The sequence below is a fragment of the Stegodyphus dumicola genome, chromosome 1, assembly GCF_044657685.1.
Source record: "Stegodyphus dumicola isolate Sdum_Otavi_A_Nest chromosome 1, ASM4465768v1".
Taxonomy (NCBI): Eukaryota; Metazoa; Arthropoda; class Arachnida; order Araneae; family Eresidae; genus Stegodyphus; species Stegodyphus dumicola.
In genome coordinates, this window is record NC_140768.1 from 247,321,037 (window position 1) to 248,474,469 (window position 1,153,433).

The 1,153,433-nt window shown below is 32.4% G+C and overlaps 1 protein-coding gene across 5 annotated transcripts; it reads right to left on the reverse strand.

Annotated features, from left to right (window-relative positions):
- Window positions 1–25,532: 25,532 nt before the first annotated feature.
- On the reverse strand, window positions 25,533–952,774 carry LOC118187586 (CUGBP Elav-like family member 4). 5 transcript variants are annotated; one of them, XM_085827220.1, is made up of 12 exons: window positions 951,208–952,774; window positions 693,591–693,639; window positions 394,479–394,607; window positions 355,753–355,832; window positions 276,391–276,546; window positions 248,349–248,493; window positions 216,148–216,276; window positions 183,113–183,184; window positions 169,583–169,678; window positions 164,807–164,950; window positions 146,931–147,097; window positions 25,533–39,177 (listed from the first exon to the last, which is right to left on the reverse strand). In XM_085827220.1, exons 2-11 carry the CDS (start codon window positions 693,637–693,639, stop codon window positions 146,970–146,972), a joined length of 1,128 nt encoding a protein of 375 aa, XP_085683346.1. In that variant the 5' UTR covers window positions 951,208–952,774; the 3' UTR covers window positions 25,533–39,177; window positions 146,931–146,969. The 5 variants fall into 5 exon arrangements, with proteins under 5 accessions (XP_085683346.1, XP_085683342.1, XP_085683354.1 ...); XM_085827216.1 differs by having other exon boundaries at window positions 169,583–169,696; XM_085827228.1 differs by lacking the exon at window positions 394,479–394,607 and having other exon boundaries at window positions 169,583–169,696.
- Window positions 952,775–1,153,433: the final 200,659 nt, after the last annotated feature.

The following is a 1,153,433-nucleotide window of genomic DNA, read 5'->3' on the forward strand; positions in this document are numbered from 1 at the left end:
AACAATCATTAAGGAAACTAATCAGATTGCTAAATTTTTGAAAGGAAGTTGGTTAATTACTGGCGATTACGAGAACGATATTCATTACAGAATGTGGAAAATACCATGCGTACATTACTTGCTTCAAGAAATCACCACTAATATCTCACCTATCGCAAAATGGTAATCGCCATTCGCTAACAGGAGATTTATTTAGATAAACTTTGAGGAATGAACAAACGAAGAATTAGGATTGGAACTCGGGAAAATAAATAACGTTTGCGGCAATACTAATTAAGAACGGCTTATATTCCTGTCCGCGTTTGACGACTGGGAATAAACACTCATTATTAATATCCTGAATAGATCGATTAGAAATCGCAATTTGTGTATTCTAGCATCACCTATGTTTGATGGATGCTGTTGATAACAAATACGCATCACTGTTTCTCGTGTATTTTAATACACGTTAGTGATTGTAAATGCGTTATTTTGTGATTTTGCGTTACATGCATTAAAAATGATGAATGACTCTTGCATCGCATAAGATTTATTAGCACTTAAATTTTTAAATGGCTTACATTGGTATTACATATATACGAACTAAGAATGATTTACATCATATTCTGATGCTAATAATGGTCTCTGGATAATTTCTTAGCAGAATGCAATGTTTTGCTCACTCACTAATTTCAGATATGCTGGCGTTAAGTCTTGAATCAGGACGAGTTGCCAGATTAACCAGCGTACACTCTAAAAGACGGAGAAATCACTATTGTACTGCAAATTGCAGTAGGTCAAGGAGAATAGTAGAAGTAAGGGATTGAATTTTATTGATTTTTTTATTACGTTATAACTCACTATGGATATCTGCCTGAATGTAGAAATCCCTTGTTGGAGGTCTTTCAAACGGGAATTCGCTCGTATGCATGTCATGAAATATGTTATATGGACACTATATGACTTCCTTGTATGGTCTATTAAATTACATATATTTTTTTGCTGCATTTTAAACTTGTTTCCTCGAATTTAATTAGAGATATATTTCTCATTCAATCAATTTAATTCTCACTTCGCGGCACGGTAAAATACATAAAAATCAAAGCATCTTCATTAAAAATTGTAATAAAATACAGAAAAGCATAAAACACCAAATATAATTATAAAAGTTAAAAAATAGTTTTTATAATTAAAATTAGAGTTTCTACTCAAAAACAAATAACGGCCAGGGGGCAATAAGACAGATTTTTTGGTGCTCAAATTTGAAAGTCTGCTTTTGGTCCCACTTTGGAAAAAGACACTGAGGTTGGTGCACAAAATAACTTAATTCCCTGTTCTAATAAGAGTTTCAAATGTAAAAAAATTATGGTCTTGATAGTCTTAGCCCTACTTAAACATTGAAATTGTTGAAATTCTACAACTATTGCATGCAGATTAACAAAAGACATAAAAACCTTAATATGAATATAAGAATAGCATAACTCAATCACTTTTAAAGCAAAAAATGCATAATCTACCAACTTATAAAAAGGAAAAAAGCTTAGCTCATTGAGCCGGTTAGAGGGGATATATATATATATATATATATAGCTGTGTCAGCTGTGAATTTGTAAGTTTATTATATTTTGTGCTGTTGTATTTTTTTTACTTACCTCTGTAAGTCTTGTGTAATACTACGTGGTGCACAAGGAATTTAAATAGTAAATTAAAAAAAAGTGACAAAAATGCTTTACAGTGGCATGCGATTCTTTGGGTTTTATTGATCATTTCTGTCTAATAGCTAGAATAACCTGCAGATTATACTATAAACTGTAGCATAAAGGTTACAATATCTTTATTCGTGTACATTTGGAAGTTTAGTATCTGTGCACACATGAACTATTGTAAAGCGAATTGTATGACATCCTACATTATTAAACATCTAGCATAGCTAAGGAATTCTACAGTGGTTTAAAATATCTGCGTATATCTAAAGAATTACGCCTGAAATAATTTATTTGTTTATGCGTGTTTATTAGTGTTAACGTACGAGTACTTTATACTAAAAGTATATTTAGTTGAATTTTGCGGGTAATTTTAAAATGAGCATATCTTTAGAATTCCCGATATACAGTCTCGCGCCTGGAGATAAAATTTTTTTTTTTCTTACAGTGTTGCCATTGCTCGCTTTGAAAGCGTTTTGGGTTTGCTAATCCAAAATTCTTTGAAAGTTTACAAAATATGAAATAGATAATAAAACAAATTCCAAATTTGGGCTTCCAGATGCAAGTATTCGGGTGGAAACGTACGTTATTCAAAATTTGATGGCACAAGGTACCGTTGTTTTATCACAATGCGAGAAACATATATACATTTATGTAGATTCTTCATTATTTAATTTCTTTAAATATAATACAGGGCTGTAATATTTGCTGGCAATAGTTTGAAAAGTGAACCGACATTTAAAGTTTTCAACGCAAAATGTCAAAACGAAATTAATATCCCTTCTGAGCTAAAGCCCTTTGGGCTAAAAAGAAATGCTAATGATTCTAGAATGTTAACAAAAGGAGTAGCAGAAAGAACGTTTACCTTTAGCAGTGGATTTAGGAAAATTTTTGTTGCAGATGATAATATGTGAGATAACAGAATAAAATTTGTGGAAATTTGAGGAATAACGTAGTATTTTTTTAAGTAAGCCTACAAGTAATAGTTTGCACCTGAAACGGTTTCTTCTATTATTACAAATGGGAAGAATTTCAACGCAGTATAGGATGAAATTTATTATCGTTAGTCTTAATATTTCAAAAATTTGAAACTCGGACTTTTTGGGAGGGGAAAAAAAAAAAAAAAAAAAAAAAAAAAACTTTAAAAATTCAGAAAAGGATTTTAGCTGATGCCTTTTCAAGGTCTGTGAGAATAATATGATCTTTAAGCTTTTTAACTTATTTGATACTAAACTTTTTTATACCCATTCAGAAAAAATACATATACACATACATATGCAGAAAAAAAAGGGGTGAAACTCGTTTAATTTCATAGGTATCATTATTATAGTAAAAATTTCTTTTGCAGTAAAATCTGAATGAAGAAGTTGCTATTCAATGGTGAATTCAGGATAACATTTGAAATTTCTTTTGTTTTTACTTAATTTATGTGATAAAAAGCATATAGTACATGAAAATATCTCAGTTGCTCAACCATTTTGTAAATATTAAAAATGTTTTCTAATTTCATATTAATCTAATTTCTAATTTCATTTAATATGAATTAGTGAGCAAAGGAAAATCGTCTTGAAGACTTTTGTTTAACTATGACGAGTAAGCTGTGAATTTTACAGAGAGAAAAAGTTGCATAAATTGTCTCTTGCTTACGTTCATTATTCCTTTTTATTTTATGAAATAAATATTTCATGAGAAAATAACTGATTTTAGAATAAAAATTATTTCACATATGAATAATTAAAATTAAATAGTGATAGTAGTTTAATGAATTAAAGAATTCGTATGCAACATACCTAAAGAGTTTTTATTTTTCACTTATAATTAAATGTTACCCCTGTAAGATATTGTAATCACTACAATTATATTACAATGGAAAAAGAGCCGATATTAGAGACTGGGTCATTAAGCATACAATTCTAACGTCGGGAAAAATTACGTTGTTACTAAAAGTCTCAATTTTATTGCGCACTATATTCATATGTAAATTATATACCGAAAGCTTAATACATTAAGATGAATTTATTTCTAATCAGACATTGTTCATTATTGTGTAATGATGTCTGGAGTACATAATAACGTACCAACTGCTAAAAAATTGCACCGTTTGGGTATATGAAGCGAAGGAAATCATGGAATTTCGCCAAGTGGAAATCATGAAATTACACTCGTAAATCTTTCGGAGTTTAATGATGTAACATTAAGACAGGACAATTTTGGTGACTATGAAAATGATAAAAGAAAAATCGAGTTTAAGATTTCTCTGCAAGATTTAATATTCGTTGAACTTGTTAGAGTATTAACACCTGTTCAAATATCAATGCATATATAAAAAACAGGCTTTCCTTTATATTTTAATTCGTTTCTTATAAAACCAACATCTTTGTTTCGAAGCATTTTAAATAAGTAAAACTCCTTCCATCTCAAAGCCGTACATGATTTATGCTATCTTCGATACTTTGTGGGTATTCTGGCTTTCAGCATGAAGAACTTTCCCTGATTTTATCAGAACTCCAGTGAGTTGTAGGACCTGACACATGCAGAATCTGCGCGTAGGAATACTTCATATGAGAAGGAAATACAATTATATATATATATATATATTTGGGACTATGGAATGAGTTTGGTTACACAAAAGTCCAGTTTATTTTTACTGAATTACTAATCGGATTTGATCTACAACAGGTGCCGCTTTATGTGGTCATGGTTCATGTTATTATTCGGATCTCCTTATCGAACTGCCGAAGTTCCGCACTTTTGTATATGAAAACAGGGAAAATACATTGCTCATTGCGATTAACAGTTCGGTTAATATTATCAAAATATAGAATTTTTATTAAAAACTGAAGTAAAGTCGCTAGATAAAAGATAAAGTTTCCAAATAAGTTTAAATAGCAGGTACTTATGTACACTGGTGTGCAAAACTTAAACAACAGGTGTTCGTTTTGGCATAACTCCATGAGAAATCATCTGAGAGGCATGAAATTCAGAATTAAGAGACAGCATTTTGTATTTAAACGATGACGAAAGCATAATTGCTCTAAAAGTGAATACAATGCATACAGTATGGAATCAAACAAAAAGAGGCTTTATTGAACTCATAGTATCGTTACACATGATTGTCTGTACAAGAGGAAGAACAATAAGCAGGTGTTCCTTAGTATGAGATATGCCCTCCCCTTACTGCAATGGTTGCTTCGAACGGTCTCTCCATACTCAGCACCAGATTTTCCAACAGATCTGAGGTAAGAGTGCCCATTCCTCAATCAGCATCCGTTTCAGGAGGATGTAATCGTGTCACAAGCGTTTCTCCAAAGCGTCCCACACATGTTCTATGGGGTTTAAATCACGATGGATTGTTAATTCACGCTCGAATGGATTGGAGCACGCTGACCAATCCATTCGAGTGATATCTGCACTTTTCAGTAGCTTCTGAACAGCAATAGTCTGGTGTGGCCGTGCATTGTCATCCATAAAAACGAAGTCTGCTCCAATGGCACCTCGGAATAGACGCACATGGGGAAGGATCACCTCCTGAGGATAGCGATCTCAGGTTACAGATTTTCTGTCGAAAACCTGGAGCTCCGTCCGCCCGTTCAGCATAATGCCTCTCCAGACGAGATCTTCAGGACACCGTAACGGTCTCTATCCGCAATGTTACTGAGATTAAACCGTGTCCCGACTATCTCCAAATCAATTTGTTTTGAGAATCGCTTGTGACACTAAAACGATTCTCATGCGTAAGGACGATACGACTCCATTGATGAGATGTCCAGTTTTTGCGCTCCTTGCACCACTGTAAACGGTGATGCCGATGGCCAACTTTCAAAGGGATGCAGCGTTCAGAACGGCAGGTGCATAGGCCACCTTTTTGAAGGTGTTTGGACACAGTAAACCACGACAATTGTCGCCCGTTGCTGTTCACAGTTGTTGAGATGTGGCGCTTGCTGACTGGTTTCGGACTCTTTTCGTCCGCAGGACTATATATCGGTTATTTGCTGCAGTTGTTTTCCTGGGACGGCCACCACCAACCTTTTTTAACAGCTGTACTTATGGTATGGAAGGCTTTCTAAACGCGCGAAACGCCACTTTGTTGATTCCGAACTCTTCAGCTATACTGGTCACACTTCGAACCTACTATAGATTTTCGATTATTCTTCCACGTGTGAAGTCATCCAGATCATTTCTTCTAGCCAATGTTTTACAAAAGAACTCCTTGTACTTGCAGCGAATGTCTTTAATTGCATCTCCATCCTTCCTTTTATGGTAATCTCGAGTTGAACGCGCCGACCGTATGCGTTTTGCGTGCTCACGTAGCCTGTGACCTTTTTTCCTTGACATTTGCATACGCATGACCTTTCTACTGAATTGTGCGTTCATTGTACTGAACGCAAGAACCCCTTTTCTACAATTTCACGGCTATCTAATTAAAATTTACATTGTTGCTTAAGTTTTGCACACCAGTGTATTAACGCAACCACCTTAGTAGAAGTCGTCACATTTTCGAAATGTGTCAAACTCTGGCAAACATGAGTATAACCATTCTTCCGACAATCATGCTTATAACAATCCTCCAGTCAAGCAATGCCACCATTTTCTTACGCTTCCTTTTTGTTATAATACAAGTTCCAACAGTTTTAAAAATAAATCTTGATATTTTATGCCTAAATTTAGTCTTAAAATATGAGCTGAGGGAATTTGACAGTAATGGAAGAAATGACGGTAATATTTCTGCAGGAATACAGAAATTTGCTGAAAATTTTCTAAAGGGAACAATGAAGAAATCCGTTTCCTAGATAACCGTCGTTGCCGAGGATTGCATGAAGTCAAGTCTCCGCGATTCTCTGATGTGTTTTTAAACGAAAACAAATCGCTTTAAACTTCGGGAGAAGAACAGCGAAAAAAAATATAGAAAGATTTGAAGAAGAATGTAAGTGTTTTAGTTTTTAATGTATCATGTAATCCTTGTTTAATAATTCGAATTTGTATTTTAACTTGCTAAAATGTGTTTTTTTCCCCTTTGTTGATAATGTTTACCAATTTACGATAAATATCGACAGTCTGAGAATCTTTGTAAAGAAAAAGCGGGAAAACCACCAGCTTGCACCCAATAAGCGACTTTTACCTTTTCATCTGAAAAAATCGCCAGATTGTGCCAAGATGGTTGTGTTAACACGTAAGTACCAAAATGCAACATAAAAATTGCTATGTTACAGCGAAATATCTTAGTTTCGAGTTTAGCCAATTATTTCAAATTAAGAAAAAAAAAAAAAAGGCCTCGATTTGACGTAGATTGTCAAGAGCTCTATCGATTTGAAAAGGAAAAGACACAGGTTTATCTTCTTTAGCAGAAGAAAAGTTTCTGAAAACATCTACGCCAAAATAAGTTTTTTTTTGGGGGGGGGGTAATTTAAAACTTTACGTTGGCAAGGTTTCTTCCAATTTGAGACGTTCTCTGAGTATTTTAAAGTTAGAAGTGCGGCATCGGTCAAATATTTTCCAGAAACGTTATGAACTGTTCATACATCAACTTTTGCATGAAAGATATTATGAACAGTTCGTAAAAATTTTTTTGCAGTTTCCTGGTTATAAAGCTGTGCCTATTTATATTAAAAGTTAAATTTCACTGCTGTTTTGAAGGATTTTTTTCTCATTGTCTGATGTTATCATTTGGTTAATGTTATCAAAATAAGTGTGGACAAACGCGATCACATTAAGAGGCTCTTACAGTAACTGAATTCATCCAATTGAAATTTTATTAATCTACTATGTACTGTTGCAATTTTCTTATTATTTGCTTTAGAATATGAGTAACGTTCAGTTATGCCTTTCAAATAAGATCTGTTTTAGATAAATAATTTTAATCCTAAAAACACGCTATCAACATGAACCAAATTTGTTTCAGTCATATGAAAATTGCTCAAGCTTCTTTAAGTTTTTGTTACTATCAATAGATGGCAGTACCATCTTTTTAATGATTACGTTGTCGAACGCAGATTTTGGTTCTCGAATTTCCTTCGCTTTTCTTGGGTTACCATTTAAAATCACACGTTGCTTCGTATTGTATTCCGCACCTGAATATTGCTACTGTAATTACTTTTATCTAAATGTGGGTTATACAAGGGGTGATCAAATGAAAAGGTACGAAACGACGTAAAAACGTAAAAGTTGAATATTTGCATATTCCGCCATGGGAGAACGTAGCGAGACATCTTGGGATGCGATTGGAGTCTCTGACTGGGATCGGAGCATGCGCGGGCGCCCGCATACGCAGGAGAGAGCAGAGGCTCTTATCAAAAGCGGCGTCCAAATGATGCGGCAGTGCGTATGAGGACAGGATGAAGTTCGCAAAATTCGACGACTGTAAGCTATGGAACCGTGTGGGCAATTGTTCACGACAGGTTGCGATATCGGAAGATGTGTGCCGCTTGGGTTCCGAAGGACCTCACCGACCAGCAAAAGGAACTGCGTATGGCGCTAGCACTGCAACATCTGTTTCGGTATCAGGAAGACCACGCTTTCATAGAGCGGATCGTCACAGGTGATGAGACCTGGTGCCATCACGAGCCAGAGACAAAGCGGGACAGCATGCAGTGGAAGCATACGTCGTCACCTCCCCCTAAAAAGTTCAAAGTCGTGCCGTCAGCAAGCAATGTGTTGCTCACCGTCTTTTTCGACGTTCAAGGTCCGCTACTTGTGCAATTCCTCGAGCACAGAAAAACCATTAACTCCGATGTGTACTGTGAGACACTCCGACGCCTACGCAAGTCCATCAAGAACAAAAGACCGGGGCTGCTCACGGAGGGTGTGGTTCTGCTTCATGATAACGCGCTTCCACACGTCTCCAGAGTCAGTCACACACATGGAACTGGCCAAGTTCAAGTGGGAGACGTTGGACCATCCGCTCTACAGTCCGGACATGTCGCCTTTCGATTTCCATGTGTTTGTTCCACTGAAGAAACACCTGAAAGGGAAGCACTTCAACTCGGACGACGTACTCAAGGACGCTGTGAAGGACTGGGTCTCGTCACGGCCACAGGAAATCTGGGAACAAGAAATCATGCGGCTTGTTCATTAGTGGAATCATTGTGCTCAGGCCTATGGTATTTTGAATAAAGTCTACATTTGGACCCACCGTGTCGTTTCGTATCTTTTCATTTGATCACCCCTTGTATGTAGGAAAGCAACATTATTAACCTTTTTCTTTTCTGATCGTGTACAAGTTAGTCAAGTTGACAGCAAAGCCTAAATTGAATGAAGAGCGAATGTCAAGAATGTAGGGTTTGTGGAATAACTTCCGTAAAACTTGAAATTTATTTTTCTCGGCAGGACTGTAGTAAAACTTAACAAAGAGAACTATATTGAATATTTCCCCTTCAGACAATCTGTGAAACCCTTTGCTTGTAACTGGTTGAGATGAAAGATTTCTAAATATTTATCTGTGATACAAACTAACGTTCCTGCGCGTTTTATTATTGCACGATAGTGGCTATTTACACTAATACAAGTTACTAATGCAGAATTTGTAGCGCAAACGCTGTAGCATAACGGTGATTTGCTATTTGGCAATTTTCGGTGTTTTCTGGATTTCTTGGATTTTAAATGGGAATAAATTAAATTTTTGGTGGTAATTCTTTGTTATAGCGGCCCTCAACCATATTTGATGAGTTTAGATTTGCACTAAGATCTCAGCTATAATCTCGTCAAGCTCGTGAAGCAAGAATGTAAAAATAAACAGAAATTCTTAGGAAACGATTTCCGGGTATTACTATATAGTAATACCCGGAAATCGTTTCCTAAGAATATTTTTAAGAATGCTTATCCTTATTATTGCCATGTTATCGCATGTAATTGTTCCAGTCAACTGTAGCACTTTCACTCATATTAAGCTGTTTGTTACTCCATTTCATGGACGTCAACTCTTCTGCCCAAGAGTACATAAATCTAACAGTAGTGATGAACACGTTCTGGAACCTCTGAACCCATTTCCAACACGGAGGCCCATCTTCTTTTTGAAATTTTTAGCATTGCGCCTCCTAATGGTTTCGTCGTTAACATAATGTTTCATGTTTTCGCATACTCGTTTGTAAAGTAGAAAAAAAAAAAAAAAAAAAAAAAAAAAAAAAAAAAAACTATTTCTTGAAAAAAATTATATGGCATCCACCTCATTACTTGGGAAATTAAAGATTGTTAAAGTCATATTAATACCCAGAAAAAAAGCAATGAATATACTAAATAAACAATGTGAATTTGAAAACCTCGTTAAAAATGAGTAATATAAGATCACTCGGGGAGAGCAAAAATGCAATGGGGTGCTAACATACGTTTAAGGGATGAGGTATAAGAACAAGCAGTCGATTCTAATATACGATCACGTAGGTGAGGTATAGTAACACGCAGCCAGATTTTGGCGAGATTAACGATTCAATCTCGAGGGCCGTTACAACAAAGAAATATCTTTATAGTATAGATTTAATATTACATTTCTGCATAGGAAGATTCCCTATTGAGTAATATTTTATTGTTGGTGCTTTTTATGTTTCTGATTAGTGTCGAATGTGACTTTGCAATCAGAGTTATGTTCATGAACTCGGTGTTACTAGGTGTGTTTAGTAAACTAATTATTTGTATTTAGTTGTGTGTTTAATTTTAGTCTGTTTAATTCTACATGGCTTAGTAAAACTTACTGAGTTGGTTTTAGGACTTATTCTATGGGCATGGCATAAATTACATGCAAAATTGCATTAAAATATTTCTGTTTCATTTTTAAAGCAAGATAAGACATTTATGAATTCAAAAAATTAATTTATAAAGTTATGTGTCATTTTTTTACCTAAATGTTTGTAATGTTGTGCGCTTCCAACCTGCACGCAACAATAGTGGTAACTGCTATGAACTGGAAAGTATACAAAGTCTTGAGAAGGGTTTAAATCCCTTTTTATTCAACTTTAGAATTTACAGATGCGTGCTCTTGACGCTCACAAACTACGCCGACCCGGCGGTAAAATAAAAATAAAAACTAAAAAAAGAATAACAAGTGACTAACTACGAGGCTCTCTAAACGTAACTAACCTAACCGCGTTCTAAGATACCGCTGACAATTCAGCAAACTTCTAAATATTACGTTGAAAGATTTAACAATCTCCCGAGGCAAGCACACAGGCCGAAACGCGTGGTTCTTCAATTTCTAACTAGCCACCTCCACGCTCGTGAAGCAAGAAAGCACAACTTTCGAACTCGTTTCCCTTCTATTTAACTCAGAATACATCCGCTGACAATTTTGGATGCTTTGCGCGTTATACTAAAATCTACATACTCTGGCATTGGCAATTCCAGGGGAAAATAAGGCTTGACAGGAAAGATAGTTTAAACTTAAAATAAATGTTAGTTAAAATAAATTTAAACCCTACATTTGCCGCTGCCAGAATTTGGTAAACTTGGAAGCAGGTCCTAGAAACGACCTGTTGAAAAGTTTCCACAATTCTGAACTAAATTTTAAGAGCTCGTTTACATAAAAAAACTGTTTTTTTTCACAAAAGGCAGAATAAATTTCTGTAGATACTTATTTAACTCTCTCTTCTTACAGCAACCTTTCCTGGACTTCAGCAATCAATTTGTTCTCTTCCTTCCAGCATCTGGAAGGAATAAGTATCAGTATCTTTCTAAATACATTATAATTTACACTTTTTTGACACTGAATAAGTTTTTGTTTTTGAACGATTTCTTTTCCTTAGTTACTGCTTAATTCACATTCATTCAAGTATTCAAACATGAATTTAACTTTACCCTGGCTCTCCACCATGTGTGGTGTCAAACGGGAATGTTCGTGTTTTACTATTGCAACACTTCCCCTAACCACAATGATTTGTTAGAATTCAACGACCAAATAGACACACCTTACTCGACATTCTACAATTCGATGGGCTATTTTAACATTCTTAAAATTCAAGTGTAGGTGGAGAACCCTACAAAACACATTCATTCTAACTTTCCCCTCATTCATCTTTAGACATGCAGGCTTTCGCTCTAAAGCATGATTTTATCTACAGTTTAATACTTAAATTTGAATTCATTTCTTTTGAGCATTTACTTTTAGCATCTAAAATTTTATGCTTCTAGACTAAATTCTACTTTTACATAACTTTCAAGTATTTACGTATATTTACAAAATTCTAATACATATGATTTTTACAATTTACCATAAAATGAATAAGAGAAAAATAAATTTTTACTTTACGCATTCTTCGCCAAGCTGGCGGCGCTGAAACTAAAGTTCTCGTTAATACAAGAATACGAAGTTATTTTTATCTTCGGCCAAATTTTGGCTTTAACATAACAGAATTAGTCTTTCGACCAACAGAAACTGCTTGTTCTTAGATTTTATACTTAAAGAAAATAATACTTTTGCCTTAGCTAAATAAAGTAAAACAAAACTAAGTCTCAACCGAGACACATTGAATTCCGTCAAAACATAGAACTTCGTATTTACGCATAACATTTCGGAACAAAAGAAAAAAAATATAGAAGATTTTAACTTATCTTTGAGTTTTCGATGATTGGAACTCCGACATCCTCTTCTGGCAGAACTGCTCCCACGTTATAGATTTCATCGAAGTCAATCGTCTCCTTAGTGTCCTTCGAGTGTCGTCCACGTTGCTTTTTCTTTTTCGCCCTCTGCATGCTGGCCTCTTGGAGTGGTAGTCGTCGGGTTGCTGTCTTTTCGGCAACCCGACGTCCTGGACGGCTGGTCTTGGCGTCCTCCGGTCTGGAATCATGCTTGAATTTCTTCTGTTGGTGGTGGTATTTTCGTTCCTCCTGCTGGTCTCCTCATGTGACAGAGATTACAGGGATATAAATTTCAAATTTTTTGGACGACTACAACCCGAGTTTTCATTTTTTGTGACTATTTTAGACAGGATTTTCACCTTCGCGCGACTGTGTTTACGTACAGTGTTTACCTGATTTATGTCCATCTCTTGGATTACACAGTGACAATATTTGAACGATTTCTGCAGAAACTCATTATACAGAAGAAGAGCAGAGAAAATAGCGGCCAAGTGTCAATTCGCTTACCGCCGCTGCTTATAGATAGTACAGAGAAGGTTAGCAACCAAGGTAGGATTGCCTGTTTCTAATTAAATCAATTAGTTTAATTAAGAATCGCATTACTTACTGGTTAGACTCGGCTAATTTTAGTCATTAACTTCATATTATAAAATAGGCTTCAGGTATAACACCGGATACTGTATAATTATCAAACTATGTCAATTTGTGTCATTTTGTGCTATCTAATAATATTTATTACTGCTATGCTAATTTAATTACTATTTCTAACTCTACAATTTTGCTGTGATCGTGTGCATTTAATTTGTACTCTGCACAGAAGGCTCTAGCTCCCATTACAAACTGTTTTATTTACCGCAGTTCAAACTGGCTCATTAATTATATTAATTGCCAGTATAATTCTCTTGTATCAGTATTTGACAATATGTTTTTACGGAATGCATAAACAGTAGCAGCATTTCTTATCAGAGCATTATGATTAAGTTTCCCTGTACTTTATTCTAAATTTTTATGTGTGGTAATTGGCTTACCAACGTGTTTTAATTAGGCAGTAATTAAACATAAATAGTAATACTATATTATTTGTGTGTATCCCTGTGCATATTATTTATTCCGTAAATGTATAATAGTACTATTACAGCATTCTGGTCACCTTTCGATTATTCTATTTTATTAATTAGCATTAATTAATTTGTTGATCATTACATATTTCTTCGAATAAGAGCATTAGCGTTACTTAAAGTGCAAGTGTGTGTGAATTACGAGCAGAATTAGTGTCACAGTGAAATTTTACTGCAGTGAAAGTGAATAAGTGATTATTAAGTGCTTACAGTGATACGTGTGCAAGCAATTAGTGCACAAAAAGTGCATTAGTGATTAGTGCTGATTAGAGTTAGCGTCACAATGAAATTTTACTACAGTGAAAGTGAATAAGTGATTATTAAGTGCTTACAGTGATAAGTGTGCAAGTAATTAGTGCACAAAAAGTGCATTAGTGTTTAGTGCTGATTAGAGTTAGTGTCACAGTGAAATTTTACTACAGTGAAAGTGAATAAGTGATATTAAATGCTTAAAGTGATACGTGTGCAAGTAATTAGTGCACAAAAAGTGCATTAGTGATTAGTGCTGATTAGAGTTAGTGTCACAGTGAAATTTTATTACAGTGAAAGTGAATAAGTGATTATTAAGTGCTTACAGTGATACGTGTGCAAGTAATTAGTGCACAAAAAGTGCATTAGTGATTAGTGCTGATTAGCACAAGTGCATTTACGTTCAGTGAGTGAATTTACGAGCAGAGTAAGGGTCACAGTGAAATTTTTACTACAGTGAAGTGTATAAGTGATCTTTAAGTGTAACAGTGATACCTGTGAAGCGACTTCTGTGTGTCTATGTGATTTTACTCTTTGCATCAACTTCAGTGCACCATTTCAAGTCCACAATTGTTTCTCGCATTGTATAGTGCAAGTGATTGCTACTATGACACGGCCATCAACCTCAGTGGCTGAGTACGACAATTCTAACTGCGACTCTGATCCGGCAACTCTTGCTGGCTCAGAATTAGACTATCACACACAAAAAAAGCAGAAAAACAGCCTCCATACAAAGACGAGGCAGATATCTTCTTCCTTCAGACGTAAAGGTATCTCTCCTGGATTTGATAGACGCAGTGCACACTTTGGCACTCGAAGGTCCAAATTACATACCGAAACCAAAAACAGAAGACGCCTGTACCAACACTCCCTCCATAGTCTGTTGTGGTTCATTGCACGGCACAGCTCCCAACGATTCATCAGCGCTTAGCGATACCGTCGTCAGAGTCAAAACATACGCGCAAGCAACCAGACCGAAGCCAAAACATACGGTTTTAATTTATCCCTCTGAGGGTACTGCACAGGGTAATAAGGACCTAAAAGCTGTCCTTAACGAAAATTTCCCTATTCAGAAGCTTGGAGTTAAAATTTCCTCCATTAGAAATCTACAGAAAGGAGGACTAGCTGTAGACTGTGTTTCCAAAGAGGACGTGACCAAGCTCACTACTGCTTTACAAAGCACGCAGGGACAAGTAATAGTCAAGATCAAGCAACCACTGACTAGACTACCACGAGTGGCTATCCACAACGTATCTCCTGACGTCCAGCCAGAAGAGATAGAAAATGCACTCGCCTCAGAACTCCACCTCACCAAAACAACAGCCAAAGTCATGTACCGACTCAAAGACAGAGGAAACACCGTTAAATGGATACTTGAATGTCAACCAGCGGCATTTAGAAGCCTCCTCCAGTCATCCAAGCTCTTCATTGGGTGGAGAGGACATAGGATTGCTGAGCACTTCGACACAAAAAGATGTTTCCGATGCCAGGAGTTTGGCCATCTGCAGCAAACATGCACCAATAGAATCTACTGTGCCTTCTGCTCTGGAAATCACAGTGTTAAGGACTGTCACGCCAGCAGGCCAACATGCATCAACTGTTCAGACACCAACTATAAAACGCGCAGCACAATGCCATGCAACCATCCGACCTATGATACCAACTGCCCAACATATGGACGATACATCGAACGCGTCAGAAGGAGCACTCTCTATGAATAATGAACAAGAGCCGAACAGCACGACAACAGAACAAGCGATACGCGGGCCAACCCAAGAAACTTCAAATGCGGAAGCTAATTCTAATCAAGCACAGATAAAGTGCACACAAATTAACTTACAACGGGCGGTAGCCGCGACCACGCAGGTAGTCCAGCATGCTATTCAATATAACTTAGATTTCTTGGTAATTCAAGAACCTTATTGTCGCGAGGGCCAAGTGGCAAGCCTACCACTGGCATGGAAAATTTTTCAGAAGAAAGCCAATGCAGAACAAGCACCACGGGCAGCCATTGTCTGCTGCAACCCCTCCTGGTCTCCATACGTAGTAACCACAGAAAGAGACTTCGTTACTATTCTAGTCATCTTTGAAGAGCAGCAATTCCTCCTAACCTCCGTCTACTCCCCGCCCACGGAAGGTCTTACGGATGTGACTTGCAACTTCATACGAGTGAAACAGAAATGCCCAACAGTACCTCATGTCGTTGGAGGAGATTTCAATGCACATAATATTATATGGGGCTACCAAGACACAACGCCTAAAGGGCGAGACATGGAAGACTTTATGGCCTGTCACGATCTACATTTACATAATAGTCAAGGGGCACAACCAACCTATGACAATACCTATCATAAAGGATAGCCTGATCTTACACTCTCAACTACTAATTTTGCCAACAACTTTAGCTCATGGGATGTTCTAGGTGATGAGAGTAACTCAGATCATCGATACATCCACTTCACACTAACACTTGAAGCCAGCATTAATATCCTCCAGAGATTCAAACTACCGGGCGGAAAGATACGACGACTGAAGAATGCCTTTCAGGAGCTGCTCATCAGAGAAGAAGACATACTAGAAGAGCTTACCAACCCCCAAGAACTGAATGATTACACAGACCACATTCTGTCATTACTCAGACAAATATGTCCGCAGATCCTCCCTACAAGGACCGCCAAAAAATCCAAGGCATATCCTGGTGGACGGAAAGACTGAGAGAGATAAAGCAGAGGTGCAGAGCTCTGCGCCGCCGCCTCAGATCTGCTACCAACGAATTTGTAGCTTCCAACATCCTTACGGCCTTTCGGCAAGAAAGGGCCGCCTACAAGAAAGCAATTCTTGAAGCTAAAATTAACAGCTGGAGATCTTTCTGCACCAGTAACAGTAATCCATATGGAATTTTACACAAACTGGCAACGCAGAAGATCTTCCAACCAGCGCAAGTACCAGTTCAACCAACTGCACCACATACTATGGACGTAGCGGCCTCCACCGCCAAGGAACTTTTAAATGCTATCTTTCCTACAGATGATACACAAGCAGATACTTCAGAACAGAGGTAAATTAGAGAAGATACAAGCTCGCCATGCACACCGAACGATATACAGTTTTCTGCACAGGAGATACGTAATATCTTCCGGTATCTGCCACTAAAAAAGGCCCCGGGTCCATACGGACTCGATTACGCAATTATCAAAGTTGCATATCAGGCACGACCATCCTACTTCCATAAATACTACAACCAGCTTTTGCATTATAAAATATTCCTCACAGCTTTCAAAAAAGGCAATGTGGTATTATTTTTAAAAAAGGATAAAGACCCCATAGTATCGAGTTCCTTTAGGCCAATTTGCCTTCTGTCGGCGATGGGAAAGATTTACGAGAAGCTCATCGTCAACAGGCTAAAATTTCATCTACATCAATACCAAAGCATTAGCCCAAGACAATTTGGCTTCAAACAAGGCAGTTCTACCACTCATGCCCTGCAGCGAATCCATGAAGTCATAATTCAGAACAAATCGCAGGGCTACCAGACGGCTTTTATATCGATAGATTTGCAAAGTGCGTTCGATACCCTCTGGTGGCCTGCCACCAGGCAGGCCCTCAGAGAGGCAAGATGCCCAAGAAATATCTATCAAGTTCTGGACAACTATCTGGCAGACCGGCAACTGATGATCTCTAACAACAGTAGTACTGTCTCAATAACACAAGTGAGAGGATGTCCACAGGGGTCCTGTGCAGAGCCTCTGCTATGGAACCTCACCTTCAATAAAGTCTTAGAGGCAAGGTGGCCACAACATATTGTGTTAGTTGCATACGCGGATGACGCGGCATTACTGGTCAGAGGCCGCACACGCGCTGAGCTTGAAGCCCATGGCAGTGAGTCATGCACTATCTTTGCCAACCTCTGCGAAGAGCTAAAACTCCAAATATCCGCCACAAAGTCCACTGCTATCATCTTTCCAAGAAAGGGTACAAATCCAACACGTAGCCCATGTATCAAACTACAAGGCCGGAATATTAAGGTCGTAAAAACTTTAAGATACCTTGGGGGTAATATGAGACCCAGGTCTGACTTGGCTTCCGCATATCCAGGCACAAAAGATTAAAACATCTGCAATTGCCAGGAGATCACGACAATTCCAAGCCCGGAACTGGGGACGGAATATCCACATTCAAAAGGTACTTTATAAAACTGTAGCTGAGAAGATGGCACTCTATTCGGCAGCTATATGGGCACAACCCATGACCGCACGCAAGGTTAAGCAACTCCTATCACTACAGCGCCCATTCGCCATAGGCTTATGCAGAGCCTACCGCACCACTGCAACTTATGCAGCACTCACCTTGGCAGGCATCATACCACTTCATATCCAAGCGGAGCTAGAGGCCACATACAATAAAATAATACATCTACAGAAAGACGCAACCTTTGCAGGCACCTTACATAGCCCTGCAAATTACGAACATCCATGTAATCCTCTCCACACGCACCCAGCACACAAGGGACTTGGCATTCACACTATTCTCAAACCGTCACGAAGTCAACCAGGAGGAAACTCTAATATGCACGCGTTCTAAACAGATGGCTCGAAAACTGCTGAGGGTGTAGGTAGTGCCTTTATATACTACAGGCAAGGCCATGCTGCACACCATTGGAAAGGGTACTTCAATCCAAATAATAGCATTTTTCAAGCAGAAGTAGTTGCCATAACAGCTGCCATTGAATACGTGGCGCTCAACAACATCACACATGTGCAACTTTATACAGACAGTATGTAGACACTGCTTGCTCTTGACAAACATAGTCACGCCTCCCCGCTGATCATACGACTGCAGCATATCCTAAAAGATAATCGGCACGCACATGTTGACCTAGTATGGATTAAAGCCCATGCAGGTAACATGGGTAATGAGACAGCGGATGAACTCGCCAAAGAGGCTGCTTCGAACCAAAATGCCAGACCGATATCAGTATCAGCACCCCCATCTTTCCTCAAAAGTCAACTGCGAAATGCCGCTATCCAGTGGTGGCAAAGAGAATGGGATCAGGGCGACACGGGAAGGAGAGCGCATAGCTTCTTGCCAAAAGTAACCACGGAGCGCCTTATGGCAATTGCTCCCCTTACCAACTTCATTACTGGTCATGGTCCCTTCCCGGATTACTTCTACCGCCGCACCATCTCACCCACGGATCGCTGTGTTTGAGGGGGTGAGGGTTCACCGGAGCATTATATCTTTCAGTGCCCACTCACGGAACAGTTCCACTTCCCGATACCAGCCAATATCTCAGCATTTCACAAGTTCCTAGCCAAAAACAGAGCGGCCATAAATAAAATCTGCAAAATAATAACCACCATTGCAGCATATGGCCAGGACCTCTGTCAACCAGAGTAATAGGGCTTACATGCATTACTTGCACTGACATATGCACTCTAATGCTCTACCATCTAATCTCTGACTGCATAGGGAGCAGAAGAAAATTGAACACTATTGTTATAACCTATTAAATGTTTTTTTTTAACCGTGCCTGTAAGTTAATTCAAATGTACTTCAAATGCCAGATGTTAAACAGTTGCCCCTGTATGGCCATGTATCCACACTTATAACTATTAAATAAAGTCCAGGGGAGGACGCGGGACATATGCCTGTTAACCTCTGTTAAGCTTCAGGCGTCCCCGTCCTCACCTGTTACCCTGTTACCTGTCTTTTCGTTCTCGGGAACGGCGGCCTTGTTTGCACCTGACACTCTGGCCCTGGAAGCGTTCTCCTCGATGCAGAATTTCTACTGCGATACGTTGTAGGTGGTCTTTTCCTCTTTACCAAAGCTTCTTTACGCGGCGGCGTTGCTTTTTTGTATCTCTTAAAGGCTGGAGTCTGAACGTTTTCATTTCTTCTTTTCGGTACCGTCGCATGACTTGTAGCAGGGCTAGGTTTCTCTTCAGTTCTCTGCTTCTTGGGTGGTGGAGCGGGTGACGTTATTTCTTGACCTTCCACTTCTTTTACGCTTGAGTCCTGCAAGAAACTTTTAAGGATTTCAAAATCATTTTGATTATAATATTTTTTCACCTGGTCGGGACTTTCTTTGCAGATTTCCCGTCTCTCGTTTTTAAGGTACAATACGACTCCCTTGATTTCCTGAATTACATAGGGGCCTTCAAATTTTGGAGCTAACTTTGCAGTAAAATTGTCTGGGGCACTTGATAAAGAAAATTTCCGCTTCAACACTTTATCTCCAATATTAAAATCTGCTTCACGGCGTTTTCTATCATAGTATAATTTTTGTCTATTTCTTGCCGTATCAGAGCTTTTAACCGCCTGGTCAATAAGTTTTTGCACATCTTTTTGTTTAAATTCTTGCTCTCTTTGTTGCACAAAGAATAGTTTATCTAAAGGCTTTATTAACTTTCGGCCTAAAAATAATTCTGCTGGAGTTTTTCCCGTAGTATCGTGATTTGCCGTTCTTAAAGCAAACTCATTTATGTAGCCATCCTAGCGCTTGTGATGTGTGCTAACATAACTTCAAATTATTTTTACAATATTTTTATTAACTCTTTCTGCTATGTTTACCTGTGGTCTATACGGAACCATTTTGATATGGCGTATGCCAAGTCCAGTGCAAATATTTTCAAATATTTGGCTAACGAATTGTTTACCGTTAACGCTAATGACTTTTATCGGTGCACCGTATTTTAAAATGTATCTGTGTACGAATGCATCTGCGACTCTTTTGGCTGACGCGCGTTTAAGTGGAACAATTTCTGTCCATTTTGAAAAATGATGTACAATTACTAAAAGAAAACGATTTTTATTTAACTCACTCTGGGGGAAAGGACCAAGAAGATCTATGCCTAAAATTTCATTCGGAAATGTAGCGCGAATGCGATTTAAGTACCCGGCCGGGCTGTAATTAATATCATTTATTAACTGACATTGATTGCAGGACCTAACATACGCAGTTACTATTTGTATAATTGCGGGAAATATACCGCCTCGCGTACCCTTTTTAAAGTCTTTCTGACCCCTAAATGACCCGCTGTTTTCGCGTCGCGTAATTTCTTCAAAATGCTTAATCGAAGCGAGGCTGGGATGACTGGTTTGTACTCGAGATTTTCGTTTGTTGTTTTCATATAAAATAATAAATTATCTATTATTTTATAGTTTTCTGCTCTATTTCTTATCGCATCGATATCTGTGTGCTCAAAGTTTCGGGGTCTTTCAAATATGCATAGATACTTCCAAATTCTGGATCAGCTTTCAATTCAGCAATAATTGTTTCTCTAGAATCTAAAATTTTTGAAGTCAACACAGCGCATTTGAGTTCATTTCCTTCATCGTCCAGTTTTATACGAGAAAGTGCGCTAGCTACATTGTTTTCCTTACCCGGTTTATATTTAATTATGAGATTATACTCTTGAAGTTTTAAAGCCCATCTTATTAACCTGGGCGTTAGGTTTTACCCCGAGTAAAGTCTACCAACAGCCGCATGATCCGAAAAGACTGTTACTGGCGCTTTGCCGAAATAAACTCGAAATTTGTGTACAGCCATTAATACGGCTAATTTTTCTCTCTCTGTAGCTGTATAATTCCTTTGCGTAGAATTTAAAGTTTTACTAAAAAATGCCAAAGGATGGCCATTTTGCATGAGAACCGCACCCACAGCATAGTCCGACGCATCTGCTGCAATTTCCAGGTTTTCGTCCCCCTCCGGGAATTTCAAAACAGGGGCATTGATGAGCGCTTCTTTTAACCTTTCAAATGCGGTATTTGCTTCTGCTGTCCACGTGAATTTACTTTTCTTTCTTTTAATTACTAACAAGGGTTCAACAATATTAGCAAAATCTTTTATGAATGACCGATAATAAGAACATAGTCCAAGGAAAGAAGAAAGTTTCTTGGCGGCGTTGGGAGGTGGGAAATTCTTGATGGCTTTTATTTTTGAATCTTGAGTTTCTATACCCTTTTGCGAAATTTTATAACCCAGATATTTAAGTTCTTTAGTTGCGAACTTGCATTTTGAGGCGTTAATTTTAAGACCGACCTCTTTTAATAATTTAAAAACTTCTAGGTCTTTAATATGTTGTTCCAACGTACTACTCGTTATAATTATATCATCTAGATAGATTAAAGTCGATTTTCCTAGGACAGGCTTTAGAACAATGTCCATAGCTCTCTGGAATGTTGACGGGGCCCCACACAACCCAAAGGGCATGCGTAAAAATGCATAAGTACCCGATTTTGTTATAAATGCGGTTTTATGTATGTTTTCGAGTCTCATAGCTCTTTGATAGTAGCCAGACGTTAAGTCCAACGTAGTCATGTATCTTGTAGATTTAATCTTTCTAATAATTTCCTCTATAACCGGCAAAGGGGAAACTGGGGATTTAGTAACACTATTATTTTTTCTGTAATCGATAGAAAACCTCCAAGCCCTTTTATCCGAAGGAGGAAACTCGTTCTTTTTCCTACATAGTACGACTGGACTCGCGTACTCACTTTTATGGGCGTTATTATTTGGTTCTTTAACATTTCCTGAATATGTTCTTCTATGATTTGCTCTTTCTGTTTACCATAGCGGTAAGGTTTAGTCCTACAGAGTTTGTCGGCGGTTAACTCTATCTCATGCGTAACTATTTGACAACTACCAGGCCGTTCTGAAAACAAGTTTGAAAAAGTACTCACCACTTGCTGGATGGCTTAGCTTTCATGTTCATTCAAATGGCTAAGGTCGACTTGCTCTTGTTCCACTGGTTCCACCACCCTCCGATCCATCTCCAGCACGATAGAACTTTCCTGAAAATTCAGTTTGGCCTTCGCGGCTTTTAAAAACTCCATACCTAAAATAAGTGGACTTTGCGAATTTTTTACTACAAAAATTAATACTTTAAGGCTTTCGTTTTGAACCTGTATCTTTAAAGATAGTTTTCCGATACACTGACAAGTTTGTCCTTGCGCTGCTATGATTTCTGTGTTTTTATTTTTAAATAATCGTAGCCTATTAAAGTTCTTCTTAAAAAAAATATCACTCATAAAATTACCTTCTGCCCCTGTATCGATGAGGGCTTCTACTGGTACATCGCCAACCAGGACTTGTATAATTGGTAAATGTGAGTTTTTTACGATGACCTTATTTAAGTATCTTTTTGAGGGTTTTTTCAAAACTTCCGGGGTCTGGACCCTCGCTTTCACAGGCCCCTCTACTCGTTTAAAGCTTTCCTTTCAACTTCTGCCTTCTGGGTACGCGGACGGTTGTTTTCAAATTTCCTTTTTGGGCCTTGACCTTCGAGCTTCGATGAGTTAGCTTGATAGCTCTTTCCCCCATAAGAGCGGTTTGCATTTCTGGTCTGCTCATTTGAAGACTGCCTTCGGATACTTTGAGAATACGATGCCCCTCTAGCTTTTTTCGCTATTCTGCGATTTTGGAACTTGACCGCCAATTCGAAGAGCTCCTGCAATGTGCTTGGGTTTCTAATTTCGAAGTAATCTTGAGCAGCAGGTAGCAATCTTGGTAAGATTATTTCACTAATCTCCGCGTCGGGTTTCTTCCCATACAGCATATCCGTCAGCTTAATTTTTCGCAGAATAAAGTCCGTCAACTCTTCTATATCCCGTTGATAAAAACTATATAGTTCGGCTTCTAGCCTTGCTCTTTCTTTCACTATGGGGAAGGCCTTTAATAACGATTTTTTGAAATTTTCAAATGTATATGTCTGGCCTCCGAATTCCCCTAATAAAAATTTATCTTCCACCATAGCTTCCTATATTCTTCCACCATAGCGAGGCCTGTCCTCTTAGTGCAGATGTGGCGATGGCAACTTTTTGTCTTTCAGGCACAGGGTAGAGCTGGAAGTGATTTTCAAGGCCTTCTAGAAATATCGCCACCGAATTTTTTCCGTCGAAATTGACGTTTGGCTTGATTGACGCTCTCATCGTCTGGACCAGGTATCCAAATCCTTCCAATTGGCTTGCCATTTCTTGTTGTTGTCCAGCAGCTTCCATCCAATTTTCGGCCATTTCAGTTCGATAAGTGTTGGGGCGCCAATATAATGTTGCGCGCTTCCAACCTGCACGCAACAATAGTGGTGACTGCTATGAACTGTAAAGTATACAAAGTCTTGAGAAGGGTTTAAATCCCTTTTTATTCAACTTTAGAATTTACAGATGCGTGCTCTTGACGCTCACAAACTACGCCGACCCGGCGGTAAAATAAAAATAAGAAACTAAAAAAAGAATAACAACAAATGACTAACTACGAGGCTCTCTAAACATAACTAACCTAACCGCGTTCTAAGATACCGCTGACAATTCAGCAAACTTCTGAATATTACGTTGAAAGATTTAACAATCTCCCGAGGCAAGCACACCGGCCGAAACGCGTGGTTCTTCAATTTCTAACTAGCCACCTCCACGCTCGTGAAGCAAGAAAGCACAACTTTCGAACTCGTTTCCCTTCTATTTAACTCAGAATACTTCCGCTGACAATTTTGAATGCTTTGCGCGTTCTACTAAAATTTACATACTCTGGCATTGGCAATTCCAGGGGAAAATAAGGCTTGACAGGAAAGATAGTTTAAACTTAAAATAAATGTTAATTAAAATAAATTTAAACCCTACATGTTTACTATTTAATTTCTGTAAATTTTTACGGATTGGAAATTGACAGAACTGTATTCTGCAAAATTTCCCGTCTAATAGAAGTTTTGCTTTCCTCTAAAATATTTTAAAACATTTACTTTATAACAGATCTAGATGTTAAACTTTGTAAATAAAGTTTAGTCCGTCTAATACCATACAAATCATAACGTAGTCATGATTATCTCTGAAGTTTCAGAACATGTATAAGCAGCAGTTCCGTTTTAAAGCTTGTGCCCGCTGGGTACTTGTACAGATATGTTTAATTTTATCGACTATTTACTTTTCATTTCTGCGAGTGTTACTGTAGTTATTTAAATCAGAGGTTTACTTGGAACATGCACATAATGTATGCTGCTGGTAAAACTAGTACTATTCCCTGTCAACTGCAAGTGCTACCCGAAGAGCAATTTGGTCTTTATAGGAAACGCCAAATTTATATCGCCATTACTAGTCCTGTTATGGGCTATGCGTCTCTAGTCTGGGTTGCCGCAAAAGTGATTTTAAAAGGCTCCAGATTGTGCGAAACAAGATCCTTAGAATAATTACTGAGGCGCATTATTATACTAGAAATAAACATTTGCACAATGATTTTAAAATTGATTATGTAGGTGACTACCTGCCAGAAATGCAATGAGAAACTATTAACTAAAAACATGCACTGACTCAAGAGCCATTGTTTGCCCTTTTAAACTTTGAGATCCTCACGGAGGATTTTAACATCAGGCCATTTGTAGCGGATTGTCTTAGAAATAACAATTTCACAACTTAGTCTGAGTTAATCTTTGGTTTTCTCGGAAAGCGTGCTCTCTGATTTCTTTACTACTCTGAGAGTTGCCTGGTTCATGAGACAACGGCTCCTTCCTTCTTATTTACGTCCTTCCCCCCTTCGGGGGACTTCAACTGATTGTTATTCACGAGATGTGCCTATGAGGTTTCAACTGAATTAGTTTGTTAAGGCCAATATTTCTTGGCCGCATAAGCATAATCATTCGACCACTGTATTCGATTGTTGTGGGGACCCCAGAACAATGGTTTGTCTATGGATCCATAATGCTGTTAAGACAGTACTGATAAGCAGTTAAAAAGTTTTTTTATTAATTAGCTCGAAGGTTTTGCTCTAAGAAAAAAATATAATTTTCAATAGTGTCAGATATTTGTTCATCTCATTTTTATTTTAACTGGATTGTGATGTATTAAATACAGAAATAGTGAGAGCAATGTGTTGCATATTTCATTAAGCATTAAAATTCGAATAAATAAGACACAAATAAAGCACACAACACTATAATTTTTTTCAAAGGTTGGCTTTTATTCTCAGAAGATAAGCATTAGGGTACAAGTATAATGGTATATGAGAATTTAAGCTAGTCCACTGCGTCTTAACCATTATCAAATCTGCTTCTACTAGGATGGAAAATGCCACCAAAAAAGATTAAGCTCGTACTAAATCACATGGCACCCCACAGAGCAACAAGTCCTCAGCCACCACCGCTATTTTTATATATATTTATTTTTATCCACTCTCTCGGGTATCTAGATAACACGTCCGCGCAGCGTTGCGCAATAAAACAGTTCCATTGAAGGAAAAAATATTTAGCATAAAAACAACCAGAAAAAGGCCACGTAACTCACTGCTGCTGTGAAAAGCTGAACTATGATATTTCCAAAAAGAATAGTGAACGAAATAAAAGAAGATAAAACGAAACAGAAGCATCCAACTCAAGTAACTTGTAACGCGGACGCCATTTTGATGACCCCATTCCTTACGTTCGGTGGTGACGTAATGTTCTTAACCGTTAAGCATTCGAACGAACTGTTTTTTTAAAATTCTTAATGATTTACATTTTAAATATTCTTTTAAAATCAAACAAACATTCAACTAGATAGTTTGATTGTTCTTGTTAGCTTCTGTCGCTATTTCTCAAAAACAATATTTATATACCTTCTATTTTTTATTCTTAAAACAGTCGAAAGATATTTTGCTTATTCAATACAATAAGCGGATTTAATGCATACTTTCGATTTTAACGTTGCTAACAAGATTTGGGTGGAATAAATTAATAAATGGCGTTTGGGACACTGGCAGGTCCCATTTATTAACTGATAGTTTTTCTTTATTTTTAAACCCTTACGGGTCATTAGTGATATGGAACTACTGCTGAGCGAATGTTTTTCTTATTTCTACTGCAGCCGTGTCTTAAACGTCATCAAAATAATGGCGCGAAATAATGAATGCTATGAATCTTTGTTGCATAAAAGAGAAAATATGTTTTATTTTAGAATTCAGAGCGAGGATTGATGTGTTTTCTGCGAAATATGATCATTATTTTGCAACTAGTATGGAACGCCTCGCCTAATTACTAAAAGTAAAGCTGATGGTCTTTGAAGATAAGTCTTGTAATATGTTTCGAAAAGCTCTTGTAGTGAACGGCCAATTTTACCAGTTAATGTTTTTAGAGAAAAAGTCAGGCGGAGTTAAGATTATCATATTTAAAGCAAAGACTTAAGTATATAGTCGTAAAATTAAAATAGGGTGACCAAAAGAATAATAAAAGAAATCTATATATGGTATAAAATGAAAGATCTAAATAATTCTTTTAATGTAAAGTACGCTTTATTTTATGTGTAGATATACAGGGTGTTTATAAAGTCCCGGACCCATTTTGATGTTTAATAACTCATAAAATAATGAAGATATGAACAAACTTATGGCATTTTTATTGATGGAATAACTTATTTATTTTATTTTTCAGGTTTGAATATCTTTATTTTTGTAAATATCGTCTGCGCATGTGGTTATTTTCAGGTAATTTCATTTTACAGTCTAAATATCTGTACTTTTCTAAATATCGTCTGCTTATTAATTGCATTTTTCTCTCTTTTGTTTTTGGCAACTATTGCAATGTTATGGACGTTTTCCTTTGGAGATTTGTAAAGGGCATAGTTTACAGGAGGAGAGTGTCGAATATTGATGACCTAAAAGCCAGAATTAAACCGCAATAACCTCTGTGGATACCGACATGCTTGCCGGTACCTGCCGTGAAATTGAATACCGACTTGATATTCTCCGTGCGACGAAGGGGGAACATGTGAAAGTTCATTGACAAGGGTCATGAAACTTTTTGAGTCTATCTAACCATTTATGTGATTAATTTTAATCTATCTTTATTATTTTATGAGTTATTAAACATCAAAATGGGTCCGGGACTTTATAAACACCCTGTATATTTGTAAGTGTTGTGTTTTGTAAACATTTCAATTGCAAATTTACTGTTGGTGTGATAGTAAATTCTATCTTGCTGTGTTCAAAACCCCCATATAAATTCTATCAAATAGCAAAACACAAGGGCAAAACTGTGCGGTCTTTTTGTTATGCGACGTTTTATACATATCGTGAATTGCATTGCTTGCTCCGTTAAATTAACGTGAAAGGTCGTAAGATTTAAGATACTTTGTGTGATTGCTGTGCCTTCTGGGTAATAGCTATTCTGCCATAGTTTTTCTATAAAAATTTAATAACAATTACAAATCACAACTTTAATTCAGTCTATGCTATTTCAATAGCTTCGAAATTTTAAATTCACGCTGTTGTTATTCCAATTGTCCTTGTATGTATAATGCAAAGTGCATGCCTAGAAGAGTTTTTAGCAGTTAATATGTTATTCGATACGAATTTTCTTGATAAATTTTGAAAAATTAGTTAATGTTTTACAACTGATAAATTTTCTTTCATTACTTATCCTGACCTAAAAGTCGTGCCCTAGAACAAAATTCATGGGTCAAATTTTTTTCAGTGTTATTATAGTAAAACATATTTTTTATTTATTAATAATAAAAATTTTAATTTTACGTCTAAACTCGGAAGGATGTAACACAATATTTCTAGAGATTCTTCGAGTGCTTTTTAAATTACTCGCTTACATTTTAAACGGTTTGTTGATAGCTACATTTTTGACTGTTATGTGTACATAATAGATAGCAGATACTTTTAACAGTATTTCTGTTCTGAATGTAAAAGAACGTTTTAAATATTTATAATAAGCGCTGAAGTGTTTTCTTCAATTTCTAGTTCTTATACAATCTGCCAGAAATTAACTGCAATTAGAATTCTATTAATTTTCATTAGCATGATTTACTTTAACAATTAAATTTTAATTCGTCATTATTCTTTTACGTGTGGTTTGAGATTTGAATTAATAGATTATGCTAAATCATACGTATTAGGTGTCAGCTTTGTACCCACAGTTTAAGACGACATGTTATTGTATTGTTATTTTGCTAGGTTATTGTACCTCATTAAATCGTCTGCGATACTTCCGCAAATGTAAATTTTTCTTATTAGTTTTTTCCTTAATAAAGCCATTTTAAAATGTATTTGTCAATGTAACCATGCCAGTGTCAGAAACGTCCTCAACGGCGTAATGCTTCGCAGCATGAACACAACGATTCCTTTATTTTTCCCAACGTCTCAGTACTGAGGCTTCCCTTAAGAACACTCGCTCGAATTTTCACTACAGGTTACAAGCCATTATGCTGCCATGTGAAGCAGAGAATGCAAATATATCATTTCTATAGATTATATATATTTATTATATATAGTAGAAATTAAGGCGAAAGCTGTGCTTGAAATAAGGTTATGCCGCCGTCGCGCCATCTGGTGACGAGAATAATAAAATCTTCAAGCAGGAATGACTTCTGTTTGAGTTGATATGCTATGTACATTGTACAGATCTTCAAATGTGTGGATTCGTCATCAGCCTCAGGTACTCGCTCCACATTCTTAGGCAATACCTCGCACGAATTAAATCTATCTGCGCTACCATTTATTTATTTTTTTTTTGAACTCTCTCTGATGACAGCAACATTTTACAAGTTCTTCAGTAAAAAGTGTATCTACTATCAAATATAGAATAATGAAAAATATCGGATATTTTTCTTCTTATTATCATAATATGTTTAACAACCAATTCAAAATAATTCAACATCACACATAGATAGCAACTCGATATAAAATAAATAGTTTTCTTTTACACTTTTACGTCAAGGGCTACGAATCGATCGTATGTCGCTCACTAGAAAATTTATTCTGTCTGGCTACAGATTACTTGAATTTGACAGTTACAAACAATAAATTGTGCGCCTTTCTAACTTCTCGCAAATTTCATCCATTCCTACGTAGATTAAATTAATACAACTACTAAATCGACATTTATTTAATGTATTTTAAATAAAGTGAATGAACTTTGGTCGAAAAAATTGACTAAAAATGTGATCTGAAATACTCTATAATCGTAATCTAAAATTCTTTACATAAATTAAATAAAATATTAGTAGAATGATGAAAATTTAAGAGGTTATACGTGACTGAATAACAAAAAAGAAATATTTTTGAAAACCTAATGAAATGTTGAACTCAGATTGAATATTAAGAGCGTTTTAGAAAATGATATGAAGATGCAATAATTATTTGAGAAACTACATCCTAAAAATTATCTGGTGAAACATGGAAGATACATTCCTTAGTAAATGCAGTATTTTATTTAAATATTTTTATACTTTTATACATTTTTTTAAAAGGAATTGTGGTAACATAATGCATTCTTGAAATGTAGCTGGTTACTTATTAGATATAGTAGGTAATATTTTATGTATTCTTAAATTCAAGAAATTCATAGTAGTTTGGGCTACCACTGGCTACTACCACTAGTTGATAGAATAAAAAGAAAGGTGAAAGAAAAAGAATTGTTTTACTCAAGAAGATATTAAATGAGTAATTACATGAAAATAAATTAGAGTAGTATTGTTTTTAGGCCATTTATTAACAATACAAAATAATATGCGTTTCTAAAATTTTTTGTTAGTATAGAGAGCATAACATGAAAAGTCCTTACTGGAAGAATCATATTTATAAACTTTCATAAAAAAAAGAGTGAGAGAGTTGAGGAATGTGGTTCTGAATCATCAAAAACTTCATTATAAATCTTTTCAAAGCACCAACTAACTTTCAATTTAAATACTTTTGCTGCCATAAGTTTTGCCTCTTTACAAGAGCGGAATGAAAGACAGCATTATTAGTGCATTAAACAGTTGAAGAATGTTGTGTAAAATTTCGTTTATTAAAAAAAAAAAAAAAAGATTTTCTAAGACTGAAACTTACACCCAAAGTGACTCGTACCACCGCATGTTTTCTCAAATATAGTTTAGCTCTGTTTGTAAATATTCTAATTTCATTTTCTGAAAACCGAAAAAATTTTTTATTAATATAATTAGGTTGTTATATTTTTTGTAAACAATTTGTTCTTACTCGCCAGTGTCATACTTTCATTTATGATCTTATACTGAAACATCAGATTTCTCTGTCTAGTTATTAAAAACTGGTTAGGTTTATTTGCATTTACTTTCTTTTATGTATATTAGTTGCTGCAAACAACTTCATAATGGATAAAAGAATTAGAATTATTCTTGTAAAGCGGACATTTTCTGTATAATAAATACAGTTTTAATGCTAAGTAGGTACAAGGTTTTATAATAAGTAAATGTAATTTTAATAACAGTCAACGTTATATACTCAAGCAATTATGGACATTTTCTGTATAATAGAGTGTTTTAAAATGTTAATAGTTTTGGCACATTGATAAATGGCATTGTTTTGAAATATTAATTAACTTAATGTGGAAATCCTTATTTAGCCATGCCTGTCTAGAAGTTATCAAGATAGATGATTCGTAGCCCTTTCTATATGACTGTAAAACATTTATAACAAATACAAATACAGAATTTTTAACAAAATCCAATATATAATAAAATAAAAATAGTAACAGAAATAACGACAATATACATTTATGCAAATAGGTATATACAGTTCTCATCAGGATTTTTTCCTTCTTCATATTCTAACAACAACAAATACCATAATTAGTAATAAAAATAAATTAAAGAAATATAAATCTGTAAAATTGTTGGTAATTTTTTCTTTATTCTTTTTTTTAGTTATTTTTTTGCACTAGACACACAAATAACTATGGCACCAGATCCTAGAGCAGTGTGTGTAAAATTCTATGTGCTCTCAACAGCACTGGTGGACTATATATATATATATAAAGAGGCAAAGGATGGCAACTAATATACGAATTGTTTATGAATCGAGAGCAGAAGCAAAGGTATAATTTCGAGATATAAAAGAATTGCTTTAAAGAAATGTGAAAAATAGAACTATTTGGACAAATGTTTCAAATAAATTTGTTATTTGAAAATAATTGCGAGAAGTATAATTTAATTTCGAATGATCTTTTTTATTTGAATAGCAAATATCTCTCTGTATTCCAAAATTAATTATAATTATTATAACATTATAATAGTTAATTATTAAAATAACTTCGCAATAAATTAAATGTTTGTATACTTGTAGTAAAGACTCTCGCATCCAATGAGAATTAAATGATAAATGATAGGCAACAAATTCTAATTTAAATGCTTAAATGTCACTGGTGAAGTTTCTTAAAAATATATCGAGACATATCATTAGTAGATATGCTTATATATAACGATAATAATAAAAATTCACTTGAAATTTATTAAATTTTTTATACTACTTGTTTCTGTTTTATAGCAATTTTTATATTATTAATTTCAGAAAGCTAATATTATTTTTAGAACATATTTTATTAGGTATGTTAAATAAGCCAGCTGGAAGGTCATTTTCGTTTTTGCGAACTTTGCTGATAACCTTGTTTGTCAAAGAATGTTTTGAGTGATAGTTTGTAGCTTTTTATATTGCTGAAAGTAATACCTGAGTAGAATAAGATGAAAACTGGAAGTTAAGGTAATAAAAAAATATGCTGTTTGTTCGCTAAAACAAATTAAAAGAATTAAAAAATTTATAATCATAGATTGTCTGATCATAAATAAAGCAAATATTCAATGTATTTTTTTAACTTTCCGTTTGATTAACTGAAAATACCATTACTAAAAAGGCATAAGGCATTCTGAATAAATTAAATTTGAAGGGCAAAACGCTTCATAATTCTTTAATTAATGCAACTGGAAAAAATTCTTTGGATTCAAGACAGTGAATAATAGTTTAGCTAATGAGTAAGAAACAAAAGTTCCTTTTGGCGTAATAATTTATTGAATGAAAAAGCTTTAAATTAATGACGAATAAAAACATCTGAATGTGTTAACTAAAGTCATTAGCATTTAAGATGGATTATAATTTCTTTTTTAATAATTTATTGAGTTATCCAAACCATAATTTTCGATATAAAGGATAATGTAGACTATCATAGATTTTCTGCGAAATCATGGAATTTTGGGTAATAAGCTTTAAAGTTTTCGAGTCGAAAGATGCACTTTCGGATTTACTAATTATTAATAAATTTAATTATTAAAAAATTCAATGAATAAATAAGAATAATAAGTAACACATTTATTTCTCTTATTTTTCAAACTTTTAAATGTCAAATAATTACTTATTTTGCTATGAGAATTTTTTTTATTGTTAGAGAAAAGCAATTTTTATAATTGCATTTTTTACTTATTTGTTTTCTAAATCAATACTACTTTTCCCCCTCAAATAAGAATTATTCCCATTAAATAAAAGAAATGTTGTTTGACGTTAAAAGTAATAATTATTTTTCTCGTTTTAAAAACCGTCATAAGCATTAAAATTTTCGTTGAAAGACATTTTCTTAATATTTATACCAGTGATTTGTTAAACCATGAGATACCTCATAAATCTTTCCCATTTATTATCCCTTGAGGATTTTTAGATAACATTTTTAACTCACTGGAAAACGCATGCTAATTTAGATCACAAATTTTAAATGCAGAGAAAAACATAGTCGGCATTCATCTTAATCAAAATTCCGTTTGTCAAATGTTGTAGTAACAATTTTTATCTTTCATATACATACCTTTTCACGAATATAACCTACGATTTTTTTTTGTTTCTAGTATTCTCAGCACTTTGAAGATTCGTAGAAAAGTGTTATTTATTCTCATTCCAATTTCTCTCTTCAGAACTTTTTTGACCCTCCCCACCATTTTCTTTTTATGAGTTCAGTTCCTGGTAATTAAGCTGTACCTTTTATGAAGTGCATCATTAACGAAACGATAATAACCTTCTTCTCGTAATTACTCTTTACAGCTGAAAACCCGACAAAAGTATTTTTTTTTTGTATTAAGTCTTTTTATGTCTCTCACACCAAGAGAAAGACACTTAAGCACGTCGAGAAAGAAGAACTGCTCTTCTTAAACTGATCTTAATTTAGACGAATTGTTTCAGGTGCTGAAACTCCGCACTCTTCGGAGGAAATTTTTGGGAAATTATACTTTGCTTGGTGGTGAGTTTTCTAGATGGGTTGATGTCAGTTATTATTCTGGTTGCTTTTTATAAAAATATGCGGGGATATATTACTTGACTTTTTTTCATTTTTCTTTGCGTATTTAACCATAATGACAGTTCTTTTATACAAGATCATAGATTTACTTTAAAATATCTTTCAGCAAAAATACTGTCGAACATTTATCAAGAATTCGGTCTTTATCTTTTTAAAGATTTTCTTAATTATGCTATGCATAAATAAATATTTAGAGCATTTGGATGTTCTCCTGATTTGCTTAATAAAATTATAGCTTTAAATAATAAATAATCAGTCTTCAGTTTGTTGCAAACTTATGAAGCGAATTAATGCATTATTAAAGAGCGTCTTCTTGCCCTTTTTTAAGGAACAATTCACAATTGTTTTCGTAAAGGTGCTTGGTTAAGACACAATTCTTTAACAGCTACTAAAATATTTATATGCTATGTGATCATTGCCAATTTAAATATTTAATTTATTCATCGAAACATTATTTAACAAGTATTAAATAAATAAAGATTGCTTTGGCTAAAAATTAGTATTTTATGTTTATTACTTAATGTTAAATGCTCATCAACAATAATAAATATTCCTTCTGAAGCAAATTATAGATCATACGATGCAAATTTCTGTGAATTAAATTATGTGTAACATTTTTATAATTAGAATAAATTATCATGTTATAGAATTATAAATTACAAAAAATTACTGCGAGTAAAATTAAATATTTATTTTTATTCCCTTTTATATTTATTTTTTTTTCACCTTTTCTGATTACTCGTACTCTATGTAATGCTGGGCACAATAATAAAAATTCTTTTTGAAGCAAATTGTATATGAAAAGCCGTTTATTTCAAGTTCTTCTGAATTAAGTTATATGTCATAATATAATATCGTCAAACAAGAAAAATATTTGTATAAAGGTTTTGCAGAATCAAATTAAAAATATACATTATTGTAAAATGCAATTAAAGTAGGAAAATTAATTAAAATTATATATTATAAATTATGGAAAAGTTTTTTTTACTAAAACTTATATGGTGGCAACCACAAATGAGATGCATGGCAATACTGGTAGAAATTCTTTCCGAAGTACGTTATCAGTATTTTGATGTGAAATCTTCTGAGTAGAATTGTTACCTAACTTTTTTAATTAAATGATATTAACTCTTGCGGTACTTACGTTGCAGGCTAAAACGTTGATGTCAGCCTTGAAGGCATTTTCAGAAAAATAATTTCGTAAAATTACACAATGGAAAATTGCGAATTTTAATTCCGAAAATTATGCAAAGGTAAAGATGAAAATTGTCATTTAATTTCATTAAAAATGGGATTATTTTGTTGCTCGAAATATATGTGTCGTTGCTTCTGCTCTCAATAACCTTCCAGTTCTTTATGCGAAAACATATTTTGTCTTTATATTTTATAGTGAAACATTTTTTTTCTTCTACTCTACTTTCTTTACCTGGCCAACGGCGTTCAAAAAATCTACATTATGTATATATCTTATCTATACTATGAGTTATAAATACACGTACATGATCGTAACTAGTTTTCCTGCCAAAGGGGGAAGTTCAAAATCTTTAGGAATTCTCAATCAGAATCCTAAACTGTCTGTTCATGTTTGGGTGTCATTTATATATCAGTAAATATACTGGTTGTGCTAAAGGATGTAGTACAATGTACAAGGATATATGTTAAGTTACAGAAAGCAGTTGAGTCCTTCATGGCCTTGTAATCAGTTGTGTCCATCTGATAAAACGATTGGTAAGTAAGTTTCTTGTAAAACTTGCTTTCTTTTCGCAAATACTTTCTCAAGATGATTTGAAGCACATTATTATCATGAGTAATACTTTCCAAAGATTTTGTCACAGAATTTCGATAATGTACTGGATTGTACTATCTCGCAGCAGGAGGATTTTTTTTTTTTTTTGCTTCGTGAATCAATTGGACACAACTGCTTGCGAAGCTTTGAGAATAAGATTATAATGATTCAGCTATAGTTTTCTTTTGATTGTTCCCCACTTGAAGCGATTTTTTTGTATTTTCAATACATTAAAATCAAGTACAAAAGTACTAAAAATGTAATAAGTATCACGATTAAACTGAATCCAGTTCTGAAAAATTGAAGCCAATTATCATTGGTATGAAAATGATTTACTCCTTATAAAGAATGAATTTATATAACAAGAATTCTTTTTACTGAAATTACCTGCTAATTAAAAATTAATATATTTTCCTATAGTTATTCTGCTCGTTTTAGCAAAAACTTTCACAGGATTCAATTGAATCTTGATATCACAGATAAAAACTAATAAATTATAACTCACAACACAATGCTGAAAAATATACCCGTATAAATAAAATGAATCTAAAAAATATATAAGAATATATAAATAAGACAGCAAAAATAATAGTTTAAAATTGATGTTTTGGCACTATGTACCGAACATGCTCTGATGTTACCAGCAATCATGTCTGATATACATTTTTTAGAACACGCAGAATGCCATTTTTTTACATTTAAGAGTCATTCTTTATCCATTTTCAAAAATCACCTGAACATAGTCAAACGAATTCAAAACTCATTCATAGCACAACAAACAAAGAGGAATTAAAAATTATAGAAACAAAAAGACTTCAAAAAATTGTGCTAAGCTGTATATAACACACTCTGGGAAATTCGCTGATTCGACCCTAATTCAAAAATCCCTCAGTATTTGATTTGATTTTTAGAAAGTAAATAAAATGAAGTATTTCAAAAGTCAGCTATCCGCGATTGCTATTTTAAATTTTTTCTATTCGCTTTTTTAAGAATTTGAGATTTATATCTGAAATTTTCAAACAATTGTTAGAAATAAAATTATTTCGATTCAGTGGACTCGATTTTATTAGACCCATTTTGATATTGCGATAAACTCATTAGGGAAATCAAATTAAAATTTTGATTTCCGCAAATTTTTTGTTTTAATATTTAAGGTCTGTTGATGCATTTAGTATTTGAATAACCAACAGTTTTAGAAAATAGAAAGTAATTTATATTAGTATTGTAAAGGCCAATTTTAGTTTAATATACTTTGCTTTAATAGGCTAGCTTTTGGTAATATTTGAATATGCACTGTAACTGAGTTTATACTTTATGTAAAAGTTATACTATTGTTGTAATCAAATTAAGCGATAAATATTTTCAATACAAATGCAGTGGATATTTTGTGACTTATTGGGCACGAGTCTTAATCAGTATTAGATAAAAAATGACTTTAAAAGTGTTATTTAATAAAAAACAAATGAAGTTTTTAAAATTATGAATGATATGGATTACTTTAAGTGCAGTCGAGGAGAGACAGCGTTCATAGCTTAAGAAATTTAAGTATCATTTAACAAAATGACAGAGAATGACATTTGAAATAAATTTACTCGCTCATGACCTATGTCTTATTGTAGAGCGCTTTTCAGGTTCATAAATTACGTATAATCCCAGACATAAACAATAGGCAACTCCTTTATTTCACAAAAGAAGTGAAAATATTGCAAATAATTGATAATTTAAAACAAGCACAAAATTAGAAAAATCAATTCACAAAAGAAAACATAAAACATAACAAATCATGAAACCTTGAATGCTCCATTTCAAACATAACAATACAGAAGATCAATATATATATATATATATATATATATTTATATATAACAATGTTGTTACTCTAGCATTTAGAAAGATGCAGGAAGTATATCTAAAGATTCTTTCATGAAACTTATTGGAAAATACGTTCTTACAGGTGTCACAACCTGTTTAAAGAGAGCACCGGACAAAACGTTACCGGTACTTGGCTTCTTCGCGCACGGCGTGTACCACATCTGGTACATTAGCTCAGCAGCTCCTGGTATGAACCACAGATGCCGACATTTTGTTTATCACTTAAAATATAATACTTGTTTACTTTACTGTAAAGATTACGAATTAAAGTTTTTAATTTTCTGCACATATACTTATTTACTGGTATATGTAAGCCGAAAATTAAATACAGTTAATTTTAAGTTAGTTTGGAATTTGGTCACAAAACATTGTAAATGAATTGTATTAAATAAATGGGGTTAGACTAAGATCATTTATACGTATATAATATTTAAGCGTTTTCAAATACTTTGAAAAGAAATAGTTTTATGTAATTTTTAAGAAGCTTCGTTAGTTTTGGCACTGTGTTGTACAATCAGGGGCCGCTGCGCTACTCGCAAAATGAAACAAAAACATTTCAAATGTTAAGCAAATGGTAAAAACCAAAATAAAAAGGGTAAAGTGCAGTGGGGGTAAAATACGTTTCAAAGGTGGATGATAGAAGTGTTTTGAAACAGTGGGTTGACTCTGCATTCTATACATTTGAATGAAAACCAATAATTCTAGTTTAGTTCCTGGTAAAGGTCTTTGGTTGTTGCGAAACATATATGTATATATGTGTGATTACATGGACAAAGTCTTGAACCATTTTCAGTTTTTTTTTTTTTAAACTCACAACAGTTTTGTTTTCATTGTGGGTCAGATTGAATCGTTACGTTCGCACACATATAAATATATTTTCATCCAGTGTTTATTTTTAAATCTTGGATAGGTTCTTTGGCTTATGACGTCATCAGAATTTGGCGTGACGTCATCAAAAAGTAACATTCGAGCTACTTAAGTCCTCTCTTTGGCTAGGAAAGTTGGAAGAACACAACAGTGCAGATGTTAGTATAGTTTCTTGTGCTGATATGACGGTTGTAAGACTTTTAACATTATGCATCATCATCATTATCTTTCCAGTATTTTCTACCATCTTCTGCTGTGATAAAGGAAAAAAAGTAGTAATATTAAAAAAACTTAGCCACTGTCTCTTGGAGTTCCGATGTGGCCAATCATAAGAGTTTATATCATCGTTATCATTAAGATTATATCAGATATTCTCTAAATCTACGTTCTCTTTAAATTTGTTTTCAACTGGGAAGTTCTTTAGTCTATTTTAAATTTCCTTTCATCTGAAACAAAACTTGAGTTTATCTACGTTACTTATATATACCACAAAGAACGTCAAGTAGTTCCTTTGTTTTGTTCTTTACATTTTCTGATTATTCATATTTTTTTCCACTAAATCTACAGTGCTGTGTATATCTACTAGTGTGGTCTCACTATGGCATGGAAACAAAGGTAATTTTTTCTGTTTTTTTTCTTCTGTAAATATATTCCATTCGTAAAAGCAGCAAATGTTCTTTAAGGATATATCTACGAATGGCTACTACATTGTGTGGATATCAAGCAAAACCTAACGTAATATCTACGAATCATAAAATCCGATGGATTTTATTCACAGTTTCACGTTTTTATTCCCTTCAGAAAACTGGAGAGAAAAACAGTTCAGTGCCAAATAAAAAATAGATGAAAGGGAAAAAAAATCTCGAATCTTCTAGTTTTCTAATATTTCTTTAAAACTTGGATCTCGCTCTAATAGCTGGCATTCAATTCAATTAAACATCCTTCACACTGGGCATTTTCTTTCCAAATTGAGTGAACTGACGGCTTTTTGTAAAAATACCCAGTATTACCTGAAAAGAAAAGAAGAAATTAATACATATTCAAATTTTCACATGCCTATGTAACTTTAATAGGATGCTTTCTGTTGCCCATTACTGTTTAGCTGAATTCAAAAGTGAAGACGAATTTCTAATTTAATATCATGTAATCGAGTAGAAATATGTGTAAAAATAGAGTTAAAATTAGCAAATATACAAATTCCACATTTGGTAGTAGAAGGTAACAATGTGATCAGAATAACTTCAAAGAAAAAGTTTTCATTCTCAAATAAATACATACTTTTATAAGATACTCTCAGATATAAAACTACCCCAATATTCTGAAGGCGATTTACGAAGAGAAAGAGTTAAGGAAACCTTTTTTCTTAGAATAAACGTGACACATTAAAGATATTACACAAGTAAGGAAATCAAGGGGTTTATATAATCATACATTGCGGTAAAAGGTTTTCTTTTAATTTAAAATTTGAGAAATAAATTGTGATAAATTACCTGAATATAATTTTTTAATACGAGGCTGCGTATTTAACACAGGGTTTAGAGAGGAGTAGTTTAAGGGAAGAAAAAGAAAACGTTGTCTTTTATTCAGATCGATCTGGTATACTATTGTTATTAGTAGACCGTTAGGAACAATTTTCTAATTATGACCAGCAAACGAAATAAATATAGATTACTCACGAAGACCAGCAGGCATGTTAACCGGGTTGCAGGTTAACCGAATTGTAAATTAACCGGTCTTTGTCAAAAGCGTTTACGTTTATTTATTCTGGAATGATGGAAAAATTAATATCACAAAAACAGAAAAAATAAAGCAATGTTTGACTGAAAAAATGCAAAAAAGAGTAGAAAATGCTTGCGATAACAGCAGTGATAGCAAATTATATGACAGTATTTATCAATTGTTTTTGCCCACAAACTATACGTAATTTAATTGTACAAAATCCGTAATATATAAATATTGGTAAATCATCCATTAAAATAAATACTAAATTGAAAGAGTAAATTAAATACGCAGCTATTAATCCTCAGTTTTCCTTCGACACCAGTTGATATGCAAGAGTAATAAAAACAAAAATATTGCTTTTTTTTCCTTTCTATTTCCAAGTGCATTCTTATTGTTTTGAATTGCGATTCAATTTACATAACCACAGAAACTAATTTTCCAAATTTAACTGCTTAAAAATGTAGATGAAATGTTAATGGTAGTTTTCAACTTGTTGAAATATAGGTTATTCTTTTTTCCTGTATTTTTTAACCACGATTTTAAGTTAACCACGAACGTCATCCCTAACATTACCCCGATTAATGAAGAATCTACTATAATTACTGTATAAATAAAATTACTGTAATTTCACTCTAAATGTTAGAATGTTCCACTCTTATCTCTCTAAAACGAAAACCCATAATTGTAGATGATATCAGTCACCCCTGGAGGCAGAATTCTTAGAGAAAATTTATAACAGTTATTCAAGAGGATAAAATTATTTAACGCTTAAAACGAACTAAGATTTTTATATTTTATTTAACTTTAAATAAAATCTCTAAAATTTATGCAATTTTAATTGGTGAGTGGTGACATTTATAAATACAACATTTTAATATTTTTAACGAATGCTACATAAGTAAATATATATATATTTAAAAAGTCTATATTCATAATTTTTTCATTTTATAAGTATTTATAATTTAAAAATTCCTTATAAATTGATGCTTAATACCTGTGCTTAACAAATGTTTGATATTTCCAAAAGCTGATTTCAGGCTTGTATTTTTTTGAAGATGATCTGAACAGTAAACGTGGAATATATTATTAATATCTGTACTAGGCCACCCAATCGGGAAAGCAGTTAGTGAATCTGACTGCCGTATCGAAGAGCCTGGGTTCAAATCCCGGAGAAGGCATGGGTGTAAATTGTCTGTCCCTTCATAGGAGGTAACGATGGCCGCCTATTAGGTGCCTTCATAATAAAATGACCACCGCTTCTGGTTTTAGTAGTGGCCACAGCCTAAAATGGCTTGTGCACCTCCATAAAAGAAAATATCTGTACATGAAGTGCAAGAAATTTGAAAAAGAAAATCTAATAGGAAAATGCTGATGAAGTTGGTATATAAAGGTGTACCTGCTTTTGATATCTACTTTTATGTAATTAATGCATTAAAAAGCAATGACAACCAGAAAATAGGTCAGCTGATATACTATACAAGTAAGAAAACCTGCACTGGTTTGATTTTGAATAATTAGAAATTACACCTGCACGAAATATCAAGATCGAAAATACTCATTATTCCAATAAAATCAAATCCATTTCAGCTTCAAATACTATATACAATTACTATCAGTTCTTAATTACGATGACTTTATTTAAAAATATTCACATTCTATATGCTACAATCTTCATGTCTGAATACTGTTTCTGGTGATCGAGTACTGATCGGTAGTGCTCGTATATTTCCCATACGGTTAGATACTGTATACATTTACTATACTTTTACTTCCACTCAGAGTATACGAACTTTAATCATTTTGTTTACATTTAGGGTGGAGGGAGGGGTTCTAATTGAAACAGGAATTGAATTTCTTACGAAAATCGGTATAACTATGACATAATATTTTTCAATTAAAAATATATTCAGATTTAGCGCATTGGTTTACCAAAAAGAGTATAAAGTACAAGCTGAAAAAATAAATTTTCGAGTTTTCCATTCCAATTCATAGAAATCACATATTATGATACAGCATGGAGACAAAGAAAAGGAAATGATAATATTTTGAATGAAATTAAAATGAGAAATGGAATTTCTATTTTATTCAAAGAAATATCTCTTTATTCCCAGTTATGTACGATAAATAGGTAATATCATAAATCTAAAAGCTGGTTCACATAGAAGGCAATAAAAATAAGTTTAAAAGGGATATATTTGAAATTGCTATTATTCTCATATCAGCATACCTGTGGTAACTGAGGTTACAGTGAAGAAAGTTAAGATTAGAAACAGAAAATATCGACGAATTAGCTGAATAATTTCCATTTGTGGAAAGCGATATCTGTTAAGATTGTCTGTATCTATGTCTGAAATATTGATTAAAAGTTCTCATTCTCCATAAGTCCTCTATATTTGGCAACAGGGAATTCCAAAAGAAGGTTTACAGATTTGGCTACTAGCTAGAGGCACTGGCGAATATTAGAAAAAAATTAAAAATGTCTGTTATACAAAAGTAGTAACACAAAAGCCTTGAATTGTGTAGATTTAAGTCAATATCTCAATAAAGTTGTCTGGTTGTGTTTTAGTGTTTTATTCAAGTTCTTTTGTCAAACTATCTGTCTTCATGTGGATTTCCCGTTTATATTTATATGCATTTTAATTTCTCTTAGGATGACAACTCAGCAATAGAAAATGATTTGCATGAAGCTATATTAAATGTTTGAGTCAAAAGAGAATCAGATGACATTATCTAAATTTGTAACCGCTGTGTGGCTAAGAAATACAGGAGGAAATTTAAATATGCAAGTAAACTAATAACTAAAATAAGTGATTATAGAAAGAATAAAAAAGTTATTTGTTTTTCTTAAAGCATATTTATATTTTTAAAATGATGTATTTTTACATAAATCTATGTCGTATATGGTTTTAGTAATCCTACATCTCTGTTGCTTGCGTATATTTCATAAGATATTGATATTATTACTAATATTAAGACGTTGGAAGTGAACACTAAGCTTCTGAGGTTTCTAAAGAAAAACATATTTTGATTTTTACATGAAATCAATTTGTAAGAAAGAAGTTATTTAAATTGCGTACTTACAACAGCAACCAAAGAAGTTATTTATCTGGCGGACAGGTGTGGTTGATTTAAATTTGGAAAACCAGTACGAGTGAAGAAAAGTGCAACATGTAGTTTAGACATAAAACGCAAAACTAAGTGAAGAAAATGGAAACTAAGTCCCTCGAAGGATTACTTTTTCGACCGCCTGGCTCTTTCGCAAAGCAATCACAAAGGTGAAAATATGAGAAAGCTTTAAAATGGTGAAAATAACCTATTTTTGCTTTCGAATGATGTTTTCATTTTTGTCTGTTTTAGACTTCCTAATTTCAATAATAAGTTTTTAAGTTTAAGGTGATAAAAATTTTCGATATATAAAGGCGAAATAATTGATAATTCGAAAATATTGATAATTGTTAAATTAATTTCATAAATTTTAAGTTACTGTCTGGAGAATAATTATTATTTGCTTTCAAGAAAAAGTGTTTTTTTGTGCTTATTCAAAAATTTTGTGCTAATTCAAAATATTATTTTGTGTTTATTCGAAAAAGTTTCTTTTTGTGCTTATTCATTTTTATTGAGTCATTTCCATATTACAGTATTTTGCACGAATAGAAGTAAAGTACAAAGGAGGAAAAAATTATTCATCAGAAAATTTTGGAAGAAACAATATGAAGGACTGAAGATGGATGTAAGGTATATTTTATTAATAAGCAATTCTTTGTATTGCTTTATAACTGCTAAGTAATGTTCGATATTGTTTTTATATATTATATGTTTAAAATTCACACTTAGAAGATAGTGAGAAAATTATTTACTTTTCAACATTAAGGAAATCAGTTAGAATTTAAAATAACATTAAGTGTAAAATCATGTTTAATGTTTAAATCTGCGCAGAAGGCAAATTAGTTCTCTCAAAGTTGTATTCGAATAATAATTGTTTGTACAAATCATCCAAAACTAAAAACATTTTGGTGGAAAAGGCGATGTTTGGAAAATGTCTGCAAAGATGATAATTTTAAGAGATACTTATGGTTAATAAAATTCCCTGAAAAGCAAAATTTAGGCATACGCTCGGTTAAAATTTCTTAGAAGTATATTGAATTAGATTGGAAACAAAAATGCTTCCGGAAGTTCTTTTACGATGTATGTCAGTTATGGCATTATTTTCCTGGAAGAGTTGTTCAAGCACTGTGCAGAAACTTCAGAATTAATCACCAAACTTGAAATCTAAGCTTATGGGAAACCTTCCGTCACCAACCATACTTCTTCAGGTAATGCGTTTACTCACAAAGACCCACAAATGAATAGAAATCAAAGAAAAGAACATGGGAAGGTGGATGGAAAAGACTTTCCACTTTAATTACGCATGAGATCGCAGCGAGCATTATTAAGACCCGAAAAATGGAAGACAACCGGAGAAAAATTTATATCTACATAATAAATCATTCCAACGCTTTGGAGAGGAAAGCGGGAGGTAAAAAGAAAAGGAAAAAATTGGCGCAAGCAAGTCATTACCCGGGCATGTTTATCTCAACGGAATAAATGCAATCCAGCATACTTAATTCAAAGGTAAGAAAAACAAGATGGGACGTAGAACGCTTGGGAAGGGGAACGGAGGTGAACGAATGGCGGGAAAAGTAAAGGGAGGAGGCAGAAAGCGGCGGGTGGAAAAATTTCAGTTCACATAACAAATTGAGTTTCGCGTGGTCTGAAAGCCTACTAGAAACGTGCCCTATAAATTACATTTTATTGCGACGGGAAAGACATTAATTTGGAGACAAAAGGCTGCAAGATGTTGTGTGCTAGGATCCAAAGAAGGACTCGTTTTAAAAGAAGCATTGGCCAGCGAGCTTTTCGTGGTATTAAAGGGAAGGAAATTGAGCTGAACGAGCTGTGGTGTGACTATGGCCGATAACATTAAGCTTTCCGGCAGTTTCACATTTCTTTAGAAATTAATACATATGACTGTTCCATGGAGTAAAACACAAAAGATTTAAAGATATTGACTGTATAGATAATATTATGGTTTCGAGAAAACTGTTATAGTATTTTATGCAAAATTTAAACATTTGAGTAACTACGTTTTTATAGCAATTAGAATAAGATAATTGACTTATTACAGGAACAGGAAAAATAATATATAGGACAAATATTATAACTACCTATTAGAGGAATCTTTAAACTAATATTACACATTTAGATTATAAATTGGTATATGTAAATGAAATTGAGAAATAGTGCAAAATAAAATTAAGTAACAAATTAAAAAAATAAAGATTTCGCTTACATTTATTCAACTTTTCATAATTTAATTATGCATAAAGATCTTTGGTTCATAGATATAAAATCTAGGGAAATACTTGTTCCCCTTATAAAATATTAAAAAAGAACTGTCTAGTACCTCCTGTAGAATAGTAATATTTCTAAATTTCTAATTCCGTTTTGTTGAAATTAAATTTTGCAGGAAAATAAAGCAATAACAAAGTAGTTTATAATTCAAAATAAAAGAAAGTATGCATACAATTCAAATTATTAAGTGTAATATTCCAGTAACTTCATTACTTTAATTTAACGTAATTAGAACTTGAATAACGTTTTTAAAAGAAAACTTAAAGCAACGGAAATTGATAGCAATGGAAAAAATTATTTTTTAATGAATTAATTTTCATTTGGAATTCGAGATTTGCTGTTGCAGGTTTTACCTTTAAATCAGGATTAAGAAAATTAAGTAAGGATTCTGCGAATGTTTTAAAAATATAATTAGATATGAAAGTGATGTCATCATTTTGTTTAATTCACGGATCTTAATTAACTCAATTAATTAATTATTATCTGAATTCAATTTATTAAAATAAAAATGAATTTAAATAAATTGTGCTCTAAAGAAATTTGATGATCTCAGGGAAAATCTTGAAAACAATCCAACAAGTTTATTAAATTGTAAGTTTAAAAATTGGAATCGCACTGCATATATATATTACATATATGTACGCTATCACATAAAAGGATCTACTAATACAATTTTATCTTAGTAGATCGACTATCGAAGTTGACTCGAATATATCTACAAACCGTCTTTATTACCAACACAGAAAAATTTGGTGCTTTTCTGTTATTGGGACCGTATTCAGAGATGTATGTATGTATGGAAGTGTTCATTTATGCATGTACATATGTATGTATGTATGTATGTATGGAAGTGCTCATGTAGGCATAAGAGTATGTATGTGTAAGTACATACAGCAGCAGATAAAAATGTATACACACACATATGTGCACAAACATACATATATACGTGCATATATGCATGCATTTCCGAACCCAGTCCCGATAACAGAAGAGTATCAATAATTGTGTATTAAACTGAAGTTTCTGTCTTGATATGGGCTTAGATTTATGTATTCTGAAATTTAATGTTTTAAATAAGAGCATTAGTTTAGTATTGTGAGAAATGTTTGGAAAACGTCTACTCTGATTACTATTAAAAAATCAACATTTACACCATTTTCGATTAATTAAGTCCATTACCACTATCTTTACTAACGTTTAAATACCATTAAAATATAATGAAAAGAGAATTAAAATAACAAAGTAAAATAGCTAATATGTCATTTATTAATCTTGAAATTTAAGTAAATACTATTATTTTGCAGTCAAATTACCAATAAAAAGTTTGTATTCAGGCAGGAGTTAGATAAAAGAATAAATAAACAAATAAATAAAAAATATATGTGCCAAAACTTAACACTGCATCGGGAAATTCTAAACATATGCTGCTTTTAAAATCTTTGCGATTTTGCTGTTGAATTTTACATGACGTAAGTGCAAAGAAAATGATGCTCAATAAAAATGCTAAAAGGCAGTAATAATAATAATAATAAACTGGAAAAAGCCAGTCCTGCAACTTCAAGCCTAAAAAATTTCAAAATTTGGCGTTTTTTTTTTCATTTACACACACGTACACGTTTAGAGGGCATTTGGACTAAAAATATTTAAAAATAGCATATCTTTAGAATTTCTGATAGACAGCCTCGTGCGCAGCAGATAAAAATGTTTTATTCCATACGGTGTTTCCGCTACTCTATTTGAAACTGTACAGTTTCAAACTGTTCAGTTGAAACTGTTCAGTTTCTAATCAGAAATTCCTTAAAGTTTTATAAAATGTGAAATAAATAATAAAACAAATTCGAAACTCAAAATTCGGACTTCTAGGTGCCCATATTCGTGCGGAGGAATACGTTATTCGAAATTTGATGGCTCTAGGTACCTTTGTTTTTCACAATGTGCGAAACTTACATACATCCATGTAGATTCTTCATTATTTAATTTCTTTATGTGTAATACAGGACGATAATGTTTCGTGGCAGCAATTTGAAAAGTAATTCGACGCTTTTGGTGATTTGTCGCGCATTGTCGTTTCGAGACTAATAAAACTTCTGGACTAACGCCCCTATGGGTTAAGAAATGCTGAACTTGAAAGATACACTAATAATTAAAATCTTGAAAGGATTCAGATTTTAACGGTCATCCAAAAGGGTTCTGTTAAATTTTAATATTAATTTACAGTACAGATCAGTAGGTACATATGTTACGCAAAAATATATCGTTCAAATGGAATCGAGAGCGCTAAAAATGGATATTTTCGTTGAAATATGATATCCGAAATTTTTCGGGATTACAATACCTCCTTTACTTCGTACAAGGAAGCAAAAAGACAGGCAACGATTAGTAAGTTAGATGTCTTATACTCAATAAAACTAACTAATCAGCTAACGAGAAATATGAGTATAATCCAAATGAAAGAGATTAGCATTTTAATAATTTTTATAGGGCAAATGATATCAACACTTAAAAAATAAAGCTTTTAACATAAACAAAATATGAAACAAATTTTAATTATAGCTCTTATTTGCTCTTGAAAAAGAAAAAAATATTCTGCATTAACCAGTTTCTTAAACAAAAGCTCTCTACATTAATGTATCGCAAAACAGTTAATAAGGGAACTTTACGAAAGATTCTTGTGCTTATATATACTGTAATAAGATTCAATAAGCTATTGTTACAAATAGGAATAAAGCTTATTTATTGAAAATAGCAGGTTTAAGTTTATTTATAAACATTAGAAAACGATCAAAATAATCGTTTACTTTTCAAGGTTTACTAAGTTTATAAATGAAGATATGTTTGAAGAGGATTAAAAACAGGTGAACATTTTCAGCAATAAATAAGCTACAAAGGATCAATTGTATCTCAATCTCCTCTTCCTCGAAGTTAAGTATATTTATTCGAATTCTATAGTCAAGATTTACTTCTTTTTTTTAAACTGATAAGACTGATTTACCCATTCACAGACCACGCTCCCTTTGACGGTAACAATTTAAAACACGGCAATAGGGATTCAGCAATAGAAAAGCCTTAGCACAAAGCCTTTTGTGCCAAAGCGGAAGCAGGAACGGGAGAACTGCTCTGTTTGTTCACCAAGTCAGTTAACGACGATAGAAAATTTTGTGAATAAACCTTGAATAGGTACGAATGAAGCGATTTCCTTTAACACAAAGCCCAGCTTTCATTTCAAAAGCAAAAGTTTGAAAGTTTCTACTAAAAGGTTGCGAAGTAAATGGGACGGCTGAAAAATTTCTATCTTAAGCTATGCCGATACGTATAGAAAAGCATTATAGCTCCTATTAAACTTCCTGTAAAGCGGAAGAAAATTAGGAATAGTGAAGAATTCCAAATACGAAGTTTATCAGGTCGAAAATATATATATTTTGAAATTTCTTGAATTTCATTCGAAATGAAGCTTTTTGAGTAACTTATCTTTCGCATTGAAAATAATGGCTTCACAAGCGCTTGAATTCTTTTTCACCATTATCTTGATGGCACTTGCCACAACAAGCTTAAGAGAAGTGTCTCCGAAAGAAGTCGCCAAATATTGGCAATGTATTCTGTAACCGAAAATCATCCAAAAATGGGTTTTGAATATACAGCGGGAATCATACGGCGGAAAATATTGAACAGCATGGACAACCGGATTCAAAGGCTACTTTAATAAGTTAAATGTTACGAAATAAAGTCGCCGAAAGTTAGCAGCACATTCTACGGCTGATCATAACCAGAATGTGTTTTATGAACTTATACCGGAAAATAGATAGTGTGCGAGTTATGAGACCTTGGATATCAAGGACAAGTGGACATGATGGCTAGGTGCCAGTGCTGTGCGGAGTATTGGAGATGCATTCGGAAATTTTCTTTAATATGCCATTGGAATTTATGCAGAAAAGATCTGGATGTTTAAGAGTTCTTCACTAATTATGCAGTGAGAATAAGATCTTGAAGAAGTAATCTTTTCTATCCTTTTGCAACTGATCTTTAGTGTCCCGAACTTTTGAATTACCTATTTCTTATTATACATTTACAAGATATTTTTGCTTGGTCTCTCTTGTTCAATGCATTCCTGGTGTTTGGCGACTGTATTCTGAAGTATTCTGGATAAAAAATGATAATTTCTAGTTATTAGCATTTATTTAGGCCGATGCTTAAAATAGAGGATTTCAGTTTACAAGTGTTATCTATCTTTGTAATTTGCTTTGAATTTTTGGCCATATGTTTGAACACAGAAGTGCTTTGAAAATAATATATGGAGTCATCAAAGCGTGTTTCGAAAGTCAATCGAAAGTCACAAAGTTACATTTTAACGTTAAATTTATCTCTGAAAAAGCGCAGTTGTTATTTGTCGTTAGTTACATTTATGTAGTACACGCTTTTAGTTTCATTAACTTTCATTGCTTTCTTCATCTTGTCATCTGTTTATATTAGAAATTGTTATTAATTTATTATAAACGGTACTAATCTAAATGTAACATATTATTCGTTTCCTTAAAATGCCTTTCTGAAGACTGAATCTATCTTATGTATCATAGCGCTTAAATGGGCCCACCAGCGGCCGAGCGATAAAGTCGCTGAACACTGGTAGTTCGATCTCAGGTTTGAATCACGCGAACTTGCTGGCTGCATGGGCGTTTTCGTGGTTTTCCCCATGTGTAACGTGTATGCGAGTCAGTTTCCCTTAGAAAGTCCTCCACGAAGGCATCCCTCCCCTTAGGCAGATAGCCTTCGAGGCTTTGCTGTAATTAAATAACCTAACCTAACATAGTGTTTAAAATTTAAAAACTATGTTAAAGTTTAAGAAAGCTAAAAGCGAAGGTATATACTTTTATTTATTTAAAGCGTAACATTTTTATCATTACAAAGGCATATATTGTTATTTCCCAAAAAAGTTATTTAGGACACAATAACACGCCGAATAAATACTAATTCAGAAGTCAAACAACAAAAATTACATTTACAAAATTTTGTAAATATAACGCTGATTTTTGTTGTTTGACTTCTGAAAAGGTATTTAGGGTTAGAATATTTCCTTTAAGAGTGATTTTTCATATTCATTTATTTTTACAATGTATGAGTGAAAGTTTGAAAGAATACTTTTTGTGCGCATTTCCTTCTGACATTTAAATTTTCAAATTATTGTTACGAATTTGTTATTTAAAAAGCTAATGTTATTCAGTTATAAATTAAATGGTTTTATTTCTCGCGCAGTGCAGCGCGTGACGAGTATTAAAAGAAAGCTAAGCCGGAAAATTGAAAATACAAGAGCGCGTGCATTAAATAAATAAATATCTCTTTAGTGTTACGAATTTGTTATTTAAAAAGCTAATGTTAGTTCAATTATAAATTAAATGGTTTTATTTCTCGCGCAGTGCAGCGCGTGACGAATATTAAAACCATTTAATTTATAATTGAGCTAACATTAGCTTTTTAAATAACAAATTCGTAACATTATTAATTCTAAACTTATACGACAAAATGAGTTTCATTTTTGAATTCTAAAAAATTTAATATTTTAAAATGAACTGTTTCAATTTTAATTCTACTTAAATTTTGTTGTATAAACAAAAATACATTTCATCAATGGTGTTTGAATATTCATTATATATTTACAAGTCTAAAGCGTGAAAATGGAAATTCCTCTTTAATTAAGTTATGAATGAAACAGTTGCAAGAAAAGAAATTTAATGAGAATACCCAGGAAAACGGAACGTACCTTTCAATAAAATATGATGTAGCAACAAAGTTAATGTATAATTTGCATTAATAGGAAATATATAAGCAACAGTAATAGTGGAAGAGCAGAAGTATATCGTTTCCAAAATGATAAGGAAACGGGATTGGAAAAGCAGATTTCGTACGATGCGAATGTACTCTCATAATGTTTTTAACAAGTATTTAATAGGTAATAAATTAAAAAATTTAAATTACATAAATATTTCACTTTAGAGATATATTTTAGAATTCGTAAATCATTTACGTTAATGGAAAAAATAAACAAATTAAAGGTGACATTTACATTTTAAGAATAATGATTTAATAAGACATTAAATTATAAGAAAAAAGCTTTTTTAAATTTTAAATTGTCCCATCTAAGCATTTATCATGTGAAGAGATAAATTTAAGTAATAATATAAGGCATAATGTTTTTACCTGCAAATTTTTGCAATGCATGTAAAACAGACACTAAAATATTTTAGAGTTGAAAAAATACAATCTTGCTCTGATGCCATTGTTAACGACTCGATCAATAAAGAAACAATATCTTTTGGGTAATTAGACGTATAACAAAATTTTACAAAGCAAGCATTTTTTTCTGAGTCATTTTTTGAATCAAGTATTATAACTTTCTGTCATTCGAAGATATATACAATTAGAATATAAAGAAATATTATCTTTTCTGGCTTTAAGTTTTGAACATTTTCCGCTTAATATTTTTTATCCACAACAGTGTAAAATGTGACAATTTTTTTTAAGATTTTTCTCATACTGAAAAAAAATAATAAGCATAATGGTTTAGGAAAAAAAAACTTTATAAAGGGAAAAAATTGCTTTATAAAGTACACAAAAATGCGCAATTAAAAAAATACCTCACCTTGAAACTTACGCAGCATTTAATCTTAAAAATAAAAGGTGACTGAAATAAAGGATGAGACTATCAAGAAGAAAAAAAATGAAACTGGGAATTGAATAGAAAAATGGTTGAACGATTTACAGAGAAGGAGCCTGTACAAAAGCAACAGAATAGAGGAAAAAGAGGAGAAAATAACATGAAAAGAAGGAGAAAAAATAAAGAATGTGAAAAAAGATGAGACCGTGAAGGAATGAAATAGACCCTTATGACGTCATAAACGAGTGGAAGAAAAGAGGAGGAGTTACACCAGGTGAAAGTTGTAAAGGAAGAAGAGTATCTTTTAAAGATAAGTGGTATAACTCTTGAAGATGCTTATCACTCCTGCTTTTGGAAAGATTTCTGTATTTGGAGAGAAGAAATTTGAAAATGACGGTATTTAGAAATTTAATTATAGCCATGCCCTATATCCCATTATTTAGTGAGATGGCTAGGGTTGTTTTCGTAAAAATGGGTGATGGCACATTTTTACATGCATTAATGTTATTTTTGCATGCATTTAAAATTAAAAAAATTTAAAAAATATCTTTTTATATTTATTTAAATCTCATTTAAACTTACTTTAGTTAACTGAGTCAAAAAGGATCTCTCCTAAAGTTGAGTTTCATTAAATGCATTTCGGTGTTTCATAATTGCAATTAGTTTAAGGCTTAATGCATACGATTCTTTCATTAAATATAAATTTCGGCAAAACATTATACCTCTTAAGAGTCTACGGTGAAATTCCAGTTTCCTGTTTTACCTCATAAGGTATTATCTCCTTTCTTCCAACATGCTTCATGGTGTAACGGTAGCCCACTTGGCGCGTATTCGAGAGATGCAGATTCGAGTCCCGGCGAGAGCATTGCTAATTTTTCTACTACTCCAGCATAAAAAAAACCTAATGGCTCTACTGTAGCGCTCGAACTAAAAGGTGATGGATGATAATTCGTCACCACTACGATTTGGCGATTAGGTTCTTTTATATTCAATCGCCTTTTAAAAGAGGCAGGATATAAGGTAGCAAGCATCCTTCCAGCATGCCTCCGTGGTGTAATGGTAGCAAACTCGGCACATACTCGAGAGATCCAGGTTCGAGTCTCGGCGAGGGCATTGCTCACTTTTCACATCCCTAGTGTTAAAAAACGTAATGTATCTACAACCTTCATAAAGACTTAGTTATTATCTTTCACATGTCTCTTCCTGTTTGAGATAGAATGAATATAGACCATTTTTTAGATCGCCAAAATCCGCTCTTTTTCTGTGAACCATCAAGTCAACAACATTTAGAGTTCCATCCTCATATAATTTTCTAAGTGTAATTTCTATTTAATATTCGAGTGAATATGCCCTGAAATCTTTTTAAGACGAAACTACACGAGTGAAGGTAATTTTAGTTTCCTTTGGAGAAGAATTAATAATTAATAAATTAAAAAAATTAAATTACATAAATATTTCACTTTAGAGATATATTTTAGAATTCGTAAATCATTTACGTTAATGGAAAAAAAATAAACAAATTAAAGGTGACATTTACATTTTAAGAATAATGATTTAATAAGACATTAAATTATAAGAAAAAAGCTTTTTTAAATTTTAAATTGTCCCATCTAAGCATTTATCATGTGAAGAGATAAATTTAAGTAATAATATAAGGCATAATGTTTTTACCTGCAAATTTTTGCAATGCATGTAAAACAGACACTAAAATATTTTAGAGTTGAAAAAATACAATCTTGCTCTGATGCCATTGTTAACGACTCGATCAATAAAGAAACAATATCTTTTGGGTAATTAGACGTATAACAAAATTTTACAAAGCAAGCATTTTTTTCTGAGTCATTTTTTGAATCAAGTATTATACTTTTCTGTCATTCGAAGATATATACATGGAAAACATGACTATGATATTTAATATCGGTGAATAAAGAATGGTTACATTTCATTGTATTTAATCCCACAGGTTAGTTTCAAGGAGAATAAAATAATTGAATACTGATTTAATCTCATGTAGTGTAGCAAGCTGAAATAAGCAGGCAGGAGTATCTTTCATTGTTTTCGTTATGTGCAATGTGAGGAAAATAATGAAATGCCAATCAGATTCGTTTGGATAAACCTTTGCGAATGGTAATCCCTTGAAATGCGTACACTCTCCTATTGACGATCATTGTTCTACTATTGCTAATTAATTCCAGTTCAACTCAGATGCTTCTTTGCCATTCAAGAAATACCTACACTTTATACATAAAATATTCAACTAAAATTTTTCAGTTTCTTGTTAATCAACATGCAGCATATTTAATATATTTCTCAAATTGTAGCAGCTTATTGTTTATAACCATAAATACAGTTAACACGAGTGTGCTTCTTTATATCATTTTGGCATTTCTTAAAGGTACCTGGATGATTAATAAGTATCTGCCATTTGGACATTGGTTTACATGACACTATACGATGTTAATTACATGCAGTCGTTTATAGTTGTTGTTACTATTCTCACTTCTCTGATGTAATCAGAACAAGCCCACAAATTATTATCTTGGCAGGGATTACAAAATTGCATCGGTTGTTGGCCAGAGCCTTGAGCACGATTCAGGTGACAGTTCGACTTTATGCTGATTTCCGCCCCAATTTTGAAGAAGAGTACCACGGAGGGTGAATCCGAAAGTCTCCCACCTCCCTTCCCTCCACCATCCTCTCCAGAGGACTTCCGGTTCGCCGTATAATTTGAGTGTCCTCATGTCACCCAGAAACTATACGTTTACAAGCATCCATGCCTTCTCCGGGATTTAAACCCGGGCCTTTGGTACTGAAGTCAGTGTCGATAATCACGTTGCAGTTTGGGCAGCCGGTTTAGTGTTAATTTGATCAGCACTGAAATCCGGAAATCCGCTGAGATGGTTTTCGACCCAGAGTATTAGAGTATAGAACTGGTTACCAATCCAGCAAGTTAAGGCCCTTGAAGGTATTAATAACACTGTGTTTCTTAGGAAGCCGAAGCTCCTACCCAGCATGCATAATACATGCATACTTACTAATACATAATACAAATATAAAGTACAAATATGTGTATGTGTGTGATACAATTACATAATACAAATGCCATTACATAATACTAGTACATTCTTGAATAAATTCTAATACATTCTTGAATAAGTGCTAACTTTTATATTCTTCAGATGCTTTTATCCACAAACAAAAGAAAAACTTTCGAAAATTTAGTTTAAATAATAACAAAGTCTGGCTAAACAGTCAGATGCCTTTCCATACCCCTGTAGTAATCCTTGGTCCTGAAGTCTCCTTGGTACGATATGAAAACGACATTAAAAATGGTAAGAAGATTTAAAGTAAGAACTGGTTGTAAAATATCTAATAAATCGTAACTCAGTTACGGAAACGAATTTTATTGAGACTTATTTATCTACATCTTTAGCTGAATAAATCAATTCAAAACATTAAATTTGTTTACACTGGTTAAGTAAAAAAATAACTCTAATAAACATTTCATTAAAAATCACAATGCACTGCAACCTGCCATAGTTATTATTAAGTGTATTTTCAAGAACATAAATATCGGGTTGGAGGGAAAGTTCTGTCGTATTTTAAATAGGCAGGTGATTTTTCTTGTAAATAAAAAAAAAACATCTGGCTAGTGAGTCAATCGGATTTTTTTTTGTTTTTTTAGCTGCTGTATAATATAAAAGGTGCCCTTTTTTACCGTTCATCATTTACTTGTAATATTTAAAGGGAAAAACATGTCGGTAGATAAAGTGCATTTACGACACTGCATTTTATATGAATTCCAAAAAGGAAGCAACGCATCTGTTGCATGTAAAAATTTATGTGCGGTATTTGGAAAAGATATTGTAAATGTTCGTACTTGTCAAAGATGGTTTAGCAAATTTCGTTCCGGGGACCTGAGCCTCAAAGAAAGTGTTCGATCTGGACGACCATCCAAGATCGATAATGATGTTTTGCGATCCATGTTGGAAAATAATCCACATTTAACAAGTCGAGAAATTGCAGAAGAGTTTGGCATTCATCATACAACTGTTGGAGATCACATTAAATCTCTTGGGTTTGTGTTAAAGCAAAGTGTTTGGGTTCCACATGAATTAACGGAAAAGGATTTGTCTGATCGTGTAAGAATATGTTCATCACATCTGATTAGACACAATGTGGAGCCGTTTTTGGACAGGCTGGTTACTGGAGATGAAAAGTGGATTCTTTACGAGAATATTAAAAGAAAAAAATCTTACTGCAAACCAGGAACATCATCAGCAACAATTCCAAAACCAAGTATCCATCAACGAAAAGTACTGCTTTGTTTGTGGTGGGACAGGAAAGGTCCAGTGTATTACGAGTTGCTGAAACAGGGAAAAAACATCAACGCGGATCTGTACTGCAATCAGCTGGATAAATTGAATGCAGCTAACAAAGAAAAAAGGCCAGCATTAGCGTCCAGAAAAGGAATAGTGTTCCATCACGATAATGCTCGCCCGCATACTGCAGTGGTGACACTACAAAAACTGAATGCGTTAGGATGGGAAATCCTTAGTCACCCCCCCCCCCCGTATTCACCTGACATTGCACCCTCTGATTATTACCTGTTCAGATCTCTGCAAAATTATCTAACGGGAAAAAAATTCAAGTCTTTTTGAAAGTGTTTCTAAGGCAGTTGCTGACTATTTTAACTCCATGGATGAGAACTTCTACAAAACAGGAATTTACAGGTTACCTGGAAGATGGCAACAGGTTGTAACAAATAACGGAGCATATATAATTGATAAATATTAAACACATATTTTTATAAATGAATTCAAATATTTTCTTTAAAATACGACAGAACTTTCCCTCCAACCCAATAGATACTGGTAACTGTTTCTTTATAGCGTCCAATTTACAGAATACTAGAACCGTGGATGGTAATTTTAGCTAAATTTATTATCTGATTGTAATATTCATCATTTTATCAACGAAAATATTTATACAATATTGAATGCTACATAATAATCTTTCATTGCATATCTATCTGTGTCTCGCTCTTTACATATATATATATTCAAAGACTTGTGCGACCTCATTAAGGTATTTATTATTATTGCAGAGATATGTATAGTAATTTAATATAATTTAATTAGCGAATGAACATAAACTTTAAAACTAAAATTAATTTATAATTAGCAAAGCAATTTATGTTTTTGTGAAATGACGTTAATTATTCTTCATTCCAAACGAATTTGGTCCATTAGTGGTTGAATGAAGACGGCCACTAAACACTGCTACTTCGACAGAGACTCAAATCTAGGAGAATGATTTGGGGTGCAGAGGAGTTTTCGCGGTTTTCTCCGATTATGTATGTGTAACATGAATATGAGCCAATTTCCTTTAGAAGGACCTCTACATAGGATCATTCATCTTATGTAGATAGTCCTAGTATGCTTCCCCACACTTAAATGAATGCAAACTCTAAGGAATTCAGACATATTTAGCTGACACATTGAATGATTTTCTTTGTACTTATAGGAGTTAATTTCTAAATTATTTTCTTGATAAATTCTGAAAATGTTCCAGAATAAGATGCATATGGAAGTATATCTGCTAATGCCTAATATAAATTAGGCTAAAATCAGCAACCTCAGATTGACATAGATTTTATATAAAACTCAAATATGGTTTGATAGGAACAATGACATGAATGCTTGGAATTTACGAAAAATATACTATTTAAAAACGTTCTTCTATATTATATTTATCATTTGTGGGATCAATATTAACTATTAGAGGATTATTCGATTGACATACTAAATCTATGCCAATCTTAGGTTATGAAATGCGTAACTGCTCTTAAAATATTGCAGTGAGAGGTGAATTTTAAAGAGATTTAATAAAGTGTTTGTGTCCAGGAGAAAATTTAGATGTTATTGTCAGCTTTATTTTGCTGAATTTTAATTAGCGTTGAATTTTAACATACGTCCTACAGTGCGTAAAGTTTTTTTTCCAAAACAGATGTACATATAATATAATATTTCAGTTAATATGGTAAAGTTAACATTTAGGTAGACATAATTTTTAATAAAATGCATTAAAACTGTTGCCGTGCAGAAAAAAGGGATGCTAAAAACATCAATTCTCCAAAATAAATTGGTAAAAGAAAAAAATAAAATGATATTTTCCACTACGATACCTAATTATGTCTGCCGGGTATTTCATTTTCATCCTCAACAGCATCAAAGCTTGGCGTTAAGACTACTCCCATTTCAAACGAATTTCTCTCCACCGTTTTTGGATTTGCGTGTTCATTTGTTTAATCGAATACTACAAAGCAAACGGCAGCTATTTTCTTAATAGCTGGAAGGCCTTAATAAGGAAAGGAAGACTTAAGGAAAACTGACTTGCATTCACGTTATATATGGGTGAAATCATGTCAAGATCCATCGTATGTTTGATATTTACAACTGATAATGTGGGTTCAAACCAGGAAGAATTTTGACTCATACCACTGCTATTCTGACCGATATAGGATCGAAGGAGAAGCAACTCTAAAAATGTTCTCAATTATACCTGAGACCAATTACTGTGGTCATTAAAGACCACGGGAAGCTTTTCCGCCAATAATATCTTCACTTCCTTTTCGTACTTTCTTACGAGTGAATTTTTGTTCTCGCAAGTGAAGCCTTGCTTTTGTTGAAGGAACGGTGTACCTTAAAGAAATAAGTACTCCAATATTAGTTGATAGGAAGCCTTCTTTCAAAGAGATTTCTTGCTTTGAAAGAACTGTTAGGGATTTTTTCCTCTTTTCCATAGGTTTTTGCTGTTTTGTTTGCCAGCTTCTATTTCAGTTTTATCCTCGGGAAGTTTTGTGAAGGAAATGTTTTTTATTTTTTCCGCATTGCAGGATATTTTTCCTCGAATCGCCAACTGGAGATCAAAGAACTCGAAATTTTTGCTTTGTATCAAAGTTTGGGTTGGTGAGCATTATTTCAATGTACCGTACTCATGTGTCCAATTAACCCAATGGAACCGGTTCCTCCCCATTAATTTTTAGGGGTGAAAAGAAGTATTTTTATTTCTTTCTAAGAATTTCTTCTTCTCATCCAGAGAAATTTTACCTTTACGAGTAAACCTATAATAAAATACTTAAATTTTGAGAAACATTAATAACGCAAGTAAAAGAAACAATATTTATTCGGTACCTCTCATAACGAAGTTCCAGTATATGATTATGTGAAATTCTTGATTGTTTTTAAATCGTAATATTTTTAAGATTAACTAATGATGGCTTCAAATAATAAACTATAATTTTTTATATGTATTTTAACCTTGTTATTAACTCTTTCATGTCCTGGTGTAAAAGATATTTCTCTGTAAAGGAAATGAAAATGCTAATATTCTTAATATTATTTCAGAAATTCCAATAAAGATGTACTTCGCACAGACAGCATATTAATATTTATTCAAAATTAATAATTTTGCATTAAATTAAAGTCACATGCATAAGATTTTACTTTACCACTCAAAACATAATTCAAAGAAGAAAACACCTTATTAAAAAGCAAAGTCCATAAAAATTACATTATGGCACTTAATGAAAAGCATAATTTGCAATGCCTGTTTTAGTTAAAAAGAATTAAGTTGAAAATCATTTCATGCCAAGTATAAGGATGTCAAATGTCAAAAGTTATTTAAAAGTTCCTCGTATAAAATTCTTATATAAAACTTTCCTATATTCGTATCATTCACCCACCAATAATTAATGTTTTATCTATTTAAAAATTCATTTCGGGATGAAAAACGAAACATATTTCTTTAAATATTAAAAAAAAAAGCTTAAAAGTTTTCGTTTCTTAAGTACAAATTCGAGCAGCATTATAACTTTTTAATTCGGACTGTGGCATAATACGAGTTTGCTTGCAGTATATGGTGAAGTTGTATTGCAAACTAAGAAAACAGATTTTTTGTTTCCAGAGCGTTGTGATGAAAATAAAGCACTTGATGATTAACCAAGGATTGGAATGATGATGACATTTTTCTAAGGTTAAAAGGCCGAAGTCGTCTAAGAAATGAAAACAATAGCTATTTAATTCAGTAATGGAAAGAATACATGTAGCATGTTTCTTTTGTTAGATAAGTCAGAAAAGTGAGTAATGAATGGACTGCTTACAAATATTGGAAGCAAGCAAACAGCAAAACCTAGCCATCCTTTTTTCGCTGATGCAGTGGCATGAAAGGAGAGTCATTGCTTGATGGAATTTCACCCGAGGTGAGAAATAATCTCATGGTAATAACACTTGCTGTTTTTGTTTCCATTAATAATTATCACCATGAAAACTTACCAGAAAACGCCATTTCAAGAAACAAAATCTTCATCTCAAGAAGAGTCTTAGGTTAAAATACATTTTTCGTATAGCAGCTGGTCACTCAGTATAGAACATTATGAGCTCTTAGATCTCTGACAAAATATGACTGAGTGTTATACTGCAGTCTCTCAAAGAGAATGCTTATCAAATTATTCTAATAATAATTGGCAATAAATCTTTGCCAGGGACCAGTTTTGTTCCAAGATAATATAGAATATAACCTTCTTTGGATGCATAAACTAATATCAAACTCCCAACTGACATCGAGAGAATTATCTCTGTGCCTTAAGTAACAATAGAGTCTTGAACAGATTTAAAACGACCTTTTTCTTTTTCCTCGACTCAAATACTCTTTAATGCACTCACATTTCTGATGGAAAAAAGGAAAAGATAAAATATACTAAAAGACTAAGTCATGATAACTGGTTAATTAAAATAATAGTAACCTACAATTGTATATGACATAAAATGTTACAGACTCACATAAAGATAACGAAGCTTGGTTAGAAAAATTTGCCTTAACTGTCTTGCTCCTAAGATAATTGCGGATATCAGTGCATTATCAAGTTATATATTCATTTGATCATAAATGGTCAACCGAAAATTCATTACTCGCGAGGCCTTGCGAAGAAAGTTTCAAAACCGTTTTCGTGTTAAACGTTTCTAACAACTAGAAAGTTCTGTCATCGTACTATTTTTGTATCTCAAAACATCGGTAAGATACCGTGGACAGTAAGGAGTACATTTATAGAAAGAGTACATTTAAAGATGTGGTAGCTGTTAATGTTACCTACGTCATAATTATTGAAAAATGTTCAATATTTGTGTAGCTATAATGTTGTGTGTAAGTATAATGTGTTCTGTATCCGTGTAAGTATAGTATGCAACATTTTGTGTATATATAATTATACAGATAAGAGCAAAACATATAAACTAATTAAGTACATTTTTTTATGAAAAAGGTGTATAAAAGAGGCATTCATTTTTACCTTATTGTTTTGAAAAATTGTTAATGATACAAAAGTGAATTTTTTCTGCAAAATATTTTCAGGCCATTAAAAGATTTCTAATAGAATTCCACCAAGGTTAGATAATCATAAACATTTTATTGTTACAGAAAAAGTACATTTACAGATGTGGTTGCTGTTATTATAAAAATATAAAATAGGCAGAATGGCAAGGACCCTGAAAACTTGACTAAGAAAAGTGAACTTCAGGAAAATTATAAAAAGAAAGAGATTAAACTTTGTATATGAAGGGCTTTCAAGACATTCTAAGAAAGTTTAAGTAGTGGAAACTTTTTAATTGAAACATAGCTATCATATAAAGAACTAATCTCTTTTTTTAAGGTAAAAGAACTACATCTTTTACTTAAATGACTTAATCTTCAAACAGATCCAGTGGGGATGTTTCAAAGCGGTTTCTCTACGTTCATTTCTATCACAGAGACACAGAGAGTGTACGTTTAGAGCAACATCTTAAAACATCTTCTTTGTTACAAGTTTAAGGGCAACAGCTGATACTTACACTCCTCCTAATCTTCTTCACAAAATCCTTTTTTTAACCCACTCATTTTGGGGCACGATGGTTAAATTACGACGCCCTTTATAAACCCGAACAAGTTAAGCACATAAATAAAAAGCAGGAAGAAAAATCTTTCTTTCATTAAGAATGAAAAGAAAGTTTTCTTAAGTTTTTTTTTGCTTCTCCATCCCTATTTAGAGAGTCATTACTTATGTATGGGATTTAACGCACCGAAACAATGTTTTTCATCGGAATTTATTTTTTACTTTTACGAAGAGGACATTTAATGCCTTCTAGGTTTAGTAAAGGTTCTTCTAAAACATGTGACGGGGCTCAACAAGAGCTCGAAACCTAATAAGAATGAAAGAGAGAAGCAAATAATTGATGCGGGTCGTACAGGAACGCAGTCGACTTAGAATTATAAATTACTCTCTTTACAATTATTCAGATAAAAGCTAGCCCCGAGTTTGTAATTAATTATTTTTTGGTAAATAAATTTTAATGGCGTGCTTATCAGGACTGCGATTCAGTAATATTAATGAGTTTTCACGTATAAGGTGGATGCTGAATGAAAACTGTGGGTTTAGAGGTCTTCTAAGCAGTAGCAGCACTCTGAGTTTCTTGAATTAAAGTTCATAAGCAAAATTAGTAAATATGCAATTTTTATTAAAAAAGCCAATCAGTTATTAATTAATAAAATATAATTTTTAAATTATGAAAAGTACAGAATTGTTTGAGATGGAAATAAGAATGAAGCGCATAACTGATGGGCGAGAATGATGCCTGCTTATAACTATTAATTAATCTCTTTACAATTAGCAAAGAGATTACATAATATATTCCAATATTTGGTTTTAGTTCCGCTTCCCGCTCCTCTTTCTCATACTTGCTCAATAGATATCGCTAGATGTTATTCGTGGTTAAAAGACGACTGTAATAGGGCTTATGTGCAGATTAATTTGCTTTTAATTATTATTATTTACAATTTATCTCTCAAAGATAAGTCACTAACCACTTTCCCAGAGTGACAGTGGTTAGCGGGCGAAACGAAGAGCCCGGGTTCGAATCCCAGAGAAGGCATGGATATAAAACTATCTATACCTTAATAGGAGGTAATGTAAACACCTGGTACGTGTCTCCATAGTAAAATGATCACCGCTTCTGGCCTTAGTTGTGGATAAAGCCTAAAATGGCTAGTTCCCGGCATAAAAAGAAGTGTTAAATTAACAGGCAGCTTTTGTGTCTCTGCTAAGTAAATAAGAAATTGAAGTTACTCCTTAAATTGATAAAAATGCAAAATTGCAAGAGTAGATTGTACATAATTATGTTTTATGACCATAGGAAAATCATATTCAGGTTATCGGTTAATGCGTTTTCAACGTTTTTGATGACGTAATCAATTTTACCTCTTATGTTTCCTATGGATGTAAAGTGCAGGAGTATAACTGAGTATTGCATGTTATATATTTATTGATATGTTTGAATTATTATGAATATTTTATATATAGATGGCACGCCATTGACTATGTACACAGGAAGTAACAACATCTCTGCAATTTCACAAAATTAGAACCCCCATGCAGGCAGGTTAAATGAAACATTGGACTTGATTTGGTGAAAACATAAATATTTAGAACACAAGTAGCAGTACTTTTAATCCCATTTAAAACTCAAAAATGTGTAAGACTGTACAGTACAAAGCAATTTAAGTTGCTCATAACTAAGCAAACTGATATGCAAAACCAATTACTAATTTTAATATAGAGAGATTTCGTTAGATAGCCTTTATTAGTCTTTTTATTTATAAGTATGTTTTTGAGACTCAGTTCATGTTAATGTCCCAAGTAACCAGACAATTGGAATACTGTATTTAAATGATAATTTTGAAAAGCGTAATATTTTCAATTTTCTACAATAAAAACGATCCTGAAATATTTTTAAAATTTAACCTTCATTTTACAGTTAGCAGTTCTAATACTATAGTATATACTCACTAGAAACCAAAATTACTTGTAAACTGAATATTATATAATCTTCATTTGCTGGACTGAAAGTGCACTGGAAACAAAAAATAATATAGTGTTCATTTTAAAGAATTGCATTGAGCCTCGATGTTAAAAGTTTCTGAATTCGTTACTTGTTTATTTGAAGATGCGAAAATTATATATATAGTCCAATATCATAAAAGAGTAGTTCTCTAAAAATTTATATTTACATATATTATTGCATTGTTTTGACAGCACTCGAATTAATTTTACCATAAGGAGAGAAAATATAGGTATTAAGGCAGATTTCTCCAGTTTCCCACAGAACCCTGAATCCATAATCTTCGGTTTGGTTCTATTTGACATATCCTCATCGAAGGCAATTAAATCCCTAACTTTACTCTCTAATACGCTCTTTAATTTAATGTGCACTTTATAAGACCTAATAAAAGCGCATCCTTAACGTCTTTCTCTGAATTATTCAGGAGCAGGATGAGAAAATGACGAACTAATGTTCCGTAGCCATTAGCGTAAAGTCTGCTTGCCTTCTCCGCAAATGTTGTGATGATCTGTAATTAATATATATTTATGCGGTAGTGTGAAAGTCGCGTTAAAGGAGTCTCTTTCTGCGCCTACACAACACGGAAGTACGTTGACGACATGTACCGACACATGTCCTCTACGATTCGACTGGATGACGAAATGAATATATTTATTGAGCACGATATTTTGAGCCATCAGCGTCGGGAAAGTGTGATTTTAGATTCACACGTCTCTCGCTTGTTACAAGGCCATTGAAGGTTTTAGGGTATGTATATGGAGATAAGTTAAACATTATCAAACTGTGATTACAAGACGCAGACACCCAGGCTTGAATATTAGCTGCAGGGAATCTCATGTATCGCGTTTTAGACACCTTAGAGAGGCAGACTGCAGAGGAGTAAGACAGGTTAGGAACTAAGCGAGGATGAATATTTATTTATTCAAGAATATATTTTTTATGAAATTTAGAGGTACTATTTATTACGAAGTTATAATGCCATTATTGTCCATGATTGCCTACTTTCAAGTTGTCCAACAAAATTTCAATCGTAAATTTTGTAATATTAATTTCTAGAAATACCTCTAGCATTCTAAGGAAGTCAATATGATTGTGCATTAAAATTTTAATAATTGAAATATTTAAAATTAATAAACAAAATTTAATTATTTAATGTAATTTAGAGCAAAACAAAAAGAACTAATTTATTCAATTTTATTTATTTAAACGTACGATATTATGTTAATATTAACCACTTGGAAACAGAAAATAACTAAAAGTTAATTTTAGTTGCCTGGAGATAATATTTTCTTTTTATAATTTGTATCCCTTTTAAAGACTTGCTTATGAAATTCTTAAAATTTGCTGTGAAGAAATTCCAGAGATGGTAGACTTTCTACTTCCTGCCACGAAACATATAATTACTTGAAAATGAAGCTAATATATTTCTCTATCGATTAGCTTCACTTCAAAGATAGAAAATGTTTGCTAATAGATTTAAAAGTACCCATACACAATATAACTAAACAGGATCAAAATAAAAAAAATTCTTAAAAATAAAATTTTTGAAAGAAATTACTACTCGTTCGGCATTTTCGAATAGAGAAATTAATGTTGCTTATAGTAGATGAGATAAATTACTGCATTGGCAAGCATATACCGAAATTTTAGCTTGCAAAAGTTTACTTTTCTCTTGAAGGACTTTTACGTAAACAAAAATTTTCGGGTTGCAAATAATGTAATGAGCTAGAGGAAGTCTTAATTCTATTAAAGAATCGAAGCCATATACTAAGTACATTAGTGTGACAACTTTCACTTGTTTGTTCTTAAGCGGACTATTTTAATTGAAATCTTTCTAGAATAACAGGAATGAGACCAGAATCTTTTGCATTCGAGTTTAAAAACGTACATATTTTATTACTATACTGTTCTGTTAGCTTGCTATTCCTGGAGCAGCAATTTTTGGAAGATAGAAACACAAAAATTAGAGCGAAAGTAAAAGAAAGCGCAACGTAAGCTAATAATTCATTTCGTATCTTAAATCCAGCATCTGAAGTTGTATTAAATAAGTAAACCTTTGCCTTATTATTTCTTATGACGATTAGCTTTTGCAGGTCCTTATATCATTTCAAGGCTCTTTGACTGAAAAGAATTAGCTTCATTCCTTAAGTGCTAGAAAACTCTTTACCGAATATCCAAAATCGAAAAGAAATTCCCCACTTCTAAATAAAACACACACACACACACACACACACACACACAAAAAAAAAAAAAAAAAAAAAAAAAAAAAAAAAAAAAAAAAAAAATCTGAGCAGAAACAACAACAATACCAAACACAAATCAGATTTAATCGATTCCCAGTATGATTGGTCCTTCCATCTTTCTTCCTCGCCAATCAAATCAAAAGCAGGCATCCGTGAACCAATCATCCTCTGGTTCAACGAGAACATAAAGTAAATTGAATTGTTCCTGAATCTGGCACCTAATCAGGAGGTTCTTAGGAATGGATTATATCGGATTCTAGAACGCTCCTTAAACGAAATCTGCAGAAAGAAAAGCTAATCCTACCATTCGTTGTGTAGAGCATGTTTTCGACCTCTTCCTACCCCTCATTGCCCGCCCCTATTTTCTTCTTCCAGACTCTACTTCAAGAACAATGAGGTTTCCATTTAATGATCTGGTTCGTAACAAGTAGCTTAACTGTTGTTTCGTTATTGTTTGCTGCTTAGGCTTGATAAGTTTGATAAAAGTAAGCCATACCTTTATTCTAAGTTGCAGTCAGGGATCAGCAGAGTGAAACATCGTAGCTTTTGCTGGAATAGAAGGAAGCTTGATGCGTTAAGTATCTTGGAAAGAACTCAACGCATCTTACCTGCTAATGCTCCGTTTTTATTTATGTTATTCAGTACTGTAAGCTAAGAGTGCATTATTTAAGAGTTTCACTTTTAAAATTTTAGTAAAATGCTCAAAGGGTTCCTAGGCAGTACGAAAATTAGAAAATAATTTCACGTTAATTTCAGATTTGGTGCATATCAAAGTAGTGGCTGAATGTTCGAGATGTAATCAGGACTAATATTTATATTGCTCAAATTAATCATGATTTACGTTACAAAATGTCTCACATTATTGATATAATTGCAGTTTTTAACAATTATTGATGCAGTTCAAATAGGGATTTTCATGTGAGTTTTACAGCTTTCGTAAATCCCAAAGCATATTTCTTATAAACTTGCTAAGAAGTTTAGTATTATAATGTTTTCTCAAGTAACCTACTACTATTGTAGAGTCATTAGGTTATTTTGAAGTAGGAGACGGGAAAAATGAGCAAAGCCCTCACCGGGACTCCAACCTAAACCTCTCGAATACGCTCCGACTGTGCTACCGTTACACCACGAAGGCATGCTGAAAGGATGGAGAAAATACTTTATATACTCTCCGCTTTAAAGGGGCGACTGACGATTAGGGGACCCAATTGCCAAATCCTGGTGGTGAAGAATCATCATCTACCATCTTTTAGTTCGGGCGCCACTGTTGAGTCACTAGGTTATTTTTAAAACCAGGAAGCTGAAATTGTGCAATGCCCTCTTTGGGACTTAAATCTGGACCTCTCGAATAAACACCGAGTGTGCTACCGTTACACCACGAAGGCATGCAAAAATATTAAAGCAAAACTAGGCGGGAGAAAATACCTTATATTGTAACTTTATAGGAAATTGTAGCACCTTAAGGTATCTCAATAATATTCTGAATCGATACAGCGTCTCACAGAGTTATCTTGAAGCTTCTTGATGTATTTCTCAATTTCATCAGTTCTTGATAGAACTTAACACTACCCACATTTGTACTTTTATCAATAAACAAGGAAATTTAAATTGTGTGTAACACTGCTTTAGGAGAAGATACTTTACGGGCAATTTAGTAAAGCCTTTCTAATTTAACAAGAACAAATTTGCCTTTTAGTCACTGTTACCTTATTAATAAATATATTGACTAAACTTTTTAGCAGTATAATAATTTTTCTATTCTAATAATACTGTAATTTCACGAAGTGTAAACGGATTACTATTTCTTACTCTGAAATTAATATCAAAACTCCTGTAGAGAAAACGTAAAGAAATATATGCTGCTTGGTTTTACTTTAATATTTTTCACTTGGCTACAAAGGGCATTTAACTAAAAGTAATTTACTCAAGATACTTGAATCCGTGATAGATACTGACAAAATTTGAAAGATTCTAACAAATTTAAAACTGGCTATTATTGTTCTAAAGAAGAACTGAAGTTATTTATAATGTTGTTCATAGAAAAACTACTGGTAAATATTTTCTATTGGACTGATATATAAGGAAACGGAATATTTCTTAATTTTGCAAATATTAAAATTACTAAAGATTCATACTGCTTTAGAAAGCAATAGAATTGCTGAAACTGAAATTTGTTACGAATCATTTAAATGTAAAACAAATCAAGTATTACGTTTAAAATAGGATATGCAAAACTGAACGAGTTCAAAAGCAACATTTATTGATTTTAGAGCTTAATCAGAAATCCCAAGTCTATTATCTTATGTCCATCCCCATGTGTAACATGTATACGAGCATGTTTCCCTTTGAAAGTCCTCCATGAAGGCATCCCTTCCCTTAGGCAGATAGCCCTCGATGCTTTGCCATAATTAAATAAACCAAACCATTTTTATGCCCATCACCAGGACTGGTTTGTATTACTACTGACAGAGTGTGTTTATAGTTCTACCTTTCTTTATAAAAAAACATTTTCTAAATGTGTAAATCTACAAAGATCTAGATTTAATTGAGATTCAAAATCTGCACCAAGAGAATGAAAAACTAAAGTGATATGTTTTATCCGTTACCTTGTGGAATCCATATACAATACATTAATCAAAAATAAAATAAAGAAAATACCTGTTGTTCAAGAATAAACCTTTAAATAATATTATTATAACGTACTTTCCCATTTTCCATTTATCTGATCAATCTGACGATACCATAAAAAATTTTTGGATGCCGAAAAATACAGTAAATAAAGATGTCAGTTCCCTTTCAAGAGATTTTCGACATTTTTGTCTTCCTTTGGAAGTAATTTGCTGATTTTGTTTGTTGTCAAATTTCCAAAGTCTTAATCATCCCCGTCAAGCAACAGCATTAAAGAACAGCTCGGCAGTGTTATTGGTCTTTACCTCAAAATGACTACCAGCGCGACCGCGTGAGCTTTTCCTTTAGTGGTATGCAGGAATACTGTCATAAAGATTCAACAAAATTAAAAAAGAAGAGTCAGGCAGAGCCATCTCGCTTTCGATCCGAAAAGTTCTCCTGTTATTAATGAGCTTTTAACGAGCTCGAACATTAACAAGCTTTTCCACCAACTCCAGTCTCTTTCCTTATTAAAGCTCTCGAACGAGATTTTTCATATTTACCGTCGTTTTTCCCCCCGACAGCGATAGTAATGCCCATTAGTAACCACCGAACGCCACCGCTAACCAGTGTTTCTACTGTATTAGTTTATTAATGCTCAAGGATGGTGTAGTAGCATCATAAAGGGATTGTTTATCAAGTCGTTCCTGGAATGGAAAGTGCAAAATCCTTTTTTTTTTTTTTTATTCATTCAGCTTTCATTACAGGACGTGCCTGCAGTAATGAGTTCTTTCAGTCGCCTTATATCTGTCAAAGACTCGAGTGTCCCATGATTTATTGTTAACAGGTTGAAACTTACATTTATTGATGCAAGTTTCAACCTGAGGATGGACACTGGAAGACATCTAAGTTTATTCTTGTAACAAAACAATGTTATTCGTAAAAGCATAGGATAATATATATATATATATATATATATGAATGCGAATTTAGAACAGGCTGTAGTAGTAATTCTATCCTTCGTACTCGCTGGAGTCTAATGAGGACACGAGTTATCCAACATAAAAATCTGTAAGAGTATGAAAATTTGTACAGTCTTATGTGTAAAAGATAATTAAAGTTAAAAAAAAGCACATATTCAGAACTATTAGGATCTCAGCCTGAAGAAGTAATTTTCCACATTGTAATTATGTAGTACGCTTGCAGTCCACATGTGTGTAAATGCATTAATTAAATGTTTGAATATCAAATAAGTGGTAACTGAGAAATGGTGTCAAAAATGCAAGAGAGAAATTATAACGGTGATTTTTAAAGATGTGGTTAGATGATTATTTGCAAATACTAATTGCCGTTCAGAAGTAAATTCATAAATTAAAAAAATTAATTTTTACACTAATCCAGTTTAGAAGTACCATCAGAGTTAACTTACTCATGCTTTATGATTATCAAGTTTGCACTGAATAACATTACCATCAGGAATGATAGTTAAATTTAAATAAGGGTATAAATAAAGAATAAGAAGGAAGGAAAGTTTTGCTATAAACCTAAATTAAATTTGATAAAACCACATTTAGAATCTTATAAATTATGCATTTTAAACGGAAATTATAACATGACTTCTCCTAGGATCCAATCAATTTCATAATCTAATTAATGTTCAAACATTCAATGAACAAACATGCGGGAGAGTGCAGTGAACTCCCCACTCTTCGATAAATTTTGAAATACGGTTTCTGAAGTTTATTATCTAAACAACCTACAAAAAGGCTAAGAAACATATATGCAGGTTTCTAGAAATTCAAAGTTTTCAAAATTTTCCCCCTGCCAAATATAACTTAAAAAGTTCTGTGGAACAAAAATCAAAACACGAGAAGCAGAGTCTTCTGATTTTCTGAAAGCTAAACGTTAAAAGTAGAAATGTTTAAATAAATTTTAAAACAAGCTTAATCATAAGTTTTATAGATTAATTCGATAGATTTTTAAAAGATCTGTATAAATATGTAACATTTGAGGATGTTGACGCCAGAGGCGCCATCTGTGAAAAATATATTTGTGTTCTAAAACATTGACGCTGATGTTTGTTAAAAGCGCCACCTTGCGGCCACTTGTATTGAGCTTTGAGTGTGTTCTGAGACGCCGCTGAGAGTCGTGAACTAACTATGCGGCTTTTTGAGTAATTAATAAATTTGAGTATACAGTTCATTTTTGAGTTTTTGTGTAAAGTGATTTATTTAATTATGAGTTTTACTGAGCTATTGACGGCCATTGTTGGTCCTTACCCATCCGGAGTTCGAATTGTGTGTCAAAATCGGAAGAGAAGTGTCGTGGAAGGAAAAATTTGGATTACTCTTAAATAGAAGGTACGTGGCCTTAACTGTAATAACTATGTAATTGAAAAAGTAGATTCAAAATGTTTAAAAGTGCAAAAAAAGAAGATTATCAGCGTATTGCTGTAGAGCTGAATTTAGACATTTCAGAAGCGAAAACTATATCAGATTTAACTGATATAATTAAAAACAGTGAAAGCTATAAGAAGGATCCTGTATTAGTTGAAGGTATAACTAATAATATTATCGAGGAAAGGAAAAGTGACGACAGCCGATTGCTCGAACTTGAGAAATTGAAAACGGAACGAGCGAAATCGGAACTAGAACTCGCGAAGTTGCGAGCAGAATCAAAGAGTGAAAACCTCACAGAATATGAGAAAAGAGAAAATGTAGAATCTCTTGACCCTCTTATTAAAAGTATACGCACATTAACAACTAAAATTCCGATTAGATCGGAAGGTTGGGGTTATTTCTTTTCATCATTAGAAAGAGCGTTCATTTCAAAAAGTGTTCCAGAGAAATTTAAATCGGAAATGCTTCTAAATTTGTTGGGAGATAAAGCCACAAATGTTAATACATACATGAAAGACGACGAATTAGGAGATTATTCGAAGGTTAAAGAAATAGTGCTAAGAGAATTCGAACCATCCCCTCAAATTTGTTTAGAACATTTTAGGAAGACACAACGAATGACGAATGAAACTTATGTGCAGTTTGCATCTAGATTAACTACGAGTTGGGATTATTATTTAAAAGTGAGAAAGGTAAATGACTTTGAAACATTAAAACAATTAATGTTTTCTGATAAAATATGTCAAACACTTGATAAAGAGGTTATGTGTTTTATAAATGTAAGGAAAGGAAATTCTTGGTTTAAACCTGTAGAATTGGCGAAGGAGATAGATTCTGTTTCAGGAATAAATAATTTGTCTTTGAATATAAAATCTAGAGTTAGTGCAACTATTTTAAATAGAGACAAGAGTTTCGATTTAAGTTTAAATTTTTTGGTGGTTCCTAAAATAACAGAATATACGCCCTCTAGGCTTCTTGAAATTAATGTTTCATCTTTAGATAATATCAATTTAGCAGATGACAAATTTTTTTAGCCAGGCCCAATTGAATTTCTGATAGGTGCAGAACATTTCTATGAGCTTTTAAAACCAGGTCAAATTTCCCTTCAGGATTCAAATTTAAGATTAAAAAATAGTGTTTTCGGTTATGTTGTAAGTGGGACTCTTCCTGCTAAAGGGGAAAGTAAATTACATTGTGGGCTTATTACAGATAATTTGGATTAGAAAGAGCAGTAAGAGAGTTTTAGGAAATCGAAAACGTAGAAAGAGAGTCTGAGATTTCTAAGAGTAAAGAAGCAGAAATTTGTGAACAGCATTTTCTCAAAAACTATTACAGGACTGAAACCGGAAAATATGTAGTCAAAATACCGTTTAAGGAAGATCCAATGTGTTTAGGGAATTCGAAACAAATTGCGCTTAAGAGGCTGAACTCGTTGTGGACTCGTTTAAGTAAGGATGAAAATTACTTATTATCGTACTCTGATTTTCTACATGAATATAGTGAACTAGGTCACATGACTGAAGTGAAAGATGAAGATGAGCAAAGGGGGAAATATTATAGTCCACACCTTGGTATTTATCGCCCTGAGAAAAGTTCGACACCTTTGAGAGTAGTGTTCAATGCTTCAACTGCAACGTCAAAAGGTAATTCGCTGAATTCAATTCAGTATAATGGTGGTGTAACTCAAGAGGACTTGTTTTCAATTATGGTACGTTTCCGAAAACATATTTATGCTTTTACAGCGGATATCAAAAAGATGTACTGAATGATATCGATTCATCCTACTCAACGGCAGCTACAGAGAATTTTGTGGAAAGAGTCAATTAATGGTCCAGTTAAAACTTTTGAGTTGAACACGGTCACCTATGGCACAGTAAGTGCACCCTTTTTAGCTATGAGAACATTAAGTCAGCATGCTATAGGTGAGTTCATAAATTTTCCATTAGCAGCTGAAGTTCTACAGATTGATTTTTACATGGATGATGTTTTAACAGGGTCCAGTTCATTGAGTTCCGCAAAAGAGCTACAGCGTGAAATAATTGATATTTTAAAAAGTGCAACTATGACTCTGAACAAATGGTGTAGCAACAATTCGGAGCTTGCAGTTAACGTTGATGATGAATACACATTTCAGTGCGCGAATGAAGTGTCAGCCCTTGGAAAGCAGATAAAGATTGTTTTAATTTTAAAGTGAAACTAGAAAATGAGTCTAAAATTACTAAAAGGCAAGTTTTGTCAACAATAGCGAGAATTTTTGACCCACTTGGTTTATTGGATCCCGTGATAGCTAAAGCTAAAATATTTCTTCAGAGACTATGGGTTTTGAGGCTAAATTGGGACGATCTTCTACCTGATAAAGAAGCCAAACAATGGCAACAGGTTTTCTCTGAACTACCACATATATGGAAATTAGAAATTAACAGATGCATTCTTGTCACAGAAGCAATTGTTATTGAGTTACACGGATTTTGTGATGCCTCTGAGTTAGCTTATGGAGCTGTAGTTTATTGTAAATCCGTCTCCCAGTATGGTGAAGTGGTGATAAAGCTAGTAACAAGTAAATCAAAAGTTTCTCCTATAAAGCAAGTTACCATACCAAGATTAGAGGCAGCTGTATTGCTTGCGAAGTTAATGACTCGAGTAATATCTGCTCTGAAACTTAATGTGAATAATGTATTTTTCTGGAGTGACTCTTCGATAGTCTTGGCTTGGTTGAAAAAGGAGCCCTGTTCTATGAAAACGTTTGTTGCTAATCGAGTTGCGGTGGTCAAGAAATGACGGAGGTGCGACAGTGGCATATTAACACTTATGAGCCATTAGATGTCATCAATAATTGTTCATCTTACAACAAATTGCTAAGAGTAGTGGCTTGGTGCAAGAGATTCTTGCATAACACCAGGCATCCATTGCATGCTACACGCGGAACGTTGACAACCAGTGAACTTTCTAATGCGTTATTGTGTATTGTGAAAAACGTTCAAAGGACTTCATTTACGACAGAAATCCAGTACTTAGAAAAGGGTGCTCCTATTCCTAATAGTAGTAAACTATTGAATTTGTGTCCATTTTTAGATTATGATGGAAGACTCAGAGTGGGTGGCAGACTGAAAAACAGTGACTTAAGTGAAATGATAAAACATCCTATGATTCTGCCAACTAAACATAATTTTACTGTAATTGTGATTAATCATTTGCATGTTCTTTATTTTCATGCAGGTGCTGAAACAACTCTATCACTTATAAGGAGTAAATTTTGGATTGTTTCTGCAAGAAATGTAATTAGAAAAATTATATTTAATTGTATGATTTGTAAAAAAGTAAATTCTAGGTCTGTGCAGCAGCAGATGGCTGATTTACCAGCTCCGAGAGTGACCATATCAAGAGTTTTTGCTAAAACAGGACTTGATTTCTGTGAACCATTTGTGGTAAAAAATTTTTTAGGTAGAAGTAAACAGGTAAGAAAAGTATTTGTATGCATTTTTGTATGTTCCACTACGAAGGCCTTGCACTTCGAAAGTGTAAATGATTTAACAAGTGCAGCATTTATAGCAGCACTTAAACGCTTTATTGCCAGGCGAGCTAAAACCTCAGATATTTTCAGTGATAATGGCAGAAATTTAGTGGGTGCTCATAGAGAATTAAGAGAGATTTTAAAATCTTTATTTAAGGATAAAACTGAGGAAGAAATCAAAGGTTATTTCGCTACTGAAGGTATAAATTGGCATTTTAATCCTCCCTCTACTTCTCACTTTGGTAGTTTATGGGAAACTAGTGTCAAATCCCTTAAATATCACTTGAAACGTGTGGTGGGAAAAACAATTCTAACTTATGAAGAATTTTTTACTCTAATTGTTCAAATTGAATCTGTACTTAATTCTAGCCCTCTTTGTCTCATATCAAATGATCCAAATGATGTAATGACACCTCACTTTCTTATTGGTTCATCTTTAATTGCATTGCCTGAACCTAATTTTACAGAGATTCCTATAAATCGGATAACTAGATGGCAAATGGTTCAGAAATTAAATCAAATTTTTTGGAAAAAATGGTCGTCTGAATATTTAAACAAACTTTTAAATAGACCTAAATGGTATAAAGGAAAAGTAGAAATGAAGGAAGGAGATTTAATTTTAGTAAAAGAAATAATTACTCTCCTTTACTTAAGTGGCATTTAGCACGAATTATTAAAACCCATCCAGGTCAAGATAATATTATACGAGTTGTGACACTTAAAGATAAAAATGGAACCTATAAAAGGCCAATGACAAAAATTGTACCTTTGCCTTTTGTTTAATGAAGAAGTTTCAGTTACTTAAAGTTTATTTGTAGTTAATTATCAAGTTTGAGTTTGTATAACTGTTATAACCGTCATTATTATTATCTTGCAGTGTTGTGTTTGTATTTTATAACTTGTGTTCTAAATTTATTGTTGAATGTAACATTCAAGGCCGGGCTGGATGTTGACGCCAGAGGCGCCATCTGTGAAAAATATATTTATGTTCTAAAACGATGACGCTTATGTTTGTTAAAAGCGCCACCTTGCGGCCACTTGTATTGAGCTTTGAGTGTGTTCTGAGACGCTGCCGAGAGCTGTGAACTAACTATGCGGCTTTTTGAGTAATTAATAAATTTGAGTATACAGTCCATTTTGAGTTTTTGTGTAAAGTGATTTATTTAATTATGAGTTTTACTGAGCTATTGACGGGCCTAGAGGAGATTATTGTTTTATAATAAATAGAGAGTTTTGTGTTTTGTTCTCCTTCCTTCCAGCCTGCCTTCATGGTGTAACGTGAGCATACTCAGCGCGTATTTGAGAGGTCCAGATTCAAATCCCGACGAGAGCATTGCACATTTTTTACATCTCCTGCTTTAAAATAACCTAATGACTACAACCTTACTAGTGCATATTTAATGCTTAATGACCTTGTGTTTTGTGATTCATTTAACGAAATGCAATGCATTTTTTTACGTAAGTATGAAAGTTACTTTTATAAATTTGTGACATTAATTGATTCACTGAGTAAACTTTATTTGTAAGACATTTTATTTAAGTTTAATTAGCAGTTACAATTTATAGTTTCAGTTTTACTTTATGCCTTGTATCGTCACTTATGTTTTCAGTACAGAGGTTTCCTGTAGATTTTATGGCAAACCGAATAGTTTAATGCGAGAAGAAGACTTGTAACCGGTATGACTTTTACACAGACTTCACGCTCTTGCGACTATCTTGACACAGGTATAACTATTAGATTAAAAGTGATAGATGGACGTTAGGCATGGTTTTGCAATTGTGAAATTCAGTAATGCAGTTTGTTAGATCCAGATGATATATGTAGCTTCGACTAGGAATTCTGGTATTATAGTTAAGTTGTTATTAGTTATTCTTTCTCGTTCTGTAGCTGTCAATCAAGAAGACTTAAATTTTGTTAATAAATTAAGTTAACTTTGTCAAATTACTGTTTTATATTTTTGTGTGTCAGTTGTTTTCACAGTCAGTGTAAACTAAGGTGATAATTCTTCGTAATAGTAAAGATAACCTGTGAGGGTGAGTGGATGGTCGAGGCACTTAATTAGCTAGAGAGACACCTGAAAGCGCGATAACCTCATCGATTTAATTTCAAATACATTTGAATGCAATGATTAGCTCCCAAATTTGATTAAAATTTGAGTGGGTGCTTTTTTGTCAAAACACTTACGCAAATTATCTGTCAAAATTAAAAGTTAAAATTACTTTAGTTACGAGTTATTTTTGACATCTTATGTCGATAAAGTAGCTTTGTGGAAGACAATTATTATAGTTTCGGCTCAAGTGAATGTTTCCGAAAACAACATATTCTTTTGTACTCCAGTCTGCCTTCTCATCAAACATTTTGAATCAGATTCCATTCGCGTGGTACAACACCCTTTTTACCCTCTAGCAAATAAGATCTCTTTTGAAGCCCATAGAAGCTTCGGATAAAGGTCTAGCCCGAAATCAGAGTCTTTGGCTGAGCCAAAGGCCTCTCTCTCCCTCTCTTTATTTCTGTGTCAACGAAATCTCGAACAAAGGACGAGATCTCAAACAGCTTTTGGGATCGCACAGCGAAATTTCGCTGTCTGCCCGGGCATGACGGCATCTCATAAACGCTCATCAAACAATATCTGATGAAGGTTATGGAATATTAACGACAGCGAGGACAAAGAGAGTAAGATTAGGAGCAAAAATCTTACTTGAAAATTGCTGTACGGCTCTTTAATCAGTCGAACATTATATTTCGACATGCGATGGAAAGTTTGTAGGGGACGTTTGCAAATTAATGAACTTGCGGAGAGATTCTCATAAGGATATTATAAGAGCTTTCGGACGAAGGAATTGTTATTTAGCTTTTAATCAGTACTGTTAAGAATTCGAGCATAAATGTTATGGTTAGTTCCGTAAAAGTTACGGGAAAACTTTCCACGACACTGGTGAAAGCTAAATACACCGTAACATATGTTACAGACAGTTATCACAATAAATCATACTATAGAGATCACTTTTAAAATATACAAACAGCTAATTCAGAAGTCAAACAACAAAAATCAGCGTTACATTTTCAAATTTTCACAGAAATATTTGAAAATATAACGCTGATTTTTGTTGTTTGACTTCTGAATTAGTATTTGTTCCGCGTGTTAATGTGTCTTAATTATACAAACAACTGTTAGTAGAAAAGATTTATAACTCTATTATAAGACAGAATATGCTAAATATTTCTTTTGAAAGCGATAGATCTACGTATTCTGCAGTTAAATAACATAAAACACGTAATGGGGTGAAACATAAAGCTTAGATCTGTGTCATTCTTGCCATACAATAGTAAAAGTAAGAACAAAAATTGTTTGAAAAGTTTGACTAAATAGTTCTCGATATAAATTTAATGCATGTATTAAAAATTCTACATATTGCTAAGAAACAGGAATCTAATACTTCAGTCCTATATTTACGCGGGATATGTTTGCTTCAAATCGCAGAAACTGGACTTCAAAATACCTAGCCCTTTTCCAAATATGTTTATAAATAAACTGACTAACATAAAACTGTGAAATAAAAATATATTGCAGTGTGTGTGTAGTATTTTTGCCAGTCAGTATTGTATTAATGATAAAGCTAGAAAAGACCCATGTAAAAGGCAAACTGAATGTAAATTATCAACAAATACAGATGTAATTATGAAATTATGAATTGGACTTGTTTCATGAATGTTTTATAATTCAAAAACAAGTCCAGCCTGTTATTCCATTTTTATAAGAATAACTTCTGTTAAAATGATCTTCTCTTCATTAAAAAATATTCTAGAAAACTTAACAAAGATTAATTATATGGCAAGATAATTAAGTCTGAAAACACACAAAATGAAGTTGTAAAGACACTGGGTCTTTTTTGCGAATTAGAATCGGAATCATCTATGCTTTCCTCACGACTCGAGCCACGGAGTTTCAGGTTCTGGCTGAAAGTATTACTAGTTACACCATGCGAATACGCACAGAGGAATGCAATAATTTCTTTAAATTTCTTATCACTTTTACATGCATACAATGTAAAAGTAAAATAAATTACTCAGAGAGGTAAAATATTCTAGTGCCTACTTATGGATGCTCTTTGACTGCTTGCTCATCTACTGATATAGAAACATGGCTTAAAGTAGAATCAATAGGGATTGTTCCCCAAACGTATTCTTTTCGCATCAGTATTAACTGGTAAGTGTTACAAAATTTTATGTTACCTATTTATTTAAATTCTGCGAATGCAGTTCACTATATACTTGTTTGAATGAAGATTTAGGATAAGAAGATTTTCACTGATTAAGTATGGATGAAAAGGCGATGAAAACTATATTATAGCAACATTTTAAAGAAACAAATACAAAAAAATTAACAATTTATTAATTAGTGTGCGTTTGTAATAATTTGCATAATAAATGATTTATAAATTCCCAAGAAATAACGTAATTTGGAGTGTCGAATCAATTTTCCTTTCAATCTCTATTCTGTTAATTTTCTGAAATGTAAAACAATTTTTTTTTCTTTTTGAAGCATTTTCTGTCATAAACTGAAGTAAAGGCCATTTAAATTTTATAATTTTGAAACTAACAACATTAGGCGCTTTCATTTAGAACTGGCTGACTAGTGCCGAGCGGTGGAGTCGTTCAACACTGGTAGCTAGGTCCGAGGTTCGAGTCCCTGTTAATGGGACAGCTGCATGGGCGTTTTCGTGGTTTTCGTCATGTGTAACATGAATACCAACAAGTTTCCCATAGAAAGTCTTCCATGAAAGCAACTCTTAGGCAGATAGCCTCGAGTGCTTTCAAATCAAACTAATCATTCAGAGCTACAAATTTTTTATACCGAAAGTGTGATATAAAATATTGAGCGAAACTTGAAAATTAACGCAACAAAAACTAGAAATGTACTGGGTTAATTTTCTCGATAAATGGGGTTAGCATAATTTCTAAAGGGGGGCGGTAACTCAAACTTTACACGAAATAACTGCGGAGGATAGAATGTGAAATTTTTATCGTTACGCAGCCTTATTGTCATAACGTTTTCAGCATGCCGTAGATGACGTTGCAGAGCTATTAGGTTATTTCGAAGCAAGAGAGATGAAAAATAAGCAACGCTTTCGCCGGGAATCGCACCATGGTCCTCTGGACCACGCGCCAAGAGTGTAGACCACCACACCAAGAAGAAATGCTAAGAAGGCGGGAGAAATACCTTATATATTCCCTCTTTTAAAGGGCGACTGGGGTTTTTAGGGGAAACAACTGCCAAATCCTGAGTGTGGAGAATCATCATCCACCACCCTTTTAGTTCGGGGGCCACTATAGAGACATTAGGTATTCTGGAAGCAGGAAAGATGAAAAATGAGCAACACCTTCGCCGTGAATCGAACCGCGGACCTCTGGAATACGCGTCCAGCGTGCAGACCACCACGCCACGAAAGCACGCTAAGAAGGCGGGAGAAATACCTTATGTACTCCCCCTTTTAAAGAGCGACTGAGTTTTTAGGGGACCCAATCGCCAAATCCTGGATGTGGAGAATCATCACCCAACATCCTTCTAGTTCGGGAGCCACTGTAGAGATATTAGGTTATTTTTGAAACAGGAAGTAGTGAAATGAGCAACGCCTTCGTCGGGAATCGAACCACGGACCTCTGGAATACGTGTCTAGAGTGCAAACCACTACATTACGAAGACATGCTAAGAAAGAGGGAGAAATACACCTTAAAACGTCACGATAGTACGTAGGTAAGTTGAAAAATAAGTTTTCCCTGTCGACTGTGGTCAGAGTTGTGTATGAAAGTCAAAAAATAGAATGAGACATTAAAGATATGACATACCTTTATTTTATTATTCTCCTACGAGTACGTTGAGACATTTGTCATATCGCTTGATAAGCTTCAAAAAGTCCTCCAAGAAAAATTCACGCTTTGCATATGGAAGAAGCGTTGAACGGCTATGGGCGAAAGGCGACACAGCAGGAAAACGCGCAAGTCACCGATACACCATTGGGTAGAGGTCGCTGCAAATCAAGCAGATGGCGCTGTTGCAGTGCCTGCGCAAAGCGGAGACCAGCCTCTCATTCGAGCCCCGGTAGGTATGGAGAGAAGGTGCGTTTTGAATTCGTGGTCAAAGGAGGAAGTGAGAGCGGTTATCCGCTATGAATGGGCACGTGGAATATCAGGAACAGAAATTCATAACCCCCTCGTGGAAGTCCATGGGCCAGGTGTGATGTCGAAGCAAATGGTGCGGAGATGGTGTCGCACATTCAGTGATGGACGTCAGCAAGTGGAGGACATACCGAGAGCTGGACGGACGCGCACGGCCACTACAGATTCAAATGTCAGGAAGGTGGATGACATGATTAGAGCGAACCGGCGTATCACCATCGATGAAGTAGCGGAAGAACTTGGAATATCACATGAGCGAGCTCAAAACATCATCCAAGACATTCTTCGATACAGAAAAGTGTCAGCACGATGGGTGCCCCGACAATTGACCTCGACACACAAGGAACAACGCATGGGGGTCAGCCTGGAACATCTCGTGCGTTACCATGAAGATGGCAATGACTTTCTGTTTCGGATTGTGACGGGGGATGAAACGTGGGTCCACCATTTCACGCCAGAATCGAAGGCCGCATCTATGGAGTGGAAACATCCGTCATCACCTGTCCGAAAGAAGTTCAAGACAACTCCCTCTGCAGGTAAAGTGCTCCTCACAGTTTTCTGGGACGCCCAAGGAGTTTTATTGCTGGACTTTTGAGGTTGGAACCATCAATGCTACGCGCTACTGTGACACCCTGTCGAAATTGAAAGAGGAGATTCGGAAAAAGCGGCCTGGCTTTCTCACATCTGGCGTTCTGCTGTTGGATGACAATGCCAAACCACATTCGGCGACGGCAACGCAAAACCATATTGCAACTCTTGGTTGGGAGCGCCTACACTATCCGCCATACAGTCTTGATCTCGCACCAAGCGACTTCCATCTGTTTCCGGCTTTGAAGAAAAATCTCGGGGAAGGCGCTTTGGAAGCAATACTGAAGTGAAACAAGCCGTTCAACGCTTCTTCCCTGAAGCCCTGATTTTCTCCCGGAGGGCTTTTTGAAGCTTATCAAGCGATATGACAAATGTCTCAATGTACTTGGTACCTATGTGGAAAAATAAAGGTATGTCATATCTTTAATGTCCCATTCTATTTTTTGACTTTCATACACAACTCTGACCACAGTCGGCAGGGGAAACTTATTTTTCAACTTACCCTCGTAGTAAGAAAGGAATACTTAGTAACGAAATGGCGTCGATGAAAGTCAGACCTAGGTGTGTTTTGTGCTATTAAAAACTATATCTTGAAAGTTGCAGTTTAGCTGGCATAGACGCAATCCTCTAGATATTAAGTACCTCAGAATTGATAGGAAAAGTTTTAAAGAAACTGATAACACTGGTAACCTTCCAAGAAGTACAGGCATATTGTGAGTGATGAGACTGTTAATAATGTTTCTAACTGGACAAAGTGACAGAGGAACCTGATCTTTGCCGCATATATCCGCGGTATTGATACTCTGAAGTCTGGAATAACAGATGCAACATTGAAGAACAAGTGGCGAGAACTAGAATATGGATTTAATATTCTCAAAGCTTTTTAAAGGGTCGCACATTTACATTTATTAACAGGGGGATGGTAACTAAATTACTGCAGATAGCAATTCCAAAAACCGTACATGTCTAATTACAACAGTTTTATCTCCAGGAATTTTTCTAATCGTCTTAAGACTTAATGCTATCCGTATGTATTTAAATAACACAAAATGCCTAAAACATTTCCCATTACAGTTACCTCAAGTTTAGTATCCAAAGTAATTATTCTTCATTCGCATACGGTTAAATGCCTTATTTTCTTTTTATGACGTATCTTAAAGCCTTAATTTTTCTTCCTTTGTTTTCGAAAAGTTTTTATATTTAAGTGCAACTCTTGAAAACTAGTAAAAAAATAAAGGACAGTTTTTTTTGTATAAATAATTGTAATACTGTTGAAATCTGTGCGGTATGTTTCAGGATATTGATCAAGTAATGCTGATACGAATTATGATACCTTTTTGGAAGCATATATGAACTTCAGAACTATATAAAAATTAAGACGTTTTCTCATACTTCTTTAGATTTGTTAAATAGTGCTTAGTTGAAAGAATTTGAAAATACTGCATTGTTGTCTTGATTGTTGTCAGCTATATATATGTCTGTATGTGTTTTGAGAGAAGGAAAACATTCTTTTAAAGCAATAAAGTTCACGTGACTACAACCATTTGGGCTTTTTAATTGCGCAATTATCTACGTCGCGAAATAAGTCGACTCGCTTGTTATAATAATATACTTCATAACATTTTAAACTACTAGCGTATTATCTGGATTCTCTTTCAACACACTTCTAGCATTTATTAAAAAGAATAAAGTTAAATCCTTCTGAATATGACTTAATAGCCAATGGATATGCGTGTTATGAATAAATTAGTTGAGAATTTATGTTTGTATATGTTTTCGACTATCATTTGCAGTTTCCCATGACTATTAGACATAAGTTTAAAAACATGCTGTATATGGATAACTTTAAAAATTTCTTCTCAAGAGACGCTTTTAAATATTGAGAATAGAGCCAATTTCAAACAAATTGCTTGAGTAAAAGCCGTTACCTCGGAACATTAGTTAATAAGATGCTAAGGAGAATTAGTTAAAGAACATTAGTTAAGAAACCGCTCGTTTGCAAATCAGCACCTTCAGCGAAAGCCGTTATTCTGGGAACTGGTAGCATAAAACACATCATTGAAGTTTAGCGGCGTGGAGCTAATTTAAACTAATGGTTGCAGTCTAAGATGTCTAAGATGAGACTGCAGTGATGACGTCATTTAGTCTATGGTTAAGTCATGTGTAAAGCATCTTGCGCATGCCCAGCAAAGATAAGATGACTAACTGCTTAACAAACTGCAGGGTAATCTTAAATTTGGCACTTAATCTGACTTCTCTTGGGATCCAAAATGCATTAAAATGCATTAAATTATTACATTTAGGTAACATACGTCTCTAACACCAGTAATCAGAGTGTAAGGTAATTGTTATTAAGTGCACTTCCAGTATATTATTATGAAAACATACTGTTATTTTAGTATCAATTATATATTGCTCAGAACTTGCTAAGCCTTACTGTAAAGTTTCTGTAATAATTTCAGAATATTCAATGTAAGAATTATAGTTACAGTTTTAAAATTATGCAGAGTTTAAGTATACAGAAAAAAGTATTACTCGAAAATTTTCAAAAAATATTTATTATATAGTATAAAAATGAAAAAAATGTAACTGAGCGATTAATAGGAAATCATTTTAATATGGATTGTAGGGAACCAAAGCTTTTTCGAGTTACAATATACTATAATACACTTTTCTTTTCATGAGAATATGATTAGAAATTATTAAAAAATTGCAAAAGAAGCTTCATTGATTCATTCATACATTCACTTTCTTTGAAAAAGGCAATTCAGTCTGAAATGGGCGAAGTTATTTCGACTTTTGTTATTATTATTATTATTATTATTGTAAATTTCGTAAAATGTTTTGAAATCATAATTTGATTTAATTTTTTTTAGAACAGTAGCTTGAAAATCAAGAATCCAAAACCTATGAGAATTTTTTTTTCACTTCAGCATTTTTCATAATTTTATTTGTTTTAAATTAATTTAAATTAGTTTAATTTAAAGCTCCATTTTTAATTGCAAGTGTAACCAAGGAAGTGCCTTTTTGGTACTCGTAATTCGATTTACTAATAATGGAAGCAAACTAAGCAGCATATTGCATGTGATAGGTTAAAATATTGCATTTTTATTAGTGAGTCTCTTTATGGCTTGCAAAAGCAAGCAAAGGTAACTATTTCTTCTTACTGAATAAAAGTTTTCTGTTATTTAGATGCATGAATCATTTTAAAAGATGGAGTATAATTTAATTTCTCGAAGTTATTGTAGCCCAAACGAGGTATTGTGGAAAGGAATGATTGGAGTATAACCCTATTAAAATTCTATTCATTTGTTTTAATTTAAATACATAGATCTGAAAAGAAAAATCATTATTAAAAATTTTTTTAGCTCATAAATTTAAAGAGACATCACAGACAATTTGTAATTGACCAAATAATTGATAGGCTTTTTTAAAGCTATGATTTTAAATGAGTATCAGAATAATCTTTAGCATGAATAGTTTCTTAATATTACGCTTCATATTTACTGATGAGAAACGTTTTGTTTGTTGTCGAGTCTATATTTTATGGATAGACGGTTGCCAGAGATTCAAGGAGGCTGGACTTCCAGTTCCACCCCAGTTTTGAGGAAGAACATCCCGGGGGGGGGGTCCAAGGATCTCTACTACCACTAGACCACACGAGAGGACTTTTGGCTCGCCATATTATTAGAGGGCTTCCGTGCTGCAAAGAAACTATACATTTACAACCAACCATGCCTTCTCCGGGATTCGAACCCAGGCCCTTCGGTGCTGCAGTCAAGGTAACTAACTACTATCCTGTAAGGGAGGCACAGAAGCATTTTACTAAGATGATAAGTGAGGGTAAAAACTATTCTGAGCTACGTAAAAAGGTAATGATTTAGTTAAACAAACATCCTTACTAGATTCTAATTCCTAACATTGAACAAATCTTAATAGTTATGTATGATTATTAACTGTTTTCATTTTTTGTCTAAGTATCATTTCTAACTGTTAGTTTTATAGAACCAATGACAGATCTGACGATTGTAACAGTACTTAATTATGCATCGTCTCAATTAACTAAATATTTCCGCAGGTGAGAGAGGAAGCACGGATTCAGGGGGAAATTTCAAGTTTCAACTATTATAAAAACGGTGAATTAAAAGCCTAACTATCCACAAAATCATTACCTAATTTGTTTGTTGTCGAGTTTATATTTTATGGATAAACGGTTGCTCGAGATTCAAGGAGGATGGACTTCTACTTCCACCCCAATTTTGAGGAAGAACATCCTGGAGAGGGGGTCCAATTATCTCCTCTCTTTTACTTAGACAGAAATGATAACAGTTAATAACACCGTTAATAATAGTTAATGACATTCCCTTTGCTAATGCCTAATTGTTTGATATCATACCAGAGGAATAGTAATTGATGAAATGCTGACTTAGCAATTTGAAGGAATTTCTTCTGGGCAATAGTTTTCTTGTACACTTTATCAATGTTATGAACATACTGCTAGTAGGTTTAAATATGTTCTAGAATAAGCTTAGTATCGGGATAATTTCTGCAGATAAAACACACTCTTGGGCTAAATTAATTGAATTCTTTATTCCTTATGATTTGAAATTTTAACCTTTAATAGCATGGATGCTGCATTTACTGGCATTAGTTTTACGAACTTATATTGATCTCCAAATTCATTTATAACAATTTCAGAATTTTCGAGAATGAAAAGTACGTTTCTTTGAATAAATACCTTTTTTCTAATAAAGTGGCGGAAGCTCAATTATTTCCTAGCAATAACCCCACTAGAAAAGTGCTTAATATTGTCTAGCGAGACAATGCAACACGACATCCATGAAAAATACGCTGCTGTTCGTTTTATTTGGCAAGCGAAATTTTCCCTTAAGAAAATGATATCTCATTCCAAAGAAATAAAAGCGTTATTGATATTATTTTGAAAACTCATCACTTTAACAACCAGAAAGGATTCAGTACTAACCTCACTTATTAGAAAAGAGGAAGAGGGGAAGGAAAGGATTGTGTGGTTAGAAAGATCTCACTTTCAGTTGAGCCCTTCTGTCTCCGGAACTGTCAGCTGCACCCGAATAGGCAATACTGATTAGTTTCGGAATAGCGTTTTGTTTCCGAGTATGCGACGCTTCTCTTTCTATCATTAATATTTTGGCATCTTTAATCTCCATCACAATAACTTTTATCGCCATCATAACAGCTTGCACTGCGCTAATGAGTGAAAGGATGCATTCAGAGTTTTCCCTTTAATCGCTAAACTCGTGAGGCTGTTATTGTTCTCGAGCTTATTCATGTTCATGCAGCCCCTGAACTGAGATATCTTTGCTTGCTTGCCTCAGATCTTGTAGCGCCAAGCTTGGCGATAAAACGCTTGTGAATGACATCAGGATGGTCACCTTGGAAGGCTTTATCGCTTTTGGTGCTTCAAATCGCAATATGCAAGTAATTTATGAAATCAGTTCCATGCTTTTGAACAGTTTTCACAATATGCGCATTACAATAGGATCATGTAGTTTTATTAGTCTTTATAATTATACTCGTAGTTCAGAATAAGGATAAGAATGTTACGCATGCAGTCCATTGATAAATGCGACACAACTGTGGGTAATCTTACGAAGTAGTATCCTACGAAGTAAAATTTATGATTGCGTAAATACCATATTATTACCAATATAAATTTTGTGTTTAAGTAGCACAAAAGATAAATTTTATATTAATACAAATAATTATACACCCATTTTGATTGCTATATAAACAAAATACAAATAGTATTTACCATACGAATAAGCGAAAATTATTAGCAATAAAAATAAAACAAAAGTGAAAAATCATGAAAAACCTGAGACAGGACTTTCCGGTAAACCAAAGTGCATATTTTATTTTAGTGCGGGAAAGCACTCAAGGGTACCTGCTTTAGAAAAGATGGCTTCCTGGACGAATGTAAGAAAAATAGATTCTATTATGATTTACTTCATTTGTCTGACAGTAGCATCAGACTATATCCATGAATGTTATTATGGTCAAGAGGCAATTAAAGAGTATTGTGTGTTGTTATTTATGCTCACTTATCTGACCATAACATAAGCCCAAGCCCACGAACCATGACCCCTCGTGTCAAGGAGCGCTAGTTTACACCTCAATGCGATTTTGCTCAGTTTCGTCTCCAATTTTGATGGAGAGCACTCCGGGAGGGGGCATGTTCCGTAGGACTCCCTCCCTCTTCCCTTCCACCAAACCACACGCGAGGACTTTCGGCTCGCCGTCTATTTAGAGTGCCGCCATGCCGCAGCAACACCATAATTTTTCAAACATTCATGCCTTCTCCGAGATTCGATTCCGGGCTTTCGGCTCGGCAGTCAGCAATGCTAACCACTATATCGGTTCGGCGGCTAAACTGGTATTAATTGCTCTACTGTAAAATCTGTTGAAATTAGTTATGACAGTCTATATTTTCTTATGAATGTAAAAAGAATAAAGAAATAAAGTTTGTAACCTGAAAGCTGTTAGTAAGTATTGTAGAGACATTAGGATATTTCGAAGCAGGAGAGATGAAAAATGAGCAACGCCTTCGCCGGGAATCGAACCACAGACCTCTGGAATACGCGTCCTGCGTGCTGACCACTACACTACGAAGGCATGCTAAGAAGGCGGGAGAAATAAATTATATACTCTCCCCTTTTAAAGGGCGACTGGGGTTTAGGGGATCCAGTCGCCAAATCCTGAGTGTGGAGAATCATAATTCACAACCCTTTTTAGTTCAGGCGTCAGTGTAAAGTCATTAGGTTATTTAGAAGCAGGAGAGATGAAAAAGGAGCAACGCCTTCGCTGGTTAAAGTAGAGTAGAACCAAGTTCTTTAACAGAGCGACTGTATACAGCTTCTTGTCTAAATTACATATATATATAAGCAAAAGCCTATTATTTTACTGAGAAGTTTCAGTCATTTTATCTCTTCTCAGTTATATTCGTAAATTGAAAAAATAGTGGATTTGAAATTTTAAGAACCAATTAATCAGAGTTACAACATAACTTTCTTAATAGTAAAAATTTACAATGTTTTGCTCAATAACTGCAAAATACCCGTCAGTTTCAAAAATGCTTACAACATGCTAAATTGTAAACTACAGGAATGTTAAATAGCAATTTTCCTTTTAAGTTATTTTAAATAAGAAGGAAAAAAAGGGAGAGAGAGAGAGAGCGACAGTTGTTTCCGCTTCTCTTTTAATTTCGGTTTAGAAGAATGTTTTCTTCTAGATTTAATTAATTAATTAAAACTTAAAAGATTTTGGCTTTTGTTTCAGCTGAGTTGCAAGAAAGAAACTTAAAGATAAAATGTTTAAAAATGTATCCCAAATTAACGTTTTTTCGTTAATAGTGAAAGACGTTTCCTAGTTACCTATTATCTCTGAATTTGACACTTAAATGCTTTCAATATGTTTTCTTTAATTAACGCTTAATATTTTTAAACCAATCTTATAAGATAAGTTAATACTTTTGACGTGAACTGCAAATTTAGTATTACAGGTGTTTTGCATTCAGTACATCAAAAGAAACGAAAGATTTAGAAAAATAGAATTTAACAGCAGTAAGCTTTGTACGACATTTTGAATCTTAATCAGTTACCAGTTTGACAGATCTCAAGCATTGATTTTAAATGAAAAGATTCACTCTGCGCTGTTTTCTCAGGAACAAATTTTCTCGTATAGGGGAAAAATTGCTTGATAAAGAGAAATTATTAAACTATAACAAAAATAACAAAACGAAGAACAAATGCTTAGGATTCTATAGCAACAAAAACTCAGCATTAAGTTGCTTAAATTTGCAGGACTATAGATTCGAAGGTTAAATAGAATTTTCTTCAGCTGCAGGACTGAAAATGATGAGGAAGCATGTGCTTACTCGAGAACTATAGGCAAAACATTTGAGAAGGGTGAAATCAATAAAGAGGAAACGGAGGCATTGACTGTATCTACTTATAATAAATGAAAGTAACGAAAGATTAAAAAATTAAGCTTTTAAAGAAATTTTTTCATAGTTAGTTTCATTTTTTCTCGAAAGATGGCGCCAGTGGCTTCGTTTCCTTTTCCTCTGTCCAGAACGTTTACTATTTATTTTTTCCGTGTTCTTATCGCCCAATCGCTTTCTCTTTCGTCGTGTTAACTCCTGCAGCTGCAGAAGGAGGTTCTATATAACCTTCGAAATTATAGTCCTGCAAATTTAAGCAGCTTACTCTGATTCTTTTCGCTATAGCATCTTAAAAAAATAATAAATGTTACCTCATTAATCGCTGTCGATTTACTATCTGTAGATCGATGAATTGTATTTCTTTGAAAGTTTTCAGGTTCGACAAAACTTATCATTTTTGTTAGGCATATTTATTCTAGTTCTCGATATTACATACCTTAATCATAATTTGTTTCTTTTCTTACTAATGATATCACCAAATGTCCTCTGAACTTAATTGAATCAATGCTTATAATGAAATAATCTAAAGCAGCGATTCCCAATCTCTGCCTTCTCAAAGGCTCCTAGACCACTCCAGGAAAATAAAATAAATAAAATTAAAAAAAAAAAAAAAAAAAAATCTGAAAGGTTTCAGATTTTAAATTAAGTCCAAAGGGGCGTCTTTTTAACGTTTTGTCTGTTACCTTTATTTATTTACTATCACGTTCTTATTTATTCGCACTTAAATCATAAAATTCAGTTCAAGAGCAATATCGCAAAATAGTTTTAAATTGACCGTATCTTTGGAATTTTCGACACGCAGTCTCACGCACTGGAGATAAACATATTTTTCTGTACAACAATGCCATTGTTCGATTTGAAATCCTTCAGTTTTTTAATCAAAAATTCGTTAAAGATTTACAAAATATGAAATCGACAATAAAAACAAATTCCAAATTTCAAATTTGAGCTTCCACATGTTCATATTCGCAGTAGGATTACGTCATTCAAAATTCTACGGCTCCATGTACCATTGTTTTATCACAATGCGAGAAATATACATACATTTATGCAGATTTTTTATTATTTAATTTATTCAAATAACTCTAACATTTGGTGGCAACAGTCTGAAAAGTGAAACGAACATTTATAGTGATTCAACGCAAAACGAAAACAATAATGTTTGAGGGACAAAGCCCCTTTGGGCAACCGAATGAAAGTAAAAACTAATAAATAAAATGTAGAATCAGAAACAGAAATTTATGAATTATATTTTGAAGGCGAAAATTCACAAAGTTGAAATTTCGTACCTCTTCTACCAGTCAGTGATTGACCAATTTTTGGAATTGCATGTTCGAGAATTCTTGCAATCCGCTCAATGTTTATGAAAACTTAATATGTAAATATAGCAGGTGACTGGTCGCTTTGGTGTCGATTCACATTGAAAGTTCACAGCAATAATGTCATCATGATTTATTAACGATTCTTCTACGAGTTCTCCGTACTTTGATTTCCTAATGAGTTTAGTGGTGTAAGCAGTAAGCGTTCATTAATAAAGCAGACTAAAAGTAATAAACTGTACAAATTACGAATTCTTAAAAGTGGATTCTGTGTACTAATGTGTGAAGAATATGAAAAGCAACCACGAGTCTCCCCTATTGCACAACTGAATTAAATGTTTATCTCGAGGCGCTGACATATACACAAAACTGCAGCGACTGGTCTCATTAAAGGTTTTTATGTTTTTTAATGTTATCTCTTACTCTAGGCCTTGAGAGCACTATAATCGCATAATAATAAAATTAAAGCTATAATTATCTTCTATAAAGAGTTTATTATAATGACTTCAATGATGCTCTCAGAAAAAAAAATTAAAATATCTGTTGCAACAAGGCTAGTATTCTTTATTAATTTTTGAATCCTGGTATGCTTTAATAAATTAATAAATGTTAAACCAAATTAATAAATCTTTGAGTTTTATTAATTTGGTTAATTAAGACAATTTATGTACGGCTAACTTTTGACAACATCACGTTGAGAATAAACTGAGATATAGTGAAATGAAATATTTTAAAATATAATTTCATTTCATGGATATTGCATAACTCTCTCCTTACTTTACATTCTCTTATCATGTACACTTTTTTAATATTCCTGTAATACGAGCAACCGCCCTATGCTTTGCAATATACATATAATCTAATCAGTTTGTAGGCCATAGTATGGCTTATGGAGTTACGCTAGAGGAGTATATATATATATATATAGATAGATATAGATAAAGGTAAGAGGAACGTATATTGAGATAAATTTGTAAATAACTCGAATAACATATTTTACATTTTGTACTTTTCTATATTAACTTCCAACTGTTAATTAGAAGTACAGAACCCACAAAGATGCGCAAGGAGATTTAGTTGAGAAAGAGGAGTCGAAACAAAATCTGCAAATATCTTTTAAATCTTAAATACTTGATTTGAGTTTGTTAAAATGTTTTCTTCCTTATTTAAGAATAGAGAGGGAAAGACATAAATAACTTCAAGAATAACAAATATATTACTTTTATAAATAGTGTCAAAATGTTGGTAACTGCTTATTTATATTAATGCTTTATTGTATCACTATATATAATGTATATATTATATAGAGATATATAATATAAGCAATAATACAAACAAACATATATTTATATTATACTTATATTATTATATACAATGAGTTTAATTAAGCAGCAAAGCCACACTGATCGTGTATGACGATCTCTCTTCCATTAAATTCCTTACTGACAGAAAATTCTTATCATTCGAAAAAATAATGCCATTAAAACTAACTAAAATCAATAGAAAAAAAGTCTCAAATTTGGTGATACCATACACGAGCTTTTGTTATAGCATTTATTGACAATTTCAATCACGGGGACTATGATGTGTCAGATTTATTTGATTTTATCAAGAAGGCGACGAATAAATTGACATACCACTAAAGCACTTTTGTTTATGTGCATATTTTTTTACCCTCACAACCGTTTCCAAATTTAATGAATTCTATAATAATTTCATATATGTGTTTGCAATTATAAATTTTGAGAACTACTTGGTGTAAGCCTTTTAACTTAGCCTTTCAAATTTTCAACTTATTTACGAAAAGATGAATGCTTGCTTGCTGATACTATGAACCCTTTCTAAGATAATCCCCCCGATTCCTGACAATTTTGGTCTTTAGAAGAAATGGCCTTCTTAGAGAGGAGATAGTGTATGTCAATATTTATTCACGTTCTCGAAATTATTACTAGTTTTAGAGGTGATCGATCACCTTAGGGAAGTGGTTACCTCGGGAAGTTTCTTTACATTTGGAATTTATATGTAAACATTTTTTAAACATACTTAGGCCAGTGTATTTCCCTTACAATAAAGGATCATAATAAATCTGAAAAGAAAAGGAAACTGTCTTATATTACACAGTAATAAGGCATCAATGGTTGAATGAATAAAATGACTGAGCACTAGAAATTTGTCAGGAGTCTGGTTTCTGAAGAAAGGTTGGCTCCATGTGATACGCCGGCAGCAATTTTAAGTGTTGTTCTTCGTATGTAACGTGAATATGAGACAGCATTTAAAAAAAAAGTCTTCCACGAAGATATCCTTCATGCAGCACTAACCATCGAGTGTTTTGTAAAACTCAGGTAACAAACTAACCAATCGCAGCGATAATTTTACCTCATTATGATTACTAAATTTACGTTTCGAATGCTTAATTAGATAACGGATCTGCAGTACGTCATACTACTTTCCAACAGGAATGTTGGAAATGGATAGCTTGTATTGGATGACCTATTTTGCTTCGAATGAAAATTGGCTGCATCTATCGTACGATCTATTAGCCTATTAGCCTGAAATAGGCTACATACACTGAATAATATACGATAAAACTGCTCTAAGACGATCACTTACCTTTACAGATGATTTCGGTCTTCACTGGAAGCCGTCTTATTAGACAGATGATATTCAATATCAGTGTCTATTTATAGCCATAGAAACACTGGCCATTTTCAGAGATGGCCATCTTAGAGAGATGGTCACAACGAGAAAGTTCACTGTATTTGGATTGAAATTAACTGAAGTTCATGCTGCCAAATCATAATAATAGAGATAAATCTGTTTCTAAAACACGTTAAAACACGTAAAATTTTATGTTAGAGGGGTTTTCTCACTTGCATGATCTGCAGCAGTCACGAAATAACCAGGAAAACGTAAAACTGAGAATGCTATTGATCATCAAAATCAAAATACAGTAACTGCTGGTTGCTTCTTCAGATTGCAGCTTAGTAATGGACAGATATCTTATTTCTGTATTATTTCAGAACAATATGATCTGAAATTTCACCAAGAAGCCCAGTAAGTATGTTTCACAATGTGCAAAACAGCGTTCTAAATGCACAAGTCTTTCACGTATACATTTTGTAGCATGCATTTCTTATTTTTACTTCCTTGTAGGAAGTAAAGGAAGCATCATAATCGCCAAAAATCTCGGGTTTTATTTCAACGAAAATATCCATTTTGACCCCTCTCAAATCCCTTTGAATAATTGTTTTGCGTAACATTAGTACGTGTAGGACTCTTTTTTTCCAAAACGGATTTAAAATAGATTCAGAAGGGATTTTATTTCTTGACAACTGTACGTACGTACGTATTTACGAATATATGTACATCGCATAACTCAAAAATGATTAGCCGTAGAACGCTGAAATGTTGTATATGGAAGTGCTATAACATCTAGTTGTGTACCTTCTCTTACCTTTTTATTGCAATTGGCCGCTCCAAACATATATGTGTATATATATTTCATAATTACAAAATTTTTTTTAAACAAAATTATAATCATGTCTGTTTTTTATTCTTATATGTTCGTAAATTGTGCATTTTTTGCTTTAAAGTGATTGAATTATGTTGGTTTTGGTTAAGGTTCTTATGCTTCTGGTTAACCTGAATGTTATAGTTGTAGAATTATCAACAATTTAAAAGTCTAAGTCTCGCTAGGCCTATTTGTTTGGCGGCATATGGTTTTTGGCGGCTTACATTTGAAACTCTTAGTAATATAGTGAATCAAGTCACTTGATGTATCAACTTTAGTGTCTTTTTGGCTAAGAGGGACCAAAGCTAACTGCATATTTCGGTGCACCTGAAACTGTGTCTTTCTGCCAGTTGATCGAATTGCTTGTTTTCCGGCAGAAACTCTAATTTTAATTGCAAAACGTTTTTTAAAATGTCTTTTTCTTTTTTGCAGCAGACAGTTTACAACGTATCATAGTTATACAAAAAATGTAATCGCAGAAATTGTGACCTGCACTCTGGACCTCGTTTTATACGTAAATACATTTTATATTAAAGTTCTCCAAACCAGTAAATTTTATTTCTTAATTACTTTACGAAAAAATTATGTTACTTTATTTTTCATATAAATGCCATTTCAGTGCGTAAAAATTTCATAATCTTTATATTAAGTTCACAGTTTGTGCTCCAAAGTTAAAAGAACTGGGAATGAATTTTATTTGAAAATTACTAGCACATTATCTTATTTATGACATGGAAACAAAACGCTTTCTTGTATTAAAGAGTTTTAAATGTTACGTGCAAAATAATTTAACAATTGTGATAGAATGCAAAATAATTATATTATTTCAGCTTTTAAAGTAAGAACTTTGTGTAATTTTTATTTAAACCTGTAGCTCTAATTGTATCATTTAGTGTCACAAAATGTGGCGTTAGATGGTTTTCTCCGTAAAATTAGCGATTATGCGTTTCTAGTCTTCCAGACACATTATCATCGTTTCTTATTTACTGTTTGTGTTTCTTGTCTGAACTGTCAAAAGGCAAATTTTGGTAAACAACATAACTGGAACTGGTTTATCTTGAACCGTTAATCCGATGTCTTCCAATTAATGTTATTATGATCGTAGCGTTTAGCAAAGTGTTTTCCACTTACTTTTTGATTACGCTGTCTTTAATTATGCAAGAGCTTCATTAAAATCTATATTGAAATTAACTGGAATTAATGGGCGGCCAAAAAGTTAGGAATTTGTTTCCCTGTCTTCAGCCTACATTGACTTTAATGATTTTGTTGTCGCTTATTTTAAATACTGTAAATGATTTTCTTTATTTATTAGTCCAAAGGGATTTGAATCCCGAAGGACTATTAGTTTCGTTTTGGCATTTTGCGTCGGACGGATAAATGTCGGTTCACTTTTCAAACTGTTGCCATAAAATGTTAGAGTCCTGCATTATATTTGAAGAAATTAAATAATGAAAATCTGCGTAAATGTATGTATATATTTCTCACATTGTCATAAAATAACGGTACATAGAGTCATCGAATTTTGAATAACGTAATCCTCCAACGAATATGAGCATGTGGAAGACCAAATTTGAAATTTGAAATTTGTTTTATGATCGATTTCCTATTTTTTAAAACTTTGACGAATTTTTGATTAACAAACTCAAGGATTTCAAAGCGAGCAATGGCAACGTTGTGCAGAAAAAACATTTTTATCTCCAGCGCGTGAGTCTCTGTATCGGAAATTCTAAAGATATGCTCGTTTTAAAACTATTTTGCGATATTGCTGTTGCACTGGATCTTATGGTTTAAGTGCGAGGAACATGATATTTAATAAAGAAAGGTAACACACAAAATGTTAAAAAACGTCCCTTTGGACGTAATTTAAAATCTGAAACATTTCAGATTTTTATATATATATATATATATATTTATCTTATTTTTTAATCGTAAATTATCAAATCAAACATCAAATAAATGTTTGATATATTTGTATTATTTTAAAGTTGATGTGATTTCTTTTACTTACATTTTGTAAACCTCGCGCGGTACTTCGTGGTGTACGAGGTGCAACATTTTTCTTTTAATATTAAAATAAATAAATATAAAAAAAGGTTAACTGGAAGCCTTTCCTTTTGTTAATCCTCATGCCCGCAGAATTAATTTCTTCCTTATCAAATTATCAAAATTGCCTTATCAAAATTCCCTCCCATTTTCACAAACCTTACCGCATTCTGATTTAGCTCCATATGCCGATTTGAGCCTCTTAATCTCTAAAATCTCTCCTCTCTGCTTTTTTGCTTTTGTATTTTATATATGTCATAAAAATATAAAATACCAAAACAAGTTACAAAATTAAAAATTACAAAAAACTTATAAACCCCCCCCCCAAAAAAAAAAAAAATTACGAAAAATTAAAACATTTGACTTGATGATTTTTTACTGTACCTAAACTGTCTCGAGCTAATGTGGTCCTTCCAGCTTGCATCAAATTAACTGCTTATGCAATTTTCCTCTTTGTGCTCACTATTTAGATATTTTTATGATGTGGTGGTACATGGTTTAGAAGCATAGGCACTCCGAAATACTTAATCAATGGTATTGGTTTGTTAATCGGAGAAAGAGAATGTATTTCTGCCGGATATTTTGCAATAGAATGAAAATCTAAAAGGCAATAAATTGTCTCATAATTCCAACAGATTAAACGGGAAAAGAAAATTAAAATAAAAAAAAATGAAAGCTTTCAGATTTTATCTTACGTCTAAAGGAGCGTTTATTTAACTTTTCAATTCAACAGCAATATTACAAAGTATTTAAAAACAGCCTATCTTTAGAATTTTGGATAGACAGTCTCGCGGCGATAAAAATGCTTTTTTCCGCACTGTGTTGCTATTGCTCGCTTTGAAATATTGTGTTCGTAATAAAAAATTTGTTAAAGTTTTACAAAATATGAAATAGGTAATAAAGCGAATTTGTCACTAATCGTTTGCTGCGGTCCCTTAATATTTTTCTTTAATTTTGTGAAGAAAATCACAAAATGTGAAGAAAATCACAAAATTAAAGTAAAAAAATAAAAGATCGTGTTTTAAATTATTTAATTTGTTTACTGATTAAGAAATGCAGCTGCGAAGCATAAAAGATGAACAAAAGTTCTTAGGTGTTTTTGATGATGACGTAGAATGATTTGTACTTTGCTACGGAACCAATTTTTACTATTCAAGTTGTGAAAAAAAAAACATTGGTTTTTTTTTATTAAAAAGCCAGATTTTCGAACATAATGTTTAAAAGAATGTTCAAAGGAAAAAAAATTATAAGCTTTGAAAAGAATATTAAAATCTCGCCTTTTTTGACGTAAGACAATAATTGTAAGATATAATAATTATGATGTTAGAAAATTCGAACCTCTTTAAACAGAATTTAAATGCTGTCCTAATAGGCTGATGTACGCTTAATTATAGTGAAGAAGAATACTATAATTTGTCGAAGAATTAACAAAGAGTTTTTAGGGTTTTTTAACTATATATTTTATCAATAAGATAACTATCATGAAGGTAGCATGAAAACTTTTGAATTATCTTAGAAAATAAGAATCAGTTTGTAAAAATTAGGATATTAATGCTACTATTTAGCATTTGTTTTTCTGATGATTCCAAATTATTTCATTGGTCTATCAAAAGCTGATTTCACGAGTAGAAAATATCATTGAGATAATTTTACTGCAGTCTATGCGAATATAAATTATATTTAAAACAATTTCCAAATCTTATAAGCCCCCAGTCAAAAGTACAGAAAATCATCTTTCCATTTCTGTCCCTGCTGATGAAACAAAGAGTCGAATAAAAATAATCGAAGTCTCCTTGAAAAACACCTGAAAAGCATAGCAACACTTTCCAGAAATAATCGAATTAAAGACGCCAAGAAAGCGCGCCTTAATGATCTTACGACGAAAAATATTTTTATTTAATAAAACCAGATTATAGCGAAGGCCATCTAAGTAGATAAAAGTATCTGGGCGTCAGAAAATGCTTCTCTGCCATCATTATATTTCATTTCTGCTAAAAACTCTTCCGAGTCCCTCTATTTTTATCATTATCAAGATTTCTCCTTAGACGCAAACCGAGCGCTTTTCAAGCTTCGGAGCTCCCAGAAGTTAAGTGTATTTCCCAGGCACAGTCGAAACATTTTACCGTTACGAAAAATGGATTACCGACTCTATAAAAATTTGCCTTTCGGTTTAAAAGGATATTTTTAATGCTGTTTACTGAAATATTCTTTTTTTGTTTTGTTAGATCCCTACGTATTATTTTCTTTTTCCTCTTTTTTTATCATTTTTGAGATAAGAGTTCGCTTCGTTTCCTAGTCGGGAAATTTTATTATTATTCGCAGTAAAATATTCCACGCTGCCGTCACATCCATTAGGAAGCTTTGATGCAGACCAGTGAATATGCCTATACCTTGTTATGGGTTGAGAGACGTTCTGCTATTGGTTCGAAGCAAATAATGACGTTGAGGCTTATCGGCCAATCAGAGATGAGAGTGTTCGATATCCACAATTCGATTGGGAAAATACAATAGTTTTCTTTGTTTTGTATTTTTAATCTATGCGATTACGGGATCGAATAAAATTAAGCACTTAATCATTGAAAGATAATAAAAACAGTCTCTGTGGGAAAGACAAAACAATAACTGAAGGCTTTTTGAGTTTTTTAAAGGAATTATTTAATTTCGATAATTTTAAATGACTTTGTGAGTGGCATGATTGATTTTTTTTTTGTTTTTTTGTGGCTCAAAATGTTTTTAATTTATAAATTATGGTATGTTTTACTGTTTTTCATTCAGAGATGCATTTGCAGTTATGACATAAGCTTAATTGAAGTACCATGTTTACTATATTACGGATTTTAGGGGCTTTGGATCTGTTTTCATAGACTAAAAAAACGATAAAATAAACTAAAATTGGCATTAGACGGAGAGGATGAGGCGTCTGAGGAGGAAATGTACCTCAATTTTTATTTCAATGTGTTTTGTTTAATATGAAAGACTATAAGCCACAATTAAGATCAAAACGAAAGGAGACAAATCACAAACAATACAAAAATAATATCTTATGACAATGCAGATTTTGCAAGTCTGTGACTTATATTTTGTAACATTAAATTAAAAGAAATTCATGTGTAAGACTCACGTTAATGAACCTTAGAGAAACAAATTACCTCAGTTTTAGTGAAGTTTACTATGATGACATCTAGCTTATTAATGTTAGATTTCTGTGCTAATAAGTAAATTGTTCAATGACTAGAGTATTTGCCTAGTGTTTTATGACGTTCCAGATTTTAACGATTAATTATAAAACAAAACACTGCAGAAATAAGCAAAAATAAACGTCATTATGTTTAAAACTATCGCTTGCAAATGACAAATAATTTAAATAGAAGTTCAGTAACAGAATACAAGAAACACTGGGTAGCTTCCTTGAAATATACATTAGGCTTCAGACAAAAAATTGTGCTGTGAAAATTATCGAATCTGGATGTGCTGAATATAAACAATGTTTAGGAATAACACTATCTAAATCTTCTCTCAGTGCTTGCTATAAAGGGTAAGCAACTACTTACTACTGAACTAACCTGTTTTCACACTTTCTTCACGAACTAACCCTTCTTTTCTGGGCCGGTATAAGTATTTTAGAGACTCTAAGCGCTTAAAAGATTTTGGTGCTCCGACATACATATTGTTGCGTTTCTACGAGTTCATGGATTTGGAGTGATTAACACACTTGATGAAGAATGAAAACACAATTTATTATCCGGTATTACTCAGGACAGTCGCCGAAAAACTACGACAAACACGCTGAAACAATCAGCAACACAGCCTTCAGGCTATAACTGTGAAGACAGTTTGATGGCAAATCACTAGAGTAGAGCTCCCGACTCGGCTCGGTCGTTCTCGGAACTCAACGTACTCTCGAGACTCTCCACGCTGCAACTCACGATGCACTGGATAGCCTCAACGGTGCACTGACGAGACACTCTCGCAATGCACTAACTCATGGTACACTCGAAGACCAACTCGACACTACACTGCTATTCCGCGTACAGGCAGGGTTTATATAGCTTTTAGCCTTCCTTGAACATTCTGAGCCAAACCGGTAAGAATTCGTTCTAGAAAGTTCTCCATCCGTCCATGGCATATTGCCAATTTTGTCCACAAGTGTCGCCAAACCGGCGATTTTCCGCCAAATAGGCAACCCTGCCCTCCCTTGCCATTTTCTAGCTATCCTAAATCTGCCTTGCTGGGAAGCTATCTTACCGTGGCTAGGCATTTCTTAACAATATTTAGGCCTGTTTTTTCCTCATTCCTTCTATCTCGGTCTTTGTTTACCTGCACCATACATTACATTGTAAAATTGGCAAAGGGAAAGTTTTGTGGTGTCCCCTTTTCTTCAGTCCCTGAGCACATTTTCTGTGGTAACCCTTTCTCCTTATTACCCTAAGCCCGTGCTTATCTTGCTTAATGGCAACCTAGCTCTGCTTTCTACTCTAAACTTTCGGCAGAGTATTTTAGATCACCCCTATCTTGTTGTCAATACAGATTGCTACTCTGATCGCTGCAGAGTTTAGTGACGCTGACTGCCGTACCAATGAGCCTGAGTTCGAATCATGCAGAAGGCATGACCGTCTTTCGAGTTGTTTAGTGTTAGAAGAAGAGAGTAGGGAGATCCTTATATGAAGCGCTGTTCATCGAAACTGGGCGAAGTATTACAGTTAGTGCAGTGGGATTACCACTTGTACAACGAATGGTGAAGTTCTAATTTCCCGCTCACTTGTACATGTCAATATTGATTTAAACTCAGTTAATTTGAGTAGTTCTATACAATCTGGTGCGGTAGAGTCTAGTCCGATATAATACCTGCAGACATCTGTTTCACAATACAGCTAATTGCATAACCTTCCGTAATAAGTGTTTTTAAACTCAGTAACCAGAAAAAGGGACAGGATAATGTCGAACTTAAGGAAAAAGATTGTTAGTAACCGAAAACGGATATTAAATTACAAGCTTCGTCTAATCATTTGCTGTTGACTTATGCATTTTTTTTACTTCCTATAGTAAAGAAAGAACAGTGAAAACAATCTGTTTTGTCTTTACACTTAATACTTCATTAGAAACAAGAGGCAGCGTAAAGTGCATTTATACAATAATCATGATGAATGTTTATGCAAATTTGACTGCACAGTGCGTACTTAATCAAAGAACACCAATCAAAGGTCAAGGCTGAAAATTGAATTCTGAAAAACCATGAAACTGTACAGGTTCGAATACTACTCAGATTTGGCCCTTGAAAATAACCTCGCTAATCTCTGAAGGATCACTTAGTTAAGGCATATTTTAATTTTATAACAGTTATTTTAATTTTAAAGTCATTTTCCATCAATTCTTGTTTTCACTTAACAACTCCCTACCAGAAAGAGTTTTTAGAATCGCGTTGAATGCAAATGAGAGAGAAGTAGTATTTAAGGAAGGTTCAACTTACTTCGTGAGAGAGAGAGAGAGCTAGAAATCCTGAGTAGCGCGTGTTTACCTTCGGTTTAAATCTCTCTTGAAGTTGTTACGCTCTGCCCTTTATTACGTGCCTTTTGATATTCGCCGTCTAGTTTAAATTAAGGGACAGCTACGTTAGACATTTGTGTTAGCTTCGGCTAAATCTCTTAGTTAGTTCTAGTTAAGTTCTTATTTCTTATTCTGCGTTTAAACCCAAGTGGAGGCTTTGTTGTAAGCTCGAGAAAGGGAGCCAACTATTCATCTTATTTTGACTAAAATAAAGGGTAGTTAACCCTTCTTGAGTTTATGTCTTTAGTTATCTGAACTCAGAGATAAGTCTCTTAACAGTTCACTGGGTTCCTCGACGTTTACTTTAGCCAAAAAGGTTGAGGAACTCTACAAGTTTTCTAAAAAAAGTCATAAAAGTTCTCATTTTAATTCAAAGATTGTAACACATGTTATTATAATCGTTATATCATCTTAGATATTATTACAATTATTATAACAGGTATTAAGATTCTGTTTGTATAGGATTGAAATCACATACTGTTATTCGCGTATTCAGTTATTGTCAGTATTTGTATGTGACTTTAATCACCTAAAAATTAATACTGTTTTTTTAATACTTAAACATTACAATCAATACTGTACCAATACAGTACAGTAATAAAAATTACAAACAGTAATAAAAATTAATACGCTAAAAGTATCAGGTATTTTTACTAGGCATGATTTAGTAACTGAGTTTTGCATTATATGCCTGTTACGTTTTAATTTTTCAACCTGGCAATACCACAAGCGTGAAAAATAGAAAATAATACCTCATTCTATCTCACTGAAAAAAGTAAATAGTAAGACATATGAGGAATTTCTCCCGTCTGGTTATGAAAGTACCTCAGATTTCCTACTAAAAGTGCTGAAATGCTGCCTTAAAATAGCTGTTTTCCTTATCTGAAATAATTTATCCTATTATCAAAACGTTTTTGATTTTAAAAGAAGAATTCAGGTGTAAGCTTGCGAATAGCTAATTATAATAATTGGCAAAAATCTAAATTTGTGTGGTTTTGATGCCAATTAAAAAGGATCAATGGATTTCGAGCAACGGAATAGCGTCTCCTCATTTTCAGATGCAGCTAATTACTTGGTACCGAGAATAATAGCAAGTTTTCTAAGAAAGAATTTTGCTAATTATTAATATTCACATCAACAAGTTGTACTTTCATTGACTAATTATAAATTTTAGGAAGGAAAACATCATACTAAAGAAATTTTCGAGCTTCAGAAATGCTTCTAATTATTTCAAAGAGTTTTGAATTTGGCACTAAGAACTGAAAGATAAGAGGTATGTTAAATACATAAAAATGTTGATGATTCGCTTTTGATAATAATGCTGGAATCTGTTTTTCTATATCTCAGTGAATGCTGTTATTGTGAAATTTCATGCCTAAATAACACTGATGTATTTATTTGAGAACTATCCTCGTTCTAGAGATCAGTGAATTCTCAGTGCTAAAAGCATTTTTCCTGCTCGAATGGCAAAAAGCCGCTAGTAAATTCGCAAATATTCCATCCCTTTAAAAGGAAATAAGCGATCCAGTTTATAATGTTGTTAAATAAAATTAATTGCATAGAACTTGAGTCTACTTATTTAGTATGCGCGATTTATCATAGGCTAGCCTTTTTTTAAATAAAAGAAATAACGATTTCTAGCTCTAAAATTCAATCCTCGCAAACTCGAACCGAAACAGGATGGAATACAGCGGCACAAATGCTCCCCGCATTTACTTTCTATTACTTGCATTATGCAAGTAATAGAAATTATGCATATGGCAGTAATATAATTATGCATAATTATGCATATTGCGATTATGATCGATGAAATTGTACATGATACTATTGTACTTATACAGTCCTTTTTCTCTTTTGCATCATCGAACAAGTACGTTAAGGAACGTGAATACGTTAAGGTATCATAATAACGTGATTTCCTACGTCCCAATAAGAGAAAGCGGAAAGTACATTGCAAATGCTATTGCAACTTATGGTACACTTCATTTAATGTTGGCAATGTCTGACTGTGGATAATTCTTCAACTAAATTTGCGTATTAATGTATGTTACATGATTATGTGTTATAAATTATGATATATACAGGCTCGGCATTATGAGCTGTTTCATATATTAAATGTGGGAAATGGCACATATTACCAGTTGGTGAAGTCACGATATTCTTTTTATATTCATATGTATCTTAACTGATTGATAAGAACTGGAAAGAATACAGTGACCAGTTACGCAATAAAATTTACTGAATTTAAATTGCACATATATAATCTTATGCATTTTACAGTACTAATAATAATACTTTTATTATTGATCAGTTACTGAATCTCTCAGTGTTAAGTGACCTTTAGAAAGTTTCTATTCTCACCTGTATCATGGACAATACGTGCGCTGATGGACGTCCAAAATCAGCAGCGTAATAAAGCGAAAGAGCATTGCCATAAAAACTACTTTTTATGAGTGCAAAGCTCGTTAATCCTCGACATACTTCTCCATGTAATCATTGCACATAGCCTAGTAAGGGCTGGCAAAGCTGCCTGAGGCCATTCGTTTTAATGCGCCGTTAATTAAATAGACGTTTACTGTAGCCCTGAATTACGACGGTCTTATTTTATAAGCAGTCGATTATTTTATAAGCCAGCCGTGGCAACGTCGCAAACTTCGATTCTTCATTTGGCTTACGTCGTTCCGCATTTATGGTCCCTTTGCTAGAACAGAAGCGGATGAAATTTATGCAGTGTTTAAAAATACATTCTTGAGCATTGCGGAATAATGAAACGATTAGCAATGTTAAAGTTGGAAGCGAAGTTAACCTGCATTTCATAGGGCGTTAACTTGAAAGACTCACAGATTGATAAGAATAAAAAGCGCATTTTTTACTTTTATTATTCGCTGTTGTATTACTTGCTTCGAAGTATTTTTTCTGTCGTTATATGTAAGTGTATTCATTTTCTAATGAAAAAACCTTTAACTTTTTACAACTATAATCAGCGAAACAGAATCTAAGAAACAGCAAAAGGTTTTGCGTTTATGGGAATCCGATGATTTTATTTCTAGTAATTTTATGATATTGCCTTTGAATATATACATCTCTTTAATGACACGGTTTAAGCTAGTTCAGTTTACGTCTGTTTCACAGTTCGCTTCTTAGTTCACTGTTGGATGAGACTGTAAGCCAAAACTCGCTGGTTTCGTAGTCATGGATTATCTGATATTATTAGAAAACTCATCTATTCAGCATAAGTTCGGTTTAGAGTGTTTTGTTATAGTTTGGCAACATTTCATTGGCAAGAGTTCGTTGTCTGTTATTCCATTATTATTGCTTAATTTAGAGTTTTGTGCTGGTGAAGTCACAGTGTGTTCTAATTCTGAGCCCAGGATGTTTTTGTGTATTTTGCAGATGAAACAAGATGCAGTATCATGCAGACAAAGTTTAACATTTCCAGCAAAGTCTGTTCTTTGAGTTGAACCAAACACAGGATTGGCAAAAAAACAATTTGTGTTTGAGACTAGAGCCACCGCTGAAAATATTAGAGAGAAATGAATTTTATGGTTTCAGAGAAAACGATTTCTTTTATTTGATGATCCACGTTCAGCAGGACCGCAAGAATTTAGCAAAGATAATCTAAATCATAAGTTTTATGAGAATCTTCGCAAAACAATGAGCTATTTGCATTCGACGAGTAAGATATAATCTGTAACAAAATGTGGTGAACTTACGCTCTAGCTCAATAGCGCTAAATGATTTATTAGTGGAAGAACGTCGGATATAACTTCGGATTTCTATTTGCTCCCTTACAGTTTCTCTGCGGAAATAATTCAAACTAAATGATGATTGCGAGTTCTGACTGTTACACTTGAAGGTATATCGACGTGGGATGAGTGCATGATTTTTCATCAAGGCAAAGTTTAATTCACTGATCGTGTTAATATCAAAAGGTATAAAAATAATTAGAATTGTCCTTATATAGCTCAGTCTACTAAGGATACAAACGCGTACTGTCATAATTTGGAAGAAGATAAATAAAAAACATAAACAGGAAATAACTCTTTATTTTGTCACAACACTCTTTTCTTTGCAAAATGAAAACAATAATGTCTTAACGCCCTTTTGCAACAATAACGCTGAATATTTTCCATTAATTCGGAATACAGTTAATTCTCTTAAAGCGACCACTCTCTAATATGACCATTTCTAAAAGTTAACAGTATTTATGAGAACAGTATTTGTATCGATTCTGAAGGTAGAGACTATTAGAATGTTTTTAGCAGGAAGCGTGAAAATCAATGATTCCTTCGCCAGGAATTGAACCACAGATCTCGCATTTGTGGCCTGGAAGTGGTAACTTATTACATCACTGTAGTAAACACGGAGAGATTGCAATCATTCCTTACAAAGCCAACACTTTAAAACGACCACTTTCGCAGAAGATCCCAATCACAAATCACTGTAGGTGGTCCGATGTATAACAATCCTCCCTAAAGAGTTTTTCTAGTTTGGACCTTTCTGATACAATCACATCGAGATGTGATTTCAATCTCATGTCTTTCAATACTTTGCCTAATGAGTGTTTTATAATTGAAAACATACAACACAAAGTTGCGTAGATAGAATTAAACTACATAAACGCTTTTGAAACCAGTCCGTTAGCCGGGATTTGAACCCGGGGAGAAATATCAATGTTCAGACCGGGCTACGGCAATTCACATTTCCTAAGTCTTCTGCATACTAAAATTTATAAATTACTCAGTACGTTTATAGAAAAAAGACTTTAATTTGTCATATATGTGACGATATAAATATCTGGTTTTAACGGAATTTTTCCGCCACCGCAAATATCGTCTGCGCAAACAGTTCGCTTTGGCGTGTTTATTCATATTTTGTCAATCGATTTTTTGCATTTGAAAGAAAGAGACTTGCTTTACAACACCATGTTTTGAAATGTGTAAAACAATATCGTTATCTAATTCAGAAGACAAACAACAAAAATCAGCGTTATATTTACAAAATTTCCACAGGACTGGTTTCGATGGTTTTACCGAGCCACCATCCTCAGCTGCAAAACCGCAAATGAACAAGATCTTGCAGCTGAGGATGATGGTTCGGTAAAATCCATCGAAACTAGTCCTGTGGAAATTTTGTAAATATAACGCTGATTTTTGTTGTTTGTCTTCTGAATTAGTATTTATTCGGCGTGTTATTGTGTCTTAATTAATATCGTTATCATCAAGTGCAAGGTGTCTGAAATGGAACTATCACGTTACCAGATTAGAACCATCAGGCAGTTCAAGTTCTATTGAAAAACGTCAGCTACAGAATGTCACCAAGTCATGTGTACAGCTTTAGGTACTAATGTATCATATGACACTGTCAAGGTTTGATATCGAAAGTTTAAAAACAAGGACTATGGCATTCAAGAAGCAGAGCTCTCTGGCTGGTTTACTACTGTTGATGAGGCCCGCCTGCGAGACCTTGTGGGAGAAGATCAGTATGCTGCCAATTGAGAGCTTGTAAGGAATTATACGTTAGTACCATATCCATTAGTCACACTAGCATCGCATAAACTTGAGGTACAGGTTCAATCGCCGGGTGCCACCTGAGTTGACTCAAGCAGATAAGGAAAGATGTGTTCGAGTCTGCACTAATCTGCTCACATATCAAGGCAAGGACATCATTCTGGACCGGATCATCCCTTGTGATGAAAAGTGGATTTATTTCAACAACACAGGCCAAAAAGGGGGCTGGTCTGCGCCCGGTGAGCCCATCAGCAGCGTTGCAAAGCGCAATTTGATTAACAAAAAGATAATGCTTTGTATCTGGTGGGATTGTCGTGGTATTATCAACAAAGAGTATCAAAAAAAAAGTTAAAACCCTCGGCAGTAAGATGTATGTGTTGAAGTGTTCGCGTTGACGCTGCTGTCGAGAAAAGACATCGAACTAAATTCCGGCGCAAAAAGTGTAAGGATCTTAAGTTTTACTAACGTTTATTTTATTTTAAATCTTTACTATCACTTCTTATTTTCTACTTCCGGCCAGAATTATAAGCGTGAAGGAGTTTATGCAAAGTTGTCTGGCGAACGCCAAGTATTTAAGTGTGGCCTTTTTGCCAAGCAGAAGAGAGGAAGCCGTGAGTTCGAAGCAGGCCGCTTACCTTAGAAGTTACGCAGTTGCTACTTTGCCTTCCAGGCCAGAGGTTTTAATCCTCTTGATAAATTAAACGTATTGTAGTGTTCACAGTCTCTGTGCTACATACGCTTTCTGTTATTATAAGGCCAATCTTATTCTAAAGTTAAATTAGAGTTTAGTTTTATTTTGATATCTTTTAAGTTAGACCCCGAGTGGAGGGTCATTGTATTCCGAAGTACGGAAGTCATTGTATATAAAGAAAAAAATAAAGGGTTTTGTATACCCTTCGTCTGTATCCTGTCTACTTACTACAATTAGTGAACATAGCTTTAGTAAGCTCTCTGTTCTAGTCAGGTCATTGTATGTTTCCGAAGAAGGTTAGAAGAAACATTGAACCTGATAGTGGCGCCCGACGAAGAATAACCATGGCCGAGTTTCAAGAAGAACCTATGCTGCCTGCAGAAACAGCTCAGAATCCAGAAATGCCAGCTGCCGCCCTGGAAGGATTTGGGTATATTGTCCAGACCATGCGCGCTTCGATGAAACCAGAAGCTACGTTTAATGGAAACTCACAGGTAACCAGTTTTTTGGAAAAATTGGATGACCACTTCATGCTCTACCCCGTGCACGAGTTTCAAAAAGTTACCTTAGCTACCAGCGCTTTGAGGGGCCAAGCGCTTAACTGGTTCAAATGTATCGGCAGAAGTCTGTTGGGTCAAGCACGAAGTCCCACCTATACCTACGAAAATTTCAAGACTGCCCTACTAAAAGCCTTCCCTGTTGTAAGGGATCGTGCGAAATTAGAAACAGAACTTTTCAGTATATATCAACAAAGAATGGAAAACATCTCCAGGTTTATTTTAAGAAAAATTCACGTTTTCAAGCTCTTGTATGGAAACGTCCGGATCCTGAAATAATTCAAGTGATTTTGCCGAGGTTACTACCCCAAGTGCAAGACTTTATTGAATTGAGAAATCCGACTACACTGGAAAAATTATTTGAGCTAGCAATCCAGTTTGAAAGTAGAAGAACGGCGGACGTCGAAAGAAGACGCCAATATCAACAGCGAAACCAATTTGGTACGCCAAGACTACAGCAAACTCAAGCACATGGCTACGGAGAAAAAGCGAATCAGTGGGCAAGGAAACCCGAGCATTCAAAAACAGCCGGCGAACGTCGACAGTTCAATAGCAACCCAGGAAAAAAGTCTCAAGGCCAGTGGAGAAAGAAGGAAAGCACCGAAAGAAAAAATAATTTAAACTAAAACGGATTTCTGCTGACGAGAGGGTGCGGAAATCCGAAGGCCACGAAAACCCCTCTTCCTACAAGTTAAATACAGTAATGGTGAAAAATTTAACTCTTCCGAAGATTGAAGTCTTGGTAAATAATATCCCGGCCACCGCACTCCTGGATACCGGCGCGCAGTGTTCCTGTGTGGCAGAAGTCTTTTTTAGAAAGTATTTTCGCAAATACCGCATATATAATGCGGATAATACAACAGTATTAGCGGCGCAAGGAGAACAATGTAAGTGCGTAGGTAAAGTACCTTTGTACATCCGTATCAAGGACGAACAAGTAAAGGTGATGTTTTTTATAGTAAAGAATTTGCAAGCACACTTAATACTAGGAATAGACTTTCTTTCAGACGCACAAGCTACACTGGATTTTAATAAAGCGTCTCTTAAGCTGACGATGAAACCAGTGCGTGTAGAAAAGGTTGAACCGCCAAGGTTAAATCTCGACCACCTGCCTAATGACGAGCAAGATAGAATCCGACAAGTGGTAAGTGAATTTGCTTCCTTATTTAGTGATATTCCAGGATTTACCCAGGTTACTAACCATAGTATTGACACCGGAGATGCATTGCCGGTTCGTCAAAAACCATACCGGTATGATAAGAATAAGGAAAAAATTATAGAATGGCATATTACCGATATGCTACGTAAAAAGATCGTAACGCCTATCTCAAGTAGTTATGCTAGTCCGGTGGTTTTATGTAAGAAAAATAATGATTATCCTTTGGAGCATCCAAAAAGGTGGAGATTCGCTATTGATTACCGTAAATTAAATTCCATAACGAAATCTCCGGTATATCCGTTACCGATTATAGAAGAAATTTTAAGGAACATAAAATCAACCAAATTTATGACAACTTAACGAATGGTTATTTTCAAATAGGGATCAGGCCTGAGGACGTGCCTAAGACTGCTTTTATAACCAAGTCTGGCACTTATGCATTTTTGCGAATGCCGTTTGGCCTTTCAGGCGCCCCAGCAACATTTCAGCGATGCATGGACATTGTGTTAAGACCTGTTCTCGGAAAGTCCACATTTATCTATTTAGACGATATCAGTATTACTAGTGATAATCTAGACCAACATGTACAGGATTTAAGACAGGTGTTTTCTTTATTAAATGAGGCCGGTCTAAAAGTTAATGTCGAAAAATGCAAATTTGCAGCCCCTGAATTAAAATATTTAGGTTACAAAATATCGCAAAAAGGGATCGAGACAGATGAATCAAAAATAATCGCTGTACAAAAGTATCCGACTCCAAACACGGCAAAGAAGCTCTCTTCTTTTCTAGGACTTTGTTCATATTATAGCTCCTTTATAAAAGATTTTGCGGCTATCGCTGAACCATTGTTAAAATTAAAAAGGAAAAAGGCAAGATTCTCGTGGACGGCCGAAGCCAATAGTGCTTTCGAAAAATTAAAACAAGCATTAACGCAAGCCCCTGTGTTGAAATTTCCTGAAAAGGATGAAAATTTAGAAATTTCAGCGGATGCTTCGGATTATGCGGTAGGAGCGGTACTTTCGCAAAATCAGCAGCCAGTAGCATTTTTTAGCCGAACTTTAAATCAAACACAAAGAAACTATTCCGCGACCGAGAGAGAGGCACTTGCAGTTCTGTTAGCAGTGCAAAAGTTCCGAGTCGATTTTAAAAACGCGCCGATAACAGTATACTCTGATCATGCGGCGGTAACTAGATTGTACTCAGGGAAAAATTTATCCCCAAGGTTAATAAGATGGGCACTCAAGCTGCAAGAATATAATCTGGTAATCAAGCATACCCCTGGAAAGGAAAATATCGTAGCAGATGCCCTATCAAGGATTAAAATAGACGAACAAGGCAATACCGTAAAGATGGCAATGCTGACAGCATGTACAATAAATTCCCGAGAAACTGTAATAACCGAACTGGGTAAGGATCCTGAGTTTGGAAGTATTTATGAGTATTTGAAGGATCCTGAAAATTTTAGCCACCAAGATATTGTGGCGATAAGAAATAGGGCGGCCCATTACGAACTAATAGATGGTCTATTATTTTATACAAAAACTGCGAATTCCAACAACGAATTTCGACCTGTTATCCCAGCTAGTCTTAGATTACATATCCTGCAAGAGCTCCATGACAGCCCTTTAGCTTCTCATGCTGGTATTCGAAAAACTACTCAACGCGTACGCGAGGCAGTCTACTTTCCTGAACTGCAAAAGTTAACAAGGGCGTATGTCCAGTCCTGCCCAACATGTCAAGCCGTTAATTATATTAATTTCCGCCCGGCCGGGTTTCTAAATAGTATTAAATCCGAATTTCAAATGAAATAATCGGCATCGATTTATTGGGCCCTTTCCCAAAAAGTCAGTTAAACAAAAGTCGCTATCTCCTTGTTATAGTTGATCATTTTAGTAAATGGACCGAAATTGTTCCCTTAAAACGAGCCTCCGCGAAATTAGTTACCGATTCTATTTTAAATAAATATATTTTAAAATACGGGGCGCCCCTAAAAGTTATATCGGATAATGGTCCTCAATTTGTAAGTAATATATTTGAAGACATGTGCCAAAAACTGGGCATACGTCATTTAAAAATGGTCCCGTATCGGCCGCAATCAAATATAGCGGAACGGGTCAACAGAAATATAGTGAAAATTATCCGTAGTTATGTTAAAAATTTTCATAAAAGCTGGGATAACTATGTCAATGAATTTGCTTTCGCCCTTAGGACCGCAAAACATGATACAACGGGCAAAACTCCTGCTGAGTTATTTCTAGGCAGAAAGGTTATAACACCGTTAGATAAACTATTTTATGTGCAACAAAGAGCCCCAGAATTTAAAATGGGTGATATAGAAAAACTAATAAAAGAAGCAAAAAAGAATACGGAAGTAGCACAAAGAAAACAAAAATTGTATTATGACTTGAAACGACGGGGAGTAACTTATAAAGTAGGGGATGAAGTACTAAAAATTAAGCATTCACTTTCTTCAGCACCAGAAGATAAAACTGCCAAATTTTTTCCACGCTTTGAAGGACCATATGTTATAGAAAAAATAACTCACGCTGTTGTAGTGTTAAAGGCAAGAAATGGTGAAACCTGTTCCGCAAACATTGACCAGATAAAACCATTCTATGACCGTAATAAAATGCAAATCTTTTCAGATCTTTTGCAGGATCCGGTACGGCAGACACCGCAGGTACAAGTTCCAGAGGTGGGAAAACGACAAGTACAAGGGCAAGCCAATGAGAGACAGAAGCAAGTGAAAAGAAAATTGCCCCGCGGAAAAATTGAAGGTACAAAGAAAAAGAAGCCGTTCCACCGTCCAAAAAACAGAGTTCACGAACACCCCCAGAATGAAGAAGGGAGAAGGACGACGTATGTGGAAAAGACCGGGAGAAAGGACGGCAACTATAACCCGGCTGTGAAACGGAAGATTGACTCATCCGACAGAACTCTCCGCAGCAAAAGTCGCCGAACTGCGGAAGGGCCATCAGCGGCGGAGGAAAAAGTACAAGAAAAATTTGAACGGCCAACAACGAGGTCCAAGCAGGATCACGACAGAAGTTTCCCGGTTCCACCAAGACCAGCTGCCTTCAAACGGCCAAGACCACAAGCAGAGGACAGAAGGAAGATGTTCAAGGGTGGCCGTAGTGGTGAAAAACGGAAGCTTCCAGAGGAAAGCACTGAAGGGCGAGCCCGTACAAGAAGGAGGATCAACCAAGCTACGGTCTGCAGCACCTTTAAAGACTGGGCCCAGAAAAGGATGTCTGAATATTACAAAGATAAGTAAAATTTTATGTTACTTTACAAACTTAAGTTAATCTTTCATTCTTACTGCAAGTGGCAGATTTCAAGAAGTTTTACCTCATGCGAGGTCTACCTTTATCGCCAAAAGGGCGAGAAATGAGTTGTGACCGATTTTCTTATTATGTTTTTCAATTACTCGCGCGTAAAACTAAAGTTGATGTATAATAGCGTTGTATAAAGACTTAAATATTGTAAAAAGTTATTGTATAAATTTTATTTAAAACATTCTAACAAGAAAGACGTTTTAGTCTGAAAGACTTTTTGAAATGTAGTATTATTTCAATGTAGAAAGAATTGGCACTTGCTTTGAAAAGAATAGAAGTTAACAATGTACTACTAATGTATGTTTTCAAATGTGTAAAATTAACGGCCTCTTGATATGTTCTTGTATACATGTGAACTGTTATTTTGAATGTTTAGAAATACCGTGATATGGTAAAAGTGAAAGTAATGTTAAAAATTTGTTATTCGTGTGACTGTAAAGATTAAATCATGGTGAATATGTGTTAAAGGTTGAATGATGTAGTTAGGCTCTCTGACGCTACACTTTAGAGTTAGCCACTTTCAGAATAGTACCTTAGGGTCTAGAGTTGAAATTAGGGTGTGTTAAGAGGTCTCGTATGTTGAATTTTAACACGTTAGTGTTTTGATTGTAGGAGGAAGTGTTGAACACATAGACAGAAACACATTCGTGTTTGGTGTTTTTACAACACATGTCAGAGAGCACGGGGAGAGATAATTAAAATAGTCATGAATGAAATAAGAATGTTAAGAAAAGTATATTCTATATGTTATTTACAATGTCATTCTGTAACATTTCATTAAACTAGTTTTCCTTCCAGATCTCTGGAAGGAACCAGAATTGAATAAAGCTCCTGTTTTGATGCAGTACAGATGAAAAAGAAAAAAGATTGTTGTATATTCCGGGAGCTGCTATTGTAACAAATTTCTTTCTTTTAAAATTTTCTAGTTTCTAGCTAAGTTATGATTGTAAAAGTTTGGCCTCGCGTTAGTTTCTAGAGCTAAAAGTTTTCAACAAGGTCGTTTTAAACCTCAGTTTCAAACTAATTAACTCTGGCGGGAAGTATGTAAGGATCTTAAGTTTTACTAACGTTTATTTTATTTTAAATCTTTACTATCACTTCTTATTTTCTACTTCCGGCCAGAATTATAAGCGTTAAGGTTTTTATGCAAAGTTTGTCTGGCGAACGCCAAGTATTTAAGTGTGGCCTTTTGCCAAGCGAGAGAGAGGAAGCAGTTGAGTCAAAGCAGGCCGCTTACCTTAGAAGTTACGCAGTTGCTGTTTGCCTTCCAGGCCAGAGGTTTTAATCCTCTTGATAAATTAAACGTATTGTAGTGTTCACAGTCTCTGTGCTACATACGCTTTCTGTTATTATAAGGCCAATCTTATTCTAAAGTTAAATTAGAGTTTAGTTTTATTTTGATATCTTTTAAGTTAGACCCCGAGTGGAGGGTCATTGTATTCCGAAGGACGGAAGTCATTGTATATAAAGAAAAAAATAAAGGGTTTTGTATACCCTTCGTCTGTATCCTGTCTACTTACTACAATTAGTGAACATAGCTTTAGTAAGCTCTCTGTTCTAGTCAGGTCATTGTATGTTTCCGAAGAAGGTTAGAAGAAACATTGAACCTGATAAAAGGTCCATCAAGATAATGCGAGACCACATGTTTTTTCATTTACGGGCTGGACTGTAATGAAAGGGGATCTTTTGCATACCTACCATATAGCTCCGGCATCGTTCCTTATTTCTACCTTTTCTAAACCTGCAGTTACATCTTGCTTGTGCTATCTTCCATTCCTGCACAAGACGTCCGAAATGAGGTTGATCTGTTTTCGGAGTCGCGGTCACCAAGTTTCTGTGCCGAAGACGGTTTGCCAACGGTTTGAAAAACTACCAAACCGTTGCCAGAAAATCATAGATTTGGTTGGTGATTACTACCTGTACTAAATGTACTGCTTTTATGTTTTTTTCTAGCTTTATTAAGAATGCTTTTTGGCAGAAAACTTTCTTTACAACCAGCTCTATACTTGCAAGCATAATAAGAGAAACAATCAAGTTTTTTTAAGTAATATCCGAAGTTCGAACCAATTTCATTTTCCATCATCAGACATCTCGAAGGATTGTTTAATGTTTAATGCACATGCGGGCATTAAATCTAAGAGAATTAAAGAGTATGCAAAATTCTCCATAGTTATCAAACCTCTCTGGTTTATTGCAGTTCACCTGCTGATTCCTCCTGCTGATTGAAAACATTTTCTTAATGCTTCTTAAAATTGCTTAATGCGCAGTTGGAGACAGAAAATGGGCAATCATAGGGTGACTACAACTGCATCGCGTTTAAAACAAAAGCAGGAAAATATAAAGTGGAAATCCATTATAAGGTTGCAAAAGACCTTAAGGAGATGGAAGTTTTGCAAACTCATTGCAAATGTCGAAATCAGTTTGCGATTTCGAAGTTGCTTCCAGAAAATTATAATTGGGAATGGCGATTATTTTAGAAAGAAACAGCAAAAAAGAAAAAATATTTAAAGCGCAAATGATATTTTTCTAACTCATTCGACGTAAAACTCTTTGTGGAAAAAAATGTGAGGTTTTCCCGACCTTGCATTTTAATCTTCGTTCATTTTCAAGATCGCATCTGTTGAATTGTGCTGTCATTTTTATTTTTAGTGAATAAGAAATTAGAAATAAATTCTTGGGTTTGTTGCAAATTACTAGATATTTCTCTTTTAATTGCTTGGAGTGTTTGGAAATAATATTAGTGCTAAAATCTTAGATTCCTGTTTACCATAACAAAAGAATGGATTTTACTATTTCGTTATTTTAACTGTTTGAAAGTTAAGTATTTTTCTAAACAACTCTACATAATTGATGCATTTTCAGTGTTAAAAACTTAAGGACAATTCTCTCGAAAAGAAATTTACATCAGTTTATAAAAGAAAAAATAAAATCCGAAAGCTTTCAGATTTTATATTACGCTCAAAGGTAAATTTTTTAACGTTTTGTTTGCTACCTTTATTTATTAAATATTATGTTCTTCGCACTTAAACTACATAAAATTAAGTTCAACAGCAATGTCACAAAATATTTAAAAACAGCATATCTTTAGAATTTCCGACAGACAGTCTCGCGCTGGAAATAAAAATGTTTTGTTAAATTGTTTGTTAAAAATAAAAATGTATTTTTCCGTACAGTGCTGCGTTTGCTCGATTTGAAATCTAAATATAATAATTTATAAAACTCTAATATTTAATATAATAATTTTCATATTTAATATTCAATATTTTGGCTTTTCATATTAAATAGTTTTACAAAATATGAATTAGATAATAAAACAAATTCGAAATTAAAATATAAATTTCTAAATTCCAAATTCGGGCTTCCAAGTGCCCATGCTCGGGTGGAGGATTACGTTATTCAAAATTTGATGGCTCTAGATACCGTGGTTTTTTTCACTGTGGAAGAAACATACATACATTCATGCAGATGCTTCATTATTTAATTTCTTTAAATATAATACATGACGATATTATTTGGTGGCAACAATTTAAAAAGCGATTGGCCATTTAGAGTGAAACGCCACAAAATGCCGTTTTGAGATTAATAGCCCTTCTAAGCTGCCGCCTGTTTGGGCTAAAAATTCTAAAATAGAGTCCGGAGAATCGTGCTGGCGTATGTGAAATGATGCACAATACAAAAAGATCGTACATACTTTTTTCTCAGATAGAACGGAAACATAACCTTGTTATTGGTCACACATGTCGTATGGGGAAGAAAAGAAAATTATTATGTAAGAGATTTAAAGCCTTAAATTTATTAAATTCAAGTTAAATCAAAACCGCATTATAAGTTTACTAATTGCTTAGGCTTCTAATCAGCCTACTATAAGCAAGAACTTTTGTACATTGTTAACAAATAATTTTTCATTGGTTAATTCAGCATTTTGATAATGGTTAACTTAATATTAGTGGTTATTACGATATTTTAATATAAAAATCAAACAAAATGCCTAATTGTTTTTCTTCCTAACAATTTGCATTTAGGTAACATTATTAAGAAATCTTAATATTTGAGATATTAAAAACAGGTTTGAAATGTAAATGTTATAATAAAAGCTTTAAAGTGATTTAATTTAATAAATGACCTAATTTAGTTATCCCTCACAAATCTTTCGCAATAAGATATTTATGTAAGGAATGGCTAGTTTGTTATTAATTAGAGCCCAAAATTTCAGGGCTGCTCGTTTAAAATTAATTTTTAAACACAAAATCTAACTTTTTACATGGTTTTAGCCCAATTAGTAAAATATTCATAATACTTTCGTAAGTTTATAAGGAACTCGAAGCTTTTATAAGAAAAAAAAGGCTCTTATGTATTTTATGTTGCAAGTAAACATATCCAGCGAACTAACAGGAAAGTCTTGAGTTCGATTACTGGTGATGATTCAAGACTTAAATTCATAAAAGGCTTTAGAATTTAAATACAACATTTCCATACGTTTAAGGGAAAAATTCTCAGAGATATGAAGAAAAGAATGTACTGACTTCAAACACTTTTCTACATATTTTACTTAGCAAATATGGATATTCTTTGCTCAGATTTAAAGAGAAACTACAGAACAAAAGTTGTTTGGTTTGGCAATCATTGGAGTATTGCGATAAGCGAGGTATGGGATTAATAAGTTTTTTTTGTTAAATTTGTAGTTGGTGGGCTGAGAATATTAATTACAAATATGTCTGAGAATTTTACGCGTAAGTGAATGAACCACTTTGCTTTTAACTTAAATTGATACAGTGAACACTTTTCTAAGCGGAAATTATACTCTGTGAGATCCTATAAAAAGTTTTAATTTTCATTTAAGGAAAACTATCCATGCCTCACAGCTAAAACTATTTTGAGGGAAAAAAGGAAAACCTGAAAGCTTTCAGATTTTATTTTACGTACAAAGGGACATACTTTTCATTTACACGCACATACGCGTTTCGAAAGAGCATATAAACTAACAGCTCTTTGGGCTAAAAATGTTTAAAAACAGCATATCCTTAGAAATTCCGGTAGACAGTCTTGCGCGCTAGAGATAAAAATGCTTTTTTTCCATACAGCATTGCCACTGCTCGCAATCGTTGAGTTTGTTAATCAAACATTCGTTTCACAAAAGTTTCACAAAATGTGAAATAGATAATGAAACAAATTCGTATTCCAGGTGCCCATAATCGGGTGGAGGACTACGTTATTCCCAATTTCATGGCTCAAGGTCCGGATGTGCTTTTACAGTGCGCGAAACATACGTACATTCATGCAGATTCTTCATTATTTAGTTCCTTTAAATAACTCAGGACGATAAAATTTGGTGGCAACAAACTGAAAAGTGATTCAACGCTTTTAGTGATTTGACACAAAATGCTGTTTCGAGAATTATAGCCCTTCTGGGCTAACGCCTCTTTCGGCTAAAAACACTTTTTGGTTGTTAAGAACTCGAGGACTAAATATCTTACAAGGAAGAACTAATTACCGAAATTTCCTAGTTTTCTCATCATGCAATCGGTGAAAGCATAAACTGTGGCTATTCTTTTTATTCGCTTAAAATTAAACCTGGGAGTAAATGTGAAAGTTCAGTAGCTTATCCATGGGCCACTGAGAGAGGAAAATGAAATAAGTTAAGAACTTCAGCTCTAAAATTCAGCAAAAAACAAAATTCTGTGCAGTTGCCAATAAGAATGGAGTATTGCAAATATTTACCACTTTACATAAAATTACAGAAACTGTTAAATGCAGCTGTAATAAACAAAATTTTGAATTTGATTTGCAAACATAGCATAATCTTTATGTTAAATTAAATCTTTTATGGTTACACATGATTAAGATTTTCCAAAGAAATAAATATTTCTAAAAAATGATGCTTTCATCACTAAAAATATTTTATTTAAGAGAATGTTACCTATTCCTTAAATCAATTTTGACGTTGAATTTTTATTAAGAAATTTTAATTCCATTATGGAATAAAATTTATTTCTTTATAAGATAATTTTTCGTTGCTTCGTATTGAAAGGCTTACTTCCCTTTCATTCAGTTGCTTTACTAAATGCTTGATTTATCTGAGGATAAATTTCTCTTTCGCTTAATCAAGAGCTTTATTTCTAGGCATCAGAATTATTTTTTACAACTAAACTCTAACTCCTGTTGTCAGTAACTGCGAATGCCCAAAGTAATTTCAGGTTCTTTCTTAACTATGTTTAACTGTATATACCAAATATAGCACGAAACTTTCATGTTTATATTATTCAAGAAAAACCTTTTACTTCCTAGTAAAGGAAGTACTGTAATCGCGAAATAGTTTGGGTATCATATTTCAACGAAAATATCCATTTTGACACTTCTCGAATCCATTTGAGCGATGTTTTTGCGAAACATCTGTAGGTACGAACATAATAAAGGACTCTTTTTCCCCAAATGGATTGTAAAATGCATTTGAAATGGATTCAGAAGAGATATCTTCGTGACGTCTGTACGTACCTATGTCCGTATCTCGCATTTCTCAAAAATGAGTAGCTTCAGAACATTGAAATTTTGTACATGGGACTGCTATAACATTCAATTGTGCCCCTCCCCTTTTGGTTTCAGTTTTGTTCTTGTATAGTGATAGAATTATGCTGCTCCGGGTAAGGTTTTTATGCCTTTAGTTAATCTGCATGCAATAGTTGTAGAATTATCAACAATTTAAAAGTTATTTAAGTGCTACTAAGCCGAACGTGGCCGTAAAATTCCTTAGTATAACAGTGAATTAAGTCAGTTTTTGTTTAAACTTCATTATCTGTTTGTTGAGTAGGATCAAAAGTAAAGCTTCAGTTTTGTAGACCGAAAAATCTGCTTTCTTGCCCACTGGTCGAATTACTCGTTTTTGCGTAGAAACTCTAATTAAAATTTTTAATGTAGATGTTTTGAGGTTTTATGTATTTTTGCCCTACCACGAAGTGAGAACTGAATTAGTTGAATGAGAAATATCTCTTTAATAAAAATTCGAGGAAGTAGGTTTAAATAAAATGCAGCAAAAAATGTGTATAATTTAATAGACCGTATAAGAAAGTCATGTTGTGTTCACAGCAGATTAAAAAAAAATAAGATTATTGTTTATTTTTTAAAAATAAGATTATTTTTAGTCTCGTTTGGCAAAAGTGTCGTTTAATTGTAGTATACTATTATTCAGTTTACGAGCGAGACGGTTTTTGCACGAGATGTTATTTCCGTAGAAGATTATGCTTTAATTTACAAAAAAAAGTTTTAAATTTAAGGGTTAAAATATTTAATAAAAAGCTTATTTGATTACGTACTTATTTCTTCTATGACATTTTCTTACCTGGCAGATTTTCATTTCTAGAAATGCTAACGTAAGATTTTAGATAACAAAACCTTTACGGAATTGTTTGTATGAATCCTAATTCTACAAATTGTCATGACTTATTACGACGTCTTCCCGAATTTTGACTTTCTCCCTACAATAAAATTACTGCTACAGATTAGTGTACAATAAATTACTTTTTTTCCTTTTTAATTTAAAATTCTCTTTCAGCTTTCAAACTTGAATCCAAATCCAAAACAGAGATTACAATAAATAATCTTTATTTTATAAGTCAAACAATTTATCCTTATCATTAGTATTTGCTTAGATGTACTGAAAATAGGTAATTGTAAAAGATTTCTATAGCTGCTTTTAAAACATGAATTTTTACTACACTAAAGAAAATATCGTATTATTTATTAATTACAACGTAGCAAAATATTTCGTCTAATGAACTGATAGAGAGAATTAGAAATGTTTTTCTTTTCTTGAACAAAGCATCGCTTTGAGAATAAACAAGTATATCCATTGCTTTAACGAATACAGAGAAAAAGATGAATATATTTTTGATAAGAAATTTATGAAGATGAAAGCACTAAAAATATCATAATTTAAAGATAAGTATACTTTTCGTAAATATTACTTATTTTAAGCATGAATTTCTCTTAGCATTTATGAAAAGTAATTGATTGCGAAATGAAAGTATAGCGTACTTAGTGCTGAGATATTCTCATACTCATTTGAAGATAAGCTATTCAAATATCATCCGAATATCAAACTACCGCTATTAAATATATTCACAACATAGCACAACACTTCATAAATTTATATTCTCGGCAATACAAATTATTGGATAAATACATTCGAGCTATCAGTAGCTTTGAAGCAGCCGTTTAGCTACCAATTTCAGTCGTGGATAAATTCTGTTTCATTAATTCAAATCCATACATATTTTAAAGCTATGGATTCGGTTTACGCGTTATGATAATTGATACCTATCAGGCTCTTCTAGAATAGCTTGCATTAGGTTTCTGTTTGGATCTCAGTTAGCTAAGTAGATTATAACTTCATATTTGTACAGAACACGTTATTATCGAATTTAAAGTCATGTGAACTGGAGGGTAGAAATTTTATAGTTTAATAGTGGTAGTAATAATAGTAAGTTAGTGGAGTTGCACAAGGTATTCGAAAAAGGTGGTTACATGTATTTTCTTTTTAAAATATCGAGTCTAGATCTGTGCATCGAGTTATAAAGGTTTCCGAAATAAAGTAGAGAATTTTGCCAAGGCTATTTTAGCAATGACGGTAAAATGATACTGGGAATACAAAATTTAATTTTTCACACATGGTTCGAGGTTACGTCAGATGGCGGATATGGCATTACTTTCAGTGCAATTGTTCAATAATTGTCGCAGTTCTTCGGCCTAAGGGGATCTCCCATTATGATGTTGCAGAATGACTAGTCTCCCAGTCTTGTATCTGTTTTATGAATTGCTATCAAACTTTATGAGAAAAGATGAGAATTTTGTTATTATTTGGATTAGTTCCCAGAAAGCTCAAAAACATTTGCTCAACCCTATGCACGAATATATTCGTAATCACACTTTGGGCCCACCATTTCGTGCCTCACCTTCGATGGAACATAAATTCATAAACAATTTCCAGCACATGTGTTACGGCCTTTTCTCCAAACACACATACTAGTCGATTTAAATTTAGGTAGATTTTGAACTTACACTAACACTTTCAGGACCATACGTTGTTCCTGCATTGGAACAAACATGTCTAACAGGGCCTTCATTAATACACACACACAGAGAGAGAGAGAGAGAAAACCACTGATATTAGCAACTTCTATCAGTATACGTTAAATACTTATAATGTAGCACAAATAGTTAACTTCGGAATAGTTAGTTAATAAATTTTACTTTCGGGCTACGAGGATAAAATAAAATCTAAATATTTTTTGCGAGTTTCTCGTAGTTGCAAAACAGATTTTATAAAAATAAAATCCTATTCAAAATTTTCAAGTCGAAATCTACTAACAAAGAATCAGTGTGTTTTGTTTCTTGAAAGGTTAGGGAACTGCTCATAACCAAGTAAGGAAACATGTAGAGTCATTAAGTTATTTTGAAGCAGGAGATATGTAAAACGTGCACTACTCTAGCAGGGACTCGAACCCTTGACCTCTTGATTACGCATCGAGTATGCCTCCAATTACACCAAGAAGGCATGCGAAAATGACGAAGACAACACCTTATATACCGCCTTTTATAGGGCGACTGAGGATTGGAACACCACTTTGCCAAATCCTGGTATTGACAAATTATCGTCCACTACCTTTTAGTTCGGGCGCCAATGTAGTGTCATTAGGTTTTTTTTTTTTTTTTTTTTTTTTTTTTTTTTTTTTTTTTTGATGCAGGAGACGTGAAAAATGTGCAGTGCTCTCTTCGGGAATCGAACCTTGGACCTCTCGAATACGCGTCGAGTATGCTTCCAGTTACATCACGAGGCATGCTGAAAGGAGGAAGAAAACACGTTCGAAACTAACAGTCCTTCCTTTCATCTAAATCCGAAATAATCAACCTAAACCCTTCAGCGCACTGGTGAGCGATTTGAGTTTTTAAGCTTTAATGCTGGCCGGTAAAGGCTTTTGCACATCCGATAATGAAAGTCCATTCTTTCGCGTGCAATCTCCTCCTGTTTTCGTATATTTATAAAACTTGGCCATTTCTCTTAAGTGTTGTTCTGTGACTATAGCGGGCATAATGGGATTATCGCATCTTAACAAAGCGTGCAACTAGAAACAAATTTCTCTTTTTACCACCATTGAAGGGTTACTAATAGATAGAACAGTTTCGTTGTAACCGATGTCCCAGCTAGCTACGCGAGACATAAATTTTCTGTCTGTTATAAATATAAGCAAAATATCAATAAATGGGTAAATATAACTACATATATTTTTACTTTACCATACGATTTTAACAGTTGTATAAAGATCGGAGTTGGTCAGGTAAACCTTTCTGAAATTTAATGTTTTTACAAATACGAATTTGTAATTTATACTTCTATGCGTTCATATCTGTCCGATAAGAAGTTTTCTGATGGAAATCAGTGCAGGATACTTGCATTCTTGGTTATCTTAACCGGTATGTGTGTACGGTCCCCCAAAGTTTTCAATTAATGAAATCTCGGATAATTTTGATTGTGTGAGAAAAGAACTTTACTAATCAGGTCAATAGCATTTTCTTTGCTATTTGTAGCACATTGGATGCCATATAAAATCTAAAATTTTGCATAATTTTGTCTCATTGTAATTATCTGAAAGACTATCTTATCTGATTCATTTTTTAAATTTAAGCCATTCTACTATGAGAAGAAGTTGGGGATATATAGCATTGCCTTCTATATAAAACATTGCGCTCATAGTATTTCTGGAGCGCTAAAATTACTGCATAACGATATATCGATGTTAAATACAGTACACATGAATATTTCGCCACAGTTGATATACTATGGGAAGAAAAATCAAAAACATAATAATCATTTTGAATTTTAAAATACTTTACTGGAGCGTTAACTTGATATCTCAAAAATTATATTCTATTTACTCTTCAAAATGTCATACTTTATTTTAATTATATAAAAGCTAGTAGCAATAATTTTAATTTAAGTAAATATTAAAATTTATACCAGAGTAAAATTTTATATACAGTTATGCTTTTTTATTTGCTGTTCAAATTCTCGATTTTCAAATATTATCGGCTTTTTCTATTCAAATTTAAATGAAGAGAAACTTCCATGAGCTAGAGCGAACTACTTATTTTATGAATTTCGTACAGCACAAACCCTTTATCTAATGATTTCTTCTTATATCCAGCATTTTTAATCTGCCCATGCTAAGTACAATAGCTCTCCACGGGCCGATGTCTTTTCCAACCTTCACAGTTGGCCTTCCGCATGAAAATCACAATAGCCATCATTATTATAACTGTATGTCATTCTTTTTTCGACGTCAGCAACTTTTTTTGCTGAATCACTCACAATTTTCCTCGCTGATCTTTTGTATTCTAGAAATATATTTTTTTATTAGGGAGGTGTCATTTAGATCTGCCCACTTTTTTTCCTGTTGTTTGAGTGTATATCCTTCCTAAGATATGGTTGGAGCGTGAGGTCGCCTTAGAATTTATTTATTTTCTTCGAAAGAACTTTTCGAGTTTGCCTTTTTTATGTATTGGGACAACACGTTTAGTTGTGAAGTAATTTTTTATGCATTAGCCTAAAGAATTCCGATACTGTTGTGATGTGTATAAGTTTTTTTTATACTACGAGCAGCATACTCATCGAAGCTTGTTTTTTTTGGAGCAATATAAACTGATAAAAAATTTTAAGGTTTATGAAAACGTTTTTATTTAAACTTTCCAGCCATAGTTTCACATATATGCAGTTTCGGGGGAATTTATTATTTGTTTGTTTTCTACTATGTAATATTGAATAAATAAGGATAGTACATGTTTCGAAAATCGTAGGCTGATAGTATATATATTCGTATAAACGATGGGAAATTATACATAATTCTACATAATTAAATTAACTATTTTATATTATTCTTGGGGAATAAAATAAAACTTGAATTCAAGCACAACGGATGTAACATTCGATAAATGTTGCATGCTAAATATACAAAATAATTTGAAATACAAAATAGATTAATTATGTTTTTAGCTCGGCAATTTGGATTAAAGCAGTTGCTTATCCAAAAAAAAATTTTTTCTAAGCAGCTTTTAATGCTTGTTACGCTATTAGAGTGATTTGTTTTTTAAATACTATCCTTCAGTAGACAGAGAGGATTTTCTTCTTGTGAGTGTAGTCCTTTTCTTCGACATTCTTAATTTCTTCTCATTTAGTTTATTTTCGTGTATGAAATATAATATATTTTTGAAAATATATATTATGCACAAAAATATTTGTATTACAAATATTTCATACAACTGCAAATCTAATGCAAGGCTTACTTTTAACTACAAACACTCTGAAATCTCAACAAAGTTATCTGTCTGGAATTTTATGTGCATATTTAGCGTTACAGAAGTATGCTACCATTTGGAATATTTGAACTCTTGACGAAACATCATTTCATATTTGCCCTTTTCTCTCTGTCAGAAACTGTTGAAAATTAATTGCTCTAATATTAAAGTATAAATTAATCATGTAAAGACATGCACCGTGTCGCATAAATAGTACATAGCCGTGCTTTGCAAAAAGAAAATTTTGTGTCTTGCCTTCATTATGTGCGTTTCATTCTGTAGCACTAGGCTCACTGAAATCTAAAATCCCATTTTTAAGCTTTACTTGAGTCAGATTTTTTAACTTTTCTTTTTAGTTCTCTCATATATACACATGCCGCTCAGACGGTATAGTGGTTATGGGAGTCTACTGCGGTACCAATGGGACAGGGTTTGAATCCCGAAAAAGGAATGGATGTTTGTAGATGTATAGTGTCTTTGTGTCGCGGGGGCACTCTAAATATATGGTGAGCTGAAAGTTTTCTCGTATGGTTTGGTGGTAGGGGAAACGGGTGTGAGACCCTCGGACACCCAAGTGCTGTTTTTCGAAACTGGGGTGAAAAGTAGAAGCCCAACCTCCTTGAGACTCTGACAACCATTCTTCCATGAAATATATTGGACAAGACAACAACAACATATATATATATCAATGGTTTGAGATTTCTAAAGCGTATTCATTTGGTTGAGAAAATAACTTAATTTTAGTTCTCGAAATCGCAAATTTTATGCTATAGACGCAGGCATGTATTTTATGTGTTAATAACTCCGAATTTTCAATAAGTCAAACTGAATGTCTTCTACAATCAAAATCTATTAAAAATTAATGTAAAAATTGAGCGTCGAATTTCTTTAACTCAAGAATTTCAATCAGTCGAATTTTCTTTATCAGTGACATTTAAATTATTTGCCATACTTTTCTTTTCCATACTTTAAACAGCAGAAGTCTACGGAGATAATGTGGACGTTATAAAGAACGTTGTCATTTAGAGAACTTTTATAAAAAAAATTTAATGCAGTCTATCTGCGCTTCCACAGACTTCGGAGTTGTTTAATTATCCCCATAAACAGAAACTCTCTTATATAAATAAGAGAGTTTCTGTTAATAGGGATAATAAGTACTTCAGAGGAAATGTATTTAAAAAATTATGTAATCTATAGTATGTTTAAAAATATAATCTACAGTATATATCTCTAGTATTCAAAATTACGGGAAATTGAGTTGTTTGATATTTTACATGTTTATTCCTTATGTAATATTTCTGCTGTTGAAAGAAAAAGAGAAATTATTTTCAAATTTAAAGCACTTCCACTGCTACTCTTAGTCGAACTTATGTTATCTAATTCTATCCCACAGTCAAATATGCTATAATCGTTTTCTTTAGAATTGCTTTTGTCTGTTTCATTCCCTATAACATCGTTGCCGAATTTATAATTATAATATAATTATATATTATAATTTAGTTATATTTGAATTTGTAATTCATATGTAATGAAAATCACTTTTTTTTATTAAGGAAGGCAATCATTTTCAGTCTGGATTTGTTAATTGTTTGTATATGTACATAGAATAGTAGCCATTTTTAGGACGTAGAATTTGGCGGAAATCCTGCTAACACAAAACATAAATTTTTCAAATTATTTCCTCTCCCTTTCTTTTCTTCAGACTCGGCTCATCGGAGGTCAGATCATGAGGTCAGAGCAGCATCGTTGCTCTGACCTCATGAAAAGTTTATGTAATCAGGTCTTTATCAAAATGGAGTTAAATAAGTGAATTAATTATATATTTAAAATATACTAAGGCTTTCTATTTGTAAAAGTATGCGATCTTTGAGTTTTTATTTTACGTAATCATATTTAACAAATTTGCGCTATTATAATGTGTCGTAGTTGCTCACAGACACATAAATGTTGTTACATTTTTATTGTTTCTAAAAGAGGATTTTTCATTCTCTTGAATAATCCTTCAGATTTAATTTCATTTACTATTAAATGAATTTAAGTTAAGAATTTACGTCAAATTGCTAGAATTTATGTCAAGGATTCAAAGGAATAAGAATATGAGCTTTGCACTGAAACAGTAAAATAAGCATTTCTTACAGAACAAACGCAGAAAGGAATTTTCAATTTGTTTTTGAAAAAAAAAAATATAAAAGTATTCCATTTTTTGGGAAGTGTTAGATTTCTACGCAATAACATTTGCAATAAAACGTAATCCTTTTAAGAAAATGTAAAATTATAAACAAGATTGAAATGAACTCCATCCGCTGTCTGTACACTTATAATTACTTAAACTGTTAAAATGCAAATGTAATTCAGAATCACATCTTTGCGGGTATAGAACTAACTAAGTTAATCAATCATGTATAACTATGTCAAACGAACTGATAGAAAGCGTCTTTAATTCACATTTAAATATTCTACAATAAAAAATAAAAAATAGAGAATTTTGATGGAGAAATAATTCATTACTTCATTACATGGATTCATTACTTCATCATTTATTTCTTCCTTCTTGCCTAGGTTTAGACATTGATTGTTATATCAGATCTTAAAATTTATCACTTTGATGCATTTTCTTCCTAAGCTTTCTATTATTTTTTTTCCTAAAATATTGATTGTTTAATTGTTAAATTTTGATTCATTACTTACTCACTTTCATGTTAGGTTTTTTCTGTATGTTTATTTTTTATTTATAATCATCGATATAATTTTGGCTACTGAAATGTGATATCAGTAAGTTAAGTCAGATTTTCAGAATAAGTTTAAGCCAAGTATTACATATGTATAGATTGTGATATAATGCAAAACTTCCCGTTTAAAGAAATAATAGTTTTTGTTTTACAAGAAAAATGAAAACCACTATGTTTATGAAGTTTATATTTATATGTGTGGGACTGGCGCATGATCATCACTCAAATTTCAAAATTTGCAATCAGATGGGAAAATTTTTCATGAAACTAAATGCAATTGTTTTCTAGCGAATGCCCCACTGAAATAAAAGTGGACAATTTGACATGCGAGGTATTGCAGCAACAGTGAAAATGATTAAATTTTCACGTTAACCGAAAATATTATCATTTTGTAGAGCTATTAGGTATATAACGAACGGTCCAAATCAATATTTATTTGATATTTAACTTAAATCGAAATGTTTTCCAAGAATGTGTACCTGCATTTTCTTTCCTTTCAGAGTGCACATTATATTGATACTAATAGACTAATCATCAGAAAAAACATTATGAACTTTAGCAGTATTAAGGTTGAAATATTCCAGATTTTGCCCATATACAAAAGCGGAAGTTTACGAATAGTTAGGAATGTGTTCATAGTTTTATTGTGGGTTATTAAATATAGGCTTCCATATTTCCATTATCTGTGTAATTTTAATGATTGACAGCGATGAGTAGTGCTAACATCTGCAATAAAAATTTTAGAAGATTTCGGTGCTGTACAATATATCACAAACAAACTTAGGATATGTTGAGCTCCATTACTTATCAGCTATTTATAGTTGAAGAAGAGTGACATCATTCACGTTTTCAACTCATTCCACTATATGCAAAATGTTCAGTGGTATCGATAGAAGAGTGTTTACTGTCGTACAGGAAATGAATCATATTCACTACAGTTCACTAGACAACAAATATGCTCTTTATTGTAAATCTCTATTTAAGTACTAAATGTGAATCTGCTGACGCTATTAAGCTTCATGAGGAGTAGCTGTGAGCATTAAACACTGATGTTCTTTAGTTTATTTTCTGAAAAAACCTCAACGTTTTAGCCTGAATTATTCTGTAAAAATGTTTATGTTTTTAACATACTGATGATAAAAAATATATACATCTATTTTAATGAAACCTTATGATCACAGCCAAAGAAACAACAAAAGAAGCTCTCGTCCAAGGAGATTCATCAAGTCTTCTACCATACTTTCTTCTTAATTGAAATACCCTACTGCAGACATACAGCAACGAGGTAACAATGAGATAGACATAATGGCTGTGTTTATACGTACGCGAATGCGAACGAGCCGTTCAGGTGTATTAGAAAACATTAAGTGAGGAAGAATCACCATATTTCTTGGATCGTACAAAAGAGCGCTGTAACCTTTAATGGTGAACATACATTTCCATTACCGCATCGGCTTTCATTGACAGACCAATGGGAGCTGACAAATTGGCACAAAATGGGCGATGCATTGTTATCAACATTCTTGCTTGGCTTTCCCAAGCCTCGTCATTTAGATCTTCTATTGGGATTCACATTTAGATGCAGTAACGAGAAAATAAGCCGTTCTCTTAAGCAATAACGGAAGGTTTGTTTTTACGCTGTGGGAATATTAGGCTCCATTCTTGTGTTTTAAAGAGGTTATTAACACTCTTTTCGGTCTCAGAAAATCATTACGACTTTTCTTGAGTCACTAGGTCACAAATTGTTAGATTACTTTTACATTTAGGCAGCGTTTCTAACAATTTTTATTTTTATATTTCGTAATGAACTCCATGTACTAGCTTGTAAATGTTTGAATATTAGGTTCCCTAGACGATGTGAAAGCATAAGTTAGAATTTACTTGAATATTTTAGTTCTGCTTTGAATATTATTGGGTTTTTGTGTCTATATCCTAGTAAGATCGCATATTTTCTTGACATATTTGTAGATGTAAATATACTTATTTATTGAGTATTCAGAAATGTATGAGCTATTAATATTTATATATTTCATAATGCGCATTTTATGCTGTTTTTATTAACCATTCTGCTCATGTTATGAGTGCTATTAAAATTGGTATCTTACTTCAAATTTTAACTCTTTCAGAGTTCATTTATCCCAGAATTTAAAACTATTATTATCATGTATTAATGCCAATAACTGTTTTAAAAATTTTACGTTTATGAAAAATATTTCAGTCATGAAAAAATGGGTTTGTCGTTTCGAATATTTATATGGTTTACTGTAATAAATAATGAATCATACATTGAAAATTTAAATTTCATTGCCCTTCGATTCCCTTAAAATTTCTAGATAATGTTTCTCTTGTGTTATCACGTTTCTTCCACTAAAGTCTTTAAACTACGCTTTTTTTTAAATGTTCGGGATACTTTTATAAATTTAATTGGAAATTTCTATTGATTTCCAAGATACAGGAAATGACTGTATGAGTACAAAACCCTCAACACTGGATAGTTTTATATTTAAAAAATTTGCAGTGGGAAAAATTGGCTAAAATGTTATTGACACATTTCTTCTTTGCAATTAAATAAATTTATGAAAAAAGTTGCATAATAAATGTTTTCTTTCTTTTTCAATATTTCTTAAGGATTCAGAATTAGACATACGCGTTAAATTTTCAGTAGATTATTACAAAAAATGTCACAAAAAATTGTAAAGAAAAGGTGATACAAAGAGACTAAAAAGGTAAGACATAATAAGAACTGACAGTAAATTTACACAAAATCGATATAAAAAACTATACTAAATTCACGTTAACCAGGAAACGAGCCGAGATGATGGGATCCCTAGAATTTTTGTTTTAAAGTTTGAAAGTATACGAGGTCCATGTGTTTAAGGTGTAAGATGCCCTCATGAAGGACTTTCTGAATGAAAGGTAGAATCTATTCGCCACAGACATAAGGAAAACTGTAAACACTCTCATTTCCCAGGATTCAACTAAGTTAAAATTCTAAAGGTTAAATGGTTTTAACTTACCAATGTTCAGCAGCAATTAATGTTCTTTCCCCAGAAAAACCCGGAATTGAAATGCTTACAAAGGAATTTTTGTTTTTAATAATGCGTGCTTTCATGGCATAAATGATGTCACTTCCGGCTAGCATCGGAACACCAAAGCTTAAATCCACCGAAGGAGTTGCTGATTTTTTTAATCCCATCTACTCCAAAAAAATCTATCAGACTTTACAATTTGGATTTTAGACATTTGTTTTACTTCTGTATCTATCATTGAATAAAAGAGAATAGAGCTTAAGTTGATTTTAAGACAACTTTATTCATCAGTTATCATTCAGATCTTGCAAAAGATACTTTTAATGATGCTTTCTCGTGTTCTCTACAAATATTACTTTGCAGAGATTTATGAAGAAATTTAATTCTGAAAGCATTTCATTCTAATATGAGACATTTTATGTTGTAAGGAGTTAAGACACTTCTCCATTTCGCTTTTATTTTGTAATGGTCAGGGAATCGACCCGATTTCAAAAGAGCTGCGTTCAATTTTGAGTAAAGCTTTCTATTCATAAATATTTTTCACTCATAAATTCCTCTCTTACATTCATGTATATTCAGGTATAATCCAACATACATTCAGGAAGCTATGAATACTGAAAATGGGATTTTCCTTTCTTAACTAAAATGCAAAGATAGTTTTTATAAAAGAAATCTGGTTCCATTTGATTTTAAAATATTGATTTTGAACAATTAAATTGTTTTAAATTTATAAGTATTAAGGACTAATACTGGAAGTGATCTGAACACGAAACTCACAATTATAATGTAATGCCACTTCAGGTTCTAAAAAAGGAATGAACTATTTTCTTACCATCATGTACATTATTGTTATTTTAATAAAAATATGCTTATTTTAACTAACACTGTCTGCTTTTCCAGCGCAGCTTTCTGTTCTAGGAAAATGACTGACAAAACTTGCAAAAAGAATTTTGAAATTAGCTAGAATACTAGAGATATTGAAAAGTATATTTCGTAATTTTTAACAATATCAAAATGGACTTCTGATGTCAACATAATGTAAAGTGCATAAACATAATGTAAAGTGCAACCGAGGAAAGGAAATGAAATAATATTGTTTATTTAATCTAAATAACAGTATTATCTCATTTTGAGGTACGTCAAGTATCTCTGAATTTCTTTCCATTAGTATGCAACAACATGTTTTAAGAGATTATTATTTGAATTGAATGTACTACGTTACTGAATGGTAACCTAGCTTTTGTCTTCTCTCAGTCTTAGCCAAGTCAAGCTATCTATTCATCCCAGCTAAAAGAAGAGAAAGTATCCTGTTCCCAATCCCCATCAAGGAAAAGACATAGAAAAGAAATAAAAGTACCAATTTGAGAGAAAGGTCTTTGTGAAAGTAAGAGGAAAAAATATGAAATCTCTTCTCTGATCTCCAATGTTGATAGTCAAAAAGCTAAATGAGAAGGGGGAGAAAAAAATTCTCAGAAAGTTTTAGTGCGGAAAATGATCTACGCGATCTTCTTTCCCTCCCCATTCGATTTTTTTCAGTTATGGTTTCACCTTTTCTTTAAAACTTCCAAGTCCCTTAATCGGAACAGGTATAAAACATCCACAAAAAATTTCGAGAAGTTAAAAAAAATGGTGAAAACTTTTGACGAGCGGGGACAGTTTAAAAAAGGCTTTGAGTTTCTTCACGGGCTGGTGAAGTCCCCTATGGCGTTAGTGGGGGAACGAAGGAAGAACAAAATGAAGTGTCGGAATTCTATGGAGTTTTTCCTCCAAGAATTTTTGAAGAGTCATCAGTCTGAAGCTCTCATGACGTATGTACTAGAATACCTGTCGCTTTAACCATAACCATAATCAATGTAGCATGAGAGGTATGAAATATTTGATTTATTTTTTTCATTTTACCTTACATTATTCTTTCGTCCTTTTCTCCTCTACTAAAATGAAGAAATTCAGTTTTATGATATACAAAATTGATCGAACTAGACGAAGCTTTGTCGAGAAAGGTTAATATAATTTCAAGACTTTGACATATGGTATTCGTAAAAAAGCTCTCAAGGAAAGACTTAATTCAAGGAAAAGGAAAGGAAATAATAAATCCAATTCCCTTTCCTTTGTCTCATTTCCAGTTCACGATTACAAAATCGTGCACTATATTTTTGCCTTTCGATAAAGCTAAAAAGTTTCTTTTTTGTCTAAATGGATTCCATTTTCAAGGGCAGCATTGTGAATACAGTGAGCACAGTGACTATGCTTTTGTTGCAAAAAAGAAAAAAAAGGCTTCAGATACTGAGAATTATTTCCTGTAGCTTGTTAAAAGTGAGAATGCTTACCTAAGCCAGATTTTTTAAATACAGGCAGTAAAAGTGAAATGTAAATCTAATCTATTTTCTTAACTTTTCTATGACGCAGAAAAGAACTGAAAGAACGGCGAAAGAAAATCTCATTGCAGTTTTGAAAGCAAAGAAAATAAAATATTAATTTACACAAAGATTTATAAACGATTTTTATCACAGTTTTGGATTTTTATAGTTTTATATATAATTTTTAATAAATCCCATCATTCTAATTTATTTATTCATATAATTTTGTAAGAATATTTTAAATATACTTCTTAGATTCTGTAATAAATATTTGATATCCATTAAAATATGTTCCTTTTTTGGCAACATAACAGAAATCATTTCAAACAATTGTTTTTCTGGTATCTTAACTATTCAATTTCCTCAAGCTCGGACTTATTTTATCTAATTTGTAACAAATGTAAGAATCAGGATTAGTGTATTGTACGAGTGCTTGATGTCATGAAAGAAAATTTGCTTTATTTAATGAACTGAAGATTTGGTTAACGTAGAAATAAATTAAATAATATCTATCAAAATGAAGAAATCAAAAATCAAAGTTGAGGCTAGAAAAGAATCTTGTTAAAATATAAATTTTTAAATTATTTAGTGGGGTTTTGTTAAAAAAAAAGAATCTATAGAGTTGAACGTTGGATGACAAAAATCATTGAGAAAAACTGTCGAAATTGTTCGTATTGGAATCTCTGAGGCCAAAGTAATTTTTTTTTTTTAAGATGGGCTAATACTATTTATATAACTAAATTGAGAAAAAAGAAATTATATGAGATATTACGTAATGACATTTATTAATTTGGTTATAGAATCATTAAGCAATAAAGCTTATTATCACATTCTTGAGGAAGGTTTCATTCAAGCAAGATTGCTTAATAAAGTCTTCACCCCAAATGAAAAGTGGCAGGCTCAAATTATCTGTAAGTAACTTTGGGATGCGAGATATACTTCAGCATGGACATATACTGTAAATTAAGTAACATATTTTTCAATACACTCGATTGAAATTGAAAATGCAACACCAAGAAGGAGTGGTCAGAAAGCGATGAAATTTGGAAAAAAGACAGAGACAGCAAGCAGCAATAAGTGATCTTCGTTTTAAAATGATAGAATACAGAGCGAGAACGGCGTCGGCTCAGTAGGATATAGGACCACCGCGGACAGCGATGCACGAAGAAACACGTCTAAGCATATGATCAATAAGAGTGCGGATAATGTCCTGAGAGATGGCTCTCCATTCCCTTTCAACCATTTGCCACAGTTCGTCTTCTAAACGAGGCAGGGGCAGAGTCTGCAAACGGCGTCCAATCACATCCCACACATGTTCGATTGGTGACAGGTCAGGAGATTGCGGCGGCCAGGGAAGCATCTGTATACTTGCAGAGCATGTTGGCAGATGTGAGCACTGTGTGGTCGGGCGTTATTCTGCTGAAAAATTGCAATTGGCAGTCCCGAAGGTAGGGGATTGCCACCGGCCGCAGTACATTATCCAAGTATCGTTGGGACGTCATAGTGCACTGAATACAAACTAGAGGTGACCTGGAATAGTAGGCAATAGCGCCCCAAACCATTATGCCACGTTGTCGCGCGGTGGGGAGTTCCACAGTTACTACCGGATTAGATCTGTCTCCACGTCGATGCCACACAGGTATGCGGCGACTGTCACTAGATAAACAGAAGCGTGACTCATCTGAGAACACGACGTTTCGCCATTCTGTCATCCACATCGCACAGGCCGGCACCACGTTGGCGTCTATGCTGTGGGGTTAACGGCAGTCTTCTTAACGGACGCCGTGAGTGCAGGCCACGTTCAACAATTGACGGGAAATGGTTCTGGTCGACACGGGAACATCCAGGGTATCTTGCACATGCTGCAGAATTGCGGTACAAGTGGCTTGCGGGACCTCCACAGCTTGTCGGCGGATGCGTCGATCCACGCTTGCTGACGTCACTCTGGCTGCACCTGCACCTCTCCTTCTTACCACATTTCCTTGTTCCACCCATGTTCGCCATAGCTGATGCACCGTGCTCGCATCCATGTGGGTATCAGCTGCGATTTGACGTAAGAACCAACTCGTCCTTCTCAGTCCGATCACCATACCCCTCGTAAAATCGTCTATCTGCTGGAAATTCCTTCGTTGACGGCCGCCTGGCATTCTCTCCTATCCTCCGGGACAAAAACCAACTTTCTTCGATAATTCATATGGCAGAAATAACGACACGAATGTTGCCCATTCTGTACTTCCTTCCCTTATATCTTATTTCACGTGCATCGGAGAGCTGCGCATTTCACATCATTTGCATAAATCAGTGACGTGCGTCTACTCTAAAATTTGCATAAATTTCTGACCACTTCTTCTTGGTGTTGCATTTTCAATGTCGAGCAGTGTATATAGTGAAAATATTACAATATGGTAAAATCCATTTGAAGCGACAGTGATTACAGCGCTAGTGCTAACCTCATTCAGAGTGTTAATTGATGCAACCAGGACAAAAACCATTTTGCAGACAAGTGAAAGTTAAATATTTCCTTTTGTAAATATTCTTAACTTTAAGTTTCTTATGAAAATCCTGTAGTTATTATTTTGATGATAAAGATGAATAAGTAGTTCAAACGTAATGCAATATACGTTTATAAAATTATCGCAAAATAACAAGGTGAGAAGGACCAACAAGCAACAATAAAAGAAATCAGACTTACCCGATGGATAGTGTTCATACTGCTGTGCAGAAAGTGCTTAAGGATAAGTAGACAAATATTTTATTTAAGTATTTGTGTTACTAAGATTAAGTAAGAGCGGATAACTTTAGTTATAAATATATGATACAGCTTCTAATAGTTTTACACATTTCTCTTTTTATGGCTTAACATCTGCAGCGCCATCTGTTCTTGAAAATCGGTATGCTAATGTAGTACTAATCTCTCTTAATAGTCTATGTGGTGGACCCTTTGTCTATGTGATGGAATTTTAGACTTTCTAGTCGAGTGTGTAGAGCGGTAACAAGAACTTTTAAGAAATATAGGAAGGTTAACAGAAGTAGTTTAATAGTTAATTAGGTTTAACCATACAGATCCTTTTCTTGGGGGAGAGGGGCTCTTGAATTATTACGAATATTTTAGAAAGAGAGAGTAAATTTTTTTTCTTTTTCTGTTTTATGGGTGATATTCTAAAGATAACTTCAATTAAAACTATAGCTGCTGAATTCTACTATTATATAGGAACTGTGTAATGCACATCATTCTAAAATTTCTTTGAAGTTAATATTTCGGTTACAGCAATAATTCTAAATATACAATGGTATCAAGTATCATCCATACATTACATGTGAAATATGTCTTTCACATTAAAATACATACCTGCAATTAAAAATTAGGCCAAAAAACACCTTATATTTGCTTGGATTTTAAATCAAACTACAAAAATTTCGAGGGCGGTCAAATATATGTTTTTTCTTTTCAGAAGTAAAGAATGGTTTCCATCCGACACCCATAGTTTTAGATAAATTAAGTCATATGAATATTAATTTTGAAGTCAAACAACAAAAATCAGCGTTATGTTTGAAAATTTTCACAGGACTCATCTTCAGCGGCCATTTTCACTTTGGCAGCTAATAATGATGGTTCGGTAAAAGCATCGAAAGTAGTCTTGTGAAAATTTGCAAATATAACACTGGTTTTCGTTGTTTGACTTCTAAATTACTATTTGTTCGGCGTGTTATTTTAACCTAAGTCATATCAAACCAGAACTTCGAAATATTATCTACTAGTAGTACAAGAAGTTTAACCTAAGTTCCATTAAAATAACTATTGTTGACATAAAAGAATATTCGGTTTCCACTTTTAATTAAAAATTTATGTTTATTTTAACATCAAATAAAATAGCGTAATTCTGAACAAAGACTAGTAGTCAAATAGATTGCGCAACATCGTTATAAATTTTAATCAGTTCTTCCCGAAGAAGAAAATTGTATTAAATTTTTAATTAATGAAAATGTGTAACTCCTCAGCAGTTCTTCAATGCTTCTTTTGTTTATTAGGTATATTTTTCAGGAGATGAAATTTATTTCTCTAAGACTTTTATTAAAACTGTATAATAGATGTTATCGTTGAAGTTTTTACTTCATACGAAACTATAAAGAAAGCTTATTTATAAATTTTATGCCCAGCCATAAACGAAGCTATTTAAAAACTTTCTTTTACTTACAAAATAAATGAGACTATGGAACTTTAATTAAAAAAAATAATAACTGTTGAATAGCGATTTTATGAAGCATATATATATATATATATATTTTGCATTTTGGTGATTTTTACTCAAATTTCATCGCATTTTATCCAGCCTTTGACCTTTAATAAACCATTATTTCTTATCAGTTATTTATTTTGCATTCTACTTACGTTTGCTTCGGAGAGACAAAAGCATAAGCAGTTTTTTATTGCTATAGATATATGTCCTATTTTAGTATATATTTAGTATAGCTTAGAAATTTTATTTATTATTATTTTTCTCCTCGTTAATGATGGTAAAGTGATGTGTTAGTTTTTTTAGTTTTCATTTAAAAGATAACAGGTAAAATCCAAAATATTTTGTCCAAAATTTATTAATTAAATTTCTGTCTGCAAACAATTAAACTTTTATTTAGAGAAATAATTTTTTTCCACGTTACTGTTACTAAACACCCTTGTTAAATTAAAGTTTGAAACAAAGAAACGAATTTAAAACGAAAACGAAACACACTTGGGGGTTTCAAAATATGTATTTTATACCAAATTAAACAGAAAAAAAAGATCTTTCGTTGATTCAAATGCGCTTGAACTACATTATTATCTCGTGTGTAATTTTTTCCTTGCATCTGGTATATTAATTGAAAGCTTAGTGGATTATTGGGAATTAGAAGGAGAAGAAGTGTTTAAATAGACACATTTAGCTCAAATAATATGATTGGAGAGGCAAAGACAAAAAGGATGAGCCATGTAGAAGACTCAATACAGCCCCTACTATTCTAGAACTTCATTTACTCACGTATGCAATTATTCTTTCACTCGCAGCACCCAGAGGACATCCAACACCGTATATATGTCACCGATTTTTGCGAGAAAGTTTGTCTTGCTTAACTGAGTCGACATCCCAGCAGAGAGCCGTAGCACTCGCTTACCGTCTGCGACAGAGTTGAATTTATGGTATGCCCTGCGGAAGAATATAATCCATGGAATGAGTTCCAAGCATTCTTTTCAGCAAGCGGTTCTTCTTATAACAGCGCGCGAAAATATCTTATTACCCAAGGGGGATTTTGAGAAAGGCGTTGTTTTCAGCTCTGCTTCTTTTTTTCTTGTTCATTTCAGAATGCCTTTCGTTACTAGATATTGCAGCGAAATGAGTAATTTCTGTCATTTAGAATTTTATCCCTGCGGAAACATCCATCGAAATATCGCGTTAGTGATTCCGTAACTTGAGATAGGCAATTAAAATGAAAAAAATTCCCTGTAATCTGCTGGGAAAAATATTTCTAGATCACGTAACTCTCAACTTTTGTAGTTTGGATAATTTTGAAAGAAGATCTGGAACAGAACAAACATAGCTTCTCTCGTAATTAGAGGGAAAAGTCTTGAGAGGATTATAAAATTGTATTTAAACAAATGACGTTTACTACACTGTATTAATAGCCTTAAAGTACTGTTTAATTGTTCTCCGGTAGTTATTTACTTTGCGCAATCTCTGTAAAATTATGCAGAAGTAAAGAGTTACATAAGGTAAAATTTCTGAATAAAACAAACGAAAACATGCTGTTTCCTTAATTAAATTCTTAATTTATAATACAAATCCACTTACAAATAATGAATATAAAAATAAATGTATTTATAAACATCAGATAAGGATTATATTAATTCATAAAACTGACATTTATTATGTAACAAGAACTGAGCAAAAATATAATGGTTATTTATGAAATAAGGATACTTCTTTCCAGTTTTTTGTTCATGCTTATAGCTTAAACAAGAGGTCATAAAATACTAGATAAAATTAGTTACTATACAAGAAAAACTGAAATATAAGGTTATTCAACTGTCACTTTCATCAGTAGTATACACTGATGACCCGTAACGTTTCCATGAAAACATATGCTTCTTAATTAAAGAAGTTTTCACATGTGTGTCATTTTTATTCCCAATCCAGTAATTTCTAATGGAAATAAGGAAGAAATTTAGTCATCTGAAATTTAGAAATGAAATATTAATCAACAATATGTACAAATATAGTTATCGATCCACTAATTGACAAGGGAGCTTAGCAGCGCTGTCGATAGAATCTAGTTAGAAGTAAGAACACACGCAATGACTGATTGAAAGACTGCCTCCCTTTCCCGATATTAGGCATAGCAACCTTGTAGTTTGATATTCTGATAATTATTCTATGTCATTTTTATAAATAATTTGATATACCTTTTACTACCACCTCAAATAACCCCGACTAGCGGATATGAAACACATATTACCTCGCGGAAGATACTAATTTTGGTGAATTCAGGAATTGAAAGAAGAAAATGAGGTTCTAGTTTGTGGACGTAACAGGTGCAGTATGATTGAACATGATAGGAAAATGCTGAATTTCATATTAAATAGATGGGAAATGCACGAGGTTACGTAGCAACTGAAGCATTGTAAGTGGGAATAAAATAATTTTGAAATAGGAATTGGAAGTGGAAAAAAATAACATTATGCTATGCTAATGTAGCTGTGCTGTTCAATTTTGGTCGAGCTGCGTTGATTACGAGTTCAGAGCGAAAGCCACGTGGGTGGTAACTTTCGCAAGCACTAACTCCGCAGAATGCTGCTTAATTTTCTTAAGTTTCCTGTTCTTTAACTTTTCTGTTCAGCCATGCTATCCTTAAGAGCGAGAATAGAGTAGTAGTTTAAGTTCAGAGGGATAAACTATTTAGAACTAATGAGGTTAATTATTTTATGCAAGATTTTTACGTTGATGCCGGGTATATGGTTTAAGGTTAATACCCATCTCAATGAGTTTATATTTGAAGTTGTAGGCATAATAATTCAATACTGTATATTCAATAATGTTCAGTACTGTTGTAGGCATAATAATGCATTTATTTGCTATTTATGGCTTTAGAGTAGAAATTTTTATTGAGCTTGTGGATAAATGATTGTATGCTATCAAGTTTAAGATTACCGTGTAATTGTTTATCGCGAACTAACCAGGAGGCTGCGGTATGTGCATTCCATGTTAAGATGGTGCTAAAACAAACCCCTAAGTTATGTTGCTTTGTTAAGGGCCCCTGTAGTGGGTTTTGTTATAATTTATACATCATATAGCTAAACCTGGATATAGCTAAACCTGGAAGTAGAGAGCAAGCTAAACCTGGATTCGTCCGAAAACATCACACAAGCCCACTGTTGCGGTGTCCACAATGCATGCTCCCTACTCCAGGTTAACCGCAGGCGACAGTGAGTTGCAGTAAGTGGAACGCATCTGACAGGTCTACGAGCATATAGACCAATCTGCCCTAAGCGTCTGTACACGGTCTGCCTTGAAATTGCCGTACCACTGGCTGAAGAGAGCTGACGAGACAGGTCTGAGGCTGTGATCATTTGCATGGAGTCATAATGAAGGGAAGACAAGATTAGCTTAAAACGCAGTGGTTTTACTCCAGAATAGTGCCCGATTACATTTTACTACTAGAACATTGGTAGCACAAAATGAAATCCAGCTATCAGTTCTAGGTACCTTGCGTGTAGCCTACACATAATAAAATTTCTAGGTGATATCAAAGTTAAAAGAAAATTAAACGAGAGTAAATTTTTTAGTTGAGAAAGTCGAAAGCTTCACGCTTGAAGCATTACAAAAAGTATCACAAACATCCATATTTTTGAATCAGCTATCAGTTTCTGTTTACTCTTATGTATTAGTGTAATTCTGCATGGATTCAAATAAAAAAAAAGTGCAAGGCTTGCACAATCATCTGAATCTAATAAGAGTATCATCTGAAATAGTTTCAATTAGCATACGTAAAGATGATTTAAAAGACTGAAGTATAACTCAATGCAGGTGTGAATTACATTTGTACTGAAAATGGTATGGCACGAAATACACTCATGTCCATAATGAAGAGCTAAATCTTCAATACTTGGTCACAGTGCCTCATGGCACACTCATATCTTAGATCTCAAACGTTGACAGTGAAGGATATTTGTAGATGTTTACCGCAGCGAGCGACATAACATTTATAGGTTGCATATTGAATGCATTATATGAAGATTAATTGTTTATCATGTACATGCTATGTTAATAATGATATATTGCCTAATTAATAGTGCACTGTTTTGTATAGTTAAAATATTATTTAATAATATAATTAAAATATTATTTAATAATATTTTAACATAACTATTGCATGTGCCTGTTAATTTTGGTATTGTAATGCATAATTAGTGTTTTATTGTTTTGTAAAATTAAAGTATTTTAATGAATGCAAGACATTGTACATGTACATTAAAAATGTTCTGAAAATCACCTAAAATGCATAACATATGTATATTGTTTTGAAACTCCTATATATTGCAAAGCATTGTTAATGTAATTGCTAATTATTAATTGTAATTTAATTTGACTACACAACAGTATTGTATTTTAAGATTATTGTACTGCGTTGTGTTGTAGTGTATTATATGATTAATGAAACGTACTGTATGAGCAATTTATCGCACTGGAAGTTTAAAACTTCATATCTCGTCGACTGGATCATTTAGGCTGATATGCACTACATATGCAGTGTATCAGATATTCATTCAATGCTTAAAGTTCTTGATCACACCAAATGGAAGCACAGCCATAGCATGTTTTGTAGTGTCAGATGAGGAAGGTGTTTTTACGACTATATGGCAGAAATGCCACTGAATGTTACGTTAAATTGGGAAACAGACGTGAAAAAACACTTAAAATATTTTAGGTGATGAGACATTTAGCAGTGTTTCAGTATTTCAATGATGGAGGCACTACAAGATAGTTAGTTACATTTGTGACTGACCGATAAAATATGCTCCGGTATGTTATCTATTACAATTATATATACCAGCACTGCATAGCAGTGGGCAGACAATGAGAAGTGACAATCGTATAAACGACTTGGAAATCATTTGCATGGAGTCATAATGAAGGGAAGACAAGATTAGCTTAAAATGCAGTGGTTTTACTCCAGAATAGTGCCCGATTACATTTTACTACTAGAACATTGGTAGCACAAAATGAAATCCAGCTATCAGTTCTAGGTACCTTGCGTGTAGCCTACACTTAATAAAATTTCTAGGTGCTATCAAAGTTAAAAGAAAATTAAACGAGAGTAAATTTTTTAGTTGAGAAAGTCGAAAGCTTCACGCTTGAAGCATTACAAAAAGTGTCACAAACATCCATATTTTTGAATCAGCTATCAGTTTCTGTTTACTCTTATGTATTAGTGTAATTCTGCATGGATTCAAATAAAAAAAAAGTGCAAGGCTTGCACAATCATCTGAATCTAATAAGAGTATCATCTGAAATAGTTTCAATTAGCATACGTAAAGATGATTTAAAAGACTGAAGTATAACTCAATGCAGGTGTGAATTACATTTGTACTGAAAATGGTATGGCACGAAATACACTCATGTCCATAAATTAAGGATAATGGAAAATCAGTCAAAGGAAGAGTTAGAAGCAAAACAAATTTGACCTATTTGTAAAGCTTATTTATTAAACAAAGAGTAAAGAGGAAAAAAAAAAAAAAAAAAAGATGCTATATGTTTGATATTATTAAAAAAATTAGCGATTTTTTCTCCCTGGAGCAAATTACAAAAACCAATATTACATGGTTGGTATGATTGTTAATACATTGTATGTCTCCCAGACGATGCAATACAGTCAGTACAACGCCTAGGCTTGCTGAGTATCAAATTATCGATCTGATCTTGGGGGCTATTACACCACTCAAAAAGCAATGCTCTCCGAAGTTCCGGTAGACATGTAGGAGGAGGTTGACGGGCTGCAACTCGCCGGCCAAGCATGTCCCACACGTGCTCTACTGGATTCAAGTCCGGTGAGAATGCTGGCCAGTCCATACGGATGATATCCTCCGATTGAAGGCATTAGCTTACGATGTTTGCACGGTGAGGACGGGCGTTGTCATCCATAAACAGAAATTGTGCGCCCATGGCGCCCCGAAACAAACGTACATGTTGTTCCAGAATGACGTCCCGATAGATTTGGATTGTCATGGTTCCAATTTGAATATGCAGGTCAGTTCTGGAACTCAGAATAATTCCACCCAAACGAGCACTCCTACACCACCGTAACGGTGTCGTTCAATGATGTTTTCTTGGTGGTAACGGGTAGCTGGAGCTCTCCCCATATGAAAGTCCGGCGAGAATCAGACTGCAAGCTAAACCTGGATTCGTCCGAAAACATCACACAAGCCCACTGTTGCGGTGTCCACAATGCATGCTCCCTACTCCAGGCTAACCGCAGGCGACAGTGATTTGCAGTAAGTGGAACGCATCTGACAGGTCTACGAGCATATAGACCAATCTGCCCTAAGCGTCTGTACACGGTCTGCCTTGAAAACCACTGGCTGAAGAGAGCTGACGAGACAGGTCTGATACTGTGCTCCGCCTGTTTCTTTTGGCGCCTGTTTCTAACGTCCAAATACCGGTTCTCATTCGGCGTTGTAACTCTGGGGCGATCTGTTCTGTAACGTCTACTCACATTACCATCATCTTGGAATCGTTGCCAAAGCCTGGAGATGACACTCTGGGCAATTCCAAGTTCGTCTGATACTTCCAGTTGGGTACGCCCACATTCCAGATGGCCGATAATTCTTTACACAAGCCCACTGTTCCGGTGTCCACAATGCATGCTCCCTACTCCAGGCTAACCGCAGGCGACAGTGAGTTGCAGTAAGTGGAACGCATCTGACAGGTCTACGAGCATATAGATCAATCTGCCCTAAGCGTCTGTACACGGTCTGCCTTGAAAACCACTGGCTGAAGCTCTGCCTGTTTCTTTTGGTGCCTGTTTCTAACTTCCAAATACCGGTTCTCATTCGGCGTTGTAACTCTGGGGCGATCTGTGCTGTAACGTCTACTCACATTACCATCATCTTGGAATCGTTGCCAAAGCCTGGAGATGACACTTTGGGCAATTCCAAGTTCGTCTGATACTTCCAGTTGGGTACGCCCACATTCCAGATGGCCGATAATTCTACTACGTAAAAAATCATCCAAATGCGTCCTTTGCGTCATAACTATTCGGTTATTGCACTGAAATGCTTATAAAGCGCCTGCGAACAATTTTACTTCCTTCCCTGTATTCCTTATATATCACTCTCTTACACTCTCGTCATTGTGATGTACCATCGGTGTAATCTGGTTACTTCCTGAAATTTGCATAAGATTCTTGAAGATGTGTGTAGTGATTTTACAGGTGATACATTTATTTTAGAGTTCTATTTCAGAGTGACTCCGAATTATCCTTAATTTATGGACATGAGTGTATATAAATGAAAGGAGTTTTATATGGAAAAAAAAAGTGAGTTTGACGTTTGAGATTTGCGTGACTCTTTATCAAATGATTTATTAGAAAAAAGAACAGATTTTAATTTTATAAAAAGCAAAATATTTATAATGTTATTTTGTATTATTATTATATTTCTAATCTTGACTGCCTTATATTAAGTCGAAACAAAAGAAAAGTTGTGGAAATGAACTTCGTATTTTTATTCCATACTTTTAAAAAGATAAATCATTCCAATAAATTTTTATAAATTTTCATTTTATATCTTTTGCTAAATTTCTGATATTTGTAATTTCTGTCATCGAGCAATCATTTTTAACAATAAAATAAAACAATTCGATTCATTTTTAAGTCTAGGTTCTATTAAGATATGAGGTAAAACACTGTTGTCTTTTATAATAAAAGACACATGTATTACTTATATAGCTTCATCCTTTCAAAAATAACGCTGTTTATTTGAGGTTTACACATACTATATGCATGTAAACATAATGGGTATATTCAAGCATGATAAACAGAACTGCAAAGCTGAAATTGAATAATTTTTTCTTGCTCAACAAATTGTATATTTTTATTAAAATCCAAAATTTCTTGTTTTCCATCCCTACTTTGTATCCTTGTTATAAAGAATCGCAAAAGAAAGATGAGAAGTTTTAACATAACTCTCAGTTATGAATGCCTCTTACATTTCTGGAAGAAATGCATCTCAAAGGAAACACAAACTAATGTATTTTCTTATCCATTTGTATATAGTATGTTTTTACAGGAATGTAACTCTAATAATACAATATTATACCAAATAAAATTTGAAATAGTTTTTAGAAACGGTAGCGAAGGACTTCAAAATAATCTTTTCATGTCATTAGACTATTCGAAGAAACTTTTTATATTTTAAAATTTTCTTTTCGAATTAAAAAAATTACTTTTTAGAATATGTTTACAAACATTTGATACTTACGTGTGCAAAGCTTTTACAGTGGAATATTTATTCAAATTCAAAAGTCTTCATAGAATTAATATATGAGATATAAAAATATACTGATTTTCGTTTTCGCTGAGGAAATTGTTATTGTACCTGAGAAATTTTTCAACATTAGTTGGAAATTTGAATTATTCAGAATTATATATTATGTGTTTGCCTCTTCATGCTAAATAAGAAATAGTTTCTGTTTACTCTTATGTATATCGCGCTCTTCTTATAGTTTATTCTTTAGAATCTTTGCTATCTCACGAACTCAGTTTTTGAAATTAGCTATCGCCTTGCAATCAGAGAAGATTTTTATTTGCTAAAAAATAATGTTAATAAATCTTGTCATTATTCTTTTTCATTCTTCCATCAGTTACAAAATTGCTCGGAATCTCCAGAATTTCAACTTTCAGGTTATTTCTCTCCTATTAGCAAAATTCAATATTCATTTCTTGAAAATTTCACTCTAATTTTAATTCAAAAAGGAGTTTATAAATATTTTTTTAGTATGATTTAAGATACACTGGTTAAACTAAAGGAATTTTCAAATTTTGTGTCAAGGAATTCGAATGCTATTTTCAAATACAAGGAATAAGCAAAACATATATTGCTAATCTAATCTAGACTTTCAGTCACAAATTTGGCTTTAATTGTCTGAAAAGTATCGAGAAAGGTTCTTCAGTTAGTAAAATGTATTCCCTTGAAGCTTTTGATTGTCATAAAAGTTTATCAAAGTCTAAAAAGTCCTTTTTCATTACAAGTAGTACTTAATTAATAACAGGATAAGCTACGTATTATAAATGGGTGATTCCTAAAAAAATTTTGTTTTTAAACATTACAGCGAATAATTATGGCATTAATGCTTGAGACTAACAACACTGGCCGTGAAAATCTCTGGCATTTGACTTTAATGGCCATGCAAAAACTTACCTTTATTAGGTAAGGATCGGTAGAGGTGGGCAATCGACGCTAATACGGCCTGTTGGCGTCCTTGGGGCGCTTCAGTTGAACCTTGAGACGCTTCATTCCTATCTGGAAGCCATTCATAGCCTGGATGGCAGCCTGGGCACTAGCGGGGTTGTCGAAGCTCACGAAACCTTTCGGATACAAAAAGAAAATTAAAGATAATTCACAAAACTTTAATCTTTGAGAAAAAAAAACAGCATGATAACATTTCATACATTCAGTCGCAATGGCTTAAAATACAGCTACACCAGCATATTACTACAGCGATCGTTACATTCTGAAGATTTCAGAGCTTTAGCTGGCAAATAAAAAAAAACACGTACGCTTCGAACAGGTGCGCAGAAGCGAAAAGAATATTAATATTTGCATCTCAGGAAATGAGAGCTTAAAATGTAAGAATGACAGTAATATGAATACTCATTGATCTATAAATATGGTGTTTTACAGACAGAGTTGTTAATGTGAATGAATTTTAAAAGTAAGCATCTTCAAAGTATGGAGTGTGGTTGCTCCAGTCATACTGAGCGCCGCCTGAGATAACCATTGACCTGACTGGCAAAAGAGAATATTTCTTCCGTATAAAAATATAAATCTGAATTCATATTTACAATACTTTTACTGAGATAATCAAAGTAAACTTGTAATTCATTTACACATTGACTTTTCAATGTCAATTTAAACTGCTTTGAAATATTATTTTTAACAAGTACATACAAACTGCATAGTAATATGCTTACATTACAATAGTTTTGCTCTTATAGTCCTGTTACTATTCTACGCAGTAAGCTATTTTCTAGTGTTGATTTTCAGTTGTTGTAGTATTTTGATTTGCTATTAAAAGCTTCATTCATACTGTTGTAACGTTTTGAATAAACGTTTGAAGCATTTCTGAAACCGCTTTTTTTAGCAGCTCATTCTCTTATGTTAAGGGAATTTCTATCTAGAAAGTAAATATTAAAGAATTGAAAACGCTCTGTTTCTTCTGTCGTGAGAATTTGACACAAAAAAATGACTGTCCATTAAGATTTGTGTCAACAAGTATAACTAAAATACTCATAGATCCCTTATAATTATTTCATGAATATACTGTCAGAGTGATTGCTTTCAGAGAGGTAGCAACGAACACCACTAAAAAACATTACTCCAGTATTCCCTTCTGAAGTCCGCCGCTATATCAGAAATATTAGCAGTAGAAAGAGACCTGGACTGGATCACTAAATGACCAAGAAGTTGCCGCTAAAGGTGGTTTTCTAGCTTAAGATTATTAATAATTACTCTGAAACATGAGTATTACCTAACATTGTAGAAGGCAGTGGATCTTCTGTTCAAAAGCTTAATAAGCTTTCAACATCATCAAGCGGTCTATCAGCCTGTTATCATCCATAAGCAAGATTGACGAGGCTGCAATATTGACAAGACTGAACACATTCATTGAAGTTAGAAATGTTATTTCCCCACAGTACTTTGGATTCGGAAGGAATTTATCCACAGCGCACCAGCTCTACAGAAAAATTATCTAATCTCCGATGGATTGCAGCATAAGAAGGCTACTGTTGAATTATTCCTTGACATAACCAAAGTTTATAATAGAGTCTCGTTGGACAGGCACATTCATAAATTACTCACCTTAAGGATCCCAGGCGGCATCACAAGCATCATTAAATCTTATCTAACGAGTAGAAACGTTTCGTTCCATCTCTAACACAGAATCCTCCCCTTTATTGGCTAACGTTTCAAAGGATTCAGTACTTGGGCCTAGGCGTTTTATTTTGCATGTGAATGACATCTTACAAACACCCAACAATACACTATCATTTTATGTAGATCCTGTCACAAAACGCGTTTCTTCGTCTAGCAATACAAACATAACAAAACTACATTCACTCATTTGAAACCTGGCTTACAAGATGGAAAAATGAGATAAACATCGACTAGCCTACTACAATACTGTTTACAAGAAAAAATAAAATTACTGCAATCTTCGTTTCCACGGAACCACGTTACTCTGGACTAGGTGAGTCAATTATCTCGGAGTGATTCCTCACTAATATCTTTCATGGCCCTCACACATACATTCTATTGCATAATAACAAAAATAATGGAAAAAATGGGAATTCCTCAGTTACAGTCTACCTATCACAAACTAAAGCACAACTTGAATAAAATTCGTACAGAAAATAGCGTTCCATTATCCAATTTTATAATTATTTAATTACCGCTCTCAGATAATGCTAAATGACCAACGGTCATATTAAATAATAATATGTGAATCACTCGTAATTGATAGTATGTTTGTGTATTTTATTCTTATCATTTCGTATTCTGAATATCACTGTATACTAGATATCTTTCTGTATCAACATTACCTATAGTTATCTCAGTTTCTCTATGTGCTTGTGTATCACATAGTAAGACCATTTTGATTTTGTGAATGCCTCATGTAAACTGTGCTAAAGATTTGTGATATCTCATCGTGTCTGAACTCCTACCTACACCATTCGACAGCTTTCTTTCCGCTCTTTTTGTGCACCTAAGATTGCGTTTATATCCTTAATTTCTTTGCTTATTGAAAAGTCTTCTTTTTATTATAAAGTTATTTCGGACTCTTTTACAATCCGAAATTCAAATTAGTGGAGATTTGACAAATCAGTTGAACCCAGCGTCGAATACTACAGTATTTATATCCTTCTTCCTGAAATATTAGTGCAATGAAAACGACTTCGATGGTATTGTCGAACAAATCTCCAATAAAGGGTATAATAATGTTTCAAAAGCTGGAAGAGCGTTGATGAAGTGTGAGGCAACTCAAGAGTAGTATTTTAAAGCCAGCTGGTGCTTAGATTGTTATTATACTATTAAATCTAGAAATACATCACCAGTGTCACAACACTTGGAAGCTACCTCATTTATGCTGAAAATTTAATCTACTTCTTTAAATATTGCTCTTAAGATCTTGTTGGTTGAGCAAAAATTCTCTATAAATTCCAGACACTTTTATAAATTACTTATTAACAAAGCTCCAAAATAGATACTGCATGCTACTTTAAATGAATCTGAAATATGTATTTATTTACGACAAACACTAAAACTACATAAATGCACGTATAAGCAAATAAATAATTAATTATTATTTTGAAAATAAATTCGTCATGAATTTAAAAGTAATTACACGCTACAGAAACATATCGTAAGCATCTTAACATTTATAGTAGCTATACTGGTATCCTTAGAAGCAACGTCTTTAAATACGCACGCAGTGGCAAATTCATGGTAGGCATCAACTGTGAACACTTCCTATACCATTTCTTAAATATCAGTGTCGTCGAGTTATTTTGAATAAAATGACTTTCTCTGCAGCAAGATATATCAAATAAATCTAGGTATAATTGCATGTTTATTCCAACATAAAGCTAATAAATGTGGCTTTTAACAAGATCAAAGCAGTTTAGTCCTTAGCATCCAAACATGGTGTGCGTATATTTAAATTATTCTTGGAAATGGAAATTATTGAACAGGAATAATCTGAGTTTTGAAATATTTGTTTTTTCAGCAGTGGTGTTTGCAACTGACATTTGCAAAATGCTGCTGTGATTCTTGGACGAACAGTAAACCCCTTAGTTCAGTGGTAAAAAGATTTACATTTGGTTTGCCTTATTTTATATATTGGTAAGGGACGCTGCTTATTTTGTTCCTTCTGCAAACATGCAGTTAAATAAATTTTAAACTATACACATTTTACAGCATATATATAATTTTAGTTTTTAGAAAAAACTGCCGAGTGAAAAAAGTAAATTAACGCCTTCGTCAAAAAATATTGTGGTCTTACTCGAAAGGAATCTAATAATATAAATCTCAGGCAATACATTCCATTCTCCTCAATTAGGATGTTCGTAATCATACTGAGTATGGTGCGGAGAGTAAAAGTCCTAATTTAAATAAAGTTCAACCTCGAAGTTGGAAAGTCTTTCCGCAACCATTTAGCTGAAGGATACATGTTCACTAAAGTCGAATAAAAAGAGGTCTTTCACTTCTTCAGAAGTGCTCGCAGCGAAGATACATAGGAGTACCTAGACGCTGAGGATCTGACGTTTTTCAGTTTCTGTCGTTTATTACGCTGGGGAGTCGTAAGTCAGTTATAAAGTCTGCTTCCGATATTGTCGAAATGTTTGTCTACTTGTTATTTGTACCTTGGATTTGGTTGCAAGTAGACTCAACAGGTGAACTTTAACACATAATATGTCTTTACATTTATGAACAGATTTATTATTTTTGCGGCAGTCATTTTGGCGAGCACCACGAAAACGGTATTAAAAAGCATATTATGTTTAAATAAAATTAATGAAAGAAATATATAGACGATTATAAGCTATATAATACTAAAGAATTTTATAATTACCGTTAGTCAGATTTTATTTTTGATGCAGAAGATAATCAGTGTAAAAATAGAATTAGGAATGTTGTAATCATGGTAATTATTATCTTATTTACTCTAACAATCGGCGGTCCACCAGCGCCCGAGCGGTAAAGTCGCTCAACACTGGTAGTTCGATCCGAGGTTCGAATCCCGCGAAAGGGCTGGCTGCATGGGTGTTTTCGTGGTTTTCCCCATGTGCAACATGTATACAAGACAGTTTTCCTTAGAAATTTCTCCACGAAGGCATCCCTCCCCTTAGGCAGATAGCCCTCGAGGCTTTGCCGTAATCAAATAACCTAACCTCATAATCGGCTCCTAGGGATTCAGTGTATGATTTAGAAACATCTGATTTATGGTATTAATATAAAATGTACCCACAAACAGGAAAGTATTTTATGCAAATAAAAAGAATATTATTGAAAGTGATAAGTCCTTTGAAGCAATATTATGATATTAGTGTTTTTATGTGTGCTTTTTAATGTGCTAGGTTTATCATTTACGCAGTCTTTTCAAAATTAGCATGTCCTGGGTATTTTTCTCCTCTCGATTTTCAAACGTAAATTTAATAGGAAAATAGGAGGAAGGAATACGCTAGTAAACACGATATGTGCCATTAGAAATATATTTTATTAAATTTTGACGATTGTTTAAAATATCAGCAACTGGATACTTCCTAGTTAAGAATCGAAGACAGGCGCCAAACCCTCCAGTTGCTTACCCTTCCTACCATAGAAAATCATATCTATAAATGCATCACAGGGAGTAACTGATATTACACCTGCAAGGAGGGAGATAGACAACTATGAACATAATTTTATCCTCTTGGATTCAAGTTGGTATCAACGACATGTCAGCTAGCTACAATAACTACACTACTAACAACGATGACACTTTGGTAATTATATAAACATTTATAAAAACATTTGTAAATTGTTATTAGAAAGTTGAATTGTTTTCAAAATGTTCTGCTATGCTGAGAAGTAAATAAGAGATAAATGAAGGATTTTACGCCTTGTCTTAGATTAGGTAGCAGTTTCTTTTCAGACGGAAAGTGTTATCTTTCATAAAATTGTGAAAATAATGACATGTTGTGAAAACAATGACATCTAATTTCAGGTTTAATACGCTCGTGAAATTAAATTGAAAATTATTGTAAATAAGGATGGCCAAATCGAATCTCACGAATCTTGAGCAAGATTTGAGATTCGTAAACTCGAATTTTCATGCCTTTTTGTGACTTAAATCTTTCAAATATCTTACTTTAAACTAGAGTTAAATGTTTGAACCTAAAAGTTTGAAAATATTAATTTTGATGTTTAATAAAAGGGCTCATAAAAAGAATGCTGTTATTAATTTCAGTGTGAAAAAAAATCTGAGTTATTATTCAAAATTTTTGGTCAAATTATCTTGCAAAAATAGACCTCATGATTCAACAATTTTAATTACATATTTCATTAACAATATTTCATTTATTTTATCGAATAAATTGTAGGTGTAATTTTAAATAGAAACTGTATCCTTAATCTTATTATTCATAAAGCACGGTTTTTAAATTTTACTTTAATAAATTTTACGATTAAGTATTAGTTGTTTTCTTTCTTATTTTTGACAAATTCGGGAACATTTTGAAGATTTGAATGCGGATTCCAAAAATATTTAAACTTTACCACTTTTCAAAAACTGAAAATTATAATCTTATATACTGTCTCAGTATGGGTCAATTATTTACTAATTTCACCAGCAAATAATTATCAAAAATTTGCCAGTTATTTGCTGTTTTAATATTTAATAATAATAAAACATTTCATTAAAAGAAAATTTCACAAATAAAGAAAAGTTATTAATTTTAGACGAATTTGCTTTACAAAAAGCGGATCAAGCTAGGCAAGCTTAACATAGTTTCAGTTATGAGAAATATTTTTCAGTCTGACAAAGTCTGATTAGGCAGAGTCACTAAAATATTTATCCATAGGCTCATAGGGAATATTTTTTCTAGAAATACGCATTTCAGTTGATTTATGGTTCCTAAGTTACGACTTCTACTTCGTATCCCAGACTATAAGAGTAGACACAAAAAACAATAAAATAAGCAATAAGAAGGTGCAGTTAAAACTCCCCAAACGGGGATTTTTCCGTCATTGTTTATGTCTGCATTTTATGACAGGGGAAAACTCTTCTCGGAAATCCTGATTAAAAATAACAGATACTAACATAAAATAACGTCAGTTCTAATACTCCCATTCTTTTGTGTTGGTGTAGGTAAGAGATATGGGAAAAATAAATTCTTAGAGCAGTGGTTCAACGGAAAAAGTTTTTCGCCTCTAAAGCAATTCAGCTGCTAAAATGAGGGACATTATGCGTCTATTCGTAAATTATGGAAACGTCCCCTCTTAGCAATTGAGATCCATTCTATCGGGGAGATAACGTATAAGAATGAATATTCAGAATTTCCCTAAATGAAGGAAATACAGGGGTGTGAATCAATATCATGGAAAACTTGACTGTAATGTGTATGAAGTTTTCATGGAAATTCGAATATATTCAAACTTAAGGTGTTATTGTTTCGATTTTATATTAGTTAGTCCCATTTTACAGATATCTTTCAATCTTGCGCAACAAGATGCATATTTATTTTCAATTTCGAGACTCGAATTCTTTGATCATTTATGAAGACTTTATAATTTCAGTCCATATATATGTGATGACCCATATAATCAGTCCATATAATGTTGATGGCACAGAACGTAGATCCATTTTGAAGAGGAAATTTGGCAGGCGAGTAAGATTAAATATTCAACTTTATTTCAATTGACATTTGCAGCCACAATTTACTTGGCCCTGTAATCGTGCCTATTAAAAAATATTTAAATTCTGAAAATGTTGCGACAGGAAGAAAGCAGCACTGTAGCTTCTAGCGCAACAAAGGTAGAAGCAAAAGTGCGCTATTAATCCCATATGTAGGCTCACCAAGGTTTTGCTTTAGGTTGCTTATTAAAAGAAAGGTTTTTTACAGTTTTCGAAATTTTGATTTCAGGTTCCGAATTAACTACGTCACCAGCGTTACACAAACTACGTGACATATACTGATCTAGAAACAACGCAGTCCAGAAAAGTCATTACTGTCTTTAGAATACAGAAAGGAAATATCTAAATTAAAAAGAGGAATGAAGGGGCTATTGCTAAATTAAATTATAAAGATGTATATATATCTTTTATCTTACTCACACACATGCATATATATATATATATGCTACCAAAGCTAGTTATAGCATGTTATTAATTGAACAATTAAATATATAATGCTCGAGTTATTATTTATTATATTATGCTGAAGCCAAATTTCAACTTTAAAGATACGACCAAGGCATTGTATATAAAATAATCTTTAAGAAGACATTATGGTTAACAAATAATTATTTCTTTTGCTTAGGAGTATTAGTGTGTGGCTTTGTGTATGCATCCTGTCATCTTAGAAACGTAATGATACAGTATCTAGGGCACTGCAGTGCCAAATGGGTTATGAAATAAAAGTAACACTATGACATTTGAGAATTATATTCTAATATTACATTAATATGACAAATGAAAACACGTCAGTCTTTAGAATTAGATAGCATTCGTTCTTAGTTTGTTATTAACCTCCTTCCCCAAGGAAAAAATTATAAGCATCTCGAAAGGATCAATCGCCTTCCTCTTCTTCACGGAGGAAATATAGTTTTAGTCACTATGTCAGAAAAACATTTTTTAAACGAACGAAATAAAAACAAGTAAATAAAAGTTTGCAGCAACAATAATGCCATTTATTGAAGAAAATGAGAAAGAACATTGAAGCAAATTAGGAGATAAGAGTTTAAAATTTTCGGCAGAAACGCCTAGATTGAAAAGTTAAATAAGACTGATAAACAGTGATGAAAATGGAAGATTTGAGGAAAATATTTTAAACAGAATTTAACCGAAATTTAAACAGTCAGTCAGCTCATCTAAAATAAAAATTAACAAACTGCAAATTTCAGTCCTGAATAGAAAGAAAACTACTTCAGACTTTCCAGTAAGAAATTTCTCAACTTCCAAAGTCACTATCAGATGTTATAATGAAAATCATGATCCCGAAGGTGTTCATTTTAAAGTCATTAATTCGGAGTAATATGCCAAACAAAATACTTTAACACCTCAGAGAGGTATTATTGTTTTCAATTATCACTTTTATCCAATAATAATTAGTTTTAATTTTATTGATTTAAATTAAAAATTTTAATTTTATTAAAATTAACTTTTTTATTCTAAAAGATCATGTAGCCAATAGATGAGGGTTAAGATTTTTCGTTTATCTCCATAGTACAAAAATGCGTTGTTCTTTAGTGCAGTAATTTTACCCGTGCCTCTTCATAATACTAATTATATATTTTATAATAGGTGTTATTTTAGAATATTAGTCAAAATCTAAATCATATAACATAGCGATTTCAAAATCTCAAATTCCTGCATATAATATTGTCTGCATAAGATCATCAGTGGCAAAGCGGAAAGACTGCTAAACACTGATAATTAAATCTAGCTTTTTGGATAGATTTCTGGCAAATGGATTTACTGCCTAAGTAATGTTCGTGGTAAACCTCATGGGCAACATGATTATGAGGTAATTTTTGTTAAAAATCCTACTATGAAAGCACCACTTCTTTAAGCAGACAGCCGTTATTTGATTCATCATAATGGACTGGATAGTAATAGTTATCTAATAATATTTTGGTATTTTCGTATTTATATCATTTTATATTAAAATGAATGCAGAAACAAATATGAATGCAGAAAAAAAAAACAGATCTTTGAAAATTGAAATTCTCTTTCTGAACAAAGTTTTAATTAAACTTAATAATAAAGAATATTACGGTTTTATCAGTTGCGCAGTTGGCTGATTAGGCATTATCTGTGATCCCAGTAATGTGTGTTATCTCATTGTGTTATCAGTAATTTACTCGTCATGCAGAAAGAGCGGTGCCCATACGTCCATCACGCAGAGCATTGCGTAATTCACAAAAAGGAAAGACCAGTATTAAAACAAAATCACAAGTAACCAAGTCTTGTATTAAGGGTGAATTTGCATTTTTAGTTTTAGACTGGCAATCAGCCTTTGCTAACCGTCATAGAGAACATGAAGCATTCGGCTGTTTAATACAAGAATGAGAGGACGATAAAATGCTGCCTTGCAGGTATCGGATATAAGTTTACTCGTTCTCTTCACAATACATAAAGTGTGTTACAATGTGCATTGTATAAATTCGACAACAAGGCCACATTGGGAACTAATAAAAATACATATATTTTTGAAGCATTAACGAACTTTTAAAATTAAGCAAACAGTTAGGCTTAGTTTGATACAGGTTTTGGAAAGAAATATGTAGATTTCCAGAAATATCAGACATACGTCGTTCTTCTTCAGAAACGAAAACACTTCCAAAACTTTCGAAAATTTTATTTGGTCCTCAAGAAAAATATAGTCTGATTACTTTTGAAATTATTCAAAATCTACACCAGTCCAGCTGCCTGATACCTGATTTTAAATTTGATATTTGCATATTTGTTTTTCATCTTGACTGAATGCACTTTTAAATGAAAAACTTTATTTTTAATTCGATCTGCGATTTGTTATAATAGTTTTGGATGGCATAAATTATAAGAAAATTGTACTATATGGAACGAGGTATAAATAAAAGCCATTGTGGCAGTGAAAGAAGATGGCAGTGGTTGAAAATGGATACATTATTCTTTTTGATCGTTTTAGATATAAATGGGACAGCTTAGAAAAATGATTCTGATAATTGTTGATTTTAAGATAATTTGACTCACCTACATATGTATGTGTAATTTACATGGATATCTATAGTACTTACTGGAGTTAAATCTATAATGTGCTATATTGTATATGTAAGATGATTTAGGTTCAAATTTCGCAAATGAGCTGGCTGCATGCATGCTATTGGGAGTTTTCTCTATGTGTAATGTGAACGCATTCTAATTTTTCTTAGAAATATACCCTTTTTTGTGCTTTGCCGTCTTCATGTAAACAAAGAAACTGTATGTGTGTGCATGCACGTATTTTTTATTTTATCAAATAAAAATATTAAAATTGGGGAACGAGAAATAAACAATCTTTGCTTAAAACGTTTTTCAGAGATAAATCAACGAATGATGGTATTGAGTTACTGCTTAAAATTCAAGGTCGAAGTAACTGTAATTTTATAGAAATTACAGCTTCGTAATTTTAGATCTCAAACAATGTTTTCGAAACTTATACACAGCCCCTTGGAAATGAGCTGGTCTTTGGAGAAACCAAGAATTGATGTTATTGGAAGTGGCGAACTGTTTGTGCGATAACATTATATCTACTCTCCCGTATGATAAAGCGTATCTCTCCACTTCGTATATTTATATATCCAAACCCCATTTCACCCAAGGAAAGGCTTATAAGCGAGATATCTTGAGTCAGCCAATCATTAACCGGGAAAAGAGTCACACAACAGATTGGATAAGGGATGCCGGAGAAGAGAAAGGAGGTGGGAAGACGGTTCCATTTCCCCCTTTTATACCACAGTCTAAAATTTTCGGAGACAGGATAAATATGTTCATTTTGCAGAACCGAAGACTAAATTACACGGGGTAAGTCATGCAGACGAGTGTGTATTAAATGGCGTCTCGAATCATGGTTAAGTCATTGAGGAAGCTCGTTTATTCCGTAGGTTTGGTCATTTCATTTGCATAAGCGGTGGCGATATTTATTGATATACTTTATTTTTAAAGCGAGTGGCGATGGCCATATTTAGATCGGAGCCCAAGGCTTGCGCAGTTGTTTTGGTAATATATGCCTTCCATTATGGAAAGCTGTTCTTGATGCTAAAGGCTAAAATTAAAGGATAAGTCATTTCGGAGGGACTCCCGACGCCATAAAGCGACCGAGATACATTCCATCAAGGTCTGGGTGAGATCGAACCTCGTCGTTGAAAGCACTAACATTCACTTCCACCCCAGATGTCACCGAGGGGGCATTGATGCTGTTGTGAAATAACTCAAGTGGACAGTCCATTTTTCTTTTCGAGTGGGTACCTGGCAAGATCAAGAGGAGGTGTTATTAAATTCAGCAGCATCGGCGAACGCTCTCACGCACCTCACCGAAGTTATTGCCACTTAATATTCTGTGCAGGCACAAACTTTTCCAAGTTGCAAAATGGCGGGAGTGGGACACTACAGGAATTAATGAAAGGAGATTCTTTTAATATTAATGCCTCGAGACTATGGAAAGCAGTGAAGAACCTAAGCTCTATAAAATGTGCTCGTTTGTCCTGTAGTAGGCTAATTTGCTCAAGTTATTTCATAGTAACGAGGGTATTATAAAATATTGAGAACTGCAGTGTCGTAAAAATGTATAAATACATGTTATTAATGACCATTTTTCTGTATGAGCGTGTTGTCATGAAGCATAACACGAACGACTTTATTAAGTTCTCTAGTTAAATATGAGCATACTTGTAATTAATAGCGGATGTCATATTAGAAAATATCTTTCTTTACGTCATTGTGTTCCGTCTTTTAACATTTTTGTTTATTTTACCTATTTTCAAGTAGATATTTATGCTAGATCTAGTTATAAAACGAGTTATATTTTAAACATTACAGTTTTTCTTCTAATTAATACAAATTTTTACAAATTGATTAATTTTTAAGAACACACTTATACATAAATCTAGGATAGACAAAGATCTGTTACGTCTAAAGCTATCAAAGAACATATTTATTATGCTGACAGACCGTTTTATTGGATACTTGTAGCAAATGGGTTTTATAAATGATGACAAGTTTTTTACACTGTGCACCAGTTGCTAAAGTGCGTACATTCCTCCAAATTACATGATACAGGGCACTGGTATCAATATTTAGTATACTTATCTTTACCATCCAAAATAAAGTTTGTCAACAGAGTTGCCAGATTTGGCACGAAATCATCCTTTTGGCTATAAAATTGGCGATATGCTATAGACGGAGCGAAGAACATTCTAGAATGAATTCTAACCGGTTTCCCAAGAATGTTCTCTAAAGTATGTCAAAAGCTATATATAAACTGCCTATACGCGGAGTAGGAGGGTATCTTGATTTCATTGTTAGTGTCTTGAGCACAGAAATCAATTTTTGAGAGCGACCCAGCCGAGTCGGGAGCTTCACTTTAGTACTTTAGCGTGAAGTTGTCTTCACCGTTGTAACGTGAAGGCTGAATTGCTGATTGGTTCAGAGTGTTTATCGTAGTTTTTCGGCGACTGTAAACGTGTCTTCGGAACTCTCCTATGTAATACTGGTGAATAAATCATGTTTTGATTTTTCATCAAGTGTTATTGTCAATTGCTCCAAATCCACGAACTCGTAGAACTCAACAATACGTTTTCTTTCTAACGTCGTTTGAGAACACAACTATTAAACAAACTTAATTTAAACTATGATATGCAATACATATCAGAAAGAAGGTCAAACAAAATCAAGTGTATCCAAAACTTGTTTCTGTACGAAAAAGAGATGAAAATATTAAAGTTCAGCATATAATTCTAAAAAGGTCCAGAAATGCGCAAAGACAGCAAATATTTGGAATTCTTTCCTACCACTGAAGAGAAGAATTCTTTTCTTACCATTGAAAAGCATGCATCTTTCAAAATACGGATCTTTCTACTAGAAGAAGTTCACAATTTAAGACAGAACTTCACAAATACTTAGCTACATACTACAAAACTTATAAAGATCCACAAAGAAAACGAAAACATACAAAAATGAGGATTTATTTTCTGAAAAAAAGGGTATAGCATAAACTTCAAAATGACGGAGAAAAATGTTGGAGATATAAGAATAACTTACTTGAAAGAAATCGTTCTCTTTTAGCTGTATTCAGCAGCGATAAAGAAAATTATTAGTGTGAACTACTTGACACTAATGTATGACACCTTATTCATTCAATAAGGCATTATTTTAATAAACATATATTTATGTAGTACAAAAGGAAAACAAATTGATGTGGATACCACATGACTTCCTTGTATGGCCTATTAAATTATGCACATTTTTTGCTGCATTTCGTCTAAACGTATTTCCCAGAATTTCATTAGAAATATATTTCTCATTCGATCAATTCAGTTCTCACTTCATGGCAAGGAAAAAATACATAAAAACTCAACACATCTTCATTAAAAATTGTAAAATACAGAAAAACCTAAAACACCAAACAGAGTTAAAAGCGGTTAAAATTTTTTTTAAAATGCAATTAAAATTTAAATCATTAAAATCAGGTGGAAAGACAGATTTTTCGGTGCACAAAACCTTTGGCTCCATTCGGCAAAAAGACACTGAAGTTGGAGCAGTAACTGAATTCACTACGCTACTAAGTTTCAAATGTAAACAATTGGCGGTGTAATTAGGCTTAATGTAACTTAAACAACTTTTAAATTGTTGACTATTCTACAGCTGTTGTAAGCAGATTAACTAAACGCATAAAAAACTCAACCGGAACATAAAAACAATATAATTCATTCACGTTTAAAAAAATGCACAATTTACCAACAGATATGAGTAAAAAAACTTAGCTCACCGAACCGGGTAACAGAGTGGGTATATACTCTTTTGATGCGGCCGATTGGAACTAAAAAGGAAAATGCTCATCTACATGTTATAACAGTCCTATATTCAAAATTTCAATGTTCTGAGGCAACTCATTTTTGAGGTTTATAAGATACATACAAACGTACGTGCAGACGTCACGAAGATATGTCTTCAGAATCCATTTTAAATCCATTTCACAAACCGTTTTGGGAAAAAGAGTCCTTTATTCTGTCCGTATGCACAGATGTAACGCAAAGCATCATTTAAATGAAACGAATTCTACATTTTTAATAACATGGATATGCATATGTCGAATAAAGGTTTTTAGAAAGCTAGTTAAATGGATGTAGAGAATATTTGGATTTAACTATTTTTGTATTCTGTTTAATTTAAATACTGACATTAAAATTAAGCAACTAATGCCAGTTCTTAATTTGCGATAATAGGTGACTCAACGTCATCTCGCAATTAAAACCAAATTAAAACGACAAGAGATGCAAGTAACTCTGAAACATATTATACTCAGAATGTTCAAAAACGAAACGAAAGTAGGGAGTTATTTCGCTACAAGATACACCACAAGCTTTAAGTATAATGATTATCTTTTGCAACAATTGCTTTTCTGAGTTAGGTGTTAGCAGATCTAACATTGTACTTCGGAATTATTCTGCGAATGGCACAGTGGAGCGTAGTAAACAGATTACAGATTAAATTGCTAAGATGCCTTCTGCTAAGGACGTAGACGTACATTCGTAGATCCGGAAACGAACTTTTAAGGCTGTCGAAACAAAATTACTGGGGCAGGAGAGTATTGCTTTAAATGTCGTGTTAATTCTCCGACTAATTCAAGATGTTTCGAGCGAAGCAGGATTTTAATGAAATGCTGATTTTGTTAAAGAGAGAAGAAATCCTCTTAAGTTAGAGCTTTCGGATTTAATCTTTTCGAGTGAAAGCAGACCCCCTTTTAAAAGGAAGGCAGATTTTAAAGACTTAGTTTTTCAAGCTCATATTTGCATGCACGTGATATGAAATACCAACTTCAAGGAACGTGATTCCTTCTCTTATTCAAGGATTGAAATTTCGTTAAGCAGAGTTGAATTTAATGTTTGTATATTAAACTTTTATTGTGTTTTTTATGTAACGTAAAAACGTATGATTTCAATCAGTACCGATGTCTATTTATGATCTCAGAAATACTAGTCACATTTACATCTAGTAGCCTTAGGGAGGTGGTTGTCACGGGAGGTTTCACTGTGTTCTAAAATGCCTATCTCGTTTTTGTCATAATACATTCAGTTTTAGGATAGTAGGATTTCATTTACTGAAGATAATTTTTTGGTGGACAAATGGCATCATTGGAATAACTAGACTGAATATCTCAGGTGAATAATTAATGTTGATATTATTAGTATAAATTAGTAACACTTATACGTAATGAAACTCGGCAAAAAACTCATTCATTACGTTTGTCAAAAAACAAACGAGAGCTAAACGATATATTGGAGAAGGAAGGTTCTATGTTTTGATGCAGAAGTCTTAAAACGACTTTGTACTTGCATTGTTGAGTCTACAATTTTCTTTTTCAACCATGTTATCTTCTTTTTTTGGAATACACTCCTGATATTATTGCCTAATAAGTAAGCTTGGAGGTATTTCAAACTTATAAATGAGTCTCATGTAAGTTCGTTTTTCAGTACGTCAATTTAAATGTTTGTGAAGACTGTTAATTTTGATCTGTGTTCTACTTGAATTAAGTATACTCTCTAAATTGTTTAATAAAGATTTCATAGCTATTCTTACTTATGATTCTTTAATAAAACCGTGCTAAATAGAGTAATGTGTACTTAAGCACCTTAGCTGGGTTAAATGCACGACATATTAGAATATATATGATACGGGATATAAAAGTCTATAATATATAAACTGAAGTAAGAAATGCAAAACGTTATGAATTCGATTTTTAGTTACTCTTAACCTTACAGAATTCAAATAGAACTCATATCTGCATCAAGGCTAATTAAAAGAACCACTTGTAGTATCGAATATTAAAAGGATTAAAAGAAATAAGATTAGAGAAGGAAATCAGCTCACAAATTAAATTAGATTAAGATTTCGAATAATTGATGCAATTAAATCAAAAATAAAAGATGAAATTAATCACATAATCCTCATGTCCGGAATACAGAAATTAAAAAACTTCAAATTGTCAGTGATATTTGGTCTTTTTGTTATTATTTAAGTTCTTTTTCTAAAATTCTCATAAAACTGGAAGTGGAACTGTTTGTTGGAAGCATTTCATATTTGTAAAAATTCTGCCAATTGTAATCGATACTTCTAATTATATCTTATCGTTTTCTAAATATCTATTGCATAATTTTTATGAATTTATCTTTTATTCTCTATTTCGTTTGCCTTCAGTGGGTTACACCATGATATGAGTGACATTATATTGGAAATCAAATAAGCCGATGAGCCTATGAGCATAGAATTTATGTTGTTGAGGAAAATGACCAATCCTTCCAATTGCATCAAATTTTCTAATGAAATTACAGCCAAATTTAGTTTCGCAAATTCTTACGTTTTGAAAATGAAAAGCGCAAGAAGTTGCTCCATGTGAAACTTTTAAAAATGAGATCATTATGGTATTTATTTAAATAGGAAGTTTCATCATTTTTTGGTTGAAAGTTTTATTATTTATTTACCACTATCATACCTTTACTTTATTGATACGTATTTTTTTACTTGTGTATATAGATGAAATAGGGCGATTAACAGTTCTGAAACCGTCACTTATACGACAACTTAAATTACAAATAAATGGACTAATGGAATTTAATGCATAGGACAGGGCAAGGATAAGCCATATGAAGTATCAGTATTTTACCATACCATAATACAGTTACTGTCTCGTGATCCTATTGATAGAGTGAGGTATCTTAGAGAGGTTCTTTGTTAATCTTTCAAAAAATGTTCATGCAGTTATTATTTAAAAAGATATGAGCACTAAAATAAGAATGTTTCGTAACGATTATTGCTCAGAAATATCTTAGTCTCATTCCGAAATCAATTCACAAACGAACAAACTCTCACGAACGACCTCATACTCTCTATATTGAAGAAATCAGAAAATAATGCCCTGGAAATGGTTTAATGATATTATTTTGTACTGCCATTCTGGGTATAGTTGTTAGCGCTGCTGGATGCTGTATCGTTGAACCTGGATTCAAATCCTGGAGAAGGCTTGATTGTTTGTAAGAGATTGTGTGGCACGGGACACTTAAAATATTGGTGAGCCGAAAGTCCTCTCGAGAGGATTTTGGTATGGAAAGCAGGGTAGGAGACCCTGGGGTTCCCGTCCCCAGTTTGTTCTCCATCAAAATTGGGACGGAACCTCCTGCCCTCGCACAACATTATCGGTTGCCCCCTGTGATGCAACTTGGGCAGTCTCGGTTATGAGACGGCTAAGTGACTGTTGGATATTGGCCACACGATTAATACATTAAGTTGTAACTGTCCGAAATAACAACATGCTAGTTTTATTAACAAAATTATGCAAGAATTTTAATCACTGTCATCAATCATATTTAATCAAACCTATTCTAACAAATACATATTTATTTCTTATACTACTACTAATAATTAAGCACATTATCAAAAATGTGTAAGGACCATAGAAATAATTTATGGAATATGTGTTGCTTCGTGTTAAATAAAGAAAACATTGAATCTTAGAAGTATGTAAGCCTTAATGAAGGATATCTAAAGCATGGGCGATAGTTCAGAATGGAGTTTCTCTTACCGAAGCACTTGCTCTGATTGGTAGCTCTGTCGATGAACACCTTGGCGCTGATGACGTTGCCGAAGGGCATGAACATCTGCATGAGCTCGGCGTCACCAAACTCTTGGGGGAGGTGATAAATGAAGAGGTTGCATCCCTCCGGACCTATGAAGCAAATAAAAGAAATACACGAAAGAAGCATCTCGGTTCTTTTTGTGACCATGCAAAATTTAGCTTCAAAAGAAATATAACGAATTTTCTCGAGAAAGTCTTATACAGCATTTCAATAACGATTATTTAATTTTTCATTGTGATTTATTATTAACTATAATGCGCTCAGTATACTGGATCCATTAGTAAAAAAGTATTTATCTTTCGTGTGAAGAATAAATAGTTGTAAAAATAAGATGCATATGCAGATTTTTAAGATGCTTCAAGCAGACTCATTTTCAAAACTATTTATTTTTATCTGGAAGGTAACCTCTTCCTAAATGCTTTCTAGAAAGCTGCATTGTGATTAAAGCTTATCCATATGCAATTTTAGTCATGTCTGTCACACTGAAAGTAGTCGGACTGTATGCAAATAGTGTATCAGGCCAACATGATAATCGCTTTTTAAACCAATGTGATAGTCTTGAATTTTTCAATTGAAGATTATTCAACAGTATCTAAAACTACATACCGTTATTAGGACACAATAATAACATTAGAAAATAAATAGGTTATTGGAAGTCAATAATACTAAACAACGTAAGTTAACAAATAACTACATTTTTTGATAACCATAGTTGCATTTTTCGATATATATTTCTAATGTTATTGATCGCTAAGAAGATATATACAAACAACAGTACTAGAAAACAGAATTAAATGTTAATTTCATGAGAAAATTTATTAACTGGAATTTTACTCGTGAAATTGTTAATTATTATTAAGTGATACAACCCCCTCTTATGTACCTTGTAAAATGTAACACAATTATGTAAATGAATATACCTCTTTTGCGCAAATGAGAATATAAAATTACCTTTATAGCATTCGCGAAAAGAAATAGTTTTAACTCATCCCATTTGAAATTTGGGTATTTTCATGATTTCTCCCTGTGTAACGCAGATACGAGTCAGTTTTCTTATAAAATCCTCCACAAATATTATATCCCTCCCCATAGGTAGATAGCTTTCGAGTTGCTTTGCCTTAATCGATTAACCTAATCTCACCGTTATTAAGAATGCATTTTAATGAAACAAATTAATACATAATGGCCTTGATGAAATTTTCAACTTCTTATATGATTTTTGTTTTAAAATTTTCATAAATAACCTTTTTAGCTCAAAAAGGCAGTTTTTCCAGAAGGACTATTAATTTCGTATCGGCATTTTGCGTCGTCCACTATAAAACGGAGTTTCACTTTTTAAATTGTTGCCACCAAATATTAGAGACTTGTGTTATATTTAAAGAAATTAAATAATGAAGAATCTGCATGAATGTATGTATGTTATGTTTCTCGCACTGTGAAAAAACAACGGTACCTAGAGACATCAAATTTTGAATAACGTAGTCCTCCACTGGGATATGGACATCTGGAAGCCCAAATATGGAATTTTAAATTTGCTTTATTAGCTATTTCACATTTTGTAAAACTTTAACGAATTTTTGGTTAACAAACTCAACGATATCAAAGTGAGGCATGGCAACATTATGGAAAAATTATTTTTATCGCGATAAAAGATAGCGAGACAAAGAATGTTACCCGCCCGCGAGATAAAGAATGTTCCCTTAACGTCTTTAGCTTTAATATTAACGATGTCACTTCAGCATCGAAAATTCTAAAGATATACTCTTTTTAAATATTGAATTGAATTTTATGGTTTAAGTGCGAACATGCTGTTTAATAAATAAAGGAAACACACTAAACGTTAAAAAAATGCTCCTTTGGGTGTAATATAACATCTTTCGAAAAGTTTGTATATATTATTATTGCTTTTTAAAATCTGAATTAAAATAATATGTAATCATTATTTTCAGTAACTACAGAAGAGTATTGAAAGCAATACTTTCCATCGCCCTTTGGAAAATAGAATTGTTGCTTGAAACAAAATTGTCTGTCACTGAAGTATTCCACACTAATTACTGAAAAATAACGACGAGAATTCATCTTCAATACCCCGCTGATATAAAAAAAGACTCGATTTGTTTAAAAGTTCATAATGGTTAAAGAACAAACATATTAGAATACATATCAAATATACTAACTGAATAATTTAAATTATATAATTTTCTCCGAAATTCAGTGCGATTATTGCTAACTATGAATTTCAAAATTACAAAAGATTATGAACTATTTTTGAAGCTGTATAATAATTAGACAGAATTGAGTTATGCTTGTTTATTAAAATTAGTTTAGTGATATGAATTCTGAAGAAGCTAAAAAGTTCTCTGAAATATTTCAGATGCAAGGAAACACAAAAAGAAATTAAGAATTCTTTAAAAGAATGTTACCTTAACGTCTTTAGCTTTAAATTAACGATGTCACTTGTTAAATTACATGTAATTAATTTAGTAGTTTGTGTAATTTTCAAACACAAAAAATTAATGCAATATGTCTCTATCTATTTGTGAATATGAAAACAATTTAATATAAGCATTAACCGTTTTAGTACAAAAAATACAACTTTTAAATTTTTCAGAAATTTTCTCATTAAATTAAAATGTAATTTGCTTAATTTTACTGCACTTATACAGTTTGGGTTAAAAATTCAGATAGAAATTACTTTTGCTTGCTAACAGCAGGATGAATCTTAATTAGAGCACAAAAATTTTAGTCTTTTCGCTTAAGTGGGGGAGGGGGGAGGGTATTACATGAATTACTTTTTAATTATTCCGAGAACTCAAGCTTACTTCCTTTCGACTAGAGAATTCACACTGAACGTTACTTAACACGATGCTTCTAAATTAAAATTTTTTAGAAAATGTTCCATAGTAAAGAATTGCAAATTAAAATACTTTATTTGACATGAGGAAATTTTGTAATTGATATTTAATTCCTTTCTTCAAAATTTTTTATTTAATTAGAACAATTTGCGTGATGTAAATAAGTAAAATATATTTTCTTCCATTTTATGAGATTTCCCTTTTAGGAATGATATAAATTTGTTGTCCCCTAACGAAAGAAGTACGCTTTCACGAAGAAGGCTTAAGAACGAAGAAGGCTTTCACGTTTTAGCAAAAAAGGTGAAAAGCAAAACTAGGTTTCAGCATTTCTTAAGCGCTGGTTGCAAAACCTATAATTACCAGATAAAGGCAGTTTCTTCAAGAGGGCTTGGCTTAGCTGATTATGGCAAAGCACACTAGGGCTATCTGCATAAGAGGAGAAATGCCTTTGTGGAGGACTTTCAAAGGCAAAATGGTTCGTATATATGTTACACATGTTCTGGAAAATATTTCAATTACCTGTGATAGCTATACAGGAGAAAAAAAATGTTCATATTTGCAGACAAAGGCCTTTCGCGGTGAGGGGCGCACGACAGAATTCCACTTTCGTTATCTACTCAGGCAGATATCAAAATTGTGAATGCAGTGAATCTTACGAGTACAAGTAGCGATACATCTGATCCTTATCCTCTTTTTTTACATCTCAGGCCTATTATCTTTCATTAACGGATTTCGAAGACTGGATAACCCATCGCCATCGCCAAATTTAGACTTGATAAGGCCCTAAGCTATTTGAGATATGGAGACCTTTATAATTCTGCTATAAGATATTTTCATACTATTTGTACTATATTTTAATTTTTTATGGGCCCTGCAAAATGTGGGGGCTCTAAGCTATAGCATGTGTAGCTTATGCGTAAATCCGGCCCTGGTCATCGCCATTAACTTTTGTCTTTATCAGTTTCCGTGGTTGAAACTGCAGCATATATATGTTATTTTTATTCATATGTACTGTATATTTCAAACACGATTATTTGTTTTAGACCTAGTTTAGATTTAAAATGCAATTTAATATGACGGGATAGATTTTATTTGAAGGGCAGGAAACGCTCAACGCTCTTTATTTCTTATAAATTAATGGTAATAACTTCTCCGTTTTTCGCCAATTCGGCTTACTAAATGTTTCACAGGAGCTCTGCGTTTCCTTAAAACGAAGGAAATCTGTATAAAATGATCTTGTACGAGCATAAACGGCATGAACATTGCAGCAGTATCATATCATATCCGGCACACTATCTAACAAGTTCAAGGTCAGCCAAATACCCTATTATTACCATACAAATTTCCTTCGCAAACAGAAGCAATTTCTGGTACTGAAGTCGCTGTTACTCTCAGTCATGAAGATAATCATCATGACAGCTTATCTATTACTTTATTTCATGTTGATTGCATACAGTTATGATTAAATTTCTGAGAATCGTTTTTTATTTGATTAAAATCCCTAAGAAATATTTTATTTAGTCGCATTAAAATTCTGTAGAATTATTTTAGTTTGTTGAGTTAAAATTCTGTAAAACTGCTTTATTTAGTTGGTGACCATTAATATTTCATTAGCATTTATTTTCTTTCTTTAAAAGAATATATACTACACAGGTAGTTATTTTTTGTTAAATATATGCAGTAATGTATAACAAGAAGAAATCCGTCATTCTAAATTTATGGCACTCCTCAGGTCCAGAGATTGCCAGATTTTTAAATGTCACCTTGTATTGTAACTCATGACAGATAAAAAAGTATATGTATTGAAATTTCATAAAACGTAATTTTTGATTGAATGATGGAAGAATAAATGAATTTGATGCTTACCAGGAATGTACGTACCTTCTCTCTGAGTCTGGGTGACTACGGCAGGCTGAGGAGTTAGGGCTTGGCCGAATTGGCCAAAAGGAGTCGGATACGCAGCTAGGGAATTGAAAAGACCTGAATAAATACCAATATTTAATTCATTATTACAATACAAATAATTTATGGAGCCTTCCAATAGATTCTAAGTAACAGTAATATAATAATATGAAACTGATTCTCTATTACCAACATTTCATAAATATATTTAACTGATAACCATTTACACTTTAGTAGGGGAGCTTCGGGCTAGTTGTAACAATTTTTGAGAAAATGTTTATATATTTTGAAATACATTTAAGATTACTTGATTATAACTGCTGTTTTTATAGCATAATTGTCCGTTCATTATATTGACAAAATAAACATTTAGCAGTTTTGTTGATTTTAGTACAAAAAAATATTTTACCCAAACTATTCTTCTGTTACACTAGAAATGACAGTATTTGAAAAATATTTGGTGGTAATTATTACTTCATATAGTGATACTGAATGATATCAAGTGGTTTATATTAAAACAAAGATAAAATTATTTAATCAGTCAACTTTATAGTCAGCCTTCATCAGAGTTTAAGTTAACACAAACAAATGATAGATTCTACCCGCTCACACATTTAAACGTTTGGCCGCGTTTTTGAAATTAAGTGCTGCGCTCATTTTTTTTTTTTTCATTAGAGTTGTAAGCATTTTTGCAAGTTATTCAGACCCACTTTTCTGTTTCAGAATCTGTATCAAAGTTCAAATTCCTCTTCTTCAAAAATTTTATCTCTTTATTTTCGTTTTGGATATTATTCCTTAACATTTCCTTTTCCCGTACCTTTGTTTCTTATTAAGTAGCTCTTCATATTTTTTTTTCAGTGCTTCTTTTTTTAAGTATGTCACTTTGGATGGAAGATTTCCTTTTGCTTCAGACTATGTTAGACTGCTTCCGAGGTGAAGCCTGAGGAAGAGGTCTAATCTTTGAGGGTTAAAATGGGTTTTTATAGTTTGAGAAAGAAAACATAATAGAATAAACAATTTCTATGTTAACATTTAAAGAAGAAAGTCTAACTACATGAATCAAAATCTGGAGACAAGTTGTAGTACGTCACAACTAGTCACGAGATTTTATTACAGGTTACCCCATCATATGGTTTCGGACATCTTTGTTGATTTACAAAAATTATTGATATTAGTAAACAAAATTAGAGCAGCATTTTAAAACTTAATGAATAGGCAAAGTAGATAGGAAAAACCATTTTAAAAACATAAATGATGAATTTAAATCAAAATTTAAGAAATATTTTTTAACCATTAACTAGTTCAAACGGGCTACGTGAATGCAACCTTTCACTGTTCATTTTGGCGGGGTATTGACTGTGCTTTCGTAATAGGGTCCATCGTAAAAATCCTTTTTAATAAAAATTCTGAAAAAAAATTTAAATTGCTGCGTAACGTGAGTGTTATTATTTATTCCTGCTACAAATCGCTCCTAGCTCCCCTATATATTCATTATTACGCTCTTGAGGATGTAAAATAACTGTATAATGTACACTGAAGTGACAAAAGTCATGGGATACCTCCTAATATTTTGTCGGTCCTCCTTTCGCCCGGCGAAGTGCAGCAACTCGACGTGGCATGGACTCAACAAGTCGTTGGAAGTCCCCTGCAGGAATATTGAGCCATGCTGCCTCTATAGACGTCCATAATTGTGAAAGTGTTGACGGTGCAGAGTTTTGGGCCCGAACTGACCTCTTGATGATGTCCCATAAATGTTCGATGGGATTCATGTCGGGCGATCTAGGTGGCCAGATCATTCGCTGGAATTGTCCAGAATGTTCTTCTAACCAATCGCGAACAATTGTGGCCCAGTGACATGGCGCATTGTCATCCATAAAATCGTTGTTTCCATCGTTGTTTGAGTACGTGAAGTCCATGAATGGCTGCAAGTGATCTCCAAGTAGCTGAAGGTATCCATTTCCAGTCAATGATCGGTTCAGTTGCACCAGAGGACCAAGTCCATGTCATGTAAAAACAGCCCAGACCATTATGGAACCACCACCAGTTTGAACAGTGCCTTGTTGACAACTTGGGTCCATGGCTTCGTGGGGCTGCGCCACACTCGAACCCTACCATCAGCTCTTACCAACTGAAATCGTGACTCATCTGACCAAGCCACGGTTTTCCATTCGTTTAGGGACCAACCGATATGTTCACGAGCCCACGAGAGTCGCTGCAGGCGATGTCGTGCTGTCAGTAAAGGCACTCGAGTCGGTCTTCTGCTGGCATAGCCCAAGGAAGACAAATTTCGCCGCACTGTCCTATTGGACACGTCCCTCGTACGTCCCACATTGATTTCTGCGGTTATTTGACGCAGTGCTATGCTTGTCTGTGAACATTGACAACTCTACGCAGACGTCGCTGGTCTCGGTCGTTAAGTGCAGGTGGTCGGCCACTGCGCTGTCCATGGTGGGATGTTATGCCTGAAATTAGATACTCTCGGCACACTCTTGACACTGTGGATCTCGGAATGTTGAATTCCCTAACGATATCCGAAATAGAATGACCCATGCGTCTAGCTCCAATTACCATTCCGCGTTCAAAGTCTGTTAATTCTCGTCTTACGGTCATAATCACGTCAAAGCCTCTTCACATGAATAACTTGAACACAAATGAAAGCCCTGCCAAAGCACTTCGCATTTATACATTTTCTACGCGATACTACTGCCATTTGTATATTTGCATATTGCTATCCCATGACTTTTGTCACTTCAGTGTATAAACGCAAGTGCTATTAGAAATTTTTACAATCTTTAAAAATATGCTATATGTTTTCTATATTTATAACTTAGTAATAAATGTGAAAAACACATTAAAACATTTAGAATGAATATGAAAAACGTCTCAATCATGCTAACAACAACTCATGCATTGATTTACATACGTAGGCAAAGTATTAATTTAGTCAATAGAACTGCAATCATTTTACCGAGAAATGTAAAACTTTGCACAAGATGTACAAACTAATACTGTTAGAAACTTCTTTGAGCTTTAAATAACGTCACGCGTGTATGGAAAAATAAGTGTGAAAACATATAACTTTGAAACGTGTGGAATAGGTGAGACCCCCCCCGAAAAAAATGTCTTAATTACAAAGTCTAGTTGATGGATCAGTTTAGATTTTACAAACGAGGCAACGTGTTTATGAAGTACAAAGGCTATCAAGCTCTTACAATTTTAATTATTTTTTCGAGGAAATGTTGAAAAGCTGTACGGATATTTTAACTGCAAAAAATGTTTTAAGAAAGTTGAATGAGTTTTATTCTTCCAATTTACTGCTAAAAATGTCAGACGTTTTTCATATTTATTATTTAATAAAGCTAATATGCAAGTAAGGACTACAGACATAATTAAATAATAGCATCATTTAAGAAAAGAAACACGAAATTGGAATTTAAAAAAAATCTGACTTAATCACTAAAGGGCGTTGTAAAGAACCAGCCAATAATTAGATGCCAGAAATAATACATCCAGATTTTAAGATTTTAATGGTTCATAAATGGAAATCGCAACATTACAAAGAATTATTTATAAATATATTTTTTATTTAATTTCTAAAACTATGTATTAGCTTCATTGATGCTAGCATAATTCCCCAGGCACCAGTGGTTAAAATAGGTAACTGCTAATACAACCGTATAAACAAAAGTCCTTAACCACACCCTCTCATCCCACTTATCCCACATCACCACATCCACCACATTGCATTGATATTTTATTTTCTCAGCCGTTTTTCTTAGATATATGCTTCCAAACACAAAACTGTTTTAATTGACGCCAAAATTATTTTTTGGCATTTTTCAATTTAAAGAAATCAGTTTTGTAAAATTTACAAAATCTAAATTTTCATACGTTCCTCCAGTTCTTATATTTAAATTTAAGAAAACTTTGTTCTCATTATAAAAAGTAAAGCACAAAACATGTGTGACTCCCGTATATGACAAAAATTGGCACATCTACCTGATATTAAAGTCAGACATCATGTTCAGGGGCCGTACACAAATGTAAGAGCAAAATGTTTGCATATGTTCGTAACTAAAATAAAATATCAGTTTAAAAATATGTTTCTGATACTAAGAGATTAAGTAACAGGTATTTCTATGCAGACCTTGATGAAAAATATTGATCAATGTAAGTTTTTTTGAAATGAGATCTTATCCACAGGATCTTATAACATTCACTTCCTCAAAATACCGGCAGATACTAATATTGCCCGTACTTAACTTATTTTATTATTTGCCTTAACTAAAAATTAATAATAATTTCTAGTTTAATGAATTTTTTGTATGATAACTATATTATAATTCTAAATTAATAAAACTTCATCGATAATACCAATAACGTATTTTTTTACTTTGAAAAGTTATAAATTACTTGTATGAAAATTCCTTTGGCGTACCAAATGTAACAAAATTAAAAATTAAAGACACTAGCGAATCATAAATGAATATCATTGGAAGGTATTTAAGAGGAAAACATAAACCTCAAATTATTCTAATTTATCTAGTAATCAACCCCTCTATGCAAACTGAAAATGACATTAAAATTGCAAGTTGTAAAATTAAATATTTCGATCAGTTTTTTATTGTACGTTAGTCAAATGTTTGGCTTATTAATTTCTATAACGAATACAAAATTTTCTAAATATAAGGACTAGAGAACGTATAAATTTTAGATTTTGTATTTTATTAAAATCGATTTTTTTAATTTAAAAATTCTAGAATATAAATAAATGTTTGTGTTATTTAAAACATTTTTGCAGTTGGAAGGATACATGTATGAGCAACGCTTGACAAAATGAAAGCCTGGTAACGACTTTTGTGCGTACAGTGTAAATAATGATATTCGCTTTGCACATTTAAGCTGTGATGTATTAAGATTTTGTTACATACATAGAAGGAATTTTGTTGTACAACTAAAATAAGGCAATTCAATGTATGTTTCTTTCTTTTCTGTTTTTTAGGGTAAACAATCTCTACATCGACAACATTCTGAATAGAAGTTTAAAAGAAAGGTCACTTCATCCATCCTAAGTTTGCGAGTCAAGCGGGGAGGGGTGGGTTAAGTTTAAGGCGCATCTAAAAATATATTTAAATGAATTTATTAATTCAAAATTCCACTAAAATATGGAATAGTTCGATTTAGGGGAAGATAAGAAAAATTTTAAAGCTAGGTAGGAGATAAAAATAATGTGTAAAGATTGTTAATTTGATACTTTGTTCTGTATACCTACTACATATACTATACTACTAGATATGGTGTCTAGCTTCTAAATAAGAATATAAAAGAAATTCTGTAAACAGTGCTTGGTTCCATGGACCTAATTAACGAGATTTCTCAAAACGTGTCAATTTGTATCTAATTGTATATTTTAAACAAAAATATCTATTTACCAGAATGTTTCAATACTCTGATGTTGTTTAAAAATTACTTACATTTTTACATTCATAATTTTTAAAGTCTTTGCTTTATTTATTAGAAAATTAGTTGAAAATTTTACATATAAAGATTGTATCGTAATCAGCTTTACAACGTGGGATAATGGGTGACGTCTTTGATGCGAAGTGCCTTAAGAGGTTATCGAAATACGAAGATATTAAAACCGAAAATTCTTATACGTTTAATTAGAATGTCCCAAGCCGTACAGACATTGTATATTTACAAAAATCCCTTCTTTCTCCAGGACTCGAACCTGAAACCTTCAGTACGGTAGTCAGAGGCACTAACCACTATTCTGGCTGGGCAGCGAGTAAAGTATAAAATATTTATTATGAGGAAATGACTTCAAAAAACATTTTGACTTTAGCATTTGCGTGAGATGTATGTCGAAAATCTGAACAGTTTTTGTAACAGACTAATATAACCCATCGACGTTATAGCACTAACCACTGAAGATCCTGTCTATATTCTTGATTGCAGAACTACACTGTTAATGAGAAATGTTGCAAATGCATCCTGTTTAGAAAATTACTGAAATCAAGTCTCATAGAAAAATTTCTAAGTATTTCATATGAAGAAGAAAGAAGTGTTAATATCTGTAAATATCAGTAAAAGTTTAAATATTGTGTTTCAGATTTGGGAAAAATTGTAATGTCCTTTAAAAAATGCAACTTAAACAGTTTAGCCTTAACTTTAATGGAATTTCATACCTTTATATTAGGAAAACATTTTTATGATTTATGTTCATTAAATCTTGCTATAAAATCAATAAAAAAGCTAAAATCGAGTAATTACGTTTTGTCTTATAATTCCAGATTACGATTCATTCCTGCACATTTTAGAAAATTTTCCATGTGAATTGAAATTCACTATAGTACTAACATTTTACTGAATTCCATTGTATTTTCGTGCAAGAAAAACCGCTTCGTGCAAGAAAATAATCACTCTCAATCTCATTCTTGCAAAAGAAATTCAAGTAATTGGTATCGCATTGCTGTAACTCTTAGAGAGTTTGCAATATTTGTTTCTTATTGCATGCAAGTTGAAAATATATATATTTTTTGCATATTATGTTTTAGTGGATCATTACAACAAAAGGCTTGTGATAAGAGTGGTTTTGTTTACAAAGCTCAATAAATCTATTCTTTCTTTCTTTGCTAGCATGCTGTCTGGGGTAATTGCAGCCAATTTTTCGAAGGGAAAATTATTTTTGTCCTTAAACTGTTTTTAAGATAAAATAAATATTTGCCTCCGATTTATTCTTTTGAAGACAAAATTTGTTCTTCCTTTGAATAGAAACTGCCAAGACCATCTGTAATAATAATAGTTAATTGGGAAGTGTCTTATTTTCGGATTAAACTAATGGCCAAAAAATAATAAAGACGCGCATTCTGTATATTCTATTTCAAATGTTAGGCAAAACCAATAATTATAATTTTTATTCTTATTAATATTCTTTCTGGTATTTGTTGATATTGCTAGTTTTGTCGCGTTTTTATAGTCATTAAAAGCTACTCAAAAACTAGCGATATCATTTCATTCGTTAACCCTTTCCGGCACGCTACCTTTTAAAGTCCGGAGTTTTGATAAAAAAAAAAAAAGGTAGGCAGTCTAATTAGGCCTAGGGCAGTACACAAGTAAAATTATGTGAAGATAGCACTTATCGTTTTAATTCTGTGGGTGTGCCAAAGTGACACGCTGATTGAATAGAGCTTCGAAAAGAGTGCTGAAACGAGCATTGTTGTCAATGAACTGACCGATGAGATGCGAAGAAACAAAGAATACAGACTCTCAGTTGTCCTAGATTATCGGTGAGCCCGGTCTGGGCACACCTAGGGTTCGACGTTTGATTTTAGGCAAGATTTCAAGGTAAAAATTTAAAACTAATTTAGATAAAGGAGATTAGCATACAGCCAAAAAATAACAATGAAATTTCTTTTCAAACAATTTCTTTTATACCTTAAAAAAATCTGGAGGATTTCTTTGAAAAATGAGGATCTTAAAAAACTAAACATGGCTAAAATATATGGACTGGTTTGTATTGAGCTGCCATCTACTATAAATAAAGAAGGTTCAGAGTAACCTATAGTAACCTATAAACTCTTTTTCATTCAATTTTTCTGTGCGTACAGAAGAAAATTTTTAGGTGTGTCCAGATCGGACACACTGTGCCGCAAAGAGGTAACACACCGTTTGTAAATACTAGTTTCTGTTTTTTCCTAAAAAAAAAATAAAAAAAAAAAAAAAAAATTAACAGCTTACTGTTGATTTTCTCATTGTGAAATAATTCTGATAAACGGTTCTACTGTATAGTTTCTTCGAATTTCCGATGGTGTTAGTTTGAAAGTATTTTGGAAAGTTAATTAAATCTATTACGAGTAATGCTGAAATGTGTCTTTATATTATACTTTAACCAATGAATAAGCATTTATCTTTAAAATGAATAAAAAAAGCTGTTTTCCAGTACGCTTATTGCTTTTAGTTTTTGTTACCCATCATGAATTGCAATAGTTTTTTTATTTTTTTTACCCCAATGGCGGGCTTTCAGCTGACTTCGGCTTGAGCACAACTAAGGCCAGATGTGATGGTCACTTTGGAGGCACCTAATTAGGTGGGCCACCATTGCGTCCTATGAAGGGACGGACAGTTACAACCATGCCTTCTCCGAAATTCCAACCCAGGCCCTTTGGTATCGCAGTCGGCTCCCGTAACCACTATACCGTCTTTGCGGCATGAGTTGCAATAGTAAGACCAATTAAAATTACTATTGAAAATGAATTCATTAAATATTATTTCATGGATTAGAATCACTTTTATGCAATCGAAATATAATTGTTATTTTTGTTACGTACAACAAGACCCTCACTGGTAGTTTGCCAAATTGCACAGATGTGTAGCGATATCGAGCTGTGACATTTCATGCAATAGAGTCGTATATCGAAGCATATTTGTTTCTTTTATTAAACTGTAATAAATTAAAGAGAGAAATAAAATAACAAAAAATGCTACTTTTGGTGTACACTTATCTACTCAGTTCTTTAATATGTGGTTTATATTTCATATGCTCTCATAATTGCAACTGCTGTGGTAAGAGAATAAAGCCGCAGAAAGAAAAGCAATTTATTGATTGCAAGAATGTAATAAGCAATCTAAGTAGAAAAGGCAATTAGAGTAAAAAGCAACTTCATTTAATATTTAAGAAAGAAAGAGCAGGAATTAAGAGCAACTGAGTGCGTTAAGCTACTTGAGTTAATACTTGCAGTTGCCAGTGACGTCAACAGTATGTCTTTCAAATATACGCTGAGCCAACGATATACACTTGAGCACACATTGCTAACTCCTATTTTAAAAATTCACTTTATTTTTAATTATTTGAAATTTCTTCTTGATATTATTTTAAAACTCACTGAACTTGCTTGCACTAAACACGAATTGGAACTAAGCATTGTTAGTAGATGCATAAATTCTGAATGAACATCCCGCATAAATTATTTCTCTAAGGATATATTCTTATGTATCACGCAACGTCTTCTTACTCTCCACTCCAAACTATCTCTATTATATTATCTCGCATTATTATATTAATGTAAACTTCGCCTCTCTATTTATAGTCTTGGAGCTAAGTTTCCCAAGCGCATCAATAACTTGTCTATGGAGGGGCCTTTTGCAAGCAGTATGTCACATCGGTCCAGCAAGTGATGTCAACTAATCGAAATGAGATTGGATGAACATATCTCAAGCGGATAATCAGTTCATATGTATACGGAGACCATAAAATCCTGAAAGGATCGAGAAGGAATCAGAAGGAACAGCTGGTGGGAAATAAAATGTAAGTGGATATCAGAATTCAGAACGGATCTGTGTGAGATGACAATGATTTCAGCTAGATACGTCTTAAACTTATAATAATTCAGTCTCTAATGCGTTAATTTATAGCTCGATTAAGTGTACCGTATCGTATAAAACAGTCAAAGTTTTTTATTTTCTTGAAATATGCCTGAATCAACTAGATATATGCGAAGAAGGATGACCTATTAAAACTAAGCAAGTTTTTGCTCAACTATAATTTTAAAACCATATTTTCAACATATTTTAGTACAGCCATTTTAATATATATTACATTATATTACATTGTTATTTAAATTGTAAGTAAATTATGTGGAGATTCATTTGCAACAATTATCATCTAAATAGGAAACTACTAAATGATTGTCGGCAATTTTTAAGCATATTTTATCCTCCAGTTAGGCTAATTCACAGTATGTCTTAAACAAGCAATATTTCTCCTGAATAATGCGATTATCATTGTAATCCTTTTGTTAATTAAATTTTAATGAGATCAAAGAATGATATTTATAAATAGAATAAATGATATATGTATACGAAATTATGTAGATAAGCTTTAGAGAAATATTTTCGGAACATTTTTGTAATGTCCTTTTGAAGAAAATTCTTTTTAAAATGACATTATTGGTCTAATGAATTTTAAAATTAAAGGTCCTTTTGATCTTAAGTATCTTGTACTATAGAAAATATAGACAATTTAAAACTCAAGAGATCATTTAAAATACAATTTTTAAATGATGTGAAATGTAATTTTATTATTAGAAACATGTGCGTGAAATGTCCATTTTAGTATTCCACTAGAAACTATTGTTTAGCAATGGAGACGACAAAAAGTGTTATTTACAGGTCTTTTTTGCTCTTGATGAAATAGTTCAAATATCTTTCATTTCGAATAATAAAATAAAATAAATTTAATCCCATTTGCGAGTGATTTGGAAGTATGAGTTATACAGAAGATATTTAGTCATTTTAGAACAATTTCGGGGCCGTTTCATTAATGTTTAAAATGTATTTAAACAGTAATTTTTTTTAATGTGCGATCTGACAGCTCATTTTTTCTGAACTATAAGTCTGCACTGTTATTTTCATGACAGATCGTAAAATGCTTTTTGTAAAATTTCCAGGGGTATGGATTTCCTTTCCTCTTCCACAACTTTTCAGAGTTCATAAATCGTGGTGGGCTTGCATTTAGAAAGAGTCATTTTCAAGTTACCAGAGGCACAACAATTCATAGACGAAACATCATAGACATGGCAGGAATAGATTGAAAATGCATGTATGCAATATCGGAATAGATCTTCATTTTTTCAAAGAATGCAGTGGTATTTTTATGAAGTATGGCTTGTTCCTTTGTTCTGATGAAATTTCATTCTTTGAAAGATTAAAGAAATAGAATTTCTTATGTAAACATCAGACGTTAAATTTTCTTTTAATAGTGCGTTGAGCTGATTTTGGCATTTTTTCCAACCATTTTTAGTTTCCGACTGTAAGATAATCCTGAGACAATCATAATCCCTTTATTAAAACTCTCTTTGCATTGAAGGAACCAGATTTACATATTATTTTTCTTGTCTTTTTCCATAATATAGATATTTTGTGGTAATAATTTAGATAAATCCAAGTTTCATCAAGGATCACAACGTATTTCTATTTATCAACTGCTAAATGGTTATCGTACAGGGTTCTACAAATTGTTCTGCGGGGAGCCACCTGCGTTAGCAAAAGCCGATGAACATGTTTTTCAGCTTTTTAAATTTGTAAACCTTGTATAAATTTAGAAGTCAAACAACAAAAGTCAGCGTTATATTTGCAAATTTTCACAGAACTAGTTTCGATGGCTTTACCGAACCATCATCCTCATATTGCATATAGAAATTTTAATACCAAACATTTCACAAAGTTTTTGAATTATGGAATATTTTCCTTCGGAAAGCTCGTAAACATATCCTTCAATCCACAGATTGTTTACATGTAATAGTTTGAAAGACGAATAAATTTGAAAGTAACACACGATATTTCTGATTTCAAATAATAAGTTGTTGCCGATTTATTTCAAAATGTTTGCTTTTTTAAAAGTCTTTATCGAACACGTAAACACCTTCTATATGTTTATTAATTTAAAGATACTCTAACTCTTCATTTAAATCTAGAAATAAAATTAGGAAGCAACGTATTTGCGTAAATGGTGTAATGTTCGCTGCCACTTAGGGCTAATTGCAACGCAATTATTACAATAGATATTTTTTAATGAAGAAAATAGCATAAGGTAAGACTACTAATTAAGCAGCGTATTTATTTGGAAATATCTTAACCACACATGGGAATTTATGAACATGCTGTTAATAATGCGTTGATAGTAAATTTGAGGAACATCGATTTGTTAATTGAGAAGCGCTAAAAAGTTCTCCCACGAGACTATCATTCATTCATTTTCAAATATAGTCCAGGCATATACATTCATTCTCAAATATAGCCTAGATCTCACAGAAGTCATGCGAAAGAAACAGATTTGTGGTTTCAAGTAGAAAGAAATACTCAAATGTGTGCACTAGTACGATGAATAACAGTGATTCGCCTTAAGTTGAATGACTGGTGTATTAGATGAATGTGCTGCTTGAAAATGATTTTTCGGCTCCAAAATTCCCTCTGTGATCTACCTTTACTCATTCATCCATTTGTTACACTAGTTTAACGACAACTCTTGATTGGACATCCAACTATCCAATATGCTTTGGCAGCTTTAAATGAAGTATGTTTTCAGCTTATGAACAGTTTTTAGTGAGATGCCATTTTTTTTCATACATGACGAGCATTATTCCATGAATTCCGAAAGTGTTGTTGTCGTTGACCGCAAAAAAGCGTATGATCCCAAGTTTTCACACGCTGAAGAATTTTGGAGTCGAAACGGTTTTCTCATACAGTATTTTACCAAATACTTGTGTCATACGACTAGAGAGGAACCAGTGCCTATTCACCGAATTATTGCACATGATTGTTTCTCGCTGTGCTATTTGGTGAGCTTCTTTGTCTATCGTAACATCCAGTATGGTGAAAAGTTCATCTGAAAATGGATGTATGTTATATACCTTCGTGAGGGAAATTTTCAGCGTAATCTTGACTTTTTCTTTTGACCAAAAATGTAATTGGATTTATTTATAGAAAGTTATAGGTTCTTCGCTAGTTACATGGTTATTAACTGGAAAGAGCACAAACTAAAAGATATAAATCAAGGACTAAGATCAACTCACAAAGAATAAGGTTTTAAACTAGTAAATGAGACTTTAAAATGAGAAAAAAGGTTAACCTTAATTTGCCCCCGATATTGAATGAAATGGCTCGATGTATCGCGAGGAACAATCCGTGATTATGTCCTTATATTGGAAGAAAATTATTTTATTATTGCTCAAGTTATTCCTGGAACACAGCACAACGAGGAACTATTATAACGGATAAAATGAATTTATTAATTGTATTAATACAGAATGCTGTTATGCTGATGTACTAGTTCAGGAAACTATGCTACAATTATTCAAATTATTCTATTAAGCTGGTACACTGTGCTCTTAGAATCTTTTTGAAGAAGTGAGTTTCCTTTTAAATATACGATGGGTATTTTCATTTCAGCAATTAGCTAACACCACATTACATTGAATCATCTTATTTTTAAAGTTGGTATATGCATTTTGTGCACCTAGAAATGTAACTAGATAGTATTCTACATTGTGACAAAATTACAACGATTTTAGTTATTGAATCACTTTTTAAAAGCCTTTCAGGATGAAATCAAATACAAACATGTGATGATTCAACACATTATGTTTCCGTCAATTGAATTTTTCCTTTCTCTAAATGTTCTTTAATGTCCAACTTAAATTTAGAGTTTGTACTTTTCTACTTTTATGTATGTAAGTTTAATCTTCATGACAACTATATCAAATATCACTAACTCATCTGTGTTTTTTACGAATGCTTTTAGATAAATACTGTCATTAATATTTTGATATGAACTGATAAAATATTTAACAAATTAACTTGGTATATGTGTAACGTATGCAAATTAAATGATAAATTTAAGAAACTTTAAGTGCTGATTAAACAATTAAAAAATTACATATCTTCTCTATATAATTATGAATAAAAAGGAAGTAGTAAAAGCAAAATATATCTTACGTATTCCCGGATAAGGTTGCAGGCTTGGATAGGCTGTGGGCTGCAAAGCATCCCCATTGGGGATAGCTTGAGCTACAAAAGAGAAAATTATATCACAAATAATTCAATATAAAGCAAGCTTATAAAAGTCTGTTATAAAATTAAAATGATATAAGAATAGTTTTGAAGGTAAGTTTTGTACAATATATTGATGCACAGTGGCGTAGCGAGAGGGGGGCATGGGGGTGCATGATGCCCCGGGCGCCGCTCGTAGAGGGGCGCCAAATGGTCTCCAAACAAGATTTTCCGGAAAATTTCAGTTATTATTTTGATCGATTTCTGGAAAATATATTTAAACTTAATAACTATTGTAATTATTTATATATAATTAATTATTTATTTTCTTGATTTGTTTGATAAAATGTGTAACAAAATGTTTGTAGTACATCAACCAAAACGTTCTTCCTGACCACTTTATTTCTCCAAAGTAGAGATATATTTATATTTTTTTTAAACGAAATGCACGTATATGTTCTGCTTTTATTTTAAAACGATTTCTCAAACATATCCAGTTTCTAAAACCCGATTCCATAATCTGGAAATGACATTTTGGGACAATCCTAACGCTTCCGCTACAATGGATTGCGTTTGACTCTCCTGTAAACGACTGATGTCCTTCCTGGCTACCGATTCAACTATGTCATCTTGCTGAGACATCGTATATTCACTGCTACGAAGCATTCAACGCATGTGAATTGTTTTTAATCTCCTATTACAAAAGGAATACTGCAGGTCGCTCCTCACTCCTTATCTAAAACGCATAGTTTTTGACGTCACAGACTAAATTTGCATATTCCCAACTTTGTAAACGTTACAATTTTTCTTTATAATCTCTTCTATTTCCTTTTGTTCAAAAAGGTTGTTGATTATATGGTTATTTCATACCGAACCCACAATATCCCCTAATTGTTTTGAGCAGTGAATGTGACTGTATGACGTTACTCCGCAGTAGAAAAGAAACGGAACCTAAAACTCCATTACAGATCTATAGATAAAATGTTTTTCCAAACCTAAGTGTCGCACTTCAAATACTACTTACTATTTCATTATCAAATGCTAATTATGAACGTTCGTTCAGCATATTAAATAAATTTTCACATATTTACGATCAACGATGTGACAAGATCCCTTAAGTCATCTAGCATTTTTAAGTGTGGAAAGAGAAAAATTTGAAAGGGTCGACTTTGGTGAAGTAAATAATAAATTTGCTTCATAAAAGGTAAGAAAAATGTATACATAGTAGTTAATTGTATTCATGTATTATATTATTATTAATAAATATAAGTGCTCGACCAAGTCGAGGTGCACGTGATTGAAGGGAGATGAGGGCAAATTAAAATTTTAAAGTTGTCTGGTTGTGTGTCTAACAATTTTAGATCTTTGGCACTCCAAGCACGAACGTGTCTAGTTGGCTATGTCCTTTTGCATGCTAGGCCATACGAAACGTTGGTGTATCATTTTTTTTGAAGCCTTGATGCCAGGATGTGACAGACGATGTAACTGACTAAAAATGGCATGGTGAAATCCGGAGGGAACAAAGGTCGAAATCTTGAATCCTGAACATCACAATTAAGTGATTTTCCAGGTGACACTTGCATCGGCTGCAAGTTGAGATTGGTGGAAGATTTGCTTTTCAAGAGGTTTTGTAGTTCTGAATCCTGGTGTTATTCATCGGCAAGGGCAGCAAACTTTATTGGCGAAGGAACGGCTAGTTCTTCAATACGAGACAAGGTGTCTGCAACAATATTCTGCGAACCCTCAATATAACGGATAGCTGTTGAAAACTGCCCTATGAAGTCTAGGTGTCTCATTTGACGAGGAGAAGTTTTATCCTGTTGAAAAGCATAAAGCATAAGCCTTTTTAAAGGGCGACTGATGTTTTCAGGGAACCCCATCGCCAAATCCTGGGTGTGGAGAATCCTCATCCTTTTAGTTCGAGCGCCATTGTAGAGTTGAAAAATTAGCAACCGCCTTCGCCGGAAATCGAACCGCGGACCTCTGGAGTACCGGCCCAGCGTGCAGAATCACCAGACCACACCACACCACGAAGGCACACTAGGAAAGCGGGAGAAATACCTTATAAACGTAGAGTGATAATGGTTTAGATGCGGAAGGATACTGCAAATTTGTTGACGAAATTAAATCATTTTTGCATTTTTGGAACGCTTCGCAAGATTCTGTGGTCCAGGTTATAACGCGTTTATCGTTTTTCTTGCTTCCAACCAAAAAAGAATTTAGAGGTGCTTGTATGGTTACTGCATGAGGTAAGAAACGTCGATAAAAATTGAGCATAGCAAGAAATCTTAAGTTCGTCACTGTAGATGGTTCGGGCATATCGCGGATAGCGGTGACTCTGGAAGGGGTTGAACGCCATCAGCGGAAATTTCATGACCAAGAAAGAATACTCTTGGTTGACCAAAAACGCATTTGGAAGGATTAAGACTTAACACCGTACCTTTGAAAATGTTCAAAAACTGTTCTCAAATGTGATAGGTGTTCTTGCTCTGTAGAGGAGGCGATTAAGACGTCATCAAAATAAAGTACACGAAAGTCGAGGCCGATTAACACCTGATTCATGAAGAGTTGGCACATTTGAGCAGCACTGCATAAGTCGAAAATCATGACCGGAAACTCAAATAGTCCAAAAGGCGTAATAACCGCAATTTCAGCTGGGTTAACAGCTGGGACTATCAGCTGGGTTAACGGGCATTTGGTGATACGCCCGCTCAAGATCAAGGGTTTTGAAAATAGCTTTTCCCTCTAAAACTTGCATACAGTCTTGAATGCGCGGGATTGGGTAACGATGAGAAATTGTAGCTGCATTTAACCGGCGATAATCACCACTTACCATTTTGTTTCCGAACTAGATGGAGCGGACTGGCCCATGAACTTTTTGAAAGACGGCAAATTCCCTTTTCCATCATGTATTAAAATTCCTCTTTGGCGGCTTTAAGCTTGTCCGGAGGTAAGCGTCTAGGTTTAGCGGCAATTGGAGGTCCGTTAGTTTCAATATAATATAGTACATCGTTCTTGGGTTCGGAAATACCCATAACTGTGCGCGTGATTGTAGGGAATTCTCTGAGAAGTTGATGTCATGGGGAGTTACCCGAAATCAGTTTAATGCTCAAATCTTCACTATTGCAAATTACTCCATGATAAGTTAAGTTGGTTATGGAATCTATCAAAAGGCGATTTTTAATATCGATAAGCAAAGAAAATTTATGTAAAAAGTCAGCGTCAATAATAGGGCAGTAGCAATAATAAATTGTCATTGGAAATTGCGGCGCAATCTTAAATCAACATATATCAGGCGTTCACTAGAAGTTTGAATAGGAGTTCCATTTGCTATATAAAGTTGTAACTTAATAAAGCGCTTTTGTTCGTGAAAATGTGGTGGAACTACAGAAACATCAGCCCGGTGTCTACAAGAAACCTTAAGCCCGAATTCTTTTCGATGACGAAAAGGCGTGTAAAATTCCGGCCTCTGTCATTCATGACTTCGACCAACGGCCCTTCTCGTTTCCCTGGTCACGGTGGGTGGCATTTGTTGGCACGGTGGGTCCCACGGAGGGTGGCATTTGTTTGCCTTGTTTCCAAATTTGTGGTGGTACAAAACAAATACCCGGAGGAGGGCTTTCATAACGTTTCCTCAGTGGGTTAGGACGTGTATTTCGACTACGTGATGTGGAGAGGTTGCGGTGAAAAGGTTCAGCTTGGATGGCTACTAACTGAGCAACCTGTTTGGACAAATCATCAATTTGAGCCTGTAACGCCACAATACCTGGACCAGGAGCCTGCACTGCGTGTATTTGCGCAGGAATGGCCAGTTCGTGAACTTTATTAGCGATTTCGGGAAGATTGTTAAGTGGCTCGCTACTGGCCGCTAAAATGGTTTGCATGTTAGATGGGAGTCTATTCGTCCATAATGTTTTAAGAATGTTATCCGTTAGGTTACCGGCGGCTAAGTCTGACATTTTAGATAGCAACTAAGAAGGCCTTATATCACTCAACTGTAAATCGTGCAACAGCTGCTTGATTTTAACTATCAAAAATACAATACAATCAAAATCAAAAGAGAGGAATGAATTTTGAAAGAACGCGTCTTTGAAAGATTCTTATAAGCGTAGTTCTATTTTTAGGCTCGTATGAGGAAAATTATATACTTAAAAAGGAAATTTCAGGCCTATTACAAATAAAAATTGGAATTTTATCTTATCTATTCTTATATATATATATATATATATATATATAAAGGAAAAGAAAGGCGTGTTATATATATATATATATACATACAGGAGAGGCAAAAAATAGCTAAAGCTGTAAAGAACATTTGAATTATCTAATTCCAGATATTGCATGTTAGATCTCCCTTTTTCATGATTTACTACTTACTAATTATACATACATACATACATACACACACACACCATAATATATATATATATATATATATTTAAAGGAAGAGCATGTTTCTTAAAAAAGTCCAGCTATATATGATAAAAGCTTCACTCATGTGAAAAATAAAAAGTTCTTCTTTTAATCTTGTTAAACTAACAGCGAATGTTCTGCCTACTTTTACATCATTTACGAACTGCATTTTTTAACTCTAAGGAAAGGGGAGCAGAATACAAAACAATGAAAGAATTGCTTTGCAGAATATGAAATTGTCTATTCTCGGAAACAAAAAGATCCACTACTTTGAGAATTCTAAATGCTATTGACGAACAGAAGTAGCAAAAGTCTTAAAAGTATTCCTCAAGAAGCGAAAAAAGTAACTATCATTTGAACATTTGTAATTACACGCCAATCAGAAATGCATAAAAATATTAAAGTCTTGGTTAGTCTTCAGCTAGGAGTTTAGGTTTGCAAATCAAAATCAACGTTCCCCCTATTACATACTTGTGTTCGCATTATATTGTACTATTGGACTTGTATTGTATTATACAGTCTATTTATATTTACAATCTCATTATGTACCAATTGATCATTGTATTATAATTGTCAGAGAATTTCAGTATTGTTATCATATGTACTAATATTTGAAGCAGTAGTCCTTTAACTTACTATTATTTTGCACTTATGGTTCACGAAATATTTGCATTTGTAATTATATCTTACTTTTTACATTGATATTGTACTATTGGACTTGTATTATGCAGTATATTTATAATTGAAATTTCATTATGTACCAATTGCACATTGTATTATAATCGTCAGAGAATCTCAGTATTTGCTATCATATGCACTAATGCCTGGACGGTTGGGTGAGCGTTGTGTGGAGGGCGCTTTTGGTCCGTTTGACTGCCCTCTGGATGGTCCGAGCGTTGGGCCTCGGCTTTTGGTGCTGGGCGCAAATGTGGCTCCTACACATTGGCTCTAGACAGTAGTGGGCACGGTGCAATACCGATTAACCATTATGGTAAAGGGACAGTGTCCGTGCTCCCCGTTACCTATACCTATACCTATTATACTGAAGAAGTAAATGACAATTTCTTCTTAATTTATACATATGTTAAAATGCTGAATAAACTTCAATATACTATGTAGGGTAGAATTTCATGAGGAAGAACAATTGTCCTACCTTGGTGTGAATGGTAAACATTTCGCTGGGATAAGCGATGAACCTACCCTTTTTCGGCGGCTGTTTCCGGAGATACTGATATAGACCACCAAGGTCAGAGCGAACGGCCTCCGGCTCTGCGCGAACAGTAACAATGAATACACGTTTTTGTTTTATTCTTCTTATGCAGCAACACAGTGGATAAAGTTTCGTACATATTTAGCCTCACATTTTAGAACTTTCGTTAATCTTGTGTTAAGGTTTGAAGTTTTAGGTATTTTTATCCAATATTTCAATACTTATTAGCCGAAATGAAGCAAAATGAATGGTACAAATGTACGTTAATTAAGCTGTTAAGTTATCTAAGTTGAGAATAAAAATGAAAGAATTTACAGCTGAACGTAAATAAATTACTTATTAAAACCAGCTTCCTAATTCATGCCGAACTAAATTATTATCATCTGTATAGCAGGTAGTTTACGTTTTAAATTATAAAGATATTCAGGTGAGCCTTTATAAGGAAATTAACTAAATTGTCTGAGATTTTGGATTCTTAACTTTAATATTCATAAACGATTAATTATTCCTTAATCACTGAATTTTGTAAAAACACTATACACGGTATTTGGAGAAAATAGCTACATGCCTTATTTCCTTAATTAATGGCTCTACACATGAAGTATATCCAATTATAAAGTTACTTATAAACAATGTAGAGAGCTTTTTTTAGAGGTTTCAACGATGCGAGTGGAACAACTCTGAAAAATGAAATTTACCTTTTTATATGGTCTCCATACACCAAAATCAAAAGTTAACAGAATATTCATTATGTATTAAATACTAAAAACAAAAATATTGGTATATTTGCGTGCAAAATTCGCAGAGAGATTTTTAAAGAATATTTTCAGGAGACTAGCTACAGGGCGAAATCTGCTTTGTTGGAGCAGAGGATTAATTACGAAAGTGTTTTCACGTGTTTTTCAGATGCTGCTTAAAGCAATTCTCAACATCTATAAGCATGAAAAAACAGAACGAGTTCGTAATTTTTTTTTGACATTTCCTCGTAATTTGTGATAAAAATATTAAAGTTTTTAACTAATTAATGGACAATAAATCTTTATTATCTGGAATTTTTACTTAATGATTTATATAAAAGTTTGAAACTTATTTTTCTGAATTCTGTCAGTCATATCAAAACGGAACACAATGGTTGGTTAAAACTGCATAGAAAGTAAATGAAATTTCTAGATTTGCGCAGGTTTTACTTTTATAAGTTCTCCGTCCTCAACTAAAAGGTAAAGAAAAAGATTCGAATTATACTGAATACGAAATGCATTTATACAAATGCTTCTACATATGTTTGTTCTTCTCTTCTCAAAGACACGCTAATTGTCTGTAGTGCATTTAAGCATATTAAAAAAGAATATAGAATTGATATGTATAATAGTTGTAAATTCAACGATAAAACAATTGTTAAAACCGAGGAATATTTCCTCAAGAAAGGAGGAAACGTATATAATTGATAAAGCATTGTAGAAAACACTATCTTAACAATGTGCATGAGATGTTTTGTATTAAGTCTAGATATTCCTTTTGTGAATAAATATAGTAGGAAAATTAAATAAGCGTACCAACAATTCGCAGGGGAACTAGTGAATACAGTTATTAATTATTGAATTCTTAAAGAAGACCCCACCAGGCATAGTTACCATTAATATATTTTAGAGAAATGCATTTTAATGATCAATAACTACCAGTTTTAATTACAAATTTAATATAATTTGCTAGTATTAAAACAGTTATGGAAATAATGCAGATATATCCAGAACATATTCCGTAACACGTATATATCATGCCTTATAATTATCGAATTCACTCGTTAATTACCGAGAGGTAGAGAAATAACGTTATTTCTGATTGTCTTGGCCGTTAAAGAATATTCTGCACATAGAATTTATTGTCAGTAAGCATTTTAAAACTAAATTAAGAATTGTTAAATAAAGGAATAGTATAATTAAGGTTATGCGAATTTCAATTATATAAAATAAGCGTTACAAGAAAGTCTTGCTTAAAGCGACGAATTATTCCATCATAAAGCACATTTATTAAAATCACATCAAGCAAATGCAACAATTATTAGAAAATTTTAAAATACGTTCATCAGTTAGCGTAAGCTATAAACAGTAAGCTGTATCACACGAAAGCATCATTAAGTTTAATAGTACGAGATTTTTTAAATTTTTATTTAAAATATAACTGTTCAAAGAAGACAATGACATTTCTTCAAATAAATAAATTAACTAAATGATTCAAATTTTAAAGTCGCACCTGAGGTTTTCCAAACGCATCTATGCATTACTTGAAAACTGATACACTGAAACTGATTACCTGAAAACCGATTACTTGAAAAGTGTTTCTCCACAAAATAAAGGATAGGTTATAAGGGTATTATAAGCGTTATTTAAGTGATAAAACGCAAAAGGTATTTGATAAAAAAAGTGAGATTAAGTACAATATACTAAGCAAAAATTCGACAATGTAATATTTCTGAACGTTATAAGCATCCGCGAGTTAAAACGAATATAAAAATAAGTTATACACCACAAAATTGAAGGCAAGTTATAAGCATTATTGTGGAATTGTTGAAGCAATATACGTAATCGTATATTATCATATATGTGTAAGCAAATATTCGACAGCATGATATTTCTTAGCGTTTTAAGTGTCCATGCATTTTACGAGTTCTAAAAATAGTTATACTCTTTATAAGCGTCAGTGATAAAATTTAAATATTTACAGAAATTTACAACAATACCGATTCCGTGGCACAGCCGTGGTCAACTATTTTATACCACTGATGAAAATTAAATCCCAGTACCAAGAACGAGTAGTGATAGAAAAAAGGAATTTGGGAGGCGTATTTGCACATTTATATTGCGTTAGAAGAATAAGTGTAACGCTAGTAGCACCGCAATGAACAAGCAAATAAAGTTTGGTTTAAATACGCAATGGATTTTCTTTTCGCGATGTTGCAAAAAGATTTGGCAAGAATGTATACACTGTGTATGCATGTTGATAATAGTAGTAAAGAATGCATTAGTCTGGCCTCACACATGCTACTATTTAAAGGGAAGGCAGTTGTATTCCCTATATCAGTGGCGTATCACATTGTATCTGCAGCAGACATATAAGTTTTTGTTGGTACCAGAGTGATATAGCAAACTCCAACAAATCGATTACTTGAGGGACAGCACCGAGACAGACGCCCTGTAGCAACCATACAACTAACTCGAATTCACCACCATCTTCGACTTCGGTTATGTCAAACTAGAGCTCACTCGAGATCTGTTGTGTTCTCAGGTGAGAGGAGTTTGTGCAGTGTTGGCCGTATGTTGGCTAGAAGGCTGTCAAGTAAGTGCTTGGAACCAAGAACTATAGAGGCATTGAATGGTGCGGAGAGATATTTTCTATGACAGCAGAAGCACTTTTATCGTAAACCCAAACACCTTGACATCAAATTTACGTGTCAGACTGATGATTACACCAGCTGTGCCGCCTTTATTCAGCAATAATTCAGGACGGCATTTTCCAACAGGATAACGCTGCTATCACCCAATGTGCTGTACAGTGTGCCGACATGTAACCTTCGCCTGAAAGATCACTCGATTTTTCTCCAATCTAATTTAATAATACGTAACTGAGAAAAAATTCAGTGTCATCCACAACCAGCATGGACGGTTGCTGATTTGAGTGACAAAGTGCATCAGGCATGGAACATCTTCTCATAAAATGACATATGATACTTATACGATGCAATGCACCCGCATTTGCATGCCTGCATGAAACATCCTGGCGATGCGATTATTAATGTACACCACCCATTTCACACTTGAATGGGATATTCCCATTCATATTTTAACTTGAAACCTTGTTTAAGACAAATGCTTGCTTACATTTGAATCCTCTGATTTTTTTCTTGGTGTTGGAATTTCGTTTTCAATCAATGTTTATATGTATATATATATATATATATATATGATTGGCTTTTGATTTCAAAACTGATACATACCTCAAGAGTGATTCAGTGAAAAAGTGAAGATAGACAGTGATTGCCCCTTTGGTGCTAAGACACACACACTCGCTAATTTTGAAATCGTTGAGTTTCTTAGTCAAAATTCATTAAAGTTAAAAAAATATGAAATAGATAATAAAACAAATTCGAAATTCAAGATTCTGGCTTCCAGGTTTCCATATTCGGATAAAGGATGATATTATTCAAAATTTGATGGTTCTAGGTATGGTTTTGTTTTCACAAGTCGAAAAACATACATATATTCATGCAGATTCTTTATTATTTAATTTATTTAAATATAATACAGGACGATAATATTTGGTGGCAACAATTTGAAAAATGATACAGACGTTTATAGTAATTCCACGCAAAATGATTTTAACACCCTTTTGGGCTGATAACACTTCTCAAATTAAAATAACTCTTGTGTTAGCTGCTTTGGTTTTATACGGGAGAGACGGCCCTGGTGGTGGATGTTTGTGAAGAAAAATACTCTTCTCTGGAACTTCTGTTCTTCTGAATGCAGTCTGGTTGTTTTAGTTGTCACCATGTGGTCGGTGTACACGGTATTGAGTATACTGTTTGGTTGCACTTTTTATCACTGTAATTGGACTGATACGGATGCTAACAGTCTGGAATCAATCGGCGTTCGAATGACGGATTTCGCTTATAAATCTGTATGAAAAGACATAGTTTTCTCCTGGATAAACAGAAAACTCAGTGGTATCGGCGTCTTTATTCTCACCCTTGATCCCATGAGACGACAATTTCTCCACTTCTGCCAACCGGACATAGACCTTTTTTGGTAATGATTATGCTTTTCAACGTCGGCGCACGTTTTACGCTTTCAATAATGCGAAACTTTTCCTTCACTTTCGTTATCAGCCGTCCAGACGGGACTGGTTAGTGACTCTAAATGATGTACCGAAGGGCCCGGGTTCGAGTCCCGAAGAAGGCATGGAGGTATTTGTCCGTCCCTTTACATGAGGCAGCGGTGGTCGTCCTTTTATAGAGACAACCTATTAGGTGCCTTCACCATAAAGTGACCACCGCTTTCGGCCTTAGTAGCTAACGTCCGTAAACGGCTTGGGCCTACCAGTTAAAAAAATCTATCGTATTTATTGTCAAAATAGGTCAGTTTATATCTCAAGCTGTCGCTGAAATAATTTTCCCGTTTTCATATATATGAATTATTACCAACTTTACTTCTAAATTGATTCTAGTCTCTTAGATTTATAACCGGCTCATTCGAGTTTGCGTTTCTGATCAGTTTCAAATGTAAATAAACAACGAACCCTAATGGTTGTAAACAAGTGCCAAAATTAATCGCATGAATATTGTTTGCATACAAAGAACTTATGGTTTGAGGAGAGAAAGAGTTTCTTGAGAAGTCCGTTTTCTTATCGGTAGGTTTCGGTTTGTATGTTACGGCTTTTGACCTTCATATAGTTGTAATATAGTTACTAGATTATTTTTTAAATACGTTACAAGCTTGTTAACACACTGTTGTATTTCCTGAAAGCTTTCTGTTCAGGTTTTCAAAACCAAAATTACATTTTGTTAAATTTGAAATTTTCCTTTATTCAGAAACTGGATGAAAATTTTAAACCTAATACTTAGAAAGTTTGAAAAAAAAATTGCATATTTAATATGTCCTTTACTTTCCAATTACAACGCGACTAATTTCTAAATTACAAATTAGTGAACGTTCCTTTCCGTTTCCCGTACATCTGATTTGAAAACGATCTAACTAATTTCATTCACGCTGGGTTTGAAGCCGGAATTTATTCAGAATTTTATAATGTAACTTAAATTCATTCAGAATTATTTTTTTTCTGTCTCCGATCGCTTTCATTTAATCCTTTAAGAATTTCTTCATCAGCATGTAAAGAATAATGTACTAAATTACAAGGCTTAGTTACAAGGAAAAAATCATAAAATTAATAAGTCAAGAATAAATTTAAAAAAATCTCTTTCCACTAGGGATAGGAAAATTCTCTTAAGAACGGAGATTAATATTAGTTTCAAAGAATCTCATTTCGTTCATGCGAACCATTTCTAATTTAAAACAAATTTATTTTTTTATCATTAATTCTTCATCTTCTCGAAATTCAGAATCCCCCGATGTCATTAAAAGAGTAATAATAATTTTCCAGTTTCCGAGCTGGAAAGCGACTCACGATGATCAACGTAACTTTTTATTAATTATGGGTATATTACATTTCCTACTAGGAAACTTTCTTGAGAACTCCAATGCATTTTTTCCTTCTTCTTCTTCTCTTCCCCATTCCCCTCTGACATTAATTTTGCAAATTTCGGTTTAGCGTAATTGGCCAAATGAATATGACTTACATGCGTTTTGATTTCATTAAAGAATGAAAAAAAATTAGGGAAAGGGAGGGAGTTCCATTTTATTTAAAATATGGAGTCAGATGGGTGAAAAATTACTACAGAACAGAATTTAGTTCGACGAAATTTTCGAATTTAATAATACGTCTTTCTGTTGCGACTAAAATTACGAAATTCTTTGATATTTTTTTGTTGTTAATTCTGAATCTGAGAAAATGTTATTGAATATTCTTGATGATGTATAAAGTCATATCACTAGAATGAGTATAAATACTTAATGGATGTCTGATCCCTTCAAAAGAAAGATACAAAGTTCTGAAGGTGATGCTTTTTTTTATTATTCGTAAAGTCTTTTCAGAATATTAAATTACAATAGGAAAACGTATTGCTATTTCACAATTTCAGATCTTCTTAGCAAGAAAATGATAGAGTTAGATGATATAGAAGTTAAAAAAAGTAAATACGTCTTTCTGGTTTATATTTTACACGCTGTACTCCAAATGTCAAATTTTTATCATTATATATTAATTATATATTAATTAATTAAGATCCACTAATTATATATATTAATTAGTGGATTTTCATATCGAAAATAATTAAAAGTTATATTCAAAGGCCCCTTGTTTAAGATTATGATTGTGCCCTAATACAACATGCGAAAGCTGAAGAGAGTCGTAAAAGGTTTAGAATTTTCTAACCAGTGAGTTATGCATCTGCCTGGAGATACTTGCATAGTGTAAAATAAAAGTAAAGATGCTTGAAAAATATTTTTACACTGTATGACAGAAAAATGATAAAGCGTGATAAGACGCTAAACATAAAAAATTGACTCGCTTAATTACACATATAAAGGTATATATGGAAAAATTATTGCTTTATAATAAAGAAAAAAGAAATGATTCTGCACAGATTACATAAAGGGTGGTGTTTAGAAATATTTTTTAAATTTTAATTGCCGTAAGGTTGCAATTAATGAAAATTATAAGCTGTATATTTTACAGCTTAACTTATTTTGATCCATACCAAACAGATATTTTATTACAAAAATAAAGAAAAGGTTAAATTAATTAAGAATTGTATCTATTACTTTTAGATAGTTAATTTTGTTAAGGAATGAGAGGTTAATTAAATTTGAAAGATAAATTACATGTATGTGATATTTTACTGAATGGTAACACTCTGAGACCAGGTTAATGGAAGAAAAATTACAGACTTTGAGTTTCACACAGTGGCAATAATAACCAAGGCAACCAGATGACGTATATTTGATAGCATAATGCAATGGAATGTAAGATGGCTAGAAATTCTGAAGAATACTAAAGGTCGCCAGATTGTAAGCTGGTATTTTGAAAGTATAAAAGTCTTTGATATCTGATGATTACTTAAACTGACAGTCTAGATTTGAATATTTTGTATTTTTTCTCACACTTTATTACACTTAACCCACAACATATAGCCGTATATGGGGCTATTAAACCCCGATCTTTATTTAGTTCTCTGGAATTCCTCAGGAGTTTAAAAAGTTTCTCGGAATTAATAAATGTCAAATAATTCAAATACAGGGTGCACTAGAAAAATGAATACGTACTTTAACAGATAATGTCTGTGTAGTGGTTTCTTGAAGATAAATTGAATTATCGTTACAATGTATAATGTGGTGTTTAATCAACACATGCCAGTTCCTCCATAACCGTAATATGTGACATAAAACATATATGATAGTGAATCAGAAACCTTGAAGGATGTCGTGTAGCCCAGTAAATCGGTTATGCTGGAGGTTTCTCGTGACGAAAATTATAGAGGCAAAAGCAACATTTCCCGCGGCCAATGTCGTTCAAGTAACCGCTCGCCGTTGCGCAATATGTATGGTCGCTACTGACCACCACTCTAAGCAACTTCACAGGTACATGTGCAGGAAGACTGTACTAAACCGAACCTGACCTATACGTATGATAATATTAATTTGTAAAAATGATTTGCAATAATGTAGAACAAAGAATTTTCTTTCATTAAAGTAAAAACATATTTTTCTAAAAGACCTTATGTTAATTACAACTAAGTAGTTCATTCGTAAACAACTTTTGAAAAATCAAAATGCAACAACCTAAACAGCTGAAATGTTACATGTAACCAAAGTTACCAAATGAAGTGCTATTCTGAAAAAAGGGGGAGAAAATTGATATAATATTCATATAATGAAGACAGAAAATTAGTTTCTTTACATTGCCTGCATATTAGAGAGAGAAGACTTCTCCTGTTCTTTACTTTTGAATGTACTGGAAACACATATTTTAAATTGAAGCAAATTCGTATAACATAGGATGTAGTTTCAAACTTAAAAATTATTATAAATGAGATTTTATTAGCAATAAATGTCCGGGTTACATTAAGAGAACTTATCAATGTGTATCTTCGTATCTGATTTAACGCAGAAGTTATCATTTTCTCCTAATTTGAAAAGTAATGAAGGCATTATAGACAGCACTGGCAATTTGCAAATTTTTCTTGACAAAAAAATATAGCCAGTTTCCCTTAGAAAGTCCTGCACGAAGACCTCCCTCCCTTTAGGCAGACAGCCCTAGTGTGCTTTGCCATAATTAAAAAAAATTAAATACACATGCTTGACAAAATACACCCTGTTAAAATAATAAAACTGATACTTATATAAAAAGCTGAACATAAAATATTTTTTATATAGTGGGTTAATTCTCTTTAAGAAAAGCGCTTATATGTTTTTTTTTTTTTTTTTTTTTTTTTTTTAACATACTGGAGACATCAACGAAGCTTTAAAATATTTTCTCTTGGATATAAGAAGAGTGGAATTATGAATTACTTTATAGTAAAAAGAAAACATTTTCTTTAAACGTTTAATAACTCATAATGTCAGTTAATGAATTGCGATGCTACTCTTCTTGAGAAGATGTTCACAATCAGAACTTTTTCTTGATTACTTTATTATGGCTATTTCTTATCTCGAACTTATATGTAAATTTAGCACAAAGCTCTGACCACTCACGCATGTCATTGGGACCACCACAAATTTACAAGTCTGTATTCTTTAATGTTTTTTAGTCCATTTCTTTTATGTCTTTCACTATTTTATGCCAAAAGACAATTGTATAAAATTTCTGACATGAATATATTAGATTATTATTCAAAAATCTTCATAAGAATTTTTAGGTGTTTAAGAAGTTTTCCACCTTTGAACGCAAGTTTTCTCGAAACATAAAACAATTTTGAAAATGTGGAGTTTGGAGACGGGGTCAACATTGCCTATAATTCGATCTGAATTTGCATTGCTAATAAATACTCGTATATATGGTTGTATACGTTGCACTGGAAGTGCACAATATATAAAATTAAAAATTCACATATTAATTACAAAATGGTCTAAATGCTTGTAGAGTTATTAGGAATTTTTGATGCAAGAGACGATAAAAATGTGCGGTGACCTTGCCGAGACTCGAATCACGGACCTCTCGAATACGCGCCAAGTGTACTGACCTCTACACCACGAAGGCATGCTAAGAAGGCGGAATAAATACCTTATATACTACCCCTTTTAAAGGGTGACAGGAGATTAGGGGACCTATTCGCCAAATCCTGATGGTGAGGAATTATTGTTCACCACCTTTTAGTCCGGGCGCCACTTCTAAAGTCATTAGGTTAGTTTGAAGAAGAGACATGAAAAATGAGCAATGCTCTTGCCGAGACTCAAACCTGAACCTCTCGAATGCGCGTCGAGTGCGCTACCGTTGCACCACTAAGGCATGCTGGAAGGAGAGGCAAAATAATTATATGCATACCGAATAGCTAATACACACAAAAGTGGTTTTATTATGCAAACTAAATTTAATACACACGGAAATTGTTTTCTTAGTATTATAGTTTATATGTAAGAGTGTAAGAATAAATAATTTCCGTAAAAACATTTTATTTGCAAGTTATACAAACTTAATAATTTATTCAAATTCCTTCAGTTATTGCAATCTTTTTTATTATTATCTTATTACATGTTAATTAATTCAAGTGCGGTGAGGTAGAACTTCCAGGAAATTTTATAGCTAGTCTTTTAATCGTAATCTATTCAATAAAATTCTTTTCCGGTTTCGGTAACATATTTAACGGAAAACGATCCCTATATTTTACTTCTAATGCAATTTATAAAATTTCGTTAAAAACTTAGAAAATGATTTTGAATTTATCTACTTTTCAAGTGCTGAATATTATAGGTATATTTAGCAAACTCCTTAGTTGTGTACTTTGGTAATTTTCTATTCATTCGTAAAGATATAAATATGATTTTCAGTTCATTCACCTTTTCCCTGCTGACCACTCGCTGAAAATCTAGATTTCTTATAACGTAAATGGTACTACGCAGCATTCTTTACGTTAACAAGTAAAATTATCTAAATTTTTGTAAGACTATTCAGAAACGTGTTTTGTATTAACTGCATAACATAACACTACCGATAATGTATAAATAAAGGTGTTATCTTAGATTTTGGAATTATATTCAGTCCTATTTAATAGTACCAAATCGTTATAGAAAACTTTATTTAAAATCCGAGAAATGAAGAAAATTCTATCGCTTTGTTGCATTATAGTTCACTGTCTGATGCAGAACTGAAAATTTCAGAAACAAATTAAATAAAAGACAAAGGAGAAATTCCCAATTTCTTCATCCGATTCGGTCTGCATAATAAAACACCTCAGAATGGAAAGCAATTAAAAAAATGTAAAGAACAAAAAGCTTAGCGTATCCTATCTTCCTATTTTTGTGTCTTTTGTTCAAAAAATTCTTGCCTTATATGAGAAGATTTTCTATATTAATCACAAGAAAACAATCTTCTTTCAACTCATTATCTTTAGGCTGGAGCTATTTCATCGTATCAATGCGTTCAAGCTCGGAGTTTTTTTAATACTAATTTATTTTTATCATCATTTCATTTCGCAATTTTCTTTTCTTTTCTGTTCGTTTCCCTTCACAATTGCCTTTATCATTACAATTGCTGCGAGAGGGACAGAAATAAAGAAAAACCATTCGATATCGGTTTGAAAGAAGAAAAAAGGAGGGAAAATACATCAGTATAAAAAGAAGGAAATTAAAGGTCAATTATTCTCTAGATTGAAGACAAGAACATAATTAAACTTCTATTCCGCTTTTTTAATTATGTTTTTTCCCTACAGTTCAAAGCGACAGAAGAAGAGGAAAATAATTTTTTATGAAACCGGCTGTTAAAAAACTGCACGAAATAAGCAATTACGGATATTAATGAAACATATAAGTAATAATATTGGGAAAATTTTAAATTTTGTTCTGAAACATTTTTTTACTGAAATTTTCCTTTCTTCGCGCGTTACACTAAAACCTAAAACTCAAATAGGTAAACCTTAGTGTAGTATATTTATTTTAGAAAATTTACGGGACTTGAATATGTTCCCATCGACGGTAAAAGTTGGCGAAAATCTCTCAATACTTATGCCACCTGTTCTGACATAAATACGAAGGCAATTTTCTTGAAGATAGCTTTTTACTTCTTTTTACGAAGTAAAGGAAGTATTGTAATCGCGAAAAATTTCGGGTATAATATTTCAACAAAAATATACATTCAGCAGCTCTCGAAACCGTATAAAAGATGTTTTTCCGTATAAAAGACGCTCTAAATACGGACAAAATAAAGGACTGCTTTTTCCAAAAAGGATTGTAAATTGGATTTAAAATGGATTCTAAAGAAATATTTTCTTGACGTTTGTACGTACATATGTATGTATGTATGTATATCGCATAACTCAAAAATGAATAGTCGTAGAAGTTTGAAATTTAGGTAATCTGCATGCAACAGTGGTAGAATTATCAACAATTTTTAAGTAGCGAATTAAGCCTGAAAAACCGCCATTTGTTTGCTGTTCGTTTAGAAATTCAGGAGAACTGTGAATTATGTCAGTTTCTGCGCGTTCAATATCTTTTTGCCGAGTGGGACCAAAAGTAAACTCCCAGTTTTTGGCAGCGAAAAATGCCCGCCGGCCTAATTGCGTGTTCTTGGGTAGAAACTATAATTTTAATTGTAAAATTATATTTTTTAACTGTTCTAAGTGTATTTGGTTTTTACGTTTCTCTGCATTTTACAATTTTTAATGAAGATGATTTGAGTTTTTATGTATTTTTGCTTTGCCACGAACTGAGAACTGAATTAACTGAATGAGTAATGTATCTGTAATGAAATTCGAGGGAATAAGTTTAAATGAAATGCAGGATAAAATGCGTGAAATTTAATAGTCCGCACAAGGAAGTCATGTGGTGTCCACATCAGACTTTTTTTAGAATCACAGATTTCAACCTTTGTTTATTCAGACAGTCACTGATCGCTTTTTATTTAATTGGACAATCAATAGCTTTGAAAATGCTCGACTGCTTACAGTTTTGTAGAATGTAGATACCAAATTGTAATAATTTTTTTCAAAATGCTAGCGAAAAACAGAGAAGTAGCAGTTAACTTGCATTATTCTTTACAAAAAACTAACTTGGCTGATTGAGGATCAAGGTTAAATAAAACCGATGCGAAGATACTACGAGTATCTGCGATGTCATGCTTATCCATTACTGAAACTAAATTGCCCTGTTTAATTTTAATTGTCAACGGCAAAATAAGTAATCTAAAATACAATATTCTGTTATACATATTATAGGTATATTTAACGAAAGAAACTCTGTTCCTTAATAAGACGTTTTTCCCGTATAATTTTATTATTTTAATGTGTACGTTAAAATGGCTTAAATTTATTTAACAAATCTTAAAAAACTTTGCTTTTTAATTTATATATTTCATAAGAAGCACTACAAAATTGCACAATCATAATATATATATAAATGAATGTTAATTTACTTTGTTTAAAAATTCCGAATAAAATGTATTAAACTGATATCCGTACTTATATTCCAAAGAAGCCAACAATGTTCCCTTGATATGTGCATTCTAATAATAAAAGACTGTTTTGATAATAATGAAGTAACGTTGACTGTAGCGCCAAACTGAGCTTATATCAGATACTATACCCGACATTGAAAATGCGACACCAAGAAAGGGTCGCCAGAAAGTGACGAAACTTGGCAAACAGAGCGAGACAGCAACGAACAATAAGCGATCTTTATTTCGAAATGATATTCATAATACACAGTGAGAACAGCGTCTGCTTATTAGGCTGTAGAACCCTCTTGGACGGCGATACACGAAGCAACTCGTCTAGGTACAAAGCTAATGAGACTACGGATAGTGTCCTGAGGAATGGTTCTCGATTCCATGCCAACCAATTGCCACAGTTCGTTTTCTAAACGCGACAATGTCTGAGCTGCAAACGGAGTCCAATCACACCCCAAATGTGTTCGATTTGTGAGAGATCAGGAGAGAACAGTGGCTAGAGAAGCATCAGTGTACTTGCAAAGCACGTTGGCTGATGCCAACAGTGTATGTTCGGGTGTTGTCCTGCTGATAAAGAGCATTGGGCACTCCTTGAAGGTAGGGGAGTGTCAAGTGTCAATGGCCGACGCACATCATCCACGTACCATACTGCCCTGAATACGAACTAGAGGTGACCTGGAATCCTACGCAGTTGCGCCCCAAACCATGATGCCGCGTTGTCGCGTGGTGGGGCGTTCCACAGTTGCTGCTGGATTGGACCTATCTCTACATCGACGCTACACTCGTACTCTATCATTGGAGAAACATAAGCGTGACTTATTTGAGAACACGACCCTGTGCCATTCCGTCGTTCACATCGCTCGAGCCTGATACAGTTGCAGCCTCTAGTCTTCGTAATGGACGCCACGATTTGCAGGACACTAGTCACCAATCGACGGCAAATGGTTCTGGTCGATATGGGAAAATCGAGGGTGTTTTAAATATGTTACAGGATGGAGGTAGAAATGGCTTGCGGGTACGCCACCACTTGTCGGTGGATGCGTCGATCCACGCGTGCAGACATCACTCTGGTTGCACCGGCACGCCTCAAACTCGTCACATTTCCGTATTACAACCATTGTCGTCAGAACCTGTGCACTGCAGACGCGTCCAGGTGTGTGTCAGGTAAGATTTGCCGTATGGAGCAACTTACCCTTCTCAGTCCGATCACCCTGCTCCTCATAAAATCATCTGTCTGGCTGGAACTACTTCCGTTAACGACGGCTTGGCATTCTCTGCTATTACACGCGTCCTCTGAGACAAGAATACATTTTCTATGATGATTTCCCCAGCAGAAATAACAGCACGAAAACTGAACATTCTGCGAGTTCCTTCCCATATATCTTCTTCAACGTGCGCTGGAGAGCTGCACATTTCACATCATACGCATAACTCGGTGACGTAGTTCTATCCTGAAATTTGCATAATTTTCGAGGCCACTCCTTCTTGGTGTTCCATTTTGAATGTTGGGTAGTTTAAACATAGACAAGAGCAACGTTGTTCGAGGACTTAAGAGTTTAAACTTCAGACTTAATTACTCTTAGACTTTAAGTATTTAAAGTGCAGTGCTACTCTGAGATTTTTAAAGAAATTCTTTACGGGCTTGAAGTTGAAAATATTATTTGTAGGAAAATATTAAAATTAAAGAAATGATTTTTCACATATTCAGTTTTTAGCCTAGTATTAAATAATGCAGAATAAGACAGTAACATACTCATAAAAGTAATAATATATGAAAAATGAAAAGTGTGAAAATTAAGCAATTTCTTTTAAAGGACCGTGTCGGAATTCGAAAAGTGATTTCTAAAAAGCAGTTTTCTTCGTATAAGTTCTTGTAATTTGGCTTATTTTAAAAAAGAGTTCCTAATACTTAGTTATCTTTTTAAAAAAACGTCTTGTGTTAAGAGAAAGCCTTCTTCCATCATCTGTGTTTGAGAGAAACATGTTATCGAAGTTTTCATTGATATCAATGTCACAACCTTTAACATTTGAAAATATTACTGACCATGCAATAGAATGAAAAAGTGAGAAAAAAATGTGAAAAAGAATTTAAAGGAGAGAAATGTTTATGAAATACATTACTTCATTTTTATCGTTGGAAAATGTATATTTTGTGAAGATATAATTTTAATAATATTTTATGTTTTCGCGATAAGAATCAAGTCATTTAAACAAATATAATTGTGGCTTACGTGTCACTCTTTTTATTTGCATAGTTAAACTGCCAGCTTATCTTGATGTGATACTACACGCTATTCTCAATACTTTGATATGCAAAATCCTAATGAAGACCGGGTAAACCAACAAAAATTTGGAAGAAGTTATTTTTATATGAATTCAATGTTCTTTCTAACGTAGAAGACCACATTGCATAATGTAGCCTAAAAGTTTATATGAAAGATCATCTTCATTATCTCGTTATTGAATGTTAACCATTGAAATAAAAATGTAAACTACTAGTTTAATGTGTAGACTATTATATATTAATTAACCAATTATTATGATTTAACCCTCTAGTAAAATTTCAGTATAGTCCTCACCAAGATGCAAATTAATTGCTTGAGCATTTAAGTCGAGGTTTTTGAATATTTTAGTAATAAAGCATGTGGCAGCGTCGCTTGTAGTTTATGTTTTATGGCCCTTTATTCTTTACTGAGGATTATTTCGGCTTTAGCCATTTTGTTAATCAACGTTCAAACGTCGCCATTGAAAGTATTAAACAACTTAAGTAGACCCTTTTGTGCAGTCCTCCACTATGTTACCTTGAATTGAAATTTCTAATTATGTTACTTTACTATCAAGAAGAAGCGGGATTTAGTTTGTAAACAATACCTTCTGCTTAATTTAAAATTTAATTATGTTAATAAAAAATTAATTCCCTACGAATTTTAATCTCCGTAATTATCCTCCGTCTTAATATTTACAAATGAAACTAAAAGTCGTTTTTCAGTTTAGTAGAGTCTGAAGGACTCTGTTTATGTATTTAAAAAATTAGGACTCTGCAAGTATTACTTAATTAGTGTTGCTTATTATGTTTAAAACTCCAATTAATTATTTATGATATGTAACTGAAAGAACATAGGAAAAAGCGACATGTGTATAAAGCATTTTACCTGGAACCTTGCATTCGTGAATTGTTATTTACACTTTAACTACACGTACGAAAGGAAGGCTTCATTTTAGAAACTCAGTGCGAAGACATCAATCACTATTACATTAAAATATAAAATAATAAAAGCTACTAGTTTTAAGAATATAATAAAAGTTAAGTTACCAACTTAGGAATACCTTAAGCTGAATTCCAGACATTTTAATACCACCGAATAGAACATCTACGCCCCACATCTCGCTTTTTTGATAGTCTGTACCGCTGGAATGCTGCAACAAACAAGCAAGTCACGGAACGCGTATATAAAACTTGCACAGGGGAAAGAATAACATCGAGGGACATTTTGCGAAGCGAAAGTAATAGTGGATCCTCAACAACTTGTGGCGTTTATAGCACCGAAACAGAGCTCTTCTCTTATATAACGTGGAGATGTAATCTTTAGTAGTAACAGAGCGACTCTCAAGGGCCTCGTAGCCCAAAAAAGAGTTGCATTTTAAGAGAAAGAGACTTCTTCGCTATTTGGAGGGTCAACTTTCACGGATATCAAAAGGCTTGGAATCACCACTACCAACTGTGTCATAGCGGAGGAGAGAGAGTGTAAGTTGAGAAGGGAATGTCGAAATGTAAGGAGGAAATGAAGGAGAATTCGAAGAATGTTTTATCGAGACAATTTGAAGTGGAATGTGTATGACGCTAAGGTATAATAAGACCTCGGAAGTGAGGATTATCAAGATGATAGTCGAAGAGGGCAGTATCAAGTGACAAAGCATAATGGCGACTGCTTTTTCTTTGGTTTAATCCAACTACTTTCTTATTTCCTTCTTTTGATCCCGACAATAACTATTTATACAATAACTATTGACAGTAACTTTTGATGCCGACAATAACGTAAAAAATATAGCGAAAACTTCGCTACAATCCCAAACAAAATATTATTCTGTTAATGAGTGTATAATGCGTGGTGTTAAAAAATTCTTTTATTAGTTGAATGCAACTCTCAGAACTGGTAGTTTGCCAGTGATGTTATCAGGACTTTTATTTATTCTAATTGCTTTTGCAAACGTAACGTACTGGAATCCTGAGTAAGAACAGGGAATTTATTTTAAACTATGTCCTTTGAAATTGTAGAAGATACGACACAAATGGAAAGGGTTTAATTACCCTTTATTCTTCACAGTTTACAGCTGTTCCCGCACTTCGGGATACAAAGACCAGTACTTATGGTCTGAAACGTAAATATAAGAACTACAAACTAACTAAATTAAATAAGAACTAAATTCAGATATTTTACAGAGACATGAAGATTGGCCTTTTAAACTTCACGCAGGTAGTGAGCAGAATGCGGGAACTAAAATGCGTCTTCAAGTATCAGAGAGAACTAAGTTCTGGACTCAAAGACAGACAAGAACTGACTGAAAAACACGCGCGAGGTAAGGTAGCGAGAAGTCTCTTTCTTGACTAAAAGCCACAACTTAAATACTTAACAGATTCCAAGCTCAGTTTGCATAACTAAGTCTTTTCGCGTTTATTCTGGCCGGAAATGGAAAATAAGAAAGGATAGTTAAGTTTAAAAAATAAATTTTTAAATAAGTTTTAAAATTAAAATAAACGTTAGTAAAGTTTAATTAAGCTATAAGCCCTTATAGTGTAACTGAAGACTTCTATAAGACCTTTTATTTTTCCAGTCTACGTGTCTGGTAATTGGCAGTGTAATATAAGATAACATAAGAAGATAAAAAAAAAGTAGACTACAGATACGGTTACATAGTTTTAGATCGATTTCGGGGCAATTTAATTAACGTTCAAAATGTTAAGGATATTTTTTTAATGTTCAATTTGATAGCAACTGTTCTGAATATAAGATTTCATTGCGAACTTCATAATAGAGGGGCTTTTCATAAAAATTCCAGGGGTACTGATTTCCTTGCCTCTTCCCTTCCTTTACAGAGTTCACGCATTGTGATGTGTTTGCGCATAAATAAAACTCTTTTCAAGAGACCAAAGGTAAAAAAAATATCTATCAGTTAGATATGCAGGTACAGGTTAAAGTAAGGTCAGCAACTGTGCATCCATGTAGGATATTAGATACCGCCGGATATTGCTAATTACTAAGCTTCCGCACCGGGTGGAATCCCGAGACAGAAGACCTCGGCAGGTGGTCAAAGTAAAATTTAATGCCCCCCTTCTTCTACTAAGGGGATTTTGATTCGCCGTGTATTTTGAATGCCCTCTTACCAAACACACACTATACCAGGCGTCCAAATCAACTAAACGAGTCAAAATCAACTAAAATGTATGCATTAAGACGTTTCGTGTCAGTTGCATTTTCATTTTAAACAGTCTTTTTTTGGTAAATAATAAGACAAATTTTATTCAGATAATACTTATATTACGCTTTAAACTTTAATCATTAAAATTATAATTATAATTATTATAAAAACACACATAACTGAACGAACTTTATTTTTCTCTTTGAAATAAATGAATTCCCTGATTCATTTATGATGTGGTAACGAGAAAGTACTCAAGCCAGTCACGCTGAGTGGGGCTTTCAGAGGATGATTACTAAGCTCGATGATTATCTCATTCTACAACAAGTCTTTAGTTACTTTTACAACCACTGTTGAACGAGCAAATATTATCTGGCATTACTCAAAGTATCACCAATGATTTTGCATTTGCTTTGTGGAAATAAAGGTGCACGCGGGTAGTTCACTTTGTGGTTTTCCATTGATAGTAATTTTTAATATTATTTATTTTTTTATCTATTCTAAGTTCTCTTTTCTCATATCCTGTATTTTATTTCAGATGAATGAGAGAATTCGTAGATAAGGTAATACTTATTATTGTTTCGAAAGAAAAGTATCAACTGGAGCAGAATGCTTCGGAAAATAACAGTCTTTTCATGTTGTCTGTAACATGGAACGTTTGCTATAATAGATGTCAGAAGTAAAGTTTTTGTAGGTGAGTGATTCTATACCGAAGGTTTATTTATTGAGAGTAGTAATTAAATAACAGCAAAAAGCTTTTGTCACTTAGTGTTGAGTACTGATCTGTCCTTATTCGCATAATTGATAAACGCTTAAATGCAGAGATCTAACGTTTAAATTGACGGCCTGCTTGTAAGTTCTGGTTGTTCTATTTAGTTTGTGATCTATGGTTGATTAATGAAAAATGGTTTGACACTTTATAATACATTTTCTTCTTCCTTTCTGCATGCCTTCGTGATGTAACGGTAGCACATTTGGCGCATATTCGAGTGGTTCAGGCTAGAGTCCCGGCAAGGACACTGCATATTTTTCACCTTTCCTGCTTTAAAATAAGCTAATAATTCTACAGTGGCGCCCGAACTAAAAGGTGGTGGGTAATAATTCTTCACCACCAGGATTTGGCGGCTTGGCCCCCTAATCTCCTGTCTCCTTTTAAAAGGAGGAGTATATAATGTCTCTCCTTTCTGCCTGCTTTCTGGGTGTAACGGTAGCACACTCGGCGCATATTCGAGAGGCCCAGGTTTGAATCCCAGCGAAAGCATTGCACATTTTCACCTTCCTTACTTTAAAATAACCTGATGAGTCTGAAACCTTTCCACTATAATTTAGCCATTCTAATTCGATAATTAATGAAGAGTTTGAGGAGCAAGTCAGGGGTCTTTGATGCTATAAAAATTAAACTGAGCATAGCATAAATTAATGCTTTTTGTTGTTTAAATTACATGAACTTTATGACATAACTATATTGAAAATTTGCTCGATTAATTTACTTCAAGTCAATTATATTAATGCTAGTTCATAGTTTTGTGACAGCACTTAATAAGAGATCCGTAGTTCATATTTTGTACCTGAAAACGTTTTGCTTTAATGATAATGTATTTTGCTTAAAATCATATGTTTGCTGTTATACATAAAACAATTTAACAAAATAGAAAAATTTCAAATATTGCAGGAAAGCTTCAAATCAATTTGTTTGCGAAATATGTTTTTCATAATCTTTTAAATAAATTTTGACAGAAGAAAATTTAAGAAGTAATTCATTTTGCGTAAAGTGTTGTTTCTGAAAAAGTTAGATTATACAAAGAAATCGCTCCGCGAAGAAAGGTCTTTAACATTACATTTTCTAAAATGTATATTGAAGCAAACGAAATGTAAAGATACAATCTTTTAATACTTTCTACATAAAACTTAAGCTACATTACTTTAAACGTTTAGTATTACTCGGCATGGTTGTACGGCATGGTTTAGGTAAAAGCTTAGTGTTAATCATAAAACAAATTCACAGTTTTATACAGAGAGGTAAAATACTAGTAATCTTTCCTTTCGTTTTCTAAGCGCTGGAGATTATGGGTAATATGAAGTTGAATTCACTGCTTATTTAATAAATGTGTAAGACTTATTTTTTCCTAGTTGAGACATCTTAAGTAGATCACTGTGATACTTTAGGAAAGTTTACAATGAGTTTAAACGCTTCCAAGAGCTTTACAACGTGTCTCAAGTGATTAAAAGCAGAGATACGTGAAAACCTTAATCCCATGTGGTCTAAGTTTCTCATAGGATGAAAATTCAGGTACGCCATTCTATAAGCACTTAGTGAAAAATGAAATTTACCTAATGGCGTGTCAATGTTCGAAACTCGCTGAATATCGCGAGATTTAACGAGACTAGGAAGCAAGTAGAGTTGAAGTGTCATTATAGAAGGATAACGATGTCATTTGGAGACAGGAATGCATCTTGCTGAGGCCCAAGTTTACACTCGAAACACGGCTGAGGAAATTATTTTGAAAGCAAGATGAAATCTTTAAGTAATTTTGCAAAGTTAATTTTTTCCCTATGTAAACGAACTATGTGCTTATCATTTAAATTTTATATGTAAGAAACATTTACTGATGAAGAAACCAATTAGGAATATCATTAAAGACACACGAAGAGAAACTAGTAAAACTTAACCGACATTTGAACCAGTAATATATCACGCAAAATTCAGTTGGGCAAAATGCTGAACAGTAAAGTTTGTATTCGGATGCAATTTAAAAGACAGGAATTTCCTTTGGTAGTGTAAGTGTATGAACATTACTAGCTAAATTTATATTCAAAGTTTTTCAAAGGGGATTTGATGTTAAAATATAATGACACTCACATGCTACTAACGATTTCTATGTACTAACTGTCGATTAAAGTCAGAATGTACAAGGGAAAATACAACTAGATTTAGTACTCAGAACTAAACTTCTTTTTGCAGTTAGAAAATCACTGAAAACAAATTATATTAATAAAATAATAAAAATTTTCCAATTTTAACAAATGAAATTTTACAATTTTAACAAAGCAGTTGTGACAAGTAAACGATTGTGACAGTTAGCGAAACGATTATGTCAGTTACAGTGATTGTGACAAATATAGATTCCTGTTTTGAACTGTACATTTCGTGTGCTTAATCAAATTGGATGTTGTGGCCAGGGATTGGATTAAGGTAAAGCTTACCGAGGCTATTTGCGTAAGGTAAGAGATGTCCTTGAGAAGGACTTTCTAAGCAATATTATGTCATATTTAAATTAGAAGTGAAAAAACATCACAAAATATTAATATAGCCAATTGTTTTCCCGATTTGAAGGGAGTCATACCAAGGTTAGTAGAAAAACTAGATTAGGCTCTTTCTAAAGCTGACGTCACTTACTTCCAGAAGTGAGAGAAACAGAGAGAAAGTAGGAAAGAAGTTGTTTTTGAGCATAATAGAATTAAATGACGTCATGCAGTAGCAAATCAACGTAGTATAATAACTTTGGATTGGACTACCAGTGTTCATTTGCGCTCGGTTGTTGGGAAACGAAAATGCAAGTTTGTCTCTATTATAAATTTCAGTTTAATAGTAATTTGTCATGAGACCAATGTAATTATGGATTATATTTTTATTCCCATTTACCGCAAGTTCCTAACAAATAACTATTCGTAACATAACAATACGTCAAACAGAAGCAGAGATGCTCTCTGAAATATAGAAACAAAATATACAGCCGAAATCAAATCTTCAGAATTAAATTATTCGGGATTTAATTTAATTTCATGGAACTGCTCCTCTTAATTTTTAATTAATCTGAAAATTCTAATTAAGTCTTCCAATTTTATAACCACTTTCGTCTTAACCATCACCAAGAAATTCCACGAAGAAATGTACTTGGTATCAAGCATACAGAAAATTTGACATAAAGTGCTACTTTCAGTACCTAATAAATGAAATATCTTCTTTATTGACCATTTATTTTTATGAATAAGTACGAAGTTTCGCTTAAAACCCCTCAAAAGGTATTTCTCTTTTAAATCAGATAGCACTTGGGTCTTTGACTCTTTGAGTTAAACAACCAAATGAATTTCCTTTCAGGTAATACGTTTCGTGGGCAATTAACTAATATATGTATACCATATAGTATATTAAAATGACTTACATACTATTCTCAGAAGTTTATTGAAAAGTATCTTATTTGCTTATTTATTTAATTTTATTGAAGAACTTAATGCATATAAATATTGATATAGGTTATTCAAAAGGTGTGAGTAACATATTCCATTAAAGCTTGTCTTCATAAAATTTACTTATGTTTAAAATATTATCATCTGTCAGAAAGCTTTAAAACACTTAGGGAATCGCTGCAGAGCAAACAAGTTAAGAATATTAACATAATAATGAGATAAAGAATTGGAATTTGGATGTACTTCATAAAGTAGATAAACTGCTTTCGTTTATTTGACTGTTGATTAATGAATGACCAATATTATAATTAATATAATGAATATAATTTTTCTCATATTTTTAATTGATCAAACTTTGCCCCCTTTTTGTGTACGAGGCAATCTTTAAGTAATAATTTAAGTAACAGAAAATTCTGTATTTGATATATCAAAAATATAACGAACATTTCTACGACTGGAATTTTCTCTGTGAGTAACACATAAAGATTTTACTTTTTCTATTTTCAACACATTTCTATTAATAGAGCTGAAACTGATTTTGTAAAGCTCGCCACCTAACGCTGGAAAATGCTGAAATTGGAAGTACATGTCTAAGATCAATATTTAAGAAAATACAGCAGAGAGCTATATTTTTTTAACGCTCTGCATACATGTCTATCAAGACCGTTAAGCCACTTCACCACTAGTTTATAATCGGGCATCGCGGTTACCATTGCAGCTGCGAAGAACATTGCGAACGTTCAAAGACATATGCCGTAGAGCTCCTGTTATCCGAATGCAGACATTAAATATTCCTTAAATTATCAGGAAATTTTTCCTAGGCCAAGTAGGATTCCGTTTATTGTTAATGTAAAATTAACGCGTTTTAAAATTTTTTCATTACGTTAATTATTATAAAAAGATAAAACATACGTTGCATAAAGTGTTTAGACAAATTACAATTGAATTATCGAGAATTTTAGACTACCCAAATATTCACTGCCATCCCATTTAGATTGTATAGTTAATATTTTAAGCTAATTCGCTTTGAAATCAAAAGGGGATAAGAAGTCTAATATAAAATTTCTTCGTTCATTATTACGTCTTTCAAAATCGCTTGTAGTATTTTATTAAAGAATTTATTTGTCTTTCTGTGCGTTTCAGGACTTAAATAGGCTCTTGATAAGCATATAATTAATTGAGTGATAGCTTTTAAAAAATCATAGTAAAAATTAGTTTTGTAATGGACAAGGGAGTACATTTAAATTGCGATTTTATTAAAAGAATGCAATGCAACATAAATTCAAATAATTCAAGAGGTTTAAAAATTTAAAATTGTTTCCAGAATTCTATGAATTCTTCTGTATTCTATTAAAATTTAAAGTACATGTTACAGAATCATTAATTTCAAATCATACTGCAAAGTGTTCAGTTAAAATATTATTAATATATCTTATTCTCAATTGGTAAGTCCATGCTTTATTGGTTGGACTTGTAGTGTTAGCTTGAGAACATATAAAGTATTTTTTTTAAAAACGTATTCTATGTCATACGACTGGTAAGCCAATCTTGCTGAAGCGATACTATTTAATGTAATGTTACAAGTAATAGTCTCTCATATTTAAGTAAGAATGAAGATTTTTATCATAAAAATTCTTTTTTCTTCATAATATTAATCGAAGTGTACGTATGAAATCGTTATCCTTCTTACTTTATAGTATATGTTTTTATTTAATTCCTCGCAAAGCATTTGAGGTACTACATACATAATATACTTAGAATAGGATAGCAAAGGAGTAATATGTTTTAATGAGTTGATAAAAGCAATCCGTTGTGAATTCAGGGTTAACCGTACGACCTGTAATTCTTTGGGACTCAAGAATGATGATATTATACTGATCGAGGGTGGATATTCCCTCATTAATCTTTAAAAATTTCAAGAACTTGATATTTTAAATTACACCATTAAGGATAGCTGCTACGATGGTGAGAGTGTTTACATTATAAGACATAGCAATCATTCAGTTAGAACATTCTTTTCTCATCACATCAGAATACCCCTCCTTGTAAATGCTATGCAAACTGGTGAAATGATTTCAGCTACAGGTACAGTAGATAAGTGCCTACAGCTATATTTAGGTATCATCTGGGTATTATAAAGCATAAACAGTAAAAAGCATAAAAATTTCTATTTATAATACACGTCTTCAGTTCTTGCGAATATGAAGCGGACAAGATCAATAGTATGCTCTTCCGTGAGATAGAGCAGGGGGGGGGGTGTACCAACTCGTTTGCTGCTATTTATTACCCGATCTTGTTTATCACATTCGCATCATTTTATATTTTCATGTTCCACAGACTAATTGATTAAAGGGGGAAAAAGGTGAGTCACGAAATGATAATAAATACTATTAATAATAAATATGTCTTTCTTATTTTATGTGATTTGATGTTATCTATCAATAAAACATATTACCTTACATTAGTGATCAAGCTTTCAGAAGGCCCACCAGCGGCCGAGCGGTAAAGTCGCTGAACACTGGTAGTTCGGTCCGAGGTTCGAATCCCGCGAACGGGCTGGCTGCATGGGCGTTTTCGTGGTTTTCCCCATGTGTAACGTGTATACGAGCCAGTTTCCCTTAGAAAGTCCTCCACGAAGGCATTCCCCCCTTTAGGCAGATAGCCCTCGTGTGCTTTGCCATAATTGAATAATCCAATCCAATCCAAGCTTTCAGAAAGCTTCATTGTTGCCCATATCTGTTACAGAGGATCAAAGAATTACTTAGATGCAATATGAACTTACAACTAATTCGTACCAGAATCAGACAGACAGCATAATTTACCAAGGTGGTGTGGTGTTGGTGTATTTAATTATGGCAAAGCACACTAGGGCTATCTGCCTAAGAGGAGGGATGCCTTTCGTGGAGGACTTTCTAAGGGAAACTGGCTCGTATACACGTTACACATGGGGAAAACCACGAAAACACCCATGCAGCCAGCCCGTTCGCGGGATTCGAACCTCGGACCGAACTACCAGTGTTCAGCGACTTTACCGCTCGGCCGCTGGTGGGCCCATAATTTACCAAGGAAATTTGATTTCGGTTTTTATCAATGCAACACAAGGTTCAAATTACTACAAAAGAGCCTTTAATACGTTATATATTAAAGATTAAATCAAAAAGCACTTACAGTTTTGAATATATTAACATAGATTTACGTAGGTAATGCTAGTGCTGCTGTAATTTGATATTATTTATTGATCAATGGTTTTAAACTTAAAATTGCATGCATTTTGTATTTAAATCTTTCACTGATTATTCAATGCGATATAATTAACTATTATATGAAGATTAAGTTGCATTAAAAGACTCGATGAAAATTTCTTTGATGCAATATTGTGTTGCAATTTGGTGTTTTAATGCAATTTGGTGTTTGGTGGTTCCGTTCGCAGATTTTATGTCCCAGAAAAAAAAAAAAAAAATTGCTTTCAGACTTGCACTCAAGCGATTTTGTAAAACAAATATATAATATATACGCTTTTAACTATTAAGTTGTTATTGTTGTTGTCTTGTCCATGAAAAAGGTGCTAAATGGAGCCGAAAGTCTGCATGATAAGCCTTGCCAGGTCTGAAGCCAATTATTAAGTCTTTTCTTAATAATACGAATATGCACGTGACGTTAATTTATAACGAAATAATATCAAACCATTTGTTTCGTGTTATTCATCTTAGTCATTTTGAAAACACATTTTAAATATATTTTCTTTGGTAAGATTTTTAATTAGTATACCTATGTTAATTGCTTATCTTAAAATTGTTTCAGGTGTTAAAATAAAATTTGCATAGTCAGATTTGTTCGTAATATCTTTTTAACCTTTGTTCGTAATATCTTTTTTATGATTATTATGTATTTAAATCTTTTAAATAACTTTCTAAAAACTATTGAACATTAATGGAACACTCTTTCGAGATATAGTCCGTAATCTGAAGCTTCCTGTTTGCAGTTTTATTTTTTATCTGCTTTGAATTAGAATAATTTCATAACATCTCTTTTCCAGTATGTTTTAATTATGTCTACGTCTTTCTTTTCGATCCAAAATGTGCGTTCTTGCTGTATTTAGAAGATAAAATGTTTAATTTAAATTTAATTAAGGTATTTTACTTTTGTGTTGTGTCAGAGTGAGCTATATTGAAAGGATTTAAGTGGTTTAATCTAAACATCATCATATTTGGGAGCACCGCTTATTTTGCAAGGCATTGTAAATAATGTCATTGTTGAAACTGGACTATGCAGATAGTCTAAGTGATGAGAAAAAATTAAATTTAGAATTGTTATGGCAGTGTGTAATCCTGTTCATGAGAAAGGAACGTAAAAGAGATATAAATAAATACACATAAAGAAGCATATTTAAACAAACAGCCATGACAACATCGATAATGAGTCATAACCATCTTGCAAACATGTCAAACATCGAAAGCAGTAGCAGAGGTAGGTTTGGTGAAATACTTACTTGGGTAATGCGGCATACCATTGGTGTAAACTTCTCCGCTTTGACCGTTTGCTTGAGGCACGCTAAAGGCGGGCATGGTAGGGGAAGGCAAGTTAGGGATACCTCCATTCACACTCTGAGTCCCCGAACCTACAACAGAAAGCCTAGGTCAATTTTGATGTCTTTGGTTCTTAACCCCTTAAGATTCAGACTTTTAATAGAACTGAAGAGAGAAATTACATATTTGTTTGTGAACTAGGAAATAATGAATAACTGATTCTTATCTTTTGATTGAAGCACTTATGATGTAGCATTTGTTTGTTTAAGCAATAACAGAATTTGTTTACTGTTTTGTTCTATCTGATTAAGCACAAAATGTGTGTAAATGATCGGAAACGTATACTTTAGTTTGTTGTTTTTTGAAAAAATATGGTTTCGTTCTGTTACGAGATAGTGGTTTTTGTAATTTATATTCATAATAAAAGACAGAACAAAAAAGTTATTCTAGTTACATTTAACGGAACATCCTAAATTCTTTAAAAATTATTCGTATTACGTTTGAACAAATGTACTGAATGGTACAAAAACTAGCTGTTTTGCATGTAAGTGGATAAAGTAATACATTAAATTGGTCGTGCAATGTTTAAATGAATATATGATTACTTAAAATTCAATCGAGTTACGCTTGATCTTAATACACTGAATGCAAGAATTTGTAATTACATTGGATTTATACAGTGAATGCATTTTTGTTAGTTTCAGTTACTATTAATAGATAAAAACCGATTAATACATGGTCGAGTTGCATTTAAGTACATACCTTGAATGTTTTAAAAAATGTTTTCGGTTGAGTAGTTTTTTAGTAAATACTTTAAACGCTTTAAACACTGATCCAATTATTTTTAAATTAAAAATTGAAAATTACTGAAAAATAGGTTGATCACCTTAAAACTGGTTATTTTCAAATAATCCTTATATGATCATCTCTTATGATGAAAGAAGGTTTCATTCAATTAATGGAGGATCGCTGCATATAATCTCAATTACTAATTAATAAGCATTATGAAAAGTTACAAAGGCAAATGTGCCTAAACGAAGACATGTCTTTTAGGAGAATATTGTTGCATCTTCAATAGCCGTCCATATAGTTCCAGAAACATAATCAAAAAGCTCAATTTTTAAGCGAATAATCTGTTACTAGAATTTTAATCTTTTTGAAATCAGAAAATGTTATAAGAAATGAGAAAAAATAACCTTTTTAAAGTCGAAAGCTGTCGCAAAACGTATTAAGTTTCATCTTATATAAGACTTTTTTAGTTTTTATTTTTATTATTATTATTGATTGGACTTTAAAAGCAGTTTATTGGAATAAGATTTTTTGATTGAAAAATAATTCTTGATAAAACAATGCATTGAAATCGCAGCCTGAATAAGAAGCATTTTAGATTTTATTTTATATTATATTAATCAACTACCATTTTTGTTAATTTTAAATTTGTTGAAATGAAATATTTCATCTCTTAAATAAATGCATGAGTAGTATGGAAATGCTTTCGTGAGTTTTTCCATAAGCAATTATCTACCTATAAGGTGGTAAACTTCTCAGGCAGTTTAATATATAAGCGGAAGAAGAAACTCCAAAATAGAAATTGAATTCATGCATTTATTGCGAAGAAATGGATTTCGAGGATTCAAAATAACAATGATTTCAATTTTCTAGTCATATGAAATACATTTAGCAATCTCATATTTCACGATGCAATAAAAAAAGGCACCAAATATATCGCCAAATATATTAGAGTTACATAATTTTACCTCCTTTTTAGGTTTGAATAAGTTTAATGAATAGAAGTTGTATTTAACTTGTTATTAGAGTAAAGCACAATTAAGTCTTCTGATATAACACTTAATGATATAACAGTTTTTTTATTAATTTATATGTTTTTTAACACATTTTTGTTGTTATTAAATGTTTTTGTGCAAATAAAAACGGAAGATTATTCAGAAATGCATGTCTAACTAGGATCTTCAAAATATTGTTATTAATATTATATGATGCAGTGTATAGTATTATTATTTAAAAAAATTAATGCTCCTAAGTATATTTAATGACTGCCAATTAATTATTTGTGTGTGTTTAAATAATGAACCAAAACTATTCAAAAGCATTTCGCAACAAACTTCAGTATAACCTACAGCGTATCTCTAATTATTTCCTCCAAAGAATTCATTTGGATTTGTATAATTTTTATGTATCTGAAGCATGTATATATCTTCCTAAAACGTGATGAGTGATTATTCAGTATACTTAAGGGGTTAAACCAGATTCTGCATGATTCAGTACCGCATTTGCTTGTAAAATACACATATATATAAGCATAATAAAGTAGAACAAAAATGTAACACCAGTTTAATATAAAAAGTATGTTATTTTTTAAAATAGTTTACAACTACATCTACATTGAGATAGGAAAAATGTGTTAGATAAAGAGATTAGAAAGATTTATTTTTCCATAATTTGGAATGATTTGTGGATACCTTTTATTAAAAATACAGAAAGTAATTCTATATTACATAATATTGCAAATTATAATGTAACAAAACTTAATTTAAATGCTTATTTGTAAGCGCTAGAATTCTAATTTTTAAAATGAAAAAAAAAAAAAAAATGCAGATGTAACGGCTTAATAATACTCTGAGTTACAGAATTATATTAATAAAATAAAAAAAAAATGAGTTAATTTGGACAAGAGAAGAAATTTTTTGAATTCTGTCTAATTAAAAACAAAGTTTTATTGAACATACAAGAAAAAGAAAACTACTTTGTTTTTTACGGAAGGTTAATTATAATAATTGCAGAACTACTATTAAATTCCTTCTGTACAGGTATATATTTATATTTTTTTCAGCTACCAGTGTGAAAATTGCTAGAAGGCATGCAGTGTGCTACAAGCATAAGTAATAAATATTTTCTATATTTTAAGAAGTTTTTCTAATATTTTAAGAATACTAAAGAGCAAGCAAATGCGGTAAGTAGATAAAGAGAAGCTGTATCATCTCTACATATTTTCAAAATGCTATCACAGATATCGATACTGCTTTATTACAGATATCGATATAATTTTTCATAGGCTTCTCTGCTTGAGGACTCTAGCTAACTAGGGTTAAAAATATCGAATAACAAAAGCCACAACATCAGTGCAACATCAAAAGACGACATCTAGAATATAATCAAAAAAATGTTACATATAATGCAAAAAAACACATAAGCAGCATGCAATTATTGCATAACTCACCCAAATATAGCCACTAAAACTGCCAAAAACATAATATGTTATCTAAAATAAGAACTTGGCACTATAAGAAAAGAATGATTATTAACATAAATATTATCGAACGTAAATAGCAGACAAGCTGTCTAGACGTAAAAGAGAAGAAATTTGTCTCAAGAAATAGAAGAGAAGCTTTTGATTTTATATTTTGAATGTACCCATAGATCTATCCATAGAGGGGTCGCCTTTCAAGTTTACCAGTCCAGAACATTTGAACGAATGGTGCTTTAGAATGATTTATGTAAGATGAACTCTTAAGAAAATATTGTCTCGTAATATTCTTAGGACTTTATCCTTGTGTTCAACAATTCTTTACACATAAGCAGGCATTGCTACACAAATCGAGCCGACTATTTTAAAAAACATTCTGTCGAGCAAATCTGCAGTTTAACGCTTTAATATAGTCCATATATGAAGAAGTTATGTTAAACGCATGATCCAGTAACCACAATAGATTGAATATTATTAAAACACAGGCAATTGTTTTTAAACACTTTAATTTTTAAGGCGTATGATTAACTGCTGACGAAAATTAGCTGATGGATTATACTGAGGGAAATTAGCATGAGATAACTTTTTAACAGTAATTAGTGAATCATAAACGTACAAATGTTGCCTATTATCTGTTACTTTAAAATAGGCTCTTCGAGGTCATGCAGATGTTACGGCTTAATAATATTTTGAAATTACTTACGATCATAAAGTAAATAATTTACGATCATAACGTATCTTGTCGTTATCATCTGGAGAAATTAGAAGATTTTAGCAAACTAGAAGACTCGACCTTCCTTTCGCAGCAGTCATTGTAATGGTTATGTATCAAAGTTTGAGGCAGAAAATGCCCTTGAAGTGGCTATTATAATGTAACATTGTTAATGACATAGAAAAAATAATTCAAATAATTTCTAAATAAGTTAATTTTTAGAAATTATTTTAATAATAAAGTTAATTTTTTTCAATTAATTAAAGGCATATACTATGACATATACTTCGCTGTGTATTAAAACTTGATTAGGCATATTTTGAAGGAGATTTTAAATGCTCATTTTCTTTATCGCCTATGGAACATTAAGAAGCTGTAATTGGTCTTTACTTTTTAACGCATAAAAGAATTGAACATTTTGAGCTTTAACTTCTGATAAATCCTTCACAAGATGGTATTATAACGTCATTGTCTAAGGTAAAAATGGTACAGGATAGTGATCTATTGTTCAAGTCACATTCCCTGGAGTATCAGTTTCCTTGTGTCCATTTTCATTATAAACATATTATTGTTTAGTTTACTATACCAATATAAAGTTTCAGTTCACTCAAATATAAACTGAGCTAAGCTCAGTGAAACTAATAAGTAAATTTAACTGATATTATCTGCGATTATCTATGTTCACACGTACCTTATGCATGTAAGACTAATCATCTGCGAATATCATTTTGTTGATAACTTATAAAATAGTCTTATCAACAGATAATGTACTTGCAGAATAGAAAAATACTTTTTCCTAGGCCACACTGTAATCTTATATCGCCTAAGTAAGTCACGTAATAAGTCCATCCCAACACGTAAATGTATTAAAATAACACTTAAATATTATACATATATATATGTTCACCCACATAAAAATCCATCTCCACATGTAAATGAATGTTACTTTGTTTCATGTAACAGTCTTGGTTTAAGACTTTTAAGTCATACAATACAATTTCTTTCACAGGATTTCTACTTAAATATGTTGATAACTTCAGGAGAGTACAAATTACAGTAAACACCTTTAATCGAAAAGGTGTGTGTGTGTAAATTTTCGTCGGACTCATAATGTTGTGAAGTGGAAGAGAATGTTTTAAATTCTATCTAAATTTTGAGGAAGCGAACAACATGCTACTAGCTAACTGAAAACAGCTCTATTTTTAACTAGTTATCTATATTAAATTTCCAAGTCTTATTATAGTACTATAACGAATGCTTGTATCACAATCATAGTGTTTTACGAATTTAAGAATTGAAGACAAACGCGAGATTTTTGTTGACAATTATTGACTATTTATAAAGTCTTTCATTGAAGGTGAACACAATTGTTCATAGTGTTCACCTTTCAGTATCAACTTAATGTAGCCAATAACAAAGAATGAAAAGGTATTGCTTATTATCGACAGTATTTATTAGAATTATGATTTCAGCTCATTCATATGTAGGGTCAGTTCATAAGTTCGTGCGCATTAAGAGTATGCGTGGAATTCACTATGACGCATTTACTAAAACAATACAATTTTGAACCTGCCGAAACTTGTCACCGTTTAACTAATATATTCAGTTCATAACCAACTTTCGTAAATATCGAACGCATTTTAGTACCCATAGAAGATGAATATAGATAATCAGTACAAATGTGCTGTGCTACATTTTTTATTTTCGTGTGGTGAATCTGCCATGTGTACAGCGATAAAAATTAATAGTGTACATGATGAACACACTATTAGTGTAAGGACTGCCCAGAAATGGTTTAAAAAATTTAAAGATGGAAAAAGCAGCATTGATGATAAACCCCGTTCAGGACGTTTTGAACTGTTAGAACCAAATCAAACGATTCATTCAGAAGTTTATAGTGAACAACGTTGACGTCTAAACTCAGAATTGATCAAAAAACGCCCATGATTGGTGAATATCAAGAAAGTGTTGTTTCATCATGATAACACTAGACCGCATACAGCTCGAACAACGACAGTTTGCAATATATGGATTCTGTTTACGTCTTCTTAACGACCAAGATCTGAGGTAACCAGCAGAGAAGTTAACGCAGTTTATAATTGACTGTTGACTATCTGATGTATATCTATTTTTAGATTGCTCCTACTTATTTAGAGTTAAATATTTTCAGTTTCATGTTATTAGAAATTTATATATTGACATATAGCGCCTATGCATCTGTATATATGCACATATGCGATACGTATCATACAACTGAAAGTGTTTTAATGATATACATACTAAAAACTAACTCTCAGTCTATAGAGTCTCGCATTCTATTTATAATAAAGGAATTGTCTCCAGGTCTTTAAGTACAACAGAAAAGTCAGAAGAAGAATGTAAAGAACTCTTTATTCACTCACTGTAATTTCACAGATGATCCCACTTGGGCTAACCCAAAGCCAGCACTTCTGGCGTAACTCAAAACAGGCAACGATGAACTTAAAATAAAATCTATTAAATTTAACCTAACGGCTCACAGGATAATTTAATGCCCAAGAAGCCTCGTAGAAGTCGGTGGAAAACAAGCCTAATGGCTAGAAGCACTCAACGCCATAGCAATCTAATCGCTAGTAATTCAAAATAGCAACGCGGCATTCAAGCAGGCATAACACGCTCTCTCTAATTAAAATCACCTTCCAAAATCTTCCTTTAAATAACACTTCTTTCTACCTCATTTGAATAAACGCGCGCTAGCGTATTAACATTCTGGCAAGAAAGCGTGGGCGCAAACAAGACTGAAAGGAAAGTTGCTTTAACTAAAAATTAACTGTTAGTGAAATTAAATAAATCTCCACAAGTAAACTTATTGTTTTACTTGAGTGATTTTAGTGGTTGTACTAGCCTCAAAATTTAAGGGCATATTTGAAAAACAGAAACGAAAGTTTTTTTAAAACTTATCTTAGATCTGGTTTCAGTGTTTTCTATCTACAAAGTGATTTACAAAGACAGTTTTAAATATAAAAAAGAGATATGATATTTTATAGCCCACTACACCAACACGTAAGAGAATGGACCATTGTATGTGCACACAAGGTCGTCATCGCTGATAAAGAAGACAGACTAACAGTACCAATGGGCTATTATGCTCTTGCAGAAATCAAGCAACTCGTCAGACATTTAGGAACACAAAGGAGGGGACATATAAGCGGGGATTTACTTAGGCAGAATAGATTAGTCCATGGACAAACAGAGCACATACTTATGTATTTATCGAAGATCCTCGCTTCAGATGATCTAGACGAGACACGCATTTTCCCAGCAACCGAATTCAAAACTCGAATATAAACAACAAACATTTCGCTGCCCTCGACTGATTGACCGGCCCATTAACGGGAAGCTTTATTAATTACATTAATACCGCGTTGAGCCCCGCAGTGACACATAAGCGGGGCTGTCACTTCTGTTAAGTCTAATGAATAATCAGTTTACGTGGGCAGCGTGTCGAGCAAATTGATGTCCATCACGTGGCGGACAGGAGTTATTGAATTCGATTCGAGACGGACATGCGCCTTACTTCTGAATTTCTCTCCATTTAGCGCGGTGCGGCATAAATGATTTATGTCGCTGTTGGGGAAGAGGTAGAGGGGGGGACGGGCAACTCGTCCGTCGAATGGACAGCTTCGATTTTAGAACGGGTATCTTCTTCGGCTGATAATGCTACGTCACAGAAAATGAGTTTTGAAACTTTCGTTCACTTTGAAGGCTGTATGCTATGCCAGACAACGTTACGTAAGATAGAGGTTTAATTATACAATAGCGCAATAATTACCATTCCATTTCATGCAGATTTCGAGCTTTTCTTAAATACTAAAACATTTATATTAAGTTAGGTATTCGTTAAATTAAAGGATTCGATGACTTTTTACTTTCAGAGGGATGTCTTTATGAAGAGGGCTAACTTTTTTTGAACTTCTTCATGTTCACGTTACAAATAGGAAAATAATCGAAATCCTTCACAGTGAGCCCCAGGGGGTTATTGTATACTCGACATCCTTGGAAGTTTTAATTCTGAAATTTTTCCGATTCCTCATAATCAACAGACTGATACAAACTATGCTTAAAAATCAAGAAAAGCTCTTAATTCACCAATAAAAGTTTATTTTTCACCAAAAACTCTAAAAAATGACTGTTTGCCTTCGCTTTATTTCATTCCACTCTGATGAACCTAGTAGTCAAAGAGGTTGTAGGGTTCTCTTTTTTTCACTAACCAGTTATTTTAATTTTGGTATTTTTTCAATATTCTCTATTTCCTCTCATATTTCCTTTGTCAGGCTGAAACGTTTGTTATTTTGTCCTCCAGCTGTTAATCCTAGTAGCGGCTACGCATTTTAGTGGTTTATTTAATGTCATTGGTGTAGGTTGTTGAATCATCCTGTTAGATTAAATTAAATTGTATAGTCTAGAGCTACTTTTTTTGAATTTATTGTTATATTATCTTTAACATCTTACCGCAAGTAGTCTGTGCTTTTGTAAGCATGAAGTCCGTGTCTTTCTGTTACAGAGTTGTGATAAATAAAAAGGGATTTTTACTCTATTTTACTGATGTACTTATCTTCACGCCTGTGCGAGAATTTGCAAAGTTAAACTTTGAGATCTAGACACATGCATGATAGCTAAAATGACTAGATCTTACACGACAACTTGTACATGTTTTGTCATATTTAGCTAAATTGACATCCAAGAGTTGGAGAAAGAATTGCCATTGGAGAAAGAATCCGATTAAAAAAATCAATAATTAAAATCAATATTAAACAATCATCAAGCTAGAAAAATAAAAATCGCTTTGAATTTATATCTTAATTATTAATACATTTAAAATAAATTAAATTTCGTTAGTTTATTGCATTTATTTCATAAATGGCGAACCCCGAGAAAATACATATGGAACAGCTTCTCCGTCATCAGGAATCAATCATGGTAAAATGTGATTAAGAAAACAGAAGCTAAATGTGCTTTCTGCTATGTCCTGGCTAAATTCAAAACCTTTTAATTAAACCCAACAAACTACTAGATAGAAACAGGATTACCGCATACAAATTCCTTACTTGTTTCTTATCTTTTACAGTTTTGCTAGGTGGCGTTACCATGGCTCATTATACGCATATATGCTACATTCGACTCATCTTTATATCCTACCATGCTAGAACTGTTACTCAAATTTCACGTCGATCAGCTGTTTTTTTCCACAGTGTTGCAATTTTAATGGCATGCAGGCCATTAAATTTATTTAATTAAATTAAAATTAAATTTGAATATTGCATGCCATAAAATATTTCTGCTATGTTATACATTATTAATTATCTGTGATAATACAAAATAGGAGAATAAAGTTCTATAAATATTTCTATAAATAAAAGATTTTTACCTGAATAAGGAAAAATATTTTTAATTTCTACTAAATATTGCCGGTCATTTACGATGAATACTTTTGACAATAACTATACAGTTTTGAAAACTGCGGACAAAGTCTTCTTCCGATATCGTATAAAGAACTTTCATCACATAGCTTTAAATATCTATAATATCCCACAGTTTTTTTCTATTAGAGTTTTTAGCTGCGGGTACAGAAAGAAATTTGCTGGAGTAAGATTAAGTGAGTATAATGATGGTCAAAGTTACAGTTCCTCTACCGGAAATAAACTATTTCACGATGAAGGCCGAATGCGTCTGGGCATAATCAGGAAGAAAGAACCAAAAGCCCGTCTCTGAGTATTCTGGGTGTACATGTTGGATTTGCTGCAATAAAGTTTTGTCACAATATCCTTGTACACGTTAGTATACATTGCTGTTCTTTCGGGATAACATCCGTTTCATATCTTCAATGCTTCCGTCACCACGAGAAGTTTAGGCCTACCACTTCGAGCAGTGTCTTTGACGGAATATCGTCGGTCCTGAAAAGATTGAAAATATCCATAAATGCCTTTTAAAGATACTGTTTAATCTCTGCTAATTTCTTTCAGCATGTCAGGACTTTTTTCGCAGATTTCCCAAGCAATGGAATTTTAATTCTGGTCCTTGCTCCATTTTACAGCAGCTCTACAACTTTCATATTAGAAAGTTACTAAAACCAATACATAATGATACTTACAGTGCTACGCTCAGAAAAATTCATATTGCACAGTATCTTTTCCGAACTCCGATGTTCGCCCATGACTACGCGTAGGAAGCCATTTTCACATACTTGATATTTAATGAGGTTTAGCTGTAATTTGTCAACCAATTAAATATTTTATTGACACCTGACTTTTTTCTGCTGTCTGAAGATATAATATCTGCTGTCTGAAGATTTTTTCTGCTGTCTGAAGATATATATATATATAGTTTTTCTAATATCTTATCGTAAGCAGAAAAACAATAAGGAAACTCAAGACATTGTTAGCGAATAAGAACTATAATTTGCAATTATTTCTGCTCGAAAAGAAAGAAAACAGAAGGCGCATTTTTTTCTTGTTGTTTTTAAAATAATTAATTTTTTATGAATTAGAAAATTGAAAGATTTTTCTACATTAAAGTATTTTATTTCAGCTTTAGCAAAAACCCTCTTCATGTTTGTAGAAAACAAAGTGCATTAGATGTAAACTAAAAATCCTTCAAGAATTTATACTTTCCTGTAATGAATAAAAGCAATAGTTAATGAGACATATCTATACAGTTCCGGAATGATTATTCGTGACTGAAAAAATAATAAGTAACTGGAAGACGAAATAAAAGAATTTTTTAAATAGGCTAAAATATATAATCATACCGGTTCTTGTTTTTCAGAATGAATGAAAAGAAAATGTTGACTTTGGGGTTATGCAGGAACTATTTTTCCTCACTGATAATAGAACCCAAGCTGCTACTTTCATTCAGAATGAACACAAAACAAAGGTTTAAAATGTTGCGGCTAAAAATAGAATGTAGAAACTTTAAAAGCCTTTGCTTAAGTGAGATTAACTAATAAGATAAGAAGCGATATATAAGACTGTCTTCCTGAGTTGTTATGTAGCTCTTGCCACTCAACGAAGTGTGTTATCTAGTTAAGTCTATAATGAGTAATAAAAATAATTAGTCCAAAGGGATTCAGTCCCGAAGGACTATTACTTTCGTTTCGGCATTTTGCGTCCGATTTCTATAAATCTCGGTTCACTTTTCAAACTGTTGCCACAAATGTTAGAGTCCTGCATATGTGAAGAAATTAAATAATGGCAAATTTGAATTAAATGTATGTATATTTCTCGCATTGTGATAAAACAATGGTATCTAGAGCCATATAAGTTTGAATGACATAATTCTACTGCGAATATGGGCATCTGAAATCCCAAATTTCAAATGTGGAATTTGTTTTATGATCGATTTCATATTTTGTAAAACTTTAACGAATTTTTGAGCAACAAACTCAACGATTTAAAAGCGAGCAATGGCAACACTCTAAGGGGGCGAAAAAACTTTTTATCTCTAGCACGTCGAACTGTGTATCGGAAATTCTAAAGATATGATCATTTTAAAATTATTTTGCGACATTGCTATTGAACTAGATTTTATGGTTTAAGTGCAAAGAATATTTAATAAATAAAGGTAACACACAAAACATTAAAAAAAAAAACGCCCCTTTGGACGTAATTTAAAATCTGAAACATTTCAGATTTTTTTAAATTTTATATTTGTTTGAAATAATTATTTTACAGTAGAGAGTAGAGGATGGAAAACTCAGATTAGCTAACAAATGTATTTAAGAAGTATGTTTCATTATTCCGTTATATACCAGCTTATAACGCTATAAAAGAATCTCGCTTATAATGAATTCAATTTGCTCGATAATCAGTTAATAAGACCTATAATTTCAAATTACCAGCGGCTAAGTGGACAAGACTGCTGAACACAAGCAGCGAACGAACTGACGTGTTTTCATGAGTTATGTATGTTATGTGCAAGAAAAATACGCTTCATTTCCTTTAGAAAGCCTTCTAAGTAAGCTCCTTCCTTAGATAAGTGTCCTTAATCCCTTAAGAAATCAACCAATTAGTTAACGAAACGAACGTTTATGATAAATGCGAATGATTGATTAGTTAATGCTATTTGTTTTATATAAAACAAAATTTTATTGGAAATGTTCATCGATGAATTTGTTTTAAATTAAGCTATAACATTTGTAAGGATTATGTTCATTTTATTAACAGTTAAATTTTGAGTTAAACTTGCTTTTCTATCAATTCTTAACTTCAACTAGCCACTTCCGGCCAGAACGTAGTTTTAGAATCACGCCTGACTGCTAATGAGGAAGAGTAGTATATAACCGCGAAGTTCTGCGCTCTTAGTGAGAGAGATACTAGATATTCTGGCTGCACTTGTCCGCCTTTTTAGGCTACTCTTTCGTAAGCTATTATTACGCTCGACCGTACTTTAGGTCCTGGATAGCTTCGCAGTCAGTTTCTTCGCAATCAATTCAATAGGTCAACTCTGTTAGAATTTTGACAGCTTCGGCTATATCTCTTTAGCTTAGTTTAGTTTAGTTCTTAGTCTTTTACGTTCAAGCCCAAGTGTCGGCTTTATTGTACAACTCCAAGACGGAGTTCTGTTACACTTTATTGGAATAATAAAGGGTTATTTCACTCTTCTATCTTCTTGTTTCCTGTCACACGAACTCAAGCGATTATTCGCTTATCAGTTCTTAATATTCTTCACTTCCAACTGTAACTTAGAAATTACAAAGTGAGGAACTCTACAATTCTACTAAGAAATTAGATGATGTTCTCTCGCATCCCCGCGTATCTAGAATTAGGAGATATATTGATTAACATTGTAACATTGTGCTGCCGTTGTGGCTCAGAACATAATGATACAATATACATAATTATTACATTATTTCAGGCACATAAATTACTTATAATACAATATAAATTTCGAATAGAGCATATTACAAATACACTTTACAAAGACAACAATTTACAAGTTTTACAGAATATTACAAACGTATATTGTGGGGTATCCCAATACTGTAGTAATACAGAGCGTTAAGCTTCTACAGACAAACTGATAGCGACTTGAGCAATCTTACCCTAAAGCGGTAACAGTGGTGAAATGGAAAAAATGAAAATAATGCCAACAAATTATCCTTAATTTTTATAAAATAGAATAAACAAATATTCAAGTTCTAAGCATTTTACCTCGCATTTCTCATGCAGATGTTTCTTTAATCTTAGTCAGAAGTTATGAAGTCTTCTTTGCTAAAAAGTACTTCATTATGTGATAGATTTTCATTTTTAGTATCTTTTTTAGCTCGAAATACTAGTTTTATTAACTAGAAAAAGCTTATAAAAGTAGTATTTCAAGTTTTTAGTTTTCAAATTGCATTTTAAATGAAATTCAAGAAATCCACCCACTTTACAAAACATGGTAAAGCACGAGATATTTGTTATTTTTATTTTATCCAAGCAATTTTTTTGGCATATATATTTTGGCATGAAATATAATTCAATATTTATTTTGCAAATTTTAGCGGCTTTTTATACTTACTTAATTTAGCTGTTTCAGAAACTATACTTGCTTTACAAAAAAGATAAATATTTTCGTGAATAACATTTAAATTTTTCAGGAAGGAAATAATGTTTATGCATGAAAACTTTTACAGTAATAAAAAGTTATTTTATTATACATAAATTGCTTTGTGATGAAAACCACTGAATGGAAGCTTTTTATGAAATATTTTACATTTTTATAAGAAAAGGTAAAAAATGTTTCACATATTCAATGAATACGACTTTTTTATGACAAGAGCGATATTCGCGATATTATAATTTAAAATTCAAGAAGCGATTACTGTTATTTATTTAAATTTTATAACTTAATCAAACAACGAAGTACTTTATGTGCTACGCATTTCTCTTTTGCTTTGAGCTTTTAAATGACAATCTTCAAAAGCATCATATAAACATATCATTTCGTAAAAATAATTATATTTCGCAAAAGAATTATAGATATAAATTTCTTTCTTATGTTCAAAATTCTCGTAACATTTAATTTTATTCCTCCTTCTTTATTTCCTAAAAGTAATTTATGAATCAAGTCGCTGAAACAGTTTATATATGAGATTTTAGAAAAAAAATAAAGAAACATTTAAATTCAAATAGAATTCATTTGCAAAATAACAAGAAAATTAATGTATATATTATACTCTAAGGTATAAATTATGTTCTTATATAATTGTAATTCTTAAATAAAATAGCATATACTATTACAGGATTTACAAGTTGTATTTACTGTTACATGATTTACACGTTTTTACTTATTTAAAGATAAATCACTTAAATTTGGTAATACAAAATTCTTTGAATGTAAGGTAATCATAACAATTTCGAGTCATGATAGAAAAATATATTTTATTCCCAATAGTATACAAGAAGTACTTCCCAGAGCTGTCAAATGTAAATATTACAGTTAACATTCGTAATGTGAATCGAAAACGTTAATTAAGATCACTAAGATTAATTAAGAGCAAACGATAATTAAGACCCATAATATGCTTACTAGAAAACAATATTATAAATTTCTATAAACATTTAAACTCATTTCATTTCATTGTTTTATTTTCTTATTTTTTTGCTTTTAGGATAATATTTTCAAGGTTTATTTCGCTTGTAATGAACATGAGGTCACGTGTTTTAAATACGTGTTTATTTCTTAAATAGAATTGTAAATCTATACATTCTGAGTCGAACAACGTTTAAATTTCGAACATAACTCAAGTAAAACATTAGATATCAACAAATGTGCTCCTGATGGGCGTTTGCGACAATTTGTGTTGCCAAGTTACTCACATATGGCAATTTCTCGCCTATTTAACGAATTTTCAGCGACTTTCCGTACGATCTGAGAAAACGTTTTTTCGAAGCCTTGCGAACAATTTTTCTGGAAGCTTCCAGAAACATGTTCGACACTATGCGAATATGGCTTGGTGATGAGTTATTTGTTAATCAAAGAGCTAAGATAAGTTACTTGTTCATCAGCTGTGAAGCTGCGATTCGAAGAGAACTGAATTGCGGTTTAGAGTTTACGCTGTGCGCAATTTGGGAATTTACAATGTACCCTGCGTATAAAGGAAGAATGGCATAACATCCGTGTTCTCCTTGAGCTAGTTACAGCTGTTTATTGTAAACTCTGTATCATTAACTTTTATAATATATTGCGTATTTCTTCCTTTATTTCTTATGATTATTTAAAAAGATATAACTCGTAGCTAGCAACAATATCAACAAGCAGAAATAACAAACTAAAGCAATACAGATAAAAAAAGTGGATTGAAATAAGAATGTAACTATATCATCTGCCTTACTTGTTAAAAGATATTAAACACATTTTGATATTTAGTCGATGTAACAGACCTATTTAAGTGTAATTGAACTATTTTATTCACGCCATGAACCGAACTATTTTATTTAAACGCCATCTCGTGGCGATATGAAGAAACGTCAGTCGACCTCCAGCCGCCATGATGATAGCTTACTATGTTATGTTATTCTCAATGTTTGATGTTCCATTTCGTTTATGTTTCATTTTTATATATATTTCTTTTGTTTGTAACCGTTCCTGTGTGATCTGTTAATAAATCCTTTTAAAGCTAGCCGGCATTTGTGTCTATTGAGGAACGGCTACATCACATTGGCGCCCAACTAAATTTGAATCCAAAATGGCGCAACAAAATGTTTAGAATTTCTGTTTGGCTTTAACAAGCTCTTACTCCCGAATTTAACTTTTAGTTGCTGGAGATCGGCTCAGTTTCTTTTCAGGTGTGGACTACTGGTCAAATATTCTGGAAACCAATTCTGGAATTAAAATTGTCATACCGTGCTGCTAGCACATCGAATCATCAACTGGACAATTTCAACGGAAAAGATAAGTTCCGTTTACATTATCGTTTAATCTGAGTTTAAAGTTCTTTTAAACTGATTATTTATTATAAGCTGCTTCTTAAAGCAAATTTAAATTCTTTACTGAAATCTCATTTATTGATACTACATAAGAATATTAAACGAAAGCAAACGGCTTTCTGTTAACCAAACGTTATTTCTTGAATTGTAATTTGTTATTTTAAAATGTTAATGCGCATAGTAATTTAATTTGTGAATAATATTGTTTCACTGAATACATGTTTTGATGTTAAAGTTTGAATATATTCATGGACGTTGTTCATTAGAATTTATTAGTTTCGATTCTGACATACAGCAGCAGATGTTTTCCCCCCGCGGAAATGTTTAGACTAGCGATGATTTATGATGTGTTTAAGTCAAATCTTTTATTATCTTTATTTCCTTTGAGTGCTGTTGTTCCTTATTAAATGTCTTATTCTACATAAAATAAAATATTGTACTTGTTGATTTATCTTTCGACGAACATTTTGAGAAAATGATTATAATATACTACTTCAGGTAAATATAATTGTTTTCAATTTAATCAATGCATGTCTTAAAAATATTTCTTGAAGCTAAAGAAAATAATTATGAATAAAATCGAATGACTATTTAAATGAAGTAAAAGAGTTACTAAGTGTGTATTGCTTAATCAGCTTAATATTTTGTTAAGATTAAGATTTCGAAGAATTCAGCTTAAATATAAAAGCTTATGGTAAGACATTTATGTATGTTTTGTATGTTTTGCTAAGTAGTAAACAATTTTTGAGCAATTTATTATATGTTATTTTCTTGATACAAGTTGAATTTATGAGGGCATTTTATGATATTTTTACGACTTCGAAATAATACACTTTGTGAGTATTATTGTTTACATTTATAAATACTGTTTAATAGTGGTATATAAATGTACGAGTAACATTGTTTACATTCATACATGCTGTTTAATAGGGGTATATACATTTTACTTAAAGGTATAATTATTAATTCTAAAATAATGTATTGTGAATAAAATCGAAATAACAACAAATTAAACTTCATCTTTTCCCTCCCCCCTGACCTCTCATATAATTATGGCTTACCTTGCCAAAGCACGAAAAGAGGATTTAAAAACTCTCGCTGCAGAACTGGGTTTCACTGTAAACGACACTATGCGAGTAATAGATCTTAAAGATCTTATTGTCAATTCTGACGCTTATGATGAGGCTTTTACCAGGAATCTTCTGGAAACTTTAATCGAAACTAGACAACAAAAACAACGTGAAAGCAACGATCTGGAGACACGTCAAAGAAAAGAACAAGAACTTTTATTAGAATTGGAGCGCTTAAAATTAAACCTGGCAGCTGCTAGCTCAAATCCTAACTATGCCGCCTTTGCTTCAAATGCAGCTATTGAAACAAATATTCAACACCTAATCCCTAAATTTACAGGAACTTCTGACATTGCAACCTACCTGCAAATTTTTGAAAGACAATGTGAGAAAGTTAATATAAAACAAATAGATTACATCACTCATCTCTTACCTCTTCTGCCTATAGACATTTCGCAAATTATTTTAAGAGAACCAAAAGACAAATTAGAAGATTATTCTTACATCAAGAAGATTCTGCTACAAAGATTAAAATTAAATGCTGAATCATTTCGAATTAAACTTACTACACACCAAAAACACCCTGGGTCTTTATGGAAAGATTTTACTTACGAATTAAACAATTATCTCGAAGAGTGGCTCCATAGTCTCGATGTTACAGACTTTGAATCACTCAAAGACTTGGTCCTGACGGATCAGCTTAAAAGAAGAGTCAGTAGCGACGTTAAGGAGCATTTTATTGATACTTGGGGAAAAATAAAGAGTTCATCTGAATTAGTACAGAAATTGGATGATTATGAAGCTGTACGTGTTAAAAATACGAACTATAAAACTGAACTTCCTGGCAGGCGGAACTATTCTTACAAATCGACTAATCCATCCAAACACAAAGTGGAAAATCGAACAAGTGACATACAGGGAACTCATAAAACGTTTTCAAATCGTGTTCAGCAACAAACAGGAAAAGCGACCTCCTTTAACATGCTATGGGTGTGGAAAAACTGGTTTTATCAAGTCTAAATGTCCAGACTGTAACCCCCCAAAGACTTCAAATTCATCATATTTTGGCACTATCCAAATCCGATCCTGTTTATCTTCCACTCGGACTGCTGTATTTCCAATTAGTATTGGTGGTGTTTCCGGTACAGCTTTCGCCGACACTGGTGCTAGTCACTCAATTGCAAGTGAATCCCTCTATCATATTCTGCAAAAACAAGATGCAATATTTGAAAAGACAACACTACAGGTGTCTTTCGCTGATTGTTTGGTATCTGAAAAAGAGGTACTTCGCACCGAACAAATTATTCTTCTCGAAGGCAGAGAGTTCAAAACTCCGCTCCTTGTGTTGCCTAATGCCAAAAATAACTCGACTCTGTTAGGAACTGACTTTCTTCAAAAAGCTAAAATTGTTTTAAATCTTGCTGAAAATAAGTGGTACTTTTCTGATGAACCTCGAAGAAAATATAGCTTCGTGAAACCTCATCAATCCCAAGTACTGGAAGAAACCCCAGTTGTTGTAAACAACTGCCGACTACGAGAAAATGAAGGACAGCAATTAACTACAGCCCAACGGCTTGCAACTGATGCATTGCTTAACAAATATCACACTGTCTTCAAAGTAGGGGGAGAAACCACTAATCAAAAGCCATCTGGCTTACTTCAAATTCCAGTCTGTGCTCAACGTTTTGAAACCTTGTCAATTGATCTTTTCGGTCCCCTTCCTGAAACATCGTCTGGTGAAAAATGGATTTTTATTGTGCAGGATTGTGCTACGAAGTGGACAGAACTATTTGCTTTAAAGGAAGCCACGGCCAGAGAATGTGCCACTATTCTTTTGGAGGAAGTTGCCCTTCGATTTGGGTTACCCAGGAAAACAATAAGTGATAATGGTACCCAGTTTACTAGTGCTGTTATGCAACAACTATGCTATATCTTGAACATTGATCAAAGTCTTACTCCTGTCTATCACCCACAATCTAACCCAGTTGAAAGGAAGAATAGAGATCTGAAACCACGTTTAGCAATACTTGTTGGTAACGACCATCAGTCATGGAAGGATAAACTGCCATTAATAAGGTTTGCTTTGAATACAGCCAAATGTGATTCAACTGGGCATTCTGCTTCTTTTCTTCAATTTGCACGAGAGTTACGAACCTTAGATGATGTAAAGCATGATAGAAAAGCCGTAATTGAGAACGATAATTTTGTTCCCGAAATTACTCCATATTTGAAACGTTTTGCAAGAAATGTACAACAGGTACGAGAAAGAGTCGAAATGCATCAAGATAAGCAGAAACGATATGCTGACAAAAAACGAAGAGAAACACCGAAATTCGTTCCTGGAGATAAAGTTTGGGTCACCGTCCACCCAATCAGCAAAGGTCTACTGAAGAAAACTGCTAAATTCATGCCCAAGAGAGATGGTCCTTATGTGATAGTGACTACAAGATCTCCAACCACTTATGATATTGCCGATCCTCATGAACCAGAAAAAATTCTCGGCAAGTATCATGTTTCAGCCTTGAAACCATATCAAGATCGAAATAAGCAAAACTCAGCTCGTGTAATTCCAGTGGTTCCCTTAAAGAAAAGAAGACGTCCGAAACGTGTAATACCATCCGAATCTGCACCTGTTGCACAAGGTGCTGGTGACGTAAAATCTACTCCTCGTCAAACTGGAGCCCGTCCATCTGATTCTCCGCCCGCTGCACAAAGTAGACAAATGTCAGTTCCTGACTTCTTGCCGAGACGTCTACGAAGTCAGAGGGGGAGGATGTAACAGACCTATTTAAGTGTAATTGAACTATTTTATTCACGCCATGAACTCATGAACTGTAACCGAACTATTTTATTTAAACGCCATCTCGTGGCGATATGAAAAAACGTCAGTCGACCTCCAGCCGCCATGATGATAGCTTACTATGTTATGTTATTCTCAATGTTTGATGTTCCATTTCGTTTATGTTTCATTTTTATATATATTTCTTTTGTTTGTAACCGTTCCTGTGTGCTCTGTTAATAAATCCTTTTAAAGCTAGCCGGCATTTGTGTCTATTGAGGAACGGCTACATCTATGTTTTATTTGATGTTTAGTATAACCTTGCATATTTAATAACACGGTGAGATATAATCAGGTAAAAGGAATATAATTAGCATGATAAAAAACGAGAACAATGACAGAGAAATTCTTTTTTAATCTTCAAATTCATGTACAAAGTAGATTAATAGCTTTTAAAATTAATTACGTAAAATTAATTATTTTTTCCCCTGATTGTTACAGAGATATAATATGTGAAGCGAAGATTGTTTTATCTGTACTTAAGTTACTAAGGTTTTCTTTTGTGAGGGCTTCAGCATAATATTATTCATAATTTTTTTAATTCTTGTGCCAAAAGTTTAAAGTTTGGCTAGCATCACAAAGTCACCCTATAACCACGATAGAATCGTCTATAGCAGACTTTTTAAAAATTTTATCTATTATAATAATTCCTCTTATCTGATTTATGTATGTTAATGCAAATGTTATCACACTTGCCAAACGTACATCTTCTACAGTTATTGCAAAGAAGAATTAGGTTACATTCAAAATTATTACAGTTTATATAGTTTCATAAAATTGAATTCCAAAGATTTGGTAATAAAACGAATGTATTGTTACGATATTTGAACATAAATAGATAATTTTAGTGCAATTATACATGAAATTGCTTTATTATTCTGTGTAATGTAACACAAGAAAATTCTAAAAGACATGAGCTATGACGGAAAAGTAAAATTACAGGGGCAAGTGCATAAAGTAAAAGGGTATCTCGGTAATTTGGCTAGATATCGTTAAGCTGACAAGGGTTTTGGCGATTTATTTTCTCTCGCAACATTTGGCAAGAAACCGCCAAACATCGCCAGACTTGGCAACCGTTTGGCGACATTTGGGCCTGGTCCCTGTATCACCGTAATAGATATTGTAATTGAATAAATGTAATTGATCACTATATTGGTTGCAAACGTAATTCGGCTCTCATATATTTTCATTTCAGTAATTTCCAGAAGCAGAAAGTACTAGAAATACCTCGGTTCTGGTAGAAAATTCAATTGCTAATTCAATAGGTCAATTGCTAATTCTTCGCAGTCTCTCAGTTAGTTAACTGTTATTGTTGTTGCGAGTTGTAAAATTAGCGTGAACTGAAATACCTCCGTTAACGTTCCCTTTAGGTTCGCTTTGCATTTCTTTGTGTTTAACGTTCTTAGTACTTTGAAGTGTACTGATTGTACTTTGAAGTGTACTGAAACATTCGTGCTGAGTACAATCAGTACGAGTGTTTCTGCGGAAAAAGTAACCGGTACGTACACGTACGCATATGCAATATTTCACTAATTTTTTTTTAACCTCAGAAAAAAATCTAATGTGTTCAATATATTGATCACTGAATATAATGATTAATTTCAATATTCTATTAAAATTAAATCTCAAGCCGCGTATCATAAATAAAATATGTTAATAATTTCTTTTAATAACAAAAATGTTTCGATTCTTACTATTGGCAAAAGCTGTAAGTTAATTGTTTTAAGGCGTTTTTGTTAGATTTTGCTTCATCTAATGAAAATAAGCAGCAATCATGCATTCTCAAAGGAAGTTTTAAAATTAAATAAAATATTAAGTTTTAGTTGTTGATTGAAATGAAAACGAAGGTCATGCTGGAGTTCAAAGACATAACATAAAAGCTATCATTTCAATAATGCACAAGTATTTTGGCCGCAGAATATATTCATGTAAAAGTATATTCACTAGGAAACCCTCTAGGACACTTATTAGTGCTGAGCATGCAGTGAATAATGAATATACTCATATATAAAAATGTTAGCGTGTAATAAATAATCCATAAATACCCTTGAAAAGGGTCAAAATGAATAGTTAAAAAAAAAAAAAAAAAAAAAAAAAAAAAAAAAAAAAAAAAAAAAACAGCCGAAAGTCTCAATACCGATAGTATAATCCACATAGAACATTTTTTTTATTAAAGTTCCGTTTTCTAGGGCATAAAATTATTCATTATTTCTAACAATACTTGTCATGAAGCAATGTGTGCTTAATATCCATTTCGAAATTTCCACATTTTTGAAAGTTTGATGTGCACAATTTTGGACCTTTATATTTCAATGATTTTATGCTTTAATATAGTATAACAGATGAATTATAGTAATTCTGATGAGAAATGTAGATTATTCGGCGATTCTAAGCATTTTTAAACGAGTAATTAAATTTACAGGCTCATCTACTAACTTGTTCTTGAACTTAAGGCTGAATTCTTATTTAAACAATATTTTCTTTAAATAAGAATTCAGCCCACCAGCGGTTGAGCGGTAAAGTCGCTGAACACTGGGAGTTCGGTCCGAGGTTCGAATCCCACGAACGGGCTGGCTGCATGGGCGTTTTCGTGGTTTTCCCCATGTGTAACGTGTATACGAGCCAGTTTCCCTTAGAAAGTCCTCCACGAAGGCATCCCTCCTCTTAGGCAAATAGCCCTCGAGGCTTTGCCATAATCACACACACACACATTAAATAAGAATTCGAATAATGAACTTTTGCATTAGTAAATGTCTTCATAAAACTGTGTACAGTATACTAGGTTTTGTTAACTAAACGTATTTCGAAGTATAAGTATACATTTTATCATTAAAAAGTTACCTTTTACCAAAATAAATAACACAGCTGTTTTTCTTCCAATAATATTTTGCTAATAACCTTTTCTAAGTTCAGATTTCCTTCTTTCGGAGATGGTATTGTAGAAAAATACTCCGAGTCCTATAAAGTAGGATTCAGTAGTTTTAAGGCCGACCGACTTACTAAATAATATATGGCTCATATTTCTTCGCGTTTTCCCACTAAAAATCTTTTTATAAATCTTTGATGGAAAAAGATACCCGTCATTTCGGTGTTTATCCTTATATATATTTCTTGCTGCCTAAAACGTTGGAACATCAGTCTTCAGCGGCTTCTTCCCGTTTCCGCTAACGTCTGTGTCTTTTGCTCTAATAAAGACACTAAAGCCCATAAATTCTTGAACGATACAGAGTTTCGAAACATCCTAATAGACGTCGGCGGGATTTTATTTTTACTCACTTTGTTTTCTACGGCCTAAAAGCTAGCGTTTATCACAATAAGCTTGAAAACAAGAAAGTAAGTAATAAAAGTTTCAGGGATATTTTTTACTATGTAATGCAATGTTTGGAATTTTTTGAATGTATTCTGTAATTATTATAAACTATATTATTATTTTGAAAAGATCATCATATCGTATAGCGTGATAGGAAAAATAAACGAGGAGTAAAGATACGATTTAATGGTTTTATTTTATTATGTGGTGAGAATCGCAATGCAAGTTTCCTTGTAATTAAATAGAGCAATTTTCATATAGGCGTTGTCGAGATATTTTACTAATTAGAGATCATTGCAATGTAACCGAAAGGCAAATGACTTCTTCGTTTAATTGCTGAAAATCGTAAATAATTTATTATGAAATATTTCCAGATGCATGCAAAAACAAAACAAATGAAGCGAAGTTAAGTCTATTTTTAATATGTACCATTTGGACAGTTCTGAGGATGTTAACGATAAATACAAACGAAGCATTAAAAAAATTCATTGAATCTCACAATTTCTTTTTAATGCTAAAAGTTTTTGTCATCTCTCTCGCTGCTAGAAAATTCCTTTTTTAAAAAACATCATTAGGTTTATTTGTGAAGAAGATATCGAGTTGCTGTTTGACAATTACCAGAAAAAATAACTACAGGCCATTCAAATAATTTTGAAATGACTGACGAGATGAAAATATAAAGGGAGCAAGGTCTGGTGAATATGAGAAGGTGATCTCTCAGCCACACTCAAATAAGTTTTTGTCTGGCATTCATCAAAACGTGGCACTGAGCATTGCCATGATGGAAGGCAACATTTGGACGATTGGCCAGTTCTGAGCGCTTCGCTTCGATTTCTGCTTTTAAATTTGCCATTTGAGAACAATGTTTACTGAATGTATTGTCTGATTTGGTGGGAAAAGTTCATAGCTTAAATCACGATGTTTCCTTATAAGATTATTGTATAATAACCACTTCTCATCTCAAGAAATACTCCATTTCAAAGAAATAGCTTCGTTATTCCTTTTCAGCAGAAAATCATATGCCAAGACTCGCGTAAACACATTCTGTTCTGTTAAAATATGCGGTACTTCTTCGTAGTAGCAGCTTACATACCCAGTATTCTCTAAGTGAGCATGCACTGTAACTTAAAAATATTTGGTCTGTCTGACAGTTCGTGAATAGCTGAATTCCTGCTGAGCGACACTCCCTTTAAGGTTCTTGATTGCAAAGAATGGCTGGCTAGAACAGGCATTATCTTCCAGGATTAGGAAGGAAATCTGATTATAATTTTTTTTTTAAATAAAAGAGCATAATATGGCATAAATGAATTTTTGGGTTCTCCATTTTTAACAAAACATAGAATAAACATATGTTAGAATTACTCATCATGAGCAAAGACTGTGTATAAACATCCGATTCGATCTTGGTCACCCTGTATCAGCACTAATAAATTATTTAAAAGAAACACGCTTCGCTTTAAGAGCAAAATTTCTCGGATAATCCAAACCAAATATACCGAAATATAAATTACGTTTATAATATACGTATTTTCTTTATACATAAAAAATTCTTTTAATGAAATAAAAGAGACTAGAAAATAAATATTAAATTGCCAAAAGGCTGAATAAATCGTATAGCCAACATTTTTAGATAACTTGGTTTATGTATGTACACTTTTGAAGCTTAAGTTTTTAATATCTTACCCCCCTTTCAGTCAGATAAGTATCATATATAAAAGTATTATTAGATACAGAGAAAGGCTGTACATATGGTTACATATACACATTATATATTACACATTATATACTATATTTATATATATATATAAAATATAGTATATATAGTATATATACTATATATATATATATATAATATAGTATGTATGATTTTAAATTCACTTCGTATGAAATCGAGTTATTCTACTACTTGCGCAATTGCTGCAAAGTAAGTTAATAATAATTTATTTACTAAAGAAATATTGACTATATTATCTCCTAAGATTAATTTTAGTAGAATTATCTTAAAAGAGTATTTCCCTTGAAAAGTCAACTAATTTCCGATCAATGGCAATGATTACTTGCATTTAATTTAATTACTTGCTTTTAATTTATTTCTTTTTACAATTGAAATTTTGTTATTCATGATTTAATTCAAGTCCCCGTTAAACATTTTTAACAATTTACATTCAAGTTGCTTTAAAACATATTTCGAAATTGAACTTACTAAGTATGGATTCATTCTTTTAAGATAATTCTCCTAAAATTAATCTTAGGAGATACTATAATCAATATTCTTTAGTAAATATATATATATATATATATATATATATATGATGTACCAGCTTTTGTCCGGCATAAATAGAATGGTGAAGAATCATAAATGTAGTCGTAGCTTAAATTATCAGACGATAAGTTTACAAAACAGGATCCATTTTTTATTATTCAGGAGAAAATAGCAGTTACAAAATCAGATATCCGGAGTAAATAAAAATAATTATTAATAACTTTTTGTATGAAGTTTACTGCATCGTTGCATTAAAGGAAAAGCCCCCGATATTCTTTTGCGAGTCCTTTTATAGTCTCTGGAAAGGCGGAGCTTCCAAGAAATGGCGTCAGCCAATCCAGTCCGCTTTAAAATTTTCCAGAACATTCTATAACTGTACGTGTAGAAAAGGCGGGAAAAACAACTTGACTACGGGGCTGTGAATTTAATTCCACGTACTTTCAAATAAGAGACCGTCGCCATTAAAAATGAAAAGAATGTACAGTTAGAAATTTAAGTGTAATCTTGACTATGGAATTTTATTATCACACACACACACACACACACACACACACACATATATATATATATATATGTATTCAAAGCATTCAGTTTTCTTTTATGGTCATGTAAATTATTTATCTGAAATTTTCATCGATCAAAACTCTTGTTTACTTAAACTAATAGCTTCACTAAAAACGAATTATTACCGGTACCTAAGCCCATCCTTGTGGTACATATAAAGTAATTCAAGTAATTTTTGCACTTGAATTTTAAAATAAATTCCCATTACAAATCGAGACTGCATTACAATCTATTACTGGTAACAGGCTGAGTGATACTGAATTAAAAGAGACTAGAAAATAAATAACTGAGACTGTTATTTTATACATTATCTAACATATAAGCATTTCATAAGGATAAGGAGTCATAACTCCAAAGTCATTCGTTTCCTGCATTTTGTTTGGAAATGAAATTCATTTAAAAGAGAAGTTGAAAGAAATGAATAACTACTTTATTAATGCTACAAATACTTTTAAGTCTTTTAACGTTTCAGTTATTGCATGAACTTTACATTACTTCATAGATAAGTATGCGGCACGGAAAACGTTTGACTTAAGTATTGCTACTTCGTCATTCATGTCATCATTTCATTTTAATTCCGTTTACATCTCTTTATCTATGCTACCGGTAGACTCTAGAAGACATAATAAACCTGCGTTTGTTCAGGCTAGCTATTATGAAATTTAATTTAAAATTAATTTAAGCAAGTTTATAACTCTAAATATAATTTAAAATTAAAGCGAATATTCTTGATGTTATATTGTTTTGTTCAATTTCAGCACTTTTATGACCGCTATGAAAATACCGAAATGTTTTTCAGTGTATGAAGTTACTTCTTAAATTTAATAACTAAGTAGTTAAGATTTTTCCAATAAAACGGGTAATTTGGTTTATAAGGATTAAAAATATAGCTATGTCTCTATTCAAATATGAGTTAAATTATATGTTAATTGCTTTTACGAGACAGTACAACACAATTACAATTATCGTTACAGTGACAAACATTTGCATATAATTAGAGTAATTAATATTTTAAGCAAGAAACCAGACTAAAAAATGCTCATTAAGCATGAGAAATAAAATACTCACTGACGAATAAAGCGCATATAAATAAATTTTCTGAAAATTATCGAAAATGTTTTATACATTTCAGAAGGATTAAAAGGTAGTAATTCTCAAAAGATATGGTTCAAAAATGCTTATTATGGGGCAAAACATTTCTTTTCAGCCTATGCTAAATGTGATATAACACCTCATTTTGCAATTTACGTCAGAAAACTGTCAACTACAAATTGCTTCCACTATCCATTGCGCACATGCATATCGATGAAATATAAGACACTTATTCCGGATGATTCTCAGCGCATGACAGATTTCCATTACCGTAATACAGCGCACCTATCTGGAAATAAGTCGTCGTTACGCTTGAAAAGAACAAAGCACAATAACAATTACAGTCCTTCTTCCGCAACAGCAAGACACCTGACCTCCATCTCGAAATGGCATTATGTACACCTGTACTCCTTATTCGAGCAACCAGCGTACCATAACGAAACAAACACGCATTCATTCCGAGGCAAATGGATACAAAAGACGGTCTCAATCACCATATGTTTGCCTTAATGTCCTTCCAACAGCGCAAGCCAGGAGATGGGTAGTGGGAAAAGAAAAACCTTTCCCCAGCCGACAGTCGTTATTCTCAGCAAGCATACAGATCACCTACATCATTAGTCGGGAAGTAAAGGAATATCTTTTGGCTAAATGTGGCTTCCTGGCAGTGACACTTCACCGCCCGCATTGCAGTGAAGTCAGCGCACACACGTACCTAGCAATTTGATGCGAAGTCTTGATGGATGTGTCGATTTGCCCGTTCGATAGGTCTATATATCTTGTAGGACGGTAGAAACCCCGATTGGCATGCTTAAGATCGGCAAAGCGATTTTCGGTGTTAAGTGTACGCAGTTTCTGCTTACCACCGAGCTTTATACGAAGCAGAATTTTCCCTTTGCTTTGAAACAATGCATAAGAAAGCGAAAATATTGTGCATTGATAAAACAGGATTTTTTATGAGCTATACCTAATTATTAATGGGAGGAAAAATCACAGCAATAGTCAACTTGCATTAATTATTTACCCTTCGAATTAAATTACAGTTAGAATTTTTTTTTTAAACCGCTCGAAGGAAGCATCGTCGAATAGTTAATTGTTTTCAATTCGTGGATTTCGTAGCCTGCCAAAATAAGAAATATTGCTATTTTAAGGGAAAACATTTTGCATGCCTCGTTCGTAAGTGCTCCAATAAAATAAACGCACAGCTACGACACGTATAATTGTATCTTCATTAAATAAAATCACAGGTTTAAGGAATTATCACAGTTTCGTGCATACTTCATTATCACAGTTCCGAGCATAAATGCTTATCATGTCCAATTAGCAACTGGAAAATCCATATTTCGATATATTCTCGGTGAAATTGCAAGCGAGTTTTCGTGGCTCTTGACTCCTTATAATAATCTCCATAGTGGCATTTAAAATAAGCTTGGATTGAAACGTAGTGCATCTGGATTTTGCGCCTCTCACCAGCCGCCTTTTTAGTGGGAAAGACAACAAGGATTTATTTCCTTCCCTTGTGCATATCCTAGTGGAGGTAGTGGAAATGGGTAGCATGTGCAACTAGCAGATGGATGATCCATCGCTCGAATACCAAAAGGCCAGGAATGACTTTTCATTTCTTCTGGTCATGAAAATTCGAACAGTCTTTACGTGGGTTAAATTTATAATGAAATAATATAAATCAAGTTCTCCTTCCTAGCACTGAAACGGCCCACCAGCGGCTGAGCGGTAAAGTCGATGAACACTGGTAGTTCGGTCTGAGGTTCGAATCCCGCAAACGGGCTGGCTGCATGGGTGTTTTCGCGGTTTTCCACATGTGTAACGTGTATACGAGCCAGTTACTCTTAGATATTCCTCCGCGAAGGCATCCCTCCCCTTAGGCAGATAGCCCTAGTGTGCTTTGCCATAATTAAATACACCACCACCACACCACACCTAGCACTGAAACTGTTACTCTTAATAGCTAGTTTGAATGTCCCACAATTCTTTATATATTTTGAATTTGCGAAGTCTTAATTCTTAAACTAGAAGGCTAAATGCAATTTCTCAGATTAAAGTTATTAATGCATTTAACTGGAATCTTCATATGAAATTTGAAACTTTACTAGTAAACTCTTCTAAATAATATACTATAATTTGTAATTCTCAGACTGGAATTTAATTTCTATTTTATTCCCTTACCACATTACAATCTATTAAAGAACTAAAACAATTATTATAAAAAAATTCCTGTTTTTTTATATACGTCTTTTTGAAAACACTGATATCTAAATTACATACACTTTGTCACGAATGAATTAATTTGTGCTTCGAGTTCACAAATCTAAACTCTACAATTTAATTAAATAATTAAATACCCGCAATTATTAATTTTGAATAATATCCGCAATTATTTTAATTTTGAATTCAATTATTTTAATTTATATGATCTTTAAATAAATATACTAAAAGGAACAGAAAAAAGCATGTATATTTACATCATATATTGAACAATAATGTATGATTTTATATTAAATAATGTGTTTTAAAAATAAATTAAAGATTAATTAATTAATAATTGAGTCATTTAACAAAACGATTGTATAAATAGATGCTCTTAAACATTTCAGAAAATATTAATTAAATGATTTTGATAAGTGCTCCTAATTAGAACATCGGCAGACAAATGGCTAATTAATTCAGCGAATTAGCATATTTTCTTGCGAAATAAGTTTAAATAATTAGTTAAAGCAATTTATAATAAAGGAGATAAGAATATATGCAAGCATTCAACATATCTAACAATTCTAATTAACAAACATACTGAGCTACAGTGGTGACCGCCTTTAAAACGATTATTTCTGAAAGTGATGAATATTCTTAAACATAATTTTAACTTCGAATCTCAACTACTGTAAAGCAGTTACGTCTACAGAAGGCCAAATTGTCTGGAACTGTCGGTGGTCGTTTTAGAGGGATTCACTGCTTATAACACCAGAAATTATAGTATACTACTAGATTAAAGAAAAGACCTTAAAGATCACCTTGTTGATTACTTAAAGTAACTTTATTTTGCTATAATAAAAGGCAAGGAAAAATCAATGTTATTAATATTTCATAGCCAAATTATATGATTTGGGTATAGTTCATTAAAATTGCTGATATAAAAGGTCAAGTACTGAAGTCTTTTCAAATGGTCTTTTACTAGCACTTTTTTGTACGTTTTAATATTCGTGAACAGCAAGATTACATTTCTTACATCTATCTTAAAGTTTTAAGTGAGACCATCGACATGAAGCGATGATTGTGCCTTTTAATTGGAATATTTAATTTATAGAATATTTAATGAGAGATATTTCAAGTGAAAAATTAATAGTTAATACCTAATAACGGAACGGTTTCATTAATTCATTTCATACCTTTCATATAAGAATATATTTCTGCTTAAAAACGCTGACTTCTTATATGAAGAGTACATAAGTTGTATCATTGCAAGCATCATAAATAGCGCAAATAATTTTTAAACGCGTGCAATGAGATCTTTGCGTTTTTAGGGATGAAATAGAGAACTCAGCATCAAATTGGAAACATTTTAACACTTTTAAAATTTGTCCCTTTGTTTTTTAAAACGATTTTCTGAAAGAATGAATGAAACGAAACTTTCGTTGAGATCTAGCATCACTTTTTTTCCTGTATCAGTTTGATTTTGGAGTTAAGCTCATACTAAAACATAATAAATTTTAAATATTTTATTTTGGATAAAAGTTAGCATTATTTGCAGTATAAAGTAATATACCTTTTCCTTCTTTAAATAAGTGCATTTATTTTATTTTTGCGAATTCGTAAACCTAATGCTAATTCAGACTTTGGTCATATTACTTGAAAAAAAAATTGGATAACAGGAATGTTTATCTTAATTCATCCCGCAGTGAAAATAGCAATGTTTCAAGTCTTAATGACCTTTCAAAAAAAGGTTAAAATGTATAATGTGCATTAAGAATGTGAAAAATAGTAATTGTTCAATAATAACAAATTCTGGATTATTAATTAATTAAATGCATACAAGCATATTGTCGTTGAGACCATAGTTTAAATTTATGCCTGTAAAACACATAACATGTTTTGAACCATTTTTATAAACATTTTAAAATTTAATAATTTTACGACAATTTTTCAAAAAATTCGAAATGTTGAAGAAATATCAGTGTATACTTATGCAATCATATTCCATTAAAATTAAAATTAAATATTTACAGTTGGTTGAATTAGATAAAGTGTTCGATAATTATATTAGGTATATTAATTAATTTTGAGACTATTGAACATAATTTCCTAATAAATGTTGTAATGTTTTAGATAGTATACTGAGTGGTTTTATCTGCCAGTGATAATAATGTTAGAATAAAGAGAAGTTCTAGCTGTATGGAGAAAAGAACACTTTTAGACTTATGACTGAATATTTTAGTTTTATCTGACAAATATATAGGCAAAAACTATATATATATACGAGGAAGTACGAGAGGAAAAAAAATATGGGCAAACTTTTCAAACAACTGGGGCATGTCTAACACGAATTCATGCCTCAAGTACTTTAAATTTAGGGATAAACTTCCAACATACGTTGTAAAAAAGTAGCATATAAAAACGCGCTTTTATTTATCGAACAAAACTGTTTTAATATACAAAAAGAAAAATGCGATTGAAAGTTTTTAATAGCTTGAATTTCTTAAAAATTATCAAGTGTACATTTTGTGGCCTCCAGCAAAAAGACGTTTACTTTTATAGCACTTCTAGGTTAGCTTGGAATTTAAATCAGAATGCCAAACGCTTTTAATAAGGATTTCAGTTGAAGCCGCCAAAATATCGAATTTTATACAAAGAAAATCTATGCTTTCAATTTGTACTCAGAAAAGGACTGCAGGGTTTACTCAGAGGTTGAACCGTTAACCTTCAGATCAATTCTAACTATCGTTTTGCAAAGGTTTGCAAAATGCATGTACATTTGATATCTGTATAAGTTTTGCTTCTATTCCAAAGGGATATAGAGTTTTAATTTTGTAAAAAAGACTTTACAGCCTGTCGAAAACAAGCACTTCAACTTTCAGCGAACTTAATTTCTTACCTGAGGTCGGGGTTATGGCAGGGTTGGCGAGTCCGTTGGGAACTGTTGTCATCTGAGGCAACTGCGCAATGGCAAGTGCAGCCATCGGATTCATGTAGCCTCCTTGTGCTGCAGCGGCCATGATCGCTGCTTGTTGCTGCATGAACTGGAAAAGAATATCTAGCATTAATGCTATTATATTACGTTGACCCATTTAAAAATGACAAGAATAGATATCAGTAATAAATATTATAACGTTCTATAATAAATCTGAATTCTCAAACATATGATATATGTTTGGGTATATTCGTATACATGAATGTATGAGCTATGTAAAATATATATTAAAATAAAAATATATGAAATACGTAAATGTACATAATCAAATATGAAGTAAACTAAGCGTAAAATATATATGCATTTATTTAATCATGATGTGATATTTATTTTCTTTCTATTTGGCATTGATGATTTCCTGAATATACACTGCTCAAAAAAAAAAAAAAAAAAAAAAAAGGGACAGTGCTTTATATCTCCCGTTCTACTGGGACGATTGACAAAATTCAAACTGCGTTTTCCATGTCTCGAAAGCGCGACTTAGGATATATATTAGATTTATATATAGCACTATTCTAACATAGGTATTTTGACACAAAATCGGACTTTTCTGAAAAACATATAAATTTTTTTCCATATTTCGATTCTACGACTCAAATTATGCCAGAATACCAAGTTTTGTAAAAATCGTACGAATAGTTTTTAAAATATTAGCTCTCAAAATTTTAGCTCCTCAATGTTAACTGAATTTGGTAAATATTTATTAATATATATTTTTTATTAAACTTTTATTATTTTTCCTTTCACATTTCGAAATTTAGGTTCATTCCAAATAAAATTTACCCATTTTTTGTGTTTTATTTTTTAAATTTTTATTTTTAAATAATTTTTATAAATTTTTCGAAAAAAATTTTGAATTATAACCTATAAAAGTTTTACCATCAGCTTAAAGCAGGTGTATTTTTAAGCATATCTGCAAAAAATTAGACTTTTTTATTCAAAATTTTCTAAGATATACACGAATTTACATATTTTCGCGTTTTCAAATTTGGCAGCTTTTTTGGGCGTTAATAACGCCAAATGTGGTTTATGGATATTTGTTACAGTGAATTGCCACAGCTTTTTTTAATGTTAAATTTTAAGTAAAATTTTATGGAGAATTAATTATATGAAATATTTTTCCTCAATGCGTAATAAATACTATATGAAAGCTATTTTTTTTTAAATTATAGATGATATTATTCAAATCTTTAACTATTTTTTTTAATTTCTCTGTTTCTTCCTTTTTTTAAAAAAATAAGAGTAAATTTTTGTAAGAGTAAAATTTTACCTTTGTCTAAAACTGAGAATTTTCGTTTGATGTTTATTTGAATTTTATGAAAATATTTTATGACATTAACTGCATAATTTATATCTAAACAAACTGTTGCTTCTGAAGTGGCTGAAAGAGCGGCTGATACTATCATCCATATTTTTAAAGCTCAGTATATTTTTATAGAAACGTAAGATTTAGAATAATAATTTTTATAAAAGTCAAATTATGATATAAACATACAACCCTCTAGAGACTGAATTAATGGAAGTTATGGTTATGTAGAAATGATCTGATCTGCAGCTACGTACTGGCTGGATAAGTCAGCAGGTTCTATGGACAAGTAAGAATAATTATATAAACGACACTCAACATTCTGGATTCAATTAACAACGAGGATACGATGTTTATTAAATGAATTTAAGAAGTTTTAAGACATAAAAAATCAACTCATTTTTTATCCTAAAATGTATTTTTGTGCGTAGGGTATTTTCATTATATCCTTAAAATTATAATTTAGAATGTAATTGTCAAGAACTGAATCCTAATCATCAGTAATATAATAAGTAATTATTATGGATATTAATAAATCCTTCTTATAAAGTAATTGCAAATATTTCAAAAAACTTTCTGCCTGAATGCAAATATTTTTCTATGCAAATATTTTTAATTTTATATTAATCAAGATTGCACACGATATTATTTATTTACACTTCAATTCTTACCGTCAGCTGTAGTAGAAGTTACAAATCAATTATATTTAATTAAGGAAAGACCATCTAAGTTTAGAAACAGCGTACCGTAACAGCAATGCAATTATTGGCGACGTATCTTTCATGTACTCCCGATTGGCAAGCTACATGATTTTTAATGAGTATTCGGGGTTTGCTAGTAACTTCACTTGGAAATCGCGCTTAAACTAGGTCAGTTGGTTATTTGAATATAGAAAGAACATGGGAGCTATTTGATTAAGATGCTTTCATAGAGAACCTTTGTAAAGAGAACCTAGAAAACTACAAAAACCAACCATGCAAGCCTGGGTTAAACTTCGCAACAAACAATTAGTATTTAACAATCTTCAAATGCTAGGCAAATGGTGAGGCTCCAGTTAAATCTCCAATTTAATATTTTATTTGTAAATATTCAAAATATTATTGTATTCTTAGACACAAAAAGCAGAATTTAAGTTTTGTTAACTCGTTAGTAAACTACCAAACCATAGTGCAAATGAATATTCAATTTCTTTTGCAATAATTGTATTCACTTAATATTCTTGGAATATGAGCTAAAGAAGGAAAGTTCTCGGAAGATTAAAGAAGTGTTTAAATCCAGTGATATTAGATTTGTCTTACAAGCTCAGGATCAAAACGATTCTGCAATTGCCAGAGTAGTTGACTTGTGAATGGCTGTGAATTAAGCAGATGACTTTTAATTTTACGTTTTTAATAAAACGTATTCCAAATGTTTTGTATTGCATGACAATGTATCTTTTCATTATTCAATAACCAGTCGGAGAACCGCCTGTGTTCCGAAAATAAGTATGTGTACTCAATCGTCCTGCATGTTCTTCAAATTTGTCTTCTTGTGAATTTTTTTCTTTCCCCAAAACTAAAGTTGCCTCTCAAAGGAAAGTTTTTTTGACATTGAAGAGACAAAAGGAGTATGACATCTACTTTTAGAGGCATGTCAAAAACAGATCTTTACAAGCCTTCTCTTCTATTACATGTTGTGCAGTCAGACAAAAAGTTGCATCAGCGTAAATTCGATAATCTACGAGTATTTTTATTACACTCTGATTACTTTATTAACATACAGTGACTATATACTAAATCTTTTACTTCAGCTTAAGTAATTCGGAATTTTTGACGGAACTAGGACTTAGTTTTGTTTGACAGTTTGGTTCAAGTCTCAGCTTTAAAAAATATATATATATAAATATAATCTTTTATATTAATCCTCTTAGAAAGAATGTTTTAAGAAGCTAATTTTTCTCTCGCGTTATAGATTGTATAAAAGAACATGTTCTTTAATATTATTTAGATTGTTTCAGCCGATATAAGAATCGGGTTACTCGGTGGCACAGAATAAATCCTGCTGGACTGTTTTATTTCTTTTTCATTTAGCAAAAATCTTTTAATTAAAATATTTATCCTTTGGACTTCGCTTTAAACTTTATTTATAGTTAAAATGACTAGAAAATGAAAAGCTGTCTTCAGATGAAACGCAATTTATGTAATTGATATTTTAAAAAATTGACAAGAATGCAAAATTTATGGAAGTCTAGCAATCGAAAAATCTTAATTTTCGTGTGTGAGCACTGAAAATAACTGTAGAAGGAAAGAAGAAAATTAGGGAGAAAAGTAAGCAAAAATTTACGTTGAAATTTGGCTGTCAGACATACCAAGATGTTTCAAAAAGTTGGAGGCATTTGAATATACTTTCAGGATACTTCAAAGAATTTAGGTGTTCAAAGAGAAAACACTTGAACTTGTACACCAGCAAATACCATCAATTGAGCTTGTGTTAACAGAATTCGCGTGCAGAACCTAAGGTTCAGTTCTATTTAATGTAAAACATTTATGCCTAATAAATGTACTCCCATCAGCAGCCCGAGCGGTAAGATCATTGAACACTGATACTTCAGCACTAGTTCGAATCCCGAAGAATGGATTTGGTGCATGAGCGCTTCCTTGATTTTTCTGATGTGCAATACAAATGTGAGACAGTTTAAAAAGGTCTCCAAGAAGGAATCTACCCCCTTATATAGACAGGCTTTGTGTGTTTTACCATAATACTTAAGCTGGTTAGGGTAGAATGTTTGAGGTTTAGGAGCCTCTTCGTTAAATTTATACACGATCTGGATCACATTCATTTTAGAATTGAAGTGGAAGAATAAGTAAAAATGTATTATGTGATGGGACTAAGTATTCTTAATCTCCTAACCTAAACGATTTACAATGACATTTCAATGGTAATTAAAGTTTAACATATTTGAGGTGACTATTTTTTTGCTTCTTATTGGAGATCAAGTGGAATTATACCCCCATTAAAAGGGATATAATTGTACAAGAAGTTACACAGGATTTGAACATTGTTAAAATTAATCATATTTTCATTTCTAGCAGTTGCAAGCAATGGATTGCAGAACACATTATGAAAGTTGGGTTTTGAAATTATCTTCTTCATATCCATTATATGACCTGTGGTTGACCTAAGGAAGTGCAGAGGGCACGGAAATACGCTTAATGTCCAGAAGAAGGAGTTTAATCGCATGCTTTCAAGATGAAAAATGTAATAGCAACTAGCGAAAAATTATTATATGTACTAAAATTTGGTTTCATTGCGGTGTTTTAAGACATACAATTTTTAAGAAAATAAAGAAATATGAGTCATACGCACGTACGGTACACAGCTACAGATTGTTTAAAAGCAAAATATGTTTAAAAACATATAATAATAATAATTAAAAAAAAACACCACTCTTAGATGCAGAAAATTTCCTACAGTATTATATATAAATATGGTACGTCATTAAAACCAATAATTAATTTCGTGATGTTAGCAGATTTGCACAATAACTATATGATTGTTAAACTACACTGCTGGACATTAAAATGCCTATAACAGAAAAAAAAAAGAAGCAGAATGTTATTTTTGTATGCATAAAATATAACGAAAGAAGACTCGATTAAATTTGCTGATAGTTTTGGGTATAAACCATGCACTATTTCGCTACTAGCATCCACCTCTGGTAGCGAAAATGGCTATAATCTGGTTGGGTTTCGAGTCGAACTGAGCTTCGATAACAATTATGGTACTTCATTCCACGCGGCGTCAGTTCATGTCAGAGTTTATCAATCATAGTAGCTGGTGAGTGGCGATGTGCCAGTCTGTCGGCAACCTATGATGGTTAAGTGTTCTCAGTATGTAAGAGAGATATGGAGAACGTGGTGGCCAGGGCAACAGTCGAACATCGTTTGTATCGAGGAAGGTCAAGCACGGGAAACATATCGTCGTACATTATCTTACTGAAATACAGTGTTACGCAGGCCTCGAAGATAGAGCACAGTCACGGAGCTTAACTTATTAGAAATGTAAAGGTGACTGTTCACGTTACCAGGTATGCAAAAAAGAGGTAACCGGATTATGCACCCAATGACACCCAATGCCAACCCGCCAGGCACTGGCCCGTATCATAATGATGAATGTAAGCTAGCAACACTCGTTCTACTTGATGCCTCTATACACGTATACGTCCGTTATGATGCTGTACTCAAAACCGAGATTCGTCTAAAAAGACGACGTGGTGTCACTCCTGTGGTCAAATCGCCATTCGGCGTGCCACTGTAGGCCCAACTGTCTCTGCTGCAGTTTCAAGAAAGGCTGCGCTTACGGTGGCACTGTTCGTCACATCGTGGCACTTTTCAAATGGACATTGTTGTTCTGCACACGAGACAAGCTCCTGACTGGGAGTATGGGACATAGCTGTACAGTGTCGTAAGAAAGAGAGGACCAAAAGTTGAAATCTCGTACGTTAATGGCTCGGGCCCGCTGAGATCATGTTTAGCGTTTAGTATGGCTCTCCTGGATCCATCGATTTCATATTCACCTGATAATCATGGGATTCTGACCAACAGGAGCAATAATGCCGCAGAACGATGAATCGGAGTCCCGAAAGGCCATGATTCTATCACTGTTGAACTCCCACACGTGCTAGGTAGGAACGTCTCTTACCAGCATAATTACCAGCTCCTTATACGCAGCATAACAGGACCTTTACACAAATCATCAACGTTCAAAAGCAATTATTAAATTAAAAACACGCTTTGCAGTTTTCCCATTTATACACTGTGCAAGCAGCATAACTTATACCTACTCTGAGCGCACGCACTAAAATGCTAATCATTTGTCATGTTACATCTTTCATCGAAATTTGACTTTTCTGCATGTCGCCTTCAGGGTGTAGCAATTATAATGGCATGAGTAGTATAGCATGTCTTCGTTTGCTTTGTTGTATTATTCCTGATACTGTGCAGTTTCTAACAGCATTCAATGGTTTCACCAAAAGTGCTTACGACTAGCTATAACTAATGTTTAATATCTTTTCTTTTTGGGGGAGGGGGGAGAAAACTACCAAAGAAAAATAAAAAAGAATAACCCTATTAATTATGCTTCTAGGTTTATTCTCGACAGCTGTCGGTGACAGGATTCTAAATTCAATTTTATTTGTCAGCAATAAATAGAAATATTTTTCTTTTCAGCTTACGAACAATTTTAACGTATAAGCAACATACTTGTGTTTACGAACACAGGGCAACAACGAGTCTATGTTCGTAAACACAATACTTTTGGGGATTGCTTACTATCAACTAAGAGCTCAGCAGATGAGATCGCTGAATAGTAGAAAGTTCTTTTTCTTTGGGTTCTGGTTGAATGGGATGGCTACTTAGGTTTACGTAGCTTTTCCCATGTCTAATATGAGCATAACTCAGATCTTCTTGGTCTGTTTCCCACGAAAACATCCTTAAAACAGATTACTCAAATATTTTAGGTTACTAAATAACGTTATCTCCTGCATTTTTAACTATTAAATTGTAATTTTTGAGATGGCATTGAAAATTTATGCTTCTGAATTACATAAGCAGAAAGCAATAAGTTAAAAACAATTATTTTTATTATACTGATTTTCTATAACAGTAATTACTTCATTAAAACGCAGAAAGTATTCAAAACTTCTATTATTTTCAAGAAATTAAATTAGTCTTTGTAATTAATATTTGTATCAAAATTGTAATATTATTTTTGTTTATAATTACGTAACTGAATACTTTCAGATTTTGATATATTTTTAAAAACGTTTTCTTTCAAGTCATAAAAATAAATCACAGAAAGAGGTAATTTCTGCCAAATATACTTTACAGATTTCTCAAGATTAACCCTGAAAATCAGACTTCAAATTTTATGCTGGTAGCGAAATACAACCTGGTAAATCTCCATCTTCTACATACCGAAAACAGAAGAATCAAATCAAAGCTTCAAATACAAAATTTAACTTGAGTGAATTTATTTTATCATAGTATAAAATAATAAATGTTCTCTAACTAAAATATAAAAATATGAGCCAGACAAAATCATTAAATTTGCCAGAAATTCAGAACTTCGAGTTCAATTTCAGTTTTATTATTTTTTACTGAATAAAAATATCGAAGGTTTCTGAAGAAATGTTTGAAAACCAAATATTTTATTGGAACCAATCCAAAATATCACAACCATGAGTTTAAATTATGAAAGTAATAAAACACATATACAGTGAGAAATATCAGTAGTTTTTGAAAATGAGTTTGCAATATTGAAAAATAGCAATTTGAGAGCGGCAGTAATATTACTTCCAAATCTTTTCTTTCACATTCTCATATCTTCAATTTAAATCATTCATTTTACTTTTTTACTATAGAGCAGAGCCTTTGCACCAAAATAAAATTCAGAATTTCAGTTCTAAAGAAGTAGCTGATATTTATTTGATTTATAACGCAGTTTGTAGTTGAAAACTTTATCCAATAAATTTTAATTTTGTACTGAAGATTTTAGTTGAAATTTCGAGAACAATTATTAAAATACATTATACTTGTTTGACAAAAAATAAAGAAAACACACAAAGATTATACCTTTGTTTTTTTAGTTAAACAGGTCAGGGGTTGCTTTAACAGAAATCGTGCAAACTATGCAACTTCTTTCGCATGCTAGTAGGTTAAATATTTCATGTTTTACAATATTTATCTTTTCATTATAAAGTTGAAATTAGTATCTTCGAAAATTAATGAATTTCAGAAAATGTATGCGTTTATTTTATTCACAAATAGATGAAAATTAAAAATAGATCTAAATATTTTTAATTAATAACATTTACAATGTACATAATCGTGTAATAACCTCACTTTGTTTCCTGAGAAGGACTTTAAAAAACAAAACAGCTCCATGTGATCTCAGCGCAGACATTTCCGTGATAAGCTGCATGAAAGGTGCATATCGGGTTTGTGTCGTGCAAAGAGTAAAACATGTTTTTAGACAATATATTACAGTTATAAAAATAATTGCTAAAAATTAAAAAAGAAAATCTGAAATGTTTCAGATTTTAAATTACGTCCAAAGGGAAGTTCTTTTTTAACATTTTGTGTGTTATATTTATTTATTAAATATCACGTTCTTTGCACTTAAACCATAAAATTAAGTTCAACAGCAATATCACAAAATAGTTTTAAAATGAGCATATCCTTTAGAATTTCCGATACAGAGACTCACGCGCTGGAGATAAAAAGGCTTTTTTCTGTACAACGTTGCTCGATTTGAAATCCTTGAGTTTGTTAATCAAAAATTCCTTAACGTTTTACAAAATAGGAAATCAATAATAAAACAAATTCGAAATTTCAAAATTGGTCTTCCACATGCCTATGTTCGTAGAAGAATTACATCATTCAAAATTCGATGGCTCTATGTACCGTTGTTTTATTACAATGCGAGAAATACATACATTTATGCAGATGTTTCATTATTTAATTTCTTTAAATATAACACAAGGCGATAATACTTTGTGGCAACAGTTTGAAAAGTGATTCGCCGTTTGTAGTGAATCAACGCAAAATCGCAAAGCGAAAACAAGTCCTTTAGGCTCAAAGCCTATTTGGACTAAAAATTTTTAATGAAATTATGAGTTCTTCCCTATTTTGAGGGTGGGGAAATGGCCTGCTTTGTTACAGAATTGTTTCAAATGTCAAAAGTATTCAGATTTTATCAATGTCAAATTAAAAAAAAATCCTTTTCAATAAATAATGAAATCTAATGCGGTTTCCTGGTTTCTATGCTTAAATTTGGGAAAGTTTTATACTCGTTATGAAAAAATAAAATTGGAAGAAATTTGATTCCTTTTATGGAAAAAATTGACAGAGATATTTAATTTCAGAATTTGAAATTTTTTATGTGATTTCTAACTAATTTTCTAACTTCCGAGATTGGTAAATTAAGTTAGAATAATTCGAGAATTTAGTTTAAATGGAGTGCAGAAAAATGTGTCTAATTTTAATACACCGCACAAAGAAGTCATGCAGTGTTCATATCATATTTTTTAAAACAAGAATAAGGAAATCTTTTACGTTCATCATAATCTGCTTCTGTTGCAATCATACCAATGTTTGTTACTCTTAATTACATTAACTGCTAATGACTAAGCTTAATAGTGATGATTAGTTCTGGGATTTGTTTCTTGAGAACGGAGCGGCTTTTACTGTTTTAACTTCTTGTAGCATTATTGCGAACCAGTTTCTTTTCAGAAGTCCTCCATCAAGTTTTTTGCTTTAATGTAATATATCACAAATATATTCATTTCGATTGCTTAGTCATTTCAGATATTCTGCGCCATTTTAGTAATTTCTGTGCCATTCTTTTGTACGCTTTACGAAAGTGACTTCATTAAAAATACAAGACGATTTGAAATATAGAAGAGAATTAGAGCAAACTTTAAAAGCAATTCTTTTGTATTTTTTGAGAAAAACACTATGCAGTTTCTAAAAAAATACAAGAGAATTGCTTTAAAGTTTGATTTAATTGGCTTTTAAGGGATAGCTATTTAACCTAGGCCAACCTCATTTGCATAGAATTTTCCATAATACATTGCTTAAATCTAAACTATTTTTACTTAATAGTGCTCTTAAAATATGAAAGTATCAATAAATTTTGAAGGAAAACATAGAAACTTAAACGTAAATAATAAATAAATCGGGTTTAGAACGATTTAATTCAGAATTTATTAGTTACTTGATTATAAAAAACGTGTGTGGGGGGGGGGAGGAGCACATGAGCCTAGGACGTTAGGTTTATCCATTTCGTCACTAGTAGACAAGATCAGAATTTTATGTCTTCCAGCTATCTCAAGAGCTGAAAGCTAGGCTAGATTTGGTAATTTACTACATTGTAACATTTGCAAAGGTTACAATGTAGTAAATTAACATTACTACGTTGTAATAGTAAATTAATATTTTATTACATTGTAATACGTGCAAAAGGTACACTATATAAAAGTACACTTTTTTATAAAGGTACATTTTGTAAGATTTTAGTCAACAGTTTCAGACAAGATTGGCTTTCTGTAGAAATGGTGGTCTTAGACGGATAACATTCAAAACCGATGTTTGTTTATGTTCTAAAAATTATGGTCACTTTCAGAAATGTTCTCCACATATGGGTTCTCTGTATTTGCAGTTACACACACTGAAATTCATAGCGTATTGTACCTCTAAAATAATTTTCAGACATGAAGTATGAATAGAGATTTAATTTAAAAGACAATGTTATCTTAAACGTAAGCTTATAAAGTGCCTAGAAGATTACGTATTGCAGTACTAAGTTTTTTATTTTTATTGCCTCGAGTTTCTTTTCCAGGAGTCATAATTTTTCATTGCCAGGCATGTGCATGAAATTAAGTACTATACATGCAATTTATTTTTCTACGACAATTTTATTTTATATATCTCGAATTTTCAAAAGCACATTTATGAAATCGACAACTGAATAAAGCCGTAACAAAGAGAATCAATGGACAACAGAGTCAAAAATTGCAATTATGAAGCAGATAGTTATCAGGATAAGTAACAGCAGTAAGAATGCACTTGTATTGAAATTCAAAACTATGGTTAATTTTGCTTTGTTCTTTGTACATTAGTTGGAAAAAGCGTTACATCACCGTTCATAAGCAACATGATTAATTATTCGCCGCTATATGGGGAAATGTTACAAAGTAAGGTTAACTTAGGTTATTCGAATATGGCAAAGGACACGAGGGCTATCTGCATAAGGGAAGTAATGCCTTCCTAGTGGATTTTCTAAGGAAACGTAGCACGCATTCACATGACATAGATGTTAAAGTACGAGAAATAACAATGTATGCAATCCGTTCACCTTAATCGAATTACTAAGATTCAGCGGTTTTTAAGTATTATCACACTGCAAGGTCGCCAATGGAGGAGAAAACCTTCATAGAGGATTTGAATAAAGCAAATGCTTTGTTAATTTGACCACTATAGTAAGGGTTTGAAAACTGAATGCAAATAAATTTAGATAGAAGATTTAGAAATCAGTGAATTAAGAAATGCACCCTTAATAGTTCCTTGAATCTTTTTCTGTTTTCATTTGTGTGAGTAGAACTGTTTTCAACATAAATTTTATCTATATGATAATTCCAAACATATTTTAGCATTTAGTGTAACTTTTTTTATTGATGCTTTCTGCCAGTAAACATTCTTTCTAGTTCAGATAAGTAATTTTTAAGTAAACTATGTTATACCATGATAAACAACGATACGTAGAACCATCAAATTTTGAATAACGTAATCATCTACCCGAACATGGGCATCTGGAAGCCCGCATTTTGAAATTCGAATTTGTTTTATTGTCTATTTCGTAAAACTTAAAAGAATTTTTGATTAACTAACGCAACGATTTCAAAGCAAGCACTGGCAACACTGTACCGAAAAAAAATTATCACTGGCGCGTGAGACTGTCTATAAGAAATTCTATAGATAATGCTGTTTGTAAATATTTTTGGCCTAAAGGGACACTAGCCCAAATGCTCTCGAAACGTGTATGTGTGTAAATGAAAACAACGCCCCTTTGGGCGTAATATAAAATCTGAAATCTTTCAGATTTTTATTTACTTATTTAAAGTTGAGCAAACTGCATTGTCTGGGATGTTACAATTATTTTGTTTCATTATTGTGCAGTGACTGAAATTTACTTTATGTACTATGAAGGATTTATCACTCAAAAGATGCATTAACTTAAGAAAGATACTAAGGGCTCTAAAATCTTTCCATTAAAACTTCAATGTGCATAAACGATGCGCTCCTTAGGTAGGTAAGTTTATCATTGAAATTTCTCATTATAAACTAAGTAACTGAGTAATGGTGAAACATATAGTAAACAGGAAAGAAAATTTTATTTGTTCAGAAGAATGGCGTGATTTATACGTAACTTAAATTATCTGGAAGACCACAAAGACGAGAAGAAAACGAATTCGGAAGAGGAATTTTTCTGTTAAAAATCTTACATCAAATTCCAAAGAACTCCGAATTTTCTGAGACATAACAAAAGCTTCATTTCCAGTTCTTTGTGCTCATCGTTTAATCTGCACTTTTAACACTATCAATGAAATATAAGTGCTCGTTTTTCACGTACAGAAGAACAATGTGTGGCTTTTAAAGGGTACCTCCTAGCACCGTTTATCACAAAGAATAGTTATTTTTACAAAAGCCATTGAAGTTCATGCTACGGCCGTTATTAATCAAAAAGGAAGATGTTTTAGTTTTCGTATTATACACACGTAAAGAGAGAAAGAATTAAAAAAAGGGACTACTTCTCTGGCGGCATTGATAATTTATGTTGTTTCTGACACTCCGCTATAGAGCAGGAATAAAAGTCTCTTCTGTTTATGAAATTGATGTTTAAAAAAAAGCGGATATAACCTTACGTTGCTCGCTCTTTTTTACGCTTTTGATCTTTTGTTTAATAAATAACGTCGGAGGCAATGAAAAATACACTCATTTTCGGGGGTTGCCCCTTTATTATGGAACAGCTTTTGATAAGTAACAGCTGCAAAACTCGTAGAAGATTAAAAGATTTTGAATTGGTATTTGTAATAAAGCACTTTAAAGATAGTAAACGCACTTTTAGCGTCTTTAAAATGCGGTTGAACAGAATGTATTGTTGATTGAGGAGCACCACATGGTTTAAGTAGCGGTTGTTTAGTATTGGGAAATTTGCATATAAATTATTTTTGCAATCAAAATATTGGAACGTTTAAGAGTTTCACTTCGTTTTAAATAATGAAGCTTTGCACTAACATTTTACAAACCTCTGCATGTTTTTAAATAAAAATTTTAATTTTCTTTGATTTCGATTTACTTTATTGAAATTTTGCGCTTTTAAATTACTAAATGCAAATAGAACTTTAAATGTTTATAATTTTCTTTTTATTTATCTCACAAATGTGTTAGTGCATATTAATTTGTTTGAAAGACTAAAATTTTTACCGATTTCATTTCAAATTGCCTATACATGTTTATTTACTTTATTATTCTTTCCAATTAAGCATATGTTTTGAAAATGAGTTCAGAATCTCTAATAAATAAAAATTACAATTGCAGAAATTTAGATGGAATTTTAAAAGGGATTTTAAAATGAATGCATACACAGAGTATTAATTGTTAATATAAAATTAATAAAAATTGTTTCCACCTGTTACTGTTATTGAATATTTAATTATATTAAATATTCAATATTATTGAAGTCAGAATGAGAAAAATGGGATTTAAGAAAGAATATAATGATACTCCATAATGTATGAATACAAAATTCAATTGCAGACGCCTCCAAATTAGGAAAATAGAATTTTCTAATAGGCTCGGTTAATTCTTGGATGCTGGCAATACTAGTTCAATACTGTAGTTTCGATTATGTGAACAGGGTAGCCGCATGTTTCGGTTTCGCGAATTCCTCATACGTAACGTGAATTTCGCGAATTCCTCATACGTAACTTCTAAAGTCAATTTCCTTTAGAAGATCCTTCGCGACGTCATTCCTCCTCTCAGATAGATACCTGTCGTGTACTTTTTCAAATTAACTTAAGTAGCGTAGCACAAAAGCGATTTAAATGTGGTTTAATAATTATAATAGAAATAAAAATTATTCGAGAGAAATCTTTCGATTAATTGGATATTCGAGGAAAAATCAACTAGTGTATTCGAAATCTCAGGAAAATCACCTAACATTCGCGCTTCTAAAAAGTTAGTACTTTAGTTATCATCAATACAATAAAGGCGCTAGTTTTCATAAACAGCCAAATAAGACTGATTATAAGTTTAATCGAATTAGCATAACTTACAAAAAATATAAGAAAGGGAGCTTAAAATTATACAAAGTGAAGATTCTTTAGTTTCTGAGCAAGTAAATCGATCAAATTAACACTGCATATGGGTCTCTTCCAAATACGTCTAATTTCAAATTTCACTTCTCCATCAAACATTTTCATTTCATGTTCAGGGAGCAGCGCAGGAGCAATTTCCAAAACGGTCGAGCATTTCATGATTCACGAACGAATGTAAATATGCATAAACGTAAGTTGCAATTAAAAAATCTACTCTATTTAAATTTTATGTCAGGTAACTGAGATTTTTCATTAAATGTTTTAAATGGAGGATTGATATAATGGACGCCGAGAAGAATAAGACAATTTTAAAACTTAAATTTCAGTTACTAGAAGCGTAACGTAATTGGGGCAAAGTAACTCTTTGATACCTGCTTGTGCCAATGCTGAAAATGCTGTGTAATTTGTTAGATAATTTAACTTGGCATTTAATTTTTGTAAATGATTAGCTTTTAATTTTATGTGTTTTAATTTAATTTCGTATGAATTTTATAACTTTGAATTTATTAATTGTTTTCAAGATTTTAAAAGCTAAGGATTTTACCACTAGAGTCACAGTGCAAATGCCCTAACTGTTCCTCTTAATCATTACTTCCTATTTCGAAAACCAATAAAGTAGAAACAAGGTCCTATTCCATTATTTCATGCACCATTATTCAGGCATCACGGCTGCATCACAGAGAGTAATCACTGGTAGGAGGACCACCCATCTGGAACTGAGATCCAACTACGAACTTCTTAACCGTAATAATTTTAATATACGTTATTGGACCTAGAATTACCGCTGCTTCTGTCATCAGACTTGCCCTCCAATTGATTCACATACCAGTTACGGAGTATTAAAAGAGTCCTGTATTGTTATTTTTTGTCACTACCTTCCCGTTCCGGGAGTGGATAATTTGCCAGCAAACTGCCATCCTTGGATGTGGTAACTATTTCTCAGGCTCCCTCTCCGGAGTCGAACCCTGAGTCCCCGTCACCCATTACGATCGTGGTAGGCCACAGCCAGCTGGAGATAAATTCCGGAAGGTACGGATAGGCGCGTAACCTACTATCGATAACTAATAAGGCAGACACTTGGAAGATACGACGCCGAAACGAGCCCGTGCGATCAATCCGGCTTATAGTTATAGAGTCACCACACATTACGGACACGAGGTAACATTTGTTTCGAATCACAGAAGAAACCAATATTTAATTATGGCTTCAACCGTTCGTATAACTACTTAAATCTAACTCATATTATCATCTTGTGAAATTCGATTTTCCAAAGCTGAAGTTGTGAAAAAATATTTTTAGTCAGTTACTGCAAAATTTAAAAGAGTATAGAACTCCTATTACGGTAAAAACATTATTTCTCTAAAGAACAGGTTTTTGATATTAGTTGTAAATGTTCTACTTAAATTTGTAATTGGTAATGGTTAATCTTTTATTAACTCTCAAGGAGAAAAGCTTATTATATTTAATTTCCTTCTTGAAAATGTAATTCTTAATTTAAGCTTGGTTTGGTAAAAGGAGATATTTCCCTTATTGTTTACTAATTTTAAATTTTGATTTTTATGTTACACATAATGGAGTTTAAACTTAATTGTCTTGCTACTTTTAATTTGCTTTAATATTTTCCTCTTTTTCCTGTAAAATTAACGAATCTAATTTCTGCCTCAGATGGTATTTCCGACAAATTGGTAAAAATTCTATAATTGTAATGCATTTCGTAGCTACAAAAATAGTATGTTACTAAGTGGCCCTCTCCAATCATTGTGTCTACATACCTCTTTTCATGTATGTTATTTGTGAAGTAGTTCTAAAATTGAAGAATGTTGTAATCATTAATCTAAAATTCAGTGATAGCCGATTTAATAAGAAAAATGTTTAATTAGAATATTAGAAAAATGAAAAACTTATATTTTTATATAGTGAAATATTTGATCTGTAATTGGAAACCTTAATTATCACCCGGTGTCAACTAGTCATTTGATTTCATGTTGGAAGTCCAGTAATGGGTGACCCCTAATTCATAAAAGTAATATGCTTCAATAATTTGAAATCGAAAAATGTTATTCACTAATCAGCTTTAACGAGCTGTTAAAAAAATGAACACATCTCCGTTGATACGTCAACCTGTGAAATATGTTATATTGTAAAAGTTAAATGAAGAAATTTTTGGAAACAAAGTTTTATTTAAAATTTTGAAATACGGTTGATTTCTTTGAAATACAGATGATTAACGGAATTTTTTATTTTTCAGACGAAATGAATATTTTAAGCTGCGCATGTCCTTTCCCCTGCATAATTATACTTCTTAATTGGCTTTCTCTCAGTTGTAATGCCAAGTATATCAATCTTGTCTTCCTTTTCAAAACTGTAAACCAGCTGCCACCTTTGTGCCTTCTGCAGTTCCTGTTTAAGTAAAATTTGTAAACCAAGGCCCTCAAAAGTACGAAATAAATAATGGTCTATATTTAGACAAAATTCTTCATTTAGTTATTTAGTTTTACACCAGTCATTGATTTACATTGAACCATTTATTGGACCATTTTTATTACATTGGACCATTTTTATTTCAGTCATTGATTTACATTGGTGATTATTTCTTGCTTGTTTACATGTGTTTGAAATTTATGGCATTTTATGTATGCTGTGCACAATATTCAGAATATATATAAAAAAGTTGAGATTTGCCATTTGCTCTGGTTTATTAACAGGCAACAAATACAGCAGCGCGCTTGATTAGGTTTTCGGCTGCATTCAGAACGTCTTGTATCCTGAACTTGAAAAAGTTGTTCTCATAGTATGAGTTCTTTCTTTTATTAAATATTTGCTTTAAAGCATACCCAGAAAAATATTATCGGTGTATTTTTCTTTGTAAAAGTAAATACCCTTTTTACCTTTTTTTTAAATTAATCTTAATGTATAGTCCTATAAGTTTTTCTTGCAGTGAGCTTCCGTAAAGCGGGGCATATAGCAATGTTTTTAGATATAATATTTTTGAAAGAAAGAGAAGAAAAGTCTAATGACAGTGTATTAAGGAAATTATTTTTTTCTGAATGTAAAGAAAAAAATACATATAGCTAATATTTCTTGAGCAATTTAATAAAATTATACTTATTGAATTGTGTAGGATATCAAAAAAAAAAAAAAAAAAAAAAAAAAAAACTACTTAAAATGGAGAATACTATGCCCTAAAGCAGACCTCTTTAGTGTAAATAATCTTCGAAAGAGAAAAAAATGAAAAAAGTACTGTATATATATTATAGAAGAGTGAATTTCATTTTCTAACTTAGAAAAAATAAAGTAACTTATACTGCAGAAAAAAGCAACCTATCACTTCAACAAGGCATACTGCCTAAAGTAAAGATGGCAAATAAATAAAATCGGAAGCAAAAAAGTGTAAATAAAAAAAAAGAATATTTTTTTAAGGTAAGGAAGAAACAATTCGAACGAAGAAAGCACAGCTTTCAAAAAAAGAAATAATTCCTTTAACAATGTTTTATAACTTTCATACGCCTCCAGGTAAATTTTTAATGGGATGTTTTTAATTCTAGCTTTTAATGACTGAATGCAACTGACACGGATAGTTATATTTTTTACGTGCAATAATAATTTAATTATAAATACAAAATCAAAAGGCAGAACTGATATTAAAGATATATTTACAAACTAAGAACAATGGTATTGCTCGATTATTTATAAATAATACTAGTCTACTTGAACTTTAAAATGAGTTGGGTTTGTACAAAAGTGTTGTAGCTGATGATTGGGATCTTTTCCATTAACTTTAGTGAAATGACCAGCATTCTTCATCGTGCGAATGCTCCTAAAAACAAATCTGCATTGCATTTACACTTTCATATAAACGGTCGCGATTATGTACTTACTTGTTTTCTTGATTGAATTTTGTGAAGTTAACCAGCTGTTAGCAATTACTTCACACAATACCTGTTAATTCTAAAATTGATAAGAAAATTCTATGAAATTTGGCTTCTCATGCAGATTATTTTCTTAGTTATCAGACTGTGAAAATTATGTTAAAGGAGATGCAGAGAAATTTAGGTCTAATATTCAGTATGCGTTGAACCAAAAATCCCTAGTAATTTGGACTTCAAATACTCGAAACTCCAGTTATCCAGATATTGCTTTTTGTTCTTTTGAGGTAATAAAATTAAGCTTGTATTGTCCACGTAATTCATGGAGGAATGTTTGCCAGAGCCTGAAGGAGGTTGAACTTCTACTTCCACCCAAATTCTGAGGGAGAGCACCGTGAGGTGAGGGGTCAGAGGGTCTCCCACCCCTCTCTCGTACCACTAAACCACAAGAGGACTTTCGCCTTGCCATACATTTGGAGCGTCCCATGCCGCAAAGACACTACACATTTACAAACATTCATGCCTTCTCTGGATTTCGAACCTGGACCCTTCGGGACCGCAGTAGGTTCTCCTAAACACTGTACTGTCTGGGCAGCTTTAATTACATGTTTTAACTATTTCATTGATTTAAATGCATAAAAACCTCTTATGGCGTCACTTTCTTAGACAATCACCCCCGAAAGCTATCGGTATTTCTTGAAATGTAAATAAATACTGGTGTTAAACATTATCCTCTTTTATGACAATCTACACAAAGTCTAATACTCATTCATAAGATCGTGTTGACGATACGTCTGTTTTTCCTTTACGCAAGGAATTTTTGTATTATCCCATGCAGGGTAACTGCAGCATTATATTAGCAACCGTTTCAGAGTACCTCCGACTCTGTGTGAGATTTCTTATTTTTGAATCCATATAGTAATCAGTATTTTTTTTTTACTGTATAACTGCGTTTAAAAGAGCAAGATAAATGAAAAAGAATACTTTACATACATTATACTAAATACATTTTAGTCACCAAGAAAACACAATTATCCGAATTTTCTGATTATCCGGAAAGGCTGTGATCCCAGTTATTTCACATAATTAGAGTTCTGTGATATTTAAAAATTTATAGGTAAAAAAAGTTTATACTTAAAAGTGTTAAGGAAGTTATATAAAGAAAAATGCCAACTTCAATTTTTTTTAAAACTTTTGATGTTTTTGTATTAAACAATTAGTTCATGTTTTTAGCTTTCTGCTTTTAAATTTTTTTTCCAATGATTGCATCAATGCTTCCTTTTTTTAAAGTTTGCTAATTTTATTTTTTTTTTGTTTTCTTCATTATGACACGTTGCTGAATGATTTTAATTACCTTGATGATGAAAATCAGTAACAGAACTAAAATTAATTAATCTAACTGAGAAGATTAATTATCTCGTAAAAAACTGCTTAGATAAAACTGAAAGAAGCGAAATGTTTTGAGAACTGAAGTTTGAAGTAATGAATTACCGTATTATATGATACAAATCTTAGAATTAGTTTAAATAAAGAGCGAATGTAAAAAGGGATCTAGTTTTGTAACCCTCTTTAATGCTCTCTTCTGTGAATATAAATTAAATGTGGAAGTGAGATATTGAATTTTTCTGCCAGTTTTTTTTTTAAATTCAGGTTTTGGAGCTGAGATTTATTACGACATGAGATGTTTTAAAATTTATGCCTTTCTAAAATTAATTAAGAAAATGATTAGTTAAATGCCAGAGTTAGTTAAAGAACAACATGATGATTTTCCATTCTGTTAACTTTAAAATTTTTTTGTTTCGTAGTAGATAAAACATACTTCCAATCAATTTGCCCTTTCTTCCAATTAATTAACAATTATTATTTTTGGTCTGCATTGGTGATTTATACTCCCATAATAAAAATCATAAAATAGGCAATTATTAATCGGATCAAAAACTGTATGTCAGTTATGAACTAGAATGAATACATAAAAAGTTTAACATATACAGACGACCCGCGCTTTTACGAAACGTCCGTTCATGAAAAATAGGTTCTTACGAACAATCGCTTGGGTCCTGAAACGTTTGAAATATTTTTAATGCTATTTCTATTCATGAAATTTATACTTTACGAATATTTCTGTAACAATTCGGCAAATCGAGACTCTACTGTAGCTAAGCAGCTTACTTAATTATAGAAAGCAGTGCAAAATATATTTAAGGAGGCATGAGTTTGTTGAGGCTTTTCTACGGAAACTGACCCTTATTAGTTGAGAAAGAACTTTAGACAAACTACAGGTGCTCAGTTTCCATATTCCACTTTCGGACAATTTAGTGAAGTAGAAAACGTGTCGTGTTGCTGTGCTAGCAGATGATTACAAATTACACAACGTATTTAGGCTATAAATCTAAGGAAAGATATGCCTTTGTGAAAAGCTTTCTAAAGAAAAAAACACGAGATAGAGTACGTGCAACTAAACCATTCATCGAAATTTGAATTGACATCAAAGAAATTATATTCAGTGGATGTATCCACGCTGCCACTGGTGAATCTATATGTTATTACTGAATTTTTACAAAGCCATCAGAAATATAGCTATGTTATTTTGTTGTTATTTTAAATCGTTAGACACTTGCAACTTAATTTATTTGGCTGGAATGGCTAGTATATATTGTCATTTAGGTCTCTCATCATTGATAAAGTTTCCCAAGGCAAACAAAAGAAAGCGACCGATTTTACACCCTCAAGAACGGGCAAAGTTCCATTCCGGCTTTGAAGGAAAACACCCCAGAGAGAAGGCACCTGATCCCTCTTTCTCCATCACTAGACCTCTCGTCAGGGCTTTAGTCTAACTAGCATTTTAAATTCCCTATTCCGTATAAGCACTATACACTTACTAACACCCAGGCTTCCCTCGGGACTCAAACCTAGGCTTAAAACTACTGCAAGCAGCAATCTACAGATCAGGGTGGCTAGTTATGTTAGACCGTTTCATATTATAATACCGTCAAACATAACTTCTTTTCAAATATTAGAGAAGATGTTGTAGAGACATTAGGATTTTTTTGGTAGCAGAAGATGTGAAAAATAAGAACGCCTTCACCGGGACTCGAACAACGGACTTCTCGAATACGCGTCAGGCGTGCTGACCACTACACCACGAAGGCATGCTAAGAAGGCGGGAGAAATACCTTATATATTCCCCTTTTAAAGGGCGACTGTGGACTGTGGTGAAGAATCACCATTCACCACCTTTTTAGTTAGGGCGCCACTATAGAGACATTAGGTATTTTTTGAAAGCAGAAGAGATGAAAAAATGAGCAGTGCCCTTGTCGGGACTCGAACCACGGACCTCTCGAATTCGCGTCAAGCGTCCTGACCATTACACTACGAAGGCATGCTAAGAAGGCGGAAGCAATACCTTATACTGTAACTTCATACTTGTCATCCAAATGGCCTTTTGTACACCTTAACTTATTATTTACTACAATTAAAAGACATATATAAATTATAGCTCTCTCTTAAGTCTCACTAGGACTCGGAATTTATAATATCATACTTAAAGCTGATTAAAATCATTAAAAAGTTGAAGGAAGTTTAAGGAGAGCAGCGGAAAAAGGGATGTTATATCCACTGAAATCTCCCCTAGTGAAATTAATTCATTTCCACTAACGCAAATAAAGTTTTAGAAGTTTGAAATTTTGCCGAATGAATAATGTGTTTCTGCCGAGAGTTACTGCGAATGATGAATATTTGCTAAAGCAATCTACACGATATCTTTGGCGACGGATATTGTTAAACTTCGAAGTTTTTGAACCGCTTTATTTCGACGAAGATGCTTTGTAACCCGATGTTTTAGGTCTGCAGTATGTCCTCCTTGGTTTCTTTTCACCTGCGATGATTTTTACGCGGATGCTTTCGCCTTTCTTTATTTTCTCCGGGACAATTTCTTCCGCGATGTGTTTGTCTCGATGCTTTCCGCGGACACCTTCTCTGTGAGAAACGCAATTCGCAAAAATCTTTTTCTATTTGGTTTTTAATTACTTTCACAAAAATTATCATGTTCTTTTTAACAGAGTTATATGTATTACATCATCTGAATCAAACACATTATTTTTGAAAATTTTCATTAAATTTCCAGGTATTGTTAAATTGATATTTTCTGATTAATTAGCTATCCATATCGATAACTCTGCATTCGAAAGAACATTTATTTTCTTTGAATCCAGCAGCGATGGATTAGGCTAAAGGTCTTAGATACTGTTAGTGAAATTATCACACAAAATTTAAATAGTAAAACTAGAGGGTCACTGTTGCAAGAAAAAGGGAATTGCAGATTTCGAATAGGAAACTGAGACTATGTAGCAAAATAAACTTTACACCACAAATAAAGATCTCTATAAAGTTTCTGCCACCTTATCCTGGAGCCCTAAATCACATGCTCTGATTTTACAGCAAAATAATTAAAAACGGTCTCAAAGAATAGACAATCATCCTTGCACAAATGAGTTTAGAGCATCGGAATGAAGAAATGAGTAACTTCAAAGACATTTTTCATGTATATCAGCAATAAATATTCCGTCGGAGAGCCACATTTACCCTAGGCGAAGCTCAAATTAGATAGTTTACTCCAACAGCGAGGAAAAAGTAAACAATAATTTAGAAGACGCGTTCTCATCACAGTTCCTGCACTTTCATGTTGATTCTAACAGTGGATAAGGAAAAGAGGTATCACAATATGGAACGTTATAAGACAAGAGAACTTGTAAATCCTGAACAATATTTGTAGTTTCTGAACAGACTCTTTGGCGAGGAAGACAAAAATGACAACTGGTTGCTTGACAGTCAGTATCGCGATGCAGGTGTATAAACCGGGATTAAAAACACCATCGAGGGTTGGATGTAAAAACTCTGTTCTTCAGAATTTTATATTCTGGTGGCTAGTTTTGCTGTTATCAAATAAGTTTGGCAATGTATGAAGAGTTACATAGTTGATAACATATCTTAATGCTAATTCTTTGTACACAGCCTTAGAAGAGAATTTCAAGATGAGAGCCGACGCTTACAAGAATGTTGCCAGAAAATGTTGCATTGTACAGAAGAGACTATGTCGAACTATATATTTAAGTAACTTAAAATCAATTAAATAGTTGATCGTACATAAAAACATACAAATTGCTTTGATTTGGAAAATGTAAAGGAAGATAAATCTACATGGATCATCTTGTCTAATGTAAGTACACTACCTTATTTTTAAAATTAGATTTGGAAACTTTAATATTATGTTATAAAATTCTTCTTTAAAAACTCGCAAATAATAATCTTGCTCATTTAGGAACATATATTTAAGAATATAATTTACAAATAATACGATTTAGCAATTCTTTTATAAAGCTGAAACTTGGGTCTTAAGTGTTAATGCTAAGGTATACTTAAATATAATTGAGCTTTTAACTAACTGAAACCGTGTCTTAAAGAACTTTTTTTTTTTTTTGAAGCCTTCTGTGACAGTTACTTTAAATTAGACATATATGTCCGGGTAATTTACTTTTCCTGAATGGTTCTAGTTATTATAGTGCACGTAAAATTCGAATCGATTTAATTTCGCCATTTGCCTGTTGCCAGTTTTCCCAAGACAGCTGCAAAAGGAAGCGGTATTTAATTAAAATCCCATCTTTTAAACTACGGTGCAAGACGAAGTTTTAAAAATATATACGCATAATTTTTCCGTTTCCACTTACCTGTTTAATTTTGCAATCTTCTCGTGAAATTAGTTTTGGTCTCCTTGTTTATTTTTATTTCTTAAATCCCTCTTATTTCCTTTCAGGTAATGGCAGCAAATTTTAGGTAACAAATTCGGTTTAGAGATCACTTGCTAGCATTACTTAGTCGCACATTTTTCGTTTTTTTTAAATGCAACATAGCTTACAATAATTCATTTCATTTCATTTTTATTTTTTTTGAATAGCGAGAAAAAGAATATTTAAGTGAAATATGCTTCCAAGTTTCTTCAGAAATCAAGCAAATAAACGCGTGCTTAAAGTTTGACACACTTACTCTTTTATTATATTTTTGATTACAGTATGTTAATTGCATTTATAAATATCCCAATTCATCGTCTACTTTTCTGTTTGAAAACATGATGGTTCTACCTAGGGATTGCAAAATTATTCATATTCAAATGATTTGCGTTATTTAATCCTAAGTTTACAAGTCTCTGTTAAAGATTTATAAAATTATAGATGGTTTTAGTATATTATAGCTTATAATTAATGTAAAAACATACTAATATATATAACAAGAGTAAAAATTTTGCATTTGTGGGAAAGGTGGTAAAAGTGTGCGTGATCAAAATGTTACAGATTCAATCTTTGCTCTGTGTTTGGGGATGGGTTTACTTTAATGTACCTAAATATGTAATAGGGGAATCATATCCTTTACTCCTTGGTCACTACGCCATGGTAAATGAAGAAGACATCTCTGTGAAAGTACTGCTGAATTGCATTTCAACGTTGGGAAGAACGATCATGGAACACAAGAAACACTATCGTATGCATAGGTATTGAAACATATAGCCTTCAGTGCTCCATTGGTGGAGGCATTAGAAAAATAATAAAACACAAGGAATCGATGAAACACATTTTGGTAGGCCATCCACTACGATTATAACATCCACTGTGAATGATAACTTATTTGTAGATACTGAATAATGATTATTAAGCAAACGTAGTTAGTTCCCTGAGCATAAATTGGATCTATTTTCGCCTAAACGAGGTTCAAAAGTTACAAAAGGTCTATATTTTTTAATGGTTGCCAGTGCATATCAACATCACAGGTAACGAGAACGCGGGTAAAGTGGCAGAAGAGTCTTGAAATCTCAGTTATAAAAACATGAAAATATCACCCTCTAGGAAACAAATGCCGTGGCCAAGTACAAATTAAAGGAATATTTAATTCCAATAAAGAACCAGCTCCAGAACCTGAATGGGGATCGACGTATACCTAAATCCATAGTCAGGCTTAGAAATGGCCATTACAGAGAAGTGGAAATCGACATAGAGAGTAGGAAAACCTATAGAAAATGCGATAGCTGCCCGGATACAGAATAGACAACTGCGCACATTTTTGATTGTCTAGGCATCTTTGCTGAACTGTTAAAAGCTGGGATTTTGTTAGCGAGACCGAACCTCTACGATGGTAACATTTTGCAGATTGTTAGGGCTACCATTTCCGTCCATGGCACTATTTGAGTAGGCTTTCTCATAGACACTACAACAACAACTTAAAAAACTAAGAAAATACTACACAGAATATTTACATTTTGTGATATCAACAAGAAGATAAAATCTTCTAAACTTGGACATAGAAGGTAAATATAAATATTTTTACGATAATGAGTATAAACAATCAGCAAAACAGGATTAATAGCTATCTCTTATGCTGTTTTTGATGTTAATGAGCTGCATGGGTACTAATTGATCACGTATAGAAGTTCTTGCCCACTTAGGTTTTGGCGAGGAAGATGGAAGCTAGCAACACGTCTACCGAGATGTTCCTATGTATTTTTAAAGAGATTAAGATCGTGTTAATAATTTAATTTGGACTACAGTTTATTTTTCAAAAATTGTTGTATGCGTCGCGCAGTGTACGTGAGCGTATTATCCTCTTGCAAAATTGAAGTATCGCCAATTGCGGCAGTATACGAACAAGCAGTAGGATCCAGTATATCGTCTCTGTATCTCTGAGCATTGAAAGATCCATGGGGTAGCACATAGAGGTCTGTACGCCCACCTACAGATACTCCACGCCATACAAGAATACTACCTCTTACAGAGGTATCCTTTTCCCGTATGTTAGACAGATGATATGGACTATTTGCTTCTCGTCACAAGCAAACACGTCGGGAATCACCCTGTAAAGTAAAGTAGTACTTATCAGTGAATATAACACATCTTCACTGATTTTTCAGTACAGTGTGCATGACTATGCAACAGTTCAAAGGCTTTCTTCAGTGGTGGAAGGTTGTCCGCTAGGTGATTGTTCCTTAGGACGTAAGTCAACCCGCTGGTGAGTAGTGGAAGATAAGCGGGGCGCACAATGCCGCTCATATAGCATACAGACCTCTTTCATAAAGTCCTAAATTTACTGTTGCGTCTGATGCTGTCTTTCCTGTAGCATAAATAAGCGTAGATATAAGCTTAGATGGAGTTGCACTCCTGCTTGGACGTAGTCGCAAGTACCAGGCATCTGTAGAAGTGGCAATTGTTGGCCTACATTCTGTAGGTCTTCGAGAAGCTGAACCAGTTGTTAGAAATTAGTTCTACATCCGGCGTACCACTGAATGGTCGATATTTAGTCATCTTGCAACGCCAGACTGTCACGGACCTGCTTCTAATCGGCATACGTCTCTGTAAAGCAATTCTGATGGCTGATGTCCCCCCCCGAACTCATGTTTACTCTCTGGATATCTCGAAATCTCGAAACTCTTTAATATACCATCGTTCATTGAACGGCGATTCTTTTCTGAATAAATAATTGTCTAAAATGTATCTTTTTTGGCGTAAAACGATGACAATGTCACTCTTTTGCGTAATTCTACTCACTGCAACTTGATTTTATTTGCAACATATCCAGTTTCAAGAATTTCGTATTTATTTTAGTAAGTTTATCGCAGTTTTTCATTCCATTGCTTAATTTTTGGAAACGAGAGTAGTTCATGTTTTTGAATCGTCCATAAGATGTTGTAAAACTAGATTCTAATCTAGAAAGAGAGAAACAAGAAACGAAACAAAACACAGTATTTGTAGAGTATTTGATTTGAATAAAAGCATTTTGAATTATTTTTCAAGTTCAAACTAACCTAGGATAACTAATCCCACTAACACTGATCTATTCTTCACCCTTGTTAGCAATGCATGTGGAGCACCGATAACCAACAAGAATAGAAAATTCGAAATGGCTTTGCAAAATTGTAGTTCTTACACCAGTATTAAAAACAAAAAAATAAATACAAACAATGAAGTTTAAAACCTATGAAGACATCATTAAATAAAAATGTGTTCATAGGTTTTAAATGAGCGACATCCAATATATTTTTAAAAATTTAATTGACAAGATTTAATTAAACTAATAATAAATTTACTTTGAGTTTTCTTAGAAACCTATTATAGAATTTTTTCTAGATTTTTTATTCATTTTATTAGAGCGTATATATTTAAAATGCGCAAAACTATATTATTAAATTTGAAATGATTTACAATAAAAAATTTTCATGAAGAAATTGCTAATGAACTTAACTTAAAGGGAACATAATAATAACAACACTTTAGTTTTCTCCCTTTTGCTACAAGTAAAAGCAAAGGTAATTATTATAAAGACAGCAGGAATCGTCATGTTTGCTAATTCTGAGAATATACTTTTTTATTTAAAGATGAGTGCTTTTGTGCCATTGTGAGATTTCTACTAAACAGACTATTTTAAATAACTAGCACAAGTCTATTAAACATATCCTAACATTATCAAACAACTGTTATCTAACTGATAACATAACAACGTTTTAAAAGTTTCATCCATGACCATCATTAAATAAAATCGAAATATTCAGTCTTACAATCTTATGCATCTGGTGATTAAAACTGGGTGACATAAATCTTAAGAATCAGGCGAAAATGAAGAAAACATCAAATTGAATATCAACTTGAGTTTATGTAGACAATGGCATTTCGAATTCATACGAAACGAACGATGTTAGAAGAAGAGGAAGTATATATGCGTGCGTTCATGCAACATGATCATGACAGTGACATACAGAGACAGTGAAGAAGAGAAAAAGAAAAAAAAGAAGAGGAAGAAAGAAAGACACGTCGTGTGACATACATTGAGATCTACCTGTGCATATGCACCATAAGCACCGAACTGGTTGAACATGAAAGGGTTGAGAAGTCCCATGTTACCAGCCATTTGCTGCATCCGCCTCAGCTGCCTTTCTTTTTCTGTGTCGGCGAACTTCACGACTAGGCTAGACGATGCCCCCTGAAACAAAAAACAATGAAAAACAAAATTAATGTTAACAAACAGATTGTACATTCATAATTACTTCAATATGCACGCCGAAGCGAAGTTATACAGTTAGAAATCTCATTGAATTGTACACAGTGTATACAAAAACTTTTGTCTGCCCTTTAGTTTTGCAATTGTTGGTCAAAGACATATATTTCCAATCTCAAAAATGTTTTAAATGACACAAATGTTCATGTTTCGACATTTTTAAATTTAAAAAAATGAGTATTTTGAAATTTGAAAAACCTAACACTCCTGTGCTTATATTCAGGAACATTTTCTACTAGTTATAAAAAATAAGACAAAAATGTATGACTCCCATACAACAAAAAATGACTGAGATAATAGTATTAAAATCGAACATCATCCTTAGGAGCCGTACACATATTGAAGAGCGAATTGTTTGCATTTGTACGCAACTAAAAATAAACAATTAGTTAGGAAAAAATATTTGAAGTGAAGAGATTAAGTAACAAAACAATTAGTTCGGAAGTGAAGAGATTAAGTAACAAAACAATTAGTTCGGAAGTGAAGAGTAACAAAACAATTAGTTAGGAAAAGGTTCTGAAGAGAAGAGATTAAGTAACAAGCACGAATGTGTAGATTAGTGTGAAAAGTATTAGTCAATATAATTTTTTTTAAATGGTAATTTTATTCACAGAATTTTACAGAATGTGTGTTTTCGAAAAAACTGGCAGGCTTCAGGACTGACACACAGATAGCTCACAATATTATTTGTGTCAATTAAAAATTAAAAATATTTGAAATTTATTGATTTTTTTGTACGATTACCAAATTATTATTTTAAAGTAAAACTTCACGGCAGTGGCAAAAGCGTATTTTTAGAATGTGAAAGCTTATAAATTACTTGTGTGAAAATTCTTTCGACATAGAAACTGTAACAAAATTATAAATTAAATACACTAATAAATAAAAAAAATCTTTGAATGATATTTAAGAGGACGACCAACCTCAAATTATTCTAGTTTGTTTATTATCTGACCTTTAATTGCAAATTGTAGGTGACCTCAGACCTCGACAGTCTGAGGTCACCTACAATTTTGTTGTACGGGAGTCGAACCTTTTATGCTTCATATTTTATAATGAGTACAAAAGGTTATATAGGGACTGGAAGAAGGTATAAAATGTACGATTTCTTAATTTTTACAAAAATTATTTCTTTAAATTAAAAAATTTTGAAGCATGAATAATTGCATCATTTTAAATATTTTTATGACTAGAAGTATATGTCTATGACCAATAGTTGCAAATACATAAAGGGGGGGGTAAAGACTTGTGGAAACACTGTGTAACAAATTAAATTTTAATAATCAGTAAAATCTGACATAGGTATCAATTTCAAAAGAAAAACTCAGTGCATAATTAATGTATAATTAATTATCAGTGCATGCAGTATTTGGTTTGTGATTAAACGGAGAGAAAAATTCGAAATACAGCGTAATATCGGCGAGGTTTTTTAAAACTGGACATAATTTATTAAATGAGCAAAAATTGTGATTCCGAACATCTCTTTTAAAGCTTTCATGAATATTTATATTATGTAACTTTCATAAGTATTTACATTTTGTAACTTTCATGAGTATTTATAAGTATACCAAAACCCTTTGGATGGTTTTTTAGGTTAAAGCAGTGTGTTAAAGCAGTTGTGTGTGGTTAAAGCAGTGTATTTTAGCATCCATATCACAAGCGTTTCTTTTCGTACCTTGAGCAGAAGCCCTATTTATCCCTATGTGTGCGTCACGAGGCTCATCCAATCAGCGATATTAATTGAAATCACGAGGTGACGCTATCTTCTCATCAGGAGTGTTCTTAAGGACTTTATGTAATATGACAGATTTATGAGTTTGGCGATTTGGCGGGCGCCAACAGGTTAATATATTTTATACTAAAGAAAGGATTTCTCCAAAATTTAGGAACAGGGATGCGATTTAGGTAGAGATTCGCCAATACATTATTAAGCAATATTAATAGAATTTAATTTAATCAATTGATTTAAAAATATCATTACATATATATATGCTAAACTATTAATAACACAAGTAACATGTTATCATTTCGAAAGATATTCAACAAGTAGAAGTGAAGAATGTGGACTGACATATGAAATTCATCTATCTGCAAACCATGATCAAAGACCACACTTCTCTAACAAGTACATTTTCGTGCTGAAAAATGAAGATCCTTATTGCAGTTACAGTCACGATATGCAGAACTTTATTATTAATTAAAAAGTAAAGGAAATAGGTTAAAGGTTTAGAAATTAAATGAGCTCATAGTACATCTTTAATGATAAAACCGGTAAAAATTAGACTAGAAGAGAAACACGCTAATGTCACAATCAAAATCGTAAAAACAATCTTGTATTTAGCGTAAGTATAATGAAACACTCAATCGATTTCGAGGGCAGCTAAAGGTCCCTCCTCATCAGGAGAAAGAAATACCTAGAAAGAAGAAAATAAAGGAGAAGGAGTCTCAGAAATACGTGGTCCTTATCAGCACTGCACGTGGTATAACTGGATTTTTAATCAGAGTTGCACTGGCCGCCTTCTCATCAAGCATAAAGGACAAGAAAAATTAGCGAATTTAAAATAGGGAGCGAGGGGCAAATGCACCTTCACGCTCAAAATCTAAACTTCAAATAATGAAAAGCAACCACTGAACGGATTTTTATACCCTCTGGTAGTACCAAACGCGAGGAGGTAACACCATCTATTGGCAAAAATAACTGAATTAAGATAGTAGAATTTTAAAGGCATTAGGAAGGACTGGATTGGACTCAAATCATTAACTAAACTTGCTAAATCTTTGTGAATGTGAAAAGCCTCAAGAAAATCCAATTCACCTATGAAAGAAGCCTTTTGGATAATTTTTGCAGACCCAAAGTCAAAATTATGGTTAAATGTCCAACTATGATACGCTAGACTTGTTAATTTCACCTTTTCTGACATAAGATTCATCTTCCTTGTTACGAAACTTCAACGCTCTTTTTGTTTGGCCAATATATCTTAAACCACATTGACACGATACACTATAAATTCCCCAAGAATTTAAGACAGAAACGCAATCTTTTAGAATCGAATGGTGAATTTTATTAATAGGGGAGAAACCGACTTGAAAATTGAATTTCTGGAGAATCCCTGCAATTTTATAGCTAACAGAAGGATAAAATGGAAGCACGACAAGGTCATTAATATTATTTCTAACAGTGGAACGTCTTCTTTGATGGGAATCTGAAAATTTTTTAACGGCCTCTATTCATAATCCTCTATTATAATCCTCTATTCATAATCCTCTGTTATGAATTCAATTGATCCAGCCATCCAATTCACTCTTGAAATTGAATCCAACAATTCCCTCCCCTTCGTTGATATTCTTATAATCCGCAATGAAACTGATTTTAGCACTGCTGTGTACCGTAAACTCTTTGCAGTTTGTTTACCACCCCATGCCTAGTCATGCCACCCTGTTAAGCAAAAAATGGCTTCTTTTTACTATTATGTATTCCGCGCGCTTAAAGTTTGTTCCTCTGAATCTTTGCTTACCAATGAACTTAATTATTTGAGAGCAGTTGCGATTGACCGTGGATTTTCTCCCGTGGTTATTGATAAAGTCGTTAAAAAATTTTCAGATTCCCATTAAAGAAGACATTCCACTGTTAGAAATAATATTAATGACCTTGTCGTGCTTCCATTTTATCTTTCTGTTAGCTATAAAATTGCACGGATTCTCCAGAAATTCAATTTTAAAGTCGGTTTCTCCCCTATTAATAAAATTCACCCTTCGATTCTAAAAGATTGCGTTTCTGTCTTGAATTCTTGGGGAATTTATAGTATATCGTGTCAGTGTGGTTTAAGATATATTGGCCAAACAAAAAGAGCGTTGAAGTTTCGTATCAAGGAACATGAATCTTATGGGCTGCTTCCATAGGTGAATTGGATTTTCTTGAGGCTTTTCACATTCACAAAGATTTAGCAGGTTTAGTTAATGATTTGAAGTCCAATCCAGTCCTTCCTAATGCCTTTAAAATTCTACTATCTTAATTCAGTTATTTTTGCCAATAGATGGTGTTACCTCCTCGCGTTTGGTACTACCAGAGGGTATAAAAATCCGTTCAGTGGTTGCTTTTCATTATTTGAAGTTTAGATTTTGAGCGTGAAGGTGCATTTGCCCCTCGCTCCCTATTTTAAATTCGCTAATTTTTCTTGTCCTTTATGCTTGATGAGAAGGCGGCCAGTGCAACTCTGATTAAAAATCCAGTTATACCACGTGCAGTGCTGATAAGGACCACGTATTTCTGAGACTCCTTCTCCTTTATTTTCTTTTTTCTAGGTATTTCTTTCTCCTGATGAGGAGGGACCTTTAGCTGCCTTCGAAATCGATTGAGTGTTTCATTATACTTACGCTAAATACAAGGTTGGTTTACGATTTTGACCGGTAAAAATTGTTTGAAAAAGGTGCTCATTTGAAAGAGACGGATCATAACTCTATAAAGTGTATGCTTTTCCCTCTCTTCTTAACGCTGTTTATTGTTATTGAAATTTATAACATTTTCACCCTAAAATGCGCAAGGGGCTATATAAGAATATGACTCGTAGTTATAGAATAATAAAGAAGGAATTTGATCATGCTGGATTAAGAAAATTGAACTATAGCTTATGTTATTATAGCTCTTTGATCTCTGTCTTTCGGTTTGTCAATTAACAGTACCATTAATTTTAATTTGACAAAGCTTACCACCTTGAATATAAACTATATACCACCTTCCGATAAAGATTTATTGAATAATGCTATATAGGCATTCATCCGAAATCCGATAAATACTTTGTAAATGGATTTAAATATAAACTATATTCTAGTTTCCGATAAACATTCATCGAATTTTATTATACAGGTGTTCATCTGAAGTGCGATAAATAGTTTATGGTTGGTCGTTTATGAAGATAACTTTACCTGACATAGTTTTATAGATTTAACAGTTTTACTTACCTATCAATAATAAACATGCGTATCACTTTTATGGATGGTAAGAAAGAGTTTTTGTAAATGCATAATTGGTAGTATAGAATAAAGAAAAACGTCATAAAATGTTTATACACCTAGTTTCAAAATAAAATTTCAAATTAAGTACCATCATTTAATTATTGTAATGTTTTTTTGTAAATATAATACTTATTGCTATCTAGAAAGAAAAATGTAGTGCTGACTGCTAAGTATAGAAGCCTTTAAATAGTCCACTAATTTCGTTTTGAAAATTTGTAATTTACAGCTCTTGTTTTAATAGAGCATAAGGTATTTTTCATGAAATTAAATTGATTTTCAAACTTCGCACATAATGGAAATGCATGTAATCATAAAATGTACACATTTTTAGAACGATTTCTATTAACAATTAAGAAGAAGCAGATATCTCTACATATTGTTGCGTGCGTACGGGTTCGTTATGAAATGAATGCACAAGTCCGATGAAAAATGAACAAAAATTTATTATTATCACAACAAAAATGCTTAAATTTTCTCAAATTATCATGCAGTATTACAATATCTCACAGTAGTTATCTTTTAACTACTCAAATGTCCAATAGAACGTAATTCAAAACAGCTAAAGAAAGCTAATCCGAAATTCGCTACAATCAACAAGAGCAGTTTTCTAAACAACAACAAACTAAGCAACTACCACGAACTGAGATGTTTTCCTCTTTTTATAAGCTTTTAAAATCACGCGCTAGAATTTTCCAGTACTTTCTCGAAATCAAAAAGAGATATTTATTTATTTATTTAATGCACGCGCTCTTGTATTTTTAATTTTCCGGCTTAGCTTTCTTCTTTTAATATTCGTCACGCGCTGCACTGCGCGGGAAATAAAACCAATAAATTTATAATTGAACTAACATTAGCTTTTTAAGTACCGAATTCGTAACACTGCCCCCTTCCCAAGGACTGCACGTCCCGGGCAGTACAATCCCTGGACTGGAAGCCAAACTTACAACTAAAGCATGAATGCAATAATAAGCATTACATTACAATAATAAACAACATGAACAATAAATGCAATAAATAAAACAAATCAAATACAAAATACAAATCAATTACTAAATACACATTTAGAAGCAAAAAGGACCATGGTCGTACACTATTTACATTACGTACTATGGCCATAGTAATGTGCTAACCTGTCGTAATGAACGACTTTAGGTTTAGAGTTCGAAGACTTACGAATCCGAACCACGACGTCATTCAGCCTGTTTAGGACTGTGTACGGGTCATCCCAAGATGACTGTAATTTCGGACAGAGTCCTTTCCGTCGAGTTGGATTCCACAACCACACCTTGTCTCCTTCGTGGAATTGATGTTCAGTAGCTCTTGTGTCGTACCGGGTCTTCATCTTCTCCGTCGCCAAGTTGACTCGCTCTCGTGCAAAGTTGTGCATCACTTCAAACCGGGCCTGGAGATCTTGAATATATTCCTCAGACGATGAAGGAGCATCCGGAGGGCGGCTAAACAATAGATCACAAGGCAGACGAAGATCACGACCGAAGAGCATTTGTGATGGAGAATAGCCGGTAGTCTCGTGGACAGCACTGCGGTAAGCCAGTAAAAAGAGTGGTAATTTCTTGTCCCAGTCCTGTTGGTTTCTGGAAACCACTAATGAGAGGTTATTAAGGATGGTTCGATTGAACCTCTCTACCATGCCGTCCGACTGGGGATGCAATGGCGTCGTTTGAGTTTTGTCAATGCCGAGTAGTTTGCATAGTTCTTTGATTACTGCCGAGGCAAAATTCCTTCCCTGATCGGAATGTAACTGAAGAGGCACTCCGAACCTGGAAATCCAGTGCTGTATCATTACCTCAGCTACTGTGACAGCCTCTTGATCAGGAACAGGGTACGCTTCAGGCCACTTGGTGAAGTAATCAATGACAACGAGTATGTATTTGTTGCCATCAGCAGTTCGTGGCAGAGGTCCTAAGATGTGAAAGGCGATACGTTCAAAAGGGGCCCCTACGTTGTAACGTTGCAGCTTGCCTCGGTTGCGTCTCTTCGGTCCTTTCCGACCTGCACAGGCATCGCAGGATCGGCACCACTTTTGCACGTCATCCTTTGCATTATTCCAGTAAAAGCGTTCACGAACTCTCTGTAAGGTCTTCATTATTCCAAAGTGACCTCCCGTAGGGCTGTTATGTAGTTCTTTAAGGACATCAGGAATGCGGGATCTTGGAAGTATCAGCTGCCATCGGAACGTCTTCCCATCATCCGATTCAAATTTCCGGTATAAGACGTCGTTTCGAATGTGAAGTGAATCCCAGAGTGCCCAATACTGTTTGGTTGTAGGACTACAGATAGAAATGTCCTGCCAGGTAGGTTTTCTGATTGATGACTCCATTAAATCAATTATGGGTTTAATGTCGCGGTCTTCCAGCTGGTCTTTCCTGACATCATCATCACTCCACGGTTCTCGATCAGCCGATGTTGATGTTGTAATTTGTCTTGCGACCGGAGTCAGCAGCTCGTATTTCGCTTCCACCCTGGAACAATATCGACAGCTTTCTTGGCAAGGTCTTCTAGACAGGGCGTCGGCGTTTCCGTGTGATGATCCCTTACGATGACGGATAGTGATGTCATATTCTTGGAGTCTCTGTATCCACCTGGCTATTTGACCCTCAGAATTCTTGAAATTTAAAAGCCAGGTCAATGATGCATGATCAGTGCGGAGCAGGAGTTTTCTGCCGTATAGATAGTGATGGAACTGTTCTACAGCTTTGACTATGGCGAGCAACTCTTTCCTGGTGACACAATAATTCCTCTCCGGTTTAGACAGGCACTTGCTCCAGTACGCCACTACACGTTCTTGGCCGTCTATTTCTTGGGACAAAACAGCACCGACACTTTCATTGCTCGCGTCGGTGTCAAGAATAAATGGTCGGTCGAGCTGAGGATACGTCAGGATTGGAGCAGATGTTTAAGTTTCCTTTAAGTTGCTCTCTGTCAGCTTGTGAAGGGGTCTTGCGATGGAAGAAAAGTCCTTCACGAATCTCCTATAGTAGGTGCAAAGCCCTAGGAAGCTTCTCAGCTGATGGACATTTTCGGGACGTTTCCAGGATTTAACCGCTGATACCTTTTCAGGATCTGTGCGCACACCTTCCGCAGAGATGACATGTCCCAGGTAAGTCACTTCCTTTCGGAACAATTTGAATTTAGCGGGACTCAGCTTCAGATTGGCTTCTTTCAGTTTCTGAAGCACCTTCCTAAGATTTTCTAAATGTTCTTCAAAACTCTTTCCGACGATGATGATGTCGTCCAGGTATATCAGGCAGGCTTCGTAGGAAAGACCTTTCAAAACAGTCTCCATAAGACGTTCGAATGTTGCCAGCGCATTACACAGTCCAAACGGCATCACCTTGAATTGCCAAAGCCCTTGTCCCGTAGTAAATGCCGTCTTTTCTCGGTCTTCAGGCTGTATTTCTACCTGCCAATACCCACTCTTTAAATCAAGTGTTGAGAACCACTTGCTGCCAGAAAGAGTGTCTAGAATGTCGTCAATTTTAGGAAGAGGGTAACTGTCTTTCTTCGTAACCTCATTCAACCGGCGATAGTCAACGCAAAATCTTGTTGAGCCGTCTTTCTTTCTGACGAGAACGATGGGAAATGCCCATGGACTCGCTGAAGGCTCGATGACATCGCCTTCTTCCATATCTTTTAACAGTGTTCGCACCTCTTCCTGTTTAGCAAACGGTAGACGTCTTGGATGTTGCTTGATCGGGGGATGATCGCCGGTATCTATTCTATGTTGTGTCAAACTAGTTCGACCCACGTCAGAAGACGAGCGGGAGAAAACAACTTGAAGATCTTTAATGACGCGATCGGCAGCATTCTTCTCTTCATCGTTCAATTGCGCATTCTGCAATAACTCCGATGTAATGCTCTCTGATGAGGACACGGATTCTTGGATATTGCTCTTTCTTTCAACGCTGGTTACTGGAGTACATGCTGCAACCACGTCGCCTTTCTTAATAACTCTCGCCTTCTCAGTTACATTGGCAACTCTCACCGGGATAACCATTCTCGATAGGTCGACAAGTGTTGAGGCTACTAGTACTCCTTTCGAGCTATTACAGTTATTGGGATATTCTATGATGCCGTAGCGGAAATCTCTGTTTTCGGCTATAGATCCAGGGAGTAACGTTTCTGTTCTTGCCGGTATTGTGATATTGTCTTGTGCTATGATTCTGTGGACAGATTTAACTTCTTCATTATTAATTCCAAATAACGTTATGTCCTCAGACGCAGAATGCAATTCGTTAGTTTTAAAGTCCAAGGAAAAATTGTATTTCCTTAGAAAGTCCAATCCGAGTATGCAAGAATCAGTGATCTCTGCTACATATGCCGTGTGATGGTAAGCAGCACTTCCAAACGTGATGTTAACATTTACTTTCCCATTGATGTCGATCTTCTCACCGGACACAGTCTGTAGGGTAACGCAGGGCCGCGTCCAGATAAGTTTGCTTTCCAGTTGTTGAGCCAAATCTTTTCGGATGATGGTAACGTTGGCTCCTGTGTCTATCGTCATATTGCAGGGAACTCCAAACCTGTTTGAGTTAAGCCTGAAGTGTTAGAATTATGAAAACGCAAATGGGGCTATCTGTGCAATTGGTTGGTTGCTTACTAGACCCAGCTAGCGAGTGTTAGAGCTTTTTGAGCTCCGCGTTTTCCGCCTTTAGATCTGGTAATATTCATCGGAGAAGTATAAAAGTAGTTGTTCCGTGTAGCCTAGAGCGTAAGCAGTACGCGGATACCGTTTACATGGATATGACCAGTGGTTTGTGAATTATGAATTTTCAAAGAATATAGAAAATCACTACATTGTTCTGTGCCATTTTCTGTGCTACCGCTAGCTTTATCACCCAGTCGAGACGCCGTTGTCCATCGCAGAGGATAATTTCTTTCACCATCAGAAAGAGCAACTTCCCAGCATTACCAAAAAAGTTGTTTCATTGGAATTGGATAAGTGGATGATTTTTTATCAATTTTTAAAAATTTTTTTGAAACTCTAAGTTAGCATATTTTGCACGTCAAGAAAACCAGTTCAAAGCAGCGACCCTTGGGTGCAATCGTCCCCCCACGGGCAGGAGAACCAGTTCAAAGGAGCGTACGTTGGAAGCAATCGTCCCTACCACCACGGGCAGGAGAAAATAGTCAAGGACGTTCAAGTGTAAGCGGGCATTCTTTAACAAGCCGTTAATTAATAACCAATCAGTTCCCTTGACTCGGGACCTCCTAACATCCGCTCGCGGATACAGGATTCTAAATTTGGAGACAATCGACCCTTTAGTTCCGGAGTTAGTATTTTTTGAGTTAATTATTTGGACTTAGATTTTCGTCATCTGTGTGCGAAAAGTGCTGTGTCAACAGTGAGTACCGTGTGTGTTAATAATGCCACTCCCTTTCACCTAACAAAAACGGGAAGAAGGACTGAGGATTATTAGCACAATTTGCTAATCAAGCGACTAATTGGAGTAGCTCGTCGGGACCCTTGGATTTTGAATCCTCACGCGATAAGGATCACGGATAATTTAAAAATCGAAATTTTTGAACGAATACAACTAGAGATATTAACTTTGTGTTATTCCGGACTAGAATTTACATCTCCCAGTGATTGTGCCAGTGATTTGCATAATTAAGTGTTGTGTGACTATAATCCGGATTACGCAGTTCCGCAGCAGCATCCCGTACAGAAAGCACAGATAAGATAATAACGGCCAAGGTAGGCTTTCTCTACAACAATTAAGTATCTAATTATTTTCCGAGTTTAGCTATATAATTGATTTAATTTTTCGCCGGATATAATCAATTACATAATAGGACAAGTACTCTTTTTGTTAGCTACTTCAAAGACTAAGCTACAGGTTTCTATTTAATTAATGTAATTAATTTTCCTAATTTTAAAATTTAAATTGTGTGTTGCTCTGCTTCGATGGTGCAGTAGCACTGAGTAAGAAGCATATGCTAAGCTAATTGACAGATTTTTGCTAAGTAGCGCAGATAAGTTTTTAATTGTGTATTTAATTACCTGCTATTAGCAACTTTATTTTGATATTTCACAACATTGTGGTATTTATTTTGTGTGCAGTCCGCATATCGTGACATCTAAGCAAACTGTAGTCTGATAGGTGCCATAGATTAATTAATGTATGTGAAGTTAATTACCTGTAATTAACAAATCTTCACGTTACCTGTTTCAGTGGTCTTAATTTTGAGTGTATTTATTGACATAGTTGTTTCACTGTTGAACAACTGTGTATTAATATTGAATAACGAATTTAATTGACATACAGTCAGTTCCCGTTAATTTGTGCACAGAGTGATATATGCGATTGTTTAACAAGTGCTTAGTGAATTTAATTAGCATCTATAGTTAGTATTTGATAATTGTGTGCAAGTGATATATGTGACATCATTAACAAGTGCTAAGGAAGTTTTAATTGATATATGCAATTAACTATTTATGACTTGTGCACAGTGTGACACATGTTATTTATGTAATTTTTTTAATGAGTGTTCTTATTTTGACATAGGCAGTTAGTGTTGATTTATCGTGCACAAAGTGATTTTCATGATTTATTAAACAAGTGTCAAGTTATCTTAATGGTGTATACAGATAGTTCTTGATTAATTGTGCACAGAGTGACATATGTTATCTATTTGACCAATAATAAGTGCATTGCGATTCTTCGCATTAAAGTGCCTTAGTGAAAGTGAAAACAATGTTTAGGGCATCGCGTTTAGCTGTTAAAAGTGCCTTAGTGAAAGTGTCATCAGTAATTAGTGCATAGTGTCTACTCACATAAGAGTGCTCTAGTGAAAGTGTCATCGCATCGTGTTTATTCGCAAAAGTGCATTAAGCTACACCAAGTGTTTTTTAGTGAATTTTTCTCAGCGTAAAGCGGATCGTGCGCTACTAAAGTGACATGACACACCCCTCAGTGTTGCCAGAGAACACGGACACCCAAAATCTACAAGAGCCACTGGATACAAATGCGCTGACAACCTCGGAATTGACCCACGAGGACCGAGTTAAAGCCCTTGTCAAAGACATCTGGCAGATCACTGCCACTTACAGAAGGGGAAGGCATCTTCTTCCGCAGGATCTCCGAGATCGGGTCCAGCAATCTCTAAGTATCCTACAGGGCTTAGCAATTGAGGGTGAAGACTTTAAGCCCAAGCCAGTTACTGCAGAGATAGGTGTGAATACGTCCACTTTTGTTTGCTGCAGCCAGCTGCACACGCCGCCCACGGCAGCACAAAGTGAACCTCAGCAAAGAGCCACTCCTCCAGTTCCAGAGGCATTTGCTGGTGCACAGGACACAACGCCAAGGTCGTTTGCAGAGGTCGTCAAGCTAACGCAGAAACCCAGCCTAATCCTAAAACCTTCTGCGCAAAAGAACAAAACACAACTGAGAAAAGAGCTACAAGAGAAGGCGCCTCTCAGCAAGTTGCAAGTAGCAGTGGAAAGAATTTCCACCACAGCAAAAGGAGAGATAGAGGTCTATTGCAAGACAGCGAAGGACGTCGACAACTTAGAAGAGGCATTGCAGAAAGCCAACATCGATGCCAGCCTACGCAGACGACAACGAAGGAAACCGCGTTGCACAATTCACAACGTCTCAGACTCCGTTAAACCGGAGGATCTCATCGACGAATTGGCAACGACAACAAGAATTTCAACCAAAAATGTCAAGGCCCTTTTCAAGCTCAGAGAGAGAAATCCAATGCGTGTTAAATGGGTCCTGGAATGCGACCCCTCCTGTATCCAGGCAGTCCTTCGAGCTAGAAGAATCTACATCGGATGGCACGCACATAAAATTACAGAGTACTTGGGAATACGCCGATGCTACAAGTGCCAACAGCTCGGCCACACACAAGACCAATGTACCTGCAAAAAGGAATTCTGTGCTTACTGCGCCGGACCTCATCACACCAGCAAATGTAAAGCCGAACTTCCAGAATGCATTAACTGTCGGGATGCAAATGAGAGACACGGAGCTAGGTATGACTGCAGGCACCCGGCATACGCAGCGGAGTGTCCAGAGTACCAACGTGCAGCGGCCTATATCAGAAGTATTACCCAGTACTGATAATAGCATCATATCACAAAACAGCGGAAGCCAGTCAAAAACTGATGTACTTGTCAACCGAGAGACTATAGCAGAAGAAACACCGGTGAAAATACTACAAATCAATATGCAGCACGCCAGAGCGGCAGTCGCTCAAACAATACAATATGCAATCGAAAAGAACATAGATATAATCCTTGGTCAAGAGCCTTATGTCAGAGAGGGGATGGCAGTAGGTTTCCCGGTAAAATGGACGGTATTTCAGAAAATAGATAAAGATAATGGACCAAAAGCAATTTTAGTATGTTGCAGGCCGGACTGGTCGCCGGTTATCATTACAGCGGAACAAGACAACATTGCAGTACTCCTGGAAGTTCATTCACTTACTTTGGCCATCGCTTCGAGCTACTCGCCACCGACAATGGAAATTGGGCTCACTGCAAGGTTCATGGAGCAAGTTTTACACAAGATAAAGATTCCATACGTACTTTTCGGGGGAGATTATAACGCCCATAATACTACCTGGGGCTATCGTGCCACGGACACAAAGGGCAGAGAACTGGAGGACTTCCTTAGCTCGAAAAATCTTGTTATCCACAATACCGCAGAAGCGCCACCCTCCTTCGACAGAATCTTCGCTCGGGGCTGGCCCGATCTCACTATTACGTCTTTGCAAGCAGCGTTCTTACTGACAGATTGGAAAGTAGATGATCAAGAAAGTCTAAGTGATCACAAATTTATAACTTACTCTCTGCGGCAGTCGATATCTATCACCAAAATTAAAAGGTACAATCTCCCAGGTAGAAAGCTCCTTACCTTCACTAGAAAGGTTAAAAGGCACCTGGAAACTCTTGAACCGGCGCTACAGCATGCAGACACAATGGCAGACTTGGAGAATTTCTCCATCAGGCTACAGAACACCCTACAATTAGTTTGTGACCAAAATCTCCCCAAGAAAAAACCTCAGAAGATAAAGGAAATGCACTGGTGGACGGGCGCATTACAGAAGCAACAGCGTAAATGCAGGGCTTTGCGAAGGAGATTGAAGTACGAGAGGCGGCTAGAGATCACCTCGGACACACTCACCATTTTTCAAAGAGAGCGAGCAAAATACAAAAGGATGATCATCCAGGCCAAAGTAACATCTTGGAGAGAGTTCTGTTCCAATACAAAAGAAGTATACGGGCTGCATCACAAGATAGCAACGGGAAAGGTGTTCAAGCCTTCGCAGCTTCAAATCCCGTCATCACTGGATAGCAGCCAAAGCTACACGACTGACACTTTGAATGTAGTTTTAAATACTGTGTTCAGTCAGGACGATGCAGAGCAAGACACCGCCGAACAAGCTGCCCTTCGAGCAGATACAAATAGTGTAGACACAGAAGCAGATCCGGAATTCACGCTTCAAGAACTGCAGAGAGTGCTGGCAAGTCTGCCGCGAAAGAAAGCCCCCGGGACTGACGGCATGGACTACACAATCGTAAAAGCTACCATAAAGGCATACCCTACATTCTTCGTAAGCTATTTCAATAAGCTTCTGTCAGTAGGACTTTTTCCAACACCATATAAAATAGGGCAAGTGGTATTATTCCTCAAGAAAAACAGAGATCCTTCAGAAGCCTCATCATTCAGACCCATCTGCCTTTTGTCGGCGATGGGGAAGGTGTTGGAGAAGCTAATCATCAACAGACTGCGCCACCACTTGCATCTCAACGGTTATCTCAGCAGCAGCCAATATGGCTTCAGGACTGGTTCATCGACGGTGCATGCCCTCCATAATATAAAGGAGGCAATTCTGGAAAATAGACACAGCGGCCACCACACGGCTATGGTCAGCATAGACCTAAAGAATGCTTTCGATACGCTGTGGTGGCCGGCTATCAAGCAGGCATTACGAAGAGCCAATTGCCCAAGTAACATATATAGTATAATAAGCAACTACCTGCAGGATCGGAAGCTATTAGCGGTGCATAATGCAGGCATTATCGAAAAGGTGCAAACTAGAGGATGTCCGCAAGGATCGTGCGCCGGGCCGCATTTATGGAACTTAACGTTCAATGAAGTACTGACAGCGACGTGGCCGGCGCACACTAAAATCATTGCATACGCGGATGACGCGGCGCTTATCGTAAAGGGTACCACGCGAGAAAAATTACAGAAAAATTGCAATGAAGTTTGCGCGATCTTTCATGACCAGTGTACCAAACTTAAGCTTACAATTGCAGAACATAAGTCCTTTTAATTCCGAAAAAAGGAGGATCCTTAGTAAGACGACCCACCATAAAATTAACAACCAACGCCTGCAGATAGTGGACCAGCTAAGATATTTAGGGGTCACTTTTGATCATAAGATGACCTGGATCCCTCACGTGCAGGATCTCAAACTCCGGACGGCAGCCATAGCCAAACAAATGAAACTCTTTTATGGTCACAAATGGGGGCTTAACCCCCATATTCAAAAGGTATTGTACACGACAGTCATCGAGAAGATAGTGACGTATGCTGCCGCAGTATGGACCTACCCAATGCAAGGAAGGAAGGTCAGATATCTTAACAGCATACAACGACCATTCGCATTGGGAATCACACGGGCCTACCGCACCACCTCCACCGATGCCATTAACGTACTTGCTGGTCTCCTTCCCCTGCACATCCGGGTTGAGGAGGAGGCAGCACGCCAACACATTTTGCAACTTAAGAAGGCAGTTACTTTTGACGATGAAACATACTACCCGGATGAGTACGAAACAAACTTCTGCCCTCTTGACGTCCACCCGGCAGAGAAAGGCAAAGGGATACTTATCTCAATTAATCCCACTGCAACTCATCACTCAAGGGAAATGACCATCTATACAGACGGGTCTAGATTGGACGAAAGAGTGGGATGCGCCTATGTCGCCACGAAACAAGACAACGCAATCGAGAAATGGAAGTGACAGTTAAGACAACATAACAGTGTCTTTCAAAGCGAAGCAGTGGCAATTGCACAAGCAATTCGCTACCTGCACTCGCACCAGCATAGCCATGTCACCATTAAAACGGACACCTTATCATCGTTATATGCCATTTGGAATGCTGATCATCCCTCGGAGATTATACAGGGAATCCAGAGAGATCTTAGAAGTAACCCCCAGTACCGCACAAAATTAGAGTGGATAAAGGCTCATGTTGGCCACTATGGCAATGAACTTGCCGATCAACTCGCCAAAGAGGCAACAACTGACCCACCTGATGCACCAATTATCATCCCATGGCCGCATTCGTATTTAAAGAAGACACTACGCCTAAGGGCTACTGGCATGTGGCAGAACGAATGGGACCAAAGCACCACAGGGAGAAGGACCCACTACTTCATCGGCTATGTGGACACTAGCCGAAATGTAGCGAACGCACAGTTGGTAAGGTTCATTTCCGGGCATGGGCCCTACCCGGAATATTTCTTCAAGCGTGGCATAAGTCACACAAGTCAATGTGCATGCGGCGACTCAGGCTCACCAGAGCACTATATAACGTCATGCCCATTAACAGAAGGACTGCATATCAATCTCCCTGAAACAAATCGCCAGCCGTTCTGTAAATATATGATAAAACAGCGGCACTTTATTAAAAAGCTGGTACAGTTGATGGACAGACTGTCCAACTTAGATACAGACTTGTGTCAGCCATAGAACAACCGAGCATGTAAAAACAACTTAAGCATTTTAAAAAGGACATGTATTGCAATGTAGGAAAACTGTCATTCAAGTGAATTGTAAGAAACTATAATGTAGACTAGAAACTCACAGTATAAAGACTGCCTGTATTCATACCTGGAAAGTCAGTTGCATTTAACAATGTGCATGTACTGTGTAAATAAATTTCGGCAAATTATACCGTAAGACCATATATAATGAACCGATATATAATGTAGGCATAACGAATGTATGAAAGTGCATATATCTGTAAGCAAAGTAATGTAAGGGAGTGAAATATATGTAAATATTTTTGTGTATCAGTAAGCTATGTATAAGTAAGTTATGCAATTTAAAGTAATGCAATATAAATGCAGAAATGTCTAATAAAAACGCATGGGTAACATATATGTTTTGTATTATGAATAAGGGATATAGGATGTCTAACGCAAAGCAATGTATGTATTGGAATGTCTATTTCATGTACTGGAAAATTATGCAATAAGTACCCAAATAACATGTAATGTAAGTAACCTGTAAGACTATTATGTTTGTAAATATTTGTATCTAAAAAATTAATCAGAATGTATCTGCATGTATCTATATGCAACTGCAAGTATATGTAACCTAAGGTTAAGCAGTGTAGGTAAAATTAAGTAATATGTGAAGCAGGCGTGCCAGACTATGTATGTACATAAAAATAATGTAACGCAAGGCACATGTAATATTGGCATATGTAACTGTACATGCAAACTGTATTTATATGCAATCTACAAGTAATGTAGGTATATTTATTGAAATGTACAGCTAAAAACTGTAACTGTACACAAAAGTAATCCAACACAATGTAAGATTAATGTAATTCAGGTAATGCATATGCATTGTATGCCGGAAATGAGAGACAAAGTCAGTATGTAACTCTGTAAATCACGTTATCCATAGAATATGTTAACCAGCAAACAAGAATGTAATACTAAATATTAACAGCCCTTGTATGGCCATGTAATTGCTCTTTTGAAAGACTCAAGGTTCAACTCTACATATTGGTGGACGTGGCGCTACACCAATTAACCGACGGTAAAGAGGTGGTGCCCACGTCCCCCGTCGCATGTCGCATGCAGGGAACTCCATTAATATGTCCTATTATGAAAAGTCCATTACTGCCGCCTCTCACTGCAGAAATCTGAAGCGCTTTAAATTGGGGCTTTTCATTATCTGGCAACCTCCGCCCCGCGAGATGGCCACTAATTAGTTTCCCTGCTGCTTGTTAGAAGCGGTCTTAAAATCCGTACCCTGGGGTATTCTGCAGTTTCGTCATATGTGTCCTTCAGCACCGCAGTTCCAGCACTTAACGGTCGGTTTCTTCTCACCAATATTCCGTCTCAAGGCGTTCAGTTGTCTAGTTAAATCGTCTAGACGAGCGGTGACTTGATCCCCTGGCTCCTGGACTTGAGCAGCTCTGACTGGGTGGCGGTCTCGACGAGTGGCTTGCTGGGCTGCCTCGAATTTCATGGCGTACACTAGAGCGCTTTTTAAATCTTTTACATCCGCCATTCGTAGAGTTTTTTGTATTTCAGTATCCCGGATGCCGTCGATAAAGTATTGCAAGGACAGGATTTGCCTTGTTTCTGTCGGGCATTCCGAAAAGGCGAGATGGGACAGCCTTTCAACATTCGTGGCGAGCTCCTGAAGTGTTTCGGTAGGCTTCTGTTGACGAGATTTTAATTGGAGCCTGCTGTAGTCTTTTAAACACTTCTCTCCAAAGCGCAGCTCCAAGGCGCCGGACAGAGCTTCGAAATCTAACCTTTTGTTTTCGGGAAGAGTCTGAAGGATATCCGCTGTGTCGGCTCTTAAAGAAGCGGCGAGATGACAGGCCTTATTTTGGGAATCCCATCCATTCGCATCCGCAACGATAGAAAACTGGGTCTTGTACACTTGCCAGGATGTCTTCCCATCATATGTGGATAGCTTCAGAAATGAACCAGCAGGCATCGGTAAGAATTCAAAATCATCACTCTTGCTCCCTGCCGTCGCTACGAATTTCTTTAAAGTTTCCATTCCTTTGGCAACTGCAGAAACTCTCTCATCAATTTGTTGTTCGATTTGGTGTTGGAAGGACAAACTCTTCCTTCAATTCGTTCCTCCACAGCCGAAACTCTCCCTTCTATATGTTCTTTTACAGAAGAAACTTTTTTTTCTATTTCTTCTTTCACCGAAGAAACTCTTTCTTCAATTTGATCTTTTACGAAAGAAACTTTTTCTTCAATTTGTCCAACTTTATTTTCAACTGTGTCAATTCTGCCTTCCATAGCTTCAAATTTATTTTCTATTATGCAGGTAATTTCTCTTTTCATTTCTTCTTGACATGCTTCAATCTTTTCTTGACCAGCTTGAACGGCTTTCATTTCGTCCTTAACGGATTCCTGGCCCAATTTCACATCTTCTTTAAATGAGGCAAAGGCTGATATTAACTGCCTTAATTGCTCTTCCATCGCTCTTGTTATTGGCATTCAAATCCCACTTCTGACACCAAAAATTGTTGCGTGCGTACGGGTTCGTTATGAAATGAATGCACAAGTCCGATGAAAAATGAACAAAAATTTATTATTATCACAACAAAAATGCTTAAATTTTCTCAAATTATCATGCAGTATTACAATATCTCACAGTAGTTATCTTTTAACTACTCAAATGTCCAATAGAACGTAATTCAAAACAGCTAAAGAAAGCTAATCCGCGAATTCGCTACAATCAACAAGAGCAGTTTTCTAAACAACAACAAACTAAGCAACTACCACGAACTGAGATGTTTTCCTCCTTTTATAAGCTTTTAAAATCACGCGCTAGAATTTTCCAGTACTTTCTCGAAATCAAAAAGAGATATTTATTTATTTAATGCACGCGCTCTTGTATTTTTAATTTTCCGGCTTAGCTTTCTTCTTTTAATATTCGTCACGCGCTGCACTGCGCGGGAAATAAAACCAATTAATTTATAATTGAACTAACATTAACTTTTTAAGTACCGAATCCGTAACAATATAATAAAACAAAGAGTCTGTCTGTGTGTTTGTGTGTGTGTGTCTCTTTCGTTTGCGTTGCGTGTAAGCTAATAGACCCACGGCTACGAAATTTGGTACATAGGTGCATCTAGACAAGAGCCAGTTCACCTCGAAGCGATTTTTTCGAAATTCGAATTAGAAATTTTTTTATTTTATGTTTTGTGACGAAATCGCGTCATTTTGAGACATAATGGGCTACAGGAAAGCGAGATTTTACTCTACGCACTCCATTCTCACACCGTCATGAAACGAAGGCACTTAGCTATTTTACGAACTTAAAATAAATTTCGTGTTTCAATAAATCTATTAAACACGAATTTATTTAACAAAGTGAGCTTAACACCTTTTCAACGGGGTTTTTTCTAAAAAAGTTTATGTTTAAAAATGTACAGTTTATTATTTTTCTTTGATTTTTGGACACGTTAAACTTTCATCCTTGCGACTGACTTTACAAAAGGAATTTTGGAAAAATGATAATATTTTGTATTTTTAAGAAATGTTTTAAATGAAGCTTCCGAGTACACTTTCTCACATCTCACATCTTTAAAAATGTGATTTTGGCAACAATTTTTCTTTCTTATTGTTGTTGATAGATTTTTGATGAAATCGCATCATTTTGAATAGTTTCATTCTTTTAGAAATATGGTTTTGGCAACTATTCATCATTTTCATCGTATTTCTTATGTCACTGTTTTTAAGAGATTGGCATATTTCATTGTCATTTTTTTATATATATAATACATTTTTATTGATTTTTTTGATAAAGTTGTTCTGCAGAGTAAAATTCTGCGCGAAATGTTTTGTTTTTTGAGGTTCTTTCATGTTATTTTTTGCTTATTTCACTATTTGTAAGATATTGAAAAGTTTTGCATGATTTTTTTTCTTCAACGGAAAGTTAGTTAATTTTTTATTAGGATAATTAATATTTGCATTAAGGGATATAGCTTATTTCATTGTAATTTTTTTCTCTTGAAAATATAAGATAAAATGTCATTAATTATACTTTGATTTTCAGAATTTTTTTGTTTTTTGTATTCTTTTATGTTATTTACTGCTCATTTCACTGTCTTTAAGATATTGAAAAGTTTTGAGTGAGTTTTTTAGGAAACAAAGTTCTTAACCTCCTTTATACCATTTGAGTTCTTAAGATTTTGCAGAGGGAATTTGGTTAATTTATTTATTAGGATAATTAATATTTTTATTAAGGGATATTGCTTATTTCATTGTAATTTTGTTATACGTAATAATTTTTTTATGAAGTTGTTCTGCAGAGTAAAATTCTAAGCAATTTTTAAATTTAACGTTTGGTGTTCCCTTCAACCATTTTTACGTTACGGCTGGCAACGAAGCTGCTAGTTTGGAATACAAATTTCTAGCAACGGCTTATTATTTGAAATGAGAAATATCGTCTGCTATTTTTAAACTTATTCTTCTTTCAAAATGTCGCATGTAAACAAGCTGTGGATTGAAAGATATGTTTTAACGTTTTCAAAAGAAAAATGTTTCTGTTCCATAATTCAAAACTTTGTGAAATGCATGCTATTAAAATTTCGAAGTGCAAAATAAGCAAAATTATTAATCAGAAAGGAAACAACCGTTAGTCATTATTTCTGCATGGGAAGAAGACTCCAAAAGAATACCTGAAAAAGGTATGCAATGTATTTAAAGTTAACACCTTTATTAAGAAAAGAAAATGTGCCGAAACAGAAATCGATTACAAAGTCTTTGAATATATTTGTAGAAAAAAATAAAATAATAAACGACATTAAAACTTAAAAAGCTAAAAATTAAAACGTTTACCAAGTTTTTCAGAGGAATGCGGCTCAAAGCAGAACAATTTGTAAAACCCTCTACGAAAACTATTTAGTAGGACATAAATAAAAATACAGATTACAACAAGAAAAGTTTTATTTATTTTCGAAAAGAAGAGAAGAAATTATTCGAACATGTTTCTGTCAATGCAAAGAAAGTTTAAGTAAAGGGTTTATGATTGTAGCAGGGATGTCTTTCAATGGTAAATTAAAAATAAGAAGAACGGTACAAATATTAAAATCAATTCAACGTAATATCAGGAGAAAGTTTTACGTCCTACATTTACAGAAGAAATTCCACTTTACTATCGCAATGACTTATAAAGTGTGAAACTTCACGAAGACAAACAAACGTCATACTTTGAAAAGTAGCTTTCCTTTCCTTAAAAAACTGAAGACTGATATAAGTATTAAATATATATCTTTCCAACGTATCCCTACGAATAGTTATTTCACCAATAGGGTTGAAGGACTCTGGAAAGTAGTGGAAGAAGAATGGTAGTCAACACCAATTGTAATTTCACGAAAAGCTTTCTATACTTGAAATGGCGAAGCAGGCTTTAGGTCAGAAGATGACTGTTAGTTGAATATTAAAAAAATATATTTTATATTCTAAACACTAATTAAATGGTCCCGGAATCATTCTAAAAGCGTGTAAACATCCTCTGCATATCCATTTACATAAAAAAGAAATTTAAAAAAAAAAAAAAAAAAAAAAAAAAAAAAACCATTAAGGAAGAGTTTATTTCGAATCCTAAAAAGTCTGCCGGATCGTTAAATGAAGTTTTGTATATCATGATTAATATTTAAAATTTCACACTTCTTAATAAATTTGGAAGTCGAGAGAAAACCTAGAGCGTGATGCATGCTAAATCGTGTAAGGCATTTAGGATATAAAAAAAGCAACTTCATGGTTGCTACCCCGAAACGTATGTTTCGGACAATGAAACGTGCATGTTTCATCTGGACATTATAGGAGTTACGGAGTCGGGAATATGAAGCATATGAAGCTCTCTGCATATGAAGCATAAATACGAACTTCGAAAAATAAAAATATTAATTTCATTGTATTCAGAGATTATCAAGTATAGAAGAAAGATAACAAAGCTGCTAAACAATTAATTGTTTACGTGAGATTAGTAGAAGTGTAATTGCTTATAGACACTAATAAATAGACAATAGTTATTTTCAGGTTGTTTAGGCAAATATTCCTTTTGAATTGTAGTTTTATTTAAGCAGATGTATTTCTTTTTTGGGGCAATATTATTTCTGAAACTTTATTGTTCTGTTATTAAAAACTCTATTATTATTTGTATTATACTGAACTTGATAAAGAACAATGGTAACTAATGTAATTGTGTTAATATTTTTGAATAAGTCTGTTTTACTCTTTTACTATCTTAGAAAAACGGAAAAGTAATCCAGTAAATTTCTTTTGTTGAATGTCTACACTTTCAATTTAGATTAGAGTCTCACTCTAAATAGTTAAAGAAATTCTTTCTCTATACGCATGCACATTCAGAGGAAGGAAATGGGCTCTTAACACATTCTAAATGAGAACGAAATTACTTAAAATGAATACTGCAGTCACGCTCCTTTCAGCTTTTAGAATACCTCGGGGGAAGTAGACCAGCAAAATAATTACGAACTTTATTACGTCTTTTCGATGCACTTAACACTTAAACAAAACTAATTATAAACCAGCTCTCTTAATTTAGGTCCTAAATAAGTCCTTTTACATTAAAAAGAAAAATGAAAGCAGCACGAAAAAGCTTTTTTTTTTTCTGGCAGCTAGCACATTTCCTCTCGAAACTTAACTCAGCTTGATGGCATCAAAAGAAACTTCGCAGATTAGATTAAACGAGTACAAAGTAAGGCAAGATGGCGGATCTTCCACTTCTATCGGAAATCTTATTTTGTAAAAACAAGCTTTTCCGGAAAAGGCAGTGGAACGTAACAGATGTGACAGCTTCTTAGTACCAGTGGCAATTTCGTTAAATTATTCTCAGAACTGAACAGCGATAAAATCCGTTATTTATCGCCATCCATATTGCAGGTTTAGAAGCCTCTCTGCATATGAAGCATAAATACGAATTAAGAGAGTTATTCTGCGTATATATTCTATTCATTTTCATTCTTTGAAATTTTATGAAAGGATTTAGCAATTTACGCTTTATTTATGGAAAATGTAAATTCAGTTTTAGAAAACTATACAAAATTTGAGCATCTGAAAAATGTTGTAAAATTTATTGGAATTTGTAATTTTAAAAAGGAACACGTTGAAAAGGTAGGCAGAAAACACAATTTATTCTATTCATATAGCCAGCGAATATGTATTGAGTGCTTTATGTAATTTACTAGATTTTTAATGGCGAAAATGGGTTTGCACTTTAAAACTTTCTAGCGCAATCCTTGATTAATGTTTTGCAACATATATATAGACTATATTTAGGGTTGCGTTTTATGTAACCTTATGTATACTTCATTAACTAATATTAAGTCTGAATATTTAATTTATAAGGTATTTTATCCCTCCTTTCAACATGCCTTTGTGGCGTAACGGTTACGACACTCGCTTTAGATTCGAGAGATTCAGGTTTGAGACCCGAGGAGATTCTTATTTTTCACGTCTCCAGCATCAAACTAACCTAATGATTCTACAGATTCTAGTTACAAAATATCTCAAAAATAAGGTCAAATAAATGCAAAGAAAAAACAGTTTCAGATTGGACTTTAGGAGAATCCTATAAATATGAAATTAATTTTTCATGTTATCTTTATAAAGAAAACAGTACACAGTAAGTTGTTGATTAGTTGAAACTGTTTTTTTACTTAAAACAAGCAATGCTTGGTTGGCATTCAAAAAACATTGTCAAAGACTTTCTTGGAAATACGCGAATACAAATTTACAGCGCTGCAGTCTGAGAACCAAATTGAACGTTTTACATAGCAATCTTCATAACTTCCCAGAAAATCTTAGTACAGTCAATGATGATCAGGGTGAGCGATTTCACCAAGATTCGAAGTTCATAGAGGCACGATACCAAGGTAAATGGAATGTAAACATGAGAGTTGACTATTGTTGGAGCATTAAGCCAGAATGCCCATAGATTATGCGCACCAGAAAAAGACATAGACGAAAGTTTTTATGTATATTTAGAGTTTGGATTTTTAATTTGCAGTAACTATATACAGCCTTTGTTTGAATACAAATATTCTTTATGAACAGTATATATTGTAACATTTTCCTTTATTTTCCCTTATATGCGTATTTTTATGACATTTGAGACAAAGATGGGGTTTCCTTTTGCTTAAAAGGTTGACGTGATAGACAAAAAACTAAACTTAGTTTTGGATTCAGAGGCGAAAAGTTAGTAAACAACAAGTGACAGATCTAAGATAACAAAATCGTTATTCTCCAGTGTAATTTAATAATAATAATTATTTGAATAATAAGTTATCATTGGGAATGACTGGAAACTGTTTCTTTAAACTAACGATAAAATACACAGCTTGAAAATTGGGTAAAACTGTATCTAAGCATTTATTTTACATTGGTTGTAAAGAAAGGATTTGCAATGAGAAATTTCTGTTTCAAAATGACAGTTACTACCAAAGCCCTAAAACTGCAAAATAAAAGTTAAGAGAAAATAATATGGATGCTATGGAATGCCAAACAGTACGTTTGAAGAAACACTTTGCTCATTTGTTGTACAGTAAATTCCTGAATTCTCTAGCGTATTCTGCTCGTGATCCTATACTATCCATAGGCACATAATATTTAAAAATGTGTTTGGTCTATGGTTTTAATTCCGTAACTTAGAAGTATTGGAACATAAGACGGTTAACGATTTAAGATATCTCAGTTGCATGCATTAACTGGCCTGTAATTAAGGAGGACGGACTAACAAGAAATTTCGACCAAAGAATAATTAAAATTTCAGATTAAACATACAAAAAATGAATTATTCTACTTCCGAAGTAAATTCCTAAGTTCTATTATGTTAAAAAATAAAATACGTCCAACTAAATATTAATTCTATTGTTCTAATGTTTTTTGTCTTGAAAAGTTAACAATGTAGCATTTTTGTCATAGCGCTAATTTCACAAATGTGTTTTATGTAAAAAATATTTTCATACTATTTTCAAACTGATTCCAAATTGCCACATACCTTATTATCTGTCAAAGTTTTTAAAAATAAATGAATAGGTTTGATAATAAGTAACTCGATTTAAAAATTGATATTCATCTAATTAGAAAGGCAGGCTGTTATTCGAGTCAAAATAGCATCCCAAATAACGATTATTAGAGTAGTTAAAGCAAGAAGAATCAGTTTAATACTCATAAATTTGCAGGTCTATTTTTGAAGGTTTAAATATAAAACAAACTTCTTCAGCTGCAGAAGTGCAAATGAAGAAAGAAAAACCAGTGATAAAATAAAATAACATATGATAAGGCGATAAGAATGAGAGAAAGGAAGTCAAGCTGCTGGCGCTCACTATTGATGAAAAATGAAAACTATGAAAAAATCTGAAAGAATTCTGATTTTAATGCCCAAAAGGATTTGCTAAGGTTTTACTCTCTCACTATGCTCGTAGTCTACCATCCTGCTGTTGCACTCACTCTTGCTAGCATTTTTCTTGAGCACCATTTTCTTCGAACTTACGAATACATTACACATATACAATTCAACAACAAAATTTAAAAAATTTTAAAAGCAGCATAGTAGCATAGGTTAGAATACCGGATGCAGTATTATGTTTTGCCATAGGTTTTTCTATTTTTTTTTTTCAGTTTTTTCTCAGTTCACCATATCAATGTTTAGTTTTCGTCGTAAGAAGGCTTGCAAAACTTTTTTTCATTATTAACGTTTTGTCTGTTAATTTTATTTATTAAATAACACGTTCACCGCATAACCACATCTAGGGGAAATACTTATTACTTTTTATATAAACTCTAAAGAATTTTTTGCGGTGTAGCTATTAACTAACATAATCAACAATTTAGGAACTAAATATTTAGCTAACGGATACGAGACAGTGTCTAAATATGATACTATAAGGAGGAAAGCTGTAAAATTGATTAGGTATAAAGATCGATTAGGTATAAAATAGCACGTATTCTGCAGAAATGTAACTTTCGGGTCGCTTTTTTTCTTCTGTCAATAAAATTACCCCTTAAATACTTAAGGAATACATTCCGTATAAGAAATCCTTGGGTACACACAAGATTCCTTGCGAATGTGGTTTAATTTACATTGGCCAAATTGAGAGAGCTTTAAAATTTCGCGCTAAGGAGCATGAGGCATATGCTAGGAAAAACGAAACATATAAATCCTCTGTTACTCAAATATGTTGGTCAGCAAATCACAATTGCCATTTTCCTGCAGCCAAAATTATTCAAAAAACTCTTCCGTTTCTTGAACTAGATGTTTTAGAGGAGTTTCACATTCATAAAACTCTTACAGTTCTAGTTAACGATCCTAATTCCAATCTGCATTTTAAGTTCAACTTTTAATTAGATTATTTCATAGTTGTTTTCATTTTTTTTTCAATATAGGGCTTTAGAAAATTGATTTTTCCTTTCATTATCATTGCCTTATCTTATACTATCTTATATTATCACTAACTTCTCTTTCATCATTTCCATTTCAGCAGCTGGAAAAGAGGGTTCTGTGTTTGTGCCTTCGAAACTAGTCCTGCAGATTTATGAACATTACGCCATTTTATTTTGCTTTATGTACTTCAATGAACATGGAGTTATATTTAACTTAATTAATTATATAATTAATTAAGTAACTATTAATACGTATGGATATATAATACGTATTAATACGTAACTATTAATACGTATATATCCAGGGTAGGAGCACTAAAACGACTACCGACGTCTCCATTTGGTTTCGATTTTGGTCAATATTTTCGGATAACGCTAAATTTCAACTGGAGGATTAATGTTACTGGAGCAATATCATTAAACCTTTTGTAGAAGTGATAAATGATATAACATTACTTAAGGAAGCATTATTTAAGTAAACGATATTTTGCCTTCTGAGAATCTTTTAATAAGATTCTTTAGTAAAATTATCAAATGAATACTAACTGTGTTTCACGGATTGTCCCGAAAATGATATAAAACGGGTAAAATAAAATTTTAATGAGAAAAAATAACATTCGAAAGCTTCTGTGAGAAATATTCTTTAAATACAGGAAGGTTACATTGTGCTTTAACTTGAGTTTTAAATTATTTGTCGGAGTTTGAAACAATTCATTTTTACAGCCGCATAAAATTTCTTTGAAAATTTGTAAAGAAATTTTTAATTTTTATATCCATTATTTTATTTTTTATATTTAACGCCTACAGGATTAAAATAATAAAGGATTGCAAATCATGCAACGTAGAATTAAAAATGATAAATGATTCTTTTATATTTACCTTTTCCTTTTTAGGAATTTTAGATTTGCTGAAAAAATGTCTGGAGAAGTTACATTCTGCATAACGATTTTGGAAGAAGTTATTTAACTATTAAAATGAAACCTTGGACAAAAGAAAAAAAAAACAATTTATTTGAAGACATTTTTTAAAACGCTATTCTAAGGAAATATAATAAATCAGATGGTTATAATAATGTAATAATTTGTAACAATGATCTAAATGTATATAAATTATTTTTTCTAGATTTCCTTTTGTAACAAGCTGTTCCATATAAACCGTGAATTTTGAAAAGAAGGGCATATGGTGTATATATGAGGTAATGGATATTTGAATTGTAGCTTTTGCGGGAGCACAGAAGATTAAAAGTTTTATTTTTGATACCTGAAACACTAAGCAGAAACCATATGATGGATTAAATTTTGAATTTATTGGAGCAATTTATTTTTGACACTTTGGGGAGATTTTTAAAAATTATTTTATGAGAACTGATGTTTAAAAAAATTTAATATAATTACACGAAATAACTCTTTTAAAAATCCTTCAGCTGTAAATGAAGTGTTTTGATTGTAACTGCTTTTATTTCAAAAATATTAAATTTACTTTCATTCGAATTGTAAAACATCCTTTGTTTCTACCAATATAAATTATTAAACTAAAAGGATACAAATATGAAGTGACTGTTTAATCACTTTGATTGAATTACTTTTGCATATAGTGCCAAATGAAATGCAGATATTCATATACATCAAAGTGATTGCATAGTATTGTAATAATAAGTAAAAACTATAAAATTGAATTTAAAGTTTTTTTCCTAGAATACCTTTTATTGTAGCGTGCTTCATATAAGCTTGATACTTTGAGGAAGAGCATTTGGTATCTATAAGGCTCAGTTTTTGTAAAACTAAGTGATACGTTGGTTTCTGCTTGTATTTGGAAAAGGTACAGTTCAACAATTTTCAAAACATATTTGAAACTATTTTAATAAATTTATACTTATAAATGTAAGTTATATTTAACTACTCTAATAAGTTTCCTTATAAATTGTTAGAAATGAAGAACTAAGTAAACTATTAATAAAACGATTCAAAATTTCCTATAAACTGCCACATATATTAATATATTCATATAACATTTTTACTGATATATAAGAAGTCTTTTTAAGTACTTAATAGGACAGCCACTTTTGTGTAATTTATTAAATGTATTGTGAATTTACATAATGGCAGTGGACATACATAATTTATGATTCAAAAAGCTACCTTTTTATGTAAGCTAAAGACTTATTTCATAGATGTTTTCAAGCAATAGTCTTTAGCGAAACTCAGCCTTTTTTAATGGAACTTTCACAAATAAGTCCAATTGAATACTATATATTTTTTGTTTCAATTTTAAATGCTCTTTTTATAACGACTAAATAGGCTTTTTTTAAACCTTCCCTCTTTGAAAAAAAAAGGACCAAAGAGCAAGAACTATTTTTCTTTCTTAGAAATAAGTTTTCATAACTTCTTCCGTCTTTGATGATAATCGCGCGCATGTTTTCTTCAATACCCTCTTCAAACTTTTGATTTCATTTCGGACTGATTTTTTTCCACCCTCTCCTTCTTCTGAGTGTTATAGCACATAGAGAAAAGTAGGGAAAAAGATGACAGGAAATTGGGTTCGAGATCTCTTTCCGGAAAAGAACAGCGAAAAGAAGAATTTTTTTTCTCCTCCACAAGTCCCTTTCATTTCGGAAGGTTGAAAACATTGTTCTCGCTTGAGTGAATCACACCTTTGAAAAATGAATTTAATCTCATACCTATTTCTTTTTCTTGAAGTCATCCTGTTCCTAAACGGACACCCTATTTTTCTTTCGACTGCTTTTATTTGGTTTGTTAGACGAAGGCCACTTATCAAAATAGCGTCTGTTCCGTTATAAGTAAAAGAGAACTAACTTTCTTTTTCGAGAAATATCTGTTGACTTTGCTGCAAAAAATTAGGATTAGTTTCCGAAGTTTGAAAGCTTCTAGTCTCTAGAGTAGTTCAGGATGTCAAGAACTCAAATTTATGAGCGAAATTGAGCTTGTAAAAATGATTATTGTCATGCTTGTCACGAGACGATTGATTATATTGACTAGACACTAGACATGAATAATGTTGATAATTTTGACAAAATAACCACTTCAAAAAAATGTACAGTTTAAAAATAAAAAAAGAGATAGATAGTATTTAAAACAATGTTTTGCAATTTATAATGCTAGCTTTATGTTCTAAATTGTCTGATGCTATTCGGTGTTACATGCCAAGTTTAATATAATAAACATATTTTATAGAACATTTAAGTAACAAAAATAGATGAGTCTGCCATTTTTTCTGTAGATTAGAGGAGAGAACAATTCCATAAGCTGAATTCATCGAAATTTGAACCTGTTCTTTTCTGACTTTGCAGACATTTTTTTTTTTTTTTTTTTGCGACAAAAAATTTAACTACACTTTCTACGTCACTTGGGAATGCACGCGAGAGGTAAAAAGACCATGTTTATGTAAACAAATCAAAGTTTGAGAAAAAAAACATATTTATCAAACACGTAGAAACAAGTCGAAAGGAAGGTTTATTTGTGGAACAAATAAATTGAGGTAATTAATCAAAAAGACCAGTAATCGATAAATGAACGAAGCATATATTGAAAAGTTCCGTTTCGGTTTAAAAGTGGAAGAAACCAGTTCTATTGGGAGAAACCAGTTCTATTCTAACCAGTTCTATTCTATTGGGGGAAATCTGAGATTTCAACAGATTCTTTAACTGTCTATTTTCACGATGACCACTTGGTTTAAGAGAATTTGACTCATAACTCAAAAGCGTGTACATAAAAACTAGAATGCTTTAATTTTGAATTAATACTTAATTTAATTCATATATATACAAATATCAGACTTTTATTAAAAGTGGCTTTGCTTTTGCAGCTTAATTAGTAATCAGCTATATATGGTGGAAATAAATATAGTATTAATTGCAAATCTCATTGTAATTAAATTCCCACAGATGTTTATACTCATAAATCACTAATGTAATAAAATTTATGAAACAGCATTTCTATGTTATATTATTCTACCTAAGTAGTTTATTTTGTCACCCTCTAATGTATTGAAAAACTCAAGTACCCATTCTACACCTGGGTAGCGAGCATTTTTTTAAGGCTTATGGCACAACCAAAGCACAGAAAGTAATGGGACGTACCGGCGTTTCTGGTTGCCCCCTTCAAGTATGCCCTACCACATTTTTATTCCGGGTAGCGAGCATTTATCGGATTCTCTTTGAGTGCGTCCCACTATCACCTATGCTTTATCAATCACTGCTGACTTCCATCATTGCAATGCCGTATACCGATGACACACTGTACCTACGGCGTTATGCTATAGTACACCAGCCTGCGTAAATTTGAAAGAAATATTAAATATCACACGTTTTGGTGAACGACAAATCCCTGCCGCGTAGAAAATAAAGTATTTTAATTCGGACAGCTGCAACACGAGTGCAACACACTTTTTCATACTGCCGAGGTTTCTGATTAAATTTGAAACATAAAAATCTCACTCTTTGCAAGTGCACAAAGCTTTACTGATGATCGATGGCATATATCATTACTGCATTATATTATAGATTTTAAATCATTTTTTTAAAAAACTTTACACCATAGTAAAGAGTAGCTAAAATCATACTACGCTTATTAATTCATTAATTAATAGTAGCAAGGTTACTTTCTACTTTTATATTGGGATAAAAAATTATTACTAATTCAACAGTTGAAAACATTTGCCTAATAATTTAGTACCTAGATTAATTTTATAGCTTTCATTGGGAATAATATTAATTAATATCCTGCAATTCATAAGTGATTCATATTTATAAATAATTCAAGCAAATGGAACTGAAGTATGTGTTTATAATACTTTAACTATGAAGATTTAATTCGTTTTCAGATATAAAGTACATAGAAATACCATTTCGGAAAAGCATTATTTCATATTTCCTGCAGAACAATAGAGATGGAAAGCTGACCGTTTTGCTGATCATGGCTCTGTAATGCTTGCAATGTTATTCGGTGCTCTGATATTTCATTTCAAAGCTGCCAAAATTATTATTAGTTGAATTATCTGTGAGCAACACGAAAAGCGTAACGTACAGTGAATTTTTAAAATTATATGCAAATCTAGTAATACTATTTAAAAACTGAAAATCATGAAAAAATTCTAAATATCTATTTTAGGGAAGATTGCTATTATTTTTTTATTTATTTTAAGCTGCATAAGAGTTATGATATATTCAGTATTTCGATGAAGTAGCACGAAAATTATACAGATGTAAAGTGACAAAAAATCAAAGACAGAAACTGTGCTTCAATTGTTTTAGGATATTAAAAATTTATGCGAAAGCAGTACGAGATGAAGCAAAAGTTTACATAACTGCATATATAGATAACTCAGTATTGTAACATTGTCGCATATTATATTTAAATAAGCGAAGAAACCTAGATAATAAGATAGCATTAACAAACAAAAAAAATATGAACATTTACCAGAATAATGTACTAACAGGAAACTATCACATGTAAAAAAATAGATTTTTGAAAAATATTTCATATCGCAAATATTTCTGAGGTTTTATTCCAAACATTCATAAACGATTATATCAAAGAAAATGCGTGTATTTTATTTATATAGGAAATATTTACACTATGTATGTGTCGGCGACAACTGAACGGAATCTGACGCGCATTTTGCATGTTAGTTAGTCTAAGAGAATAGAACCTGCAATATCTAATACTGCAAGTTACTTTTAAAGTCAAAGACGTTATTAATAAAGACTATTACAAATATGCATATTTTTATCGGTATTATTTTATAATCATTTTTACTAATTCAGCGTTTTTAATGCCCAATAAAAATAAATGCTTCCAGTTGATAAGAAAAATCTGTTTTGTTTATATTATATGCATCAGCATTTAATTGGAGATAGGATGATTCAGAAACCCCAAAATGGCCAAAATCAATTGAAATAATTGTTTTGCAAAGAACAGCATATTTTATGCTTGAACTGCAAGATAGTTTTTAAAATGATTGATTTGATGTTCTGTTATTTCTAAGTTATAGACCCAACATGACCTCATAACCGCATGTGACGTAAAAATATTATAATATTTTACATTCGCTCTTACAATCTCATTTATTACACATATTGCAGGTTCTATTTTTCAAAATAACAAGTTTACAGAAGAAAGTGCCATGTTTTTTGAAAAAAAATGTTTATTAATTATTGTTAAAAAGTTTATTTTTTCCTGTGCAATATGCGTTTAAAGCAGTGTGATTCAAACACTTCAAACCATCTTAGGATTTCAGATATAAAGGCAAGAATATCGAAATGCCCAGCGTTTCTAACGGTAGGAAAGGTTAGACTTTCTCACTTAGCGCCCACAATAAATCAACAAATGGAGCACTCTGTGGACTTAGCATGTCGTAATCTATCTATTGGAAGATTTTTGCCACTGCAACTGCCAATGAAACCATACCATTTGCAGATGCTGCAATGTGTAGAGCAAGATGATCACATCAAGCAAGCATGAATCATCAATGAATACGAATCACTTCATTTAAGCATATTCATATTAATGATCAAAATGCATATGCTAATGATGAACAAAAGCGGCATTCACTGAAACAAAATGTCCACTCTGCCAGTTTACAAACAAAGATTTATTGGCTGTTTTCCTTCTCATCATGACAGCATGATAGGTATGTTGTGTCATCGCAGTTGTTATTTCTTCAAATAAAACATGATTCGGAAAATTTCATGCTTCGGCAAGACAAAGCTTCTTATTTGCATAGTGATATATGTCGCTGCCTGATCCTAGATATCTATATGAAAGTATTTCGCTGCCCAGTACAGGGAAATTCTTCTCTACTTTGACCGATTTATCGACGAGGGACGAATTTCCCTGATAGTCCGGTCAACGTGAGGAAGATAAGTGAACATTGTCCAGATGGCCTTCTTTGAGGGTCATTGAGGGCCTTTTTTGCGGGTCCGATGGATTTTTTGATGGTATATAAACGCTGTGTTTGATATGAAAGTCATCTGGTGATACAAACAATCATTCTGTTATTTATGATTTATATGATGGGAAATTTGAATAACGGCTCTATGCATATGATATAACAAGAGAAGCATGTCAAATAGATATTATGCTATGACTAAAAGTTTCCTAATATTTGCATTTTCGCATAATTTACGAAATACAACGTTTTAAAACTCGATTAATCATTTGTAAAACCTTGTACTTTTCCTTTTCCTTATTAGGTATGCGTCATGAATTAGTGTGAAAAATCCATTAACTTTTTCGTTCACCATGAGATTTTTAATAATTTTGTAAATTTAAGACATACAGGACATGAAAAAAGAGTAAATTTGAGTAGGCTATCTACCAATAATGTATAAATTTAAATAAAATTTTAACAAAAAAACATTTTGAAAGCTTTCAAATTTTACATTACGCTTAAAGAGGCGTTTTTTAACGTGTTGTATGCTACCTTTATTTATTAGTCCAAAGAGATTTGAATCCCGAAGGACTATTAGTTTCGTTTTGGCATTTTGCGTCGGACGGATAAATATCGGTTCACTTTTCAAACTGTTGCCATAAAATGTTAGAGTCCTGCATTATATTTGAAGAAATTAAATAATGAAAATCTGCGTAAATGTATGTATATTATATATGAAAATCTGCGTAAATGTATGTATATTATATATGAAAATCTGCGTAAATGTATGTATATTTCTCACATTGTCATAAAATAACGGTACATAGAGTCATCGAATTTTGAATAACGTAATCCTCCAACGAATATGAGCATGCGGAAGACCAAATTTGAAATTTGAATTTTGTTTTATGATCGATTTCCTATTTTTTAAAACTTTGACGAATTTTTGATTAACAAACTCAAGGATTTAAAAGCGAGCAATGGCAACGTTGTGCAGAAAAAACATTTTTATCTCCAGCGCGTGAGTCTCTGTATCGGAAATTCTAAAGATATGCTCGTTTTAAAACTATTTTGCGATATTGCTGTTGCACTGGATCTTATGGTTTAAGTGCGAGGAACATGATATTTAATAAAGAAAGGTAACACACAAAATGTTAAAAAACGCCCCTTTGGACGTAATTTAAAATCTGAAACATTTCAGATTTTTTTTAAAATTTTTATTTGATTTATATTATTTATTTTCATGATATTTACCTTTAAATATCACGTTCTTCGCACTTAAACCATAAAATTCAATTCAACAGCAATATGGCAAAATAATTTTAAAATGAGCTTATCTTTAGAATTTCCGACACAGAGTCTCGCGAGCTGGAGATAAAAATGTTTATTTTTTCCGTACAGTGTTTCGAGTGCTTGTTTTGAAATCGTTGAGTTTGTAAATCAAAAATTCGTTAAAGTGTTACAAAATACGAAATCGATAATAAAACAAATTCAAAATTCAAAATTAGGGCTTCCAGATGCCCATATACGGTGGAGGATTACGTTCTTTGAAATTTGATGGCTCCAAATACCGTTGTTTTATTACATTGCGAGAAATAATACATACATTTATTCAAATTCTTCACTATTTAATTTCTTTAAATATAGCACAGGACGATAATATTTGGTCGCAACAATCTGAAAATTGAAATGAACATTTAAAGTTTTGGACGCAAAATGCCGAAACGAAATTATAGTCCTTCTCGGCTAATGCTCTTTGGGTAATAAATTAATTTTGTGTTAGTTAAACTATTCGTTTAATCGTTAATTTTAATTCGTTAATTTTAATCAGGGAATGTTAATTTGCAATAATTTTTAAAAAGAGGCAAAATCTCTTTTTAAGTGATTTTTAAATTAACTAAAAGTACTTTTAAATCTTTACATTTCAATTTCTAGCGTTAATTCAATTAGAATTAACGCTAGAAATTTACAAAACTTTCATTTTCAAAGAATAATTCTGAACACGTTAATTTTGTAAATTGATTTAACATAGAAATGAAATCATTAACTTCAAATTCAATGAAATATCAATTGTTTTTTAAAAAATTAAAAGAGCAGTTTCCAAGATAAATAATACAGAAACATACTGCGAAATTGAAAACAAATAAACAATATGATAAACACTTCTGTTTCAGAATGCTTTTGGGAAAATAAAATACTGTAGTTTTATGGCAGTCTTTGTTGCTCTCAGGAGCGAGGCGAAAAATAATAACTGAACTACAATTTGTTACGAAAGAACTTTTATTGTTAAGAGTCAGTTACTATTAGTTCAATTTGTGTTGCATTCTCAAATTAAAGAATCGTTAAACGTAAAACATCGTTTGCAATGTCTTCTAAGACATTTGACATAAAGTTTTGTTAACAATAGTTGCGTTCAAAGCACACAATTAAACTTTACAATAAGTTTACCAATGATTATTATTAAAAAATTATAATACTGAAGCGTAATTAGAAATTCGTCGAAGGTTATTTTTTCAAATAACTGGATATTTGCTTCTCAAGCATATAATGGATCCACATGGTATTATCTGGTCAGAAGTATTCCCATTTTAATTACATCAATCCTTATGATATAAAATTTAATCTACAAAACATAAAAAATGTATTAACAATTAGTTTTAATACTCAAATTTATAATATGCGGCTCCTTTTTTATTTTACCAGATTTGAATCTGGAACGCTTTCATTTGAACAAACAAAACGAAAAAAAATATTGAAATATTTCGTTGCCTTGAATTAAAATTTAAAAGTTAGAAATTTCAAACTCATTATTTCAATATTTAAGCACACAATTGTTAAACATTTAACTCCGTTTCCAAATTAAATGGAATAACATTAAATCCAGTTAGAAAACCGCAAAAAGTTTAGCTGAAGTTGATAATCATTTTATCTTTTCAAAACGACGTAAATAGTTTTGAGAACTCCTTACATTTCAAGCACTAATGAAAATGAGCAACAGAAAAGAATGAAATTGCTAACAAACCATATTTTTTTATGCAGTTTGCATCAATGTTCCAAAACCATGGCATTATAATAGTATAATACCTATAATGACATAGTGTATAACTATGGTATTATAATAGTTAATATGATGTGATTATGATATTGTGTAAATAAAGTTTTGTAATGTTTCGTTTATAAAACGTTTGTTATGTCGTGCGTGTTTACAGAATTATTAACTAATTACCCACTATGATAACGTTTCTGTTGCAAATAGTGCTGCAGATATTCATTCTCTGCATGGGATATTGCCAGTTTTAGATTGTTGTCAATCTTGAAGCAGCAGATTTTTAATTTACTTTTCAAATTATAAAAGGAAATTGCATACACAGGAGAAAATTTTAATTTTCAGTTCCTATTCTATTTATTTTAAATAGAAAACTGTAAATGTTTCTATCATATTTACAGAAAGGCACTTGAATGATTACAATGATTAATGTCATAACTAAGTTTATTTAGTTTGATTTTCAAATATGCAAGATATGCAGCCATCACAAATTATTATATTTTCGCAATTTTTAACTTTCTAGGTGCTGCTTAACTTATTGGTTGTATAATTTTTAAAGTATCAAACGGCCAAGTAGGCGTTTAAGAATTCCAATGAATTACACGTACATTTTCATCTATGTTCCAGCACATAGAAAATAATATTATTTAAGAAATAGTTTTAGAGTAATTTAGACTGAAAATTAATTAAATATTTGCGAAACTATTGGTTTTAAAGTTTTTATTACTTACTTGTCTATTGCCACTTTTTCAAAGTGAAGTTAACACCAGTTTGTGTTCAAACGTGAAGACGTTATTTTTAAGCCTAAAATTGTAGAACTATTTCTGTTTTTCAAGTAAGGATATGGTTAACATTACAGAATTTTATATTTAACTGAATAATTATAATATCCTTACGCCATTGGGATTATGCACTAATATTTGATAAAGCATGCAACTTCATCCATCGTATCAAAGGTAATATTTAACTAGTGTTTACTATTAGTAACTGTAGTCAATCAGAAATTTTTTTTGATGCAGCGATACATTTTTTGAGCTTCATCATCCCAATTTTTATTAAGAGGTTCTCGAAAAGCAATCCAAAACCCAGCACATTACGCAAAAGAAGGGATTTACCTAATATGACTTTTTTGTGCTATATTAAGATGAAGACATGCTAATTATCAAGCACTAGAGAATAAAGTTCTAAATTGGAAACGTTGGTGAGATAGCTGTTGCTATTAATCATCACAAGACTGGTAAATAAGCTATGGCTTTACTTCTTTAGTGCCTCCAGTGTCAACATCTACGGCTTTAAAGTGAAAATTGGACCTTTTAAAAGGTTCCCTCGACATCTCAATATATAGAAAAGGGTGGAAGACTGCAGGATTCCATTTTTTAGGGTGAAAGCTGACTGGGATTTTTTTTGTCATCAATTATCCGAAGTTTTTTATCTGGGACAGATTTATTCCTGGAGTTAAGACGAAGTTCATTCGTATATTGCTAATGTCAAAATGAGATTAACAACAAAACTAACATAAACATACTGTAACAAATATACGTATAATCACCGTACCAATAGATTTTAATATTTTTAAAGCATCTGAAAACTCACAGAAATATTTAATTTGGAGTTCAAGTTGTTTTCGAAATTTATAAGTTTGTAAATAGGAACGAAAATTTAGAAAAGTATTATTCTAATTACGCATCGCTCACATAATGTATCATTTATTTGTTATATGTTATTACACTCCATTTTCATACATCTGCACTATATGCTTTTTATAATGTATGTAGTGCAAAAGTTTAACTTAGCTTTCAGCCCTTTTTAGGAAATGAATCATTTGGTTGAATCTGCTAGAAACTGGTTTAAACCAGTTTAGCTCTACAAGTTACAGAAGCCTAACAACGTGAACAATCACATAATATGATGGATGGGCACCGAAAATATAATTTGAATTCTTGGTGTCTACATTTGCATGAGCTTTACAGAAAGCCTTCTTGGCTGATACGAATGTCCTCTTAAAGTTGTCTGTTTTTAAAGGGAAGGGGAAATCATGTGATTTTGAGCACGAGAAAAGAGGTAAACAACGTAGAACTTTCCTTTTACTCCAAGGCATAAATCACGTAGCTTAATTTATTCTGCTTTGTTTTTGCGTTTTATATTTTTGGTGGAAAACTTTACATATATCCAAAATCCTTCAAATCAGCCTCGGGTGTCTCACAGATAAATTTGATCTGGAAGAAGGTAAATAATGATTTGAATAGTTTGAACACTTTTTGCGTTTCCGTATTACTTAATTTGAACTGAGACATTTTGAGGGAAGTTTACTGTTCGTTTCAATTACTTGCAAATAAAACTAAAAGAATATATAATTTAGAGATATAAGAGCGATAGAATAAAAAACTTGAGTTTGATGGCTTTCTTCTACAAACGAACAAAATTTCAAGCAATAATCATAAACATTTACCAGAGAATACATGAAAACCACAAAGATATTAAATTATAGTGTTTAGGGACTGAAGTATATGTCACAACTGAGGAAGAAAGGATGATTTACGAATAGAGCTTCAGTATTTAAAGAACTGGAATGCGAAAATTACGAGGTAAAATAGGACAGGTTTGTTAACCACAGCGACAAATCATCCTTCGGGAAACGACGATTCTGTTTTAATGGGAGGTAAAATTAAATGAGATATTGTCCTAAGCCAGCATGATGAGTTGTGCAAAAGTCTTCAGGACAAATTATTATTACTTCTATTTACTAGAAACAAACCTTTGGATCAAATCAAGATTCAGACCTGCCAATACGTTAAAAGAAATTTTGAAAGAGACGGACAAAACACAACTGCCAGTCTGACGAAACGTCAGCGTGAAGTTTTGACATACGGTGCGGGTTTCGACTGGCAATAGGAAAAGCCTCGTGTAACAAAGGATTTTAACAATATCGTGAATGGTGGACGCAACAGTATATAGAATGTTGGGCATATCTAAATAAAGAAAACAATTGCTTTCAAAAGAAGTTACTTTTCGCACTGAAATACACTGACCACCAATAAGTATTTGGACACCTGTGATAGAAAAGAAAAACTAACTTTATTCAAAATCAATAGTTGGTAGAGCCTCCACGAGAGGTAATTACAGCGTGGACCCTCCGGGGCATACTTTCCACAAGTCTTTGTATGACAGCTAGTGGTATTTTCTTCCTCTCGGCTTGGAGAAGACATAGAAGTTCCTTCACCAATTTTGCACGGGTAGTGCACCCCTGCATTCGGCGATGCAACTCATCCCAGAGGTTCTTGATGGGTCTGGGTCATAATCCCGACAGCCGAAATCTCGACAGTCGGAATCCCGACTGTCCAAAACCCCGACAGGGCCGAAATCCCGACAACCCAAAGTCCCGACACGGTCGAAATCCCGACAGGGCCAAAATCCCGACAAGCCAGAATCCCGACAGGGTCGAAATCCCGACTGTCCAAAATCCCGACAAGTTAATATCTAAATACAAACACTCAATTTAGCTTAATAAAATACAATTTTTAACTAACTATTACATATTACTGATTAAAAGTTTAAATCAAAAAATCATAAAAATTATGCCATTACTTAAAATAATTTTTAACAAATTGAAATGACCGTTAAAATTTGAAATGAAGATTTATAAAATTCTTTTTATTAAGAAAAAGAAAACATCACTTACACATGCAAATGACATATTTACCGTGACACATTGCGAGCGATAGCACGAAGATATTCCATCACAGGTCGATTATCACGATCGTCCACAACAGTCATAATTCTCCTTTCTCTGTCATCATCTACCTTCCTACGTTTTGGTTGTTGTTCTTCGCGAAGAATGCATTCAACTTGGTATTTCACATGCTCCTGTTCTTTTTGAAATCCTTCTATGATGTTATAAACGCCAACATGGCCCGTCCAATTAAGGTCTCCCATCTTCTGTGCCAATCCTCGACATTTATAGCTGCCTTTTCTAGATCACTAATGATTCTAGATGGCCTCAGTTCAATATTATTTTCTTCAGCGAAATGAATTAAATCTTGGAATAATCTTTTGTAATTTTCCTCAGATTTGCTAGTCATCAAAGCATATACTAGTTGCAGCTGTGTAAGTATGTTAAGGGGTCATTAGGCCTTATTGAGATTTCGCCCGTGTCGGTATTTTGACCCTGTCGGGATTTTGGCTTGTCGGGATTTCGACCCTGTCGGGATTTTGGCTTGTCGGGATTTTGGCTTGTCGAGATTCCGTCTGTCGGGATTCTGGCTTGTCGGGATTATGTCCGGATACCGTTCTCGATAGGGTTCAGGTCTGGACTCTGGGCAGGCCAGTCCATTCGATGAACTCCATTGGCACCATACCAAGCCTTGGTTAACGTCGAAACATAACAACTGGCATTGTCGTCTTGAAAATAACAGGGGTCCAACCCGTAAAACTGCCACGACGTAGGAAGCACATTGTCATCCAAAATAGTGCAGTAGGCATCGGAGTTGAGTTTACAATGAATGGGGACCAAGGGTCCCAGCCCATACCAGGAGAAACACCCCAAAACCATAATTCCATCTCCGCCGAACTTGACTGTTAGCACATTGCATTCCTGGCAATAGACGTTCTCCAGGTAGATGCCAGATCCAGACCCTGCCATCTGAACGGTAAAGGATGAACCTTGATTCGTCACTCCAAAGAACCCGTTTCCACTGATCTACGGTCCAATTTCGATGTGCTTTGCACCACATTAACCGAGAAGCGCGGTTGGACTTTGTGATCAAAGGCTTATGGACAGCAACACGACCATGAAAACCAAGCAGATGTGCTTCCTTACGGATGGTATTCATTGAAACAATACTCCCGGATGCCTGTTGAAACTCCTCGCGGATGAAGGCCATCGATTGGGTGCGGTTCTTCCGAATTTCTGTGGACAGCACTCGTCGGTCTCTATCTCCCAGTTTCGTTGGTCTGCCGACTCGGGTCACATTCCGACAATCACCGCTCACCTTCCACTTCTTAATCACATAGGCCACTGTCGATTTTGGGTACTTCAGATCGCTAGATATGTCCCTTAAGGATCGGCCACATTTGTGATACACGATAATTATACCTTTCTCGAAATCAGAGAGCTCCGAACTGCGAGGCATCTTGAATGCGACTAAAGCCGATGCCGTTTCCTACACGATATATACCGGCGGTGTCCGTGACGTACCTTAGGACCGCAGATATCGTCATTTGCATAGGTGTCCAAATAGTTATTGGTAGTCAGTGTAAAAGCAAATGCACTTTTGTTAAAAATTTGTGACCTATACGTACATTTCAATGCTGCAATACACTACTGCTGCAAATGTCTTTTTGTGTCTCTATTACATTGTTAAATGAGAACAGATTATCAGGAGCGCTTCTTCCTTTGTTATTTTACAGTTTTAACACTTACGTACGCATATACACTCGTAATTTATCTCACAGAAAAACTCTTAAATGTTTATTATGTTGGGTAATAATCGCAATGAATTGATTTCATTTGGATATTTTTTGCATCTTTTGACATCATCATGTTACCGTAATTAATCAGGAAGTAAAAGTGTTTGAAGAATATGGTAAAAATATGAAAGTATTTCTAAAATGAAAAGAGTACACACACACACACACACACACACACACATATATATATATATATATATATATATGTGTGTGTGTGTGTGTGTACTCTTTATATATATATATAATACGTAAATCTTTATTAAAATTATTAAGGTACGCATAATGTATATAGCGGCAAAATAAATTAGAGCTATTTATCTGTCTTTATAAAATGACGGTCAGAAGTCTATGCAGAGTTCAAAGAGATTAATTTTTTTCCGGACCAGACTTTCAGCATCTGAACGTAATTTCGAAGCTGCATTGCTAATACGATTTCGAAGTCGGCAATATTACTAATTACTCTACTACTTAATTAAATACCAGGGAAAAAATTAATTCTAATGGTGCTAAATCGGGGAAATGTATTGCTCATGATCCTATTCCTTCAAGATCAATCAAGCTACCGGATAAGTGTTATCTAGATAATCACTTACGATCAGTGCACAATTACATGTTGATCAGCATAAATTAGAAAAAAATTTAGAAATAAATCAGTTAATGATTTTGTAAATGCATACATTTTGAACGTAAGTTACCAATTTTACACCAGTAGAACCTTTTTCAAAATTACATCATCTATCATAATCATAAAATTAGATACCTCTTTGTAGCATAGATAATAGTAGAAAATATTCAAAATATTTGCCAAAAATGCTTATAGGGCAGTTATGTTTGAAACGTAAAATATTATATAGTTTCAAAGTAACATCAATCGGAATACGCCAATGTTTTAACGTTCTCAGAAACAGCCATCTTGATCTGTTAGAGATATGCTGGCTGAAATGCCATTGGATCCGACTTCGATTCCCAGAGGATGCGTAGATGTTTGTAGTATAATGTCTGTGCTACATGATGACGTTTAAATTTTGTCAAGAAGAAAGCCTTTTTGAATAGATGGAAGTTTGGTAGGAAAAGAGGGGTGGAAGACCCTCGGATCTGTTCCTTGGCGTGCTCTCCGTCAAAATTAGGGAGGAGTTGCACACTTAGTGCAGAATTATACCTGTACGATCAATTTTACTCAATTTCTTTGATCGATTTCTGCTCAAAATGCGACACCACACTGAATGATCGAATAGAGGACTTTCGGCTCGCCGTATTTCTGCATTTAGGAGTGCCCCCTCCATGCCACACGGACACTATGCATTTACAAACACCTGTGTCTTCTTCGGGATTCGAACCCGGGGCCTTCGCTACGTAGCAGGCTTTCTATCCACTATACCGTCTGTGCGACCACTAACTTTTCTAACTGTCAAATTTAATTAATGCAAGTTTCGCGCATCTGACATTTGAACTTTTGAATAGAGGTTTGATATATATATATATATGAACAACATTTAAACTTTATTAGATATGTATAAACGTAATTTTCTTCATTTATTCTTATCTCTCCTAAATGAGATGCGTTTTGAATATTTTACTTTGACATCATCTACTTTAATAAACTCCAAAATCTACAGATTTATACCTCCACGATCATGAATTCAATTTTAAGTTTCTCCCCTTAGGAACTAACAAAGGAAGTAAAGGATATCTCTTCTATCCATCATCTTCCGAAATATTATCTTTCTCAAAATTTCCTCCTACAGGCTAGGGAGAAGATAGGCGTGTATTTCCTTTTCCTTTCCCGAAACAGTTACAGTTTTTTTCCCGTTCTTTCCCTTATATTTTATCTATATCGCGTAATACACGTGATTTTTATCGCCCCAAAGTATTCTACTTCCTGCTTCAAAGTATCGTATTAATTCACTCAAGTTTTTCGGAGTTTTGGAAAGTTTAGCGCGCGGGAAATGATGAGGACTGTTTTTTTGTATATTATCTCCTCCCGATTGGGTTTTAATAGACAGACAACTGTCGGATATTTTGAGAAGGTTTATCGCAAAAGAGTGAAGCTGATATTATGTAAATGTAGCGGGCAGAAAGTGTTGCATATTAATGCATTCCTACGTTTCTAGTTTATAATCGTAGCAGGAAACTTAAAATTGTAAAATATGACGTTTGGAGATTAAGGTTTTCCGCACTTGAAGTTTGGCAGGATATGTTTGCTTTTTTTCAGAACTATTAAATATTGAATTTTTCTTTCGTGCGAAATTCTGATGTCGGTGTTTTGGTGACATACGTCATGCTACATCAATTCTTCTAATATATTTCATCAAGACTGCAATGAAAAAAAAATTAAAGTAATTATAACATAATCGAGAAACATGGCTATAGATTTACTCTCATATATTGATTGCTGGTGCTTTCGTGATGTATGCCAAAATGTTAATTTCGAAAAGGTTTAAAAATGTTTTAAGGTAATCACTACATTTATTTTTCAAATGTGTTTGACCAAGACTGGAATAAAGCAATGAAATTAATTATAATATAATTTAGAAGAATTGTGATAAATTCATTATTTTCTGGTTTGGGCCTCGTTTTCGTCTTTTGTTTTCAAGAAAAAGATTTGGATCTTATCTCAGAAGTAGTGGAGGTATTAAAATAACAAAACATTGACATTCGTAGGTTGCAGTTGAGCAAATATTCAGTTAGCAGGTGGAAGTTTTCGAGTTTCATTTCTGAAAAATCCGCAGTTAGTATTTAAAGTTTTGTGCTCACTAAAATGTTTTGACTGTATGATAGAATTTTGAGTACTCGTCAAAATGGTATCAAGACCAAATAAAGCAGAAATAACTGAATTTGAGTTTTCACAAAATAATCTCTTGCTCAGAGAACCCAAAGATGTCCTACATAATAACGACTTTAAATTAATGAAAGTATATCACGCTCTTTTGTTTTATATATAACTTTAACTAAACCATATTTTTCGTTTTTAATATTTCAACTATACATTACTAAGACTGAAATAAATTGTTTAATTAATATTTAAACAATTGCATTCAATACATATTTTTTAAAGTGAATGCTTCTTTCGTTTTACTCTTTAACTATGGTTTTTTTATGCTTCTTTCGTTAACTCGGCATTTTTGAAATGATCTACAAAAGTTAATTTCGAGTCTTTTAAATAAATACCCTTCAGATCGCTAAAAATAAAGTGATCAATGAAACCATTTCGAATCAGTGAAACCTTTTCCACTAAGAATCACTGTTGACTCATATGCCGCCAACATTATTCTAACCCTGCCTGGATGACTACTCTTCATTTTATATGGAATTGAAGCATTCGTTCTCCATGTGTTTAAGGTGAAGTTGATCAAATATTCAGTTAGCAACTCGAAGATCTCGTGTTTCATTCCTGACAAATGAACAGTTGAAATTTAAAATTGTTTTCTCGAAAAAATCATGTTGATTCTGTAATAGTGTTTTAAAGATTCGGCAAAATGAGTTCTTGGGACAATAGGTATTTTTTAAAAGCAGGAGAGATGAAAAATGAGCAATGCCCTCTCCGACACTCGAACCCCTCGAATACGCGTAGAGCGTGCTGACCATTACACCATGAAGGCATGCTAAGAAAGAGGGAGAAATACCTTATAGATTTATTCTAAAGATTTGAATTGTATTTCGTATTTTAATACTCAGTGGTTGTTTTTATTCATATATTTCTTGCTATAGAATTCTTTCCTTTTCGGTTCATGATATAAAATTTATATTTATTGATTTAATCATGAGAATGTTATTGCATGTATAAGAATAATATTACTCTAAATGCTATATATAACTATTTGTAATTTTAATAAATTAGATATAATACTGTAAATAGCATAAGAAGTGTATTATAAGCAATGTTGCTGTGACTCTATAGGTGATACAAATACGAAATTATTCTTTAATGTTTTAGTTATCAAAGGAGATTAAACACACTAAATGTTTCTTGTAGCTTAACCATACTAAACGTTAGTAAAATATTATAGGCATTAATTAGAAGAAAGTTATTACACACAAAACATATTTAAAATTTCTATTTAGTATTAGTATTTCATTTTTTCATTATTATCTGAATATAAAAATATCAGAGAGGTTTTGTTACCGAAAACCTACGAGACAATTTACTGTAATCTTTAATTCATATTTGAAAGTTTTCTTACATTATAATATATATTATTTTAACACTGGACGTGAATCTTCGTTATAAGAAAAGAATAAAACAAAACAAGAAAAAAAATCTGAAAGGTTTCAGATTTTAAATTACGTCCAAAGAGGCATTTTTTTAACGTTTTGTATGTTACCTTTATTTATTTATTATCATGCTCTTTGCACTTAAACCATAAAACTCAGTTCAATAGCAATGTCGCAAAATAATTTTAAAATGAGCATATCTTTAGAATTTCCCATACACAGTTCCGCGCACTGGAGATAAAAAGGTTTTTTCCTTACCGTAGAGTGTTGCGATTGCTCGCTTTTAAATAATTGAGTTTGTTAATCAAAAAATCGTTAAAGTTTTACAAAATATGAAATCGGTAATAAAACAAATTCCAAATTTCAAATTTGGTCTTCCAGATGCCCATATTCTCAGTAGGATTACGTCATTCAAAATTGGATGGCTCTATTTACCGTTGTTTTATCACAATGCGAGAAACATACATACATTTATGCAGATTCGTCATTATTTAATTTCTTCAAATATAATACAGGGCAATAGTATTTGGTGGAAACAGTTTGAAAAGTCAAACGGACATTCAGAGCGATTCAACGCAAAATCGCAAAGCGAAAACAACAGTTCTTCAGGGTCAAAGCCCCTTGGGACTAAAAATATTAATTAGTTAAAGAACATTTTAAGAATTTTATTGCTTAATTTGCTTGAAAAAGTGTTTTACGAACTAATTTTCGTATAAAAAGACTACTATGGACTATAGAAATGAAAAACAGAAATGTATGAACTCGCCAGTTATTTCGCGTTCAATGTTTTCATCCTCATAGTTTTTTCGGAAAATTGGTAAATGTCTAATTTTTTTTATAAATTTAGGTTTTAAAAAATTGCCGAATTCATATCTGAATTAAGAAATTTATTCATTAAAAACAAAAATAGAATTATTTATTCTCAAATGCAGAGGTAAAGATATTCAAGTTTCTTATTCCGTGTTAGTGTAAAAAGAAGAGAACCGAGAAGCAAAAATAATCTTTCATCATAAAATACATTTATATATTAAGTTCTCTTATATACTGTTAGATCTACTTCTTTGAAACTTTTTTGTATAAATATTTTAATTAGCCAGTTTATTCTTCTATGTTTTGGCTTCATGCAGCAATAGTCAATTCCATATTAGCGTAAATCTGATAGCATCAATATATTTCGATGTGTAACTTCATCTATTTAGCAATTTTAGCATAGTAAACATTTATGTATTTATTACTCATTTTATTATTCATAAAATTTATCATGTTATCAGATACTGGGTTTTCACATTTAATCATTGAGATTTGAGAAGCAATGGTCAGTTAAATGTTATCCTAATTTTATTGAAAGAAAATTGAATCGGATCAGCACAGGGTTTTCAAAGTCTATAAACTATACAATATAATCTATAAAGTAAAATTCATAATTGCTATTCTGCTGAAGAATATGTATATTGAGAAATTTAACTAATTCAAGGGCCATCAAAATGATTATTTTACGCAAAACTGGTACCTGATATATAACACTAAGTCTTTGTAATAATCGATTGATTAGACTACTCGGGCATCTGGCTTTAGATTAACCACTTTAATGATAAAATTACGAATTAAATGTATTTTTTAAACAGGGAAAACTAAGAGTGCATGAAAGACAGAACTATAGTACCTCAATGCATTATGGATACTTATATTCTCTTATCTTAGGCAACAAATGTGTGCCGTAAATATAATGAATAGTATAATAAGTATAATAGGTATAGCAATAGTACAACAAGTATAAGAACAGTACAATAGGTACATAATAGTATAATAGGTATAATAATAGTATAATAAGTATAAAAATAGTCACTTATTAGTATAAATGTAAGAACAGTATAATTAGTATAACTAGCAATTGAAGAAAAACAGGAGAAACCATGTCATTGATACCTATGGCGGTAAGTACCTCGCATACGGCATATAACTCTGAAATTATGAGTTTCAAAGCGTATATTATTGTTTTGTAGAGTCACCAGGTTATTTCGAAGAGGAATACAATGTGCAGTACCTACACCAGGACTCGAATTTGGACCTCTCGAATACGCGCCGAGTGTGGCACCGTTAAACCTCGAAAGAACGCTGGAAGGAAGGAGAAAATACCTTATATATACTTCCCCTTTTAAAGGGCAACTGGGGATTAGGAGATTCAGTCGTCAAATCCTGGTGATGACGAATTATCGTCCACCACCTTTTAATTCGGGTGCCAGTGTAGAGTCATTAAGTTATTTTGAAGCGGGAGACATGAAAAATGTGCAGTGTCCCGGCCGGGACTCGAACCTGGACCTCTTGAATACGTGCCGAGTGTGCTACTGTTACACTACGAAGGCATGCTGGAAGAAGGGAGAAAATACCTTATAGTTTTATGGTCTCATATAATCACCGCTCTGTAGTGTGGTTGTAATTATAGTGTACACTTGATAACTATCTCTCTAAGTTGAAACCTATGAAAATGACTAATTTCGAAACAAACAAACATCAGATGTAGAGTCACCTCTCTGAGACTACTTCCATTGATGATCAAAATAGTCAGGTACAGTGGGTGGTTGTCACAGAGACGGCTATTTGAATTGAAAAGTAATAATAAACATTCATTAATTTCTGAATGAAATAAATGCTTAGTAAATTACTCAAAATTTTCTCCAAAACAAAAAATATCATGCTTTTCATTTGCTAAAACGACATGCCTTCCAGTTTCTTATGAGATTACACTTCTTCCTCTTGCAATGTCTTTATGAAAAGAGAAGCAATAAACAATGAACTTTGTTGTCACAACTACCTCCCAAACTCTGAAAGGGACCTGTATTTCTGAGGAGCATAAATAAGCCTAGATGTTGAATATTACCTCTGAAAGGTGACCAACATCACAGAAGATTGAAATTATCTGGAATAATGGGAGGGTTGCCCGGAATATTGTTGTTGTCTTAGGGAAGATTCACTGTATTAATTGCGTTCAGTCGTAAATCGCTTTGATTTTATTGAAAATATATTATATATCACATCATAAGAATTTAATTAGTTAATGCTTTTTGTTTAACATTAATAATTAGGCATGCAAGAACCATTGTAATTATACCAAGCGATAGAAACACAAGCAATTACATTTTCATAGAAAAGGGGCAATACTTTTCTAGTTAAAAATTTAATCAAAATATGATGTGCTAATAATAAGAGCATGCTTAATGTTTCCCTTTTAAATTAATGTTGAGCCATACTATAAAATAACTTTACATACCATAAATTGGATTTCCTCAAGGAAAATGTGTTATATTTGTCTTCTCTGCATTAAATAAAACATGCAATTAATTTTAGTGATGTTCACAAGTAATTTCATGTGTGCTTGTTATTCATTATGCAAAAAATGCCCATATTTACCTAAAGTGCGTAAAGGAATGAATGAGATGAAAGCCTAAGTGGAAAAAAATGTACTTTTTTCGCCGTTACCAAATCCGATTTTTTCAGTAGCTTATACTGTAAAATAAAAGTTTTTTACCTCGTTTTTTGAGATGCATTTCAGTATGAATCTTACACTAACGTATAAAATATCTTAATTATAGTTATAAAATTATAATTAAGGACACTTTAATTAAAGATAAAATTATGCAATAACGTATCAAAAATTCGCAATCAGCTTAACTGCGCTTGGCTACTCAAGCTACTAACATCCCTCTCATGCAAGATTTAAGATATTGGGTAAGCAGCGATTCCATTAACACGACGCAGTCGTGACCGCACTGCTGCGTTTCCAGATCCTCAGGCCCTTCCCTCTCTCATAGGTATTATAGTAATCTAGAATATCAACAGTTAATTTCATGGCTGGAGTAACGAGGATCCCAACAAATATTACTTCGTGTTAAGCGACTGTAAACGCGGAATCCTTGGCCACTGTGTACAATCGCTTCGGGCAGCGTCTAATCTGTGCAATTAACGTTGGATGCCAGTAGAAAATAACACCGCTGATTTAGATTTCCTAACATATATCGATCAGTTCCTTTTAAGAGACTATAAAGCATGAATTCTGTAGTTGGATGAGGATTTATCATGAAGAAGTCATTATAGAAATAAAATCTGTAAAATGTTTTGTAAAAGTCATTTACTGTACTAAGAGAAATCGACGAACCCACATTGCTGTTGCTTTCATTTACATAGCTGTTAGGATGTTTCCGAAGTTTTGCTTGATGCTGAAAGAGAGAAAGATCTGCTCTTTAAGATTTATTTCGAAATTTTATTCAGAAGACATGAGTAAATATTTGTCAAAACCAAACATCAGTGGACATTCAAACCAGATTCCTCGAATCAATGAATTTGAATTTTCTGGATTTGGATTTAGAGCCAACGATACGTCTGCCGTAATTTGATAAAGAAATGCATTAAATCAGGAGCTATTTATTTGAAAGTAGTTCTAAAATATAATGAAAGATTTAGAAAGAGTTAATTCACATATCATAAGATTTGCTACCATTTACAAAGTTACATAAAATATAAATTTCAGTTACCCAAGCAATATGTGCCTTGTTCGAAACAAAACTTTGATTTCGCAATATATAATGCATATATTTTGAAAGACAATCTTCAAACAAAACATTACTCCGGTTTAATATCGAAATCAGGGCCTTTTTTGTTCATGGATTGGTACACTTACTGGTTAAGTTACTTGGAAATTATTAACAGTTATTGACGTTACACTGAGACTCAAGTAGTTTGATCTTTGTAAATATTCTGATCATAAAGCTTGACCGTTTGACCCTTTGACGAGAGCGATATTTTTTTAATAATTTTTTTTAACTAAAAACTGTAGAAATTAAATATTATGATCTTAGAGGCAAAGAATATATGAATTACAAAAAATCCACTCTTGCCCATTATTCTGTGTGTGGTGGTCGCAATGTGAAACCACTGCGCGTCTAGGACTTTGAAACTTAGGTAAGTAGGGGGGAGAAAACTTACTTTTCTCCGTGCGCGTTTCCAATAAATGACGAAATTTAAGAATTAAAAAAAATGTATGTAAGAATTGTATTAGTATATATATAATTTTTCTACATTATTTATAAAAGTAAATCGTAGGAAAAAATTAAAAAATAAACATTTATGTCATTTTTCTGTAGCAGTGAAAATATAAGTACCTACATAATAAGGACGTTTGTTTAAATGAATAAAAATACTCAGTAAAATAAGGATAAAAAAGTATCAGTGTTTTTTTTTTTTAATTTCAAAGAACAATTTTTTTTTCGACACTGTTCAAAGCATGTTTTGTCTTTTTGGCACATGCATTAGACCCGCATTGCACGTTTCGCATATGTATCTTCTATGAGGTTTCTTCCTTGTGCTACAAAATGTACACTGCCTGGATCTAAATTCCAGCGTTATTTAGTTTCTTTTCATCTGTCACATGAAATTTGTGGATTTTTATGCTAGTGGGGGGGGGCTTGGTTTTTTTGGCTTTGGTACGGGTCATTCGTTTCCCATTCATACTTATTTTATTCGTATTTCGTCCCAAAATATTCAGAAAATATTTTTAATTTAAATAAAACTTTAAGCGATTTCTATTTTTAATTATAGCAAAGTATATTTACATTAAATTTGAACCACTGGAAATAATTTATAAAATCGCAATACTAGCTTGGGGAGCAAGTGTGTTGAGAGAAAAGTCTCTGGAAGAGAAAGACCTTTTTACTGGGCAGGTGTATGTATTGTTTAGTAATAAAATAACTCTGTGGTTTCAAAATCCCTTATTTATGTCCGGGTAAAAATAGACATTCCTATTTGAGAAGCAAGCAAACGCCATTGTGAAGAGCAGTAGTTTCAAGGCGCGAATACCGAGCCTCTAGAGCATTGTGAGCATTGTGACACAATGCTCTAGTAAGGCACTGGTCGCGCCCTGAAACCACAAAGCAAATGCCACACATATAGAGGTTTTTTTATATATGCAGCTTCATTATTGCTATTTTTATTGTTTATGATAGAAATAATGATGTGCGATGATTAACTTTTGAAATTTAAAGTTTTCATGTTAATAAAAGGAAGTTATTTTGTCTCAATGAAAACGAACTTTATAAGGCATCCGATTTGAAGTACTAATACCTAAAACATGTATGATTCTGAAGTCGTTTTGTGTTATTTAGAGGTAAAAGATCAGTAATCAATCGAATTTCACTCAAAAAGTTCGGAAAGAAGAGGAAAAAAAATCGAAAATAGGTGGTTTCAGGGCGCGCCCAAGCGCGTCAAAGGGTTAAAGTATTTGTCACACTTTCCTTTTTATTTTGTATGGAATGTGTCTTGCATAAATGAAAATAACGCAAGGCGTTTTATATCCTCAGGGTTTTACATTAGACAAAAGGTACTGCAATAGCATGAGCTTTGGACGGTGATCTAACTCAGAATATTTTTGTCGGCGGATTGGTACTCTTACCAACTGAGCTATACCGAGTTACTCACTGATGAATTGGTGCATTTACTGGTTAGGTTACTCGGAAAGTATTAACAGTTATTGACGTTATACGTTACACTGAGACTTAAGTAGTTTGACCTTTGCAAATATTCTGAACATAAATCTGCTTAGAGTATTTGTCACACATTCCCTTCTATTTGGTATTGAATGTGTCTTGTATAAATGAAAATAATACAAGGCGATTTATAGCCTCAAGCTTCTTAATTAGTCGAAAGCTATTGCAAAAACATGAGCTTTCCTTGGACGATCATCTAACTCAGAACCTCTTTTGTCGGCGGATTGGTACTCTAACCGCCTCAGCTATACCAAGCTATACTACCCTGTTGACCTTATTTGACTTTGATTTATTAATCCAGCTGTAAAATGTTGTATACTCTCACATCCTCAGTACCTAATTTATTAAGGTATCAACTTAAGCAGAAAAGATTTTTTTTAAATGTTTAAGTTTGCTATATTTCGCTTTTTTTCCAACTCAAGCCTGCTACAATAGTATGTAAAATTAAATAAGTACACAAGAATCTATATTGGGCTCCAATACATTGCCTTATGCTAGTTAATAAAGAATTTGGCCAATAATTGTAAGTTCATACGATCTTTTCGGTGCCTATTCTTGTCTTGTTAATGGACTGAATAAATTTCTAAGATCAGAGATGACATTGCCCTTGCAGCTGTAAATTACTTTAATTTTCTAGTTACAAAACTTAGTTTAATTAGCTAATTCACTAAGCTGTATACGAGCTGAGATAGATTATGAGATTATAGGATTTACAAGTCGCAATGCTGTTTTATTCTAATTCAGTTCTGTGTTTGTAGGCGAAACATATATCTGAATAAATATTTTAGTTTGGTATTATTTTCTTTTGTGATACTTCTGTGGATTAATTTATGACGACAACAGATTTCCAAGATGAGCTTGCTACTTAGTAAGCAAATAAAAAAAAGCCAAGCGTTTACATGGAAATAAAGTAAAATGGAAATTTTTTTCTCTGTGAAAATCAACTCTATTTAATGCTTCTATAGAGAGAATTTAGAACTTGTATTTACTAAATAATGGTAAATAAAAAAGGGCAAAATTAAAACTCTTTTACGAGAAACAATGACTAAATTAAGTCATTATTCATCATCGAAGCAAAGTTTATTCTTATTAAATGAAAAGCCTTATTCCGAAAACGCTTTTCTAAAATGAAGGAAAAGGCTATGGCACCCATAACTAAGGACATTAGATGAGTATTTACAGTTTTCGGAAATTACCTATCCTTGCAGAATAATGTGACGTATCCCTCAGCTATTGTTAACGGAATAAGCGATGCCTGGCTCTTGCTTTTGTTACATTGACCGTAACAATGAGCCTACAGCCTCTATTTAACCATGTCGAGTTGTAAGAATGAATAACAAAGACCTTTTATTTCATACTCATCTATTACTTATAGTTCTCAAACGGTTGGCTCTCTAACAGTTTGTGTTGAGATTTGATGCTGTAGAACCAAATAATAAGATAACCTCGACTCGGCTTCTTACATTTCTATCATAAAGAAAATTATAAGGATATGTTTTGCTGAATGATGCTGAAAAGAGCATTTGTTAATGGATTATTTTGTGCATGTAAGCTTTCGAATGATTATTAATATGCTGTCTGTTATAGTCATTTTTCTTGGTCACCAAATAATTGTGACTAAATGGAAATTACAGATTTGAGGAAAAGATCTGAGGAAATTACAGATTTGAGGATAAGGAAATTTTGGTACTTGCAGTAAAAATTATGTTGTCTTCTATTTTCTTGCTCATTTATGGCCAGTAGTGACAATAAAAAGATAACTAAAATTAAATAAACCCACAATCACTGAAGCGGAGGTTTAGGGTATAGAAAATTATAGGTATATTTCATTTTTATTATTATTTTACATGTTTCGGTCTTAGATACTATAGACAAGTAAAGGAGGGATACTTTCATGGGGGAATTTCTTAGGGGAACTGGCTCGTATTTAATCTTATACATGGGGAAAACCACGAAAACGCCCATACAATCAGCTCGTTCACGGGATTCGAACAGAGCGAACTACCAACGCTCAGGGACTTTACCGCTCGGCAGCTTCAGGGTTAATAGTGGTTTTACAGAGTAAATATCTAAAAAACGATTTTCTTCCTATCCTCTTGGAAGTATAACTATTAGTAAATGAGTGATAACGTTACTGAACATTAACAGCTGGATATTGGTTGAAATATGAATGAAAAGCAAGTTGCATAATAGTTTCGGCTTCTTCCTGTATGTATAACTTCAATATTTAGTTTGGTTTATGCCAAGGATGGACACTACGGCCCGCCGGAAGGTTCTATCTGGCCCGCGGATAGAATTTTAATTTGCCGGTCCGAGGCAAATTAAAAGAAATATATATTTATATATTATATATCCGTTTCCTTTTATACTTTGTTTAAATATCATTTTTTCTTCCTTTTTTCCAAAGAACTGATGATCTTTGTACTTTCTCTAATTTTTTCTGCACAACATAATTTTGTTCTACACAACATAAATTGACAGAAATAGCAAGCACAAACAGCTTTCAATCGGTAAAGTGTTCATTTTGAGTTCGAATGAAGATTTTAAGATCTCAGTGCCATTCAAACAGAACTGGATATTTTTACCATGCCTTTCAATGTAAATTGTGAAGCAGTGAGGTCAGAATTTTAGCTTGTAGTAACTGAATTGCAATTTAACAATCATCTCAAGCAGTTGCTGCTAAATATGCCAAAGTTAGAGTTTTACAAATCATTACCGAAATTAAGTTTCCCAAATTTAATATATCACGCTCAGAAAAGCAGTGCTATGGTTACTTATATATGTGAAAAAGTGTTTTCAATTTGAATACGTGTTCAGAAAGAATTATTTCATAAGTAGACTGACAGATGAGCATTTAGCCTCGTTCCTTAGAATCAGTACATCTCACTTCAAATCTCAATATAAGGAACTTATAAAAATGAAACTGCAATTTCATTGATCTCATTAACATATTTAAATTGTAATACATGTATATTGTTTTTAAAATTTACCTTGACCCGCCAAACTTATTTCTTTCGATTTTTGGCCCGCGACCGTAAACATTTGCCTATCCCTGGTTTATGTGATTACTGCAAAGCTTCGAGGGATATCTGCCTAAAAGGAGGGTGCCTCCGTGGAGAACGTTTTAAGGGAAACTTCGCGAGATTCGAACCTCGGAACGAACTACCAGTGTTCAGCGACTTTACCGTTCGGCCGCTGGTGGGCCCTGTATGATATGAATAAGAACCCTGTTCCTTTAAAAAGGTCCCCTACGAAGACTCCCTCTTCTCGAGCAGAATCGCCCTCATCAGTGGCTGAGTGGTTAAAACCCCTTAACGTTCGATCTTAGGTGAACGGGCTCGTCGGGTTTCCTGGTTTACCCCAAGCGTAGCATGAATACTTCCACTTTCCCGAGAAAGTCTTCGAAGGCATCTCTCGCCTTAGACAGTTAACTCTTACTTGCTTTGCCGCCTTCAAAAATCTATAACCATCTTGGACAGGTAACCCTGTTGACCTTTATGTAATCTAAAAAATCCAGTATAATCCCTTTTGAGAGTTTATATGAATGTAAGTAAAATTTCTTCCTTTAATAGGAGACTGACAAAGCTGCTGTATAATAATCATAATAATTCTGATTAATATTAAATTAGTCCGAATAAATGAGGACTTAAATTATTAAAATTTGAATAGTCTACAAATTTGCCTATTATAACTAGGATGTTAATATTTTTAAGGATGAAACCTTTTTCTGTCAAATGACAAACTATAAAATAGTTGTCTTACTTTTTTATTTATTTTTACAAATGAAACATTCGAACGCAGCTATGAACATAACTGGATAAGTGCATTATCATACCGTGCTTCAGAAATGTAATAAAATGCCCACATTTCTGAACTCCTTTTTAAAATTCTCATGTTGATCTAGTGATAACGAGTTGAATTAAATCAAGTCATTTTCTTTTTGTAAGCATACTTATTAAATAATGCAGTGTGACAAAACACCTGGAGGAATCTAACAGTAATTTATTTAAAAACATTTTCTCTTAAACAAGCGCTTTCCAGAACCTGGTTTTAAAATTTGAAAGAATCAGCATTTATTCTAGAATTCGCAAATTACGGTTTCCCGCTTCATTTCAATAGTTTTCATCTAAAGCACTAGGGAAAAACGTTCATCGGGAATGACGAAAATTATTGCTGTGGTAAAATCAAAAAAGACCTGAATGTCCATTCGTTGGCGATAACCAACCTGTAAAGACTTCCTAATTATCCGAATAGGGGGCGCGCGGAACGATTACGTTGCCTTAAGCATCATCACATGAAAGAAGTAACATTTACTTTCCTATTTTTTTCTTCCTTTTGTGCTTTTCATTATAGCTTTTTTTTATTTTTATTAAAAAATTCTAATTGAACAGAGGCATTTAGAAGGGATCAAAAACATGGTCTCCATTGGATCTAAAGCAAAATAAGAGAGAAAAAAATGAAATAAAAAAGTCACCAAATTATCCCCAGCTTTCTGCTTTCAATTAAAGTCCTTGAGTTGGTCACGTGTTCTATAATTGAAATGCCTAAAAGTTTCCGACCTCTTTGACTTCCCTTCCCCCCCTATTACACAATCGCGTGGGATTTGAAGCTTAAAAGAGCGATAACAGAGCCGAAATCATTAACATATTGATTCGGGATACTTTGCGAAAAAATACATTTTAATTGACTTAAAGACAGGAATTCTAATTTCCTGGGTTTTTTATTTGGTTATTTAAACACGGGGAATCTGAAAATGAGAAAAATTTGATAAACTAAGAGAAAGGTATTTTTTATAGCAAAAATATATCCGGTAAAATGCCAATAAAATGCAAATATCCAAGAAAAACTTGCTGAAAGTATTCTATGTAAGCTCAATTAGAAACATCTACAGGATGCAGGAGAAAAACAATAAAACTCTTTCTCAATTAATTTCTTTTGTGTCTGGCTTAGGGGCCAACATGATGCTCCAGGTAATCTCTGTTATTTCTTATATTTTTTGTTATCTCAGTCTGACTTTATTTACAATAGTCTCTTGAGAAATCTAAATGAGAAGAAGAACGATATTAATGCTGCCTAATTTAATAAGAAGGTGTTTTAAGAAAGATAAGTTAGCATCATCAATGACAAAGGCATTTTTTTTCTGTTTTAATCTGGTCTTTGTATTCTGAGCCATATTTTTTAATTGAAGTGCCGCTAACTGCTTTTTAGCAACGGTGATACGTCGTCAAAGGTACTTGTGTTTTATTCAAGGTTCATGGATTTGTGTTTAATATTACAAGTTTGTAACCCCAGTTAATTTTGTTTCATAGTAATTGTTTCAATTTAGAAGCTGTGGAAATAATTTTAGAAAATAATATATATACGCTGCTTTTGTTTTAAATGCAAAGGAACTCAGATATTGAAGAAACAATTTGCACTGTATTTTTTATCCGATATTATAAATGAAATAAAACCATGTAGTTATTTATTCATAATCGTTTCTTTTTCTGAAAATATTATAAGATATTTCTCCTGCCGTCTTGGCGTCCTTTCGTGGTGTAGTGGTCTGCACGCTCAGCGCGTAATTGAGAGGTCCACGTTTCGATTCCCGGCGAAGGCGTTGCCAATTTTTCATTACTTCTTAACTCCTTAATCCCAAAAAATCCTAATGTCTCTACAATGGAGCCCAAACTAAAAGGGTGTTGGATGATAATTCTCTATACCCGGGATTTGGCGATTGGGTCCCCTAAAAACCCCAGTCGCCCTTTAAAAGGAGAGTATATAAGGTATTTCTCCCGCCGTTTTGGCATGCCTACGTGGTGTAGTGGTCTGCACACTCAGCGCGTAATTGAGAGGTCCACGGTTCGATTCTCAGCGAAGGCTTTGCTAATTTTTCACGAATCCTGCTTGAAAAAAGCCCTAATGTCTCTACAGTATAATTACACGCTATATCCACTGATTTAGTATCCGAAGCTCTGAGTAGAAAAACAAATCATAAGTGATTACAATCAGCAAATACCAAAGTACAGCATCTCAAACATACGCTACACCAATGTTTGCCGCTTGTCACTGGTTTCTTTAGCAATTATTCTTTAGATAATTTGTTTAAATGCCGATTAATATCTACTCACAGACTTACAATCTCGTTTTTGGCTGCGGTAACTAAATAACAGAAATGGTCAAGCTGTTATGCATTTGCTCTTTAACACTTTTCAGCAGTGTCATTATAATTCTAATGCTCATATATCTTAACATATATTAAAAAATTATGCTGACGTACTTAAAACACTGTAGAGTCATTAGGAGGTTTGAAGCAATAGACAGGCCCACCAGCGGCCGAACGGTAAAGTCGCTGAACACTGGTAGTTCGGTCCGAGGTTAGAATACCGCGAACGGGGTAGCTGCATGGGCTTTTTCATGGTTTTGCCCATGTGTAACGTGTATACGAGACAGTTTTCCTTAGAGAGTCCTCCACGAAGGCATTCCTTCCCTTAGGTAGATAGCCCTCGAGGCTTTGCCATAATCACACACACACACACACACATAGTTGAAGCAGTAGACGTGAAAAATGTTCAATGCCATCGCCAGAACTCGAACTTGGATCTCTCTAAGACGTGCCGAATGTGCTACCGTTACAATACGAAAGCATGTAGAAAGGAGGTAGAAAATACCTTATATAATTCATTGTGCGCGGCTTATTACGACCAACGTGTTTGCTTAGGTGGGTCGGGCCGGACTCACATCTGATATAATTTTATATTTCCCCTTTTAGACTGGGAAGAACGAATGGGGATTAGGGGACCCCCGGTAGTGAAGAATCATCTTTCATCACCCTTTTAGTTCGGGCGCTACTGTAGAATCATTAACATATTTTGAAGCAAGAGACATGAAAAGTTACAATGCCCTCGCCGAGACTCGAAACTGAACCTCTCGAATATGTACCGAGTGTGATACCGTTATACCACGAAGGCATGCAGAAAGGGGGAAGAAAATGCAAAGAGAAGAACTAGGTGAGTTTAAACGAAAGAAATGAGCATATGGATAATTAAGAGTTGTTAAAAATAAAATTAAGTTACTATTACAGTATGAGGATCGCCCAGATGAATATTTTTCTTTGTAAGAAGTAAACGCTATATCTCTCCTCAGCATACAGAAGCACAGAGATCTTCCTAACTATATTATAACGCTTTCTATGCGTAATAAACCTGTCAGAATTGAGAAATAGAGAAAATTGGTGTTTAAAAAACAGTGATAATCCTTTTTCCAGGAAATCAGTCATTTCTTTATTGTCAATGCCACAGTGAGTAGAGACCCACTGTAATACCACTTTATCATTTAACTGCTGTCCTGTAGGGGAAAATGCGGCGGTGAAATTAATTTTGTAATCAGAAATGCCTTGGAAAGCGATATTTAACGGGAAAGGATCGTGATTCATTACAGAATAGTGTGTATATTTTAGATTGTCGAAAATTTCTGAAATGTTGAGCTAACATATCAACTTGATGGTTATAAATATGCAGATAGAGGATCTCGGTGCTTATTGGTCTAGTTGAGTTTTATTTTTCAAATTGTTTCATTCAAATATTTTTTTTCATTCTTGCTTTAAGCATTTAAACGTATTATTATTAATAAAGAGTTAAAGTTGTTCTCCTAATAAGTTCTAAGATACCACAATAAGAACCTCAAAACGTCCTTTGAAGCAATATGTTTGGCTTTAAGGTTCAAGAAATGCATTCATCCATATTCACCTGTCTTTTGAAGCTTAAGTTAAAATGTTAGAATCCCTTATTTTTATAGGTACAAGAAAGCCTACTTTATAATATAAATAATTTTATAGAGTTTTATTTAATTTTTCAGTATAATACGTAATATAGTATACGAATATTTTATATTCTGTTTATTACTTTATTATTCAGTTGTTAATTTATAGTTAAATTTTAATTGAAACCTAAACACAATCATCCATATCACTTCAATATCCTGTTTCGTACCGGCGCTTGTCATCATTTACGGAGTGTCTTTGAATATATTACCCGTGAGTACAGATACATTACTGTATTATATATCCTTTAAGATACTAAATATTTTAAACTTATAATACCTCGCACAATCGTATTAGATTAATGCTACTTGATCTCGAATTACTTTGAATAAGATGAACTACTTTTGAAAGAATACATACAATACATTTCAGCTGAAACGAAACATTTTACCACATTTTGTTCTCGAAATTTCGAAATTCAAATTTTTTAATATCAAAATGTAAAACAGTGTAAGTAGTAACTAGTTCACAATGTAAGTAATAAGCAATAAACAGTGTAAGTAACAAGAAGTAAACAGTGTAAGTAATATGTAATAAAATAAATTACATCATTGCAAAATTTTGACATTTCTTTAAGTGTCTCTTCGTTTCTACTCTATAATTCATAAGGTGTTTTATATTAATTAAGCAATTATTATGGATTAAAAATTTTATATAACTTCCCTTTTCCACAGACCTCATCAAAATGAAGATTATGTGTTTCAGTATTTAAGTCGAGGGCTTTGAAAGCTTTAGTGTCAGAGATTTGACAGCATCTCCTGCAGTTTACATTCTATTCCCAGCTCTGTGAGAGATTATCCCGGATTTAGCCCTTTTATTAGCCGACGTTAAAAATACTGAGCCAGCTTAAATAGGTCGATTTGGTAGTTCTTTGATTAATTTCTTGAATTTGAATTTCAACTTACGTCATTTTACAGACCCACAAGTGACGAAGGTTATTTTTACCACAAGTGGTGTTTTCTGTTTGATTTAAAGATTAGTTAAAAAAGGTTATTTTCCGGATTTATTAAGATTTTGTTGTACTAATTAAGACAGAGGGATAATTCGCTTGCCAGTCTAAAAAATCTATAAGGACATCATTTTAAACTTTGCAACTAAGATCTTACATTTGGTGCCCTACTCTCTCAAGAACCATGCCTGGGACAGACGCAGTTGTTAAATCTGGTCTTCCCTCTAAACTTCAAGTTCTACAACATAAGCAAAATTCAGAGGAAGGATTTGGATATATTTTAGATATCATGTATGCATCTATGAAACCATCCTGAATTTTGCCGCGAACTTAGAAACCCCCTTTTTGTTTTTTTATTATAATAAAAAAATATTGCAAAAGTTTCAAAATGTTACTCTAGCAGCCATCGCATTGCGAGATCAAGAAAATGCGGGTAAATAAAAAGAAAAAAATAGCCGAAGCTCTTCAAGAAATCACCACCAACGCTGGAACAGATGTGTTAAAAAATTGCCTATGCACTACGATAAGATACCCATAATAATATCCGGCGAAAACATCGCAGACGAAATCGTTGCTTAGAAAACAACGTAAGGCGAGAACGTCGTTGTACAAAACATCAATAGAGAAAAGAAGACGAAGAGGAAACATCGCTGTTTCATCAAACATAACAATCATGGTGCAAAAACGCGTCATCGAAAATAAAGCGGTTCCAAAATTTCGTAGTTCAAAATCATCGTTATAGAAAATATCATGGCAAATAGTAAAGTACCTACAAATCTTCGCATGACTGTAACATCACAGACATGTAATTTCCGGGTTTAAAAACTGTAAATTTATATTCGCACAATGATCAGCACAAAAATTAATGTAGAATATTTTTTTAAATGCCGTATTTTTTAATTAACTAATAACTTTTTGCTAATAGAAGGTAAGAAAGAGTCTCTTAAGGATCTAAAAACTGAAAATGAGTATAAAATTAATACTACTTGTTCGAGTTAACAGAGTTTTAAACTTATATAGTTAACTAATAAATTTAATTAATTAAATCTCTTTTATAAAGTTTTATTAGTAAACTTTCCACTAAACATTTTAATAAAAATTAAAAACTCTTAAAATCTGGGAATAAAATTTTAAGGTTTTCATTAATTTTCTACTGCGTTCAATATCAAATGAGATAGTAATATTTTGACGATAATGTTTTAAGAATTAGGGCTCATTAAATAGTTGAGAAAGACTTTTAAGAGCTTATCTGTACAGAGAAAAGCGGTCCTTTCTCTGGGAGTTCTTTGGAATTCTTTCTCTGGGTTTTATCATATGACGTTTAGAATGCAGTAATACAGCATTGCACGGTGATTACTGATGTTCAAGGCCTATTGGCCAAGCCGAGCTGTATCCCATAATATACGCATCATGTTTCGTAAGGACATCGTTTATTTTCATAAAGTTATCATCATTTTTCGTAAAGTTATCCATTCATGTTAAAGTTTCATAAAGTTATCTATTAGACATGAAAACAGAAACTAAAGCAGGTCAAATTAATGAACACGAATAAATCATTTACAGAGAAGAACATAACTTGTCTTTGTTTCTAATTATTAATTTTAATTTTCTGCCTTAAATATGCAGCCTATGGTGAAGAACATTATACGGCAAAAACTCTAGAAGTTTGTCTCCATTCGGAGAATTTCTAATACTTAAACTCTGATGACATCTACACACTGTTATTTCTATAATTTTTGTGCATTTGACTTAAATAACTAGCTCATAAGCATATTTGGCTACTGTCAAACTATTCTTATGTTTACTATACCAAGATGAGGGAATGTCACGTACAGGTGACAGGTGACGGAGGACGGGGACGCCTGGCGTATAACATAGGTAAACAGGCATATGTCCCACGTCCTCAACAATCTCGAAGAAGCAACTCGCTGGAGCCCCGTAAGGCTGCACCGGGAGTTTACATGGCCCTACAGGGGCTAGATGTCAAGTAGATTTTACATAGGACGTTGTTAATAACACAAAGTAACTTAAAAAGAATATAAAGGATAGCATTAAAGCACTAAAACACACATATAAGCTGAAACACATAGATATACAAAATTAAACGTAAAAGCATAAAAAAATGCTCGTAATTACGTAACATGAAGACATAAAACACACACGAGAATACATATCATGACACATAGAATACATATGGAAACACGTAGAGCACATAAATGCAAATATTGCACACAGAAGAAACATATGAGACATAGTAAGGTGTGCGTAAAGCAGAAGCGCTGTGCAGAAATATGCTCAGTACCCATAATACATAATGTACATACTTTCTTTAGGGGCTTCTGTTGCATGATTTACATATTTCGTTGCATACACTACATTTGTGTATTGTACGGATATTATATATTTCGATTTACAAAAACACATCATTCTATTGGGTGCCCAGTGCTTTACACAGTTAAACGTGTCAGTAACATTATTTATGCACGTTGCTGGCTATTGAAAGCAGATGATTACATGAGGCGAATGTCACGTACAGTAGGAAAAGAAAGATTTGCTTAAAACTTTCAAATGTTAACAAAAGAAACAAAGCCTTGAACTGTTATTCCTTGAACTTCCCTCGCCTTGAATTTTAATATACGTGAAATTAATTGAAACACTTTACAAATTACAATTTGTAAAGTATTTCAATGTTTTTCAAGTGTTTCAAGAGTTTGACAATTCAAAATTTATTAGATAATTTATGTATTTTTTAATCTCCGCTTTTACCCTATAAACATATTAAATTAAAGAATCGAACTTCAATTTTTGATTAAATTAAAACTGACTAAATAATCTGAAGAAATTTTGTCGGGTGCATTTTTTATTTGGATTCATTACTTAATTTAGGGCAAGCGAGCTATCGTAACATTAAAAAAATTCAACTGTAAATATCGTTTCAAAAATGTTTCTTATTTGTCTTTAAAAAGGGAAGAAAATTAACTACATGTAGTTGCATTTGTAGCAAAACAAGCAACGAAAGAAACAAACCATTTATACCATACATACCAATTTCCATTTCTAACTTGAAATATGTTCAAAGTGATAGGTTTCATGGTGCAAACGGAAGGGGAAAAATGGTAATTATAAATCTTTGACTTCTAAAGAAGCAACTAAGAAGAAAATTATTTGTTTTCCAAAAAAGTATATATTTTTGGATTAAACGCTATTTCAGACCCAATAGTAAGATCTAGCAAATACTTCAGAAGATCATACTTCACATTTGCACATTTTTGATCGAGATCTATTGAACAAATAACCAAGTTTCAATTTCTCTTATAACCCATCCTTTTATTTTCAATCAAAAATTATGAAAGATATAATTAACTTTGGTTTCGTTGCGTGTTTGTTGAAGGCAAAGTTTGAAACCTCCACAAGCGTACTTTAAAAGCAAAGGGTTATGAAATACGAATAATTATAAAAACAATTTAGGGGGCTGGTAAATTTTTCGCTTTAGTAGAAAAGTTCATTTAAGTGTTAAGGTCTGCAGATCAAGACTACTTGAAAACATTTAATAATTTTTCGAGATGCTGATGCAAGTTAAAAATTCAAAGAACTTGAGAATTTCAGGAGTTTGTTTAAGAATGTTTTCAAATGCGCGATCCTAGATTACTTCAAGCTTGTGAACGTCAAACTCTCAAACATTCGATACCGATGCTTGTATAAACCTCAAATTACGTTGCATTCCTTCAGATATTAAAGCGAGCGTTTCAAATGCCGGAATTTAATCCCCGACCAATTTAAACGCGAAATACCAGCTGTGGCCCGAGCAAAACTTTAAATGCTGGAAGTTAACAGCAACGAAGCGTGACGGATGTAACGTGTAATTTGCTGGCACGCACCGATTTCACGTACCTATAATTACATTTTCTGCTGCGGCGAGGTGTGTATTGATTATATTTGCTATTTTTTGTTTTAATTTGTTTAGATTATGGGGCAGAGAGGATGCAGGTAAAAGTAATTTAACATTTGTTAATTTCTTTTTTTTTTTTTTTTTTTTTTTTCAGGCTCGAGATTTTATCTGCAGTTGGGTCTCTAACTTCATTTCGCTGAAATTTGAAAGCCACTACTAGGGGGACTTTTAAGTAATAGAAATGTTCTATTTTAACTATTTTTGCTCTTTGAATACTTGACATTTGTATCTGTAAAATCAGTTATTTTGTTTTTTTAAAACGAATCTCATAGTTCTCGTGTTATTGGTACATTTACAGACGGATATCATACATGTTAGCTTTAGATTATAATTATTACTTGGGTGTTTTTTTTCTATTTGATGTTGAAATGACATTAAAACTTGTATTTTAATTGAAATGAGTCGCTAAATCGAACTTTAAATTTTAACAAATGTAATCAGTTACATTGTTTAATGCAAAAAAGCTTGATTAATCAGTTTAAATTCCTTATTATAAAGCTCGCGAAATTAGTTATAAAATAATAAGATTTAAATTTTCACATAACTAATTACTTCTGAATTTCTAGTTACTCACTAATAGAAAATTTCCATATCCTACGTCATCCGTGTTCATAATGTTCTTTAGAAGCATACAAATATTAATATCTAAAATGCTGTTGAATACATTTATTTAAGATGAAAGTGTATTGAAACCAAATAAGAATACGTATGCCGCCAAACTAGTATATAATGAGATAAATAAAATTGAAATAATAAAAGACAATGCAATTACTAAAAAAATACCATGATAATAAAAATCCAGATTTTCGATAATAATCAATGATGCGATCACCTTTAACTTTTACACACATACCGCAGCAAGATGTTATGTAATAAGTTGGTCAATTGACATTTAGAAGAATAAACTCCAGTTTACCACAAATATGGTCTTCAAGGGCATACGGTTTTTTAGAACAGAATTTCGCTCTTTAATAGTGTTTTATTATTATTTATTCCATAAATTTTGAATGAGATTCAGGTCAGAAGTGACTTCTCAGCTTATTTGCTCAAAGCCTTGGATTTAAGAATACCTATGAATCATGTGCGCTGTCATTCATAAACCGGAAGTCATGTCTCCATTCATCTCTCAAGCGTCTTACATAAAGTTGCTATATGATTTTATTCCGATGTCTCTGCGCAGAGATAGATCTTTTATCTGCACTTTGGAGGAGTAGCCCAGTGAACATTCTCTTCTAAAGGGTAAGCCTCTTTCTCCTCCGTATCGTCCCATCTAAACGGCCATAACGATCATATTCCCTAATTTTTGGGGACATATTCCTTCTACCTGTCTCTAACCAGTTGTAAACATGTATAGTATCAAATGTTAGAGCGACCCTAGGCTCATTGTTTAAGTCTTTGTAAGCCTATTTATGTAAACGAAATTCTGTACACAAGAATAAAAAAACACACAGCTGACTTTTCATTGCTATATTTTACATGTGAAATATCTTTCTTTTCTTTAATTTAATGAGGACGTAATATTGATATGAATCATAACTGTTGTGTTGTATTTCACTTTAATATGTTTTTCATTTCTTCCATATTTAATAAATTTTATTACTGACCTTGGATCATTCGTTAAATCTGCAGTTAACAGAAATTATTTTCGCGTGACAAGTAAAATGCAGGAAATTCGTTACTTAATATCTGACGATTTTTTTAACATTGTATCCAGTGGAGTGTTATCGTACTGGTTACATGTTTTACACATACGTTTAATCTTTGAAAGACAGTGCAAAAAGCATTGAGCGAATACTTTCTTCTCCGTCCGCATGTTGCCAGTTTCCTATTAACGAATAAGCCTGTAAAACGTGTTTCTCAGCATAGATGTTTATTGTACAGTGAAGACCGCATCTCGCAGTAGTATTTTATTATTCGTAAAAAGCAATATTATAAGGAATTATTGCATTGCCCCAAAAGAAAATATCCTTTTGTGAAGAATTATTATGTTGTAAGGAATTATCGTGCTGTAAATAATTATCAGTCCAGGCAGAAACTGAATGATATGATATGTAATTCCATTCGCAACTAGAGCATAATTGATTTTTCATGGTTTCTACTGTAAAAGCCTAATAAATTCTACAATGGCGCTTGAAGTAAAATATGGGGAAGGATAACAAATGACTACCTGGATTGGGTACACTTGCTCTTTACGTGGGGGAGAAGGTGCCTCCGAGGTCTCATGAAGTAAATGAAATTTAGCAGTTCCATGGTTCGCATTCTAGTGAGCATGCAAATTGAATCTTCCATGTTTCTTGCTCCGAAAAGCTTATCTTAATCTCTACAACTGATTCGTTTTTACACTGATAATGGGACCTTGATAAACCTATCAGCTACCTATCTGCCTTAATGACTCGATCAGTAGTAGATCTGCATCAAGAATTGAGTAATAAAATTTTAGATCCATGCAATGTTGAAGCAGCATTGTTAAGTATTTTAGACTTACAACAGATATACACAAAGAAGTTTGCAATAGAAAAACAATTTCAGAGCATTATTTATTTAGATCGCAGCAACCGATTTAGTAGTTAATGCGATAGAAGTTACGGAAAATTTTAGCTTTCGTTTAAATTCGATTTAGAAAATATTGTAATTATAGTTATCATTATAAATTATTAGAAAACGCAACTATATAGTTACCATTACATTTATGATAACATATAATTATAAAAGCATTTTGTCTTTGTTTTAAAACTACTCAGGTTTCTCATAGCATAAACTATATGTTACAGAAGCAAGCGTTTCGTACAGTTCCTGAAAGAAGCATTTTGTATTATATTTTCAGATTTCATTTCCTAGATTGCTATACATTACAGATGAATTTGTGTGCAATGAAACGAAACAAGAGAGTATAAGTAATGGCAAAGAAAATAGAAAACATAAAATTAAAATGCAAATACACAGAAAATGTCATTCTTTATTAAAAACATCAATATCGCTTAACTCAAAATCTCAATTTCAATATCATTTGTGACAGCGTAATCTAACATTCCCGGAAAGAAAATTTTTAGCAGAAATGACAGAGAAATATCCTTACAGATTTAGTTACACCCTTAACAAATTATGTCAGGCATTTTAATGATATACAAAATTATCTACTTTTATTTGACTTGAGATGCGTCTTCTATTAAAATATTTCAGTTACAGGTTTCATGGTTTAATATTCAGCCAGATATAAATGAATATTCACAATACACTTTTTTATTTCTTCCTTCTTTCTGCATGCCTTCGTGGTGTAACGGTAACACACTCGGCGCATTTTCTAGAGGTCCAGGTTTGAGTCTCGGGAAGGGCATTTCTCGTACTTTCGCTCCTTGTTCCGGTCCTTCTAATATTACTCTTTTTACATAGATAAGTGCCGAAAGACATCGCATTAAACTCTAGTTCCCACCCCTTCCAAGTCCCATCAATGGATCCAACAGACTGATTAGCACCTAGCCAAGTAGACCAGCTGTTCTGTCGATGGCGGAAAGAAAAAAGAATCGCTTGTAAACACTCAAATGCAAACATCTCATGCTAAGATTGTTCAGGAAGCTTCAAGGAAAACAATTTTCCTCAGTATAAAAGTCCATAAATGGCAAAACATGTGTAGGAAGACTGCATGCAAGTTGTCGTCAAACTAAGGGCAAAACTTCACAAGTTTAAATATGAATATGATATATGCAAGAATCATTCAAATTTATGCTTGCGAAAAATGTTTTAAAATTTAGGTAAAGTGTCTGAGATTAATTAAGTATTATCTGATGACAACTATTCTTAATTTAAATATTAGTATTTAGAATAATGTATGTGCATATGCTTTAGATATATGTAAACCACATTTTATATATTTTTATATGATTGTATATGTTGTCTAGTATATAGAATGCGATTAAATGTGAATAAAATGATAGGCTATACAGGCAAGACTCACGACATTACTCATAGAGCGCGTTCCAAAGCTTCAAAATTCATGTGTAAACTTTGTTCTTTAGGATGAAATGTTAACAGAATACAGAAATCTATTTTATTATTTAAAATGTTAAATAGCACAGAATTTATCATGCATTTCTCAGAGATCCAAGAGATGCATGGAAAATTACATTATTCGGCTGATATTAATAAGCAGTTTAAATTTCTGCTTGTTATGGCATAATTTTAGTAAAACAAACTGAATAATAAATAGCTGTCTAGGGTACAATTATTCAGGGTATAAATGTAGAAAATATAATTCTGATCCTTTGAGTTTAAAATAGGCATTTTAATTTAAAATTAAGAAATCTGATGCGGACACCACATAACTTCCTCGTACGGCCTATTAATATGCGTTTTTTACTGCATGTCATTTAAACTTATTTCCTCGAATTTCATTAGAGATATAATTCTTATTTAATTAGTTCAGTTCTCCCTTTGCGGCAAGTCAAAAATACATAAAATCTCAAAATACTTCATTAAAAATTGAAAAATATAGAAAAACATAAAACAACTATAAAAAACATTCTTACGATTAGAATTAGAGTTTTTAAGCAAAAACAAGCAATTCGGCCAGCGGGCATGAAGACAGACTTTTCAGTGCACTAAACTGAAAGTTTACTTTTGGTCCCACTTTCAAAAAGACACTGAAGAAGCAGAAACTGACGTTTACCAAAGCGTTTTAAATGTAAACAAATAGCGACTTCTTTAGGCTTAGCAGCATTCAAGCAACTTTTAAATTGCTTTTTTACCTTTTTTAGATATCTAGACTTTTACTTTTTTGCTTGATTAAATTAAAATTTAATTCATTTTATTTTGACGCAAAATTACTCATGTATTACAATTCCTCAAGATCATAAATTATAAAATAACTTAGATAGATCATTACAAAAATTGATACCATATTTTTCGAATTTTGTATATATGTAAATAATTGTAATGAAATTATACGTGAAATTGTAATATTTTTTGTATAATACAACATGAAATGCTTGAAAGAGACGACGAAAAGTAAGATTACAGCGACAAGTCAATTTAACATTGAGGTCTCGCTAAGTTGGTGAGAGAACGCTAAGCTGGTGAGATAACGCCAAGCTGGTTTTCGCGATTACCTTTTGTCGCCCATTTTAGAGAGAAATAACCAAAAGTCGCTAAATTTCACGACCATACTATATGGCGATATTTTGGTCTATTTCCTGCGTAACTGTAATTGCCACTGTAACTGAATAACTGTAACTGATCCCTATAACTGTGTAACCGTATCTCGCCCTAAAATTAAACTTTAACCGTATACGTCTTCCAGTAATTTCCAGAAGTGGAGGGTACTAGAGATTTCTCGGCAGAACTAGACGTTTTTACTCGGACACCGTAAAACCTAAGACCGGAGAGAGAATCTATTGAATTTCTCAGTTCAGAGTCGACTATAGAAGTATCGGGATATCTCCGTGTGGAATTCGCTGTTAGATGCGCCTTGCACTGCTTTGTGTTTAACGATCTTAGTAGTTTTAAGTGACACTACATTGTACTTTGATACTGAGAAGAGCCGTACGAGTATTTTTGTGAAAAGTTCCAGAGGTGTAAATTTTCCTATTGATAAAATAAATTTTATCAAGCTATCATTGGTTCTGAGTGCATTCAATTTATTACAAACCTTTACGCATGCAACAATATATGTGTGTATATAGATGTGTAAAAGGCATAAGTCTATAATATATGTATAAAATAGATAGTATAATAGATATGTATATATAATAGATAAATGGTGTAATAGATATGTATATATAATAAATATATAGCATAAATGATAAATAACATAATAGATATATATAAATAATATAACGGATACCATAAGGAATATAAATAAATTAGCTTTGTTTCAGAAAGTTATGCAGAGATGAAATAATCCCTGTTCCTTCCTTTATTTGAATTATTTCGCCATGAAAGCACGAAATTCAACAGCAGCAGTAACTTTTTTTAACATTTTAAGCTTAAGCATGAGTCAGCATGAAGGTGCTTTTCCCTTCCACTGTAAAACTTTTAACTGAATGGAGGGGAGAGGAATGCAAGATCGTAGCCGAAGCCCCGAAACCTATATAAGAACGATTGCGTCACATTTTTACAAAAACGTTCGTTCGCGTAAACGCGCTTTTTTGTTCCGAAATTTCCCCTCTCTTCTTCTCTCCTGTTTCAAAGTTTTTTTTTAATTCCACCGTTCCCACAGCCCTTTTTTTATCGATATATATATATTTATATAAACTAAACGTCAGCGAAAAATAAGACTTTGATCTCATTGCTTACAAAAGTTCCGGTATTAAATTTCCGCCTTTCGTACTTTTTCTTCGCTGCTGCGTTGGAGAAATTTTTTTTAAAGATTTTTGTTATTTTAACTCGCTGGGGAAGGGAGAAATTTTCCTTTTTTTTCTCTGTATGTCTTTTATTACTTTTTAAAATCGGATTTATTCTAGATTATTTTTTTGTGTTCCTAATTAAACAAAGACTATACTTTTGGTATCTGAAATTGTTTAAATTTGCTATGCTAATTTTTAAGAAAATCAGCAAGAAAAGGAAATGAAAGAATGGATGGAATAAACAAGAACATCAGCAACAAAAACTCGATCAGATGAGTACCATCAAGCGGAAAAAATAATAACCACATTTAGAATGCTTTTTATTTACATTAATTTCTTTCCTTAGTTATCGGAATTTTGTTTGAACATTTTAAAGAAGGATGGGTTTGAAATATTTATCTCCAGTGATTCTTGTAGCATTAGATAAATACTCTCACAGGGTTCATTAACCATTTAATTGAAGAATAGACAAAAATATTCTATTATAATCATACGCTTTTGTTTAGAGCCGTGTTTCCCAACGCGTTTCCAACGTTTCCCACGCCCCACAAGGGGGCAATGTGACTGTTAAGGGGGGCAATTCGAAAATGGTCTCGTCCAGAGTTTAAGGGGACAAAGGACGTTCTAAATATGTTTCATAAAGTCAAAATTGTTCGAAATTAAATTTTTTATTTCCCAAAATAAAGAAAAATGTAAGTGATGTATATGTAAAAACGTTTTTAAATTACGTTTCATTTTAAATATTTTATAAAGAATTCTCGCTGTAGACATGGACATTTAAATGATTTTAATGGCATTTAAATAACTGACACATTATGCTTTCCAGACGTTTCTCGCACATTTCAGCCAACGAATTTATTTTATTTTTTACTGTAGGAATGGCAACCGGTATATTAGTCTTTCCTTAAATGGAAGCTTTGTTTATATTAATCTTATATTTATTTCTTTCAGCCCTTAGTGAAATGAGGGGTGCAAGCAAGAAAAAAACGTTCGTCGGTATTCGGAGGCATATTTAAAATTTGGTTTCATACCCGGTCCATAAACGATCAACTTTTGTCTTTTATGCCAATAATGCCTGACCAACGAATCAATGAAACTAGATCATCTTGAGGCACATTTGAAGGCGAAACATAATGCTGATATTAATTCAGATTTGAATTATTTTTACACTTTAAGGAACATTTTTGAAAAAAAGAGTAATATTAAAGTCTCTATTTACTGCTCATAATGCAACTGTTAATCGTGCTCTTGAGACTATCAAATTTCATTACTCATCACTTAATCTGGGAAAAGCTGTACTATAGGGGAGAATTGAATCAAACCATCAATATCAGCATTTAAAACTGTTCTAGAAAAATATGACAAAGACGTTAAAGCTATGCCACTAAATAGCAATATTGTTTGCAGAAGAAAGATTAAATGAGGACATTGAAATACAACTTGTTGAAAAGCTGAAAAAAAGAACATTTTCGGTGCGAATGGATGAACTAACTTTGAGAGACAGTGAAGCCGTACTTGTAACTTATGTAAGATATATTCATAAAGGGGATTTTGCCGAAGAAATGTTCTTCTGTAAATCATTAGAAAGCACCACTACCTCCACAAATATTTATAGTAAGCTAAAAACTTACTTAGATATAAAAATATAATACATCTTGTACTGCAGATGGTGCTCCTAATATGATGGTTGAAAAATAAAATAAAGCACGGAATAAGAAAAAGGTTTGCTTAAAATTGATAAAAGATGAGAATCCAGAAATGCTTCTTGTGCATTGTGTTATTCATAGAGAAAACCTGCTAGCTAAAAACAATTCGCCTGTTCTAAATGAAGTACTAAAGCTAGGGCCAAACGTGAACGTCTTTTCAAGTTATTTTATGAAGAGCAAAATGAAGACTATATGAGACTTGTACTTCACACTGAAGTAAGAAGTCTGTTGAAAGGGAACAGCTTGGAAAGATTTATAGAACTATTAGATACTCTTAGTTATTTTATAAGCGACAAACCTGAAATGAAAAATCCGTTAACGGATGATAACAAGGCAATTGTGGATTATTTAGCCGATATCTTTGAAAAATTAAATATATTAAATAAACAACTTCAAGGAGCAAATAAAACTTATGCCGATGCAAAAGGAAGATATTTGGTTTCATTATCTTTGTTGAATTATGTCGCGCATATACTATTTACAACAAAAATTTTGAAAAGTCTCATTGGCTCCAAAAATGTGACGTGACTACCGCTATACTTGTTATTGTCGATCATCTGAAAATTTTTTCGGCTGATTTAAAAGATTTTGTAACTTAAAACAAATTGATTTCCCAACTTGGATGATGCAGCCAGTGCTAGTGGATTTGGCTGATATTTCAAATATGCAGTAAAAAGAACTAGCAGAAATGCAAAATGATGAGTCAATTAAAACTTTATTTAATATAAAAGGAGCGATGACATAGCTTTGTGAGGAAACCAGAATCAGATATCCAAATGCAACAAAATTTGTAAGAGAACTATTGTTACCGTTTCCATCTTCATATTTTGCCGAATGCGGATTTAGTGCCATAAATAATTTGTTGCTTAAAAAAAAAAGGAAAGAAAAGAAATCGGTTTGATATAATGAAACCGGGAAACCTGAGAATCAAGTTATCTAAATTGGAACCTGACATAAAATTTCTTTTCAGCAAGTATCAAGCGAAAGGAACTCGCTAAATTTAAATAATAAAAATTACTAATACTTAAAATGAAAAACTTTCACTAAAATGAGTTTTTTTTTGAATTTCAGTTCTCCATGTTTTTAAAGTTCACTTACTGTGTTTGCTCACAAAATTTCGTAGTCATTTCTTCCTAAAAGCTATCATTCAAGTTTCTTTCGTGAACATTTAAATTTTTAAATATTAAAAATTATGTATATGCTAGGGAGAGCTTAAAAATTTTGGAGAGGATTAGGTGGGGCATAGCACAAAAAAGGTTGGGAAACACTGGTTTAGAGTATTTATAGGAATGCACAATTACAAATCTAACGTTTACGCTGCATTAAGTTATATTCCATACACACATTATCTTACCCAAACTTTAGATAAAAAAGTATTTTTTTTACTTTAGGGCACTTGTAGGCAAATTTTCAATAATACGCTTTTGATAAATAATTCTATACTTAAAGGCTGATTTATCCAGCATCCCACTGTAGAATTTGAGCGATATTATTGACAGTAAAGCTTAGATTGCAAGACGATGTTAGTGCCCCTTATTGTTTTTATTCACTTAAGTATTGTTACATTGTATTGAGAAGCAAACTAGGTACCTACGAAAGGAAATGAATATCTTAGTGGAAAAAATTCCAACGGAAACAAACTGGCTCGTATCAACGTTACACAGAGAGAAACCACGGAAAAAAAACAAGAAGTTAGCACATTTGCAGATATTTAAGCCCAGGTCAAATTGCCAGTGTTCAATGGTCTTATTCACTCCGCCACTATTGGGTTTCTCTGCCTAATATTTCGAATTTCCACATAAGAATGAAAGTTGTTATTTTACAGATAGTTGTTGAACACTATCTGTATCGTCAAAGACCCGTGTCCGTCCCACAAATCACCAACTTTGTTACTGCCCACAGACCGTTTTCTGTTTATTTCTTTGGCATTTCGGAAATCGTAACATGCGTCTGCGGATCCGAAAGACTCCACATACTACTATATATGCCAATGCTCACTCATCAGTACCACTTCGCTTCAAGATGGCGACATCGCGAAGTTTTTAAAAACTACTATCTCCATTATCGAAAAGATACAAGCAGCAAAAACCCCAGCTGACAAGTTAAAACTTGGATTTCAGGCAGCCATGATGATAATAAGCTTTACAGAAGCAAAATAATTCATTTCCAGGAACCCGCACCAGATGGCGACAGGCTAAACCCACAATTAACCCTAAATCTCAATTTCAAGATCAGTTCCAGAAACCAGCAGCAGATGACACCACTTTCAACCCCCAACTTTGGGCTCACTTTCCTCGGCTGACAAGAGATGGCGCCAAACAAACTGCTACAGTTTCTACATGCACTTTCAAGAAGCTTTTCTTCACTTCCACCTCCATCAGAGGGCGACCAGTTCAGCATTTTTCTCTTTTCTCATCTAGCTTCCTCCTGACGACCTCCTGCCACAGGATCCACCTGAGTTCTCCACAAAGCCAGGTCCTTCGGGAAGTCTCTCCTGTTACTGGGATGCACTGCCCCGATGCAGTAGAAAACCCAGTATATTTCAACTTAGTATCTCAGTATCTTAATATCAGTGCCACTCATTTACGTCAGTGCTTCAGTAATGTGGACATTAACAGACGCTTTATTATGCAAAATCTTGTGACTGTGGGTACGATCTGTCAGACTATTATCACGGTTGCAGCCCTGGGACAGGACATCTGCCAGGTCATACAAGATTGTCTCATACTGAGTTACTCCTACTTTAGTCAACAAAATAGTGTATACTCTGCAGTGCAAAGCTTCAGCGCATTCCGTGCGCAATCTGGAAGCCTAGCTGAATATAGTGTGCTCATGCGAATTACAATGAATAGCGAACTTCAGCAAACTCATTGCATTTGTATTCGCCTTAACTCCCGGAGGGTACTCCTATGGAGCTCCAGGGAGTTGTTGCTTCTGATCAAAGCAGGACGTGGGATGTGTACCTGCTTACCTCGCTTAGAAGTCCCTGCCCTTCGTCATCTGTCACCTGTCTACTAAATGTGCTTTTTATATTTACTACTTATTTATTTTACCACATAGTTTTCTTACGTACTTTATATTGTACTACTTATTTATTATGCTACATATTTACTACTTATGTAATTTTATACTAATTTATTTATTGTACTGCTTTTATAATTCATGCTCTATTCTTATATTCTGGAATTGCAATATGTTTCTTGTATTTTTCTGTCTCAAACATGCAGCCATTATAGAGCCATCCAGTCCTTGTATAACCTTGCATCTTAACTAAATTCTTTAATAAACGCTGGATAGTGGAGGACAAGTGGCGTACACCTGCTTATCTCTGGTTATCTTATCTCTGGTAGGTGCGTACACCTGCTTATCTCTGATTATCTTATCTCTGGTAGGTGGCTTACACCTGCTTATCTCTGGTAAGTGCATCTGCTTACCTGCCCTTGTCCTATGTCACCTGTCTGCATCAATCACTGGAGCGAAAAGCAACTTACGCCAGATGTTCTTCCATCACTTTGAATATAAGCAGAGTATAACCAGTTTGAGGTGCCATCAGGCTGCAGAAAGTGAGCAATGTGCAACATTTCCGAAAATTCCCCTTTCTCAAAACCAGTTTAATTTACACAGTTTTAGTCCAAGACAGAACAAAATGTTTGTTGCTGGTGACGTAGTAAATCATAAGCAATGTAGACAATGACATAGAATCGTCTTCTGTCAATGCGACCGATAATGGATTTCATCGAGATACTTATTAACGTAACAAAAGTGCGTCAGAAAAATTTCTGTAAATCTTTATATTCACGAAGCATTGATAGAATTTGTCGTACAGTCTGACAGCAATTTAAAAGACTAATCAGAAGTGGAAGCAAAATACACTTTGTATTCTACATGCAGTCACAATCATATGACAATTGCGGTAAAACGATAAACAAAAATCAATGCGATGTGTTTCTAAAAATATGATACGTGACACATGATACGAATTTTGCCCTTAGTACGAAAGCTGATCCCATTTGATTTTGATTTCAGGAGGGAAGTCTGAAGAATTTTAGTGAAAGGCGATGTTGAGTATAGCACAGTTTGAATTTTAGAATTTGTTCTTATAAAAATTTGAATATTCTATTAGAAATAAAATTTTAAATATGTGTGAGTTCTCATTAAACGAAAACCTTTCTAACCTTTTCCCATTTACGAATATAACACACGTCGTCATTACCGCCCAGCACTTATTTTTTTCCACCTGACATGAGACTCCAGTTCAAGTCAGCATTCATTCTTGCGCGTTTCACGAAGCGAAAGGAAATGAAGTGAAATAAACGATTAGAGGATTGAACTATCTGCTGTAGCCCTCATTACCATGGTTACGAAGCAAGCCAAGCGAAAAAATATCCCTGAAATTACTATTCTAAATTATGAGTTTCTAATATTAAATATTAAATAAATTGTCAGGGTTGATTCCTGATGACTGTTGACCCAGAAGTGCTCTTGACTGACGATAGGGAAACAGGAATACAGCACCCTTACTCTATTTTCCCTGAGGTCTTTCAGTAAAAATAGGCTATAATTTAGCCAGACATCTTTCATTTCTTTTGCTTAAATAAAAAAAAAATTCAGTCCTTGCACATTCACTGTCTAATAAGTGATTAAATTTAGCATCGAGTTCTATACCGGTAAACATTTAATAATATATCATTTCGAAAAATATTTAAATAACCTAAAAATGTAGAGAAGAATTAAAAAATTAAGGAAATGAAACATTATATGTATATTCTAATTTAAACAAGACATCACAAGAGCTATTTTCGTTTATTAACTTCTCTAGCAAAATGGTACAATAAAGCGTTTTACGAATGATGCAGAAGCAAAGAACAAAAATGCCAGTTTTAATATACGTCCTCAATCTTTTACAGCTATTCCCTTCCTGAAACTGAATTATCCATCCAAAGTAATGTTCTTTGCAAATAAAAGCAACAACAAAGTAAAACCGAATAAAATATTTCGTTACAAGTATTCATTTGCGTGTGTCGGTAGTGAGTGTAAACATCAAAGGGATTTATTTTACTTACGGGCATTGTTTGGCTTCCGTGTAATGCTCCGATTGCAGCTTGTGCCTCTGAGTGAGTTCCGAATTTTACGAACGCACAACCTGTGGAAGACAAAAAGGAATTCCATTAGGAATCATGAAATGACAACCTTATTATTTCAAGCATGCATTTCGTAACAGAAAAATTTCATGTTTACATAGTTATTAAAGATTGGAAAAGTACTCGCATTTTTTCAAAAGAAACTTACGCACTAAATAAACAATATTATACAAACTATTTGCTGAAAGAATGCTTAAAATATGCTTTTTGAGCAAGAAATTACGTTAAAAATAATACAAATATTCACATGAAAATAGGAAAGTCATAAGTGAACTGAGGTGTATTCCAGCAATTTGTTTAGCACGCAAAGACTGATAAGTCTGGATTTATTGTTAAGCATACATACATGAGTTTCATTAACATTTATCATTCATATCATGAATGATAAATGTTAATATGATAAATATATGTATGATAAAAATAAGTATAATTTAATGTTCTGTGCAAGGAAATCATGTGGTGCACACATCAGATTTTTTAACATGTGATAAAGCGTAAAATTTGCTCAAAAGAGTTGTTCTTTATAAATATTTTCACGTCTGATACCAACTTTACTGTTAGATTGCTTATTGGTAAAAGTTGTGGCGCCATCTGTCGAATGTTAGCAGATGTAATTTACATAAAGACGAAGGCCCAATTGGAATTTAATAATGTAATGCGGGAAAGCGTCCTACAGATAAATTTAATAACGTATGCTGTGGTAATCACCGCAACAGAATTTTCCATATGTAAAGTGAAATTACTTTAAAATGTTAATGAAATGCAATAAAAAAAAAAAAAAAAAACACGAAAGCTTTCAGATTTTATATTACGCCCAAAGGGGCGGTTTTTTTTTTTTTTTTTTTTTTTTTTTCCCATTTACACAAACATACAGGTTTCGAGAGCATTTGGTCAAAAACTATTTAAAAACAGTATGCTTTCAGAATTTCAGATAGACTCGCGCGATGCAGATAAAAATGGTTTATTCCTTACACTGTTGCCACTGCTTGCTTTGAAATCGTTGAGTTTGTTAATCAAAAATTCCTTAAAGTTTTACAAAATATGAAATACATACTAAAAATTCAAAATTCGTGCTTCGAGGTGCCCATGCTCGGGTGGAGGACTACGTTGTTCAAAATTTGTTGGATCTTCTAGGTACCGTTGTTTTTTCATAATGAGAGAAACATACATACATTCATGCAAATTCTTCATTATTTAATTTCTTTATAACACATGGGAATAATATTTGGTGGCAACAATTTGAAAAGTGATTCAACGCTTTTAGTCATTAACCAAAATGCCATTTAGAGACCAATAGCCCTTCTGAGCTGACGCCGCTTTGGACCAAAACATTTAAACTAAAAGTAGTTAAAGAAATTTTCAAGAATTTATATTTCAAAATTTCCGTCTTAGTTTACAGACTTCTAAATATTGATTCCTTGTGATACCGAGTTCTCTACAGGCAGCTGAGATTCTTATATTTCAAAGGGAAAAATTATTACCTGAGCCAAATTCGTAGTTTGTGTGGAATTGCGGTTTATCATATTAAATCGTGGTGAAACTACAAATTTCGAAATAATTCTTTCCCGATAAAATCGTTATAGATGAGAAAAGTCCGGTAATTTTGCAAGTTTTTGGAAAATAGAAGTATGAAACAATTGTTTAATACTAAAAATGAACATTTTCGAGAGCTTCCATTACTACAAAAATGGGCCACTGCAATACAATAATGCCATATTTATAATTTATACTGTATGCGGCAAAATATTTTTAACATTCTTTTACTTTTACACATGAAGGTTTTCATTTGAGAATATTACTATGTAATAGTTAGCTGAAATTTTGGAAAATGGTATGATATATTGCATGAAGTACTAAATTTGTGATAAATTTTAGCTCCTCAAAAATTATTTTGATATAAAATGAAATTTATTATTTATTATATCGTAAATTAAGTGTTACTTTTCTGTCATTTGTAAAGTTTTAATAAGTGTTTAATAGTCACTAAAATGATGACGTTTTAAGATTAAATATCTGTAGAAATAAACTTCAAGAGCTCAATATATCAGAACTAATATCTGGCTTATGTTTTGTTGGATGTTTCTGTATTAAAATTAAGGTTTCTTATTTTCGGCAGGAAATACTATTCTAACCCATTATAGTAATGCAATTAGATCTGCCTTAAATTCTTAACTTAATTTATACACAAAAAAACATGTTCCCGAAATATTATCCAGATACATAGTTTTATTGAACTGATGAAATGTCAAAATTAGCAACAATAACTATTTACCAATTTAATGGTTTCATAAGAACAATTCCACTGTTCTTCACATTTTGAATATTCTTATAAACATTCAAAATATAAGGAACAGTAAAATTTTTAGTTTTAAATAGAACTTCAGTTATACAGGCGTTCTATGTATACATGTGAGATAAAAAATATATATTTGAAATTAACTTTAATTTGCAATAATACCTTAATTCTTTTTTTTAATTTGATTATTTATCTTTTCTGTCCTAAAAGTAAACCCCTCTTTTCAGTCGTTTCAAAATTAAACGCTAGCATATGATTCTTAATGCTGATGACAAGGAATCATAAATAAAGCTTCAGCCAATAATAATTTTAAAAGTTAAAATACTAGCCAATCAAAATAAAAGCTTAACTACTAGCCAAGATTTCATCCTGAACATGCCATATTCTCTTGTTATTTAGATTGATGCCACTGTCTGCTTTTTTTTTTTTTTTTTTTTTTTGCTTCAAAAATGTAAAATTTTCTTCAAGAATATGCGCTCTTTCTGCGGTTATGTGCGGCTGGATATATCAAGAATAAAAAAAAAATTAACCGGCTTTGATGACTGATCTATCTTTATCAAGCTTTATGTAAAGAGCACTTAAATCATTTCATCAAATCTTGTCTATTCTTAATAAATGTAAAATTTATTTTTTGAAAACTTGTATTTTTCCGTTAGCAAATTATTTAGCACTGACAATGAGGTATATAAAAAATATAGATATTTACGCATTAGCGCAAACACACCTGTAAAAGTCGCTAGATTTTGAGAATGCGCCAAAAATCTGGCAAGCACAAATGTTAATACTTGAGTTTTAATATGCGACGTCACCACTTCTCGTGTGCAAAAATTTTTGCTGCGTTCGATGTTCCGCGGTTTTTATACACAAATAATGATATTTTTGGGTTTAATGTTAATTTAAAAATATTCATTTTGAGACTTATTCCAAAAGAAGAAATGGCAATAAATTTTCTGAAATAATACAGTATTTTCTTACAAATTAATAAAAGGAATAACTGCTTTCACGAAATTTCTTCCAGAGCAGAAAAAACAAAAACGTTTTTATTGATTTTTCGGTGTAAATACACAACTAAAACGTAAAACATATACGCATGTAAAAAATAATATTTTGCGCATATTAAGTCATAATCCTTTTCATCTGCAAAAAATGAGCTTGCGCTGAGGTGATAATCCAAACTTAATTCTGGAAGTGAAAAATCAAATGCAAGTGTCTGTTAATGGCAGCGTAACTCTTTTCGAATTAAGATGATTGAAAACGATTACATATAACGATTAAAATTGAAAACGCTAAATATTTAACACATTTCGAACGAAAATGAAGACTTTTGTAAAACTTTAGGATCTTAAATTTGCTTTTCCCTAGCCCTAAAGCATACGTCCATAATTCAATACTTATTAGTACTCGTATTTTGGATTGCTCTTTAAAATGAATATAGTTTGGTATCAAGTATTCTTAAATAGGGATTATCAAATTATGGTAATGATGCATTTTATTTTCAGCCAGATTATCATGATCTGTAGATGACATTTCTGTCTCTGCATAACAGTTTTGTGATACTTATTTAATTTCCTTTCTTTCCCATAATCTATATCTTGAAATTAGATGAATGCAAGAAAGGGACGAAAGATCAGCGCCTAAAGGAACTGAGCTATTATTTTAATCCCTTTTGAGAAGTGAAATATTACTCTACAGCTCAGTTTCTTCAGCTCTAAAGATTTCATGTACGTTTTTGACTTTTCAGCCGCCGTCAAATAACAGGGATTATATATCAAGAGCTAATTCTATTAACCTATTTTAGAAAAATGATAATTTCATTCAGATTTTTAACTAATTAACCAAAACTTACTATATATCCCTTTTGAGATTTTAAAGCTTACGAAAAATAACAAAAGAGATAGATTTCAACACGGCCAGTTGAGAAACAAGATTATTTTTTTTCGAACACGTTCAGTGACGTTACTAACATAAATGGAAGAAACTAACACCTAAACTGGGTAGGGAATAATTGTTTTTTGAGCTAACAATAAGTCAATGACGTCACAAAAGAAGAAATCTTGCAGCATAATAAATTTAGACATCAGAAACAGTAAATTATGTCCAACTACCCTTTTTTTGTAAACTAAGGTTTATTTGAAGAGTATTTTTGGCTACAAAAGAATAAGGATAGCATAAAATAGCATTAATCTATCTTTCTTCGTAACACATTTCATTAAGACTGAGAATAGCAGGTACTGAATGCTAAGACTTTTAGGTCTGTATATATAAAATAAAATTTTTTTTATCAGTTTAATATTTATTAGTTAACGTTTTCCTATACCCATACCACTCACTGTACACCTTGCACAAAAAGAAAAAATTCAATTCAACAGCAATATTACAAAATATTTAAAAAGAGCATATCTTTAGAATTTCTTATACACATTCTCGCGCGTAGGAGATGTATTTCTTTTCCTGTACAGAGTTGCTATTGCTCGCTTTAAAATCGTTGAGTCTGTTAACAAAAAATATGTTAAAGTTTTACAAAATACGAAGTAGATAATGAAATAAATTCCAAATTCCCCATTTGGGCTTCTAGATGTCCATATTCTAGTGGAGGGCTATGTTATTCAAAATTTGATGTCTCTAGGTACCGTTATTTTTGCACAATGCGAGAAAAAATATACATGCATTCATGCAAATTCTGCATTATTTAATTCCTTTAAACATAATGCATGACTATAATATTTGTTGCGAACAATTCGAAAAGCAAAACGCCGCTTTATGGTGAACGTGCAAATTGCTAAAACAATAGCCCTTCTGGTCAATTTGGCCCTTTGGGCTAAAAATGGGACATTTCTATATTTCCTGCTCTGCTGAGCCGATTAACGAAAGTTAAAATTTTTTTCATGGCTTAAAAGCGTGACTATAAATTTATATACAGCATTTTTCTAACATACATATATTTACACAAAATCGAGCTTTGTCTGAAACGATATATCTATACTTTTCCATATTTTGATTCTAAGACTCAAATTACGGCAAAGCGCAATGTTTTGTAAAAATCGCATGAGCTGTTTTAAAAAATTAGCTCTCAAAATTTCAGCACCTCAGCATTAATTGAATTTTGAATATTTATGATAAATCCAACAAAATTAGCGGATATTTTCTGATTAATTTCTAAAACTTGTATTTTTAGTATTTTTATATTTTTTTGAAAAACATTTCAATTGTAACCTATAATATTTTTATCATCGCCTTCAAGCAGATGCATTTCTAGGCATACATGCAAAAAGGTTAGAGTTTTTTATTCAAAATTATCAAAGATATACGCGAGTTTATATATTGGTGCTGTTTTAGATTTGGAATATTTATTGTAAAGAATAATAATGCTGAATATGGTATACGCACTTTGTTAAAATTGTTTGAAAGAATGAACGGTGCACCTTTTATTCCACTCGTGCACAGGGAAACGGAAAGGAAAATTGGTTACCATAAATTAACAATTTCGCCAAGTGACGCAAACTTTAAAATAAATAAATAAATAAATAAATAAATAAACCGGAAAGAAACATTTTAAAAAATTTTCGTTAAGTTTATCATCAAACATTACGAAATTTAATATTTAGGCGTAATTTTAGTCGTAGAATCGAAATAAGGAAAAAAAAATCATTATATCATTTCAGGAAAAGTCCGATTTTTGTGAATTATTGAATTATTATTTTGAATTATTAAGAAGCGTATTTATAAAATCGTTACACAGAAGTTCCGTACAAGCTGAAAATTATTTCATGGATTTCCCTTTCATTAGATTATTAGTAAAAAAAGTCTAGGATTAAGCGATATCAGCAAGATCCATATAAGATTTAAGTGCCTTTATTTATAATTACTTTTACTCTGAGAATGGAAACCATAATAGCGTTTATTTTTCTTTATCTCTCTTTACATATGATATCCTTTTAACAAGTATGTACAGAATATTGTATAAATGGTTATTTATATATGGTTATATGAGTTAGCAAATTATTAAACATTGTTAGTACATTTTACACATGCCAAAAATAAGAATGCACATTGTATACATACACATTTTTATTTTGTATGTATTAATAAGTGATAACTTTAATGCAATTTACGTTCATACCTTTTTTAAATTTCACATATTTCATCTTATGATAGGCACCTTGGATTATTTTTATGGCTCAATTAAAAGCAATTACTACATTGTTGAAACTCATTGAAGGTGTTCCCACTTTCAGAATCAGCACTAAAATCCTTTTCATTTCATAAAAAGTTGTTCTGACTCCATACAAACATTTATCGAAATTTTTGCTGGGAATTTAAAGAAGTAAAATCTTATGACTAACGAGAAGCAGAAGAAAACAAACAAACATGAAGGACTAAAAAATAGAAACACAAAGGAATATAACAAGAACTTCCTTTTGCAAAACTATTCACCGAAGAAAGCGAAGAAACAGAAACAAAGAGAAAAAAAAAAGTTGCTTAAATTTCAACCGTTCGGTATCGAGACGACATCTCAACTTCTTTTCTTTCTTTCCTCACACAAACACAAACTTTTATTACGGCAGTGAAAATGAGAGAAACCGTTGCCTTGCGGATGGCTTTGAGAAAAATAAACGAAACAGGAAAAGAAAAAGCATAAAGACCTCGGAAAAGTTCTCCCTCATTTCAAACTTGACATGTCAGTCCCTACACCATTGAAGAATCCCAGGGGTAAACCTTCCAGCACATGCAACAACCTTCCTTCAACTGTAGAAAAGCGTGACAGACCTCCCACAACTCCAACGCTTTGAGGTGTTCTTTACGCGGATCGCAATGAAAAAAAATACGTAAAAAAACGTTTCAAACTCTCTCTTTCGTAGAAGAAAGTAAACAACTTTGGTAACAAACACGCTTCTAGTGGAAATGAGGAATATATATATATATATATAAAGACAGGAATATATACGATGTTGAATAAGCAGAAAAGATCCAAGTTGAGCATGGAGTGGGAGTTGTATTTGAACGGATTCAAATGCATTCTCTTTTTCATTTGAGGAACGAATTTTTTATTCCGAAAAGAATAGTTTCGTAGTCTAATTCCAAACAGCACAATTATTCAAAAAGTTGTGCTTTGTTGTATTTTAAGGTTAATCCTAAAAAAAAAAAAAAAAAAAAAAAAAAATACTCAAACTTTTCGAATACTCAAAATCCAGTCATAGTGGATATTCTGAAATTACATATAAACTTAACGAGTCGTGGATATGATATCCTGTACTGCTGGGTTCCCGGCCATGTGGGAATAAAAGGGAATGAGCTGGCAGATATCACAGCGAAATGTGCTGTTGATCTGTCCAGTCGCCTCATCCCTTTTGGAGACATCTGTTGTGTAGTCAAAGAGAAGATCCGAAAAAAATGGCAGCAACTTTGGGATGTTCAGCTTCAAAACAAGTTAAGACATGTAAAGCCTAGAATTGAGAATTGGGAATTAACTAGAAATCGTAAGGAGGAAGTCCTTTTGACTCGCCTCAGAATTGGTCACACTAGAGTGACACATAACTACCTTTTAAAAGCTGAGAAGGAACCTGTTTGTTCATATTGTAATGTTTGTCTATCTGTTCGTCATATTTTAATTGAGTGTCCCTGTTTTAACAGTCTTCGTCAGAAATATTTTAATAGCTGTGACTTACCTCTCGACCGTTTAATCGGAAGAGAGGTCAATTGTAATTTATTTTATTATTTAAAAGAGACTGGCTTTTATTACCAAATGTAATTTGTTTTGAAAACTGTGTCTTGAATTTTAATGTGTGCTTTTAACTTTTGTTTATATGACTTCATCCTCTGGATCTGGTACATTTGTCTACTTGTTTTTATTTATTGAATTTTAATGTCATCAATTGTAATCATCCCATCTTGTGTTTGGCGCGTTATAATCATCTTTGGTTTTGCGCCATAATCACTCACTCACTCACTCACTCACCCCCCCCAAAAAAAATCAATAATAATACTAGTAAAGATCATAAGACCTTGTGAATAATTAATAGGAAGTATTTTTCAATTTTCTAGGCTATGCATATTTATTCTTAAAATAGTTAGAACTGTGCAGAAAATTATAACCACAGAAGCTTTCAATAAAATATCCAATATAATGTTCTTTTGAAAACCAACTTCGACATATGCATCTTATAGTATTTATCATAATATTAAGTTAAAATGTTGAAACAGAAAGTAATACTTACATTTTAAATTTTAAAATCTTTTTCATTTTTAAATATTCATGATTTAGTTTCGAATGGAAAATACTTCTTTTCATACCCGAGTAGCTAGTAATCTCATATATTTTAATATTTTATAAAAATGTTGTTTTTTAAACTCAAATCTCTGAATGAAACATATTTATAGAGAGAGACTTTAAAAACTAGAAGAATTCATATGGCTACAGTTAAGTTAACAGCAAAGTAATCTATAAGAACTTTGCATTCTCACCTTATGAATATCTTAGGTTCCCACATAAACACTGCTAATTCCGACTTCGATCCCACTCGTGCTGGAGGAAAAATAGGCATATGTATGGGCCATATACATGTTGTTTTGTATGCGTAAACCAAGTGTTGTCACTGATTGGTTTACTACGCATGCAAATATTGTCCCTCAAGATTGACACTCCTTGCTTCATTACAACAAAGATAGAAAAAAAACTGGAATAGTTATTAAAATGTTTTACAGCAGCATTTTCATTTGATGTAAAACTTACCATGCATTTTACATTTCATATAAAGCACAATTTTCATTCTTTTTAAATCTGCTGCAGAAGTACTGTAGAGACATTAGGATTTTTGGAAGCAAAAGAGATGAAAAATTAGCAACCGCCTTCGCCGGTAATCGAACCACGGACCCCTGAAATACCGGCTCAGTGCGCTGACCACTACACCACGAAGGTACGCTAGGAGGGAGAAATACTTTATAGTATTTTAAGAGCAGCACAGGAGAGATATTTCTTATTGATTGATATGTTTGTATTTAACTAATGCTGCATAAATAGGCCTATTTGATTACATAGTCCTATATTAACGTCCAGTGCTAAATAATTAATTTTATGATTAGTAATTAATTAGTAAGAGTACGCTATACTCTTAGCTTGCAGTATCAAAATATAACCATTTTATAAATATGTCATCTTTCGTTTCCAAATCTCTCCCAGAGTATGGCTTGTCAAGAATTCAGGCCCAAATCCATGCTATTGAGGGGTGGTGCAGTCGCTAGAAAACGTCCATTCAGCCAGAGAAGTCCAAGATTCTACTCTCTCGAAATCGCAGACAGAGGAAACGGGCTAGAACTGAGGTTAAATTTTTTGGCAAAATCATCCCTACAGTTGATAAAGCTAATTACCTGGGAGTTACCCTTAACAAGAACTACAATTGGAAGGATCATATGCTTAGAGTAAGCGGAAAAGCACACGGGATCTTTTTCAGGCTTTTTCCTCTCCTAAAGAATGAAAACCTCCCCCTCAGACTGAAAAAGGATTTATGAAACTGTAATCTGACCCATTTTCACGTATGCTTCCCCAGCCTGGGCAAACTACAAAGCAAACAAAATTAGCAAACTCCAAGTGCTTCAAAATAAGGTGCTAAGAATCATCACAAAAGCTCCTTACTATGTTCGGAATAAGACCCTCCACTCCGACTTGAAAATAGATACTATTCAGGACTACCTCAGCAGAATAAACAACAACTTTTTTAATAATATTATCAATGTGAATCCCGCAAATTTCATGGACATTCTTATCTACGAAATCCTGGCTGAAGACAAAAACCTCCGCCCATTCGCCGCCCATCTCTTGAGTTCAGAATTCTAAGTTCCAGTTTTCTGGTTTTCAAGCAGCATCAGTCGGGGTCAGTTTCTGGGAGGGTGACCTCCCACGTGACTGGCTCCGACGAATGAACAGTTAGTATTTGGGCTATCCTACACAGGTCATCCGAAGTTTCTATCTCCGGCCCCTGCTTGGCGGATTCCATCCAAGATGTAGTAGTACAGGAGCAAAGTGCTTCTTTTTCTCTTTCTCTCTCTCCAGCACACTTCTACTACCACGAGAGAAAACTTCTTTCAGGTCTCTACTTTGTCAGGCCCCACATGGGATCACATCAGGAACTGACAAGAGCAGGATTTTAATTTTCTGCTGAAAGCCAGTATAACCGCAAAGTTCCAAATTTGTTCTGTTCTTCAACATGAACAATAAAAGAATCAACTAAATCTCAATCTTCTTTGCCCTACCAAAAATTGTACAGTCAAATTGTTGCCTTGGTTGTTATAGTGGTTAGAACTGCAGGCTGCCATATCGCTGCGCTCGATTCAGAGTAGGCTTGGTTGTTTGTAAGTGCACAGTGTCTGTGCTGCATGAAGCACTTAAATTCTGGGATTCGAAAGTTCTTCCGAGAACTTGGTAACAGGGGATGAGGTGTAACAGACCTTCGAATCCGTCAACCAGGGTGTTTTCCAAGAAAACTACGACGGGGTTTCCCCGCTTTCGCGAGTGTCACGATCACGCTCTGTAGTGCACATTAGGCAACTTTCTTAGTGATGAGATGGCTAAATGATCGATAGGTTAAGCCTTTCTCGACGAGTGCATAGCTAATAGCAGAATCTCCGTCCGTGGAAAAGAAATAACAGTTAAATCAAAAGCGCTTTTTCAATGACTATATAAACTCATTAATTTGCGTAATTAGAAACTGAATGCAACATATATTGCTTTAAAAATTATGTTTAAATTATGGGCAAATATAAAATACTTTTAAAATGCGATTTCAAATTTCGCATTATTAAATTTAATTAAAAAATAAACTTCTCTTTCGGTATGCGTGTTTACTGCTCTAAAACTATTTATTTGGAAAGCAGTTTCTAAAACATTTGTTACGATATGCGCTTCTAAATGATGTACTTGAAACAAATGCCAAAAAAGTAAGCTATGGAAGCGAATTCTAAAATACAGAAATGAACTAAACATCAGTATTCTTATCTTCTTGGAAAAGAAATGTCGAAAAGGGATTTGGTAGGTTATACATCTATCACATAAAAATAGGAAAATAAAAAGATTTGCTGGTCTAAGATACAAGAAGCAGAATAAGAAATTATACTGAGGTATGCTAAATAAAAGCTTCCAGAGAATTTTATTACTTATAGTTTACAATTCAAGATTCATGGAAGTATTGATATCTGTGTTGAATAGTTTTCGCATTAATTTTGAAAAATTCTGCATTCGTTAGACCCCAAAACGAATAAACATATTTAAAATACAATATGAGTAGTTTCCAAAGTTCATGCAAGCATGTCTTAAGAAAATATAATACTTAAATATTAACGAATATATAATATATTATAACGAACTATATTTCAGATAGAAATAACTTATTTGAATCCAAACAAAAAAAAAAAAAAAAAAAAAAAAAAAAACGAATAAACGGGAAGAATATTTGCATGAAGCAAACATGATTCGGTAGAAATGGAAAATGTAAGGATCTGAATGATTAAAGTAACTAAGCATTCATAGCATTTGCTTGGTTTTTTTAATGTTTAATGCAAATACAAAAAGTTTCTTTGTAAAGTTATTCCTTAAAGTAAGCTGCTTCTGAGAGCTTTGCTACGGTAAATAACCTAATCTGATGCATTAGTATCATAACTGATAAAGAGAGCTGTTATTTAAATTTAGTTTTAGTTAGTGTTGGTTAGTAAAGTTAGTTAATATTGGTTAGTAAAGTTAAAGTTTTTAAAAAGTGGATTGCAAAAAATTGCAGTTTACAAACTACACGTTTTTATGCGCGTAATGATTACAGATAGTTATAGTGTATTAAATTATGACATTTACAACACTTTAAAATTATTTTTCACACCTTTATTGTTTAAACTGTGTTTTCTGTTGTCTTCTCCCATATGCGATTTAAAATGTTAATTTTCCTATATACTCAACAACTACACTCATGTCCAAAATTATGTTTACATGCATAAATTCACGGATTTCTCAGAGACTAATAATTTAATGAATTTTCGTGGAATCATACATAACATGATGACACATAAATGCAAAAGAAACAATTGAAGATCACCTCATATGATATAAAATTGTAGCATGAAACAATAAAAATGGTAATAAAGTGTGACAAAGAGAGTTAAGAAAAAAAAAAAAAAAGGAATGATTCAGAAAAAGAATTAAGTCTTACGAATTTAATATAGAATATGATCTTCCCTGACTTGTACACACATATCACAACGTGTTTTAAGGCTGGAAATAACGTTGTTAACCACAGTTTGGGGAATTAATCTTCACTCTTCCAGCAATGCCGTCTTCAGAGCATTTACATCTCTAGGAGGAGGATGTATACGTGCAACTGCTCTTCCAAGGTAGTCCCATAAGTTCTCTATCGGGTTAAAGTCAGGAGAGTTTGGTGGCCAAGGTATTCGCTTAATGTCTTCACTTTCAAGGAATTCATCAACGAGGTTTGCTCGATGTGGACGGGCATTATCATCCATAAATAAAAAGTCAGGTCCATATGCACCCCTGAAAAGTCTTACATAAGGATCTAAGACCTCATTCCGATATATCTGGCCTGTCACAGATCCGCTGCTGAACAGGTGTAGGGGCGTACGTCCATCGATCATTATTCCACCCCATAACATCACACCTCCACTACCGAAACGGTCACGTTCCACAATGTTCGAGGGATCATTTCGTGTTCCTGACTCCCTCCAGATGTAAACACGTTTAGAATCACCATTTAAACTAAATCGCGACTCATCAGTAAAGAGAACATGGGACCATTGATATTCAGTCCAGTTTTGATGTTCTTTACACCAATTAAAGCGATCCCTCTTTTTCTGTGAAGACAGTAAAACACATACCCTTGGCTTTCTGGCATAAAAGCCTTAATGAAACATTAAGCCTTCTGTATATTGTTTGCCGTGATGCAACAGTTCCAGTGGCGGCTGCAAGCTCTGAACTTAACTGGCGAACAGTAGCCTTTCTGTTACGACGGGCAGTTAATGCCAGATACCGATCTTCAGAAGCAGTTGTCATTCGTTTCCGACCTTGTCCAGGCCTCCTTACAACACTTCCATCATTTTGAAACTGTTTCCATAGCTTAGAGACTGTCTGTCTTGAAATATTCAGACATGTGTTTCCATGATTGACTGCCCTGCTTCTAAACGGCCGATAATTCGCCACTTTACAGATTCTTCCAAATGATACTTCGAAGCCATAACAAACCGCTTTGAGTCCCTACACACTGAAATCAAACGCTATGTTGCAGAAATTCACTCAAATATTCAGTTTGCGCAAAGCGCTTGATTCACCCTTGGATGACGTAACGCCTAGATTTGCATATCACAAACCGTTTGATTACTTTTGATTGGATAATGCTAATTAGGCTTGGTTTTCACACATTCCCTGCAAATACGGATCACATTGATTCGATATTTCATTGAATATCGTCATTTTTGGGTATGTAAAGATAATTTTGGACATGAGTGTACTAATTTTTAATGCTCAACAACATATTAATACTCAACTACATTTAAATAATTTTACTAAATATTAACTACGTGAAAAATTTCATTTGAGAGATAAATGTTGCTTAAATTAATAACAAAAATACTGACTACAGTTTTATTACCTTTACAATTAAAATCAATACTTGTATTTATAAATATTGTTCTTACATGCATATCTAAATAAAAAATATTAAAATAATCAAACTTGTCACATAATATTTCTGGAAGAAAATTAGGTAAATAGTATAATATTTACAACTGACTAGGATATTTTATAAAAATTCTAAGCATTTGAATAACTGAAGAAAAATATTAATAAATTTTCGAATGTCAAATTTTAATGCATTGGAGCTTTCACTTAAAAGAAAAATGTCAAACTCGAGAACTTCAGTTAAATTCAAACAAACTAAACTAGTTGGATAATTTTAAGGCATTATTAACGTTTCCTTCTAATTTTTCTTTTATGTTTGCAAACGACTTGTAAGTACCTTTTATCAGTGCATTTTTGGAGAATATGCTAAATAGAAACAACTATCTAGATTAGAGCTTACTACTCAGAATGATAGGAATAAATGAATAATTTATGAACTTGTTTCTGCTAAATGTGATTCCAAGATTTACATTAAATGACAATTATTTTTATTTCACTACTTCTTAGGTTGCTTATGTTACTAATTTTGCTTAATTACATATTGATTTTTATTCTCAAGTGAATAGCAAATGTAAAATTTTTCAATGTATTTGGGTCGTTTACTTAATTCGCTTATAAAATGCTTTTAGAATTTTATTTAAAAAAATGTATGGATTTTAAGATAAGAATTAATGCTGCATTGATTTCTACGACTTTGCAGTATGATGATAATAAACTACATTTTTTATTTGAAACGTGAATATAAGCTGAGAGTTTTGGGTTAATTTTAAAAATCGGCAAAAGATCGTGATGCCATTTTTTCATGAGAACGTTGTGATATACAGATGCACAAACTCATCATTTAAGCATTTTACGTATACTCATCATTTACGTAAATGTTAAGTAAGTTCGTTTTAATCTGACTGCCTCACCTTTTATGTGGTTTGTGTCATTCTGGACAAGTCATGGACGCTGCTCATCTGGACGTGTGCTCTGCACTTAAAAGTTTGGACTGTATTGTAAAGAAGTATTGGAGAGCTCGTTGCCTGATGATCTGATGGTCAGTGGCCAGGCATTTGATAAATAAAATAAAATCATTTATGTAAATGTTCTAAGAACTACTTAAAAATCGCACAAAAGAAACAAGAAAAACTTCTTTAGATAAACTAGATAAAGATTCAGGAGTGGCGTTATTTATATATGACAAAGAACACGAGGGCTATCTTCTTAAGGGAGGAATGCTTTCGTGGAAGACTTTCTAATGGAAACTGGTTCATATTTACATTACACATGGGGAAAATCACAAAAATCATTCACGCAGCTGACCCATTCACATGGTTTTGAACTGGACTAATTGCCAATAATAAAGGGTCTTAACCACTCTCTTGGTACAGCGACGCAGCAAGAAAACTAATTCGAAAGTACCTGCAAAACGAAATCTAAGCAGATAAATTACTAAACATGTTTTCATCGTCAGAAATACATGAATGATTTATTTTCATCAAAAGTATGTAGAGTTTGGTGCTCTTTGGTAACATAATCGAAGTTTAAACTCCGTGGAAACACAGAGCGAATCAGCGCGATGTTCAGGAAGAACTGTAGAGTCTTAAGAAGATTTAACAAAACTTTTTATTAAATCAGAACCTTGAGAATAAAATTCACATCTCGTGCTAAGTAAAGACAGGCAACCATTTGTGACGAGAGAACGTAAAAAAAATCAAAATGAAATTAAAATTAAATGCAGTAACCAAAAGCTGCACAATTGATTTAAGGCAAAGTTGGCTCAAACTTCTCATTGGAGTAACAGTTTAAATGTCTGAAATTACTAGGAAAGCCGAAGACTGCAATCTTGTCTGAGTTAGCGAAACCTAGTAACGTGGCCTTGAGAGGCGGAAGCACTTTCTCTCTTACAATCCTAAGACCTCACCTTAAATATTCTCAAACCTGATTTGCATTCTGGAACGAAACGGAAGGGGAAAGTGACAGTTATGATCTAAATCAAAATAAATGGTTAGATTAACATAACAGAAGGTTGCAATTCCTTAAAACTAATTCACATAATGAAACGTTATAATTAATAGAAACTAATTAACATAATGGCATGTTGCAATTCATTAAAACTATTCTAAGTATCTTCCCATAGTTTTACATAGCAGAAGTTTCTCACAAGAAAGTTATTATAAAGACTTAATGATTTTATGAAGTTAAATAGAAGTAAATAAGATATCGAATTATATATAGTTTGAATGAAGTTATATAAGATATTAAGATATTTTCATACTCAGTAATAAGTTTTTTTCGCTTCGTTTTTCGAAATGCTCATCTATCTATACTTAAGCTGTTAATATTCAACTTATTATTCTTATATTGAATGATACATTTGAATCATGACTAATGGACACTAATTAATCTAAAAAAAACATGTTAACTTTAACAGCACTCCATAGTCGAGGTCCACCATGTAACCAGGGCACAACATGTTGTTAAAGTACTTACTCTGCATTTTTCGGGAGCTATTCCCAAAAGTTGAAATCTGCGTTTGCTTGCTCATAATCATCGTAAATAACTACACAATTGTACACTAGTTGAAGAGCGAGTACACCGATTTTTTTCCGATTGTCCTTTAATTTTGATGATCAGTATATGAAATCTAACGTTAATCTGAATAATATATTTATCACACATACTACTAATACGAAACAATCAAAAAGAAAATAATCCCTTCGTTATGCCCATTACTAATAGTGAAAAGCAAAGTTGTAAAGCTATCCCAGTAGACTTAAAAGTGAATAACTTTAATCAGTATTAAATTAGATTAGTTATATACGTATACGCATTTATAATTTTTCGGACGTCTGAATATGTGATTCGCTACGAATTTCTGAAATGATCATGGAATCCCTAAGTATTTTCTGACATATTTGTTGAAAATGATTTGCGTAAAGTCGCAGAGTAGTTCAAAACTGTTTTGTTGAACATCAAAGATACAATGATGCTATAAATACGGGATTTAATTTATTTCCTATGTGAAGTAGATTTGTTGCACGAAAGTAGTGAGATCTGTAGTACTCTAATAAAATAAAAAATTACATTTGTTGCATTTAATTAAACTGATTTAAAATACATTTCTTCTTAGTTTTCGATACAATTTATAGAAGAGAAAGTGTATGATTCCAGAGAAATAAGCACTTCTTAAATACCAAATTTCCTCAGATTGTTGGAAAATTCTTAACCTCTAATCCCAGTTAACAGAGCGTAAATTACTGGCAGATATATCACTAGAAATTGGAAGTACTTAAGCTAGAGTTATATCACGTTTAGATCATTCCAACTAAATTTTTGAAATGGAGATCGATGCCAGATTCTATTCTCTCCAATTTTATGGCATCACACTTCCCATGTGGGCCTCGAGTGCAAAGAACGAGCGCAGACAATCCATTTCAATAAATAGAAAAGATAACGAGATTAGTTTTCAAGACTCCCAAGTTGCCTCCATTAATGGTCACCGGGAACACTGTCCGAGAACTTTATATTAAGTGTAATTGGTATAAAGTGCTCTTCTCAAAAGAAAGAATGGCGAAAGAATTTTGAAATATATATCTTGCAGTCAATAGGCTTTTCGAGGGGAAGGCAAAGAAGACCTAGTCTCAGTTGGAATTTAATTTCGATAAAAACACGCCACTGGAAAACGACACGGACGATTTGTGAAAATCCCAAGATACATTTCAAGCCCAGAAAAATCTTTTCAACGTTTTGTAAGCATCGTTTCATCTTTTGAGCGAAAAAATAAAGAACAAAAATAAAGGAAACGAAACTGGGAAGATTAGGCCTTACAATGACCAGATATTTTCCAGACGTGTTCAGCGATTCAACAATACGTCAAGTGGAGAGCATTTGCATTGAAAAAAGATCAGCACAAATGGACGGCGTTGTGCGTTTTATCTTTATTTTTTTTAAGAAACAGAAATCCGATGTAGTTTTTCCTTGGATGCTGCTGAAAAGAAGACACGGGTGGCCTTTTTTCTTTCCGTTTTGTTTTTTGCCTTCTTTTCTTTTGCTTTTGTTTTTTACCTTTCCGTTAGAGATACGTACAACTAGCTGAACGATTTTAAGTTAACGGGCTTACCTAAATAGATTTTGCGCGAGTTTTATTGCATCTCGGAGCAGTTTTATTTGACAATGTGCATTGATGTTTTGTGTCGACAAAACTGCAGACACAAAATCTTTTGTACCACAAAGCGCATAACTTATTTCTGAAGAATAACTTAGTACAAAAATCTATTTGAAGCCTTGTGTTTAAAATCTAAAGAAAATAACATTATTTTAATGCATGAATTTAGACTTTCATAAACAACTCCAAAATATAATAAATGGGCAGAACACGAGAATTTGAAGTATTTTTCGTAAACAATGTTTTAATTTTATCTGAAACATTTAAGATAACTGGCGGTATAAGACATTTCTTAAAACACTAGAGCATATTTTAATTTTAGGGGACGAGAAGTGTAATGATTGAGAATTGAAATAAATTTTGTGAGCGTTTTGAAAGTAACATAGGAAGACATTAATTAATATTGTTTTTCTAAAACATTTAAATTAAAACTTTTCTTGAAAATTTAGGATTTTTTTTTTTTTTTTTTGCAGAATTATTCTCCCACTTTTTTTTAATAGCAGAATAACTTTTCTTTTTTTTAAATGCAATGTAACCTATGCTAATAATGAATAATTTTACTATCTTTCGAAAACCATCAGTTTTAACCAGATGCTTCTTTCTTCCCATATGGAAAGAACAGTAAAAAACAATATTTGGATAAATTACTTATCTTCCTACACTCATTAGGAGCATTAATAAAGAAAGCAATACGTCTCTAGAAATGACATATTAATAAAATCACAAGAAATATGATGCAGATATGAATAAAAATTGATATAGGATTAAAATAGAAATGATAAAAGTAATAATATGAACTATTATAGCATTGCTGAAAATATACTTGAGTGTTTCGACAGAAAATCTGCTCTGCTTTTCCTCGAAGTAAACAAATCATTATTTGCATATCGATTTCTCTATCGAAAACACCTTTCAGATTTTCCATCAATTAAATACCTGTTTTTAATCTTATTTTAATGTAATAAATGTATTATAATGAAATAAAATTATTTTAAATATTAGGTTTTCCGATTAATTGTGAAAACCTGACGTAAATCGTAGTCCATTGATAAATTTAATTAAAGCCCATATCGGAATACATTCTAAATTACATTTTAGGTTTTAAATTAACGCTTTCATTGTATACACGTATTATAATCTGATTGCATTACACATATTTTCTTCGGGCAATTTTGAATCTGTGATGATAATGATTGACGAAGAATAATTTCTGCTTATCAATGGCGCTTATCAAATCAGTTGTGATATTCTAATTGCTAAGTCGAAATAATCTGCAAAAAATAACTAATAACATATAAATCTGTGTCGACATGAATTAAATATTTTCCATTTCTCTTTATTGATTTAATGAAGACTCATTAAATTGTAGAGTCATTAGGGTTTCCTTTTTTATGAAGATAAGACGTGAAAAATGAGCAATGCCCTAGCCGGGACTCGAACCTGGACCTCTCGAATACTCGCCGAGTGTGCTACCGTTACACCACGAAGATATGCTGGAAAGAGGAAGCTTACATACTTATCTTACAGACTGCATGTCTTGCTTACATGCACTTTACAAAAAATAATAATGGTCTGACTATCCATATTAAAAATCTTTACAAAAATTTATCCTTATCCTTTAAGTTTAAATTTGGCTGGGTTAAAGCCCACATCGGAGTACTCGGTACTGAGAGAGCGGATGTGCTCGCGAAAGTGGCTGTCTTGGGGAGTGTTTCGAGGACGCCCTATGTTCAAGGCTAAAAAAAATAGCAACCAGAGTTATTTATTCTAATTATTTTAAGCAATGGCAGTTACAGTGGAATACTTCTGAAAGAAGAAGTGGTTATTTGAAATACTTAAAATTGACTAAGAAAAAGAATATTATCTAAAATGATTTTGACGTTAACCAGTTTCTGACCGAACATGAGCGTTTCCCGGGATACTTCGCTAGGTGTAAGATACAGAATGACGATAAATGTTAACTATGTGGTTTGTTTGGTGATACTGGGCACTTCCTCGAGGTCACTTCTTTAACAGCTTAAAAACAAAACAAAACAAAACAAAAAAAAAAAAAATTGACTTTGAAAATCCCCTTTTTATACTATAAAAATTTCGCACAATTATGTAAAATCTGTCATGAAAATCATTAACGGTGAGCCTTGAGCAAAGGGAAACAGTGGATGATATTTGCTTCCTACTGCCTTAAGGGACCCAGTTTCCAAAACCTAGTGATTACGAATTATCGTCCGCCACCTTTTCGTGTAGTTCGGGCGCCATTGTAGAGACGCTATTCTTGAAGAAGAAGAAGCTAAAAAGGTGCAGTGCTCTCGCCGAGACTCAAACCCTGAACGTCTCAAATACACGCCAAGTGTGCTACCGTTACACCACGAAGGCATGCTGGAAGGAGGAAGAAAATACCTTATGAAATTATTTTATTTCATTATTAATGAATATTTATTAAATCAATAAAAATTTATCTGAGTTTTCGTAGAATAATTAATTAGAGATAGTTATGCGTATTCACTTAAAGAACACCTCATTAAATAAATCATTTATAAAAGTGAGTAAATTTCCTTAAAACGTAAATTGCCATCCTTATTGAACTTTACCTCTCTAAGACAACCACCCTCAAAGAGGACCAGAATCATCTACAACGTGAATATCTGTCTAATAGAAGTTTAAATTATGCATAGCATTTTTTACGTATGTTCTTCAACCCCAAAAAGGTAAAGACTCGATGATTAGAGCAAAAATTCATATAATTGAAATAATTGGTAATCTATTAAATTTCTTACACATACTTTGAGAAGCGCCCAAGAAACGAAAGTGAGAAGAGAAGGAGAACTATCTAATTAAAATCAATTTCTTCTTAATCACAAAGCCTTTAACGGTTATTCTGGTTAACAGGAACCATAAGTAAACAATAAACATAGAAATAAGAAACAGCAAAACTTAAGAATCATTAAAACAGCAGCCGTGTGAATTTAAGAAGAATAATGTGCAAAAAACTGCAAAATAATTTATAAAGATGAAACCTGAAATGCCTATAAATACTGCCCCATTATTATTTTATTTTACCAAATAAATGTAACATAATTAAACAAAGAATAAATAGTATTTAAAAACTTAAATTTACATTCAAAAATTTACAGTGATTTCTAATTATAGAATATGACAAAACCGATGTAAAAGAGTAATCTTCAAGAGCTTGTTTAATTTGTCATGTGTGAGATGTAAATGATGTTCACTATCTAAGAAACTAAAATTTCATCCATAAGCCATTTTTTACAAAGATATATATTTTTTGGAAGTCAAATTATGTTTACATTAGTTAAAATGCCGTAGAAAATAATAAGTACATTTTGTGTAGTAATTTAAATAAGTCGTGACTTTATGACTTAGAAACATCAGTATTCCAAGGAAGTGATTGGTTTGATCTACTGGTGTGATCGGTTTGATCTACCGGTGTGATCGGTACTTCTTTAAACACCAGAAACTGATATCTACGTCTATTCTCAATTGCTGAAAAGCCTTATTTTTGTCGAGGGAATGTTTTCCCTTATTTTAATATCATGAAAAAAGTCCTTCTGATAGCTTTGAACATCGATTTAGAAATGGTTCAAATTTTAGAGTAGTTTTCGAATTTAGGAAAAAGAAAGAGATTTGTGTTCTTTGATATTTTTATTCTCGTTAACTAGATTTTTATTACTAGACCAAATCATTAAACGAATTTTTCTTGGAGCAACATAACTCAGGCTCAGAACATTGAATAATCTTGGAATAGTGTATAAAACGTAACTGTTGAAGCAATGTAATTTTGCACATTCATGAATTTGGGGTATTGCTGACTAAATGTACTATATATATGAAGCATTTATATATAATTGAAACTAATATATACTTACAGAAGAAAACGCGTATGAATGTAACAACACGGGATTGAGGAAAATAAATTTTCAGGAAAATTTCAAACTAGAAGTATATTTATTTTCTTTTATAGTTAGAATAGAATTCTAAAGTAAATTAATAATCATTAACTGAAAATTCATTTATGAACCTTTTTATTTTGTTGCGTACGATGGCAAAACATAAAAAGTGTTTAATTGATTAAATTTAAGAATTCGGTGCAGATGTGTCCTTCGAAACGTGTGAGCTATTTCATGGTACATACATTTCGATCTGGAATTACATTCCTTAACTCTTTAACAATCCTGTTAGTCGAGAATCATACAAGGATATAACGCTTGAGTAAAGATGAGTATTTTCTAACATCCAATAGGCAGTTAGGGGATACATATGGAAAGCAAGTCTTATTTGATAAACGTCAGCAGCCATTATTGCCCACCTTATCAAGTTTCCGCAGCTGCTATTGTGCGCAACTTGAAAGGACCGAAAAAGCTTCATGTATCATTCTAGAATGTCGTTAGTTTCAAAGTCACACACTAATAGTAATTACTCATCCTGGATCCTTTCATGTATGCGTGGGTGGTTCCACATCACGGTCCAGATCCCGGACCACATCTCCTGGGGGTCGGAATTTTCCGGAGAGCGTTCCGAAATCCGTGGCACTAATACGCATTACGGATTGCGCAGCCAGAACTCCGAGAAAGCGAGGTGCTAATTTAATCTCGTCGCGTTTGTTGACACACGTCGGATAACTTCCAGGAAGCTATTTAATAATATGCAAAAGAGGAAGGCTTTAAACTGGTTTCCTCATGCTAATCCAAAGCGCGATGATGGCGATCCAACACGCGAGGTACATAAGGATAGACACGACTTTCAACACGGTTCCTCGCTGTCTTTTGATGTCGAGTTAACCGCGGGTGGTTACCGAGAACTTAGATTGCGTGCGATTTTCGATGCTCCAATCGAGTACAAGGCGCCATTGCGTGAAATTTCTCACACGATACTTCGCCTTAGCGATATTTAACGTTCCCAGTTGAGCCTGGATATTTTACCAAAGCCTTATTCCTTAAGCAAGCACGTAAATGCAATTTTCGTGCGATTTATTTTGTACATGCTACTTGCACAAAAGTACGTGTAAACAACGGATTTTCTCTTAACTCTTGAGAATATTTAAACTAAGAATTTAAGCATACGTCCCATAAAGTATGTTTACTACATATTTGGTATTTCGAAGGCCTTGCATATTAAACAGTGAACACGCTAGTCTTAAACTCTTTATAATTGGAGTCTGAAATTCATATAAACCAGAAACCTGCAGGAAGTTCAGAAGCAAAGTGAACAAGGTTAAAACTTATTTAAGAGAAGACTAACTTATTCATTTATTGCAATTAATTAAAAATTCAAGTTGAAAAGAAATGTGTATCTAAAACAGCTGCTTTCTCAATAAATACCGTATTATTATTTTATGAAAACCTGATTTACTTGTAAAAACTGTATGATATGGAAGAAATAATATTTTGAAGTTTGGAAATTTAAATATTTAGTTAGAATTTCATCTGCATATATTAGGAGTGTTCAGATATATTCCTCGGTCTCTCCCTACATATATGTATACAATTTATCAAAAGTAACTGATATCAACAAAGACTGCGAGTTCCGAACAGATTATTCAATTAAATGGAATTGTTGTATCCAATTTATTAAATTAAGCTTTCTTTTTGTGGTATCCAATGTGTTCGTTTTAGTTTTGTATCACTAAAATCTTTCGGACAAAGAATAATCACAAACATGCTAAAATATTAACGTATAGGCAGCTAATATCTGAAAGAATTAGGACAACTGATCTTTAAACATTTGTTCAGTGTGCATTCTATAAAAAATATTAGTATTCATGTTTTAATCGAAAGACGAAATTAGTATAAAAGTTAACGTTCAAAAATGAGAATAATATTTTAAGAAGAATATATTGCGCGCGTTTATGTATGCAAAATTGAGTTCTTTAAAAATATACATTGAAAGTAATGTACATTCTGCAATAATGCTTCATCTAAATACTTGTATATATACGCATGTATAATGTAGATAAGTTGGCAGCGTAGTAAATTTGTAAAGAAGTAGTTGACGACATTGAAGAATTTAATCGTTCCTTTTCATTCTAGATGACAAAAATTTAAATTAACCTACACAATATAAATTAATGCGATAAGCATATCTGTTCTAACTTTTAAAATTGCATCATCACCATGTTAAGTAAAGAATAAACGGAGAAAATGGCCAAATTCAAACAGATCATGCACTATTTCAGATTACAGTTATTATTATTTACATAAATTTTAATCTTATATATATATTTTAATCTCTACATTTATATTTGCTCAAAATAGCATTGGTAATTACAAGTGGATATTCAAGGAATTCACCTCGTACTTATTTCAGAACAACTAGTACGCTCTAAGAGCAAGGGATCTTGATTAAGTCAGCTATGATGAAACTTCCAGCCCCGCGGACAGCTTAGGACGGCGATTCTTTTATACTTTGCTGCTTTATCAAAAGTATTAAAATCGGACTTTTTGTACATAATGTCTCTTCCTGTTCAGCTTATGTGCCATATATCCTCACGTTGTCGTATCATATATTTGTACTCTTTTATTTTATTTATTACTATTATACATCATTGATAATCATTGTCACTGCATCATTGCGGCAGTTTGCGAGCAAAAGTCTTCTTTCTCTAATTCGTTGTCACAAAACACATAGGTGCAACCGACTTAGCTCCAAACACATCTTCTTGCCATGACACCTGTTTATCTCACCATGGTTTGTTGGGACAGCAGTATCCCTTTTCATTAGTTTACCAAGCTATCATTGTTTTTTAATTAAAGGGACTTACCTGTAGTACGGCTGTGTTTTGGCCTCCTCGGTGATTGCGGTGATTTGTGCCCAGAGGGCGCACCGCACAAAGAGTTAGTTGCGTTACAGAACGTAAGGGAAGCGGACACGCCAAAATGTCAGGCGTATTACCGCTAATTGAGGTAATTGCATCGTATCTGTCAGGTGGCAGAAAACTAGTATGATGTATCAATTCACATGCCAGGAGGCATAACGCTTGTAAACATGCCAGGTGGCTTACGACTTGTAAATAAATTGTAAATAAATGTACAGTAAAATATCTTGGTGCAATAGATCAAGGAACACGCATCAACAACCTTCTGATCATTTGGATACGTACAGGCTGTATAGAGATTTATAACGACCTTCTGTTTAGAGATCTGAAGTACAGCTACACAGAGGTTTAAAATCCTATATAAAGGCTACCCGAGGTTGCTGGAAATCTCATCGAAAGCCACAGAATATTAGCATCAAATGGCAACATTAAAGTTAAAACTAAGTTCAGCAGTTTTAAGCAACTTTAATTTTATTTGTTCCTTTTTACACACAAAAATACATAAAAATGCACCTGTACAATAATTAGATGTTCTTACTTGCAAGCGAAATATTTTTCTGAACATTTATAATTCTTTTCAAATTATTTCTGCTTTGCATTTTTTTCTATACTAGTATTTTTATATTATAAATACTTAGTGATGGAAGATTAAAAATAAATTAAAATTGTTAATTATTAGCAATATTATTTTAATTTAGTTTTAAATAACACGTCGAATAACGATTATTGGATAAATTAAACAATAAGAAACAGCGTAAGGCACCCTCTCGTTTTAGAAGATTATAAGGATTCTCTTGTCGTTCCTTCCATTCCATCGATAAAATTGCACTTATTTTACAGAATTTAACTTTCGGTTCGTTTTTTCTTCTATCAATAAAATTCCCAGTTCCATACTTAAGGACCCTATTCCGGATAGGAATTCCTGGGCAGTAACAGGATTCCTTATCAATGTGGTTTAATTTAAATTCGTCAAACTAACACAGCCTTAGAAGTTCGCATTAAAGAATATGAAGCAAATGTTGCCCAACACAGTTGGTCTCTCTGTTGCCCAACACAGTTGGTCAGAAAATCACACTACCCATTTTGCTGCACCCAAAATTATTCAAAAAACATCTTCCATTGGTGAACTAGATTTTCCAAATGCATTTAATATTTAAAAAATCATTCAGTTCTAGTTAACGACCTTAATTACAATCCATATTTATCCTCAGCCTTTAAGGAAATTATGTTTTAGTTTTCTTGCTTCATCAATAGAAGACGCCAGTAGATTCGCTTCGTTTCAATCATTCTCACCTTATGACCATATGCTATTCATTTGCACTTACGCAGCTGAAGAAAATGCTTCTGTATTTAAACCTGTATTTAAATTAAACAAGAATCAGCATAATGTTTGTAAATTTTGCGGTACTAGTTTCAGTGGTATAAATACAGAAGCATTTTCTTCAGCTTTCATAAATTCGTTATGAAGATTTACTTTTTGCTTTTAAAATATGTGTTTTTATATAAAATGTTGACTTAATTAGTTTGCATTTTCTGCGATAACTTCCTAGGAACAGTAAACGTTTCTTAATAAATGAATAAAATATTTACAAGTGCAGTAGCTGAGACTATACTTTACTTGCATAAAATTGAGAGCAAACAAGTACACTAAAATGATTTCAATGAATAATCAAATAGTCATTCACATATTCAATAGAACTGTTCCAAGCATTAAAGTTTTGATTTAATTTCTATCAAACTAAACATGTTTATTCTTGGATGTACCACCATTCTTAGAATTTCATTTGGTATTTATGAAAATTTCATCCATTGATCTTAGTTTGCTTTAAATTACAAAAATCTTTCAGATATAATTTTAACTATAGAAGCCTAGAATGCATTGCAAATTTAAAGAATAAAAAGCTTCTTTACTGCCGCAGATGAAAGCCGATCGCAAGAAATTATGATCCGTCTAAACACGTTAAGCTTAGCAAATAAAGACCGTATTAACATTCATTAAGCAAATACTGTAAGATGAATTAATTTAACTTACTGGATCATTTGAATAAAAGAATTGTTGGAGATAGGAAAGCTTAGCCGATTGCAGTATTGATCCATCATTCCAATACTTTAAAATAGAAATTAATTCTTTTAGCCTTTCAGATGAAGATTTCAAAGCTAGGATTATATCATCATCAGTCGCACTGAGAATTATTCGAATAATAACCGATTACCCAGATGTTAGAATGATTAAAATTTGTCTAGAGATTGCCGATTATTAAGGGAAAAGTCTTAGAGCAAAGCTTTGCTGACTTTTAAGCGTTTATTCAGCGAATTCGGTTACAGCTAGAATTCGGTTACAGCTTTTAAGCGTTTATTCAGCGAATTCGGTTACAGCTAGAATTTTATATTTCATATTTTACTAAGGAAAAGTATAATTATTATAAAGGGAGACATTTATGCAGTTTTTATATCATATTCCTAATTAGAAAATTCGTATTCCGATTTGGATTACAGGTACAAATCTTTTGCTGATGAGTCATTCGTATTTTGAGTATATAGTCATGAGTCTTAACATTAGAATGTCATTAACTAATTACCAACTCGACCAAAATTACATTTAAATGTTTGGAGCTTCAGCATCAAATTGAAAGAATCGAAAATACTCCAAACTATTTATTTAAAATAAATAATAAACTGTGATTTTTTAAATAAATTACTTTAAAAAGAAACTTAAGGCATATTAAATTAAATATGAAAAATAATTAGCTTAAATATTTTTTCATAAATAAAACAAAAATATCCCAAATGGGAAATATTTGACAAGTAAACGATTATTGCTGGCTGTGATATTATACCTCATTTAAACCAAACGTTAAATACTAGATATTTTAATGCTAAAAAAATACTATTCAGAGGAATGCATACATGTGCGGTTTTTTGCTCATGCATAGATAATCCTTAGAATACATAAGCTAATTATGTATAGGCCATAATTACTGTTTAGAAACATCTGATTTGGTTAGACATTTTACTTTAATTTGGAGATAATTTTTTTTCGAACTGCTGATATCCCATACTGTTTGCTGATAAAGTATTTTAATAAAATACTAGCAGATTTTTTTTAAATCAAATTGCTTTCAGTTTTTGAAGAAGGTTATATTCGAGACTTTAGAGTGAAGTATTTAAATGCAGTGACACTCACAAATTTAGACATTCATGAAGCCTACATAATGGATAAGAGGTACGTTTGTCTCAGAATATTTATTTGGAAAATAAGAATAAGTGCGGTTTACTACATATGCAAAAAATCGGATATGTACACCACATGACTTTCTTGTACGGAATATTAAATTTTACGCTTTTTTTGCTGTATTTAATTTAAACTTATTTCCTCGAATTTCATTAGAGATATATCTCTGATTCAATTAATTCAGTTCCAACTTCACGGCAAGGCAAAAATACATAAAATCTCAAAATATCTTTATTAAAAATTGAAAAATATAGAAAAATATAAAACTCCAAATACAATTTAAACAATTAAAAAATAATTTTTGAAAACAATTTTTACAATTTAAATTAGATTTTGTACGTAAAAACAGGCAATTCGGCTAACAGGCAAAAAGGCAAATTTTTCAGTGCACAAAACTGAAAGTTTACTTTTGGCTCCCTTTGGTAAAACAGGGCACTGAAGGTGCAGAATCTGACTTAATTCACTATTCTGCTAAGTTTTAACGGCAAACAAATATGGCTGCTATGGTAAAAAAATAGGCCTAGCCGCACTTAAACAACATTTAAATTATTGATAATTCTACAACTATTGCATGCAGATTAACTAAAGACATAAAAACTTAATCTGAAGATAAGAACAACATAATTCAATAATTTTTAAAGCAAAAAATTCACATTTTACCAACATATAAGAATAAAAACAAATTGAGCTCACCGGGCCGAATAGCAGAGTGGGTATAGATATATAATTATATGTGGTGCGGCCGACTGCAAGCAAAAAGACAGGTGCGCAACTACATGTTATAGCAGTCCTGTATATAGAAAATTTCAACGTTCTGAGGCTACTCATTTTTGAGTTATGCAAGATACACACACATACCTACGTACAGACGTCACGAAAAAAGTCTCTTTTGAATACATTTTATATTAATTTTGCAATCCGTTTCGAGAGAAAGAGTCCTTTTCTCTGCCCTTACTTACAGATCGCGCAAAAAACATCGTTAAATTGCATTCGATAGCGGTCGAAATGGATATTTTCGTTGAAATATGATACCCGAAAATATTCGCGATTACAACATTTCCTTTATTTCGTACAATGAAATAAAAAGAAATCCTTTTTGGAGTCGAACTTCGGTAATTTCTTTAATTCATTATTTACTACTTCATTACCTTCTTTCTCGGAATTTGTTTCTTTAATCTAAAACTGAAATTATTTATTTTCTCTTGCCATTTATAAAATTTTAAACACGAATTTCGTATTCTTTGTAGTGAATAGCAGAAAACAAAGAAATCACAGAACTTGGGTGAACTATAAAGCATGTTGTTGTTGTGACTTATCTCACTTGTCTGAGACAACAAGCCCACGAAATGCAATGTAGCAAAGCGTACAAGATTGCGCCTGTCATTAGCAAGAGCCTTGAGCAATATACAAATGACAGTACGAGTTCAATTCCGGCCCCCTCCCAATTTGAATGGACAGCATCTCGCAGGAGACGAGTCCGAGGATTTCCCACCCCGTCTGCCTCCACCATCAGCCTCTCGAGAGGATGTTCGGCTCGCCGCATATTTAGTGTGCCTCGTGCCGCACAGACACTATACATTTACTACATTTACAAACATCCATGCCTTCTCCGGGACTCGAACCCGAGGCCTTCTGTACGGCAGAAGTAATTGTTACACAATTACACATGTAATTTCTTAAGCAGAACGATTAATAATGCTATAATTTAATGCAAAGTAACTTAGTTCTAAAAATACTTAATTTCAGACAGACAGTTTTACTTTACAACAATGAATGTCACATTTCCCCCAAAAGTGATAAATACGCAATTTATTTATCAAATATATGCATATAAAAAACAAATTATTAAATTAATAAGCCTGAAGCTATAAATGTGGGAGTTTAATTCAATACATTAAATTATATTACATACTTGCAAATTAATTCCATATTTAAAATTCATATTGAGTACGAAGCAGTAAAGGAAATTTCTGAATGAAAATATGATTAATTTAATTAATTTACGGTTGTCAATGTTTTACATACTTACAGGGAAAACTTATATTTATCGACTGCATGATGTTCAAAATAAATTAAAGCAAACCTCCGATTTAAAATGCTTGTCAGCTTATAACAGATTTTTTCCTATAAAAATTAACTAATTTTAATGCAATCAATCGATTTTTAAATTAATTTTGACCTAGTAAAATGCCATTGTTTCATATATTTTAAAATTAAAAAAAAATCCTGAAGGAAAAAAGTTCATTATTATGAAAACAGTTCATCATATTTTTTCCGAGAACTCCGTGTTTCGTTCATCTGTTGTTAAGTAGTTGTGATATTTCTCTCAGCTCTATATTGCTACAGCCTCACTAGCGGCGGAGTGCTTGGAGGGCTAAATGCTAAGAATTCGACCTCGGCCTCGATCCCAGGCGAACGGATTCGCCTGGAATCGTATTGCATGGTTGCATTTCGTGTTTTTCCCATGTGTCATGTGAATACGAGCAAACTGTTGATGGAAAGCCCTTCACGAACGCATTCCTTCCATTAGGCAGGTAGCACTCGAGTACTTTGCTGCATTTAAATAGCTTAATTTAACATAATTTTAGCATAAAAGTGCGTTAACCTGAACGGGCTATTAACCTCGAAACGGGATTTTGCGTCTTCCACTATAAACGGCTGTATTAGTTTTCAAACTGTTGCTTCCAAATATTATCGCACTGTATTATTTTTAAAGAAATTAAATGATTAAGAATCTGCATGTATGTATGTATGTTCCTCGCACTGTGAAAAAAAAAAAAAAAAACATCGTATCTAGATTCCTCAAATTTTGAATAATATAGTCCTCCACTCGAATGTAGGCACCTGGATGCCCGAATTTGGAATTTGGAAATTTAGATTTCCTATTCTGTAAAACTTTAATGAATTTTTGATTAACAAATTCAACAATTTGAAAGCGAGCAGAGGCAATAGTGTGTATAATAAAAAATTTTTTATCTCCGTGTTAGACTGATTCTACATTGGAAATTCAAGCTGTTTTTAAATATGTTACGATTTTGCTGTTGAACGGAATTTCATGTAGTGTAAATGCGAAGAACATGATATTTAATAAATAAATTTAACAAACAAAACGATAATAATAATAAAAAATTGCAAGCTATCTGACTAAGAAAACTGAACACTGATATGATGAATTGAGAAAAGACTGAAAAGGTATGGAAATGTATGGGAGCACTTAATACTGCATCAGTAATTCTAAACATATACTGTTGAGTTGCTTTTAAAATTTTTGTGAATTTGCTGTTGAATTGTGTGTGGCGTATGGATGAAGGAAGGAAATGATAATAAAGCTAAAAAGCCGAAAGAAATAGGTTAGTACGAGTAGAAAGTGAGTGCCACAGCAGACTGGTATACTGCGAACTTCGTGAGAGCGTAAAAAAGCCTTAAGAAATCTTTTGAGATGACTGTTTAAATTATTAACCCTTCCAGAATTTTTTATGTCTTTTACTATCTTTTATTTAATTTAATTAAAAAAACATACAATTAATCGAGACAATTTGTTCTTTGATTTTTATGACGTAGAAATCATGAGCCTTCGAGGTTATTAAAATAAATTTTAAAAAAGACTTTACCAAATGCTGTATAAGATCAACATTCATAGTCATAAATATACGGTCTTTGAAGGAAGCAAACCCTTGGGGTTAACAAAGAATACCGCTGTACTCATTAATGTGGCCTACTATATCTTGGCAGATATTCTTCAATGCAGCCCTCTGTTTTGTTTCAGAAAGGAAAATCCTTCTTGTCAAAGCTCAAGGGAGAAAAGACAACTAACTCTTTTGTCATTCTAGTAATTTCGTGTCCATGTCAAGAAAATATTAATTCATAAATTCTTGTCCTTTTAGCATAACACACAAGTTTCATAAGAAAATTCTTCCGCTACGACCATCACTCAAGTTACAAATAAGAAACAGAAAAAAGTCGCTCGAGAACATTCACTTAGCTCAAATTACGTTAGGTTAGTGTGGACATCTAAAATTACGTTATGTTGCTGTGGACATAAACAAAACATGGCGCATAGCTGCATTTTAAAAATCAAAAGAGCACTGCTCTTTTTGAATAAAGAAGGCATCTGCTTAAATATGAAAACAGAGAGTTATGGGGGGACGCAAAAGTTTGAACGTAATTTTAAGGTCGATAAATTCCCCACTGAGAATTTTCTCGTAAACATTTACCACCTGAAAACAACGTTTATTCTTAGGGCTTTAGTTTTATGAGACCTCTTTACGAGCTACAGGTTTGAGAGGCATACATATTAAGAAAAAGATTTCATTTTTACAGAGTTTAAGGGTAAAAAGTTAAAAACGCTTTGTTCAGGAAGGTTGAGACTTACTATTGAGGAGTTTGTGACGTAAGCAGAAGTGCAAGAGGAAGTTTTGTGTTAATTAAAAGCATTTTTCAGTTTCATAGAGCCGAGTGTATTAAAAATGCTATGATTGCTCCCTCGGTGCAGGAACTGTTTGTTGGTCATAAATTTTCGGCATGCCTGTTTCATATTTCTTAGAAAAATATTCAGGGATCCTTTTTTTTTTTTTTTTTGGTTTTCATTCAGCTAAAGCAATTTCCGTGAAAGAGTAATGCGCAAATTTTAACAATAATTCTTCAACGGAGGTCAAAGGAAATTTTAATTAAGAAACTTATGATCTTTAACATAAATTTATGACTGCATTCTTTATTAATAAATATTTTTGTCTTTTGTTATTTTGGGGATCTTCAAAACAAAACTCACCGATTTAATCATAGAAAACGTTGATCAATTTTACGTGAAAGAAAATAAAATAAATTATTCAAACCGAAAACCTGTTCACTAATCATTTCTCTCGTTTTGTTATTAGCTATTTGGAATATGATATAATATTAAGCTAAACTGTGAGAATAATATTTTTATATAATTATTGGAACAATTCTATCAGTTTCATGCAAACTTCATGTTAACGTGAGCATAAAAACATTGATTTTTATTTTGCTGGTATGTGAAGAAATAATTATTTTAATTAATCAAAACTGCATTATAACTACATTAAAAAGTAAATTTTTCGTAACATAGAGATAATTAATTTATGAAGTGTTTTTAAACTTAGGAGTCAAAAGAGCATACAAACTCTGCCTCGCACTGTATTTGGACCTGGTCTCAGACGGCGCCAAGAGGTGGAAGGGAACGGAGTGGCCGAGTATTCCTGCGGTAAGGTATGTATGCTGCAGGGTGGCGTGGCAAATGCGGTCAAGAGCAGGAGACTGACGTTAATTACGGAAGGGGAAAGTAAACGGCTGTGTCAGGGATCATGTCAGGGAGATATATTTTTTTTTTAAAAAGTGTTTTTTGGCTAGTTTATACATTCAAAGGAAAATACAAGTTACTCACTGAACTTCGCACATTAGTCTGAATAACCTTTAAACCCGATGAACAGTACATTTGTGTGACAAGGCGAGCTTTCTGACTGTACAATCTGTTTTACATTTAGCGAGCTTGTGCCGAATAAGTTTATTCACTATTTTATGTAATTTCTGCAATATTTTGTAATTCTTTTATTTTTTTCATTTAAATTTTATTTTTTTTTTAAGATAATTTCTTTTTATTCACAAATATTTATATTTTCTATTTTTCTAATAAGTGAAACATTTAATTAAATTCTGATATTTTATTTTTATAAGATAAAGTACGAAACCTTTGTTAAAATTTTCATAGCTCACTGTAGTTCAGTGACCGTATTTTAATGTGCCATTTTATTCGCGAGTCCATTCATCCGATTTGAAACTTGGGAATGAATTAACAAATCGATCTTTCCATTCAATTGGTCCTATCGACTTGAATACAGTGAGCCTGAGTAAACGGGAAGTATCTTTCGTAAATATAAAAACCATTATAAGCGCATTTCTAAATAATAATTTTAAAATATAATTTTCACAGCTGTTTGACGCTGCTTTCATTTCTTAATTATAAATATATGTACTGAAAATTACGAAGAGAATAACACATACGTATCTGTTATTACGAGAATAAGTATTGCTAATGTATGCGATAGGGCTTGAAAACTAATTTTGATTCACCTTTCTTTTCTTTATGAATGACGAATATCTGTTTGCCATACACGTGATCAAATAGGGAATAAATGTTTAATCCGTAAGATTATAAGTATTGATTAACATTTCATATAACTACTTTTAATTGAGGCTTTCTAAGAGCAATCCCCTTAATTTTGACTCGCAGCTTTTAATTTTAGACTAGGATATGAGCATAGAATCTACCTTTAAACAATGGGATTTTTTTTTTTAAACACTGTGGCATGACAGTGCCTAGTAATAATAGTTTTAGCGTCACTAAGAATCATTTTCTGGATTCTCATATTGATTTTTTTCCAAAAGATATTAAAAGCTGCGATTGACGAGTATGAGCAATGCATAATACATACATATATAACGTAAGCATACCATAAAGAAAAATGAACCCCAACAAAAGCTGATCGACTGCTATTAAACTCTAAAGAGGGGTTTATCAGAGGGAAAATGCCAATTAAAATCAATTAAATTCCATTTAATTGATTTTAATTATTTATTTACTGTATCGATTTATTATTAATTCTAATGGATTGGAATATTTGAATATGAATTAGCTGAATATTTAAGAAAAATATTATGACTGCGAGAATAGGAAAAAAAAACATTTTTTGAATATTTACTTTCTTATAGAATGCAGATAAATTCATTTTTACTCAATGAAAATCAAAATTTAGTAGCTAATTAATCTGTCCTGTATCGAGCACTTTAGTTCAGTGATCCGTATTAATGTGCGCTTTTTTTTAAAAAAATTTAAATGTTTCAAGAATAATTAGAAAAGGGCATAACTCTCTTCTTACTCTTAAATTCTTCAATAAAAAAACTGCATTTTCAGCTATAACCAAGTGAAATAATTTTCTAAATATAATTCAAAGCATGAAAAATAAGGTACATAAACAGCTTGGAAATGGAACTAGCATTGAGATTCTCTTTAAGAAATATGGTGAAGCTTAGCAGAAAGTCTACGAAATGAAGTAATTTCGTAGAATATTTTCTCTTTATGATTAAATTGCACTCAATTATACTTTATAAACGACATGTAAATACTATTTAATGTATATGTGTGGATGTGTGTGTGTGTAGCTCACTAGCGGCTGAGCTGTAAAACCTGGCAGGTCGATCCGGGGTTCGAATCCGGATCGACGGGGATGGCTGTATTGGCGTTTTCGAGGTTTTCCCCGCGTGTAACGTGCATAAGAGTCAGTTTTGCTTAGAAAGTTCTCCACGAGGCACCCTTACCCTTAGGCAAATAACAGTCGAATGCTTTGCTATAATCAAAGAAACCAGACCAAACAATAGATATAAGTAGCTTAAAAACTGCTATATTTTACGTATACTTATCAAGTAATATTTCAATATATATAATGATTAAAAGAAAGGAAAAGTAGGATCCTAACTGATTGTATATAATGTAATCCCTATGAAGGCCCTAACAATTCTTTCTCACTTAAAGTCGTAACCCAAAAAGAGAACAAATTAAACTTCAGATACGTATACAATACTGAATCTAATACAAAAAATGCAAAATATAAAAATAAATTATATATGTACGAAACCTAACTAACCATTTATATTGATATTATGTAAATATACGTATGGTAATGAACATTGTATAATAAAGATATTTTATACCTTGTTCTATATTTGATTCCATTTATATATACCTATACATAAATATATATAATTTAAGGATTCCATTTAAGGATTATAGTAGTAGTTAATACTACTACATATAAAACACAAAAGTGCATCAATAATGTATCTTTCAGTATTATTTAACTTCCTTCTTAAGAATTTTCTGCATTATAGTTTGCGTTATTTTATTCTAAGTCTCAAATAAAAACAATTATTGGTTATATGTCATTAGAAAATTAACCAAAAAGCAGCGACCACAATGTAATTGAGAAACAGTCCTTAGCCGTAAAAAGGTTGAAAGCCATTCGGTTATGACTATTATCTCACATACTCAGCTACTTCGCATACATGGAACATAGCATTCGAAATGAAAAACTCAATATTTACTACAAATTCATTCGTGTAACAAATATCTGTCTTTCTACACCTATGGCTTTAAAAAAAGATATTATTTATCTTACAGTTTATCATTAAGTAATACATTTTCATTGTACAAAATTGCATTCATTCGAAGAATTCAATTTGTATTTTCCTCTGTATAAAACTGAATGTAGAGAAGTTAGATGTTTAAACGACCCCCAAGACCCCGAGCAAGATTACTCCCTACTTTTCAGCCCCCCTGTGAAAAAAGGGGTTCTAAATTTACGACCTGACCGCATATAAGGGTATTTCGTATGCAGAGGTGGAGGGGCAGCGGAGGGCCATGGTGGGCTTTTGTATTTGCCGTATAAGACGCAGGCACTTTTTCCCCCCTGATTTTGGGGAGAAAAAGTGCGTCTTATACGGCGAAAAATACGGTAATTCGTTTTACGAAAATTACTCGAATTAACGTATAAAGTTATAAAACAAAATTCAATTTTATATACAAGGAACTCTCGATAATGTACATGGTGACCACCTCTCGTAGACGATCGCTTTTATAAATAACCAGTATAAAGGATCTTTCTAAGGAGATCACAACCAGCTTCAGGCGATTCCATTTTTATGTGGAGATAATCGCAATAGAGAGGTACATTTGTTTACTTGTGCGCTAAAATGTATTGATCTCTTTTTAAAATGTTCATTCTACTGAAAGTTATAGCCATGAAAGGAAACATAAAGCCATGACAGTATTTTTAAAACATAAATAAACATCAGTATTGAATATTGTCTCTCTAATGGGACCACCATTACGGAAAAAAAAATTGTCAGAAACCACGAGTCGTTGTAATTAACATATTTTTTCATTTTTTTAAAAATTGTCGCTTGTCAGGCAAAGTATTTATTACTGTATATTAGAGATATACGAGTGAAAGTATATTATTTTACTTTTTCATATTTCTCTTTAAAACTATCCAGACCATAAAGAATGAAAATAAATTTTTAAAAAATAGTGCGAAATTTTCCCATTTTCTAGTTAAAGCAATCTTTTAATTTAAGAAATCTAAGGAACATGAATCACATTACTATTACACTACCAATTCTTTAATGCATACCCCGAAATGTAATAAATATTTTGAAAATAGCGAACGGAATTCCGATTATTGGTAAATAACTTCTTGAAAAGAGATTATTGAAGCATTCTATTATTGATTCGTGATTGAGTAAATGTTTCCTCGACATGAAATTAATTTAAAGTAAAATCTGAAAATTTGAACATCAGCTTATTAGAAGTTTTATGTAAATGCAAAGGAGGGTGAAACATAATGAACTTCTTGGATTTATTGCTTCCTTTTTAGCTAATTGCTATTCTTTTAATTTAATCCATTGCTTTAGATTTTCGAGTAACAATTTTTCAGAGCAGTCGTAACTGTTGTTATAAAATCTATATTTATCTCTTCTTTTCACATATAGCAGCATACAACGTGATAATATTTTTCATTTGCAAAGTCAACTATGTTTAAAAGTTTAAAAAAAAAGTTAATTTATGTTAAACTTTTAGGTTTTAAACATAGCTAAATTAACCCATTCTCATAAGAGAGGAACGAAAAAGTTTTGTCTGCCCTTCAAATCTCACACTTCTATAAAATTCATGAAACTGATCTCAATCCTTAAATGCAGGACGTATTTTAAAAGCAGCTTTAGTAATTCTGCAATCGTATTTTTACATGTATTTAGTTTTCTACCTTTAGTATTTTAATACTGTAGCCTTAATAATTTCTTTCGTATCTTGAAGTACTTAATGTTTCATCGAAATGAAACTAATTTTACTCTCATTTTTAACTTCGGTAAAATGAACATTGAATTATTTCCATAATGTAATTCAGTCATTTGATATTCAGTATTCATATGTTTTAAACAGTCAATTTCAATAACTTATTAAAATTTTATTTTACGTACATAACATATTCAAGCAAAGACTTTAAAACAAGAATTAATTTTGCCCATAGTAATATTCAGAAAACATTCTGGTAAACTTCTATAAATTGAATACTGATATTTATGAGCAAGAATAGCATGAATTATCCTAAGCAGAGACCCGATGTTTCTGGATTTCAGGCAAGATTCCTCTCATTGCTGCCAACCCCCTTAAAAAATGCAGAACTAAACAGAAAGTCAACAAAAACAAATGAAGCAAAAGAAAGATTGCAAAAAACCAATTTTCAAAAAACAGAGCAATGATCAAGTAGAAGAGAGTTTACGTAAAAAAAGAAGATGGGAGGCAAAGAATAACGAAGGTTGGAGGACAGAAGTATAGGAAAGGCAAGGATCAGGTATAGAAGGGTGTTTTGGAGAGGAGAGCCAAGTCTTGCTTTTTTTTCACCTTACCTTTACTTTGTCCGTCTGGCCCCCTCAGTATGGTGCACTCCTCAATCGTCCCATAAGGCTGGAATAGTTGTCGAACATCTTCTTCACTCTGTTGCTTACTGAGCATGCCCACAAACAACTTCCGGTCTTCTGGAACGAGAGGGGGCGAGTGTTCAAAGACTTGTTTGTTTGTTTATACTGGAATGGGGTAGAGGGGAAAAGGAAGAGGGGGAAGAAGAGGATCAAGAGCTTTGAGAAAAGAGGGTTTTCAAAGGAGGATTAGAAGTAGTCATATAAAAAAAAAGATAAAGTAAAAAGAAGAAAAGAAAATAAATTAAAGAAAAATTAACTTAAAAAAACCTTACCCTCAGAAAGAGATCGTTGCCCTGTTTTTCACCCAGTGCTATCCAATACTGTCTAAAAACAATGCCTACAATGTACAATCGTTTATTATCGCTTAAAATGCGCCTAATCTTTATATAATGATTCTGATACAACACGAAAAACAAACGTCTCGCTAAGACCTATCTAAGCTACTATTATAAAAGCAGTAGACTTACTTTTAGTTAAATCCCGATGACTAGCTTCTTCCAATCCGATCTCAGTTTTCAGGCATCTGCAATGACTGGAAGACCAATTATTAGGTTTTGTTTATCTCGATCAAAACATTTACTGTAGCTCAATTCGCCCACGTGACTTGTCGTCCTCTCCAGGTTTCCAGTCCTTTTGCGAAATGCCTGAAAAGCTGAGCCGGTATTCGTATGATAAAAAAGAATAAACAGAAAAAAGAGAAAGGATAGAAAGGAATAAAGGTAGGGGAAGAGGTTCAGTACAGTATTTTTACAATAATAAACAACAAAATATAAACTATTTTAACACTGAAAGCAACGTGAATCTAATTGAGAAGCTAATTCAAATAATGTTGTGCTTAATTTCAAACACTGAATACAAGAGCTTCAGAGACTGAATAACGTAACGTAGTTTCGAATACGACGAGCATGTTGCTTAAAACCATGTTAAAATAACTTCTTAGTATCACAACAATGATTTATTAAATATCTTACATATTTTGTACGCATAGTTAAGTAGATAAATATATGTATTTGTTTGTTTATACATATGTACAAGCAGTTGTGCATTTCCAGAGTATTTGGAACTATTTTACTTTTAAGTAACTTGTTAAGAAATGATTATGCGTAGATAATTTTTAAACACATATGAATACATAATGTTAACTTTTAATACTGTTAATATAATAATTACTTTATTAGTAAATTGTTAATTCTCAATACAGTATTAGTTGTTCCATTATAATATAACGAAGTTTTAATTCTGACCTCACTCCTCGCTTTATAACGAAGAAGCACTGTAATACGTTATCAAATAAAAAGCTTCTCAATTAGATAATTAAGAAAATATACTAGACATTCAGTTTAAAATTGGTATAATCAGGTAATATATATAATCATAAAGATATTAAATATAAATTGGATAAGTGAAATCTTTTCGGTATTATTAATTGTTTTAATGTTAATTCAGAAAATTATTTATAAAGCTCTTTTACATTAGAAGGAGTATGAATTTAGTATTCTATATGGGAGAAATAATAAAGAATATTCAGAGCACACAAAATACAAAAGTGCACAATGCTACAAAGTATAAAATTGTATTATTATATATTTGTTACACCATTAAAGTTTCCTCAATACAGAATAAACTTATGAACAATAAATAATCTCAGAATAAAAATAGCCAAAAATTATTCTACTACTAAGAACTTTAAGTGGCAGACACATACGTGACTAGCAAATAATAAAAAAAAGTATTGATTGAGAACATAAGTAAAATGATAAGAAGTAAAGCTGGTTTAGACAAACTAGATTCATCTAATCTTTTATATCAATTCAATAAATTTGTATTTTGATTCAATAGCTTTGTGTTCAATCACGTCGTGTGACTAAGCATAAAAAAGAATCAAATTTGTATATATTTTTTTCTTAAAAATATAGGAAACATAAAAGTTAGCATGAAATGCAAACAGTCGATTGGCGAAAGAATATTGTGCCTAAAATTAGCACTTTATCTCCCCATATCTGTAAAAACTGGTCACTAATAGTGTAAAAATAAATAATGAATAATATAAAATTAGAGAGGCAAATAATAATATGAAATTAAAGTTCTTTAGTTCAAGAAGTAAATATTTTCAAGCAAAATTTCGTTTGACGTTAATATAAATGAATCAATTTAAACGTTTGTTATAAGTGTTGAAGGATTTTTTTTCACCAGCAATAAAAACAAAACGCTTCATATTATAAGGTATTTCTCCACCTTCTTAACATGACTTCGCAGTTTAGTGAGCAGCACGCTCGGCACGTGTTCCAGAGGTCCGTGGTTCGAGTCCCGGCGAGGGCATTCCTCATTTTTCATCTCTCCTGCTTCGAAAAAACCTAATGTTTTTACAGTGGCGCCCGAACTAAAAAACTTTGTGGATGATGATTCTCCACCACCAGGATTTGGTGATTGGGTGTCCTAATCCCCAGTCACCCTTTAAAAGGGGGAGTATATAACGTATTTCTCTCTCCTTCTTAGCATGTCTTCGTGGTGTACTGGTCAGCACGCTCGGCGCGTATTCGAGAGGTCCGTGCTTCGAGTCCCGGCCAGGCATTGCTCATTTTTCATCTCTTCTACTTCGAAAAAAAAAAAACCTAATGTCTGTACAATATATGTATTTAAAACTATATATTGAGAAAAGGAATATGTATTCAGTTGAATGCAAGAGATTTAATTCGGTTTTATGTAGCTAGGATTGAAGTTTAGAAAACATTTTTATCATCTGAGCAACTGATAACTTTATTAAACTTGTAGCGCACATTTAGCCATTGAAGTTGTACAGATTAGTAGGTTTTTCGAAAACGGAAATATGAAAAATTAAGTGTTCTTGCCGAACGAATGATCTTTCGGTGCTAGCTGGATATGTCACTTACACCACAAGACGCCCCCCCAGGGGAAATACTATAATTTTTTGCAAAGTCTTCTTTAAATTATTTAAAAAGTAAAAAGTATGATAAAATTTATATTAATTATGGATAATCAGTTAGGATTGAGGGGGATTTCACAGCTACGGTTACGATTAATAGTTAGGATCAGGATACGTATTACAACCATTCTGAATGTGGTAAATTATTGTGATTACTACAATTACTACAATTCTGAATTAGACTTTCACCCCAGGAGGCTACATTGCAAATGGATTTTTGAATCTTGCAATATTTTTGATTTATTTTTATCAGAAAATATCTGCTTGGTCACATCAACATTACAAAGCTACATTGGTGAGTATGCCGATTACCAGGAAATAATCGAGTGCAAAGAAAGTATAACCGGTCAGTCGATTTGAAGAATAAATGTAAGGCAAATACTTGCCTTCCCGTAGTAAGTAACGTAGTCCCGTACTTAAGTAAAGATAAGAACTAGAAACCTTTCGGAAGAAAAAATTAAATGAAACAATCTATGTTGGTAAATAAACTATGTTGTACAAAGCGATTATTTACTACGTAAAGGCAAGTATTTGCCTGTTTGTTTTAACATTTATTTATTTTAATGTTAAATGATTTCAGGTCTAATTCTAACGTTTAATAATGTTAAGTAGTGCCTAAAATGGTTTTAGCATTATTAAACATTTTTCTTTCTAGCATCAAATTTGGAAAAAGTTTCTTCGGATGATTCTGGTCACTTCCTTAAAGTTATTCAAGAAAGACTTAGATGTGATTTATTTGATGGCAATCACTAGAAAAACAGTGTCTAATTTCCGATAATGTCGAATAAAGCTGCCTTATTCTCAGATAGATTGATTAGCATCGGTAGAAGTTACTTTTACCCGGCACAGTAGTAGCATCTGCTGATGTTATTGCCTCTTGTGTGAAGTTTTTGGTGCAGGATCGGTTACGCTTTACATGTTTAAAATCTTTCAATGATCTGCCTATGAAGGAGTAGAAAATGTAATCATTTTTTACTTCTTTGAATTGATTAATTCATGAACTTAAAAAAATCTGACGTGGACACTACATGACCTTCCTTGCACAGTCTATTAAATTATGCGCAATTTTTGTTGCGTTTCATTTAAATTTAGTTCCCGGGATTTCATTAGAGACATATTTCTCAAAACCCCAAATAGAGTTAAAAACCGTTAAAAATGTTTATAATTAAAATTAGAGTTTAAATTAATTAAAATTATGCAGAAAGACAGTTTTTCGGTGCACAAATCTTTTGGCCCCACTCGGCAGAAAGATACTGCAGTTGCTGCAGAAACTGAGTTAATTCTCTATATTACCAAGTTTCAAATGTAAGACGGCGTCGTTAGGCTTAGTGAAACTTAAACAACGTTTAAATTGTTGATTCTTATTACAACTATTATATGCAGATTGAAAAAAAAAGCCTTAACCGGAACATAAGAACAATAGAAGTCGATCAATTTTAAAGAAAAAATGCGCTATATATAAGAATGAAAAAAACTGAGCTAACCGAGCCCTGTAACAGAGTGGTTACATATATATACATATATTTATATACTTTTGGTGAGGCCGATTGCATCGAAAAAGGGAGGTGCGCATCTACATTCTATAGCAGTCCCATATACATAATATAAAGATTCTGAAGCAACTCGTTTTTGAGTTACGCGAGATACACACATACTTACGTACGTACGGATGGGCCGCTCACGAAAAATTCTCTTCTGAATCCATTTTAAATTCATTTAACAATCCGTTTTGGAGAAAAGAGTCCTTTATACTATCCGTACGTACAAGATGTCACTCAAAAACATCGTTTAAATGGAATCGAGAGAGGCCAAAATGGATATTTTCGTTAAAATACGATAACCGACATTTTTTTTCCGATTATACAGAGGCTGTTCGCACATTTTTAGACGATTTTGGTAACGAGTAATAAAACATCGTTTGCTGCAAAAGAAGTAATTGCAATTGTAGTATGTTTTTAAAGTCAAAATTATCGTCTGTGGCTTGAAAGTTTTGTTTTACTTCAAAATGGCGAATTTAACAAAACAGTGGTTCGAAGGCTACATTTACGCTCTTTCCGAAGAGAAATATGCATACTCCGTTATCCAAAAACGATGGGAGAGTCATGGTTTTGTGATATCTAAAGCGTCGATAGGTAATATCATCAACAAGAAAGGAAAAAAAAACGTCAAGTTGGAGCCTCAAGTGAGACAAAAATTCCAAACAAGTATCCAAGGAAAAAACGGACATCTTCGACTATTGCAAAGGTACGTTGTTTAATGTTAAAAGAAAATCTCCCTAGTCAAAGGACAGTTGCAAAATCATTAACATGCTCGGTGTCCACAGTAAACAAAATGATAAACTTTGATTTAAATCTTAAGAAAGCGAAAAAACGCAATGTGCATCGTCTTCTTCCAAAGCATATCGCTCAATGCAGAACACGCTGCAGAATTCTACATGAGATAAAATGAAAAACAATTGTCACAATAGATGGAGCAGGGGTGTATTTAAATGATTATAACAAAAAAGAGCCATTTATTATCATAAAAAGGGAGAAAAAATTTAAGTACATAGTTCAAAGAATCGAAAGAAAGTTTTTCTAAGGGATTCATGATTGTTGCTGGTTTTTCTTATAATGGCAAGTTAAAGAGAGTGCAAAAAATGTCAAGATTAACTCCAAATACTATCAGGAACATATTTTATCGCCAATGTTTCTGAATGAAATACCATCGCTTTACCCACAGTGCCATCAATCTGTGAGACTCCATCAGGACAAAGCTAGCAGTCACACATCAAGATCCACTGTAAATTTCCTAAACGAAATGGAACAAAAAAATGGTATCAAGGCCATACCCTTCACTGATATCCCTACTAAATCTCCCGATGTGTTACCTATGTAGTTTTGTGCTTTCGGACTTTTAAAACTGTATTATCCAAACGTTGTCCCAAAACCCTAACAGGACTCTGGAAAGCTGTTCGGGAGGAATGTGATAGAATACCTCTTCTGCCACTTCAAGAGGCCTTATTATCCTGGAAATTGCGGTGTCGAAAGATAGTTCAGAATAAGGGATGTCAAATAGAACATTTAAAACACAATAATTTTATGTAATTTAGTTTTGTGAATACAATATACATCGTCTAAAAATGTGTGAACAGCCTCTGTAATACTTCATTTACTGCGGACAAAGAAGTAAAAACAGGTATAACCAAGTGAAAGCTGTTATGATGATAATGGTAGTAACAGCACTAATAATATTTCAGTATTCTCAAATAGGAGAAGGCTCGTTCGTATGGTAATGAAAAAATTATTGATGCTGTATGTTAGCAAATCAGGTTTGTTGTAATAATTTCACAAAACAGTGACACAAGAAAAATTAAGAATGATATTAGTACAGATAACAGTTATAAGGTATTTCTCCCGCCTTCCTAGCATGCCTTCGTGGTGTGGTCGTTTGCACGCTGGGCGCGTATACGGAGGTCCGTGGTTCGATTCTCGGCAAGGGCGTTGCTCATTTCTCATGCTTCCAAAAATTCCTAATGTCTCTAAAAAGTGTCTCAGCAAGGAACGCATTTCTGTCAACTTAAGAATTAGTCACAGTCTATTTGAACAAAATCTGAAAGCATTTTCAAAAACTTTCATTTCAAGCACAAATAGAAAGGGAAGATCGAAAAAATATATCACTAGAAACATATAAGGGAAGTTGCTTTGAAGACATTAAGAATTGATAAGACTCCTGTTGTGTTTTTACTTTCGAAATGAGATGCAAAAACTGCAAAACGACACATACGAAACTGTCGCGGTCTTTAATGAATTTCAATGTTAAGAAAATAAGCATTCGTAATGAAATGCATTTATTAAGATGACAAGAAAAAAGTCTGAAAGGAGGAAATACTGCGACATGGAAATTCGCTAAGAAAAATTTAGTCTGTGATTCCGAATTAATCTTGTAGAAAAAGCTCTTAAGAAAAATCCTCGGAATTAAAAGTGGAGGGAAAAAATATGAAGGATTTTGATTGAATTAGCAGCCAAATAAAAATTTTCGATTCAGATTCGCGTGTTTTAAAAAATAGCTTAAGCTAAAAAAATGCATAAAAAACCTCAGAGCAATATGAATGCACAAAGTTAGAAATAATTTAAAAAAAAACACATCTTTTTCGCCACTTATTTTTTATAACTACATGTTTTAAAAAATAAAAAACGTTTTCAGCGTTTTAAGTAATGAAAAACGCTTAATTTGCATTGTGTTTGCGACGTCTAGTTAAAATAGTTTTTAATAATAAGACAGACAACGTTAGAGAAATATTTTTTGTAGAGGAACATTTAAAGTAGTACAGTAAAATAAGTATATTTGAAATTAAGTCATTTAAAACGCAGCTTATTAAGAAATAAGAACTTTACACATTCCGTTTTCACAAATGAAAGGTGATTAATTCTAGTTTTACTTTAGAAGATAAATTTGATAATGCTGTGAAAATATAAACAAATTAGAGACGCCATTTGTTTCAAGTAATTTATAGAGAGAGCTGCGTCTAAAAGCTTTACTTTTGAAATCTTAATAGTTTGGGAAGCCTGTAAAGACTATACAAGTAAATAAGAGGTTAGATAACAGATTTGGTTTCAGTTTTATATCTTTAGAACAGATTTATTTCTTTTAATATGAGGTAAACTGATTAATAGGTTTGAAACTTTTAAGTAAACCGAAGCAAAATAAAATGAACAATATGAAGATTATTTTCTGCATTTACCTTAAATGCCGAATAAAGCAGACTATTGACAAATGAGAAAGCTGAAGTCTAGACAGAAATGTTTCAGGCGAAGGATGAATCTCCCCAAATTAAAATAAATTGCCGGAAGGAAACTTAACTTAAGAGCAAACCTGCACTATTTTAGCCTATTTAATATAAACTGGCTAGATTCCCATGCCTTATTGATGTAAATCGACATTCTTATTTTTTGTGATTTGTTTTCCTATCTCCATATGGTTCGTCTATATGGTAAGCAAAGAAATTGAAAACTCATGACTCGACTGCAAACGTTTTTACCATTGCCTACGCAACCTTTCAGTTGAATAGCAAGTTCAGAAATATTAACAGTATAAACTATTATGAGTATAAACAAGCGTAGTATAATGACGAAGAAATGGATCCTCATTACCGTTGAAGCTTTAGGTTTATCACACTGATCTCCTTCTGGTATGGCTTTTAACCTTAATTCTTCTTCTTAAGGTAAAACGTGGAAAAACAAAAACATTCAATGTATCTAAATCTCTACGAAAAATCTGCAAACTTTTCTCACTTTACGAGCAACGGAATCATAGATTCGAAGGCAATAGAACTTTCTCAACACGGTCTACTAGTTAGCGGAATCTCCCTTCTTCCTTCTTTTCAATACTCTGCGTTTTCTCTAAATGGATTTTTTTTCTTTTTTGTTCCTCGGATTTTCTTTGTTTCTTCTGTACAGACTAGGGAGTCGTAAAGTTCGAAAAGAAAGTAAAGCTAAAGTCCCCGTTACCTTTTAGAACCGGAGTACTCTACGCTTCAGCGACTTTTGTCCCAATTTATCACCAAAGAGTGGGATTTTTTTTTTCCCCTAGAAAAGAAAGAAGTGAAGAAAGGTAACTTTTCACTTTTTTTAAGTCTTATAGAAATAAGAGAATACCCATCTGTTAGCGGTGAACCAACAGCACTTTTCATCTATTCGCGAAAGTCGTTTTACTAGCAAAAATGATGCGAATAAGTTATTTTCAGGCATTTCTTTGCAACTCGATTTCAAACAACGTGGCTGCCTTTAAATTTCATTCCTTATAATTAATATGAAAATGCGCCATATTTTCAGCATTTTTATTAGTCAAAAATTCTCTGGCATTTTTGTTCTGATCAGTTTTAATACTTTTACATAAAATAATAAAAAGGATGCTCACTAGGAAAACATTTGGCATACATGCTTCGTTCGTTTTTTTTTGGAAGGGGGATTCTGGAAAACAGAAACCTGGTTGTGTGTTTGAGAAAACAGAAGACAGCTTTAAACATACGGCGTTTTAAAAGCATTTAAGAAATCAACATCTCTTAGGCAGTTCATGTTAAAAGCATAGGTGAAATTTTAAAAAATGAATTGAAATAATATAATTAAAGAAAACAGATTAGACTTTTTTGAATTAGGGAATACGATAAATCACCAGTGCACTAGCTGATATTCAAATCCCCAATCTTACAGTTACTAGTTGGACCTGCTGACCAGTTACACCACGACAGCAAGCAAATGGGAATGCGATAATTCCTTAGATTGTCCTTCACTTAAAGGACAATTGTGGTGAAATAGAGAACTTGTTAAAAGGAATCCAGTTAGAATATTTTTATAATATATCTATCCTAACTTACTTAAAACTGCACCAGAGGTCTACAATTAGTTGTTAAAGACATACTGTCGAGCAGAAACACTCTTTACAAGACAATTCAGGGTATGAGTTGCGTGGAAGAAAAACAAATATAAGACCATAAATTTGATATTTTTATGTAATAACTGACACGCGTGATAATTAACGCGATCTAAATAAGATATTTGTGGCGATAAACTAGCTATATGTGGTTACGTTTAACGTAATTAAATAAGTTTAGTAAGTTTTTGAAATGTGACGCTGAACTTTAATACTAATTTTATGGTTTCCAAATAGTGTTCTTTACTGAGGCGAATATAGTATGCTTGCGTATGATGATAATAACAATAATTTAATGCTGATATGCATCACTTTTTATTTAAATCGTGTAATCTGATCATATATATTATTATTATTATCCTTTGGATGGCTTTGGATCTTGTCCAAAATAAACAATTAATTGCGAGCTACTCGTGGGGATATGTACTCAGTATATTACTTATTGGATTAAATAAATGTTGAATAAACTATGTCAAAAACAAACAATTACGCACTTGTACATAGATTTGCTTCTGAATAAAGATTCATAGTTTTTTTTAGGTTTCTCAATAGCGTATTCATAGAAGATGGTTTCAAGACTGCATGATTTTAGGCAATTTTTCTACACTTAAATATATAATAAAATGGAATCTTAAGTTTTAAAACTTTTATTTTAAAAAACGGTAAGATTTTACTTATATATATATTTAAAATTGTGAATTTTAAGATTCCAATAAAACAAGGCATACGATGTTATAAGCCTTATTATGTTAACCTAATTTTATGATCTGCATTTTGTGAACTACTTTGATGTTAGTTTTAAGATACTGAGAATGAGGAGAATGAGCTTTAAGGTAGGAGTTACCTACTTCAGCATTACTAACTTTTATTGTATTTTGCTACTTTAGTTATTTTAATTACAATAGTTTAGTTGTTTATTACTTCAATTCCTATTCCTAACTCTAGAACTGATATCTGTATCTTGGTAAATATTATTCAAAAAGGCGAAGAGAAAAACAAATGGCGAAGAAAAAAGAAAGTCGAAGAGAAAACAATGTATGTGACGTGGACGTGCAGCTGCAGCTGGCGGTATTTCAAAAATAATAATTACGTACTTTATTATTTAGTAGAACGAAACACTCGAAAGAAGAACTTCAATAGTTTTGTACTTTTACAACAGTTGAGATTGTAAAAAAGGTTACAGATATAAGGAAAACATTATGTTTAAACATATACATATGTACGTAGGACAATGAAAATAAACTGATGTTTCAATTTTAAACCACTAAAGACACTCTCAGCTGATCAGTGTTTATGTTTAAGTTTACGAGTAATGTTTCCGAAAATGAAGATAATAAAAAAAAAAAAAAAAAAAAAAAAATGCGAGACATATCATTTATCAGTTCAAAAATTTTAGTTGTCTCCGTGCGTTGGACAAATTAATATCAACATATCAAAAAAATATTCGAAACAGATTATTGGAGACTGAAAATAAGAGTTGAAGACCGGAAAGAAGACAGTACATGGGTTAGTCATTTCAATTTAAAGCATTATTCAATCCGTTAGATAACTGTGGGCTTTCTTGTATTATATAATTAATTTTTCTATGAAATTTTGCGTGCTTAAGGGAAAAATTTTAAAAGGAATTCCTTATTTTATTGTATAGCTCCATATTATTAGTTTATCGTGAAATAAATTTCCCTCTCTCCGCACCACAATAGCCAACAGTTTACAGAGGTAAGAAATGTTTAATTATTCTGAATTATTATACTATATTTAGCAGCTTTGGTACCTTTATGTTCTCTGAAGTAAACCCATGATAAAAAGGTACAATATAAGAAAAATTCGGAAGAGTTAGTAAGAATAGTTCTAAATAATTATTCCAAAAATTTATTTCTATGAAGATTTCTAGAAGCGCTGTGAACTTGTTAACCTTTTAAATCACGTGAAATATGTAAAAATCTTACCTCTTTATCTACTATTTCAGTACCGACGGTCTTAATTAAACTTTGACTACCACGGACATTAAAAATTGAAAATAAAAAAATAAACATTTTCATAAATTACAAAACAAACTCCAGCGAAAATAGTTCGTAACATAATAAAATACAGCATTTAAAATGTGATTCAGAGGATGTTTGATTGCTTTTAAGACTCAGATGGGAAAATACAGTTTTAAACCTTTCGCATTCCTTGAAATTGTACTATATAGTTATAGGTATAGTTAAAATAAAATAGTTACAAGTTTTTAAACATTTTCAACTCTTTAGTTAAAACGACAGAGTTTTTACATTCACGTGTAAGAAAGAAGAAGGAAAAGTACCCTGAAAAATGCAGCATATAGTGTCCTTTATTTAATGCTGATAATGTCTTTCTATATGCAAACTATCAATGACATTTTGATTCAGTAATCCGAAGTTTTACGGAACAGTGATGTGAACGTATAACTACAAAATCAGAGGCGTTGCTGTATTTCAGAAAACAGGAAACTACATTGAGAAAATTGAAAACGTATGCAACAGTTGATGCCTACATGAGCATTCAAACACCTTATAAACTTCCCAAGGAAGGTAAGTAGGAACACTAGCCGGAATGAATGTAAAAGAAGATTAAGCAGTGATTAAATTATTTTCGTGAAGCTTACATTTTTTATGAGTTCTGTAATAAAATTTCCAATACGACACCACGTATTTCATTGTTATAAAACTCTACATAAAATTTACATTACAGGTATAAAACTTGTAATAAGAAAACTAAAGGGAAACAATTTCATTAAATTAATAATATAAACGCGTCGTGTTTGCCTGTAATTCGAGCATGCATTGTTATTTTTATTCCTTTGACGACAGTAAAATACATTCCTATCCCCAAAACCAAGAAAAATGTTTCCATTAAACTCCCTACATCTAGTTCTTATTTCTTCTCTCCTTTTCAGTCTTCAGCCCTAAAAGTCGTAAACTGTAGCAAAGATTCTCGAATCTTTTTAGAACCCCGCTTCTACTCCATGCCTCAGCAAGTTTGCCAACACTCCCCTTCACACCACGCCCCGAATAGCAATTTATCACCTAACACCAACCCCGTCCCCCCAAGACATTTTATTACCCACCTTCTATAAGATCGTACTGTCAGTCTCTAGTACTTTCAAGGTGAATGCAGCTTTAGAAACTGTGAAGAAAAGAGAACGAATTCTCCACTGCTGTAACGGACTTAAAATTCAACAGCTGGCTTTGAGTTCAACCAATATCGGTTTAGAGAATAACTCTTTGGTGCGAAAAAAGAAAGAAAAATATTGAAAAACCAGTGTGGGTCTACATAACCAAGCCAAACCCTTTTTACTGTTCTTTTTTTCAATTTAAGGCTAGTGTGTGTTGTATAAAATAGTGTTTGATGGGTACTTTTATTGGGAACAGAAACTGCGGTTATTTTAAATTTTTTGTTCGGATTCATTACGCATTAAAAGTCCTTTTCAGGGTTCCAAAGGTATCAAATAAAAAAATACAGATTGTGAAATTAATTCCTCTAGTTTAAAATAGGAAAGCCTAAGTTATGTTGAATTATTTGAAATTATACTATTTCACAAATACCTGAACTAGCTATCTACAAACATTTTGCAGGTCAGAAATCTTTTATTTGATCTCTTCTAACCAGATAGATAAGCAAAAAACTTCTAGTCGCTTCACTGCTTTATTGCAACGGCAATAAAGTTTAATTACCCCAAAAATACAAGCAGAAAACTCACTCCTTTCTAAGTTTTAATTTCAAAACAAAACAAAAGGCTATATACAAGATGTTCATAATTTATTTGCCGGATAACAAAATTAAATGAAACGTAATTTTACGAAGTATCCGAAAATAATTCATATCGATATAATCTTTAATTTAAAATATTTTTTAAAAAATTGTTCTAATTTTTGTGAATGGCTACAGGGAACTTGTTTGTTTACAGATAGAATGGCATCAAGCAGGGAAAAAACAATGTGCGTTCTTTCGTTATGGGAAACGAATTTTCGAAAACTGTTCAGAGGTAATTTGGAAATTAAAGATAATAAGATAATAATTAAAGATAATAATTTGAAAAATAAAGTCAATAAAATGTTACCAACTAAATCAATTAAAAGATGGTTAAAATAATTTCGAGAGACCGGACATATTTGGCATAAAATAGGTGCAGGCAGGCCAAGCGTCAGTGATGAAAATGTTTCCGCCATTCAAGATACGGTGTCCCAGTAAATCCATTCACTGTGCTAGCGTTGCAAACAGGAATTCCCAAGCTGACTGATTATAAATTTGTTCACGAGCGGAAGAAGCTGACTACGTATAAATTCAGATTTGTCAACAAATCAAACCTAATGACCGAGTCGCTCGTAAGGAATTTTCTGTAGACATTCTTGACTGTATCTGTGACGATAATAAATTTCTTCAGAGAATTGAACCCCTGTCTTTAGGATACACATGTGTTTGATTTTCTTGTTGAAACATTCCGAAATCGTTGGACTGGTAGAGGCGGATAAATTTCATGGCCACCACGCTTTCCGGAAGCTACACCACTCGAATTTTTGTTATGGAGATATTTGAAGAACCAAGTTTATGCTGCACAGATTGGCAGCATCGAGGAATTAAAATAGCAAATCACCACAAAAACAGCTAATGTGACTCCAAAAATCCTTAATAACATCTGCAGGGAAATCGAGAACAGAGTTGATATTTTCCGAGAAACTAATGGTGCTCATGTTAAAGTGTGTTAATATATAATTCTTTGAAGTGCTAAATAAAATTCATTCAGTTTTTCTCTATCTCTTATTCTTTATTTTTTTAAACGTGTCTTTATACGGTGAATAACTAACTGGCACCCTGTTTATAAAAACAGTTCATTTCAAATAATAACTTTAAGGATGCTTTACCTATAAAAAATAAGCGGCGAAATGCTCAAATAATGTCTCCTTTTTGCATAAGTGTTCTTAAAGCATTATGCTTCTTTAACTATCATAAGTAATAAATACCATACTCCTCAAAATTAAAAGACAGTAAGGGTAAAAGTATGCTCACTGATTCAAGTTTACAACCATTGTCCAAAGGGATAATTATTTAGGTTAATTATCTGTGACTGAACATAAAATTGGACTTCTGCTACGGATTAACGCATGATATATGAAAATTAGGCAACTAACAAAGTGTTGAGCAGTAGACGCATGTCTATATTAGGGTATGTTATGTTTTTTAAAATTAACCTCAATTTCTGAGAGTGATCAGCACTCACAAATTGGACAGAAAGGCATAATTTGAGTGCAGTACAAAATTGGGGTTAACTGGCAACTTAAATCGTGGATACAAACTCAGAATATATCTCAAACTATCATATAAACGATTTGGATCCGCTTTTTAAACAGTGAATCAGTGGCAGTGGTCCATGCTATGCAGTCAAATTAATTTAATTCAATAAAATCTTATATTCAGCTACACACTTTAATTTACTAAATAACCATTTAATTAGGGGTGTTAATAATCAATTTGTTTGAGTTAGTTTTTATTTTGAGAAGTCAGTTATTTGGCTATAAATTTCTAGTTAATTTACGTGTCCTTGATAATTAGAACCTTGGGAAAGAGTCTAGGGACTGTTCGCTGGTCTTTTTACAACTATAAAGGAAGGGTAAGATACCCTTTTATTCACTCAAAGAAATATTTGACAGATCGCCTCTCTCGGGCTTACAAGAAAGCCTGCACTTGGGCTCTAATGGTAGGTGTTTGTAGGTGGGCAACATGAATTTAAAGGAAAGGGTTTCAAAATTAAAAAAATAACTATTAGAAAATTTAAATAATACCTGCACGGCTCTTAGTTTAGTTTAACTCGGTTAAGATATATGCTTATTAAGTAATTTTTGAATGTGTTGCATCTATTTGAAATTTATATAGAATATATAGTAAAAAAACATCTTTCTGGTGAACCTATGTTTATTAACACAAGTTAATTAGTTGAGAAGCTATTAGCAAATAAGTATATGGTTCATTAAAAATGACGAAGATATTTCTGGCTGTGAAAAACTACTTTTTCACTCTCTTTTGAAGTCTGGTAACCCACTTAAACCACGACAAATTTGTGAGGGTCTCGAAAGCACACGAAAAGGGTTACTGTTTTTCTTTTCTTTTCCTTTTTAGCCCAAAGGGGCAATTTGCTACGAGCTATTAATTTCGTTTTGGCATTTTGCGTTGAAAACTTTAAAAGGCTGCATCACTTTTCAGATCGTTGCCACCATATATTATCGCCCTGTCTTATATTTAAAGAAATTAAATACTGAAGAAACTGCATAAACGTGTGTATTTTTCTCGCATTATGATAAAACAACGATACCTAGTGCTATCAAAATGTAAATAACGTAATCTTCCATAGACTAAAGGCATGTGGAATCCCTAATTTGAATTTGAAATTTGTTTTATTATCGACTTCATATTTTGTAACACTTCAACGAATTTTTGATTAAAAAAAAAAAAAAAAAAAAAAAAAAAAAAAAACGATTTCAAAGCGAGCAATGGTGGAAAAAAACATTTATGAAAAAATAAAAAACTTTATGAACATTACGTACTGTGAAAAAAAATTAATGCACGAAAGAAAACATTTTTATCTCCAGCGCGCGAGACTCTGTACCGGAAATTCGAAAGATACATTCACTTTAAAATTAATTTGCGATATTGCTGTTTAACTGAATTTTATGCTTTTAGTGCGAAGAACATGATATTTAGAAACAAAGATAACAAACAAAACGTTTAAAAAAAAAAAAAAAAAAAAAAAAAAAAAAAAAAAAAAAAAAAAAAAAAAAACGCCCCTTTGGACGTAATTTAAAATCTGAAACCTTACCTTTCAGATTTTTTTTTGGGGGGGGGGACGGCTTAACGGAACATCTTTTCCCATGGCAGATCCCATAGCATTCTCATGGCAGATCCGCAGTCTTCTTCTACCGTAACAGATGTACAGAATCATCCTTCCCTAGCCTCAATGTATCTTCTAGTTATTTACTTTAGCAGTTGATCATTTCACCAACTCCTATGCCAGTATCACGATGCCTCTCACTTTTCGGCGAATTTCCCTCGTCATTTATATTATCTAATGAGATGAACGTTTGTGGAGAGAATTTTTTATTGCTTTTAAGCAACTACTGCCTCTGGTTATTTGAACTTCTTTTGACCATATTATAATATAAAATTATTTAAGAAATGTTAAATGTTAATAACCATAGCTACTTACTACTTTATTTCCCGGTAATAAGTGTGTTTGAGATGTTTTAATTTTAATTGAAAACCAAAAAACAGATATTTATTAATCAAATATCATCAAAGATATTTATTTTTCGTATCAAAGATATTTATTTTCGTTAAAAAAATAAATATCTTTGATGTAAATTAGTTGATATTATTTGTCTCCGTGCCACCGACATTCTTGCTAACCAGGGTTGTTACCCTCATATATAAATGAATTTTCTAAAACACAATGGAATGGTTTAATTGGTACATTTTAGTTTAATAACGTGTTTTGAAGAGTTCAAGAAACACTACAAAACAACTGGCGCCCTGACTACAAAACAACCGCCTGGACAAGTGTTACGAAGAGCAACAATTGTAAATAAAGATCTTTTCTGTTATTGTCGGTTTCAAGAAACCTTGAAGCAATAGCAAAGCAATAGATATTAAACCTTGAGGCTGGAACTCCTTCTGCACGAAAGCTTCACGAGGATCTTTTCTTATGCAAGAAAACCAATGTTTGGCTTTCACTTATTTCAGTTTCCTAAGTTGGAGTCATTACCATTAAAGTTTATGTTAAGAGGGGTTATGTTTATGTTTATTCAAGAGTACAGACAGGAACAGAACACTGTGGTGTTTACTGAAGACGTCCAAAATGCAGCCTGAATTGTTATTCTAGACATGCTTTGATACAGGAGAAGTGAGGAACATGCAACTTGCATTCTTTTGTTCATGAGAGATACCTTTCTGCGGAAATGATTTCAGCGTTTGAGTGGAATTATTATAAATGGCCACTACGAGCTCCATATCCTTGACAAATATGTGGACAACCGATAACAAATATGTGGATGAGGTCTTTAGGCCCTATATAATAATATTTAAGCCGATTATTGAGTCAAAGACTTTGCTATTGGATGGTAGTGCTCGACTGTATCGAGCAACTCTGGTGTCAAAATTTTTGGAAGTGGAAGATAATATTCGAATGTCCAACTTTCTCATTAGATTTTTAAAAGCTCATAAATCTGAATTTAAATTCAGCAGTTTGAGACTAAATCAATTCGCAAACATAATAGTTTATGTCAAATAACGTTTTTATACAAATTCTTTTTAATAATTTTTTAATAAATAATACTTAAATTTTATTTCGGTCAATGTCCTTGTCATGCACATACTCTATGCTACCGACCAAACCTGCCGGAAGAACAGACTTATAGCTGAAAGCCAACGACTTATAGCTGAAAGGAGAGAGAAGAAAATCTGGGAACAAAAGAAGAAGCGTGCTTGATGCGAGAAGGACGGTATGCTCGTGTGAAAAAATAGTTTATCTGAAAGGAGAGGAGAAAATCTGGCAACGAGAAGAAGAAACGTGCTTGATGCGAGAAGAACTGCATGCTCGTGAAAAAATTTTTGAAATTAGTTTGACTGTATTCCGAGAGTAAAGTTAGCTTCTTTTTTTGTTAAGAGCTGAGAGATGCAATATATTACTTGTGCGTTTGATGTAAATGTGAATAAAAGCAATACTTTGTGAAAAGTTAAACTGTATTTACAAAATTAAAATATAGCTCATGTTATTGTTAAACCTGCATAAGTGTCCCAATTTATTTCCTGCAAATAGAGTTGACTAATAACATTCATAAGTGGATAGAAACGAACCGACAAAGATGCATTGATCAGAAGGATTCGATTATATGACAGTCCTTTAATTTCTTAATTAGTGTACATTTAGCGGTAAAATTACTCTGATTTAATGAAAAGGTATTTGACATATATCGTCAATTAATTTAGAATTTTGGAATCTCAGCCATATTTTTGCAAAATGAGGTAATAATAAATTAATTCCATTACTTGTAACATATAAACAAGCCTCTATGGGATCGACTTGTTGAAGTTTGATTTTTTTTAATAATAGTTATTGAGTTTTATTTTAATCAATACGTTGTTTTTTAGAAAGTATTCAGTAAAATTAAGCTAATTCCTCTTACGTTTACAGTACTAAAACTGAAAGTTAGAATCTGAATAAGATATATATTTCTAATTTAAAAATGGATTTTAATATTTGATTCACTAACAATTTTTATATTATGCCTTTATATATGTGAATTAACAATTCTAGTCAAAAATTAAATCAGTGGAGCCAAGAATTAAATCTAGTTTAGGAAGATTTATTTAACTCTCTAACATGTTTTAGTAAGATTATTTTCGTTATATATTTTCTCAAGTCACTTCTGGAATAACTCTCGAATATGCAAGTAGATGTAAACAAAAACAGGCATAAAAAGAAAGGGAACTCTGATTTGCATCCAAATACAAATGGTTAGCGTGTGTATGAACAAATTTCTCCATGTTTGATCGATACGTTATATGCTTTGCGGCACTTACAAAAGACAGACATGCTGCTATAAATCCTAAAAGCCATAAATCAAGCTAACTCGTCCGTGGTAAGTTCTATTTCATAGAAATTTATTATGATAAACTTTATTCAGAATGAGAGATGTTAGTTTTATATTCTTCTAAATTTCTGACATTTGTTTTTTAGCATTATTTTTAATTTTCTAATATGGAAAGCGGGAGAGATATTCCTTACTAGAATCCTATAAATATAATAATTTTATAGGTTAATTATATATTGATTTCGTTTGCAAAATATTTTGTTTTCATTGCGTTTTTGAATGAAGCAGTATTATGCTGCGTAACATAAATAAAGCCTAAGTTAAAGACTTGAACAAAGATAATTGTAGCATCCGTTTAAAATAAAAACTAACAAATACAGCAATTGTACCCCGCTAGTTATTAAAATTGCTACACCGTGGAAAAAAGCAAATAGCGGAATCTGATTTATTTTACATATACACAATTACAGGTAGACACGATCAAATTTGCCCTTGGTTTGGGGGAGACAGCATGCGTACCTTCAGTACACAAAGCTGCCACCTTTGACAGCAACAAATGCTATAATTCAGCTGGGTATTGAGTGTAGCCGAGCCTGTTGTGTGAGCCTTATCTCACTTGTCTAACAGTAACATCAAAACAAGCTCAAATACTCATCGTAACAAGAAGTACAAGATTGCGCTGAACGCTCCTGCAAAGTTCTTCCTCCGATAACGGCTAGGGCAGAGGCGACAAACGATGACCAATCACGTCCCAGATATAATCGATCGGCGAAAGGTCAAGGAACATCGCTGAAGCAATGGGACATATTGCAAGGCTTGTTGGCTAATGAATGTCGTGTACAATGCTGCGTTGTCCTGCTCAAAAATGGTATTTTTATGGTATATTTAATGGTAATGGTACATTACCTGGAAAATGTATTTTCCAACAAAACCTCTGAAGGTTTGGTAGCACAATCGTCTGCAGAACATCATTAACGTATTGTCATACTTTCAGCGTGCCTCTGATGCGTAACAGCGAGGACCTGCTTTTACGACTTACAGCCCCCTAAACATTATCCCACGCTGACGAACGGTGGTTACAATAATAAGTTGGATTGGATCTATCTACCCTACGCCTGCACATTCTTAACCGGTTATTATCATCAGACTAACAAAACCGAGACGTGCAGCTAAATACCATATTGTGGCATTCATGTGTCCAAGTGGGTCATTGACGACACCATCGCAGTCTTTCACGTCGATGGTTTGGTGTTAATGACAGTCTTCCCAAGGGGCGGTTTGTGACCAAGCCGTTTTCATCCAAATGTGGCAAAACCTTTCCCCCAGATAATGGAGCATCTAAAGCTCCCTGCAGATTCCCCAAAATATCCATAGTAGTCCGCTGTGGGATTGCCGCTGTTTCCCTTCGTATGCGTCGATCTATGCGTTTAGATAGACCTGGTCTTTCGCGACTATTTACATTTCCTTCATCAATCCATCTAGATCAAATTATACGCACAGCGGATACATCAACGTGCGCTTCAGTAGTGATACAACGGGGTAAGACCAAACAGCTGTAGGTGGGGAAGAATGCCAATTTGTGTTCGTAAGGTTGTTAGCTGGAGTTCATAAGGATGAGAGATGCAATTCGAAAGTAAGCAAGGGCTATGGTTGTAAATTCCTCATAACAAAACAATAGCAATTGTTGTAATTAAATGGCGTTGGTATTGAAGAGTGACGAGATGCCGTAGCTCGCTTGATATCGGTAGTTCAAAAGGACGAGTTGTAGGGAAAAGTTGTTGAATTTTCCTCTGAAGGTGTGGCTAAGGGTCAGGAGCGTGAGGAGTGGCTGTGGAGGAAGGTGTGTATGACATAGCAATTCAAGCAATAGGCTGGGGATGGGGTAGACTCTTTTCAGAAAACCATACTTTTAGAAGGGCTAGGTGAATGATAATGAGAATAGGGATAAGCAGGATAATAATTAAGTAAGCTAGGCTAAGTTAAATTAAATGAAAATGCTAAGTAAAATAATGGAGAAGTATATTAATTGCACTAATAATATATGAAATAATAATATATGAAATAATAATATATGAAATGCATTGCAATAAATACTTGTAGCTTAGTGTTTGATTAATCAGTTATTTAGACACTTCATCAGAAGCCTCAGATAGTATTAGGAAGAAGATATACATTTTGGCAGTTGCATTTCCTGCAGCTTCAAGTTGCTGCTTGTACCTTTTGAAAATATTTAGGATGTTGATTATGGTATTTTTTCCAAATAAATTGTCCAGGCACACATGTTTTTGCCCAGGCACACGTGTTTTCTGTAACTTTGAACTTGCCGAAATTCTGAATTCCCTAAGCAGTACAGTGTTCGCCAAGTTCCAGTCTAAGCCGAGAATGTCACACAAGTGATGCAATTTGTTTCTGCTCAGACGAGATGGTGCTGCATGGAATCATGACGGTATCACTTCCCGATTGTAATTCTCCAAAGAGAAAGGCTCTGAAGGTGCAGAATAGAATCACAAGTCTCGCCGTTTCTTCCCCTTTTATCCCGAGCTATAATGCCCCTTGCCCTATAATCACGTGACCAACTTGCTTTACATTATCTGCATGACTTGTTCTGTTACGTATTTCTCGAAATTTACATATTTACTGCTGAATCGTCATGGTGTTGCATTTTGTATGTCGTTAGTGTAATTCCGTGCACTGTCATTCATTATGCAATATTTTTTAATGGAATGAAGAAAAAAACTGAAGCAATGATGGAAGAACATGAAATGCGCTTTGAATAAAAGAAAACACAATTCATCCAAGGTCATCGACTATGATCTTTTCACTGAGCTACGAAAGCGAAATTCATTGCCCATAACTAATATAACAAAGGCAGACATGGAAACAATCAGGTGTTTTGTATAACATATGTACTACTGAAAGCTGCAATTTAAAACCGAAAATTAGTACTGAAGTAATTTTAAGCATTTATATCATAAATATATATAGCAGTCACTAATTAAAAATAACTTACAAACTAAAATTAGAAGATTTATGGTACACTTAACGAGGTAATTTTTATGTCTTTAAAATAACAGTCTGGTAATATTCTCAGGAGTAAAATAAGCAGTTAGAAGTGCGTGTTAGAAGATTCAGAAAGGGAAACAAATTAGACGAATATGTTCTTTTATGGTAAAGGCAGACCGGCCGAAGAAATGTTTAAAAAAATAACAGTAAAAATAGTAGTGGTATTTATTACCTCACTTGGCCTAAAGCACCGTAAGTTTCCGTTCACTTTTTCAAGAAAATCATATAAAGGTAATCGTACGTTTAGATACATTTTACGAATAACTCTTGAAAGTAACAGCATGTAAATTTAGAACTTAAAAATAAATTTTGTATACATTACTTGGTAGGGTTTATACGCAGCTTTGTGCGTTGTTCAGGTTAAATACTTCATTTGACGAACATTAGGTTTTTTAGGAGCAGAAAACACGAACGTCATTTATGTCTTCTTCAGGATTAATACCAAAACAGAAAGCAAGGATGAATGCGTTAATTATTTATATTCTCCGCCTCTTAAAGGATAACTGAGAAGCGATACCTGATCTATTTGACCAAATTCACTTGATCACGAATTATTAACCATCATATGTTTTTAGTTCGGATACTGCTGTAAAGATATTAGGGTTTGTTTTTGAAGCAGAAAACACGACAAGTCATGCCTTTGCAGAAATCGAACTACAAATAGTCCAGTTGCTAGCTGGACGTGCTGCCACTTACACTATCAGAACACGCATCGAAGAATGCAATAACTACTGATAAACGTACTATTAGACAATCCTGCAAATAGGTTTAAAGTTTTTCGAAACGAGATGAATGGAACCTTCAAATGATGAGGTGTTGGGCACCTTACGAAATTAATTTTAAGCTCTGTTATCATTCAGAGTCTGTTAGAAGAAAGGGTAAATTTACAGATATACTGAAATCATTTCCAAATGCTAAAGGAAAATGCACAAGGGTAAATTTAATGGATATTATGTCAAAGATTTTCGAATACGAAAATTTTCTTTATTACTACATTACCCTCTCTTATTTTCAGAGACATAAGTTCCTGTGAAGCCATTGTTCTAGAAAGAGTATATGTACGGGAATTATCGATTTCACTCGTCATGTTTCTTCATTTTTTCTCTTTGTTCAAATCTAACTTTTTGAGATCAATCCTCATTAAGTAAACGCTAAAGTCACGATTAAATAGTTAAAGTAATCACTCAAGAGATTTGTGTTTGCATACTTAATGGAAGATCGTGTTAATTAATCAAGAAAGAAGAAATATCTTTGGTTTTGAGTTTTTTGTGGGATCAGCGTTTGCATTTGCATCTAGCAAATAAAGGAAAAAAAACTGCGATTCAGTAAACAAAGGAATTACTTCAGAACAATTTCCTGCAGTTCAGAAATAAAAGAAAAGGATTAAAGAAAATGTTTAAAAGAATATTGCCATTGAAAAATTTTAATTGACGAACTTTATTGCATAGTTCTTATGAAGATAAAGAAAATCTTATGAATTTTCTGTGAATGATAACATATCTATGTGTATGCAGAGGAGATGGTTATAGGCATTTTGCTCTTAGATATTGATCCTAGACACAGATTCTAATTAGAAAATTTCTTGGAATAAAATGGAGTACTTTATGGAAAGAGTTTGAATACTTGTGTCTAAAAGATTCGTTAAAATTAATTCTAAAATTTTTTTTTTAATTCTGTTGAGTTCAGTTTACATTTAGTAAAATATTCTTTATATTTTAATTTATTTAACACAGTAGGATATTGATAAAATAAAAACGTAAAATAATGAATATGTTCAATGTAAAAGACAAATCGAGTGCAAAAATTAGGTTGACGTAAGTTTTGTTAAGCACGGAGAAATAACTGATAGGGATCTCTCTTCTTCAGTGATAAAAGATATTCTACCCCATTTGTCGCGAATATAGCTCTTATAAATATTATAATAAAAAAGGAGTAGAAAAAATAATTTAAAATTATCAGTGTTATTTGTGAAAAAAATAAAAAGAGAAATAACATAGTGTTATGGAATGCTGCTTTTAAACACGTTGAAATGAACAGGATTGAAATTAAAGTCATTGACTAAAGCTATATTTTCAGGAGAACTGCATGTTCCAAGATCTAATCAACAAACGTTTAGACGTCATTAACACAATTTCAGATAACGAAATACACTCATGTCCATAAATTAAGGATAATGCAAAATCAGTCAAAGGAAGAGTTAGAAGCAAAAAAAAATTTGACCTATTTGTAAAGCTTATTTATTAAACAAAAAGTAAAGAGCAAAAAAAAAAAAAAAAAAAAAAAAAAGATGCTATATGTTTGATATTATTAAAAAAATTAGCGATTTTTTCTCCCTGGAGCAAATTACAAAAACCCCCTATTTACAAAAAACCAATATTACATGGTTGGTATGATTGTTAATACATTGTATGTCCCCCAGACGATGCAATACAGTCCGTACAACGCCTAGGCTTGCTGAGTATCAAATTATCGATTTGATCTTGGGGGATATTACACTACTCAAAAAGCAATGTTCGCCGAAGTTCCGGTAGACATATAGGAGGAGGTTGATGGGCTGCAACTCGTCGGCCAAGCATATCCCACATGTGCTCTACTGGATTCAAGTCCAGTGAGAATGCTGGCCAGTCCATACGGATGATATCCTCCGATTGAAGGCATTCGCTTACGATGTTTGCACGGTGAGGACGAGCGTTGTCATCCATAAACACAAATTGTGCGCCCATGGCGCCCCGAAACAAACGTACATGTTGTTCCAGAATGACGTCCCGATAGATTTGGCTTGTCGTGGTTCCACTTTGAACATGCAGGTCAGTTCTGGAACCCAGAATAATTCCACCCCAAACGAGCACTCCTGCACCACCGTAACGGTGTCGTTCAACAATGTTTTCTTGGTAGTAACGGGTACCTGGAGCTCTACATATGAAAGTCCGGCGAGAATCAGACGGCAAGCTAAACCTAGACTCGTCGGAAAACATCACACAAGCTCACTGTTGCGGTGTCCACAATGCTAACCGCAGGCGACAGTGAGTTGCAGTAAGTGGAACGCACCTGACACGTCTACGAGCATATAGACCAATTTGCCCTAAGCGTCTGTACACGGTATGCCTTGAAATTATCGTACCAGTGGCTGAAGAGAGCTGACGAGACAGGTCTGAGGCTGTGCTCGGCCTGTTTCTTTTGGCAGTAACTGCCAAATACCGGTCTTCATTCGGCGTTGTAACTCTGGGGCGACCTGTGCTATAACGTCTACTCACATTACCATCATCTTGGAATCGTTGCCAAAGCCTGGAGATGACACTCTGGGCAGTTCCAAGTTCGTCTGATACTTCCAGTTGGGTACGCCCACATTCCAGACAGCCGATAATTCTACCACGTAAAAAATCATTCAAATGCGTCCTTTGAGTCATGACTATTCAGTTATTGCACTGAAATTCTTATAAAGCGCCTGCGAACAATTTTACTTCTTTGCCTGTATTCCTTATATATCACTCTCGTACACTCTCGTCATTGTGACGTACCATCGGTGTCATCTGGTTACTTCCTGAAATTTGCATATGATTCTTGAAGATGTGTGTAGTGATTTTACAGGTGATATATTTATTTTAGAGTTCGATTTCCGCGTGACTCCGAATTATCCTTAATTTATGGACATGAGTGTTATAAGGCGATTAGCAATGAACAGGAAGTATGAAGGAAGTGTATTTTTTTTCATTTCGATAAGATTCACGATCTTAATGAGAACATTTTAAGGATCTTTAGGTTGATAAATGCATATTTAAGCACAATAATAAACAGTATTATAATACATCAAAAATTAAAATATGATACATTGTCTTCGAGGATAAATAGTACTTTGTTTAAGCATATTAGTGTAAAATACTTTACTTATTCTGTTAAGTAATGTATTAATATACTGCAGCAGTTAAAAGAAAGATAATGTTATTTGAATGGTGAAAGTAGGAGGGACACTAGGACTTCACTACTGATCATGCAGGTATAGTCACTTCGCACTAATGGTATAACTCCGCCCCTATCCCAGTAAACGGATCCAAGAGTCTCCTACTCATTTTTCTCTATCATCAGAACCTCACAAACCCAATAATATCATCTTGCAGTGTATTTTAAGTGCCCACATGCAGCACAGTAGCACTATATACTTATAAACAGCTATGCCTTTTCCAGGATTCGGATCCGAGTGTAACTATTCGGAAGTCAACGGCATAAACCACTGAGGTGTACCCTCTTCACTACTTAGCAAGGTGTACCACAGTTCTGATGGAAATCACGCCGGAGGTCGGTACAAGTGTCTTCCATCTTGCTTTCTGTACCATCAACCATTCAAGAAGGCTTTCGGCTGGCTGTGCGTTTTGAATGACAACATGCGGTACAGACATCTATGCACTTACAAACATCCATGGAACTCCGGCATTCGAAACCGAGCATCTAAGATCACTAAGCACTGTAGAGGTGAGGGCGGACGGTAGGATTGATAATAGATTTAATTTTCTTCCTTCAAGAGTTTTAGCAAAATTGATTTAAGGTATTATGGTTGAACTGTAATTTAATTGCTAAGACTTGTCACAAGTAAACCTGAGCTCAAAAAGGAGACTCATAATTAGGCTTAGTAAAAAATCTAAGCAAATTCGCGGTATTTGACCAAAATCAAACAAATGTTCTTCGATGGGATAAAGCATTGTGTTAAGCATTGCAAGGGAAAGAATGCATTTCATTCTATGCAACAGAATAAACATTATTACTTTTGCAATAACACTCATAAATTAATCTTTGCTATAATTTAATAATAAGAATTATTTAAGGAATTTCGAGCTTTTCCCCTCATATATAACACATTGTGGTTTAAAAAATGAATATATTTTTTAAATTCAATTAAAAATAAATATTTTAATGAATGATAGCCACATAAGTAGTAATTATACATTTTAGCGCCTTTATGCGTAATAAAAGTTAGAGGCAGGTATATTTAAATTATAGTTAATTCAAGTACTAATTTAATGTGACCAAACATTACTTGTTGTGCAATTAAACTAGCACAACAAGTAATAGTTTACTAACGAATAATTAAACCAGACAATTTCGAGGCAATTGGTCTACCAGAAAAGAGGACTAAGAAGCTCTAACATATTTCTGCCTGACCAGACAGCAGGGCGTGGAAAAAAGGCAGCACGCTTCATATAATTTTCCGGTTGTGAATTCGCACCCGCACAATCTATCGATTTTTTTTTATTCACATCCCACGCAGGATTCCAACTAATAAAGTTTAATTGGAAGACCGGACCATTTCACAGAGGAACGAACCCGTTTAATTTCCTAAGCTCTTTTTTATTTTAGTCCTTTTTTTTTAATCTTCCATCATTCATTCAGCCCAAGAGCCAATTCAAAATCCTACCTCGCCTGTGGAATTAAACTTTTTCCTCTCATATTGAGCCTCACAGTTTAAAACCTGGACTTTATAGACCGTAGGAGGAAGAAAAGTGAAAAAAAAAAGCCCAGAATTTCCTATCTAGAGATAAAACAAACTTATAAAAAAGTACTCGAAAGAAAGGTAAGGAAAAAAAAAGGGGGGAGTAAAGGAGTAAAAAAAAGTAGCAGTAATGTGATTTATTGAGAATCTAATACTTTTTATAGCTTTCTACCCAGCAGCTTATGTAAACACTGTCAAAAAGAATGCAAAGACAAGCTAAGAATTATACGTATTTTTTCTCCTATCCTTCTCTCTCTCGCGCCGGAAATAGTATTATCAGAATATTTATCGGGAAATAAAACGTTAAAAAATGTAAAAAAAAAAAAAAGTACTGACATTGAAGAATTTAGAAACAGCCCAAGATGGAATACGTTTACTCCTCAGTGCCGCACGATAAGCTCATTTCGGATTTTGAACTCTTTAGAAGAAAGATATTTTTGAGCTGATGGAAAATGAACAAAGGAAAATAATAAAAATGGAAAGTTTTGCTGTATTTCCTCTTTAGTTTCTCCAGTATCTAGACTCTAGAATTTTTAACTTACTCAGAAAGTTTTATAAAATATATATATATATATATATATTATATAGAAGCGCTGCGTAAAAGACGAAGAGAAAAATGGTGGAAAAAAGAGAAGGAAAATACATCTAAACCCTGGAATTCAAACTCAGCAAAGAATACAAATGTAGATAGTTATGAGGAGCGATAATTCGGTTTACTTAAGAGCGGAGGGAGTAGAGAATGATAAAAGAATTTTATGGCTTTTCGAGATTTAATGTAAAATACCTTTAAGAGAAGCCAGCAGGAATTGCGAACACTAACAAGATTGGAGTTTATCCCTGGCTCTGAGTCATTACTGTTTGGAAACTTTCATCCTATTTCGTTGCGGTAATAATAATAGAAACCCTATCGTGAATATCAGGTTGAAAACGACGGCCCTGGATTCTATTATACTTAATCCCCCGATTTTAAACAAATAATGATTATGCAGAAAAGAGGAAATCCATTAAAAATGTGCCATATCAGCGAAATCGAGTCTTAATCAAGAGATATAATCCTGAAGTTATGTGACGAAAGTTAAAGGTATTAAATGCGCATCAAAGTTATGGACAGGAATGTAAGAAGATAAAGGTATTAACAGAGGACATCAAAGTCCTGACAAAAATCTTAGGAAGCTGAAGGTATTAACTGCGCATCAAAGGCAAGGATATTTTAAGAAGCTGATGGATGGAATGAAACCTATGTGAACTCCGATTTAACATTATTGAGCATTTAAATAAATTCGCTTTGTTAACATAAGAAATTTATGATTATGAACAGTTGAATGATGTCTTTATAAAATCTCATTGTTTATTTATATCCATAATACTTTTTAAAACGCATAGGCATGAAGTGAGCATAATACAGACAGTTATCTGAATCTATTGCCTAACGAATGGACAAAGTATGTTTGAAGTTTTATCGCGTAGAGAGGACAAAAGAACTAGAATACAGACCTTTCGAATACAAATTGTAGTTTTCAAATAATTTTGAGCCAGTGGATTTATTTAAACGTAAGTACTGCCAGTTTACTGAAGACCTGCGCACACGAACTGAGAGTACACATGAAAATGACCTCAAGGAAGGTCAAAACAAAAAAGTGAAAATCGGAGTTTACAAACTCCGATTATATATTTGATTTCATTCCATCTGTCAGCTTCTTAAAATGTCACTGCCTTTGATGTCGAGTGAATACTTTCAGCTTCTTAAGGTTTTTGTCAAAGCTTTTATGTCCTCTGTAATATCTAAAGGACACTAGCTTACATTAACGTCACACATAAGTAAAACCACGAAATCTAACCTCGCAGCCACACCATTCGCTTTTGTTCCAGCTGGGTGTAAGCTATCAGTATTCGACGGTCTTAACACTTGGCCACTGTTAGAGTGGCGTAGACAAGAGTAATAGGGCACCTGTGGTTGGAAGATGTCTTCTCGATTGACAGTATAACTCTACTCATCTCCATCCAGATTTGATCGAAAGCATCCTGAAATAAATCCAAGAGATTTGTATTCCTCCTTCCGTATCACCAACCTCTCTAGGGAATTTTCGGTTAGACGGATTTTTAATTGCTTTATGTAGCAAAGACACTGTATACTTTTATAAGCATTTATGCTTTCTTTGGGAGTTAAATTCGGGCTCAGTTCGCTTCGCTATCTGCCATATCGAAGAGGGCGGCCACTATAGTCATATGCATTGATATTCACGGTTACTTTGAAGACGATAGGAACCTATACGCTCTTTACATTTTTCAATACATTTCCTTACGTTTGCCAATGATCTTTAGATTCATCTATAATTAAAACACATAGAAACAAGTTATCTGAATTTACATTTAGTTGCATTCCATTCCAATAAGAGTTAATATTTAAAATCTGCTATAGGTCACACAGCTAAACAGTAAAATAAGTTTGTATGTACCTCTTTAAGTTATACGGACATGTAGACGGACAATGAAATTTAAAACATACTTCTTAAAAGCGAGTTTGAATGTCTTTCATGAGTACTGATATAGCTATATTATGAATAAAAAATTTCAAGATATGGTGATAGAGAAATTTAAAAGGAATCTTATTGTTACGAATTTGGTATTTAAAAAGCTAATGTTAGTTCAATTATAAATTAAATGGTTTTATTTCTCGCGCAGTGCAGCGCGTGACGAATATTAAAAGAAAGCTAAGCCGGAAAATTGAAAATACAAGAGCGCGTGCATTAAATAAATAAATATCTCTTTTTGATTTCGAGAAAGTACTGGAAAATTCTAGCGCGTGATTTTAAAAGCTTATAAAAGGAGGAAAACATCTCAGTTCGTAGTAGTTGCTTAGTTTGTTGTTGTTTAGAAAACTGCTCTTGTTGATTGTAGCGAATTCGCGGATTAGCGTTCTTTAGCTGTTTTGAATTACGTTCTATTGGACATTTGAGTAGTTAAAAGATAACTACTGTGAGATATTGTAATACTGCATGATAATTTGAGAAAATTTAAGCATTTTTGTTGTGATAATAATAAATTTTTGTTCATTTTTCATCGGACTTGTGCATTCATTTCATAACGAACCCGTACGCACGCAACAATTTTTGGTGTCAGGAGTGGGGTTTGAATGCCAATAACAAGAGCGATGGAAGAACAATTCAGGCAAATGATGACTACATTTGCTGCTTTCCAAGAAAAGATGGAAGGAGCCGTCAACTCCGTTAAGGAAGATATAAAATCTGTACAAGAAAAGATGGAAGCTGGCCAAACATCTTTTAAAGAAGAAATTAAAGAAAAAATGGATGCTGGTCAAATATCCGTTAAGGAAGAAATGAAATTGGGCTAGGAATCCGTTAAGGACGAAATGAAAGCCGTTCAAGCTGGTCAAGAAGAAATGAAAAGAGAAATTACTTGCATAATAGAAAATAAATTTGAAGCTATGGAAGGCAGAATTGACGCAGTTGAAAATAAAGTTGGACATATTGAAGAAAAAGTTTCTTCCGTAAAAGATCATATTGAAGAAAGAGTTTCTTCGGTGAAAGAAGAAATAGAAGAAAGAGTTTCTTCTGTAAAAGAACATATAGAAGGGAGAGTTTCGGCTGTGGAGGAACGAATTGAAGGAAGAGTTTGTGCCGTCCAACACCAAATCGAACAACAAATTGATGAGAGAGTTTCTGCAGTTGCCAAAGAAATGGATACTTTAAAGAAATTCGTAGCGTCGGCAGGGAGCAGGAGTGATGATTTTAAATTCTTACCAATGCCTGCTCGTCCACCTCTGAAGCTATCCACATATGATGGGAAGACCTCCTGGCAAGTGTATAAAACACAATTTTCTATCGTTTCGGATGCGAATGGATGGGATTCCCAAACTAAGGCCTGTCATCTCGCCGCTTCTCTGAGAGCCGACGCAGCGGATATCCTTCAGACTCTTCCCGAAAACAAAAGGTTAGATTTCGAAGCTCTGTCCGGCACCTTGGAGTTGCGCTTTGGGGAGAAGTGTTTAAAAGACTACAGCAGGCTCCAATTAAAATCTCGTCAACAGAAGCCTACCGAAACACTTCAGGAGCTCGCCGCGGATGTTGAAAGGCTGTCCCATCTCGCCTTTTCGGAATGCCCGACAGAAACAAGGGAAATCCTGTCCTTGCAATACTTTATCGACGGCATCCGAGATACTGAAATACAGAAAGCTCTACGAATGGCGGATGTAAAAGATTTAAAAAGTGCTCTGTTGTACGCCGTGAAATTGGAGGCAGCCCAGCAAGCAACTCTTAGGGATCGCTACCCAGTCAGAGCTGTGCGAGTCCACGACCCAGGGGACCAATTGATGGCTCGTTTAGATGATTTATCCAGACAAGTTGATGCTTTGATACGGAGTAGCAGTGAGAACAAAGTGGCTGTAAGATGTTGGAGATGTGGTTCTGAAGGTCATCTACGACGGCATTGCAGAACACCCCAGGGCACGGATAATAAAACGGATGAGTTGACAAGACCAGTGAATGCTTTAAGACGGAATAGTGGTGAAACAAAACCGACCCTAAAGTGCTGGAATTGCGGTGTTAAAGGCCACCTACGAAGGAACTGCAGAACTCCCCAGAGCACGGAAAATAAGGCATACGATTTAAACAGACAATTAAATGCCACGGGAAGGAAAAGGACTGACAAGAAACCAAAGTGCTGGAACTGTGGAGCTGAACGCCACGTACGAAAGAATTGCAGAACACCCCAGGGTACGAAAATTGAGACAATTTCTGAGCAACGACGCAGGAAACAAATTAATGACCATATCAAGGAACGGAGGTTGCCAGATAATGAAAAACCCTGTTTTAAAGCGCTTAAAATTTATACAGTGAGTGGAAACAGTAACGGAATGTCCATTAATGGGAATATCGATGGAGTTCCTTGCAATATGATCATTGACACAGGAGCTAATGTTACCATCATTAGGAAAGATTTAGCTGAACAGTTTAAAGATAAACTTATTTGGACGCCATCCTGTGTTACCCTTCAGACTGCGTCTGGTGATAAAATCGACATAACTGGGAAGTTAAACGTAAGCATCACGTTTGGAAATGCCGCCTACCATCACACGGCTTATGTAGCGGATATCACAGATCCATGCATACTAGGATTGGACTTTTTAAGGAAATACAGTTTTTCCTTAGACTTGAAAAACAACAAACTGCTTTCAGCATCTGATGGCATGACTATCCATCCTCAAAAGGGATCCTCACTTGGAAATGCCAACGCCTTGTCCAAAAGACCCAGCTCAGGAAGCTGCCGAAATCGTGCTAGGGCCAAAAAGAAACGCAAGACTACCAGCTATTCTCCATCACAGATGCTCTTCGGTCGAGACCTTCGTCTCCCTTGTGACCGCCTGTTTGATCGCCGTACGGATGCTCCTTCATCGCCTGAGGAACACATCCAAGATGTCCAGGCCCGTTTTGAAGTGATGCACCGTTCCGCACGAAAGCGAGTGAACTTGGCGACGGAGAAGGTGAAGACCACATACTACACGAGAGCTACTGGACATAAATTCAAACAAGGAGACAAGGTGAGGTTGTGGAACCCGATTCAACGAAAAGGACTGAGTCCTAAATTACAGTCACCTTCGGATGGTCCATATACAGTACTGAACACAAATGACGTCGTGGTTTGGATCCGTGAGTCTTCGAACTCTTACGACAGGTTAGCTTATTACTATGGCCATAGTACGTAATGTAAATAATTGTAAATAGTATAAGACCATGGTCCATTTTGTTTTTAAATGTGTATTTTATTTGTATTTGATAGCATTTGATTTGTTTTATGTATTGCATTTATTGTTCATGTTGTTTATTATTGTAATGTAATGCTTATTAATGCATTTATGCCACAGTTGTAAGTTTAGCTTCCTGTCCAGGGACTGTACTGCCCGGGACGTGCAGTCCTTGGGAAGGGGGCAGTGTTACGAATTTGGTATTTAAAAAGCTAATGTTAGTTCAATTATAAATTAAATGGTTTTATTTCTCGCGCAGTGCAGCGCGTGACGAATATTAAAAGAAAGCTAAGCCGGAAAATTGAAAATACAAGAGCGCGTGCATTAAATAAATAAATATCTCTTTTTGATTTCGAGAAAGTACTGGAAAATTCTAGCGCGTGATTTTAAAAGCTTATAAAAGGAGGAAAACATCTCAGTTCGTAGTAGTTGCTTAGTTTGTTGTTGTTTAGAAAACTGCTCTTGTTGATTGTAGCGAATTCGCGGATTAGCGTTCTTTAGCTGTTTTGAATTACGTTCTATTGGACATTTGAGTAGTTAAAAGATAACTACTGTGAGATATTGTAATACTGCATGATAATTTGAGAAAATTTAAGCATTTTTGTTGTGATAATAATAAATTTTTGTTCATTTTTCATCGGACTTGTGCATTCATTTCATAACGAACCCGTACGCACGCAACATTATTATATGAAGGAAATTTTATTTACATGAGTGTCCAATTATTCGCAGTATATTAAAGTGGTAGTTACTAAAACAGTACTGAGAACTGCTATTTTAACTATTTATTATTCAGAGCATTTAATTACAACAGCATTTTCATACATACACACACAAAAAAAAGAAAAAGAACTTTAAATAAATTAGACTCGTAATTTTAAATAGTTCTAATTTAACGTAATATTCTAATTAACGTAAATATTCACATTAGAATTCTGGGAATTGATGAATGAATGTACAAGAGATGTACGTGAACAATAAGAATTCAAATACTTAGGATTATCACTACAAATAATACTCTGTATTTATATACATTTCAAAGTATATAAATAATAAGAATGATATTATTCAATATTAAGAGTTAAGCATCGACACCAATAGAACATTGTAAATAAATAACTGCACCATTAATTACTTTATTTAGGTTAGTTGATAAGTAGATTCAAGAATGAAATATTACATCGTACAAGAACATATATAGTATGTATGCATCAATAGAAAGACAATTTTCTTCCTTAATTGTAAGAAGGGCAAGTGTCCCAATTATATCTACTACTTCCGAACGACCAAGTTGTTAAGGTAGTAACAATATTAAAACAGAGTGAGTTTATAAGGTATTTCTCCCGCCTTCTTAGCATGGCTTCGTGGTGTAGGGTCAGTACACTCGACGCGTATTCGAGAGATCTGTGGTTCGAGTCTCGGCGAGGGCATTGCTCATTTTTCATCTCTCCTCTTTTCAAAAAATACCTAATGTCTCTACGTGGCGCCCGAACTAAAAGGTGGTGAATGATAACTCTTCATCCCCAGGATTTGGCGATTGGGTCCTCTAAAACCCCAGTCGCCCTTTAAAAGGGGGAGTATAGAAGGTATTTCTCTCGAATCCCGGCGAGGGCATTCCTCATTTTTCACATCTTCTGCTTCGAAATAGGAGCAGGAAATGCAAAAAATCAACAGTGTTCTCCTTGGGATTCGGACTCCGGATTTCCGGACTCCAAGACGGACGTTCTCCCAGTTACACCTCGAAGGCATGTGGTAAAGATGGAAAAACCTTTATAATCTCCCCCTCTTAAAGAATGATTGGGGAGCCACAGACCCAGACGCTAAATCCTAGGGGGTGACGATTTATCGTCCGCCAAAGTTTAGGTCACCACTATGCAGTGTGATTTAAAGTTCGTTTGAAGGCAGGAAACAGAAGAAATTCGTAATACTCTTGACGGAATTTGAAGTCGGAACCTTCTGACTGCGTGCCACTGGGCACGAAGGTACCTAGAAAGGACAGAGAAAGTACCTAACAAGCTTTGGACATGTAGCATTAAATTTGCTTTGCGACATCGAGAAATCCGGAATTCAGTCAAAATTTGGCAACCAAAATTATCAATTTCATATTCAAAAGGATAAAATTATGCATTTATTCATGCAATCGTGCAAGTAAAATTATGTTCGGGGGTACTGAAACGTGTCCATCCACCAAAAGGGCAAATTCCAGAATTGCAGTAAACACCACCCCTGTTTCGTTATTGAAACCAAAACATTCATCTGGACGTTTATATATAACATAATTCTATTACTACGTCTATGTTTGTTACATTGAACATGTAATCTCAGAATAAATGAATCAAAAAGTTACTTAATGTCGCTCACGAGCTTTCGATTTTTTCCTCTATCCATCCGCTTATCTACTGAACGATTCCGACGTCATGATCGACGAGCTTTATCCAGTAGGGGAGAAGGTAAAGGAATCTCTGAAGAAATGGACTTCATGTTTCATTCATAAGAAACGCTCTTCCATAAAACTGCATCTGACGGCATAGGCAAAGCATGCTACTTTTTTAAGAGCTTCAAAACCTGCATAGAGACCCATTTCTAGGTCGGAGTTTTATTAATCTTCTAAATGTCGTTTTCTCTAACCGTATATCGGTATTTAAAGATGTACATCAGATTATAAGTTATATTTTGATATATGATGTATCAGTATTAGTTACATTTTGATGCAAACTAAAAAATATCAGATTTTCCAGTGTTACCAGAAGACGTGATTTTCAGAGTTACTAAAATAACTAACTACTTATTAAGTAGAATAAATATAGTTAAAATTGTTAACCAGCCATATTCAAAACATTCAAACGCTCATTGTTTAATTCTATTTTTATTTATTTGCTTTGCCCAAAGTATAAATTTTGCCCTTTATGTTTAAAATAAGATAATCTTAGTAAATATTGTGTATATTAAATATTATTAATAAACTAAAAACTTATTTATGTAAAATCCATTAATTTTTTTATCCTAGTTTATGTGCGTTAGTGCATATGCTATGTTAATTTTCAAATATCAAAGTTGTTTGAATTAAGTTGTATGCAGGAGACTTGAAAAAGCGCAGTGCCTTGCCGGGATTCGAACACCGGGACTCTCAGTTGCTAGACCCTGAACGCGTTATCCAGTTACTCGAAGAAAGCACGGAAAGGTGGAAGAAAATACTATATAAAGCAAAAATAAATAAATAAATAAATACAATGTAAATATATTGCTTTAAAAAATATGAAATGTAGGAGACTTAAAGAACCGAAGGTCAGCTTATTTAAGAAGGTGAATAAGTTCGTGGAGGATCTGAAAATGATAAATATGTGAAATTTTAGTTTAATTCGTTAAATGTTGTTTAATAACAGACAGAAATATAAAAAAATGCTTTATATAAAAAAGATTAATACTAAAATTGCACAAAACTGTTATGACCAGAGGAACTAAAATTTGAATTATATTCATATTTAAATGAAATTATTAAACATTTTTAGGCTGACGAATTTACTCAAATGCAAGTTGAAACTCATATGGTCATAAATATATGTATGTATTTATGTGTGTATTAATTGGACTTACGCAATAAAAGCTACAGTCAATAAGAATAACTTCAAGATCAGGAAAAAATCTTGTTTTTTCCCCTTGAATCCATTTGATTATTTTATTTTTTTATACTTTGGGGCAAGTCTTACATCATACACACATATATATATATATGCATGTGTAAAATATAAAAAATGTGAAAAAATATTAACAAATTTCTAACTTAATTGGAACAAATTACTCACTTAACTGGCAACAGACCTTTAAATTCCCAACTTCAATTAAAATAAAACACCTCTAAGGCATCTTTCCCTGCAGTAAGTGCAATGCGAAACCTCTTGCCCAATCGTTGTGCAGGATTTAAAGAAAGAATTTCATAATAATACTTTAGCTGCGTAATATTCTTCGATACGTAACTGCTTCAATTGTCATTTATTGTTATAAAAAGTAACTGCGTATAGAAAATTGTGGGGTGCGTTTAGCACCCCTAGGGTTGTACCAATCAAGAAAAAAATCGGTTTTTAAAGAATTGCTCCTGTTCAGAAATTGAAATAAATATTTAATCTTCATGATGACTACAATCAACTTCGTCGTTATACATTGTAATGCCTTCCACTCCAGGACTGCTATATTAACTAAGGTCTTCTCTCATTGCAACATCCGAAAATATTACAAGTTAGTGAAATGTTCTGCAATGTAGATGCATAAAGAAGAAAGTTTCAGACGAGATGATCGGATTAAAATTCTCGTTTTATTTCTAATCAACAAATTTTTTTTATCTAAGGCAGTATAATTTTTACATATAATTTTGAAGACAGGTGAAGCAGCAGGTTAGCAAGTAAAAGAAGGAGAAAGAGAAACTGCAACGCATTCCAAGACGGAAGCCTAGTTTAAAAGCAGTTTTCACACTGGCTATTAAAATTTTAGGTATTTGCTGTCTGAGTTTCAGTTCGCAAATTCTCTGCGTAACCATCGTTATGTAAAGGACGGAACGGGAAACTATCTAAACTAGATAATTAAGTTACTATATCAAATTAGAGTTAGAATTTTGATTTACATGACTTTTTATCTCACCTGTGTGTGTTTAATATAAAAATTTGTAAAGTAAAATGCATCTTTACTTTTTCTATAGCACTTAAATTCTCTAATTTAATTTGGATATTATTTCCTCTCTTTCATCCTTTTCATAAGTATGATGAAATTTCGAACTTAAGTTCAAAATTTACAAACCAAAATCTTTTTCTCCCGCTTTTGAAACCTCCATCTTGGATTATTACGCACTTCGTTTCTGATTCTTGAGCTATCTAGAGTGTTCCTGCTCTGCCCTCTTCTTAATACAAAGATATCAAAAATCTAAATTTTCTGGAACATGCACGATTAGTGCACCAAGTTACTGGTATTTGTAATGTTAAAATAAAATGAATATTAAGATCGGCCTCAGCTCCCAAATTTGTCCTTCATTATGAATTTTCTTTGTATGCTTCAACATCTATTTAAGTCATTTTTGACATTATTAAATCTAGAGTTAGAATTTCTATTTGCATGATTTTTATCTTATTATATTTTTATCTTTCTATCTTATATACAATTATCTATAAGTTTTATCTTACCTATTTCTCTCTCTATATATATAGTACTTATATATTATATATTTCATCTTACTTACATATATTGGTAAGACCAAAAATATATAAATCAAAATTCGAACTTAAATTTGTAGTATCCGCTTTATTTTAATTTGGTATTTCCCCTTCCTGTTATAAAAATAGTAATTGCTTATAATAAACTTTAGAACTCATTCATTTCCAGGTTAATACATATTAAATCAGTACTTTTTACTTTTGCTGATGTATGGTTTTGCGATTTGGAACTCAAATAGGAATAATAATTTTGCAGCTTTATTAATTAGCCAGTCATGCAATATATCTATATATTAGTTTCTTTGCAACTATAAATATTATACAAGCTTAAATTTAAATTAAAATTTAATACAAGCTTAAATTTAAATTACAAGCTTAAAAATACAAGCTTAAAGCTTGTATTGTTAATATCAGCCGACGTGTTATTAATATCAGCTTATAAACCAAAACGATTAACAAATATATTAACAAAAATTAAGACACATTTTTAGAGAAGTTATTCCAAATATGTGCTTTTATATTAATAATTACAGGAAATTCAAAATAAATACACAGCCTGTTTATAAAATAATAATGTATTTTTAAGTCATAATATTTGTCTATCAACTTAATAATATACTCAAATGTACCATTCTACGTTTGGAACTCAAATAAGAATAATTAGCAGAAGAAGTAGAAGCAGAAGTTAAGTGTATGAAATAATGTTACCAAGAAGTACCAAGAAGAAGTACCAAGTACTTGGTGCCAGTACGAAGAAGCAGAAGTTAAGCGTATAGAATAATGTTAGGAGAAAGAATTCTTAAGATGAAGAAGAATTGAATTTGCCTTTAAATGGTGTTGCAATAATTTGATTGTAAAATTCTTGAAAAGCCCGAAATACTTGAGACGGCTAAACATAGAAGGAAAAGAGTTTTGTATAGAATAAATTTACCCTATTTTTCATTCTTTAGTTAGTATGTCTAAAGCTATTTGCTATTCTACCTGCGAAAATAACTACTTTACTATTCTCCAAGTCAAGGAAAACACTATTAAGAAGTGAATTCGAATAATAGTTCATTCGGACTAAAAGTACTGTTTGCGATTCAGATTTATCTAAGCGAAGATGCTACGCAAGATTTTTTAAGCAATTGTTTAAATTTAAATGGAATTTAAGCTTGTCTTCGAGAGAGATAGAATAAATATCTTAAAAAGTAAGTTTCCCGAATGATCTCTTATATTTTAGCGTCTATTTCAGAGGCAGGAATACTTAATACATACCATGCAATTTAAGAATTTTTGGAAGCAGTTTCAACCTCGAAGTCTAAAGAGTACTGTAAGAATAAAATCGTATTTATATCCATAGTTTACGTGAAAAAAAATTCCATTTCTAGGCATTAATCTTTACTTTAATATGTAAATTGCAATGACATACAATTTATGAAACATTTTACCAAGAATTATCGGACCAACTGTAAACAGATGCTCTTCTAAATAAGATGTCTGCAGGCCAATAACGCATGTTATTTTAAGCCTGACGGAACCATCGAGATATATACTGTTATATGAAGTCGTTGGACGGAACCCCTTATCGCCAAAGTAAGCAGTTGAAGCTTTGTAGCCGACCGAAATCTACTTTAAGAATTCTTGAATTCTTAATTTAAGTAGTCAGTGACTATATTGTGGAATATTTACTCGAATTTTGTATCAAAACGTGTGAAAGCTTCTGTTTTTTTGACTCATTAAAACGTATTGAATATATATGCTGGCTGAATGTTTACCTTCTGTTGTAATATAAGCAATTATCTTTTTCTCTTTGTATAACTTTCTGTGTCAATAATCACAATGTAAGATTATTTTCATAAAATTCTGCATCTTAATTAAGAGAGAATGTATCTGGAATCAATATTTTAAAAACTCAGTCTTGCAAAAACATCTTCAAAAATTTTATATAAACCTTTATGTATAAATATGTTTATGTAAAAGTCTAAAGTAACATCCTTTATAGTTTAAATATTAAGATTAAAGTTGTCAGCTACATTTCGAATATAAAGTATCTCTTCTTGTCGTCTAAAACAAACTAGAATATTTAAATTCTTCCCTGGCATAAAAATGTTCATACACTTCCCATAAAATTAAAACAGTTTTTGACGAAATAAAATAAGTTAAAAAATCAAAATATTTACTCATAAATTACGGTACAATATTAAAATTTTCATTATTTCATGAAGTTTTGATCTCTGGAACTTCAATAAAATACTTTTAGTAATACTACTATTACTGCCTATATTAATTTTTAATACTGGTTGTATATTTTCCATGTAAATCCTGTAATATGATATCCTGTAAAATACATTCTTTTTCCATATTTGTTGCTGGAGGGAAATGGGAACATTTAGAGGTAATATCTGGTCCTAAAATTTCTTTTAGTAGCTTTGAACACGATTCATGTATTTTGACATTCATAGTTGTGAGCAAACTGGAAACTCAGAGACGACAAAAGAGAGCGACAAAGAGAAGCGACGAAAGGTCTTTTTGTTCTTGGAGAGTTTCCGAATTTCCTTGATTACAAAGAAGACGTTCCTTATTCTACTTGTTGAAATCCTCCAATGTATCCGGCTTTCGTAATTAAACCTTGATTTATTGTGCAATAAGGGAAAAGGAGATAATGCTTCCTTTTTTTCAACACATGGAAGATTCAGATTGTAAGAAATGAAGATTAATTCTAAATGATGTACGAAAATAAAAAAATGTAGAAAAGCTTTTGAAACATCAGATGCTAAAACATGAAGTCTAATTTTAATAATAAAAATTAAAAACTATTTTTTATTATCGTTGTTGTTTTTGACTAATGCTCACTTGTCTGACCTATAGTCAGCTGAAGCCCATGAAAAATCCTCGTGCCAAGAAGCGCAAGATAAGCCTGTCGTTGGCAACTCTTTCTCCACCAACACCCTCTCGAGAGGACTTCGGCTCGCCGAATATTTACAGTGACCCATGAAGCACAGACACTATACATTTATAAACACCAATGCCTTCTTAGGGATTCGAACTCGGGCCCTTCGGCACGGTAGTCAGCAGCGCTAACCACTGTTTCGGTTGGGCGGTACTATATTTTATAATTTCAGCCCGTTTATTTGAAAAAAAAATCTAATATGGACACTATATCACTTCCTTGTGTAGCCTATTAAATTATATGCATTGTTGCTGCATTTCAATTGAAATTATTTCCTCTAATTTCATTAGAGATATATCCCTCATTCAATTAATTCAGTTCTCACTTCTCGGCAAAGCAAAAATACACAAAACTCAAAACGTCTTCATTAAAAATTGTAAAATATAGAAAAATAAAAACAAAATCATACATTTTAAATAGTAAAAAAAAAATACAATTAAAATTAGAGTTTCTACGCAAGAACAAGCAATACGGTCAGAGGACAAGAACGTAGTTCTTTTGGTGAACAGAACTGAAAGAACTTTTAATCTCGCTCGGCAAAAAGACACTGAAGGTGCAGAAATTGGCTTAATTCGCTATCATACTAAGACTTTCAAATGTAAACAAATTTCTACTCCATTAGGCTTAGTCGCACTTAAACAATTTGTAAATTGTTGATAATTCTACAGCTATTGCATATAGATTAACTAAAGGCATAAAAACCTTAACCGGAATATAAAAACAACATAATTCAGTCACTTTTAAAGTAAAAATGCACAATTTACCAACATCTAAGAATCGGAAGCCGAGTTCATCAAGTAACTCGGTAAAGTTTGAGTAACAAACTCGGTAAAGTTTGTAACTCTATGGGTAAATATATATTTGGTGGGGGCCTATTGCAACAAAAAAGGAGGTACACAACTACATGTTATAGCAGTCCCATATACAAAATTTCAACGTTCTACGGCTACTCATTCTCAAGTCATGTGAAACGTGCAGACGTCAAGAAAAAATCTCTTCTGAATCCATTTTAAATCCAGTTTACAATCCTTTCTGTGAAAAACAGTCCTTTATTCTGTCCGTACGTCCAGATGTTATGCAAAAACATCCTTCAGATGGTTTTCGAGAGTGGGTGAAATGGATATTTTCGTAGACTTATGATACTCGAAAGTTTTCGAGATACTTCCTTCACTTCGCAGAAGGAAGTAAAAACCATGAAATACCAGCAATCATGTGTAAAAATTATTTCTTTCCTCTTGTTAAATTTAAGTTTGCTCACTACGCCGAATTCTATCTAATTATTATTTTAATTGCACATGAGAATACTCCCATTAAAAGACCTCTGCTAATGGAAAAAGTTAATGAAGAGTTTCATAAATTGATCTTCATGATTTTTGCTGTGATCTCTGTTGTGAAGAAACGAAAGAAACTGTAAGAAGAATAAATCAATAAGAAATAATAATTTTAGAACACATTGAAGGAGCTGTACTTATAACAACAAATTGGAAGACTACTTTAGTCTTGAGAGAATACGGCGGCAATTTCGTATTCCATAAAGTCTAATGACAAGATAAATGAAATTAATTCTTCCTTTTGATATATGCTTCATTTCATTGATATTCTTATAAATGCGCATACAAGATAACTAATTCGTGATATATGAGTATTTCTAACAACGAACTTCCGCAAACACCTATTGTTGACTTTGAATAATTTTAACCACTCTTTGCATATAACACGAAAGAAATATACATTTGGGGAACGTTCTCAAGTACAGAATCGGTTGCATAACATCAAAAATTTAGCTTGATCATGAATACGCAAATACAGATTTATGCTTGCTATTAAGTAACTAATGATTATGAGTCTAAGCGTTTCTTATTTTGATATGGTAATATTATTTTGCTGTGGTACACATGAGTGATGAAATCGGTCCTAATTCGATTAATCGATAAAGACCACTTGTATTAACTTTTAATTAAAATAAATCGCATTTAGCGTAGCAGTTATTATGAAGATATACTTTCACGGCATTTATAATCACATATTAAATATACCTTCTCAGAAATATTTAAAAAGATAGCAAAATTAGTCATTAAGGTACGCTAAGTTATTAAATTATGTACTACATTTCATATGACATATACAGGGTAACTTTCGGATGATTTTCAGTTGCCTTTATATACATTTTCTTCACTGAAGGATTGACTCTGATCATTTGTAGATTTATAGCTGAGTCTGGAAGTTTAAACTCTGAGTTGTCAAAGATACTTAATAACAATTGTTTACTTCCATGCCTATCGAATTAATTTCCACTGTTCGTTGCCCTGCGTTGGCAACACGCTTTTGAGATTTGTCGTTCATAGAATTCGGTCGATAAAAACGTAGCTGACCTATAACTTTTGTAATTCTTATTTTAAAGCTTATCTGTATCGCTGAATTATTACTAGATGTTTACGTGTGAATATTTTATTATTAAATGTATGCAGTTTGGTTTAAACAGACCGAGAGTGGTTGAATTTATTAAGGATATTTAAAATCGAAACTACTTAATCCATTTCGGCGTCATTCTAATAAGAGGAAAGTAAACAACAATACTGTGTTAACAAAGGCTATCCCTTGTTACAGACTTTTTTGTGAAAAGAGATGCTCATACATAATAATGAATAACAATCGACTTCTACAAGTCCTGAAAAACACACATATTAGCAGGTCCAAGATCGAAGAAGCTTTATACATCAGACTCTTTATAGATTAACTGGGTTATGACATTCATTACACAATGATGAAATCAGGTAATCAGGTAATACATGACTAAGGAATTCCCCTGTGCTTTTAAATTACATAGCAGTCAGTAGGAATATGCATTTAGCGTAAAGCATAAAAGGCTATCACTGCTGGGAAAATTATTTTTAATTTGCTGACATACTCTGTCGGATTCAATATAATATCCTTCCTTTTTATATGTGAGAAACCTGCATTGTAACTTAATACATAGTTTGTGTTACTATGGTTTCACTTATATGAACTCCATATATTAAAGATTTTCTGTAAGAAAAGGTAATTAAATAGTCTAATTTCATAGTTTTGCGTAAAACTAAGCAATCCATTTTACTTTAAAGAAGCAGTAATCTACCTGTATATATAAAAAGAAGAGTCGCTCTGTCTGTGTGTGTGTGTGTGCGTCTTTCGTTTGTGCTGCGCGTAAGCTAATAAATCCAGAGCCAAGAACCGTATAGTGATTTTAATAACTTTGACCTAGGGCTACGAAATTTGGTACATAGATGCATACAGACAAGATCCAGTGCACCTCGAAGCGATGTTTTCAGAATTCGAAAGAGTTTTTTTATTTTATGTTTTTTGTTGAAGTAGAATCAAATCGATAATTCTCTCTCATTATACATCAGCAACAATTGCACGCAGCCATTGTTGCTGATATCAGCACTCTTGCCCTTCGTAAAATGAGGGCGATAATTCTGTGCAGTTTTTAAATTTAATGTTTCTCTTGGATACCAGACGTTTGTCGAGAGAAGGCAGCGGAAAGTTGGTTAATTTATTTATTAGGATAATTAATATTTGTATTAAGGGATGTTGCTTATTTCATTGTAATTTTTTTATATGTAATACCATTTTTAAAAATTTTTTTTATAAAGTTGTTCAACACGGGAAAAATCTGTGGAGTTTTTAAATTTAATGTTTGGTGTTTTCTTCAGGCATGTTTATCGTACATTTAAAAGCCAGACGAAGGCTGGCCACGTAGCGACTAGTAAATTATAATGTTAGACAGCGAAAATAAGAAGATTATGACCCTTAAAATGGCATTTTAGGAAAGAAAATATGTATGTTTGAAACAATGTAGTAAAATATCATTTTTTTTTTAATATTTCAATTAGCTTCTCTAGAGACTTGAAATGCCGCTATGGATCGGAGAACATATTATGCTCTAAGAAAGAAATCTTCTAAAGAAATTCACCAAAGATGATGGACAACATTTTAACCATTATTATTGTATATTTTGTCCTCCAATTTTGATTTGTTTCATTAGTTATATGTTGAGTTTTAGAAACGAAGAAAAATTTCGTTGCAGAAGATCATAAGTCTGATTAATCAATTCTATTAAGAAATCAGATAATTAATTTTACAAGTTTTTTTTACAAATATACAACTTAATGTATGGCAAACTACTGCAGTCTTTGTTTAAGTAAAATTCTCTTAATTAAATTCTACATATACGTGCTGTAAGTAGGGATTAAAGTGCTACTAATGTAATAATAGTAAAACTCTTAAAACAATTAAATAGTCAATAATTAAAATAATTTCACGTTAGGGGCGTGAAAGAACGCAAAAATAATTACTTTAAGCTTTCCCTTTCATTCTTAACTGAAATTATTAATTAAAAAAAGAGACGAGAATAAAAAATGAAATTCCTTTCACCAAATTTATTAATTGTAGCAAGAAATAAAATAATGTAAAATAACTTGAATTATTCCTTGGACCAATGAATTAACAACATATGTTAAATTATATTAGCATTTTTACAAATCATTTACAAGAAGAGTTTTCATTGTCGTGATTTTTTTGCCATGTTACGTAATTCAATATTCTCTGCACGCAGTAAAATCTGGATAGATAATTGCACTTGTAAGATGAGTTACGTGTTATTTTGTATAGCCAAAGGACTACATACTGAGAATAGCGTTTGATACACAAATAAAAACTTCACATCAGTAGGTGAATACTATGTACAGTCTTAAGACTTTCTCCAATAAGATGACAACCTCCGAGAATGATCAATATTTCTAAAAGCATAAATATTGGTACTGAAAGTCACCTCTTTAAGGCGTCTTGACAAAGGTTCATAATGTTAACAATAATACACAATAATAATAATTCAAAATCCTTGGCTTTCGCATTCACAGATTTTCAGTTATGTATTATCAGTCAGAAAAGGTAAGAACTACTGCCATACCTAAATATTTCAAGCTCTCACTCTTACAAAATGATTCACTTCAGTAGAATTCTGATATAAATGGAAAGGACGTCGGTCGCTTTCAGCCATTAAACTTCTAAAATAAAGCAAATATTAGAAGTTACGAAATTCTTACATTTAAGGTACCCGAATACGTTCGAAGCCCAAATTTTGAAAAATAGTACAAATAAATCTATTATTGATGTTATGTAGCAGAATGCTACTTAAAATAATAGTAACAGGGAATAAACATAATATCAAAGTAAAAGTTTTGATTTTTTATTACGTTTTGGCTTAAAAATGTATTAAATTTCAGGATTACTAGAAATGTTCCAACAAAGATACTTATCATTATTCTACTTTTATATTTGTTACTTACGTCTATTAAGGTATAAAGAATTAAATGGACTAAGATCTAAGAGTTGAAGAAAAATGAGTGTTAAATATACTTATTTGAGTACATGCGCTAGCTATTTTTTGAGACATTTCTCTCTTTTCATTCACAAAATCGTCTAAAACATTTTATATAAGTATAGAAACTTCTAGTACATTTAATTACCAATATTTTATAGAAAATTTGTGAGAAGTTTCATAAAATTACTGTAGTAATATTTTAAACTATAGTTTTTTCCTTAATAGAAAAGTTGAAAACAAATCAAGTTTTTCGAAATTAGGTATAATGTAATTCTAATGCAAGTAGAAAAGAAAATGTTTGTTGCCAAGTGTGAGAATCTAATTGAAAAAATAATCTTGTACCCGAACACGTAATAACAAAAAGGTTAAAAATCATCTTTCAGACATCACCAAAAGTAGTTAAATGAAACATTTTCATTTTAAAGTTATTTAAGGTAGTCCGTGTACGTTTAGACATCAGCTTTCGGCTGCTTGAACAGAAATATTTCGTTTGCGGCATAGAGGAAGAACATCAACAAGGATTTCAATTTTTTAAACATATTTATAAATCTCATCTGAAATGAAGATCAATAAAATTTAATAAACTGTGATTTAACTTATTTTGCTCGCTCACTACCTAAACACACGCATTCAACCGCCTGCATATAGATATGTTTTTTATTATGTGGTGAAATATAATATTTCACATTAATGCTTTTTTACTTTTCGAACATTTTCCTACATTTCTAATCAACCTGTAATCGAAAATTCTTTACAAATTTATTAATAAAAGAAAATACACGTTTAAATTCATGCACGACAATTTGTGGAATACTGAATGCATTTATACTGCGGTTTTTTTTTTTTTTTTTTTTTTTTTTTTTTTTTTTTTTTCATTCGTGACCGTTTAACTCAGCATTCTTAACAGATTTAAGGACAGATGAAAATAAATTTATGCACATATGCTTATTGCTACATCTATAACTTTCTAATGGCTAGATACATCAGGATTCATCAAAACTGAATTTCATTTCTTTATAGTTTGCACTGCTATCATGTACAGCTGTATTGTCGATTTCTTCCTACTAGTTACTCAGAGGGTAATTAAAATATCGTATTATAAGTTATGCACTTGTTGATTATTTTCACATTTTTTATTCTTTATCTTAAATTAAAGGTCCTTTTTAGATTTATGAATGCTGAGTAGTACATAACTGTTTGTTATTAAATATTTAACTGTTTGATAATTGAATTTCTGCAAATAATATCTAAATAAAACTTCACATGTTGTCTTTTTGTTCATCTTGCTCCTTTATTTTTCAGAGTTATTTTGTGTTCTTGTTTTTTCCGTACGAGTAGGCGGAAGGCTTTTACACTTTTATGGATACAGAAAACTAAAGAAAGAAGTAAAATATGTGTATATATTTATGGAAGTACAATGCAATCTCTGCAGGGGAACAACAATACAGAGATCAACAATGCATTGAATAGACATGTGTTGCTCAGTGAACAACAGGAGAAAAAAAAAGTTCTGGCATAAAAGCAAAATCTGAATTGAAGGGACATCTCAGTCCCTTGCGGTCTAAAAGAAACGACACGGTCCATTAAAAACCACTCAGCTTGCTGGATCATGGCCATACATACGTATGCACACTCCCCTCCATAGGGGTCGCTAGCTGTCTACTAAAATGCATTTGTTTCAAAGCTTCCGAAGTCCAGTTTCTTTGACGTCATAAGAGGTTTGTTCACTTTTTTATACTGTTTTTGTAGTTCCTCTCCCTGCATTTTATTCCTGGACTTAACCACATCGGAGGTAGAAGATACAGAAGAGAACAGAAAGAGAAAGGGGGTAAAAAGGGGGGATGAAGGCGTCTTTGTAGTTGTTATGCCTTATGGGATTACCGACATGTTTTCCGGGAGTCGGAGCACTCTACAGGGAAAATTGATGGATCAGGAAAAGAAAAAAAAATCCTGGAAAAATGGGAACAAAAGAGGATAGGAAAAAAAAAAACAGTTGCAAATGCAAACATGCAAAGGCAGATAGAACGAATAGATAAATAAGCAGAGGAAAAATGAGAGCCTAGTAGCCTCTTTTCTTTTTCTTCTATCTTTTTTTAGTTACGTATCTTTTCCGTTTTGCCTCGGAAAAATCAGGAAAAAAGAATCAAACAAACAAAAAAAAAAAAAAAAAGTGAAGGTTCATGTGCATTGAGAGAATCCCTTTGATTTCGGTTGTCATATTTGGGGCCTTGACTGTTTTTCTGACTGTAAATGTTTTCGACAGATCAAAGACATGCAAATATTTTTCGGGACTATTTCCTATTACAGCTCAGATTTTTCAGTTTTAAAAATTGTCATTTTATCCGCTTTTGGAAAGAGCACTTCGGGTTTTCAAAACTGAACTGGAACGGTTTGGAGGATAGCGAAAGATAAAATCCATAAAAGATTTACCTTTTGGTTTCTTCATCAAATAGAAAAATACGTGCATTCGGCATAAGACTGCTTTTATCTCTACCTTAAAAAAAGAACAAATAATAATCGAATGTTTTATATTCGACTCTCTTAAATAGAAGAAAGATAGTACGTCGCTCTCTTGCTCCTTTATGGGGAAAAGCATGCATAATTTTTTTCACCTCAAATGAAAATTGTAACTAAACAACTCAGATTTTAGTTTTCAGTTAGATGATTCCCATTTGTCAAAGTTTATGGAAGGATTGATAAACAAAATTTAAAATATGATAAAAAATGTTAAGTTAAACATAATCACAAACGTCTATTTCATCTTCTAGTCCCTATCAGTTTCAATAAAGTATTAAAATTTAGACTAGAAGAGAAACACGCTAATGTGACAATCAAAATCGTAAAAACAACCTTGTTTTCTTCTTTCTAGGTATTTCTTTCTCCTGATGAGGAGGGACCTTTAGCTGCCCTCGAAATCGATTGAGTGTTTCAATATACTTACGCTAAATACAAGGTTGTTTTTACGATTTTGATTATTAAAATTTAACTTGCATTTTTAAATATCACATTTTTATTTTGTATTGTTTTTAACGTTTTGAAGAAGAATTTTTGAAAGCATTTATTGCTTATCATTTTCCGATTTTGCGACATAGAAGAACAGAAAATATAGTTACATGAGGGAAATATTTGTTATAAGCCGTATGCGCAAGAGATCCAATGAAGTAAATCCACGTCTACATCTTAAATAAATAAGTACACACGTTTTTACATAGCCTTAATTTACGATAAAATAATAGCATATAAATTTATTCATTACATCAAAATAATTTACGTTGAAATACTATCGTAGCAATACCATTTATTTTTGCCATTTTAACTAGCTCATTTTATACTTAAGATTTTACGTTTCATATCATACATTTACGAGGGATTAATTTATAAACCAGCAGTCCTATTGGAACTGCTTGATTTAAAATTATTTAGGCGTTAACTGAAATACGCATATCAAAATCAGAAACCACATTCTTTATATTCGCATCAATTTTACAGTTTTCAATTTTTAAACTTTTCAAAACTTTGAAGATAAACTCCCCCAGGAAATAGATTCTAATATGCAGTTTTCATACTGCCTTTGATTTTGTATTTACGCGTAGATGTGTGTGTAGATTCTCTTGGTTATTTCAAATAGTGAGGGACGATATGTAGCTACACATCTACATTACATATTAAATTATTTGAGATACAAAATATATAATGGCATATATGCAAGTCACATTAAAGGACATTTGTTTATATATTAAAAAGAAATATACTGCAAAACAAAAACACGAATACGCAAAAGTATTGTTTCGAGAGAAGCAATAATTTTACATATTAAACAACCGTAATAGATTAAACGGGAAAAGAGGAAGAGGGAATTAAAATTTGATTATGTTTGCTTTCCAAAAAAAAAAAATCGATAAAAACACCTTAATAATAACTCTTTCGTCTGAAGTTCAATAAAAATACATCTTCCTCATATCAGGGTATAAATTCACGGAAACTATATGTAAAATGCATATAAGTTAAAAAATAAACTCATGTAAATAAACACGAAAAAAAAAACACTTGAGTGTAAACTCGCGGTTTAATAAATTCGCGTTTATATTGGCAATTTTAATCAATAAACAACTCATATTCCAGATATACAGTCAATTTTAAATACATCTCTTTTCTTTTAGTAAAATAAGTCTTAGTTTAAAAGTGTCAAGAGCGAATTTTGGTATTTCTTAGATTATATATACGAATGTTAAAGAAATATCAGATATTGGCACTTGGCGTTTACTTAGTAACTTCATTGTTATTAAAATTAAATAATTATTATATGTTTTATTTATATTATTACAATTACTATGCTTACAGCTACTTTGTGATCAGTGTGTTTATATTTAATTTCAGACTTGTTTTTACTTTTATACTAAGGAATTTATATTCTTTAAACGTTTTCGATAGAGATAAAGGAAAGAAGAAAAATTATATTATGTTAATAATGTAAATATTAACTTATAATAACAAAGAAACGGATAATGATTAAGCTCGTTAGTAGAACTCAAAGAGGACTTTTCTATAATTATGAAAGGAGCAAACTTTAACAACAAAAGTGGATAACTATTCAACAATCATGCGGTATTTTTAATGTTTTTACTAAATGTCTAAAAGAGGTATTTATTACTTCTACTCACCAGCTTTCATAACTTCCTATCCAGACAAAATAAGAATTATTACCCATTGAAAAAAAGATTTCTCGCAAGTTTCGTGCGCAACTAATCCAATGAAGATAATGCACAATTTAATATTGTATAATTAATTCTTTTCTTTGTTAGATAACTATATATGTCTCCATGAAGCGTTAATTTATCATGAAATAATAATACACAAATTTTTCTTCTAATTTTGGTTTTGCCATTTTGAACAGCTTAACTTAAATGTAATATTTTCTGTTCTATGTCTTTAATATCTTCTTCTAATTCTTAAACTGAGATTGTTAAAATACATGAGTTTAAACCAATTTAGGCGCTGAATCTATATATGAAAATCAGACTGTAATTTAAAACATTGTTTTTGAAAAACTTTAAGTCTTTTTTAGTCTTTTCGTTTTTAGTCTTTGAGGTACTGTAACTTAAAGTGTTTAGATCGCAAATTTTAATAATGGTTTCTTTGTTACTTGTAGCTACCAGTATCTTATTTACTTATACTCCTTGCATGTCTACGCATAAAGAGTGAATATTTTCGATATTGAAGATGTGTTAGTAATAAAGCCGCCAAGTATAATTATAATAAAAAAATTATATATTCACTTTCTATTAGGAACTCAGTGCATGAGAAACTATAACAATTCTTCCATTGCAAGAATTCTATTGCACTGGAATACTTCTCTTCGATATGAATTGTAAATGAGATCTAAAATTCTACTCAAATTTATTCAAACTTGTGCATATATTCAAGGATTTTCTTTGTTTGCTTTTTCTCAAATAACGTTTTATGAAGAATTGTACAACATAGAACAAAAGCTCGGAAAATATTCAAAACTGATGCATTATCTTATCGTCATGGAGCAAGAATATCGATATTCTAACTTACCTATTCCTCATATATTTATCGAATTCCATTAGCTAAATATTCGCTTATATTTACTTCTATATCAGTAATGATTAATGAGTATTGAAATAAATAAATACAATGAACATTTATTTCAAATGCAGTCAAATTTGTATATCATGAAAAAATGCGCAATTGTGTAGAATAAGTTTCGAACCTTTATTTGCATTGAGGAAAAGAAATGGCTGTACCCTTTGCACTTAAAATACAAATGGGAAAGCTCTTTTTCGAGATTTGGCATCGATTCATTCCCGTTCTTTTCCATACAAGACCCATCGGTCCTTTTATGCGTTTATTCATCCGTCTTCTTTATCCATACATTGGGCCATTTTAGTTTCGATGCCGTTTTCAGAGATATTATTTCTTAACGCTTCACTAACGGTCTATTCATCAATTGGACCAGAAAAAGAGGAAAAAAAAAAAAAAAACCTACATTTTATGGTTCCTTTGAGCATACTTGGCGAAATCTGAAACACTGGTTGGACTTGTTTGTAAGGGATAAGATGAACAACTTCGTATGAATGCCAAACCTCAAAATGTTATAACACGGCTTGTAGCTCTTCTTGCTTTCATATTCAGCAGTGCATGCCTTTCATATAAGAAAAAGGATTGTTTTAGTAAGAAAGGATTTTTGAACTACTAATGGTATTCTTGATTTCAGAGTAAGCACGAAATTCATCTACAGAATATTCGTGTTGTGAACAGAATTAAACAATATTGCTGTGTTATTAAAATAAATCTGTGATCTTAATTTTAAATCTAGTGAGTTTGTAATAGAAGGAACAAAAAGATGAAATCATTTCATTTCCATTGCGTTATCTAAGTTATATTTTTATATTGCTTATGCCTAAATATTAATAGCGAACAACCTTGAGTAATCAAAATATCTATATGGCAAATTGACTCAATGTAGGAATGCTATAGGAAAAGGAATTATTTGACGTTCCTTAACACCAACCAAACATTTAATTTGATACAAATAAATAAAGCGTGAATTTAACTTTCGTAACATAAATTATTATCCATTTTGATTTAAAAGTAAAGAACATTTTTAATATATTGATTATTGTCTTAAGAAGAGACTACTTACATTTATTAAAAACGGCTACTTACAAATTATTAATTTAAAACATATTTTCATAATTTTCAAAATGAATAATTTGTAAGGATTATGTTAATTTTATTAACAGTTAAAATTTAAGTTCCTTTCCTGTCAAATTCTTAATTTCAACTTACTACTTCCGGCCAGAACGAAGTTTTGAAATCTTGCTGAATATCTAATGAGGAGGAGCGGTATTTAAACCACGAAGTTACTTACTGAGTCAGAGAGAATCAGAGTTTCTGATTTACGCGCGTCTGCCTTTTTGGCCACTCTCTCTCTCAAAGCTGTTATTACGCTCGGCCGTACTCAGGCCCTTGATAAGCTTCGTAGTCAAATCAGTTAGGGGCCAACTCGATTCGAATATTGATAGCTTCGGCTATATTTCTTTAGTTAATATTAGTTTTAGTTTAATTCTTAGTCTCTTAAGTTCGAGTCCCAAGTGAGGGCTTTGTTTGTACACTCCCAGGCGGAATTTTGTTAAATCTTATTGGAATAATAAAGGGTTAGTTACCCTTCTATCTTGTTGTTTCTTGTCGCCCGAACTTAAGCGATTATTCGCTTATGAGTTCTTAAGATTCTTAACTTCCAACATTAACTTAGAATTACAAAGTGAGGAACTCTACAAATTAATCATTATAAATGACCTAAATTATATCTTGAAACATTCAGATATTAAGAAAAGAGAGTAAAGGATTATATATTACTATAAATATCTGTGTCTAGTGTACGAATTATTCAATATTGTTCGAATGTTAATTTTGAAATAATATAACACGAAGAGTGAAATTATTAAAGCCAAATAATACTGTGACATGAAGTATAATTAAGATTACAAATACAATTTTAAATCAAGTCTGCATGATCGCTATTCGCTTCCGGTTGTAAGTATCCTAAGTTTTACTAACGTTTATTTTATTTTAAAACTGTACTATCACTTCTTATTTTCTACTTCCGGCCAGAATTAACTGTTTTAAATTGTTTATGCAAATTGTCTTGCTAACTCCAAGTACTTAAGTTGTGGCTTTTTGCCAAGAGAGAGAGAGAAGGAGTTTTAGGAAGCAAGCCGCTTGCCACTGTAGTTTTACGAGTTTTCACTCTGTTGCTGGTTGCCTTTAAGGCCAGAGGTTTAGCCCTCTTGATAATTGCAGACGTATCGTAGTTTTAGCAGCTCGGCGTACTACATACGTACCCTTTTTTTAAAATAAAGGCCAGTCTTAGTGCTAGGCATTTGTATACTAATTCAAAGTTAGCTTTTAGTTAGAGTTTTAGTTAGTAGTTTTTATATTTTTACCTTCAGACCACAAGTGGTCGGTGTCTGTATTCCGAAGTTCGGAAATACCTGTACAGTATTGAAAATAAAGGGTTTCGTATACCCTTCCTGCTTGTGTTGTCTACTTCACACCTTCCTGAACATAGCCTGAGTAAGCTCCCTGTTCCTATTCAGGACCATTCATGTTTCCAAAGCAAATCAAGAGGAACACAAGTCCTGACACGGTTAAGTAAAGAATCAACGGAAAGGAGTCTTTAATTATTAATAGTTAAATTTTAGTTGAATTTATTGTAGAATTCGAAAGATTAAAAGAAAGAGTTGCACTGCAAAAAGTTTTTTATTATTATTCAAGAAAATATTTTATTATTGTTTAAGAAAATATAGTTCGCGCTCACTTTAAAATCCCTGAGCACATGTGACCAGATACTTGCTTGATAAGCATCATCGGGATAATTGAAACTATCAGTCATTTAACCGCAGGAAATTTTGTCCAAGGTGTACCACCAGGAAGGAAAAATATTGCGTATACGAAGGGGAAAAAGGAGGACTATACAACAGTCAAGTTTTAAACCGGTATCATTTTTAGTATCTACCTTCAACAGATCATCGGAACAAACATTTCTCAGAAATTTTTTCTTTTAGGATATCTGATTGGTTAACGTCCGCGAAAACCAGCTCTTTGGGGAAAACCTTACGAGAGACAAAGCTTCTAGCGAAAACACTTTCATTACAAGGTGCGAAATGTCCTGCGTAGGTAGCCGGGACATCGGTTCCAGCGAAACTTTCCCAGCCGGGTAGGAAAAGAAGTTCGTTTCTCTGGAAAGATTCACCTAGCGTCACGCATTGTTAGGTGGGATAACCCCATTACGAGTAAGTCAAAACCATACCCATGGGTCAAGACTTTAAGAATGGGAAGTCGAAACCATATCCAGGGGGATTTATAATTAGACTATCCCTTCCCAATTATTCCCAGCGCTTTATTTTAGTAATATAAAACATAAAAGAAATAATCTTCATAGTTGATTGGATAAAAGCTCAAAACATGTACGCTTAATTATGGCACTGTGCATTTTTAATGGGTGTTAAGCAGAAACATATATTTTATTACTATGGGAATACGAATAAGAGAGAATTGGTATGACTAATTTAAACGACGTATCGTAAAAGAAAGAAGAAACGTAGGCTTTCGGAATATATGAATATGAAGAATCAAATGAATGTACATCTTAAAATTTAGCTTTTTATAGTTCACATATGCATATTTACAGTAGTATTAGTGCATCAGATGTTCTTCAGGTTCTATGTATTTAATCTTTTATTATTTTACTTTCTTATTTGCATACCATCTGTATAGATTATTTGCATTAAAATGCCTTGTATTCAGCATCTCAATATGATTAAAAAATTTTATAGCTAGGTGGATTAAGCGTGCCAGCTTATTCTTTAAGTATTCAAACTCGCATTTCCATTTCTGGATGCATTCATTACGAATAATGCTATCAACTTAAATTTTACTTAGTCATCTTTTCAAGCTCTTTATACTCTAGTTTCAGAAACTCGCAAATTAGATTTAGGCTTCTTTCCCTTCAATCTTTTTGATGGCGATAGAAAAGCTAGCCATTGAGTTCGAATAAATCCCCTGATAAAGAGACTTTACTGAATTCGGAAAAAATTCGACGTCGAAGAAGATATCCAGAGTTTTAACACTGAAACGCTGGATAACGCAGCTGGACATGCTGCTAGGTTGACGGAAAGAGATTGCTTGGTTCTCAACAAAGAATATTGATTGGGTGTGATTGATTGCGTTTGTGCAGTGGTTGCTATGTTTCCCGTAGTTGATTTATGGCCTTTTTTCAAGAATTTTTTTTTCGGTCATTGGAAGCTTTAATGGCCAAGTTTCGAGTTTAGTTGTTAGCTTGAGTGACAATTTTAAGATTCGTTGAGATTTTACGGCGAGGAATAAACTTGGGAAGGAATCTAAACACTTAAAGTGCAGGAAGTAATGTAAAGATCCAGAGATATATATTTACATATATACGCTATCAAGAAGCCCGTGGAATAAATTTGCAACCTAAAATACCATTTTATGTGAATAAACATTATGCATCGCATCAAGTAACGTTTCTCCAGCATAAAATTTTGAAGTTTCTTCTAAAACTTTTTATCTAAGATAATAAATTTCCATGAAAAACGAAAAGATAATTAACCTGATTCAAAGAAATATATAAAAAGCAATATATAATATATATATATATGGAAATTTATAGAACTGAAATTCAGAAAAATAACTTTGAGAAATATTAAACGTAAAAAAAAGGAAGTTAAACTGAAATTTAAAAACTAAGCAAAATTCAACTTTACATTAACGTTTATTTTATTACAAAAGTAAGCTCAGTTTGAAGATGGGAGACAGTTGTCTAGTCAATACTTCCCTTTCTGCAATTAGTTATCTGTTTTTAATTCGTTTATTTAAGTGACTCAGTTCTGTAAAAATGCTTCTGAATGTACATACACCTAGAAAGATACATTCAGATACTCTTAAAATGCATAGGAATTACGTAAAACTACCATCAGTCTAAGCTTGAATTTTATTAGCCCAAAGTGGCGGTAGCTCATAAAACAGCATTTTCTGCCGTTTCATTATAAACTGCAAATCACTATTTAAATTGTTGCCAACGAATATTATCACTCTGTAATATATTTGAAGAAATAAAATAAAGAAGAATCTATGTGAATGTATGAATGTTTCTCGCATTATGAAAAAAAAAAAAAAAAGACGGTACCTAGAGCCATCTAAATTTGAATAACGTAATCCTCCACCCGTACATGGGCACCTGGACGCCCGAATTTTAAATTTCGAAATTATTTTATTATGTATTCATATTTTGTAAACCTTCAACAAATTTTTGATTAGCTAATTCAGCGATTTCAAAGCGAGCAATGGCAACACTTTACGAAAAAAAAAAACTTTTATCTCCAGCGCATGAGATTGTCTATCCGAAATTCTAAAGATATGCTGTTTTTAAATATTTTGTGATATTGCTGTTGGATTGAGTTTTATGTGCTTTAAGTGCGAAGAACATGGTACTTGATAAATACAGGTAACACATAAAACGTTAAAAAGAGTCCCTTTGGTTGTAATTTAAAATCTGAAAGCTTTCGGATTTTTATTTTTTTTTATTTTATGGCTTTTAAATACTCATCCGAAAATTCCGGGTTAATTGTGAAGTATAGAGTCTTTTGTAACTATACACAAAATATTAGATATTAACTTTACCTAAAATATGATGGCATCAATGAAAATCCATCAAACAATGTTGAACAATAATTTGTATACATTGATACGAAATTTGTACATATGTAAATAATTTTAGTGAAGTTATACATGAAACTGTACTTTTTGTTTTGCATAATGTAACATGAAATCTAAAGAAGCGTAGCTTTGCCGAAAGAATAAGAATGCAGGGCAAGTTTATTTAAGATTGAATAAATAGCTATCCCGCTAAACTAGAGAGATTTCGCCAAGTTGGCAATGGTTTTGGCGACTAATTTTTGTCCTTAAAATTTTGCGAGAAATTGCCAAAAGTCGCCACACTTGGCAACATTTTAGTCTGGTCCTGCATAAGTGTAATGAGTATTATAATTGAGCAAATGTAATTGAGCAGTACATGCAATTGTAACCATATCTGACCCTTAACTTTAACCGTATATGTCTTCCAATAATTTAGAGAAATGGGATTTACTAGAGATCTCTCGGGGGGGGGGAACTATGTAAGACCAGTCAGAGCGGAATTCAGAGCATTGAGATATTGTCTTATCTTCGCTCTTAGGCGCACTTTGCGATGCATAGTGGTTAGTAGTTTTAGGTGTAAGTTCTGACTATACTCTGTTACACTGCGAAGAGCTCTGCAAGTATTTTTGGGAAAATTTCCAGAGCTGTGAAGTGTTTCTTTTGGTAAAATAAATTTTATTAAGCTACAATCGGTTCTGTGTGCATTCAATCTATTATGAAACCGTATGCATGCAGCAGTATTAAGTATTTGATCTCAAGCACTAGCAGCTTTTAATAAAATGAAACTTTTTCCAACTATGAGAGAATTCAATAAAAATACGACTTTAGTACTAGAATTATTCTGCTGAAAGTAAAATAATATTACCCCAATGGTTTAGACAATATTTGGTAATCCAAGACGGCGTATTTCCTAATTTCTAGTAGAATTTAATTAAATATTTGCAGTACTTCTTAATTCAGGAACTGTTACAATAACTATCCTTTGGACTCAGTGTAATAGTTGGTGGTAAAATCACCAACTATTATATCGAGTACAATTATTATACATATTATTCTTAACTTGATAATTGTTTTTTTTAATTTCAGAACAGAAGCATATTTTATTTTCTGATAATCTGGCACAAATAATAATTTTAAATATTGGAAAATATTCTGACAGACGTAAATACTTTCCATAATTTTTATAAATATTATTCGAAGATAAATTTTTAGTATAGAGATGACTGATTATTGCGTTCTATAAGCTAATTACAGAATTTTAGAGTAATAAATAATACTCTCTTCTGCTGTTTATTTGATTGTCAGTTATTATAATCAATTATTTTATATCATAGATTAATTTTACAGTGTAACGAGGTTACATTAATTATCTCTGGGCCATCAGGTAACAATCATACTAATGTTCGTTAAATCTTGATCTACTATCGCATAAAACACATTAATCAAAATGCATTTATTGCTCTTACAAGAAAAATATATCTATGCTTAATAGATAGAAATAGAAATAGAAAGTAGAAAATTATATGGACAGTGCAGGAATTTTACGGATAACCTTTTATACTCTAGTTTAGCTATTGATTTCTTATTGAATTGGCAGTGAGGCTAACAAGTTCACATTGTTACGTCTCCTGTGGCCTATTGTTTAAAGCACTTGTCAAAACAATTCGATGCTATTTTATCCAAGTTTTGATGAAAAGGATTCCGAAAAGAACTTTCTGTCAAAAAAAAGTTTCTGACGAAGCACCTGTCTGTATTTCAGCTAAGTGCAGGTAAGCTGGTCCCCAAATCTTCCCCGGGGAGTTGAAAAGAGGATTAGTTCTCTGGTGGGGAGAAGGTGGAAAAGGGACTCAAAGTGACCGTAACAAATTCCCTGAAGGGGCGGAAGTGCGTCAATGTCGAAAGGTACTGAATCCTAGTTGTGAGAGAAGCAGGGAGGAGATGGGCGTTGATACATCAGAGAGATTACCGGAACTTGATTCTGTGGCTGTTTAGGATGTCATCGAGGATTCTCTTAAAATCTTGCGTTGTTTTTGCTTAGTGTCATCAACTTTCTTCTTGTTGTTGGATAAGACATCTTCGAGTTTTCTCTTAAAATGCGGCATCTTGTTTTCAGATGTCGAAATTCTTAAAGAAAAGTTAATCTACTTTTCATGGACGCGAAAGTACAGTTCGATATGACATAAACTTCATAATATAGTATAGTATATACAGTTTATAGATATAATAGTATATAATATTAAAAATAGTGTTCAGATTTCAACAAAGAAAATATCCAAATCTACGTTTTATAAAGTCGGCGTTCAGTGAAAAATGATGAAATATAAATAAATAAATAAAATAAAATAAATTTAATTAGTAGCTGTGGAACAACAAAGTCAAGTAATTAGGCTTTAAATTTAATTTTGTCTTGCAAATGCTTTGAATTATTTTCATTCATGAATCCTGCAAGAAATGCAAATTTTATCAACAAAAACAGTAACGGCCTTCAGCTGTCTTGAAGTATAAGTTTATTTTGTTAATTGCCTCTGTTTTATATTCCAACAAGAATTTTAAAGAAGTTCTTGAATTGTTTTACATTGTAATACATTTGTTGATTTCTAAATGTTCTACTTATGTTTTAATTCTTTTGCATTGTAGTATTACTTATATTGTTCTACATTGTTGTTACACTAGTGCTGAAAGCTAAAAGTCAGGACGAAAGTTCATTCAGCAGTCTAGAAAGTTATACTAGTGTTTAGATTAGGCATCAAACTAGGCTTTTATATCAGTTAATATTTTCAATATTATCCTTATATATGAGTTCACATTTTTAATATTATCATTTAAAATTTAGTATAAAATTATTTTTATACTAAATTTACATTTAAATTTTTAATATTATCATTTATAATTTAATATTATCATTATCATTATAGAATAAAATTATATTAAATTATTTAAAAGAAAATTTCAATCATCAAATCAATCGATTTTCAATAATTTCCCCTTCATTCTTGGGCTTTTGTTAATAAGCATATTGAAAACGGATGACATGTGCTTCCAAATTTTTTACGAGTACATTACAGGAATTTCGCTATCAGTTATGGAGATATAAAATCAAAGTAGTTCACAGAATGAGGGAAAGATTAGCAAAGACGACGAAGCAAATTTTTTAAAGTTATCAAGGATATGGAATTCGGTTGGGATTTGAACTAACATCCTCTTGGTCCCGCGGGGTGACTGATCTTACTCGTTATGATTCATTGCTGAAGTCTTTAGAATTTTCTTCGCGAACTTCCACACTGATAATATAACTTGCCGAATTAAGTTTTTGAGACACCGTAATCTGAATATGCATGATTTTCGGAAGTTCGAGAATCTGATATTATGTTAACATCAAAACAAATCTAATTAAAAGTTTCTTCATAACCGAAGAAATTTGCTACAGAGCACTTGCTAAAATCCATCAATCGTTACACGTTCATCTGCTGCTGAACATTGAATTGCAAAATGCTTTTCTAGAATACTGTTGCCTTTCGTACAACTATATTATTAGAAAACGTTAAGAATACGTTACAGAACTCAATATTATATCACTGACTTTAAAGAAGTGCTTTATTACACAAAATACGTTTCCTTATACAAGGCATTTCCCAAATGTTATGTGAAAATTTTTACAGCACCTACAATTTATCCTGGTCACGGCATCATTGTTAAATAGAAAAAATTTTGTTTTTATAACTTTAAACTTTAATTCATGGTGCCGGACAAAATTAACAACAACAACAAAAAAAATATATATATATATATCAAATATCAAATAATTCACATTCAAAATCTAATTCATAATATTCATATATCATTTCGACATTCTTATAAATATTCTTATAGTAAATCTATCAATCAATCGTATATCATATCTATCAATCAATCGTATAATCGTATAGTGGTAGTAAAATCTAACTTTTAGGTTTGCGTTGTGAGTAACCTATGCAAAAGGAAATATCAATAACCCCAAATTCAATTAAACTCCATGTTTCTTAAAAGCCTTCCGGCTCAAACAAATGGAGGGACAATGGCAGAACACAGTAAATTATACGCTATATAAATACACAAATGCAATTAAATTTTAAACACACATTTATTAAATTCTTGAATATATTATATAATTAAATAATGGATAACTGATCAGTAATACATATTTTTCTAAGCAAGATAACACATAATACTACACCAAATTACAGCTTACATTAATTAAGATTAACATTATCATATTCTACTGTATCATAAGTGTAACACTAGTATTTTCTCCCATTTCATCTTATAACTTTAAGTATTTATCATGGTAATTCACTTTAAGAACATTGATAATTTCCACATCGATTAATTAATTTAAGTAATTGCTCAAATTTCAACAAACATTAACATGACGACTCTTGTTTGAGTATTAAGATAATTATTAAAGTAAAACAAATAAAAAAAAAAATCACTCACGGGGTGAAGTCCAAACCGCAACACTCACTTTACTCGAGAATACCTTCGTATACTGATTTAACGGTGATTTGACAGCTCCACAGATCGTCCAGCGTCCAAAGTTTACTCGAGCACCACATTATTCCTGCTGTCCTTTATTCACAAAATCATCGTTAATGGAGGCAGACAGTTCTTGCGAATTTTAAAGATGACTTGGTTGCAACACCACTGAAGCTGTCCTTACAAGAATTAAATTTCAGAGCATGGAATGATGAAAAAAATCGACGCAGCTGACACAGGCAGAATAAACAGCAACGCACACCTTACACGGGTCCTACACGAGTCTCTTTCATTCTGGAAGCCCCGAAACTCACCATAAGCGTAGAGCACCTTTGCAACAGAATCTAATTAGGAAGTCAAAGTCAGTAAAAAACAGGAATACCGCATCAGGATGTCAGGATCACCAAGAGAATCTGCCGTACAATTCTTGGAATAAGAGAATCGAAATTCTTCTGCTGAGCTCTATTGCCTTATGCCAACGCAAATTCTCGCCATCTAAACCCGAGAGAAAATCATACCCGCTGCTGGCTGTTCACGCGGCTCGCGAGAAGCAAGACCCGAAGGGTCAAGCCACCACTTTTTCTCCTCTTACTCTTCTTGAAAATCAGAATCAGAATGATCTCTAGCCTGGAGCAAGCACCCAGGAAATCTCGGTTTCTCCGTCTCTGTGAGTTCATAGGCTTTCAAAAAAATCATAAAATTAAATCTTACCAATCCCGGAATTTTATGTTATCTAAATTGAGAAAATGACACACCCATGACGAATCAAACACCAGAAAATCTGACAATGAAATCCGAAAAACATCTGTACACATAACGTGAGAAAAAAAAATAGACCCCCCAACTAACAAGCGAAAGTTAGTTTACGAGCGTCCAATTATCTAACTTAGTACAACTCCCATGTCTTGAAGTAAGAAAACTGCAAACTTTACAAAGCGACAGGAAGACAATTTCCGTTTCACACGCATTAGCTAAAAAAGGGCGACCCCACTGCCTCCATTGTTAAAAGGCCATAACTAATAAACCAGATGTGTGTCCTCGCAACCGTCTCTCGCCTTTGTTACAATTCCTACTCAAGAATAACAAGTTAAATAAAACCTTAAGAGCTTAAGAATACTTTTTTCTAGATTAAAATGCACATGAGTACAAATAAAAATATTAGAATAATAATGACTTGAAACACATATTAATAATTGAAATTCGCGACATAACACAAATTTCTGTTTGCAAATATAGTTCTATTAAAACAATGTTACCTTTTGTGTAATCACATCGCTTTTTCTTAAATAGCAAACTTAAAATCGTGTTTAAGAGTCTAAACATTCTACTACTGACCCTATAGGAAATATTTTGTTCTGCAGAACATTCATTTATGTGCAAAACAGTTATATGTTTTGTCAGAATAATTATATCTTTTGCGAATTTTTAAAGCCTTTTTTTTCGTAAACATGTAAATACAGAACGAAGTTTTGGAATTTAACATTCTACGATTGATTCTAGAGGAAATATTTTGATCCGCAAAACATTATTTCTCAGGCAAGGCAAAAATTTCTGTTTAAATTTTATCATAAGTTTAAGCGACACAAATATCAGTTATAAGTATATCTTACTTTTATGTGTAACATGCATATGCCTTTTAAAGCAGAAAACTCTTTTTTGCTTATTTCCTCAGAAAAAAAAACCTCTTTGGCATTCGAACGTGCTCCACTAAGCCTAGAGACATTTAGTGAACTTAATACGTCATTTTTCCGCAAAATAAGCATCTTAAATTCTTACAGAAGATGGGGAGGAGAGGGAAGCATTTTTTACCACCTCTTTCTCTCGCTTTCAACCTTTTTATTTCCTTTTGCATTTTCCTAAGGTCTCTTCTGTAGGTAGGAAAAATCTTCGGAGCCCAAAGGGGATTTTGGCGTAATCTCCCTCCCTCCCACACTCTAGAAAATGTTCGTATTGTATGGCCCTTAGGTGAAACATCCTTCAATTCCCTGTAAATTACATTAACAGAGAAAAATAAACCTTTTGTGTTGCTTAAAAACTATTGCTGACAGCAGAACAGGTAAATCTACAATACAAGCATTTTGCTGAATATTCTTCTGCCTTTTTTTTTTTTTTTTTTTTTTTTTTTTTGCCTTATTTTTCTTTCCAACCTTGTGAAAACCTTTTGAAAAGAGATTTCCTCCTTGAAATTTTAATGGACTTACGGTTAGAGTTTTTATATTAGGACAGTGGAATGCAATTATGAACAAAATTATCTTCTCTCGAGGAAATGATGGTATTCCCTTACATTAAAATCATTCCAAAGAGAGAATTAATTTGATAAAGATTGCACTTAATTCAAAGTCTGTTTTCCTCGCTCACTCTAACACAGAGAAAATGGCTTATTAAATATTCTGTGAAAAGGAATGGCGCTTCTTGCAATTTCTTCTTTGCTTCACTTACAATAGAAATAAATTTTGCAAAAAATACAGAACTTTTAAATAGCAAATCTATTATTTGTAGTCGTAAGGAAAGCTGTCTGCCATGAAAAAATACTGGCATGTTTTAAGTTAAATGTCATTTTAGGGAATGTTAGGAAGATTTATTAATTGTAAATTTGAAGTTAAGATGAGGGGTTAGTTGTTCAAAACTTCATCTAAACGTCCGATTTAAGATTTGTGTAAAATAATATTTGTGTATAATAAATTTGGAAATGATAGCAAAACTTCATATCTAAGTATTCAAATATCTCTTTACACTAAAAAGAAAAAAAAAGTATATCCAAATAAAAATTATCTTTTACAATATTGGTAATTTTTATGATTTAAGCTTTTTGTGCTGTTCAGAGAATTTACATTATTGATAAACTATATAACTGCTTGTGAGAGTCAAAAATCATAAATTATTTTTAAAAAAATGAAGAAAAGTTTAAAGGGAACTTTCCATAGGAAAGTAGTACAGCTTTGAATATGTTGAAACTATTGAACAAGAAAAATACTGTTCATAAAAATTTTAAAGTTAGACAAGTAAAATTAATTTTAATATAATATTGAAAACTAATTTTTTATATAATTATAATTTTTTTCTTCCGATAAAAATTAATTCAGAAATTGTATTTTATAACATTTTATTAATACTTTGTTTAAATTTCAGAATCAAGATATTCAAAAATCGCCAAAAGGAAAGGTAAAGATATTTTAAAACACGATGCAGGGAAACAAAAATGCTGTGTCTTGATAATAGTTTTCTCCAAAACGTCATTTTAATATGCTATCGTTATTTTAATAATACCGTAATAATATTATTTTAATTGTTAAAAAGATCCGCAACATCAAATAAAAAAATTCTTTTTAGACTGTTTGATATTAAAATCGCCAAAATGGTGATAAGACGCCAAATCTGACAATAGACAACTAAAAATTCATATTTCGTAAAAGGCAGAATTTGTTTTTGATAGAATGAAAAGGAAGAAAGTAGTCAAACGGTAACCTCCATTTCCATGTATTCCATTTCCGATTTGGCGAGATAACGCCAAATTGGCAAAATGTTTTGCGCAGCCCCAAAAGTTTCTGAATACGAAAAAAATCGTAAAAGTTTGTAGTTATATAACAGGATGTGTATAAGTGGGAAAGAATGTAACGAATTTTCTCTTTTTTTTTCACTGCGGGCTTTCGTTGTGCAATTAGAAGTACGTTCTCTTAGCAATCGGATGATCCGGAGTTCGGATATCGGCGTGGGATTCGTTGAATTTTCAAGTATCTTGCTCCAATGAATGCGTACCCGCTTTATGAAGTTATTTGTGATTTACAAATGGTAGTAAAAATCACCTTTTAAGATTCAGTGCTAAATAAGATGGATGGTAATTTAAGGAAGTACAACAACTAAAACCCGCCAATTATTGTTTTCTCACACCAATCGTAAACATGCTCACCTGTCTCCGCATTTTTTATCCTATATGACTAAGCGAGTTGAAAACAGTCTGCGCCCAAACGTTTCGTGTTCTGAAGTTTTACATCCTCCTTCAAATATGAACTTATTTTAATTCACATCTTGCTGCACGGGTATGAATATGATGGCAGCGTCCGGTCATCCACAATAAGATACTATTTGCTCTTTCCGTAACCACATGCACTGGCAAAAGAACGGTTTTTATTTCTACTATCAATTTAAATATTATTTTGAATAAATTTGTAAAATTAATTTAAATATTGCTTTATATCACTCTATGTATATAAAATTATTTTAATTTTTTAAAATAAAATGGCACTTAACGTCATTTTTTAAAATTTAGTATTCTAGCGTTGAACCAAGTTAATATTAAAACATGTCATTAAAAATAAAATAAACAAATAAATAACAAGAAGATAAAGCAATAAGTAAATAAAGGAAATTAAGTAATAAATAATAAGATAAATAAAAAATATAAAACAAGAAAAATAAATTAAAATAGTGAAAAAAACGAAACAATAGAAAGGAAAAAAATTTCAACAAATTCTAAGCAAAATTTTGCTTTTCATATAACAACAATTTCTTCTAAGAATATCGTTATTTTGATATTATTAAGTTGAATTACATTTCACCACCTTTTTTACCTTCCTACTCCAGTAATATATATTCTTCTCACATTACCCTCAATTAAAACCACCTTTTAGCATTTTCCACGCGATGGAAAAGTTATTCAATCAATAATTCTTTGTAAGGATCTTACGTAACTAAATTTTGTATAACGTTTCTCTTCAAAGATGGTGGCATCTTCTTTAGCAATTGCATCAGGAGCTGAACGCCATTTCGTTTTCTAACTCTAATATGCCGAGGCAGCTTATAATAGCCAGCATTAAGTTACAAAAAAACAAGTATAGCTGTGGGCAAGGAAGATATAATAAAAATGAAAGTTCTTTCAAACATTTGCTGCAGGATTCTACTTTCGCTTAAGCTGTCATATCCCATGTTGCCTTGCAATTTATTTTTAAACGACACTAGAAGGTTTTCGTAATGTCGGAAGCGTAAAAGAAAATGTCCTCTACTGTCGTTCAAGCAACTTCCCGTAAAATCTTCATCAAGGTACAAGAAGGAAAAGAAACTAACTGTCATAATCCTCCTCCATTAGGCTTCCCCTCCGAAGAAAATGTCAAAACTCCCTCTACCCTTCTACAAATCTATTCCGTCTATTCGATCAGCTTCAACTCAGATAAGAAGTTTTAACGCGGTATATCCTTAATACGAAAAAGATGTACCGTCCACTTACGTATATGTTTCTTTGATTACATTTTTTTTTTGTTTAAATAAAAAATAAAAATATCTTTATTCGAGGCATTTTTTATATCATTTCCCCTTTCAGTTTGTTCTAAAAGTAGTAGCAAGAAAAACGGTGCTTTAAGGTTTTCCTCCCCTTCTCTCATTCAGTACAACTATAACTAAGTTAAAAAAGCGCAGGTGGAACAACCACGCTTTCTGTACCGTAATGAAAAAGATTCTAAACACCATTTGAAAGATCACACTCTTTTCATCTCACCAACAAATGAGAAAAATCAATTGAAAATGATTTAGCAAGACCTTTGTCATTTTAGATTTTTTTATAAATATACTGCAGTGTTTCGGAAAATTATAGATCATTCGGTATTTCTTATAGATGATTCTCAGTTCTACGTAGAGCCGAGTACAAAGAGTTTCAAAATATTAAAAGAGATCTTACTTTAGAACTAAATTAATGGCATATGTTTTAATATTTTATCAAAATGAATAAGTATGGAAATATTATTATTCATACTAACTACATATATTTGGGCATTATATATTATTCATTAATGCAAAACCCTTTTCTGCATAGCTTTGAAGTGAATTTTAACAGTTGCAGAAATATTTGCTAAAATTATTTTAACTCCCGGATTTTTACATGTTAATTTTATACAGAGAGATACTTCAGATTTCATATTTCCTTTTTTTTTCAAAGTGTCATCTTTGAAGTACAAAATAAATACGAGTTGTTTTACAGCAGTAATGCGTTTTGAACACTCAGAAAAACATGTCCTATAGGACACGACATTCTTACAAAATGGTTTTGATCTATCACAGTAAAACCAGGAAAAGTCAGAACGCCGCCATAGAATATGGTATTCTCATAAAATAGTTCTAATGTAGTGTAGTTTTTGAAAACAGATATTACATTAGAATTGAAATTTAAAGGTAGTCTGTACGAGCATATAAAGCTAGATTTAGTTTGCTTTATTTAATTATGGCAAAGCACTCGAGGGCTAAGGAAAGGGATACTTTTGTGGAGAAGGTTTTGAGGGTAACTGGTTCGTAAAACCACGAAACGACTTGTGCCCTCGCCCATTGGTGGCTTTTAGTTAAAATTTCATTTTAACTAAAATTTAGGAAATGCCTTTAGTTAAAATTTCATTTTAACTAAAGGCATTTCCTAAATTTTAGGAAAAGAGAGGCATTTTTCATAGAATCATTCGTACAACATGGCTTCACTTAAATGTGACTGGAGAATGAGATTATGAAACTGGAAAATTAATTTGAAGGCAAATTAGTATAATTTCTGGGAAAGTCAGACAATATAAATATATTTTGAAATATTATGTAAAGAAATTAAATGTTTTGAAATAAACAGGCAGTACACTGTTTCTACAAGTGACTATCAAATGAATTAACAGAAATGCAATCTGAGTCAGATCAAATTAATTTAAGTTTGATTTGGTTTCTTTACTTGGAGTACTTTCTAAGAAAATATGGCTCGTATACACGTTACACATGGAGAAAAAGCACGAAAACGCTCATACAGCTAGCCCGTTCGCCGGGATTTTAACCCAAATCTGAACTACCAGTATTCAGCTACTTTACCGCTCGGCCGATGATGAGCCCGGAATTAATTTAGAGCACAATAGAATTCTAAAGCATAATCTGTTCCTATATTATTTGTTTCGTAAGGTAGGAATTCCTGTTGCATTACATTTTACGAAGAGATAATTACTGAATCTAATATTCAGGAATTGCTCGTATTTTCTTTAAAGAAGACATCTGCTAGAAGTTTTCCATTAAAATCTTCATTATTAATTAAAATGAAACTCATTAGAACATACTTAAAATTTGCATGTCGAATATTTTAGAAATAAATTACTACAAAATTAATCTTATCATTGTTGAATTCTGTAGTATTCTTTTGCTATCTAGAAAGGAAAATGCTAATTTTTCTACGCTAGTATTTACTATTTGGAAATAATTTCGGAATAAAATGTCTGACAAGAGAAAACACCAAATTCATTCAATATAATCTTCTATTGATTAGATATTATGATCCAAGAGCTCTGTTTATTCGTTGCTTAGAACTTGCCGAGCAGTAATTTACAATCCTTTATTCTAACTTCCCTTATTTATGGTATCATGAGAAGCATCCATCCTGCTTCCTGGAAATAACACAATATTGTCGTTATGCTAATGATATCCATTCTTTAAATTCGATCCCAAAGTTTGAATTATATTGTGGGGTACTAGGCCTGATGTTTTGTAAGCTCGCATTTAATCTAAGCAAATATTTTCATTCATTATTTAAACTAACTTGGGTCATTATTAGCTATCGATAACAAAGCTGCCAAGTAAATAATAGCGCGTTAATATCAAATAAGTGAAAAGACGTAATACACATTTTCAGACATAACCCAAATGTGGAACAACACGAAGTTCGGAAGATTCAAAAGAATCTGTAATTAATGAACTAGTTTCCGGCAATTATCGAACGCGGGATATTCTTCAATTCTTTGTGTAAGAATCTTCCTGGTCTCATGTTCTCAACCCTTTAAATGAGAACAAAGAGACCACGGCCCTGAAATAACAGGGGGAACCTATCCAAACATCAACGATATTCTGGGAACATCTGTCCTAACAATCTAAATTTGGAAAATGCGTGTACAGAAACCACTCTGTGTTGTGTCTTCTACTCTTGTACCTATGTTACTTATATCTGCATTAGTCAAATCGAAATCATTCCGAATATGGCCTAGAGCTGCAATTCACTTAGCCTCGTTTAAGTAAACATTAATTAGCAAAGATCGCAGCTTAGTGTATAGTCACGAAAGAGGGAGAGCAAAGGGAGGGTACTTAAGGGGATCTTTGTACCCCCTCGAGGCGCCGGAGTACCCTTTGAGTGTTTACACTGCACAGCTCAAAATGGATTGAATGTATACTTGAGGTGATTCTCCGCCAAATTTATGCTCGGTTAGATTGGAGACAGTCACGAATTACTCTAGCGTAGAGCCTCGAGGACCATATGGTCTAATGTATGAGAAGAACTTTGAAGCACCTTGGAGGACCAGGCTTATATTAGTCTAGTTATTGTGAAATCCCAATTTGGGCAGTTTCTGGTGACTGGAAGTATACTTTAAGAGAAATGGAAGTCCACTAACTGTATACTGGGACTACGAAGTACCATTGCATACGAGGATATTTGTATCAAAGACTTTTATAGGGATAGCTAACTTTGTTACGATTTAATTAATACCACGTGAATGCAACAGTGTAGCAAATTATATATCTCAGAATAGAGACATTGTAAGTAAGTCTTCTCGCATACTGCCCCTAATTCTCTAATGAAATAAATAAATAGTATTGATATAATTCAAATTATTTTCATACCGAGGCATTGAAGGAGAACCTAATGGTTCATTAATGTTTTTTTTAGCTAAGTTTTAAGGTATTTTAAGAGCTTTTTGACATTAATAAATTATAATATAGCATTAGAGATTTAACTTATGCTTAGAAAATGAGCATTTGTATTATAAAAATCAGTGCTCCCGAGAAAATGAAAACTGTTTAGAAAGGAAACTAATATAAGTTTAACCAAAATAGTTACATCATTACCAACTGTGTAGAATCCTCGTTTCAATTTACGAGTTTTGGTTTAAATTTCCCAGTTCCTTTCAAAAGAATGTATCACGTATGATACGGATTTCAAATATAAGAAAAAAATTATTCATTAGGATATGAAACAGGCTTTATAGATATTGTTACGTTTTTCTTTCTTCTGACACCAGTTGTTACGTTATTTTCTTTTTCACGTTCGTTCGGGTTCGTAGATTTGGAGTGAATAACGACGACACTTCATGAAGTATCGAAACACACTTTATTGGCCGGTATTAATCAGGACAGCTTTAATAACACTTTTTACAGTCATCGAAGATCTACTATAAACACGCTGGAACAATCAGCGACACAGCCTTCACATTGTCAGGCAATAACGGTGGAGACAGCTTCCTGCAAAGCACCAGAGTACAGCTCCCGACTCTGCTTGGTTGTTCTCGGAACTCCACGTACTCTCGAGACTCTCCACGCTACAACTCGTGATGTACTCGACGACACACGAGCACAGCTCCCGACTCTTTGGTTCAGTCGTTCCCGGAGCTCAACACGCTCTCTCGACGATGCACTAACCGCGATACATTAACAGACTCCTTCGGTGCACTCGGCGACCCACTCGACACTCGCTGCCCGGCTGTGAACTGGATCGACTCCGCAGGGATTGACTCGCTAGACGAGACACCAACTCGATACTAACTAATTCTTCGTCTGCCAGCAGGGTTTATACTCGTATAACTTTTGACTGGTATTCGAGAACATTCTGGGTTAAACCGGTAAGAATTCGTTCCAGAAGGTTCTCCATCCATCCATAGCATATCGCCAATTTTGTCGTCAAATGTCGCCAAATGGGCGATTTCTCGCCAAATGTGGCAACCCTAAGCTTGCTTTGCGGGGAAGCTACCTTACCGGACCTTAACATTTCGTAACAATATGATATAAATAGTGGTCACCAGAGGCCCTGTAGTTAAAGCACGAACTACAGTAGTACCGCCAAAGTCTATTTGAGATGATTGAACGAATTGGTTATATGAATTATTAGGAGATTTTTCTAACGTGTAACGTGAAAACGCGCATTTTCCTTAGGAAATTCTCCGCTAAAGCTTCCCTCATATCAATAAGACAGCTTTTATATGCCTTACAACAATAAATAAATTCACATTGAATCATACGCGAAAGATCCAATTCAGTAAGAGATATAAGTACGAGAGTATAATACTGATAACTATTATAACTAACCAGTATCTTTAGTATAATACTAACAATACTGATTTATCATGCTTCTTCCGTTAGTGCTATGCATATAACATTCTGCATTTTTTGAATGCTAACAATGATCTAAAAACATATTAATTACATTAAATAAATTTACGATGATTGTTCTTAAGATATATTGTGCAAAACTTTAGATGCCGTAAATAGAATTGTAGCTGAATGGTACATTAGAATGCAATTGTAGCTGTTGACGTGAATGGAATCGTAGCTGGATGGTACATACATTATGCACAGTGCTATATTTGGATCTAATAAATTGCTATCTAAATAATTTGCATGTTTATGTTCAGTATTTGCTATGTGCAAGGATAATAAAACCTTTTGTACAACTTCGCAACATTTTAATGAATACTGGAATGCGGGGTGTACGGTGGGATTGCATAATGTACCATAATACGTAAACTCTAGATCCTTTGGAAAGCTTCATTTGTTCTTTCCTCAACCTTCCTTTGTAAATTCTTATAAAATTTAAAAAAAAATTTAATACTTAGTTAGCAAGGGAAGACATTACCTGTTGACGCATGGTACATCACTGGTGTTCTTCATAATTTTACCTGTACAAGTTCACAGAAATCAGTACGTCACCGAATAGGTGAAGAACAGGCAGAACGTAAAGGGTAGCATTGTCTACATGACTGTTAATTCCAAATGATTTATTTTTCTTTTAATAATTATAATAAGAACTAAGAATAAAGAGTTTAATTTTAGTAAATATTAGGGAAAATTAAATGTGACGACTTAGCAAGTTGTTTTTCAAATGTGAATTTTCGTTTTGGAATAGCATCCTTTATTAATTATTTTTTTTCATACTTATCAGAAACATTTAACTGTATGACACAACCAACACTTTTTGTTTAGGAGAAAAATTGTAATAAACAAAAATGTTTATAATTTTTCATTTTCAAAAAGGAAAGGTTTCCAAATGAATCTTACACATGATGCGTACTCTCAGTTACTAGTTAATACATTGCCTCATTTTTATACATCTTGAAAATTTACTAACGCTATAGCATTTGTTCTTTTTCCTATAGATTGTTGTTGTTGATGTGACCTATCTCACTTGTCTGACAGTAATATCAGCACAAGCCTACGGAATTCATTGTGGCAATGAGCGCAAGATTGCGCCTGTGATTGGCAAGAGCCTTAAGTACCATACAAGTTTTGCTCAGTTTCGCCACCAAATTTTGAGAGAGAGTACCCCGGGGGGGGGACGGGTCCGAAGGTGACCCTCCACTCTTACCCTACCACCAACTTCTCGAAAGGACTTTCGGTTCGACTCATATTTAGAATGCTCTCATGCCACACAGAGACTACACATTTACAAACATCCGTGCCTTCTCCGGAATTCAAAACCTGATCCTTCCGTACGGCAGTCAGCGTCGCTAACCACTATGTCGGTTGGACGGAATTCAACATGCCTGCTGCACCTTCTCCTCTTTCACCAAAGGTTTTTATCTTCATTATAAATTTCAAGTGCATTAAGTTTAGGATTTGAAAGCTCACACTTTTATATTGGAGTGGTCATCTTTTCTGAATGTGCGCCTTTGCACAGCCTGTTAATCCCTCCCCTTGTTATTCTTGTATATATATAAATATGCATGTACGAATGTCGTATTTATTTTGGGAGCAGATTGGTTCCTAATACAAGTTTAATTTGATACAGGTACAAGAAACCTTTATTTTACAAATTTCAGAAGGGAAATTTAAATTTTATGTTCTCACAAAATTTGAGAACTATATCTTCCCTTCCAAAACCGAAAAATATATTTTTTATTTCCTATGTTTTGTTTGCAAATGCACTTCATGGATATATTATTGAATATTTGACTTACGAACATGGTAAAATTCAAAAGTTTTTGTTCATTTCCCATCTTCTCAAAATTTCAGAAAGACCCTTTCAATTCTTTCATTCAGGTGGTGGTAAGTTTTCCACGTTTATAATCACTTTGATCACAGAAATTGCAGTACCTGTTAATTGAAAAAATATTGTGAGGAACTATCGGGGCGTTAGTGGTTATCATGTCCAGCTGGCGTGGAAAGATTCGGTTTCAAATTTCGGTGAGTTGATTTTTCGTGTCACTCAGTCCAAAATATCTTATAAAGTAGAACTGAATAAAACTCTATAATTTGTCATCACCGGGATTTGGTAGACTAGATTTCGTGTCTCTTCTCCATCGTCTTTTAAATACAGAAGAGTATAACTAACAATCGCATTTCTCCATATATACTCCTATCACCATTTAAAAAAAAAATCACTTATTTGAAGATGTTCAAGAATACGCGTCAAGGTACCAAGTTTTAAAGCTTGCATGTTTTAATAGATTCTCTCGAAACTAATTAAACACATCAAGTTAGAATGCCAAAAACGGAGTGTATTTCAAATGGTAGAGCTAATTTAATATGATCAAAGCTTTTGATTTCAAACGAATACAATTTTTCTCGTTTTCAAACTTCGAAAAACACTTAGATTTTGTGTAAGTTACTATGAAGAACAGTTACAAGACAGTTACTGTGAATAACAAGTCATAGAATGTTCTCCTAAGATCCGAAACTAAGAAATACTTTGTATATTCACCAGTTCGGGAAGAAAGTTGAAGCAAGTGTCCTTAAACGTATCTAAGATATTTATTAAACACAAGTCTTATGTAATTATTCAAGTTACATACATTGCAAACGTAAAGAAAAGATAAGTAGATTTACTTCATAAAGTTAATACGAATATTTTAGAAATAAGATAGTTGAAATCTGAACTTGTCTGCCGTTTAGAGGTAATTTTAGTTATAACTTCTACTTTAAAGCTTAAAATACGTATATTATTAGTATAAGTGAACGAAACGATAATGGCTTGAATTAATAACAGCCATGTCGTACCATTCACATTAAAATTTCTGTGATGCTTTAAATTTGGAGTACTAATTTATTGGAGACATACTATAACCAAAACCCAGCTCAGAATTATCTATAATTTCTACATTTATCTCTGTATTGTAGCTGGAAAAGTGGAGATATGAAAATAAAAGTGATAAAATATATGCCATAAAAATGCATTAATCGAAGTAATGGCGCGGACAGAATTCGATGACATGTCGAATCTCGCACTCTTTTTCTTTCATTAAAATGAACATCACAAAAAAAAAAAAAAAAAAAAAAAAAAAAAAAAAAAAAAAAAAAAATCAGTAGACTCGCAGTAGCAAATAGATCGTTTCCATTCGGATTGATGAATTGGCGCGTTGCTTTGGCGACAGATAGAAGCAGCGCTGATCACATAATCGATCCTGTAATAGATTATTTTCATTACTGTAAAAGAACGCCAGGGAATCCAGTGATGAATGCGGCGACAGATCGACGTGAAAAGGAGCGATCGGCCGAAAAGATTATGCCTCAGATAAAGCTCGGAAATCGTTGTTCGTTGCCCGACAGAGTGGGCGAACCTGTTGACTGCTGTCGCCCGAAAACGAATGACTCGAAAAGAAAGGTTACGCTCAAGGTTGTTGAAACGCAACTTATTCCCCAGATGCACTGGACATAACTATGAAAGATTAAGCTTGTCATAAAATACAAAAATTTCTTTTGTAAAGGGCATTTACCATAATAGATTCGGGGAGTGTTGAAAAATTATTTGGGATTCGAAGCGTAACGCATTAGGTTTACATGATTTGAATTGGCAAAACAAGTTCTTTTGTGATAATCGAAGTTAAGTTATTAGCAGTTAACAATAGGAGCTCTTGCAAATTATACTTTTCATTTATTCTAGCGCATTTAATTTTTCTTCCCGACGTGAAGTTCCAAACACATTAAAAACGTTTTCTAGCCAATGCCTCGGAATGAGTGTGCTGTCTTTGCCTTTGATCAGGATCACATACCAGAGCTAATATTAAATAAATGTACACAGGTAACGGCAAATTCCTTTTAGGGTATGAATACATATTCGTTAAGGTCGATTGTAAAGAGGACTGAGTGTACAAATTAAAATAAGCTACGTTGAAACTGATGAAAATCTGAACAAAATTTTTTAAATAAGAAACTCCTTATTAAACATTAAATTCGTAATATTTAGAAAAGGTAAGTGTATTAGTGTAATTATAAATAATATGTATAAATAATTAAAAGTTTTTAAAAATTGGTTCATGTGTTTAAAATTTTCAATCTGAAAATTTCAGATTACAACCTAATAATTCAAAGAAGTTCCTAGAAAAAGTTCAGACGATAAAAAATATAAAATAATAAAAATGAAAATGCAGTTTGATATTCGTATTTAGATTCCAGATTTAACAACTGATGACATAGTTTTTAGTTAAATAATTACTGGTTTAACTTTATGAAACTACATCATATTGAACTTTCATATATTTATACAGGCCTGACATTATTTTCAGAAATTTAAGATAAAAAATAATTCCTACAAAGCCAAGATATAAAGCATAACACCATATATATATATTTACTATGAAGTAGTTAAACTACAGCATGACACACAGTACAGAGAAAGGGAGGAAAAAAAACTGCTTCCATCATAAATTGATAACATGTAGAGAATTTTGTGCTTTTTTAAAAGAAAGAAATAATTATTCAATTGGCACCCGCGGTTTTTTACTAAACTGTTTGCACACGATATTTGCAGCAAATACTTCCTGCAAGTGAAGTAGCAACAATCTGTATTTTATCAAAATGGGAAATTTGCGTTTTGAAAGCAGCATCTTTTAGGTATTATAGAAACATCACCGTAACAGTACTTAAAAACTGCTGACTGAACTGATGCCAACGATATTCCTTTTTCCATTCATCTATATTACAATCCAATGAGGAAGCAACTTAGAATGAAAACGTTTAATTTATATTAATTAAAAGTATTTTATCTTTCAGTTAAAATGGTTATAGTATTTAATTGATACAAAAAACAAGCAATATAAGATTTAAAGTTAGGCAAAAAGCAACCTTGAATTAGCCTTAATTTTGAATAAGACTAGTGATTTCAAGAGATATCGGGTATAAATCCCTCTCCTTCAGAAGCAAAACGTTTTTGATTTTTTTCATAGTTCTACCAATTAGACACTAACTATTAAGCTGCATACAAAGTCGCCTGAAATAAGATGTCAGCAGCACTCTTTAGTGTGTATTCATGGAGTTAAAACAATTATATTTATTACAACTCAACTTCAATAATGTTTTGTAGTCGGAGGGCATATTTTAAATTCAAATCATGCCCTTTTTCGCATTAGAAATTCAAAGAATCCAATGAAACGTTCCATTTTCAATATTGTCTACAATGAACCTGAATAAGCATGCCTATAAGAATAAACTTTAAATAAAAAATAATAAATTTTCATACATTATATGTAAACTTTAAAAGTTGCCTCTCTTGAAAACATCACATATTTTGCGAAACTTATTTTATAACAGATATACACCGAGTAGTAAAACATAAGGATGAAATTTTTCGAAGAAACAAGTTTGCAAAAGATTGTACAAGTTTCCTGATATTAAATTGTCGTATTCCACAATTCAAAAGTTTAAGCATCGGGATCTTGCGCTTTTCAAAAATGCTACAAAATCCTGAAGTTTCTCCATTATTTATCGATTTCCTTCGCATTCGGTATTGGAAACATCAACAAAAATCACATTATTCTCAGGTAAACTGGAACATAGAATTTCCGCAGAGAATTCGAAATTGATTCAAATGCATCTGTGATAGCTGACGTAAACAATAGGGAGGAGGTACATTTGGAAGGATTACAAAATTGGAGGGAGGGAAGAAGAACGTGTTTTGAGAAAGCCAGAGAGAAACAAGTAAGAGGGCTTGAATTTTGTAATAAACTTATATTAGTAGGTCATTAAATTTGAATGTAATGCATTATACCATTTCTGTAAGAAGCGGAATAAAATACTGTCTGTGCCCTGAATTTGTAAACAAGCAAAAGATTCAAATGCAATAAACTATTTAATAATTCTAACCAGCATTTCTAATCAACATTGCGAGGATTATAGGAAAACAAGTTAGTAACTACATAGTATTCATCGACTATCATGTATAACAAAACAGAAATTTGAAATACATATACTACTGTTTGTGGCGATAGTTTGAAATTTTACTGGCAGTTAAACTTAATTTAAAGTCTATCCTCACTTCCTTTTGATTCCAAGCCATCTTCCATCTTCACAAATCAGAAATTTATGCAAATTAAAATACACACAAGAGAGTTTATAACTTAGCGAAGGCTAACTGCAACTAACGCTTTGTGGAATATAGAGCTATCTTTCTGTTCATATACAGGGAGTATCAGTACATAGAGTTTGGAACGAGCTTAGGCTCCAACTTGATACTCGAAAATTTTTGGTCATTTTCGAGTACTCGATACTCGAATCAAAGCCCGACGGGCTTTCGAACTCTGTACATACAAAATGTTTTTCGTTCTGCATTTTATTTTTAATTTATTTGTCAACATATTTCTTAAGAATTCTAGAAGACATTTTATTGGTGTCATAAAACTGCTCCTTTTTAAGTACATAGAAACTAAAACTTTTGTAATTGTATTACGGATAAGTAAAGTTAAATTATAAAAGGATTATAAATATATACAGTAAAATAATGCTTTTACTTTTACCAGTACTTTTACCTGAACATTGTTGAAACTTGTTTTGGTAAAGAGATGGATTTGTTGCCGCCTACAGTATATAGGATTTTGAATCTTTACCGATTGAAACAATATACTTTTAAATAATAATTTTTTAAATAGTAACGTGTATGTAATACTAAATAATGATTTTCTTAGTATCAGTAAAAATACAAAATTACAAATTGTTGAACATTGAAAAAGCCGTGTTTCGCAAAACAAACATTTATTACAGAGTAATATGCAGAGAAATACACACAAAGACAAAAGCAGCAATGTAAACAGAGATACAGGCAGATAATTTTTTAACAAATCATAAACAAATAGAATGGGATTAAGTTTCGGAATACTTTGGACCTGAGAGAAAGCTAATGCATCGGACGTGACAGAAAACTATACTTCCTTTTAACCAATAAGAATGCGATTACTAATATCTAAAACACAAATTTAGTCGAAATTTTAGCAATATTTTAGTAAAAATGGTTAATATTATTGGAGTTACAGCCGTGAATACACGCATATTCTAGAATAGTATTTTCTATTTTTTCTAGAATAGTAATCATGCCGAAAAACAAAAGATCAACCGTTTGGAGTCATTTCGCCAAGGCAAACCAAAATTATGCATGCTGCAATGGATGAAAAAAAAAAAAAAAAAAAAAATTCCATTTTAAATGAAAATATGTCAAAAATGCGTCGTCATGTAAGCAGCGTTCATAAAATTGACGTTGACAAAGCAGAGGCAGAAACGACAGCTAAAAAAAACAAAAACCTTTGGATAATTTCGTAATCAAAACATCAATTGAAGAGATTGTTGCAAAAATGGCTGCAGTAGATTGTTTATCAATTCGTCAAATTCCTCAGTCAGAGTTTATTCGACAATCATTAGCCTTAAGAGGTATGAAGCTTCCAGCCAACGAAAAATCTGCAATGGCTCTTGTCCATAACCATATAGAAACTGTAAAACAAAAATTCAAAAAGGATATTAAAAAAGATATTGCTGAATCAAAGAAATTCTCCATTACCATGGATGAATGGACGAGCATCGGTAACCAGAGATTCCTGAATATAAATCTGCATACTGCCTGCCAACAAAGCATTAATCTTGGATCTTGTACTGATAAGGAAAAAAAAAAGCAAGAACTCGTAGAAGAGCACCTCGAATATTTTGGTCTATCATTTAAGCACGATATTGTATCCACTACTGGGGATGGAGCAAGTGTTTTGATTAAGTTCGGAAAAGAATCACCTTCTTTTTATCAAACATGTCTTGCGCAGGCCTTGCATTTGGCTGTTACAAAAACGTTTTATAAAGAAACATCAGGGACAGAAGAAAGTATAGACTAATTCAGGAGAGACTGATTGATCTTAATGATGTTGATAAGTGTTTGAGCATTAATGAAAATGAATTGTTCAAGGAAAACATAAATATTGTGAGACAAGTTGTAATTTTTTTTTTTTCAAAAATTCTGTTGTGCGTTCAGATTTGTTTAAGTCTAAATGTAGAGAAAATTACAGATAGAGCAACAACTCTTCCTGGATTGTAAAACCAGATGAAATTCAATGTTGAAAGTGCTTGAAACATTTGTAAAATTGTATGACGTAACAAAGGATGTACTCATTGAACTTGGATCTGAACGTCTTTTAACAAATGTAAACCTGGAATTAATAAAATCGATAGTCTTGGCGTTAAAACCAGTTGAGGTGGCACTTAACGCTATGGGTGAAAAACAAGCCACTTTACGAACAGCATTACATTTCTATCAACTTTATGCGAGAGAAGTTAACTGAACAAGAATCTGAAATAAGTAGTTCTCTTTCTGAAAATATCGATTTTTTACCTTAATAGCAGCATCAACAAAAATATCATAGATTTGATGAATTCAATATACAACTTAAATAAAACGCTATCAAAAGCTTCTATAGAACTAGCAGCTACTTTGATGAAGCGTTTATTTCTGTCACCAGATTCATCACCAAATTCATCAAATGAAAAATCAAGCAGTGAAGCAGAAAGAACTACCAAAGTTGGTGCTTCTCTTGAAGAACAACTTAGAGTACTACTAGAAGCTCCAACCAGAAAACTACCGGAAGATAACCGCTTTAAAAATTTACTTTACTTTGTCAAGAATTTAATTTGTCAAAAAGTAATGGTAAATTGACTGTAAATTTAAAGCGGTTACTTGAAGCTATTTACAGTATAAAACCAACGTCGACTGATTCTGAGAGAGCATTTTCCGTGGCCAACATTTTTTGCACCAAAATTAGGTCGAAGCTATCAGATAAATCACTACATGCACTGGTGTTTTTAAAATATTTTTTCATTAATGTAAATGCATAAATAAATGTATAAGTAAAGAAAAAGATTCTTTTAAATTTCTAAAAAATATTATTTTAATTATAAGTTCATTATAAGTCTTTTGATAAATCAAGTATGTCAACGTCAAATGCTCGAAAGCCCGAAAAAACAATCAAGCTCGAGCTCGAGCTTAACCGAGCTTCAAATCCTCGAGCTTTACCAAACTCTATCAGTACAGCAGTGGCAAACGTTCAGGGAAGATAAGAGTACACCTAGACGATGGAAAATCACATAGCAATGCATTGTCGAAAACGCTTTCCTGTCGCGGTAGTGATGGCGCACAAATCACAAAAAAAGACACGAACAAGATGAGGAAACATGATTATTATGCTTAGTACAGCAAAAACCAAGAAATAACAAAAACAGAGAACTATTGTCATCAAAGAAGGTGTTCGAAATTACAACTCCGGACTGTCATACAGGCGTCACATCTCCAGTGCACGGAAGATGCATGACATACGGTTCCTGCATCATGTGATTTGTGTTCCTTTCTTGTGATTTGCGTCTCTTGTCGCGGTAATCTTTACTACCGCGACAAGAAAGCGTTTTTGACCATGCATTGCTATGTGATTTCGCATCGTCTAGGTGTACCCTGAAAGTTTGTCACGGCTGTACTGATACACCCTGTATAAGTTAGCGCGAATCTGTTTGGAAGGAATATGCACTGGCCGCATTGACTATCCTTATCGCTCGAGACTGGTAAGCATGCACTTTATATTCGCCTCAAACAGTGATTAACTAAAGGTGAAGTAAGAAGTCTTGTTTAGAGTATTTGATTTTGATAACTGCAAATTTCAAAGCAAATCGCTTAAGTAATCATTCTTTTAGTTTCGAAATGCTGACTCCCCAGTAGCAGACAAAGAAAGTTTACTGAACTTTAAATCTGTGTTTAAACTGTCTATATTTAGAGCTGATAAATCGCCGGCATCTTAAGGAGAAATATTTTAGTAGTTCAGGTTAGGTTAGGATATTTGATAATGGTAAAGCACACGAAGGCTGCCTGCCTAAAGCCAAAATGCTTACGTGGAGGACTTTTTAAAGGAAACTACAATTATTCATGTTACACATGGTTTAAACAGCGAAAATTATCCTTGAAGCCAGCCCGTTCATCTGGACTTGTACCCGAAAGAAACCACAAGTATGCAGCAATCTTAACCACTCGGTTACAGGTGGGGGCCTTAATTGTTAGTGAAGTATCATTTAATTGTACTTTTAAGAATAACTGAAGTAGTAGTGTGTAAAGTTATTATTTACAACTAACAGTTATTTATAATGCCACCCTTTGCTATAACTTCCCCTTTCCGTTTCTTTACCAGAATGCAAAACAGTTCGATAGTATTTAAGCCGTAGATTTTAGAATGTAAGGTAGAGCGTGTTTCTGCCTTCCTCTGCACTTTAAGTTAGTTCCTGCCAGTTCTGATAAAGTTTGTTATTATTCGGGTTTGCATTATTGCTGTCAAAACTTTAATTTGATGCCCCAATAACAGTTTTTGAGCCAGTTTATAATTATATTTAATTGTGAAGTCTGACTACTTGTCTGATTTATTTTAAACCTTTCCAGATTTCTGTAGTTATTTTCAGACATAGCAATAATTCGCTTTTACGTCTGTTAGAGTTTTAGAGTATTTAATTTTTACCAGACTAATTAAAGCCTCATAAATGTTCTACATTTAATTCAAAAATTAGATTTTGAAATATTTTGTTGTCTAAGTATTCAGTTTTGAAGGACTGAGAATTAAAAAAAAAAACGTTTTTTGCTCTGATTTACTGCCTTCTTTTACGTTAGCCAGAAACTCTGTTTTTATCCTTTTACATTTTAAAGCAACAAGACTTAAAACTGATCTCTTTCAAAATGTTTTTGCTCGGAAAATTAAAAAGTTTAGCATCTTAGATAGATTAAAAAAAGTTAAAAACTTCATTAGTCACATTGTGTTAAATACATTAACTAATTAATTTTAGATCTTTCATTATTGACTTAATTAAGTTCCACTTGCGTGATTTGAATTATTTGTATTTAAAATCTTTAAAAAACTTGTTTTGAAGGCTACATATTTTTTTTAAATTCTTATTCATTTTATTTATCTTCGCCGCTGTTCTACAGTAGGGCATATTAGAATTATGTAGGCTACGAAGCGAATATTAATGTATTACTTCTTCATTAGGAATTTAACTGAATTAAATCCTACTTAATGTTGTTTAAAGTAGCAAAGTTCATTCTTTGGATGAAATTTAATTATTATTTTTGTACCGTATTTGTAAAAAATAAGTAAATAAATAAAAAATAAATGTCTACTAAGAATTAATTAAATAATTTTCTTCTTACGTTTCTCCTCCAATAATTTGCCATTTGATTTCGGAAGACATGCTTGGTTGAATGCGAACAACACGATTTCAAAAGGCAAAATTAACAATTGAAACGAGACTCAAGCATATTTGTTTTTTAAACTGCGGGTCGCGGGACATGCAGCAAGGGGTCACCAAAAATTTTAGCAGTTTTGATATTTCTTTAACTTATTATAATAATTTTACAGTTACCAAATATTTTTACAGAATGTATCTGAAAATAGATAAAGACAATACAGACAAAGAAAAAAAGTTTCGACGCATTCTGTTTATAATATAAACGTTAATTTTACTTGCTTTGCACGTGACACTGTCATTTCGTCTGTCGCTTATTTAAAATTTTCACATTGTTTTTTGTCTTAAAATGAGAAATGAAAGTTAATGACCTAAAACTGCAATAGTATATTACAGTACAAGTGAAAATTTGACAGTTTCACTCACGCGTGTGTCGGATTTGCACAATGCTTATAAGGTCCCACAAACATTGCGTAAATATTATGGGGGTCGCGACTGAAAAAAGTTTAAGAAGCCCTGGCTCTAGACAAACGGCATACTAACTTTCAAACTTTGAAAAGTAGTATTTATGAAGAGGCATCCACAAAGATGCATTTTACGTATGTGTATATATGCTTCTGATGCAAACAGATATTTTTTTGAAATAATGTGTTTAAAAATAATTATTCAAAGGACTGCTACTGTTGCATTAGTATGTGATTTCTATTTTTAAACTAAGATTATAAGGCTATTTTTAAACAACTAAGGCTATTTTTAAACAAAGAATTCAATGTATAAATAAGCATGAAGGTGGGGTTTTTAAATTTATTGTATGACGAATTTAAATACCAGTACTTTCATTCGTTTTTTAATTTGCACGTCTTTAATGTTTCGAAAGTTATGATGAATTTTTTTTATGGGAGAATATGCGCAAGTTTCAGGATTTATACGAGAGGAATAATACGTATAATGACCAAATACGGAAACTTATGTTGAAACTTTTGGATAAAATTTGCGTACACTGTACGGGCATTTATTACAGTTTTGAGTGTTAAACTCTCTATTACATACTTTTCTTCTTTCTATACGAGAGGGTTTTTAGCCATTGTTTGTACATAACTAAAATTCATATGCGATGCGCGTTTCGTCTCAGCACTTATCGCTTAACTCGGACTATCAGTGTAAACACCTTTTAAAATTGTCTGACACTGAGATAAATGTATTTTCTAGGTCGAATTGCAATAAAAATGTTTTTACTGCTCTCAGTGTGTATTTAAGCTTTGAACTATTGCATTTAAATATGAGAGATTAAATATACATTTAGGAAAGGACAATTGTAGACAATAGGGTATCAGAAGAAATTTATAAATGACTTGCATTTTGAATCTTATTTGTACTGACTGTTTTCCAATGAGTTTAATTCAGAGCTTAAAACTGTTTTGGCTAAGAAACAAGACGAAGTTAACGGGAATTACCACATATGAGCAGTCACGATTAACAGACATCAGAAGCGTTATCTATTTTCAATCACCACTTTACTAAAATTTTAATATTTTTAAGTCTCTCTAGAGAAATCGGTAAATCACATTCTTCTCCAAAATTTACCTAAAGGCGAACGTTATTTTTATCTTTTCTATAGTTGTCAACATATTTCTTATAAAGTTTGCTCAATCAAAATTAAAAACAGCATTTATTTTACAGTGTGCATTATTCATCTTTTAGAAGACGCAAGTCGATGATATTCTTCTGTGTCCGTGCTGGATAAAGCATGCTAATATCAAAACTTAAAAAGAACAACAGGGAAAGGTTGGCAGATATAACTGATACGGAGTATTACAAGTTATGTAAGTATTTCTATATACTTAGCTTAAACATCAAAAGTTTGCGTTTAATTACTACTTTGTACTATAGTATAATAAAATTTCCATCCAAATTTCATTTTATAACCGCAGATTAGTTAGCTAGATAGAAAAGGCATGCATTTAGGTGCTTCGCGACATTATCAAGAATAAATAATTTTATTTTTTCAAGGTTATGCAATTGACGCTTAACGCAGCCTAAGATAACTGCGTTAAGCTTATCAAGTAAAGTCTTCTGAGATTTTAAGAGCAGGAACCTTGAAATTCTGATGCGTCTTGACTTTGAATTCTCTAAAATGGTATTACATTTCAAGCATTCACTAACTACTCATGTTTTGTTTATGGACAGATTACTGTTAACTCATTTCTGTAAATTATCTACATTATATTTAAAAACAAAGTTGTGAAGAATTAAGGCCGTTTTCTCACATGTTTTATTGATCTAATGGTTGGCACATCAGCCCAGCAATGCGATGACCAATGACTCTGAGTTCGCTTTCGATTGGAAATAGTGTTCTCATTGTGAATCTTTTGGTCAAAAACTAGTTTTGCATACGATGATTTATGAGTCATTTGATAATTTGAATGAAACCACATTATTTGTAGATATATTTTAATATAAATGTAATACGATCGAAACCAATCATATCCTAAATGATTACAATAATATTCGTTTCTTTGTTAAATGTGTTCTGTCTTCATAAACTGAAGCTTAATTACAATTTAACGAAAATTCCTCTACCTCAGTAAGCACATTCAGACGCTCATGAACACTATTTGAAGATTTTGCTGCCCGAAGAAAATCATTTACGCCTGGGAGAGAAAGAGACACAAAACTGCCAGCATTACCTTACTTCTATCCACATAATCGATGCTTTAGCAGATTATTTTCATTACGACTGCTATAAAAATCTCCAGGGGAAGACACGATGATAGATGCAGCGACGGTTCCGAATGAAAGGATGCAATCGCGCGTGAAGATGATATCTCGGATCCAAGTCTGGAAGCATCATCTATCATGGAAATGGACGGACCTGTTGATTGCTTTCACAGAGTGATGGAGCCTGAATTCTTACTCGCGATATATCAACGAGTCCTGCAAACCCTTGGAGAGACAAACTATGCTCTATACAGAGCATTTAGATTTATTGGTAGATGAGAATTGGGTCTTGCAGTCTCAAAGATGTTTTTCTTCCTACGTCTCACCGTTTCTTCACTATTCATTTGAGTATAGAGAACCATTTTTATCATATTTTTTTGTTGCCAGTGTATGTTTGTGGTTTATTTGTTTATTTATACACGCAGGTTTATTCCAGTTGAAGTGATTTATGTGCGATCGATTTGAATTTATGCGCCATAGTTGTATTTCAGGAACACAGTTTTTTTTCCCTTCGATTCACTCCGCTCGTTCTTCCATTTCTCATCGAAAAAGAATGGATTTTGAAAACGTTCTCGTGTCTATTGCGGGAATTCTTTCATATTAAAGAACCGAAATATTTTTTGTTTTTCTTTTTCTTTTTTACAGTCGAGGGGGATTTCTGGTCCATTTGTGTTTATATCAAATTATGATATCGGAAATGCATCACCGTCTTGAAAATGGTTTAATAAAATGTATGTAAACGTAAAATAGTCCTCGATATACTCATATACAGTATGTTTTATTTTTGATTTTAAATAAAATGGAGAGGCAGATGTATTACAAAAACCGTTTTGTGCTCTGAAAATGTTTTGATAGCTAAGCTGGAATAAATTCTATGTAAATTCGCCCATAAATTAACATGCTGAAATACAGAATTCAAAAATATCAAAACTTTAAAGATATTTATCATCATGTGGATTTTAACATTGAAGATTTTTCTTCTTATACGTTTATATTCTAAAATATCAATAATGCATTCCCATAAACTATATTAATAATAAAAATGAAAGCCGTAACAGGTAGAATAATGTAGCTGATGATTAAAGATGAAAATATCAGACGCTTAAAGAAGAAAACTCATGAAGGTAGATAAAGATAAATAAAAATGAAAGCAATGAAAAGAGTTAACATCGTAAGCTTTATCATAATTTTTTCATTGTGACTGAATGGAGAAAAGAAGATATAGGAACATTTCATACTAAGATAGCATTTTGTGTTGAATAAAACACTACAAATTGGTAGTTCTAAAATATTTTACAATGAAGGTGGAGTTATATACTTGAAGAATAATAAAATATTTGTTAGTAGTACAGAACAAACAGCACATTTTTAACTGAAAGAAGATCATAATAAGGTTACATAAGCTTCTTCGGTATAAAATTTCAACATTGAAAGGGATAAAAATATACATATTATCTAATGACACAGCACTGAATTCAAATGATAAATTTCATACTGTTTCTCACTTAAGAATGTTGTTGCTTACTGAAGTCTATTTACACTGTTCACATGAATGTTAAGAACTGTCCTGAAAATTAAATTCAAGAAAAATTAGATACGTGTTTTGTCTAATGACACGAGGCTTAATTTGCTTGACAATTTCCCAGTTTTTACTTAAGAACACTGTTGTGAAATTAAAATTATTTTTCCGTTTTGACATTTACATATGTTAACTGTAACAGAAAGAATAAATTATTGATTTTTTAGTTTTTGTTTTAGACTGAAATCCTTCAGATACAAAAAAAAAAAAAAAAAAAAAAAAAAAAAAAAATTTCCTATTAGCTTTTGCAACAATGCAATAACGGTTTTGCTCATTCCTTGCTTGACCTTCGGTTAAAAGTTATATTAGCGGTTAAAAACATTAGATTTGGAATGCTAATACTTAAATAGTACAAAATTATTATTATTAATTAAAATAAATACATCTTTGTACTTTTTTATTACTTGATTATTTTTTTAGCTCGAAAGAAATTAAGATATTACACTTTTCTTTTAGATTATTGATTATTTAATGTATTTTTGTTTTTAGATAATGAAGGAGGAAAAATTGCCTAAAGTTACACAAAAAGAATTTTTTTAATAAACTATAGTAATAATTCGAAAAGCCTCTAATCTTAGGAAAATATTGGAATGTTCATTCAATATTTGTCTGTGTGGTAAGGAGAGAAAGTGAAAGGAAGAGAATACACAAATGATTAATTATCTCGTAGGAAATGTGAAGAAAAATTTAGATGGTAAATATGTATTATTATGGAAATTAAAAATTGGAATTTGTGATTAATTAAATTAGTATCTTATAAATGCTAAATTAATAAAAAGTAAATTTAATTAGCAAAACATTATACCTTAATAAAAATTTTATTTAATTTAGCTTTTTAAAATTTAAAATTAAATGCTAAATTAATAAAATATAACTTTAATTAATAAAAGTAATGAACTGATAAAAAGTAAAATTACCAATTCCAATTTAATTAATTACAAATTCCAATTCTTGCTTTCCACAATATTACACATCTGCTATCTAAATTTTTCTTCACATTTCCTAGGAGATAATTTAATCCTTTAGATATTCTGTATTAAATAACATTTTTAATCTTAGGAACGACAGCGCAAGATTTTACTTTTTAAGTCCTTTTAAAATAAATTTTGAAATTCTTTAACTTTTAAGTTTTTCTCATTTCATTTCTTTACAAATTATATATATATAATTTATTTCCTAAACAATACTGGTTAATTTTGAAGAGCATGGTCGGCGTCAAAGCATGTCCAACCAGTGAGGCCTCACCGTGCGGCAGGCAGAATTTAAAGGCGGCAAAATTTGTAGAATTTAGGAAGGATTCGGCAGAATTTTGGAATCATGACGTTTGCACCACGCGGCAAAATATCTAGTGCAAGTCTGGTATATTATGTATTGTATATTTGATATATGTTTTTTAATCTAATGGTTTAGCTACAGTTTTCTCAGCCACTGCACGTAAGATAAGTGCTCTTAAAGCTAATGTTGTTCAGTTCATAAATGTGTGGCTTTAAGCATGTATAAAGAATTTAGCAGAATACTCTTACTTCTTGAAGAAGAACGTCCGAAATTACATCTTCCAAAATGTATAGAATTTTTATTTAAAATTACTTCAGTCCAAAGTTAAATTTTGTCATAAGTTAAAATTTCACTTTGGTATGATCTATTTTTATACCTGTTTTAATTGCAATAGTGAGTACTGAAGTACTGAAATACACGACGCTTAAAAATATTTTAAACGTAGGATTATAAATAAATACTAGCTATCTTTTCTTATTTTTCTTTTTTTAAGGGAATCTATATTGTTTCGAAAATAAATAATGCGGTGTATAATGTAGTGATAGTCTTCGAAAGATATCTTTGTTGTTAAAAAGATTCTGCAAGGAAGCAGTCCAAAAAATGAATAATGTTGCGTATATCTTACTACATAACTTGTGCACTTTCCTGATAAGTAGGCGAAAAAAGTACATTAGCGGTGTGGGGATAGAGATTATCTAACCACCATAAAAGAAACTTAGCTCAAGAAATATTCTCCGTAGCACCGTTACTGTCGTTAATCGCGCTGACGACGGAGGAGTTTAGGTTCCCATGGCAACCAGGGACGCTGATGGTGACGAACGACCCTCGGGACGTGCCACTGGACACTGGAAAACCTGACACTCCCTGGGGGGCTAATCCCCCTTGCTGACCCTGCTTATCCTTCTTCCCCTCCTCTCTTTCCCCAACGAAGTTGGTCGACGATATCGGATTCTGTTTAGTTGGTTGGTGGAGAGGACCAGATTAAGTTCCGAGAACCGTGACCGGGATCCTCATTTTGGTGTGAAATTAGTTTGATTGGGGTTTTGAAGACATATAGCGTATCTCCCCCCTTCTTGGATTTCCATCAGAGAAATTTGCATTCTAGAGACTTAAATAAATCTAGAAAGTGAAAAAAATGTAGATTTATGCGTTTGAGAAATATGCGTGAAAGAATATACTTGCTGTTTAACTTTCTAACAAGATCTAAAAAATCATTCCTCTTTATAAATATATGCATATCCGAGAATCTGCCGAAAGAAATAATGGAACTGTAGTAGGTCAATATATTTCTGATACTTTTGCCTTCAGTGCAACTTTAAACAGGTAACAAAATTTCTAAAATTTAAGTCATTTTCTGATATTTCATACGTGTCCTAATGATGTACTGGTCAACACACCTAGCTAACAATTGTAAGATTTCAGGTTCGATTGTCTATGATTACTTTTTTAAATTACTGCCTACCAAGTACAATTTTACATATAAAACTCTAAATTGTTGCACACTTAAGCTGATTTAAATTTCTTGCTGCATACAAATTTGCTTTTTAAAAAACATTCTGCGCATTTGAAATAAGGCCATTCTAATAATATATTGCTCGTTAATTCCTTAACAGTTATTGTTCCATATTTATATATATGGAGAGTTAAACAAACAAGATTGCCAAGTAGCTTTTTCATCAGAAAATTAGCTTACGATGTGGCTTTTGAGCGTTTAATGTGTAATATTTACGGATTTTAATTTCTGAATGTGAGAGAAGATTGCTGTTTGTTTCCATGTCCATAATAAAAATTCAAATTTCAGTTAACGCTGGGTAAATGAAAACTTCCGAAACTATGCTTAAAATAAAATATCATGCATATTGAAATACACTTCTTAATTTCTTTCCCCTTCTTAAAAGTTAATTTAAAAGTAAACTGTCGAAATGCTTTATTCAAATGTGAAGTGTAATTGAAAAAATAAAATAAACAAAAATAAAGGGATCTAGAGTCTTGAAAACGTTTGTATATAACCATTTTAAACAAGTTTATAATTCTATTAATACCATATTTTAGTTTTATAACAATTTAAAAATTACTTTGTTAATTCGTGTTTTATTATATCATTTATTTTGAAAATGTAGGGTTAAAATTTTTTCTCTCGCTCTTTTAAAGTGAAGCGAATTATTCGAAGTTATGATTCAATATTCAGTAATAATTTTATTTATACTTACGAAAGGCATTTTTTCGTTTTTATTGCATGTTCCTTTTCTTGGGCATAGGTAAAAACATACCTTTCTGTATGTACACAAAAAAATGAGTTCGAAACGTAAACTGGATTAAGAACACAAAAATTTAATTATCTTCTAAATATTGCATTTAACAATGTAATATTAATTAATTTAAAATCAACAGTTAATTCAAGTAACGCCTTTAACTTAAAATTAAAGAAAGCAAAATGGAACTTCTTTAGAGACAGTTGAGAGGAAAAATTAATACTTAAAACTACAATTACTATTCCCGTGAAATAAGAAACTTTTATCTTATTTATCTAAATCAAAGGCGCTAAGTAATTGTTTCACTAAAGATATAACCGCATGTTATGTCATATGCGTAGCTACCAAATGTTTTCCGTACCATACATAGCCTTGGAAAAATATAACGTCAGAATATTTGTCCGAGTGAAATATAAATTAGACGTGCTTATCTAAATAAGGAAGTCAAGAATGTTTTCCGAGAAGTAAAAATAGATATGACTGTAATTCTTGGAAGCTTAACTTCAGTCTTAAACCATCTGATGTCTTAGCTAAGGAAGCTTAAACAGTTGAAAGTGTTAAGTAATGATGCAAAATGAGTAAATACAATTAACTAAGTTTGATGTTCAAAATAAAGGTCAGCTTCTCAAAAGAAAATGACTAATAGATAGATAAGGGAGATATGGCAATTAATTTAACTGGTAAGTAATCAAGTAAAGTTTTAAGAAAATCTGGATTTCCAACGCTGGGGACATTTCGATTCTGATTTAATCTAGCAGGATGTTTAGAGTAATGTCTAATCTAAGAAGTCTGCCGAGTCTGGTAGGGAAAGCATTAGGTCATTAGAAATGCATCGCTATTTTGATTTAATATTGCGAATAGCTTAATTAACTAGCATATTTCTAATAGCTTCTATTCAATTATTTTAAATACAAGTAATCAACCATTAATTCGATTTTATTTTTATAGTACTCACGCAGTCAAAATGTTGCAAAGCAAAATTTGTGAAAAATTCAGGAGGGAATATAATAAAACAGATCTGTTCAGATAGGTATTTATCTAGTCAGGTATCTTCTCTAGATAATGAGCTTTTCTTTCTTTTACATACAGAAATAAATAAATATTTCAGAGCTGAGAGAGAGATGAAAACTGAATTATCAATTTATAAATGAAAAAAAGAATTTAATAGCTTTCGTGAAAAAGTGATTAAATAGTAATTAAAAGTTTTGTTCATTACAAACGAAACTGTGAATGCACTAGAAAAAGATAATAATAATAACAAGAGCAATAAGAATAATAAAAATAAAAAGGTGGCTCAGTATTAATGAAATCACTGGTAGTTATCTCATTTTGGGTTTGTATCATAGCGAATGGAATCGTCATGTTGCATTTTTAGATTTTTGATAATTTGCTCCATGTAAGAACACTAGTAATACTCTTCGCAATCCCGTCCACAAAGCTGTTACTTGCCTTAAATAGATAATATATTTTTCGCAGTTTCTAAATGCAGTCCCAAAGATCCCAGTTATATGCATAAATATCACATAGAAAGAACATATAAATCACGAATGTCTTCAGCGCAATAAATCATAAAGAACGTCAGGTGCCTATTTAGGTGCCTAACATTCAGAAAAAAAAATGAATGCCAATGAAATCGAATGCCTACATGATCTTCTTTTATTATAAAATGAAACATACACACAGACATACACATGAAACAATTTTTGCAATGTGTGATGCAATCGATGCATTTGAATGAGGTATGTGTACAATTAACACAGAGTGACAATTCCTTCTAAAGAATGTCTTATTATTGTTCTCTTGGATCACTTTTAACATATTAATTAACGATGTTCTGAAACGTTTTAAAGTTAATATGAAAAAAAGCTATCCTAAATCGCAGTGGCTTATTGGCTTATGTAAAAAATATTAGTTATAATGTTTATTTTTCGTTCTTTTCATAATGGCTGAAAGTCCTAATCTTCAATGACAATTTTGGTATATCTAATAGCATGCATCTCTGAAGACATACGATCTAATCATTTTAGCTCTGAAGTAAAGCAATAATACAAAAAAAGTATGGAAATAAAAATTCTTTTGAACTATGGCCAACTTCCCATCATTCACAGGTACTTTTTCAATAACATCACCTACTTCGTTTTCATGGCAAAAACTGCAGCTGCGTAGACGGATCAGGAGGCAGAAATAAGTTTTCCCGGACCAAAGAAATATAAAAGTAAATCTGGATAACAGCATTTCCCCCTTTAATGCTTTCTCCTGCTGAGTCAAGCAAAGGGCCAACTTAGGGATTAACCCGTGACATAAAGCAGGAAGAAAGCCATTCCCCAAATGGCTGCCCGGATCAACAGTTAGGGATCGTAAAAAATAACGAAGACTTGTTTACCTTTTTCGCAGTTTTTTGTTCTTTGCTGAGAACCGAATACCAAGCAGCTTTTCCGAGGACTTTCTTCTTTATGGCACAAGGGACCTTGAGGTATTTGCTGGTTGTTAGGAAACCTAACGCGTTTAACTTTACCTGCAAGCAGATAATTTCGGCGTATTATTGGCTTCATTTAAGCTGATACATTTGTGAAAAGTTAACATTATTGGTTTCATTTATGCAGGTAATATAATGATAGATGTTCATATGAAAGTCAACATAATAAATTAATATGTGCCTCTTCTGTTTTTAAAATATTTTTATTATGTACCTTTTGCAAAAACATTTTTTATAAACAGCAGATTAATGTGAACAAAACAATAGCCTGTGTTCTGAAATAAATCTAAAACGAGAAAAAAAAAGCCTTTATCACTTGTAGCGTCATTAGGATTTTTGATACTGAACACGTAAAAAATTCGTAACGTCTTCGACAACTAGGCCTCTAATACGTGTCAAGTATGCTTCCGATTACACCACAAAAGCATGCGGAAAGGAAGGAGAAAATATCTCATAAACCACTCTCATTCACCCAAAAATTCATTCAAAATTCAAATCGTCTTATGATTATGAGTTCATGTGCAACATACAAAGTCTTCAATAAAGAACAGAGTACAATGAAAAAGAAGATACGCAGTCACAAAGAGTTTTCATTTTACAACATTACAAAACGTTTTCAAAATGCGACCCACTGGTAGTGTTCTACAGACTAATAGACGCGTTCGAAAAATGCATGGATGTTACCAGCGTTCACTAAGACATATTAATTTATTATATTAAAATCCACTGCTGGATTTCATCTGCTGAGCAGCGGAATAGATATCAATATCGGCTTTAAGATATTCTCATAAAATTCAGCAAGTTAATTTCTGGGATAGATGGGATATGTGATGGGGGCCACATATTCTATCAAAATGCAGTTTAGATGCGATGGAATATTTCATAAAAATTTGAGGACCCTTTGATCAGCAATATATGTTCTGAAAATTAACGACATCCTTTTTCTGTAAATGCGCTTCATGTATAAGCATTTCAGAAACGAGTAATATGGTACTGCTTTTCATTTCTCACAGAAACCAAAGCGTGAACGTTTTTTTGCCCTGTGTGCCATTAACGAATGTTATACGCATTGCAAGTAGTAAGAACACAATAACAGTTTTCAGTAATTGTGTCCCATTGAAGTTCTTGTGTCATGGTATGCAAGCATTCATTCGTTTTAGAAATGTTGATGGATTTCTGATATTTCATTGATAATCATTCTTATAACAACGGGATTTACACATCAGTCTGGTACCGATGTTCTGTTTCCGCGATCGCGAAGGTGTCCAATGACTAATAGTACAACGCTTGAATTGTGCTATTACTGGAACATCTTTGGTTCGACATAGCCTTCAAGGAAGATACTGAACATTCCTCGAATTATTTTTCATCTGTTCGAAAATGAAATGTTTGCATATTTCATGTTTGAATCATTAGGAAATAAATCTGCAACTACCGATTGGCGTCATCGCCAATCCTAATAATACTAATCCTAATATCTTCAGTTTTCAAGAGTTACAGCAGACAACATGCTTTTAATGCCATTAGTAACATTTCTGTTACTTCAGGCATTTGCACATCGGATGTTTTTTTGACATGTTAGAATCCAAAATGCTACATATATTTTTCAGCTATCTGTCATTTTCTTGTCCTCGAGTTCCCATATTATAGTGTAACTGAATATCGATAGGGCTTGTACGTAGTAAAAGCAGCGTTTCCCGCTATGCATTAAACACAGTTTTCGTTATAATACTTTTCGCACTTAAATGATAAAATCACCTATTTTCGGTTTCGCCATTTTAATGACTAAATAAATAAAGCTACTGAAAAGTGGAATCTTCTTTGACTTGAGTTCCTGCCAAAGATGTTCTGTTTATTCCAAGGAATTAAACAAGAATTATTCTTCATGAAGACTTGCTTTCATGAAGATTAAGATCCTTCATTTATAATAATTTATGGATTTACTAACTTGTTATTAAGATAGGTGAGAAGCAGAGTGAATTTTATTAGCTAGTATTTATAATAGTCTAACAGTATGTAGTGATTACATTGTTATAGATCAAAATACCTATTCTTTCATTTATTAGAGACATTTATTTACAATTGGTAAATTTACGTAACTAGAGCTCTAAAATCACTCAAAATTAATTATCAGAACGAAAACGATGTTAAATGATCCTTAACTACAAGTTAACTGAAACCATTTAAAACAGAAGAACCTAATTACATAGAGGTACTGTGTTCAAAATCAAACTCTCTCATAACATTATTGGACAGCAAACATAACTTTCAGTACTGTTATCTTCCCTAAGACAAATTCGAGTCGTATAGTATGAAAGTATCCGACTATTTTTCTTTTAGTTTGAAATTATCCGTAATTAGTTACCAGTTTCGAAGTTATTACCAACTGCAAATACTTCGTTTATACGAAGTCAGGACGAGACCCGGAGCTCGGATGAGAGGGATCTGTGAGGTGTAGAGGATACTGGGTCTGATCATATTTGGAGATCACATATTTACAGTATAAATTTACTTGTGTTTCATATATCTTAGAATTAATTCAAATAATATACTAAATATTTCATTAGATTTAAATGCACAGAATACTAAAAGTGTTTTTAAACACACAGTGGAACTATAATCTTGCAAATATAATTAATCTTTAATACACAAGCATACTGTCTTAAAACGTTTTTGCAAAAGATACGAATTAGATTCTAAAAAGTACTGCCTTTTACATAGAAAAGTGAAGAACTGTTGCTTTTTAATGAAAACATTTCCAAAAACTGATTTTTTTCCTTTTTTCTTCCTTCCTTTCTTTTTTCTTTTTTTTCAAACATTACTTTTGAAGCAAAAAACATTAAATTTTAATAGATAAACAGATGCGTCTAAACACATACATGCTTAGTATTTAACTAATGCAATTATGGAGCATGTCAATAATTTTCATCTAAAGAGGATGTGCTGCAGTTTAAACGTACGTAAATACGCAGAGAAATGTCTGCATTTTAATGTGAAATGTCATATTATGTGGAAAAATGTAACACACGTAAGTAAAGTTTACTGAATTTTCTTCAACACATATTTAACGATTACCTTTTATGTTGTTAGCATCTTAAAAATATTAAATTATAATTCAATATCGTAAATTTATAGCACATTAATTATTTTGTTTAATTTATGTGAGGATCTTATTTTCGAGGAATGTTTATACCGTTACCCTAATTCAGAAACAATACAGAATGATCATTACAAGAAACACGAAGGTTTACGCTGACGGAAAAATACTAAAGAAAGAGGAAAATGGATTATAATGATTATACTTATGCAGCAGGAACTTCACTTCCAGTCCAATTCGTGTGTTTCCCTTCACACCGAAATTTCTTTCCCCTCCCAACCTCCCGTTTTAAAATAACAACGGTCTGCAGCAGAAAATGTTCATGGATTAAATTACAAAAATTCTTGAATCAAATTACATTGGACGGCGCGACGTTCGTTTCAAAGGAAAACGTCGAAATAAAAAAAAAAAAAATCATCTTTAAATTTCAGCAAAACTGAACTCTAAGCTTATTCCTTGCCTAAAAAAAAATATAACTAAATTGGGGCATGAAACGCTTTTGCTGCACTGAAGGAAAAATGAGAACTCGTAAGGAAAAATAGCAAGAAAGGAATATAAGAAAATCCGTTTTTTACGGTTTCAAAGATCAGTGAGTTTTCGCTGAAGGGGCAGTAACATTAAATTAAACTTCTATCCTTCTGGTTATCAAAAGAAAGTTCCAGTATTTTTTCCATAGTACTAGAATCCAAGGTATAAATTGTAGATAGCCGTAAAAGAAGGATTCCCCCCCCCTCCGTTTCTGATTTTTACCGTTTAGAATTTCAGCAAACCTGAACGCTATGCTTTGTATTTTTTCAGTGGAAGGAAATGGAGAAGTGCATTGTATTCCTTGAAAATTTTCAATGTAAATTTAATAGCTGGAATTTATTTCATATCAGGGTGAAAATCTGCAGACCGTTCTCCTGCTCGCATAGAGTTATTCCAGATTGAATGCTGCCTGGAATTACCCTGAATAGAATTCTAGAAATTGTAGCTTCCTTCGAGGAATTGCAAACGTAAAAAGAAAACAGTTCGGGAAAGTTGAAAGGCTATTGATTGAAGCTTAAATCAAACTGTTAAATTTTATAACAGTTCAAAATGCTGTTAAACTTTAGAAAATAATTTATTCTTTCTTTTACATCGGGCTTGAACTCTTTTATGCTTCATAATAGGTTTATGTTTTAGCTAAAATAGTCAATCGGTAATAAAAAGCTCATAAGATGAAGCAAATGTTTAATAAATAAGAAACTGCAATAAAAAGAAATCAAATGATTAGAAATATCTGCATTTTTAAAAGACTGAGAAAATTGATAAGAAATAAACAAGATGCTTTTTTAAACTTGTAATATTGGGAAATTATTTGAATTTAGCAAAGCGCACGAGGGCTATCTGCTTATAAAGGCAGGGGTGTCTGCGTGAAAATGCTTCTCACAACAGCCAGCATGTTCGCCTGAGTTTGAAATCCGTGACGAACTACCAGCATGCAGCTGTCTTTAACAGCTCGGCCACAGGTGGGGCCTTAAAGAAATTATACTCCTCTGCATTCTCTTAGGCAGTATTTGATTAAACAAAGCCTTGAGTCGAGGCATGTGGTTGAAATCTCGACACCTGTAAAGTTGCTTTCATGTTTTCTCATTCTTAAAGATCTAAAGGCTTTTAACACGTTGAGCGCGGCGCCGGTCCCTGGGGACCGACAGTGAACTTTCCGTGTGGCCGGCTTCGGTCCCTGGGGACCGGCACTGGAATTTTCGTTTGGCTGGCGTCGGTCCGCGGGGCCGACAGTATTAAAGTTAAAAAATAAATATAGTCTCAATAAAATGTGATCATATTTAGTTTTAATGAAATGTATTGAAACATTCTAAACAAAAATATGGCTTAGCTTTACGGCTTAGCTCGCTGCCGGCTGAATGGACAGCAAATTCGGCGCCGCGCTCAACGTTTTAAAGTTTAACTTTTTGTCTTATATTACTGAATTTAAAAAAAATTCATTAAAAACTTCAAAACAAAAACATTGAACATGTCACATCATGGCTCACTGATGCAGTCACATACTGAGGATATAATAAAAATAAAAAAATAAAAAACAAATAAAATCCGAAAGATTTCAGATTTTACATTATTCCAAAGGGGTTTTTATTATTTATTTACACACATACACGTTTCCAGAGTATTTTGGTTAACATCCCTTTGGGCTGAAAAATTTAGAAGCAAAATATTTTTAGAAGTTTCAGTAGACAGTCTCGCGCGCTAAATATAAAAATGACGCCATTGCTCCTTTTAAAATCGTTGAGATTTTTGATGAAATATTTTTTAAAGTTTTACAAAATATGAAATATAGAATTCTAAGTTCGGGCTTCCAGGTGCTCTTATTTGACTGGAGGAATACGCTAATTAAATTTGATGGCTCTAGGTACCATTGTTTTTCCTCAATGCGACAAAGATACATATATTTATGCAGATTTTTCATTGTTTAGTTTCTTTAAATATAATACAAGGCGATAATATTTGGTGGCAACAATCTGAAAAGTGAAACGGTCATTTATTGTGAGCAGACTCAAAATGCCATTTCGAGAATAATAGCCTTTCTGGGTCTAAAAAAATATATGTGGCCATTAAAAATTAAGCTTTGAATTTTAATATTTGAAATTTCAATAACTGGGTTATCTTTTTAAAAACTTTTTAAAGCGGGAATTTTAAATTATACATTTTAAAAAATATATCATTCTAAGCTCGAATTTTGAATTTCGAATATGTTTTATTATCTATGTGGTATTTTGTAAAACTTCAACTAATTTTCGATTAACAAACTCAACGATCTCAAAGCGAGCAGTGGTTCGGGAAAAATGTATCTCCAGCGAGAGAGACTGTCGGAAATTCTAAAGATGTGCTGTTTTTAAACATTTCGATGTAACTGAGCATATTTCAATATCTTTCTCCATCCGCAATTCGCATGTAGTTATAAATTCGAAAAGTCACTCGATCGCTCTAAACTCCACACACTAAGTTAAGCAATAAACAGGTATTTAAGCAATAGTCTGAAGATAGGGCATGAAATTCCCCAGTGGTAGCAAACACATATAGATCTCAAACACTGTATAAGAAGTTTGTTATCATAAGCATTACTCGTTATGTTACTACTGTTGTGTTTACAATCTGTAAATCTTAACAAATTAGAATATTTTGAATAGGTAGCTCTCATCATAATTTATAACAAAATTTTAATATTTGCAAAAGCTTGATTAGTTGAATGAAGATACTGCGTAAAGCTGATGTGATTAAGAAAAAAAAAAGACTCATTTATATAAATATATGCAAACTCGGTAACTGGATATATAAATATATGCAAACATATATAAATATATGCAAACTCGGTAACTGGATTTATAATGACGTGAAATATTTCGTTAAGAATATCGTGAACGTTTTTTGAACGAAGTCGTAAATTTTAGTATGCAGAAAGGCATTTTATCATCCATTAGCATTGCGGCAAGGTAGAAATTTATGTTTTCATAAATTTATTTTTTATCAACTGAATCGAAAAATGAGTACAATTTTTGGAGGAATGGATCCTTTTTTTTTTTTTCTTTTTGTGTGTGTGTGTGTAGGAAAAATAAAACTCTTCGCGATGAAAATTAATATTTCGCTTCCTATTAATAAAAATTATTATTTCTGTTTACCTTCTGACCAGTATAATGACTAAGAAAGCAGGTGAAATTGACAAGAAAAAGTTAATGTGGTGCACGAATGAGTAAATTAAATTAAATTTTAATAGATCAGGAAAGACTGAATATGATTTGTAAATTATTCTTGCTAATTGGAATTACTTTATGCAATTTAATATCTTAAGCGAAATTTATTTATTAAGAGTCAACACAAAATGCAATGAATCGAAAGAAACTTACGGAAGTAAATGGCATAAAATTATATAAATAAAAACACTGTCTTATAATTTTAGCTTTATTTTTAGAACTTAATTGTGTCATTTGCATCATGGCTTTCGGAAGAAAAGAATGCAGGTCATACAATTATTTATTAGGTGTATTAGCGTCTGTGCGGTAAAACCATTGAACACTGGCAGTTTGATCCGTATTTAACCCTTGCTGCTTAGATGGGAAATTTTGGGATTTCTTTATGTGTTATGTGGATGCGATCCAGTTCCCCTTAGAAGTATTCTCAAAGTGTCCTTACCCCTAAGCAAAGAGACACATCCTGTGCTTTTAAATTATTCAAATAACTCGGTCTGGATTTATTATTACACTATATTGAAGCTTGGATTCATTATTATGTTTGATTTGAAGCTTTGTTTCACTATTACTCTATATTGAAGCTTTGATCTTTATCTAGATTCATTGTTACACTATATTGGTATATGCCATGTGATCAAATGTTAAGTTTTAACCAATGATGTTTTATTAGAAATTAGAAAAATCTCTGTAGCTTTGTCTTTTAATTTTTTTGGTTAACCCATTGTATCAGGTTACAATGGAAAGATTCTATGATGTGACTGGCAAATTGCTATTTCTCAGCGGTGTTGCCATTTGCAATGAGGGAATTCTCTAGTTTTTTAATAATATCTCTAAGCACTATAATTCATAATATGTCTAATTCATATGATTTATATTTTTCTGACTTTTAATAATCATTTGAATCTTCACTGTAAAAAGATATTTCTAACACCATATTATACTTAAGGTATATCAGATTGCATTCACGATGAACTTAATATTAATATTTTTCTGTTTCTTTTTTTTACATTTATTTGTATGAATTTAATATCATGTTTTTCAGATGGCAGCCGCAGTAAATTTCAACCTAAATGATTGCATTGGCGTAAGACATGCATAATGCTTGAAAATTAATTCTGTATTTACAAAGTATTGCATAAAAGCTAATATTTATAGCATATTATTGTATTTAATTCCTACAGTAGAGGAGCTATGGATAGCTAAAAGTTACGTGCTCTTCGCTGGTTAACATGAATTTTTGTTTTAAATTTTGATTTACGGTAAATAATTGATCTTTTTTAAAATGAATTTACCTATTTATATTGTCTATCTACAATATTTTAAAATGTTGTTTTAATTGTTTTCAAATCAAAAATTTTTTTTATAAATCAACAAAAATGTCCGAAACTATACGACGGGGCAAGTTGTAACATGTTACATTTTACCCGATATCTTCATTCATGTACTTACACTTTCTTCTTTAAAGGCTAACATGCAAATTAGTTTATTCTATTTAGTTTTCTTTTTCAAAATACTCAGATACAGATTTTGAAACAGAAAATTGGCTGTGCGTAGCTTACGGAGATGCCTACACCGATTTACATGAAGAATAATGGGTGCAATGTTTAATTTGGAAAGTTTGGCGCTTAAATGTGTGAGAGGAAACGATCTGTCATTTCTCCGTTTTAATAACATTGCGCAGTTTTAATGAAGACTAAATTTGATGTTGATTGGTTAAATAGTTTTATCTTTGTTTATACTCTAAACCAACTGAAATCATCCTTGTTTGTCTCTGTGCCAAAGAGAAATGATTTTGAAATATTGTCGTTTTTATTCTATTTTCACTAGTTCTGCTACGATTTACTCCAAATCTGGAGTAAATTGTAACAAATGAATAGTTTTCATAAAATATTTCTGGTGCTAAAATCAGCTAAAACGTTTCGTTTTGTGCACTTAATGAATGAAATATCAAGTTATAAAAATAACAGCTATAATTAAGGAATCGTAACTGCATTTAAATATGTAAACATTTTCCCTAAATCTGTTATAAATATCCCCTAACTAGCCTATAATATAATTACAGTAAAAAACATTACTATCATAATCCGAATAACATACTAGAATTTAAGTTATGAAGATAAAACAAGTAAGTAATATTGTAATATTTCGTGATTATGGAATAATATGTCCATTGTTTTTGCTTTATCTTGGAAATATCATATGCATCATGATATCATGAAAGTTTTCAATAAAGCTATGAAACGCATTTTATCTTAGAATTACTGTTAATAATTTGTATGAATCATTTATCACATAGCGCTCACTATACATGCAATTCTATTTACAGGCTCTTAAGCACCGCGATAGTCTTAATGCCACACAGAATTTTCTCTGGACTAATTGGGCTATCTTGTTAAAATCTAAATGCTATATTAGTGCATTTAAGTAAATATTCATATCATTATCCTGCTTAAATATCGGTCTTATTAATTAGCGTAGTCACTACTTCACATTAGTCTTTTATACTGCTTCACTAGTTCGATACAGCATGATGATAAAATAATTGAGCCAAACTTCTAATGCCATATATTTCTAACTGCCGTAGAAAGATAAAATACTATTTAATTTATTTAAACATTAGATTGACCATGTACAATTTCTCTGTGTAATTTATCATAAAGTGATATAGTTAGAAATATCGAAAAATGAGCTCAGATTAATATTTAAATAGTTATAACAGCATAAAACACAATGAAAATAAAGCTCATGCGAACTTTATTAATGCTTGTCAAAAAGAAGTATAACTTTTGGATAACATCCAGACTACGATGTCAAAATCCAAGACATGAGAGAATCAGCGGCGCATAAATCTATCAACTTTCGCATCTTTCATATCTTTTATTTTCAAAAACAGACATCAATATGCATTATAACTGCGGCGACATTGCTGACAAAACTCCAATAAGAACACCCCCCAACCTGAAATTCATTTTCACCTCAACACACGAATAATAAGACCTCATCCGAGCGAAAGAAGGCTTGGATATCCAGCCCATAAAACGACAGTACCATAGCGTCAAATACCCAATATACGACAGAGCTAGTGAAGTATAATTAATGCCTAGAGCCATTTTACTGATGACAGAGAAAACATGGCTGTTCATTTTGAGATATGAAAGTCTCTGGCGTTGGTAATGGCGAAGTGGAGGCTTTGTATTTAGCAGCATGTAAAGAGAAAGTGGTGTGAGTGCCGGGATATTACAACTGTTTTATGTTTTCCGTTTCTATTTGTGCATTTCTTGTGTTTGAAAATAGATGGAGATGGAAAAAAAAAAAAAAAAAAAAAAAAAAAAACCCTCAGTTTTTAATTAATATTCATTACTAAAATATGTAAACATTATTGTACACATTTTAAAATAATTAATATTAACAAAGTCTTTTAAGCATATTTTAGTTTATATAGAGGTTTTTATTATTTAGTTTATTTATATTTTCGTTTAATTAAAATAGCTCATTTTACTAAAGTTTATTAATGAATTAATATGCCATGTTACAACAATCAGTAAGACGGAAACGTATTTAGCATATAACGTAAAGTTGCTTGACGTAGAGGAGTTAGATCAGGTTATAAGGTATTTCTCCCGCTTTCCTAGCCTGCCTTCGTGGTGTAGTGGTTCTGCACGCTGGGCCGGTATTCCAGAGGTCCGTGGTTCGATTTCCGGCGAAGGCAGTTGCTATTTTTTTCATTTCTCCGGCTTCCAAAAAAATCCTAATGTCTCTACAGTGGCGCCCGAACCAAAAGGGTGTTGTATGAATTTTCTCCACACCCAGGATTTGGCGATTGGTTCCCCTGAAAACTCCAGTCGTCCTTTACAAAGGGGAGTATATAAAGTATTTTTCCCACTTTCCTAGTGTGCCTTCGTAGTGGTTCTGCACGCTGGGCCGGTATTCCAGAGGTTCGTGGTTCGATTCCCGGGGAAGGCGGTTGTTAATTTTTCATCTCGTCTACTTCCAAAAATACCTAATGTCTCTACAAGGTTATAAAGTAAATATAGTACATACAATAAATAGTATCTCATACGGGTAATATACATCCGAGATCTAGCGCAGTTACGCGAAACCCCGTATGATGCTGAATACTTTGCATTACATAAATAATACATCCAAATTTAATTGCTAAATTACGCACAGTAAGGTATTGCTAACATTAAAAACATTAAAGGAAATGTGTAAAATGTATAGGGCAGTTATTCACTTCTCTCTGTCTCCCGGTGTGACACACGGCGTTTTCTCACGGTGTAAATTCACGTCGCGAGCCGTGAAATTACTAAATCCTGGTAGTTCAGCCTGGGTTCAAATCCACGTAAACGGGTTGTATGCATGGGACGTTTCTTGGTTTGCTCATGTGTGACCTCGATAAAAGCCAGTTTTAATTAAAATTTTCGCCACGAAGACGTCCCTCCTTTTAGACAAATAGCCATAGTGTGAACTGCAGTAATCCAAATAAAGCAAATCAATTCATGGTGTGAATATTAAATATTTCGATTTTTACCTTATCCTCAATGGAAAAGTAAATAATATACCTATAAATGCGTAGTAGCATTTACAATCAGTTTCAAGAGGTAATGGAATAATAAAAATTATGTTTTCTTTTAAAGTAAGAAAAAAAAAAAACCCGTGTAAACTATATAAAATTGACGGATTACGCACAGATTACTGTGTGAAGACAGCCCTTGGCGCGTTTACTTCTAAATTATTTAAATCATGGATTTTTAACTCAGGGATTTTTCATGGATTTTTAACTCGTTTTCTGCAGTATTATAATTACAGATTATTTAACTCAGAATTTTATACCTCATAGATAATTTAGAATCTCAGTGGTGCAAAACAGATATCTAAAACTCATATATCAAATTAACAAATACAGGACCTTGTATGTAAACTAGAGAATATGACTTTTTTAATAAAACAGGAAGAATTACCTTGGTAAAAAACTTTATAAAAGAGTTTTTTGTCTTAATTTATCTCTGTTATATCAGTTATAAAAATTATGATAGAGATTATACAAGTAAATAACAAATGTAATTATAAGTGATGTGAATATAACTATAATTGAGCTATATCTGCTGAAATTATGCCATCAAAACTAACCACGATGTCGATACAAAATTCAGATGAAACGGCCAGGAGAAGAATAGATTTTGGGTCATCTTCTTCTTCCTGTAGCATATTTATTAAGTGTTCATACATTTTTCCGCATTTTCAAACTAATTTAATTTAGTGTCTTGAATAAATAATAAGACTTAACTGAAGGAATATGATATCTTTGTTTCTCAAGCCATTGTATTTTTGTATTTCTTTTTTGCACTTTTTTTTAATAAATGACAAAAAACTGCACAAGCACTACATTTTAATAAAGGATAGTCTTTAATGCACCCGATAATCATTCTTTGCCCTTAATAACTCCCACTTTGTCATTTATTCACGTTTAATGCATATGCGAATCAACGATCTGTTCCCTGCATCTTGGCTATTTGTTTTTCTGTAGATGTACTGCTATGTTTTTCTTTGGGTAATGACACTGCATATTACAAGTAACGCCATCTATTGATGATGAAAAGAAATTTACAGCCCACTTTTGATTATTTACGAAAATATCTGACAAATCAATCTGACAAAGAAATAACTTCCTACTCAAGATGGGACATATCTGTCAAGTCCGCAATTCAAACTTTTATACAGTACAGAGAGCTTGAATTAATTCAAAAGAAATTTTGTTTTATTCTTCACTTCAACATGAGAAAATTGCAGAATTTTTATTTGCATTGCTTATACTGATATTTTTATACATGCATTCAAAATTGTTTTTATATCTGTAGCTATAAATATGGGTAATCCAATATTACTGTAGAGGGAATACATTGGACATCTTTTAGAAATAAGAAATGTAATCAGTCCTTTACAATTTCTATCATTAAAGATGATTTTTGACTTATTTTATTTTTTCTAAACGGAAGAAGATTTCCTACTTTTCTTGATCTATTGTTTTACCGTCTTCACTGCGTTCATACTCAACTGTATTTTCAGTTTTGCAGGAATACATATTTCAATTTCAGAATATTAATACAAGTGTTGTGTAATTCTGATGTTTTACTTTTTAATGACAAAATAGTGGCAATATAGTGACATGTATTTTGCCAGAAAATTTGCATTTCAAACGTAAAAGGAATAAAAATTATTGGACTATTTCAAGAAAAGGAAAAGATGATACTGACATGCGCAGTGTTTATCTTTGCTTAACTAAGCTTTCGCCAGGGCCGGCGCCAGAGCATAGACAGCCGATTCGACTGCACCAGGCGGGAGAATTTTTAGAAATAGGAAAGGCAACTGGCGGCTGAATTTTGCAATTGCGGAGTTTGTACCAGGCGGTAAAAGTCTAACGCCGAACCTGACTTTTGCCTGACACTTACTGTACTACTTGGATATAAAGCAGGAATATAAAAGGAATCACGACTACTATTAGAGGGTATCAAGAATTAATAGAGCCTAAGTATTCTTACTTACACTGTTTGCCATTACTTATCTAAAAATAGTAAGATTCGCTCAAATTATTAAAAAAAGAGCTGTTTTATAATTGGAATTTAGATAAGTCTGGGTCAACCCATAAATAATGCGGTTGTTACAGTTGCATGAACTACATGTCGATAAACTACTTGCATCAACTTATAAATATAAAGGCACAGAGTAATTTTAGCTAGTTCTTAGTGAAAATTCTGAAGAGTTCACTTCTGAAGAGTTAACAGTCATTTTTTAAAACTGTAATGACAGTGACAAACGAGCATATTCGATGCATTTTGCTTTATGAGTTCAATTAGATAATTATTAATAGAAATGTTAAGACACTGTGTGAGAAAGGGGCAATAAGTGTAAACCACTGTCAACGATAGTTCCAGAAATTCCGAACCTGAAACTGCAACCTAGAAGAGAAGCCTCATGCTGCAGATCTCAACAGCTTGTTTTGCAAGCTCTGATGAAAAACGATTCCATGGTACATGATGAGGAACTAGCAGAAGATTAAGGAGAATATATTACGATTATAAAAGAACTTTGTTTATTGCAATTTTTCAAAATTGAGGGTGTGTAAAAAAACAGCATTGTTTAATTCACCGTCTTGGTATTTTATCAAAATTCTGCTTTGAGAAACCAATTAATTCAATAAAAATATAAAATCGGACAAAAATCAGTTTTGTAAAAATCTTATTAAAACTTTAAAAATAAATTTCAACAACTTTTTAAAGGTTAAGTCTCTCTAAGCTAGGAAACAATAAGCAGCGCTTTATTGATAAACGAAAGCGAAAATAATAAAATTATTCTTTTCGAAAATTTAATTGGAAGAATTGGCGATTAGAGAAGGGATAAGTACCCTAGACTAGACAAAGAGGTAAAATTTCTCTCGGGAATAATTTGTTCAGTTTCAATGCTTTAAATTGTTCAAGACTGAAAAAAAGAGATACATATCTTTCTGGAGACTAATGTCTGCTTATATTTTAGGATGATATCTTATTATTTTTCTCCTCTATGTGTGTTGTCTTTAAAGGAAAAGTAAAAAGTCGAAAATGGAATGGTATCTTATCAAAATGCATTATGCAAAACCGGGGAATACCGCAAAACCAGAATTACAATACCGCGAGGAAAACCAAAAGACAAAAATAGACATCTATGTCATCGATGAAAATTCCATTTTCGGCATCATTCCACCCTGGCCTGGATATCAGGCTGACAACACAACGCATTCCTCACTTGAGAAATCTGTTTAATAGGACAGCAGCAGCATTTATTCACAAAGCGAGGCTCCGTTTCTGCATCCATAGAACGATCTGTGCTTCTAGGAGACAAAAATATGGCGAAGATATCAGATTTCGATTTGTTCCGCGAGGCTCTCATTAGCATAATTACGAAGATTTCGCAACAGAAATCGCATTCTGATGTCACTCTTTTCTGATGCCTTGTTAGGAAAGGCTTCCTGCATCCGCAAGAAGGGGGCGGGTGGACTATCCCCCTCTCTCTGACTTTCCCTTTTGAGTTGTATTGCTGTGGAGTAGTTACGATGCGCTTCCTATTTTTCATAAAGAGAGCTTTTAATCAAAGCCTTTGGGATGCTTGCATTCAAACGACGAGTTGTTCGACTTCGTATCAAAGGACAGGACGGGGTCGATTTCTTACCGAGATAGGGATGCTTGTTGACGGTGCTATCGATCGGGAATGGGAGGTCATATTTTGAGAGCCATATTTCATGGAATCGAATTGAGTTTGAAAGGCGCAAAATGGTGTACATTTTTAAGTTGAATTCCGTTCTGGATTCTGGGGTTTCCTATCTCAGAAACGGTATTGATGCTCTTCAAGGTGGCCATTGGAGGATAAGGAGGAAGGTCCAGGATATTATTTGCTGGGAATATGGTGATACATCAAATCCTTTAAACTCTTTTATCATTTACGAAGGTAATAGAAAGAGAGTACTATATCAGGTATTTAAAATATTATATTATATGATATTGTTGTATTGTATGACACGTGCATCTTAAAACAGTTGACCTATCTAGTCGCCTGATAACAAATTTATAGTACAGGCGTAAAATTCATGAAGTGTTGATTTCCATATTCGGAGTTTTGATGTGACTAGAAATTTTGAATAGTGTAATATGTGTAATATCAAATATTTTATAGTGTAATGAAAGTCTTGTATTAAATTGAAAATTTTTAGTAATGTGTTATAAGGTATTTCTCCCGCCTTCTTAGCATGCCTTTGTGGTGTAATAATCAGCACACACGGCGCGTATTCGAGAGGTCCAAGATTCGAGTCCCGGCGAGGGCATTGCTCATTTTTCATGTCTTCTGCGTTCAAAAAATATCTAATGTCACTACAGTGATGCCCGAACTAAAAGGTTGGTGGATGGTGATTCTCCACCACCAGGATTTGGCGAAAAGGTCCCATAATCCCCAGTCGCCCTTTAAAAGGAGGAGTATATAAGTTATTTCTTCCGCCTTCTTAGCATGCCTTCGTGGTGTAGTGGTCAGCACACTCGGTGTGTATTCGAGAGGTCCGTGGTTCGAGTCCAGGCGAGGGTATGGCACATTTTCCAAGTTTCCTGCTTCAAAAATACCTGATGTCTCTGCAGTGTAAATTTTTAAAACTGAATTGCTTTTAAAACCTGTCGTAATATGAGAAAAACTTTCGAAAAAAACGAGTAAGTGTTCGAAGATTTTAATTTGTAAAGACACTGTTTCCGTCTTAAAATAAAACTAATTAAAATAGTTTTCTAAAAACCGTATAAAAAATTATTTCCTAAAAGTGAAACCTTTTTTTTTTGTCAATTATGAAAGACATTTTTACCTTTAACGAGAGTTAATTTAAATTCGCACAAAATGTACGGCGAAAGAAAATATTTCAAAATTTTTCTTACCTATAGGAATTATTTAATCTATTATACCTATTACGGAAGAAGAAGATTAAATTAATAAAAACCTTATAAATTTTTGGTAGCAATCGAATTTATTTTTATTGTATTTTTGAGAATCATATTATAGAAGAAACAATTCATACATTTTCTTAAAATATGCAAAAGTTAAGGAAAACTTTTAATTCATCCTGGAATCGTAGTTTTTTTTTTTTTTTTTTAAATCTACATCCGTTACTTAATTTTACTGCACGAAAAGATGTTTTGTGATTTTTGTCTATGTACCTTAACTTCTTAATTTCTTTCTCTCTCTCTATATATATGTACATATACACACACACATACATGCATGTATATAAATAGGTATGGACATTTCAGTTTACCTACATAAGCATAAAAAAATGAATTGAAAATATGAATTTTTCTCAACCCTAAAGGAAAATACATAACGACGCAAGAATATAAGAAAAACAATATAAGTAATATGTAAACATGCGAATAAAAATTAAGCTACCATTTTTATTCTTTTTTCCCCTTCACGTAATTGTATGTAAAAAAAATTAGGGTTAACAAAAATCAATGTTTTTTTATTATTGCATACTTTATGAATTATTTTTGAAATTTTTAATCCATTTACTCTGGAGTTGCATAGGGGTAGGCTTATCAATTCTATGTGAATTGTGGCCTTTAATTAATCACTATGAATTAATTAATGATTAATTTAATAATTAAATTAATGATTAATTCTGCCATTTTAAGGCTTTAATTTTTTTTCTGAAATTTAATTTAGTGACTGGGCTTGTAACCTCAGTTTCCTTGAAATTTATTTCTCTGTATCATACACTGTTCTTAAGCCTCCGTACTTACACATTATTATCACTATTATTCATGTCTGCACATTTTAATGAATTGTAAGCTATTGAAGAAAATTGCAACATTGAATACTTGCCATGCACTCACATGAACAAAACTCTTATATGCATTGGTTACTTTTTGTTAGACTTATGTGTAATAAAGTCAGCTATGTCTTATAATGAAACCCATCGCTTAGACAACCAACCTGAGTGAGAGGAAAAGAGAGTGTTGAGACTCTGTCATCATAAACTACATACAAAGTACGTTCGTTCCCTCGTATTTTCATAGCCTTTCTATTCAAATATGATATTATAGTGCATTTCGATTGCGTAAATATTTCAGATAAGTTTTCTTCTTGCAAGAATGTTATCATTCTTAGAATTAAATTCAAATATTTGCGAACATGAAAAGCGATATATAATATTTATGAAACACCCATAAAGAAATCCAGCACTTAGAAAATCAGTCTAAGTAAGAAAAAACAAAAAACGTACAAGTTGCTTTGTCACTTAGTTATTATAAACTACACACTAAAATACTTTTCCTTCCGAGTGTATTTTCATAGATATTGTACTCAAAAATGATCTTGAGTGGCATTTCTATTGTGTAAATGTTTCAGATAAGCATTCTTCCTACAAGAAGTCCGACATTCCTACAAAAATAAATCCAAACATTTACGAACATGTGAAAAGCAAGATATCTCTACCGAAGAAGATTTTTAATGTTTTCGTTTACAGATAGTCGAAATAAATTCACGAAACATTTATTATGAAACTATGCATAAGATGTTCTATTCTGAATGACTTAACTCTATTCAAAACGGAAATATATTTCATCTAAATTTTTCCAGTTTCTTTAATTAAAACGTTTCATAAATTTCAGCTGTAGCTGTTATGTTATGGTGTAGATAGAGATTGATGGAAAGTTTTTAACGCTTTTAATAAAAATAATTGTGAAAATTTCTATCCGTTTTAATATTTTAGAAATTGCAATAATTATATTCATTAGAGGTAAAACTATTTAAAAAGTGATATTTTAAGAATTCAACTACCCAGATAAAACTTAATTTTAATTAACTAAAAGAACTTAATTTTTATATAGACATAATCAAAAAGTAATTCTTTGAAAAAAAAAACTATGTTAAATTATCAAAATTTTAAACAGCAATATTTGATACCCTAATGCCTTCAAAGGATATTTGTTGATTTTTATAAGGTAAATTTTTCTTTGATTTTATAATGTCTTTTTTTTATTTTAATCAAGTCCAAATCCTCTAGGATCTACGAATTTCAAATTGTTGATATTACTCGGATCTTTTCGTAATTTGTATCAGCTCTAAGAATAATTCCAACTAAATAAATTGTTATCTCTCTCTTACAGCATTTCCAAATCTTCTTAGCGATCACTATTTCAATCATCCCTGGAGTGATACTGACAGTGATATATTAGGATTGGTGTGGTTTAAATGAATTGCAAGAGAATGAATTCGCATTCGATTGCTTCTTGAGATACTGAATTTAGAAATCCATGGAAATATTTATCATCAAAAGATGAATTTTCTGGGAAGATACAGTGGCAGCAATCATTGATTTCTGATAATGCCTCGGCAACTGTTCTCCATTTTAAAACATATTTCCCCTAATAATTTAAGCTTATCGGTTTCCAAAATATTTTTGAATCTTCAATTTTAATGGTAAAATATATGATTTCTGTTCACGATACTTCAAACTGGGAATTTTAATGTCTAATTTAGATATTTATGTCTCCCTTTTGTATTAAATAAGGCAGACTATTGTACTTCGCTATGCTATTGTTGGTGTTTATGATATATTTCCAGTTGGGTATTTCAGTGCCTTGCCTGGATATTGAAATCTGTCCTTTGCCTTATTAAAGTTTCCACGCTCTATTTAATTGTATTAAAAAACGGTCTCGATGTCACATAATTGTTGGTGTTTTCAGTTTAAAATTTGATGCATTTATTTGGTTTTATATGAAATTATTTTAAGTAAGTTGTAGTCATTTGAAATGGCTGACTACTTGAAATTTAATGAATTCGTTGGCAATAACGAATACCATTGGTTATTTAGGCATCTTAACATCAAGAACGTTGCCTAGAGTGCACCATAGAAGGGCGACTTACTTTATATTCTCGAGAACGGGGAGAACTTGGACTCCTTTTCGCCTATCGCAAACCTGTCGAGAGGACGTTCGTATAGCCAGTAGTTAAAATGCCTCCGTGCCGCACAGATACAGCACTCTAAAAATATGCCAGATTTCTCTGTGATTTGAACTCAGGCCCAATGATATGACAGCCAGCGGCACTAACTGCCATACTGCTAAAGTTTTGAAATGACATATGTTTGTTTTGAAATATATTCCGTATAAAAGTTTAATTACCTATTTCCAAAGCAAATTTAATTCTTACATTTGAGATTGAAATCTTCTGGATCATATATTCTGCACAAAAAAAAAAAAAAAAAAAAAAAAAAAAACTGTATGAGGAAATGCATTCAGGAAAAAAGGCTAGTTAGATTCCAGTTCTCCATAGCAAAGCTCTCAGTCTAAAGACAAAGCAAATGTATCGCAACGCTGAGTATTTAACGGGATGCTTTTTGCGTACATTTGCATCGTTGCATATATTTGCGTATATTCATTTTCATGAATGGCAATTCTCTAAATATTATGAGTGTTATGTCACAGACATTCAAAAAGATTTTAACGTGTTTTTTGCTTTAAGTCATTCCCACTGTAAGTTGAGGTTATTATGCTACTATATTATTGCGTATAAGCAAATCTATGCTGCTTGCGTACAAAATTGTTCCACTAGAAATACATAGTATTGTAACGTACTTCTTGAACTTGCAGCATATTATGTACAATGGAATTACAAAAATAAAATACATACTTATCAAGCGTAAACAAAGCATGTTCTTTGACGACATTTGTAATAATAGTAATAGTAATAAAACATTACCTAGTTAAGTATAAAGAGATTAGGTTATTTTAAAGCAGGAATACATGAAAAATGAGCAATGCCCTCTTCGAGACTCGAACCTGGATCTCTCGAATACGTGTCGAGTGTGCTAACCATTACACCACGGAGCCATGCTGAAAGAAGGGAGAAAATATCTTATACTAGTATATGTCTAATTAAAACTTTGTACTTACCAATTTAAACCGCTTTTCAAATATGTGTTTATTCTTTAGGTGCTATTCATATATCATTTTTAGTCGCAACGCAAGCGTATCTTTAATGCACTCACGCGAAATATGCATTGATACTTGGGGATAAACAACAGCCCATCATCCTAGTAATCCACCCGTTCGAAGCCTTCGAAATGCATATCGACTACCTTTTTATGTACCTCACCAATAATTTTCACGCCCTTCACTTTTTGGTAAAAGCTTCGTAGAAAAAAGAAAAACACAAACAAACAATAGAAACAGTTATTTCTTTCCTTGGCATTTCGCACGAATAAAACTTATTTCGGTAACGACAGCAAACCCTGAAAAGCGTGCTTGCCCAGGGGGCGGTTGTCATGGCTGTCATATTTTACGTCCTTAATTTCTTCACTTCATATCCCCGAGAATAAAAAAGAGGTCGTTACGCCATTATTATCATTGTTTTTTGCTGCATGCTCAGTGAGTTTTGGGAGGCTTTCTTCACCGTTTTTATGCCCCCTATTCAGTCTCGCGAGAAGTACTTTCAATCGCTTAAAGCTGCGAATTGGGAATAACATTTATTAGGCCGTCGACGCCTTTTTATGACGTGGGGTATGAATTTTATTTATTTTTACACTCTTTTTGACTTTTTCTTTCTGCTTCATTTCTTGCACGTATTCTTATGTTTAGAAAACGTAAGTCGTTGGGGGAAAATTAAAATGGTACACTCGAGTGTAGAAATTCTGAAAGAAATGGCTGAAAAATAGAACCAAGTTCTTATAAATACTGCAATAACAATAATAATTTATGGACTTCTCCAAAAAATATCAAATTTACTACTTAGTAACAATAGTCATTTAGTTTGTTTATATAAACTGCACCTAAAGAAAATAGAGCATCCTTTGTTTAGCAACCTTAACAGCTATTGCAAAATAACAGCTTCTATATAGTTTGAAATCATAGAAAAATTGAGCGATTTTAAGATATTCGTTCATGCTTTTCTATAATACAGATATATTGGGATTTGTCTCTTAAATTAAGTCAAAGAGATTTAAGAGCTGTGAAATATTACTGTCTGTTACTTTAAAATAGCAGTTAAAAATCATTATCACCCCCCCTCTTCTATTCGTCGTCGTAACTCATGTTGTCATCACCGCATAGAATGTATTTCTTTAAGTCGTTCGACACTGTAGTTGAAGTCAGCCTTCATTCGCGTGCTTTTCATCAAGCGGGACACGTTAAACTAAAGTGAAGTAGGCAAAAGGTTAAGAGAGTAGACCTTTTCTCCATAGCTTACTGTTCATATGGGTACAACTTATATAGAACAACTGAAAATAACCTTAAATTTCCTATTTTAAAATACCAATCTATAGTAAGATAGTATGTACTTCAATTTAAAGATTTAGTGGGCTTGCTACATGCGGCTTTCATAGTTTACTCCGTGTATAATGCAAATACACGCCAATTTCTCCTACGGTAACCACAACAAAATTATCTCTATCTTTATGCAAATAACCTTTCAATATTTAATTGTAATTAATTAACTTCTGCTTCATGACATTTATTTATTCTTCCGGAGTATACGAGTTTTATAAAGCTGCTACTAATCTCTCTTGAATGTAAACACAATCACAAAGATACATTTATATACGCAAGTTTTTGCACAATGGTAGGTTTTATAATAATTATACAGAAAGAAATGACTTTTGTTTTTTAGATACACTAATTATGATTGTCGGATAATATTAGATATTTTTAAAATTTCTTTTCCTTGATTGGTGCATTTAAGACGGCTTTTTTATAACAAGCAAATTTTTCAACTATAACAATGCATTTAAAAAGTAAAGAATTTTCATTTAGGTTAGATAATACGTTATTTCGTATGTTAATTATTTACTGTAATATCTTCCGTCAACCATTACCAGAATGCAAAAGTTAGTCAAATTTAAATAGTGAGCGAATTTGTAATTATAGGGCACAACTGTGACAACATGCCAGAGAGCATTGAAACATTATCATCTGTCAGTTAAACTTTTAGTTAAATGTTATCCTTATTATATTCATTTAAGTAGTTGAATTTCGGAGATCCCGGAGCTAGTGATGTCCCGTTTTGTTAAAGTTTAGTTGTATTCCAAGACATAAGTTTTAATTAAAATTTTAATACATCTTGTTCATGTTCTTAGAGTTTAGACTTTTAGTAAATGAAAAGAGAAGAATTTATACAAGGGAAGGTGAAATTGATGTATTTAGGTAATTAATTATGTTTTATCTTACATGTAAAAATAATATTCCATGAAAGTGTTCAAAATTTTCTTTTAAACTATTTTAAGAATAAAAAACGTTAATAAAGAATTTATTTCGAGAATTTCTAGTTCAAAGAAATATATTAGTTACATAAATAAAAATTAAAATATTACTTGAATGAAATCAAGCAGTACAAATCTTTGATAATCAGTTAAAGTTAAGCTTTTATTTAGCTTCAAACAGGGAGAAAGGACAAATTCTTGCTTCTAAAGAAATGCATTTTACTCGTAATGTACAGAGTAAAACATTTAAATAGCCTTAAATCTGTAATTTGAACTAAATTAAGCCTTATCGCTTTAAAATACGAGAAATGTATTATAATTTTTGTAAACACTTTAGGATAAAATGTTTATTATATTACAAATGTTAATTCCCTCCTTTCTGCATGCCTTCGTGGTGTAACGGTAGCATACTCGGCGCGCATTCGAGAGGTCCAGGTTCGAGTCCCGGCGAGGGCATTGCTCATTTTCATGTCTCCTGCTTCAAAAAAAAAAAAAAAAAAAAAAAAAAAAGACTCTACAATGTCATCCAAAGGTGGTTGGACGATGGTTCTTCACCACCTAAATTTGGCGACTGGGTCGCCTAATCTCCAGTTGCTCTTTAAAACGAGGAATATATTAGGTATTTTCTCCCTCTTTTCTGCATGCCTTCGTCGTGTAAAAGTAGCTCACTCGGCGCGTATTCGAGAAGTCCAGGTTCGAGTCTCGATGAGGGCACTGCACATTCTTCAGTTTCATGAGATCGAAAAAATATCCTAATGATTACACAATATAGCATTTATCATTGCACGCTTAACATTCCATCTACTAAACGGACTGATTCTGATGATTATTTAAATAAAGAAAGATTTAGTTAAGAACTTAACTTTCAAATTTGAAATTAAAGTTGCAAGTGCTTGTACATTTACCAATTTTTATAGTTTTAATTAGCTTACGTATTTTGTAGATACCGTTCTGTATGTAAAGCGGGCAACTTTGAAGTTTTCACAGTAATTAAATTTATAAACATTTATCGGGATTATGTTTATTGTTTAATCCATCAGATGTTTTATGTATTTGAAGTTCATTCTTTTAAGCTTGTGCAATATAGCCTATGTTTTTCTACTCTAATTATTCCTATAGAATTTCTAGGATAAAAGAAGATTTAAGCTGGTTCTATTACGTAATTTTTTTTGTCTCTCAGGTGCACATTATACGAAGAACAGGAAAAATTAGCTTTTGACTGCTATTAAGGTAGTGAAAAAAATCTAACAGTTTTATTGTACATGAAAGTTTATTAGCATCATAAATGCGCCGTTCATCAAAAGAAGAAAATTAGAACGATAAAAAAACATGATGCTTTCCTGACTTGACTCTTCTTCAAAAAAGTCATCAAACTTCACAACAAAAAATAAGCAAGAAAAATCCATTTTGCTGTTGGTGCCTTATCACGACCGCATTCAATTTCCATCGCCAGATTTCGAAGAAACCCATGAATATTTAATTATTCTATGCAAATACCATCCGATATCTGGAAGCACCTAGGGAGCCGCAGACGAAGAATATAGAATATTATGCAAAATAAGACGTTCCATTGCTGTGTGATGTCATCAAGTGAGTGACGTCACAAGGTTTTGCTTTCCAAAAAAAGTTCATTCCCTGAGGTATTGTCTTTTATGCAGGCAGTTCGCGAATTGAGAAATTTGCATTAGGTTTTAAATTTAGAATAAAAGAAATAAATTTGTTATTTATTTTGTTTTAACGTTATTAATAGTTATGCCTCATTATATACTGACCATTGTTAGAAACTGAAATTTGATTTGTGTATGTATATTATACGCAACACATTTTAGCATAATGACTACCAGGATACTGTGCATTTTGATGCTCGATAAGCGGAAAATATCAGTAGTGTTGATTCGAAATGCACCTTGGGGATGAATTAGCAATCAGTATATGAATATGTGATTTTGAAACTTAGTTATACTTAGTTTCCTAAGTATTCCAACAATGCATTTATGAAGTCGATTTAGAAGTTGATCACCAAATTTAATGTATTTTAATTAAAATTATGCCAGTTATAAATCACTGATCATTTTAAACGATTTCGGAATTTTTTCCTCATTAATATTAATGCAAGTCCCTTATAATATAAAATGATATATCGTAGCGGAAAAATATCAAGAAACTGTATACCTTTAAGAAATTACTTAATTTTTCAATTCGATAAGATTAATATCGTTTATACATTAGGTACCTCTTAAAGTAATTACTTTTGCCCACAACAATTTAGGTGATATAAGCGATGATAAAAATATCATTCAATGAAATTTAACTTAAACATAACATATAAACAGGTACTTTCACGGCTGTTTAAACAGGAAAGCTCAAAAAAATTTTTTTACGAACTGTATAAGGTATTTCTCCAACCTTCCTCGCGTGCCTTCGTGGTATAGTGGTTCTGCACGCTGGGCCGGTATTCCAGAGGTCCGTTGTTCAATTCCCGGCGAAGGCGGTTGATAATTTTTCATCTCCCCGGCCTCCAACAAAATCCTAATGTCTCTACAACTGTTCAGAATTTTTTATATCAAACGTTCATTTATGAACTGTTCATGACGTTTTTAGAAATTATTTGACCGATGCTGCATCGCTAATCTTAATACTTAGATGGGATGTATTACATAGGCAGCTAAGTATTTACTGAGAATTCGCTGATTTCGTTTTTACGTTCTTCACTAAGTTAATTTCAGGACGTGTTTTATTTCAGAAAGCTTCAAGCAGATATATTCTAACGTCTTCTTCTGTTTGAAGACGAGAGACCCATGTCTGGTCGTTTTCGAAATCAAAAAGTTATTAAAAATCTTTGCCAAACTAAACAAAAAATTGCATATTTGCTTAATTTTAAATGGTTCTCTGTTTAAAAAATTCCTTATTCTGCTTCTGATTATATTAACCGAGTCGGTGATCACAATAAGCAATGTACTTTCCATGTTTTCGTAAACAACCGACGTCGACTTCGCAATTTGATAACAGCATCCTAAAGATAACATTTACCATCATCACATTAAGCATCGTCTACTATAAATCTAAGACTTTAAGGTTTTAAAATTCGCTTATTTGCAAAAGTTGATTATGCCCATTATATTACTTTAACTTATTCAATTACTTACCTATATAATTAAAAACACACATAAAAAGTCTTAAGCAGTTCCACAGGCTTAAAATTTAAAAGATTTCAAAACGATTCAAAGGCTATATGTAATTCCAGCAGATTTGTAACTGATTGGATATCTTAAAATATCATATCAGAATAGTTTGGTTTTTATTAATAACAGAAAAAAAAAAAGCTGAAAAACATATAAATGGTAGATAAAAGCAATTTTTCTTTTCGTTTTTACTTTTCATTGATTATTTAGTATGAGAAACTATTCAATATTTCAGATAATGAATGATGCATTTTTACGAAACAAAATCCAATATTTACATACACGATATATGAAAAAATTAACTTCTGTTATTGTAAATTTGGTGAAAACATTTAAGCTATACATTTCTAGGTGATATTTATTAGTAATAGGGAATGAAACGGATGTAATACCGAAAGAAAATACAATTATTCGTAGCTAATTTTCTTTATATTTCTTGAATGTTTATATAGATTTTAAATTATCACTTGCCACCCAGACGACATTGTGGTTAGGGGCGTCTACTGCGGTACCGGAGAGCCCGAGCTCGAATCGCGCAGAAAGCATGGATGTGTGTAAATGTATAGTGTATTTGCGGCTTGGGAGCATTCTAAATGTATAGCAAGCCGAAAGTCCTCTGGTGTGACTGATCGTAGAGAGACGGATGGGAGACCCTCGGAACCCCCCTCGGGTGCTCTCCCTCAACAATGGGGTGGAAATAGAAGTCCAACCTTCTTGAGGCACTGGCAACCATTCTTCCATGAAATTCATGGACAAAACAATGACAACGCTCAAATTTGGCGCTCAAATTACGTCATGTAATAATTACAGAGAAAGAGATATATGGAACCTACTGATACTCATCCTTTTTTGTGCTACTCAAAACAAAATTCAGTATAATCTGTTGACTATTACTAAAGAGACTAAAAGCTTAGAAATGAGGACATATGAACTCGCTTTACTTTACATATTATTGATAGAAGATCTAAACTTATAACCTATTTCTTTGTTTCACGCAATACGTAACAGAATTGTAAAGCAGTTCCTTAATACTAGAAAACAGAATGCTTTCTTTACGAATATGAATCATTTTCACAATAAAGTGTTAAATGGATCCCAAACATTAAATTAGGCAATGCTTCTAAATATTTTATCCAAGTATTGAAATCAGTTTTATTAGGTTCTATTATGATAATAGTAAATCGTTTCGTAGGAAAATTTTCGAGATCACCGGTGAACAAATCAGACGAACAAAATCTTAACCGTGGGCAATCGTCTCAGATAGTGTTCATTAAATTTATATTTAAAAAATTTCAAATATGATTAAAATGAATATTTCCTTTTTTTATGTGAATGATTTAACTCTTAGTAATGATAAATCTAGCTTTCTCTAACGACAACTTTCATTTTGATATAAATAGGCGGAATGTTCCTAAAGGCGATCATCGGCAGTTCCAGATGATTGGACTTTATATTGTGGGCAAAATTCATGCGACTAAATATTGAAGTTGCCAATTGGAATATTCTGTATAAACTCATTTGCTTTCCACTTAAAGGCACTGCTTTTCTTAAATCATAGTTATAAACAAGCTGCAGATTTATTGCTATTTTTATTATTTTTTAAATATATTTATGTTTTGGTACAGGCATATTTGCAATTGCTATTGCAAATATAATCATGAAACTTCACGTAGATTTCACAGCCTTCCCTTTTTTTTGTGGAATTGGTATATTATCGACACAAATGATAAAAAGATGATAAGTATAATTTTGAGAGATAACAAATTTCTGATCAATTTGAAAATAGATATCAAATTTGACAAGCAGCAAAGTAAATATTAATACGAGCCAAAAGCTGAGTTTGAGAGCACAAGGATCTGACTAAAACGAGAACTTGAACTTCTTTTACTATGAATTCGAAACACATATATTCTTTCCTGAATGGCAAAACAAAAGTGATTTTAGTTTGAAAGAAAGGGTAGTAGAATAAGATAAAATGTGAAACTCAGCTTCTGAAACGCAAAAGTTTTGAAATGAAACAATTCCTCAGTATTTCACTTTCTACTTTACGGGATTAGCTACAAACTGCACTCGCTTTCAGGCTTGTTTAACTATTGAAAATATTTAATTAATAAAACTTTAAGTAATAAAAATATTTGTTTCGCTTAGCTAAAGCTCGATATCTCTCCTGTTACACAATCTTTACTACCTACACATAATCATTTATTATAGGTTTTCACCTTCATAATCCTATATAATTTTAGTGGCAATTCATTATTCTAATAATGGTCATTACTTGAATGTACTGTAGATAAGAAGCTGACAAAGGTATTGCATTTGTTTAATGCTTCTCTTTCCCAAAAAAGTTTTCAAAACCAAACTATCCAGAATTGCATCCTTTACTGCTAATGAAACCATTCAGAAAGTTTATCGATTAGGTTATTAATTTGCCCCTTTCCCAAAGATAATAACTTCTAATTTATACTTTCGCACGAATTTTTCACATAAATCCTGAAAAGCCCAGCGCAGGTTTGTATTTCAGGATATACTTACAAGCGTGTTTACTGTATCCTACCCTCCATACATCAGCGTCAAAACGCTGTAACATAGTAGAAGAATATGACAACCTATCTTTTAAAGTTTTGGCGACACAAACCGAGCAAAACGATATTGGCCCATAACCGAAATATAGCGAAAGTAACAAAAAGAAAGTAACTGCTTTCAAAAATCTCGCTACAAATCATTGATTTATTTTTTCCCTTTATACTCTGACGCTTATGTTGCACAGGACACTAAAGAGATCTATGGCTTCGTATCCTCTTACTCTGATACTACTTTGTACAGGTAGCGCGGAAGGATACACAACACCTCCTTTGTTGAAGCTTGGTTCCGGACCGATTCACTGACAATGGCGATTGCCTGCCCGCAAAATATGGTTAATAAACTGTTATTTATACGCCCCTTAATGTTTTAGATTGGATACGTAACTCACAGCCGAGACAATGGCAGGCTATTACGGCGGAAGAATGGCCTTGGGGGGAAAAAGCCTTAGAGGTGAGTAGATACAGCAGCCCCCTTTGACGCACGTTGGTGGACGAGATGGAAAATGCCTTTATCTGAGTTATTGGCTTCCAACATGAGATGGTTATGTTGGGATCAAAGAGGCCAGATGTTCGAGATACGATGGCACTATTTTCTTACGCCGGATCGCATGTTTTATGCTTAACGTTTGAACGTACGAGGTGGCATTAGCGTAAAATAATAGCAGGTGCTACACCGAGATAGAGTGATAGCCTGGGAAGAAAGAAAAGGTTGCGTGTTATCAATAAGAGGTGTTGCGGCATAAGTAGAGACTCCTGTAAGTTGTATTAAATGTAGCATTTCTATAACTGATATTTCGAATACATTGTTCATTCATTTTGCTGCACATGGATGAAATTGCGTAATTTGTACTACAAATGATTATAATATTTATATATATTTCTTAGCGTATATTAATAAGACTTACACACCATTCCTAAATGATTTGTCTTAACGCCGAATTGATATATAAATGCTGATAGGTAGTTTTTGCAGAACACGGTAACTTAGATAATAGAATCTTTTATTTCAACATAAATATTTCGCGTATTATTAAATCTCAAATTAAAGCTCAAATTTCCTTAAAGTTAAAACATGTATTTTAATACTGCAGATCAAGAGAGATGAACTTTAATGCCATTCTTTAAAGTCTTTAAAGAAAAGTCGATGAGCATTCAAAGAAAGTTTTCGTAGATTCAGCATTCTTTCAGTCAGATTTTTAATAATTCATATTTACGTTTGAGAAATTCAGTAAATTTAAGAGTAATAAAACTGGTGAGTTACGCTGCTACTTTTCTGTTTTCTTTGAATAAAAAACATATAAAAGTAGTTACGAAGTTTGTATAATTATAATAATGTAATAAATAGGTTCAGCAAATGATATAAATTCTTATTGTGGTAATTTAGCATTTCAAACAATTAATGTAATTTAGCTAAATTGTCTTAGCGTGAAAACTATAGAATTTGAAAATGCAAGTAAATAACACTTTAGATCTCAAATTCGTTTCTTTTAATTGTGATATTTATAAACACAAAAAATAGGCATCTTCGATCTACAGCAATAGCAAGCAATTATTATTCTTAATATATCAGAGGACTCATAAATATCTGTGGTGATGTATGGCTTTCATTTGCAGATAGAAATTTCATTAACATTAAGTTAAAATGGCGAAAATTTGCTGTTGTTTAATACACAGTTATGTACAATCAAAACTGCCTAGTTTTTTAATATACTATATATAAAGAAATATAAAAATAGGCTGGAGAACGAAACATATTTTCGAAACATATTAATCGACTTTTATGAAGCTTTAATTCATTTTTCCCTGACGAGTTCTGAACTGTAGTTTCAGTGAAAGGAGAATAATTTTTTATTTGTATAATTTTGCATATTTTCCCTTTAGCATATTTATTTTTACAGTTTGTCCTACAACGAATTTTTCTTTAATTGGATTTGTTTTGATATTGTGTTAAACCTCTTATACACGGTTGCAATTATTATATTATACATTTTATTCCAATTTTAAAATAAATTTAAATGCTCTAAGTTTTTCTGTGTATATTAAACTTTTATGTCTAAAGCAAAAATTTTAAACAAAAACGTATACTGCAAACAACAAGAAAATCTACTGTGCTATCCTCTCAAAATAACCTTTCAGAGTCTGACATAGATTAATCTAGTTCGTTTGTTGCACTTACATTCAAATTTCAAGTTAGAATTTTAATATATTTTTTAATATATTTCATTTCATTTTCATTTCATATATTCATTCAAACAAAGCAATAATATCGATCATTTCGTATCCACAAATTTAAAACGAAGAATTTTTTTCTGAATTTTAGTATTCAGTAAGATTAGGAAACTTCAGTAAAATTGAAAGATAACGAATTTGTCTGTATATTTTAGCCTCATTTATAAAAAGGGTTTATTGCTTATAAGTAGGTTTATCGGAAACCCTTGCTACAAATATTATGGATCAAATTTCATTCTGGACGAATGCTATACAGCAAAGTTATAATGATATATTCTCTCTTGACTTGCGTTTCTAATATAGCAATAATCAATATGCAGAATCTTTAATTTTTTATAATTCTTAAATTTAATTTATGTTTTTAAATTTTGTACTACCTTTTATGATCATGTTGCTGTCGGGATTTGAAAAGTGTGTGCCTTTACAGAAATTAAAATTTTTGAGTTAACGTAAAAATTACGCTTCGAAAAACAAGCTGAGATAGGCCAAAAGATTTTTAAATGCTTATACAAAATACATTTCCTACTCCTATATTATATATTTGTCATATTAGAACCTTTCTTAGATAAAAATTTTCTCCACGTTAAGAATAAAAATTTTCAAGAATAATGAAACTAAAAATAAACATGTTGCTGTCGGGATTTGAAATATGTTTTACGGATGTAAATACATTTAAAGACTTCTGTTATTTCACTCTTCATTGATTTTTTAACTTTGCGTTACTTTTCCCGTTTCCTCATAACTATAGACTAACTGTCTAATTTATATGTAAAATATTAGTTTGCAAATTGTGGCGCAACCACTACAGAGTCATAAAAAGTGCTGAAAATAACTTAAAATAGCCAGAGTTGCCGAATTCGAGAAGTTTAAGTAAAATATTTTAGAGCTGTGGAAACCTAATATGAGAACTGCGTAATATTAATGTTTTGTTAAACTTTTAATATTCGTGTATGAATACAGACTGTTACATTTTTCAGTCGACAAGGGAATGGCAAATAAAGTGATGAAAACTCTGAGAGGTCTGATTAAGTTTGCATATGGCAGTTTATTAAAATGCACTGTCATTATTAGCTGTAATGTAAAAATATTACATTCTCAGGGAATTTCCAGCTCCAACTAGGAAAGAATGAAATGGGAAAATTTATTCAAGTTCTATTAGTTTCTTGTCTTTCTGAATATTAACTTTATCATATATAAATAAAAAGTTTCCACCGTACAATAAAATGCAATTAAGACATATATAGCTTGTCTGATAGTAGTCTTTAAGTATGCTATTTTAAGAGGCATAGCACATTTCGTTTTACACAGAGAAAAACCATAAAACAATTTTACAGCGAAAACATTTCACTGAATGAAATCAAAACCCAAATCCAATTATTTGAGTTCAATAGTTTTGCACAATCAATATTTTTTGGAAATACTGATATAAAATAATATTGATTTGAAGATAAATTGAATGCGACTGTAGCATATTAGTACGAATTCTTCGGCATCAAGATCCAAGAAATACAGATACGAAATGAACCTATTCTATTTTCCTGTTGATTTTGGTGATAAAGCATTATGCGTGATTATACATGTTTTGAATAAATAAATTTATACGCTTTCCAATATTTTAGCGAATTATGTAATGTTACTTTTTGAACATTAAACAAAATAAATAACTGTATAAGCAATTTTAATCGGCCGGCAGCAGAACAGACGAAATATCCGAACAGTTGCAGCACTACCGGGTTTAGATCTTGGCAAACGGCTAACTGCCTGAATGCGTTCATAGTTTATAATATGCGCAATATAAAAATGATAATTAGAAAGGCTTCCGCGGAGGCACCTTCTCCTTTAAGAAGACGGCCCTCATTCATTTTTCTGTATCCAATTAACAAGGAAACAAGTGCTATTTTGAACAAGCACGTATAGTTATAATGAAATGAAAAACGTTAAATCTATAATAAAAATATCTGCTTAGTTTTGAATATTACGGGAGGTTCATCTGCCTAAGAGAAGAGATGCCTCCGTGGATGACTTTCTAAAGAAAAATAGCTTGTATTCCTGTTACACCAGAGGAAAAGTACAAAACGTTTATAAGGTCTGCACTTTCGACAGACTTGAATCCGGAGCAAATTATCTTTGTTCAGTAATTTTCCTGGTGAGCCTTAAAATACCTGTTCGGGACAAAAATAAATGACGATTTGTCGAAAACAAATTTTCAAAATATCAAATTGCAAAAATCTCAGAAGAAAGAAAGATACGAGAAACGTCCATTTCAGTCAAGTTTAACACTTTTTTCTTTTATCTTTATTTTGCTTAAGAGATAAAAATGTTTTGAGGCATGCATATTTTCCATAAGTAATTTCTTAATGCATTTAAACGCTATAGTGAAAATATATTTTAAGTGCAGCGGACTAGAGAAATATACTCGCTTTCAGGAATATAACTGCTAATGTAATCAGAAATTTTCTTTCCGCGGGAATTAATCAAAAGCAATGAAGGGCAGAAGAATAAAATAAGTCATTTTACTTAAGACTGAACATTAAAGCCATCTCGAGGGAAGACGACATGTAGGTCAAAAATAATGAGCATGTTCACTACAACATTAAACCTACAGTTTTTAAGATAGTTTAATTTCAAGAAGAATATTTGCTGAAAAATATTGAAAAGAAAAAAGAGCAATCTCATATTACATCTAACCACCAAAAAAGCAAAAATCGGACACTAATGATGAGATTACGAAAGGAAATTTCGCTGATAAAAAGAAGCCAACAAAAGTGGCTGCTATTTTTTATGTAAAAAACGCAGCTCTCGAATTTTTCTGTATGAGTAAAATTAATTTGCCTTAAAATATGGCTTTAAAAGTGGAAAGACACGAAGCAGAAAAATACAAAAAGCTTTATTAATTTTCCAGTATTTTTTTTTTGGCCCATGAAGATAAAGTTTGAAAAAAGTTATTATTTTAAAAACATATTTTACTAATTTTTTTAACAATTACCCTTAAGTATTTCCGTGATATTCTTTCAATAAGTTTAACAAAGCACTTGATATATTGTTTAAAAAATCAATATTTTTTATCCGTTACATTATTAATATTTCGTAGGTGTACAGTTACAGAGTTGATAGAATTTTAATAAGTCTCGAAAACAAATTTGCTTCCATCACCTAAATTGTTATTAATGTTCTTACTTTATCGAAGAGCATTTGAGAGTAGTTTCTGTGGAGAGAAAATCATTAATTACATTTTATTCAAATGCTCTATTAGGTAGTTTTTGAGTGTAAGAAAACTTTTGCCATTCTCGTCAGATGCAAACTGTAATAAGTAAGTTTATCACACTAACTACACGCAGTAATCAAAAACGATTCGAGAGGGCTGCAAATTCCAGACTCATTTTACCAGAGAAACTGCGACCAGAATCGTAGCAGTTAGTTGCTGAATTGATGAGTATTGTCAAACAGTTGCTTGCTTTTTTACATAGGTGGTAACATAAAATTGCTGAAGACAATCTTTTGAAGTCGAAAATTAACATTTTTATGTTGCCTGCTGCATAACACTTTTACGCTCGCTGAGGTGGTTAAAGAGAGACTTTTTAAAGTTATTTTCGATTGAAATTTGTATATTTTCAAAGATTTTCTAACAGACTAAAGATGAAAAATCTGGATTTAAGCTTAATACTTTTCCTTTAAAGGGCATCTGATTTTTGCTTCACATCCAATAACAATATAAAAAAAAGTCACTGTCACACAGTAAAATACTTTTACATAGGTTACCAATAAGGTCAGTAGAAAAAAAGGTTATGCTCTTTCCAAGAATCGAGTTCAATGACCTTGAATTACAGAAGTGGGAGAGAAGCTATTTAGTTCTCCAAGGAAGTAGTTGCTTTGTAAGAGATTATGAGCAAGTGACATGACACGTTTCAGATTTCTGGACAGGAAGAGAAACACCTGTAGCACAGAAATTTTGGTTATCAGGAAGTTTCATTTTACCGCTCACTAGCATCACCTCACAATGAATTAACATGCTACAAGGAGAGTTTTGCATCCTAGGAACCAAGAAAAAGATGCGTTGCTGCTCTAGTTTGCTTTGGAAACTTTCGAAAGCAGTGGCGTTATCGGTATGTATACTGTACTTTTCCTCATAGAACTACGAGTGGAGTGATTATCTTATTAAATTTATGGCTTTTACTTGGCCATGGCCTTTATATAATTCTCTTAACAGCGGCATCTCAATAGCAATGTTATCGAACGAAGGCGATTGGTCGCTTTCTGTGTATATTAGGCATATTAAAAATGAATGAAGCCCATATAAGAGTGAAAACTATAAAAAATGGCGAAATTTTGCATAAATTCTCTGCGAGATCATTCCATTGCTTATTGGAATTTCGAGCAAAACTGGAAAATTGCACTGGATGGATTTCATTGTTAAATACTTTAACTGACCATATTTCCAAATAAAAATACATATATTAAAATTAATTTTATTTAACAGAAAATAAAATGCATCCACATAATGTGTTTTCTTAACCTAGCTGGAATTATTTTAATTGAATTATTATGTGAACGCTAAGCAATGATACTTAGTTTCACTAGATCAGTACTTACGAATTAAATAAAAAAAATCAGATTTCGTTCAGAGTTAATTTAAAATTTAAAATTAGGTAAGGAATTTAACATTCGTTGGTAATAATTTACTTTAAACAATCTAACTGAAATCCTGATCTTAATAGCGACAATGTTTTCCATTTTAATTCCTTATTCTGATATTGAATCGCCAAAAGTTTGTTTTTAAACATCACATTAGAATTATTCACAGGTAAGCACATTTCATCGATCTCAAAATGCTCATTGAGGGCATTTGCACCAAAATAGGAATATTTAATATAGGCCACCAGTTGTCATAATGTGCCTAATGGTATGTTCGTCCATCCACCTCCATATCCATGCCTATTTATTGAAATCATATCAGATTTCCCATTTATGAAAGCTGAAATTCTGCTTCTTATTCTTAAGCCTTTCAAGAATAAGGAAAAATCTCTTGATAATTGAAAAAGACAGGCAAAAGCAGAAGGAACGTGAGCATGAATGATGGCGGACAATTCATAAATTTAAAAACGCGTCATTAGCCTGTAAATCGGATAGCACCCTCGACAGCAACAAACGGAAGATTTATCAGTGGCAATTAATTGAATCGAGAAGTAAGGAGGCTCCATTGAGTTGAAAAGTCTGCACCGACAGGCTCTGCTTCTAAATCGCATTCGTTTTCCGTAAAGGAAGATAGTTCCATATCCATTCGGAATTTAAGGCGAATCACGTACGAGCAATGACGCTGAAGGGACCTGTTGCGATTAGATACTTGACGCTTTCTCATTTCTTAATGCATAGCGCTCTTTGAAGTTTTCGTTTTTATTAGGTTTTAGAATGGGTCTTGGAAAAGCTGGCTTTTTTCTTAAGAAGAAAGTCACTTTATCAAAGGGAATGAACGTTGGGATACGACAATATTCTTTTCCGGTAACAAAAGCATACGTAGACCTTTCTGAAATTAATATGGCATTGAACCGATTATATAAAATGAAACCGAATGTGTTTCCACCTTTTAATAATGAGTTGGAAGGCGATATATAGTATATAACAACAACTCATTTCTTTGAATATAAGTCATTATTTAATGTAATTAAGTGTCATTTGCTTCGTAAATGTCATGCGTAAATAAACTCTGAATAGAGGCTTATGCCTTATTTTCTTCCTAAAGAGAAGTATTATTATGTAATTTCTTTTTAAGATATGTTAAATATCTAGGTAACAGATATTAAAGGTGTCAGATATCTAAATGTTAAAGTTTTCAGATACCTAAGTATGAAAGGTGTCAGATACGTAGATTAAATTTTGTCAGATAGTTCGAAGTTAAATATCTATGTGTCGGAAGAAAAGAAAAAAAAAACTAAGGCTCGAAAAGATAAAATGATAATGTTCTAAAAGATAAAAGTGTAATATTTTAGTAATATACATTTTCTATAAGATGTTATCTATTATAACGCTTAACGCAGACCATGCTCAGAATCTTTTATTAGAATCCTTTAAGAAGAAGTAAATGTCATGACTTTTGATGAGCCATAGAACTTATCCAAATGACTGCAAAAAGGAAGTTAGCTTTACATCGCACAATCAATATTTATTTTGGCAAGAAAAAATAAAAAACTTGATTTTTAGTATTTAAAGAAAGTTATGTAAATGATTTATGATTACAAATTCGATCTGAATTCGTTCTCATTCATTACTTACGAATTAATGCTTCGACAAAAAGGTGATCGACACCAAGGCCGCAAAAGGAATCAGCTGCATCATAACGTTCGTGGCCTTTTTCATTACCAGACTAGATGGTTCCGATTAACTTAACTTTAATGTATTATAGAAGAGATTTGAATGAAGCAGTAAGAATGATAGTCAGTGTTTTTTTTTTTTTTTTTGCTCTAAAATTGAGGTTTAACTGAAAGCCTGCGACTGATGCAGGTTTCACTACAGCGCTTATTACAGAAAGGTTAAGCACATTTAGAAGTATATTGTTGTTGACGTTTGAGTTGAGAACAAAACACACCACTGTTCGATGCTTATGAAAGACTGAGCTGAAACTTCTTATGAGTGGAGAAATCCAAATTTTCGGTGAGAGATTGTTAAGCAAGAATTTATAATCACCAGGATTTGAAAATCACCAGTTATCTATTCAAAGACAAATTGTCATCAGGTTGTCTGTAATTTCCAGCTATCACAGAGCAATTCTGGTTGTCATTATTGTCCAAAAATATGCTAACAGTTAGTGCTAATTAATAATAAGTATTTTATTCTATTATTATGTCTGTGGTTAGTTATTCAGCTTCATGTTTTGATTTTAAATACAAATCTAATGCAGTAAGTGGTAGCAACACTTTTAAAGAGTTCGAATTAAGGTTTAATTCTTTAATTATATCGGAGTTGAAGACGCTAATTCCTAACTTCCAAGAATTGTTTTGGCTACTTAAGCACTGAAAAAAATGTACTGAGCTTATAGGTTTGCAGAAAGGGGAAGCCTAACCGTGGAAAATAAATAATAAAATATACGTATAATTAGGAAACATTTTCCCAAAATAGTCTCTCAAACAAATAGCATAAAATTTAGTTGTCACTTAAACAATGTTTAAAATGTAAATGTGAATGAAATAATTTTTTTCATATATTTTTTTGAAAACCTATTTCACCTAGACATTTCCATATTAAGGGTGTAGGATTTGTTGTTATTGAAAACTAAATTTTCAACTTTAATGACTAGAAATAATAAATACTTCAGTGCTATATATGCATATCAGCATTTTATATTTGCTGCATAACAGCAATACGAATATCTACTATTTTTCCTAACCATGCTCTAGCTGTTAAGTCTTTGAAGTCACAAGTAAATAACAAAATAAAAACGGTTCCGTTATCTGAATTACAAGTAAAGGTATAATAACTTTAAGACCTGAATCACAAGTAATTTATAATCACCCGGGTTTGGAATCGCCAGTTATTTATTCAGAGACAAATTATTATCAAAAGAATAAAAACAGTTCCGATACCTGAATCACAAGTAAGACTGTAATACCTGAATCAAAAGTAAAGTTATAATCACTGTAATACCTGAATCACAAGTAAAGTTATAATCACTGTAATACCTGAATCACAAGTAATTTATAATCACTAGGGTTTGGAATCACCAGTTACTTATTCAGAGAAAAATAACTTCTGTAATTCTTCTTTTTCAGCTATCATGAGCAATTCTGGTTGTCATTATTGTCTAAAAATATGTTAACAGTTAGTGCTGAATAATAATAAGTACACTGGTTATCATAAATTAAGGAAAAATCACGAAAATCACGATTACTGAAAAAGTTACATTTAGAATTTTATAAAACTTACCCACAATACACAACACATAGTAAGGTATCAAATAACACAAAAATAAATTACCAGACAATTATGGTAGCATAGAAATTAGCACATGTATAAAATGAACAAATTGACGTTGTCAGTTTGCTATAGGAAAAGTACCTTCAATAGGCAATATGGTCGTCTCTAGAAGCAATACAGCGCATACAGGGATGCGTGATACTTTCAATTATGCTGTCTATCAGTTCCATAGGAAGCGAGAGCCATTGCTCTTGCAAATCTGTTGCAAGCGCGGCAAGGGTCTGAGGGGGCAGACTGAGAGCAGCTAGACGTCTCTCTAAATCATCCCAAATGTGCTCGATAGGATTCAAGTCCGGGGATCGAGCTGGCCACTCCATGCGCATAATTGTTTCCTGTCGAAGATAATCATCTACGATGAGAGCCCTGTGTGGTCTTGAGTTATCGTCCTGTAACAGGAAAGCATCACCTATTGCCCTGGCACATGGACACACATAAGCATCAAGGATGTCATCTCTATAAACCGGAGCATTCACGGTTTCCGTTGGAAAGACATGGAGGTCTGTGTGTCCACCCAAAGAGATGCCACCCGAAACATAGACACTGCCTCTTCCGTATGCATCTCTTTAACGGATGTTTGACGAACGATAACGGGTTCCAGGTTCTCTCCATATCAAATAACGTCTACTATCGCTTTCTAGACTAAACCTGGACTCATCCGTAAAGAGAACAGCCCTCCACTGATCAAGCGTCCAGTAAACATGTTGTCGTGCCTACTGCAAACGGTCCCTCCTATGGCGTGGCGTGAGCTGCACGCAAATGGCTGGTCGTCTCGCATACGGACCTTCTACGCACAGTTGACGTTGACACCAACCCTATGGTGACTGCTGGAAGGGAGGATTTAAGAAGAGTCGGAGTAGCGGTTCTATTCCTAAGTGCACATAATGTCAAATATCGGTCATCAGCGCTCGTCGTAGCATTTGGCAGTCCTTGGCTGAACCTCCTAGAGGCCGAATCTGTGGTTTGAAATCGCCTCTAAAGTCTATGAACCACAGAAGGACTCACATTTAGCCATCTGGTCACTTCTGTTTATCCTGCCTCTAGTCTCCCAATGGCTCTCCATCGTAGTTCTACAGGCAAATGATTCCTGCAAGTCTTTGTTACGAATTGGCTATCTCAGATTTCTGATGTCATTATCAGATTGAAATATGTGGGCTTGCTCTGAAACATGGACTTTTATTCTCCTCGCAGATGACGTATTCCGAGTGCAGCGCCACTAATTTGCATATTGCAGTTTTACTCAGCTGCTCTTATTTGGCAACATATTTAAATTTTACACGGTTTGGCTTATTTTTGAGGGAGTTATCGCTATTTTTGTGATTTTTCCTTAATTTATGATAACCAGTGTATTTTATTCTGTTATTATGTCTGTGATTAGTTATTCAGGCAAAGAATCAAATAAAAGAATAAAAACAAAGAGAAATAAAAAATAAAATATATATATAGAGAGAAATAAAAGAATAAAAGTAGTTCCGATACCTAAATCACAAGTAAAGTGGGTATATTCTTAAACTTTTAAAACTATGACAGCTCCTCATTTTCTTTATACAAATAACCCTAACATCAACTGTCAAGTTAAATAATTTATTGTTATGTTGACAATTTACAGCTATCTTTCTAGCTTTTTAATTTATTTTAATAGCATTAATAATTTTAATTTAATTATAAGAGTATAAAAATGGTGTAATTTACTCCTCATTACCTTCCATTTTTAAATCACCTGAGCTTTCTACCTTTTAATGGGCCACTTTGCAGATACATTAATGAAAATTAACACTCGCGTGAATGGCATATTAACGAAGACGTACTACACTAAAAATTATATTATACAGTTTCAAGATGATGAGATAGTTTTATTGCAAGATTATTAAACCGTTTTATGATCATTAATCATGAAAACTTTTTTATTTCTGACAAAATAAAGTCCAATTTCTACATATAAGATAAGAAAAGTGACAAAACATGAAACGTAAGTCGTAAATCTCGCCGAAATTACTTCCACGTCTATATCCTTCCTATCTAAATTTTATTTTCGTGACGACAAAATCATGCTGATAAATTGAACCCACAGTTTTCAGACTATTGACTGATTTACGTTGCAAGATAGCTTGTATATTTTCAGATGTTAAGATAATAGGCAAATGTTGTAATTTTGAGTTTTGGGTAAAAGGATAATAAACAGCGTTTAACCAAGCTTCATTTAACTTTAAATGCATATTAATTTATATAGGAGAATTGTGGTTTTTATATATTACATGTAAGAGGATTCCTTATTCAAGGTAAATGATAGGACACTTTTAAAATATCTATGTTCATTCGTGGATTATTTCAACTAAAATATTGAAGTAAAACAGTAATCAGTAAGTTCCTAAAAGTTAGTTAAGGGAAACGTATTAATGATTATACCAAATTATAAAAACATTTTCAGCAGTATTCCTAGAGAATTTTCATTATTCTTTGAGGTCATATTTTCAGTACACAGAGTTAGCCAGTTGATGACGTTGGCAATATTCTATTAAAAGTTATTTCTGAAATTCAAAGCTTAATTGTTGTTGTTGTATCTCATTTGTCGGACATACTCAGAACAAACTCACGAATATTGTCGTGACAATAAGTGCGGTTTTTGCGCCTGTCGTTTGGCGTAAGCCTTGAGCACCACACAGGTGAGATCACGTCTTCTGCTCAGTTCCACCCCAACTCCGAAAGCACCGCGGGTGGTGAATCCGATAACTCCTCTCTTGCTACCATCAGACTACAAAAGAGGACTTTTCTGTATATTTTGAGCGCCCCCATGTTGCAAAGCCACTATACATTTACAACACCGTCGGTACGGTAGTCAAAGTCACTAATCACTATCCTGTTGGGCGGTCGTTACAAAAGATCAGTATAAGTATAAAGGCGCCTTATTGCCGAGTAAAAATCGAACAAGGAAAGTTTGAATGAAGAGGCTTCTTTTGCAACGCTTTAACTAAAGATTAATTTATGCGAAATTATACATATTTCCGAAGAATATTAATATTCTCGTAATGTTATTGAGCTGGATTATTAATTCTTATAAAGTTAGAGAACTGCTATCTATTGTAATCAGGTATAGAACTGTGTTTTAATGGAGACGTATAAAATAGAATGTAATATATTCTTTACTTTAACAATACGATAAGCATTTATTTCTGCTTTGAACTGCCGAAAATAGTTACTACGTATTATCCACAATGCATCCAACTGATCTGGTTCTGGTAAACAAACTTTTATTTGTAACACTTGTAAGGTATTTTCTCCTTCCTCTCCGCATATGCCTTCGTGGTATAAATGGAAGTACGCTCGACGCGTATTTCGGCGAGATCAAAGCAAATTTCTTCAGTTTCCAGCATGGATCTAAAAAAGACTCTAGAACCTTTAACTAAAGTTTAATTAATTTTTTGGATTTAATTAATATTAGTGTATTAAGTTACGATAAGATTTATTATAGATTAATTAATAGTATTACTTAATGTTATACTAGATTAATAAATGTTGTACAATTTCAAAAAAGTGCTTATCAATGTGTATGCATTACAGAGGGAATGCTTGAAAACGTTTTATAACTGGAGTGAAAATTTTAGCACAATAACTATTAAATTAAAAACGTTATCAGTACATTTTTATTTAGTTTGGAATATTTCAGTATTATCTGAATTGATTATTTAGACAACATAAATTATTATTGTAAAATATAATTTTGCCGCATGCCCATGAGTGACCAAATGGGTATTGGACACTTGTAGTCCAATCCTGGTTCACATCTTGGCTCATATCTTGAGTGCATGGGTTTTCTCGGTTCATTTGTATACTAAAGTTTCATTTCGTATGTTCTCCATGAAACCATTATCTACCTTAAGCAGATCGTTCTCTTGAGGTTTACTTTAATCAGTCAGCTAGCTAAGATGCAGTGGTTTATTTCAGCTCATCAACTGCTTAAACTTTTACTTTGCTTTGTCTGTCATTTCTCCTTTTTCTTGCTGGCATAAACAAATTATTCGAATATTTAAGAAAATTTATCGAGTGTTGAATTAGAATTGAAATCAAGGCTTGTTAGAACAAGACTAATTCTGTTGCACTCTCTTGTCGATACGTTTAACACTTAAGTCTTTCCATTATTAAAGGATTTTTCTTCAGAGGGATAGAAAGAGTTTAGTGCCTGCCATTTGGAAAAATAATTTAAATGAATACATGTAAAAAAATTTGAACTGGTAAGAGACACAGATACGCATTGATATTAGATTATATGAAAATACTAGTTCTGCGTTTAAGTAAGACTTAAATGTACAATAAATTTAAGTTAGCTTTAAAGCTTCCCTTAGATTCATAATTGCACGAATGGCACTCCCCCAAAAAACTTTAATTTTTAACTCTTATTTAGTACTTTTCGGTTATTATGTATTATCTCGTCGACTTCAAAACTTTAGCCAAGCACGGCTATTTAGCGCCATTTATCGAAACTCGTGACGTAACAGCACACTTGTAACATCTGCTTTTTTCTTTGATGCAACCCCGATTGATTCTCGAATGGCCACATTTACTTTTATGAACAATAATATAAATTAATTTATTGCTTTCTTTCTTGCATTTTTAAACAAAATTACAATATGGCACTGGATTTTTACAGAAGAGCCAGCAAAGAATTAGTTTCAAAGTTCTGGCAGCCTATCGTCAAAACAAATACATCAATGAACATGATATAGTGAGCTTAATATGACCGGCAAAACAGTAATAGTTGGAAGAGGGAAACTGCATTCACAGCGCTCTAAACAGAGCTTTTGGTAAAAATCACAGCACTTAACAAACAGTAGAAATCGACAAAAGCCTTTTCACGTTGCGTAAAAACGAAGCGACTCGGCAACTGATTGTTTACTAAATAAAGCGGCATCAGAATCCCTCCCCGGGCGTTCCTTCAGAATTTTGCAGGCACGATTGGCACAAATTTTGGCAAAGTTGCTGTCCAACTATCTTGCCACTTTCATAGTTTGACGGCAGCCATCTTTCACAATCGGCGGGATGACAGTAGGTAACTTTGTATATTGTTTGATTACAACTAAATACTCGAGGGTTACGTGTTTAAGTGAAGTTATGTCTCTCTGAAGATTTTTCTAAAAGCAACTGGTTCATATTCAAGTTGCAAAGTACAAGTTCGAAAGCTCCCATGTATTCATTCTTCGGAATTTGAATACCTATCAAATTACCGGTATTTGCCAATCTTATACACTCGGCGATTGGTGGGCAATTTATTATTATTTACTTCCAGCAGGAGAAACTAAGTTCTGATAATTAATTCGCCAACAAATGCAACAGCCCAGGCAGCACATAACCAAAACCTAACTAAAATTAGGATTTAAATAAGTAAGGAATCTATAGCACTATAATAAGATCATTATGAATTCTGTTTTCTTGTTTCTGCCCCTGTGATAGGTTTAACATATTTTAATCTACCTAATATATTAGACAAGTTCTGGGATAAATAAACTTGATTTAATTTTAATGGGAAAATTAAAGAGAAATCGAATCTTATACATAGTTACCGTCTTCCAACTAAAGACTTAACACACGACTGATTTACTTCTAAACTAGTTAATCGGCATTTTGTAAGATTAATTCTATTCTTATACTTTCAGCTATAATTCTGTTAGGATTAAAATTTGGTAATGGCAGAATTTTAAAAGAAAAGGATTAAGACCTTAAAAATTACGGAGGTTGTGAGGTTTAATTCAAAAGTGTAGTTTGGGATTATCCTGTTTATTACATTAATTATGCAAATTAAGAACAAGTTGATAGCTTTCTAATTACATTTATCAGTCCCCGTCTAATTAGTCTCATTACCAATACGTTACCTTTCTACCATTTATGCTTACAAGGAACGTTTAGATTACTGATGATTACATTAATTCCTAGTTCTCAAAGTTATTTAGGTTGGAAAGCTTGCGAATTAAGCTTTTCACTTTAGCCATTGTAATGAGTCTCATTTAGAGAATTTTATGGCTTGGACATTATTTAATTTATAAAAAGAGGTTAAATTGGTAAAATTCTAGTTATCTGGAACGTTAAGTTTTCAGATTTTGGCTATTATTTGTAATTTACCACAATCAACTCATGTTATCATTTCAGACACTAAATATATTACTTTCTCATATGTTTGTCGTAATAGAATATTTAACTAATACTTAAGAAAACAAACTATATTTTTGCGAAACTAATTTTATTTCATAATTTTTAAGAATATTATTTTGACAAAAATTATTTACAAGTATTTCACTACTCAATCATTTCTTTTGCTTTTCTTATAGAAATTATGGAACTAATACAGCTATGGCAACACTAGTTTAGTTACAGCAACTAGAAAACGTAAAAAAAGAATTCACTAATTTGTAACCAAATAAGCTCATAGCTTTAGACCAAATGTGATTAATTTTTGACCAAATGATGTTTAAATATTATAAAAGGCTGTTTGAACAAAAGCTAATGGACAGCAATGTGCTTAGTATAACTTGAGTTTAGATCATGTTATATTTTTTTAACTTTCATAACTGTGTATGCCATTTAAATTGTGTAGTAAATATCTGGTAAAAAAGGCGCGGCGTAATATCTTTGAATTCTGGAACAAATATAAATCTAATGAAACTGAACTAGTTTAATTCTGTACTGAAAGCATCTAATTCTATATCAAATAGTTCACTGCAAATTTGTTTCGATATATACACAATCTAGTTTTAAAAGGAATTTTCTAGAAATATCGCAAATACATTATGGAATCTAATATCAAATAAATTTAAAATCTAAAACCGAACATTCAAGCTATATCTAAACATACTGAACCATAAGTTAAATGGAATAATGTGGGGTGATAAACTCTCTTTGCTAAGTTTATTATATGGATAATCGAAAATGCACACCTGCTACTAAATTCTTGTTGCTGAGGTGGTGCTACAAGTCTTAAGGTGAAATTCCTTTTGAAGAATCTGCCAATCTAATAAAGGCAATGTCAAAAGATAAAATTAAGGTGAAAAGTTTGCAAGTTTAAATAATTTTAAGTATTGATTGAATAAACATATTTAAAAAAAAGAACTGTGTTTTAAAAACACGAATAAAAAATGTTCTTTTCTAACTATTGCCATTTATCATTTATATAAATCGGATGCAATTTTAATATTTGTTATGTTGCTATTCAGTGATGATGGAAAATAAGTATTCACACCAGAACTTTATCACTTATATAACTTCAATATTCCTTTAAGTAAAACAAACTTAAATATTTATTAAAAAATGCAATGAATCATAATACGATAACCATGCACCTCTCTAGCGATTAATAATCCTGAGAACATTAATAAACATCTGTTCTCAGCATCATCTCTCTAAAGCGATCTAAATCAATACCTTAGCTAAATGATTACTATTATAGCTTAAATACATGATATGTAAACGAAAGTGTTATCTTTTAAGTTTAAAGTTTGACTTTATATCACAAGAAAAGTTTGTCACTACATGAATTTTAATCTCTGTTTGAATTATTTTCATCTTGAGTATAAAAATGTTTAATGAGCAAAAATCTTAGAACACAGGCTTTAGGAGTGATGGATATATTAGACTTTAATAACCCAAGATTTTAATAACTTTCAAATGCTCGACTGTCTGAAGCCAACAAGCATATAACGTTATTGCAATTTTAGGATGTGGGAGGAACTTTTATGATGACCCTGTTTATACAAGATTTTAAAGTTGAGACTGAGTACGAGATACAGAGAATCTTCGAGAATGAATAAGTGGATGAACGAGCGTGGAGATGGGAAACTTGTTGCTATGGTTACACTTCGCTTTTCCCCATTTCCTAATGGATAGGAGGAGAAAAGTAGATGACCCTTCTTCAAAAGACGACCTGGTCTCCGAAGTGTATGCACGTAAGCTTTTTCATTATTTATGAACTATTCCTAGATGATCCCTTTTTATTTCGACCAATCACTTAGCAGGTTTTTTCCATATCTTTTTTTTATTATTTAGAAACTGTTTATTTTTATGTTATTGACGTGTTTTTCGGCATCATTGCACTTCCAGAAAGAGAGATTTGTTTTGTTTACTTTTAGTTATCTTAGATTTTCTCTTCGTGTGTATATATATATATATATATATATATATATATATATATATATATATTGTTGTATTCGGGTTATGGTGCGTGCAATTCAGTAGAATGGTTTATGTTACAAGATCATTTTGAAATGGCTTTCGTATTTACTTTTCTTTCTCTGTAAGAAGAGTGAGAAATATAAGATGACTAAGACTTATAAAGATTGTTTCAGGGATTCTAAGTTATTAAATATTCTTGCGTCTTACCATTTCTTTAATCTGTGGCACAAAAAATTGCCTCATGTACTTGGTATATTTTTTCGATGCTGCACATGTGATTGCTTTCTGTTTACTGAAAAGGTTTTTTAAATATATGTCGTTACATGGCTGAGTTACTTACAGACTTGTAAAATATGTTCAACATTAAATCATATTTTCAGTGAAAAGAAAGTCTCTGCAAAGTCGAAGATTCTTCCACAAGGAAAATGGTAAGAAACCACGAGTTAAGTCACGTGAAAGGCACGTGTTAAGATTTTCATCCACTAATTAAAATACTATAATACATTAATTAAAACTACTTCATCAAAACGCAATATGAAATTGAATTTACTGATCTTTTATACCCTGGTATTTTTATACTCCTGAAAATTTTATACCCCGGTAAAAATCATAATGTTCTGCAATTACATTTATAACTGTATAAAGTATTTCTACCGCCTTCTCAGGATGCCTTCGTGGCCTAGTAGTCAGCACGCTCGACGCGTATTCGAGACGTCCGTGGTTCGGGTCCCGGCGAGTGCATTGCTCATTTTTCATGTCTCCTATTTCAAAATAACCTAAGGTCTCTACAACTGTAATCATTGGGAATAAGCAATATTTTTTATTTTATTTGTTTTATTTGTGATGCATTATTTATGATGCAATTTTGTTGAACAACATATATATACATTTTTCTCACAAATCATTACACGGCTTTTATCCTCATAACCTTTAATAATAGATATGTATATACTTTTTCAATCACAGAAACTTTTCAAATGAAACCAATATTCATGTTTTCGCAGTCTAAATTAAAAAAAAAAAAAAAAAAAACTCAATTTTGCAAAACTGTCCTTAGGAACACTTATTTCTTAAGTCAAAAATATTTACACACATTATAAAAATTGAAGTACAGAATGTTACATTATCGCAAAAGTTGACCGCAATATGCAATTGTAAGGCTTGAGATCATCTTCAAGAAGCATACACAAATTCAAGAGTGAATTTTTGTTCGAGTTACGTACGTTTTTCGTAAGTATAGAGACATTAGGTATTTTTGGAAGCAGGCAAAAGATATTGAAAAATTAGCAACGCCTTCGCCGTGAATCGAAACGCGGACATTTGGAATACGCGCCCAGCGTGCAGACCATCACACAACGAACGCATGCCAAGAAGGTGAGAGAAATACCTTATATACTCCCCTTTTAAAGGGCGACTGGGGTTTTAGGAGACCCAATCGCCAAATCCTGGGTGTGGAGAATCATCATCCAACAAACTTTTTAGTTCGGGCGCCACTATAGAGACATTAGGTATTTTCGGAAGCAGGCAAGAGAGATTGAAAAATTAGCAATGCCTTCGCCGGGATCCAACCGCGGAACTCTGGAATACGCGCCTAGCGTGCAGACCACCATACCACGAAGGCATGCCAAGAAGGCAGGAGAAATACCTTATAAATTTTCTAGTTACGTACGAAGGCATACGTAACTAGAAACAGATTATCAATTAAAAAAAATTCTGATGTTAACAGATTAAGTGAAGACGTCTTTCTGCAGGTTGTTGCGAAAATTATTGTTTAATACAATATTTTCAAAAAAGTAAGTCTTATTCATAGAGTTTTCAGAATTCTTGCTCTAGAAATAAACCGCAGGCATCAGTATAGGCACATGTCAACTCGTGTGATTATTTGCATAAATTAAAAAAAAAAAAAACTTTCTAGTTTAATGAATTTTTGTAAGAATATTAGATTATGTTTCTAAAGTAATTGAACTTCACGAGAATATATATAACGTATTTGCAGCGTTTGGACACTTATAAACTACTTGAGTGAATATTTTTTCGGCATTCGAGTTGCAACAAAATTATAAGCTAAAGAATATTTACCACTCATAACTCACAAAAGAATATCATTGAATGCTATATAAGGAGAAACTCAGCCTCTAATTTACTTATTAATCGACTCTCAAATTAAGTCGGAAATAACACCAAATATCCCAAATTTTGAAATTTATTTTGATCATATTGCCGAGAAGTACTAAATATAGTTTTCAAAAAATAAAATTGATATGACTACTGGAAATAAATATTTGAAAATAATCAAGTTTATAAGTTAAAATGAGACTGAATAAAAATACATATATGAGACAATGAAATACATTACCCACCTGTGCCGGTTTTGATTTCTAACATGAATAATATTACAAATTAAAATATTATCATGCATCCAGCACAAAGCGATAAAATTTTGAAAGGAAACTTATCTTAGAACAATTTTTAAAAAAATTAAAAAGCTAAAAAATCTGAAAGCTTTCAGATTTTACATTACGCTTAAAGGGGCGTTTTTTTAACTTTTTGTATGTTACCTTTATTTATTAAATAGCATGTTCTTCGCACTTTAAACCATAAATTTTAGTTCAACAGAAATATCGCAAAAGAGTTTTAAAATGAGCATATCTTTAGAATTTCCTATACAGAGACTCACGCGCTGGAGATAAAAAAATTTTCTGTACAACGTTGCCATCGCTCGCTTTGAAATCCATGAGATTGCTAATCAAAAATTTGTTAAAGTTTTACAAAGTAGGAAATCGATAATAACACAAATTCCAAGTTTCAAATTTGGTCTTTCACATTCTCCCCTGTCTAAACGACGACTAGAAAGAGGCACAAGATTCAGTCGGCCAATCCAGGTGCTGATGAATTATCGTATCATTTGAATTCATCGACTCTGTACAGAATTCTTATGCTTTCCGAAGCCGAAAGTGGAAGACATTAATTATATCCTAGTCTGGGTTCGAACCACAGAAGTTCCAGTTTGCTAGTAGGACATGCTAGCCACTTATGTCAAGATAACATGCACGGGAAAATACAATAATTCCGCTCACAGAACTGTATAAGTAATTACATTGGACAGCTACGCATAACTATTTTGAAAAATACTTTCAATTAGAAGAAAGCGCGGAATTCGGGCCATTCGTAGTTATTAATAAAATACGTAGAGATAAATTAATAAAAATGATAATGATTTTTGAATATATGAAAAGACATTTTTATACAGGAAACTAAACTGTATAGTTTGATGCATACATTTAAAATGTGATATATATATATTTAAGGTGTAGTTTTGTCTACTGTAATTGTGTAAATCCCTGCATTCCCAACAGCGAATTTTAAGAAATACTACTACATCAAATTAAATTTTTTTCGGCAATTCAGGACTCTAAATAAGATGCAAAAGTTTCACAGTTATACTTTATAATGTTTATTATCCGTTAATTATTACGTAATCCTTTACTGGTCTTGTGATCATAATCACGAAAACGTAATGCGCGTAAAATCTTAGATTTTGTTTCTGCATTTGAAAAGCTGCATTTTCAAAGCAATTGCATTTGTAAAAGAAATCTTTTAAGCTTAATAGAATTTATACTGAGATGGTATGCTTAATAACAAACGCAAGCAATGAGCAAAAAATAAGCGAACAGCACAACGTCGAAAGCAAGGAAGAATTATTTTGCCATTATATTTACTGAGCGTAACGTAAAGATAAGTCTATGCATTAAGATCACACCAAAACGCAAAATAACGTTTTATTAAAATGTATTCGTTTGCGAGATGTAATTATGTCTTTATTAAACAATGCTGTTATTTCACCTGTAATGAACTTTGAAAAAAAATGCGTTTATTAAATATAACTGAGATGTATTTCATTTCAAAAAAGTCTGTAATAATAGATAACATTTGCTGCTAACCATTAAAATGTATGAATATCATGCTGAGCTTTGATATAATAATTTATGAATAAAGAATCTAAAATAAAGATGGTAAAAATAATTAATTAGAAGGTAAATGATTTGTTAAATAAAAGTAAAATCTTCACCAAATGTTATTACTTGCTACAAATTCCCGAAAATCTCCTTAAAACTAATTATAACTGAATCAGATGACTTGAAACTTTATTGAGACATCTCTTAAAGCAAGGTAAACTATTAAAAATAGTTTAAGGTTAGAAAACAGGAAAACAAAGAAATTCTTTTAATATTCGAGGAATAGCACAGGGTTGCCCGCAGAGCGAACTGAAAAAAATAATTGCTGAAGGAGATGTCCTCTAGTAAAAAGTTCAACAAAACAACAACAACAAAAAAAAAAAAAAAAAAAAAAAGATCTGAAGTGAAAAAAACGATCGCTTGTTTCCAGTTTCTAATGCATCATTCTATTGATAGCTTTTCTTAAGAAAGAAAGGTAAGCACATAGAGAAAATTCCAGAAAAATCCCTTTTAGAACTGCCGAAAAAGCATTTACTAAGAATATTCCAAATTGTCGCCAATTTGGTGACAAAGATTTTCACCAGAGTTCAGTAGGAGGTGTTCTGGCTAAATATATGGCCGACTTAAAAGCATTACAAATTAATGCATGAAATAAACACTTTCAAGCATAAGTGCATTAAATTCAAACTTGGATAAAGTACACAATAAGCAAACATAAATCTATCACATAAAATATATAAACAAGTACACGAAAAAAATACACAATCCTACAAAAAGTATTTTAAAACCAAATTTTAAACAAAGGAACACCATAAATTTACAGCATGTTGCTAGATGTAATTAAATTAAGAAACTAAAAATACAAATTTATATTAAATAAAAATATATAAAATAAAAAATGTTAAAATGTCAAGATAGGATATTACCTGTTTTCCAGAGAATTTGGTAAATGTTTAAAATAATGAAGCAGATAACCTAAACTATAGTAATGATTGAATTTAAATTCTGCAAAACAGGCTAATTAGGATAATGAAACATCTTTTATTAATCATGCTAATGGTGTATAAAAATACTTTAATTTTTTGTAAATTATTCAGCTCGATAAAAGCAGTACACGGTTCAAATCGTAAAGAAAAACACATTCTGGAGCGTGGAATATTATCACATTTTAGAATAGCAGTTCCCAAAATGATGAACAATTCTAGTGGACTGCAATTTGGAAGCGAAATGCAGTATAACAGATTATAACGTTACATAGCGTGACGCAGAATAGAGAGTGCTATATTATAAAAATTAATAAAAAATATGTTTGTGTCTGTAATCCTTGAAATGATTTCGAAGTCTTCGCAGTATTTAGTGTAAACTTCATCATATAACTAGATATAAGCATATATATATAAAATTTCCTTCAACAATATTTAAGTAATTCTTTTAAACAAAAATAAGAATATTCGATTTCACAAATTTTGAATTTACTTATATTTTAAAGTATTTAAAATATTTTATATTTTATTGGTTTTTGCAGTTAATCTGAAAGAATCGCTTTCTTTTTATTATTTTTTTAAAATGATAATTTTTGTTTGCATTATCGCAGAAAAGAAGGATTTGTAACCATTACTTGAATTGTAAAGCATACATGAGAAAGAACTCAATAATTAAACTGGAAAACAAAATTTATTATAGTTAGATCTAGAAATCTTTTATACATATTTTTTGTGAATCAAAAATACTCTTTTCATGCAAATTAAGAGACAAGGTAACATCCATGCAATTAAAATAGGAAATTTTAAAACTAATCAGTTCTGCCAAATGTGCCAAGATTAATTAGGAACGCGTTTCAAAGCATGATTAAACTATAACATTTTACAATACTGCTGAGGGAAAAAAATTAACTCACATATGTTTAAACGAATGTTGAAAATGCAAGATAAAAAGTAAAAAAGAAATTCTTCAGACACATGGGAATTTCTAATCATTCAAAAGAAACAAATTTCAAAATACTCTAATTAAGCTTAAAAAATATAAAAGTAAAAATAAAATATTTGATTATTCATTCTCCTAATTTTTGAATCCTTTTCGGCTGCGGCGAGGATAAAATCTTGCATTTTTGAGCGCTTCAGTTTACTTATTTTTTCTTTTTTTTAACAATTCGCCTTCTTCTTAAAAGAAATTTTTTAATTTCTTTAATTTGATTTTGAATCGTTCCCAGTTTTGGAGTAATGAATGTATTTTTGAAGCATAGAAGCTGCCACGAAAACGGAGATTTTTGTAAAATGACAATTAGCTTCTTGCTTTTGAACAAGTTAGCAGTGGAAAAGAAGTAAGATAAAAATTATCATTCCCAACTTCCTAGAAAAGTTAGCGTGAAGATTCCCAAACCGATAAGTTATATTCTTTGATTCGTTATCTCCGGACAAAAGATTTTTCTGGTCTGTGTTTCACACGTGGGTGTTCGTTTGGAGATGTAATTAAAATGGATAAAAGTTGCAGTAATTCACTAATGAAAAAAACACCACAGATTTTGAAAGCATAATTTGTTGTTTGAAACTGAGAAAATTAGGAAAAGTTGATATACTCTTCATTTTGCTTTATCTGATTTAGTGTATATTTTAACCGTTAACAGAGAGAGATTATCTCTAAGTATTTTTAATGTCTCTCTCGAATCTTCTCGTTAATGGGCAAATGTCCTTTGATTTTATACTTTGCAAGATTCATTACTTATTTTTGTTTTGACTTCTAGACTTTCATTAGCGAGTATAAGTGCCCATTAATTTAATTTAGTTTTTAAAAGTAAATAGCATGTTTCATTTATATAAATTTAGTTCTGTCGACATACTATTTTTATTATTGTAAAAAATGCAAAATAACGTTTAGAAGGAAATAGAGATTGGGGAAATAGGAAAGATAACCATTAGAAAAGGACAAATATCATCTTTTCTCGTTTGGATTCGTTCTAAATTGAAATATACCGAAAAATAAATTTAAAAAGTATTGTAAATACTACTTTAAATATGTGTATGTGTGTAATACTGTGTATATAAATGGGTATGCTACTGTGAATATTTTATGTGCCTTTTAAAACAGAACAGTAAAATATGTTACATTATTGCAAAATGAGGGAAATATTAAACATTTCGCAATATTTCACTTGATTTCCTATGCTAACAAAATAATGCACTGTTGACGATTTTAGAATAATAGGCTTAGTTCAATAAAATTTTATTGATGCAGACTTTGGACTTCAAATTACAAAAATATTTTCTGCATTGTTTTCATAGGAAAGTAGACACTCAACAATTTCATATGGGCAGCCCAAATACAAAAAAATAACGTTTTGTACGATTCTCACAAAACTGATTACTTAATTCATTATTATTCATAATACTTATAAAATCATTAGGCTATTTTGAAGCAGAAAACGTGAAAAATGCGCAATGCACTCGCCGAGACTCGAATCTGGATCTGTCGAAATGCGCGCAGAGTGTGCTACCGTTACACCATTAAGGCATATCGGAAGCATGATTTGTGATTAGCAGTACATGCTTAGTACCAATATTTAAGGAAATGAAGTGTGTAGCCAGTTATTATGAAACTCCATATATTTCAGTTCAACCACAGTCTTTGTGAGGTTTTATAAATTCGGCTTCTGCTATAACTTTTTTCCGTTTCTTCAGTATAATATAAATGAGTTAGCTAAAATTTAAACTGAGGTTTTCGTAGTTTAAGAGTGTGTTTCTAGCCTGTGGATGCATACTACGTTTAGTTCCTGCCAGCTATGATAATTGTTGAGTTTCAGCTTTGCGTTATCCGCTGATGACAAATTGATTTTGACGATCCGTTTAGTTATACCGATTGCGATTAGTGTAAAATTCAATTGCGTAGTCCGTGATTATTATACTAACTTTAATTTGAATTTGATTGTTCCTTTTATTTCGCTAACACGAATTGCGGCTGATATTGTAAGCACAAGAAAGTGGATTTATGTTCTGAATTCTGGTTAACTGTTGTTATTCCAGACATAGTGATGGTTTGTTTTACGGTTGTGGTTATTGCATTCATTAAATTTACCAGGTAAAGAAAAACATTATAACTTTTAGTGTCAAACATTTTGTTTATTTTTTTTGAATAACACTGTTCGAATGATTTCCTTTTTGGACAATTTCGAACTCGGTTTCAACACAAAAATTAAGTGTTTATTTTACCAAAAAAATGGTGATCATCTTCGTCGTCATCGAAAAGGAATTATTTTTTTTATCTAAATAACTTCCGAGACTTTCTTTTTGACCATAAAATGTTAAGAAAAGTCTAAGACCAAAGCTTTCGTTTTGCGTTTTTGTATCAACTAACAGAAAAACAAGAGATAATCGTATGGATATCAGAAAGTATTCTCGGCCTAAAACTCGCCACTGGTCAAGCGAAAATAAAACTGAATGCTAACAATTTATTCCGGAACTGGCAAAAGAAATTTAATAGACATCCTTTATGGTATTTCCAAGTTCCTTTCCCCAAATTTGTATCTTTAATCAAAGTCAGTTTCTCTAAAAAATTCTGGCCGAATTCCTTTATTACAATTTAGAGCTTATACGAATAACTTGATCTCTCAATAGTACTTTGGATATGCTGATCATTTATTTCTAAAAAACTCTCGAATTATTTAACAGTCGTAAAACATTAAGGTGATTTTTAGATGTTATTCATAAATGGAGCAGGGATAATATTACTTTAGATCATCACGGTTTCAAATTGTATTCAGTTACACTGAAAGAAATATTGTAATTATTATTCGAAAATTGTGCAGGAATTAAAAGCAGGAGTTTAGTATTAAAGAAAAATTAATGATAATGAGTATTGTGGTAGCCAAAAGATGCTATTAGGTGCTGTATGAAGTATAAAGGGGTATTTGATCTATTAAACATGATTTTTAATCGGAGGTAGAGATACAAACATTTAAGTACGGAACTGCTACTATGTTAGTGATACAACTTAAAAATGATAAAAATTTAACTTTGTTTATTTTAAATTTATTATTGCAGTTTATTTAAAAATAAGTCCGCGGTTCATATATATGCAATAGGAAAAATACATGGATTTTAATCTGCTATGGCACAGGTTTTCTGTCATCAGGCCAGTAATGCATATACGCTTTATAAAAATGCTTTACTCAGTGATTTTATTTGCGGCTTGTAAACAATATATTTTCTGGCGTTACAAACGCGCAGCTCGACTTGGGTTAAATCTCAGCGAATGAGTTGGCTGCAAGAGAGTTATCGTGGTTCTCTCCGCGTGTAAACAGAAGAGACAGGATCCCTTAAAAATTCCTCCAAAGAAGGTATCTCTCCCCTTAAGTAGGTAGCTCTCGAGTGTTTTGTCATATTCCAAATAACTTCACAGTACTGTTGCTACAAAAATGAAAATGAAAGTTTGATACTTATGTATCATCCCTTCGGTGGAAATATTGGAGCGTCGACAGGCTATTTTGATCCAATCATTGCGAATTGAAATTTTATAGTAGAAATGGTTTCCAGAAAATCTTCACGCTTAAGCGTTTCACTATCAATGATTCATCATATTCATGTCCCGTTAGGATGTATATAACCCATTGGAATAGTTTCGTCTAACTACCTGAGAAGTCCCATTTGTGAAGGCAAGCCTTTGAACTATCATTTGAAATTCCATTTCGACCGTGACAACAGACATCGGCTAAAAAGACTGTAAATAAGCCGGTTTTGAAGTTCTTTCGCTCTTTTCCTTCTTTAGTGTTACACTCGCACGCGTGAATGAGGGCTGGAAGACACATCTAGTAATTTTTTGTATCATGCCTATTCGGCGACACTATTTTCTTCAACCAGTAACCGTGCTTCTTATATTTTCATACTTATGAACCAGATCGACCAAGCAGCGCATTTTGTTAAAACATAGCTGAACACTTTTCATTAAGTATTATAGCATCATGCAAGCATGACGTCGAAATTTAATTAGTGACTTTTGCGATGTTTTAAGATTTCACTTCTTCCGATGGTGCAGTTCCTCTACGACGAACTCGGGAATGTCATTATATGACTGGTGTTATCTAGGTTTCTTGTGACCAGGTGTATATATTAAAATTAAAACAATAACATCAGAATAATGCGTGTTTTCCGGATAAGATATTATGCGTTCATTTTTGGTAAAATACATGGGTAAGTCAATATCTATATTTCATTCAATTTTAGGTTATTAAAGGGACACCAGAATAAAATCTTAATATTCTCTTATTATGGGTTATTGCGACAGCAATGCAGAAAAATTAGTGAAATATCTATCTCTAAGTAATTCACGAACATTTTGATACCCTGACTCATTTTACAACATTTGGTGCAGTGATCAGGAAACGAACCTGGATTATTGTGGCAAAAATGCAGAAACATAATTACAATATCTATTTCTAAATCACTACCATTTTGCTACCATGACTCTCTCATTTTACAACACCGAAACTAAAGTGACTAATGTGTTCTTAAGTAAAAGACCACATTTAATTTAATCTGTTCTATATAACACTGCAGCACGTTAACAAAACAAGACTGAAAATTTCTGATGCAATATGTTTTAAAGTGCCTTGGTATTAGTAAACTTAGAATTTAATTAGTCTGCTTAGAAGGGATTGTTACTTTTACTGTGTGTGAAAAACCGTAAACTGCATATAGTAATAATAACTTGTTTAATTTTTTCAGACTTGATTTAAGGCTAATGACTGTTAAAATAACAAAAATAAAATCTAATAAAAACATAAGAAATGTGAAAGAATTCTCTCCAGATGTTCACCTTTTTAGGATGCCCCCCCCACTAAAAATGATCAGTATTTCTGATAACATGTAGAGTCGTTAGGTTTATCAACGCACGATAAAAAGAGCAGTGCCCTCAACGAGAGTCGAACACTAGACCTTCCGATGTTAGTAAACGTACATCTAAGTAGAAGGCACATAGAAAAGAAGGAGAAAATAAGCTTACAAACACAACTAAATACTGATATTGAACATTAATATTTTATACCGACCGCTTTTGCATAAAGTCAACATTTTAAAGCATCACGGGTTTTCATTTTAGAAAGGTTTCATTATATTTCGAAATGATATTGTGAAGAATTGCTCAGATGATTTCTTTTTGTAAAGAAGTTTCAAAATTGGTTTCTATGTATAAAGCATTTTTTTCTGTTGATGATTCTCCCTGCTGTGTCATTTTGAGAACAATACCATCTTATGCTCGTGCTCATTATCCTGATTATGATTTATATATATATATATATATGCGTAATATCATTAAGAAGCATGAAGCGAATGAGGCAATTAATATCAATCTAAAATATATTTAATCCAAATGTCTGAGAAGAATTTTTATATTTAAATCCTGAATGACTTTTTTGATTGAAATCCATCCATCTAATGCATTAGTGATATCAGAAAACACGATTTGCAACATCACCACCTCCATCACTACAAAAGCATCGTCATTCCTTAAAAAAGGGCCAAGATACTTTTCCGAAATTAATAGCACCATGGAGACAAATTAAAAGAAAGCAATCAGAGGTAAAAGAGAAGTGCATCGCAAACGATGCTATCTCTCGGGCAGCGGATAAGGAGAGACGATATTCATAGAATTGAACTTCTTTTGAGAATAATTCACCTAATGAAACTGATACACTCGATGCAAAGTCAGTTGAGGGATCTAAAAAACGGCCTTAATGGTTTCACACCTAACGCAGAGAAAAGGAAGCTGCAACCTTTAAAAAGATTTCATTTTAATCCAACTTAATGATTCTGTTCTTCTCCCAATGGGCAGTCACAAATGGGTTTTTGTGCTCAGTTTTGGGTGTAATGTTGTGATTTGATTGCAAGAGGTGCAAAGAGTGATAAGATGGCGCTTAAATTGTGTTACAAAAATTTAAAAAAGTTATTTCCAATCTCTTTTGAAAACTAATAATGCATTTAATGGTATTCGCAACATAAAATCAACAATTTTAAGAATTTTCTGACTTTGAACTATAAAACAAATTACTCATGCACTTTTACTCTCGTAATTTATATTACTGTAGCGTATATGTTTATACATTTCTGATATAGCTGCATGGTATGCTCTTTCTTTCTAAAAAGAGAATTTCTAAGATCTTTTCTCTTACTTTCCGCTATTTATTTAGTGAATCTCTCTGAAACTACGGTTTTAGATGATTTTAGTGCTCTGTGGAAGTGATCATTTTACAGAGATGACATTAATGATGATATTTATTTATACTTTCAGAAACACTTGTCATTATTATGAGTATTTTTAGGAAGGTCATTTCCACGAAAGGATTCACTGTAATTAATTTTCCCAATACATTTCAATGCAGCGATATGTCTGCTCACATTTGAGCTTGCACACTTACTTGTTGCTGGCAACCGAATTAATGAGCTCATAATTATATACATGTAATGAATGAAATCTAAACTTTATAATTATTTTGCAATTCCATTCACACAGCCGGCAAAGCATTAGAAATTAGCTAAGCAAATACATAAATAAATAAACATTTAAATTATATATTCTGTGGAAGCGTAAATATAAAACTAGTCAGCTTATAAACTGAAGTCAGATTGACATAAAACTAGTTTATAATAGATTGTAAGTTTTAATGATTTACAAATAATTCATTCAAAGCAATATGTGTTCACTAAAACTGCTCCGAAACCGAAGAGTCATAAATGCTTTAAAAAAGGCACGATTCAACCTTAGCTCGTTGTTATTTTTGAATAAAAAACTGAATATATTTCGAGGCAGTAGTTATATCTCTATCACTATAAAATTTTTATACTTCCGATGAGTAAAAACTGAGCCAGAATGTCTTTTGAAATTCACTGATGCGTTACTTAACTCACGTCAAACGAGAGTAAATCGCGCATGTTTCCGAAATTTTATTTAGCCACTTGCGAGGCCAGCATTAAGTCTGTAAAAAATTTTAAAAAAGCTAGTAAATATGCGTATTTATAAACATAATCAAAATTGTAATACAGTAAAACGTTAAGCGCACAAATTCTGTGGTAAACTGAGCAAATACTCACCAGTGGCTGAGGTGGTTATGACCGCTGCGTACTAGTATTTCGACCTGGCTTGGTTTCCAATCCAGGCGAACGGGATGTCTGCATGGTTTGTTTTCATGTTTTACCCTAAGTTTAAAGTGAGTACGGGCCTTTTTTCCTCAGAATGTCTTCCACGAAGGCAATGCTCCTCTTAGGCAGACAGCCTTCGTGGGCTTGCTATATCTATATAACCTAACTTAATCTAGCCAGTAAACGGAGCATAGTATTGGGAAATTCTGAAGGATAAAACTTCTTACCCGCTAAGAATATTTCGAATATTTTAATGTTTCATTTAGAATAGTGTTACATGCAGCTGCTGCTACCAAAGCGAAACAAGCAAGTTTATCATTCTGCCAAAGCGAGTATTTTATCAATAATGATCTCATGTAACTGTAAAAGAAATTTTTAAATAACGGATAGAGAAACTAAGTATATTAAAATTTAAACACTTCAGGTTTAAAAATATATATATATATATATATTATTTTCTATAATAATTATCTGTTTTCTTTAATCGGCAGTTTTTAAATTACAGAGGTGAAACTATGCGTATGAAAGTAAATTAAAAATCTTAGTTCTAAGATGGTATATGTATCCACATACATTTCTGCTAATCTACAGTTTTAAAATAAGTTCCGAAGACTTTTATTTTTTTTATTTTTTCACCAAAATTCATAAAAATTCGAAATTTTAAAATACAGACATGAATACATTTCATTGAAAGAGAAGTACCAATAATTAATGACAATATAAAACTTGAAATTTTACAGTGACAAAAGTTTATGGGAATGTAAAAATGCCATAAAGTTATTACATTCGGGTGGAACAGAACTATAAAATTAAAAAGCATAAATTCTAAATTCGGGCTGCAATGTGCCCATGTTTAGGTGCAAGAATACATATGCTTCAAATATGGTGATTTAAGGTTCTAAAGAAAGTACTCAGAGTGCGACGAATTCGTATACACTCTCACAGCTTTTATAATTTGTATCTTTTGATATATTGATTTGATATAATCATATACATATTCTGCGGGTACTAACGAATTCGTATAAACGTACGTTTAACCAGCAGGTATAAAAATACCATAATTACTTAATTTATTCTAGATTCTTGAGCATCTGAGAAAGTTAATTTGTTGAATTCCGTACGAAAAATGAAAACGAGTAATTTCGGAACAATTGAAGTTGATATAAAAAGCAGAAAGCTTCAGAGTAAATAAAAACAAAACATTGTAAGCTCTCTTTTAAATAAAACAGAAATATTTAAAAAAATTTTCAACGACTATTCATTCAATCATAATTTAAAAAAAAAAAAAAAAAAAAAAAAAAAAAAAAAAAAAAAAAAAAAAGATGTTTATAAGAAATTGTTCTTCAAATTTAATAATAACAACCACACGATTACAGTTTAATGAAAACTCCACCGCGCATTTTTAATAATTTTACCGTACTGCATTTTAGGAAGAATCTGGGTTTGTCAATAAAAATTTGTTTGTATTTTTACGCAGCTGTTATGAGAAACCACCATATGCTGAAGGAACAAAAATCCCAAGTATTATGGAGGTGAACAATGGCTTTTACTTTTTTTAACTTCCAGGCTAAAATTTTAAGAAAAATATTTTCTTTCTTCGTTAAGAACAATATCGGGACATTTTTAAGTATTTTCTCAATTATTCAGTCTCCAAAAAATAGTTCTTTCAAATTAAGCCTTATTATTCGCAATAAAAAACTATTCTGAACTATAAATTGAGACTTTTTTAGGTTTGAGCCATTAAGTTAAGGTAGTTTTACACCTTTTTTTAATCTGCATTGCACAGCATGTATAGTAACCATATTTAAATTTCAGGACACTATTTTTCACACAGCTTAACTCTAACTAAGGTTCCCTTTTAAGACATTTTTTACGAGGCTCACTCTGTTAATGAGCCATTAAATTTTTCCTTGCTTTCCCTGCGACCTTAACGATGCATGGAAGTTTTTTTTTAATTTTAAATATGTTATGGAATACTGAAGCAACTGAATCCCTTTTTTTTTCGTTACAATTCACCTTATCATAGCCACAATCTTAATGACAACCTTGGGTTTCATTTGTTGCAGGTTTCAGATTTTTAATCGTAACTGGGTACGAATTGTTAAGTTTGAGTTAAAAAGAGATTTGCAGCTCTGACCAATTCATGTGGAGCTTTCTTTGTTTTACGATGAGTAATAAATAAAGTTGTTTCGGGAAGTTCAGTAACAAATATATTACAAGCCGTTTTTAACTGTTTCCTGAATGTGGCATGTAATAACTTTGCTTATGGTGAAACTATTTCTTTTAAGATTTTGATGGCAAAATAATCTCACACATTGTCAAAAAAATGAATAATCCAGTTTTATATACTGCAAACTTAGTAAATCGTATTGAATCAGTCATAAAAATGGGTAAAAATATATTCGAAACTAAAGGCAGTAAATATTAACTCAAACAGATAACCGCATTTATTTTTTTCAGGTTTAATCAAGTAAAACGACGAATTTATTGCACATCAATTAATTTTAATTTTTATAAAAATGCATTAATGGTAGCTAGTTTCTGTTGAGACATAAAAAGAGTGCTTTTAATTATTACAGTAAATTAACATTTACCATAGTAGTTAACGGAATTAATTGGCTTGCTTCAGTAAGTTTGTTAAGTCTTTAAATATTGTTGGACATGTTGTTGAGCGGATTTCTTTGTTCGCTAGATATGGCAAACCATCCTAGGGCTACCGGCTATGCAAAATATTTGGGGGAGGTATTTTGAAGACAAAGTGGTTCATATTCATGTTACAGATGAGAAAAGTCCAGAAGTATATAGCTGCAGCCTTTATCCTTGCAAGGACTGGATCTCAGTTTTAACCACCGGTAGCTAGCGATCTTATTGAATCGGTCACATTGCTGGGTAGATGGCAGAAATTTAGGGCTCACTTCAAATTTTGGACTCAAGAAACTAAGTATTTTGAAATTACAATTAATTTACCAATATTTCATTTCGTGAATTCTTTGAATTGTTTTTCATTTTGCTACATCTTACCTTGGAATTTAAGATTTTGCTCCATATAAGTAAATGTAGTAAATTCTTTTATTGTTCGTATATAGACAATAATGGTGTAAAGAGAAATTATTTCAACTTATATATATTATGACATATTCTAAACAAAGGATTATAACTATAAATCGACAGCAATAAAAAATAAAGAAAATATTTAAGTATATATATATTCATATGAACAAAACAGTAAAAATGTGAAAATTAAGATTATAACGTATTAAAGTCGTGCAGTAAGCTGCTGAAATCAGTTAAATAATCAAGATAAAATATTATTTGAAAATATAATGGCCTCACACTATTTTAATAAATTTAATATATTTGGTATTTGCTTTATAATCATCCAGATATAAATCATAAACGTGTTTCTTTTTAAAAGCTTTTCGCTTACTCCTTGAAAAAAACCAGCCCACCATCGGCCGAGCGGTAAAGTCGTTGAACACTGGTAGTTCGGTCCGAGGTTTGAATCCCGCGAACGGGCTGGCTGCATGGGTGTTTTCGTGGTTTTCCGCATGTGTAACGTGTATACGAGCCAGTTTCCCTTAGAAAATCCTCCACGAAGGCATTCCTTTCCTTAGGCAGATAGCCCTCGACGCTTTGCCGTAATTAAATAACTTAATCTAACCTAACCTTGAAAAAGACCAAAGAATTCTGAATTATTTATTTTATTGTATTAATTTTTATTACATTGTTTTACTGAATAGCATTGTTTTTTTTCAGTCTTTTGCATTTTCTTCCTCTTAACTGTTAATCACTTAAATTTTGCTTATATATATATAAGCAAAATTTGGTGATTAACACCCACACTGCGCTCCAAAGGTTATGGTACAGCATGTGTCTCAAAGCTCACCATTACAAAAATGTCAGTAACGTTTAAATTCACAGCTCATATGCATGACAGTAACGAAGAAAATATATGCAAAAACTTATAAATACCACTTTTATTTTATACGTAGAAATGAATACTTATAAAGGATATGGAGGAAAATGGGAAAATTGTAATTTTTGTTCTCGAGTGCTGATCTTCAGTTATTATTATTGTTTCGTCGACAATATCCAGTAGAGTCTATCAATGTCCAGGAGAAGTCGTTTGCCCGATTCGTTGAGGTGAAGGGCGATCAGTTGGATGGAAAAAGAGATATCATAAGCTGATGCTGTTAGACGTCTCAATGTCTCCCGTAGTGTGGTTCACCAACTATGGAATCAGTTTAAATCCGAGGATTCTATGTCTAGAAGACATGTTCTAGGCAAACCTAGAGTTACAACACCTGCGGGAGACCGTTATTTAGCTCTTTAGACCCGAGGGAGATGTAATATTATTGTGCCTTAACTCATGGCAGATCATTTAGTGGCAACAGGAACAAGAATAATAGATACTACAGTACGCAGAAACTTTCACAATACAGATCTGTATCCAAGACGACTAGTTTTTTGTGTTTGCTTGACCCAAGGACACAGAAGGATCCGTTTATGTTGAGCAACAGAATACGTTTCCTAGACCAGTCACCAATGGATGTCTTTTCTCTTCACAGACGAGTCCAGGTTCACACTGGAGAGTGATTTAAGTCGTCAGCTGATCTAGAGGCAACAACCAACTAGATACAACCAACCATATACAACCAATCCCACTTTTTAGAAAGACACAGTTACGGAGATGCTGGAATAATGGTTTGGGCTAGGATTTTTTGATCACACTGACTTGCATGTGTTCCATGGAGGAACTTTGACCGGTGTGAGATATCGAGACAAGATCCTTGATCAATATGGTCGCCCACATGCCGCTGCTATTGGTCTTAGATTTCTTTTGACGGATGATAATGCGCAACAGAACCGAGCTCGGGTTGCTGAAGAATATCTTGAGGGTCACGATATGGAGTGGATGAAATGGACAGCTCAATCCCCAGACCTAAATCCGCTAGATCATCTTTGGGATTACCTTGGGAGACAAGTTGCTGCTTTAAGTCCTCCTCCAAGGTCGTTAGATGAGCTTGAACAAGAATTACTCTGTGTCTGGTCGTTGCTTCCCATTTCCCTGACCGACAACTTATTGACAGCATGACGTCACTACCGCCATTGTATTGCAGCTAGGGGTGGACACATTTCTGATTAGAATCTATTTTTATAATGTTACTACTCCATTTTTCTCCAAAAGACTGTGATATACTGTTTCTTCAAGACTGGATATCTCTGTCAAGAGTGCAATAAATTTTTGTTGTAATTCATGTTTGTTTTAAACTTTAGAAACATTCTATGTCGCATTCATTAAAGAACTGTTTAGTCAACATTTCGCATAAATTTCTTGTTTCTATGTTGCTTCGTTCTCAAATTAGACACAAAAAACATGCTGTTCCTTTACTTTTGGAGAACAGTGTATATGTATATATATAATAAAATTGAAAGGAAACTTCGGGACTATATGACAGATTATTATTTCTTACCTATTATATATTTACATATTAGACATATCCCTGGATATATATATACATATATTAGTGCGTGAGTGCTTATTTAGTTATGAGAAGTTATATTGCAGTAACAAATATAATGAACCTTCTCAAAGACGACTATGAACGGATTTGGATGATTTTGGATTGCTGTCGAGGTGGTCGCGTTAAAAACGTGATGTTTGGTATCTTTAGTTAATTATATCCAGGAAATCACACTCAGAAAAAGATGCATTAAAGGGTTGGTTACCCTGAAAGAATTGTATATGTATAACATTAAAAACTTCAAAAATATTAAACACTTATTACTATACAGCTTAAATTTATATGCACTTTTAGAATAGCTAAAAGAAAACATTTTGTATTTAACATTTGATGTATAAATTGGAATGCAGTTCTTCAATAAAAAAAATTTAGTTTTGAATGACATTGTGATAAATGAAGAAAACAGGTGAATGAAGGAAAACAATTTTGAGGACGATCGCTCTAGTCTTTTCTCAATAAGTTATTCAGACAACATGCTGAGATGCTTATTGAGAATTTAAATCATGAAATTACAGAAGGTTTATTTTTGAAAATAAATTTCATTATACTTTTATATTTCTGTCAGATATAGTAAATATTAATGCGTACTTTACATTTTTAGTTTAAAATAAATTCCTGCTTACCTTTGCCGGGGAGCTGGGCATATATATTTGCCGGGGGGCTGGGTATGTATCACACGTTTACTAATTTAAATGTGTCTCAAGAAATACCAGTAAATTACAAAGATTTAAAATTACATTTTTAATATAGAGTAGGGAGTGTTTGTGAGTGTTCCCTGTGCATTTGTTTTTCTGCTCCTTCCTGTTAAAGTAGCTGATTAAATAGTCATAACACATACATACAAAATTGGTCCCTATAACTGGTGGGAAAATGTTAAGCCTAGTTTTTAATTCTGTCAGTTATTTAATAGAATTAACCTGCTTATTTAAAGCTATAATTCGTGGAGGAAAATAAGAAAGAATTATGAATTGTAGACTAAGAATATCCAGAAATCAAATAGCATATGAAATCATTTAATCAACAAATATAACAATATAGCAAGTAATCTAATCATTTTCAAAATTACACGTAAAATAATCATTACAGAAATAATTACATTTTAACTGCAGCGAGGATTTTAACTCTAATTTTCTATTTAAAGAGATAAATTAATTACCTTTGATTACTTAATTTTGAATTTTAGAGTTTTAGTGATTTCTTCGTGTTTTTTTAAAGTTAAGAAAGCATAAATAATACTGTGTAAGCATTGTGATACTAATTAAAGAGTCTTAACTGATTTGTTTACAATAGGGTACAATGATTCTTTAATGTATTTTAATGACATTTTCTTACCCTGTCTAGACGAGAATTATCATAATTTGAAAAGATTAAAATACAAAACACTAGCGGAAAACAGAATAAAAGATAATCTGTAATAAACATTTGCTACAGTCTACCTAACTATAGCAGTTTATAAAAGTATGAAATCGCTGAGGCAGATGTGTAAAATCTTTTATTCGGATAATAGTTTGTTTACGAAGCTTCTCACCTTCCATGCAAATGTAAAGGAGATGTAAAAAAGATAATCTCAAATAGCTTTGCTTTATTTTTAAGCTACTAGTTATTTCTAAGCATATTAATGTTACTAAATTAAAATTTTATTTATATATGAGTTAATTATAAAAGTAGATATTTTTCTTTAAAAAGTGCCAAAAAGGCTGTGCATCTTAGCTAGAAATTGAATAAAAAAAATACAAATTCATTAAAAGTTTCTCGAGCTTGGATTTCAACTAATTAATGTTGAACAAGGTATTTTTTAAAAGGTGACGCTAGTAGCCGGAATTAAATTGCATTTATATTCGGATTTCATATATTTACTGTCTTCTATATCAGCTACTTTTCCCCTCAACCGGAAAAATTTGAATCCGTCCTCATTAGAATATTATCAGTTTTGAAAAATAGCATTTGTAATGAGCTCAAATTAAAACTGAACTATCATATTCGAAAAAAAGATATAATATTATTTTAATCATGAATTCATGAATTAGCAGTTTATGGAGTTTTGAGTTTATGGAATGTATAATTAACAAAAACAATAATTATTGAAACATTCGGATATACCACAATCAAACTCATGGATGCGAATATACGATAGTACCAATTAGAGTAATTTTTGAGCATTGGAATTGTGAAACTATCGTTTATTCTCATTTAAAAACTTTATTCTTATTTAAATGCTTTATAAAGTACACTAGTACTTTAATTTAATATAAATATTTATATTAAATTACATCACCCAATGTGCTACTAGAGCTTAGAATGGTACGACCTCTTTCAGAGAAGCTGGTGATAGCGAAAGAGTTGTATTAGACCCTCGGATTCTCACGCACAAATGTTCTTTGTCGAAACAGCGATGGAGTTGTGCAAAATCATTCTGTCATTTCACATGCACAAGATGTTTAATCAACAGTCTTAGTAGGTATTAATGAGATTGTTGTGGCTATGTACCAGACTTTGTGAATAAACTACAAAACTTCAAACATATCAATGTAGTTACTTATATAAGTACTAAAAGCGGTGATACAAAGTTAAACAGGATAAAGACGGAAATAAAGAACAGTTGTTCCGAATGTAATTAAAAGCAGAACATTTCAAAAATCGCACGATCTACTGTCTCAGATTCTATTTGATAAGCGTAAGTATGATATCTGTAGAAATAGTATGTTGCATTCAACTTCGGTTTCAAAAATGGTATTGAAACGGCACGGAGAGTATTAGTAAAACGATGCTACCTGCCATGTGTGCAGATGACCATTAATAGAATTCTTTTGTACACATTATTTATCAATTAAGAAACACTCATTAAAAATTTAATAACATGACAATTATAATTTCTCAATATACATTCTGTTTTTAGTAATATTTGCATTTTATCCTAAACTCTGTGTCTTAGTTTAATGCATTGAGCAAGACGTAAAACATTCCACGAATTAATGTAGATTTAGTTATAGAATTAGGTTCCATGCATTTACGTAAAACTAGGTATAAAATTAATAACAGATGCTGTTTTATCCTCTACGGAATTATAAAGTTTCTCCCCATGTACCTTCATAGCAGTAACAATTTTAGTTAAATTACTTATTAAAGCACATTGAAAATTAGTCTAAGTCAAAAACTTTATTCTCAAAAACCTCTCAGATTTTGTACCCAAAGTTGGTAAGTTATTAATTTATTGTATTCAACTTTCTAAATTATAATTTTATTAATAGATCTTTATGAACTATGGCGACCACATAAAAATAGATTTTACTTTACAGAAAAGTTTTACCAGAATTTTTTCGCAAAACTCTTAACTCTATTTCGAAAAACTTGAAATGAAAAACTTGAGAATGGTGGATTTTGATATAGGTATCTAACAGAGTTGCTATAGAATTTATAGTAGCATTGATTCTAGGAGTCGTAACATATCTATCTGCAGTATTTAAATAAAAATATTTTTAGAACACTGTATTAATCTGTAGATTTTGTATGTTTATATATATATATCTATACCAATATATATATATATATATATATATATATACAAAAGTGCGCGTTTGCTGGCATTTGAATTAAAAAATAGGAAAATTATGACTTTTTTTCAGTTATATAGAATAATTCGCCTAAGTTTCATAACAAAAAGTTTTAAAAAAATTAAGAATTTTTTTTCCCAAAGCATTCCTCTTAGAAGTAAAATATATTTCTCATTTATTTACACAAATGCCTAATATTAAAAATTTGCACAGCACAATATTTATTTTAAACGAGAAAGTACTTAGTTACAGCTGAAGATTATGTAGATATTAAGGTTTATTAAGAAAATAATAAACTGAGCACCTACTTGGAACCACCTTTCGACAGTATATATACATTTATTTGCAAAATAATGAGAGATGTTTTTATTTTATCTCAGGTTTCTGCATGTAAAACGCTCTCTTTCCAAATTTCAAACGTTTCAAAGAAAAAAATACGTGTATAATAACAGAGTCACATACAACTACTTTCATCCATTATTAAAGAAAAAATCGGAAGCTAATCTTTCGAAAGTATAACCAGAGCACATCGAAAATTAGCTCTTAAAAACTTCTACTTCGAAACTCAAATTAGCTAAAATCAACATCATTAAAATCGTCTTTAGAAACTTAACGATTCGTGGATTCCCTGGGTTTTAATGCAAATGGAAAATAGCTTAAGGCGCTTTTCCGACGGTTGGCACATAAAAATTCTTCTAAGGATTGCTATGTGTGTGCCCTCATCGATCGGAACTTAGAAGGCCGGGTAATGTCGTTACAAATACTCCGCCCGCTTAACTTTTAAAACAAAACGATTCGGTTGGTCATAAAACTACGTTTACCTGCGAAACTCGGTTTAAGTGTCGAAGCGAGTTTTAATTGGACTTTCGACTGGGGAGTTAGCTGGAACATGGTTATAACAGGGAAAAGGCGACGGCCGGTTGAGTATTAAGTGCGGTGAAAAGGGCTTTGGTGGTGCTGGCGAAGATGAAATGATTCGCTTCCCCTTTGCTGGTGGCTTAATTTATGATTTTCGTCACATAAAAGCATCGTTGTTTGCCACTTTCTTGTTGTAAACTCAAAGGGAGAATGGTGGATTTTGATATAGGTATCTAACAGAGTTGCTATAGAATTTATAGTAGCATTGATTCTAGGAGTCGTAACACATGAGAGCTAAGAGCTCTTTTGTAGCTTTTTCCGATACACATATCTCAAAAACTCAGCATTGAATTACTTAGATTTTTATGAAAGTTTACAAATTTGTTTTTTATTTACAAAAGCTTATGCAATACATAATTCAGAGGAACATGTAAAAACTACAGCGTTTGATGACTGAAACACTGGGGATGACGAAATTACTTTTGTTTTCATGTAAGGCTGAAAGACATGCATGAGACAGATAATTTAAAATGTTAAATTTACGACTCCTAAACATACACATAAAGCCTTCTGTTGTGGTAGAGTGTAATAAAATACACGCAAAAAGCATTGGATTAGTAGCAGATTTTCAACAGTGATCATGCAATTTTTCAAATTGTTACTTTCATATAAAATAATAATATATGTACTATTATAAAAGTCTAACACAGAAAAGCGCCTTGAGTACAGTTTGGCGTTAATATTTCAAAACACGAAGACACGTCTATTGTCGAGTGAAGATACTGAGGCTTTAGCACCATTTAAGCGATTCTGACCGAACACTTAAAATTACTAATAACAATGGCATAATTAAAAGAATAAATAATATAGAATGTTCAGTGTTCCTCTGTAAGTGTAAATGTAAAGACGCTTATCAAAACTTGAACGTCTTTATCTTTCAAATGTAAATTCCAACGAAGTAGCGATCTCCATTCCTTAGAACCACATCGTGTTGTGTGCCCACCTTACTTCAATTGCTCTAAATAGAAGCGATAGTTACCGTCATCTGTTGAGCAAATTTCAAAACTTCCGCCTTTAAAATCTTTATGATAAATAGCTCTGAATGAGATAAAACACTTAAGCATTTTTTCGAAGGTAACTAAAATTATTGCCTATAAAAATATCTGAAAGCTTTCAGATGTTACATTATGCCAAAAAGGCGTTTTTTAAACGTTTTGTGTGCTACCTTTATTTATTAAATATGTTTTTCGCACTTAAACCATAAAATTCAATTCAATAGCAATATCGCAAAATAATTTTTAAATCAGCATATCTTTAGAATTTCCGATACATAGTCTCGCGCGCTGGAGATAGAAATGTTTTTTTCCGTACAGTGTTCTTAGTGCTCGCTTTGAAATTGTTGAGTTTGTTAATCAAAAATTCGTTAAAGTGTTACAAAATATGAAATCGATAATAAAACAAATTTCAAATTCCAAATTTGAAGTTCTAGATGCCCATTTTAGGTGGAAGATTGCGTTATTCAAAATTTGATGGCTCTAAATACCGTTGTTTTATCACAATACGAGAAATATACATGTATTTATGCAGATTCTTCATTATTTAATTTCTTTAAATATAACACAAGGCTCTAATATTTGGTGGCAACAATTTGAAAAGTGAGCCGACATTTATATTGAATCAACGAAAATTGTCCAAACTATATTAATAGCCTTTTGGACTAAAAAGAGGTTAGGTGAACTTATTTGACTACGGCAAAGCACGCGAGAGCTTCCTGCGTAGAGAAAAGATGTCTTTGTGACAAGTGCCGTATTATTTACTCGCGTATGTTTCCCTTCAGCGTTTTGCACAAGTTTCAGAAAATGTTTTAAGTATTCATATCATCCTTGTTAAAGGCGATCAGATTAAGCGAGCTTCCATTAAATTTTAAAATGGGTTCATCCACGGAGCTCTAACTCATAAAACAGAAATAGTGAAGATCCCCAAGAAAACGACGACATCTAATGCTCAGATTGGTTTTTGAAAATCTTTGTCCCTGGCATGATAGACTAAATGAATCTGAAGACAGTGAAAGAAGTGGTGATGCTGATTGATTTGCAATCTTTAAAACACTATACACAGAGCAGTTCCAGCAGCATTAAATGATTTGAGACTTAGGGAGTAGAAGATACATTCTTATTGGAATATGGGATCCGTTTTAGTAAGTAATATTGAACTATTTCATTTATGAATACTTTTAATTTCTTATATTATTTCTGTAACTGAGTCTTTCGAAATTAATTTATTTCAGCAATTATTATTCCTGCATAAATGTTCCCTCTCGACTTTGGTACGATAAAATTCGTAAAAAAAAATGTGAAATATCGAGTTAATGGGATGTTCTCGTTAAACATGGAGTAATATAATGTAATATACAAGTCAGCTGCAACCCACCTGGCCAATAATAATTGAACATGGAGCATACCACGAAAACCAAGTTCACCGGCGGCCGAGCGGTAAAATCGCGGAACACTAGTATTTCCAACCTGGATTCGATTCCAGGTGAACGGGCTGGCTGCATGGGCGTTTTCGTTGTTTACCCCATGTGTTACGTGTATAAGAGCCATTTTTCCTTAGAAAATCCTCCACGATGGGAATCTTCATATTAGGCAGATAGCTCTAATATGAATTGCCATAATCAGCTAAACAAAACTATGAAAAGAAGCGTGCTGGGAGCCTGTTTGCCTGAAATTTAACCAAAGACAACTCCCAACATTCAGCGCTCTTTAACCACTCAACCATTGAAGCGAATGCATGAATAAAATCCGAACAGTAAACGTAACGAAATGAAGTACGTTTTGCTCTTATATTGATACCATAGATGAAGATAACAATACGGTTTTATCTTCAAGAACAAATTATTGTGATATTATCTATGAAACAAGTATTAATGTATTGCTAGTGTAAATAACTATATTTAAAGAAGAGTTAAATATCTAACAGAAAATATATGAGTTCGGAAAAATTATTCTTATATTTATAAAGTTTTAACATGACATTTTAAGCTAATAAATACTTTGAATGATGTCCTTAATAATGTCCACATCAACAGCCTCTTAAGGTGGTGTGGTGTGGTGTGGTGTATTTAATTATGACAAAGCACACTAGGGCTATCTGCCTAAGAGGAGGGATGCCTTTCGTGGAGGACTTTCTAAGGGAAACTGGCTTGTATACATGTTACACATGGGGAAAACCACGAAAACACCCATGCAGCCAGCCCGTTCGCGGGATTCGAACCTCGGACCGAACTACCAGTGTTCAGCGACTTTACCGCTCGGCCGCTGGTGGGCCCAGCCTCTTGAGGAAAACTGCTTATTGAATAACTTGCCTTAAATGTTTCTAAGGCCTCGAGTTCTTAGCTAGAATCATGATTAAAACCGCGAGTTTTCACCCAGGAATTAAATATTTACAAATTGCGTAAACGAAACTAAAATTTATTTACTACGACTTTGTGGGCTAGCAATTAAACAGAAATTATAATAATTTATCCGAAACGCAACAACTACGCCTTTCGATTAGCAATTAAATAAACAAAAAATTTTTAGCAATAAATCAACTTATAATAATATGTAAGACCTATAGAACTCGATTCTATCTGTCTCTCAATAATCAGTAGAAATTCATAAATTGTTATTTACTATTTTTATATTTTAACTCAGAGATTACATCATTTCTCTCAGTAAAAATAGTACAGGCTTTCCTCTTCAGGCTAAAAGATTAGAGCTTAAACTAAGGACGAAGCAACTAGGTTCAGTTTTAGTGTAACTGAAGTACTCAGTCAGTCAATCTCTAGGTCATTAGAAGCGGGAAACCGGAATATTATGCATTTCTCTCGTCAGGATTCGAACTCCGGACGTTTCTATTGCTAGTTAGACGTGCTTACAACAAGAGAAAGGGGAAAAGAGAGAGAAAATATTTTATAGATCAAATGAACTTTATTAGTTTCAACTTTTTCGTGCCATCTAATTGATATTATATATATATATATATATATAATCGAAATAGAGAACAGGTAGAAATTTCAGAATAAATGGTAGAAAACTGCAGTAAACACTACAAATTTAATTTAAGAAATAACATATCTCTAAAATGCTACTTTATAAAACTATCCATTAAAGTATCCCTTTTTTCTATTAAAATTCTTCGTAAATAATTAAATTGTAATCACAAGTGATAATAAACTTCATATTCCAGCTTACGGTCAATCGTTTTTAAAACATTCGAGAAAAAGGGCGCGATCTTGAAGGAAATTAAGTTCTTTTTCCTCATCTATGATCTAAATTGTTACTAGTTAACAGAAAACAAAGGAAAATTCCGGATTTATTCTATGAGTGTTCTTTGGTTTCCAATTACTAAACGAAGTAGGAAACCTGCACGTATGTGGGATAATACCAATAGACAACAGCAGGGAAAACAATTTCAGGGTAAGCGCAACTTCACCGGAAAGGTATTTTCGTCAATGGAAGCTATACTAAGCAGATAAGAAAACAATACCGATGGGACCTTTTCTTCAAAATGTAGCTCACCCCTTGTGGACTGGAAACTACAACCTTTCCACTGGTGAACTACTCTATGCCTCTCAGTAATTGCTTTTTGTATTGAAAACGAGGTCAGCGCAGTTATTCCGCCTCTGGAGACAACGTACATTTCCCGTATAAATTGGCAAAGATAGTATATAGACGAGGATTCCAGAGAAAGAGAAACTTGGAGCCACCTTGAACGGCGAAGGGTATGTGCTTTAATGTGGCGTCCCTGGTATATTACACTGTCCATCAAGTGGTTCGAAAGGGTTCATGAAGTTTACGAGTCTTGGTCCAGACATTTCGCCGACGCGTTTTCTAGATTTTCTAAGACGCTCTGTTTTTTATCGATGGATCGTTTGGATTCGAGTTTCGTGGAAAAACGTTCCAAAGAGCCTCCTGTTGCTAAAAACCAGGTAATCATTTTTAGAAGAAAAAAGGCTTATGTCTCATTTCGAACTTGGATGCAGGAAATAGCTGAGCATTCTCACTCACTTTGGTAGTTCTGTATAAGAACTGTTTTTGTGATATGCTTTATTTTGTGGAACTAGTACAAGTTTATGGTGCTTGTAGAAGAATTATGTATTTTCCTCTGACAGGAAAAGCTGATCTGGCGCCTTCAAAGATATTTATGTTTCTCTTTTTATCGATTAATTTTAACGTTTGCTGATATTATTAGCTTCCTGATAATATGATAATGATTAATATTGTTATATGAACTATGCAATCCAGTTACTAGTAGTTTATAACATAATTAAAAAGCATTGTTCGTTTTTATTTCTGTTGATAGAGTTTATTTTTATGATTTAAACTGTGAAAAATGATAGTACAAACTTAGAAACAAAATTATATCTGTCTATCTAATCTACATATATATATGTATGTGTATGCATACATATATATTGTACTCATTTGCATTTATAGTGTATACAGTATATATATATATATATATATATTATCAACTGCAGCATCTTACTTCACGCGAAAATAATTTTTTATATTTTTTAAATTCCTATTGCTTCATGAATTGCTTTCATGTGTAAAACAGGTAAATAGGCAAATATTTATTGTCTGTACATTCAGTTTAAAAAGCTGTTCTTTATTTTAATTGTATAAATGAAATTTACAGTAAGGCTCATAAGATACGGTGTTATTAAGTCCATTTTGCGTTCTTCGTAAAAATAGCTGAATATTCAGTGTATCAGTTTAAAGCAAAAACTTGGCTCTGAATTTAGAAATCACACTAGGCAAATATATTGCCTGGAATACACAAAAATATTTTTATCATAAAATGCCCATCGGAAGATCTGTGGGCATTCTATGATATAGGGAATAGAGCAGTTTTGAATTTTTATAACATGAGCGCAATAAGACAAGGACAAAGAGCGTTGTTCTGCTGGAAGAATCCATTCGCGGTGGTAAAGGCAGAAACCACGAAAACAGGTAACTATTCTATAATAATACTGACATAATTCGCAGCTGTTATACTATGTTTTAGAACAACGTTGGTCCAAAAAAATTCCCAAGACAGCGTCCTCGAAAACATAACAACACCATGACTGGTTTGTTTATATCTTGTAATAGGGGACCGGAAAGTAATGTCGTTTTTGCGCATGTTGACAACAACATAGTAAGGGCAGAAGTGTAAGCAAATCCATGTCAAACGCTCTTAACCAACCTTGGTCGACCGTCCAAGAACATTTAAAGCAGAATGGAAAAATAAGCAAAGCAGGTGTTTGAGTCCCCCATAATCTGTCCGAAAAGAACAAAGCCAACCTATCAATCACATGCAACGTATTGCGTCAACGGCACCCTACAGAATCGTTTTTTGAGTGTTTGATTAGTAAAGACAAAAATATTGACATAAGTCCTATATGATAATCCAAAACTCAATAGGCAGTTTTAATAGGGGTTACAAAGGGTTTACATCTCGAAAAGGCGCTTCTGGGTGTTTGATGGAGTATTCGCGGAATTGTTCATTTTGAATTGCTGAAACCTGGAAAAACTGTTAATGTAGATCTTTATTGTGAACAATTGGATCCAGTGAACCAATCTTTAATTAAAAAATATCTGGCGATTGTCAACAAAAAGGCGTCATTCTGCAACACGAGAATGCGAGACCGCACTGCGCAAGAAAAATGCTAGAAAAAATTAATGGATTGCGATGGGAGGTATTGCCTCACCCACCATACTCGCCTGACATTGCGCCAACGGATTTCTATTTATTTCTTTCAATGCAACACTTCTTAACAAACAAAAAATTTCAAAATTTGGATGATATGAAATATGCCATCTTCAGATATTTTACTGAAAAGCCAATTGATTTTTATCGATCCGACATTAAAAATTTGCACACTAGATGGCAATAGGTTGTTGCCAACGAGAGTAATTACATCATTGACTAAAAAGAAAAACTTGTAAGAAATGTATTTATTCGAATTTACCGTAAAAAAACAACATAATTTTAAGGTCCCCCTAATAGTACTTATATCGAAGAATATTTTGTATGAAAGGCTGCGTACCTTGATAAGGTCGTTGGTATGATATAAAAGACATCAGGATTCATGCGACAATGTAAAGTCTTCCTATTGTTACACGATCCAGCCTCTATGTTCACAGGAGCACTATTGTGTCGATGATGCTGGGTTAACAGAAGTATGCGAGAAGAACGTCCGTTGCGACGTTCCATATTCAACGTTTCGATGAAATATGTTCTAAAAAATACTTGCACTTAGAACTGCACTGCATTCAGGTCTTAGTTGTCGAACCTGCAACTATTTCATTGACTTCACGAACAGTTCAATCTTAAATTCATTCTTTGATCAGACCTAGATATCCAGAGCTTCGGTGCCTAGTTCTGAGTTCATTATTCTTCTTTAGGTTTTCATTGATGGTAACAACAATAGCTGGTGAAGAATCGACGAAGAGGACAGTTTTGAAGAATCATACGTTCCTAACTTACTGGACACCAAAGTATACTCTTCTTTTAATTAACAGATACTTGTTCAATTATACATATTTTTGAGACAACTATGGGACACTGGCTTGTTAAGCATTCGCCACAAATGACCAAACATATCAGTCACTTAGCTCTCTCATGACTGAGAACGTTGTCCAGGATGCACCGTAGTGCGTGTAGACACATTTCATAAGAAGAGGGGCAGCCAATTATAAATTGCAAGCCTTCTTTGTGATTCGAAACCGAAGAAGCTATCCGAAGAATTCTGCTAGCCACTATATCTAACAGGGAGATACACACATGTAGCTGACAAAATGATGCCTCTTTAGCCGTGAAATAACATTCTCAGCTTTTCTTGTGTAATTACACCATTCCAAAGAGTATATTATCACATTACAAGGATGGTCTTAACGTTTCTCCTGATAAATGTATATAAAAGCCTTTTATTTTTTGTAAAACACTCTAAACTCGTAATATGTAACAGACTTAAAGAAAATTAAGTCTGTTACATATGACGCTCTATTATAAAAATATATAGAGGATTCAGTTTATTTTATTTCGTTTTTCTTGATCAAACAGTCCAAAAGTAATCAAAAAGTGTAACTCTGGATTTCCGAACTTTTCGGCAAAACGTTGATTGATTAGATAACATTCGATGTGGGTATTACTAAGATTATATCATATTACTAATTAGTTTTCTGTACATACAAGAAACAAATTACATCCACATTTAAATAAAAATATTAGAAAATAACTCATAGAGGTGTTTTTGTTTTGTTTCTGTTTTATAAGAAGAAAAATAGCGCATTTATCTTGATTTAAAAACTGAAAAACATCCTTCCATTCGCACTGAATCATGATCATTCTCCTTTCCCCTTCAAATAGTTATGAAAAAATATTTGCAGTGCTGGTTTCTTAAAATGTCATTTGTTTCACCTAATAAAACCTAATAAATTAATTTGTTCATTGAAAGGATACTCATGAAACAGAAAAGGCGTATTTATGATAAAAGAGAAAGAAGAAACATAAACGACTGCTTAAGAAAATTTGTGTTTCTGTACAAATTTGGTTCACTGTGCCAACTTTTGTTCTTCGAAGAATTCATTAGGTTTTGCATTAGAATCTTTACAATAAGGAAATCTTATCAGCTGTTGCGTTCTGCCAAAGAAAACACACTGGCGTATTGATAAATACTTGAAGGTTTAAGAAACGTAATTAGTTCTTATGCTAATATGAAACTATTCATAAACTCTTAGATGATTTATTGAGATTGACTTAATAAAAAAATTTAGTATATTTTCTGCTTCTCTTTAGTAACTGCAGCGTTTTATTTTCTACTATTAATTAAATAATCATTTCGTTCTAAATTACCCGGAGAAAACTGTTATGTAACTTGCCATCTCTTCTTACAAAGTTTCGTTTCTTCCCACTTGGTTATGCATTATAATTAACACATTACTTATTCTGGTTAACGCATAAGTTCTGGTAAAACGTTAGTATGGTTAATTCCTTATTATTTGAGTAGCAAAGAGAAATTAAAGGAAATTTCATTTGCTTACACAGAAAAGAAAAAAAAGCAATATAATTTATATATTGCATTTTTTCAAAAGAGGAAGGAAAATAAAAATAAAATACAAATATTAAAATTTGAGAATCAAAACATGATGCTGTTTTATAAGATTAGGAATTTTCTAATTCAGTTATCTCAGAAAAATTTAATTCGAATTCCTTACATTTAAGGTATCCCTTAGTAACTACTCATATGTGATTTGAAGGGTTTGCAGTTTTAATGTCGACAGCCATATTATAATGATGATAGAATATCCATAGATGAATATCCATTGATGAATACACAATGGATAGATGCATAACCGTTGATGAATATCTATAGTATGCAACTCATGCACTTATTTTATATGTTTTTCAGACTGTGTTACCTGCTGATATGTAAGAAATTTAAAAAGAATTAGGTTTTTTCAACACGTTCGTATTTTTGTTACAGATCCTGGGAAATGTTAAATTGTTTAACTTAAATTTGAAGCGTAACTGTACAGTATTCTAGCTTCTTTAATTTAGAAAATAAGCTTTCACAAATTATTTGTGTTTTGCAAGGACAATAAGAAAAAATGCATTGAATCAGAAATTACAGTACTTATTATTCAAACAAAATCAGTGTTTCCTCAATTTTAAGATTTGAAATTAGAATTCATATGATATATATATTAAGAGTAAATCACAAACCACTTCTCATTGTGCTTATGAACAGAGTACAAATACGGAAGCTTAACCTCGTCATTTTTTTTCTTTTCTATCCGTTTTCAAAGACGACTGTATCACAAATTTCATCACTACATTTAAGTATACCAGTTAGGAAAATTTTAATTATCAATATCTTTTTAGTACATAAAGGAATTCATTATTTTTTTATTAGACTAGATATCACAGCATTTTTCATAACCACTGATATTTGCAAAGATAACATCAAACGAAAAGATCGGCCTGTATCCGCAAAGCATTTCGATGTGGCTTAGAATTAATTAGAAACAATATGCAAAATGTAAGAAATATCTTGTTCTAATAAATTAATTTCTTTTCTCTGAAGTCTACATTGAAATCTAAGCTGAAATAATGTATAAGAAAAAATAAATTAAATTCAGTTACTTTAAGAACTTAAAATTTAAACATCAATTATTTAATAAAAAATTAATTCTCTGTTTAACAGGAGATGTTTAGACACTTTTATCGTTATAATTAAATAACTGAAGTCTGCTAAATCTTATGATAATACAAAATAAATACGGACATTTGAAAATATTTCGTTTCCGAATTAAAAATCTAGAAGAAAAATAAATATATACTTCATAAAAGTTTATATTAATTCTGAAGAATTAAATACTGATGGTAAATGTTAGCAAAAATAATTTTGTGCTTTCCTTTTGTTTAATTTACAGAATTAAAGTAATAGCAAAGCTGGTTGGTTGATTTTTGGAAAGAAAGAACATTCGAGCTGAAGCTGCCAAGGTAGGGATACCATGGAACATTCTAAGCTCACCTTATTTTCCTTGCACAGTTGGAAAATTATAAAGCCGTCCATTCAACCAACCTGTTCGCTGGAATTTTAACCAGGGTCAAACAACCAGTGTTCAACTGCATTTGCCACTCGGAACGTGATTGAATAATAACAGCAAAGAATAAAATAATAAAGCGTTTTTCAAAGATGACGTAATTTAATTCTTAATTAGCAGTTTTAAACTATTCGATTAAAATCTCTTTGGAATTATAAACGCAAAATAATATTAAAGGAATATTTAGGAAAAAAATAATTTTCTTAGCATTAAAGTTTATTATATTTATGATAAAAAGCATAGATAAGCATAGTATATATTTTAATCCATGTCTTCATCAAAATGCACAAATATCTATCAGCAGTATAGCGGGAAAATGGTTGAAACCATTGAATATTAATTGTTGAAGTTTCAACGAAGAGTATGCCTAGAGAATTTGAGTAATATTTCCATATGTATTGTGACTAAGAACAAATTTTCTTTAGAAATTCTGCACAAAAGTATCGCTTCTTTTAGCCAGTTGCCTCTTATAGTCTTTGTAATATTAAAAAAAAAAAAAAACATAAATGTCTTTGCAAAAGGCAAAAGTGTATCAATAGTTTTTTTCTTCTAGTTCAAGTTCGGACAAATAATATAAATGTACAACTACTGTATAGTACATGACATCATATTAAGCAAAACGTTTTGCTCATTCATGCAGATCCTTTTAAATTATACGAATCCCTACACCTTTTCAAGTTTTCTAGCATAATTGTGCTTAAAAGATTAAACTTCCCATCAGCAAAAGAAAAACTTAAGGTGATAAGATCAATTTAAGCTTTCCAAAGCCAATTTTCTAATTTTGATTGTAAAAAGTAAAGTGTACATTTCTGATTTAAAAAATATGTAACATGTTTAGGTTTCAAATGCCAAATGTTAGTAAATTAAGAAAAGCACACTGCTTTTTTTTAAGATACAATTTTTAAGACGTTTCTTTGAAATAGCTCTCAGTCAAGATGCTAGAGCCTCGAAGAGATTAAACTTCTTCTTCCACCGCAATTTTGTCTCTCATTCCTCTCTCCTACCCCTAAACCACACGAGAAGACTTTCGGCTCGCCATAAACTCAGAGTGCCTTCATGCCGCAAAGGCAGTATACATTTACAAACATCTATGCATTCTCCGGATTTTCGAACCCTGGCCCTTCGGTACCACAGTAGGCTCCCCTAATCACCGTACCGTCTGGGCAGGTATAATATTCTTACGTAGAATGTATTAAAGGAAGGTCAAATTAAGTATTGCAGCACTGATTTTGTTTATGCTGCCTTTTTCACTTTTAAAAATTTCTTGGATTTACATAGTTTTCATTACCTTATATAACACATGTTCGAATAAAATTAGATCCGATTAAATTTTTTAATGTATATGTAATTATCAAAAGGAATTTAAATCATTTCTTGAAAAAGAAAAAAAAAAGTAGTATTTTTGTATATCTATCTATGTATGTATCTGTGTCTGAAATCTAGTATTTTGAGGACTGTTTAAAATAAGCTCCCAAAAATATATTATTTAGGATAAAAATACAGTTTTTACTTTAATAATTATAAGAATTTTCTCCTTTTTATCGCGTGCCATTATGGTGTAATTTGGAAGAGCATCAGTTACCAATCGGTAGGTCGGGAATTCGAATCTCAGCAAAGCTGAAATTTCCTGTTTTCTACTACGACAGTAGCCAAATGATTCTATGTAATAAGTTGTATTTTCTGTAAATAAAATGTTTAACTATGCAATGATATTTACTAGGAAAATAGTTACGTTATTTAATATGAGAATTTTCATTTTTTTCTTCTTTCGGAATCGTCTTATTTCCCTTCAAGCTAAGTTCTCATTACAGATTACTCCAGAGATCAACAACTTCCATTCAAGCCGTTGTATTTTTCTTTCATCTAATGGCGGGGACTTGCTTATTTTTCATTGGTTACTCCTAAGGCCAGAGGTGAAGACCATTTCATTGGGGAGGAACGTAATAGGCGGCCCCCTCGCCTCTTGTGAAGGGACGGACAGTTACAGCCATTACGGAGATTCGAAACCAAGACGTTTGGTACAGCAGTAGACTCTCTAACCACTATACCGTCTGAGCAGCCCATTGTAAATGTATGCAGAAATAAGTATGGGCATTATCATAATAGCAATGATAGCAATATATACAATAATTACTAAGAAATGGAATTGCTCAGAATCTGTAACTTCTCGTACGTCTCGAGTAGCTTGACGTTACCCGCAAAGGAAATAAAATCCATAAATCCAATAAACGGCCCAAACTTATACCATTTCACCTTCTATCTCCAATGCTTCGCGCCAGTCTTCCGAAAAGTCGGATAAAAGTTATATGTAGGAAGATATAATAGTTTCTATTGTCTACTGGCTATTCTTGACCTCTTTCTCTGCTTTTTTCTTTGCTCTTTCCACTGCGCCTTAAAAGAAATTGAAAAGGCTATTTCCAAGAAAAGGACATAAGTTCACGTTTGTCGCGCAATCGCTCTCTTTGCGTCACGCAGCAGGAACGAATTCCGGAAACCCGAAAGAAAGACATTGGCATGTTTTTGGACATTCGAAATTGAGAGAGTTAAACGTAGGATGAACTCAACATTTATAAGGACATATTTCACTGCTTGAGTTGGAGAGTTTTGAAGTTTATTTTGCTAAAGTAATTGAGTTCTTTATATTTAATATGAATAAGAGTCAATGATAGCTTACTTAAAAAATTTGATTCAAAATTTTATAACTAATTTTTATTATGAGTTTCTATTTGATGTAACGTTCTCTTCGATAATTTCCCGTTTATTTCAATAAATTGAGACTATGCGCATAACAGTGAAGTCCTGTGAATTAAAAAAAATTATCTTAATGTTCTTTCCTGCATTAGCTACTAGTTCTGATTTTTCTATTGGTTCTAAACTGGTTAATATTTTTTATATAAACTGACTATTTCTTTTGTTGAATGTACATAAATGATGTTCAATAATTTTGAATTCTTAAAAACAGACTTTCCAGCCATGAATCGAGATAAAAATGTGTGTGGGATGCAAACATAATAAATCAGGATGAAGTAATACAAACAATAATATAATAATTATATTAATTTTAAGGGGTATCAGAAACCCCTATACCGACAATGTTAAATTGGCCATTTTCGATGTACCTTTTCTCAAAATCTGCTGTAGATACAAGCTTGAAATTTTTCCTGTAATTAAAGTATACCTATCTGATTATACTGACATAAGCGTTTGAAGCATTTTGAATTTTAGAGTAAATTACAGAATATTTTGTTAGGCATAGTAAAATTTAGCACTTTTCTCACACACAAAAAAATTTTTTTTTCTAAGTTTATTACAAAAAGCTCATTTCAGTAAATATTAGGGAACCTAATAAATAAGCCATAAAAAGTTTAGATACCTGTGAGCAGTAGTTCCCGAGAAAAGGTACATCGAGTATAAAAAAATCATGTTTGGAGAAAAACGCGTTTTTATGTAAAAATCCTCATTGAACAAAGCAGTAGATGACAAATTAAAACTAGATATTTTTACAGTTATAATTTTCATAGAGATTAAAGAATGGTATTTTTAGAAAGATAAAAGTGTAGAAAATTTGAAAATGCTAAAATCCAAAATCACAATTTTTTGAAGATTTTGGGGTTCCAACACCCCTTAAATTTTTCCTGTAAGAATTTTAAATTTTAGTTAACGTTTAAGATCAAAATTGCAACTTATAGCTTATTCGATATGATTAAAATCTTGCGTTTATCTTCAAGATTTAGCTTTTCTCAAGGGCCTGTTTATCGGGCTTAGAAAAGCGACTCACGACTAGCGCCAGTATAATATGACAATTTCTACTACGCTAGATTACCATCTCGTTAAAGTACTGTAACTATGTAACAATTGTATCTAGTAAAATATAAAAATATTTAGTTATATTTAGATTTATTCTTGTTTGAAAACACTCTAGAGGGTAGTTTAAATTTACATAGAAAAATGATATTACTTTGGTAATAATGCTTAGTTTGTAATTTTAATGAAATGCGACATGGTATGTACTAGTTCTTTATGATATAAGGAAAATCTCTGATAAATGGGAGAGTGTGACCTTAAATAATTGTGTTTTTTATGTACTTTGACGTAAAGTAGGTTAAGAAATGAATTATGACCATAAAAATTCCTTGAATTCATAATTACATTTTTTGGTAGATTCCGTTTTAAAAAGCTACCATTTTTATACTGCAATACCACAGACATTGACTGCGAAACAAACTTAAAATTTTATGTTTCTTCGGACAACTGTAGCATACGCCATGAAGCTTATAATCGGCATGACATAATATTTTTATTTAATTATGAGATTCGCGTAATTTAATTAATTGATCTCCTCATTATGAGTCGCAGTTTATCACAGAGATTCACTGCGTCTTAAAAGACACAGAACACAGAATTTATATACGAAATATTAATTCTATGTTGCGCAAAAATGCTTCGTTTTGTTTTTTTTTTTTTGTAACAAGCTGTTATTTAAAAAAAGTCTTAAAAAATTCTGAAATGCAGCAAGAGAGAGGAATATGCACATTTAAACTTTGATTATAAAATTAATTTCAAAAACCTATTTAATTATTTAGAGAATGCTGAAGTCTTTTAATTGGTGATAAAAGAGAGAAAATGATATTTAAAGACTAAAAAGTCTGACGTGGACAGCATATAAACTACCATCAGTTTCATACCTTGACATGGAATTGGCGAAATAGCAAAGAGCTTTAAGTAAACGGTCAACTTCCGCTTGATCGTTTGTAAATAAAATCTTATTTATTTGTAAAGTATCTCAATGTTTTCTATTCTGCTTAACAATAGTCAATGATAACATACGTGCTCATGCCCATACCCATTCTCATGCTTTGATTTGATAATATTGCCAGCAGTCATAGTGTATCATCTGGAGATAGAGTGTTTCGGATTCACTAATCAATGACTTAATCAATCATGAAATTTCTAAAAGCAGTTTTCAAAGCAAATTCACGATTGAATGTTACGTGTTGCTATACATTTCTTTTTATATTCCTTATGTTATTGATATTATTTATATTTGATATATTATTTATTTAAATATAAGGAATAGCAATGAAATTCGCTGACAGCAACCTTGTTTGATAAGTGATTCGACACAAAAGTGAAACGAACACAAAATTGAGGTTTGAGGCTATTACATTGCTTCAAAATAATTACTTGATAAAGAGAGCCCATCTTAGTATTGAACTTACTCTTGTTGCATTCAAGAGACTTACAAATTAGAAGAATAGATTTAATGCATATAAATGCAATATATTGTTATCAGTTGTTTACCTGCTTTAAATATTAAACTTGAGAAGTTTGGGATTATCTCAATATATGTTTTTACGAAAGTCTGTTCAGAGTTTCAAGAAATAGTATCATTTAAGGTTTATCAGTTTTAGATAAAATCTAATATATTATTTCCATTGACATAAAAGTCGTAAGTACTAAAATTAAAAATGTTTGAATTATATTTCAATACACCTTTTCGTTAAAACGTGTTATAGGCTTCAAGTAAAGAATTATTTCCGGTTATCCGTTAAAAACTGTTATGTCCTTCCTGTAAAATACCCCTCCTCGTTGTCCAATTTTACCCAAAATATAATCAAAGTTTCGTATGAATGTAGAAAACCTAAATAAGGGAAACAAACCTTTTTAGAAAGTTCATATAAGAATTATCGTGGGTGAAAAATTCTCACACTTATATAGACAAAGAGACAGAAAGACATAACTATAAAAATAATAAAGATGTGTTGTGGAGACTCTAATTCATGCTTTTTAATTATATATAAAACTCACACTACTGAACGTTTTGGCTGAAAACGTTACCTTTTTTACCCATGTAGATAGGTTAATGGAAGGTAAAAGTACTAAATGGCCTTGTGTCCTCAAGTTCATTGCGCGTTTCTTCGACTCGAAGTCCCTGTATTGTAAACAGGCCTTTATGGGTTCAGGTAAAGTAAAACTTCCAGCTGTCTATCCAGTTTTACCCAAAATCTAATCAACTTTTCATATAAATGTAGAAAGCTTAAAGATGGGAAATAAGAATTTTTGAAAATTTTATATATGGGTTAGCGTGGACGAATAAATTGTCATATACATGCATTTAGACACATAGACAGATATCATTCTAAAAATAGTAAAAATGTGCTTTGGAGACTCTAATACGGACTTATTCATTGAAAATTCACTGTATAATTTTTGAACAGGAAACATTACCTCCTTTACCAAAGCAGGCAAATACATATAATAAAATTTTCTTCAAGCAAAAGTATTTCTTTCATTTGTCGTTTATAGATGCTTCAGATTGTGAAGCTATCTAAAACGAATGTGAGTCAGTATCTCATCCGAATTACATATTTTAACTGTGCTTAAATTCAAACTGAAGAAATGCATTTATCACTTATATACGTCGATTAAAATTTTAGTGCAATGTTGCTATGTTTATGAAATATATTTGTTTCAGTGCTTCATAATTACTCCTTTTTGTTCACTGTAGAAAGGATAGAATGACAGAACCAAACTGCGAAGCTCATTCTGGACCAAAACCGGAAAGAAGCCGAAAGCCAACATCCTTATCCAAATTTAATTAATTCAGTTCGATACGTAACCATTTTCTGCGAACGGATCCGTAAATCAAAGCCCAGGAACCCAACATCCAATCACTGGTCATAAAAGAAACTCTCTCATCTGTTAGGGAAGGTTAAGAGAGTGACCTCTGATAAGGGATGGAGCATCTCTATCATGGCCCAGTGATTGAATTGTGCGCAATGTCATTCTGACGAAACGTAGATAAGGTTTCCCGAAGAAATATCCTTCAGATAGAGCGGAAAGGGGAAAAAGACAGATAGACCTCTTATGCCTAGAGACAAACTGTGGCTTACGAATTTTTCAGATAAGTACTGAGGACAGGACATCAGTCAAGAAAGGACACGGATATCTCACAGCGAGTTGTAATCTGCTGTTGCTTCTATTTCCTCTGTGGATGATAAGGATTTTCGATTAGGCATTCCTTTTAAAACTATGTTTCAACAAAGCAGTTATGAGTACTGTGGAAACAAATATAATTTATCGGCCTGATATTATAGAATGTCATTCCTAGCAGAAGGCTTATGTGAAAATATAACTTGAATAAAATCATTGTATTGAAGAATAAGTTATAAATCAAAGGAGCACGAAATGGCGAGCAATTTCATTTGTCCCTTCCTAAATGAGAAAAGAATATAGCAGTGTCCCGAATATGAAATGGTTTCATGTGTAAGATAAATCTGCATTTTTGAAGATGTTTAACAAATTAAGGGAGCAGCTTATGTTGAAACCATAAAATGTACCATATGTGGAGAGAATTCTTAAGGAAAGATGATTAAATGATTTATATACTATTCTTTGAAGTAAATGCGTTTTTTAATACACAATTTAAGACTTGTATGATTTTCAGAAGACTATTTTAAAAGCAGAATCACTCACGCATATGCAGGAAATATATTAATTTGAATATAATTTTTCATGCTATATATGTTCTATTAATATGTATAAAAATAATGAAAAATTAACATATAGCACTTCTAAAGTACGTAAAGAGTTGAAGGAAAACAAAAGCGCAGTTTCATCATGTGTTGTTGTTCATTAACTGATATATATTTAAGCAATGAAATTAATATAAAACTTATTAAATTTAATTTCCTTGGAAAAAAGCAATTATAAAATATTTATACAAAAAGAAGTTGATTTCATGTTTCATGTTTCATATTTTTATATAGAGGTTTCGAGTTATCTTGATTGAAATAAGCGACATATATATTTAGCTTTTAGAGTCATATACTTTCGCAAATCTTTATTAACTAGCTTTCTGCGAAGAGTTTTTAATTGTTCAATAAATTTTTGAGAACATAAAATGAGAAGAGCAACATACTTTTCTTAGCATAATAAAATAAATTTGGTACTTTACATGTTTAAAAAGTGGATTTAACAAATTATCAAAAAGGAAACGGTATTCACGAAATCAGCATCGGCATACAGTACCACATTACAGATGATACATGTTCCATTAATATGTAAAAAATGTAAATTAATCTTGAATATTAATTGCATTTATGTTTAGTGCTACATAAAATATAGATATTCGTTTGTACTTAGAGATAAATTGTCTCACAGTCAGTTGTTAACGCAGTCAGTTGTTAAGCATAACATACATACTTACATTATTCTTCATCCTGCGGTCATATTTATACGAATATTTGACATATTTACGGAAAGACGGTATTAAAAGAAAAAAAAAACAGTAACAGAGTATTTGGCAAAGATTATTAGACTTATATATTAAGTAGATAAATTGCAATAATATGTGTTCTCATGCCTTTACTAGTGAAAGTAAAATGCCAATCAACAATTCAAATTTGTTGATCTTTTTCTTTCCTCTTTAGTCATTTTTTATTTCTAGCTTGAATATGAATTGCTTATTTCTTGCTTGCTTTTTATTTCTTGTTCTTGCTTAGCAAAGCAAAAATTCAAAAAGAAAAAATGATTCAAAATAATTCTTAATTTCATTACATAATTTAACATTATTGTTAGAGAGTTTAGTGAGTATCACGTGGAAGAAAAGGTCCATTACGTGACTACTATTTTATTACATTTTCTTCCAAGAGATGGCGCTGACTGCATCAAACCGATTTTCAATTCTAATGACGGAAGTAAAATTCACTTTTGTCACACTATAAAAAACGTACATACACTGAATACGAATACCGTTTTAGGTTTTCCAGAGAATTTTTAAAATTCCATCCTTTATTTCAGCGTTTCTCTACAGTAATTTTTCACTGCATATTTTTTTGAGGATGCTTTTTCCTCTTGAACACACGACTTTCTCTTTTCATTCAGTCTATTTTAACTTTTTATCTGTTTCAGCGCTTTTATGCAGCTTGAAAAATACGTTGTGACCCAAAATGTCAGATGGATATTTATTATAACAGGCCATTTTCATTGGATGGAGGAAAAAAAAAACTGGAAAAAATGAGCGGGAACTTTTACCACAAAAGTGTCTCTATTTATATAGATGTCACAATGTGTGAAACACAACGCTGATTTTTCTTTCCCTAGGCAATGTTACAACTTTATTTTCTTTTTCATTTTTTCAACTTGCGTTGCGCACAAACCTCTGAAGGAAATAAGGAAACTTGAAAAATGATTTTCAGTGTGAATGTTTCCTTTCTATTTTTTTTATAAAAAAACTTCATTTTACTTGTGGAGTGTTGTATGGTTGAGCTACGATTTACATAAAAGCTTCTTGAAAGATTTATCATTGACTACACGCAGAAGCTTGTTATGAATATGCTTCATGCAAGCGAAGTTTTAAGAATATTGTTTTACTGGTCTTTTAAGTGGATTAATGCTGTTGGAAAGTAATTTGTGCTGAGTTTAAATAAGATGTGCGAATCTGTGTAACATGGTTGTTTAATCCGAAGAAAAACTTTTTATTATTTCAAATACAAATTTTGTTATTACGATCATACATTTTACAATATATATATCCGTTACAATTATTTTACCTAAAATATTTATAAAATTTTTAATGAAAAATATAGCCCGTTATAAGCACATAAAGGGAAATCTTAAAATAATATTAAAGTTTTAGAATTATTTTAGAAATTTGTAGAAATCTAGAGAAATTTTAATTAATTTTATTGCTGAAGTATTTATCTTTATCACGTAACTAAAAGTTCTATAATGCTATCAATGAGCAAATAACGGGCAGAAATCTAATAAACTAATACGACCTTCAGCGTCTATTGATGATAGGATTTTCGTCGTTATTTTATAGTTATATATAACAGAGAATTAACTAAATATTATGTCGTAGCAGCTTTTAAATTTTATGAGTTATATTACCTTTTTCATATGCTTTCTATTTTAACGGGAGTCTCCAACTATTACGGGTTTCTTAGTCCAAAGTAAAAGAGTATTTTCTGCGTGTAATAGATTTATATTCATTATAGGGAAAATAAGAGTTGAGTTTCGAATTTCGTTCAGAAGCATTGTGGAAAATAGTTTTGCCTAGGAATAAAATGTTGTAATTACAGCAATTTCTTAAACAAATTAGAAAATTTGATGTTGACAATACATGACATTTCTTGTGCCTATCAAATCATACACATTTTTTCTGCACTTCATTTAAATTTATATCCTTGAATTATTCAGAATTCGAATTTCCCAAACTGATATCGCAAGGCAAATTAAAAATAATATAAAAAAATTGCAAAATTTTAAAATTAATTAGCAAATTAACGCAAAATGGGGATTAACTTTTCGTACGGGACAGTAATCCCTTCGTAAACGTTTTCATTAGAAATAAATAGAAAACTACGCTTTCTGCATCAATTTTCCACTTTTAAAGTAGCCCTACCAGTAGTCAAGCGAGCTGAACATTGAGAGTTTGATCCCAGGCGAAAGGGAGCCCACCAGCAGCCGAGCGGTATGCTCGCTGAACACTGGTAGTTTGGTTCGAGGTTTGAATCCCTCGAACAGGCTGGTGAATGGGCGTTTTCGTTGTTTTTTTCATTTGTAACGTGTAGAGAAGCCAATTTCCCTTAGAAGGTCCTTCACGAAGGCATTCCTTCCTTTAGGCAGATAGCCCTCGAGACTTTGCCGTAATCAACTAAACCAAACCCGGGCGAAAGGGTTAATTATCGTGGTTTTCCCCATGTGTAACATAAATACTTGCTGATTTCCTCAAAAGGCCGCTATGAAAGCAACCTTTCCTTATGCAGATAGCCTTCATATGCTTTGCTTTATTCTAGTAACTATCCAACCAAACTGCCATTTCCATGAAAATAGTGTACAAAAAATAATGGATTAAAGAGAAAATGTAAAGCAATCTTGTAAACAACAAACATTCCTTAGCTATAATTCTTCCTTTTATCAAACTGCGTTGTCAACAGTTTTCTAGAAATTTTACAAGTGGAGGGTAATTAGATGAAGATGAGTTTTTGAAACTTGAATGTGTAAATGTGTATACATAAATAAATGTATCAACATCCCTGTAAAAAATTACATAGTTGCTTAATAATCTTGCTGCAAACTCTGAAATACAGATTCAAAAATATTATTAACAATAAACTTTTTATTTCAATATCCAGTTTAGAAATTGCATTAATTGTATGAAATCTGGCTATGTCATCTGTGCTGGTGCTCAAAAATTGCAAATTGTATTATAACGTACGTTTATTGCTCGGAGAAATGTATTTAGAGGTTCTTTTAAAAGTTTTAGAGGTCTTTCAACAGTTTAGAATGGAAAATCATTAGATAATATTTTCGGTCTTTCCACTAAACTAAAACCAGAATTATGTAAGTGCAAAATTGAAATGGTTAAAAAATTTGACACTCTGAGGTCAAAAAAATACTTGAACTATACAGCATACTTATCTTTATGCCCCCCATAATTTAAAAATCCAAATTTATCAAACTTATCATTTTAATAAATTTTTATTGTAATTTATCATATCACTAAAGTCTTTTCTTATAGTTATATAAAAGATACAAATATATCAGTTATAATTCTAAGAAATATTAAAGAATAATTATTTCAACTTGCTTTTGTTAATGCTAGTAACTAATACATTTTAAGCAATTCCACACTCTAATTACAACTGCTTTCCTTAATACCATAAAAATTTACAAACTCGTAGTACTTAAGCTATTTTAAAAACAAAATTTCTTTATTTTATTTTTAAAGTTCTTTAAAAAATGACTCATGCATCCTTGCAGCTGAAATGGCAAAATCGTTTACGTTTCCTTTTAAATGCTGTGGATCATTATAGTTAAATGCTTTTATGTTTACCACTTCTAATATTTATATATGGTGCATACTATTTTTACATATTCGAAATTTTTCAATGCTTTTCCCCTCCCCGTATTATACTTCGCTAGGAATATAGATATCTAAATAATTAGAGAATGTTCCACAGAAAAATACTGTATATGCTAATTTTTCTCATAAGCAAGCAGAATCATTGAATGAAACATAATGTTTCTTCAGACAAATGGGTTTTATACGAGAATCTTACTGAAAAACAAAATTTAACTAAGCTCTTATTATTCTATTTTCTGAGGCACTTCACTGACATATGAACATATAAGTCAAATCTGAGTTCCACAATAAAGCATTTATGAAGATCAGAAACCATGTACAACATGTAATGTAAAGAAACACATGAAATACAAAGAAAAATATATAAATTAAAATTAACATTTTAAAAGGAAATAGGTTATTCAAATATAAGTATTTCAGTAGAAATTCGAGAAAACACACATATTTTTCACAAAGAAAAAAACAACTGTCATTAAATTGTGTTTATCAACAATATAGCAGATGCGCGTTATTTCAAAATATCGAAAGATGCGTTTTATCACATGTTAAGAGCATGTATATTTTGTTAATAGTTTTCTCATTCTAATACTTTTTTTGTACTTTTTCGTACCTATCGTACTTTTTCCTATCAAAACTAAAAGTAACGAAATTTTATAAGAATTTAGTTAATATTGTTACGGAGACTTATATTGCAGAGATCAGCAGATGTTTCGGAACCGGGAACGTGGAAACAAATAGTACTGTCGTTTTGGTATTCAAATTATAGATTATCTATTTGCTAGCTGGACGTGGTAATCATAGGCACACAGGACCACGCACATGGAAACGCGATACTTCTTTACATTTTCTCCAACTTAAAGGTGAACTACGGCGAGGCACGAGACTCCAATTGGCCAGATTTAAGTGATGGCGAATTCAACAACATGTTCTATTTGAAGTGTTGTTGTCGAGATAATTTGGCTTTTATGGAACCGCGAAACATAATAAATCAGCAGCCACTTTGCCGGAATTCGAACCATGAAGCTTTCATTAGTCAGCTGAATGTGCTAACCACAGACGCCAAAGAAAATTCTTTTCCAGGCAAAATAATTCCATCTGTGCAAATAGGATCACATAAAACTCTTTTGCGATGCTGGTGAAAAGCATTCTATAAATGGTTCACGAAAATGCAGCCCGGCTTCAATATCGTCATCACACCAGTTTGGAGAAAAGCGAAACACCTTGTTTCCTGTCTGTTGACTTGGTGTCACCATATAAAGCAATTTTTCACAGGTTATTTTGCTTTTAAGTCTAGCTTTTCTTTGCACATCGCTTCAGAAAGATGGTGCTCATCTTATTATATAATCTCCAAATGCAAATCACATTTTTACTGGCCACACTGTAGCTGCAAGCTAGCAGTTTCACTGCCAATCCATATTTAAGGATTACTTTTATGTTATAATAAAGCTAAGGGAAACAAAATACTTAAAATACTCATTGAAGTACATGTGACTTAACATTTTCGATTTCAAGGAAGCATTAAACTCTCCTTAGGCAAACTTCAAATTAATAAATATACAATTAAACTCCTCTAATACCACGAACAGAAGACATCATATCAGTATAAACTTACCTATTCGAATGCTTCCCACTCTCAGCTATTCAAATTAACTCAGGCTCTCCCAAAGCATACCAAATATATTTGTGTTTTTTTATTTAAAAAATTACCTCATTGTTCTCCTCTGAACTCTATCTCGTACCTCCTTCTGGATCTAATCAAGGCGCTGTTGAGGAGCTACAAACAAAGCCTCTGCTCATGAATATTCAAATGGAAGGACGACTCGGTGGAAAAACCTATTCGAATTAGTTAGAATTTGAGAATGTGGGCGGGAGGCGGCGTGGGTTTTATTTTTGGCGCACGTTCACTATGATTACCTATCATTACGATTCTGGAACACTTTTCTAAGGGAAAAACGAAAACAAACGATACGGGAGATCTTTTCACACGAAGACTCAATTTTCAGCACCTTTTATTAGAAGCTTGGAATTTTCTTTTTATTTATGTATCTCTATTCTTTTAGTTTTCTCTAAAACGTTCTCGAACCATATGGCGATGGATTGCTACCGGAAATTCGTAAAATGAAAGAATTTTAAGCATTAAACGAGAGAGTGAGGGAATTCGTTATTTAGAAAAGAATAATTTTACTAATACTGTTTAGAAAGGAGAGAAATTTAAACCTTATTTTAAAAGAAATGCAGTTTTGTCAAAAGTTATCTTAATAAGCAAACTATTGAAAAGGAAGTTTCTTTTAATAAATCTTAATATTAGATGTCTATTCTTCAAGGATTTATTAAAATGTTTGTTTTAATTGTAGGTTGAAATAAGAATGCCTTTTAAACAGGAACAGTCAAAGAGATAAGAGGCCTAATATAAAAAAATTCTGTGTTTTGTATTTACTGTAATTTGTTCTCTAGATATTTCACTGACCAATTGATTAACCCTTTCTTATAATATGATAATAGATATATGTCTCTTCAACTTACTTATTTTGTGTATTTGTATTAATTTGATTGCTAATTAACAGAACCAGTATATGTAACTTGTAGATTTTGTATATTAGGTAACTGTTGAATGATCATAAATATAACTATCTGTAATGTAATTTCAGGATATTTTTAATTGCACAGTTTACTTAGAACACTGAATTACTTGAAATTTGGCCTGATGTTTTTATCTTATTTTGGTTATTATACCTATTGCTCAATCTCGCTTATTGCGATCCTATTGGCCTTATGCCGAAATATTTAAATCCATCTATCGTTCAAGAACGGTGTCATGAAGAAAAGCAAATGTCTACAGCAGGTTGAGAAATTACATTCATTTATTGTTTTAGTAGGTTTTTCTTGTTTAAATGTTAAATGTTTTAGCTTATTTCTTCTTTGCTCTATGACGTGACTGAAAACTGTGAAAGTAAAAGATAGCTCAAGGCATAACTTCGCTATAAATTTGTTTATAGCATTTAAACTTTTTCTCTCTGCCTAACTTAAGATATTTTATATCTTTATTTATATAACCTAGATTTTATATATATTTAGAATTTTTTATTTTTTATTTCTTTTGGCAGATTACAAACAAAATTGTAGACAGAATAATGGAAGACGAGAGAGAACAAGAAAACTAAAAAAGCGTCCATATTTATAATCTATAAATCTATTTTGCATACCGCATCCCAATATCTCTCCCACAACGATCTAGCATTAAGTGCAGGATAAAGACTCAGATGTGAGGCATCCATTAGTATATTTTTAAAAATAAATAATAATAAAATGGATAATATAAATCAATAAATTAATCTTCAATATATATATATATATGTGTGTTTATAACTCTGGACCTTTATAACAGATTATCTATAGATTTTTATTTGCTTCAATATTGCTTTAAACTTCCCGATTAACAGTAATCCTGTAGTACAGGCTCTCTGATGCAAACCCTTCTCCACTGCATTAAACGATCATCTCTCTATAGATTTCTGCAAAAATTTCAATACATTTAATTACATTTTTCTTTCTGTGTAATGTAGTTATATTATATGTAATTATTATTTTTGTTATATTATATGTATTCTTACGTTTTAGAGTTTAACTCTGTGAAAGATATCGTCAATTTGCAATATTTATCCTATATTAAAGAATATTTGCTTTGTCTAATATTCACGATCTTCTTGAGTTACTTACAGCTGTTTATTTGCCTATGTGATATTATTAATTACAATAAACTGTCGGTTTCTTCGTCTGAGCTGCAGTGATTATTTAAAGATACATTGGTTTATATAGTGATGTAACTATGGATGATTTTACTTAAGTATTTTAATTTGGGTTCGATAGTTGATAAAAATCTTTGAATAAGAGGGGAGTTCTTAAAAGTTTTATATATGTAACATAAATATGTCGTAGTTCTTTTTTTAAAAGTCTTCTCAGAGGTTTCCTTAAGAAAGTTCTTCTTCACCTTTTCTAAGAAAAGTAACATTATGATACTTTGCTATAATTACACGCCTAAGTTAACCAAATCTCATTTACTAACATAAATTATTTTTATAAAAGATAGGAAATGATCGAAATGAATTTTGTTACTTTACGTGTATACAGAAGCTGAAAAATGAAATTTAATTTCAAGTTCAATATTCAATACTTTACTACCTTAATGTATTTTGAAGTGCACTGCTACTTTTTCTAGGGAAAAGCAACAATAATTCTTTCATAAACTTTAATCGTATAAAGTTTTATTTTTAACTTGAAAATTCTGACCTTTTAAAACCTTTTTCTCTAAAAATTTGAAAATAAATCACTTTCTTCTTCCGACTTCTCCGTATAATGAAGCAGTGATTTATTCCATCTGAGCAATCGATACACTGCTGCACTTGATTTATGCGACAAAGTGAAAATACCTAAATATTTCTCGTTTTTTACCCACTCCTTTCTGGCAACAGGGCAATCCCCTCACGATTCGCAGTAATGGCCGCACTTTCTTATCAAACGAAGAGTTTCTAAGATGAGGAGTCGTTCAGGGGATACAATATACAGTAAATTCTCACTCCATTCATCAGGTAGTTAGATGGGAGCGACAAAAGAGTTGCCCTCAAGGGGGTACCCAACAAAACAGAATTGCATTAAAAGGGCATTAGGCCAGGAAAGTTTAAAACTTCGTTAAGTACAAAACGTTGATTTCAATTCAATAGCAGAAAAGTGTTATTAAAGATATACTCTGCTGCAATTTCTTGTATCTCTTAAATAATATATGGATATACCTGATTGTAAATAATACTAAATAGTTGCATACAAAGGACATTTAAAAGTAAACATGATATAATAATAAAAATAAAAAGCATGCAAAAATTATTATGCTCTCTATATATGATATGACTCACATGCGAGGATCAGCAAACACAGAATGGATAAAATCGCTGAACACCGGTAGTTGAAACAGTATTTAAATCCCGAACAACAAGTTTGATCTAAGGATGCTTTGTGGTGCTTAAGAAAGTTCAGGAAGTCTTCCAAGAAAGTGTCTCTTCCATTATAAGGTATTTCTTCCGCTTTATTAGCGAGCCTTCGTAGTGTAGTGGTCTGCACGCTCAGCGTGTATTGAAAGGTCCGCGGTTCGATTATTTTTAAAGGCGTAGCATATTTTTCATCTTCTCTGCTTCAAAAATACATAATGTCACCACAGTGCACGAACTAAAAGGGTATTGGATGATGATTCTCCTCACCCAGGATTTGGCGATTGGGTCTTATAAAAAGAACTCCCCAGTCGCCCTTTAAAAGGGGGTAGTATATAAGGTATTTTCTCTCGCCTTCTTAGCGAGGCTTCATCGTATAGTAGTCTGCACGCTGAGCACGTGATGACAGGATCACAGTTCGATTCCCGGAGAAGGCGTTGCATATTTTTCATCTTTTCTGCTTCCAAAATGCCTAATGTCTCTACAATGCAAGTAGCCATTAGGCTTATACTTAACCAACCAACTTAAATATCAGATGCTTGTAGACCGTAGTTATTCTAGTGGGAAATACAAAGTCAGTAAAGCAGTTCAAAAACGTTAACGATGAGGAAGAGATTACAGTTACTAGATTCTGAAAAATAGCAAGTGAGAAACTAGAAAAATCGAAAGGATGAGTAAGCAGAAAAAAAGAAGATTGCGAATTGCTTCAATATGCTTTAGAATGGACATCTCAAAGATGAAAATCGGTCTGAAAAAAGTCAGGACAAACATGCAATAAATAAAACATTACACAAACATGGCTATATTGATATTCATAGAAAAACATTTATTGCCCGATCCATGTACTATTGATTCGCTAACACATCTGCATTGAATGGCGAAGATTTTCGTTTACAGTTATGAAGCGTTTTCGCTGTAAATTTTCTGTTGCTAAAGGTATATTAAAATTGGTTAAAATTTTAGGCAATTTAACAATGACTAGAAAGCCTACTTCTTTATAAACCGTCAGTCCAATAAGATTTCAGTTAAACAAACTGTGACCTTATAAACAGCCTATTTTTGAAAGACATAGAATAATGGTATTTGTTTTGAGGGTACAAAATCTGTTAGTTGATCTGGTTACTAGTTGAAAGTTTCATGGTTTTCCCTTTGGGAAAATTACAGTTTCAGTTAGGAAAATTCTCCGTAAAATTATTCTTGGTAAGACACTTTTCGAATTCTTTAGCATAATCAACAAACGAAAGAAATTGGTTTGGGAAATGACATAAGTATCAAAATTATGAATTTTTAAAAATGCATAAGTGAGTCGAATGTTTAATGAAATTAAAGCAACTAAATGAAATTTTGTATAACTTTATAATTAATAAAACTGAATTTTATTTGACGCCTTTCTTTAGTAGAGGGTAAGTGACTAAGTAAATGGTTCATATGGTACGAAATTATTGCATCTTTCGTTTTGTGCTATCAGTGTATAAATTTGTACGTTGAGAATCGAAACATCCTTTATTCCAATGCTGATATATGTAAAACAACACACATTTGGCCTTTGGATTATCTAAATTATCCTTCTAATCACACTCAAGCTTACATATGGCGGATGACAACTCGTCACAATTTAAAATTGGCCGTTGCCATTCATACATCTGTTCAGTCTCTTTTTAAGTGAGGGAGAATGTAAGGAATTACCTTTTCTCTATTTACGCGCTCTTATGGCGCTTCCAGTTAACAAAGAAAAGATATGTGGTTCGAATCTCGCTGAAGGTACAGTTGAATTTTCATGTTTCGTACTTCTAAAATACCCTAGTAGACTCTTATCTTACTTTTTAAAATAACATAAAAACTATAAATATTTTTATGGCTACTTTTGTGCTACTCCTCTTACAATTATTTTAAGCTAAAATATTCAAAAAGGAAAAGTATTTTCATTCGTTTCAGTATTATTTCTTTATTGCAACCGCATCCATTTTCTAGTATTAAATTTTTGTTTACGGTCTTAGAAGTGCATTTGCTTACAATTCAGCTGAACAAAAAATAACATTCAAATCAAATAAAGAATTCAGCCATTTAAACATACTAGTTTAATAGTTATTTCTGTAATTCATTGTATCCTTACACTGCACGTGTCTTAACAAAATAAATGTCCTTCTTATGTATTTCCGCTTTGATATTTTTGTTACTTTAAAACAAAACAGAAATCTTTAAAAATGATGTATAATGTATCCATGCCATACATTATCTCTAAATATATTTAAAAAAATTCTAGACACTAACTAGACACTTGATATTTTTTCGAATGCTCAAGCCCTCATATTCTTACGTTCTTTAGACGCAGAAACGCTGCATTGAAACTTCAACCCCTAAATATTTGACATTCAAATGACGCGTATATATGGGTAATGTAATTTGGAAGGATCGTAGTTGCTAATGCCATCCGCTAAAGCAGAAAGAATGAATTTTCGATTTGGCAGGCCTTTGGTTCTTTGCCAGTAAAGAGGGAGGAAATGCCAGTTGCAAATGCTTTAAAAGTATTAGGTGACATTTTATTCTAAGACCGCCTTCTTTTCCTCTGACATGCAGAGACTTGGATAGCTTGCAATTCTAAAGATTACAATCTGTGAATCTAAGCAATTATAGAGGTCACGAAATTGCTGTAATTAGATGTGACAGCTCGAAAACAAACGCGGAAAACTTTGATTGGTTCTGAAAGAAGTTTGGATTCTGCAGCATGAAATGTTCATCCATTTGAAATCGCTCAAATTCGTTTTGGATAAGCATAGTTGCTGAACATACATTTAGGGATGAAAAAAGTACTGAAGAATTTGGCAACATATTTTTGTATCTTCCAATTCTGGCGAAAATAAATGCACTAATATAACAGATATTAAAGCTAGAGATGTGGAAAAAGAGTGTTTTGACAAATTACTTATAAGATTTAATTTTTGTAGCAGTAAGTTTCTATTTACACGCTCATGCATGTATTTATCTGCGTACAAGAGTACTGACTTTCCTCTATACATATGCATAAATTTACAATTGGGTAAATACTTATTATGAGACATAGAAGGAAATTACATTTACAGATTTGTCCCCTTTATTATGTGCAAAAATGAAAAAGAATTTCCAAATGTTACCCATATTGTACTGATAAAAAACATTAGTTTTTTCTATACCTTACATGTTTACATATATCTCATGCCTGTATATTGTATTTATAATTTAAGAAGTATTATTTCATTTCGCTTTTAGCATTGTAACAAGCAATAAATAATTTTAAATCCCACAACTTACAATAAATAGTTGATTACATAATTTACTAAAAAGAACTTGCAATCTGGATGGTTCAGATTAAGAATGGTATATCAAAAATGGATTCCTTTTGTAATTTTATAACCGTTATTTTTAATTTTGAAACTCTTTCCTTTCAATACTTGTTTCTCACTTACAATTCCCTAAGCTATTACGTTCGGCCGTATTGTACGTGTCTGTCGATAATCGCCGGCTAGTTAAATTAAGGGCCAATACGTTAGATATGTGTGTCTAGCTTCGACAAAGTGTATTTTAGTTAGTACTAGATTGGTTTCTTATTTTCTTATTCTGACTTAAAAGCCTGAGTGGAGGCTTTCCTGTAAGCCCTAAAAGGGACTAACTATTATTATTTTGAGTGAATAAAAAGGGTAGTTTAACCCTTCTCGAGTTTACACTGTCTACTTGAACTCAGCGATAAGTCGCTACTTAGTTCACTAGGTTCCTCGCCATTTTATTATAGACGAAGTAGTGTGAAGTAGTGAGAAAAGTGAGGAGTGTGAAGTAATGAGTTTAAAAAATAAAAAATAAATAAAATACAAAACAGCTTTTAAAAGATAATACCAAATTTATACTTCTCTTCTTTAGTGGAAATGATATCTGTTACCAAAGCATAAAACTAAAGTTTCATTATTGAATTAGAAACTAAACTCAGACGGCTTTTCCGTTTTAGAAACTCCAGTTAAACTCATAAAAACTAGATGAAGATTTCCGAGACATTTCAACAAAATGAGATAAAAGAAACATGTAGTGAGAATAGCAACAATTCATTAGCAATAAAGTTCTTCCTTATTTCTGATTATAGTTTTATTCGTAACAAATGGTATTTTATCCCTAACAGAAAATAATAACAGTTTTTGAGGTATTAATAAAATAAAATTGACAAATTAAGTATTTTGATAAAATTATTTTCATTAGCCCAAAAGACGTTAGCCCAGGAGGGCCATTTATTTCGTTTTGGAATTTTGTGGCGTTTCACTTTTCAAATTGTTGCCACCAAATACTATCGCCATGTATTATATTTAAGGAAATTAAATAATGAAGAATCTACATAAACGTATGTATGTTTCTCGCATTGTGATAAAACAACGGTAGCTAGAGCCATCCAATTGCGAATAACTCCACCCTAATATGGGCGTTTGGAAGCCCAAATTTGGAATTTGTTTTGTCACTTATTTCATATTTTGTAAAACATTTATGAGTTTTTGATTAAGAAACTCAACGTTTCAAAGTGAGAAATAGCAACACTGTACGGAAAAAAAAATTATCTCCAGCTCGCGAGACTGTGTATCGGAAATTCTAAAGATATGCTCTTTTCAAATTATTTTGTGATATTACTGTTGAATTGAATTTTATGGTTTAAGGGCGAAAACCAATATATTTTACAAATAAACGAAACACTCAAAACGTTAAAAAAAGCCTCTTTGGGCCTATCATAAAATCTGAAAACTTTCATACTGTTTTAATTCTGCTTTTAGATTTTATTGTTTATTTTAATTGAAAAATTTTAAGCATTTCCCAAGACAGATACGCGGTATTTAGTCTTCATCGGAAAACTGGATACAATGTGTAAAAAATAGTACTGGATAACGGTAAGATAATTCTTATATTAGAAAAACAGCGAAACGAAAGAGAATTCCATGCAAAGTACAACGTATATCACATTTTTTAGAAGTATTACAAGTAAATAAAGAGAAATTGCGGAACTTTAAATGAATCATAGTATAATATATAAATGAATATTGAACATTTAATACGGTAATATAAAAATGTATTCAAATTTCAAATGAATATACACTCTATAAAAATAATATAAAGGAAAAAATGAAGGAATGTAAATTATTTAAATGGATTTTGTCTATTTAATAATATTTTACGTTTTAAAATCCTATCAAAGTTAATTAAATATATTCGCACATTTTAAATAAATTATACTGTATCAGTAATATAGTAAGTCGCGAATCCAAGGAAACAGAGATGGAAACATGATCTCTAGAGACTTACAAACTATTTACCTAATTATCTAAATCATAAATAAATAACAATGTTACAATATTTTAATATTAATTTATCATTTATTATTTGTGCCATGTTTAAATTAATATAAATATAGCATTTACGAAATTGCACAACATAATGGTTTTATTAAAATAAAACAGAACGGTCTTATTAAAATAGCAGTATAATCAAAATTGCTGTAGTTTTGAAATCCTTTTAATAAAGTAATCCTTTGATTTTCAGTTTATTAAAATGAATATAATCTTTTAATACGATGTAAATTTATTTCTTTGCCATAAATTGTTTTGTTGATTAAAATTAGCTCTGAAATGTATACATATATTCAAAATGTATTTTCTTTTGCATTGCAGTACTTAATTTCAGAGAAAAGAGATACAAAATTGAATCAAAATCTTAATGGAATTAAAATTATTTAGGAAAGGATAATAAACATTTTCCCCCTCTTTCCAACCACACTATTCAGTTTCTTTCCGTCTTTCATGAAAACCCTTTTCACAAAGACACCAGGAAAAGCCGCTGAAGCGTCGGAAAATATTCAAATGAACCGCGTAATGTCAAAAGCCAAGCTTTAACTATTTAAATGAGGACGATATGTAAGTAAATCCTTTATCCGGTTCTACTTTTCGGTCGGTTCTCATTATATTTCGTCTCTTCTGCCGTTCTGGGATTTCGGGTAAAATTCTTCTTTTCGCCTTCTGGTATTTTGCTGGATTTTACCCTAATCTTTTCTTTGCCGAGGATTCTAATGCAAAGCAGCCTTCCTTGCCAAAATTTAATGTAATAATTCAGTGGAAGAAACTTGTATAAGTTTGGTATTAAAAAGAGGAAGAAAAAGCACACATACAAAGCAATGGAATTTATTCTTTTCTTCCGTTTTCTTTTCCCTAGGAGAAGCTACATAAAGAGCCGGCTGCAGAATCTGCTGAAATCAAAAGATAATGACACAGAAAAGATAAACGACTCGCAAAACGCGATGCGTTTTTTCGTTTCCCTCTATTTTTTTCGTTCCAGATGGGGGGGGGTGGAGAAGGAAGTAGGAGGGAAAGAACTTTTGAATGGGAAACCTGTTAGCCGTATCGTTAAATTCGAGAGCAACAATCTGCCTCGTTCCATCCTTTTCGGCTGGCGTTTTACTTATTTGTTCCAGTCGCTCGAAAGCCACACTACATTAAACACATTTTATACCATTAATTTTTAGCAACAAGATTGAATGGAATTTTGGAATTATGGTTTTGTTTGTTTCGTCCTCTTCTAGCGAATCATCACGATTCGAACATCGTTTGAATTATTATAGCTTTCGAAATTGAGTACATGTTTATGGTTTGTTCGAAACATAGCCCTATCTCTCTTCACCCGGAAAAGAAACAGTATCAATTATTGGTGTTCTTTTTTTTTGCAGGGGTCCATTCAGAGTTTTCAAATTTGCTCTCTCTCTCTCACAGACACACTTTCTCATCACGTTTCAAATGCATTTAAAATACTTTTAACGTTAAAAGGAAATGACCATCATTTAGCCAAGAGACGTGACAGTTTGTATGATATTTGAATTATTGTGTCTTTTTTCATCAGAGTGCTGTTGAAAGTCGTTATAGTTCGGATGCCTCGCATGATAACAACATGTACTTAAATTTAAAATAAATGTTCTAGTCACTATTTTTTCTGAAAGGGAATTGGAAATTGCTGGTTGGGAGTACCTTTAAAAAAGTGGGAAAAATTATGACGCTTATTTAAATGCGTCACTGTAGCGTTTTTCACTGCACTGTAGCTTAATGATTTCTGATTCGAAACCTTTGTTTCCATTTAGTTTGATTATGATCAAAACGTATTTTACGTTTCATGTATTTATTGAAAAAAAAAAAAAAAAAAAACTAAGCAAATAATTCTATAATTTTCGAAATAAAAAAAACACTATGACTTTTAGATTAAATCTGATTCTTAATTGTAGTCTATAGCTTTAAAAACAAATGAAAATATGACGTGATTATTATCAAAGGGAAATAATAATAATAGTTATTATGAGAGTGTCGTCTCAGCTACAATCAATTCAGAGAGTAGCTATTTATTACATATATCAATTGTGTGCCTTTTAAATGTTGAAAAACTTTTCAGACTTATAAAAAAGGGCTAATTTTGTATCATTCGATTTTAAACCTATATTACTTAAGAAATGATATATCCAAAACAAATCACTAGGTTTCGATTATTAATAATAATAATTCATTAATTGTAATGATTATATATTATTGATCTATCTTATTTAAAATAATTGTTCAATATTATGTTCAATGTTATCAATCAGTTAACTAAATTCAAGCAATAAATCATTTTCAGTCATCTGTTGTTGCACTAAAAATAATCATTCATATGGTTTTTTAATTTAAATTAGGATTATTACTAATGAAGCGAAACGATGTATCGTCTACGAAATAGGTTCTTTTCTTCATACAGAAATTATATTTAAATTACGTAGAATAATATTTACTAAAAGACGTTTTGCCACCAAAGTAAAACTACGCCATTGCTACTACCTACGAAATACGTTTTTATTAGAAAAATAATTTTCAGTTTTATTTTACTAGAAAATTAACACTAGCATACGTTTTCTTCATTCATTAAAGACTGATATATTTAAGATAAATTTTATCTCAAGTCAGTTATACGTTTTAATGATAATTTCAAATATTTTCCTTATATTATAAGCATTCTTTATAAAAAGAACATCGCTTCATGAATTTGGAAGGCAGAATATTAATTCAGGCTTGAGTAACATAATAATGCAATTTTTAATAAAATTACCTCATTTATAATTTTGTATACAATGCAGTGAAGACGGAATACGAAATACAATGCAAATTATAAACAAGCATACTCAAAATAACTCCCAGTTTATGAACACAAAACTTATAAATATAAAGTGTACAGATTAAAAAAAAATGTGAATTATGTTCAACACTTTATTATATTATAAAATGAAGTTTCACATAGATAATACAATTTATTTCAAGTTTAAATTTTCAGATGTACAAGACAAGAAATGTAAAGTTTACGAAATAAAAGTGGAATTTTGCGTAACTCACAGCATCCGTTTAGAGAACCCTTAAATTCATTCCATAGAATCAAGAAAATTACTCAGTTTGAATAATTTACTTCATGCTGTCAAGTAGTCGTGTTAGGAAAACAGCGTGAAAATAATAATAATAGTTATTAGTTATTATTATTATATTAATTAAGCTGTAGAAGCTGTTATAGTTTTTTTGGTGGGGGGGGGGTTAAGGCAATGGAAAAATCACTTGTGTCTTCGCTGAGGTTTGACCAACAAATCTTTAACTTACTGGTAAGATCTGATAGCTACTAAAATACGGAAGTAAGCAGTATGGTATAAAATAATTCTTTAAAATATCTGGTTATAAATTAGAATATTTTAATGCCAATGGATACAATTTTGTTTCCTCTAAAATTTAGTGCTGTCAATTATATTTTAATTCTGCAATTATTAAATAGTAAAGAATATTTTTGCTAGATGACATATCTTGGTAAATAGAGATACATAGTGTATCAAAAGAAAATCAAATGAATCATAAAGAAATTACATTTTTACTACCTGATAACATATCAGACTTGGGTTATGTTAAAATGTTCATAAAGTGGTAGATGAATGACAGCATCAGTCCACTGGTCATACGAAAAGTTGATGGATGGATATAACACATTACCTGCAAAAATGAATGGATATAACACATTACCTGCAAATGTCTGAACTTTATGGAGTGTTGCAGGGAATTTTCACTTCAATTTTAAAGATTTTGCAGTCGTGAATTATGACAAAAGAAAAAAAATTGAACAAAACAATTGGATAAGGGGATAGAGTAAAAAGGACTATCGTTATAAAGATGTTTAACATTTTTTCAACTTTTGAATAAAAAGGAACTTCTCAGTATTGTAGGAGGTGGTACAGTGATTGTGCTTAATTGTTTTAAAGTAGATCCACTTCAAATAGCTACAACAGGTTTGCATTAGAAAATAATAATACGATTAAATATGTCTAACATATTCTGAAAACACGGGATGCATTAGATATGATTAACTATAATAATTCAATGCCAAAACACAATTTCTGAGTTCAGTTATTTTGGAGCTGATCTGACAGAAGCGACTGCCTGAGTCCAGATTCCTTAGCCTTAGATCTTCAGCTAGTACTTTTTTATCAGAATCGACGAAGTCATGAAACTCGATTTTATTTACTCGGGAATGAAATTCCCTCTACGCCTGAAAAATAAGAAAGAAAAAGAAATCAAAGTGCCTCAGAAAAAGAAAAGTTAAGATGGGGGATGTCTGATTTCTTGGGCCGTGGTATTGGTGCTGGAGAGTGGCAATGTATGCGTATGTGCGAACGAAGAACCTGTATTGGAATCTATACCAAGAAGAAATTTCTTCTAGCAGCCTTGGGTGCAAACGTTCGCCTGATGGAAATGTAAAAACCCTTCGACTTACGTATGTATTGGCAAAGATTTCAAGCAGAGAAGACCGAAAGGAGTTTTTGAAGAATGTGTGTGTACTGAGGCCTAAACTGCGATATTATTATGGATTTCCTTCTTTCAGATGCTTTCTTACATCTCTTCCTAAAAACTTTCTCCCATGATATTCCTTCTGCCAAGGTACATTTCAGGATGTGTGTTGTATCGGAAATAGGAAGACATATGTAACATTTTTTGCCTTCCGTTTTATTTTTTGCACATGCATTTTTTTTTCATCTTCTTGCGATCCAGAACAAGCATGGGGAAAAATCGCACCTATCGGTTTCATATATGAGCTGCAGAAAAAGAAGGAAAAAAAAAAATTGCATTTATCTTTTTTTTTTCTTTATTGGAGCATTGGAAATCTTATTGATCGTAGACTTAGAGCTGAAAATATGAAGAAATAAAAAATGGGATCTATTCGAAGTACGATCTCAACTTACATGAATGACTTTTTAAATTGAAATAGTTGATTCCATTTCAAAGGAAATCTCTGGGCATATTCCTCTCATTTCTTTAGAAACCCCATCTTCAGCGAAGAGTAGAGGATTCTACATATCTATTAAAATGTCTAAAGGAAAAATGTGTCTGATAAGTATCTTTACATGTGACTATAGATGCCTTTTTAATGCAAAGATCGTTGAACATTAAAATAGCAGGAAAAGAACAGCATAGTTTATTTCACTGTACATTCACATAGTAATTTTCTACTTATTTATGAGGCAGAAGTTATGATAATTGCACTACAACAGATGGTTTTTACAATAATATTCAAAAAATTAAAAGTTTGATGCTGGATTAAATACAAATATTTGAAAAGGAAATACCAAATTAATTTTCGGACACATCTCTAAGTTAATAGTTCGCTTATACAAAGAAAATTACCATTTCTTTTTCAGATACTTCAATAATTAAAAAACGCAAATAACAGAAATGAAGAAATTAAATTGGAAAGAAATATACATTTATTACTGCCGATCATATGAGGATGCATTTGTAAAGGATGCATTTACAAATGATAGCTTCTAATGTGACATCTTTTCTGACAGGATTGAATTTGCTTTTCTTGCTCTGTTACGTAACAGATTAAACCAAGTGTAAAGGAAATTTAAATTGACTCATACTATAAGATATTTCTCCAGCATTCTTAGCATGCCTTCGTGGTGTAGTGGTCAGCACACTCGACGCGTATTCGAGAGGTACGTGGTTCGATTCCCGGGGAGCACTGCTCATTTTTCATCTCTCGTACTTTCAAAAAATATACATATGCTACTTGCAACTTATTATTGTAGTCAAAAGATTATTTGCATAAGTATAAAAAATTATTTGTAAATAAAATAACAATTTTAATAATTTAATGAAATTGTAGTCACTCATTGTATTACTCATCTTACAATATTGTTGCTGTAATCTCTGTGGAGGAATCCAACGATTATTTGAAAATAACGGGCAAAGACAAATAAAATATTATATGTACTTATAATCAATAATAATTATAATTTACATAATAATAATAATAAACATATTATAATTTAATTTATTTGTATATACAAAAATGCAAAAACATATTATTCTGCTCATAAATTTAGTTATTTTATATGCACTTATTGATACACAAAAGCGATTTCGAAACTTCCATACTACAGTGTACTCAAATTCCTTAAACAAATTAAATTGTTATTTAAAGTATCTCCTAAGAATTTCCTACTGTGATAACATATTGAACAATGTCATTTAAGTAAATAAAATATAAATGGAAATCTGAAGAAAATTTGTTCTATTATTAAATTTTGGAACTGAAAATTTCAACCAAAAATGTCCCTGCTGCGAAAACCTAATTACTCCTTAATAACGTAAGAAAATATTAAGGGGTCAAATCAAAAAACAATTTACAAACTGTAATTCAAAAATTGTGAAAGGAACTATTTCACATGAACCATTTTATGGACGCAATTTATTGCTACTTCCAGCCACTTTCGGAATTATATATATTCCAATCTTTTCTGTCTCAAGGTTAGAAAAGAAACATGGTTATACCCTCTTCATTTATCCGGAATATTGTGAAAAAACAAACTTTTCTCAAAATGATAATCATGAAATAAAAACTTAATATTCATTTTCATAAATAAGACATTTAAAGATGATCATGCATTTCATGTAATAGATGATAATGTCATGCCTAATCTAGAATGACCTATGGACCTTCGACGAGTAGTTCATGCGAGATACAAAGTTAATTAATTTTCTGTAGCAAATGGCCGGGTAATATTTTATTGCTGCTTCGTTCAGAATTTCATTAAAGTGCTCCTGTGGGTGCTCGTATTTTTCACAAAGTTCTTGGAGCGTTGAGTACTAAAATCTTCCCGCCCCCTTGCTGCCTGTCCTACAGAGACAACCTTAATCTTAACTTTTGAGCAAACGTTTCTCAAACTCCGAGATAAAATGGTTAAAAGCATGAGAGAGCTTGTCCATAAATCCCCAACATTTTATAGCTAGTTTTAATATATAACTTACATAGCAAAATAATAGTAACTTTTAAACTGTTAGGCTATTAGGGAAGAAGGACAACTCATCGCATGCTTGGTTGCATAAAGTCATTTCTGAAGGACAAAACACAATTACTTATATATCTTTTCCTAGAAGCCCGACGTAGTTTAATCTTGTATGCAACCTTATTAAATTAAAATTCTAGAATTTTCTATTAAATGCTTGGAGTCTCAAGTACCCTTGCTAGCACATGAACATAAATTTCATTAAACGAGATATCACTTTAATATAGGGTAACAAGAACAATTTATCACGAATGTGTCGAGCAATACTTAAGTTTAGCAATAGATTCATAAGAGATTTATAATTGCCTTATGTGCTTCAGGAAAGAAACAGCATGCATTATTTTAGATGAGTGGAATTTTTGAAAGAAACTATTCGACACAATTATCATTATATAATTAATAGATTTTCATCAACAACTGAAGAAAAATTTTCTTTCTAAGAGATTTCTTAATTTAATAGATAAGCGTCTATAATCAATAAATACAAATATTGATAAGCATATTTGAGTAGCAAAACTAAAAAGCACAAAATATTAAATTTTTGTTATTAGTATTAATTTATTATCTACCTATTACCCAAACGATTACGAAGTACTTCCCATTGTCTATGAAGTATTCGGGCTAACCAGCTGCCGAGAGGTAAAATCGCTTAATACTGCTACTTCCTAGTTGGGTTCGATTCCAGGGGAATGAGCTGACTGCATGAGCATTTTCTTGGTTTTCCCCATATGTAATATATATGCGACTCAGTTTGCTTTAGAAAGTCCTCCACGAAGGCATGCCTAGATCCCTAGTCAGATAGTCTAGTGCGCTTTCCCGTAATGTTCGATTATCAGCAGTGTGATCAGAAAACTGCTTGGGCTGTTTTCGTTTAGCTTCTTTACTTGGCATGGATTATGATATCTCTTTTATTTTTGCAATGAAACTTTCAGTGAAGATATTTTTCATATGCTTTGACATAATCAAATAGCCATCAATTTATGAATTTTTATTTTTTCCAAAATGCACAGATGTTGTATTTTACATATATTTCTGCAGATTGTATTTTTTATTTAAAATAGCGTCATATGAAAAACAAGATGGTGAACAAATATTTACAACTATAGAAAGGTTTTCTTAGCTCCAATCATGCGTTTGGACACATGTTGTTTTCCTAAATTATGAAATATGAATTTTCCATCTTTTCGTTTTGTAGTTTATTGATGTTTTTAAAAGTTTATAAGTTTTTAAAGTATTACTAAATGTATTTTGTATTCTTCTGAGTATTTCAATATGAATCCTTTAACAAATACGTTTTTGAATTTATCCGTAGATGTAAAGACAGATATTAATCACGTTGATGTTTTTGAAGCGAATTATGTTATAAGGTATTTCTCCCGCTTTCCTAGCGTGCCTTCGTGGTGTGGTTCTGCAAGCTGAGATGGTATTCCAGAGATCCGTGGTTCGATTCCCGGCGAAGGAGTTGCTAATTTTTCAATCTCTCTTGTTCCAAAAATCCTAATGTCTCTACAGTGGCCCCGAACTAAAATAGTGTTGAATGAGGATTCTCCACCACCATTATTTGGCGATTGCGGCCCCTAAAAACCCCAGTCGACCTTTAAAAAGGCGACTGGTAAACTTTAAAAAGGCGAGTATATAAGTTATATCTCCCGCTTTCCTAGCGTGCCTTCATGGTGTAGTGGCCAGCACACATAGCCGGTATTTCAGAGGTACGTGGTTCGATTCCCGGCGAAGGTGTTGCTAATTTTTCGTCTCTCCGGCCTCAAAATAACTTAATGTCTCTACTATGTAATTAATTTAAAATATCAAGCAATTCTTTATGTAGTAACTAGATCTGAAATTATGTATGCCTTAGATTGCATCGACAGACTGTAAATATGAGACTCGGCGAATATTTCTATGAGGCAAATTATTTTCATTAAAGCTGTCAAAATAAAACATTACATTTTGTTCATCGACTATAGTACTGCCAAGTTAATAATATGAACTTTCGATAAGAACTATAATTTGAAAATGTTTTCCATATTATTAATATAAGACACTGAAAACAGTTTGATAGCTATAAAGTAGAAATTCCCATTAACATATATTAATTAATGAAATAAAAAAATTGCGATATTATTTGACTGAATGTATAGTTAATTAAGTTTGGCAGAGATCTCAAGAACTGTTCGAGTAAAAAAAGGCAGATAGAAGGTGACGGAGATAAAAGGCTTTAGTAAATATAGTTAAGGTCTCTGTTCATTAATGTAATTACTGTCAAGAATTCAGACTCAGGGAAATATATGTCATATTTATATTTATTATAGGTAAACTTCAAAAGCCCCGAACAGCTAAACTATTCAACCATTAGGAACCGAGCTTTAAGAAGAAATGCTCCAAGTGCACTGATTTCTTCAATAATTTATCTGGAAATAATATCTATCTGCGATTACTCATGTTTACAAGAAATTTGCAATTTTTAAACTCAAGGAGCCAAGTTTTAGAAGATTTAAAAGTAAAAGAGTTTACAAGAAATTTTCTCTTTGCTCACTGTGTACCTTCATGGAGTAATGGGTAGCAGGTTCGACTAGTAAACGAAAGGTCCGAAGTTTGAATCCTAATGAGGTCATCATCGATTTCTCACATCTCTCAATTCTCTAGAAAAATTCGAAAAGCTCTAAATTGACACTCGATTTAAAACAAAATGTGATAAACGATAACTTGTTATCATCTGAATTTAACGAATGGGTCTCCTACCTTAGCCGCACTTTAGGTGAGAGAAAAATATAAGAATATCTTCCCTTTCTCTTCTTCCCGTTTTCGTGGCCGCTAGCAATAGAAACATTCGAAGTTAGAATCTCGGGCACGGTATAGGCGACTTCCTTGTGTTTTCTTTTTTGAAAAGACTAATAAACTGTATAAATTCAATAAAATATTTTGTTCAGGATTTTGACAAAGGATTATACGAAGTTTACACAGTCTAGAATAATATTCAAACTACTTAAAAATCTAGTCATAGGTATGTGGTGCAGCATTTATGCAGTTGTCTGGAAACAAGTAAATCTTACTTTCCAGTTGAAGTAACAGGTTCTCAATTACAGAGACTGTATTTTGGTGCTCATCGAAAAAGACATATAGAGGGAGAAAATGCAGTTTTAAATTGTGATAATTATCTGAAATTCATTCGATAAATTGTGATAATTATCTGAAATTGTGATAATTATCTGAAATTCGTTCGATGAATTCTGATAATTATCTGAAATTCATTCGATAAATTGTGATAATTATTTGAAATTCATTCGAAACATTTGAAACACTATAATTCTAGAACCTGACTACGCGCAAATGAAGCCTACCATGAAAGATGGGGATCATCTCTTTTACTATGATATTTGTTTCGTCATTTATGCAAAACTGAAGAAGAAATTATTCTGCGAACTGCACTAAAAACAAATCACTTTAGGAGTTTGTTTTGTTCCCATGCAAGGACACTGTTTGCTTCTGTGAAGATAGGTAGGGTCTTTAAGAGGATGTCTTCGTGGAGGACCATCTTAGGAGAACGGCCCATCTAAGAAGAAAACCAACCATACAGAGAGCCCGTCTGCCTACGATTGGACTCTGGTCTAATTCCTACCATTCATCGGTCTTTATCACTAGACAACTGGTGGTAAATTTATGTGATGATAATCAGAAAATGAAGTAGTTTCGAACACTGAAATTTATTAATAAAGGCAGTTCAAGTGAAATAATAGAATTAGTGAAATAATAGCAAGAAATTGCCATATAATTAAAATTTTAAAACTCGTAATTAAGTTTCTTGCAAATATATATTGCTTCTAAATATTAATTAATAACAGTTTTTAATCAAAATTACTGTTTTATTCCAGTGTTACATGAATATACTTTTACGATTAAGATGGTGAAACAGTAATAAACAAGAACTTAAAATCAGTGTGAACCTTTAAAGTCATTCTGTTACAAAACAGAGTTTTGGCTTGAGAGGGCAGAGTGTTTATGTCTTAGATAAAAATGCACTCTAGTACAATATTATACCATTATTTTGAGTTAAGTGAAAATTATCAAAGTGATAAGAAAGAAGACTTGAAATGCGGCATCATCTTACACACTGCACTTGAACCTGAAGATACACATTAAAAACAACTACTTTTCAGGTATGGTGAGGGCCCAATTTGCAACTGAAAATACGTCTCTAGAGCTCCGAAGTTCTTGAGCAATAGATATGAGAAATATTTAATTTCCGATTTTTTTAGAATCTATACATATATATCCTGTAACAATAATAATAATTCAATTTAGCACACAATGCATACAGTAAAAGTATCATGTTGTCAGTGTTAATTGGAACTCATTATAAAGTAATTAATTGGATAAAAAGATTAAACTCAGGAAAGTTCTGTGGTAAAGAACACTGTGGTGTGGTAACAAAAACATTGTCTTAAAACCAATTCATTTAAGTTAAAAATGTAGTCAGTTTTTTGACTTAAGCAAGGATTTTGAACAAGAACAGATGTTATAAAGTGGAAACAAAAGCATTTTTAATGTAAGAAAGACAAAAAAGTCCCTAAAATATTTATTGCATATAATTCTTGACACAACAAAACGTAAAAATAAATTTTTAGAAATGAAGCTAAACGTTATGTAGTCTTTCGGTTATGAACTAAATTATGATAAGTAACAAAACAAAAATTACTGACATTTTACAATGCAATATGTTAAAATCTTCCAAACGTCGCAAATAGATGCAAACACATGAGTCAAATTTACTATATTGTTTCACACAATTTCATTCTGCACATTTCTGTAACTATAAAAATGATGCCTTCTAGTTGTTTTGAGAATTTGAGAAAGTTTGGATAACAAAACTACAAAAACAGTGACAAAATTTGACATATAAATGAATAAAAAGCAAAGCTGTTTAGATTTGAAAATTTTTAGTAAAACGTTGGCAAGAAACCATACCAACTCCAATACATTCTCAAGAAATCCTTATACCTCCCGTCTCCAACTAACATTTTAAAATAAAAGGAGAACCTCCAGTTCCGGTTGGTAAATGCTTTTCGAACATTTAGATAAGAAAGAGAGAGAAAGAGAGAAAGCAAAATACTCACTGTATTATTCTAACGGAAGATGGACAGACGTGGCGAGAATGGGTGAAAAAAAGTAAAAGATTCCCAGCGTTACTTAAGATGTTTCGAGTGTCAGAAGCTGTTAAAGCTAGGGGAAGGGTTGCGTAGAGATTTAGGCAAAGTACTTTCTTGACACATCCAAGAAACAAGGAGGTATTTCGGTCACGTCCAAGAGAAATGTCGCGTAGAAAAGTCGCGAACCGCATCTTTTGTCTTCCGTCGAAGTCAAAATGGAATATTAACTCCGACTAGAAATTCACTTTTATTTTGGTAGACGCTTTCCTTAAAATCCTCCATGTAGAATTTCATCCATTAAGCAACATATTTTTAAAGGAAACGAAATGGGATGGATTTTTTGTTGTTGAATTTTCTTGATGCTTTGCTTTTTTGGAGAGAGGAGAAATTCAAGTTATTCAATGGCTCTCGCAAGAAAAAGTATTGAAAAATAAATTACGGCATAGAATAGAAGTCAAGTTTTGTTCCCTTTTCGAAGATAAGTCAAATTCTATTTTATGCAGAAAATATTGATGTGATACTAATTTGATTTTATCTCTGATTCAACATGAAAACCAGAGATGCGTATACAAAGATAAAGTTCTACTGTAAAAGGAATTGAAAAAGAACACACGATTTTCAGAGTTTTTAATGCGTTTATAAAAAAAACTAACAAATATCAGTAGTTATTATTTAGGGGTTTCTAACTTATGTTGCTTTCGCTAATAAAACGCAGTATGTTTTGAAAATCATATAAACAACATGAGTGAAGGACATACGATGGTCTAACCATGATGACTAACTCTTTAAACACTAATATTGCTTCAAAGTTTTATTTGAATTAAGGATTGAACTGAAGTTCTTGAATTAAAACTGATATTTAATTTATGAATTAGCTATCAAAATCTTTGCTTCCCTCTCCTTAATTTTCTTCTCCTGAGTCATGTTGGATGTCTTTTACCTGGTTTTACACTGTAACCCACACTGGCTAAGATAACTGAAGAGAAGGGCCAGTCAGTCTCGTACCGACCAGATTAGAAATCGTACACTATTGGAAACTTTCCGGAATAAACTTGTAGAATCATTAATTTTTTAAAGCAGGAGACGGGGAAAATGTGCAATGTTCCTCGATGGGACTTGAACCCTGGACCTCTCGAATACGCGTCGTCTACGTTTCCAATTACACCACGAAGGAAAGAAGGGAGACATGCTTCCCCTTTTAAAGGGCGACAGGGAACCCAGTCACCAAATCTTGGGCGTAACGAATTATTTTCCACCACCTTTTTAATTCGGCACCACTGCAGAGTCGTTGGGTTTTTTTAAGTGAAGAATGCTCAATGCCCTCGCCGGGAATCGAACCTGGAATTTTCGAATAGGCGCTGAGTGTACTACGGTTACACCACGAAGGCATGAAGAAAGGAGGGAAAAATACCTTATAAGCTAGATAAAGTGATAAGTAGCTGCTTTAGTATCGTATGGTTTATAAACTTGAGATAGGTAGGTTGTTGGCTTGAGATAGGTAGACGTGCGAAAGGTAGGTTGTTAGAATGTGGCAAAGCCCACGAGGACTATCTGACTAAGTAAGAGAAATGCCTTCTAGAAGGATTTTCTGAGGTAAAATGGCTCGTACTCTCGTTACATATGGGAAAAAACATAAAAAATAAACATGTAACCAAACAATTCGTCTATTACCTAACTCGGGTCGAACTGCTAGTGTCCAGCTGTCTTAACCACTCGGCCACTGGTGGGGCATCACGCGATGAATACTGATTTCAAATTTGCATTGTAAATTTTTTTTTTCTATTAAGAATTGAAATTCGAAGACAGTTGTTGCTCCGACTGATAAATTATTTAAAGACCATTCTTATTTCGTTTTTTAATTGCTTGCTTAAAAAATCTGGTGCAATTAGCAATTCTTGTATTTAAAATTTTTATTATATATATATAATTATTATGTATATGTCTTTAAATTGTATGTAATGATATAGAAGAAAAATTTTATATATTTTTGTCTTAATATTGTACGTTGAGAGAAAGGGTCGTATTTTAAATTATCATACAAAAACATTTCTCATTACTTGCTTATTTGTATAATTTTCTATATTATTAATGAATTTCGAAAAAACTAATCATAAATTAAGGAAATATTTGAAACGTTTTATAATTCTTAAAATAAAATTTTTAAAACTTCTACACATAAATTAAATTTTTTTTATTTTTAAGTTAATTTTTTTAATTTTAAATTTTTTTCTTTCAAATTTTTATTTTATTAAGTGCTCTGGATCCCAAAAGGTTCAAGTTGAATTCTCGCAAAAGACACTTCAATAACATACTTTAGAAGATCCTTTTTTTTTTTAATTACTGAATCTGAAATGAACCCAGTATATTAAAACTGAAGTAGAGTAAACAGTACTTAATACTCTATATATCAAATGAAATTACTGAGGAAGGAAGATACATTTCAGCAATTCAGTTCGTATTCAGACTTATTTATCGCACTCTTTGGTTTTGGTTCACTTCAAAATTCGAGATTAACTAAATGACTTATTTTTTGGAGCGTCTTGTGTTAAAAGGAAGTTAGACGCAAATATGCTCGTCTCAAATCTGTGTTACAATTAAATGAAATTAAATTTGAGTTGCAATAATAAAGAAAAGTAGTAATAATATTAAACGTTTATTACATAAAATAGAAAAATCTGAGATATTAGTTTTAAGTTTTCTTTATCCTTGCTGTGCTTGAAACCAAGAAGTGGTAAAATCTATGCGAACTCAAACAGAACTATTTTACATATCTTGAAAGCATAAGTAAAGTGTTTTTGTTGTTTAAATGAATATAGGACATACTATAATGTGCTTCGTAGAACCTTGAAAACTCATGTAAACTACTAGTTTAAAGTAAATAATGCGCAAAATGACTATTATTTATGCTTTCTAAGAACGTATTTAAGAGTTGTAATGTATGTTATAGTCATTTATATGCACATATAATAACTTATACGTTTGAAATGTATACACTAGTCATTATATACGTTTATAATAGAATATAACAGACTTTTAATAATTAGTTTCTTTTAATAATTTAATATTAAAAATATAAAATAATATAATTTATAATTTTTTCTTGTGTTGAATTCTATCTATTCATTACTTTCCTTAAAACAAATTGAATTTTATAAATATGAACCAAATATGTTTTTAATAAACACAGATTTTTTATTGAAATATATACCATGTCCTAAATATTCTACAAACGTATTTCATTACAAATTTAATCACTGGTTTAATTTTAATATTTTTAGAAAAAACTATTTGTTTTATGTTATGAAATATTTCGTCAAAAATTAAAATCTATTTCGAAAGATGAAGAAACTTAATTAAACGTGGTGTTCATTTAATAAAAAAATGCCGTTCGGAAATTCAATTTAGGTTTTTTAGACATACCTTTTAAAGGGATACCTTGCAAGTAACTGTTTTTAGAAATAAGTAATAAAATTATGGAAATGATTGTTATTAAAACAATTATGTTTTCACGCATTCGAAATACCACAAATGATATTAAAAAAATAACTTCATCGTATGGCTTTCTATCGTAATGAAAAACGTTCTCTTTCGTGATTCATTTAATAAAAGTGGAGTTAGAAATGAAGATAATACTTATGTACTAAATTCTATTTATTCATTACTTTAAAATGCCTCCTACGTTTTTTACATAATTTTTGTTATTAATGACAGTAGAGTCTTCGAAAAGGTAAGAAATTAGCACTACTTGCTAATGAAACATGAACCATTTGCAAATTTAATATAAAAACTTATGCTGTATCAATAGTGGTCGTCGTGACGTTTTTACAACTAAATTATTGAAAATTAATTGAAAAGCAGGAAAATATATCTGCGAAAAGACACGGATACTAACTTTACGTGGGACCTTTTGGATTTCTTAAGATTATGATAATGTAATGTACCTTTAATATATTTGAATTCTGCATCATCACTTGTATATCTAAGTTTGAACTCATACGCTTGTTATGTAAATACCCTTAAAGAGAAAAGAATTCCAGAATTCTGAAGCGAGATATCCTTTATACTTTCAGCTTAGATTTCCTAACAAAATTCCGTTGTGACATGAATCACTGTAACAATTAAAAATGTTGAATTTGCAAAATACGTATTTATAATGTATTCATATTTAGAAAAGAGTTTACCAAGTTCAAACTTCCCTGTAATGATAAATTATGAAACATATTTCTGGTATATTTTTCTTCATGTTATGTTTATCAAGTATCAAAATATCACATTACAAATTATAAAATAAATCAAAATGATATCTCAAAACAATAATTATCTTTTAATATGAACTACAGTGTCTCTTATAAAGTCAATGCCTTTTTAAATAATAAAAGCAAAGGTATCAGTCTCGTAACGTGATATAAAACGAAGCAAGTTTAATGTATTTACTAAAGGAAAACGCATTGCTGTTTTAAGTACTTCTTCACTACATTTATAGGCGAGACCTTCTGATTATTAGGCGGAGATGCTTTCAGTCAAAATATAAAAGCACGCGTTAAGGAAAGAGAAAATATATCTCACACACACTGCCACTTAAAGGGCGATTGCGAAGGAGAAGCCAATTCGGCAAATCCCGGTATTAATGAATTATCATCTACTATGGTTTAGTAATATTTTGACTGCACAATACTTCATAAAAATATATGGAAGGCTAAATATGTAAAAAAAACCTGACAAAAAGCGCAAACAACTTAACAAAATTTTAATCAGTAATCATAATTTTTCCCTCCACCAAAACTTTAACGTTTGAGATTTAAAAACTACTAATAAAAACAAAAGCATTAATATGTAATGAATGATGAATTTAGTAACTTGTTTTGTCAAAATTTAAAGACGTCTGAAATTTAAAAGAACAAATTTTGTCTTAACGAAAGATCTCTTGAAATTGATTGTAATAAATGTTATTTTCATAACGAATGTTGCAAACCTTAAGAAAGCAAATACGATTCTACATAAAATACAACATAGAAATATGATAAACCTAAAAATAGCCTGACTAAAAATTATAAATATAATTAGAAATAAAATGCTGATAATGGTAAAATAATTATAATTAAACTCATAGAATTTTATATTTCGAAATAACTAGTTTAAGTAAGTTACGGAAATGATGCTGGAAATATATGTTCCTTTCTAAATTAGTCATGAAAGGACAAAGAGTTATAACAAAGTTGTCAAGAGAAAAAATTATAAATATATTTCTCAAAAAAGCAAATAATTTTAAAACAATTTTCATCATATTTAGAAAATAAATACTCTGATAATAAAATTTTGAGTAGGATAATTTACGTGAAGATGCATTTTAATACATAAGGTTGTAAGATTCATAAAGCAAAATGAATAAAGGAACAACGTTGTAGAGTCATTAGGATTTTTTTGCAGGCAGAAAAGATGAAAAATAGCAAACGTCTTCGCCGGGAATAGAACCACGGACCTCTGGAATACCGGCCCTGCGTGCAGAACCACTACACCACGAAGGACGCTAGGGAAGTGGGAGAAATACCTTATAACGTGAAGTAATATAAATTATTAGCGCAACTATTAAATTTAATACGAGAAGTTAAACTTAATAAACAATATTTTTATTCCGAAGTAAAAAATCTGTGTTTTAAGATGAAGGTATAGGCTGGCTGAAATATTTCGCTTTGTAAAAGTAAAAACACTTTTAAATTTCAATACAAAATTTAATTGGAAATAAAAATTTGCTCAACCTAACAATCTAACTTCATGCGTTTTTATATTTATAAGAAATGTCAAAACAAATAAAATAATCTGATTAACATATAAGCAGCAGTAAATGAAAATAATATTTTATTTGTTTATAATCTTATGTAAAACATTTAACTACTGTCTATTTTATTAAAACGTTACGTTTTTACTGAATAAACTACACTAAATTATTGTTTTGGTTTGTATGTTAGGAATGGAAGTAACTTTTTTGTCGTGTTGATCGAAACTGTGAATTAATTATACAAGTTTATTTTTTAACCTATTTACGTACAATAAACATTTGACAACTGCTCCAAATATCCACATTTATAGATTTAATTCTATTTTTTTAAAGCTTTCAATATATGCTGTTAAATCAAGTCGTAATATAAGAGCTCTAACGTTCGGAAAAGACGTTAAGAATAAATGCTTTCAAAAATATTCAAATAAGAAATATCATAAGGCTGCTGCCAAGTCATATATCATCTAGCTACTTTTAAAATCCCAAATCTGCGTGCAAAGAAATACTTTTTCGTGACGTCACCAGGGAATCGTGCAAGGAGGATGTTTAGACATCCTCAGCCAAAAGCCAAACTCATTTCTAGCCTTCGTTCTGACCGCTCGCAAAACACTTCTCACGCATCACTGAAGCGATATGTGTTGCTTAGCACACGCTATGCTTTCGTTTACCACGTCTTTGGGGGAATACTGGAGCACTGTTTTCTATCTTTCACGCTCCAAACCAGAAGAGTCTCAGAGAAAGTTCAGTAGCGTCTCATATTTAAGCAAAATATTGGCCATTACAAGCGTGCACCTGGTTAGTAACAGTTTGTAAAAGCACGAAATAGCAATAAACCTGGCATTGAAGATGTTTTCCTTTGGAATGTCTCTCTCAGTTCTTTTTACAGTATTTAAGGGGTCTCAAACATTGAAAGAGGTTTCGTGAAATCTGAGATCTTTATGCGGAGAATAAAATTTGGCATAGAGCTGAAAATGTTTTCAGTGAAGAACAAAAATTTGTTTTTATTTTTTAATATATAAAATAGTTAGTTGCTGAAATTCTAAGTTTATGTAAATGTCTTTTAAAGCTTGGGCATTAACGTCTTAAACATATATTGGCTTCTAATTAACTGCGAGCATTAACTGCAAACATAATTCTTCCTCAAATACAAATGACATCTTTTTCACATTTCACACATGAATAACTTACTTGTGAATTGTTTAACTTGTGAATTACATGAATAATTTGTTGCATTTCATTTATAAAAAAATGAAAAGAAATAGTAGTTAGTCCATTTGAATAAAATTTTATTTGTTATTAGATATGTTAAAATATAATTATGCTGTAAAGAAAAAGTGTTTGTAAAAATGAATGTTTCATACCTCAGTAAACATTTAGAAAATTATTCACATAATGGGTCATATTTTAATATCGTGCATTGTCTCTAACAAATTTATTTAATATAACGAATTGTACAGCATGTAACTAGTCGTGCTTATAATTATCGCAAAAAAGGAAGATTTTATTGAAATAAAAACACTACACGAATCTTCGATATTGGAATAGTTTTCGGTAAATTTTCTGATTTTACAAAAAAATTACCACATTGGTTTTGGAGTTAAAACTTTTTGAAAAGGTGGGAACTGAAAGATGTGCAAGGTCAATACGAACAGGATATAAAAGGTGTTTGTCAATATAACTATTAATTTTTTTAATATCATTTTCTACCAGTTAGAATCAGTTAGGATGGCAGTTTGTTATATAATTTCTAAAGGTACAAGTTTGCATCAAATCTGCTATTTGTTTTTGAAACGTGAATGATCACAAATAAACGTAATTATTATATCTATATAACCATTAATATTTTCTTTAAAAGATTAACAATAATCTTCCCTTTTATTATTGGAAAATCTGTGATGGTGTCCATGTAAATCCATGGGGATGTTGTATTAATAACAAAAGTACTGGATTGGGGATAATCATACCATTAGTGATTATTTTGCTCAAGACAAACGTACGGCCATTGCAAAATGATAGCACTGTCTGCAAAGTTGATAGGCTATTAGCATTCGGGTGACTTCGAATCTAAGCTGACCAAGGGTCATTCCCCAGGAATATGTGTTAAGGGACTTAGCTATGGGTCAGAGTAGCATCGTCCTCCGGAGTTCTACAATCCTCCATGGATTCTGCACATCTCCTACCTAATCCCTGCCGTCTCCTGCCTAAGCCAAAAGCGTTGAAGGGGCAAGAAACAATATTGTATTGTTATTATTATTATCAGTTTTAGCTGGCAAAACGTAAACTATTGCTGCTATTCATTCACATCAGTTTCATTGACGCAGGTCTGATCTCAAACCTGGAACTAACTGAAAGGTAAATGTTACAGGTAATAATCTTAATAAACATATTATTTAGCCAAACGGATACGGCGAGCTTTCTAGTCCTATTCTAAGTACAGCTGAGATGTTTTTCCAACCACATACAGGTTTGGCGATGCAAAAACCGAATAGCCTGATTTCTGTTATATAAACTCTTCGGAAATAACGTTTACTTCGGAAATAAATTTTATTTAACACATATTTATCCTTTCATCGTCTCAAGCCAAGGTTTTTCGTTCTTCCTTATCTTTATAAGGTATTTTCTTCCTCTTATCACGTGATTTGTGGTGTAATTGGAAAGCAAATTCTGCTGGCACTAGAAAGATCTGAAGTTCCAATGACGAAGAGGGAACTGTGCATTGTGTTTTTACGTTTCCTGCTTCGAAAACCCTATTTACTCCATAACTAGGTCAGGACTAAAACAAAACGTTAGAGGGCGATAATTCGTCACTAGCAAGATTTTTCTATTGGGTCCTTTTCTCCTCAGTCGCTTTTTAAGTGGGAAAGAGTATAAGATATTACACATTTCTTACACTTCCTGCTTCTAAAAAGTGAATGACTCTACATCTTAACATGAAACAATAAACAGATTATTGCGTTTAATCAGACATATCAAGCCTCATGCTTAAAGAATGCATTTAACTTGAACATATTCCTGAGTTTACTCATGGCGTCCTTTTATTCATATCTATACTTGAAATTTTTATAACGTTCTAGAATAAAAGTATTTCGTGAAGGTCTGAAATGTCAGGACTTAATAGCGTTCTTATTAGCTAAGACAACAGAAATACATCCTATGCATAGTAATCAATATACAATATTTTCTACAAACTAAAGCAAACTGGGGGAAAAATAAAACAATACAGTCGGAATAAACTGCACCTTAAAAATGACAGCTTTTTGTGGAGAAATTTCGCTTTATTCTATATTATATTTGAAATATATAAAGATATCTACGTTTCAGTTATCTCATTTGCAATAAAGCTATCCCTTTGACATACGTATATCTCTACGTGTTACACGAAAAAAGAAGGAAGGTAGCAAGAAAAGGGCTCTCACGAAACAATCGTAAAAAAAGCAAGGCACATAAAAATATCGAAAAAAGGAAATAAGAAACTTTCTGAGGTCCCCAAAAGTTGTTTCTTTCTATCGGGTGTCATATTCGGGAGATTACTCGGTTGTCCCCAGGCGTCCGATAAACACTATTCTCGGCCAAAAACTCGAATCGCTCGCCATCCCAATTGCAGAGGGACGCGCCAAACAGCTGCAGGGGGTGCGCCACAAATTCCTGCATTAGGATACCACATAATTTCTCAGTATGACGTTAGTGGCGTGAAGGAGGTATAAGCAGGTAAACAGTATAGAAAACTATCGATAATCCAGTAGATTTATTCCTAACAACTGTATTGGATGTTACCAATGTGAAAACTAGACAGTTGTAAAGAGAATTCTTTGTTCTGAATTGTCGAGTGTGCGATAATTAATTAATGTATAAGAAAGAAAGAAATACGGACGTCAATGGCGCTGCACTAATTTTCTAAATAGTAGTTGGCTTCGTTGATTTCTGCAGTCAAATCTATTGTATGCCCACGCAGTTCAATGCAAACGCATTTTCTTTTTCTAGTGCAGAGGTTGTAGAGACATTAGACATTTTTTCGAAAGCAGGAGAGATGAAAAATCAGGAATGCACTCGCCGGGACTCAAACCACGGACCTCTCGAATAAGCGCTGATCGTGCTGACCATTACACCACGAAGGCATGATAGGAAGGCGGGAGAAATACCTTATAAGGTCATCAAAGTTTGTAGACCCACGGAACTCATGGAACTGTAAAGGTTATGTATGTTATTTAAGGTTTTTCTTCGCGTAACCCCACTCCACTTTTATAAAATACTATATCTTAAAATATTTAATGTAAATCTGAATACTTTAAATAAAAACAATTAAAGAAAATTATTGTATTTGTTTTTAAATTTTAAGTTAAAATTAATGTAATTCACTAATTAAAAGCGTTAACTCATGCTACAGGTGTCTCCTTTCCTAACATTATATTTATGGGTGGGGTGAGATGCATCTTTTTGAAGAAACTGTCGAAGTCAAGCTCTGTTGATGTTATCTGCAGCTAAATTTCTTATTAAGCGTTTAATTTGTTTCTATATTTTGTTTGTTGTCATATGCATTGGGAAGGAATTTTCACTTAATTACGTTGTTCCGAATCGTAATAAAAGGTTTATAGTTGTGTACGAAACTCTGAGTATTCCATTCTGCATGATTCTGCAACCAAAAAAAAATTAGAAGCCGTTGTTGGTTCAATTTTGATTTTAACGTCGAATTTGTTGATATATCGTTACGTTGTTTCCTATTCTTTAGTAGCAAGCCTTCTGATTTACCGTAGCATTCGGATATACATTGCCCCCAGTCATACTTGATTTTCTCTTCTGGGAATGGGAGCACTCTAAGCATGCGGCGAGACGAATGTCCTGTCGAAAGGTTGGTAGTAGAGAAAGACCCGCCCCCCCCCGAGTGCTTTCTATCAAAATTGGGTGCGGAACTGAGTTAAGTCGCACTGTCACCTGTAACGTGCTCAAGACTGTTGCCAATGTAAAGCGTAATCGTGGGCTCCTTGCCACGATCGTGGGAAATTTCGTAGGCTTGGGCTGACTATAGATCAGAAAAGTGAGCATAGTGAACAACAAGAACAAGCAATGAAAATAATTGCTTTTTTCCTTCTTTCTTACATATTGAGAATATTTTCAAAAATTAGTAATTAAATAAGGCGCAGTGGGAATTATTTCCACACAGCCATCGCGTATAAACGATTTATTACGAAGATTAATATACTATATTGATTTTTAAATACTTAAAAGATCAAAATATTGCTTACTGCAGTAATAAGGTAATTACGTTTATAAATTTAATGAAACGGCGAGTACAGTGAAGTATTAAGTGCAACTCTTTTACTGATGCGGGTAAATAGGAATAAAATGAAGTTGAATCTTATGTGCATGTTGTGAAATTTCTTTAAAATGTGAAATTTCTTTTTTCAATAACAATAAAAACAAATAACTAAGCTTTTGTTCTACTCGTACTTTCTCTTTAAATGCAATGCCTACTTAAAAAAATGTACTTCGAGGTAACATACCTCAGTAGAATAAGCATTTAATCAAGTAATACTAAAAATAATAAATAAAAAATAAATTATATAAATTTACTAAGGCACTATTTTGCGTGTTATATGGCAAAGAAAATAAAGTACACTAGGATAATAATAATTAAAATTCATGAAAAATTATTTTGGATATTTCAGAAAGCTTATTTTAGGTAGACACTCATACGTATTGTGAACTTTTGAGACACTCTAGGCCATAGTTAGTAGAATTCAATAAAATAAATCGTTTAAATTAAATGAAATATAAAAACACTTACAGTGAAATCGAATTACATTTTAAGCCGTGAACCTGTTTTGCTTAGACGAAATTAAACTTCTTGAACAAAAGATGAATAGCGGCATTTAAACTTTTCTTGTGAATACAAAAGGAAAATCGGTTAGAGATCTTTCGCTCCTCAAGCAGATACCATTAAGAATGATAAATTTCGACACATCTGAAATTGTTGTTGGAAGTTAATATCAACCTATTTTCCAGGTAGATGGACTAACCAGTAATGTCATACACGAAACCGGAGAATGTATACTCATAAGGTGTCCTGTTGTAAGAAATGGAATGATCTACTGCATGCGCTTTGAGCAGCCAACTCATGTGACAAATATGGTCCATTTGTACTTTTTCTGTGCTAGAGAAGAGAACACTCTAGAACAATGACCACTAAAAATGCCACAAAAAATAAGGGATCAAGAAACTTCTCGTTTCTGACGACTTCAAGAAACAGGCACACCGTGCAATTTGCAGCACCATAAATCCACGGAAATACACGCTGCACTTTATGGCAAGAAATGCTCGTCCGACGATGCCGAAGGCTAGTATTCAAAGAAAGTTGATAGCCTGAAATTTCCGCGAAAGCAAAGAAGGAAATTCTGATTTCTTGGCGTGACAAATAACTCGCTACTACGCTTGGAGTATATGATGTGACTGCCACTTAAAGTCCAAATGATCAACTGCGGTGTCAGAAAATAGGGTAATGTATTTTTTTATTTTGCTGTTTCTTTGAGTGGGAGGTCATTTAGTCTGTAAGGCGACCGCTCTATGAGGAATATCAAAATTTAATGGCGTGCCTCTACGAATAGATAGTCCGGGTTTCAAATAGTTATGGTACCGATTTTATGCTATGCGGACAAGTCTTAAAAAATATATCAAACTGCCCCACAAATGTGGTATCATGTCGGTTTACAGTTTTATATTACTAACGCATGTTTCGGATGATTAAGAAGGTACTAATATTTAGTCTTAGCTCGAATCATAATTACCGAAATCCAATTTTTCTTTTCAACTATCTTTATCGTTTCGAGACCCCAAATATTTCCACAGTATATGAAAATGAAATCAAAATAAATTTCGCACTAGACGTTAGGAATTTAGAGGCACAAAGAGCTAACACACGACAAGTTAGTTGAGCAATTGTAAATGAAAAATGCTTTAGTTTCTTTTTTAACATTTATTTATAGCACATATTTTTATGAATTTTCATTCTGAATGAAAATAGATTAATTTCACATGCTTTATTATTTTACACAAAATTTTACTTAAAAAAATGCATCTTAAGAAACTATAGCATCTCCCTTAGCATATCTTGGATTAAACGTTTAGATCATCCAGTAACAGGCCTAGCAGTTGAAATATCGGTCGTTATAGTATAAGGTATTTCTTCCATCTTCTTAGCATACCTACGTGGTGCGGTGGTCTGCACGCTGGGCGCTTATTCCAGTTGCGAGGTTCGATTTCCGGCAAAGGCGTTGCTAATTTTTCATCTTTCCTGCTTCCAAAATACTTAATTTCTCTACATTGTCGCCCGAACTAAAAGGGTGGTGATGATGATTCTTCACACCCAGGATTTGGTGATTGGGTTCCCTAAAAACGCCAGTCGCCTTTTAAAAGGGGGAGTATATAAGGTATTTCTCTCGCCTTCTTGGCATGCCTTCGTGGTGTGGTAGTCTCCACGCTGGGCGCGTATTCTAGAGGTCCGCGGTTCGATTCCCAGCGAAGGAGTTGCTAAGTTTTCATCTTTCCTGCTTCCAAAATGCCTAATGTCTCTAGAAGAGTTCGATCGGAGACACAACGAATTTTTCTTATGCATTGCACCGAAAAGCGTAATAATAGCTACAGCGCCACTCGAATTAAAAATGTCACGAAAGATTAATCGTCATATCCTCAGTTTGGCTCCCCAGTCACCCTATAAGTGAGGAGAGAATATAAGGAGTTATCGCATTTACCCAATGTGCTCCATGGGTAACATTTAGAGCTACTAATTTGGTTATAGTTGATTCTTTATGTTTCTTGGTTCAAAAACCTATTGAATTGGCATTTTCTGTTTTTAATTTTATACGCAAGACACCTCCAGTTTCATTATGCAGGCTGAAAGTTAATGATATTTCAAGTTGATATTACTCAGGCCGTATCATCAAGATCGAATCATGCGAATTTCATATTTCAGTAAGAGTTGACTGAAACTTCCCCAGCTCAGCTGGAAGGAAGTTCCTGTCACGGAAAGAAAATCATATTAACAGAGAGATCCAGATTTTTGCATCTAATTAATTAAATTATTAATCAAATGATATTAATACAATTAATTAATTAATTAATTAACTCATTCAGATATGAGAAATATATACCTAATTATATATGAAGATTTTTTCCTCCCAATGTGAACTGTGTTATGTGTAATTAAAATCATCATAATATTACCACATCTTAGTGTCTTAGGCTTTATAACTAATAAACAAAAGACAATGTTTACATCTGTATTTAAAAAAACTACAGGTAAAAATTTACCTATTACTTTAATTATTTAATTATACATCTCCAATATAATCTGATTTCATATTGAAGGAACACAAATAACTAATGATTGATATTTTACTTTTTTCACTTAATAACAACTTTTTTAATGATTTGCAAAATATATAAATAAATTATATAAAAAAATAAGTAAATATAAAATTATTTATTCTCTAGAAAATAATTTTCAGTTTCGAATTACTTTTTCTTTAAAAGGTAAATACTTAAATTTATAACACGTTTACACAAAATAAAAGAAGCTTAACTAGCAAAGAAAAATAATTTTTTAGCACAAAAAGTAGTTTTAGTCTTTCTAACTTTAATTAATGTAATGCAGATCGTAATCCCCACTACCATTATTTTAACATAATTTTTGCACTAAATGTTTTGAAGTCATAGAAAAATAAAACAAAAGCTTAAGTAAACAGTTTTATGTGCATTTTTTATGTATGTAAGGCAGCTTATAGAAAAAAGCTTTAGGAAACATTCCTCAGCAAACCAAATACATGGATGTTAGGAAAAAAAAACTCTTTAATTTTGTCAGATTAAATCGCAATTAATGAAAGTAAAATATTCAGCAGCTTCAGACTGTCAGCGAAGTCCGCAATAAATTATTGTGATTCTCAAAGTGGTACTTAAAACACGGTAGATATGAAATAATTATTTTCGACAAGATACATTAAAAGGAAGGGATTTCTTTTGATGGTCGGAATACGACAGAGAAGATAAAAAATACATTTAGCAAGGGACAAGACTGGAAATTTAATTTTGGCTCTTATTAAAAATTATTTAATTTTGGAGATAGGAAAAAAATTCAAGCACGGCGAATGCATCGTCATTAAGTGTGCTAAAGATATAAATCTTGAACCTTTGTTTTTCTTTCATATACGAGGCGAGAAAAGAAAAAAATAAGTGAAAAAAATTGTGCTCTTTTAAGCGCTGTTTGGATATGTATAAAAAATGATATTCCGCTTTTGGAGTATGGTTTTGCAACGCAGCAGCATTTGGAAATAATTTAATTAGTTGGAAAAGGAAAAAGAAAATTATCCCCACTGTAGTAAGTTTAGAAATTTCAGAATAAAATAAGTACTTAGCACAGGATATTAAAAAAATGACAAAATTTTAGGACTACAATACCTTTTCTGATTAAAACTCATGATTAACTCTTTGGCCTAACTTTTGCTTTCTAATCTCTTTCTTTCGAGCCAAAAATTTGAATTTTAGATAGTATAAGCTTAAAATAATTTAAAAGTATTCTGATAAAAACGTTCACAAGTATTTTAATTCGATTAAATTATGACGAATAAAATCTGACAAATATTATTAAATATCTTATGAACTTGAGGAAATGTAATCTCTGCAAGATAAATGCAGTTTTTCACTAAAATATATTAGTGCAGTATTATTTAATGTACATATTAATTAAAAATTTGGAAGTTTCTTTTAAATATTAATCAGCAAATTTCGTATGTCGCCAAAAATAAATTAAGGAATTAATATATCTTTTAATTCTTGATGCACTAAATTTTATAAAATTACTGTTTATAATATACAATTATACTAATAAAACAATACTGATAAAAATTATTTAATTATTTATGTCCCCTCCCCCCCAAAAAAAGTATTTTTGCATAAAAGAGTGCACTAAAACGCCTCCTTTAGCTCTCGTCAGGTAACTTCTCTGCAATATTAATGCTGTTGCAATGAAACATACTTTACAGACATGTCTAAACTAACAAGTGCACAGCATGAATCTGATATTTAATTAGAAATCTAGGCTAAAAAATACATGACTTTGAGCTTTCTTATAAGACACTAGAAAGCCCAGCGGTAAATTGTACTTAAAATGATTTGTGCAAAGGTTTCTGCTAATTTAAACTGAATTAGCCAGGGCAGGCGGCGAGGGCGCCCCTTTGCTTACTGCCCCACGGGTTTCCCCTTCTACTTGCTTAACTGTTTAAAGTAGAGTCCAATGAAGGAAACCACTGGCGGTACATTTCTTAAGAGCCCACCCCTAGCTCACCAAATAAAGGTGATTTATGAAATGTTAATGAAATGTTAATTCACATGTCAAAGATCTTTTGCACACAATATTTCTTGTGCAGATCTTTCCATCATTTTTAAGCTCGCTTTGCAGAGGAATACCAATATTTTTAATTTTACGCCCGTTCTTTCACGAACTCTTGAACAGACAACATAAAGTTGACCGTGTCCAAATGCAGGCTGAAGTAAAAAAAATGCCAACACGCTTAAAAGCGTTTGCCCTGAGACTTATTGATGGTCATAGCAAAGGCAAGTTTTACAGGAAATTGTCTACGTCTCGATTGAAACGGCAACCCTGTGACGTGGCAACGTCACCCCATTGGCTAGTACAGTTACGCAAGCAACCAATAAACTATCGGCGACAGACACGTAAACCGCATATATATATATAGGGTGAGGTAACATCATCTCCTCCAAAACGGCTGGCTCCCGGGCTTAGTGAAAGACACCGTTGGATTCCGCAGGTCCGTGACACGCCATTTTGACCATTCGCGTCTTCTTGGGACTTTAATTAGCTGAGAAATTAATTAAAAACTAATTTTCCCTTACGTTTTCCCTACATTTTAAACTTTCTTTCTTGGGTTTTCCCTATTAGACGGATTTGGCTACGCCAAATTATTAAATTACACAGTCGAATATCTGGGGAACGGCGCCGAGTTGAAACTCGAGACATGTATCCTCGGATTCCAAAAAATTATCCGAATACATCGATACCATTCTCATCTTCGTACGACTTTAATCGAGTGAGATATTAATGAAAACTGCGGAAACGTGAATTTCTGCGCTAATTTTTCCGAGTGGCAACAATAAACTATCGGCGACACACACTTCAGCCGCTTATATATATAAAGATGTGATCATATCAGTGAGTGAAGACATATTAGAAAATGAGATCATAATTAGTTTAGTGTTACTCATAAAGAAATATTGTGATTGGCAACGTGGGTTCGTTTCCATGTAAACTGTATGTAACCATGTGTAAACTTTTCAGGCATATGTATCCACGATAGTAATACAATAAATAAATAAATTATGCAACAGAAAAAAAAAAATAAATAATTATGTAATGAAAAAATAAAAAAAAAATATACCTTCATCAATAAATAATTAATTAATTCTCGGAATTTTTAAATTATAAAAAAAGCAAACCTGCAAAAAGCAGGTTTTACAGCCATTTTTTATAATAGAAGGAATTTTTTGGAATACCATTGATTCCAAAAGTGATTTTCTTACACATGTGACGTATAAGAAGATAATAAATCAAATAAAGATTTAAGAAACTACAATTCTGCAATTCGAAGTTTAAGACTGTAATTTAATATTTCAAAATGTTTACGATATTATTCATTAAGTTCACTACATTACAAAACATAGAAAATTAAAAAAATATATAATTAAAAAAATCTGAAAGCTCTCAGATTTTATATTAGGGGCGTTTTTTTAACGTTTTCTGTGATACCTTTATTTATTAAATATCATGTTCTTCGCTCTTAACTCACAAATTTAATTCAACAGAAATATCGCAAAATAATTTTAAAATGAGCATATCTTTAGAATTTCTGATACACAGTCTCGGGCGCTGGAGATAAAAATGTTTTTCCCCGTACAGTGTTGCCAGCGCTCGCTTTGAAATCGGTAAGTTTCTTAATCAAAAACTCATAAATGCTTTAGAAAATATGAAATCTCTATATATCATAAAAGAAAGAGTCTGTGTGACCTTCGTTCATGCTGCACGTAAGCTAATACACCCAGAGCCACGAAATTTGGTATATAGGTGCATCTAGATAAGAGCCAGTGCACCTCCAAGCGATTTTTTCAAAATTCGAATCAGATTTTTTGTTTTGTTTTGTCTTTTCGATTTTATCACCTCATTTTGAATAGTTTAATTCTTTTAGAAATGTGGTTTTGGGAACAGTTTTTCATTCAATTGTGTACTGGACTGCTGACTGCTGAAAATCAGCAGTATTGCCACTTGCAAAAATGAAGGCGATAATTCTGTGCAGTTTTTAAATTTAATGTATATCTTGGATACTAGACGTTTTTTGAGAGAAGGCAACGGGAAGTTGGTTAATTTATTTATTAGGAAAATTAATATTTGTATTAAAGGATATTGCTTATTTCATTGTAATTTTGTTATATGTAATACAATTTTTTTCTTTACAATTTTTTTTTTTTTTTGATGAAGCTTTTCTGCAGAGTAAAATTCTGCGCAGTTTTTTAATTTAACGTTTGGTTATTCCCTTCAGGCTTTTTTCCGGTATATTTAATAGCCAGACGAAGGCTGTCCGTATAGCTGCTAGTAGATAATAAAACAAATTCCAAATTTGTTTATTATCTACTAGCAAATTTTAAATTAGCATACGAAGTTAAATTTTCAAATTTTCAAACGTTTGTGATTTTTATCCTAAAAGAGCATTAGCTCAGAAGGGCTGTTAATTTCGTTTTCGCATTTTATGTCGATTCACTTCCTGTGTTGATTCACTTTTCAAACTGTTGCCACCAAATATTATCGCCCTGTGTTATATTTAAAGAAATTAAATAGTGAAGAATCTGAATAAATATATATATTTTTCTCGCATTGTGATAAAAGAACGGTAACAAGAGCCATCAAATTTTGTATAATATAATCCTCCTGCGAATATGGGCACCTGGAAAAACAAATTCCAAATTTGTTTTTGGAACAAATCCTTATAAAACAATAAACACATGAAAAGAGATTTTCTTCGATGCGTTTAAAAAAAGTGTCAATTGAAGATATTTAATGGATTGCATTTAAAAATATGAGCTTTCTAAGAAATTAAAACGGTAGATATAAAAAAACAATAAAATAAAACGCTACTGCTAATTTTTTATTATATAATTTAGTAAAAAATTATAATTGAAGATATCCAGAGCTCGTCTAGTGCATACTTATCTTACAATTTTATTTTTGTTTTTAAGCACTTTTAAATTAGAAAGCCAATCAAGGAAAGGGAAAAGATATAGCAATTAAAAATAATTAAATTATGGTTCATTGAATATTAGTTGTTTTGATGATATGTGTATGTCGTTTTATAATACATCAAGGTTTTAGATGGGAGGAATTAGAATGAAACTGAAAAATATGATTTTACAAATTTTAAAGAAGATCATTTTGCAATATTGCCGTAGTTGAATGTGAAACTTAAATACTTTTTAGTTTTCTCCCCGTATAACTGCAATATGAACTAGTTTCCATTAGAATATCCTCCCCGAAGGTATATCTTTCTTTTAAACAAGAAGTCCTCCCTGAAGTTTCCAGAATAATGCTGACTCTAATATATTTTTCAACGAAAACTGAAATGGAGAATTTTATTTAGCTAGAAATGAAAAAATACGAGAAAAGGATTATTAATTTAATTCCCCAAAATATTGTCATGCATCAAAATAATAGAATACCGTTTCAATTTTCTTCTCTTGGGGATAGTAACAAAACTACCGAATTGTTTATGTTATACAGAAAATAGCGTTTAAAGCACATAATAATTCCAGGATTGTCATGATCTTAGACTGCGATTATAATCTTACTCCTTTTGTGAGAATAACGGAAAAACATGATACCTATTTTTAAATGCTAGTTTATACTTTTCTAAATGTTACTTTTTCTGGAGGTTTTTGAAATTTTATTACTATATTATATTGCTATGACTATTTTATATTATATTGCTATACTACATTATATTGCTATGACAATTGTCAATTATCCGACATGGTAAGCGTTACCGTTATAATGTATTGTTCTACAGTTGAAATATAGACAGTTTTCACAGTCTTGCCAATCACCGCGCTTTACAAACTCACAGTCTGAAAATCAATAATCGCCATTATTATTCCCCTTAATCAAAATATACATTTAGGTTTTAATAACAGGTGTAACTGATAAAATTCAAATGCATTTAATTTATGATATATTGAATTAATGTTATTTTAGGAAAACTTTTGATATTTTTGTAAATAATATAAGGCTTTTCGAACGTCATAACAATTAGGTATTCAAATAGTATATGTACCTAAAAACATTATAGCATATCGTTAATATTTTTCAGCACTCTAACTTAACGAATAAATAAAAAGTTCTCTTTATGATGCATTTTTCAGTCTTTATTTCACAACTGTGTATTAGTCCATATTTTTATAAATAGTATAAAACATCTCTAACGCCGTATAATACGCATTTCAGTGTGGTATCCTTTTAAAACTTTTATACGCGGTTCTTCTCCTTTAGCTATTATGATTTCATACGTCACGCATCTTTATAACTACATCCTGTAAAGCGTCTGTACAATAGTAATTTTATGAAATACAAAGGGAAAATAAGTAAAACAAATTAAATGTTGTTATTATATAACACTACAGGTTAAATTCCAGTAATTAAACTGAAAAATGACATTTATATGATACATTCTGATATTAAGAAATAAAAATCGCGTGTACATTTGTACTGAATATCTACACAAAAAGATAACTTAACTTTCTAGTGTTTTCGTAATTTCTTTAATGAATGATTCTTAATTTTATTTCTCTTTCAATAATTATTAGAATTTTAACAAGAACATGGTTTAGAATTATGTTTTATACACAGAAGTTTACTGACGTATTGAATTATTTTATTTTATTTAAATTTAGCTTATATAAGGTTTCATTTTAATTTTCTGAGCAGTTTTTTATGTTAATGACACTATAAAGTCATTATTTATTATTTGAAAGCAGGAGAGATTAAAAAATGAGTAATGCCCTCACCTTGAAGGGATGCTAAGAAGGCGAGAGAAATACTTTATAACCTTTTGTATCAATCCTCGTTTTATTTTCCTCCAGAATATAAACTTTCATCGCGTGCTATACTGAAATCAAGTAGAAAGAAGGAAATGCTTTGGACGGTAAAATCAGAGCGTGTTCCGCCTGTTTAAAGGCCACGTTGCTATCTATGATTCTATCAATTAGAATTTTGCAGCGTTAAGTTATCCTTGCCATTAAACTTGTTTATGTCGACTTCAACCAGAGCCATCTTGCGAGCTAGTTGTTTTAATTAAGCCGTTAGGTTATACTTAAATTCAATGAATTTTAGTTAATTCGTTACCTTTAATTTTAAGCCCAAATTGTTAACTTCTGTAAGTACGAGTTGGTTGCTGTTTGTTAAACTTTATTTAGATTAATAAATGTATTAACGTAACAAGCGTAACACACATAAAAATGAAAAACATTTTTCTTTCAGAATATAAAAATCGAATTAGTGATGCTCTTAAAAGCATTTATTTAAATGCATAAAATTTTGGAAAACGTATTTACCTCTGTTTATAAGAAAACGTGATTTTTCGAACAAAAAAATACAGAAGAAAGTATTTCAGTGATGATGACGAATATAAAATGAATAAAAATAGAAAGAATAGTTTTACGAGCATTTTATTAAGGAAAAAATACTTTAAAAGAAAGTCTGTAAAAGGCATTAGGTGTATTTTCTGTACATAAATGTGAGTTTTCAACATAAAGCATATCTGAAATCCTTTAAAGACCACCATATTTACTACCAGTCATTTTACTACGTATGTAAATGTAAATTTGAATCTATAGTTGATTACGTGACAATATTTCAGCCTCGTTGCATTATAAGAAACTTGTATTCAAAGAATTAACTAAAACTTTATGATTCGAAAAGCATATATCGTTCAGAAATACCCTAAAGTAAATTCTGATTATCATTCAAGTAGAGAGGATGTAATTCCAGGTATTACGAATATTGCTATATTAATGTAGCGATAACAGAATAACGACCTTCCGTATTCCAAATCTCAAAATCTTAGAAATGTTCTTCAGGCACTGGAGAGCTATTGTTTAATGAAAGAGATTGAATAAATCGCGAAAACACATCGCTATAAACTTAGAGAACGTTTGGCAACTGATGCAACAATGCAAGTGGTCATTAATCTGAATCAACGCACGCGAGGAAATAATTTTCATTTCGAGTGCAGCTTCAAAACTTGTTGGGGCTATGCTTTCCCTCATGAACAATTTACGCAGCTATGCTCCTTCTCAACAAGTTCTAGCGATTCCAGGATTTCACTACAGCTCGATGACGATAATAATAATTATTATTGAAACGTGCTTCGAGCTAAATTATCCGCACTTGATTTAGGATTCTGCGCGTGTCTCTAGGTTCTTTAAAAGGTGGTATATGTTTTTTAAATATGTAAGTTATTATCGATATTTACAGCTGTTGTATAATGCTTGAGCTCCCGTTTTTGAAAGCATTTGTTTTTGCAACCATTTTGCAGGTAATTTAGAGCAGCGTGAGGGGATTTCTAACAGGTGCGTTATGCAGTAAGAAATATTTTTGAATGCATGACAAGTTAAACGAACAAAGGGGTCGTAAAAGGAGAAAGTAAATGGGGTGCTCAGCAAAAGTTTCATAAAGTGTACTAAAGAGAAACGAATTCAAAAAGTGGCATTTACTAAAGTTTTTCTTAAAATTAATATTTCATTTCATAAAATATTTTTAACGTAGTATAGTAACATATAAAAAATTTCATAAGTTACCAACAAAAATAAAGAAATAAGTGAGGCAAAATGTGAAGGAAAATTTTAAGTAGAGTATTTGGTGGCATTCGTATAATGAAAATGCCACTGTATTCAAAACGTACGCAAACATGTCATCATATGTACGTAAAATCTGTAATAATTCAATCTAGTTAATGTACAGTCTGCAGAAGAAATGCATGGAGTGGCAATATTTGATCACTAAGATTCGTACTGTAGAGCAAAGGGAATTAAAGCATTATTAAAAAACTCGGTAAAATAGATCAGTTTTAACAAACAGCGTTTAAGCAATGCAAATGTAGTCATTAGGGTTTTTGTAAGTAGGAGATGTGAAAAATGTGTAACGCCTGGCCGGGACTCAAACCTGGACCTCTCGACTACGTGCGGAGGGGACTACCGTTACACAGCGAAGGTATGGTGGAAAGGAGGGAGAAAATACCTTATATACTCCTTCTTTTAAAGGACGACTGAGGATTAGGGATCCCACTCGCCGAATCCCGGTGGTGACGAATTATTTTGCACCACCTTTTAGTTTGAGCTCCAAAACAGCTCTGAAGTTCTTCTGAAGCAGGATGCATAGAAAATGGGCAATGCCTTCGCTAGGACTCGAACCTGAACCTCTTGAATGAGCGTCGAGTCTGTTACCTTATACCACGAAGGCATGTTAGATGAAGGAAGAAAATACCTTATAAGCATTTGAGTTCCTCCTGTAATTGGAGATTGTGTCAGCGATGATCAAATAAAATAATTTCTTATTTTATTTGATCATCGCTGACACAATCGCTGACATCGCTGACACTTTAAAATAATTAAAAGTCAAAATAGCCGAAGTATTTAAGGATCTGGAGTTTTCGGATTCCATTCGCACATTTAGAAAAACTTAGAATATTTGGTTACCTTTTACATACTGGCCAAATGCATACGTATCTGAAATGATGTAAAGGAATGATATTTTCTTGTTTATTGTATTTTATTTAATTAAAGCTTATGTAGTTAAAAATTTGTATTATAAATGAATTACAAACCATTCATTTTAGACAGAGCTTTAGTAATTTAATTATTTTTATTTATTTTAAACGTACACCAATTTTATTTCAAATAAACAAAAAATTAAACTTTATATTTACCTAGATCATATAACTATGCACATAAGCCTGTTTCTTATTTATTTAAAAAAAGCAAAATTAAAATAAAAATTAATTTTATTTAAAGATAATTTCTATTAGCTGGCTGTAAATTACCATAACTGCTGTTTCATTTGTTAATTTTACTTAATTGCTTCATTTTAAAATAATTCTTTTCAGTATACAAGAAATTAACAACTTACTGTTGCCAATGAAATTTGGATCATTGCATTAAAAACAAGTTATTTGCTTTCGGATTTATAAAAGCAGAAACTAATACTGAAATATAACTGTTCAGTACTCTTCTAACAAGATGGTCTATAAAGCATATATTCAGCGCAAACTACAAATTATTCAAACAGTTTGCTGGCTTAAATATGTATACAATAATTTCTAGAAATTACCACAATATTCTACTAATCAATTTTGCACAACTTCCCTCAACTTTGGAAGAACGCCCCTCAACAATGTTCCGCGAACGCGGCTTTGTCTGTAGTTTAAACTAAAACGAGTTTATAAACCACACCCATTCTCAAGAGGTAAACTATACAAGCTAGAGATTTTAATAGGCAATACATAGTTAAGCAAATTTCTGGAAGGTGAGAGATTTTCTCAATATGTGTTCTATTGAAATTAAAGAAATTCAGTATGATACTAAGGGCAAAATTTTATTAAAAATAAATTAATTTGAAACAGGGTATCTATAGAAATACAATAAGTGCATCGCTAGATCTATCTAATGTGCATTAATTAAAATTAGTTAAACTATAAAATGATAGAATGATCTGTACAAAAAAGGCGAAAAGTCTCTATCAAATTCCTTTGCATGAAATAACTGCTAAGCATATAAAATACAGTTTAAGAAACCATTAATCTATTATGGTTAATTACTATTGCTACAGGGCAACAGTTTGTCTTCAGTTAATATCATATGCAGAACATCAATATAAACATATGTTTCATGTAAGCATATATATATGCACAAACGTAAATACTTTAAATAATTCTATAAAGCTTCATATTTCTGATACAGCGAATTCCTTTCTATAAAGATTTTTCTTCAAGTTTTCAAAAATATATGTTTATAAATTTAAAACTTTCAATTAAATAAATTAAAAAAATATAACAATTTTTATTTTTTTATTTTTGTTTTATTTTTTATTTCATGTCTAATATGATTAAAATGATCTTCAGAGAAATATGTTTTGAATTGTTAATCTTCATTTCTAAATTGAAGTTTTAAATAACAAGAAAACAATATTTGTCAGTCTAGAACTCTGGTGACCCTTGCAATGAGCATGCTGAAGGTCTTACATCTGTTAGCTATTAAGCTGTTTTGGTTCATTTGATTATGCAAACCCTCAAGGGCTATTTGTATAAGAGACGCCTTCGTGGAGAATTCCTTAAGGGAATGTTGTTCGTATACAAATTTCACATGGGGAAAACTGCGAAAACACCAGTGCAGCCAACCCGTCGCGATATTCGAAACTTGAACCTAACTACCAGGGTTCAGCGACTTTATCGCTCAACCCCTAACGAGCAGCTATTAAAGGGAAATCGTAATCTTTACATGTGTCACTTCGGCAGATATCTGATGACATTTTATGTACAGTTATTTTCAATTACCTTTCTACATCCTTTTAAACATATACGGCACCTGCCTACTATTTTTATATTACTTTATAATCTATCGAGAAAAAACACAAATAGTTTTACTACCCATTTTAGAACTGCAAGAGGACACTTCCAAGCATTATTTTAACGTATCGAGTAATAAATATTTATAAAAATCAGATAGCTAGCAAAAAAATGCGAAATTCTACCTTCATTAAAACCACGGAGAAATGCATACGTTTTTTTCGGGGGGGGGGAGATGGAGGTAGTATTTTTACTGGGCGATCAGGAAAAAAAAAAGAAAATGCATAAACAAAGAAATGGGAGATTTAAAATAAAGGAAAATAACAATAAACCAGTATATATTTTCCTGTTAATTTTTTTGCTGCTAAGACAGCATCGAATAATAGTTGCCCAGTCTTTTAACACGATATTCTGCAGCTGTAATTAAACTTCGAGGAAGTGATAAAAGCAGTCCCTAGACAATATATATTGTTTTATCCTCTGGTCGATACTTATATTGGGTATTTTTATCTTTACAGCAACAAAGAGCAATCAATAAGATATTACTAAAAGTTCCTAGGGGAAATTTGGCGCAAAGCACAATAAAACGCCAGAAAAAATGGCCGACAAATGAAAAGGACCGGGTAGAAGCTAGAATGCAACAAAATAAAATAATAATAATAATAATAAAGAAAAATAAATAATAAAAAACCTTACAATCACCTTCGCTGAGATTGCGGCAGCGGCCGCTTGGGGTAGGAGGAAAAAAATTCAGAAATAAGTTTCTTCTCTTAAAAAAAAAGTAAAAAAAGAAAATTGTCGAAGAAGGTTTTTTGGGCTATCTTTTCAACAGTGCACTTTCCACTGATCACATTTGAATTGCTAATCTTGCTTTTAATTCCGATTTTCCAGGGAAGAGATGGATGAGGTCTTATTAATGGCATGCTCTTTTTCTTATACCTCTTCTGATGCTCCTTTTCGGTGAGTTTGTTTGTTAGTTTTGTCAAAAAGAAGGGGAAGGGAGTTAGCGAACACGCATCGGTTAAACCAGAGGACTCTATATATGTGCATTTATATTGGCGATCGTCCAATTCGCAAGTTTCTTTTAGGACCGGCTTCTTTCACGCCTGAACAGCTGTCTGATTAAATCAACTCGAACAACGTTCTTTTCGAAGGTTGGAATTTGTTATTTGGCTATCACCCAGACGAGTGACTCTCTTCTTCAGTTTGCCCTCCTACTCCCCAGTAAGCCTACAAAGTGATGTATCTTATGCTTGGAAATGAAAGGACAAGGTAGCTAGGATTACTTTACAAAGTTATTTGATAGTAAGAAGTTGGAAAAAGTATGTTAGTTTGGTTTAAAAACTTCTGCGTATTTTTTTCAGGATTTTGGAATATTTAGAAGGACATATATAGCAGAAAGAACTTTGTATAACAATTCAGTGAATCCCTCTTAAGGAAGCATTCAGTCCGTTTGAAATGGAAACACTGAGTCGATACCGCTAGTGTACAAACAAGTCGGGGAATGTTTGGGGAATTTTCTTTACTAGAATAGGTAACGTCTTGATTCTAACCGACATAAATTAAAATTCTACTAGAATTTCATATTATGAACATGTCTTATAATTATCTTCATTAGACATTTCCTCACAGATCAGAAAATGCTTAGTACACAATGTAATCAATGCTCATTTTGCAACCACCCTTTTGCACCAATTGGTACAAAAGACCTCTTCGCTGCAAAAGCAACTATCTATGACACCTTACCTATGCAGAATGTAATTGTTCCTTATAACGACCAGAAACTCTGATATTAATGAAAATAACACTAATTATGATCCAGAAATACTTGGATGGAAATGCACGTTTTCAAAAAACAAATGTTATTAATGTATTTATTGCGGAGAAGAAAAGAAACTGAAAGTTAAAAATAGTTGAAAAATATACAGTCTTTTCAGCAGAACATGTGGCTTTGAAATTATCAACATGAGATGCTTTCATTTTGCAATTCAAGAAGAGTTGTAGGCTATCTAAATTCCGCTTATTGCCCTCTTCCAAAGCCCGAGCCTAAAGGAACGATATGTTCTTTGGCAACCAGTGCACGTCTAACGATGGAATATTGTTTGCTATTTTTTGTTTAAATTTCATGTATGTAAAAAGGAAAAGTTTGGGCTAATGAATAGTTGAAACTAAGTAGTGGCCTTGCCTGAATTCGGATATTGAACTTTCCAATAATTCACTCGAAATTCTGACTTTTGCTTCACAGATTCCACAAGAGCTCACTGGAGGAATAGCTAACTTCCCTGCAGGGAATTAAGATATTCCTGTCAAAATTCGATGTAGGGAATTTAGATATCCATTCATACTGTAGTATTAAATTGTATGAGAAAAATATATATCTTTTTCGTACATGATATCATATTTCGTTAAGAATATAATGGGTAAGTCAGTTAATAAAAGTTTAGTAACTAAAATTAAAAGGCTTACTATACTTGGCAGATTTACGCGAGATACATTCTATAATATAAACTATTTTTTGCATTTCTAATAATAAAACTAAGTGAATATCTGTAATAAAGATTAAAATTTTTTTCAAACAAATTTTGAACTAGTTAAGCTTATTCTGGTTTTTGTAAACTACATATCATTTTTTACTCTATTCATGAATCTGAATTACGTTTTGAATAATCAGTAAAAAAAAACTTTTCTAATAATCAGTTATGAACTATACATTTATGAAAATTCATGCGAGGTCAAAAATGATTAATATTGCATTTTAATGTTTTGTAATTTAGCGTATTTCCCTTTAATTTTACATACATTTGTTACGTATATATATATATATATATACATATATATATATATATATATTATCCATCTTTTATCTCTCTCCATTATATAAATATCCGTTTTTCATTTGCTCCTTATACATTTTAAAAGCAGATCCATAACATGCATAGGTACGTCAGGCAATTATTTATTTAGGTATTTTCTGATATTTGTTTTATTCAAGTTTTCTTCAAATTAGACGCATGATAATTTTCCACTTAACATTAAAGACAAAATAAAATTTTGTGCTACATAATTCTGCAAAAACATTACTACAACAAAACTATAAGAATAACTGTCAATGTAAAAGACTTTGTTCCACCCTCCCCCCCAAAAAAAAACATTAGTCTCTTCGCAAAATTTTATTTTGTAAATTTTTACAGCATCTTTGAATCGGTATCATTACTTTACAATAAGGCATTTTCGTACTTCATTAAAACTTAAACATTCATAGAAAACAATTATATACTAAAGTTGTACTTTTATCTTATGAAAACCAGATCAAGGTTGGGAAATATGGGTAATATAAATTTTCTGACTGATTCTGACTTAAGCAGCTTTATTTATATTTTTATTTAAGAAACAGCATACAGAGTCGTTAGATTCTATCGATGCTGGCACGTGAAAAATTTGCAATGCTCTCACCGGGATTCGTATTTAGGATCTCCCGAATACGCGTCTAGTGTGCTTTCAGTTACACCACGAAGGCATATGGAAAGGAGGGAGAAAATACCATATAAATGATTCAGGTGCAGAATTATTAGATTCGTTGATGCTCGAGACGTGAAAAATGTGCAATGCCCTCGCCCAGGACTCGAACCCTAGACCTCTCGAATGCACGTCGAGTGTGCGTCCAGTTATACCACGAAGGCATGCGGAAAGGTGGGAGAAAACACCTTATATACTCCCCTTTTAAAGGATGACTGGAGATTAGGGGATCTAGTCGGCATTTCTAGTGATGATAAATTATTTTCCGTCATCTTTTAGTTAGGGCGCCAGTTGTAGTTAGGTTTTCTTTTAATGCTGAAGACGTGAAAAATTTTCCCCTCGCCGGGACTCAAATCCTGGGTCTTTCGAATGCGTATCAAGTATTTTCCATTTACATCACGACGGCATGCCGTAAAGAAGGAGACAATGCCGAAACGAAATCGTATGTGTTTCGCTAAAGATCGCCAGATATTAATATGCCCCTCAAAATGTGTTTTATTTAAATAAATTTTAAAACAATATAATAACGTTGCGAGATATTTTGCGTTCAAAATATTCAACCATATTCAGCAATATATAATTCTGGTTTACAGTAAAGTTGAAAAGAAATTGATAAGAATTATATAATATTATTTAACATTTATGCGTAAATTAATAGCGAAACAAAAGGGAAATGAGAAAATTTTAAAAGAAGCAAAAATGGAGACTACATTGAGAAAAATTAAAAAAGAAAAAAAACGTATATAGAGTTTTAAAAATATTCTTTCTCATTTAAAACCAGAAGGAAATTCTATAGAAATTATTCCACTGATTCAATCATGAACAGAACATTTTTATTAACTATAACTTCTCCCTGTTTGAATAATTGCAACAAGAATATAATTTTATTATTATTATTCTGGATTTGGGGAAATAATAAAGTTTTCATAGGTTAAGTTTTTGAAGGCATGCTTAAAGAGAACATACATTAAATTTTATGTCTAAATCATGTATATGTATATTTTTAGCGCAGTTCAACTTTGCATTTTGTATAGGTCTAATATGCAATTGTTGCAGTTAAATTAATATTAATTAATGCAAGTCACTTGATTCGTTTTTTCAAGCATAAACTTTCTTAAAATGGCAGCAGAGTTTAGATTGCTCAGTTGCTAAAAACTTACGAGAGGACGAAGATTGAATGAAGAGGATTGAATCCAATTCACAATAGCAGCAACGTTTTTTATAACCTCAATATTCTCAAAGTGTTTGAAATTTTACAAATGCAATATTTAAAATTCTGATAGGGTGACAGTATATACCATGAAGATCGATTGATACTTTAGAAACCTGAACTCAAAATAATTCATAACTTTTACTATTTCTTATGATCTCAGACATATCTGAGTAAATCGTATACCACAGTTTCATTGGATTTTGCTATTTTATGGATTATGATATACTTTGTGCATATAACAAATTATATGCTTTTGATTTTCCTGCTCATGTTTAAAAGCATTTGTAGAACGAGAAAGTAAAAGAAAAGAACGAAAGTTTTACAAAGCACTCAGACGCTTCACTACTGATCAATGCATTCTTTGCTTCTAATTCTAACGCTCTATGTTATATGGGAGGGATTTTAAAGATATCCCTTAATCTGACAAACCCGTCGAAGATTCTTTCGGGAAGTGAAAGTATGTCAAGCACACCGAAAGAATAATTACATTTTTTCATTGAAGAAAGCAACTCTTTGTTTGAAATCCATTCTTTTTTCCCAGAGAAAAGCTGGTTATCAAGAAAATATATAAAAAATTCCATATCTGTCTCCTTCTGTGTATATGCCCGAATTCGCCTTCTTTTGCCTTACAAATTCTTCATCCAATCTATCTGTTCGAAAAAGATTTGAAAGATATAACCCCATAAAATGAATCTGTCGAAGAATGATCGCACAGCCGTCATATATTCTCAAACAGAGCTCTGAGAGAAAGACAAATATAAAAATTTCGCTTCAAATAAAATGAAGGAAACTTAATACTCTAGCAAGAATTTTTTCGTTTCTCCATCCTGTTCACTTCGAATCCCATAGGACGCAGTGGTAAGTTCCAAAGGAAGCACGTACTAGTATTTGTTTATGTATTGATTCTGTCCTCTTTGTCTGTTTCGTTCGATGGGGTTTCGTTTTCTTATTTTCGTGCTAGACAAAAATACTGCAATATTGGTAGGTACCGCTTGACGAATCGCTGATTTTATGCATTTGATTTACATAACATAGAAGAAGATTCATAAAAATAACGTATCAAAGTGTACTTTTATACAAATAATAAGACACTATGAGATTTCGCTTTTCATTGGGTACCGATTACTTTTCGTATCTCTACATTTAATTTATACGTATCATACGTATCATTTGATTTTTCAAAACTCAGGACTGTAAGTAGTCTACTGACTATGCAATGATATTCATTAAGACAATAATTCTGTTAACATGTATTTAGACTAGCATAAAGAGACAACAAAATTTGTTTTCCGACGTGATCTTATTTTTTTAAGAATTTCGAAACAGAAATTTCAGTTCTCTTGCATTTTGCGCTTATTATTCGTAACAAAGTTCGAAAGCCTTCTCTAAAGCGCTGACAAATAGTCACTGCTGATATGGAAAATGAAAGAGTCATTCCTTTTCAAGATTACTTTCTTTCAAACTGAATGGCAACCTCTGTCTATTTGAATGGTTGGGTAAATTTAAAATGTTATTATCAAACTCGAGTTTGCTTTCTTATTACGAATAAAGAAAAAAGTTATTTTACATACAACGTTAAATTTGTACCAATAGGTAATAAATGACATCACATTCAAATCAGCAATCAAATTACATTTACGGATACCGTTCTGTGGCAAGAAAGGTGAGAAAATAATATTATGCTGCTAAATATCGTTCAATAAAGTTTTAAAGATTATGCTAGACTTGAATAAAATGAAATTCTTTTGTACAAGCTCTAACCAATAGAAATCAAATTCCAAAAGAAATTACTATTTTTTAATGCCTTTTTAATGCACAAAATCAAGATAATGACATTTTTTCTAGGGTAGAGACTGGCGTATTCATTTTCCCTTAATTTTCAACATATAATTTAACAATGATGAAATGTGTGTTTTTAAGAAGGATCTTAAATATTCAGAGGATATTACAGAATATTTAAGGAAACTTCAATATAATTTGGATTTTATTTCACTTTGTACTTTTTAGACAGGTGTGATTTGGTTTATGTAATTATGGCAAAGCAGACTAGGGCTATCTGCCTAAAGGGAGGGATACCTTCGTGGAGGACTTTCTAAGGGAAACTGGCCCGTATACACGTTACACATGGGGAAAAATGCGGAAAAGCCCACGCAGCCAGCCCGTTCGCGGGATTCGAATCTCGGACCGAACTACCAGTGTTTAGCGTACTACCAGTGTACTTTACCGCTAGGCCGCTGGTGGGCTACTTTTTAGACAGATAAATACTTTAATGCTCACAAATTCTGAAACAAAATGTATATAATTGGGTTTTGTTTCCATACATTTCACTCATGCATCCCGTTCGAAATAATAACTTCTAATTAAAGCCATGTATATGAAGCCTAGAATATTTTTGATGTCAGCAAAAACGTATGTAACAGTAGCACACTCCGCGTATTCGGGATGTCCAGGTTAGAGTGCCGGCTACGGCACTGCACACTTTTCACATGTCCTGCTTTAAAAAAAATCCCAGTGACTCTGCAAAGCATTTATTTTCATGATTTTAATGTCAAAATGCCACTGGTACAAGGTACCAATACTTTTTTACTCTGGTACAAAATACCAATGACCTTGGTACTGACATTAAAATCATAAAATTAATTGCTTTGTAGAGTCATTAGGTTTCTTTGAAGCAGGGTATGTGAAAAATGTGCAATGCCGTCGCCAAGGCTCCAACCTGGACATCTCGAATACGCTCCGAGTATTCTACTGTTACACCACGAAGGCATGGAGGAAGGAGGGAGAATATACCTTATATACTCCCCCTTTTAAAGGACGACTGGGAATTAGGGGACGCAATCGCCAAATCCTGGTGGTGACGAATTGTTGTCCCCCATCTTTTAGTTCGTGTGCCGCTGTGTAATAATTAGGTTTCTTTTTTGAAGCGGGAGACATTAAAAATGGGCAATGCCCTCCGCGAGACTCGAACCTGAAAGTCTCCAATACGCGCGGGGTACTCTGCTGTTACACACAAAAGCATGCTGGAAGGAGGGAGTAAATACCTTATAGTTTCTTATGTTAGTTTTGGCAAATTTATGCTTTCTTAACGAAAATCCGGGGCGATGAGAGGGTTCATTCACACTAAGATATCCTAACTCAAAAATATAAGGCTTGGAAAATAAATTATGACAGAGAAAAATCAGCCAATAAAACTCGTTAGCGTTAGCGTCTATTTTGTTTCATTCACAAGCCTTACCATTCCATTCGATTCTAAATATCCCAGAACATATATTTCAACAAATCAGAATCGTCCGGAATGAAGGACCTGATAGAAGGAATCTAAAAGGAAGGATTATTTATGTGCACACATTTTGTTTCGTGATTTTACAGTGGACTACAAAGAACGATTATTATGTGCACACATTTTGTTCCCCCTTATTATAATGGCTACGTAATTTATATTTGACGCTGCCTAAGACGCAACCGAACTTCCGATAGAACAATAAAAGAGACTTGCGATTAAATAATCGTATTAATCACTATTTCTTAATTCGCATTTGAAAGACTGAAGAATAGCTCAGTCATTTAACTACGTAAGAATGTGTATATCTTTTCCATTGACATAATCAATTATTTTCAAAAACATATTAAAAGAATTACGAAATTAGAATTTCATAAATTAAAAGAGCAACGTTTTCTAAAGATGTTAAATTATTTTAAATTAAAGCATAAAACTCTAAACTAATATTAAATTTACATAATTTGGGATATATATTATTAATTTATGAATTCTGTTATCTAATATCCGAAAAAATACATTGCAGCCTCTAACTAAAAAAGTGTAAAGAAATGAAAAGTATATTTGATTATTATAGGTGGTACGTTTTCAGTGTGATATTCATAAATTTCCTGCGTTTTGATTCTTACATATAAAGCCATTCCTATAAAAATGGTCACACTGATTCAAAGGATATCGAAACACGTATTTCTATTGAAGCTGGGAAGCAAAATTTTCCCTCTTCCCTGCAGTTCCATCTGCGGTAAAGACAGGAACTAAAAATCAATTCAGAGCAATTCCAAGATTTTCATGAGTTTTAAGTTTCCTCTCTTCTTTTTCTTCTTTCACCGAATCTGTAATATCTAATTTGAGAAAAAAGCGTCTGTAGAAAGCCGACTTTGTGAAAGACGTTCATTCGGAAGCAAACATCGAGCACTCAAAGAAAATGGCGACATGACAGCTCCCATCCTCCTTCTATTCGTGCTCTTTAAATTTTCCCTCCCCTTCTCCTCACCCACCCGCTTTTAGTCTCATTGATGAACTAGCATAGAAAGCTTTCGAGGGATCAAATGGTAGGTATTGAAGTGTCTTCTGCTTTTGGCACTTTCCGTATTGCACTCAAGTATTAAGAAGAAAAATGGTATAGGGTGTGGTCGCTCTAGTAAATATATGATACAAGGATAGCCATATTTACTAATACATAGTGTGAAATTTTGTGATATTGGCATTTACACTTTAAATTACGTTTCTTTGCATTATTTAGTATTTATATGCTTCATAGATGTTTCACATGATTGTTATGAGTAATTCGAAATGAAAGGAATTATGCAGTTACTGCTTATTCTGGATCCCGGTATGCAGAACGCTGAGAAGACCAGTGATCAAAACGGTCAACGCCTTTTCTGATCATCGGCGCTTGTATTAAGAATACGACTGTACCCAAATAAATCCCAAGATTGATAAAAATAAATCTCCAGGAAAGGTTTCGGAGGCTTTAGCAGTTTTCTTCTGTTAATCGTCTTCCGAAACGACTCTTACAGAAGGATTTAAAGGATCCACTCCGCAAAGATGCTGTAGTGCACAGTCACAGTTTCATTTCTTATTTGAGATTAGACCCATATCTCATGCTGTGACCAGCCTTAGTTAATCGCCCTCCAAAAAAATATGAGCATAATTTTATTTACCTTAATTTGGTATCAGTTAAAACATCCAAGAAAAATTTGCGTTTAGAAAGACTAGTTGGTAATTTATAATGTATTGGATGTTTGAGCTTGAGAAAACAATTATTTTTTTCTTACTTAGAATAGTGGATTTTTTCCTGTTATGTTCTTTTCCTTGACTGGCGATAAAAGCAAAAATTATCCCAAAACTGTGTTTAATAAATAATGATTATATTTTGGGCTATCCTTGTTAATATAATAAATAAAACAAAGAAGACGATACATTAGTTCATTTTTGTTCATGTAAGTGGCATGTGGTATTATTATTATTCAAATCTTCATAAAAGATCCGCAAACCGGAGATCAGGGTATGTGAAAATACGTTTTAACATGCTTTAAAAAATTATCAAACATTGTTCATGCAAATACAAAAGAAATTTAACTACAGTTCAAAATATTTTATGAAATATTAAAATAAAACTTTGATTTCAAATTGCACAGGGTGAGACCAGGAAAATCTTTGAACTTGAATCAAGTTAATTCTAACTTGCATAAAGTGCCAGGTTTTATGTTAACAAAATTTTGCTTTGCTTAAGAAAATCCAGTTATTTGACTTTCATATTTATTTATATACTTCATATTTATTTATATAATTCATATTTATTTATATACTTTATATTTATTTATATACTTCATATTTATTTATATAATTCATATTTATTTATATGCTTCATATTTATTTATATAATTCATATTTATTTATATACTTTATATTTATTTATACATTTCATATTTATTTGCATACTTTATATTTATTTATATATTTCATACTTATTTGTATACTTAATATTTATATGTAACTCATAGTTATTTATACTAAATACATATTTATTTAAACTATAATAAGTACTTTAGTGTGAGAGCTCTACCTGTTGAATGCCAATTTCTGCCATGAAAATAACATTGGAACTAGCTTCAGATTTAAATCTAGAGAGAAACTCTCAAGAGAAACATAAAAAAAGCAGCAGGTAAGCCGTTTGAATTTAAATTTATGTTCTGAGACACTAAATGGCAAAGGGAATAATATGAATAATCAGTTAACATAAATCGAAAAATAACGCTAATTGTTTCAGCATTTTCTCAAAAATTACAGTAATTTTATTCTTGATTTAAATTTGGAATCTGATGTGAACCTGTGTAAGTCGACTATTTAAAACTGCTATTCCTTCGCAAAGTGCTGTACTTTGAGCATAAATACGCTCATTATTAAAAAAAATAATGCAAAATATTCTTCAACACACCATTTAAGGACAATGTAATCATTTCACACAGCCAATTAAAGGAATTAAAAGAAGAATTACAACGGCACACCCAGTCCACGAACATTCAAGTCAGAACGAAAATTAACAAGGAACACAATAAAAAAAGGAATTATTTAAATCGATTAAAGGAACATAATCAAAAAGGAGAAATATGAGTTTTGGATAGTTCTCAAGATATGTTTTCGTTATTAATATAAAAATAGGATTCTTCGGTTATGGATATATAAATGTGTTTTGATCTTTTTTGTTACTAACATGAAAATGCGATGTAGATTTATATACCAAGATACAAACAAAGTAACAAAAGTAGAACTTTCGAAATAGTTCTACAAAATGAGAGGAAATCAAACACCTAGCGCCATTTGGTAGAAAAGCGAGTGAGAAATAAATGAAAGAACCAACATTGCTAACCTTCTGGCATCTTATAAATTATCTTTGTGGATTAGGTTTTCGCATTCAAGTGAATGTTAAAAAGACTAATCACTGACATTTGGTTTCGTAGCAGTGTTATTATCTTCAATAGGTCATGAAACCTCGCATATGAGTCTTAGTTGAATAATTATGCAAACTATTCATTTCTCACTGTCCTAGCACGTGTCTGTCAAAAGGATTATAAGGGTACTTCCGAACGAGAAGCAGTGAAGTAAAACTAGTTTAGCGTTTTTGCTAGCACGCATATTCACAATCAATGAAATGCTGATTTTGGAACTCAAAGTCTAGATCATTGGAATGATATTATTTTATTTATATTTCGAAAACTTGTGTCATGAAATATTTAAGTAACTATCTAAGTCATGAAATTACAATTGTAATAAATGAATTCCCATTTCTTTTTATTTCTTAGTATGAATTTTATCCTCTTCAGTGCATAATAAATCTCTTAAATCCTATCTTCCGTCTTTCATAAACTAATGATTTAATAATTTCGCAACTGACTTCATAGTGAATAAATAGTTGTGAATAAAATAAAGCTGTGATAATGTTTCTGAAATATAAGCCTGGTAAAGCAGTATGCATGTTCATTTGAGATAACAGAAATTAAAAAATATTCGCCGTTCTAAAACTATAAAATAGTTACTGTACTATGTTGTAATGATCTAAATTTTTTCATACAAAAGGCAGACATGCTAATACTAATAAGTTGAGTTCTTTCTTCATTGTGTGGCATATTTTTATCTGAGAACATTTTTAGTTTCCATCATGCAGAATCCTTGCTTGAAATAATTTAACTATCGAAACCTTCTTAAATGGCAAGTTAATTACTAAGAACCTGAAAAATTCACGAATTTCAGAAGCTGAAAGCGAAAATTCGAAATTTGGTAGCACACAGAAACATTTAATAACTTTTAATTTTTATTATTATTAATTAATTAAATTTTTATTTAATTAATATTTTTTATTATTAATTATCAGTGAGAACTGTATAGCTTGCAATAAAATCAATATGTATATTTTACAGATGTGTTTCATTACGTGGCCCCTCAACTGTTACATTGTTAGCAGTAACAATTTCTAAGAAAAAGTCATTCTAGATAAAAATATAATGTTTTGTTTTCATGTGAACTTGTGCTTTATAAAATTCGTGTTTGTGATAATTATGCTTAATTGTACAGTCGTTAGAAGATAATCATTCTTGATAAAGACAAAGTGTTTTGTTTCCGCTTACCTGATTGTTTCACTATTCATTATTTCCCGATTTTCGTTATTTGTAAAATTTCAGACCTCTCGTTTGAGTACAGACAAAATAGTTTCAGTGGCAAAGTGAACACTGTTTCCCTCTTACGATTTTTCTTATCAACATATTTAAAATGATGAGTTTACAAATTTATTGAGCTGATTAGAATATTTAGAAAGCAATGTTAGTGAAGCAATCCAGACTACTATTGAGAAAATACTGTGTTGAACTTCGAAAATAGGAAGAATGGTGTTCGAATGCTTTCAGTTTGAGGAGTGATGGATTATAAGAATATAGGCGACATTTACACGTTTCAGGAAGAAGGCTTCTGTAAATAACATTCTATTGCAAACAATAACAAACTAATTCGTAGTCTACGTAATAGTCATGAATGCACAGGAAAAACATGAAGCCCTGTGTTTTCAGTTTTGTTCATTGGCACCAAATTGGTTCATTGTCTTATTTTTCTTTTATTTATAATTTGATAACATATGGATGTCTATGATGCAATTAGGGAAAGATTCCTTTGAAAAATTACCAAGTATAACACTTTATATAATTCAGCCTGGAAGTTAAAATGAAAACTATTTTATATATATCTTAGCATCCCATGAAATATAATAACAGAAGACATTTCACTATTACACTACAGCAGACTTCGTTAATGAAGCAAAGTTCCAGAAGCTTTCTCTAGCTTACCTATATACTGAACTGAGAATGGAACTTCTAGGGCATTTTCTTAGCTTACTAAATTGAGTGATTTCGTAATTTAGTTCTTTTTGTCGTAAATGAGGAATGAGACACTGAAAAACACTGCAACCTAAAATTTAGACTACACGTGTAAGTAAAATAATTTCCGTTGCAACAGAGACGGCAGACACAAGTGTAAATCTATAGGAATAGAATTAATCAAAACAGAAAAGATATATCCCTCTTCAGGTGTTTACAAATGTACACGTGTTTCTCTAAGAGAAAACAGTTATCGGTAGCATGCAAATGGCAGGCAACAGATGTACTACAACAGTTAAGTTTTGAAACGTTACTAGAATCAATAATACTGCAATCAATATGAAATAATTAGGTTAATATATTGCCACAAATGAGTCTTTTTGTTTTGTCTAATTAAGAACTGTGATTTTGAAATTCTGTAAAAAAGTTTACAAAACTGCACTCGATTGAACAGAAACAACGTAAAAATATATCGTGTTGTGTACTAATTCTGAGAGCAAATCGTAAAAACTTGATTAAATTACAAAACAAAGACAACGAACTGCGACATTACTAAAGTAACCCAGAAATTCTTAGTACAATTAGAACCATTACTAAATATTTATGATAAATTTTTCATAACAAAAAAGACCTTATCTTATATAATGTATTTATTTAATCTGTTGAACTTAATCTCATCACTCTATTAAACATAAATCCCATAAACTGTAAAAATAAGTATCGTTTTAGAGAAGATTATTTCTAGGTCAATCATTTGCTTTGCCATAAAATTCTGGTCTTGTTGTGGAGATTGACGTTTTAAAAAGGTGATATTCAGTAACTGGTGGTTTGGTTTGATATTCAGTAACTGGTCAGCAACACTGATGATGTTCAGAAATGGTAGTCAAATACGTAATATTTGCATGGCAAATGTGACATACATATAACATACAAAATACTCACAGGAGTCCTGCGTTCTTATAAGTTTAAAGTCTTAATGCATCTAAAACCGTAAAAATAATGTTTTGGCATTTTTTTTAAATCAAGTAAAAATTCAGTCACCCCTTTCGACAAGATCTGCTCTGAAAATGATGAGCATGTACGAGAACACAAATAAATATAGGTTCTGGATGTCACCTCGTTTAGACGAGCAACTCCGCAGAAGACCAAAACCATCCGCAAACTTGAATAGTCATCTAAGAGAAAATTTACTATATTTAGATTAACCAATAACACTGCTGCGAAAATTTAACCTTATATAAGTTACTAAAGGAAATCTTCAATACTTCATTATTGCTGCAACAGGTTAATATACCATTCATTAACTTTAAACCACTTTTCCTCGGTTTAGCTATCTTCAAAGGTAAAAGTAATCGGAAGATGTAAAGAGTTGATTTGAAATTGGATGTTTTTCATTCAAAATCTCGGAGTTTATCACGTAAAGTGGTTAGATGAGAAATTATTTTGAAGCGCATATTGACGCATTGAACAAATTTCTTAAAAATCTTCAAAAATGGCAGAAACTATATTTATTTAACTCCGTTTTCCTAGGTCTGGAGCGAGAAGGTCTTAAAACAGACAGCGATCGAAAAACTCGAATTGATGGAAACATAATCCTATTATTCCACTCTTAGTGAAATAAATTTATGAGTTGTGAGGATTATATGCATTAACTTAAAGCTTGTTTACGTTTTAAGTAATTTTAAAGAAGAAAAATATGTAGGTTATTGAATGCAAACTAGACGTGGATTTTTCGTAAAGCAAGACAAAGCTTCTCTAATTAAAAGATTAAGTACTAGGGAATATATGTAGATTAACAATTTAATCAATTTTTAATGTTCTATGTAAGGAATTATTTGTGTATTTAATGCCTTAAACTGAAATATTTTGTATGCCACCTCAGTTGCATAAATAGAATAAGTATTCAGTTTTTATCTATACGTACCGTAATTAAAAGTTCAATGTATAGTTTAGTCCGTTTTTACCAGAATATTATACATTGCAAATTACGTTTGTTGTACGTTTTATATATATTTTAAGTTCCTTCAAAGGAAAATACAGTAAGCAATTTCATGTATATTTATTCACAGTATATACATGTTTTATTCATAAGCGTGCATACAGAGGAAAGCGGCGGTGAATACGGAGGAAATTAAATTACTTTTAGCATCGTTACTCTGCATATATTCTAATCTTCGCTCGAAAATTACTTTAATTGTTCATAAAAAACAAAAATTAATTAATTTGAAAAATTAAAAAAATCAAAACACAGAACTAGAGTCGTTTAGAATAAAGCCAATGAAAATATGCAGATACTACATTGATTTATACTTTAGATGCTGCATTCTGCTCAAGAGTTATGATCATTCTTGAAAAATCTGAAGCGCATTCGGCATTACTCTGTGTGTATCATTGGGCATTCTGCAGCCTAGTGATAAAGGTTTTCTTTTTTAGTACTATGTACTTAAATACAACAGTAATATGTACTTAAATTTAAATCTTAGACTGATTAAAAGCAGTGGGTAACATAGTGTTATTTTAAGTAGATGTTAATTATCAAATGCTTAAAGCATTAATTAGTGTAATAGAACGTACACTGCTGGCCATTAAAATTGCAACACCAAGAAGGAATCTGACGAACAACAAAAATCACATAAGAGGAAATAGGCATGTTTGCAGCATGCCCAGTATCCGCTTGTACAGAGTGTCGACTTTTGCAGAAGGTTGTGCTATCAGCACGGCAACCATCACTTCCTTCGACTTACCTTGACGATGCAGCATAGAGAGAAAAGGCGATTCTGCCGTGCCAAACGTTAAAACTGGATACAGGAGTGGCGCAATGTCGCCTTCTCAAATGAGTCCCGGTTCTACGTGCAGTATTCTGATGACCGAGTGGTGGAGTGTCCGAGGAGACCGCACGTCACCTGCTTGCATTCGATGTCGGCATAGGGGCCATTCACTTGGTATGATGGTTTTCGCAGCCATTGGGTACACGACACGCACATCTCTAGTTCGAATTGGCGGTAATTTGAACGCAGAGCAGTACATTTCTGACACCTTACGTTCAGTGGTTGTGCCCTGCCTTCAAGGCTTTCCGAATGTCATCTTCCAAAAAGATAATGCAAGACCACATGTTACACGTCTTGTTCTGACCTTCCTGGATACACAGAATATTCGATTGTTGCCCTGGCCTGCACGGTATTCAGATCTGTCTCCCATTGGAAACATCTGATCATGGGTTGCTGAGAGACTGGCTCGCCACCCCTTTCCAGCTAATACGGTTGATGAAGTGTGGCATAGACTTGAAGCAGCATGGAATGAGTGGCCCATTTCTTCATTCAAACCCAGTTCGACTCCATGCTTAACCAGGTAAGAGCCGTTTTAGCTGCCTGGGATGGCAGCTGTTTCTACTTATTTTGCACCCCTGTAAACCCTCAAAATGCTTACAAATTAATCATTTTGTCTTCATTCCATACTGTTTACGTATAATAAATATCACTTTTGTATGTGCTTTCTTTCACGGTGTTGCAATTTTAATGTCCAGCAATGTATTTACTACCTTAGAATAAAAGTGACTGTGAATGCTATGTTAACTATACTAATTTAACTAACTGCGTAACGAAACGTGTGGTGCTTAACGTTTCATTCGGCATTTGTAATAAATGAAAAAACTAATATTTATTATTTAACTTTCACGTAAAATATCTAAGTAAACATAGAATATGGATATGTTTGTTCTATCTATTTTGGTACCGTATTAACAATTTGTTTTGAGTAATTCAATTCTGAATGTTAATCAGCTCGAATTCATTATTTGCCCCTTTTAGTCTTCAATAATTTATCTAACATAATAAACAGTAAAATGCCATTTAATAAGGTTTTAAAGATTATCGTTCAAGCTTGGCAACTATTTTTTGAAATTTTAAAATATGACATTCATACATTATTAAGTTCAGTTGTGAAAATCAGTTACATAACGCAACTGAAACTTCAAATAACGCAGTTTGAACTTATTATTCTAGAATTAAAAATAAACATGGTGAATGAGATAAAGTAATGACGTTGACCAGTTTTTGACATTAGCCAAAGCCAATTATCCTACAAATAAATCAAGTATACGAAATTTTTCCCTGAGGAAATTAACTAACAGTTAATGTTTTGAACTAAACACTATTCCATTCTTTCTGGCTCATGCCACAATATTTATTCAGACGAGAAATTTTCCGTAGATTTTATGAAAGGCTGCATATGTTAAATGTTTTTATTTGGGGCGGTTAGTTTTAATGGTAAGAGTATTGAAGCTTTAGCTACATCGGCGTGACTTTTGAGCATTACATCCAACTGCGTTTATATATTACAAAAATTAGTTAATCGCTATACAGTGGTAAGTGTTTTACAAAACTGAAGATAGTGTAGATGATAAGAAGTTTAAGTATGTTGTTGTAAATACTTTGATTCTAGATGACCAGAACAAATAGCCTTAACTTATCGCGATAAATTATCCTTATAGTCTGAGTTTTCATTTCAGTGGTATCACACCAGGAGGAGATGAAATAAAACTTTATTTTATTTTAATTTGGCTTGCGTTTCGTATTGCTAGTTAAATAATTGTTAAGGACGATAACCCACCAACAAGTTAAAAAAACTCTGTGGCTTGTCCCTAACTTGGATACTCAGTTTAATTTGTAACAATAGAAATTTTACGGCGATTGACAAATTGGAAACTTATTTCTGTTCTTTCTTATGCTGATTAACAGAATGATAGGAGTGAAACGCAAATATGCTAATAAATTAGGAAAATGAAAGAAAATAGATTAAATAAAAAGAGACAGAAAACTTTAAGAATTATACACTTAGTCATTAAATGAACATACAAACAAACATACTTTTTTATCATACAAAGCAACAAAGCGTTTTTAACAACAAACATACTTTTTTTATCAACATGAGCTAGTCATCTGAAGATGATGTTCAAAAAATCAATTTTCTTAAATAACATACATTAGGAACTAACAAAATGAAATATCAGCACAGAAAAAAATAATTTAGAGTTCTTATTATATACAGACGATCACTTTTCAATTTTAGAACAAGTTTAAAGAAGAAATATATTCAGAGCGGGGGATGGCATTTTTATCAACAGAGAAGATTCTAAGAATAAATAAAGTGAAGATGTTCAGGAAGGAAAATGCAACAAACGACAAAATCCAGTGACATTAGCAGGCTTAATGACCGGTTGGTGAAGCATTATGCTAAGTACTTCAACCACAGCCTCGACAACAGGTGGATATTGACAGACTGATTCAGCAGTAGAAGCATCCTTAAAGATTTCAATGCTAACATACACATAGTATTTTATACATACTACTATGTGCATGTACTCTTTTATACATTTTTAAAACATAGTATTTTATACATACCACTATGTGTTATTTAAGCATAAATGCTTCAATATATTCAAGTAGTGTAATTGATAATTACAGATGTTAAAACAAAGAAAAGAGGTTTGACCCTTCTTTCCCAATTTTTTAATTTACATGAATTTTAATTTCACTCTAAATCTTCAGAATCAGAAAGGTTTGACTAAGTACCTTTAACACGTTTCACAGAGTGCATAACTTTTGAAATATTAAAAAAACTAATGAACACTTCAAAAATTATTCCTTTGCGATATTCATATAATTCGAAAACGTGCTAAAACTTAAGCAACTTTTCCCTTCCAAAATTGTAAATTTGATACTAAATTTTATCTTTTATCATCTTATTTGAAATATTTCTTTAACGTAACTAAATATTTTTATATTTATTTCAATTTAATTTTTATTTACTAGATCATATTATTTGATAAAAAATTATGTTGAACAGAAAAGGCATTATAATTTTTCTGATTTTCATGAAAATAAGAATGACGCACATGAGATAAACAAGTAAACTGAAAAGCTGCTGAACACTACCGTAACAAAGGCTACTGGCGATAAATATTCAAAGAATGAAAACGCTTCTATTAAAATAAAATCTACTATCATTAAAATCGTTTCTCTTTCACTGAGTTTTACATGCGTCGTTCGTATTAAGAAAGAATTAGAATGATAAATTTTAAACATAAAAACTTACAAAAGACAGCAATATCAGAAGCAAGGACAGTATTCAGCATGTCCTTTTGGCAATTTAAGTTAATTTTCAACATAAAAAAATACTTTGCATTTTATAAAGAAATAAAAGCTAAAACATAACTTCAGGCATTTTTTTTTCTAAATATGTCTAATTTCATGAAAGGTATTCTTTTCTTATCTGTAGAATGGTTGAAAATTACATTTTCAAATGACTATTTTCTTGGTTTGATTTACAACGTGATATTTCTTTTCAAATAAAAATTGACTCTTTCAATCGGTACAAATATTTAAAATTAGGTTCATATCAAGTTTATACTATTGTATTAATTTAAAAGAAATGTTCTGTGTATTTCCCGAGTTCTGGAATAAATCTTTCATTTATCCATAACAAGAAGCATTTTCCTACGTGTTTTCCTTGGATTATGCTGCAAGGATTAAGCAAGTATGCTTCATCTATATTTATCATTACACATATAGTCTTTTTCATTTCTAAGAGTTAAAAATATAAAAATTATAACTGAATAATTGAGAACTTCTTTAAAATATAATAAAATGAAATATTTATCAACGACAAGAAAACATGAAACTATTACACGATTTAAAGAAGTTTTGTGTTTAGGTACAGAATTTTAAAATATTCAGCTGTAAAAAAATGATAATTAAAACTTTGTTGCTGTAAGTAGGACAAGTGTCCTATTACTGTATTATTTTTATGAAATAAAAAAGAATATATTTTTAGTTATTAAACAATAAATATCAATAGTTCGCGGAATAAAATCTAAAAAATATATATATATATAATTCATTATTATTCTAAATAAATAATTATTATTTCAATAAAATAATTGCTTCTAAAATAATAACACATAATTACTATAGTTTCAATTAAAATAATTATTAGTCTATCTTAAAATGAATACTTTAATAGCGTCAGCGTCACTAGAGGAGGAGATCGTTATGCTAGAATTTTCATTTTGATATCATTTCGGCATAAATTCTACTAAATAATGTAAAAGTCTATTTTTTATCGATGTTGTAGGTATCCTGCATTTTCTTCTACGAAAATGTATGTAATTTCGACCATTTTTTGTTTCTTCTTATAGTTTGGTACTATAGTAGTACCTCCTGTAAGGGCCACATCTGAACACGGGACAACTCTACATAAGGGATACTGTTGGCCCCAATCATTTTGAATTAGACATGTACTAGCAGCTTCGCTGCCAGCCTTCGTCTGGCTTTTAAATGTACCGGGAAAATGGCTGAAGGGAACACCAAGCGTTAAATTTAAAAACTGCGTAGAATTTTACTCTGCTGAACAACTTCATAAAAAAAAGTTATTACATATAACAAAATTACTATATCCCTTAATAATTAATTATTCTAATAATTAATTATCCTAATAAATAAATTAACCAACTTCCCTTTTCAAAATCTTAAGAACTCAAATGGTATCAAGGAGGTTAAGAACTTTGTTTCCTAAAAAAATTACTCAAAACTTTTCAATATCTTGAATATAGTGAAATGAGCAATAAATGACATACAAGAATACAAAAAACAAAAAATTCTGAGAAGCAAAGTATAATTAATGATATTTTCTCTTATATTTTCAAGAGAAAAAATACAATGAAATAAGCTATATACTTTAATACAAATATTAATTATCCTAATAAAAAATTAACCAACTTTCCGTTGAAGAAAAAAATCATGCAAAACTTTTCAATAACTTACATATAGTGAAATAAGAAAAAAATAACATGGAAGAAACTCAAAAAAAAAAACAAAAAAATTCCGCGCAGAATTTTACTCTGCAGAACAACTTTGTCAAAAAAAATCAATAAAAATGTATTATATATATAAAAAATGACAATGAAAATGCCAATCTCTTAAAACAGTGACATAAGAAATACGATGAAAAATTGTTGCCAAACCCATATTTCTAAAAGAATGAAACTATTCAAAATGATGCGATTTCATCAAAAATCTATCAACAACAATAAGAAAGGAAAATTGTTGCCAAAATCACATTTTTAAAGATGTGAGAAGTGTACTCGGAAGCTTCATTTACAATTTTTTTTAAATACAAAATATTATCATTTTTCCAAAATTCTTTCTGCAAAAGCAGTCGCAAGGATGAAAGTTTAACGTGTCTAAAGATCAAAGAAAAATAAACTGTACATCTTTAAAAATAAACCTTTTTAGAAAAAATCCCATTGAAAAGGTGTTAAGCTCACTTTGTTAAATATATTCGTATTTAATCGATTTATTGAAACACGGAATTTATTTTAAGTTCGTAAAATAGCTAAGTGCCTACGTTTCATGACGATGTGAAAATGGAGTGTGTAGAGTAAAATCTCGATTTTCTATAGTCCATTATGTCTCAAAATGACGCGATTTCGTAACAAAACATAAAATAAAAAAAAATTCGAATTCGAATTTCGAAAAAATCGTTTCGAGGTGCACTGGCTCTTGTCTAGATGCACCTATGTACCACATTTCGTAGCTGTGGGTCTGTTAGCTTACGCGCAGCGCAAACAAAAGATACACTGACACCACACACACAGACAGACTCTTTCTTTTATTATATGTAGAGATATACCTCTTAATAAGGGACCTCTATTTAAGGGACAAAATGTCTTGGTAGGGTGAGCATCCCTTATTGGGAGATACTACTGTTTTACCATATCTTCTACGTTTGAATTGACAATGAATACAGCTTTCATGCACAAGTTTATCGTAACTTAGAAAATTCTATTAGACATTTGGGGTGCTGGAAAAGTGAAAATTCAATTGTATCTTCAGTGAGATTGGAGCCAAGGATTTTTCAAAAGCTTGCTTAATGTACTAACCACTTACATCATGAAAGAAAGCACTGGGTAATGCGTATTCCTTGTATTCTTCCCCACTTAAGGAAATGAAGAAAGCACGTAAGCGGAAGATCAAAGTCTCCAGCAAAGGTTTAACTTAAAGTATTTTTAAAAAAGTAAATTATGAAATCCCAAATAAACAATAAAATTTGAAAAATCAATTACTTAAAAACTGCACTATGATAAACCATTGCATAATCATAAGAAAATTCCGAAATTAAGTTTAAATAAATTAAGTAAACTAACTACCGGTTTCGTTTAAAAAAAAAACGCCGACGCGCCACAAAAAAGCGAAAAATGAAAAGAAATACCTTAATACCATTTAATCACATGAATTGATAATTCTGATAAAGCTTCGGAAGCAGATACTAGGATACACATGTTAATCCTTTAAAATACTTGCAAAAATATCAAATACATTTCCAGTTTATTTAAAAAAAAATGGTCTAATCGATTTTTATTAAAATAATCGGTTGCCCCGCTGAGTTTTAAAGTTAGATTAGGTCAGATTATTGCATTTGAATAAAACACTTGAAACACGTTTGCTTAAGAAGAGATGAATTCAAGGAGGGAATTTTATGGGAAACTGACACGAGTTCACATTTCTTGATGAGGGAAAACAAATTCCATGCAGCTAGCTCGCAAGTAAATTTTCGGAGAATGATTACAGCACATTTAAGCATTTGTAATGAAATTTCTATCGTGGCGTAGTTTTAATGACGATATGATGGTTTAATAATTAATGAAATATTAATAATAGACGAATATGATTTTAATAAAAAAATGACAGGTTTAAACATTACGTATCGGACATTAAAGAGAGCGAGAGAAAAGAATGGAGAACTCTATAGAGAAAACACTCGAAACTAAATAAAGCTAATAACTTATTATACCTTTATTTTAGTTTTTATACATGCATTATAATTAAACAGGAATTGCATTTCTGATATGTTCCCACTGTACACAAATTAAGTTTACAAAAATTATTTTAATAATTTGGTATCATTGTGATATGCTTGTACGGGTTCGACATGGAAATAGTGCACACAGAAACGATCATAGCTTGATTAAATTAAATGATTCTGGAACTTCGAAAGTACTCTTATAACTCGTCTTAGTGTGACGGAACATAATTAGTAGTTACCACTTAAATTACTAAGAATGTTGAATACAAGACAGTGTAAAAGCCTAAAATGAGTGAGCTCGCAGAGTGATCTCTTAATACTCTGAGCTAAACTCTGAAAAAAACCTAAACTAATTTTCTGTCTTTTTATATAGTTTTCTAACCCAATTTTAGTTAAATAGAGCCAGGTGCAGTTAGTTGTACTTAGTTGTATAGGGATCAGACCAAAATAGCACCAAACATGCGCCACGTTTGGCGACTTTTGGAGATTACTCACCAAATTTGGCTGTGAAATTTAGTCGCCAAAATCATCGCCAGCTCGACGTTAGCCATTTGCCTTAAAGTTAAATGAACGTAATCACTGTAATCCTGTTTTTCGGGCAATCTGAGGTCTTTCATGTTACATATGCAAGAGATACTAAAATTTACATACAATGTCAGTAAAATTTGCTACATATATATACAAAGTTTGTAACAATATATTTTAAGCATATAAATTGAAGATTTTTAACTTATCATTTGAACTGACCGTAATTCTTTATGAACTTGTACATTTTAAAAATCAATAACTGAATTTCATAATAATTTCTAATTTTATTTTGTTTAATGATATGTGTAACTGATATAACTTATAAGATACCCAACTAAAAATTTATACAAATATTTCCTACGTTTTTTAATTAATAAAATAGTCAATCTTAAAATCAATGTATTTAACATTTTCCCAACTTGTAAATGAGCAACATACTTCATTACGTAAAATTAATTTTTATGTAGATTTACTAATGAAAACATGCATTGTTTATGCATGCGATAATAATTCTTGTACGCATGCATGATCACGTCCTATTGCTTAGTTGCATCTATCTGTTATCTGAACTCCTCTTGTAATGAGGCACAAAAGTACATTAATAACTCACCTCCAAGAAAGCGAGGAGGCAAGGAAATAACAGGTGATGAGCGGGAAGAAGAATGAAGAATGGGTATGGAAACAAAGCCGAACACATGTGGTTGCAAAAAATAACCAAACATTAAGACCCTAATATGGCTGGCATATTTGTCTTATCTGTCTTTTCTTATACATGGGGCCATGTTTTGTGGCATAAAGGGAAGCACCGCGGCCCTGGGTACTCGAAAAGGTGCCGATAATATTGTACGGATGAAAGACTCTCGACTGACACGTCTGACATGGGAGAAAGAGAGAAGAATGATGAGATACAGGAAGCACTGGAAGCTAAATCAAGAGGAAAAACTAGTAAGGGGACTGATAGTTATTTCAGAATGCATCCCAGAGAATTGGGTTAAGCAGTATGGGAAGATTCCGCCGTGTATTTGAAAGCAATAGTTTGAAACAAAAGTAAATAAATAAAAGAATTGTTTTGAACGCATGACTGATCACATTTGTTTTCGGAATTTCTCAGTGTTTATTTGTTGAGTTTGAGACATTGTGATATGCGAAAAAAATGAAGCAGCAGAAGAAAGGGAAGGTGGAGGAAAACTATTCAGGATGAATTCTTTTGTTTTACTTTGAATTGAAGTATGGTAGGAAATGAGACACATTTTTTTTCTTGACAACTCGAAGTGGAGTACGTCATTTGCTTTTATAAAATCAAAGTTATACAATGTTTGGTAAACAGGAAAAAAATTAAGTATAACATTTAAAATATTTTATTTAAAACTTATTTTACCACACAGCTAGAGTCAAATATTAAATTAAGTGTCAGTTATGTTTGCATTTTGAGATAGATATTTGTTTAAAGGAAAATTCAAGATTTAAATTTATAAAGGTTAGATGAAACGAAGTCTAAGTAAAAGCAAGTATATCATATCCAATATACGACAGGCTAAATTAATTATTAAAAGATTAAAAAATTAATTATTAAAAGCTTAATTTAGATTAATAAAAAGATTAATCTCTTGAAACAATATTTTCAATAAAGCTTTGAAAGAGTAAAATAATCAATATAAAACTCATGTTAGAGGAGAAAAACTTCCAATAGTTTTCAGCTGTCATTATTATTTAACAATTATCAAGGTAATAATTAATTAGAATTATGACCATGCCTCTTGAAAGTAATTATATTTATTTTTAGCCCAAAGGTCTGTTAATTTTGTTTTAGCATTTTGCGTCAGTTCATTTTTGAAATTGTTGCCAGCAAATAATAGAACCCTGTGTTATATTTAAAGAAATTACGTAATGAAGAATATACATAAATGTATGCATATTTCTCGCATTGTAGTAAAACAAAGGTACCTAGAGCCATCAAATTTTGAATAACGTAATCTTCTACTGAATATGGACATCTGGAAGCCCTAATTTGGAATTTAAAATGTGTTTATTATCTATTTCATAGTTTGTCACAGTTTAACGAATTTTTGATTAACAAACTTAACGATTTCAAAGCGAGCAATGGCAATACGGAAAAAAAAAAAAAAAAAAAAAAAAAAAAAAAAAAAAAAAAAAAAAAACATTTTTTATCTCCTGGCGCGTGAGATTGTGTATCGGAAATTCTAAAGATATGCTTATTTTAAAATTATTTTGCGATATTGCTGTTGAATTGAATTATATGGGTTAAATGCAAAGAACATGATATTTAATAAATAAAGACGGCAGACAAAACATTAAAAAACGCCCCTTTGGGTGTAATATCTGATAATGTAATATCTGAAATCTTTCAGATTTTCCTTTTGTTTTATATATATATTTTTTCATGCATAATTTTAAATAGGTAAAAAACATAAAATAGATAGAATATAATTTCCAGTCTGTTTAAAGTTTGTTAATTTATATATATTCCGTTATTAATGAACATGAAAGTGAATTTAAATAAGAATCCGATGTAATTATTTAAAGAGGTGTGGCACACAAGCTATAGGCGAAAGCATCGTGGCCAAAAACGTCTCTGAGAAAACAACACAAGGTGAAAACGTCATCGTACAAACTTCGTGGGAGAAACGAAAGTATAGAGAAAATATCGCAGCTCTAAAATGTCGTGATAGGAAACATCGTCGTCTAAAATCAAGCAGCCAAAAGTTTCGTAGTTTAAAATCATTGCCGTCGAAAATATCACGATAAAAAATAAAGACTTGCTAATCATGGCATCACGATAACATCGCAGACATAAGTTTTTCAGTCTTTAATTTTAGTAAGTAAATGTAAAATTTGAAGTCAAACAACAAAAATCAGCGTTATATTCGCAAATTTTCACAGAACTAATTATAATGCTTTTATCTAACCATCATCCTCAGCTGCCAAAGTGCAAATGAACGAGATAAGATATAGTGATAAGATAAGACAAGATAAGAATGGCTGGACAGGAGTTAAGCTACTGTCGCCATCTATTGATGAAATAGGAAAAATGAAACATAATTTCTCGGAATGGAACTCGGAATTTTAAGGATAAAAGAATAAACGACCCGAAAGTATAAATTTCTTTAAAATACATGCAATTTTATAGCTAAATGAAGGAAAGAAAGGAATGGCAAGAGAATTCCTATAATCTCCTAAAATTGTTGTTTGAACTTCAAAATTAATATTTGTTCGACAGGTTATTTTCCCTTAATCATTAGTAAGTAAATGCTTAGCATTCGTTTAACGATTTGTGAGGTCAAGAAGGAATATTTTACTTTTGGATTTTTCTACTAACAGGCTTTTGCTGAAGAAGTAAGAAGGAAACTTAACCATTCGGAAACTCAAAATGGGTTAGAAAATTAACGTCACTTATAGGAGTTAATAGAATTTTATTACTTGATAATTAATTAAACACTTGTAATTTAGGTAGCTTCATGCAGTTATTCATCTTCCTTTTTCTAATTTTTTACACTAAGTTTTTCATGGAAAATTAATGGTAAAACTTAATGAAAGAGGTTGATTAAAATGATCTTTAAGTCTAATAATTGTTATACCTGGCATTATTTTTCGAATCATCTTCAGGTTTTCAGTTTTAAGTTTCGTTCTTATTTTTTCTCCCAAATTTATTAGGTAATTCAAAAGTATGAAATATAAAAGTAAAAATACTCATCATCCTTACTCACGCTCATAAATCACGAATATGCATTTACTAAAAGCCTGAAAAACGCATATCTGCGATGTTTTCGTTATGCAATGATTTGTAGGTGTTTTATTTTTTACCACGTTGTTTTCGACCGCTATGTATTGCAGAACGATGTTTTAGAACTGCGATGATTTTCCTTGCTTTCTTTTCTAAAATAATGTTTTGTAGAACAACGTTTTCACCCTGCGTTGTTTTTCTCGAGACTCTTTTTGGCGATGTTTAGAGCGGGCACCGAGACATACTTTATATTGCATTTAAAAAGAAGTTTACACAAATGCTAAAAATTATAGCTTTATATAAAAACTTACCACTTGACTCACATAATATGCTCAACAGGCTTGTCGAAACTCTTTCATCCTTCTACATTACTTTTGAAGAAACCAGTAGAACTAAGGAAATATATTTCAATAACTTTAACAACTCTGATAATCTTTTGGGGAGCTCTGCAAGATCTAGCAATATATATTGTAAGGATTATGTTAATTTTATTAAGAGTTAAATTTTAAGTTAAAGTTCCTTTCCTGTCAAATTCTTAACTTCAACTTACTACTTCCGGCCAGAACGTAGTTTTGGAATCTTGCTGAATATTTAATGAGGAGGAGCGGTATTTAAACCACGAAGTTACTTACTGAGTGAAGAGAGAATCAGAGTTTCTGCCTTTTTGGCCACAATCTCTTTCTCAAAGCTGTTATTACGCTCGGCCGTACTCAGGCCCTTGCTAAGTTTCGTAGTCAAATAAGTTAAGGGGCCAACTCGATTTGAACCTTGATAGCTTCGGCTATACTTCTTTAGTTAATCTTAGTTTTAGTTTAATTCTTAGTCTTTTAAGTTCAAGTCCAAGTGCGGGCTTTGCTTGTACACTCCCAGACGGAGTTTTATTAAATCTTATTGGAATAATAAAGGATTAGTTACCCTTCTATCTTGTTGTTTCTTGTCACCGAACTCAAGCGATTATTCGCTTATCAGTTCTTAGATTCTTTCCATTAACTTAGAATGCCAAAGTGAGGAACTCTACAACATGACTCAGTTTCCCTTAGAAAGTCCTCCACGAAGGCATCCCTTCTCTTAGGCAGATAGCCCTAGTGTACTTTTCCATAATTAAATAAACCAAACCAAACCATATATGACTAAAATATTTTGCTGAATAATTAAAATTAAAGATAAAGAATGTAAAATTAGATGGAAAAGCAAACTTACATTAGCATATATTTTCACGTTAGAGAGAATAAAAATTGAAAAAAAAATCATATAAGCTCTGATTCTAAAGAGACATTTATTTATGCATTTAAATAATTCTATTCGATAAAGTTACCAAATTAATAAATATTTCATCTTGCGAGTGATCGATTTATTGCAAATTTTACATATTATTATGTTGTATCTTAAAATTTACTATATTTTATCATAAAATGAATGAATAACTATATTTTGTCATAAAATATATTCATTCCATTTATTTAAAATATTTCGTGTTAGTTTTAATTTATTTAACCACCATTTACAGAGTGTTATAGAGTATTTATTTAATTAAAATTTACTTTTTCTTTTTTGGAAATGCAATTTCGCAATTCCCAATTACTTATATGTTTCTCCTCTCGCATTCTGCGTGACACATGCATACTTTTTTTTTCAAGCGGTAGCTCTTTGTAAAGCCTTTCTTAAAGAGCATGATTTGCGAACTAAATTAGTTTCCTTTTATTTCTTTAACCAATGTATGATGAGAATGCTTTCTATACCATTTAAGAAAACAATACAATAAGATGAAATATTTAAAATGAATAAAGCGAATTTTACGAGAAGAGGAAAATGAATTTATTTCGCCGACTGTTATATTTCAGTACAGGCAAACTAGTATCTTTTGTGAATTTTAAATTAATAATAATATGAATATAAATTTTGTTTTCAAAAAGCCTAAGTTTTTAATTGGCTTGATTATTTTACATTTAAAGTGTTTAAAAAGAAAACACATTTATTTAATTAAAAATTTAAACAATTGGTATTTTTATTTTTAAATGAATAATAATAATACTTTAACAAATTACTTTGATTACGTTATACACATTTTAATGCTCTTGGTCATTTAATGGCCATTTTTGCACATAATTTCAAATTTATTGAATATCAAATAAGATTTTATTCGAAAATCAACTAATATTTAATTTCACAGCTTTTAATGAATTATTTGAAAGTTAAATGGATTTGAGATAAATTTCAAATTCTAGGCTGTTATAAAATATTATGTTTTGTAATTTATTTTTATAAAGGTATAATTTAATATTAATGGACGTTAATACTATAGCTACAGCGAATAAAATCTGTCATTTATGATATTTTATTAGTCAAGGTCGAAGAATTTAGATCTACGTCTACATATACGAGTTAAATTGTGTAAAGAAATTTAACAGAGGACTTGATAAAAAGTATCATAAAAAATCATATAATGTTCGTATACTTAATAATATTATCAATGAAGTACTAAAATCGTAATTTAAATCGATAAATACATAATTTAAAGGTAATTTTTCCACATCCTCATTCATAATTCTTCTAAACAGCTATTTTATTTCATTTTAAGTGACAGATTTATTCTCGATGTATGGAATACATTAGAAAGAATCTCCAAAATAATGTTTCAGGAAATTAATTCATATATTTATTGCTTTTTTACTACTTTACGTGTATTGTATTAGCTACAATATAAATCAATCGTAGCAATAACTTTAAAAACTAATGTTTAACTTAATCTTCCTAGCCATTTCTGCCAGAATAAACAGCAACAAGCAATCACGATTCATGCAGAATTCATTTTTATTGCAATACCATACACATGATAATACCCGCACGTACCATTCTGGTGCTAAGTTTCATAATTTATATTCAACCCCTGGATACGTGGGCTAAGTTATTGGCGCATTGAACGGCCTGTCAGCGAACAGACATATAACGACCACGTATCTGTCTCTCACCGCATACATAGAGCCACATTAAGAGATAGAGCCACTTCTTGCTTAAATTCGAGCCTTGAAATGTAACGCTATAATAGAGAAAGAATATAAAGTAGTGACCGCCTGCTTGCAACAATCTTTATCTAGTTTTCCTTCACTGATATACATTTTATTATGCACGGAAGAAAACTACGGCACTTTAGCTCCCGTAACTTGACAGAAAACGTTTGTTCCTTAGTTTTTTTTTTTTTTAATTTGTTATTTGTTGTTATTCCAGTAGTATACTATTAATGTATTAAATAACGAACATTCTTATAGATTTTATAGCGCATATAAAAATAGATTATTTGTGGAAGGAAATATTGCGTACGTAATCCTATCGGAAATCCTTGCAAACTCGTAAACTTAATTAAAAAATTTTTATTAGTCCAAAGGGGCTTTGTCCCTGAAGGACCATTGTTTTCATTTTGCGATTTTGCGTGAAATCACTCTCAATGTTCGTTTAACTTTTCAAACTGTTGCCACCAAATACTATCGCCCTGTCTTATATTTGAAGAAATTAAATAATGAAGAATCTGCATAAATGTATGCATGTTTCTTGCATTTTGATAAAACAACGGTACCTAGAGCCATCCAATTTTGAATAATGTAATCCTACTGCGAATATGGGCATTTGGAAGACCAAATTTGAAATTTTGAATTTGTTTTATCATCGATTTCATATTTTATAAAACTTTAACGAATTGTTGATTAACAAATTCAACGATTTAAAAGCGAGTAATGGCGGCAGGGGAAAACTCTACGGGAGAGAAAGAACCTTTTTATCTCCAGCGTGCTGAACTGTGTATGGGAAATTCTAAAGGTACGCTCATTTTAAAATTATTCTGCGTCATTTCTGTTGAACTAAATTTTATGGTTTAAGTTCAAAGAGCATGATAATATCAATAAATAAAGATAACACACAAAACATTAAAAAAAGCCTCTTTGGACGTAATTTAAAATCTGAAATCTGAATCTGAATCTGAATCTGACAGGTGGGTTGTTCAGCGAAAACATCTGGAGTCCGAAAGTTTTGTTTACGATATCAGGAAACAAATTTCAATAAAAAACAAAGAAGGAAAAGGTCGAAAAATGTGCATGACATCTATTGATGACAGAAGAATAAAAAGACTATGTTTCTAAGATAGAAAAATGTCATCAGCGGCCATCAGAAGTGATCTGAATGATGCTGGTGTTTCTCTCAGTTCAAGAACAATCAGAAGAATATTAACAGATGTTGGACTGAGAGGTAGAATTCCACGAAAGAAGCCTTATCTTAATTTTCAGCAACGAAAAAAAAGACTACAGTGGGCAAAGGAACACATTAATTGGACAGATGATTAGTGGTCACAAGTTATATGGAGTTATGAAACAAAGATATCGTTATTCGGTAGTGATGGGCGAAAATATGTAAGACGTAGAATAGGAGAAGAGCTACATCCTGACTGCAAGCAACTGTGAAGAATCCAGTTAGTGTTATGATTTGGTCATGTATGTTAGCAGATGGTATTGGTCGCCTTCATGTCATCGATGGGACACTGAATGCCATAAAATACATTGACACTATTCTAGAACCAAAACTTCTACCTTCCATCAGAGATCTCTTTCGCAACAATGCTTCGTTTATTTTTCAACAGGATTCTGCTCCTTGCCACACGGCCAACATATCGAAAGAGTGGTTTCGTACAAAGAGCATTAAATTGTTGTCATGGCCAAGAAACAGTCTTGACCTCAATCCTGTCGAAAATTTGTGGCACCGTTTGAAAACTATTGTCCGAATGAGGCACCCATCAAATAAAAGGGAACTAATTGAGGCTATAATGGTTTCCTGGCATCATGTAATAACGAAAGAAGAGCTTAAAACTCTTGTCAGCTCAATGAAACGTCGATGTGATGCTGTAATAAAAAATAAAGGGTACCCTACTAAGTACTGATAACTCACTGCAATCATCACTATCTAATGTATATCGATAACTATTATCGTTTAGCTTTTTTTATATTGCAAATAATTAAATTTTGTATTGAATTCAGTAATAAATTCTTTTTAATATGATATATACAAGTTTGCATTTTATGAAACGTAACGTTTTCTATAAGCATGCAAAGTTTAAAAACATAAAAATTTCCAAAAGTGTCCACAATTTTGGCCACCACTGTATATATATATATATATACTTTTCTGCATCATGATGTTTCCAAACACTCGCAAAAAGAATTTAAAAAAATGCTCAAACCTATTTAAAAAAAAAAAAAAAAAAAAGTATATTTTTTTTATTCTTTATAATCTATAACTTGATGTTCTGTTTTTATAAATAAAAAAATTGACTGTTTTATGGAGCTTCTCACGAATAGTAGGGATCCTTTGATTAGGTTTAATGGTCTCAGACGGAGAAAATGGAGACAGTATAAGACATGAGACGAGAGATGAAATAATAAAAGCAATGATAATAGCAACAATAATGAATGGAAAGCTTAAGACGTTTTTATCGTTTTTCTATTAAAAAAGGGAAATAAATAAAAGCAAGTTTCATTTATTTTGAAATCGTTTCCATATAAACCAGCATCTTTAAATCTTGGGAAGATATAACGGTTTATTCCGTAATAAATAACAAATTAAATTGTACATACTTATTTTTATTTCCTGCAGTACAAAATTCTATCACTAATAACACCTGCAGATATCCATTATTTGCTTGCGTCTTTTATAATACAGAGAAGTTATTAATGAAGAGTTTAGAATTCAGGAATTCGGAAGTATAAAATTTAGTACCACTAAAAGCTGTAGAATATTTCTCAGTCGCTTTTGGCTTCGCTCAATAATATCTTAGATATGTGACTTAGGAAAGTATTTCATTAACAGTTTCACTATCGTATGAATAACGTTCCAAGGTCCTACATATAAAGAAGAACGTTTGTGTGTTTGTCCTCAGTCACTGCTATAGCTATCGTCGCCGAACTTTCTACTGTTCTTTTCTGCGTCCTGAGAGAGGTCGACGTCCACGTTTTTTCAATTAAAAGTAGCTAAAATCAGAGATATTAATTAAAACCTCGAAAAAACGATAATTTTCGCCTTCAATTTTCCCAGTGGCAACAGTCTCGTAGAGTAGGAATGAAAATCTGCTTTATTTCGGCACAAGTTGTTGCCACTGCTCGGTTTCAAATCGTAGAGTTTGTTAAATAAAGAATTTCTAATTTTCTTCGTCTAAGTTTTACAATGAAATAAAAATAGCATTGCCAAACATTAAATACATTATTTTCGATTCCAAAAATTCGTGGGAAGCCATTTCAACTGCGTATTAATCAGCCGATATATTAACTAACAAATCTTAGACACTAATTTCATTATATCATCAAAGACTAAGTGAAATCCATGAACAGTTGTCTGATTCCTCACAGCATTCTTTTCAGCACACAGCCTGTTGCAATATACTTGAATTTAATCTTCTTTGATATAATTATAATCTAACTGACGTCAAGGGGGCTCCCCAGAGTTTAATATTATCAGAACACTAATGTCATAATTGCACATTACTATTCATATGATTATGAGATACAGACTATGACTCATTATCCCGCTAATATATTGGAGAAAAACTGACATGTAGGAATCTGCGAATTTGAAAATGAATATTAATCGCAATAATATAAAACATAAATCTTAAAACTTAATTATATAAAATGTATAGTTACTAAACTAGGATAAGTTTGTTACCTCATCATTGGGGACAAAATTAGGTTCGCAAACTAGACCTTGAAACACGCACAAAATGTTTACAAAGAATTTCAGCCTAATAGTTGAATTTTTTACACTTTGTATTTTTCTATGCTGAAAGTATGTTTGGAAGTATGAGGGAAATAGTGTTTATGATTTCTTTATATATCAATTAATAAGATCATTCTTGTCTATATTTGAAATGGTTATTGATTGATCTTAGATCTTCCTTTAAAGGAAGCTCCGCACTTCAGAATTAAAGAGAAATTAATCCTGCTTGTGCAAAAATAAAAATTATCTGTCTTACAGAACACACATTCCTGCATTTATATTAAAATAAACGTTCAGGGCTTTGTTAAAATAAACACTAATGAAACAACACGTATGAGAAAGGCCTCTGTAATAAGCGTTCAAAGAGCAAATTATCTCTATCTAGTTATTGTTCTATAGCAGATGTGTTTCGGATTAAAATTTATTTTTGAAGCGCTGTATTCGAATACAACTAAAATTAAAAAAAAACTATTATTCATGTTATTTAGATCAGAGGTTCTCAACCTTTTGACTAACGCGTACCACCTAAACAAAATTGAAAACCTTTAGTACCAACATTACAAAGTACTACTACCACCACCACTCTTGAACAAAGCTCAGATCGCATAAATTTCAAGTGTTAGAGAAAAGAACTCAATCAGGATGTTGGGATTTTAATTCTGGAATTTAATAGTTAAAAACTTTGCTACTTTTGCGTACCACCTATTTCTTTCCTGCGTATCACCGGTTGAGAATTCCTGATTTAGATTGTTTAAAAATTCTTTATTATAATGAAACATCATTTTCAAAAAAGTAAAAATTCCATTTCGTGATTATTAAAGAAAAAAATAATAAAAAAATTAAAGGTTTCAGATTTTAAATTACTTCCAAAGGGTCGTTTTTTAAACATTTTGTGTGTTATCTTTATTTATTAAATATCATGTTCTTCGCACTTAAACCATAAAATTCAGTTCAAAAGTTATATCGCAAAATAATTTTAAAATGAGCATATCTTTGGAATTTCCGATACACAGTCTCGAGCGCTGGCGATAAAAATGTTTTTTTCTGTACAACGTTGCCATTGCTTGCTTTGAAATTCTTGAGTTTGTTAATCAAAAATTCGTTAAAATTTTACAAATTATGAAATCGATACTAAAAAAAATTCCAAATTTCCAATTTATGCTTCCAGATACCCATATTCGTAGGAGGATTGCGTTATTAAAATTTTGATGGCTCTAGGTAGCGTTGTTTTTCACAATGCGAAAAACATACATACATTTATGCAGATTCTTTATTATTTTATTTCTTCAAATATAATATATCGGGATAATATTAGGTGGCTACAATTTGAAAAGCGAATCAACGCAAAATGCCAAAACGAAATTAATAGTCCTCCTGGGCAAATTGTCACTTTGAAGTGATAACGGAAAAAGGAATATAGGTTACAAATTACAATAAAATCAAATTGCAATATGAAATTTTAGTGCGAAAACGTATATAATAATTCACCATGTTTTATGACCGTATTTGGAAGTTTGATGTCTGTTCTAAGCATTGATAAATGAATCAAATATTGAGAGAAGCGATGCCTCCATGAAGAAAATCCCTATAGACTATAATTGAAATCCCTATAGACTATAATTTAATTATCAGATCTAAAAGAAATAAGTAACACCATGAGTTCGCTGCATTATTATTATTATGACTAACAGTGTTGCCTGATATATATGTTATAAATACCTATGCATTATAAATGCAAAATGGTTTACAGCATTATTAATGCAAATGGTTACCTATGCAAAATGGTTTACAGCATCATCGTTATTTCAATTACAGGCACATTTTAAAAATTTCTTTCCATCTAGCAACAACTGAGCTACGGTATTATTGCGGATTTCGAATCTCGACGAAATGGAGGGCTGCGTGGACGTTTCGTTGTTTTCCGCATATGTAATGAATATAATAGGAATTTTCCCTTAGAAATTTCTTCATGGAGGCATCGCTTCTCTTAAATAGATAATTCTGAAGTGCTTTGCCATAACAAAATCAAACCAAACCAAACAATATTATTGCATACCTGTTTAGGATAATCTTTTGCACCAAATCGCAATGTTGAGCATTTCTACAAAGATCAGTGACTTTTAATTACTTTGCTATGTTACTCGTAAATACAATATGAAGAGCAAATTTTATAGCGTAATAATACATGAAATATTTTCTTCTAAAATACAAGGGAAATTACCATTTTCAGAGAATGCTGTTCAAGAATATTCATATTCTGCAGAAAAAATCCGAGAGGATATATATCTTAACTTAAATATATAAGGCTACGATTGCGAATGAGACATACTATTCTGGTATTCATGGATATCTCGAATCTAGATGAAGCCGCTGATTTTCCAGGCACAGGATGCGGTTTCCATCGATAAAGGAACACAATAAAAGGAATAAAAGAAGAGATAAGGCTCCTCCAAGAATCCATACCCTGCTCTGATCAATAAGGGACTACCCTGAAGCATGGCCCAAGGTTCTCAGCCTAACAGTAGGGGTTGCGCTTGCCCATTAACCATGGGATTCTCCCGATCCAATAAAACTAATTTAGCGCTGATGCGTGCGTCTTATACCCAATGAAATACGGTCTCTGGCAGATTACTACTAAAACCCCTTTCAGACGAAACTTTTTCCGCCCAAGAAATAAAACGGGGCTTGTACGGTGGTTGAGATTTATGCGTTTAATTTTTGCAGATATGATAGTTTTATGACTGAGATCGGTTTTCCGTCCTTGTTCTGGAGTAGTTAGAGTTATGGCTATACGAAAGGCTCTAAAACGTGATATAACAGACCAAAAACTCGGCTCTCGATAGCATTTAGATAGAAGAACACATCCAGAAAGCTTCTGAATGAAATTCTTTCATGCAATAGATTGAGCAACGATTTACCAATAATTCTGAGGATAGAAATATGCATGTGAAATAACAGATTTATTAGTTAGACAGTATTCGCAAGGGTAGAGAAGTATTTGCACAATAAATTTCCGAAAGTGTAAAGTGTAAGATTATTAATACTGACGATGGACACACACACACTCAGAAAAAAAGGAAAACTATCCATAAGGCAAATTCTCACAAGGTCGTCTAGATTCAAAATGTTTCTTAATAATAATGACTAAAGAGTATAGATAATTAGTATTATATTAATCATTGGTTACCGCTGAATGTAGTTACAATTAGAATTTTACTAACTTGTTATATAGGTTCCATTTCATTGCAAAGGGAAAAAAATGTAGTTAAAGGAAAAAAATATTACTAATATTAAGAGGCATACATACGTGCATGCATATATATATATATAGTTTTTTTAAAAGTCCCTATATAAGAACGTTCCTCTTCATTCGCATCTTTCTCTTATTCATTTCTTATCCATTTATCACTGCAATAATACGCTTGTGTTATAAGGTATTTCTTTCGCCTTCTTAGCATGCCTTTGTGGTGTAGGGGTCAGCAGACTCGACGCGAATTTGAGAGGTCAGTGGATCGAGTCCCGGGGAGGGTATTGCTCATCTTTCACATCTCCTGCTTCGAAATAACCTAATGTCTCTACACTATGCAAAATTTAGAAAATTTGCACATCATGCCTGTTTTCACCAAAAGTATTGAACTAATGAATGGTGCTAATTAATTATGAAGTACGCAATTAAGAATTATGCAAGTGCTTGTCTGTTGAACTGAGATTATGGAAAGGATATAAGCGCATGAGAAGTTTTGGGCGATTTATATGCTCATACTCCTTCACGACATTAGCCGTGTTTATCGCAAGAGTGGTGTGCATTTCATAGGGCATCAGGTAAAATGAGTAGTCCTGAACGTATGGATGACAAAATGAGGTGCAGAATCGTCGGTCGATTGGAGGCACAATTGGCTGACAATAACAAGCTCAGTTGGCTGCAGAGGTCAATGGAGCACCCAGCGTCGTCTGCAACTTGAAGAACCAGTTTTAGGACACTGGATCCATGTCTAGAATACCTGGGCAAGGTCGACAAAGATCCGTAACCACGAATGATGTTTTTATTTAGAACTTTCACCGCACCGCTGCGACATAAACTGCTGCAGCTTCACAGTTCTCAGGTGAGCTGTATGCAGCCACTGGAATGAGAGTGTCATTTGCCCGACGGCTTCAGAGGATAAGGTTCTCTGGCAGAAGATCCGCTATTTGCGTCACGCTCACAAGCATAGCAGAGAGCGCCTTTAGCATGGTTCAGACAGCAAGCGTTTTGGGCCAGACTTCAGTGCAGCACCGTGCTTTTTACAGGTCAGCCAAGATTCAATCTGAGCACTAATTTTCAGCTAACCTGAATTTAAATATTCCTAAATAATTACCAAATGAATTTTCTGTTTATTTGCTTATATGTTTCATGTATTTATTTTCAAAGTGTGTGAAAAATTCGCAATTGTTCTAAATCATCTGTTTTCGATAAATGGTAAATACTGATTTATTATATTTCAATGCAGCAGATTAGTTTAAAAATCCAATTCACAAAAAGTGATTGAAATAAATTATATAAATTTCCATAAGAAGTTTAAATATTTTCTGATTTCCCTGATTTGGAAGAATTTGGAAGTAAACTCTTAAAAGCGCCAACGTCTTACAGAGGATTTCAGAAAATTTTTTCATTCTCTATTTTCGGAAAAGCCTTCAAAATAATTCAGTTTATATATTAATTGTTTAAAGATTTAGCTAATGAATAAAACGGTTAGGAAACTGCATATATCTAAACTTACAAGTAGAAAAATTTGCATATAGTAACTAAACGTTTCAGTTATGTAACATATTTTCAATTAAATTACTCATTTTATAGAGATCAAATTTACTTGTACTTTTTTATTCAAATGTTTTTTAGCTTCGAAACTTAAAATACTTGTATGGTCAAAATTGATACAGTAGAAAAATTAGTAAGCTGTTTATAATATTTTAACAGGAATACATTTGATAAATAACGCAGTTCCTACTAGAGGTAATGCATCTTTTTCCATTTTCCATTCTAGTATTTTAATATTCTTACAAAAATATACTCTATTCACAATGATGGTAAGAAATAAAATGAGAAAGAATAAAAAGTATCATATCGAAGTCAAGAAAATAAGTTTAGTTAAATTTTAAAAAAGAATAATTTTTAATTAAAATGTATTCGATTTTAAATTACAGACAATGATTTATAAAATATTAGCCAAAGAAAATGCTTTCCTTTTAAATAGAAAGTATTTTACAGAAAAATTGTTTCCAAGAACAAATCCCTAATTTAATCATCCACATAAAACATAGGAAATATTTTAACTTTGCAGCTTCTTTCGCCTCAAAGAGCTTACATTGTGCTATATCTTAAATGTAGAACAAGAGAATATCTCAATCTAACTACATACATTTCTACTTACGGTGAGTAAATTACTGAATATTAGCAGTCAAATTCATGTTATATTATTTTCAGAATGTCTTCACAATAAGGATTTAATATTAATTCTCATATATCATGCTTCAAATGCTTGCAATATTTAAAAATACTCCTCAAGGGCCATAAAGCATATCTGATTCTAGGATATTTTCTTACCAGCATTAAAATAATTCACACATTCCTGCTCAATCACAATGCAATCTTGATCGCCATGCAAGGTAAAGAAAGTTAACTACGCGATAATGAGCTTGGGTTCGTATCCTGGAGAATACCAGGCTGTTTGCGATGTGTTTGAGGAACAGGGTTGCTGAGATCCGTAGCTATGAATATTAGCTTTATGCCAAAGCAGTAGAAGAATCTATATGGCCTTTGTCTATTATTGTTGAGTCTGCTGTCAGTTAAAGTAAAATAGAGTTAGGCAGATAATCCTCACGGGCAATAATTAAATAATCCAATTCAGTCTCTCCATAATCATCACATTTCCGATAATCCGATAAAATAACATTTCCCAAATGGTGTTCTGCGGAGTTATAACATTTCGGTAGGTAAAAAAAAGGTTCTTTAAAAAGACATTGAACAAATTTTAATCACCGAAATTTACAATATTGTAGATACATACAGGATGGAACAGTATTTAGTTCTGGTACCTTTAATGGCATAGTTTAAACCATAAACAACTTCTTCAATTTGTAGATTCATTAGGTTATTTTGAAGAAGGAGACATGAAAAATGTGTAGTGCTCTCGACGGGACTCGAACCCTGTATCTCTCGAATATGCGTTGAGTATGCTTCCATCATATCATGAATGCTTGCAGAAAGGAGGGAGAAAATTCATTATGTAATCCACTTTTTAAAGGGCGACTGGAGATTAGAGGACCCAATTGCCAAATCTCGGTGGTGACGAATTATTGTCCAAGATCTTTTAATTCGGACGTTATTTGTATAATCATCAGATTATTTGGAAGCAGGAGATGTGAAAAATGCACAATGCCTTCGCCAGTATCAGAACCTGGACCTCTCGAATACTCGCTCGAGAGTGTTACCGCTACACCGCGAAGGCATGCTGGAGGGAGGGAGGGAGAAAATATTTTTAAATTGTAAACCGGAACATCTTCCGTCATATAGCTTATATTAATTGCATATTACGATTTCGGTCTTCTTACTTGAATATTATGAAATGAAATACCTAAATACTGGAAAAATCGAGATTTATGAATGTTTTTATAAAAAAACCGCTTATTGTGAGTCTAGTTCAAAGAAGTAATTTCTGAAAGCAGCCTCTTATTCGAAGACTTAAAACACCGTTAACGATGCCAAATTACTCGTAACTCAAAGATGATCAAGGGAAATACTTATTAACTTTTATGAATATCTTTTCGGCATCCTAAAAAACCTTCTTTGGAAATTTCTTTAAATATATTTCATATTCGTTCAATTCACTTTTGACTTCGCGGCAAGGCAAAAATACATAAAACTCAAAACGTCTTCATTTAAAAGCTGTGAGATACAGAAAAACCTAAAACATCAACTGCAGTTAAAAACAGTTTTAAAAAAAAAAACAATTTTTACAATTAAAATTAGAGTTTCTGCAGACAATTTCGGCCAAAGAAATCCTTTGTTCTGTCTTCTGTCCGATGTCACGCAAAACTATCACCTAAGTAGATTCGAGAGCGGTCAAAATGAATACTTTCTTTGAAATCTGTGTGGTACACGAAATATTTCGCGGTTATAATTCTTCCTTTACTTCGTACAAGGGAATAAATACAGTTTTCATGACATTTGTAATTGAAAAATAATAAAATGATCAATCACAGAAAGTTAACACTTTCAAAAATCAATTTGAGATTTTTCATTCCTTTATTTCAAATTAATTTAGCAATTATACAGCTAACTTCTTACACTTATTAATCAAAAAGACACTACAAAAGCCAGATTGAATGTGAAAGAAATACGTCATTCTTAACAACTAATATTACACTTGATGTCCACCCACTCAAAGTCTAAAGGGAAGTAAAATGTGTGAGAAAACGTGACTTGTTTCATCATTGAAAGAAGGAACTCTGTTCTGCGTTTATAACGCCCCAGCGTTTCTGCCTTTTAAATCGTGGTTTCACTAAAGCAATTCACTCTGAAGCAAAATAAATAAAGATACGAGAGGTAGTACAATAACTCTAAGTCTTACCGCGCACAGAGCGTAATATGCAATTACTGCTTCGAATAGCGCATTCATTGGTGCCGTTAGGGATTCGTCTGTCGTCTACCATTACCTTACCTGACTATTTATTACTAAAAAGAAAATGGCAACGTCCCACTCGAGAATGCCGGAAATCGTTGCCATCGACTCACGCCCATTTGGTCCATGTTCTCTAACGGACGTCACTGGAATAATATAGTTCCATTTCGCCGTGTGTATGGCCTTTATAACATCAGAATTTCGGCCATTCGGCACTGGCGCACGTCATTTTAAATTACGCGTCCAAGGTGACCGACTCGCTTCAAACTGCTGGAGTTGGAAGTTTCCAAATGAGGCCGTAGACGCAATTAGACAGCGGAGATAAGCAAATTGAAACTACAATTGGAGGCGGCGCCGCGACCACGGAACTTTCCTGTCAGAGTTCGTTCAGGGACTAGCAATAATCTGCTTATTTTCCAAAGAGGAACCCGATCTACAAATATGGTGTTCTACAAAGAACAACTATAGCTCCTATATTGTTAAATATAGCAAAATGCAACTAATGCTTTAATTTGAGCCAATACTGATTAAAATACTTTCGTATTAAAAAATTCGGATACTTTAACTAGTTGTAAATTATATTTCTGAAGCCAACTGCAGAGCTATCACTGTGCCTTGAACAGTGTTTTTATATATACAGAATAAAAAGATAAAGTAGGCGAATTGAAAAATTTTTGATATGGAACGTCTGTGCGGAAACGACGTGTTTAGCTGATGAGCAACAGGCAAAAGTAGACTCCTGGCGTAAACGTATATTCTCCGTACAGATTTCATGCAGTATGCATTTTTACAGAAAAGCGGAGATCATGACCTGACAAGGATGCTCTCGGGAATTATTCGCCGCATCTCCTTTATATAAATGCCCCCCGTTTTAGCTATAGTTCCATTCATAAAATACATATCTGCGAATTTCGAGTTCACGTAGCATACCGCTCGAATTTCGCATGGCAAATGAACACATTTCAGCGCCGTGCAAAACCGCAATGCACCATTTGCAGAACAAACCAATGCAATATCAGTTTATTTCGGTTTATTTCGGTACCTACTGCTTTTATATTTTTGGATCTGAGTTATCTTATGCAAGATATTTCATGCGGTATGCCTTTTTACAGAAAAGCTCCTAAATTAAATTAATTTTACAACTCCTAAATTAAATTTCAGACCTCGAGAACGATTACTTGCTTTCTGTACTTCTTGAAATCTGCCGTTTCAAAGGGATATTAATGTAGAATTTGCGTCTGAAAAGACGAAAACTAAATATTTATTTATAGTTATTATTATTATTATTACAAAAGTAGGAAATGTTATCTAATATACAGGGATTAAATGTTTATTATGAAATCGAATACTAGGTCTCACAGAAAGGGAAGGCAGGAAATACATAAAACATGAATAGAAAGTAGCAAGAAACTTTACCTTCAACAACTAGCATGGAATACGTGAATCTCTTGATTTCTGTATACCTTTTTGATTATTAACTTACAAGGCCTACCAGCGGCCGAGCCAAGTCGCTGAACACTGCTAGTTTAGTCCGAGGTTTGAATACCGCGAATAGGCTGGCTGCATGGGCGTTTTTGTGGTTTTCCCCATGTGTAACGTATATAGGAGCCAGTTTACTTTAGAAAGTCCTCCCCGAAGGCATACGCCCCCTTCAGCATACAGCCCTGTAGACTTTACCGTAATGAAATAAACCAAACCGAAAATGCTTACAAAATATGAGAAATATTTTCATAAAAACTTTCATTTTTTCTTAAGGTATGCAAGAATTTTATTCTATATCATTGCACTGGGGAAAAACTAGTTTATCTTAACCAAATATTTTCTATAATTTATCTGTTTATTTTGCATAAAATATGCAAAAGGTTTAGGATGTTACTTCTCACGCTAAGTAATTCTTTTTTTTCTTTGTTTGTATTTCTAGATGCTTTTATAACTTTCCTAATGATAATGAAACGAAACAAAATCAGCTATAAAATTATAATGCAATGAACAAAACCGACGGTTAATAATAATTAAAGGAGAATTTAATTAATATTTTTACATTACTTTATTGATGATGCATTAAAAGTGATGAAAAGTTCATCTGCGTAAAACAAAAGATGTTTTTGCAGAAGAATTTTCAGATATACTGGCTTATAGTATTTGCGCTACACATGGAAGAAACCCAAAACCCACACATAACGCCTTTACAGTGCAGAATTGAAAACTACATAATAATTATGTTTCTACAACAACATGGCTTGTTTTAGCTATGTTGATAATTATAATGCATGTATCAAATGTAGAAACAAAAGAGTCAAATAAGAAATATTACAGTTTATCAAATTTTAAACAATAAGCAGCAGGTTCGTTAGTTGGTTTGGTTTGGTTTCTGTAATTACGGCAAAGTCTGGAGGGCTATCTCCCAAAGGGAAGGGATGCCTTCGTGGAGGACTTTCTAAGGGAAACTGGCTCGTATATACTTTACACATGGGGAAAACCACGAGCAGGTTCGTTAGCTTAACTCATAATACACTAGTGTAACCAATACAAATACTCATTTTTTAATTATCCAATAACATTGCAATGCTGCTTTGTGAATGCATATGTTTCTATTGACACCTTTGCGTTGTCTCATTTATTAGACTAACATTTTTAAAATGGTGCTTGCTTTCCACTGAAAACGCATTGAAATTGCGAATTAATAATTTCTTCAGTTTTGTCTCCTTATTCACTCATATAATCTTGTAATGATACGATTAAACATTATATTACAAAAAATAAAATTAAGTCATAATCCACAAAGATGCGTCTTACATACGTTACATTTAGGTTCATTAAATAAGCTGCAACGTATCAGTAAGCGTTTTTAAATCATTAATTTGCCTTTATATAGAGTAATTTTTTAAAAGACATAATTTAGGAGAATGAAATAAATTCAGCTTTGTAACTAACAGCAAATGTTTACTTCATTATAATGAATATATGAAAAGCAACATTATTACGTTAGAATATATAATATGCACACACACACTCACATTCAACTCTTTCATTTAATGTGTAGATATAAAGGTGTCGAATATGCTTTAAAATAAAAAAAAAAAAAAATAATTGAATATGAAATAATGTTAGATTTCACCTAAATAGTTTTGATTTCCCATTTGTTACCATGTCTCAAGTTACCATGTATTTAACTTCTTGTTTTCATATGTTACGAAGTAATACTAAATGCGCATATTTATTAAATTTACTCAATCTTTCTTAGAAACAAAAAACTGGCCTATGAACCTAGATGAAGTGAACCTTCTCGAAGCGACTATCTCTTCAAGATGACCACCTTATCCTTGTTCTATCGATTGACCTTCTTCTATCAATTAGAATATAAATAAATACGGTAAATGCATATCGCATTTCTAAGCTAAACATCTACTTCTACAGAAGACCAGATTTCTCTGCAGCTGTAGTTACTCATCTTAGGATAGTAATTAGCGCACATTAAAACATTTTGACAAAATCATGCATAAAAGTTTCACATAATTGTCACAGAATATTTTTGGAAGTACGCTCTTTGAAGAAATAACCCAAATGCAATGTCATATATGAAACATTTTGTACTACAAACTGCTCCCCTTAACATTTAATTTTACTTCACGTTTCTCAACTGGATATTATGTACTTTATGGAGAGTGAAGAAAATCTCTACTGCCTGTCGATTAGATAAATACTATTCACAAAAATGAATTACCAGTGTAAGAATATCCTGCGGTGTAAGATACGAGGATCCCTTTTCTCGACAGAGTGTTAATTGAAAAGACCTGTTCCAAAGATTTCGCCCCGAGTGGGGCTTCATTATGTGGCTGTTCCCCGCGGACGCAGCCCCTGATAACATCGGCCACTAACGCCCCTGTTAGGGACGTTAGCGGCGCACCAGCCGGGGCGAGATGTAACAGCCTCCGGGATACGTAAACTGGAGAGATAACACTAATAAAGTCGTTTAGCACTCATGGGGATCAGGAGGAAACAACAAGAGTTTTAGCCATTGCTTGAGCTTCGGGGAGCACCCTTCCAGAGTTATCAGAAGAATACTGGTACAATTTTTGTTTCTGTTTCTTCTTATTCGGATTTCAGTTGCAAATGTAATTAACTTTGTACTATTTCATAGTATGATCTCAATTATGTATTTTCTACTCAGTATTCTTATACTAAGATGTATTCTTATATTGAAAATGCCATCAAAAGACATTCTGTAGCAAATTCTGTCAAATGTTTGTTATTTAATTAATAATTTTTTTGATAAAAAATGCCGTTTCTCTAGAATCACCAGAATGACTGTAAAGTTTTATATTTATTGAAGGATATGCAAGGCTATTTAGGAGTATATATATTTTACTCAATGTCAATGAAGTTCCTTCCGTCAGTATACCATGACTATGAATGATGGAAGTTTTGATATTTTTCATTCAGGTAGCTTAACATTAAGAACAGCATATTATTAATATTCCATTAAATTATGCAGTTGAACAGGTCCCTGTTAAGTGGTTTTTATATATTTATATTACCTAAGCCCACCAGCGGCCAAGCGGTAAATTCGCTAAAAGCTAGTAGTTCGATCGAAGGTTCGAATCCCGCGAATGGGCTGGCTGCATGGACCTTTACGTGTTTCTCTCCGTCTGTAATCTCAACACGAGTCAGTTTTCCTTAGAAAGCCCTCCACGAAGGTACCACTCCTCTTTGGCAGATTCCTCCAGGGTTTGCCGTAATCACATATAACAAACCAAACCTTATATCATCTAATATAAGATTTTATTTATTGCAAATCAGAAATTCAAAGCCTTTAATAGCAAGTAATAATAACAATTCACCGTATATCTGTATAGCAGCTAGAATGCTTAAATGAAGAGATGCAATATGGAGCAAAAATTAATTCATATTAAAATGTATAAAATGCAAATTTTTTGAAGCAAATGTTTCCGTTTTTTGCACGGTATGAGTAATATACCATTTTAACAGGCATTGATATTTAATAACAAAGTTTATTTTATTTCCAACAGCTAATAAAACAGACTATCTTTACAAATTACTTTTATAAATCTTTACAAATCTTTCCAAAATCTTAAAATCTTTACAAATCTTTTAACAATATTACTACAGTAATGCGAAACAACTCTATCACGAAGTAGGATCTTAATACCATTTTCTTTAGTTTACTAAGATAGCTTAGTAAACGTAGATTTAAGATTCAAAACTTATCAGTAAACATGATTTTAAATATGTTAATTTATAAAAGTTATTAGTAAGTGTGCATTTAAATGACAAGCCTCTAAACCACTAATCACCAAATGGGAACAAACATTCTTTAGACAGCTTCTAAGTACGTTACCCGACTTAAAAGTATATAAGTGCGACAGATTCATAAAAATTTACAATTAACTTTTAAATTTGTGAATAAAAGCACTTACTGACATTTATATTAAAAAATTGCAGAAACAAATTTTAGAAACTATTTAAAAGCTTCAAATTTTATTTAAAATGCAGTATTTTGATAAATATGTATGCAAGATTCATGACAAGAGTAATTTTTCCCCTCTTACAATTTTTATTTCTTCTGTGATGAAAACTTATAATCATGTCACTGTTTCACAATCCGAGTTTCAAAGTTATTGCGTAGAATTCGAGTTATTTTATGTATTTTATTACTACATTGTATTCAAACTAATGACCAAGGTTTAACATTGGTGAAATTAATTTTCTTTGGTACTACTAGATGACGTGTACTATTGGCAGTAACAGTTTTAAATATGAATTATTTTAACGAAAAATGAGACGCAAAGCTGACGTAGCGTTCTTTCAATAAAAATTTCTTAACATGTGGTTAGTAGTAAACTAAACATTTTACGTGCATTAATTTAAAGCGGGAGGATATTAGAAAAATTTATTCAAATTCCCCGTAGAGTTTGGGATAATTAAATGATACAGAATTCAGCATTGTCGATTCGTTTTGTCTGTATTAAAATTTAGAAAATGGAAACAAACTAAATCAGATATTCCAAGCCCTTTGTGAACAAAAATTGTGTAACAAATTTTAATTTTCTTATTACTCTTGGAATAAACTGGAAGGTAGCATAAAGAATGGAACATTGCTTGTCATTTGAGTAATTTATTTATTCTGGCAAACGTAGAAGAAAGATGGTAAGGGTGTTAGTCACTAAATCTTGTAATGCCTTCATGTAACATGCTCAGCAAGGTCACAAGTTTGTACTCGGAAAATCGAGCATATGGACTTTGTGATGAAAACTTTTAAGTAACTCATAGAAAATCTGCACTAAATGGGACTTTAGTGTCACTGTATCTGCTCTAGATGGCGGTAAGCGAGTCTATTTCCATTCTTGTGCGTGTAATATTGCTTATTCTCTGTGATGCACCATGGGAAATGTTCTTAGTGAGACATGCCTAAATGAATAATGGGCTCTGGACATTCTAGAAGAATGCCGAATACCATTAGAATAAAAGAATATCCGGTTAGAAAGTTCTCCAGCCAGAAAAAAATGATGGACTGCAAGAAGTGAAATAAATGGTTGATAAAATGCTGCCAGAAATGAAATGTCTTGTTATATTTTGATCCTTCAGGGCGGTTTAAAAACATCCAGCGTTACATAAAGACAAAATATGATTTCAGAAAATTTAAACCAAGATAACCACTCAGATGGATCTGGACTGGTAAACTGATGTTATATTTAGGGAATGATACCATTTTACTCCATTTATTTATAATGGTGCGACAAATGTTCTTCCACTTAGTACGTAATTTCTATGAAACTGCTTGCTACTTTCATAAATCTTACTTCTTCGATGTTTAATCCTAACAATAAGAAGCAGTGTGGATATTAAAAAGTAAACATTGATTTATATAAATAATTTTAAATATAAATGAGAACCACACATGGATATTTTAAAATGCAGTTAAATAATTTTGATCGCTTTGTTCGAATAAAAGTGCTAGCATGAACATAATGTTTTCAGAAACAAAGCAAAACAGCAATGATTGATTTGTTTTCTCCGAAAGAAATTAAACCTGGACATACACTACATTAAATTTATCAAAACTTTTAACTCAGACTCAGGAACCGAACTTAGACCACCTTTCTTTGCTACTCTGCTCGTAATTAACTTAACTTTCCTTTCCTTTTCCTCCCTCCAAAAAGCAAAGTCAAATCTGATAGAGCCCAGGTTCTGGAAGAACAACAGTTCAGTGGTTCATCCTGCTTTAAAAGATAATCTGCGGTCGGTTGCTATAAATGCTTTTATAGGTGCAATCCTGAGAGTCTTCGAGAAAATATAATGTTTTGAGGCGGAGTGAGAGGTTATAAAGCAAGTTGATGCTAACGGTTATTGGTTTTTTGTCTCCCGAATACTAAGTGCTGTTTTAAGAAGTGTCGAGATAAAAAAACTCATAAATAAAGTGGGACTCGAGGTGATAGAACTAAGGGAAGTTATCGGGTGTTAGAATTGATTTCTTGTGAAAAAAATCATTAAACTTCTAGAGTTAGAAGTAGAGTAATATGATGGCAAACGCAAGACTTATTTAAGAGAAAAAGGAATTATAAAATCTGGGGGATGGGAATAACTAATGGACTTTGAAGGGGGAGTATACACTTTATTCGAGAACCCTCTTAGGGTTTATCACTTAATTAAATTGCGTAATCTCTTTTGAAAGAAAAAAAAAAGTATTCTTGGTTAGATGTTCGATGTAGGGGTGTGATCTGATATGGGATACAAGTATTGTTAGTTCACCTTCTGTGTTCTTTACTTTAATAAAAGATATAAATTTATCAAAATTTCATTTTTATTATAAAATAAAATCGTATTCAGTCGATTAAGTATGTAATTAAAAATTTTATATATTGCTAGACCTTTCAAATATTCTCTCTTCTAAAGCTGGATTGGATAGCCTGTTATGATAACCCCCCTGGGCTGTGCGAGACGGAATTTCTTGAGGTACAAAGTACATAAGCAAAATGAATTTCAGTGACGAGTCACAAATGATATGTTTCATTTTGTGCATGTTAATAATTTTGCAGTGGTGAATATCCTTTTCGTAGAGAAATCAAAAATTAATTAACAATTTCTTTTTTCTATGTGGCATAGAAATGGATAAAAATAAGTGACATAGGAAATGAAATTTATGGTTAAAAAAAACGTTTGCACCAGCATTTGCACCGAAAACATTACGTATCTCAGTCTGATAGCCTGAAATTGACAGAAGCGTTGTTTGAATGTTTTATTTCATGAAGTGATTCAAAATTAAAAGACACTATTTAAAATATGTATTGTTTATTTATAGAAAGGAGACGTCAAAGGTAAATATAATATATAAGTATATTACATTATAATATACTTATGTGCATTTATTCTTTCACAATAAAATAGCAAAGTTAAATTAAATTTAAATAATTCTCTTGTGCCATTGGTGCAAGAAATGATATTTGAATTTAACAAATATTCTCTATTCGTATAAAGAAAATATAAAATTTAAATTTAAAATTTAATTAAGAAATTTTAATTGAAAAAAAATAAAAATAATTGTTATTGCTTCGAACTAATTTTTAATATCATTTAAATTCTAAGAGCACATGTAAATTAATTGCACTTATCTAAAACTATGAAAAAATATATTATTCCAAAAAAATTAAATTTATTATTCCTAAAAATTGCATAAGAGAATAATTGTTGAGCAGGCAGGAGACAGACTTATCAAGTGGAAGTTGCCCCCAAATCTAACTCTTCAATTATTCAGTTCGTGGTTTTCCCCATGTGTAACGTGTATACGAGCCAGTTTCCCTCAGAAAGTCCTCCACGAAGGCATCCCTCCTCTTAGGCAGATAGCCTTCGAGGCTTTGCCATAATCACACACACACACACACACAATTATTCAGTTCGTGTTTCGTCATCCATTTAGGCAAGGGTAAAAGTAAAATTCAAAACCAAAAGTAAAATCAAATGTTGTGAATTACAAAAAAAAGAATTTAAACAGTGACATTTTGAGAAAATAACAAGTAAATGACTAGACTTAAAATTAATTAAATTAATTAAAAGTCAATTAAGAGCAGAAAACCAAATTTTTTAGAAAATCAAAGTAATTTAGAAACTCTTGCCTACAAGAAGCATTTATATAGCACTTATATGTATATAAATGCAAGTGCACTTATATAGTATATATTTATATCCTATATAAGTATATATTTATATACTCATTTCCAATTCCTTAAAAAAATCAGATTTTTAAATAATATATGATCTGGAGTTAAATGTTGTTCCAGGAAAACTGTACGATAAGATGAAAGGTGAATGCTCTTACTTATTTCAATTTGTTTTAGAAGTACTTCTGGTTTTTAATTTAAGCTATTCATTCACATCTGCTATTCGCTTTTAGGATTTTGCATAAGTTTAACTGAAGTTATTTGCATAAGTTTAACTGAAGTTATTTGCATAAGTTTAACTAACTTTCCGAAAATGCAAGTGGAAATTATAAACATTATTCTATATAAAAATCTGAACTGAACTATTGTCGTATGTTTTTATTTCAATAAGGGTTTAACTTTTAACTGAATTATTCTTAAGGAATTTTTACTAATGTTTTCAACTGAACGGCTAACCGGCTAGAATTCCTTTAACTTAATGTGGTTCTTCTTTGCAATCTGTTAGGATATTTATTTATAAAAAATAGAGTAATTTTTCATGCACTTATATTGACATAAAAGAGATGCATGATAATATATAATAATCGTCCTTGGAACCTGATGTAAACCGAAAGATTTAAATAATTGTCCCCTCCCTATTTGCTAAAATTCAAGAGTTAAGATAAATAATTAATAATAATAAATTAATTCCAATTAATTAATAACTGAATAAATAAATAAATAATTCAAGATGAATAATTAAGAAGATGTAGGGAATTTCCCGAATAGAAGTGTTAATTTAAGAAAACTGATACTGTACAATACATTCAAGAATCATACTCGAACTTGAAAATGGGTACCTTTCTCTCTGAATGTGAGCTAGATTCAGATATAAAAGCACGTATCAAATTCTAAGCACAAGAAAAAAAAACTATACATTAAGATGAAAATGTTACGCTTGAATAGATTTTCTCGGTATAAAGAAATTGTTTCTGTGCGATGGATTAGTTATATTTTGACATTAGATGTTATGCACACACTGCCACATAAGTTATTTTCGTGCTTTTATTATAAGCCTCTGGTCAGGAAATACATTTGAAAAAGATAGAGTTTGGCGAGAAAGAAATACTGAATGCGAGGAAAACAAAACATGAGATTATTCAAACATTAATCATTTTTGACAGGTTTTGGTATCTAAAATACTGCAGAGTATCGAAATTAGAAATATTTCTAAATAGCAATGGCGTATGTAATTTTGAATAAGAAATTTACTGACATGGAGAATTTATATATTTCAATTAAATAAGGAATTTCAGCGGAGAATATTCTTTCGAAGCATACAAATTAAAAACGATCATTTTAAATCATTCTTTTCATTTTTCATTCGCCGCAGAAAATTTGGAAAGGTGTATAGACACAAATTTACTTTAAAATAAACTAAGATTTTATGTTTTACTTCAAGTTTTACTCTCTTGCAACGTTTACGGATAACGTAATTTCAGGAAAAGTCCTATTTCTGAAATTCAGACGCAAGTTTAAAAATATATTTGTTTTAAAGAGAAAATATTTTAGGCGAAAAAGCACACATGGATTTTTTCTTCTTTTCATGCAGGAAAGAAACTTTCTGCATTATGTGAGCAAGCCACATTTGCACATTATTATTATTTTATAATGCTGCGCTGGAAGTTTCTCCTTTACTTCCCGAGGGATATAATTTTTTCTTTAAAATACTGTAATTTAAAACTTTCTGTTCGGTAAAATATAAAATGTTATTTTTAAAGGAAAACTGAACTCATTTAGTTTTAAATATACAAGAAAGGTTTTTAAATTGTCAAAGTAAAATAATTTCGTACATTTATTGAATATTTATTCTTCTGTAGATGTACATTGCAGTTTTAAATTTAACTCCATATTCTATAGATATGCAATGCGTTGTTTGCTGTTTAGATTTCACACGATACCCATATTCTAACTCTCATTCAAAAAAGTGAAGACTGTATAGTAAATTTATGATTTTGTATGATTAAGATCCAGAAACATTTACAACAACATCTAAAAACCCATATCATACGTACGAGTATTGTGTGAAGGTTTTCAAGGGATAAAATTCAGAAATGCATACATCTTACGATAAAAAAAATATATGTGTTTGATTACAATATTACTGAAAGCCGAAATAATTCCACCAAAAGCACAAAGCACATGCTTATGATATACTGAATATCTTAGAATGGCATTATACATTTGACGTTCTAACCATATGGGAGTTAGGAAGACCAAATTCCTTAGAAACTGCGTATTCGTGAATAATTCTTGAGTCTTCTAAGGAATAACTATTAATGAAAAATATTTTAATCTGAAGTTATTGCATATTAAAAATTTACCACAGAATTCTAAAATTTTTAAATATTTAAAAATTAAGAAATAAATATTTTAAAATTTAAAAAAATCGATGTGGTCTTGTTTTGTAGATTTTGATTTTAGTAGGCTAATCTGATATTGGTGTGCAATTTTATATGCATCTGAAACAAATTTAGGTTAAACAGCTGACTAGTTAAAAAATTAATCCTTCAGAAACTGAAGACAATGAACATAAAATTCTTAACTTTATATTAACTACGCAAAAGAGCAAAGCCAAACTCTATAAAAATTTGCATTTATCATCGTAAATGAATGCAGAGACTTGTGCATTTATTTAATAAAAAAGAATGCTCATTAATTACCATAAAGCTGCGCAAGTATTTCAAGGGATTACTTACATCCCAATCTTGTAATAAATATTTCTCTTGTAATATGAATCAATTTACTAAGACACAATTTCTGCTTACTAAAAACGATAAACACCTCTTCAAAGTATTTAGTAACCTGCTACGACCAGCTTTATAGGTCATATAGCTAATTTTTTTAATTTGTCCAGTGGCGGGCACTTGCCTATTCAGTACTGACTACTCCTAAGGCCAGAAGTGTTTGCCATTTTTATTGTGGAGACACTTATTAGGCCACCACCTTTGCCTCCTATGAAGGGAAGGACATTTACAACCATTCCTTCTCCGGGATTCGAATTGCGGTAGGTTTCCTAACCACTATACCGTCTGGGCGTCATAAAGCTAAACTTTAACGCACGTTTTGGGAACTATATGTGCTGTATATGCTTAATTTTATAATTATTAAATCTCCCATTAAAGGAGAAAAAATCACAATTAAAGGAAAATAGGTCTGTGATTATCTCTGTAATTATTTAATACTGCACTGTTTTCATTAATGTCGTAAATTTAAGTTCTATGTATAAAGAATAATTTTTATTTATTAATAATTCAGTACTGTGCTATTACTGTGTAAAGCATTTTACACATTAGTAATATTTATTGGAAGCCACAGAAGCACTGATAATAAGACAACTGAACTGAATGACTGTTAACAGCAAGAAAATATAATCGATGTAATTGCATTATGGTAGCTAAACATGTGAAATAATAAATCACTAAGGTCATCCTAAAGTTTAGTTATACAATCATACATACATATTTATAACTCAATACAGGAAAAGTATTAGATCAAAAATAATTTAATTCACGTATTTGTTGAGTGATTTTTTTAAATGGCCTATATTTTTCTGTGTATCAGCGATTCTATATTTCCGAAACTGCATTTTGTGGGTTCTGTTGTTTTTTTATAAGATCTGAGTTATATTTCTACGCCTTCCGAAAAGCAACAAAGAACAGCGGGAGATTGTTTCACTGTAATGCTCAGTATACTCGACAGACGAACTGCTTAAATAGGCATTCGCAAAATTTTAACTGACTACAGTACTGATAATTGAATCGGGCTAATTTATTATATTAGCAAAATTTATGTTAGAGGCAATTTTAATCAGATAATATTTAATATTCCACTTTTCCTTTCTTTATGTTTCTTTCCCTACGTATTTTATCATGACCATCTGCAAAGAACTCGACTGATAAAACCTTGGCGAAGTTTTTATTTTTGATAATATAATTATCTTTAGTATGGTAATAAATTATAAGCTAGAGTGCATATGTTATACATACTCACCGTATACTTAACGTTTAAAAGAGTTTTCTATATTTGCAGGAGCCAGTTTCCCTTAGAAAGTCCTCCACGAAAGGCATCCCTTCCCTTAGGCAGATAGCCCTAGTGTGCTTTGCCATAATTAAATACACACACACACACTATATTTGCAGGTTAGCGATTTTGATTGTTAGTTTCTTCAAATTACTGTAAATATACAAATATTATCCATAATAATTATTTTTAAATCTTTGCACATAAGTAGACTTAAGCATTTCAAACTCACATTATTCAAGAATTAAATGCGCTTATCATAATTTTCTTTTCAAAGCGATGATTTGAATACGGTACTTTGCTGTGTTTGTAACTTCCATGAGTACAAGTTCATGAATAATTGTGACTGAGAAGCAGTATGAAAAGTTTAAGCATTAGCACTCACCGTATGTGCTTACAAGAACTTCCTGGGAGACGAAGCGCTACTAACCGTCTGTCTATCTTACAATCTTACAACCGTCTATACATTATCTAGAATTTCAGCTTTAGACCATCATCGTCAGATAAATCTCCGTAGGATCAATTTTAGCAACTGAGCAACTTCGAATGTAGTATTAAATTATTAAAATTCGAATTCATTTTGGGAGATAAAAGATAGCTGAATAAAACTTTCAGCTATTTTTGTTTTTAAATGTACATGTAGTTTAATCAAATTAATATTAAGGTTTGTGTAACCAGTTATAACAGAACCATCTTAAAAGTTTAACAAATACCAATTTTCTTTATTTATTTTAAATGGCACTTACGCATTCATTAAAATAAATTCTACTTATTAGTTGTATACTCAGTAATTAATCAAATACGATTCGTGAAACATACTAATGAAGAAGTTCAACATTAGCAATCCCTTGAGCGTCAGTTGAAATTAAAATAACATTACTTCCATTGAGTATTAAGAATGACAAACGGTGTTTCTGTCAGATATGTATGCAGACACATAGCATTTCACACTAATACCATTGTCTTTCGAAATCAAGACAAGGAAAATAATGTTATCTGACATTCCTCTGGGACACTTCGGAGTGTGCATAAGAATTAAAGGTGCACACAGGAAAAAAAAAATTCTCGAAAAAAATAAGCAGCGTTGCTTTAAAATGACGAAAAAATAGCATTTTTCAGGAGTGCAGTTTGCTGAACAATTCCAAGAATGCAAAGCGAGCAGCAACAGCAAGATTCGAAAAGCCTGGAAAAAATGGAGGTAAGTGACAAATTAAAATTTTATTTGTAGGATGGCATTTTAATTTGGAGAGCTGCTCGCATTAAAACGTCCCCGTTTCTGTATAACGAATAAAATGCGCTAAATTAAAATGTTACGAAAATGTTTCTCGAAGGGTTTGAAAAGAAGAAACTTCATCGTAGATGAGAACTATAAAGAGAAATTCTAGAAAGAATTTTTGAGGAATTTAGAAGCGTTTTTATATTTTTTTTCGACGTCTAAAGAGGGCGATTTGAGCCGCATTATGCGAAACGAAAGTATAATTTTAACCCCTTAAGAATTTGCTGAAAAACATCTGCAGTCTTTTATTTTTTATTTAGTTTTTAAAAACTGCATTACCTTTTTTTCTTTTATGATTCACAACGTGCATAGATGGGTCTAAAGAATTAAAAATATATTACTAGAATAATTTGCAAATTTATCTTAGCATAGTAACATATTTATTATTCGTAATTGTAAGGGATTATGCGGCAGTGCAAAAAATATTTAATTCCGAAGAGGTTGAAAGTCTCCATGAAAAATAAAAGAAAAAGAATTCGAAAATCTTCTTTATTACTAAGTTATACATTTATAAATCTTCAATCAGAGTTATACTTCTTTTCTAACTTAAGTCTTCTGATAAATATTGTTCCAATAATTGTTAGCTTAGCTAACAAGAAAAAATACATACTTATCCTATTACATATTTCGAAGGTATTTTACTAGTAGAAATTGCAAAATAAGGCCTTTTTAGTGTTATTATATTTTGTTAGGGTTGAGTGTTTTAAAGATTTCACTTTACTTCTGCTATGCTAAACAATAATAAGAGTTACGATTTAAGCTGTAAAGTCTACAAACGGTTTAAAAATATGCTTCTATATTAGTTAGTTTAAAATTAAATGAATAACAATTATTTATTTATAAAAACTGTCTGAATATCTACTATAATGTTTTTCATTTTAGAAAGTTCTAATTACTGTTTATCATAAAAATATTTTTTTTATTTTTAATAATATTAATCTGTGCGTTAAAATATATTCTTTTATCGAACGAAATTAAACACCCTTGTTATAACTACCTGAAATTTCAATATTAAAAGATCCTTCATTTATTGTCCGAAATTAAATATTTTACTACATTTCTCGAAAACTTCTGTACTAAAATAATCTACATTTTTTGAAAAAAACTGAATATACTTATTCTTATCACCTAAAACTTCATGCATGTAACATTTAGAACCTGTATCCTACCTTCAACCAAAATAATATAATTAACATTTGCAATTTTATTGGTCACAAAAAAACTGCTCCGATATATGAACCCCTAGCGGCCTGTCCGATCAACCAATTGAAATGAAATTTCAGATATTGTTATTTGAAGGTTTGACTCGCGATAGTAAGGATTTAAAACAACAGAGCTATCTAACGGTTACTGTGAAAACATTTCGAAACTTTTGAATGACAACATCCATTTTTTCTCTGCTCACACTGAACAGCGCATAGGAAAATCGTAAATGACGCTTAAACGATACACGTATAAGGAAAATTGTCGACGTGAAACAATTGAAAAGAAGAGCATTGTAAAGAATAATAACACAAGAAACACACAGTGACAATACAAGAGAGAGGGAAAAACTTTTATTGGAATTTCAAGTTTTCAAGTTGCCGACCTTCGCAGGCGAAAATGCACTGCATGCAGGTCGCTATTGATGTCAATGACGAAAATAAAATGAATCGCAGAATGTGTTTTCGAAGTCTTATGACACCTTTCAATTTTGCCAAATCTCGTGTGATGCATGTGAGGCATTCAGCTTATTATACAGACCATGAAATTTCATGGTCATTTATTAATTATAATAGTTTTTAAAACTGAGATATTTTGAACATATATATATTTCACGTCCTGCTGAAGTACAGAGACATTTATCAGCTAATTTTCGAAATTAATAAGTTTTGTTTAAAATTTATAATAACTTAAGTTTTATTTTTTAAATTTTACAATACTTCCTATGCCTTTTATATTTGTAATAGAAAAATTAATTTAAGTGGGAAACAGCAATTAATGAACAGTCATATTAATGTTATATTAAAGGAATTTTAATGCTAGTTATATGTTCTCAGCGACTCCTATTGAAAGACTTGACATCGTACAATCTATTACCTGATTTCAATTCATATTATCAAATAATATTATATTTTATTTGGAAAAGAAATAACGCAATGTAAAATTAGAAAAAAACGTATTATTAAAGAACTGATTGACATAAATTTAAAACAAGATGCTATTAATTTCGAAGGCAATTAAATAAAAGTCCTTCTTCTCTATAAGTAAAAATGTTTTTACAAAATTTAGCAAAATTACTTTGCTTCATAAGAAGATACACCCTATGGGAATCCTCAATCAAAATTGTTGGAGTTTTATTTCAAATTTGCAGCAGCCTAATTTATTTCTCGCCTAATTTTATAACAACTTATTTGCCTTTTACATTCGTAAGAGAAGTTATACCATATTACTATATTATTATGGATAAGCTGTGTTTTCATTTAATAACAAGCTTGAAATTAGGCAAAAGATTTTAAATTAAATTCTGTTTATTTTGAGGGCGATTCGACACAGACTTCTCTTCTTCAGGGCAAAACAAACTTGTTTTGGCTGATTTTAAGCTTTACATTAGAATATATCTCTTCATATTCAATATAAGGTTACGGTAACGGAAGGGTTTTAGCTTAGATTTTTAACTTTTGTCTAGATTAGGTAATCCATAATACATAATAAAACATTTTTTTACTTGTATAAAATATATAAATTTACATAACAAATCATAAAACGTAGGTTTTTAAAGTTGAAAATGTAATATTTTTACTATTTTAAATTTTAAATTTATTGCTTTTATGAACTCATGTTTCTATTACTTTTGCATTACAAATTTAAAAAAAATAACATGCTAACGTTTCCAGAATTTTGAAAATGAACTTTTATGCAGATGCGAATTAAAAAGACGGCGATTTACAAATCAAGTCATCCTGAAAAATTTGAGAGTGAAGCAGTTGTAAAATTCTGCAATCAATAACCGTCTGCATTAACTGTAACGTTAAATGAAAACACCGTAAAATTATAATAAACTGTTATGCAAATCTGCAATTTTATCTTAACTTCTGTAATCTCGAAGCCGTAAAATCTACTGTAGATTAAATTTATAAAAGTAAACAATTTATTAGAAATACTATACATAGTAATGTGGAAAGTAGAAACTTCTGTTTAGAAGATGCATATTTATACTAAACATCGCATTTCCTTTTGTACTTGCTGAAAGGAGAAAAAATGAAAACAGCAATAATCTGACAAGATTGTTTCGAAGAATAGAAAATATGCTAGAAGAGATATTTGAAATAATAAAGACGTGTCTATTATGCGTTGTCAATAATGATATTGTGTTATATTCTTATCCATAATAATATAGTAATACAATATAAGATAGTATACACAACGCGAGTAGTTTGATTCTTTGTGGAGGATATATAACAGAAAATATAGCTCGACGATATTCTATTTATTATATTATATATATGTTACTGTGAAAGACCGAAATTGGAGAATGTCGACTTTCACCGGAGAATGTCAACATTCACCAAATACGTCGGTGAAAGATCGAATATTTCATTACATTCTTGTGCATTCGCACCCTCACCGGTGTATGTCGACAATCACAGATATGCTCTGGTGTAGGTCAGAAAGAGAGGAGTATATGTACACGCTGTTATTGCAAAAGAAAATGTTCCACAAATAAATGCAGTTGTAAAAGCAAGGGCCTCTTGTGCAATTCAAAGTGTCATAATAATTTAAGTTATTGCAATAAATAAGATTTGAATCACATAATTTAATAAGTTTTTAATTTCTATTATTTTCCTTTTTCGTTTTGAATGTACTGTGTATTTTAAGTTTCTATGTTCTTAAGTTTTTATTTTAAGTCTCGAGTGCGTTTTTGCGCGACTGAATGACGGAGAAGAAACTATAATATTCTTATATGTTCAACATTCACCATTAGTACATGGTGAATGTCGACATTTACCGGTGTAAGTTAGAAATAAGAGTATTTGGAAAATATTTCGGACATACACCAAGCGACTACGTGAATGTTGACATTCACCGGTGAAAGCCGACATTCTCCAGATTTCGGTGTTTCACCGTAACATATACACTACGTTTACGAAAATCTATATGAGTCATTGTAAGCAAACTTATAATGTTAATTATAGTTAGCATTTATTATGCGGCCTTTATATTCAGAACCATTGGTTGAAAACCTATATATTTCCAATTACTGAAAAATTTTAAGTGACAGAATTATTCTTCTTTTAAAATTTCTAAATAAGAAACCATCAAGAAATAAATAGCTAACCAAATTTGTAAAAATAACGAAATAGAACATCTTATATGGCCTCAGTTTAGCTATATTTATATTAAGTAAAACATACTATATTGTAAAGAAATTATAACTTTAGTAATTTAAACTTGCTGTGAAAAATAAAACACAAGAGGTTTTAATCGCCTTAGATAAAAATTGACCGAGATGTTTGATTTTAAGATTAGGTATTTTTGCCACCTGTCTCGGTTTTCTTTGAGAGATTGGTTAAATAACAAACTACAATAATTTAAAGTTGATGTTTTTCTTCTTAAAGTCATTCACTGATATATTCTACGATGATATTTACCTCAATACAATAATCATGCAAAAATTTATGGAACTAATATATATATATATATATATATATATATATTTTAATATTCTGTAGGATTTTTAGCATAAGAATCGAAATCTAAGATTAAGAATCATTTTTGAATATATATATATATAAATATATGTTTTGGAATATATATATATATATGTTGTATGAACTTAAATCCATTTAAAACGATTAGATAAGAATGTAATTCTTAGAATAAGAATCGTTTTTAAATATGTATAAAGAGAGATCGATATATTTGGAATATATATATATTCCAAAAACGAATCTTATTCTTAGAATCTTACAGAATTCGCAAAATATGTGTATATATAAACTAAATTTGTAACTACCCCTGAACCTTATATACTTTAAATATCTCAAATTTTAAATATCTTGACGAATTTTTATTGCACAGTATTCGAACTTTTCTCTTTTCATTTTACAGAGTAAGTATAGGGCTATGTAAAAAGTTAGATTTTGTTATTTTTTCAAAATTGATTTCTTTTTTTATTTTAATTTAAATGTTCTGTAACATAAACGTTTGTCTTATCTAAAGCACTTTTGTAACCGGATGCGTATGTCTATGAAGATGGTATGAAAACGAAAGGCAGCATGAAAACTTCTATTTACGGTTAGTGTCAATAAGTTCCTCACATGTTAAGTGTCCTAATAAAGCATTATTCTAGTGCGCATTTCTCGTCCAAATGACGCACTAACTCCATTTTATATGAATATAACAGGCATAAGAAATGTAAATTTGTGGTAAGTCAAAATAAGCTGTGATTAGACATAAACTTATTGGGTTAAACTAAGTTACACAATCTTAACAGAAAAATTCTTTAAATATTATAGGTGGAAAAATATTACATATTTTGTGAATGATAAATGTTTTTCTCGAAACTATAGAAAGAATTTCATTTACCTTTCTTCTTTCCGGCTCTAGACTAGTAACTGACAGCTTAATAACCGCCAGTTATAAATTCTGCTTTGTTGTTACATATATGTAATAACAGTATTTATAACATAGTGTATTATAATATACTGAAGGTGCTTTTGTTTTTATTGTACAGTACCTGAACAGTAATTAAACTAAGCTCAATTATTTTAAATAAAATAAATTTACTAATAAAGATCTGCCATATTGCTAATTATAAATTTTTGGAAAAAAAGGGGTAAATCTAACTGCGTATTATACAAGTGAATTTCTGCAACTGACTTTCTGAAATCAGCTTATACATTTAGAATGAATTTAAATTTTCGGATGCATATTTTCTTTTATCGATTTTTTGGCATGCCAATATGAATAGGAGCCAAAAGTATGCTATCGGAAACTTACTTATAAGCATGTGCAAGTCTTTCCTTGCTGTCCCCAAAGGATCAAAGCAAAAGCGGAAAAGTAGAAAATTCTTGTTCATACCATTATGTCCTTACGAAATTATCTAAATTCGTGAGGCTTTTAGTAAGCCACAAAAAGGCATGCGAAAATTTTCTTTACTATCCAACAATAAGAAAATAAGACTATCTACCAGATAGTTATAAGTTTAGCAAAGAACTTTTTATTTCCTTGTACTTAAATATTTTTATATTATGAAAAATATAATATGAACAAGAAACGTTGCGTTTAATTTTTAAAATCCTAGCATTTGTATTGTATTCATATGAGCATATTATCCTTGTATTACATACAAATGAGAACATATTGCAGCTTTTCAGGCGCTTTCCTAACAAGACTGTATGAAAGCTATATCTTTCGGTTTTCGGTATCTTTTGATTTTATTTTTTCGGTATATAATTTTTGTTTTCGGTTTAGAAATCAATCAGACCATGTAGACTTTCGGGCCATGATAATAACGGGAACTTAATACGTTTAATAAAAACTGTACAAAACTGATATATTCCTTAAGAGACCTTCACGAAAAAAATTCCAGCTACTAAGGTTTTCCTTAGTTTTGCCCTATACAGTTAGTTCTTTGTAGCGTAAAATGCGTTTTAGAAATTTTTATTCGAGAATTTATCAACAGTGGCTAACTACAACAATGTTTGTATATATGTCAACCTTAACGTTTAAATTAATGATTCCTTGCGCAGTTTGTGCTCTATTAGAAAAGAAATATTTACTATGTAGCTAATTCGCTAGAGGAAAATATTATTTTTTGTAATTTTATTTTATGAGTATAAAATATTTAACTTCAAATATATTTACTAATGCATTTTGAATGAACAGACATTTCGCATTCGAACATTTCTTTCTTGTACATTTCACTCCTGTTATATTTGATCATTTCTAAATCTGGATGTATAGGCTTGTGACCAGTCACTGTAAAGATAGTTAATAGTCTAATCCCTTTTGTAATATCAGGAATTTAAATGCAACTTACCTGTAAATTGCGATGATATTACTGTGTAGATAGGTAGATATTGCTTTAAAGTTTTCAAACTTGAGATACACAGAATCAGAAACAGATGTTTTGAAGTTTTGTGATATTATAATATCTATTTCTGAACCTCATTCATGACATTCTTAACTATTAAAAGATATTTGCAAATGAAGCAGAAATATCAAGAAATAAGAAATCAGAGAGAAAGTAGCATAACTTTCTTTCTAATTTCTTATTTCTTGATATAACTAATTTCTTGATATAACTAAGTAAAATAAAAAGAAAATTCTGAATTTCAATACATGTGATGTAATGTATATATTCAGAAGAGCTATAGATATCATTTAGTAATATGTCAACATAAGCGAATTTTAAAGATGAGTTTAATGCAAAACTTTCAGGTGGAAAATAATTTCCTATGAGAAGACTGACCTACTAGCAAGATTAATTAAATTTTGAGCTGAATATAAAACACAGAATTGTTCGATTGACGTATACCATAATTTTGAGAAAAGTATCTTAAAATTATTGTATAGTACAATAAGAGTTTGTTCATTTAATATATATTTCAAGGCAGGAAATATCATAACTACATCATTTTATCACGTTATTAATTAGAATATTTATGTGTTGTGTTAATCTCTAGTATTAAAATACTCATAATAAATAAAGTACATTGATATGTCTCTTCGCAATAGATCACGCAAAGATAATTATTGCATAATGAACAGTAAATAAAACACAATAGTAAATAAAAGTATAATGCTTAGTCAAAAAATTAAATTTTGTAATAATGAAGTTTTTCTTAAATTCAGTTTGATACAGTATCTCAATTATATATATAGATATATACATATCTATATATATATATCTTTATTTCTTTTTTATGTGAAAGGAAATTTCCAATTAATTTTTTAATTAATTCGCTCATACGTGGATTTAAATTTTTCTAGAGCAACACTTTACGTCTATACTTCTATTTCTAGAATAAGAAGAAAATAATAATTTAAATGAATTAGAATACTTCGTGAATTATTACAACTAAATTCCAGCTAATTTGTAATATATATATATAAGCTTCAGTAACAGATCATATTATGATAAAAACGCATTTCTCTGGACATTGTAAAATTTAAGTAGTTCATTTACAATAAAATTGGAATTCTATAGAATTTAAGAAATAGAAAAACTTCCTACCTCCTCTGTTCTCGCTATCGGCAGGTTTCACTTGGATTGGACGGTTCATCTGAAATAGACAAAATATAATATTAAAAACATGAATATATATTTCAGTAAATAACATATTGTAGGAAAATATTACAAGTAAAACATTTTAGCTTTGTTATATGCTAATTAAAAAAATTGAGCTTTATTTGTAATTTGAAACGTTTGCAATCTTCTATTAGTTTCCTTTCTTTAAATGTTCGGTATAAAACGAATATATTGATCATATCAATCTGGACAGTTATTAGGTACTTATCGGAACAAGAAACACAAAAATTGAATAATGCCATCCCCGATTCAAATTCCGGACTTTCTCATTGCTAGCCAGATGTGGCATTCAACTACACTACAAAAAGTAGGCAATAAAGAGGGAGAAAACGCATTGCATTCTCTACCTCTTAAAGGCGACTGAGAAGCAAGGGACCAATTCCGAAACTCTAATGTTGGCGAATTATTGCCTACCTTCTTTTAGTTCGACCGTCATTGTAGAATATTTTATTTGTTTTCCAAAATCAGGAAACATAAAAGATCAGCTATGCCCTCGCCGCCAAACCTTACGATAGCTAGTCGGAAGTGCTTTCCAATTACAAGATGAAGAAACTCAATAAAGAAGGAGAAAATACCTTACAAATCTTAATTATAATATGTGCCAGTTTACAAGGTGGAGATAAAAACAAGAAGCGTATTCTTGCTAGCATGCGATTATATTTCTGCTTAATAATTACAAAATAAATTTCCAAAAGACGATAATGTGAAAAACTCACACTCAAGATACAATTAAATAATTTAATTCATTTAGATATGTGCATTCAGAAAATGTATTTTTATCAAAGTTTACAACAAATTTTATACAATTCTAAAAGTTAATAAATTAATCTGTTTTGATACATTGATCAGCATTGTTTAGCTATTAAGAAGATAAAAAACTACATTTTAACGAATGAATATGCATACATCATTATTTGTAACATATCTTTAAATGACATTATAAATGTCTCAAAATGGAAATGAAAGATTGAAAAGATTAATGAAAGTTATTAAATGTTGAAACTTGGTAGTTAAAATTTGAATGAAAATGAAGACTTGGTACTTAAAATTTGAAAAGTAAATTCGATTATTATTTTGTTTCCACATTTAGATCAATTACGTATATTTCGAATATATTGCTTATATGTGTAAATAATTACAATATTCCTAAAATCCGTTTTTGAAGGACTTTGAAGCACTAACACGCATATAATGCAGCCTTAATATCCTATATATAACAAACATGAAGTATATAAAATTGCGTATTATATATTTTATTCTAGGATTCAGCTTATGCTTTTTGACTCTAAATGCAGGAAAGAATTTTGATTGTACACTTGATGACTCATTTGGTAGTAAAGCATAAAAATACAAAACAAGTTTCTGTTTTAAGCACCTCTAAGCTGTAAAGTCACTTCCAAAATATTAAAAAAAATCTTACAAAAATTTAAATATTAATTTCTTTTTATGAATGAAAATCTTTTGCTGAAATTTCTTTTTTAAATATTAATAGAAATGTTTTCAAATATTAATTTTTAATAGTGATGGTAATGAGAAAAAACACTCTTAGAGCATAATTTTTCCCGAATAGTTCCCCTTTTATAATTAAAACAAAATCTGAAAGGTTTCAGATTTTAAATTACGTCCAAAGAGGCGTTTTTTAACGTTTTGTGTGGTACCTTTATTTATTAAATATCATGTTCTTTGCAGTTAAACCATAAAATTCAGTTCAATAGCAATGTCGCAAAATAATTTTAAAATGAGCGTATCTTTAGAATTTCCTATACACAGTTCTGCGCGCAGGAGATAAAACGGTTTTTTTTCCCATACAGTGTTGCTATTGTTCGCTTTGAAATATTTGAGTTTGTTAATCAAAAATTCGTTAAAGTTTTACAAATATGAAATCGATAATAAAACTTCCAAATTTCAAATTTGGTCTTCCACATGCCCATATTGGCAGTAGGATTACGTCATTCGAAATTCGATGGATCTATGTACCCTTGTTTTATCACAATGCGAGAAATATACATACATACATTTATGCAGATTCTTCGTTATTTAATTTATTTAAATATAATGCAGGGCTCTAAGATTTGGCAGCAGCAGTTTGAAAAGTGAAACGAACATTTATAGTGATTCAACGTAAAATCGCAAAACAAAAACAATAGTCCTTCAGGGACAAACCGCCTTTGGACTAATAATTAAGATATCTTATTACTTAAAGCATACTATATGCATTGTTTAGTGAATTTTGATTAATCAACTGTTAAATTAAATAAAGCATACGAGATAGAGTATACATGAACTTGAGAATAATGTAAAGTACTATATCACGAATAATCACAAGTAAAAAATGATCACAAGTAAAAATAGATAAAAGTATATCGTTATTCTGCAAATATGTTTTTGTAACTTTTGATAAAAAATAGGATATTTTAAAAGGATTGATTATTTTTTGGGGGGAGGGGCTCCAAATACTGACTCTAGGTGTTTATGGTCATTGGCCACTACTACGGCCCGAAGCGATGGCCTCCTTATTATAAAGGCACCTAACAGGTGGGCAATCGTTGCCCCTTATGAAGGGACTGACAAATTACATCCATTGCCTTCTCCGGGATTTGAAGTTACTAATTACTTCTCCGTCTGGTCGTCAAGGATTTATTATAATTCAGAGACAAATGAAAAATCTACTTTATTTTGAAAAAAATTAATTTACAAGATTCAAACAAGTCGATACGTTGACATGAATATTGTAATTAAGCGTGTACAATGTTCATGCTAACAGAACAACTTCAATTATTGCATCAATTTATTTATTACTCCTTACAAATTTGCAAAGAAAATATTGTTCTAATAACTAACAAAATAATAAGTAGTAAAGGTACTGATTTAGATTCTAACTAGAATTCAATGCACTCCCTTATTAATGGAAATTCGCGTTAGCTTTTACTGATTATGTATGGGATACCTCATTATAACGCCAATGAATTTGTGTAAAATAAAATATATGGCTATCTCTGTACTAGGTTTTGAAATGTAACCGGGGAAGAAGTGTTTTACAAATTCACTATAAAATTTACTTGCCGCGATAAAATATGTTCAAAATTATTAATTTCGCATAGCTCATGTAAAGTTTATTATCAAAGGACGAAACATATGCATATGAAAAATGATGAGCTGTTAATTTAATATTTATGTAATATTGATGAAGATTTTTAATCTTTTTGAACTGTATTGTTAATTTGGGAATCACTTTTCAATTTTATAATTTTTTACAATTTAAAGAAAATACAAGTCCTCTTGCAATTTTTGTTAGCAATATTATGCACATAATGTTTCGTAAAAACGGATCTGTAATAATATTAAAGTGAAGAAATAGATAATTTTAGAACATTTTATATATATGTATTAATATATCCATAGAAATACATATATATTTAAGATTTGATTAAAAAGGAATGTTTGAAAGTCTTTGCCTCTTCCTTTCATACATGCATATGCTATTTCTGCGTAATTAGTATATGCGTTTAAAATCATAGAATAATATTAAATATAAGTTATGGGTAAATTATGTGCTGGTGTAAAGACATAAAATTGGTTTTAAAAAATTCTCTGCTTAGTAGGATCTAAGAATGAACCATTGCTATGTTTTCATTTAAATAAAAACAGCTTTTTATTAAAATAAATAATAAAATTATATGTATTGCTTTCAAATTAGAACTTACTCATCGTCACTCTCGTGCAAATTACAGAAAAAGTGTCTGCTACTTGCTAAACCACGAGGTTTACCACAAAGCACAACTTGCAGCCCAAAAGACGGGATATCCCATTGTTGGTAAAATGTGAGTCCGAATTCTTCTGAGCATAAAAGGCGGCATTCCCCCAGCATTTAATTCATGACTAGTCATATACATAGTTATGTAATGACTCTCATGAATCCCTGAAGGACATTAGGAAAGTTTAAATGAACCCCGAGACAAAGAACTCCTGGTAGCGTAGGCCAATTAAGGGAGACTTAAATGTACATAAGGCTTTTAAGGTGCATTCAAACCCCCAATTGTATTCTAACAAACGTCCTCTCCACAAGGCATACTTGGTAATCGCATTTCAACTGCAGAAGGAAGCATCCTCCGTTCCCAGCGGTTCCCGTAGATAAGTTCCAGAAGCACATTTAGTGTTCTATTATTAAAACAATTCCAAAGGGAAAAGAGTTTTCTACGGGTGGAAAAGAATACGAATGCATAAATGCGAATCCACACACTGCAGGGGGACAACGAATACATTATACATGGCGTATGAATGTATAAGAACAGATAAAAGAGTAACTCTAAAGCAGAGGGAAATTCGAAAGACAGAAGGTTATAAATATTTATTAAATTTAGAAATGGCAGCGGAGGTCGAACTGGAACTGGGGTGGGTGGGCAGGAGGAGTTTTAAGTCAGATGCGTGTCTCTGTGTGACGACATAAAATGGGAAGATTCCTTCTGTTCGAAATGCCAGCGTTGCAATATGCAAATGAGGAGACGAGATAGGTGTGTAGATGTATGTGAAAATGTCGGGATGAATATGACAGTTTACTTCATGTTCCGTCATATCAGGTATTCTGCGCATGCCAATGAATGCATTAAGTGAGGTGAGACATTTGGCAGCACCAGGGAGTGGGGAACGGGTGATGCCAAGCCCGTTTTTATGCGACATCATAAAAGAATTCAAATATTTGTCATCTTCTCGCTTGTTTTATCGGAGAATACAGAGAAAATATAATCGATATTTGGAGCGTGAATAGTTGACGAGGTTATATTATTATTATGGAGAAATATTTATAGTGGAGAAAGTGACAAAGTGCTGATGATGATGTTCGTGAAATTAAAAAGAGGGACATAAGACATTATTCAGCATTTTCCAGTCTCTTTAGGGATAGTGATCCATAGCACTCTTTCGAACCTGAATTCAGCAGCTCATCTATAATTCTCTTATTTAACTTAATGCCTTAAAATTATATGACTCAATGTCCCTCATTAAGTTTTTATATCTAACTAATATTTAAAAAACTGTTAGTCAAAAACTGACTTTAAGAAGTTATAAATTATATGCAAAATTGCAAGAAGTTATAAGTTATATGCAAAGTTTCTTTGGCTTTTTAAAGACTAATGTTTTTTATTAACGTGATTCACTGCACAATAATAAATACCTTCACACATCCGCTTAATCTTCATATACCAGAAACGGTTCGGATAAAAAACATTAATTCAAAGAGATTTTAAATATTCAGAATCTCATAATTTTATCTAAATACGAAAATTAAATAAAATTATTAAAAACTAAAAACCGCAATTTATAGAAATTGGAGATATTTTTTGAAACTCCAATTTGTGGAACAATTATTAATACGGATTTTGATATTTTACTTATAATTGAGCTTAAAGAAGAAAACGCAAAATTTATCGACAACAGAAGTATGTAAAACATACTACCATACTATCAAACGTAATTAGTACATGTAATATATAAAATTATTAGTGTGTTTGAGTAAGTCTTAATATTTTGGGAAACGTATTTTTACATATTCTTTTTCCAAAACATTTGATTTTAAGGCACGAAATAGAATTACTTTTACATTGATCATCGTTCTAACAAAGTGAAAAACATAAGTAAATATTTTATTCTTTTGTTTTTCTCTTTAAGGTATGAATATAGTCTTATATAAGCTGAAGCTGAGTGAGTATCATTAAGGAAAAAAAACATATTTTCGAAGTTCCATTAATTGCACTATACTATCCATCTACTCAACAGAGTGCTTCAAAAGGCTCTTTGATTTCAAGAACATGCATTTTTAATAGTTTAAAATCATATTGCGTCTTTTTATGCATTTTTCATAGATAGCTCAGTAAGAAATGAAAACGCGGAAAGGTAAGTATTAGTTATTGCAGTTGCATATTCTATGAGGAAAAAGAGCTAAGAGTGAAATGGAGAGAATAGAAATGTTGCATTTCATCTTTAAATATTTGCTTTCAATGTAAGGAAGTTCAATTTAAAATCTGTGCAGTAGTTATTGCATACGCATTCAGTGTATAAGTATCCTTTATGAATAGCTTATCTTGCGAACATATTAGGAAATGATAGAACATTATTCGAACCAGCAGTTTTTACTTAGCTGTCAAATATTATATAGCTGTGTTTACTTAGTACTTACATATTAAAGATGTTTCTGTTCCCTTGCGACTTAATAATATGTTTTGTCACCATCTGATGTACGAGCTAATTCTAATGTCATTGCATACCAATTTCATTCAGAAAGTCCTACAAAACTGGCATCTCTTCTTTCAGGAAACATCTGTACTGTGCTTTACCGTAACCAAATAAATTCATAATTAAGACACAATAACACGCCGAATAAATATTAATTCAAAAGTCAAACAACAAAAATCAGCGTTATATTTACAAAATTTTCACAGGACTAGTTTCGATGGTTTTACCGAACCACCATCTTCAGCTGCAAAACCGCAAATGAACAAGATAGGAAATAATGATTAGATAAGATAAGAAAGCCTGGACAAGAATAAGCAAGTGGCGCCATCTGTTGGTGAAACCAGAACTAAAACATAATTTCTTTAAAGGCCGAAGGTAAATTTAGATTGGAATTAGGATCGTTAACTAGAACAGAAAGATTTTTATGAATGTGAAATGCCTCTAGAAAATCCAGTTCTCCAATGGAAGATGTTTTTTGAATAATTTTGGCAGCAGAAAAACTGAAAGTGTGATTTTCGGACCAACAATGTTGAGCAACAGAAGACTTCTGTGTTTCCTTTTTTCTAACATATGCCTCATGTTCCTTGCGCGAAATTTTAAGGCTCTCTTAGTTTGGCCAATGTAAATTAAACCACACTGGCAAGGAATCCTATAAATACCCCAGGAATTCATATTCGGAATGGGGTCCTTGAGTATGGAACTCGGAATTTTATTGATGGGAAAATAACCAACCCGAAAGTTAAATTTCTGCAAAATATGTGCAACTTTATAGCTAATTGATGGAAAGAAGGGAATGACAACAGAATTTTTACAATCTCCTAAAACAAGAGTGTGTCTTTTAGTGTGTTGAGATGAGAATTTTTTAACTGCTTGATTAATAATGTTGGGTGGAAAGCCCCTGTCAATAGCTATTGCTTTTAAATAATTTAGTTCTTCATCAAGGGCTAGTTTGGAGGAGCAAAGTTGAAGAGCACGGAAAACATAGGAATAAAATGAAGCTAACTTTTGTTTAGTCGGATGACATGATTTAAAGTGTGGTGGAAGGCAAACCGATGAAGGTTTACGGTAAACCGTAGTATTGAATTTGGATGTGTTACGTGTGACCAGAACGTCGAGAAACGGAAGAGAATTGCAAGTCTCAAGTTCAAAAGTGAACTGAATAGCAGGATCAATAGAATTCATTGTTGAAACAACTTTATTTAAATCATCTTTATTGCCTTCAAACAGAGTAAAAGTATCATTTACGTAGCGAAACCATGCCGGGAAGTTTAAAGTTTCAAACAATTTTGATTCATAATAATGCATGTAGATATCAGCCAGGATGGGACTGAGGGGGCTTCCCATGGCTAATCCCTCAGTTTGCTTGTAATATTTATTTTGGAAAACAAAATGTGTTTGTTTCAAACAGAGTTGAGTGAGAGAAATTAGCTCATCAATTTCGATGCAAGAGAAATGAAATTCGCGAAGTCTGGTTTCTAGACATCTTAATGCACCCTCCACTGGGACATTGGTGAATAATGATTTTACATTAAAAGAAACCATGAATAAATTACTAGGAGAAATGTTTTTAACCTTTTTTACAAACTCTATTGAAATTTTTATGGTGTAAATGTTATTGTCTAATAGAGTTGAAAATCTAGAAACTAAATATTTAGCTAATGGATACGAGGCAGTACCTAAATTTGATACAATAGGGCGGAAAGGAATACACTTTTATGAATTTTGAGAAGAGCATATAATCTGGCACAATTCGCAACAGATGGGATAAGATTGATTTAAATAAAGTTCTTTCAACAACGAATTCTATTGATCCTACTATTCAGTTCACTTTTGAACTTGAGACTTGCAATTCTCTTCCGTTTCTCGACATTTTGGTCACACGTAACACATCCAACTTCAGTACTACGGTTTACCGTAAACCTTCATCGGTTTGCCTTCCACCACACTTTAAATCATGTCATCCGACTAAACAAAAGTTAGCTTCATTTTATTCCTATGTTTTCCGTGCTCTTCAAGTTTGCTCCTCCAAACTAGCCCTTGATGAAGAACTAAATTATTTAAAAGCAATAGCTATTGACAGAGGCTTTCCACCCAACATTATTAATCAAGCAGTTAAAAAATTCTCATCTCAACACACTAAAAGGCACACTCTTGTTTTAGGAGATTATAAAAATTCTGTTGTCATTCCCTTCTTTCCATCAATTAGCTATAAAGTTGCACATATTTTGCAGAAATTTAACTTTCGGGTTGGTTATTCTCCCATCAATAAAATTCCGAGTTCCATACTCAAGGACCCCATTCCGGATATGAATTCCTGGGGTATTTATAGGATTCCTTGCCAGTGTGGTTTAATTTACATTGGCCAAACTAAGAGAGCCTTAAAATTTCGCGTCAAGGAACATGAGGCATATGTTAGAAAAAAGGAAACACAGAAGTCTTCTGTAGCTCAACATTGTTGGTCCGAAAACACACTTTCAGTTTTTCTGCTGCCAAAATTATTCAAAAAACATCTTCCATTGGAGAACTGGATTTTCTAGAGGCATTTCACATTCATAAAAATCTTTCTGTTCTAGTTAACGATCCTAATTCCAATCCAAATTTGCCTTCGGCCTTTAAAGAAATTATGTTTTAGTTCTGGTTTCACCAACAGATGGCGCCACTTGCTTATTCTTGTCCAGGCTTTCTTATCTTATCTAATCATTATTATCTTGTTCATTTGCGGTTTTGCAGCTGAAGATGGTGGTTCGGTAAAACAATCGAAACTAGTCCTGTGAAAATTTTGTAAATATAACGCTAATTTTTGTTGTTTGACTTCTGAATTAGTCAAATAAATTCAGTCTAATCCAGGTATGATTCATTTTTTTATTTTATTAAAATTAACAAATTAATCAGATTTTTATTAAAATGTGTATTATAATTATTAAAATAATTATTAAATATTAATTATTAAAATAATTCTAATTCAATTATATTTAATAATTATATACATCAGTGTATATACTTATTAAATATTAATTATTAAAATAATTATAATTCAATATTGAAAATCGTTGCATGGTTCTACTATTGCATAACTACAATATTATATTTAAAACCATTGCATGTTTCTACTCTTGCATATTTGCAATACTATATCTGAAACCATTACATGGAACAGAACAGGCATTGCATGTGCGATTCAGAATGGTAAGTACGAATTCAATATAGCAGTTTCCATTTAATAATCCGTGTATCAATAGACAGTATAACAGATCTGCAATGCTAACTGTAATATTAGCTCTGTAACATTAACAATGTAATTCTTTTACTCTTTAAAAGGAATGCTGAAGATATCTTGTGATTCGTAATGATTTTAAATTTCCGATGCTACAGAATTATTTGTTCACTATTTCCCGAAGTTCAAAAATTTGCCCTGATAGTCTTAAGTATAATTTTTTTATTTAGAAAGAGATGAGTAAACAAAGTTTGCGGAATTTGGAAGATGAAAATTAAAATTACAAGAAACGTCATAATTATGTTTAGTTATATTCCTTGGAAAATCATGTTATTTTATAACGTACTAACGGAAGTGTTGTAGGAAAAAATGTCACCCGGAAAAAAGGGAAACGGAAAGAATATCCCCGGAAAATAAGGAACGGAAAAAATGTCACCCTTCGTTTGCAATGGGAAATATAAGGCATGTTTAGAAAGATCGCCAAGCTGGGTGATAAAAGTTTTATCTCAACAACCGTAACTTCGGATGACCGGAAACATGTGCGAGTAGAAGCAAGAAGATGTGTTGGCTGCTTGTTTCTTAAATGGAGCCTACCTCCATAGTTTCTACTCTAAGGTTAAAAATAGAGGGTTGTTTAGAGAGGGAAGCTTTCGCGATGGACGCCAGGGGGGAAAGGGTACAACTCCTTTCCCCCCTGGCACTATAGGTCTTTAGTAATTACTCTCCTCGCACTGCATGTAGTTATTGCCTTAAGCTGCGGTTTAGTGAAACATTTATTGACACACAACAGAAAACTAATTCATCCTGAGCTTTGGTATAAGAAACAGTTGTAGATGCAATTTCAAGTTACGGTTTGCGATAAGAATAGGACTAAATTTTTTACCTAATTAATTTTCGCATAATTTTTTTTTCTCATTTGATTTTAATTAAAAGTAACGCATCTGCACAGGAAACATTTGTTTAAGTTTGCACTTAAGTTTGAAAACAAGAATACCACAGTTATTAAAATTAAGAGGTTTATTTCAAAATTATTAGTCCAAAATTATTAGTCTCTGAGGGACTAATGTTTTCATTTTGCGTCGAATCACTCTGAATGTCCGTTTCACTTTTCAAACTGTTGCCACCAAATATTGTGATAAAACAACGGTACCTACAGCCATCGAGTTTCGAATGACGTAATCCTACTGCGAATATGGGCAACTGGAAGCCCAAATTTGAAATTTGGAATTCGTTTTATTATCGATTTTATATTTTGTAACGAATTTTTGATTAACAAACTCAAGAATTTCAAAGCGAGCCATGGCAATGTTGTACAGAAAAAACATTTTTATCTCCAGTGCGTGAGACTGTGAATCGGAAATTCTAAAAATGTGCTCAATTTAAAATTATTTTGCGATACTGCTCTTGAACTGAATTTTATGGTTTAAGTGCGAAGAATATGATATGTAATAAATAAAGGTAACACACAAAATGTTAAAAAAAGGCCCCTTTGGACGTAATTTAAAATCTGAAACCTTTCAGATTTTTTATTTTACTAAAATTTTAAAATCTAATTAAAATGGATCCCATAACCACGCGATCTGGATTTAAACATTCAATATGCAATGAACCCTCTTATGGCGACCTCTTCCAAAATAATTTCTCAGAGTAGAAATTAACACTTGTACCGAGCATTATCTCTTTAAGATGACCACTTCCACCAAAGACCAAAATAATTTGAAACGTAGATGATCGTATTAGAGAGGATTTAATGCATTTTACAATGCACCAATGCGTAACCTACTCAGAGCCGGACCATCTAGTAGCCCATAAACGATTGGCGACCATCTCCTTAAGACGATCACTTCCAAAAGTGACCGGCATTTCTATGGGTATAAACAAACACTTGCACTGAATATCATCTTTCTAGGGTGGTGATCTTCACAGATATCAAAAATCAACTAGAAACATGGATGGATTAGGATTATTCAATTATGGCAAAGCGCACGAGGGCTATCTACCTAAAGGGAAGGATGCCTTCGTGGAGAACTTTCTAAGGGAAACTGGCTCGTATACATATTACACATGGGGAAAACCACGAAAGTGCCCATGCAGCCAGCCCGTTCGCGGGATTGGAATCTCGGACCGAACTACCAGTGTTCAGCGTCTTTACCGCTCGGCCGCTGATAGGCTGAAATCTGATGGATGGCTGATGGATATCCTCGAAAGGATTTTTACTTATAGTAGTTATATTAATTACAATTACGTGTAGAGCTTATGGAAACTTAAAAGCGGCCGAGCGGTTAAGTTGCTGAATACCCTGGTTGTTATATCTGGGTTCGATTCCTAGCAAAGCAGCTTTTCGTGGTTTTTCCCCTATATAACGTGGTTACGAGCTAGTTTTCCTTAGGAAGCCCTCCACGAAGGCAACCATTCTCTTAGGCAGATACCTTTCGTGCGCTTTGTTATAGTCAAGTAAACCAAACCAAATTAAAGAAGCTTATTTATTCTACTCTCCAAATTGAGATCCAAATAAGTCATACGTGGGAGCTTTTCGTATTCATAACGTAAAACGTATCAAAATGGGGAAATTAAATAAATTTAATTATTTAACTTGGTTATCTAGAATTCCAGTTTTCAATTTATCTCTTGTTTCCAAAAATCTGAGCATGAATAAATGAGTAATAAAGCATAGACAGATAACTTTGAAATTCAGAGAATAACTTAAATGACCTTTGACCACTAGCAGCCGAGAGGTAAAAATAGTTGAATATTGGTAGTTCGACTGGCACGCCACGATAATTTCCTGGTAAGCAGCACATCCGCCATGGCGTTCAAACCATGGCGGATGTGCTGCTTACGAGGAAATTTTCGTGTTTTCTCCATGTGTAACATAAATACGAGGCAGTTTCTATCAGACGTATGAAATAATATTTGTCAACTACTCGCTATAAACAGTCCTCCATGAAGGCATCCATATTCACTTCGGCAGATAATCTTATGGTACTTTGCCATAACCTAAATAATCTGATTTGATGATTATGCTAATTTTTTCTCATACTGAATCCTGTGATGCTTTAATTAATGTTTTATTTATCATAAACTGTGTTAACTGCTTTAAATTAACCAAATCAGGATTTTTTTCTGTTAGATTTCCTTTTTGAAATTTTTCACATCATTTTAGAAGCCTAAATATGTCAGATCGTTTTAGTAAGACGTATTATTTGTAACTGTTTTACATATAAGTACAGAGAATCTCATGACGGCGAAATCTAAAAGTGTTTCCTACAACATAAATAAACAGGCTTTTATACATTTGCCTCTCTAATGCAACCATCTACTATATAAGTGGCCTAAAAATCGCTTGAAGCCGCCGTTAGTGGTCGCATTAGAAAAGTCTCATTATATTTGCATTTTTGTGGCATTTAATAATTTCAGTTACATGTCTGCCTTATAAACTATAATATTGATTTTTCAAGGTCGTGTAACAACTTTCAATATAAATTAGAATAGTAATAATCTTTTACATTCCATTCGGATTATTGTATTCGTATGAAAGCCTTGAATCAATTGTTGATAATTATTTTGTACGTATGCTATTTCAAAAATTTAAAAATTCTTAATTATGATATTTTCCAATATTCGGGCTTTAAATGCCCAAGTTATTTAATTTTATGCCAAGATTTAAACTTTGTGCATTTACAATAAGAAGGTCTTAATTCTGGAACTTTTTAACATTTGAAGCTGGTTAAAACTGGTTGAAATGTGTTGCAGTCGCAGTTCGTATGCAAAACCCTTCTCGCACTGATTTGTTTTATGCTTAATTTATAGCAATTTCCCTAAGTAACCAAATTTTAGATTTATATAATTTTTTTTTAAATTGTGAAAATAAACAAAAAGAAAGGAGAAAATTTTTCTTTCTTACATTATAATTATTTTCAGTTCATCTTTTATGATAATTAGTGTATTTTCAATTTTCCTCAACTGTCAAATCTTGTTGTATTTCTAAATATCTTTAGATTATTTACAGTCCCTGCAATTTTAGAGGTTTTATGTTAAACTCTAAAATAGTTATTAGAAGAATTATTAGAAGCATTTGATGTAATTAATGACGTACGTCGCCCACAGATTCGCAAATTTTGAATTTTCAATATTGTTGCAAGCACTTGAGCAGAAAATTCGTCTTTTCTAGCAAATTGCAAATTTTAAAATTCAAAAAATTCAACTCCATCAATCCAATTTTCAGACTCAATTAAAGGCACTGAAGTTATTTAACATTTAAGAACTCTCGGTGATTTTAAGACTCCCCGGAATTGGTACTCAAGAAATGATTTCAAAAATGCTCTTCTACATCTATTAATAATTGTTCTATCCCTTGAATAGCTAGTATCTACTGCATTTTCTCCTCATTTCTTTTTTGGTGGTTATTTGAATCATGGCAAAGCACGGGAACTGTCTGTCTAAGAGAAGGGATGCCTTCGTGGAGGACTTAACGAAGTATGAGAATGGGAAACTTGATTGTATTTACCTTACACAAGAAGAAATAACTAAATTATCTTGCAACCAGCTTGTTTGCTGGGATTTGAGCCCCTGTCGAACTATCAGTGTTAAGCGACCGCCAGAGTCGTAGCTAGGGTTTTCAGCGCCCAAAGCACAACTGAAGATTAATTCTACAATGTCGTAATATCAGTTTGGCGCCCCTTGGATTCTGCGCCCGGTGACAGATGCCCCCTTTGCCCCCTTCTAGCTATGGCCCTGGCGACCGCTGGAGCGCTGATGAGCTGCATTATGTATTCTGCTTAAGAATATAGAACACAAATGACTGTCAATTTTATTATATCATCAGTGTTTGGTAACTTTCCCTATGAAAATAAAATTGTTAGAAAAATGAGTGAAAAGACATGTAAATATTTTGAATTTGGATTCAATTTAATCCCCTTCATGTAACATATAATGCTGTAATTTACGTAACAGCATTTAAAATTTTTGAATATATTAACACAAAAAGATACGGCAATGCTGTTACGGCATTCGACAAAATATGTCTCGTTTACGTATATATATATATATATATATACGTATATATTCTTTGCAGAAGGAAGAAAATTATATACAATGCAGAAAATTTCTAAATTCAATTTCGCCAGATAAATTTTACATAAAATGAAAAAACAATTTTCAGTACATATAAATAATTAATTGAATGAATGTAAATTTTTACTGCAGAATACATAAACTTATTTTCAGCTCAATGTAAAACTGTTCCCACGCAAAATTTATATTATAAGAAAAAGTTAAATGTCTGTTATGTCGAATATTTCTTTACTTAGATTGAAGAGACATTCGATATTTTATGGAAGCAGGAGACTTGAAAAATGAGCAACCCCCTCTCCGGGAATCGAACTGCGGATCTCTGGAATACGCCCCCAGCGTGCAGACCACTACACCACGAAAGCACGTCAAGAAGGCTCAAGTCTAAAATTTATGCATATTTAGTATTAATTCTATATTTTGCATATTAACATTTTAAAAATACCTGACTAAATTACTCCTGGATGGTTGTGTATAAACCTATGGTTTGTTTGATCAAGTGCGACTCATTTGTAAAGTATTGAATGGTGTACTCGCTTGCAAGACCTTGTGAATTTTGTTTTTCTTGAAAAATCGGCAATACTAAGTATGATTGCTAAATATTACATTCTTTTTAAGGGAACATTATAGTATAATAATAAGAATATTTTCTCCTGGGATATACTTTTATCAATGATATGTTACTGTAGCGCAGTTTTGCTAAATTCCTATAAATCAGTTCTAATTATTCTAAGCTGATTTACTAAGACTTGGAATGATGCTCAAGGCCGGCGCTAGACGTTTTTCCGCACGGTGCCTGCTTTACAACTTCAAAATTCTGCCACCCAGCTCTTTCCAAAGTTCTAAACATTTTGCGTTCTCTCAATTCTGCCGGCCGGTGCGGCCGCACCGATTGCATATGCTCTGGCACCGGCCCTGATGACACTAGGAATGATAATTCAGATAATACTTATTATCTGCATTGTCATTTCCTCATAAACATGATGCTTATTAAAAATTACAGATGTTTTAATTAATAACAACCTTAAAATCTGGTTGTTAGTAGCTTTAATTTTGACTCCATACACTTTGTAAGGATCTTAAGTTTTACTAACGTTTATTTCATTTTAAATCTTTACTATCACTTCTTATTTTCTACTTCCGGCCAGAATTAAAAGCGTTAACTTATTTATGCAAAATTTGTCTGGCGAACGCCAAGTACTTAAGTTGTGACTTTTTGCCAAGCGAGAGAGAGGAAGGAGTTAGTCGAAGCAGGCCACTTGTCTTAGAAGTTTTACTCGGTTGCTGGTTGCCTTCCAGGCCAGAGGTTTAATCCTCGTGATAATTTTTAAACGTATTGTAGTGTTAACAGTTCTCTGTACTACATACGGCTTCCTGTTAATATACGGCCAATCTTCCTTGTTTATTATTCCAAAGTTAAGTTAAAGTTTAGTTAAATATTTTTATATTCTTACGTTCAGACCACAAGTAGTTGGTATCTGTATTCCGAAGTACGGAAATTATTGTAAAGAGTGAAAAATAAGGGGTTTTGTATACCCTTCTTGTGTATCTTGTCTACTTCCCACAGTTATTGAACATACCTTTAGTAAGCTCCCTGTTCCGAGTCAGGTCCTTGCATGTTCCCAAAGAAAGTAAGGCGGAACATTGAACCTGATAACTTCAACAATTAAAAAAGCCAAAAGATAGGAAGTTTCTTTGTCAGCTCTTTTTGAGGCCTTTTCTAATACTGCTAAAATTCTGCATGATATTTGTTTTAGAACTGCTAACAAACTGCTAACAAAATTTTAAATACAAAAGTTATACTGCAATTTTAAGTCTGAAAAGTAATTAATTCAGACTTATTAAGCTCTTGAAACATAGAACTTGAGCTCAAAACAATAAGAATAGAATTTTGCATTCATTTTTTTAATTATACGATTGTTGCTTCATTGATAACAATGTTATAAATAGTTCATTTAGAATTACACTACAATTGCTGCATTAGAATCCATATTTCTTACTAATTATTTAAACATGAAAAATGAGAACTATAATATTTATATGTACTTTTTAATCTCCAAAGTCATAATAAAATTTTCTCATAAATAGGAAATTGACTGTTTTCAACAGTTTTCACCTCTTCGTCAAGATGCATTTCTTTTACGGTCCTAATTAAAAATTACAGAACAGCAGAACATAATCTTCTATCTCACGAAATTTGCTAAAACAAATTCTTTCGCATTAATTTTGAATTTTATTTAACTCTAATTTATTCAATATTTCGAGCTCTGGATAATCAAATTAGCGGTATCATTCTAAAGCTGCAAAATGTAATTAAGAAGCTCAGCTTTTTTTAATGATTCATTTTACCACGCCACTGGGGGAAAAAAAAAATATCTGAGTTTTCAGATTTTCAATTACGTCCAAAGGGCGTTTTTTTTTAACGTTTTCTGTGTTACCTTTATTTATTAAATATCATGTTCTTTGCACTTAAACCATAAAATTCAATTCAATAGCAATGCCGCAGCATATCTTTAGAATTTCCCATACACACTTCCGCGCGCTGGAGACAAAAAGGTTTTTCCCAGCCGTAGAGTGTTGCCATTGCTCCCTTTTAAATCGCTGAGTTTGTTACTCAAAAATTCGTTAAAGTTTTGCAAAATATAAAATCGATAATAAATCAAATTCCAAATTTCAAATTTGGTCTTCCACATGCCCATATTCGTAGGAGGATTACGTCATTCAAAATTCGATGGCTCTATGTACCGTTGTTTTATCACAATGCGAGAAATATACATACATTTATGCAGATTTTTCATTATTTAAAGGAAAATCTGAAAGCTTTCATATTTCATATTGCGCCCAAAAGGATTTTTTTAACGTTTTGAGTGGTACCTTTATTTATTAAATATAATGTTTTTCGCACTTTACCATAAACTTCAATTCCACAGCAATATCACAAAATATTTAAAAAGCGCAAAATTTAAGAATTTCCAATACACAGTTTCGGGCGCTGGAGATACATTTCTTTTTTCTTACAGTGTTCCCGTTGCACGCTTTTAAATTGATGAGCTTGTTAATTAAAAAAATTCGTTAATGTGTTGCAAAATTGGGAATAGCTAATAAAACAAATTCCAAATTCGGAATTTCAAGTGCTCATGTTTGTTTGGAGTACTGCGTTATTCAAAATTGGATAGCTCTAGGTACTGTTGTTTTTTGAAAATGCGGAAACATTCATGCATTCATGCAGAATCTTCATTATTTAGTTTCTTTAAATATAATGCATGGCAATAATATTTTGTAGCAGCAGTTTGAAAAGTGAATCAACGCAGAAAGTGAAACCACGCAAAATGTCGTTTTGAGACTAATAGCCCTTTGGGTCTAACGCCCCTTTGGGCTTTAAAAAAAATAAATAAATGCTAGATTAGCAAGTTAAAAGTCAGAAATAGCAACATTTAACCGATAAGAAAGTCAGAACTCTTTACTACCTCGCTCGAAAAATGCAATTTTGAATAAAATGATAATTTTGCTTCTTTATTAAATTATTCTTATAACAGGGCTTGCATGAATAGATTATATTCTACTATAAGAAATTTTTTCATACCAATAAATTGCCACAGTTAGAGACAGAAAGTACAGTAAACCGTTTCTAAGATGACCACAGGTTCATAAGATTTTGGGCTTTTGCGAATTAGAGAAATAGCTCTCAGCACCGATGTCCAAGTTCTCAGAAATACTGATCATCATAGGAAGATAATCACCAGAAGAAAGTTCACTGTTCACATTCGGAAGTGCATTATTCTATAAATGAAAGTACATTAAGCCGATTCGATTGCGTGTATGGCCGTATCTATTTATATATAGGAAAAATTTTAATATAAAATAAATATAGTGTAAAATATATGTTACCGTTAAAGCGTATAATTAAGTTATTTCCTCGAATAAATAAGTATTTGGCGGGGGTGGGGGAACTAGCCAAGCCGGTTTAGCTAATTATTTTAAAATAACTATATTAATTAGTATAGAATATAATATTCTATAAACTAACCAATGATAAATGCATTTCAGACGGTGTAGTGGTTAGGGGAGCCAACTTCGATACCCTAACGGCTTGGGTTCGAATCCAGGGGAATGCATAGTTCTAATGGTCCGTCCCTTCATAGGAGGCAAAGGTGGCCCACCTATTAGGTGACTGCATAATAAAGTGACAACTGCTTCTTGTCAAGTCGAAGTCGGCTGAGGGACCATCATTCATATTTAAAAAAAAAAAAAAAAAAAAAAAAAAACTAATAATAAACCAAAAAAAAAAAAAAAAAAAAAATCTCAAAAGTTTCAGGTTTTAAACTACGTCCAAAGAGGGCGTTTTTTTTAACGTTTTGTGTGCTACCTTTATTTATTAAATATCATATTCTTTGCACTTAAACCATAAAATTCATTTAAATAGCAATGTCGCAAAAGAATTTTAAAAAAGCAAGAAGAATTTTCGATACACAGTTCCGCGCGCTGGAGATAATTTTTTTTTCGTATAGTGTTGCCATTCCTCGCTTTTAAATCGTTGAGTTTGTTAATCAAAAATTCGTTAAAGTTTTACAAAATATGAAATAGATAATAAAACAAATTTCAAATTTGGGCTTCCAGATGCCCATATTCGCAGGAGGATTACGTCATTCAAAATTCGATGGCTCTATGTACCGTTGTTTTATCACAATGCGAGAAATATGCATATATTTATGCACATTTTTCATTATTTAATTTCTTCGAATATAATGCAGGACTCTAACATTTGGTGGCAACAGTTTGAAAAGTGATTCGCCGTTTATAGTGATTCAACGCAAAATCGCAAAACGAAAAGAATGGTCCTCCAGGATCAAAGTCTCTTACACCTAATGATAAACCGTTAAAGTGGGGGAAAAAAATGACACTATAAAATATCTGTCGTTTTATAAATTAACTGATGATAAACTGTTAGTGTTTAGAAAATTATATTTCATATTACGGATAGATTAAATAATAACGGAATGCATAATATAATATTATTGCTAGATTCGTTAAACCGTAATAAAAAATAACAAACTATACTACGCCAATAGTTCTGTTTAGCAGCTTTCGTGTGCCGTCTTTACTGACAATTCGTCATTTATCAACAGTTTAATGTGAACAAGCTGTTAGCTTCCAGTTAGGGATGGATGAAATTTAGTTTAAAGACCGGCAATCATTATTTAACAGAGGAGAAACATTTGCTCCCCGTGGATTCTTTCCTTCCGGGTGAGGTGGGTCGGTTTTTTTAAGGAAACGGGTGAAGCAAACCACGGGGGAGAACATACGATTTTCCCGCAGGCAAGTTGGAAAAACCTGCTATCGAAATGACCTTGCTCAGTTGCAGCCAGCTCAACGTCTTACTCTTAAAACCTCCCTCAAGAGAGCCCGCTATAACCCTGCCCGTTTGGCAGGTTTCCCCATCTCCAATCGGCGACATTATTTGGCGAGATTTCAGAGTTCCTTTTTTTCCGTTCCTTATTTTCCGAGTGACATTTTTTCCGTTCCTTATTTTCCAGGGACATTCTTTCCGTTTCCCTTTTTTCCGGGTGACATTTTTTCCGCACACCAACGGAAGTACCCAATACCAGTTAACCTCTCGAAGCCGGCTGGTACAGCAGTTGTACCAAGAGAATGACTTTCTCAGACGCCGGCATTGGTACAACTGTCGTACCATCCATGCCCTCCCCATTTTAGAGAATCGCCTATCTGTAGACCTTTGGGTGGTCCATTGTCGCTGCTCAGAGTAGCCGCTGGCTACGCATTATTTTCCTCTTCTTATCAGTTTGGCTACATTTTGGCAAAAACCGCAGGTTTCGTCTCGCGCCAATATACTTGAAAATTAAATAGAGGCCATCTCTTTCTCAATCTGTCTCATAATTTTAATGCTAATTTTTTTAGTACTGACTTTTTGCTATGATTGAAACGTCAGCGATTTTGCACGCTCTTTAAGCTTACCATATTTAATGTTTTTTAATCATAACAAATAAGAATAGATTAATATTTTAGATTTAATGCTCTTCTAGAAAATAGGTAAAACCGCTTTTATCGTTTACTTCCTTTTCATACTTATGAATAATAAGATTTTATTTTGACATGTTTTTGTGGAGTGCATAAAACCCTTAAAAACTGTTAACTCTTTCAAAGTGCTTCTATTATGCAGGCAATTTTTTCTGATTTATCAGGAGATAAATAAGAGACAATTGTGTGCATAATAGTTTTTGTGATTTTCATTCATTCAGTGATTGCTTTCAATGATTTTCATTGATTGTAAATTAAATAAAATCAATTTATCTTTAGACCGTCTTTTAGGATGAGATCTGCCAAAAAGTATTTAAATATCAGTAAAGCTCACGTTACTTCTAAATTGAATCAAAACATCAGTTACATTTTACAAAATTTCGGCCAGTTTTATTTGCTGAAATTCTTATACTCCTCAAGAGATAAAGGGAATTCAGACAAGTTGATAAAAAAATATCTTTAAAAAAGGTTGTTATTTTGTCTGTAATAAGGTGTATGTCAATTTACTATTAAATGTATGAAAATTGGGATTGGATTACGGAAAAGCACGCGAACGCTATCTGCTTAAGGGGATGGATGCTTTCGTGTAAACCTTTTTAAGAGAAAATTGCTCGCATTTACGTTCCTGGTGGAAAACTCCACATGTAATCAACCCGTTCTTCAGTATTGATTGGATTAATTTTGTTCGCTTACTGAATTACATCAAAGCACACAACAATTACCTGTATAAGGGGAGTTATGCCTTCGCGGAGGACTTTCTAAGAGAAGCTGGCTTGCATTTACGTTACACAAAAACCGTGAATCCAACTATTTATCCGGGATTCAAACCCAAGCGAGCTACAAGTGTTCAGCCACTTTTACCGCTCTACTGAAATGCCCGTAAAAATATTCATAAAGGAAAAGTATTGAAATAACCGGTTTAATTTACTAACCTATATTTCTCAATCGACAGTACATAAATTACGCATATGAGGGGGATTATTTTGTGAATAAATAAACTGTATTGCACTTTTCTCCACTATCTCATATTACGATGGAATTATTGCATTTCAAAGTTATTTTTCATGAATTAATTTTGCTCTTCATGATTTTTGATATTTTCAAAGAGAAAATTCCACACTTTAAATAAAAAAATACACGAGAAGATACTTTATGCAAAATTTGGCGTAAACGGTTTTCTCAATTTTGCTTTGAAAATATTCCAGGGTAATCGTTTTCACTACCGGAAAAAATATGAAAAACAGATTTACTACATTGTGTCAACACCCAATATTTCCTTATTCTTTTGAAAACGTGAAAGATTACTCTTTCTAAAATAAATTAGAAAATATATTATGTGCAAATAGAATATTCGTTTAAAATGAAATAGACTTCAACTTTTGGATATAACGATGGTTTTAGACGAAATTTCGACCTATGAAAAGAAATTGACGTATAATTAATTCTTCGTGAACATTCAAAACTGTTCTCAAAATTCTTTTGATGATTGCATGTATAAGTCACGGATTTTTTTCTCTGCTAATATAAACAAAAGCCACTTTTACAAAGAAAAATTCTCGTTAAAGATATACCTTCTTTGCCTGATAATCCAATGTAATATTTGTTAAAGTTAAATGATTAAACGCAACCAATGTATCTCGGATGTTGATTTTTATATTATAATAACAAAATTATCGAAAAAAGCAGATTAAAATCTCTGTTATTGTTATGTAAAGCTTTATTATTGCTGTAAGTTCATCTCAAAATCTAATTGTATTGAATCTCATTCTAATCGTCTAATGGTAATAAATATTATTATTATTATTTCATTAAATTAGTCATTACCATTATTTTATTAATGAAAATATGTTATTAAAAATCGCATTCCAGCCTGCAGACTTACAAATCTAGTTCGTATTTACTATATTTTGTTAAATTTTGTTCTCGCTTTCTAATTTCTAATACGAAAATACGCGAATTTAAATGAAGAGTGAAAACAAAATTAAAAAATTCACAAACTATTTACGAGATTGATTAGAAATAGTGAGTGAAATATAAACATCACATACATTTTGTTCTAAATAAAGTGTGCACTGGATATCCATCCAGTACTGCATATTTATTTATGCACTATTTATTTAGAACTTCATTTAAATGAAAACAAAATAATCATCGAAAAAATTGCAAATCTAGCAACCCCTCTACTATGGGACGTAAGCGTCCGACAAACATGTAAATTTTACTTCATCCATGGAGGGGAACTAACGACTTTTCTCATTAGGAAAATATCGAGGAAAAGAGGGGGGAAAACTGTTTCGGATCGCGCCGGTCTGAAGGCTATATTATGAGAATTTCGGCCCGGTTTTAGAAGGTTAAGTTAGGTTGAGAGTCAGGGATAAATAGAAGGGCTAGGTCATTTCTTTGTTCGACTCCTCGCCGACGCGAGCCTCATGGAGGGGATGAATTGGAAGTAATCTGACGTGTCTGTGTTGCACCTGCTCTGATTTCGCGCGTTTAAAACTGTACTTTCATTCACTTGCTAAACTATTTTCTGGAGGTCGCATATCCCAAATTAATTTTAATCATACATATTTGTTTTCTAATAATGCAAATATTTAATAATTTGTATATATATAGATATAGTTTTAGTCAGCTTTCCTTTTAAATTCTATATTTAAAGTATCCTTTATGTAATATGGCTTCTTGTGCTGTAGCAACGTGCCGTAACGCTTATAGAAATACGAAAGGAAGAGATATTGTATTTCATGCTTTCCCAAAGGACAATTTGCTTTTGACGAAAGAATGGATACATGAATGTCGAAGACAGGATTCTATTAATGTGAAAAATGCAAGAATTTATGGCGAACATTTTCTGTGCAGTGATTATGAAGATGACATAAGAAATCGCTTGCTTGGATTGCCGCAAAAGAAACTGTTGAAATGCAATACTGTGCCGAAAGTAAATTTATCGTATGCAATAAACGAAACAACACCAAGAAATCGGAGACATTTGAAAAGAAAAGTAATGCAGAGTGGTTTTGAAAAACTACATGAATTAATACCAAAGAAAATTTATTTTGAAGCTGAGAACGAAATTGAAGCTGACAATAATAAATCAAATGTCAATGATTTTGAAATAAAATTCACAAGTGACAATGTCCTAAGTGACAATATCCCTGAATACTCTAAGTGTAAAGATAAACAAGAATGTATTGATAATTTGAAGAACAAAATAATATCCTTAGAAAATTGTAATAAAATATTGAAAAATAGAGAAAAGAAAAATTTTAGAATGTTTGCTCAGCGACAAAGAAGGTGGACGACATCTATAAAGAAATTTGTATCGGAAATTTAGAAATTAAAATCCCAAATAGCGAAATTTAGGAAACAATAACACGGATCGGAGAATTAGGAAAAACGGTCTAAAGCATATTTTTACAAAGACGCAGATTAACGCATTGCTAGAAAAGAAGGAAAAAATCAGGTGGACTAGTGAAGATATTTCACGTTGTCATAAGAGCTCTGTCATCTATAAGTAACGTTTTTGGTAAGAAAAAATAGGAATTCCTTACCTAGCACTAACATATTAAGGAGATGGTGCGCTAAATTTTCATGTAGTTCAAGAATTCAGAGTGATGTTCTTCCTGTAATGAAGGAATGATGCGAATATTTAAACTCTGTAGAAAAAATATGCGTTCTCGGTTTCGACGAAATGCATATAGATTCTAAACTTAACTATGACTCTAAACTGGACCAAATTCTCGGTCCTTTTTCAAAAAGTGCAGTTTGGTTTAATCAGAGGTCTCATTTCGCAGTGGAAACAACCAATATTTTTTGATTTTAACACTCGAATGAAAAAGACATATTCAATCATCTGGGCCCACCAGCGGCCGGGCGGAAAAATCGCTGAACACTGGTAGTTCGGTCCGAGGTTCAAATCCCGCGAACGAGCTGCTGCATGGGCGTTTTCGTGGTTTTCCCCATGTGTAACGTGTATACGAGCCAGTTTACCTTAGAAAGTCCTCCACGAGGGAATCCCTTTCCTTAGGCAGATAGCCCTCGAGGCTTTGCCATAATCACACACGCAAACACAATCATCTGGAGTAGAAGGGAAAGCAATAGTGTCTGATTTAGGATGATCTAGTACTTTGTGGAAAGAGTTACAGATTTCGATTAATAGTTCTCAGTTTCCAAATACAGTATTGCAAACGAAAAAAAATATGGATTTTTGCAGATTTAGCGCACTGCTTCAAATTACTGAAAAACCGCTTTTTCTTATGGCTTCCACTTTTTCCTATGGAACCTTCTCCTATATCTTGGGAATTAGAATTGAATTCCGCCAGACAATTTTCGACCGCCGAAAAAGAAGCATTAACATATGTTGCAGGTTATATTGCCTACCGTGTGCGAAACAAAGACCCATCATTGGGAACAATATCTAAAAATAGTGCTGATGAACCAATATTTTAATTCAGAATGGATTAAATTATTCATTCTTAATTAAAATATTGGACTTATTAATAGATTGGAGGTTTGACTATACCTTCCCATTCATAGATGAATACAGTTTACGAGTTCGAAAATATATTTTGTGCAGTTCATGGTACAGGTTACTATAAAGGGAAGCATGTAATTGGCTCTTTAATTAATAAACTGGAGAAACATTATCCTGAAGTTAACAGAGAAGCAATTCGTTTATTTTGCAGAGGTAGTTGCATTGTGACTGTACAAGAAAGCATATATAATATGTTTTGCTTTGAAGTATTTATAGATGACATTTTAGAAGTTAATAGCGTAAAGCATATTTCAAATGAGAACTAATTTTGTTAAGTTATTGTTAAAGTTATTTTTATTGTATCCTGTGTTATTATTGATTCGATGTTGTGCTAGCTTAGCATTCTAGATAAAATATAATAATATAAAATTAAAGTAATTGACATAAGAAGACTTGCCTCCTTAACCCCCACTTTTGAAAAATTAAATAATTTTTTTTAGGTACTGTGAGTAAAGTTGTTTTGTCTAAATTAAAATAACAATCTTACATGCATTTATTTAAATGTAATATTGATGTAAGCCTAAGCTACAAAATTATTAAAAAATATATATGTTATTATATTGAATCGGGAAATATACCAATGTAAAATTTACAATTAGGCTGAAACTCAGATTAGCAGAAATTTTGAAAACTAAGCCAATTTAAGGTTGCTTTTTGATTAGTTTTAAAAAGCTGTTATTATAGTTATCTTAGAAGCAGTAGTAGAGTTCTTTTAATTAAATCTCAGACAAAGAAATGATTAGAAATAAACAGGCATTTAAAAACAATCCCTGCAAATTAAAAAAATGGAACTTTATGTTAAGAGTAGCGTATTTTATTTGTTATTTTAAAATTTGTTAAATTAAATTTTTTAATGTTCAGTGTAAAACACATACTACAGTAAGATTGTCTCTTCTAAATGATAACTGTCTTTCACACACAGCTCATTTTAAACGCTGATTCTTCAAATTTAAAACACTAATTTCTATGTTGTCAATTGCATCTCCGCGTTCAGTGTCATTATGGCTACGTCATCACTCCCCGCTGCCTGTTTCAGGGGAAAAAGCTCTATGAGCTAGCCCTTCTCTTTTAAGTCCTGGTTGAGAGTAATGTTTTCTAACAACAGAGAGAACGACACCGCTGTATTACTTCTCTAATAATGATGCATAAAATGCGATTCATATTCATACATTTTTCAGTCTGATGCTATATGGAACGCACATAAAAAAATTTCGATAGAAAAATAAACTAATACTCTGTCCTTACATCAGCTGCAATAGCATGCAGATTTTAATGATTTCGTCTTTTTGATCAAACGGTCGTAAAAGCTCAAGTTCCATCAAATATTTCACCTATATTCAATTTTAGTCGATTAAATGTGGCAAAAAAGTGATCGTAGTTGATCGTAAATCAATAACGCGAACAAACACACAAACAGACATTCTTCTTCATATATTTGGAAAACTTATAAATGTTTTATTAACAAAATCTTGTTTGAAAGCGAGCAGTAGCAACACTTTGAAATAAATTATTTTTATCTCCAACGCACGAAACTGTTGCCACTCAGAAAAATGAGTGAGAAAATTAGTGTTTTCAAAGTTTTTAACTAATATCTTGGCTGATTAAAGTTGTACGAAGATGGGAACAATCGAAATGACTTCCCATGCATTTTTGAAATCGGAAATAATGTATTTAATGTTTGGCAATGATATTTTTATTTCATCGTGAAACTTAAAACTTTTTTATTAACAAACTCTATGATTTGAAAGCAATCAGCGGCAAAACGTTTCCAAATAAATCAGATTTTTATCTCCAGCTTGTAAGACTGTTTCACCTCTGAAAAATGAGGGCGAAAGTTATCGTTTTTCCAAGTTTTAATTAATATATCTGATTTTACTATTTTTTTAAATGGACGCCAACCTTTTCCAGAACCCAGAAAAGAATTGTAGAAAATTTGGTAACGATAGCTATAGTAGTGACTGATTATTAGCGAACAAACACACACACAGACTTTCTTCTTTATATCCATAGATTAATAAAAGAAACAAAAGTAATTTTCCAGGCTAACATATTCAGATGCTTTTCACAAAATGAACATTTTTATCTTGTTCCCTAGAAGAACAATGTCTGTTCAAGAAAATTTTTTAAAAATAAGAATTCTGATTTAATATAAACATGTTTACTTCAGCAGCAAGAGCCACCGAAGTTTTAATATTTTAATGACCTCTTTTTTTATTCTGCATCTTTTTCAGCACCACAGTTATGTGCCACAGTTTTGTGCTTACCACAGTTAAATATTTTATTTTTCTTTAATATTTAGCGAATAAATTTCTTTATATGTTCGTACACTATGAATTTAAATTTCTGACGGAAAAGAAAAAAAAAAAAAAAAAAAAAAAAAGAAAAAGAAAGAAAGAAAATCAAAGAGTGAGCAAAAATTGATTTGAAGAGATTTTTATGTCTGTTATGCTGAGTTTAACTTTTTAACAGTTTGTAAACTATATGTGAAATTTCGATGCAAATAATGAAATATATTTTAAAATTCATCACAAATAATTTTTGTAATTCGATTTTTATTGATAGCATATAGAAAGCGTTTACTAATAATTAATTGCTGGATGAATAACAAATACATCTTTGTACGGCTAATTCCATAATTAAAAGAAATCAGCGCATTTGATATTAGGTGAAAATATGAGCTAGCATTACAACTCTAAACTTTCTGCAGCTACGTATAACTTTAAACAATATGCAAATGAAATATCAATCCTGAACATTTGATTTTAGGATTGATGTCTTCTATTCATGTTTTAAATATTCAGAAACAGCACAAATCCTTCCACAGAACTTAACCGGTTTGATGCGCATTATAGAGAACGACTTCAGCATAAGACGCTAGTAACCAAAATTATTTTATGCACATCTACGTTCCCTATGCTTATCTTTTTAACGGCTAATAACGTCTAGACGAGAGAAATGGTGATGGATTTATCCATCATTTGTTAATGATTCCTCGTTAAACTCTGAATTAGTTATTTGAGGCTGTGTAACTAGCTTTCTGAGATCACAGTAAGCTCGCTAATGAAGTTGTAACGTTATGGGTTGGCCTGATAATGATGACTAAAATCGTTCCAAGTAAGCCAATTTAGATAAACTTCCTCATTGGTCCGAAAATTCATATTACTTAAGGGTTATAAGTACCTAATGCTGTGGAAAGGGAAATTATTGAGCAGCATTGAATTCGTAAATGTTCAGAAACGGGAAATCTTTCCTTCATTTTACATGCAGTTTGCTTTATTAGCGCATTCAGTGCCATTCATAGGCTATAAGTTTAAATATGTAGCTTGCAGAATAGTTAAATTGTCTTGATACGTAGGAATCCTAAATTCATATAATAGTGGAAACCTGAAATATGCATCTTAAATCCAAAACATAACGTGAATGTCATTTATGTTCCCCGGAGCATTAAAACAAGATAATGAACAGATAATAAAAATGAAAAAATGAGTTATTAAGCAGCATCATTTTTGCTGTTGTTGCTGTTGGTTGTCTTGTCCATATTACTCTGAATATTAGTTGCCAGAGCCTACTCCAAACAGAGGTTGGACTTCTACTTTCTACCCTAATTTCGCAACATTGTCATTATTGTGTAATATCGTCTTATTTCTTGTTATTAGCATTTAAGTGACTAGTTATATGGAACTTTTATTCTCTAGGTTTAGAAATAGTTGTTAGTATGTACACAACTAAACACAAGACTTAAAATGATGTCAAATAATTTCGTCATAATGAAGTCAAATAAGCGATGCTAACTGATATCCTATTTAACTTATTTGACAAATAAATGATGTCAAATAAGTTAAATAGGACGATTAAGAAAAACCTGCTATAGACTATAAGTCTTTTAACAGTGGTATTAGATATATAATTTTACACGTGCAAAGTTTCTGAAACTAAATAAACAATTCTACCAAACAATTTGAGGTTTCACGGTGAAAAATTATGTAAATACTAATTTTAAACTTTTCAACTTTTCATGTAGTCACCAGAGATCAAACAGTCGAATTTATAAAATACGATTTTACATGATTCCATTATTTATATATAAAATATTTAATATCATTATATATGACATTCACGTGTATCTACGGAATCGGTCTTATTTAAATTACATTTAAATGCCTATTATTGAGCAAAGTCGCTTAAAATTTTACTAGATTAGGAAGAAATTAAAAAATAAATTGATCATTTTAGTGATTCATGGTTCTATACTGAATAAAACATAAACAATAATTACTAACATTGTTATGCCCTAATAAAGCTATTAATTGTTAACATCTTAAAGAAATTTACTCGTGAACGAATTTTGTTATTTAATTAAATAAAATGTATAACATTATGTATTTAAATTATTACAACACCGTGAATAGTGCGTTAAATTGATTATTTGCTTTATGATGATCAAATAAAAGATTAAATGCTCTATTCACATATTCTTTCGGATCTGAACGTCTTACTGTTTTCATAAACTCCTTCTCTACTTTTTTTTTTAAAAAGTTGTAATTGAAAGTACACGTTTTTTGAACGTACTATAAACTTATAGCTAATTCCTTTTAGTGCCATCTGCATTTGCGATGTATTCTTACTACAAGTAATTACATAGTTCTTCTCTAAGCATTAGATTTCTTGCTCTAGGCATTAAAATTCTCCTTTAAATTTTATTGCTGAAATTAAAATTTCAGAAAGTTATTGCAATAAATACTGTTTGTCACAGAATGTCTTATGTTTTACTTGCTAAATAGATTTCAAGGTAGTGTCAATTAAATTATCTTTAGTCTACGAAATGTTGTAAAAAACATCAGATCATTATACCATAAAAAATGAAATAAAGAGTTATTTTTAAGTTCATACCGATTTATTTTGTTATTTATAGTTTGGTATTTTTTACTTTATTTATTTACTTTTTTCGTACGTGAAGAAAAATTATTGCTGTCTAATCTCTTTCATTAATTATAATTTTTATTCCTGATCTTATGTAATGCATTCTCATAGCACTGCCTAAGAAACAGAACTCTTAAAGTATTCCACTCACTATTATTTTTTAGATTTTTTTCTCCTTCGTATGATGAAAAATGAATTCATTTCCCTTTTTCCTATTCTTCTCTAATTAATTCTGGACTTCTCGTCCCACGGGAATTTCCTAGCGATAGTAATTGCAATTATAGTTTTCATCGCTTTAATTTTATTTCCGAGTTCAACGACACCATTTCGTTCTTCTATGAAGAAAACGTATTAAATATAATTAATTCTAGAAGACGTAAGGAGATAGCTTTAGTAATCTAGATAGGGCGACGAAATTTGTTAGGAAGCTGGAATAAAATTAATTTCATGTGTTATAACTCCTGTATTCCAAATAACTATATTAAATTTAATGTAAAAACTTTACCTCTTCAACATTTATCTTCTGCTGCTGTTTTGTAGACATTATCAAGTAAATAAAATTAGACTAAATGTTGCCTTTCCTTTCAAATTTAGGAATATAGGAGCCAAATATGTCAGCAAATATCAACATTATGTTATTTGCTCCAAATAAAGATTATGTTCTATAATTTAATTAAGATACGACAATGTACTACCTGCCTAACTTCATTTCATATTTTAATGACAGCACTCAGGGACCTGAATCTGTGAATTTTAACGTTCTTGTTGGATAATGAAAAGAACTCACAGGCTCATCTTGAATCAGACGATCTGATTCGATAATAAACATATTCCATGTCTCATCCTAATTTGATATCTGACACATTTCTGTAGCCAGGTTTTTCTATCCATGTTATCTGAAAAGAGGGCTTTAGCAAGTCCAATTAAGATGCAATACCGTACAAACATTTATCATTAAGAGCTATATGAATTACAAAGAACGTAGAACGAGAGATATATGAAATACAATGAACGATATTTCCAGATTTAATCTCCTAAATTTACAAATATTAATTAATTGTTCTCATTTTCTAATTAACTTTCATTTCATATTTTAAAAAACTACCGTTACGTCTTTATCATTTAATCTACATGCATGAGTCACCCAGATGGTATTGTTGTTAGGGTAGCCGACTGCGATATCAAAAGGCCCGGGTTCGAACTCCGGAGAAGGCACGGATTTAAAGGAGGTAACGGTAGCCGCCTATTAGGTGCCTCCATAACAAAATGACCACCCCTACTTGCCTTAGTTGTGGCGAAAGCCTAAAAAGGGCTAATACCGGCCATAAAAAATATACATGCATCAAAAAGGAACTACTCAGTCTTTATATTACATAATACACGTATAGTGATAGTGAGGAATACGTGTAAAGAATTCTTAAAAATTATAAAATAAATTTTAAAGGATGATAAAAATATATCATTTCATAACTTCGTTTCAATATACCAAGGGAAAAATCATTCTATCTTTATATACATTGCCCGCCGTTATAAGTCAAAAGCATAAAATTATTATCTGCAGTTGGAATTTCATATTATATATAGTTACGAAATAAATTAAAAAAATAATAAACTAATTAATATTATTTCATTATAACACATTCTGATTCTATTAAACCAGACTTCTAAGGAAAATAATTATGTATCATTTCAGGTAGTATTTGTATAAAATATACATGATTATTCCGAGTCTAATTACTTTGATACTACCACACACAAGAGGTAGCCCAATTTTCTTTTGAAAATTACTTCATGTTTCTATTTACTTATTACAAGTTTCCATTAAACTTTCGCAACAACTCATCATTTTTTTGTAGTCGCAGACGATCAATTTCATTTCTCTTCTTTCCCTGAAACCAGTTTCTACTCGAAAGAATAATAAATTGCGAGAAAAATTGGAAGAAAAATTCTTCCAACCCAATTAATCAACATTTCTACTTAACACCTGGCCACGGAAGATATCACTCGGAACATCGGTGCATCCATTAAACAAAAACCACTCAACCCAACTCGACCGACCGCGCGTTGTTTTGTTGCCACCAGATGTTTCACAATAACCACAGCACCAACAAAATGCAAGAAGGCCGACGGGCTGGGAACTAGTAATAAATGTTTGCTTTTCAGTGTTTCCACCATCGACCTGCCTGCGAAAAATTCTGCCCTGTTGCACTTTCCGGAAAACCACGCCGTTTAAGGGAAAAACATCGAAAAAATGTCATGGGTGAATTATGAGCGCAATTTACGTTTCTCTCCTTTACGGAAGGGGAATTTTTACGGACTCTGGACAGGGATAAGTAATCGCAGCGTCGAATTTAATAGCATTCAAATGCAAAGGCTGAAGTAAACTTCTGGAGGTTCCTGTTTCTTAGTTCATTAGGCTTAGCGTGGTAACGATCGTAATTTGTTTCTGATTCGTCATGAAAGATGGCTTTGTTTCAGGGTAAGGTGCTGCTTCTTGGGGGAACAGTAAATACACGAGGAAAACAAAATAATTTGAAAAATCAATACTAATCAATGATTTTAAAAGATTTTTCAAGAATGTTATTAACGCAAATTTCGACTATCACCCATTGATAACCGAAGATCAATTTCACAAGAGAAGAATGTTTCTTAAATGAATAATTACAGATTTTGTACTCGCAGTCAGATTTTGAATTACTTTCATCATTGGTAGAAATAAAATCTGTAGTTTGTTTAGCAGAATGTTATGTGAAGTTTACTCAAATAAGAAGTACTATTACAGATTTTTATCTATAATCAAAGGATAAAATGATTTTACTGATAACTGTAACTGTACGAACTAGGACTTATTCGCACTTCTATCGGACTCAAATTTTGTCTGACGCAATGGTCAAATTTATATGGTACTTAAATGCAGTACTATATAAAGCCAAACGTAGCATTTTATTTTGTCCATCCCAGTTAGAGACGCGCTTAAAGTTTGCCTTCGAACTTTGGCGACCGGGAATGCCCATTAGTATGGAGCCACCGAAAGATGACTCTTAAAATAAAACTGTTACATAAAACTTCATTTTCATAGTAATATCAGGCAGTGCGTAACAAAATCTAATTAATGTACATTGAAATAAAAATGTAATTTGTATAATTTTATGCCTATAATCCTAAAATTATTTCATTGGGAAATAAAGATAGGCCTACTTCTTAAAAATCCCTGAAGCAATGGACTGTATGCAAAATGCACAACCTATTGCAATAAATATTAAATGACATAATAATTTCTATCTAAATAATTTCAATAAAAATTTAGTTATTTAGATAGAAATTAGATGAACGATAAATGCTAAAGAATATATTTAACATGCTGTATTTTTTAAATTATTCGACAAAAATAATATTAATTTCCAGTAAAGGATTTCTTCGGAGTTTATTGGTTAAAATAGAATGTCGGTTCCTCCCTGCTAGTAGCGTGATAATGGAGTCGGCTTCCATAGCCGAAGTTGGAGTCCCGGGGAAGATATGAATGCTTATAAACGTTCATGTCCCAAATGTTTTGGCGTTATACGGAAACTTAAAATATTGTCTAGCACAAAATCCTCTTGGGACTTTACTAGTAGTTTGGGAAGAGGGACATGAGATTCTTAGAACTGTCATCCTGGGGAGTCGCCTTTGAAATGGAGAAGGGGTTGGGTTAAAGTCGAAATGTTACATGCAAGCTGCCCAAGGCCTTAGAGGCCTTAGCTGACGACAAGCACTTACAACTTCTTGGGCATAATGAATTCATGGATGTAATGAAATTCTCTCTCTCCAGGGAGATAAAAGCAAATATAATATAAATTTAATATTATTCAAAATCAGATACGTAGCAATTTTACAGCATTTTGGTGATGACTGCTTGAATTAGTAAGTTACTCTAGTAAATTAACAGCTTGAAAATAATATCTTTAATCATTTACAAAACTTCTCTGATTTACATCAATTTCTAAATTAATCAATTGTAGATCACTAGTTTTTAAATTAAAGATAAATTATAAAAACACAGATATTAATTTTTCGGGGCGGATTAGGAAATGTTAATATATCATTTTCTAGTATGCAGAGCACCAGTGTATATAACATTCCTTGTTGAAAGGCTCAAAATAAGAGTAATTCTGTAGTTCCCATATCATAATTCCTAACACCACAGATATAAATGTTCCATATTTCTATGTTCTTCTTTCCTTGGGAAAAGTTTTACAACTACGATATTCTTATTTTTGATGTCGTCGGTAATTATACTAGAAATTTCAGGACACATTAACACTTCAAACGGCAAAATGTACTAATACGAGTATCATATCCTTCTATCCCATATCTAGTCATCTTGTATTATTCTTAATCATTTAACGTTCTGAGAAAGAAATAATTAGAACTGACAGACAAAGGAAGTAATGGAAAAGTATCTCAAATGAAATATTGAATTTAACATTAGCTGCAATTCTGTTAGTCCACATTTATCAATGATAGAGCTATTGTGATTGTTAATATTTGTATCGAAAGTTTGCGTTAAGAGTAAAGGGCAGTTTGAAGAAGACATGTTTATCAGTGATAGTGCTATAATATAATCATATTTATTAATGATAGCGCTATTGTTTTTAATTATATTTGTAGTGAACATTAGCACTAAGACTAAAGGTTAGTTTGAAGAAAACATGCAGGAATCCCAACTAGCATTTTAGCAAACTTTCAACAGTAAAGCGTCAGAGGTTGTGACAGTCTCAAGGCAATTGTGACGAAATTTGGAAAACTTCTATAATGTGCATAACCAAGGGTGAATTAGTAAAAGTTAGAATTTTAACCTTTGCATATCAAAAGTTAAACTTTTAAACTCAAAACCTCTGTGATGCGTTTATTCACATTTTCCATGCAAAACAGAAATAAATTAGGCTACCAAAGCAAACTTCCTTTCTTCAATGCATATGCCGTACCATAAACCTCGTTCATAGAAAAATGTTAGTTATATTACTTTTATGGAATTGGATTGGTAGTATGATGTAAATATTCTGAAGGCAACAGAGAAATTATTCTCATCTTCATAGAACATAAACGTTTCAATCTGAACAACACTAAAACGTTTTTCTTGCACAAATAACTTAGAGTTCTCTCACATCAGATTTCCTACATTCTTCTCAAAAGTCCAAACTCGTGTCAGAAATCATACTGTCTTAATTCGTGGATTTCCCCTGTCTGATATATGCAAATTTCCATTGGTTGACCTAAATTAACTAACGACAAACGTCATCATTGACAAATGTGAGCCACATATAGCCAAGTCCGATCATAGCCATCTGCCTAATTGCTCTAATCTGAGTTAATTTTGTAACGTCAGGAACATAAATGGTGAGGTATTTGAAATCCTATCGATATGCGATGTAGATACTATTCTTAACACCGTATTGATGTAAATCGATCATCTTACTGAAACCTAAAATGAATGAAGGGTACTCATATTGTCTGAAGAGCTAGACTCTACATTAACTCGAAAAAGCGGAGACGAATTTCGAAATAAGCTCATAAATGTTTGATCATAAAAACGTATATTCGTTTTTGTCAGTTAGACAATGCTTAGCCTCAGTATTTCGAAACCTTGGTTAAATAATCCTTTACAAATGATACATTTTCCATTGACTTCCTAAGAATTTAACAGGCTCACATTATCATGCTGAAAGTATTTTTGGTAACATAGTGTCAGCCAGCTGATTAAATAACATATAGATAAACTATCAGCATACGTTCTCATTCACAGTTTTTGACATACAAATGTACGATGTGATACTTCTAAAAACTGTATGACAGCTGTACTATTATTATTCAATTTGAGAACTACTACATTAGCCATATTTTACCCAGTGAGATTTCTCATAAATCAAACATTCAATTCCCAGATTCTTTATACAAATGGTCTTTGTTTATGAATAATCCTCCAAAATACGGGTTTAATGGATTTTGTAAATACGTATGTATTTTTTACAATATGAAGTTTAGAGAAGACAGTGTTTGATTTGAAAAATAAAATCGATTACTGGAGTAATTTATTTTTGATGCAACATTTGAAGCTTCCAGCATATGCGCCAAAATATAACTTTCGATGTGGAAAGAAATATTTTCGTGAATCTCTTGAGCACTTTTTATCGACTCCAAACTCCATTGCTTTGATAAATGTCATATGGGTTCAAAAGGCAAAACTATATTGACTTTGCGGTTTTGTTGAAATCCCCCCATTTCGAATACAATTCAGTTTTTCCTTTTGTGTGGAGAAATTTCGAAAAGGGGATGGTGAGCTCATTCTCCCCTTTTCGAATAATTTCCTCGTGATTCATAGTTCAGAGCTACAACTTCCTCGCTGGAAGCACCCGATGTCAGTTCTGAATGTGACACTTTGATATATCTTTTAACAAGCTTAAAATCTACCAGCAATGGGTGCTTGCTTGCTCCGAAATCGAATGTTTATACTGATGGAACTTTTTGAAATAGTCACTTTTTTATAGAAGCGCAAATTTTTTACATTATTCCATCAGTGTCCTTTGTTATTTGGTGTTCGTGAGTTAATGATATCAGATTTCACGTAATGATGCATAGTTAGTTCTGAAAAGAAGTTTTATTTATTTTCTACAGATGCTTCTGGAGAGTAATACGTAAAGTATTCTGTAACTAATTACAACACCAAATGGCTTTATAATTTAAAGGCACAATCCGCAGTCTAGCTATTGAAAATATGGAGTGAATTTTGGAATATTAGTTTAGTCGTTTATTTGATATATGACACCCTTGCTCACAACTTGCATGTGTGAAGTAATGCTAATCACTGTTACTCTAATAGAAAATGTTTAGATAGGTGGCTTCAGTTTTAGAAGATTTTAAGATTTTTTTTTGGTTCTAGTCATGTACAAAAAGCATAAAAAATAATGATGATCTCTGATACTCTAATGATACACTTTCAGGTAGGTAGTTTTTGACTTAAAAGATATGATTTAAATGGGTTTTTTTTTTTTTTTTTTTTTTTTTTTTTTTTTTTTTTTTTTTTTTTTTTTTGGTGGTGGTGGGGGTTAAATGTTGTGCAAAAGCATAAGAAGTTTCGTTCTTAATTTTATAACTTAATTCCGAATTAGATGCTGAGATAGGTGCTGCTTACTGTAAAGAAATACATAGTGAAGAGGAAAAAAAAATATACTTTATCGAAGACTCTATACCTGGTTAGCCTTTAACAGGTTATTATGTTTCCTTCTACTATTTGTATCTTGTAATCCAAACCCTCAGAGAGAAAAGTTATTTTATCATCTGTTTACTCTGGGAAATAATTTAAATTAAATACATCAAATATTCTATATGTCTCAAATTCATTCATCTCTATACTTTAATGTTAGATATCCTTAAATCATTTTTCACTATCCTAACAGTCTTCAACAAGTTGTATGAGGAATTGACGTTTTGACGTTTCATTACCATTAAGGTTACATTTTTCCAGCTGTAGAGCAGTATAATAACTTCTGTATATGTTTATGCTTGATTAAGCTATGATGCGAATTAAATGTATTTTCAAATTTATGACATATTCAATTTAGAATTGAGTTATTAGGACATAATCCATTCCTAAATCCAGATACATTTCTTGCTATAAACCCTTTCTGACCTGTTTAATCTTATAATAGAAATTTTTAATGAGATTCCATCCACTTTGAATGTTATTAATATTTACAATATGATATTTCTTTTGCTTTTAGCTTGATGTTACATTGTCCTACCATCGCATTAAGATAATTAATAATACCAGCGGCATTTCAGGTAGCCAATTAAAAGTGTTATTTTTTATGCGAAATATCTTTATTTTAAATTTAGATTTACGGCAGTACATTTCGTTCTAAACTAAAAAATCAAAATCTATGTGTTACATGCCTCGAACGAAATTTTTTTCACTTTGAATGATATCACTATGTAATATATTTTATAATGCAAATAATTTATAATTTTATATGCATTTACATTGCTAATGTGATTAATAAGGATATTTATTTTTATATTACGTGTCAGGCTTGACAATTTTTAAAAATTTCTAAACTTTTGATCATGTATTCTCGGAGGGTGTGTTGTGTGCAATTATAAGATTACATATTAAGATTACATTATCAGGTTCAATGTTCCGTCTTACTTTCTTCGGGAAAATGCAAGGACCTGACTCGGAACAGAGAGCTTACTAAAGCTATGTTCAATAACTGTGGGAAGTAGACAGGATACACAAGAAGGGTATACAAAACCCTTTATTTTTCTCTATTTACAATAACTTCCGTACTTCGGAATACAAAGACCCACTACTTGTGGTCTAAACGTAAAAATATAAAAATAAAACTAAACTCTTAACTTTGAAGTAATAAACGTGGAAGATTGGCCTTATATTAACAGGAAGCCGTATGTAGTACAGAGAACTGTTAACACTACAATACGTTTAAAATTATCAAGAGGATTAAACCTCTGGCCTGGAAGGCAACCAGCAGCTGAGTAAAACTTCTAAGGTAAGCGGCCTGCTTCGATTAACTCCTTCCTCTCTCTCGCTTGGCAAAAAGCCACAACTTAAATACTTGGCGCTCGCCAGACAAACTTTGCATAAATACGTTAACGCTTATAATTCTGGCCGGAAGTAGAAAATAAGAAGTGATAGTAAAGATTTAAAATAAAATAAACGTTAGTAAAACTTAAGATCCTTACAACATATTAAGATTATATATAAGATTATATGTAAGATTATATATTATAAGATTATATATATTATTAGTCAAAAGGGGCTTTGTCCCTAAAGGACAATTGTTTTCGCTTTGCGATTTTGCGTTGAATCACTATAAATGTCCATTTCACTTTTTAAACTGTTGCCACCAAATGTTAGAGTCTTGCATTATATTTTGAAAAATTAAATAATGAAAAATTTGTAATTTGTTTTATTATCGATATTTATTTTGTAAAACTTTTAACGAAATTTTGTGTAACAAACTAAACGATTTAAAAGCGAGCAATGGCAACTCTCTACGGCGGGGAAAAGAAACCTTTTTATCTCCAGCGGGCGCGGAACTGTGTATTGGAAATTCTGAAGATATGCTCATTTTAAAACTATTTTGCGACATTGCTACTGATTTGAATTTTATGGTTTAAGAGCGAAGAATATGATATTTAATAAATAAAGGTAACACACAAAACGTTAAAAAACGCCCTGTTGGACGTAATTTATAAACCTTTCAGATTTTTTTGAGGCTTGTTATTATAAGATTAATTTACGATATAACCTACTATAAAATAGATTTTATATCTGAACATGAGTGAAGTTAAGTTGCATGCCGAAGCTAGCTAAGAAAAAATTGCTCAAAATATTTTGTTCTTCGGCTATAGAATAGCCATCGCTCAATATATAAGGTTGTTTTAACTAAAGTGTGGAAAGAAAGGCTTAAAAATGAGCTGTGCATTACAAATTTTTGTAAAATTACTTTTTCATTGCATCTTCGTTTAATGAAAAATAAGCGTTAATGCAAAAATGTCGCGATGAAAGAAAATTTACGAAAACCCTCTAGTTTTTTTTTTCTAACACTTTGGAATTAATTATAAAATAAAAAAATTAGGCAAGTTATTTAATTTGAAATACAATTAAATTACTTCACTGAGCTAAAATAATAGTGTTCTTGGTGAATCCCTTCTACACATTTTATATATATCTTACCTTTCTGTTGACAGAAAAATTACATTGCTTAGCTAAAAGATACATGTTTTCTTACTAAAATTCATTGCTGCATATTTATTGCTGATAAAAGAATAATAAATGAATATTTTAACAACTGGTGTACCCTAAGGAGGTAATGATTAATTCATGAGGCATAATCACAAGTTTGAAGAACCTACTCTCTAGTCAGGGAACGTTTGGTTTCTTTTATAGATAGAAATTTAAGTGATTCATTCTGTCTTCTCCCATTTTACAGTGCACCTTCACTGCAGTAGATAGGAAATTCCCATGTAAATGGTATAACTTGTGACTGAAATGATAATTCAGCGTAAAATCAGCTGGTGAGATTTTATAGTTAACAATAATAGTAAAAATTGTAACTTAGCCAGTTTCAAATTTTCAGTCTTACAACTAAACTAATTGAATCAAATTATTTATAATGACCAAGTAATGCATTAAACGGAAAAAAAGTCTTTTAAACATTGTCATTACTATTCCATTATTAAATACAGTCTACAATAAATTGATAATTAGCTCATATTTATAACGAATAAAGACGCATAGTAAGACATATTATAAGGTATTTTCTCTCTCCTTCCAGTATGTCTTCGTGGTGTAATGGTAGTACACTCCAGGTCTAGACTCGAGTCCCGGCGAGAGCACTGCACATTTTTCATGTCTCCTGCTTAAAAAAAAAAAAAAAAAAAAAAAAAAAAAAAAACTAATGACTCTACAAATGCAGCCGGAACTAAAAGGTGATGGATTATATTTCGTCACCAGCACGATTTGGCGATTGGGTCTCCTAATTCCCATTCGCCCTTTGCAAGTTTATAAAGAGATTAGTTACACATCTTACTAAACTTTCAAGTATTTGGAAAGTTCCGATCATTCTTTAAATGAATGTATATATTTTAAATAAGCATAAAAGATTTCATCTAAAATTTTGAAAATTCCAGTCAGCATTAAACAGAATGTTTTTCAAATGGTTTAGCGATGAAAATGTTTTGAAATCTCATATTTCTATATAAGATGATTTTTGATATTTAATGAAGGCATTAAAATCACAGTGACATTAAATTTAAATGCAGATTTAATACAAGCAAATATCCGAACGGGTGCATCATAATTAATTAATCTGGGTGATGGACATTAGAACATTTTCATATTAATCTCTTGAAAAAATTACTTTGGGCCTGGTGATACGTTACCTTAATCAATATTAAAAAGAAAAGAAAGAGCAATTTGTTTCACATACGTTCACAAATATTTCTCCAGGCTTTTGACAGTTTTTTGTTCAGTTTCTCTACCACCTGTAGCGAGGAAGCTAATGCCTGGTTTCATGTAGCGAAAGTAATCTTTTCTGTGCGTGATACTGGGCACAATTCGCTCCAAGCATAACCTCTGAATAATAAACACGTTGTTCAGCACCAGGAAACCCCGCCATGATAGAGCGATGATTGATTCATAAGCTGTTCCCAATAAGTTCAAGAAAAGCTGCCAGAGTATGATTAAGAAACATATATTGATACATCCATAGTCGTGTTACTTACGAAACCATTAATACGGGCTGTCCTGTTCGGAGAACTCTACCATAAAATGGGGACGTGTGTGTGAGGCTTTAATAGGAAAACAATAATTCAAAAGCTCTTAGAGCTACACTGTATCGGTTTTTGTCACGCATTGCAGTTCATCAATGTGAAAGCGGAATAAAAACAAATTGGGATTATTTTCGAATAAAAGTGGTAGAAGTTTCGTATTGAAGAAAATAGTTCGTATTTATTCATTATGTTTCAAATGAAAGATATTTTCCATAAAATAGGAATACATTCATTATTTAAAATTGAAGATCATTCTATATTACCAGATTTCGAATTAATAAGTTTTCGAAATGTTACTTATGTTTAAGGTCATCGTTCTTTAAGGCTTGATTGCATGCAGCAAGTGAAAACCATTATTAATCTATTTTCTTTTGCTTTTAATTAGTAACCTAATCTAACGAAAATCCTGCTAATTGAAAACAAAATTTAATATCTAGAACAAAGCAAACAATTTAAATCAAATCGTTTCTTATATCTAACTATGTTTTTTGAGATTTTGAAAGATTTTTAATATTACAGTATTAAATGTAAATGATTCTTTCTGATTACAGCTAAACAATTTGAATTTTTAACTGTATTTTTCTATTCCAACCGTTTTAATACTCCCCAAAAAACTTCACGCATTAAACAACAGATGATTCCATACATAAATTCTGAATATTATGTTTTGGATACTTAGCATTTGGCAATACAACAGCTGTAGAAAAGAGATATTGAGACTTGAAACGTTGCTATTCATGTATTGTAACTGTACTGTCTTCTCACAGTAAAGACGATTTGGGTAAATTACGTTTTAATTGCTTGTTTTGCTTCGGAAGAGCTTTTGTGCTCTGAGATTTATCTTGTGAATTGTACTAGTATGTATAGTGAATTGAGGTGATTTTTGCTTCATTATCTTTTGCCTTCTGTATTTCTTGCAGATTTTTCTGAACTTGAATTCACTTACATATTTAATGCTGTGAATATTTTTTGTAGATTATTGTTAGCTTTTAAATTTAAAGATTTGCTATTATTTTTAATATTATAGTACCATACTATATATATTCATATATGAACGATATATCTTGTGACTGAAATAATAATGCAGCGTAAAATGAGCAGGTGAGTTCTTATAATAAAGAATAATAGTAAAAATTAGTAGCCGGCTTCAAATTTTAAGTCTTGCAACTAAACGAATTGAATCAAATTATTTATAACAACAAAATAATGCATTTAACCGAAATAATTCTTTTAGACATTGTCATTACTATTCTATTATTAAATATAGTCTAAAATAAATTGATAATTAGCTCGTATTTATTACGAGTAAAGGAGGCATAATAAGACATATTATAAGATATTTTCTCTCTCCTTTAGTCTGTATGTTAGTAGGGCCAGAATTAGGTCATGGAAAATTTGTCGCGAATACGACTACTGGTTACTATAGTGTTCTGGAAAAACACTTTAAAGTAATGTAAATAAGTTATGAAAGAGAAAAAAAAATATTACCACATATTTCAATAATTAATTAATTGCCAAAAATTGGCAAATTGCTCTACCTTAAAATTACGGCATACTGATTGGTTGATGGGTATTTTAATTGTTTTCCTTAGGTGAGTAAACACGAACCAATTTTTTGGAAAGACATTTCTCTCATGAGGCAGATGGTTAAAGTATGCTTTCAGATAATTAATCCTTATCATCTAATTTTTAACGAATCATTAATTTTCTATTTTTTATTTTAAATAATAAGGTACTTGAAGTGCTGAAAAATAAAATAATTTATCAAAAATAATGCAAATAAGTTATCGAAGGAAGAAAGCAAAAGTATTTCCAGAGATTCCATAAGAGGTCCAGAGATTAATCCCAAATAATGGTACTGTGTTTCTTTGCTCTTTATTCTCAGGCTACATATAGTCCTGCCATTCGGTTAATGCATAGACCATTGTACGTAAACTGAATTATTAAAAAAAAACAAGCATTTGAACTTTATAATAATGACTTATTTTTCTTAATACACTCAAAACACCAGAAGCTCGAAACATTGAAAACCGAGTGTTTTTCTACCTCTGAAATAATAAAGTTAAGAAATTATTTCATTATTTATACTTATTCAACTTGCGCTTTTCATGCCTCGAAAGCGCGACTTGGGATATGCATTAGATTTATAGACAGCACTGTTCTAATATGGGTATTTTGGCACAAAATCGGACTTTTTTTGAAATGACATGCCATTTTTTTTCCATATTTCGATTCTACGACTCAAATTATGCCAAACTGTCAAGTTGTGTAAAACTATCGCGAGTAGTTTTTTAAAAAATTAGTTTTTAAAATTTTAGCTTCTCGATGTTAATTTAATTTGATAATTTATTAATATATCTTTTCTTATTAAATTTACTTGATTTTTCTTCCTGAATTCGAAATTTAGTTTTAATACAAATATAATTCGCACATTTTTTATGATTTGTTTTTAAAATTTGTATTTTAAAGTTTTTTTAATATTTTTTTTAAAACATTTTGTTTTATAACCCATAAAATGTTTAATTTCTTCTTAAAGTATTTTTATAATTTTTTCGAAAACACTTTTGTACTATAACCTATAAAATGTTTAACTTCGTCTTAAAGTAGATGCATTTCTAGGCACGCCTGCAAAAAGTTAGAAATTTTTATTCAAAATTTCCTAAGAATACGTAAATTTACATTTTGGCGAGTTTTGAAATTTGGCATATTTATTATAAGCGATAATAATGAAAATTTGGTTTACGCACTTCGTTAAAATTATTTGAAAGAATGAATGATGGAACTTTTTTTTCCACTCGTGCATCAATAGAAATAAAAGGAAAGTACGTAACCTAGTAGTCTAGGAGTACACAATTTAATTTAATTCTAAGTTGGGCCAAAACTTTTCACGGCTTAGCAATTAAATATAGTTAGCAGTAACGCTAAGTGGGAGCATGCCAATCTTATCAGTGCTGGCGAAACCTAGTAACGTGGCCTCGAAAGGCAGAAACACGTTGTGAATTACAATCTAAAACGCTTAAGTACTCTCTGAAGGATTTGCATTCTGGTAATGAAACGCAAAAGGGAAGTTATAGTAAAGGTTAAAAAATTATAAATAACTGTAAATTATAAATGCAAAATAATAACCATATAAACTCGATACAAAAAGGCGACAAGTTATATGTGAAAGCATCAAACTAGACTATACTCAGCTTAAATCTGATTTGGCATCTAAACTAAAGGTGTTATGAAAGCGGAAATCAGTAATATTTCAAATAGGAGTTGTTGTTTCCAGTTTCGAAACCTTCGCATCCCTCAAAAATATGCATTATTTTCAGTCGACTTATCTTAGTGTAACTTCAGTTTTATGAAAAACTATACCTGAATAAAGCGCAAAGTTAATTATTAAAAAAATATCTGTATATTTTACAACAACAGTTATTTGAAATTACGAATATTACAAATAGAAAAAGGCTTTAATACTCTGTTGATAGGTGACTCTTTCCACACGTTACGCTAATGTTTGTATTAACTATAATATCTAGTGTTTTTGATAATAATTTCTAAAAATGTATATATTGCGTGTTTCTTTATATAATTTTTTTTCTAAATTCTATCTATGCTGTAATATACTTTTTAATACTCTTACAGTTATATATTGATATAATTTTGTATTTATAAAAAGGAATTCAGTGTGGAAAAATACTTCCGCAGATTTTACACCTGAAATTCTTTTCTGAGTTGGGTTTTAGTGTTATTCAAAAGTAAAAATCAATTTTATGAGTCAGTGATATTAGTTATTACTTTTACTTAAGAAGGGAAGAAAAATATCCGATATAAATCAGATATTACATAAATATCTGAATGCTTTAATAGGCAGAATTTTGTAGATAATTCAACAAATTTCTGCGTAAAGTTATTAGGTTATTTTGGAGCAGGAGATGTGAAAAATGAACAATGCCCTCACCAGGACTCGAACCTAGACCTCTCAAATCCGCACCGAGTGTGCTACCATTACACCACGGAGGCATGCTGAAGGAAGGAGAAAATACCTTATATAATCCCGCTTTTATTAGGCGCTGAGGTTTAGGTGACTCAGTCACCGAATGCTGGTAGTGACGAATTATTGCCCACAGCCTTTTAGCTTCGAGGCCACTGTAGAGATATTAGAATTTGTAATTTTTTGAAGCAGGAGACATGAAAAATGAGCAATGCCCTCGCTGGGACTCGAATCTGGAACTCTCGAATACGCGCCGAGTGTGCTACCGTAAGACCACGAAGGCATCCTGGAAGGCGGGAGAAAATATGTACGTTTTTGATAGAAAAAAAAAAAAAAAAAAAGGTTGTCACTGCAGTTTCTCACAAATTCTGATTCATTTATGCCAGAAAATATAAAAGAGAAATTTTCTTCAAGCATTATTAGCACGAGTACGAGGAGTAATAAACCATTTAAAATAAAATTAATTTATCGATATAATTATCTTATCAGTAAAAACTTGTTTCATATTAAAAATTATAAGTTTAAAAAAATACTAAGTATGTAAACAATTTCGTGAAAAGGAAACGTTTCTACTGAAATACCGTAAAGTATTACATCTCTTTCCGAATATACAGCGCTTTTGCCTTTCGCTATTTTTTTCTAATAAATGTTGATTTGAGTGTCTTTCTTTTCAGGATAACTTTCTATTATACGCCGCTTTCAAATTATGCCAGAAAAATGTATCGAAATATTTTTAAAACTTCTAGTGAGTAAAGCATTTTTAGGTATTAGTTTCAGTACAGTTGATCTTAAAATTTAGCTTGAAAAATAATGAGGGGGGAAACCAATTTCATGCTTCAGACCATCTGTTTAATTAAAAAGCTCCTTTTCTAATGCTAATTTTTGTAATGAAAGTCGAATTCTACACTCCCGTTTTTTAATATCGAGCATTTCTGAGAAGACTCGTTGCCTTAGAAAAAACAAAATCATACTACTTTTGTAAAAGAGTAAGAAATATAGTTGATATACGAGAAACATGAAATTTGAAGCCAACCGAATCCTTCCAAATTAAATGAAATTTTAAACTACTCGTACCTTTAAAATAATTTCTCGTTGCATGTACTTTAATTGCTGCTAATTTACTTTCCGAAAAGTTTTGATTAATTTATTTAAAGTGACCCAAAACACGTTGGAAGGAAAAATTACTGTAAAGATTTAACTGTATTCAGTAAATTATACTTCTTAAAATCATATATAAAAAACAAAAGGCATTAATACTGTTAATAAAATAAATTATTAATAAAAGTTGTTAAAAATTTGGTCATTAAAGCTTAATGAATTTGTTACCATATATTTATTTCATAAAACTAGAATATAAAGCTAATTTTATGTGGCATTCTATAGTGCTAGTATTTTAGGTTCTGAAGACAGCAAATTTAATGAAAATACATTAATTGTGTGTTACGTCAAATTTAAAATCCGTGTATTTAATGAAATGGCATATTAAAAAAAATATTTACTAAATTTTTCTATAAAAATATCGTTAAATTATGTACGGTAATCATAATTTTATGAGTAATGATTTGCGGGAGATATGTTTATGATAATAACATATTACTTAATTAGTGGTGTTTGCTTTAATATCATTTAGAAATACTGTTGAATTCGAGAAACATTACATTTATTAACATTATTCAAGTTTGCCACTGGAAAGAAGTTTTGAGTTTGAAAAATTTCCTTCGCTTTCTTATTGTAAATAAAATGACTAAGGTAATCTGATAATCTATATAACAATTTTATCTATCATGTAATTGCGATTATATATAGAGCAAATTAGTTCAATAAAAAGAATGAAGTATTTCATTGTCAAAAACAGAGAAAAAGTTTTTATAAAGCTCTTCGGCTGCGCAAGGAAACTATCAATAGGAAATAGATTTCTTGCAATTGTTACTTAACCACCTTTTGCAACTTAAGGAATGAACTGTCACAATAGTTATGCTGTAGTTCCGACTTTTCTAATTTAAAAGAGCGAGCATGAAGTTAAGAAACAATTCCCAGGCGTCAAAGTCTCCGATTCCATAAAAAAGCGGCAAAAAAAAAAAAAAAAAAATTTGCAGAACAGGGTTTTGTGGCTCAGAAAAGAAATCAGACGTACGGTTTTAGGGTTTTTCTGGGGAATAAAGCAATCAAGCAACTCCCGGCGGTAAGCTTAGGTTGTCACGAACTAGATTGAGATTACGACACGACGTTCGACTTCTCGATTTTTGCGATGATGGACGAAATGCCGATGTTTTGCGACAAGCAAAATCGAATTCACGCTATTTCATGTTATTTGTAGCTGTTGAAAAAATATTTCCTTGGATTTTTGCATGTGAAAATTTGATACATGGATTTAGGGCATGGGGCTTTCAAATTGTTTTCATCTTGTGTATGTAAATCAATTTAGAATCTTTGCAGTAATCGATAGCCCTATTTTTTATTGCTTCAGTATTCTTTATTTCAATATCTCCAAACATACAACAGGCAATAGAAACGCAATACGACATACTAAAATAGAATAAACACCAGGGTGTATTCCGTAATATTCGTTTTAGCAGAAATTGTGTCCAGAAGTTTTGATCCGCTATTAAATTTTTATGTTATGGTGGCATTTTTTTTAGGGGGGGGGAAAGCTTGAGTCCAAAATTTAAAAGACACAAAGAACAGATCCCGAACATAGACTATTCGAAAGGGCAAAAGGGTTTTTTGTAGTGAAAAACATTGTCCTATCAACGAAAGACATTTTCATAAAAATAGTTATTCATAAGAATAGAAAATTTATTCCTAAAGATTGTTTTATTTAGTCATTATATGAAAGCGTTTTAGTACTAAGGGAAGGAATGTCTTCTTGGAAGACTTAACAGAGGAATATGATTCGTATCCATGTTATATTTTTCCTGATGGAAGAGGTTTATAATGTTTGAAGAAATCTAAGTATATATAGATATATATATCATATGATATATGTGTCGAATAATTAGTTAAACTGTATGAACAATAAGATACAAAATTCATACTATACCTATTCTTTAAACCTTGAAACAAAAGCTGTTTAAAAATATAAGAATGTTACTAAGTACTAGTTGATCGAGGAAACATGGATATTTGTATGGCATAGTATCTGTGTAGCACAGGGACTCTAAACACGAGGAGAGCTGAAAGTCCTCTAGAGGGATGTGATGGTAAGGAAAGAAGGTTGAAAGAACCTCGGACTCTGTCCCGGGATTTTCTTCATCAAAATTGGGAAGGAGATGGATAAGGACATAGTGTCATCTATATATTACTCACAGCCCGTTCCAACGACAAATGCAATATCATGCACCTTGCCGTAATAAAATTCATGGACTTGTTTTGATTAGGTAACACGATTGTGATAAGCCACAGTAACTAGTTCATTCTTCACTCTCTCCCTTGTGTAAGACAAGCATTTTGAAAAATAATAGAAAATAGAAACAACGAGAGATATAAATAAAGATAGCCAAATTGCGATATTTATAATGCTTTAACCTGCAAGAAAATCTAAATTCACTAAATAAGAGTAAATTAAGATAACTTAAGTAAGAATTTACGTTTGTTTCTCTTCTTTTGAACTTCACTAATATTATTATAAACCGCTAAATGATTTTGCCTTCATATCATAATTTTTAATAGAACGATGTATTTTCCTAGAACTTTATCTTATCCAAGTCGGAGTTATAATAGGACTTACAACATAAGCACTACTAGCGGTAGTGCAAAGCTGTAGAATCTGTTTAATATAAATAATGTTAATATTTTCATATCGAACTTGTCTTCAGATAAAAATCTATTGCCAGTATATTTAGCAGAATTTAGAAATATACACCTATACAGGAATATAATTTTTAAATCCCTCATTCAGCAAAGAGAAACGTTTGAAATAAAAGACACCCCAACTAAACCTTACAGCAGTCAGAGTCGGACCTTCCTCCTAAAAACCTCCAATTAATAACATTGATGCCATAACTCATAGCCAATTTTCCAAGTATGCGATTACAAATTAACATCCTAACTCACCAGTAATAACACAGATTCAAAATACCATAATGAATAGCAGCAAAATCTTTATAATAACATGGACTAAAGGACATAACTGTGAAAACTGTGAAAGAGCAGATATTCTCGCAAAACAAACTGCACTTTAATAGCTAGGAGATAAAATCGAAATTCATACTCAAGATCCGTACTAAGACAGGAATTGAAAATATAATCACATAAAAAAACGGCAAAACTAATTGCATCAAGAAACACAAGGAAACAGAACATTTCAGTTTTTGCCAAAGATCAGTGACAACATCATCATATCAAAGTATTTTATTTCACAGTATATATCCGGTCATGGCCCTTTCCCCGTATATTTCAATGATAGAAAATTATCAACCACTGAACTGTGTACATGTGCGGAAAGGGGAACAGACTTAAATCCATCATCGATTATCTACATCAACAAGGCCTCAACCCTGTGTCACCCATAAACTCTACTCTCATAAAGCGCAAACAGTGCCTCCATGACAAACCTTTTTTAATTTCTCATAACTTTCGCATTTAAAATTATAAATAAATTGCTAGTTTAGAGGCCGTAAAGGCGCCAAATGGTTTAGCGTGGTGGAGCTTTATCAACTTTGGCGCTGTTTTGGTGCTCCACACACTTATACCAGAAATGATCTGAAGGAAAGGACAACAGTAAATAAAAAATCCTATTTAGTTTAATTTAAATCTTTATATTTCAATAAATGCACTTTAATATTCATTTGCCTGAATTTCCTCATAAATCTTTGATGCAGAATTGCATAATATGTAAAGATGTTTCAAATCGAGTAGCTGTAATAGTATTTCCTTATTTTTCTTGCTATTAGACACTAAAATGGCGTTAAATCTTCACCGACAGTTATTAGTTGACGTCAATTATCCTATGACACATTAGTTCTTTGCTGGCTTTGGATAATCGAACTAGATGTAGCTGATTCAGTTTGTGGACCTTTCAATAAGGGGCGCATTATGTAAATTAACTTTCGTTTTTAAATCATAAAAAATTCGATTCAGAAACAAATAAAAATTCCTATGTCGTTGCAAATACTTTTCGATATAATAAAATATTTTTTTTGTATTAGACATACATTTTTATGCATCGCATAGATGTACGAGAATCAATCGAAATTCGATAATAGATGCCATGGAGGGTGTTTTCGTTACAGAAAGAGGGTGATTAAATTTAAGACAAGAAAATAAAAATGAATGAAAAGAAAAATAACGGAACACGCGGCAGAATGTGAAGCAAGCTCGCAAAACACAGAACCACAAACTGTTAAGCCTAATTTGCTGAATTCGTTGAATACTAATGATTCTAAGTTCTGTTTTTGCATCTACTTTGCAAATAGTTTTATTTCTTATCTGATACGAGGACAATTTGCCGAAGGAAAATTTCTTTGGAACCGAACATTAAAAGCAAATGCAAAGCAGCAAACAGAAGATATAAGTGTTCCTCCCACCTAAATGACTCGAATCAAAACCAGCAGTAAGTATCTTGTTGTCCGTTTTGCTTAAACACCCGGTGTTTAAATAAACCATTTACGCAGAAATTTAGAAGTATTTTGATTATATATTATTTCTTCGCCCCATTTCATGCTCTTGAGTCAGTTTTTATTATCTTTTCCTACAAAAAATCTTCATAAGCACAAAACAGATTTATTAGAAATAATTATCTGAGTCTTAAAAGAAGTGATAAAAAGAAATTTCCGACCACGAAAAGAACATAAACGCGTTTTACTACTCCGAACGATTACGCATTTCCATGGGAGTAATTAGTAACAAATTATGTTTTATTATCAGTCCAGAATTAAGACGTGACTTATACTCTAGAGTACTATCCAAACACTTTCAACAAATAAATGCTTAAATAAATTACGTATCTGAAGAATTAAATTGTTTTTAAGTAAATTTAGAGAGTCGTTTGATGATTTAATATAATTAAGAATTTCTAGCAGTAAGATTGAGAAATATAATACATATATCACATAATGTAGAGCTAATGAGATAATGCATGCACATATATGTAATGTTTACCTTACCTTCTATTTACAGAAAATACAAAAGTACGTATCTAGTTAAATCCTAGTTTCGGTTTGCACAAAAAATACAGGGTCTGTAGGCACACTTTAACAGATGGTATTTGGGTATTGGTTTCGGAGTTTAATTGAATTGTCCTAGAATATACAGTATGGTTTTTTCTCAACATATGTTGATGCTCTCGTGACTGTAATATCTGAGGTCGACGTATTAAGACGGCCCTGAGGAATTTGAACAATATCGTCTAGCGCAGAAAACTGGTAATACTGGACGTCCTTCATTTAGAAAATTTCAGCGGCATGTGTCAACATTCCTTAAGGAAAGATTAGGAGGTCTTTTATTAGTAAGTGCTGCATATGCAACAACTTCTGCGAACACACTGATAAACGTTGTCCAAACAACCGCTCGCCGTTGTGCTATGTGTTTGGCCGCTAAAGACCACTCAGCTGACAGCTGTGCAGTACAGGTGTATTAAGCTTTATGTAAACTATGCTATGCATGATAACATAATTTCAGTTTAGTACTAATAAATAATAAAGAATTTTCTTTCTTTAAGTGTATACACATTCTTTTGACGGACCTTGCATAGTTTCTTTATGTAAATCTTTACTTCTAGCGGGAAGCTTATAAACTTTCCTGGCAATGGACTATGATAACAACAGGTAAGCGACGGGTTTAATTTTCGAATAGGTTTTAGTAAGTACTAGTCTATAGTCTAGGTTATAGATTTTAGGAGGTTCTAAAAAACACATTGCTGATCTCATTACCTTTTCTTCAATAACTTAAAACAAGCAAAGTGGGATATTAAAGCTCGTGGAAGAAAGCTGTGCTTAGTGCTCTGAAATGGCTTATTTGTGTCCTGAAGCATACAAGTGGTTCTAGATTTTTTATGACTGAACTACGGTTTTTCAAATTTACATTGTCGCGAAGAGGAAATGGTAGTAATATAGCGACTGTATTTCGAAATTAAAAAATTTCGAGTCTTACTATTTGCGACAATTTGCCTATGGTATGATACTGTTAGTTAATATGCATTAAAATGTACAAATACGGCCTTTTGCAGAGAAACATACAGCCCTTTGTCAGATTGCTAGATCTATACTAGAAAATCTATGATCAGTTAGTTTAAAAAAATTCGAAGAACATACACTTATTCCAGTAAAAATGACAGATATGACATCGGTTCATTTTATGAAATGAAAAATAATTGTTCTGGATGTATTATCTACAATATAAAAACAAATCTGATTGTAAATTCAGGTTTTACAGTTCTCAATAAAGTTAGGAAATAAATCATGAAAGCAGTACCTTTGATGCGGGCAGTAATCGCCATCTAAATCTTTGATTTTCTACCAACGTTTCGGTAGTTTTTCAAAGCCTTCGTTCCAGAAACTTGGTGTCTGCAAGTCCAAAAACAGATTAACATCATTTCGGATGTCCTCTGTAGAATTGAAGATAGTCCCATAAAGATATAGTTGTAGGTATGAAAAAGGTATAAGTCCGAAGGTGTGATACCGGGTTTATATGGTGGGCGTGGCAAAAGATCCCATTCCGAGACCGTACCGAGTCCCGTCGGTGAATGCAGACACATGTGGTCTTGCATTATCTTGATGAAACATTACCTTTTTTTGTACCGGAACTCAGTTCGATCTTTTTCTTTGAGAGGCGCGTCGACATGGAGTAACATCCTGCTGTACACCTTACTGATGAGGATTTGAACCTTTTTTGGCTATTCTTTGTGGATTGTTCTAGTACAATCCCACCAGGTACAAATCATTATCTTTTTTCTAGCGAAATTGCGGTTTGCCACGCTATCGACGTGCTCACCGGGCGCAGACCGACCTCCTTTTCAGCCTTACTTTATGTTTGAAGTAAGTCCACTTTTCATCTTATGTGATCATCCGGTCCAGAATTTTGTCCTTGCATTGACATTCTAGTAGATTGCCCGAATACGTGCGTCCTTATCTACTTGAGTCAACTCTTGCGGCACCTAGCGATTAAACTTCTGCTTCGAATGAGATGCACAGGGCGAGTAACGGACATGACACTCACGTCTAACTCCTTAGAAAGCTCTCCGGTGGTTGCATACTGATCTTCTTCCACAAGTTCTCATATGCGGGCCTCATCAACATCAGAAAGCTTCTATAGTTCATGTTTTTGAACTTTTGGTACTAATGATAATAACACTTTTTTTACAAGTTTCACGTCACGCTGTTCTAAATCAAGTCTATTTCTTTCAAATGCCAAAAATCGTTTGACAAACATGATTAAACAGGTCAACGCGAACTGTTTGGTGGCGGGAAACTTTCGTTAAATCTCGATATTTTCATAAAGCTTTTTGTAAGAACACTAACTCGTATTTGCATTAGGAAATCATCGAATATGAATTTTTGCGTAATGGATTCTTTTAAGCAGTTTTAAACCATAATCTTCTTTACTTCATTTAATTTATCAATATCATTTTACTTACAACTTCACGTAATTTCTGTTTATAATAAAAAAAATATCTATAAATACCTAAGAATATGCCATTTTTGAATACATAATGCTTTATATATAATGCTAAGAATATGCTACTTTCGACTGATATAAAAGAGAAAAATATTATTTGAATTGGAAATTCATGTGCAGTAAAATAAACGTGATTTACATGTTAAACAAATCTCAATAAATTATTAAGAATGATAGAAAGCGTTTCAGACACAAATTCTGGAAACAAAAATAGAGATAAATAAGCATCGCAGAAGGTTTTCAAAATGCTCAGATTTTGCATAGTCTAAGTATTTACAGACATAATAAATATAAACTATTATATAATAAATTTTCCTTGGGCAAATTTATTTCTCTAACCCCTCTTCGATAGAACATCTTATAATAAAATAATATTGTAATCAGTATGGGCTAAACTATAATTTAAATCCATTAATCATTTACAGTGTTGAATTTTTTTTTAAATTTTAAAATCGGTTAAACTCTGATCATCAACAACAAAAACTATTTCAGTTCGAGAAAAAATTCTATATTCATTAATTTATTTCCTTAAATTATTACTGATATTAAATATTCTATGGTGTATATTTAATATGTAGTAAGACAGAAGTTTGGTGTATATTCGATACCTAATTGTAAGACAAATGTTTTCATTATTTACTACTGATTAGTTAGTTTAATGAAATAATTATGACGTTACTAATGTATGGAGATACAGCGTGTTTGCATCACATTCATCGAAGAACTTAACGGATGAATTTTAAGACAGTTCTGGAAAATTAACACTAGGTTTAGGGTCATTTTGTTGTACCTACAATTAAGGACACCTATCTTTCTTAAAAAAGGAATCATAATTTAATTCAAAAACATTTATAATATTAACACTAGCATTGCCAATAAATGTCAATTTGACTAATTTGTAATTGTTTTTTCAGTGTAAAAAATGGTACTGTAGTTGTAGTGTTAATAGAGTTACCAGACCTTGTACCACAGCAATCATCGCTAATACTAACTAGTCTCTCCGTTGGTTTGGTTTGGTTTATGTGATTATGGCAAAGCCTGTACGGCTATCTGCCTAAGAATAGGGATGCCTTCGTAGAGGACTTCCTAAGGCGAATTGGCTCGTATATACGTTACGCATTGGGAAAACCACGAAAAAGCCCATGCAGGCAGCCCTCTAAAGAAGGGTATTGCTTTAGAATAAAGTAAAACTAGTACTTTTCTCTAATTCTAAAATGATATTGTTAACACTCATAATAGTCTAATACTTTCTTCTCGATCGTTTCAACTTGTACTAACTGAAACGTTTTCTAACACGTCTTGACACATTGGCTGAAACTCAAGGACAGCAAATCGTTTAGTCTTAGTTCCTGGAACCTAACGCTTTATGTTTACGCTTTATGTGTGTACGATTGGTTGCAAATCACACGTGACATATCCCTTGTTATGAGTTTTATTCAGTATCTACGTTCCAACTTCTTTTACATTTGCTACCAAGAAAATAATTTCATATAAAAATTGGTTTATTACAATTAATTATGAAACTAGTTTACCCGTCATTTTGACAGGTATCTATAGAGATCGGTGTGAATCATACAGAATACCCTTTAATTACAAAGGGCTGAAGGAGAAATAAGTTTGAAGTTTGGATATACACTCATCTCATTACATTGATAATTGTCAGCATAAGTTACCAAAAAAAAAGGGGGAGACAGAGAGTTTCCCACGATGGAGATAAAAATGTTTTTCCGTACAGTGTTGCCATTGTTCGATTTGAAATTGTTCAATTTGTTAATAAAAAAGTCGTTAAAGTTTTAAAAAATATGAAATAGGTGATTAAACTAATTCAAAATTCGGGCATCCAGGTGCCCATGTTCGGGTGAGGATTACGTTTTTCAAAGTTTGATGGCTCTAAATACCGCCTTTTTATTTACAGTGCGATAAACATACGTACATTCATTCAGATTTTTCATTATTTAATATCTTTAAATATAATAAAGGGCGATAACATTTGGTGACAAAATTTTAAAAAGGTGATTCACGTTTATAGTGAAATGCCACAAAATGCCTTTTGAGACTAATAGCTCTTCTGAGCTACCGCCTCTTTGGGTTAAAAACTTTAAAAATAATGGTTTTTGTAATTTTGCTCATAAAATTGCAAATCCGTCAAAATGACGTGTCCCGTAAATCTAAAATTGAAGAACTTTACTAGAATGATTTTTTACGGATATTCCCCAATATGTGAAAAATTTAGCAATACTTCTGAGTTTGTGTTCACTGTTAATGTTTTGAGGGTTTGAGTGATAACTTTTTTGGCATTCATTTACCATGTCTGCAATTTCTTTCAATTTTCATAGCTAAGTTCTACATTTACTATGATTGGGATCTTTAAATGTATTTTTGTTTATTACGATCCAAATTCTCAAACGTTATATCACTTACGATAACTGAAATGTTTACATGCATCACCGTTTACAGGAATGATGCCACTTGTTGCAATAACTTGTGGCACTTTATGTTACAGACTTATGATAATAAGAAAGCTTTTAGTTCGTTTTTCCTTACTAAGTAAATACATAACTTATAGCTAAAATATTTTACTTATTTTAGATCCATCCGCATTTATATTTACTTTAGCAAATACTACGTTTTACATAATTTTAACTTTTGGATTTAAATTTGCATATTTTATGTAATTACACAAGCTTTAATGAATTTTATCATAAATTAAAAATGTTTATATGTAAACATATACCCACCCCTTCTTTAGATCAGTACACATATTAATACTGAAGTGATAAGAGGCTTTAGCACCTGCAGCATACCAATTGTATAACATGGAGAATATTCACTGCACTGGAAAGGTTCGGCGAAACACATTCAGATTGATCAGCTGTCATCCAAGAGTTAATGCTCTAACTATTATACAGTAGACACCAATTAATGTCCCTCCATATAATCAGATCCAATTCTGATTCTGATAGATAGGGTTACCTCTGTAGTAGATGTTTACTGTATAGATCTAAACATTCGCTCTTAAACAGCAGAAATATCAATTCATTTCAAAATTTGTGGTTTTACGTATCACAGAATTAAGTTTAAAGCGCATTGAGCTTTCGCTTATCAATAGTGTAATTTAAAGCATATGAGATAAGCTGCTTGTGAAGTCATTTCACGTTTCGTAACTTTATAATTAAGTATGTTTAGTACTTTTCATTTTAACATTTTCCTTTCTCTAATATTTTCCTTTATTTAAAATGTTTTAAAATGTTCTTTCTATATAAAGAAAATTAGCAAGCTACTCCAGCTGAGGATGTTAGCAGAAGTCGTTTAATAAGCATTGGAAAAATAATGATACTGAAATCTGCTAAATGATTTATATCCAAGTTTTTTCGTAACATTTTAATGTATGCTTATCTTGTAATTTTAGTCTGGTGAATTATACCAGAATATTTGTGTTCAGCCGCCTAATAGAAGAAATACCTTCATGAAGGACACTGTAAGGAAAGCTAATAAGTATTTGCATTATATATGGGGAAATTATGAAATATACATTCATCCAAACATTTTCAGTGTCTGTGAACCAAGCCGGGAAGAAATGCCATTGTTCGATTTGAAATACTAACGCTAACTAATCTCGCAGTTTTAGCCAATCAGCTAACGGTGACCATCGACTTTGCTTTCTTTTACGATGTTATATGTATTTTCATCTTAATAGACGGGAAAAACAGTGAAATTCAATGGGAGGATTTATGTTAATATGGAAAAGAAACTCATCTGTGTAAACGTTGATTGTTCTAAGATAAGGAAATTTCTATCATCATTTAAGCCTAATTCTGTGTTGACCTCTCTGATTTTGTAGAAAACGAATACTTCTAATTTAAATATTGATAACCATTTTAATGAATTTATATACAATAATAAACAAGTCAAATTTGCGGATATTTCCCAATTTTTTTAAAGATGGAATTTTTAAATTTAAAATTATGTAATAATTAGAGATAAATATCACAATTATTTTTTATTTTACTTTATATGAATGACTCATTGGTAATTGAGAAAAAGATCACAATTCAGTAAAAATTACAAATGTGTATTATACAAGGTGAATCTGAACAAGTGGGAAAGTCTTTAGGAGGTCATAGAAATCAGCTTTATGAGCAATATTCGTCATAGAATGTATGGTCGGAACGCAACCGACGAGCCGCTAGGTGGCGTAAATGGTATAAAAAGAGTCTATCCTCGCACACAACGACATTTTCTACCGTGGATTGTCCAGATGATGGGCGGTTATACGAACCACGAAATATCCAGTGCGATAAATTGGTCGATGTGGTACCATAGATTGGCCACCATGATCACCAGATCTCTCGAGTTTGTTTGGACGTTTTCTATATGTAAAGCCTAATTTACGAATGACCCATTGAAACTAATATGAATCTAGTGGCCAGGACCACCTTTCGGAAAATGCCTGTTGTTTTCGCCAGTTGTTCGTCAATCTCTATCCCACAGATGTAATGCCTACATTACAGCTGGCGGAAGATCTTTTGAATTTCTTTGAGAATATATATCAATTATATTTAAAAAATGTTTTCTGACTTATCTCATCTCATTTCTTGTGTTAGTTATTTAAATGTGGCAGGGAAAAACTACCCTTTAACTTATCACCGCTTGCGTTCCGACCATACATTCTATGAAGAATATTGCTCGTATAGCTGCTTTCTGTCATCCCCTAAAGTTCTGCCCACTTGTTCAGATTCACCCTGTATAAATTACGTTTTCTCTGAATCCAATTTAAAAAACTTGAGTTGTTGTAATAATTAAAGAAATTTATTTAATATTTTTACCTTGCAGTAGTTTATATTTATCATTTCAATGAACTTGACATTTAGATGGGGGGTTGATACGGGAAAAAAGCGTAATCTCTGAGATTCTCAGTATTCATTTTTATTACAAGTTTTTAAATTGTTATTCAAACGACCAGACATTTGCAACAGAATAGCCAAATTGTTCTCTCATTTCCCCATCTCACCATCTAGAACATTACGCAGTGAATGCTATAATGGGCACCAAATTACACCTGTCAGATAAGTGGAAGTTTCTTCTGAGTTTTGAAAGACAGAAAGGGTTTTCCTCTCCTTTTTCTACATCATTACAGAGGATTTTCGCTATACCTTATTTGAAGTGCAGGCATGTTGCAAAGATACCATATACATACAAGCATTCATGCCTTTTCCTGGATCCGAACCCGGTCCAGAGGCTATAATAGCAAGCTTCTGTACCAATATATCAACAGAGCATCGATTTGAAAAGTATTTTAACACATAACTAATTACAAATTTTTTAGCATCATAGCAGCATTATAAGCTTAACCGCAGATTTGAAAGTTCTTTTTGTTTCAAGATATAAAATTAAAAACGATAAAAAGTTACACAACCTTTACCACTGAATTAAAAAAAATATTTAAATTTTCGTAATGAATATTTATTACATATTTTACTCGTTAGTTGAAAAACATTGAGCCGCAGTTATTGATGCATTTTTATAAAACAAAATAAATGTAATTATCCTAAGTAAGCAGAAAGTTCTGTATTTAAAAATATACATATATTAATAATACAGTAAGAAATATCGTAATATCAAACATAAACATCTAATCTCCATGTTTAAGTTTTTTAAAGGAATTTTAATTTATAATTTACGATGTAGTAATAACGAAGCATGAAAAAATTTATAGGATAAGTAACATTTATAGACATATCTAATAAAAAACCTTAAAAGAGAATGATTATGAATTTATGTTTATGCTTCATGAAAGAAGATATAGAATCGCGTTTCTTGTCAGAGATTATGAGGTGTCGCTTTTAAAGATCCTAACACGCTTTTTAAGATGCGACTAAGATAATTAATCGATTTAATGTAAAGCAATTTATTTTCTTTCTTTCTCTGCATTTTAATATGTCTGGGAAACGTGCCAAGAAAGACTTACAGCAGTTCATAAAAACTATCCATAATTTTATTTTTGAGACAGCGGTTCGAAGTATGTTGGACTCTGATTCAATTGAAATTCCCAGAAAAATCAAAACTTCGTTATATTCCGGCATATAAAATTTCCTTCGCCATGAGAAACATTTCTCACGTACTACATAAGATGCGCCACCTAGAAACAACGCAGGCTGTTACAAACGCCTTCATTCTTCTTATTCGTTTTGGCCTGGTATGCGTAATTCGTACGTAAGCGGAAAGAAAAAATAAATGACGCAATTGCGTTCGTAAATTGTAGAGGTCTGATACTTCATGGTCGGAATATGAAATTTCCAAGGCGCTTCGCTGTAAACTTCTGCCAATTTTTGATGGCTCCAAAACATTGGGTACATAGAATAATAATAACGTGATGCAACACAGCAAGTTTATACAGGAATTCAGATGGAAAGTTAGATCCGGATTTCTGCTAGCGATTTCCGAATACAAAATGGTACATTCAAAAACGTCATAAAAAAGACGGATATATACTTGGTTGGAAAACCTGTGTTTCTTTAAAGTTTGCATACTGCATAAAAACTTCGCTTTTCCTGCATAAAAATTGCTTTCCAGTCCCTGCACAAACAATGAAAGCATCTACAATTGTAATATTGACGTCATAAGGCCTAGAATTCGCTCAAAATGTAGGAGGGTTTAGGTTTATGGTAGAATCTTTATCAAATGCAAAGTGAACGGTCACGCCATTATGGGTCCAGTAAATCGTGCCTTAAAATAATAAACCTAAATTATTTTCTCTTTAAAATAATAGTTATGTTCCTAGACACTATAACTAATTTATTCCTTGATTCCTGATGGAAATACTTTGTTCGTGGTAGCAGTAATAGTTTTGTAGGCAGATGTAGCATTTATTTGTCTGCTACATGCTGTGGATTACCGGCTTTGGGAAGTCGGAGTTTGAGTAAATCTTCAAGTAAGACGTTTTATTAAATAGCTTAGTGAATTGATAAAATCTGTACAGAATTAAACCTTAGATTTTCACCCGAGATGGAATCCGTAGTCCTGTGGTATCTTTGAATTTGACTACTACATAAGTAAAATGATTTACGTCTTAAAAATTTGATCATTACAGAAATTAAAATCCGCGGTAAAAAAATGCAAATATATTTGTAAAGTGACTGATACATTCTAGTCAGAAAATATTACCTCATGAAAAAAATTGCTATTCTTGAAAATTAAAGTAATGGAAGTTCTGATATTTTGGTTTTCAAAACATGATGTAAAACTTAATATCAGTTGCGTGGAAAAATAATATTACTTGTTTTTGTTACAGTAGTATTAATAAACGATTTCTGGACGTCAAGTGGTAAGCCATCTGAACAGTAATGATACAGTCAGTAACAATAACAGCACAGTAATAGTTCGACATTTTGACTACATAAGAGTTTATATGGTTTTTAACACGTGTAACATGAATACCATTCTCATAAAATATTCTTCTATGGAAACATCCTTTCCATTAGACAGAACACTCCACTATACTTTGGCATAATTCAAGCAATCCTACCATGGAGTTTTTCTATGCTCTATGTTTTCTGGGTATTTTTCTATGTTCCTTGTATTTTGAGTTTAACATTAAGATAACAAATGTTAGATGGAAGAAAAATTAGCAAGATATGCCGCACGTAAATAGTATTAGGAAAAGAAAAACCTTTTTCCACAATAATTTTAAACTCATCATATAAGGCACCATACGTATATTAATTCAATTAAATAGATTAAAATTCTTACGTAGTTGCAACGCTTTTTTATTTGGCAATTACTGAAAGACTAAGAACACATAAAAAGGATTTTTGAAGTTTACTTTTTATAAACAAACAAACCGATATTAACAGAATTAAAAACAATTCGATATCTTCACCAATTTCCTCGTATACTGGCTAATATGCTACTTTTAGACAACTGCCGTTGAGAATCAACTTCTAAAATCTAGTTAATTAAATGTTTATAGGATTTACCCTCACTGACTGATATATTTCTTAATTTACATAAATTATTATTTCTTTGGTTTACGAATTCCTAAATAAACATAAAAGAAAAACTTTTGAAGTAAAAGTTATGACTTTCAGTTTCTTAAATAATTTGGGACTTCGATATACTTAAAAATTTGGAAGCAAAGATTAATTCGCTGTTCTTAAGTTAAGTGGAAAGCGATTTTTCTACGATGAAATTTCAAACAGAATTTTTAATTTTTGTTGGTGGCAATACGTTACAGCAAATGTTCAGAGAAAACTGCTTATTTTTAGAAAAGGTGATATATTAGTTGAAACAGGAGTTATGTCAGTTAAGGCAGATGTCGTAAATTTTTAGGAAAGAGTTACTAATATAATATTTAATCAATCTCTCACATTACATTTAAGAAACTATGCTAATTAGCAAACTAATAAGTTAGCGATAAGCTAAGTTAATTTACAAAATTCAATTTTTTTTTCAAAAAAATTTTTTTTAAAGTACTAAACGTGCCGATAGCTTAGTCATATTGAATACATATTGTGGAATTTAATTTACTGCATTTTAAACTTATTTTCAGTAATGATGCGTTTTAAAAATCTGAAACATAATGAACAAATAAGATAAGTTATCAAGGAATAACTCTTAATATTGAGAAAAATTTAGAGAAATTTTACTCATTAAAAAGGATATATTTTTAAGATGTTAAAATAGTTCCTTCGCACTTGTAAATTGCTGATTTTAATAATAAAGTTTCACAAAATTTTAGAATAAATAATTAAATAAAATATGCCGTAGGACAGCTGAATATATTTTGATTTTTAAAGAAATATTTAATTTCAGTTAATGTTTAATATTTTCAAAGAAATATTTGTTCTTCGTTTTAATGAATTTGCTTTTATGTCTCCAAGATACTAGAAGAAAACCTTAAACTTAATGCACAAAATAATATAAATTTAAGCGAAATTAGGCTCGATAAATAGAATCATATTTTTCATGTAATGGCGAATTTGAGAGCTTGAATAAATTATGTTGATATTAAGATATTGCTTTTACGAATACATTCAATATTTCTTGTTTATTAAATCTGAATAAATCAAAGATTAAATAAACAAATCTGCATACTTAAGAAAAGATGCGGTAATCAAATACCATAAATATCTTAATTATGTTTAAACAACACACATACTTTCATTATCAATACAAACCATCCAACAATATTTTGAAAATTTAGCAGCTTACATGAAAAATTTCGTATTGATGACAATTTTACAATTTGAGCCTTACAGGTATAGATTCAAGTTCGCAAAACTACTTTTCAAAGAATTATATAATAAAAACTAAGAACATGTAACAATTTAGAATGCGATTTGTTTTAGCCCAAAATGGCTGTTTGTCTTCAAGCACAGTTTTAGTTATTTTACTTTTCATTCGAGACTATTGCCACTAAGAAAAATGTAAAATATTTAACTTTCAAATTTAATCTCTCTGTGATTAATTAACAAACTAAGGTATTTAAAAGAAATAGGTACAGTTTTTAAGGATATTATTAATTTTTTTTTGCTTTTAAATCAGATTTATTGAAATGAAATGAATTTATTTTACGATGTATCTAATAAAAAACCGTTGAATACTTTTAGAGAATAGCGTTATATATTCTTTGTTTCCAAATATATTGAAGATATATAACATTCTCATGTAAGTCTAAATGCATATTCATCCAGTATCTCATAAAATATTTTCTCTTCAACCTGGACCATCTTTATTGATAATCTCTATTGATAAACCATATTAAACTTTAATACAGGCGTTTTAGGCAACAGTTAAAATCTGAACAATTTCAGATTTTTTTAAGGCGGGTTGACAGCCTAGTAAAATACAAAAATATTCTGAATGTAGTCTGAACTCACAAATAAAACTATTTCTGCTTACTGTTACTTTATATAAAATAGTGGTAGTTCTGTGCACAAAGAACAAAATATTGTTTTTGTACATACCGATAATATACTTTTAGTAAATATGTTTTTCGAAACTACTGATATTTCTAAATAATATAAGCAATAAGAATTTTTCTTTATTAGCACTTTACCGTATTTGTTTTTTTCCATTTTTTTTCATTTAAAATAAACGATAGTTTGAGCAACTTTTGATGTTCTTATTTTTTGAATAACAGCAATGCTATCAGAAATGATATCACACGCTCAGAATTGTATAAAAATGCTGCCAAAGTGTCGCGTCGTAGAAAGATGTGAAATTAAACAACTAGATTCAAATATGAAGCTGGAAATACGTATAATATATTTTACAGATTATAAGGTGTCACGGATTCTAAAGTACTTCCTTTCATTTCAATCAAAAAAAAAAAAAAGGGGGGGGGGAACTGATTCTATACAAATTAAATAAATCAACCAGAGCTTTAAAATACATCAACAAATATTTTTAGCAAGAAACCTCCGTTTATTAACAATAATAGTGTACAAGTTGCATGTAGCGATTTAAATTATTAACTCAAAAATATTAATTACTTCGGAAATAATAAGTTACTTCACAACTGATAGTAGTAATTTGAAATTATCTACATCAGGGGTTCTAAACCGGTGGCATGCAAAGAAGCTAAGGAGGAATACGATAAGAAAAGTATTTTTAACTATTAAATTAAAAAAATAAAACCGCAACATCCTGATTGAATTCTTTTCTCTAACACTCGTAAATTTATGCGATCTGAGCTTTGTTCAAGAGTGATGGCGGTAGTAGTACTTTGTATTGGTGGTACTAAAGGTTTTCAGTTTTGTTTAGATGGTACGCGTTAGTGAAAAGGTTGAGAACCGCTGATCTACATCTCGTTTTACTGATAACATATGAGAAAAATGGTATTTTTAAAATCTAACAAACACAGTATCACACTCAACTTGGAACACAAACATAAAACTGAGTGATATGTTACATTAAGTTATTGTCTAAATTAAAGAAACAGCGTGAATATTAATTAACCTATTATAATACTCTTAATTTAAAAAAGGTTTGATAATTTTTTCGAATTAACAGATAATTACTTTATGTTTTCCATGTTATATAACTACACGAACGCAAAAGAAAAACATTTTGAATTAAAAAGAAGGGCTAAAAATGGCGCCTAGTGCCAGTTTAGGAAAACAAGTTCTGTTTAAGTCTCTAGTCATAGAAAAAAGATAAAGCAGGAATACGATAAAACACGCGTACTGCTAGGATATTTGAATTTCTCTTTTATTTTTATCTTCCCCAAAACACTCGTTGCTATTCACAGAATGAAAACTTTTCATTGTCTACATAAAATTGCGGCATGGGTTTATATCTGAATGTTTTTGGAGAGTTTTGGAGACCAAGCAACGTTCCGCATGTTTGGTTTCTATTCCACGTTTTCCTTTTCCCCTTCTCCTATATCCTTATCCTTCAGTTTCTGGAATATTTCTCTTCAAATGGAAAACGAAATACGCAAGCGTCCGTTATTAATCCACATCTGGAGCCCTTTGGGTTCTTGCTCGTATTTCTGCTTCACATGCTCTTGCTCTTTGTCTCTACCTTCTACCACTAAAATATGATATGTCTCGAACTGTCATATGGTCTTTTAAGAAAACTCTGGTGATATGGTGCCGAAACATTTTCAAAGAAATAAAAAAATAATACGTTAAAGATATTTGTAGCTCGTGTGGTTTACATGTATGTAATACATTATATTTAATTATTCCTAATTAAAGAGAACATATGTTTCTACACATTTTAAAGGATATTTTATGAAGAAAACTAAAGGAAACTTTGCTTATTTGGTAAATCGGTAATGCCTCAGTACAGAGAAGTGGAGATCATTCACCTAAGACAACCATCTCTGAAAGTAGACTAGTATTTTTGACAGCATAAATGTACATCGATACTGAAAGCCAGCTCTTTTTGAAGATTATCTCTGCACAAGAATAAAATCATGGGCGATCGTCTTAAAAATATTAAATGGATGGAGTGTAGGCAGATCATTCACGAAATTTAGAGACATTGAAATAGAATTAACTCGTTGTCTAAGAGGAATTGGACTTCTTCTCCAAAGTTCCGTAAAAGCAATGAATTGTTTTAAGAACGGTTCTGAAAAATGAACATTTGGTGTAAGATATTTGCTATCTGTAAGTTTTTAATTTTATCAAATCGGGCAAATTATTGTCTTCTATACTTGCTATCTATGCTATTTTCAGTAACGAATTAAGCCAAAATTATCACTGTTCATGAATAATTAACCCAAACACATTTAAAACTTAAATTAACACTAAAATGGAATCTAAGCTATTCTCGTCTCCAAAAACGTATACCAGATTATATTATCACTAAAAATATGTAACCAGGAAAAGAGAAAACTCAACTGTTCCTTAGCTGGTATTTGAACCGATAATCTTTCAATTGCTAACTACCTGCATCATAAAAGCAAGCATGGGAAAATGCGATAATTCTTTGTAAATGTTAGCAGCGAACATTCGCCAACCTTTCTTGCACTCTAGGTCAATAGCTGACCTTCTACAGGCTTCCGCAAGTGTTGGCCCCTAGTAAATTTCAGTCTAAATTGCCAGCGGAAGATAACTAAATAGTTCATACTTATGATTTTGTGACTTAATTCGTATTCTGGTGAAAACTAAAGAAATAACGTAAAAAGCTACAATAAAATTATTTATAAAAATAGCTGGTTAATTAAGTAAGGCCGCACAACACTCGTTGAAGGTTTTCAAAAATTAAAAAGTACAATTATGTTAATATATATAATGTGAAACATAATTTTTACATACAAAGCAATTTCCTATCAATGAGTATAAGGAAATTCGTCTTATCGCTGAGAAAAAGCTTTGTTAAATGCGAAAGCTAAACTTCTGTTCCAAAATATGTAGAATATGCCATTATAAACACATTTTTGTAATATCAGGAATGGCTGAAGCTTTTGTAAAAGTTATCAAGAAAATTATTAGAAATTACATGAAACAGATTTATTATAAACAACATCAATTAGATAATCTATTAAAGATATGGATTATTAAAAGTTATGGAACTTTTCTTCAAATGGTTCAGTTAGTTAAGCCATGTGGTTTTTTAATTTCGATTATGAATTTAAATTCCTATGCTATGGTAATAACCTGGAATTGGTTGCTGAGCTGTTTAATGGCCTTGCAGAGGAATGCGACGAGCGCGAAATATGCAGAGGCTAAGCTAGAATAACGTTTGACGCAAGATTGTTTAAGAGAAATATTTCGTGTCTTCTATAGCCATTTCTTCCATTGTTTTATTGTTTTTATTTTCAGTGATTTATATTTGTGTTTCTACTCCACTTATTTATATAAACGTTACAGGCAAATGTGGTGCAAATTTTTTCTCAGTTTTTATATCACATTAATTCAAGATTCATTATATAGAGTCTCACTTGAAATGTTTAACAAAGTCCTGAACCTTGCATGCCGTGAGAGAAAAAAGTCCTTTGCCAGACATAATAAACATTACCAGTCTCTTACTGCATTCGTATGACTAAGGCTGAATTTAAGAAATATATATTGTTTTAGTTTGTAACATATCACAACACTAAGATCTACAGGAAGTTTGAGAAAAAGTTAATGGATTCATAAAAATTTTATCTATTCAATAAACACAAGTTTTGAGTGTCATCCTGTCTTTATGGAAGAGATGCTAAAGAAAATTTAAAATGTTATTAGAACAACATATGTTACCATTATCAGACAAATACTTTTATTCATTCCGAATTCCGAAAAAAGATACTGATGGAAATTTCGTTTATCTAAAAAACATCTTATCTTCTCTTATTAGCTAAATGTAACGTTTATATGTTTATGATTTTATTTTAGGTTTTTAAACTTTTTATCTACTTATGGAAGAATTTTAATAATACGTTAGAGCGAAAGAAATCAATAAATTGAGTTCTTTTTAAGTCGCTTATAAATTGCTTATATTATTGGAGAAGTTAATAAATAAGTAAATACTAATCTAAATTAATCTAAACCCCTTAAAATTACATTATGGCATAGCATACAGCATTAAGAGCATGTTTTATTAATTACACTTACACTACGAATGTTCCAAAATATATTGTTTATTAAAAAATGGATTTATTAATCTAAGTTATCAACTGGATTGTAAAAAAATAATTTTCAGTATGGAAAATATATCAATTATATTACAAAATTACTTTTTTGTTTAATATAAATTTTATTCAAATGACTGCTAAATATATATGCTTGCTGTAAGTTATGTCTGTTAACTATTAAACAAAATAAAAAATAAACACAAAGTTTATTGAAAACAAAGTAAAAGTCTAAATTATTAAGAAATATATATATGTAAGACATAAGAAAATACGATAGCTGCTTTAAAAATAATTCGCGACCTCAAAGTTAACGATTCTAGATTTGGCGCTCTTCCCCTAAATTCATCTGTTCTCTCAAATTCGAGATCCTACTATGTTATGGGATAATCTAAGATTAACCAATCATAGCTTGTCTCTACAGTTACATCAGATTTAGTGTAAATACTCTTGACACAATAAACTACGTCATTTTTCCATTCCTTTCCTCAGCTTCCGCCCACGCCAACATCCACGCTGCTTTTGCTTCCCCGTCTAAAATGCCTACGTCTTATTTTTAAAATCGGTGTACATAGGATTTAATGTAATTCATTATGATTGGATAAATATCTACTAAGATAATTTTATATGCGTGAAAATAAAGATTGGGACTTCAAAATTCATTTTTGTGTCGGCGTCATCTTCCTGTCCTGCCACTCTGCCATCACGACTACGCATCAAAATTATTACCTATATATATATATATATATATATATATATAGATAGAGATATATATGTAATAAATTCAGGACCAGGAACAAGAGTTTTGATGCGTAAAAGATCCACAATGATGATCTACAAGGAATAGGAAATTGGAAGAGAATGCAGATTAAAAAAATAGTTTTATTTTTAGCAACAATTTTTAGCAACAATTAGTTGGGGTTACACACAAGTCGGCCTGTTCCAAAAGGCTTACATTTTCGATAACTTTGTAGCATAAAAGAAGAAGGAAACAGACAGCAGTATAACTAGGCCAAAGCGTGGAAAGAAAGTGCGTAATGTTCAAGATGAAATCCTAAGTCAGACTGCGTTAGTTTTGGTTCTCAAAGCATTCTGATTGGTTGGTTAATATTGCTGTAAAATTATTATTGGCTGTTAAGAGTTTTAGGTCCGCTTACATCATCATACTTACGTAAGAGTCATATGATATAGATTTTTCTCGAAACGACGTAGTGCGAATATACGTTGCTATTTTTAGAATAGAGAAGAGAAATTAATTTACGCTGCTAATTTAATTTTTTACATATTTTTTTCTTACATATATATATATAATCTTACTGTTTTAAGAAACGTGTTGCTTTAGTCAGAGAGGTAAGTTAAAAGATCTTATTTCCTGTGGTAATCGAATACCTTTGTAAAACATCAATTTGCAAAGCTGCATAGATGATAAATTAAAGATTGTATGCCACACGGAATAACAGAATATTATAAAATTTGTCAATGTGGAATGTTAACAATAAGGCAACGTATTGCAAAAAATGGAAAGCTTAAACTATAAAAGGTTCAAATGTCGAAATGAATTAATCAGGCATAATAAATTTCCAATAAAAATGCAGGTGCTTTTCATACCGTTAATTAGAACATGCTGGCAAACTTTTCCATCAAGCTCAAGAGTAAAAATACTTCTTCCATTTCTTATTTGCTGCAAAAAAAGGCTACACCCAGGCGGAAAAATGTCTCTTGCTTTGTTTCAGTGAGTGTAAGTCCCACTAAAAGCAATGAAACGAAATTTTAGACAAAATGCAGCGCAGCTGTACAACAAAAGAATGAAAAAAGAAAGATCTATTCTGACTGCATTATTTCCAGCTTTTCGTTCGACTCTTGCAGATTACCATTGCAAACAAGATAGCTGGAGGCGAGATTTCTACTACGAAAGAACTGCTAGAGTTGATGAATATTAATCAATTGTTAACTTCTTGGAATAGAATAGTGGAAATACCCGCACCTGCTTATCACACATTCTTCAGCCTGGATTTCAGAACTTTAGTCTTTCAGTAAGAAACGGAGAACGGTTTTTTAAAGAATTGCAAAAGACTTCTTCAAAGCTTTTGTAGCAAAATGATCGATTAAGTTAATATAATATATATATTTTTATCAAGTAAATAGAATATGGAAGACGAATTCATTTCAACATTTCTCTTTTCAAAAGAAACTAGCACACCTTTACAAATCTAGTGATTAAAAGTGGTAAGTGATTAAAAGTCATAAATATTTTTACAAATGTATAGTCTAGTAGGGAGCTCTTCTAAAAAAGCGCCTGTGTTCTTGCTGAAACTAAAATTTACCACTGTGGCATTGTCAGAGTGGTAAGATTTACCATTCGATTTAGCATTTACCGATTTACCATTCGTAAATCTGCCAAAGTACAAGGGAAAAGCGCTTAATATCTTATACCTCACTCCATTAAAAACAAGACCCCTACTTTTTGTATATTTTTGTTCTAAAATTTGACAGAATCTCATAATCGGGTCTTTTAACAAATGAAATTTCACAAAAAGGGTAAGGAGTTTAATTATGCTTGTACATAGTATAATTATACTTTTTATATACTAAACAAATTACACATATAATTAAAGTATGTATAAATTGCATAACTACCAATAATTATGGCCACTGGTATGCCTGGAAATAAATATGTAATGATGCATCATTAATTTTTCTGCTTCCTACGGATAATGGCCTTTCTTTCAAAATATACCTTGTTCTCAAAATTTGTAAAATTATGAAAGTTAATTTCTGCATTGAGTAAAGAAATTTCAAACTAACAACTAAAAGGTATGGATGTAATAGTAGCATACTTACTTTCAAAAATTCATTTGTTTTATTTATGAGCCCAAACATACTACATTTCTTTTATAGTAAGCATTAGATGCAAAATACTTAATACTAAGATATTTCGATTTTTTAACAGAAAGTTTGATTTTATGAAGGTTTAATCAATTTTTATGGACTCCATAAATTGTAGACTTTATGGAATTTATTTTATATGGAATTGCATTTTGTTTTAATTCGAGTTCATTTATCTTCCATATATATTCTTTAATTTTAGTTATTTATTCGTTCATCATTTACATACTTTTCAAATATTATAAATTTAAATTATGAATTGAAGTATGAAAAAAGTAAAATGTTAGTACTACAATTTAAAAAAATATATTGTTAAAAAATTGTTATATATATATATATATATATATATATATATATATATATATATATATATATATATATATATATATATATATATATATTGTTTTAAAAATTGTTAGTGATTGATGTGGGGCAATACCTGTTAACCATTCATAAAAGCCAGGTGTTCCCATTCATCAACTGAATGAGTTAATTTTTCTTTCTACTTCATAGCAAAATATCGTATTTATTTAAGTAGCTAAGGAGAAACACATGCATGGTAATTGTATAAGACAATATTTAATTCAAACTCTGTGAAATTAATCTGAAGCTATAGATGATACAGAATACATACAAGATACAGAATGTATAAAATTAGGCAAATGAATAACCTTATGTTTCACTTAAATTTTAATCAAGACTCTGTCGATTTCGAGGGCAAACAGTGGAACTCTTCATTAAAAGCAAAGATATCTGCAACGAAAGGAAACTCCAATCTAGCTTCCAATGCGAAGAATAGTCAAAATTCCTATTCTTCCCATTATTGGGTTATTTCCACTTATAATATGTAATTTAAGTATCTGCAGTTATATCAATTGTAAGGTCTTTGTTAATGTGAACAATATAGTCTGAGAGGAAACGTGCTGCCAGCCAAGAGGGCATGTAAGCGACAGAACTTTCTGCCAAAGGAGTACATACATGGATATTATTTGGAACTTTTATTCCTGAGAATTCGAGCAAATCGTAAAAGCATTAGAGCAACTCATGCCGTAATACGTAAACTACTTTAGCATATAATGCATCATAAAGCAATCAGCATTTAATATAAGTGGAGGATGTTACAAATTACTGAAGTCAAACAATTAAATAGGAATGGGTTATAATAATTAACACCAGATGCTTAATATTCACTAGATGCTTAATTTTAAAGAATATATTGAGGATTAAACACAACTTTACAACAATTGCTAGAGGTGCGATGAATCTGTTCGAATTCCAATCCGAATGCAGAAAAGGATACTGTATCTTCCGAATCTTTTAAATATCAAATATTTCAAACCTTTAAAATAAAAATAATAAGCAGCCAATTAGAGATATACTTTATTTAATATAAAAAATAATTAAAGTAAGATTTGGGATTTGCATGGAATAAAGAACATAAGTTTCTAAATATATCTATATTCAATAAGATACAAATATAACTTAGTATACGAAATGCTTTATTTAATATAAAATATTAATTTAAGTAAGTGATAAGATATGGATTTAATTAAAATAAATATAATAATAAATACTTTTAAAAGCACATCTAATATTTACTAAGATACGAATGCAATTCAGTAAATTTGGAGCATAATTAAAAATCTTGAACTTTGGGCTTCATTTTATTCCGTATTATTGGTAAAAAAAATCCGATGTGGACATCGCATGACTTCCTTGTATGGCTTATTAAATTATCCGCATTTTGTCACTGCATATCATTTAAACTTGTATCCCTGAATTTCATTAGAGTTATATTTCGCATTCAATCAGTTCTGTTCTCACTTAGCGGCAAGGAAGAAATACATAAAAATTCAAAACATCTTCATTAAAAAGTGTAAAATACAGAAAACCCTAAAACAACAAATAGATTTAAGAACCACTAAAAAATTTTTATAGTTAGAATTAGAGTTTAAATTAATTAAAATGATTATATATATATATATATATATATATATATATATATATATATATATATATTTACTAAGATATATAATAATTTATTTCCTAAACAATATTGATTAATTGATTATATTATCTCCTAAGTTTAATTAAAGTAGAATTATTTTAAAAGAGTGAATCCATACTGGTAAGTTATATTTTGAAAGATGTTTTGGATGTTTTGAAGTAATTTGAAAGCAAAATGTTAATAATGCTTTAACGGGGACTGGAGTTAAATCATCATGAAGAATAAAATTTCAATTGTAAAAGGGAAAATTAAAAACATGTAATCATTGTCATTGATCGGAAATTAGTTGACTTTTCAAGGGGAACAAACCAACTCCCGTTCAATGAACAATAATTCATAAAAATACGTAAATACGAAGGTGTTTCGTCTTTACTCGAGTCATAAGTTAAAGCTAAACCGGCAATTTCAGTCAGGTCAAATATTTCCGCGAATAGAAGGGATTATGAACCAATGCTGATACTCGAAGAAGTTATTCTTATGAAGCATTTTAGTCAATTCACTTTGGAGTAAAAAGCAATTTCTGTAGAGAAATCCGAAATAACCCGAGTAACCGTCCCCGACACCTTCATGTTTATGCATTTGAGTTCTATATTATTTGTAAAAATTAAACATTGGAAATTGTCATTATGAAATCGAATTCAAAGTAAAGTTGAAATAAACATAGAAGATTATAAAATAAGATGAATAATGTAAACTTTGTAAAAACAAATCAAAGACAATATAAAAACAATGTAAAAAATAATATAAAAAATAATATATAATAAGAACAGTGAATGTACATGAAGATATAAAGGCCAGAAAAGGTATTAAGTAACTTACATTCTTTCTAGTGGGGGAGTTGGCAAAGTGTTCTCTTCGTGTCTGACTCATAAGTGTAGGGTGTCCGAAAATTCTTAGCGCCAGTGGGGGCTTTGAATAATATCAGTCGGTAAGACTTGGGTGAATTTATGGTAGTGGGTGGGACTCGGAATTCTTGAGGGATGTATTATGTGGCGTTCTTATTTGAGTGAGACTGTCTGTTAAGATTTGTTTGAAAATACTAGTGAATGGAAATTAATTAATTTAATTGTCGTGTCGCAATGATTAAGAATTTAAGAAAGGAAAAAAGGAATTTTACTGTCCAAGAGCTATTAGACAGACTAAGGTCCTGAAATAGGCCCATTTTTTTTAGTAACAGCATAAGTCTGAAGACAATTAGCTTTTTACAATATATACAATTGAGTAATTACACTAAATACAAATCCTTCAACTGATAGTCATCCAACTTATACCGCCTTCTCAGGTTTAGGAACAAATTATCATATCCCTATCAGTTAAATGATTTAGAGTGAGTATTTAACGCCTGCTATTTCAAGGCAATGGTTGATAAATTGAATGGGTATTATGTATATATATATATATATATATATATATATATATATATATACATATACCTACTCTGTTATATATATGTATTTATACATTTATATATTTTTGGTGCGGCCAATTGCAACCAAAAAATGGTGCACATCTACATGCTATAGAAGTCCCATATACAAATTTTCAACGTTCTGAGTCTACTCGTTCCTCAGTTATGCAAGATACATGCATACGTATTTACGTACGAAAGTACGTAAATACGTATGCATGTATCTTCGTGATTACGTGTGTACGTACGAAAGTACGTACACACATCACGAAAAAGTCTCTTCTGAATCCATTTTAAATCCGCTTCACAATCAGTTTTGGGGAAAAGAATCCTTTATTCTGTCCGTACGTAGAGATGTAACACAAAAGCATCTTCGAGAGCGGTAAAAATGGATATTTTCGTTAAAATACGTTACCTGATTTGCTTTTGCAATTGCAATAATTTTAATTAAAATTGAATGTCAATTGAAATTTTTATAATATCCTAGACTGTTTTACACATCTAAAAAATGTAAAAGGGAAAAGGTCATTTCTAGAGTGAACATAGGTAAATGATAAACACGAAACGATTAATTTATCTCAGAAAATTAAGAAAATATGAAATTTGTTAACCTTAAAAATTTATAGAATGTATTTTCAGTCTTGCAGAGAAGTATGCTTTAAGGTTTTATTGATGATCGGAGCGCAACTGAAAGTGCAACATTCGTGACCTCTTTTAATTAACGCGTCTGTTGAATTTCAATAAAAAATATATTTCCAGTGTTTTGAATTAGAACGTACAATTTAGCTTGGTTTGAATCTTTCATGACCGTTTGCCTCAGCTTCAAAATTGGAAAACAATTAAAACTGAAAATAAATTAATTGAAATTAAAATAACAATTCTGCATATTAAAATTATTTGAATAATAAAGTGGATGAAAATTTTAGTTTAGCTTATGCGAAAGCAGAAACGCTTAAAATTTACTTAATCTCATAAAATGCATTGTACTTTTTAAGAAATTTTTATAGTAATATTTTATGTAATTCTTTCATAGGAACAATTTAAACAAAAATAATCAGATTATATTTCGAAATATGTTTCGGAATGATATTGAGCTACATAATTCTCCCAAAATCAAGAAACACTTAAACATTCTACGTTTCCGAACATTTTTGTTAGATTTCTAAACTAATTTTATAAATTTTTAAAGCAAGACCCCCCCCATATATATATATATATAAAGAGAGAGAGAGAGACAGGTATAGATATATACATGTAGCTAAGGTGTCCACATAGTTAGGCAAGCTATGTATTATTTAAAATCCCATGAAACCATCTCTTTCCAAAACTGCGCAAATTTCACTACAAACTGGGTGCTTACACCCTTATTATTATCATCGCAATTATTTCTAACAATTAATATCTGTGTGTAGCCATTGATCACAGAACTGTGCTTTCGCTTACCCCTTAATTCTTCTCAGCACCCTTCATTATAAGCAAAGGTCGTGATTTGCTTTCATACCTGCCCCTTACAACTAATGACCCCATCGGTCTACATAAAGTTTGCAGTAATAACGCCAATTCGTGCTCAACTAGATGTTGTTAAGAATCTGAAGGCGGATTCTCGTCTACTTCCAGCAGAAGGGCTGGACGAGAATAATACAGAGTTGCGGATTTCAGTTATTTTGCTAATGTTCAAAGGCCTTTCAAATGACTATGATCAATATGATATAGCTGATAAAGATTGCAATATTCTCTACACATGATATAATTAATTCTTTCTGATATAATGAATGCCTTTTAAGCATTAAATATACTGTCTTTTATTCGAAAGCATGCGTAAGCTCCTGGTTTAGGGATGGTATAACTAAGTGATTAAATAACATTCGTTAGCTAGAAAAATAGCTACATAATATTTGCTTTCACAAAACGCAGACACAGTAATGATGACACAGGATTTATGTTGAAGAGATCTACATATTAGTATATTAATTTGATAGGCACTAAAATCCTTGCAAACATGGGGGTTTTGAAAAAATGATATGAAACCATTTAAGATGAATTTTCTTCTTGAAAGATGAATAAAATAAATCCCTGCATTGTACTTAATCTCGAATGATGAATATGCTCGTTACACAGTTTTTACCAGCTGAATACATGGCAAAAATAATTTAACGTCTCAACGTCAATAAATGTAGTTAATACAGCTTACAAAGGAAATCATCGAATTCCGATTAAATAAAATCAGTTTTCGGAAATATTAAGTTATTCATAAAATGCAATGCACATAGATATTATCTTTCTAAGGAAAGAGATGTCTTCATGGAGGATTTTCTAAGGGCAATTGGCTCTTATTCACTTTACACATTGAAGAAAACATGAAAACCAACCATGTAGGCAGCTCGCCTGAAATCGATTCTAAGTCAGATTCCCAGTATTCACCGGTCTTAATCTCTCAGCTATTGGAGGAATGAATCCTTGTAAAGTAGCCACATTTTTGGAATTATGTGTCACATGCATCTAGTCATTATGTTTTTGAAAAATGAAGTGTCTATCAGCCTAACTTAAAAATATTTTCTTTGAGCTTCATCTATTAGTTGTCTTAAAAATTGTATGCATTATGATATCATTAATAATGAGTTTCCCTGTGTTCCTTGTGACCATTTAGACTCCAAACCTTCTGAAATGATATTAGCATTTAACTGATGATCCATTGACTTAGATTCATTAAGTTTTCCATGAAAACAATGTGGCAAAATTCGTTATTAAAGATACTAAATTTTATCTCATAACTGAAATCGAAAAACATTGGGTCTTCAATAACTTCTCTTACAAACTCTCAATTCTTGAATTTGTTATGTCTTATGAACCATTTCTGCTAAGCTACTCTATTATTGTACCTTGCAATCGTAATTTCTTTCCGCCCTGTTTGACTTTCAATATTAATTATTCTATTTCTTCAGTAGTTATTGTCATGACGTGATGACCACGCATGCGCAGTTCAGCCGAACGGCCTGCAACGCCTCTCTCTCATGAGACTTACTAGAGAAGAGTAGTTAGTAGGTAGTAGCGAAGTAACGAAGGAAACGTGTTGTATGTCAGTACGAAGTTATACTCGTGTGTTACTCGTTTGTACTTATTATTTTTTTTGTGTGTGTTAATAAAGTTTTGTGCCGTTAAAATGGCTGTTTTATGCAACGCACACAATACGATACGTCTACGGTAGGAAGTATATACATATCCAGAAGCTACACGCCCAAGAAAAAGAAGGATATGACAGTGGTGTCAAAACAGGAGGATATGTCATTCTGCAAAGTTCACGGATAAATGCGTAAGTGAGTCTTCAGAAAGGTAAGAAATTTGTTCAATTTATTTTGTGGTAAAGTGGAATTCAAGGTTACAAAAATGGCTGAAGAGCTAACGAAATCTAAGAAAGAACGGAAAGTTATGCGTTCGGCCATTACTAAAGTAACAAATGCTATTGAATCATTAATTGCAGCCGGTAACCTTGAAGACCTTGAAGAATCACTGGAAAGTTTAAAAGTAAAAGCTATTTCTTTGAGAGCGTTAGACGAAAAAATTAAAACTTTGACTGATGTTAATGACATTGAAACCGAAATCGAAAGTGCCTTGGAATACGAAGAAAAAATTTCGAAATGGAGCTTTAGAGGCACAAAATTATTGAAAGAAAAAAGAAATAGCAATAATTCGCTAGTTTCTAATGGTTCTTCTAATGATAGTAACAATTTATCTATTTCTGGTGTCGATAAAAGTTCTGATTATAATGTTAAATTGCCGAAGATTATGATTGATAAATTTTATGGAAATGCTGAAATGTGGCAGACATTTTACAATTCTTTTGATACGGCAATAAATCAAAACGTAAAACTATCTAAAGTAGATAAGTTTAATTACTTGCTTAGCCTGTTAGGCGGTGCAGCTTTAAAAACAATAGAAGGCTTTTCTTTATCTCCAGAAAACTACGACGAAGCTTTTAAGATTCTCAAAGAGAGGTATGGTCGAAAAGATTTCCTTATTAATTCTTACATGCATAAACTTTTAAATTTACGGCCTGTCCGAAGTTCTAATGACATTAATTCTTTGAGGGAATTATATGATACCTGCAACGTACAAGTAAGGTCACTAAATTCGATAGGGGTCAAGACCGAATCGTATGGAAAGTTACTATACCCTTTGTTAATGAAATGCATACCTCAGGATATAACGCTTGATTTTGCTCGTCAAAACGCAGATGAGGAAACTTTTAATGTCGACAACCTCATGAAATTTCTAAAACGGGAAATTGAAAGTCGCGAACGAACTTCATTAAATCTATTTTATTCTAAGAGTCACGCTAATTCTCTTGGAAGGCATTCACAACCAAATGAAAAGCGAAACAACTTCCACACTCGGAATTCATTCAACGCCAACAAATTTGGCGCCAGCTATTCCCCTAATGTAAGCAAAATTGCAGTTGTTCGAACTTTCCCTTGCTTATTTTGCAAAAGCGAAAATCATGCTTCGGAAAAATGCGTTATGTCTCCGGAAGAAAGGAAAAAGAGTTTAAGGGCTTCTAATCGATGCTTTCTTTGTTTCGAAAGGAACTGTAGAATAAAAAATTGCCCTTCTCAATTAAAATGTTCAAAATGTAATTCTAAGTATCATAATATATTGTTGCATGAAGATAAGGAAAGGGTTGCTAAAGAAGAAATTAAGAATAATTCTAACGCCGTAACTGCAAAGATGTCTTCTAAATATTTTACTGCGAATCAAGAGGTTAAAGAATTAATAGATGACTTGCCAACCGTTAAACTTATATGTGATGGTAAATTAATTAATGCAATAGCAGATACAGGCACGCAAGTGACCGTTGTCAAGACCGACATTGTACCAGAAAAATACCGTACGCCACATGGAAGTGTTATCCTCACGTCAGCTTTCGGGCAAGCTTTAAAAGCTCCTCTCATTAACCTACCTTTAGTAATATATTCTGAAAATGATGAATTTATGTCACCTATTTTTATAACATGTGCAATGGTGGATAAGTTATGTAATGATTTACTCTTGTCGTTAAGTGCTTTTAATGAGTTAAGGGGAGATTATAAAAGAAAGTTTAATTTTGAATGTAAAAATGTAAACATTGCAACTGATAGTTTCGGTGAAATGCCTTTTCATGAAACTGAAAATTTTGACGAAATACTTAACCATGATAGGGAAAACCTAATTAATGAAAAATGTAATGAAACTGTTAAGAAGATAATAGAATGTTGTGCGCTTGTATATGAAGATACAGATAAGGATGATTCCAAAGGTAGCACGGGACACGATCAATGTGTTTCGGATTCAGAACTGTTTCGAGTGCAACAAATGAATGACCCATCTTTAAAAACATGCTGGCAAAATGTTAAGAACGGAAGTAATAACTTTATTGTTATTGACAACTTTTTGTATCATAAAGATAAAGTTCTAGGAGAAAGAGTTTACCAGTTAGTCGTACCCAAAGAAAGAAAACAGATTTTGGACTTAGCTCATTCTAGCTTATGGGGAAGCCACCTGCGAACCAAGAAGACAGCCGAACGTTTGAGATATTCGTTCTATTGGCCGGAAATCAAGAAAGATGTAAATGAATACTGCAGTGCTTGTACTTCTTGTCAACTTCAAGCGAAAAAGCGTCCCTTTGATGAAGTTCCAATTACGCCAGTAACACGTCCTAAAGAACCATTCCAGGTAATTAATGTGGATATCCTAGGACCTGTAGAGCCAAGCTGTAGAGGTTACAAATATGTTCTGTGTGCTGTTGATCAATGTACAAGGTGGCCCGAAGCGGTGCCATTGAAGAATTTGAATGGCAAAGCAACATGCTATGCATTGTTGCAAATCTTTTCACGCACAGGAATTCCTCAAATTGTTGCTTCAGATCAAGGAACTAATTTTACTGCTTCGTTGACCCAAGAGTTTTTGAAAAGGATCGGATCGTCCCCAAGGTTCTCGACTCCTTATCATCCAAGTTCAAATGGCCTGGTAGAAAGATTTAATGCTGTTTTAAAGGGAATGATACATCATACCGTTAGACAACATTCGAAAGATTGGGAGAAACATCTACCGTATTTACTTTGGGCCTACGTTCCTAATGCTACGACTGGTGTTAGTCCGTTCCAGATGCTTTATGGAAGACGTCCTAATGGCCCGTTGTCTATTTTGAAAACGTCATGGACTAATGAAACTCCTGTTCCTCATGGACAGTTAAGTTCAGTTACCGATTATCTGAATGATTTGAAGACGAAATTAGAAAAAGCTGCTGAATACGCAGGACTTACAGATGTTGGAAAGCAACAAGCTTATGCATTCTACCGTAACCGAAAGACTCGTCATAAAGAATTCAAGGAAGGTGACAGGGTTATAGTTTTAATCCCTGATAGCCAAAACAAAGTTTATGCCAGATGGACGGGACCTGCTACGATCATCAAAAAGCATACTGATTATAGTTACATAGTACAAATGCCTGACAATTCATCGAAGCACGTTCACGCAAACAAGATACGAGAGTTCAATACCGCTGTGAATAATGTCGGTGTGATATATGATACAGATATTGATTTCGGCGAAGTTGAAAACGTTCCAAGAATTGTTCCACGGAAAGCAAAAGAACACTATTCTAATGAGGAATGTGATTTTACACACCTTGAACCGCATAAGAAGAAAGAACTTAAGGAAATTTTAAGAAGGCATAAGAACCTGAGAACTGGTATTCCGAAAATCGCCAATGTGGGAGAACACGGCATCAAACTGAAACCTGGAAGTATGCCAAGAAAGCAGAAACCGTATCGAATACCTGAAGTTCTAAGAAATGAAGTTGATCGTCAAATAGATAAGCTTTTACAGCTAAAGCTAATCGTTGAATCAGAAAGTGAATATGTGCATCCAGTAGTTTATGTGTCAACAAAATATAACGGTAACATGTGTAGACTAAAAGACCATGCTGAGTTTATTGATGACGTGACTTAAAATGACATGATAATATTCCCCAGTGAGTGGAGCATGACTAACGTTAGAACTATGAACTATAAGACATTTTGACTGTTTAGTTTGATTTTTTTTTAGCTAAAATGCTAATTTTTTTTTCTAACGTTAGGTAATGTGTTTAAAGATTTAGCTAGGGTTTGCTAAAGTATTATGTTTAATGTTAATGATTGATTTGTATTGTCTCGTTTATATGATAACTGCTTATATGATTATGATTATGTGAAGGATTTAAGTTTGAAATGTTAACTGAATGTTACATCCTTTTAAATGAATAGGATTACTGAATTTATGTTGAAGTAATTTTAATTTAAAATGGTAAGAATTGGTTAATTAAGTTCGAAAATTTCATGGATGTTATTTTGTTTTGTTTCAAGAAATGTTTATATATGTAGATTTGACAGGTCATTGAAAGACGCAATCAAATCTTTTCGAGGGGAGGTGTCATGACGTGATGACCACGCATGCGCAGTTCAGCCGAACGGCCTGCAACGCCTCTCTCTCATGAGACTTACTAGAGAAGAGTAGTTAGTAGGTAGTAGCGAAGTAACGAAGGAAACGTGTTGTATGTCAGTACGAAGTTATACTTGTGTGTTACTCGTTTGTACTTATTATTTTTTTTTTGTGTGTGTGTTAATAAAGTTTTGTGCCGTTAAAATGGCTGTTTTATGCAACGCACACAATACGATACGTCTACGGTAGGAAGTATATACATATCCAGAAGCTACACGCCCAAGAAAAAGAAGGATATGACACTTATCATGTATTTTCTTGGACATGAGAATATCTTCGTGTTACAATGTTAGCAACGCGGAAAAAAGATTTGCCTTTCTTTGATAACCTTGTACGAATCATTTTATGCAATACTGGTCAGTTCCTGATACCTTGTATTAAGTAATTTAATTACCTTTCTACTACATGAAGTGCAATATTTTTCCAAGTAAAGTAATTTCTACGTGACCTGGATAAGAATTCTACTGATATGAGTTTCAAACATTAACCTTACATAACGGTTTTATTTTTCCTTATGTTTATTCTGAAGTTGTTTAACAAGAAAATTTGTATAAATTTCTTTAAAAGGCATCAGAATGAGAACATATAAAATATTACTTTTATTTATTTATCAATATTGATATAAATGCTTCTGTACATTTATACATAATAATTACATTTTTAAATTCATATATATTCTTTCCTGTTTACTATATTTTCAAATATAATTTGTATAGGAAAAAATGCGTCGTCAATTTGGTTTTGGGGGCATTGTATTTACTGTATTTATTTAAGAGAAGCGAAGTAATAATGGAAACATTTACAACACGAGTATATAAGTTTTCGACTAGAGCATTACAAACCTCTTATATATTTGTATCACATGTTTCTTTTTCCTTAATAATGAAGGTCAATAAAGTATTTTATTACGTCCAGTTTTATGCAAAATGCACATCTACATTAAAAGTCGATCTTTTTTAAAACTGCGTGCATAGTTGCAGAGCTCAATAAATGTTCACTGTTCAAAATATCTGAAATGCTCAATAAACTCTAGAGTTACATAATTTATTTCAAGATATATTTTGGCATATGAAGATATATAAAGATTTATACGTTTCTGTGCAAATATCACAAATATATGAAAAAAATGTTTTAAACCTTTCCATTATATTATGATCCAACAAAATAACAAACGTGCGTGAACTGTATAATTTTATTGTTAAAATTAATACTTTGTTTTATCTTAATTTTTTTTCTTTAAAAAATACTTAACACTTTAAAAATATGCAGAATGATAGGACAGACAGAATTCCAGGCTATTATATATCAAGTGATTATATTTTTTAATGATATTTTATGCTTACGGTAAAATTTGATGGAAGCTAATAAATGTGAAAAAGTTAGAATCCGAATTCCTGAAATGATCCTGAAAAATGTTTTTTGTTAACAATATACATAGTTAAAACTAGATCATTAGATATTTTAGCTCGTATTACCAAACTATATAATTCACATTTCATATCTATTTACTTGGTCAATAAAAAGTTTCAATTTTTTTGGAAACTTAAAGTGTCTATGTTTAAACATTAATCCTTACTACATAAGCGTCGCTTTACATTTAATAGCAATAAAAATAGTAAACACATAGGCTAAACCTACGGTTTCAAAATTCTTTAATTACGTCAATAAATCTCAGAACAGCAAGATCAAAATTTCGATATAAATCTAATGTTTTTCTACAAGGTACTGATTCATTAAAAATGATTAATTGAAGAAGACTCACTTTAAAGCAAAATAATCCCTCCTTTTCAGATAAATTTGGGATTTTAAAGATTTATAATAATTATTTATAAGAACCGAACACTCTACATTCGTTGGTTACAATAGATATTAGTTTGAAGAGCAAGCATTTTGAATAAATTCGGTAGAACCGAAACTCGGTAGAACTCTTACATTTGTTATTAAGACCAGTACAACGATGCATCAAAACGATATAACCTATAATGAATTAGTTTATCTTTTTGTTTTTCGTAAATAATGTGTTAAATTTTCTAATGCGTTTTACATAGTGTTATGTTATTTACAGAAAAAAGTCTTACTTAAGCTTACTTGGCGAATTAACTGCGCTATAGTAACGCGTTCTTTCTCGAACTTCTACTTGAAATTGGGGGTGAGAAAACATTTTCCAAAAATATCTGTCTACAGCATGAGTGCTATTCTAAGTCCGCGTACCGAAACGAACACTTGAACACCTAAGTTTCCCCCTTTCGATGTAACACTTGTAACCGAACTTCAAAATGCAAACATTCATTTCTTTCGTACCCTACTACCTTCCAAAAGGCACTTGTGATTGGAAGACCTTTTCCCAATTAGCGAGAGAATTTCAAGTTTATTCATTATTTTAACACGCCAGTACTGGCGAACAGAGTTAATTACTTAATGACTCGATCTTAGCCTTTATAATGCCGGCGATCTTTCCACTAGAAGGTCGAATCCGTTGGGAAAATGGCAGATTTGCAGTAAGGTGAAGTCTGCCAGGCGCCTGCCGGACTGTTGGAGAGGATATTTTTTGTTGCTAGTGCTGTTGTTGTTGCAAACTGCTTGCTGCATGTTCAGCAAGACTCGTTACTGCCACAGAGAGGGAACTCGCTCGCTAATTAAGATAAATGACGCTCTTCGCGCGTGCTGCTAGAGGTGCCGCGACACAGGGCTGTCACGTTTGGGTGCCAGAGAAGAGTGGAATTTCAAGAGAAGCTCGCATTCCAAACGGTCCTAATAAGATTCAGTGATTAATTACGCTGCCAATTTCGTTACCCTTCTATAGTTTTTGGTAATCTTCGAGAATCTTCGCAACTACTCCTATCCACTCTTACGATACGAACTTTCAGAGAAGCGTTATGACTACTAAGAGACTCAATATTCATTTATCTTTGTGCAAGTAGGGATAAGATACGATTTTGATCAATAATCTCTAAATGAATGAGAAGGAAGCTACTCAGAGTAATTGTGTAATCTCCCCATAACATATGAGAACTTATTCTGTCTGGTCTCGGTGAATTTATAAGATCAACCAACAGTATGAATAAAAGATGGTAACATGGTACTTTATTACATAATTTAGTGATCATTCCATGAAAGAGCCATATGCTATTCTTTTACATCTGCTTATTTTAGCTCTCTTTGTAACTTTCTTCTTATCTCTTATGAAGAAATTACACGCTTTTCTTATTACTCAAATATATTTTTCAGAGCGTTTCGTTCTTTTTTCCTTCATATTGCCGCTGTAATGTCATTTTCTACTCACTCGTTCGTACTCGTTCATAAACTATTATGAATTATTTTATCATACTATTTTAATACATTTTTGTACATTTCTTTGTGTCTTCATTTAAGAAAGCTGTGGAAGTATGATAATAGCTAACAGCATTTTTATAAGGATAATATTTTTAATACGTTCATTCGCGTTTTTCTTTGGCAAGAATTATTTTAGTTTTATGCATACGATCTTAAATGATGTATAATCATTATCTTATTTTTCGATATAAATTCATTTTAATAGTATCTCTCTTAACATTACTTGCTTTATTTGTTTTACACTCGCTTTATGATATTTTCCTTTTTTCACCTTCCTTTCACACTTTTATACTTCAATTTATTTAATATCTGGTTTAATGATGTTTACATTTAATATTATTAAAACGGTATATATCTCTAAAATATTAAATTTTTCATTAGTGACAGGAATTCATTTACATCATTATTATTTTACACACTTATATTATTGCACAATGAAATATAGCTCTTTTTTACTTTCGAATATATCGTTTTATACAAAATTAATAAGTGTACATTAACTAACAACTTTCGTTATGGAACTGTCGCACTTCCATTGTGTTGAAAACATATTTCCTTTTTAACAAGAATAATATTATTTATTCATGCTTCATTTCCTTGCTGCTGAGAATCTTTTTTTTTCCTCTTGTTTGCTCATACTCTTTTTAATGCACCATAATGTTTCTCCTCCATATTTCCTGTATTTTTCTTGCTTCTTTATTTTTATATTTTTACAAAATTTTATATTCATTCATCTTGTCTTGATACCTTCGCGAAGTTAATTTGGAAACATTCAAGTCCTGATAGGAGCTCAACATATTAATGGTTAAATAACGTTGAGAACATATAAAGAGTTTAATTTACTTTGATATCTCTACCACATTTAAGATGTCTAAAGTATAATGAAATTAAATAAGGAATGATTACAACATTCTAAATTTAAAAATAAAAAGAATAACATTTTCCATACTTTATAAAAGCAAATATAACAATTAATGATGCGCATAAAATTTCAAAACTTTTCTTTAGTTATATACTAAATTACTATCCCCTTTTATTTACTTTATAAACTAAAAGGGGATAGTAACAAATAGCATTACAGCAATATTATTAATGTCTTTCTTGTCTTTACCCAAAAAATTTAAATTTTTTATGATTAAATGGTGTATTGACAAAATATCGAATTATTTAATTATGGCATAATATTTGATGGTTCTAACTACCTAGGGGAAAACACTAGTGTGGAAAAATTTAGCTGTAAATTCATTTTTCAATAATACAACATGAAATTGTTGAAAAGGTTTTTTGAGATCAACTGAAAGGTGACGTATATGGAAATATCAGCACTATGAAGTTACGATAGTGGATCTCTTCGTATTGGATACGTCATATTTACCAATTGTCCCAGTTTACTACTGCCAGACAACGTCTGCCATTCTGAAAGCTGCATATCGTGTGCAGTACTGAAAGCTGCATACAGTCCATCAGCGGCACCATTTACAGCACTGTAGAAAACACAAAAACTTAACATCTCAAATCAATGGAGTCATGTTCTTTTTACCGATGAGAGTCGCTTCAGTCTTACAAACGATTCTCGGTGCCAGGTGTTATGCAGAGATATAGACTCACGCTTTCAGACCACTAACATCAGGGAAAGAGACTGCTGGGTTGGTGCTAGCGTGCTTGTATGGAGAAGCATTATGATGAATGGACGGACGAAGTTCTTTGTTTTCGGCAGAGGTGCACTTACCGGAGATCGTCAATGTGGTGAAGTTATCCTCCCCCCCCTAGATAAAGTTATCCTCGTCTTTTTCGGGATGTCATTGGTCTCTTTGTTTTTATGGATGACAATGCATGACAAAACAGGACTCATGCTGTTGAGGAGCTCCTGGAAAGTGAAGATATCCACAGAAGAGATTAGCCAGCATGAACCCCTGATTTAAATCACACTGAACATGTATGGGATACTATAGGGAAACTCCTGGGGGCACGATACTACCTTCAGGAAAACACTAGATACCTGGAACAAATGCTTCTTGATGAATGGTAACTCTTACCTCAAGAACGTTTAGATGATCTGCTGCTGAGTATCGCCAGACGGTGCAACGCAATCATTGCAATTAGGGGAGGTTATATCCCCTTACTAAAGTTTTTTGGTTTGTTACTGTCCCCCTTGCACAGAAAGTTTTCTGTACAAACGATATTTTGCCAATTAAAGTCATTTTCTATTCATTCCGTACTGTGCGTGTCTTGTTCATGTTTTGCTACTATACTTTGATCATGCTTAAATCAATATATTGTGCCTCTACAGTATTAATGATTCCCAGTACATATTTGTTTGAAATTACAGCCAAAATCAAAGAAATTACTTAAGTTTGTACACCAGTGTGTATGATTCTGTAGAGAATTTTCTAGTGAAAACTTGCATATTTTTACATTACACCTGATGATATCTTACACCTTATACAAAAAGCTCTTTCAACTGTCAAAAACAGAACCAATAATGAATTGCCAAAGTTTTAAACAGTTTGTCTTTGGTGCGATTGAGGAGGAAACTCAGTATCGTAGTAGAGTATTGGTATTAATCTAAATTTTTTTCAAACCCAACATGCATTTTTCTATTTCAAATATTATTAACAGAAATCGTTTTAAAAATAATGAAAAGAGCCTTAAAATATATTTTGAGCTAATGCAAAATTTTAAGATAGTTATTTCCTTTGCATGAGTTTATACTAATGTTCCACATTCCGTTTATTTGAAGTTTGGCACAATTAATGTTTTTATCCATTTATGCATTTTTAAGCATGTGATATTAATGTTTCAACTAACATTTAGAATTAGCTGCATTATCTTAAAAATATACATTTAGAAATTAGATATAAAATTTTATGTAACATAATAAGTAGAGAGCAGAAGTACTAATGGAAAGTCGGAAAAATATAGTTAAATATATTATCAAATGCATTCGCTGGAAAGTAGTTCTACATATATAAAATAGCCTCAACAAATACCTTACAACGAATGCAATGCTAGTACATATCATGAGAGATAAAAATGAGATGAGGCTACCGTGTACTCTTGTCAAATTCCCTAATAAGTAAGCTAAAAACAACTTCTAAGTTAGTTAAATGAAATTGTTTCAAGAAGATAACTTCGAAGTTAAAAAAAACCTGTTGCTTTAATACGGTAATTTAAGGCATGCTTTAACAAAGTAATTTTTAAATTACTTAAAAGCAGCGTCTTTAATAAGTTATTGAGAATCATTAACTAAATTTTAAGAGAGTTATTTCTTAACAGAACAGCAAAATTATGGAACAAACTTTTAAAAATTTTATTTTGATCCCAACGGAGAAAGTAAATAAAAAATTATTACTAAAAATTTAAGGCAACAAATTGCAGAAAATAAGAATTCTTTAGAAAATTATTTCTTCTAAATTTAAGTTTGTTTTTGTTCATGCAGAATTTATTCTGTATGAACATTTTATTAGAAACTAAATTGATGCAATCTATAATTCTTTAATTTTAGAAACTGATACGACATTTTTTATCACATAGCATTCAATAAAGAAAAACCTCACCGATTTGTTTTATGTTCACTAACTAAATATGACCTGTTTTTAGAAAATAGAGAGAGATCAGAGAATACTGGGCTTTTGCTACTTACGAAAGTGAAAGTAGATTTCCAGTTGACTAGTTATGATAAAATATTTAAATTTAATACAATTATTGTTATAATGTTTAACATCTTAATAACCTGAAAGTATCTCGTATTTTTTCTTTTAGTCTGCTTTATTATCTCCTATGCATTTAGTTTGCAGTATTTATTTTATGACAATTTATTATTAATATTATCTACAAACTAATATATCTTGCGCAGTAATTAAAAAGAGGGTATTCAAATAGATAGAAACAACAAATTTTCCTTCATAACCATAGAATACATGTACCGATTAAGTTTCCATTGCTGAAGAACAAAGATCCAGCAATTAATGGTGAAACTGCTTTAATAAGAAAACTAACGTTAAAAAGTTCGGTAAATGCAAAACTGAAATTTGAATCTGAAAAGCTAACACTGCAGACATTTCTATCAAGAAGCTTGTAGCTTGTCCCAGTATCGATACAAAGAACAAATATTTAAAAAAAAGTCACGACAGAACATCAACTTAAGTGAAAGGTTTTTCTTTTTCTTGAGGTAAGTTAATTCACTGCTTGTTTAGCAGGAGTTTCATTTGCGTAAACTAAAACCAATTAAGTAAGAATAATGAGATCCATGTAACTTGAAAGGCAACAAAGTGTTGTACTTGTTGATACGAGTTCTTCAATTAAATTTCTAACAGTGGAAAGTGATTTAAATTTACCAAGAAATTCTGGTCAAAAATCTTTTAGAAGTTTCTTACAATATATAAAGTACACATTTGTGAAAATAACTTTTTATTGCCTTGAAAGTACCTTTATATCTTATTCTTTCTTTTAAACAAAATTTTGCTTATCAGCTATATGAGAAACATTAATTTACTATTAATACCATATACTACTTGTCATCTTTACAGGCATTTTAATGATATAAATAATATTCAGCGCCCTCGCCGTCTGGTACGTACACACTGCATGTATTATACCACGTCTCATATATCGGATACATTATATACAAACTCCAGACATTATAATAACTTTGCAATAAACTAATCTATTATATGCCCATACAAGCTTTATGGATATAACTAAGCTCAAAAGTCATCAAGGATCAATAAACGATGATTTCGACCACGAATACAGAATCTAACTACTTTACTAACCTCAGTAAAGCATAATATTAACTTTAATCTCATATAGTAAGGTTCCTTAATATTCAATAATTGCAGGAAAAACATATTATAGAAGCAAGTATGTTGAAATGCGTTTCTACTTAAAGCTACGCGGCAGTTACATATGCATAATTCTGTAATTCTTGTTAGGGAGAATGGTTACAAGTTTCAACAGATGTAAGCTCTTCAAAGTTCCTAGCATATTGAATTGGCGTACGGGAAGCAGAAAATACTTCACATGGCAGTGTAAAGCTGTAACCATCACTATATCTGTTTATTTATAATTCCATTGATAATTTTATCTGTTGATAAAATAAATCTGGTTATTGGAGTGGGATGAACTGGACTATGGAAACGCAGGTGAGGGTATCTGTTTGAGAAAAGGGATGGGCTCGTAGAGGACGTTTTAGATGAACTTGCCTGTATCGCGTTACACAGAATGAGAAATCCGAGAAAACACTAAATCATGTAGCCAGCATATTAGTCGGGGACAATTTACTGATGTCCAGACTTCTTACCGCTCTGTCGTGGAGGGCTATTTTAATTGAAGAAAAGCCTAAATGTGAAAAATATAAACATGGAGGCAGAAATAATTTAATTTATATTACGTTTTTCAGTATAAAAACTAAAATCAAGGATTTGTAAGACAATTCAATTAATTTTAACTGCCTCTAAATTAATGCCGATTTCAATAAAACAAAATTCTAACATGGACGAAACTGCGTTATTTCAGTTCATCCATTGTTGAAAACTTAAATGTTTCTTAGCAATGGACTTCTATATATTATTTTACATGCAAAAAACCTATTTTAATGTGAACATGTTTTCTAGAAGTGAATTTCTGTACATTAACTTTACTACAGGAAATCCATCATAATCCGAATTAATTAGACTAAATAAGAAGTTGATATGATCATTCATAATGTTGGGTTCTTAATAATAGCTCCTAAAAGTAACTAATGTCGTTAGCTAAATTCAAAATATTTATAAAAATTTTAGTCAGAAAGCTTTGAGACACAGACACTATTTTGGCGACACAGACAACAAACAATCACAAGGCAAATGCTGTACACTAAAGGGCGAGAGACTGGTAGTTTTTCCTGAACCATCCTATATAATGTCTTTTAACAGCAACTCGGAAGACTCCTCATATGATCCTATCTTACACCGATGAGCATATACTGCAATGAAAAGAAATCAAGAATACTGTGTATGATGAAAAGATATTCGTGATCTCTGATACCTGCTGTAAAGGACTATTACAAATATGGCAACAGCAACTCCAGAATTCAGACGATAATATCGGATATAGTTTCAAAGTGTACCGTGTGATATACAGAGGAGAAATCAAGGTATACTGATATTAGATAAAACTCTTACAATTTTAACAAACGCTGATTTAAATATAATTATTCTGATTATACTTTAAAAACGTATTTGTTTTACTATCTGGATATTGTTTTCCAGGAACCTGCAACCGTTAGCTCCCCTGAGTAAACGTGAAAATTTTAGTAATTTTTTTCCTTAATTACTTCGTGCCTTCATGATGTACTTGGATATTTGTCTAGTTGGCAATTGGTAGTCCGGTGTTCGAGTTTCGGCAAAAGACGTGAAAAATATACAGCAGTGTATCTGTATTCAAAATAGATTCTTGTCATTTCGCATTTAATTTGAAATGATTCATTTATTGATCACTGTTTCTAAGAAAATCTTAAGCAAATTCCTTTGAAAATGAATGTAACGTTGAAATAATATTTCTAACATGTCGTTTAAAAATATATATATCATGGAGTGTTTTATTATATTTAGAAATATATATTTATTCGAATTATAGTTACAATGGGTAAATTTTGTGGTATCAAATTCAAGATAATTTTTCAAACGGAAAGGATGTTCAATTGCTTTTGATTAATATTTGTGCCGTTAACTTTTCATCAAGAAAAATGAAAGATATAATGACTATATCATCGTCGCTAAAAATAAATTATGACCAAAAATATACCGTTCAATTTCAAGCCTCCCGAGTTCTCGTTACTTGACTTTTGATGTACGACCAATCAGAATCAAGAACGAGGGAATTTCTCCCTGGAGCATCGTCCTCACATCCTCCCTAGGTGGTTTTAGGGGAAATGGAACTCATAACTAGATCACGTGATATCAGTGAACGAGAGAAGTGAACAATGAAATGGTTTGTCTTTTTCATATTGATGTCTTTAAGACTACTCCTAAAGATAAGTCAGGAATAAGAATTATGATGTCGACATCATAGTAGAAACATTTCTGTACACTTTGCCAGCAGAATTTATTATGAATTAGGAGGAGTATTTTTTTTTACTAATATTAAACAAAACCCAATGCAGGATACCATTTTATTGTACATAATTTGCATAAATTATTCCTGTATATGAAATTTATTTAAGACAAAAGTAATAAAGGTCTGAAAAAAATTAGCTTGGGTTTGAAACTAACGATTGTGATGATTCAGCTGAATTACTGAAACCAGAGATTTAATATATTGAGAAATTACTTCCAAACTGATAATACTTAAAACATCTTGCATGTAAATTTAATTCATTTAGTCAACAATTAATGAATCTAAGATCTTGGTATTTAAAATTTTAATGGTACGTACTTTAATTTAAGAAAAAAATACGATGAAACATTTAATCTTATTTTTTAAGTTTAAATTATTTTTTAGTAAAAAATAATTAAAACAATATTGTTTGTTAAAAGTTGACGTAAAACATGCAATTTTAAAATTCACATTCCTCAACTGCTGTTGTCGCAGAATCTAATTTTAAAGTTGATTAATATCATTTAAAACGGTATTTAGAAATTAATTCTAAATCAAGTACATTTTTGCTTAGGTTATTTTGGTTTAACTATTAACGTTTCTTTTAAATATTTTGTAACATTCGGAACTTTTGTAATAAAAAGCAGGGTTATAGTGATTAGGGGAGACAGCTGCGATACCAAAGGGCCAGGGTTCGAATCCCGGAGCAGGTGTGGATGCAAACTGATGTCACCGTTAAGTTTCTATTAGCAGTAACGGTGGCTGCATTTTAGATGCCTCCATAATAAAATGATCACTGGTTCTGGCCTTAGTAATGACGAAAGTCTAAAAATAGCTAGTGCCTGCCATTTTGAAAAATGAACAAAGCAAAGGCAACCCTCTTCTTAGATAGCCCTTGCATGCTTTACACATTATCTATTACACATTACACATTATATTACACATTATATTTTTTTAAAAATATTATTACGGTAATCTAAGATCTGGCGTAAGGTATGTTGATTCTGCTTTGTCTCGGTGTTCTATCCATATTGTTAAATAAAACCTTTTACGTATCTTTCGCAGAGCCACTTTGATTGTCACTTTTAAATGCTATCAGAAGACTAAACTGTAGAAAGAGCATGTACATAATTAGATAAAGGCGATTTACATGTCTTAAATGATAATACTGTTGGTGGTATTGCAACAAAATATAGAATGATAAACCTCATACTGAGATGTTAAAGATTTCAAACTGCACATGCAATCAAATTTCAGCAACTGAGTACAGCACATAAAACAAAGATAGAAGCAGTAACTAATGGGCATGCATCGGACAAATACAAACATTTATATAATAGTATCAGCTTCTGCTTTTATAATCACATAGTATTTCAATTCGTCAGGGAAAACCCGGTCGTGAGACGAACTTTATCGAGTCGTCCAGGATCCATAGGTTCGGCTCGTTGATCAAAGTGCATAATATACTACCGCCCTGTATTGATCTCGTGGAGCTTTAATCAACCCCGTGCAGCGTCCTCAGGCCCTACCTTTGTCGTCTGGCCTCTCATTACAGAGATTTAGGAAAACGTCGAAATAGCCTCTCTCGCTACAAATCGAGATATAATGACGGCTGGATTCAGAATCGCGTTTAATTCCGGATTTCCCTAGTTATTAGCGCGCCATCTGCCATGCCTATGAAACAGATCGAGTTTCGGGGGCTTCATCCTACGTTCTTCTTCCTCTTGTCTTCCCACCCTCTCACGATATGTCGAAGGTGCACCACACCAAAGCTCGTTTTAACGAGGTGGACTGACGTGAGACGATTGTTAACATACTGGACATCGTAAGACTGACAAAATGAAGAATCTTTAGCCAGAAATATCTTGGTATCCGAACACTGAAAAATGGATAGTAAGAATTCGAGTAGAATGGTATTTTTACAGGAAAGAGTATAATCCTTATATGTTAGATCATCATTCTTTGTTCATTATTATTGATAATTCTGTCCAATTATTTTATAAAATGTTAAAAACGGTTCAAAGCAAACGTCTCCAGCAGGAATCTTTCAGTGATAAACTCATATCTAATGAACACAAAATTTATTGGGCAAACGCATGTGTTACAACAAGGGTGCTGTGGAGAAAAATTGTATGAACTTATAGCATAACAGATTAGGTTTAAAAATGAGGTTATTTTTCACAAATATAATAAGCGTAATTGATGCTATTATGAAAGGAGTAGTTAATTAGTATGATATAATTTCTAATTCTCTCATCTACTTTGAATACCTTTGTTAAAACCATTCGTATTTCTTTAACACACCATCTGCACTGCATGACTGATAAAATGCTTGTTAAAAGAAGTCATCACGTAATTATTTGAGATATTATAGGGTAAATATTATTATGATTAGCTACCAGGTTACATTTATGATTAATAATATAAGTAAGAATTATGCATAAAATGTGTAATTTAATATACCTGCACTGTTACAACTGTAATGGTATATTTAGTGAATGGAAAAACTATCTATGGAATGGAAAAACTATGATATGCTTTTGAGCAACCCATGCTTAAATTCATGGATGAATTCATACATAAATGAAATAGTAATATTAAAATACTTAATTTCAGTTAAGAATATGATTAAATAAGATACAAAAAGTAATCAACAAAAAATAAGTAATTAAATATCAATTAAAAGGAAAAGAAAATGACTAAAATATCAGATGTATCACTAAAATATCAGAAAAAGCATTAAATTACAAGACATTTTTTTTTCAAAAACGAAAAGTGAGGATAAAGAAGATTAAAGTACTTAAAACGCTTCAGTTTCCAGAAACTAATTGTAAGCCATTTATTGTACGATGCATTAATACTGGATGAAAACAAAATAATATATTTTCGCTGAAAATAAATGAAAGGAAATGCATAATTTTTTTGTGTGTTTTCTTTCTACTACTACTCGCAAAAATTGCCATTTTATCCTGCATAAGATTAGGATGAAGGTTTTTACCAGTAATATGGGGTAATATAAAAAGTAGTTAATGTCCAGAGCAGTAAGCCTAAACACCTTTGCATGAAATTCGCAATTTTTTAATAATAGGGTTTTTGTTATTATTAATAATTATATATTACATTATATATATATAATTATGTAATCATATCTTAAAATAAAATTTAAGTATTTATATGATTATTTAATTGATATATCAAAGAAAGAAAATCACTAGCCTAAGGAAAGAAATCAGAATTTCTAACGGACAGATTTCGAACTAAAATCGAACTCTCAGTGTTGAGCGATTTCATAAACTCAGCTGATGTTCATCGTACACACACACAGAGCAATGCATTTAACGTATAGTACAGTGGTTCTCATCCTATTTTGCCTTATGCAACTCTTTTATATCATTCTTTTTTGAAGCTTCTTTCTTTAAAAAGATCGAAAAATAAAGATACATTTATTTAAATTTAGGTTATTTTTATTGTATTTCATAAATAAAACAAAAAATACAGAATTAATTTAAAATAAATTTTGATAAATACCAGAATTTGCATAAAAGCAATTTTTCATATTCATAAACTAAAACTAGATACCTAACAGGTAAATATAGTAAAAGGTTGACCACAATCCTTCCCCTGAAACTGTGAAATTCCCCCCCCGGTTGAGAAACCCTGGTATAGTAGGACTGCTAGCATAAATGTGCGTAAACATCCCGATTTTACATAGAATTTTATTAAATACATTTTTTTTGTTCCAACCTTCCACAAGACTGTAATGTATTTTAACTCCTAAATCCAAAGCTCCGCTTTCTAACTGCCGCACATCAGTGGCCAAGTGGACAAGATCTTCGAATACCTGTAGCACGACCCAAGTTCGAATCCCAACGAAACATCTTGTGCGTAGGTATTTTTGTATTTTTTTCCATTTATAACATGAACGCGATCAGTTTTCTTCGGAACATTTCCATGAAGGCGACCATCTCCTTTGGCAGAAAGGCCTCAAATTCTTTGGTATAACAAAATAGCCTGATATAACTTAATTACCGCTCTCGCAGATCACAGTGATACTCAGCTCATTTATGTGTTTTGTGTTGTGACTTGTTTTAGTTGCTGACTGTAATGTCTTAGCAAGCCTACGAAATTCATCACGGCAAGGAGTGCAAGGCTGCGCCTGTCGTTGGCAGCAGCCTTGAGCACCATACAGATGGCAGTACGACTTCTCTGAGTTCCCTCCCCAAATTTGAGGAACAGCACCTGGGGAGGATGGTTCTGAGAGTCTCCCACCTCTCTTCCCCTACCACTAACATTTCAAGAGGACTTTTGTCTCGCCGCATATTTTAGAGTACCCCCATGCAGCACAGACACTATGTATTTACAAACATCCATGCCTTTTCCCGGATTCGAACCCTGGCCCTTCGGTAAGGCAGTCAGCGTCGCTAACCACTATCTCGGTTGGGCGGCTGAGTATCATTCTTAGTTGAAAGAAAAAGGGAAGTATCTATCTTATGATATTTAGGAGATGCACCAACATTTATCATAGATTGTTTCTCCAGAATTCTCAGTCTTTGAAAAATTCGAAAGATGTGTGACTGCGCTTAGTATAAGGCAACGTATGGATCTACATTTTTTTTTTTTTTTTTTGCTTGGGATGTTTGTAGCTACGGGTATAAAGAGCTTAGAAAACGTTGTACAGTATTAAAAGACACTTTTGTAAGGTATATTTAAATATCTCAACGGTACTTAGAGAAATTTTACATTTGACCAAACAGACATAAAGGCACAAAAAAGAATAAATAAAAAAAGTAATTGAGACTTATTTCAAATGAAGAACAGTTTGTTGAAAATAATTGCCTAATAAAATTACCTAAAAACCTGTTACAGTTTATGCAATTTGCACTAATTGCTTAATAATCACTGGAAGATAATTTTTGTTTTAAATGTTTGCCAACTTTTCGACTAATCTGTATTTTATTAACCATTGCAAAAGCAATTTTCAATATTCAGTATATTTTGATCTCCTCTTCATGTCCTGTTGTGCGTCAGAATGTTATTCCGTTCTAAATATTTGTGATTCAAATTTGTGATTCGATGACTGAATTTAAATAAAATATTTTATTTTAGCAAATTATAAAAGTACATGTATAAATTTAAAATATATTGTTACGTATTTATCTTTACGTACAGTGGATTTGGAGTGAATAACGACGAGACTTGAGGAAGTATCAAAACGCACTTTATTGGCCAGTATTTTTCAAAATAGCCCCAAAATGACGTTTTACAGTCGTCGAAGAGCTACTTTAAACTGAACTACTGAAACAATCAGCGTTACAGCCTCCAGGATATCAGGTTATAACGACGAAGACAGCTTCACGGCAAAGCACCAGAGTACAGCTCGCGACTCTGCTGGGTCGTTTTAGGAACTCTACGTACTCTCGAGTTTCTCCACGCTACAACTCGCGATGCACTCAAGGATACACTAGAATACAACTCCCGAATCGGTTCAGTCGCTCCCGGAGCTCAACACTCTTTAAGATAAAACTTGACAATGCACTAACTCGCGATACACTAAGAAACTCCCTGGATACACTCGACTACGAACTCAGGACTAGATTTCGAAACACTCTCTCACTGACTGACTATCAACTCGATGGACTCCACACTGGCTGACTCTCCACGTGCCAGCAGGGTTAATATAGCTTTTTGCTTCTGTTCGAGAACATTCTGGACTAAACCAGTAATAATCCGTTTCAGAAGGTACTCTATTCGTCTATGGCATATCGCCAATTTTATCGCCGAAAGAGCGATTTTTCGCCAATTGTGGCAACCCTGTCTTCCACGCCATTTTCTGGTAACCCTAAACCTGCTTTGCGGGGAAGCTGTCTTACCGCGCCTTGACATTTCGCAACAATATTTTATTTAATAAATATAAATAACGAAATGTTTTAACTGATTTTGTTGAAACATTAATGTTAAATGTTTGAAAATGCATGTTTAATTTTTAATACATCTTTTTTAATCTTTTTGAGACACATGAATACACCCGTACTATAACTAGAACCTTCCCGGAACCTCTTCCAAGGTTGTCGTATATATCCGCTACTGAAACCTTAAAATTCTTCATCCCACGGGGCTAATTCCCACCGGATTGAATATTCTATATTACAAGAAGTGTAAGAAAATCCGCTTGAGATATATTCTAAGAAATATATCTGGAAAGAACCGGTGTTGGAGATGTGAAGTTAGTATTTGTGACTCTCTAAAGTGGCTTTTCCCTACGAGACAAAAAAATAGTTTTAGTCCTTATCATGGAAATTTCATTTCTTTTGAGTCAGATTTCCTGCGGAATGGGTTGGATGTAATGAATGTAAGAAATATACAAGAAGTACTCCTCTATGAAGATTTTTCACCCCTCCCGCAACAAGACAACAATATTTTGAAACAAACTACGGTTGGCTCAGTTAACTGATGATTGCTGCCCAACTGGGATAGTGGTTAGCGACGCTGACTGCCGTACTGAAGGATCAAGGTTCGAATTCCGGAGAAACATTAATGTTTGTAAACGTATATTATCTGTGCTTCATGGTGGCACGCTAAATATGCGGCGAGCCGAAAGTCCTCTCGAGCGATTTTGATAGGGAAAGAGGGATGGGGGAACCTGGGACCCGTCCCGACCCCGAAATGGTCTCCATCAAAATTGGGGGCGGAACTGGGCAAAATCGTACTGTTACCCGTTTGGTCTCTAAAGGCTTTGCCAATAACTACTCTAATTTTGATCCCTTGTGACGGTGAATTTCGTGCGCTCGCCATGATATCAGAGACATTACTTACTGTCAATCGGGTGAGATAAGTCACAACAACTGAAGAATAAGAATACTCACTGCCAGAAAATTTTCTTATTAGTGTAAGTTTGACTTTTATTAAAATTTTTTCTAACTAGTAACTTAGTGGACAAGCATATGGAATACTGGTAATTCGGCTCCATTCCTTGTAGATGCTTGATGTTTAGAGCTGTCTGCATGGATTATGCAAATTAGCAGATATGGAACATAAATGATAAAAACGGTGTTTAAGAAGAGTAGATTAGGCTGAACGTAGATTTGTTATGGCTTGCTGTAAATGAATTCAGCTATGTGTTTCATAAAAACATTTCCCACTCTTTATAGCTAGTTTATTTTAAAATTCCATAACGTGCAATATCCTTCTAGCCGGAATATATGATTTCAACTTCTCAATACTTTTCTGCAAACCCTATTCTTCTTTCAAACACAAACTGCTATTTCTTTTATTCTTGTTAATTGATTTAAAAAAATGATCGGTTTTTAAGCATTCTCCCTTAATATGAGTTGAAAGGTTACAGAAAATAGAACATAATAAGAGCAAGAAGATAGAATATTTCTAGAGAAAAAATAAAGACATATAAATTACATTGGAACGCTGTTTAATTAATAATTAAAAACTACCTGGAAATTTTAATTCTTTTCTATGTAACCTAAATTAATTATTTCTGTGAGTTTTTTCCTTTTCAGAGACTGTCTTAAAATGCAGATTTCGCGTGATATTGAGTTTGGCAGCAGTTAATACCATTACAACTACGTAACAAATTACATAAAATATGAAAATGTTTCTTCTTTTGTTGAATGAAAAGTATGACAAATGATCTTAAAAGTATGAATTTTTTATTTAACCACAAACACACTTTGCGGTACATATGTCGGATTAGAGAAAAAAAGGAATTTTAGCAAATAAATTTCATTTGAAATTTTCTGGAAATAATATTGAACATTTTATGCAAAAAATATTAACATTGTGTTTACAAACTCATTTAATTTTTCAACATATATTTATACCCTTTCATAGTTTTGCCTAGCTTATTTGATTAAACCAAATCACAGGAAGGATGTCTTGGTGGAAAACCCTTCTAAGGAACTTTGGCTCGTATTCACCTTATATATGGGAGATGATTATGAAGCCAGCGCCGCTTTTACCAAGATTTGAATTCCTATCAAGCTATCAATAAGCAATGACTTTACTACTTGGTCATTTGTGAGGACACTATTATACACAAACACCGCATTGGCAGTTCGGATAAAAATCACTGTGCGCTGGTACTTTACAAAAACTTCGGTTCCTAACAAATGGATTGGCTGCCCACAGGGAGGTTTCATTGCTTTTTCAATGAGCAATGCAAATATGAAATAATTTTTCTTTGCCATTCTTTCACGAATGCATTTTCCTTAAGTTAAACTTCAGTTATTGTAACATAGTAGACGATTTCTCAACCAACATGTAATATATTAAACTACTAGTTACTGTTTTTCTTATCTCACTATTTGTAAAATGACAGCTTAATCCAAAGTTAGTTGATTAGTTGAACTCGGATAAAATTGGTAATAAAATAAAAATGGGTTAAATGTTGTCATATGATAAATGAGGAATGAAATGAAAGGAGAAGTACGTTGTGTATTCATGAGTGCATTAATATTAAAAGGCACTCCTGGCCACTCCTGTCCTTATCTTATCATGCTTTGGTTTCCTAAAGAGCCAGCTGTACTCCAGTCCGGATGCGTTCTTCATTGTTTGTAAATCTACGGGTTCATGGATTTGTTGTTGCTATCTAGATATTGCTATCGATCAAGTGGGGTAAGAAACAACAACATATTAAAACATCGAGATGTCATTAGAAAAGGAAAAACCGATTTTAGAATATTTATCCAAGTTTAACTGGACAAATATAAAAATATAATATATAAAAACTGAATGGTAATTATCAACGTAGATATGTAAATTAACGAAATTTATCTTAGAGGGCAAATTCACGGAATTTTCTTTAGTATATCCGCGTACTCTCAATTACTTTTAATTCTATTTAGGTTAACTATTCTTTCATTATTAACAGTTCAGCTTAACTATGTCCAAATTCCTCTGAGTTAAGTTAGATTTAATATGAGGTCATTAACAGTTTACGTATAATGTTTTCCAATGGACGCAATGTAGGGACTTGTTAGCTTGAGGGCTGAAACTATCAGACAATTCTATTACCTAAATACTTTATCAATGAGGGAAAATTATTTATTGAGCTAGAAAACATTTAAAATTAATAAAACTTGTTAACGTGACACTACTGTTAGTTCAATTAATTTTCTGCAAAGCATGATTTGGGTTATTTTCAGAAAATCGTTTGCAAATATTTGTAAATTTGTAAGGCAATGAAAGGTCTGCTGTGATGTCTAACCCTTCAGTAATAATGCAAAACTCTACGAATTTGTTAATTATTTAGTCTTATAGAGCTCAAAATTTACTATTAGGTAATGCAGTAAAATTTTCGATCATCGTCCAATAATTAACACAAGCATAGAAATAGATTATAAATCGAGGCTAAACAGGGAAAAGCAATTTCCTCTTTTAAGGAATAGAAATTTTAGTTTATTGAACAGCGGTATTCATAATTTTAGCATCTTAATAAGAAAACTACCTTCTTATGTTTTATCACATATGAAAATTTCGTTGGATATTATTATGAGATTTACCCAAAATAATTTAAATCGTATTCATTAAATACTAGCATTAGGTTTATTTTCCAGATTAAATCGTATCCGTCAGAGCCATTATGAGGTTTATTTTGAAACAGCATGAAATATTAACAATGGCCTCCCTAGGATTCTAATTTCGAATTTCCCTTCCCAATTGCTACCCTAACTTATTTGCAATTACACTACGAAGGGACGTGGAAAAGGAAGGGGAAAGTTCCTTAAAGGCTATTTGTCCCGTTGTTATTGTCAGAATAATAGAAATAATTAAAATTCAAACTCTCTCAGGAAGAAGCCTCGACAAACTCTCTATGATTTCGAGATAATAGTATAAGGTATTTCTCCCACTTCCCTAGCGTGCTTTCGTCGTGTAACGGTAGCACGCTGGGCCGGTATTCCAAAGGTCCGTGGTTCGATTCCCGGCGAAGGCGGTTGCATATTTTTCATCTTTTCTGCTTCCAATTAACCTAATGACTGTACAAGTGGCGCCCGAACGAAAAGGGTCGTGGATGATGATTCTTCGCACCCAGGATTTGGCGACTAGGTCCCCTAAAACCCTAGTCGTCCTTTAAAAAGGGGAGTACATAAGGTATTTCTCCCGCTTCCCTAGCGTGCCTTCGTGGTGTAACGGTAGCATGCTGGGCTGGTATTCCAGAAGTCCCTGGTTCGATTCCCGGCGAAGGCGGTTGCATATTTTTCATCTTTTCTGCTTCCAATTAACCTAATGACTCTACAATAGGACACAGGAACCTATTCTTCAGGAACAAAATATCTTTAATTAAAAAAATGTTTTAATAAAAGTACTTTTTTTCTGAAAAAAGTTCTCAAAATCGTTAAACAGTTTATTTTCAAAATCTATCCCAAACTAGGCTTGTTTCTCTTCCAGTTTGATAATTATTATAACTCATTGACTACGTTGTGAAGCCAAGCATATCACAATGGGCTATATAAATAATTAAATTATGAAGTTGCTTTTTAAGTAAAGAGGTGCACATGTTGTGTTTTAGTTTGGATATTTGATGCATACATCCGCTACAGCCGCGTATTTTATAATATGACAAAGAAATACATCTTTTAAAGGTATAATTCTATCGAAAGCCTAGCTGCCTGATTACAATTATGATTTTTGAATCTTATTACTAATAAAATAATATGGTTTCGTATCTAAAATATGGTATGGAGTATTATAGTATAGTTGAGGAATGATGTTACCCGAAACCAGTCGATCCATAAGTCCTCTCAAGAGGCTGATGGTTTCATAAGAGGAGTGAGAATTTTGCTAATCAAAATATTGATATTTAGAATTTTGTTAATATAATCAGGATATTGTTAATCAAAATACTTATAGCGTTAAACATACGGACATTTGTGTATTACCATTCAATCCAACATACTGCAATGCTTTTGAGATTCAGAATATTTTTAAGATAAAGCAGTGAATATTATGAGATCAATATGAGTTGTAAATTTTTAAATTAAGATAACTTTAAGCTGAAATATATAAATAACAGGAATTATTTTCCTTTCTTTCAGAAATATAGTGTGATTAGTTATCGCAATTCCTTTAGTTGCATTCCTTATTTCGCTTTTTGATGCCTGCCCTCAGAAATCCCTTTATCTAGAATTTATACGAGCTTTCTATCCTTAGCACCCCGCAAAATATCCTTGATCCAGTGTCGATTCATAAAACATTGCTATGTGTCTCTTCAGCTAGGCTATAGTTAACTGCAATTTCGGATTACATCCTCTGTGAGAACTTTACTTTTGACATGGAAGAGCTAAACGGGAAATAAACAACCTGAGCCGGGTTGTAAAGACGGCGCTTTACGGCTCTAATCTTTCCAGACCCGTTTCTGAAACAGCCTGACTTCCATACCTGCGTATGATATATATTTCTCTGCATCTGAAAGTAATCTCGCGGCTCCAGAAAACTTCCTCCTCTTCCTTCGTTTTTCCCAAGAGAAAGAGTCGCTATTAGGAAGATCTGGATCTGGAAGACATGTCAGATTAAAAGATACACTATGGCACTAGGTGGATGGGGTCAGGTGTAGACCTACTATGTCTTGATTTGGTGGCTGACGTTCTCTGGCGAACACACAACTCAGAATTATGTCCCGTCGAAGGGGTTGGAGCTGGGAGGGTCTTAAAAGGATGTATTTCCTCCTACGGAAGGGGATTACGAAGCGTAAAGCTGAACGTATCACTCGATAGACCCTTGGGGATTTGTTTCCCAAACTGGCGTTATTTTTCTTTAAAGAAGTGGCTATCTTCCCAGCAAGGAGTCTTCGCAACATTTAAGTTAGTAACCTATCCCAGTAGGGACTCTGATCCTGATATAATTCTCTATTTCCACTGGGTGGTTTCTGTTGGGAATTAAACAATACAAACTTGATGGAGGTTTGAAATCCCATCACCGCCAGAGACCAATCAGATATCTCTTAAACTGGAACTCAAACAAACGGACTACTGAATCCTCGTTACAAGCTAGGAGAAAGATTTGAAGAAGAAAGCTATCGAAACTTAGATGACTTTCATGAAAATCACTTTCTTTTCTCCATAAAAAGAGTAATAGTGCTCTATATTTGGGATACCCGAAGCGGAAAGAATGAATTTGGGAGTTTTTATGGAGACACTGAATTTTCGGAGTAACTGAAAGTAAAAAAAAATAAACATTTTTTTTTTGTTTCTTTGTTATATAAAAATATGCTTTTGCCAACGAAATGTAAAGTAAATACTAGTATAAATGCTGAACGCAGAAGATCTAAGAAGTTCACTAAACTTTTAAAAAATCGCTTTTATTCGAGAACTACTTTTTAATTCTTTCGTAAAATTATCTGTCGTATGATACAATTTTGAACAGCAAATTTACAATTAATCTATTCTGCTCAAAACTACATCTAAATTTAAATTCTAAATCTATTGGAATTACTTTTATATTACTGAGAATAAAGGCAGAGAAGGATAATTGATTGTAGAAAGAGTAATTATGAAATTGATTATGACAACAAAACAAACTGTGTCTGACTGTTGGCTTGACAATTATAACGCAAGAATGAAAGAGATTTAATTTCTTTTAACGTTAAAAAATATGATTTATAATTTTGCCTAGGTCTGCGAGCTTAATGTAAATTAAAGAAGCAATGACAATTCGGATTCATTTTTATACCTTAAACATGGGTTCACACATTTATTACTTTATTGTTACTATTATCATTCATTTAGTAAATCGGAATACTTTAGATTGAATTTTCTACAAATTTTGTTATTAAAAGCGTATTGTTTAGTCAAAACTAACTGTAGTGGGCAATTTGTAAAGATTCTCTAGACTTTATATAACACTGACACCTCAATAAATTTTATTAGACTTTATCGCCGTAAAAAGAAAGATTTTCTCCCAAAAAGGAAAGAAAGGTCAGATATTTACGAATTTAAAAGGTAATTTTAAATTCAAAATTGTTGTGTATTTGTTATAAAATCTTCAATCTTCAATGACGTATATTTAAGAAATCATAGGCCATATGATCTAGCATCAATCAGTTAATTAACATAAGCGTTATATATATATATATATATATATATATATAAATGTGCTGTGTGATCTGGCTAAAAGAACATAATTTATTTATTTTAAATAAATTATGTTCTTTTAGCCAAATAATATATTAAAAATTTAATTTATTTTAAAATTAAAATAAATTAAATTTTTTAATATATTATTAACTTAATTTTTATACTGAACTTTTGCCAGCCTTAAGAACCAAAATGATAAACGAGGAAGATTAAACTATTATGCGCCGAAATACACAATATATATATATATATATATATATACATAAGAAATTATATATATATATATATATATATATACATAAGAAATTATATATATATATATATATATATATATATTAGAAACATTTTTATCTGTCACAATATTATAAAAAACAATCCTAATTATCATATATTTAAGATCATAACATTTATATCACTTAAAATATATTTTAAATTACGTAGTCAGATGCACTATTAAAAGTTAAAAAATATTATTTGCTTTTAAATTGATTTTTTCAAGCAAGGATTATAAATTTAAAGCTAAATTAAAGATTTTATTTTACATCTAAAATGCAATACTTTAGGATCTCAGTATTTGAAAGATCAACGTGGAAGATAAACATCGTACGTTTCAAATTGTAAACCCTTATCAGGCCACTTAGATGATGAATAAGATAAACCCTAGAAGGCTTTCACTTCGTATTGGCCTCCAAAATTTAGAGAGATACAGGTAAAGTATTTCTTATATTAAATCTGAAGCTAGGGATGTTTTGATCTTTAATACTCTTCTCCGTTAAAATTTTATTGATGAAAGATATTAATAGGTATTTCTTTTTAATCGCTAGGCGCTTTACTTAATAGCCACTAGCCTTGCACCACTAAAAGGGACGGAAGTGGCGACCAATTTCATTATGGAAGGTTATATTAATTATATTAATTTATATTGTTAATAGGTAGCCACCTTTGCTTCCTATGAAGGGCACGGACAGATACAACCATGCCTTCTCCGGAATTCGAACACGCGTCCATCGATAAGGCAGTCAAGGTCACAATACAGTCTGGGCAGCGAACAGATAATTGTAATCTGCAGACAACTGCTAAGTGTTCTTTCTATTATAACATTTAGCCTGAAACTAGTTATAGTCGTTTCCAAGACACTGATATTCTCTCTGGACTTTTCCTTATCCATGCTTATTTTAAGGTTGAATGACACATCCATTGCCAAAATTGCATAAAAGTGCTTAAATAGTTTTGCAATCGCATTCGTATGAAATACGAGGGCCATCCAGGAAGTAGATTACGTTTCCGTCTGTGTCCGCTAGGGGCGGGGCTAGCGCGGCCATCTTGGGGTCAGAGCGTTGCGCAGCTCAGTCTGCATCTAGCCGTGCTAGTGAGAGGTTCGTGCTGTGCTCCGTTCAGATACTGTGACGGTTTGAAATGTCTGCGTTAATTGAAAATCCCGCGAGCTGCGAGGTGCGCTCAGTAATAAGGTTTCTGACTGCAAAAAACTGTAAACCGATAGAAATCTATCGGCAGCTTCGTGAAGTGTATGGGGACAACATTATCACTGAAGGTGGAGTGCGTCAGTGGGTCATAAGATTTCAAAATGGCCGAACCAATGTTCACGACGAAGATCGAAGTGGGAGACCCAGCATAGTGACCGCCGAACTTCTCGAAAAAGTCGATGCTAAAGTCCGTGAAAATCGAAATTTCACAATAACGGAACTTTCTTTGAGTTTTCCACAAATTTCGCGAAGTTTGTTGCACGAAATCATCAGCGAAAAGCAGCAGCGTTTTGATGGCTATGCAGCGTTTTGATGACGACGCACAGCTGCAAGAAGAGGTAACGAAGTGGTTGAAGGCGCAGGCGGCCGAATTTTTCGACGAAGGAATTTCCAAGCTCGTACATCGCTACGATAAATGCCTTAATTTGTATGGTGACTATGTAGAAAAGTAGTATTTGAGTGTGGCTTTCATCTGTATATAATAAAATTTGTTTCCTATACTTTGTTTATTTTTTTATTCCAAAACGTAATCTACTTTCTGGATAGCCCTCGTATCTAAAACAAAATTAAATAATTAGATATGTAAAAGCATAATTTTAGGAAAAATACTATTTTTAAGGAATTGGAATTCAACTTTAAGTGATATTGAGTTCATTTAAAATATTCAGATAAGTAAATTTTGCAATATTCTTAAATGCAACTAATATATTTAGCATTTTTCACAGAAATAAAAAATAATGTATCAGAGCTCACCGCGTAATTAACATTCTGTCATTTTTTTACGTACAGCTCATATTTTTATCAAATTAACTACAATTAAAAGAAATATAATTTTGACGTTTTCTTATAAAGATTTCCTCAATTAAAGAATAATATCGAATAATTACACGAAAATAAAAATGACACAACTGTTAAATGGAGAAAACATAGATTATCTGTAATCTTTCATTTCCATATTTTCGTTTTTCAATCATCCTTTGTTTCTTGGAAGAAAAACAAAAAAATGAAAGATTTGTAAAGAGCTTTTTAAAATGCATTCATACATTCAATACACATACGGATATTTTAATTTCTTAGCTTTTATAACATATTTTTAAACTAAGTACCTGAAGATTTAAGTTCGCGTTCCTATAAATTTAGTTCGGTACTAACTAAAAATATTTCAGATGTACTATATATCTAAACCTGGAAATGCAGTCTTTATTCACAAGTCGCGCAGTGACGTCAGAGCAGCTTACGCTGTTTAAGGAATTCCAAGTATTTTAACATTCTTAAATTCTACTCCTCGGAGACGACAATTGAGATTAAGTTCCACGGATCCAATTTCCTTCTTTTTACCATCCACTTCTTCCTCGGATTTTGTCCGTGCGCTTTGGAATTCCAAGGAAGGACTCATTGTGAGACAGCAACACTAGTTCAGCGAGTCTCTCAGGGATGTGTCAGCTGGCAAGGCTTGCGTATTTTCCTCCTGCCAATATGGAGATTTTTTGTGAACGAAGAATTCCTCCACATTTTTTCCGGGAAAAAGAGGATTGAAGAAAACATCAAAAATAAGGTGCAGGAGACGCCAAGAAATTGATTTTAGTTATTTATTTTTTTCTTACTTGCTTCTTCAGGAAAAGGTGACGAAATTGACCAAATGGGGAACACTGGCGTGTCGTCTTTTCTCTTATTTATTTATTTGCTTATCCATTCCCGCGACTTACGGTTGGGGATGTTGTATTGCAAAACAGTCCGTGAACTGCTGCCTCCCCTTTACCATCTTCCCGCCCCTTGATTCGCTGCGCGATCCCATTCCTCAGAGACTCGACAGTGCCACCAATTTCCGGCACAATGCGACAATTACCAAGAAGACACGACCTCAACAAATGTGTAGCGCTGCCTCCATTCCCTTTTTTTTTTTTTTTTTTTGTCCAGGTCTTTTCATTATTATTAGTATTTCTGCTGTTCTTCCTACTTTTTTCTTTTCCTTTTTGGTTTTATGTTCTTCTTCTATCTATCCCCGCCGCTCTTTTGGCTCCATCATTTCCTTTAACGGAAATAAATTGTCGCTCAGTTCGATTCTTTATTAGCGCAGAGAGGAAGTGTGGCCTTGTGTGCCTCATGGGACAAGAATACTTACCATTTGTAATGCAAAGGCTGTGTGAACACTGAAGCTCGGTAGCGTATGCCTAGGACACAAAAAGCAAAGCTCACGTCTGGCGCTTACAAATGCAACTTTTGTCACATAAACTTGCTGTTGATAAAATGACTTTACCGCATGTGAAAACAGTAACCTCAGCAGTATCTTTTTTATATTTTAACTAGTAATACATAAAATATATGCTTATACAACACACATTTCTTTGTTATTCTTGTTTATTTCTGGTTCTCCGCTTTTCCTTTATTTGAGTTCTGTCGAGCTTTTCTATTATGGGTTTCCAACAGTGCAGTGCTCCTTTGATTACCTTCTTTCCTTAATCTGGATATCTGTCTTTTCCTTTCCTCTCACTAGAGTGCGTATTATTTTATTTCGTTACAGCTGATTTATTCAACCCAGTAAATTTAATGTTTTCTTCAATTTTTATAAGTTATTGTTTAAGACCATTTTAGATTCCATTAGCTAGACTCAGGCTGTGAAGATCACGTATACTGCTATATAAGTGTCAAGAGCGCAAAAAAATTTCATAGGTGTTGCGACCACTTAGGATTAAAAAACATCAATTGTCGTTACAGATTCTAAAAGTATACATAAGTATATATACATAGATATTTATTTATAGGCGTCTGAAAAAATGAAACATTGGTTAATTTGATCAATTAAATAAATTATAAGGCAGATGAAAAGAACACTTTGGTGGGCAAGAGAAAAAGAAAGTCACTAGTTAAAATTATTGAAACGTCTTATAAACATAAAATAAAGAATACTGCTTATCAAGGTAAAGCTGCTTATTCTTATGAATTTTGTACATTAAATTTTTCAAAAGAATAGGTTGAAGAAAGGAGAGACGTGCTGCAGTTAAATGTACCAAGCTCTGACTTCAAAATGTAATAAACAAAAGTTTAAGTGAAAAAGAGAAGCCCACAAAATTCATCACGACAAGGAGAGCAAGATCGTGCCTCTCATTGGCAAAAGCCTAGAGCATCATACAGGTGACAGTACGACTTCGCTCAGTTCCGCCCCTACTTTCCTTTCGACTAGCCGCATATTTAGAGTGCTCCTGTGCCGCACAGACACTATAATTTGAAAATATCCATGCCTTCTCGAGGCTTCGAACCCAGGACCTTCGGTATGGTAGTAAACTCCCCTAACCGCTATACCGTCTGGGGCTTTCAGAATTATTGTAAAGTTGAATGGCTCTTTAATATGGAGTCAGTTTGGTAGACTCAAATTTCAGTTTTATAAATGAATCAAATTAAGTTGGCTTATTCCAACCAATTTTGTTTAAGTAAGACGTTTGACTAAAATATGTGAAACTTAAATTTCAACGTGACTCCGCAGAAAAAAAGACTGAATGAGAAAAATGTTTTCAACAACCGAATAAGGCAATCAAATAAGTAAATAAATATCCTGCTTGTGATAAAATTTACCAAATAAATCATTAATCAACATTTTAAGGGATCATTAGAAATGCCGACAAGTGAACATACATAAGATTTTGAACGCAAATTCCGAAGAGATACAGGGGTTGGACAAAAATATAGAAACACCTTTAAAAAAACACGTTTCTTTGCTTAATATGGTGTAGGAAACCCGTTGGCATCCAAAACAGCTTGCAGTCTTCTCGGAATGAATAAATACAGTTCCTGTATGTTTGCCAAGGGAATATTATACCATTCTTCCTGCAAAACGGTGGCAAGTTCAGATAACGATGTTGGCGGTGGATAACGAGATCGCACTTTCCGTTCCAATGTAGACCTCAAAGGTTCGATAATATTCAGGTCTGGTGACTGTGGTGGCAGGGGAGATGGGACAACTCATCCTCGTGCTCAGAAAACCAGTCCTGGACAATGTGAGCTGTGTGAACAGGGGCTTTGTCGTCTTGGAAGACACCATCACCACCGGGGAACAAAGTTTGTACCATGGGATGAACTTGATCGGCCAAAATGTTCACATAAGTCTTGGTAGTCATGTGCCCTGACACAGTTATCATGGGGCTAGCAGATATCCACGATTTTGGCGGTGGATAACGAGATCGCACTTTCCGTTCCAATGTAGACCTCAAAGGTTCGATAATATTCAGGTCTGGTGACTGTGGTGGCAGGGGAGATGGGACAACTCATCCTCGTGACCAGTCCTGGACAATGTGAGCTGTGTGAACAGGGGCTTTGTCGTCTTGGAAGACACCATCACCATCGGGGAACAAAGTTTGTACCATGGGATGAACTTGATCGGCCAAAATGTTCACATAAGTCTTGGTAGTCATGTGCCCTGACACAGTTATCATGGGGCTAGCAGATATCCACGATATGGCTGCCCAAACCATAACAGAACCCCCGCCATGTTTCACTCTTGGCAACAAGCAGTCTGTATTATAGGCTTGAGATGGCGTTCTTCAAACGTAAACTCGGCCAGAAGTGGGAAACAATGTGAAAGAAGACTCGTCAGACCATATTACTCGCTTCCACTGCTCTATAGTCCAGGCTTTATGACTTAAACACCACCTTTTCCTGTTACGGGCATTAGCATCACTGATGAGTGGCTTCTCAATTGCAGCACGGCCAGCAATTCCCTGTGTATGAAGCTCCCTTCTAATTGTTTTGGTACTCACAGAATTCGGTAACACAACATTCATTTCAGCAGTAACTTTTGCAGCTGTGGTCTTCTTATTTTTCGTCACAATTGCCCTTAATGATGCCCTGTCACGATCACTCAGGACACACTTTCGTCAGCGCTGTGATTTAGCAGATGTTGTTTTTCCGCTTTTCAAATATGCGGAATAAATCTTCGATACAGTACCTCTTGAAACACTAAATACCTCGGCTACCTTGCTTACGGAAGCACCTACCATACGTGCTCCAACAATTTGCCCACGTTTGAAGTCTGTTAACTCTGACATAATGCAATGACAACCTCACATAACAGTACTCCGACAACAACTGAACTGTTTAGCACATTTACGAAGTTGTATAGGTGGCGTCAGTAGTCAAAAACGCCAGCGCCACCTACATATTTCATTAAAATCAATCTTTCTTTTCAAACATGCATTTCACAAGGTGTTTCCATATTTTTGTCCATCCACTGTATCTCTTATGCCTAAATATCAAAAAATCCTAAAATCCTATTAGTAGAGAATTCAGAATCTTATTTTTTTAAAAATTAAAATTTGAAAATATTTTGCTTAATTTAATTAAGTTTTTAAATTTCTTAAATTTCTTTTCGACACTTTACTCTGTGCAGTGTAGCTTAAATCATAAAATGTTGACAGATTTTATGGTGAATTTTTCTGATGTAAATTAAATTTTTCATACAGACGAATTTTGTAATAGCCCAAAATCTATCTAAGTTGATTCACATCTGAAACAATTATGAATTTAAAATAAATATTTAGCCATGCGTCCATTTTGTATAATGGATGATTCGAAAAACGTTTTAAGTAATGGTAAAGATTATACCACAAAATATTGAATAATAAATAACAGAGGTGTTTAGTGTTGCTACTCAGTCTGACATAACGGTTTTAGTTTATTTCAAGAGCTATAATTGTTTACAAAAGTAATACTTGTTAAAATAAAAGTAGCAAACTGCGAATTAAAAGTAATAAAAAGGCTTTCTTAATAACTCAAATAATTATATATTTTTAACAATATATTAACATACTTTTTAACAAATCAAATTTCCTTTATATCTAATTGAGCCGCCCAGATGGTATAGTGTTTAGGGGAGACTGGCAGTGATACCGAAGGGACAGGGCTTGAATCCCGAAGAAGGCATGGGTTAAGAACTGTCTTCCCTATATAGGAGGAAATGGTAGCCTACGCATTAGTAAAGAGTAAAGAGACCACCGATCTGACCTTAGGAGTGGCCGATTTCGGCATAGGCAAGCGCCCGCCCATAGAAAAAAAATAATTCCTATATATCTAATTGAAGTTAGTGAATTTTTGTAGCCTCACAGTTAATCAAATACGTTTAAGTCTACTTCTTATGTTGCGCAGTAAAAACTACGTTATCTAACATTTTTCATTTTTTTCTTAAATTTTTTGTTTTCATTACGAACATTTTAGGCAAATTTAGATGCTTAAAAGAAGGGTGACCGTTGTTTGGAACAAGAAAAATGTATAATCATAAAAAGGTCAACATTTTAAGTTTTTTACGCACTTCAGGATGCACTTACTCATATAATTGTAGTTCATCTATGCAAGCACCCATCTTACTTTGCATTTAATCGAGGTGATATTTGCAGACTAAAGAATGTCAATTTAAAATATAAATGTCCATTATTTTACATTTTATATAGCATTCTCTATTTATTCACATGTTTATTGCATATAGTAAATAATTAATAATCCTTTTTATCTTTAACTGAAGAGCAATATTTCATAGCTTCAAAATGTTTATGGAATCATCGTCTTCCATATGAAATACTAATAAGAACTGCACTCTCAAAATATGTAAGTTTCTGTGATGCGGCTAGGACTAGAATGATTTACCATTGCCTTTCCAACAGTAGAATGAACTGTTTCTTTTTAGATGTATAAAGCTATCTGCATGTTATAGAATTATTCTAATTCCATAAGATAAGCAGTACTATGTTTACAAAAATAAATAAATTAAAAAAAAAAAAAAAAACTAAAATTCCGAAAGGTTTCAGATTTTATATTACGCCCAAAGAGGCGCTTTCTTTGACGTTTTGTGTGTTACCTTTATTTGTTAAATATATTGTTTTTCGCACTTAAAATTCAGTTTGACAGCAATGTAAAAAATAATTAAAAATAGCATACCTTTAGAATTTCCGATACACAGTCTCGCGCGCTGGAGATAAAAATGTTTCTTTTTCCGTACGGTGTTGCCATTGCTCGCTTTGAAATCGTTGAGTTTGTTAATCAAAACTTCGTTAAAATTTTACAAAATATGAAACAGATAAAAAAAAACAAATTCCAGATTCCAAACTTGAGTTTCAGATGCCCCTATTCGAGTGGAGGACTACTTTATTCAAAATTTGATGTCTTTAGGTACCGTCGTTTTTTACAATGCGAGAAACATACATACGTTCATTCAGATTTTTATTTATTTAATTTCTTTAAATATAATGCAAGGCGATAATATTTGGTGGCAACAATTTGAATGTGAAAAAGTGAAACGCCGTTTTATAGTGAACGACGCAAAATGCCAAAAAGAAATTAATAGCCCTTCTAGGAGATTGCCCTTAGGGCTAATAATAAAACAATACTGAGATGTTTTTGATACAGCAACTTATAGCAACTTTTCTTACTCTATAGCAACTTCTCTCCACATAATGCTTAACACGCTTCCTTGCTTTAAAAGTTGAATGCACAGGGGCTCAAGTACATTATCACATATACAACGGAAAATGGCCATAAAGGCTTTCCATCAATGTTAGTTATAGCCTTTTGATCACAGCGGAGCTTTGCATGATTATTTGAAAGAAATTTTACTGAAGTATTTCTAACCAGAACTACTTGCAACACATAACTGAAATTTGAGAAAATCTCAAATCCAGAACTGTTACCCACAGTGAAATGTTGTATTGATAACTGGGTGAATAATTTAACAAATTTCTCTTATCTAGGAAATAGTAGTTATTTCTCTGATCTTCAAGATATTGTCCTCTCATGCTTTTGATTAATTAATAAATCCAAAATCTGTTTCATAAAAAGCTAAAAGAAATATCAATACTGTGAACTTTTGCATTTGATTCAAAGAACAATGGAATAGAATGCGAGATTAGAAACATACATAGGTTGTTAAATTTTGACATTTAAGGTCCACCACATAAAACGTTTTAGGTACTCATTTTAACTCAGCGATCCAATTCTACTTAAGAGTACGGTGTTTTTACTGCTTGTTACATACTTCGAAGCTAAAACTCATTCGATAACTTTTTTTCTCTTATTTCCAAAGAGAACGAGAGAGAAATTCGGAAGCAAAAAAAGAAAGAATTCTCAAGCTAAGCGTGAAAACGAACTGTCTGTCCGGGGGGCCGTTTGACGTACGACCAAACCGACTTCCACCAGTGGTTTGTCATGAGAAGAACATGTCACGCCGCTATAACTTGACGACGACGTCCTTTTTATAGTTTATTTTATGACACGCGGTCCATACACGGCCATTATTATTTTTTTTTCTCTATAAGATTTTATTATTTTCAAGGATAAAAGGTCCTAGTTTGTACGTGAGTCAAATTGTTCCGGCCAAGAACTAGAGTGAAAAGGGGAAGAGGGAAGAAAATATTTTTTAAGGTATTTCTTTTTCCATCGACGGTTTTTTTTCAGAGAAGAGTTGCGGGGAAAACGGGCAAACGTGACGAGATTTCCTGAAAATTATTTCTTATTTTATATTTCTACTATATTTCTTTTCGTTTAGGTCTGAGTGAAAAATCTGTGCTTTGAATATACTTCCAGGAAATATCAGAAAACTGGTCAGATAGTTGGTGCGAAACCAGCACAGTTAACGGCTATATCTTTATATCTATATTTACTTGCTTTCTGCTTTATAAGAAAACGTATAAAAGGAAATGTTAACGCTGCAGGGAATTGAAAACGATGCGAACGAAAATATGAAAAAGAAGAGATTTGGAGTATAGCATATTAATATAAAGATATATTTGGTAGTATATGTATGTGGGAGAAAACGTTACTAGTTTAAAGCACCAAGAATAGCTTACATAAAAGTATGTATATTTGTTTCCAATTTAATATTTGTAGTTTAATTTATAAGACTTACTCCATTCTTTGGTAAAATTTATTCCAAAACATGAACTTTTGTGTCATAATAGAAAATTTAAAATAGTGATCATAAATTTGATTTTCATTTATGAGAATATCGTAGGAGATGAGGAAATGTAATTTTTAAGAGTAGGTAGCTCTAATGAAAATGGAGAATCAATTTATATTTCTTGTTTTTAATTTATTCCAACGGACTCTTTTATTGATCCAAAATTTTCTGGAAGCAATAACTTGAATGTAATTGATTTTCGTCCATTTTTCATTGGCTTCATATTTATTTCATTGAGAAAAAAATTACAAATTATCTCTCGTCTTCTATACTTTGAAAGTAATAAAATAATTTTAAATTGAAACTTCAATTGTGAGTTTCGACATTTCAATAAGCATTGTTTATCTGTAATAGCTAGATGAATGTATAAAAGTATTACGTAAAAGCTGGATCTGAAATCATTACTAGACTGACATATTAAATATCCAGTTAAATTTTTGTAAGCAAATGTTATAAAATATTTCTCCCACCTTCTTACCATGTTTTCGTAGTGTAGTGGTCAGAACGTTCGACGCATATTCGAGAGGTCCGTGGTTCAATTCCCGGCTAGGGCATTGCTCAGTTTTCACCTCTCCTGCTCCGAAATAACCTAATGTCTCTACAATGCATGTGCATTTTTCTAAAATATCCAAATTACAAAAATATATTTTTCAGTACGAAATTATCAAATTAAAAGGAAGTAGGAACTAAAAAAAATTTTATACTTTCTTTTTAATGATTTCCCTATAAATATTGTACTAAACTTCCGAGAATAAACAGATGCCGAGCAGTTAAAATGTTACATACTAACACCGCCGTAACTGGCCTTAACCAATGGTGCGGACAGTATGCGCTAAGCAGACAATTGCATTTATGATTTTAATCCTTCGATTCATAAAGATTCTGCTTATAAAATTAAATGTCTTTTCTAACAAAAATATGAACTGGATCTCTAAACTCCTTCTGCATGGAAAGTTATGCAGAATCTGGATATGGGATTTTCCCGCTTTTCTAAAGCCTCCAGTATTGAATACAGTGTGTTCAGTAACAGTTTATAATTTCCGCATCATTCGCTTGATGCTGCTGGAAGGATTCTTTCTCTCGTCATGGGAAACAAAAGCTGAACCATTATTTAATTCTTATCTAAAACGTCGAAAAGCAGGACATATGATAGATGACGTTAATAATTCATAGATCACTCACAATCATTTTTCTTAAAACGTTTCTAACCTGAACATCCAAGTGTCTCTGGAAAGACCGGATAATTTATTAATACAGAATGTTCATCATGCTATCAAATATCTCAAGCTATTTTACAGCAGTGTTTTTCTTGATCAGATGAAATAACAGTTTTAAATTCTTCTAGTTATTGTATAAAGATAGAATAAAAAAATTACAGTTTGCCATTAAAACAATGTGGAATGTTAAGCTGTTTTCTAAATTATTTAGTTTTAAAGAACTTTGACTTTACGGCTGACTCGCAGAATACTTGAGTTTTTAACATTCTAGAATTTAGACAGGTTTTTGCTTCAGATATAAGTGGATACTATTATTTAAATACTTGAGAGAAATTTTCTACTATCGCTCCTAAGCGCCATTGCTCAAACACATTGTTCCAGTAATAGCACTAGGGAATAATCATCATCATTGCCTTTATCTAAAATTAGCAAAGGCCACAGCGTGGTATTCTCGGCTAGGTTCTGAAAGGCATCCACCCTCGTCTTCAGCCTCGAGTGGAGACCACCTGCGTCCTTTCTTTTGATTGATAACGTAAATTTATGCGGATTCCTCTTTAAAGATGCAGAAGGCGCAGCAACAGCTTTCCTCTTTTGTTAAAGGCCCAAAAGATTTCGGAGTCGGCCCAAAACTTTGATTTATGCAGCTTTCGATTTGCCGTTTCTGGAATGATGCTGGGTCTCTTTAAATGAAAACTGTTATGCTCCGGAATTTCCAGTTGTTTTGACTAGAAAGGAAGTGAATATTCGGCATTTACAAGAAGCTTATTTACAAGCATCTAGTTTATAAGAAAGCGTTGCAATAATGTCTGCTGTTACAAAATTTATGAGGCAATTACAATGGGAAGCATCGCCTTATTTGTACTCTTCCTTCAAATATATTTCGCAAATAATATCTGACATATGCCAGCTTGGTATAACTTTCAGTAATTATGGAAACGACATGTAAGAATTTGCATCGAAACCTTAATTGCTCATAGTAGTCAAGCAGTAACTATGCATTGCTTATAATATGGACAGCTTTTTATCTCACTTTTGGTCTTCAATGTATGTTCATGAATACTCACATTTTGAAATGTAAATTGTTATAAGCGGACTTTTAAGAACGCGTAATATGACAGAGTGAGTTTTTTTTATTTTTCAAATTACTGTATTTGCATATTTTTAGTTTACAGTTTTTTGATGTATATCAGTACTCAAAAGTAAATTAGACTTTTGCAAAGACTCTGAATAATCTATTCTAACTTTGTGACATTTACTAGCGGTGATCTTCTGTTCATATTTGTACTTTGTTTCGCCTCATACTTGCTCAGTCTAGACATTTACGTAAATTTTACAGCAAACGAATAAGGGTGAAGATTGAAAGAAATCGTAGCGGTATTCAGAGTAGAATTCTGACCTCCGGTGCTGCTGCTTACCTCAAGAGGCCACTCATTAGAATAAGATGTGACACATCATTTGAACCCCTGACGTAGTGTTTTTAGTAAGTATTGGAAGTTAGTTCTGTTTTTCTTCTGATGCAGGTAATGTTTTAGATTCGCGCAAAGTGATAAAATTACACATAACTAGACGTCAGAATTATCAAAACGAATTAAGACGAAATCAAACAAATTATTAATACGTCGTAGTTCCGGTAACATGAACAAAACTTCTCCAGTAATATTTTTTATAAAAATTCTTAAGAAAGATGACCACACCTTTAATTTACCTTTATTTGTAAGTCTTTGGTATGCCAACTGATATTACCAAGACATTTTAAGCCCTGATCACATGATTATAAAATCCTGTGAAATCAAATATGAGTTTGAATACTTAAGGGATAATTTCCCAAATATATTGTAGAGTCATTAGGATTTTTTTTTTGGAAGCCAGAGAGATGAAAAATTAGCAACCGCCTTCGCCGGGAAACGAACCACGGACCTCTGGAATACCGGCCCAGCGTGCAGAACCACTACACCACGAAGGACGCTAGGAAAGTGGGAGAAATACCTTATGATATAAACTGCATTATCATTTCCAAGTCGTGAAGAAGTTCAGAATACCTTTTAATTAAATATCGTGTTACATGAAATTAGTGAGACTGCATTTAGTCAAAAGAGTTCAGTCTTTCGTTTTACGGTAAGATTAAAGATTTATATCCTTATTTAAATTAAAATTACATTAAATTTACTCAGATTAATGTACTGAATTAAGGAAATTTACTCTAAATAACACGTATAGAAATAACACACGTTCATTCATTTCTTAGTTTACATAATACCTTAAATAACTCAGGGTTCAAACATATTAGATGAAAAAAAAAAAGATTGAATATCATGCCAACGAAGCATTCCGTGGAATCTTGCATACATCGACGTTGCATTTATAACTAAAATTAGTTAAGTTAGGATAATGTTAAAAGGGCACAGGCTATAATTCAATCATTTAATCAATTTTAGATCAAATCTTTGATTTGAGTAATCGAAAAATAATACACCCATACGTGTAACCAATTTGTAAATTTCAATTATTAAATTCTAATTAAATTTCAATTATTAGCTCTAGGAGTAAAAATTTTCATTTAAAGTAAAATCGTGTGTGTTACAAAGTATTATATAATAGATGAAGTTTACAACGAATATGAACCGAAATGAGTAAATATACATTAAAATTGTAAATACTTGATTAAAATTGAAATGTAGGTATTTTTAAATTTTAAACATTTGTTCTTACGGCTTTTAAATTTTAATTATTTTGCAGGTGGCATTAAAAAGTGATTTAATGTTCATATGCAGATGATCCATGTTTTCTATATTTGATTAAAAATAATTCTTATAGAATGCATAATAATATAATATAATTTAGCAAGAAAAGTATGTATTTATTTCATCTTAAATAAAAATTTCCAACTATTTTAATGAAATTTTACTCTTGTAATAAAGTATGTATTTATTACAAGAGTAAAATTTCATTAAAATAGTTGGAAATTTTTATTAAAGAAGAAATAAATACATACTTTTCTTGCTAAATTATATTATATTATTATGTATTCTATAAGAATTATTTTAAATCAAATATAGAAAACATGGATCATCTGCATATGAACATTAAATCACTTTTTAATGCCACCTGCAAAATAATTAATGCTGCAAGCTATCAGTTTTTGTTAAATTATGCACAATTTCTAAAATACGTCTTGAAAGCTTGTTATTTTAGATTAATCAAATTTTACTCTCAGATCTGGCAACAACGTTTCTAGCAATGATATTTCTACCGCAATCGTAAGTTAGAAAATTTTTTTTCTTTAAAACACATTTGATAATTCTACTGTTTCTTGCATAAAAGACAACTTATGTCATAAGACAATTTTTAAGGAAATAGAAGTTATTGCAGAATGGATAAGAAATAAATTAATATACCGGCAAAATGAAATTCTAATTTCGTTGATTACCGAACTGGCCACAGCTTTCTAATTATCAAAATCTATATTAATGATATATATATATTATAACCATTTCTAAATTTACATACTCTAAATTTACATATAAAAACTTCCAAATTTACATATTCTGGAGTGTCTAACAATCTATTTTCCTGCCACGAAAACTACTAGTTTTCTCATTTAGTTGATGGAGTTCGTTGAACACCTAGAAATCGTATAAAAAATAGCTCATTCTTAGTAACCAATGCATATCTACTCTTTCGAGTCATTTTCACCGGATCTAGAGTTAAATAGTCGCCAAGTGAGCCATCAAAGGCCCATTGCTTGGCGATATAATCTCAATTTGCCTGCATATGTTTTCGTAAATTGCTTTCCTTTAAGATCTTCCCGAGAGAGTTTCTAAGAAGGTCCCTAAGTGCTCAACCGATTACCATTCTACAGCAACGATGGCCCAGTTCATTAAGAGAACCTATTAAGGGGCTCGTGTGGGATGAATATGGAAGTCTTAAATTCGGAACTTTCTGAAGCAAATCACACTGAACATTTTGCATCGAGATAAAATTCGATTGGGAGAATGAACTAGGGGTACTTAAGTTTGAATTATTAAGACCTCAAAATGATAAAGAATATTCTTCAAAATAATTTTAGCCTTAATTTTTTAATAAATGTATTATTGCTGTCTTTTACTTTTTGCTTAAATTTTTTTAAACAGATACTTGAACTTATGTTTAAAAAATATTTCAGGATAAGTATATTAGTTCAAATTTAAATACAGACTGCATATGTTTTCGTAACCAAAGCGCAATAGTTATAGAAATGAATATTTTAGCTAACATAAAATCAGTACCGAAATAATTCAAATTCTGAAAATCGGTTCATATTTGTGAACAATGTTCTTAACTCATGATTCTTTGTAGCTCCTATGATAATGGTTACATGATAATACAATAGATATTTCGTTTCTGTAATAGTATATTATTGTAGCATGTGATAAAGCATTATGTATCATATTCTACATCTTGTTTTGAAACAAAACATACATTACGGTTTCTAAAGCTGCAAATCCTATAGCAAACTTCTCTCGACTAAGAATAAGACTTTCAAATTGTATTATAGTACTTAAATTAAAACAGACATTTCGAAATATTTTATTAAGCATTTCCTCCCAATGATTCTGAAATATAACATGAAACGTGCAATGAAAGTATCAGTAATTTGGTTTGTTACTTTTTTTTAATTACCTGATTTCCAAATAAATCATATTTCACATGAAGCTAAGTGTGTAATTTAAGTTAAATACAGTGTCACGTTTTGACACTAGAAAGACCTGTATTCACACAGTTTCTTTTTGGCAACTACGGCAATGACCTAGTGCGCAGATATAACTCATTATGTTGATAACTGCGTCAGAGAAAAATTTTAATACATCCTTGCAATCAGTGCATCAATATTCTGCATATCAACTGCAAGCTAACTTCAAAATTTGTGAACAATCTCAATGATTTCAACTTTATTCCTTCATAAGACACTTTTTAGCATTATTTATGATAGATGCAATTCATGTATTTTATCAGTTTAGTTAATCAAACAACTTTCTAACATCGTGCTTGTACATCATTACAGAATATTTTTCACGCCGCTGTTTAGCAGATAATTTCTATATTTGCTTAAGTAATATTTGCCAAATGCGATTATTTTTTACTTTAATTTTACAATACCTCACCTATATTCTATTATTTACTGAATTTATGAATTTTAAATAAACAATCCGGAAAACGAAATTTCACTATGTATTTTTGTGCTGTTAAATTTCGATACTGAATTATATAGCTATTCTTAGTAATCGAACGATACTCACTCTTATAGAGCATACTGAAAAGAGAAAAACAAAAATCTTAATTATTAAGTTTATTGTATTATTACTAACTTAACAATTAATTAAGTTTTAAAGTAGTTATACAGAGTTATCATTAATTTCCTACTGTATATTTAGAAATGCATGAAGCTTCTGAAACACAAAATGTTGTTTTAGATATAGAAACCTGATGCATTCATCCATGAATGATTGTTAAGATACATGAGACATTAGATATTTTTTGAAATTATGCAATGCCTTCGCCAGGAATCGAACAACGGACCTCTCAGTTACGCGCTGAGTGGGCAGACCACTACACCACGAAGACTCGCTAAGAATGCGGGAGGAGTACCTTACATGCTCTCCCTTTTAAAGGGCGACTGGGGTTTTTAGGGGACCCAATTGCCGAATCCTGAGTGAGGAGAATCATCATCCAACGTCCTTTTAGTTCGGGCACCACTGTAGAGACAATAGGATTTTTATGAAGCAAAATAGATTGAAAAATTAGCAACACCACGGACCTCTGGAATACCGGCCCAGCGTACAGACTACCACACCACGAAGGCACACCAAGAAGGCGTGAGAAAAACCTTATAAATTAATGTAAGATTATTGATAAACAATTGATTCGTTCATTCTCAAATGAGTCCTGATACTGCGAGTAAAATAGCCTAAAGCAAAATTTTAAGCATACAATCCATGTTACTTAGGAAGTACACATTGTGTTAGTAAGCATTACTTGCTTCAGAATAAGGAAATATAATCTGTGACAGAAGCATGACATCCTGTTTTCAAAAGCAAAACATCGAAAGATCTTGAAACTAAAAACTATGTCTAAAGCCCTAGGTTCTTTTAATTGGGCGCTATAGATTTTCAATGATGAGTACTTATTCTTATTACAGAAATCTGAAAGGGACAAATTGTTCCTTTATGATATAAAGTCTTTTAGCGCACACAATGTGTTTTCAGTGCACTCGGTCCTTTAAAAAATTAAAAATATTCTTGTTTTTTCTCATCATTCTAAACTTCAGCAAAGCCATGGGTTTCATCGATACGCTTGCCTTAACTGCCCCTTTGATACATATATACACAGAATTTATTTCAAAAATAAAACTTTCTTCTAACCATCAAAATACACTAAGAGTTTGATTCTTTATTTTGCCTTCCTAGAAACTGGGATAAACGTTGACTACAGATAAGAATATTGAACTGGTCAGGTATTCAGCTTGCATTCTAACGCTTTGATTACATAGTCCAAAGTTTGGATTTGTGCAAATTTCTAAACGATGTAAGTATTTGGCTAAACAAAACGTGGCCAGTTTCCAGTCGAAAATCGCTACAGCAAGGATTCCAGAAAATAACGTATAAAAGATGGCTCCATGTTTTCCCATTCCCTTTTATTTGACATTCTTTTCCCACTTTTCCCCTTAGGCTATGTTTAAGCATTCTTACAACACAGAAGAACAGGAAAGAACAGGATTTCTGTCTGAAACGTTTGTAGAAACTGTGATCCTTTCTTGGTAAGTTGATTGGTATTTCATTCCTACAGATTCTGAGTTGCGCGATGGGCTTAGGTGAGAAAATATTTTTTCCTAAATGTTGGTAAGATAAAATTCGTTGGGAAAAAGAGGTTTTTTTGTTTTGTTTTTAAACGATGCTTTGAAAGGATCCATAGCCTAGGAAATTGGCTTGGAGCTTTAGAAAATTTCTATTTAATGCATTGAAACACTCCAAATTTCTAAAATTTCGTTCAGATAAAAAGCAGAATAAGATAAAATGATATTTATGAAAACACCTGTTGTTCGCATTGTTTCCACATTTTAGACATAAATAAATGATATGAGTATGCTACATTTAATACTGTTGATGCTTGAAGATAATGTTTCAAAACCATTAGAAGTATTGCCCTCGCATTTTATTATTAGAGAACAACAAGCAGGTCGAATTCATTAAAAGTATATCCAAAACATACTCCGTTAGATAAATAAAAAGTTTTAGAAAGAGAAAATTCTATGATATTTTATAGAATTTTCTCTTTCTAAAACTACCGAGATTAGATTAAGCATCAGGTATGAAAATAAAAATGTGTAAATAGTGAATCATGACAATGGACATTACTATTTCAATTAAGTATCTGTAACAAATAAAAACACGATATTAGAGTAGCAGTGGTGATGCAGATTCCCTAGTATTAATAATTTCCTATGGGTCGCATATTGCACTATTACATATTTCATTGATTGTAACTTATGTAAATTATAAAATAAAACTGTGCTTACAATTCTTTGATAGAGAAGTTTTTTTTATTCAAATTCATATTCAAAAAATTTCTATTCAGATTAAAGATATATTTTATTAATTCATACAAAAAGAAATTCACTTAAATGGAAAGAAAATAGAACATAAAATTAAGTTTTTAAATTTATGTTATGACTGTCAAATTCAGACAGAACGACAAAATAAAAATTTATTGCATTTTCCTTGCTTCAGATTAATGATTGTTTCAGTTTTGCTCATTCACGTTCTGCAAGGATACAATAAAAAAACTTTTTAATTTAATGAGAGTTATTAAAGTATTAAAACAGAATTTTGAATGTTTTTTCAAATACTTTGAATGTGTACTAAACTCAAGATTTCAGAATTAATTTTACACAACATCATGCTTTTCATAAAATATTTTTAGCCCAAAAAGGATTATTTATTAGTCTTTAAATGTGATTTTGCATCGGTTCGATATAAACGGCATATTACTTTTCAAATATTGCCACTAAACATTATCGTCCATTTTTAAAGAAATTAAATAATGAAGAATCTGTATATATGTATGCATGAGTGCATATTCCTCGCATTGGGAAAGCAAAACACGGTGCATAGAGCCATCAAATTTTGAATAACGTAGTCCTCCGCTCCAAATATGTGGAAGACCAAATTTTGAATTCGTTTTACTATTTATTTCATATTTTTTAATATTAAAAAAAATGATAAACAAAATCAATGGTTTGAAAGCGAGCAGTGGCAACATCTGCGGGATAAAATATTTTTATCTCTAGCTCGAGACTTCCTATGGAAATTCTAAAGATATACTGTTTTTAAACAGTTTGCGATTTTTTTGTTGAATTTAGCTTTATATGGCGTAAGTGCCCAAAACGGGATTTTTAATAAATGAATAACGTTAACACACAAAACGTTAATAATAATCAAAAAAATTGTAAGCCATCTTACTAAGAAAACTCAACTTTGATAGGGTGAACTGAGAAAAAGACTGAAAAAATAGGAACAAAATATGCCAGCACTTAATTGCAACGTGAATTCTAAACCTAGACAGCTCCGCGGCTTTTAAAGCACTTGTGATTTTGCTGTTGGATTGTACATGGCGTAAGTGCGAAGGAAACGATGCTTAATTACACAGCTAAAAGACGAAAGAAAAAGGGGGGTAACAGCAGACTGGTGGACTGCGACCTCATCGAGAGCGTAACAAATTTTAACAAAACATTTTGGGCGACCGTTAAAGTCTGAAGCCATTCAGATTTTTTTCTTTTTTCTTATTCTTCAAATGAAATACAGATTAGGAGCTAGATGAAAACAGATTTTAATGCTAAGTAATATTTTCAGATCAGCTAAGTCAAAATATATAAGAATTATCTGTCTAACTTCGTATCAGTTCAAACAGGGAACATCTTAGACGAAAGAACCCGAGAAGTCGTAGAAAGGCCCGCAAGAGTTGAAGCTAATACCTTGAATATTAGGGATGTGATAATGTTTAAGGTTATATTTGACCTAGCACTGTTACTTTAGCCCTATTGTCCTGAAAGACATGTGACGAATTATCACTATGTCTGAGATACAACGACAAAATTTTGTGAAGGCTTTTTAAAAAAACAACCGTTTTATTTAAACAGTATTTTGAATATATAGTCACGAGTTTATACTACAAATAGCAGCAGGTTTTGGTTATACAAATAAATAAGAACAGTTAAACAAATTTAAAAAAAGTTGATCAGTAGTCTAAGGAAGCTATAAGCTGCCTCAATAATTTAGGGGGTGCATAAGCTTCAAGTATCAGCGACAAAAAGACACAAAGCACAGATAATAACTAGCTAAAAGATGGTAGAATCTAAGCACGTAGCGCGCTTGCTAGAAAAACTGTCTCTCTATATCCAAAAACCTTAGTTTAAACATACACAACCAAACTTACTTGCATTCTGGTGAGGAATATGTAAAGATGAAGTTAAAGTAAAAATCCAAATCATAATAATTGGTTAGTTTAAAATAAGAACATCATAAACGTGATTTCGTATTCGGTACTTACGTATTAATACAACCACCTTGCCAAAATTGGACGATTTTTATAGATGAAAAGGGAACAGCTACTTATCGCGCGTTAGCAAGTTAAAATACAAATTTGAATTATTAAATAAGGATTACATGATACATTAAAATATAAAATTCTTTTTCAAATATTTCTGTAACTTGTTTTGCTTTATTCTTCTCCCGAAATACACAGCGATCTGTTTTCATTTAAAATGTCATCAAAGAAGTACTGAGACTCAGCTTCGTGCAAGCTTTGGATTATCTAGGAAACGCATTTCCTCCCTTTAAAAAATTTCAGCAAAACTCTGTAATCCTACAGAAATTTTACCACCGTTTCCTCCGTTCCTAATTCCACAAGCAAAAATATTACGATTTGTTTATAAAATGCTTTGACTTGGAATACAAAAAAGAACGCATACGAAAAAGGCGGCGTTGCTTAAATGTAACGATTATTATCAGTATGTTTGCCGAAAGAATGGTTATGCGTATGGTTGCCACGGTTTGGCATATTCTGAAAATGTGACGACTTTTACTAAACTTCTGCCACATGTTCTTCGCAATCTCGGTTTACCTCATCATAATAAGAAAACAGGCTTTCTGAAGATTCTGAAACAGCCCTATGCTTAAAACTTCAGATTGTCATAACGGATCCTTGTGTAGTTCTTCTTGTACCACCAGCCACATAAGAAGAGGTTAAGTTTCTCTTAAGCATGTTTAAAATCAATTAATGATGCGTGTATATCACTGCATGTTTGTACTATATATCTTTACTCACAAGAAGGAAATGTAATAAAACTTAATAGCTATGTCTAAATGGCGCAAAATATATGTAGAATTTCCAGTACTACTCTCAGTTCCCTATTTAAAGAAGATTTTTACAACTGACGAGTCAAGGTCACATTTTGACATTCTGTATTTAGGTATATTAGGTGTTTAGGTGCACAACCTGAATAAAATGACAAAGGACCTCTCTGTTCACAATAGCTTAATGCCTTCTTCGGTATCCCACGTAAGTCCTACCTTAAAGCTTGCGCCTGATTTAGTGTCTCAGTTATTGCCATTCTGTTGCAAACGCATTCAGACAGGCTATTAAGGGTAGCCATTAGTAGTCCCAGTGGTATGGGTTTTATCTTACCTTGGTGACCGGTTGGATGTGGAAAGAACACTCGTTTTACATGCTAACTACTCACCCCTATCTCAGACTGTGCATCAAGCAGACATATGTTGCTGAGGCGTAAAATCCATTTCACTTTCTTCCCTAGAGAATTATGGAGATATATATGGGTAGAGAGACTTTGTGGAGTGGAATGTTGCTAAAAATGACTGTTCTCTTTCTCATGCCAATGTTTTATCAGCTTTGTTTTTAGCTCGTGCTTGGATTCTAGGAAGCATCTTATAAATGTATGTCAGCTTACAGATTTCTGTAATCGTTTCATAATCTTAAAAAAATGTTATATTTGTGAGAGTAGTATCAAATCCGTGATATCAGAAATTGTAGAAAATCAAGTTCGTAAGCTTGATAATTCTAGTCCAGCATACTGATAAATAATATTTCATAGAAACAATGATTTGAGGATAAATGGTATTTTGAGGATAAATGTGTTATAAAGTCAGCTTCATTGAATAAAAATGTATTCAAGAAATAAAAAAGTTTCCATAAAATGAATTAACTGTATACTTATACATTAACAATGGTGTTCAGATGCCATTTTATACATTTGAATCAACATCATATATTAGAGAAAAGAAAAAACAAAATAAAAAAGCGCAAAATACAATGCACAGTATACAGAAAGGAAGTATGCACTAGTTATACAAATTAAAATTCACATATAATTTCAATGAAATGTTTTCAAAATTTTCATCCGTCAAATCTTTTGCTTTTCAGTAAAATTTAAATTTTAATCACGAATACTTGCATGATTTTAATTTAATCCACGATTTGAACTTCAAGCTCTATTTTAGCATATATTAACTACATTCAGTGATAGTTAGCTCACCATCGGCCTAGCGGTAAAGTAGCTAAATACTGGGTTGTTCATTCCGGGGTTTGAATCCCTTCGAAAGGGCTGACTGCGCAGGTGTTCTCGTGGGTTTCCTCATGCGCAATTTGTATACGAGCTAGTGACCCTTAAAAGATCCTCCACGAAGGCCTCCCTTTCCTTAGGCAGATAGCCCTCGAGTGATTTGCCATAATCAAATAAACAAACCTAAAAACAAACTATTGCTAATTTAAAGGTATGATTTTCTTGAATATCCCCTAGATATCTTTTTTTGTCAGCGCTCTTGAGTTTATAGAATGTAAATTTCGTAATTATAATTTGCTAGATTTTATTGTTATATGAGCTATTTACTATTTATATATAATTCTGAGCAACATAATTACATATCATTTTAGTCTAATATTTACAATTATATTATAATAGTGAACCACAGTAAAATATTTTTATAACAATTGAATTAAAGTCAGTGAAATATATACATTAACCTCTCAAATTTGCAAAAAACAAAATAGAATAATTCATAGGGATGGGAAAGCACATTACAAGGCAAAAAATAACATTTTTACCATTTTCGCAATGCATATACTTTAGGTTAGAGAATGGCTGCATTTTACACATAAATAATTATTATTATTATATTTTCATTTTATAAAATAAATTAAAAACATCATAACATCAGTCATTTAATTACGATGATAATAAGTTATATTATAAAGATGTTCTATTGGGGGGAACTGAAATATGACTTTTATGGTAAGTAATTTCTCGCGTAAAATTAAGGTGTAGTGAAACTTTGCTCCCTCAATTTCACCAAAGGAAGAAAAGAAAAATCATAAATGAATAATAATAAATGTAATTAACACTTACATATAATCATTTAAAAATGCTTGTTATTTACTTCTACTTACAGATGCGATAATGCTAATAAAATCTTTTGGGGATCATTAGTTTTATAGTTTTTATTTTAGGAAATAGTCTATTTTTTATGGAATCGGATATAACGAATCACCGGATATAGAGAAACAAACTTTCGGTCTCTTGAAGTCCCTTATAGGTGGTATGACTGTGCCTCTGGACTGAGCGTGTATGTGATGAAATTAGCATAAAGGAAAGAATAAACATAAACAAATGATAGTGAAACTTAAATCAAATGACACTAAATAATCCATTACTTACGACTATTTTGATAAGTATTTTCAAAATTTGTTTTTTATTCCTAATAATGTTTCGACCAGGGCTGTTGTTTGAATTCAAAGTTATCTTTAGACTATTTAGCAATCTCCATATATCATGGTCTCGTGTAAGGTAATGACATTAACAAAGACGAAAATGAAGTAAAATATCACAGATAAAAATATAAAAATAACTCCACCGCAGAAGCAATTACGTCATGAAAACAAGTAACAATTTATTGGAACGCGCTTGTATTTACTTCCAACGTACATTCCCTAAAGCCAGTTCGATTTTTTCTAACCCTATTTCTTCCCGGCTGTATTTCTCAATATTCAAAAGATGGAGGTGGACTATTTTTAAGCCAGTTTCGGGGATTGAATTTCATGCCCAGCCGAATAGCAACATTATGAGGAAAAGAAAACCCTTTCCTTATGTATGTTGCTGTTATTTTTTTCCTCAACTGTTGCTCACTTCCTCGTATTTGGTGGGATAAGGCGAATGAAGGGGAATAAAGAAAGTCTAATAGCTCCCTTCTTTTATGTGAGGCCTTTAAATTTAATGGTGCGTGATAAAAGTTCAATCATGATGTCCAGCAAGGTCATTAAAGCTGGAGTCCGGGCGAATGGGATTAGATGGCCGGACTTCCATCTCCACTCATTTTTATGCTGTTCCTCTGTCGGGTCATCTTCAACTCACTGAATGCGACGTTAAGTAAACATTAATGTAAAGTCTGCTTTCGCTTTAATGTTTAGCTTGAAATATTTATTTAGAGGTCTGGTGTAAGGAAAGACAACGTGGCGTCTCTTAATATCCGTGCCAACAACGGCAGACACGAATTCGAAAGTTGCTGGTTTTGTATAGTATTCTATTTATGGAGTCCATTTCCAGATTATTGCAAGAGCTCTTTAATGTAATGAGCTATACACAATCCTTTCGCTTCCCTTTTCTCATGTGCGCAGCTTTCATTAGAAATGTAACAAAAGTCTAAACGAGTAAATTTATTTAAACTCTGGGAGTGTTATTTATTTTCAAACATAATCTTGTTTAATGAAATTTTAATAAACTTCTCAAAATGAAATAGCAGATGCAATCGCCAGCTAATGTCCATAATATTGCAAATAATCCTTACTTCTGATGCAGAGAGATGTCATCTTACTGACTTTAAAATGCTCTCAGCATTATATATGCATGTGCCTTTAATGCTGACATAAAACTAAAGTACACCTTTTTTTAATGTCAGTTGAAAAATGTATATATATATATATATATATATATATGTATATATTCTTCAACATGAGAATTCCTTACACGATCCTCATTTGATACAGATAGCTATCTATCTGTCTACCTATCTATCCATCTATCTATGTGTATATATATATATATATGTGTGTGTGTGTGTGTGTGTGTGTGTGATATTTGCAATAGATGGTCATTGGAAAATGATGAAGCTTAGCGATCTGGTCACATCAGAGTCCGTGTGTGGTCGCTTCGAAGTGGAAGGCAGCCGAATTGAAGACACAGAAGAATTTAATTTTTTTTAAAACTCCATATTTTTTTCACTTAAAATGGCAGATCACTATTCTTTTAGATTCTCCAAAATTACATATCCAGTAAGGTTAAATTTAAGCTTTCGACGTCATAACTATTCTAACAAAGGGAAGAAGAAGGGACAGAGCAGCGCTAGGTCTTATAGTAGAGGTGACGAAAAATGGCGCGAACTCTGCATTTATAGTAACGATTACATAACATACCAGAATGTTCTCGAAAGTACTAGTCTAGGGAGAAGTTTCTGAAATTGCGGAAAGTTAATTAGAAATTGTCTTTTCGCGTAGAGCAAAGCCATCGTATTTTTTATATTCTTCTCTGTCTTCAATTCGGCTGCCTTCTTCTATTCGGCTGTCTTCCATTCGGCAACGACCACACCTGGACTCTGATGTGACCAGATTGCTAAGCTTCATCAAAATGGATGGGCGCTCTAAGCATCAACTATCTACGCTAAACAATATTGGTACGCATCTACATCTTAGTGTTCATACATCAGTTCCAAATGTGTGCTAATATTACTCACGCACACATACATATATATATATATATCCTGATTTGATACAGATGTATAGAGATATATAGATATATATATTCTGGTTTGATATTAAAGCAATAGGATTGGTATTTTGAACTTTGTATTTATTGCAAACTTTGAGATTTAAAAATCGATTGAACGTGATTGATTTAATTTTGTAATCTTTTCCAACGTATATAATTGATTAAATGCATAGAAAATTTCTAAATTAATAACGTTTGCACACACGAAGGAGAGTATTAACTGATCGATATTACAATACTGTTTTTCTTAAATAGGTGCAAGAAATCTTCCAGTATGCATTTATAATTGTAGCTTTTCTAAAGCAGTATTTTTACACACACACATATATAGGGTACAAAATATGAATGTAAAAATACTGGTTTCAATTTTCAAATGTATCCCCTACATCTCTGTTTTAATTCGGTTACTTATGCTTTTTTTCCTAAAAAATAACAACTGCTTGAAATAAATCTCTCTAAACTGCCTTTATGCTTGCACGACATTAATGACGGAAACACTTATCCTAGCTCTTCTGGAATTAATAATTTTAAATTTGCAATTCGAAAATTAAAATCAACAAATTAAAATAAAGCTAAAACAGAATTAAATTATTTCGAAAGGGGGTTTCATCATGAACTTCTCAAATTCTCTTTCAGCTTCTATACAATGATATCATTTACTCCCAGCTTATCTTTTGTTCAACGAAATTCATTGTCATAAGATGTAGAAAAGACACAATGTGATCAACAACGGGTGGACAGAAAATATATATATTTATATGATATGCATACCAAAATTTCATCATTTGTTGTATAGGTATATTCCCAATGCACTAATTGTGCATCACCGCCGCAATTTTAATGGAGAATACACCTGAGAGAGGTCCCTTATCTCCCATTTCTCTCCCCCCCCACCATTACTATTAAACCACCGAAAGGAATTTCGGCTCGCTAATATTTTAAGTATCCCCACATAGCCCAAACGCTACACACTTACAAGCATTCATGCTTTTACCTCGATTTTCATACGGGCCCATCTTTATAGCTAATACTATATCGGTCATGCATAAAAAAGAAACTTGCAATCATATCCCTATTTTAATATTGCTTTACTCTCCATATTTTAAGCTGTATATCTTGGCACAGTAAATGCTCTTTGAGAATATTTTTCATTTTTGAAACTGTTGTGGTAAGAAGAAAAGCAGTAGGCAGTAATATTTCTGTGGAAGGCACCCATTTAGATATGGCCCACAGATTCGCACCATTCATGTCCAACAAATTTTCATGTATGACAAAATAACTGTGAGGCTGCTAACGGCAGAACGCGCGAGCCTTGGTAAAATTTCAAAGCGAAGAGCAGAGCCGTTAACTGTTCTTCATAATTGTCTAAGTGCCCCTCAGGAATTTGAATTACCTTTAGATAGAATTTTGAAGATATTAAGAGCATAACAACTTACACGTAAATTAGGGGTAAAATTTCTGAGTTGAGAAGTACCATCTGTTGAATGGCTATTATAATCCAATACAAATTACAGTAATTTAAAAGCATATTAAAATAAGGGCGCAATAGACGCGTTTAGCAAGTAATGATAAATAAAACCTACGCAATCGTTATTAACTTTACTCGGAATGGTTTGGTGATACAGCAGTGATTCCCGAAATTTTTTGCTTCGTGTAACCATTTCGCCATTCCCAGATAATCATCCCCTTCCTTATTTTCAAAACTCTAAAAATGCATAAATGCACTTATTTAAATTTAGATTATTTTTAACGTGTTTTATACATTACACAAGAAAAAATATAGCAAATATTAATAAATGTAAAAAACATGAATAAACGTAGGTTTTATATTCACGAAACTAAATATTTTTAAGTTAATAAAAGATAATTAAAAGGCTGATTGATCTACTAATTCCTTGTGAATCGATGATATCTTCTCCAGGAGATAAAATTCCCCTAGTTGAGAATCCTTCTATTAAGAGAAATAGAGAGGGAGATTCTTGGATCCTTTTCTGAGAGACTGTAGCTCAGAATTGGGACGAAAGCTCTGCAAAGTCATACTGTTCCATGTAAGATGTCACAGTCCATAGCAACACAAGACGCAGTTCTGTACTCCTCGCCATGGTAGAACTCATGGACTTATTTTGCTGCTGTTAGACAAGTCACAGGCTAAGTGAAGCAAACTAAAGCTATGTGATGTCACAGTAAAATACCTTAATGTGGAATTTGCTTTGGGTTTATTTGATTATGGCAGAGCACGCGAGGGCTATCTTCCTAAAGGGAGTTATGCCTTTGCGGAGGATTCTCTTAGGGAAATTGGCTCGTATCCACGTTACGCATGAGAAACACAAAAACACCATTCCTACAGTAAGCCCGTTTGTCTCGAACCGAATCCGGGTGAGACTACCAGGGTACAGTGATTTTACTATTCGGTCACTGGTGAATCATAATTCATGTGACGTTATTTCATAACGGCTTTAATAACAGAAAAAGCTACAACAAAACTAAAAACGAAGATGTTGTCATAGTATTCAGTAACCGTTTCTTTATAGAATATATTTGTATCAAACTGTCTAGCTGTGTATCCAGCAGCTCAGTTTGGTTTTGTTTTTCGAACTGTATTCAATGTGAAACTCAAGGCGCATATTTAATGTGTCTATTTATAAACAGAAAGATAAATTTAGTTCCGAAGGCGTTGGAAGTTGAATAAAATAAGAATAAAATATTCTGGTAATCTAATGTGCGGGAAAAGAATTCTTTTGTTTAGACCTAAAAAAGAGTGAAAGAAACTTTTTCTATATATTCTTTCCATCTATTCCCTGTTCTTCCATTTCAAACTTTGGAATTTTGAACGGTATCAAAAACGCAATTCATCAAAACTACGCATGAATCCGTAAGGTATAATACAGCTTCACCAAGGTTCCTATCGAAACCAGGAAGGTATACATAACTTCAGCCTAGGAAAACCATAGATGAAGGGAAAAGGAATCTGCGGGTATTTTTTTCCTTTTCACATGTAGAACCTCCAAATTATGCTTTCTTATTCCTCGGTTATTTTGATCGATTGCACTGAAGGACCATAATCTGCTTTCAACTTTACGTCAACCGCACAACAGAAGAAAAGGACATTTTTTGGATAGAGAAATAAAATATTACTTTCTTTTACCGGAGAAGCTGTAACGAAATTTATATTGAAATAGGATATTATTTCTTGGAACGCAGAACTTGTGGCTGAAACTGTTGCTATTAACATCAATTTTTGTCAAGCATATTAATGCAGTCTAGGACATAAAAGCAATGAAGTTTCCAACAAAAAAGTGATTTTTTTCTAGATGTTGAAATGCTTGTGTTATTTACATATGAACTTTTAACATTGAGAGGGAAAAAAATTCTTTTCGTCCAAGTATTTTTGAAAGAAAAGTATCATTCATGTTTCATTTTTCCTATAATTCTTTTATAAAAGCATTACGGAAAATTCTTTCCTGAACGAAACTTGTTCATTTGGTTCAGTTGATTATGACAAAGCACACTAGGGCTATCTGCCTAAGGGATGGATGCCTTCGGGGAGGACTCTGTAAGGAAAACTGGCTCGTATGAACGTTACACATGGGGAAAACCACGAAAACGTCCCTGCAACCAACCGGTTCGCCTGGAATCGATCCAAAGTTGGAACTACGATTCAACGATTTAAGCGCTCAGCCACTGGTGAGCCCGAAACTTGTTCGTAATCAGATTGAAAATAATTCATGAGTAATCTTATGAAGTTACCATGCTGTAACTTCATAAAAGACATTTCACTCTTTTCTTTATATTATAAACAAATTCAGTCAAAATTAAAATGTCAGCCTGCAAGTTCAACGTGGATTCGAATCCCAACGAACAGGCTACTGCAAGCAGGGTTTCGTGGATTGAGCCATATATAATGTAAATACGAACAAGTTTCTGATAGAACATTCTAAATAAAAGCACCTTTTCTCTTAGGCAGAAAGTTCTCAAGCGCTTGCCGTATTTAATTAACAAGCAAAGTAACATGAAGTTAAAATTAAGAAAACATAATAGTGTAATTTATATTACTACAAAAATGTGATTGGATAACTCATTAAAGCGAAGCACATGAGGGTAATCGTAAGCACATGTGTATTTGTGGAGAATTTTATAAAAGAAACTTGCTCGTTATTTTGTTTTAAATTTAAAAAATCAGCCTTACTAAGCGCCGAGTGGCTACTACCGCTGAATGCTTGGAGTTCGACCTGCGTTAGATTCCAAGTAAAATATCTGGCTGCAGGGTTACTTTTCTTAGTTTCTCCATGTGTAATATAAATATCAGTTCCCCTCAGAAAGTTCTCCACAAATAAATCTCTCCAGTTAGCCCTGGTGAGATTTGTCTCGTGTGTAATCGTAAACGAAGGGGCGTTTGTGGATGATTTTATAGCAGGAATTTTCTCTTATTTATGTTATATATTTGAAACATCAGTCCAATTGGTTTGTAGCTTTCTCAACGTGGAACGAGAATGCGAGTTAGTTCTCTTTAGAAAATTCTTCACAGAGGCATCTCTCAAGCAATAAGATTTGAGAGAGATTTGAGATATTCAAATAATTTAACCTGACATATTTGGAAAATCAGCATTTTAAAACATCAGAATTTTTTGAAAGAAGGGGCAGTAACACATCTCATTTTCCAACTGCCAGCTACATTTTAATTACTGTCTCAAACATGCTTATTTTTATTTACAATCATCTATCAAAAAACTTTAGAAACTTGTTCTTAAGTGACGAAACATAGATAAAGTACAGATAAGTACAGATAAAATGCGAAGGTATAAACAAAAGTCTCAAATAAAGGCTCTGAAATAAAGGCACATTTAGGCTTTGGAATTAGCCACCATTTACAGAACCTTTCAAATTATTTAGAAGGTATTCAGTTGCTTCTAATTATCAACAAATTAAAATACAAATAACTTGCAGAATTTTATCTGATTGTTTACATCTCATGTGTGTTTTCTGATATATATCTCAGTTTAATCATATTTATATACTGTGCGAATACATTTGCTTAATAACTAACTAGTCCATTGGATGATGAAATAAGTGAGACTAGTTCTGTTGGGAAACATAAATTACACCTGCATTAATGTGATTGAATTAACAACAGACATTGACGTGGCTAAAAACAAAAACTAAATATTTATTTTTGAATTAGCTTTCAAATCTACATTGGTAAATCTAAATCGGTAAATGTTAATATTTTTCTTCAAATTCAAACTTATACGAAAATATTTCCATCTGCAGGTATTTATAGTTTTGGGAATGCAAATAATCTTTAACTCTTGCCTAATGTAAACCATACGAATCAACAACATTTATGCAAACTATTTGCAGGCATTCATATGAAATTCTCATCTCGAGGCTACCTGCTTCGAAAACATTAACACCAATGAAATAGCAAATACTCCGGAAACAGTTCCAAACACAAATTTAGAAAAACGCAGATTTTCATGTTAGACAATATTTAAAGTAGCAATGCCTGCTTTTGCAATCTCCCCGCAAGGTATAAGTTAAACAGAATTTTTTTGCATCAATACAGTATTTTCAAATAAGCATAACTTTTCGTAAAATGAAATAGCCCAAGGTTAAGCGTATGCAAACATCAGAAAATATGTACAAGAATGTCTGGTTACTGAACTGCAATGTAATAGGAAATCTGCTTTACAATAACATTGCCTGTATATAAATATTATGAAAAATATAAGCATAGACTCCTTTTATGTACTGTTCAAACGAATGTGTTTTCGGCTTGGATAAAGAAAGAATTTAAATGTGCAGGAAATATTTTAGAGAAACGTCGTTTTATTAGCTTTTATTTCACCATTTATCTTTTTTACTGAAGCGAAAACTGGGTCTATAGACGTTTAAAGAGGTTTTGTTGTAAAATTTGTAAGCGAAGAACATAAATATCTAGACACTTATGCAAAAAAAAATCGAAGCACCATGAAGAAAGTGGTTGTTTTGGATGAAATTAAATATGCGTATAGCTCATACACAGATAGGAAAATGATTAAAAAATCAAGGTCATAGTACCTGTCACACAAGCACCCATTGAGTGTTCAAAATAGTAGCTGGTCGAACCGCCTCTGGCGGCAATGCATGCTTGAATTCGTCGAGGCAAGGAGCGGTAGAGGTTCCTAATGTCAGCCTGCGACACATTCTGCCAGGCATTCATTATGATATGCGATATTTCGCGGAGCCCGAATCTGGCGGCTACCATGTCCCAGACATGCTCGATATGTGAAAGGTCTGGTAACCTTGCTAAGGAAGAGCATCAACCGCACGGAGACAGTCCAGAGATATGCGAGCGGTATGTGGGCCGGCATTATCTTGTTGGAAAATGCATGACGTGCCATGAAGGTAATGCAACCGGCCGCAGGATGGTATCAACATATCGTTGAGCTGGTAAAGATGTATGGATGATGACTAAAGATGACCCGCTGTCATAAGAAATAGCGCCCCACACCATCACACCAGGGGTTACAGCTGTATGCCTTTGTAAAACAAAGGCTGATTGAGACCGTTGGCCCCGTCCTCTCTAGACACGAATACGGTGATCATCTGCTTTAAGAGTGAAGCGTGATTCATCGCTGAACACTGTACGATGCCAATCTGATGGCAGCGACGGTGATCGGCTGCGACACGACTCCAGACGACTCCGCCGATGTGGTGGGATGAAAGGCAAACGGCTTAAAAGCCTCTGTGAGTGTAACCCCTCCTCAGACAAGCGCCGTGAGATGGTGGACGTACCACGAGAGATATAGACGTGGCTGTAAGTGCGTTGAATAGTCGACAATGATACTATCAGGACGGTTCGGGCCTGGCGAACAATCATCGTAGCTTGCCTCGCATTTGTGCTCCCTGGCCTTCATTTCGTCGACAGTTTCCTTGTAGCAACCATTCCTATGAACGTCTTTGCACAGCAGTATCTGTACGATGCAGGTGTCGGCTTATTGCTCGATATCACCACCCAGCTTCCAGCAACCCTATAATGCGACCACGTTCGAAGTCGTTTAGCTGTCTGTAAGGTTTTCAATATTGTCATAATGGCATCTTTAGTTGCTTCTTTACAGAATTACAATGGCAGCAACAAAAAAAGATAAATTTTCCACCTCTGATACTGGTTTTATACTTTGCGAATTGCGCGCTATGATCGCAATTCCTGTTCCTTTGCCTTGAAACTTTTATCATTTTCATGTTGTTCAATATCTTTTTGCGTATGAAATTTCGTCACGACCGCAAAAGTCCTTCTTGGTGCTTCGATTGTTTTGCAAAAGAGTGTATTTTAAAATAAGGAAACATCTACAGTTAACCATCGCTTATTTGCTGACAGAAACTGAAGTAATATTACCAACATTCGAAAAATTCACTTGGCCATTCTTGAGCTTTAGTAAGACTGCTTTACGTTTCAGTGACAACGAGAAGAAATGATATGTCAACACTTTGCAGAAAGCGTGATGAAATTTCAAAATTTCATAAGGAAACAGGAAATTCAGTCTCTGGGCTGTTACAGCTGATGTTGCTGAACAAATTCTTATTAAATTTCTTATTCTTATTAAAATTTGAGAACTTTCTATTTTGTAAGACTCTTTGATCTCCTTATTTAGCGAAGAATTTATTTGCACTAGAATATTGAATAATATCAGTTCCTTAGTTTAATACTGAAAGGGTATTATTATTTAAAAATTCAATATACTTCTTAAAGTACTATCGGTGATAGCGGATTTACAATTTGAATATTTGTCTTGAAAATAAAGAAAACAAAAAAGGTATGAAAATAAAGTATACAACGAAAACTGCCGGTATTCTTAGAAATAACAATAATGAAGTACATACTTTCTATCATAAACTACTTACGCAATTTTCATAAATATTTAAATACTATCATTTTACTGGTATCATCGCAACATAATTTTTAAACCTAAATGTTCTAAAACTATATATGAAATTTTTAAAACAGATAGATTTATTTTATAAATTTATAAACGTTCTAATACTCATTTATGAAATTTTCAACATAGTTTTAATATTTATGATTATGTTTATAAAATAAACACAGTAGATAATAATTTTTCACTATTAAAACGACTTTCACCTGATACAGAAAAAAACTTGTTTTTAAAATTTCTGTTCTTAGGAATTCGTCTTACTACACTACCCAATAATGTACCCTAAGTGACAAGTAGAAGTTTTGAGAAATTCTTTAAGCATCTGCAAACAATAGGAAACGTTGGGTGTAAAATACCTGGTGCGCATGGTCAGAGTTAACATTACATTAAAGAAGATGCCTAAGTTACATTCAGAAGCATTTCATTTAAGATCGACTGGTTACAGCTTGTGTCACTAAGAGATAACGTTATCTGCCTGCAGCAATTTCTGAAGTATGTAAAATGTTTTATTTTATTACACTAAAATGATCCTAGTAATGCCTTGAAGCACCTTTCAGCATCTAAACTATAGCTTCTGTTCTTTTTTTTAACCCAAAGGGGCATTAGCCCAAATGAGCTATTAGTCTCGAAACGGCATTTTGTGTCGAATTGCTAAAAACATTAAATCGCTTTTCAAATTGTTGCCGCCAAATGTTATCGCCCTGTATTATATTTATGTAATGAAGAATCTGCGTGAATGTAAGTAATGAAGAATCTGCGTGAATGTATGCATGTTTTTCGCATTGTGAAAAATACAACGGTACCTGGAGCCATCAAATTCTGAATAACGTAGTCCTCCACCCAAATATTGGCAACTGGAAGCCTAAAATTATGAATTACGAACTTGTTTTATTAACTGTTTCATATTAACTAATTTGGGATTAGAAAACACACTGATTTTAAAGAAAGCAGTGGCAACACTGTACGGAATAAAACATTTTTATCATCAGCGCGAAACTGTCTATCAAAAATTCTAAAGATATGCTGAAATATTTCCAGATTTTATTTATTTATTTTAAATTTCAGGTTTACTGAAATCAACAGGGTCAAGTGGATAAGACTCTATAACAGGACTCCCTGATTCCAACCACTGCTGCTAGCGAATGCTTATCTAAGAGCGGTGTTTCTTCCGTGTAACAAAAATACAAGTAATTTGCCTTAGAAAGCTTTCCACTAAGCCAGATTATTCTTACATGTTTTGTTTCCCATAATTACCAAGAAGCATATAAGAACATGCATAATTACAAATCACACAATACTGGTATTTAATAAATAAAAATTAATTGACGATTGTTCAGACGGCATATTTTTATTAACATATTTGTTGCTTTTGAAAACTATGAAAATATTATTCGAAAGCATATTTGTTGAATATTTGATTTTATAAATAATATATTGCTTAAAGTAGTTTAAATGCTACACAAAATACATCATGATTGGAAATGATTCAGTGACTCTCTCGGTTTATTTTATCTAGACTTTGTTTCAGGATTTTAACTTATTTTAATTAGTTGTAGAAGGCAAAATCTATTCAAACTTGACGTAACGTTTCACCGACTGTACATAAAAGATATTCGAAATGATATAATTTACTTGTGGTTTTGGTTCACCGCTGAACTTATGACGATTTTTTCTCGTGGGCAGATATCTGGATTTTATTGCTGAAATATAGTAATCATAGTAAAATCATAGTAAATAATCATAGTAAAATCATAGTAATGAATCATAGTAAAATTCTTTATTTATAGCAAAAATAAAATCATGCCTTTTTTTTTTTTACGAAAATCATTTTGAGAAATGGTTACCGGATATGCTAAAACGTTCTGGTATCCTTTTAGTTTCTAACAAGTAGATTAACAATTTAAATATCTATTGAGCTTCACAATACGAGGCTTATTTACATAATGTAATAATAAATCTTTATTTGTTAATGAAGTACTATAGGCATTTGCATTTCATAATCCCTTTCATTATACTAATGTTTTATTCATTACTTTTGAGACAGGCTTGGCAAGTATGGAGCTACATTTTACATTTATGTTTCCAACCGAGAATGATTGCACTGTCCTCTTGCAGCAATCGATATGGGCACAGATATATTGGATTGAAAGTAGCAAGTGGTATGAATGATGAGTTCTGAAAAGTGTGAACGGAAATAGCATAGATATTGGAAAAATTGTAAACTTCTCCTTCATTCACTTCGGGGACGATGGGAAAAAAAATCCTCCTCCCCCCTTTCCATCTTTTTCTCTCTCTTTGAGTTCTGTTCTGTATAATCCTGTTCGAAATGCAATTTCCTCGCGTCCCTGAAAATGTCACTGATGCGTCTGAAAATTCACATACCTCATACATGCGAGAGAAAGAAATCCTTCACTGTATATATGTATAAAAATATTTCATTCCGATATCCGGTGACTGTAGAAAATTCAAGCTACCACTGAGAAAATCCTGAAGAAACTGTGTTTCTCCTGAAGAAACACGTAGGTGAAGAAGGAAAGAAGAGAAGGAGAAAAATAAGAATTTATATATATAGTTATATATATATATATATATATATATATATATAAAATCGGTGACACTCAGAGTCCACATACTTGGGTCAACCATTCCGCCATCCGTCCTCTTTTATTACGCGAAGGTCCGACGAAATGAAATCACCAAAAACCAATTTCGTCGTCCTCGGAGCGGTGAAGAGGCCGGCTGCTTGGTCTCGGAATTCCTCCACGACACGCTTCATCAGGCGGAACGGTTGGAGGAAGTCGACCGTCCTTTATCTGTGGCCACCTCTGAGCGAAACTGGCGCAGAATTTACGGAGATATCTTTGGTTTCCATATGTGTGGTAAGTCATATAGATAAAATTTGCCCTCCAACACTCCTTCGTTACCGTGGAAACAACACAGCACCGTCATCATTTCGAAACATAGTAACACATTCTTGTAAACTTCATGAACCTGATTTTTAAAACGGATCAGGTTTGTAACAATGTAGAATGTGTGATAAAATTGACTAAGTGTACGTCATTATATCAGATTACGCCGATCTTATTAATTATTTGTTAACAACATTTTACACTTTATTCGACATTTTTATAGTATCTATATTCATGCTTGAACTGTAGTTTTCAATCCCTTAATTTAAGTCCTTAATTCATTTAAAACTGTGTTTTGTTTCAGATATTAGTTCAGATCTAAGTAATGTTTTTATTGGAACACTTTTGTTTTATTCTTTTATTGCGTGGTTTTACATTCAAAATGTAATAGTTTAACAAGATGCGAAAGATACTTTCACACAGGTTGCATAAAAACATCCCCTCTCTTTTTAACGGCTGGATACTTACTCGGAGGCATTTATCAGGAGAGACGAAATCTATAGATCACTTAGCTGTCAAATCACCGAGACAATTGCCTATCCTAATACTGATCATAGGCAAGGTAGGACCATAGGCTTGAGATGCAAGGTTGGCGTTAGTCTAATATTACATTCGAGAGAAAAGGAGGAAGAACTAACATAAAAGAACAGTATAAGCCATACCTTGAACTCGGACAAGCAGTAAGCTTCCGCTAGCCCCAGTTATCATCTAGTATGATAATCATGGTGAAAAAGTAGCAAAACCGTACATATGTAATAAGGATTTCATTTTCTTATAGCAATAAATCTGGGCCAAGTTAAGATATTTCATCCAATGTGAAACTGTAAGCGTATCTGTTTAATGTATTGATGCGTGCGTATGAGTTCGTAGTGCACTGGTACATAGAATCGATGATAAAATTTATTTTTCCAAGAGAATTACTTTATAGTTCTGGAAAGTACTTTATAGTTTCACAGAAGTACTCGTACAGACATTCTCAGTATGACAAAGTACAAATAGTAGTTACCACTTCAAACTACTAATAAAGTTAAACACAAGACAATATACAAAGCCTCAATGGATAAGCTTGTAAAAGTGGTCTATCTGTACTTTAAAAACTGAGCTAAACTTTGAAGTCAAATCTGAACTGAACTGAGAACTGATACGGTCTCCGGTCTTATACAGTTCGTCCTCCCCCCCGGTCCACCCCGAAATTTCCAGTACTTTCGATTTTTTGAAATTCATAGAAGCCATATATAGTTACACTTTCATATATGGCCGTATACAGTTACAATCAAGGAATCACACTAATTACAGTTACACAGAGATCGAACAAAACTGTTATCAAATGGTCACCAACTTTGGCCACTTTTTGGCGACAATTAGTGGTCGCCAAAACCAACGCCAGCTCGGTGCCCTCTTGCCCATATACCTCAATGCTATGAATTGGCCCCTTTAACCTTATTTTTACGGGGAAGCTTTGCCCTCTTGAGGCTTTTCGTGTTACATTACACAAGAGGTACTACAATTTTACATAATTGTTTCCTAAAATGTTGTTGTTGTTCTTGTGACAATTCCCTCTTGTCTGATATCAGAGCAAACCCACGAACTTCATCAAGGCTAAGAGGCAAGATTGCGCCTGTCGTTGGCAAAAGCCTCGGACACCATACAGGTGAAAGTGCGATTTTACTCAATTTTGAAGAAGAGTACCTCGGGGGGGGGAGACAGAGGTCCAAGGATTTCTCACCCTCTTCTCCTACCACTAAACTCTGGAGAGGACATTCGGCTAGTCGCATATTTAGAGTACCTCCATACCGCACTGACACTACACAATTAAAAATACCCATGCCTTCTCCTGGATTCGAACCCGGGCGCTTCGCTACGGTGGTCAGAGTCACTAACGATTATCCCGGTCGGGCAGCTTTCCCTAAAAATATTTACATATGTACAAAACTCGCAAAAATATAGACGATAATAGGCGGTATTCGATACCTGCGATTTCTTAAATATTTCTGTACAAATTTAATTATGTTGAACGTTACAGATCATTATATCGCTGCATGTACAAAAGTTTGTGTCAGTCGTAAGGAGTGGCGTAACGTGTTTTTACGTGCAATAAATCTTAGAGAAAAAACAGGAAGCCTAATATTAAGGTATGTTTGGTGATGTTTGCATCAGTCTTGTATACCTATGTCTTGTATACCTTGTATAAGGGGCAGCGTTCTCGGTCTTTTCGAACAATTTTCGAACAATTTTAGAAGAAATTTATCAAGCACAATTCCGTCTAAGCAATCATGCTTCAGTCTTCCAAGCCGAGTCCCTAGCATTCAAAGAAGCAGCACTATGGTTAGGTACGCAACCAGCAGCTCCCACTTCATTCTTCACAGATAGCATGAGCGTTCTGAATGCACTGAATTCCTTTCCTCCAAAACACCCGCACACGGCAGCACTTAGAGAGATCTTCTTGACGTTAGGCTCTTCCATACCTTTAAAGATCAACTGGATAAATGGACATACCGGGCAGAAAAGCAACGAACGAGCGGATGAACTAGCTAAGACTGCAGCTCTCAAACCAGAAATTGACAAGGAAGTTCCGCTTTCCGCAGAAGTTGCAAAAAGGCTCCTCAAGACAGCATTTCAAGAGACATGGTCATCGCGATGACAGGAAGAAGAGACAGGAAGATTTGCTTACAACATCTTCTCAATACCTTCTCTCAAGAGGCTGAAATGCAACCGACTCTTCCTCCAAGCCTATACCAACCACGGGAAATTCCCAGCGTATTACAGACTATTCCTCAGACGGGACGTCAACTGTTCTTGCGGTTTTCGCGGAGAAGACGCGGACGCACTTCATTACCTGCTCTCCTGCCATCTGACAGAGCACCTTCGACAGCAGTTCTTTCCTTCCGAGTACATCACATATCCTGTGAATAGACTGTTCACGGACTATTACTGCAACAAGGGCATCTTAGAGATAATGAAAATAATTATATCCAAGAAACTACAGATTAATGTAAAATGTAGAAAGGCAGCCTAACCGTCAGATTGCTAGCAATGACTACGATGACTTCCTAACCCTATAGTACCATTAACTCAGTTTGGCGGAACAGGTTAAGTAAAGTGACCATATACCTTGTATACATTTTACCTATATACATAGGTAAGAAAAATAATGTTTTCGATCTAAAAATTCGATAATGAGTTTTCAGTGAATAACGGTGAATCAGGGGCCCCACGACATAGTTTTATTATTCTTTACAATAATGTCTGTGTGTATGTATGTTTGCAACAATTTTTTCGGCCATGATAACTCTAATATGGAATAAAAAAAATCCAAAAATTTCTATTTTCAGTATTTAAATTTTATATATTCATATAAAGAACAAATTAGATATGGAGCACAGTTGAACAACAGGAAATACTACGTTTCTTGAAGCCATTTAAGATTTTTATATCAAAGGAAACAACATATTAGATATTTGGCTAAAACTGAAATTGATACTTTGCTTGAAGCATTAAACAGACTTTCGTGAGGGAAAAAAAAAAAAAAAAAAAAACATGTTATGAGGTAATACGAAACTTCTCAAATTTAATATTGGTATGTAAGTGAGAACAACATATTACCTTCATAAGCATTAAATACATTCTTGAAATTATGCTAAATGTAACGAGAATAAGCTCATTATGATGATGAGCTCTCGTTATGAAGCAATTAGATGTATTAATATCATTTCTCAATTTTGTATTCTTTTCCTTTTTGTGTCTAATCACTTTTCAAATAAAAGCATGCTGCCTCAAAATATTTTCCTTGTGCACTAGTTTTACAGAAATAATATGTCAAATGTAAATAATAAATGTAAAAAAGGGCATGGCAGCAATTAAGACTCTATTTAAATATAGTACGCTGATTTTAAAGATATTTTTGTGATTTTTGTTATTGAATTTTATGTGACGTAAAAGTGAATAAAATATGTTTAATAAGTGAGGTTAGAATGACAAATAAAGTTGGCCATTTTGTTAAGAAAATTGAATACTGATATCATAAACTGAAAAAAGACAGAAAAAGAAATTTGTGGCAACACATAACACTCTATATTGAATTGTAAAACTATGTCACGTTTAAACACTTTCTGATTGCTCCGAAATACAGACGATATACTGCGACCCAAGCGATGTTTTCAAATCGAAGCATGAAAATCGGAGCATGCACATGAGCACGTATAGTTATCATTGTCCATTGACAGAAGAATAATAAAATATGAGTAGCTTTTATTATTAACATTAAGTTGTAAAAATTGTAAACAAATTAGATTTTATACACAAACTATCAATAGAAGTGGTAGTTTTATAAGGTATTTTCTCCCCTCTTTCGGCACGCCTTTGTAGTGCAACGGGAGCACACTCGGCAGGTATTCGAGTGGTCCAGGTTCGAGTCCCGGCGAGGGCATTGCACATTTTTCACATCTTCTGCTTATAATAACTAATGACTTTACAGTTTGCTTAAAGGTCTGAGTGTTATCCCGCCATGTCTTAACATGGAATTAGAAGATCATATGCTGCCGTATCAAAAGTTTGTAAATATGTTGTGATGATACGAAAGTGTTCAGGAAAATTAAAAGATACTAAATAAAGAAATAATTCGGGTATAAATAGTGAATAACTAAAAAAAACTAAAAAGCTTTGGGAGAAAGGACAAAAAATGAATTCCTCAAAACACTTTTAATTAAACTTAAAAAAAAAAAAAAAACTGTGAGAACTATTTACTATATTTACTATATTACCAAGAAAACCCCTCTTCCTTCAAGTTAAATACAGTAATGGTGAAAAATTTGACTCTTCCGAATATTGAAGTGTTGGTGAATAACATCCCAGCCACCGCACTCCTGGATACAGGCGCGCAGTGTTCCTGTGTGGCAGAAGATTTTTTTAGGAAGTATTTTCGTAAATATCGCATATATAATTCGGATAATACGACAGTGTTAGCTGCGCAAGGAGAAAGATGCAAGTGCATAGGTAAATTACCGCTATACGTCCGTATCAAGGACGAACAAGTAAAGGTTATGTTTTTTATAGTAAAGAATCTGCAAACACATATTATCTTAGGGATAGATTTTCTTTCAGAGGCAGAAGCAACGCTGGATTTTAATGAAGCGTCCCTTAAGCTGACGATGAAACCAGTTCGAGAAGAAAAAACGGAACCGCCAATGTTAAACCTTGACCACCTGCCTAAGGAAGAGCAACAAAGAATCCGACAAGTGGTAAGTGAATTTGCTTCGTTATTTAGTGATATTCCAGGATTTACTCAAGTTACTAACCATAGTATTGACACCGGAGATTCAATGCCAGTTCGCCACAAAGCCTACCGGTATGATAAGAATAAAGAAAAAATTATAGAATGGCACATTAGCGATATGTTACGTAAAAAGATCATAACGCCCATCTCAAGTAGTTATGCTAGCCCGGTGGTTTTATGTAAGAAAAACAATGACTATCCATTAACACATCTTTACTATACTTACTATATTGACTTTTACATATCAAAAACTATATTTTGTTTATCTGCATTACATTTTAAAGCATTGAGTTAAAAGACTATAATCATAGTTAGCAAAGATGATGTATTACTATTTCAATTATGCATGTAATCATGAAAAAATCAAAAGATTATTTTTTAATTCAAATTTTATACTAATTTGGTTTGTAATCTTGTACATTCGTAAATATTTATTAAAAATATATATATATATAAGTTTCCTAAGATTATTTGGGAATAAAACGAGAATCAAGTCTTATATATCTATCATTCAAAGAAATAGTTCGCATGTAATTGAAGTTCTTCAATACACCCTACATTTTTGTTCTTCATCCATATTTTCCATTTTATAATCATGAACATTATTGCTAAATTATTTTTAAGGAAGTAAACAACGCATCAAAGCATTTTTAATCCTAAATTTTAATCTGTGTTTCCCCAGTTTCTATCATTCTTTGAGAAATAAATAGAAATGATTTATGTTAAAATTTATAATGAACCTATACAAGTAATAAAATTAGTTAGTCAATATATGGCTTCATTAGGAAGGAATTTATTCAAAGAACGAAACTAAGTGATTAATATGTTAATTTGAGATAAGGGAAAAGAACGAACAGCGGCAAAAGGTAATGACTTTAATATGCTAGGTAATTTAGGAAGCAAAAGAAAATGAAAATGATTAACTTTGTTTGGTAACTGATTATGTGCTGGTTAAAAAAAGAAGCAATATAAGCACAATACGTTAATTTAAATATGGAACAAAGAAAGAAATTAAGTGCTCAATATAGGGCCATAAAATGTAAAGAATTCATACCCATATATGTATACACATAATAGCTCAGGTGGAAATAAAAAGTGGTTTCTATTAACTATTTATGACGTTTCATGCAGTAAATTTTAGTAAAAATAATAAATAATAATTATCTTTAATAATCTTCATACTTAAAAAAATAATCAAGCCACACGAACACATGCATCCAAGCGGTGAATAAGGAATATTATTATGCAACGTATTGCAGATAAAAAAGTTCCGCAAGAAACTAATTTCTGTATCAATGCGCAGAAACTCCTCAGTCAGCTTGAGAGATAATGAGAATAATGTTTACGATACAGCAATAATTAAAAAGGAAAGTAAAAGATTAAACATAAGTGCAAGAGACAAGAATCTCTAGTAGCACAACGTTTTTGAACAGGTTCAGAAATTGAATCTTTAGTAGCATCACGTTTATGAATACATTTCAGAAGTACTCTTTTTTTACGTATACATGGTTTGCTAAAAATGTCTGCTAATAAAATTGCCAGATTTCTAATTTATTCCCTCCCCCTTTCGAATCATATTTTAGCAGCTCTCATTGCAATTAAAATTATATCTGTACTATGTACATTTCTCATGACTATTTTAAATTATCATTAGAGTTCTCAATTTTGTTTCTAAAGTAGAAAATGGTGCGCTATTTAATTTTGAAAATATGCTTCTAGTTGAAAAATATGTAACATTATACAATATTCTTACTTTTGTTTCTTGTTTAATGTAAACTTGTTTATCGTAACTATTGCGGAGAAGCTATTTTGGATAAGATTAGTTTTTAGATAACATATAATTAGGCTTCTATTCATAAAAATGGAAATAACTCCGCATTTTTACACATCCACACTCTGGACAAAAATATCATATTTAAATTCATTTAGAATAAAATAAACTTTTAAGTCTTAATTTAAAATTTATTTTTTATTAAAGTAATATGAAGGAAATAATATTCATCTTTAATTATGAAACGCGTAGTTGTTAAAATGTCGAAAGGCACAATTAAACGACACTTTTATCTTTCTTTTGACTATTTCGAATGGTAAAAGAACTTATTTATCAAAGAAGGAGAAGATTCATATGAAGTGTAGTGCAAGATCCTTTTTATTAATTTATATAAACTGCCGTTTGTGGCGATTTATTTAAATTCTGAGGCATACTCAAATACAGCGCAAATTTTAATTGAAATAATTTTCCCAAAATAAAGGCATTTAAATAATGAACAGAGATTTTTCTGCCTATTATTTCCCTTAAACATATCCTGAATCAATTGCTTGCTTTTAAAGTATGTATTTGCTTCCAAGGAATGAGGAAAGGTTTATTTAAAAATCTTGCCGATGAAAGACTGAGCTTCAGTTCATGTCACTTAGGTTAAACATGTCACTCTCTTAAACGAATATCTGTTAAGTAATTTCCTGTGTTTGTAGGCATCCTAGCGCATTCTTATAATGATCTTTGAAGTGCATTTATAAGTTTCTCCCTCACTCTTATGCAGACAAGACATTCTTCTGATTATTGCGAATAAAGCTTAGATGTCTTTTTACACTTTTTTTCTACCGAACATCACACTTTGAAATATCTTCATGCCATACCAAAGTGCTACAAGACTATCATTGCAGGCAATACCTGGGGTCTTATTCATTTATTACTGTTCTGTCCTGTACTGTTTTCGCTACTTTCTGCATTGCTATTATAGTAAAGTATTATGTGTATAGAAAAAATTAAAATCAAAGGCTATTCCATAACCTGTTAAATGTTAAAATAATTAAGTTTAATACATGGCCATATTATTATGCAGCGTATTACATGATAACATAATCATAAATTAAACCATTATGCCATATTAACAAGATCGTATATTACTACTATAAGCATCTCACAATTTCCATATTTTCTGTAACTACTATTATATTATGCTTTACAACTTTTTAAATGAAATTTGCTAAATAGGATCTGCTTCAACATTTAAAATTAAATTAGTTAATGCTTGAAAAGTCAGAGAAGTAGCTTTCATAAAATAGAAAAGAATTGTTGAAAATAGTGATAGTCATAAAAAGAAAACAGTTATTGTGCTGGAAAAACAATATAAAAAATAATAATAAAAAAAATACATGAAGATTTGTTTGGAACGAAGCATAAATAATTTTTGCAATGAGAACGAACTTGGAAAAAGCCCAAATATGCAGCAAGTATTTGCAAATTTTACTTTATGTGTCAGAAACAAACACAGAAGAGAAAGAATAAATGTCAGACTTGAATTATTTTCACAAAGAAAAATAAGAAACAAAGAAATGGTGTCGGATAATAACATGGAAAAATAGCACCTAGTTTGATGATTATCTTCTAATATTACAAAATGCAAACTCATCACTTGAAATAAAAATATCCAAAAGCAGATCTGAAGAACAAGAAGGCAAGAAACTAATATATATCTAAAACGAATATATGTCTAAATGAAGCAATCGAAAGTTTTCTTATCATTGGCAATTCAATAAAATCCCTATGATATCGTCGAAACATGGTCAAAGCCGATATAGAGTGAGGGTCAAAGCCGAAAGTGTTGTTTAAAAAATTATCATCATTTGCACATAATAATTCTTCTACAGAGACACCTTTCATCTGTGTACTTTATAACTCCATTAAATATCAAAAAGCAACTTCGAACGTACACTGAAATAAAAAAAAAAAAAGTACAGATTTCGGACCTTTGGCGTAATACAGTCAATATGACGTATTATATGTAAAACCATCACATGAAGAAGCTTTTTCAAAGGAAAAAAAAAATGTAAAGAAAACTTTCATTAGAAACGAATGCTTGCACAGACATATAAGACAAGCTATTTGATCGAGAAACTGGAATCATATATTTAAAATGCATGTACATCTACGGACTCATTTCATTAACATTTATATTTTTTAATGTTATATATCATCGTCATTCTACCAATAGGTTTTATGTGTAAAAGTGTCTAATTTTAATTAAAGCACATTCGATATAAAATAGCAGTATATTTATATTACTACAAAACTTCGTATATTGTGGAAATATCAGGGAGTGATTAAAAGACATATAAAGTTTCACATGCTATAAAAGTTTTAACCTGTTAAATTTCTTGCATTTGCTGAGAAGTTCTTCGTTTAACATATGAACCATTGCAGCAACAATTACGATATATTTTATTCAAAGTGGCATTGTAATTTATGCCATTCTCTTACACCTTTATAGTCTTTCCGTTCTCCAGGCTATTAGCGAGAAGAAGATTTGTTTTATATTACTGAAAATGAAGTATTGAAAAATATTTTTACTGCTCTTTCTTTAATATAAGAAACATTTTCTCAGTTTATTTTACTTGAATATAAATATTGAATAGAGATAAATCGATATTTCGAGGCTCAGCAACAAATAGGAAATGAATTAACGTTATTTTGCAGATGAAGACGCTAAGAAATAGTTTACACCACTAATCCTCAGACTCTTTTGTCAATCCGTATCCAAACAAAAGCTGAGAAGAAGGAGAGGTCTATTGGACATCTATAAGATGTTTGTGCTGATGTTCGTCCTAAACACAGAACTCGGGCCTCATTCCCTCTTCTTTCATTTTCTTATTATTTTTGCTCTTTAGGAAAAGGGCTTTACCTTCTTAAAAGTAGCAAAATACCTAAGTGAAGACTATGTTTAGCGTCTGCTTGGAATGAGTCTTTATAAAATGTTGATTCTATTCAAATGCACAAGACAATGGTACGCTGGAACGTTCTGTAATAAGATAATTACGTATTAAGCATAAATTGAAATTTTTGTCAGCTGTTAACTTTCAAATTTGCTTCTCGAGTTCCAAGTTGGTTAATATTTTTATCTCTATCTAAAATGTGTTTTAATTAGGTAAATAAAAGAATAGTTATTGGCAAGTTTAAATTAAACATAGTTTGCAAAACCAGTTCAGGAAAAGAAATCATAATATATGAAATAATTTGACTACATTATTTCAAATTTGCGATACATGGACAATTTTTACTTATATTATGTATCATCAGTCTGCTCACCAGCGGATGAGACGTTAAGTCGCTGAAACGTCCGAGGTTCGAATCCCACAAACGGGCTGGCTGCATGTACAGTTTCATAGTTTTCCCCATGTGTAACGTGTATACGAGCCATGTGCCCTTAGGAAGTCCTCCATGAAGCCATCCCTCCCCTTAGGCAGATAGCTTTCGAGGCTTTGCCGTAATCACATGAATCACCCAACCGCATCACAATTTTTAGAGACATTTGCCATTTTGCATGCAGTTCTTTTAAGTACGATCTGTAATTCTTATCAACAGAAGTTTTCCAAAACACGTTTCGGTAACAACTCGAATAATCACGATTGAGATGGTAATATGAGAGCAACAATAACTTTGTGTGATACGTCGACCTAGCTTAGAGAAAAAGCATAACAATAACAGAAATGGGATACACAATAGAAGAAGAAGCACAATCCTGAAAAAGTCAATAAGAAGGACAAACGCCGGAGTCCTCGAGGTTGTTGCCGAAAAGTATTTTTCAGGAGAAAGGAATCTTCCGAACAAAGTATGCCTTCTCTAATAACGAATAAGATAAAGATCCGAGATCTACTCGAGAACTTGTAAGAAATAAGACAGCCTATGTCAACAACGAAAACAATTTCTGCTTGCTTTGCGATCTGAGCCATGGCACAGTGATAAACTCAGCGTTTTAAAGCTTCTGAGTTATACACGGGACGATATTAGATCCCTTTATTGGTTCGAATGTCTTTCTTTTACTATGAAAGAGTTCCAAATATATCTTCTTCTTTCCTTTTCTTTTTTCCCCTTTGATGGGGAAGCAACATGTTCATGATATAAAATGAGAAAAGTTCTTTCTTTAAGCCATGATGTGAACCATGATTTGCTGTCGAAGGAATAGTTTTCGGATGTAAGAATAAAAGTTTGGAGAGCGGCTTAACCTAACGAATTCGAGGCTTTAATTATTTTGGGTCCTAAAATAAATGGGATACTAAGGATGGGTTGATGTTCTTCTGAAAGATATCTGAAACAGAGAATGGAGCAGATTGGAAGACATCCTCAATCAATGATTACCTTTTAAGAATACAGTCAAAATTCATAAGATTCCAGAATCTTAAACAAGCCTACTTCTAAATGTAAAACATAGTTTATTTTCTAAAATTTGGTTATTTACATGTACATAAACATAACTAGCAAAACATTATCTTCTGAAAGTAAATAAATAAGTTTAAAATATAATGTATTTAAATAAATGTTCCATAAAAACTCTGAATATTTATCTAAGAGAGCGGAATATGGAGTTACTCTTCTAAAATTAAGCAATTACCTTTGCAATTCTCCTTTAATGCCACCTGTATTAAATCATCTTCACCAAAAAAGGCCAAAATTAAGTAATAATAACGGAACCGTAAACATCAGAAATACTCTATCTTTGTAGGATCTAAATCCTTTATTGCTAGCACAGTCTTGCTGCTAGATATCGTAAATGATATCTGACTAAAGGAACGATTACATATTTGTATAACTGTAGAGACATTAGTTTTTTTTTTAAGCTGTAAACGGGAAAAATTAGCTATGCCCTCCCTGGCACTCGAACCTGGACCTCTCGAATACGCGCCGGGTATGCTAACCGTTACACCACGAAGGCATGCTGAAAGGAGGGAGAAAATGCCTTAAATACTCCCCCTTTTAAAGGGCGACTGGATATTAAGGGAGCCAATCGCAAAATCTTTGTGGTGAAGAACCATCATCCGCCACCCTTTTTTTTAGTTTGGGTGGCACTTGTAGAGACGATGTAGTTATTTTGAAGCTGGAAACATGAAAAATGAGCAATGCCCTAGAGGAACTCAAACCAGGACCTCTCGAATACGCTTCGATTGTGATAATTCTTACACCATGAAGGCATGCTGAAAGGAGGGGAAAATATCTTAGATAGTTATATCGCTTTATAGTATTTTGGGTCTCATTCAATTGTTTTCGACTCAGTAAAATTAACAATGATTTCTCACTAATAATCGTAAATTAACGTTATTTTAAATTTAGGTAACCAACTCTCTCTTCTGTTGTTTCATTACTTTCCGAGGTAACAACAAATAGACAGTTTGCTTTTCTGCTTAACTTGCAAATAAAAAATATCGATTTCACTAGGATTTCACTCTGGAATACCGGCCGATTGTGCAGAACCACTACATAACGAAGAACGCTTGGAAAGTGGGAGAAATACCTTATACAGCTTTGACTAACATGTTGTTTTCAAATTTTTAGACAGTTTCTTAATTATAGTAGCTTTGGTACATGCATTTTCACACATTTAGCATTTAGTATTTCTGATACCGTCAGAAGCTCTAACAAGGCAGGATATGAACAACTGTGCAGGGCAGCAACACTGTATCGTAAACATATGGTGTAGCCATGAAAATCAGGAATTAATGTAACTTCAAAAGAGGTTACGTTAATAAATGTATATATATATTCTTACAGTTTCGACAGTTTTAACACAAATTTGAAATTTGACAGATGTGACGTAGACATATACTGAAGATACATTTTTCGGGGGGGGGGTAACTATGATAGACCAATTTCAAAGTCTTGTTGACGAAGAATATCTTTGACGGATTTCAGGCGCTGACGCATCCTCCAGTGGCGCACTTAGAAGAGCTGGAATTCCATTCGATGACTAGCTGGATGCTTAATTTGGAGTCTTGCTATAAGTGATTAGCTGAAGATGTAGTAATCAGAGTCGCCCCTTTCCTCTCAAACGCACAGATCGGATTTTAGTATAGATTAGTTGCATAGAAACAGGAGCGGAAGAGGCCTGTTCTGAAATATATTGTAACAGGGAGTAGTTGCTTGCGATAGAGGTTTCATCCATTATTGGAAGGATATGGAAAATTCTATGGCTTTGGCGTTCTTGTTCCCACAGCATTTGCCATTTTTTATGTACTGAGGCTTTTGAATAGTATTTGAGTGCAGATTTTGGCAATGTGACCTCAAACTTTTCTCCATTTTGTTCCAACTTTGCATGTTTTTGGAGAGTGTGTGCTATTTCGTTTCCATTGCAAACGTTATATCCTTTGGTCCAGATGATGATGAATTTCGTATTGCTTCTATATACTTAACAAATACAGGAGAAGCTAAGGGATGAATTATTGCTGTACCTAGTTAGCTATTAAGGGTGTCCCCCCAGTTTGGAATTCCGAGAGAGAACACTCCGGGGATAGAAACTGTCCTGCGATCCCCTAATCCACTTCCCCTAGCACCAAATTCTAGAGAGGATTGGGACTGGCCGTGTATTTTGAGTGCCATTTTGCCGTATAGAATCTATATGTTTACTAGCATCCATATCTTCTCCAGGATTTGATTCCGGGCAATCTAGTACGACAGTCAGCTTCATACCACAATATCGTGTGAGTAGCCGCTATATTACTCCCACATTCATTCTTCTTCGAATAGCATTTAACAGTATTACTCATTCTGAACTCATATTGCTTGCGCGGCATTTCTTGCTTGGATAATTTGGGGAAAACAATTGAACAAAGATACGTATATTTATGATATCTTCTCTTTCAACTATAAATTTCGCAATAAAGTATTGCAGTAAGGTTTTTAAAAGCGACCCTCACCCCCTTGTACGAGTTCCAAATGTTATATCTTTACAAATAGCAAGCGCTTATTTTGGTTATTTTTATTATTTCATGTCAGTTAACTATAGGCATGAGTCTAGGAGGTTAGGTCATTTTAATATGACTATTTGCCTAACAGCAGGAATACCTTCATAAAGTCGTTTTAGAGAAAGCTCCGGTTTCACGTTATATATGGGAAATATCAAGAAACCTAACCAAGAACCCAAACCGCTTGTCTGGTATCTGACTCCGGCCGAACTAACAGCATTCATCCATCTTAAATTCTCGGCTCTATGGCAGTGTGTCCAAGGAGTATGGGGGAGGAAATACTCCTTGGAGAATTTTAAGAAGTTAAAAATGAATAAAGAGATGGTTCTGAGGTTCCGCGAAATTGCGAAATTTTACAGAACGTTAACGCATTTTGCTGTCCTCTATGTGAAAGTATTTTAAGTCTTAAAAAGTCGTATTTTAGAATAAGAAAACATTTAGCTGAAAAATAAAGACCGGTGTATGACTTTTTCGTTAAAAAGCTGTTTCTTAATTAGACAGTTCACGTTGAAAGCAATTAACGTTAATGATTTACGGCAAGTAATAATTTCCATGCTCAAAAGTGTTTTTCAAATTCGCGTTTATTTTTGCCTTTTATCTCACTGAAAAATGATAAATTAAGATTTCAATATTCTTATTAAATATAGAAAATAACATTGATTCCGTGTAAATGAATCATCAGTATTTCATATTCTAATTTAATCAAAGCAGGTTGTTGTAGAAAAAAATTCCTGAAAATACCCAGAATCCTCAAATATATTATGTTCATTCTTAATTGATCCTGTCTCTATGCCATATTTAATGCTATCTCATTGGCAAATCGGAAACTGGAAAAGAAGCATATAGCATACATGAGTAGGTCAGTTAAAAAAAATCAATTAAGCAAATATGTTTATGGATTTTGACTGAATTGTTAATATAGTAATATTAAACGTTTGATTACCCTTTGAGAAATGCTTTTAAATTTACGTGGTTTTCAGCAAATTAAATAAACTATTAAAAAGAAATTAACGAATTAAAAGTACGCAAGTTAAATATATGTGTTTACAAATTGTTTTGGTGAACTAAAGTAAATCTGTCACAGTCCATCACATTTTCGAAGAATATGTAAGCTGCACATTCGAAATGCGGATATTCAAAACTAAGATAAATTTATGTTTACTGGCCGTTGAATAAAGCTTTGTTCTTAGCCCAGATTTTAAAACATGCAACTGTTGTGCATTAATTTACAGTGCACAGTGAATGTATTAAGTTACAGTGAATAGTGAATTTTTACTGTTAATGTCTGAGAATTAATTTTTAATATATTATTATTTAAACTCATTTTTCGTTGAATACGGTAAAGCTCTTATTAAGCTAGCGCAAAAATTTCATACAGCTAAGCTTAAGGCGGATGATGTTTTCGTTCCCAAGGGCTACCCGTGACGGGGGTCAAGTGTCGGCGGGCTGTTCTCCTGCATCCCTTTGCTTCCCAAACTGACACGTGGTTTGCTCGTTTGGAGGCGAGAAATTTCGGCTTTCTTCTGAAATGAATACTTTCTATTTTGTTTATTACTAACGGGTGTTGCAACTTGACAGAATTACGGTTGAAAACATTCCATGAAGCTTTGCGCGGGAAAAGGTGTGTCACTTTAAAAAAGAGGGTTTGGTTTTCTTGGAAATTTTGAGGTTAATTATTGCCCTTTTTCTAATTAGTTAGACAGAGTTCAAGTTTTGCGTTGGATTGAATAGCTATAATTTTATAGTTATTAGGAGCCAATGGTGAATTTAGAGGCGAACCGTGTGTTAGCGTTACCGAGGTTTTAAAAGTTGTTGCTCGTGAGGCAGGAGACGATTTTATTATCTTATTGAGAATTACAAATAAAAAGAGGAGACAGCATAAAGTTTTCGACCATAGCGTGGCGGCCTAAGGCCGACCGCGGTCTGCGAGTCCGGTTTCCGGAGACCAAGGATTTGATTTCTAGCGTTTTTGCGCAGCCGTCTCGGCCACGCATGAATCGTCGTATAAGAATAATTTATGATTTTCAGTGTTGAAAACTCACTTGTAAATCTTTAGAGAGTGCCAGTATCCCTTGTTGGAAAAGATGAGCTACATTCTTTTCATCTCAAGGGTGAAAGCAACTGAGATCTTTGCGTGAAACGGGTTTTGTTATTGTTCTTTTTTTTTTTTTTTTTTTTTTTTTTTTTTTGTGTGTGTGTGTGTGTGTGTGTGTGTGTGTGTGGCTTAAACAGTGGACGAAACTTGGTTCAACGAAACTTGGTTCATTCATTTTCGGTTTTGCAGCTGAGGATGGTCGTTCGGTGAAACCATCGAAATTAGTCCTGTGAAATTGAAAATATAACGCTGATTTTTGTTGTTTGACTTCTGCATTAGTCATTTTAATGTTAGATAAAAATCTGAAATATCGCTGTGTTACTGGTGAAGAAATTTGTATATTCCTCAAATTTAGCTTTAGATGTGAATTTTAATTCTTGAGTAACCATTAAAAAGAATGTAATAATTTTAATGTGTTCCATTATGATTTTAGTAGGATTTGAAAAGATATTAAAAGTGTGAAATTGCTGAAACTAAACGAGTTTTGTTCAGTGATGATTAAACATTTATGGTACATTACTAATAAATTGAACAGACTACTGATCGTTGTAAGGAATGTCAAAATGTAAAATTGTGAGTAATTTTTTGACAATGTTTTCCTAGGGGTAGTCTGGACAGCTATCTAAAATTATAATTTTCTAGAAAATTTAATACATGTTTTAGTGATTTAATATTGTATGTTTTATTTGAGTTTTATCTGGTAGTCTACTGAAGGTCACCCATATGATGCTTACGGAAAACACGGTTCCTGCCAATTCAAACCTGGTTAACTTAGCGGGTAATAGGGAAATTCATTTTAATTGTGTTCTAATTATGCGATCGCATTAATATTTTAAATGAACTGGTGTTGTGATCCTTACTTGCGGCATATCTCTCCCTGGTGTTTTGAGGTGTTTTATGTCATATTTAAATGAAAAGTGTTTGCGGCTATCTCTAGAGTTGTACTGAAATTTACGCGTTTTCCGGAACGTCACTGGATTTAGTTTTATTTTAGTGAGATATAGCATTTTGATGAATTTGATACTGAAATGCATTTTCACAGTTTTGCATTTTGTTTTGATAAATAATCATTTTGATTTTTATACCAAAACACCATTGAGGATATTTTCCTTTCAGTATCGGCTGCAAGAGTTTGAGATTTAAAACGATATCATTTATTTTACAATTTTTAATAATTTAAGAGATTTAGTTTAATTTCAATCACTAGTCAGAGTTTCAGATATTTTTTGAGAGTTTTTCTTTTCTTGCACCAGAAAGAAAGTTAAGTAAATCAGTCAGTACTTTAAACATATTAATACTTAACAATTTTTAAAAGGGAACATAACTATTGTTAAAATACATGTAATGTTTAGAAAAATAAAATAATTTATAAAATAAATTTAATAAATTTATTTTAATAAATTTAAATAAATATGTGAAAAATAGGTCAGCAGACGAAACCATTAAGAAAGTTAAATTAAATAATGTAGACAACTGAAACAGTGCATTTTAATTTAATTCAGGACAACGCCGTAGCAATATTCCTGTGCACGACAATAGATGGCAGCACAAATGCTGGTTCAAGTTAAATGTTGAAGCATTTGAATTCATTTTTAATTGCAAACTCTTTCTCAGACCGAAAAACATTCTAATGCGTTAAAGTTTATACATTCTAATGCGTTAATGTAATAAAATTAAATCATTTAAAGTGAATGTACCGCATTTAATCCATAATAAATTAAATTATCTAGTGTATAAGTATGGACAACTAATAACGCAACTTTAACAAAATTATTTGTTAAAGGAATGAATATATCATTAAATAATGATAAATTAAGGCTGTCTATTGAATTAAATTTGCTTTTAATCATATAATGCTATTCACAGGTTTCTCCTGTAATGTTTGCTTTGAGTTGTTATGTATATTAGTTGTGAAACTCAAATGGGATGTAGGTTCTGCTAGTAATGCTTCACACTCCATTTAATAGATGTTTCAAGAGTTGAGCGGAGAAAGATATACATAAACTGATTTGAATAATGCATCCTTTCAAGCACTACATCTCGTCTGCAGACTATTTATGATAATTGTACAAGGTTTAGATATTTAAATAACAGAAGGATATTGTTGAATTTACGTATTTGCAATTCAAGTGTGTTATCTTCTAAAAGATATGGTAAATAAATGTGTCCCACATTTATAAACTTCATTTGAGAATAGCAAAATAAACTGAATGAGTAAAAAGTAGTTGGAATACTGGAAATTTAACTGCTGTAACTAATTTTCAAAATTACATCTGAATACTGAGAAACTACCCTCAAGACTTGCATAACAAAATTCCTTTTGTTTGTGAAGTTTGATTAGAAAGCACAACGACACCCCTTTTCATCGAGAAATTCATTTTTTTCATGGAAAAAAGGATTTAGTTGGTACATGATACATTGGTAATTTTCAACTTTATTTTACTCTTTAGCATCTGATATTTATTATTGTTAGAAATTAATCAAAAACTAAAATAAAAGGAATATAAACAATTTTGATTTAATATTGTAAAAAAATCGAAAGTTAATTAGTAAAGTACGAATTTGTAAAAACATAAAATAAAGGACCTAATTCAACAACTGAAAAATATTTATTAACTCAATTTTGATTCATTGCAACATATCACTAACTATTAAAACCAAAACAGGTCTTCAAAAACCAATGATAAATCAACAACTAGGAAAGGAAACCAGTTTTTGAAGTTCGATTAACTACAGCTTTAAATTACTTTACTTAGCAAGAAAAACAGCTGAATTGTGTATACATATAGCCTTTTTAGCTAGACCAGGAGGCGTACTCAACACCAAGCCAAGACCTAGAGGATCAGACGGCAGTGATGGAAGTTTTAAAATAATTACAAAATCACATTCGATGTTTGTATTGGATTTGGTATTGCCTATGATTATTTAGGTCTATTACAAGCGAACACATTATTGGCAGTTACCAAGTATTTTATAGTATAGAGAGGCATATAAATTGTTTTGCAAGACTTTAATACGTTATACATACTGGCTACCACTAATTACAAAGAAATAATAATGCATCTGTGTATGATATTTAGACTTATTGGAAGATTCCTTGCACATTGAATGTTGCTGAGAGACTATAATCTGACTTTCATCTTTTAAGTTATTTTTCCTTTAGTGCCCGGATATATATTGTTTCTTTTGTTTCAAATGGCGGAACCCTTGCAACTTAATGCATTTATTGGAAATGGCAATAACCATCTGTCATTTAGCCATCTGATACGTTGAAACTGAAAACGTTGCCCAAGTATGCGGGATTTTATACCGGCGAGAACGGGGAAATTTAGTTCCAGATTTAATTGAGAAAAATCAGAGAATATACAACCCATCTTGCCCTACCATTAAACCATTTAAGAAGACTATCGGTTCGTAAGAGTTTTAATTCATGTCTATTAAAGCTCTTTAATTGTGAATTGTAATACACATTTTCTCATTAATCATATATTTTAAGTATAAATCCGTGTTTCCGTATTTGCGCTCTAGGGGGGGGATACTGCTTTTCGCTTTTTTTGAGTTATTGGTCAAAAGAGCTAAACTTCTGTAATTTCTTCCCGAATTCGACTTCCGAGATTACAATCCACTTATGAAGACTCCTGTATTCATATTAAAAATCAGTTGAATAATTTATTAAGATTGATGGAAATTAATGTGAAAGTCAACCAATCTGTAAAATAAAGTCTTGATTATAATTTTAACTTTGTTAATTCATTTAAAGTTTTGTTTTAAACTAAAATTAGTTAGCTGTATTGATGCATTAAAACTGTTTATTTTATACATGAGGGTATATAATAAATGAGGCTCGCATTAGAGAACTTCCTTAATAGAATATTAAAGTCATACAACTCTCTAGTATTTAATCGTAAGCAACATAGGCTTCAAACTTACGCTAGAATATTAACCTCATACAGTTATTCTTTCGGTTATCTTGCGACAAGTAATGCACACTGAAGCATACATGGAAATTGCTTTAATTCCAATTCGAAAATATGCCATGAGTTCTGGCTAGAACCTTAAAGACTGATAAGAAGTGAAAGGATGGATTTAATAAATCTGTAGGCATTGTGCTATTGTGCTAATGTAAGAACAAAATGATATAAGAATAAATTTAAATATTAAATAAAAATGAAATATCTTTCTCTCATTAACTGCTCTTAGTGTTATGTCATACCAACAGTTCTGCTAAATGCAGTTAGAGCATTACTGTTAGTCACTATTGTAAAGAATTTTATCAGACAGTATCCTGCACAAAAACCATTTTTTCGAGCATTTTTACTGGGGACGCAGCGTAAGAATATTTGCCAATTCTTTTTCCAGATTCTAGATGAAACGATTGATATTAGTGAACATTAATGTAAAAAAATTTTTTTTGTTCCTGGATGAAGCCATTTTTATGTTGAAACTGCTATATTTCTCAAAGAGGAAGTTTTTTTTTTTTATGCCATTTAATTGCTTATTTATTCCGGCAGGGATTACGATATAATGTACCATTTCAGAAAAGAAAAGAGTGGAGGTGAAAAACTTGTTGAAACAATCGGGCATTGAGAGTTGTCAGAAACAACGCTAGAAAAGATACTAAAAAGGCTTGAGAATAAAAAAAAAAAAAAAAAAAAAAAAAAAAAACCATTTGAAGTTCATCTCTGATTATTTTTAGACTGAGTATTGTATCTTTTCTCTCATTCTAAAGTGCTAAACCAGGGTCGCGCTAAACGAATTAATCACTATGGTAGAGGAATGGTGCCCATATCCCCCGTCACTCACTCATCCTTAAGTGCTGTGCTGATCTTAAATCAAATATGTTTAGAAAAATATTTTTGTTTGGAAGGAAATTTATGAGTGTCATAGCTTTCCTTTAAATTTCATTTAGCTGAACACTTTTCATTGTAATTTTAATGAAATTTCAACCATTTTAAAAGTTTAATGCGAATTTCTACTACTTCAAATGAAGACGAAAAAGCAATTAAAACTACAAAATGAGTACTGGAATATTGGATATTCACGTTAAGTAACAAGAAAACTACTTTGAAAACGAAGAAAATTTAAATTTGTAACTACATATATATATATATATATAAACTTAAAGCATCTAAATTTATTATTAAATTGGAATAAAAGCATTATATTTCTTTATATATGTGTGTGTGTGTGTTTGTCTCAAAAGCCATTAATAAATATATAGAACGTTTAAAAAAGTGTACTTCTTTATGCATTTATCCCAGACACGTATTTCCAAATATAACAGTCTCTCAAAATAAGGGAAGGTATACATATGAAAACCGTTCAGTAGGGATGGGAGAGTTCCCTATATGCAAAATCTTATTCTTTATGCATCAAAATATTCAATTAGAAATTTGTTCATTATGCCTTGATGCACCAAATACACCAAAAATATACAAATATGGTTTCACAATTTGTTAAGATATTCAGTGATGAATCTGTTGAACTAAAGGCATTAATTACAAATATCGTGTAAGTTATAGTCTTAAAGGTGAGGAATATTTGGGAATTTTCCTCAACAGAGAACATATACAGTGTTAGAGTTTGTAGTTAAAGGTTTATCGTACCTGCGGTGTTGTAAATGTTTTTACAATATGTATATTATTTTGAGGACTTTGTAACTGGAAATATACGTGTAGGAAAAGCATTTAAGCAAATAATGTTTTACGAACTTTTACTAGACATTATACATTTTTAAGTATTTTTATTCATTTCCTTATGATATGACATCGGCATATACTCCATAGCCAATATCCTCGTTTTTAGTTCTACTATCAATTCATACTTTCGATTAGATACCTTGACACTGATAGATATTTTATTTCTTGCACTTATTTATATGATAATTTCATTGAAAGAAAATTTAAAAGTAGAGCAAAATATTAATTTTTTGGATTAAAACAATACGCTTTGAAATATTTATTAAAACATTATAAGCAAAGTAACTAATGGACGCTTTCCTTTTAGAAGTAGCTATTTATTTCAGAAAAAACTTAATAGAATACTTTTTGTTTCGGCTCATACTCAACACGTACAATTTCAAATTACATCTGAGAGTTAAATTTGCTCTTTCCCATGTTCCTAAAAACTATTCCCTACAGAATTGGCGAAAAGTAACAATCCAGATTTGAGTCACAAGAGGAAACGAGCTACAGAATTAATTCTCTGGGGTATATTGTATCTAAACTAGCCATGCTTGACTTAAACAACTATTCCTCTCCCTGATTCCTTGACACAAACTTACACGCAAAAAGCAACAACGCTAAAACCGGAGAAAATTAAGCCTGCCATAGTGAAATTTAGAGGATAGACTGTTGAAAAGGAGGTAAGGCGGAAAGCATTTATCTTTTTCACATATTTTAACGGAACCGAAAAAGAAATATATATTCTCGAGGTAGTTCCTCGACGGACAAACAACTCTGGCCATTCCAAGGGTTCATGGTAGATTACTTCTAGAAAAACCTGGAGGAAACGAGGAAAAAAAGAAAAAGGAAAGTTCGAATAAATTCCTAGTTCCGGAGAAAAGAAAAGAGGTCTTTAATTTCGCGGCTGGAACACAACTGGGGATTTTTTTACCCCTACTTGCGCTGGCAACGCCCTCTCTTTCTATGCCTTGGAAAAACGAAGCATTCTTTTTTTTAAACAGCAATGCTTAATTAAAATTTATGTCATTGAAAGTAAACAGAGAAAATGCTGGAAATGTAATTTTGAGCCGAGTCTAGTTTTAGAAAGGCACTTGACGTAATGTTCCTGACATTTTTCCAGCCATTTTAGTCATTTTTTTCCTATTATCATCATAGAAGTAGAAGAATGGAACTAATATTAAATGTTCAGCAGGGAAGAAATATAAGAGCCATGTTTGTTATTTACTTTTACATATTCATGCACAAGAGTTAAGCTTATGAGGCGCATTTTAAAATTTTTTCATCAAAAAATAAGAAAGAATTGTTCTCGAATTTCTTGAAAATACCGAAGAATTTTTTACTTAAACTCTCAGAATGCTGCAAAGCATGAAATTGTTTTCTATTAGTGCATACGAAATGAAAACTCGCAACAAGATACTCATACTTCAAGATCTTTCAAGGTTCAACTTAGGCAAAAATTATTTATTTATTTGATCCTTACATGCCCTTTTTGTCTTACTATAATGATTTTGGACATTATTCCCCAATTCTATGCTATGTTTTATCTAATATGCATACTCATACGATTAAATTAGTTTCGTATTTTAAATGCCGAAATTTAAAATACTAGATTCTTAATTTTAGCCGAACTTGCAGGAAGAGGAGGAATTAAGTAAAGGCCAAACACATTATGTGCTATCTTTGGTCTCCGAGCACTCCATGACAGAGATAATCTATCGCTCTCATACCCCTCCGAGAAGAGTTTTCAGATTCGAGAGAAGACAATTTCTACTGCAAAAGAATTTTCAGAGGCTTCCACTCTCCAGAAAGAGCAGTAAGAAACCTCGTTTTCTTATCCAAGATTCGAAATCGAGTCCATTAAAGCGTCTGCCACAATTGCTAACCACCTTTCAGTCAAGGATAGAACTGAAATACCATAGCAGTCGGTACAATGGTTGGCAATCCGTATAGTTGCAATTCTGGGTTGACTTATGTAATAATGATGTATCAGCTTTTGATGCTGAACAATTCACTGTCATCCAGAAAAACCGATACATAGTGTTTTACTAAAACACGTCCTAGTTTGAGCAACTTTTATTCTGTACTAAAATCTATATATAGTTCGACATTATAATTTTAATTTAAAATTCTAGATAAATGCACCAGATTCACAGAGAAACTGATTTCCTTAATGAAAATCAAACTTAATGTTTAAAAAAGTGCCTATGTGTTTAATAGGTTGCTTGAAAAAACATTTCGATTAATTTTTGTCCTCAAACTGTGTAAACGAAAAACTGAATATAGATGTTACAATAAAAGTCCAAAGTCTGGTAAAAGCTAAGCTTTACCGGAAACCAAGGATTTACCAGACTTCAGGCTTTTACAGTAACATATACATTTATCTATTACTTATGAATGAGAAGTAAGAGTGTATGTTCTTATAAAATCATTCAATTGCCTTTTTTGTAAAACTAACATCTTAATCTTAAATAGTTTTTTAATACTCAAAGACTGAATTTCCCTCCTAAACTGTCTGACAACGGATGGCGTAGCACACTATTTTTAGATACTATTCTTCACGAGACAGAATTTTCTTTCTTGGAGAAACATTCTTTTGCTGCTAGGTGCGTTGTAACGAAGGTACATTATTTATACACTTAAGTAATATATAAAACAGTGTTACTTTGAATAGAGACGTAAACTAAAATTTTCTCTAGTATTCTGCATTCATTTATTGTTGTCTCCTAATATAAGTTAGTAATTCGCAGAGAGTTATTCACTATGTTGACCTTATTGAATGTAACTTTACTGACCCCGCTAAACCATGAAATCTTACCGAAAAATCTGAAATCTGGCAAAAAATAATGTCTAATTAATCTAGGAAAATGTTTTGTCGTGAAATGTAAATGCTTCCACCTGGTAAGTATATTTTCTCGTAACCATTTCTGGTAACTACAATCTGGTAATCATACTTCACTAAAGCAATGTCTAAAAAATTGAACACATTATCAGACATAAAAAATGATATTGTTGATGTCTTTATAAGTGTATACATACATTATCTTTTACTGACAAATATCTTAGTAGGATGTTAATGACAAAGATTTTTGAAGAAAGATAAAACTAATATGCAGAATAAGGCAATAGTAGGCAATATGCTGATTTAAAATTCGAATAAAGATCTGAATAAAAACAGAGAAACTGGTGAATCTGAAATAACATATCAGACAGCACTGAAAAAATTTTCTTGACTGGAATAAAAGTCGGAACCTTTATATTACTTAACCGATATGCTACCCATAATTCGTTGCACATCAAAAGCACCGGTAAAGTAAGGTATGATACCTTGCATTCTCCCTCCTGTAGAAAAGATTAGAGAAAGGCTTTGCGAAACCCTGTCGACTAGTTTCAGTTCAGAAAAGAGTTATCAATTTATCGATGACAATTCAGGCATTACTGTAGAGATCTCATTTTTAATCACTTATCAATAGTAAATAAATGAAGCCAATGGAATTTGAAATCTACTGATTGACCTACATGCTATACGTTGCATACGAGAAAAATGGAAGCAGTATTTTAGTTTCTTGTATTTTCTTGATCTCCAAATTATTTCAGCAATTATCAGTCATTATGACAGAGATAAATAAATTAATAGCAAGTTTAATTTAGGTAATTAATTAATAGGAAAACATAATCAGTGAATATTATGTAAAATATTGGTTTTGCGTCCATAATCATTGAAGCATAATCGCTTCTTCGTCGTCTGTTAAATGGATGATAAGCAACGACTGCGAAGAAAAAAATGGAAAGGGAACAGAAATTATTGTTTCTTATTTTTGGGTTAGCTCTTTACAGAATCTTCACTGTAGCTTACATTATATATATATATATAAATATAAAGGAGAAATAAAAACGAAAAATTCAAATCCATCCCATACTCAACTAAGAGCAAACAATTCAAAATAACATCGATAAGCACCGAGATTAATTGCACAGAAAAATGCAAAGAAGTATATAAAAAATTAAAACAGTTAAAATATAGGGAAATCATGTTCTTTGTAGCATCGTTGTCATGGGGGTTGGTGCAATGAAAGAAGTAAATTATTCATTCTGCTTCTCAACAGTTGATGACACAAATTATAAACTAGAATTTGATTCTACAAGAACACAAGAAAATTGATGATGGAAATTTTTTTCTTCATCAGTTCAACCCCTACAGGCTTGCGCGGGTAGCATGAAATTGCAAATAGAACTAAAATTGTAAAAAAATAACATCAAAATCATAAATGAGCTTAAACTTCAAGCAAAAACCTAAAATATTCTGTCAGGTAGACTGAATCTAAATAATAAATTCGTCTACATACAAATAAAACTGCTCATGAAATATATGACACAATAAGATCTTGCATATACATATATATTTATAAACATACATGTACGTACATATTCACAGAGAGAGAGAAATATCTTAAATCGCGATATACATATTCCAACTTCATTTACTTTCCTTGGAAATAATTAGTAAAAATATATAATTATGTAGTAAGAAAACTAGTTTTGCAAGTGAGTTGTTAAAAGAAGGTGAATGGAATTTGACTCAAAGTTCAACTTACTTTGGGTTTTCAAATATTAAAATCATATTACCTTACAACGATTAAAGACGTATTAATGTAAAAAAAATATCATATTCGGGCAACACATCACGTTTAGCATTATCTAACGCAAAGCTTTATCAGAATCTAACACTTAAAGATCAATTTAGTGAATATTGATTATTAATATAATAAAAGATTTGCCCACAGTTATAAGTTAGATGCGTATAATAAAATTTTGATTCAAACGTCGAGAGTTATATGGCTGTTTTATAAATAGGTGCTGCTAACCATTAACCTTCTTACATAAGAACAACTTGTTTAGATCGCGTAAATGTTTTTCAGAGAAGACTTGATTTAAACTCAAAATTAAGGTGAAAAGGTAGCAGAAAGTTTTCTTTAACTCTATTCTATGTTTTGCAATCTTTTTTTTTTCTTTTTCTTTTTTGTTTTGTTTGCTGTTTGAATTTAAAAATGTCAAAACCATTTTTATATCATAGGTAGGTTCATTTAAATGTGAATGACCTTCAGTGTTTTTCATTTAAATAAAAATTTCTACATTTCTGCACTTTAAAAACTTATTTTACATAAATTACACACACACAAAAAATAAATAAATAAATAAATAAATAAATAAATAAAGTTTTTCTGCTTTGAACTAAAAGAAAGCGATTTCTCTCTTATATCTTTTCTCTTTACTCGTATCTTTTTTCCCCTTCCCCAACCACGAATTCTGCTGAGAATACGCATTCAAGCTCTTCTACCGTGACGGGACTTAACAAAAACTCTAGGCCTCTCTACACACAGTCACGCCAGTGACTCTAGCCCTCGCACATAGATGAAAGCCTCCTGGTAGTGGTAGCGGGGGAATAAACTGCAACCTGCACCGAAAAATAAATCAAGAACCAGCGAAGCTGAAGTAAAGCGTTAGAAATTAGCGCCACGAAGTATGCCAGGCGTTAAAATGAAACGAAGCCTACGCTACCAATTATAACCCGAAGTGCGAAAAACAATCCTCTGCCACCACCCCACCATCCTACCAAGGAAATAATAAATAAGTAAACTAGAGGTAGTTGTAGGAAAAGATAGATAAAAAAAAAAGGAGGGCACAATTCCAGCAACGGAATTCTTCCGATTAATAGTTTTTGAAAGTAATTAAAACCCTTCTTTAGTTACTCTAAGCGAAGCGGTAAATTAAATCGCTTTTGATTAAGTATCGCTTAGACAATGATGCATCGCCTCCGAAAACAGAGCGGATTAGCATCTTCAACGCTGGGGCTTCAGAGTCGACCGCAACTGCTGATGTGATCAGAAAGAAAGCTATAATAACGACATTAAAGATCTTTGCATTAGTCAACTTTTTACTTAATCGGAATTTTTTGCCCATTTCAGACATTCTGTTTAATTGTGATGGATGCTAGGTTGTTTTCTTAATAATATGATCCAACCACTTGCCTATTATCCAAGCAATTACCTATCTTATAATAATAATTCTTAGCAAAAATTCTAATGGCTATTTAAAAGATAAAATATATATTACAATAACGTTAATGAGTGGCAAAAAAACAGGAGTCTGTTTAAAGTTTTCAGAGAATCTATTGTAGAACTTAAGAGAGTCACCTTTTTCACTCTGCTTTTGTTGCGTGTATGAACGGAAAGGGCATATAATGCACAAAATATAAAATCTCGACAATACCAAATTCCATTCAATTTTTACTTCTTTGAACGAAGTAAAGGAAGTATTCTAATCGCGAAAAATTTCGGGTATCATATTTCAATAAAAATATCCATTTCGATCCCTCTCGAAATCATTTGAACGATGTTTTTGCGCGACATCTGTACGTACGGACAGAATAAAGAACTGTTTTCTTGACAAAAAGGATTATACATTGGATTAAAATGGATTCCGAAGATATTTTCTCTTGACATCTGTACATGTACGTACGCACGTATTCCTCTCGCGTAACTCAAGAACGAGTCGCCGTAGAACGTTGAAATTTTGTATATGGGATTGCTATAACATGTAATTGTGCACCTCTGGTTTTCATTGCAATCGGCTGCGCCAGTTGTATATATATATATATATATTTCCACTCTGTCTCCTGGCTAGCTGAACTTAGCATTTTTTTTCTTATATGTTGGTAAATTGTGCATTTTTTCTTTAAAAATGATTGAATTGAATTATGTGGTTTTTAGATTACGGTTAAGGTTTTTATGCCTTTAGTTAATCTGCCTGCAATAGCTGTAGAATTATCAACAATTTAAAACTTTAAGCGGCGAGTTAAGCCTAACGAATCGCTTTTGTTTCCATTTGAAACTCAGTAAAATAATGCAGTAAGTCAGTTTATGCAATTTCCATGTCTTTTTGCCAAATGGGATCAAATGTAAACTCTCAGTTTCGTGCACTGAAAGATATGCTTTCTTCCCCGCTGTCCGAATTGCTTGTTTTTGCAGAGATACTCTAATTTTAATTGCATTTTTAACTCTTTTAAAAGTATTTGGTATTTTATATTTTTCTGTATTTTACAGATTTTAATGAATATGTTTTGAGTTTTTATGCATTTTTGCTTTGCCGAGAAGTAAGAACTGAATTCATTAAATGAGAAGTATATCTATAATGAAATTCTACGATATAAGTTTAAATGAAATACAACAAAAAATTAATATAATTTAATAGGCCCTACAAGGAAATCCTGTGGTGTCCACATCAGGTGTTTTTTATTTAGAGATTATATTTAATTATAATGGATACGTTTGAACAGCACGGCTCAACCTATTATCCATATAATATTCTACCTTTTCATAATACCCTTATTTAACATTTTGGTAGTAATAGACTAAAGCATGTAAGGCCCACCAGCGACCGAGCGGTAAATTCGCTGAACACTGGTAGCTCGGTCCGAGGTTCGAATACCGCGAACGGGCTGGCTGCATGGGCGTTTTCGTGGTTTTTCCCATGTGTAACGAGCCAGTTTTCTTTAGAAAGTCCTCCACGAAGGCATATTTCCCTTTAGACAGACAGCCCTCGAGGCCTTGCCATAATCACATACATACTAAAGCATGTAAATATTGTAAAAAGAATGATCAATAAAGACGACGATTTTCTTGTAATTCTTCAAGAACTTCTAATTTAAGATTTAAAATCAACTAAGTGAAAAAGATTCGATTAGCGTTTATTTTGTCTCATTTTAGTTTATAAGAAAAAGTTTACTTAAGCAACAGAAGTAATAAAATAACGTAAGGAAATATTTTTAAACTATCATCACTTATTCGAAATATTATGCATAGCTTTATTACCACGATGTCTACATTTTAAATTGTCTTGACAGTACTATACGCTTGTAACTTTGATTCAAGGTATTTATCACAGAAACATATTTTTAAACAGTTATACTTAAATATCGAAACTGCAAACGTTTTTAGATTCACTGATCTTATTTGAAAGAAGTTGGAAGCAAAAATATTTCAAATATGTATTAGTCAATGTAAGGAATTTTTATAAAAAGGCATTCTTTCTCCTATGCAAAATTTGTCATAGCATAATATATGTACAATTAAAATTTTATCTCTTTTTAAATAGAAAATAGTTCCCTAGTGGGTCTGAAAACATTCAGAAAAATTTATGATTCTTTTAGCAATAAATAATAATAATAATAATAATTCTTTTAGCAATTTTTAAAATTTTGGAACTGAATTAGTCCCACGAATGATACTAAAATGTGAAATATGGTATATGAAAATGAATCATAAGTAACAAAAATGAAAAGAACATAAGTCATAATTTTCATGATCAATATGAATATGCGTAATGTACCTAAAGAAATAAACGAAACGTTACGAAAATGAATCCCGCAAAAAGAGGTTTAATTCCTAAATTATAAGTTAAACTACGCAGCTTAAAAGCATTATAACATCACTTCTAAAATAACACAATTATGTAAAAATCGCAGCACCTTAACATCTGATCTCAAGTCAGAAAAATATCAAATCATACCCCCCTCCCCTCCAAAGAAAAAGGAATTGAAATCTAGAAATATCAGTAACAACTCTGTTATATGGAAAATCTAAGAAAGTAGCAACACATTTTAAGAAGAGTTTTTGGAGGAAACGGGGTTACATTCCTTTAAATAATACAATTCTTCCTTTTGTTACTTTAAAAAGATTTTAAATTAAAAGCACAGTAATTGGATGCCTGCTAATGCGACCGTACATAAACTGAACTGTTAATTTATTTTTTGAAATTCATTGAACCAAGTATTCTGAAATTAACCCCAAAAAAGGTTGAAAAAATTAGAAGTCCACTTTTTTCGTAAGGAACTTCATACTTTTTATAAGAATAGGTAATGCCTTATGATTTGGATATATTAATTAGAATACCTTTCTTAGAAAATCTTTATGCTCATATTGATTAGAGATTGTAATTTTTTGATGCTTAAGGAGGAGGGGGGAACACTTGTGGTGAGCTCCAAATGCCCGAAATAAATAGAGGGAATCTCATACAGAATTTTTTTCTTTTAGTTTATAAGGTATTTTCTCCCATCCCTTTTGCTAGCTTTCGTGGTGCAATTGGAAGCATACTTAACGCGTATCGAGAGATCCAGGGTTTGAGCATAGACGAGGGCATAGCACATTTTTCACCTGTCCTGCTTCAAAATGAACTAATGTTTCTACAAGTTATACGTGTATTTAATTTAATATACGTGAGGAGGTTTCTTTTTTCCTGAAAAAAGATGAAATAAAATACCTTTAATTTCGTTACGCCAAATGTCAAAAACAAACAAAAACAACAAAATAAAAATTTTAATAATTTCGTAATTTATTTGTGAGGACAGAAAACTGATATAGCATCATCAAGTTTACTAACTACATTTTCAGGAAAGAAAGGCTTGTTATGTTTAAGCAATGATATACCGCGTAAATAAAAAATATACCAGTTAGACTGATTGCTTTTCACTAACGTTTATAGATTACACTATTTGAAAAGGGTATATACTCAACATGGTGCACAGACTAATATAATTAATTTAGTATTTTCTTTAAGAAGTACTAGCGGACAAACCCGCCAGATGAGTGGCTACGATCAAAGCAAAATTCATATGTTCTAAAACATTTCAGTATAAATGAAATCACTTCTGTAGCAATCTTGCTTTTGAGCAAGAAGAAAGGAGGTGAGGACTTTGACGAACGCCGTTTCCTCCAGTCCGTGAGGAGAAATCACTTAATTCTTTCGAATCAACATATAATTTGTAAATATTTTTTGTTGCCAAACCAGGAAACAAAACTTTTGACACTTCAGTTTAATACGTATGACGTCATGATTTAAATTTAATGTAATATAACAACTTTTCTCAATATCAATAAAAGTATTAGCATAATAATAAAAAACATCTGAAAGGTTTAAGATTTTAAATTACGTCCAAAGGGGCGTTTTTCTAACGTTTTGTGTGTTACCTTTATTTATTAAATATCATGTTTGCACTTAAACCATAAAATTCAGTTCAAAAGTAATGTCGCAAAATAATTTTAAAATGAGCCTATCTTTAGAATATCTGATTAAAGTCGTTACGAAGATGAGAATGGTTGAAATAGCTTCCCACGAATTTTTGGAATTCTGGGGGGGGGGGGGTACATTTCTCGAAACTCAACTCCCCGCCGTTCCAGAGGAGATAACACACAAACAGACAGATGTGCACATATTTTAACAGTATAGATAGATGCTGTGGTGCATTATGTTTATTTAAATCAACACAAAATTTAAAACTTCTGAATAAATTATTGAGAAATTAGCAAGACAGATAAAAAATCTAGGTGATTAGAATTTATAGCTAAAACCTGATATTTCGTTACATGTTTATACATTTAACATATACGAATACAAAGGCAAATATATTAGGATATTAGTATAAATAGCATTCTTTCAGTAGCAGGTCTTGAGATTTATAAACGCTTGCGTGCGTGGATGAAATCACGGGATTTCATTCGCTCTGTTTTTGACGCGAAGAAGAAGATATACTTCTTTGCAAAACTAAGATCATCGATAAATCTGAGATCGAAATCGCTCAGGGATGCTTTCCTGTGGAAATTTTATCCCTATTCGTCTTCATCCTCCTCCAAACAGATAAGCCGATAGTCTAACATATCTGCCTCTAAATGTGAATGGCGATCCTCAAATATCTCTTTCCACACTTCGATACAAACGCTTTTTGAGGATTAGATTTTTCTTCTCGCCCTTCCGAAGCGGAGATTGTAAAAGACTTATCGAAAGAATTTTTTTTTCTTTAGTCAAGTTAGTAAACTGATAGTTATCGAAAAAATAAACTTTGCATTTGCTAGATAAAACATAGTAGATGTTCTATGACAACTTAAGCCTATGGATTTAGGTATGTAGCAATGTTTTGTGCTTCAAGTTTGGGTCGAAATGAAGAAAACCTGAGAGCGAATAGCAGCATATCCATTATTTAAACTGGCATAAAAGATAGTTCATTGCAAACTGTAACGATTGATCAGACGCATTAAAGCCAAAGGTAAGTTTAATGTAACGTAGTTTCTAACGTTTTATTCACTGTTTTACTAATAACTCCTTCGTTAATTTGAAGAAACTTAATGAAGGGATTTTCATGTTTAACATATGTCATACAAGCATGCCACGAGAACTGGCGTCCAACCTGAATTGTAATAAGCTATACGGAGTTTGATGCTAGCTCACTGTTGTGAGGTTGTGTTACAATAGTCATATCATATGCTAAAGGGATTGTGGTTCCTAATTTGGGTATAATGAAAATTTATACCATAATTCGTTATTGTTTGCATGTGGGCTGCAACTTTACCACCCCAAGGAATTGGGATTATTTGCTTGTATTTCAAACAGAACGTAATGGACCGTTTTGTCAGACTTACTTATCATTGTATTTGGGTTGCGATATATATGAACTTGAATTATAAACAGAAAAATATGAATTTTTTGAAGATTAGAAAAATGATTCCCATAGCATAAATCAAATAAAAAAAAACAATAACTTTCACGTGAGCGCATCTCTTGAACTACCATTTATATCCTAAAAGGTAATGAGAGAGAATGAGAAATTTTGAAAAAATCGAAATGTCATAATATTACATACAGCCTTACGTAATTCTGGATATGAGAAGATGCAGGTATGACATTTATATAAAAATAAAAACTACATTTTGAAAATCACATCCTCTAAACGGCATCTCTTTCTGAGGTAACATTCCTGCATCCGCGAATGGACGTTTCTCACAACTTTCTGCAGTATGTCTACAGTAACGGATCGAATCTTTTCACATATCGCAGCTTTGAATTCATCCGTTGTCTTTGAGTTCATCACAAGACAATGGATGGCACAAGTTTGAAACAAACACAAGTTTTCAAGTAAAAATTTGTCATAAATAAAACATTACCTCTACAAAATCCTGCAAAGGTAATATTTAATTTTTAACTAAATTATATATAAACATTACCTCTACAAAATCCTGCAAAGGTAATGTTTAATTTTTAACTAAAATTCCGTTTCTGTCGTATTGTTTTGGACATAAATTCCACCATATTATAATGCCAGCATATTGCAAAATATTATATAATTAGAAAAGACTATGACCAGAAAATGTTCAGTCTTAAAAATGATTCGAACATATTTCTTATTAAAATACGTCTAGTTTGTATAGTTGCAAGCAGCTGTCAAAAGTAGATTCTGTGTGTCATTAAAACATGTTCCTGTACGCAATTTTTGTATATCGTTAGCATTTGTAACGGCATAAGTTACAAATGCATACCCTTTTGCAGAGGAGATAATACCACACACAAACAGACAGATGTGCACATATTTTAACAGTATAGATAGATGCTGTGGTGCATTATGTTTATTTAAATCAACACAAAATCTGTATATCATTAATAAAAATGGAAATTATTTCCTTTCTGAAATTTGAAATATTATTTTGACTGCAGATTTTATTTCTGTTGTCAAAGCCATCTCAAAAGCAAATATTACAACTTAACGCAGAATCATTAAGAAAACTAAACGAATTGATTCCTGATTAATTATAAAATTATCATAGCATTCAAAAGTTAATGCATTAGTTTCCATTAATTCTATTAACATTAACATTTTACGCTGAGGTTAAGACATGTAGAAAAAAATCATTCAGACTAGAGGAAGTGACGAAAAAAGAATTTGCTAGTAAGATATAAATTCTTTACACCAGAAAATTAAATTACTGCATGCTTCCTTAATTCCATGCAAAAAATAAAACAAAATACATATGAGTTATTTAAGATACGGAATACGGAATGATCTATATCTATATCATTAGTTTAGTTCAGAGTATATCATTATTTTAAATAATTTACAATCATATGCAGTCACTCAACAAAGATTATTTGTACCAAAATTTCACATTTTTTTTTTCATTGCCAAAGTAAATTTTCCTTTAGAAAGTGCGTTAAATAAAATTCATCTCAAAACTATAAAATAATAATCTTACAATGAATGAATTTACTATTCCTGTAAAACTATACGACCTGCATGCTTGTTTTGTTCAGCAGTCAATAGAAACATTTACATAAACAAACAAAAAAAAAAAAAAAAAAAAACCGTTTCTTACGGAATTAAATTTGCAAACGGCATGCACCTATTTTAATTACATGTAGCAAATTTCGACACAGATAACTTGTAATGTTTTCTAAAAGCGTTATAGGTAAGATTGTCATTATGTTATTTTGAAGCAGGAGACGTGGAAAAAATGCAATGCCCTCACCAGGATTCGAACTCTGGACATCTCGATTACGCGTCGAGTGTGCTTCCAATTACACCACGAAGGCATGCGGAAAGGAGGGAGATAATATTTTATATACTCCTCCAGCGACTGGGGGATTAGGAGACCCATTTGCTAAACCTTGTGTTGACGAATTATCGTCCATCACCTTTTAGTTCAGACTGTAGAGTCATTATGGTTTTTTTTTTTTTTTCAATCTTATGCAGGAGACATAAAAAATGAACAATGCCCTGGACTCGAACCTGGATCTCTCGGATATGCGCTGAGTGCACGCTCAGTCACTACAAACACTCTACACTCTACAGTCACTACAAAGGCATGCTGGAAGCAAAGAAACATCACCTTATGAGTTACATAACTGGAATAAAGATTCATGTAAAAGAATAAAGCTGGAGCAAAGAGATTAAAAAAGTCGGAGATAAATGTATAAAATACAATTTTCATTCATTTTTAAAACCCATTGATTATTTAGTAAACATAACTTTCTTGTTGTGAAATATCGGAACAGGTAGCACAAAAATCTGTTAAAAAATAATGGTAAATTCAGATCATTATTTTGAAAAATTATTAGAAAAATTTTCTGCTCCAGACTATTAAACTTACTAGTAAGCATAATTATGAAATCGGGTAATTAATTTACTGCCAGTTCACCCAAATCTTCATCTTTGCTTGTAATTCTCAAATTAATTAAAATTTAATGTACTAAGTTTAAAACAGTACAGGGGACGAAATGCAAGCATTTGTTTCGAGAAGGAAATACCACCAGTCAAAAAATAGGAGAAGTGATAAATATAATTTTATGAAATATAAATTAAGTAAATCCCTCATTTATTTAGAATCGATATCTGCATTGGAGAAAAAAAAAGGAAGGAAAGGGAGAAAGAAAGAAAAGGAAAAAAAATTGAACTTACATAGAACAGAAAAATTCCAAATATGCCTCAGTACTAAGCTAAAGTCTCAATGGCATATGGTCGGAGTTACTTAATATCAGGAATTTTTTATCAGATGGTGTATTACTTAGCAAACTCTTTCAAACGATGTTTATGAGAGATTTTACATGCCTTTCTGATATGTGACAGCAGTTTCCTATGAGTAAATCTCAAAATGAACCAAATTCCGCTATAAAATCCAATGCAAAAATAGGGAAAAAAAAAAAAAAAAAAAAAAAAAAGACGACTCTCACATTTTTTGTACTAACAAACGAAATTAGAAAGATGTTAGGTTAGTCATTTGAATATGGCAAAGTCACGAGAGCTACCTGCCTGTCAGTCGGGTGTGGAGGTCTTTCTGAGGGAAACTGGCTCGTATCACGTTACACGTGGGGAAAACCACAAAAACAAACTATGCAACCAGACCTTCTGACAGAAATCTAACCAAACTAGGTCGAACTACCAGTGCTCAGCCAGCTTAACCAATGGTGGGGCAAATACTGTAAAGAAAACTGAAGCTGAAACGTTTTCTTGCAGAAACACTTTTTTTAAGTCCAAAAGAAGAATGAAAGTGTAAACTCATGTGAACTTAACGTGGAAACGGTTTGAGGTTTCGAAATATATTTTAATGATATTAATTTTTAGGAACTGGTATTTTATAAAAAATAATTATTCAGTCATCATTAATATTTGTATTATTGAACTCATATGGTTATTTTAGGTTTATCTAGATAATTTACAGTGAATACTTATGTTTTATTCTCCACATATCTTAAAAGATAAAATACTAAAAGAAAATAAATAAATCATAAAGAAAATTCGTCTTACATTTGCAAAGAATAAATCATAGATTGGCATACTATTTTTGAAAATAGTTTAAAATTTTCTGTAAGGTGTTAATTAAAATTTGTAAAATGCTGATAAAAATAGTTAACATGAAAAAATAACCATTGTACGAATTTCTTCACTCCACGAATTTGCTGATCAATGACCTAACGGATGAGATATTTAAGCACTGGTAATTAATTGCATTGGGTTCTACCAATTCCGCCTAAACATGACGGTAAAATCCTTGCGGGAAAAACAACGCAAGGAGGAAGCATCATCTTATAAAATAATTATGAAATCGGACTGTGATTTTTTTTTTAATATATAAAATATATATTAAGAAAAAAATCACAGTCCTAAAACAATACAACATATACTTGTAGGAAATAAAGTGACAGCAAAATCTTGCAGTTTGAATACATCATCTGGAAAATCGCGAAACAGGACATAAACCACCTGAAATTAACTTGCAGCAGAAATATGCATTTTATGGGCGTAAGATGATCAAAAATTTCGTAAAAAAATTAGCAATGATTTTGATAATTAACAAAATAATAAGTTCCTGGATAATTCATAAATTTATTACACAAGTGCTTAAGGGGGCTCATACACGTTAAACCCCTTAACACCCTTCGAATATGTGACCGTTGCAAGAATTGGGATATTTTATTTATTTTAAAATCAATTACTTTCAACTTTTTACAGCTGACTACATAATATAGCTGCTTTCTGAAATAGTAACCAGAAAGTTTTTGTTCCCACCAATATTTTTGTAATTTAATCCGCTTTGTGACAAATTTTTTCGTCACGTTTCCACCTTGCGCGCATGATATTTTAAAAATGGCTCATGGTACATACTTGAAATTTGATGGAATTCTTTATATGAGCCCTATTTCTTAACTGAACCAAAAATCTGATGAATATTTTAATATTAAAACATTTTATGGACGAAAAAATTACAGATTTTTTTAATAAAATACATTTTATAAACTCGACTCCAAATAAAATAAAGTTTAACATGAAATTCTTAGAAATTTTGGTTTACAGTAGTTTCCAAATGTTATAAAAGATATATATTAAATATGGAATTAAATTATGCAACAGAATGTTTTAAACTGTGCGTGCAAGGTGGAAATATGACGAAACATTTTGTCAAAAAGCGGATTAAATTATAAAAATATTTGTGGCAACACAAACTTTCTGATCACTATTTCAGAAAGCAGCTATATTATGTAATCAGCTGTAAAAAGTTGGAAGTCATTGCTTTTAAAATAGATAAGTTCTCCCAATTCTTGCAACAGTCACATATTCGAAGATCTTATAGGTTTTAAGGTGTACGAGTCCCCTTAATAAGAAATTGCAAATTTAAACAATTTATATGCAATATAAAGAAAAATCAGAAGATACTAATGCGTAATTTTAAACTGCATACTAAATAAAATCCGACGATCATAGAGAAAATATCTCTGCTAATTAGTATGCAGATAACTCTCTCATAGCAATCAACTCTCCAAGAAGACCACTTTCGAACGAGTATTTCTAACAAATTTTTTGAAACATAGCTTCTAAAAGACGATCACCTCCAGAGAAGCTCAAAATCATTTGGATCTGCAATTATGATATTTTTAGAGGCTGAGTTGTATTAAAAAAAATTGCAGTCATAAAAACATGTTTCACAGAATTCTGAACGTCTTTAACATATAAAATATATCTCTCTGTGATTTTTCATCATTCTATAATTTATCCCTGCCTTATCTTTTAACACGGTGTTCTGAAAGAGTGAATTTTTTATCACTATATTTTCTACGACAATGTTTTTGTACCGTAGTATTTTTAGAAGTGCAGAATCTTTTCCTTGCGCTTTTCCCCACCGCAATAATTTGTGTCTCGAAGTATTTCTTCTTAATATATTCATCGGAAGCCGTGTCTCTGACATTTGATCGAGATACGACATTTTCTTTGTTTACGAATATGATGATCGGGATAAGAGATTTCCATGTTAAATCTTCGCATGTAACGATAGAATGAGCAAGTGTTTATTAAAATATTCTTCAAGAATGTGTTTATTCTGTGAAACAATATTCGCGAGATCTTTACCATAGTATATAACGTAAGTTACGCATCAGTTTAATGGGCTGTATGTTAACAATTATAAAAATCTCTTAGTTTCCCTTAGGGAGTTAATTATTATATATGAATACGAATTAAGAAATTTCAGACTAAGATGATATGTATTATTAAAATCATGCAGCATATAGCTTTCGTTTTAAAATAATTCTCTTTAATTTATGAGGCTTTTTAGCACTTTTGTCTTTTGATTTGTTTAAAATTTAATCATTATGTGTTTAGCGTATTGTTCTTAATTTATACTTATTTAGCGCATTGTTTTTAATATTTGTTTAGCACATTGTTTTTGATGTTTGCCAATAGAAAATGTGTATTAGCAGTTTGCTTTCCATTTATTTGCCCAAAGATTATTCAAAATTTTTTTATTAATTTTGTAAATTGCGTGCATATTGTTTTTGTTTAACCCTTGTTTTTCTTATTCTTACTTGAGAATTTTTCTTTTTAATTTTTTGGGATGATATCAGAGTAGGTTATACTTGATAATTATTAAATTAAAAAATTTCTTAATTTACTTGTTATTTAAATTTACTTTAATCTGCCTTTAAATTTACTTTTAAAGCCCTTTAATTATTTTAATTTCAACTGAATTTTGCTTATTGGAATCTTCTAATTTTTTTAATGTATTGTACGGTCATTAGGTTATTTTGATGCAAAAGACATGAAAAATGATCAGTGCCCTCGCTGGGATTCGAACCGGGACCGCTCGAAATACGCGTCGAGTATGCCACCGCTACACTACGAAAGCATGCAGAAAGAAGAAAATACCCTATAGTATCTATTTTTAAAAATCATATAAATATAAATCAGAAACGTGGCTCTTGAAATATCCTTGAAAAATGCTACGCAAATTTAACAATTTTATATTTTATAATTAAAACAATTTTTGAATTTATTTCGTATTTTGATGTGCTTATATTTTTACTTCGAGTATTTCCTTTTAGGTAGCAGCCCATGTCTCCTGATTTAATTTTTATCTCTTAATTATAAAACTACTTCACGTACGCTATACTTTGTTAATGAACTTGACATCAATTTAATTTGCTGGGCATTCCTCAGTTTATAAATCAGGTGAAAAAAGCACGTACTTTCAAATATATTATGCTTTCCTATTATACGTGGCTTTTATCACTATAGTTATTTCAATTTCTCAATGACGTAAATAGTAGGGACTTACACCATTTCTACTTCTGAGTAGAAATACTATACTTCATAATTGAGAACTCTTCTCGAATATTATACGTAGAATAATTAAAGAATCGTGAGAAACTTTCGAATGAGAACCTAAGTTTGGCAGTCTCTGACAAGAGACCGGCTTTTGGAGCCACGTTCAGAATTGTTAATTTAATTACGCTGCCTCTCTTATTAAGTGAATTCTCTCTATTACTGTGTGCCAAAAGGAAATTCTCCCATATAAGGAAATAGACACCTCAAATAGAACGTTCCGGCGGAGGTATCAAATGACATGTGAGACTTGCTTTATAAGATTTGGCATAGTTCAAAGTTATATGAGAGAACAAAAGCTTACAAATCTTCACTGAGTTTCAGAAAGTTAAGTTCCAGTGCAGAATTGCTCGTGATAAATTTAATTCTTAAATGTTTACAGTGCGACTCTTACTAATATTTAAATAATATGAATAGAAAATGTATGAATAGTTTACTGCATGTGCTAAGTTTTAAAAAGGTTAGCGTACACATCCATCAACATCACAATTAATTACGGATCACACAACTGCTTTCGTTTTTTTGTATTCTTAAAGTTTATTGTTTTGAATTAATTTTGATATTGAAAATTCTCAAGTGGAAACTGTATGTGGAACATATTTTTCATTTCAATCAAAAGCATTTAGAGTTCAACAAGCGAGTTCGTTTGTTTCCTTCCACCTCAAAAAAATATATGAATTTTATTATTTTTATTGGTTGTAAATTAGCTTTTGTTGTAACTCTGACAAAAACTTAGTTGAATTAAGGAAACAAGAATCTAATGCAACTTTCCACCATTTTCCTCATAGCATGAATAAGAGCTATTTTTAATTGCAGCAATTTTTTCAGATTATAATTTTAGAAACAGCTTGTAGAGCTTTTAGAAATTTTTGGAGACAGGAAACGAGAGAAATTGTGCAATGCTCTTACCGAGAATCTAACTCTACATCTTCCAATCCTAATCGGACGTGCTTTCCTAATGCACCATGAAGGCAGAGGAATCCACCATGAGGGCAAAATTCCACCATGATGGAGAATTCACCATGAGAGAGAAAATACCTTATATTCTTCCTTAAAAGATTATCTTAAAAAGTTAAAGATCTTAATTGCAATTTTTCTGAAACCTCGAAACATAAAACCAGACATGATGCCCTCGCCGGGATGCGAACTCTGGACCTTTCGACTGCTAGCTGAAAGTGCTTTACCAATTGCGTTAAGGAGGAAGAAAGAAACTTAGATTAAGTTATGGGGGGGGAGATCTGCATGATAATCGGACTTTACATCTTTTTATAACATAGGTCCAAGCAATCAACTTCAACAAATGACTTTTGTTCAAAGTATATCGTATCAAACAAAGCATTTACATGATTTTTAAAAGTTACATTAGAAATTTAAAACTGCATTTTTTCAGCCTTTTGGTTATATATATATATACACACACACGACTCATTTTTTTACAACAGTTTCATGAATTTTCAAAACAAATGTGCGATTTTCCATTGCCAAGGTTTCTTCTTCATATTTAATTTGAAACTATTTCAGAAGGCAAAGGAACGACCAAGCTACGCGGTAATTACGAAATGAAGAGGGTTTTTGCAATTAGAGTTGTTAGCCATTACTTTAGGTGGTCGCAACTTTAATTCGTGGTAAAGCACGAATATTTGTTAAGCACGCACTTAGGATCCTATCGGACCAAAGTTCTCCCTATAGTTGTAACAGAAGGAAAAAAAAAATCAGGCCTTTATACATTGCTCAATATTCTGTCAATCGGAATTCGAGCCATGCCTTATACATCCTCTAATAAGTTATACCTGATTTCCCCACGAGTAACACGAATGCATGCTATTTTCTTGAAAACTTCCTTTACGGTGGCAGTGATCTTAGACAAGATGACCTTCATCTGCTTCGCTGTATTCAACTGATCTTTGAATGAAAATCTAAAGCTATCCATATAGAACTGTAACAAAATAAACTGAATGGCTTGGTATAATACTTTGAGGCAACAGTTTCCTCTATAATTTTATACCATTAATCCACATATAAGTAAATCTAAGTAAACAACAATAACATTTTCGATGTAACTAGTTTACCAGGAACTATGGTAAAGATTTTGAAAATGCAGTAATATTTTTATACTAGTCTGTTTCATTTATAACAGCAGTGGAAGCGATGTTAGGCATGATCTGTATCATTTTTACTCCATCCTTCTTTACAAATATATACTATGAAAAATACTATGATTATATATACCCTACATTCAAGTATATGACGCACACCGTACCAGTGTTACTACGCTGGTGTACCTACAATTTCAAACTACATTTTTTAATTGTTAGGTATACTCGCCGTATAACGCATACCTTTTTCGTTACAAAGAAACATGAAATATACATGTGCGATACTCTTATCTTTTGAAACCATTCATTCTAAGATTTTTCCCAGGATTTCGAACAATGGTATTCTGAACTGACAAGCGCTAAGGGGCGCTATATCTTGAGGGAAATGCTTGCGGGAGTAAATAATTCTGCAAAGAGGATGGGTTGTATTCAATGCATGTCTGCAAAGGAATGTTATTCTAGGGTTTGAAAAAAAGAGGGACTTCAGTTGGGGTACGAATGTACTCTCTATCCGAATGAATTCCCGGAATTAGAGGTCAGATATTTTCTCTTTCCTCTAGATGATTTTGAAATGAACATCGAAGGCTTAAGTAAATCGCTTTTGCTTTTATAGTAATACAGTTGATTTAGTGTTCCTTTTGGCAGTAAATATCGTGCCTACCAAACGAAACAAACACAGTGTTGTTTTCATATGCAAAGTCTTTCAGTTTGTGAAAGAAAATGAAAATCAGTAGGGATGTTTTGTGCTAGTAAGTTCTGTAAATGGGTGGAACAAAAATGCAGTCACAATAATTAATATGCCAAAAAATAAATACGATTTTTCGTAAAAGTAAAAAAAAAATTAACATAGGAAAAAGTGTTGCAAGCTGAGTCCTAGAATGTCGCCAGACTGGATTAATTATAACAAGAAACATCGTACGTTTATTAGTTTCAAAGCGGGTCAAAGAGAATGCAAACGAAAGGTAAAACTTTAAAACAACTTTGAAATAGCGTAGTTGATTTACGGCATGGAATAATTTAGTTCAAAGAGACAAAAAAAAAAAAAAAAAAAAAAAAAAAAAAAAATGCGAAGACTTTTTAAGGATTTGGACAAGAAAGTGTTGGTTAATTCAATTGAAGGTGTTTCCAGACATATGCTGTCAACCTTCAAAGGCAAAAAGATTATTTGATATCACGTACTGAAGATAAGGATAAAATTCCAGTAATGTTTGATATGACAGGAAATAAGACATGAACAAAAAATTTTACCTCACTTTTTCCGCTTACACCTTTCCTGCTCAGCGGAAGGTACAAAACTAAAACCCATGGTTATTTTCAAAAGAAAGACGATGCCGCAATGTAACTCCCCAAATGGTGTTTTCATTCATGTTCATGAGAAAGAATGGATAGACGATGTAGGAAATGGTGGAGGAAAGATTTTAACTACCATATTTAACTATCATGGGAATAATGCCTTTAGCTCAGCCGTTAGATGATATATCAGTAAACCATTCAAAGAAAATTTAAAATGACAGTGAAATACGTGGATATTAGAAGGTGAAAAAACATTTACAAAAGGAGACTAAAGGCTTTATGCCAGTTGTTTCGGCCACCAGAGCTCTCTGCCTGTCTGTTAGATATTATTTCGCAATGCGCAGATTGTATGCGTAGCTCGCATTTTGTTCTTGCATTCTTAAAACCGATCATTGTAACTCTGTCGTTTTTACTTTGTGCTGTGTTGTGTTCGAAAGTTCAAACCGCCGAATAAAGGTTAAATTTTACAGTCCACTCGCATTGATGTATTCTTAGGTTTATTAATTTAAAGTTAAGATACCGCTTCGCTACATTATTTGGTCCGTCGAGCCGGAGCTTCGAGAAAAACCCGCACTTGTGAATAAGAATTCTACGTGTCCGTAATGGAGTTGATAATGAAATTTCGGTTTAGAATTCTCAAGACTTACGGAATGGATACAGTGTTCGAGGTGAGTGAAATAGTTAACGCATTTTAATTGCATTTGAGATTTCCTTATTGCTACTATTGTTGTGTTTAAAGTATTAGTAAAATCGAGAATTTAGAATATTTTCAAAATGTCAGATATAGAAAAAAAGCGAAAGAAAATTTTGAAAACACAGTTAACTAAATTCATTGAGAGAATAAATTATGATAACTTAGATAATGCTGAAGCTGAATTAATCTTAGAAAAATGTAAAATCTTTAAGGAAGATTTTAAATCTCTATTTAGAGAAATTTATACAAATTGTGATGATGAAAAAATAGACACTTTCGTTGAGGAAGAACAGTCGATTTTAGAGAAAATTGAGGAGGTTCACTTAAAAATTATTCGTAAGTTAAAGGTTTACAAGGTCGTAAATGCAAATGGCGACAAACCTGTCGTACCTGAATCAATCTCTGAAAGTTTAAAGTTACCAAAATTATCTTTACCCACATTTAGCGGAAATTTAACTGAATGGATAACATTTAAAGATTTATTTAACGCTAGTGTTCGCAACAATCCAAATCTTTCTGGAGCTCAAAAATTACAATATTTAAAGAGTTCTTTGAAAAATGATGCTTATCGCATTATTCAGTCAATTCCCATAGCTGATCAAAATTTCAGTATTGCTTGGAATTTACTAGAAGAGAGATTTTCTAATAAGAGAGAACAGATATTTGCTTTTATTAAAAGAATTCTTAACGTTTCACAATTACAAACGGAATCTGCATCCTCGATATTAAGTTTAGTAGATAACGTAAACGAAATAACTCGCTCATTGGAAATATTAGATCAAAGGATAGATAATTTTAGTGATACTTTGTTGTTGTATATTATGTTGCAAAAACTTGACGTTTCGACAAAGTTGTGGTGGGAGCGTCAATTAAAAAAAGACGAAATACCAAAGTTGAATGACTTGATAGAATTTTTGAAGAATTACGCTAGAACATTACAGAACAGTAAACCTTTAGTTAGTAAAACGCATAAATCAGATAAACCAGTGTATAATAGGGTTACTTCTCTGATTACTAATTCTACCTGCTTATTTTGTAAAGAAGATCATTTTTTATACAGGTGTTCTAATTTTTTAAATTTACCAGTGCGAAAACGAATAGAGTTTGTTAAGACTAATAAACTTTGTTTTAATTGCTTGTCTAATGTCCATAAAGTTAAAATGTGTAAGAGTGCAAACACCTGCAAGCATTGTTTTAAGCATCATCATAGCATTTTGCATTTAGAAAATAATTTCAAACCAAAACATGCATCTAGATTCCCTTCATCAGAAGCACAAGTGTTTGTTCCGACATCGCAAATTAAACCAGAAAACAACTTGAGTGAGGTTTCTCCAACTGTTTGTGCAAACAACTATGAAAATAAACATTTTGGAGCTCATGCTAATGGTAAACGTAGTCATGTACTTTTGTGTACTGCTTTAATTAAGGTTCAAAACTCAAAAAATGAATTCATAAATTGTAGATGTTTACTAGATTCAGGTAGTGAAAAATCATTCATTCGTCGGAAAACAGCTATCAATTTAGGATTGAGCATAAAGGATTCGAAGATATTAGTGTCATGCTTAGGTACTTTCAATACAACTACTACTGGAGAAGTTGAGTTGTTGTTTACACCTCATTTTAATACTAATTACAGAATTTCAACATCCGCTTACATAATAGACAAAATTACAGGAAACATTCCAAGTGTAACATTACCTTTGAATTTATATGAAAATTTACAGGATTTAACTTTAGCAGATCCTACATTTCATGAATCGGGAGAAATTGATATTTTACTTGGAGTTAATGTATTCCTTACTTTAATAAATGGCGAGGTAATTAAAAGGGGCAAAAATCTTCCATTTGCATGTTGTTCTAAGTTAGGATGGATAATTGCTGGAACTACACATTTTGAATTCCCAAACCGTAAGCAGGTTTCAGTCAATACGCTAAACGTAAACACGGAGGAATTAGTTAAATCATTTTGGGATTTGGAACAAATTCCCACATCGAAACCTTTAACTAAAGAGGAAAGATTGTGTGAAAATCATTTCGTGGAAAATCACGTGCGTAGTGAAAAGGGTCGTTACTCAGTAAAACTGCCATTCAAGCCTAAAAGAAATGAGTTGGGTAATTCCAGACCATCAGCCTTTCGCAAGTTTCTTAGTCTGGAACAAAAATTAATAAAAACTCCTGAAGTATATCAACAGTATAAAGACTTCATGTCCGAATATTTATCACTTGGACACATGGAAGAATTATCCGATGATAATCCAGATAAAGTAAATTTTCATTATTATATACCTCATCATCACGTGCTAAAAGAATCCAGTCTTACCACAAAACTACGCGTCGTTTTCAATGCTAGTGCCAAAACTACATCAGGGATATCGCTTAATGACACTCTAATGAATGGTCCCAAGGTGCAAGACGACTTATTTACTATTCTTTTGAGGTTTAGATGCTATCCCATAGCCATTACTAGCGACTTATTGAAAATGTATCGACAAGTTCAAATTCATGATGAAGATCGCGATTACCAAAAAATATTTTGGAGAGATGATCCATCGAAGCCGATTAAAACTTACAGGTTGTGCACAGTTACGTACGGCACTACTTCCGCTTCATACCTGGCTACTCGCGTACTCAAACAACTAACAATTGAGGAAGGAACTAAATTCCCAAAGGCAGCTGAAATAATATTACACAATTGTTATATTGATGATGTCCTATTTGGTTCAGACACAGTAGAAGACGCAGTAGAGTTAATTTCACAACTGAGTGAACTTTTACAAAAAGGTGGCTTTCAATTGCATAAATGGTGTACTAATGATCGCTCGATTTTGGAAACTGCTTTGAGTGCTCGGAACTCAAATTCTTCATGTGCAGTAGTTGATACTAAATCAATAAAATTATTGGGTTTGGAGTGGTATCCAACGCAAGACGAGTTTACTTGCCACTTTGGAAATTTCGAAAACAGAGAGTGCTACTAAAAGAATAATTTTATCTTCTATTTCGAAAATCTTTGATCCACTTGGTTGGTTAGCACCTTTTATAGTTGCTGCAAAAATCTTGCTTCAAGACATATGGAAATTACAAATCTCGTGGGATGATCCCTTGCCAGATGAAATCAATCAAAGATGGAAAATCTATTGTGAAGATATCGCAAATCTTGAATGCATTCATATTCCTAGGAGAGTATTATTGCCCAAATCTACAAATGTAGAACTTCATTGTTTCTGTCACGCATCAGAGAAAGCTTACGCCGCAGTAATTTATTTAAAGTCTTCAAATCATTCTTCAATTTCGGTGCAGCTACTAACATCAAAAACTCGCGTAGCTCCCCTGAAAGTAATCTCTATTCCTCGTTTAGAACTCTGCTCTGCAGTTCTATTAGTGCATTTGGTTCAAGCTGTGCAGAATTCATTGCAAATTCATGTTGACAGTATTTACGCATGGAGTGATTCAATGATAGTTTTGTCCTGGATACAATCAGAACCAACACGCTGGCAAACATTTGTAGCCAACCGCGTTTCAGAAATTCAATCAGTCTTACCTTCATCGCATTGGAATCACATAAAAGGAAAGGAGAATCCAGCTGATTGCGCATCAAGAGGTCTTTTGCCTTCAGAGCTTTCTACTCATGACTTGTTGTGGACAGGTCCTCAGTGGCTTAATTCAAATAATATTCCGTTCTCTATCAACTTACAATTTTCAGAAGAGTCTTTAAGGGAACAACGGAAAAATATTTCTTGTTCAATTGGAACAGTCGCTTCGCAAATTCCAGTCCTTAATGAAGTTTCATCATTTTTGAAACTTAAAAGAATCATCGCATGGTGTTTTCGGTTTGCGAATAATTCAGCTAAATCTACCGCAACAAGGATTAAGGGTTACCTTAAAACCGAAGAATTGCAATACGCTAGAAATGCAATTGTTAGAGTAGTTCAAATAGATGAGTTTTTTAATGAATATAATCTTCTGAAAAAGAATCAACCGTTAAACTCAAATAGTAAGATCCTTTCTTTGAACCCGTTTATCGATAAGAATGGACTTATACGCGTTGGAGGAAGATTAAGACAATCCAACATCGCGCAGGACAGAAAATATCCTATTTTGTTGCCCAAGAAACATCACATAACACAGATTATAGTGAATCATTTTCATATATTCCATCTTCATGCAGGCCCCCTGCTATTGCTATCAGTAATTAGAAGAGAATATTGGATAATCCACGCTAGGTCAGTTGTAAGACAACAGATTTGGAAATGCGTGAAATGTCCTCGTGTACGAGCTAAAACATCTACCCAGATAATGTCTGATTTACCATCGTCTAGAGTCGTTCCGTCAAAGGTTTTCTCCAAAGTTGGAATTGACTACGCCGGGCCATTTCAAGTGAAGCCCAGGCAAGGTCGAGGAGTAAAACCAATGAAATGCTACATTTGTGTATTCGTGTGTTTTACTACAAGAGCTATACATATTGAATTAGTAGGTAATCTTACATCAGAATCATTTATTGCCGCTTTAATGCGCTTTGTGTCTCGAAGAGGAAAACCAGGAAGATTTTCCTAGCTCAGATAATATTGTGCGTATCGTGAAGATCAAAACCGCTAACGGAGTTTTCAAAAGGCCAATTCACAAACTTAGTGTTTTGCCTATCAATGATTAAGTTTTTTTCCTAAAGCATTATAACTTTGTACTTTGCTTTAGTTATATAAGTTCCTGAATTGTATCAAGGCTTCCGTGCATCTGTTTTGAGAATAATTTAGTGTCATTGCATAATTTCATATTATGTTTTCTTGTGAATATTTTGATGATACATTTTTGCATAATTTAATATTGTTATGATAATTTCATTTTGTAAAAGCTATTTAGTTTGAAACGATGTTTCAACGCCGGGCGGAATGTTTCGGCCACCAGAGCTCTCTGCCTGTCTGTTAGATATTATTTCGCAATGCGCAGATTGTATGCGTAGCTCGCATTTTGTTCTTGCATTCTTAAAACCGATCATTGTAACTCTGTCGTTTTTACTTTGTGCTGTGTTGTGTTCGAAAGTTCAAACCGCCGAATAAAGGTTAAATTTTACAGTCCACTCACATTGATGTATTCTTAGGTTTATTAATTTAAAGTTAAGATACCGCTTCGCTACACCAGTCTATAAATAGTGTGTGAGTGGATCCTAAAAGCATAGAATGAAATTAAACCCAACATAATTCAAAAGTTCTTTAAAAATGTAGTACATCTAACAATCCAGATGGAACGGAAGATGGTTATTTATTTACCGATCAGAGTAACAGTAATGGTGAATATGAAGCAGTATTCGATGATGTGGCTGAAGTTATAACAAAAGATAAATATGGCGATCTTTTCATGTTGTCCAATTATGAAAAGTTCGAAATTTCCAAGTTGGTTTGTAATTTCTTTAAATTAACAGCAAATCTAGATATCTAATTTTTACATACTCCCGTTTTCCTTATTTTAAATCTATCATTCTTCTATCCCGTTTCCGGAGTTATGCTTAATTATTAATTTCTTTTCCTGCTATTTAATGAATTTGAAATGCAATCATTACACATTTTATATTCTTTTATTAGTTTTATTTTATTTATTATACTTGGAATTAACATTCCTACTAGCCTTCTTTTTAGGGTTCTGAAAATTTGTATTATAAAACTAGTACTCATAAAGTCAAAAATGTAATAAAAATAATAGATAGATAGTTGTCTATACAGAATAAAAATTAAAAAAGAAGCTCAATTAATGTTTTGGAATTTTCTTTCGGCATTGTTTGGAATAAAACTATTTTAAAAATCTGATTTGTAACTAACTGATTATCTAAACCCCTGAATGTTTTATTTATATCCAGCTTGCCATTAAAATGTTAAATTTATGGAAACCAGACTTTGATTCATCCAAATTATCGAAGAATTTATTTGGATAAAGATATTTTCTATAGAAATTATTCAATAATCCAGCGTGTGTAATTATTCACATTGAATATGCAATACAGATCTTGTTTATTATTGAAACATTTCGTAAATCTTCAGGAATTTTCCCATCTAATTGCCAGATCCTACTTCGAAGAAATAGCGAAAATCTCTTTCAAAGTTTTAATTGTTTGCAATTCAATTAACTCTACGAGTAATATACTCGTATTCTGATTCTCTATACACAAGAGAACGTATTAATGAAATTAATTAGATTGATTCCTGCAAGCAAGTAAAGAAAATTTTCCACAGAATTTGCAAACTTTACAAAGTATTTTGCTCATGTAATTACTTGCACTGAATTATTTATTCTTTGAGAATCTCTTTCCAATCAAGTTGCGATAAGAATGAAGAACTGTTCAAATTCTAAAATATAAGTATATTTCATAAATACATTGTATTTAAGAATTAAACACGCAATTTTACAGTATCACATTACTCTTTACAGTTTAATGTAAAGAGTAATGCCTCTCAGTATCTTAAGAGATTTCAATTTTATGTTATTATTTTTCTGATACAAATGGGGCAAAAGAGAAAAAAAAAAAAAAATCAGCTAGTAAGAAGAAACTACAGGTATACAAAATAAAGCGGACAACTGATTTTACGACTTTCATAAGACTTACATGTAAAAATAAATTCAATGTTTCAATTGGCAACAGGAAAGGTTTATAATACCTATAAATTAAAATTTTTTGTTCAGTGAAATGTCTATCACATATATATTTTCATACTTTCATTACGTATGCTTAAAAATATTTCATGATAAATCAATAATTGCTGTAATTATTAAATTAATATTAAAACAGGTTATTGAAATTTTCTTGCCAATAAACGTTTTAAATTTCAAGATTAAAATCTCGCAAGCTAATTTTTATATACCATGCCCACAGACGTTATTGCTCTGCCTTTATTTTATCCAATGTTGGTCGTAGACGTAAACTTCCTGTTACAAAACGACTTTAAATGATGCAAAGATTCCCATTTTTTTTTAATTTAAAAAAATGTATAAAATACAAAATATAACTTTTTATACGCTCTTCCCTTGCCTATACGAATATTGGGAAATTTTTGTACTCGTTACAAAAACTAAAACACAAAATTTTGACTCCCGTACGACAAAAATTTAACGAAATATTTTATATTAAAATCCAGAACCATATTCAACCATATTTATAGGCTACACACAGACTGAAATGTTCGTAGCTGTACGTTATTAAATATACTATATCCTTTAGAAAATGTCCCACCGGCGGCCGAGCGGTAAAGTCGCTGAACACTGGTAGTTCGGTCCGAGGTTCGAATCCCCCGAACGGGCTGGCTGCATGGGTGTTTTCGTGATTTTCCTCATGTGTAACATGTATACGAGTCAGTTTCCCTTAGAAAGTCCTCCACGAAGGCATCCCTTCCCTTAGGCAAATAGCCCTAGTGTGCTTTGACATAATTAAATAAACCAAATCAAACCAACCTTTAGAAAGTGGTTGCTAATGCTGAGATTACATGCCGAGCATTCCTATGCAGATTACTGATCAGATGCAGATTCAGGCTGTTCCTAGCGGGAGGGTGCAGCGCCTAAAAGCTCGCGGGCGGCGAAAATTGTGGAAGATACAGCACCTAGTATAGACAATGATGATGATGAAATCAGTTTCCTCTTAATGTTAACCCAGTAAGAGTTATTTAACAGGGTTTCAGGGTTACCATCGTCCAACTAAAGCAGAAGCTGTTTAGCTACAATATGGTTTCTATACCCAAGCATTTCGTTTTATAACAAGAAAGCAACAAATTGCATTTAATGTAAGTTCAACCTCAAAAGGATATACTGCTAGTTAAAATCGGAAGGGTTGGTTTGTGAATATTGTGCAATCAGGTAATAATGTTACGTTAATAAGGAAAAATGAGTAATTTAAATAAATAGCGCAGTAAAATTCGAGAAGTACAGAAAGTCAAGGTAAAGTAAATACGTTATTTTGATTCAAGATTGGCCTTGAAATAAATCAAAAGTTTAATAATGTCAAAATTAAAATTTATGTAAGTGTGCATGCTTAAATAACCGTTAAAGCGTAAGAAAAAAAAATTACAAATCAGTGTCTCATATTAAACTACTAAGCAAATAAATAAAGGCCGTAATGTGAGCATTTTTTAAATATAATAGTACTTTTTCCAAAAAAACATTTTGTAATTAACCTTATTATTTACAAATTTATAGAAATAATATTAAAAGGAAGGTACTTATAACGAATATTCCCATATCAGACATAATCAAAATCTCAAAGAATGAAGAAATATAAGCATGGATCTTCTAGACTATTACTAACACAAATTCCTATTACTGGGTATGCGATAAGTTTTCTAAAAGCATATTATTTTATATGCAAATCCTTAGAATTTAAATTCGAATGCAAGCGCTAAAGCATCAACAAGATGAACTGACAGCAAAAATAACTTAAACTCTTAATGAATATGAAATCAAACTGTGTTGCTTCTCCGGAACTACGATATATTTTATTTATTGCGCAGACTACAAACAGCACAAGCTGCGCGACATCTCAGCCCGCCGCGCCTTTCTTATATGTCTTTCCACGTGATAAAGAAAACAGACCTGAATGCTAAACGAACAAAAGACCCCTTTTCTTTCGTCATAACAAATGGAAGCGAATCGAAACCAGGGCTAAAGAATCGAAACGGGAATATTCAAGAACTTGTTATTGAAGATAATGGACGTTTCTTGTTGTCGCTAGCTGTCCTGGAAAAGATGAATGAAGATAGGCGTGTCTCCCTGGAAAGATGGGCGTGGCAATGTCACCGGTAATTGCGTCATTGCCAGGAGGCGGAGATATACCGTCAAGTAACAACCAGTTTTAAATACACGTAAATTCGGTAACTAGTAATAATTTGAGAATAATAAATTTTAAACAAATTACATACGGATATTTTCATTCTACTACTACTCCTGGATTAATATGGTAATTCTATTAAATTTCAAAGCTTATAAAGTTCTTATACGTTATATGGTAAGGATACAGATGATGGTGATGGTGTTAATGGTACTGATAATAAATAATACTAATGTATTTTAATTATTTCTCCTTCTAATTTGCAACTTTGAAAGTAATTCTTCTTCTCCACTTTTTTTTTTTAATTAAAAAGGCATATAATTAAAAATGCACGTAAAATGTTTTAACTCGGATGATTAATTTCTTTAAATTTTATATTATATTTATTAAATGAAAATATCCCAAGGCAGGGAATAGAAACTTATATAGTATTCGATTTTATATTCTTCTATCTGAACTTCATAATGAACAGCAACAAGGTATCGATATTCGGGTACAATTAAATGAAAAAGTTAACATTAATTTCATTCTTTACTTCAGCGCTTTCCAGCTCCTTCTCCTTCCCCCCAAGAAAGCTTTGATTGATATTCGCGTGTCCTTCAAAAATACTCTCATACAAAATACATTCACTTTTCCGAAGCATATAATACATGTTTCTTTTTCCTTCCCCTCCACCCCTGAAATGACTACTTGCCACTCCAAGCTGTGAATTCCTGGAATAATGTCAGGATCAGTTACCCAAACATGCATTTTTAGTACATGCAACATACAGTGCACTGGCATACGGCTAGGATAATACCAGGTAGTCCGCGTTTAGCTCAAAATCACTGTTCATTAGAGAAAAGGTAAAATAACGCAGAAAAGATTCACAACTCATGTTTAACTTGCAGATAAATACACATTACCCATATTTTCCAGTAGGTTAATCTAGAAAATAAGCCGTTTAGTTACAAAAATTAAATCAGCATACATAATAAAAGAAGATTTTATAAATAAACGGAAGAATGAACGTCAAGTGTGTTTCCTAACAGCGACCGAGCGCTGAAACCGCTAAACACGGCTAATTCGAGTTGAGTTCAAATCCCGCTGAACTGCCAGCTGCATGGTAGCATTCGTAGTTTTTCCTCATGTTCTCCAGTTCTCCTTCAAAAGCCCTCCACGAAGATACCTATCCCCTTAATCAAATGGTCCAATGTAGAGCATCATTAAATATGAAAGAAAAAAAAATAAGTTATGAAGGATTATTATATCATTCTGCTGTTATTATACCAATATTTGTTTCGCATTTGCCATTTTCGCTTCTGCTTTACATTGATGGTTTTTAATATTCCTTTTCTCATCGTTCTGCACTACACAAGCTTAACTTTTTATTTAGGCAAAACCTGGTTATTCCAGAACTTAACTAATCTGCCCCTGGTTAATATGGAATTGGCTGATGTAGTTAGACAGTTGTTACAGTATATGTGAAAATCTATTATTATCGCAAGAGCGTAAAAAGAATATATAAAAGATATGGATTTTATATTCAGCATTTATATATATATAATGACTTTAAAGCACTAACAACAGCATTTTCCACATTCCTGACATTATTTGGAAGAAAATTTTTAGTCCAAAGGGGCGATTTGTCCTGAAGGAATATTATTTTCGTTTTGGCATTTTGCGTTGGTTCACTATTAATATCCGACCCGCTTTTCAAATTGTTGCCACTAAATATTATATTTAAAGAAATTAAATATTGAAGAATCTGCATAAGTGCATGTATGTTTCTCGCATTGTGATAAAACAACGGTAACTAGATCCATCAAAGTTTAAATGATGTAATCCCACTGCGAATATGGGCATCTGGAAGCCCTAATTTAGAATTTGAAATTTGCGTTATTATCGATTTCATATTTTATAACACTTAATCGAATTTTTGATTAATATACTCAAGAATTTCAAAGCGAGCGATGTATGAACAACACTGTACGAAAAAAAAAAAAAAAAAAAAAAAAAAATCTCCAGCGAGCGAGACTGTGTTTCGAAAATTCTAAAGATATGCTCATTTTAAAATTATTTTGTGATATTTCTCTTGAATTGAATTATTGAATTTTATGAATTAAGTGCGAAGAACATGATATTTTAATAAATAATGGTAATTAACAAAACATTAAGAAACGTCCCTTTGGGCGTAATATAAAATCTGAAAATGATCAGATTTTTTTAATATATATATATATATATATTAGAAAATAAGCCGATAAATAATAATAATATATATATATATATATATATATATATATATATATATTTTTTTTTTTTTTTTTTTTTTTTTTCCCAGAAGGTGTTTAGATTTTATAGATCGCCAAGAAAGGCTCTTTCAAAATTTAGCGCGCTGTTTCAGTAGAGATTATCGATGGAGTTGGCCCACGTCGAAAAGCCAAACATTTTACAGTATACAAGCGAATATGCATTTAGATTCACATGGGAACGCTATGTATCTTCTGTATATTCTAAAAGTGAGAAAAATTGTGTAGTGTAATTTTATAAAAATAGTTAATATCTTTAATTAGAAGTAACACAAAATTAATGAATTGTTACTTAAATCAGCCAAATTAAAAAGTAAAAAAATAATATTCTTAAGAACTGCATCAATTTTTTCAAATAGTTCAGTTTGTTAATTAATCACAGGGAGATTGGATATGAAAGAATACTATTTTAGGTTTCACCAATGGGCAACAGACTCGAGTGAAAAGAAATAAAAAACACAAAATCGTGTTCTAAAAAATTCCATTAAAATTTGAAATTTGAACGTTCTTTGCGCAACCATAGAATTATCATAATAGTCAGAAGAGATTTGCATATAAGATTTATTTTAAGATTAAACACTAAGATTACCTCCTAAAATTGTCAAGAACTATTTTAACTTGCATCAAATAATATTTAATACCATATATTTACCCTATTTAAGTAAAAATTGTTAGCTTGGTAGTATTTAGTAAAATTTATTAGCTAATAAATTTTTAAATATGAGAAATTTATAATTTTAGTTATTCATAATTATTTTAAAGGAAAATACTGAAATTGTTGGCGTTTGTTTATTTTGGTTATTATAATTAATGAATCTGATTGATTTCTTAAAATGCAAATAAGCCGATATTTATAGTTACTAAAATTTATAATTATCATTCCTCAGTTATCCTTTAAAAACGATAATTTATAAATATTTTTCAGATTTTAAGTCTTAAATTTATAACTGTCTGACGTTTGCTTGCTTGTAAGAAAAATAATGTGGTGTAACGATATTATAACCTTGAAACTTAAAAACATATATCTTCTTTTGCTTCATTGTAGCGTATTTTAAAGCTTTAATATTAAAATATTGTAAAATATTTTAAGGAAATGTAGAAAAGGCCGCAATTTATTTATATTTATCATTCTTTTTTTTAAAAGAGGGCGAGGAATATTTTATAATCTGTAAATAAATTAAAACTTCGGAAAGGATATATTTTTGAAAATGCTGATATTTAATAATCATAGAAGTCAAAATGGTCGAAAAAATCGAGCGAGTCCAAAAATTTGCGAAAAAAATCGGAATCTAAATTTAAAATGTCATTTAATAGTAGGTGTTTTACCCGCTCTGTCCAAAAGTAAATTTGTGTATACGAGCCAGTTTCCCTTAGAAAGTCCTCCACGAAAGGCATCCCTCCCCTTAGGCAGATAGCCCTAGTGCGCTTTGCCATAATTAAATACACCAACACCAAAAGTAAATTTCTGAGGTTTGTAATTTGTTCGTAGAATGAAGATGCGCGGAAAAACACATTTAAACATTAAATTAAAAATAATCTAAATCGAATTTTGAAAGCATCATTTCAGTACATGATATTTTCATTCATAAATAAAGTGTGTAAAAAATATTGAACTTTATAGCTTATCAGGGATTAGTTTATAAACAAACTTTTGACCATAGCGAGGGATAAGCATTATGGGTAATCTGAATGAAAAAATTATTAAAAAAAGTCTAGATTGTACTAAACAAAAATAAATAGTTAACTATTACTTAAAAACTTTGGAAAATAAAAATAGGGATTTAAAGCCAGAAATTCGTTAATAAAATATCAGAAAGAGAACTTAAATTTAACTTAAATTACTTACGACTATGAAAACTATAGTACGCAGGAAATATACTAATTGCAACAACTACAATCGTCTAATGACTGAAGACTTCATGTACAGCATTTAATCTTAAAGGCAAATAACTTTTAGAAAAATAACAGAAATAATAAACTAAAATTCTTGGGGAAAACATCGAAAAAATTTCAAATTCTAAACATGAGACTGCTGTGGACAAAAAATAACAAATATCCTTCTGCGACATTCTTGCTCCAAGGCAAGTGTGTCATTGCAGAAAGAATTAATTGTGTTTATGCAGAAATATTGCAATTATTCTCTTGAAAAAGAAGATTCTTTGTGCTTCTTCTCCTTCCTAGAAAAGATAAGGTATGTGTATTTCAAATAAACGACATTCCTTCATTTATTTTTACAATCGGATTGTTTACGCATTCATTAAGGCAGCATACTTTACAATTGCTCTTCAAAATGACGACATCGTTAAAAATGATGCAGTTTGAACTTATGTACGTTATTTTTATCTTGGAAACAAAATTAATAAATGTAATGAATACTCTTGGAATATATAATATTGGAATTTTATATAGATAAAACTAGTAGTTCTTCGAAATAAAAGTCGAAAAAGAGGAATTTTATATGTTGATTTGAATGTGAGTTGGTTTAATACGCGATACTCCTACGCATTCTTTACACCTACGCATCCAAAAAACAAATATTGGGTACATTCACACGAAATGTAGTTTAGTTTTTCTCTTTTTCTGAATCTTGCTTTCATGTTTTCACCAATTTTTAGCATTGATATTTTGGAAATTATTTTTTTCACATGGGAAAGTTATATGGAGTATCATGTGCTTACAAATTCCATAGTTCTTCGTTCCTGTTGCTGGTACAAGCGCTGCAGAAAACAGTTAAGGGATATTGTGATCGAACTATAAAATCGAACAGTTTTTTAACAAAAATGAAAGGAAAGTGATTAAAAAAGGAAGTTATAACGCTTATAAACTTTGGAAAATAAAAATTTGTCTGTGACTTCGAAAATTATGAGTTCTTAATAAGGAGTGAAAAGGGATCTGCAAGATTCTTTTATGTAGAAGAAGATTAGATACAATTGATATATACAGAACGTCTAATTTCGGAGAATATAATGTGTCAACACCACGACCTAGCTAAATCCGTATCATGGTGGATCATCGGTCGTTTAGAAAAGGGGTTAAGGTAACCCGCCGCAGATGAACTTTGGGACGTCTCAATATGTCATTTTTAAACTATGAAATCGATTTTTGAAAACCGAAAGCGTTAGGCCAAGAAGCGTTATTACACAAAACGAAGACTGGTATTCAACAGCAAAGGCCATAAGAAATCGCAGTATAAACTCCACGCTTTCACAACAGCACGATCTGATGGTTGCTAGTACAGTGTTTTCAACTCAAGGTATTTGAAACCGTCTTAGTATTGTTGGTTTGCATGATGGAAAACTTATGATTTGTGTTTCCTTAAAAAAGGGTTACCGCACTAGCCTTCGAAGATGGTAAGGTTACTTGAGTATAATTCTATTTAAGAGGAGGTATGCTTTCGTGGAGGTCTTTCTTAATGGAAACTGGTTCACATTCTCGTTATACATTTGAGAATTCAGAAAAATCAATTGCGCATTCAGCCCGTTTAACCTGGATCGAATTACCAGTATCTAGCGGTCTTAAACAATCAGCCACTATTGGAGACCGTAGAAGGTGGACACAAGAGTATATCAGATGGTGACACAAGGAATGCAACAATGTTCTCTTCTCAGATGAGTCCGATGAAATTTAGTATAGGACTTGACAACAGACAACTTACCAGTTGGAGAAGAACGTGGCACTCAAAATAATACCGCATTTGTGAACAAAAATATCTGAACTTAAGTTATTGTCTGACCAGAGTGTCTATTTTCATGACCTGGCCAACTTGTACATTATCCAAAAGCTCAGTGTATAGGGTTGAGTTCGTCGGTCCCTTCGTGGTACCTTACGCCGTAGCAGTCGAGGATGAATTCACGCTCATGGATAATAACGGCAGGTCTCATCATGTTTGGCTAGTAGCGACTTCCTTTTGATAAAGTAATCAATACTAGTAATAAATAATAATAGTAGTTAATGCAGGTTACTATGTGTCTGAGACATGAAGTCAATAAAAAATGTTCGTGTGTTGTATAAAGAAGTGTTACTGAACACTTATCAAAGACATGCCAGCAACTAGAAATCCCTCTTCTACAGGCATACGACGGAAATAGCCTGATCCCTGCTTGATAAACGCATTGATTCCATTCCTCAAAGAATGCAATATTATATTCTGTCAGGGGTTACCAAACTCATTGTTAAAATTCCTTTTTATCCAATAACTCACATTTTTTGTTATTTTTATAATATGTACAAAATATGTTCCTTTTGCATTCTCCACCCCCCCCCCCAAAAAAAAAGGAAAACAAAAGGAAAAAACATAAAATTTAATTATGTCTTATTTAGTGCATAATTTTCTTTCTGCATAGCTTATAGTATTTATAGATGATTACGTGACCTACCAAAGTTTTCCTTATCTGCAATTTATGATCACAATCAAAATAACCCCTAATTGTTTTGAGCAGTGTGGTTTCCTATCCAAATTCTTACAAATGGATGATTTTTTTTTTTTTTTTTTTTTTTTAATTTCATTCGCTGGGTGTTATAGGAGAAGGATTTTTAATGCATTAAAATTTTTTGTAAACTATTATTCACTATCATATCATAATACATAAGAGGCATTTGAAATATATCGCAATGAAATATCTTTCTAAATGTTGGCATTCGAACCGTGGTTCTAATAAAAATTGAATCAAATATGTTAGCAACTTTTATTCGATTATTTTTATTAGAATCATGAGACATATGGTACCTCTTAATGGTCAGAAAGTTCCAACGGAAACGTTTCTTCTTATGCTATTTAATGCCTAAAGATCATTCTTCTCATCATTTTATATAGGTTTACCAGCAACAACCATTTTACCTTATTAAATTTAATTTGTAATAAGCTATTAGGTTCTACTTGTTATTATATAACATTTTTCACTCCAATATTTAATCCAAGAGAAGTATGTATATAAAAATACACTTTACAGAGGCTATTGTTTTTTCAAGTAATATGCTATTACGCTTCCAGATTACAAAAAATATATTGTCTTACTAACAATGATTTAACAGTCTTACTAAACAGTTACAGAATACTCGGTTTAACAGGTCTGAAATTAAGATAGTATATTTATTGCATATGAATGCATTTTTATCTGTTTAGGGATATAGACACAGAGCTCTTTTATTATTTATTTCTTACTTAACATTCTGTCTGCTTTCTGTAAAGCAAGATAAAAGTACAGTGCCAAAAAAAAGGGGGGGAGGGGGTAGGAAGTTCTACATCTCCCGTTCTACGGGGCCGATGAACGAAATTCAAATTGCGTTCTTCAAAGCTCGAAAGCGCGACTTAGGATATATATTAGATTTATATATAGCACTATTACAACATAGGTATTTTGACAGAAAATCAAACTTTTTCTGAAATAACATACCAATTTTTTTACATATTTCTACTCTACGACTCAAATTATGCCTAAATATTAAATTTTGGAAAATTTGGTGCGAAATTTACGGAGAAATTCAACAATTTATGTTGGGGCTTTTTATTCAGTTTGCGCCAAAATTAATTCACTTAGCGAACTTCTTAATATGTGGCAACATATTTTCATTTCTATTTTTACATAGTGCGTGAGAGGAAAAAAAGACGAAATCGTTCCTTCTTTCAAATAATGTTCTTTATATTATATTTTTAATTACAATTGTTATTAATTTTAAGAATTTTTTTTTCTTTTTCGAATTTAATTTTAATTGTTTACGTCGAATAGTTTCTTTCGAATAACTGTTTTAAAATTTATATTTACTTATTCGAACTGCGTGGTTTAAATAAAGGTGCTATTATTTTAATTGTTTGTGTTGCATTGTCTCTTCAGATAATTGTTTTAAAATTTTCTATTTATTCATTCGAACTGAGCATTTTAAATATATTTATTAAACTACATCTTCCGGAATTTGATTTTATTTATTTGAATTGCGTTTCTTTTCAAAGAATAGTTTGTGATCCCAGATTACGATGCATTTGAAAACTGCATAGATTAAAAGGTTAGGTTAAGTTATTTAATTACAGCAAAGCCTCGAGTTCTATCTGCCTAAGGGGAAGACTTTCTAAGGGAAACTGGCTCGTATACACGTTACACATGGGGAAAACCACGAAAGCACCCATGCAGCCAGCCCGTTCGCGGGACTCGGACCGAACTTACCAGTGTTCAGCGACTTTACCGCTGGGCCGCTGGGTGCCGGCATATATTAAAAGAGAAAATATAGTAAAGCACAGTTAACTCGCCTTTGAATGTCCCGTTCAGAAAATATGCATAAAAAAGAGAGATGTATAACCGACATTTTAATTTAGGATGACTTGCATACATTGCTTTAAACAAGTTTTATGATTGGGCCAATTGCTTTACATAATATTATCATCCTACATTTAGTTTCTTAAAATGTTATTCATATTTTAGTCAAATATTTTATTTTTGAAATCGCAAGTATCAAATATCATAGGATTAAAAAAGCTTTAAGTTTAAAAATATACTCAATTTTATTTTTCTTCTTAATGACTTGCTCTTTTTCTTCAGGCATTCTGCAAGCATATTAAAATCATCCAACTTTTCGAAACATCTTGGTATTTCTGACATTCATTTTAAATCAAGATATCGACTTCCATTTCATAAACGCCCACAGACGGCCGAGCGGTAAAGTCGCTGAACACTAATAATATCTGTCGCTAAATATTCCGGGATTCGAATCGCGGCAAACGAACTGGTTGCATGGGCGTTTTCGTGGTTTTTCTCATGTGTAACGTGTATGCCAGTTGGTTTCCCTTAGAAAATTCTTGGCGAAGGCATCCTTCCTTTTAGACAGATAGCCCTGCTTTGCCGAAATTTAAGAATCCAATTCAATCAATTTCATCAGTATTTGGTCAGAGTCTTTATTAGTCTTTAATGGCTAAGCATTTTGAAAGCATGAGATGAAAGGAAAGACTAGTGTCATCAAGAGGGAAAACGTCTTTAGATGATATCCATATACGTTTTAGAGAGATTAGGACTTTTGGAAGCAGGAAACTTGAAAAATGAGCAATGCCCTCGACGGGAATCCAGCCGCGGACCTCTCGAATACGCGCCGAGCGTGCAGACCACTACACCACGAAGGGCACTAAGAAGACCGGAGAAATACCTTATATACATACCCCTTAAAGGGCAATTGTGGATTAGGAAATCCAGTAGCCAAATCCTGGTGATGAAGAATCATGATTCACCAAATTTTAGTTCGGGCGCCACTGAAGAGACATTAGATATTTTCTTGGAAGCAGAGGAAATGAAAAATAAGCAATGCCCTTGCCGGGAATCGAACCACGGACCTCTCGAATACGCACCGAGCGTGCGGAACACTACATCACGAATGCAAGCTAAGAAGGCGGGAGTAATACTTTATAACGTCACTGCATAAATTCCTGAATCTTCAAATAATTCTACTGAGATATCATGGGACGTTCCGTTTATGGTACAATATGATGTTCTATGATGTAATTTAAATTTATACAACCATATAGTCGCAAACCAGTCGCTGTTCAATTTAATCTGCAATGGTATGGTTTTTGTCTCTTCTGTTAGTACTAACTCAATTGCTCTATTTGCTGGTATGCACGTCCAAGTGTTTTGTCTTTGAACACCCAACTTCCTTGAAGTAGATTCCCCTTAAAATTTTTGCTTCCCCCCCTCCGAAATTCCATCTTTACTTCTACATTTGTTTTCAGTGCTGACACAAGAAAATTAAGATTTTTCGATTGTTACACTTCCATAAATTTTGTATTCCTATCAATTTTTTTAAAATATCAGTTGCATCAAATACAAGTTTAAAAGCAAAGTCCAATGGCACGATATTTATAAAGGGTGCAAACAATCTAAATCATATTATTTAGGGTTTACAGGCCTAATAATTTCTATATTAAAGAATTTTTTTTTTTTTTTTTTTTTTTTTTTTGTTTAATCTACAACTCGAGACAAAATTACTATTTAAAACATTCTTTCTAAAAGAATTAATGTAAATATATATATATATGCAATATTTTTTTTAAAGCTGGGACGTGACCCAAACTATTAACGTTCTGCTTGCTTGAAAGCATTGTGAAAACAAACATCAAAGGAACTTTCTAAGTTTTAGACAATTCAATTTTAATGAAGTTAAAGCAAAGTAGCAGACGATTACACGGCGAAGGCAAAAACTTACTCTTGCAAACATTTAAAAAAAGAAGGAAAAAAAAATTTAAAAAAAAGTTAAAAATTTGAATAATATCATCTGTAATTTAAAAAAATATCTTTTCATATAGTATTGATAAATATTTATTACGCATCATTGAAGGGAAAAAAATCATATAATTAATTCTTCTTAAAAATTTATTTGAAATTTAAGGTTAAAAATAGCTGTGGCAATTCACTGTAACAAAATCCATAAACCACATTTGGCGTTATTATCACTTAAAAAAAGATATCAAATTTCAAAACGCGAATATATGTAAATTCGTGTATATCCTAGAAAATTTTGAATAAAAAACTAATTTTTTGGAGGTATGCTTAGAACTACACTTACTTTAAGATGATGGTAAAAATTTTATAGGTTAAAATTAAAAATGTTTTTCGAAATAATTATAAAAATTATTTAAAAATATAAATTTAAAAATAGAACACAAAGAATGACTGAATTTTATTTGGAATGAACCTAAATTTCGAAATGTGAAAGGAAAAATAAGAAAGTTTTAATAAAAAAAGAGATATTAATAAATACATGTCAAATTCAATTAACATTGACGAGCTAAAATTTTGAGAACTAATTTTTTAAAAACTACTCGTACGACTTTTACAAAACTTGGCAATCTGGCATAATTTGAGTCATAGAATGAAAATATGTAAAAAAATCGGCATGTTATTTCAGAAAAAGTCCGATTTTGTGTCAAAATACCTATGTTAGAATAGTACTATATATAAATATAATATATATCCTAAGTCGTGCTTTCGAGACATGAAAAACACATCTTGAATTTTGTCAATCGGCCCAGTAGAACGGGAGACATAGCACTGTCCCATTTTTTCCCATTTTTTTTTAGTATAGTATACCTTGCTCGTAAATACGTTACTAAAGAGTCGATTTAATGTTACATATGCACCAGTGAAACAAATAAAAATAAAATAAAAAAAACTAAAAATAATTAAGAGAATAGCATGCATTGGTGGTGCTTCTAACACTTTTTTCCCCTCATTACTTTCGTGTGCTTTCCAAAGTGTAAGAAATGTGGGTTAGTGGGAATATATAGTTGGATTTAATTATACTTTTGTTGTGTCCAGTAGTAGTACTTTCATTTCATCACTATACGTCTAAGTTCCTAGCATCTTACTTTCGGAATCAAAAGCATGTTTATTCACAGAAAAAATTTAAAAATAAATCTGAAAGCTTTCAGAGTTTACATTATGCCCAAAGGGACGGTTTTTAACGTTTTGTGTGTTATCTTTATTTATTAAATATCATGTTCTTCGCACTTAAACTATAAAATTCAATTCAACAGAAATATCGCAAAATAATTTTAAAATGATGTGCGCTGGAGATGCAGATATATATATTTTTTTTTTTCATACAGTTTTGCCATGCTCTCTTTGAAATCGTTGAATTTGTTAATCAAAATTCATTTAAGTGTTTAATCTATAATAAAACAAATTCTAAATTCTAAATTAGGCTTTCTAGATACCAATATTTGTTAAACTTTAAGAAACATAGATTACAGTTAAATTTTAAGAATTGCATTTTAGATTATAAGATAAGTTGCTTTTTTCTTTCAAGTAAATAATTAATGTACTGCTTTTCAACTTACAGCCAATATATTTTCTTTTAAATATGTGCATACATGAAAAACTGAATTTCATAGAAAGGAAAATTAAATATTAAGAAATACAATTTTGTTTACATGATGAGTCGCATGCGGATTTCAGATAAATAATTTGTCTTATTAAGTATTTGGAACTTACAAAAAATTTCACTAGAACACACTAAATTATGAAGGTTTCTAACCAATAAATAGCCCATAATAATACATGATTTAATTAATGAAACTACATTCCTGTTTTCCAGGTGAGTCACATTTTCCTTTCAAATAAATCATTTATGACTTGCTCGTCAATTTGAAACTTTTTTGAAGCTTAAATAATATTTAAGCTTCTAAAGAAGGATCTCAAAAGAAAAAAATGCTTTCAATTTTATAAATTAATTAATGAGTTTTAAATAAATATGCATAGTTAACAATCGGTACTTTTTTAAAACATAAAACACTGCAGTCCAGTTTTTTTTGGCTATCAAAATTTATTCCTGCATAAATGCGGTTGTTTATAATATTAAATGATAATTATTAAATGCTACCCCACGTTCTAGTGAATACAATTTTACAGAATCAATTTTATGTGTTTCTTTAGTCAAATTAATCTTCATAATTTATTAATAGTTTAAGTTCAGGGTATTGTCTGTTTCATTATAACTATTTATTAATATATATAATACATTTCTAATCTTGAAATAAATTCGGTTGTAAATGAATTGAAATTATGCTTCATTATTTAAAATATTTACTTGTGCTTATTAATGTTCCCATTGTTGCATTTATAAAGCATTTTGTTCCACGTCTGAAAGGTTTCGGTAAGTCAGATAGTAAGTATAACAATTTCGAAAGTAAAGTTTCTGAGAAATTCAAGAGTACATACCCTGCATTTCTAGACCAGAACGTGGGTCATGCTTTACTGGATAGTAGCGAATTTCACCATTAACATTCCAGACTTCGAAGAACTTTCAGATAGTTGGTCTAGTCTACAACAATGCAACTAATTGGCTGGTGAATCCTTTCCACATACTTTATATTCGAAGGTCATGTAATTTGTAAAAGTACCTTTAACTACTACTTCAAAAGGATATAGTAGCTCTACTAGACATAGAATGTAGTCTTTTGTACGAGACCGGCGCAATAAATTTTATATACTTGCACACAAGAATTTCCGGCTTTATGAATTTCGCTATATCCCATTTCGCTTTTACTAAAGATCGACATTAATAATACCGTCGATGTCTGTTTTTAAGAAAACAGGTAAAAAAGGAAACATAGTTTTTAAATCTAAAAATATTAAGAGATAAAAGATTTAGATCAGATATTGCAGAATGCTTCGAGTGCTACAAAAATAGCTCTTTGATTCAAAAATGGATAAAAGCGATAATAATAATTACGCATATCTTTGCACTCCAGGTATTTTATCCTAGTCAAAAATGACTCACCTCGGCAAATTTTGCTTATATAGATACATATAAAGACTGCAGACTGCATTAACGACTTATCTAAATGATGAGTTCAAGGTATTGTTTCAATCTATCATTACTATACAGTCACTTCTGAAATTTCTACTGAGCTTGCTGTCTTTCCGATTGCGAGAGGTGAAGATAAATTTCACTACTTCCTATAAATTGAATATGAACTATTTTATAATTGAATTTAGTGTATTCATGATTACTTAAATGGTCATAATCTATTTAAAATGGTCCTGATTTATTTGAAATGGTTTTGCATGTCTTTTGTTTTTTAATCGGAATGGTTGGAATTTATTCCTACAGAAAATTAGTATATTACTTTCTTCTTTGTATTAGCTATTTCAGCTTTAACTTTCCGAATGAATATTTTTTTTTTCTGGATATCGTATGACACTTTGTACATGCATACAGATTTTCTAATTATTCTTGTTTAACATAAAAATGTTTAATGAGAACGGCATCTGACACACTTTCAAAACGTTCGAGGAAAAGTTCTATTTGAAATGGGAAAAGGAAATAATCAACCTGCCAGCTTCGAATTAACATGAATTGGAACACATGCACTTGTTTTAGATTTTCTGGCATTTCTGGCATTACTGGAAGAATGCTCTTTCGGTACCTTTAATCACATACCGGACCTTTCCCTCCTTATGAATATTTTGAACTATTTGAAAGCATTGTTCTTATAGATTTATATTCATAAAAGAGAACAATGGGATGCAGTATGAAAATATCTGACAAATAACGTGATTGCGATATGAAATGTATCTGTTTTCAAATCAAAGAAATCTAAGCTTTCTTGCTGAACCGCACTTTCACTAAATTCATAAATACACTGAAAGATTGCTGGATGCTTTAACTTTGTCTACACGACAAAACCTACTGTACTGATTCGGAAGATACCCCTTTATACATTATTTCTATAGAGTGTACATTAAAATCCTTCAAATAGCCAAATTAAAACATTAAAAGGTTCATGAACATAACATAACTCTTCCACAAACGTGTCGTACAGGACATTTCTCTATAGTGTTTCATCAGTTAAACTCTACAGTCTCCATCAAAGTTAATTATTAATGATTTAAAGTTTATGGATTTGAATCTTTTACGGTACGAAATTAAAAGATTATTTACGTAATCTACTATTCCGGCGCTACTTATTAATACACAAGCAAATCTGATACCGTAAATAAAACCATGATAAATCAAGACATTATACACCCTTTAATACAAAATAATACATTTACATTATACACCCTTAATACAAAAAGTGAAAAGAAATATATTTTTGAACCAGTAAACAAAGCTAGAAAGATAGAATAAAATATGTTTCATTTCGAAATAAACTGTATTTTTTTCTCCAGCGCATTACCAATTACAGAATCCATATTTTTCAAATGCCGTGTTAACAGAAATAAACAAATGACTATTCATCTGAAGAGCATTATGGGAGCACATATATGGCACAAAATGTTGGTGACATAACGTTACTACATCTCCAAATGATTAATTCTAACAAATTTCAGCCATTTACGATGGACGATGAGGGTGGTTCAGAATTAGAAAGGAACTGTCAATTTAATGGAAAACCAGATGGAACTGAAAAGGTTATTAGAACAACACAGAAGAGAATGGCATTTACATAAATTGCGAAAGGATCGCACTTCATGGTTTCCTGTACAAAGGTAAGTGGGGTAAGTCATTTAAGAACAAACATAATTTTTATGAAATAATTTGTGATGAAAAACGTAAGCAGCAAAACATATTCCATGGTGAATTTGTTATGACTAGTCAAAAATATGTACAGTAAGACCCCGCTTAACGCGGGGAATACGTTCCATCAAAGTAGAGCGTAATGCGAAACAGCGCTAAACGAGGCTATCTTTACATGTAAATATTGGGGTTAGGGGAAGATGGTTAGGAAATTGGTTAGGTATTAAATTTAAAAAGTATGTTTTTTTAATAAAAATAAAACCAAACATTTATTTCTTAAAGCCCAAATTAATACCACATTATTATTTCTTGCAAAAATAAAAACAAAATATAAATAACAAAACGAATATTCTTAAAAAAAATAAATAAAATTCTAAGTCAGTCATATTTAGTTAGCCTTCCGCGTTTTCAGTGTTCTGCCTTTTTGTGACAAAAGCATCTAATGTTGTTTGCCTTTTTCTTTTGCGTTGTTCTCTTAAAAGTTCTTCATAAACGGATAGAGCATCTCTAACACCACGCGTTACTTTTGAGCTCCTGTCAAAATTCTGATCATTTTCAATGAATTGATCCATTATTTCAGTTATGGTAGACGAACTCCTTTTTACAAACGCCATCGAAAGTTCTTTTTGCTCTTCTTCTGAATCACTGCTGTCAACATTTTTGTTTTCTTCTTGTTCAGTTAATTCCTTGAGCTCATCATTAGAAAGACTAGCCGCTGCTTCTTGAATTATTTCTTCGACATCTTCCACATTTACCCCTTCAAAATATGTCTGTACAATACCGCACCAAACAAGAAATAAAAGTACACTCTTTTGGGTATGTATTTGAAACCTATCACTGCATAATATTTCGGGGAATCCCCGTATGCTGCGAGCGATTTCGTGGAATCCCCGGGTTGAAATAAAAGAGCGCTAAACCGAAACAGCGCTAAACGAAACAGCGTTAAGCGGGGTCTTACTGTATGCATATATAAGTCCAAAACATTATGATATACATGAACGGATTGCAGATATTAAATAGACATTGAAAGTGAATCTCCTGGGATTTGGTAACGATATTAGGTAGCTGATAATACTTCACAATAAATATAGTCGTTGTTAAGCTTTCAGATCTTACATTGCGTCCAAAGGGGCGTAATATTCATTTAAAAACACATACACATTTCGAGAGCATTTGGCCTAACGCTCCTTTGGACTACAAATATTTAAAAATAGCATATCTTTAGAGCTTAGAGTAAGGATGCAACTGCTGACACATTAGCCAAGTAGACAACATAAGGAAATATTGAAAGTTGATCCACAAACAGAACTATGACCACGTTCATACTTGAAGAAATAACTGAAACTGAAGACACAAATCAAATGGCAAAAGAGTGTGATAAATGTGAGTAATGTCGCTTCATATACTACTACATCCCACAAGTAGGCAAACGCAACGTCACTCCTTGCTATTAACGAGATTTATTATAGGACATAGTCCCCTTTCCCGAATACTTTAATAGACACGACGTCAGTTCCAAAATTCAAACGGTTGGCCATTTGAACAAGGATTACCACTCCTTCTGAAGATCAGTTGCTACTAATGTTGCTATAGTAGCGGAATCGACGATTTCACTCCATAATTGTTGTATGCATGGTTGTAGCGTCACTTGGTAAGAAGGATTCAGATGAAGGGACGGTATACTCGAGTACTCAGTGTCTGTATCCCACTTACGCCTCCAATGCAGAAGGGCAAGGTAAAGTGGTCGTCATTATCTCATTTGGACTACTTCAGATTGGTGCAATGTCTTGCAAACGGACTAGTTCAGATATGCCCTGGAATCAGACGATAGAGAGTGTATTTCTCGTATAGAGTGCCTTCTATATTCCTCCAACCTTAAATTTACATAAAATCTCTGGGATGCTTTTGAGCGTGCTGCCTCTGTCGTTTGCATCCTCCAGCTAGTCTCAAACGAATGGAAACTGCTCTAATCTAGGAATAGCTGTTGTTGGCATTTACAATGCCTAATCACCTCGTCGAAAACAAGGGCGATAGATATAAAGTCAGTTCGAAGGTCCAGGTTGGTAACCTACCTTATTAACATAAACTTTGTTTCTTTGCTTTTTTTTTCATGCATAAAATTATTTCCTATCTTCTTTTTCGAAGTTTTATATCACTATTCTTTCAAAATTTTACTGTAGAATATTAAACTTTTGGAAGCCAGTTGAAGCCTTTCCTGAAGACCTTTTATAGTAATTAATATAATTATAAAGGAATCAAATAAATTGTCAACGGAATTAAGTAAGTGACATGCCGAGCGTCTTTTTAAGCGTATGCCAGTAACTTCGTTGTCGTTGTTATGCGTGTATTACAGATGACGGTCGTTCATTTTGAAGAATTCTGGAAAATACCAAATTTTATTTCTTTTAACTAGCCGTGATGATAACGACGTTTCCTTCGCCATGTTTTTGTGCTGTATTTCAGTGTCATACATCAAATTCCACTGCATATTACCATTACAAAAGTTATTACTTTTGCCATATTCTGTCAACCCTTAATGTTGTGACCATAAATTCTGCTAAATACTGTTCACATCATTTGACTTGCAATCATTGTAAAATTCAAGACAAATTATTTTCAATATCTACCCTGGTTTTAATAAACGTGATTGATTGTACGGTCATTGGGCATTCATTATACATTTTCTGTATCTCCAGCTCAGAAAAAAAAACCTAATGAATCTACAGACGTATTTTATTTCCTCTTCCTTATTAGATAAAATTACTTCGAATAAATATTAGTGTTCCAAAAGCTCATATAGTACAAAATGTTCACTAAATCAATAGATCAGAAAGAACAAAGTACTTACAAAATTTGTTAATTTAAGACTTGTATCACAAAATCTTTTCGCTTAACTGTTTATTATGGATTTACAAAGGCTAAAAATATCTGTAAAATATTTTACATATAATTTCGGAATTATTATTATTTTAGAATAGATGTTATTAAATCATAAACTTTTAAGTAAAAAGAGAATTTTTGTTGAACACTGAATTCCTTCAGCAACAATCCTTCTAAATGGACCTTATTCTTTCATCGCTTCTTGCCAAGTAGAGCTTATAAATGTTATAAAGATAAAATTGTGATAAAAGACAGAAGTAAATTATGATAAAAAGTAGAATGCATGACTTATATCTCTAAAATTCGCATTTCATTAAAACGAACTCAGTTCGTTTTTTGAGATAATTTTTACTTCCAAAATAAATCATTCGATTAAAGGAAAATGAAAAGCAGAAATGACATATTTGAATGAAAAATTTTCCTCAAAATAACAGTTACGCTGTAATAACTATTCACAACCGTAACATTGTTATGCATCGGAAAGTGAAACAGCAAATAAAATACTAAGAGATTCATATTACTGCATTGATATCATTTATTAAAATATGAAATTTAATATTTCAACAATTTTTTATTTAATTTAAGCGTCTACTTGTCTTCAACAGATCTGAACACAATTGGAAATAACAATGTAGCATAGTTTTCATCTTTTATTATGAATCCACATATTGAATAATAAAAGAGAGAGATATGAAATAATTTACATTTCTAATTCATATATATTTCAGACTATGTCATACGAGATAAGTACTTTCGTGACGAAATATTCAAAGTTGAATTAGTTTTAGAAAGAGACAGTAAATAATCACTGAAAAATATGCATTAGTAATATTTGAAAAGAGTTATTTTAACCGTCTGTAATCTTGCTGCCATCAACTTTCAAATGAAAGCATTATTGTAAGAACGCTAAGTCGTGATTTCAGTGAAATTATGTTTGGTTCATGCAAAGTTAAAATGAAATATATATATATATATATAATATTGCGATGAAGGAACTGGTTACATTTTCTTATCTAAAGTTACATCATAAATGTATTCTAATAAATACGATTCTGCAGAAACAGAATTTATCTTTGTTACATCATGGAAATAAATTTTGAGTTTTTAAAAAAATCAGCAGAATTCACATAAAACAATAAGACTCATTTTCCCTCATCGGAAATGGTGTATGAGAAAAAACATGATTTTTTTTTCTTTTTACAAGATGTGGTACATTATTGCCTATATCGTAGAGCAATAACATTAAATACATAGCTTAAATATTTGATTATATATCATAGTGTGTGTGATTTATGGCAAAGCCTAGAGGGCTATCTGCCTGAGGGGAGGTATGCCTTCGTGGAGGAGTTTCTAAGGGAAACTGGCTCGTATACACGTTACACATGGGGAAAACCACGAAAACGCCCATGCAGCCAACCTGTTTGCGGGATTCGAACCTCGGACCGAATTACCAGTGTTGAGCGACTTTACCGCTCGGCCGCTGGTGGGTTTATTTTTCATATATCTCTAGAAAAGCTCTCACCTACAGAAATTCGAAAGTATTGATATTCCTAATGGTGCCCTGCACTATCTAATATTAACATAATGGAAGCGTATGCTTTGAAGTACGAAGATAAATTTAGGCAGATCAGGTCAGTTGCTTCAGTATGTAGATATGTTTAAATTAGTTGACGTCTGCTGCAGTTTAAGGATAACTGGAAATATTCCTCAATTCTTTGAAACGCTAGATGACAAAATGAAGAGAAATATGACTCTTAAGTACAACAGAAATACCATAAATCCCATTCTAATGCAAAAATGGGAATTTGCAGGAGGATGTATACCCAGAAAGAATTTCTCTGGTATACAGACACATGAATCATGACTGGTTCATATAGATGTCAGCGGAAAACAAAAATTTCATTATTAGTTGCACAGGTGGAGTCCTACAGCACTAACAGTGCAACTTTCCCATCAGTTCTAATGTAAAAGACCCTAGGTGACAGTTCGAGGATCTCCTACATCTCTTTCGCTTCCACCAAGCCACTCGAGAGTATTTCTGGCTCGCCAATACTTTAAGTGCCACCATAACACGCACTTACAAATATTCATGTTTTAGGATTTTGAAAAATTTCTGGTTAATGAACTCGCGATCTAACGTGTTCCAACTAAATTATTATTCTAAATAATGTATTTCTTTTATTTACATGCTTTTAATTTGTGACTCATTTTGGTGCCAAACTCTGCGGAGTAAATTCTTGCTGTTCATATTTGCTTTTGATGAAGAATTTATAAAATGTAAAAATTTTAAATATTCAGATTCAATTATTACAAAAATTATGCGATTGCCTTTCTTTAACATTTAAAATTGATTGCCCCCTCCCCCCAAAAAAAGATATTCTTATAGTTAGTAAATCAGCTATTTCGATTATGATTTGTTTTTAATTCTATACAAAAAGGAAGCAAACAAAAATAAACAAATAAAACAACAAAAATTAATATTTTCCTCCTGAAAGTCGTAAGAATTGAAATTAGGAAGAATCAAAATAGCCCTAGATTCAGCCTATTAGACTAATCGACAAGATTTAGTAATTTCTGAATAAAGTGATATTTCAGAACATTCGCTTTTTGAAAATGCTTCAGAGCATAAAATTATTTTTATCTAGTGGTTAAAATTTGGTATGAATTCTTGCAAAATCTTCGGGCAGAAATAGAGTAAAAAACGTAGATGTGTAATTAAAGCACAAACAACATAAATTCCTATATAAATTGAAAACTAGTAAAACTCCTTTACCTGTTACCAACTTTATAACTATTTTCTCACGACTATGCATCATTTAAATCCGAGGAGTTATAAAATATTTACTCAAGTTACTGAGGATTATATCTGCATAGCAATTTTCATTTATTGACACCAGTTACGGAGCTTCGAAGTCCTTCATTGTGTAAACGGATGATAACTGAGTTCTGTTTAATTTTGATATTCTTAAGCTATATACTGTCATTCTTCTTAAGCATTAACTACATTTTTTATCTAAACTAAAGTAAGCAGGATTAAAAAGTAATGAAATGGTTTCCTATAAATAATAATAATTAGTAGTAAAACTTTTAATAACAGGAAAAATTAGATATACTTTCATTACGGACAACGAAAGTTTAATTCAAATTTGGACGAATAATTAGGAGATGAATGCATTTCATTATTGCATAGTTCAAGTGAATCTAGAAAAAATATAAATAGAACTAAAGTTATTTTGGATAAACTGATTAATCTTAAATTTATAAATGTTGAAAGAATTTTGTTTTATATAAGGGCATTAAGCTTTTCATAAGGCAAAAGAGTGTTGTACTGAATGCTGCTGCAATGTTTCATTCGTCAATGTTTTCAGAGAAATGAAATATCTCTGTCAATATCACACATTTAATGGTCTTCAAGGAAAAATTATTTAACAAACAGAAATAATAAATTAAAATGTATGATTGCTCTTTAAACAAACGTGAGAAGTCTAAGAAGTGAAGATTTAATGTAATATTAGGTAACACGCATTTCAAAATACTATACAGGTTAAGACCTCACTTATAACGTTCAGTCTTAAATCCATTACGAATTATTTCATTTAAGGCCTTCGAAGGCATAGTATGTGAATTACATGGCAGATATTGTTTCTCAAAGCAGAAGCTGTCTTTTGCATTAATTTTCAGGCTGTGCTTAAACGGAGTGAACAGCTGACCACACACCATTCTGTGTCTTAATTGGCGTAGGACATCACACCTTTGTCACATCAAGTGTATGTCTCATGCATACATCTCCTTCGATGCCCACAAACTGGAACTCCATTGAGATCGATTCAGAAGCATAATTTAAGTGTGGAACAAACTAGGGAAAGTCATCCTCAATTAATTCACTGCTATCGCCATTCCCAGGATCGATCCCTTTTAAGCAGTCTTGCCTGCACATGACAGTGAGGATGGGGAGGTCTGAGGGGGGTTTAACACACTTTGTCATAAACCAAAATTATCTGCGTCACCCATCAAATCGATATCAGGGTCCCCTGTTTTAGCCTACAGTCGACGATGATATTTAACGATGTCCTATTTACAGCGATATTTGATCGTCCGTGATTTTTAACCGAATAATTCGGAGTTTCGTGAGTTTAAGTAATTTACCAATAGTTTAATTTAGCTAAATTCAATGCACATGCTACAGTGCCAAAAGCACTTAAGTCAAGTGGAAAGAACTCGTCTTTCGATGCTGGAAGCAAAGTATAACTTTGTAATCTATAATTGAAACTAGATGTTTAATTGTTAAAAAGCTATTTCCACCTTTAAATAAATATTAATTTTCTTGAGAATTACGTAACAGTATCAGGAAAATTCTAAACACTAATTGGAAAAATATAATCAAAGCCTGGCTTGGCAGATAAAATAGAATTCAAAATTTAACAAGTATCATAAGAATTTTCCTTTTATGAAAGGAAACGTTTTATTTGGATTCAGTGTTGCGTTGTCGGAGTGAAATTCTGATTTAAACCAGGCAAATTCAAATGCCTTTTCATTGCAATCATCATAATATCAGGGTCATACATAGGCAATATTAATAAACTGGTGGAAACGTCAAAAGGATTGTTGGGATATGAAAAATATTTTCTCAGTTTCAAAGTGCAGTGAAGCCCTCATGGCTTATTTGATATTATAGTTCAACAAAGATTTTCACAGTATTTGTCAGAAAGTTTCATGTATCCTTGTTTTTTGTTCAAGTCAGATTACAAGTAATAATACCCTCCGGATTCTGCATTAATATTCAAAATTATTAGAGATACGAATTTCGTGTTCTGTTTGTGGGATTATGGATGGTAAAAATATTTCGAAGGATGAAATATACAAACTAAATCCTGAATTTTGATTTTGGACTAATTATTACTGCAAACATAAAAATGATATCTTATGGAAGAGTTACAAAACTACAATTGCTCCAGTTTAAAGGTAACAATATTTTCAAATATAATTTGCCCATGAAAAGCAATTTATTATTTTTTGAGAAAGGAGGGAATTAATTTTTAAACGATATAATTTTCTTATAAATAACCATAGTATATATAAAAAGTCAGGAAAATGCAAATTCCAAATCAACATTTCTAAACTGAAATTAAAAGACATATTTTTGGAATTCGATTTAAATAATGGTAATTTAAATTAAAATAATAGGATTTGTAATTTCATATTAATCCATTGCAAGTATCATACATTTTGGAAAGATTTTTATAAGGCTGGAAAGAACCTCTTTTTTTAATAAATTCAAAGAAACAAATCAAAAAATTAAAATAACATATGATATGCATTCAAAGGCGATTAGTTGTTTTTGTGACTAAGAATACAGAATCAAAACTCATTCAAGACACTTTCTTTCTGGCTAAATACCAAGATATTTCAGTCATGTCCATAGTTTACAATTAGAAATAAGGAAATACGTCCTAACTAGCATACAATTATGTTAAAATCCGTAGGACAAACATTCTTTATTGGAAAACGTCGTTAACAAGAGAGAAGGGAGACGAAAGTTTAACTAGATTATGACGATACTAAGTTTCCTTTGGAATAAATTGCAGAGGATGCGGTTGCTTGATTATGTCAAAACAAAATTAAGACCATAATTCATAGGTAGAACGGCCCCATGGATCATGAATAGACCATAATTCATGGCATTATTAAGATAATTCATAATTCATGGTATTATTAAACAAAATTAAGAAAATAATTCATGGGCAGAATGGCTACCATGAATCATGAGTAGACCAAAATTCATGGCTCATGGGAAGATTACAGTCATGGAAGAGATTTTTGGTGAATCTGTACCGTATTACACGCAAGAAAAGCAGAAAAAATTTCAATGCAGCTAGAACGTTTCATTCCTCGGAATGAAATTAGGAGGAAATACAAACCCAGGTAAAAAAATTATTTTGTGCCTTTAGCTATAAAACTCAATTACTAATCGGATGTAAGCAGCACATGCTGAAAAATATACAAATCATTCAAAATCGCTGCTGCTTCCACTTAAGACAGAAAAATAATCTGTATACTCTATAAACAACAGGATAATGTTAACATACGTTTGAAAGGAAAATAAGTTATCTTTATGCGAGTTATCTACATGAAAGAGTCAAGATTCAGCTATGAAATATTTTTATTGACATGCAGTAACTAGTTAGTCAAATATAGGCTAGTTCAATAATTTATTACACTTATCTTTAAAAGTATAATAAGTAGCAAATGATAAGGGTACAGTGTAGTTACATTAGAGAATTTGGATTGCACTGGATATTTACAGATAGCAGAATAATAAGTAAAAAATGGACAAGTGTGTTAAAAAAGCAGGAATAAAATTACATATACATGCTAAGAAAGAAGTTTATCTGCTTAGGTACGTCTAAGAATGTTAGAGAGGGTGTAAGGAAAGATCATAAATAATCTTGTAACATGCCAAGAAAACAGATGAATGATGAGAAACAAGAAGGTCAAAATCACTTATGATTATTACACTAAAAGAAATGAAAATAATGAAGTGACACATAATGGTTGAAATGTGTAGTAATTATGCACTATTTTTACCAGTTATTTTAATTAAACATTAAAATTACAACATTCACTGGATTATTGTTAAGGTAATTTTATTAGACTGTATTTAATAAATACTAAACGAACGTTTTAATTAATTCTGTAGAATATGTGAAGTTTTATGACAAATGTTTGAAAAATAAATAAGTCTAAAAAACGCGGAAAAGGGGAAAAAGTTGAAATCAAAGTTCAACAAACAGAAAAAAATTTAAAAAAAAGATATCTGAAAGCCTTCAGATTTTATATTACGCCAAAGGTGCTTTTTTTAACGTTTTGTGTGTTATCTTTATTAATTAAACATCATGTTCTTCGCACTTAAACCATGAAATTCAATTCAACAGCTATATTGCAAAATAATTTAAAAAGTACATATCTTTAGAATTTCCGATACACAGTCTCGCGCGCTGGAGATAAAAGTTGAGGAATACGTTATTCAAAATCTGATGTCTCTAGGTACCATTCATTTTCATAATACGAGAAACATACATACATTCATGCAGATTCCTCGTTATTTAATTTCTTTAAATATAATGCAGTGCTCTAATATTTGGTGGTAACAATTTAATAAGTGAAACGCCATTTTATAGTGAAATGCCAAAACGAAAATGTATGTACAATGTAAAATGCCAAAACGAAATTAATAGCTCTTATGGTAAAATTGCTCCTTTGGGCTAATAAGAGATTAGATTAAGCAATTACATGTTTCTTTCTATAACAAGTGTTTCATTTTCTGCCTAATATAACTTCTGCACTTACGAGTTAAAAATTTTTTATTTTACTCCGGTATTTTAACATAGATAACGTCTTTGAAGTTACTTTAAAGTAAATAGGCGTTAGTGTAATTATTACTTTTTAATAGCTTATGCATAACAAGTTTCTGTCAACATCTATCTCTAATTGCGTTTATTGAAAAGAAAATGCCTTTATTTTTCTGTTTCAAAATGTATAGCTAAGAAATAAATCCAATAGAGTATGATGTAGTACATCTCAATGCAGATATATTGAGGTATATATATCACAGTTGATACATTAGGTAATGTATTTATTATGATCCTTAGAATTAAGCTCATCAGCGCTTATAAAAGTTTTCCGCTTTCACAGAAGTTTCGTTAGTATCTATTAATAGCTTTTATTCTAAGCTCATTTAACTAGCGATTAGTGAACTATATAATTGATTTAAGAAATACGTTCGGAATTTTACACTGTAAAAATGATCCTTAGTGTAACAATTAAAAGAATTAAGGTTAGAACGAAATAGTTAGTATTCCGATTAGTTATTTAGTAGCAGATTATGAGCTTTGGACTCTTTGAGTAAAATGTTTTAACTACAATATCTGTCACTTATAATTATGAGAATTCAAATAAAAATTTTAATTCTTCCTAAATGGAAAAGAACTATGCAAATTTATTTTGAAATGTACAGAGCTTATTTTTCGGTATAAAATTAACGTCAGCTTAGATAGCCTAAATTTGGTTTTAAATTGGGGATGACTGTTCACTAAATTTTGTGGTAGTTTGTTAATGAAAGTGATAAAAATTTAATAGATACAAATTAGGAACTCATGCTATCTTTTTTCGAGTTATTCGGTAATTTCCAGGAATTATGATACATAGAACTTAATTTGTCATAGTTTAAAGATTTAAAGCAGTATATCACGCTAAATTGGCAATTGCATATTGATCACTTAAAGGAACAGAGAATAGTTTACTGTTCATAACTCGGTAAAGATTTTTGAATCAAGGAACCAACAAATTGAAAACATTTTACGATTAATAATAAAACAAAATTTAAAGGGAAGATAATTGATTTGATACCACCTTGAAAAAAAGACATACAATTTTCAAAATTTCGAAAAAAAGAGGGAGAAATAGTGTTGACATACAGATTTATCTGATATAGGTCCCTGTTCTTCAGAAGGAAAAGATTTTGTAAAGTGGTAAAAACAAATAGATAAATATATAAAGAAATCAATAGACCCGCAGAAAAGAAAACGAACCAAAAACCTATGCCAATCTAAGTTTGCTTTTCACTCTAAGTTTAAATTTTGCGCTGGCATATTGCTCTTCCAACTTAATTCAGAATTTCTCGTAATTATAATTTCGCTTCTTTCGAATATTTGGATTTAATATTTTAAAATATATGAAGATCACAAGAAAAATAGCAGAAGAAATTCTGAATAAACGAAAATCATGTACTATATTGAATGCAAATGTTTCGATCGAAACAGTTTACTAATTAAGATTCCATAGATATCTCGTAAGAGAAATTTGAGATGATTTTAATTTAATTGTTCACATAAACGCTGTCGCTAAATCATTAAATATGAGGATAATGAAGTTGAAAAGTATTAGTTTTACTGATTCATACACCATCTTATATTGCCTACAAAAGACGTCAAGAAGCTGAAAATGTCCTGGAAATTTCCACTATGTAACCAAATTCTGTTACAATGATAAAAAGGAAACTAGTGTCGCCATTTTCGTTTCGCTAAAAGTAATCATCACATAAATTACCTTAACGAAAGTTGAGCGAGAGTATTTTTTTTAAGATATGTTTATTCGTTCTTTTAACAATGATGTAAAGCTGAGAAACCTTTCATCTTTATAATAAAATTACAATGACGATTTCATATTCTAAATAGTTTGCGAAAGGTATAGCTAGCGAATAAAGGAAAATGCTGCGATGCTAGTTAATTATGCATATATTAATCGTTTCAGAAGGTGAAAACGTTGAAATTACTTTTAGCAAGAGCTAAAATATTTTTAATCATCACAATGTTTATGACTTAAATTATAGACACAATATTTTTAACTGAGACAATTTACATTTACTACAGTTGTGATAGTTCTTATTTTAAGTTTTTTTTTCCTTTCTAAGTAAAAATAATACTTATTGTAACATGTCAATGGTGATTTTACTTACTTCATTAAATGCAAATAATTGAAATTTTTCCATCTCGTAAATTTCTTTTCTTTAAAGATATCACTTTTCAGTTTATTTTTCATTTGATTTGTACTTATCAAAAAATAATATCCCTATTTACGAGTTATTTTAGGCAAACTCTTTGATTTCATAACTTATTTTGTTTACAGAAATTTTACAAACATGCTCAGAACAAGTACATTTTGACATTGAAGAATACGAAATTTATTGGCGGTAACAGTCCATGCTATCGAAAACTTACAATTAATTGTGGTCTTACAATAACTACAATCGAAACAGTGGTCGAGTGGTCAAGTCCGGCTTGTCAGTCCGGTTTTCATATTTCACAAGTGCACATCAGCGTAGCCATTGAGGGAGAGGTTTCGAAAATGGACCCATGAGATTCTATTGAGCTAATTTGTGACACTAAATCTTCGTGCATGTGAGCGTATATGTTGCTTATATTTCAATTTGCATTTGTTTCGCAGTTGTAAATATATTGCGTAATGGTAGAAAATCTCATAGTGCTTTCAAGATTTTAATGAATCGCTGACATTTCACTTTTGTGATTTTTATCACGCATTAATATTTGGATTGAATTTCACGGCATATTATGGTTCTCTACATCGAGAAAATGACTTACGCTACAATTAGCCTCGAATATTACGCATTTACTAACACCTGTGGATTAAGAGAATTCAAATGTATATATTTATTATACTATAAATATATATATTTATTATATTATAAATGTATATATTATTATTGAGCTGAGAAGGACTGGAAGTGTTACAATGAATATAGTGTTTTCTTATTTCAGCACTTGCATTCTTTTGACTTTTAAAGTGTAAGATTCAGAATACATATTGTGTATGATCTGATTATATGTGAATACATTGAATATATTCGTTGTGGATAAGATAAATTCATTCTGTTTGATGAGTATTTCTTGTTTAGACAATGCATTTAAGAGTAACAGTTATTAAATGTGAAATTTAATGCAATAAATATATACGAATGCAAATTAGTAATGGTCACTTTGAATAAAATTCTGCATTGGCTATTAATTTACAACATCTTTTTCATACAGACTGCAATAAAATGTGCTGACTTCTATTTACGTATATAATTGGTGTAAATATTTTTCTCATATGCATAGTTTTATCTAAATTTGGACTCAGATGTTTATCACATATTTCTTTCTTCAACTATTTCATCTTATTTACCACTTATTAAACAATATATCACATGGATATTTTTTGAGGAGTATCCAACATGTGTTTGTATTGATTTCAAATTCTTTCAACCAGGTAGTGAAATCCTCACAATTGCTTATATTTGATCTAATTTCGCAAGAAATCAGCGATGCTTTAATTCTTTTGTATAGAAAAGTGCGTGGCAAAATAATTTCAACCATCTTGCTTAAATATTTAAGCATGAGAAAGGTCATGTTGACATGACAGAAATATAACTGGATGCCCATTGGTCCAGTATAGAAGCCATACTGGCTTCCCTCGGTCGCTACACAGATGTGCACTTGTGAAATATGCATCCGGTTCGAGGTTCGAATCCCGCGAAGGAGGCAGCTGCATAGGTGTTTTCAAGACTTTCTCCATGTGTAACGTATATACAAGAGCCATTTTTCTTTAGAAAGTCTTTCAAGAAGGCATCATTCCCCTTAGGCAAATAGTCCTCAAGGCTTTGCCGTAATTACATAAAAACAAAACAAAAATAAACTTACAGATAATTTTTCTCAATGTTGATTGAAATGATGAACTAAAAGGTAATAATAGAAAAAAAAATCATAAATTGAGTTAATTAGATAAGCATTGACTTTATAGAAAAAAGCTATACAAAAGAAAATTTTTTGAAAACAATAATAAAGGAACATAAAGCACATTTACAATACTTCCTTGCATTTATGTATACCTAAATTTGTGTCCTCTATTTTACAAGCTGAATTATTTGCCTGACACTTGTATTAATATTTCCTTATATGCCTCAAAATGTTAATAGTGTTTTACTTATTTTTAATAATAAGCATCACAAAAGAAATGTTTCAAGCCTTAGGTCTCTTTAACTATGTGATTAGTAAATAATAAATGGTTTATTATCCGCATATTCTATGCGTTCATGGCATAGACAATCTTTCAATAAATTTTCCCATATTTTTAAGGTCTGTTGGCAGGTGTTTTATTAAAAACTACTAAAAACCTTAGAAACAAATTTAAAATCGGTTTTTATTTTTCTAAGATAGTCGTATACAACTAAAGTTACGGTGTTAAAATCGGCATTATTCAAGGGTCAAATAGGATTAGATTTGCAATCTATAAAAGTGTCATTGGCAATGCTTATTATGGTTAATATTTTGAGTTTAGGGTTTTCTTAGAATAATAGTAGTTATAATACATAGTGTAAGGTAGTGGACTGGAACTCATAAAAACATTTCATGCGGCCCAAGTGCTTGATTTGAAAGTACATCAATAGCCACAACTATATCACAAAAAACACAAAATTGGTTAATTAAATAAAAAAAATATAACTCATTTCTCAAAATATAAATATAAAAATAAGGCAAGGGAAAAGATTGAAATTTATATTGTTATGCGGCTGAAATCTAAAAGATGGTATCTGTGATAAATTTCTTCTGGTCACAGCTTGTAATCCAATGTTTTGATAGCTAAACGTCAAAATTTTCAGATTTACGTTTATTTAATTAATAGTAATAAACTGAAGTAATTGTGAGAAATTTCTTTTGGTCGCAGTTTGCCCATGCTTGACAGCTAAACATTAAAATTTTCAGACTGACATTAATTCAATTAATTGTAATATGTCGAAGTAATTTTTTAAGTAAGTAACTTAAAAGAACTTAACTTAAAAGAAATTATTTACGAAAACTACCTAAGAGTAACAATACTTGAGAACAAGTAAACAAACCTATTCCCTTTATGAAAAGTAACATGTAACATTTGTACGTTAAATATTTATAAATGTGTTTGTTCCTTACTACAAATTTCAGCTAAAGTATCCCGTGGCGTTTTGATTTTCATAAAGTTTGTAATTTTTAGGGAAAAGTACTAGAAAACTTCTTAAGCAATGACTTGTAGATATTCATCGACAGTCTGGTTCTTTTCGTAGATTTATTAATTCTCAGATGTGAAAAAAAGCTGCTGACTCGTAAATGTACTCTCAAACAAAGCGATTATTCTTATTGCAATTGCTCGTAGAGAATATTTATCTTTTGACGAGTACTAATAAAATTTAATCGAATTCATATCTTCAGATCTTTGAATACGATTTATAGCATGATGTAAATTGATTAACTCCAGTAGTAGATGTTTCGGAGAATTTCACACGTTCCTTGCTGTTAAAGAAAATAATGTAGAACTGGACTCAAAATCAGTAAAATTTTAAACTTCAAACTCTTCTCATAATAATGCTAATTTATTTACGGGAAATATATTTACGCGCCGCATAAAACTATTTCAGGGGCCACCAGTTTAAGAGCACTGGTGTAAGAGTTTCTCTGAAAGACTATTTCAAAATATTGTGTCTTCTTAGCACCTAACATTTTGCTTGATTTAACTACTTTTTTGAAAGAATTAGTGATTGAACAGTTAGTTTAAATAAGGTAATCTTCTGGTTTGAAGATATTTTTCCAGTCTTTTTTAATTTTAGAAAATATTTGAAAGCAAAGAAAATGATGTCTTCAAAGATATTCTTCTTTAGTCAGAGCTTTTCACTGCTATCCGAAGCTTTATAGCAGTTCCTCAGGCTTTTTTCGTGGCATATCAAACAACAACGATAAAAATACAGAGTCTTGTCTTGTTGTACCATATTGCAATGACGTGATTGTGACGAGCAAGAGGTTATACCTCCATAAACCACCCAAGAAGCGTCATGTTCTTCTCGAAACATATTATAGAGGACAAACCATGGTGTCCAAATTTTTACGTCGCGTCTTCGAAACATTCATCCGCTCAAATGACATTCATTAATCCGCTAAGTCGGGAACAGAACATATTGGGAGACATTTTAATAAAGCCCGCCCGCTCTTTTTAATATAGACCACTCGACGTCTTTTTGACAACAACAGCCCGTGGCGTAACGGCGGCGAGAGTGGATTTTCAATCAAATTCGCATCTGCGCTACGGTGGAAAGCGGAGTTGCTGCCTGCACCAGCGGCTTGTCCTTCTCCGCTTTATGAGCGTTATTGCGCTGTTGTCGGCCTTGTAATTTTTATCCTCCAGTTTTAATATTAAGGGATTTAGGCGTAGCATACAAGCATTCGCGGAAACCTTGGGCCTGGAGAAACAGGAGAACGACCTCTCATTCTCCGCTTTTCCGGGAAATGGGTTCAGAGAATGTGTAATTGGTGTAAAGGTACCCAGCGGTGCTGGTACGGTAAACACTTTGGTATGGCCTTTGCTTGTGAAATACCTACGCTAAATTCCTCTTTATCTAGCTTATGAATTTTATAAACTAATTTACGTCATAAATTATTTGCAAAATGAGAAAGAATGGGCTTACTGCTCTAAATGTAAATGAAATCCTTAAAGTAAATAAGAACAAATGCAGTAATAATATTGAAACTGTTACAATATTAATTTAATCTAGTAATACATTACACGCTTTATAAAAACTAATGAGTGTTTTTTATTTAGTGATAGTAGGAAAAAACTGCTCGCTTGATAAGAAATTTTGCTTGAACTGAAGTGCCGCGTGCACATTCTAAATTCATTAATTTGAAAAGTTTGTGTATTTGTAAAATTTGTTTGTGTTGAAAATATGGCATAGTTTTACGGATAATGAAGTAAAAAGGGTCTCATTTTAGCATTACGTTACTATGTATGAAAATCCTGCTATATCATTCAGTATATGCAAACTTGAGATAAATTTCATACATACTAATTTTTATGAGAGGATTTTCTCATAAAGAGTTACACACAAATATTTTAGATATTTTACAGCAAAAATATTGAACAAGTATATATTTACTGCAGTCTCTTATTACATGAATAAAAACATTTACTTCTTTTTTTACCTCTACTTAAAAGTTGTTCAGTCAGCGACTAGTAAAAATACTGTTTAAATTCCATAGACATTGCTGTCTATAGTGTAATTTATTTGACAAAACAATAATAAAACCAACATATTGGCAATATATTAAAAATGCATTATTTTTTATACGTTATCACTGATGAGTAAGTAAGTTCAATACATTATTGGAATGCTGATTCTTGTATGCTTTTAAGGCAGTGATTAATTTTCCTTCAAAATTCCTATGGCTTTTCTTCAAAACTTCGTAGTAGATTATTACATCATATTTGACTTAAATACAAAAATTATGGGCATTTAAATTTAATTAAGCACCTAAACGTTAAAGGCATTAAGAAGAACATTTAAGAAATTAACGAATTTTCATCATTAGTATTCGCAAGCAGATTATTTATTGCAATGTTAGACATATTCAAGAGCTTAGATCCCCAAATACATTAAAATCAATACCGTTTTCCTTTAAACATTTTAAAGTATAAAATGTTTTTGTTTAATTTATCTGATTACGGCAGAGCACTCGAGGGCTATCTGTCTAAGGAGAGGGATGACTTCGTGGAGTTTATAGGGTAAACTGGCTCGTATCCACATCGCACATGAGGAAAACCACAAAAGCGCCCGTGCAGCCAGCCCATTCGCGGGATTCGAACCTCGGACCGACCTACCAGTGTTCAGGTGGTTTACCGCTCTGCCGTCGTCGAGCCAAAAATGTTTAAAGAAAAATTTACTTATTGTTAAAGGTCTTTATTATTAAATTATTAATTATTAAGCAATATTTATTGAAAACGTATTTCTTATTACAAGGAAAACGGTATTGAATGTTAACCCTGGGATAAAAAATAAACACTAAGTGTTTTGAAACAACCTGAAATTATACGATGAAGCTTTAAGATAATCCAAAGTGAAAAGTCCTGTGAGACAAATAATACTCAAATATATTCATAAATTTTATTCGAAGGAATTCAGTTAATTCTGAATACAAAATAGCAATCAAAAAGCATCAAATGAATCATTAGATAGAGAAACATGTCATTTTTTTTCTGTTAAGAAAAAATTCACAGAAACTTTCTTTCAAATTTTGGTCTCCCAGGAATATTCTGTTTCTCTAAATATTACCCAACATCAGGATTCTATAAATAAATTATTTAGTAAGTTTATTTAATTTCAGTATGTTAAAGTAATGAAATATTCTATTAAAATCGTACGATTGAGAACCAGGAACACGATATATTCGTTAAAAACGTCATTCTACATTAATTCATAAAAGTTATCTGTTGAATACATTGAATGCATTTAATTTACATATATATTAGCTATATTATTAAAATAATTAAATTAAAGACTTAAAAGGGCATTTATTTTGGATAATTTATTTAGATAGACAATTGGACACATTAAATGTTGAAGATAGATTAGAGCTCTTATGTTTTCCGGAACGATAACAGTCTGAGAACTGATCATGCAAGAGATTGCATAGGAGATAAATTAGAATTAATGTTCGTTTAGTGGCATCATTTACCCCGACGAGTGGATAATACATACACGATAGAGTAACACGACAGTATGCTATGAATATAAAGACCCAAAAATTGTAAAAAGTCCTCAGTGACGATGTTTCTAAACTAAAAATTGTATAGCTTAGTACACAGATATCATATACAATAATTAATAAAATGTAATAATTAATTATTATGCTTACAATGATTTGACACGCTGTTTTCTTCTGACAAGCTTGCATTAACAAAAACAGAGTATTTATTAAAAAATAAACATTTATACATATGACAAATTTAATATATATTCTTGTTAGATTTTGAAAACCGGAAAATTTAGAACATTTATTCCTTGAAATGTACGATATATTTAAAGGAATATATTAGTTAATTATAAATAACAACAGCTAATGCACTTTTCTCTGTTTTAAAGAAAATTGTGTAGTGACATTTGCACTGAAAGGATTTTTTATTATTTTTTTTTAATCTAGTAGCTAGCTTGTTAATGCTAAAATTATTGTCATATGGCACATTAGTTAATGCTAAAATTATTATCATATCAAATCCACAGCAATTTTATTTATTTTTATAAAACATTAATCGCTTGATCTTTTATTTCTTTTGTTTTGTAACGGCTGACAGAAAGTTCTTTATCTTAAGCATTTTAAATCATGAATTTGCACATTTAAATCGATGCATAATATTCAAAGTAGTGATTTTTTTTAATTACTAGATTTTTTTCATATTTTTAACCTGCATAAAGCAGGTTTTTGCAAGTTACCCAGGAAAAGAAATTTTAGTGAAATGTTCTAGTAAATATTTTATTAGAAATTTAGTTTGAATTTTTCAGGACTAATGCACTTCGTAATAATACTAACTTTTTTGTTATAGGAGTTTTACTAAATGTTGTATTTTTGTTAATAATTCATTTCTGCAATAAAAATTTTAATCAAAAGTACTATAAATTAATTTAAATTTTTGATTTGCATTGAAATTACATCTGAAGCTTAAAAAAATTGTCCCATATTTATATTTATGAACACGAAGACACAAATGCACTTGTTTTTACCTCCTTGCACGAACTAAAGGAATTACTCTACCGGAAAATTTCGGGTATCATATTTCAGCGGGAATATCCATTGGGAATGACTTTTTTGCATCATGTCTACACGTAGGGACAGAATAGACGATTTTGCAAAACGGATTCTAAAATGGATTTAAAATTGATTAAAAACTGATTTTTTTCGTGACGTCTGTACGTATGTACCTACGTAAGTATATATGAATGTATCTCGCACAACTGAAAACTGATAAGTTGCAGAATGCTGAAATTTTGTATGTGCGACTGCTGTAGCATCTAGCTGTGTACCTCTATTTCTTACTGCAATCGAAAGAACCAAATATATATATATGCACATCCACCCCCTTACCCTGCCTTTATTTTCGCAAACGTTGGTTGTATTCATATACGTCGAAGAAGAACAATTTTAAATGAAGAAAATATTCATTTATTGGCAATGTATTGACAATGTCGTAAAGATCACAGCCAGAACCTGGTTAATTACGTAGCTCTTAGATAAGTTGATTATGATCACATAAATAGACATTTCTTCAAAGATTTTAATTATAATAATTTAATATTTATCTGTAGAATTAAAATAAAAGTATTTCAATTTCTTTCTTAAATAATAAAAGAAGGGATGCTGTAGTATCCTCGAAACAACGGAACATTTCTGTGAAATATTAATGTAATCATTACCTTCACAGTGAATTATTATTATATTTAAAATTTTATTGATCATCAATACATTGCGACAGTTAATCGTTTCAACTGTTTCCAAACAAATTAAATAATGTGAAAAATTATCAGTATTTCTCTAGATTAATTATTCGTTGAAGAAAACGTATTTTTTTAAATTTTAGTTTCAGGAAGTTTTGAACATAATTGCTTAAAATGTCCAAAATGCATAAGCTTCCCATGGAAAACGCTCTAAAAACAAAAGAAATATTTTTAATTTTAGTTTAAAATAATTGCCTATTAAGAGAAAGGTAATTTGTTTAATTAGCAAAAAACTAATTGATTAGATCTAAATACTTAATCACGATATAGTACAGCTGTATTTTCTTAAAAAATATATTTACCATTAGTTGGTGGATGAACTAAACTAATAAAAAGATTTAATTAGTTTTCTTATAATTGCTCAGTTCTAAAATATTTTAAATTTTTATTTACACTGAGAGGAATTACGATAAAAAAATTCATTTTATGTGATAACAACTTTTTTCTAGTGTTCTTATCGAAATTATCCTATAATTTCATAGTAAAAAGAATGATATGCATTCCATTTCTGGTGGAAATTTCCTTGTTCATATTAGATATTTTAATTAAGTAATTAAATATTTACTTTGAATTTTTTATTTACATTGCCTGTTTTTAATTTTAAATTATTTATTATACATATTCCGTACCTGCTTTCAGCTCGAACATGTTTAATTCTTCCCCTTCTCAATTACTGAATAATTTCAAAACTTAATTATATAATATTATATTATATTATTAATTATATACTTAATATATTTTCAGATTTTAATGAATGAACATTTTTATTTAATAATTATTAATAAAACTATATGTTAGGCACCATTAAAGAATGTTAATAAGGATTATGAAAATCTCAAAATTAATATAAACATTATCATCAGTTAAATAAACTAACCTCTTTCAGCGTGAATAAAAAACTTGATCATCTCTAATTATGTGTATTAGCAGATTAATTTTAAGCCTCTATATTTCTTTATGTTCAGGCTTGTTTCTATGAGTATTGAGTCATTGTGTGATTGAATATCATTCATATATACGTAAGCGTGCACGGTTAATGAAGTTTGAGATAGCTAAATAAGGTTCATTGTGTATGGCACACGTCTTGCGATTCAGCTAATGAAGACAAGTTGAAACGTAACTAAACTACCTGAAAGGATGTTAACATAAGGTTCTATTCACACAAGCAATACTTAAAATCGTAAGAGTGCCTCCAGTAGCAGTTTAGCGTAGCATACATTACAGCACAATGCCTGCCACCTCTTTCAACCCACAGTTTCCACCCATCTCCGTTATGTACTCCACCATAAATGCCCTTTTCCATCTAGGTCCTTAGACTTTAAAGCAAACAATGAATTTCCATATCGCCCGGAGAAGTTCCGTGGCGCACAAACACACGCGACGCCTCAGAATGCATGCGGGTCCTTACACATCCTTGCGAAAGCCAGACGTAGATTAATGGACCATCCTGGCATCCTCTGTGAGAGTAGAGTGCCAGGCACAAAGGCTGTAACAGTTGCCTCGAATTCACACCTAGCGTCGGAATTTCTAACACTTCACAGATGCAAAGTAAATGAAGGGAATGGGTTTTCTGGAGTGAATGCGGGCCCTCCACGAAAAGACCTTCCAAAGAATGGCACGATTTGATTTATTTGCGCCATTGTTGAATACGTGATACAGGAAGAGTCAAGAAATTTCCCTGATTTGAAAGATTTCGATAATGTTTTTGTGGGGTTCTCTGAGATTCGAATATAAATGGCACCGTGCAACGATAGAATATAGAATTTTATATACTACTCAGACCTTTCAGTTATTTCAAACATCTAAGAGAATAATGTTTACAACCTTAAAAAAGATCAGTTAATCAGTTTTATAAAAACAAATTACAAACAGAAAGCAAGTTTATAAACATTTGAAATTGTGCAATTAAATTGTAGATTTGATTAAACATCGGAAGGGAATTTGTTTTTAGTCAACATAATTTTAATAACATCGCGTTATAAGATATTTCTCACGTCTTCTGAGCATGCCTTCGTGGTGTAGTTGCCAGCGCACTAGGCGCATTCGAGGGGTCCGTGGTTCGAGTCTCGGAGAGGGCATTGCTCATTTTTCATGCCTCCTGTTTCGAAATAATCTAACGTGTCTACAGTGGCGCCTGAAATAAAAAAGGTTGCGGATGATGATTCTCCCCCACCGGAATTTGGCGATTGGGTCTCTAAATCCCCAGTCGCCCTTTAAAGGGGGAAGTATATAAGGCATTTCTCCCGCTTTCTTAGCATGCCTTCGTAGTGGTCAGCGCACTCGACGCGTATTCGAGGGGTCTGTAGTTCGAGTCCCGGCGAGGACATTCCTTGTTTTTCATGCCTCCTTCTTCGGAATAACCTAATGTCTCTACAAGGTCTAGTTTATTACTTTATGGAATTTATTTTTGCATATACAATGCAGTTTCTTTCAAGATTGAGAATTAATACTTTTATTAATAAAATGTATTAATAATACATAAAGTTACAAAACATTATACTGCGAGATATTGCCTACTGCATGTATAAAAATGCTTTTCTCTCCAATACAATAAGAGAACTTCAAAGGCATTGATTTTAAATAGATTCTGTTTTTTTTTTTTTTTTTTTTTTTTTTTAAAGAGAAGTAGTAATATTGAGAATTTTGAAATTGCTGTGTACTATAGAAAAGTATTCCGAATTCCATACATTTTGATATTTTGTCGAAAATAAAATTTGTTATGAATAATAAGTATGAATCTTTACAATTCAGTGTCTAAAGAAAGCGTGTCACTGTTAAAACTTCCTGAATAAAATTTGTTAGATTATTTGTTCAAATTAATATTTTTTGATGGTTTAAGCACGAGCATTACCTGATTTTATATGACTGTGATTTTATTGATGGAAGGATTTAATAAAGGTGTGAAATGTTACATGTTTGGATAAAAAAAGAATTTTGCTATGATTTTATAAAAGTTAATATCTTTTTATTTGTGCGCTTAAAGGATTTTTCATATAAAACAATTAATAATTCCTTTGTATATTTTAACATTTGTTTTTCGATTGAATAAATGCAAAATAAAATAACAAAACGATATATGAACAAAACGATATATAAATAACAAAAGGAATGCAAAGTAAAATAAAAAAAAAATATCCTAAACTCCTAATTTATTTCCACTTTGAATACTGAGCACCCACTTATCGAGTAAAGATGATCTCCAAAGTTCCATTTTCATATACTTCGTGAATGTTCTTTAAGTTACGTTTTCTAAAAGAGATACCTTGGGATGATGTACCTAGCTTATCAATGACCGAGGAGGGTTACGTCCAGACCCTGAAAACAAGGTGGGATAAAAAGCTATAAATGACTCCGGTCAACAAAAAGGAGGTTTCGGTCCCTCTCTTCCGACTTTTTGTTACCTTTAAGAAAGAGGTAGAAGGATAAGACATTGTAATGCATATTTTTATTCCATTAACACAGAATTGTTAATAATATGTTGATTTTTAATGAATATTTATTGAAGAAAAAGGTAAATACTGGGATTTACGGCAGGCTACTGCCGATTGCGATCCAAGCAATTCTGCAATTCTCAGTAAGATTGTGTAGAAAAAGAAGCTAATCGTTAAAGAAAGCCGGGGAAACTGACAAAAGTATTTATGCCAATTTTCACAAATGCATAAAAATTTTAAAACATACGTATTAAAATAAAATTACTTTTCATTCAATATATAATTTCATATTGTAAAAAACAAAGGAGGGGAGGCGAAAAAAAATTTAGGGAAAACTGCGCTTCACATCTGAACCTAAAATTTGATTTAACATGATTTTAAAAAAGTGTTCAAAATACCCTCCGACATGCATTCCGTAAAGCGTTCATTACAATGCTGCATTTCTCAAAGTATGTTGCCGAATGTGATGCCTGCCTCATGAAATAATCTGTACGATCCCTACAGCAAAACTCTATATGCCCTTCAGGAAAAGTTCATTAGAATGATATCGGATGAGCTTGGGAAAGAAGTCCTAGGTCACCCCGTATGTTCGTCAGAAAATTTTGCGTTCAATTACTGTAATGCATTTTCAGTTTATTAGAATCCAGTAGTTTTCCTAGAAGATCATAATTTATTGCAGGAACCATAATTCCTCGAAGAAAAAAATTCAAATTATGGTTCCTGCAATAAAGTATGACTTGGTACCCAAAGACAAACATTTTTCACGAATGAGTAATTTTAAGAAGTAAGAAATTTTGAAACGTCTTTGTAATTCAGTTCAATTAAATTTTGTGCACTGCAATAAAACAGTTTTTTATACATGCTTCTTGCACTTCAATCTCAATTAGTTTTCATAGATTTTTTTTATTTATGAATTCTTAAAAATTCATACAGTAATTTTACGCAGTTTATACATTCAGAATTCCATACTGCTATTTCGTTTACTTGCTTCAGATTCGATCCAGAAGACGATAAAAGTAATTGAATTCGTCAAAAGAATTGTTAAACCCCGAGGTAAGTAAAGTATGAGGCCAAGAGCATTTTTATTGGTTAGAATAATATAGTAAATATTCATATTTTAAATTAGATTTATTTTAGCTAAATATATTAAATTAAATACAAAGTAAAGACTTTAGTTGTGAAGATGCATTTTTATTGCTTTAATAAATCGCTTATTAACCACTTATAATGTAAAGAATGGACTAAAGATTTTATTGCGCATGAAATGCCAGTGCATTTGGCCTACCCGCTTAGAAGTTACATAAAAAATTCGCACAATATCAACAGTGTTGACGTTCAGGTGGTGATAAATTCACCAGCGCGCAACATAACATAATACTCCGTCTACAGAGCTGAGCTTTGATATCAGAAGACGTTTAAGAAAAAAATATATATATAACATAGCACTAACATATTTCCTTTTCTTAGCATTTGTCTTCAATACTTCAATGCATTTTTCTAACAATTTAAAATATTTCTCCAATATGTCAGTAAGCTATAATAAGTTACACATTTAACCAAAAAACAAAGCGCAGACTTAATATGGTGCTCGTTTTGCTAAATTTTGAGTTACAACTGGATATTTTAATCTTTGTTTCATTCAATATGATATTATAAACCGGATTATGAATTAAATAATCGTTATTTGAAGAAATTTGAAAATATGAACTTTACCAGATGTTTTACCAATTTAATATTTTTCTTAAATACTGAGAAGGAAAAGTCACAAAAATGCACTTAAATTGCTTTTTCAATGACGAATTAAATTAAGGTAGATCAGATATGTTTACATAATTAAAGCCTATGAAGATTCCTTCACTATAGTACGTCAGCGGACAGTATCTTCCCCAATAAATATAAAATAATCATCCTTAACGTTTCAACGTAGGTTACACAGATATTTGACGCATTGAAACCATTTTATCAACTATTGAATTAGCAAATCGACAGCAATTCAAACAGCAAATCAGCAATCAAATACAATCGGGAATGAAATTGACAGGTTCTGCCATTTCCTGCCCCGTTTTTACGTAGCAAATATTAAATCTGCATAGTAAACTAAATTTATTTGATCCTTATTTAACGTAATGAATACGCCCCCAAGACAAGGTTTTAAAACTATAAATAAGCAGTATAATTAACTGAATAACAATATAAATCACAAATAAAATAAATAGGCTTTACATTACGCTTGAATCGTAATAAGTAAAATTTAAGCAGAAATATGTTCAGAACTTATTTAGGCCAGAATTAGTGGTCTCTTTATTACGAAGGCACCTAATAAGTTGGCCACCTTTGCCAGGGACGGGCAAATTACAACCATGCCTTCTCCGGGATTCGAAACCGGGTCCTTTGGTATGGCAGTCAAAGTCACTAACCATTTCCCTGTATGGGCAGCTAGGCAAAAAATGTGTAAACTAATTAATGTGCGCATTACTTATACATTTTTGATTCTCATTAAATAAGTTTACGTGTAACGGTATAACTACTGCCCACTTGAAAAGATTAAACTTGCTTTTAAAAAATGCTATGTTCTTATTATATCTGCACATTTTAAGAGCTTTTAAAGAGCTTAATACATTATATTATTATTTTGCCTGCGCAATAATACTTCTACATTCATCAGCTCTCACCAGGATGTAAATTATTTAATACATATTAGAACACAGTAATGTGTATTATAATTTATGTGTACGTTTTTGACAGCAACCACTAACAGTATCAATACTTTTATCATACAGATTCTAAATTTAGTTGAATTTTTCATAGCCGGCGATTGCTCGCTTGAGTCAAGGGTCTCACCAAAACCTATAAGCGTACTTTGTCTTATGAATGACATATTATGTTTTGCTCTAACTTTTGCATTCTGTTGACCCCGAAAAGAAACGGAAATATTCTGTTACTACACTAGCTTTGCAAATTTGTTAGACTTAAGAACTTATAAAATGATTTGTTTTAAAACTTCTTCGTTGTCCAGTGGTAATTCCCTGAAAGATTAATACGGGACGATAAGTACCCTGACCGTCTAGACGGAACCAGAGATTATTCTTCAAATATTAATTAAATTAGTCTTTCGGATTTACTATAAAATAAATACTAAAGACGCTGCCCTCACCTAGATTAGACAGATGAGGAGCAAATATAAAATATGTCTTAATTAAATATACCGAAAAGAAATTACATGTGAGCAAAAATTTTTCAGTTAATGCTTTAGAGAATATCTCTTACTTCCGTTAATGCCTGTATATCACATTATTATTATTAAAAAATCATTACACATCAAGGCATTAACGGAATTAGTGGTATCTTTATTACATCAAGGCACATGCCATATTGGCCCACCGGCAGTCGAGCCGAAAGTCGCTGAGCACTGGTAGTTCAGTCCGAGGTTCGATCCCTGGCGAACAGGCTGGCTGCATGAACATTTTCATAGTTTTCCTCGTGTGTAACCTGTATACGAGTTAGGTTTTTTTTTAGAGTCCTCCACGGAGGATTTCCTTCCTTTAGGCCCCTGAGTGCTTTGCCGTAATCAAATAAGTCAAACCAAACTATATAGACATACATATGCATATGCATATATATATATATAAAGCTATTAGCGCTATTTATCTCTTACCTAATGTACCCACTTTATATATTATCTCCAACCTTTTTAAGTTTTAAAGTTCTTATACAAAAACTTTACTGTATTGAAGGTTAGCAGCCTCCTTACTTTTATATCTTGCTAGTTTAACTCATATTGAAATCACTAAATGTCATTCCACTAGATGACAAACTTGAAAATTTAACGCCATGCCTGCTACAGGTAAACCCAAAAAACAATTTCTATGAAAAACATTTAACTGTATTTACATGATTACATGCGGTACTTGACATATTAAATATATAGGACAGACTAAAAACAATCTTAACTTTCGAATCAATAACCATAGAGCTCAAATCAAAAAATTCAACGCACAAAAAAATAACATTAAAATAAGTACACCATCACAACTTAATACAGCAGAATTAGAACACTTTAAACACCATGACTTCAACTCTATTCAACTTCAGATACTAGATATAATACCCAATCACAAAACACGAATTTTTCAGGAATCTCTCTATGTACTAAAACAACGTTCACTTTATCCATATGGACTTAACACTTATATACATAGTCATAGAGATACTTCTAAGAAGTCTATTTTCAGCCAATTTAAACTCTACAGCATCAAAACGCAGAGAGGAAAAAGAGGAAGCAAAATAAAAAATAATGCGAGATTTTTATCCACTTTGGATACACTTGCATTGAAAAAACAATTGAAATGTTTTTTTTTACTCAGACTGTTTTCCCAAGAAACTTCTCAACTGGTTACACTCCTGTACTAATAAATTCCTTATCAAACTAAAAAAATTCATTCAAGAAAGCTACGACGACATACAAATCATTAAAGACATGATTCTTGATTTTAGTCTTTTCAGACTCTCTAATAGTCTCACTCAACGCAAAATTTATTTTAAAGTCAATTTTCTGCATCCGCAGTTTGACAATATTCATTTCTCAAGAATCATCAGAGATTGTAAAGATTACTTCCCCGCAGTTGACACTATACCAATGATTGCATTTAAATATCAAAGGACCTTAAGCAACTTGCTTACTAACCACCATGAAATAGATGAAACTGCAGAATGACATTGTAAGACACCAATTTACAGCAATTACGTAGATTCTCATCACCAGCACATAATTACTGGCAACCTGAATATCATACAAAACCATCAACTAAAAACACTAATGAGTTATGGTACAAAATTTAGACCAGTCAGAAACATGACTACAAATTACTGTTACAAGACTTTCGAAAACAACATCAACGAATTTATAGTTAAAGCAAGCTATCAACTGAATTTTCCCATAGATACCTTCTTAAAATGGAAAGCTAAAATTCTTCAACGCATATCCACAGAAATCAGTCACCTCAAATTTAAAAGTACACTGAACTGGTCGCAACTTACATCTGATATTGGTAAATTAAAACAGCTTTTTACTATTACAAAAATAGATAAAGCAACTAATAACTTTAGCATTATATGAAAACAATTCTACACTGAGATTATTCATAAAGAACTTCTCAACGCAACTACTTATCAATCAGCCAACCTTACAGAAACATCTATAATAAACAGGATTAAAACTTTTCATAAGAAACTCAATATTACTTTCAATGCAAACTACAACATATTTACTAATCTTTATGCGATTCCCAAATTCCATAAAACACCATTAAAATTTAGATTTATAGCTAATGGAACTAATAATTACAAGAAAAATATAGACTATTATTTTTCAATTCAACTTAATAAAATCTGTAAATTTATTTTCAATGATTGTAACACTAATCATAACTATTGCTGGATCATTCATAATAACACTCCTGTCATTAATACCATTCATACCATTAACATCCAAAACATTAACTGCTATGATTTTGAAAACTTATATACCTCACTTCCTCTAGAAGAAATCTATACCAGTCTACTTGATCTACCAAAACTTTTCCCTAATATACTCAATATCATGACTCTTGACAAATGGAAAACCTACCTAAAATGCACACTTTTTCATAACTACATCAAGTTTCAAAATCAACTTTTTAAACAAGTCAGAGGATTGCCTATGGGCTTACATTCCAGCACCTCGATCTGTAATATCTTTTTATTTGTCAAAGAATTTAACTTCCAAAAAAATCTACAACCACAAGAGTTAAATTACTACAAACACACCTACAGATTTATTGATGACCTTATTACAATTAATAATTTTGGTAAAATTGAAAACTCCGACATTTATCCGAATTGTCTTAAACTTAATAAAACTAATAATTCACAAAATAGCATAGACTTTCTAGATCTTCAAATCATTAACTACAAAAAAATTTTACTTTTTGACAAAACAAGAAACTTCAATTTCAATACTAACAAATTAATAAATTGGAACTCCAACATATCCAAAAAAGTAATTAACAATACTATAATTAATCAAATACAACGAATTAAAACTATATGCACAGATACAATAGATTTACAACGCGAAATTTTGATTCTTATCAAAATTCTCAAAAATAATCTAATTCCCTTTCAATTTATCAACCATTGCCTTAAAAGAGCAGGAGTTAAATACTCACTCTAAATCATTTAACTGATAGGGATATGATAATTTATTCCTAAACCTGAGAAGGCGGTATAAGTTGGATGACTGTCAGTTGAAAGATTTGTATATAGTGTAATTACTCAATTGTATATATTGTAAAAAGCTAATTGTCTTCAGACATATACTGTTACTATACTGTTACTAAAAAAATGGGCCTATTTCCTGCCTTTAGACTGTCTACTAGCTCTTGGATAGCGAAAATGCCTTTTTCCTTTCTTAAATTCTTAATCATTGCGACACGACAATTAGCCAGAAATTAATTAATTTCCATTCACTAGTATTTTTAAAAAAATCTTAACAGACGGTCTCTCTCAGATAAGAACTCCACAAAATACATCCCTCAAGAATTCCAAGTCCCACCCACTACCATAAATTTCTTCACCCAAGTCTTGCCGACTGATATAATTCAAAGCCCCTACTGCCGCTAAGAATTTTCGGACACCCTACACTTCTGAGTCAGACACGAAGAGAACACACTGCCAACTCCCCCACTAGAAAGAATGTAAGTTACTTAATACCTTTCTGGCCTTTATATCTTCATGTACATTCACTGATCTTATTTATATTAATTTCTATTTTATTTTTATATTATTTTTATGTTCTCTTTGATTTGTTTTTGCAAAGTTTGCATTATTTATCTTTTTTATAATCTTCTATGTTTATTTCAACTTTACTTTGATTTCGATTTCATAATGACAATTTCCAATGTTTAATTTCTACAAATAATATAGTACTCAAATACATAAAGATGATAGTGTCGGGGACGATTACTCGAGTTTTACAAGATTTCTCTACAGTAATTGATTTTTACTCCAAATTGAATTGACTAAAATGCTTCATGAGAATCAGTTCTTTGAGTAACAACTATTCGCGGAAATATTTGGCCTGACTAGAATTGCCGGTTTGGCTTTAATTTATAACTCGAGTAAAGACGAAACACTTTCATATTTACGTATTTCTATCAATTATTGATCATTGAACGGGAGTTGGTTTGTTCCCCTTGAAAAGTCAACTAATTTCCGATCAATGACAATAATTACATGTTTTAATTTTTACTTTTGCAATTGTAATATTATTCTTCGTGATGATTTAACTCCAGTCCCCGTTAAAACATTATTAACATTTTGCTTTCAAATTACTTCAAAACATCTTTCAAAATATAACTTACCAGTATGGATGCACACTTTTAAAATAATTCTACTTTAATTAAACTTAGGAGATAATATAATCAATTAATCAATACGGTTTAGGAAATAAATTATATATATATATATATATATATATTACATATATTTTTATGTAATATATATATATAGATGTAAAATATAAAAAAATACGATGGCTTTGCTCTTCGCGAACACGCAACCTTCAATTAACTTTCTGCAATTTCATTCGCGCCTATTACATAACCGCTACTATAAATACTAAGTGCGCGCCATTTTGCGTCAGAAGCTTCTCTTTCTCTGTGCTGCTAGGACCTATGCTGCAACGCTTCCCATCTTTGTTTCTTTGTTAGAATGTTATGACGCAGAAAGTCAAAGTTTAATTGTACTTAGTAACTCATTATTGAATATATAATTTGGAGAATTTCCTTGGAAAAGGAAATTGATCTGCTATTTGAATTAAATAAATATGTGCAGTTGAAAGTGAAATTCCTCTGTGTGTCGTCATTGGATATCTTCCTTACCACTTTGCAAAAACCATGCCTGAACTTTGATGCCAAACTTCATCACTATATTACAGTTTAACAAATATTCTCGATTCGTATAAAGCTAATATAAATTTAAAATTGAATTAAGAAATCTGAATTGCAAAAATGAAAAATTAATTAAATTAATTATTTAAAAAATGCTGCAATCTTATTGACAATATCATTTAAATTTTAAATTCTAAGAGCATATGTAAATTAAGTGCACGTATCTCAAACCATGAAAAAATATATATAATTCCCAAAACGTAATCTCAAAATGTTTTTAAGGAATTTCGAAGACCAAATTAATTTGCATAAGTGAATAATTGATGAGCATGCAGGAGACAGACTTATCAAGGGAAAGTTGCCTCCAAGACTAACTCTTCAATTACTTAATTCGTGTTTCGTCATCAATATAGGCATCCATATATATTTATATGTAATAAATCTATGTAACATTTATTATATATGTAATATTTAGAAGTGATTCACAGAAATACTATGCATGTCACATTTCACAGAAATAAAAAATAAGTATTATCTCTTAAACGTAACTGCAGAATAATGCAGAGGTATTTTGTACTTGAAATTTTATCTTTTTCTACTGGCTGAATACAGAATTCTTCATATATAACGTGAAATTTCAAATATTTGTATAAGGTTTAATTATTGATTTTTATAAGTAGATAAAATGATATTTTATTATTCGCCATTTGATTTTTCATACTTATTCCACTTGAGAAGCAACATGAACTGAAACACACTGAACAGTCTAAATATATTTTAATTTGAGAAACTAATTAAAGCAGGTGCGTTTGTATTATAAATTTACTTTGTGGAATTAATAAACTTAGATCACTAAAGTTATTTATTTTAAATAATACTTCTCTCTACTTCCTTTTTATGAAATAGTTTTTAGTTAATTTTGGGAGTGACACGTAATAAATCTCTGCAGTTAATTAATGGATATTAAAATATTTAGCATCGTATTCAAAATAATAATGTGTTAAATATGATAATTTTAACTTCATATTTATCAAACTAACATTAACTAAAATATCTTTAAAAGTTTTAACTTTTAAACATTAAAATATTCTAAATTTAGCGGCATATTTAGCAAATAAACAACAAATAAAATATTTGAAATTTAAAGCCATAGTTATCAAATTAGCATTAACTCAAGCATTTAAGATTTAACTCATATTTATCAAATGAACTAAAATATTAGTTATCAATAAGAATAACACCAATATTAACTAAAACAGTTTAAACTTAACATCAGATTTATCAATTTTACATCAAAGCTGGAATCAATCACTAAACTACAAGGAAAAAGGGAAATGGCCAGCATGGTAAATTATGCTTTAATATTTAACAGGATATTCAAGTGACTAAAATAGATCTCAGCATTCGAATAATAAAGTTGAAGAGTTGGAGATGGAACTGGGCATTTATATAATTGGGATAGGGCAATTGAATAACTCGGATGGAACATCCGAATAAATAAGATTTATATCGCAGGTATGGATTGCTTGGATACCTTGGAATCAGATAACTGGGTCTTTAGATAATCATAATGGAGCATTTGAATAATCATGATTAAAAGAGGAGAGTTTCAGTTACCAAAGTTATCTAAGGCTTTTGTCAGCTTCAAGGACATTACTAATCTCACCTATGACAATTTCTTAGCCATTTCTAACGATAAATGACGAAACCTCCTTCAACGATTTCCAACATCAACTTTCTTTCTTCTTCAGGAAGAAAGTTATCGTGAAATACTTAAAAAAATATTTATGAATTTTAAGCTTTATGCTACCCCCTCCCAGTCCGACGGCAGTCCAGTTTGTTACGAAACAAGCAACTTAGCAAGCACCGCTTATGAAATAACATTTAAAATCAATAGTCAAATGAATATAGTTTGCATGATGTTGAGTATCCATTCAGCTGCCTTAAATGATTGAGTTTGTTTAGTGTCAAGAGCAATGAATGATTGGTGATGCAAATATGCTGGCTGAAGCGTTTCGGTAAGCTACTTTCGTTTACACTTTCTCCTTATCACTTTGTAGGAACAGTGTTGCGATTGCAGATGTCGTGTAAAAAGCATGGTGCATGCATAATAACCTCATGGTACTTTCGATAGCAATCTATTATGAGCTAAGAGTTTCACTTATTTTGGAAGGTAAACAAACATACAGGTGCTTAAGATGTTACGTGACCTAAGCATGAAATCATTAGAGACGGGAATTGCCGCAGAGTAGAGCCGAGCCGGCAGAAAGAGCAGCACCCGGGTAATTAGATTCAAAATTAACCCCCCTTTACTTAGACATAAAGCTCGTGGAGGTGGCAGCAGATGGAAGATATTGCTGAGGTACAGGTAGAGAGGGAAGAGAAGTGAAGTCACGCATCCCTGGATTTTTCCTCGCTTGTGGAAGTAGAAGTTTGAAAGTTTAGTGCTCCGAAAATGCGTTTGTTCGTTGAACGGTTCTGAAACGGGGTTTCCTTTTGCAGTTTATTTTATGTATCGAGTTGAATTTTGAGAGCAATTAAAAGTGAGTTACTGACTCCTATATTTTGTGAAAGTAATTAAGAAGTTTAGGCATACATGGTTTGGAAGGAACTATTTAAGTTATTCTGGAGGTTTTGTTACACGTTAAATGTATCCAAAGTTACCAGTTTTAGATGATTACAAACCATGCAATACGTTGATATCAGTGAAGAAAATACCAGCATAACAGAAGATTTCCTACTTTTTCTGTTTAAAATAGAATTTATCTAATTTATACGATATTAAAACATAATAAGGAATGTTATATAGAATAAATAAGTTTCTCGAAGGCCAACCAAAGTTGACAAGTGTAACCTTTGGTAGTTATTGAAAAATTGCTAGTATTAACTAACAAATGTAATACCAATTATTTTCTTCGCAATTAATTGTTTAGTTATATATCTATACAACATATGAAAGACAATCTATAAATAGTCAAAGCTTTCAAATTAAATCAAACTCAAGCCAGGCTATCATTGAGTTTAGAGAAAAGCTTCGTACAATTCGAAGATATCTGGCAAGGACTTTGTTCCTTCAAGATATCGAAATTGTCTGTCAATACAGGAAGATATTATTTTACTATTCTGAAACAAAAGTTTAAAAAAAAATACATGAAACATTTTCTGTAAAATCAATGTAAATCTAAGGTTGAATTTGACCTGGTTTTTAAACTAAAATTATTCTGGTCTTGTTAACAACGACGTTTTTTCTTGCTTTGGAATAAAATCGTATGTGAAGAAATTTATAAAATAATAGCATTCATTAATTTAGCAAAAAATATAATTCTAATCAGTTTTAGTTCCTCGAAAAAACTTAGCTAATGACTTCCTTTATTGCTTTCCGCACATAAAAGGGTTAAAAGTTTATGATTACTAAAGGAAATTTCTTAATTTGTAATAAAAAGAATACTATGAAATATAATGGCGTAAAAGCATTTTCTTGATAAATTTAGTTCGTTTAACAAAACATTTGCACGCACCGATGTTATTCAATAAAGGATTACAACGTATTATAATCAAACTTTGGTATTTGTAAATTATCAATTTTCAAATATCATTTGCTATTTATATCTCTCAGAAAAATTTAAAAGAAATGTAACATTCAGACTATGCAAAACTATACAGCATACGAATAGTCTTTTAAAAAATTACATTAAATTTACATACGCAAAGGGGTAATATCGTGTTCAATTAACACATACTCGCTAACATAATATACAAAAATTAAACAGAATGCGTGAGTTCACGTGAGAATGCTGTTTACATTTAGAATCAGCCTTTGCCTTCATGAAACTACAATACTGTACACATAACAATTATATTCTATGGGAACAAACATACTGCAAAATAATGAGAGAAACGTATTAACTCTGTTATAAACCTTGCATTTACGGTCCAGTTATATATAATTCCAATTGCATTAAATCCCATGGAGTATTTCAATACATATTCTGAATAGAAATGTATACCTCATCCGTAACTGGGTATGTAATTCTTTTCATTTAATGTTTATGAGCTTTAGCTACATGCGAGCCTTTTAGCGGAATATATATAATTAAAATACTTAAAAATATACGTACAGAGCACTAGTTACTAATACGATACAAATATAATATTAATACAAAAAATGATATAATCTAATACAAAATGACACTAGTACAAATGTATTAATAGTAATTTAAATTTTAGCAATTTACAGCTTTACTCAGAAATATCTGAGATGTGAATTCATGCATTTTTTTGAGCACCCTGCGAAATAGCCCAAAAATGAAGAAAGTATTTCTGTAAAAGTACCTTTTGAACAAATTAAATAAATGTTTATTATAAAACAAAATTACTTTGCTATTTAAAGAAATATTTTTCTGAAAATATATTATAAATTTTGAGAAAAATACAATATATAATAAGAATTATTTTCCTAGCACACATCCATGACAGGAAATACATGTAACGTGGATATGAGTCAGTTTCTTTTGAAAAGTCCTCTATGAAGGCAGCCCTCTGCATAGGCAGATAGCCCTCGAGTTGCTTTGCGTCTATCAATTAACCTAACTACAAACCACCCAACCATGAATAGGGAATAATAAATGTGTATTAAAACATCATTTTGCATGTCTCTGAAATATTAACATATTAACTATTAATCACTTTGTAAAGCACATTTGTTAAATTAGCGAAATTTCGTTTCTGCTCATGCTGCATTGTAGAGTCATTAGGGTTGCGGAAGCAGGAAACATGAAAAATGTATAATACCCTTTCACCTGGATCTGAAATCCGGAACTCCCGATTGCTAATCGTACGTGTTTCTAAGTACATCGCGAACACGAGCAAAGAAAATACATTACCTTACAGGGAAGACATTTCCTGACAGTACAACTGAATAAAAAATTTCGAACTATATAGGTTCAATACAACTAGTAATGCCACAAATAATTCGAAAGTGATAACTTGGGCGTATGCTGGTTGAAAAACATGAAAATCTCCAATATTTTTAAGAAAGAATTAAGGGATTGAAATCACATTAAAGCAAACAACCTGAGCAATTTAAATAGCATTTGGAGAAGCAAACTTATGTATAAGCAAGGTAATTAACTACAATTTTAATATTTTTAATATTTGCTTGTTTGCGATATCTCTATATGATCGGGTTTGGACATGAAAACTTAATTAATTTTTTTTTATTTCTTACATAACGATTCTAAAATTACTTTTGTCTGAATCATAAGATTTTCTGGACTTTAATTACTATGACAGTTCAGAAATAGATTCAGCATCACGGGTTTAACAAAGAAATTCTCAGCGAATTTAAATATTCAGAATAGGGGTATTTATAAAATTGTTTAATCACTCCATGCTTTCTGTTGATTACACAGAATTATGAGCCATATATTTCCATCCGAGTTAATACCTTAATCCTATTCTCCTTTTCTTACTGTAACACAAAAACTATTTCTAATAATATCAAAATTTGGAAATATATAGAAAAATCTCTGTTAAAAATTAAATATGAATTTTATCAATGAAAGTCTTGTAGTCTATTGCAGGCCATCGTGTTAAAAATTTAAGTAAAAGTCGAATGTTAGAGTTTGCATGAGCTTAGTATTTCCAGTATTAGCACAAACAAAAATTCAGATGTTTTCGTTGATATTTAAATGTCATTCAGTAACATCCCGAGACTTCAGCTTATTTACGTAATTACACTGCGCATGTATTTTAAATTTTCTCCATAAAATTATTATTTTCATAGCCATCAAATTTAATTACGGCTTTAAAATATTAATTTAAATTGATTTTTGCATAGCAGTTAGCATTTTAACCGGATCAAAAATGTATGATTGGTTATAGTTTGTATAAAAATATTTTTAAAGATAATTTAATCATACTTTAAAATATTAATTTTAAATTATTTTAAGAGACAACAGGTCTTGAAAATTCAAAAAAGAGCCAATGAAATGATAATAAAATGGGCATGACATTTATCTAAGCATGAGAAGCATAGAGCGTTCGGAACAAAAATATATTTTTCCGGCTAATTCCTCTTTTGTATTTTTATTTTAGTTATAATATAATCGGAAATTACTTTATATTTTGTTCTTTTAATTTTTGGTTTTCTAAAGAAGGGTAACCATAATAAACAGTTTCGTTTACTAAACTGTTTTTGATGACTGTCGTAATCTTAAAAGAAAGATTTTCAATGTAATCAGTAGTGTGTAAATGAGAGAGCTGGCGCAGTGACTTTTGGGGAATATAATGACTGCGAAATCCCATTAAAATCGAACCTACTTTTAGAAAATAATGGCTCTGTTTTATCCATATAAATTTTGTAAACAATGGCTTTCAAACCCCCCATAAAAATCGAACCCACTTTTAGAAATCAATGGTATGAAAAATCGCTATAATTTTTCACCCCCTTTTAAAAACAATGGTGAATAAAAGCCTCAGGATAACCTAACCATTTTACTAGATATTTGTCCCCTTTCTTTTTGATGATTTTTTCAATCTTATACACATTGTCTTTCTTATCGTATTTTACCAGTTCATTTTCATAAAAAGTGCCTTTAACCTCATCATTATTTAAATCCTGAACTCTATAAGTGATTGGATCGGTTTTTAATACTTCAGAAATGACAAATATTTCTTCTGTAAAAGTTGCTTGATAACCTCTTCTGAAGGTAGACTTATATATTGATATTCTTACTTTATCACCTACTTGAAATTTAGATTTATGTATGACCTTTTCATTAAACAAATTGCGATAGACTTTACCACTGTTTTCTTCTAGACTGGCTTCAATAGAAGTCATTTTTATACTTCTGGGGTATGAGTTGTTGCAATTCTTCACTAATTGATCCAATACATCTATGTATCTTTCGGTGTTATTTTCAGATAAGTAGAGCTTTATTTTGTTACCAATAGTGAGATTAAATCTTTCAACCATAGCCGCTTTTATTTCAACATTTTCTGTTGTGAACCATTGGATATTATTTTCTTTAAATAATTTTTGAGATGTTTTTCCGACGAACTCTAAACCCTTATCTATTTGAATCCTTTCGGGTATTCTTTCTTTGAAGATCTTTCTAAATGCTTGAGTTACTTCATTTGACGATTTATCTCTAAGAAGAATAGCCCATGCATATTTACTGAAGCAATCAATAGCCGTTAATAAATATTTGGTGCCATCATTATACTTACTTCTCGCGAATTGATAGACAAACAGTAAATCGGCTTGCCGTTGGTCGTCTATGCGTGAGACATACGTTCTTCTCCTTTTGAACTTACGGATAAATGGTTCATGCTTTGTGTATACATCCTGTTGGTGTAAAAAGTCCGAGACTTCTTTTCGACTTAAACCAGTTTTTCTGATCAACTCAGCCATAACACAAAGCCCAGTTTCGGGATCATAATAAACCTTTTCGGGGCAACCTTTCTCAGTTACCCCTTCAGCGGTAAAAAACGACACTTCTTAGAACCACAATCTACACAGATTCCTTTCATCATAGGTCTGCCGTTTTTAGAGGTGGCATGCTGCACATCTTTGGTGTCGGTGTGGATTTTACATTTAAATTTTTGACCCCATTAAAAATGTCTTTTTAGCTTTAATAATAGGCTTCACAGCAGCTCTATCTAACCTTTCACGAAATGTTGGATTGGGAATATCATCCAATTCTTTTATCATGTTTGTGTCACATACTTTGTTTCTTGTTTGAGTATACTTTTAATGTAGCAGACATATTGTTTATAATCACTTTCATCAACCCTATTAATGGGTTTACTCCATTCTTTATACGTTAAATCGGGATTCAGCCTAGTTTTGCCTTTAAGCAGTTGAGTTCCTGGTCCAGTAAATTGATGTAGTGGCAGATGCATTTCAAATGGTAAATTGTTGATTGCTGCGTTAACAACGCCTTTTCCTTTCTTTTTTCCGCTCATTTATTTATATATAAAAATTATTTACCCTCTAGTCATCCCCTCTAGTCAATCTTTTAGACAGCTTTGTAAAAGGTTCACAGTACTGATAACTAGAAAGATGTATTTATGGTGGATTGTCTTGCTTCCAACCGACTCCACCTTAAATCTTTCTATCTTTTTTGCTCATTTGTTAAGAATTATTTTTCGTACCCGTTCAAATCTTTCTCTTTCAAAGCCCACAAGCGGCCGAGCGGTTAAGTCGCTGAACACTGGTAGTTCGGTCCGAGGTTCGAGTCCCGCGAACGGGCTGGCTGCATGGGCGTTTTCGTGGTTTTCCCCATGTGTAACGTGTATACGAGCCAGTTTCCCTTAGAAAGTCCTCCACGAAGGCATCCCTCCTCTTAGGCAGATAGCCCTCGAGGCTTTGCCATAATCACACACACACACACACTTTCTCTTTCAAATATTTTTCCATGGGGAAGTAGTTCAAGTCTTAATAAATTCTTGCTCTTTATTCAAAGCTTCCTCCTCCGAAATAGTCTTTGCTCTCAAGCAATTTAGTAAAGACTTATAAAACTTGTAGACAAACTTGTATTCTTCCTTCCGTTCTGAGACATGCAAGGATTTATCAATAATCTCTATGACACTGGCCCCGATGCTCAAGGATGCTAAGGGAAGCAGAACGAAAGCAGTCAAACTCGAAGTACCAAACAAAGCCTTGGTAACTGTCAGAGACAGACTAACATCACTGTAGAATTTGTAGCTCTTTTTGTATACGTTCAACCATGACTCTAATTTTTTGTTCCATGTTTTATTTAAAGAATCAAAACATTTCCTATACCTCATTTTAGGGTTAACTAAATCAAGCATGAAAAAATCATGAGGTTTCGTGACACACTTTTTGTACATACTATCGAACTCGTCGCTGGTAAGAGATTGTCAAACTTCAACCAATCGTAGATGAAGTTAAGAAGCAAGTTTGTCTTACCACACCCTGAAGGTCTCAGCGACTTTTCGCTTGTTCGTTCCAGAAAATTATTTTGAATAGAAAAATGCCATCACTTTCTAAAAGTGGGTTGGGTTGGATTTTTAATGGGGCTTTTATTCACCATTGTTTTTAAAAGGGGGGTGGGAAAATTATGGCGATTTTTCATACCATTGATTTCTAAAAGTGGGTTCGATTTTTATGAGGGGTTTGAAAGCCATTGTTTTGCAAAATTTATATGGATAAAACAGAGCCATTATTTTCTAAAAGTAGTTTCGATTTTAATGGGATTTCGCAGTCATTATATTCCCCAAAAGTCACTGCGCCAGTTCTCTCATTTACACACTACTGTAATCTATAGAAATTTGAGACAGATATCTGGATTTTTCTAGGAAACATAAACAGAAAGTCTAGATTCTGAAAGATACGTGTTCTCCAGATACAAATGCCAGCAGGAAGTTCAGATCCCAAGGGGTATTTAAATATACTGCTTGTGTGATTTGGCAAGTCTTTTTTTTTAGCTGGTGTCAAGTTCATAAAACGATCTTCAATGAAAAGGTATCTGTTCTCGGTACGAGCCCTTTTTCTCTCTTCTCCATTAGTTTAATCTTATTGAATGCAAAGAGTAAAGACCTGTTAAAAAAAATATTAACATTTATCAGATTGCTTGTTTAGAAAGCGGAAAATAATATCGTGATCAACAGAAGAAATCTAGTCGTTTTAGAAAACGCGGTTGCAATTATTCATCATTTCAATACACTTAAATTAAGCGCATTATCCAAATTAGAGCTTATCAAAGTTTTGCTCAATTACTTGCAAAGAAGATTGCCTTTCTTAATCATAGAGACGATTTAAAAAATGTTTCAAGTTTAAATTTCTGTCTTTTCATAACTTAGTTACAATGTATTCATTTTGTTTGTTCTCGATTTTTACTACAAATAATATTGCTTTAGTCCAACATTTTATTTTTCAAGTGGACCTTACTATCATATTCTGGTTTTTTTCTATTAATGTTGCTTTAATTCTGTTGGGATTTGATAATTTTACGGTTTCTCGTAATGAAATATTTTTGCAGATTTCCCTTTTCTGTGCAAACAATATATAACGTTTTAAAACTATTCTCATGCTTTCTGAAGCACAGATTAAATTTTTGGAGAATATTTACAGATGTTGTTTAAAACATACCATAACGACTAATTTCTTTTTATATTTAAGTCCTCTGGCTTCGCATCGAGATTGCGTAGTTCATACAAGGTGATACAAATGAATTTAAATTCCAACGAAATGAAAGAATCAAATGCAAATATTCTCAATTGCATTGCTAAGGTTTCCTTCTTTCAGTCGTTATTACTAAATCGATTTATTTTTCATTCTTTTCATTTCTCCAGTTTCTTTCTGAATTGAGAAAGCTACAGACTTGACAATTTTCAAATATTGTGCATTATTTGCTTAACTGCAAAAACAGCCTGGCCTTTTATCTTTTGTCATTCACCAAGGGATAACCGGACCATCTCATCACTGATATATTTATATATATTACATATAAATATTACAATTAATTAAAATTAGGCAACTAGAATTTACAAATAAACACAGATTATTACAATTATAGATTTTTACAACCTATACTTTGCCGCCAACGAAAAATGACAAATGAAATTTTTTGAAAGATGGTTTGCGCAATCATCAGATTTGCTAACTCATATAACGAGGTTTAATGGTAAGTTACATAAAACTGTTTTCGTGAATTGATTTCAAAGTTCTACCTGATTTAAACCTCGAATGATAAGTGAAAACATTTAATGACCTTTCAGTATCGTGAGAATTTTTTTTTTTTTGAGAATGTTTTTAAATTCGCAGCTTCAAAATTATTATAAAGTTTTACCAATTACAACTGAGGATTTCGTTTGTATTATCCAGTTTTTGACTTTTAATAAAAAGATTAAATAATTATGATTTATAAAAAATATGATATGAAATTTATTTAAAATATCAGTGTTTGATATTATAGTAATTACAGTTTTATCTCAAAATATACGATTTTTTAAAAAAATTATTAACTTTTCTTTATGAAAACGTTTACGTCAATATACCTTCTTACGATATTAAAATCTGAAAAACTAAGAAGCTTTCAGCATAAAAATGGTGTTATAATTGACTGAAAATACTTAATACTTTAGCAGTTTTACTATTTAATAAATGAATACATTCCCAAAGGATTATTGCCTAAAGCACTGATAATTATACCAAATATAATAATATTATGTTTCTGTGATAATTATGTTCTTCAATAAAATATATCTTACTTTTAAGAACATTTTATATAGCGTAAAGTATTACATATTCTAGAAAACGCGCACTTATCCTCCGCGCAATTCTGCCATAGACTGAACTCTCTTTCAGTGTCAAGGTCAAGGATACGCTTCAGCATTCTTAGATATGCTTTATCCTTAAACGTTAGAAATTTTCTTTTGTTTTTTTAGATTTCAAATTTCATCGTTATCTAAGCATTGTTTATATTAATCATATAAATTATACATCTACCCAATCTGCAACTGATAATTTTAAAATTTATTTTTAATTTTTTAGGCTTTCTTAAAGCTTGACTGCAGAGTTTCCGAATCGTTGCCTCAAATAAATCCTACAGACAATTATATAGTAGCTTACTTATCGAAAAGATAAGAATTAACATATAAACATATATCATAAAATAAGATAATACAAGCATTTCCTCCAATGTTTCGATATCTTCCGACGTTCGAAATTTCGACTTTGATTCTCCTTAAATTTGGAGATCTTAATAAAAATTTTAAACATTTTATTAGTTTTTAAAGAGATATGATGAAACATTTTTTTACGTTCCAAAAAATTTACCAAAAACAACTATTAATTTCTTTTTCAGTAGGAAATTCACAAAAAACGTTTACATGCTCTCTAACGTTCATATTAAATAAACTACGTGGGTTATAGTATGAAATAACGAAACAGAAAAACAGTAAAACTACACTAAAGTATTTAGAATTGTTTACCTTATCATAGACTTGATATATAATATTTACATAGAAATAAATATGAGAAACAATACAGCATAAATAGACACTATTTCCGAAAATTTATAGTCAATATACAATTTATATTTACTCTAACAGACCTAAATCTCATAAAATAGATTAATTTCTAATTTTAAAGCCATCCTTTCCTTCGTTTTCTTTATTATTTTTACAAATATTTCGATATTTATGACAGCATTTACACAGTAGTTTTAAACAATGAATATATTTTATACTATCATTGTTACAATTTACGAATGGCCTTACAAATAAATGCAAATTTTAATTTCTTTTAATATATTTATTCTTACATTCTTCATTTAAAAGATGATTTTCCCCATGTGTAACGCGTATACGAGCCAGTTTCCCTTAGAAAGTCCTCCACGAAGGCATCCCTCCCCTTAGGCAGATAGCCCTATTGTGGTTTGCCATAATTAAATACACCAACACCAACACAATTTAAAAGATCTTCAAATTCTTTAAAATCCAAATTTAAATTAACTGGCTTCCCGCTGTCGAATATTTTAAAGTTTTAGCAAATTTAAAATAGTTAAGTTACCACAAATCGTCTGAAAAACACTGATCTTTATTTAAAAAGATCATAGTATCACAAAAAATTGTTTAGAATGTGTGCAAAATAAAAAGAATATAATTTTCAATATTATGGATTAAATAGAAAATTTTTAGTTATAATTTTAATGCCTCTAATTCTTCAGTACTTAATGACAGAATTTTGAAGCATCAATCGCAAGCCTAATTTCCCCTTTACAAAATGTAATAAAATGAGAAACGGCTACAATATGTATTAAAAAGGTGATAATACATTTTATGTTGATTGACTAAACAAACACATAATTTTATTTTTGTAAGAAATAAGATATGTTAAAAATAGGCTAGCAAAGTTTTAAAAACAAAGCTAGAGAAAATAAAATGCTTAATATGAAGCACTTAAAAATTTTGTAAACGTTAAAAGTAAGAGATTATTAATTAAAATAATCGCGAAATTATAAAATACGAAACAAAGAAATGAACAAAAGTTTTAAGGTTTTAAGGATAGCAAAAAATTAGCAATGACTTATGTTACAATTTTCAAATAACTGGTATACATATTTATCTTTACTCATTTCAAAAAGTTCATTAAATCTGTATACAATAATGCAACTTATAGCGCATAACAAATATATTAATTTAAATTTAAATTTTCTACCAAAGACAAATTACGAAATTAATATATCTGGAAAATATACAGGTGTTATTATTTTCCAGTTTTGTAAAACAAGCGTTATGATGTATAATATTCAGTTTGCTTAGAATCAATTTGATAGGCACGCAATTGATTTTATTTATTTATTTATTTTTGCTGCTTTAAAGATGTCCCTATGGGTTATAATATTTAAAATCTATAATATTCAGTTTGAGGCGCGCTATTACTATAATATTTGTGTTTAACGCAATTCGTTCAACATTCAGCGTCCGTACATTACATTCTGCTGAACAACACAGCAGTATTTTGGTTAGCGTAACCAGTAACAGAGATATATATTTTTGATTTTTAAGCAGCTGGTATATAATTCTTAAACAGCTAAAAATATTTTGTTATTTAAGAAACACTAATAGAAAAATTATGGAAGAAAGCCAAAATTCAAGTTACATTGTTTGTTTTCTCATCACATATAAAGATTAATTCAAATCTTGAAACATTAGGAAATTAATATATATTTTTAGTATAAATATATTGTGGTACATTTAAAATTTTAAACCACATAAGAAAATCAAGTACTTTTGTTGGAAATGTTCCAGAATGTATATTCTTATTTTAGTAAAGTGAATTAGATAGGCCACAAAAGTATAAATTACAAAGCCGAATAATAAATCCGAAATATTCACCTGAAATACAGTAATAAAAATATCAATTGTTTGTTTTCATGTTAAACGCTTAGCGATAAATAAAACAAGGACACAAAATCCCGTTAAAATAGTCGAGAAAATAAGTTAAACGTAAATTGTCATTAAAATAAATGCAAACGAAAAAGCTCTCGTTTTTTAAAAAGATTATAACAATCAAAAGAATTGAAAGCAAATAAAAGAAGTAATGCACATTATTCAATGAATCCAAATTTAGTGCAATAATTATAAAGAAAGTAACTACATGCGAATATAATCAATTAGAAAATGAATGTTTTACATGAGAAATGAAAATTGCACTCTTTTTCTGGCAAGCGAACTTCAGCATTTGAAGAAACGGATCTAAATCCGGCATCCGGAGCAATAACGTCGCTCGGAATGATGGCGGAAATACCGGCACACCCATCAATTGGGTGAAACCGTCGAGAACATATGGTGGAATAAATCAGCTACGAAAATGAAAGAACCTACCTCTTGTCCCTACGCCGCAGAACTGAGCCAACAGAGCTTCTCTCTATATTCGATTCCGATCCTGCTGGCTTGGCCGTTAAGTAGAGTCTACCCTTTGAAACTGGAGGCCGCTGTACCTGTTGTACCGCCAACTAGCGGCGGCTTTCAACAAGTGTTGTCTGCTGCTAGCGCCTGAGAGATGGCTGACTGTGCTTTCGCTGCCAAGCTCCTTTTGCTCTGGAAGAAAAGGAAGATGCCAAGGCGTTCTCGTCTATTTTAATGGAACTCGGAGTCTTGGAATCTCTTCTTATTTTGTTGTTTGGGAGGGATAAATATGTTTTACGTTTCAACACGTAAATTTCCTTCGAAATCTAGTCCTGTTTGACGAACACGGAAGGAGGTTATGTTCTTTATATTTAAATGCTTTCTTTGGCGGTTAGTTTACAATATTCTTCTGTACACAGTGCGCTTAAAGACGAATATGATTGTATGTCAAAGTATTATACATATAATTTCAATTTCAAGAGTTGTAAACTTCACTAGCTTACACTCAAGAGTAAACAGTTTAGTATGTTTTTAAATCGAATGCACTTTCAACCGTTTGGACACCAGTTATTGTAGCTGCTAAGTACTTTTCTATTCTATTACTTTGTCTAATATCCCCTAATGAAATGCTTTACTGTGTTGGTCCTAATCTTGAAACTTCTCAACTAGTAGCACTAGTAATACTTAAGGTAATGAATGTTCACGTTTTCTTAAAGTCTCTTAAAATTTAAGTACGCAAATAGTTCTCAATGGAACTGAATGAAAGTATTTGATCAATATAGATGCAAACGTCGGATTCAAAAATAGAACTGTTTTGAGGAAGTCAGATGAAACAAAGTTTTGTTTTTTCTTATCAGAGATAACAAGCTTCTCTCCGACACCTTTAAGGCTTAAGTTTGCTTCCTTTAGAATTATCAATGTGATTGTAACTCTATCTTCTAAATAGCTCTTGAAAAAATGGAATGACAGATATCTAACAAATCTAGACTCTAAAGTAGTTATACACAGCAATACTAATCTTTCTTCTTTTATCACAATTAGGATTCTTTATTCCAGTTATCAATGTAAAAAGGCGATGTAGTTTAGCTTCTCAGGAATAACGAAAAATTGGCTATGATTTCGCCAACCCGTATTCAAAATATCTAGAAACAGTTCATATAATTTATGGTTTTATATATATAAAACAAGTAACTAGCAATCCGAAAACTTAATCTAAACTAACCAACTTGACAAAAGTGGGATAACGTTGCATTTATTATTATATTATTTTTGATTGAAGAATACCGAGTGGTATAAGACAAAAGTTCCAAAAATATCAACTCTGTCGCCTTAATTATATTAACAATTGATCTCGGTGATCAGTGAAGGTAAGTTACATGGGCAACTTTCATTCAACAGATGAAAGTCTCAGGGACAAGCGATACGAGACTTTGAGCAACTCGAAACCCATTCGTCGGGAGCAACAGACTGCTGTAAGAGTTGAGCGCTGATTCCATGTTCCAGTGTGGGAAGAAACGGGAACTGGATGTTGCTGTTGCATTGACTCTCCACTCTCTGCTCGTCGGAAGACTCCCGCGCAGATCCGCACAGGGCATCTCGCTCTTACCCACAATCCCCTTCGCCGACAGGGTGATGGGGGCGGTAGTTGTGGGGGAGGAAGAAGCACACACCGAGGGGGTGGAGCTGCAAAATGCTCGCTCACGTGACAGTCGCCATGGAAACGAAATCTATAGGAAGCCACAAGCTGCTGCTATAGCTGTTAAGTCCCTTCCTTCACTTTCTTCGTACATTCAAGTTTCCTATCAGGCGGTCGGGGGTTGGGTAGGGAAATGGTCGCAGAGGGGGGGAGGAGGGATGAAGTGGAAGGCATCCCTATGCTGTTTAGTTGGAAGTAACTATCCTCCTGCATCCTCTTTGCGAAGAAAATGGAGAAGGATTTGCCTCCAGCCAATTCTCGGGAAATAGTATCACTTGCTGTAAAGAGTGCTTTCCTATTTTCAGGATAAAACCCGAGACATGCAGGTTAGTCCGGATCTTCTCTCACTTCATTCCCGCAACTCAAAGTGGAAGATTTGAGCTTTTTAGGAACACCTAAAATCTCAGTTCCGAATTCGTTCGCCCTAAAAAACCCAAGTGCAGCTGCCTTTCAGATTTGAAAAATAGCAAGTGGGTGACATAAATAAATATTAGAATATCTGAAACTTAAATTCTTCCCTACAGATATTAAAGCAAATTATTACCTTACCTTCTAATTTGTTTCTCGAAGTACTTTGCAAGAATATGGTATACATTCTTTCTGGGAGTATTCGTTTAAAATATTTATGAAAAAATATTATTCTTTACGAACTAGTATCGAAGATTCGAAAATTTCAGATTATTCTACGCTGTAAGTTGCTGTAGAAAAATAAGCATATTTACTAAAGATTAGTTATCATATTAGTTTGCTGTCTGCTCCGTACTTAAAGTTATAAAGCTTCAGATTTGGATTTAATTATATCATTTGTGAATGACCTATTTAAATGGATAGGAGGAAAATTATGTTTTGGTAAGAACGTATTTCATAATGTGCAGCACTGAAAATATAAGGAAAATTACTGTAACGGCTTTCACAATCATCTTACTATGAAAAGGTTCTCTGTATTTCTATAAACTGTCTTTCAAATTGATTTCACTTGCGTTGCTATCGTTGGACCTGGGCTCGAGTCCCGAAGAAAGCTTCAGTGTTTGTAAGTGCATAGTGTCTGTACGGCACAGGGGTACTTAAAATCCCATCCAGCCAAAGGTCTTGTTGAGAGGCTTCGTTTGAGTAAGAGGGTCAGAAGACCCAGAGGGAACCTTCTTGTATTTAAATTGGGCCAGAAATCCCCATTCTCGAGAGTATACAATGGGGCACTCCATGGGTAACGTTTTCTGTGATGACACAATTAATGACTGGTGGGCATTGGCGATTTCTGACGAATTCACTAAGGTTGAAAGCATCCGGCCATTTTAAATAACAGCAAAGAATATTCCAGTTGTTGAACAATAATACTCAAATAAAATAATAAATGTTTTCTCATTAATTTTTAACAAACAAAACGCCACCATTTTTATCAAAGTAATTTATTCTGTTTGAATAACTATTGAAAATTCAACGAAATTTGTTCTCTACATTTTTAATTTTCAATTATTTTTTAAAGTTTAGCTGTGTGCTCTGATTTTTTTAAACCTAGAATAACGTAATTAAGACACAATAACATGCCGAATAAATACTAATTCAGAAGTGAAACAACAACAAAAAAAATGTTTTTGTTGTTTCACTTCTGAATTACTAGAATAACGTATCAACTACTTGATTTATAATTTTTTAAAGGGCGATGTTTCAATTAAATTAATAATCGATAGCGGAAATTTAGCCAGTTATAATTGCCTACATTGTTGTATGTTAAAGAAAGTAAAGTTACGGTTTTAGACAAAATTATATTCTATACAATCCGTACAGTAAGCCTCTGAGCTCGGGATAATTTGCAACAGCATGGGATAATTTGCAGCAGTCGCTGTAATGAGCGGCAATTATGAGAATTTGTAAGTTACACTACGAATTCTTAATCGTTAAAAAATAAAAACTGTGATTTTTATATCTCGATTAAATTTATAAGAAATGTATTTATATCTGTTTAAAAATCCCATTGATTGATACATTTACGTGCCTGCTTTTAAATGAAAGAACTATAAAAATTTATTCCATTCTCTCATTTTAATTTGAACTCTGATTTCCAATTCCTGAAATGAAAATAAAAAATTATAGTTTTTATATCTTGAAAAATCTTGTTTAACGCGAGCTGGGTATGCGTGATAATCAGTTAATACGAATGAAGAAATAATAGCTATTTCCTCGTTAACGCAAGTGACTCTTCTGAATTGAACTCTTTGACTGCTAACTGACCTAAGTTGAAGCGCTTCGTGTGAGTGGCGCTCGGCCGCAGAATGACTGGCCAAATAAAGATTTCGTTTTTTCCGGTTTCTAGGCAACAAACCAGGATTAGGTGTCTGCGAATGTTAGATATATATACAATAGAAATAATCTCCAAACATGCACATGAAACAGCACTAAACAACCTACGACGAAAGCGCATTTGGGTCCATAATCTACACAATGGCTTGCACTCGATGAACACATGCGCCTATAGGCCACACTGATGGCTTTTGCTGGAAGCATATATGCGCCCATCGCAGTCAAAAAGTTTGACAAGTTAACACGATTTATTTATACTTATGCGAGACATTTTTAACCTATCTGTAGAATTAATTTTGATTTAAATATTAAGAAACTAATATTTTTTATAACATTTTAAAAAATATGTATGAAAATAGACAGTTGTTACACTAAACAGTCATCGATATTCGTGATAAGCAATAAGAAATTTTCAATAAAATTTTAAAACACTGTTCAATCACAAGTTAGCTTTAGGATTTATAGTATTTTATTTTTTCCTCTGCTAACTACGTAGTTGCCTTCTTATGGATGTACAGCATTGAATGCTCAACTATTGAACAAAATGTAATTTTTAAACATCCCATTAAGTTCTAACAAATGGTAAAATAATCTTTTTTTTCTAGCAGCAGTTTAAAAAAATTGCGTAAATGAGAACTTTAAAAAACGCTAAATTATGTAAGCAAAAATAGTGTGTTATCCTTTTTGTTTTCGAATTTAATTTTAAACATGAAACTGCACTAGAATATAAGAAGCAAACGACTAAAAAAAGCTCGAGTTCGTTATCGATCAGAGTTCAACACTTTAAAGGAATTCATGGGACGGAGATTTAAAGTCCTCTTAAATCCTGACACGGCAATCGCCAGATACCACAAGTCCTATCTCAAAATAAAAAAATTATGAATTGTTCAAACTACTTTAAATAATTGTCTTAATATAATAAATCAAGTGCTTAAGGCATAAATCAGAAATCTAAGTAACTGATTTTTATGAATTTTAATACTATTAAATTTTAAGTTACTTTTCTTAACAGATGAATTCTTAATTTATTTGTTTGTTAATTGCATTATTGAACGCGATATCGCTTGACGTATTATAGTTGATTGATTAACTTATTCCATCAAACGAGGAACTTTGGAAAGCATTTTATATCCTTTATTACTCTGAAACTGCTAAATAACCAAATGTTAGAAAATAAGGTCAAATCTTTGTTGCTTACTGTATAAAAATAGGGTACATACAAATCGAGGTCAGTCATCTTGTCTTTCGGAAAACATAAGATCTTACGCAAACCAGCGGCATCATCCTTTGGAGTTGATCTCTTTTCTTGCTGATGCTTTAAATGATTTTTCCGGGAACGGAACAGATAGAGAGCGTTAGATCTAGGCTTGATGACGTCACAATCGCCGTACGTGCGTGCCTTGTCACGATATTCCCGCCAAACAGAATTCTTGAACGTCTCTCCATGAGGTGCAGAAGTGCAGGGGAAATATAATTTGCCAGCTGGAAGAGAACACGGGACTGTAGTTAGATGGGTTTCGGAGTCGCCGGGTCGTCACGCAATTCCAGTTAGTGTAGGCTTTGCATCAAGTGAGAATTAGATGAGGATGAGAGTTATTTTTTGGCTTTGTTTTCTTCTTCATTCATCCGCATCTTCATTGTGCCGGAGTTTATAACTTTGTTTGGGGGCGTGACGACACCACCGGAGATCTAGCATGCGACTAAATGAAGTTGTTCTTCAGAAATTTATTGAGCCTCATCATTTAATTTTTGTACTCGAGTTTACTTTCGCAATAAAAAAGGTGTTTCGCGAGAAGAAAAGGAAAATCTTAATTAGTAATTAGTTGCGTGGTAGCAATCAAATGAAGCACGATTTTAAGTAATTTTTAAACAGTTTTGAGGGTAAAGGAATACTAGCTTTTATTTTTGGAAAGCATAAGATACATAAAATGTGGTTTAAATTTACCAAGAAGATACCTATTATTCTTCTAGATTGAGTTATTACTATACATCAAAATTTAAGATTATAGATAAATTTTACATAAGACATCTTTACTCTTCAAGGATTATGTCCTGTGCTTCGAAAATATTATCTTTCCTCGCTTACAAATATTGGAAATGTCTTAATCTTCGCTTGGATTTAAACGTAAGATCTTCTGGTTTAGCGACATCATGCTACAGTTCCTAACAAGTAATAGTTTCGAAAAGTGGAAACTGAGAATGGATAACAATCACATGAAAATCAGGATTGGAACCTTCAACCTGGTCGTTATTTACGTAAAATTTTCTAGCTGGAAATTAAAATGAGTGAAGTTCTTTTCCCCTTTGCTTATTCTGCTTTTGCTGGAGACGCTGTGAAGACCTGGATTTAGACTTAGATTCGAACCAATGATTTCCTGCCTCTGGGGAATCAAGCTGCTGTTACAGATCTACTGTAACTACTAACTGAAAAAGGGCTAAAGTAGCTCGCTTTGTACACTTTTCATTTAATACCTGTCTTAAGCAAAATCTACCTTGAGTGGGTTCTAGAGTGAAACAATTTGTATTTAAGAATTCCAGTTGGGTTATTTGACTTTAATAAGAAGTGGGTGATGCTCCTGCGCTTTTTTCCAAATTTCTTTTACATTCTACTACCTCCAACGTATTGTTACGAATTTTGTATACAGATAAATAATTTTAGGAAAATTATATGTGAAATTGCTGTATTTTTCTCTATAATATAACAGGAAAATCTAATGAAACGATGCTCTGCCGGAAAAATAAGAATATAGGGCAAGTCTGTTTAACATTGAGTAAATGGATATTTCGCTAAATTGGAGAAATATGACCAAGCTGGCGACTAATCTTTGTCACTAAATTTGGCGAAACATTGCCAAAAGTCGCCAACCTTGGCGACCATTGACGAAATTTCGGTCCGTTCCCTGTATCACAGTATTGTAATTGAACAACTGGTACTTAATTGTAAGCGTATCTGGACCTCGTGTGCCTTATAATAATTTCGAGATGTTCTAGACATTTATCGGCGGCCGGGAGAAAACTATATAAGGAAAGAGAGAGCATCTGCTGCCAGTTGTTCGTATTTGTTAATTCAGCGTGAGTTCGGAGCACTGAGATATTTCCGGGCTAGTTTCGGTCTCTAGATGCGCTTTGCATTGGTTATGTTTAACGTTCTTAGTAGTTTGAGGTGTAATTACTGTTATACTTGTTGATACTGTGAAGAGATATAAGACTATTTTTGTCGGCAGTTCCAGTACTGTGAAGTCATCGTTTTGGCAAAATAAATTTTATCAAGCTATGATCGGTTCTGTGTGCATTCAATTAACTGTTAAAACGTACGCAAGCAACAATATAAATACAAAAGCACACTTGAGCACGCATTTTCAAGAGACAAAGGAAAGCCAAAAGTTTATTTGTATTGACAATTTCTCTATTGCACTTATCTAGTATTTACTCACTTGATCACAGAATGGTGGATTTTGTAGATTTCCCCATGTCTTCAACTTTTCAGTCATAAGAATTATTATTAGGTTTTTGTGCTTTTTGACTACAAAAAAAAAAAAAAAAAAATTGTTGGAAAATCCTTGTAATATTTATTTTGCATCTGTTTGGATAAACATGTGACGGCGAAAATATGCCTCTGCTGCTAGTGTTTCTTACATTTTGTAGTTTATAAAATACTATAGACACATTTATTTATATAAACACTACCATTTTTCCATTTTGAATATATTACCATAAACATATGGCATTTAAAACTTATAAACAGAGTTTCATTATTCATTATTTGCATTAGCGCACTTATGTGGAATTTTAACAAGATGAATAAAGCGACAGATATGTTCAAATATTTACTGACTAGATTAAGAACATGATGCAAGTTTAAAACTAGAAACATACTTACGTTATGTTTTTTACCTTTCGTTTAGAGCTTTCGCAACACATTTGGAAGTACTATAAGGTATAATAGAATATTTCACCACACAAAAGTTTCCTAGGAATATTAGGGGCGGTATATTTCGGAAATATTTCCTGAAGCTATCTTTGATTTCATAAACACAGCTTGCATATGTACATATATTCATAAAAATTAAAAAGGATAATCAAAGGTTTTAAGCAAAATAACAAGCAACTGAAATTGTAGATTCACTTCATTGAAACTGATATAAAAAAGCATAATATTTGAAATTACTAGTTAGATTACATTAAAAATACTTCATTAGATGAACACTGCGGGGGGAAAAAGACAGTTCCTATGTCTCCCTTTCTACAGGGCTGATTAACGAAATTCATCTTGCGTTTTTCGTGTCTCGAAAGTGCCACTTATATAGCATTGTTTTAATATAGGTATTTTGACACAAAATCGGACTTTTTCTGAAATAACATACCAATTCTTTTTTCATATTTCAATTCAACGACTCAAATTATGCCAAACTACCAAGTTTTGTAAAAATCGCACGAGTAGTTTTTAAAAAATTAGCTCTCAAAATTTTACTTCTCTAATGTTAACTGAGTTTGGTATATATCTATTAATCTCTCTTATTTATTTAACTTATTTGATACTTCTTTTCACTTTTCGAAATTCAGGCTCCTTCCAAATAAAATTAACCCATTTTTTATGATTTATTTTTTAAATTTGTATTTTTAAATAATTTTTATAAAATTTTCAAAAAACATTTTGAATTATAATCTATAAAATTTTTACCATCATCTTAAAGTAGACGGATTTCTTAGCATACCTGCAAAAAATTACAGTTTTTTGTTCAAAATGTCCGAAGATATACGTGAATTTAAATATTGGCGCATTTTGAAATTTGACATATTTGTTGAAAGCGATAAAACATCAAATATCGTTTATACAATTAAGATGCAATAACACGCCGAACAAATATTAATTTAGAAGTCAAACAACAAAAAACAGAGTTATATTTTCAAATTTTCACAGGACTATTTTCGATGGTTTTACCGACAGCTGCAGAAGCGCATTTGCAGGTAAGGATGATGGTTCAATAAAACCATCTAAACTAGTCCTGTTGTTTGACTTCTAAATTAATGGTTTAGACACTTTGCTAAAATTATTTGAAAGTAGGAACGATGTGACTTTTTTCCTCTCATGCATAATGTAAAACGGTAGGAACGAGACAAACTGAAAAATTTGCGCCAAAATAAGTTTTTGAATTTCTCTGTAAATTTCACACCAAATTTTACAAAATTTAATATCTAGGCATAATTTGAATCGAGAATCAAAACATGGAAAAAAAGTGGTATTATTTACAAAAAGTCCGATTTTGTGTCAAAATAATTGTGTTAGAACAATGCTATATATAATATATCCTAAGTCAGGCTTTCGAGATATGAAAAACGCAATTTTAATTTTGTCAATCGGCTCAACAGAAATTGAGTTATAGAACTGTCCCTTTTTTTTCGCAGTGTACAATGAACACGTGGATGTCTGTAAGAAAGCTTCATACTGATTATACTGTGTGCCGATCTTATTAAAAACTGATAAATTATATCGGGTATATTTCTTTCTTTTGATGTCATGCCACATGCTTTGATAATGAGCCGACGAATGTTGAAAATTCAGGGAAATGTTTCGTCTGTCAGACAAATTAACTTACAACCGTCAAACTTTGCAGGACTATAATGGATCTTATTAACAGAATCTCCCGATGTGCTCAAGAAATGAAACATAACTCCCCCTTTTCAATTACCTAACTTCAAATATATAAATAGAGCGAAATGAAAGAAACTGCTAATAATATAGTTGTGCCAGTCTTGTGCGCGCCGTTCTCTGAAAATGAAAGATATTTCAAGATGCCATTTAGTTTCATTTAAAAAATTTCAAGTTCAATGATAAACTGGTGTAACAAATATGCGGATAATAATTCCGACTGTTGCAATTTTACATGCATCCTTCTCACATAATGCTGAATATCATAAATTTCCCGTCAACAATGCACATAATCTGGTAAATATCTCTCTTCAAATTCTATTTTGAACTTCAAAGAAAGTCTTTTAGATAACGTTACTAAAAATGGATAATACTGAGACTTAAGATAAGACAAATATTAAGACTTTGGACCATGTTCTGTTGAACTTTAAACCTCTTTGTTTTAATTTCTGTACATTAGTTAGTTTTAATGGGGAACTCAGAATCTGTTAGATTAAGATTAAATATGCAAATAATGCGTTTTGTAAATTGTTCTTACTAATGTACACAATTATTCAATGACATTTTATGCTATGACATTATACCAGGCTTTAAAATATCAGTTCGAAATGGCTACCATAAACCTTATAAGAAATTAAATATTAATGAAAGCATTTACAAATTATTGAAGAAAATTCCTCTTTTACTAACAATGTAGAGTCATTAGGTTATTTTCAGCAGGATATGTGAAAAATGAGCAATGCCCTCGCAGGGACACGACCCTGGACCTCTCGAATACGCGCCGAGTGTGCCACCGTTACACTACAAAGGCATGCAGAAAGGGGGGAGAATATATCTTATAAACAGATGAAGAAATACTGCTCTGAAATAAAATATTTAATACTAAGTATGATTACTTAAAAATATATTTAAAAATTAAAGTACTGTAAATTAAACACATAAGAATTAAATACAAAGTTCCGAAGCAAAGTAATATGACTAGAAAGCAAAATGCAATGTCTAGAATTTCATTAGGATATATTAGTCTTATTTATAATCTGACATATAAAAATACTTAACTTACTAAAAGGTATTCATAGCAATCTTATATTTTTTGAGAATAAAACTTTTAGTTATTACCCAAATGGAAATTTCGGAAAGAATAATATTTGCTTTGTGAATTGTAAAACACAAAATGGTAGGGAAAGTTAATTGTAAAAAACCTGAGTTATATTTTCCCTTCATTTTTCTGCATTTCTTTTAAAAAATAAATTACTTACCATAGCGTTAAGTGCCGTAATGTTAACAAGAACTAATAGCAGACAATATTATGACACATTTTATAGTTTCGCTCAGGGAAGAAAAAACTTAAAATTAATCGACTACGCTCTTAGAAACACGAAATATAAAGAGTAATATGTAACTTAAAATTTTATCTCTCTAAATACGGAAAATAGTAATGTGTAATATATAGATAAAAATGCTAAAAACTTAGATAGATAAAAAAGATAAAACCTTTCCCTTAAAATGTATCAGTATGTTTTCTTATTTCATTAACTGGATAACATTATAACTCTTATTTAATCTGATTACATTTATACATTACCTTGGAAAATCTATAAAGATAAAACTTTAAATGATATTTATTTATATGGTATATTCTTTGGGTTTACTTTTTATCACGTTATATTCGTTTCGTATCAATCAAATAAAATGAGAAATAAAATAAAAATCGTATAAAAAGAAAGAAAGGAAGAAAATTTGAAATGATTCAGATTTTAATGTCGCACTAGGGATATTGTGTTGAGGTACTTCATGCTCTCTCTGAGTATTCTATGTTACCCAATCTGCTCTTGGATTCAATCTTGCTAATGTAATTCTTTTTTTGTGCTTTTAGCTTTTTTATTATGCATCGCATTCTTTATACTTACACCACGTATAATTCAACAGCGAAGTTGCAAAATTTTTAAACGCAGGATAGAATAATATGTTCAGAATTCCCGATACATTTTTCAATTCTTTTTTCAGTGTCTTCTCAGTACATTGTACCATTGTTTATTTTTCTTAGTAAGATGGATTAAAATACTTTTTTTTTCCGTTTTACTTATTACTGGTTTCGCACGTTTTACATTATTTATTAAATATCACATTCTTCGTAATTAATCCACACGAAATTCGGAAAAATCACTATATATTTAAAACCAGCATAATATATCCCGAAAGAGTGTTAAGCATTGTCTTTAAAATCCAGTCGCTTACGTTGCCAGCCGCCTAAAATAGTTATCATAAAAAATACATTATGATTTTGATGCATGAAGCAAGTGCCATTTTATAAAAATATTTAATATCACTAATTAGACATCTTATGATTTTTAATGCATATTTATTTAAATCAATCATATTAAAAATGCACTCTTAATCATAATAATAATACACTCTTAGGAACTGTGTTTATTGTTTATACTTACTTTGTTTGTTACTTAATAACATTCCAGATTAAATCTGAAAATTAAATAACTTAGGTTTCACTGACTGACAAAAACCTGACGCGTGGAAGATAAAAGTTGTTTTATTTAGACGCATGGCTTTCAACAGAAGTTAGTTATTTAAAACTCGAAGAAAAATATTTTATATTTTTCAGTGACAACAATCTCGTGAGCTGGAGATAAAAATATTTTATTTCAAACAGTGTTGCTAATGCTCTTTCAAATCGCTGCCTTTGTTAATCAAAAATTCTTTAAATTTGTACAAGATATGAAATAAATAAAAACCAAATTCGAATATCAAAATTCAGGATTCGAGTTGCAAATGTTCGGGTGGAGGACTGCATATATTCAAAATTCGGTTGTTCTTATAATGTCGTCGTTTTTCCACAATGTGAGGAACATACACGCATACATACATATGGATTATTCATTATTTAATTACTTTAAAAATAATACATGGCGATATCATCTGCTGGTAACAATATAAAAAGTGATTCGAACAAAAATCACCGCTGATGCTAATAAAAATTTAGAAAAAATTAGTACAAAAAAAATCAGAAAGCTTTATCTACAACGCTCGAATCTGGTTCAGATTTTATATTACGCCTAAAGCGTCGTGTTTTTTTAACGTTTTGTGTGTTATCTTTATAAGGTATTTCTCCCGCCTTCTTAGCATGCCTTCGTGGTGTAGTGGGCAACACGCTCGGCGCATATTTGAGAGGCCCGGGGTTCGAGTTCCGGCGAAGGCGTTGCTCATTTTTTATCTCTCTTGCTTCAAAATAACTAATATCCCTACAGTGCCCCCCGAACAGAAAAAGGCGGTGGATGATGATTCTCCGCCACCAGGATTTGGCGATTGAATCCCCTAATCCCCAGTCGCCCTTTGGAAGGGGGAATACATAAGGTATTTCTCCGCCTTCTTAGCATGCCTTTGTGGAGTAGTGGTCAGCACGCTCGACGCGTATTCGAGAGGTCCGTGGTTCGAGTGCCGGGGAGGGCATTGATTATTTTTCATCTCCCTTGCTTCGAAATAATCTAATGTTTCTACACTTTTACTTATTAAATATCATGTTCTTCGCACGTAAACCACATAAAATTAAATTCAACAGCAATATCAAGCAATATTTAAAAACAACATATCTTTAAAATTTCCAATACACAGTCTAAAGCGCTTTAGATAAAAATGCTTTTATTCCATACAGTGTAATCATTGCTCGCTTTGAAATCGTTGAGTCTGTAACTCAAAATTCGTTAAAGTTTTACAACTTCCGCCATTTGTAACATAAATGCAATCTAGTTTTAGAACCTTTTTTCCGGAGATAGTCCTTCCTTTAAAACTCCTTTTCTAATAAACCGGATTTAAATAAATCGCAACAAGAAAAGAAATCTTTATTAAATGGCTCGAAACGAGAATTTATTCCACACTGAACACTATCAATAACTTTCATAGTTTGCTCTTTAGTACAGAAAATAATTTTATTTCGTTGAGAACTAGAAAAAGTTGAAATAGTCAAAATATAATCACATTTGAATGATTTAAATAAGGAATTCAGAAAATAATTTCATTGATTAAATATAAAAGGTATATGATATGCTATGCAAGTCTTAATATTACTAACAAACTATATAGATGAAGAATCGTTCTAATATAATAAATTGAACCCTATATAATATATAAACTCACCAAGGAAACATTTATTTTTACAAAATACTTCTGCATTTACTGGCAGATACGGAAATTGCAACGCTAATGCAAAATTTCATTTTGGAAATAGAATTCCATGCGTGATTAATTTTCCATTCTAACAAAAATTTAGCATTCTTTTACTTTCAGCAACCTAAAAGGCAGAAAAAATTGTAAAAAAAATACCGTTTTACTAAAACTGCCAAATATAGTAATATAGTTAGTACAAAATTGAGTAAAATCACCAGTCGCTTTTAAAAAATTTCATTAAGAAATTTTACGTTACAACTATGTCAACGCAAATTTTTTGTTTCAGCCGCAAAACAATACAAATTGCTTCATAATAAATGTTGAATGTATCAGCTATAGTTACTGAAAACTGACATTTTCTTCGAAGGTTGAGATTAAGAAACGTTTTTGCTAATTGGAATATCAAACGTTGCTTTTTTATGCATTAATCTTACGTAATTCCATAGTTGTGTCTCCATATTAAAAACTAGTATTTAATCATATTAAGCTTTTTAAATACACGTTAATTACGTACCTTTTAAGAGGTGTTGTTATATAATTTAGTTTCATGAGTCATACATCATGAAACTAAATATACAGGATCATAATACATCAGGGTATTTAAGTGCGAAAAGCATAAAACAGACGAAGGAATACTTAAAAACATAATCAAATTTATTTTTAGTTGGTTTATGGAAATAAAAATTACAGATTTGCATTTATTGGAATAATCTTTAAAATGAAATGTGGGAATTATAAAAGATTTCATTCCTAATGAAGTCAAAAATGATGCTAGGAAAGAAAAACTAAAAGTTTCTTGATTTCATTTACATAATTAATAATGTTAAACTAAATTTCTGGAAAACAGGATTAAAAATCATGTTAATTCTTTATGAAATTAAATTCCAATTGCAATTGTGAATAATAAAAACGGAAAGTGGGGAAATTTATTTACTTGAATTAACTTAATAAATTCTGAAATTTGGAAAACTGTTTTAAAAAGCTATTTGTTAATCTCATCAAAAAATTAATTTAAACGAATCCATAATATTTAAGAGCAAATTCAGGGCTAGCGAAAATTATGGATTCATTCATATCAATAAATTAACAAAATGGTGTTTGGAATATATAGATTAATTCAGAGTCGAATTCGAAAAAGAGAATTTTAATATAGAGAATTTGGAATCAATAATCTCGAATTTATTAAAATTAAGATGAAATTAAGAATTTTATGTAAACATTTCGAAGTCATGTATTGTTAAACTAACTAAAAGCAGAAATATGTTTTAACCTGTGATAAATGATACAGACTAAGCTATCTGTTATTACTGAGGTCTTTATTAATATAATATTTTCATTTTAAGGAGCGAACTCACATTTAAAATATCTCTTCCTATAAAATTATTATAAAGTCAGAAATTATGCTAGGTGTGAAGTGAAAATGAAACTTTAAGGGGAAAAAACACAAAATTCTGCTTATGTTCATATCCGATTCATTCCGATATGTTCATATCAGATATGAAAGCTCTAGAATATACAACTATAAACGAAAAATAATTCGATAAACACGTACCTGTGCACGCTTGTCTGTTTGTTTGTTGCATTATCTCTTCCTAAACGGCGGAGAGTTGAGTTTCGAGAGAAGTACCTCAGGATTCCAAAAATTCATACGAAGCTATTTCGACCATTCTCATCTTCGTACGGCTTTAATCAGCAGAGATATTAATTAAAAACTCTGAAAACACTAATTTTCGTCCTCTTTTTTTCCTAGGGGCAACGGTCTCGCACGCTGGAGATAAAAATCTGCTTTATTTTGAAAAGTGGATCCTCTGCTCGCTTATAAATCGTAGAGTTTCTCAATAAAATATTAAGTAACTCTTTAGTTTTACAAAATATGAAATAAAAATACCATTGCCAAATATTAAATATATGATTATTATATAATGTTCTGGGGACGAAGAAAGCACGCGATTTCATGTGACGTATTTGTACGTCGAAACGTTTTCGTTGACGTCAGCATTTTAAATAAATATCTGCTGTTGGCAACGTTTCCGTTTTCGATTAAGGTAATTGGCACGGTATGTTATTGCTACGTTAATTTTTTATTGATCTTGAGAAAAGTTATTATAGTACATTAAACTTAAATTATGAGCCATATGTATACGTATTAACTTGAAGTGTCCAAAGTATTTGTTCCCTGGTTTGGCAACAAAAACAGTATTTACGAATTGGCTGTTGCATGGAAAGAATGAACTTACTTTATTCATACTGAGATTTTTTAATCCTTTTCTTTCCAGGTGTACATAGAACACCTAAATGTTACTCTGATCACAGCTAGCAACTTTGTTACAGTGGATTAAATTAATAATTCCCTTTATTTTTCAGTTTTTTAGTACATAGAACTTAAAAATATTGCTTTGGCATTAGCCCGCTCATCTAGCGGCCTTGCCCGCTAGTTTATCATACATATATGTTATTTTCCTAATTGAAGAAAGCTACTTAATTTACTATCTTTTATGTTCAAATATAGCAGAAAGTAAAAAATCACAATTATGTCACTGCTTTATTATAAATTTAATCACCATCATCATCATTTATTTATTCCTTTGTTTAAAGTTTTTGCAGCACGAATTTGTGATAATTTTTAGTTTATAACTTTGATTGTTTCTACATTTCATTTTGATTTATAATAATCACGTGCATTATTGTTAAAAGGACAATTATTAAAAATATTTATATGATCAGATGAATTTGATTTTTTGTTTCGAAATGATTGTATTTGTTCTTATGACTAGGAATTTTATTTATCTAATAAATTAACAATTATAACAGATAATTAAGAATGCATGAGTCTCATCTGAATGAGGTATATTTCGGCAGTTAAAATTATGTTACAGGCATCTTTGTAATGACATATGCATCTGAAAATTTTGAGAATTCATTATGTTGGCTTAACCTAAAAATGATTAAGAATTATCGTACATGAAACTATCTATTTTTTTAATTAATCTGTAAGAGATAAATAAAAAAGTAAATAAAATTGTTCAGAAAGGAAGAAAATATGTTTACATTTACAAAACTAAGCACTACTTAAAAAAATATGCTAGATATTCATAAAAATATTCTGTTTCTAGAATAATGAACACTGCAGTTATTAAGGTTGCAATTTTATTTTGCAGATCCATTTTCTCAGTTGGACCTAAATGCCTATTCAGAACACAGTTTTATATGCATTTGGAAAAAAAAATCAACTCTTTTTTTTTTTTTTTTTTTTTCTTTTTTCTTTTTTGCCAGACGTTCCCTAATTTTTTCCCCATTTTTTTTACTAGCAGCTTATTTAATACAATTCCAGTCTTTCTAACTGGTATTCAGTATCCGGCAGCTTCGCTTAAAACTGAAACAGATGATTAAAAAAAATCTCGCAGCAGTCGCCGCCTTTATTTTAATTGAATCAGACTCTTTCTGGACTACTGCCAAATACGAAGCACATGGAAAAGCTACAAGCGGCCTTTTTCTGTTTACTTTTTAGTTTGTCTAGCGACATTTTTTTAACACTTGATTTTGCTTCATATATATATTTTTTTCATTATTTTTCGTGACAGAAAGATTAGGTCTGCCTGAAATTTTTCTAATAATTTTTTCGAATTATACTGTGACTGATGAGCTGTTGTCCATAACTGCTTTTGCCGAACAGCGAAGCAATTTTTTTCTGTCTGCGATAAACTTTCCTTTCGTTATGTTATTTTTTACGACATTTTTTGGAAATAATGTCGTAAACCGTTGGTCAAATCTGGGACTATTCTTTGGTTTTTTGCTGTCTATGGCCACAAATGTGTCATGTTGCGATGTCAACCAAAAAAATGCAGTTACAAATATGTCGAAAACGAAACAAAATGCTTTTTTTTTTAGTTCTTTTATGACACATTTGTTTGGTTTTACGCTCTTAAATTTGATATTCTGCTGCTAAAAAAATTGCGTTAATTTACTCCATCAATATAAATTGAAACCTCTCGTTGCGACCACCCACATACTTAAAGACGGCCATTTATGAAAATCACTGATATTGCTGCAAACATAAATAAGCAACAGTTTAAAAAATTATTCCTTATTTATTTCCGGGTGAGGCAACCACTTATCCAGAAATTAAACTGTCAGGAACTGTGATGGTCGACTTTGAAACCATTCTGTGTACTTATTTTACCAAAATTACTGTTAAGCATAATCTCATAGCAGAAAATGTTTAATGTAAAAAATAATTAAAGCATCTAACTATCCTTTTTACAATAACCATATTGATAAGAGAAGTTACTTCTAATCCAAAAGGGAGGGTTTAAACTTGGGTAAGATTTGTAAATGTATTAGCTTTTTGAGGTGGGGTACTTAGCATTCACTGAGTTGAAAATGGTTTCGAGAGGTTGGTTTTAGGGTAAGTTATTATGCGACTAGGCTGACATTAACATTCCTGATAACTAGGCTGTTCCTGATAAAAGTTACTTTAGTTCCTAAATTTCTGTTCATAAAAGTTGATGTAAAATTTTACAGTATCATGTTGTCATTACTTTTGCTAAATTTTAAGGGCAACTACATGTGCATGTGCATATGTTTTTTTCAAGAGGTACTTTTGAAAGGCTTAATTAGAGACTTAAGAAGAATAACAACTCAGAATTGTTAAAGTTACATTTTTTCTAATTAATAAAACGGATTCCACTTCAATAAACCTGTAAATTTACTAATTTTAATTGTAAAACGGAAAAAAGAATTTTATAAATGCTTCAGTTTCAAAAGCGGTACAATGCTAAAATAAAAAGATATCTAAAACAACAGCAATATAATTAGTTTTATTTGCAGAGTTTGCGCAAATCTTTCTCATATTTGATATAATTTTGCGAAAGAAGATTCTTTATGAAAATGCCAGACGCTGAAAAAGTTTAATTTTTTAAAATGTTAGAAATTAATCGTTTTTAAATTCAGACGTCCTTCTGTGATACAGACTTAAAAATATAAAAGTGCTCAAAAAAAGGATTGTGAAGTAAATCAAAAGGACAAGTTCAAAGTTTTATCTCATTAAAAACTACTTAAGGAATATAAATATTACCGAAACTGCTTTTGAAATCGATTGAAAGGCAAAAAAAAAAATCGATCCAATTAAAGAAATATTTGCAACTTTTTTATGTTAATTAACCGATTATTATGATTTGAGACTTTACTTTAACTTCTTCTTTCCATAGTTCTCACTAGAACGCAAATTAGCTGTGTATTTATGCCGATGGTTTGAATGTTTTAGAGTTTCTGGCAGCCTCTCCTTACAGTTATGTACCAGTTTTGCAGTCCAAAGTTTTATTCCGGCTTTACTCATTTTGCTTGCCGACTTTTAAGAGCGGGCCACTAATTATTGGAGTAAATTATTTTGTGTGCTGTCTGAGACTACGTTACCTTAATATGAATGTAACTTGAATTTAACATGTTATTTTAAATACCCGTTCAGCTGTAACACAAGTAGTGCTTCCTGTTAATTTAAAGCTTTAAATAAAAATGTCATTTTAAGCTTCTTATAATTTCGTCCTCGCTTCAGATTGAAGCGATAACTCACATTTACCAGTTGAAGTAATGTTTCTTTCCAATTAAAAAAGTTTTTGTATTCATTATAATGTTCAAATTATATTTTATATAATTATTATCATTTATAATGTTAATTCAATTTATAAAAGATTTCATTAAATCTCGTTACGAAATACTTTTTTTTTCAAACTGTATATATATATTTTTTACAGTTTGTTAAAGTACACAATGTTAAAATGCACAATTTTTTTAAAATGCACAATATATTTTAAGGCTCAGAATTCACTAAGTGAATGCATCTCATTTTAAGAAAGATAAGACAATTACTAATGCAAATATGAAATAGTGATCTAGCTGTTAAGAAATTCTGGAAGATTCTAAGATAATAATAATCTTCCTATTTACATTCTAATAACTCGTTTCAATAGTATTGCTAAGCATTTCCATTTAAAAACATCTTTAAAATTCCAGGATTTTAGCATCTTTAAAATTCTATCTTTTATTCTCAGCATATTTGAATATCACTCTTGTAATTATTAAAATTATTAAAGATATATTTTAATCAAAAATATCTCACAAAAGCAAATTTCAATATTACTGTTGAGAATTTGTCGCCACAATCAAAAAAATGTTTTTAAGAATGATAAATACTCAAGTCATAATTCAAAACTATTTGTTGCATGTATAAACACGCAAAATAAATATATTTTTTATAGCATCGCTTATTATCCAACATATTACATGCAATTACTCGTCTGAATATATGAAATCAAACGTGTTTTGACAGAAAATTTAACTTTATTTTCACTATGTAATTACCACGTCTATCGTTTCTGTTGCCATAGTACTGATGATATCATTTTTACTTCCTTGTACGAAATAAAGGAAGTATTGTAATCGCGAAAACTTTTGGGTATAAAATTTCAAAGCAAATACCCATTTTCTAGCTGTCGAATCTATTTGAATGCTATTTTTGCATTACATCTGTACGAGCAGACAGAATAAAGGACCCTTTTTCCCAAAACGGATGGTAAAATGTCTTTAAAATGGATTCAGATGAGATTTTTTTCGTGACATCTTTACATATGTATACATTTTACATAACGCAAAAAGGGGTAGTTTCAAAGCGTTGAAAATTTGTACATGCTACTGCTATAACATGTAGTTGTGCTCCTCTCATTTTGGTTGCAATTGGCAGCACCAAACATATGTAATTTATACACACACACACACACACACATATATATATACCTACCCACTCTGATACCCGAGTTAGTGCGCTCACTTTTTTATTTTCATATGTTGGTAAATTGCGCAGTTTTTGCTTTAAAACTGGTTGAATTCGGTTGTTCTTAGCTTCGGTTAAGGTTTTATGCCTTTATACTTTCTGGGTGCAACAGTTGCAGAATTGTGCACACTTTAAAAGTTGTTTAAGTGTTACTAAGCCTAATGAAGTTGATATTTGTTAAATTTTTAACTTTTAGTAGAATAATCAATTAAGTCCGTTTTTGCCCTAAATTCAGTGTCCTTTTGACTAGTGGTACCAAAAGTAAACTTTCAGTTTTGTCCACCGAAAAATCTCTCTTCTTCGCTGGCTGAGCTGCTTGAGTTTGAGTAGAAACTGTAATTTTAACTGTAAGATGTTTTTAAGCTGTTTTTAACTGCATTTGATGTTTTATGCTTTTCTGCATTTTACAATTTTTAATGAAGATCTTTGAGATTTTATGTGTTTTTGCTTTGCCTCGAAGTGAGAACTGAAATAATTGAATGAGAACTGTGTCTCTAATGAAATTCGGGGAAACATGTTTAAATGAAATGCAGTAAAACATGCGTATAATTTAACAGATTCTAACACAAAATTCGTATAATTTAACAAATTAACATCAGACTTTTTATTCGTAAAATGACTGTACGAAATCTTTACTTGTCTTTCACGGACCGTGTAATATTTTGAATACCATTAAACACGTTTATCAATTATTATTATTCCTCAGATATACGACAAAACAAAGTACATATACTTAATTTTATCTCAAAGTGTCACATTAATATTATTTATTTATCTTTCTTAAAGAACATTTTCAAACGTTCAAGCTGGTACATGTGAATATCTCTCATGGAAACATTTTTTATTTGCAGTCAAATAATTTACAAGACTCTGACTAAATACTAAACTATTTCACATGCAAAGCAGTCTTATGTTGGAGTCAGAAAGAGTCGGTTCCTTATTATAGAACATAATTCTTCAAGTAGAAAAAGAAAACGAAAATCAAATAGCTCTCACAATAAATTTTTATACTGTAATGGATTTTGTATTCGCAATAATTACAGCATATGTAGAAAATTATGGGGTTTATTCCTGCATTAAGCAATCGAAAACATCGAAACATTGTTCACGTTTTTAATATGCCCGCTGACCTAACACAAATAATGAATCCCGAAGAAATCAGAAAAAAAGCAGCGATGACATATGATCTGTGTTCTGTATTTCCCCATTTACTAGCGTATTAATTATATTCTTTCAATAGCTTGTTAGTGTTACTGAAAACATGCTCCCAGCTAAATTCATTAAGAAACAAAGACATTATAAAACTACAACGAAAACGTAAATATATGAAAAAAGGCATTATTGACTAATTAAAAATTCTTTAATGAGTACGCAACTCTAAATAAGGAAAAAGAAAAGGATTTGTTTTTTCCCCGGGAAAAAATAATGATTGTGCTAATTAAATTGACGAGTTCCTTTTAAAAGCTGAGTTTATTCAGAATCCTTTTGGTTTTTTTTTTCCTGTAATGCGTTTTTTCCCCTTTCGTTTGCTTCTTTTTTTATAAGTGTCTGGTGTGTTTGCTAACTTGATGAAATCAGTTACATAGTAATATTTGCTAGAGAAATTTGTTTGTTGAATAAATGGGAAATTTCTTCTGGAACATTTTTTTTGGGGGGGGGTTAACTTTCAAAACTGTAAGTTTTCCTCAATATTCTTTTGTACGAAAGGTAAGAATTTCGTTTCAGACAGTAAATATTTGAGCATTTTTAAATTCATACTCGTTCTAAATAATAGAAAATAGTTATATGCAATAAGAAGCACAGGGGAAACTATAAGACTAGGCTACGTTTATATTTAAAATTTGAAACGGTTAGTAATTCTAAACTAATTCGTATGCCGTATTAAAATTTGAAAGGAATTTAATAGCAGGATTTTACTTAATCTAAATTATCTGATTTCTGATGTGAATGTTTTCCGTTTTTACTACTAGCATTATTTTGTTGGTAAAAATAATCATTTTACCTTTCTCGGCAGTCTATAAACTCAATTAACATTTTTAATTTAACTCTACTAATATAATATACAGACTACGTTCAAAACAATAAATTAGAAATAAGAATTATTTTTATAATTTTTAAATAAAAGGGGGAAATTTGCAAGAGATAATTTCAGACAGTAATTATTTATACATTTTGAAATGCACACGCTTTCTAAATCAAGAACTTTAAGAATAAATTATTTGTAGTTATATATTTAAAAGGGAAAAATAAATAAAAGTACAAAAGTCTGAAATTATTTAAATGTAAACGTCGTTCCAGAGGATATGTTAAGGATTCTACGCTCTCGCTGAGCTCGCTGATGACCAAATCTGCTCTTGGACTCACACCTGCTAACACAATCTTTTTTTTATTTTAAAAAAATAAATTCTATTATTAGACATCGCTTTCTTTGCCTTTACACCACATAAAGTTTAACAGTAAGATGGCAAAATGTTTAAAAGCAGTTAAGTCACGTAAAATGTTATAGTTACATCACAAAATTTTTAAAAGCAGCACATGTTTCGAATTCCCTATATAGTGTTCAGTGTGGCCATTCAGGTTTTCCAATCTTTTCTCACTTCATCATATCAGTGCTCAGATTTCATATTAAGAAAACGTACACATTTTGTTTTAAATTTTTATTACTAACTTTTTGTCTTTAACTCAATTTATTAAACATTACTTTCTTCACATTGCTTTATTAAAATTTCAATAGCTAAATCACAAAATATTCATATCTTTAGAATTTTCGATAAAGGTTGCTTCCCTATATTATTTCTTTGAAAATAACACATGACGGTGACATCTGATGGCAACATCCTTTTATATGAAAAGAACTTCGGACACAAACGTGATACGGATAAAAAAGTAAGGATCGAGACTAAGACTACCACTATAAACTTACGTCATCTTATACAACGTTAAAATGGTGCGGTGTATTTGATTATGGCAAAGTACACTAGGGCTATCTGCCTAAGGCGAGGGATGCCTTCGTGGAGGACTTTCTAAGGGAAACTGGCTCGTATACACGTTACACATGAGGAAAACCACGAAAACGCCCATGAATCCAGTCCGTTCGCGGGATTCGAACTTCGGACCGAACCACCAGTGTTCAGCGACTTTACCGCTCGGCCGCTGGTGGGCCCGCAACGTTAAAATGAAATGTGACAAAATTAAATCATAGTTGCAGAACACATTATTAAATCAAAGCGTACATTTGAATTTACTGGAAAACAAAACCAGAGGTTGAATCTGCCACCTTACGATAACTATCTACGCACATTTATACATATAGAATTATGGAAATCTTAACATTTTATTCGCCATATTATATTTATTATCTATCTATTTACATATTATATTTATTATCTATTTGCCATGTTTTGAAAGCTGTAAGATAAAACTTGCTTTTACTTTTTTTTAATTGATGAACATTTTGAAAAATCATAAGAATTATTTTTTACATGATGTTCAATTTATCTTAGAAGCATAGTATCAGAACCTAAAGAACAAATAATTAAGATGAATAAAAGCTGAAAACACAATGTTAATTACACTTCAGTTTCCAAATATTTTTAGTGATCTTACGTAATCTATAGTTTCTTTATTATGTTGTTTGCTTTCTTCAGTCAAAAGTGCTCTCAGACAGAGATAGATATTACAAAGGACTCCAAATTCGTAGGAAGGCGTCCAAATTTGGTATACCTTCAACAATTTAATGTGCATTTTATATTAAACACCACAGTTCTTTAAATTAGAATATCGTTTATCAATACAAAGTAGCTAATTCAGGTCTTTAACTTTTGGGTTGATCAGATGCACATAATTAGGGATTCTCGAAGATATGTAACTGCAAACAACATTAAAGCATACATAATGTACTAGAGTCACTTACATGAGATTCAGAATAACTTCTTCTTCAGATAATATTTATATCAGTCATAAGGATAGTAACAGACACGAATACAAAGTTTAAAAAGTAGATGTTTTGAAATCCACGATCATTATTACTTTGAAACATAGTACGAGAATTAAAATTTCAATTGTTGCGTTTTTGAATCCAATTACTATGCTAATTAATTTTTGAGCAATATATGTTTTAATTAGTATTTAATTTTGTAACTGTAGTCTTTTTCCACTAAGTTCTTAAAGACTGAAAATCATTCTTTTGGAGAAATGCAGTAGAAAAAGAAATCGAGCTAAAATACGTATATGAACCTGGTCTGATCAGGTTAAATGAAAGATCATTTGAATTTTAAAGAGTGCGGTCAGAAAACGTTTAAGGGATGATGGTTCTTAATTATACTTAACCCTTTCGCGCTGACTGTCACGCATGCGTGCTAGCAAGAAACGCCTTTCTCGCTCACCCTCAGCCGTCATATTTGTACCAGTGTCTTGGGACATTTTAAAGACCTGTAGATGGCGTCTTGTGTCCATTACGTTTGAACTGAATATAGTTTTAGGATCCCGACTTTCACTTTGATTACATTCTGCGTAATGTTGGCGTCAGCTGTTGCGGGGGGGGGGGGTCGTAATATAAACAGACAGAGCTCATTTCCTCTTTAACTCGTCACGTGATATAAACTTTGGCGTTTCTGTATCCCTTCGAATCCTTTATTAGTAAAAAAGGGCTTTGTCCCTGAAGGACTATTGTTTTCGTTTTGCGATTTTGCTTTGAATGAGTATAAATGTCTGTTTCACTTTTCAAATCGTTGCCACCAAATGTTAGAGTCTTGCATTATGTTTGAAGAAAATAAATAATGAAAAATCTGCATAAATGTATGTATATTTCTCACATTATAATAAAACAACGGTACCTAGAGCCACCGAATTTTGAATGACGTAATCCTCCTACGAATATGGGCAGGTGGAAGACCAAATGTGAAATTTGGAATTTGTTTTATTATCGATTTCATATTTGTAAAATGTTAACGAATTTTTGTGTAACAAACTCAACGATTTATGCGAGAAATGGCAACACGCTATGGAGGAAAAGAACCTTTTTTATCTCCAGTGCGCAGAACTGTGTATCGCAGGAAATACTAAAGATGTATTCTTTTAAATTATTTTGCGACATTGCTATTGAAATGAGTTTCATGGTTTAAGTGCAAAGAACATGATATTTAATAAATAAAGGTAATACACAAAACGTTAAAAAAACGCCCGTTTGAACGTAATTTAAAATCTGAAACCTTTCAGATTTCTTTATTATTATTATTTATTATTTTTTTGCTACCATTTCTTAGGGTTATATTTTGAAGTTCTATTATGCTTTGCATCGCATTTATTTCTAAAGCCTTAACTTTAGTTTATTATGACGAGTAAGCGTTATTTATAACACGAATGGTAAATGAGTCAATTAATGATATGAATGAGAGTGAAAATTTCTTTTCTAAAGAGTTAGAGAGCGATATTTCCAGTGATTCTCATATGGATATTTTGTCAAAGACTGAGCTTACTGAATGTCTGCTTTCCAGTTCACGTGAAAGATTTTGTTACTTCTCCTTGTGAACAGTCTTTCTTGCAATTTTTACTACTTTAAACGTTTATTAAGTATTTTATCATAAAAGCTTCGAAATAGCTCTTCAGAAAATCATTTTGCCAAAGTAAGCAATTTTTAGCCCAAAGTGGCAATTTACTCCGATATTCGTTTATTAATTCGTTTTGGCATTTTGCGTTGATTTACTATAAACGGCGAATCATTTTTTAAATTGTTGCCACCAAATATTAGAGCCCTGTACTATACTCAAAGAAATTAAATAACAAAGAATCTGCATAAACGTATGTATATTTTTGGCATTGTGATAAAACAACGGTACCTAAAGCCATCAAATTTTGAATAACGTACGTCACAACCCGAATAAGGGCATCTGGAAGCCCAAATATGGAATTTTTTTTATTATCTATTTCATATTTTGTGAAGCATTTATGAGTTTTTGATTAAGAAACTCAACGATTTCAAAGCGAACAATGGCAACACTGCATGGAAAAAGTATTATCTCCAGCGCTGTGAATCGGAAATTCTAAAGATATGCTCTTTTAAATATTTTGTGATATCTCTGTTGAATTGCATTTTATGGTTTAAATACGAAGAACATTATATTTAATAAATAACACTTAAAACGTTACAGTAATGCCTCTTTGGGGGTAATGTAAAATCTGGAAGCTTTCAGATTTTTTGATATATATTTTCATGTAAAGTAAAGGAAAAAGATTATTAAACGCTGATTTTAAATATACGATAGTTGAAGTAACAATTTAAAATAGTGCAAAAATTATGACATTAGGACCTAAACTTTTTTGTGATTTTGTTTCTAAAGTTAGGCTTAGTGGACACAAAATCACCGACCTGTGGAACAACACCTTTCGACTCCTATCCATCCCGAGGGAACGTCTTAAACTAAAGCGCGCCGTCTCGAAAGTTTTAACAAACAGATGATGAAAACTGCGTTTGAAAGTACGTATTTGATAACTAAAATGACTAATAAAAAAAGGCTTTTTCAGATTATTGTACTTTTACTAAATACCTTTGACGTTTTAATATCCAATTATGTATCGCGTATGAATATTTTATTACATATTGACAGACTGCGCTTCATTAAACAAATTTCTATTATTAACGTAAATGCCTGTACAACTAATAATTGTCTTTTTTGTCTAATAACTGTAAACGTTGATTTAAGCTGGACTCCATTCATCAACAATATTATTATGCACTTCTGTTTTTCAAAAGGTATTGCTATTATCTATTTTTATGTAATTGATGACTGCTTTTACGGCTTATATGACCATCATGTATATCATGTAATTTATCAGAATATTGAATATATTTCCCTTAAATCTCTTTATAAAATGTAGTTTTTTGATTTGTGAAAGAGAAGCTGCGAATAAATAACAGATTAAATTTAATTCGTTAATCAACAGAAATTTATGAATAAATAATCATCATAATACAAATAAGATGAATTAAATATTTTCAAAACTTATATTCAATCCATATTCTTGGTAAGCAGATATAGCGTATTCATAGATAATATTTTCTAAATTTCCAAAACTTCAAAATGATGAACACATGTTTTAACCGATATTTTGGATTAATCAATTAACTTCACTTTCGAAGTTATCATTAGCATTTGTTACTTCCATTTGTAACAAAGCTTCGATTTTAGCTTTGACACAAACGTTAATCAGAAGGAAGTGTATGCGTTTGCTTAGAGAGCAGCATACTCTAAATCTCTTTGTTTATGCGAAAAATGCATAAAGTACTTACTGTCTCATTAGCCTTTTCTTAATGAAGTAGTACTTAAAAAAGAAGAGAAGCCCGTAAATTGTCTTTTACATTACTCCTTTCGCCTCTCGGAAGTTTCTCCTTAAAGAGACAACAGGAAACATGGTACTTACCTAGAAAAGAGAAAAACGTTTAACTATAATTAATGATCACTTAAAAACATATATTTCATTAGCATTTAACTTCAACATTAAAACTATAATGGGGCCTTTATTCGCCTTTTAAAAATAACGAGAAAACTGTGCTTGCAGAAAGACATAATGTCTAGCATTTCAATTATTGAGATACCAAGGAAAAGAGTTTAAGAGCGTGACTTAACAAGTCCAATTAAAACGGCAGGAATTACGTGCGAAGTATTTGAAAACTTTCTGGAGAATTAAGGGTTGAATACATAAATTCTGAAGTCATGAAAGGCTATAAGTTTTGTGAGAATGTCGGGAAGGCTCATAGATCTAGGATTACTAAATTTCGAACCTTTTAGCCCTTAGTGTCTTTGGTTATGAATCGATTACTAAGGGGTCATTATTCATCATGAGTCTCATTCATCATATGTCAGTTCCACTGAAGTATTCTGGGTGCCGAGTGTGAGAATTAGGATTCATAGCAATATATGAAATACTGAAACTTTTCTTATAAGTGGATATGTAGACCTATAAAATGAATTATATTGAGAAGATTTTCAGCTTATAATAGAGAAAATCGTTACGTTTGTCAGTTTTCATTATTTCTAGTTAATAATACATTATTTGAGTTAAACGTAAAATGAAATTTACTAACTATTAAATGACTCTGGACTCTAGGAGCACCGATATAGTGTGTATGTTTATTACGCTTCATTTAAAAGAATTATGCAATTAACATTCGAAATTATTAAATATGTGTTTTAGAGCATAAGGCATAACGAGAGAGTTGAGCATCAGTTATTGTACTACACCTTTAAAGTATATGCAACTGTAATTTTAAACTTCATACTGGAAAAGTTATACATTTACCTGAATTATCTACTCATAATTTAATGTATACATATTTATTTTAATATAGCAAACAGTATATTTAATGACCGATAGTCATTAGGATATCACAATAAATTTAAAATATCAATAATATGGGAAACAGCAAATCCTCCATCATTGATATGTTAACAATAGAACTTCAGTAAGAATGACAAAATATCGCCATTTTAACGAAAGTTTCCCCGCCACCTCAAATATTGTCTGCTCAAAAAGCTCGCGTTAATGTATTTAATCATATTTTATCAAAAGAATTTTGACATTTGAAAGAAAGAGACTTGTTTGAGAACTTTGGTTGTGAACTTTCTAAAAACGTATCGTTATCATTAAGTGCATGGTTTTTTAAATGGAACTATCAGGCTACCGGATAAGAAACATCACTTAATCCCAGTTCTGCTGTAAAAAATCAGGAACAGAATGCTACTAAATCATGTGTAGATATCAGGTACTAATGTTGTATCATATGACAGTGTGAAGATTTAGTACCGAAAATTCAAAAACAAAGACTATGATATTAAAGAAGCAAAGAGCTCTAATCGGCACACTGATTTTGATGAGGCCCGCCTGCGAGAACTTGTGCAAAAACATCAGTATGGCAACCACTCGATAGCTTGCTAAGGAGTAAGACGTTAGTGCCATGTCCATTAGTCGCGCTATGCGTCGCATAGACGTGACGTACAAGTTCAGTCGCTGGGTACTGCATAAGCTGACTCGAGCAGATAAGGACAAACGTGTTCAGGCCTGCACTAATATGCTCGAATATCAACGCAAGGACAAACTTCTGGACCATATCGACACTTGTGATGAAAAGTGAATTTTCTTCAACAACACAGGCCGAAAAGGGTGTTGGTCTGCGCCCGTGGGCAGTGTAGCAAACGCAATTTAACTAACAAAAAGATCATGCTTTGTATCTGGTCGGATTGTGGCGTTATTATCCACTAAGAGTATCTGAAAAAAGGTAGAACCCTCGATAGTAAGTGCACAGTGACTTGCCAATCCGTGATGACGCTGCTATCATGGACAAATATCGAACTGAGTTCCGGGGCAAAAAGGAAATGTTCCATCAGATAATGCAAGAACACATACGTATGCATTCATCGGCTGGACTCTGTACGGACTCGAATGGGATCTTTTGCCATATCCACCATATAGCCCCAACATCTCACCTTCCGATTTCTACCCTTTTTCATACCTGCAGTTACATCTTGCTGATGCTATCTTCCATTCTGGACAGTCGAAATGAGGTTGATTACTTTTTGTAGTCGCAGACACCAAATTTGTGAACAGAAGATTTTGAACAACAATCAAATCGTTGGCAGAAATTCACAGATTTCGGTAGTGATTACTACACACACTAAAGTTTCTGCTTTCATGTTTTTTAAAATTTTATTAAGAACGTTTTTTGACGAAAAACTTTCTTTACAACCAGACATAAATATATGAATGACATAAACTATTTTATATATATAAATATTTTAGTATAAATCATTATGAATAGTATACATAAATTAAATAGTATACATAAAATATCTTAGTATATGATGGAATGTATTTTTAGTATAAATAATTAAAGTAGTTCTTATTTCTTCTTTGTACATTCATTTTGAATTTTTAAAGAAAATTTTTTTATCAACAACGACATGCATATTCTTAGAATAATTAAAACTCTAAAAGATGTGCAGTTAAATGTGCTTAATATCCCAAGGAAATAGTCAGAATTTGAATAAACGCACCAGTATCTTATCACCGGTTTTATAAATGTATATGTTGTACAAGAATAAAATTTTTAGAAGCCTGCAATCATTATTTTTCTGCGTAAATTATGATATTATGTTAAACTACTATCTGTAATAAACAGAAATAAATTAGAGCTAAGTATTTCATCAAAAAATACGCTACCCGCGTTTTTTTTTTTTTTTTTTTTTTTTTTTTTTTTTTTTTTTTTTTACTTCAGTTCGGTTTTTTTTCTTCTTTATAGGTGTCAACAATACTAAAGTTTCAATACTTTAATGTTTATCAAAATTGAGACTTGGATTAACTGTGCAAGAGTTTGATGAATTATAATCCTCTACTTTTTTAGTGTAATAATTGACAAGGTGCATTATCAGGCTGTTGGATTACATATTTTCAACAAGGAGGTCTTTCAGGCACTGATTAAAAAGCTTTCTAGCGTATTAAAAACACGCTAGAATTTTGATCGAAAAAAATGTCTTTGATCAACATAAAAGGGTAAGCTTTCTTACATCCCAGTTTTGTAGATATTTTGGAATTATAATTGCTTAGGAGGCTACGAAAGCACATTTCATGTTTTTTAAAGCCTTTTATTCTGTTGTGTAATTTTAGACACTTGAATAATAAAAAAAACGAACCTAAGTAACAGATTGTTTTCTATTTAAAATGTTTTCAAATGTATCTGCATTTTTAGCTGGTGTGTAGAGTTTAACGCTTTATATATCTGAAAAGATTCTGAGCTAGTAGGTAAAGAATATAAAGAAAGAAGAATATCCGTTTTCATAACGCGAAGAAACACTTTTAACTAAATGTTGGTACATACGGCAAATAAATAGGTCTATTTTTGACGTCGGTATTTATTTCAAACTTTAGCGAATATCCAAAGAATTTTCTAGGGTTTTAAAATTAGCCTGGTGTGAAAATGGTTGCTGGGTTTACTATTTTTTTTTAATTTGAAAGCTTTATTCAAGTAGTATTCTTAGATACATGCTTGGAATCAATTGTTCAATGAACTAAAGCGCTTCAGAATCTAGGCTTCTAGAAAATACTAGTGACTATAGCACTGCTCACACTGCCGATTCCATAAGTGAATGAGTATGTTTGCCTGTAAATCGGTTTCTATTGCACTATAATGTGTATGTAGAGAAACAAACATATACGCTAAAATTCTATCCGCTATGTACGACATACTGGAAAGAAGAGTACATTAGATTAAGGTTAGAAGGGATGATTTCCTATTTACTGAAATATGGTAATTCATTTTGGTTTAAACCATATTTGTATTATAAAATATTGTACATGGCTTCAATTTACAATTCATAAACAAAACTTACCTAAAACTCAATGCAGCTTGTTAAGAATGGTTTAAAATATTACTCTGGTTATAAATTTTAATTTAAAATATAATCCTTAGGTTTTTTTACTGCCTTGCACGAAGTAAAGGTATTGTAATCGCGAAAAATTTAGAGTAGCATATTTCAACAAAAATATCTATTTTGACCTCTCTCAAATCGACCTAAACTATGCTTTTGGGTGATATCTATGCACGCACAGAATAAAGGTCTCTTTTTCCCAAAACGGATTAAAAAATGGATATAAAATGAATTCATGAGACTTTCTCGTAACGTCTGTACGTACGTATGTACGCATGTGTGTATCTCGCATAACTCAAGAACGAGTAGTCTCAGAACGTTGAAATTTTGTGTATGGCACTGTTATAACATGTAGTTGTGCACCTCCCTTTTTGGTTGCAATTGGCAGCACCAAAAGTACACACACATACATACACATATATATACGTATGTATGTATACTTTCATATATATATGTATATTGAGTGGGTGGGTGTATATATATATATATATATATATATATACACGCTGTTACTCGGCTCTGTAAACTCATATTTTTATTCGTACATGTTGGTAAATAGTGCATTTTTTGCTTTAAAAGTGATTGAATTATATTGTTCTTATATTCCTGTTAAGGTTTTTATGCTCTTAGTTAATCTACACGCAATAGTGATAGAAGTATCAAACATTAAATGTTGAATCAAAAGTTAATACTGAATTAAGTGTCCGGGAGATGATTTGAGCAAAATATCCTGATGCTACTTTAATTTAATTTAAAATAATATCCCTCACATACTCACATAATGCAAACATAATTTACATTAGTTATTAGTTATTATAAATCACAGATATACAAATTTATGTCTAGAACATCTAACGAATAAGTAAACATCATTAAAAATATATTTGAAATGTGTTCACCTTTATTCAAATTCATTGATGAAAGGTTTTTTTTTAAAGTTAAATATACTGAATTTTACTATTCTAAGATGTTTTTCAACTCTAATTTCATACCTACTCTTGCTTTGTTTTGTCAGAATTTGTAAGAAAAATGTCTCGAACATTTAAGATATTTTAACAGTACTGTGTGCTTCACGGCGCAAGCTACATAGTAAGACATTTCCTCTAGGTTAGCTAGGCAACGTATTTTATTGCCGCTTCTTTGGGAAGTATTGCTAGAAAATTGTTAAGTGAATATAGAAGACATAAAAACTGAAATAAATGTCAGAATCAAAGTTGCTATTTTCTGGTTCGTAATAGAAATAGTTCGTAATAAACCTATGCAATAAAGAATTATATAATAGGTTTGTAACAGACCTATTTAAGTGTAATTGAACTATTTTATTCATGTCATGAACTGTAACCGAACTATTTTATTTAAACGCCATCTCGTGGCGATATGAAAAAACGTCAGTCGACCTCCAGCCGCCATGATGATAGCTTACTATGTTATGTTATTCTCAATGTTTGATGTTCCATTTGGTATATGTTTCATTTTTATGTATATTTATATTGTTTGTAACCGTTCCTGTGTGCTCTGTTAATAAATCCTTTTAAAGCTAGCCGGCATTAGTGTCTATTGAGGAACGGCTACATCACATTGGCGCCCAACTAAATTTGAATCCAAAATGGCGCAACAAAATGTTTAGAATTTCTGTTTGGCTTTAGCAAGCTCTTACTCCCGAATTTAACTTTTAGTTGCTGGAGATCGGCTCAGTTTCTTTTCAGGTGTGGACTACTGGTCAAATATTCTGGAAACCAATTCTGGAATTAAAATTGTCATACCGTGCTGCTAGCACATCGAATCATCAACTGGACAATTTCAACGGAAAAGATAAGTTTCGTTTACATTATCGTTTAATCTGAGTTTAAAGTTCTTTTAAACTGATTATTTATTATAAGCTGCTTCTTAAAGCAAATGTAAATTCTTTACTGAAATCTCATTTATTGATACTACATAAGAGTATTAAACGAAAGCAAACGGCTTTCTGTTAACCAAACGTTATTTCTTGAATTGTAATTTGTTATTTTAAAATGTTAATGCGCATAGTAAATTAATTTGTGAATAATATTGTTTCACTGAATACGTGTTTTAATGTTAAAGTTTGAATATATTCATGGACGTTGTTCATTAGAATTTATTAGTTTCGATTCTGACATACAGCAGCAGATGTTTTCCCCCCGTGGAAATGTTTAGACTAGCGATGATTTATGATGTGTTTACGTCAAATCTTTTATTATTTTTATTTCCTTTGAGTGCTGTTGTTCCTTATTAAATGTTTTATTCTACATAAAATAAAATATTGTACTTGTTGATTTATCTTTCGACGAACATTTTGAGAAAATGATTATAATATACTATTTCAGGTAAATATAATTGTTTTCAATTTAAAATATAATATAATTGTTTTCAATTGTCTTAAAAATATTTCTTGAAGCGAAAGAAAATAATTATGAATAAAATCGAATGACTATTTAAATAAAGTAAAAGAGTTACTAAGTGTGTGTTGCTTAATCAGCTTAATATTTTAAGATTAAGATTTCGAAGAATTCAGCTTAAATATAAAAGCTTATGGTAAGACATTTATGTATGTTTTGCTGAGTAGTAAACAATTTTTGAGCAATTTATTATATGTTATTTTCTTGATACAAGTTGAATTTATGAGTGCATTTTATGATATTTTTACGACTCCGAAATAATAAACTTTGTGAGTAGTATTGTTTACATTTATAAATACTATTTAATAGTGGTATATTAAATGTAAGAGTAACATTGTTTACATTCATACATGCTGTTTAATAGAGGTATATACATTTTACTTAAATGTATAATTATTAATTCTAAAATACTGTATTGTGAATAAAATCGAAATAACAACAAATTCAACTTCATCTTTTCCCTCCCCCCTGACCTCTCATATAATTATGGCTTACCTTGCCAAAGCACGAAAAGAGGATTTAAAATCTCTCGCTGCAGAACTGGGTTTCACTGTAAACGACACTATGCGAGTAATAGATCTTAAAGATCTTATTATCAATTCTGACACTTATGATGAGGCTTTTACCAGGAATCTTCTGGAAACTTTAATCGAAACTAGACAACAAAAACAACGTGAAAGCAACGATCTGGAGACACGTCAAAGAAAAGAACAAGAACTTTTATTAGAATTGGAATGTTTAAAATTAAACCTGGCAGCTGCTAGCTGAAACCCTAACTATGCCGCCTTTGCTTCAAATGCAGCTATTGGAACAAATATTCAACACCTAATCCCTAAATTTACAGGAACTTCTGACATTGCAACCTACCTGAAAATTTTTGAAAGACAATGTGAGAAAGTTAATATAAAACAAATAGATTACATCACTCATCTCCTACCTCTTCTGCCTATAGACATTTCGCAAATTATTTTAAGAGAACCAAAAGACAAATTAGAAGATTATTCTTACATCAAGAAGATTCTGCTACAAAGATTCAAATTAAATGCTGAATCATTTCGAATTAAACTTACTACACACCAAAAACACCCTGGGTCTTTATGGAAAGATTTTACTTACGAATTAAACAATTATCTCGAAGAGTGGCTTCATAGTCTCGATGTTACAGACTTTGAATCACTGAAAGACTTGGTCCTGACGGATCAGCTTAAAAGAAGAGTCAGTAGTGACGTTAAGGAGCATTTTATTGATACTTGGGGAAAAATAAAGAGTTCATCTGAATTAGTACAGAAATTGGATGATTATGAAGCTGTACGTGTTAAAAATACGAACTATAAAACTCAGCTTCCTGGCAGGCGAAACTATTCTTACAAACCGACTAATCCATCCAAACACAAAGTAGAAAATCGAACAAGTGACATACAGGAAACTCATAAAACCTTTTCAAATCGTGTTCAGCAACAAACAGAGGAAAAGCGACCTCCTTTAACATGCTATGGGTGCGGAAAAACTGGTTTATCAAGTCTAAATGTCCAGACTGTAACCCCCCAAAGACTTCAAATTCATCAAATTTTGGCACTATCCAAATCCGATCCTGTTTATCTTCCACTCGGACTGCTGTATTTCCAATTAGTATTGGTGGTGTTTCCGGTACAGCTTTCGCCGACACTGGTGCTAGTCACTCAATTGCAAGTGAATACCTCTATCATATTCTGCAAAACCAAGATGCAGTATTTGAAAAGACAACACTACAGGTGTCTTTCGCTGATGGTTTGGTATCTGAAAAAGAGGTACTTCGCACCGAACAAATCATTCTTCTCGAAGGCAGAGAGTTCAAAACTCCGCTCCTTGTGTTGCCTGATGCCAAAAATAACTCGACTCTGTTAGGAACTGACTTTCTTCAAAAAGCTAAAATTGTTTTAAATCTTGCTGAAAATAGGTGGAACTTTTCTGACGAACCTCGAAGAAAATATAGCTTCGTGAAACCTCATCAATCCCAAGTACTGGAAGAAACCCCAGTTGTTGTAAACAACTGCCGACTACGAGAAAATGAAGGACAGCAATTAACTACAGCCCAACGGCTTGCAACTGATGCATTGCTTAACAAATATCACACTGTCTTCAAAGTAGGGGGAGAAACCACTAAACAAAAGCCATCTGGCTTATTTCAAATTCCAGTCTATGCTCAACGTTTTGAAACCTTGTCAATTGATCTTTTCGGTCCCCTTCCTGAAACACCGTCTGGTGAAAAATGGATTTTTATTGTGCAGGATTGTGCTACGAAGTGGACAGAACTATTTGCTTTAAAGGAAGCCACGGTCAGAGAATGTGCCACTATTCTTTTGGAAGAAGTTGCCCTTCGATTTGGGTTACCCAAGAAAATAATAAGTGATAATGGTACCCAGTTTACTAGTGCTGTTATGCAATAACTATGCTATATCTTGAACATTGATCAAAGTCTTACTCCTGTCTATCACCCACAATCTAACCCAGTTGAAATGAAGAATAGAGATCTGAAACCACGTTTAGCAATTCTTGTTGGTAACGACCATCAGTCATGGAAGGATAAACTGCCATTAATAAGGTTTGCTTTGAATACAGCCAAATGTGATTCAACTGGACATTCTGCTGCTTTTCTTCAATTTGCACAAGAGTTACGAACCTTAGATGATGTAAAGCATGATATAAAAGCCGTAATTGAGAACGATAATTTTGTTCCCGAAATTACTCCATATTTGAAACGTTTTGCAAGAAATGTACAACAGGTACGAGAAAGAGTCGAATTGCATCAAGATAAACAGAAACGTTATGCTGACAGAAAACGAAGAGAAACACCGAAATTCGTTCCTGGAGATAAAGTTTGGGTCACCCTCCATCCAATCAGCAAAGGTCCACTGAAGAAAACTGCTAAATTCATGCCCAAGAGAGATGTTCCTTATGTGATAGTGACTACAAGATCTCCAACCACTTATGATATTGCCGATCCTCATGAACCAGACAAAATTCTCGGCAAGTATCATGTTTCAGCCTTGAATCCATATCAAGATCGAAATAAGTTTCAAAACACAGCTCCTGTAACTCCAGTGGTTCCCTTAAAGAAAAGAGGACGCCCGAAACGTGTAATACCGCCCGAATCTGCACCTGTTGCACAAGGTGCTGGTGACGCTAAATTTCCTGCTTGTCAAACTGGAGCCCGTCCATCTGATTCTCCGCCCGCTGCACAAAGTAGACAAAGGTCAGTTCCTGACTTCTTGCCGAGACGTCTACGAAGTCAGAGGGGGAGGATGTAACAGACCTATTTAAGTGTAATTGAACTATTTTATTCATGTCATGAACTGTAACCGAACTATTTTATTTAAACGCCATCTCGTGGCGATATGAAAATACGTCAGTCGACCTCCAGCCGTCATGATGATAGCTTACTATGTTATGTTATTCTCAATGTTTGATGTTCCATTTGGTATATGTTTCATTTTTATGTATATTTATATTGTTTGTAACCGTTCCTGTGTGCTCTGTTAATAAATCCTTTTAAAGCTAGCCGGCATTAGTGTCTATTGAGGAACGGCTACATCACAGGTTAACAATACGAACATGTAACATTTTTGTAATATTTCTGCTGCCCAGCGTAACAAGCCTTATCAAACCAATGAAAGTAGCTGCATAACCTCGGAAGTATCTCATATTAAAAGACATCACAATTACTATGGTTCTTGCTCGTGAGGATGTCAAAACTTTCTTTTGTCTAGCTGCTGAAGATAAACTGCCGCTTATAACAAAGTTCATAGATGAAGAGTAAATTTACAAAATTCTCTTGGGTTCATGCACTGATGACATTTTGGATTTAATTATACGTCCGAAGAAGATTAGCGTTAGTGAAGAAAAGAGGCAGGTGTGAATAGATGTAGATAATTATGTTGCCTTCGAAAGCTTTCAAGATGGAGAAGAAAAATCGGACATGTACTGAGAAAGGAGGAAGATGATGGGAAGAGTCAAGAGAAGGGCAACTTGCAGAGTAAGAACATTATGTGGATACGAGCTGATGAAGGATGCTAGGCTTTCATAAGATTTAGTAAGGAGTATATGTCAGTACATGAGGATGTGAAGGTTTATTGTATACACAATGAATTTTAAAAATTACATGGCGATCTTATAAACAAGCAAACATTCTAAGTTATTTAAACTCATACTAAAAAATTCGTAATTTTCATGTTATAATATGTATGATAATTTTGACTTCGTTTACATGAAATATAAAATCGTGTTATTTGTTTTAATTTTCAATAATCTGCATACGTTTTGATACCATTTACATAACTGTGACTTGTTATAAAAGAATTAGCATTTTTAAGATGTTAAAAACTGACAAGGGTTTAGTAAATTTAATATACCAGTGTCCTTCAAAAAGCTTGACAGTAAACTCTGCTTGAATAATTGTTGAAATCACCAAACTTTGATGTTATAAACCTATATAACAGTCAAAAACACGTTCAACAGACTTCGCATGCCGCAATCTCTCTCAATTTCATTGCAAAACATGCACAAATAAGCCCTAGAAATATGCATTAAATTATCCGGAACAGGCTCGCTACCATTGCTGCTGCCGGTTCAAAGGGACCCTATTGTAAATTGATATAATGCCATTTGGACCATGTTTGCGCTAAATTAGGAATGTTGTTTAAATATATTGCATTATGAGAGCTATTGTCTCTGAAGTTCGAGTTCGTGGGCTTATTGCATGAAAATTATTAACAATATTGAGTAATTATAAGAAAAAAAATCAAAATTAACTACAGTTGCTTCCAGCAATGATGATATAACATAAGGAACAAAGGATTAAAGATACAAGAAATACACTTTTTTAATAATTTTTATTGCATGCTTTCTTATTACTTAATTTAACAGTTTCTCTGCAGACTCTTAGCAATAAGTAGTTTTTCCGCAGTATATATTTCTGCATATAAAGTATTATTTTCTGATTTATGTTTTCAGGTTTATAACATCAAAGTTTGGCGATATCAACAATTATTCAAGCAGATTTTACTGTCAAGCTTTTTGAAGGACACTGGTATATTAAATGTACTAAAAACTTGTCAGTTTTTAACATTTTAAAAATGCTAATTCTTTTATAACAAAAGTTTTTTCTAGTGTTGTTGAGTTTCTAGTGCCCTTCTAATTAATGGTCAATGCCCTTCGCTCAAAGGTCTTCATAAATGATACTCGTGGGAAATAAAATTAAAAACCTAAAAATATATGAGTGCACAGGCTGAACCAAATCTGATCATTGAAAGTATATTGGATTTTTAAGATTTATATAAATTTATACCAGCGCTCATGTGAGGATGCCCATTAATCACCATTAGTGACCGCCAACATGTCTTTTTTCTCTACTCTGTGAGGTGAGAATGATTTTATATTACAGTTGTTTATCAAACGGGCTTCTACAGGGTTCAAGGGCCTTATAATATAAAGAAACAAAATCTCATGTATGCACCACATGACTTCCTTGTACGGAATATTAAATTATACCCATTTTTTCTTGCATTTCATTTAAACTTATCGGATGGACATATATCTATTTCGTCGATAGCGCATAAACCCCATTAGAATAAATGAACTCTTTAAAATTCACTATATTTCTTTACCATAGCGACACTCCGGTAATCAGTTCACTTAACAGCGTTACATTTCATTCATTTTTTTAACTCAAAATGCATAAAAATTATATCATCTTCAGAATTATCTACTCGTTGCCACTTGTTCTATTCAAATACTATAATAAATCTAAAACGTTATATTAAAGAAATTAAGCAAAGAACAACAACAACAAAAAAAAAAAAATGAAACAGATTTTCACAGACGATTCAGCATTTCTCATTCAATTAATTCAGTTCTCACTTCGCGACAAGGCAAAAATACATAAAAACTCAAAATGTCTGTATTGAAAATTATGAAGTAAATCTTAAACACTTATTTCTTCGAATAAATTCCAGAATGGATTAAGCATGCTTTAATTTGCAATAATAAAAGAAGGCGTTATTTTTGTTACCGCGAAGCGTACTTTCTGTAGATTGGCAACAAATCTACTATTCTGTTGTTTCAAATGTAAACAAGCAATGGCCGACATGGTAAAAATTATTAGGCTTAGCGGCACTTAAACTACTACTAAATTGTTAAATTTAAATTGAAAAATAAATAACATTTAAGTGTACGGATTTTAATAAAGTTTATAATTCCGACAGCATCCCCAAAGCCCTGATCCTAATTTGTTTTGCTGCAAGGGCCCCTCAATGGGCAGAAGTATAGAATTTACATGATCATTACCAGCAGCTTTATCAAATGATTTAAAACCAATATTTTCATTTGTCATTGCTTTTGCACTCTCTGCGTAGACTCCAATGCAGCTTTTCTTGAGAAATGTATCTGAAATATATTAACAAATGAGTTATTTTTGAAATACCAGTTGTTTCGTCCAAATGAATTGCAAATTGTGTCCATTCCTTATGTTCAGAAATCAGTTGTTGAAATTGGTCGTTACTAATTTTAGAAATTCTACTGGTAACAGTGTCGTTTTTTAAAACAATTTTCGTCATATTTACTTTGAAATACGTCTGCCCCATTTTTCGATAGCAACAAGTTACTACAGCATTATCTCCTATGATGTAAAAAATTTTATTTTTAACAATGTGATATGAAACTTCTTATAACGCGAGTAAATATTTTCACTAACCACCATAAATTTCTCAGGCCTACCGGCGGCCAAGAGATACATTCGGTGAACACTGGTAGTATGGTTCTGGCTACGAATCCTTGCCAACAGGCTTCATGGACATTTTTGTTGTTTTCCCCATGTGTAAGGTGTATACGAGCCAGTTTAGCTTAAAAAGTCTTCCCAACGAAGGCAAATATTCCCTTAAGCAGAAAGCCTTAGTGCTTTGCCCTAATTAAATAAACCAAACCAAATCCTAAATTTCTCTAAATATTGTTTTACTTTATTTTAAGATTTAATAGCTGTTTGAAATGTTCTTTTGGTTTGCTGATGCGTAAATGATGCTTGGATTCTAGATACTGTTTTTAATTTTGACATTTTCATACACAAAAGTGTAATTTCAAATTAAACAAAAAGGTTGTTCATTGCTATCACGCCTGCTAAAAGTAAGGTAAAATAGGACAAATGTCTCCTTATATTTTTTGCTCGTATCTTTTATGCCTCTTGCTTATTACTAAATCCTGCTTGAAGAGAGTTTGCAGCACTGTCATGTGCGTTATTACCTTTGTTACTTAAGGTCAAAGACAAAATATTTTTAACCTAAAACATAAATAGTTTTTAATTATTATTCAAACAAATACTTTAGTCATGCAACACAAAAATACAGTACTGTTTCAGAAGTCAAACTATAAAAATCAGTGTTATATTTTCAAATTTTCGCAGGACTAGTTTCGATAGTTTTTACCGAACCACCATGCTCAGCTGCAAAACCGCAAATGAGCAAGATAGGAAATAATGACTAGATAAGATAAGAAAGCCTGAACAGGAATACGCAAGTGGCGCTATCTGTTGATGAAACCAGAACTAAAATATAATTGCTCTAAAGGCCGAAGGTAAAGACGGATTGGAATTAGGATCGTTAACTAGAACAGAAAGATTTTTTTGAATGTGAAATGCCTGTAGAAAATCCAATTCTCCAATGGAAGATGTTTTTTGAATAATTTTGGCAGCATAAAAATTGAAAGTGTGATTTTCGGACCAAGAATGTTGAGCAACAGAAGACTTCTGTGTTTCCTTTTTTCTAACATACGCCTCATGTTCCTTTATTTTTAGGCGAAATTTTAAGGCTCTCTTAATTTGGCCAATGTAAATTAAACCACACTGGCATGGAATCCTATAAATACACCAGGAATTCATATCCGGAATGGGGTCCTTGAGTATGGAACTCGGAATTTTATTGATGGGAGAATACACAACCCGAAAGTTAAATTTCTGCAAAATATGTGCAAATTCATAGCTAACTGATGGAAAGAAGGGAATGACAGCAGAATTTTTATAATCTCCTAAAACAAGAGTGAACGTGTGGTGGAAGGCAAACCGATGACGGTTCACGGTAAACCATAGTACTGAGGTGGGATGTGTTACGTGTGACCAGAATGTCGAGAAACGGAAGAGAATTGCAAGTCTCAAGTTCAAAAGTGAACTGAATAGCAGGATCAATAAAATTCATTGTTAAAAGAACTATTTAAATCATCTTTATTACCTTCAAACAGGGTAAAAGTATCGTCTACGTAGCGGAACCATACCGGGAAGTTTAAAGTTTCAAAAAATTTTGATTCATAATAATGCATGTAGATATCAGCCAGGATGGGACTGAGGGGGCTTCCCATGGCTAATCCCTCAGTTTTCTTGTAATATTTATTTTGGAAAACAAAATGTGTTTGTTTAAAACAGAGTTGAGTGAGAGAAATTAGCTCATCAATTTCGATGCAAGAGAAATGAAATTCGCGAAGTCTGGTTTCTAGACATCTTAATAGAGACAATTAATTAGACAGACCTCCACTGGAACATTGGTGAATAATGATTTTACATCAAAAGAAACCATGAGTAAATTTCTAGGAGAAATGCTTTTAACCTTTTTTACAAACTCTATTGAATTTTTTATGGTGTAAATGTCATTGTGTAATAGAGTTGAAAATCTAGAAACTAAATATTTAGCTAATGGATACGAGGCAGTACCTATATTTGATACAATAGGGCGGAAAGGAATACCACTTTTATGAATTTTGGGAAGAGCATATAATCTGGCACAATTCGCAATAGATGGGATAAACGAATGTTTTAAGTTGCTTGAAATGATTTGTGAAGATTTGATCGCAGTTTTTATTTTTGACAAGTCCGAAGGTGAAGGATCTTTAGGGATCGGATTATATGGTCCTTCTTTTAAGAGGTTAGTGACACCATCGATGTAAGTGTTGACGACTATCTGGCCACCTTTGTCGGTCTTTGAAATGATAATATCCGGGTAAGAATTAATTTCACGCAATGTAGCTCTTTCTCTCGCAGTTAGATTTGGTTTCAAAGGTTTATTATTGAATTTCACATTATGAGCGACAAGATGTCTAATCATTTCTTTCTGTGAATCTGAAACTTTACTGAACTTGAAAGCTTTTTCGATAGGAGCCAAAATCTTTGGAATCGAGGGTTTACAGGTTTGTGAGAAGTTAAAATTAAAGTTTAGAATCCTCTCTTGTTCTTCTGAAAGACTAAAATTAGAAATATTAACTATTGGCTTGATGTTTACAATGGGAAGATTTTTTGAACTACTTGAACTGAAAGACTGTAAAAGAAGCTTTTCGAATTTAACTGCAAGAGTGTTTTTATGACGGTTACCTGCATTCTCCGTTCTAGACTTTGGTTAAAGGGCAGTGAATTTTGGATATGAATTAGCGAGTTCCAGATGAAGCTTATACAGTTCAAGTTCAATTTTGGACAATTGTTGACGTGTATTCCTTATGATGGACCAAAGTAAGGCAAGCCTGCAATTTAACAGAATTCTTGAAACGCGACTCGAAGGTTTTTGATTAGATTTGATTTGAATAAAATTGGGGATCAATTTCTTTTGATGTAAAATCATTATTCACCAATGTTCCAGTGGAGGGTGCATTAAGATGTCTAGAAACCAGACTTCGCGAATTTCATTTCTCTTGCATCGAAATTGATGAGCTAATTTCTCTCACTCAACTCTGTTTGAAACAAACACATTTTGTTTTCCAAAATAAATATTACAAGCAAACTGAGGGATTAGCCATGGGAAGCCCCCTCAGTCCCATTCTAGATGATATCTACATGCATTATTATGAATCAAAATTGTTTGAAACTTTAAACTTCCAGGCATGGTTCCGCTACGTAGACGATACTTTTACCTTGTTTGAAAGTAATAAAGATGATTTAAATAAAGTTCTTTCAACAATGAATTCTATTGATCCTGCTATTCAGTTCACTTTTGAACTTGAGACATGCAATTCTCTTCCGTTTCTCGACATTCTGGTCACACGTAACACATCCAACTTCAGTACTACGATTTACCATAAACCTTCCTCGGTTTGCATTCCACCACACTTTAAATCATGTCATCCGACTAAACAAAAGTTAGCCTCAATTTATTCCCATGCTTTCCGTGCTCTTCAAGTTTGCTCCTCCAAACTAGCCCTTGATGAAGAACTAAATTATTTAAAAGCAATAGCTATTGACAGGGGATTTTCACCCAACATTATTAATCAAGCAGTTAAAAGATTCTCATCTCAACACACCAAAAGGCACACTCTTGTTTTAGGAGATTATAAAAATTCTGTTGTCATTCCCTTCTTTCCATCAATTAGCTATAAAGTTGCACATATTTTGCAGAAATTTAACTTTCGGGTTGTGTATTCTCCCATCAATAAAACTCCGATTTCCATACTCAAGAACCCCATTCCGGATATGAATTCCTGGTGTATTTATAGGATTCCATGCCAGTGTGGTTTAATTTACATTGGCCAAATTAAGAGAGCCTTAAAATTTCGCCTAAAAATAAAGGAACATGAGGCGTATGTTAGAAAAAAGGAAACAGAAAAGTCTTCTGTTGCTCAACATTGTTGGTCCGAAAATCACACTTTCAATTTTTCTGCTGCCAAAATTATTCAAAAAACATCTTCCATTGGAGAATTGGATTTTCTAGAGGCATTTCACATTCAAAAAAAATCTTTCTGTTCTAGTTAACGATCCTAATTCCAATCCGTCTTTACCTTCGGCCTTTAAAGAAATTATGTTTTAGTTCTGGTTTCATCAACAGATGGCGCCACTTGCTTATTCCTGTCTAGGCTTTCTTATATTGTCATTTTTTCCTATCTTGCTCATTTGCGGTTTTGCAGCTGAGGATGGTGGTTCGGTAAAAACCATCGAAACTAGTCCTGAGAAAATTTTGAATATATACCGCTGATTTTTGTTGTTTGATTTCTGAATTAGTATTTATTCTGCGTGTTATTGTGTCTTAAATACAGTACTGTATATTTCTTGCCATAATACATACTTCTTGCATGAAACAGAAACATGTGTGTCACCTCGTGCCCTCTCATCCACGAGGTGGGTTCGTCTCTTTCTCCTGCACTCACCATAATAGGGAATGAATCTCCCTCAACTTTGAAATTTTATCCAGTAATTTATTACACATAACGGTACACAATAAAACAAATGCACTATCATCCATTCAAAAACCTATTTACAACATAAAGAGCGCAAAACATGTTTAAGTTATCTCTTTGCATACGGCATGGCTGCCGGTTCAACCGTCCAAAGTCCCAAGTCCCGTAGCCTGCCTCGACTGGATTTTCCGGGGCAGCTAGGTCACTTCCCTTAACCGTCTTTCACCCTCGCAGATAAAAAGTTCTGGAAAAGTCTTTCGTTTAGGGAAGGAACTTCACAATGTCTATACCGGAAATCTTTATTACTACTTTAAGTCGCAGCAGAGACGACTTCATTCTCAGTACAATTATAGGGTGCAGAACGCTCCATTTTATGCGTTTATGGCATAGCTTGATTCTGAAATAAACTTATATGCTGAAATTGCGAAATCAAATTGCTATTATAATGTGCTTAGTCGTAGTTTTTAATATGCAAATATAGGGTGTCTCAGTACAGCCGCGACAAACTTTCAGGAGAGATACAGTATACACATAGACGATGGGAAATCACATAGCATGCATGGTCGGAAACGCTTTCCTGTCGCGGTTGTGACGCCACAAATCACAAGATAGAAAGAACACGAACAGGGTGAGAAAGCATGTTTATTATGCTTAGTACAGCAGAAACCAAGAAATAAGAACAAAAATAGACAGAAATCGTCATTAAAGAAGTTAATCGAAATTACGACCACTGACCACCGAATCTCATACATCTTCCACGCATTGGCGGTCTGACGCATGTATCACACCCCGAGGTAGTAATTTCGAACACCTTGTAGAGTCATTAAGTTATTTTTAATGCAGGAGTGATGAAAACTCAGCAACGCCCTCTCCGGGAATCGAACCACGGACCTCTGGAATACGCGCCCAGCGTGCAGACCTCTACACTATGAAGGCACGCTAAGAAGGCGGGGGAACCTTCTAACAAAATTAGCTCATATGTCCTCGAAGCGTGTATGTGTATTTCAGTGGCCACCAAATTGTTTGCCCTTAACAGCACGTTCTAGAATAGTTGTTCGACGGAGAGCACCATTTACTTTTTCAAGTTTAATTTATAGTTGGATTGAGTTAATAATGCATGCACATAAAAAATATATGGGTCGCATTTCTATTTGTGCTGGTATCTGTGTTGGACTCAATTTCTATGTCATGAAAACATTTTTATTCTGATCGCATCGATGATTTATTGATCGTTAAACGATCGGGGAGCGCCATGGTGCCCGCGGGTATAGGGTTGGGTGAAAGAGCTAAAATCTCAGAAGAAATTAAGTTTTAGGCTGTTAAATTGGTTGAAACGGTATTCTAATGGTATATCCCTCATTAATAGATCCAGAGGCAGGTAAAACCTTTATCAAAGTAATCATTTTAATTTACTGCAGTTAACAAGGAATATACGTATTTTAATTTTAAAAGCCATAATTTTGTTTTATAGTATGTAAAGCATTTTAATGTCTAAGAAAGGGTTGACTTTTGACGCAACCTATTCAGTATTCAAAATCATTTATTTTATTTTTTGATATTGTGTCTACCTTTCTTATAAGGAAGTACTATTTATGCCTGAACCAGATGATATCTTTAAATTTCTGTTTGAATTTAGACGGTAAGTCATAATTGCATAATTGTATTACTAATAAAGTACTATTTACAGTATAGTATTATTAGTAAAACTTAAATTCTATATGAGTAAAACGCTGCTTCTGGGTTTTATTGTAATGTATTCAAGTAAACATCAAGTTCTGGTTCAATTTCCGTTTATGCATTGTTATGAAAATCTGACTAAATTTGGATTAAGGTTATGATCATTCAGTTTATAAGGTATATCTCCCTCCTTCTTAGCATGCCTTCGTAGTGTAGTAGTCTGCTCGCTGGGCGCGTTTTACAGAAGCCAGTGGTTCGATTCCCGGCGAGGGCGTTGCTCATTTTTCATCTTTCCTGATTTAAAAAATACCTAATGTCTCTACAATGGCGCCCGAACTAAAAGGGTGGATGATGATTCTCCACACCCAGGATTTGCGATTGGGTCCCCTAAATACCCCAGCCGCCCTTTAAAAAGGGGGATACATAAGGTATTTCTTCTGTCTTCTTAGCCTGCTTTCGTAGTATAGTGTCTGCAGGCTGGGTGCGTTTTCCAAAGGTCCGTGGTTCGATTCTTGGCGAAGGCATTGCTCATTTTTAATCTTTCCTGCTTTCAAAAAATTATCTAATGTATCTACAAGTTCTGTTTCTGAATAAATGTTATAAAACGCTAAATTTTGAGCAGATATATTACAAATTTTAAGACAATTTTGACAATAGCTTTGCCAGTACGTTACGTTAATTTCAGCTTGATGAATTAACGTTATGTGGCATTCTTACAGAACATAAAAAGAGAAGTTAATTTATATGTCGGGTTTAAAAGTAATTTGGCAATTGTAAAATTATTCAAAGGCAAGGATGATAATTATAAATGATAAACAAAAGCGAAATATACAGAAATTTCAATTTTTGTTCCCCATTTGCAGAAATAATTCTTGGGAATGCATAGTTAAGAATAACAGAATGCTTTTACTATGCACTAGCATATTATGATGACTTGTAATCAGAGAGTGTCATTGCTTCACTATACGTTGTCTTCGTTATTTACAAATATACAACTCTAAGCTTCTTTAGAAATGGAAAATAGTATTCGTTTTTAGTTATTAGCGTTGTTACAAAATCTTAAATTTGACTTAAATATTGATTTATACTACACAGTAATTTATATAGGAAAAATTCGAGACCAAAGAAATCTCTGACGTTGCCAGTAACGACCTTTAAGAAAGCTGAAAATGTAAGATACAATAGAGAAAAACGACTCCAGCAACAAAAATGAGGGAAAAAATGCTCTGTATAAAGTCATGTGGTACAGTGAAGAATCTAATGATGCTCTAGCAACAGCCAAAAAAAAAAGTAAGAGCAGAACTACTGTGCACGTCGTTACTGAGAAAGCTAGAGTAACAATTGCTGCTGCTTACGCTATGTTGGAATTTGCTTCTGATACGCATGCTCATTGAATAGGGAATGCGCTCATTAACTTAGTGGAAAAGAGACTTGAGACATAGACGATAGAGAACTTGAGACGGAATTTTTTTTTTTTTTTTCATTTCTTTTCCGGATCCCAACTTTCTCCTTTTTTCCTCCAATTAATTAGGAAAAAATGTAGCTTGGAATTCTTGCTTTCGCCTTTCCCTCTATTTCTTCGATTGACTTTTTTTTAACTTTACTCTTACCATGTTGCGATTTCACTGCATTTTTTATCAGGAAGATTTTTGCTTACTTTAAGCTAGAACTTTTGGTGGATCCAATTCTTTAAGAGCCTATATTTCTAGAATTTATTCTAAACTGGATATTTTATCTCAGTTAGAATACTGAAACTGATATATAATAAAAATGAGCTATAATTTTTATCATGTTATATATATCTTATTATTTTTAATCCACTGAGGCTCTTTGTACTTAACGATCACCATAGACAGAGAGAAGCTTTTAAAAAGTTTTTTTTTAGGCTTTACAAAGTTTAAATTCTATATTTATAAAATATATACAACCTAATTACAGTGGATTCAATATTCTGTGATTTTTGTGAAGCAATATTTGTTGAGTAGTACAATAGTTTTGTAAAGTAGTTTTATAATTTATCTATGATTTTGTAGAAATTAACACGAATGTTTTTGTTGAAATTTCAGCTGAATACTGAAACGAAAGCGAGAAATCTGTGTTTCTCGGTAGGAGTGTATCCAAATCGAAATATACTTTGATTCATTTGGATATAACATCTAAACTTTGAGCAGCAAATTGTGGTCAGTAAAGCAGAAGAGGTTTTGATGTAAATACACTTACAGGAAAATATACCTTAGTACAATGTCTTCCTTACTTGAATAACGAGATGTTTAAAAACTATTAAAATGAGATTTGATAAACCGTTGCAGTAAAATATATAAAATATGAAACATTATGTAATGTCCATTAAAAGGGTACTTTATTTTGTTTGTTGCCTTGTCCATGAAATCAATTACATGGTACCACGGGCGGTGCAGATTGCCTTAGGTATCGTGAGCAGTTTTTTCATACAGGTTCTTCTGGGGACAATCATTAAATTTCTCCATTGTAGCACAATGGGAGGAGGGACAGGAGAAGGTGTCGTCTGGTCCAGGTTCGATTCCAGGGTAGATTCTTCTGCGGAGAGTGTAAGTTCTTCGTTTGTCTGGTAAGATTTTTATCCCTCTGAAATGGCCATTTCTAAATTTTGCCAAGATTTTGGAAGTAATTCTGCTGGAGTTGATTTCGTATAGCTGACGTTTTTCTGCCTGACGGCCGAAGTAGTTAGTTTTGACTTAGCAACAGAATTTATGCCCTTAAGTGAGAGTGGATGATGAGATTCTTCATTTACTTGTTTCGCTTCTTTGACCAAGGCGTCCTCCTCTTCATTGCCGTTTATGCCATGTGAGCTGCTATCCACTGCATTATTCAATGTTTATATAGTTGATTGATATGGGCCAGAGCCTTATATATTTCATGGGTCTCTCTTGAGAAGCCCTGCTGAATTGCCTGAAGAGCAGCCTTGGTGTCATTGAAGATATTTATTCCATTGGCCTTCTCGGAATTTTCGAGCTAATGTTCATAAATAATGATTGAAATATACAATATCTCTGGAGTAAAAAAATACTGAAAAAAAAAAAAAAAAAAAATTTCGATGCATGTTTTCATTTTCGCATGTACAAAATTAGAAGCATGTGCAAAGCGAATAAGCTTGTGGTAATATGAGATTTTAATACTGAATGTGACAGTCGACAGACATTAATAATGTAAAAATAACATTGCTGATGCTAGTGTATTACGTAACGTTAACATTAGTAACTTCTAAAATTTCCTTTACTATTATCCTAAAAGTATTTTCACTTATTTAAAAGCGTCATTTAAAACACATGAATTTGTAGAAGAAAACGGATATTTTATCAACATTAAAAAATTGATTCTTTTTGAAAAAATTGCAAAGAACTATCAAAATTTAATTCTCATTGTAGCAAAACTACAATAAAAATAATGATATCCTATGGCTTTCAATTTGATGTCCGTTGCACTCTTATTGATTGAATGTGAAGTACGATATCAGCAAATAACGACGAAAATGGCTGCCAATTAGAAGCATGTGCAAAGAGAATCAGCTTACAGTAATATGAGATTTTTATACTGAAGATGAGGACCAATAGACATTAATCAGATAATGTGTAGATAACATTACTGATGCCAGTGTATTACGTTGGCAAGATGTATCAATAAACCTTTCAAAGAGATATGGACTATTAAGAAGTTTAGTGTAGGAAATAAAGTAAAAGAAAATGCGCGTAAATCTAAACAGCTAGTTACAGGGAATATTTTCCATTAGCAAATCTTGTCAGCATTCAAGTTCTAATACACTTGTATTAAACATGTTCAGGGTATATTAAAAATGATGTATTATTTTCGATCCAGATTGCTTATGCATTTGCAGTACCATTGAGTTTTAGTACCATTTTGACACTTTGTTCTTATCCAACAGTGGCAAACGAACAAAATATATATTTGTTATAAGAGTCATTATAATTTTCAATTTCAGTTTCCTGCATTATTTAGCATAAAGTTAATAAGGGTTTATCAGGAGGAAACGTATCAGTGTATTCTGATGTCTCTACAATAGCTTTTCTTAGGAAACTAGAGGTCGCTACCAGCCTACATTAATAGTAACCGATCATATATTCACTTAATTTTAAATATTACTTAAATACAGATAAAGGAAACAAGAAAATTACATACGATTTGACTCGCTTAATTATGATTTTAACAATGAAATTACAGAATTCATTCGCTAGCCATTATGTTGTATAATTATATCTTATAGTTACAGTAACTCTATCATTAATGAGATTTTACTATCAGATGTTACCTTGTTAGTGAATTACAGATGTGTTAATGAGACGGTGGAATCATGAGCTTATTATGGACATTTAATGCAGCGGATCACATATAGTGCAGTTATTATCTCTCTGGAGATTGGATAACGTACACTGGTATAGTTAGAATTATAAACTAGTCACGCTATTACACAATGAAACATGAGATCATTAGGAATCATTTATGAACAGGTTACCAACAAAGCGTTGATGTCTTTACAACGGATAAGCTTTCTTTTTCAGAAATTCAATACAATCTTTTAAATAACTAATCCATACAACTTCGTACTATTAATAATTACGATTAGCATTACTGTGAAGACTAAGAGAATTCAAAGATAAGCAACATCCTTAAAATTAAACTGTTCATTTAACTAGAAACAGACTCAGTATTTTTTAATTACTGGCTCTATATACCCGTTGTAACTCTAGAAAGCGGCAAGAAAACAGCTTTAATTTGTTAAATCCTCTATACTAAAGCAACTGATAAGGCGAAATGACCCACAATCGATCAATCAGTATATGCTTAATTCAGGCATACATGTGGATAACAGAGGAATATGGAAAAAGAAAAATCCGTAAGCAAAAATTTCCCTTTTGCCAAAGATGAACAGAAAACTGAAGAGTAATGGCAGATTTTGTTTACCAATGCACTTCAAAAATAGATCAGTAGATATTTAAAATATAATTTAAATCGAAGTTTTAGTGGGAAAAGAACACTATATGTAAAAATAGACATAAAAGGTGTTGCTTTAAATTATTAAGATAGCAAAATTACTAACAGTTTAACCTCGCATATGATTTCGAAGTTCGACTAATTACGAAGAAAGTGTCGTGAACAGTTTCAGTAGCACATAGCATTAACTTGTTAAAAGACTGAACTCTTACAGGTTCGATTTCTAATTGAAGAAAATCTTTGCAAATGCTTGTAAAATTAAAATTAGTCCGAGGACATTTTAATTCAAATTAAAGAATTAATTACAGTAAATTATAACATGAATTAAATTTCATTAATACCAAGCAATGCTCTAAAGTGTGCAATTATAAACTAATACGTAAATTATTAAAAATGATTCCTAAGAAAATCACCTAATGAAATAAATAAATTTACTGATTAAACTCTGACACGTGCTAAGATATTCTGTAATTAATCATGATTCATAGAGCTAAAATCATAACTGCCTCCATTTATTATACATCAAAAGCATGAAAACGTAATAACTCTAGTCTGTTGCAGTTTTATGTCTTTTCTTAGTGAGAACCTCGTTATGGTTAAATTATAAAACAAACTTTGATTCTGCATCCCAGTTGCGGTACTACACTTGAATAACAGCTGGTTAGATTCTTATTACTCAGAGCGAAATTTCACCTTAGTAGAATTTAAACAGCAGAAGCTGCCCAGCCGGGATAGCGTTTAGTGACTCTGATCGACTTACCGAAGGGCCTGGGTTCGAATTCCGGAGAAGGCATGGATGTTTGTAAATGTGTAGTATCTTTTTCGGTATGGGCCACTTTAAGTATGCGGCGAGCCGAAAGCCCTCTCGAGAGGTTAGTGGTAGAGGATGAATATCGTGAGCTAGTGCTGACCATTGTCAGACAACTGAGATTGGTAACAACAACGATAAATTGCGCAAGGGCCAGACAGAAAGAGATAAAGAAAGTAAATAAATAAAAATAAAAAAATAAATTTAATAAATTAAATAAGTAATGAAAACAAAAATTTTAATAGCAATTAAAATCAGTGATTACTAGAACTGAAAGCAAATTTAAGCTATGATCCGTTAAGGCATTCTCGGTGTCACTTGTCTAATAACTGTTTAGAATTCGAATAATTAATGTGCTTGTTTACAAACCTTAGAAGCTCTAGTGGACTGGAAGGCTGATGATTAAAATTTATTTGTCGAGCTAATCCTAGTTAAACTTCACATTTTTATTCTCAAAAGAAATACTTAGACCAGGGGTTCTCAATCAGTGGGGAAATTTCATATTTTCAGGAGGGGAATGAAATCAAATTTCTACTTACTTGCTAAACTTTTAGCTTTAGTTTATGAAAATTAAAAACTGCTTTTATTCATGTTTAGGCATTTATCAATAATTTATATACTTTTCTTGTTTAATTTATAAAAGGCATTAAACAATAATTTAAATTTAAATAAATGTCTATTTGCATTTTTCGAATTTTGGCTTGGTTTTGTTTATCTGATTACAGCTCTAGGGTCTAATCTTTGTTTATCTGATTACAGCTCTCGAGGGTTATCTGCCTAGAGGGAGGGATGCCTTCATGAAGGATTTTCTAAAGGAAGCTAGCTCGCATACATATTACACATGAGGAAAACCACGAAACCGCCCTGCAGACAGCCCATTCGCGGGATTCGAACCTCATACCGAACTACCGGTTTTTAGCGACATTACACCTCGGCCGCTGGTTGATTTTCGAATTTTGGAAAGAAGCGGGTGGAAATATCGTCTACCAATGGTAAAAAGGGTAAATGGAACATAAAATGTTGAAAACCACTGACTTAGACATTAAATGAAATCCAATAAATTTGTAAGCTTCATTTATATTAGCACATTCATTATCGCTCGTCATATGATGGCATAAATAGTTCTAGTGATTTACGACATTAGGCCAGTATAGCAAAATATTTATTTACTAACAATTAAAAGGCAATGATCGGAAAGGCGTGGTAACGTGATTCCTTCATTATTAAAAGAAGGAAATGTTGCTAACAATGTTTAAATACGCCACAAAATAGCCTAAATCTTCCTCGTACCTTTCCCACTAAGAAAAAAAGAATGCAATAGCAATGTAATTCTTATTCTCTTACACAATATAATCTGCATCCTTTGTTAAATATAGGATGATTCAGAAATTTATGAGTACACAGGAAAAGTAAATTAAAATCATGACTCCTACTTCTGCGTTAAAATATAATCTTAACTATCTTTAGTCCACTTCATTCACTATTTCTGCTCTTGCCTTTCCTTCGCTATAGTACGCTGTAGCTAGATATAATTGAAAGTCTATGTTGCGACTTCTTGCAAAGACTAGAAGATGAATGAATTCACCAGGAGAAGGATGTAAAAAACTTTTTTATTGAACTCAGTTATTTAGAGTCGCCACGGATTAACGTTCTTAAACTGTCACCAATTACTTGTGGTGAGGAACTTAATGTAACAAACTAAATCTAAAGATAATCTAATAGTTCTAGACTACACAATTTCATTTAACCTATCGGGTTGACTCACGCCAACTCAGAAACCGATAATTGCGGCAGCAAAAATGCGAAGCCGAGATTCAAAATTCAAACAGCTGACAACAATATCAGCTTGCCCACTATATAGCGAAAACACGCTCTGACTAATCTTTTCACCTTTTCTCTACTTCAGTTTAAATACACTCTTGTTCACAGTAACTCATTTACATACTGGCGAGGAAACGTGAGTGAAATCAGAAAGGATAAGAAAGGCTAGCAAATTAAAATACCTATTAGTAAAAATAATGGAAACTTACAAACAATATTTTCGTTTAGTTTGACTTAATTTTTGTCGATTGAAATGTCCTAATTCTCAGTAAATATACAGAAAAGATAATTGAACCAACAATTAATAAAATATAATATTCCTTTTGTATGATCAGATAGACTGCTGTATTAAATAAGTGATGCTATAAATGATGTCGAAAAAGTGACGAGGTAACAACTGAATAGGAGTCTTTATCATTACTGAACGTCGAGGAGTTGATTAAAGTCAAAAATAGAAGCACTCAAATTATATATACTGCAAAGCTTTCGGGAATGATTCGAAGTACGATAAAATAACATCTGTCCAATTTCCAAAGCAGTATCTCAAGATGTCTTCCACAAAAATCAACAAAATATCTGAGTCATGTAATATCTCACAGTATAAGAATGTTCAACCTGCAGTTACTTTGACATTCAGCGTGGCGTAATTTGGAAAAGAAAACAACCTTATGAAGCAAATTCTAATTCATTACTAACTGCACACATTAAAATAGTTTATCTTTTAATTTCTGAGTTACATGAAGCAGATTAGTTTTCGAATTCTTTATCTGAGAGCTCTCACCTATAGCTTTGCTAGATTTGTTCAAAATAAGAAGACATTAATACGTAGTCTAATGATGACGCATGCATATATGAAGTTATAAGCTAAACTCAAATTAAATATTCCTACTACACTATGAGTAAAAAGTTGCCGTTTAACGAAACATTTAATCATTAACTCAGAACTATATATTATTTTAAACAATTATTGTTCTTTATTCATTCATATTAAAACTTGTCTATATTTATGCTTCAGTATATTTATGTACGAAGATTTGTTAAATTCAGTTTCAACTAGATAAATACCAGGAAGATCAAAATAGTTTTGAAGGGATAGGAAATCCTTTTTTGCGTCTTCATAAAGCTTTTTTTACTTTCCATAGCTATGAACTGAGTAAAACTGTTGAAATGTAACGAATGTAGGCCAGAAAATGACTTAAATGTATTTGTTACAAATCAACTGCTAGTTAAATTTTACTAAAGATTTAAAATGAAAGCTTAATACTATTAAAAGACACGAAATTCTATTTGATTACAAGATTTAATTCAACGCGTAAAAGTACAATAGATGTTTTTTTACTCATGAGCAAAAATATTTTTAAACATAAAAAAATAATGTTAAATGTAAAATGTTACCAAAAGTTTCAAAGGGTTCCTTTTTAATTAGAATCTTTCAGCGGAAAAACATAATATTCTGAAATTATTTAGAAATGCTTATATGTTAATATTTATAGTTTATAAAAACTAGCTCCCTAAATATTAAATAAAATTTATTTCACTTTTCAAATGTTTTGTAGATGTTCAGTACTTTCAATTTTAAAATCATTTCATATGGAAAACATTTAAAATTGTGGGCAATGTATTAAACTACTGCGAACGATCTCTCTCGTAGAAGTAAATAAATTCATTCTTATATTTTCTCTGTGGGAAACACCAGTAACCAGTATATTAAACACCAGTATATTAAAACACCAGTAAACACTAGTAGTAAACACCAGTTCTCGATACACCAGTATATTAAAGAAGAGAACACATTTGAATAATTCATAAATACACTCAATGGGAGAAGAAAAAATCATTAACGCAACTGTTATATATATATATATGATCTGAAATATTTTAACTTCGCATTCGAAGACGTTTGTACCTAAAAATATTATTTGAAATAGTAGCTCACTAGTAACAGATTAAAAATGCAGCAAAATGATCTCTTACCAATTGGTAGTTTAGACGAAAGTTTCCATGCATTTTAAGAAAACAGCAACAGTATCTTTGACTTCGAGAAGCAAAATATTACGCGGCTATTTAAATATGCTCAAAGAATAATACTATGAGATCCCCTTTTACCGTTACCTACATATATCTAAAAGCCTAAACATGATCTTATGTAGGCTCAGAATTGTTTAGCACAGTGCGATCCATTTTGCATTGTATTTTAATTTAATCTCTTATCAGAAAGTTGAAGGCTGGTACGGAATATGTATATTGCCGTGGACAGTAAAATCCTTGTTATTTACACTATAACGAGCCGTAAAATACAAGTTGTTTACACTGATACAGCCAATTGAATTTCCAAATTTAACTCTCTTTGAACTCACAAATCTAGTGCATTATGGGATTTAAGTCTTCTCACGCATTAACTAGACATTTGCGGGAAATACTGTTATACCAAATCAATATCTCCCATCATAATACAAGATTTAGCTATTCATAAAGGAAAATGGCTCAAACAAAGAAGGTATGAAACACATTATATATGTTCACCAAATTTTAATTTTCCGTTTATTGAAGTTTGGATAAATCATGGAATTTCTGTTGCAATATACTATCTTTTAATTATATTATAGTTGATTAGCTGCAAATGATGTCATATGTATAGTATGTTTTGCGTGCTCAAGTTTATAGAAATATCTGTGGCATAGGACACTAAGAAAACATTACGTATGAAAGAAAACACTAAGAAACCATTACGTATGAAAATACCTCACTCACTTATAACGTTATAGAGCACAAGAAATAATAACTGGTGCGATTAATAACGTTTAGGGCAATTATTCTCCGTCTTCATAAAAATGTTTATCCACAACATACGCATTGTTTTCCAAAAAAAATAAATCCTCTAGATTTGCCTTGATTGCTTCAGTTTTTCATGAATTAACTAGCATAGTTTGCAAGTATGCCACCAACATACAGATTATTATATATCAAGATCTATCTATCTCTCTGTCTCTTTATAGATATATATGTGGGAGGGATTCAAAAATTGCTTATCCAAAGGATGTAATAAATTAATATTTTATCTTTTGGTCAAGCATTTTAATGGGCAAAACATACGCAAAATACAGTGTGTGTTTTTTAAACACACATATAAGCCATTAAGAATTTTTAAAGACAGTTTAAAATAAATTGCACAGTCTCCTGCAGTAAGTTATTCATCAAAATATGAAGATAATATCAAAACATATCAGATTTGATTGCACAGTACTACAATTTATTAATAAATGATTATTTCATTCATATATAATTGCTCATATATTACATACATCACCTCCGGATTTATGCTACGGAATTACACCTTACATAAATAAACATTATCTAAACATACCTTACTGACGAAAATCTGCATGAGGTAAAAATTACAACAATTGTCGAAGATTTCTATCCACTAGTCACAGTACCTTTTATGACTGTTGTTTTAGTTATTCGTTTAAAGACAGTGTAGACTTGGCGATAAATATTTTCGGTCTTCATCGCTTTACCAAACTGTAATTTGGGTCATAAATTAATTAATCACCATAGTTTTCTATTTTTTGTAATGGTTTGTACTAACAATTTTAGGCGTTGGACACTTCTAAGACCGGAAGCTAAGTTTCATTTTTAAGGAAATCATCCCACGGTTTTCGTCCTTCTTAAAATGACTCCCTTCACATTAATAATAAAGATGATACATTTTGTGCTGAAGAGGAAATTTTCCTGGAAAATATTTCGCACGAATTATGCTTCTGACAGAAGAAGGATATATATTGCCCGATTACGTCTTTACAACATCAATAGATTTCTTACAGAGTTCCCGATGTGATTTCCGTTTTGTGTTAAATAAAACAGGTGAACTTTAAGATTAACGACCACTTTAATAATATATAACTTTCTCCACATTTTTTGTATATCTCAGTGAAACTATGACGTTACCTAGGTTATTTCCACCCGTTTACTTACAGCAAATATACTTGATAACCAAAGATTCTCATTTTTTTCTGATTAAGATCTCTTGAAAGAAATTTAATAAATGAACTCATATAATATATCCGAGGTGAAATCAATGATTATTGAAAGAAATGCAGATCAGAGTAATAAAAATCAATTTATGTGTTATTTGGTATATTCTGTGCAGTTATTTTGCGATATAAGTATACATATAACAACATACAAACACACAAACAGACATCCTTCTTTAAACGAGTACATAGAGATTTTTATAAAGTTTAATGATCAACTCTTCAAGGCTGACTTTTCAGTGCTATAATTTCAAACTTTCAGACCACAGTTTTTTATAAATGTTTTTAAATTACATCAAAAGGGGAGTTTTTTTAACGTTTTGTGTGTTACCGTTATTTATACAATATCATGTTCTTCGCACTTAAAACATAAAATTCAGTACAACAGCAATATCGCAAAATAATTTTAAAATGAGCATATTTTTAAAATTTCTAATACACAGTTGTAAAAATGACGAGGGCTGCTTTCCTACACTCTTTTCCATGAGGACTGTAATGATTTAAAATCCAAACCACAGCAATAAAATGAATTTTTATGTCACTGTAATTTGTATGAAACCAACGATAATTAGTTATCAGATTTATCTTGCCACCTTCACATAAATTAGTATTCGAGTAATTTTAAAATAAATATTTTGAAGACTAGATAGACATTTTGTAGAATTTTAGAGTGAGAGTATTTGTACCAATATGATTAGTATTTTTTCTTTTAGAAGCTTAATCTTTCGCCAGTTTTTCTTTTTTCCTGCCTCCGGATGCTGAGAGCAATCAAATTAGTGAAAACCATTTTCAAATATGTATGCTAAAAACTGCAATTAATGTTTGAAACACTAACTTAGTGTTTTTGAATGAAAAATAGCAAATTTTTATTTGCATTGGATATGAATTTTTATTTTCGATTAACGTTTATACCATTGCATGTTTTGAAAATTCTTTAATAACATTAAGCTTATATCATTTCATTTTCAGTTAAGATTTAGATAAGCTAAGATAATTAAATTGCCAGTTTCTTTCTCTGAAATAGATTAAATTGAATACAGTATATTTGAATGCGCATGCTTACTACATGATACAGCTTATTTTGCAATTGATGTTATAAAATGTTCAATTAATGTTTTGCTTTCCTTTAATTGTATAAATGTAGTGTCTTCCTAAATTACTCGATAGCATTCAAAGGATATCAGAGCAAGATTATTTTTAAGTAGATAAAAAGAATTATAAGGTTCTTGGAATAATGATAACATAACATAACACTAGATGGCGCTGGCAGTCAGCCAAGTTTTCCATTTTTAGCAGCTACAGATTAACGATCAATTTTTATTTCTCTGCGGCTCCGAGAAAGCAACAGTCTGTTGCTGATGCACGAAAAGAAATAAACGAATAAAAAACATTGCATAACGATCGCGAAGAAGGGAATGATCCTAAACTTGTCTTCTTTCTCTCCTTTATCTATTCTTTTCTACTTTTCCGCTCTTTTCTCTTCTATCTTCAATCCGAAAACGAAGGCTTGATCCCATCTTAAAGTAGAAGAATGCAAACAGAAATCAGTGCACCACTGCGTTTTTTTTTTTTTTTTTTTTTTAAATTTACGTTCCTCAACGTATTTCCCTCAGTATGTTTGCATCGGGGATTCGCAACTACATCTTCAAGTTATTGGGAAATTCCAATAATCAGGAGCAGAATTCTAGTTGAGTTGGTATAGCGATGATCGGAGAGAATAACACTTTTAAAAAATGCAAATGCCTTACATTCATGTTGTTTTTCAATAGTATTTGTCTTTAAAAGCGTTTCTAGGTAGCCAAAATTTCGAATAAACATTTCTTTTAATGACAGACCTGTTTAAGCTATCCATCTTTTTACACGAATACAATCATACCTATGTTGCAATTTTCTAAAGCTAATAATTAGCCCAAAGGAGCGATACTTGTCTGAATACAGCATTTTGTGGCATTCCACTATAAAATGGAAAATCACTTTTTTAATTGTTGCCACCAAATATTATCGCCCTGTATTATATTTAAAGAAATTAAATAATGAAGAATCTATCTGAATGTATTGTACATGGTGTGAAACACATAAATAGAACTGGTCCAATAAATCATTATACTTAGAAATTATCACCTTCAAAGTAGTTCCCTTCAACATTCATACACTTCTGCATTCGATGCTGCCATTGCTGCTAACAGTTCTGAAACGAGGTTTCTCGAAGGCCCTTCAGGAGATTCTCCGTTTTTTGCCTGAATCTCTTGAGATGAGGTAAAATGGGTTCTCTTTAAGTAAGATTTAACTTTAGGAAATAAAAAAAGAATGTCGCATGGAGCTAAATCAGGTGAATAAGGAGGATGTCCCATCACAGTAATGTTTTTGATGGTCAGAAACTGCTTGACAGATAGGGCTGTGTGAGCCGCACCAAACGTATATATCCACTCTGTTACCCGGCTCAGTGATTTCAGTTTCTTTACTCTTATACGTTTCTAAATTGGGCATTTTTTGCTTTAAAATTATTAAATTATGCAGTTCTTATCTTTCGGTTAAGGTTTTTATGTCTTTAGGAAATCTGAAAGCGATATTTATAGAATTATCAACAATTTAAAAGCTATTTAAGTGCAGTTAAGCCTAATCTGTAAATAACATAGCGGACATGTTTGTTTACATTCGAAACAGCAGAACAGTAGATTTGACGCCAATTTTAGAGACTAAACTTTGCAACAACAAAGATAGCGCCTTCATTTATTATTGCGAATTAAATCATGCTTAATCCTTTCTAGAATGTTTTCAAGGAAATAAGTGCTTAAGGTTTACTTCGCAATTTTTAATATAGATATTTTGAGTCTTTTAATGAGCCTTGTCGCGAAGTGAGAACTGAATTAATTGAATGAGAAATAGTAAATCGTCTGTGAAAAACTGTTTCTTTTTTTGTTTGCTTAATTTCTTTTATACATCGTTCTAGATTTATTATAGCATTTGAATAGAACATGTGGGAACGATTAGATATTTCTCCAAATGATATAAATTTTGTGCATTATGAGTTATAATATGAACGAAATAGTATAACGCTGTTAAGTGAACAGCCAAAGTTAGAATGGAATAAATGCACTATTTAAAATTCACTATATTTGTTTACTAACGCCAGAGTTTCGCTATAGTAAACAAATATAGTGAATTTTAAAGAGTGCATTTAGTCTATTGCATCTTATGCGCTATAGACGAAGATTTAATTCAATCCAATAATTTTAAATGAAATGCAAGAAAAATGCGTATAATTTAATATTCCGTACAAGGAAGTCATGGAGTGTACACATCAGATTTTTTCAGAGGTAATAATTCAGAAGTTACTGAGGTTCTAACTACAATGCCAGTTAGAAATATAGAGATTTTTATTTTATTTACGATTAATTTTATTAAATTATTAATATTTTTTCTTGTGTTGCTATTGTAAATATAAATAATGCAATTCTGCTGACGTCAGATACAGTATAATGTGTCTGAAATTAAAACATGTAAAAGAGAACCGCTGAAGCAGGAAGTATTTTATTCAGGATAAAAGTACGTTTTTTAACTATAATTCCAGTTTCGTCTTTGTTAATATATATGCAATTTAAACTATATATCTTACCAATTTAGGCAACGTAAAGCAAGGAATAACTACGATATATTGTGTACTAAAAATGTTTCAAGTATTGAATTACATTTCTCCAAAGCGTCTTTCACTCAAAATAACTTTATCCTATTTTTTGTTGCTAATTTTAACTACAAACCTAAGAAATACTTAAAATTTTTATCTCATAAACATAAATTAAGCTTTTTTCATTTCTTTCTCTTTTGCTTTTGCTTAGAGGCACTGAATATTCGTGTTCGTGTAAGGTGATAAAAGATTACAGTATGCTCATCTTGTCCCTGCTCACAAAAGCACACCACACACTGTCTCTCTAAATGTCTTGAACATTAAAATTAAATTAGCTTTAAATTCAACGTCAATCTGATTCTGGATTTTATTTAATTAATGATTCCTTATCTTGAATACTGAGTTAATTATTTATTTATTTCATAAATTAACGGCGTCGTGAATATTATTAGCTTCAGAACAGACTGTTGTAATTTCATGAGTTTGAAATTTTGGGTCCGTTAGCTTAGCTTTGGCAGCATGACACAATCGAATCAATCAAACACTTTTGAGAAAACGACAAAATATCATATTTTATCTAAAGTTTACACTAAAAGGCAAAAATAGTTTCCATCATTTGAAAAAACGTACAAAACTATACAGTATTATATTAAGCATGTTACGTAGGAAAAAAATTTAAAAATTTTTAGTTTTTACAGTAATAATACAGGCGATGAGTTTTACCTGAAGAATATTGTCTTATTTTTTTTCTCGAACAGTAGCTACATGATTATAAACGTTGAAATGCAAGTTAAGGCATTTAAACTAATAACTCTCGCTTCTAAATAAACGAATAAAGCAAATTATCTAACATATTTTATTGAGTAATATCTAAAATTCCCCAAATTCCACAGAAACATCGAAGAGCATGACCATTTCGATAGGACACAAAGCTAAAGACAACAAGCACAAAGAGTTTTCCCTAGATGATGTATCGACAACTTCCTCGGGTCTGAAAACTTCAATTTAGAACGACAATAACCACAGAACGCTGCATAGCTATAAAAAAAAATTTGAAGTAACAGTTTCTCTAAATGAAAAAGCAAAATCCAGACATGACAAAAAAAATTGAGAGCACATCAACGAAAATGAAAGTTTCTGCGTATGGATAAAAAAAGGAGAGAGAAGCACTTGGACAATAACAGCCACATGCGGGTGATCGATGAAAAGATTTTGAGTAAGAACGAACCCTTCTAATGACGGTGAGATCCACGCTGTCGCTTTCCATCACCAAACGATGACAAAAAATCGATGAATTGCATCAGGAATCGATCGCCCGTAACGTCGAATATCGATTCTGTGGTCTCATAAGAAGTAGCCGACGAAGGTGAGCTCTTCATGGAAGCTATTGGTCATCTATTCGCTTGAATGGTTCATACATTTTTTTTCTCTCTTGGCCTAGACCTGACAGGTGTTGCGTATTCGATAAGAAAGCTAGGTTTTAATAATAAATTCGCCTCATGTAATCAAAGTTGATGGAGCAGATGATTATTGGTAGCAGACGGAGGACAGATATATGAGAAAAGCTGTAGGCTACATCAACTTTAGTTGGAAATTTCTGCTTGAATGCAAACGCCAATCTTTATTGCGCGCATTCTGAGAAGGGTGAAGTTATAAACGAGTTATATTAGTTAAGTAGATAACGTATGATGGCCAAAGTTACAGAAATGTGTCACATTCTTTCCATCGCAATATGACATTTGTCAATTTAATATTTGATACATCTGACTGAACGTGATTGAAATTACTCTGGAATGGATAAGGTAGATGTGACATTTTGTAATATTTTATAGTTATAGCAGACTGAACGAAACTCCTTGTACGAATTATGATGAATTCTAATGTAAACGGCAATGAATTGTCGTTATACATGCTTAAATGAAATAAAATGTGTGATATTTTTCATTATGATAGATGTAAATGTCTAGACGAACACTACGTATTCCCTTTGGAATAATAAATTGCATAGGTTTCTTACATATTATTGTTGTTATTATTATATTTCTAAAATTAATTAAATAATTTAATTTGCAGATTAAATTTCTTGACGTTCTTTTTCTTCAGGACCAATGACCAATTTATAAAAACATTCAGGTAATTGATAACATATCTAAACAACTTTTCAGATGTATTAAAATAATTCTACTTAAAACAAATATTGTAAAAAAGAATGATAAAATTTGAATTTGAAATAAAATTATTTATTCACATTAATTTAAATTTGCTATTTAATTAAGAAGCTGGCTAGAATATCGTTAGAAGTGATAACTAATCTTCGATGTCGTTTTGAGTTTTTACACGAAGGTATAACACGAAAAAAACAGAAGGAACAAAAAAAAAATTTGAGCAAACTCAATACCAATTGAAGCAGTGATCCCAAACTGGTGGCATCGGGCTCTCAAAGCAATTTTTATTTCGCTCGAGAACTATATTTTAGTTATGTATCTGTTATAAACATGGTGCTTACAGTTTTAGAGACATAGTGATTTAGATTAAGGTTATGCGCGTGACTGCCGATGAAGATTTGAAGATTCGATTTACTTTCAATCATATTTATCAAAATTGAAATAGCTACAAACATGAATTTTTGAAATATGAATGATCGCGTTTTTTGGGAGGGAAAAAATGTGAGAAATTTGAAAAACTGTTCAAGTGTTTTCGAATTTAAAAATAAGCTCAACGTTTGGCTTGCTTTATGTGATTACGGCAAAGCCTAGAGGTTTATCTGCCTAAGGGAAGAGATGCCTTCGGGGAGGACGTTTTGGGGCAAACTAGCTCGTACAGGTATTACATATGGGGAAATCTACGAATATGCCCACGCAGCCAGACTGTTCGTGAGATTCCAACCTCTGACTGGATAATCGGTGTTCAGCGACTTTACCGTTCGGCCGCTGGTGGGTCTAATGAGCTTAAGAAAAAAAGTCTATTGAAGAGCACCGACAATCCGTAAAGAAGATAATTTCTAGTAATTATTCTCTAAGAGTATAAACTGTATTAGAAACGAACGTAATCACGTGTCATAACAAGAAATATTACAAGTTGTAATTAAAAATACGGAAGTTTATAACTAATTGCATAGAAAAGTACGCATTTCTTATATATATGCGGCTTAAGTGTTTGTCTCCGATAGTTTATTGTTTGCTTGCGTAACTGTTAAATTGTTTTATTCCCCGTGCAGTGCAGAGCGTGACGAATATTATGAGAAAGCTAAGTCGTAAAAATTAAAAATACAAGAGCACGTGCATTTAACATTAAATAAATAAATTTAACATCTATATACAATAGAATTCGGAAATATGCAACCGGCAAAAACCGGCAACGATGAAAAAACAAGCAAAATGCGATAAATAAATATCTTTATTATATGCGGCTTAAGTGTCTGTCTGTCGCCAATACTTTATTGGTTGCTTGCGTAACTTAACTAGCCAATGGGGTGAAGTTGCCACGGGACAGGGTTGCCGTTTCAATTGAGACGTAGACAATTTCCTGTAAAACTTGCCTTTGCTATGACCATCAATAAGTCTCAGGGCCAAACGCTTAAGTGTGTTGGCATTTTTTGACCTCAGCCTGCATTTGGACACGGTCAACTTTATGTTGCCTCTTCAAGAGTTCGTGAAAGAACGGACGTAAAACTAAAAATAATTGGTGGTCCTCTGCAAGGCGACCTTAAAATGATGGAAAGGTCTACACAAAAAATGATGTATACAAAAGATATCTTTGACATGTGAATTAACATTTTGTTATTTAAATCACCTTTATTTAGTGAGCTAGCGGTGGCTCTTAAGAAATATACCGCCAGTGGTTTCCTTCTTTGCACTCTACTTTAAGCAATTAAGCAAGTAGAAGGGGAAAGCCCGTGGGGCGGTAAGCAAAGGGACGTCCTCGCCGCCTGCTTTGGGTAATTCAGTTCGAATTAGCAGAGACCTTTGCACAAATCATTTTAATTACAATTTATAATATCTAGAACAGCGGTCATTTCATATGACCGCTGGGCTTTCTAGTTTTCTATATCTGCCAAAAAATTAATAAATAGAAGAAACAGAATAAGTTATCCCCTGGGGTCGCCATCTAGGGGGATGGATTTTGTCCTAGGTGGGATTTGATAGTTTCAAAGGAGAACGCGATCAGCCTTTTATTTACCTGTTAAAAATTTAGTTTTACTTTATGAATATTAAAAACATACTTTTATTCAAGTTTTGGTATTTGTCATCATTTACTATACTTTTCGTTCTTAATTTATAGAACACATTAAAAAAAATTAAATTAAAAAAATGCAAATTAATTCTTCGAGTTTTGGAAGGAACGGAGGGGAGTAATCGTCCAGCAATAGTGAAACAAAAGGAGCAAAAAATGGTTTGAGAACCCATTCAGTTATCGATGTTTATTCTCAAGTTTTCTCCTACTTTGCAAGTTTTCAGATTTGTTTGGTTTTAACAAAGTTATTTAATGTTTAAATTCAACATATTAGAATACCTTGAAATACATATCAGTATGATATTTTAATATTTATATTAATATCAGTACGTTTCAAGTACAAAGTGTAACTAACAAGAATTTCTTGCAAATACCAACAATTAGGTTTCATATTGAAGATGAATATAAATTTGAATTAACCGAAAGAGTCTCGAAATTTTAGATAGGTAGGTAGAGAGAACTATGTAAGTTAATTTAGGGTTAAGTATGTTAGAGGAAAATTAAATTTTAGAAGTATTGCAACTGATTTCTCACAGTATTAAACAAAGACATTTCTTAATAGAAGTGAGACAAAAATGCTAGTGCAATAAAAAAAGGAATTAATTTATAGCAAAAATATGATCACAATAGATCGCTTTTCCGTTTAAATCAGATTAGTCATAAACATGAGAACGTTTCAACTAAAACTCGTGTTTAAGAGTCCACAATGTACCCAATTCGCCTTTTAACACCTACTTAAATTTAATAAATAAAATGCATTCTCAAAGTCCTGTTTGTTGCGGAATATGTTTTTCTAACATGTAGTTTTAAGGTTTAACCTTTCCCTACCTTTAGCGCTTTTCTGCATTCACACCGTCTTTTAATTTTTGTATGCCGTGTAACGATCTTGGCTTCGAAGACATTTTTTTCCTAATGGCGACTGTAGCAGTTTATAGGCGTTGGCCAATGCTAAGGCCGAAATTATGCTAAAATGCTAACGCATTAATAATTACTGCATATTAATGCTATAATAATTATACTAATGCATTAATTATTATGTTAATGCGTTAACATTAATAATTATATTAATGCGTTAGCATTAATGCATTGCATATTAATGCATTAGCATTAATATGCAATAATTATTATTAATGCTAGGGCACTTAATAAGTGGGCCACCGTTGCTTCCTATGACAAATTACATCCATGCCTTCTCCGGGGAATCGAACCCGGACCCTTTGGTACAGCAGCCAGATTCACTAACCACTTTCCCGTCTAAGAGGCACGGCTTTGAAGATATTCAAATCGTGACTTCGCTGATTTCAGTTGAATGAATTAGAATACTCCAAACATGCATATGACTTATCTCTGCTAAATTCTAATTTCATGTTAGTCGATGAAAAGTCACTTTGAAAGAAAGTATGATTAATTATAAATATTGAATAGTCTATTTCAAAACTAGGCTAAAATATCATACATGCAAAGCAAAATTCGATTATTAAACCTTTCGTCCTTAAATAAGATATATTTTCATTTCCTGCGGTAATCATTTAACTAATAGATAAGACAAGGGCTGAAATATAAAATTCCTTATAAGTCTAGACTACATTGAATTCAGATATCTATATTAAACAACAAATACGTCAGCATTAATGTATTCACACATAATATATGTAAAAGATATACGTTCTTTCGAAATCAAATAATGGTAAATTCCAAATATTGTTTACCGTTGATTTCAGACCTTCAAATGGCGCATACCGTTCATTATTTAAATATTAAATCATTCTAAAATTTACTGAAACAGAAGTAGCCTGATATTTCAGCTTAACTAACTTAATATCTGTAGCAATAAGTCTGGCTTATAAGTGACATGCGCTCTGCTAAGTACCAAAGTTCGTCAGCTGTCTCTGACAAGTTCCTTCGCTATGATATATTGGTTATTAGAACAGCCCTTAGAGGAGTTTAGTTTACAAACGAGAAACTCGGTTGTTTCCGGTTCAGAACCGTTTCCTCTGAACCTTTTACAATCGGCTGCATCAACGATAGGGAAGTGGCCGTAGTCACTTTACCGTTGCCAACCCGCGCACCCTTAAACATCCACACGATTTCTGCAAATCGAAGTTTCCGAAGCGGACTTGGGACCCCTAGATCATGTTAATTGAGCCGACATGAGTTGCTGCGGCATTATCCTCTTTGGAATTAATCCCTCGCAAAGGATTCAGCGACTGATTAAAAGGGTGCACTGTATGTGTGCGCCGTTTCCGGCGCAGAAATTAGAATCGGAGCAGTAAATTAAATGGACGTGTTTGCGAATGTCGGATACATTCATGGAATTTTAATGAGGCCAGAAAGGAATCGGGAAATGGGTCAGATGGCCTCATTTTGCGTGATGAAGTGCGGCCACCTTAATTCGATATCTGAAACCACTCAGAGACCGGGAATGGACTCATTCAAATCGGAGTATTGGAAGATTCGATTGGTATCTTTCATTGTGCGGCATTTTTTAGTACTCAAAATGGCAAACAATAGATGAATCAACATTATAGTTTTTTTAATATGATTATCCGTCAATCTGACTATAAATGGCACACTTCTGTTTTTCTGATCTTTTAGTTTTATATAGGGACTTAAGAGTACCTCCTTGTTATAAGGCACATAATAATGAAACAGTTCCACTCGCAATATAAGCCCGCATGCATTTCGATAGAAACGAAGACTACAATAAATTGATAAGTAAGCAAAATCTTTTTTCACCAAGACAGGATGTTTCTTATAGCAAATAATTAAAATTTAAATGAATAGAAGGAAATTTATGATTTATGAGGAAAGATGTAATACAGAAGACGCGCATGCCTTCGCGAAGTACTTTCTGAGGAAACTGGCTTGTATTCACATTACACATGACGAAAAGCACGTAAATTAACCTTGCAGCTATCTCGTTTGCTTGGGATCAAAACCGGGGTGAATTTCCAGTATTCAATTGTCTTAACTACTCGAGCACTAATAGACCATAATATAGAAGATGAATTAAATTGCATTGGATGATTTGAGTACGAATAAACATAGTAAAACCTTCTGCTCTAAGAAAGAGATGCATTCGTAGAGGATGTTTTAATTAAAGCTCAATTATATTTATGTTATACGTTCTACAGAAGGCTAATATAGCAAATCCACTCTTCGAAATGTTAACTTTGGATAAGCTATTAGTGTACAGAGGTTTTATTTACCTGACTTATTTACTGTTTTATGGTAGGAGTGTACTATCTATTGTTACAATTTGCTTGAGAACACATTTCTTGCAAATGCCTTTTTAATATCAGAAATTTCCTTGTTAAATCGCTGATCTTGTCATGCTTATCACGACGGCAAAATTAGCATAGGAGAACTAGATGAGGGGGGGGTAAAAAATGCTTAAGAAGTTTAAATGGTCATTAATTGTGTTTTCACAGTTTTCTATGATGTAATTCCCAGGAAAAGTTTAAATTCTTAATTCCCAATGTAATATTTTAGGGACTTAATTTCTCGTCTAATGTTTGATCTATAAAGAATTTCCTTACCCGCTGTACCACAACAATGTATTACTTGCTTTCACTATCACTTCCGTCAGAAAACATGTTTAATGCTTACGTTAATTCTTAAATTACGTTAAATTTTTACATTTTGTTTTAAGATGCTTTTCATAAAGCTTAACTTAATCTGTAATGGCTATATGTATGTTTTTCTTTTATACGAAAGTGATTTACTGGTGAAACATTTCGGGAATTAGTGACGTTTATGTGGTCCTGTGTTTTAGGCAAAGATTTCAGACAAACACTGTATTTTGCGGACTCTAGTTGTAGACTATGAAAAAAAGTAATTATTTTTGATTAGTCCAAAAAATTCACTTATAATTTTGTTACCGGAGAAGGATTTCCAAACTTACATAAGCTGCTTTCTCACTGGAAATTTTCTTCATATTTTATGTGTTAATTTATCACATATGCCGCAAAATATGAATAGTGGTTAGAGACGGTGACTACTGTACCGAAGCTTCGGAATACGAATCCGCAGAAGGCATGCATGTTTGTAAATATATACTGTCTGTGAGGCATGGAGGCACGCTAAATATGCGGATAGCCGAAAGTCCTCTCGAGAGGATGTTGGTAGGAGAAGAGTGGTGGAATACTCTCAGACCCATCCTCCGGAGACACTCTCCAACAAAATTGAGGACGCAACTGAGCAAAGTCATCTTCTCACTCGTATGGTGCTCATATATTTTATGTTCATATATTTTTATTGAACATTTACACGCTATCAAGTGAGATCAAACTGATGTCACAAAAATGTTCTAAAAATCTGAGTGTGTATCTGAAATCGGCATATACAAATACATCGGAATTGAGCCTTACCTATTTTTTGTCAAAACATTTACTGAACAACGTTAAGTAGGTTAAAAAGCAATGTGTAAGCGCAAATGTAACAGAAAGTACCAAAAAAATGTAACGATTACATGACAGAATCAAAGACTACTTCTACTTTTTCGTTTACTTTTCGGTAAACGTTTCCGTTTTGCCAGCGCAAGCGATAAAGTCGCCAGTAATCGTACAGCCGATGCCAAACGAAATATCCTCGTTGGTAATCTTTTGCTTTAACTTTTACATTTTTAAAACAAGTCGCATCCATTTCTTATCAGATTGATTGTTTCTTTCAATACTGGCATACAGCAATTACATAGAAATTTTACCAGATAGTTCAATGTTATGCCCTAAGGCCATTCGCGGACGGTAATTAAGTCAATTAGGATGCAATTACACCGCTCACCCGATGGCGAAAATATAGAAAAGGGCAAAGTCAAGGGTTAAATTCATCAATTCTAATGAGAAGGCGAAGTAAAGCACTGCGGTTTTAATTTCTGAGTAAGTATTCGTACGAATTGAAAAATTTCTTCATTTAAACTTGTATTCCAAATGAATATTTAACTTGAAATTAATGTAGATAATTATTGAGAGTATTGGTGTATTTTAATTATGGCAAAGCACAGTAGGGCTATCTGCCTAAGGGGAGGGATGCCTTCGTGGATGACCTTTCTAAGGGAAACTGGCTCGTATACACGTTACACATGGGGAAAACCACGAAAACACCCATGCAGCCAGCCCGTTCGCGGGATTCGAACCTCGGACCGAACTACCAGTGTTCAGCGACTTTATAATTACTGAGAGAATTAGATTTTTGAATTAGCTTACGTGAGATAAGATCACTTGGGGTCACGTGATATGAACCCACGAATCAGGATGTTGTAGGATGAAAGCATAGTAAATTCCTAAATTAATGTCTTTTTACAAATTTATTGTCTTTTTTACAAAATTTTAAACGACATCAAAATGTTTATACCTTCAAAATAAAAAATTCTTAGAACTAACATTTGTCAATACTTTTTATGTGTATACTGTGTGTTTTCGCCAATAAAGTCTACTTGGCGAGATTTGCACCGACGAAACGGAAAAGTACCATGAATGCGTACATACATATTGAAATCCCTATATGCTAAGTTATGCAACTTTTGTTTTTGATCAAATATACCTCTAATGCTATTTTAATTTCAACATAATGCATCATCTTATTCACTGCTTCCGACACCTGCTAGTTTAAAAATAACTTCTTTTAAACGTCACTGCACGTTCTTACTTTCATTTCATACTCGAGAGCTTCAGAATGTAAAATTTCTTTTACAATTATCTGATTTGTTTCTTGCTAAACGCCTAATTTTAAGCAAAGATCGAGTAATATTCTAGCGTACTTTACTATATATCGTAATTGCAAATTACTTTGCTTAACAACATTTCAGAGTAGTTAGTAATATTTCCTTCCAATCTATTATTCTTCATTGTTATTACTAACTTTTCATATTCAGACAACAGTATTTGTAAAACAATCTACTAGCTCTTAGGAAATGTTGATTAAAATGCAAATGTTTAACACTGATTTTAAAAATGTTGTTATTTACATTTTTTCAAACGTGTTTTTAAAAATTTCAGGTAGGCATTACTATTAGCTGAAAATTAATTAATGTATCAAACAAAAAATTAATTACTATAATCTAATATTACAGCTAAAATAAACATTAAATTTTAATTACATATATAATGCACATAATGTTATGTGAACTTTTCGTTGTAACTTTCATTGTAACTTTGCGTTAAAATTAAAATCATGTGATTGAATATATAAAAAACGAAACAACGAAACGAAACCGAAAAGTCTTGAGAAATTCGTTCCGTCTCTGTCGTACTTATCTGAGATTCGTTGATATTTATCTCAAAACGTTTTTACTGGAAATTAACGAAAGTTTTATAGCTTAATTTGGCATCATACATCATCAAAGGAAAATTATTAGAGTACAAAAGTAGTTTCCTGGAATTATACAGCCTGGGTATTAGTTCATGTTCTCGCCGCGTCTTCCGAAATTTACTGGTCGTTTTTGTACTTCCATACCAATTATAACGCAAGAAAATATTCCCTTTATTTGATTTCAGTGTGTTTTATACTTAAAACTGGAAAGTGAACGATAAAGAGAACATTCAGCCAAATGAAATTTTGTCATAGTTCTTATTATCATAAAATTGAGTAATTCTGCACTAATTTTGATTATGAATCATTGGAATATAAGATAAAACAATACACCAAGTATTATTAAAAAGCAAAATATGTGTCGTGTAAAAAAAAGACTCAAAGAATATTCTGAAGGGACACAAATTACTCTGAATTTGCCGCATTGAAGAAGATATCAATTCGTTCGATAATTTGTGTTTCTTTCCCTAGAGGAAATAATGATTCTTCAAAGGAACAGAAAAGTATTATTTTCTTATCTATTATGTGCAACAACAGTAAAACAGACATTTCTTCAGAAACATCCAAATTGTCTAGAAATCATGTCTGTTTACACATTGTTGCAAAACGTAAATACTAATGAAATGGTAGAAGAATTATTTATATTAGAATATGTAACTAGTGGCTAATGATTACCTCTTTCCTTATTATTAAATACTGGTTCCCTGGGTGGTTGACGCAGGTAAAACGTGTGAAGCTACTGGTTAGGATCTATACCTTAGGCAGTCTCGACCGTGGAGCGTATAAAATTAGTTTTCACAGGACTAGAAACATCGTATATTTGATGTAGGTTCAGACTCGGCAAGTACCGCACTGGCACTGTCTTGTCTGTTTCTTAGCTGTGGGGACGCTACATATGTTGATAGAATGGTGGACCTCTGAGGTTTTGTCTCCATTCGTCTGCTTGTGGGGGTTTCTTCGTTATAGTTGGTGGGTATGTTGTGACCGAATGGAACTCGTTTGCAACAGCCCCAGACTTCTTATTTCTAGCAGAAGTGGCCTTGTTAACCGTGTTGCCTTTTGCATGTATTGGTAATCTTGACCCTTGAGACCTAAGACTTCGTTCTTCTTCCCCTCGGATGTGACCACGGGGTTGCGTTCTTTTGGTTCGCCACTGGAGATGGGCAATAACTGTGTATGGGCGTTAAATTGCCTGGGTCTGGGTCCGCCGGTCTAGCACCCTGTAACATATCGCTAAAATGCTTATTTTACTGTCTACAAACTAGGCTCACATTCACGTTTCGAAAATAATTTCTTCTAAATCTCTTCTGAGGCTCTTAAATGAAAGCAGAAACCAGTTCTGTAATAAACCATTAGGATGAAAAGAAAACTGACTATCGATGCTTATTTCCCTGGATTATTAGCTATAGACAGGCTACTGAATGAATAAATGTACTAAACAAACTTATAAGAAACACGTAAAATCCATAACAAAGACAGGAAAGCTCTGCTTCTCTTCTAAATGCGCAAAGAAATTATTGCGTAACACCTGAAATCTACCTGATATATTTAATTTGTGATATGTATTTTCGGATATCAGATATTTAACACGCATTCTTAAGTTCATCATTCTATTGCTTCACTTCATGTTTTACTTTATTATTTGCATTATCACGCAATAAGCCAGAGTTATTTGCATTATCACAAAATACACCGGAGCTATATGCATGAAAAGAGCGTGCATTCTAATAGAAACAGGTTCGAAATCACATTACATAAAAAAGAAAACCAGATTTAGTTTCCGAATTGTGTTTTCAATTGATGACGAATTTTAAAGGATATATTCGATTTATGCCAACATTATGTATATAATAATTTTACATAATGCATAACTCGGATTTTACAAAAAAAAAAAAAAAAAAAAAAAAAAAATTAAATTTTTGTAGGAAAAAATATCCATATATTTTTCCTTAGCATGTCTCGTTTGGAAATATGGCATTGTAACCCATGCAGACACTGCTTCACTAATGTCTAATCTAAATTACATTTACACTTGAAATAATACTTTTAATCTCTAGAATATTACTAAACAGCTGATGACTCATTTTCTTTTAACATCCAAATTTACTCATTTCTTATTTTTTGGTTTTTGTTCTTACATAAGTTGCATTTTGTTAAGCAAAAGAATTTTTTGAAATATCTGCTTCAGGTGCAGTTGAACAACATGAATTGTTTTGCAATATAAACAAATAATTCAGCTAGATATATTTTATGTGTCTTTTCATCTGAGAATACTGAGAAATTTAATATATTATAATATTTTCAAAATATAATTGTGATAACTTTTTAGATACATTAGGTATTTTTTGAAAGCAGACAAGATGAAAAATAGCAAACGCCTTCGCCGGGAATCGAACCACGGAACTCTGGAACACCGGCCCAGCGTGCAGAACCACTACACCACGAAGTGACGCTAGGAAAGTGGGAGAAATACCTTATAACTTTGTAGCTTTGTAATATCAACTGTCAGTATTAATGTAAGAACAGTTATTAGAAGGATGAATTTTAGCTTAAAATTCAGTTAAAATATATTCCATTACCTAACCCTCTTCATCAATGTAATAATAATATTGTATAAGAATTCTCTGATACTATTATACGGTATACTTACATAGACAAGCAGACAATTCAGTGACTCTGAGGACATTTCCGTACAGTCTGTACTATTTGACTTTCCAAAAGTTTAACATCTCCACGAAGGGAAAACACCATAACTATATCTTTTGTAGGATTTCTGATAAGAATGTACTTAAAAATGTACTCGACCATAGATCAAACAAATTTATGCCAATTTTTCTACTTCCGCAAATTGGCAAGCATTTATTCTATTTATTAACAGTAGAGATTTCAACCACACGGTATAGTGGTTAGGGGAGCTTAACTGCGATACCTAAGGGCTTGGGCTCGAATCCCGGAGAAGGCATGGATGTAAAATCGTCTGTCCCTTCATAGGAGGCAGTGGTGGCCGCCTATTATGCGCCTCCACAATAAAATGGCCATTACTTCTGGCCTTAGTAGTGGCCAATGTCCTTATAGGCAAGCGCCCACCAATGAGACAAAAAATTATCAGTAGAGACGTGTCAAAATTTTCTTCATTCGGTATATTTAGAACATTATCACTGAGTGATACCGAAACATACAGAAAAAGGGTTCATCAATTTAAAGTTTAATTTAAAGCGAACTGCAATTTTAAGTTAATGTTGCTTTTAATGAAATTTGTAACTGTTTCTAGGTAGGGGGTACGTGTCCTTCTTCATTAAGATGCAAATTTTTCTAAGTTGTCAACCGGATTTACGTTCGTCTGTTTTAAATATATATATATATATATATATATATATATATATATTACATATATATTTATATATATATAAACATTACATATATATTATATATACATATATATATGTCATAATAAAAACAAAAGGAAAAGACGGAGCACTGTAGATGCGTGCTTAGATCCATATTGAAGAAGAATTTTGATTGCGTAGTATTTAAAGAACTTGGCAGTCGAGGCAGTTTTAATTCCATTTTTATTTCCAATTGATATTTGTGGCTACAATCACTTGGCACTCTAGTCGTGCCTTTCCACAGAAGATTTACATTTTAGATATTGTTGAGATAGAAAGCAAGCCAGCGAAATTACATCTTAGCAAAGTAGAGAGCAAAAGCTGAAGTGCGTCGTTATGAAAGATGGAAGCACGCGAAGAGAAAAGTTTTGGTTTGCAATTCGGTGATTGGTTGTCAAGAGGCATCTGGTATTAATGGTTACGTAAGATCGCATGATTAATTTGAATGACGCAATGCAGATAAGTTATTACGATTTTAGAATAGAGAGGAAGAATTAATGTTTATAGTTATATTATAATTCTGATTCATACATGTTTATCTTACATATATATATATAGATAGATAGATAGATAGATAACCATTACATATATATTTATATACGAGTATATATATATTTGATTTTTTTGCAAGATTCGATCCAGAACTTACAAGTTTATTTTTTCCTTCGGCAGAACTTTTTATTTTGCAAACTTTGTTCCTTTTCCTTCACTTAAATGAGCCAGCCCTAGTATTTGAGTTTATATACTAAAACTGTGTACTTCAATTTTCAATTTTGAAATTAAATTTATTCTTAAACTCTCTAATTCTTTTATTTTTATTTTGGTATAGTATTTGGTTCATCTTTAGCGTTTTTAGTTAATGTTATTACAATTGTACATAATTGTTTGTTTTATGTCGCTGCGAAAGCATGTAGGGAGAACTGAATTTAATGAGACTTTTAAAAAAATTCTGTTTGAAAAGAAAGTTGAATTAATTTAAAGCGGTTTCAGGGAATTCAGTGGAACAAAACATGTTTTTCGTCAATTATTAATCAACTGGGTTTAAGGCTTTAAAACACTTTCCCTTGACAAGTTCTGTTTGAAGCGTTAAACAAAGTAGCTTAAAAATTAATTAGTATTTTTTAGTTTTAATATATGCAAATTTCCAGTTTTTATATTTTTTCCTCCTTCAAGTGAAAATTTTTTATTTCAATTTTGTAATTTTCTTTAATTTCCGTTTTACCATTTTATGTTGTAACATGGAGATAATAGGAAGAAATTTAAATTAATGCGGCATTTTTTCCTCCTTCATTCTAATTTTTGAGAATTTGATTTATTAGACAGAGAGAGAAAGAGGGAAGATGTACACATATCTATAATATTTTAGATTCATTGCAGAAAATAGTAATTTAAATACGTTGAAGATGCATAATTAGGAACAAAATGTCGAAGCAGGTTTAAATACTCTTTTTTATTCAGTAGACCAAGCATTTTTCCATGTCAACTTAAATAAACGGATCACCATAGCCCTTGTTTTGGGGGTATTAAATCGGTACGGTAGCATTTAAAAACATAATTTTGAAGAGAACAAGCGTTAGCAATGAAGCTTAGAATTTTGAGTTGCATACTTTTATCATATATATGCGCACATACAATCATTTTATTTCTTAAAAAACCCGCTAAACTTCGAAACAAATATTTAATTAATATATCGTTGATGATTTATATTTTATTGAAGTTTACTTTTATCAAAATTCGTCAACCTACTACATTATTAAGCTAACAATACCAAATATAATCCATTTTTTCGGAAATCTCAAAAGCCTTATAAGAAAATTATGATCAATTTCTTTTCAAAGTTCTTAGTGTATGGGGCTATTACAGTTACATCCGTCATTTTCTAATTGCTAGTCTAAATGACGTATTTCCACTATCTCCAGAAAATAAATCAGATCTTTCAAGAAAACAGTTTTTATGTCCATGTCTATAAAACAGCATGAGGATTTTCTTCGAAACCAGTTTTAAGGTGAGAACAAATTTCTCCTTTATTTAAAAAAAACTTCGAAAATTAAAAGCACTACTTTTTAAATCTATAATTATCTATCTATATGATATCGTAATTGATTTGCCTGCTTCCTATCATGCTGAAAGATAATGTCACACACTTGGAATGCATGTCAATAAATTTCGGAAGACATTATCAGTTTAAAGGTGAGATTAATTAAAAATCGAATCGACTCTTCATAAGAAATGAGAGTGGAATATCATTGTCATTTACTAAAAGTATCACTGAAAAAGAAATCGCAAAGGAGTTTTTTTAATTAAGAGATTTCAAGTATTAATTTTTCAATATTTAGCCAAGTATAAAGCTTGGGGATTTGATTAATTACTTTTTAATCTGTACACTTATGAATTCTCTGACGGAAACATCATACCGAAGAGAAAAAGATAAGTAAAACACTAAACTTTTTTTTACATAAAACTTAGCTGCTTATTTTATGAATTTAGTTAAACGAAAAAAGAACTGATTTTGAGCCTTCATTTATTTTAATTAAATGTTTTTCTCCTAAACCTAATTACTTTTCATAAAAGTGCAATTCTTTATATTTTCATTTGAAGCAAATCTAAAGGAGCAATAAATTTCTTTATTAAAAGCAGATCGTAGCTGCACTTTCTGTTTCACTATCACAAATATATACAGTGGTGGCCAAAATTGTGGACACTTTTGAAAATTTTTATGTTTTTGAACTTTGCATGCTTATAGAAAACGTTACGTTTCATAAAATGCAAACTTGTATATATCATTTTAAAGAGAATTTATTACTGAATTCAATACAAAACACAAAATTCAATTATTTGCAATACGAAAAAAGTTAAACGATAATAGTTATCGATATACATTATATAGTGATGATTGCAGTGAGTTATCAGTACTTAGTAGGGTACCCTTTATTTTTGATTACAGCTTCACATCGACGTTTCAATGAGTTGACAAGAGTTTTAAGCTCTTCTTTCGTTATTACATGATGCCAGGAAACAATTATAACCTCAATTAGTTCCCATTTATTTGATGGGCGCCTCATTCGGACAAGAGTTTACAAACGGCCACAAATTTTCGATAGGATTGAGGTCAGGACTGTTTCCTGGCCATGACAACAATTTAATGTTCTTTGTACGAAACAACTCTTTCGATATTTTGGCCGTGTGGCACGGAGCAGAATCCTGCTGAAAAATAAACGAAGCATTGTTGGGAAAGAGATCTCTGATGGAAGGTAGAAGTTTTGGTTCTAGAATAGTGTCAATGTATTTTCTGGCATTCAGTGTCCCATCGATGACATGAAGGCGACCAATACCATCTGCTGACATCCATGACCAAATCATAACACTAACTGGGTTCTTCACAGTAGCTTGAATGCAGACAGGATGTAGCTCTTCTCCTATTCTACGTCTTACAAATTTTCGCCCATCACTACCGAATAACGATAGCTTAGTTTCATCACTCCATATAACTTGTGACCACTGATCATCTGTCCAATTAATGTGTTCCTTTGCCCACTGTAGTCTTTTTTTTTTTTTTTTTCGTTGCTGAAAATTAAGATAAGGCATTTTTCGTGGAATTCTACTTCTCAGTCCAACATCTGTTAATCTTCTCCTGATTGTTCTTGAAATGACAGAAACACCAGCATCTTTTAGATCACTTCTGATGGCCGCTGATGACATTTTTCTATCTTGGAGACATAGTCGCTTTATTCTTCTGTCATCAATAGATGTGGTGCACAGTTTTCGGCCTTTTCCTTCTTTGTTTTTTATTGAATTTGTCTCCTGATATCGTAAACAAAACGTTCGGACTCCAGATGTAGTCACTGAACCACCCACCTGCCTTGCAATTTCAGCATAGGAAAGACCGCTTTCTCGTAACACAAAAATATTACATCTCTTTCTAGGTGTCCAATCTACTCTTTTATTTGATGTCGTTGCTTCTTGACTAAATATTAAAATTTTTTACAAAAATTCCTACTTGTAATTGCAGTGTATAAGAAACAGGTCCTCCTTCTACAGAACAAAGCAAAATAATGAATTGTTTCAAGTGTAAACATGATGTCAGCTTCTACTGGCAGTTACTAACATTTGATTGGTTCTCAGAACAAGAACAGTGATTGGCCAGGAAAACTAGACATTACAAACCACTTCATAACTGTGTTTTTTTATTTATATTAAAGTACATATAACTTTTTTGTATTGTAAATAATTGAATTTTGTGTTTTGTATTGAATTCAGTAATAAATTCTCTTTAAAATGATATATACAAGTTTGTATTTTGCGAAACGTAACATTTTCTATAAGTATACAAAGTTCAAAAACATAAAAATTTCCAAAAGTGTCCACGATTTTGGCCACCACTGTAGTTTTATTACTATTGATATCAATAACTGATGTGATTTGTGCAGTAAATAGATAAAATACACCCATGAGCAAAATTAACTAAATTCTCAAATTATGTTTAGTTTTACGAAAATGTATTGAAACAAAGTTACTAATATTACCCTGCTAACGATTAATGCAAATATTTAAGGTCAAATATGTAAGCGTACACGTGCGTGTCTGCTGAACTGTGACTATTTAGGGGCTTAAGCGCACGAGAGATTTTCGGCGATTCGCTGTGTTTTGCAGAAGAAAACAATATCGTAATCTCGGCCATTTCGGGCGGTTGTGGTCGTTTGAATGAGAGGTTGTCTCGGGTGTTTTTTGTCTTCTCTTCAAAGGGTTAATGAGGCTTTAGGTCTGCTTTTGAATAAGGCTAACAGAGCAATCGAAAGATATCGATGAAGAAAACTGCCCGAGAAAGCTGACATGAACAAAGCAGGTAGAAGTGGGAATTTGTATTAGGGAGTACTACATAGAGCTTGACTTGACTGTACCTGTGGCGCAATTGAAAGTTCAATAAGACAGAAACAAGTTCAGAGGGGTTAAATATTTGTCACATTCTACAGTTGTTTCTTAGGAGAACAAAAATCTAAGGAATTATCTTCCAATATTTTGACCGCTGATAAGACTCCTTGACTTTTTCTTCTCATCACGAATTTTATCTCCTGCGGTCTATAATGTTTATGTTTAAAACTGGAGTTCTTTTTCGAGAAATGTGCAACAATTTCACTTCCTGTTTAGATTTTCTTAGTGTTTAGATTCTTAGTGTTAGGTTCTTAGTGTTTAGATTTACGGTTTTTCTAACGAGCTTGTACAGTTTCGACTTTTTCAGACATTATGTACAAATTGAACTCCTACGTTTGCCCGTACTTCTAGATACAGTCACGTCGAGAGCCTTCGCAAGCAAGACATTCTCTATTGTTACTCTTTTCTTCTGACATCAGTTGTTACGTAATTTACTTCCCTCACGTTCTTACGGGGTTCGTGTGGATCTGGAGTGAATAACTACGACAGCACTTGATGGAATATAGAAACACACTTTATTTACCAATATCAATCAGAATAGCTACAAAGGCACGTTTCACAATCGTCGAAGATCTACGATAAACTCGTTGGAACAATCAGCGACGCAGCCTTCAGGTTATCACGGTGAATACAGCTTCACGGCAAAGCACTAGAGTACAGAGTGCCTTTCCGTCAGTCGTTCCCGGAGCTTAATACACTCTCTCGACGATGCATTAACCGCAATACCCTAAAAGACTCTTTCGATGCACTCGACGACCCACTCGGCACTCGCTGCCCGGCTGGCAGCTCGATCGACTCCGCACGGACTGACTAACTCGAGACTAACTATCTCGCACTCACTATCCGCGTACCAGCAGGGTTTACACTGAAGTGACAAAAGTCATGGGATAGCAATATGCAAATATACAGATGGCAGTAGTATCGCGTAGAAAATGTATAAATGCGAAGTGCTTTGGCAGGGCTTTCATTTGTGTTCAAGTTATTCATGTGAAGAGGCTTTGACGTGATTATGGCCGCACGACGAGAATTAACAGACTTTGAATGCGGAATGGTAGTTGGATCTAGACGCATGGGTCATTCCATTTCGGATATCGTTAGGGAATTCAACATTCCGAGATCCACAGTGTCAAGAGTGTGCCAAGAGTATCTAATTTTAGGCATAACATCCCACCATGGACAGCGCAGTGGCCGACCACCTGCACTTAACGACCGAGACCAGCGACGTCTGCGTAGAGTTGTCAATGTTCACAGACAAACAACACTGCGTCAAATAACCGCAGAAATCAATGTGGGACGTGTCAGATAGGACAGTGCGGCGAAATGTGTCTTCCTTGGGCTATGCCAGCAGAAGACCGACTCGAGTGCCTTTACTGACAGCACGACATCGCCTGCAGCGACTCTCGTGGGCTCGTGAGCATATCGGTTGGTCCCTAAACGAATGGAAAACCGTGGCTTGGTCAGATGAGTTACGATTTCAGTTGGTACGAGTTGATGGTAGGGTTCGAGTGTGGCGCAGGACCCACGAAGCCATGGACCCAAGTTGTCAACAAGGCAATGTTCAAGCTGGTGGTGGTTAAATAATGGTCTGGCATGGACTAGGTACACTGGTGCAACGGAACCGATCATTGACTGGAAATGGATACCTTCAGCTACTTGGAGATAACATACAGCCATTCATGGACTTCACGTACTCAAACAACTATGGGATTTTTATGGATGACAATGCGCCATATCACCGGGCCACAATTGTTCGCGATTGGTTAGAACATTCTGGACAATTCCAGCGAATGATCTGGCCACCTAGATCGCCCGACATGAATCGAGCATTTATGGGACATCATCGAGAGGTCAGTTCGTGCCCAAAACCCTGCACAGTCAAAACTTTCACAATTATGGACGTCTATAGAGGCAGCATGGCTCAATATTCTTGCAGGGGACTTCCAACGACTTGTTGAGTCCATGCCACGTCGAGTTGCTGCACTTCGCCGGGCAAAAGGAGGACTGACAAAATATTAGGAGGTATCCCATGACTTTTGTCACTTCAGTGTATATAGTTTGTGGCTTGTGTTAATTCCAGAACATTCTGGCCTAAACCGGTAAGAATTCGTTCCAGAAGGTTCTCTATCCACCGATGGAATAACGCCAATTCTGTCGCCAAATGTCACCAAATGGACGATTTCTCTCCAAATGTGGCAACCTTGCTTTCTTTTGCAATTTTCTGGCAAACCTAAACCTGCTTTGCGGGGAAGCTATCTTATCGCACATGGACATTTCGTAACACTATGTTTCTATTGAAAAAAAAAACAAAAAAAATTTTCTTTTTTTATGTATTTTTGGGTGTGGTTTTGATAATTTTGGATGCATATAGTAGTTTAACGAGGGTATACGTCCTTTATATTAAAAAGAATTCTATTAAAGAATATAATAATTTGACTTACGATTATGTGAAGAAACCGTGAGATATTCTTATGAAATGTACTGAGCCTTGTTATTCTATATAAAAAGAAAAGCTGTTAAACTAGGCCTTTTATGTATAATTTGTCAGATTCCGAACATTGCGAAATAATTATGATTATATTATTTCTTTTTTTCATCAACACAATTTACGTGAGATATATTTGTAACTAATTTAAAAAATTAATTAAATTACTGATTATTCTACTGTGCATTTACACTTAAAAAGGGAGTTTATAATGATTTAAAACGAAATAAAAGGAAAACTTTAATTAATACTTTTTAATTCAAATATTCCATTTCTCATTTCATCACAAATCTGTTTCGTTTTATGAGCAAATGCAATTCTTATGATTTTCTTTTATCACATAGTAATAGCTTTTAAGCATTAAATTAAAACTCGATTTCAAAAAGTAATAGAAAATTATAAAGATAAATTAATTACAATTTTCAATTTTGTTATGCATTTAAGGGGTTTCGGAATAGCTGGCATCCTTTTCATACTTTCTTTGGCCCGTCATTCTGGCTTCTGGCTTCCTATTCTATTAAGTATTAATTGCAGTTCTTGAACACTTCTTTTATTAAGTAGTTTTACCTCTAAAGCACTAACTCTGACACAATTTCGAAAAGTAAAAGGAAAGAATAAATGCAAATTAATTACAATTTTCAATTTTTCTACGCTGATGAAAGGGACTAAGATTGCTGGAGGGAAGAGAATGAATTTACGTCTCCGACATGACAAGAGAATGCTTATTAACATTTCTAACTTTTTTTTGAAAATTACTGTCACGCTATGAACGGTAACTGAATCGCTAGTTAATCTGCGACGCGAAGTAATGCAGGAAGAACCCTAATAATAACTCAATTAGAACGAAAATTCTTCCTTAATCTGAGATCCGAAATACTTCTTATCATTTAATTACGCATCATAGGCACAATCGGGACATTTCTTGAGACACCAATTAGCCGTGTCATTTGGCTTCTTTTCACTCTCATTGTTCGCCAATTTTCACCGCCAAATTCTAAAATCCGTAAAGCAGAATTCTGTGTTTATTTTCTCAGGAAAATTCCATGAACATGACTAGAAGGTAGTTGTTATGGATATCTCTTTATTCGTTCGTTTGATTTCAAATGCTAAATTTACAGCATCTAAGATTTCCATTTCGCGGGTTTCTAGAACTTAGTTTAAAATGTTTAAAACACGCAAGATGGATTTTATGTTAAAAGATTATCACTTACTAAGCGGTACTTTATTACTCTTTCATTTCAAAAAGTAGCAGTTGCTAAACCTGTTTGTTTAGTATAAGTTTAACGAGCATATTTGGAATAAAAAAAGATTGTAATGTATTTATTTACTCAAGTACTACATTATACAATGAAAGTTTATTGCGAAGAAGAGATAATAGACATTGCTTGTAATCACGTTTTTTCGCATATTAAAAAATATGATGACCACACGACTTCCTTGTATGATGTATTAAATTATAAAAATTTTTCCTACATTTCATTTAAATTTATTTCCTCGAATTTTTTTAGAGATCTATTTCTCATTCAATTAATTCAGTTCTTACTTCGCGGCAAAACAAAAATACATAAATTTGTAAAATACAGAAAATTTAACCAAAAGCAGTTAAAACAGTAAAAACATTACAATTAAATTAACTTTCTATACAAAAACAAGCATTTTGGTCAGTGGGCACGAAGGCAGATTTTTCGGTGCATAAAACTGAAAGTTTACATTTCGTCCCTTTCGGAAAAAAGACATTGAAGGTGAAGAAAATGACTTAATTCACTATTACTCTGAGTTTTCAAATCTAAACAAATGGTGGTTCGTTAGGCTTAACTCGCCACTTAAACTTTTAAATTGTTGATAATTCTGCTACTAATAAGACCACTAAACTCATCGAGCCAGGTAACAGAGTGGGAATATATATATATGATTGGTGCAGCCGATTGCAACAAAAAAGGGAGGTGCAAACCTACAATATTATAGCAGTCCCATACACAAAATTTCAAAGTTCTACGGCTACTGGTTCTTGAGTTATGCAACATAAATACATACTTACATACATACGTACTTACAGACGTCAGGAAAAAAATCTGTTTTGAATTCCATTTCAAGTTCATTTTAAAATCCTTTTTGTCAAAAATAGCCCTTTATTCTTTCCGTACGTAAAGATGCAACGCAAAAACATCGATCAAATGATTTTTGAGAACGGTTAAAATGGATATTTTCTTTGAAATATGATACCTGAAATGTTTCGCGATTGCAATACTTCTTTTACTTCGTACAAGGATATAAAAAGGAAGGATACAACAAAGCAAATCTTAAATTAACATCGCTAGGGTATGGTTGAAAGGGAAGTAAGCTCATAATTTATTAGCAGTACTTAATGTAATGATGTACAAAATTAGTAATGAGTTTCAAATATTCTTCTCCGTTTAAACAAAAATTAAATAAGCATGATAAAAAATAAGTTAAATATATAAAAAGTAAAGAAGATAGAATAGGATTAAAATAAAGAAGCATTTTATAGAAATAAATAATATTGTAAAAATATTCAAAATCTGAACGAAATACTACGCACGCAAAGCTAATTTAACAAAGTTTTATAAAATAGAGTTAAAAAGGAAAATTAAAACAAAGTGTTTTAACCAAGGGCAAGTTTGATGTGAAAAGAGTTACCATCAAGGACTCTATTTTTTGTTTTTCTCTAATACCAAGATATCTTTCGATGAAATAATAAAAGCTCCTTACGATAAGAGCTAAATATTATTATTTGTCCTTGGTCAAATCTCGTTCTCTTCGTCATAGCAGAAACCCCTCCATACCAAAGGATCGGAAATGTGAGTTACAATTTTAAAATTTTGTCCACAGAAAGAAAAGCAAAACAAAACACATGCATTGCTTCTGCTTTTATTTTTCTCAGTGAAAGGCTGTTAGACTTTTATTTTCCTCTCAATGCAGATGGCGACGCATCACTATCCATAACTTCCTTGATCTTCTAATGTCTCCCTGGCATTAACTTTACGATTTATTCTTTTATTAGCTGCTCAAGAATCGTGTCTATGTTTAGTCTTGTAGTCAATCCAGACCTCTGTTTCATATATTATGCTACGTCATTGCTGCTAATTTACATATTTAAAATATTTAGTACGTTTTTACTGTGATTCTAAATTTTGTATTTAAGTATGAAGTACATCCATATAAAATACTACAAGTTCGACAGCCAAGCTAAGTGATAAATACGTAAATATATAAAAAGAAACCTGAAAAGAATTTAGATTACGCCCAATGGGGCGTTTTTTTAACGTTTTTTTTACGTTTTGTGTGTTACCTTCATTTATTAAATATTCGCACGTAATCATATGATTTACTCTTCGCATTTTATGAGCATTTTATGATTTACTCTTCGGACGTAAATCATAAAATTAAATTCAATAGCGATATCACAAAATATTTTTAAAAGAGCATAATCTTTAGAATTTCCGATACACAGTCGCGCACAATGGAGATAAGTTTTTTTTTGTTTGTTTCGGATACAGTGTTGCCATTGCTTGCTTTAAAATCATTAAGTTTGTTAATCAAAATTTCGTTAAACTTTTACAAAATATGAAATAGATAATAAAACACATTCTAAATTCCAAATGTGGGCTTTCAGATGCCCGTATTTGAGTGCAGGACTATGCTATTCAAAATTTCCTGTTTCTAAGTAGCGTTGTTTTTCACATTGCGAAAAACATACGTATATTCACATACAGCCTTCATAATTTAATTCCTTTAAATATAACTCAAGGCTCTATTATTTGGTGGCAGCAATTAGCAAATTGAAACGCCATTTTATAGTGGATGACGCAGAATGCGAAAACGATATTAATGGCCCTTCTGTGCAAATTGCTACTTTGGGCTAAAAGACATTTTTACACAGAAACCTTACTCACATGACTGCGAAATCGTAAAGGAAAGCTCAACAGGCTTAATAGAAATTACTATACTTTCTGATTTGGATTTGCAATGATATCCGACAACGAGAAAAATTTCCAAGACATCAAGAATCACATAAAATTTTATTTTCCAAACAAAGGATCATCTACATTAGACTTCAATCAAAGAATCATCTACAAACAAAGAAACAAAGTTTCCAAATAAAAGTTCATCTACATTACAATATGTGAAGAATCACATAAAATGATATTGTCCAAAAGTATCATCTACATTAGGTAATGAAAAACTAATTTCTGAAGTTCTCAGCAAAGGCAAGTATTCACATATAAATTCTAGATTTTTTACAAAGAAATATACGTATATTTCAGGTACACACAACTGATTATTTTTACTGTTTCACATAGATTGAATTTCTATTTCCCCACCGTTCTCGCTACTAAAAATTTTCTATCACCAATAAAAATATCAAATTAATCCTTGTAAATCTCAGTGCATATAAAAAATTTTGTCTTAAGGCTAATTACTGAATACGTAAGATTAATCATACGTAACTATCATTTACATTTATTTCAGGAAAATATTTAGCATATTTATTAAGCTGTAAGAAGTGACATACTTTTCTATCCTTCCACTTGCAGAACAATCAACTCTAATTAAGAATTTCTCTAAGAAAACCTTCAATTCTTTGATGCAAGAACTGAATTAGTGCCTTCCATATGATACATATTATACTTTTTCTAGAAATTCATATATGCAATCGATCATATGAATTCAATTGCATGTACAATTTAGAATTTTGATCTATAACCAGACTCTAACTTTGGATATGAAATGAAATGTAATTTCATAAGATGAAAAAAAGAAGTATTGTAAAATATTGTTATTCTTAGCTCTACTTCGGCTCTCTAAAAACAATGCTATTCCTTGTCCTCTATATGCAATGTAATTACAGCAGATTCTGGTTGGCATAAAACAACATATTAAAAATCCAACTAAAGAACCTATTTTATATTACAACTGCAAGTGGAAATTTATTAGATTTATCTGAGATTTAAGTAACAGTCAGGCACGTCACAAATGAATACTTTAGGTGTTATTTATGGTTTATGTAACCTTATAAAAAAAGGTTTTCAAAATATATGTACTACTTATTTGCCTTCAAAAATCAACCTTCTAGCTGAATTTACCAGACTAATAATCGATGTACTTGTGCGAAAAATTAAGGAAAGGGTCATTTCTAAAACATTTCGCTCAAAAGGAAATGTAATCTGTGCGGTAGATAATTTTTAGACACAAATTTAACCTTTTCCCGGCGGCTGGGACATATATTTCCCATTCATTGACTACATTAAATAAGGCTCTTCCTCTCGAATCCCTGATTGCCTCCTACTTCTCACAAAACTAAACGTTTTATGCTATTTGTTGTTTAAAAATTTGAATTAGACATCCCTTCTTCAAGGTGTTTAATAGGGTGAAAGCGAGTTTAACTTTAAATTAAGAATTTCGTAAGGCATTTCGTTCCTCTTTACGGCGTGCCTTCGGGATGCAATTGGAAAACTTTGTCCAGTCAATAATCAAAACGTCTGGAGTTCGAATCTCAACGACGACCGACAACATACTTTCTTTTCTCACTGTTCCAGCTTCAAAAATTTTTAAAAGACACCAAGCTTGAACTAAAATGCGGTGAACGATAATTTTTACCACTAGGATTTGGCAACTGGATTTGCCCTCCCAGTTGCTCCATAAGCGCTGGAAGAATGTAGAAACGTTCTCCATCTATATAGCGTGTTTTCGTGGAGTAATTAGAAGACACGTCGGGTTAGCATTCGGAAGATCAGGAATTCGAATCTCGGCGAAGCCAAAGTTGATTGTCTTGTCTTCTATATTTCAAAAAATCCTAAAAGATTCTACAGCTATTAATACTTAAAACCTATTGTGCATTTACAAAAACCTTATGATGCCAATGAAGAACTATAAAAAATTCCCTTATTCATGTGTACGATAATATGCATTTCGTTAATATTAACATATAAGAAAAACTAATAATTGATACAGAAATAAACGATGTTTTATTTTATAATTTATTTGTTTTGTAAGTAAGAGAAATATCTTACTATAGTTAAGATCGTAACATGAGTGCGTTATTTAAAAATAAATTCAGATCATTTTAAGTTATATAAAATATAGTATCACAGCCAGTTATAAAGAGAATAACCTACTGATCTTGAATGGATAATTGAATTTTGCCTCATTTGGAATTCAAGTACACTCTCTGTCTCTTTTAATAGTTAGAAATGTTGCATTTACAATCTCTATTTTTACCAACTCCTATTTCTGGAAGCTTATCTTTATCCCAGCTCCAAAGTGAGTGAGAGAGCGAGAGAGATCATTAAGAGAGGCAGGAAATGTAATTGTCCTCACTCTCGCTATCTCTTTTTTTTTTTCTCTTGTCTTTTTATTTTCATCACGCAAGGGCTATCATTCCATCATTATAACCTCATCATTCAGAAGCGCGTTATCTCTGCAGAAATCTACAAAGTTTAAACACATCCAAGGAGATGCCTGGTGGCAGTTAAAATGATGGAAGATGATCGGGTCAGGCTTTTAGGTGCTCATTTATTCTCTCGCGATGGAAGGTGATCAATGTTTTATTTTTCTCCTTAGCTTAATTGATTGTGTCCTTATATTTAGTGCAAAAACAGTTTTAACCTTCAGTCTGAAATGCGCATGTAAAGGGCAGAACTTTCAAATTCAAAAGGGAAAAAATATTAAAATTTGCTTCTTGGTGTACTATTAAGAGAGCACATAACTTCAGCAAAGTATTAAAATGGCGCAAGGACTTATAAAAATTTATTTGAAGGGAAAGATAGCAAAGAGTATATGACTATATAGCCTGTGAGAATTTAAAAATAGAGTTCCATGGGAGCAAATCATTTATATATTTTACATTTATTAAATGCAATCACCTCAAAAAATTTAGCCAATTATTTAAAATATATTATAATTTTATTTAGCATAAAACTAAGCAGTAATTCTATATTTTTGCTATGACAGCAATAGGGTAAGATCATCTGTAGGGAAGTTTAACGTATTCATCACTGACTATAATTGTCTATGGACTATGTTGTAAGTAGTAGTAATTACAGGCACTGACTGTAACCACTGTTGCTTATAACATAGAAATACCATCCAGAATTGTTTTAGAATAATTATGCCAACCACTGGCTGAACACGTAATTCGACCTGGGCTCGTGTTCATGCCAATGTGCTGGCTCAATGGGTGTTTTCGTGGTTTTTTTCATCTCTAACATCGATAAGAGGCAGTTTTTCTCAGAAAGTCCTCTACGATGGCCCCTTTCCCCTTAGGCAGATATCCCTCGCATGCTTTGCCTAAGCAAATAAATAAAATAAAGCAAATCTTTTACCACAAATGCAGCTAATTCTACACGTATTAGGTTCAATATATTCTAAGGTTTATCCTAAACCTTAGAATAGTTTATCCTAAAGCTTCTTGAGTTTATAATATTTATCTTTAAATTAAAGCTCCATTCCTATCTCCCCCAATTTCAACTTACAAATTCCTTATTAGAATGTATTTTTAGAACCGTGTTAAATGCAAATGAGAAGGAACAGTATTTAAGTCGAAGTTCCGCTGACTTCGTCAGAGTTTCTGACTAGCGCGAGTTTTTCTTTTGGCCACGTCTCTCTAAACTGTTACTACGCTAGGCCATATTACGTGCTCTTGATATCTCCGCTAACTAATTAGATATTTAGGGGCTTAGTTAGATTCATGTTAGCTTCAGATAAATCTGTTTAGTTAGTCATTAGTTAAGATCTTATTTCTTATATTTTTTAAGCCCAAGTGGAGGCTTTGGTGTACGCCCTGAGAAAGGGGCCGTATATCTTTATTTTGAGCAAAAAGGGTAATAAAGCCTTCTTGAGTCTTACGTTTCTGTTCCTGGACTTATGCGATTATTCGCTTAGCAGTTCACTAGGATCATCCACACTTAGTTAATGAGGAATACTACAATATGGTAGTATCACATTTCATTTCAGGATTGATGCAAATATTCATCGTAAACTTTATGTGCTGCTCATTTTCTATTATCGTTTAGGTATTATAATCCAATGCTATAAAATTTTAATAGCTAAAAGCAGTAATGAAATAGTTATTAATATAAGTGCAACATTTAATGTGCACCTTTGTGAAAAGTATCCAAGGGGATGAAATCTCAAGTTATGTTACTAACTCCCTAACACATTTTAAATGCTCCTTTTTCTCAAAGGAAAAATATTACGCCTTGTTTGGAACCCGAGTTTGGCCAAATTGACATATTCAATCGACCTCTGCAAATTTTCATGTCATCTGTGAGGAAAATTAAGAACAAAAACAATACAAGATACATAATAATTACTACTACTGATTTATTATAAAATTATTTCTAAGGGAGGCTACCAATGAGTTTAATGTAATGTAATATTTTGGAATTAAAGTCTGAGTGACATATCGCAGATTTACAAGTGAGCAGCCACACAACTTTCCTGAACATTGTATTGATTACCTTTAAGAAAATTTTCTGAAATACGAATGATTTCATAGTAGTTAATTCATTCTATTAATTATAAATCCTTAATGAATATTCTGTTGCTAAAGGAAACTTGAGCCAGTGGCATGGCGTTTATTTAGTTTCTAGATCCCATAATTTAAATGTCTTGTTGAAACGCAGCAACTTGTTAAAGGTTGACACAAAATCAATAAGCAAGATAATATTATCTGCGCTTTCAGAGTTTACCCTTATTAATTCCTCACATTTATTATAAAACTTTATATATGCTGAGTGTAGTTTAATGTTTAGTTATCTTCAACTAGTGTTACTATAATTAAGATACAATAACACGCCTAACAAACATTAATTTAGAAGTCAAACAACAAAAATCAGCATTAAATTTTTACAGGACTAGTTTCGATGGTTTACCGAAACATCATCTTCAGCTGCAAAAGCGCAAAATGCATTTTACCGAAATGTAAGAATTTGAAAATACAACGCTGATTTTTGTTGTTTGACTTCTAAATTAATAGTGTTACTATTTTTAACTTTCAGCGTAACATTTGTTAGACGTAGAAATGCAGATGTTTTCCATTATTTTTCGTTAGAGTATAAGTGCTTATATTTTTAAAAAGAAATCAATTAGAAAAAACACGCTGTTAAAAATTAGTTGTATACAATATACATATAAGTTCTAATGTATAGCTAGATGGATAGGAGATGGAAAATTTGTAAGCAATTTTCTCCTTCCTTGCATGTGGTCTCGTGGTGTAACTGGAAATTCTACCTAGCGGACCGGCTAGGAGTCAGAAGGACCGGATTTCGAGTCCTCACAAAGGTACTGCTCATTTTTTATGTTTCCACCTCCAAAATAAACTTAATGACAAGCTGAGTATTTATAATTAACAACAATTTAATACTAAATTACGCAAATATCATTATTTATTTATGTTAATAAGCAGCCGAGCTTGTACAGCGGTTAGTGACCGAAACGCCGTTGCATGGACCTCTGACCTTCAGAGTTATATCCATGTGACATAAAAAGAATCTACCATCCACCGCCGACGGCATTCATTGAATCATGATAGTAATATAACAAAGCCAAATTTACAATAATTGTTACATAATAATCCGTTTGTATATACAATCAATTAATCATTATATTGTCATGGATAGGATCTATGCTGTGAATAATGGATTTTATATTATATATTAACCAGTCTCTAAACCTATGTCTACTTCAATATGTCATAACTTCGTGTTCTTATCAGTTACACACCTAATAATGTGGGTCCTACTATTGCTGCAGTTATCCACAGAGTTGGCCAGTCTCAGTAGTTGATAGTTCCATAGCCCAAAATTTACGATGTTGTGTAGAGTATTTTATATTCATATAAACTGGATTCTAAGTTAACTTTTGATAAATTCGAAGTACACTTTTGTGAAGGTCATTGTTCACGCAAAAACTTGTCCATTTCTATACATCATAACTTCCTAACCTTAGCAGTTTGCACACCTCATTATGTGCGTCCATAGCAATTTGCGCACTGTGTCTCAGTTATCCACAAAGCAATCAAGAAATTTCATTTGAGAAGTTCATAGTAATATGTACACTATATTATCCACAGAAGCAAATGTTGTGTAAATAATAACTTCACTCCCAGATAAAAACAACCCCCCCCCCCAAAAAAAAAGAAAGAAAGAAAACTAGTTCTTCAATTTTTCAATAGTGACCCTGACTGCTGTTGGGATGGGCCCAGGTTCGAATGCCGAAGAAGACATGGTAGTAACTTTACGTCCCTTTATAGGTGGCAACGGTGGCCGCCATAATAAAATGGCGACTACTTGTGGCGCTTGAAGTGGCGCAAGGCTTATGTCTACTAAACAAAGCGCTCGGTCGTTAAAAAAATAACTTAATAATTAATAATTAATTACAGAGTTTATAATAATTGATTGACTGAATACCGTTAATCAGTTAATCGACATAAGTGATTTATCAATAAATGTAATATACCATACATTGATGGCAGCTAATATCTTTCTCCTATTGTGTTATTTTTTCACGGTTATTAATTTTCCTTATTTACCATTATGCTTATTTCTGAAGTAAGAATGGTATCTAATCAGTGACAGGTCTATATTTTCTGAAACATTAAGCATTATTTGAGGTAAGATAATATTTTCAAATAATGATTTTTACCTGTTTTTATTTTAAAGTTTCATCAGTTTCGTACGCATACTGTAGTAAAATCATTAGCAAATGCACACATTTTTATCTTTAGTTTTACGCAGCATTTAGGTACGTATGTTCCAAAAAAAAAACCATGTAATATCTTCATATATTTCAATCAATAGAAAACAGTGAGACATAAGGGTTTTCTTCAAATGACAAATTTTAATAGCTTAGAAATAAAAGTACATTTTAATAACTGAGAAATTGTCCTAAATCTCAAGGGTAGCGTTGATGCTAAAACGTACATTTCATCCTCACAGGGAAGACTATTCTGGAATTCGTAGAAAAGATTCATTCCTCAAACAAATAGCAAACCATGTTACAGCTAAGCATTCCCACTTCAATGTTATAAAGCATTCAAGCCCTGAATGTTATAGCTCCTTGCGCCCTGGGGACCGTTCCAGATTCTGACGTCTATATTCCCAGAAAGCATCATAAATCATTTTGAGATTGACATTCTCTGTCCATGTATCAATTTGAAACATAATGACATTTGATGGGGTTGTGAGTACGTTTTTACCTACGGTATTCTGTGCATTTTATGAAAGAGATGAAACAGGTTTGCTGGCAAGAGAAAAGGGAATGGTAAAATGCTAGATCGTAGAGTAAGCGGATGTTTTAAACCTCTTTCACGAGAAATACAGCTACTCTAGCACTTTACTGAAAAATAAAATCGCTGATGTCGTAAAATATGAAGGCCCTTAGGCTAGTATTTGTTTGAAGGAAAGCATATAAGACGTGATGTAAAAAACCTAAAATATTATGCACCTATGATTGCTAAAGGTAGAAAATTAATAAAATTTTCGCAAAATATTTAATATCAAATATTATCTGATAATAAATTAGAACAGAGACGTAATAGTATTAAAACATATTACATTACATGAGATTCGATGCATAGTAAGCTTCGCTTTTCGAGTCATCAGTTTAATCAAAACATTACTTCTAAGCTTCTTATGTGGGTCATATTACATAGAAATATCTCATTATATGTATCATAGAAAAACATTTTCAGTTGAATAATTAATGCATAACGGCATGAGCACTCACTACATGAAGATGAAATCCAAGAACAACTCTTCATGGAAAATTCCCTTTAACAACTAAGTTATACTGGATCGCCAAGAGCTTAATATAAATTTTACATTATGATGATGATTTCTGCTTTACCATACATTTCATATGAAAAAAAGAATATTTTTTTATACATTGATAATATAACACTATTGCACACGCTGTTGACACTTTTGAAGAAACGCACTGCAGATATTCGTTTTATGTTTTCTTAAATTATACTAGTATTTAATTAAAGTCTCTGTCCAATTATTTTAATTTTCTTGGCACTATTTTAAATAATTCACAATGATGAGTATAAAAATTAGTTTCGATTGCATTACAAATTTTTATTGAATCACGAATTATGAATTCATTTTGACTATGGAAATAATTTAAGGTACGGGAAGTTATCTAAATCTAAATTTTGTTATTATCATATCTAAACGTAAATAAAATATAAAAGACGAAAGACAATTGGCAATAGATTTTAAATCCTTAATTTAAAAGAAAGTACATCCCCTTTCAAAACACCTGCATTTTCCTTGCAGTAAGCGCAATGCAAAAACTGTTACCCAATCGCTGTGCATAATTAAAACAAAGCGCTCTGAGGTTACGACATACACACTTTCCTTTGATGCTTGTTTTATGCCTCGAAAAGCCACGTCTGGTCGCTAAGCGTTTCTTTCTACTGTCTAAAATATAAGCAGCGTATACAAAACTGTGTTGTGCCTGTTGCATCCGCAATCATGTGTAAAGAAAATGTTGTGTCTCCGAAACTGCTTTGTTCGATAGTAAAATTATGTTGAATTAGGCCATTTCGTTGGAAAGTCTATCACTCCTTTTACGTAATATACCATTGCCATTCCATTCCATCTATCACCTGCAAAGTTACTTGGGCATGACCGAAAAGGGAACTGGTTTCATATTTCGCCAAAACTACAACATGTATATTTTACGCATTAAAATGTCTAAATTTTAAATAAATCGAATTACGAAAAACATACCATTAATTTATTACACCTCTTCTGTTAGAAATTTTTAGTCAAGCAACATTCAGCCATCAAAAATACTTCTATTTTCCCAAACACCTTCTTTTATTGAAAGAAATAGCTTGATGAAACGTTTATTTATGTTTGTGTGAAGCAACATCTCATTTCCGAAGGGAAGAATGCAAACGGGAATGGAGAAATTGCTATTTGAGTACGTACTGGAAGTTAAGATTCCACTGAATGAAAGCACATTATGCGCATACTTCTCTTTCTTCTCCAAAAGCGATGCAAAAGTTTTGAAATGAATCCCAGGTCTTTTCTCGGTTTAGTGTAAGCAGGTTTTGATGCTTTCTGTTTCTAAAAATGATATATTTGTGGTGCGAGAAAAGTTTCTTCTTTTACGTTAAGTGATTTAGGTTAACGATAGGAAATTTCTCTTTTAAGTAAGATAATACATATGTTTCAGCATGCGCATTGTTACCAAACGATTTAATGACCAGTTTTACATGAGACAGTGTCAACAAAATAGCAATTGTACCCACTAATGCTTCTACATTTTTCTTATTAAGCAGATTATATTTTGCATATCTTATGCTTATTTTTATGTTGGTTACTTGCTAAGAGAAAAACAATAAACGGTAAAACTTGTTTAAAACCTGACAACCATCAGTATACATATTAAATTAAAAATATTTATAAAGTATATTTTAGGTAATTCCCCAAAATTGTCAAAGGTCTGTTTTAAATTAAGCCACAGGAGTAAATGGAAGTTCGCTCACATTAGAAAATGAAACTGCTATACGTATTTTACATGAGTCACCGAAACTTATTTAGGTTTCATGTTACAGGAAAACTTATGTTCTCTCATCAGTCCTTCACCATTATAACCCATAATATTATCACAAATAGTTAATTAAAACTTCATTTTCCTTACATGATATATATGTTGTATTATATTTTCAAGCTATTTATGATAATAGAGTTATAAATCGGCAATAACTAAAACACTTTTTTCAGTTATTGCGATTTAAATTTTTTTTTTTTACATTTCAGCATTAAAGGATTGTTCAACCAAATATGAATGTAGGTGGTTAGTAAATCACATTAAACCCAAATATGACTGTTTTGACATTTCAAAGCTACGAAGATAACAATTATAATTCAAACATCTTCAATGAAAGCGGCTAAATGGCTGGAAGGACAGGATGCTTAAACTTTCCTACAAAAATTTCTTTTTTGTAATTTGAAGTAAAGAGTGCGTTAAATTCATGATTTCAAATCATCTTCCCTGACGACACTAGAAGACCTAATACGAGAGTGTGAGCAAAATCGGATTCTCTGTGTTGAAAAATTGTCTCTGTTAATTTATGTGTTGGAAATGAGGCGAAAAAGCCTCGAATTTATGGCATGGCTACAGGTATTAAAACCTCACAAATGCCAATGGCTGAATAAAGTACTGTAGATGCAGATTAGAGTTGAATGGGGTCTTTAACTGCTTGGCGTAGCATGCTCAAGTTATGTGTTAGGACAGTATGGTGATGAAAAATTTATGCTTCCAAAGTTCATTTTCCTCGGTGCTTTTATACACCGATATAGCCATCATAATTCTGTCAACAAAAATGGGATGTTTCGGAAAAAATACCACACATTTATGTGTCCATATATATTAATTTAAGTACTATTTCAGCCACTGAGTCTTAAGTTGTAGCATCAAGGAAAGCCGAAGCAAGACGTCATCACGCTATTCATGTGTATACTTGTCGCTGCGCAAAGCATCAAATTTCCTGAGCGAGGGGACATGATGTGGCTTTACCATTCTACCACTAATTTTGAGAAGATATCTTCGGTCTCGTGCAATGATAGCTTAGGATAGTTTACATCCGTCACATCGATATGTATGGCCCTTATGGTACAATTGTTTGCTAGTTCTCAAAATATTCATTAGATCTCGCAAACATGAGCAGTAGTTGCTCATTACGACGATCCACAATCTCATTATGATATGGTTCAAGCGCAATCGAATTGTATTTCGTGTTGATATGAGTTTCTTTTTCTAGAATGAGACATAACACGACCTCCAATACAAAAAAATGACAAGTAAAATCGATTGGTATATTACTCTTATATGTTATGCGGGTATGCGGTAAACCGATTTTCATTTGCGTGTTCCAGCGTGACTGACCTTACATGAACAATTTCAGGTTTGATTTGCTCTTCCTTCATTTTGTAGCAGTTTCAAAGGGCAATAGCACACTAGTCGTTATCTAAATTATACAGAATATCGATCAGGATATTAGTTTGTATTTTGCTTCGGAACAGAATTATCAATTTAACAGATTGGTTTCTACATCAGCAATATGTTTCTCAGTCCACTTATTTCGTTTTTTTCGTGAATATCTAAGAAATTTGTTAACTTGAGAATATAATTTGTTAAACAGGTCTCCACAACATTTACAGTTCTTCAAAGAAAACCCTTAATGTACTAAGGTTTTCTTATGAAGAAACTGAAAAGAAAGTAAATTTAAATTTCAAACTTCTTTTTCATGTGCATGGTTTCCATGATATTTTAGGAAAAGTGCTTATTTTTCTTAATCTTTTAAAACAGATTGATGTAATGATTGATTATATTTAGTTCTTAGAGTTTTAAAATTAACTGCACTGCTTATTCGTTTTATAGGAGATCATTTAAATAAATTAAAATTTATTCTTCTTTACTGAACGTACTTCATCCCAGACGTAATTGATTACTTAAAAAAGTTCTAACTATGTAGAGTCATTACGATTTTTTGATGCTGGAGAAGTGAAAAATGAGCACTGCTTTCACCGGAACTCGAAATTGGAACTCTCGAATATGCGCCGAGTGCGCTAACCATCACACTACGAAGGCACGCAGAAAGGGGGGAGAAAATATCTTATGTACTCCCCCTTTTAAACAGCGACTGGGGAATAGGGTACCCATTGTCAAATCTAGGTGTTGAAGAATTATTAGGTGGGGGATGATAATTCTTCGGGAGGTACTGTATAATCATTAGATTTTTTATATGCTATTTTTGACTTATATATTATATATAAATCACAAATGAGCAATGCCCTCACCTGGATTCGAGTCTGGACCTCTCGAATACGCGTCGAGTGTGCTAATCGTGACACCACGAAGGCATGTAGAAAGGAGGGAAAATATATCTTATAACTAAATTCTAAAAATTTCTAATGTTTTCACACATTCTTCAAGTAAATAAATTACTATTTATTTTTGCCTGCATCATTTATAGATATTTAAAGTCATATATGTCGGAATGCATTCCAGATAAATTAGAATATTTTGTTTTGTGCCACACTTTGTATTATTGAAATTTCTGGTTTTGCTCAAATCATACAATAAATTTCAAATATCAAACATGAGTTCAGTTTCTGACATAGTCTGCATAATGCATTTCAGCTCCTACATTGTTCATTAAATTTAATCCACTTAAGACAAAACGCCAAGTTCCACCTACGACAAAACGAATAATGTATTATTATTATTGTTGTGCATTTATAAACGTCTAGTATAACCAGATGTTGTTTTTATAGAAATCAGTGATTATTAAATATGTATTTCTAAATTTATTATATTTTCAATTCCAGATTATAATTTTTCAAATTTTCCTCAATTTTCTAAAATTTAAATACTAATGCTCATATGCAAAGGAGGTTTTTATGCATAAAGATAGCTTTGATGGATAGGTTTTAAAACGTAATGAAGAAGTCTAATGCGTTATGTGCATTACATTTCGGTTAATGCAGTAATCGTATTGCTTGTCAATTAGAAAGCAGATAGTCCTGACACGTGCATGGACATTAGTATTCCATGATAAGCAAGTCTGACAGAGAAACATGATGCTCGTTAGCTATCTGTCACTAGATATTGAGAGTTAAATGATGCTCTGACTTGCAGTAAATTCATTAATAAAGAAATTTCAAATATGGATGTATACAACTATGCAGTTCTTTACTTTTGTTGAGGTAGGTGGTTATGCGTATTACGCAGTATTAAAGTAGAAATTACTTAAAATTGTAATACTGAATATTATGAAGTCTTATAAATTCCTTAAACGTAGGTAGATAAATAATTGCACTGGTAATTTAGTCTTGTTTAAAAGTAAAACGTTCTGGCAAAAGTAACTGACTGATTGAGAAGTATTTCTAATTTTATGTTTTCCGGAAGTATGATTTAAGTTTTTGGGGGAAAGTTTTCATCTTTCATATTTATACTTTTACCAACGAAGACATCTAACAGTTGTAAGGAAATTAGTCGTATGTAAATGCCTAGGAGTGAAATGAAATACTATGCAGTAAAAGAGCTTCGCTTAAATACTGCAGTTTAATTATTAGTAAACTGCCACCTCTTAAATCAAATTGTTCCAGCCAATGACCGGTAAAACCGCTGAATATTTGTAGTTTGACCTAGGTTCGATTCTAAGCAAACATGTTGGCTGCATGGAAGTGTTCATGGTTTGCCCCATTTGTAACATGAATACGAGCCAATTTCGCTCAGAAAATCCTCCACCAAGGCATCCTTCCCCTTAAGCAGATAGCCCTAGCATGCTTTGCTAAACCAATCAAACCGAACTTAAATTTTAAGATTTAGGTATGCAGTAGAAAATAAAATGCAGTCTAATATTATATCAGTTCGATCACATGTTTTACAACATTCAGTTTGACTACTGAAATAATAAATTTAGAATTCGTCTCTTAGACATTAATAAAATATTCCTTGATTATATTATAGACATGGATTTCGGCAGCACTTTCGTAATATCTGAAATCAGGGTACATCAAGTAGCATTATAACCGATTAATACTAGACAGGGTACGAACTATAAGTGTTTACACTGTGATTTTGGGGCATGGGAGTTATTACTCACTAAAACACAAAACTATCTCTTCTACTTAATAATTTATTAATTTACCTCGTATAACTGTTCTTTATCAGTAAGTTACATATTAAGTTTAAGTATAGATATTTTTCGCATAATGCAGCATGCCTATAACGCAGCTTTGTTTTAATAGGATGCGATAACTGGTTAAAATTATCCCCCTATGACACGATATTCTAGCAATATTAATTCACTATAAACCAGTTTGACCGGAGATAACGAAATTATCATTAATGAGAACTTACAGCAGAACTGCTGGTACCACGGTACCATAGCACATCAAAGCGCAACATAATCATTAAGACAAACTTAAAAAGTTAAAAATTAATAAGAGCAAAATTATTCGAGGAAAGTCGAGATAAATCAAGTCAAGATAAGTCGAGGAAATTTCGCTCCTCCCCAAAAAAACCTTTGTTTAATGATAATTACTAATGAGGACGAAGAAAACATTAAATAATATAAGGCATATTATTATTTAATTATTACCTACATAAACGTATTTATCCTGCTTAAAAATAGTTATATAACAGTTTATATAAAAGTTTTGTATAATTTTTTTACATATTTTTAACCTTTATGTATTTTTTTTTTTTTAATTTTGGAAAGCAATCTGCTTTTGCATTGATTCTTTGGTTTGCCCAATGCAAAGTTATATATTATAGACATCTGTAGGATTCTGAAGTCCTGGTCAATCCTTACACGTAAATACATTTTCAATGAAGATCTATTTTGAGGGAATAGTTTGCCGTATTTCTAAGGTGATTTTCATATTGACTTAATAATCGAAACACCAAGCCTTGGAAAATCTGTAGTTCAAACTTCAAGTTAATTGAAAAAAATATGCCGATACTTACCGAGCTCAGACTTGATAAAAATTATGATAATGAGTAATAATGGTTAACTGTATAGTCAATTGGAAAAAGTTCAGAAAGTAAAGAATTCATGAGCTAGCACGAGAGTCGATCCAGTCAAGTGCAAAAATTTACCGGGGACAGCCAGACATAATCCGCTCTCCTCCTGAAACATTGCAATGGACTTTTGCCTTGAGATTGCCTATTTTTAGGATAAGACCTGAAAATGCATTGCGCATTTCAGAACCTCGGAGGCAGACAGTACAATCAGATTTAGTTTTCTCCTGGTACATCTTCAACAGTTTCTTCCTTCCATAAAAAGGCGTAAAAGCGCAACAGAGAGAGGGGAATTTTTTTTTTTTTTTTTTTTTTTTTTTTTTTTTTTTTAGCCTCCTTTTTACTATATCCATCTCATTCTTTCGATCTTTTCCTCTCCTCTTTTTATTATTTTTTATTCTTCTGTAGCGAGGCTTCCGATATCGGCTGTCAGATATTTCTTTTATTTTTATCCCACCCTAGCCTCGTCCCCCCTCCTTCCTGGCCGCTTTCGGTTCAATCGCATTTTATAGGGCAACTGAGTGAGGTCTTTTACATCAAAAGAGAAGCTTAATCGCCTAAGTGAAGACTTGGGCGACTCTAAGCGGGCGATTGAGGAGATTGAGCGTTCCGGTATTCAGTCGAGAAACCGATCCCGCTCGACAATGCGAACTGGATATCCGGAGAAAAATTCTTTGATTGATATTGAAAATATCTCTGTTTTCAAACGCTCAGCAAAGGCTTTTGGAAATTAAATGTATGAAAGCATGCAACGTAGCAGAGCGCAAGGCTATTGATTGAAATGTTTAGATCGCTTCTCGCGTTTCAGTATCAGTATATTTTGCTGGATTTAGAATATAAAAGAATTCTCGCTGATCTCAAGGTGAAAATGTCTTTTTATATTTTAAAACTCAGCAGAAGTCATAAGAAAAATATAAGAAAAATGACAAACTTTGGAAGAAATGCACAACTTCTTTTTATTTCATATTTAACACCACGGAAGTTTTAGGGATTATGTTATCAAAAATTCAAAAAGTGTTTTCCAAATCAGGGCCGACAAATTAAAGGTCATGACTCACACTAGAGGTTTAAAAAGGAATTATTGGTCGTTGTAGAAAAAAATTCATATTATGTTAGGATTATACATCTGGTAATATGTAACAATATACATTTCTAATGTTACTGGGAACTGTCTCAACGTTGCAACATAAATTACTTTTATAATTAATTTCCATTCCATTTATGTAACGTGAATACTGTAAACAAGTACGCAGTTCTTCAAATGAAATAGTCTCTAAAACAGAATGTATAAGGTACTATACAATTTCAAATTAAACGGTGGTATCCATTATATACAGATTACCAGTTATTTCAGTATTAGTCATCTCGATGTTATGATTATCAGCCTTTTCGATATGAAAGATCAAAAATGAGACCTAATAAACACATAGCTAAGTACATTTAGCAACACACGTGATATAATTATTCTACATCTGTTGTCAGGACAAAAATCACTGTTTTCAAAGCTGATTTTGTCAGAACACTAAACAAGATGGAATAATGCACAACTAGAGCACCATGCTTATTTACTAACAAAATCTATTTACTAATCAAAAATCTTATTTACTAATCAAAATCTCTAAGATGTAAAATATTTCCATTCACCATTGGAATAATTTCAAAGCCAATAAGACCTCTCCAAACCTTACGTATAAAAATTCGATTCCAGAGAAGGAATTACTGTCACTAAAATAGGTATGGTTATACCTTTGTAGTGTAACTAGAAGCACGCTCCTTTGTAGTGTAACTAGAAGGACGCTCGACGCGTATTCGGGAGGTCAAGAGTTCGAATCCTAGCGAAGGCATTGCACATTTTTCATATTTTTGCATTGCTATAACCTAATGACTCTACTCGGTGACTTAAAACACTTCAGCTTTCACAACCCACACGCTGTAAAACTACATAAATTGACCAGCATAAACGGACTGGGATGCCTGAGAGAGCAACTCTTTTGTTTATAAGAGCGATAAGACCAAAACAGAAGCCAAGTAATCCGATGTCCCAGGTATCAGACACTTTTTGGTAATTAGGAGGCCTTTCTCTGTGGTTGAACATATTTCAAGTCTATAACTTCTAAAATCGCTTAGATGAATCCTAGATGGTGTATTGTGCATGGGATAATCTCGATTGAAATGGGAATGGAAAAACGGAATCGAAATGCTACCATTGCTTTTTAGCCTACGCACTGAGTATGTCACATGCACTCCTTAATCCAATTATGGTCCATAAATTAGGCCATTTATAGCTTGATTACTGGATTAATAAACTCGTTTCAAATCTCACAGTATTATCTTGAACTCCGAAAGCCTTTATTTTTAATTTTGTATTGTAAATGTCAGAAGTAGAAGACAACCTACAGAATGGAGTTTTCGCGAGAAATAAACTGAGGAAAATTAAATTTGAGATTTAAAGAAACAATCAGTTTTATATTAGCACGAACTAGAATTTGATCACAGAAAAGTTTCCTCTCACGTATTTGATTAGATGACGATGTTTCAAATTATCTGAAATACATCTGAGATTGTCTGAATGTCTCAGACGCGAAACAAAATGTAACTTCAGGAAAATTTCTAAAAGCAATTGGTAATTTTGAAAATACTTTCTGAAACGTTATCTTGAAATGACTGCAAAGCTTTGGAAAATCCATGCTTTATTTGAGTTGACTGTCTGCGATATTTTATTGCAGTGTGAAATTGGAGTTTAGCCTCTCTGTTAGGAGTATTCAATTTGCATAGAAACATTACGAAAATCTTGCTTCCGAGACTGCATTTCACATATCGTTTCTGCAATTACTTTGAAGTAACTTGGCATAAATATTTTCCGATTAAATATCTCTGTATTCGAATCACAATAAAAATATAAAACAGTTTTCTTCCATTTACTGTGAAAGCTGTATAAAATAGAGTATATTTGCAATGCGTTTTATTTCGATCACCATACATAAATATTAAAGAGTTCATTTAGTACGAAATTGTTCTGACATTTCGAAATAAAACAACTAAGCTTTTTCAGGTTCTGCACCTAGGATATCGGGTAATAAAATACATGCATTGCTTTTAGAATGCTTATCTTCTTTAGTCATTTCATAGAGACATTAAGATTTTTTGGAAGCAGGAGACTTGAAAAATGAGAAACGCCTTCGCCGGGAATCCAACCACGGACCTCAAGAATAGGCGCCCAGAGTGCATACCACTACACTACGAAGGCATGGTAAGAAGGCGGGAGAAATACCTTATAATTTTTCTATGCTTTCCTCATTTTCAGTTTTAAAACTGACTCATGGCAAAAATTTCAATCATATATTATGCAATAATTAATGATCCTTTCAACGGCAAACATTTCTTTCTTAAAGTATGTTGATAAGTATCTGTAATATATTTAAATTTTAAACTTCATGATTAACCTTTACTTCGTTGTAACTTAATTCGCTGCATCCTAATACTTACAACTAATAATGGGCATCTTCCTTAGAATTCTCCAAAACCTTTGTAACTTCAAAACGTTCGAGGACTCATCACAACTCCTTGCTTGATAGTGACATTTGGAAGGAGAAAAGGAAGAAAGAAAGAAGAGTATGGTATTCTGGCCTTGACTATGTTCTTTAAATCATTTAAATCACTATAGTATAAAAAGTATTCAATATGATTATTTTATTTCTAAAAGACTGTCCTTTGGTCTACAATTTCTAAGAGATTAAGAAAGGTTTTAATTTCTAATAAATTAACAGTGATTCTAAATGAAAATTACGTAACTACTTGCAGTATTTCAGACAAAATTACAAGAATTTCGACAATAAAATAATAGACCTTTTAATTAGAATATTATGACATTCTTCTGATGGATCATAGTAGCCATTTAATATTTACATACTTCCAGTCAGTAAAGAATTAAAAGTCTTCTATTCCTCAGATCAGTTTATTATTTTTACCTTTACACAAAGCATTTATTGATTATTCATATTCATGATTTTTTTATATTTTTCCCGACGCGATCTTCTAGCACAGTGTTTATCAACTGGATTTAATCTAAGGACCGGCAAAATATTTCGGTACGTTCTCGTGGACCGGTAAGTTTAATAACTCGACCCACTGGTACAAGTTTTGGACAGATAGCTGGATATTTCGCAGACCGGCAAATATTTCTTTCGGACCGGGCCGGTCCGCGGATCGGAGATTGAGAAACACTATTCTAGCAGACATCTCATCTGCAAAGTTTTAGTTTTTGACCATAAAGTACTTATTTTAGGTTACTATTCTGTTTCTAGATGCTGCTATCGAATTGTAAGAATAAGTTTGTAGGTTTATCTCGTTCTTTTTTCTTTCTTTTTTTTTTCTATTGAAATTGTAGTGAAACGTATACATTGTGTTGCATGAAAGTTCTATTACAAATAAACGTTTTAAATCTTAGTGTAAAAAGCATAGCAACTAGCTTTTAAATTACATTATTCCAATTTACATGTTTTAAGTTTCACGCATTCCTTGCTTTAAAACGTACCAGAAAAGTATATTAAGTTACAGCTAAAGTTTCCAAACCTGTAATAAATGCGAAATGTAAAGCTATGTAAGAATACTATTTATTAATACCTGCATGTGTTAAAAAAGCCAACAACTAAAATAAGCTTATTACTCATACGTATGTGTACAAAACGCCCCAACATTAACATTACAGGAATAAATATAAATTTTCTCTCTCTCTTTATATATATATATATTTACATATTATTGTGTAAACATGTTATTTAATTTAATTCGATATTTTACTTTTGCAACTGACTAGCTTTTAATTTTAAATTAGTTATTTATATGGTATTAATTTTTTTACTTTGAATTTATTGATTGTTTTCAAGATTTTAAGCGTTAAAATTTAGTATATGAATTTTAATTGTTTTTCTTTGTAGAAAAATTAGGTTAATTGGAAAAGTCGGAGAGATCAAAAATTAGCAACAGCCTCCGCGGAGAATCGAACCACTGACTTCGGGAATACCGGTTCAGTGTGCAGAACCACTGCACCACGAAGGCAGTCTAGGAAGGCGGGAGAAATACCTTATATACTCCCCTATTAAAGGGCGACTGGCGTTTTTAGGGGACCCAATCGCCAAATCCTGAGTTAGGAGAATCATCATTCAACACCCTTTTAGTTCGGGCGACACTGTAGAGACATTAGGTTAATTCGAAAAGCCGGAGAGATGAAAAATTAGCAACTGCCTTCGCGGGGTATCGAACCACATACCTCTGGAATACCGGCCCAGTGTGCAGAACCACTACACGACGAAGGCACTCTAAGAAGGCGGAAGAAATACCTTATAACTTTAATTTGTAATTGGTAATGATTAATTTCGTTTAATAACTTCCAAGGGGAAAAGTTTATTATACTTAATTTCGCTTAAAAACTTAAATCTTAATTTTTGTTTGATTTATTTCTTTGCATTATTTCATGTTTGTTTGGTTTGAAATACGCGGTTATTGCCCTTAAGGTTTAATAAATTTAAATTTTGCTTTTTTGCTTTTTCTAATTTGTTCGAATTTTTTTCTTCCTTACCGGAGAATGGCCGGGTGTTGAAGCTGAGAAATTTAAGCGTGAAGGTGCGTTGTTTTTCGGGGTTTGGAGGAACAGGGAATGGTGGCCATAGTCCTGTTAGAAGTAAGAGATCCTCCGGCCTACCTCTACAAAATATAACCTGTATAATTAATATTTGCTTTTTCGTGCAGATGTTATGGTATCCATATTATCATCCTTGCGATTGTGAAAAGAGCGAAAATGTCCCAGCTTTAGAGAAGGTCATTTTACAATATTTGGTCAGGTACAATATTTATTATTCTGAGTTTTAATCGGAGGTTTTTGATGTTGAAAGCATTATTAAACGCAAAAGAGAATTAGTATTTAAAATACTAATATTGTGTGTGGATTGAAAGTGGGCATGATAAGAATTTTTAGTGAATGGCCGGTCAATTTAAATTGAAATATGTTTTTCTTTTTACTGAATAAAATGTTTTATTAAAATTTGAACCTAATTACACATTTTAACCGATTCCGCCCAGATGGACAGTCGTTAATGGAGCCGACTGCGATACCGAAGAGCCCGGGTTCGAACCCGGAGAAGGCATAGATGTAAATATTCTATCCCCTCACAAGAGGTACGGTGGCCGCCTGTTAGGTGCCTCCACAATAAAATGGTCACCACGTTTGGCCCTAGAAGTGGCCAATGCTGAAAAGGTAAGTGCCCGCCATTCGATTAAAAAAATTAACCGATGTTAATCGGATGTATTGTTTGCCTGTTTGACTTATGTAATAGCAGTATTTCCACAAATTTAAATTACCCTGTGCCAAATCTTTCGAGATGCTTAACTGTGTCCTGTACTATTTCAAAAACGTGATATATTTTCTGTAAACTGTAAGATTAAGAAAGGGTAAAGAATTAAAAAATTGGAAATGACCACTCTCTGAAGCTAATTAAGGTACGTAATATTCTTTATTTGTTAGTAACACGATGGTAGCCAGCTGCCACCTTTGTGTCTTCTGCTGTTCTTTTATAACTGAGATCTGTATATCTAAGAACCCTCATAAGTGCTAAACAGTTTTCTATTTGATTAAAAGAGCCTGTTCATTTAGTTGTTTAGTTCGAGCAGTCATAATGTTATTTTGAAGCAGAATGTGTCAAAAATGTGCAAGGCCCATGCCGGGACTAGATCCTGGACCTCTCGAAAACGCGCCGAGTACACCACGTGCTTCCGTTACACCACGAAGGCATGCTGGAAGGAGGAAGGAGGAAGAAAACACCTTATATACTCCCTCCTTTAACGGCCGGCTTAGATTAGGAAACCGAAACGCCAAATCCTGGTGATGAAGAATATTTTTCCACCACCTTCGTTTAGTTCGAACACCACTGCAGAGTCATTCGGATTTTTTATGGTGAAAACAAGAAATTTACGCAGTGCCCTAGCCGGGATTTGAACTTTGGACTTCCGGAATACTCGTCGATATACTTCCTTATAAGATATACTTCCTTTCCTAAAACACCTTATAAGTTTTATGCAAACCATTTGCTTTCACTGTATCATATACTGGGTAAGTAGCATTTAGTGTTCTCTCAGCGCAGACACCTTATTTATGTTATAATGTTCTGACACCTACTACTCACTTGTTTACTTATGCTTAAATTTAGTATTTTATATTCAGTTCGCACACTTAGAATTATTGTTTACAAAAATATGATTGATTCGTCGCATATAGTTCGTCTAAAACGCAATTTTCCTTCATCTTCTGTAATTAAAATTTGGACAGTTTTTAAAAATTTATTGAGCTGAAAAGTGGTTAAGATGACCATCTGCACAGACAACTAAGCTTTCAGAAAACCATGAGTAATCGGCCAATAGAATTTTCATCGTATTAGAATTTGCGGTAAACATTTTGATGTGAAGTAAATAAAAAAAGGCTTCAAACTCACCAGTGCGGTTAAGAAGGAGAATTTTAAGTTTGAGATCGCTAAACAGATAAAGAAAACATTCTAAAAATGTTTACTTAGAGGCTAAGGTATATCCTTTATATAGTTAGCTTGAAAAGGAAAATGCCGGAAATAAAATTTGTTCCTTTATATAGGTTTCTAAGTAATCCAGCATTCAGTAGCGCACTACAGATTTTGTTACATTTTTATACTTTACAAGCAATATATACAGCTATTAGCCACATTTTATAGAACATGATTTAGAAACTTCAGAGCGAATAAATAATTTCATGTACTTAAAATGAAATCACACCTCCATATTTTTCGATTTTTGTTGTTTTATTTTTTTTTTATATTTAAAATAAAATGTCATAAATTTTAGCGAAATAAATGCATTTGAATTTCTCTTCTGAATGTTAACACAAAAGAATTTTAACTTGTAGATATCAGACATTCTGATTTTACAATTATTGTAAATAACATATTTTATTTACAGAAGAAAAAATCAATCATTACCAAAATTCTAAATTTAAGGAACATAATTTCTGTTCTTTTTTAAATACATAATTCAGAGAAGAGGATTTTATTCGAAATGAATTTCCTTTATAAGGTCGAATGAAATATTAATTTAACTAAGCGGAATGACTAGTAACTAATTGTCTGACGCTATAAAATTAGTTTTATTCATACCAGTATTGCTTAATCTCTTCATAAATTAAAGCTGCATTTCTGAAAGAACGACATCGCGTTACTATTATGTACGGATAAATTTTAAAATAGTAATATTACAGTTGATTAGTTAGCGATCAACTCAAAAGTATGCTGTAATTGATGTTTATAACGAGAACGCACGTTAGATTTATATGTTTTGGAAGGAATGAATTCGTAAAGAATTATCTGAGGAGAAATGTTTGTATCCACATTAACATATGGGAGAAACACGAAAGCTCTGTGCAAGCTCCATGGTTGTAATAGGATCAAACGTAGGTCTAAATACCACCTTTCAGTTGTTTTATCCGCTATGGTGTTTTATCATGTTCCACCACTGTTTTACCCATTTATGATGAGAACGTAAACTATAAGAAATAACATAAAATATAAAGAGGTTAGTCAGAACCATAAGAGAAAGACTCAAGAAAGCCTTCGGATTTTATATTACGCCTAAATTTAAGATTTTATATTATGCGCAAAGGGCGCTTTGTTAGCATTTGGTGTGTTACCTTTTTGCATTTAATATCATAATCTTCTCACTTAAATCATATAAAATTCAATAAAACAGTAATAACCCAAAGTATTTAGAAAACAACATATCTTTTAGAATTTCCGGTAGACAGTCTCGTGCGCTAGAAATAAACATGTTTTTTCGGAAAGTGTTGCCATTGTTCGCTTTGAAATCGTTAAATTTGTTAATCAAAAATTCTTTAAAACGTAACAAAGAGTGAAATAGATAACAAAACAAATGCGAAATTCAAAATTTAGGCTACCAAGTGGCCATGTCCGGGTGGAGGATTACGTAATTCAACATTTGACGGCTCTAGCTACCGTCGTTTCTCATTTTTAATTTTTTTAAATATAGTACAGAGCGATAATATTTGTTGGCAACATTTTGAAAAGTAATTCTGAGTTTTAGATTCAACTCAAAATGCCGCTTCGAGACTAATAGCTGTTCTGAGCTAACTCTTCTTTAGGATAATAATATAAAATAAATGTTCGAATACCGTCTCTTCCAAACTGATTTTACATCAAAACAAATTATCGAACAGGCTGATTAGACTAGTAGTCTTCATTTATACACTTCTCAATTCCATCAGTTTAGACATCTCAGTTTAATTATAACCACTCTGCTTTCATGAATAATTTTCACTAAAATTTAATTAGGTAAGATTTGTTTAATGCAAAGCATTTCAAATAATGTGATGATATTTTTTCAAATTCTACATAATACGAAATTATTTACATCAAAGATCTGATGATAGCTTTGGTGCTATCTGCTTTTTTTGAAATTCACATTTAATTATTAACTTTTGAAGAACACTTGGATGTCTTATTATATTTATCTGTTTAACTGGCATTATTTGTACACGTGGTTTTATTTATTTCTTGCAATTAAAATTATATGACAATGTAAAAACGCACGTAAAAGAAACACCTAACTAAAACAGCAGTGTGTGAGGAAAAAGGATAAACTGACGATTATAAATTGCCGGGAATTTTTGACATTGAAAACGAAAAAGTGTCTTCCGACCGCTCAACTTGTAAAACCAAGTTTTCGTTTTTAAACGAGGGAGATGGGAAATTATTTCCTCTTCTAATGTAAATTTAATGTCAGTTTGTGAGAAAGGGGGCACATACAATCGATATATCGATTCTCGTGGGGGATGATTCTAGTTTATCATTTCACCCATTTTGCATCCTATTTAATCGATGTCATGTGCCCTATTTTTGGCAGCTTAGTCTAAAAGGTGCAAAGTTCTTTATCCTAGAATATCTCAATTAAGTAAGGGAATTTAAACTGACATGAAAACATTTAACTAATTTACGTTTTTCAATAGCTCACAATTAATATATTAATATATTAACTTAAAAGATATTTCTACCACATTTTTATGCATTACAACTATGCAGCAGAAATTCGGACAGTTCCATGTAGAACACTGTGGAAATAGCATACAGGTCTTAATGAAAGCTACAGAAGGAGTTCGTCTTTGTGCTAGCATTAACCATAAGAGTATTGTTGCGAAATTGACGGAGTTAATTAATACTCTGTACTGATGAGTAGATTTGAACGATTTATGTAGAGACTCTTAAGGGATTGAGGGAAAGTGGTGAGATCAAATATTAAAGTTATATGCATAAATGATATCAATGACGAACACAATATTATGGCAATATAAATTACGATGAAGATGCCTCTATGGCCGCAAATGGCACCCACAAATGACTATAATGAAGCAAAAAAGAACGAAGACGATTCATGGCGAACCATTTTATGTCGATCACACAGAAAAGATCTGCTGATTATATCATCTCCTCGGAGGGATAAACTGCTGATCCCTATGTCAACAGTAGATGTTTTGATAGAACATTGAAATTATAAATTATTAAATACAGTTGCATAGTATAAATATCTATAATTTTTTAGCTCATCTAAGATTAAACTGACGAACATTAATAATTAATATCTTCAAGAATATTTCCTCTGTATGCATTAATAGTAGATATTTTATAAAAGTACTTTTTTATTTCTGTAGATGTCTTGCGCATTTTCAATGCTTCTAATTTTTAAGTGCTAATTAATAACGAAAATGTAACAGAAGGAACAATAAGTATTAACGTTTTTTTTAAATTAAGGCCTTTTCTTGAAAACAAATTATTAATGCGCTCATTTCAAAGGAAGGCTGACACTTGAAGTAAACTAAATATTACAAGCATTAGTAATATTACACTGAACTTCTTTTGGTTTAGGTTGTGAACATTGATAATTATGTTCTAGTCCGCTCTCATCATAGAAATAATGGTTAGGCTAATGAGTACTTAAGCAAAGTTTCTCGTGCGTAAATATAGGTTATTTACCTTCAGAAAATTATTTAAAGAGGGCATAATATAATCCTGTTTCTACCATCAACAGGTAGCACAAGACTTTTGCCATAAATAACCAACCAAATTTAAATTAAAGTTCATCAAAACAATATAGTGTTCATCATAAGAAAAGATTAAATGTTTAAAAATGGCATTGGCAGCTTGTCTGAGTATTCAAAGAATTTATATTCTTTGTTCAACTATTCCAAATTCTATGTTCTTCTAATGTCTTCAAATTCTATGTTATTCTATGTTATGTTATGTCAAATTCTACGTTCTATTCTATTCTTTGTTCAACTATGAATTACCAAATTCTGGAGAATATTATCCAGATTATAAAGAATATAACAAAATAAAAGCTGATATTAGTTTCAGGTTAAAACAACCCTGTATCAAAGTAAACATTGCATTTATCAAAACATATCTTTCTGTTTATCTGCATAATTATCTACATAGTATCTTGGATCTATATGGATCGTTAACTTTTGTATCCTCATGTATTTTTGCTTCAGTAGGAAATGTATTAAACGAAATCAAGGCTAATGGAGTTTATTTATAAGCAAGCACTACACATCCCTTTGAAATACCGAGATGCTAAATTCAAAGCAATATTATTTATTATTTAGAATATTTGTCGAGTTCTCGAAATCTTCTCATTTGCGCCTAACGATTTGAAATAATTTACAATCGACTTGAGAGATAAAGGCAGAAATTCAATACACTCATTAATTTGTTTCGCTTTAAGAATACACAAACTACGATCTCATTAAATTTTCAAAGACTTCGCAGTTTCACAACGAATATCATTAAGAGAAGGAAACATTCAAAATGTAACGGAAACAATTATTTTTATGTATTTTGTGTCTTTTATTCTAAAGACCCTTTTTTGGTAGAATAAATTTATATCTAAAATCTGCGCAAAAATGGACACGGAAGCATGCATTTCGAAATATAAGTATCAATCATTTCAGAAATTTCTGATTTCTTTAATATATTGAAAAGCTTGCCTTCGAATGCAACGCAAAAGGAATTTATAAATGTTAATTAATAGCTTCAAGAAAATGTTTTGAACTATGATGCTCAGAAGTTTAGAATCTAAGTTTAAAAGCACTTACGGTAATTAAATATCTGCACCACTTTTACTGAGAAGTTTCTCATTACGTAATGTACATCGCTTAGAGATGAAGAAGAGAGTATACTGAAAGTACTCGAGATTAGGCACTTGGTCCAGATAGATGATTTGGATTTAAATAAGGTAGAAAAATAACTTAAGAATTAATGATAATACTTACATCTTCAGTTTGGTATAAAAACTGCTCCTGTGGATCACGGTATCTTTAACAGACAGATTTATATTTTTAATCATCGTAAGTTGTATAGTTTACCGATTTTATGCTAATAAACGTTTGTTTTGAGTTCGAAACTTCTAATATTCTTCAGCTTCACATAACTCTTCGTCAGGAAAATGTTAAATAAGTTATCAATTAAATAAATCGGTAACTTTCATCCTACACTTTGGTTTATTAATTAATTTGTCACAGAGTTTAGGCAGAATTTAGACGTAAGTGATATCATAAATTATATCTAGAAGAAAGACTGTTAAATTGGATTTAAAATATTCAGTTTAAGCTTTTCAATTGTAGTACTTCTGCAGTGCAGCAAGTTTACAAACCAAATTCTTTTAGTTGTAACATTGTATAAATATATTTAGTTGTAATTGAAAATATTGCCATAATATTATAAATACTTTTGTTATTAAAATTTAGTTACAAGTATTAAATATACTTTTATTGCAACCAAATTTAAATAAATTTATTTTAGACAATGGTTTGAAACTTTCGTCTCCAAAAAAAAACTTATATTAGAATTCTTTAGTAAAAATTCACTTGTTTAAAAATTTGAATGCATGATTATTGAATCTATTGTCTTTCCCTAGAGAAAGAGAGCCTGAAGAGTACAGAAGAAAAAGAAATATCTTAACTCAAAACAGGTATTGATTACAATATAACGTAAACTCAATGTAAATACTTAAAATAGCAGCCAACAAGTTCAACCTGACGATTATACAAACTGAAGAGGTTTAACAAAAACAGAACACGTTCATATAGAAATGCGAAATGCAAAATGAACACGCTTTTATTTAATCTTGTCTCAATCTTAAGTTTTTGCGAAGCAAAAGTGGCTAACCGAAGTATAAACTGATAGTTACATTTGACTAGCAGGGGAATATAAGCAGAGTAACTGTCAGTCAGGTGTTTTCTCTAGTAACTGATGAAAGCAATAGCTCGGTGGATTAACAAAAAACATTACAATTTGACATTATTCACCAGTTTTTCACCAGTTTTTAATCGAATCATGTGCCTTGCTTTACAGTTAAAGACTCTACTCCGGATAAAAACAATATTTTATGATGCACATTGAGTAAAATACGATATTATTATTCAGTTTAAATTTTAGAAGTAAATCTTATATTTTATTATTTATTTTAATTAATTAAATACGATGCTCGTTCTCGTCCGTACTATTTTAAAGTTACTACTATGAAGTCATTTACTCAGAAAGTTAAGAAAGATTAATTTTGGCATATGAGAAATCTTTGAAGGTTATTACAGCAGATACTAATTTTGATTTATTCCATGACTATTTTTGATATAGTCATAATTAAAATTTGAAGATTCTAAGATTATTATTTCAAGTCGATTTTATTTTTATACATAATTGTCAGAAATAAGGCAGAAAAATATTTCAATCATACCTAATAATTACTTCAGTCAACCCTAGCCTTATAAGTTAAGACGAAAATATTATTTTATGCCTTTTAGTTCTGAAATTCAAGGTCTATTTTAAAGTAGAAGCTTGATTTTTTTTGTTCAAATGTATATTTCAGACGGAAAGCTAAGACACCTACACGGATTCAAGAAATCTGAATTTTCATTTAAGGAACTCCATAAATACACAAAGCTCAAACATATCCCATGAAAAGCCAACTCAGGCTACATTTTCTAGAAAGCACGAAAAAATACTTCGTCTTTTCAGCAAGAAAAAGTTTTGAAGTTTCAGTTTTTCAATTCGCAAACCTTTAGAAAGAGAGCACTGACTCAGATACAGAAATAAAATATTTCTTTGAAATGTTAGAAGGGAAGAAAAAATTCAAGAGAAGTATTTTTGCTTTCTAGAGAATACATTCAAAGACCAAAACATGTATATACCCTAGATAGAATGTCGTTTCATTTCCTCCAAAACGTATAACCAACCATGATAAACAATATTATTAGCCTCTCATACCTCTTTTAATATTTCTACGTTATTGATTTCGGCAAATAATCATTTTTTGAATACATTTATTTCGGAATATTGAACTAGATATAATATATTTTTAAGCATTGCATAAGAAAACGGTGATATACATACTAATAAATGCTCACTGAAAGAAGTCTCTATGTTGAAACAGAAAAGCTGAATTTAAGTTAAACATTTCTTTTCCGTGTAACAACAAACAGTGATAATTAGATAGAACCATAAGGAATGTGACATTTTAAGCTTATCATAGACTCCAAGGGAGAAAGTTAAATATTTTCTAATATAATTGTTTGGATAATAATTATGAACTAAAATAAACGGCATTATCTGTTTCAATCGTGTCACTTGTAAGAATAAAAAATGCTATTCCTATATGCAGAAGCCATCAGCATCCGAGCGGTAAAGTCGCTGAACACTCGTAGTTCGGTCCGGAGTCCGAATCCCACGAACCTGCTAGCTGCATGGCCGTTTTCTTGGTTTTCCCCATGTGTAACTAGTTTCCCTCAGAAAGTCTTCCACGAAGGCATCCTACCCCTTAGGCAGATGAACCTCGAGGTTTTGCAAAAATCACATAAACCAAACTAATCTTATATGCAGAATATTATTTTTCCCTTTGCAAAAAAAAAAAAAAAAAAAATGTTTTCTTTTATCTATAGAAAAAAACTTCAAATTCACCTCACAATGTGAAGAATCTCTTCCTAATGCTATTAATCAATCATTTCAAAAATCTACTAACATATTTCCATATTTATAAGGATAAAGCAAGATTTTTTGTCGGTCATATTATTTCATAAAAATCTAAGACTACATACCTAATTTTCAATGTGTAGTTTTAACTATTTTAACCACATGATGAATACAATCACAGTTAACCATATGGATCTCCGCAGCTGTATTTAAACTCTTAGGCTGTTTCGCTCCAATTTCAGAAAGTCGCGTGAATTAAATTTAATCTATATCTTTTTTGAAGGTTTATACATTTATGCACATATCATACCATTCAGCATTTTTATAGACCATAGAACTTGACCCATGAGTAGAATATTTTTTTTTAATCTTCTAACTGAAGATCATATATATGTGTGTGTGTGTGTGTGTCCTACACTCCGAGCTTCAGTATCCTTTAAAAAGATAAATCAATGATTCTTTAATCTAGGTTTTATCACAGACAATAAAGGTAAGCTATGCAATACAATACAGGTAGAAAAATGAAAACAAATTACAAGCTTCGTTTCCGTCGAAACTTCTTGCGTTTTCAGAGCAATAATGCGTGATGCATCCTCACTCTGAAGTAAGAGTCTTTATTCGTCACATTTACATCTTTAGCAGAAACCATTATCTCTCGATTACCGGAACATAATAAAACTCGAATATGATTATTCTGATATGCCGAAACAAATTCTCGGCACAGTGCCTTGTTTGACACTGTAACAGCAATGCTTTCCGTCGCACTTTGTAGATTGCCTTGGCATCTTTGGTTTTGTAGAATTTAGGACACTATATTTTGACATGGACTGGTTGGCTTCAAAAGGAAAGAGTAGATATGAGGAAGAAAAACTGTCATTTTAGTTTTAAACAACTGACTCCATAGGAGCTGAATATGACGATTTCAATAGAACTATTAATGCAAGAGATCGTTTCCTGGAATAAACATAGAAGGCGACTGCTTGAAGAATACAGAAGGTGACTACTGCTGGAGAGTTTTCAAAATCAGATTACTTCTGCACAATTGTGTTTTGAGCTCCCAGTGACGGAGAGACCATGCAACCTTTGGGTGATCAACTGATGTGCTTTTACTTTGCCTCAAATGTAAAATGTGTTTCTTTTCTTTCGAATATTATCAATGTTTCATTTTCATGAATGCAGATTTCATATAAAGTTTTAATTAATTTGATATCTGATTTCAATGAGATAAGAGCAAATTTCAACTTAAATGCATTGCAAAATTCAACTTAAATGCTTTGCAAATTGTGCTGTGCCTATAAAAATTACTATTAAAGTAATATCCGCAAAAGATTCCAAAGAACGCAGATACCTATAAAAATACCATGCGCGAAATATTCCAAACATTCCAAGGGAAAAAGAATTAAAGATAGTTAAAACAAGACTAGTCGAGAATTAAAATTTGTGACGACTGAAATTGTAATTATTAAATTAAATTTATGGGAAAGGTTGACTCGTGGCCAGGCAGAAAGCTTCTGCGTTAAAGGCTACAAAAATTCCTGATGAAATGCTAACTATTTCAATAGAAAAAAAAAAGTTAATGAAAAAAAACAGTATATGTTTAATTTATGTGTATGTTAAAATTATTTCATTTATTCCCACTATTATTTCTATGAGTATGGGGACTTAAATAAAACCTTCGTTGTGTAAATAAGTTATACTTAAATTCAATTTAATATATTCCTATGTGAGCGCAAACACCTGTACTGCAGCAACTGAACTTGAAACAAAAGAATCTGCCCTTCATAAAAATCTTCGATTTACATCAGATAATGTTAAAATGTGAATTACCTTATACGTTCATCACAATAAATTCTCAATTATAAATGCTGTTTAAAAATACTAAGGAAAAAATATATAGTCAAGATAGAAACACGAAAATAAAGTTTCCTGCAAGAAACTAAACCAAAGATCGCATTTCATCTCCAAAGAAAGCAACGGAATAAATTTCCAAATATTATTTACCATAGTTCCTCGCTAACGCTTCTTTCTATTTCTAGCTTATATGGGAGCGAAATAACCTCGGGGATGGGCAAAATACATGCCCACCTGTGACTTCAGCCGGAAGTTCGGCAACTCCCTCTGCTTCACCGGAAAATCTCTCACCACTTCCGAAATTCAGTTTACTAAAGGGGAGGTGAGAGAGTTTGGAGGGACATATCATGATATTATTGACTTTGACACTTTCCACCGTCTTCTAGATGGCGAAAAACGCCAGAGGGTGCTCAGCACTATTACTGTAATATGTCGAGTTGAGCTTCTGGGGGAATTTTTGTCACAGGAGTAGCAGTCCATGGCGCATTCTTCGGGAAAGTAACATGACCTTCTTTCGAAACCTTTTTTCGCATGCAAGAAGATTCGGGAAAATGAGTGCCGAAAACCATCTGCGATAGTTTAGTTTTTGTTATTATTTTTTGGGAGTAAACATTTCCTGGTTGGTTCGCTATTGAAAAAATATTACTTTAAAGTCTTTAAAGATCATTCATTAGATTATCAACGAAACTCATTTAGATATATGACTTGAAATTTGACTTTAATATTTTCACAAAAAATTAATAAATTGATAATTCATGTCATTTTGATTTTCATCACCGTTTTTGCCAATGAGAAGAAACAATGAAAGATTGTCTGTATTAACTTACCAGGCGGGAGAAATACCTTATAACTTAATATAAATTTGAATTCATTGAATTAAAGAAATAATATCAAGTTGAATGAAATTTTGATTTTCGTTTTGCAAATACAAAATAAAACTCAGAATGAATAAAAATAATACATTGATATACTCATGTACAGAATAAAAAATTACAAAAAAATTCTGTAAGGATTCATATTTTAAGATTTTAACATCACACTAGAGGATCTGTTAGGTTTTTTACGCTCTCGCTCAACATCGGAAGCTACCAATCTGCTCTTAGACTCATTCCGGCTAACACAATTTTTTTGTCGTTTAAGATTCATTATTATATATCGTTTTCTTCGCAATTACGTCACATAAAAGAACAAACTCCAAAATATTTAAAAACAACATATCCTTATGACTTGATAGAGAATTTGGTTTGCCTTACTTTTTTTTATTCGAAATGTTATTTCTTTGAAAAGGTCTTCTTTGAGTCGTTCGAGCGGCCAACTGCCACAAAAAACTCTCATAAGAAAAAAAAATGTGTGTAAAATTTTAATGAATCCATCTAGTGTAAAATTATAAATATAATTAATACTTCTAATTATATCTTATGATTTTATTTAAATCAATAAGATTAAAAAGAAGGAAAAAGTATTTTGAAGAAATGCGATTTTTGCTTTTCAGTCACTTGGGTTTACTATTCAGTAACGAAACATTCAAGTTTAAAAGTTAAATATCTTACACTTTAGTGAATTGCAACACGCTAATATAGAGAGATATAAAGTATTCTATTTGTGACAGTGGCAACCCTTTGCTTTCGAATAGATCAATCTGCGGATTAAAAGTTGAAGATAAATATCTTAAATTTTGTCCAATATAAACAGTCTGGCGAGTGGGAGATAAAAATGTTTTATTGCGAACAGTGTTGCCACTTCTTGCTTTTAAATTGATGAGTTTGTTTAACACATATTCGTTAAACTTGAACACAATACGAAATAAATCAAAACTAAATTCAAAATTCAAAATTCGGCTTCGAGTTGTCCATGTTCGGGTAGAGGAACTACGGGTAAATTTCAGTGACTCTATGTGCCGTCTTTTTTCGACGATAAGAGAAAAATACACACATACATACAGATTCTTCATCATTATTTTTTTAATAATAACGTCCGGAGGCAATAATTTGAAAAGTGATTCGAAGATAAAAATGATATGGACAAGAAGTGAGTTTCGACACTAATAACATCTTTGGTGCTAATAATAATATACGCTTGAAAAATGGAGAACTAGAAGAACGTGCAGAAAATAAAATTTAAAGAGAACATGTTCGCTTTTCCTAAATTAAAAAAAAAATATAGTCTATTAAAAAAGTACATGGCGGAAAAAAAAGGGACAGTTCTATATCTCCCATTCTACTGGGCCGATTGTCAAAATTCAAATTGTGTTTTTCATGTCTGGAAAGCGCGATTTTGGATATATATTAAATTTCTATACACCATTGTTCTAAAAGAGGTATTTTGACACAAAATTGAACTTTTTCTTAAATAGCATAACAATTTGTTTCCATATTTCAATTCTACGACTCAAATTGTGCCTAGATATTTTTTTATAGATAGTGCCTAGATATATTTAGGATTTTGTAAAATTTGGTGCGAAATTTACGGAGAAATTAAAAAAATTATCTTGGCGCAAATTGAAAAAAAAAAATGCGCCAAGAATAATTCCCTTGGCGAACTTCTTAATATATGGCAACCTATTTTCCTTTCCCTTCCATTATGCTAAAGCGGAAAAAAAGATACTTCGTTCCTAACTTTTTACATTGTGCAAGAGCGGGAAAAAAGTCACGCCGTTCCTACTTTCAAATAATTCCAATATCTTCAAATAATTTATGTGTCTGAACCACATTTGATACTTTATCCTTTCAACAAATATGCCAAATTTCAAAACGCGCCAATACATAAATTCACGTATATCGTCGGAAATTTTGAATACAAAACTGTAATTTTTTGCAGGTATGCTTAGAAATACGTCTACTTTAAGATGACGGTAAAAATTTCATAGATTATAATTCAGGATTTTTTTTGAAAAATTTGTAAAAATTATTTAAAAATTCAAATTTTAAATTTAAATCACAAAAAATGGGTGAATTGTATTTGGAATGAACTTGAAATCTGAAATGTGAAAGGAAGAATCAAATAAATTTAGCCCATTAGCCGCTGGTTTTGCGTTGACGCAACGGTCAAAATAAATGCGTATATAAATAAATATAACTACCTAAGATATTTTATACCAGCAGATGATTTTGTGTAGGGAATATTATGAAGATTATTTCTGTAAAAAAAATATTTGCCTTCAACAATCATTTTGTTTATAATAATTAATCTCATACTTTAAGCAAAATTTAAGCAAAATTTTCGACCGGGTATTTTTACTGAAAATATTTAACGAAAGAATCGCCGTCTTTATGAGTGATCTATTTTTAGTCAAGGTCACCGTTTATCAGAACATTACATCAGTCAGATGTTTATATTTGTGTTGGGAAGGAAGGGAAAACAGGTGTTGCATTGACGCAACGTCAGCAGGAAACGGGTAGTCACTCTCACTTTTCACTCATTCCTTTCGATGTTCTGGTTCATGTTCTGGTTGTTTAAAAATGCCTAGAACGAGGTATCTTACATTAGAAGAAGCCTTTCAAAGATTTTTTGATGAAGAAACAGATGATGATAATGTTAATAATGAACAGAATGAAACTGATATCGTTGTTGTTCCCCCAGAAATTGCAGAGGCTAGTGACGAAGAAGAAAGGAATGGCAATGTTTTAAATAATGAAAATGATATTTTACCAAATGATACTGCTGGGGAAGTTGAAATTCACGTAAGAAGTAAGTTTCAGCCTTCTAAAATAAGTTATAGTCCTACTAAAAAGTTTAAAAAGCAAAAGACTGAAATCTTGAAGTGGATAAAAAAGGAACTGTTAGTTATGTCTCAGGAAGAACATGAAGAAAGAGATAGAATAGAAATTACGAAAGACAAAACACAAGGTAAAACAAATGCACAGCTTTTCGATTTTCTTTTTGGTTTAGACATTTACTATCTTCTCGTTGAACAGAAAATAAATATATACGCTCAGCAAAAAAAAAAAAAAAAAAAAAAAAAATATTGCATCTGAAGCCTATATGAGAAGATTTATTGGAATATTATTGCTTACAGGATATCATTCTTTACCTCAAGAAAAAACGCATTGGTCTTTTGATAAGGACATTTCTGTTCCTGTTGTACGAGAATTGATAACACGTTTGCAGTACAGGAATATGAAGCAGAATTTGCATTTGACAATACTGATAAATTATATGAGGTGAGACCGTATCTAAACTTACTAAATATCACCACTTTTTACTACTGGAAACATAAAGTCTCTTTTAGATTTCAGACGCTAGAATGCATTATTTCTTTTGCAAACTCCTATTGAGAGTGTAGAATAAGCCAGAAATAGATCAGCAACAGGAAGACCTAGTAAATTCAGCATTCAAAACCATTGCATGGAGATGGTAGACATTTACTTTTCATGCTTGAATCTTTCAAATGAAATAATATGTATTTGTAAAAGAAATAAAATGTATATTTTAATAATAAATTAATTACAAGTAAAGTGATTTGTAAATTTATAAAATGTTATACAGCGAAAAGGTAATCCTGCGCTCCACTCAAAAGAAACATCACACGAGTACAATCCTACTTACTTAAACATCCGTAGTCTTATTCCGCTGACGTCGCGCGAACGTAACACTCGATTTTTCCACAAGTAAGAGCACTTTTTTTTTATTTTCAATGTAAATTTATGTTATAAATGCTTAATTTAATATTTGTTATTATTTTCATGAGAAAAGAAACATTCCTTGAAGTTTTGGCGGTTAATGGGTTAAGAAAAAAAAAGAGAGATTAATATATATATATATATATATATATATAAACTTAATTAACATTGAGAAACTAATTTTTTAAAAACTATTCCTACGACTTTTAAGTCCGATTTTGCGTCATACCTATATTAGAACAATGCTATATATAAATCTAATACATATCTTAAGTCACGCTTTCGAGACATAAAAAACGCAAGTTCAATTTCGTCAATCGGCTCAGTAAAACGGGAGATATAGGAAATGTCCCCCCCCTTTTTTTTTTTTCTTTTTTGCACAGTGTACCTTAATTTTTTTCGCTACCTTTACAGCATTGTGTAACACCTCTTCACTATTGGCTAAAGATACACACGCGTTTCTGAGGATTTACACAATTTTTCATTTATTTCGATTATTAGCCTGGAAAACATCCATTAAGTTAATTGATAAAAAATAATATCTATGATAATAATATAGTAAGAAGTGTTGGTATGTTATAAACTTCATCTCTTTCATGAATTTTCTTCATCAAACTGAATATGATGAAGAAACTATTTTAAAATAAAATGATTGCATTTAAATAGCGCAGAATGTAGACTTATGAGTACGCAAGCTTGTACATACCGCTGTATTTACTTCCGAGATGTCACGTAACTTACTATCTGTGAATTCTCTCTCAAAGTTTACAGGAAACATCCATAACGATGTCAAACAATTAAAGCTGAGTCGGCTTGTTTTCTTAACAGATTACATAATCATATATATAAGCAGTTGACACTTATGCGCTATCTTACTACTGCAGGATATTAATTTACACAAAATGCTGCCAACTGAATAAATAATATAACATTCGAAATATTTTGAATATTACTAGAATTAATATTATAAAGTTACTATACTATCTTTATTTTGCAGGATACCAATTGGAACTAAAGTCTAACGATGCATTTAACAATATAACCTTCGAAATAATCAAAATTTTTCTAGTATTAAGTACTATTAAGACTTTGAATACAAGTTCCATACAGATAAGCACGTGCAATACATCTCTATTTTTATTTAATTAATTATATGAATCAAAATGGTTGTTTACTTAAAAATAGATTTCATCACTCATAAAATGGAACTGGTTGGAATCCTTCAAAATGTGACGGAAATTTATGTTGGAAACCTAGACATTATTTTTTAATCTTAAATGAAATAATATATATGAAAGATTAAAAGATTCAAGGAAGAATGGAAGAAAAATAAAGGAATGTATGAAATTTTAAACACCAGATAAATGTAAAATATATTTTTTTAACTTCTTCTTCACCTTAATGAATCATATATTTCTCACGATCTTTTTCAAGCCTCTATTTCTTTTCTTTCATCTAATTTTACATATTTTACTTGAACATTTGTCTTTAAGTTCGTCTTTTTTAATTATATTTTAAAATATTTATCATATGATTTTTCCTCTTCTTTGTGCATACAAAATTAAAACTTTCAGATGCTTTTCGTAATACAATTTATTTAGACATTTTTACATAGCTTAATTTTTAACATTTTCCGTTTTAATGATTTCGTTCCAATAGCATTTTTATAATCATTCGCATTATAAAATAAAAACGGCGGCCCAGAAGGTATAGTGGTTAGGGAAGCCTATTGCGCTACCAAAGAACCCGGGTTCGAACCCCAGAGAAGGCATGGATATTTGTAAATGCATAGTGTCGTGCATCATGGAGGCACTCTAAATATGCAGCGAACCGAAAGTCCTCTCGAGAGATTGATGGTAGAGGGAGAGGTGTGGGAGAATCTCGGATCCGCCTCTCCAGGGAGCTCTTTGTCAAAATTAAGGACGGAACTAAGTGTAGTCGTGCTGTCATCTATACGCTGCTCAAAGCTCTTGCCAACGATAGGCTCAGTCTTGCTGTCCTTGCCACGATGAATTTCAACGGCTTGTTCTCATGTTACTGGTAGACAAGTGAGATAAGTCACAACAATATACAACAAAAACACACAATTTAAACGCGATGCTCCTATCAGACAGTTAGTGTTATGTTAAATTTGAGATAATCGGTTCGTAATTTTACAGGAGTTTTACCCAAATGATTACAGCTGAGTGCATTAAAAATGATATTTTGCGCAAATTTTGTTCTTAAAAATTTAAGTAGTTATTCTCTTCTTTTAACTAGTGTTAATGTTACTTAAATAAATAACCGCTATTTCTAACTAAATATGTTTCAAAGTCATTGCATTTATTTAGCAAATCATCCACTGCAACTATTTAACCCACAGGAAAAAAAGCCCACAGGAAAAATGCTCACAGAATAATGATCACAGGTATAAATGCTCAGAGGAGAAAAGCCCACGCAGAAATATGCCCACATAGAAAAAAGCTCACATGGAAAAATGCTCACTTAGAAATATACTCACAAGGATAAAAGCTCACATAGATACATGTGATCACATGGAAATAAGCCCACTAATAAATAAAATCCGTGGTTCACCAGCGGCCGAGCGGTAAAGTCGCTGAACACTGGTAGCTCAGTCCAGTGTTCAGCGACTGGTTCCGAGGTTCGAATCCCGCGAACGGGCTGGCTGCATGGGCGTTTTCGTGGTTTTTCCCATGTGTAACGTATAAATGAACCAGTTTCCCTTAGAAAGTTCTTCACGAAGACATCCCTTAGGCAGATAGCCCTAGTGTGCTTTGCCATAATTAAATAAACCAAACCAATTAAAATCCGTAGAAATATCCTTAGATTAATCAATCAATAATTAATCGATTTGAATATCGTACATCTACTTGAATTGTTCAAAGAAAAATATTTAAATTACCAAAACATCTATGGTATATATATATATATATCAAAACTGTATAACTTATGTATAGATTTAGTTGCTATATAAAATTAACAAATGGGCCGTTTTGAATTAGGAAAAGGAGAGAAAGAAGGAAGAAAAATGAAACAGCATAGAATATACAGTGAAAAGTTATTACAATTTTAATTGTTAAAAAATAAAATAATAGTAAATATAATTTACAAATTTTATAATATAAACATTTAGACGAATAAGCAAACATAAATAATTATTTTATTTAAATTACGTAAAGTACCTTATTATATATAAATCACAAATATATATATAAATATACATTTCAAAAAGTTATAAATACATAAACGTGCTGAATATTAGCTAATATATGTAAATATTTAATTTTATCATCGATTTCATCATAGTTTTTTTACATGATTTGTGATTACCAAATGTAATTTTTTTTTTTTTAAACTTTAGTACGCCATGTATTTACAGTAGCTAATGATAAACGTTGACAGCGTAAATCTTTTTTGAGTCCGTCAAATAAAAACCACATTCGGAGAAGGATACAATTAAATAATGAATTCAATACCTTATGAAAGCTTTCGTAACAAATTTTGGTTTTTAGGAGATTTCTCGAAGGCTGCATCATAATGATTCCACACTTCGATTGGAAAACTGTGGTCTTCTAGTCTTTTGCTTCCAAACTTAAATAACTACATTCAAACACCAATTTCTATAGACACATATCAACAGTATGCAAAAATAGAGTAAAAGAAACAAAAATTAACTGTTGGCAGTTACAGGAATAAAAATGCCGCACAACGGCAGTAGTATAAAATATTATAGTACATGCAAAATTTTACTATAGTTTTCATTCTTTTGCATACCACCTCTGAAGAGGTTTATACGAGCATTTGTCGAATAATGTTTTCAAATGATAAGATTTCTTTGAACAATTTAAATATATGTACGATGTTCAAGATTGCTTAATGTAAGGATCGTAAGTATTCTATTTATCAGTGGGCTTATTTCCATGTGAGAATATGTCCACGTGAGCTTTTTTCCGTGTGAGCATATTTCTAAGTGAGCATTTTTCCATGTGAGCGTTTTTCTATGTGGGCATATTTCTGTGTGGGCTTTTTTTCCCTGTGAGCATTGTTCAGTGAGCATTTTTCCTGTGGGCTTCTTTCCTGTGGGTTTTTTTCCCCAGAAGCGAATTCTTTAGTTGAAAAGAATTTGAATGGTCACTTGAAACGAACAGAACATTTTACAAAACGAAAGGAAAATTCATAACAAAAATAATGTTCTATGTCTTCAGGAGTCTTGTAAAACTCATGAATAACTGCTCTTTTTATAGAGTAATTTTGCAATATGGAAAAGTGACACTATTTATTTGATTTGAAGAGCTAAGACACGTTGAAACTTTTTTTACGTAATTCGCCTAAGGAATTTAGTTACAATTTATTAATTCATTCTATTTTTTATCTGACTATATTTGCTCTAGTTCAAAGCGATTTAGAAAGCAAATTCGAAAAAATCTCCTTTTTTGTCTTTTGCTTTCTAAATCAAATATTTTTATGCAAATTAAAACTTTCGTTATGTATTTATTAACACGTTTTGCTTTATAATTGCAAATGAACAAAGAGGACTTTAATTTCACGACAAATAAGGTTAAGGTATAATTTTGACATTTCAAGTTCTTAATTTGCTCTTCTTCTACAATTTTTATCGTAATTTATTTTTATTTTTTTTTATTATTATTTGTTTTGATCGCTGAGAAGGGCGGCAAAAAAATGTTCTCTAAGGACGCCAAATCGTTTCAGAATATATGCGTTTACATAATGTTCTTTTGTTCTCTTTAGAAATGATAGAAGTACGAATTCAGAAAATTATTAGATTATTTTAAGGCATTTCATTTTAAAATTGAAGATTATGGATCAGTCATTTTTCTGTGTTAGATATTACAGAATGAAACTGAATTTAGATAACGAAATTTAAATTTTACAGTTTAATATAAAATTATCTTACACATGCTAGAAAAATAATAGTTTAATCCACTATGGAAATAATTAGTTTATTAATCTAAATTTTTATTTTAACCATAATTCATAAATACGTAAGTCTACGCAAAAATGTGCTTGGCTGTTAGCAGGAAGTCTACTGCTAATTACGCTTTAAAAGTTTATAAAAAATTATAAAATTACTATCATTGTTTACGTGCCAACAAGGATGCAAATTTAAAATAATGCAAAATCTGCAGTTAGATTGATGTTGTTTTACAGAAAAACCTCTATGAATTTCCAAGGAAAGAGACGTGAAACCATTTTGTTGAATTGTAGAAGAAGTTATTCCGCTTTAATAGTAACATTCCGACTCAGACAGCGAAATATGCTTTTATTCTTTAGGAAGGAAGACCCAAGTAAATTTTCATTGAAATTTACAGAATTTTCTAATAACTGATGCCCTTCTAGAGCTGGACTATTAAAGATCTGTGAGTATCCTTATTGTTATGAAATTCAGATTAACATGCTTCCGTTTCATTGAAACTATATTTTGTTTAAGAGTGACATTGTTAAAAGTCCCATGTTTCCGTTCATCAATTTAGAACAATTAAATAATAAGTATGTTTTAGTCAGCGAGACGCATGCTTTGAATAACATATATACAAATGCAGAGCCCTGCTTAATTAACATTTTTATTTCCCTGAATTTCATCACGGAAGAAGAAATGGCTCTAACAGAGATTGATAATTACGTTTGTTAAGAATTCTTCCTGAAAATATTTTAATGAAGAAACTAGGCAATAACATGTCACCAATTCTTTAAATTAGTTACATGTTGGCTATATTTAACATGCATGCGTAGGATCTTTGCAGCTCTCATCATAATGTAACATTTTCCAAAATGCTTTCCCCCAGAAGGATTACTGCAAAAGCTTGTATGTTCGAAGAAATGTATTAAAACATTTCCCTCAATCCATTATCTAAATTTTGCATTTTACGATGTCCGCTTTCTTTCACACCTTGTTTATGCTACACAAAAGCTAATTTGGTCCATTTATGGGAACAAACAGAAAAATTTGCAAAATAACATGGAAAAAATGCATTATGAGTTTTTGCAAAAGGTAATTAAGTTGTTATCGAATAAAAGGAAAAAGAAAAAATATCCACGGAAACATAAAGCTTATTATGGAAAATGAAAAAAAAAAAAAAAAAAAGTCGACCATTAAGTATAAAAGGAAACAAGGATGGGGAATATATTCCTCCGCATTTCCCGCAGAACGAAATGGAACTATTTCAAACTCTGCGGTGACAAGGCTAAGCTCATAGCATTAGTCACGGGTGTTGCCAGACAAGGAAAAGAAAGGATAGCCGAAGCAATTGTGTCGGCTCTGAGGCTCGGATCGTACCGCGCTTGTTAAGAAGCTTATAGTAATGCAAGGGCCATCATTTAAATAAATAGGGAAGCCTCGTAAAAAGCATTAGTGAAAGACCCGAATGTTACATTAAAAGTAAAGACGCAGCAGGAAATGTCATACCCATTTTGAATTGATTGTTACGCACATTTCAGCATCCTTTTAGAAAATTTTTCCACAAAATGAGGTTAGGAGAGAATTCCGTTTAGGAGGGTGGAACCAACAATCAAGCGTGTAATGTTTCCATTGGATTAACACTAAGAGCTCACCACAAGTAGTTTATTTAGATTAAAATTTGCCTCTCCCTAAAATACTTTCATTTTCTCATAAAAGAATGTGGACTGCATTTTATTAAAATACATAACCTGTACTATTATTGTTAGAAAACATAAAGTAAAAACTTAAGAAATTCATACTGTTTATGATTATCTACTGTTTAAATTCATTAAATTAAATCAAAAAAATAAATAAACATGTTTATTATATATAATAATAGAATGTTTATTTATTGATAATTTGTACACTTATCATTTTATTATTATCTTTTTGGCATCGTTATAACTGATAAAAAGAAAATTTCAGGATTTCGATAAAAGAAAATTGAAAATTTCGCTAATTTTTTTCTTAATAAATCAATTCCCGAAATTATTTTTATAAAATCATATATTATATATTATATGTTATTATATATTATATGTTATAATCATATGTTATAAGATATAAAATCATATATCTTATATTATTTTTATAAAATGTGCTCTTATAATCACAAATTAATTTTATAAAATTATAATTGTTATAAATTGATCTTCGACGTAAAAACTGAAAAAATTTCAAAGGTCTTCTTTCATTCATTTAACCAATTTATTATTGATGCGTTTACCCATAGTAATTGAATATATGACTTAAAACGAATCCTCTTGTGCCAACCTCCTCCTTAACACTCTCTTCTTTAAAAGTGACCAATTTTTCTGAGAGTGAAAACGAACAATAGTAATGAACATCACATTTCTGAGCTGATCCTGATCGCTTTTGTAGAAACATAAAATGTTCTTGAACGAGGAACTGCTCGTTTTAGAGAGGATCACGTATTATAAAATAATTTTGAATTAGGAAATGCATTTTTGAAAGAATATACATTTTAAAAAAGAAATACCAATATTACTCACAAATTCATCACATATGGTAATACATGATTTGTTTTCTGCTTTTCACTTACTCGAAAGTGGGTCTCACTGTTTGAACTTGCACAAAGGTATTAGAAATATAATTTTTTATCCGTATTCCACCTCTACAGAACAGTCTAAGATATAAATACTTGAATTTTATGAACAACATTTTAAAAAACAAAAGAGCTACTATTTACTCAAAACATTGTTTCTTAAAGGCACAAATTTAGCACAATTTATTGCGATAATTCCTTATAATAATAATGTAATGTAAGGATATAGGATATCCCAATGTAAATTACATAAACCGAATCGAACATGGGAGACTTGCTTTACTTTCGATTTTCCTTGAGTCACCCGATATACGACAAATATATTTTTCATTACCTGATTATTTAAATACATTTCTTCTTTTAAGAAATGTTTTACAATATTTACCTATAAGTGGAAAGAAATTCCAGTTCGTGATATTGCTCAAGAGTTCAACATATACTGCCATGAATATCATTAAAAACGTAATTGTTTTATTTCTTTTATAATTGTCTTAAAATACCTTTTTTAGCTATTATAGGTAATTATGCAGCTTTAGGAAACAATTGTCAAATTTTTACATGAAGTAAAAACCTATTATTCTAAAATGTTGAAAGAAACTCAAACAACCTTGTCTGCAAACTTTTCATTTCAGGCGGCCAAATGTATCTTCGGTGTCTTCAACCGTTAACATAGTCCTTTTGATTGACAAAACTGTTACAGAAAGCGGAAAGCAAATACATTGAAAAGAATACTTTCCCATTCTTTCGAAGTTATTCCCTGAGCAACTAAACACTGAACTCCCATTTTCTCAAGAATGAACTGAAATAAAATGTCTCTTGATGCATCTCGAATCCTATTTGTGCTGACGGGTTGTTTTTGAAAATCATTCAACAGACGCTTCCACCGGGAATCATTCATTGGAGAACAAACCTGAAAAATAACAAAATTATGATGGAAACAAAACCACTCTACAATGATAAAAGCGGCAAAATGCAGATTTATTCTAGTGGCTAAAAATTCAGTCATTCTCATTGATGAATAAAGGTGGGGAAACTATGTCATCCAAACTAAAGGTTTTCTTCCTATTAGTTTTGTTTTAAAGAATTCCTCCAATATAAATCCAGAGGTGTTACGTCCATATTAATCTCAGCAATATGAGAATTATTTTGTTATTGAATTTATTAAAAAAATTCTGCTTATCTTAAATTCTAAGCAAATAGTCACTAGCAGGTCATATGAATTGTCATACTGATGGGGTTGTGATGCACTAATCGCTGGTCAGAGTTACACAGCACGTACCGGTAACAAACATCTTCTTTCCCCAAATCTTGGAATCAAATGTGAAAGTCTTGTATCTCTCATTCTCTTTCATAAATCAGCGCCCTTTTGGATTGAGACAGTATAAATGCTCCCATTTCGAATATCCACAATAATATAAAATGCCATATATGGTGTTCGAAACCAAACACAGCGATGACGTATTTGTTTTCTGTAACTATTATATTATCGTTAATTCCAGAAAGATTAAATTATATTAGTGCATCGCCATGCTGTATGATTTTCAAATATATATGTTAACAAAATTCATTGCATGCAACTTGCAAAGACCCCGACGTATTTTCTAGTAGAGGATCGTCGTAAAATGTGGTATGATTCTGAAACCTATTTTAACAAAATTCATAGTAAGCTACTTGCAAAGATCCCTTACATTTAATATTTTTCTATGCCTTTACATAGAATATTATTTCGTAGCTTTTTTACCATAGCTATTTGGGCTGCAATATAACACTTCTAGTAGACAGTCTGATAAATAGTATCATATGAATGTAAAATTACTTTGAGAAATTTAAAGATTCATCTTTATTGATATCTTAATTTAATTAAGAAACCTGAGAAATGGAAAAAAAACTTATAATGGAAGTAAGATAATCAATCTGATTCAACAGTACAAAAGAGACCTAAAAAGTAACTGGTGAACACAAAATATCAAAAGTGAGTCATGTGAAATATTAAACAAAATAGCTTTCATACCATGTCAATTAGTCAAGTTTTTAAGTGATTTTATGTAATTTATGATCTGCTTGTCACACAGTGTGAGCTGACGATGCACTCAAGTTTTTTCCCCATACGACAATTAATGTCTGAAAATCATTTAGCTTTACAACACTGAGAAATGTGATGTTTCTGATGTTCCAAGCGCTTGCGCAAATTCGACAAAGAAATTTTACATAACACCCACTATAGAGTAATTAGATTTTCTGCAGCAGGAGACATGGAAAATGAGCAATGCCCTCGCCGGGACTCGAATCTGGACCTCTTGAATACGCGCAGAGTGTGTTAACTGTTACAACACGAAGGCATGCTTAAATAAGGGATAAAACACCTTATACCATATAACATTTTCTGGAAAGGATAGATACGTTGACTGCACAAGCTTGATTGAGAAGTCGATTTGGCCGTGGCAGGAAGATGGATGTTAAGAAAGGAAAAAAGTTTACAGATTCAGAGCATATGTTCAGCATTTTTCCATTTTGCCAATATTCAATACTGGACCTACCATTATAGCAACAGCTTTATATCTCCCATAGCACAATTTAGTTAATCTATAAATCGAGTCTACACCTGTGGTCTCTTAGGATGTCCGAACTACACTTGTTTGGGTGTCTTTTCATAGATGACCTGCACTTGGAGATACAGTGAGATATTCATGATGAAATATAATACCTAAATACTTCGCTAAATGAGAAAAGCTGCAAAATCTACAGAACATTTTGAAATAATCAACAAACATCAGAAATACTAGGTTCTGAGACTAAAGAACGCAGAAATTATTAATTGCTTTCTCATTGACTATAAGAATAAATTCATGAAACATATTTGTAAAGAAGTTACTTCCTGCGCTAAGCAGTTTAAGCAGCATGCATTCTCATTGAACATCTGCTCGTAATTAGTTTGCTCATTCATGATTCACTTCACGATTTTACTATATAACGCTACTGCATTTAGGATTACGCGACTATTACGAATATAACCAGCATAAAATTGGAAATTTCATTACAAAAAATTACTTCGTCGTTTAAAAGTCATTTTGTTTTAAATCACTATTTGGTTAATGTCATATCTGGGCGACTTAAGTTTTACTCGAGTCGTATTTTGAGTGAGATATATAAACAAAAATTCTGACGATTCTTATCTTTCTTAATGCTTGAACGTAATTAGAATACATCTTTTAATTAGTACATATTTAGATTTTAATGCAAGTCCATAGCGTGCAGATTAAATTTTCCAGAAATTCAAATAAACGATTATTAAAGTTTATTTAAAGCAACACAAATAAACAGCCAGCAAGAGATTGGTTTAGTGGTATCGTGTTGTGTTGTGTGTGTTAATGTGAAGAGAACACTTTAGTAAAATAGTTGCTTACTCGAGGTTGAATCCTGGTCTTGACCGTGTCATGGTGAGGTGTTCAGTAAACGGAAAAGAAGAGAGAGTTCCGGATACATTTTTAAGACTGTTTATTAATTACTCCTTTCTATACTTTGATTCATGGTAATTACATTAATTTGTATTCCTCTGCTCCGAATGCAGTATCACAGTTTTCGTAACAGCAGCCAACATCTTCCAAATGGTGAGCAAGGACGAAACGTCAAACATACCCCAGAGGAAAAAGCAACAATGCAGTATCATTAAATGGGGTATATAATAAAGGAGCCATCACCGAAGGTTCAGCACACAAAATCATTTCTAGCTGTAGATGTCCCGACGAGCGTGGTCACATTAAAGTCTTTGGAATTATTACAATTGGCTGAAAACAGATAAGGGATTTCATCTGCTTTCAGACGATTATAATAATTACAAAGACCTAAATTTAATGTGGCCGCATCGCATGTGATGAACAGTGTACAAATACCCAGGGAATCATGTTTTGGACGTTTAGTAGTTGCAGCAATATAAAAGTGAATTAGTTGGCGAACTGTATCGAATTGCGAATGAGGACATTAGAGAGATTTCGCAGGTAACACCTTAAAAGAAAATGTATGGTAATAATGACATCTTTTGCTTCGTTTATATAATTGACATCAGGATGTAGTCAAAATAATGAATAAGAGTAATACCTCACAAAGGACTCATCAAAATGAGACCTTGAAAAATGAAACTGAGACCAAAGAAATGATGTTCATTTTAATTGTTAATAAACCCAAAGAATGGTTCCTTAAACATATACGTTGTCATAAATGCTACAACGAAAATATATATAGCTATTAGCAAAGGTATCAAAAAAGGGGTTTGAAAAATAGCTTTAATTTACGTGGCTAATTTTTTAGCTTTCAAAAAAGAAGACGGAGTTCCTACTTTCTCAACGATAACGGCATGTTATTCAAGCAAGTTTTTCTTTTATGCAAGTACATCAGGAAGAGCAAGTCATGTATTATAACAACAAGATTTATCGCGAAACCGTTCGTTCGTTCTATCGCTTTTCATTAGTGGTATTGTTTGCGTAATTGCATATTTATGTAAAGCCTTTCTAAATTTTATGCAAAATATGCAATTATTACACGTACGAAGAAGGAAACGAATAGCAATATACACTTTTTATCAGTTCCAGTGGAAACTTTTCAAAATATAACTTTTCCATGAGGGAGTTTTAATAATGAATGAGTGACTTTATTTTTGAGTTCTTAAACAAAAGTTCATGTTCATAAAAATAAAAAGAAACTTTCATGCTACAACCGTCAACTCAAATTTGATTCAAAAAAATTTCATTAATATAAGAGTAGCTCTTTCAACTTCAGGTGTCTGTAAACATGGACTTAAGCCATCTTTTCTTTGATTGCATCTCCCTCAGAAGACGTCTTCCACAAAAGGACCCTCATTTCATTTCTATTTTCTTTAGGAAGCAGAATGCTCTTTATCTTCCTTTCGGAATGGCCATTGCTCTCTGTCAATATACTTGTGAGTTCTGTTTATGTCCCCCCAGATTCTGAATCATTACCTTTCAAGTGCTGCAAAAGCAAAGAATCGTTTATTGACTCTTCCTTGCAATGGGAAGCAGGAACATGTGCCACCGAATGGATAAAGTGCAGTCCCATATTTCTGAAATTTTCTTTGTTTTTGTTACGTCCTATTTCGCTTTTTCTGTTGATGTTCTAATAACTGAGAAATCAATTTGACTTAAAGTGTACAGATAAAAATATTGTTTAATGACAAAAAATATTCAATATATCTGAGTATTATTTTATTTTATTATGGCTTTTATGTGTTACGAATAGAACGGAATAGCTGAAACCTTCAATTTGATATATACTCCCAAACTATTATGTAGAGAAATCTAATGTGTTTAAATAATAAAAGTATATTTCAAACACCATCATTATATTTTGGGGGAATTTCTTTGGTTTAATATCTCGGCTTTTGTCAAATTATGGAAACATAGCAATATAATGAAAGAATTAATAAAATATTTGGTAAATTATATTTAATTTTGTTCAGATAGTTTCAGATAGTTCAGACAGTCAGATAGCAAGGAAACAATGAAAATATGACCTGTATTTGTACAAAATTCAAACGCGTAATCTTCAAATTCCCCGAAATGTGTACTGTTGTTTATTCATTAAGAAGACATCTGAAAAATGCTTCATTCCTTAAACGTTTTATGGAAACAATTTATATACCACTTCGATAAAAACCAGTTTAAAACCATTACAATAGTCAAATGTATAAGGTAAATGTGGTACAAGGTCCAACAGATTGAGTTTCTATACGTTTAAGCTAGTGAATAGCTATATTTCTGCGTACTTAATGAAAACGATGATTAAAGAAATAAAAAAAGCCGAATATCTTAATATGCGCGTATAATTGTTTCATAAGAGTACTCCAGCCTTCTTATATGAATAATCTTTTGCATATTCTTGGTAAGTTTCTAATTCCTCTGTGAAACTTGATACTTTTGTAAATTGATACTTTTGTAAATCTTTTCTTAAAAGCTTCAGGTACTTCTGTGTAGTTTTACGTACAATACTGACACAGCTGGAATCATCAGACAAAGTAACTTAACATATTAAGCACAGTGTATTAATTATCCTTGCATAAGATGCAGTGAGCTGAAACTTATATCAAAGTAATCGGAAGTTTTGATTATGCATTAATGAAATTGATTACTTAAAAGATTAACTGTTTTAATGGGTTTTCATAATATCTCAATACATTAAATGTCTATCAAGAAACATGCTATGAGAAGTAAAACAAACATCCTTTTGAATTATTACCCACATTTGAGATATTCTTAATGTCTTTATAGATGAAAATTATAATGGAAATTTAATTAACGCCGATACAGATTATAAAGATAAAAGCTTAATTATTATTTCGTAATCTTTTCAGAAAAGAAAATGTACGGAAACGGAAACAAAAATTGAAATAATGCTCAAAATGTCGGTAAATTTGTTCACTCGATTTATATTAACTGTAAAAACGGAATCTATGTTTCAGTGTGATACTTTTTTACAAAGACGTTTAAGAAATTGCATTTGTATTACATGCTGGGAAACATAAGTTACCCATTTCAAGAACTTTCCTGAGATAAAATGAAGTGTGTATGTGATTATGGTAAAGCCTCGAGGGCTATCTGCCTAAAAGGTTTGGTTTGGTTTATTTAATTATGGCAAAGCACACTAGGGCTATCTGCCTAAGGGAGGGATGCCTTCGTGGAGGACTTTCTAAGGGAAACTGGCTCGTATACACGTTACACATGGGGAAAACCACGAAAACGCCCATGCAGCCAGCCCGTTCGCGGGGTTCGAACCTCGGATCGAACTTCCAGTGTTCAGCGACTTTACCGCTCGGCCGCTAGTTGGCCGAGATAAAATCAAGAAAACGTAACATAAAAAATAAATATTTTATATATTAAGATACACTATATGTTATATCAAATTAATTATGAAGTGTAAAGTAAAGAATTTCAGTGCGGAAAAAATTAAATCCTTTACCTATATAGTGTATGATTGTATGATTCCATATTATTCATAACACAATTCCTAAGATTTACCATAATACTTTATTTGCGGAATTAACAGAATTTTTCAAAAACATTTTCTAAAGGATACAGAAGCAAATATAGTTAGTCTAACAAATCATGGATATGTGTTACGTATCGCCTAATGTATTTGTCTAAAAGGGTATACTAAAACTATTTATTATTATTTTTTACGCGCTCCGACATTAGACACTGCACAGAAGATGAGGAATGTTACTTGGAGGATGTTTTAAGGGAGACTGGCTCTTATGTATTTTACAAATTGGGAAAACCACGAAAACGCTCATGCAGATAGCGAGTTTCAGGATTGGAAATCCCGCACCGAACTACCCCAGTTCAGCGGTTTTTTACCGCTCGGCTGCTAGTGGGCTAAAACTACTTACACCTTCAAAAATAGTAAAAAAAAAATTACAAATTAATAGCGACTAAACAAATGAAAACTTATTAAACATTTTTTTTTAAATATATCTAGAGGAAATGTTTCTCCTTTTTAAGAGAGTAAAATTACTGCTGTTTGTGCCAACTTAAGAGCATATTCCTTCTCGTTTATTTTCTTACAAAATATATTTTTAAAGTACAGTTACTTTAAGAGAATTGCTTCCTTTACATAATGTTTAAAAACGATAAAAACTACAAACTCAAAACAACACTAAACAAACTATTCTAATTTAAAATCTATGTATAGGTGGAAAATTTAGACAAATTTTAATTTTTTGAAAACACTTACAATACTGGCAGCAGTAAAAGTTCCTGAATGTGAAACTTAACTCATTGTAAGGTTTCCGCCAAGTAAAAGCTTCATTAGCGTATTAACAGTTTCCAATGTAAGTTTCCGGTAAAACTTCTTTGGTGATCATATCTTTAATTGTAAGTCTCCTGAGAATTCTTGTATAATATGTTGCTGTCATGCACACTGTTTAGAGATCAAGTTATTAGTGCATGCCTTTGTGATGCAATTTAATAGCACAACCTGCTTGCAGTCGGAAGGTTCTAAAGGTCAAGTCGCTATCGCTGATTTTTTGTGTTACTTGCAGTCTAACAATTTTACAAAGTAGTTAGTTAGACTACTTGAATGGGGTAGCCGATAATTCTCTACCACCTAGATTTCTCCTGGCGGCTCAGTCTTGTACTTTCTTCGAAGCCGTTTAACTGAGGAATACAAAAAATATTTTCCTTCCTTACTTCATGCCAAGGAGATGTAATTGGAAAGCATGTACAGCTAGCTGTCGGCTGGTCTAGAATTCCACTAGAATAGAGAGTACAAAACAGGTAAAAAGACAGCGAGTTCATTAAGTGACAATGATCAATTTTCGTTTTGAAATTGTTTCTGTTTCTGTAGATTCTTTTACTATTATTCTCATTGAGTCATGTATAAATTACTGCGTCGAACTTATAACTATTTCATATTCCACATATCTCTTTACATATGGCGTTATTCTACCGAATATCAATAGCATGTTTTGACGACGAAAATGTTCTGGTTGATTGTTGGCAGACAAATATATTCATATCGTACCATTTCTTACAATTCCTTCATTTTTTATTATAACGCATCAGAAGTATTTTGTGATGTTAGATTCTTTCAGCTGTTTCTCATTTTCGTCAATTATCTGCGGGTACGTTTGGAAATTTTCGTTTTAGGACTTTACTTAAAAAAACAGCTTATTTATGTTGCTTTTCATCATCAAATTATCAACTTTAGAATCATTTTCGGGTGATTATGTTTCTTGAGAAGAAAATGTTTCTATTTCTCCAATAATGTTTCTCATTTAGACTCATTTTCATTTGTATATCCCTATTAGACGAGAATGAGTTTGAAGATATAGTGAACTCACTGCGTCTTTTACGTTATTCATTCAGACGAAATTTTTATTTTGACGAAACTGAATCAAGGAGGAGTTGTACAATTTCTTCCACTGTGATTCATCTACTACTAGCCATATTTTATTACACATTTTAAAGTTCGAAATAATATTTCCCTCTGTTCTACATATTTCTTTCTGTCAATGAACACTTGACATTGTTTAGACAAGTTTTTTTAGTCGAGTGCCAAGTATCAGGTATTTTCAAGTGGCTGAAGAATAAAGTACAGGAGGCACGGTGGAAAGAGGATGAGAAGTATTTATTTATATAATAGCATTTTACACCATTATACCAAACATTTATGTTTGTTTTGAAATATGCCGTTGGAATGAGGGCTCAGGATTCAACAGGTATGCAACATATTTTTTTCATTGTGATAAATGAATGAAATTTTGCAATGCTATGTACATCATGGAAGGAATTAGGAAAAGTCATAAAACTTCAGCAATCCAGAAACAAAGAAATAATGATCAGAAGTAAATATGAAGTCATCAAAAAGGTGATAGTCTTCTTTTTAATTTTAACATGCTTACTGCGCATCATCAATATAAAAATAACTCTAAATAGCATCAGCTATATTAAGAAGAGCTGAAGACACTCTGGATTCTGTCGCTCTGAATTTTGGCGTTTATTCAGATGCGCCAAGATCACTTTCGCTACGCTAAAGTTTCATTACCTCACGTAAAATTCTCATTTAATCTGAATTTCCATAATTAGACGAGACACCCTAATAACACAGAGAAAAAAAAACGATTAAAATCATTTATTGAAATATTTTTGATACAATTTATGAAAGGAACTGGTAATATTTTCTGTATTATGAATCACATTAGCCAGCATGCCTACCGCTTATATTAATCAGTGTATCAGAAATACGTAGACAGAATATAAAATCTTTGTTTAAGTCATTCAAAGTGTATCATGCTCACTGTAAACCAAAGACATGCATGCATTACTTAATAAAATTTTAATCGAACGATGAGCTAGAATTTTAAAAGCTTTTACGAAAAATAGCTTTCGCGATTTCCAATAAGCCGAACAAACTGCAGATTGCATTTAAAGTTTCTATATTTATGACAACTCGAAATATATCTTACGATTGTTAATCACATACCAGCGCTCTTCCTAATCTTCAAAGTAATATTTAAAACATTCCAAATTCGCTAACACTTCTATTGTTTCTACAATCAATGTAATGCAACGCGGATATCGTAAATTCTACGATGCGATACAAAAGAATTCTCTGGAAGAAAAAAATGTTCGAACAATGCTGCAGGAACGGAAATGTAACGACTCCAACGTTTCGGATTTCAATTCCAATTTACTACGTTTACTCGTCACGATAAAGCTGAGGGAAAAGAAGCTTTCTTATTAGAATCGTAAATTAGGAGACACTTCGCTATGCTTCGATATCATTTTCATAAATAAATAACAGGAATTTAAAAGACTTGCGGAGCTATAATAAACTACAATGTTGAATAGGAAGTGTAAGTTCAAATTCCTTTATGTGCCAGATATATTTCAAGAAAATTCTCATTTCTCGACACGCTTGAAAATGTTTGGGATATTTTTTACCTTCTTTCTATTAAGTAGAAAGGTTTATGTTATGGAAGTCTTTTTTATCTCTTCTGATAACCATTCCTTTTTGTACGAGCTATCCCAATAGATTAACTGGAATTGTTATTTATACCGATAATCTTATTATAAAAGCAACTCTTAAAGGATATTTATAAAGGCCAAATGACCTTTATAATTTATAAACATTCTCAATTAAAAGTTTCATATTTTTCACTCTTTTGGGTCCATATTTTACAATTATTTTTGAAGCATAAAGCAGGTTTATCCATGCGCATATCATTTAACGTAATGCTAACAAAACTGATTTCGTTATATTATTTTGACAGACATTTTTACAGAAAATATAAGCTTTGATGTGAAATTTTATTTTGCACCTAAAGGTTAAAACTATGAAAGCTTTATTTAAAATTTTTAACACACTTCTGAATATTTCTTGATTATTCAAGGCAAAATATATTTTAAAATGGAAAATAAATTTAAGAAGAGCTTAGAGCTTTAAAAGTATTAACAAGCAGTAATATAAATTGCAAAGCTAATAAAAAATTACACATACACAGAAAACAAAGCAAACAAAAAACTGGAATAAAGATATATAAAATTTGAGGACCTTATTTATTTAACAGGATATCCAATTTATAGTATACGAGTTTTCAAAATAAATTGGATTATGTACATTTTATTCCAGTATTTAAAATTCTTGATGTTAAATTTATTACGAAAATAATACTTTAAATTAGCATATAATTTTGAAAATTTAACTGATTTTTTATACTTAAAAGCGTATTCTAATCTAATAACGAGTCACACGTTTTTATTTACACATTTTAATAAACTTTACTGATAATTTTTTCACAGCTTAGTTGCGTAATTTCTTGTTAGAACTATGAACTTTCCATACAATAAATCTTGCTGGCATCCTTTTACAATTTTTATTTAAAGTAAGATTCTTTAAAGTCGCATTTATTATTTCCTAATTTATGTATTTATTAAGTCTTTGTAAAGATATATTTTATGAATATATGAGTTAACATCTGTTGTTTTCTTTAAAAGCCTAAGAAATATTTTTGATTAAATAAAGTAATAAAGTGATGTTTATTTCATAGTGCTAGAATCAGTTCAGTAAACTGCTAAATTAAAATTTCACAAATCATTAAGGGTAATATTCCTCCTCACATAATACATCAAACCTGTATTTGATAACAGTAAAATCATATAAAATCCTTGTATTTTTTATTTTCGCACGTATATTTTGTTCATTCATTACTATTTATTACACTATAGATTTTCTTCCGTAATAAACAAATAATGAAGATAATTGCTGTCCAAAGTCAATGTATGACTTTGACAGCAGGCAATATAGAGTAACCGCAAACAATATCTGGAAAGAGGAATGTATGGCGCTAGCTAGTTATTTATTACCATGTTCCATATGGAATTTTTAAATATTATGGGCTTTGTTTATATGTATTTATAAATTTATACGCACGTATTTACGTATATGTATTTAAATTCATTTAAAATAATTAATCAAGATAATATACTGAAAAGCTCGGGGGCAATTCTCACTACCTGTAATTATATGGTTCAAGCACGTAATTTTGAAAACTCTAACAAATGTTTGTGGAATGAGTAAATATATATAATGTGTTAAACGTAGGTTTACGTATTATCAACAAACACTTGTATTCTTGCTGAATTTCTTTTCTCGGAAGAAGATCTGAGATTTTGTTTTTATTTCTGTCAATTTGTAGTTTGCAATTTTTTTACTCTACAAAGTTATTTCCCAGACATACTTAATTGAAGTCCTCTAACGAATTCACGTATGTGTCTGAGAAAAGGAAGTGTATGGCATCAAAATTATGAAAGAATATGACACAACATTTTCTCGATAGTTTTATACATGGAATAGTAGGGCATAAAATAAATCGGATATTTTATAGTATTTTATTTACTATGATACTGAATACTTTCAAGAAACAAATCAATATTCATGCCCATAATTATTAGCTATGAATAAAATATTGAAATAAAGTCAATGTTTTGAACAAGGCATAATCAATTAGGCGCTTGTTTAATCATTGGAAATTCGTATCCATATACATATGTCAGTATCCCAATGAAAGAAGATTTATTTACTACATATCCGTTCTTAACATTACTTATTATATCCAAATGTTATTCTCTCAAAATATCAAATATATTCAAGAATCAATTTTTTATCAGAAGGCATTGCATGCATTTTCCGGAATAAAAGTTCAGTATAAAAATTTAGTTTAAAAATTATTAGTTTTAAAATACAAATTCTAGAGGAGAACCCATGCATCGAATTTCAGTTCAATATAATGAATCTCAAAATATACTTTTTGAGAAGTTTGCCTTCAAGATTGAATCTGATATTGCTCTTTTCTTCACAGTGTAAGTTCATAAGAAATAAAAAAAAAAAAAAAAAAAAAAAAAAAAAAAAAAAAAAAAAAACCTCGAAGAATGATACTAGAAATACTCACTACTTAATAAAGATGAAGAGAAAATAACGTATCCTGAATTTTGTTGTTAACTAATCTTAGAATCTCATTCTGAGTTTTGCGATTTTGAGAAAATGAAGAATATACGAGCAAAAATGTGAATGGACATCGAAATCAAAAAACCATCCCAAAGTAATACAATTTTGAATTCTAGAGCGGTAAAAATAAAAACAATACTAGTCATGGTATTACTATGACAAAAACTATTTTTTTATATATTGATATGTATCTATATGGAAGATACTTTAAGTGGGACAGATCTTTATAATTACATGAGAACTGAAATGATATGTAAGAAATTGTCTTATCAGTTCTCTTTCCTCTGTTCTCTGTTTCCTCTGTTCAGTTCATCTTCTGTAACTAGAACTTAACTGTATTGCATTGCTAAAAAATTGCTAAGGAAAATAAACGATGTAAAACCTCACTTTTATACCCTTAAAGCAAAATCCCATTACACTACAGGAGAACATAAGGCACAGGAAGAAATCATTTTCTCCATTTGACATTTTCTGCAAATAGGATTAGCCCTTAATCCTTTTGTCAGAAGAAAAAAAATGTCATGTAAAAATATAAGCATTTTAATCCCTTTTCTTGAATATGTAATTTAATTTTCTTAATCAGTCAGGTTAATGGATTTTTGTCCTTATATGTTCAGAATCGTTTCTTTAAAATGTGTATTTTTATGATGTTATGCAAGCCATTGTTAGTTTTCATCTTGTCTATTAAGTACACATGATCAAATTAACTGAATGCATTGAGACACGAATTAAACCATCGATTAAACTGAAACTGCTACACCATCGTAATCATCGACGTAAAGTGGGTAACAATTTGAAGCATGAGAGAGAAATTACATCTCCAATTTGTGATCCAGGTGCCGCATTCGGACCAAATTGCAATGTCAGACTCTGTTCGATACTTCAGAGTAATTGAAATCAATCTGCTAAGTCTCTAAGACTTATCGAAGCTAGACTTCCAGAACTTCTAGACTACACTAGACTCCAAGAATTTTTAGATGATATTCTAGCACCGATAGATATCCCTGTTTAAATAGCTTACCAAATACAGAATATTTACAGATTGAAGTAAAAACTTCCCCTGAAATGTCAGTGTTATAAGAAATTATTATTCAGACGCTATTTATTCATATACAAAATATATTAGAAATGCTTACTTTTACAATCGTCTTATTCCTAAAATATGAATGACGTGTTCTTAAGGAAACCCTGCTAATCTTTCTCCTTCGAAACTATTTGGTTTGCAAGCTAATAATATACTAAAACTATTTAATGTGTACTGTAGAGAATATATATGTTAGCTTTGTATTTCCCAAATCAGTACACTCATTGAATTTTTTATGAAACTTGAACTGAGGAGAGAACTTTATGATTTAAGTCAAAAATATTGTAAAGGTAACAAAATTAAATAATGTTTCCTCTTTCATATTCATTTCGGCAAGAAACATACAAAGCTGAGAAAGAATTAGAGTTTTAGTTTCAATTTTCAATCCAATCACTTTAAATTTAGTAAAAAAAGACTTCATTTAATCACCTCACCATATTATAGATTAGAATCAATTACAGAAAATACCTATTACCTAGAATTTAATTAGTTCAATTAATGTCAAAAATATTCGAACTAGCTAAACCACTTAAATTATATTTGGATACATATTATTGACTCATGTTTAGACTAAAGTAACCAAAGGTTATTTGTTTTGCCAAAAATGTCAATGCCAAGAAATTATTAAAATCTTCAGCTCGTTATTTTTCACAAAGAGAATCCAATGGGAATCCATGCTATAATTTGTCCTGCTGAGAATACTTTTGTATTCTTTCCCGACGCCGGTTGCTGTTATAACAGCGAGCAACCCCCCCCCCCAAATGCATACATAAACTCATACTTGTTCAGGTTTTGGCAACTGAAGGAGTTACGTTCAAGGTGCTTTTAACCCCTTTTTAGAGCCTTAGTCCTATATTGCTTTGATTTCATTAATTGACTGAATCCAGTGTACTAGGTACCTGACTCACAGCTTTATACTTCTGTTTTATGTCATAGACCACATTTTATCTCTCTGTCTTATGTCACAGATCATCTTTTATCTATCTGTCTTATGTCATAGACAACCTTTTGGAGCTTCATTGGTTAAAAAAAGGGATGATAAACCTAACAATTTTGACGTCTGAAAATTCATGAAAATACTCATAGCACGTTATATAAACCAACTACTATTAGTAAATAACTACTAATATTTATTGAAAATTTTGCTTATTAAAAATAGTCCAGTATTAATTATTTTAATGATTTTGTAACTGGTCCTGTCACAAAATGCAGAATTTATCTGTTTTCAATAGACTTTCTGTCCTCTAGGCTAAATTAAATTAAGTTGTGTTATGTAATTTCGAAAAGTTTCGTGAAAAATTATGAACATTATAAGGAAAGCTCTCACATAGTTTGCAATATAGACCAGTGATTCATGCTGTGGGTCGGGACTATTTTATCCGGGCTCCCGACAACTTTAAAATGCTTTGCTTTCTTGTAAAATAATTTTGTAAATCTGCATAAATTATTGAATAATTAATAACTATTTGTTAAATAATTATTTATATAATTTTATTATTGTTATTATGTTCTTTGCTTCCAAAAATTGGTTTCACTTTTCTTTTTCTTTATGTGTAACTATGTGGATATGAGTGGCGATAAACTGCAGTTATGGAACTGAGTATAGTTAAGCAGAAATATATTTATGAATGCGTTCTGTAGGGAATTAAACCTTTAGTGGAACTCTTTAATGAATTATAATAACATTGTGTTGGGGAATATGCATTTGGGTTCCCAAAGATGTTTACCTTTATTTTTTATATCTTGTTTTTAAGTAAGGTATTTGCAACTAATATTATGAAAAATACTAATAATGTCAAATTTAGTGCTTAGGGTGAAATGCGTAATTCATAGAAAGACGTTCAGAGAAGGCAAATTTTCAGGACATTTAAATTTTATAACCGAATTTAAATAAGTAATGGTAGAAAGCATGCATTCACGTTTAATTAAAGGGTGGAAAATTCATGTGCGTTTCCTTTGTGAGCACATGCGAGGAATTTTATCTAAGCTTCTCTTAAAAGCATCATAAGTACTATTAATTTATTTGGTTTAGATAAATAGAAATTTAGCTTCGTTGTATGCTTTTTCAAAATCGTATATCACCTTTAAAAAAAGTTTTAAAGTGCCTGTAGGTGAAAGACTATTTTTTATTCACAGCTTTGGATTCTTTCAAAGTGAAAATCACCAAATGAACCGCCTGTTGCCATTCTAGGAATCCGAAATTTTCAAGTCCGCCAGCTAAAAAGGGGACGAATAATTTATGGTACATTGCCTCATGCGGCTCTGATTAGCTCGACAGAGAGATAGGGTTTAGATTTTTCATTTTCGGCTCTTTTGCTCTCAAATATTTGTGTTTTAAAAACGGTTCCCGGTTAGACAAATAGGCACAGTAGTCGCAAAAGCTTGACTGCAAATATTTGAAGATCCAGTTTTCCTCAGACTGATTCTAGCCCGAAAGCTATACTCCCTAAGATGGAAGTGAACTCGATTGCTACGTATTCATCGCCAAGAGGACGAGCTTATTAAACCGTGACTAATTTGCCTTGAGGTTCGTTTCATCTGTTTCAAAGACCGTCATCTCTCCAGGGTTAGGAAAGGCGAGAGATTTCACGTAACGAATAAAATATCATTAAATTTCATCCTGTTGTGCATACCTACTTCAAAAGCTCAAGGTGGTGCGGTGACGAACACATTAACGCGTCAGTGAACCCTTCGCTAAGCATAGTTTGCAGTGGCCAGGAGTGATAATCTGGATGTTATTCGTACTAACGGGGGGCTGTAGGATTTGCGTGTTAGGGATTTTTCTTTTACAGTCATGGTGCATTGTATTATAAAGGATATACGCATTTATTCATCTTTCATAATGTATGTAAATGGGTTAAATACGTATTTACACGTCTCTTAATGACCGTAACTAGGTTAAGTGTAAAACATTCCGCTTTAACCTCTTCAATAAGGGCACGTAGAACAAGGTTTGATAAAAGGATTCTGTAATATTCTTATGCCACAAGAAAGATTTTAGGTACAATTTTTAAATATATAATTATTAAGCTGAGTAATTTAATTTAACAACTGTTAATGATAAACGATTTTTCCTTTGCTTGCTACTAAATTTGGCAGTTTTATTGTTTGAAAATATCTTCTTAGTAATTAATAAATAAATATACTAGCTCGATTTGAACGGAAAAATTTTCTTCTACATAATTTAAAATTTAATAGCAAATGAACATTTAACTTCCCTGATTAGTTAATTATAAGTGACTAAGTAAGTAAACCTTTCTTAAAGCAACATAATCAATGCAATTTATTTTAGAAATAATAAAGGAGTTTAGAAAGAAGTGAAGAAATGAACGAATAATTAAATTACTAATATCTGGTCACTGTATACATATATAAATTTCTTAAGTTAAAATCAACAAGATGATATTTCTTTCTGTTAGAAAAGGAAGAAAATTATAGGAAGCTAGCGTCTGTGATCTGTTACGCACTGCGGAAAAATTCACGTATTAGTGCATATTTCAAAGGATAAAATTATTCTTTTAATAGGGCTATAAAGGGAGACAATTTGTTTCATAATAATAATTAATTCTTTATCAGTAGTAATAAGATTTTTAATAATATTGCGTGCATACGGGTTCGTAATAGATTCAGTGCACACATAATTGATGATAGCTTGATAAAACTATTTCACCAAACGAACATTTCTCAGTTCTAGAACATTCCATAAAATGCTCATACAATCTTCACAGTATCCTACTGTATAGTAATTACACTTCAAACTACTAAGAACATTAAACACAACGCAATACAAAAAGCATCTTATATGGCATTTCTCCCACCTTCTTTGCATGCCGTTGTGGTGTAACGGTCAGCAATCTCGGCGCGTATTCTAGAGGTCTGAGGTTCGAGTCCTGGCCAGGGCATTGCTCATTTTACAAGTCTTAGCTTCAAAATAATCCTAATGACTCTATAGTGACGCCTGAACTAAAAATGGTGGTAGGCGATGATTCTTCACCACCAGGATTTGGCGACTGGGTCATCTAATCGGCAGAGGCCCTTTAAAAAGGGCATTATGTAAGGTATTTCTCCCGCTTTCTTAGCATACCTTCGTGTTGTAATAGTCAGCACACTCCGCGCGTATTCGAGAGGTCCGAAGCTCAATGCAGATTTTTCATGTCTCCTGCTTCGAAATAAGTTAATGTCTCTACAATCTAAAAAGCGAAGCTTGCATGGATATCTCAATACTCCGAATTCAGCTCTAACAACTGGGAGAATATTCTCGCTCCAATCTTAAATAGTTTTCATCCTGTCGCTGAGAAATCTCTAGTAAACTCAATTTTTCGAAATTACTGGAAGGTATACAATTTTAAAATTTAATCTAGGAACCGAATACGGTTACAGTTGCATATAGTGATCAGTTATGTTTTTTTCATTTTGAAAAGACTTACTTAGTTTTAATTAAACAGTTTTTGTTCAAATAATCGCCTTTTCTATTCTCTCTGATTTCCATGTCCTGCCAGAATCATATTTCAGTGTCGAGCAATATGCGGAATAGGATAGAAAAATACATATTAAGCTGGTATCTGAGTTACTTCAGAAAGAGCGAGTTCTGTCGTTTGGCCGCGTCGTTTCGCTGATATTTAGGCTCTTTTTACCGCCGTGCAAAGTAATTGCCGGTTTGTCTACGTCGGTGGTAGGACTAAGGGCTAGCTCGCGTTTATACTCTCTGTGCAGCTTCGGCTGATTAATTAACTTAGGCTCAGTTTTAGTTTTATATTTCTATTCTGAATTAAGACTAAAATATTAGCTAACTTTTGTAAACACTAAGAATGCCAACTGTAAATTCTTCTTCAGTTGAATGAAACAGTCGTTTCACCTTTCGTACACCTTGTCAATGATACAGTTTAAACTTCGCTGCTCAAGTAAAGATCTAGCCAGCAAGGTAACTTTAATTTATCTAGAAGCTTACAAACTACAAAACCGGTTGCAGTTTTACAAGGACCGGACCAAAATGTAGCCAAACGTTCGCCAAGTTTGGGAACTTTTGGCCATTTCTCGGTGGTGACAAAATTTAGGCGCCAAAAATATCGCGAGCTTGGCGACATCTCGCCAATTGAACGAAATAACTAATAATAAAATTGACTTACCCCTGTATTCTTATTTTTTCTTGCCGAGCTTCGCTTCTTTAGATTTTCATAGTAAATTTATACTCCCCCCCGAAAAAAAACTAGAAATTCACACATAATTTCAAATAATTTTCATTAAATCATTTATATATGTACATAATTCATAACAACAATGCAAAATCTTCTCTTTAAACAGAGGATTTCATTGTTGCTTATGATATATTTTTACCATACTTTGATTGTTCAGTATTTACAGTTCTAGAACGCGAATTATAGTTCTTCACATAAAAATAAGGGAACGTCATTAACTTAGAGTTTGAATGATGAGCAAACTTGCGTTCTTGCGCACGGGCGAATACTACTAATACATAAGCATTGCATATCTCAAGTGAATCTTCATTTTTACATAAATTATAGGTTTATCTATTTTATCTATTGATCTACATAAATATGCATAAAATTATTTCAATAATGTACAATTTAATTGATTGCAAGCTAAATTTATTACAAAGAAAATAATTTATCCAAATTTGTGATTTACGATTAATGTCCATTTTTAATAGATTTGATGTTAACATCTACATCATGCTATTTTGCGTCTTTATTGACAATTCTATCATTAACCCTCATTCACTCCAAATAGAAAATTCTCTTTGATTTTTTTGCTATCATTAGGTAACGGAATGTGTGTGTGTAAGTTTCATGGATTAAAAACATCCGCCATTTGAACTAAATTAATTTATTTAGAAGAAACATCTAAAGAAATCCTTCTAATTAAGCGAACTCTTTAACAACCAAAATTCTACAAATTTTAGTTTTAGTTTCAATGGCATCTATGTAGTAAAAAAGTATAACTAATGTGAAGGAAATAATTTTATATAATGTTTAGCCTATTTCTTTTCAGAACACACGTTTATGCCTCAGTTTGCATCTTTTAACTACTTATTTAATTTTTCACACTTAAACTCTTAGTAAACTAGTAATTACTTTGAATTTAATCATTTTTAACTTCTTCCGCTTTCTCATCACCAGATTTATTTATAAGAAAACAAAACTGCCTGAGCCTTATCGCTTACAATAAATAATATATTATTTTTCCGATAAAATAAATTAGTGTCATTATAATATAATGAACGAACTTTAATGTTCGAACATTATAATATAATGAACGAACTAGTACATTAAGTCTTGAAATTACATAACTTCAATAAATTTTAATACCTACCCACAAATGGAAAAGATAGGTAAATGTTTAATAAAGACAAAAATGAACATAACCACGCCATAAAGTAACATAATTTCTACTTTAAAAAAACCCGCGAATATATCTTCCAAATGCATTGTTTATATATGGAGAATAATGTGAGCACTAAAGTAAATCCTGTCGTAAAATATATTTTGTATATAGTATCTGATATATTCTAGCATTAATTATTTTCTTGTTTTTCCTACACGTGTGCCTGGAATAAATTTTTTTTAGCATAAGATGTACTGAAATGATTAGGGAGTTCCAGACATAATAATCCAATAATATTCCTGAATCCTTTTTAGCATAACATGTATTTCTGCGAATGAGCTTATTGCAGTTCCCAGTAACTTTTGTGTTGTAAAGGTATTGACAGTAATTAAATAAGAAATGTAGACAGAAGTACCTATAACATTTCCTTACGGGACATTTTTTCATTTAATCAAACTATGCTGAAAGCCTTGTATTTTAATAAGATTATCACGAGGATAGAATACATAATATTCCCCCCATTTTAACTAGTAATCATTTTTTGACAATTTTTCTTTCCTGAAAACTGCTTTACTAATTAAGCTTAACGTATTTTAAAATTCATTTTCTTTTCTTTATACTTTAAAATCTCATAGGACTGATATAATAAATATTTCGCAAAATAATATATTGAGAAAAAAATTAGGTTTTAAACTATTAGTTTGAGAAGAATGTGTTTTTTTGATCGGGAATGACGCATGAAAGGCTTAACGGTATTTCGCGTCTCCCGTGTGTTTTACAAAACTATGATGAAAAACCTACGATGAACGAAATGATATTTCTGTATGTTTTGTATAAATTACATAGCTGCTGAATACTTGAAAAGAGATAATTTTATCACATTCTTTATTCAAAGATTTCCATATGTCCAGTCTTTTATGAATTATTTTCACAACAGAAGTGCTGTATAATTTCTATTTGTCAAATTTTTTATGAAAGATAATTTATCACGCAATCTGAGTTGGAGCAAAAAACATTTTATGATAGGTAAAATGATTGTGGAAAATAAAAACATGCCGTATCGTAGTAAATAAAATAATTGACGAAAACCTGAAATAACTTTAAAAATATTTTAAGATTCAGCAAATACAGTACTAGAGGTATACATAACAGCTTAAATACCTTCAAAATCTCAAAATGACACTCTTTTAAATCATCACTTACTTACAGTGGTGGAAAAAATTGTGGACACTTTTGGAAATTTTTATGTTTTTAAACTTTGCATGCTTATAGAAAACATTACGTTTCACAAAATGCAAACTTGTATATATCATTTTAAAGAGAATTTATTACTGAATTCAATACAAAACACAAAATTCAATTATTTGCAATACAAAAAAGTTAAACGATAATAGTTATCGATATACATTAGATAGTGATGATTGCAATGAGTTATCAGTACTTAGTAGGGTACCCTTTATTTTTGATTACAGCTTCACATCGACGTTTCATTGAGATGACAAGAGTTTTAAGCTCATCTTTCGTTATTACATGATGCCAGGAAACAATTATAGCCTCAATTAGTTCCCTTTTATTTGATGGGCGCCTCATTCGGATAAGAGTTTTCAAACGGTGCCACAAATTTTCGATAGGATCGAGGTCAGGACTGTTTCCTGGCCATGACAACAATTTAATGCGCTTTGTACGAAACCACTCTTAGAGATCTCTGATGGAAGGTAGAAGTTTTGGTTCTAGAATAGTGTCATTGTATTTTCTGGCATTCAGTGTCCCATCGATGACATTAAGGCGACCAATACCATCTGCTGACATGCATGACCAAATCATAACACTAACTGGGTTCTTCACAGTTGCTTGAATGCAGTCAGGATGTAACTCTTCTCCTATTCTACGTCTTACATATTTTCGCCCATCACTACCGAATAACGATATCTTAGTTTCATCACTCCATATAACTTGTGACCACTGATCATCTGTCCAATTAATGTGTTCCTTTGTCCACTGTAGTCTTTTTTTTTTTTTTTTTTTTTTTATTTTTATTTATTTATTTATTTATTTATTTATTTATTTGTTTCTGCTGAAAATTAAGGCTTTTTTCGTGGAATTCTACCTTTCAGTCCAACATCTGTTAATCTTCTCCTGATTGTTCTTGAACTGACCGAAAAGCAAGCATCATTCAGATCACATCTGATGGGCGCTGATGACATTTTTCAATCTCTAAGACCTAGTCCTTTTATTCTCCTGTCATCAATAGATGTGGTGCACCTTTTTCGGCCTTTTTCTTCTTTGTTGTTTATTGAATTTGTCTCCTGATATCGTAAACAAAACTTTCGAACTCCATATGTAGTCACTGAACCACCCACCTGTCTTGCAATTTCAGCATAGGAAAGACCACTTTCTCGTAACACAATAATGTTACATCTCTTTCTAGGTGTCCAATCTACTCTTTTATTTGATGTCATTGCTTCTTGACTAAATATTAAAAACTTTTATGAAAATTCCTACTTGTAATTGCAGTGTATAAGAAACTGGTTCTCCTTCAACAGAACAAAGCAAAATAATAAATTATTTCAAGTGTAAACATGATGTCAGCTTCTACTGGCAGTTACTAACATTTGATTGGTTCTCAGAACAAGAACAGTGATTGGCCAGGAAAGCTAGACATTACAAACCACTTCATAACTGTGCCTTTTTATTTATATTAAAGTACATATAACGTTTTTTGTATTACAAATAATTGCATTTTGATTTTGTATTGAATTCAGTAATAAATTCTCTTTAAAATGATATATGCAAGTTTGCATTTTGCGAAACGTAACATTTTCTATAAGTATACAAAGTTCAAAAACATAAAAATTTCCAAAAGTGTCCACAATTTTGGCCACCACTGTATCTACAATTTTAATACGTAATTATTATTTTTACACATTTTTGTGTGACATTTCTTCTCTAATATAATAATATACTTGTAGAGACATTCGCAGCAGTAGGTCGCATTTTCGTCGCTCCTCGTGTTTCGTCCTTAGCAGCGGAAGTTTTTATTTTCAGGTGCTGAAACAAGTTTTATTATTTAGCCCACATCAGTAGGAATACGTAGACACTAATGTTTTGGTTCTACGACCAACGGTTCATTAATTACGGATTCATTAATTTCTCAGTTTAACATCCAACGGGGCTGAACCTTAAATTGTTTTTGAGCGACCGCCGGAAGCCGAAGCATATTGAATTTTATATCACTGGAAAGAGGACCTTACAAGGAGTATTTACAGACCAGTTTCAAGACAATTGGTTAATTATACCGCTAGTAATTAATTTTTAAAGTAAGTGATTCTGCAGCCACAAGGTGTCCGTGACCCGTGACCTTTTCAAGCTATCCAACGACCACCTACAGTCCAGCGACCCCCGGCGTCGGCGACTTCCTTTCTATCAACAAAGGGGAAAGAAGACCAAGAAAGGGGACTGTGTTTTAATTCGTCTTTTCGCTAATTAGGCAACTAACTGAAGTAGATCTTCGGAACCTTCAGTTTTGGACTCCTCATGTGACAGGGATTGCAGGCATATAAATTTCAAAATTTTTGGACGACTAGAACCCGAGTTTTCATTTTTTGTGACTTTATTTTGGACATAGGATTTTTACCTTCGCGCGACTGTGTTTACGTACAGTGTTTACCTGATTTATGTCCATCTCTTGGATTACACAGTGACAATATTTGAAAGATTTTTGCAGAAACTCATTATACAGAAGAAGAGCAGAGAAAATAGCGGCCAAGTGTCAATTGGCTTACCGCTGCTGCTTATAGATAGTACAGTGAAGGTTAGCAACCAAGGTAGGATTGCCTGTTTCTAATTAAATCAATTAGTTTAATTTAGAATCGCATTACTTACTGGTTAGACTCGGCTAATTTTAGTCATTAACTTCATATTATAAAATAGGCTTCAGGTATACTTGGGAATAGCACCGGATACTGTATATTTATCAAACTATGTCAATTTGTGTCATTTTGTGCTATCTAATAATATCTATTACTGCTATGTTAATTTAATTACAGTTTCTAACGCTACAATTTTGCTGTGATCGTGTGCATTTAATTTGTACTCTGCACAGAAGGCTCCAGCTCCCATTACAAATCTGTTTTGTTTACCGCAGTTCAAACTGGCTCATTAATTATATTAATTGCCAATATAATTCTCTCGTATCAGTATTTGATAATATGTTTTTACGGAATGCGTAAACAGTAGCATTTCTTATCAGAGCATTATGATTTAGTTTCCCTGTACTTTATTCTAAATTTTTATGTGTGATAATTGGCTTACCAACGTGTTTTAATTAGGCAGTAATTAAACATAAATAGTAATACTATATCATTTGTGTGTATCTCTGTGAATATTATTTATTCCGTGAATGTATAATAGTACTATTACAGCATTCTGGTCACCTTTTTATTATTCTTTTTTATTAATTAGCATTAATTAATTTGTTGATCATTACATATTTCTTCGAATAAGAGCATTAGCGTTACTTAAAGTGCAAGTGTGTGTGAATTACGAGCAGAGTTAGTGTCACAGTGAAATTTTACTGCAGTGAAAGTGAATAAGTGATTATTAAGTGCTTACAGTGATACGTGTGCAAGTAATTAGTGCACAAAAAGTGCATTAGTGATTAGTGCTGATTAGCGTTAGTGTTACAGTGAAAGTGAATAAGTGATTATTAAGTGCTTACAGTGATACGTGTGCAAGTAATTTGTGCACAAAAAGTGCATTAGTGATTAGTGCTGATTAGAGTGCAAGTGTGTGTGAATTACGAGCAGAGTTAATGTCACAGTGAAATTTTACTGCAGTGAAAGTGAATAAGTGATTATTAAGTGCTTACAGTGATACGTGTGCAAGTAATTAGTGCACAAAAAGTGCATTAGTGATTAGGGCTGATTAGAGTTAGTGTCACAGTGAAATTTTACTACAGTGAAAGTGAATAATTGATTATTAAGTGCTTACAGTGATACGTGTGCAAGTAATTAGAGCACAAAAAGTGCATTAGTGATTAGTGCTGATAAGAGTTAGTGTCACAGTGAAATTTTACTACAGTGAAGTAAATAAGTGATTATTAAGTGCTTACAGTTATATGTGTGCAAGTAATTAGTGCACAAAAGTGCATTAGTGATTAGTGCTGATTAGCACAAGTGCATTTACGTTCAGTGAGTGAATTTACGAGCAGAGTAAGTGTCACAGTGAAATTTTTACTACAGTGAAGTGTATAAGTGATCTTTAAGTGTAACAGTGATACGTGTGAAGCGACTTCTGTGTGTCTCTATGTGATTTTACTCTTTGCATCAAATTCACTGCGCCATCTCAAGTCCACAATTCATTCTCGCATTGTATAGTGCAAGTGATTGCTACTATGACACGGCCATCAACCTCAGTGGCTGAGTACGACAATTCTAACTGCGACTCTGATCCGGCAACTCTTGCTGGCTCAGAATTAGACTATCACACAAAAATCAATAAGCTCTGCGAAAGTCTTAGAAAAACAGCCTCCATACAAAGACGAGGCAGATACCTTCTTCCTTCAGACGTAAAGGTATCTCTCCTGGATTTGATAGAAGCAGTGCACACTTTGGCACTCGAAGGTCCAAATTACGTACCAAAACCAGAAGCAGCAGACGTCTGTACCAACACTCCTTCCATAGTCTGTTGCGGTTCATTGCACGGCACAGCTCCCAACGAAGGCACCAACGATTCATCAGCGCTTAGCGATACCGTCGTCAGAGTCAAAACATACGCGCAAGCAACCAGACCGAAGCCAAAACATACGGTTTTAATTTATCCCTCTGAGGGTACTGCACAGGGTAATAAGGACCTAAAAGCTGTCCTTACGAAAATTTCCCTATTCAGAAGCTTGGAGTTCTGAATGTTGTTGATTAAATCTCCTCCATTAGAAATCTACAGAAAGGAGGACTAGCTGTAGACTGTGTTTCCAAAGAGGACGGACGTGACCAAGCTCACTACTACTTTACAAAGCACGCAGGGACAAGTAATAGTCAAGATCAAACAACCACTGACTAGACTACCACGAGTGGCTATCCACAACGTATCTCCTGACGTCCAGCCAGAAATGATAGAAAATGCACTCGCCTCAGAACTCCACCTCACCAAAACAACAGCCAAAGTCATGTACTGACTCAAGGACAGAAGAAACACCGTCAAATGGATACTTGAATGTCAACCAGCGGCATTTAGAAGCCTCCTCCAGTCATCCAAGCTCTTCATTGGGTGGAGAGGACATAGGATTGCTGAGCACTTCGACACAAAAAGATGTTTCCGATGCCAGGAGTTTGGCCATCTGAAGCAAACATGCACCAATAGAATTTACTGTGCCTTCTGCTCTGGAAGTCACAGTGTTAAGGATTGTCACGCCAGCAGGCCAACATGCATCAACATGTTCAGACGCCAACTATAAAACACGCAGCACAATGCCATGCAACCATCCGGCCGATGATACCAACTGCCCAACGTATGGACGATACATCGAACGCGTCAGAAGGAGCACTCTCTATGAATAATGAACAAGAGCCGAACAGCACGACAACAGCACAAGCGATACGCGGGTCAACCCAAGAAACTTCAAGTGCGGAAGCTAATTCTAAGCAAGCACAGATAAAGTGCACACAAATTAACTTACAACGGGCGGTAGCCGCGACCACGCAGGTAGTCCAGCATGCTCTTCAATATAACTTAGATTTCTTGATAATTCAAGAACCTTATTGTTGCGAGGGCCAAGTGGCAAGTCTACCACTGGCATGGAAAATTTTTCAGAAGAAAGCCAATGCAGAACAAGCACCACGGGCAGCCATTGTCTGCTGCAACCCCTCCTGGTGTCCATACGTAGTAACCAAGAAAGAGACTACGTTACTATTCTAGTCATCTTTGACGAGCAGCAATTCCTCCTAACCTCCGTCTACTCCCCGCCCACGGAAGGTCTTACGGATGTGACTTGCAACTTTATACGAGTGAAACAGAAATGCCCAACAGTACCTCACGTCGTTGGAGGAGATTTCAATGCACATAATATTATATGGGGGTACCAAGACACAACGCCTAAAGGGCGAGACATGGAAGACTTTATGGCCTGTCACGATCTACATTTACATAATAGTCAAGGGGCACAACCAACCTATGACAATACCTATCATAAAGGATGGCCTGATCTTACACTCTCAACTGCTAATTTTGCTAACAACTTTATCTCATGGGATGTTCTAGATGATGAGAGTAACTCAAATCATCGATACATCCACTTCACACTAACACTTGAAGCCAGCATTAATATCCTCCAGAGATTCAAACTACCGGGCGGAAAGATAAGACGACTGAAGAATACCCTTTCAGGAGCTGCTCATCAGAGAAGAAGACATACTAGAAGAACTTACCACCCCCCAAGAACTGGATGATTACACAGACCACATTCTGTCATTACTCAGACAAATATGTCAGCAGATCCTCCCTACAAGGACCGCCAAAAAACTCCAAGGCATATCCTGGTGGACGGGAAGACTGAGAGACATGAAACAGAGGTGCAGAGCTCTGCGCCGCTGCCACAGATCTGCTACCAACGAAATTGTAGCTTCCAACATCCTTACGGCCTTTCGGCAAGAAAGGGCTGCCTACAAGAAAGCAATTCTTGAAGCTAAAATTAACAGCTGGAGATCTTTCAGCATTAGTAACAGTAATCCATATGGAATTTTACACAAACTAGCAACGCAGGAGATCTTCCAACCAGCGCAAGTACCAGTTCAACCAACAACACCACATACTATGGACGTAGCGGCATCCACCGCGAAGGAACTTTTAAATGCTATCTTTCCCACAGATAATACACAAGCAGATACTTCAGAACAGAGGCAAATTAGAGAAGATACAAGCTCGCCATGCACACCGAACGATAAACAGTTTTCTGCACAGGAGATACGTAATATCTTCCGGTATCTGCCACTAAAAAAGGCCCCGGGTCCAGACGGACTCGACTACGCAATTATCAAAGTTGCATATCAGGCACGACCATCCTACTTCCATAAATACTACAACCAGCTTCTGCATTATAAAACATTCCCCACAGCTTTCAACAAAGGCAATGTGGTATTATTTTTAAAAAAGGATAAAGACCCCCTAGTATCGAGTTCCTTTAGGCCATTTAGGCCAATCTGCCTTCTGTCGGCGATGGGAAAGATCTACGAGAAGCTCATCGTCAACAGGCTAAAATTTCATCTACATCAATACCAAAGCATTAGCCCAAGACAATTTGGCTTCAAATCAGGCAGTTCTACCACTCATGCCCTGCAGCGAATCCATGAAGTCATAATTCAGAACAAATCGCAGGGCTACCAGACGGCTTTTATATCGATAGATTTGCAAAATGCGTTCGATACCTCTGGTGGCCTGCCATCAGGCAGGCCCTCAGAGAAGCAATATGCCCAAGAAATATCTATCAAGTCCTGGACAACTATCTGGCAGACCGGCAACTGATGATCTCTAACAACAGTAGTACTGTTTCAATAACACAAGTGAGAGGATGTCCACAGGGGTCCTGTGTAGGGCCTCTGCTATGGAACCTCACCTTTAATAAAGTCTTAGAGGCAAGGTGGCCACAACATACTGTGTTAGTTGCATACGCGGATGACGCGGCATTACTGGTCAGAGGCCGCACACGCGCTGAGCTTGAAGCCTATGGCAGTGAGTCATGCACTATCTTTGCCAACCTCTGCGAAGAGCTAAAACTCCAAATATCCGCCACAAAGTCCACTGCTATCATCTTTCCAAGAAAGGGTACAAATCCAACACGTAGCCCATGTATCAAACTACAAGGCCGGAATATTAAGGTCGTAAAAACTTTAAGATACCTTGGGGGTAATATGAGACCCAGGTCTGACTTGGCTTCCGCATATCCAGGCACAAAAGATTAAAACATCTGCAATTGCCAGGAGATCACGACAATTCCAAGCCCGGAACTGGGGACGGAATATCCACATTCAAAAGGTACTTTATAAAACTGTAGCTGAGAAGATGGCACTCTATTCGGCAGCTATATGGGCACAACCCATGACCGCACGCAAGGTTAAGCAACTCCTATCACTACAGCGCCCATTCGCCCTAGGTTTATGCAGAGCCTACCGCACCACTGCATCTTATGCAGCACTCACCTTGGCAGGCATCATACCACTTCATATCCAAGCGGAGCTAGAGCCACATATACTAAAATAATACATCTACAGAAAGACGCAACCTTTGCAGGCACCTTACATGGCCCTGCAAATTACGAACATCCATGTACTCCTCTCCACACGCACCCAGCACACAAGGGACTTGGCATTCACACTATCCTCAAACCGTCACGACGTCAACCAGAAGGAAACCGTAATATGCACGCGTTCTACACAGATGGCTCGAAAACTGCTGAGGGTGTAGGTAGTGCCTTTATATACTACAGGCAAGGCCATGCTGCACACCATTGGAAAGGGCACCTCAATCCAAATAATAGCATCTTTCAAGCAGAAGTAGTTGCCATAACAGCTGCCATTGAATACGTGGCGCTCAAAAACATCACACATGCGCAGCTTTATACAGACAGTATGTCGACACTGCTTGCTCTTGACAAACATAGTCACGCCTCCCCGCTGATCATACGACTGCAGCATATCCTAAAAGATAATCGGCACGCACATGTTGACCTAGTATGGATTAAAGCCCATGCAGGTAACATGGGTAATGAGACAGCGGATGAATTCGCTAAGGAGGCTGCTTCGAACCAAAATGCCAGACCGATATCAGTATCAGCACCACCATCTTTTCTCAAAAGTCAACTGCATTAGTCAACTGCGAAATGCTGCTATCCAGTGGTGGCAAAGAGAATGGGATCAGGGCGACACGGGAAGGAGAGCGCATAGCTTCTTGCCAAAAGTAACCACGGAGCGCCTTATGGCAATTGCTCCACTTACCAACTTCATTACTGGTCATGGTCCCTTCCCGGATTACTTCTACCGCCGCATCATCTCAACCACGGATCGCTGTGTTTGCGGGGGGGTGAGGGGTCACCGGACCATTATATCTTTCAGTGCCCACTCACGGAACAGTTTCACTTCCCGATACCAGCCAATATCTCAGCATTTCACAAGTTCCTAGCCAAAAACAGAGCGGCCATAAATAAAATCTGCAAAGTAATAACCACCATTGCAGCATATGGCCAGGACCTCTGTCAACCAGAGTAATAGGGCTTACATGCATTACTTTCACTGACATATGCACTCTAATGCTCTACCATCTAATCTGTGACTGCATAGGGTGCAGAAGAAAATTGAACACCATTTTTAGGTGTTTAATTTTCTTCTTTTGTTATAACCTATTAAGTGTTTTTTTTTCCTCCGTGCCTGTATGTTAATTCAAATGTACTTCAAATGTCAGATGTTAAATAGTTGCCCCTGTATGGCCATGGGCGTCCCCGTCTTCCGTCACCTGTCACCTGTAGAGACATTAGGTGTTTTTGGAAGCAGGAGAGTTGAAAAATGAGCAACGCCTTCGCCGGGAATCGAACGTCGGACTTCTTGAATATGCGCCCAGAGTGCAGACCACCACACCACGAAGGCATGCCAAGAAGGTGGGAGAAATGCCTTACATATTCCACCTTTTAAATGCCGACTGGAGTTTTAAGGAACTGTAACAGCTTTAAATAATATTAAAATCTTGTAGTTTAAATAATTTAAATAGATGAGCATTAAGGTATTTGTGAATGGCAATATTTGAAACCAGACTCGAGTGCCCCGTGCGACTCTCGCACGAAGAATGTAATTTATTTTTAAATGTTAGTATTCTTTTTTTTTTTCTTGTTTGTATGTCGCCATTTTTTTAGTGTAAAATAAAAGTTATTGCTGTGTTCCATCATTGGAGTTGCTTCATTTCGCCAAAGAAGTATCACAGTCTTAATTATTTTGGAGGCACCGACGAGATCGAATAATCGTGCGTATTTTTATTTTATTAGTTCATCACTGAACATAATATTAGTGATACCAGATTATTACTTCCTGTTCATAAAGAATTGCTTTATTTTATTAGTTCATCACTGAACATAATATTAGTGATACCAGATTACTACTTCCTGTTCATATAGAATTGCTTTATTTTATTAGTTCATCACTGAACGCAATATTAGCGATACCAGTTTATTATTTCCTGTTAATATTAAATTGTCTTATTTTATTACCGTATTTGATATTATATTTAATATTCATTTTAGTTGTGCATACGGTAGATATTTATATTGCTCTATGTTAGTATTCTTATTTTAATCACAATTAATGTGGTAGAGAGAATGCACTTCATATAATTTAAATATTTCATTTTTGAGCTATTTTGAGGAAATATAAGGAACACAGTGTTCGTTAATTTTAAACGTAGAAACAATGTCTTACTTAGGAAGAGCTCGTAAGGAAGATTTGCAAAATCTCGCAGCTGAACTGGGAGTTCATGTGACTGCAGATTTGAAAATAGTTGATTTAAAACAGAAAATTGTTGAAAGTAGAGATTATGATGAAGTCTTCGTCAAAGGAGTTTTAGACACAATAATAGACGAACGGAAAGAGAGGGAGGAAGCAGAAGAGCGGAGTAGGAACGAACAGTATGAATTAGAGAGATTAAGACTTGAAGCAGAGACAAAGTCTCAAAATACCGGACAGATCCGGCCGAAAACGGAGCTGCGTCACCTTATGCAGAAATTCGATGACAAGAAAGGAGATATCAGTCTATATTTGCTATTGTTTGAAAGGCAAGCAGAATGGGCTAAAATTGATAAAGAAGAATTTGTATCTCATTTACTAGGACTACTTCCTTACGAAGTAACCCAGTTAATAGCTAGAGAACCCTCCGATAAAGCTAAAGACTATAAACACGTGAAAAATTTATTGTTAAGACGGTTTAAACTAAGCCCGGAAAAGTTTAGGCAGAAATTTATGAAACATCAAAAAAGTACCGAATCCACATGGGTGGATTTCAATTATGAAACAGAAAATTATTGCAAAGAATGGGTGACTGGTCTAGGAGTTGAGACTTTTGATCAGTTGCTAGATTTGATGGTGCTTGACCAACTTAAACGTCGAGTTCCTCCTGAAATTCGAGATCATTTTCTTGATGAATGAGTAGAGATGATTTCATCGAAAAAATTAGCTGAAAAACTTGATGCCTATGAAAACGTTTGCGGAGACTTTCAAAAGAGGCCTGTAGTGGATTGGCAGAAAGAAAGATACAATGCACTAACTCAAGGTAAATTGAGTTCAGATAATAAAATTAAAACTGAAAAAAAAATTGTCATCAGGATTTAATTCGCAAAGCTGGTTTCATAGACCTAGAAGTCCACGTCCAGATGATAAATATGAAAAACGAAAAACGCCACAATGCTATCAGTGTGGGTCCTATCAACATTTAAGACCCCAATGTCCAAAACTTAAGAATAGTACTGAATCTCCTGCTAATCTTAATAGAATTAGTGCAAAACCAGAGGATAAATTTCTATTACCTTATACTAGTATGGGTTACGTAAATGGTCATAAAATTCCTATATTAAGGGATTCAGGTGCTAGTATTGATATAGTTTGTCGCAAATACATCACGCCGGAAATGCTGACAGGTGAAAATGTGTGGGTGCAACAGCCATTAGATTTGAATCCAACCTGTTTACCATTGGCTGAGATCGAACTAAATTGCGATCTTGGACGAGTAATAACTAAGGCTGCCATTATTAGAAATGAACTCGACAAAGGAAGGTATTTATTAGGCAATCGAACTTTTGCACTGTTGAATAAACAAAGAAAGGAACCTGATAGTCATCCTTATCAGGCTAATGCCGTCTCTACTAGATCTCAAAGGAAAAGAAAAATAGCTGAAGAGAAGATCTTGGAACCGATGAAGGAAGATAATAAAGCATCCAGAGATGTCTTTGAAGAAGTAAAATCACCGGAATTAAACGTGGAAGATATTCACGAAAAACTGGAAAACGATAAAGAAATTAATATTGGGAATCATTTTGCAATGCAGCGTTATCATCATCTTTCGGCTTTTGATTTAATATCAAAGCCGCTACTAATAGACGAAGAAAACAATTGTCGAAAGCAAATGACAAATGAATATTATCCGAAAGTCACAGATGAACTGAGGAAAGGCTTTGCTGTGAATTATAGCCGAGGAACTGGTCCACCATGGAAGAGATCTAGGCGCCGTCAAGAAAAAAAGGGAAGACTAATTTGATCATTTTGCATCTTTTTCTACTTAAATGTGGTATAAAAATATTTGTTTAAAACTTAAAAATTTTGGCCTGAAATTTGGAAACTTATAAGAGAAATTATCTTTTCTCTTTAAGCAATTGAGCAAGCCGAGCTTATTAAACTGTCTAATTTTACAGAACTTTTCCCTTCGGTAAAAGTCTCTCCGTTGGGGGAGAGGTTGTAACAGCTTTAAATAATATTAAAATCTTGTAGTTTAAATAATTTAAATAGATGAGCATTAAGGTATTTGTGAATGGCAATATTTGAAACCAGACTCGAGTGCCACGTGCGACTCTCGCACGAAGAATGTAATTTATTTTTAAATGTTAGTACTCTTTTTTTTTTTCTTGTTTGTATGTCGCCATTTTTTTTAGTGTAAAATAAAAGTTATTGCTGTGTTCCATCATTGGAGTTGCTTCATTTCGCCAAAGAAGTATCACAGAACCCAATCGCCAAATCCTGGGTGAGGAGAATCATCAGCCACCACCCTTTTAGTTCGGAAGTCAGTGTAGACATTAGGTATTTTTCATACATTAGGTAGAGACATTAGGTATTTTTCGGAAGCAGGGAAGATGAAAAATAAGCCATGCTTTCGCTGGGAATCGAACCACGGATCTATGGTATACGCGGCCAGTGTGTAGATGGCCATACTACGAAGGCATAAAAAGAAGGCGGGAGAAATACCTTATATACTTACAAAATAGTATCCAAGCAGCTAAAAATAGAGCTGTTTATAACAATTGTAATATGCAGATTTTGTTGACACTGAGAATGATACTGAGACATCCTTAGAATATTCAGAGAGAATTATAGTTAAAAAACGTTAAGTTCATAGATTTAAAAGTAATGTTCTGTTAATTGTCAAGAGACGAATAATCGTTTCTTTTTTGTTTGTTTTTTGTTTTTGTTCAGTAACTGTCACCTACTAATCCAGAATAATTTATAAGGTATTTTCTCCCTACTTTCAACATACCATCCTGGTGTAACTGAAAACCTTTTCGACGCGTATTCGAGAAGTCCAGTGTTCGCGTCCCGGTGAGGGCATTCTGCGTTTTTTATATTACTTCCAGCTTTTAAATAGAGCTATTAAGTAAAGATTATTCCATCTATTAAATAAAACCTTATCACTTTACAAATGGCGCCCTAACTAAAAGGTGGTGGATGATAATTCATTACCACCAGGGTTTGTCGGCTGAGTCCCCTCTACTCCAGTTTCTCTGTAAAGGGGGGGGGGTTGTTAAGTATTTTATACCTGCCTTCGGCATTCTTTAGTGGTGTAATTAGGATTAGGATTATTCAGTTATGGCAAAGCACACGAGGGCTATCTGCCTAAAGGGAGGGATGCCTTCGTAGAGGACTTTGTAATGGAAACTGGCTTGTACACACGTTACACATGGGGAAAACGCCCATGCAGCCAGCCCGTTCGCGTTTTAGCGGTGTAATAATTGGGAGTATACTCGACGCGTACTCAAAAGATCCAGGGTTCGATCTCCAGTTTCAAAAAAAAAAAAAAAAAAAAAAAAAAAAAAACTCATGACCTCACGAATTTAAATTGTTTCTTGCGATCTGAACAAAAATTAAAACTAAATTATTAAACTAAATGATTTAATACATATTAGAAATAATATTTCCTGTCGTCCTGAAGTCGATACAAGTGCTCATCCTGCCATTAAAAGAAAGTATTATGAATTCTCGAGTTAGAACTCTTTCGCTTAATATGTTCATTATAGCGATAAGCTTTTATATTAAATAAGCTCGGGAATGATGTACTAAATACTTTACTTTACAGATCATTGTAAGTTATTTCCTTGAAATATATATCTATTAAACTGCGTTTTGATTCTGCTTCTCAGAGCGCAATACTATTTACAGCCTTAATGTTGATTTACACGACTATTTTGTGTAAATCTCTTCCTATGTTTTCTACTATAAAACGTGCTGAAAACTGAATTCGAGTCTTCCAGAAACATAACCACTCGTAATTATTTAGAGCATGCTTCCATTCTGTGCAGGCTTAACAAATATTAACACAGAAAGATATAACCGCAGGTACGTGACTTTGCTCTTAAAAGCATTTTATAAGGAAATAATTTTAAGATATAAATTACAGTTATTCTCCACAAAACCTCTTTATATGTCATTTGAGTTACGATCGCCATCATCATAAGAATTTATTCTCAGCTGTTGTATCGTATCAAAAATCAATTTTGTCATATATAAATTAAGAAAACTTTTATTGCACAAAGAAATCAATATAGAAGTTAATGATTGATTTGCAGCAAGAGAACGGGTTTCTGATTTCAAATTAAAAGGCTCAGTTAACAAAACTAATTAATTAAAATTTAATTACTAAGTAAAATTGTGTCATACATCTGAAAAGAATTCTACACTGAAATTCTTTGTATAAAGATTCGTGAAGCTGCTCTCCCGTTTTCTAAACTTCATTCGCCTGTTCAAATGAATTGATGTCTGAAAATAAACGAAGTAAAGGAATTCGTTAACGATTACAGCGTTAGACTATTCTAAAATGATTTACAGCATCCTAAGAGAGAAGTGAGGAGATTAGACATGATTGTTTGAAGGGAAATTGAATTACGGGAGGATTTGTTAGTTTACTGTTGTTCGCCTTGGCGCTGCGCATCTTCAAACACGCAGATACAGTCCTTTCTTTCTTGAACACCGTGCGCATTTTCTTGCACACGAGAGACAGCAATCCTTTTCCATTTCTTCTAATTACTGTAATTACGCGTTAAGAATGTTCCTCCAGAAACATGTATTCTCCATTATCTTATTTGGCTGAGTTTGGCTATAATGTATGCGTGAAAGATATCTGATAAGAGAGAGGAATTTAGTGTTGGTTCTTGTTAGGACACGGGCACATGTGAGTAAACTGTAACAAAGTTTCGCAGAAGAGACTCAATGAATATCTCCCTAGAAAATGGACCCTGAAAAAGTGGAAATAATCGTAAATTAATTTAGGTTCATATTACTTCAGGATACCTATTCACAGGTACCTCTTCCAAGAGAGATTCTTCCATTAAAGAGTTTCTTGGGATTAAATCAATGAAGGAGATTTGTATGTAACAACTTTGTGGGTACGGTGTTATAAATAGCGCATAAATCGACTTGAAATTTTAGTAGCAGAGAGAAGCTTGCCATTGAAGTAACTGCGATTAGAAATATTTTCTTAAACATTTTTTTGAAAAGTGAGGGTATTATAATATTATAGCGAAGGATTTCAATTTTAATTCGGCTTCATAGGAATTATTTGTTTCGTGCAATGTGTGTAGTCGCATTTGTGACTGAATATACATATCAATTACAGAAAAATGAGGTTTTAGGGAAAATACCAGTACATATATTACGCAAGTAGTTTATGATATTTATTTCTTACAAACGAATCGCAACTTAATAATCATATTTGCTTTTCGTTTAATATTTAATATTTATTGAGGTTTCGCGACTCGTAATTCTTATACTCAGAATTGTTTAGGAAAGCTTTCTATTTTAGAGTCAATTGTTTATTTAGGACTAAAGAAGTTTTATAGTAATGAATAATAGTTACACAACACTGTTACAGAAGAGAGAAATTCAAATATATATTTTTATTCAGTATTTTATTTCTTCAGAACTTACATAGGGTGAAGTACTTTGCTAGTTTAAGTGAAAGAGAATCAAATCCACAAAAACTTTTAAATCTAGGCTAAGAAAAAAAATCTTCGCAAAGTATGTTTGCTCCCGAAGAAGAGCGACCTACATATCGAATTGATGTAGTTTTATTCCTAGTCTAAGCCAGTCTATAAAGTTATGTCTCCATTTAGTTTTAAATTTTCAATTACTATTTTCCTTTATATACAACAAAAGATTAAAGGATCTTTTTTTATTAAATTAATAATTATTCTGAAAGATAATATAGGTATATATCTCATTCATTCTCAATCATATTAATTAAAATTTTCTAAATTTTGAATGATGTTTTTCATATAATGTGAAGGCGTATTGATACTCAGAATGTTAATTTAAACATATAAAGAATCTTTTAAGTTTCTCGCATGATGCTTTTGATGCATTGTGCCAAAGATTTGCTGTGACTAATTTCGCTTGTCTCACATCAGGACAAACGCACAGAATTCATAGTGGCAAAGAGTACAAGATTAAGCCTGCCGCTTTTCCGCTCTGCTGGTGGCGTTTGCCGCCTTCATATGTAGAAATATATTTTATTGGGTAGAGAATGTTTTCGGTAGCATTATATCAACCGCAGTACTTCAGGTTGTCGATTTATTAGAATTCACTATGGCAATCGCAGAAAATTTAGCATTTTCTGGATTTGCTGTCAACACGCCATCAAGACAAAGCAGACAAAATATAGAGACCCCTAGTTCTAGAAATTTACCATTCTTGAGAAACTGCTTCAGAAATAGCAAAACTTCAGAAATCCTGCGTAGTTCTTGTGAGTTACTTAAGATATGACAACATCGGACAATAACCAGTATATAAAGATGGAGACGAGCAGAGTTGTAACCTGAAAAGCTGTGGAGGATGTTCCAGAATGCATCGTGAAAAATGCAAAGTAACACTTTCTTTAACAAAAAAATCATTTAAAAAACTTCCATATATAATACAAGACATTTCATAAACTTTTTTGGTTTCCCAAAAAATAGCAAAGTTGAAAAGGTTAAAAATAGAAGCATTTTACTCGGGAGGGAGGAACTATAGATTTTAAGAAACACAATTAAGAATTTGAGACTAATGTTGATTGTGACACATCTTCTTTCCGCCTAATATCCAAGTCTTGATTTACTGCATCTTCTATTCTTTCCGCCAAATATCCCACTCTTAAAGTACTGCCTCTTCCATTTTTTTGGACAATCTATATTTTCTTGAAATATTGGTAAATCGAAATTTAGTTTCTACAGCAATCATATTTTATTCGTACTCTCGGTATATTATAATACTCAATATACTTATACTATTTTGAGTTAAAGACATAATCTGAACACTAAACAATGGTTTAAAGTTGCAAACTTAAGAAAAGTATATCCGGTGCTTGCGCAGCGAATATTCCTCTTCAGGAGCATTATCGAATTTCAGTTTTTTCGTCATCCTGTTAAATCTGAAAACTTAATATTTTACGCACTGGCACACCAAATCACATACGAACCTTCGCATAAAAATAAATTAAAATAACGCAAATTATCCTTTAAGCACACAGCAATAAAAGTTCAAGCGATAGGGATTAATATTCTTTTACCAAAAATTGAGAGGAAAAAAATTGACCATATTTCCACAAATTCCGATTCATTTAATAATTAACTCAAACAAAAGTAACTTATGATTCATATTAAGAAGACTATGCAATCTAAATTACCCCTTTTGTTTCATAATCGATACTTTCCTTTGATGTCGGTTCCCCAAAAAGAAATAAAACGCGATCAAAAGCATAAATCTAAGAGTAATCATCTGAGGCCACGATGCAAGAAGCGTCAAGAAATTTTACTTTTAAACCAAAGTATGCGCTCGTGAAACGTTACTTAAATAGGATTTTCAAGGATGGGTAATAACTCCCAGTGAGAGCCGATAGGGAAATTAATAAGTCGAGGCAGAATAGGTTTACGCAGAAAGTATTTTCATTTGCTTTTTTAGTGCTCATTAAAAGTAATCCCTAGTTTTATTTCCTTTTTTCGCTATCTGAAGCACACAGCTATAGAAGATTAGAGTTGAATTTTCTTTACGCTACCTGAGCCGAAAGCGGAGGACTGTCTATGAAATAGCGAAATTAAATTTCAAAGTATCTTGTCTGGGAGAAAAGGTTTTGAATAATTCGGAATTTCTAGATAGCGGAAATTATTTTAGACGAAAGTGGAAATATATGCAGTTCTGAGCTCTAACCTGGATAAGCTTTCTTAAAATTTATAACATATATTAAATAAAGCTTTGTTTTTCTCAGTTTAGATCGATTCTGGAATTATTTCAGTGTATTAATGATTTATTACGTATAGTTGATGCAAGTCGTGTTAAAATATTTAAATTTTTTATTTATTTTAAAGCATTTTAAACTACTGGTATAAATTAGCATCTGCAAGATTAGATCCTTGGAACATAGTTCTGTCAGTCTCATTCTGAACTCTCATTCTTATTTTCCATTTAAGAAACAGAATAACACTATTTGTACTGTATTAACTATGTTCTTTTGAGTACAATTTTTAATGGCGCCGAGCCGGTTTAATGGTTAGTGAAACTGATTGCTGCAGCGATGGACCTGGTTTCGAATTTCGGAGAAGGCATGGTTGTAACTGTCCGACTCTTCACAGAAGGCAACGGTAGCAACCCATTTTAAGTACTTCCAATAATGAAATGACCACCACTTCAGAGCCACTTGTAGTGGCATAAGGCTAACGGCTATTAAATAAAGTGTCCGGCCATTAAAAAAATTACAATTTTTAATGTCCCGTAGCACATTAGGGGAAAATTAATCCATTTTCAGAGAGCCTAATAAACGGTTGCGTAAAGCTTGTTTTCGTATTATGTACGCTACATTGTTTTATGTTCTAAAATGATATTTGTTTTGCCATTTCTTTCTACACAAGAAGAATCCCTTTGTTTTTACGTATGTTCTATGCAACATTATCTATGATTTGAAACAATTATGAAGTCAAATGCTGTTTTTTCGGACAGCAAACAAATGTCTTGCATATTCTTTTAAACACTTTTCTTAGGCCATGAACTAATATCACTGGCCTATCTAGGATGTAATGTTACATAGATGAGCCGAGGGCAAATATTGAAATCCTTTTGAGTTTCAAGGCTTCAGTTTTATTAAAGTAAAATTATGTTTCTCTTCAAAGAATTATGCCGATATATTTTCCAACATGTTTGTCGTAAATTGTTAAGAGTCTTAAGGAAATATTTCTAGTTATTTTACATTGACACAGCTTAGCGGTAGAAAGGAAAATAATTTGAATTTTTTTGTCATAAGAATAAACGACAACTTTCTGATTGAAACCTTATCGTCTTTTATCTTCAGCAAAGACATATGTGGCTTACCGGAAAAATAATACAATTTTCTTGTCCAAAATGTTTTATTTATGGTATTTCAAAGTACTGTAAGAATGATATTAGACGTACAGATTAAACATAATAGGGATAATAGGTCCTTTTTATTTACAGAATAATACAATAATATGCAAAATGACTTGTAGCTGTACAATTAATTGCATTTAAACCATATATTTTGATGAAATTTATAAATAGTAAAGATAGCATATTTTAAATTGATAATTTAAAAATATGAGAAATTAAAAATAACTTTTTATAATTAAAATTAATTAAAAGTTCTGATATGTCCGAAATCACTAGAGATTTTCAGAAGAAAACTTTTTTCGTTGAAATGTGATTCAACTACTTGAAGAAGTTAATTAGATAGAAGAAATTGCCTCTTTTAGAAATTAAATATATAATTCAGGTAATTAAAAGCGATATAATCTTTATGCAGATAGTGTAAATCAAATGAATTGATTTAAAATAAATTTCTTTTGGTAGTCATTTTTTGAAGAAACTCTTTATTCTCATTTGAAACATTTTCAAACTTCAAGTATGATAGAATTTATGTTGAACAGACTACATTGACCACTAGAAATCTGTCACATAATAAACCCAAAGTATCTTTGAATAAGTTACTGAAGGAGATAAAATGAATTTTAGAATCTAAGAACCGAATATACAGAGCGGTTAACTTCATACTCAAATTAAAAGTCCTCTGTAGCAGCCGGTATCCAATTGTTCAAGTTCCAACGAAAGCACGGAAAAATACAAGACAACTATTTTGCTTTCTTCGATACAAAGGCACGAACTTAGAAATAACTTTTAATGAATGACGACGCCACAAAATTCTCATCCATTGAATTCAAACTCTTGTATCTCAATAGAAACATTAATTGTTCTCCTCTGGTAAACTTTCAGCAGAAACAAAATTTTCAACGTCGTTCTCATATAAAAGCAGAATCACGTGTCTTCCATCTTTCGATAAAAGTTGCCTTCTGGCTGACAATTCAGTGTTCCTTATCTTTATGGGCTTTAAGAGGATGCAGCCGTGCTGAGGTGGCTTTCTGCTTCATTTGATAGAAAATACGAATATGAAAGTTTCCTTTAATTAATATAAGAATTACAAGCTGCAATACTATTTTTGGTGTACTCGAGATTTGCTTAAACAAGAGTTAAAAACTGTAAAGTTTGGTTCAGGATTATTAAGAAGAAAATTTGAAGGAATGCATGCACTCCAAATAATAATAATTATACATTTGTTTAATAATTAAGAAATCTTAATCAGCACTTAATAAATACATAATTTAGATATTTAATTAATTAATTTTAACTGATCTTTCTTTTTCTGAGAGGTATGTAAAAATTTCAAATTAGTTTACTTGCTTATTTGTTAAATTTTAGAGTACAAAGGATTATCAAGTATCTAAGCATTAGCATCTTCCGTAAAAGTAGAAAATATTTGAGATATAATTTGTCATTATATTTATTGGTGCTTCTAAAACTGTTGTTTTAATACCGAATAGGCTGAAAAAGATTTTACAAACTATCCCGTTACAGGGTTCGTTAGAAAAATGTATACACACTTTAGTAATGAAATTTTGTTTTCGGGTGTGTTAGCACTGAACTTAATTTAAAACAATCGTAGGTTAAGTGAGGTTTAATATAATCTTCCTGCACCTATACCTGCACGGTTACCTAGAATACTGAAAAGGTCAGAGTGTTGGCCATTAAGTGTGCAGTCATATAACACAACGACGATCCGTTGTCTGAGCAGTGTTGGTCCACATGCCCGTGAAGATTGCACTTGTCGCTGAAATTGTTTTTATTTCAACTCATTTTCGAAATTAATACGCAGACAACAGCTATTAAAGCACACATATTTCTAATAGCCCCTCTGTGAAACAAATGTTGCAAACTCTTAGAGTGCAATGCTAAATTACCATTATTTTTTGCTATGTAATATATGGTGTTATTATGCTTTTAATAATTTAATTTGAAGTATTTATGGTAAGTTAAATACCGTCTTTTCAGAGAGCAAACAAATATCTTGAATATCGTTTTAGAACGCCTCCCTTTTTCTCAGGCCGTAAATTAATATCACTGGCATGATTTAATGCATATATTTGAGCAAATAGGAAAGGTAGTAAATCCATTTAAATTAAGTCACTTCCGTTTTACTTCACTGGAATAACGTTTTTATTCGAAAACTCATGACAGTATATTTTACAACATGGTTTTATAAATTGTTGAAAGTCTTTCAGAAACCTTTTCAGATGCTTTACGTAAAATAGATATAAAAATTACGAGTTAAATATATTTCTCTGATCAAATGGTTCGATGAACGGTAATGCAAGAAATTTACAATAACTTAATTTGGCTGTCAGAAGACGTTAGCTTGTTTTCTATAGAAGAAATATATGAAGTGACAATATGTGAAAAAACTTAGTTCGTATTACAATGAAAATATAACAGAACTAAGCATCTTGTAAACAGTCAAAGATATACTCTATTTTGAGAAAATTACAGTTGGAAAGGGAATTTGACTTTCTTTGATCAGAAACAGATATTTACTATGCCGAAACTAACTTTATGTGCCTTGCTCTGTGGACTGCGATGTTGCCTATTAAAATTATTCTGTGGATGTCAAGAGTTTCAAACAATTCAAGATATCCATATCAATGCGACGGCTAAGTATAAATACCTACCCAATAATGTCAGGGCAGCTGAAACTATTCGATAGATATTATTTTGAAGTTGAATAAGAAATAATATTTGCATTTTAAATAGAAATACCTTTCAAGAATTTTCCGAAAACCATTTGAACATAGAAGTGAGGTAAACTATATGCAAAATTAAAAAACGTATTTCTTTAATCTCAGTTAAATTCAACTAAAATTATAAAAATATATTTGTAAGTAAGAATAACAATACCTCAGTGCTTTAAGTAACTGATTCGTAGATATGCAGATTTTGACCATAAATGACTTACTGTATTTAGACAAAGAATATGTTTTTTTTTTTTTTTTTTTTTTTTTTTTTTTTTTCCAGAGTGATACAAGTAATGTTCATTCATTCATAGTAATTTAATAAATTAAGGAAATCATAATACATCAAATCATAATAATAATAATCATACATTTTCAAAGCAAATATATATGCACCATGCAATTCAGATGATAATTTCTATCACATCAAGTAGCTAGAAAAACACTTATTGACGGTTCCTTGATTAATTTAAGTGAAAGCAAGAGAGAGCTATCTGCCTAAAACGAGATACAGCGCCGTAGAAAACTGGAAAACAGGCTTGCATTAGCGGTATGCCACGGAAAACCCTTAGAATGCCATGCATTCAACACGTCCGCGAGGAACGGAACTGTGATCGAACTATACTGCTGGCCACCCAAATTGCAACACAAAGAAAGGCAAGAGATATCACAACAAAACTTATTTAGTAGAAAGCATGTTGACCAAGTATCAAATGATTAAATTTACAGACTTCTGTGAAGTGTGGTTCCTTCCAGAATCAGTAGCCAGAATATACGCCATTGTTGGAAATCACCGCTGCCACACGCCTCGGCATTGATTCAAGGAGACTTTGGATGTGTTCTTGGGGTACAGCAGACCAAGCAGCTTCCACACGTTGCCAAAGTTGATCTGGTGTGGTAGCGTGGGATGTAATCTGGGTCAATTGTTCAGCAACCATGGATCACATGTTTTCTATCGGCGAAAGATCCGGAGACCGAGCCGGCCAGGGAAGCAATTCAATCTGGCGATTGACGAAGAACCTTTGGGCAATGCGTACCACGTGTGGTCGCGCATTATCCTGTTGAAATATGGCTGTGGGCAAGCCCTGAAAGTAAGGAAGGACAACTGGCTCCAACACCTCGGAGATGTAGCGCTGGCTGTTTAAAGTACCGGCAGTGCGTATGAGAGAAGTGCGAGAGTGATATCCAATACCGCCCCATACCATAATACCCGGTGCAGGATCAGTGCGGAGGAGCATAACGCAGCTTTTCAGCATCCTCTCTCCACGATGTGTCCAGACTCGAATCCGACCATCAAGGTATTGCAGACAGAAGCGTGACTCGTCAGTAAAGACAATTTCATTGTATTCTGCCGTCCACATCCTTCTTTCATTGCACCATTGGCGGCGGAGATGTCTGTGGTTCTGCGTCAAGGGTAGACGAAGCAATGCACGTCTTGCGGACAGATCACTCTGCTTTAAACGGCGTCTAATGTTACGCGCAGACACTGAATGATGCGTTACAGACTCAATGTGCTGTGCTATGGTTCGTGATGTGACTGAGGGATCCGTTACTGCCATGCGCCCAATGTTCCTGTCATCAAGGGTAGTGGTGCACTGAGGTGGATACGATCGAACACGTCGGTCCTTCGTACCCTCCTGCATCCAACGGTCGCATATCCGCATTAAAGTTGTTTGGTTTCGTCCAACGCAATTACCGATTTCCCTGAAAGATAATCCACACTCTCGCTAGGCCACTATACTTCCTCTGTCGAACTCGGATACTTGATCAAATGATGATCGCTGTTTATTACGACGCATAATTGGTCTTTTTTTTTTTTTTTTTTTTTTTGAAAAAAACCACAAGAAAAACACATTTGCATAACTTAGAATCGTCGAAAACTCCAAGCCTTAAATAACGCTTTGAAGTAGCGCCACAGGCGCGCGTTATATGCGTCTGGGCTGAAATTCTAATCATTTGCATATCTCACCTCTGCTAATGCATGTTGCAAATTTCATGTTATTTGCATGCTTCCCTCAGGATGTTGCATTTACGGTGGCCAGCAGTGTATTAGTGGTCAGTATTTTATATAATATCATCCTTTCGAGCAAAACATTTCGAGAATATACTAAAACAAAAAAATGCTCCTAATCTCTTTTAGATATTTACTGATATATGAGTTAATAATTCTGTATGTCATTCGCAAAAAACTGGTCTAGTGGAATTGTTCGAAAAGAGCTGTAAATATTATTGATGTTCATGATGTAGTGGGTAGCATATGTGTATAAAATACCATTAATAGAAACCCTATAAAAGTACAATCAGTTAATGTATTCCGTATTGCTTTTGGAATTAAATTTGCTTTTCTTTTCAGAAAGGTTAGATTGTTTAAATCTGCTGCAAATTGCAATTTCAATAAAGATTCAAAAAATTGTTTTTTTCTAATTAAACAGCAAATATTACTTAATTAATGTGTAAAATAGGCTTTAGATAAAAATTCTAGAAGTTACAATTTTAATACAATGAAAAACAATGACTGATTTGTTTCAAATTCTTTCTTAAAACCGCATAGCTGGTTTTATATTCAGCATTTTTACCCCTTCGACTGTCTAGGGATTAGTAGAAGACGACAACTATTCAGGACGTCATTTCAAACCATGCGTAAGGCTTGCTGTTTATGTGTGTCCTCCTCTCTCAGGTGTAATATCGTTCTACCCTGATGCGTGGTGATAAGACTGTCGAGACATTAGGTATTTTTTTTGAAGCAGGCAAGATGAAAAATAGTAAACGCCTTCGCCGGGAATCGAACCACGGACCTACAGAATACCGGTCCAGCGGGCAGAACTACTACACCCCAAAGGCACGCTGAGAAGGCGTGAGAAATACCTTATATACTCCCCCTTTTAAAGGGAGATTGGGGTTTTAAGGGACCCAATCGCCACATCCTGGTTGAGGAGAATCACCATCCAACACTATTTTAGTTCGGGCGCACCTGTAGAGACATTAGGTATTTTTGGAAGCAGGCAAGATTAAAAATTAGCAACCGCCTTCGCCGGGAATCGAACCACGGGCCTCTGGATACCGGCCCAGCGTGCAGAACTACTACACCAGGAAGGCACGCCAAGAATGTGGGATAAATACCTTACAAGACTGCTAAATGACGTATAGGTTCAATCGCTTTCAGAAATATTTGAGAAGCCTGAGACCAGCCATTTGAGAAGAAAAGTAGGTACATTTTAAGCTTTCATAATATTTATTTCAATAAAAATTCATTAAAACAAAGTAATTGTTTGATAATAATGAAATTCCAACAACATATATAGCATAACTTTTTTTTCTTGTTTTACTAATTCAGCTAGTGGCAGTTAATAATATCAGCTTTAATCCAATTAAATGGAAGCAGTTCTTCTGCATGGTGCAGCATGAATTTTTGAAGGTGTTATTTTGAAAAATTACCAATCGTATGGTTTATGTATAATTTACGCCTTCAACAACGCACGTATCTTATTATTTTTGTCATTGACAGGACTAGAAATAAAAGTTCGTGACAGGCCAAACGCTAACCACTCAGGTAAATTCATACTAAATCATATACTACCTTACGTAATTATTTTCTTATGATAAAACGGAGCAACAAAATCATCAGCCATATTTCCCATGTGACAAATATTTAACTAAATGCCACTTAATACCGGCAGGCATTGTATTCCATAAACCTTTATCCTGAATGCGCGTAATTGAACGAGGCATTAAATTTCACTGAAAGCTCAATTTATCTACCCCTCTTCTCTCTTCATTTCCCAATGGAGGCGGAGCCAAATATGCCTTTTGCAATGGAACACGAAAAGCTGCTCTCCACTGATCCAAGCACTTAAATATCATTTGTGTTTACATTTAGTTTTCTTTGTAGCGTCCAACTTCAGTGGCACTCTTAAGCTTCGGTGAGGAAAGCGCTTAGAGCCAAAAATAATGCCTCTAGCGTACGACTCTAGTAAAGGCTTAACGCTAAATCCTCTGTTAAAGTCCTCCCTGCCCCCAGTTCGCCCCGAAGCAGTGAAATAGCACACTCTTAACAGCTCCATTATCAGAAACTCCGCTTCGCTCATACAGGATGGGAAATATTCCCTAATGGGCTCGATTTATTGGAAAAGAGCTGATATTTTTCTCTAAACATGCTCATGACCTCTATATTAAAGTAATCGTTCAAAGCATTAATTAGATAGCTGCATTATTTAGCGTTAATCAGATTAACGGCATTAATTACTGATGAGGGAAGAAATGCGTTATCCTGATTACTATTGTTAGTGCTTTAAAAGTTATAATTAATAAATGTTAAACAGTATACAGTGACAAAAATCTTCCATGGCGAGATCCGAGATGACTACATGTGAGAAGTAGCTGATTTTTGAACATCAATAAAACTTATACATATTTGCTATTCATCATAAAAAATGGAAAATCGTAAGCCATGTGTTTTGTTTAAATAAAATTATACCCACTTTTAATATAAAAATGTATGGTTTGCCGTCAAAATGAAACGAAATAAAAAATGAAACCTTAAACTGATATGCACGTAATAAGTGTAGTTAAAAAGGTTAAATTGTTATTAAAATATTTACTTATTAATTACTTTAATATATGATTTTATCTCAGTCTGCACACGATAGCTATTTTAAGCATTTAATAACTGCTAGAAAATTATGTATAGTAATTCAATAAGATTTTGCTTTAGGTTTTTAAGGCCTGGTAGTAAATTCATTACGTTATGAAGAAAACTGAAACAAATGCACCATCATTGAATATAATTCAAGATGCCTTTCTTATAAAATTCCTTTCTTGAATATTAAAAAAAATTTTCTGCATTTTCGTCTTCAAGGCATATTTTCACTTGAATTAACTCTTTCACAGCGAAGTCGCCCAAAATGCCCGTGCCTTGACATCGAAAGATAAGCCGAGCGCCTGCGTCCATTTTGTACCTAGTGCTTTCCCCCATCACGTTAGTGCATGGGTCATTGGTTTTGTCAGTTGTCATGACATGCAAATCATTATTTTGAAGCAACTAAAAGTAGCTCTGTTATTTGATTGAAGCTTTATTCACTTCTGTTTAAGTCAATGTTTAGGTATTGATGCAGCAGCTGCTTTCATGTCCTAAGCAGAAATTGCGCACTGTGCGTGAAACCGCAAAGAGAGGAATAATCACTTAAGTAGATTATTATTAACGCTGTAGCATTCTTCGTGTCCTGGGGGAAGGAAATCTACTGAAAAAAAAATCATGTACACGGGCGTTTCAGATGCTGGAGAGAAAACGATTTTAGCCTCTACCGATGAGAAAGAGTTAATTGGTTTTATATGCCCAGTAGTGCATTGACGATTTTCTCTTCCCTAAAGTGAAGTCATATTACAAAAGTAATTATTTGAACTGCGATGAAGAATACTAGAGAAAACCACTAAGGAGGTTTAAAAAACATTCCAGATTATGAGTTTTAGGAAGGAATCAAGCAGGGCGAATAGAGGAACTGATTTTGTCCTCTACCGAAGAGTTAATGCTTTCTGCGAAGACTTTTACTTTTTTTTTCTGCGAAGACAAGTAATTTTTCAGTGACTTTTTCAAAAGACGTAAAAAGAAAAATCTGGGGTGCCCTGTAGTGAAAATATGATCCATATGTAGAATTTACCATGGACTTTTGGCTTTATAAACTCCTAGTCCAAAGATTAAAATCATATAATTGTGCACTTTATGCTAAAGACAGAAAAGAATGGTATCTGCTCATATTAGTCTGGTTTGGACGCATGTAATAGCATCTGTGCCACCAACACCAATTCCAATCTTTTGCGACACAAATTTAAGTACAACAAATAATTATTAAACTTTTAGCGGAAATACGGATTTCATAGAATGTTATCATTCATGCAGCACATATCACACAAATGTTGTAGCTAAACTAACGGGAACAGTTTCGTTAGTCTACGCAATGCAACAAACATTAAAAGAGAGATTAAAAATACAAATTTTATTATCCAAAAATGGTGGTTCGTTGCCCTTAAAAACGTAATTTTTAATTGTATCTTGAAGCATATTAATCCATGAAGATCGCATTTCAACATCCAATTAGTTACTATTACACGTTTTAGACCCTCTCTCTTCGGAAATCATTTCTGTAAACCGAACATTAGTTTAAGATAAATTTTGCCGGATTTATAATGTTTTATTGATTAACATTATGATCCATAGGTTTTGCGTAAACGTTTCTCTATGAAAATTATAAGAATTTTATTTTTATTCAAGCCTGCAGAATTACTGTGAATGTATAGTTACTGTAGATTACTGTAGATGTATAGTTGGCAAAACTGAAAGGCTTGAATTCATTCTCAGCAAAATAAAATGCTATTTAATGCTTGCACCTTTAAATAGTGGCTGCCTCTATAAATGCCCTATTTAAAGCTGTCACTAGAGATGTTTTGTCTGAAATAACAGTTTTCGAACTTCTCAATCCTTTCGCATTCTACATAATTAGATAACAGAAACAAATATAAACTACATTCCTATGCAAATTATATTTGCATTCACCCTATGAAGTACAAATATTTGCAAAATTGCTATAAAGAAATTTTTGTAAGGTGTCTTAAATCATTTATTTTCCCTAGCGTATATCGAAGGTTATCCATTGATATCATCATTTAAACAATACAAATGCGAAATATGTTAGTCAAACACGTTCTGCACAAAATTTGTTAATCAAATATGCGATTCAGTACTAAATACGAAATATTCAGGTAAAGATGCCTAACTTCTTTGTAATTAAATAAACTTATTTGCATCTTCTATTTTGAAAAGCAAATAGGCGTAAATACAGAGCTCTAAAATTTTCTTCCATCATATTTGTTCTCGACTACGCAGTTTAAATGTGTCTAGATCTCAGAAAAGATTGTTTCAGAATAGAATTAAAGTGAGATAAAGATGAGTTATGTTTATTAGGGATAACTCATCAATCGTATTCTGTAAATAATCCGTGTATTTTACCAGCAACAGTTTCGTTTAAAATGCGTGCAACCTCATTTATAATACATCGATTTTTTAACGTTAAAACACATAAAATTGAAATAAAAGCACGCGATACATAAATTATTAAACGTCATGTCTCCCTTTTATATTTATGGAAAAGGTAAAAAAAAATGGGAACGGAAGTTTACTTCAAATTTATATTCAAGACTCTTTTAAGAAAAGGAGTATTTACTTACCAAGGGTTATACACGAATTTCCATTGATATCCGTGAACTAGTAAGGTAGAAACTAGAGTAACGGTAATGCATTGATTACTAGATTCTACTTTAATAGGAAGTTTAATCTGAATTGAATTTTTATTATAATTTCCTTGAGGCTGATTGCGATAGAAAAGTGAAATTAACTTCAAAGTACTTTTCAAAACAATCTCAAAATTATATGTTAGCCTTAAAACTCTATTTTCTAGGTTTTAAGGCTAAAAACAAGCCCCTAAAATAAATAGAGCTTTACAATTTTTAAACACATAAACCTTGTAAATCGATATTTTTCTAAAGTTATGTAGCGCAGTAATCTAGCTAATTAGACATTACTTTATTTATAATCTATCCTTGAGATACAACATAAATAATTTCTAATGAGGAGAAATAAGAAAAAATAGACGAAAGCATTAAAACAATTCGCAACTCTTATGTTATAACAAAATTATATTACAGTTTGAAATTCCTTTGGCACTTTCAATGCTGGTATGCTATTTTCACAGATAGATTATTAATACTCATTTTAAAGATAATCGGACTTCAATCAAAATGAACTATTTGCACGTTAGCTTATAGGCCCTATGTGAGTTTTGTTACTGCTCATATGTGACAAGCTTTATTAGTTTTAGCACTTATAGAGTTTTAACAAACTTAACAAAACACCGAACTAATGATATATTACAATTCAAATAAATGCCTGTCATGATACTGATAGATAAAAGAATCTACTTGCACATCTTGACTATCCTAATTGCGAAATGCCTAATTACGAATCCTAACATCAAGTTTAGCTTAACCCTAAGTAACTGATCAGCTAACCTCTTTCCCTGCTGAACGCCTATCATCAAGTTCTGTAAAATGTCTGTTTGTAATGCTGGACAGTAAGATTGTGAATTTTAAATGCAGATTAATCAAGCGATTTCGTTTTCTGATTAAAAATATTAGTTTAGAATACTGAAACTTCCACGAAGGTCTAAAACCATCTCTTATGAATTGACTGGGCTTTTACATTGAGCTTCATCTAAAAAATAATTCCCTCGTGAGGGGAGTTTTACTACTATTGTACCTTGATAAACATAAAAGTGCAGAAATTCCAGATATATCAAAGACGACCTTTACAGTAAAATTCGTTACTTATATTAAGGCTTAAAAACATATTTGAAATAACTATGAAATATAAGCTATTATTCAGCACAAAATGTCTTAATAGTTCAGTGTGCTGGACACTTTGAAGCCCAGATTTGGAATTTGTTTTATTGTGCATTTCATATTTTGTAAAACTTAAAAACGTTTTTGATTAAAAAACTCAACAATTTCTAATTGACAGTCGCAGCACTATAGGTAATAAAACATTTTCTTCTTCAGTTCCCGAGACTATCTGTCTAATTCTAAAGATATGCTGTTTTTTAATATTTTAGCCCAAAGTAGCTTTATTTCAAATGTTCTTGAAACCTATATGTGTCTGTAAATGAAATAAATGCTCGTTTGAGCGTAATATAAAATCGTAAAGCTTTCAGATTTTATGCTTTTAAAGTTATTTATTTTAATTTCTTAAAATTATGTATTTTATCTTTTTAATTTTTCTGGAGTTAATATCTCTAACAGGCCACCTTTATACCATTCATATACGGGTGCACTGGCTACACTATTGCCCTGTTCGAAAGAAAAATAAGAAACGAAGTAGTCCTCTGTTCATTCTTTCCAGTGCTCGCTCGCTGCCGGCTGAAGTAAAGGACATCAATACCGGTCTCGCGCTCAGCGTTGTATATGTTAAATGTGATCAGCAGATGAAAGTAATATCCCAAAAAAGAGGAATGTTAGTAGCATTCACGCAAACTGGCAAGTATGTTAAAATTAAAACCTTCTTGGCAGTATATAATTGGCAGTGTTATATAAAATTGAATGTTAAAACAAAAGTTTCACTCCCGGTTAAACCTGGTGTTTTGCTTGTTAAACTCCCTTAATAACCCTTTTCAGTATATAAGATGAGTTTGCTGTTAGTTTAAATTTTCCTTTATTTTCACTTTTTCAGTTGAGTGAAAGATCAAATTGTGTATGTAATGCAAATTTAAGGAGCTGGACCCACCGCTCGTGGTTATGCTAATTAATTATAAAGGTATGCTTTCTGGTTACAGATATTTCTTCTGAAATATTGACAACCAGCCACCACCAATTTACCTAAAACTGAAACTTTGTATTTAAAACATGTTGCTAACAATAAACGTTAGATGTTATTCCTGTAAATACTTATTTGTTTTAATTTTAATTAATTTTCAGACACTGGACCTATAAAATTTTTAGAATCTTCTTACCCAACGCACTTCTACCTAATGTATTAGAAAGGAAAGTAATAGATATTTTGTATTTGAGTTATAATTGTATTATTTGTGCACACCTTGATATATTCGTATTTGTTCACTCATGTTACATAATAGCCAATGTTCAAAAATTCACCTTGATTTTGACAACATACAATCTCTAAAGTAATTATTGAATGGTTACACATTTATATTGCACATAATTTCATTTATACTGAACATAATCATTGATTCACCTGCCATTCAGTTAGAAAACAACGTTTAGTTGAACTAGTATTAAGTTCGTTATCTTGATTTTTATATTTAAATATTCACTAATAGTTTATAAGCATATAATGCGCATTTAACATGACGTCATACACTATATAAATATTAAATTCATAATTATTTTGCATAAACCTTTTTAATATTATCCCATAGTTATTGTAAATTGGGATTTCCCCACACAGTTCAAGTGCGTCTCACCTTCACACGTATCTCAAGTGGAGATGGAGTACCAGCCTAAGCAATAATAAAAGCCCAACTTGAAAACTTCTCTCTCTCTCTCTCTCTCTCATAATGGATCACGTACCGGAAAGTCTCTACATTTAATTAATTTTTACGGGGACTCGGCACGTTTCTCGCGCTGTTTAGAGTGCGCTTTATGCAAATTAGATGACACCGCGCTATCTCATCGATCAATATCAATCACTCTCAGCGAAGTGACAGGGTTCACCACTTCGATTTTGTACCGGGAACTCCTCCGAAAAGTGTTTTGACAGTCCACAAATTAATGAAGACGAATTCGGTTGAGGTAGCAGCTCCAATGGTGATTTTCCCGCCTACTTCCAGCATATCAAATAAAATTAATTTCGGATTCATTCCCTCTATTGCCAGAGAAATAATTTTTTACCTCCCACGGGGACATCGGTGAGGTAATTGCTTCATTTTAAGGACCATAATCTTCCCAAGATAGTTTAATAACATTAAGCTCGAAAATCTCAATGAAAGGTTTCAACGAACTAAAAAGTATTATTTGTAGATAGGATGCAATATTTATTTAGAAATGATATGTTAAGATGCCTTTATAAAATCTGAGGTGTCTTAAAACTATAAAATCTTGCTTCGGTAAGTGATATTGCATTCTACAAGTCTTTAATTCTTTAATTAAGGTTAACAATCCGTGATTTATAGCTGCCTCCGAGATTTTGTCTTAGACTGAAATATATCAGGGAATTTGAAATGAAACTGATTGTTCGCACTGTTAACGATTTTTGCCTCAAACTGCAACACTACAAATATAAATGTGTTTTTCATTCATGAGCAACTTTTATCTTCAGAATAAAGTCGGTTACTGATGTGAACATTAAAAGAACATTTAGACCTAGTGAAATATTTTGCATTGACGTTATGAACATAGGAAATTAACAACGAATTTCTAACCACAAATAAATCTGAAATTAAATCTAATGAATAATGAAAAATATACAACATGAAATGTCTAATAAAAATATAAAAGAGTCAACAAAAGCAAGAATTCCAGCCATCTACATTATCTTCGGATCACAGTCTATTTTTTAATACCTTTAATTTAATAATAATTCTGTTGTCAATGGTCCTTTTATTCCTTCACACCAAATTTCAGCTAGCACAGGCTTACGTTAATGTAGTAAATGTAAAAATTCCTTATAACTGAATTTAAGTTTTCATATAATGTCCTGGGATGGAAAGTTTCGGAAGGAGTAGACAAAAATAATTACATCAATAAAATTGTATTTAATTTTTTAATTAGAAGTTCACAGTTCACAAGTAGTTTATAGCACACAATATTGCATGAATGGCAAACATATGTATTATGTATATACTGTACAGGCATCTACCCAAAATGCATTTTTTACTAGATTCCAGTGGGGGTCATAGGCTCTGTTCCCTCACTCCAACGCATCTTGGCCAAGGGCTCTGGTTCTTAAATTAAGTTGACGCTAGCTAGGTACGAAGAATAAGATACCAGTTTTCTGTAACTATCTAACCAGTCCGTGAATCATTCGAATTACTTGTGTGTGGTTATTTGCAACAGAAGGGCAACAGGTAATGAAAATACTTTTCCAACATTTCTGATAAACTGTTCCAGTTGCCAGTTTCTGACATTAAACACGGAGGCTGAATTTATAAAGGAAGTTTATCGAGATATTGTCTACTGAAATAAAATTTCTACATCAATTCTAAATTCGCCAGCATTTTTCTGAAAATAAATATGAGGAAATTGCAGACTGAATGCTACATTCAAATCAACTGTGGTACTACATTCAATCAACTCGGAAGGAAGACCCAACATTTTACACTATATTTTTATTCTAAAGAAAGAACAGCTATTCAAAAGTATACAGGGAAAATTCCTGATAATTTCCTTTGAGCATCTGCTTCGTTTTCGTCAGCAACCTCCCGGATAAAACTCATTTTTACGAAATTAGTAATCATGTAACTCGATTTTAATCTACTGCTCGGCAATGCCCTGTAGCATTTCGGCAAAACATTTCATTATAAAATATGGTTTTTTCGGTCTCCTTTACCTGACTAAGTTTTTGACAGATACTTTGGTATCACCCTGAATAAATTGCACACCTTTCGTTGTACTGAGTAATGGTATGCCTGAAGAAACATAGGCAAAAGTTGAATTACTTTAGTTTTAGTCTTTCTTTGTATTTCAATGCAAAATATAATATTTAATTACATAGCTTGCCTTTTATTCTAATCATAACAGTGCTCTCACCAAATATTCGCTCCTATTTTTATTTAAAAAAAAAGTAATCCTAAAATGCAAGAATACTTTAGATTCGAAGAGATCTTATTTTCGAAAAACATAGTAAGTAATTTTTTTTCTTTTTCTTTTTTTTTTACTTATGCATTTATTTTTTATAACAGACCTTCTTTTTTCAACTTTTAACAAAGTGTGCTCCAAGTCCAAGTAATTCACAGTTTTCAGCTCAAAGTCATTAAATTCAATTTGCTTCTGATATTACTGAAGGCAAAAATTATTTAAATGACTTTTTGATTAAATTCATCGTAGAATCATTTATTACAAAGTAAAGATGACTATTGGCTGCATTGTAAAAGTAGAAACAGAACAAAAGTTTATTTGAGACACAACATGTAAACTTATTGTATGTCTTCCGTTCACATGGACGAATACTATTTTTTAACATATAAATTAAATTTCTGTTACAAATGTGTACTCTATTATACGGAATGGAAAATTGATTACACACGGGAATTATAATTGTTTTCAAATTTACAGCATGGAATCATTAGGTTTCTTTTTGAACCAGAAGGCGTGAAAAATGTGTCGTGATCTCGCCGGGACTCGAACCCGGTCTTTTTGAAAACGCACTGAGTGTGCTACCACTATACCATGAAAACACGCGGAAAAAAAGGAGAAAATACAGTGATATAATTCCCCTTTATTCAAGATGTTGCATATTAGCCTCTCACGAAATACCAATTATTAAAATATACATGATGTACAGGAAAATTTCTTACTCTATGTTTTATTTCTTGTCAAAAAGCATCTGTTTACTTAAACTAAATTCAGTAGGAATTTTCGGATTGATAGTTTAAATAATTCTTTGTTTGTTATAAATGCTTTTTCTAACTATAATCCATAATTTTTCTGTAAGTGTTAAATATGTTTTACAAATTCAAATTAATCGAAGTGAAACAAAGCTTTTAAAGTTTGAAATTTTAAAGCTTTTAAAGTTTATTTTCTCTTGAAACGCTGGAGGATTAATCCTGGAGAACTTACCTTTATAAGCATAAAAGGAGCACACATTAAAATATTCTGAAATTTTGCAGAACTATTAGGTGAATGATATGAATTGTTCTTTTACATTTAGGTGATCTTAACAAGGTAAACATCTCTAGAATCTTGAAGACATTTTTAAAAGCTGTAAGATTACATAAGAAATGGTACGTGATAAAATTCTGATGAAAAGGATAATAAAAAGCTTCTTTACCGCTCTATATAAGCATCTTTTACAGATGCCCAGAATTTAAGTATTAAATCTGACGAATATAATGCATTTCTATTCCACCCTCCTTCCGAAAAACATTCGTTTAAATTTCACTCTTAAATTTTCCCGATAAATTCCTAGTAATTTTAACTGGCGGACGCTCCCGGTTTACTTTACATAATTACACTTATTCTTTTATTTATAATTTATTAATATATCTGTAATACTAATATAAAAATAATTAATGGTGTTGATAAAAACATTATTGCTATTAACAGGAAAATTCAGAAATATCTGAAAACTATTGAAACTAAAATTATTACCACTTGTTCTGTCAACAAAAATTTTTATCTCTGTCGTATCGATGCTCCTAGCCTTTCTTTGTGAGCTTTTCCTAGCGTTTCTTTGTGAATCTTTAATAACCGCCATCTGTTTCGTAATTTACCCACCATTACAGTCGATGCATCTAAGTAAATAAATATTTGAAAGATTATTAAAGTAATGTGGCCCAACCATTATGGTTGGTGGTTAGTGTAGCTGACTGCCATGCCAAAGGGCACGGGCTCGAATACCGGACAAGGCATGGGCGTTTGTAAATGTATAGTTTCCGTGCGGCATGGGGGCACTCTAAATATGCTGCGAGTCGAAATTTATTTCGAGAAGTTGGTGGTAGGGGAAGAGGGGTGGGAGACCATCGGAGTCGTCCCTCCCCGGTGGTGCTCTATTCAAAATTGGGGTGGAATTGATCTAAATCGCATTGTCACCTGTAAGAAGGCTGTTGCCAACGTAAATTTGCGCTCTTTGCCACGAGGAACGTCGTGGACTTGGGCTGACTATAGGTCAGACAAATGAGCATTAGAAACAATAACAACGACTAAAATAGAAAAGAGTCATAACTTTTCTCTTACAGCGACCAGTTGTTTTTGAAACCAAAAATAATTTCTGGTTCAGAGATCAACATTTTGAAGAATGGAAAAAGAGTAGGATCATTTTGCTTCAACAGCAATTTTGTTGCTTCAAGCAATTCGCAAACTAAGCTGAGTTGTTCAGTGCAAGCATATAGGCAAACCCAAACTTTCAAAAACTTTCAAATTATTTCGAGTTTCTGTGAAAGTGATCATCTTAGAGAAAATGACGCCAATATTTATTTATGCCTATAAGTGGATTTACGATACTGATGTTGAAGATTTGAAAGAAAGATAGTCGCCCTCATGATGGAAAAATGTGGCTCCAGATAGTTCAATTTAAATGTTATACGCTTGTGTGCAAAATTAGGGGAATCTGCACATGATGTCGAATTTATGAAAACCTAATAAACAGATTTTAATAAAATTTGTTATGAATCTCCAGTGAAGGAGATTTAGTATTAAAAAGGCAATTTATATACGCATGATTATCAGTAAAACTCATAGTGCAGGAATGTATAATGTCTGCGATGTGATATCAAACTGAAAAGTAGTTTAATATGGTATATGGTTTCTCTCAGAGCAGATAGGTCCTTCAGCGTGACGTCAAACTGGAAAGGAGGGAGTTGGGGAGTTCCTGTGGCAGTCGATCCAAGACAGTTTCTAGCTTCATAATGGTTCTCGAAGGTAAATGGCGAGAAAAAATTGCCCTTCCAAGCACGTCCCAAATATGCGGGATAGAGTAAGATTTAAAGTCAGGAGATCTGGTTGGCCAATCTGGATCTTTATTTGCCAGGTAACTGTTGACCAGCTGAACCCTATGCAGACAAAAGGTTTCGTCCATTAACAGGAACCCAGCATCAACTGACCCACTGAGAAGTCGAACATAGGTTATTAAGATATCTTCTCTGTGTAGAGACATTAGGATTTTTTGGAAGCCAGAGAGATGAAAAATATGCAACCGCCTTCGCCGGGAATCGAACCGCGGACCTCTGGAATACCGACCCAGCGTGCTACCGTTACACCACGAAGGCACGCTAGGGAAGTGGGAGAAATACCTTATATCTGTACCTAAAAGCAGTCAAGCAGCCTTTGTCAAATACATAAATACATGCAGGGATATGCAGCCATCCAACATAAGGCCTGCCCAAACCATTTTACCTCCATGGTAATCATCTTTCCCTTGATGACGGAGGGATGATATAGTGTTCCAGGCTCTCTTCAGATATAGCTTCACCAATAATCTACGTTCAGGCTGAATCTCAACTCATTTGTAAAAGGCACGGTAGTCCAACGAAGTCTGGTCCAAGGCGAATATTGTCTGCACCATGCATACCTGTCTTGTACAGAAGTGAGCAGGACATAAACAGCCAGTCTTCCGGCATACAGTCCTATCTCATGAAGCTTTCCGGGAACTGTAGACCATGGAACTCAGAGTTCAGTGACAGCGTACACCTCACATGAGAGTTATGAAGCTAATCAGCCTTGTGTCGCCCCCGCTGAAAATATCAAATAATGATGCTCATTTGTCGTTGTATCTTGGTCGACCTAGTCCAGAGCTTTTCGATATAGATCCTGTAGGTAGTCTTTTACATAAAACCTTATGAAATTTGTCAAACTCTTGCGAGAAACACATCGAATGTCGTGGTGAACGAGTACGAGTACACAAATCGCCGAAAAACCTCCGTGTGCTTATATCTCCTCTAGAATCACAACTCCGCAGATACACATATACATTTGCATATTCGATTCTGAATATTTCCATAATACTTCTGTGGAATAATTAATACCTTTGAATCAATACATTTTGTAAAAATTACATTTTTTTTTTTAAATTTTACACACATCATTCCAGATACAGATTTCACACTTCCAGATCTTTCTGTACTTTTATTTGCAATGTCTTTCTGAATTATACGCTGTCAGATGATTATTCCTATTCAAAATAATTGATTTTATTAGTGAAACACTTTACCGTGTTTCCATATTTTAATCTATTTGCGAACAGTGAACCATTACATATATATTTAATGTCCGTTTTCCAGGTAAGAAATACATCTAAGACTTCAGAATAGATTTCGCAACCGTCCTTTTGTAGATCTTAAGAAACGTCTAATACTTTAACGCCAGTCAAGCCATCTAGAAATTCACCTAACTACAAACATCTAGAAATCTATAAGAGTCTAACTAGAAAGTATAATAATTTAATTGGTGAATATATTTCAAAAGTTTAAAAAATACATAATTTTGATTTTGGGAATAACATTAACAAAATTCATGTCAAAACTTCTAGTAATATTTTCTAAGAAGAGAAAAAGAGAAGTATTAAGAAGTAATTATCCAAACGGAATGAAAACTAGAAAGTTGTGGTGTAAATGTATGGAGAAAGAAAACGATAAAATTTGAAAAAGAAATGGACTGTTTTTTCAGGGCATACAGTTTTAATGAACAAACCAGTAAGCTGTTTAGCTGACTTCTGGCCTGAATATAAGCTCTTATACGGCTTGACATATTATGTTGGATAATGATTTCCTGCCGGATTTTTTACCGCACTTTCTCCAGATCATGAGCTAGACAGGCGGCATTATGGGACGGTGAGAGGAGCCTGATAATAATACCAAAACGGATTGAGCGGAAGGAGATCTAGCTATATATCGAATTGAAATGTGTTGGATAAGAAAGGTGAAAATCAGTAGAATTTGTCATAATGAGGCTTTCCTTATCCTAATGAAGTGGAAGCCAAGGATGCTTCGAAAGAAGGAGCATCAGAGCGCAGAATATAGTCCAGTGATGGTTATGTCAGTATTCTAAATTTGTCCTGGATGTCTCCAGACATATCTTTGTTGATCATCGTGACATAATTCTAAGAGGGAGTCGTCGCTGACATCTATTTTGCTCCAATTTGTCAGATTTCAGATCGAACAAACCCGATACCGCTTAAGACGCGTTTATCAGCGTGCACAGGTATAAAAGGGTAGTTGGCACTGCTGGTGTCGTAATTGTAGATCCATTTTTTTGAAGTCGTCAGTCAGTGAAATTTGCGATTGCTGGTATCCGATTGCACGTCTTTGTTACCTACTTTCATAAGCCTGCATTCTGCTAAGGTTAAAACAAAATTGCCAACACCGCCGAATGCCGGGATAGCTCAAACTCACATTTTCGCCTACCTATCCAGTTGGCTACCCTGCTTCTTTTAAGGCCATTTATAAGTGAACGAAAATTCTTCACCTCTCTCTCAACTGAGGGCGATTGCTAACACTCTGAGAAACATTTGCCAGGCACTGATACAGTCAAAGTAAGTAGATGGAATCAAGTTTTATGCATCATCGGGATAAAAAATTGCAATGTTCTGTAGCTTCCAGTATTCATTCACTGTCAGCCAAAATTGTGTAACTTGCATATTGGATCAAAAGGTATTTGCCTACACACAAAATATCACAATCAAGAAATCTTTCTTAGTGCACCTTTTTTTGGAGGGGCTTACAGGGAAATTACAGAATGAGTGAAGATATTCCGAAGTCATTCTGCATTCGAATGCCTGACATATATAAAGACAGACTCCCGACATAGTTTAAAGAGAGTGCGTCTATTCAGTCACTGAACCTTATTCCATTGACATAATACGGGAGCGTCATGCATAATTCCAGATGTATTGTCACTTGATCTCTGTTCTTAAAAATCTGCAATTTTTGGAATCAAATGAATTATACAAAATACTAAATAAAACAGCAATTTTAAGATAGCTTACATACCTTTAAATTCAAGAAATTGTGATATTCTAAAATTATTTTCAACGACAATCCGTTTTTAAGCCAACCAAATCCGTTTTTAAGCCATTTTTTGCTTGTGAAACAACTCTGTGAAATAATTTTGCTTGAAAATACAGGTGAAAAGAACTATCAAAGTCCACTTTACTATAATTTTAAGCAGAATCTCCAGTCTGTTAGGCTGCAATATGTAGAAACTGAAGGTGATATATATATATATATATATATATATATGTATGCGTAATAAATAGCCCTTTGCAATATTGATGGTACAGCAATATGCAAGATAAGCATAGAAACATTCAGAAGGAAAAAAAGAAAGTTAGTCCCAAAAACAAAATAAGAAGGAACAAAAAAGTAATAGAACTTGAAATCTAATCAGAATTAAGTAGTGAAGTAACGCTTTCATGAGTAGCCTGTTATTCATTTTCTTCTAAAAAAAATAAGATGCCGGTCTTCAAATCTCGGCGTAAGGAATACTAAGAGGGTTAACACTTTTTTCCAAATTTCTTTGCCTACATCAAAGCAGCAAATTCAATTATTTTTTTTCCTGCTCTGTTTTCAGAATGAATTTAGTTTTGGGTAAGTTTTTTCTTCAGTTAATTTATCTAGTCTCTTGTTGACTTTATGCAAGAATGAACATGGTAAAAAAGAGTCTGCATGCATTATAATAACTGCGGATGATTTTGGATAAAAGCATCAACTATCAGGTTATAAATCGTAATAATTTTACATACTATCTATCATTCAAAGTTTATAAAATCGTAATTTCTATATGTTATGAAGCATAAGGTGAGAACTGCAGAAGTCATAAAATATTAAGAACTTTGTGTAATTATTACTCGATCATTTTTCACAGCAAATATTCATCGATCTGAATTTTAGAGTAACCCAATAGACGCCTAGTAACATGTGAAAAGAAAATAAACAAAATAATTAACAAATTCAGTTCCTAAAGAATTAATTAAAGGCAGGGAATAATTTCTGTTGAAATTTAGTTCTTAATATTTAAATGATGAAATATAAACGCATTCCTTATATTGGTATGCATATATATTTGAAATCTGCAATAAACTATATAAAGTTTAAATTTACCTTTACATAAAAACAGTTACTTTTTTTATTGCCCACTTAATTAAATATCATTTTATGCTTCCGCAGAAGTATTTTCATCTGTAATTACTTTCTTAACATTATTTTAGTTCTTAGGCGTACTGTTGCGGTTATATGAGACTAGAACGCCCGGCGGTCATAGGAAATAACCACTGTTCTAGATATTATAAATTCTAATTAAAATGATTTGTGCAAAGGTGTCTGCTAATTTAAACTGAATTACACAGGGCAGAGGGTGAGGACGCCCCTTTGCTTACTGCCCCACGGGGTTTTCCCCTTCTACTTGCTTAATTGCTTAAAGTGCAATGAAGTAAACCACTGGCGTTCTTCTTAAGAGCCACTGCTGGCTCAATCAATAAAGGGGATTTAAATAATCAAATTTTAATTCACATATCAAAGATCTCTTTGTACACAATATTTCTTGTGTATATCTTTCCATCATTTTTAAGCTCGCCTTGCAGAGGACTATCCATTATTTTTAATTTTACATCCGTTCTTTCACGAACTCTTGAACAGGCAACATAAAGTTGACCATGTTCAAAAGCAGGCTCAGGTAAAAAAATGCCAACACGCTCAGGCGTTTGCCCCTGAGACTTATGGATGGTAATAGCAAAGGCAAGTTTTACAGGAAATTGTCTACGTCTCAATTGAAACAGCAACCCTGTGCCGTGGCAACTTCACCCCATTGGCTATTACAGTTACGCAAGCAACCAATAAACTATCGGCGAAAAACAGACACTTAAGCCGCATATATATATGGGGTGAAGTAAAATTATCTCCTCCGAAACGGCTGGCTCTAGGGCTTAGCGAAAGCACACCGTTGGATTCCGCATGTCCATGTCACGCCATTTTGACCATTCGCGTCTTCTTGGGACTTTAATTAGCCGAGATATTAATTAAAAACTAATTTTCCCCTACGTTTTCTCTACATTCTCCACTTTCTTTCTTGGGTTTTCCCTATTAGAGAGATTTGGCTACGTGCCAAATTCTTTTTTCTCGAATATCTACGGAACGGCGCCGAATTGGAATTGGAGATGTGTATCCTCGGATTCCAAAAAATTCTCCGAATACATCGATACTGTTCTCATTTTCGTACGACTTTAATCGGCCGAGATATTAATTAAAAACTGCGGAAATGTCAGTTTCCGCGCTCATTTTTCCGAGTGGCAACAATAAACTATCGGCGACACACACTTTAGCCGCTTATATATACATAAAGATAAAGCATTTCTTGGATAACAATGAAAATAATATCTGGAGGAAAACGTTTTGATTAACTCATTTAAGAAAGGATATTTTTCCATGAAACTGAAAGTGCGTAATTATTTTTCACTCAAAATATTTTCAAAGATGTCAACAAACATTATTTGATGGCAAACAAAGTCGTTTTTCTTCTTAAACAAATCAGGTAAAATAAATTCAAAACACTTTGAAGTATTGTTTTATGGATCAAACCCCTGAGATGACCTAAAATAAACTTTAATATATTTTATTTATCTAAGCTACATTTGAATTAAAAGTCCATAATAATATCATTTGCCAAAGGTAAAAATTATATAACATTTATACAGAATGACTTTCGGTAAGAGCATAAACTAGATCCAAACTCTTAACAGACGGTCAGCGAATTGTCATAGTCTGAAATTAACTAAAAGTCTTGAAACGGTTTAAGACAACTATTTTACAAAAATAAAACTTGAGCATAAGAACATGTCTTGGGCTTAACAAAACAATCAACACATGAGGCGATGAAACTAAACTACAAATTTAAATAAAAATTTAACTTAGTAGTTAAGGACTACACAATTTAATTTAAATCTAAGTTCGCTCAGAATTTCTCATTGCGTAACAGTTTAAATGACGGCAGCTATAACGCAAATCCGAATTATTAAAAATTTATCACCGAATGGCAGGTCTCGAGAAATGCGCTAAGTCTCACAATCCCCAAACTTAGTTTAACTAATTTTTAACTCATTTACATTTCTTGTCACGAAACGGAAAGGAGAAATTATAGAAAAGACTGAAATTATAAATAAATGCTAAATTAAACTAATAACCTTATACGTTACTTATTTTGAAAAGATAACAACAATGGTATTTTAAATCTCATAATTTAGTTTTAAAATAAAGCTTTTAGCAATATTTATTCCTGATTCACTTATTCCAAATTGACTCTTATTACCATCTCGTTTTCCTATTTATTTTTTATATTTAGTCTCTAAGCCTTCATAAAAAAGTTATTTTTGGTATAATATAATTCAATATGACATTTGAACACAAATACCCTTTAAGCTAAAAAGAAAGTTGACATTAAAAATTGTTTAAGAGCTATATGAAACATCCAATGAATCATTTGCATATTAATAGCGTAGAAAAATTGGTAATTGTTGTGTAGATAATTATCTGATCGCGTATAAAAACTAGGTGAATGATTTTCTGATTTAAGATTTTTCTGATTTTATTTGATTCTGAATTATTTATTTTAATGCTTTAATTTTGGGGAAAAACAGATGCTTCTGGGAATATTATTTATTTTCCTTTATTTGCAATTTTTGTACAAGCTTTGATTCATTGTAAAAAGAAGCAGGGAAAGGAGGCGATTTTGCTAAGTCATGATTTCGCGCGCTTTGTCCTTTAGAATGTTCTAGAAGAAATTTCATTGTGCAATTGACCTTAGGACAGGAAGTACGTGACAGAAAGGTCAGAGTTTGCCACTTAACCTTCGATGTAAGTCATTCAGGTTTTGGCGATCGGGAGGTCCGGTTGTTGGCTAACTGAAGAAGGGCGCGCATGCGCGATCACCCTTATTTCCTCATTCAGGGGTTGAAACGCAAATTTTGCCCAAATTAAGGGGGCGATAATTGAAGCCATTGTGGGAGCCCGCGTTTGTGAAGGAGACGAAGAAAATTCAAGTTTGAATCACTTACTTACTTTTGACTAAGACTGTAACTTCGAGCTTGCTCTTGGGTTGAGCGTTAGAAAAGGAGATTCCGGCGGGGAACGGCAAATATGCTCCCCGGCCGCGTTTTGGCTAAGAGGCGAGATTGACGATGGGCGAGTTTTACTGAAATATTTAAAGAGACACTTTTTGCCCGACTTTCGAAGGTGAGTGATTGTTAAGCTTCTGGTGATGAATAAAGTAAAATAGTTATCCTTTCCCGTTGTGATTCCGGCAGAGAACGGCGGATGCTATCTGGCCGCCGACTTGCTATCGAAAAAAAACCGGGGATGATGAGGACTTTCTCAAGTATCTTAAAATAAGAAAGTTTCCTCCAGAGAGTATTAAATTCCTAAAATAATCGGCCAAGTTCCACCACGTCAATGTGAGATTCTATCCTCGACATCCGGACAGCGAACTTGAAGATTCTGCTCGGGTGTTTGTTCCAGTGGCATATTTTCTTCGAGGCTGAGCTTGCGGATGTGTTGCTGAAAAATAATGGAGTCGGTGTCTTTTATATTGCGGTCAGTGATCCTGAAAACGTGAGACTCCTTAGAAGCCAGTGTTCCCCTTACGGAATGTATTACTCCCAGGACTTAAGGAGGGCTATTTATCCCTGATTTCTCCCAGAATGCAAGGCCAGACCGAGACATTTCCGGGTGCGTTTCAAGTCGTCTATATAACAGATATGTTTGGCTTTGTTCTCAATTTTCCTTCGAACTTTTGGAAATTGGAACTTTACTCTAAATTGAAAGGTCCTCATATGAATTAGGATGTAATAATATAATTTGCTTGTGTAATCTTCCTTAGAACAGATGTTGAATTGCAGATAATATGTTTTCTTTAACCTCTTACAAATTACAGTACGGGTACCTGTTAAATTAAAAGAGTCATGTAATAGATTTGCAAATCATGAATTGTAATAGATTTGCAAATCATGAACGAAAGAAAATGACAAATTGAAGAATTCACCTGTGTCTAAAATAAGAAAATTGAACTGTAACTAAAATAAGAATTTTGAGTCTCTGATTAGGATAAGATTCAATTTTTAATTGTTGAGGAATTTGAATAAACTTGTATTTAATCTGGAACCTATTACTTATGTTTTCTTTATATCTTTACGTGTTTTTCTCATATATATATATAGATTGATTTACATCTTGTTATTCGATCCTCTCACGGCACGGTCCCGGATGCGTTTTCACAACGCAATGCACAAAAATTCCATTTATAGGATCACTAAAAGTGTGGTAATTAGCTAACTCTTAAGAGTTTAGTTTCTCAGTTGATATTTAGTTAGTTACGGTTTTTACCTGTCTGTTTCTGCATTAGGTTCCTCCCTAAGAGGAAGTAGTAACACAGCATCGGTGCCCATGATTTTCACTGCACGATAAAGAAACAGAACATTGCTGTCGTGACTTCACAATATAATTAGACATTTATTGTAGGTACAGTGGCTCAAAATCAACGTACAAAATGTGGTACAATACTTCCTTATAGGTTATGTAGATGATTTCATAAAGAAGCTTGAAACGGTATGTCATCATTTTTATACATTTACTTTTATTTAAATTTACGCTTTGTTGGTATTCCTGTGAGTTATTCAATAAAACTTTAAAATTATGAAAGATTACTTATATAATTTGATTCTGTTACACTAAACAGTAAAGTTACAACATTACATAAACATTGGGACCGGAAAAATTCTAATTCTACTTACCGGATAACTAAGACCGTAATATACATCGTTTCTAGAATAGGACATTGTTTAAAATGAAAAGCTCAGTATCCTTGTACTAATAAAAGCAAAAGCAAAATTACTGGTGGCATATAAAAATTAATTATCTAAATTTATTATACAAAATAGCTAGCTGCATAGGAGAAAACTTCTGTTCTGAAACAGTATCAAGAAATCTGCCTCAACAACAAAGCCGAAGTTGGAATAAAAGACAAAAAAGCATCAATATAAATTCAGAATTTGACTCAGCAAGTACTAGGAAACGAAAGCTCTGAAAGATATATAAAAAGGTAATTTGAAGAAAGTAATCCCTGCACGATAACTGACTACCCTATAATTGAGTACATAAACTATTCAAAAGTAGTAAAGAAATATGTAAAACGGGAAGTAGATGAGGTGAAAAATGGTGTTAAGGTTGTTCACGAAAGATTAACAGCCCCTGATAAAATGTTACGCTACATAGAACTGATAAAAAATGCTACTGCGGCCGACGCCGAATTTATAAAAGGATGATCTTAATTTTCTGAATTTCTGCAAGTCCTCAGCTTTTAAAGGAAGCATCTTGCAATATAATATTGAATGCTGAATTATTAATGTTTATACTGATGATATTATCCAATGTATTTGTACCTTAAAATAAATACACAGCGCATTAAGATAACAATGTGCCCTCCCGAAGATTACTATCTATATTTATCCTCAGAGGTCAGGTACAGAGCTCCAGAGGCTTTACATTTCGCATTCGGAAGTGGTTCTTGAGACAGGATTCGTTATGTATAAGTAGGGTTTTAAATATAGTAGAGATCTGGTTTTTATTTATTAATGATACGCTCGTCCACGTCGACTAAACTTGGTTTATGAATTTCTTGAAACAGAAAATAAACTGAGAAAGCAAACTGGCCATCTAAACTTGCAAATATAATTATTAAAATGAATTTGTGAGGCAATCTTAGTAAAGCTTTTGCATACCGAAATTATTCTTGTAGAGATGTTAATAGGAATAAATTTTCTCTATGGAACATATTAGCTGGATAGTAGAAAGACTGTAGGCCCATATAAGACCCATTTAAAGAGAAATTACTCCAAAAAATTTAGTTAAATAACTTAGTGAGAGCCAACGTATTGATAACCTGAAATCCCACTGCGATATATAAAAACGTTAGGGGAATATCTATTCCTGGTAATGTTAATTAATTTGTTTCTCAGGTATTTCTTTTATCCTAAAATTGCAGTGCCACATATTATCATAATTATCTCCGCTTTACAATTTAATTGTGTAGTATATGTATTAATATTCAATATTTCATTTTCTATTTAGTATATTTTATAATGATTCACATCATAATAAATAAATTCATGTCATATTATTCGGTAAGAAAAATATTTTTTTTTTTTTTTTGAGAAATCCCTTTTTTTTTACTTTTACTTTCATGCAAAGGTAATTTTGAATTTACCATAGTTTAGGTTTCGAAATACAGAATATTATTGGATAATTACTATTTCACCTTCTTTACTTCATTGAAAGCGTCTATATTTATTTTCTTCATATATTTCTTTTTCTATCTACACTATAAGCAAGGGAATTCATTTCGCTTATAGCAGAAAGTTTTCAGATAAACAAACAACACCAAGAAAACTGTTGCAAAATCTTTTAGGCCATTGCAAAATTCATGAAGGCCTACGAGTTCCTTGTTACCTATGCATAGCAAAGAAATATATTTTGATTGTGTCAGACGAATAAAAAATAAAGAAAACCTTACGCAGGGACACATCCGTTATACTGTAAAAGCATATTTCATGCAGCGCATTCAGAGTCAACGCCGCTGGGGCTGAAGAATAGAATATATTTCGAATGCTTTTTCGACAATGTTTCTTCTCAAAACATCCTTATTTGTCATTCCATTTAAAATATTTATTTTTACTTCGTCTTTACGGCACATGCTTTTACCTGTACAAATTCTCTCATTTCAATTTGTATCGTTTCGATGCGAGCGCCATCTGTCATCAAATGACTTGAATTTGCTCTTCATCTTACACGACTTCGCATCTTTCTCATGTTTCAGTAATGAACTACGAGTGAAGGGGGTTACAAGCGCTTTATTTATTATTCTTCGTAAATGGAATTTTAATAAGTCCTGGAGCGTTTTCGCGTTTCCATATTTTGTTGAGTAAATTTAGAAGCTTTCGTTTCGGAGTGTCATACGTTTTGATAAAATCCCTCAATTTTAGCTGATGTCAAATAATCCGTTAAACAGAATAAAAAGTTCGAATGGTTTGAGGAAGAAATAAGTTTTAATAATTTTATTAAATAACAAGCTTTAAATTTTGCTCTCGTTTATTTTATTTAAATAAGTATTCCTTGCAATAATATTAAAATCGAATTAAATACATGATCGTACGTTTCGTTTAAAAATAATAAATATCCTTTTAATTCGCGCGAACAATATGCTTGACATTTATCCAAACTCGGTGTTTTCATTTTATACCCAACGTCTTATTTTTCATTTAAAGTAAATAGCCGTCAAATAATATAAATGGCTTCGCAGTATTTTAATAAGAATATTATTACGTGTCAACATAAATGTCATTGCTTGGTAAAAATTAGTTTGGATGTGAAAATATTATCAAACTTTTCGATTTGTAAATTTTTTATTTCTGACATTGTTTGATTTCCTAACTAAAAATACGAATATGAATTCAAACACATTTTTACACATATTACATAAATTCATTCAAATTTAAAGCGAAAGAAACAAAGGAAAAATTCATTTGTTAACCGAAAATAGGACGTCAAAGAGATAAATTAATAAAAATAGAAACTTAATAAGCATTACAAGATTTTTAATTTCTTTGATTAATTATAAATTCCGTCTTCTGCTTTTATTGATCTTAAACGTTTTCTATTCTACACTTTAAGTAAATTCAAATATGTAAAATCAATTACTGAAATGTATAAGCAGACACTCTGGAACATAAATGTTAACAAAATCGCATAAATAGCAATAGCTGCTAGCTGTATTTGTCTAACACAAAGCTATTAAGTTAATGTAACTACGGTAGAATAACACTGATATGAGCTAAAAGGCAGAAAGTGTCACTTGC

Coding starts and splice junctions, on each gene's coding strand:
- LOC118187586 (XM_085827216.1), bottom strand. CDS start 693,639: ATGAACCGTCCAATCCAAGTGAAACCTGCCGATAGCGAGAACAGAGGA. Junction 394,608..693,590: donor CGATAGCGAGAACAGAGGAG/GTAGGAAGTTTT, acceptor CTCTCGTTCCAG/AAGACCGGAAGTTGTTTGTG. Junction 216,277..248,348: donor TGCCATAACCCCGACCTCAG/GTAAGAAATTAA, acceptor TTTCTGTTGTAG/GTTCGGGGACTCAGAGTGTG.